The sequence below is a fragment of the Antedon bifida genome, chromosome 3 (assembly GCF_963402885.1).
Source record: "Antedon bifida chromosome 3, ecAntBifi1.1, whole genome shotgun sequence".
NCBI classification, from domain to species: Eukaryota; Metazoa; Echinodermata; class Crinoidea; order Comatulida; family Antedonidae; genus Antedon; species Antedon bifida.
Window position 1 is genome coordinate 12,514,504 of NC_136228.1, and position 1,008,822 is coordinate 13,523,325.

At 33.3% G+C, this 1,008,822-nt stretch overlaps 61 protein-coding genes, 4 long non-coding RNA genes and 3 pseudogenes across 100 annotated transcripts; 31 read left to right on the top strand and 37 right to left on the bottom strand.

Moving 5' to 3' along the window:
• The first annotated feature begins 20,525 nt into the window (after positions 1-20,525).
• On the top strand, positions 20,526-27,874 carry LOC144837664 (uncharacterized). Of its 3 annotated transcripts, XM_078692871.1 has the most exons (5): positions 20,526-20,723; positions 23,415-23,832; positions 24,111-24,773; positions 24,849-24,871; positions 24,908-27,874. In XM_078692871.1, the coding sequence occupies exons 1-5, from the start codon at positions 20,661-20,663 to the stop codon at positions 25,766-25,768; spliced, it is 2,028 nt and encodes a 675-aa protein (XP_078548997.1). In that variant the 5' UTR covers positions 20,526-20,660; the 3' UTR covers positions 25,769-27,874. The 3 variants fall into 3 exon arrangements, with proteins under 3 accessions (XP_078548997.1, XP_078548996.1, XP_078548995.1); XM_078692870.1 differs by having other exon boundaries at positions 24,111-24,871; XM_078692869.1 differs by having other exon boundaries at positions 24,111-27,874.
• A 321-nt stretch (positions 27,875-28,195) lies between these two features.
• LOC144837668 (coiled-coil domain-containing protein 172-like) lies at positions 28,196-33,327 on the bottom strand. Of its 3 annotated transcripts, none has more exons than XM_078692875.1 (9): positions 33,182-33,327; positions 32,678-32,763; positions 32,426-32,542; positions 32,078-32,243; positions 31,426-31,527; positions 30,984-31,086; positions 30,497-30,671; positions 30,125-30,271; positions 28,196-28,511 (listed from the first exon to the last, which is right to left on the bottom strand). In XM_078692875.1, the coding sequence occupies exons 1-9, from the start codon at positions 33,264-33,266 to the stop codon at positions 28,410-28,412; spliced, it is 1,083 nt and encodes a 360-aa protein (XP_078549001.1). In that variant the 5' UTR covers positions 33,267-33,327; the 3' UTR covers positions 28,196-28,409. The 3 variants fall into 3 exon arrangements, with proteins under 3 accessions (XP_078549001.1, XP_078549002.1, XP_078549004.1); XM_078692876.1 differs by having other exon boundaries at positions 28,197-28,511; positions 33,188-33,327; XM_078692878.1 differs by having other exon boundaries at positions 28,197-28,457.
• A 944-nt stretch (positions 33,328-34,271) lies between these two features.
• LOC144837663 (putative pre-mRNA-splicing factor ATP-dependent RNA helicase PRP1) lies at positions 34,272-41,400 on the top strand. Its single transcript, XM_078692868.1, has 12 exons — positions 34,272-34,414; positions 34,927-35,182; positions 35,412-35,611; positions 36,231-36,432; positions 36,596-36,772; positions 37,197-37,451; positions 37,577-37,835; positions 38,367-38,558; positions 38,952-39,074; positions 39,698-39,888; positions 40,123-40,292; positions 40,633-41,400. The coding sequence occupies exons 1-12, from the start codon at positions 34,344-34,346 to the stop codon at positions 40,757-40,759; spliced, it is 2,223 nt and encodes a 740-aa protein (XP_078548994.1). The 5' UTR covers positions 34,272-34,343; the 3' UTR covers positions 40,760-41,400.
• LOC144837669 (protein BCCIP homolog) lies at positions 41,401-45,938 on the bottom strand. Its single transcript, XM_078692879.1, has 7 exons — positions 45,770-45,938; positions 44,410-44,484; positions 43,626-43,706; positions 43,282-43,380; positions 42,861-43,048; positions 42,520-42,700; positions 41,401-41,615 (listed from the first exon to the last, which is right to left on the bottom strand). Exons 1-7 carry the CDS (start codon positions 45,905-45,907, stop codon positions 41,445-41,447), a joined length of 933 nt encoding a protein of 310 aa, XP_078549005.1. The 5' UTR covers positions 45,908-45,938; the 3' UTR covers positions 41,401-41,444.
• Positions 45,939-46,178: 240 nt separating this feature from the next.
• Positions 46,179-70,815, top strand: LOC144837671 (uroporphyrinogen-III synthase-like). The gene is made up of 8 exons (XM_078692882.1): positions 46,179-46,262; positions 47,423-47,499; positions 49,918-50,098; positions 50,595-50,744; positions 51,938-52,021; positions 53,457-53,542; positions 60,520-60,615; positions 69,331-70,815. The coding sequence occupies exons 2-8, from the start codon at positions 47,437-47,439 to the stop codon at positions 69,463-69,465; spliced, it is 795 nt and encodes a 264-aa protein (XP_078549008.1). The 5' UTR covers positions 46,179-46,262; positions 47,423-47,436; the 3' UTR covers positions 69,466-70,815.
• Positions 70,816-92,759: 21,944 nt separating this feature from the next.
• On the top strand, positions 92,760-99,284 carry LOC144837665 (matrix metalloproteinase-21-like). Its single transcript, XM_078692872.1, has 6 exons — positions 92,760-92,983; positions 93,194-94,031; positions 94,547-94,837; positions 95,284-95,526; positions 96,008-96,165; positions 96,828-99,284. The coding sequence occupies exons 1-6, from the start codon at positions 92,762-92,764 to the stop codon at positions 97,107-97,109; spliced, it is 2,034 nt and encodes a 677-aa protein (XP_078548998.1). The 5' UTR covers positions 92,760-92,761; the 3' UTR covers positions 97,110-99,284.
• Positions 99,285-100,966: 1,682 nt separating this feature from the next.
• On the bottom strand, positions 100,967-107,199 carry LOC144837670 (uncharacterized). 2 transcript variants are annotated; one of them, XM_078692881.1, is made up of 10 exons: positions 107,097-107,199; positions 106,489-106,567; positions 106,167-106,253; positions 104,739-104,861; positions 104,531-104,626; positions 104,128-104,214; positions 103,110-103,238; positions 102,473-102,640; positions 101,893-102,012; positions 100,967-101,291 (listed from the first exon to the last, which is right to left on the bottom strand). In XM_078692881.1, the coding sequence occupies exons 2-10, from the start codon at positions 106,528-106,530 to the stop codon at positions 101,256-101,258; spliced, it is 888 nt and encodes a 295-aa protein (XP_078549007.1). In that variant the 5' UTR covers positions 106,531-106,567; positions 107,097-107,199; the 3' UTR covers positions 100,967-101,255. The 2 variants fall into 2 exon arrangements, with proteins under 2 accessions (XP_078549007.1, XP_078549006.1); XM_078692880.1 differs by lacking the exon at positions 107,097-107,199 and adding an exon at positions 106,780-106,868.
• A 329-nt stretch (positions 107,200-107,528) lies between these two features.
• On the bottom strand, positions 107,529-120,000 carry LOC144837426 (phosphoacetylglucosamine mutase-like). Its single transcript, XM_078692522.1, has 18 exons — positions 119,909-120,000; positions 118,780-118,878; positions 118,449-118,519; positions 117,767-117,896; positions 117,395-117,490; positions 116,499-116,572; positions 116,006-116,133; positions 114,996-115,148; positions 114,778-114,820; positions 114,027-114,107; positions 113,593-113,636; positions 113,142-113,255; positions 112,552-112,653; positions 111,809-111,864; positions 111,439-111,502; positions 110,837-110,959; positions 110,112-110,285; positions 107,529-109,477 (listed from the first exon to the last, which is right to left on the bottom strand). The coding sequence occupies exons 2-18, from the start codon at positions 118,875-118,877 to the stop codon at positions 109,391-109,393; spliced, it is 1,638 nt and encodes a 545-aa protein (XP_078548648.1). The 5' UTR covers position 118,878; positions 119,909-120,000; the 3' UTR covers positions 107,529-109,390.
• A 213-nt stretch (positions 120,001-120,213) lies between these two features.
• LOC144837132 (uncharacterized protein C2orf42 homolog) lies at positions 120,214-127,183 on the bottom strand. The gene is made up of 7 exons (XM_078692141.1): positions 127,023-127,183; positions 124,781-125,635; positions 124,386-124,493; positions 123,662-123,874; positions 123,270-123,478; positions 122,554-122,716; positions 120,214-121,702 (listed from the first exon to the last, which is right to left on the bottom strand). Exons 2-7 carry the CDS (start codon positions 125,613-125,615, stop codon positions 121,533-121,535), a joined length of 1,698 nt encoding a protein of 565 aa, XP_078548267.1. The 5' UTR covers positions 125,616-125,635; positions 127,023-127,183; the 3' UTR covers positions 120,214-121,532.
• A 194-nt stretch (positions 127,184-127,377) lies between these two features.
• On the bottom strand, positions 127,378-136,872 carry LOC144837667 (ubiquitin thioesterase zranb1-B-like). Of its 2 annotated transcripts, none has more exons than XM_078692873.1 (7): positions 136,566-136,872; positions 135,190-136,230; positions 134,653-134,724; positions 133,858-134,056; positions 132,978-133,222; positions 131,517-131,746; positions 127,378-130,833 (listed from the first exon to the last, which is right to left on the bottom strand). In XM_078692873.1, exons 2-7 carry the CDS (start codon positions 136,208-136,210, stop codon positions 130,666-130,668), a joined length of 1,935 nt encoding a protein of 644 aa, XP_078548999.1. In that variant the 5' UTR covers positions 136,211-136,230; positions 136,566-136,872; the 3' UTR covers positions 127,378-130,665. The 2 variants fall into 2 exon arrangements, with proteins under 2 accessions (XP_078548999.1, XP_078549000.1); XM_078692874.1 differs by having other exon boundaries at positions 136,817-136,828.
• Positions 136,873-137,975: 1,103 nt separating this feature from the next.
• LOC144838587 (uncharacterized) lies at positions 137,976-152,672 on the bottom strand. Of its 2 annotated transcripts, none has more exons than XM_078694007.1 (18): positions 152,591-152,672; positions 151,422-151,661; positions 150,532-150,793; positions 150,043-150,236; positions 149,557-149,683; positions 148,692-148,910; positions 148,057-148,240; positions 147,766-147,918; positions 147,013-147,175; positions 146,476-146,676; positions 145,803-145,942; positions 144,877-145,045; positions 144,224-144,529; positions 143,645-143,873; positions 140,653-143,516; positions 140,178-140,370; positions 139,464-139,618; positions 137,976-138,630 (listed from the first exon to the last, which is right to left on the bottom strand). In XM_078694007.1, the coding sequence occupies exons 2-18, from the start codon at positions 151,659-151,661 to the stop codon at positions 138,541-138,543; spliced, it is 5,889 nt and encodes a 1,962-aa protein (XP_078550133.1). In that variant the 5' UTR covers positions 152,591-152,672; the 3' UTR covers positions 137,976-138,540. The 2 variants fall into 2 exon arrangements, with proteins under 2 accessions (XP_078550133.1, XP_078550132.1); XM_078694006.1 differs by having other exon boundaries at positions 139,464-139,651.
• Positions 152,673-155,439: 2,767 nt separating this feature from the next.
• On the bottom strand, positions 155,440-172,640 carry LOC144838602 (beta-TrCP-like). The gene is made up of 12 exons (XM_078694027.1): positions 172,381-172,640; positions 170,755-170,968; positions 169,106-169,292; positions 167,944-168,037; positions 165,735-165,872; positions 164,794-164,912; positions 161,185-161,290; positions 160,469-160,612; positions 158,540-158,658; positions 157,757-157,867; positions 157,592-157,670; positions 155,440-157,157 (listed from the first exon to the last, which is right to left on the bottom strand). The coding sequence occupies exons 1-12, from the start codon at positions 172,435-172,437 to the stop codon at positions 156,999-157,001; spliced, it is 1,527 nt and encodes a 508-aa protein (XP_078550153.1). The 5' UTR covers positions 172,438-172,640; the 3' UTR covers positions 155,440-156,998.
• Positions 172,641-173,331: 691 nt separating this feature from the next.
• On the top strand, positions 173,332-177,669 carry LOC144838609 (E3 ubiquitin-protein ligase MARCHF5-like). 3 transcript variants are annotated; one of them, XR_013611665.1, is made up of 6 exons: positions 173,332-173,411; positions 173,833-173,948; positions 174,396-174,601; positions 175,268-175,755; positions 175,896-176,301; positions 176,348-177,669. XR_013611665.1 is itself a non-coding variant. In XM_078694038.1 (5 exons), the coding sequence occupies exons 2-5, from the start codon at positions 173,869-173,871 to the stop codon at positions 176,049-176,051; spliced, it is 930 nt and encodes a 309-aa protein (XP_078550164.1). In that variant the 5' UTR covers positions 173,332-173,411; positions 173,833-173,868; the 3' UTR covers positions 176,052-177,669. The 3 variants fall into 3 exon arrangements, 2 of the variants coding, with proteins under 2 accessions (XP_078550164.1, XP_078550165.1); XM_078694038.1 differs by having other exon boundaries at positions 175,896-177,669; XM_078694039.1 differs by having other exon boundaries at positions 173,360-173,396; positions 173,816-173,948; positions 175,896-177,669.
• On the bottom strand, positions 177,192-193,047 carry LOC144838591 (insulin-degrading enzyme-like). Its single transcript, XM_078694011.1, has 24 exons — positions 192,836-193,047; positions 191,361-191,545; positions 190,849-190,925; positions 190,728-190,754; positions 190,104-190,207; positions 189,248-189,417; positions 188,791-188,913; positions 188,192-188,304; positions 187,580-187,669; positions 187,266-187,431; positions 186,240-186,412; positions 185,469-185,572; positions 185,233-185,335; positions 184,582-184,787; positions 184,240-184,384; positions 183,600-183,710; positions 182,942-183,062; positions 182,740-182,831; positions 181,719-181,830; positions 180,585-180,752; positions 179,993-180,117; positions 179,276-179,423; positions 178,863-179,056; positions 177,192-178,069 (listed from the first exon to the last, which is right to left on the bottom strand). Exons 1-24 carry the CDS (start codon positions 192,937-192,939, stop codon positions 177,965-177,967), a joined length of 3,066 nt encoding a protein of 1,021 aa, XP_078550137.1. The 5' UTR covers positions 192,940-193,047; the 3' UTR covers positions 177,192-177,964.
• Positions 193,048-193,118: 71 nt separating this feature from the next.
• Positions 193,119-220,554, top strand: LOC144838607 (LIM domain-binding protein 2-like). Of its 2 annotated transcripts, XM_078694034.1 has the most exons (11): positions 193,119-193,197; positions 193,914-194,171; positions 198,890-198,965; positions 201,042-201,144; positions 201,546-201,718; positions 213,732-213,854; positions 214,445-214,522; positions 215,043-215,166; positions 216,262-216,300; positions 217,020-217,171; positions 217,821-220,554. In XM_078694034.1, the coding sequence occupies exons 2-11, from the start codon at positions 194,110-194,112 to the stop codon at positions 218,067-218,069; spliced, it is 1,179 nt and encodes a 392-aa protein (XP_078550160.1). In that variant the 5' UTR covers positions 193,119-193,197; positions 193,914-194,109; the 3' UTR covers positions 218,070-220,554. The 2 variants fall into 2 exon arrangements, with proteins under 2 accessions (XP_078550160.1, XP_078550159.1); XM_078694033.1 differs by lacking the exons at positions 193,119-193,197; positions 193,914-194,171 and having other exon boundaries at positions 198,632-198,965.
• Positions 220,555-226,480: 5,926 nt separating this feature from the next.
• LOC144838590 (uncharacterized) lies at positions 226,481-250,618 on the top strand. Its single transcript, XM_078694010.1, has 31 exons — positions 226,481-226,514; positions 230,646-230,761; positions 231,244-231,375; positions 232,061-232,147; positions 232,920-233,138; positions 233,408-233,515; positions 234,029-234,136; positions 236,237-236,359; positions 236,903-237,013; positions 237,595-237,684; positions 238,245-238,655; positions 238,853-239,059; positions 239,327-239,420; positions 239,849-240,000; positions 240,666-240,719; positions 241,889-241,999; positions 242,420-242,530; positions 243,067-243,183; positions 243,602-243,715; positions 243,869-244,015; positions 244,159-244,275; positions 244,556-244,672; positions 244,819-244,930; positions 246,451-246,561; positions 246,938-247,009; positions 247,099-247,170; positions 247,335-247,406; positions 247,666-247,737; positions 247,876-248,903; positions 249,311-249,591; positions 250,146-250,618. The coding sequence occupies exons 2-31, from the start codon at positions 230,701-230,703 to the stop codon at positions 250,275-250,277; spliced, it is 4,743 nt and encodes a 1,580-aa protein (XP_078550136.1). The 5' UTR covers positions 226,481-226,514; positions 230,646-230,700; the 3' UTR covers positions 250,278-250,618.
• Positions 250,619-250,810: 192 nt separating this feature from the next.
• LOC144838151 (spondin-2-like) lies at positions 250,811-254,531 on the bottom strand. Its single transcript, XM_078693511.1, has 5 exons — positions 254,354-254,531; positions 252,104-252,315; positions 251,468-251,924; positions 251,090-251,354; positions 250,811-250,988 (listed from the first exon to the last, which is right to left on the bottom strand). The coding sequence occupies exons 1-5, from the start codon at positions 254,529-254,531 to the stop codon at positions 250,811-250,813; spliced, it is 1,290 nt and encodes a 429-aa protein (XP_078549637.1).
• A 919-nt stretch (positions 254,532-255,450) lies between these two features.
• Positions 255,451-277,967, top strand: LOC144838605 (dopamine receptor 1-like). Its single transcript, XM_078694031.1, has 6 exons — positions 255,451-255,522; positions 256,741-256,833; positions 262,792-262,997; positions 263,126-263,194; positions 270,428-270,479; positions 275,825-277,967. Exon 6 carries the CDS (start codon positions 276,262-276,264, stop codon positions 277,528-277,530), a length of 1,269 nt encoding a protein of 422 aa, XP_078550157.1. The 5' UTR covers positions 255,451-255,522; positions 256,741-256,833; positions 262,792-262,997; positions 263,126-263,194; positions 270,428-270,479; positions 275,825-276,261; the 3' UTR covers positions 277,531-277,967.
• A 5,139-nt stretch (positions 277,968-283,106) lies between these two features.
• Positions 283,107-594,320, top strand: LOC144838616 (uncharacterized). The gene is made up of 2 exons (XR_013611669.1): positions 283,107-283,256; positions 593,287-594,320. It is a non-coding gene; the product is annotated as an uncharacterized LOC144838616 (long non-coding RNA).
• LOC144838598 (solute carrier family 28 member 3-like) lies at positions 291,562-310,508 on the bottom strand. The gene is made up of 11 exons (XM_078694022.1): positions 310,343-310,508; positions 306,856-306,972; positions 305,978-306,261; positions 304,602-304,758; positions 301,991-302,182; positions 299,845-300,006; positions 299,471-299,727; positions 299,150-299,318; positions 298,489-298,647; positions 298,083-298,263; positions 291,562-292,749 (listed from the first exon to the last, which is right to left on the bottom strand). Exons 1-11 carry the CDS (start codon positions 310,439-310,441, stop codon positions 292,661-292,663), a joined length of 1,866 nt encoding a protein of 621 aa, XP_078550148.1. The 5' UTR covers positions 310,442-310,508; the 3' UTR covers positions 291,562-292,660.
• On the bottom strand, positions 308,442-308,559 carry LOC144838896 (5S ribosomal RNA; annotated as a pseudogene).
• Positions 325,241-336,311, bottom strand: LOC144838615 (uncharacterized). Its single transcript, XR_013611668.1, has 4 exons — positions 336,216-336,311; positions 333,678-333,817; positions 326,712-326,900; positions 325,241-326,457 (listed from the first exon to the last, which is right to left on the bottom strand). It is a non-coding gene; the product is annotated as an uncharacterized LOC144838615 (long non-coding RNA).
• On the top strand, positions 335,497-339,448 carry LOC144838603 (uncharacterized). The gene is made up of 2 exons (XM_078694029.1): positions 335,497-335,901; positions 336,846-339,448. Exons 1-2 carry the CDS (start codon positions 335,670-335,672, stop codon positions 338,024-338,026), a joined length of 1,413 nt encoding a protein of 470 aa, XP_078550155.1. The 5' UTR covers positions 335,497-335,669; the 3' UTR covers positions 338,027-339,448.
• Positions 362,720-363,865, bottom strand: LOC144837050 (2-aminoethanethiol dioxygenase-like). The gene has a single exon (XM_078692033.1). The coding sequence runs from the start codon at positions 363,863-363,865 to the stop codon at positions 363,137-363,139; it is 729 nt and encodes a 242-aa protein (XP_078548159.1). The 3' UTR covers positions 362,720-363,136.
• On the bottom strand, positions 365,642-385,420 carry LOC144838608 (arsenite methyltransferase-like). Of its 2 annotated transcripts, none has more exons than XM_078694036.1 (9): positions 385,225-385,420; positions 369,620-369,801; positions 369,313-369,463; positions 368,391-368,527; positions 367,819-367,970; positions 367,134-367,265; positions 366,872-367,011; positions 366,138-366,266; positions 365,642-365,952 (listed from the first exon to the last, which is right to left on the bottom strand). In XM_078694036.1, exons 2-9 carry the CDS (start codon positions 369,790-369,792, stop codon positions 365,866-365,868), a joined length of 1,101 nt encoding a protein of 366 aa, XP_078550162.1. In that variant the 5' UTR covers positions 369,793-369,801; positions 385,225-385,420; the 3' UTR covers positions 365,642-365,865. The 2 variants fall into 2 exon arrangements, with proteins under 2 accessions (XP_078550162.1, XP_078550161.1); XM_078694035.1 differs by lacking the exon at positions 385,225-385,420 and adding an exon at positions 370,663-370,793.
• LOC144838606 (creatine kinase U-type, mitochondrial-like) lies at positions 372,027-377,965 on the top strand. Its single transcript, XM_078694032.1, has 8 exons — positions 372,027-372,060; positions 372,782-373,172; positions 375,205-375,420; positions 376,079-376,263; positions 376,341-376,464; positions 376,700-376,834; positions 377,122-377,247; positions 377,700-377,965. The coding sequence occupies exons 2-8, from the start codon at positions 372,825-372,827 to the stop codon at positions 377,802-377,804; spliced, it is 1,239 nt and encodes a 412-aa protein (XP_078550158.1). The 5' UTR covers positions 372,027-372,060; positions 372,782-372,824; the 3' UTR covers positions 377,805-377,965.
• Positions 378,298-384,595, top strand: LOC144838610 (tetraspanin-33-like). Of its 2 annotated transcripts, none has more exons than XM_078694041.1 (7): positions 378,298-378,431; positions 379,003-379,197; positions 379,610-379,684; positions 381,415-381,516; positions 382,035-382,214; positions 382,726-382,842; positions 383,446-384,595. In XM_078694041.1, the coding sequence occupies exons 1-7, from the start codon at positions 378,366-378,368 to the stop codon at positions 383,536-383,538; spliced, it is 828 nt and encodes a 275-aa protein (XP_078550167.1). In that variant the 5' UTR covers positions 378,298-378,365; the 3' UTR covers positions 383,539-384,595. The 2 variants fall into 2 exon arrangements, with proteins under 2 accessions (XP_078550167.1, XP_078550166.1); XM_078694040.1 differs by lacking the exon at positions 379,610-379,684 and adding an exon at positions 380,667-380,741.
• On the bottom strand, positions 388,376-397,898 carry LOC144838595 (SUMO-interacting motif-containing protein 1-like). 2 transcript variants are annotated; one of them, XM_078694020.1, is made up of 4 exons: positions 397,486-397,898; positions 391,211-392,320; positions 390,630-390,864; positions 388,376-390,357 (listed from the first exon to the last, which is right to left on the bottom strand). In XM_078694020.1, exons 1-4 carry the CDS (start codon positions 397,819-397,821, stop codon positions 390,155-390,157), a joined length of 1,884 nt encoding a protein of 627 aa, XP_078550146.1. In that variant the 5' UTR covers positions 397,822-397,898; the 3' UTR covers positions 388,376-390,154. The 2 variants fall into 2 exon arrangements, with proteins under 2 accessions (XP_078550146.1, XP_078550147.1); XM_078694021.1 differs by lacking the exon at positions 397,486-397,898 and adding an exon at positions 395,155-395,452.
• LOC144838586 (uncharacterized) lies at positions 403,072-427,746 on the bottom strand. Of its 3 annotated transcripts, XM_078694002.1 has the most exons (26): positions 427,710-427,746; positions 427,422-427,568; positions 426,686-426,895; positions 426,216-426,251; positions 425,296-425,403; positions 424,940-425,065; positions 418,790-423,283; positions 418,404-418,556; positions 418,085-418,165; positions 413,378-413,474; positions 412,075-413,123; positions 411,763-411,858; positions 411,551-411,655; positions 411,322-411,393; positions 411,071-411,187; positions 409,969-410,106; positions 409,689-409,844; positions 409,047-409,169; positions 408,045-408,101; positions 406,761-407,387; positions 406,051-406,669; positions 405,659-405,843; positions 404,967-405,182; positions 404,565-404,699; positions 404,332-404,406; positions 403,072-404,003 (listed from the first exon to the last, which is right to left on the bottom strand). In XM_078694002.1, exons 1-26 carry the CDS (start codon positions 427,728-427,730, stop codon positions 403,854-403,856), a joined length of 9,393 nt encoding a protein of 3,130 aa, XP_078550128.1. In that variant the 5' UTR covers positions 427,731-427,746; the 3' UTR covers positions 403,072-403,853. The 3 variants fall into 3 exon arrangements, with proteins under 3 accessions (XP_078550128.1, XP_078550130.1, XP_078550131.1); XM_078694004.1 differs by lacking the exon at positions 426,216-426,251; XM_078694005.1 differs by lacking the exons at positions 424,940-425,065; positions 425,296-425,403; positions 426,216-426,251; ... (1 more) ...; positions 427,422-427,568; positions 427,710-427,746 and adding an exon at positions 424,392-424,447.
• Positions 427,976-438,618, bottom strand: LOC144837051 (janus kinase and microtubule-interacting protein 1-like). The gene is made up of 10 exons (XM_078692034.1): positions 437,992-438,618; positions 434,001-434,204; positions 432,091-432,330; positions 431,832-431,999; positions 431,629-431,736; positions 431,228-431,353; positions 430,694-430,840; positions 428,653-428,790; positions 428,186-428,251; positions 427,976-428,056 (listed from the first exon to the last, which is right to left on the bottom strand). Exons 1-10 carry the CDS (start codon positions 438,616-438,618, stop codon positions 427,976-427,978), a joined length of 1,905 nt encoding a protein of 634 aa, XP_078548160.1.
• LOC144838601 (coiled-coil domain-containing protein 125-like) lies at positions 442,143-453,708 on the top strand. Of its 2 annotated transcripts, XM_078694025.1 has the most exons (13): positions 442,143-442,275; positions 443,702-444,087; positions 445,291-445,373; positions 445,695-445,781; positions 446,769-446,840; positions 447,278-447,363; positions 448,344-448,426; positions 449,118-449,239; positions 449,643-449,753; positions 449,898-450,087; positions 450,672-450,695; positions 451,325-451,467; positions 452,099-453,708. In XM_078694025.1, the coding sequence occupies exons 2-13, from the start codon at positions 443,715-443,717 to the stop codon at positions 452,255-452,257; spliced, it is 1,533 nt and encodes a 510-aa protein (XP_078550151.1). In that variant the 5' UTR covers positions 442,143-442,275; positions 443,702-443,714; the 3' UTR covers positions 452,258-453,708. The 2 variants fall into 2 exon arrangements, with proteins under 2 accessions (XP_078550151.1, XP_078550152.1); XM_078694026.1 differs by lacking the exon at positions 450,672-450,695.
• LOC144838589 (regulator of G-protein signaling 12-like) lies at positions 459,194-490,806 on the bottom strand. The gene is made up of 16 exons (XM_078694009.1): positions 490,772-490,806; positions 488,623-490,573; positions 480,401-480,496; positions 470,234-470,255; positions 469,790-469,953; positions 469,271-469,357; positions 468,769-468,915; positions 466,780-467,041; positions 466,130-466,206; positions 465,578-465,793; positions 464,057-464,130; positions 462,204-462,327; positions 462,004-462,094; positions 461,437-461,585; positions 461,166-461,301; positions 459,194-460,483 (listed from the first exon to the last, which is right to left on the bottom strand). Exons 2-16 carry the CDS (start codon positions 490,570-490,572, stop codon positions 459,258-459,260), a joined length of 4,821 nt encoding a protein of 1,606 aa, XP_078550135.1. The 5' UTR covers position 490,573; positions 490,772-490,806; the 3' UTR covers positions 459,194-459,257.
• LOC144837052 (adhesion G-protein coupled receptor G6-like) lies at positions 512,608-516,242 on the top strand. The gene is made up of 6 exons (XM_078692035.1): positions 512,608-513,135; positions 513,506-513,661; positions 513,994-514,118; positions 514,404-514,666; positions 515,112-515,181; positions 515,729-516,242. The coding sequence occupies exons 1-6, from the start codon at positions 512,608-512,610 to the stop codon at positions 516,240-516,242; spliced, it is 1,656 nt and encodes a 551-aa protein (XP_078548161.1).
• On the bottom strand, positions 526,486-536,519 carry LOC144837628 (uncharacterized). 2 transcript variants are annotated; one of them, XM_078692824.1, is made up of 11 exons: positions 536,402-536,519; positions 534,353-534,570; positions 533,901-534,009; positions 533,457-533,506; positions 531,374-532,946; positions 530,915-531,343; positions 530,739-530,811; positions 530,464-530,585; positions 530,029-530,087; positions 529,275-529,361; positions 526,486-528,692 (listed from the first exon to the last, which is right to left on the bottom strand). In XM_078692824.1, the coding sequence occupies exons 2-11, from the start codon at positions 534,564-534,566 to the stop codon at positions 528,556-528,558; spliced, it is 2,853 nt and encodes a 950-aa protein (XP_078548950.1). In that variant the 5' UTR covers positions 534,567-534,570; positions 536,402-536,519; the 3' UTR covers positions 526,486-528,555. The 2 variants fall into 2 exon arrangements, with proteins under 2 accessions (XP_078548950.1, XP_078548949.1); XM_078692823.1 differs by having other exon boundaries at positions 530,915-532,946.
• LOC144838614 (ethanolamine kinase 1-like) lies at positions 538,218-549,531 on the bottom strand (annotated as a pseudogene). Its single transcript, XR_013611667.1, has 8 exons — positions 549,355-549,531; positions 540,578-540,837; positions 540,145-540,285; positions 539,794-539,904; positions 539,601-539,710; positions 538,756-538,916; positions 538,492-538,565; positions 538,218-538,284 (listed from the first exon to the last, which is right to left on the bottom strand). The product of XR_013611667.1 is annotated as an ethanolamine kinase 1-like (transcript).
• Positions 556,820-569,672, bottom strand: LOC144838611 (angiopoietin-1 receptor-like). Of its 2 annotated transcripts, XM_078694042.1 has the most exons (6): positions 558,534-558,616; positions 558,153-558,397; positions 557,597-557,731; positions 557,367-557,507; positions 557,095-557,217; positions 556,820-556,991 (listed from the first exon to the last, which is right to left on the bottom strand). In XM_078694042.1, the coding sequence occupies exons 2-6, from the start codon at positions 558,385-558,387 to the stop codon at positions 556,837-556,839; spliced, it is 789 nt and encodes a 262-aa protein (XP_078550168.1). In that variant the 5' UTR covers positions 558,388-558,397; positions 558,534-558,616; the 3' UTR covers positions 556,820-556,836. The 2 variants fall into 2 exon arrangements, with proteins under 2 accessions (XP_078550168.1, XP_078550169.1); XM_078694043.1 differs by lacking the exons at positions 558,153-558,397; positions 558,534-558,616 and adding an exon at positions 569,601-569,672.
• On the bottom strand, positions 563,146-563,845 carry LOC144837054 (uncharacterized). Its single transcript, XM_078692039.1, has 2 exons — positions 563,602-563,845; positions 563,146-563,453 (listed from the first exon to the last, which is right to left on the bottom strand). Exons 1-2 carry the CDS (start codon positions 563,654-563,656, stop codon positions 563,146-563,148), a joined length of 363 nt encoding a protein of 120 aa, XP_078548165.1. The 5' UTR covers positions 563,657-563,845.
• LOC144837055 (uncharacterized) lies at positions 564,425-565,392 on the bottom strand. Its single transcript, XR_013611431.1, has 3 exons — positions 565,339-565,392; positions 564,672-564,983; positions 564,425-564,510 (listed from the first exon to the last, which is right to left on the bottom strand). It is a non-coding gene; the product is annotated as an uncharacterized LOC144837055 (long non-coding RNA).
• On the bottom strand, positions 572,547-634,167 carry LOC144838594 (uncharacterized). The gene is made up of 13 exons (XM_078694019.1): positions 633,868-634,167; positions 632,268-632,645; positions 631,884-632,132; positions 631,443-631,577; positions 600,776-600,916; positions 577,132-577,263; positions 576,552-576,692; positions 575,752-576,060; positions 575,579-575,646; positions 574,809-575,049; positions 574,331-574,618; positions 574,157-574,235; positions 572,547-573,877 (listed from the first exon to the last, which is right to left on the bottom strand). The coding sequence occupies exons 1-13, from the start codon at positions 633,941-633,943 to the stop codon at positions 573,664-573,666; spliced, it is 2,451 nt and encodes an 816-aa protein (XP_078550145.1). The 5' UTR covers positions 633,944-634,167; the 3' UTR covers positions 572,547-573,663.
• On the bottom strand, positions 581,531-586,132 carry LOC144838612 (uncharacterized). Its single transcript, XM_078694044.1, has 5 exons — positions 586,069-586,132; positions 585,519-585,759; positions 585,046-585,333; positions 584,872-584,950; positions 581,531-581,741 (listed from the first exon to the last, which is right to left on the bottom strand). The coding sequence occupies exons 1-5, from the start codon at positions 586,114-586,116 to the stop codon at positions 581,684-581,686; spliced, it is 714 nt and encodes a 237-aa protein (XP_078550170.1). The 5' UTR covers positions 586,117-586,132; the 3' UTR covers positions 581,531-581,683.
• Positions 598,874-600,199, bottom strand: LOC144838613 (uncharacterized). The gene is made up of 4 exons (XR_013611666.1): positions 600,195-600,199; positions 599,883-600,014; positions 599,185-599,325; positions 598,874-599,008 (listed from the first exon to the last, which is right to left on the bottom strand). It is a non-coding gene; the product is annotated as an uncharacterized LOC144838613 (long non-coding RNA).
• Positions 622,784-629,027, bottom strand: LOC144837077 (uncharacterized). Its single transcript, XM_078692066.1, has 6 exons — positions 628,974-629,027; positions 624,836-625,147; positions 624,444-624,511; positions 623,513-623,753; positions 623,119-623,409; positions 622,784-622,922 (listed from the first exon to the last, which is right to left on the bottom strand). Exons 2-6 carry the CDS (start codon positions 625,089-625,091, stop codon positions 622,807-622,809), a joined length of 972 nt encoding a protein of 323 aa, XP_078548192.1. The 5' UTR covers positions 625,092-625,147; positions 628,974-629,027; the 3' UTR covers positions 622,784-622,806.
• A 1,225-nt stretch (positions 634,168-635,392) lies between the features above and the next one.
• Positions 635,393-644,984, bottom strand: LOC144838152 (uncharacterized). Its single transcript, XM_078693512.1, has 19 exons — positions 644,972-644,984; positions 644,293-644,676; positions 643,926-644,174; positions 643,362-643,496; positions 642,815-642,955; positions 642,431-642,562; positions 641,888-642,028; positions 641,342-641,653; positions 641,120-641,187; positions 640,516-640,756; positions 640,120-640,407; positions 639,634-639,712; positions 638,925-639,393; positions 638,276-638,375; positions 637,818-637,891; positions 637,200-637,451; positions 636,695-636,852; positions 636,049-636,184; positions 635,393-635,880 (listed from the first exon to the last, which is right to left on the bottom strand). Exons 1-19 carry the CDS (start codon positions 644,982-644,984, stop codon positions 635,797-635,799), a joined length of 3,456 nt encoding a protein of 1,151 aa, XP_078549638.1. The 3' UTR covers positions 635,393-635,796.
• An 8,437-nt stretch (positions 644,985-653,421) lies between these two features.
• LOC144838153 (uncharacterized) lies at positions 653,422-670,889 on the top strand. The gene is made up of 25 exons (XM_078693514.1): positions 653,422-653,503; positions 653,814-654,197; positions 654,475-654,723; positions 654,983-655,117; positions 655,212-655,355; positions 656,045-656,176; positions 656,558-656,698; positions 657,160-657,471; positions 657,805-657,872; positions 658,061-658,307; positions 658,926-659,240; positions 659,489-659,564; positions 659,658-659,937; positions 660,202-660,298; positions 660,541-660,605; positions 660,846-660,882; positions 667,597-667,718; positions 667,998-668,120; positions 668,365-668,531; positions 668,798-668,918; positions 669,250-669,387; positions 669,708-669,801; positions 669,924-669,991; positions 670,276-670,527; positions 670,740-670,889. The coding sequence occupies exons 1-25, from the start codon at positions 653,422-653,424 to the stop codon at positions 670,887-670,889; spliced, it is 3,999 nt and encodes a 1,332-aa protein (XP_078549640.1).
• Positions 670,890-671,895: 1,006 nt separating this feature from the next.
• Positions 671,896-679,762, top strand: LOC144837836 (tyrosine-protein kinase receptor Tie-1-like). 2 transcript variants are annotated; one of them, XM_078693114.1, is made up of 5 exons: positions 671,896-671,929; positions 677,027-677,115; positions 678,627-679,004; positions 679,138-679,386; positions 679,554-679,762. In XM_078693114.1, exons 2-5 carry the CDS (start codon positions 677,079-677,081, stop codon positions 679,715-679,717), a joined length of 828 nt encoding a protein of 275 aa, XP_078549240.1. In that variant the 5' UTR covers positions 671,896-671,929; positions 677,027-677,078; the 3' UTR covers positions 679,718-679,762. The 2 variants fall into 2 exon arrangements, with proteins under 2 accessions (XP_078549240.1, XP_078549239.1); XM_078693113.1 differs by lacking the exons at positions 671,896-671,929; positions 677,027-677,115 and adding an exon at positions 678,285-678,374.
• A 111-nt stretch (positions 679,763-679,873) lies between these two features.
• On the top strand, positions 679,874-690,995 carry LOC144838154 (receptor-type tyrosine-protein phosphatase epsilon-like). Its single transcript, XM_078693515.1, has 22 exons — positions 679,874-680,010; positions 680,446-680,571; positions 681,638-681,778; positions 682,051-682,362; positions 682,602-682,669; positions 682,880-683,120; positions 683,517-683,816; positions 684,019-684,097; positions 684,193-684,520; positions 684,746-684,848; positions 685,039-685,115; positions 685,459-685,495; positions 685,596-685,729; positions 686,195-686,361; positions 686,633-686,768; positions 687,094-687,231; positions 687,378-687,468; positions 687,675-687,742; positions 688,291-688,545; positions 688,974-689,122; positions 689,742-689,877; positions 690,014-690,995. Exons 2-22 carry the CDS (start codon positions 680,562-680,564, stop codon positions 690,071-690,073), a joined length of 3,030 nt encoding a protein of 1,009 aa, XP_078549641.1. The 5' UTR covers positions 679,874-680,010; positions 680,446-680,561; the 3' UTR covers positions 690,074-690,995.
• Positions 690,996-699,458: 8,463 nt separating this feature from the next.
• On the bottom strand, positions 699,459-701,382 carry LOC144838155 (calpain-5-like). Its single transcript, XM_078693516.1, has 4 exons — positions 701,318-701,382; positions 701,066-701,184; positions 700,444-700,580; positions 699,459-699,899 (listed from the first exon to the last, which is right to left on the bottom strand). The coding sequence occupies exons 1-4, from the start codon at positions 701,380-701,382 to the stop codon at positions 699,717-699,719; spliced, it is 504 nt and encodes a 167-aa protein (XP_078549642.1). The 3' UTR covers positions 699,459-699,716.
• Positions 701,383-705,358: 3,976 nt separating this feature from the next.
• Positions 705,359-708,886, top strand: LOC144837171 (gamma-butyrobetaine dioxygenase-like). 2 transcript variants are annotated; one of them, XM_078692186.1, is made up of 7 exons: positions 705,359-705,467; positions 705,909-706,596; positions 706,880-706,985; positions 707,171-707,376; positions 707,532-707,698; positions 708,297-708,487; positions 708,868-708,886. In XM_078692186.1, the coding sequence occupies exons 2-6, from the start codon at positions 705,911-705,913 to the stop codon at positions 708,455-708,457; spliced, it is 1,326 nt and encodes a 441-aa protein (XP_078548312.1). In that variant the 5' UTR covers positions 705,359-705,467; positions 705,909-705,910; the 3' UTR covers positions 708,458-708,487; positions 708,868-708,886. The 2 variants fall into 2 exon arrangements, with proteins under 2 accessions (XP_078548312.1, XP_078548311.1); XM_078692185.1 differs by lacking the exon at positions 708,868-708,886 and having other exon boundaries at positions 708,297-708,573.
• Positions 708,887-710,659: 1,773 nt separating this feature from the next.
• Positions 710,660-719,035, top strand: LOC144837247 (CDK2-associated and cullin domain-containing protein 1-like). Its single transcript, XM_078692282.1, has 9 exons — positions 710,660-710,822; positions 712,141-712,264; positions 712,925-713,036; positions 715,250-715,345; positions 715,636-715,738; positions 715,934-716,023; positions 716,646-716,787; positions 717,258-717,301; positions 717,760-719,035. Exons 1-9 carry the CDS (start codon positions 710,732-710,734, stop codon positions 717,786-717,788), a joined length of 831 nt encoding a protein of 276 aa, XP_078548408.1. The 5' UTR covers positions 710,660-710,731; the 3' UTR covers positions 717,789-719,035.
• A 35-nt stretch (positions 719,036-719,070) lies between these two features.
• LOC144837246 (cytoplasmic dynein 2 intermediate chain 2-like) lies at positions 719,071-724,799 on the bottom strand. Of its 3 annotated transcripts, XM_078692280.1 has the most exons (13): positions 724,786-724,799; positions 724,321-724,369; positions 723,710-723,851; positions 723,170-723,251; positions 722,713-722,885; positions 722,178-722,252; positions 721,977-722,043; positions 721,699-721,835; positions 721,430-721,574; positions 721,106-721,207; positions 720,649-720,797; positions 719,832-720,040; positions 719,071-719,471 (listed from the first exon to the last, which is right to left on the bottom strand). In XM_078692280.1, exons 3-13 carry the CDS (start codon positions 723,815-723,817, stop codon positions 719,342-719,344), a joined length of 1,377 nt encoding a protein of 458 aa, XP_078548406.1. In that variant the 5' UTR covers positions 723,818-723,851; positions 724,321-724,369; positions 724,786-724,799; the 3' UTR covers positions 719,071-719,341. The 3 variants fall into 3 exon arrangements, with proteins under 3 accessions (XP_078548406.1, XP_078548407.1, XP_078548405.1); XM_078692281.1 differs by lacking the exon at positions 724,786-724,799 and having other exon boundaries at positions 720,649-720,680; positions 724,321-724,775; XM_078692279.1 differs by lacking the exon at positions 724,786-724,799 and having other exon boundaries at positions 724,321-724,773.
• A 102-nt stretch (positions 724,800-724,901) lies between these two features.
• LOC144838588 (uncharacterized) lies at positions 724,902-738,662 on the top strand. The gene is made up of 12 exons (XM_078694008.1): positions 724,902-725,043; positions 727,561-730,612; positions 730,765-731,239; positions 731,478-731,675; positions 732,192-732,298; positions 732,860-733,010; positions 733,469-733,552; positions 734,085-734,197; positions 735,077-735,140; positions 736,223-736,406; positions 736,999-737,563; positions 738,440-738,662. The coding sequence occupies exons 2-12, from the start codon at positions 727,605-727,607 to the stop codon at positions 738,474-738,476; spliced, it is 4,986 nt and encodes a 1,661-aa protein (XP_078550134.1). The 5' UTR covers positions 724,902-725,043; positions 727,561-727,604; the 3' UTR covers positions 738,477-738,662.
• Positions 726,410-726,527, top strand: LOC144838892 (5S ribosomal RNA; annotated as a pseudogene).
• Positions 738,663-740,315: 1,653 nt separating the features above from the next.
• On the bottom strand, positions 740,316-816,345 carry LOC144838593 (uncharacterized). 6 transcript variants are annotated; one of them, XM_078694012.1, is made up of 5 exons: positions 815,970-816,345; positions 744,186-744,446; positions 743,711-744,053; positions 741,934-743,131; positions 740,316-741,690 (listed from the first exon to the last, which is right to left on the bottom strand). In XM_078694012.1, the coding sequence occupies exons 1-5, from the start codon at positions 816,312-816,314 to the stop codon at positions 741,138-741,140; spliced, it is 2,700 nt and encodes an 899-aa protein (XP_078550138.1). In that variant the 5' UTR covers positions 816,315-816,345; the 3' UTR covers positions 740,316-741,137. The 6 variants fall into 6 exon arrangements, with proteins under 6 accessions (XP_078550138.1, XP_078550139.1, XP_078550144.1 ...); XM_078694013.1 differs by lacking the exon at positions 815,970-816,345 and adding an exon at positions 745,212-745,326; XM_078694018.1 differs by lacking the exon at positions 815,970-816,345 and adding an exon at positions 745,216-745,303.
• LOC144837209 (uncharacterized) lies at positions 745,624-765,969 on the top strand. Its single transcript, XM_078692223.1, has 21 exons — positions 745,624-745,754; positions 746,992-747,205; positions 748,276-748,364; positions 749,073-749,182; positions 750,448-750,668; positions 751,992-752,229; positions 754,092-754,217; positions 754,702-754,834; positions 755,424-755,486; positions 756,344-756,397; positions 758,147-758,274; positions 758,456-758,584; positions 758,707-758,818; positions 759,024-759,169; positions 759,669-759,770; positions 760,250-760,366; positions 761,022-761,116; positions 761,478-761,637; positions 762,241-762,382; positions 762,817-762,938; positions 763,451-765,969. The coding sequence occupies exons 1-21, from the start codon at positions 745,733-745,735 to the stop codon at positions 763,664-763,666; spliced, it is 2,739 nt and encodes a 912-aa protein (XP_078548349.1). The 5' UTR covers positions 745,624-745,732; the 3' UTR covers positions 763,667-765,969.
• LOC144838599 (protein AATF-like) lies at positions 766,174-777,277 on the top strand. 2 transcript variants are annotated; one of them, XM_078694024.1, is made up of 14 exons: positions 766,174-766,283; positions 766,731-766,919; positions 767,270-767,452; positions 767,839-767,982; positions 768,472-768,609; positions 768,865-768,982; positions 769,387-769,424; positions 769,551-769,780; positions 770,468-770,629; positions 771,411-771,488; positions 772,074-772,135; positions 773,448-773,528; positions 774,100-774,171; positions 774,709-777,277. In XM_078694024.1, the coding sequence occupies exons 1-14, from the start codon at positions 766,187-766,189 to the stop codon at positions 774,770-774,772; spliced, it is 1,656 nt and encodes a 551-aa protein (XP_078550150.1). In that variant the 5' UTR covers positions 766,174-766,186; the 3' UTR covers positions 774,773-777,277. The 2 variants fall into 2 exon arrangements, with proteins under 2 accessions (XP_078550150.1, XP_078550149.1); XM_078694023.1 differs by having other exon boundaries at positions 769,387-769,780.
• A 4,041-nt stretch (positions 816,346-820,386) lies between the features above and the next one.
• LOC144838604 (D(1) dopamine receptor-like) lies at positions 820,387-844,713 on the top strand. The gene is made up of 3 exons (XM_078694030.1): positions 820,387-820,463; positions 841,704-841,754; positions 842,304-844,713. Exon 3 carries the CDS (start codon positions 842,852-842,854, stop codon positions 844,130-844,132), a length of 1,281 nt encoding a protein of 426 aa, XP_078550156.1. The 5' UTR covers positions 820,387-820,463; positions 841,704-841,754; positions 842,304-842,851; the 3' UTR covers positions 844,133-844,713.
• A 7,667-nt stretch (positions 844,714-852,380) lies between these two features.
• Positions 852,381-853,821, top strand: LOC144838701 (hemagglutinin/amebocyte aggregation factor-like). Its single transcript, XM_078694150.1, has 4 exons — positions 852,381-852,560; positions 852,657-852,797; positions 853,305-853,457; positions 853,701-853,821. Exons 1-4 carry the CDS (start codon positions 852,382-852,384, stop codon positions 853,744-853,746), a joined length of 519 nt encoding a protein of 172 aa, XP_078550276.1. The 5' UTR covers position 852,381; the 3' UTR covers positions 853,747-853,821.
• Positions 853,822-856,175: 2,354 nt separating this feature from the next.
• Positions 856,176-870,001, bottom strand: LOC144838156 (venom phosphodiesterase-like). The gene is made up of 26 exons (XM_078693517.1): positions 869,984-870,001; positions 869,099-869,125; positions 868,201-868,227; positions 867,646-867,760; positions 866,701-866,782; positions 865,526-865,623; positions 864,865-864,944; positions 864,582-864,698; positions 864,125-864,200; positions 863,915-863,948; positions 863,711-863,776; positions 863,505-863,577; positions 863,107-863,259; positions 862,243-862,315; positions 861,994-862,034; positions 861,231-861,352; positions 861,031-861,094; positions 860,837-860,924; positions 860,343-860,530; positions 859,940-859,994; positions 859,288-859,436; positions 858,755-858,881; positions 858,467-858,547; positions 857,638-857,776; positions 856,903-857,047; positions 856,176-856,554 (listed from the first exon to the last, which is right to left on the bottom strand). Exons 1-26 carry the CDS (start codon positions 869,999-870,001, stop codon positions 856,369-856,371), a joined length of 2,424 nt encoding a protein of 807 aa, XP_078549643.1. The 3' UTR covers positions 856,176-856,368.
• A 3,014-nt stretch (positions 870,002-873,015) lies between these two features.
• LOC144838514 (aqualysin-1-like) lies at positions 873,016-881,107 on the top strand. The gene is made up of 7 exons (XM_078693912.1): positions 873,016-873,129; positions 874,418-874,679; positions 874,988-875,100; positions 875,237-875,378; positions 876,212-876,396; positions 876,802-876,982; positions 880,843-881,107. The coding sequence occupies exons 1-7, from the start codon at positions 873,016-873,018 to the stop codon at positions 880,980-880,982; spliced, it is 1,137 nt and encodes a 378-aa protein (XP_078550038.1). The 3' UTR covers positions 880,983-881,107.
• Positions 881,108-881,935: 828 nt separating this feature from the next.
• On the bottom strand, positions 881,936-892,697 carry LOC144837576 (BCL2/adenovirus E1B 19 kDa protein-interacting protein 3-like). The gene is made up of 6 exons (XM_078692761.1): positions 892,522-892,697; positions 892,049-892,202; positions 889,626-889,728; positions 888,850-888,935; positions 885,551-885,697; positions 881,936-884,470 (listed from the first exon to the last, which is right to left on the bottom strand). Exons 1-6 carry the CDS (start codon positions 892,562-892,564, stop codon positions 884,428-884,430), a joined length of 576 nt encoding a protein of 191 aa, XP_078548887.1. The 5' UTR covers positions 892,565-892,697; the 3' UTR covers positions 881,936-884,427.
• Positions 892,698-893,056: 359 nt separating this feature from the next.
• Positions 893,057-894,204, top strand: LOC144837313 (large ribosomal subunit protein mL43-like). The gene is made up of 3 exons (XM_078692363.1): positions 893,057-893,248; positions 893,529-893,638; positions 893,805-894,204. Exons 1-3 carry the CDS (start codon positions 893,124-893,126, stop codon positions 894,131-894,133), a joined length of 564 nt encoding a protein of 187 aa, XP_078548489.1. The 5' UTR covers positions 893,057-893,123; the 3' UTR covers positions 894,134-894,204.
• Positions 894,205-895,064: 860 nt separating this feature from the next.
• Positions 895,065-905,489, bottom strand: LOC144837312 (nucleolar complex protein 3 homolog). Its single transcript, XM_078692362.1, has 17 exons — positions 905,399-905,489; positions 904,365-904,732; positions 903,782-903,996; positions 903,384-903,520; positions 902,289-902,450; positions 901,636-901,729; positions 900,991-901,190; positions 900,274-900,402; positions 899,593-899,718; positions 899,248-899,328; positions 898,752-898,925; positions 897,651-897,786; positions 897,218-897,399; positions 896,756-896,884; positions 895,990-896,087; positions 895,691-895,790; positions 895,065-895,220 (listed from the first exon to the last, which is right to left on the bottom strand). The coding sequence occupies exons 1-17, from the start codon at positions 905,402-905,404 to the stop codon at positions 895,131-895,133; spliced, it is 2,427 nt and encodes an 808-aa protein (XP_078548488.1). The 5' UTR covers positions 905,405-905,489; the 3' UTR covers positions 895,065-895,130.
• A 239-nt stretch (positions 905,490-905,728) lies between these two features.
• Positions 905,729-937,370, top strand: LOC144838711 (attractin-like). Of its 3 annotated transcripts, none has more exons than XM_078694165.1 (23): positions 905,729-906,000; positions 910,074-910,160; positions 911,466-911,579; positions 912,548-912,670; positions 915,262-915,434; positions 915,843-915,999; positions 916,743-916,833; positions 918,251-918,470; positions 919,222-919,399; positions 920,668-920,822; positions 921,713-921,865; positions 922,534-922,787; positions 923,228-923,348; positions 924,026-924,205; positions 924,735-924,935; positions 925,230-925,301; positions 925,938-926,097; positions 928,939-928,994; positions 929,406-929,570; positions 930,397-930,551; positions 931,793-931,936; positions 934,679-934,783; positions 935,156-937,370. In XM_078694165.1, exons 1-23 carry the CDS (start codon positions 905,822-905,824, stop codon positions 935,408-935,410), a joined length of 3,498 nt encoding a protein of 1,165 aa, XP_078550291.1. In that variant the 5' UTR covers positions 905,729-905,821; the 3' UTR covers positions 935,411-937,370. The 3 variants fall into 3 exon arrangements, with proteins under 3 accessions (XP_078550291.1, XP_078550293.1, XP_078550292.1); XM_078694167.1 differs by lacking the exon at positions 931,793-931,936 and adding an exon at positions 932,017-932,154; XM_078694166.1 differs by lacking the exon at positions 931,793-931,936 and adding an exon at positions 932,690-932,827.
• A 1,242-nt stretch (positions 937,371-938,612) lies between these two features.
• LOC144837011 (phospholipid phosphatase 5-like) lies at positions 938,613-943,059 on the bottom strand. 3 transcript variants are annotated; one of them, XM_078691981.1, is made up of 8 exons: positions 942,920-942,937; positions 942,481-942,661; positions 941,850-941,955; positions 941,311-941,398; positions 940,937-941,000; positions 940,098-940,222; positions 939,608-939,778; positions 938,613-938,918 (listed from the first exon to the last, which is right to left on the bottom strand). In XM_078691981.1, exons 2-8 carry the CDS (start codon positions 942,564-942,566, stop codon positions 938,719-938,721), a joined length of 840 nt encoding a protein of 279 aa, XP_078548107.1. In that variant the 5' UTR covers positions 942,567-942,661; positions 942,920-942,937; the 3' UTR covers positions 938,613-938,718. The 3 variants fall into 3 exon arrangements, with proteins under 3 accessions (XP_078548107.1, XP_078548105.1, XP_078548108.1); XM_078691979.1 differs by lacking the exon at positions 942,920-942,937 and adding an exon at positions 943,004-943,059 and having other exon boundaries at positions 938,614-938,918; XM_078691982.1 differs by lacking the exons at positions 942,481-942,661; positions 942,920-942,937 and adding an exon at positions 942,753-942,830 and having other exon boundaries at positions 938,616-938,918.
• A 31-nt stretch (positions 943,060-943,090) lies between these two features.
• On the top strand, positions 943,091-945,017 carry LOC144837010 (ADP-ribosylhydrolase ARH1-like). Its single transcript, XM_078691978.1, has 2 exons — positions 943,091-944,062; positions 944,172-945,017. Exons 1-2 carry the CDS (start codon positions 943,236-943,238, stop codon positions 944,386-944,388), a joined length of 1,044 nt encoding a protein of 347 aa, XP_078548104.1. The 5' UTR covers positions 943,091-943,235; the 3' UTR covers positions 944,389-945,017.
• Positions 944,979-954,883, bottom strand: LOC144837009 (cysteine-rich venom protein DIS2-like). Of its 3 annotated transcripts, XM_078691975.1 has the most exons (12): positions 954,594-954,883; positions 950,670-950,803; positions 950,140-950,233; positions 949,470-949,558; positions 949,220-949,308; positions 949,041-949,082; positions 948,704-948,796; positions 948,339-948,446; positions 947,889-948,014; positions 947,396-947,506; positions 946,589-946,822; positions 944,985-945,833 (listed from the first exon to the last, which is right to left on the bottom strand). In XM_078691975.1, exons 1-12 carry the CDS (start codon positions 954,831-954,833, stop codon positions 945,739-945,741), a joined length of 1,455 nt encoding a protein of 484 aa, XP_078548101.1. In that variant the 5' UTR covers positions 954,834-954,883; the 3' UTR covers positions 944,985-945,738. The 3 variants fall into 3 exon arrangements, with proteins under 3 accessions (XP_078548103.1, XP_078548102.1, XP_078548101.1); XM_078691976.1 differs by lacking the exon at positions 946,589-946,822 and having other exon boundaries at positions 944,980-945,833; XM_078691977.1 differs by lacking the exons at positions 946,589-946,822; positions 947,396-947,506 and having other exon boundaries at positions 944,979-945,833.
• A 3,756-nt stretch (positions 954,884-958,639) lies between these two features.
• Positions 958,640-964,670, top strand: LOC144837802 (uncharacterized). The gene is made up of 10 exons (XM_078693058.1): positions 958,640-958,753; positions 960,385-960,460; positions 960,877-960,908; positions 961,388-961,487; positions 961,722-961,801; positions 962,040-962,086; positions 962,278-962,338; positions 962,828-962,874; positions 963,500-963,569; positions 963,870-964,670. The coding sequence occupies exons 1-10, from the start codon at positions 958,722-958,724 to the stop codon at positions 964,585-964,587; spliced, it is 1,263 nt and encodes a 420-aa protein (XP_078549184.1). The 5' UTR covers positions 958,640-958,721; the 3' UTR covers positions 964,588-964,670.
• An 8,941-nt stretch (positions 964,671-973,611) lies between these two features.
• Positions 973,612-996,766, top strand: LOC144837743 (bone morphogenetic protein 2-like). The gene is made up of 3 exons (XM_078692978.1): positions 973,612-974,245; positions 986,984-987,661; positions 994,680-996,766. The coding sequence occupies exons 1-3, from the start codon at positions 973,879-973,881 to the stop codon at positions 994,928-994,930; spliced, it is 1,296 nt and encodes a 431-aa protein (XP_078549104.1). The 5' UTR covers positions 973,612-973,878; the 3' UTR covers positions 994,931-996,766.
• The last annotated feature ends 12,056 nt before the right edge of the window (positions 996,767-1,008,822 follow it).

The window sequence follows — 1,008,822 nt, forward strand, 5'->3', positions numbered from 1 at the left end:
ATAGTAAAAGTGCAGCTGTATTAATGTAAAAATGTGATGTGCCCATATACAGTATGGACACGATGATGTCAAGTATCACTACCATATTTGGGTATATCACTACCATATTTGGGTATATCACTACCATATTTGGGCACATCACACTTTGAAGGTGTAGACAGAGCTAAAGACTACTCATTATTGAGTACAATGTGAGTTTGTATCAAACTCACATTATTAACTACTTTGCATGTCTAGTCCCTTGACGATGCACTCTGTCATACATTCAAAATGTCAGGGAGCTCAATGATAATGGTGTATGGACAAATAAAGACAAAACATTGATGTGTGAGGAATTCTTTGTGAAATGGTGCATACAGTAGATTAATTTTTTGAATTGTGCATTCACAAATTCAATCAACAGGTTGTTAGTACAAAAAAGCCTAATAAAAGTTAGCTATTTTGTTTTCATACTCTAATTTTTAAAATGTCAAATTTATATTTAAAAAATTAACATAGCATACCGTGTATAGAAAACAGAAATAGAAAGGGGAATAAATTGAAACATCAGACTGTAATTATTAATATTCTGTTTCCATGGCAACTTAAATTCAAATTATCATACATCAATATCAATTTCAAACACACAATTGCCGTCCATTGCAATTCTGAATCATAGTGGGTTATGATAATACAGTACATTAGCAGAATTATATGTGCATCATTACTGTACATTTCCTAGTAATACGTAAATTTTGTAAAATATATAATTGTTACTGTTGATTATAAAGTATCTGTCTGGATATAAAATAATCATTGACAAAAAAAATTGACATAGTATTACAGTATGTGGTGTGTACAGTTAGTGATTGTCGTTTTTATAAAAGATATCATTTTATGAGCATTTAAAAGAGAAGAAAGGAGGGGAGAAACAGGTAGCACCTGTACCTTCACCGTAATGACGAAAATGTTGGATAAGTTTATACATCAGTACTCTCCACCCAGGTGTATAAAATGGGTACCCGGTTAGATCAAGACACAGTGCTGATTACTAGCTGCATTATGGGAGTATGTTTCCAATAGCTGTTTGATCCAAAAAATGACTGGGGTAATAATGTGCATAAAAATTGAGAATGAGCATAAAAATTGAGGGCGTGTAGCGCAGTGTGTTGGACACTGGATTACTGATCTCGCCGCATTGCTTGTATCCTTAGGCAAGATACTTACATTTGCCTCTTTCCATCCAGGTGTATAAAATGGGTACCCAGTTAGATCAAGACACAGCGCTGATTACTAGCTGCATTATGGGAGTATGTCTCCATACGTTTTGATCCAAAAAATGACCTGAGTAATAATGTGCTATGTAAAGCGCATTTGACCATGATTCATGAAAAGCACGCTATAGAAAGATGCTATTTATTATATACTGTTCATTGTACAGTATATTTAATTGATTGTTTTTCAGTGAAAAAGGCTTCTACACTTTTATAGTCAAGTCTGCAATTGCAACTTTAATCTGCATTATAAAAAAAAAGAAATCTTGTAGAGTAATACTATAAGATTCTATTGAGGACAATTTAAATCTGTGTAACTTAGTGCGATAAAAATCAAGTAATGCTAACAATATATTCTGTATTCGCCTACAGTTCTCCAGTGACACGCTTCACTTTGACTCGGTCATATGATGAATCATTCGTTATATGAAGAGAATTACATATTCATTTAAATGATACATATCATTTTAACTTTATGATATTAAGGTAATTGCATTTTATATTTGCTAATAATAGCATTAGCAGTATATAAAGATATGATTCAATATCATTGGAACATGATGAATTTTAAAAAGTATAGATAATGATGAGACCATACAGTAATTTGTAATTTTAAATTGATTGATATGATAATGATATTATGATTTCTGATTTATCAGCAATGGACATGACAGAGAAAATATTTAAGAAAACAGATCAAACAATTTTAAACTACAGTAACCATACCTTGGACTCTGGAAATGGATTTTTAAAGAAAATAATTTTTTTTTAAAAATAATTAATTTTATTACATTTATAGAATATTCACATTTGACATTTATTTTTTTCCTCTAGAAAATGTAATACTGTAGGAAAGGTACCGCCCCTCTCAATGGATATAAAATAATAAATTCAAAGAAGTATATTTGTCCCTAATTGATGTAACATATTATATTTAATTAATCTTTTATGACAATTAGAATTGAACTTAAGACTTAAAATATCATATTATTTGAAGGTAAATCAATACTCTAGAATTATTAAAACACAAAAATACAGCAATAACGTACTGTATGTATGTACACAGTACTTAATACTACAGTAATGAACAATTTAAATATTCTTAAGCTCTGTCCACACTATCAAACTTTATGTGACAAAAAATGTGATGTGCCCATATGGACATGATGATGTCATATCACTACCATATTTGGTTATATCACTAACATATTTGAGCACATCACACAAGTTTGATAGTGTAGACAGAGATTTAGCTTTGCATAATAAAACATCTTTTGAATATTTATCATTAATTTATGAAAATTAACTAGAGAAAAGTGATTGGTTAAGATTGACCATGTAGATTAAGAACAAGATGGCTGTAACAAATAGCTGTACAAACGCCTTTATCTCTGAAACATTAAAATAGCGAGCTGTAGTTGTGAGAAACTATCATCACTGTCGCTATCGTCAATGAGAACTCGTAACAAATAATTTGTTTTAGATGCTTTCAATGCAAATTTATGTAGACATATTGTTATTTGAATTATAATGCATTGTACCATGTAGGAATTGAAGAAGGAGATTGCGGTAGGCAGCAACCTAAGAAATTTAAATTGCGTTACAATGATTTTGTCTCAGACCTTGTCTCGGAATGATGGTAATAACTGCAAATAATGAAAAATAATAATAATTACAAATGTGAAAAAGACCATTCCAAATCGGACAGTTAGCTTAGAAAAGGTTTGTTTACAAGAATATTGACTGCATCTCTAGGAATATGATTTAGGGATTAAAATTACTTTGAATATTAAAGTTAACAAAGCATAAAATTAATAAACTAAATTAAATTAACCTATTAATTCCATGATTGATAAAGACTTGTTGTGACACATCAGTAATTCTGTACAGATATCACAGAATTTGACTATGATACTTATATTTGTATCCAAGAATCAGGTACAACATTCACACATCAATAGTGAGGATAAACTATTAAATATCTGACTCTATTCATGTATAATATACTGTACAAACGATCCAGAACACAATTGATACAAATGACCTTTAAAAAATGGTGTCATCCTCATACGATGCACATTATATGCTAAACTGCAAAAAAACTTATTATATGCATTATTAGCTGTGGTATAATATACCATGGTAGCACTTTGACATACTGTAGATGATACGCTTTTTGAAATATATATAATCATCTACAATATCGCTATGATCTGTTGTTGTAAAGATGATTGCTGATACTGTATACTAGTACAGGTACTGTATACTGTAAATATTTTCATCTATATGTGACCATGTTTAGAGATGAGTGTCAAAAAGCTATGGGTGGATAGAGAAACATACAATAACAGTTGTGTTGGGTGGGTGGTAAGCTGTAAAGCAAAGAGACTTTGATGGTGGATTTTTTTTTCTGGCCACTTCTGCCATGTACATTTACATCTCCTTTTTGTTCATGATTAAGATAATAGAATAAGTAGAAAAAAATAAAATTGTCAGTATGGGTATAAACTTCCAGGAAATTGCCAACTGCTGAATGTGAAGATTGTATTTTTACTTTAACCTAAAGTGGTGGAAATGGAACTAAATACCTTGAACCTCTTGGAAATAAATATATAGCATTAGCAATATGAGTGATGAAAAAAAACCCAGTGCATTATAGGAGTCCTACACTACAGTAATGTAACTATCAACCCACTTGAGCCACCCCTAACAGCAAATAGCTTGAAAAAAAAACTGCATTAAAGACACAAGTTTTAAGTAGCCAATGTGTAATTAATCCAAGTACGACGTTCTATTAGTTTGGTGAATTACAGTATCAACTGATGTACCAATGTATTATAATCAAAGTTAAAGTTTAAGATCCGGTAAAGTTAAAATTACAAATCTTTCTAAATAATGGATGGAAAAAAATTGGTTTAAAAAAATAAAAATTCAAACTATCAGCAACAAGATTAATAAAACACAACTCCCAAGGAAGGTTTTTGAGCAGTTTCCATGGTGATGACAGTGCTATCTACTAACAGAAATCATTATTTTATTATAATATCAAGCAATAAAAAAAAAACTCTCTATTCAGAAGATGTAAACAGGGAAGAGACGTAAAAGAATTGGCGATACCTCTTAATCCCATCAAGCGTCTGCAATATGAGTTGCTGCAACGCTATCTGCATTACGGATTATATACATCATGATAATGTGCTTAATTACCCAGACAGTAAGACTAGAATCTCATTTGGAGTTTACTCATAATTAGAATTTTAAATGATAAACTGAATTATGCTAATAACATTTGATTAACTACTTTCTCTGTCTCTGTATATCATAAAACAGAAAAAAGATTATTGATTATTACTACAATAGTTATTAAATTTTAGTCAAACATATTGAAAATGCCACTACTTGACTTCTTCAATGTTGCAATACATTACCATATTCTAGGCCCCCTCCCCACCATCACCGGATACACACTAGTTATCTCTCAATACACATACAGTATAAACAACGTACCTGGAATACTATATCAGCTGTTTAAAATAAGTTAACACAGTACTGTAGGCCTAAATGACAAGCAGTAAACCATGTCCAGAATTGTTGTACCACTTACTTGCAGTACTACTGGCATTCTGAAAACTAGGTTCTTTGGGAAAGCAGCCCAAGGTACATGTGTCTGGTATTTTGGGAGAGTTGGTAAATATGATTCAAGTATTGCTAAACCATGCAAAAATGAAAATTTCTACTTTTCGCGTATATCTCGCTCTTCGAGGAGAAATGGCTATTGTCAGGTTTATCCCGGTAAGCCAGGCACGAAATAGACCAAAAAGTGAGTCACACTACATTATTCAATAACTTTTATGTTGGTTCAATGGGGTCTGCTTTGGGTTTTTTTAGGTTTGCATGGAAATACTGGAACCTGCATAAACCTATAACAGTAGTTGTCATTTTGTTTTTTCAAAATAAAATAAAACAAAGTGACAAATTTTCATAAATCAAGTATGTGTTACATAAATATTTTATATTAATAATAACCATAACTGGATTGTAAGCCACCGCCGGGAGACATTGGACTCCATGGCAACGTACGGTGACTGACCGCACCGTGCGGCTTTAAATTTGATTACATCGCACTTCCATAATGTTCATTAAACCCACCTAGGCATGACACGACAACAATGCCAATATTCTTACTTTAATCGGCTGAACTATATATTGACAACAGTTACATTAATGTGATCTTGTTTTTAATGTTCAATAAGGTAAACATTGGTGGGATTATGGTTAATTGGTTTCTTATAATTAAAAGTAATTGAATGTAAATTTCAATTAACTATTGGATCTGTTTGACAAGTGTACAGTACAACAATCTCTCATAGTAATAATTTATTAATAGAAATAATAACCAGGTTTTGCTATAACAGTGAATAACTTAGTAAGTGGCAGAGCGGTTAAGACAGTGGAACCGTAATCCCTAGCCATAACATTGGCAATGGTTCGAGGCTCACTCTCTCCTTGGTTCTGGAACGAGTCTTCTCGGATAAGGACTATAAACCGTAGTTCCACTGTACACATGAGCACTTTAAAGAACCTAGTGCATATCATATATTGTAGTTACAAAAAATATTGAAGATGTTTTTAAAAAGGCTTTCCTAACTGAACTTGCAGTTCTTGATGTATTCTTGCAGATTCTGATTCTATTTTCTTAAGCTCTGTTCACACTATCAAATTGACAAAAAAGGTGTGATGTGTCCAAATATGGTAGTGATATGCCCAAATATGGTAGTGATATGACATCATCATGTCCATATATGGGCACATCACATTTTTTTGTCACATAAAGCTGGATAGTGTAGAGTCGGACAAAGCTTTATAATGGTTGTTTGAACAGTATTCTGATTTACTTTTTTGGTTTTTCATAATTTCTCTTTGATTAAACACAGTAGATACTATTTATACTGATTTTTATATGATTGATACATATATTTGTATTTATTGTAATCTAAAATGCATGAATGTTTAGACTTGATCTTTCAACATAATAAAATCCGCTGTTTAAAGCCGATACTTTAATCATAGGTGAAAGGTTCATCAGGCAATGATTATAGTAGCTTACTTTGCTTCTTGTTAGTTGCTCCTCCTCTAACTCATCATCATTGTATAGTTTGTAATGATTATAATATCCATCTGAAATAAAAAATGAAATAAGTTCGGTAAGTGAAAACAAATACAATCTCCTTTATTCGGCAATAAAACGGATTCAACAGTTTAAAGTTCAAGTGTAGAATCCTGTAAGAAATTTGTACTCTGCCTCATTACTATTTAATGTTTATTTAAAACTATAAGTTACAGTAAGCATAATCAAATTCAAAGATTAATTAAAATGAAAGACCTAAAATGAGATGTTTTGTGATGACCAACGACCAAACTACATCATGTTAAGCTCTATCTACACTATCACACTTTATGTGACAAAAAAATTGTGATGTGCCCAATATGGACATGATGATGTCATATCACTACCATAGTTGGGCACATCACTACCATATTTAGCCACATCACACTTTTTTTGTCAAACTAGTTTGATAGTGTAGACAGAGCATTACAGTAGGTTGGTCTTTGGTCCTTGATCGTTGCATCAAAGCTTCGTAACATGGATGATAAAGAGATTAAACTAATATTACGATTCATTATCCATGTTTTCAATATAAAATAAAACCATGATGTAATCAATTATAAACTGGTTTCAGGGTGTATAATCATTTATTTTTATAGGTGATTCATTTTACTACAAAGTTCAGCTAGACAGGATAATTAATATTGCATTTTGTGTAGACTTTTTTATTGACTGTCTACAAAACTGATATAAGAGTTGTTTTAAAAGTCTGGACACACATTACTATAGTACTAAACACTGACTCGCACTCGCAGGCAGTTTGATTTGAGACATGAATGTATTATGAAATATGAATAAAATCAGACTATACAGTTACTTCTTATTCACACACCATCTGCAGACTTGGTTGGTGAACATGAATTTTATACTGTACACTCTTTTGGGACATGTTTATATAAACAGTGGTGTTGGCTTACCTGGATAAACGCCCTCCCATCATCCCCTCAGACAAGAGGTCTTGCGAAATGATGATGGTGGTTTGTGGGGAGGCTTCCACCTGAGGGCATAGTTCATGGACTATATTATTTGTGGAGAGGGGTGTTCAATGAAAATTTCTACTTTTCGCTCTTCGAGGAGAACGGGCTACTGTTGGTTTATCCAGGTAAGCTACTGCTACACGAAATAGACGAGAGACGAAAAGAGTTACATTATAATCAATCTATTGATTGTATATAAGTGCTATATAAATCGAACAACATTACATTACATTATTGTTTCTCCTCCAAAGAGAAATTGAAAAAAAAAGAAGTTATCTGTTCTATTTGAGTAAACAAATAATGTGCCACAGTTCAAATAATTAAAACTCACTTATAATTCACAAATAATTATATTAAAAAAGAGATTTTTTAATTTAAATGTGTTGGAATATGGCTTAAATAGAAATGAAAAATAACATTAAACATGGCTTATGCGGATACAAACAGATGATGTAGAAAGAATCTCATAGAGACACGGCTGATAGTGATACAGACATTTTACAAAAACAAACCAATAAAATGAAACATAATTTGATGGGAAGATACCTCTAAAGACATACGGTAGATTTATTCATAAATTATGCTTTGCACATGTAGGTATTTAAACTAGAAAGAGAACACAAACATAAGTATCCTTAATGGATAGATTAGAGCATTGTGTTGTGTACGTCAATCCGCCGTTGATATTTAAATACGTGAGGATAGAATACAGCATGCCACGCATTACATTGCCCTATTCATTATGTATGGGTTAAATTGTTTCTATTGCGGTATTAATCATTTAATTATTGTTATCCAAGATTTAAGCCTTTAACCGCATTCTGAACTCATACTGGATTGCTCAGACTATTATAGTGGATTGAATTGGATCACAATATTATAAGGAAAAAACTGAATTATTTATGATCTATTTTAATAAAAAAATATACAGTTGTTGCGGCAACTATATTTTTTTATTAAAATAGATCATAAATAATTCAGTTTTCCAGTCACTGTCATACAGCATGATACTGTATGACAGTGTCTGTTAGACGTGCAGACACATTAACATTTGTTACAAACACCCCTCTTCATAATAGTATAGACTGTGAACTACACCCTTAAGTGCGAGTTTTCCCACAAACATCATCATTTCTTTTTCAGACATAAAAAAGCGACAGTGACATTGAGTGTTGCAAAATTGAGGTATAGGGTTGAGTGGTACACAATACAATGGAGGGGGTGGGGATGATTGTTGCAAAATGGAAAAGGCCCATTGTTGTGAAATGATAATTGTTCATACTATAGTATACAACACAAAGTTAGAGTAATACTGTATGGCAATATACTGCCCAACAACAACTAGGTGTAGATGATGCTAAGTAGATGTTGAATAAATATGCAAAGAAATCAATATGTGGTTGCGTGCTGAGTATAGTAGTAGTATTAGTAATGATTCAACTACAGTAGATGATACACTAAGCAGCAAGACATGAATGCTTGCTACATAGATGGCTAAGCAGCATAATATTGGTAACAATACAGAGTGTAGAATTTATGACAATAATTCTAAAAATTCTTTTACAATAATTAATAGAACCACCTGTTAATTTAATAAAAAGAATTCGAAAAATCATCTGCTTTTCATATTAACTCATAATTCTTTACGTTAAACCATTATTCATGAATTCGTACATGTGCGACAAGTCAAAACATTGCACACGTATGTATTCATGAATGGTTTAACATAAAGACCACCTGTTAATTTAAAAAAACTCAATTTTTACAAATCTTTGAAAAATGTTTTCATCTGGTTTTTATCAACTCATAATTCTTTACGTTAAACCATTCATGAATTCGTACATGTGCGACGTTTCGACTTGTTTAACGTGAAGAATTATATACAGAGTATTTAATACAGTTCACAATTTATCTTTAAAAATATTCTATTTGAAGCGTGTACATAATAAGATTACAGATCCCTTTTATTATCCAATATATAATGAAAATTACAATGCTAATATCCTGGTTTGCCTTAAATAAATATAAATGAAAAGAACTATCTTACAAATCTCTTGTTATAATTTCGTATTCCAGCTGGGTACAGTAGAACGAGTACTTGTAATGGTCGATCTGAGCATTCACCATCCTCATCCTACTTAATAAGCTGCTCACAGAGATAGTAATACTAAGGTAAACACCTTAAATTGCTGGATAACGTTTGACCATTAAACTTTCTTACATTAAATCAAGAATTATTATTATTAGAGGAATACTTTTAAATATCAACAATGTCTGAAACAAACTAATTGGTTTCCAAATTGTATATGCAAGATCAAACCAATCTCATCGCAAAGCAATTGAAGAAAAAACAGTTTATCTGTCAGTGAAATATAAACACTTACAGTAATCTATCATACTTGTACTGGGGATGAAAAAAGACTGGTTAAAGTCTTTACATTGCTATCAATGCAGCATTCTATTGCAACACTACCTGTACTGTTGGCCAGACATTGGTCATGTACTATGTAGATGACGTTGATTTTAAAAATTAAACCCATGTTGAGATTGACTTGGTTATGATTTGTCACAGAATTGGATTTTCATTTTAAAGATGTATTGTCCTCCAAAAACATGAAAAATGGAGATTAATAAAATCATACTTTAAATAGGTTATTTTGTAGTGTTAATGAAGTTAATCACTTCCGTAGAAAAAAAAAACAAATAATGTTTTCACTGACAAAATAAGTGGTTAAATTCAACCAAACTCCATTGTTTGCTTTAAATTACATTTTTTCAGGTAAATAACTGTTTTTCTTGATCCAATATTTGGTCAAAGTGGATAACTATCATGTGACATTAAAATGGCATATTCAACAAAATTATTTTTTTCAGGGGGACAATACATCTTTAAAGATTGGATAGTATTGGAAGTATGATTTTTAACTAATATTATAGTAGCCCAGGTAAATACAAAAAATTCAAAAAACAGAATTAACACAAGAACTATATTTAGAAAAGATTAACTCTCTAAATCTTAAATTATTACAGGTACACTACAATAAACAATGTTTTTTTTCTCCAAATTCTAAATTTAGTGGATCTATAATATTGAAAATGTCAGCATTTAATATTATGAACTAAGCTGAATATAAACTAATGAACTATGGATGAACCCAATCTGAATAACTGTGAGTGAATTACTTTATTTCAATATTCACCATTTCAAAGGAATTAACATGAAATAGAATTTAATTTTAATAATTATGAATATTCCAGTTTAACAGTTTATTTTCTTAAATAGTACCTAAATTTGTCATCTAAATGTAATGTTATTGTTAGTTTGTTTTGTACTCTATGTAAATTTGTTATTTTTAGATTAAATGTACATATTTTATATTTGAATGAACTTTTTTTTAAATGGAATTTTATATTTTGTTCTACTTTTTATATTATAATGCAAATTTGGTGCAGATTTTTCTGCAATGCCACTTAATTTTTAATAAACCAGAATAAATTAAATTAACAATGAATGTATGAAATAAAAGGCTATTCTCACTAGCATCATGAATGTGTCACAAATGAGAAATCTGCGTAAAATTCAAATGTAACCTTTTATATACCAAGGTTTTTTTTCTGATAAAAAAAATGTTTTGAATAAAATAAGGACAACCTCAAATGTCAAAAACAAAATGTCAAAAAATATTTAATTAATTTAAATTACATTAAATAACAGTATCTGTGTCAAAGATAAGAATAATATTCTGTAAGAGAAGAATGTTTAAATTCAACATCTAATATGAAGAAATTGGTTTCTTTGTTTAAACTGTATTGTAATTAACTTAATTACACATAAGTAATTACAGTAAAATTAGAATTGCAGTATTCCGATAATATATAAACATAGCATAACTTTACAAAATTCAATTTGAATAGAAAATATTGCACCATCACGCCATTATGGAGGAACTCGTAAACTATTCCTGCGATAGTTAAACCTATAAGATGCTCTTGGCATACAATAATTCTTACTTTATGCTCAGAGCAGTGAAAAAATAAAATAGCCTTTGAAATTTTCATTATGAGCTATGATTCATAACATAAAGCATACTGTAGAATTTTGACATAGTCTTGGCATTGTTGTGACATTCCGTCGCTTTTAAATGTATGTAATGTGGAAATAGGGAGATTGTCATTAACTGTCATTATGCATACTATTTGAATTATTAATACAAATTTGATGGAAACTAATGATAATTATGGTAAAACTATGAAACTGCTATTATTAGTATTACTAGAAAACAGTTGAAAATGAGGAACTGAATTTTTTTATTGAATGTCGGTTTTGGGACCTTCTCAAGATGCAGATATTGAGTCTAACAGTCATTCTGCACATGTACAGTAGCCTAAATGAAACTGAGCATATTATATACTATTGTACTCCAGTAATTATTTTGTATACGAACCAATATTTTTTTTTTTAATTGGCACCGACGGAAGCACGTGACCAACCAAAGAAAATTAGCATTTCTATCAGTATTGTTCTTTTCATAAAATGTTGTAATATAAAAAATGATACCTTATTCCTTATTATCTAATAAATTATTTACATTATGATGAAAACCCACAAAGCTTCCAGCTGCATAGAGCAATAAACACAGCGCCATGAGCCTCTCATTTATAATTAGGCGTGTCTAACATCTTGCATACAGCGCAACAGATAATGAAGTTCGATGACATGAAATACGGAAACTAGAGTACTTTTCCCTAATAGCTTTAAATAAAATTCTGAACAATATGGCGAGTACTATTATTGTGATTATAACTGTATACTTTATCACTGTTTATAATAACTTGCATCCATGACGACGAATTGCTGATGTTGAATTGAAGGAAATAAAAAGATCAACACAATTATATATTTCAATTGATTATTATTGAATCTAAAATTTGCAATATTTACTGTATTTGCATACTTTGTAGAAAAATAGTATTCATATATTAATTTCACTGTAGCAAGCAGTGAGGATTTTCAATGTTCAATAAAATACAATAAAATGGATTAAAGTAGAAATAAATTATCATAGATACAGTACCAATTGCTAAATGTTGATCATTATTAGCTTTATGTGATATGAACTCTATTTTAAAAACGTATCACGTTTGTATCATACGTCGTAACGCTTCCAAGTTACGAAAGAAAATGATGACGGTGGTACATTGGAACGTTCTCACATGAGGGCGTGGTTGCAGAATAGTCCATTATAGTACAGGGGTGTACAGGGGAAACTTTTTACTTTCGTATCTAAGCCCTTCCTCTGGAGAGCACATGCTATTGTCGGTTTATCCAGGTAAGCTAGCACTCATAGACTATTAACACCACTATTGGTTTGTGCAATTCATACATTTATAAACAATAAACAACAAAATATACAAACATAATTAATTACAGTATCATAGGTAGAAGTGGCTACTTGTCTCACTCTAGGACCCAGAAAACATTGATTTTAAATAAATTTAATAGTGTAGTAAATCATTATCATCAAATTCAGTTTAAAATTACCTTGATTTTACTCCCTTTTTTCGACTGGCTTGGTTACCTTAATAAAAGACTTCTTTCATGACAGATGCTGCAAACAATGAAAGATTCTACCAGTATTTATGACTTCAAAATGCAAACCATCAAAATAAGGTCTGTAAATTAAGGGCAACAAGTGCAGCCAAGCACACTACCTGTTAATTACAAAAACCCTTTCCAAAAAATAACAAGCAACTCAGATCAGTAAAATTCATAAGCCTCTACAAGAATTCAGAATGGACAAATAATTTGTCTACAAAAATATCTAATTTGCATATAATTAAAATAATTCTGCACTACTTCTTCAGAAGGTTCACATTTGGAAAAATCTGTCAATACACAGTATTTACAGAGTAAAGCTCTGTCTACACTATCAAACTAGTTTTGCAAAAAAGGTGTGATGTGCCCAAATATGGTAGTGATATGCCCAAATATGGTAGTGATATGACATCATCATGTCTATATGGGCACATCACATTTTTTGTCACATAAAGTTTGAGTGTAGACAAAGCTTTAGTTTTATTCAATGAAAAGGAACCTCTACTCCACCCATTCACACCTCAGTGTATGGGCCTGCACTGTTATTAACTGATTTGAATAGTTTGAATAGAAAATATTACTCAAACCAACAGTGGTCTCTATGTCATTTCTTTTTTTTTCTTTTTTAGTTATATCTCGCTCTTCGAGGAGAAAAGCTATATTGTTAGTTTATCCAGGTAAAGCTAGGCAAGAAATAGACTGTGTCGATTTATATACACATGAGACAACAAGCCTGTATTTAACCAGAATAAATAGTAGTACTAACTTCTGCTGGTTTTAAGTTTGAAAATGCAATTCTTCAAAAATGCTACAATTTTTAAACGTTCACAATTGTTTGCATGGTTTTTTAAGTATTGAGGTTCTATCAAATAAAATACAAATTGTTCCATAGATTTCATTATAAGAAACATGCACAATTGGCCTACAAAATAAGATTATACTTCTTTACATGAATATAGGCTATTAAAACACTGATTGCTTTTAGAAAATCGCATTGAGTATCTCCAACAAAAGTACTTGAAAGCATGAAGCTATGCAAAACGTACCTCAATATCAACACATCTAATACCATAGGATATAAACTGACGAGAAATAAAACTAGATGAGTCATCACAACGAATTGATGGTCTTTAATATTGAGAGGCGTAGGAATTATAATTATACAGTACTTACAAAATGTGATTGCAATTTGTCAAACATTGAAGAATCCATTGTGAACAAACAAAAACATACTATCTTGATAATAACCTAAGTCTATCAAGCTTTAATTATAAGAGTATTCTCTATAAAATAATCCCAGAGTGTGCGATAAAGTGAGTAACGCGAGAAAACATGATATTTCACTGACGCTTATAATAGAAATTTCACAATGAAAACATTGCATCTAGTATTAACTAAAACTACGGTTGGTTTACAGTACTGTATGTTGATGAAATGAAAAAGCACACAGATTTCGTAATGTTATGTCTAACAGAGATATTGATTACTGTCAATAGTCGGAAATAACACAATACACCCGATATCGATAGGCTTCAATGCACAGTTATGAGTAAGTGTCATAAATCTGGATTAATTAAAGGTTTTGAGTTAATTAACAACATGTAATATTGGGTAATTAGATGATGCTAAATGGATGATTCATTTGGAAAAACCTAAATAAAGATGACAATTTAAGATGATGGTGGTTTGATTAGAGGCAGTATGGCATTCAATGAACTGTGATCAATACTTGAACTACAATCATATTATTATCTGTTATTAGCATTATGCTAACATGAGTAGGGGTTGTTGTAAGGTAGTAAAAAGTAACTAGTTGTATTCAGTATTGTGATTCAGTATCTGTGATGCAGACGTATGTATTTGAGACCATCGCAATCATCTTGCCGTAATGAATGTGAGGTCACCAACTACTGCAAGATCAGTCTACTGTACAACCGAACCGGATACTACAGTATCAGCACGACAATACTGTACCTGTACAATAGTTACAATGCAGTAAGCTACCTGAACTACATTACATAATATTACCAACCAGTACAGGGGTTATTTTATACTGGGTAGGCCTACTGTATCTGTAGCACTCATTATTATGCAGGTTAGGATAAAGCGGGTGTTTACATATCTTTTCAATGAACCAAACTACTACAGTATTTGCATAATAATATATAATCAATACTGAACAATCATTGCTATTAATTAGCATTGACGATACAGTAAGTATTGGGATTGGTTGGCTGTTATGAACTTGAAATAAATTGGTATCAGTTACTGTGTCATTTTTTAAAGATTAATACTGTACTGTACACCTACAGTACAGTATTACTATATTAGTAATTAATATGATTGTAATTATTTGATGCTGAATAACCAATAATTTTGTTAAATGATAAAGCAGACACAGTTTTCATGAATTGATACATTACTATTGTAGTTCAAAAATTACTTTTTTTTGTGAAAAAAGGAACATTATCCTCAACAAAAACCTTTTTAAGTTTCAACATAAAAGATTTTGTAAAATAATGTTATAACATTACTAATAACCATCCTTTGGTAATGTAATATAAATAATTCATTTTTATATAATTTATATAAATAGCAGCAAATATCGATTAGCAAGGCAGTAGAACTCCAGTACTGTAGGCTTGTTTAAAATATTCAATTTAATGAATCATCAGCTTTTGAGTGCCATTCATAATTAATCATTGTTAATATATAACTTATTCACATAAATAATTATATCATTTGAAACCAAGATTAATATAAATTCTTGTAATTTAATTCTGAAAAATATTTTTTTTTAATAACCGGGTATTGTATGTATACTGTCACCTAAAAATTTATGGCTAGAAAAATTTAAACTCAGAGAGTATGCCTGAGTCTTTTAAAGACACAAATTACAATTTAAACCTTTAGATAAATCATTAAAAAATCCTTAAAGCTGTATTATGCCAACATGAGGGCACTGCTGCCACATTTGTAAAAGAAACTAAACTGAGGAGTATGTACAGCTTGAATGTTAAAGTTTAAAGTATCATTTTAAAGAATACTTCAAGGATGGTTCCCTATTTATTTTGTACAGAAAATTAAATACTGTAACAACATCCTTTGAATTGATTAGAGAGTGATTTCAAATTGGAGAAATACTAAAATGGTGATGCAATGAAGTGTGAGCAAAAACGACAAGATCAAAGGACGCTTGAAGGTTGGACCAAATCAGGCAAAAACTACCAACCTCAGCTGTTCAACACTCATGATGGAAATGGACAATTCAATTTTCTAAAATTCAATTCAAATTCAAACAGCCTGCTGTACTATATAATAACTGCTTTAGTCCAATTCAACTTTGTGACTACAGTACTGTACGTGGTACAAAGAAATACAAGTAGTTATTTAATCAAGAAATATTTCTTACAAAAAATACCACTCGACTTTTTGACATAACAGTTTCTTCTTTAATAGTCAGAAATAATTATTATTAAATATCATTTATTCTTGTTTAACAATATGTAAACATTTTGTGTAAATATAGTCTGGCCTACTGTACACAACAAAAATATACAGTAATCATAAACTATAGTAATGTACATATTCCAGGGTAGGGGCATTACTCTCTAAGGTACAGTGACCCGGCCCACATACTATTGTACTATACTAGGGATAATGATGCAAAATTAAAAGTTAATATTTTTCAAACAAATTATACATTGCCTGTTGATATTTAAAAACAATTACAGTATGAAAATCTGACTTGTAGTTTTCGAAATATAGGGTCTAAAACATCGGCGAAAATATTTTTAGCCACGAACGAAGCAACGCGTGTGATACTGTATACAGTTTTCTAATGATTCCGTTCTCTTGAATATACTAAGTTGTAACTGCCTAAAGACGCGGATAAGGACGGATAAATTGCAAAAAACAAACAAACAAAACAGAAGTTATGACTGATATCAGACATAACACTAACTGTATCTGTCTACCATGAATAGAATTAAATCAATTTAATATAAAATTATCGACTAAATGAAGCACAAGTTTCTTATTAGCATCTGCCCTAGGGAATACTATCATCATCATCATGCTATATAATTACAAATTTGCAATATAAAGTGCATATTCCAGCATGATGGATAGCTTAAACTATCTATTCTACAGTACAGTGCTAATAAACACAAATAATCAATTACTGAATAATGAATGGGAACTGAAACAAGACCATCAACAAGAGACGATAAGGATTGTAAAGATGTCTGACCATACGGTTGTAGCAATAAAAAGGCGAAGTTCAATTCACCGAACCCTGAATTTCTGGTCAATACAAAAGACTGGCAGATGATGAGATTTTAACAAAATGTGTTTAGTATCTGAATATGAAACTGAAAACTAAAAATTAAAAACCAACATCATGGTTCTTCAAGATCTTTAACTTTTTAATTAATAATACAGTCCAGTGTTACAGTACATACAAATTATTACAAAATAAATAAAATCTTCTAAATTATTGAAATCTGAGCTCCATAAAAAATAAATAATGTATTTTAGTTGAAAAATAAATTATGAATTAAGTGTTAAGAGATAATAATGACAAAGATGAACTCAAAAAGAAAGCAAATATGCATGATTAAAACAAATGTTAATAGACGAAATATACATGTTAATGTATTAATGTATATATATATACAGTATGTATTTATGGAATTAAAAGTGGGATGAACCCACGTAAGACAAAAAAAAACTTATTATTGTTATTATTATCATATATGAAATATGTGCCAATTTCTAAATTTTCTAATTTTTTTATTTATGACAAATAAAATTACTTACCAGTAATTGTTTGTTTATCTTATTCTAATCTTTTATGTTGTATCAATACAAAATTAAATTGTATAATAATTATTTAGATGAAATGTAATACAATGCAATTGACATTGACATAAAAGATTATGATTAAATATGGAAATAATGGAGAGAATCTCACAAAAGAAAAAAAAATAAATAAATTATAATTTAAATAAACATTGTGAAAACTAATATGTAAAATCATCCTTTATTTCAAATTAAAAAAACACAAGAATATACAGTACTGTAACAAACATCAGGTAACACCAACAGCTTGGAGGACCAAGCATAATATGCAGGGCAAACAAATACAGTACAAAACACTGGTAAAAATAGTATAAACACATCCAAAAGGCATAAAATTCAGATTGCTACAAAAAAATAACAGTTAAACATTACATAATTTGGGAACAATTTTCCCACGTCGGTTTTGTTGAAAAATGTATAGTAAGATTTCCAAATACAATCAGAAGGCGTTAACACTTTTCTGTATACACAAGTACTCTAATTTATTACTGAAATTACAGTACACAGTCTCTTAATCTGAACACACATTAGTAATTCTTAATAGTTTTTGTGTTGTACAATACATCCATGAATAACCTGTCCACTGTGTCTAAGATGTCAGTAATAGTGTGTGCATTATTATAATTATGGGAGTCACTGTACAGTAATGCAGATGTGCCATTATATATTCATTAATAAATTCTATAGACTAAAAAATGTAGGTTATATTAATGAATTATTAATATATTCAGGGCTTGAAGGTCTAACTGTATTTTATAAGTGTTGAATAGATAATAATGTATCTAGACCCATCATTAGTATTAATTATTACAAATTGTAACTAATTAAACCAGGTAAAATCACAAACTAATACTATGTTACTTTTTGATGTCTCTGTATTATCATGTTTTTTAAAATTTAATCTTACGAGCTTTGTCCGTGTACAAACAACAAGTTTTAAATAATTTTATTTGACAATAAATGCTGTGCAATCAGCTCATTTATTTACAATATTAAATTGAAAATGAATTATCGATTTTTACAGTATTATAAATTCATAGCACACTGTAGGTCTACTGGGGTAATTGCATAAAAAATGACTAAACTGCCTAGCAAATACAGGTATATCAAATTTATTTTACTAATACTATTATTAAATTAGAAAATATTTATACAGTATGACATGAAATCAGGTGAAGATACTGTACACTAGTTAGTCATGTTAGTATTAAACTCAACTTGTTTTATTGTCAGTTACCCTGTATGTTCAAATTGTTAAAAAAAAAATTTGTATTTATTTTTTTATTTCAACAATGTTTATAGAGGGTGACCCTTCCAGGTATATTGTGTAGATTACTACAGTACTGGGGTCAATGAAGCATGAAAGACTGTTAAGCCTCTGTATACACTATCATACTTTATGTGACAAAAAAATGTGATACAGTATGTATGCCCATATATTGACATGATGACATCATCATACCATATTTGGGCACATCACACTTGAAAGTGTAGACAGGGCTCTTGTTGCCATTTAGTTATATGATGGACATGAAGCTAGATAGTGGTATTGTTCATCTAGCTTGTGTTGTGATACAAAACGTTTTGAGAGTGAATTACGGTAAGGATTCCTCCTTTAGGCATATGATACACTTCATTTAAAAAAAATATAATTTGCAAATAATAACGGATAACGCTATGTATTGTAGACCTGTACAATACCACATCACTGATGTATATTAGTTCAAAATTACATATTCCAACTCATAAAACCAACCACTTTTAACACAACATTAAGTATTCCGAACGATCTGCCACTCCCCATCTTAAACTCTGTTTCTAGTAAATCATTTTTATCTAAACTTAAAAGTCACCTTATTTCCAAATATTAACTATTCCTCGGTCAACTTTTTATTTATTTATTTTTAATTGTCTGTGTCATCAGTGACAGGTACGCCCTCCACAAGATGTGTTTTTCATCTTTCTGGGCTTACCTTCTTCTTTCTAAATTTTGTTTTATATATATTGTACATTGAAATCAATTTTGTAATATGAAAGGAGTAAATAAATGTTGCTTTGAATTGAATTGATGATGATAATTAATGATGATATGTACTCTCTTGACTTGAGTCTTAATTAAATAAAAATAACATCAATTAGGCCTAGGCCCTATTTAAATTAAAAAATCATCATACGCTAAATTATTAAAACTAACGTACTACAGTACTTACTAATCTAGTCTTTTGCAACCAATAGTCAATGCAAAATAATTTAATAAATTGAAAACAAAATGCATTTGAAGGCTAGGCCTTAGTATAGGCCTGCTTGACATTCCCACCATCGACCCCACCACGTTAGTACCCCGCTTAAATCTGAAAAAAACATAGCCTATGAACGACGGACATGGGCCTGACTTTAAAACTACCTTGCAAATACCTCCGACAACTTAGCCTGTAAAACAAGTTAAGTATGTCACAGCTATATTTTCAAATGTCACTTACCACACTCTGATTGACTATTCACTTAAATTGCAATGAATAAATCGAGCAAAACCATGCTAACTTCGTAAACCACAAAGCTTTCTTCTCGCTCAACAACAAAAACACAAAATTCAATTTCGAAAATTGTGTCGGAAAATGAAGTCAATAGAGGGCGCACACGGAAACAGTTCATAACACGGAAGTAACTAAAGATACGCACGTCCTGTAAGTTTGTAATTGAGTTTTAAGTAAGTAACTACTTCTAACAACTTGTAACAAACGAACAAAATGTGATTTATTTTGAAAGTATAAGTGTCAGATCTAGCAGACATTTGCTTCAGAACAATGTGCGATTCATTGATTAAGGAAGGAGTCCTTCATTACAAGAAACATGGAGGTCGTGTTCAGGTAAGACTACAGTAATTTCCCGGTGTGTAAGAGCCTATGATCTAACTTCTTAAGTTGGTGTATATGCCTGTGTTGTTAAAGGGTGCAATGTGTTTAAACTTTACCTTCTTATAAAGTAGTTAAATAGACATTTTCATCAATTAAATTTAGTGTTTGGAAACACTTACTAATGAAGACTGCATTCTAAAACTACTTTATTAATATTATTGATTTACTTAATAATTGATATTGTATTATTAATACTATTATGAACAAACATGCCTATACAATTTATGCATACTTAATAACTTGGTGTACTTAGAATAGATAAAAAAAACCACAAGTTATTGTCACCATAACCTTGAAATGTTGAATGGTTTAGTATTATTAAGTATCCTGGTTCATACTGTCCAATGGCACTCACATTACCTGTACTTAAGTATCTGGCTTCCACTAAACAATGCAATAAATAGACATTTGACCAATAACAATGAGCTCTTACTTGACATTGGTCAAATGTCTTGCAATTTGCATTACATGTCAGGAAAACTGACCCTTAAGCTAATCAACTTCCCCAACTCAAAAAAAAAGTGAAATAAAATTTTGAACATTTTTAGCCCAGTTTAATTTAAAGCATGAATCAAGGGCCCTTATGTGAAAACTTGTTGAAACTAATTTGTTTATGAAACCAGGGAGTCGTTAATTAATTAATTACCACTCCCTGATGAAACTACCATATATGGTCAATTTTGGGGTTTGTAAGTGGACCAAAATTGTGTAGAAATTTAAACTCGATAGAATAGAAGAGGGTGTATACACACATGGGTCACTTCAAGTTTGCGATATTTAATTTGTTGTTTAACAACAACATGGATCATATTTTGTATGAAAATTACTGCCATCAAATGATTAATCTACTTAAATTTTTGGTGGAATTATATCCCACGGTTAGCCACGTTAAAAATTAGTAATTTGGACAATTTTATTCGTTTATTAAACTAAAATAATGTGGATCTGATTTTAATATCCTTTTTTTATTCCTTGTTAGTTCCTGTTCACTGTAACAACTGGAAGTCGCCATGCTATTGTAGATAACTGTTTGATTAAAATCTTGAAAAGTTCAAACAAAGTTTAATCTTGTTATGTACACTCTCTAGTATAATTACAGTTTTCTCCCTCAGCATAATATTGATTTCTATGTTCTGAAGCATTATGCAATGTTACGATATATATGATTTGTTTTTTTGAGTAAAATATTGTAAAAGTTTAAAAATCACCAGGCGGATGTAATTCAAAATCCTGGATCCGCCACAGAAAATAACATTTTTAGTTTAGAGATCCTCACTGAAATGAAATTTGCACAATCACTAAGATAATAATTACTATAATAACAACAGCAACTATAAACATAAAACTAATAAAACCATATGAGACTGCAAATTGAACTTTTACAGGAAAACAATAGAGATAAAATGACATTAGCATGAAGCATGTTTCCTTATTGTATGCTCTGAGGTGAAAACATAATTTACTACATAGAAACTGTTCATGAAAAGTGATTCATACTTTAAAACATTATTGTTTTAATGTAATTTTCAGAATGGAAACTATACAACAAAGTCATTGGTTGTTTCAGAATTAAGTAAAATGTGTGCATATTCTTGGTTTTCTTTGTAAATATTCGTATGGTTTCTACATAATTTACTGTACTACTTCAAAGTTGTTCACTGTACTATCTGAAAATAAATGCAATTATGTTTGTATAAGTTTGTTTTTTTATTGACACAATGCTAGAGGTTATCAATTATTTTAGTTACAATTTCATATGTACCAATTAACAATAGTAGTACAGAATTATAAGTAAACAAAACTAACATTTGCATATTCCTCTTCAAAAGGAGTTATGGTAGCCTATATAAACATAATTACATTGATAACAGAAGATAAAATATTTTAGTGATACTATAACGCCAACATGTCTTTACATTTTAGTGCGTCACCTGGTCACTCGTCGCACGTCTCGCCCTCTTCCATCGTCCACCTTCATTGTTTTCATTTGGATTGTTATTGTTCCTTGTTAATAATTAATGAATAGTAATATAATAATAGTTATGTCTTTACGGTGGCTCTTTTTAAGAGGCTTCTTAAGACTTACTTGTTTAATAAGGCATATTAATCCTCTTTTTTCTCCTTTACCATGCCACCTAGATTGTTTTAGATCTAATTTAGTAGGGCAGGTGGCACCGGAGTCCGGGATGACCGAGACATAACTGGTGCTGACCGGGGTTCAATTAGACCGATCCCTAGTTAGCAAGGAAGGCATATCCCCTTACTTCGGTTTGGGTTTTTTTTGGCATGGTTGGAATTTCTTTTTTTCGTATTAGTTTATGTACAGCGCTTAGAGGTTTCACAACATTATGCGCTATATAAATCCAGGATATTATTATTATTATTTACACTGTGGGGTGGGAGGATTATCAAAGGGTGTAATCATTAAACTATTTGTAAAGTGGACATCCATGGAAAAGCCATCCCAAAAGCCTGGTTTTCTGACAATTATGATTTTAAGAAAATATTTTTAATATCACAGTAGAACCCCTATTAAGGGGACAAAAAGAATAGGGGTTGTTAATTTTAGTGTTAATGCACAAATTGTTATATTCTTCTTATTAACAAATATTCTTTCACAATAATTGTTTTCTTAACATTTAGAAATGGATTAAACGGTATGCCCAATTATACGAACAAAGTGCAGAAGGACAGTCTCGTTTGGAACTGTACGAAGTTAAGGAAGGACAAAGGAAGGGCGGTCAGAAACCACAACATACAATCTCCTTAAAAGCATGTATAAAGATCAGCCAAGCTGTTGCCCAGAAATCACAAAAGTTTGTCATTGAACTGGTGTTTGATGAAAAGATTCATCTTCTTGCCGTAGACACACAGGTTGATCTTGAGTTATGGATTGGGGATTTGAGACGCATTGCATTCAATGAGGTCGGGGAGAGTTTTGGTTGTACAAAACAACAACAGAGCCCTCAAACTAGTCATAAAAAATCTCCAAGCTCAAGTATAAGTCGCAACAGTGCTGATGCTGGAATGCTAGATAATTCATTATACAGCTCGTGTGGAGGTATTTTAATTAATAAGTTATTTTGTCCCTAGCTTATAAACCAACAATACTAACTGTTGTTTATTCTTCTTAAAAAGTAAACAATTCACACCTCTCCATAAATGGTACAGTCCACAAACCACGCCTTCATAGACTACGATAAACAGAAATTATTACAAAATTAATGAAATGATTTTATTGAATAAATATGTATTTAAGAAACAACTTCTCATCTCATGAACCTTGCATAATGTAAACATCATTAGGTTAATATGTGTACTTTCTATTGTGTATTTCAGTTGATGAAGTTTTTCACGTTACAATACGGCCAGATGAGTTCTCAGAACGACTAAAGCTAAAAGGGGATTACAATCTAGTTCTTGGCATCCAACGACTAGCCATTCACGATAAACTAACAAACGCCCCGCTCCATGTGTGGCCATACAAATTTCTTCGGCGCTATGGAAGAGATCGAGGATCGTTTTCGATGGAAGGTGGAAGACGGTGTGAACCTGGTCCAGGAAAGATAATATTTGATACTCTTCAGGGTAATGAAATCTTTCAGAAAGTTCAATATTACGTTAAAGATATGTCCACATCAACTTTGAACAGAGGAAGCATGAACAACATACCAGGTTTAGAAGAAAGTCAACCACCATTACCAGCAAGAGGCTATCTTGAACCTGCTAACCAAGAACCTCCAGATATTTACATCAATGAAAATAGAGATATGCTGCCTATAGAAAGACGGCGTGTTACATCCTTAGAAACACCTACTGATAAAAAAACATACCAGGACTGGAAAAAAAATCCGACGACTTCTACAACTCAATCGTTTATAAAACACCTGGACAGAACACTTCAACATACTACCGCTACACGTGATGGCCAAACACATGTTGGTCAAGCTCATGCTGGACAAGCTCATGTTGGTCAAGCCCATGTTGGTCAAGCCCATGTTGGTCAAGCACATGTAGGTCAAGCCCATGTTGGTAAAGTACATATAGGTCAAGCACATGTTGGTCAAGCACATGTAGGTCAAGCCCATGTTGGTCAAGCTCATGTTGGTCAAGCTCATGTTGGTCAAGCTCATTTACATGTACAAAGATCTAACTCTGTAGACCCTGTGTACACTGTTGTTCCAGAATCCAATAATGGATGGAAAGGAAATGCATCACAAATACCCAAAGATTATAGTATCAGAAATGAAGCAACAGAGGCATATTCAGAATTAGACATTCAAAGTACAGGGCCAGAACCAGCAGAAGTTCTTAATAAAAAAGAAGCTGCTAGAAGGAAGAAGGAGTTGAAAAAGGCAGAATTAGACAGGAAAAAGTTAGAAAAAGAGAGAGAAAAAGAAAGGGAAAAGGAAGAGAAGGAGAGGGAAAAGGCAAAGAAAGAAAGAGAAAAAGAAGAGAAAAACAGACGCAGATTGGATAATAAAAGATTGAAAAATAAACCATCTATAGATATACCAAATGAATTACAGTATGAGAATCCAAACACAGGAATGCCAATAACTCAGCCAGAGGAAAGTTTATATGAAGATGCTAATTCCATGTCCAAGCCTGAAACACCAGATGCTAATGTCTACGATCGGCTTCAGAGACAAACTGCAATAACATCTAACATTGGTGCAAACAGAGCACAGCCACCAGCAAGTGATCAAACATACGACAATCTTCAGCGCAATATGTCAAGAAGAACAGTTCCTGTGCAAGCAAAACATCAGTTTGATGACTCAACTTATGACAGGCTGGAACCGTGCCCTACAGAGATAACCAGTATAGGCGAATCAGAATACAATACACTTACATTACCTAACCATTCAGAAGCAGCAATTCCAGTCTGTTTGGACGAATCAGGTTACATAGAAGCAGAACACAACTACAGGTTTAAAAGAGATGATGACAACGTGGGGCAAGATCAAGTAGGGTTATATGCAGATCCAGAATAAATATTTAAATACTATATTGTTAATTTCTATATAGAAAATGTATACTATCGTACCATTATCATGTTTTATCAATGTTTGATGTATTATTTGACATCATAAAGTGATCACAAATGACAGAAAGAATTGGATTGTGATCTTACACTATGCAACACTCAACCAACTCTCAACCAACTCAACCTAAAGGCAATGCTGGACTGTGTAAAAAGAGAACCTGAGATTCTGATGAAAAGAGCTAATGGAATTACACTTGAGTTGACTTTTGCTGCATACTTATCCATCCATTTGATTGGTTGGTCTCGTACCATGCATTATTTTCTCCCATTTCAATGATTGAAGGTACTATTGCACGATTATCTTTTTATATGTTCTTCATTGCAGTAAGCACGGATAATAATACGTGATTAGAAATCCACAAAACATTCTCCCCATTCATCTCATAATTCATTCATTATTTATAATATGTCACTGATAATGTTATATTATTGTACAACACCAAATATTAAAAGCTACCAGAGCGTAACAAACTCTAGCGCATGCTTATTCACTCATAAATTGTACTAGGACACGATCACTATAACACATGATTGTTTCTCTCCATACTTTTTTAATGGATTTTTTTATTCAAAAGTTCAAAATCAGTATTAAGCAATTTTAGATCATTTTTTAGACCAAGATTAAATTTATGGATTTCTACTTACACAGTCATGAACACTGCATTATAGAAGTATTTTTAATAATTTTCGTTATTATATTTATACATTTTTTCAAATATATTTAATAAAAGTTTAAGTAAAATATAGGCATCAAAATAATTATTATATTAATATTAGAATTTATATTATTTAAAGATACTAATGCAAACAACTACACTGTACTATAAATATAGTTTTCATTACATTTTACAACCATAAATCTAAACTATATGAGAGATAATTTGTATGGTTTGTTACAAGTTTTGCTCGTTGGGGCAGGTAACTGCCATGGATGGGTATTTGCCTAGTTTTCCATGAATTTATATAAAGATAAATTTTAAACACTATTTTCTTAGTATTTATATATATATATATATATTTGTATATCACTGATGAGCCGGTTTGTACAAGGTAGTTGTAAAATCAAGGTAGTTGTAAAATCCAGCTTGTAGAGCACTCCCAAGATTTGTACTAAGTTCCTACTTCTTTTTAAATAAGTAGTTATATATTGTTAATTTTGTGTCCTCACAAGCTGTATAAATAGGAAGGGGTATATTTTTATACAATTCATACTTATAAATTCTTTAATAATCATACAGTAGTCTATTTCGTGCCTAGCTTACCTGAATAAACCGACAAATGCCATATTCTCCTCGAAGATTGAGATATACTCAAAAAGTAGAAAATTCATTGAACACCCCTCTCCATAAATGGTACAGTCCACAAATCAAAGAAATGATGATTGTGGGTTGTGTGGATCTTCCCACTTGAGGGAATGGTTTGTGGACTGTACCATTTTATGAAGAGGAGTGTTCAATGAATTTTCTACTTTTCGATGAGAATATGGCATTTACCGGTTTATCCAGGTAAGCTAGCACTTAACTACCAACACCATTTCTGGTTTATGTATTTCTTATCCAACTGTTTATATAATATCGACGTTTAAAAAAATATTCTGTAAAGAAGGAAGTAACTGTTTATTACACCCTTTAGTTGCCATATTTACATTTATTCTTGAAATATAATTTTACAAATAAAACATATAGTAGAACCCCTCCTTCTGAACACCTCTATTCAGAGGACATTAATATTAATGGGGCACTTTTACACAAAATGAAAAAGGGGAAATGTATGTTTTAACTACAGCGAACCCCTATTTTATAGTGGACACTTTATTGATTCCTTAAGGTGTCTCCTTAATAGAGGTTCTATTGTAATAAAATGTAGACTAACTATCTATATCTATTCTACAATAAAACTATAATTTTACAAATAAAACATAATAGTAGATTACAATGAAACTGAAGCATACTATGTTATACACTAGTTTTTAGTTAAGTATTTTTTAAAAACAATAATCTACAGGGATTGTAGTATTTCATTTTTACTAATAAAATGATACCATCATTCATGGATATAATTATTGTTTTTGTTTTTTAATTGTATGCTTATTGCCCTACTATGATAGTCAAATTGCCGTTTTCTTATATTATTTTATAAGAAATCAGCAATTATGTTTTTATTGTGCCCATGGAATATGCTCAGTTGATTCCTTGACACCTTTGCCTAATTCTAGGTCCAGACTGATGACCAATGCCAAGGTCATAGGTCATCGCAAATCAAAAGCTTCTGATTAAAACAATTGGTGAAATCATTTCAAGATAATTTTATGATTACAGAAGTTTAATTATTATTACTGGTTATTAAAAAAAAACAGCAATTAAATATTTAAAAAAACTTGAACACATGTGCATTATGAATCAAAAAACAAGTCAATGACAATATGTGCTTTTAATCAAACTGTGTCAAACAAAATGTGCTATATATTGAAAATTTTACTGCAAAAGAAAGTCTTAAAACTTGAACGCTGATTCCAGTTTAAACACAACCCCTTCTACTCTGCCTTCTCAGATGGAATGGAACCATCATGGTCTTGTGGCACCTCATCTTCAAAAGTCTTCAAAGAGACTATCCAGTTGTAGGTCAAATGTAGGAGACTTGAAACCAAAAGAAAACAATGCATTTTGAGTGTTTTGTTTTGTTGTAAGATCCTGTTGATAATTGTGCATGCAGGAAAAATGAAAGCAATGCATTACGAGATCATCCGGACTTGCAAAAACAATCATGCAAGGCGCACTGTACCAGGTGAGAGGAAAAGAGGTAAGACCTAAGGAACACTGGAAAGACAACAAGAACTTAGGGCCAAACTGACTCACAATAAGACACTGAGGATGGCGGAGGACAAGTCCACATGGAGGAGAGTTGTTAAATCATCTACGGTGCCCCAAGAGCCCCATAATAGCTAAGGGTAAAGTAGAGTAAAGGGAAAAAAATTAAAGACCCCTTCCCTGCAATTTCGGACGTTTTTTGGAAAATAATACATATATATCACTTTAAAAACATTAAACCATGTCATTCCTTGTCTTAAATGTACGTTTTATGGTAAATTATGATAAAAAGTGAGAAACAATGCACTACCTAAGTAGCTCGCGGCGACCGACCGCTCGTGGACGGTCTTAGGCCTAGCCTAGCTAGGCTTAGTTTTGTAGGCCTAGCTGGTAAACATCGGTAACGTACGAACATCGTACGCTAGCTATATACCTAGCCTGACGTTGTATAGTTGCTGCATTAATTGTCTTTCTATTTTTGCCAGACTCCGTTGATACAAATCGGGGAAAACCCGGTATTTTCGCTGAAAAGTTAGGAGTCTTCCATTTGTTTTGGCCTCACGATCGATCGAAAAGCGGGCGAATTACAGGTGAAAAACAAAAATATCAATCCGCGCGCAATGCATTTTGGGATTTATAGCGGGCCGCTATAATTATTAGAATCGACTTATTTTTCACATTTTTAACCGTTTAAAGACGAAAAAAGTTATCGAAATAGGACCATATAGTATTATTTTTACATTAAATATAGTTTTTGATCTTAAATTAGATCTAAAAAACGTAGGGAAGGGGGCTTTAAGTTTATCTTGTCTTAATTAACATAGTGGATTGTAGAAGCCAAGATCACTTGTAGTAGAAGTGATCCCTTGCAAAAGGTGGCAACAATAAGGCGAATGTTTATAGTAATTCATTCAGTTATATGTATTTATTTGATCTCTGCGTACAATTAAGGGACTAGTGCTGCTCCATACCAGGCCAAAAGTGTTAAAGAGTCGCTATCCAATCGGGTTTGAACAATAAACATGACAGCCCCAGTGGTCTAATGGTTAGGATAGGACATCTGCATATCAAGAAGAAGGTTCCGGGTTCGAATCTTGGTTGGGGCGACTTTTTCTCATTTTCATAGATTTTCTCATCTTATCGTTTCAAATTAATTAATCAATTTTCAGTATATCACAGTTTAGAATTTGTTCTATGCCTATGGTGTTTATTATATATATGTTTTTATTCCTTAACTTGTATGAAACTTTACTTTTTTTGTGATATTTTATATATATATATAATATATAAATAAATCCAAAGGCAAATTACTGAAAAAATGACAATGCTGTGGGTATCAGTGGCTGGATCTCAATGGAGCTATATCAAAACGATAAAGTAAAACGTAAAAATAAACTTATATTGAGGCAGTTTTAACTTATTTGATCTTAACAATGTAAATATATATTGCTGAATAAATGTAAATGAATTGTTAATATGATAAAGTGAATAGCTACCTGCATTTTATTTTTCTCCTTCATATTTTGATGAAGCTTTTTCAGATTTGGTTTAGGTGGGTCAACAGATGTCGCTGCAACTTTTATAGGGGGCGCCCATTTGAAGCAAGGCTGCTTGGGAACGCTTCTGTTATTTCCAGATTTTCCCTGAAGAAAATAATTAATTAAATTAATTTAAGACAAATATGATGCAGATGCACTGGGTTGTTTAAGTGCACACAAAACCATATGTACATCGGATCTCCAGTTAAGTCCTTATCCAAAAACCAGAACTATACTGCCTTGAACCTGTGCTGATAATGGCGGATAATTTGCCACTCGACTCAGACTTATATAATGATGAAAATATTACACAAAATAAACATCAAATACCGAAGGTTGACCTCTCGTCTGTTGACCTGTGAGACTATTTGTCTGCTGCCTAGTTGTTCTGTTTTGTAATTGTTTTTGCCAGAGATTTCTCTGTAACTGATCTAATTCAAGTTGTAAGGCTGCACACACACTTTCTAGATTATCATCCTGGCATGTCTCAAGTTCATTTTGTAACCTAGATTTCAAGTAGAGATAGAAATATACGTAAAATTTTAATGAATTTTGATAGTAATACCAAAACCAAGTGGATAGGACCCTGGAGAGCCTTCAACCTCTTGCATTGTATGGCTATGATTTGCGGCACCCTGTCTTAACCATGGCCTAAAATGGTGAAATAAGTACCAAGTTTAATTTGATGTCCTACTTTTGAAAAAACTTTTCTGTCTGGCTGTCCACGCCCTCATGCCCTACCCTGGAACCCACCAGGAAATAATGTTTACATACAGTATTAGCATATGTGTATTATGTAAGCATTCAACAAATATACCTTTTAAACTCTGAGCATGTGTGAGATTTGCTTGCCAACTCTTTTTTCTCTTTCTCCAACTTATTTATTTTTTCCTCCTCTTTTTGCACCTCTTCATCCAAGTCTAAAAATACCATTATAAGGTACATTGTCATTTGAAATATTGTATTAAAATACATTTTAGGTGAATGATGATGATGATTAACACTTTCAACTTTTAAAAGTTCAATCAAAAAGTTTTTTACCTTGAATTCATTCCATTTTTTATATATACTGTATGTTTTGTAGATAGATATTTTTGTGCGTGTGTACTAATGTAAATTACTTTGTTAGTTGTCTTTGAATTATTTTTATTATATTGTTAATGTTTCTCTACTGAACCACTTTGGAGATCAATGCACTGAAAGTTTCATTCAGTATAAAGACAGAATAAATAAAATAAACTAGTTAACTTACAGCTTACCTTTCCATTTAATTTCTAACTCATTTATTTCCTTAATCATTGATTCCTTTTCATCAGTTAGTTTATTCAACGTTCTTGTATGTTCTCTGTACTCACTCATTTCTAGTTTGAAAAATGTTAAAATTGAATGGTACTGATTGTGTTGGTCTTCTCAACTAACCATCCATTCATTTGGAATGGCCATAATGTTAAAACCAGGGGCGGATCCATGGGGGGCCCAGTCAGCCCAGGCCTCACCTAAATTTTGCTAATTGAAATGCAAAAGATAGGCCATCAAATTTTCACAAATGTTAGGCCCTGGGCTCCCTTATTTCAAAATCCTGGATCCGCCACTGAAAACATATATTTCTTCTTGTCCGTTCCTCAGGAAAGTATCACCTAAAGTTAGGTTGGTGGTTAGGATGGTAAGAATGGTTAGGATGCAGGGTCGTAGCCACCAGTATGGTTGGTAAGGTTTTAACCAGAGGCACTGAGAGGCCTTTGACAACCATGTGGCCAGCACACAGATTGCTCCCCTTTCTTGCGACCACCTCACCACTTTATTTCTCGTGGCTACAGCTTTGGTTTTCCAAGGATGTTGTTCTACTGTATAACTCTATCATCAGGAGTATAACCATTCACTATTAAATCTCTAAGGTATAACTCTCCACACCTTTATTCAAGAGACTTTCTTGTTCCTTTAGCTCGTTTACTTCTACCTGAGCTTGTCTTTGGCGTTCCATAACCCCATTCCCTTGCATATCATATTCTTTGCTGAATTTTTCCAATTCCTCATGAAAAATTTTTTTTTCATACACCTGTTGTTCTGTAACAATGGACTGATTTAAAAATGGAAAATGTTATTAGTTATTTCAATTTTTTTTAAATTAAATTTTTTTTCAGGTAAATTATTATTTTTTTTCCAATTTTTGGTCAAAGTGAATAACAAAATATGGGAGATTAAAATGGCATATTCGACAAAAAATTGTAAAAAAATGTTAAATAAATTAATTGAACCTACCAAATCTTTTAGTCTTTCTTTGTTGATCACTTGAAGTTCACAGAGTTGTTCCTTTAACACATTCTCTCTAATTGTATACAACTTTAAATTTAACTCTTCTTCAGATAACTTTTTGGTCTAAGTAATACAAACAAGAGAATTTTAGTTGAAAAGTAGACTGGATCTTGTCATACTTATTTACTCAGGTCAAGAATAAAGTTAAAGTTTTCTATTTTTTATGATCATTTCTAAATAAAAAATGTTATAATAAACCTTAATAAGTTGTTGACCTTGCAAGGATAATTTTTGTTCTTGAACTTTTCCAAGTTTTTCTCTTGTAATTCCAATTTCATTCTTAACTGTATGATAAATTGATAAAGTATGACACATTAACATTCATAAATTCTGGGCTAGTACTACTAGTACTAGTAAGTAGGCTAGTACTAGTAGTAGTAGTAGTAGTAGTAGTAGTAGTAGTAGTAGTAGACGTAGTCACGTCTTCAAGCAGTATCTGCTGTGATACTGATGATATTTAACATGCAGCTGTACTTCATGGATATAAGCCTACTACTGTGAGCCAGCCCTAGCCAGCTAGGGCTCAAAGCCAGACAGAGGAGGAGGAGAGAAAGCAACAAGTTACAAGAGAGCATTATTCCCAATAACTAATACTAAAGGCCTACCTAGGCCTAGTTTCTAGTAGTAGGCCTAGGCCTAGGCCTAGTAGTAGCTAGGCTAGGCCTAATGAAAATAAAATAGTTTTATGCTGACATCATTGACCCTTACTTTCATTTAAAACATGTTTTCGTTCTTCTGCCTTCTGTTCAGACTCGAGAATCTGAACAAATAACTCACTGAGACTCATCGTATTAATTGCCGAAAGTTATGCTAGGCTCTGATCCGACCTCTAGGCCTAGATAGGTGGTTTGTGCGTGTGCAGTATGTGGCCGTCTCGTGTGGACGTGGCGTGTGGGGACGACGGTTGATGATGATGCAGCGCGCACACACGTGGGGAATTAAAAGTGGGAGGAGAAAGGGAAACTTTTGACCAATCAACGACAACAAATTTAATATCCAAAGTTGATTGGTTTGATTTTATTCTATTATCTAATACGCTTCAAACTCAATTTTTATAGTCTTGCATTGTTATACTTGTTGCACTACTACGTCTATTTATTAAAATTATTAATCACAGACCCTTATTTGAGATGCTCCTCTTGTTTACTAGGCTTATAGCATCTTAGATATAATCAATGTTCTACTGTAGTTTTACGGAATCTATTATCATCTCATTGGTTTTGGCATAGAAATATTATTTATAGTGAATATCTCTTTGGTTTTGGTATAGAGATATTATAGTGAATATCTCTATGGTTTTGTTGATAATTGAGTTTACAAATTTACAAATTGTTCAACTTCATTAAAATACTCTTACATCTTGCTTTCCGCAAAGAGAAAACAAAAACATCTGTGGGCTGTCAATCAAGAAACTATATAACTTTGTTGGCAAATGAGAGAAGATTTACCCATCAATTAAAATTAAAGGGGATAAAATGGTATAAACTGCTTCGTCTAAAGCCATAGATAGCAGTAACAGTAAGATTTACGATTTGTAATATTCATAATTCGGTACAAATAATAAATATGCAAAAAAATAAATGCATTTGTAGCTAGTGCAGCACATGCAGCACATTCACATTTACGCATGCGTTCTTTTGAAAACATACTGGCGTAGAAATATCACTACTACACTGTACTGTGGTGGATCATCCTACTGGAATTGATTGCAATGGAAACGCATATCATCGGGATCATCGGCCGGCCGCGGCCGATCCGACGATTCGGCGTTTGCAAAACGAAATTCGGTGTGATTGCGCGAACACATGTCTTTTGTTCGGTCAGTTTTAATATTAATTTTTTATCAAAATATTAAACAAAAGCAATGTCAAAACGACATCGTTTAGATATTGGAGATTCCGCATCCTCAAAAAAGCATTCGAGTGATAATGATCGGTAAGTCAAAAGAAATAGTTAGAGCTTTCTATCAAGTGCTTTTCTAGGCTGGCTAGCATGTCCTACCACGGTCCACTTCCAGCCAGCCCCTACTACACTGGGCTAGCTTGCCAAGTTCAGTGTACGCATCACGATCCCAACATGGCTAGGCCTAGGCTTAAACGTTGAAAATGGGTGGATTACATAATAATGGGAAAAATCGATAGGCTATATTTTATATTTTATTCGTATTTTAAATGTTTGGATTGGGTTATTTATGTTATTTAGTAACCACACCTCTACTAGTACTAGTCTAAGTACTAGGCCTAGCTAGCCTAGGCTTATATATTATACTAGAAATATCTGAATTTTTTTAGGCCTACCCTTGCCAGGCAGTTTAATCTCACTAATTTGTTTAATAATCTGATTACATATGTATGCGGCTAATTTGTACTTTTTCTCTAGCTGTTAATTTAGTACTAACATTTATATTTAAATAATAAATGTTTATTTTTTGAATTTTTTTTTTACAGAAAAGACAGAAGAGATGGTGATCGGAACAGTTCTCGCAGTTCTTCTTTCACCTCCGCTGTTGCCAAGATTCCAGCCATCAAGCAGATGGCCATTAACCCATTCACTGGCCTACCATTTACACCAAGATACCACACAATTCTAGCCAAAAGAGTATTATTACCAGTTTTTGAATACAAAGACAAGTTTATGGAAATGTTAGATAAATACCAAGTTACCGTGTTGGTTGGTGAAACAGGGTCTGGAAAAACAACACAGGTAATGATTTGGGAAGTTAATGTAAAAACATTGAAATTCTCAAACAAACCCAACCACATACTACACTTTAAAAACAACAGAATAATGTAAATAAACAGAACATTGAAATAACAAAAGATTCTCTATCAGAGTACAAGATTAAAGAAACAGAAAAGATGGTGTATTACAACAGTATTATATTGTATAATTACTCAATGGTGGTTAAATGTATAACATTGACATTTTTCAGATTCCTCAATGGTGTTTAGAATATGTACGTGTGAAGTATGCACTAGCAAACAAAAAAGGAGTGGCATGTACGCAGCCCCGTCGAGTCGCAGCTATGAGTGTTGCGCAACGTGTTGCTGATGAGATGGACATTATGATTGGTAACGAAGTTGGCTACAGTATTCGTTTTGAAGACTGTACAAGCAACAAGACAATCCTTAAGTAAGTATTGTGAGACGAGTCTTAAGCCTTGTCTACACTATCAAACTTTATGTGACAAAAAAGTGATGTGCGCATATATGGACATGATGATGTCATATCACTACCATATTTGGGCACATCACACTATTTCCGTCAAACTAGTTTAGTGTAGACAGAGATTAAGTCACGGTCCTGGATCTGACAAATTTCTAGCATGAGTGAGTGGTCGAGTGGTGAAGACAGTGGAACCTTAATGCATAGCCTTATGCCAAGAGGCTCACTCGCTCCATGGTTCTGGTGGTAGAACGAGTCTTCTCGGATAAGGACTATAAACCGTATGTCAAGTGTACACATCATTTTCATGTGCACTTTAAAGAACTTTGTACATCTTTCGAGGCGAGTAGGGTCTTACCCCGGTGTACTAGCTCACAAGTCAACGAATGGACAGAGGAAATGGCGCTGTGGTTGGCAGCACCAACATGACTTGACCCTTAGGGGAGAATGTACTTGAAAAGAGTAAGTCCACAGCGCATTGAGACGACATTTTTTTTTAATGCACTATATAAATACTGTACATTAACATTTTGTGTAATCTTTCTGACATCAATTTCAAATGAACATTTTGCCATTTTGTATGTAGATACATGACAGATGGTATGTTGTTACGCGAGGCAATGACCGACCCATTGTTAGAACGTTACGGTGTCATCCTATTGGATGAGGCTCATGAACGTACATTAGCTACAGATATACTCATGGGATTACTGAAGGAAGTTGAAAAACAACGTCCAGATCTTAAGATTGTTGTCATGAGTGCTACGCTTGATGCTGGAAAATTTCAGGTAAAAGTTTTGCACATCATATATCTAATTAAATTTATATGTAAAAGGTCACCTACTAATGAAAACACATCAAATGAAAATGAAGTTTTATTCTCTTTGATGCACTAAACATAAATACAACATAATTTTATTTAAAACTAATTTTTTTGTTGTTGAATTGTAGAGTTACTTTTCAAATGCCCCCCTAATGACTGTGCCTGGTCGTACACATCCGGTAGAAATCTTCTACACACCCACACCAGAGAGGGACTATTTGGAAGCTGCTGTGCGTACTGTTGTCCAGATTCATGTATGCGAAGAGATAGAGGGCGATATTCTTTTATTTTTGACTGGTCAGGAGGTAATGTCTTAATAAATATGTATTAATGCTAGTAAAGCATTAATAATTTTTTTAAATTTTATATAATCTTGTAAAAACCTTTAAGATATATTGTCCTAAAAAACAAACATTTTTTTGGGAATATCATATATGCCATTTTAATGTCACATAATAGTTATTCACTTTGACCAAAGACTGGATCGGAAAAAAATTATTTTCTGAAAAAAATGTAATTTAAAGCCAAAAATACTTACAAATTGTATGTCAGACAATGATTTTTGGTTAAAATTAAACACTTCTTTTGTCTTTTTATAAGTGAAATAATTTTTTTTTTTTAAATAAGTGAATAACTTTATTAAAACTGCAAAATGGCCTATTTAAAGTCTGATTTTATTAATCTTCATTAATGCAATGCATCTTTAAAAGTTAAGTTTATATTATGTAGGAAATTGAAGAATGTTGTAAACGGCTTAAGCGCGAGGTTGATAATCTAGGACCGGAGGCAGGGGAGTTAAAATCAATTCCCCTGTATTCAACACTGCCTCCTCAGCAGCAACAAAGGATCTTTGAATCAGCTCCACCAAAGAAGTCGAATGGAGCCATTGGTAGAAAGGTTGTGGTGTCCACCAATATTGCAGAAACATCACTCACAATTGATGGTGTAGTGTTTGTCATTGATCCTGGTTTTGCCAAGCAAAAGGTAGATGTCTGTTTTACTCAAAAGAAATTATATACCGTAATTAACTAAAGAGTCAACACTTCTGCAAAAAGCAAGTCACCCCTACACCTGTATTGCAATATTGGTTTTACCTTTATCCTTTATAGGTGTACAACCCACGTATTCGTGTTGAGTCTCTACTCGTCTCGCCAATAAGCAAAGCAAGTGCTCAGCAGAGAGCAGGTCGTGCGGGTCGTACGCGACCTGGAAAGTGTTTCCGACTTTACACAGAAAAGGCATACAATAGCGAAATGCAAAGTAACACATACCCTGAGATTTTAAGGTCTAATTTGGGAACGGTAGTACTTCAGTTGAAGAAGCTTGGTATTGATGATCTTGTACATTTTGACTTCATGGATCCACCAGGTAATATACTGTAATACTGCAGTACTATACTGTAATAGTGCAGTACTATACTGTAATAGTGCAGTACTATACTTTAATAGTGCAGTACTATACTGTAATACTGCAGTTTACTGCAGTACAATACTGCAGTTTACTGCAGTAGTATACTGCAGTACTATAATACTGTAATACTGCAGTACTATAATATTGTTATACTGCAGTACTGTAATACTGCAGTACTGTAATACTGCAGTACTGTAATACTGCAGTACTGTAATACTGCAGTACTGTAATACTGCAGTACTATACTGTAATACTGCAGTACTATAATACTGTAATACTGCAGTACTATACTGTAATACTGCAGTACTATAATACTGTAATACTGCAGTACTATACTGTAATACTGAAGTACTATACTGTAATACTGAAGTACTATAATACTGTAATACTGCAGTACTATAATACTGTAATACTGCAGTACTATATTGTAATACTGCAGTACTATATACTAGCATAAATTTACAACTTTCTTTATAATGTTTTGATTAGCCCCAGAAACATTGATGAGAGCTCTAGAACTGTTGAACTACCTGAGTGCATTAGATGACAATGGTGACTTGACCGAGCTAGGGTCTATGATGGCCGAGTTCCCACTGGACCCTCAGCTGGCCAAAATGGTGATTGCTAGTGCACAATACAACTGCTCTAACGAGATTTTATCAGTAACTGCCATGTTATCAGGTAATAATATGAATATATTAAATGGTACCTAGGAAATATATATATATTCCTATTCCTTTGGCTTACCGAGACAATTTATAAATAGAGAGATAAGTGCCCTGAAATACTGTAATATGAACTACTTTGTTGCACACCAAATAACATTTATTTTGAATAAAAATGTTAATTGTGATATTATAGGTATCATATAATAAGCTTATTAGATATCATTGATACTTTCAATATGTTAATTTTAACACTTAAAAACACTCATTTATTTAATAAATTAATATAAATATGATTTAGTTGGAGCATTGTAGAGACCCTCCCAATAGTTAGAAATGTTTAAATGTTGCCAGTGAATTAACATTTGGCGGGACGGTCTGTCGTGGCCCCAAAACCGACACTATCTAGTTCCACAGTGTTTTGTACGACCAAACGAGGCAAAGAAAGCTGCAGATGATGCGAAGATGAGGTTTGCGCACATCGATGGGGATCATCTGACGCTACTCAATGTCTATCATGCATTTAAACAGAGTAAGTATGTTTACTATCAATACACTTCATCGTTGTTAGACATAGCACATTCTACCTACTATTGTGTGCCATTATCCTGTTGTGTCCTGGGTGTGTCTCAAGTGGGCCAGTGTAATTACCTCCGCCAAGGCGGTTATTTAGTGCTGTTATCAAGTCATTCTGTATTATTGTTGTCCATATTTTCTTCAATCTTCTACTTTCTTGTTGTCTTCATCTAGTATGTTTACTGTTGACATAAATTATTACATATTAGATTAGATATTATGTAGGTTCTATCTGTGTTAAACTTTATTCTTTCACCAAGAAGACAATGTGCATACTTTTCTTTCATTTATTCTCATGTACTTGGATATTATGTACCTTCTGTATGCATTAAACCTAATAATGTGCATATATCCAGTGGCGTAACCCACAGGGCAAAGGCCCCTGGTTTAGAGGCCCTTGGGGCTGCTCATGCTCTGGGGCCCCTAGCCAGTGAGCACTCATAGCCGTTTCTGCATACATTTCTTTCATTTGTTCATATGCACTTATAGACTGTTACACAACTCAATTTCTGATGATCACAATGAAACTGAATAACAAATAAATGGCAAAACATATGAATTTCTTATATTTGAATCAAGGTAATGAAGATCCTCAGTGGTGTTACGATAACTTCATCCAATATCGTTCAATGAAATCATCGGACAATGTACGGCAACAACTTGCCCGAATCATGGATCGGTTCGCCCTTAAACGAACCAGCACAGACTTCAATAGCAAAGATTATTATATGAATATTAGAAAGGCTCTTGTGTCTGGTTTCTTTATGCAGGTTTGTATTTTTACATTTTTGAATTGAATGCGGATGGACGAATGATAAAGCAAGAGCATTACGGCCATCTACACATCAAAGTCGTGCAATTCTTACAGTGATGTGTCCATGTATGGACACGATGACGTCATATCACTACCATATTTGGGCACATTTTTGTCAAACTAGTTTGATAGTGTAGACAAAGCTTCAGCTTGTCCTTTTAAAATGTGAAACTCATTACGTTAATTTCAGGTCGCGCATCTTGAGAGAACTGGACATTACTTAACGGTCAAGGATAACCAAGTTGTTCAGCTTCATCCGTCAACATGTCTTGACCATAAACCAGAATGGGTATTGTACAATGAGTTTGTACTGACCACTAAAAATTATATCAGGACAGTTACAGACATAAAAGCTGACTGGTAAGTTGTTCTATATTTAGCACCAATTTAATTTGATGCTGGGAGACCTCTTCAGAGGGCCCAATTCAGGACAATGATCTGCATGTTGGGAAATGATCTTCTACTCTTTTGATATAGTGTATTAAGTATGGACATGTGCAATGGATGTACATAGCACCAGTGGCTTTTTGTCCCATTTAAAGGATGAGGAAATGAGATCTTTGCCAAAGATAAAAACACAGAAATTTCTCGAACCCATGCCTCTCACATTCTAGTCCGATATCCCTTACTATTACGCCAGATGCAGTATGACTGATAATAGTTATTTACAAGCTTACTAATCGAACAATTATTTTTATAGGCTAATTCGTAATGCTCCACAATACTACAACATGGATAACTTTCCACAGTGCGAGGCAAAACGTGTCCTCGAGAGGCTAATAGCCAAATTACAAGCCAGGGAATATGCAAGTTCAACACAAGCTTAACAAAAGAAAAGGGAACAATAAATGAAAATAATTCAAGGCTGATTTGTAATAGCTAATTTACTGCATCCAGATATTGGATATTATCTATATGTTAATTTGTTGTTATTTATACATCTTTAAACTGGAAATACAACAAGCTTCACGTTTTTATGAGAGTTCTTAAAATTCTATTTCATCACAGGTGTATATAGGCGTTAACACTCATAGTAGGCAAAGTATGCTGCAAATCAAACTCGTACATTGTGGCTGGTGTTGTCAATATGCATACTGATATGTGATTTACACCGATGTTGAAGGTTTGACGTTTTACAAATATAGTTTTATGTGACCGGTGTTGTATTTGTTTATCCATTTTCCACCCACAAAATATTATATGGCACTGAAATGCAGACTTAGCACTATGTTAACCCAAGCTTAAATATGATATGATCAAGATGATACTGTTTTAAAAAATTTAGTAGGATCATAGTCCATAAATAAGAACTTTATAAAAGATGAGTATACAGGTATACACAGAATCAACAATCAGTTTGTTCGCTTAAAATAGGCTACACAAAATAATAAATGTCGTATTATTCCTAAATAAAACAAAGTGACCAATAAAAACCATTGTCTGTACATAAAAAAAGTTAGACACACAATTTATTATTGATGTTTTATTATTGACATTGTTTATGTAGTTTTCTTATAATGCTAAGGTCTTTTCCATCTTTGCTATGATGGGTTTAATTGCTGTTGTTGGTATTAACATAACTGTTCTGTAGATCTTGAGTTCAGTATCGTCTCCCGACCACTTTCCACCAACGGCTAAGTTACCTTCTTCTGAGACAGGGAAACTGAACGACAACATCGATTCCTATGAGTATAATAAAAAATATTGTATAACAATAATTGAGTTGAATGCAACGTTAATCAATAGTTAGCTGTTTGCCTCATTTAATGTGTACGTGTCTAGAGTAGCCTACACTTTAAAAGTTTGGGTGAACTTATTTTTCACTTCAGTTTGTTTTACTTTCCAAGAAATGTTTTGTGAGATTATTATCCAGACCTCCCAAGTTTCTAGAATTTCCCCAGGGTCTCCCAAGATTTCTGGTTAAACTCTCACACTCCAAAAAAACTAATTTTATTTTCAAGTTCAAATGGCGTACCAAATATCCAGTAATTTAATTTCAACAACTTATCAAAAGTATTTTACCACCAAGGTCTAGTCTAGTAATTCTATGAACTGCAAAAAATAAATATCGCACAAACACTACAGGTGTTAAACTTTAATGATATTGTTTTTGCATACAGGTACCAATACAGTTTAAAAACCACTGTAGTTCAAAATCTTAATAGCAATAATAGTATGTAGTTCATTCTTATATAGTGCATATAAGCTCTCAATGCCCTGCATATTATTGACCCGGTCATTTTTTGGATCAAATACGTATGTAAACATACTCTCATAATAATGCAACTAGTAATCAGCGCAAAGTTGTGTCTTGATCTAACTGGTACCCATTTTATACACCTGGGTGGAGAGAGGCAAATGTAATTGAAGTGTCTTGCCTAAAGGCCAATTTACACAGACGAGCGGAAAGCTGTGTATCTTGTCCCACGTAGAGTCTGTATCTATCCTGAGTGGAAACCGCCTGACCTCTCCGCGTTGTGTGTAAATGATTATAAGTGATAACATAGATTCTATATTTCTATACCGTTACCGCTCGTCTGTGTAAATTGGTCTTAAGGATACAAGGAATGTAGGTATGCATTCCTACCTCATGGAAGTACTCGTCTTCTGCATTCGCAAATAATGCAATTTCATCTTTGGACTCCTTCCCTTGTTTGCTGGTTTTTGAAGATGCAGAGCTTTCTGGATTTTTATATGTTTTACTGATCATCAAGTAATAATCAAAGTTAAACTTTGGACTCTTCTGACTTGCTAACCCCAAATCTTTCCTTGAAAAACAATTTTAGATTAATGAATATTGGGAACATAGTTTTGTCATTTATATATATATATATATATATAATTTGAAGGAAAATGTCATTTTTAATGAACATTTTACTTCTAATATCCGAAAGAACGTAGAATTAAAACAACGTGATGAAAACATACTGTAAACTTTTATGAAGTGGTAATGCTAGCTGTGGCGGAATGTTGATAAAGCGTTCTGTTATTAGAAACCCGACCGAGTGTTTACCGCCCTCTAGAACCGAATTCAGTTGGTCATTATCTGATTGTGTACCACACTTTTTACATTTATCAAAGATCCAGCTTTTTAATTGATTTGTGCTTGGCGATTCCTAGAAAATACAAATAAAATGAAAAATTTATATAATGATGTTTGTCCAGCTTTTTAATTGATTTATGCTTGGCGATTCCTAGAAAAAACAAATAAAATAAAAAATAATATAATAATGTTTGTCCAGCTTTTAAATTGATTTATGCTTGGCGATTCCTAGAAAAAACAAATAAAATGAAAAATATATAAAATATGTTTATTTTATATCAAAATATTATTTTTAAATATTCTCACCTTTTTGGTAATATTGATTACTGATATGAATCCAAAAATATCATCTTCATTGTCATCATCATCTTGGTCGCTGTCCTCTGCTAACTGATCAGCGCTTTGCTATATATAAATGAATAGTAATAGTGTGACATTTGAACCATGTATCATGGTAGTTATCAATCATACAGAGATTTGATATCCAGTTACAAATACAAAACTTTTTTGGGTTGTTTTAACATAATAATCTAAAACATGAGTCTCTCCATCCTCAACCAGTGACTTATAGGGTTACAATCATTAAAATAACATTAAATTTATACTAAATACGTAACATTTTTAACAAATTAATAAAAAGAAATCTTCACCTTTACAACACTTCCAACATGATCTTGTGACAGGATAGCCTTTGTTAAGTCCCCTAAGTCTATGTGAGCTTTTCCAAATAACTAAGTGCAAGATATAAATAAGTAACTGTTGTGAATAACAAAATATATAATATTCATCATACAGAATTATTGAAAGTGGAAAAGGAGGAGGAGGGAGAAGAAGAGTATAACAATTTTATCTTTATTTACTGTTTTATTTGTTTTGCAACTTTTACAGCACTGTACTGTTTAAGCAGTATTCTCTATGGTTGAATGAGTGGCCGAGCGGTTAAGACAGTGGAACTAAATTTCGTAGCCATAACATCGGCAAGGGTTCGAGACTCACTCGCTTCATAGTTCTGGTGGTAGAACAAGTCTTCTCGGATAAGGACTATAAATTGTAGATCTACACATCTAGCTCATGTGCACTTTAAAGAACTTAGTACATCTTTCGAGACGAGTAGGGGGTTACCTCGGTGTACTAGTACATCACAGCCACTGATCAAAACTGGGCCCTCTGGGAGAACAGTCTTTGACTGAAGAGGTCGCCCAGTATAAATAAATAATACTAATCAGCAATTTAAATGTTTTATGTTATTTTTTGTACCGTTGTTATACTGTACTTGGTTGCTTGATGGTAATGGATCGGTTAACAAGCCTAATAGCTTATTATATATGACCCTTTCTTTCTGTGCTGTATATACTATATTATAAATAGACATTTTGGGGTTTAAACGAACTAACTGGTCTGAGATATGATGATTTGAAAAGAGAAAATGCAAACCTGTTGTAAAAGTCGATTGATGCCATCAGCATCACCTGGTTGCGGCGGTAAGGCTTCGAATTCTATCTGGACTTCCTTAAAAAAGATTAATTCAAATGTATGTGTTATGCGCGATTTGAACGATTTGCGCAATTTAAAATTGCGCAAAGAATTCCTTGCGCAATTTAAATTGAAACATCTGTTTCAAATTGCGCAAGAAACGTAATAAATTGCGCAAGTAATCTCCAAATTGCGCAAGGTTTTTCGACAGATTGTGAAATCATGCACACCCATATTTTTATAGTAATTTCTAAGAATGATTAAAAATTAAAGATAATATCGCATTTCCTTATTGTAATAGTGAAAATGTTGTTATTGTTAGCATGCCAACGAAGACCCGACAAAGGAAAACGAAGCGGTGGTGTTCTCCGGCGGGCGGCTATTACTCTAGCCAGGCACTACTGGCTATGTTTTGATAGCAAGTCTAAACGTTGGTGGCGGTAGACTATGTTGTGTATTACTACATTATTTTTTGTTATTTTTACATTTATTTTGATTTATTTCAAGTTACAATGAGTGATAATATTATTTAATTGTGTATGCTATTTATGTTGTGTATTATACACATGTTATCTTCGCATTTATTATGTTTCATTTTTAGTTTCCAATAAATTATTATTGTTAACCAATCGTCGACGTTAGCACGCATTCTGGTAGAATTCTGTTGCGCAATTTGACAATTTTACAAATTGTGCAGCGCAATTTGAAATTGCGCAAGGATTTTCTTGCGCAATTTCAAATTGCGCAAGTTGATTGCGCAATTTAATATTGCGCAAGAAAATCCTTGCGCAATTTCAAATTGCGCAAGGAATTTTTTGCGCAATTTCAAATTGCGCAAATCGTTTAAATCGCGCATAACATATGTATAATTATTATTATTTCATTTGGCTATCGGTGTGCAATTACTAACTAGGGGCCTAGCCTAGGCCCTGTTTATACAGAAGTAGGCCTCTGATCAGCATGTATGATCAACTTTGCATGTAATTGACAGTGCACCTACCTTTGTGTATGCTAATAATTGAAAACAACAAGCACATAAATTCATGACATTTTAAAATTGTATTGACATTTGACTGATCCTATTTTATTTTAGATTATCAATACTTTTAAATATGGTCATTGCAATGTTTAGCCTGTTAGGTTATTATAAAAATTTGATTCATTTTAATATTGATATCGACCTAGGCCTAGCCCATTGCCGGGTAGGCCTACCAAGCAGAGCAAGAAGCAGCCAGGCGGAGCTTCATCGACATCATCCATATGCTAGCTACTACCTCGTGGTGGTTGGCCTAGCAATAGTAGGGATGATATTCAATGTTACCTCATTAATTTCAACATCAGAATCAGATTCTTCATCATCGATATTTTCTATTTCATCTTCCGAACTGTCTTCTTCTGGCTTATCAGCCTCTTCTAATTTATTTTCATTCACACGCCGTTTTTTACCGTAAGAAGACATGTTTGTTTTGTTTTTAATTTGTAAACACGTGTGGCGGCGGTATTTTCTGAAATGAGATTGATAAATAAATATTTTAATATGAACCGTTTATTAAGTTTTTATTGTTAAATTTTACAAAAAAAAAAGGATATAAAATGATAATAAGCTTTTAATAAATAATTTGTAAATTCTAAGCACAGTAAATTTACCGATATAGGCCTACTTCAAAAATATTTTTTGAATACATATATTTTTTTTTCTCGGAAAAAAAAAGCAGACGCTAATTTTCAAGAAAGGTGTGGAAAATTTGATTACGTACGTACGATAGTACGCGTCGAACGCAGTACATTTAACTCTTAAAATTGCAATAACAGCAGTAAGATATTATTAACACTGTTCTAGCCAATTAGTCTTGATATGTTGTGTAGTCAATAAGAGCTCATTTAGAGCTCAGTAAGCCTACTACTGTATATTAATTATACACTAACAGTGAAACTCTATACTACACTGCTGGTTTTTCCCCACACAGGCAGGCCTGTCTAGGCCGCGCCTACTAATAACTAGTAGTAGTAGGCTAGACTAGCTAGCCTGACCTAACCGGCCCAACTTGTGCTAGCTTTTGAGTACAGTACATGCTGATAGTCTAGGCCTAGGTAGGCCAGCAGGTACCACTGTAAGGGAATTGACTATCGGCACGCTCAATCCTTTCTATTGGCACGGTCGTAGTATATGATGTCTCGTTTTATTTTGGTTGTGATTAAAATCAACGTCTAGTAATTTGTATGGAGCCCTGCTATGTAGAAAATGTACTTGTACTAATGTACTTGTCAATTGTATGACCCACTATACGAACCCCGGGAGAGTTGCGTCATTTGTCCGATGTGCATGATACCTTATGAATACCATGACGCACCCCTGCATAAAAAAGTGACTTACCATGATGCACCCATTTTGAAGAACAATTACCATGTTGTTCATGATATGGTGGGTGGTAAATAACGTCTTTATTGATGTGACCATGACAAGTGCATAATTTGAACATGTTTGAATCAATCGCTTTTTTGGGAGTTCGGTTAAATCAACTTTTGGTATTTGTGTGGAGACGATGTTCGAGTATCCTTCCTAACTACATCCTTTGTACTCAAAGACGATTCTAGTAAAGTTAAGCAAAGGTGTATCTAGTAGTGGCACTCCGTACAAAATTATAAGTGTATTTTATCATGACCAAAATAACATGTGATTATTGGTACAGTCAACTATTGTGGTTAACTGATATATTTCAACTTTATTTCAATTTTATTATGTTTTCCCTATTTAATAATTACCTTACCCTTTCCTTTAGTGATGTCAAAGAGGCCGCAGTGAGTTAAACTCATAAAAGTTGCCTCTTCTCTTAGCGTTTGTTATGTGTCTGTCAAAGTTGTTTTTGAATGAGTTAATTGATGTGCTAAGAACAACATAGTTAGGTAGAGAGTTCCATAGATTCATATTTCGTGTAATTAGCTAACAGATAATATTCGTTCTTCTGTTTTTCAGCAAAGTCAGGGACAATGAAGAAAGTAATGTTATTGAAAGCCGCAAAAGGAAACATTGAAGATGATATATATGTTCAGGTACAGATTCAAAATTTTAAGTTGCCAGCTCAATTGAGACACAAAAAAGTGTTGATAAAGCGTAAAGATATAATGTAATTTGTAAATATAATAATATGAAACAATTTTTTATTTAAATCCAGATTTGTTGAGAATTTTTATATTTTCCACTTGGATTATATTGGATAGTTTAGAAACAAATGCAGTCATTGATGTAGCCATAACATTGGCAAGGGTTCGAGGCTCACTCGCTTCATGGTTCTGGTGGTAGAACGAGTCTTCTCGGATAAGGATTATAAACTGTAGGTTCAGTGTACACATCTAACTCATGTGCACTTGAAAGAACCTAGTACATCTTCCGAAACGAGTAGGGGGTTACCTCGGTGTACTAGTACATCACAGCCACTGATCATAACTGGACCATCTGGGAGACCAGTCTTTGACTGAAGAGGTCATCCAGTATAAATAAATACAAATATTTCAACTCAACATTTAACTGTGAATTCTACTTTCAAATTTTGTTTATAATGCAATTATAACTGCTTTATAAATGAATGTATATCGAAGGAACCATTTACAGTTTTCCCACAATTTTCAGCTATTTACGTGGAACCTAGAGCATCATTCAATTCAACTTTATCCACGGAGGCCCAGATCAACTCATGTGGTTATTTTTTCCCTTACCATGAATAGAACCTATCATTTGTTTAATTTAGTTTCTTTTTGTGAATTTATTTTGATATATTTTTAGCATTAATTTAAACTGATAATGACAGGGCCTCATATGATATCCATCAGTATGGTATAAATAAACACAAAACACCTAGATGATGTGTTTACGATCAACAAGTGAAGCCGCACACAGCTAGGCTTGTCATTTCTTTTGATATTAGTAAAACGCAACAAAGGCATGAGAAGCGGTCCTCTGGGGTGAACGCCAGTATCAACTTCTGATTATATTGACTAACACTTGTATCTATTACGATTTTGTTGCCCAAGCCGTGTCTTATGTGTCACGCCTCCAGGCAACAAGTTCTTACTTTTAGGCAAAATTAAAATTAAGCATTCTCTACTGATGACTTGTATGCTAAATTTAGAAAGTTCAAACAGAAATAACAAGTTGATTTAAACTGATATTTGATAAAGTTTTTTTAAAGTCCTGGATTTTGGACTGTTTTTTTATTCACTATTTCATTATGAATTTTTTTCAATTTTAATTTTAACTGAATTTTACTTTCCGTATGAAACTTGTCTAAAATGGAAACCATTAACATTTTTAATTAACTCAAATTTCGATTTTTTACCATAGTTTACTATACTCTCAGTTTTTCTGTAAAAGCTTGATGGCAGTTTCTTTCTGAGTGTTTTACTTTACCATTTTAATTTAGCTATTTTTTGTGTGTATCTATTAGTGAAATCCAGCTATTGTTTAGCCTTTGAATTTATTACTGAAGTTATAATTCAATTAACAAGTTAATAATTTTATTTATTTTTGTATGCCTTTTATGTTGTATATTTCACACAACATGTTACTGTTAATTTTTGCATTTATTTTGTTTCATTTTAAGTTATTACTTGGACGCACCTTTATCATCAAAGTGTGCCACTGTTGTAAAAGTGAAGTTTCCAATAAATTAACAACACTTGTCATTAATTATTAGGGAATTCCCCATAATAAATGTATATTATTATGCAATGTGTTGTCACTGTATATAAAGTAATGTTAAAGAATTAAGAACCTATCATTGGTAAATTGTTGTGTTTGAGTGTGCTGGAAGGTCATAGAATGAGTAAATACTTGCGGGATACGGTATAAATTGTCTTAAGTTGATATGAAAATTATCGCACTCTTGATCCCAAATAAGATCACAGCATTTTAGGTCATTACTGACCTGAGGGTGTATCCCAGGAGGTAGATCAGGTAAAGCCGTTTAGCTTTCTTGGACTGTCAAGAAATTAAGCTTCTATGAGAGTATTCAGCTTCCATTTCTTGAGGCATTGTACACTGGTTGGAACAAGCATCCCCAGCTAGCAGTAAAGTTTGATTTGTTTGTTAGGGTGAGAGAATTGTGTATAAACAGCTACAAGGAATAGCGGCACAATAAAGTGAAATGAATCTGCGTAAAATGAAATTAGGAAAACTGATTTCTTTAGGTAGTGTTAGTACAGGGTACATATTTTGCTGAGAAACTTAGTTTTTATTCCTCCAGAGACACTATACTTTGATTTAAATATATTTGTACAATACAAGCCAATTGTTTACATCTAAATAAAATAATGATGATTGAAGAGTGATTTTTATCACCTTCATGAAACAGTCTGCAGTGTCATCATTAAGTATTCTACATCTAAATATATAAATGTTGATTTAAAGTTTTATTTTTAATTTTAATTCCCGACTGTAAAAACTAAAGTCTTTTCATTTCGTTAATTTTTCAGACTTTAACATGTGAAGGCTTGTCACCTACACTTATTCAAGCTTTAAGCTTCAAATTCTTCAACTTAGATCAGCTTTACAAGCAGATTTCTAATCCTGACAATTATGGTGGTATTGTCTTCTCAAGTCCAAGATCTGTAGAAGCATTCACAAAAGCTATTGAGAATAACTCATCAATACAAGGTAGATTGAGCTCATATTAGCATTTGATGTATTGGCTCTTTGAGAGCAGGGTTGACTCGCACTCACAATTGAGTGCAAGGTTGACTAGCACTCACAATTGAGTGTATAGGGTTGACTCGGACTCACAAGTGAGTTTAGGGTTGACTCTCACTTAATCGAGTGTAGAGTTGACTCGCACTCAATTGAGTGCACGGTTGACTGACACTCAATTGAGTTTAGAGTTAACTCGCACTCAATTGAGCGATTGAGTGAGGATCGACTCACTCAATTGAGTGTAGGGTTGACTCGCACACTCAATTGAGTGAAGATCGACTCACACTTAATTGAGTATAGGGTTGACTCGCACTCAATTGAGTTTAGGGTTAACTCACACCCACAGTTGAGTGTATGGTTGACTTACACTCACAATTGAGTGTAGGGTTAACTCCCACTAAATTAAGGTTAACTTTAAATTTTGTTTATGCAAGCTCTTTTCATAATTTTTATTTTATTGCAGACTGGAAATCTGAGTTTCTTCCCAAATGGTTACCTCTCCCAGCATACGTAGTTGGCAATGCAACAGCTGAACATGTTAAACAACTTGGTTTGGTTCCAGTTGGTGCTGACTCTGGAAATTCACAGAATCTTGTTGAAGTTATTAAGAAAGGTAAACATGAGAATAATATGCTGTTTAGGATTACCCTCTTTAAATAAGGTAAACAAAAAAATAAAATAATAAATATACATTGTCCATCAATCTTTGAAGAGGCAGCTTGTGTTTGCAACATTGTCCAAAAGAATTTGTTAAAAACTTTAAGGTAGCTTGTTGAAGCCACTTGATTCTCTGAACCGTATCTCCACATAATGACACACTGTCATAAGCAAATTCTGTACAGTGTCACATATGTATCACATGTGATGTCTGTATTATGTTAGAATTAGGATTATGGCATATGATACAGGTGTTACACATGATACATATGTGACACTTTTTTTATAGAATTTGCCTATGATGCTAGACAAATTATAAATACAGTACCTAGAATTGGCTACTTTTTTTTTCTTCAGAATTATTTAATTATTGAAGCAGTACAAATGTTACTGTACATAACAAACAAATAATAATTGAACCTACAAACCAGCTTTTTATCATCACTGTAACTACAGGCACCAGCTGACATTTCTCTCCCCTCGTTGGTTATTTTTATCAAATTTCCAAATGTAGATGTCCAAATATAATTTTCAGAGGTTAAAATTTCACAGATTTTTAAATGGTTGTATATCGTTACAAAAACATATTTATGTGTATATAACTTGCAGTAGTAATTACCCCCCTTACACTGTTTGGATATTCTTATTTTCTTTTGAAACATTTAAATCCTCTTTTATTTTTTCATACTATTACTGTCGCTTGTACATATTTTGTCGTCTATGTTACAGCAATTTATTGTCATTCAAAACGGCAACAAGTCTCTATTGTATATATATAAACATCACAGGCACAGAATAAATTCTAAACCTCCCGGTGATATACTAAATACTGAAATTTAATTAATTAATTTGAAAAGATAAGATGAGGAAATCTGTGAGATTGAGAAAAAGTCGCCCCAACCGAGACTCAAACCCGGAACCTTCTGCTTGATATGCAGATGTCCTAACCATTAGACCACTAGGGCTTTCATGGTATTGTTCAAACTCGATTGAAGCGACACCTTCAGGACCCAACTAAATGGCCCTTTAAAAATGGGGGGGGGGGGGGGAATATCCAGAATGAAGATTTAATTAATTATATATATATTATATTTATTAATTAATTAATATTCGCATTCAATACCAATTTATCCATTTAATTTGTTCTAGGTTCAGTTCCTGGAGGTTTACCACTTGTGTTTCCATGCGGTAACCTTCGCCGAGAAACTATACCAAGTTCGTTGGACGAAGAAGGTATGTCATATTAAATTTAAACATTAGTCTTTTTGTCAGCTGACTTCTGATTTCTTTTGAAGAACTACACATTATAGCCTTAGGCTATCTTTAAATTTCACATGCGAAACCAGCCTGATTTGATAAAATATAAAAAAATAATAAAAGCTGAATGTCGCTGCATGATGTCCAAAATCTGACCTACTCCCACTGACCCCGAAAGACTACTCCGGATAGTTCCGGAAACCTACCCCATAGCATCACTAAGGTTGAAGGAATACTAATTCTACACTAAAACTAAAAGTTGAAGGACACGTAATTGCGCGTTATTTGCTAGAGTTATACAATTCCCCTTATTATTTAACTATCCCGTTAATTAATTACACTTGCTTGTTTAGTAAATACTATATATTACATGAGTTGATACCTCGTGGATCGAGGCCCTGCTATATGTGTCCGTTGAAGGTTACTCTATTGTCGCAGCTATGTTCGCATCATGTTAACTAGTTAGATAGACTTACATAATGTTGAAATGCCAAATTACATTAATATGATTGTAATAGATACTTTCATGTGCAATGTTTAGAAATAGCGTGAATAATGTGATGCAAAATGTTACATTTTGTACTGCTTTTAGTACGTGGCATTTGAAAGTAATGAGCGCATGCCCAAAAACATTATTTAGGTAAATGATTCCATGGCGAAGCAGAAGCTATCATACTGGACGCATAAAAATGAATAACATTTCTAGTACATTACTGCTTTGTTAAGTGCCACAGAGCTATTCTATAGTTTATGTAGAAGATTGTTTACCAATACCAACTCTCCACCAATAGCAACGCCCAACAATAACATAGAAATATTATAGTTTACTATAATATTTCTATACCAATATCCACTCCCCATGAGTACCAATTCCCCACCAAAACCAACACCAACTCCCACCAATACCATAGAAATATTATAATTCACTATAATATTTCTATACCAATTCAAACTCCCCACCAAAACCATTCCCGCCAATACCAGCTCGACCACCAAAACCAATACCAACTCACCACCCAAACCAATACCAACTCACCACCCAAACCAATACCAACTCACCACCAAAACCAATACAAACTCACCACCAAAACCAAAACCAACTCCCCATCAATACAAATACCAACTCCCCACCAAAACCATTCTCGCCAATACCAACTCCCCACCAATACCCATACCAACTCCACACCAATAATAATACCAATACCAACTCCCCACCCACCAATACCAACTCCCCATCAATACCAATACCAACTCCACACCAATACTAATACCAATACACCCACAAATACCAACTTCCTACCAATACCAACTCCTACCAATAAGAACTCCCCACCAATACCAAGTTACAAATTGATCAAAATCATTTATAATTGTTGTGCATCTAGCAATTGTAGCTTTTGTTATCTTTTAGGAATAAAGTTTGAATCTTTGACAGTGTACGAGTCAATGGCACATCCTATGATTAATGAATCTCTTAGTAATTTTATACAAAATCAAGTAAGTATTTATTCCATCCATCATTGTTTTCAGTTTAAATCATCACAATCCACTTTTATATTTTTATTTAGGCTTGCTGCATCCTTCATCCTCTAATTCCCTTATTTTTATTTAGGCTCACCCAATTAATACCCCAATTCACAATGGACATAGCATTTTAAATGTCTTTACCCAGGTGTTTTACTAAATTTGAATTTAGTGCCAAATGACTTCAAAAATAGAACAAAACCTGATAGCGCGACACCATTGATACAGCTGCTTTAATGGACCACTGCAATGAATATAAACACATTTTAATTTTAGACCCATTAATGCCATTCTCACAAGGCATTAATGTGACTTTTGTAGCACAGGTATAAGTTATCACTTACCCAGGTCAACTGACAGAAGATGCTGTAGGGCCTCAGGTGGCAAAATATTAAACTTATATCTACCATTGGTAGTTGTATAACATTAATGTGAAACTATCACTTTCCATCTAAGATGACAGAACACCTAGGAAACTGGAATCATTATCCTTAAGGGGCAAAACATACATTAATGTTACATCTACATTTCGGTAGGTCTACATCATTTCCAGGTGACATGAAAATGTAATTAACATAACACACAATGTACAATTGCAAGTAATTCCATGTTGCTTGTCACAAAAAATGAGGGAAAGTGGGTTAAGTGATTCTAACCATGTTTGATTTATTTATAAATAATGCACTTAATGTAATAATACCATAGTAATACCACATATAAGTAAATCACTCCCCTAATTTAGGCTAAGTTCAGAAACAAGACTAAAGCTCTCTCTACACTATCAAACTAGTTTGACTAAAAAAGTGTGATGTCCCCAATTGTGGTAGTGATATGCCCAAATATGGTAGTGATTTGACATCATCATGTCCATATATGGACACATCACATTTTTTGTCACATAAAACTTTAAATGCAATCCAAGTATAATCCCATGTTCAAGTATAATCTCACCCCTAATTTTCAGCAAATTTTGTACAGTCCCTTGGACTATGCTTGGTCAGTGATTCACACAATCCATCTTGAATAGAAAGATTTTATGAAATGAATGTGAAATTGATTAATATTCTAAACTAAGGAAAGTATACACAAATATTATAAACAATATTTTAGGATGCATCAAATAGTAACATAATTTTGTTGAAGGATCAAATTAAAATATGGATTCTTGCCTCATTACGATCCTTAACTAAAAAGAAAAAAACACATTAATAGTATAAAGAACAAATATTGATCGGGTGGAACCTCTCATTGCAAGAAAGTTCATTTTAAAGAATATATTATTATTCAATAATTAAACTGATTATCAATACTATATTAAGGATATAATTATTTTAATGAGATTACCATGTTTTATGATTATCTTTTTAATTAAATTATATATATGAATCCTAAAACAACCATAAAGTTGTGAATAGGTACTGGTTCCTTTAACTACCACAGCGACTGTAGCAGCTATGCAATTTGACATTGTAGTGTCTGGATTGGGAGACTAAGGGGTTAAGGGAGATCGATATAACCACATGGTTGGTAATCTGTATGTATACGTTGTACACAATGAAAGATGCAATAAATATACACATAAGATATAACATTGGCGACGAGTAAAGGAGAATATCGAACCACAAGTGATTAGAAGTTTCAATACTGTTATTTTTGGCGATATATTTGTTTTAATACTGTTGTAACGATGACCGCTGTAAACGTTGAAATCACGGGAATCGCTGCGTATGATCCACACGATGTGCACGCTTCGGCTGAACGGTGGAAGAAATGGCTTCGCAGTTTTGAATTATATGCTACTGGTAAAGGAGTAGTGGACAAAAACCAAAAGAAAGCTTTGTTATTGCATTGCGCCGGAATGGCTGTACAGGACATATATGACTGTTTAACGGAGGAGAACGGAACAGATGAGTATGATGTTGTTGTAAACACATTAAATAAACAATTTGCTATGAAAACCAACGTACCGTATGAGCGTTATTGTTTTAGAAAACTGACGCAAGGTGATGATGAAACTATTCACCAATTTATAAACAGATTGAGGCAGCAGGCTGCAAAATGTGAATTTGATGATGCGAATGTTGATGAGTTAATTAGAGACCATGTTATTGAAAAATGCAAATCAAATAGACTGAGACTAAAATTGCTAGAAAAAGGAAATACTTTGAAATTAACTAATTTAAAAGCAATAGCTAGCACATTTGAAATGAGTGAGAAGCAAGCAAAGGAGATGTCACAAGAAGTTAATGGAGTGGAAACAACAACGAACATGAATGCAGTGAGGAATGAGAGATGGTCAAGATCAAGCACGACGAGCAGAAACAGGTACCAAGCTGGAAATTCAAGTGGTAGGCCTAACACTAACAGAACAAGTAAGTCAAAGTTCAATGATAGACAAGATAACCGGAAATGCTTTCGCTGTGGAAGAGAAGGACATTTGGCTAAGGATAAATGTTGTCCTGCAAGAGACAAGAAATGTAATAAATGTAAAATGTTGGGACATTTTGCTGTTTGTTGCAAAACTAAATTAGGTAAAGACAAAAAGAGTAGTGATATTAGTAATGTTCAAAATGGAAGTGAAGACGATGACTATGCTTTTGGTATACAAAATAATAATTCTAAAACTACAAAGATAAATGTTTGTATGGATGTACATAAGGTAGAAATGATTGTTGATAGTGGTGCTACAGTTAATATCATAGATCAGTATTTATGGCAACAGTTAAAATCCAAGAAAATTAAATGCAAATCTGAGTTGACAAACAGAAAGTTATATGCATATGGGTCAGAAAAACCATTAGAGTTGTTAGGAAAATTTACTACGAACATGTCAATTTTTCAAGGTACAGGTAATAATACTGAGCCTAAAATAACAGCAGATGTATATGTGTTAAAAGGGAAAGGTCCTGCTTTGTTGGGAGGTGATACTGCAATGAAGCTTGGAGTGTTAAATATTGTAATACCACAAGTGATAAATAGTGTACAAGATAAGTATACACAGGTATTTGAAGGTATTGGTAAATTAAAAGATTATAAGTTACATTTATTTATTGATGAACAGGTAACACCAGTTGTTCAGAGCATGTATAGAATACCGTTTAGTCTCAAAGATAAAGTGAGTGACAAATTAGATGAGTTAGAATCTCTTGACATAATTGAAAGGGTAGATGAACCAAGTGATTGGGTAAGTCCAGTCATAGTAGTGCCAAAACCAAATGGGGATATACGCCTCTGCGTAGATATGAGGCAGGCCAACCGAGCAGTTAAAAGGGAGAGGCATCCAATCCCAACAGTTGACGAAGTGTTGTATGAAATGAATCAAAGTACAGTGTTCTCTAAATTAGACATGAATTACGGCTATCACCAAATTGAATTAGATGAGCAATCACGAAACATCACAACTTTCATAACTAACAAAGGTCTTTATCGCTACAAAAGGTTGATGTTCGGGATAAATGCTGCCCCTGAAAAGTACCAAAGAGTAATCAGTCAGACGCTGAGTGGATGCGAAGGTGTAGCTAACATATCAGATGACATTGTTGTACACGGGAGAACACAGACTGAACATGATGACAGACTTCGTGTAGTGCTTGAGAAATTTAAAGAGAAGAATTTGACTCTCAACAAGGATAAGTGTCAATTTTCTGTATCACAGATAACATTCATGGGTCACATATTGTCAGCAAATGGAATCAAACCTACAATTGGGCGAGTCAGAGCATTGGCAGAATCAAAGAGACCAAAAACAGCTGCAGAAGTAAAAAGTTTCTTAGGTCTAGTTAACTTCTCAGCACGATACATTCCAAATTTAGCTACAGTTGCGGAACCCTTAAGACGACTAGTGCGAAAAGATTGTAATTTCTATTGGGGGTCTGAACAAGAAAATAGTTATGTAAAACTTACGAAATGCTTAACTAATGAAACATGTTTAGGCTATTTCAGATTAGATGCAGAAAGTACTCAGTTGGTGACAGATGCAAGCAATGTAGGCATTGGTGGAGTTTTAATTCAGAAATACAATGGTGAAACCACAGTTATAAGTTATGCAAGTCGAACATTATCAGCTACTGAAAAAAAATATTCAACAACGGAGAAAGAGGCATTGGCAGTGGTATGGGCTATGGAAAGGTTTCATGTTTACTTATATGGACTACAGTTTGAATTGATAACTGACCATAAACCACTCGAAGGCCTGTATGGACCAAAGTCTAAACCAAATGCACGGATTGAAAGGTGGGTGATGAGACTTATGTCCTATTCTTATACAGTAAAGTATGTACCCGGTAAGAATAACATTGCTGATATATTATCAAGGTTACCAATAGAAACTGATGGCAAACAGAATAATGACAGTGATGACACAGAGATGTATATTCGATTGGTAGCATCAAATGCAACCCCATGTGCACTATCATCACGTGAAGTTGAAGAGGCATCAAAGGAAGATCCTGAATTGAGTAAAGTGAGAAATAGTATACGGACAGATAAATGGGACAGAGACTTGATTCAGTATAATGCAATACAACAAGAACTTGCATGTTTTGGATATTTAATTCTTAGAAACAGAAGGATTGTAATTCCAGAAAAATATAGATTACAGTGTATTGAATTAGCACACCAAGGACACTTGGGGATAGTCAAAACCAAGCAACGGCTTAGAACCAAGGTATGGTGGCCTGGAATGGAGAAGAATGTGGAAGACTATGTTAAAACATGTCATGAGTGTCAGATAACAAGTTCGATGCCAGCACCAGAACCATTGAAGCCAACACAACTACCAACAGGACCATGGCAAGATATTTCGATTGACTTGCTGGGACCGTTTCCAACGAAGGATAATGTACTAGTGGTGGTAGACTATTATAGTCGTTATTATGAAATTAGTTTAATGAAGACAATCACAAGTGAGAAAATTATAGACACACTTGAAAATATGTTTGTTCAACATGGCATACCAAAATCAATTACCTCAGATAATGGTGCCCAGTTTGTGTCCAATGAGTTTGAAACCTACCTGAAGGAAAATGGAATCAGACATAGACGTGTAACACCATTACATCCAGCTGCGAACGGAGAGGTTGAACGACAAAATAGATCACTAATGAAAAGAATTCGCATTGCGCAAGCTGAAGGAAAAGACTGGAAAAAAGAATTACGAGTGTACCTATTCGCATATCGTACAACCCCACATAGTGTTACCGGAGTGACACCAGCAGAAATGATGTGGAATAGAAAGTTGCGTACAAAATTGCCAGAATTAGATGATAATACAATAATGGACGAAGAGATTTCTGATCGTGATGCCGTGTCTAAATTAAAGAACAAACTGTACATTGATGAGAAGAGAGGTGCGAAGGAAAGTGATGTGTGTAAAGGAGATAAGGTTTTAGTGAAAGTGACACAGAGGGACAAGATGAGTACGCCATATCACACAGAACCATATGTAGTAATAGAGAAAAAAGGGAATAGTGTAGTGGTTGAATCACCACAGGGTGTAAGATACAAAAGGAATTCGACACATGTTCGATCCTATAATGAAAGAGTAAATGAAGCAAATGTTAAAACACCAAATGATAATTTAAAACAAATTGATACTAGTAAAGTTAATGGTAACAGTAAGATTGATGACGCTGAACAGAATAAGCCAGTTGATACTGAGCAAAGTGACAAAATAACAAAGAGTAATGAAAATATGATAGTTAAAAGCAGACCAGTAAGAGAGAAGAAAAAACCCAAGAGGTTTGATGATTTTTAAAGTGTAAAATTAAGAAGTCATATTTATGAGTTATGTAAATTTTTAAAGTTCACCAGAAGTTGAGATTTTGTTAAAATGTTGAAAGTTTTAAGTGTTATGATATGCTAAGTTGTTCATTGATATTATAGGAATCTTGGAAATAATAAGAAAATGATATGTGATCAAAGAAAACATTTATAATATGCATGTATGATGATATTTGATTTAAAGTTCAAAGTTAAATTGTTGTATTATTGTTAAAGTTAAAAAAAAAAAAACAAAATGAATATCATATTGTATGGAGTTAATTGGGTTGTGAGTTTTAGCTAAAGAAGGGGGAAGATGTAGTGTCTGGATTGGGAGACTAAGGGGTTAAGGGAGATCGATATAACCACATGGTTGGTAATCTGTATGTATACGTTGTACACAATGAAAGATGCAATAAATATACACATAAGATATAACAGACATGGAACCTAATTAATAAAGACACACGTTAGTAGTTTACACCAGCTGGTTGTCGTCTGTTCAAACTCGGTCATACCATTTTGAAACGTTTAAGATATTTTTAGGAGCAAAAGTTCCTAAAATAGACTTAACGTCTATTTGATTACAATTCTGATTTATTTTATACAAGAAACATAATTATTGAAATCTAATACAAGAAGTTTTTTTATATATATATAATCTTTATCCTTCATCGTTGTTTGTTAAGCACTGTCTACACTATCAAACTAGTTTGACAAAAATGTGTGATGTGCCCAAATATGGAAGTGATATGCTCAAATGTGGTAGTGATATGACATCAGTCCATATATGGCCGCATCACATTAAGTTTGATATTATTGTAGTGCCATTTATTCCTGTTATTACAGGTATATGTTATATATAACTAATACTAATGCTAATAAATGTTCTCTCAATAAATAAATAATAAATATTATATAATAAATTAAGCAATGTACTAAATCCAAAATGATATATAATATATATCATCTAAAAAGTTCAAAATACTGTACTTTTTCAAATTGTTTTTACCACAGCTAGACAGGTGTTTGTTTTGTGTTATATTTTCTGATTTTTAGAACATTTTATTTTTGCTGTTTTTTTAAAAATCTTTCTGTAGTTTTTTTTTGGTCTGTCTGTAGCAGAAGATGCCCAGACTTAAATATATTATAATTTTAATGAGTTCCGAATGTTTTTTCCTCTTTTTTAGGGTGTTCCAGATTATATTGTATTCTTCAGTCCATCAGGGGTCCGGTTCTCACATCAATCTGTTTTATCATGTATTACTGCAATAGACAGAGTTCAGGTAAGTTCAATCTCAACCAGATTTAAACTTTTACAACATCAGACATTATTATTATTGAAAAGGCCATTTACCTACCTGTGTAGGCCTTTATAGAGTATGTATAAAAAGAAAATAATTGTCTAAGTGGTTTTTAAAAAGTTCCCATCATCACCAAGCCATAGTGTCATTGACCGAACACAGTTTTTCCCATTAAATCTATTTAACTAAACTAAAACTATGTTACAAGAAAACTATTATTTTGAAATGTTATCCCAATTAGATTTTATGCGTAAAAGTCTTTATAAACGGTGCATTTAATTGAAAATACTACTAATATAACTCAAACTATTTTTTATTGTTGTGGGATTTGGAGAGCAACTAATTCGGCGTAAAACTTAAATTGTCGACTAATTGAGATCCCAGACACCATAATTGAATTGTTCCCCGTTGCCTCGTACATACTAAAATAAGTTCATTGATACAAAGAATCTGTACTACTTTGTTTATATGGTGAGTCTCTGGGGAACCAGGGTGTATGATTGTAGTCTGCTGCCCTCTATGGCATTTCTTCGTTATTGTTGGATTGTGAGAATTATTGTTATGATAATAATAAAATCTTTATCTTATAACGGAAGTTCATTCACAAGCACAGTTGTTTTTTCAAAAGGCTGCATAAAAAAATTACTTGCAACATTAAAGAGTTTTATCATTAATAATAGTTTTAGGAGTAGATGGTTGTAACATTACTAGTTGAAACATTTAATAGTTTCAACATTAACAAGTTACAGCATTTACAAGTTTCACCATTATTAACAATTTACAACATTACTAGTTACAACATTACAATGTAACATTAGATAGTTGCAACATTAACAAGTTACAGCATTTACAAGTTTCACCATTATTAACAATTTACAACATTACTAGTTGCAACATTACAATGTAACATTAGATAGTTGCAGCATTAACAAGTTACAGCATTTACAAGTTTCACCATTATTAACAATTTACAACATTACTAGTTGCGACATTACAATGTAACATTAGATAGTTGCAACATTAACAAGTTACAGCATTTACAAGTTTCACCATTATTAACAATTTACAACATTACTAGTTACAACATTACAATGTAACATTAGATAGTTGCAACATTAACAAGTTACAGCATTTACAAGTTTCATCATTATTAATAATTTACAACATTACTAGTTACAACATTACAATGTAACATTAGATAGTTGCAACATTAACAAGTTACAGCATTTACAAGTTTCACCATTATTAATAATTTACAACATTACTAGTTACAACATTACAATGTAACATTAGATAGTTGCAACATTAACAAGTTACAGCATTTACAAGTTTCACCATTATTAACAATTTACAACATTACTAGTTGCAACATTACAATGTAACATTAGATAGTTGCAACATTAACAAGTTACAGCATTTACAAGTTTCACCATTATTAACAATTTACAACATTACTAGTTGCGACATTACAATGTAACATTAGATAGTTGCAACATTAACAAGTTACAGCATTTACAAGTTTCACCATTATTAACAATTTACAACATTACTAGTTACAACATTACAATGTAACATTAGATAGTTGCAACATTAACAAGTTACAGCATTTACAAGTTTCATCATTATTAATAATTTACAACATTACTAGTTACAACATTACAATGTAACATTAGATAGTTGCAACATTAACAAGTTACAGCATTTACAAGTTTCACCATTATTAATAATTTACAACATTACTAGTTACAACATTACAATGTAACATTAGATAGTTGCAACATTAACAAGTTACAGCATTTACAAGTTTCACCATTATTAACAATTTACAACATTACTAGTTGCAACATTACAATGTAACATTAGATAGTTGCAACATTAACAAGTTACAGCATTTACAAGTTTCACCATTATTAACAATTTACAACATTACAATTCACAACATTACTAGTTACAAAATTAACATTAAAGCAGTATACCTGATACCTGACCAACATTTGTGGAAAAGGAATAACAAGGCAATAACCTACTATTACCCAATACAGCAGATCAAATTCAATATAAAATTATTCTAACCATTTAACCTTCAAACAAAATATTGCATTGCATGAAATATTTGATTAAATTTAATTTTCTCAATATTGAATTCTCTTGGCACTGCATTTGTAACATCACAATACTCATGTTGCAATTGTCCATGCTTGGTCGAAATAAAAGTTCCGTGTTTGTGAAAGCATACCAGATATCAGAATTCATATTAGATTTGATGAAATATGTAATTTTGTGATGTTTGAAATGCTTGGGAGTCAAATAAAGTTCAGCTCTCACTTTTGAAGTAACCACAAGTTGTTGTAGTGTGCATGCCAGGTGTAGTTGTAGTGTCAGCAACTGGTTACGCTCCCTTTAGGCTGGGTTAGAACGTGACTAGTACCATCCTCTTCTTTACTCAAAGGAGTTTATGGCCGATATTCATCTTGTGTTGTACAAAACATGTCTCAAATTTTATTAGATATGATATTTGTTTTCATTAGTTACTAAGAAAATCATCATTCTACCACTTTAAACTGTGAACCACCTCAAATGGTATTACTGGTATGTGTTTGTTTTAAAATACTATTAGCAAGACACATTCATGATCCGAATTCATACACTGTACAAAAATAACACTATCCAATGGACGGGCACCATCTGGAGTGACCTCTCTGCAACCTGATTTTGATGTAGTAAAAATGGCAAAAGAAATTGGTTCATACTAAGTACCATTTTTGTTTTTAAAAATGGCATTATAATATGATATACTTTACAGTAGACTTGTATTTACATACAGTAGAATTCTTTCACCCCAAAAGGGAAATGAAATGGGTGGTAATTTTACACACGGTCAACCCCTATTCAGCTGCAGTGGCGTAACTGCTATTAGCACTCACTGGCTAAACCCAGAGCCTATGAGCAGTGCCCAGAGGATAAAACTGGCATTAAAATATGTCGAAAAAGGCTAAAAACGCCCGATGCCTGCAGCGTTGGAGGGCCACTTAGGGTTCGTAATCGAGGGGCCTCAGGCCTCTGCATTAGGCCACTGTTCAGCTGACACTTGGTTGGATCCTGAAGGTGCCCCTTAATTATAATAGAGGTTTTACTCAAATATACAATATATTAAGGACAAACACTTTCTTTTACTTTTGCTACTTCCTTTTTGACGTTTTGAATGACAATTAATTGTTGTAACATATTTGACAACAAAATATGTACAAGCAACAGATCTAGTTACTATGAACAAATAACAGATAAGAAGATATAAATATTTCAAAAGAAAGTTAAGAATATCCAAACATAACGGGGTAGAAAAATATCTGATGGATGTACTGTAATTTATGAATATGTTGTAATTTTCTTGTCTCCCATATTCCTCCTCCTCCTTGTGGTACATGCTCAATCGAAAGGTACTTTTTATTCTACCAACTGTAGTTAAGTTAAAGTAATAACTTACTTAATAACATGTTTTTATATATTTTGTCAATTCGAAAAAAGTGTATTATTGATTAATAGAAAAGTGTTTGTAAACACAATTGGAAAGTAGAAGTTAACATAACATTGTAAAATATAAAAAAAAAAGTTTTCTGTATCTTGTATAATTTGCCCTTATAACCTGTGTGGGATTTGGTCTATTAACAACACTATGCTCTATTTAAGTCCCGGCGAATCTTTTATTGACACATATTGTCGTTGCCCCTGCGGTTCCCCCTGCTGGGTCAATTTAACCCTCTGATTCTTACTGGTCACTGATCCTAGTTGACTTGATTACAGCATTTTCATTTAATTTGGTCCTGTTCACCTTTTTTATAAATTTCATTAAAGGTGATTGTTTGATGCCCGGGAGAGGTGTCTGAAAGCGTAGAGTTCAAACAGTTCAGGAGATTTCTAGTCCACTAGCAATTTCTACAAATTTAGCAGGTTCTACATTACCGAACACTATCTAATATGTTGTTATCGCATCAAATCTAAACAGAATATTTTCGTTGATGGGGTGAAAATATTTGATGCTACTGTAAGTTTGGATAAATCTTTCAATTGTAATGTGTAATCCAAACTTTTTTAATTTCAATTCATGATGTTCATATTTTGTTTCTCCATGTTAACACTCCAAAGCTGAGTAGTTGCATTGGGCTGCTCGTATTCTGGGCCCCCTAAGCTCTGGGGTCCCTGGGTTTAGCTGTTACACCACTATCAATTATGAACTTCCTTCCTCTCCTCATTCTCATCTTCCCTTGAACTAAACAATCCCCTGTGGTATGTTTCCATTTGGTGGTCTTTCTGTGACTGTTCCCTGACCCTCACTAAATCAAGGCAAATTGTCACCGTCCCTAACCATTTATTATCAACCCCACAACTTGAACTCAAACACTTAAACCAGCATTCAATTATCATCTTGTGGTTTCGTTCCAATAGCCTTGAGACAAACAGTAAAAACTGTAGAGTCTGCTATATAATTTACTTTATGTATTACAACAAGTTTTGTTGTTATAACACAGTTATTTTCAGAATACAAAAGGTTTTAAACAGCCTCTGGTAAAACTTACACAGCAACTCGGTTAATAAAATGGCTAATTTTGTTTAATTTTTAAGCAGAGATTGAACAGTTTTTTCAGTATAACCAGGAAAGAATGATATTGTGAGATTTCAATCTTACTCCTCCCTTTTTTAACCGTTTGAAAGTCTAAAAATGTAAATGAATTTCAGTATAAAAAATAAATTAATTTATAGCAGGTTGTTTTAGCTAATTATAATCTGCTAATTTTAAAGGTGTAATTACATTGCATTTGTTGATCATAAAATCAAATTTCGTTCGTTAGTTATATTTCACAATGCATCAAACAAACAAATTTGGCAGAAAGCCATAGATGAACAAAATGGAAATTGTTTTTATTAGTGTATGGGAACAAAATTATGTATCTAGGGAACTATTGAAATCAAATATTTGGGTTAAGCAAGAATACATATTTAAATATCTGAATCAATCGGCGGCCCACACATTTTCCTTTTTCTTGCATCGTAAATTTTAAATTAGTAGGGCCTATTGATATGTTAAAAGTACATCTTCAAATATCCAATTCAACTTCCCCTTTTTTAAATCATTAAATTAAATATAAATTTTAATACAAACTTAAAATAACTCAAATTTACCCATTGATACTCCTGAGTATTGGAAGGTTGATAAAGTACTTACTCAAGGCCACAGACATTTGTTCCAACACATGAATGATGTTTACATTTGCATCAAGTTCGTCAGCCATTGCGCTATAATAGATTGGACCAATGACTGAAGAGTATTACAGATTCAAAGTACGTCAGTACTCGGTTATAAACTTAAGTTATTATACTATTTCATTCTCCCAGGATTTTATCCTCCTCCCCCTTACTATCAAAATCCAAAAACTTGGCAAACAAATTCTAGAAAACGGATGTTTTGTGCTTACACCTTAAACCGCAGTAAAGTCAGCCAAATACAGTTTGGCTCTAGGGTACAATTAAAATCATTCTGATTGGGGTAAAAAGTACATCTTTAATAATTGCTGACCCCCTTGTTTTTAAAATTGGGTTTCAAATACGAGTTCAAAATATCGTTTTTCTTCATATCTAGGTTTCTTGGCCAAAATCTATAAAAAAAAAAAAATAATTACAAGGTTATAAAAAATTCCAAACATTTTTCAAGAAACATGAATATTCCATCTAAATTCCATGGATCTACTACACCTTGATTTTTAAAACATATTTAAACAGTTACATAAAGGTATTATAATGACTTATATAACACATGGAGTCCACTCCTTTAGCCGGGCATTGCCCGACAAACAAAATGTGGATTTGATATTTTAGAGAGTACTACATTTGTATTTATAATTACAGTACTGTGGTTAATTTCTAATTTTGAATTGACAACATTTTTTTCAGTGCATAATGTAAGTTACAACTAACCTATATCCATGATAGACGAAATATTTTTTACAAGGTATTGAGTTGCAACAGAATTCTTGTCTTTATATCGTGTACGCTAATCGTTTCCATTACTCTCAGTGGTCTGTTGGTAACTTTTAACGATGTATTATATATGTGACTTTTTAGTTCTTTGGTTATGTTTCATGTAATTTAGGTGTGCCAACTGATCTTTTAACCTTCTTTTAAAATTCTGTCAAAGCTAATTTGGTATCCATCCACTGCATATGTCTATAAATGAGTATCACTTAAGTCAAGACAAATTTAATATCAATTAGATAATGTTTTTTTCAAAATGTTGAGTGTTAACGTGTTAATGTTGAATATGGCCACTGGAATCTAGGATTAATATAGTAATAAGAAAACCATAGGCTGTAGACTTGAGTTGTATACCTCAGCGTATGTAATATTCAACTATTTCAATCTGCTGTCGGGATCTGTAAAGTGAAGGGGAGGGGAGAGGAGAGGTTGTAATAGTTCATAAAGGGCCACAGATTGTAAACATTGTTCATTCACCCTTTTAGGTTGCTGATTGAGACATGCCATCAAAAGCTTACAAATCTGTAGTAATAATTACTTTAACAGTTGCTATACCTTGTACTTTATTATTTCTTAGAAACAAGGGTTTTCTATTTGAACCCACTGGCTACAAGTTTGTGTCCTTTTATTTATTCATTAATCTTGATTGCATTCTACTGTAGCATCAAATCCTGGATATATTTATACTCAGTACACACAGCCAGTATTCTTACAAGGGGTTTTGTGGGTGCGCAGCACAAAAGGAAACAAATCGAACCAGACTACAGTAGTTTAGGCCTAATAACCCTTACTTCCGCTACTGGTCTCTAGGTTGAAAAGGACATTTCAGAAAAAAGGGAATTTTTCAAATCTACAAACTGTCCCCTGGCTATAGGCTTGGTAATCCTATCATTTCAGGTAGAAAGTAACAAGAAATGTAAGTGCAATACCTATAGAATAACATAAGTTAGACCATTTAAAACATTACATTTTGACCAGCATTGAACTCTTCTCACAACTGCTCTACAGATTTAGCATTATGCCAAACATTGTAAGAAGTCGTGCCATGATGATGCGGATTATAGCAATAGTATGGGGAAAGAAAACAATTTCTTTAGGTATAAAAACTTGCCACGCAAAGTGTTTTTTTAAATACTTACTGTCTATTGTATCAGTTTCCTAATCGGTATTTGCTAATTATTTCTCAAGTGGCGTTTTAATATTATCCTGGTCACGCAATATTTAAATGCGTTCAACTTCGGAAAGAGAAAATTGAAAAATAAATTCATTTCTAATCCTCCAGTAGAAGATTATGTTGGCTCTTTATTCGTCGATGTTTTCTTTTGGTTGCCAAGTTTTATGTAATTTCCTCTGATCTTAAATCTTATGATATATTTATACGTACAAAACAAGATTTTAGAAATATGGCATATTAGTCTAGGTTTATAATACCTTTCCTTTTCTCTGAAAGATCCTTGGTTCAAATCATTTGTTAGAATACAAAACCAGCTCTGTGTGAACCTACTGTACCCTCAGTGTGAAACCACCCTCTGTGTGAACCTACTGTATCCTCAGTGTGAAACCACCCTCTGTGTGAAACCACCCTCTGTGGGAACCTACTGTACCTTCAGTGTGAAACCACCCTCTGTGTGAACCTACTGTACCATCAGTGTGAAACCACCTCTGTGTGAACATACTGTATCCTCAGTGTGAATCCACCCTCTGTGTGAACCTACTGTACCCTCAGTGTGAAACCACACTCCTGTGTGAACCTACTGTACCCTCAGTGTGAAACCACCCTCTGTGTGAACCAACTGTACTCTCAGTGTAAAACCACCCTCTGTGTGAACCTACAGTACCATCAGTGTGAAACCACCCTCTGTGTGAACCTACAGTACCCCCAGTGTGAAACACCAAGGACAGGGACTGAGATGGACCAATACACCGGAGTAACCCCTACCCTAAGCTTTTGGTTGGGTTTGCTTTAGTTGTTGTCATACCACGTGTGTAGTGTGATATGTCAATCATTATAATTATAATTCTATTCTATACAACCATTTCACCACAAGTGCAAATTATAGCATAGTTAATCTTAATCTCCTAAATCTATTTTAAGTGCAAATTCAGGTCTGGTATGTTCTGTTACCAATTTCTCATGTCATAATTTGTGACGTGTATTGCTGCCCAAAATGTCATCTACAATAGCTCACTTATATCAATTTAGGAACTAACTTACTCGTTTTCCTCCCAACACAGGTTTGAACTACAATACCTTTATTTAGGTTTTATTCCTATGTGAAAGGTTAATTCCTCCAATAAAGGAGGTGTACACTTATATAACAATCGCTTTTAAAATGTGAAACGTATAAAACAGAGTAGTTATTGTTTATTGATGGTTACAAGATTCTATGGAGACAGTTGTTCAATTGTACTTCGATTTGTGAACGTGAATGGAAAGAAACTTGGACGTATTGTATCACTGGGTTCTATTCATTGGCTAAAGGTATAAATAAACACTATCAATCATCTCTGGTCGCTTCAACTTAAGTCCTATGACATCCTATTTCTTTTTGTTAGCAAACTATCTATTTAATTTGTATTTTTATATTTAATGGATTTACTAATATAGCATGGTTTCCTTTCCTTCTTAAATAAATAATAGTCATTATTTGTATATATATTGTTGTACAGATGATTGCGATTGGTCCAACAACAAAGGTGGCAATGGAGAAGATTGGTTATGTCGTCACCGGTGTGGCAGAAAGTCCCGATTCTGAGTCTTTGCTAAAGATATTACATAGGTGTATAAATAAAATAAATGTATAAATTGTATATAGAGATTGTATAAAGAGATATGAAAAGACACAGTTCTATGGTGAAGGAAGAAGAAAGAAGGATAGCCTATATTGGATGTCACCTTTAATGGCACATGAGCAGAATTTATAGTCCATGCAGCGGCAGAAAAAACAGGTACTGTATGATAGATAGATAGAAATATTTTTCTCTATAATCATTTAAATGTGGAACATTTTTCAGACAAATGCTCAATATCTTCTAAAATATTCATAATATTGGGAGTTTCACAGTCAAATGTTAAAATACTGTATGTCTCTTCAACAAATGCTCCAAATCTTAAGGAGTTCTTGAACAAATGTTAAGTTCTTCTTCAACAAATGCTTTATATCGTCTGAAATCCTATCATTTCTCAAATGTTGAAAAGGAAGTCTTTGTAAACAAATTATTATTATCTCTCTCAGTTGTCTAGAAAACTCAGATCTAAAAAACTTAGATCTCAGATATATGTTTTCTTTTTTAGATCTAGAAATCTCAGATATATCTGAGGTCTGAGTTCTAGACACCCATCTCTCTCATATGAAAATCAGAAATCCTTTATAAATTGCCTCCATTTTCTCTTTTTTGTTGTTGAAAAAAAGCATACCTCCAATCATCGTCTGCATTGGTTGTGAACCAGCAGAAGATTTTGTCTCCAAAAGTTTATCAAATTGTGTTGCCACCTTATTATTATTTTATTTATACAAGATACATTTTACAAAATGTAAAACAACATAAATAAAACAAGAATATATTTTTAAAAATCATCCACTAACTGGCAGGAGAGTGCACAAGTAGCATATTAAGCGATTGTTACCAAATAGGTTTGCTCCAATTAATCACTACAAATGTGAAAAAACAACTGACCAAAATCAGTTGAAAGTAACCATGTTTGTAGGAACACTCTAAAACTAATATTTGTTATTCTCAAGCCCAACTAGCATATCAGATAGTTTAGTCTGCATAATAGTAGCTTTCAAAAACTTCTTAAGCTCTGTCTACACTATCAAACTAGTTTGAAAAAAAACTGTGATGTCCAAATATGGTAGTGATATGCCCCAATATGGTAGTGATATGACATCATCATGTCCATATATGGGCACATCACCTTTCTTTAATAGTGTAGACAGAGCTTTAGGGATATTACACCATGTTGCAACTATACATTCTGTAACCTTGATGCCTTTTGCATACGTTTGCTTGCATTCAATTGTGGTTGGAATTTAAATAGTATTTAAAGATGTATTGTCCCCCTGAAAAAATAATTCTTAAACATTTTTTTGTTGAATATGCCATTTTAATATTACATAATATTTATCCACTTTGACCAAAAATTGGACCGAAAAAAAAATTATTTACCTGAAAAAAGTGTAATTTAAAGCTTTGGTTGAATTTAACCGTTTATTTTGTCATTTTATAAGTGAAAACATTATTTTTCCACATTTTTTTTCTATGGAAATGATTAACTTTGTTAAAACTACAAAATAACCTATTCAAAGTCTGATTTAATTAATCTTTATTTTATATGTTTTTGGGGGACAATACATCTTTAAGTATTTAAGATGCAAATACTATCAAATAGTTATTTAAACATATAGAAATATACAAACACCACATCGTATTTTAACCTTTAACTTCCAAATTGTAACTGCTTTTTAAGTTTTTGTGCAATAATGTGTGTTCTATATTTTAATTGTTTGCTGTTTGTGTATATTTTATATATATCTGTTTTTAATCGTAGGCCTACTAATATATATTTGCTAATCTTTAAGAAGAATTTCTATTAATATTTTATATTATAATGGACAAATAAAGCTTTTCAGTCAGTATTCAGTAATACAAGACCACAATTCACATTTGTGGCGTTACCTTTAGCCAATTCTTTTTTCACAATACTAGTCTTACTATTTTTGCTTCGCTAAACCACACCATATTGACCATGACCTCATCATTCTGGAAATATAACATTATGTTATCATTCAAACATAATCAGTGACTTAAATAAAAGCCTTTAACATCAAAAACAAAGATCTACATATATAATCTGAAACGTCGATTTATCACTACATGTTATTTCATCTGAAATGATACATTTCCAACTTGAACTTTTGCCAATTATTTCCCCGCCACCGCAGGCCACCCCCTCTTCAGACAAAGTAATGAGAACAGATGTGTCTTTTTCTAATAATTTTTTGATGTTTGACCTTTGCCCTTTTTATACCTAAACTTATTTATTTAATTTAAACCATGTTTATTCCATTTATTAAAAAAAAAAATAAATGTCTTTTTTTTTTATGAAAGATGAAGCTCAACAAATTGTTTTATTCAATTTCAATAGGCCTATATTCATTCAATACACATTGTTGAAATTGTATATAAAAATATTAAAATTAGATATATTTGTATTCCATCAAGTTTTAAGATGTTGTATGTCGTAGAGAGCATGCATGTGCCCAGTGGCAAGTTTAAGATTCAGATATTAACAACCACAGAAGGGCTTGAAATTAAAAGGTCAAATAAGTAACTTTTTTTCTTAGGCCAATCAATTTGTAAATTATTTTAAAAACAGAAGCAATTTTACTGAAAGATTCATAAAACTAAAATATGTGATGTTAGAATACTGGGTCAACGAACAGGAGGTCACCGAACCTCATCTGAAATCGTGGCTTCTTCATCATCAATCCATAACAATTGTTATGTACCTTCTTTATAAACATTGATTGTTAGGTTTTGTGTTTAAGAACCACACACAGGCACAGATACATTAGATGATGGGATAAGATTTCTCAATATTAATTCCGCCAATGTTTGTTTGTTTTAAGGACCACATCATTTTAGATTATTGATTTATTGGGCCAAACCATTCCTTTGGTTTCCAATGTCGTGTGTGTAGTCCCACTATTGACAATAGTAATTAAAACATTAATTAGTGAAAATGACAAAGAAAAGTAAGTTGTCGATAATACCGTATGTAAAGTGGAGATACAGATAGTCCGGTGTCCATTGGATGAAACGTAAAGCCGGCCGTCTTATTTACTTCCAATTTTTACTAATTAAAACAAAAGATTAATATACCTTAAATTACGCATACGTAATCAAACTACGCGTAGTAAAGCTTGGTTCCCACTAGGACGCAACGCAAGGACGTAAACGCAACGCAGTTCGAATAATCCAACGCTTGTGATTGGTCGACTTACTAATGTTGCGTTACGTAAGGTGAAGCTACGCACATTTATAAATATGGATGTCGTGGGGAGTGGCATTAAGTAGGTATCTGCTTAAATGATACTTATTATTATAGACCTCGTGCTGTTAATTAAGAGATTAGATTCTTAATTCCACCAAACATCAAATCATGTTCTCCTTCGATTACCTGCATCCGGGTTATATTTTTTCAAACTTGTTCAAAATTGATGTCATGTTGGTATATAGTAGTTAGGAGCGGTTAACCGCGCCACACAGCGAGTAACGTATTCCTGTGTCAGACATGTCACAACATATATTCCATCGGGGTTAATTATTGTCACAACAAGGCTCGTTGAGGTGTTAGTAATGTTGATTGACGGTGTGTTGGGTTAAGACAGTTCACATGGACCGTCATGGTAAAACATTATTTTGAACATTACTATACAGTATTAGTAAATACCCAGTCTGCAAAGAGAATTGGCCTACTTTATATTCCCTTGCTATACAAACTTTAAAAAGGCGCGTAACTTTAATTTGTGGCGGTGTTTTTTCCCCGGCGAAACATGGTGAAATGCAACGTTAAACATTCAACGTAACAATAAACATTCAATGTTCAAATAGATTTACAGCAATCGATTTTTTTTTAATATTTAAAAAAATTGTGTTTAGTTGGCAAAGATATCACAACTCATAAGTTGGAGCTAAATTGATAATATGTATTAGATCAAAGGTGTTTAACCTCAATTAATGCTTATCACATACCTAATATACACACCTTTAGCACACCTGGCAAGCAAGGCCACTTTAAAAGAAGAGCGCACAGGTAAACACTGTTTGCATTTTCAATGGGTGTCAAATCACGCATAGAAAACAAATTAGTTTTATCTGTGTCACTTTTAGGACGCGCGTGCGTGCGTAAAGGTGTGGAGAAATTAAATAAATATATTTTTAACTTTAATACTGTATCAATCGAAATATTATTTTCATTGAAATTTTGAAAACACCGAAATGATTATGGTATAAAAAATTACCGATGTAAAATTGGCATCCGATCCGACACGGTACAACAAGCCGTGTTTGTAACACTGACAACACGGTGGGCCCCGATACCCGTATTGAATCAGGCCAATAGCCAGGTTTTTATGGTTATTACGCCCCCCCCCCCCCCCCTTTACAGCGAACCCCCCTTAACCGATTGCGAACCCCCTCACCTCATCTCTCTGAACCAAATACGTGCTCCACAGTACAGTACAAAAGGTTATTCGTAAATTGAACAATATTGGCAGTGACCACGAAAACGCCTCGTACCCATAATGTCATGTAATGTAAGACAACGCCCATTCACAAGACCCCATTCCATACAAAACTAGATTAAATGACATTTTTGATTGAGTAGTATTCATTAACCTTTCATTTTAGGTCATGCAAAATATTCATTTTGGTCAATTATCACATGTTCACTCAAATTGATGACGTATGACTGACGTGAAGGGTGTGTTGAAAAATTATGATGTCTTCCAAACGATATCGAATATTAGTAAGGCCTAGGCCTAATTAGCGGTGGTAGGCCTAGTTATCACTCCTCGTGAACTTTGTCTGGATATCCTACTAAAATGGATCCTACTCCAAATGAAAGTACCTAATCTGTTCGCCCGTAAAGCGTGGTTCCCACTAGGACGCAACGTAACGCAACGCAGCGACGTTTTTACGCAAAGTGCCGTATTGCGAACCGACTTTTTCTTACGTTGCGTAGGCTGCGTTACGTCTCGTCACTAGTGAGAACCACGCTTAACCGATTTCAGTAATATAAATCATAGATACAAATATTAATTTCCATATTTATTTTAGTTGTTTTATTCGGATCGAAATATTTAAGGAATTAATTAGTCCATCTTTAAGGCAACTTGGAGGTAACTTTTGCTCAAATTCTGTTTCATAATGAAAAATATTTCGTTATGTTATGTTATGACTGTCAGTTTAAATGGTAAGAACGCATAAGAAGGCATAAAGCTTAGTTCCCACTAGCAACGCAACACAACCTACGCAACGTAAGAAAATACCCTTCCAATAATTGTGTTTGCCCCCGCCTGCGTGGAATCAAACCTGCGATTTTTGCAGCATTGCAGCGTCGTCGGTTCCCACTTGTACGCAATACATCACTTTGCGTCAATACGTCGCTGCATTGCGTTCTAGTGGGAACCACGCTTTAGTAAGGAGCTTATTGCGTCGTCTGTACCTAGAATCCGTCTTCGCATGCGCACAATATATTAATATTATATGACGTACATTCGGTGTACATTGTTCCGCAATTTATACTCCGAATCAATTCTTAAATATTGAGTAAGAAATATTTCAATTTTCGGTACCGTTATTAAAATATTAGGCCTATTATCGGATGACGTAACTCAATGTACGTCATACGCGCCCACATACGCGCATCAAAAGATCACCGAGTCCATATTTTCCGATTACATGTCGGTCCCGATAGAATTGAAGTTCAATGGCATACTTTCTATTTTTTGTCATTCACCTAAATAAGTTTTCCTCTTTTGTTGTATTGTATTCAGATTGTAATGAAATTTGATCTATTAAAATAGTCACTATACTGAATTGGAAATCTTGAAGAAACCGGAAAGAATCTATTGTATTCCTTATACACATCGGTACACATTGAATAAGAGAATGTTAGACCTATATTCCCTATGGAAACGGCGTTTATTTCTGAGAAACGATGAAATTTAAAAGTTCGCAAGACTTTCTAAAGTTAAAGAGATTGATTATATACAATTATCTGTCTATATATCCGATTTTATTTCAAAATAAAATTAGCAATATACTTTTAGATCTAGTCCTCGAAAATCATGGAAAGCTTTGTTCTCACATGGGCGCAACGAAATTGAATTGACCAATCAAAAGCGACAGTTATCCATCGCGTCGTGGTTGGTTAATTTCGTTGGGCCTACGTCCTTGCGTTGCGTCCAAATGAGAACCAAACTTTACTCCGCATAAGAAATTCAAATACTCGAACGTTATAAGAAGTCCTTTATTCCGACAGCCATAAGACTTTTTAATGATATTGATAAAAGAGTGCAAATTTGTTGCACTTTGTTTTTAATCTTCCACGACCAAAAGAATTTCCTGTTTAGTTTTTCAATTTGAAGTACTTCGAGAGTATGCCTAAATCTCGTGAAAATGTGTAATTCCACCCACACCCTATTCAGACAATACAATCAAATATATACAATAACACAATACTGTGTACAATAAAAATCAGTGAAAAGACGCGCACGTTACGTCATCATCATTATTATTCCGACGCGCGCATTACACCATCGTCATTATTCCGACGCGCGCGTTACATCATCATCATTATTTCGACGCGTGCGTCACCAAAGGTTGGTATCACTACTGATGGATTGTATTTATCCAGGAATATGTATGGTTATAAAGAAAGCAAACAACATACTTCGACAAAAACAGTGTGTCCAAAGTTTAGCTGTTTCTTTTTTTAAATTCACAAATTGAACTTTTCCCACCACTTTGCTGCTGCCAATAAGCGTGTTCAATATGGAGTGACTGAGTGTGTATGTAAACATCATAGTAAACGTCGGTCTGATAATAATAACAAAGTTAGGTAGGTCGATTTTATAGTGCAAGCCAAGAAATAGTCTGGCGTAGTTTTATGTTTGAAGTGATTTACAACCAAAACGTGTCTATAGACGAAGCCTTTGGGGACGACGGTAGGAAGTATCATGTAGCTATAGACCCCCATTCATGAAAACGTGTATTTGTTTTACTACAGGAACGTAGACATATTAACATATGATCATGAACTTAGGAAAACGACTGCTTTGCGTTAGATCGTTAAATTTTAGGGTCTGTTGTATGATTGTGAACTCCTTTTGGCTTCGCTTGCTGACTAGACCTTGTTTTTTTTTTATATATCCAGGTACTTTAAATTGTATTGTTTCGGTTTTTACGTTGCCGTCCGTGAATTTAAAGTTTATGAATGAATCTACTATTCAAAATATAGGCTTATAGACTTCAATGTTTTTATCCATCATTTACACGGTAATTTAACAACAACACGAACGAAGGCCCGAATCTTTTAATAACTTAACTTTTTTTAATTATCCTAAGTGAATGAATTTACAAGCTATGGTATGCGTTTCTTCAATACCGGTGTTATCGATGTAACCAACACTACCTACCTAGCAAGCACTAAGTTTAAAAAGAGTGACCACACTGTATTATTTGGAGGGGAAAAGTTCAGTTTATCAGGCGATGCTGCTTAAATGAGAAACTATTTAATATTTCTTATCTTAATATACTCGGTTTAAATTTGTCGAAATTGCAGACGAACACCTGTAAGGACAAATGTCTGTAGTAAAATTGCCTATGTTTTGTATCTTATGACTTCTACCAAAAAAAATACATATACAAAAAAGTCACATAGCTGAAAAGTGATGTTTACAATGTTTAAAAACTATACCTGAATAAAAGTTGGGTTTCCACATCTAAAGCTCTGTCTACACTATCAAACTAGTTTGACAAAAAAACATGTGATGTGCCCAAATATGGTAGTGATATGACATCATGTCCATTTTGTCAAACTAGTTTGACAAAAAAAGTGTGATGTGCCCAAAAAGACCTAAAAGTAGTGAAATGAAATCTTTTGCATTACAATTTGTGAAATTTAGAAGGGACCGGGTCGGCTGGGCCCCCTTGAAACTGCCCCTGCTACCGCCCATCATGTTGATCCGTCTGATCTACTACCAGGTAACATATTTTATATTTATGTTATTTGAATTATTAAATTTGCAACATTTATCAAAGTTGCATCAGCATTTTTATTGTTATGCTGGTTGCGCCTACCGTAACAGAATTGACCAGGGGCGTAAATTCTGCAATGGTACCATCAAGACGCTAAGCATTCCGCGTATAAAGGGTGTGTGTAGGTCTGCTGTCCTTCGTAATCATTTTGACTTTGCATACGATAGACCTTTATATTATAGTAAAAAACAATTAAAACGGAAAGCCTAGAAAAAAACCAGTATAATTATACGAGGCTGAATTGACCACAGTTTTTTTTTATGGGATGGAATGCAGTTCTTATTTAATACCTTTTTACGTTTTTTTTATGTAATTAAAACTGTTGTGTGATGTATTTCTATCTGGAGAGCCTCTCGACGGTTATTTTTATTTATAACTTTTAGGCAATCCTGCCTCATTGATTTACTTTAGTACTGTTTTTATGTCTTTGTACTGTATTTGAAATTTGGCGCAATAAATGATATGATATGTCATCATTTTTATTATCATCTTCATTTTATTATTAATTATTTAATCGTCAAATCTTACCGTATCAAATATTTTAGTTTTTCTAAGTGAAGCATCATTCAAATCAAAATTAAAACTGACAGCTTATCCCCTGGTGTAATTGGTTAAGCTGCCTACCCTTTAATCATTATCGCACGTCTGCTTTTCAAATTAAATCAAATCTTTTATTATCATTAAATACTGATCGACCGCCTTTTTTTAGTTTATTCACCCAGACCTGTGTTATTTGTTAACTTTATTTTAATGTATTCAAGTTAAATATATTCTGCTATGGAATTTCACCTTCAAGATATTTGTTGCAACAAAAATTAAATACTTTTATGGTAGAAATTTGCAACTCGACCCGACATGATTTTTCTCTTTTTTGTTTGTTGCAAAACTTATAGGCCTACTATCAAACTTTATGTGACGAAAAATGTGATGTGCCAATATATAGACATGATGATGTCATATCAATACCATATTTGGGCATATCACTACCATATTCGGGCACATTCTCCGATGAACTAAAATGACGAAGTTAACCGGGAGTGATTTTCATTTTTATTTATTCTTTATGTGGGCTAATCAGCGTGTATTTAAACACTAATTACCGTACTCGAATGCTGGTGCATGTTTTGAGAACCGGCGCATTACATTACCGGGGTTGTTTCTTGTTGTTTCTTGTAGTTTCTTAATAATCTTGTAAATATTATGTAGGCATATACATATTAATACAGAGCATGCTGATATTTCCTCGAAAGCAAACATGTATGTTCTAAAAACGAAAATATTATGAACGACTTTCGCGTGAACCTCTTTCCAAAAATAATAAATACAGTACCATATTTGTTGATACTAACTTTGTTTTTTAAACGTTCTCAGTATTTATTTTGTTCATCGGTAGTGGAATATCGTGGTATAATAGGTGTCAGGTATGAACACAGATTCAAACGAGGTTATTGTTTGGCTTTTTGCCACTCGTTCGTCGGTAACATTGAGTTGTATATGTCATCGTAGCTCGGTTAGTGTTGACACCCCCTTGTCGTCGGCTTTCAGCCTGCGAACATGTTGCCATCGTTGCAGCTTAGCGTCCATATGTTGTACTGAAAAGGTCGTGTGTGAGTGTTCAATAAATGCTTAATACTATTTTTCAGGAATGTTCAGTAAGGCGATGATGTGTAAACATATAGTATAATATTTAATTTGATTTGTGTTAAAATAATTAGTCCCATCCAAAAGCACGCGCGCAATAAATGTAAATGACACGGCGTCTATTAGTAATTACATGTTGTTGCATTCATAGGCCTAGATGGAAAGTACACCTTTCTATACGTGTGTGAGGGTGGGATTTCTGGCAATGCCAATAGGCACATTTTACACCGTAGTTAGGTATAGAAGAGCGTCTGGAATAAACCTGCCTAGGCCTAACCATTTCTAAATAATTGGTAAATACCATGCGTTATTATAGGGCTAACAACCCTAGACCATTTGTCTTCCCCCTCTGTGAATTGGTTCATGTTCCGATTAAATAATTGCATTACATTATTTGAACATGTGAAATAACATAGTTTTATGTCAAGGAAACATTCATGTGATTTGGATTCATCGCGTTTGTCTGTTTATTGAGTTTATCACTGCCGTCGTTGTCCCTATGTGGTGCTGATGAAAATAGAATATGTTCCATATCCAATGTTTTCTGAAGACACAAAGTTTCCTTATTAGCATGGTGACCTGTTTTTATTTAGAACTGAAAAGAAAATATTTATGATATTGATAAAAGGATAAAACAAATCAAGTAGAGCTGTAGCTTGGTGGTCAACGTGCTTTCCTTCCAATCCCAAGGTCCAGGGTTCAATCCTGACCTAGTGCCAGGGTTATAACTCATAACTCCACTCCCTAAGCCTCAAATGAGACTTGGTTTATAAGCACGATAAATTATAAAATAGTTTATCCATCCTGTAATTTTTGAGTTTGTGCTCGGTGTTGGATGCGTATGAAATAAAAGAAAAAAAACTAAAACATCCTTCAAATCGTGAGTAGTTTCTTACTTTTGGGATAGCTAACGTTCTCTCTTTTAGTGCGGTACCTGACCCAGAGGGGCGCACCCCTTTGATTTCAATTGATACAGCCTACCATGACCATTAACATTGAACTTCAGGACCTTATGCCTGTAGGCCTGTGGATAAAGAAGACCCTACCGCCGTCAAGGTCTTTACCACTATAATTCTTCGAAATGTTCGAGTTTAGTTGTATCCATATTGATGATATGAAGGAAAGCCCATAACCAATTCACATGTTATCTATTGAAAATAATTAGATCACACATGGGATGCATAAGAACTTTTCAGAGTGCATGTAGAAGAAGACGATTTCATGATGATGTTTGTGGCATTGTCGGACTAATAAGGATGATTATTGAAAATACATTTAGGCTGTTCAAATTTAAAACTTAGGAGAACGGGTTATGAATCTTCTGATAAATAAATTCATCGTTTAAACGTTGAATTCGTTATTGATCATCGACGCCACCCGCGTTATACGCTGTCAGTGACGTCACGGCGAGCGCGTACAAAAATCGTACTGGATTATCAGCTTTTGTACGCGCGTGCCAGGTTCGTGGTGTCACTGTTAAAATGAAAGGCAAAGCTCGTGTTTCTAAGATGACATTGCATGAACTTAAGTATGAATTAGCAGATTAACAATTTGTTAGAGCTTAATGTGTAGTGTAGTTTACTATTCCCTGGTTAGAGAGTATAAGCTGTGATAGAGCCTAATAGGCCTACCACACGTTTCTACCGTCCTTGGCAACATTCCTTTTACAATAATAATAGCCTATTGTTTAGTTGCCGATGACAAGAAGATGACATCATTTATTTAAATCTAACAAACAGTTTATTGTAATAAATCGCGTTGCCATAGAGTGTTCATTGCGCGGTCAAGTTTACTATATACTTCCGGCTCTATTTTCGAGATGTAAAAGCTGGTACTTTTGTTAAAGCGAGCTCTTGTAATGAATGAAGTACTTTGCGGTTAAGAAGCTGTTGTTACGAATTGTTAATACTCTTCTGTATAGTTAATTACCAAATGATCAGATTCATATTCGTACTGAACTTATATCTGTTGTGTTCTACATCGAAAGATAATATTTACTTATTTATATTCGGTGTTTAGGACTATGACGGGTCAAGGACTTGAGGTCTTCACAAATGTTGTCTTTTTTACATTACTGAATATTTCACAGATTTGTAGAAAACACTAGTAGTAGGTTAAAGAATGACTGGTGGTACGTGAGCGAGAATGTATTCTACAACCTACAAATATTGTATAGCGATGCTCTGATTGGTTAATGGTCGAAGGTGATGAAAAACAGGCATTCAATACTTATTTATATTTTAGATTGTGATCATAGTATCCACAAGTACTTATTTTACTCTGCCAAAAATACTTCAATTTAATAGATGATCTAACGATGTTTCTTCAACTGCTTAGCGTGGATTTTTATATTTTGGTTGAACATTAGCAGCAATACGGTAAGTGATGAGAATCAATATATAAATCATACCTATGTCTTATAATGTAAATGTGTCCTTTGATTGAGTTACCTGGATACAAACATTTAAATAATAAATGGCCAGTATCATCAACAAAGGTGTACTGTAATTGTTTAAACAGAACAAACTCTTGTTTCACTGTTTACGCCTGTTTCTGGCTGGTTTGTTCGATTATATTCAAACAGGCTGCACACCACTCATGTGTTTGTAAATCCTCCAGTTGTCGTGGTTCATATTAGTAATATGCCTATTGTAATTTGAAGTGTATTGCAGCTAGGCCTATTTATTATTTGTATAATACTGTAAGTGTCGCCAATACAAAATGGGTCATGTTTATATAACTGTGATGTATATATTTTGTAGGATTTCAGCTCCTATCCGCACCCACCTCGATGATAAGCGTACCGTAGATTATCATTTAGGCCTACCCCCTTTTAATTTCAATTATGCCACATTTGTCACTAGCTATTCTCTTCTTCCCAGAGTCCCGAAATATTGTCCCACTTTATTCATTATCATAGCTCACGCCTTTTCTGAATATACGGTAACTTATAGTTGAGCACGTGGTTCTGTAACTACACTTTGTGTAACCAACGTAAATATTCATTTATTTTGAGACTCAATCATGCTTTTCTTAGGCCTCCTTGGTACTACTACTGTATTGCCTTTATAAAGTACAACACATTAGACATATTATATCATTATAGATGAGTTGATAGATATTATAAAACTCTCTGGAACACACAATTGTTGTTTTTCGAAAGCAATTTGTAGGTAGAGCTACTATACTATTTAAATCAAATCGTGATACTATTACTGGTACAGTAGGCCTGCATACGATACAGGACTCGCATGCTGCACTGAAAAAAGTGACATCGGCTAGCTATTCATGATCGTGATACCCCTCGGGCTAAGTTCTCTGTAAGCTGACTACTGGTATAAAGCCCCCCGAGCGTGAATAAGTCCAGTATACTCAACAAGCATGAAGGAGTGAGCGCATCAGTAGACGATAAGACCTGGAAGAAACAAGACGAAGCCCAAACGGGCCAGATAAAAAAGCAATGACAAATAAATTGACGAATCTACGGATTAAGAAATAGAAACAGACGATTCCGGATTACGGAAAAATATATCGACGACTTGGCTAATTTTACTAGCTAAGAATTTTACTATTAATCGCTTGGTTTTGTGCGTTTCGTTTACAGACAGGAATATCTTCTAAAGTTTTATAAGATCGTAAGTTTTTTACAACTTTTTCTTTTGCATTTTTAAGTTTAAAATAAATTAAAATAATTATAATAATTAATATTTTAAAATTATGCCAATTTCAACTAAACATTTTAGAATAATTAGATTACTTGTTTTTCGTGTTTTTCGCGAGTCGTTTCTCACTCTAGTCTAGTATCGATTAGCGTGCTTTTCTTCACGCGTAGAAAAAAATGCGTGTAAACGCGCATAATATGTTACGAACGCATCCACTAGACCTAACTATGTGAATAAAGAATACTCATTTCGATCAGACTTCGTTTGTATTTGAAGTTATTTTGAATGTTATTACTGCTGCGAAGACCTTTTAACAACCTGTTCGCCTATTCAAATATCTCATCGTTTGAACAAATTAAAAAGCCTATAAACCGCGTAGAAATGTACGTCACACAATGAATGGTTTATAAAGCACCATTGGAAATACAGCACAGATATAGTATCCATTGCGCTGCCGGTACTTATTTATTAAGCACGAAAGTTGAAGGACCAGTTTTAGGGGGTGGGGAGCATTCGACCCGACCTTTCACAATTAGAAAAACAGTTTTATATACTCCACACTGACAGTACATTTATGTATCGTATTTGGTATTTATTGTCAGACGACCTGGATATTTTGGGAGTTTGTCGTTATCTTTCATGTGAAATGTGTTTCTTGATTATTTTCGTTTTAAGTTACCTGTTTTCCGTTAATGAAACAAGTTGTATGTTGTACTCTGGAGCCCTACTTTAGGCGTGTGATGTCATTGGGGTCGATATACAGGTGTGGAAATGGTCTGTCATGTCTGGCTTTTACGATATGCTGTCATATGCCATTTGGGTGTGTACATACAAAGTAGTAAAATAGTAACATGTTATGGCATATAGGTTATTGAAGCTTGAAGATGTTTACATCCCGGTGTTGTTGATGTTGTTATGAGTGGGCGGGTGTGTGTAATGTCTTACTTATCCTTTACACTAACCATTATATGCCTGTTACATCTTATTCGCAACAGGTTGGGACGCTGATTGAAACAATGTAATGTCGTTTATTGAAAGTTTATTAATTCATTTATTCATTTATAAGTGGAAAATGACTTCCATTTATTGCCATTTGCATATACAATGTACATAGAAATTATGTTTGCTCTGAGATATACAAAAATAAATAAATGAATTGTACCATATTTCAACACCCCCAGTCCAGTTTATGTTTAAAAAAAACCCATTGGTTCTCGCTCTGTTATGCGCAAAGACATGGGAACGTAGTTTGATCAATCAATGAGCGATGGATCATCCCAACTATCGCTTGCGTTGCGCGTACGCACTTGCGCTGCGTTCAAATGGTGACCACCACTCTTTACATTATTGACACTAATGTGCAGCACACGCAGACTGACCCCACCCTTTTATCACATGTGACCTGCAGGGTGGGTAACAACAAAGGGCGTAAACACGAGTTACTCAGTCCAGACCTAGAAAATGACATCATTCAATTAGTATTCCTATTCTAATCATTCTTGTAGTACAGATTACAAGTGAAACCAGTCAAGTGTAAAAGCAATAAAAGATTTAGTTTAATATTAATTCCCTAAATAAACTTCCCGCTGGCAAATATTAAAATCGTCTAGTAATGTTTTATTTCCGTAGCTAAATACAATATTGACTTGACTTAGTATTCTTCGATTACTTAAATCAACTTCTATATGCGGTTCATTGTTTTTTGCCTGGTTCCAATTGAGGAGTTGTATGAGTAATATAGGCATACGAAAAAGGATTTAGAATTTAAGCACAGTACTCAATACATGTTCATTTATATTAAACAAAAAATTAATTTTATAATTATGATTCCTTTTTTAAAACAAAGAATATTATTTCTAGTCTAAATTATTTTACTTCAAAATACTTTTTTAGTTTAATTAATTTTTATTTTAACAATATTTACAGAGGGATCCCGTTTCCAGTTGACATCCAGGGGCCTTCTTTATCAAATTAAAATTACAATATATAAAACTTTAAATGGTAATAATAGATTGTTCTTTGATGAGAACGATTACAGTTTGGTTATTATTACCAAATCGGTTTACAGTTATATCCATACAAATGTATAAATAAATCCTACATTTTAAACTAATAGAAATGGAATTTAGAATGTAATTTAACTCGTAAATATTTGAACTTCCTTAATAACTTTTCAAATAATTAAATCGATGTTTATTTAGACCTATGATTAGGATCTTGATGATCCTGAAATACTAAATAAATTCTAATTTATATAACCGTTAGTAATCCTGGTATTTAATCCACTATTGCTGATGTTGTTTGACAATTCTTTCTTTATGTAAGTGTTTTAAAAAATCGTAAAAGTAAATTATGTATGAAAAATGATATAAAAAAATCGTTTTAATAAAATAAACCAAAGCTTCCATATCTATTTCTGTAGATGGAAAGTAGGCCTAATTTACAGAAGTTAATATTAATATGAATTATATTTAGGAATAACCACAACTAATAATAGTGTGCGTGTTGGTATTTTCGGAGTTAACCACCTTTACATTCAAGTTGGTCCCTTTACCTGCTTATAACCATGACTATACAGTATTATATTATCTTTATAATTTTTCCCTGTTCATATTGCTAATACACGCTGAGTTTGGCTTATAGTGATCCAGGCAACAAGTAAACCTACCTCCTGGTGCTAGGCTACTTCTCTGTAATACCCATGTCATCTAAGAAACATGGGTCTACAGGTACCTGAATTTTTTAGACTCTTTAGATTGTCTACCAGATAGAATTGTTAGTGTATAGGCCTACTTATTTTTAGAAACAAGACCACCACAATTATTCGAGGAGTTGGTGGTCAGTGCAGTGGGAATTTCATTCAATATCTTACGTACTTTAAAGTACAAACAAGAGAAAATTTCTAAGAAACTGAACCAATTTTGAAAGAGTTGTTTTTTATTCGAAATTTTTACATAAAACATCTTACCATATTGTTAATCTTATAATATAAGGTCCGGGTCTTTATTTCTGATTTGTTTTATTAGAGGCTGATTAAAAATGTTCATATTCATTACTTTTAACAGTATTTTTTATTTATAGGCTATATTTGACAGTGTAACTTGCACTGAAGAAGTGTTGCCCGAACGATCTGCAAATGTTTCTGGCTGTTTTACTTTATCGTTTTGATTTAGCTTTTTGCTTATTTTATTTTGTATCTCCATTGAGATCCAGCCACTGATACCCACAGCATTGTTATTAATTTCAGTAATTTGCATTTGGATTTTGATAATAATTTTTACTATCTAATTGTTAACTTCTGCAAACCAATCGCCATTTCATGTTACCATGGTCCTTTCCTCTCTCCACGATGAAATCACAGTCTGTCCCCATCATCAGCTTGTACAATACAAGCTGTTGTTATACTGTATGGATATTGCTAAGCTGTTTGGGACATTCTGTTACTAAGAAGCATTGCGATTCTATCAAGCCTGTATAATTTGTTCTATCGGACTCCCAACCTGTTAACTATGCATTGTGCGTAACACCCAGAAGCATTTATACTCGATATTACCAGCCGGTTTCTGAATTATTTCCGCACTGGTGAACATTTTTTAATTAGAAAGAACTAAAAATACAGCTCTTTAAAAAAAATAGGCCTATAGATAGTTCTATGTTTAAAATAGCGATGTCTAAAGTTGACCGTTACTTCTTACTAATATTTTGGCTGTGTTTTAAATTGGGTGATTAATTATTATATTTTTTCAGATATGTATTTAAACAAAACTAAACTCCGCCCCTAGATTGACCGATGCTGTTTCACTGACAGCTGAGTTGGTTGTCTTTCAATATGTCTCATCCACGAGATGGTAAAACCTTCGAAAATGTTGCCTTCAAAATGTAATAGTAAAAACAATGATTGTTCTCACCCGTCAAAATGTCAATCATGGTAATCTTACATCTTAGGCTAGGCTTCACGCGGAGGGCATTCAGACGTGCAGCTCGCGCCTGGCTAATGCCTCGCGACACGTCTGGCAACACTATCTTCTTGTATATATCGTTTAACCACTCGTGTTTTGGCGAATTCTAATTGCTATTCAAACGGTCTTTTATAATTCCTTGACATGAACATGATGACAGTTGTGTTTTCGTTGATTAACCTTCGTAAATCTAGGCTTACAACCTCAAATGTAAACAAACGTTCATTGATATCATTTTAACTGTTTATATATTTAGCTTGTTCTCAATGTGTGTACAACCGTGGTACAACTTAAGTTCTTTTATACCATTGCACCATTATACCATTTATTAGATGATAATTGATAAGGACTAGTTATAAATACGTATTTTGTGACGACTATCGATGTCGGAATTCATACAGATACCTTAAATCATGGTTCCCACTGGGAGGAAACGCAAGGAGGCAGCGAAACGCACGTAATTTGACCAATCACGACGCTTGTGATTGGTCAACTCGCTTACGTTGCGCGTACGCCCCTGCGTTGCGTCCAAATTAAAGCCAAACTTGGTCCCACCACAAGGCGCCACACAATGCTGACTATACGCAAGACAAATGATTTCACCAAGTACAAAGCGACGGATTGTGATTGGTCAAACTGCTTGCGTTGCGCGTTACATCTTCGTGTGAACCAAGCTTTAGGCCTAATGACCAATAATTAGGGCTAGTGGATATAACAGCAAAACTACTAACGACTCAAACAAGTGCTTATACAAATAATAAATATAATACTAACAACAGGCAGACGATGTTATCTGCTGATGCAACATGCTGTATCCAAACATCTCAGTCCCAATTTGCGCCATTTTTAACACTTTAGGCTGGCCTGGGATCTTGGTTGCTTCGGGGTAAATAGATAAAAAGGTCCATACCGTAATCATTAAATAGTATGGTAGTTCTTATACCTAACATGGTATCGCCCACGTAAATGCATTTCACGCTTTTGAATAGTATCCATATTTATGTGTCTCATAATTTAGGTCAACGAATTTAAATTTGTTCACGAGTAACCACTGATGTACATATTTTAGCAAGGTGTTCTAAGTGTTTAATTTATCATTGCTTGAAGACATTGCAAAGATAATTGGTTGATTGGCAAAGTGTGGGTGGTGGCTGATTGACATCTTCTGTGTGTCAATCATTACCCAATTATCATTAGAGTTCTTCAAGATTGATGGATCCAAGTATCCACAGAGTAGGATAAATTCCATTACATTTAACTCTTAATACTTTAGTAATTATACCGCTATCACTATCTTATAAATAAACTGTATTTTTTTATCTGTGGAGTGTTGGGTCAACCTGTACCATATTTAACTGGATTCATTCAGTTGAGAGTAAAAGATGATTTACTGTGATAAAGCTGTTACGGCGGACTAATGACTGGACAACTAACACGGTATCAATTTTAAAAGTGCAATTACTCATCGCAACTATTTGGTAAAAGCTGGTGCTTCATTCATTTGTCTATTCTTTGATTGTAGACCTAATAGGCTATTGTTTTAAAATTTGATTTGTCATAGTCAATTGTTTTAAAACAATATATTACGGTATATTCTCAACGAAGAGAGTTAACAATCTGTATGTTGCGTGGGTACATGTGAATAGGACAGGTATGTTGTTATTTAATAATATATATTATTAGGTCTATATTGGGATTTTATAAGTGTGTTTTTTCAAAATTTTTAGTAGCGTTTGATATTAATATTGTTAATAGTATTATTATATTTGATTCGTGGTCTAAATCCCCCACCCTCCTACCGATATTAATAATTTTATAACTGTTGCTTCATTGTCTATGGTTATACATTTTTGTTTCCATCTCCATCTTAAAACTTTGGTACCCGTAATTTTGGGTTGCTTAATTTTTGTACGCACGGTTGTTATTTGACCATGGAAAATCTAGGCCTACCTTTGCTAGACTGTTTGTTGTTTCATTATGTTTATTTTACTTGGAATTAATGTGCTGCCATTCAATCTTATGAACAAAATGTTAAGCAAAACAAAATCAAATCAATGGCGTTAACAAATGTTAATTTGAGACATATAGGTATGTCTGTACACACAGTGTATAAACATGGTGTATAGTTTCCCTGGTCATTTACGATGAGCCCGTGAATTGTTACGCGTGCGTGTGTTCCCCCTTCATTCATTCATTCTTTATTTAGCCTTCAAAATCGAAATACATTTTAAAATAGGTAACAAAAACAAGACAGGCGGAAATCTAATGAGGCAAGGATAAGCAAAAGCAATTCAAATCGCTGTAGCTCGCAGGCTTGCTTATCCATCCCTGGGAGTATCCTTACGCACCCTTGTTCTTTGGGTTTGATTGCGTCCTGCCCTGGGAGTTCCCAGACATATATTTGGCCCAAGAAGACGCAAGCTATACTTTAGTAGTCGTGCTATTCTTAACCAAGCTAAGTTACATAGTTTTTTTCATGGAACATAATTGGAACTAGTGAAAGGTGTGTCCTACCAAAGCATGCAGGTGTTAATCTCTGTAATACCTGACCGCAGGTGAGATAATCGCTGTCATTATCCATTTATTAATGAACACCAAATGCAACCATTAAGTCAAAAATGCGTTCTTAATCTATTTGTATCTATAACGTATGTATGAACTTTAGTATACAGTATTCTAGGATATATTTATTAATGTGTATTACTATTAATAAGATCGTAGATAAAACTACCTTGTAAATGAAACAACAAGCAGTATGAATTTGATTTCCCGCCAATAACATCAACGTCAAACGTAACATCATTTTCCGATTGACATGTTATTATTAGCCTGCTATCTTGTCCAGATAAAGGTTGTCTTGTACATGATTGGTATACATGTCACTCGCAGTCTACATGCGTTGATTGGCGGGCTTACTTACTTATTTATGTGCATTTACTTGCTTATTTTTATCGTAAAAAGATGTATTGTCCCACAAGTTTCATTTCCGTAGAAAATACTCGAAATAAAATAATGTCAATTGACTGGTTTTTTTTTTACATTTTTAATTACAATTTTTCATGTAAATATATTTTTTTTTGCCGATCCAATTTTTGGTAAAAGTTTGAATTACTACTACAATAATTATGTGACAAAAATGGCATATTCAAAAAGAAAAATATTTTTTCAGATGGAAACAATACCTTTCTATCCGAACTTTGTACAAACTTTATTTAAAAACCTTATCCCCGGTTCTAATTTATAAACATTAGAACCAGTAGAATTGCATAATTATTTCTACAATCTAGTTTCTTAGTGTAAAGCTTTGTTTGATCATGAGCAGATTGTTTATGAGCAACTTTGCTCATGAGCAACTTTGCTCCAAATCGAGTTTTTATTTTAAGAGATTAGACAGACAGACGTGGTAATCACGAAATGTTTACTATATTGACTCTTGGTAAACCGCCTATTTTACTTTTATTTAGTTGTTAATATTTTCGGGAGTGTTTACACGTCTTGTTGTCACTCTCCGAATCACACAGAATTTCAAAGAATTTATTAAAGAAGAAGAATTATTATTTATAGCTTTGGGCGCCGCAATTTCCAATGCTATAAACTAAAACCACTAGAGAATGGCTTTCTTACGAAGCCTCATATTTTCAAAATTAGGCCCACTGATTTTGTTATTGTGGAAAATTATAAATTTCAGGATAAGATAACAGGAATGATAGTACTTGATAAATGTGCTCAAACGTCTTCTAGTTCTCAAAATATTTGCCTCTAATATTTCACCTGATTTAGATTGTTTTAATAAATATTGTTACTGTTTGGCGCTGGGTGAACGATGGAGTTTTTCTACCATGAGTTGAATAAAAATATAGATTTACGAAGAAAAATGGATACTTTAATAGCAATGGGGGTGTTTCGATGGCCTTGTTCTCATAAACTACTCAATAGGCTATTATTTACATCACAGTGTGTTCTGCACACGTTACTACTCTCCTTTTTCTATTTAACCAGAGGTGACATGGTTATGCGCTATACATAACTTCTCGGACCTGTAGTGTACTGGCCGTCCAGTAATGGTCATATCACTTCAGACCTGTCCTGCTTTCCTGTGGTGCATGGCCAGTTAATCTATAAATGAGTTGTTTAATGAATAATGTAATTAATGGTATAATGTCATAAATTGTACAATAATTGTGTTGTGCCTATATTATGATATGTACGATAAATGTATGAGATGTTTACCGTGACGTAAATATTGAATTACATTATGGTATGATAGCGACTTAAGTAATCTAACGAAACGGTTACTGATTGGACAACAGTTGCCTCCCAAACGCTATAGAGGGCGCTACTTATGATAGTTAATTTAAAATGTTAAATTTGCAAATTATTCACTACATATTACAGAAAATAAAACTTTGAACACATGCCTAATTACACAGAAAACATTTGTTATTCTGATAAGAAAAAAAATGTAGTCCTAAGAAAGTCTTATTTTGGCTTAAATTTGCCCAATATTTCTCTAGTAAATATTAGGTAAATTACCTTTCGAACGAACGAGCAAGGCGGCAACATCAGTTGTCTGCTGGCGGTCACTGATGCAGGTTCATTTGTTTGGAGTATTTTGGAAAGAGGTCCTAACTTAAATGATTAATGGATGTTGATATATAAATAGGCCAAACTTTGATCAATGCTATTTTTAAGATTTCCCAATGCTCTGATAATCCTCTACTTTGAGTATTACCACCCAATTCTTTATACGAGTGATTTATTCCAATAGGCCTATGTCTAGACACATAGATATTCATTCCACGCCATTTTATTTACTTTTGGGTAAATTTATTCGCGTGGGAAATTTAAACTGGAATAAATTTATTGAAATATCGTGCTATGACGCTAATTATCAAAGAAAGAATTTAAATTAGAAATGGAATTCATAAAAAAAAAAATTAATTTAATGTAAAAATGTAATGCGCTACACACCTGTTTGATATAGACATTTTATTCTTAGAAACGAATGAATTCTAAAATGGGACTTAGTTGGTGCTTACTTTCAAAGTAGTGGAACGCGCTGTTAAAATCATGTTGCTGCTTATTGTTAGTGACTTCTTCGTGTATAAGTACAGTAACTCGATCTCAGCCTCCCCTTATAATCATGACATCTTTTATAATGATAATAATCGATTATATCCAAGCTAAAAGTTGAAACAAGAATTAATATTTTTGCATATAAATATTTTATATACATTTTTACACCCGAAAAGACCGTGTGAGAGCACGTACAAACATTGATTGAATATCATGATAATCACATAATATTATCTGTCGTGCATATCGCACGTGTTTATATCAATTGTGCCGTAAGGTATCTCTAGTTTCTTCTTGAGCTCTGTCTACAATAGCAAACTTTATGCGACACAAAAATGTGATGTGATATATGAACATGGTGATGTCATACCATATTTGGGCATATCACTGCCATATTTGGGCATATCACTGCCATATTTTGGCACATCATACTTTTTTGGTCAAAGTTTGATAGTGTAGACAGAGCTTTGGGTTTAAGTGATAGGATAGGCTTACTATAAACTGGTATGCCTTGCCTAATTTCTGTAAGAAAGAAAGAAAACGTGTTTTTTGAAATGTGATCGTAGCACGTTATTTAACGTCTTTAATTAATTACCTTCAACTTTTTTCATAAATCAATCGTAACCTAAAAGTTACAATTTATACAATTAACTAAATATAGAATATACTAAATACTTGTTGATTTTCCGTTTCACAATCACAATTTTAAAACTTGTTTTTCACTTCCAAACATGTTCACTTTTTACCTACAAGAAGAACCTTTGTGCTATAATGTTTAAATTTAACTATTTATCTTTTAATCAGGAAAAGTGTCCATCAAAATACCAAAACAACCAAGTTCAGCAAAGACCAACCAATCAGAAACTAAGAGAGCTCATTGAATTTGATCGAATTCAACCAGATCTTTACTGACAATCCAGTTGAGTGGTACACATGTCGTCCAGCAGCAGCAGGCACACGGCCGTCTTATTATCAACTATGACTTGTCAGCTAACTTCAATCCGTAACCTACTATTTGGTTGTCACCTGTGTTTACTCGTTGTGTTAACAACATCGAACGAGCGCGTACATCGTGGTCGCTTTTTCCAAGATTCGCGTTCGCATTATGAGTGGAACCCACAAGAAAATGTGGTCATATCTGACGCAAAGGCTAAGGTAATTTCATGTTTAAATGAAGTATTTCGAAAATTAAGAACAAATGGCAAGTACAATTGAGTGCGAATGGTACGTACACAGCTGAGTACAGTCACATCAAATTCAACGACTGATAAACTGTGGTTTTGAAATATGCCCATATGTTTCTAAAACTTCAAATTTTTAAAATAATTCCAAGTAAAATAGAACTGTTGTTTTTTTTCTTTTCAGAAATTTCTTCAAGAATTTGGTTACATGCAAAAATTCAACAGAAATTTACGAAAATGGGAGTTTACAGACTGGAAATATGACGGGCCAAAACCGTCAAACAAAGATTCATATGATTATTTTTATAGTGAAAGTTATATTTATGAAGACTTGGGATCAGAAACTGAGTTAGAAAACACGATAGATCCAGAAAGCAGTAACAACCCAGAAGAACAGGTACTCTTTAAAGAGGCAGTCAAACGTTTTCAACAACAGAACAAGCTGCCAGTTTCTGGGCAAGTTGATGAACAGACAATGCAAATGTTTCTACGACCAAGGTGTGGTGTGCCAGATAATATGGGTAAATTTCTGATTAAAAAATCGGCAATAGAGAAAACAAAATCAGACAAACCAGTAATTCCAAGTTTACGCCAAGTTCAAAGGTCGTCTGCGTCGCCTAGGACTATAGATTCAACTACGTCATCGTCTGCCGAATCACTAACTACTGTTTTTACCACGTATACAGACACTGCTACCGAAATGCCATCAACGACAAACACACCACCAGTGCGAAGAAAACGTTCGTCATCATTTTATGAGATTATTAAACGTAAAAAACGTTCACTGGGAAGTGATCATGATTTAACAATAGAGGCGAACACAATATTTCCCTCCAACGTTGTAAGCTGGAGAGTTTATTCCTCGTCTGAGAGTACCGGCATTATTGCAACCGATCCGGATGGCGTCCGTGATACTATGAAAGATGCTTTTCGAATGTGGGCTGAGATAACGCCGTTGATTTTTGTAGAAAACCTGTATGGGGATGTTTTGAATGTTGACATTGGGATAACTTTTACAAGTGGTATGCAAATAATTCTTTATTTAAATCTAAAAACTGTTTATAAAATTGTAACATGACGACAGGTCAAGATAACATAATTTTCATCTGGTTTCAGTTTAACTAAAATATCGAAATACATTCACTGGATGTTTATATGTTGCAGCATCCTTTCCCGTCTTCAACAGTCCCGTAGTCAGGGAGCGGGGTTTATGGTTCGGGCGAACCCCCTTTTAAGCGAACACCCCTTAACCGACTGCGAACCCTACCCCCGACATGCTCAATACCCTCACCTCATCTCTGAAAATCCTCCAAATGCGTACCCCAAATACAAGTGCCTGAAAGCCACCTCCCCCACCACCTTGACAGATCCTGGCTACGGCCCTGTTCAGAGGGAGTCGTATAAAAACGACCACAACATGGCGCGCATGTATAACAATTGGCACCTCACAGTGCCTATACTCATGTAATTGTCCAAACTCAGTCTATATCACACGGCACAGATTTTATTAATTGAAATACGTTATTGTATCTTTCAGGTCCACATAGCGACGGCCATCCGTTTGCTCAGGATCATGATAGCTTAAATCCAACCGTATATTCGCACGTCATCGATACTGGTATACACTTTAACAACGACGTACATTTTACGATTGCTTCAAATCAAGGCATAAGTCTTCTGAAAACTGCAGTGCACGAGATAGGCCATGTATTGGGGTTGAATCATTCCGCAAACACACAGGCTATAATGTACCCTTATTATACATCATTCGATCAGAACAATTTTGAATTGCACAGTTCAGATAGACAGGACATTCATGGAATATATTGTAAGATATTGTTATATATTTTAAGATTGCTATGTATTGTAAGATAGTTGTCGTATTCGAATGGGAACTTTTTTGTCAAAGATTCGTTGAGTAATTTTTGTATTCGAATGGTAAATTTTAAACAGATTCTGCTCAACAGAAAGTCATTTGAATAGAAAACGTTGGCAAGGCAAGCTTTAAGAACAATCTCAACTCTCAAAATACTCCGTTAATTCAACGGAAAAACTGTACTCAATGGTAAAAGTCCCAATCGAATACGACAATTGTTATATTTTTTATTGTTGTTGATGAAATATAAGGACGATGATGATGGGCTGAGGTGTGATGATGGGCTGACGTGAATGAGTTATAGACAAATTGATACTTTTTATTTGAATTAATTGTAAAACTTAATTTAAGTTACTAATATAAATGATTTATAAATAATACGTGATGATTTATTATAGCAAAATGCTCCGGTAGATTTGACAGCATTGTCGACTGGGTCCGGCCAAAGGCTGGTGGCACGTCACGTGTGTACACTACCTATTTCTTCAACGACAGCCTTTCTTGGATTTACGAGAACAAGTCAAATAAAACAAGAGATGGAGAACCGAGACCTACAAGTTCTCGCTGGCAAGGTGTCCCGAACAAAATTGATGCTGTTCTTCAAATACGCAAGGTGGACAGTACACTTTACTTTTTCTCGGGTATGTAGCGTTTTTGCCCTTTTTAATCATCAATAGTCTCATGACGCTTGACATGTATAGGCATGGCATTAAACATGGCAGTCAGCCGCGTCTTACATTTTGCGTACGCACAGAAACGTATCAGCATGTGCAAAAAGTATATTAGCCTTAAACTCTAGTTGTACCGCCTTAAAGGCAAATTTACACAGACAAGCGGTAACGGTAATACAAATATAGATTCTATATTATTCCTTATGACCATTTACACAAAGCGCGGAACGAACTGGCCGTTTCCGCTCAGGATAGATACATATTCTAAGTGGGACAAGCTACGCAGTTTTCCGCTTACCGTTACCGCTCGCCTCTGTGTAAATTGGGATTTAATAACAAAAAGTCTTCAATATTTTCCCGCCATCCTCCCTGACTTATTCAACAGATATAACATGGATGTAATAATCGAATTATGAGATAATTTAAATGTTTATTGTATTTTCTACTTTAGGAGCAAATGTCACTATATATTTCTATAACAATGTAAGCGCGTTAGTGAATCGAACTGTGGATTTTATCAACACAAGATTTCCTGGCATCCCAGACAACATAGACACTGCACACGTTGATAAAAAAGACAAAAATATATATTTCTTTAAAGGATCTCAAGTAAGTTTGTAGAATGCATTTATTTTATATTTTATTAATTAATCTTTCTACATAAAAATTACAAATACAGTTCAGCAGGGGTGTAAAGGAAACGCAAAAATAACTGTCACCTTGTAATGTACTTATACAGGCCCGTAGCCAGGGGGGTTTTATGGTTCGGGAAAACCCCCATTTACTGCGAACCCCCCTTAACCGACTGCGAACCCCCATCCCCGACATGCCCAATACCCTTAACTCACCTCACCCCCACAGTACAAAAGGTTATTCGTAAATTGAAAAATTCGTAAACTCGTTCGTGAATAACTCTAACTCTAACTTCTTCCCTATATGAGGGTACGTCGAGCGATACGTGTCTGTAAATTTCAAAGAGTAGCAAATGAATTGCCAATTTTCACCAGAAAAATAAAATACTTAGTGTCCGATCCTGGCTATGACGGCCCTGTTATAAGCCTAGCTTCAGTTTGCAAACTCGAAGTTTGAAATAAATAAAAGTTTTCCAATGTTTACTATAGTTGACAAACTTCGGCAGTAAGTTAGACCGTGTTTAATTCCTAAAACAATACCAACAAAAAACGTTGAACTCTCTCTTTTTTTCCAATCCTTCTAGAGTCATGTCTGTTGTCATTTTCTTATTCAATAAAGGTCTTTTTTTTAAATTGCAGGTATATGTATTTGATGTAAACTCACACAGTGTTGTGTCCGGATATCCAAAGCCAATAAATGACGTATATGCACCACGATTTCCAACGGTTAACGACGATCCACTCCCAAGTAATTTCGACGCAACGTATTATTCTCAAAAACATCGAACGTTATTTTTCTTCAAAGGAGATCAATATTGGCGTATATCGTACCATCGTAAAAGCGTTAACGTGTTTGAACGAAAATTCACCCGTCCGCAAAATTGGAATACCTATTGGAATGATATCTGTGAAGTGGAATAACCCACTGTTATTTTCAAAGAGTTATTTATACTTTAAACGAGCATTGTATGGAACGCCGTTCACGCAACAATTCAATCATAATCAATCATCGACGTACCATAAACGTTTATAAATATATCATTCATATTGTGATAAATGTTTACTATAGTTAGTGTAAATGACTCTTTGAAAATGGATTATTTAACTTAATAATCTGTGAATACATTCGTGTCCGTACGACGATTTTGTTTTATTTACAAATCTCTACGCTATACGTTTTTTTTGTGCAATTATATATATGTTTAATGAAACTAGCCCAACCCGTAAATGCAATATTGGTATCAGAAATTATTATTATTATTATTATTTTTCATTAGTTTACTGAATGTTTTACCGATGAAAAATGTATCCCAATTAGACGCGCGCGCGTGCGTACGTGATTATAATTATACAACTCAACTGCATTTTTGTTGGTTCAGTAATTAAGATCATCTCTGTTTCCAGCAGTTAACATGTATTCAATATCTATACAATATGGCTTATAGGTTTATATTATTGGATTTAGACCATATACCAGGACCCTATATAAAATATCTTTAGTATTATAACATAGGCCTAATAATTGTTTATGTTTGTAAATAATTGAACTCAGGAAAATTGATAATACTGTAATTTATATATTTATTATAGAATTGGGTGCTACATATTGCGGTTTATTTTAACCGTGTTTTCTAGCACAATCACCGAATGTGCTATACAAAATATTGTATCATTAGAATACAACACATTGTGAAGAATGTGCGTATATTATTGACTTGTTTATTCCAATGAAAATGTAAAGCTGCATTCACACGGTGGCGCCTTGTTAAATACTGGAAAATCATATATAGAATTGAATGGCGCCATTGTTACGTTTCTCCACCTAAAGCTTGGTTCCCACTATCACGCAACGCAAACTGGTTGACCAGTCACAAGCGACAGAATAATCTATCGCTTTTATTGGTCAATTCGCTTACGTTATGGCGTACGTGCTTGCGTTGCGTCCTAGTGGGAACAAAGCCTAAGTGTGAATGTAACTTTACGCATAGCTTTACGTATAAAATTATGTGCGCGTTTTATGACGTCAGCATACCAACGTGAAATCATAACGTTTATGATGTCACCGGGTGAATTATTGCTTTGTATTTTAAAAGAAAATCTATAAATATATGTTCAACAAATTCCTAAACAATTGGAATACTATTAAACTATATAATGTAGAATACTTTAACCTGACTTCGGTTCTCTTGCTTACAATTCCGAAATATTATACGAATAGTGCGTACTATTGCACGCCATGTGACCCATAACTATCCAATTAAATGACAGGAATTTATTTAGATGTTATATTATAATAAAAATTAACGAATACGGTACTAAGCAAGTAGAATACGGAAATGAAATAGATATGTAAACGAACGCGATTTATATATCGCTTATCCATTTATCAGAGTTAATATTATTATTATTATTGTTGTTGTTAAATATTGTTTTTGAAAGATTACTATTAGCCTACGTTAAGGCCAATTTACACAGACGAGCGGTAACGGTAAGCGGAAAACTGCGTAGCTTGTCCCACATAGAATCTGTATCTATCCTGAGCGGAAACCGCCCGTCCGCTTCGCGCCTTGTGTAAATGGTTATAAGGAATAACATAGATTCTAGGCCTATATTATTATTACCGTTACCATTCGTCTGTGTAAATTGGTCTTTAGGATGTTATACAAGACAAAAACGAATTTATCGTTGCATTCGTTTGCCGACTTATAGTTTACACATAAAATGCAATTATTATATTATTATTATTATTAGTCGATTGTTATCATAAAGAGTATTATTATAACGATCTTTTCCTATTTTAGGTAGCAAATTAATTAAAAACTCCCCATAGTTCATTATAGCATTAAGTACGATAAACATTATGTGTTTTACACAATAACAAATAAATAAACTAATCATGATGAAACGCGTTTTATGTATAGTTTTAAATGTCTTTTTCATTTATAAATGTGATTATTGGTTTATTTATTTTCTTATTCAATGATCAGTATTATTATTATTAAAGAAATGTTTTTGTTGTAAATATTATAAATATTGTATGTATATTTGGATGGCACTATATATGCTAATAAATTGTATTTAAATAAATGTCACTGATGTGGTCTTGTGTGAAATGTAAAAATCGTCTGGAAATATGTTTCCTTTTACGCATAATTAAATTTTAAAGTTTCTGTACTACAGTATATAGTACTGTACATGTATATCATCGAAAATTCAAAATTTTTGAAAAAAAATTGGAAAAAATCACTGTACTATAGTACAGGGATTTTTTTCCAAAAAATGGCAAAAATTCGCACTTTTTAAAATACTATTATTATGCAATAATATTGCTATATGCGCATATATTGCGTTATCATCATCTTATAGATGATATACGTATAGTAACCATTTATGTAAAAAAATAAAATGGTCGAAATTTTACCATTTTTCGAGAAAAAAAATCCCTGTACTATAGTACAGGGATTTTTTTTGAATGGCCAAAATACGCACTTTTTAAAATACTGTTATTATGCAATGATATTGCTATATATGCGCATATATTGCGTTATCATCCTCTTATAGACGTATAGTAACCATTTGTCAAAAAATTATAGTTTAAAAAGCAATTTTTCGAAAAAAATCCATGTACTATAGTACTGGCCATCTTTGTGTCCAACTATGCCTATGTAGAGTATGGAGTCGAGTCATTTGCTTAAAAATGTATAACATTCACAAGGTTTCTAATTAAAATATCAATTTGTTTAAAGGTTTTTGTTAAGATAATAACGCAATCATAAAGTTACTGCGAAGATGATTTTAAACAACAAAATGCAAAAACAATGCATTACTATAGAGAATCGCTGTACAAAATAAACGTAGAGCGTGCATGGAGCGCACAGCCAGAGCCGTTAAATTAAATGGATTAAAGCTATTTTTGTTAAAATCATCAAAATAATGTTATTATTATTTTTTTTTAAACCTTTAAACAAATTGATTGTTTTGATATTAAATTTGATAGTTAAAGCCTTTTGAATGTCATACATTTTTAAAACAAAGGACTCAACTCCATACTTTACATAGTAATAGTTTTACACAAAAATGGCTTCAATCCATTCAAAGTCGCAAATCTTTATGGCTCTGGGTTTGTTGATGTACTACGCATGCGCATGTGCGTGTGAACGGATTGTATAATTAGGGCGTTTTAACGCCGTATTAGAGCGTTATAACGCCGTATTATTATAAAATATTTTTTTTCTTTGGCGGAAACCAGCCACCGTAGTTTACTATATCATAATGTGACATGCGCAGAATCATTTAATGTGGTCTGAGAATTGACAAAACTGATTACTATATCATAATGTGACATGCGCACCTTAAAACATATTTTTTTAAATAAAAAAGAGAAAAAACAATCCCTGTAACTATTGTACAGCATGTAGTATAGTACAGGGATTAACAAAAAATGACGAAATATCTACCCTTTTATGTTGACTTGTTAAGCCTAGTTCTCATTAGGACGCAACGCAAAGACGTAAGCCGAAACCGCAACGTAAAGCTTGGTTCTCACTAGCAACGCAACGTAACGCAACCTACGCAACGTAAGAAAATTCCCTTCCAATAATTGTTTTTGCCGCCTGCGTGAAATCAAACCTGTTGCATCGTCGGTTCTCACTTGTGATACAGCACTTTGCGTCGATACGTCGCTGCGTTACGTTGCGTTGTGTTCTAGTGGGAACCACGTTTTAGCGAATTGACCAATCACAAGCGGACAGTTCAAATATTTGTTTTAATGTGTGGCGACTCAAATGACCCAACAAGATGCGTACACATACTCAACAGACCTACCAGATCATAATAATTGAATTCTGAACAGTTCAACGGAAACAGTACTGTAGGTATACAAAGTTTATCTCCAGAAAAAGTAGTAAGGTTGCTCCCTAATATTTTGCGAACCTCAAGACAGTCACAATTTCCAGGTATATTTGCGGTCTAGAATTAAACTGTATTTGATTCAATCCTTGTTTAGCTCTACTTTTATGACGTTCCCACACATTTGAACTTGTTGTCTCGTGTAATATCTGGTCAAAGCTATGACAGAATACAACAGCAACTTTGTCCGTGAGCCTGGTAAACAGAAAAAAACAAAGAATTAGTACAGTTCAATCTCTCAATCAAGTGAATTTTTAAGCTTGGTTCCCATTAAGACGCAACATAGGGACGTAAGCGCAACGTAAAGCTTGGTTCCCACTAGCACAAAACACAAGGACGTCTGTCGCAAAAACGCAAGCGATGTATTATTCGAACCGTTCCTTGTGATGTGATGTGACGTGTACGTCCTTGCGTAGTCTGAGTTCCAGACGGAGTTTTGTTTTAATATTAGTAAAAAGATAAATATTTTGGCACATATGGCGTTTCATACGTATACTACTTGCGTTTGGATTTTCAGACAAAAAGTGAAATAAAAACAAATAAATAAAAAAAAGACAATGAATACAGACTTGGAGCAAGTCTAGTCCTTGCGTTTCGTGCTAGTGGGAACCAAGCTTAAGTAACTTGACCTTACCATAATCATTACCAACAATGTCCAAGACATGCGACCATTAAAAACATTAATTTTAACGTTGTTTCTAATTGGAAACATTATTTATATTTATGCTCTATGAGTGTAACATTCTTAATTTGTTTAATAGATTTAAATAAATTAAATAAAGGTTACACAACTTACCACTTTATTTTCATATTTGTTGATATTATTATCTAAATGATCTTGTTCTACGGTTGGTATTGCAGCTGGTGGTTCACGTGCTTCTTGTGAATTAGTTAAACGATTTGTATCGACGTCAGACTATTAATAACAAAAAAAAAACCAATATTTTGTCAATCTATGGGGACTGTAACCAACAAGGCGCATATTCTACCACTAATGTAATTATTTGCTGTACTGAAAGAATAGGATCTACACTACCACTGCAGCAGTTTAGACAGTTAGGCAAAAACGTTATAAATTACTCCTAGGCCTATTGACGTAGGTGCAACGCAAGTAAGTCGACCAATCACAAGCGACAAGCGATCTATGGCGCCGTGATTGGTCAAATTACGTGTGACGTGCGCTTTGGGACAATTTTTTGATTGTATAAGCGCTTTATAAAGAACAACATTACATTACGTACGTATGTCCTTGCGTTGCGTCTAAAAGTGGGAACCTATTAAATAGCACCAATTATTTGAAGGCGCCATGGTAATGAGCGCCAAAACGTTTATTTTCTTAATATTTTAAAAATAATAATAAGTTGTTTTTTGCATACCTGTTTGGCATCATCAATTTTATTCGTCTCTTTTACTACTGTGCGTTTGAGTTGTTGACCTTTGATCCTTTTGACTACGTCATACATCCCTCTTTGCGTAGCTAGTTCAAGTGCCGTGTATGACACCACCAAGACATCATCCGATTCTGGGTTCAACCTCTCCCATTCCTTTTTTTGAAAATAAGTCATATACAATTATTATACAATGTTTAGGCTGTGCTTTTATGCAAGATCTCAAGCTCTGTCTACTGTGTTTATGTACAACAGCATACACACACATTATGCATGATGTATTAACTTATTCTACTCCAGTAGAACCTCTATTAAGGGGACAACTTCGGGACTCAACAAGTGTCTTGTGTGTCAATGAATATGGGTTTGCCATAGTGTTAAAATATATATTGCTCACGTTCATTTTTATTTTGTTTTCGTTCTGTGCTTTTGTTATTTGTTTTCTATGACAATACTGTAACGTACGATGAGAGTCAATAAAGAATTCAACATTGAACATTTCATTTTTAATAGGCGTGTCATCTGAGCTGAATAGGGGTCACAAAGGAGGGGTTATGTTGTATTGTATGAGGAGGTAAGTATGGAGGAAACAAAATCCTGTAAATGTAGGCCTACAATAAATTACCTGATGTTGAAATGCAACATCTATATTTTCTTGAACGAGTAACTCGGCTACATCTGAATGGTTGAGTTTGATAGCGATCATTAAAAGTGTGAATGCTAAACATCCTGGTGTCTTCTCGCCATATAAATTCTACATTTTGAATAATTTACAATAGTCAGTAAGGGTCTGTAAATCCGTTTCTCACACGGCATTGTGTCTAGAGACAACAAAACGAGGCTAAAGCGTGGTTCCCACTAGCGACGCAACGCAAGGACGTAACGCAACGCAAGTGAATTGACCAATCACAAGCGATGGCTTATTCGCTTGTGATTGCTAACTGTCTATAACTTCGCTTGTCATTGGTTAAAACGCTTGCGTTGCGTTTACGTCCTTGCGTTACGTTCTAGTGGGAACCAAGCTTTATTGGGAAGCCAGAGCACAGACCATTGACCCAAACAGTACTGGTGGCTTACCACAAAACGTTGGCATAACGTATTTGGCAATAGTGTATAAGTGGGAGAAAGATTGTAGTCAGGAGACACTAAGAAACTACTTCGCAGTTTATTGTCTCGAGATATAGCACCGTATGAGAAGCAACTTGAGTAAGAACTTCCAAGATATGCGCATGTTATTAAATAGTCAATTAGAGTAGAACACCATAAAGCTTGGTTTCCACTAGCGACGCAACGTAACGACGTATTGATGCAAAGTGCTGTATTGCGTAATCACAATAAGTGTGGTTCCCACTAGGACGCAACGTAACGCAACGCAAAAACGTATTGACGCAAAGTGATGTTTTGCGTAATCACAAGTGGGAACCGACGACACAACAGTGCTGCAAAAATCGCAGGTTTGATTTCACGCAGGCGGGGGCAAACACAATTATTGGAAGGGCATTTTCTTACGTTGCATAGGTTGCGTTACGTTGCGTCGCTAGTGGGAAGCAAGCTTTATGGGAACCAAGCTTTATGGGAACCAAGCTTTAGGGGACCAAAGGGTGTCACAAAGAAAGGTTCAATACTGTATCAATTTTGCTTACCACTTTCATGTTAATATCAGCGTCAATATGAGAAATGAGTTGTTTTGTTCTGGTTACACTTCCATCGGAAACAGCTGCGAACAATTGCTGTAAATAAAAAAGTAAAAATATGTTCTGAGCAGCAAATTGGGATTGGCTTTCGATCAAATCAGTTTGGGAAATTAGGTTTTTATCAAAACCAGTGGCTATGGGCGCTCACTGGCCAAACCTAGGGGCTCCAGAGCTTATGGGGGGCCTCTGGGCAGTGCCCAGGGGCAAAAATATGTCGACAAAGGCGAAAAACACCCGAGGCCTCCAGCGTTTGAGTGCTACTTAGGGTTCCTAATCCAGGGGCCTCAGGTCTCTGCGTTACGCCACTCAAACCGTAATAAATAAACTGGCTTGCAAATAAAAATGAACTTACCATTGAAATTGGAAGTCTACGGTCTATCATGTCTACGACATCGTTTAACCCATTCTCAATAGCTAAATCTCGAGCGGACTGCTTTCCATTAACACACTGTTACCAAATATCACAAAAATAAACGTAATAACAAAAGACATGGGTAAATGAATTAAAGACATGAGTAAATGAATTAAATAGATCATGCTAAATAAATAATACAACAAACCCAGCATTTATGGTTGATGTCAATCCCTCTATCGATGAGTAGGGCTGATATATCCGTCTCCAATGCATCAATGGCCAACATCAGAAAGTTTCGGTAAAGAGATTTGGCTACCATGTTTCCGCCCTATTTGGTAAAAATGTTACGTCATCATTACCATCTGTCGTAGGCTTACTTTTCTATCATTATCATCACAACTATAGTATTTTCATCATTGTTTACATTACCACCAATGACGCACTTAAAATCATAGTTTTTACATACTGAGCCTGGGTTCGGTACTGTAATACTTGTGTTACGTTACGTTTTTCGTCCACACACGTACGTTTTGCACGAAATCCGGAATGGCGCGTTAAGCGTGGTTCCCACTAGAACGCAACGCAGCGACGTATCAACGCAAAGTGACGTATTGTGTAATCACAAGTGGGAACCGACGACGTAATAGTGCTGCAAACATCGCTGGTTTGATTTCACGCAGGCGGGAGCAAACACAATGTTTGGAAGGGCATTTTCTTACGTTGCGTAGGTTGCGTTACGTTGCGTCGCTAGTGGGAACCAAGCTAAAAGCGTGGTTCCTACTAGCGACCCAACACAACGACGTATTGACGCAAAATGATGTATTGCGTAATCACAAGTGGGAACCGACGACGCTGTAGTGAAACATCGAGGTTTGATTTCACGCAGGAGGCGAGGGAAAGCATAAATATTTTCATTTTCTTACGTTGCGTAAGCGTGATTCCCACTAGAACGCAACGCAGCGCAGCGACGTATCGACGCAAAGTGTTGTAGTGCGTATTCACAAGTGGGAACCGACGACGCAACATTGCTGTAAAAATCGCAGGTTTGATTTCACGCAGGCGGGGGCAAACACAATTATCGGAAGGGCATTTTCTTACGTTGCGTCGCTAGTGGGAACCAAGCTTCACGTTGCGTAGGTTGCGTTACGTTGCGTCGCTAGTGGGAACTAAGCTTAAGTGTGAACGCTTGCATTCTTAAAGCTTGGTTCTCACTTGCGACGCAACGTAACGCAATCTACGCAACGTAAGAAAATGCCCTTCCAATCATTGTGTTTGCCCCCGCCTGCGTGAAATCAAACCTGCGATTTTTACAGCAATGTTGCGTCGTCGGTTCCCACTTGCGATTACGCAATACATCACTTTGCGTCGATACGTCATTACGTTGCGTCCTAGTGGGAACCACGCTTTAATACTACACATTTTTTATCCGATCACTGGATCGGTATCCCGATTAAGTGTGAAGGTATCCGTAAAATGGATGCGGCTTGTCATGGCGTGGTACCGTAGTAAGCTGTATGGATATACCAATGTTCTATATTAATATTACGAATTTTCTCAATTAGAAACTCCGTTATAAACTTCGTTTTGGAGAAAGGGGTCCATCCAGAAATATCATGCATATACCTAGGCCTACCTCATCTGCATTGATGAACTCTTCATTATCATCAAGAATCGTCTCTACGTCATGTCTCCTACCGTGTTGAATTGCATTGCACATTTCCTAAGACAAACATCGTAAAATCGTAGGCTATTTTAGAAATATATATATATTTAATTAAATTGTATAGTGGTCGATTCATATTATATTCGGGTTTACACAAATCAAGCACAGTGCAGCAGAAATCAAGCGTAAACGAATTGATTGATGGAGTGATCTCCGGGTTTTGTAACCCGTTGTAAAACAGAAAAGAGAAAATAACGTTATTGCAAGACTAAGGCATGTAAAGCACACTTACCCGAATAATCTCCCTCTGTCCGGCTGGGCTTATATTTGTCATTCCTACGGCATTGTTGACGTTAGACTACAGAATTCATCTACAAAAAAAGAATAGAGAACTGCTTGACCAGTTTAAGGGTAGGCCTACATCGGACTGTTTTGAGATGTAGATTAATGTATACCGAATTTAAAGTTCCAGCTGGTGTTTTACCGTCCGAATTCTATACATGTACACATACAAACATTCAAACCTTGTATATGCACTCGATTAAAACGGAACTTTAAATGAACAATAACAACTTTTACTTACAGTACACAAAGATTAAATTAATGTCTAACCCAAATCCGATCTATGAAAAGAATAGGCAGTTTAAACCATACATCTAATGCGTGTAAGGTTGATGGGTTTGTCAATAACAAAAGAACAGGTATATAAACAAATTCGGTAACGGGGATACAGCCTATGTCCATAAAAGAATGCAAAACACGGATCGATAGGCCTACTTTGCTTTGACAATGTGTGGGAGACGCCTTAGGATCCACCTGTCTATGAACATAGTATTAAATTAAGCACATATTGCGCTCTGTATTAAATAGTAACAGTATTAAACTATTATGTAGACTTACACATTTGATTTGACTTCAGTGTTAGTTGTATCAAATAGCTGTATTTCTAGGTAGGGGACACGGGCGCTATTTCGATGTACATTCTTCAACATGACTCAATACCCTCTTATATTTTATCCTAGGACAAAATCTGATAGGAGAGGAGGGTCTGGTTTATCCAATCATAAGCCACAGATCATCCGAACGTTGCGAGTAGGGCCTAAGTCCTGGCGATGCGCAAGCGTTAGATAAATGCGGTCACAGAGACATTATATAAAGCTCTGTCTAAACTATAAAACTGTATATGTGACAAAACAATGTGATGTGGCCATATATGGACATGATGTCATATCATTACCATATTTGGGCATATCACTACCATATTTGGGCATTTGGTATAAAACAAGAATTAGTAGGAATTACATGATAAATACATGTGGTATAGAACAAGAATTAGTAGAATAACAAATGCCATATTTATTGAGCTGTAAAGCACATAAGCATTACACTATTACACAGTACAATACTAAAATAAATTGTTTTAAAATAAATAAGCTTTTCTAAAGTAAATGACGATTATAAAATTAAAAAGTATTGAAGATAAACATGGCGTGAAAATAGGTACTGTAATTTTCATTCCCTTGTAAATTCTGATATACTCTACAGTTGAATAGTAAGTAGTACAACTCAAATGTAATTTGTAAATGATCAACATTAATGTTGTATAACAATTAACTATAAAAAATGTGTATATTTAAAAAATGTCAAAATATAACATCAATTATTATTATACAATACTTTATTTTATTTTATATAACACCTAAATAAATTCCTGTCATTTGATTGGACGAATGTGGGTCACATGGGGTGCAATAGTACGCACTATTAAACGATCGTTTAATAGTGCTTTTTTTCGTGTACGAAAAAAAAAATGTTTTTGCGTTTGGAAAATATTTGTTTTATACTATTGCTTTTGAAATACAACAGCGCAACCTATTTTGTACTTTTGCGGCGATTTGAATGTTATCAAGACTGGTTTTTCTCGATGGGGGTACATTTCTGGAGAGATGTACTAATTTAGATCAAAAAGGCATTTAAATTAGCTTTAGATCGTGTGTAGGATTTTTATTAATGAATGGGAACATCTCTATAAGACATGGAATCGTTGGAAAAACCATAATTAGCCTATACTAGATAAGTTCCAATTGTTTAGTCTTAAGCCTTTTAGCCAAGCTAGTACTAGGTCTAGCCTATGCGTTTTAGCCTTGCTAGGTCTAGGATTGTTTGGTCATTTGCTGACATAATTAACACTAAAGTAGGTGTGTTTATAAAATCCATATAAATAATAACATTTAAAATAATATTAAAAACCAAATGTTACTGTTTTAATCAATGTGAATGAAATGTAGGCCTTGGCTAGGGCTACCTTTTATTTGATTCAAATGACAGGAATCTATTTAGATGTTATAATTATAAAACAAATAATGACTGTTTTATATTCGTGTAATGGTACAAATAATGGCATAATGGCATTCACCTCATGCCATTATTTGTACCATTACACTCATAAACATTCATTATTTGTATAATAATGTGTTGTCCATCATTGAGGCACATATAAAATGACTAAATAAAATACTGAATAAAATGTTAAGTACTTAAAATCGTCTACTAAAAAAGCTAATAATAACCATTCTCTCTTCTCGGGTTTTATCAGTAAATATGGAGAATGTAATGACTACTAACAGTTAAGGCATTTAGATTTAAAATTAGGCCTAAAAACATGCGCATCAGCGTATTTTAAATCCAGTGGCATACTGGCTATGAGTGCTCACTGGCTTAACCCAGAGCTTACAGGGGCCCCTGAGCAGAGCCCAGAGGAAACAACAGGCTTTAAAATACGTCTAAAAAGGCTGAAAACATCTAAGGCTTCCAGCGTTGCAAGGCCACTAAGGGTGTCTGAACCATGGGGCTCAGTGTTACACCACTGTTTGCAATGATATAACACTAACCAGGGATTCCCATTTCTTGCCATTCAAAATTTGTTTCACCTTCCCAAATTAGTCCCGACTGGCTCTCTGAATAAATGTTAAAACTTGAAAGTAAACTAATCTGTTTAGGCCTTTATTCCATTTTGTTGTTTTTAAATTCATTACAATTTCGTAATTTATACATATGCCCATCATGCCTTGCTTTGGTATATTGCCTCTATGCTTCAGTCGTAAACTACATAATAATAGAAAGCGCTTATCGCATAAAATATATATCTTGGAATGCTTTTTTTTGGCTAAGATTTGATTTATGCTCCTCATAAACTAACTGCTCGTTGGTGGGTCCCCAACTCCACCTGCGAGATTATGAACCAAGCCAGCCACATCATACGCAAGCTGATCAGCCGATGTCTAGAAACAAGAAAGTAACAAACTTTGTTTACAATAATAAATAAGAAAAAACAACTGTTTATTCTATCTGTTAAAGATGTATTGTCCCCCAAAAACATGAAAAATAAAGAATTATAGAATCAGATTTTGAATAGGCCAATTTGCAGTTTTAATAAAGTTTTTCACTTCCGTAGAAATAATTTCACTTATAAGACGACAAAAGAAACGGTTAATTTTAATCAAAATCCATTGTCTGACAGACAATTTAAGTAATATTTTGCTTTAAATTACATTTTTCAGGGATTTTTTTTTTTTTTTTGATCCAGTTTTTGGTCAAAGTGAATGATTATTAAGAGGCATTAAAATGGCATATTGAACAAAAAACATTTTTTTAGGGGGACAATATATCTTTAATAAAAAATGTTTATGTGCATTGTTGACTTGTTATACTACAGGACTAGTGGTAATTCAGATGCTCTCTCGGCTGTCCAGGGGTAACCCCTCTACTCGTCTCTAGGATCTTAAAAGTGCACAAGTACTTTGTGTACACAGTCCTTGCGTTTTTGTCTTAACCACTTGGCCACACTATTATAAAATATAGAGACCATGTAAGTAAATTAACTATAAAAGTAATATTGTAAATATATAATATTACCTGATTGTCTGCTTCTGCGTAAACTCTGACAACATCTTCTGTACCGGATGGTCTAACAAACGACCTTGATTGACTGTATTTTGCAACTGTAGTGTCAATAGCCGTCTGTAATCCCAAAGGTGATGTTGCTTTACGCTCTGAATCTGTTGTTTGGATTGCATTTCTATCTTTAACCTAAAAATAAACATGCATGATTACTTCATTTAGGTTTTCTCAGAAAGAACTGGAAATAATGTTTATATTCATTCTAGGAGAACTGAAAAGGTTAAGGATTACTATTTATTCTGTGATAGTAGGAAGCCTTCCATTTATATTGACCTTAGCAGCATAACAGCTATGATTGCTCACTGGCTAAACCCAGGGACCCCAGAGCTTATGGGGCTCCTGAGCAGTGCCCAGAGGTAAAAAAACAGGCATTAAAATATGCTAAAAAGGCAAAAAAATGCCCGAGGCCTCCAGTGTTGGGACTTAGAGGGCCACTTAGTTTTCCTAAACCATGGGCCTCAGGCCTCATTGTGAGCAAATGGGAACACTGGGGCGTGATTGCCTTTGCTTTGCTGTTTTGGCGGATTCTAGTCCAATAGTCTAATAGTGATGACCAACGAAACAATGTGGCCAAGGTAAAATCAAATGCGCCATAATATGTAGACTCTTGAGTCAAAGGTCTCCTGCTCTGTGTTTTAGTGAAATGTTTATTAAATTATTACAAAATGTGTTTTAATTACCATAACTTTGAGTAGTCTGTTTGGCAGGTCAGTATAAGCACTGTTCCAGTCTTCTAAACTCCATAGCCTAGCCTCTAAGATAGACTCTACAAGTAACATGTCTGAAATTGCATCTCCCACCGTCTAAACAGAAATATTGTTAATACTTTAAATCATAAGACGTTGAAATTGATTACAAACTTAAAATAGGGGGCGTTTCATTCGTTTATTCGGGAAGGCATTATTTGTTTGGGTGTAATATGGTAACATGTATAATCAAATAAATACCCCCTAGATATGAAAAAATTCAACATAATTAATATCGAGAAGTGATAAAATACAGTAAAAATTGTATTAAAATGCTTTGTAAATTGTAGACCATGAAAATTAATTAATTTTACTACTACAAATAGAAATGTATTGTAATACAATATTGTGTATCGTTTATTCAAGGAAATATATAAAGGTTCGGGGGCGTTTATTCGAGGCGGGGGTGTTTATTCAAAATGATGTTCTACGGGGGCATATATTCGAGGGAGTAATTTATTCAAAGCGGGGTGTTTATTCGAATAAATACAGTATATCATATTTCTTTCAAATTTGTAATCATTAATTTGTTTTACCTGATTACACACGTCCATTAAGTTGAGCAAACGAACAGCTGCTTGTTTCTTGTCTTCTGTCAAACTAAAAATATAGTATCAAATCAAAATTAAATCGATATTACATCAAGAGGAGTGTAGGATTAAAAAAAATATTTTATTTCAATTTGCAATCAACAGCGGGGAGCCCGCCATTTCCCTACTGGAATACATAAAAAACACAAGACAAAAGCACATCAACAAGGTCCACAAGAACCAATTTCAAACAATTCTTAATTTTGGATTTTAATATTAATAAACAAAAAAGAAATAGTGGTGTCAATGGCTATATATGAATTAAGTAATAAGTAATCTACAATGTTTAAGACAAAGTAAAGCACTGTATTTATACCTGGAGTCTTCACTAGCACTCGTAATAGACTTAGTCGCCTTCTCACTAAAGATAACCTACAATGTAATTAAAAATGTTTGGTAAGAAATCAACAAATTATTTATGGATTAATGTGTAATAATCGGTTACTAGAAAGCACAATTGCCATTTTTATTCTGCTGGCAATACAATAGTGGGTAGCAAGCAATGCTGAAAAGCTCTTGACAATACTGTCGATTTACCACCCACATATTAGCGAACTTTGGTTTCAAGATGGTAGTTGAATGGAGACAATTTATACAAAAGCTTAATATGTACATGAGTATTTAATATCAAGACTGTATTTAGTTGATTTAACGTTCGTCCTTCATGAGTCGAGTGGCCGAGTGGTAAAGGCAGGGGCACCGAAAAACCATAGGCTGCAAGTCCCATGTTACATTTACATCCCACAAGCTCTATGTTTAAAGATATATTGTCCCCTTAAAAAAATATTGAAACAAATTTGTTTTTAAATTTTCAATTTTAATGTCACATAATAGTAATTCACTTTGATCAAAAACTGTCCCTAAAAAAAAGGTTTCTTTTGTCTTTTTGTAAGTGAAATAATTATTTTTGTTGATTTTTTGTATACAGAAGTGAATAACTTTATTCAAACTGCAAAATGGCCTATTCAAATGCTGATCTTATTAATATTTATTTTTCAGGTTTTTGGGGGGAAACATCTTTAAACCATTGTGAATGTTTCTTATTCTTGTTTCACTTACTGTACCATGTCCATTTGCCTCAAAGTACACACCAATATCAAAGTCTAGTGCTTTCAAGTGAAGATGCTTAACTCCTGTTTTAGCACAAGCTACTGGAACTTTCTACATTAAGATCAAATTGTGTGCAGTTTGTTAACATACATCATTGGGTTTAACCTAGGCTATAACTATAAAGCTCTGTCTACACTATTAAACTAGTTTGACAAAAGAAGTGTGATGTGCCCAAATATGGTAGTGATATGCTTAAATATGGTAGTGATATGACATCATCATGTACATATATGGGCACATCACATTAAAAAAAAAAAGTTTGATAGAGTATACAGAGCTTTAGAGAGCGTTCAATTTGCGACGCCCGACTACCTAACTAGGTCAGGTCAATTGATGTGTCGTTGGTATGCAAGGTACAAGGACACACATCCTAATATCCTTGCATGTGCGCAATGAACTAACATGACATAGTTTGGTCGTCACAAAGCAAAATCTCCACAATATCCATTTGCAGTTGGTTGGTTCTATCTTTTTTTCACAGATAAAACAAAGAAAGACAATGGGAACATTATTGTGGGAAAAACTAGAATGAGATTTACCATTACAGTTGAGGCATAGTAAGTGGAACTGCCATTAGCATAGGCAGTTTGTACAAGGCCTAGCTGGAGATTCAAACCAACAGATGCTATAAGCTCTTTCAAATATCCAGCAATCTAACAAACAAAAGCAAAACAATTGTAAAAAAAAACAATCAAACTTAACATAACTGCACACACATTAACTATGTAGAGTGCCTGAAGCTACTTCCGTAACTATCATTTTTAAGTGAAAGTCAATGTCCTCCTTAGAGCTGGCAAATCACTTTCACAGGACAAACACAAGATCTACATAATAAGGTTTTTAAATACAGTTTTGAGAGTGGAGTTGAACATGTAGTGAGAATTTGAACCCATGACTTCTAAGGTATCAGTGGCCAAGCATCCAAATTAGGTTCTAAATTTATTTAATAGCTAATTTTTAAATATACAAAAGAATAAAAATGTTGCTTACTAATGTTGCTATCTTGTCTCCATCCATCAATTGAAAACTTCCATCTAAAAAAGAAATTATAAAATTAAAATTTTTATGGTTTTGGAGGAATTGAAAATATTTAAAGATGTATTGTCCCCCTGAAAACATAATTCTTACAATTTTTTTTTGAATATGCCATTTTAATGTCACATAATAGTTATCCACTTTAACCAAAAATTGGATCAAAAAAAAAAATGTTTACCTGAAAAGCAAAAAATAGTTGCATTTAACCATTTATTTTGTCATTTTAAAAGTGAAAACACCTTTTTTTTTCTATAGAAGATTCTATTAAAACTATAAAATAACGTATTCAAAGTCTGATTTAATTAATCTTCATTTTTCATGTTTTTGGGGGACAATACATCTTTAATGAAAACTTAACACAATAAAAAAAACTGTCATGTTTTGTTTACCTTTTGACTTGAAAAAATAAACAATTCTGTCTGCATCGCCATCAAAACTACAATACTTCTTACCCACCTCAAACGTCACCCCTGTTAGAAACATTAAAAAAACACACACAATAACAACATTTATATTTTAAAATAATTAAAATAAACATGCATAAATAATTCCTGCCCATTCACATTATGCGAGCATGTAGAGTTGTGTCAGTTACTTTCACACATGTGTGCGTCTAGTCCTGCTACCATACAAAACAGATTTGTAGTGTAATAAAGTATTTATATTTTATTTATATATTTATCTAACTCTACAAATGGTATTGAGCACTGTAACGAGACAATCTAGTAATCTCTTATACTCATACTTACTAACATTATCAGTACAGCATTGAAAATAGATCAATAAAGAAACAAGAAATCCCATTTATAGAGTTCTGCGGTGCTGACGTAATGACGGTAGGTGGCGCCGTTTCGTAGCTAGAAAACGTTCAACCTGCCTGAGTGACTCCAAGGTCACCAATGGTTTGGAATAGGCTTATTGAAGTAGTCATTTATTTGTTTTTAATAATCTATTTATTCTTCAACTAGGCCTACAGTTTAAGTTAAAAAAAATAAAGCTAAGATACATAGTTTTTGATAGAAATACAGATCTATAGTTTATCAACATAGTAGCGTTGAACGCATTTTTGGTTGCGCTAGCACAACCACGCAGCGCCATCTATCATTGTGACGTCACTCCATAGAACTTTATAGAAATTACCTGCTGGTGGTTTCTGTCCAACTTTGACATAGTCTGCTCCACACTGAAAAAAACCATTAATTAATATAGATATCAAATATTGTACAGACTAGCATTCTCATTGCAGTTTCAATACTTGGAAAATCTTGCAAAAAATTTGGCAATTATATTCTCAATTTGGAGAAAAATTGTTTGTGTTCTTGGATTTTAATTTTTCATTAATTTGAAAAGATTTTTACCTGTTCATTGAGCTTTCCTGTCGATCCATCATTGAACACCTTCATATCAAGGTATCCTTTAAGCTCTTTCTGAAGCTGTAACACCTTGAGGGCGCCGACACCATTAGCTCCATCTACAGATATTTCTGGCAAATAGGAATTGTCACCAGGTGTCTGCAGAAAAATGTTGGTAATATCCGATTAGTTTATTAAATGTAAATTTTCAACATCATGGTATCGTATAGAGATTTGTTTTTATCTCATTTTAAAATGAGATGGCTGCAAATATGCAAATTAATATTTAAGGGGACACTGAACGTGAGGCATTATATGTTTTAACACTACAGCAAACCCCTATTCAGGGGACACTGAACGTGAGGCAGTATATGTTTTAACACTACAGCAAATCCCTATTTAGGGGACACTGAACGTGAGGCAGTATATGTTTTAACACTACAGCAAATCCCTATTTAGGGGACACTGAACGTGAGGCAGTATATGTTTTAACACTACAGCCAATCCCTATTTAGGGGACACTGAACGTGAGGCATTATATGTTTTAACACTACAGCAAATCCCTATTCAGGGGACACTCCTGTTCAAGGGACACTGAACGTGATGAAGTATATGTTATGACACTACAGCCAATCCCTATTCAGGGGACACTCCTGTTCAGGGGACACTGAACGTGATGAAGTATATGTTTTAACACTACAGCAAATCCCTATTTAGGGGACACCCCTATTTAGGCGACACTGAACGTGAGGCAGTATATGTTTTAACACTACAGCAAATCCCTATTTAGGGGACACTGAACGTGAGGCAGTATATGTTTAAACACTACAGCAAATCCCTATTCAGGGGACACTGAACGTGAGGCAGTATATGTTTAAACACTACAGCCAATCCCTATTCAGGGGACACTGAACGTGAGGCAGTATATGTTTTAACACTACAGCAAATCCCTATTCAGGGGATACCCCTATTTTGGGTCTCAATGGTGTCCCTTCAATAGAGGTTCTACTGTATACCTGTAACTTAAGTTGTGTAAAAGCTTGGCTTAGTTTCTTGTAGTATCCTTCTTCAGTAGCCTCTCCATACTGTCCATTAGTATTCACACATCTAACGAGGTAATGTAACTGAGGAGTCGTCAACATTCCTATGAAAACAGAATCACATTTTGTTAATGATTTAAATCTGTCCTGGTTTGTTTCTTTGTGTGTATGTGTATACTGTATCTCCAGTTTAAAGACATATTCTACCACAATAACAATGGCCAAGAAGTGCCAATATTATGAATATGGTTTGTAGTGCTCTGCCTAAGCTGCTCAACCACTTTACTTATTTAGTATTTATTATATAACGCCTAAATAAATTCCTGTCATTTGATTGGATGACTGTTGGTCACAATAGTATACAAATAATTGATGTTTATGAGTGTAATAGTACAATTAATGTCATGAGGTGAATGATGAAAAGTTATATTTCACCTCATTATTTGTACACTATTAAGTAGTTACCTACCATAATCAGTGTAGACTGCATTAAAAGCTTTAATAGCGTCAATAACTGATGCGGATAAACTTGGACTGCTGGGTCTAATCGAATGAAAAACAAAAATAAATTTTATCCAGACTAAGTTAACTAAATGAAAGGTTAATACACATTGGGCATTGCTTATTTAGAGGAATGAACAAGCTTTGGCTTCGAGACGGCAGAACAGATGGTACTTTACCAGTGGTGTAACGGCTATGAGTGCTCACTGGTTAAACCCAGGGGCCCCTGAGCTTGTGGGGGCCTCTGAGCAGTGCCCAGAGGAAATAACAGGCATTAAAATATGTCGAAAAAGGCTAAAACGTCTGAGGCCTCCGGCGTTGGAGGGTCACTTAGGGTTCCCAAACCAGGGGCATCAGATCTCTATGTTATGCCACTGTACTTCAACTGACCGTGATGAGTGGAACATGTATTCAGTTCATGTTACTGTTTGTTTGATTTTTGTTTGTTTCATTTATTTATTTTCCACACATTGAACAAAAGGAACAGATATATATACTATATAAAAAGACAAAGACAATGTGTGAAAGGAGATCAAAATAAGTAAAAATTACTTTAAGCATCTACCGTCTCCGAACAAAGCTTACTATGACATTTTAAATAAAGTTAGTTATTAAGAGATTAGAGTTATAAAGGATTAAATCACATTTGGTAAAAATTACCAATTGGGTGGCTGTAGTTGAGGGAACTATAAATACAGCATGTAGTTTGAGGAGAGGGTATACTTTGATCAGCTGTCAAAAATCAATGACATGTGGTAAGAAAGATCTTTTGTTTTTTGGTAACAACAACAGCTGTAGTGACATCACAAAACTACATGTAAAATGAATATTGCAATTTAATCATTATTTTTAATAAAATCATACCTTGTGTCTCGTGCTATGATGACATTCGCTGAAACTGCCATGTCAATGTTGTTATCTTTTATAATACCCTCAATTACACCTTCTAACTCCTCATTGCTGTTTATATAAAGTAAAAGTGATTATGATCTCAGTTACTGTTATAACTTAGGCCTCACATTTTGCATGAGAGTGCGATCACTCGCCTAACATAAAAAATGCCTTTGTGGTGTGCTATTAACATCATGCTTAAATATGATAAACTTCTACACACCAAGATACAAACGGCACACCAGAATGTGGAGGAGTGCAATTTGTAGCACAACTGCAAAGGCTGATAAGTATGTTCATTTGCAATAAACTAAATTAGCTATTAAAATTGGCCAGAAGATTCACCTTGCATTAGCCAGTTGTGTTGCATAAACCTCCCATTCAGCAATCAGCATCTCCCCCATTGGTTCAACAATTTTAACACCATTGTCACACTCAGGATTGTGTGAAGCCGTAATCATTACTCCAATGCTAGCTAATAAGGAAAGCAAAGATATTTTAAAGTACATGATAAATGGGATGTAATAGATAAATGGGATAGATGAATGGAATAGATAGATAAATGGGATATGGATGGGGTGGATGGATGGATGAGATGGATAAATGGGATAGATGGGGATGGGTGGATGGGATGGATAAATGGAATAGATGAGGGTGGGTGGATGGGATATATGGGGGTGGGTGAATGGGATAGATGGGGGTGGGTGGATGGTATAGATGGGATGGGTAGATGGGATGGATGAATGGGATAGATAAATGGGATAGATGGGGTGGATTGGTTGGTGAATGGGATAGATGGGGTGGGTGGGTTTGACAGATAAGATAGATGGGGTGGGGGTTGATCTGACAGATGGGGTGGATTAATGGGGTGGGATAACAACACAATAAAATAATGACAATAACAGAAATATTAATAGATACTGGGTTCTTATTAAATTTTAAAATACTAGTAATTTATATTTTATATTATACAGTCCTCAATGTTGTGTTTAAACTAACAATTTTAAATATTAGTGTTATTTCTTACATTTTGTTTTCTTTGATCGTAGAACAGCAATTAAACCACAACGAAACATCACTGAATCAAGCAAGTTCGCCCTAAATAAAGAAGCAAAACAGGGAATGAATGTGTGTAAATAAAACATATATTCAGACAGCCATTCAGTTTTTAATAGAAGATGTAATATTCAGTGGCGTAACAGCTATGAATGAGCGCTCACTGGCTAAACCCAGGGGCCCCTGAGCAGTGCCCAGAGGAAACAACAGACATTCAAATATGTCGAAAAGGCTAAAAACACCTTCAGCGACCAGGGACCTCGGGTCTCTACGTTACGTCACTGATTATAGTTGCTACTTACTTGGTACGAAAGCCTGCCGTGCCATAGTTGTATGTTTGACCAACTAGTTTCTGGTGCCGTGCTGCTGCCGGGAGAACTGACTTTTTCCATAAGGACATCCTAAAAGAGACAATATATTTCAATAAACTTAAATTAAAAAATGAAATTGTTGGCAAAACATGTTATATATGATCTAGTACTATAGTAGTAATTGCAGTAGTATTGATAATCGTTGTGTCTAAAGATACGGTACCGTATCCATACTTCTAAACACTAAAGGTACGGTAATAATAGAGGGCGCTATGTAAGCATAGATGTTAATCAAATAGGTTATAGAAATGGTTTTCTGCAAGCCAGCTGTGTGGCGTGGCAGGCTTGTGATGAGGCTAAGGCTTAGGGGTTCCGGGATCGATTCTCTGCTTGATTTTGTTTTTTTTTAAATTTACTTTAGAGGGTTAGGTTTTTAATATTTAGAACGAGTTTTAATATTTAGGACAAGTTTATATATTTAGGACGAGTTTTAATATTTAGTAACAAGTTTTATATTTAGAAATGCAATTTTACTGTACCTTTAGGTTAGTACACGGAAGTTAGGATATGGTACAGTACCGTATCTTTAGCCACGGCGATTAATAATAATTATTACTAATTTAATAATAACATTACTACCTGTGCTCTACTGTACTACCTAGCCTGGGCCTAGAGTTAGGGGCCTACTTACACTATTTTATCTAAAAATAAGTAGGCCTAGGCCCGTGATCTATGTAGTAGGCTAGGACTGGTAGTATGGATGGTAGGCCTAGTAGGCTTATAAATTAAATTATTTTAAACTACTTTGTTGTATTTTGGTTTTATTCAACATAATCGAAACCTACAATTTAAAATGACAATGTTAATATTAAACTACCACTTATTAGTCAAGCTAGGAGGGGCTTATTATGCTAGGCCTATAGTAGGCTTGTTTGCAGACCACCTGAAGGGTTTGGCATGCCTATTCCCCGGCCATGCTTGATTCTGCTGCTGCTAGAAAAAAAAAGTATTGCCTAGCCTAGAACTAAACAAAAGTATGAGCTCTATTTATGAATTTCCGGTATGAATACGACATATATACATCATTAAATGTTTGGGAATAAAACTTGGCACAATTTACCCTGAATAATGAACTAATGTATGCTATAATACAGTAAAATATTTAGTAGAATGTCGAGTCTTCACGGTTCCAATATCCACACACGTTGCAGCATGTATGATACTGTATGTATCATCGAACAACTCGAGCGTGTGAAAAGTCGATCAAGCGTATCAAACAGCTCGATTACGTAATCGATATCCATCTCTCATCTTGTTGGTGAGAAGTACTTACTATTGAGTTAATATACAGTATAATATTTTTGTCAATATCAACGATCTAAGTAATATGTTATTGAACAAAAGAAAGATTGATGAATTGTAAGATTCTTTTAATTCAAAATCTACTAGCTACAGTTAAGATATGCTGACACTGTATTCTATCTCATTACATGGAGAAAACATATTTATGCCTAATTCCAGTAATGCCCCATTTATAACATGAACATCTTACAAGTATATACATAAAGGATTATGTACAATAAATATTTACTATATAAAATTGAAATATACAAACTAAATATACACTTACTTTAAATGATATTAAAAGGGCAGCATTGACGTTTTTATTTTTAAAAGAAAAAAAAGAGAATCTCTTGTTTATAATTTGATAGAAATTGATAGTAAATTAGTTTATTTAAATACCTCTTAGATACTGTAGATATTGTTCAGTGTCAACACATTTGACCAACGCAAACATCAATTTACAAATAAATATTTTTATGCATTTTATATTCTATGGCCACATGCAAATTAACCAAATTAGAGAGGGCTTATTACCTCCATATAATGTACAAAATAACTCGACAAGAGAAGAGAAATCTTCATACACTTTCAATAATTTTTTTATCACAAAAAGTTGTAGGATCAACCGTGTAAATTAGTAGGGATTTGGTTTGGTTACCATTGCCATTTCAGGCCCCCTTTCTGTATAGTGCACTATGTAGTCCTAATTAAGGTCTTTTAAAAAAAGTATTACTTTAATAGCACACTCAACCAAACTATACATTTTATATTTATGTAATGCATCTCATTAAGTACAAAAATCAAATTACTTAAATTTTATTTATTTCATACACATCCAACAGCGAGCACAAACTCGCCAATTACACGATGGATAAACTATTTTATAATTTATTTTGCTTATAAACTAAGTCTCATTTGAGGCTTAGGGAGTGGAGTTGAAAGAGTCGTGAGTTAGAACCCTGGCATTAGGACTGGATTGAACTCCGAACTTTTGGATTGGAAGGCAAGCACGTTAACCACCAAGCTACAGCTCCACTACAAATGAAGTAAGTTATTTATATATCAAAATGAATTATCATCAACCTCTTTATTTCATAGATACAAATTCATTTCAGTTACTGAACTGTGTTGGAACTTCTCTACAGAATTGTAATGCAATTCTCAAAAAGAAGTTTGGCCACACCAAACGAAACATAACATGGACTTTACTTGTGGTAATGACATAAATCTATTCTATTTAAAATTCATTATAAAATGACTGTCTGCTATTGCAGACATTGTCAACGACTGTAATTAAGTCATTTGTTATCTAAATCAATATTAAAAAAAACAACCTGAGATACATTTATAAGAGTCTCAAAATACATATACAATCTACCACACAGGATTGCTGGACATTTTTAGACAGCTTGCTCGACTGGGAGAGGCAACCTATGTTCGACATGACCGTTACGAAGGTGTCCGTATTCAAATTTTATCCGTAACTCTCCTATCTTAGACTTTGGTAGAATATCTGGAATCCATTCAATGATAAATGGTGTTGGTTCCTTTTGGTCAGGTGATGTGTTACCTGAAATATAAACAAATTATACATTAATAATTTAAGATATAGCGGAAAAACTTATACACAAAGATCGGTTCCCATCAGATGTGTGAATGATTGCCAAAGAAGTACAAACTGTTTATGTTCATCTTGGCCTTGCTCCTAGTATAGCCAATCAGGTGACAAGTACAAACTGTTCATGTTCACCTTGGCCTTGTCAGACCGGAAATAATCATTTGTTGTGCACAATTATTTAACTCTTTGATTGGGTGTCTATTAACATGTGATGCTTCACTCATCCATGTCTGGTGGAACCAGCCTAATGGGAATTTTAAGAAACCTGTATAGAGTTCTGCGGTGCTGACGTCATGACGGTAGGTGGCGCTGAGTGGTTGCTAGCCAACCAAAAAATGCGTTCAACCTGCCTGAGTGACTCTCAGGTCACCAATGGTTTGGAATAGGCTTATTGAAGTAGTCATTTTAAAACTTAATAATTTTCAATAAAAACAAACTAAAATTTCAAAGGATCACTAAATATTTGTTTTTAATGATCTATTTATTCTTCAACTACAGTTTAAGTTAAAAAAAATCAAGCTAAGATACATAATGTGATAGAAATACAGATCTATACAGTATATCAACATAGTAGCGTTGAACGCTTTTATTGGTTGGCTAGCAACAATGCAGCGCCCTCTATCTGTGTGACGTCACACTGCAGAACTCTATTGTGTCTGGATTGTTCAGTGTGTGATGTGCCCAAATATGGTAGTAATATGCCCAAATATGGTAGTGATATGACATCATCATGTCTATATATGGGCACATCACATTTTTTTGTCACATAAAATGTGAAAGTGTAGACAGAGCATTAAACTTACCAACTTTAAGGTAGGTTTTCAATTCACAAGGCTTAATTGCTACTTGTCCATCTGCCTTACGGAATGACTCTGCTATAGTTTCCACATCCATTTTAGGTGTTACATGCAGGAGATATTTCCCATCACGGTCCTGAACAAAACTTCTTGTAATATCCAGAGGCATCTGGAAAAACAAATTTAATAAATTTAATCCTTTGAGGAGAAAGAGAGTTGTCTACTAGATGTTGGACCGAATGTAAATTTCTTTTAAATTGGAAACTCAGCTTTAAAGCCTTTTTTTGGCTTACTTGAGATTCCACACATAAACAAAGACTGTAATAAAGCTTTTTCTTATGATCTTTTCTTTTTTCTTACTTTATGTGGAACAATAAAAAAATGAAAAAAAAAATTAATTGACAATCACACTAACATGGAAACAAGACCATCTTAAAAATGGAGTATTTCAGGAAAAGTAACCCTTGGATCTTTTTTGTGAGTCTAAATGTACCAGAGTTAAAAAGTTAATAGAATGGTGTATATAGGTTGTTGTTTGCAAATAGCATGGGAAATCTGTAAATAAATTCTTTACTTTAAACCATTTATGAATACGTACAATGTTTCCAACAACAATTTATATACAGATAGTTAATACAGATAGTTAATATAAAAACCAGATGAAAACATTTTTCAAAGAATGTGAAATGTATTGTATTATATAAAAGCTTTGTATTGTTTACCTCAGCAGTTTCAAAGATGGACTTTACATGAAGAATACTAGTTATATGCCAAGTGTACTTAGAGAATGTGCCGAGTGGAAGTGCGTCCTTGCGTATGAAAGCGGTTGTTGAGTTTGGTAGGCGGCGCTTTTTACTGCCTGCGGATATTCGTTGTTGAAGGCAGTCAAAAAATACCTGAGGTACATGAAATACAAGAGGTTCTGGATTTCCTTTAAAATACAAAATTTCAAATTTAATACGTGGACAAATTATTGAAAGAAATATAAGATACGAAATAACAACATGTTGCATCTTCATAATAATACTATATTATTCAGGTATATCAAATTACACTATCACCTAAATAGATTCCCGTCATTTGATCAATTGTGAGTCACATGATAAACACTTACCATCAAATTGAAAATGCATTGTTTGATTAATTCTTTCTGTAACGCTTCCAAGCCAATCTAAGAACGTTATAACAGGAATAGCGCCCTCTAGATTCACAACAGTAGCCATTGAGGGACTGGTTTGCGGCGGAGGTTTTTTATTGGGTGTCCGCTTCACATTTGAATTTGTGTTAGCTCCATCATGAAGGGTTAATAATGCACTGCTTGCTTGAACTGTAATTGAAATAGATAAAAGATTACGGAGTTAAGCAAAGTGAACCAAAATGCGGAGAGGGGTGGGAATGTAGGAGAAAGAACCGCAAATTTTTTCTGAAATGTTCACATAAGCAAGCTCCTACCACATCTCTGGTAGCGACATTGGGGACCCCTCATGAAACGTCACAAAATAAACACGAATATCACTACAATTCGCTAATTCAAACGCTTTCTATTGAGATGTCTGTGTAGTCGAGTGGATTACAGTAGACTATGGACTTTACATGATGTCGATGTATGGCCCCGGGGGTTCGAATCCCATGACCAACTTCGTCTTACTTTATAGTAAGAGATTATTTAGAGGGTTAGGTTTAGATATATTTAGGTAGTTTCACATAAGGGGTCCCCAACTTATGTACGAAAAAAAAAATTGCTCCCTGGTAACATGCTAATGATTACATCTTTTGTTGGTTTCTGTCTGTGCTTTTTCTTTTTGTATGGTATAAAAAAACAATAAAATGATTGTTACCCAGTGTGTCATCCTTCCTCTTTCTTTTTGCACCCGTTGTAGTCGTCATTGTATCCTCTTCTATTACTATTGTAGTTTGGATCACTTGTTCCTCAGATGTTACTGGCCCTAAAGAAGTACAAAACAAATTTTACACATAAAAAAAAAATCTAAGCAGAGTTATATAATGAGTAAAGATTTGCTTTATATATAGTTTATATCATTTTTATCAATAGAGAGGTCCCACTTTTGCGTTGGACAGTGTGCACAGTTTTCAATAAATAAATTAATAAATAAGCACAAAACAAGTGTATATTTCAGCTGAGTGATTTACATCCTGTTTTGATGAAATATTTTTTAATACTGTACAGTATATAATAAATACAGTAATAAAATAATATTGTAGCATTGCTTACCTGTAGTGTCTAAATGAATATAATATTCAAATTCTTTGGCTAACGTATCATCACTCGCAAATGCACAAATACACGCGTAAAAATGTACACATCTCCTACGCTGGTCCTCACCTCCAACCAAATTCTTAAAGAAGTTCTTAAATGGTTTGCACATGCACTGAAATCGATGCTCAGTGACTCCGCTCTTTTTATGAGTACATGAGGTGAACGAAAAATGTAAGAAGCCAAGTGGCTGCTTAGGATTTGGTTTACATTTAACTACCATTACGTTTTTAGTAACACGCTGAACAAGTGGGCCAGTGGTCTCTGTCGCCAGCAGCCATATAGCCTGCTTTATTTCGTTAGATACTGGTAATGCATTCAAAACCGAGTTCTTAAGAGTCAGCGGTGAAGCCTCGGCTTCACAGTCCAATGCTAAGCGTATATGAGGACATGGAGGAGGCAGTGTATGCAACTGGTTTATCATGATAGGAGGCTTAGGACACGTCTCGACAAAACAACGAGCACTCTGTGCAACTAGGTTATTCCAGGCTTCTAGATTATGAGCCTGCCCTGCTAATTCCTGTTTTAACGGCAACTGCACAAACCCTCTGTAGTCTGGACCACGATCACGTAGACGAACAGAAAATACTTGAACTGTTGAGCCAGTAATGACTTTAACCGCATCAGCACTGTGTCCACTCTTGCGTCCACTCCCCTTTAATGTCATATTACAGGCTTTATTCTTGCAGCTCAATCCTCTTATTCCATTGTATGTACCACAGTTTGGACATTTCTTTACCCCTCTTAAGGTAGGTCGTCCTAAATCCTTGAACAAGTCAGATTTTTTATCCATGACTCTTCTTTTTACTGCACCTGATTAAGACAAAAAAATCCCCCACAAACATGGTAATCGTATCATCAGCATGTCATTTGTCAACAATTTGAATGTATCATATTATTTATTTGTTTATTGTTGGCTTAGACTAGAGTATAGGTTTAGAATATACTGCTATATTATTATGTGGGCCTAAAATTATTGCTATCTGCAACTACTCAGAGCCATATATATAAAGAGTTACGACATTGAAAATTAGAAGCCATTTTTGTGTCAAAAAATTCGCACGCTGAGGGCGCGCGCGTCTCTTTTGTATAGCGTTTTCCTATAGTTCATGCATTATTTTTAGATTTTTTTGTCTATGAAATAACGCTTATATTCCGTTTTTATTTTAGTAATTAATTTTATTAATGGTATTAATTTGGTAGCATACATATATTGTGTCTATAATAACAAAAGAATAAATGCTAGGGCCTACATGCAAGTCAGGATACATCAAAGCATGAACCAATACAAAAAACACACAAATTCACCCCTCTTTTTATACAGTATATGGCTCTCTGTGTGTTTTTGACACAAACTTTCAGAGACTCGTTCATCATTTCATTTGTAATAATTTGCCTTTATTATTTTAATATTGTTCATACCCTATTCAATATATTAACAAATATATCCACGACACTTTATTATTTTATTTAGTCATCAAAGCATGCATTATAAATTGAAAATATTACATAATTGTTATTAATAGGACGTAGTTATGGGATGTTTCGTTCCAAAATCAATCAATCGAACTTTATAATGTACTAGCGCACGCGCGCGCAATATTCTTTGCCGCAAGTACTTCTGTACGCTGTGCACATTGATATTTCACCGTAAAATGTGCAATTACATTTTTTTAAATATAAGAAAAAGTTTAAAGTATTTTCTTGCTCCTATACTTTACATGCATTAACGGAGACAAGTTTGACACAAATTGATCTGCATATCACGTGACTATAATCCAATGTCGTAACTCTTTATATATATGGCTCTGCAACTACTAAAGCTAGGGCGCCCCCTAGGCCTAATAAGAAATAATGTATTAATAAAAATAAAATTTTTATTTTAAATTGAGCGATTCATAAATGTATTGATAATAATAATAATATCATAAGCCTATATATATCAGGTATAACATTAGCCTAGTAATAATGTAATCATTTAAATCACAAAATCTACCTACTATAGGCCTAGACTTCGCTAACTATCCACGTTAACATCTATACCGGCGAGGATGAATATTCCTGGGAACAACTTGCTTTTAAGCACTGTACTGCTGCTTGCCTAGGCCTAGCCTCGCATCACACAAAAAAGCGGATAGACCCACACGTTTGTATTGGGTTTTATTATAATGTAATTACACATATTTTCATGAATTCTTACCTGAAATATTAATCAATAAATTATGTATTGAACTGTTACAATTGTGTCTCCACAGGATAAAAAGGATACGCTAATTACATCGACAAATGTTAATGTTTTGACAGTATTTTCTTAAAAATTGGCTCGCGCCATATTGACTTGCAAGACAACAACTCGAAGAAGAAACAGCGTAATTGGCTGAAAATTATCATGTGGCAACAATTTAACTGACGTAAACTGTGATTGGCTAAAAAAATGATTGGCAAAATAGCAGCAGACGACATTAAAAAATTGTCTTTAGTTGGTGTTGTTTTTTTATCATAAAATAGATAATAACATACAAATTGTAATAAAACTTACAAATAGTCATACAAAGCATAATTTAATCTTCCTTTATTGAGCATCTGTTAAAAGTGAACCCACTCACTGAATGTTTTAATTTATGCAAAAAATTAAAAAACCTAAATTCAATGTTTATATAGTGTTTATAAATTAATAAAATAACATACAATTGCAGACTGAAGCGTGGGTATTGTGTTATATAGTGTTCTGAGCAATACATATTTATGTAAAAGTTGCTTGCAATCAACAGAGTAAAATGTGGGCCACTAGTCTGAACAGTTTTAAAGTCAATCCGAAAACATTACTGTTGATTCATTTGTAAAAACAAAAAACTTGGGTGGAGGAAAATTTCATTTATTGTTATGATACAGTATAAACACATTCCATGATGATGCACACTATTATTTAAACCTAACAAACCATATTTAACCACAGAATTTTAATTCCAACAGAATGATATGTGCTTCACAAAAAGATTTTCTAGTCTGATTTTAATTCTAACAATTTAATGATACTGTACTGTATACATTGTGTGCGTGGTACAGTAGTTACTCTCTGTATATAAAACTGTATTCGTGTTCCATTAGAATATAGTAATAAGTGTAGTTCAGTTGTAAATAAAAAACCAATCTGATTTTAACAATCCCCTTTAGCAAGTTCCTACACGTGTCCATTTACTCAAACTAAATCAGCTTTTTAAAAAACAATACAGTAAATCTGCAAGACAATATTATTGTTTTAATATTATGTAACTATGTTATGTGTCATTTATAATTCAAAATGTTATACAATAGTTATTTCAGTGACTCAGTTTTCTACTTAAAAAATCAATTAATTTAGCACTGCAGACATACTAAAAAAGGAGGGGAGTAAAGGGAGAAAAAGGAAATATCAATCAATTCATTCAGATTTTTATCAAATTTAACACTTTTAATCTGCCATAAACCTCATGTTAACTTTTACTAGGGGGAGAGAGAAAACATAGTACATGCATAATAATTTAGTAAATGAAAATAAAATGAATTTTTGAATACAGTCTTCTAAGGTGTTAAATATTCCATCACAAAAAACAGTTATATTTTATTGCGCATATTGGAAACTACCATTTTCATCATTATTAGAATTACAATATAATTGCTGTTTCATGAGTTGTGAGACAAATATCAACCTTTCAGTGTTTTAATAATCAAACTAATAATAAAATTAAAATTATACCATCTTTCATTTATCAAGATAACTATGGTAATTATTACAAAAACAATATGGGTTAGGTTACTTATTCCTTTCTGTATCAAAAATCATATAAATAAATATGAATATGGGATAGGAGAAATAATAGTTCCTCTCTCATTTAAAGAGTGTCAAGGGGTATAAAGCAATGGGAATTTTTTCGCACCCTGTTTTCCCACAATCCTGCCAGGCTCATTTTTACACAAAAGTGGCTAATAACGTAATAAGTCTTATTTACAATCACTTTCGTTGTAGATCTTTCGTTTTAAAAGGGTATTTCTTGAAAAATGGGGTTTGCTCGAACCCCTCTTCCTTCAACTGTGAAAAAGCAGGTAATAAGCTACTCATTACAAGTAAGCAATCAATCAAATAGAGACTGCTTAAATATAGCTAAAGCACCATTCTAGATTTGTTCTTTAAATTACACACACTTGTAAAATCAATTTAACAACCCTTAGATACAAACTGAATAAAATATTAATATATATAATATATAACAGAAATTAAAACATACTTAAAGTGTCAACAGAATTGCTTTAAATGAAATCATTATCAACTTTCCTGTGCTAACAAGGGTTCTGGTTCAAATCCAGAAACAAACATGGAACTATGATGAGTTCAATTTTGTTCCGTCTCTCTAAAATGGGTACTGTTTGAATAAATTTGCTGTGTTATTTAATTAACACCTTTGATACATGAAAATACTGAACATACTAGGTCAAATTATAACATTTCCCAACCACGGACTAAATGTATTAGAAAACGACATTAAATAAAACGGCCAATTATCTCATTTTATATATTTCGATGTTGGTAAAATGCAATGGTAACTCAAAGTACCAACAAAAATACTGAAATAAGTTTTGAAAAATCCCACAAAATGATGTACAAGGACTTATATAGGCAAGCAACAAGCGTAACAACCACGGTCGTCCAACCCATGGCTTTATTTACCCCATACAACCGTAAAAATCACAAAATAACGTACCTAATATAACTAAAACCTCAGATATTAATGCACAATATCTGAGAGAGATTATTTAGGTTATGTCTTAGTTATCTAGATATTTTCTTTCCATTTTGCAGTACAGTCATATGAAGCAAGTATAACCATGATAAGAGACAACCAGCCAGAAACATCAACACATCTTACTTCAAATATTTGTGAAATGTGAAACAAGGAAATTAATAAATAAATACAATGATTTCATTACACCCAGGGACATGAAAATCAATTTTTTTTTACAATTTACCCAGGGGTAAAATCATGTGCACAATAGCAACAATAGTTTTAGTGTATGAAATTGAATTTGTTTTCGGTAATTATTTTTCGTTGATACTATCTTGAAATCAACAATGATGAAACACATACATTCCAAAACTCCTTTAAGAATAATTAAATCTTCACAATTCAAATTCAATATTTTGTGAAATTACCTTTTTGTTGGATGTGTTAAAAACAAATCTATTTATAGATCAATCATGATTTCGTATTTACAACATGATTGACCCAAATATAATAATACTATACACAACTTTTTAGAAGATATGGAAAAATTGAGTTATTTAACATTTAGATGATTAAATGAGAACATACCATATTGTTTTCAGTACTGCTTGGAAATTAACAGCGGTTGCATATACAACAGTATTGAATTTAATGTAAAAACAAAATTAGAAATTATTGTAAGAATTTCCAGACTAAATGCATCTGCAATTCTACTTTTTTAATACAGAAAACAAAAAATCGCATATTTTGTTGTTGTTTTGTGCTTTTTAGGGAATGGTATAAAAATGTTTAAAAACAAAATATAAATGTTTCACATAATGCATTTTGTAATATTAAAATCCTCACACAATTCACACGTTTAGGGTGGTTGTGCAATACAGAAATTGGTGGAAAAAAAAAAATTAATATTCTACTGAATTCTTTTGTCTATTTTGAGTACTAATACACAAAAATCATGATCTTTAAATAACTTTATGATCTTTTCTTTAGTTATTAATTAGATTTGATCAATCACTATTCGCATGGTACCACCATCATCACGACCAGCATGGCATTTTCAAGAAAGTGCCCTCTTAAGTTTCATCAAGTACAATGTGGGTTGGCATGGCGATATTTCTGTAACCATTCTTCAATCATCTGCCCAACAATTACAGGTAGACGACGAGGTTGAGTCTGTTGTGCGACGAGACTACCGCCACAGGTCATGCGACAGTCCAACCAATCACGAAGAAGCTTTTCTTCTGTTCCGACCTAAAATTAAATTCGATTAGCATTTATTTTATCAATAGAAAATTCTTATTCTAGATGTAAGCAGAAGGTAAATGGTAAGAATTTGTGGAATGAAAGGATTGATATGATTTGACACTGCCATTCAAAAAGTTTACATTACAGTACATGACCGAGTATAATCCCATCCCTTAATTTAGGCTAAATTTAGACGCAAAAGTTATGGTAAATCCATTAATTCAATCCTAGTATAATCCCATGTTTGAGTATTACTCCACCCTCTAATTTAGGCTAAACTAGCTCTGTCTACACTATCAAAAATAGTTTGGCAAAAAAGTGTGTTGTGCCCAAATAATGGTAGTGATATGATATAATTGTGTACATATATGGGCACGTCACATTTTTTTGTCACATAAAGTTTGACAGTGTAGAGAGCTTTAGACACAAGTCTTTGGTAAATCCATTTTTAATATAATCCCACCCTCTAATTCCCTCATATTTGTACACAGACGGCTATGAGCGCTCACTGGCTAAACCCAGGGCCCCAGAGCTTTAGGAGCCCCAGAGCTTGAGAAGCTTACATGCAACTACCCAGTCTACCCGTAGGAGTGCTAAACCATGGGCCTTGCCACCTGTGTACACCACTGTACACAGACAATACTGTCAAACAGAATTTCTATTAAAATAATTTAATTTGAAGCACATACTTGTAAGGATGATATAAAATGAACAGGTAGTATCTTTCCATCACTGTCAGACAATGGTAGACAGACGGTCCAAGCATCATCCTCAGTGTCTAAATTAGCACCGGCTCCAATATTATCATCTGTTTCTGTCTCCATGGCAACAAGAGCTGAGAAGTGCCCTCTAGTATAGGCAAGTGCTATTGGATTTTTCGAGCAAAAACTAGGCTCCCACAGAAGAGGGAGGTAGACACCTAGTAAACATAATGAAACACAAATGGAAAATTAGGATATAGCTACTAATAATAATAATAATAATATTTATTCGGTCATCAATGTAAAAATAACCAGGACTAGTACTAGGTATGAATCTCACAATAAAATATCAATGTTATAGGAATTTTGGTTTTGGTCGTTGTGACTACAGCTAGCACGCAATTCAATTCCATTTATTTATATTATCTTTATTATTTGCATAAAATACATAGAAAATTGTGACTCTCAGAATACAACAGAATACAAAAACAGTAAAGTACAAAAGCCATGACACATTCTCTAACATTCAGTGCTCTAATGGATAACTTGTCATTTTCAGGATTGGAAATTAATGCTTTATCCTATGTTAGTGGTACTGTATGGCCCACTACAGTACTGTATATGGTATGTACCCCACAACAAGCTTATAAACACGCATATATGAAAAGACAAAAAGTGTATTTTAATACACTTTTAATATTGTTAAATTCTCACTCTGTTATTAGTCATGAAATTAGCTTATTATTTATTGCATAATACTCACAGAATAAAATTAATCATACTATGTTATATGAGTCAAACCCATGTCAGAGGTCAAGTACATTGACAAATTGTATGTACAGTATACAGTACCAAAACAGTACTGCATATTGGATGCAATGTACTGAAACACATTGACTACTTTACTACAATGGAATACAAAACATTTGTGTAAATACTTATTTAAATAATGTTTTACATGTCTGAGAACATTCCACAATAATTACCAAGTACTAGTACATATGATAATTCAATTTAAAGCATTCATTGCTTGTGCCTAAATTGCATAAAATAGGCTTATTAGTTAATACTATAGGCCAAGGATGATGAGTTACTTTCCCCATCAACAGCAATAATAGCCATAGAAATGCAAGTATCTAATGAATGTTTAGATTGTTAACATACATGCCAACATATTATGTTAAAAAAACGGGAGGCTGTGTTTTTTAGGTCAACAGAGGAGTGCAGTGTGTGACATCACAAGCGGTGTCGCATGGTGGCTATGTGAGGGGAATCCCCTTTCCTTTGAGAAAAAAATCTGAAAATTATGACTGCAGATGGTCGTACAATGGCTTAAATGTTGTAAATTTGCTTGTGTAAAGCCTTTTTGTTATATTTTAGTGCAGAAAACAACACAAAAACATTTAGAAAATGTGGAAAAAACGGGAGCACAATATTAGTATTTCTCACCTTGAAATCTCGCAAATCCTAGATTTTCACCACGAAAACTCTTGATAAATTTCACCCCATAAACGATGATGGGCCTACGCAGTATGTGTGCAAGAACAAAGATATGTGTCTGCTCTAAAGCTGCCCCTGGTTGTCCAGCACGACTTAGCATTAGTGCCCAATCCTGCAGCCACTGGTCCTCATCCAGAGAAAAGTGCATACTTTCTACTTGCATAGATTCATACTCCTTCCATCTAGCATAAAACCTATTATGGTATTTTTAAGGAGAGTGGATGATAACATTTCTTTTTTTAATAAGCCAAGGACTGGTATAACAGTACTTTATTCAGAATGTTTCTTTATCAACTGACTGATTGGGGTCAAGCCGCCTGGTACTGGAGGAGGCGTACAACATCAACAACAACAGATGGCATCATGATAAACATTCAGTTCTGCTTCATTGGTTATAAAATGTACAGTACAGTATATATTTTGAGTAACCTTTATATAGATATTATACTGTCCCCTTAAAAAATATTTTTTTTCCAATTTTTTGTTGAATATGCCATTTTAATGTCACATAATAGTTATTCACTTTGACCAAAAAATGGATTAAAAAAATGTTTTTTTAATGTAATTTAAATATTTAAAAAATATTGAAATTGTCAGACCATGGAGGAAATATATACAGATATGTATATTTCCTCCATGGTCAGACAATGGTTTTTGGTTAAAATTAACTATTTCATTTTATAAGTGAAATAATTTGTTTTGTTTTTACAGAAGTAACTGTAAATAACTTTATTAAAACTGCAAAATGGCCTATTGAAAGTCTGATTTTATAAATCTGCATTTTTCATGTTTTTGGGGGACAAAACATCTTTAAGGAATGTTGACTTACTTCATAGAACAGTCTCGTAGGCTCTCACCAAGCGCTCGTCGCAAAACACAGTCAGCATCAAACACACCCCATGTAGCTTGAAGTGCGGAGTCTAGCAGACAGTCACCAGCTGTCCGATTCCAGAGGGCATAAAGACGACTGCCTAACCTGCCTGTTATTTCTAAACTCCAATTAATGATGGTAGACTCTTGTTCCAATTCTGAATATTTAAATGAAAAATGGTTGCAAGATCATGAATGCTTTAGTTATTTTTTTATTTTATTATTAGTAGTTGTTAACAACGCACTTACAAATAAACTTAAAGTTATTATGTCAGATGTTAGCCACCCCCTTAACCAGTACATTACGTTAAGCCGGTCTGGGCGCATTACATATCCTCGCTGGAACACTGAACGCCTACGTAGATCTTTTCTCCCATCTGCTATGAGGCATTTTAATTTAAGGTGGAAACGTTAACTGCAATAAGTATTTTAAATCTGTATTTTTTAAATCTGTATTTTTTAAATCTGTATTTTTAACTCAATTTGTACTTTTTGTGTCCTCTTTTAACTTTTTTTATATAACATCTTGTTTGTGCGACAATGTTTTTAGACAATTTTAATGTGTGTACTTTCAGCCAAAGTTTCAAGCCATTTATGAGTTTGACAATAAAGTTTATTGAATTGAATTATGGCAGATGTCCGATAATGTCAAATAGATATTAATCATGGAGGCCTTTTCCTCAACATCCTAATGTTTGTTTGTTGATGGTCATGTTTTATCGCATTCTTTAAAAATCACAAAAAAATCGATTACCTTTTTGTACATCGCCATCAAGAAGTTCGTCCATTAACTGATTTCTAGTAGAAAGTGGTAGTTCTTCAATTTCTGGGAAAAAAATGTGTAAAATGTTGGTGAAAATATGATGCAAAAAATGAATGATTTATGATGGTGGTTAAACAATACTTTGATGGCCCAATATCGGACTCTCCAAAAACTGTACCAAAGCAGACTTAGTTTCCAAATTCTACCAATTTTACCAATAAAAACACATTCAGTTAGAGGAATTTATGAAAAACCAGGCATATTAGCCCAGCCCAAGGTGTCCGGTATTGGGAGAGGTGACTGTATTGTGTATTCGCAATCAATTTATTGTGTGTGAGAAAATGCATAATGTTTTGAGAAATATATAAAAAGGTGTTTTTAATCGAATAAATTTATAAAGATGCCACAGCTTCACACAATTGTTTCCCACAGTGAGGGATGAATAAAGTTTTACTTTGACTTGATACAATTATTATATTTGTTAATTAATGTGGAAAGATGTTGAGTAAACAAAATAAGCGTGCTTACCACCAGGAAGTGTAAATGTTACGATATCTGTTGCAAAATAACATGGGAAATCTCCTTTACGCTGACGTAAATTAGATGAGATTTCCTTACGTATACATGCAGCTAGATCAGGACATACTTGCGATGGAGGTCGCTTGACAACATGGCTTGAAACGTCTGTTGTAAGGAGTACGGCTAAAAGATCTTCCCTTTGAAAACGTATGGCAAGGTGAACTAATGTAAGACCTGCATCAAATGCACTAGGTCTGTTCAAGAAAAGGGTTTCATCATGTGTGAGTTGTCGGGTGGGATCCCCACCTGAGCTGAGGTAGGCTTCTACGGGCTGTGTGTCACCGTCTACGACACCGACGCAGGCGTTCAGGAATAACCAGTCTGACTTGCGCAAACGTCTACGTATTTGTTTGACACGTTTTTCATGTTCAATGTTACTCATAGGTGGTGGCGCTGCAGCTGCTGCTCCTACTTGCTGGAACTCTATATTGCCATCCGGACTTCTCGGAGGAGACTCAGGCGGGGAACCACGGGAAACAGACAAAGAACTCACTTTTGACTCTACTGGTAATCGTGGTCGAGGGTGGTGGCATAGGATGCACATTTTAGCTTTAGGCCAGTTTTCATAAGTGCATGCATGGCAAGACCATTTCTTGATGGCCAAATTACCGGCTCTATTTCGTTCATTGTTCGATGGTTGGCATATTTCGGGGACACGGTTCATAGAGGTAGTTCGTGTGATGGCGCGGTTGTTTTTATCCACAGCTGGGGCTAATGAACCACGGGGTGTATAACAAGTTGTACACTTTGTAAGATGTGCTCGATTGAGAAATGTACATGCCCTACAGGGCCACTGGGAGAGTGACCGTGGTAGACTTATAGTCTCTTGTTGGGAAACAAGTGATGCTTGAGATGTTGGTGTTATCCACTGAACTGGTCGAAGTGCGTGGCACAATGTACAATGAACTGAACTGTGCCAGTTCATATATGTACAATATTCACATGTCCATTTATTACCATTTCCTGACATTGTCCTTTGCTGGTGGAACTCTAAAAAAAATGGGGGAAAATGGTTTTCTTTTAAATACTTTTAAAGTACACAATTTTGAATTATTAATCTGAAATTTTGAATTATTAATTCAAAATTTTGATTTCATTCAATATTTTTTAATTTAAAAATGATAGTTCTCTTTATTTTCGGTGAATAGGTTAGGAACCTACACTTAATTATCTTTCTCACTAGCCTAACAGTATCTACTACTTAGCAGTAACACTTCGTTCTTGTATTGTTTGTAAGTAAACTAATAATATATTAATAATCATATCTCAGTCAGTCAGCTAGAGACACCTATCTACTTACTAATAGAAAGCATTGAAAAACTTACCTTTCGTCCATCAACTCGACAATTAAAGTAGAGTCAACCTGTCCTTGCCTACTACTATCGAACACTACGTGACCGCACAGTACTACTGATCCGCGTTGGCCTGCAGGCTAGGCCTAGCCTACCTAGCAAATTATCAAACAAAAATACGAGTCACGTACTGGTTTATAAATACCAGAACGATTACCAAAATACTCTTTAGCTAGTATAAGATAATCATTTTTGAACTAAAATGAACTAGACCAGATAATTACAGAAAATAACCAACAAACAGCAGTTTATTTCATCAGAAGATGCCTCATTCCTCTTGTTCAGCCATTTTTGTTATGATATCGCTGGCTAAAAAAAACGTCATCATTGTCATGCGCACTAACCCACTCACGACGAGCCCTTTAAAAAATGTTGACAGACGTGACGGGATTTACGTCAACCGAAGGATCGAAAGCGTCAATTAACGTTATCGTAACAGAAAAAAAAATTAAATTCATCTATTTTATTTCAAATCTACATCGATATCCTGATTATATTCCATTAATTTTATTCTATCTAATTATTTAAAGTTATACTTTACATTTTTTCTTTTTCTGTTATTATCGTACCTTATACGCTTTTTTTCCTATTAACTAATTTAATTGCATGTAATATTGTGCAAATAATAAATATTAGATTTAGGAACTTATTAAAACGGTACTGGTAGTACAGTAGGGATCATTACCAGTTGGAGGGACCATGTGTTGCAGTGCTTAGTGAACTGTAGTTATTAGAAAAGTGAGGCACTAACTGGAACTGTATAGTACTTTGTTGAGGCATGAAATATGTGCAAAAAGTACAGTAGCCAAGTCAAAAGTATTTGGCGACTTTAAAGTCAGCCAGCTAATACAAATACAAGAAATACAATTAAATGATGATTTTATTATTTTGCGACATCATTCTATAAGTTTAGTAGTTGCACCGAAAAGATTATGCTAGTTGCTCTTCATTTTGTTGGTAGGGTAATAATAATCTATGCCCGTTACATCCAGTAGGGTTTTTAAAGTGCTATCAAAACATGTTATAATAGTTTATTAATATGGTCATCTCCAACTACAGTACTTTTTTTCAAGTTATGTTATATCATAAAACCCTACCAGACACAACCGGGCATAGATTAGTAAGACCAGTGACCGTAATCACCAATCACTATCTAAGTGAATATAATTTAAGGGAAATACTTAATTATTTATTGAGTTAAGTGAAATACCTAATTTTTAGGAGAAATTGGTGGATAAGGCCACTGTACTGGAGCGTAATAAGGTATGTCTGAGCATGGAGATGGTCTCAGCGTTTCGATTTATAAGCATTTTGGTACGGTATGGTTAACCCTATTACATGTATTGATTTTAATGAAAATAAATATGACTTGAAAACAACAACTGGTAATTTGGTATTTTAATGATACAGTATATAAAAATCATTATAATAACAAATATTATATGTAAACATTTACAGGCATATATGTATACGTTTATGCTTTATAGTCACAGTATTTCTAAACAATACACACTCTTATAACACCTATTTATATACTGTATATATATCAGTGTGCATTATATAAATTTGTTTGGTAGATACCAATAGTTAAAATTACTGTATTTTTGTAAATATATATATATATATATATGTGATTTTGTATTAATGTAATCAGATTACATACAATAGAACCTCCAACAAGGGGACACCTTCCAGGATGCAACAAAGTGTCCCCTTAATAGGGGTTGGCCGCAGTGTTAACACACAAAGTGTCCCTTTAATAGGGGTTGGCCGCAGTGTTAACACACATACTGCTCTTATAGGGATCTCCCTTGTATAAGAGTGTCCCAATGAATCGGTTCCAACGTATAAGTCAAATACGGTTGTATACTACTGTACAAAGTTTTACACAAGGTGGTCTGAAGTGATTATTTACATTTACATAATTGATTAAGATCCTTGTTCGTTCTTAAATCTTTGTCTGTCTTGATCGCAGCTTCCTGGTGACAATTCCGTGTGAATTGTCGGTCTCTTTATCTGCTGCTGTGTGACATATCACCTAAAAACAACAAAATTTATTTATATAACTATTTATATTTCAATGATTAGGGGCGTGAACTTGATTAGTTTTAACAATTTTTTAGCCCTTCCCTTGATATAATTATTATTATTTTTTGTATGTTACAATGTTTACAATTTATATTTATGGGCAAATAAAAAGAAAGAAAGAAGAAATTGCTTATAATTATTTTTTATTTCTAATTACAATGAATGATGGTTATCTTGACGTCGTCTTGGCTTATATTGAAAGTATGGTTTACATACAATATTATTTAGTAATAATTGTATGAATAAATAATCCCTATCCGACTGGTCTGTTTTTAGAAAATATAGCTCCGCAGACTCCTCGCTGTTTACGAGCAGATCTTTTGCGAGTCATTCGAACTTGTAAGTGACCAGTCGGACACAACATATATATCCAAAATTCTTGGTTGATTTGATATGCAATACCAAATACAGTAATAGATTCTAAATATGGAGTTGTAAATGGTTGCTTTATGGATGTATGCGGCAGTGTACATTGTATGGCTCTCAGTGGCGTAACGCAGAGGCCCGAGACTCCTGGTTTAGAAAACCTAAGTGGCCCTCCAAGTTCCAATGCTGGAGGCCTTGAGTGTTTTTAGCCTTTTCGGCATAGGCCTATTTTAATCCTCTGGGCACTTCACATGGGCCCCCGGGTTTAGCCAGTGAGCGCTCATAGCCGTTACGCCACTGATGGATCATGCTTTAACACCTGCAGTCGACTCAATATTAAATAGTGCCTGGTATTTTCAACTGTAAATTCATGAATTTTAATTGAAAGTGAGATTAATAATAATACAAGCGTTTTACCTCATGTGGATTACACTCAAATGGACTGGATATATCTGTCTTGTAAAGTTTGCGTTTTTTCTTCTTCTCTGTACCTGTTTGGCGCATTTCTACAACGCGTGGTGGTGACTTCTGAGGTGTTGTGATGCTTGACGCCACATCAACGATTTTCTTAGCTAAAGAATTTGGAGCAGATTCAGATTTAGAGTGTAAGAATTGAGAAGGAATGCACAGAAAAAAGATTTGAAAGAAAATGTGAGAATACATTGAATGAAGCAATGTGATGTAAAGCTCTGTATACACTATCAAATTAGTTTGACAAAAAAAGTGTGTTATGTCCCCAAATATGGTAGTGATGTGCCCAAATATGGTAGTGATATGCCATCACATAAAGTTTGATAGTGTAGACAAGGCTTTAAGCAGGTTTGACAGTAAATGCAGTAGAAATACAGAATTACACACACATAGCAATGAATAAGTGTATTTCTCTTTTGACAGCTAAAAATTGAAATTATCAACTATGTTTTTGACAAAATATTAATACTTTTTAGCTGCTCTCCCCCTGCTCTACATGATTTTAACATGCACACAAATGTAGAAATATGTACTGGTAATGTATTGATTAAAAACAAAATGCAGCCAGTTAAAATCTGAAATTCCTTTGATAAAGCTTTTTTGTTTGTAAGAAGTTTTTAGGTAGACAAAAAGGACAAATCAATGATTAATTCAATTCACCTTTGTTGTGAAACATATCCCCAAGTTTTGTAAGGGCAGCACGCCTTCCTGATTTGGAGATGGATTCTGCTCCTGGCGAGGCAACTTTACCATCAGCAACTTTATTTTCTGCCTCTTCTTTCCTGGCAGTTCTTCTTGTCCTACGTGGCTGTTCCTTTTTAGCGGCTTTTGGTTGAAAATCATCATCATCATCCTGAAAAAACAACATCAATAAAAATGTTGCAAAAATGTATAACCAGCTTTCTATGAATAATAGTGCAAGAAAGAAGTGCGAGTTTTTCGAAATAGCATTTGAATTATCTTGTTTTTTTGTGAATTATTTATTTAACAGCATAATTAGTCTATCTTAAAAATGCAAGTATGTACTGTAATAATGTACACACATTACTATCTTACATCACATGGGTAGATATAGTGTTCTTTTGTCATGAACAAGTTTTTAGAAGTGAAAATGGCATGTTAAATTTAAACTTACACTATCCAAGCTCTTTCTTTTCTTGGCACGGCGATTTGTTCTTTGTTTTCTTCTCTTCTGTAGAGGTGTCACATCCATTTCTATTCTGCTTGTATCTTCGTTGTCGGTATTTTCTTTTAATGCGAAAAGATCCTCGCTATCATTTGATGATTTACTTTCGGTTTGTGATTCTGTTTTGTTCTCTTCACTACTTCTGTCTTCAAAGGACATTATTCTGTCACTTATTTTATCCATCTGCGCAGTATATGATTTTAATTTATCTTCGGCAACTCTTTTTTCTTTTGTCAAAAGTTTCATTTTCTTTTGGTCATTCTTCCTTTCCTCCAACAAAGCTTGAATCTTTTCTTGTAGATTTTCATTGCCTGAAGACAATTCTTTAATCTCTTTCAAAGAAGATTCAACTTTACTGTTGCCCTCTTTATCTGCATTCTTTAGTTTATTGTTTAAATTTTCATTATCTTTCTCAATGTTACGTATTTTCTCGTTCAATTTCTCTGTTTCTTCTTCTTTATCTTTAAGTATCTCTTGAAGTTCCTGTAAATCTTCACTCCATTTTTTAACATTCTTGTCTATTTCCAACAGCTCAACTTCCAACTTCTGGTTGCCTTCCTTCAGTTCACAAATCTCATTTTCTTTCTGAATAACCATTTTTTCTGCTCCTTCATCACAGTTTTCACGTTCTTTAATTTCTTCTTGTAACTGGTCTACTTCAATATGCTTCTCCGCAAGAAGTTCTTCAAATCTCTGGTTTTCTTTACTCAAATTGTCCAACTTTTCACTTGTTTCATACTCTTTCTTCTTCTTTTCCAGAAGCACCTTTTCTAGACCATGCTTCTCTTCAGTCAACGTTTTCATTTCAGTTTCAATTTTCTTCAACTGTTCCTTAAACTTTTGATTGTCACTGTGCAAGTGCTGAATCCTCTTGTTTAACTGGTCGACTTCTGTTCCCTGACAGCTTACCAAGTTTTCATTCTCCGCTTTCAAAGTCTTTGCTTTATTGCTAGACTGTTCTGCTTCTATCTCTTTATCAGCAAACAATTTGTTGATAATATCATTTTCTTCACTTAATGTCCTCTCTTTTTTAAGCAATTCACTAACTTTCTCCTTATATCCTTCCTTTTCTTTTAGTAGCAGTTTTATTTTATCATTTAGTTCTTTTGTTTTCCTTTCTTCTTCTTGTAAGTCCTTCTGATGTTCATCATACTTCTTTTCTGCTTCCCTTAGACTCTCCTCACACATTGATTTCATCTCTTTATTCTGATTTTCAATGTCGCCTTTTTCCTTTTCTAGTTTTTCCATTTTCTCTTTAAGCTCTTGTATTTCTTCACTTAATTTCCTCTCTTTCTTAAGCAATTCATTTACCTCCTTCTGATATTCTTCCTCTTCTTCTAGTAGCAGTTTTATTTTCTCATTTAGTTCTTTTGTTTTCCTTTCTTCTTCTTGTAAGTCCTTCTGACGTTCTTCATACTTCTTTTCTGCTTCCCTTAGACTCTCCTCACACATTGATTTCATCTCTTTATTCTGATTTTCAATGTCGCCTTTTTCCTTTTGTAATATTTCCCCTTTCTCTTTAAACTCTTGTATTTCTTCACTTAACTTCCTCTCTCTCTGAAGCACTTCATTTACTTCCTTTTTATATTCTTCCTTTTCTTCTAGTAGCAGTTTTATTTTATCATTTAGTTCTTTTGTTTTCTTTTCTGCTTCTTGTAATTCTTTTGCACGTTCCAGATACTTCTTTTCTGCTTCCCTTAGACTCTCCTCACACATTGATTTCATCTCTTTATTCTGGTTTTCAATGTCACCTTTTTCCTTTTCTAATTTTTCCATTTTCTCTTTAAGCTCTTGTATTTCTTCACTTAATTTCCTCTCTTTCTTAAGCAATTCATTTACTTCCTTCTGATATTCTTCCTTTTCTTCTAGTAGCAGTTTTATTTTATCATTTAGTTCTTTTGTTTTCCTTTCTTCTTCTTGCAAGTCCTTCTCGCGTTCTTCATACTTCTTTTCTGCTTCCCTTAGACTCTCCTCACACATTGATTTCATCTCTTTATTCTGGTTTTCAATGTCACCTTTTTCCTTTTCTAATTTTTCCATTTTCTCTTTAAGCTCTTGTATTTCTTCACTTAATTTCCTCTCTTTCTTAAGCAATTCATTTACTTCCTTCTGATATTCTTCCTTTTCTTCTAGTAGCAGTTTTATTTTATCATTTAGTTCTTTTGTTTTCCTTTCTTCTTCTTGTAAGTCCTGCTCGCGTTCTTCATACTTCTTTTCTGCTTCCCTTAGACTCTCCTCACACATTGATTTAATCTCTTTATTCTGATTTTCAATGTCACCTTTTTTCTTTTGTAATTTTTCAATTTTCTCTTTAAGCTCTTGTATTTGGCTTTCCTTCTTATCAGCCAACTGTTCTTTCAAATTGCTCTCCGTTTCAGAATCACTTAGATTCTTTTCTAATACCTTCTTATAATGCTCACATTGATCTTTTAACTTTTCAATACTTGAATTCATTGTTTCCATTATCTGTTGCTTCTCTTCCCACTTCTCCATTTTTTGTTCAAAAACAGCTACTTGCTGTTCCGCCTTTTTTAGGTTATCTTCAGTTTCATTTGTCAACTTTTTCTGGTCATCATACAAGACTTGAATGTGATCCTTTTCCTTTAATAATTGATCAATCTTCACATTTAGACTGTTGATATTCTGATCATTCTCTTGTTTTTCATTACATTCAGTAGTTTTCCTTACAAGAGCTGCTTCTGTTGTTTTCAACTTCTCCTCCAGGCACTCATTCTTCATCATTATTTCATTAACCTCAAAAGCACATGTCTCATCTCCTTTGTCTGGGGATGGTTGTTCCACCTTATTGGACACTACAAAATGAAAAAAATAGTTATGTTTATAATACATGTTAATCCTTACATTAACTATAAATGTTACTCCCAAGCCAATCATAGTTGGCTCAATTCATCCTGTATACAATATTACTGTCTATTTTTACCTGTGCTTATAGATTCCTTGAGCTTTTGAATATCGGTTTTTAAATTTTCAATTTCTGAATCTCGTTCTTGAAGACTTCCATTAGCAGTTTTCAAAGTTTGCTTTAACTCCTGCATCTCTTGTTGCATGCCTTCAATTGTACCATCACGCTCTTGCAGCTTTTCATTTGTTGTTTCCAACATTGTTTTACAATCCTTAAGAACTTGCTCGAGATCCTTTATGGCTTGGTTCTATAAAGACCACAAGAATGACATTAATATACAGGCTTTTATGGGGTTGGGGTTTGAGGAAGTTGCATTATCAACTTTAACTGGGTGTGCATGATAATCAGACACCAAACGATGATCACAAAATGTATTTGAAATGATCATAGCTAATTCAATCAAGTAAAACAAAAAGTTGCATGCTGTTAAGATTAGGCAATATTGACTATTTTAAAAAGTCACATAACATTTTAAAAAATGTATATGTATTTAGTTTAATTATCTGTAATGCTCCTTGAATTTTTTTGATATGGCGCAATATTAAATGGTTTATGTATACAATGTTATAAACCCAAAAAATAATAAAATAGACATACCTGACCATCCATTGTATTAAAATCTTCTGCAATCTTGGCCTTCAATTTCTCAATCTCCTGGGTCTTTGCATGGAACTCTTCTGCTGCATCATTTAGTGTCTCTTGCAACTCTGTTACCTCCGACTGTTGATTTAGTATTGTCTGACGCATTTCACTTATCTGTTTATTCAGAAGAGATTCATCTGTTGTTTTGGAGGATATGCTGTCGCTCTCTGCAGACTTTTTCATTTCATCTTTCTCTTGCTTTAACTGTTCTTGCAAGGATGCAATTAAGTTGTTTAAACTTTGAATCGTTTCATCCCGCTCCTAAAACAAATAATGTTAATTAATGTATTTATGGATGTTTTATGAAGATTGTTAAGCTCTGGTTACACTATATAGTTTGACAAAAAAGTGTGATGTACCTAAATATGGTAGTGATATGCCCAAATATGGTAGTGATATGACATCATCATGTCCATATATGGGCACATCACATTTTTTTGTTACATAAAGTTTTATAGTGTAGACCGAGCTTAAAAGGGAGCAGAGTCTCATATTTTATATTTATTATCTAACAATCTATGTTAGTTCTTTTATTCAAACCTTGAAACTTTAGTTGTGTTTGATTTATACAATTTTTTCTACATCATTGTTATTAGAATCTTATATACCTTTACTTTGCATTCTTCAGCATGTAAGAGTAGACTAGACACCAATTCATCATCATCTTCCGTTTCCACTCGTGCTCGTTTGCGATTCTTTTTCACAGACTGCATGTACATTTCAATTCTCTTATCACATTTCTCTTCTTGCATTACCTGCATCTGCTTGTTCATCATACTATAACATGCATAATTTGGAAGAAATAAAATGAGTTAAAAACAAGGCTCCAAAGTAGATGGTTCAGTATATTCTAGTGCAATGTAAATCTCTGTCTACACTATCAAACTAGTTTGACAAAAAAAGTGTGATATGGTAGTGATATGACATCATCATGTCCATATTTAACGCGATGCGAAAGAAGCTTAAAGCTCTGTCTGCACTATCAAACTTTATGTGACAAAAAATGTGTATCATGACTACCATATTTGGGCACATCACATTTTTTTGATAGTGTAGACAGAGCTTTAAAATACATTTTGAATTTGGAAGATAAAGTATCTGGATGAAATACAGTTGGTTGACATCAACAATTACTTTTTGATTTATTACTAACACCAAAGTAAAATGTCTAGGAAAAATATTCTTGACTAGCTAAACTATTCTTGTATAGTCAGTGTCAAAAACAAAACCTACACCTAGTTTAAAAGTTATAAATATGGGTAGATAGGCACCACTGGGAGATATGGCTTATGCCTGTGTATCGTATCATAATGAGTACTACTACTGTATCTCATCTGCTACGCCCCTACGATCTTCTAGGTCATGTGACAACTAGAACTAGAAAACATGAGGGAGAGAACGAAACGGTTAAAATCCAAAATTTATATAGGTAAATCGCCATTAATTGGGGCTAAAACGTTGACCTATATTCTATGTAATATTACAATATTCAGTATATTGACCTATATTCTATGTAATATTACAGTATATTGACCTATATTCTGCTTCAATGTTGACAAGTTGCTGAGCCATTTCATTACAGACTTCTTCTCTTATCTTCGATTCCATTACAATTTGTTTCTGTCTCTCTTCAACAAGACGTTGCTTCAAGGTGTCAATCACAGATAACAGTCCCTAGAAACAAAAATGAAATGCAAATGTATAATGTACTTTTACAGTATATCAACATACAAAGAAACAATGTTAACATTCTAACCATAGCTATACAGTGACTCAGAGACAGGGATATTTTCTATTTTCAACCATTTTCTTTTTCTATTTGCAGAGTCTGAACCCTGTTGTTTATTGTAAAAAACCTAAAAAACATCAGGTATACTACTAGTATTTATCTATCAAACGCCTAATAAATCAAACAAAAAGATTTTGCACACAAGCTTCGAAATAAAGCTAATAATATTTAAGCACAATAAGTATCAAAATTGTATTTTTGCAGTCAAAAGTCAATACAAATTTTTCGGGTGGCCACTTACGGGAGGTAATTTATCCTACAATCTAATTTCTAGTGAAAAAGGTGTCCGCTCACGGGAGGAAACATGCACTAATTTTACTAACATGATTTTGAAAGTGCGCCATTAAGGGAGGTGGCCGCTTCCTGGAGGTAGTGGGTGCTCACGAAAGGTGCAACTGTAGTAGATAAAAAACTTTACCTTTACTTTGTTGTTATTTTCATCATCACTTCCTTCATCTTCGTCCTCTTCAATGATTGTATCATCGGATCCGCTTCTGCCTCGCTCTTCTGGATTGGCCCAACCGATTGTTTGTCTTGGGGGTATAGGTGTCCTGACCGTGGCCTTCTTTTCATTGATCAGTTTCAGTTTGTTTTCTAGTTTTGAAGTCACAGTTGTTACCTTAAAATTGAACAAAAAGAAAATGGAGAACAATAATGGAAAACAGCCTACATAAAAAGCAACATATTAATGTCTGAAAAAGCAGTTTCTAAATGAACGATTGACCAGCAAACTGTAGCCGTTTCTTTCTTTTTATAGATGCAAATAATAACTGTAAACATTGTTCTAAAGCTCTGTCTACACTATCAAACATTATGTGACAAAAAAATGTGATGTGCCCATATGGACATGATGATGTCAAATCACTACCATATTTGGGAATATCACTACTATATTTGGGCACATCACACTTTTTTTTTGTCAAACTAGTTTGATAGTTTCGATGGAGCTTAATACCTGTTTTGCTATAGCTGAGAACTTGAGTACATGCATGGTTTCATCAAACATGGATGCACACTGGTTCACATTCACAATCATTGATGCTTTACCATGTCCCATAAAGAAACTCTGGAACAGTCTTGTAAGCTTACTTTCTCGGAATGGGATTACCTTCTGACCTCTGATAAGACATTCAACAATTTTTATTTTTTATTTTCAAAAACTTGTTGTATGGTAAATCTTAGTTTACTAATAAGAATTGTGATAATGCATATATTAAGATAAGAAAAAATAAGTCAGATCTACAACGTGTTGTTAAGTATGCATCACATATCATTGGAATTGAGCAGAGTTCTATTGAATCCGTTTTTGAAAACTGATTAATTAAGAAAACACATTCTATATTGCAAGATTCTACTCATCCCATGCATAATGTATTTGAGGTGTTACGTAGCGGTAGACGTTACCGGTCCATCATCCATCGTACTGTACAAATAGGTTTCGTAACAGCTTTTATCCAGCTGCCATTCGGGCACTGAATGCTTTTCAGTATACTGTACTGAGAGTGATGTGACACTTTGTAATTGTTTTTGTTAGTTTTTCATTTATCTATTTTTGTATATCTCAGAGCAAACATAATTTCTATGTATATTTTATATGCAAATGACAATAAATAGAAGTAATAATTACTTGATATGATTGTACAGTTTAGCAAAGGATTAAAGTTTTTTCTTATGCATAGATGAAAATTTAATTAACGTAAGTACTAACTTATCTGGATGGTTCTGGTTGTATCTTAAAACTTTGATGCACTTTCCAAGTGTCAGTAAAGATGTGTTGATGTTTGCAGCCTCCTTCATTCTATCACCAACAGCCTGAGTTTTGGTCGATCTTTCTGATCCTGCCAAGTCACAAAATGACAATCTAAACAAAAAAACATTTCCAACATTTATTTTGTTTGTAATGTGTCCTTATTTATAACATTCACAATTCCTCAATGATTTTTAATTTTCTTGAAACTATCATTTTATCTGGTATGCAAATATTTATCATCACACTTACGTGCTGACTCTCGCCACGTGCGGTTTAGCCACATCAACAACTCTGAGTACCTTTACGCTAAACACGCAATGACTGCGACTGGAGCAGTGGTTAAGTTTGGTCGAGGCGATACTTAAGTTCTTTTGTCCGATTTTCAATATTTTGTATGCTTCGTCGGAGGAATTTACCATGACTTCTTTCATACCTGTAAGTTTTAAATTGATTCTATTATATAACTGATTTATTTCTAACCAAGCATGCATTTTTTTCATAAAAAGAATAACTTGATAATAGATGAACCACAATAACTTTAAGAAGTTAAACAAAAAAGAAGATGGTGAGGTCAAGAGATATCTGAGAACTTTGAACTGGTTGATAGCTTAAAGCTACTAACAAACTCGTTTGACAAGAAAAGTGTGATGTGCCCAAATATGGTAGTGATATGGCCAAATATGGTTGTGATATGACATCATAATGTCCATATATGGGCATGTCACATTTTTTTGTCACATAAAGTTTGATAGTGTAGACAGAGCTTAAGAGAAAAGCAAATGGAAAATGCTCGAAGCTGTTGGCATAACCACCTATGATGATGCTGAAACATGTTTTTGTATGCAATATTTTTAAACTTGAAAAATGATATAAAAATATCCTACCTCTGATGTATACATTGCCATTCTTATCCTCAGCTAGCTTCATTGTCTGCCGACGAGCCTTTTTTCCTTTTGGCATTGGCTCAAGCAAATCATAAATATACTCATTGTAAATTTCAATGAAGGACACCCAAATTGAAAACTTGACTGGCCCCTGTGATTCAACATCAACAGAAGTATCATCTGGGATCCGAAGGTTTATATCATTCAAAATGCTGACAACTAAAAAAAAAAAAAAATGTGAAGTCATCTTATTACATTGTATTTCAGAGGAGAGCAGAAGATGACATGAAATATCTCAAGATTCCTGCAATTATAGCCCTTTCACACCAAAACTCCAGAGTGATCTCCGGAGACACCCCTGGGTTTATGACCATTCAAAACCTCAAGAAACTCTGCAGATACCCCTTTCACATCAACCTAGCAACACCAGGGTTTATAAAATTGTAAATGTCACCCTCTATTTTGTTTGTTTACATAGCGACGACCATTAGAATCGTTTTAATTGATAATATTGTTAATTTAATAATTGTTTTCAGAAGTCTCAGAAGTCATATAATGTTTTATTGATACGACTTATTATTTTTAGACCCGCTATATATTTTGTACAAATATAAGTATTTTGAAATAAAACTAAAGCAATGAGTGATCGTGTGAGGATGACCTTTTGACCTAAAAACTTTGATGTTGTTACCTTTCACACCAAAGTGTCCCCGCAGTTCGCCCTTTCAGCTGTTCAACGCCGCTGATTTGAACTCCGGGGCGTCAACTCCGGAGTTTTGCTTTTGGTGTGAAAGAGGTATTATTGGGATTCCTGCAAGTAGTATGAAGAGACAATACATCGGCATAAGACAAATGCTGCACTTACCATCTTTTGTCTCATCCATTGCCGTTGAACAATCACCTGATAGCGAGTTTTGGGATAACCTGGAATTCTCATTTATTGAGCTTTGTGACAATTTTGATGAATCCGACTCAGAAACGTTACTGTCATCCTGAAAATAAAATATAAATTCTACTAAAACATTTCTCCCAACAGGAATCTACAACGTGTTGTTAAGTATGCATCACATATTATTTGAATTGAGCAGTGCTTTATATTGAATCAATTTTTGAAAATCGATGAAGAAAATATATATATCTATATTGCAAGATTCTACTCATCCCATGCATAATGTATTTGAGGTAGCGGTACAAATGTCTCTCGTACAAATAGATTTTGTAACAGCTGTTAGCTTGTCACTATACCGTACAGGAGTGATGTGACACTTATGAATGAATAATTATTAATAATAATTATCTCTTATGTTGGAGGGACTGTATATAGTTAGACACACTCATAGAAAGTACTTACTCCTTTATCAAGAGATGCTGAACGCAAGAGCCCTGCTTTTTTAAGTTCCTCTTGTTGTATCTGGGTGTCGTTTAACATAACAACATCAGCAAATAGCTTTGGCTTTATACGCATAGTAGGAAACAGTTTACCTTCTGTGCTATTGAAAAGGACATCTAATGAGCGAGGTAATATACCACCATCTTGGGCAGTACCTGTAATAAAGAATATAATCAAAATAGTTAGTTTCATCTGTGACTTCATATTACTGTACCAATGGTTAACTTCTGAAAGGAAAGTGATAGCTTTCCAGTTTCTAAATTAGACCCAGTCATGGATACAAATTGAATGCAGCATATTATTTTATATATATATTATATCTATATAGATATTTACTATACTTTCATGTCAGACGCATGAATTTCTTTATTAAAAAATTAAAATATATGATCTAAAATAATGTAGATAACCAAAACTGTATTGCAAGTACATTTAGAAAGAAATTCAAACCTTGTATTGTATGAGTTTTTCCTGCATTTGTGACTCCATAAGTAAAAACTAAGCAGTTTTGACCGTCAACAAAATCTTTTACAGTCCCAAGCATTGTGTCATCAAAAAACCGCTTCTGACTCGTGTCTTCATGGAAGATATTTGAGAACGTGTACTTGTGCGTTAATGTTCCACCAACACGTGCAATATTTTTAAAATTGAAGCTTTCTCGTGGGGCATGCATGAGTAGACATGAGGAGTTGTTTGCAACCTCCATACAATCCTGTCAAATTAAGTAGCATTATTCACATTGTCATTGATAAATAATGTTAAATGCATTTTTACAGTCACTTAAAACATTAAATTATAAGTTCTGGATTTTAACTCATTATGTGAAAGACAAACACTGAGTTCTATAGAAAATCATTTAATCAGACAGCTGTGAGACTTTTATAGAAGATGATGTACAAATTTTACATTCTATTAAATGTATTTAATTAACATATTTATAATAATAAATAATACCATATTTTAATAACTAAATACCTTTGCGATTTCACCAAAAAAATTACCCCGATTGTGGATTAGGTTTACTGTATTGTATGACTTACAAATTAATTAATTAAAAACAAAATTGGACCTTAAGCTCTGTCTACACTATCAAACTGGTTTGACAAAAAAGGTGTGATGTGCCCAAATATGATAGGTTGGTATGCCCAGATATGGTAGTGATATGACATCATCATGTCCATAAATGGGCACATCACATTTCTTTGTCACATAAAGTTTGAGAGCGTAGACAGAGCTTTAGAATTTTGTTTGTACATCAATTTTATGTATGTGAATGTTTTTTTTAAATCAGTTTATGTTCATCATATCCTTTAATATATAAAAATACATGTATAAAGTACCTGTGACTCTCCGTCTTGTATTTCTGTTCCTGTAAAAGGTCGTATTCGTAGGTAAACTTTTATTGGCTCTTTATTGTGATCAACAGATTCTCGTGTGAGTTTCATTGGTGTATCAAAGAGGTCCTTGCGAACAATACTTTCTTGTGATGGTATGTGATCTTCATCTATTGCAGAATCTTCCTCATCGAACATTAATGATGGTGACATATCATTATCTAAATTACTTTTGGATTTGGCCATCTGTAAAAATAAAGTAAGGTAGGGACATGCCAAACAATTATAGACCAGACAACTCAACTGAATTAAATGAACAGTAGTTGATGTAGAAAAAAATATACAAATAGTTTTTAGTATAATACCGTATTAATTCAAATAAATGCCCCATTTCAAAATAATAATGTCCCATTGGAACATAATTTAGAATAAACTCATCACTTAATAAGGTTTATCGTAAATAGAGTGCACGACGCATGGTGGAAAGGATTTGGGAGCAAACATCACAACGCGTACGTACGTGATTTGTTTGTACGTATGCGTCATGACGCTTGCTCCCAAATCCTTCCCATTATGAATTGTGCAATGCCGTTCCTCACAAAATCACGCTATTCAGGTGTTTTCCCCAACGAAAATAAATGCGGGCCACATTCATAAAGACAAAAAAAAGCCTAGCTAGGGTCTACTGTAATTGTACGACTTGTAGTTGTAGGTTAAAATTTGACTGCAGACGATCTGAAATTTGCATGCATTTTTTATTGATTTGACCCGAAAATAAAAATATCGGCCCTCCCTCCCTCCTCTCCTGCTGGGCCTTTTTATTTTAATGAACAGGGCCTACATCTGTGTGGATTGCATTTACTGTACTCCTAGGCCTAGCTGGGCGTAGATGCAACCACTGCGTAGGCTAGGTTTATAATAAAAACTGTTACAATTCACAATATTGCTAGTGGGCCTAGCCTAGCTAGCTAAACTTAGGCGAGAAGTGCAGAACGCGGGAATCCGTGCACGTCATGAGTCACACACACAGACCGTCGATCCCACAAAACACCACTCAGACAGGCCTAGCGGTTCACTATAAGTCCTCATCAAGCCCAAATTATATTGCGCTAATTGTGTTATTTATACATTGATTAAAAATAGGTCTGAACTAGTATAAAATTACTCAACAACACCTTTGATTCAACTTTGGTTTTCCACTTTGCAACGATCACACCACACCACCATCAATACAAATGGCAGGACTTTCAAAATGAGCTGTTGAACATTGTGTTTTAAAAATTAGCCAATCATCTTGCATCGTGTTGTGATTGGTTGATTTTTACTAATGACGTAACTTAAAGGTGGTGTTTTCATATTCAACTTCAGATTTTTTTTAAATGCTTTATAAAAAATTATCCACACCCACCAACTGGTTTGCACTTTTTTTTTCATTTTCTGAGAATTCAGCATATAATTGAACTGTACTGAAAACATGTGACTGTAAAGCTCTGTCTACAAACTAGTTTGACCAAGTTGGTGTGTGACAAACAAGTGTGATGTGGCCAAATATGGCAGTGATATGACATCATCCTGTCCATATATCAGCACATCATACTTTTGTCACATAACTGAGAAATTCATGTTTTTTTAATTATTTTTCTTAATTTGTCACACGGCGACTTTATCTTAGTATATCTAGAGAGTCCTGTGATGTTATTGTATCTCATGGTATGTTCTATTGTAGTTCTCTGTGATGACAGCAGATGTATATAATCTTCAATTCACCACCGATTTTATTATTATATCCGAGGTGGATATAAATAAATATATTCCATTCAATAAAAATATTCAAATTTTAGTGACAAAAGACTTGTATTGTGTACAATTTTATTGATAAAAACTTGTAAGCTTATGAGTAAATATACAGTACAGTACAGACAAAAAAAAGTTACATTAAATGAATTCCATGGATACCCAACAAGAATATGTTGAATAACTGAAGAATGTACATGCATGGTCTCTGTTTATGCTATAGTACATTTGTAACTATGCTTAAATGTACATAATAAATGTGGTATTAACATCAGTGGTATATCCACGGGTTGCCAAAACATGGAGAATGTCATTTACAGAGTATCAACATGCCCACAACCAAGAGACCAGCAGTAGAAACTAACCCATCTTGTGGTGATCTTTGCCTCTTTTGTGGGAAAACGGAACCCCCTACAAACCTGTGGCTGTATTCACCAATTTTTTTCATTTTTAGGGTGTTTTCCAGTGTAAATATGGCCACTATCAAGATTCCCCATGGGGTTACATATGAACAAGGATGTTTGCTGGAAATGGCACGATCAACATAGCGATAAATCATGAGTTTATTATTCCAATAAAAATTGGAATACTGTTCAACAAACAAAAACAAATTTAAATCCCATTTCGTGGAAACTCCAATAAGTGCAATACAATTTAATCTGTAACTAAAAAACCTTTTACCAAATCCAAGTTCTTATGCTCAAAACTAATTGTACTCTACTCCTTTTTCTTAAATATGTTGATTTCGGTGAAAATGTAGCAAAATGCGGATTTATTTACACGGAATAGGAAAACAACGAAATACAACATTCAAGATTTTTATAGAAAAGGAAAATCAGATTTTCCTACATTCAAATATTTAATAATTTACAAAATGTATAAGCCTTGTTGAGAGTAAGTACCTTAACAAACCAAGTATCATCTTGATACTATCTTGATAGAATCTTGATACTATCTTGATAGAATCTTGATACTATCTTGATAGAATCTTGATACTATCTTGATAGAATCTTGATGACTATGGTTACATGAGATTTTGATTAACAATCATGTAAAACCAAACATTTTAAATGAACATAAATTTTATGTTGTACAGTAAAAACTGCCACAACCTTAAAGGTAAAGCTCTGTCCACACTATCAAACATTATGTGAACAAAAAAATGATGATGTCATATCAGTACCATATATGGGCATGTCACTACCATATTTGGGCACATCACACTTTTTTTGTCAAACTAGTTTGATAGTGTAGACAGAGCTTATCTCAAAGGTGAACTTAAACAAAACCCCAAAACATAGAAGTATTATACATAACTAGAGAGCCAACTAGAACTAGCTGAAATGATGCCAATAGGGAAGATAAGAGACACCTTGAAATAACCAGCGTATCTGTTCAAACATATTATAATAGTATATAAAAAACAGTAGTTTTAATAAAATTAATTTAACAGGATGGATATTTGGTACAAAATGGATGGTTCATAACATATACTTGTATTGATAGCTCAACGTAGTGTGGTGACTGAGGAGTGGGTACAGCTTGACCGGTGTATTGAATATGCTGGAGTTGACTCTTTCTGTATAAACTTTATAGCGTTCGGAAAGGATGTCCGTTTACGGGGAGAGTTAACTGTACTACTAAACATAAGACAAACATTAACCACTGCTGTATGTATTCATGTTTCTTGCAGTTTAAACTTTTCTTTCTACAAGAGCTTTGCAAATGTGTGAGTGAAAATCAGACACACGTTGAAACTTAAAAAAAAAAAGAAGTTTCAGTACAGTTTACGAAATCGACATATCTAGGAAACTATAATATGTCTAACGATACTTTTATAATAAATGCTTAAAATCATAGATATATTAATATATCTATGTTCAAACATATTTTATGTTCACTTTTTGAAAGAACACATTGGCTATTCATAGAATTGAATGTTCATTAGTAAAATATGCATAAATATTACAATCTGTGTATACCCATAATCAAACCAACAAATTTAAGGAAACATTTCAAAATTATTCTACTGCCGTTACTGCATACTTTAACATAATGTATGATTTTAGTAGATGTCTCAGTAGAAGTTTGAAATCAACAGTGTTTATGACACCCAAACAAAGGCTACATTTATTTAGCCTTTGTTTAGGCTAAAAAATAAATTACATCTTTAACCTGTTTATAAACAGGTTAAAGATGTAATTTATTTTTGTGTTATTGTTAATGTTAGAACGTTAATGTTTTTATGAACGTGTGCTGCTGAACAAAATGCAGTTGCCGCAGTAGAATAATTCTGACATGGTCCCTAACCCAATACTTGTTCAGAAAACATCTTATAATGTGGTTTACATATAATAACTGAAAATAACAGTCAGTGGCGTACCGGCTATGAACGCTCACTGGCTAAACCCAGGGGACCCAGTGCTTATGGGAGCCCCTGAGCAGTGTCCAGAGGAAAAACAGGCATTAAAATATGCCAAAAAAACGCCAGAGGCCTCCAGCGTTGCAGGGCCACTTGGGGTTCCTAAACAAGGGGCCTTAGGCCTCTTCGTTAGGCCACTGATAACAGTGTGTTCATTTCAGTATCTGTAAACTGTCATTAGTGTTATTCACTATACAATATCCTACTTTCTTCACTTCTATTTACTCTACAAAATTTATAAACATTCTTTTCATGAACTGTTCATTTCACTTATGAAAAACAGGGAAATAATGGGTGCAACCCGAGTTCATCTCGCAGTTTTTTTGGTAAGTTTAAATGGAAATAGCCTCCGAGTAAAACTTGGGTTACTCTCCCTAAAAAGGGTATAGTATACAGGTTTTATATAGGTTATGAGTAAATTTAATTTGTTCAAATAAAAGTCCACACTGATGAGGATCCACAGTATAGGGCCAGTTCAGACTTATTATGGTACGTTGGTTCTTACCAACCAAAGTTGGCGATAACTGTGCCCATGAAACCAATTTATTTAGGTAAATGACTAAACCTGAAGGGGACAAATTTTGAATTTTAGAAGTCTATGAAAGGTAAATATCGAACCAAAGTAAAGATTTTGTTAAACATTATAAAAATGTAGCATGTTCATGACACGAATCTGTGTCAGGCCTAAACTTCTTTTTCAACTACTGACAACTGGTCAAATTCATGAATTAATAATACACACAAAAATATAGACTACTTTTTCAATAGGCATATTATTTGTTTGACATAGAAAAGGTAGATTATGGGGCTTGAATCCATACTGTGTAGGCCTAGCAAAGCAGAAAACATCAATAAGCATTTTGTTGACACAGTACAGCTAGAACAGGTGGCCTAGGTTAGAGTTTACCCTAGACTATAGGCCTAAAATTGCCAACTATGTCTTGTCTAGAGATAGGGAAAATACATACTAGTTGAATCAACTTGTTGAATATATGGGCAGAGACAAAGAGTATACAGACTTTATAATTTTATGAATTGCAATGCTAGTTAAACTTAATTAATTGGTCATGATTTAAGATGCAAAATAGCACTATTTTTAATAAAATTTACAGAATGGTTTTATTGTAAGAAGATGATGAGAAGATGTTTTCATTGCTGCATACTAAACGTTCTTCTATTTGCATATTAAGATAAGACATGCAAATTGGTTTTAACAATGCTTCAAGTCTATCATATTTCACATTGTTTTAACTTTGTAAAATATGTATACTGTACGCTTGAAATTATGAACAATTCTTTTCAAAATAGCTTATGTGCATTTCAATCAATTGAAAATTAGTCCAAATGTTCAAAATGATTCCAAATTCTTATCTACCAACGTAAGTGTATGTCCCAGCAACGGGTAGTGCTGGGTTCTCTTGCAGGGGTGCATCAAGAAAATCCCAAATTAAAATGGTATCGTCATGTGAACTGCTTACTATCTGAAACTCATCGAACTGAAGACGAAATACTCGGCCAGTATGCTCCTGTGAAATCATATTAAAACATTTTTTGTTAATAATAATACTAATGGCATTGGCACTCTTAAGTAATTAGTCCTGATTATGATTAAACCACTGTACCAAAACCGTTAAATTTAATACCAAAGTAGTTGAATACCAAAATGGTTGAATACCAAAATGGTTGAATACCAAAACTGATGAATACTAAAATGGTTGAATACCAAAATGGTTTAATACAAAATGGTTGAATATTAAAATATTCGAATACCGAAATCATTAAATAGCAAATGGTTGAATATCAATATTTCTTAATACCAAAATGGTTTAATACAAAATTGTTGAATACCAGAATGGTTTAATACAAAATTGTTGAATACCAAAATACCAGAATGGTTGAATACCAGAATAGTTGAATACCAGAATGGTTGAATACCAAAATGGTTGAAAACAAAACTTACCACTAATGTTCTAAGACACAAGGTACCTGTTGGTGCTCTTGGGTCCAGTGCAGCCTGTAGATCCCATACTTTTATTTTTCTGTAAAAAAAAGATGTATGTTAATAATACTACAGTTCTATTGTGTTCCAGTACAATTTAGAAAAAAAAAAGCATTTGTTTCTTACCCGTCATATGCACCACTGACAATTCTTTTGTTATCAAATCGAATACATCGAACAAGTTCCTCATGTCCCTCAAGTACTCTAAGACAGGCACCACACTCAATATCCCATAGCCTGAAAGAAAGAAATAGAGCATAAAGCATACAAACATGCAATCGAGTACTGGTATACAGTTACACCGACATCATGAAAATGTTACTATTACATGAAATGATACTACATTAATAAAGTTGATAGGAGTAGATTTTATGTAGTGATAACAACATGATTATTGACAGGATATGATGCAACTTTCTCTTTTAAAGCCCTATTCCATAATTCCATTGACGTTTTGTAAAAATAATATATTACTTTAAAAACCGTACGAGCAGTAACATATGAACATCGCACGCTAGCTAGCATACGTTGTCTAGTTGCTGCATTAAGTGTCTTTCTGTTTTTGCCAGAATCCTTTAATACAATTCTTCCATTTGTTTTGGTCCTCACAATTGATCGAAAGTGAGTGAAACACAGAAGAAAAACGAAAATATCAATCCGCGCGCAATGTATGTTGGGATTTGTAGCAGGCTGCTTAAATTATTAGAATCAACTTAATTTTTACATTTAACTGTTTAAAGACGAAAACCTTTTTACATTAAATGTAATTTGTAACCTTATATTAGATTTTAAAATGTAGGGAATGGGGCATTTAACGGTTTTCATTTGCCACATTTAAAGATCAACTTTTAACCTTTTAATTTGTTTCAAGTTAAATTTGTAAATTTTGTTATGCAACATATACTTTACCTTATCGTATTATCTGATGAACCACTGACAACCAGTCGATCACGATACTGTAAACAAGCAATGCCACGTCGATGACCATTTAATGTGCGGACAAACTCGCATGTCGATGTGCTCCATACCTGAAAAAATATGCTTATTTTAAATTATGCCTTATTTTTAAATAGTTCATGGGCTATTTCATGTAAAATCACAGACACAGATTTTTGTAATATTACGCAACAACTCAAACAAACAAATTCTAATTTTAGCTTGTTTGGTTGAATATTTTGTGTTTTTGAATGGTTTTGCAATGAATCTGAGACAAAATGCACTGAGCTCTTATGATTTCAGTGATTTGACATGGAATGAACATAATTTTAACTTTTTAAGACAACTATATTTTTGTTAAAGATACAATTGTCCCCTTGCCATTTTAATGTCACAAAATATTTTTACCAAAAACTGGATCGAAAACAAACATTTATCTAAAAAGCAAAAAATATTTAAATTGTCTGTTAGACAATGGTTTTTGGTTAAAATTATTTTTGTGTTTTGAGGGAACAATACTGTACATCTATAATAATCATACCAGTAAAATGAATATTCTTTCAATTCTTAAAACATCTTCTATAAAATGAATTGTACTGTATATCTAGTCTAGATACATCTATTTATGCATCTCGTTAACCACTCTCCCACCAGATATTACACACAGAAATGCTTTTGACATTTTAATATTGATTTTCATGTCTAATGAGAAGATTCAAGCCAAGTGAATCATGGATAACACTAACATCAACTTTATCAATAAAATATTATTGTGTTTCTGGTGTAACCATAGAAAATTGTGTATGGCTTATAGCCATTTTTCTATTAAGTACAATAACTGTATCTCTATATGCTATAACTATTAACATACATTTATAATCTTTTGCTTAATTCATTTTAACATACATTAATAATCTTTTGCTTAATTCATTTACATCATTGACTACTATCCATTTTCGGATCAATTTGTATTGCCAGTGATTGTTGGTAAAACTATATATAGTGTTTTTACCGTTCTGTAGTTCGGCATACAATTATAAAATTTCGTCAACAAATAATGACATAATAAACATACTAAAGGTATGACTTAGGTATCCTAATCACCTAGTCACTTGAAATATGAATACATTATTTAGTACAAAAGGTCAGTGTATACTGCAATAACTAGCCAGCACACTTTTCTTGCACTTAACAGGCAAGTAACACAAGATTGCGTTGACATTAATCAATTGTAGCTGTGCAAAATGATTCTTTTATGGCATTTGAACTAAGTACATGTTTATGAACTAACAAGGTAATCCTTAAGTTGGTGAGAAATCTCAACCATGTATTTTTCTTTGCCATACAGTATAAACAGAATGACTGGACACTCCTTAAGTTTCTGAGAAATCTCAACCATGTATTTTTCTTTGCCATACAGTACAAACGGAATGACTAAACACTCCTTAAGTTTCTGAGAAAGCTAAACCCAATTTTTCTTTTCCATATTATTTAGCATCTATTAAATGAATGACTGGACACTAATCTGGTTTCTGAGAAATGTTTGATTTCGATAATTAAGTCTCATCTTTATGCATGTATTCATTATTTAAAGGAAATTGTGGTAATAATTGATATTTTGCCAAACTGTACTGAATACTAATGAGACAGTTTCGAGTTACACCATTAGGCCTATCCGACTGCTATGTTGTGAGGAGACCTAGCTCCTTGCTGTTTACAGTATATACGAGCAGTGTGAGTAGCTTGAGGAGTTCATAAATGACCAGTCGATTACTGGTTAGGGAAGTTTTCAGTACTATTTTGGTACACGATGGGCAAAATTCTTTTGATATTTATGTAATTTGTAGAAGTATAATAACTCCACTTCAATAGTATCAGTAGAATTCCCTAATAGCTGTTTACCTTGATGGTTCTGTCTCCTGATGCTGAAACTATATATTTATCATCAAAGTCAACCACATTGACAGCAGCACGGTGACCAACTAACACTCGTCGCAGGCTGATATCTGTAGGCGATGTCATGTCCCATACTGCAATGGATCGATCCTGGGTAGATACAAGAAACAATTCAAATTCTAAGGATTTATATTTTGTTAAAAACTACAAATAATTATTTAAGCATTAAATTTTTTTTTTCATACACATCCAACAGCGAGTAGCTCGCCAATTACAGGATGCATTTTTATAATTTATTGTGCTCATTTGAGGCTTAGGGAGTTACAACTCTGGCACAAGGTCTGGATTGAACCTTAGACCATGGAATTGGAAGGAAATCATGTTAACCACCAAGCTACAGCTCCACTGTTTAATCCTATTAGTATTAGGTATATTAAAGTTGTTGTATCACAGGTTAGTCAACTCTAGGATACTAATCCAAGGTGTAGACATATGTACTGTACTGAATAAAGGTTTTTCTTTCTCTTTTTATTGGTGTTCACATCAGGATCAGAAACTTCTCAAACACGCCCACCAAGTCGTGTACATAGAGTACTGTATGCGGAGGGGGCTGACCGGCATTAATCGTCACGTTCTGTATTGCCTTTCGTTTACCGCCCAGATGAGAAAGCTCCCTATTGTATTGTAGAAGATGAAATTTAACAAAGAAAATGTAAACTAACCTTCGAACAGGTGACCATCATTCCATTACTAAATCTAAGATGAAGAACTGCTTCACAATGGTGTATCAAGGTGTTCATCATCTCTCCTGTCTCAACATCCCACACCCTACAAAAAAAACACACACAACAATTATATATACATAGTACTACAGTACCTGTCATTATAATCATACAATTCCTACATCAATGAATTCAGTTTCTTAAAAATACAGGTAACCAAATTTTCTTCATCATTCTTCATTTATAAACATTTATTTCTATTAATGGTGCATAGAAAATAACAATAACAAATTAAAGATCAAATATACCATTAATAGAGGATTTTACAAGAAGAAGAAGTAGCTGACCTGATATCATTTTGTTAATGTTATGATTTGTTAATTTTTAAATTATATTATATACAGAATTATATATTATTTAAAATGTTCGGGTGGCTTCCATGCATGCGGCTTTTGGCTTTAATGGAAGTCTCCCTGGTCCTTTTGTATTTTTTTTGCTTTGTATATTTTTTCTTTTGGATCAAATAAACTGATTTGTGACTTGTGTGTGTGTGTGTGTGACTTGTCACATAAAACCCTTGGACAAAACAAGTATATATATATATATAGATACAGGATGACTTGAAAACAGTACTTGAGAAACACCTGGCCCATGACAGGGATAAATGGCACAAAATAGTAGATTGCGCTATGTCAAACACAGATGAAGCATTTTTTAGAAGGGAGTTGAAAAATAAAAAAGAATTTCTTCCTTGTTTCTCTCCTTGTATACATTTAAACCATGGGTTAGTAGTACAGTACTTAAAATAAGTAGCTAAAATATTTTCCCTAACATAACAATACTGTGCATTGAGATTGAATACAGTGAGCAGTAGTAGTGTTCATTTCTTTCTTCCCTGTTCCTCTCCCTATATACATTTGAACCATGGGTTAGTAGTACAGTACTTAGAATAAGTAGCTAAAATATTTTTCCTAACAGATTGAATACAGTGAGCAGTTGTAGTGTTAATTTTTTATGAAAAACACTTTAAAGTTCAATAATGCATGGATACTGTAGCGAAAACACATACATTGCTTTGACTATTATCTCCCTTGGTGTGCTTATTTATACTTTCTATGAAATTCAGCAATCAATAAAATTCCGCTTCTTTCAAAACTAGGACACATGAAATATATTGTTGCATGCATTTAACAACTAGCTTGAGGTTTTATGTACTTTACTACTAATAACATCGTAGAACTTATTAATACCATACAATTGTATACATTATAATTTGTTTATATCTATGATCAAAATGTTAATTACAGTAAGAACAGGTTCCTGATGTTTACATCTACATTACTAAACCTTGATTAATGATTAGACTTAATTGTTAACTTGGATATAGTTAATTACTGGAAAGTAATTTTTTTAGGCATTATACTTTAATATAATTAAGTATAAATGATTAGATTTTATATCTCTGCGATTATTAGAGTACTGTATTAGTGCTATTATTAGAGTACTGTATTTACAAATTAATATTAATTTCATAATATACTAATAGCATGAATGTGATTAAAGGTTATAAGTAATGTAATTATTGTCTTCTCACATACAATAATAATTGTGTTGTATATAATGTTTAATCCAATAATAATCAACATACTATGATGACCTTTAACCTATTTCTTTAAGTAAGAGCTACATATTAAATAATGTGAGTAATGGTTGGATGTGAGCATACTTCTGACATCACTTCCTTTTCATGATGTCTGATGGTGACTATGTTATAAACATAATTGGCCAATTCTTAATGTTGTAATATTCTTCACTATACTTTGGGAAATCAAGACAAATTTACAACAAACAAATTATAACATAACATGCAATGTATAAACACCATTTATAATTAAGTTAATTCTAATCAAGTAACTAATTTCACATCAGTAATCTATTAATTAAATTGAATCAATACATCCTATAAGAGAAAATTTATAGGAGGGAGGAGAGGCAAATGATTCATGCTCCTAATTAATGTTTTTCCTTTTGGCTCTTCCACTTTCTTATCATACACCCGACATCTATTTTATACATACACAAAATAATTTTCATAAAAAGATTTTTTACAATTACAATAGCTGATCCGCTTTGTGCCCTAATAATCAACGAATAACTAAATCTCACTGATAATTATTAAAATCCACTTGAAAAAGGCTAAATTTAAATAATCTCATGAATACAATGTACATTTATTATTGTACGCCAAAGAACCGAATGACAAACCTCATTATAAAAGGAGACAGAGAGTTTCTTACATAGTAAAATATTAGGACACTTATATAACAGCTTGCAAAAGAGTCATGTAGTGTGTACAGTATATTAACAACTTGTCAACATCGTACGTTAGGGTGATAAAAGATTTATACAGTAACAGTAACTTGCAAAAACAAAGACTATTTTAGGAATGAGTATATAATACTCTATTTGTGAAACTTTTGTAATTAATTCTCTTAAAAAAGTGTGGTGTGCCCAAATATGGTAGAGATATGCCCACATATGGTAGTGATATGCCCACATATGGTAGTGATATGACATAATCATGTTCATATATGGGCACATCACATTTTTTTTTGTCACATACAGTTTGATCTAGTGTAGACAGAGCTTAACATTTTTAATGTGACATATTCTTTCCTATTCTACTACAACAAAGATTATCATTATCAGTTCTAAAAAATAGCCTTAGAAATCCACCAGGCACTAAATCTAATAAGGCTTACATATTACTTTTTATATAGTAGCCCGTTAGTTTTACGTAGCAGAGATTTACTACAGTTTCGCTGTTGGTCTTTTTGTATAAAAAATTAAGTACCTACAGCAGTATACCTTCATGATAAATTTGGTTTTCTTATTTTGTCCTAGAAACAAATTATCTTCAATACTATTGACATTTTCTGAATACATTATACTGAATGAGTTCCAGGTCTTTTGTTAATATGCAGGAGAAATACGTAAAAAAAGTCCACGTCTTCAATTATGCATACAGATTTCAAATGGATTTAAAATTGTCTCTTTTGAAATTGGAATAATTTTGTGTGGCTTATGTATGTGAATATAATGTGTTTGAAATTGATTTGTAATACGCGTTATTGAAGAAGTAGAACATGTAGCAGTCTTTAATAAAATTCATTTTTACCAAAAATATAATTGTTTATAATAATAAATTATTGGTAACAGAAGGTTATTAAAGAAAAAGATTTATCTTGATAAGTTTAACCACCCTTAAAAAAAACATTGAAGGGACTAAAAATAATAATATTTATTGGTTACTCTCCTTTAAAACAGAGGAACACTCTTGTAACAAAAGGTTCAACCTATACAAAATGTTTACAAAAATATAGTCATACAGTAGTTACATTACTGTACCAACATAAATGAAATAGCAATAATAACATTTAAAATCCAGCCACAATAAAAGTTCAAACAATCTAATTCATTCAATTATAATTTGTAAAGAATAATTTTAAAAAAAGCTACAGTATTTACAAACAAATGAGATTTAAAAGCTTGAATAATATTCCACAAATATTGAAATTGTTATTGTGGCTCATTAGTGTATTCTCTTACCTTACGGTTGAGTCACTTGAACCTGTAATGATGACCTTATCATCATATTGTAGACACAGCACTGAACCGGTATGCCCTGTTAGTACTTGAGTACATTGTAATGTATTTCTATCCCAAATCTATTGATAAAATAAATTAATTAAAAGAAATTCATAATTAAATATTTTATCGTCTGAGAAGACATATTGTAGCAATAACAATATGCAAAGATTTGAGTTCATTTATGTTGTTTTACTGTAGCAAATCTTTATTTGGAATTTGATTTCATATTCTAAAACTTATGTTTCTTGTTAATTCAAATGATCTATACCTAATCCAGTCGTAATCATCTCAACATTCATAAATGTAAATATTGAATTTCTATGTCATTACATTAAGTATTTTCCCTGTGGGCTAGTAGTACAGAGAATTACTCGCACCGACACATGCGTTTACCTTTGGGCCTAGCTTCATTATACATTGACATTAGTACATTGTATTGTAGACACTAAACATGGTCCAACCATGGATAGATATTGCAAATACAATTATTACTTGCGCCAGTGTTCATTACTCCATCAAGGAGGTTACTGTATATTTTTATCAGTTTTTTTTAATATTCAGATGCGGAATATTAAAGCTCTGTCTACACAATCAAACTAATTTGACAAAAAAAAGTGTGATGTGCCCAAATATGGTAGTGATATGCCCAAACATGGTGACATCATCATGTCTATATATGGGCACATCACAAAGCTTAAGTGAGTGGCATGGAGGGCAAACATGGAACAGCACTTATGATAGGTTCATGACGACAAGAGGATGAACACTTAAAACATGAAGGGCTTTAATAACTTCCTTCACAGAATCACATGAAATGATACATTAAATATTTATATTAGATTTATAGAACATAGTATAGAACATTGATAATTAACATCACTCAATCTTGATGTGCTTACCTTGATTGTGTTGTCTCTTAAGCCACTAACAATGCGTGTTTCATCATACTGTAGACAATATACACCTTTACTATTCTCACTCTGACATTGAATCCTATGTAGACCATGGTATCCACATCTCCAATTGTTTTCAATTAACTGTAAAAAAAAAAATATATTATTATAGACACAATATACCAGAAACTCACTTGAGGTTTAATTGTTTTTAATTCATTTGTTATACCAAGGCCATAGTGAGAGGTTAAAAACAGATGAGACAAAGATGGTTTAAACATTACAAACATGTAAAAATTGTATTTACAACGAAATTTGTGAATTTTAGTGTTTTTACAGTAGACTGTGGCCTTAAATATATTTATTAATATAAAATATGACGATCTCTGCTGGGAAATTGGGGTGGGTGGTGAAAATTGAAAATTTCAGATGAGGAAATCTGCCTCATGCTGGCTACATCCCTGTTACATCAGTATTGTTTTAAACTCTGTGAAATGTGTTTTTGTCTTTGTGAACAGAGAATTAAAAACCAAGATTATCAAGGATGAAGTTAATAATACTTGAAGATTTAAGAGTTGTGGCAGCGACTTCCTTGATATAATCCAGAGTGATGAAGAGTAGTGTCTTGATTCTATAGCAACCTAATGCTAAATTGCACACTTTTATCCTCAATAATCAACATTATTTATTTATTTTCAGATACATTCTTTATTAGTTTTTGCGGTGGTTCTTTGAAATGATTTTAAAGGACTGTTGGTAGACGTCAACTTACTGTAATTTACTATCTATCATTAAAAAAGATCTGAGCAGTAGAAATTTTAAGCTTAAAACACTGAGCGACATAGAGTTAAGAGATGTACAGCTAAAGACCGTAAGCGATGGTATAACTTCTATTAAGGATCCTTTTAACCTTAGTGTCAGATAGCCGATGTCTTTCATACATGAACTAACATACTCTGTACCCATACTGTATAATACAGTATACAGTATTGTAATAATATGGATTTACAGTGTTTGGGAAGTTTATATACTGTACTGTATAGTCACATTTGATTATTATTAGAATTAGGATTAAAAATATTTAAAACTAAACTAGTATACAGTACCAGCAACTTTATTTTGTAATAGGATTTGTACTCATGGCGTGAAGATAAACTGTACCATGCTAATTAAAGACCTCCTGATTACTTTACTCTACCCTTCCCCATTCCCTCACTATCGCCTATACTGTAAGGACAATATTAACCTATTTTCTGCCCTCCCAGGTAACATTACAACAACTGCACTGTGTGTATTTAATATTGTATTGTCTATCTATGATTGTTTTCATCGGTGTAGCTAATAAAATTGAATTGAAAATTAAGATAAGTAAATAAGTAAGTAAATTTATTGTCATTTGTAAATATATACATTGAAATGAATTGGTTTCGGCTAACAACAAATAGAACTTAAACTACAGTATATGGCGAAACTATCCCCCGCCGGACACCATCCCAGTATTTTTAGAACTGGTTTCGGGGTTGGTAGATAGAGTGGGATAGATATTTTATACAAAAGCCTCCTCACTGATATACTGTACTGTACTATTTTAGGAATGTCATAGTTCAGCATTTTACTCTAAATTAAAAAATGATATACAAGAGTTTAGTAGAGTATTTAAATTAATGACTTGATTGGGACAGGTAATCGTATTTATTAACATTGGGGACAAAAAGGAAATTGTATAACATGAATAATCATTTTGTAATTTACTAAATGAACAAGAATCATGAATAAATATTCTGTTATTTAATCAATTTTGAGCAAGGAGTGGCATCCTGACAAGCCATTTCTAATTATCCCCAATTTATAAATCAATTTATAAAACGTGAAATGCATTGACAGAGAAATTATAAAGATTATTCACTATAATAGCCACATTTCGGTTCAGGAAAGAGAGTGTAAAGCTACATTACAGTATCAAACTAGTTTGAAACAAAAAGTGTGATGTGCCCAAATATGGTAGTGATATTCCTAAATTTGGTAGTGATATGACATCATCATGTCCATATATGGGCACATCACATTTTTTGGTTGACATAAAGTTTGACACTATAGACAAGGCTTTACAGTAGATGAATGTGCATTGATCACACAAGCAAAAAGCTATATAATACAGTATAAGCCTAGACCACATTACATTCTAAAATGATAGTGGGAAAAGGTGGTTCCTTACCTCAATATTGCCTATAATTTTGGGATACAGTGTACGAAAGAATGAATTTGGTTTTGGAGTTTCTCCATGCTTTCCTTTGAACAAATATGCACACCTGAAAAAAAAAATTAATGATCACTTACACTTACAGTACAATGAAATGTAATGAATTTTATATTTACAATACAGTATATATTTATTTTAATGTTGCATGAATTGCCTAAAGTGTGCATGTTTCCATCTAAATGAAACACATTTTTCCATTTTTGTTATGACAAATACTGTACAAATCCTGGTTACACTACGCACTGTAAATGGAATCAACATGTCATGCACACAACATGATCCTGATTCATATCCTAAATCTAAATGTGAAAGTCAACTCTCCTAAAACCGGACATTTATCTTAAGAAACAAAACGTCCCAAAATCTTACATTAGGAATACCCAATGTGGGAGAGTTGTCTGTACTATGACTATACCTTTTTGTTCCTATGGTACCATAGGAGCAAAAAAAAATCTTGTGGGGGTTATATTACAGAAATCCAGCCATTTGTAAATTAACAGTGTTAGCTTCCACCAGGGATTTCCGGTCTTGGGATACAGTAGGTCAGGGAAAAATTTCACTCTTCCCTGGGATACTGTAGGTACTGTATCTAATTATACATAACTTAAGATGGCCGTCAGTTTTTATTTGGAGGTACTGTACTACAATTAGAAGCCAACTCATGATGCTGAATAAAGGTAAACTAACTACCAAATCACAACACAATTTAACGAGATGGATCAGCTGGCCAGTAACATTTTAATTACATTTGCAAAAACCAGCATTGAAAATCTAAAAGTAAACATATAGCTGTACAGTATACAGTAGCAACTGTTGCTAAGAAAAAAGAAACTTAATAGACCATGGAAATCGCATCAAATTCTCACATTTTACTGTACAATCTATATCCTCATTCAGGTTTCATGTAAATGTTGAATGAATGAAGACATTGTTGGAAAGTTCATAGGGTTCACAATTTCATTTTATCCATAAATTGATTGGTAGACTTAAAAGCAACAAATCATGGCTAATGTTAACACTTGAAATGAATGTAAGCTTGCTGTGGGTTCAGATGTTGATAGCGAAATCGATTGTGTCAGAACAGGATATAATATCAATTTGTATATTTTAATCTTACCATCCTTTTCTTTCCGACAAACCCCTCCACAGGGTATCCGTCCGCACCATTCGTTCTATTAATTTTTTCCATAGCATCCCATCTGAGATTACACGGTACCATTCTTTGCAAACTAATTCTGCGGCGCATAATGACTTGGCGTCAAGGTACGATAAGATGCTTTCTGCTATATGATCTAAGCCTTTCTCTGTAATACAATGCAAAAGTTTAGCATACAGTACATTAAGCTCTGTTTGCTAGATAGTCTTACTGTGTAATATACAATAACCTATTGTTTGTATTATCAATAGTCATACAAAATGCAATGTGACAGGATACATTCATCTTGCATAATATAAAAAAACATTTAAAGATACATTGTCCCCCTAAAAATATAATGAATGAATATGCCATTTGAATGTCACATAATAGTTATTCACTTTGACCAAAAAGTGGATCGAAAAAAAAAAAATATTTCCCTGAAAAAAATGTAATTAAATTGTCTGCCAGACAATAGTTTTTGGTTAAAATGAAACATTTCTTTTGTCTTTTAATAAGTTAAATAATTATTTTTATTGATTTTTTTTCTAAAGAAGTGAATTAACTTATTAAAACTGAAAAATTGCCTATTCAAAATCTGATTTTATTAATCTTTATTTTTCATGTCTTTGGGGGACAATACATCTTTAATAAAATCCCATTTAAAAAATATACAATTCTTGCCTTTAGTTAAATTTGGTGTAAATTTATAAAAATGTAAAAAAAAATTGTCATGAATACAATATAAAGTAATAAAAAATCATATTGAACTTTATTCATAACGACTCTCTCTACCGCAAAACCTGAATTCGCCGCCCCAATATTCCCATCAAAATGTGTCCCATTGTGTAAGTACACCAAAAAAATATGAATTCGATAATGAAATTGCTAAATTCTTTTCATCACTCAAAAAGCTAAATTAAACATAAGTCATAAAATTTAATGACAAAAATTCTTTAATTAAAAACATCATTAATACAGTAACCTTGAATCATTCAAGTTATCATTATGTGTACAATATTGCATACAATTACCATTTTAGAAAGCATTAAATTATAATAATTTTCTAGGAAATCTCTCAGTTAAGACACATTACACATATTTACCTACCACCTTGTGCACTTTTGATAAGTTCAAAAAATATATGGCCATGACCAATTATTAAACTCTTTTCTCAGAACTTATTGATGGTATTGGTAATTAATAATTAACTATCTGTAGATTTTGATTCGTCAAAATGACAAATTATAGATCTGATCTGATTTAAAATAAAAAAGATAATCAGCACAGAAAAATCTTACTGTATATTGTTATCCGCACAAACACTACATGTACGCACTATGTATGTTAAAATATGAGCACGGAAAGTTTATATGTATGCCACTCTATTACCTGAAGCATTTATACCAATAATTAAACAATGTAAATGTACTGTAAATGTAAATGGGGAATAACCGGCAACTTGCAGCCTACTAGGATGAATTGCGCACAGGTGTGGACAACACATACCACACCTTTCTACCCTCCTAAGGGTCCCTTTGTGTCGAGTGCTGCCACCAAACGGCACCCGTTCGTCTGTCCACAATAAAATGTCAACACACAATTTGGTCGAGGAAATAAGAAATACTTACTTGGTAATGCAGTGATGAAATCTCTTTGTAACATAGGCTTTAAATAGGAATTAATTTGTCCGTGTTGATGGTGACACATGCGTGTGATTAGATGTTCTACAAATTCTAATTGTTCTGTTTCGTTCCATTGTTCAAAATATCTTAGGCACTTGTCTTTTTCTTCATTAAATTCCGGTGTGTTCTCCTTTAGTTTTGAAACGGGCCTTATACTTGTCTAAAATAACAAATAGTTCATTTGATTATGTCAATTTCTATAATATAATTTGAAACCTACAGATACTGGGAGGGCTACCTGTTAATACAGATTAATAATCAAGAGGAAAACAAGTTGGTGTCGATAACTATATTACTGTATTATATTATACTGTTGAAAACAGCTGTTACGAGATATCTGAATATATTTGGCATTTTACGTAGTCGAAATCACAGTAAAAATTGCATTTTATTTCAACAGGTAAACCTCATCAGATTTCCTACACAATCCTACAGTTGGTCATTGACCTGACAGAGTACATACAGTATATGGCTTTTTAAAGGTCATGTTTGATGAATGTAGTTTATTTCCAGCCTCTAGAGTACTGTGTATGAATGTACTACCTACCTCTAGAGTATTTATGTTCATATTTTGTTTGTTTTTTAAGCGATGGTGCAACATAAAAAACATATTTTTGTATGTCATCAATAATAGCATACTGTAGGCCTACTTGTTTAAATGTAAATATATCTGTAAACAAGAAAGATTATGGTATGTCAACCATGAGTAGCTAATTGAAGCAATGTGCCGAGAGTTTGCATTATGGGATTATGTAAAATATTTTAAGTTTATCTAAAATCCCGGCCCGCACCAAAACTTGGAGAGGTGATGAATGAGAACAAATCCGTAACTCCTCCACACTAGCCTAAGATTATTTAAAGAAGGGAATTTCTCATCAGGTCACAAATCCTTCAACAAAAAACTTCCATACTGTAGGCCTAAAGTCTGCTACACACTAGGACAATAACGATCAACAGTAAAAAGAAAAACATACATTTTAGATTAAAAAACAAAAGAAATTAGAAAAGTTTTCATTCTAGAATAATAACCGTTTTTTCCTCCTTTTTGATAAAAATAATATATTTTTTAATTTAATCAAATAATGTCATGATCAATAAGAACAATAAAATAATTTGTATTTAATGTATTGTCACCATATATTGGTCGTCACAAAATCATGTCATTTGATTAGATGTGTGAAAATATTATTTATTTTCATCAAAGGCAGCATAAATGGTTATCATTATAGTCCTATAGTAGAGTAGGCCTACTAGCACTATGTACTGTGTAGGCATTACATTCATTGGCATCCATTCCTTCCTTCTTCTTCATTCATGATGTTTTGCTTGGCTACTCTTTTGTTGGTTTGGTTGTAAATATCAAGATAATGAATATGAATCAAAACCTAAAAGTTATTTATGTAAGCCTGTCTATTTTGTAAAGAACACTATGCCTAGGATTTATACAATAAATGATAAAATTGGGCTAGGCCTATGTTTTGTCAACAACATCCATCTTATAACACTTAAAAAACAACAACCGATCCTGTCCTAGCAAATACAATGGACAACTCGTACCATGTCAATACTCACCATTCCATCAGGAAGTTCTTGCATACTCTCATCTTCAATGTCCGCTAAACTAATCATTTTAATATAAAATATTGTATAATAGTCTATAAATTCAAATTGTTACACTCCTAGATAAGTATACGTTTTGGATGACACTTTTATCGAGAATAATAAACTGGTATTTCCTCTAGATCTACGGCTTCTATTTTTAGGGGTAAACACTTCTTCGTCGAGACATTCACACAGAAATGTCGGCAAAAAGATGACAAAGTAAATTGATTGCTGCTGTTGGTTTTTTGCCGTGACTAAATGAAGTGCGCCACCAATTAAGTTATGACTCTTTCAATTCTTTCGACCGGATTTCTCCCACCCAATTTGCTATTAACAATACAAATCTAGTATTACAATAAACGGTACCACCGGAAAATCGAAAAGAATGCGTTGTAGGATGTGCTTCAAGTAAATAATAAAATGGATATCATATACAGTATAAATTGAAATTTGAATATTTTCCTTCTCGAATCATCATGCAATTCATCAAACAATTTTTTTACTAGGCGAAGTTCAAGTTATTCGGAATTGTCGAAAACCAAAAGAAAAATAATAATAATAAAAAAATACACAAATGATATTTAATAATAATAATAAATAAATAAAATCATTTAGACCATCAACATACGAACAAACAAAATACCTACAGTAATATTTTTATCTTGGAAAAACAATTTGCTTTTCGATTAATTGACTGTATACTTAAAATTTATATTTTTAATCATTTTCTTCTTTTAAAAAAAATATTTGTGACTTATTTTTTATGTGTGTCGTGCTGGTTTAAAGTTTTGTTTGAAGGGTTAATAATAATTTAATGAAATTTGTCTATACCATAATGAATGTTAGTTAATTAGAAAAAAAAATCGTATTTATAAAATATTATGACGTAAGCAGCATGTGATCAGAAGATGTAAAAAAGTAGGGTCAAGGGTCAACTGAAGTTGTAGTCTAGTATAGTAGTATTGAGCTGCGGTTTACTAAATCTCCTTTAATTTTAAGTAGTAAGCAGACTTTCATTTGTAATTTTACTAGTATATTAATAATATTAGTTAATAGTTGCTTAGGTCCGTTGTATTTAAGCTTCTAAAAGTGTAGCCTATAGGCCTCTTCTCTCTTCATACGGCTGCTAGACCTACAGCCTCTCTCTAGACTCTGATGAGACTGAGCCAGCCAGGCATCAAAAAGAGGCCGTGGCTACGTAAGCTAGAAGGCCTAGGCCTAGATACAGTAGTGCTAGCTAGTCATACTTTTCTACTACAGTATACATTAAATATGGCTTAATTAGATCAACAGTACCTTCATTATTTATAAAAATATAAAAGTAACCATGGCTTGCATTAATTATTAATATTTTTAAATACACTTTCTATAAAATTATTTTAAAAATGCATTCCTTTATTTGGACTTCCTTGTTGTTTGTAGTGACCAGTTGGAAACAAGGGATCAGAGGATTTTGAAATGGAAAATGCACCTATTGCAACAAGTACGGGAGAAGTAAGTCATTCACCTGTTGCTAAGAGATTGAGCAGGGATGATAGGTAAGATCTACCGTACACACATTTAAATACCACATAGTTTACTTAAACGTGAAAACCACAGCAGTTGCCTTTTTGATGATATATTACTATTAAAGATGTATTGTCACCCAAAAACATGAAAAATGAAGATTAATTAAATCAGACTTTGAATAGGACTTCCGTAGGAAAAAAAACGTAATAATGTTTTCACTTATAAAATAACATAATAAATGGTTAAAATCCATTTTGTTTAGATCCAATTTTTGGTCAAAGTTGATAACTATTATGTGACATTAAAATGGCATACCCAACAAAAAAAATGTTCAGGGGGACAATTCATCTTTAAAATACTCAAACCTGGTGTTTCGGTCGATAATTAATTAAAATTGCATTTAAATGTTGGTCTATAAAATATTCTTTAATTTGATACTGTATGTAATTATTTGATTATTTTAATTATGTTTATAGGAGAAGTTGTTGGGTGTGTTTTGCCACTGATGAAGATGATATGACAGCAAAATGGACAAGGCCTTGTAGATGTAAAGGAACAACAAAATGGGTTCATCAAGTTTGTTTACAGCGATGGATTGATGAGAAACAGAAAGGAAACAGCACAGCAAAGGTTTCTTGCCCACAATGTAGTACAGAATACATCATTGTATATCCAGGAATAGGTAAAAATATAACAAATGTCTAACAGGAATAACTGAACTTGAAAAACCTAACCACATATTATTGGTATAACATTACAGCCTACAGGTCATTCTTTATTTTTGTACCCTGACCGATACCAATAATCATTGACTGCCCTAAACAGTCAGGGGAAAATGGAAAACGGCTTTTTACTTTCTAGGAGTTTTATGTGGTTAAGTTATGTTGTTTAACAACTCTTAACTACAATTTGTAACATGACCACATTCATTTTTTTCCTAACTGTAAACACCTTACTGCCAAAACGATTCAAAGGCCTTATTTTTTAGGCGAGCGAGTGTGACCTAACACACACATAAACTGCCCTTGAGGAGTGCAACCTACAACACATTAAAAAACTTTATAACATGGGTTCAAGGATGTAGTTAATCGGACATGCTGAAATGAGTCACGTGTGCACTCTTTATTTTTTCACTATCATGCACTGAAGTGCAAAAAGTGTGCAGCAAAAAAGCATAACAGCATTCTGCTTGTGAAATACAGACTGCATCTCCATTTTTTGTATATTAACACACCAAAATACAAAGGGCACACCTACAGCACCCCTGAATGCTTTGAGGCACACTTACAATTTCCAAAAGAAAATGCCTGGATTTGATGTCATAATTTGTATTTTATTTATTTCACAGGTTCCTTTGTTAGCTTTTTAGATCTTGTTGATAAACTAATTTACAAGGTATGTCCATTTGCTGCTGCGGGTGTGGTAGTTGGCTCAGTGTACTGGTCTGCTGTAACATATGGTGCGGTGACAATAATGCAGGTTTTGGGGCACAAGGAAGGTCTTGATGTCATGGAACGTGCTGACCCCTTATTCCTACTTATTGGACTCCCAACAATCCCTGTTATGCTGATACTCAGTAAAATGCTCAGATGGGAAGATTATGTCTTGAAACTTTGGCGCAAATATTCACCTAAACTCCCAATCTGGAAATATGTTTGCGGATGGAATCAAATGTCCGACATGTTGCCTAGGATACCAGCAGATACACAACCAATGTCTGATCCACTGTCAGCAACGAGAGTTCTTTGTGGCGCCCTCATTTTCCCGACTGTTTCAACAGTCACCGGAAAACTTCTCTTTGGCTCATTAAATTCAAATTTACAAAGAACGATTTTGGTAAGTTGGTTTTCTTTTATACAGTATGTTGAGTGTAAATTTACAGAAAGGTCCTGACCTACCACAATTTACTTATGTATCTGGTGATATATAGTACTATATTGCATTAGCAAATTTACTAAAACTTATTTTATTTTTAGGGTGGTATTGCATTTGTGACTATTAAAGGAGCTTTGAAACTATTCTATAAACAACAACAATATTTGAGACAGGCACATCGCGAGATAAAGGATTTTGATGGTGATACTAGTGTACCTGTAGAAAAACCATTGGAAACACCCAATGCAGAAGAATAGTGAGAAAGAAGACATGAAATGATACTGTTTAGTACGTGCTTTGCTTATGTTGGAAACACATGTAGAAGCATAGTGAGGAAGAACACATGAAATTATAATGTTTAGTATGTGCTTATGTTGTAGGGAAATAAAAGAATAATTCGTTTTTAGCTGGGATATAGATAAATGTTTGGATGACGAAGAGAATGATACAGTACATAGTAATAGGTCCGGTATATACAATCAAAGAAATATGTAAATACATATAATAGTAGTAAGTCCTTGTTTGAATACAATTTGGGAGTGGAAAATTTGAGAGTGGAAAATTTGGGAGTGGTTGGCAATGAAATTTGGGAAAAGGAATACATTGTTCTGACCATGCATCATGGTCACATCTTGCTAGGCTAACCTACCCGACTTCTAAACCAAAATAAAAATGTTACTTTGGTATAATGAACCAACAAAAGTACTTCTGTGAAGATGTATTTGAATGACCCTTAAAATGATCCTTTTCAGCACAGAGTGGTATTTTAAACTAGTAGGGAAGTCCAATACTGTATATAACAAAGAATCCAGGACGATTCGGCCCACTTTTGGTGGGACGATTCATCCCACTTTAGACCAAATTCATATTCATTTTTGTTGGTATTTATCACGTTTTTGAAGGTGTTTAACAATCCATATTTTATTTGATATTGACAATGTTGATATAATATATAAAATAAATTACTAAAAAACGTAATTTTATATTCAATTTATTACTTCGAAAAATGATCATTTTCGACAATGTTTTCAAAATGTTTGCTTTATTGCATCTTTATCCCTAGTAGTACTACCCCATAGTCTCTCTGAAAATAAAGTTTGGGTAAAAACGCTTATTTTATGCTTATAAAATTCATCAAAGCCGATAAATTTAAGTGTGCCGAATCGTCCTGCTACCATAACAAATGTATACATTGCAAAATCTTTCTGTTAACAACATCTATCTATTTAGAATTTGGTGGATTTTGGGGTAATTTTTTTTTCTATCAATGACTTACTAGTTTGGGAATACATGTTATGGTTATAGAATTGTGTAGTTTTTAAAAGATAGGTTGCCTATACTATATTTATACTGTTCGGTTGTTAGAAGTAAAAATTGAATATACACATTTCATATAATTTATATACCACTTTATTAACATTCACATTTAATTAATATAAACTTAATAATGAAATCCTAGGTTTAAAAGTGTTTTAAAATTGTAATCTACCACTGACTATCCAACTATATTTAATTTATTTATTTCAACTTTAAAATATCGCACCCCGTAAGCTGAACCTGCAGGTCATTATTCAGATGTCAATGTATTACTTTATAATATTTATATAATAATGTACTACCCTTCTTGATTTAAAAAACTCCCTGTTGATTAATGTTGTTTTGTGATTACCATTTTATAATAACTGTGGCTTTCTTTAACATCCAATAATTGCTATAGCATTCTTTCTATTAGTGTTGTATTAAAGATTGTATTTAAAGTAATTTAAAAGGTAAGTATAGACCCTGTTGTTTATATCTCTAAAGGGAAATATTTTTTATGTTTAAGAAGCTTGTAATTGTCATGTTTGAGAAATTAAAAAGATAATAAATCTGTAACCGACTTTTAGTTTTTTCTTTGATTTTTTTAAAATTGTTTTCTTTTCTTAAAAACAATACACTAGAAAATTATGCAGTCAATGCGCTTCCAAAGTTTTCCACGTCAACAGAATAAGGATTTTTATAATGCAAACTGCTTGTTTCAGATCAATCGTAAAATATATTTTATGCGAGAGATCATTCGCAAAATATATTTTATGCGAGGTGTACAAGACTCTCATTTGTAATTTACCAACAATATTTGTTCTTGCTAGCCCTGTATGACAGATCGATTTAATCTGTTCATCTCAATGGTCTAAAGTTTTGACTTGGCTGGTGCTAAACTATCAATATAAGAGGCGGGTCGTGGAAACAGTGATAAACCACTTTTAAAGTATGTGACATCTGTTACTACAACAGGCTGTGAAAGATAAAAACATGATTCAATTGAGTACAGTACTAATCATAAGGAAATATTATATTGCGTTGCTTTACATCAAACATGATATTCCATCTACAGGTTTGTCTGTCCTATTGACATTGGGGGTACTTACTTCAGTCAATACAATTCCATCTACAGGTTTGTTTGTCCTACTGACATTGGGGGTACTTACTTCAGTCAATACAATTCCATCTACAGGTTTGTCTATCCTAGTGACATTGGGGGTACTTACTTCAGTCAATACAATTCCATCTACAGGTTTGTCTGTCCTATTGACATTGGGGGTACTTACTTCAGTCAATACAATTCCATCTACAGGTTTGTCTGTCCTACTGACATTGGGGGTACTTACTTCAGTCAATACAATTCCATCTACAGGTTTGTCTGTCCTATTGACATTGGGGGTACTTACTTCAGTCAATACAATTCCATCTACAGGTTTGTCTGTCCTAGTGGCATTGGGGGTACTTACTTCAGTCAATACAATTCCATCTACAGGTTTGTCTGTCCTAGTGGCATTGGGGGTACTTACTTCAGTCAATACAATTCCATCTACAGGTTTGTCTGTCCTAGTGACATTGGGGGTACTTACTTCAGTCAATACAATTCCATCTACAGGTTTGTCTGTCCTAGTGACATTGGGGGTACTTACTTCAGTCAATACAATTCCATCTACAGGTTTGTCTGTCATAGTGACATTGGGGGTACTTACTTCAGTCAATACAATTCCATCTACAGGTTTGTCTGTCATAGTGACATTGGGGGTACTTACTTCAGTCAATACAATTCCATCTACAGGTTTGTCTGTCATATTCTCAGACGAATCCGGTTCATCAGCTGTGACAGTTGGTTTGACGTGAACTGATATTTTATGTCGTTGTGAAGCGTTTGCGTCAATATACTTGTTAAAGAAGTCTATCAGATTATCCTTGGTTATGGTTTTCAGACAAGCAATCTCAACAGAATCTGAAAATAAACATCAACAGTTCTTATTTTTATTTTATAGTTATCCAACAGCGACCAACAGCGAGAAACTCAACAATTACAGGATGGATAACTATTATTAAGTCTCGTTTGAAGCATAGGGAGTGGAGTAGACAGAGTTGCGAGTTACAACCTTGACACAAGGTCAGGATTGAACCATAGACCTTAAGATTGGAAAGCAAGCATAACACTTTTACCAACCTCTATCAAAGTGGTACTGTCCTGAAATGATTTCACTCCAGTATTTGCGACATTGAGTTGTTAGCTTCTTTGGTTTGACAGATCGTTTCACAACTAATGCAGACACTTGTCGTTCAAACTCCTCATCTTTCATATTTATAATAAGTTCCTTTAAAAAATATATAATTAAATAAAAGACATGTACAGTATACATTGTATCATAACATCATCTGTTTTCAGAACACACTTAGCATATGGTGAGAAATACCCCCTTTTTCAATGATGTCTTTTTTTATTTGTTGTGTTGTTTATTGAATAAAAGTTTCTTTAATGCATTATATTTATATAATTTGCTTAAAGATGTATTGTCCCCCTGAAAAATAATTTGTTAACATTTTTTTTGTTGAATATGCCATGTTAATGTCACATAATAGTTATTAACTTCGACCAAAAATTGGATCGAAAAAAATTCTATGGATGTGATTATCTTTATTAAAACTACAAAATAACCTATTCAAAGTCTGATTTAATTAATCTTCATTTTTCATGTTTTTGGGGGACAATACAACTTTTTTTCTAAGAGTGCATATTAGTCTAAGATCTGTCCTCTACCTAGAACAGACCTTAACATTTGCTTCCTTCACTGTATGTTTTGTCCATGGGTTGTTTAAATTACATCTACATAAATAAATCATTTGTGTTCTTATAAGTACATTTTGGATATGTCACTATACTTACCTTCATTTGAGCTAAAAATGCCTCAACTCTGCAATCAAGATAGCTGGGTGGCTTATTAGACTGTATGATAACACGAAAACCTTGAACACCATTTGACCTTCTAACTCCACTAAACACTATATAACCTGTCAGTAATTACACAGTTATAATTTGTTAATTCATTTTGGAACTCTTCTTGATCACATAGGCAAACACCCTTAAGCTTTATTCTCACTAGGATGCAACACAAGGACATAACCACATTGTAGGTAATTTGACCAATCATGACACAATGATATTTTTTGTGGTTTTGCATTATAATGTTTTGTCTTTATATAATAATATTACTAAATTTTATATATCAATGTTTTTCTCCTTAAAATTTTATATTAATGTTTATATATTTGTAATACTCGCAATTACAATTTTTTTTGTCCAAAGAGTATGAAAATAAAAGCCATAATAATATGGAACAGGAACAATGTATTCGGAAACTTATAAATATTGTGTGAACAAAATCTATTGAGGTATTCACAGATTTTAGAATCATTGCTACCATAAATTGTTAAAATAAACGGTTTTAATTGTGAGATATCAAATTAAGACTACTTACCAAGTTGTTCTTGAGTTCTAAGTGTATCAAAGCAAGGCTCGCTGATTATTTGACAGAGTAGTTCCAACAGCATGTTGTTCTCGGTCTCTTGCAGCCCAACTTGGTAGTACATCTCAATACCACTGCTGTCATGTACATCATTACACTTACGATATTGAAAATAACAGCCTTAAAAAATACATCATAATTATGTTTGTTAGTGCATCCATACCAAGCATGCAGCCAGGATTTTTACCAGCTCAGCTAGCTAGGTCTTAAAGTCATCACTTTCTAGTTTGAAAAGGACCATTCAAACCTCTGGCATGAGCATCTAAAACATTTTTAGAGTGACGGATTATCGATTATTCAAAGCTGCCATTTGAGAGAGTTCATTATTTAAGTTTCATAACAAAAGTCTTACTAGATATAGCTCTATATCTATTAGCCTTGTAAACTATCGCCTTAATAGATATAGCTCTATTGCCTATTTATTAAGCACTTACTAATAAGTATATTTCAGGTAGATTTTAGATAGTGCCATAGGTTTTACCTCATCAGCATAATTCAAAACCCCATTAATAGTATTAAATAGATTTTTCACTATTTAAAAAATAAAGTAACACAGTTGTATACATCTATCTATTGTCTACTTACAATAGCTATACCATGGACCTATATTTATAGGTACATGGCTATACAATGGGCTAGACATAAACAAACTGATAATAGCCAGCAACTGTTAATAAACTTTATTTTATACAATAGACAGATATGAACTACCAGATAGCTATTAAAATCTATAGAATAACACAGTTGTATTATCTATTAACTGTCTACTTATAATAGCTTTACTAGGGCTACAAATAACATATTAATAGACTATTAACAAACTGATAATAGCCAGTAACTTTTAATAAACTGTTTTCTGTTTTATACATATAGCTGGGAAGTGATCATAGTATTTGAGTTAAAATCCTTAGTAGGTGAGCTGAAAAGGCCTACTAAAAAGCTACTAAGTCTACTCAAAATAGAGCTATATCTACTTCAATCTATCTAAATCTACTAATTTTGTTTGCTATGGGAATTAAAATCTTATTGACATGGATACCATGCATTTAAGAGGTGCGTGCCTATTGTTATTTGATCAAAACCCACCATCTGGTAGCTGTATCTCTCTGCGTTTCACAAGTTGACTTGCCAGTAGAGGTTTGGTAGAACAAGTATTCTTGAGTTCATTCTCAATCATGTCCACCACTTCCAATGCTCTCTAAAGATAGCATACAGACACATTTCAAATATATCTCACTGTTTTGCCTATTTTGTGGCCACGCTTCAATGCACCCTTGAATTGATATATTTTATTAATTCTGGGCAACCAGTCTTCAGTCAAAGACTGGTCTCCCAGGGGGCCCAGTTATGATCAGTGGCTGTGATGTACTAGTACATCAAGGAAACCCCCTACTCGTCTCGAAAGATGTACTAGGTTCTTTAAAGTGCATATGAGCTAGATGTGTACATTTACGGTTTATAGTCCTTATTCGAGAAGACTCGTCATACCACCAGAACCATGGAGCGAGTGAGCCATGAACCCTTGCTGATGTTATGGATACGTAATTACGGTCCCACTGTCTTTACCGCTTGGCCACTCACTCGCTCATAATAGGGACATATACAGTCGACATATCTGTTTTATTAGTTACACACCCTTGCGCGAAGACGCCGACCGGTAGTATCTTTCTCCCTCCCCTGTCTCGTAGCGCAGGGCCCTCTGAATCGCTTGGCTCTGCTGATACAGCATAGGCCTTCCTAGCTAGGGCCTCCCATTCAAACGCAGCACAAAATATATTGCTTTAACACAGCCATTTTAACTCAATAAAAATGTTATTCCATTAAACAATTAAATTAGAAGTTCAAATATTATTTAGAGTTTTGAAAATTCCACTTTTAAGTGTAATTTGAACTGTATTAAGGTTATATACATTATTTCTAGTCGTTAATGGAAAAATGGCAACTTAATCATCCCCAAAAAGACGACGGAATTTCAACCTAAGCTCCGCCCACTTTGTTAAAGCTCATTCTATTTTCATGAGCACCGTCCTGTGGCTTCTCGTCCTGTGGCTTCCCGTCCTGTTTCGTAAAGTCCCTACTAACCCAAGGTGTGCAAAATGATATTTACCTGTTTTGACAAGTTGCCATAGAACAGAGCTTCTACATGGAGTCTTGACAGCAACTGAGGTATAAATGCTTTTAACCTTTCAACTGTGACCTCTATACAGATTAAATTAAAATAAGACGTGATGACAGATATATTTTTTTCTATGCTATCGAAAATAAGTATTATGTAATCATATGTGACCATAAATCAAACATTTACTTACCCTCCATACTGTTTGAGAGTTCATCCTTCGTCCAGGCCAATTCTGACATCAAAACAGTAGTGTAGTACACAGCATGTTGATGTGGCTGCTCAGCACTGAAGTTCTTTAGCATTCTACTGTACTGAAATATCATTATGTTAAACAAATTATTGTATTACACTAATGAAGTTAATATTAGCAACAAAGTAAGAAGGGTAGTACTGTGTTCAAATCCTATCTGATCAAACGGTGTTTAGGTTTCCAGAATCTTTTTTAATAACACTTTATTTTGTATGCTTGTCCTGTGCACAAACATTTTAAACCCAGAATCCAGACAGTTAGACCACTTCGACTTTCATAGAATAGTTCAAATTTGATTGGATAACGACGCTTTAACACCATTGACATGGTACAGTTTCATTCATTCAAGACATTTATTTTCGTCCAAAAGACAATATAAGTAAAGAAAAACAGTAATGACAGGATTGAGATTATTGAATGGACGAAGGCAGAATGCCAAAAAGATGAAAATCTTGTAGAGACAAATAATATAAAAAATATAAAAAAAGAAAAATAAAAATGAATAAAACAATTAGGATATACCAGTAGATAAAAGTTGAAAAATAAAGAGAACAACACTTATAGTCCTCAACTACAGTATAAATAATGATTTTCTTACCATTTCTTTTAATACTTCAAATCTTTTTACGTCAATTTGAAGGTTTGTTAGTTTTTCTAGAACTTTTTTCAGAAGTATGTCTTGCTTATCATTATAACCTGAAATATTTAACTACCAAAAAACAAGTAATTAAAAAAAAAACACCAATATATTCATATAAGAAGAATACAGTATGTTCTGGTCAGGAGGGGCACAGAAGCATTAATTCTTTAAGTCTTAAAATCCAGGTAGATCCAGGTAGGTAGATACTATAAATGCTCCACGTAATAGATCCTTTTACAGAGTTAATCATGGCATTGATTTGATTGTACAATACAAAATGACTGGGCTTCTTGTTCCTTTTTATTCCCAGTGTTGTATCTCCACATACGATCTATTTACGAAGTATCAAAGGAATATTTGGTAACAGCATCTCATTTATATCTCATGTGGTGCCTGTATCATGGAAGGTTAGGTTAAGGGTTAGTTTACTACTAGATACATGTGAAACACGTGTGATGTTGTATTACCAAATATTCCAATGATACTTCTGAAGTAGATACAGTATCGAGAATCGGCTGAATAAATCAAATCAAATTGGTCTCACTCAAAAAATAGTCAAATTTGATCAATATATAAATAACAAATTTACAATACTTACATATAATCCATAATAAGTACTATCCAGTGAGTAACCTATACCAGCGATCTCGGCAGCATAGGCATACTCGTTGAGGGCGTCCTTCACTAGTACAGTGAACAATCTTGTGAGGTTGGTATGTAGAGGGTCAAGGTAACTCAGTGGACTGCAACATTATTCATAAACAATGAATGAATATTAAAACAAAGTATGCAAAACTTTGTCATGACCCAGAAGTGAGGTCAATGATAGGTCACAAGAAAATATAAATCATGTGAGAACATTTAGAGGCAAAATTCAACATTCACTAAACATACATTCTGTGTTTTTTTTAATCATTATTTGAAGACGAAATCACTATACCTTGTAATATCAATGAAATAACAAGCCTTTGGCAGTAAGAACGTATCATCTTGTTTGTGCCAAACCTTAGACATGGGCGTGTCCTTGATCAGCGTGGGAAAGGCAGGTGACCCTTCCTCATTTGGAACTATACTGAAATCCGTAGGGATGAAGTCATTCCGTGCAGGAAGAGAAAACTTTGGGTTCAAACCAGCATTCTGCCATTTCTGTTAAAAATTCATTCATTAAAATTTTAAAAAATGAATTAATTAACATTTATACATGGGAAAATGTGTTTTATTATTGTGTTAATAAATTTACATTGAGGCAGTTTTAACTTGTTTGATTTTTTCTATCTACCCTGCCTATGCAACCCTTTGATATTATTGATATTGTTATATATATCAAATACAATGTAATTTTCTAATACAATATACAGTGTAGAAATCGTATTAAAGGGGCCCTTTTAGTACTGAAGCAAAGTATTCCTTTAGGGGTGTAGTGTCGTAGTGTAGTAATATATATTGCCTAACCCTCATTAATTTCACAGGGAAATTCCTTAATGGGAGTGACGTTTTTGCTCTTGGTTTTTGATTTTATTTTTGTATAGTATTGGTGTATATATATAAAGTTTGCAATTACTTTCTTTCAATTGTTTTTCTTTTTATTTACCTGAATAACATCAGCTGGTACCTTTTTAACATTATACTCTGTGCCATACCATTTCTCTACGTTTTCTGTTTTTCCTTCAAAACTTTTTGAAACCACCGAAATCCTGAATGAAGAAAAAAAACTCATTAGTAAGAGAGTCTCTCATTCCCTACATAGCCTTGGGAAAGCCTCCAGTCTGTATGACAAACGGTATGACTATGAGATGTACCATGTTTAGACTAATAGAAGAATATTACCTTGCCTTATCCGGGGTAAGTAGTCCTAGAATCATTGTTATAAGATCAGGTCTGTATTCTGACATGGTGTAGTCAGCTGAAAGTACTTCGGTGAAGGGATATTCCTGTGAAGAAGTAAACATCAAAGTACAGACACACCATACAATGTCATATTATACCATAGCATGTCATACAATGCCATGTTAATATAATATGTCATACCATGTCATGTTATACCATGTCATGCCATGTCTGTCATGATATACCATGTCATGATATACCATGATGTCATGTCATACCATGTCATGTTATACCATGTCATGTCATACCATGTCATGTCATACCATGTCATGTTATACCATGTCATGTTATACCATGTCATGTCATACCATGTCATGTCATACCATGTCATGTCATACCATGTCTGTCATGTTATACCATGTCATAATTGATCAAAGTATGATAATAACTATGGATAGTCAAAAGTACTAGTGCAATAAATATTTTATTTCTAAAAAGGTTTAAACAAAATAAATTTGACTAATAATTTTACAAAAACATTAAATTAAACAACTTGCTAGGTGATTATCTTCCGCGATAATCTAATAAAGTTAAAATACTTTCATATGGCACAACATAATGCTCTGTCTACAAAAAAAGTGTGATGTGCCCAAACGTGGTAGTGATATGCCTAAATATTGTAGTGATATGCCATCATCATGTCCATATATGGGCACATAACATTTTTTTGTCACATAAAGTTTGATAGTGTAGACAGAGCTTAAGACTCACATGAAGGTTGGCAACTGTCATCATGACATATGATGAGGGTCTTTCTTTATCCTTAAACTGAAATCTCATGTTATCCAAATCCTGGCATTCCTTATGGATCCATTCCTGAGGACATTCCTTATGGAGCATGTTTAAATACTGGAAAATGTGCGTGATAATGTCTTCAACATGGTCTGAAAGCGATTAAAATAGTAATGGTGATATACTAATAAGCAAAAAAGAGCAGCTCGCCGGTTAAAGGACGGATAAACTATTTTATAATTTACTGTATGGTGCTTATAAACTAAGTCTTATTTAAGGTTTAGTGAGTGGAGTTGAAAGAGTCGTGAGTTACAACCCTGGCACTAGGTCAGGATTGAACCTGGACCTTTGGATTGGAAGGCAAGCATGTTAACCACCAAGCTACAGCTCTACTACACTACTGTTGTTCTGCGTACTTATAGAAACATATAGTGTATTTATTTATAGTGTATTTATTTAATTCAATTCAATTCATTTATTTTCCAGAAGACATATAAAACATATAATACAATAAAAAATACAAACACAAGAAAACAAACACCAGTCTGGCGGATTGTAGAAAAGTGACAAGTCACTATGTGAGTACTTTCCTTCTGGTGCAGACAAAAACAATTTAACAGCAAAATACATTAAATAAGGCAGGGAAAAAGGAATCAAAAAGGCACAAATCAGTCACTTCAATAGGGAGGGTATCCCACAACCTCGGAAAGGAAATAAAAACAGAGTGGTAAAATGCATTGGTACGAGAACACATATGCCTAAAAACTAATTTATAATTTCTACGAGAAACTGGTGTGGGCAACAATGCACCATCAACCAGAAAATCTACGTAGAGACACTTAATAACAAATTTAACTTGAAGAAATTCAAGTCTTTATACTGGGTAACCTCTTCAATCAAAGACTGGTCTCCCAGAGGGCCCAGTTATGACCAGTGGCTGTGATGTACTAGTACACTGTTAGACTCGAAAGCTTAGTAATTATGTGGCTCATCATGAAAACCTACCTAAGCCTTCTTCACTCAAGTCTACAGTTACAGTAAAAAATGAAAAGCCTTTTGCGCCAGCCTTTTCACCACCATATAGCATGTTCACCCATCCCTGAGACTTGAGCTCTGACAGCAAGCTACCAACACCTTCATGTCCAACAAGGTGGCCTAAATAATGAGAAGGCTGTGGAAAGAAAAAGGCTTTAAATTCTTCACAAAATTCAATTTAGCAAGTGTAATTTTTCCATAAAGACAATATTTTAAACTTGTGTCATCGTGTTTACAAATTTAGACAGTTTAGATTTGATTCTAGAGACTTACTACCTACTTACTTTTGATTTGTAGTGCTCGCTCATATCTGGTATAGCAAATGAAATATTTAACTGTCTTAAATCCTTGACTGGAACAACATTGTATTCGACCTGTAATGCATACATAAATTGTGTAATATAAAATTAACTTATTGATTATAGACTGAGAGAAGACTTTTAAAACGCTACTTCAATCAAAATCCGTAAATTTTTGATTTTATTAGCCTTAAAACCTGGCGTACACTGTAGTTATTGGCTGAGCCAACTGGCACGAATAACACTTTGTTCACTAACAAATTTGCTGCAAACTGTGATCACATTCACAGTACGCAAGTGCTTCCAAACAATCTGATTGGATAATTACTTACTACACTAACGGCGCACGCTGACTTATTATATTAATTAGAATGTACATGCGCAATGGATTTTTTTTAGTGAGCTATGTTGTTAGCTCACGTTTGGCGCACACTGTGAGGAATGACATGTGTGACAAAAAAAACCACTTATTTTTCTCACCGGCCCGCGTGGCCGATTCCTCATGTATTGTCGGGCGCATACTGTTAGTTGCCTCAGCCAATAGCTATAGTGTGCATCAGGCTTTATAATAAAGTTGATTAAAATGATTGTACATACCTGAACTTGTTCCTCTCCATATGGATGCTCTAACCATACTGGAATCTCAACCGATTTATTTTCTACACTTCCAAAAAGATCAACAATCATTGATTCCATTGTATCTAAAGAATCTATAAGAAGCAAAAAAGAATATCTAATAATAATAAATAAGAAAAGAAAACAAAACAGAAAAAAAAAACATTTACTGCTCAAATTTGTTGACACAAAATGAAATATTGTATGATAAATTTAACTTTCGATAAACCAATTATCAAGTAGTCACTTTCCAAGTTTCGGCTATTTTCAGTAGTTTTGATGTTCAGGCGAGTGATGGCGCGAATCACAGAGCCATGACGAATGACAGAAGGTCATCACAGAGTCATTTGCGTGACCATGAAGGCTACTGAAAATAGCCAAAACGTAGCAAGTGAGTACTTGATAATTGGTTTAGCAAACGTTAAATTTTTCATACAATATCTTTTTGAAACCAGATGAAATTTTTCGAGAACAAAATAAAATGTTCAATTAAGATTGTAAAAATTACTGGAAGTTAAATATGAATGATTGGTGTTAAGTGACTGGCTGTAGATATGAATGTGTTTAATAACTATTCTTACCTTTGCCAAGTATTGCTAAAGCCATTATGTTAGACGAGTAGTATTTAGAATGAAAATTCAATAGCTCTTCACGTACATTTACTCCTTCTTGTAATGGAATAGTCTGCAGTGTATTCTTATTACCTAGAAAAGAGTAATAAAATCAATCTATGCATGTCTTATATTTTTTATTCTGTTGATAATTTGCAGAATTTGTATTATATTTCCAGTTTTTATAAAATGTATGTATTATTATAGAAGTTTCGTTCACATATTTTATGCAAGTTGTTTGTGTTCTCTCCTGTAGTTGGTCAACCTTCAGATTACACACGCTACTACTTGCACAGATCTTGGAAACACAGCGCTTTGAAACCTTTGTCTCTTGCGCTTTATAAATGTTATTTATTATTATTATTATTATTATTACTGTTGACTGGAGAAACGAAATATATAGACAAAAAATAAATGCTGTGTCTACCTGCGTTGAATTTTGTATATACATGATTCTTTTTTGAGGTAGATTTTTGAAGTTGGAATAATCTCCAGTTGTCCTGCTTCACATTCCGCGTGTTCTCCTGATCAACAGCATTAACTTCCCGCTCCGATACTTCCTCATTCAGTAATGGGCAGAGAAAGAACTGGGCAAACCTGAACACATTTATTTAAAACCAGATTAAAATTAGAATTTTTATATTCAAATTCAGTGAAAAAATGTGATAGGTTTTGACAGAAGATATTTATATGGTGGTGGATGGGATGCTCCTACAGTTGTGGACTGCCCCATTTTCAGGAAAGGTGATTCAACTAAAAACTGTATTGTTCTCTCACATCAAGGAGAATGCAATTCAGGTAAGCTAGGCACAAAATAGACTGCAGGATTCTGGTTGCCAATTTTTACATTAAAACAAGTTATATTCTTAATTTTATTTATTTATTCAACGTCTCACTAAGATGTATGTACATCTAGTGAAGGATGGGGACTGGTAAACACCTCTAAAACGGTCCAGTCCCAATTGCACAGTGGCTGTGCGTGACAGTGGCTGTGTCTGTGTAGACTACTGTAGTACAGCGGGGTAACCCCTTACTCGCCTCGAAAGATGTACTAGGTTTATTTAAAGTGCACATGAGGCTAGCTATGTGTACACTGGACCTACGGTTTATATTCCTTATCCTAGAAGACTCGTTCTACCACCAGAACCATGGAGCGAGTGAGCCTCGAACCCTTGCCGATGTTATGGCTACGTAATTACGGTTCCACTATCTTAACCGCTCGGCCACTCACTCGCTCATTTAGAATCATATCCAAACCAAAGTTAATGAACAGTTGGCCATACCTATCAAGAGCTCCTTCAAAGTGTTCACAGCCAACATCAAAGTAATAGTTAGTGTGCTGGCCAGACGTGAAAGCATTTGATGATCCTCCATGTTCTGATAAATACTAATAATAACAAAACATTGGTGAAAACAATAAAAACAGCACTGCTATTGTTTTCTGATGATTTTAATGTTGAATTGTAGAATTGGCTAAAGAAAATTACACAAACCAACAGTGTTGGTAGTCTACGAGTGCCGCTTACCTGGCGTTACGGAAAAAAATTATGACAATATTTTATTTTGAGGCAGAAACAAGAACTTTGTCTTTTTTATTTTTATACATGATCCTGCCTATGCAGCACCCATTTCTTTCCTGATGACGATGTTAAGTGTGTGTGTATAACTGGTACGGACTATACCATTATCCGATGGGGTGTGATATTTTAATGTATATTAATGTTCTTCTTTTCGTAATGTATTCTTCTCTTCAGCGAGAGAGGCTAATGTTGGTTTATCCAGGTAAGCTAGCCACGAAATAGACTAAAATGTATAAAACCACCCACACAGCACTATCAATTTTAGCATCAATTGAAAGATCCAACATTATCTCTCGTATGTGATTAAACAAACAAAAATGGACCCACCTGCATATAAGCATTTTCAGAGGGATACTGTAAAAAGAGAAAAAAATTATATAAAACTCATGTTTTTACATAACTCAATAAACCTTGATACATTTTGTATTTGAAAAAATATTATTCTTACTTTCTTTGTTCCTAAAAACAGCATATGTTCAAGGAAATGAGCAAGGCCAGGAAGATTCCATGGATCTGACAGAGAACCTGGAAAAAAGGAAAAAATGTGTCCACATTAAAGATGTATTGTCCCCTTGAAAAAAAATAATAATAGTTAGAAAATAATAGATAAAAATAGATTAAAAACAAAATTATTTACCTGAAAAAACTAAAGCAAAAGTAGTAAAATTGGCTGCCAGTCAATGGGTTTTTAGTTGAATTTAATCCTTTATTTTGTAATTTTATAAGTGAAAACATTTTTTTTTCATTTTTTTTCTATGGAAGTGATTAACTTTATTAAAAATACAAAACAATCTATTTAAAATCTGATTTAGTAAATCTTCATTTTTCATGTTTTTGGCAGACAATACATTTTTAAACATTTTTTCTGTTAAAACATTGAACAATTGTATAACACTACAGTAAAACAGAAACGTTCTTGCAAACTGACATGATTCCAATAAATGTAAAGAAGAAACCTACCTATGTGTACATCCATTGCTGCAGCCGCTTTCTCTGTAGTTGAGTCACTTATTATCAGTATTTTCATACCATTTTTAAGCAACAAACCTCGGTAAAGACGATTATCTTCTGCCGACTTGATGATGTTGTCATACCTACACTCGACTTTTGATTCCATGGCCTCAGAGCTTGCCTTTTCAAGTTTTCTAAAAAAAAAAAACATCTATGCTTTATATCGCTTTTAAATCTACCTTGAAAACTCATCTTTTTCTTTCAAATTGAGCTCTCTCATACTGCTGGAATTGGCGCATTACAAATTCGTATTATTATTATATATCTGTGAATTAATTGCAATCATATATTATATCTATGTTTAGGAGTAGACACTACCGTTAGTTTTTTTTTACAGTATTAATAATAATAATTTAGGTATTTGTTATAGCGCCAGTATCAACTAAACCAAAGTAAAAATTAAAGAAGATTTTATTAGATTAAAATAGCAATAGATTTTGAGATGTAATATGTTGAGGGAGAGCATTCCAAAGAGAAGCAAGCAGAGAACATAAAAGACCTTTGTCCATAGGATTTGGTGTTATTGATAACTTATGTATTCTGGTTGGACGACAATTATAGTTGGACGAGGATGGAATCATGTTATTATAATGATTATATACTATAATATATGCGTAAATTAAACCCCAAATATTTGGTACTATATTTATAATTTCGGTTTGGCTACTAATACTAAGTATTAGGGCCTAGTGTGGGATAGGCTTGATTTCCTATTGTCAGTTTTGTAGTTTATGATGATGTTGTTATTATACTCTCCATATGCGTTCCTTGTAATTTTGTGTTAAGTGATATCAAATGTGCAACAACAGGTGAAATTGCACTCTTTCTTTTTCATCATACAGTATTATAATATTCGCCGTGGTTAGGATTCCGGCACCGGAACTCAACTGCCCATTGTAACAGATTCCGACAGAAACTTTTCACTGAGAACTAAAACCTAAAACTAAAAAAAAACATCCCTCTAGGCAATGGTGGGTAAAGACGATGATGAATAAAGACGATGGTCAATAAAATACAATTTTTTGAATAAAAAAAAAATTTTAAAAATTGATCGAGAATTGAACCTACAATGACCAGTAAAACCTCTAGACCCCTAGCTGCAGTACCACACCACTAAGCTAGCCAACCAGTCGGAAAAATTGGTGTTTAAATGTGTACATGAGGTTATAAAAATGTGCATGCATGAGCAATTGACTAATAAATTGCGTTCATTCTGCCGGAATCCTAACCACTTCGTACAATATTTATTATTAAAATTATTCATATTATATTTATTATATTAAAAATTATTATGCAAAAAAAAATCCTTTCAAGGTGATTCTATTTTCGCTTAAATCGGACCTAATTCTAGGCCTGGCTTAGTTAGGCCTAATCTACTACTTTCGCCTATACAACTTCGCGGGCGCCCCTGCTGCTGCACTCACATTTGTTTTAGGCCTCCACCTAACTGCTGATTTATTCTAAGGAAACCTGGTTTAACAACCAAGTTCGATGACAAATGGCGATAAAGAACAGTGAGTCTATGCATCAAATAAACTAAATATATCCCTAAATACAAACAATTATACGTCCATTACGAAAATAACAGAAAGTTAACTCAGATTTGTTTTTAAAATCCAAAAACACACAATGCGGCACTGGAATCGATCAAGCGAATCATAAATCAACTTTGACCTTTTTAATTAATTAATGTTGTCTCATGGGGGCGCACTTTCCGATGCTTTTAATTTTCACGAAGAGGATTCGCTTTTGTTCCAATTTTGCATTGAAAACACAATTAAAATAGGTATAAAACTAAATATTTTGATAATCTATACATTATATCTTATGAAGTATGTTTTTAGCGTACGCATATGATTATATCTTGAGGGTTTAGGCTTTGTAAAGATAAGTATCTGGTGGTCTAGTTACTGCACGGATCCTGGTACTGCACTGAAAATAGGAGGAGGTGGATGGAATGGATGGTGTTATGTCACTGGCATTGTCAGTGTGTACAGTATTGTGAACCTGTACATTAAAATAATCTTCTATTGTTTGCCGTGTTGTGTGTACATATAATCTTGTAATGGGTATTTCTTGTACCAGTATGAATAGGACAATATAAATGTTTATAATGTAAAGTATAATATTTTAGTACAACATGTTTTGTTTGCAAAGTCACTAACGAACTTAGGTAGCCAACATAGCATCAACATCAGTAGTATGGTTTGCATTAATTAATGTCTCAAACTAGATAATAATAACAAAGACAAACAAAAAATAAAGAAAAAGTGTACATTTATTAAATCGGTTCATATGTTTGTACAGTAGCTTCCACAAAAGCTATGCAGCTGCTTTAGGGCACTGAATGTACAAGAATTTATTGTATTTTCGATTTTGTTGAGAGAATTTTTTTTGCATTATATATTGTTTTTATATTGATGTTACAGTGCCATCCTATTGTCCTAATAATGAATATAAATGGAAATATAATATTTTCACTGAAAGTAACTTTCTTTTCAGACATTTCAGACTTTGCATTTTAACACTCCAACTTTATTACATTCTAAGTTGTTGACGAGTACTGTATTCCGATCAAGAAAACAAAGAAACAGACTTGAGAACTTTATCGGCAAATCATTCGAATAAGTACCAATTTGAAACCCTGGACGAATCATTACTTCCCACCCTGAATAGGCAGAGGTTCCCGTTTGTTGGTATGCCTGCTCCAGGTATACCAGGGCCCATAGATGCCCGCGACCACCATCCTGGCTTTCCACCGTAAGTACAATATAATCATCTTGCAGTTATTACAGACTTACTTATTGTCATGAAATTAGAGTATCAAGATACAGTGTAATATACTGTAGTATTCTAGATTCGATTGAATGATTTGTTTTTAAAATTATGAAATAGCAAAAACAATGTAATGGCAACAAATATTATTTGTACTCTCTCTTTCTCTTTGTAGTATTTTAATAAGTTACAGGATTACTTTTAAACCAAGAAATTATTACAGTTAATTTTAATTTATAATACTCTGTTTATGTTGAATTGAAATCAGTAAATGTTACATTCATTGTACATTTCTTATGATAAAGACTACTTTCAGATACTTTAAAGAGGTTAGTAAAATATTACCTCCGCCAAGGAGGTTACAGTATGTAGTCGATCGCGTGTGTGTTTGTGTTTGTCTGTTTGTTAGCAGGATTACTTATAACTCAAAAAGTTATTGCCAGATATTTACCAAATTGAAACCAAATATAGTTATGTGGACAAGGACAATCTGACAATCAATTTTCAGACCTGCTAGGGTTAAAAGATAGGAGACAATTTTCAAAAGCAGGCGATCTAGTACTGAGCAGTCTTAACATATAAACGTTATGTTCATAGTAAAAAAAAATTTAAATATAAAATATTAATAATAAAAAATAATAAAATATAAAAAAAAAATAAGGATGATGAAAAAAAAATATCCGCAGAAGGAATTGAACCAGGGACCTCAACTGTGTAAGGCTAGATATATACAGTAAACCATTACACCAAACTCACATTCAAAGGTTGTAGTGAAATTAGCCTAATCACACACAGCATTAGACACAAAAATAAAAAAATATATGTTTTTGGGAGAAATCTTATGTAGCGGAATTTTACAGTAGATGGAGGTATGCACTCTCGGAGTGCCCTTCTTTCTAGTATTGGTTGACCGGTTTAATTTTTATTTATCTAAAATGTATTTTAGCCCACCTCCCCAAATATGACCTTACCACTTGGTAAATGAAGTAATTACTAGTAACAAAAAGGAGCTAACTAATAAGCAAACTTGCATTGTCTTTATTTGTTAGAACTGGTTACTTTTCTTTAGGTTAAACTCACAGGAGACTTACAATAGCCGGCCTATTGTTAATAAAGATAAGAATTACTATAACAAAATTAGGAAGTTTGATAAAAATAAAGAAAGGAAGAATTATTAAAAATTAAAATTTCCTGCAATGTGTGTTAACATGATTAGAACGTCACACTATTTGGTATCAATTAATTGTATTAGGATGCCGTATTAATTAACAAAAGCATGAATAATTAAATTGATATTTAAAATAATTTGTCCATATTCATGTATTCTGTATTTTAACATTTATTTTTACAACTTTGTTTATAATACAAGTCATTAGGATGCAGTATTAATTAACAAAAGCATGAATAATTAAATTGATATTTAAAATAATTTTTATAATATTTTTAAATTATAATATTAATTTTAGTGTAATTTTGTAAGGGCATATAGTTTATTAAACGTTTCCCTATTCATTATGTATTCTGTATTTTTACATTTATTTTTACAACTTTGTTACAAGTCATTGAGAGCTTAGTTAAGTAATGTACTGTAAAACTGTAACCGAAAGTTAAGGTATTAACATGTTAGACATCCCTTAAAATACTTATAAACTTATTAATTAGTTATTATTTACTTTGTAAATTCTCACTTGGCTGCCATCCAGAGTCTTTGCGTGCAGTTTAAATTTGTTTTAATTCATCAGTTAATTAAAGGGGGAAAAAAATTGCTTTGATGTTTTTAAGTGAAAGCAGGTTACAGTCAGTTATGAGAAAAACTGTACTGCTATTATATAATAACATTAGAATACAGTTACACAATTACTACAGTAAATGTTTTAAATACTGAATATTTCAATATATTATTTAGTTTTGTGATTTACTATTATTTTATAAATTTTATAAATTTAGATCTTTTATATTTTTATATTATAATTATTATAATTTAATAACTTTTTAAACTGTACTGTGCTTTCTAATGTTTTAACCATTTTAATATATTTTTTACTGTCGTATCTGATGCAGTGTAAAAACAAAGAATGTCTGATATAATTTGAATTAGATGAATAATAGATGAATTGAATTGAATTGAATTGAATCAGTATGCAATCACCCTCCCCTGAATTTGTACACTGTACAGTTAGACATAACTCACCATATGTACTAACCAATTAAACATTATCAAATAAATTTCTGAACAAAATTATGACAAAATAAGTATGTACAATCATGTTCAAGTGGACATGCTTAAGATTTATTTCAGGTCATGACAAATGACGACGAGGGCGCTACATCAATCATACCCTCAAAATCAACTTATTATTATAATCGGAATATTTCAACTATTTCATTGATGAAAGCGCATGAATGTACATTATATTATGTATAGTAAGAAATTGTGATTTGTGTTATGTCGTTGTGGTTTTAGCTGATTACGGTTTAAAGAACTTCCTGCTAATCAATATAATCCCTCGATATTCCTGTAGACACTTAACGACTAATTAACCCGTTCTAAATTTGTGGCAGGTCTGCGATGAAACTTTAGGCGTACGCCCGACGAGGAGTGGAGTCGAATGATAGTATTTATCACTGTTCGTCACCTTATTTGTGTAATAACCGTAGTTGCGTTTATTTGACATGCTCATAGTTGACTCGAAATTAGTATGTTTTACTTCCAAGTTGATCTAGAAGGAAGGAACAAACAGAGACTCTGACGCTAACCAATGAAAACTTGATGATGCGGAGGAAGTATGGGCCTGCTGATTTCTAGGTTTAACAACTCCGCGACGCTTTCGTCTTAATTTGTTTTCTTCAGAATGTCCCTATGTTAACCATTACTTTACCAATTGCCTTGAGATTATTTTTTGGACTGTTCCATTTTCTCAGCTTTTTTTTTCTCTAGTATCGGTTGTACGCAATTTTTGTGATGATAAACTGCGTTGAGTACGAGTGAATCATTTTGTAGTTATATTACTATAGATTCTGCTATGTTCTGTTATAACCTGTTATTCATTGACTACTTTATGACTAATATATTGAATACAGTATATGACTGTATTTTCTATTTTTACAGTTGGCAGGGCCTCTCAAGAAAACTTTAATCACACAATATTACACATGTGTTATTGTTGTTGTCTTGTAGGAAGATGTTATAAGAAAAACTAGTTCAATGTATTATTCTTGTTCTTAATATTCTTTTATTACCAATTACATCAACATTTTGAAAACATTAAATAAACAAAATACGCAAAACTTTGATGATATTAAAGTATACAATCCCAGAATTCGACACTCTTCGACTGGACCAAAATGAGATGTACGTCAGAATATTTTTTGATGGTATAAATGGGGACAAGTTTGGAAGCTTTCTTTTTTGAGTGTTACTGTTTTAATTTTTCTGAGGTTATATTTTTTAAACAGACTGGAAATTTAGTATTCATGGTAAATATAGAACCATCCTATACCTGTTAAGCTCTGTCTATACTATCAAACTTTATATTACAAAAAAATGTGATGTGCCCATACAGTATATGGACATGATGATGTCATATCAATACCATATTTGGGCATATCACTATCATATTTGGACATATCACATCTTTTTGTCAAACTAGTTTGATAGTGTAGACAGAGCTTTTGAATTGGTAACGGTACAAAGTGCTTTGAAGGTTCTTATGTTCTGATAGCATCATACATACATATGTTGCCTTATTATCATAATGACATTCATCATACAGTTACCTTTAGGCAAAATTATCCAAAGCATCCGTCCAAGACATCCAATTTATCAAAGAAAGAATTGTGTATTTATATTCAGATTGCAGTGATTAAGTCAATCATTATGATTAAGTCAGCCAGCCCAAGAAAATATATTTTTATGTATTAAAAAAAAAAAATATTGTATTAAGTTGAAAACACTATAATACTGCTTCAGATAGAAATAGCCGGTTTGATGAATCTTTTTTTCTTAAACACTGCATCATTTTTAGATTTGAGGAAAACAATGTTATTGATGTAAAATACCAGTTAGTCTGATATTTTTATGTGATTTTACTATGCCTATTATCACTAAAAATAAAATGGTAGAATTGAATGTTCTTAACTAGGTTTATAAGTTAGTAGAATAAATAAATTAAATACTGTAGAATTTACATTATTGCATTAACAGTGTTATATTTTAAAATTTGGTAATGGTAAATAAAAACCAAGGTATTTCATACAGTTCAGTGATAGAATATTATGATTATCTATTAATTTTGGTATAATACAAAATATCTCCCTTTTTTAGTTGTTGGTATGTGCCGGGTTAATAATAATTTGACCCTGTGCAGAGCTTCTTGGGTCATTATTGTCTCTCTGCCCATAGAGAATAAATATATCTGTGTACTTGGCCATATTCTTTGCTAGCACACACCATCCAATCAATACCCAGCTGACTGTAGTAATCAACCAATCAGAGATGAGCTTACTTAGCCATAAGCTACATAAATTATGCTTCATTAGTCGTGATTGATTACATGTACTGTATTATCCTCACATGCAAGCCTGGTCAATGACAGAGAATAGAAACGTAGTAAAAGTTGAGTATTGAAAAGCACTATGGCTACTATACCTGAAATGTATACTAATAACCAACAATGTCCCCCTCCTCCTCCTCCGTTTTACAGACGACACATGCCGTTTATGAGCCAGCCTGACTTCAGAATGTTTGAACTCAATAAACGTCTACAGCATAGGAATGAGGTATGTTTTAACATTTTGTTGTTTTAATATTCTACTAGTATTATTATTATTATTCTATTGTTTGTGATGTGCTATATATTTATATTGTAACACCTTTTGTATCATCTTACTGGATAATGTATGAAATATTTAAGTACAATAAGGTCTGAATTTAAAATTGTGTGCATACTAAAAATTATAATATTTGTAGTAATGTAATTTTCAATGTTTGTTACTGTAAATGTTATAATACTACAATGTCTTTGGAAATTTATGGTTTTGAGCATTTAATTTTTGTTGAATGGGAGAGATTCTTTAGGGGTTAAGTTTAGTTTATTTAGAGGTTTATGTTGATTATTTAGGGGTACAGTATGTTGATATTTGGCGACCGATTCCGTTGTCGGCTGTATAATATGATATACTGTACATATTTTATTTTTAAACAATTATTTGGATTTACCTGCATTGAGAATAAAGCCATCTAATTCATGTTCTAAAGAATTGACTTGAGATCCAGGATTTTAAAATTGGGGGACCCAGAACCTAAAAATGGCAAAATAAAGGGCTGAGCTTAACTTTATGTCCCATTTTTTTCATTAAAATTTGCAAAATTTAGCAGGGGCCCTGGCTGGCTGGCCTCCCCTCCTTGGATCCACCCCTTAGACTAATTAGAGTACAAGTCTCTGAAACATGTTGGCCCACAATATGCACTTTTCGGGACATTCCTTCAACATGCCTTTAAAAATGTTAGTTTTTCATTTATTTTATTGACATTTATTACATATTTGATAATATTAATATTGATAAAAATGATTATGCAATTTTTAAACTATACAGTAACTCTGATAAACATAAATCAACCCCCTATTTTTTCCCAAATTTTGTACACTCCCCTGGGATTTTATTCTGTCAAATATAAAATATACCTGTAGATCATACCATCTCAAGCATTTAAATTCTTTATTTTGTTCATGTATAATATTACAGTAAATCATATTAAATGAGTTTGTTACTTTTATCATCAAGTTATTTTTACATTTCGTATAAGTTTTTAGTTGAAGACTATTTACATTTGTTTATTTTGTACCCTTATGTTCACTTCTTTAGCTGGCATGTTATAATACCAGTGATAGGAAGTATTAATAGCCTGAATGCTCATCTCTTTTGACTATCTATACCAAACACATATCCCTTTTCTTTAAGTGATCATTAGCAAGGTTACCTAGAATGCCACAAATATTCACAACACTTCCCGTCGTTATACGCCTCTTAATTGCAGCCCGGTAGTTTATCGGATACTTTGCACCCTGTTTTTAAAACCAGTTGATATTTTTGAATGATGAACGTTTATTTTGGCCCCATTAAGTACCTATTTTTTTTTTTGATAAGTGGGATATTATATTTTGATGGAAAAATGTTTATATACCTGTGATATATTAATTGCAGCCCGGTAGTTTATCGGATACTTTTCACCCTGTTTTTAATACCAATTGCCAGTTGGTATTTTTGAATGAAGATAACATTTTATTTTGGCCCCATTAAGTACCTATTTATTTTTGTTAAGTGAGAAATTATATTTTGATGGAAAAATATTTATATACCTGTGTCCTTTAAATAATGCAAATTATTTAATGACACAAATTCTATTGACAGAATGTCCGATAACTTTTACTTGAATCAACCAAAAATCGCTAAGAAAAAGCCTCCAAGAATATATTTTAGATTTATTCGTAAAAAAGTAAGGTCTATAGGTATTTATACCCTAAATATATTTGGCACTCTGTACAGTACCTATCAAATTCTTACCTGACCTTTTCAACTTATTTTTAACTTACAATTTAATTAAAAATGAAGTTTCGCTAATATTATCTGCATTATCCGTTGTCATACCTGGAGGCGTATCTCCTTGCAAATTCATTTTAATATCGTGAAGGCCTTGTATTAATTGGATGTTTTTTTAAACGTTTTATTAGATAAAAATTAATTATTTTTAAAGTGTTATCTAACTTTATAATTTACTTTAATAATAAATCTATAAAAAATCTTTTTCAATTTGGAAAATTACATAAAATAATTTGTGGTCTTTATCAATTTCAGGATAGTGACAACTTATGGTGGGATGCTTTTGCAACTGAGTTTTTTGAAGATGATGCGACGTTGACGTTATCGTTCTGTCTAGAAGACGGACCAAAGCGATACAGTAAGACTAATCAATGCAATTTTCAACCTTTATAATTTTATTTGTTTATTCAAATTTCTACCAAGTACAATACAGATGTAAAAGGGAAGGGAAGACCAAACAGGTGGCAATGCCAGATGGTCAACAGTAAACAAATTAATTTCCGATCTACAATCTACTAAAAATTATATAACTGTGAATTGATACAGTTATGTAATTTTTATTGCTATCCATATATAAAGACAGTCGTGTACACCAATAAAACTAGGGGAAAAAATAACAATATATGGCATAGCATAGGATGATCATTTAAGCTTAGGGTTCCTCAACATAAAAACAAGATACAATACAAATGTATGATGGTAATTCAGTGGTTACTTTTAATTTTCATGTTATAATTAAAATCTTAATGACTTTTTCAGCAATTGGAAGAACCCTGATTCCTCGGTATTTTCGTAGTATTTTTGAGGGCGGTGTAACTGACGCATACTATGTTTTAAAACACTCTAAAGAATCTTTTCACAACACAAGTATCACATTAGATTGCGAGCAGACTACAATGGTGACGTACCATGCAAAACCAATGAGCACTAAGGTAAGCAATGCATGCTGGGATACTGTGCATGCATCAGGATAAGTATTGATTAAATCATGAATATTGATATTATGCTAATCATCCTCATTAGTATGCATTTTCACAGACATGTTTATGAGTATGTAGCTCAGTACGTCATCTATCAGCTGTGTTTTGTAATATCTCCCCATAGATATGGTCTATAGACCTCTTTCATCTTTTACCGAAAGCTCATTCTATTGAGCCAAAACTGTTGTTAAACCTATTCCTGATAGACTAGGTGGTTGGTAGACATAGATGCCATTATCACATTTACAGGAGTAGTAGACAAGCATTCTTGTAGGAACAGTGTGGTTCATTGCTTTTCTTTCAGGGTTGAGTCTAAATGAAATAAACCCCGTTCTAATTCCGCTGAAATAGTGCTAAATGTTTAATTAATTATTCATAAATTAATTTCTGTTGTCTTCTACTCTAACAACCTATGCAATAAACCCATTTATAAAGTGAACACTACACTCACTGTATATGCATTTGGAATATGACAATTATTTAAAAAATATTTGACAAAATAAGATGCCATAATTCATTAATTTGATTTTTATAAATTATGGCTAATGATGAATTTAATTATAGTAAGCATGTTAAACGCACGAACACATAAAATATTTTACGCTAGTAACTTTTGATATGCGGCGACTGCATTAAAGGAGAAAGAAAAAATTCTGAACTGATAGCGATAAATCCTCATGACAAAACCAATTAAAATATCTAGTCATAATTGGGGTTAAAATACAAAATGAGCAACAATTTGGAGTCCTCATATAATTGGGTCATCCTATCTAGGTCTGTCCGTAAACCATGTACATGTGATTTCAACATACACATGGTGTTTATATATCTTTATTTACGGTAATCCAACTGCTTTGCTAACCAGACATCTTACACGATTAATATCCTTGAGATTAATTGGCGAGGAAGTTGGATTGAGCATGCCCAGTAGGGCTTGTTGTAAATGCTTGTTAAATGTATAATTTCGTTCCCTTCCCTCCCTCACCATCATTTTCTAAATCCTCTAGTCTGCATTTTTGTCCACTTGTCCTAATCAGATTTTAAAACCTTCTCTACCTATGTGCATACCACTCATATCTATATTCTGTTTTACAGATCAAATTAATAAAATATAATAATAACTTCATTGTAAAGAATGTTCATAATACAATAGTAGTATTAAGAGAAATATGTTTATTGAATTTGCAAATGATTTGTAATGCATTATAAAAAATAATGTATTTAAAACTTTGCATGAAACAACTTGTTTACATAGTGTCTTGCACTTCATTGGATGCAGCGCCTATCGCGCCTGTTGGGCGTGTACACACCTAAAGTGTCGTCGTTAATTTTCAAACATTTAATAAATATTAAACATGTTTGTTTTTTCCATGCCTAAGGGAATTAGGAGGATCAGTTACTTTCCAGTCTGAAATGTACTTGAGAGCTGTTCCCACATGACAATCCTCTAGGATGATAGGAGGGTGGGCTTGCTTTATCTTTGCCGTGTCTCCTCATCCGGCTCACTTAACCAAATTTGTTGTCGTTTTAACATTTAAATTACTTCATTATGAGATGGAAGGGTGTTTTTTGACGTATAAACTTGTTTACGCTAAATGTAATGGGGGGTTTGATGTGGGAAATCAAAAGTGAAAGTATTGAGATGTGGCACGTTTTGTTTTTTAACTTTTTAACTTAATGTTGCTCTAAAGTTTGTAAACTTCCTAGCAGAACGTAGTATCCTGCTACGCCCAGATTTTAATGAACTTTTTCAAAACTAATCAACAAATATTTATTGAATATTATCAGGCGCGGATCCAGCATTATAGATTAGGGGGCTAAATATTTCATAAATGATAAAAACGATCCGTCGGGTTGCAAAAAAATAAAAATAGTCATTATTTTATTTTAAAAAGACATGGCTGGTAAATTTTAGGGGGGCTAAAGCCTGTTTTAAATCTGCGCCTGATTATCATTTATCAAAAATAAGTAGTTCTTAAGAAGTAATGTACTGTACCTTAAATTATTATATCACTTTGACATTGAAATGTAAAGGGTTATTCCGACTCCTTGCTGTTTCTATACAAGCAGTGCGATTTTGAAGCTCTGAAATGGTTAACTTTAGTCAACAATCCTAAAACCATGTCCTGAAAGAAAGTCCAACTTGCCCTAGTAATCCGTCATGAGTGACAAAGCAAAACAACAACAACACAAACTAGCCAATGCTCCAAAGCATAGAATTATTACATACTGAAAACATGAATGCTGAAAATATAAAAAAAATCACAAATATCTAACTTGCATACAGAATTTATTTATAAAATAATTACATAATATGCATCATATATATTCTACTGTACATAGCTGTACAGAACATACAATACTGATATTATTAATAGAAATGTGTGCATACAAATGTCCAGAGGTTTTTCTACCAGATTGATAGTAAATTCTGTATACATTTTGTGTTGTTTCACAAGCCAACGATACAAAGTAAAAAATATAAAAAAAACACCTATATTTAAAAAAACATTTTATATTGTAGCCACAAGGTCACAATCATTTATAGATAAATAATTACCGTAATACGTTTATATTTTTGTCGTTAAAACAGAAACTTAACAAGGTCAATAAGAAATTAAATAAATGAAAAAAAAAGATTAATTAAATGTAAATTAATATACAACTTATTGAAGGTCAAGAAGTATTTTCCATAAATTAATTATATTAATTTATTCATCATTTTTTGTGCAAAATTCAGTATGTACGATAAAACAAAATTCATTAATCATATTGTAAGAACTTGATGTTGAATTAGTAAAAGTGTTGCTAACAGAGCAGTGACTCCTAAAAAATGACTGCAAAACAGCTGTAATATTTATTGCAAAAATAATCTAAAATTGAAGAACCATTGGTTAATCACTTCTTAAGACATTGCTTTGTTAGAGTTTGACGTTATTATATGGTAGTATATCTACGTTCAATTTGAATTGGCCGCCTAACATCAAAATGCGATTTGTAATACTAAAAACTAAATCATGTGATTTAATCATGTGACTATTTTGTTTGCCACAGCAGCAACTTATTAGTTATTGCTGTTGAACTGCATGTAATACCCCAAGTATGCAAATTGATTCGACAAATTTAAAATTAAAACTCAATCTCTTACGGAAGTTTTTAGGGAAGGTTTTACAGTTAGGTTATCACAGGCTATAGTTTGCGTCCTCTTGCGCATTGCCCTCTACATGTGACACTGTCGGATGTGGAAACGTTCCATTAAGAAACAAGTCCCAGATTGGCTGCTGTCGAAATCCGGCTAAACACCACGTGTGACTAGGCAGAAAATACTTGTTTTATTTTCAGCGCCTGTCGTCGTCGCTAACGTTGTCTGATTGATTTGACAGGCTTAGTGCATTCCAGATTAGTGAGTAGTAATGTGTAGGCTGCTTATATGTTGCTATTCATCATAATATAATAATTCTAATATTAAATTATTATTCACTGTGTAATACTGAGTGATGTAAAGCTATGATACATAGTTGACTAAGCGATAGTTATTTACTACTGATAAAATAAACAGCTGTATTGTGTAATATTACCATGCCAACTATTACGATGGATACTAAAATGAACAAGACATTTTTTTTAAATCGATAGATAAAATATATTTTAATTATTAATTTACATGCAATATAGAAAATATTACTAAACTACTAAAACATAATCTTTATGTACGAAAATTTGCTTTTATCTGGACATTTGAAAATTAATTATAGATTTTTTTAGTAATACTTCTACTAAATTTAAAGTGATTAAGGTTATAACTAATGTTATTCAATCTTGTGAAATTTATTAAACAAATAATAAACTAGTTTAAAATGTAATACCCAACCACTGTTTACTATCACAGTGTAATTTCTTAATTAAGTTTAAAAACAAAATTTGCAATTAAGCAGTGTCGCTTAACCTACAGTAAACGGTAGCTGACACAGACATCCCATATCTTGATAATTTCGACATTATGTTGACAGCTATTCCAATGTGGGGTAGATGCCTCTAACGAGGGCGCCTAGTAGGAGGAAAACCAACACACATTATCTCTGTTGAATGGTAAGAACAGGCATGGGTAGGGCAGTTCTTTCGTTTCCTCTTATTAACGTCTTTTCCACTCTCAAAATGAACAAGCAATATTTACCTTGTATCCTAGGCACAATTATGTTTTAATCTTTAATCAAATAGTTTTTGTGAAGAAGGAAGGACCAAAGGAAAATGATTCTACTGCAGTTACTGCAGTATAAACTACATTTTATTTGCTCTATAAATTATTAACTGTTTATCCATTTTTTTTAAAAACTTTTTCTTGGTAATCATACTGTACACACTATTTTTTACATCATATGCGTTGCAGTAAAAAATGTAGTAACTGCAGTAAAATAATTTGTTTATATGATCCTAATATACTAGGTGGCGTAGATCACATTTATTAGTTACATTTAAAAAAACAGATTCTATTTAAAATTATAAAGTTTTGGTAACTAAATTGAAATGCCATCTTGTTAAATCAGTTTAAAAAGGTAAATTTTAAAAAAGTTAATAAAGATTGACAAGGTTCTAATTATGAACTATGTCCTTTTAGGTAATCTAGGGCCATTAAACAGCAAAGGTGTGTTCATATACATTAACCTTAGCTCGGTAGGTGTCTCACAGGGCGGGAACTGTGTTGACTAAGTTAGCTTGTTCACACTTAGATAAGACCTTAGTTAATCTTGTAAAGGAGAATCTAAATAGAAACAGGTTGTAGGTATTCCCCAATGGCTACCGACTACGGATGTATAACACGAAAACAGGTAAATTTTTTAATTGAATTGTTCAGGTTTCATTTCATGAAGCAGGTAGACTGTTTGTTTTAAAAGTTAATTACAATTTGTCCGAATAATGACATTATTTTAATATTTTTCTTGCAAAGCTTGTCACCATAGCTATCATTGGTACAAGGTACACAGGCGTTCAATAATTGTTGCACATGGTGCGTTTAATAAAGTAAGACTGTGTCTTCCAGCGATTTTTATCGAAAGTAAATTGAGGGATTTCCATTTTGAATTTATATTAATTGCATAATGTGCAACAACGTAACAGATAAACATTGACAATTTTGCAAACAATTTGCTCAAATTTGAAGGAAGTAAAAGGATTACAAAGATATTGTGTTAGTTGTGTGTGAATTGAAGATAATAGAGAAAGATGGAGGAAAAATACGTACATTAAAGAAAGATAGAGAAGGAAAGAAAAGAAGGAGATGTGAGAAAAAGATGAAGAAAGAAAGGGAAGAAAAGTAGAAAGGTGTGCAAAAAAGATAAAGAAAGAAAATGAGGCAGATGTGAGAAAAAGATGGCAGAAGAAAGGAAAAAAAGGAGGAAGATGTGAGAAAAAGATAGAGAAAGAAAAGGAGGAAGGTGTGAGAAAAAGATGGAGAAAGTAAGGAAAGAAAAGGAGGAAGATGTGTAAAAAGAAATAGAAAGAAAATGAGGAAAATGGGAGAAAAAGATGAAGAAAGAAATGGAAGAAAAGGAGGAAGATGTGAGAAAAAGGTAGAGACAGAAAAAGAGGCAGATGTGAGAAAAAGATATAAAATTTACCTGATGAGGAAAAATAAACATTACAAAATAAATGAAGGTAAAAATGTTAGTATGTCCCCATAGATTTGGAATACTATCACCTGCGTGCGGATGGTTAGTGAGCATTGCCTTTGCAATTTGAACAGGTAAAACTTAATGAAAAGGGGACTGAGTGTAACAATAGGGGTACACACAGTCTAGACAGCCTGTTTTTGTAATATCGGCTTGTTTTTCTAACTATACTTTGATAGATTTTCCCATGGCGACTGCAGAATTTAGTTACGACATCTCTCAACCCCTTTTGTTGTAGAAATTAATGTTAAGGTTTTGGAAAAACAAAACTATTAATAATATTAGATATTTAACCGATTTTCAAATTCATGAAAATACTTTTATACTGTACAACCAAAATCTGCCATTTATAGTGTGAAGGTCTCTCAGAGTTGACTGGGAAATTTCATTGTGCCATCTCACTTTAGGCTTCCTTGGTATCTCACTGTTTCTTAGTATCCATTCACCTTTTGAACAATCATCATAAGAAAACAAATTATTGATTTTTAATTGAATTGCAAAAAAAAAATGCTATAAGAATTACCAACATATAATTTGCATGACTCGAATATAAATAGGCCTAAAGTGGCACTCTCATCTAAAATACCACTTGTTGACTTAATATGCATGGTAGTTAATTGAAGTACTTCAATGTATTTTGGCCATTCAAATTAACTGTCATCCTCCCTTTAGCTTTTCCATTAAATGTTTCTTCTCCCTTAAATGCCATTTCTCCATCATCGTACAACTTCTTTGAAATTGTTAAACAGCTAATTTTCACAAGTTGAATAACCTACTGGGAGTTTGTAAACAGTTGAAATGCAGCGTACCATTTAAACTGTTTGAGAAAATAATGTTTAAACACTACTGTACTGTGAGGACACATAATAGGAATTGCAAATTGTTGCAAATATTTAAAAAATATAAAACCATGAATTTTGGCTTACGAGCAGAAATGGAGAATATCAGGCTTTGCACTAGCGTCAGAAAAGATTGAATCTAAAGCCCCAGAATAATTGCAAAATGCATGAGGTACTTTATAGGGTCTCTACAGCACATGATCATCAAAGCATGTTACGAATGAATATTAATATAGCCTTGAAGTTATTGGGGAGACCATACTACATAACAGGAAAACCACAAATTATAGGCACTGCAACCCAGCAAGATGAGGTCTAATTTAGACCACTTAAGATACTAATTGTTCTTCTTGTGGCTTTTCCTACATAGCTAATGTTTAGAGTTGATAAGTTATAGGCAACAATAATATAACTGTTTCGCTTCCTAGTTTAATTAAGAAGGAAAAGCCACTCCCAAAATTCATGGTTTTATAGTTTTTTAAGGGCAAGCTGATTTATTTTTGCCAAGAAAGAATTCTTGTACATTATTGATAAATTGGTGATGAAAGAGTGTTCAGTTTACTAGTTTCTTTTACTGTATAATGTTTGCATACATAATGTTATATTTATATCGTTCAGTTGATATGAAATCTTACTGATATTTTGTTCATTTATTTTGGAGGTAAATTTTTAATAACGATAATGTTATTCTTTTACAGGACAATTAAGACATTATTATTTGAAATCATAACTTGTTATAAGCTCTGGCAAAATTCCAGATTAAACTACTAAGTTTATCAAACGTTTTTTAGTAAACAACACTTCAATTGCAATCAAAATCTAGTTCTGTTATTTTCCTTTATCAATTTTACAATATTTAAATCGTAAAATGGATGAAATTAAATTCTTATTCTAGTCTTATGTCAGTGTTCACTGTACATTCAAATGTTTTTACCCATTAGGATGTTAAAATTGTTGTATTTTACGGAATAGATACAAATAATGATAATAATATTTAAATAAATGATAATAATAATTTAGGATTTATTTAAATAATGATAATAATAATTTAGGTTTACTGTATAGTGAACTGATAGAAATTAATAATTATTAAATATTTAATTAAGCCTAATAATAAACTTAACAATATGCAAGGAAATTTAAGAAAAAGGTTAAAGGGTTAGTCCTACTCCCTAAAATGACGTTGGTGATAGGGCATCGTAGGTTAAACTATCCAGTGTATTTTGATTCTTACAATGTGTTGAGGTATGATTGCTATTTGTGTATTTCAATCTCTTGACTCAGTTAGCCATCAACGCCGAGCATCACAAATTGCCCTTCTTGTGTGAAAAAAACCGGCTTAATTATTTTTGAGTAACTCGGTAGTCTGACTTCCCCTGAGAGTTATCTACTAGCTGGCAAGTTTGTCGTGAGGTTCTCATAATATCCTTTCGGAAGTATTTCAAGTGCTAGCTATCAGCATGAATTTACTCGGGCATTGTGAAGAAATCATGCCGAAATAAAATCCCCGAATATCTTCTTTTCAACTGTCGTTGCATCCCGTTTGCAATTGTCGTATTTAGTTTTTCACACATGCACTTTTGAAATATTATGTTATTTTTTGGATATTAAATAAATTGGATTAAACATATTAAATTCTGTTGAACTGTTTAGTGCAGACAGACAAAATAACCGCAGAAATAATTTAAATTCATTAGCCATGCACTTTTAAATACTGTACATAAAAACATATTTATCCTTTCAAATTAAATTAAAATTGATAGTAAATTTAGGTTAACCTAATAATTAGAACTGGTTGTCATAGTTAGGTAAACAAATATAAATGTTTTTTTCAACACATAGTTTATTCGAAAATATTGAGTACCTGTAGACCTGTTAAAATAAATGATAGTTTAAAAAAAAAAAACAAAAACAAAGCAAGTTTAAATTCTATATATAATGCAATTTAATACAGAAATATATTATTTTTTGTGCAATATCATTCTATTTAGAATGGAAAGTTGTTAATATTTTATCCAGACATACTTTATTTGTACACTTTTCTGTTTATTTACAGCTTTTAATTAATGTTTCAGAATTTTGAAACGTTTCAAGTATCGTTCATTAGAAGCTTCCAGCAAAAATGAAACTATTTGATTTTTTAAGAAAATCCTTTGAATTTAGCACTAATTATCCAACAAGAAAGATATCTACCCATAAAAATTGTTTTATATTATTAAAGCTCTGTCTATACTATCAAACTTTATGTGACAAAAAAATGTGAAGTGATGTACCCATATAATGGACCTGATGATGTCATATCACTAATAATTGGGCATATCACTACCATATTTGAGCATATCACCACCATATTTGGGCACATCACACTTTCTTTGTCAAACTAGTTTTATAGTGTAGACAGAGCTTAGAGGAGTGTGTACTGATTTTTCAAAATCGAGATGAGGAATACTAAAAGTTGGTCTAATCAAACTTACGAAATTTTTTTATTAAAATGGCAACCAATCAAACTTATTTGAATAATATAAATTCAATCTCATTTCTTGCAATTGATTTTTTTTTTCGTATGAGTTAAAGAAAAACTAAATTAATCCATGCTCTGTTAAAAAATTTGCCAGCATTTTCAGTTAAAAAATTACTATGGTTTAGAGAAGAATAATTTAGTAGTTGTATTAAACATGGAGGAAATATACATACATATATACACATACATATACTGTATATTTCCTCCATGTATTAAACAACCATAAGACCAAGTACATTTTAACGTTGCTATTTGTTTTGTTTGAATGTTTCTTAATTAAAAATGAAATAACTTAATAAAGAGATGTTTTGTATGAAATGACATTGCATAAAAAGAGGGTGGAAGCAAGTTCATTACAGCGGCAGTATCCTTATTATCAATTACAAGAATGTAATGACTCAAATTAAATGTAATAAGTTGCACCTCTTAGCAATTTTCGTAATCTTTTGTTTTGGTCCGATATTCTTAACCCCATGATACTTACTGATATTTGGTTCTCCCATCATCCACCCACCCATGCATTTCATTCCAAATTTGTATCTACGATTCTCTAAGCTTTACTAATTTGATCACTATTTGACCGAAAACAGGAACCATTGATTTTGTTGTTAAATTGTCTTGTGGGCTGTTTGTTATGCGTGTCAAAAGATGTGTTGAACTATGCAGACACGTACACTGCAACAGTATTTATCGTTTTTGACTTTAATCAGAAATATGTTTAAGAGAAATTCCAACATGCAATTATTTCCGCCGTTGGGTATTATGTAGTTAATTGTTAACAGTGGTTTAGGATTGTGTTTTCTATCAAATAGTCATGTTATATTGAGTTGTCTTACTAAGTGTTAGTATCACGCTATTAGCATACAGCTCGTACTTCTTGCCCCTTGGAAGAATTGTTAAAAGTTGATTCTGTTGAGTTAACTTAATTGTTCAGTAACTGTATATGAAACACATTAAGAATTATTACAGTAAAAGTATCCAACAATCTTAAGCACAATGACAATTGTTGTATAGTAGTTTCATATCTTTAAATGTGTAAAGAAAGGAAGAAAAACTGTTTAAATTTTAATTTTAGTTTACTGCATGGCATAGATTTTTCGAAAATTGTTTATTTGAAAAAATACTTTAAAACTGCACACATTATAGAAAAGTTTTGTTTATTTTTAATCATTTTCTTAGAATTAAAAACAAACTTTAAAAAGTTTATCCAAGTTATTAAAAACCTTTAGAGAATTCCATTCATAAAAGGTTTTTACAATAACAGGAACTAAACAGAGGGGGAAAATACATAAAATGGAACAGCATATAGGCGGCAATCGGCTCAATAAAGATTGATAGATTCAAGTGAGAAATATTAATTTAATTATTTTGTTAGCTGTCTTGTAAACGCTATTTTTGCTGTATAAAATTGGCTCAGCAATGAAATTGACACACTTCCTGTCACCTTAATATAAGTTTTACAAAGTTTATCAATATTTATTCAGATTCTCTTTTTTACTTAATTTTTACCAGGTTCAATTTAATATACTAGCCCATTGGGTACAGTAGCTACTCAGGGCTTGTATATCTACTTCTATCTTTCTTTTCAACAATGAATTGACCATGCAAGACCAATTATAAAGATTCTGTATTTTTGTTTAATAGTTGTTGTGGTAGTACTACTGTAGTGCAGTAGATTAACACTGCCCCATTCTTACAACAAATCTGCTTAGACAATGTTGTATATTACAGTATTTGTTAATGTTTGTATTCAATCTATAGTCCACTTTGCTCAAATTATTTGTAATTTTTATTTTACAATATTATATTACTAATATTTAAGCTAATTTGAAGGATGGCTTGTTTATTACAATTTGCTAAAATAAAATTATATTATATTTTTTAGTGTGTAATTTTGTTATAGAACATATAATTTATATTTTACCTTAATTAGGCAAAAAAAAAGAAACTAGAGTTTTATGACCTATTAATAATATTACACAATTATCTGTGTAAAATTGAAAGTAATTACAGTAGCTTTGATCCATAAAAGAATTGGTCTGCAAAGGTAGATTATACTTAATAGATTTTAATTGTTTTAGTACTTACCACAAGTCAATTAAGTTTTAGTCAAATAAAAAAAAAGAGGTTAATTCATTGATTGAGAGCTAAATTAAAAATATAATTAATATTTATTGAATTTTGAACGGTAGCTGACAAGTACATGGGCCACATCCGCTGATCAACATTAAATGACAATATAGTGTTGACAGGGTGCCACCAGACAAATTAAGAAGTCTATCAAGTTGTTATTTGAGCGCAACAACAAGGAACTTTTTTGCACCTTAGACCTATTAATATTTCACACTTTACCCCCATAAAATAGAAAGTTCATTAGCTTAAATTTATCTTAGGAACAAGTCTGGTACGGGATATGCAACGTTAGATTGCAAACTAACTTCCAGAATTAATTAGCTAAATTAACGTCTTGCTTGTCTTAATAGACATCAGTTTCGCCATCAGTGCAGTCACTTTTTTGTATTTTCAGTGTCAACAAATATTAATAGACTTAATGAATTTTAATTGTTTTTTTTCTTTTGAGTGCAATGACTTAAACATAATACTAGGAATAGGATTTTTCTTTTAGAGAAATAACGGGTTTTACTGTGATTCAATTGTTCAGTTTTTTGTACTACTGTTATTCTCTTTTTTTAAGGTGCTAGATTTTCTTTTTCAACCCCCTTCCCCCCTCCCCCTTTCTCATCCAACAGCAAGTAACACACCAATCTCAGGATAAATTATATTACTACCATGCTTAAACTTACTCTAATTTGGGACTCTTTGAACCCAGGTCCTGGTGAGCAGATAAAAAACATGGAAAAAGTGGGTTTAATGTTTAAGGATAGAACTGTTCAAACACATCTTTCTTGAAATTGAATTTAAATTTATTTGTCTTACAGATATGTACTGAAGGCAGGTTAATATTAGAGTTTACCTTTGATGATTTGATGCGAATTCGGTCATGGCATTTCCAAATAAGGAATCATTCAGAGATGATTGCACGGAACGTCATATCTGTACAGGTAGGCTACATTAAGTAGTAGGGCTAAGGGGATGGGTGTAAAGGTCTCTTGGGTAGCCTTAAGGGGCCGAGATAGGTGCAAGGGTCTGAGGTAGCCATAAGGGGCTGAAATTGGTGTAAGGGTCTGAGGTAGCCTTAAGGCGCTGAGATGGGTGTAAGGGTCCGAGGTAGACCTAAAAAGGCTGAGATTGGTGTAAGGGTCTGGGGTAGACCTAAAAGGGCTGAGATTGGTGTAAGGGTCTGGGGTAGACCTAAAAGGGCTGAGATTGGTGTAAGGGTCTGGGGTAGACCTAAAAGGCTAAGATTGGTGTAAGGGTCTGGGGTAGCCTTAAGGGGCTGAGATTGGTGTAAGGGTCCAAGGTAGACCTAAAAGGCTGAGATTGGTGTAAGGGTCTGGGGTAGCCTTAAGGGGCTGAGATTGGTGTAATGGTCTGAGGTAGCCATAAGAGGGTTTCAGAACCTCTATTTGTAGTATGTTTGGGTCAGATTTTTACAGAATCTAGGACCTAATTTTGTCATTCGTCCATGGAAAGTAAAATCATGTTTATCTGCTAGGTGATGTTATCATTGATTTCTTTCTTTATTTTACAGGACCCAGCCATGTTGGAGCAACTCTCAAAAAATGTAACAAGACAAGGACTTACTCACTTCACTCTTAACTATCTCAGAGTAAGAAGATATACTTAATTTAGTTTTACATAGTTGAATCTACCAGTACCTCTCCTTAATGTGGTAACTGTGTGCTGTTCAATGATAATACAGTCAAACACCTTGAGACACTCATCCAAGATTCAAAAAATGTTATTGGTCGACTTAAAACTACTACCAATCAAACGGTCCTGGGTTCAAGTCCTGTCATATGTCAGGATTTGTTTCTAATGAAAAATTCCAACTCCACTCCCAAAGACTTTGTTTATGTAGAGTATCTTGTGTATATTGTCTTGTAAACAGGATTGCCACCTTTAAGGATTGAATGAATTCGCTTATGGTTATATCCTTGGCAATTTGCCAAAATATATAAAACAAAAACACAAAAAAACAAAAAATGAAAAAAACTAGCCAATAGCCAACCCCTATTCTTGAGAAACCCTGATCAGTATGAAGGTATCACCTTATTAGGAGTTCTACTGTACTGTTATTATCAATATAAATTTGTTAATGTGTGAATATGTATGATTTATTCTTGCAGTTATGTGTAATTCTTGAACCAATGCAGGAGCTGATGTCACGACACAAAGCATATAACCTTAGTCCAAGAGATTGTCTCAAAGCAACACTTTTCCAGAAATGGCAACGAATGGTAGCGCCGCCAGGTAAGTTCATACACATCAAATAAATACTGATGATGAACGGGCATCCAAATCTATGCTGTTCTATAACTATTTCATAGCTCTCCATTCAGCTTAATTTCAACCCAGCACTCACTCTAAACGCATCTAACTTTTCCACTATATTTGATATTTCGTAGTATCGTTAGATTGTTCCTGTACGGGCCTGATACCATTCACTGTTTAATCTATCTAGGCTATTGTGTCTAGACTGGGTGAAGATTCTGTATTGTAGTATATGCTAACACATGCCTGGTCTAAGTTACAAGAATTCCCTAAAACCCCAGTGCCTAAACACCACTGATGGATACTTTTGCATATTTTTGTTCACAAATAATTGTCATTTTCTTCCTATAGAAACATTTTCAATTTACATAACTTAACTTAAGGAAAATGTTATAAAATAATTAGAAAGCCTACTAAAAATTACTTTTAATATTATAAATCAAATTGTTAGATTATTTCTATCCGGTAACTCATTTGATGAGAGAAAATATATCGGAACTAGAACTTTTGAAATTATAAATTTAGTTCAAGGCCATTAATTAAACTTTAATCAGTTATTTAAACTAGTTTAATTGATAGTTAAATGCAGTAAACATATTTTGGTTTCTAAATCATTTAAAACATGTTTGATTTAAATGAAATTTAAAATCTTTACTACTATATATAATTAATATCACTTCTGGTTGGCTATATCAATTACAATCATACACGTTGCCACTTTTCCCTGCGGTTTTACTAACCTAACCTTGTAAATATTACCACTTGGTATAATCTGCTTTCACATTCAAATTAATTTTGCTTTTATCTGTCAGTATATATTTAAGCTACATTCATACAGAGTGTGGGTTCCGGTCCATTGTGAAAAGTGGTTGTTAAACTGTTCAAATTAATTAATTCCTGATTTCATACAGAGCCTATGTGAAAACATGATATAGCCTGGAGTTTTCTCCGACCACCTGATCATGTCAGGGCTCAATGTGAACACAGATTTGCGCTTTTAGACCAAGCCATCCCCATATCATGATTGCTTTATTATATCACGTCAGTAGCTTGCACTTTGCCTTTCATTTACAGATATCAAACCGCCTGTCAAGGAGAATTCATTCAAAAAAGGTAAACACATTTCCACCATTCATTGTCAAAATTATCATACTGCAGCTACATACATTACCACAGTACACTAATTACTGTAGTAATGTCTTGATATATATTAAACTATGGCATTATATAAAATGATAATTTCAGATTCAGATCATATTATTGTAGTAAATGATAATTCTGACTGAACCCCTCAGATATACTTGCTTCTTAAGCTCTGTTTACACTATCAAACTTTATGTGACAAAAAATGTTATGTCCCCATATATGGACATAGTGATGTCATATCACTACCATATTTGGGCATCTATTATTTATTTATTTCCTTTATTGCATCAAGTAAACAGTGATGAAGTTGACATAAATATTTTTAAAAATTTATCAAAGAGAAAAAAAAAAAACAAAAAAAAAAAACATAGTATAACACAAACCAAACAAGTTACTAAAATATATCATAGTCCACAAATCAGTCTTTCAATGACCATCATAGTACATCCAGTAACACAAACCAAAAGGGGTTCACAATTTGCTTATCATAACTCAGTTCCTGATCATTCACCAATCATCACACTTTTTTGATCAAATTAGTTTGATAGTGTAGACAGAGCTTTACACTGATCCAGCTTCTTCCACCTTTTGCCTAAAATATATATATTTTTAAAAACACAATGTAGAATAAAACTCTGATAGACCATGAGAACAAAAATTGTCATATTGAAATGTAATTTTTTCAGAACCAACAAGAAGTACAAAGAAAAGGAGAAGAAAGATGTCAACAACAACTACAACGTCAAACGCAACAGGTTTCACTGGATCTGTGACCGGATCAAGTAAAAAGAAGTCCCCAGCTGGATACACTATGACTGCATCAGAACCAATTCCAACGGTAAAGACTACTTTTAAATTAATATTAAATACTATTGCAATTAAATGAAGAAGGCTTTATTTGCAGACTGCTTTTCATAAGGACCATATAGTAGGAGTTTTGAGAATTGTTAAAAATAATAATATATAGATGGCCATACAGCATTGAAACACTGGTTCTCGTCAGATCACCGAAGTTAAGCAATGTTGGGCCCGGTCGCAATCTGGATGGCAGACCTTCTAGAATCACGGCTGGTGGGTGCTGTATATACCTGAGAGTGATGGTGTAATGATAATATCGGACTAGCATGTTCGAGCCTATCTGTACAATACTAACTGTATCCTAGCTCTCATTGCCTTGTCCTTCAGATGGAACGTAAAACCGTTGGTCCCGTGTACCTATAGTGCACGTTAAAGAACTTGGTACACTATTCGCAAAGAGTAGGTGATCATCTCCCGGTGTAATGATCTGGTAGGCACTCCACTGCTGGCTGCCAAGGGTCTGTGGAGGGCCTAATCTGAATTTCCTCAGGTTCCAGTTAAGCTTGAGAACACAATATAAAATACCTTTATACCTTTACCTTTATAACAAGAAAAGACACACAAAAAATAATAAAACAGTATATTTAAAAAAAGTTATAAAATGATCTTTATTTGTTTTTGTCCTGTAGGACGTTATGGTAGTCGGAGAACCTTCATTAATGGGCGGTGATTTTGGAGATGAAGACGAGCGATTAATTTCTCGTCTTGAGAATACACAGTTTGATGTAAGCAATGGGATGGACACCGAAGAAGATTTTGAAAATGGAGCCAATACTAATTCATCCAATCAAAGTCCTTGGAATCCAGGTGAAAGGTCAACGCCAGCACCTCCGTCTAATCAAACACAAGAAGAAAAGGTTTCTACAAATGCTACTTGAATGAATAGTGTAATGTTTTTGGTCATTTCTGCTTGAACTCGCAAATTGCCAAGACTATCAGATTTTGACTTGCGATCAATGTTTTTAAGAAGTATTTTTTAAGTTGACGATGCTTCTGAATTTATGTTAAAGAATTTTATGTATGAAATGACTGGAGTCATATTTCACCATTGAATTCCTTGCCATATTAGCTAAATTATTTGTATAAAAAATGTTGACGAAAGCCTCTTATATCAGTAAGTATGTTATGGCTAGTTCTTTGATTTACCATGTGTAGGAAAGACATTTTAATAATTGCTAAAATAGAAATACAAAGTATTAATATTTTTATTTGAAATAAAACAATATTTTTTTTCCAATCCAAAAACAACAAGTAGTATAAAATGAAATAATAATTATGTATGTCAATACATTTGTTATGTTCACTCAAAATAATAATAATAATCGAAAAATTGATGTATATAATTAAAAATAAATTACAGTTTATAGCCTATTATCAAGAAACTGAAGATTGTTCAATCTATTTTTCAAAATTGAAAATGATGGTTTAATATATAGTTGAAAAGCATTTATAGCCTTATCTGGCCATCAAAACGTTGGTGGGTAAAACTGGTTTGATCTGAGTCAGGTGGATATTATGCGGTTTTTAGATAAACAATATTGAGAAATTATATCAATTTTCACAATATATTTCTACAATGTAAATGTTTGTAATGATGTGTGATATTTTGTAATGATGATTTGTGGGTAATATTATGTTACCCAGAATTCCTGTTTGCTAATAATTTACTGACAGAAATAAAAAAAAAAGTGGATGGATTATAGATTCCTAGATTTTTTAAGGGTAATCTTTTCTGCAGTAACTGCAGTAAATGTTATTACAATCACAGTAGCTCCTTAAATGAATCGGGTTCATCTTAAACCTTAACTTCCACTACAAATTAACTTACCTTTAAGTAAAAGTTTTCTTTTTAGAGATATTGATATATTGTAGTTATCCCATTGATGGGAAGATAAGCACTGTGTTGGATAGGGGAGAAACCTGACTTATAATTAAATATTATACTCCAATTAAATAAATAAAAAATAATGTACTGCAGTAATTGCAGTAGAATATGATTCAGAAAAGTGTGTAATATTTGTTTAAACTGAATTTAATTGTTGTATGTTTTGTACATAATAATATGCTAATAAAAATAATGCTAATTATATGCTAATTATATGCATGGTTGGTTATGCATTCCCATTTTTATTAGTTTTTTGGATTTAGTATAATTTAAGTTTTACGAAATTTTATATGAATCAATATTATGTTTACTTATTTTATATAATATATTGTCATTGTTATTGTAAACTTATTTCTATTTAATGTTAAATGACATTTTTTGTTTATCAAGCATCAGCTGTTAAGTTTGTCCCTCACTTATCTGATTACTTTTGTAAAAAAATACAAATTGGTATTGGAACAGTATATATTGTAAATAGTTTTTTACCTGCTGTACCTGAGAGTAAGCAAAAACCTGTTATCATAAATAACAACATTATTTTGTTGAGTATAAAGAACACCACCTTGATACTAGGGGTTATATTTACAAATCACACTTAAGTGCGATATTTCTCTTATTAATTACTAAAGCTGTAAGTGCAAAGCAAGTAATTTGACCAATCGCAAGCGATGAATCATCCAAACTGTTGCTTGTGATTGGTCAAGTTACGTACATTGTGCTTACGTCCTTTAGTAAATAAATCAACTATTTAAGGTGTTTACTTAGATTTTATAATTTTAAGGGTGAATATGGCCACTGTACAATAGGGTTTTTTTTATAGCTACAAAGTAAAATAGTTCTATATTTTTATTTATTTTTATTTGTAGCAAACTTTCTATTTAATGGTCGACTACCGTACGTAGCTGGCGAGTCAAAAAGTAATTCTGCATATGTTCAGAATGACTGTTAGACTCAATAGCTGTATAGTTGCTCAATATTAACTCTATTACTACGTGTTCACAGCAGTGGCGTAACGCAGAGGTGCGAAGCCCCTGGTTTAGAAACCCTAAGTGGCCCTCAAATACTAGAGGCCTCGGGCGTTTTAGCCTTTTCGATATATTTTAATGCCTGTTTTCCTCTCGGCACTGCTCAGGAGCCCCAAAAGCTCCGGGGCCCCTGGGTTTAACCAGTGAGTGCTCATAGCCGTTACGCCACTGGTTCACAGGCAACATGCGTGTTGTTATTATCGACCTGTGTTATACTCGTATTAAGCATGCGTATCTATTTAAAAGGGCACAATCTCAAAATGCCACAAAACAGTCTATAGAACAAATCATGTCGATCAATAGTAACTCAAAGAGAATTTATTGTATGTATTTTTTGTTTTCATATTCTCTGTCTTTGTGTATTTGCAGACGTAGTGTTCTTTAGTACTTTATGTTAGTGTGTACTCGTAACAACTGGAACATTAAATGATTTCAAAGTGAAACAAAGCAAAAGTGTTTAATATTTTCTGAGCTGCATGTAGCCTGGTATTATTCCACATATATCTTTAATTATTTATTTTGTTTATATTTTATTTTTGTTTTATTTCATACGCATCCAACAGCGAGTAACTCGCCAATTACAGGATGGATAAACTAGTTAATAATTTATCGTGCTTATAAACTAAGTCTCAATTGAGGCTTAGGGAGTGGAGTTGAAGGAGTCGTGAGTTACAATGCTGGCACTAGATCAGGATTGAACCTTGGGGTTGGAAGGCAAGCGCGTTAAAATCTACAGCTCCATTTCAAAACCACCATAACCAATATAACAACATAATTTCCCTGACAGCCAATTAGTTGAATTGTGACACCCGTTTACATAGGTGGAATACATTTACAAGCATTCGGTGTACAGGTGTCGGCTACAACTCCCTAAGTTAGTCTAAAAAAAATCAAGGTTGAAAACGCGGGATTTTTGTGATAAATTCGCATAATGAATTTACTGTAAAAAGAATGCATTGTTTTTAATGGATTCTAATTGAATTTGAATTGGACTTCAACAACTTATTGGCTGCCAAAATTGCCATTCAAATTATTTAGTTTCTCCTGCCGTCAACCAAAAGAATTGAGACATCCGTTTACATAGGTGGAATACATTTACAAGCACAAGCGGAGTGCAGGTGTCGGCATACCTGTTACAACTCCCTAAGTTAGTTTAAAAAAAAAATCAAGGTTGAAAACGCGGGATTTTTGTGATGTATTCGCATAATAAATTTACTGTACAATTAATAATGCATTGTTTTAAATGGATTCTAATTGAATTTGAATTGGACCCAACAACTTATTGACTGCCAAAATTGCCGTCAATCGAAATTACTGATACCATAGACCTACCGGATAGGGATAGAATATCATGATTTCCGGACATTTTTTATTGTTGATCGTTAAAGTTACAGAGATCAACAGAGTTGTAATAGATTTATTTTCTATTTAAATTTCAATTCAAATGTAAATATATTATGAGTGAAGTAGTTTCGAATTATAATGTATTCTAAACAATCATTCAGTTGTTCTGTTCATGATGGTAATTCATTTGATTAGTTCGTGCTTAGTTAAGCCTACTTAGTAACTGATACAGTATCTAATAGGATGACTAATTACCTTGTCACAGGTGCCAGTATTTGCAATTGATGGAATTCGGACAAAATCTATATGTGGTAGTTCGATAAAAGTCAAGACGATAAATTTCAGTTAATTGTACATTGTGATTGAGTATCAAAATGTCAGAAATAATCTGTGGACTCAACACGCAAAGATAAATAGTCTATAGTTTTGGTAGCTAAACACTTGTCCGCGAAGCTGATTTTGTGTTTAATATATTTTATTATGTATTATTAAATGTCTTAATACACGTCATATTTAACTAGCATCACTATTTTGTCGTATCGTCCAACCACCACAAAACATAATAGGCCCACAAAACGCAGTTAAATTTGAATTTTAATAGAAATGACGTTTAAACACTACGGTATGACGTTGTGTATCAATTTAATTTTATTCGCATTCGTTTCACTATTCATACCAGACTTAATTAATGATGTTATTTATGATAATTGTTAATTAACAGTGTGCTGATTGACTGATTCATATCTGAGATTTGTAATAACTGATTACGTAATAATTCTAGAGTACCGTGCCTACCACTTGTTACGCCCTCTAGTGAGATCTGTAGAAGATAAACTAAACTAATGTGCCTGAATCGACATCACTAAGTTGTATGCGTATCTCATGGTGGTAGGCAGATACGAGGACCTATAGGATGTATGTTCTTCGAGTTTGTGCCATTTTTGTTGTCTTTATTGCTGCAAAAGGTAAGCTCCTTAAGATGTTTTTAATTTCAAACTCAATTCAATGTAAGTGACTTAACCTAAGGTCTGTAAAAAGGTAAAACTATTCATTGTTTAGTTTTGTGTATAAGTCAGGTAAAATAATCAATTGGCCTTCTTATGGACGATTGTTCTTTTCTTTCCCCCCTTTTTTTGGTCTCAAACAATAGGCCTACGAACAACTACCGTAATACAATAATGCTAATAGACCTAAGTTTAACTTGCATCACAACCTGCACGTTAGCTTTAATCGACCAATCTCCTCTGCAGTTATGCCCGGCCATCCGTTTCTTTAAAAAAATGAAAAATAAAATATGTTATCCCTGTGTTGTTGTATGAATATTTATTCGTTAACAATACCGATACTGCCAGGGTGTTATTCAAAATAACAGTTGTGTTATTAATTTAAACATGTTCAATTAATAAACAGGTACCCTACAATAAGGTGTAAATATATAGACCTCCTGAAATGAGTGATAACACGAACTGGCAATAGATTTCCCATGTTGTTCACTATAGCATCTCTACCACTACTAAATTATGTACCATTCAGTATAGTACCTACCAACTACCGTCAACTGGTTGTTATGAATTAATTATCTTGTGATAAAAAGGTATTCTATATTCTGACAGTGCACCTCTGTAAAGTAGCCTACTCGTGTGTCCATCAAGAATGAAATACAGCTTCAAAATTATTAATAATAGGAACAAAAAAAAATGAAAACTTAAAATGAATAAATTCCATAACCTTTTAGATAATTATTTACAAACAAGGCCATATACTTGGCTGCAGTCGCGTGCTCAAATGTGAGTTAGTGTTTACCAACCGACCGACCGACATAGTGAGCTGTAAAAATGTGTCTATTTTCAACAGGTTAAACAAAATGACTATATTATAATTGTTGACAACAGTGGCGTAACGCAGAGGCATGAGGCCCCTGGCTTAAGAACCCCAGTGGTCCTCCAACGTTGGGTAGGAGGCATATTTTAATTCCTGTTTTCCTCATGTCTGCATGGCTCAGGGGCCCCAATAAGATCCGGGGCCCCTGGGTTTAGCCAGTGAGCGCTCATAGCCGTTACGCAACTGGTCGACAATATTTATAATAAGGCATATGTGGCGTTTTCCTTTATTACATGCTCAACGTACTGATGGTGATCATTTTATTTCTATAAAATATAAGTACGCCATTAAGTATCGGTGATTTCAATATATACTTTTATAGACCTATACAAACGTATTGATTTGCGAGGAATGGAACATTCCAATCTCCCAGTATAGATATTTGGTATAACACAAGTAGTAAAATTTATGGGCCATTGGGGCATAAACTTATAAAACATTTTTGGTCGCCGTTTGAATCACAAATTTCTTACTGTGAGTGTGAGTTAAATATATAAACACACATATACAAATAAACTTAATTATTACTGACCATTGCTTCTATACGTTTGTATTACTTAAAGATGTATTGTCCCCCTGAAAAATAATTTTTTTAAATTTTTTTTGTTGAATAGGCCTATGCCATGTTAATGTCACATAATAGTTATTGACTTCGACCAAAAATTGGATCGAAAAAAAAATTATTTACCTGAAAAAACTGGAATTTAAAGCAAAAAATGGTCAAATTGGCTGCCAGCCAATGGATTTTTGGTTGAATTTAACCATTTACCATGTTATTTTATAAGTGAAAACATTTTTTTTTCTATGGAAGTGATTAACTTTATTAAAACTACAAAATAACCTATTCAAAGTCTGATTTAATTAATCTTAATTTTTCATGTTTTTGGGGGACAATACATCTTTAATAATTACAAAAATAAAAACGTCGTAGTGGTATATTGTTACATGTACTTTACTATTTCCATCAAGTTCAACGTAAACATTTATTTTCATTTCTTTCCTAATTTGTATTAATTAACCTGTTTTGTTTGTATGTAGTAATGGTCGTGTCTGCCGCTGTAAATACTTCTCCGTCTCTTCCAACGATATCTACTTATGGTAAGAAAACTTGAATTAAACTCACCAATCTCGATGGTTATAATTTTTATAATTTTAAATTAGATTTCCATTCCTCCCATTGACCTGACTTACCTTATTATGTAGTCTGGGTTCTGAATCTGAGTTTGACTTCATATTAGTAAAAAAAAATGATGTAACGTTTGTTCATGGAGGAAATATATACTGTATATTTCCTCCATGGTTTGTTGGTGTCTTACGCATTAAACGTAGTAGATTCGTCAGTACATGTCCTCATGTTGAAAAATATTCATTATTAAAGTACTAAACTACACTATCAAATATGTGACAATAAAATGTGATGTGGACATGATGATGTCATATCACTACCATATTTGGGTATACGTTTGTTGTTGTCTTTTATATTACACAAGTAGATTCGTCAGTACCGAAAGCACGGCGTGTGATGCGCAATGTAATAATTGGTTACGTTGTGTGTACGTCCTGTCTGTTGCGTCTAAATATAGATAGTGGGGACCAGGCTTAAGCTTGGTTCCCACTAGGACGCAACGCAAGGACGTAAGCGTGTTAACCAATGACAAGCGACAGTTCGAATAATCCATCGCTTGCGATTGGTCAACTCACTTACGTTGCGTTACGTCCCCGTGTTGCGTCTCTAGTGGGAACCAAGCATTACTGAAGAGGAAGTCTCGTCATCATTATTAATGATCTCCGTATAATTCAAACACTGCTAATAGTAATACATTAATTTAACAAAAAAAGTTTCATTTTTATCAAATACTGATGTCATTAAAGGTACCAATTGCGGCGACACACATACAGGAACGTATGGGGAAATATCGTCGCCTCTATATCCAGAAAACTATCCTGGAAATACTACATGCATTTGGAAAATAACGGTAAAGTGTTTTTAAAGTTAAAATTCAGTTACAATAATGCTCAATGTTTGTACGCTTACGTCAAATAGTGCGACATGTCCTCATGTTGAAAAATATTTATTATTAAGAAACGACAACTACTGAATATTTATTTTATTTTTAGGTTCCAGAAGAAAGTCGTGTTTCGGTTAAATTTCGTTCCTTTGATTTGTATTGTCCGCATGATTATCTTGAGATTTATTTAGATGGAACAGATGACGAAGTGCATGATGACCGGTAAGTAAGCCTGCTTATTCTAGAAAGGTTTCTAATCAGTCAATTAAATCATCGAATATAATACTCAAAAGCTACAAACTCAAGTTAAACTCTAAAGTGACCAGTAACTATTCCATACAAGGAAAAGAAGAAGGGAAAGAGAATAATTATAATGGTGGTGATAATGATGATGAATGATGATGAAGACGTTGATGAGGTTGACGATGATGAAGACATTGATGACGTTGACGATGTTGAAGACGTTGATGACGTTGAAGACGCCGAAGACGTTGATGACGTTGAAGACGTTGATGACGTTGAAGACGCCGAAGACGTTGATGACGTTGACGATGTTTAAGACGTTGAAAGCGTTGACGACGTTGAAGATATTGATGACGTAGATGACGTTGACGATGTTGGAGACGTTGATGAGGTTGACGATGTTGAAGACGATGATGACGTTGAAGACGTTGAAGATGCCGAAGACGTTGATGACGTTGACGATGTTGATGACGTTGACAGCGTGGAAGACGTTGATGATGTTGAAGGTGTTGATGATGTTGACGTTAAATTATATTTTTCAAACCAATCAATAAATTGCACAGAATGCGTGACAGTAGGTCTAAACACAGAAGAAATACATTTCCATGATTGATCAATATTTCTGAATTATCCTGTATAAATATGTTTTAAATTTAAAAAAATAGATATCAATTATTATAACAAATTAAAAATATCACACACATTTATTTCATTGAATGAATCGCAATTTAAGTAAACTATATAATAAATAGTATGAAAACGCGTTTCGAACAATAGTGTTTTGACGACTGGATCAAATCCATGCGGAATTCCTGCGATGGAACACATTTGTTTAATTTTGAATAATCTACTCGACCGCGACAAAAAGAACGGCAGTAGTTGTTTTGCTTAAAAGTTAATGGATCGTTTTAGGAGAAAGAATTACACGTTTAATTAGTAAGTAAAAACAATGGTTTTAGTCGAACTGTAATAAAATACTGTAGCATAATAAAGTTCCTTATTAAATGAAAGTAATTACAGTAAGAAGCTACCGTAAGCTTATAGGAGATTGGGCATTTGGAAAAGAACCATGTTCTTCTATACGGGTAACACGGCGGTCCTATAATAATAACAACTAGAATTTAATTCGTCACTTTGACGAATTATAGGTGATCATTTTTATCATTTTAATGAAATTAAAACTTTTTAAACATGCACGTACGTTAACATACGATCGTAAAAAGTTGATGTATGCCATCCTATGATATGATGCATACGCTTATAGTGCTGAGTTGTGCATGCCATATACAATATGTACAGTATATACTGTATATCTATATACAGTGTAGCATAGGTGAAATTACGGGACACACATCATGTTCTAATTTTTTGGTATGATGGAATTATCAAAATAAACTCAAAGATGACAATTTCGAAAGATAATGAATTGAGCAAATAAATATAAGAATTGCAAGAGAATTTGGCATGTAGAAGCGCTGTGCGCGCTGTTTGAAATTTGTATAACTTTGACCAAAAAGATGAAAAAACTACTTTTTAACTTCATCTGGCCATATGTTAACGTCACAACATCCGATAGGCTTGGTTTTTATATGAATTCATATCTAAATTTCATCAGCTTTCATAATAAATTATAATCATCAAGGTAACCTTCAATTCTGAAGAGCTGTAAGATATTCAAATTTACGGCAAAGGTGAAATTACACGACCTATGTTATTCAAGTTTTTACGCGTGATGACGTCATCAAAATGAAAACACTGACAACTTATGATATTAAAGATAAATAATTAAGCAAGCACACACTGAAATTTGTGCGAAATCGAGCTATTGAATGTGATAACCTACACAAAACGGAAAAAATCCTAATTTTTAAATTCAAGTGGCCATTTGATGACGTAATACCATTTTGTACGTCTAATGTGTATATACATTTATATCTACAACTCAATGGCTTCCCGAATAAGTTAAAAAACTTAGGGGTCATCGTGCATTCTGAAGAGTTATTTTCATTTTAAAAATGCCTTATTTTTCATCATTTTCAGCACAATTAATGTGCGCATTTTGTCATTTTTAACATGCTCGTATAGCGTTATTTTACGTCGGAACGGACTCAAATTTAGTGAATGTACTAAGGATGGTGAGTAGAATGCGATTTCTACAAAAAATTCGTATTTTTACGCTTTTTAAGAATTGCGCGCGCAAAAACGCATTTTTGCGCAGTAATTTTTTGAAACACGCAAATAGCCTAATTCATGCTCTAAATTGATCAAAACTTAATTTTGAGCTTTTAAAATTTTTTACGCGCGATTTCACGCGTATGACCCTACGTGCGCGTGCCTTTTATTGGTTAATATATTTACCTTTTACCTGAAGTTTACGTATTGTGAATTTTATTGATATGTGATATCTATTGAGTTATGGCGATATGATTGATAATGTGATTTAACAAAATGGCGTATAAATGACGTCACGGTTGAGTGATCACGCTGAAAAGCTTATTAGGATTAAGTTACAGTATTTGAAATATATTGTGAACATTTTGTCATCTTCAACATTCAACTTTTTGAGATAATTGTTACACAAAATCTGTACAGAGAGAAATAAAGAATAAAGATTTCATACAATAACAATAGGTGATCATTTTATTCTAAATGATCACCTAACTAGAAAGCCACTGTAAGAAGCTACCGTAAGCTTATAGGAGATTGGGCATTCGGAAAAGAACCATGTTCTTCTATACGGGTAACACGGCGGTCCTATAATAATAACAACTAGAAAGCCACTGTGTGTGTCTTCAATACAAACAGACATGTGTATGTGAATTTGGTGTAATGGTTACGTTACGTAATCAGCCTTTCAACTAACAATAGTTTCAGTTGACTAACAATAGAACAGCAACGCTAAAAACAAACGGGTGAATTTGAAAAGAAATAAGTTTTTTAAAACTACTCGTATAAAAACACCTGTAAATCAAATAAAATTATGTTTTACAATTACAAATCACAAATTGTAACTCTTGCCTCTTGTACAAAAATGAAGTTTTTTGGACAAGTAGTTCTCGAGGAAATGCAATATCAGTTTATCGGCTTTTGAAAATTCTGTCCTATCTTTTAACACTAGCAGGTCTGAAAATTATACTAAAAAGTGGTCCAGAATTGGGACCGTGGTCCGGATTGCCTCCAAAATTGACCACATATCTATCTGTATTTTCATTTTGGTAAAGATCTTCTAATTACTTTTTGAGTATTCCTGCCAACAAACAAACAGACAAACAAACACACGCGATCGACTACATATACCTCCTTGGCGGAGGTAAACAAACAAACAAACAAACACACGCGATCGACTACATACCTCCTTGGCGAAGTAAACAAATAAACAAACACACGCGATCGACTACATATACCTCCTTGGCGAAGTAAACAAATAAACAAACACACGCGATCGACTACATATACCTCCTTGGCGGAGGTAAACAAACGGTTCACCAAACAAACAACCTAGAATGGATCTTATACGTCCATGCCTAGACTTCTATTTCTGAAAGCAGTTAGGCCTGTTATTTAGACAAATCCAAATAAAAATTCGTCATTTTAATCATTATAATTACGTAACATGTCGATGTTGATAAATAAGAAGTGATTCTTGCAGTTTATTATTGTAGAACATGTCGGCGTAGAAAGGAGTCGATTGACCTTTTTGATCAAGTTCAAATGTGTAATTTGAGTACTCATTTATGATTAGTGAAGATTTATTATACCTTGAACTCAACATATTGAATCAATGTCATTATTGGCTGGTATGATTAATTACAGTAAAGACGATGGTATCATAAAATGAATCCTTAATCGCAGCACGTGGCAATAGACGGCCTAGTTGAAGTTATAGGTCCATGGTTGAAGATACTTACATCTCCTGGTCTATTTATAATTTAGTAATTTATAATCATGTAAACTAATAAATAATAATGTTAATTGATGAAGGTTAGCCTTGAATTAATCTGTTGATTGTAATATTAATTGTATTGTATTTATTTTATTTCCATAACAATTCTTGTAATTGATGCTGCTGACTTGATTTGAAATAGACTGGTGCAAATTATTCGCACCAATAAATCAAACATTTGGAAACAAATAGGAGAGGTGGGGTTGCTGAATAAGATCGCATATGAATTACTTGACCCCATTGTTTATTAACAAATAAAACTTACTAAGTTACGTTTCAAGTTTTGATGACTGATGTCAATCAATCAATAATACAAGTACTATAACTATTATATACGGTTTACCGTAAATCTTCTAATTGTAACCCTGGGTTATTATTCTTTGATTGTTTTTTAAGGTGGGTTACTATTAGAAGGGGGTTACTATTAGAGTAGTGGGTTACTATTACTAATCTTAAATTAGGCACCTGAAAATACTAGTAACCCACCCACAACTTTTCCGGTCAGCAACTCATAGCAAAATAATAAAACAGTACAAATAAACACATTTGATTGAACTCTAACTTTATTTTATAAACTCAAAAACACTCACTCCTCCTCCACTCCCGAGATCAACATGCAATATCTCCTTATATATATTATTTTCAAAATACGGCTGCATTAGAGTAGATTATTATTGACTTATAAGGTGGGTTACTATTAGAAGGGGGGTTACTATTAGAGTTTGGGTTACTATTAGAAGATTTACGGTATCGCAAATAGCGAATGATTTGGGAGAAAACGTCACGACGCGTACGTACGTGATTTGTTGTTTGTACGTACGCGTAGTGACGTTTGCTCCCCTTATTATGTGTGTGTACAATTTCTTATGTTATAAAAGGGCCTTGAAAAAACAGAAGATCCTTGCCATTTTAATACTATATTATAAATATATGACTAAATAAACGTGAATGTAATAAAACATAAAAGAACAGAAACAAAAAAACAGAACTAAATAAATGATAAAACAAAACATGCCGAGATGTATATACTGTAATTACTCATCACGTGGCACAAATATATCTAATACTGTACATCTAATTTAAAATAGTTTGATTCTAAATTAATTTCGTTTTTAAATCTACAGACTATGCGGCAGTAATTATTATACATTGCTATCGGAAGCCAATTCTATTTTTTTAATGTTCGTGTCGGATTCAAATTTATCCGGAAAAGGATTCCATCTCATATGGAGAGCAGTGGGTAAGTTATTTTTGTATAATTATACCATTAATTATTACTCCATGATTATACTTACCTCTTTTTTCAATTTTTTAATCTACGCCTTGGGTTTAATAAGCGCACGTTACATTAATTAAATGTACTGCATTATGTATTTTAATGCATATCATATAACCAATTAATCGCATCTTCAGAGAGCCATAATTCCTTTCAATTCAAATTTGTATTTTATTGGGAATTAATTATACGCGTACGCACATTTTGCATTGTGATGTGCGCATTATTACAATGTTTATTCTTTTTTTTTCATTTATTTATTATTTCTGTCTATGTCTATATGTTGTTTCCCTCTCAAATGTAAGTAAATTAACTTCGTACATCCAACCTGTTATAGTATAGTAATAATGTAAAGGTTATAGTATTTCACAATATTTTGCATTTTTTATTTTCTTTGATTTCATATATTACCTATTCGCGTTTCTTATTTTCAATTTACCAATAAGAGTTGGTATCTCGTGGTAAGCCTACGAAACAAAGCAGTGTACTTGTAGTGGCAGGGGATCCTAGAGGCTCAGACCTGGCTGTAGACGGCGACCCAAATCCATTCTTCAACTCTGGTTCGTGTACGCACACATGTACGTAATTGCTATCTTGTTTTAAGCTTAGTTCACACTAGGGTACAACGAAAGGACGTAAGTGGAACAAACCACGATCGTCCGAACTTTCGATTTGGAATGGTCTAATGACACTTGCGTTGCGCCTGCGTGGCGCCTACGTGCAAGAGGGAACCAAACTGGATAGCTAGTTTGTATTAGAATAAACGCCTACCCAGAATTAAACACCCCAAGAACATCATCGACTAAACGCCCTGGGGCCCTAACCCTAACCCGCCACATGCATTACAACACATTTCTATTTGTAGTAGAATTCATTGATTGACATTATCTACATTTTGACACCATTTTTACTGTATTTTATAACTTCTTGATATTAATTGTGTTGTATTTTTCATATCTTAGGGGTATTTATTGATTATACATTAGGCCTATACAAAATTAAACGCCTCCCCAAATACCCACCTCCATCGAATAAATGCCACCCCACCCACCTCCCTCCCTAAAAAACCTATAAATACGGTATATTTTTATCAAGATGTTCTTACTTCTGTGTTTCCCACCTCTTGTTTTCCAATTTGTTAATAAATGATAGTGAAATAAATGAAATGAAATGAAATGAAAAAAAAAAAAAATAAAAAAGTAGGCCTAAATGAACTACCAAAGAATGTCTTTTAAGATTTGCTTTTCTTTGATAATTAAACAGATGACGATTTTGAGCCTTGGTGGACTGTTGATTTGGAAAAGGCATATGCAGTGCAATTTGTCGATATTGTTAATCGAGAAAGTGCAGGTATTATTTATTACTAATTATTATCATAAAGCTATCTAGATCGTTAGAAGTAAATATTTTACAACAAGCATTATTGAAATTGGGATCCAGCCCGCATTGTAATTTGAGATTAACAATCCTAATTGTAATAACAAATCATTTGTATTGATGTTTTCTCTGATTAAGACATTCTGATCATCAGATGCCGTGTTTCCGCAGCCAAAAAAAAAAATTATCGGTTAATTTTTTAACCAATAAAGTGCGTATGATCGGTCATTATCAAACAACCAGAGATCCAATCACATCGCAATAATTTGTTTTTCAGGTCAAAGGTTAAAAGTTATCGCATTTTATCCGATAATTATCTGATATGAATGAGATAATTATAGGTTAATTTTTGCTCGAGTGGGAATCGGTTAAGCCCTGTTTCTACAGGCAGTTTTTCGGTTAATTTTTATCGGTTAATTATCGGTTAATTTTTGTCTGCGGAAACATAACTTCACGCGAGTTTTTACTTTCTAAATGAATATTACGATGTTCGAGTGATTTCACTTGGTGGGTTAAATCTATTTTTCTTTAAATCGTCACAAAATAGCCTTTTTGTTAGTATTTCTTCCATATAACTACTAACTGCACCGTATCGGCAGAAGTGCTGCTTCCGTATTTTTCGTCATCCTTTAGTTAGGTGATTTGCCAACCACCAATACTGAGGTCCAGGGTCACCCATCTCAAACTTACCACAACTACTTCTATCAATGTATTAGTGTTTATTTTATTTTTCGTTCTATTTTAGCCGAGCGCCTGGCTAATGCTGTCGTTCATATTGGCATGAACCCAACTCCTCATTCGGTGAATCCAAGATGTGGTTCAACTGTGTCGGCTGAGAGTATTTTACTTAGTACAAACATCCGGGTAGATTGCAACGAACTCATGTATGGACGTTATGTGTCTGTGTATGTTGTTGGTAGAAACGAATATCTTACGTTATGTGAAGTGGAAGTTTTTGGAATTAGTAAGTGTTATATTGATATATTTTTAGAGTAACACCTTCTAATAGCGCAACGCAACAACGATAGGCGCAACTCAAGTGGGTTGACTAATCAAAGGCGACAGTTCTGATGATCCATCGCGTCGTAAATGGTCAATTACTTGCGTAGCGCTTACGTCCCTGTGTTGCGTACTCTGTCAAAGATAATACATTTACCATTTATACATAAATAAAAACATGTATGTTTCTGTACGCGTATCATCTATTTAAGTATGTTTTTTCATTGTTCTTAGATTTAATATCAAGTCATGAAACGACTGTCGACTGTAGTTACTCCCCTGGACCATGTGATATCCCTGCTACCGACTGTTCTATTCCAAGTTTCGAATGGCCGTCATGTAGTAAGTATTAGTTGTTGGTTTCTTGGTTATAACTAAATCAAAGTTATTCTGTTATCATGGATGCAGTGAAGCTGTAGCTTGATGGTTAACACGCTTGCCTTCCAATCCCGGGTCCGGGGTTCTATCCTGACCTAGTGCCGGGGTTGTAACTCATGACTCTCCCTAAGTCTCAAATGAGACTTAGTTTATAAGCACGATAAATTATAAAAAGTTTATCCATCCTGTAATTGGCGAGTTGATGCGTATGAAATAAAAAAAAAAAAGATTCGATCAACCAAGATAGCACGCGCGCATCGACTGTGACGACGTCTCTTTGCAGTATCTCTGAAGGAAAAAGAAAATTTAAAATTCATTTCGCCAGGTAATACAATTGGCAAAATTAGCTTGCCATTTCCAATATTTCAGTTTTAAATTACCACCCGCCTAAAATCATGATTGAACCTATAAATTCTTTTATTACGTTTGAATGGAAATTAAACAGCATCGATCGATTTTTGTATTTGATTTCGATAGTGTGCGACGACTCGATGTTCCAATGCAATAATGGTCGATGTATTCCAATGACGTACCGATGCAATTTGTATGATAATTGTGGTGACGCAAGTGATGAATATTCATGTGGTAATTATGATTTTTTTTTGCTATAATTTAATATATTTTTTTTATACATTTTAACGTATCCTTGGATGATGATGGGTCTTAAAGCCAACATTAAAATATCACTGTACCATCTTAGACCAAGTTGGTGACGTGTATGGAGTTCTACCCGCAGTAAAAATATAGGTTTGATTTCGTTTTACAAAATCATAGCGGTAGGATTACCACTAAATCTGCCCCATGAGGACGCATAGTGTAGAGTGTGAATTTTGCAAAACCCTGGCGACTTGAATTTTACTGAATATCTAAATCATTGTAAACAAAATTGAAAGTTGTCATTACTTTTATTTTGTTATTATACCGCAATTAGTTGATGAATTCCTTTTAATTATTTGAAATAAACTACGGTATTAATTACTCCATGGTATTATTAACGCCTGTAAAATCTGTTTTCCTTTAGGCGAATTTCTATATTTGCACGAATTGAGCATTTTCCTGAGCTCTGATTGGTTGTGCATTGTTTTCCGCATTACCAAACGTAGATGAGAATATGTATACATAAACAATTGTTTTTATTCAAACAATTACAGATTCATTCAAAGGAACAGTACAGCTTGGTTCCCACTAGGACATAACGCAACGCAAAGTGATTTGGCCAATCTCAAGCGATGGATTATTCGAACAATCGCGTGTGATTGGTCAATTCGCTCCCTTGTCTACGTACCTACGTTACGTCCTAGTGAGAACAAAGCTTTAGTGATGTTATTGTTACTTTGTTTAAGTGTGAAACCCAGCTTACTCTTCAAGTTCAATGTCAATGTATATTAGTTCATTTAATCAGGGAAGGTTGTAATTTCATTCTAATTTCCTGTATAAACAACGTCTTTATATTGGGTACAATAAGTGTGCATTTTAAATGAACGCAAAATCATGTATTCAACATTTATTTAGAAACAGTTCAAGAAATAAAAGAAGCATACATTTACAATAATTTAAATGGTAACATTAAATAAGATGGGAAAAAGAAGTAAAAAAACTTGTCAAATACCAACCCATAAACAAAAAGCAACTGCATTACAAATCATTGGCTAATGGTAGATCTATAAATTATAATCCTAAAAAAAATTATAAATGTTTTAAATATTTCATTTAACACATAAAAAACCTAACTACTGCACATATAAGAATAATCTTCAATAATAGTTATACGTCAATATATACTAAATTGTATCGTGCCTTTAATTACAGTACGTGAATATGATTTATATAAAAAGGGATTAACTGTTCATAATATTATGTATCATTCCACATGTAATGAATAGCAACATATTATATTGATTGGAACATAAACATTATATAAAACTAAACAATAATACTGCCGTTAAACTTATTTTTATTTATTTTATTTACGAGGGTGGTCCATCCAGTCAAATCTGGTCATTAGGAACTCTCACAAAATACAATAACATAGGCCTATACATAAATTACAAATTAAATTAAAATAAATTTTAAAAAATTTACTACATAAAATAATGAAACTAATGGTTAAATGTGCTTTTAGTACGAATAATCATGTATATGCGAATCCAAGTGGCGAGCGGTCCTCTTATCTCCCCTAAATTTCGAAAATAGGACTTTAGGTTCACTTTGAAGTTTTTAGGTCCTGGACTATTTCAAAATCATGGATCCGCCACTGTTATGGTAATTTCTTCAGCATGATATGCGAGTGTAATAATAGTAATATGTTATGAATATTTAAAACGTTAATACAGGGTAGGTAACTGTAGTAGAGCCTTCTACTCCAATAAATAACACAATAACAATTTAAAAACAAAACCGGCACCAACCGGCTTACGAAAAATCCGAATGGCAAAAGATAAAATCTAAAAAAAAAGGTTATATGATAACGCGTACTTAATTTCACTCGATTATTTAATTTAATTATCAAAACGATAGTGCTTATTAGACTTGCCCCAAATCTGTAGAATATTTCGAGGCTTTTCGATGTTTATTCGCTTCAAGTAGTATACATATGAAACGCTATATATGCCAAAATATTTATCTTTTTACTAATATTAAGTCAAAATTCCGTCTGGAACTAATTCTTAATGTATCACATCGTAGAATGTTCCAGTGTTAACGATACTTTGTGTGTCGATTCTGGTGGAAGTTACTGTGTTGCAGCACGGTTTGTGTGTGACGGCTTCGATAACTGTCCAGACTATTCTGATGAAATCGCAGGTTGTCGTAAGTCAGTTATGTTCTATTTCTAGCAGTGGCGTAAACGAGATATGAGGCGCCTAGTTTAGGAACCCTAAGTGGCCCTACAACGCTGGAGGCCTTGGGCGTTTTTAGCCTTTTTCGACATATTTTTTTTATTTTTCCTATGGGCACTGTTCAGGGCCCCAATAAGTTCCAGGTTAGCCAGTGAGCGATCATAGCCTTTACACTGATTTCAAGTTAGGTAGGTAGATGAGGGAGTAAGTGAGAGGGTATGTTTATGTTTCCAATCCAGGTAGTTTTTTGTCTGCCAACTTGTCTTTAACTTTCCATAAGAATTCTTCCAGAGCGAATTGTCCATCGGCAGCCTTTGTACAGTATGTCCTGTTCATTTGTGTTTTATACCGTATTGACCATTGTTACGTTATGCTTATAGATAATAATAATTTTACATGTATACATTAACCGGAAGCCGTAACTTGTAGTTTCCTTATTTTCGTTATTACGTTGTGCTATTAAAGTTAATCATTTTAAATGTATACAGTATAAAAAATATATGGTTCATTATAGCTTGTGGAGAGAACGAATATCAGTGCTCGGATGATGGCCGATGTCTGCCTTCAACACAAGTATGTGATCATATTTTGGACTGTAAAGACGGGCAAGATGAGGCCAACTGTGGTAACATTATTTGTATTTTATCAAGACAAGTCTATCCTAAAGCTATGTCTTTATGTAGACAGACTTAAGTCTATTTTTATGATACAGCCGATCCTCGTACGATATCATGTCTAGTGCAAATATACACCCTGCAGTATCCTGTCTGCTGACGGCAACAGGTCCATACGAGAGCACATAACTCCTAAATATCAACTTAACTAACCCTCTAAATAATATTTTACTATACTAAACTATCACATAGGATGAAAATGACTGTCAGAAGACGCAATACTGCAGGATGTTTTGGTCGCTAGACATGATACCGGTCATTTTATCGAGCACTTGGTAAAGCTGAATTTGCTGCTTATTAATTATTACCACTTTTACGATTCATATACAAAATATATTGCCATATTATTACATTGCCATTTTATTATTTGCATTACAAAAAAACCCCTTATTTAAGAATATTTTATGGTATTTTAAGTAGAATTGCGTTTAATACCATTGATTAAGACACATAATCAAGTTCGCAGTGAACAACATTATAGTTATAGTATAGTAACTTTAATTGTATTTAATTTATTCTTGTGATGATTTAGTAACATGTGGTGATGCTACTGTTGTGCAAATATCCCGTCATTGTGATGGTAATTACGATTGTTCAGATGAACGAGACGAAAGAAACTGCGGTAAGCACAGATCTTTTATGAACGGTTCACTCTAAAGAAACGCGTTTACGATTGGTTCTCACTAAAGCAAACGCAATTTTCCTAATCTTTCTTTCCTAGGAGCATTGCCTAGGCCATGTGTTATACATAGGACAATCACTCCTAAACTCTTTACTGTACTTATAATACTGTTTTTTCTTATATTTTTTTATATTATTACTACTACTTGTCTGATCTTATTTACTTAAATGTATGTATTGTTTATTTTTATTTGATACAATTATTATTAGTAGATATTTTGTTGCGGTGAAACCAGGCTTAAGGCTCTTTTGAGTCTTTGCATCTTTTAGTTAATACTTTGAATTAATCTGTAATCAAGTTGATGCATTGTGAAATAAAAACGAAAAGATTTCGTTTTAAGGTCTGTTATTTTAACAACTACACAGAAGCTGAAACATGTTGCACAATTCCAATTTGGAATTTTCTAGAAAGTTTTCTGATAAATTATTTATAAAATCAATCATTTATAAAATTGGAGTTCATAATAGTATAAGGCATTGCTTCAAATCTATATTTTACAGAAACACCCGGTTGTCATGTTATAATTTACGGATCAGACGTCGAATGCAATCTTGCTGATGCCACCTTTTCTACGTTCAATTATCCATTTGACTATTCACCCGGCAGTCGTTGCACGTGGTACATTGAAAGTCCATCGAGCTCTAGTTTTATTCGACTCACCTTTCTGGACTTTGATATACCAAGTGATGCGTTGTGTCAATCTGACACAATAATCGTCTACGATGGAGAAGTAGAGAGTGATGACATAATCGGAGAATTCTGTAATTACAATAGACCACCCGAGTATGTGGTCAGTAGTCGAACCAAAATGACTTTGGTCTTTTACTCGGATAGCACTGTGAGTGGCCGTGGATTCCAGGCAAGCTATACGTCGGAATCGGTCGTGAGCGATGGAGCCGATTTCAATTCAAGTAACTATGCATTTCTTCCCAACTATTTAAACTGTTTTACAATACGGCATGTATTTCATTCAAATTCATATAAACATTAAAAAAATCCTAACTTTTTCATAACAAACTAATTCTTAATTTCGAAAAACATGAATTATTCCAACTTAATGTACTTTATGTAGTTTGTTCTTTTGTTTCTTTATCATTATTATCATTAGATAAATGTAGTCCCGAGTGGATATTCTATGAAAACGCTTGCTATAGAAACTTCTCGAATCTGCAGGACATTACCTGGACAGATGCAAAGTGGGAATGTGAGCAAATGAACGCGCATCTTGTGTTCGTATCAACAGAACTGGAAATGGAATTCATTCACTACATGTTGACTCACTTCTGGAATTCAGAGCACACAGAGGTTTATATAGGTAAGCTGTATATTTATATAAATATGTAGGCCAGTACGTGCGTCGTGTGAAATGCGTTTAGACTAGTTGCAGACAAATCGGTAAAGTTGAACTATGATTTGTTTGCGACACATTGGAGAGTGATCCCGTTTTGTGTCGGCAAAAGCTCAACGTGTATATGAAAACACATTCTATGTGGAAACCAGGCTAAAGAGGATGTGTGTGAATGTGTGTTGGCAAGTTCTAAATTTAGAAATCAGCTTTTATACTGGTGCGATTATTTTTCAGGATTGTCTGACAGGTTAAGTTCCAATGGTTTGTTATCGTGGAGCAATGGAAGTCCAATGAGCTACACAGCCTGGTATAGGCCTATGCAAGACGGGTAATAACATTATTTATTATTACTAGTAAAGTTTGCGGTACACAATTTCTTTAAAGATGTAAAAAAAACATGAAAAATGAAGATTAATTAAATACGTTATCCAAAAATCCATTGGCTGGCAGCCAATTTGACTATTTTTTTGCTTTAAATTACAGCTTTTCAGATAAATAACTTTTTTTTCGATCTAATTTTTGGTCAAAGTGGATAATTATTTTGTGACAATAAAATGGCATATTCTACAAAAAAATGTTTGAAAATTATTTTTTCAGGGGGACAATACATCTTTTAAAAAGGATCACCCTTTCCATACTCTAATCTTGTATAACAAGAGGAATAGAATAGGCCTATATAAACTCTAGACGGGTTGTGGAATTTTTCTTTGATGTCATTTAGAGAGTTTAAACTACATTTTTTTAAACATAATTTAGAAAAGAAAATGTAGCCAAGAACCAACCAAAAGCTGGTGATTTGGAGCAGTGTACTCTAATAAGATTGGACAACTTCCATTCTCTTCAACAATGGAACGAGGTAGCTTGCGAGTTTCCTACAACATCCCAGTACATCTGCAAATATCAACTAGGTAATCATTTTTATTTTATCTCAAAGTAATCAAGCAAGTATCTAAGCTCTGTCTACACACAAATTAGTTTGACAAAAAGGTGTGATATGCCCAAATGGTAGTGATATGACCAAATATGGTAGTGATATGACCAAATATGGTAGTGATATGACATCATCATGCCCATATATGGGCACATAACATTTCATTTGTCACATAAAGTTTGCTAGTGTAGACAGAGCTTAATAGGAATAGATGTCATTGATGATGTATATAGAGGCTTAATCACAGTAAAAAAATAATGGAAATTTATTATTAAACTGATGAATATGCAGTTTGTGAAATTTGAAATTTATGTTAAAAAACTCAATATAGAAAATCTGAATCATGCATCAAACTGTACCAGACTCTTCATTTTCAAAGATACCGTAATTCAGTTTATGCATTTATATAATTATGTATGCCATGTGATTTCTGCAGTTTCAGATGTTTTTAATCTGTCAATATTTTAACCATGCACTGGTGCATATTATGTCTATGTTTGTGGTCATGACAATAACGAAGTATCTTAGGTAATTATCTCTTACAACTAAGACAATGGTTATAATTGTAAGTTTGAATAGAAATGAATTAGCAACAAATATAGACATGAATGAAAAGAATGAAATCTACTACCTTCTTGACAGATATGTATCTCAATGTAACGACAACAGTGGAGCAAGTTGAGAAGTCGTTCAAAGGTAAGAATTTCTAAATTTGATGTAAAACGTTTTTTTTCTAGATTTTATGACTAAACCATTTGTTTCTCGAAAGATGTAAGTACATGTTAAAAGAAGTATTTATTTATTTTGATTTAATGCAACGATTTCCAATATCCAATATAGAAATTGGCATGAAATATTATTCATATAAGATATTTGCGGGGGACTATATTTGAACTTATTGTTATTTGAACAATTGCTGTTGACTCAAGTAAAAGATTAATTGTCGATCTCTAACTTCTGGAGGTCATTTGCAGCAATTAAACTAGAATACATTTTAAAAGAAATATTTGTTTATTTTGATTTAAAGGCAACGATTTCCAATATCCAATATAGAAATGGGCATGAAATATTATTCATATAAGATATTTGCCGGGGGACTATATTTGAACTTACATCAATTGCTGTTGACTCAAGTAAAAGAATAATTATCGATCTATAACTTCTGGAGGTCATTTGCAGCAATTAAACTATAATACATTTTAAAAGAAATATTTGTTTATTTTGATTTAAAGGCAACGATTTCCAATATCCAATATAGAAGTTTGCATGAAATATTATTCATATAAGATATTTGCCGTGTATTATATTTGAACTTACATCAATTGCTGTTGACTCAAGTAAAAGATTAATTATCGATCTCTAACTTCTGGAGGTCATTTGCAATTAAACTAATGTAACTATTCGCTGATAACACAAATTAAACTAAGATTTATTAAGACGTTTCAAGAATATATTTTTGATTTACAAAATCAAATTGATCATTTCAAACAAAGATTTGGAATGCATTAGGAGATTAATGAAAACAAACGTCTGTCAACTGTTTTATAATTTATTTATTTGTTTGTTCTTAATCTGTAGCTCTTTACTTTATATTCTACATTACAACGCTGATTTAAGCCTGTTTTTCACTAGGCGAATTTATTTATGCATCAAATTGTTTTATGCATCGAATTTTCCGAGGTCTTGGTTGTGCGTTATTTAGCGTCACAAAGGGGAAACTTCGCGCGAAGACCAACCAAAAATTAATGATTAAAACTAAACACTAATGTTTTTGGCTTTTTAAATGGCAAAGAGAATGGGAGACCAAATAAAAGGAGAACTGTTTCCAAAAACTAAATTTCAGTTTTATTTTCGTTTTTGTAAAGGGTGTTACAGGGAAGACTATCAATGTGATAACCAAGAATGCATTCATCAACTATTCGTTTGCGATGGAAAAACAGACTGTCGAGATGGAAGCGACGAATTCAATTGTGAAAGTAATATAATATCAATAGTAGAAATATTTATGCAATTATTACATTATATTTTTCATTGCTTTTATGGAATGGGTTGCTAACTTAATTAACAAAAACTCAAATGACTGTATGTTTATCTAGGCCAATAGTAAGAAATAGACGAATGCAAATGTATGCTAATTGGGAGAAATCACCTGGTATTTATAAATACAATGTTGCAGGGAAATATAACATTGTAGTTTCAAATGCTGATCGAACTTTTTGTTTTACTCTTAAAGCCAATTTGTTCCTATAGGACGTAACACAATAACGTACTACACGCCAATTAGAAACAAAGGACTATCTGAATTTTGCTTGCGATTGGTTAAATTGAGCGTACGTCGTCGCATTGCGTCCTAGTGGGAACCACACTATCACTTTGTATTGTGACTTCTTTTCCAGACGAATGTGAATATGGGGACTTCCAGTGTAAAGACAAACAATGCATACCTGTATCATTTGTTTGCGACTTCATCACACAATGTACTGATATGTCTGATGAAATCGAATGTCGTACGTATACTGCATTATAACAAATTAAATAATGGTTTACTAAAATAAAAAAAAAAAAAAATTGAGTCTACTCTACCTTCAAAAGATTTAAATTTGTGTATGATCTTTTCCTACTTGGACGTACGTAAGCACGCCATAATCATCTCAACTGTTGCTTTTGATTAGTCTTGTGTCGCGCCTACGTCACGTCAAATTGAGAACCAATATTAACTAATAAATTATTTGATCATAAGTTTAATTATCGTATATCAACCTTAGTGTTTAGTACTGTACGGTACACTAAAAGTAACAATATACAATTTGCCAATTCAAGATCCGATCAATACTAAACAAAGCATTTTCATAACGCATGAGAACAATTATAATTAACTTCATAAAATAGTAGTAATTCATAGAAAACCTTCATTAGTAAATAGAGTAAGTATTGATCTAACCATGTGTTGCTAATGTAATATTTTAAATTGTCTTAATATGTAGACTTAATGAGACTCCCATTAATAATTTACTTACACCATTTTAACGTTTTGTTTTTCAAGATTATCCAAACTGCACATCAGAGGAGTTCACATGTGATAATGGTCAATGTGTAGATTCTAATCAACGATGTGATTTATTAATACAGTGTACAGACGGATCCGATGAAAAGGATTGTGGTGAGAATGGCCCTACATCAAATGACAATTAAAACCGAAATTAACATTGAATTGTATTAGTTGATCAATTTTATTTATTTGTAAATGTTTGTTTGTATATACGCATTTTGTTTTTTGGGAGCAAACGTCACAACGCGTACGTACGTACATGATTGTTGTTTGTACGTACGCGTCGTGACGCTTGCCAAACCCTTCCCATCATGCATTGTGCAATAAAGTTCCTCGCGAAATCAAGCTAAGGAGGAACCGCCACTGAGCTCAGTAAATCTGGATTGAATTGATCACGCAGTCACACACATAGGTGACGAACCGGATTGCATATGGGGTAGAATGTTTATTTAAAACAATATACGTTATGTAATATAATGACGTGTTTTGTTCGTGCTTACGTCACAATAGGTGCACACTTCTCTTTTAGATTTCTGTTCCTCTGGATTTCAGTGCTATGATGGATCCTGTTTACCATTACGAGCCGTATGTGACGCCACCAACGACTGTCCTGGTGACACAGTGGAGGACGAAATGATTTGCGGTATGTATTCAACATTCAATTATTTCCTTCTCTACTTATATTATCGTAACAATTTATATTATTTATAGTAAAATAAAATTAGAATATCGTTTTAAATTGAAATGTATATATATTCTTTCAAAATGTCTACAAACCAACATTTTCTTTCCATAGATTATTGGATAAACGCCACATGTCCAGCTGATACAATGGCCTGCAAGAACAAGGAATGTTCACCAAAACGGTTCAGATGCCTTTATGACTTGGATGAATACCATATTCAGAAAGGATGCCGGGATATGTCACACCTTGAACGATGTGGTAAGTTTTAAACGTCTCAATGCCAAAGGCCCGGCCTACAACGATCATCTAGGCCTGACCAAGTTTACTAAAGCTAAATGGACGTAAATTGGACAATTCTAATTAATAATTGTTTAGTATATCTTATCAATATTTTATTTCAGATGATTATAATTGCCTGGAAGACACCTTTAAATGTCCATCGTCGTACTGTATTGCAGAGAGATTACGTTGCAATGCAATATGGGATTGCCCAAATGGAGAAGATGAAAGAGAGTGTGGTAATTGTTTTCTTATAAATTTCTCTATTTAGTCCATGTTTCGTCATCGTTAGTTAGTCATCATTTCTGATAACTAGTAATGTCGAAATACTTAATCCTGACGTGAATATGTTCGTGATGTTTGTGTTTTATGTTTGGTAATGTTTGTGTTTTATGTTTGGTGTGTTTTGTGAGAGTCCCTTGATTGTCAGCGCATGCGGTTTTGGGTTACCCTCATTAAAAATGTTGAAAAGACCTGTATTACATAAAAAAATTCCTCTTCTCGAATCTTTTTTTACAGATTCATACGTCTGTCCAAATTCGTATAAATGTAGAAACAGTATAATTTGCATAGCACATAACGACAGGTGTAATGGAGTTAAGAATTGTCCAGAAGGGGATGACGAAATAGTTTGTGGTAAGTAATTAGCAATTTTTGTGTTTGATGTTGAGTCATGAAGATGTACTGTATTGTTTTCAAAATCGGTTTATAAGGAATAAAAAGGGAATGAAAATAAATATAATTGTTGATGATAATGGTGACAAATTGGCGCTCTTTTTCAGACGACGTTTGCCCCGCACCTGAATGTTCTTGCAGAGGGCTTGAGGTCACATGTCATGGGATTGCGTGGAATCAAACCTTAGCATCAATTATTCTACCATCAGCAAGATATTTGTAAGTTTAGTTTTCTTTTAAAGTTTTCCGTGTTATTTGAATTCAAGTTCAAGTTCAAATTTCAAGTTCAAATTTATTCACATAATGCAAACATATACAAAAATATAATAGATACAAATGGTTGGAAATTAAGTAAATAATAGTTGCATTATGCCTGGAGAATACCATTTAAACCCCAAGGGGCTTTAAGCCTGGATCCACCAGAAAGAATAAAAAAGTTAAAAATAATAATAATAAGCATAAGGTGAGGGTTAGCTACTGACAGACAGGGACGGACATGTACGACGATACAAACACGACAAGGACGACAGGAAGGACAAACTGAATTTATATGATTTGCCTAATTAAATTTAATAATAAGTTATTAATATGATCAAAATAATTAATTTACTTTATATTTTGATATTAGATAAGATTTGTAGTTTATTTTTAGAGTATTATTTGTTTTGCTATTTATAGTTATTGACGGATTAAGAGAGTTCCAGAGTAGGGGTCCGGTATGTAGTATAGAGTTTAGTATTTTGCTTACTGTTATAGTTTTTGGAAATGTAGTTGTTTGCGTTCCTAGTGTTATATGTGTGTAGTTCGTTATTTTTAGTGAAGAAACCGTTGAAAGTGGTTGGAAGTTTGTTATTTGAGTACCTATACATGAAGAGGGCAGTTTGCAATTTATTAATGTCAAAGATGTTTAGGGTATTTAGGGTGTGAAAAAGAGGTTTAGAGTGAGAGAGGTAGTTTGAGAGAGTGCAAATGCGAAGGGCCTTTTTTTGGAGTTTGAATAGTTTGTCTATTTTGGTTGTTTCCGTGCTGGTCCATGGACAGAGAGTTCGATGTTTTGAGTCAGTGGCTGCCCATGCAATGTTGCAGTAAGAGAGATGTGGAAGTATTAGAGTATTATATAAAGAAAAAAGGATGTTAGACGGAAGAGTAAATTTAAGTTTTTTTAGTATGCCAATAGTTCTTGAAATTTTGTTTGAAATGTTATTAATATGGAGATTCCAGTTCAGTTTATTATCAATAATCACACCAAGAAAATGGGTGTGGTCGACTGGTTTGATGGGTATATTATAGATATTTGTATTTGTAGCCTTATTATTGTTTTTATTTCCGGAAAAAGTGAATGTAATTTGTTTTGCTGATGTTTAGTGAAAGCTTGTTGATTTTAAACCAGTTTGAAACGTTTCGGATTTCTCGGTTGAAAGTTTGGATTAAAGTGTTAGGATCTGGGCCGGAGAGAAAGATATTCGTGTCATCTTATTAACTTCTATAAAAAGAGTTCTTATAAATGACAACACGTTTATAATCAGGGCAGTATATTGCCGTTGAAATGGGTAATCTCAAAGATGATGGGGCACTGAAGTCTCAGTAAAACAGAACTTAGGCGGGAAATGGAATCTATTGGCTGTTGATGTCAATTTGGCAAGCAATATACAACAGAATAGACAGCGCTCTTATGGTCATTAAAACGTTACATTACATACACAGGTCCAAAGGTTAAATAAATGTGTTTTTTTCTACAGAAACCTAACAAATCTTAGAAGGAACTCTGTAAACAGAAGGTCAACTAGAGGTGTAACTCTCAAAGATTCTTTACTTCTTGACATTGATCAATTTTCTTTACTTATAGCAGCGTAAGTTCATAATGTACATCATTTCATTTTGATAAATTGATATGTATTCATTATGAGTAAATCAAAGAGGTTCCGATCAATGAAATTGCGAATGATGTGAGTGTTTTGTGTATTTTTCTTATATACATCGATAAAAACTGAGATGAGATTTACACACTATTATTAGATATTACCTCTACGAAAAAGTGGAATTTACTTTACAAACAATGTATACCGGTAATCCATATTTGGTAACATAAGAATCCATTTCGTAGATTTCTTTCATATTTTCATTCAATCTTTATTTGGACAATTCATCCTTAAACAAATTCTGTTCTGTTCTAATGAAAACTATTCTAGTTATTTTATTCTGTATTCAAACTTTGTTTTGTTGTAGTGATTTTTCAAGTAATGGAATAGAAGAGATTTTACCAAACACATTTGGTCAGCAAGTAAATTTGCAGATATTGTGAGTAATAATAACCACTTTCTAAATAACTTAGGCCTAACTTTTAATAAAATGCATATTTACATGTGAAACAATTTTATTATTTATAGGGTACTGTCAAATAACGAGATAAAACATTTGGAAAAAGGGGCATTTAATGGTTTGAGAAATCTTCAATTTCTGTAAGTGAATTTTATCTCGAATCTTTACATAGTAATACAATTTTGAGTTAATCAATGCGATGGTTGTTTACAAAATAGTTATTTTCCGCACATACACCATATATCATCACAACATGAGCCGGTTTATTTACTTTGTTTTAAATTACTCATTTCTATAATTTTAGGTACATAGACTATAACGGTTTAATATCAGTAGATTCTGGAGTGTTTTCAGTTCTAAGTGCACTGCAAAACCTGTAAGTAATGTGAATTAAAATCGTATAAACATCTTTATTTACCAATTATTCGTCAAAAATATAAATTAAGCTAAGACTAATTTGAGGCGTAGAGTGAATGTGGAGTAGTTTAAAAGATGAGATCATTCCATGATGCATAATAGCTTTCATTTCATTAAACTTTATGTTTGAGTACATTTGTAAAAGATTTTCATCTAAAAATTAGGCCTAACGTTTACAAAAATATAAATATGGTTTTGAATTATTTACGGTTTTACAGATATTTACAAGAAAACATGTTAACTGAATTCCAAGAAGATGTATTTGATGGTTTACATGAACTAAAATCATTGTAAGTTTTGATCCATTTTTATTATAACCTTTTTAAAACCGATATTTTTTTGCACAACCAATGCTCAAACCACACCTACATCTGCAGAAATTCCTTTTTTTTAGATAACGCATTTCACAAATGTATTGTTTCTTTTAGGTCAACAGATGATTTCCTTTTCTGTTGTATGATAAATGACATTGTTGGTGACATTGAACATTGTCACCCTCCTGCGGATCAATTCTCCTCTTGTGAGGATCTTATGAAAAATGTATTCTTACGAGTACTGATGTGGATTCTTGGAGTGAGCGCGCTATTAGGCAATGTCATCGTCATTGTATGGCGCTTGTATTCGAAGGACTATCGCAATGTTCAGTCAATACTTATTACAAATCTTGCCGCTTCGGATTTCTTAATGGGTCTTTACATGATAATTATCGCTGGGGCTGATTTATATTATAGAGGGCGTTACGCTCGAGTTGCAGAAGATTGGAAATCGAGTTTTCTGTGCAATTTTGCCGGAGCTATATCGACTTTATCTAGTGAATTTTCAGTGTTTATATTAGTTGTTATGAGTCTGGATCGTGCGGTATCTGTCGGATTTCCATTTAGCACCGCTCGACTAAATCGTAAAAAGTGTCTTATTATGCTCGCAATAGCTTGGTTGACTATGATTGTTATCAGTTTTCTACCAATGTTTAACATCCCGTATTTTGGAGAAAGTTATTATGGACGACCTAGCGTATGTCTTGCCTTGCCACTTACAGGAGATCGTCTCGATGGTTGGGAATATTCAGTCGCTATTTTTCTGGGATTCAATCTCTTAGGATTTGTTATTATCGCTATCAGTTATACATACATCTATGTTGTTGTTAAACAAGCTGGAGCCTCCGTAAATAAAAGTCAGTCGAAAACTAAAGAGTTAAAAATGGCAACGAAAATGGCAATAATCGTTTTTACTGATTTCTGCTGCTGGTTCCCAATTATTTTGATGGGAATAGTTTCTCAGGCTGGAGCTTGGCAGATTCCTGTAGACATTTATGTGTGGTCGGCGACATTGATCATGCCAATAAACTCATCCCTGAACCCGTATCTTTACACAATTCCCTATATCAAGGATGCAAGGAAGAGGAAGAAGTTATCAAAAAAAGGAACATGTGCGTCCATTATGATGAGTGAAACACAAAGTGAGTAACATCTCAGTTGATGTGTTTGCTTTTTAAACCGTGGTTCCTACTTGTGATTATTCAATATACGCTGCGTTGCGAACGCAACGCAAGGACGTATGCGCAACGTAAGTAACTTGACCAAACACAATCACAAGCGCTATTACCATTGGTAAATTCGGTTGCGTTGCGCTTACGTCCTTGCGTCGCGTCGCTAGTGAGAACCACGCTTTAGGTAACACATTGATATTGTAGAATTGGGATAGTAGGACACTGCAGTTTGTTTATTGCTTTTTTTTATTTCTAAATTTTCTGAGTGAATTTAGCCATGTACTGCAGTAACTTATAGTATATAGTTGTCCTTCAACGTTGTAAAGTTTTAACATATTCATTTTTTACTAATGTAACAAAAATATGTCTTATTTTAGAAGCCGAAGTAACATTACTTGACAAAGTTAAGCAAGATCTTGAAAGAAACCGTGTTCTACCTTTGCTCAGCATAGCAACCTCTCGCCCGTACCTCCTATCTTCAATATTAGCTACTCACACAAAGAAAGTTACCGAAAACCTTACGTCAGGACCACTGTTTACAAATGAAGAAATTACTCAGATTGAAACTGATTTAACGAAGGCTTTGCAGTTCCTTCATCGTAGCAAGCTCACTCATGGTACAATCTCAGAAGAACACGTGATCATTCAAACAGACAAGGTATAAACGTTTATTGCCATACTCTAATAAAAACAACTATAGGCCCTAGAAATGTGTCTCCTTAAGGTCCATTTACACTAGGACGATAACGATCGACGATAAATAGATAAACACAAATTTTTCTTACATAAAACAAAATAAATTGGAAAAGTTTTCGTTTTAGAAATATAGGAAAATCACTTATGCTGTCATTGATAAAAATAATTTTTTTATTCAAATGACGTCATGATCAATAAAAACAATAACGTCGTTGTATTACCACGCTATTATTGCTCTTACTGATTATGACGTCATTTGATTAGACATGTGAAAATGTAATTGCCATCAAAGGCAGCATAGATGGTTCTCCTATATTTCTAGGATGAAAATTGTTTAGATTTCCTTTGTTTTATGTATGAAAAATGCATATTTATCTATTCATCGTCGATCGTTATCGTCCAAGTGTAAATGGGCCTTTAGACTATGTAATCGTAGCTACTAGTACTTAAACTTGCTGCTCTTTTAAGATAAAACATTGTATTCATCATTAATATACCCTTTTTTTTATGTAATAGGCACACAAACGGGCTTTTCTCATTGTTGCCTCAACAGCAACTACCAATACTACAGAGGGCGTCTCACCTGAACAAGATTTTGAACAACTTAACAATCTTTTAGACAAATTAAGACGCTCTAAAATAAACTAATTATTGTACTTGATTTTTACCTGTGTTTTTGCACCTTTTGTTGTGTAATATAACGTTTTACACTTTTGTATGTATCGTTTTAACATAATGTGCAATTAAAAACAGTAGCCTATGATTGGTTGTTGACATTAAATGTTTACCTATATTTTTTAGACAAGATATATTTATTCGTCCAATTTGTTACAATCTGCTAGTAATAAGGACCACTTATAATTACATTGAAGTGGCTCAACAACGACTAAAAATGTAATTCGATTCGATTCGTATTCATTGCTTAAGTATGTTATACTTTTGATAGTATGTAAAATAAATTAATATCTTGATAATTCCATCATGTTTAACTGAGTTTGTGTTTGATTACAGAAAAATGACTATAATAAACCAAAAATGGTATTCCTCGCTTGACATGGTGTGGACACCTTCTTCGTCTATACTATGATATCCCAGCGCAAAGACCTCTATCCAAATCAATGAGAAAACTCAAGAGACTCAAAACCACATGGATAAAAATTATAGAAAATGATACAAAAAGTCTATGCACACTTTGCACTTTCTCTGATTGGAGAAGTCTTGTCAAGTTGCAAGACGTTCAGCGTTTGTGATGATTTAAAAAGATCAAAATCTGATCGAGTCCTACAAATCGTTTCATAATATGGTACACATTCAAATGAATCCTTCTTCACAGTTAGCTGCTTTGTGTTTATAGTTACTCTGAATGTACAATAATAAGTCAAAAGCTAAACCTGCCTTCTATCAAGTCCTATAACTCCACTAACCCACTAACAAAAACCACTCAAATATTCTTCACTGACTTGAATTTGTAGCCTACTCGTTTACGTTGCTGTTTCGTAAATTTTCGAGTTTCTTTTTCAAGTTTTAATTTTATGCAATTACGGCGTTTGCTGTTGAGTCCATGCAGACTATATGGTTTCATTTCAACTAGTACTGGGCAAACTTTCCCGCCATATTTTGGAGCTACGCGTATATATCTATACCGCTTAAGAATTCCGACACCACATCGTTGTCTTTCACATTTCCAGTCGCCCCACGACGATACTCTACAATCCGTTGGAAGATCTGAAAATATCGTGTAAATTGTTAAAAGCACACACAAAAAGACAAGAAAATGCAGTCACAATAAGGTCACTTGCCGATTTAGTTAGATCTATATGTACGGAAACTGCACTTACCTTGCGGTTGGTCAGCGAGTACTGTCAGCCTTTTCTCCCCTAGAATACCAGCAAGTTTGCTTAAATCTATTTTTGAGTTTCCTTTCGATAAATCGTTCCACTTGTCTGTTTTGACAATTGAATTTAGTATGTATTTCTGACCCGTCGTTAGTCTTTGAAATTCGTTGGTTGAAATTTGGGTAAACGTTAGCCGACCTAGCGATGGCAGTCCTCCGCCAGGGTACTGGAATGACGCCGCCGGATGTGAAGGCCGATTCCAGTATATCCGAGAGATAGACTTAGCAGGAGATTCGGCAAAATTTGGAGATGTGAAAGTCAGGCCCTTGTCAGTGCCTGCGTCTATTGGATATAGTTCGAAAGACGCGGCTTTTAACCATTTTAGACCGTCGTGGAGGCTGATGGCATCTACGCCTACAAACCAATCTGGACTAGGAATTATCTTGATTACAATTGATATCTGAAAGAAATCATTTTTGAAAAACATTTTTAGATTCAAACATCGGCCCCGTAGGTCAATTGGTGTTAAAGCAATGTGGCTGTTGAACCAAGTACTTTCACACACTTGCAATTATTAATATGTAACGCATTGAAGACAATTTGTCGTTTTATTGTGTGTATCAAACGATCCCTTCTCACCTTTGTGAATGTAGAATGCATAGCCAACACTGATGACGCTGTACCTGTTCCCTCGGACAACGCGTTAGCTCCGAATATTGACGAGATTGCCGAGTTTTGAGAAAGTTCGTCGGTAAGATGTGAAGTTAACCCGTCCTCTGCAAAACTCTTCAAACCTTTGGTAGCATATTGACCTAAATGCCACATATGGAAGTTATCCGTGTGTGTTGCACCTGCCAAGATATAAATGGATTACTATTGATATAAATTGATAAATAATTTTCGTATAAAATTACGGTATGATTTCATTATTGCCATTTACTTTCACAATTTGCCTATCTCTTTGCTCAAATATAATTTGATTCCGAAATTTAAATCGCAAAATACCATTTCTCACACGATTTTAATATTCTTCACTTCACGTATAGCCGGTAGCAAACATGCCATCTTCAATTACATAATTTATATTATCTATTTGAGGAATGGTTCAATCGCTGTATCATCATATCATAGGTCACCAACAGGGAAAAGTTGTTTTATTGCATCTATGTAAAAGTATCACCTTACTAGGATTCCCACAGTGAAATACCTAAGTGCGTCCTACGGGCCTAAGCCCATCTCCGTCAATTTGACAACAAATTATAAGCCGGTTATTTTTTGTACCCCAGAACATAATAATGAGACGCCGCTCTGATAGATTAAGCCCACCTATGAGGCAACATTGTTACAGATACGAAACAATTTTTCAATCAATAATAATTGGTTAAAATCACAGTGGATGTTTTATGAGGTTCGAAGATTTAGGCCATCAACCCTATCATCACATTATTTATAATGAATACGGTACCAAAGGCGAACGTAGCCAGAAGTCACGATTATAATGAATTCATTGATAGAATCCCAGTTTTTATTATCAGTTTTATTATTTTTCGCATTCAAACTTCCCTTTAACCATCAGTTCGTTTCATTTTAATTAAGGTCTGTTTAATCTTTTGGGAATGCATTTGCAGATGCCTCGAGATATTGGTGTAGATCTGTTTTCAAGATCTTTTAGAGTGGCGAGATATTTTAATTCTTTTTATTGCATGTGTTAATTCACAAATTAGTGCATTTTGTAAATAATGTGTTACAACGCGTAACAAAATACGTATGCCTATTTTCATCAACTTTAATACGCGCGTCAACTTTAATACTCGCGTCAACTTTAATACGCGCATCAACTTTAAAACGCGCGTCAACTTTAATACGCGCATCAACTTTAATACGCGCATCAAGTTGTTCAGTATCAAAAAAGATATTGATTTTAAATGAATACAATATTTAATATTTAATAATTGAGATTCCAGACATTTAAATTGATTCAAAGCCCATATAAGGAAACACGTCAAAATGATACGCCCAGGATTCCATACATTTTGATAAAACAATAGATTTAGTTTATTACTAATTGAGTAACAGAGAGAAAATAACTCGTGTGTAAAAATACTACAGGTAATTTTAAGGTCACATTATTTTATTATAGAAAATACACCAGTCCCATTGAGAAAACGACAACAGTAACTTGACTGAATTATTCTCGTTGCGTTACACGCTGTGTGCAGCTACTCAATGAATGAACCCAATGAAACTCGTTTCAACGATGCATTTCCAATAACATGGGCGTCAGTTTATAAATTGTTATAAATACATTTTTACCTTATATTATTTACACAGTAATATTCTTTTGTACACAAATGTAAGAGGCATTTTTAAACAAGGAAAAATTAACGGTATGGTAAAAATAATATCAGATCACTAAATATAGGTAATATAACTTGAATTTTACGTTTCTGGTATTTTTATTCAACTTCAGATTTTTTTTTAAAACACATTTTCACTTTCTAGGGAGTCACCGGATATGGTATTACATTGGTTAAACTACCTAAAAAATAGTCTGTCTGATTTTTTGTAGCAGAATTTTGACAAATTTTGTATTTTATCATGATTTCTGTGACATATGTTTTATGTGCATTTAACCAAATATTACATTTAAAAGTCATGCTTGTATCTGAGCTTTAAAAATAATAATAGTAATAACAATTACATAAGTCTTAAATTAATTATTGAAGCAATTCACTATAAATTTTTAAAAAAGCAATTTTTACGCAAACAATTTTGAAAGTTTGATATTACAGATAGCCATTTTGCTACCCCTTAAATAGGGTGCTTATCCTCCCAACAACTGTGACAACTGATGAAAAAAAGACGTAATAACAAATTAACATTACTTACCGATCATTGGTGACCACTGGGCGTGTTTCCTGTAAAGGGGGTAATGTTTTGGAAAGCGTCCCTGGGACCAGTTTGCGATAAAAGTTACCCGATAGTAGACAGAACTGTCTAATGATTCACTTAAAGAGAGTACTGATGCAAAAAGGAATAACAGCAATGATTTACGTATAAAATGCATCTCAGCAAATAAAACGTAAACAGAATATCTGAAGACTGGTGGTAAAAATGTACTTCTAGCTAGTCTACGCAAATTCCTTTCTGCCCGAGCAATATTAATGATTCTAAACCATATTGCAGGTATTTATACAGACAACCGAGGCCTAGATATTGAATAGCAATTATACCGGTAAGTGGGACCACACTGGGATAGTAATTCGGCACCATTATACCTTTCTTGCCGCTACCTATAAGGGTCGGCTGGTGGATAAAGGCCTTTTATTATACATGGTACGTGATATTTTAAGATGCATTATTGGATCGCTATATGTACACGGCATCCCAGACGATTTTTGATGAGACGAGTACAATAACGTGGGATTTCACAGACGGTTGGTTATTATTCCTGAAATTGCAGACGATTTTACCTGAATGACAGGAAGTAGCCCCACCGTTAAGAGTTTGTTTTTACTTATAAAATATGGCTTTTATAATATTGAATCCACAGACAAAACAAATTAGGCTATAATGTAAAACCGCACTTGAATTACAGAATTTATTTTATAAAAACAAACATTTTTTACCGTGGACATTGCATTAGATATGAATCTAATTTATAGTTCCATGATTTTACAGTAATTCGATATAGTTTTTGACAATATGTTTTATTATATAAATGATGTTGTGACGTGTTAATATGGTTCGAAATGGAGGAGTGGTGTGGTCTCTATTGTTCCTTCCAATATGCCCTGTCAATGATTTTTCTAATACATTTATAGGCCAATAATAAAATCATGAATTAACTTTTTTTTCAGGTCATCAATTTTGACTGGTCTGATAATAAGGCGCTTGCTCTCAAGTGGCCTGTGTTCTTCATGCCTTTCAAACGAAGCAATTAACACCGATATATATTTGACTGCTGCGACGAAAACAAGAAATACTGGAAAATGAACTGAGCATGACCAGTACACACAGCAGTAGGCAGAGACGCTTATTTCTGTAATATTTAAGGTGTGTGTGTTGTCAATTGGTTTTACTTATGTTTGTTAAAGATGCATTGTCCCCCTGAAAAATTAATTCTTAAATTCTTATGCCATTTTAATGTCATCAAAATAATAGTTATCCACTTTGACCAAAAATTGGATGGAAAAAAAAAAGTATTTACCTAAAATGATGTAATTTAAAGCAAAAAAATAGTCAAATTGGCTGCCAGCAAATGGGTTTTTGGTTGAATTTAACCATTTATTTGTTATTTTATAAGTGAAAACAAGAATTTTTTACAGTTTTTTCTACAGAAATGATTAACTTTATAAAAGCTACAAAATAATCTATCCAAAGTCTGATTTTATTAATCTTTAGTTTTCATGTTTTTGGGGGACAATACATCTTTAAAGATGTTTGTTCCCCAAAAACATTGAATCAGACTTTGAATTCCGTAGAAAAAAAACCCCGAAAAAAGAATGTTTTTACTTATAAAATGACAAAACATACGGTTAAATTCCAATTTGCTGGCAACCAATTTGACTATTTTTTGCATTAAATTACAATTTTTTCAAGTAAATAATTTTGTTTCCAATCCACTTTTTGGTCAGAGTGAATAACTATTATGTGGCATATTGAACAGCGGGACAATACATCTTTTTTTAAAATTAATATTTTTATCACCTGGCATCACGCTACTGCATAAGTTGTTTCAATATTACTAGTGTGTACCCGGTTGCATACTAAAACATCTTTTAGGCGATCCCCATAATACTCTTTTCAGATGCAGTATCTATTTTAGTCTACCAAATATTTTCACACATTTTTGGTATCCATTTAGTAAGTCTTGAGATTAAAAGAGAGGGCGACATACACATTCAATATTATAATAAATAACAACCTGAAAGCTGAATATTATCTGAAAAAAAATTCCTATTGAGATACAGGAGTTTAATATTGGAAAATGTGTTACTACGCCCTCTATAATCGGTCTCCTTCGGCAGTTACCTGGAAAACAATAATGTATGAAAACGATGAATGTAATTCAACTAAAAGTTGAACATTAATCTTTGTCAAGTCAAAATGCGTTTAGAAGATACATTTTCTATGAGTTTTCATTCTATTAAGACTTATTTTGACTACTTTTTATGTGAAAAAAGTATAACCACCGTGTGGTGGCAGTATTCAGATCTACGTTTTTCTTGCAATACGTGAACTGTTAATAGACTACGTTATATCTCTCAAAACAGGACCACGCGTACTACAGTAGCAGAAATCCTACAGAGGCTGTTCAGTGATATACGTTAAAGTTTGTGTATTAACTGGTAATGTTAACGCTATCGGTATGTACTATGTCTGTATTTATTTTATTTTATTTATTTATTTAAGTTCAAAAATATTATCGACTGAATTGATTTTTATGGCTTCGTGATAATAATGCTTTGTACTAGGTCTACAGAAGTATCGACATAATATTCCCAATAACAATATTTGAACTCTTGATGGAAATCTCAAACATTTTTTTTTTATTTATACGAAAAAAACCACGATATTTATTTAACAGTACCGTGTAAACATTGTCTATATAAACTTAGTACTAACTTTGATGATAATGTGATAATGTCACAATGTCACATTATGGGGACTTTGATCAATAAGCGTATTCATATGTGTATATCGGCTGTTAAAAACACTATAAATAGATTTGTTTGATATTAAAAGAAAAAAATAAAAACGAACTAGAATTTAATTCGTCACTTTGACGAATTATAGGTGATCATTTTTATCATTTTAATGAAATTAACACTTTTTAAACATGCATGTACGTTAACATACGATCGTAATGTACGCCATCCTATGACATGATGCATACGCTTATAGTGCTGAGTTGTGCCTATTATATGCCATATACAATATGTACAGTATATACTGTATATCTATATAAGGGTGTAGCATAGGTGAAATTACGGGACACACATCATGTTCTAATTTTTGGTATGATGGAATTATCAAAATAAACTCAAATATGACAATTTCGAAAGATAATGAATTGAGCAAATAAATATAAGAATTGGAAGAGAATCTGGCACGTAGAAGCGCTGTGCGCGCTCTTTGAAATTTGTATAACTTTGACGAAAAAGATGAAAAAACTACTTTTTAACTTCATCTGGCCATATGTTAACGTCACAACATCCGAGGCTTGGTTTTTATATGAATTCATATCTACATTTCATCAGCTTTCATAATAAATTATAATCATCAAGGTAACCTTCAATTCTGAAGAGCTGTAAGATATTCAAATTTACTGCGAAGGTGAAATTACACGGCCTACGTTATTCAAGTTTTTACGCGTGATGACGTCATCAAAATGAAAACATTGACAACTTATGATAAAGATAAATAATTAAGCAAGCACACAATGAAATTTGTGAGAAAATCGAGCTCAAATAGCGGAGATGCGCTCTATTGAATGTGATAACCTACACAAAACGGAAAAAAATCCTAATTTTTAAATTCAAGTGGCCATTTGATGACGTAATACCATTTTGTACGTCTAATGTGTATATACATTTATATCTACAACTCAATGGCTTCCCGAATAAGTTAAAAAACTTAGGGGTCATCGTGCATTCTGACGAATTATTTTCATTTTAAAAATGCCTTATTTATCATCACATTCAGCACTTTTATGCAATTAATGTGCGCATTTTGTCATTTTTAACATGCTCGTATAGCGTTATTTTAAGTCGGAACGGACTCAAATTTGGTGAATGTACTAAGGATGGTGAGTAGAATGCGAAAATCGTATTTTTACGCTTTTTAAGAATTGCGCGCGCAAAAACGCATTTTTGCGCAGTAATTTTTTGAAACACGCAAATAGCCTAATTCATGCTCTAAATTGATCAAAACTTAATTTTGAGCTTTTTAAATTTTTAACGCGCGATTTCACGCGTATGACCCTACGTGCGCGTGCCTTTTATTGGTTAATATATTTACCTTTTACCTGAAGTTTACGTATTGTGAATTTTATTGATATGTGATAAAGAGTTATGGCAATATGATTGATAATGTGATTTAACAAAATGGCGTATAAATGACGTCACGGTTGAGTGTTCACGCTGAAAAGCTTATTAGGATTAAGTTACAGTATTTGAAAGATATTGTGAAAATGTTGTCATCTTCAACATTCAACTTTTTGAGATAATTGTTACACACAATCTGTACAGAGAGAAATAAAGAATAAAGATTTCATACAATAACAATAGGTGATCATTTTATTCTAAATGATCACCTAATTATCAAGCTTTGAAAAATAAGAAAGATGTGACCGGCTTAAACTGAGCAAAACGTTTACCCCTTGACGTCACACGTTTTAAGACAAAATAATTAACTAATTTAATGTAAATGATATCGTTTAAAAATCTGTGGACCGATTATGGCACATTGTCAAATTATACCGTAGGCCTACTGTATATATTTGCATAATTTATGGACAGTAGACTCCATCTGCTACTCATAACGATTAATTAATAAATATTATGTAATCAAGTTAAAAAATACATACAATTAATTCAAAAAATGATATAATATAATGTACTTTTATTTTTGAGTAGGGGAATGAAGAAAATGAGAGCACACTCTTTCAATTGAGTGAAGTATAAAAATATGCCTGAACCGGACATGACAACATTGATACCGATTTCTCCAAAGTTGTTAAATATAGATCTGAGTCTCCGATTAACTTTAAAAAACTGTTTATGGTTACTGTTATAATAACAATAAAACCCATTTCCTTTCGGCAATGTTCCATATAGTCGGTAATTGTTATTGATGTACGTCATGATGCCACAATTATCATGGAAGAATCGTTTTTTCCATGATATTGTCTTCATTATACTCTACTACGGATCATTAGTTAACTATGGCGATACATTATATCGATACATTGTGCTACATTGAAAGTACATTAAACTAAAACATATATAATACCGGTGTATACGGCACATTAACTGTGTTAGGTTTGGTCGATTTCAACCAAATGCCATCTGTATAATAATAGATGACTTAAGTATACATCTATTATTATATTTAAGTCATCTAGATGACTTAAGTATACATGATGCAATGCGTTTGGTGCCTCACAAGGAAAGTAAAGCCTTGTTAGGTTTAGGGAAGGATAATCTTTGGCTCTTAGAAGAAGGTCTGATACATTAATGGATCTGCTACGAGTGACCGTCTTCCCAGCAGTCTGCAAGCATTGTTTAATTACCAAGTAGTTAAACAATATAAATTGAAAGTTGCCACTTGTTGTCGTTCCAGCATAACTTGTGTCAATTTCAATTAGAAGTTAGCCGCGAAAAACGTATATAAGCCAAATCATTTAATGCGATTCCCACATCGTCTGCCACGCAGCGTAATGTGAGAATTGATGCAACAATTACCGTAAAAACATAATCAAAATGTCAAACATAATGTTCCTCATAATGGCCAAGCTTAGTGTTCCGCATTTAGACGCTTTTTTGTTATCATATAAGTAATTCTCGAAAACGTACACGATTATCCTAATAACCCCTGACCGCGTCACTCCATGGCCATAATAAACACGACTTAATATTACATCTACAATTTGAAATACTATATTCTGGCCAATAAAAACCCTTGTCGATTCACGGTCAGAGGCTAATCAGATTTGTTGTATAGGCTTGCAATACGTTTGAAGTATCCTTGCCTGACCAGCTGGGCGCTTGAACCTCTGGACCTGTAGGGCCTAGTCGAATATTTAACTTAAAGTAGCCTTCACATAACAATATATAAAAATGAATCATAAAACGCGATTAACATCATAGCGTCAAGGCAAATTTACACAAACGAGCGGTAACGGTAGTAAAAATATAGAATCTAAGTTATTCCTTATGATCATTTACACACAACGCGGAGCGGACGGGCGGTTCCGCTCAGGGAGAGGTACTGATTCTACGTGTGACAAGCTACGCGGTTTTCTGCTTACGGTTACCGCTCGTCTGTGTAGATTGGCCTTTACTACAAATATCCTACAACGACGAAGGATAGGTTCTATGTAATAAATGTTTCTGTATAGTTTTCATATTATTTACAATTTGAAAATATGTAAAAACACGCGGCGGTATTAAAGGTAAAGGACTTATGTTATTCACTAGATTATGTTCCGACGTACGAGTGAGATTATTTACGCTTTCATTGTTGCGGCAATTTCGTCGTGAAATCATTTATTCATTGCACCATGGTGAAACTATGGGAGTTTTCGAAGTCATTATGCATACAGATGTTTAGTGGTTTACATATTTTGTAAACATTGTGGATTGGTTAACAGTGTGATATAATGTTATACGATTAAAGTTCACATTCTTCAGCATTAAGCGTTTCTCATCATGCGTTTTATGTAATGTTTCAAATATAGTTTACCGTGCATCCTAATGACTAAAGCAACATAAAATGTGTAACATTTACTAATCTGTAACAAATGTTTTACTTTTAATTATAAAATAATAATCTATTCTGAAACGAGGCGAGATATGATAATTTACCGATCTTATAAAATATCTAAAAAAATATATAAGTGCGCCTTATATAAAGCCCCATTTAACGTGACGTTTTTTAACGTGAAAAAGTTTTTATCATATAAAAATATTTACAAAAAAAAATCCTGGTGGTCATTCTATACAACGTCCATCTGTTCACCATTGGTGACGTCAAAGTCGATTATTTAATCCTGGTGTAGAGACGTAGTGTCCTGCTTTTAACACGACATGTATGCCAAGATGGACCCCAATCAATCGCACTCATTTCAACGATTCTTTGTTTAAGTACAACTGTAAATATTGAGTTAGTAACGTATAAACTACTGAAATACACACTAGTATTGTGCTACACTTTCTACACGCTTTATCAACTAATTAATACACATATCTATTAGTACTTTACTAATTAAAAACTGTATGTAGTTTGTATACAATTTCGAACCAATAACTTGGCATATTATTCAAACTATTGTTCTCTTTTTAGAAATCAAGGTTTGAAATGTACATATTATATATATTGTACATGATTAATATTAGTAGTATTACTTTGTGACGACAATGGAGGCCAGTTCGTATACTAGATGGACCTATATACACGGGTACAGTATAAATAGGCCTAGCCCTACAATGTAAAACAAAGTCATACCAAGTATATACCTGGTTAAGTAAGATAAAATTTTAAAATAGCAACCGGAAAATATATTGATAAAAGAAAAACAACATAGAAAAGAGTGATGAACCACCCTAGATTACGCTGGACCCGGTTCGAATCTCCTAGTACCTCAAAGTTCACTATTCTTGTCCGACAGAATATGCATAATGTGTTATCTTTAAGATTCCTATGCCTTGCCATTTCACTTAAGCTAGTCTAGTTCTTGTTTTTGCCCCAAGACTATTTTTAAAATTTCTTACAATTTACCTTTTGTGTTTTTGAATAAAAATGTTTGAAATAATTATTTGAAGATCTGAGGTTCGGATTCTACAAAGAACAATGATATGTTTTTTCATATTTTAACCTTTTATCTTATAGGCCTAATGATACAGGATTTAATAAATAAATTTACTGTATCGTAATATTATTACTAATAATATCAGGGTATTACCTCACATCTAAATGATGTAATTATGTTAAATATTACACAACAAGTAGAAGCATAATAGGAGCTTAAATAATAAGTCTTATTTATATGACCTTAGCACAATTCTCAGTTCTGTCATGTACGTAATATCATAAAGCTAAATCAATTCAATGTCGTAGGTATAAACAGTTCAACCTTTTTCATTTGGATGAAAAGATCGAGGAATGCTGATGGCTATAAAAACAAGTTATCAAACACTCAATTTGTAATGAAAGCCAGAGAGATAATAAAAATATTTAATCGTAAAAGCGTTTATTGTATGGTAGTCCTCGTTGTGTTTGCTTTGGCGCTAACGTAACATTTACAACATATCGACCGTCTGAACGTGTTCATTAAATCCACTTCATTGTGAAAATAAATATCACTGTAGGCCTACTAAAATCCATTTCCTAGTACTATTTAACACTGACAATGCATTATTTTCACTACGTGTTATACCAATATTTTCGGCGCTAAATTGTAATAGTTGATAGAAAGATTTTTTTGTTGTAGTATCTTGGTTAGAGGCTATTATTCAACTCGCCTTTGGACACAGGGCGCCCCTAACGTCCGAAGATAAAAGCAACAATTACTGATCTTATCCGAATCTGTTTTTATTTTCCAGCTGAAGTTTTCAAGTGGAAGACGATTGGCTGAGAGAGATCCAATTTAAACCAATCATACTTAAGGAACCAACCACGCGATTAACCATCAAACAAGATTACCTGAAAATGTCAATATTCCTGGGAGCTTATTTGTAACTGTTTTATTTCTCAGATGTATTTCAGTTCGTTACGTCGAGTAAAGGTTGCTATGATCACAAACGATAGGGTAAGGACTGTGGTTTGATATCAATGCATGATAACTGATACAGTAAACATGTTACATTAATATAAGGAGTTACAAATGCAAACCTTCAAACAATAGTTACAGTATTGTTATTAATTCTAATTTGACAGTTTTAGCATGAAGACAATTTGGATTGTCGTAATTATACGTTAAAGATCACAGTGGATTATCAACTTATGGTAAGTGATCCTTATTTTATTATTCATTTTTATTACAAACTCAGTCACTTACATCTAAATCTCCTTGCCTATTAATACACTTATAACTTTGATGTTGTTCGTATACACTTATAAATTTGATGTCATTCGTGTATTTTGCGTAAGATCGAAAACACTGGTAGCGGCAGGAGGATCTATACTTTAGAAAGAAAATAGGCACAAGATTACATTTTGTTACTTATTCTTTATTTCGTAACAAATGTATATATAATAAAACAAATAAAGCTCGTTACAGTACTATGCAAAACTAAAATATAAAAGCAAACTTATAATTCTGTTTTGTAAATAGGGAAGTTTCTCTGAATTCCATTCAACCGTCAACACCAAAATACCACTACCACCAAAATACCACCGCAAATCATCAATAATAAATAAATTTAGAATGTTTTCTAAATGATTTTCTGAAATTTTACGGTTGAACCACTTACTTTACTTTGTGTAGAGACTAGACGCAAAAGCTTATAAATCCATCGATTACTTGCCCAATATCTTTTAGGTAGGGCACATATTCGAGACTGAGAATTCGTTCTGAACCACGGGGACACGTACGGCATTGAGCCAGTAGGGTTACGCGGAGGCCTGAGGCCCCTGGTTTAGGAAACATAAGTGGCCCTCCAAGTTCCACCGCTGGAGGCCTCGGGCGCATTTTCGGTATATTTTATTGCCTGTTTTTCCTCTGGCCACTGCTCATGGGCCCTCATAAGCTCCGGGGCCCCAGGTTTAAACTAAAGTGGCCCTCCAAGTTCCAACGCTGGAGTCCTCGGGCGCTTTTAGCGTTTTCAGCATATTTTAATGCCTGCTCATGGGCCCTTATAAGCTCCGGGGCCCCTGGTTTAGCCAGTGAGCGCTCATAACCACTACGCCACTGCATTGAGCTAAACGAAAGAGGATGGATATAAACTCACAGATAACCAGGTCACGGTTTTCACCACCAAAGTTATTTTAGGCCTAAAAATGAAATCACAAAGGATTCGAACTGCCTTCATAAGGCAGCATTATCTAATTTTATTAGGTTTCAAAGGGCAAAGTCTGACCATGTAATTTATCTATTCAACTGTCAAATTTAATTTCATACTTTATAACGAATTGATTGAGTTTTTATACAATTTCATCTGATATAAATGGTCTGCCAAGCATTCATGCAATATCATACACAGTGGCTGTGCTGTGTTTATTCATTCAACTACATCGCAAGCTATATCAAATTTAATTATAAATAATATTAATTCAAATACATTTTTGATGATTGTCCAACAACGTGAAACTGTTTGAATTTAAATACGTGTGATATTTCTTTGATATTATTTATCCTACCAAAGTTACATGTCCACACGATTCGTCAAAATAAAACTATCAGTTTTGATCGTGCCCCTGCAGTCCAGTAGGCCCCACAGCATAACAGTTGTGTAATAAAGAACTATAACCAAAAAACAAACAAACATATATTTCTTTATATATAGATGACCAACGACTACATAGCCAACTATAGCCAACGTCAGAATGATAAAAATGAACTAAATAAAGGAATAATTAGTTAATTTTATCCCAATTTATGAGGCAATTATACACCTTACGTTGTTCAAAACAAGGGAAGTTGAAATTTAAAGTAAATGGTACTGTACTTAATATGCATACAGTGTTGCAGCCATGGTTGTATACATGAGCATTACCCACTCCCTACCGTATCATCACACACTATATTGTGACTCGACCTTGAAAGCACATAATGTTCATAGACGCTTGATAACCAGTATATGACAAGATCTGACATTGACAAACAAAATTTCCATTCCTATTTAGTGTACTAATTTGCCATGTCAATAATGTATTGCCTTACTGGTCCTGTGTAGATGCATCGCGCTGATTAATATTTCATCAAAATGAAATTAAATTGCCAATCAGAATGAATCCGCCATCGTATTACTTTATCCGATGCGATAATCCGATTTTAGGGTCAGCGACTAGTCTGATTATTTTTTAAATAAACGTTATATCTTGCTCATGATATCGAACCACCCAATTAATCCCATCCTTAAGTACAGCTGTTGTAAGGGCGCGTAACGTTTTTTGTACGCGCGCGTGTTCATCTGACGTCACTCCAATTCTACAAGGATTTGAATGAATTCTTGCTCGCTGGATCGAAATGTCAATCATTATGCGTTCTGGGTATTAATTGAGCGGAATGAATGGATGTATCTTGTTGTCTGGCAAGTCTACCCATAATGTTGAAAATGTGACACAACGCTGTCCCCACTTCTTGAATTAATAATGTATGAACTGTATGCTGTTAATAAACAAGACATCACCGTAGTGTTGCCTGTACAATTCTGACAACAAGCTTTCAGCAAAATAATGACTAGAAAAACGAAGATATATCATGCAATTATATTAATGTCAACCCTTTGGGTTCTAAAGCTAAAATATTTATCAATTCTTCTTATAGTTGGCATATATTCAATGGGAAGTCCCTTAAAGTTGTCAGATAAATGTACAATGTTCAATAGTTGTAAAATTGTAAAATTGTTAAACGATGTTGTTATTGATAACTGATTAATACTGTTTTTAACTAGTATTTTTACAATATAAGTACTGATTAATGATCTTCGTTGATCGATATTCCTTAATTAACACATTGATTGCTGTAGTGAGCTTAATTGGTTGTGTCCATTTTACACATACATTACACGAGTTATAATTAGTGTATGTATAATACCAACTTTTTCTATTGATTGCCTTTGGTTTAGTACATTTCACACTAAGTGCAATAAGCTAAGGTTGAGCAACTGTATATTCTGACGACACACTCACACACTGCCACATAATATGCATGTGTATTAGTTAATTTAAATAGAACTAATAGTAATTAATGACAATAAATTAGTCTGAATCAGTTGTATGTATAAAAACAGTCCTTCGTGGACAGAATAGAAGGACCTTCAAATTTGTAGTACCCTAATTAATGCAAATAATAACGACTTGTCCTATTGTGTTGTTGGATTGTTATATATCAGAAGCATTATACAGTATAGTTAAAGAGCTTCAAAAGGCAATCAAATCATTTTTTTTATTATCTTTTATTTTCCTAAACGATAACATAGACAATTTAAGCCTGTTTTATTACTGTTCAACTTCATAGAATAATGACTGTTTGCTATCGTAATAGCTTTTATAATGAATACGGTAGGCCTCTGATTGTTTTTAAATAGATATCTGCTGATTTCGCTCGTAATTTTATTATGTTTTATGCTTTATTTTTTGATGAATTTTATATTTGATGTTTTTGTCCAATTTTGCTTGATTCTATATATGTATACGCTTTTTTTCCTAGTTTCATGGTTGTATGTGTTTTTCTATTGATCATATTGAACGCAATTCAGTTTTGTACTGCAATGTCTTTTTTAAACAAACAAGGCCAACAGCCATAAGTCGCGTGCTCTCAGAAAAAAATGAACTTTCAAAAAGTAATGTACTTTAAAACTTGTCTGTACATCAAAACAGTTCAAAAAGTACAGAAAAGCGATAAAACGCATAGTGATACCGGACCGACAGACAGACCGACAGACCGACCGACCGACATAGTAAACTATTGAGTCTAAAAAGAATAAATACATAAATAGAAAGAGATACATGTGGTTTATACGCAATGAGCACATACATGCTTCTTTTGAAGTTGTTCCTATTCGTGGTTACTACTTAATTGTAGCTTTCTTTTCATAATGCAATCAGCCAATGTCATCCTTACAAAAAATGGGTTTCTAATCGGCAAAAAGCCCATGGACTTTTTTGAAGGTTATAATTTACTTATACTCACCCTCTTATAGATTGCTTTTAAAGTGAAATTGTTCATTGTTCTCAAATGGTATGTAGTAGTAGTGTTAAAAGAACATTCTTTCAAATGTACCTCCGTTGCCATGCACATAATCCGTGCGTTTAAATAGAATTAACATCGAAACGTACCTCGACTGCGCCAAAAGGCAACTGAAAATTGTTAAAAGTGAGTGATCATTCTAGTATGAATATAAACATAATCATCATACGTCATTATTATTAACATCCATCATCCTGTTAGTAGTATAATCCGTTTGTTATTAGTATGGGAAGTTAATAATAAAGTCTCTTCAATCAACTTTCATTATGATGATGTACACATGGGCCTTAACACAAATAAAGCAAACACCGTTTTATTTTTACACACATACATTACTATTTTCTTGTGATACAGTATATCGCCATTTTCATTATTGCATGTCATAAAAACATGATGTAAAAAGTTAATGTAATAAAGGATTCTCCAAACCCTAACCCCCAAAATTGTAGGGATGATGTCAACTCTAACCCTGTTCTTAATCAAATGGTTAAACATTTGTCAAACATCTCCAGCAGTGGTTTTATACCACGTGACAATTCTTCCAACAGAGTACACTAATTAAATAAATCGTAATAAAAATAGAGCTATTAAAGTGAATTAACCAATGACATTCTTTGTTGTCGGGGTTGTTCACTATAAGTCGTTGTCATGGCGACAGTATGGTGGATGTAATTCAGCTATTTGTTGTCTGTTGACCCCTTTAACATCATCCAATATACAAAATTACTGAAAGATTATTAAAAATTATAAAACGTAAAACTTTGGTTCCCCCTTGGAAGCAACATAACGACGTAGATTCAACTGTGGATTTCTATTCCTTAATCCATGATTCAACCCCGGATTCAAACGCACGTGAGTTGACTATTCACAAGGACTTCGTGATTGGTCAACTCGCTTGCGTTGCGTTTACGTCGTTGCGCTGCGTTCAAGTGGGAACCAGTAACATTACTGCATTAAGAGCAATATTTGGTCGAGTATAGGTACTACCACAGGGCATGTTTACTTCTGAGCATTCCCGAACATTTGCTACGGTAATGCTTGTTCCGATGGATAAGAAGGTTGTGCAGACGATTTGTCTGGGTATAAAATGCAACATATAAATTTTGAAATAGTGATAATTATTTATAAACCTAGTTTTACCATAAACAAAGTACAGTACTCCTTTTTCATTATTGAATATTTTTCGGCTTATTTAGCAAGTACAGTATACAAAATGTGTTAATAACTAAATTTACACAGATAAGAATGGCTTCCATTAATAGCCTGAAAGCCCCGAAGCAAGTTTTGTTTCAAAAAGAATCTAAAAATAGCCTACGAAGGAATGGTATTATTTGTGTTAAAAATTTAACTAGGCCTAATATTATGTTATCTATTAGACAAAATTATCAATAACAAACTACTTAATACTCTTTTAATCACAGTGACACCCGTACTAATTGGATATTAACTGGAATATATGAATTATGGTTTAAAAAAATCACATTACTGGTGACTACGTGTTTGTAAATAATATATAAACCGTGACAATCGATAGCTTTTAAAGAGAAACACTGTTGATTCCATTGAAGCAAGAAGCTATATTAGATCGTGTTTAATTAACAAGTTAATGTATGTACACCTCTTAAAGAATAATTAAAGAATTTTACCTGATATATTAACATATCGAGCTTGTAGTTAAATTGAGACTCAAATAGTCTAGTTCTAGACCGTGTTTCGACTTAGTATTAGTAATTGGCAAATATGGCGTTTCATACGTATGAGCTCACAAACACAGACAAAAATGTGAACGCCCGATCGGTGGACTTAACATATGTACTGTAGGCCCACTATTACCAAATGTACGACATTCTTGGAAGATTAGACCTAATTCCTTCATACTGAAACCGGACTAAGTGGTATTCAGTAGCAATTGGCCTTCATTAGTTTTAACTGTGGTTTTGGCGATGCCTGCATCCTCACATTCAATTGGCAGGTTTTCAGAAATATAGTACTGTTGGCCTATTTGTTTAAATGAAGCACGAACATTAAAGGTTACTAAATTGGCGACAAGGGCTTACAATGATCCATTGTTCCCATTAGAGAACATTTGTATGTTGAACACACTCTTCTCGTTAAGTAATGTATACAACTATGTAGTAATAGCAATTAGACATTACCGATAATTGAGGGTTACATAATGCTAAGTGAGTAATACCAACTTTGATTGAAGAATGAATAATTAGGAAAGAATTTACGATGAATTGTTGGACCATTAATCAAATTATTTGCCTCATGGGACATTAATTGACTAGTATTTAATTGTGTAAGACATAAAGGTTGGCCTGTTACGCCTTGTATTGAGTTTCAATTCAATCAGAAAATGTTCGTGGACTAATATAATATGCTGCCAGTCTGTAACATCAGGGAAGAGTGCAATTGTACTCTGGTAATATCTTACAAGTTAGAACAATGGTTATAAATTGAAATCTTATCATCATCATCACAGTTGATCATTACTTTCATTAATGTCGTCATTATCATGTCCTAAATCAATAATAATAATTTCATTAATTGCAAAGATCTTTATTATCTTTTTATATTATCTAATTTACCGAATCATTGACATCATCCTTATCAGAATCGCAACATCATTATAGTTATCATTTTAATTTATTAATATTCATAATCACACACAGTCGCCATAATTACTATACAATTCTCCTTGACTACTGTATACTAACAGCATACGGTACCACATATTAGAATGTGAGAAAAAAAATAATAATATGCTGCAGTGACGGCAAATATAATAGAAGATGACCATACATTGAACTTGCAGGCACGTTTGAATTCAATTGAATCTCAATTAAATGTCATTCAATTCCATAATTTATATAAATAAATATAATATGACATCGTTTACCAGCTCTGCGAGTGTGTAGTTACGTATTGAATGCATTTTTTTAAATATTCTGCCGTTTGTATTTCTAAGTGAAGTACGGTAGAATGGTTGGTATATTACACCACTTGAGGTTGGTCAAATACTTCTTCCACATGACGCGCGCGTACAAATATCTTATTTATTTGCATCCATTATTTTGTTGCGCAATGTTGCGTCTCGTTTTTAGTATATTTGATAACCTGTATATAAAGAAGCATACAGTACTAGATTAAATCTAAATAAATTAAGTACTTCTTTAAACAACACAAAATAATATACGTTTAACAAAAAACGAATACCTCATACGATAGAAATACAACTGCAGGACATATTCAGTACAACAAGTAAAACACACAGACATAAGTTATCTTTGACTTAATGTTGATTTTTTTCTTTTATTTTACAGAAACCTGATATGTTCTGCGTACATCACCAACAAAAAAACAAGTAAACTCCACGTAAGTGACGTCACTTCTTTTTACTATAGACTGTATTAATTACATTGTAGTTGTGCTACTGTGAACATAACATAATCATTATATCTAGGTTAACACGAATGTGATGTTTACCACCAATAACTATCCCAATGGCCATAGTTCACTCAGGGGAATCATAATAATCCCCTTGCCATCATCATAGGATTAGCACAACTCATTAAATCACCAATTAAGATCAATGCACGATAACCATTTCGCTTCATCTTCTGATACATCTAACATCAACTTCCATCTTCTCTTCTCATCGCCATGAGGTCAGGGGTCACGCGTGTTTCTCATATTCATTCGCAGGCATTTATAAAGTGTAAAGAACAATCACGTGATTTTACTGATTAAACGACTTATCTTAATGACAATCAAATGGAAACATTATATAATTTCTAGCGGCATTCCAAATTGTGTTGTATGATGATGTAATTAAAAAAAAACACATGAAGAAATACAATATATTGAGCCTTCAAAACTACCGCGAATAATTTATTTTTTTTTCTTATCAATAATATACCACAAGTAGGCTATATTCATATATATATATTTAGATAGATTTATTATTGAAATGAGATAATGTGAAATGGAAAGCAAAATCCGGTTCTATAGATGTAAAAAAAAAATAACTTCAACAACTTCAGATATTTGTTTTTCTGTAGCGTTATTATGACCAATCCAATATATTTATTACTTTCCGTTACATTTAAATTAGTTAAGACTCACGTGCTATATTGCGCGCACTGCACTCGAAATCGAAGGGAACTTATACATGCCCGCAGTGATATTTGTGAGAGACAGCTGGTATACCGTACATAACGATTAACTCTCTTTCTAGAGAATCAGAAACATTATTTCGACTTACGACGGTAAAGGGTAAATACCGACCCTAACCTACTTAATGTACCGGTAAATTACTATTGTACATCTTATCTGAACATCAATACGACTATACCCGTTTTCTACGCCATCTTTGCACGTGGGCAGGTGCAACGTAATGTGAAGACATACAATGGCGTCAACAATCAGATTCAAACCCGCAACGATTATCTTGGGATCTTTGGATAATCTTATTATAGGCCTGTCATTTCTTACGATAATTAAACCCAAGAATACGATATTTTCATTACATTAAATGCGTATTGTATAACGCATTCAGTTACACAAAAGCATTATGTATGTATAGTTTTTTTAAGATGTCATTTGAAATATAAGAACCCGTTTAAAATACATTTGACATTCTGACAAAGTGTACAAAGCGACGAACAGCGGAGAAGAATAGCTTGGCGTACTTTGTTTATGTACAGCTATCAATTTTTTACTTTCATGTATTTACTTTCATGTGTTTACTTAGCGATTAGAAAGATTTAAAAAGTATAAAAGTATGAAACAACCACATACTGTATTTACTTTACGTGATGTTTGCAAATATCCAGAAGTTTAAAACAACTCAATAACCTTGTGACAACTTTGAAGACATGGCAGACTTTAGACCGGCATGCATGTTGCCTAGTTGGATACTTATGGTGGAATCGAATGTGAGCAGTATAAGGTACTGTTAGGTATAATATTTGCGGTAGGTGCAGCAGATAGTTTTGATGTGCTGTTCAGAATTCGAAACTTGTTCCATTCAGTTTGTTTTTAAAAGGTAGCTCTGTGTTTAACATTGCAAAATGTAATTTCTATAGAATCTGAGGAAGGGATTCTTGTACCGAAATGAAATCTCCTTTTTTCTGGCTGTTTTACTTTATCGTTTTGATTTAGCTTTTTGCATATTTTATTTTGTATCTCCATTGAGATCCAGCCACTGATACTCACAGCATCGTCATTTTTTCTGTGCTTATTTTATTCGTATCTCCATTGATATTCAGCCACTGATACCCACAGCATCGACATTATTTCCGTGCTTATTTTATTTATATCGCCATTGAGATTCAGCCAATAAACCCACAGCATCGTTATTTTTGTCACTGCTTATTTTATTTGTATCTCCATTGAGATCCAGCCACTGATACCCACAGCATCGTCATTATTTCCGTGCTTATTTGATTTATATCGCCATTGAGATTCAGCCAATAGACCCACAGCATCGTTATTTTTGTCACTGCTTATTTTATTTGTATCTCCATTGCGATCCAACCACTGATACTCAGCATTGTTAACTATTTTTTCAGTAATTTGCCTTTGATTTGTAGTATTGATTCTATGTTGTTAAAGCGAAAAATACAGAATAACCAACTGAAATTAAATATTCATCAACATTTACCCTTAAAGCTAGTTATCGATCTCACTTCTTTTCACAAAAATAAAACTTTTTCAATCTGTCGTGTCCAAGACAGGACCAAAAGGTTTTCTTTTACATTATTGTAAAATCATGGATAACTATGTTGTGAATAAATAAAATAAATAAAGGTATTTTATTATTTATGCCAATTTAAAGATAGTTTTAAAAACCGAAAGGACCAATCTGTATTTTCAAATGAATACGTTCCTACTGGTTGTATTGTATGTATTGTTATTCGATGTAATAGAGGTCAAATGAAATAATTATATTTTAATTGGCTTACATTTCTGATCAGGGGAAATTTTCAATCGTGTGCACATCAATTAATCATCAAACGACATGTTTTATAGTATCGGTAATAAAAATTGTTATCAAATTGCAAAAATAATGAGGTTTTTGAAACTTCTTTCCAGAACTAAACGGGCATATTATATGTTTAGGCCTATCTAAGTGGTTAAATTAACGAATCAAATGTATGCATAACAGACATGGGCAGAGTCAGATTTGTCATAATCATATAATGTTCTTTATAGAATGCGAATCCAAGCAAAACGTAGGCCCATTGACATTTAATTACCGGCGGAATGTTGCACGAGGTATATTGTTTTGTATGAGTGTGTATTTTGTTTATTCAGCAGCTACAGTAGGACTACAATTTTTGAAGTTGAATATTAGAACTTAGGTTAAAAGTATTCGCCATTGTTGCTTGTTTAAAAAAAACACACACATAGCGAAAATACTAATAATAAACGACAGAACCAGAAAGAAAATAGAGATACATTAATCACCATCATTCTTAGAATAATAAAGAACACATCAGTCGGTTTGTTTTAAAACGTCTCGTCGGATAGCATGACAAATAAATCATAAAGACAACAATTACAGTTAGAGTGCTAATAATTAAATATAAATAGTAGTTTGGCCCACTTTAAGTTATGTTTTTGCGTTGCGTCCAAGTGGAAACCAATATTGATGTGCAGTTGTATAGCAACTAGGTTCGCGTATTGCGTGAAATGTACGCACGTTTTGTAATTTCGCTCAATCGTAATTGAACAAAAATGGAGAATATAATATAAGATAAAACAATTAAATTCTGGTTAACATGCAATTAAAATACGATCCAAATTAATTGAATAAGGTCGCATTTAATTACCGTAAACATTCATAAGGTCTGCTTTCTCTGGTAAATGTTCTTTTGTTTCAGCAATATACATGCTCTGAATTGTTGTTGGAACTAGTTTGGATTTATATTAGTTTAATTTACTTTAACTCTTTGGATAAGAAAATAATGTTCTTTATCTAGGCAATGTTCTTTTTTACGATGTTGAAGAATCAGCCACAAATTGTATAAAGATCTCGTCTCGCGTCTCTTTTCCATTTATTTCGGCAAGGATTTCACAATAATGGTAAAATTGAGAATTGAACTTTAGACCTACATATTGCATAGAGCACATTCCATTACTCCGGGTACCATAAAGAATGGAAAGTAGAAAGATTAACAAACTAAATTATTAGAAGAGTAATTTGGACCCATTCCAGATTGATATCGATCCTTTTAAATCCCAAATGCAATTACATACGTTGAGTTTTTTTATCATTTTAAACGAAGTTCATCAAAGAAAACCAATTTCAACAGAACAATCATTTCGGCACGGTTTTAGCCATTTTTAGTAAAATTTAGAATTTGAGACTCGTGCACAAGTTATGTTTTGCATTTATGTGCAAATTTCATGATATTTGGTATTTGGATTAATGTACAGTGGATCATGTTACCATAATAAGAGTCTTTTGCATTTATATGACCACAAAATAATATACTGCAAATAACATGAATTATTCATTAAAAGAAAGAATCCTACTTTGGTGGATAACGAAAACGAGGTTGATAGATGTAACTGTTTAGGCTATCAATTTGAATTCCAATCGTTTCTTTGGTTTCAATTTTAAGTAATGTGTAAAGCTTTCCCTGACATGACGTCATATTAAAACTATATAGTAATATAGTAATTTGTCTATTCGGAAACAAACTTTACTAATTAGGCCATATATAATAGATGTTTTCTTGGATCATTCCAAGAAGGAAAGGAAGAAAAATTACATTTGTTATTCAAGTCAAACACACATTTTAACACATGAGTATAAGTATCAAATGAATATTTGGTAATACAGCATCTCATTTATATCACATGTGGTGCCTGTATCATGTATACGGTTAGGTTAAGGGTTAGTTTACTACTAGATACATTTGAAACACAATGTGTATTACCAAATATTCCTATGATACTTCTGAAATAGATACAGTACCGAGAACCGATTGCATTTTATATTGGGCGTTTGTTCAAGTTTTTCACTCATGTTGTGGTCCAAGATGTATGGAAAAGGCTGATTATTGAAAAACATAAAACATATTTATTTGCTTGGCATCTTTATGTAATCTTCTACAGACACCTGTCTCGTATTAAAATATTAACTATTTTCAAAAGAGAAACTGAGTTTTATTTCATTAAATTTGAGCAATTTTATCGACCAAATCTGATATATACTGCCAGATGAAACATACCGTATTTGGCGACAATATCACCTGCTTCAAACCTCCTCAATTCCTGCGAGAATTAATACGTTTTCTCTGTAAATAAGGGGTCGTAGGTTCGAATCACAAGTCGGTTCATGACGCAAACTTGCCGCTATAGTTAGCATTACCTCGGGCATGTTTCATCATAGACTGGATGTCTATAGCTGTAAGACTGGTTGCATATCAATGGCGAGGCGTTTGTTACACATACCCAATGGGACCTTTTTTTTATATTTTTCTCATACATAATTATAAATATCTGACATAATACGTATCTGGTCAATTTCCGAACAAAATTAACTATGAAATTAAACGCACCGAAGAAGAACTGAGGAGGAAATGACATTGTAATTATTTTGATGATGAACATAGTACGTTGCATTTCATGATTGAATATTATGTGAATTTTTATACAATTTTGATATGCTTTTATGTACATTTAAATGGATATATTCTATCTTGCAGGAGGTAACAGTATCCGGCTTTAAATTGATGACGCGTTAGTGTCTATCAACACGAGAATGTCATACGAAGGAACTCGCCGATCACCTAATTAGAAACTCGTTGATAGCATGATCGACAATTGACTTAAATACTTCTTAACGAACGCAAAATAACCGTGGGTATACACATTCAATCAACGTATAAGCTATTGATTAATACTCATTTATCAGGAAGATACTAATAGGATAATCTGTCCGCTACAACCATCTGAGGATAAACTCGTGCCATTGAGGAATCATCGACGCAGAATGTGTACTTTAAAAAAAAACAAACATGTTTAAAGTAATGTATAACTAATGTACCGATCCGATCGAGAAAGTATCCGTATACAAGGAAGTGTCGTATAGGGATCATCAGCTAGTATAGACCATTTGGAACGACCAACAGGCACATGTATAATGTTTACGACTACTTGGTCGTACGACAACACGACGATTCCGGAGAATGGAACCGACGACGAAGACGACTCGGATGACGGGAGTTTTACGCCAGCGACGAGGATAGCAATGTTGCTTATTTTAGGCACAATCATTGTAGCTTCAATTGTCGGAAATATTTTAGTTTGCCTGGCGGTTGCCACCTACCCGAAGCTACGAAAAACGGCAAACAGTTTTATTGTGTCGCTAGCTATGGCAGACCTCCTCGTGTCTATTTTAGTCATGACTTTCGCCGCTTCAAATGACATTCGAGGGTATTGGTCGTTTGGTAAACCATTCTGTACTATATGGATATCGTTTGATGTCATGTTTTCAACAGCGTCTATTTTGAATTTATGTGCAATTAGCGTAGATAGATATATGCATATTAAGAAACCATTACATTACTATCAATGGATGACGACAACAAGAGCTCTTGTTACCATTTGTTTTGTTTGGATAATGTCTGCTTTGGTATCGTTTATGCCGATCCAACTCGGTTGGCACGAAGGGAATAACTCCACCGACGTTGTACAAGCGGACGATAACGTATGTACATTGGAAGATATTAATCTAATTTACGCAACTCTGTCATCTTTTGTTAGTTTTGTTTTACCTTGCTTTGTAATGACGTCAATTTATTCAAGAATTTTTGTTGCGGTACGTGAACACGTGCGTAACGCAAAACAAGGACGTATCGGAAATCACGACTCTCGGGAATCCGGTTACCATTCGCCAAATGCAGTACGCGACCACAAAGCCGCAGTGACGCTCGGTATCATTATGGGTGTGTTTCTATTTTGTTGGGTTCCATTTTTTACTGTAAACGTGGTTTCATCGTTCTGTCCGGAATGTTCGTCGCCCGTCTTATTTAGTATTTTAACTTGGCTTGGCTATTGCAACTCAACGCTAAATCCAATTATTTATGGTATATTCAACAAGGATTTTAGATTCGCATTTAAAAGTATACTGCGTTTGGAATGCATGAATGCAAGGCACAAACGCTCAAAAACGTTTGTAACGATGGCGGGTCCAATAGCCATCAAAAAGCATTGTTCGGGAAGCATCACCCTTCCTCCTATCAAGAAAAGTTACAACAGGTTTGCTTCTCTACCAGTTGCTAAGCAACCCCTTCTAGCAAAAAGAGGAAATACGGTGATGAATGGAAGTGGAGATAGATTAAAAGAAGATGATTTATTTAATCATAACGAATCACCAACGGTGGTTCTTGAGCGAATAACAACATTATGATGATGATTGTAAGACCAGTGTTGATGACGTCAACTTACCGAACGCAGGACGAGACTACAACGCGGAAAAATTGTGCAGTTGCCGCAATTACAAGGAAATTGGATGGATGCATTTACGTATCACTTAAAAGATTCTTACGGTTGATTTATATTCAACTTTGTATAACGATACTGAACTGATTTCTCAACAGGATTATTTGATTGTAAGACTCTAATTTGTAAATTGCATTCCACTGTAATCAAACCTGTATACCACCAAACATAATTTGATTTCTGAGATGAATAGTTTGTCCATAAAATAGTTATTATACTAGTAGATTAGGCCTAAATATAATGCACAAAGTGATATTCGCAAAGTATAATTGTCATCCATTGTTTATACATAGATGTTGTATATCACAGTATATCAGACGCAAGTATCGAACTCATGACATTTTCTAAATTGCCTAAGTTTCGTTTTCGGATTAAAACCGTATCCAGGCTTTATGGAGTAGCTATATCGTCATTGACTGACAGACTTGCTGTCCGTAAGGTGACTGACTGATTATAATTAAACTGAACAGGCGACCAACTGACCAGGCGACCAACTGACCAGGCGACCAACTGAAATTGTGTTTACTGTTATATTCTGTAAAAAAACGTAACCACCGTCGACTTGTAATTAGGGACTTTACGAAACAGGACGGGAAGCCACAGGACGGTGCTCATGAAATTCTGTCGTCTTAACTTTTTGAGTACGATAAAGTTGCCATTTTCCCGTTTACGGAGAACGACTAGAAATAATGTACATATAACCTTAAATATACAGTTCAAATTACACTTACACGTGGAATTTTCAAAACTCTAAATATTATTTGAACTTATTTTAATTGTTTAACGAAATAACATTTTTATTGGGTTAAAATGGCTGTGTTAAAAGCAATACATTTTGAATGCGAGGCCCCTAGCTAGGAAAGCTATGCCAATGCTGTATCACCAGAGCCAAACGATACAGAAGGGCCCCGCGCCGCGAGACAGGGGAGGGAGAGAGATACTGCCGGTCGTCGTCGTCGTCGTAATAAAACGGCTATGTCGACTTTATATGATTTTACGCTCTAGCGAACACGGGATGTCCGTCGTCCTCCCCTAACCGTCCTGTTTCGTAAAGTCCCTACTGCTTGATAATGATGACCGAACATCGACTGACTACCACCAAACCCAACAACCGACAACAACTGGCTGACAACAAATTTCTTAAACTAACTTAGACCAACTGACCACTGACTTACAGTACAGTACTTTCATTTAAATTGACTGACTGCAACTACGTGCTCTACTATACGGCCTGACCGACTGACTGATTGACCAAAAGATTAATTCAAACATTTATGATTTTCACTATCAATATTGATCGAATTGTAAAAAATAAATATGTATAATATATAAATGTTAGACACTATCAAATGGATAATTAATTTGTATTATGATTTTATTTAAGAAGCAGTGTGTGTGTGATATTTAAAATTTAGACGTAATGTTAAATTGTTTTACAGTACATGCATACTGTATAATAAACGCTTAGTTTTGGGCTTCCTAATGAAATCAGATAATTTAAGTTGGAAATACGTTTTACAGTAATTTATTATGTTGATTGTAAATAATAATAATAATATATTATTTCAATTGTTTATTTAATATTGCTAAATATATTCAATGTTTAATATTTCTTAATTTATTTAAGTATGTCAAAGGTCACTTATTTAAGTTTAGTTTCCTTAAATCTAGAGCCGTTTTCTCAACTTGGTTGCTACTTGCACACACCATTGTCACAGAAGCGGTATTTAGTAAAATTTGTTTTGTAGATTTTCTGATGATTCTGTGTAGGCCTGTATTATGTCAACTTTGGCTTACATTTTCGTCACAAATTTGTTTAACGCGTTACAGGTTAACGCGTTACAGGTTTTGTAGTTTTTTGTAAGCATTCACTGCGTTTATATTATTCCTAAAAAGAAACCAAACAAACAATAAAATATGTCATGTTCGCATCATTACAAGAAACAAATATGTCTACAGATATTTAGGTTCCTTTTAAATTGCTATTTTGTGTATTTTTATTTGGCAAGATGAGTAAGAATTGTATTGATGGATTTATTTGATTGTGAACATTAAAATAGTTGAAACGCGTTCATTGTCAACGCATTGTACAACCAGCCCGACAGTCAAACAGACAAATCTGTCCATAGTAACAATATCGCGTTAAAAGCCTTGTGCATTCAGTCAATGTGATGAGTTTAATCTGTCATCAATGTGAAAGAATAATATATACACAGCCTTACCTAAATGAAGGCAGATGTAGACGTAGAGGATGAAAATAAACAAACCTGAATGCGTCGTTTCTTGAAAGACAGTAGACAATCACAAGTATGGAACGCTGTTTTATACTGTAATCATAATGTAACATGCGCAGAATCACATAGTGTGTGGTCTGCGCATTGACACAACTGGTTACTATCATGTAACATGCGAAGAATCACATAATGTTGTCTGCGCATGTTACCTAAATACATATTTTAAATAGTGAAGTGAATACTTTGTCCAATTTTCGAAAAATGGGCAAATTTCGACCCTTTTATTTTTTGACATAACTAGTTACTATGGCTCTATAAGATGATGATATAACACAATATATGCGCATATATTGCAATATTGTCGCATAATTATTGAATTTAAAAAAGTTGATATTTTGGCCATTTTTCGAAAAATCCCTATACTATAGCACAGGGAAATGTTCGAAAAATGGGCAAATTTCGACCCTTTTATTTTTAGACATAACTAGTTACTATGGCTCTATAAGATGATAATAACACATTATATGCGTATATTTGGCAATATTATCGCATAATTATTGAATTTAAAAAAGTGAATATTTTGGCCATTTTTCGAAAAAAATCCCTGTACTATAGCACAGCGAGATTTTCGAAAAATGAGCAAATTTCGTCCCTTTTATTTTTTGATATAACTAGTTACTATGGCTCTATAATATGATAACACAATATATGCGCACATATGGCAATATTATCGCATAATTATTGAATTTAAAAAAAGTGAATATTTTGGACATTTTACGAAAAAATCTCTGTAATTAATAGTACAAGGACATTTTCGAAAAATGAGCAAATTTCGACTCTTTTATTTTTTGATATAACTAGTTACTCTGGCTCTATAATATGATAACACAATATAATGCGTTTATATTGCAATATTATCGCATAATTATTGAATTTAAAAAAGTGAATATTTTGACCATTTTTCGAAAAAATCTCTGTACTATAGTACAGGGAAATTTTCGAAAAATGGGCAATTTTCGACCCTTTTATTTTTAGACATAACTAGTTTCTATGACTCTACAGGATGATAATAACACATTATATGCGTATATTTGGCAATATTATCGCATAATTATTGAATTTAAAAAAGTTGATATTTTGGCCATTTTTCGAACAAAAATCCCTGCTCTATAGTACAGCGAATTTTTCGAAAAATTTGCCAATTTTGACACTTTTTATTTTTTGACATAACTAGTTACTATGGCTCTATAAGATGATGATAGCAAAATATATGCACACATATGGCAATATTATCGCATAATTATTGAATTTAAAAAAGTGAATATTTTGGCAATTTTTCCAAAAAAATACAATTTTTTTTAAAGTGAATATTTTGACAATTTTTCGAAAAAAAATGGACAAATTTTATTGTTTGACATAACTAGTTACTATTGCTCATAAGATAATGATAACAAAATATATGCGCATGTATGGCAATATTATCGCATAATTATTAAATTTAAAAAAATGGATATTTCGACCCATATTTTTATTTGTTTAAGTGTAATAAATATGCGATAATATTGTTATATATACGCATATATTGTGTTATCATCATCTTATACTGCCATAGTAACTAGTATGTCAAAATATATAGATATTTTGGTCATTTTTTCGAGAAAAAATACATAGTACATGGAAATTTACGGAAAATGGCCAAATAACTGTTACTAATGAGACATGCGCAGATTAACATAAAATCGCGATGATGAATTGCAGAGACGATGAAGAAGATGATATGGTGATATATAATACGGCATTATCATCTTTGAAAGTATTACAGCATGCATACGGCTTCCATAACAATATTCTTGAGTGTTGTTGAACCACGAACCAGCCACTCAATTGTTTCTCAGTAGCATACACTTCAACGCATCCAGTTTAGAACTGTTTGGTGCGGTATTAAAAAACAACAAACTCACAACAAAAACGAATATTTCATATGAAAGAATTGATTTTCAATCATACATAGTAACTCAGTTTGCGTTGAAACAATATAAAGCGCAATTTAAAATCAAATCTATGTGAAGCAATATTAATAATATATTAATAACATTACGCATAAATCTAACTTAAAATGTATAGGTCCTATTATATGACATAACCGTATAAATTTTAAGTTTAAATTAGTATTACTAGATTACTAATTACTACTAGATTACTAATTATAATTATATTATTAATTAGTATTACTAGATGGTACTCTCGTTTCGATCACGTAGGCGTACCATCTAGGTCGTGCCCACAGCTGGACGTTCTCGAATACACAGTAATTTCAGCGTAAAAAAACTGGTGATTTCAATGTACGTACCGCGGGACTATGATACATTGTCGTTTACAGAAACGAATACATAGACACGATGATTTATGTAGTCAACTAAAATTAGCACCCTGTTAATTACTTCCGAGAGAGAAAGTTGTCATAAAATGAGTCCACATTTTTGATTTGGACTCATTTAAACAAACCCAATTTGTGTTTTGTATGTAACATTAAGGTTGACAGAAGCTACAAAGAGGAACAATTTTTAAATATATTCTTTATCCACTCAGCAACGAAATATTTGTTTCATGTTTTATAGGCCTATAAACAATATACCACTAAATACAGTAAAACATTTGCGATTTAATACTTTGTTAAAACTGTCACTGTCATAGTCGATTGAAATAGACGATACACCACTACGACGTTTATATTTTTTGTAATTATTAATTAATACAAACGTTGAGAAGCAACTGTCAGTAATATAGTTTATTTGTATATCATGTGTTTATAATCTAACAATAGGGCCTCCCACACTCACAGTAATACAGTTTATTTGTATATATGTTTATATTAACACTCACAGTAAGAAATTTGCGATTCAAATGGCGACCAAAAGTGGTTAATATGTATTTACAGTATTGTATATTATTGCAATACTATATCTTAAGGTTTTTAGTTTATTCTCTAAGGGCACATAAATTTACCTACTTGTGTTAAACCATGGAGGTATACCTCCATGGTTTAACACAAGTAGGTAACAATTATTAAATTAAAAACAATTATAGTAGGAGGAGATAGGAAAATGAGAAGCATCCTCGTATTATTGTGTGCGGGTATTTTTCAAGAGACATCCATTAGACAGTGTATACCACGATCGGAAAACACCTCTAGTTGGGGCAAATCGTTGAACCTACATTCGTTTTAATTGTCAATAACTAATTATCGAACTCTATTTAATTAGTAAACAGGGTTACATCAGGTGGTTAAAATCAGTACCGAAAGTACGAACCAACTTTATATACCATCAAGTAAACATTCTAGAAATAACGCACGATTTACCGAATTTTTCCCTTACGTAAATTTATATATAGATTAGTTGTCCCCGTACCTTGTCTCAGCAGGCCCGATTCAAGATCCAGTCCGACTCCCTTAAGCAAAGATGCATGACGTAAGAGAAAAGCTTTCCAGATTATGCGATAGATTAATTTAAGAACATGAACTAATATTACTATATTGAAAGAATCTCGACCCTTTGCCAGCTGCCAGTGTGGGGTGCCTGCCTTATAATTACATTACGGAATCATTCTTCTATCATATTTATCTCTAAGTGCAGAGGTGTTGTTCGCTGGCCCACTCGGTCCCTTGATTTATGTCAGGCATCCAAGAGATGGGTTAAATGCGGTGTTAATAGCCTGGAAGATAGAATAACAATCGTCAAAACAGTACAATCATCGTCACGCAGCTGTCTACGACAACTGCTAGTATAATTGTTTATGTTACCACTGTTTAGTTTAGTTAACTTATTAAATATGTTGGAAGTGTTATATTGTATTTTGATGTGGGTTGGAATAATCCATACGCCTAATCCGTAAGCGCAACGCAAGTAATTTGACAAATCACAAGTGATGGATTATTCGAACTGTCGCTTGTCATTGGTCACCTCGATTTTGCGCTTACGTAGGCCTACTTGCGTTGCGCCCTAGTGCGAACAAAACACCGCGATCAATCGACCAATCACAACGCGACGGATCACCCGAATCACCATAGCTTGTGATTGGTCAACACGATTTTTCGCGTACGTACTTGCGTTGCGTCAAACAAAGTTTAAAAAGTGACGTGTGCTTACAAAAGCCATCAATGATTTTTAACGCACACGAACGATATATCGCCTCTGTTGATGAATTGGTACATATTGAACTAATACTAATTTTGCATTTAAATGAAAGGCTAGATTAGAAAACATTAATTAATTAAACTGTACGGTATATATAAATAATTACAAAAATGATATTGTGAATTTTGTCAAGGTGGAATACAGTTTTATGCGTTGTGATTAATACTGTTATTTCACACAGTCTACCCAAGTACGTTTAATTATAAAAATCACATTGATTACCGTACACGTTGATTACCGTTGGTGTAGCATCGGCAATTCCATAATGTATTAAAATCACAGAATGAATTTGTTGAATATTATATTGACTATCATGTTATTTTATTCTCAAAATACCCAAGTAAATTAATTGATAATATTGACACTGTAACATGAGGATGTAAATCCAGTTCTTGGGATTTAGAAAATAATCTCAATTGGTATTGACATGTTGTTGCGTATTTGTACGTTTCCCGCCAAATCAAATTAAATAATTTCGATGTTAATTGTTTTGCTGTAACATCAACGTATATACGTTTCCATTTGAGATCATGAGATCAAGAATATTAGAAAAACAAGAAAACATAACAATACATTCTCGGCAGTATTAGTTAAATCTTATACATATCAGTGGTTTATAAAGGGCGCGTATGACGTAACTTATACGCGCTCACCTAGTCATATGACGTCATTGCGCATGGTAGAGCGGTCACTGCGATAGTCAAAAGAAGAATATCGGCATCCTGCAAAGAGGAATGTAGTTTTGTCGGTAGCTTGACGGCGGTTGAGATCAATGACTTCTTCTAGTGCCGTTGCTAGCCATAGAATCAAGGTTAGCATCTAATCTAGCATTTTTAGTCTTAATTATTATTTTGATACGATTTTCGTACTAAAGCACTCATAATGTGTATATTAATGTATAATGATTGGCTGATACTACAATTTGCATAAAACGTTCTTATTTTTGGTGATTTTGAATTTTTTTTAATTGAGCTTTTGTCGAAAAATGGCAAAGTTCGATTCTTCAATAAATTGATACATCGTGGTTCTATAACGCAAGCACGCCTATACAGTATATAGAAATATTTTGGAGTAAAATAATTAAAAAAAAATCGATTTTATGTTGTTTAGTTTAGGTGTACGGTTCTTGATGTAGAAATGCACACTCTTTATTGACAGATAGTAGACACTACTCGACACAAGATTTACCAGTTTAATATTGTGTTTTATTAGTATTAAATCATTGCATGTATTTAGTAAACTTTATTTTTCTATTCATATATTTCCCTGGGGATCATTCGAACAAACATGTTGATATCCGTTTTAATTCAGTAGAAATATACCCCCATCATAACACATCGTGCTTGTCTCTCAGACAACGATAAGTTGGCGTTAGACATTAATTTTGATTTGCAAATGTTTTTCTAGTAGACAGTAAAGTGGGTAGAATTAACTATCCTTAAAGGCAAGTCGCATCGTGATACAAAGGTGACTGCACGAATATTATGCCAACTCTTTCTTATCAATCAATTTTAATTCGTTACCTATGACAAATGGAAATTCTATAACATACAAAAGGCTTAGAAGTAAGTCCATATGCGCTAAGGAACGCTTTGAACTATACTATACACCCAAGACAGAGTGTATAACCAAATTGAATAACAATCACTATTATCATTTTGTTTTCTCAATGATATTAAACTATGTTGATGTTGAAAACAACACGAGAGGGTAATGTACGACGAGACGTTTTATAGAATTAGAATCATGTGATGACATTAATTGATAAATGTAAATTGGCAGTTCGGTATAAAAGTTCGGTATAAATGATTACTATATCATTATACATGTAAAATATAAAGACTTTTCTAAAGCTCTGTCTACACTATCAAATTGTATGTGACAAAAAAATGTGATATGCTCATATATGGACACGATGACATCATATCACTACCATATTTGAGCATATCAATATCATATTTTGCCACATCAAATTTTGTTGTAAAACTAGTTTGATAGTACAGTGTAGACAGAGCTTTACGCGGGTCACGCAGCGCGCGTAAAGCTTGGTTACCACTAGGACGCAATGCAAGGACGTAAACGCAACGCAAGCGTGTTGACCAATGACAAGCGACAGTTCGAATAATCCATCGCTTGTTATTGGTCAACTCACTTACGTTGCGTTACGTCCTGGTGTTGCGTCTCTAGTGGGAACCAAGCTATACAAACGATTGTACGTACATTATACCGCGTTAAACCGTCGTCGCAAACGAATCGAGGAGCGCTCCGGCCGATTGCGTCGGTGACAGATCGATTAGAGAGGGGAAAGGCATGCTAACAATACTCATCTCACATAGTACGTGACGTCTTTCTAAAATTCACTCAATCAGAACCAATCAAGATGAATACTTTAATCAATAGTCATGTCTCTAATGCATACACTCACTTGTCCTTGAATGAAAGTTAAAAATATTATGTTTTTCCTTTAAAATCATGTTGATATTGAATATGCGATTCATTGCCATATCATATCACCTTTTACTTTATAAACACTTTTGTTTGGAATAGAAAATGGAAAAAGCACGGAATATTTGAAAACTAATAACATCGTTTGGTGTGTTTTTACGCATTGAAACAAAGAAGAAATAAATGGTTATCGTAATCCGAACATTAATTAAACCAGGAAAGTATTTTTAAAGATCAACAAAAATTAATAAATATTTACAAATTGACATTTCTTATGATTAAAAGCAAGGCCATATACATGGCTGCAGTCGCGTGCTCAAATTTGAATTAGTGTTTACCGACCGACCGACCGACCAACATAGTGAGCTGTAGATTCGCAAATAGTGAGAAAGGAATGCTGTAGGACCTGTGACGAATTTGACAAGTGAACGTCCTGAGGTCACGTGTTGGAAGCCTATTATTGCCCCATCCCGGTAATGTCTAGCCTAATGCTCCCCACCCTCTGAGTTTCTAAATTCGCAATTTGGAGCAATATCACAATAATAACAATTTTGTGATTAAACAAGTCAAACTTAACATTTAAAATAGCTATAAAACATGCCAAATGAACATAAATTTCGTCACAAACTCACCCACATGACCACCTGTATTTATTGTTACGCAAAACAGCATGACCACAGAACGCAGCGCCCTCCATCTCGAAAATCTCTACGTTAAGCTTGGTTCCCACTAGGACGCGACGCAAGGACGTAACGTAACGTAAAGTGATTTGGCCAATCTCAAGCGATGGATTATTCGAACAGTCGCGTGTGATTGGTCAACTCGCTTGCATTGCGTCCACGTCCTTGCGTTACGTCCTAGTGGGAACCAATCTTTATATAGGTTGTCATCAAAACGTAACGTCCAGTTTAAGATTCTTTTATATTCTCGTAGGTCTACTGGTTTTGTGGCAATTACAACAATTACGAAATAAAAATATCGCCAAAAAAAAAAGGCAATTTCAATCTTGGTCGAAAAGAGATGTATAAAGCGTTATCGAATCGATATGATTAATGTGCCATCATAATGAACCCTCAATAGATAATACACTTTTACCCAAGGGCATCATAGGTACACTTTACTCGGTCACCCGAAGTGCCATTAACAATAATCGAATATAGCAAATATTCCAAAATAACTACACATCGTCAGAGATAATTTACTTGTTTATTATTTCTTGTATTGACAAAATATTTTACATGATTTATGATGTAACAAATTCAGAATTCTACCCGAATCTACTGTATACACTAAAAGTTTAACCATGTTTATTTAATTATTTCTTTACGATTATTTTGCACCGATTTATGAAGCCGAAATGACCACATACAACTTAATTACATATCTCTATATATTTGTACAAAATGCGAGGTAAATAAACTAATATACGATATTATGAATCCCGAGTATAAAATCTTGTAAAAACATTTGATCTACTGTAATACTGTACAATATTTGGATACTTACTATACAAAGGGTTTACAGTTTTATAAGGGCATACTGTACGTACGTACAATACAATATTTAAAAAAATAACTAATTTTATTGGTATTCTTACTATTGAAGTACTGTAACAAAAAGATATGTTGGTTCTTACTAGGCTTGGTTTCCACTATGGCGACGCAACTAAGTGATTTGACCAATAACAAGAGACGGATTATTCGAATTGCCGCTTTTCATTGGTCAACTCGCTTGCGTTACGTCTCTATTGTAAACCACACAACATAAAATATGAGCACATCACATTTTTTGTGACATAAAGTTTGATAGTGTAGACAGAGCTTTAACAAAGTCGTTGCGTTCAATTAATCAGCTATTAGAGAGTTGTTCATTAGACAACTCCCTGGTCCAATTGCGAGAAAGTAGCTCCACACACTGAGCCCTGATTCGAAGAAAACTCCGGGCTGTATTGTTCAATCACACGAGTACGAAATTAATCAGTAATGAGTTCGTGTGAACTTTTTTCAAAATTGTTTATCCGGCTACCGGATCGGAATCAGTGTGAATGCAGCCTTCACAAACGGCTAATTGGCAAAATAATTACGTAACACAGACGGTGTTACTATGCAACATTGCATTATGTTTCAACATTTTTATGATACATATTAATTATAATTCGAATTTATTTATCAATATAAAATATCATATTAGTTTAATTTTACATATAAATACAGTATAATGCTGTCTACAGTAAATTAACCCTGTCTTGTTATTAAGATGGATAAACATCTTTTCACATTATCATACAATAGTATCAAGTAATACTGTAAATACAAGAACTATACACTATTATTGTAACTCACTTAGCGGATAATAGGTTAGCATACTACAGTAATGCTGTACATATCAGGGCAGAGAGAAATAAGGAAGAAACGATAAAAGCATTCCACATGTATAAATGCAAATTAAAATAACATACGCTATATATTTGACCAATCAGTACAAAGCGATGGATCATCCAAACTGTCACTTGTGATTGGTCAACTCGCTTGCGCTGCGTCCAAGTGGGATCGAAACCTTATTCCGGGCAACATCTAAAACTATTCCATAAATGTGTTCTCAAACCATTATGTTAAAAATAAATTTACAATCAACATGCATTTTCACAATTAGCCTAATATTTTATATCATCTATATATAAATTATGGTTAATTCTGACATAGGCGAGCACAATGAAAAAACTTCGGTACAAATCTCCACCTTATCTATCTTAGATGTACCGCGAAACGTAGATTTTATAACATTAGTGTTCAGTTCGACGCTATTATTCCATATTTCTATCTTAGGAAGATATTATAAAGAGTTTTTTAACAAAATTTATGATTTCAACAGTAGATTTTCAACTCAATTTCAATTCTTCGCGGTCAAACTAATTTCCGGGTTCACCTTGCACCATTAGTCATAGCCATTTCAGTTTTTTGTTTATTTTAGGAACGGACCGCGCGTGTGTGAAGGTACAGTAGTTAAAAAATAAAAATTATACTGCAAATTAATAAAGATCAAATTAAATATATGCCATAAAAATCGGAATATATTATGGGAAATAGTATCATAAAATTACATAGGGATATTTGATGATAAGACATTTTGTTTAAAATCGAGTGAAATCCCGATAGCTGAGTTTTATTGAGTAAGCTGGCAGGAATAACTGTATGCTATCTGTGTCCCGTTAGGACCAAGATGTCTGCCCATGTTGCAAGCCGTAATGTCTTCTTTCTTGGGCCCACTCTGTCACGGCAGTTAGTTTCAAAAGATGTTTAAATTAAATAATGTATTAATAATTATTAGGATGGTATTTATTTGAATAAACGCCTCTCCAATAAAACATCCAATTGAATAATAACCCCCCCCCCCCCCCAACCCAACTATCTAATAAACGTCCATCCACATTTATAATAACACAATTATACTATTTGTAGTAGAATTCATCGCACTGTTATCTACAATTTACCAAGCATTTGTTATTCTTTTTTACCACTTTTCATATCTATTAGATAGAGGATTTAATTTGATTATAAATGTTACCATATTATTAAACTAAAAAATTAACATATATCCCTCGAATAAGCACCTCCCTCAAATGAACTCCGCCTCCCCAAAGGGCCCTACCAAACAATAAACACTATACTTGAAAATGTTATTAATCATCTAAAACACTGTGAAACAGAGTATAGTTTAGTTTTACGAATGTCAATCAGTTTCAATAATGGTAACCGACAGAAAACGTACAACAAGGAGAACATTTTTATCATTCCGAGAACCATCGTCTACACTTCCTAGAGGGGAAGCGAGCTCACCCTCTAGTTATTATAATAATCATCATTTATAATTTTACAATTAGTTCAAATTATTATATATTATTATGTATATAAAAGAACATATTTATAAAATATGACATACAGTTTAACTGCTTTTTATCAGTATTAAAATGTATGTAGTAAGTGTATATACTGTACAATGTTAAAATATGTCAACAATTGACTTAACAGGATTCATTTCATTTATACATAGAAAGGTAAAATTAATTTTAAAACAGTTTAAATTAAATAAACATAGAAATACATAAACGGGAAAAAAGGCTGGTATAATTTCTTTTGATTACCACACTGTTCACAACGCCACCCCCCACAAAAAAAATGAAAAATGAAGATTAATTAAATCAGACTTTGAATAGGTTATTTTGTAGTTTTAATCATGACAAAATAAATAGTCCAATTTAACGAAAAATCCATTGCTGGCAGCCAATTTGACTATTTTTGGCTTTAAATTAGAGTTTTTTCAGGTAAATACATTTTTTTTGCATTCAATGTTTGTTCAAAGTGGATAACTTATTATGTGGCATATTCAACAAAATTAAAAAAATAATTTTTTCAGGGGGACAAAACATCTTTAAATTAACACATCCCACATGTGTCAAATAGAAAACAAAGTTAGTGTATTATCATCAGATACTAGTGTTTGCGTCATTTAATATAAAACATTAACAACTGTCATTACCAAGAATTTAAGAAACATTAATCTCTGGTAAAGTATTAAGTTTCGCCATTTACACATGCCAGTGCTTCGATATTAATCAATAATTGATAAATTAATATAAAATAACAAAATTACATTAAAAATTGAAATTAAGCAACAATTTCATTGATAATAAGATTCAATTCTGGTTATAGTAGATAAAAACAAAATTAATATAAAAAATCAAAATTGTTTAAAATTTACCTGACAAAAAACATTTTTTGATATGAAGTTTGCGGTACACCACGTATATTAGTTCTGTATTGAGTTTCTCAGAACTAATATATGTGGTAAACCGCAAACGTCATATCAACACTTGATTTCGCCATGCAAACCTTCAAACAATAAAAACATTTTATAAAATTCTCATCAAATGATTATTTTCAGAATCTTAAAAAAAAAAAATAAAACAAAAATATACACATAAATGATAATTGTACTATAGAAAGAATATGATTTTAATCATAACATTAATTGTAATTTGAAATTCAATTGCCTTATAAGGTAATTTACAAAAATATAATATAATAATGTTGTGGGTAAAAATACAAAATAACCAGAATATTGGCAAGATTTTGGAACATTCATTATTAGTACTATTGAGAGTGTTGCAATATCTATGATAAGACTGCATTCACATTACATCTAGGTTATCCACTGTCCCGTATTTAATCTGAACATAATGCACTTATCAATTGTATGACCCACTATACGACCCCCGGGAGAGGTGCATCATTTGTACAATGTGCGTCATATCTTATGCATACCATGACGCACCCATGCGTCACAAAATTTACTTACCATCATGTGAAAATGATGCACCCATTTTAGAATTAGTGAAGAACCTTTTAGAGAAAAAGGACGCGCTATGACTGTCCTTTTGTGGTAAAGTGACGGACATTGACGGACCATTGTTCATTGAGGTGATCTACCGTTCAGGTTTCTTGGCGCACTCCTGTGTCATTAAGTATTCGTAAATAACGCACCATTGGCGCACCTTTCCCGGGGGTTGTATAGTGTGTAATACAATTGACAAGTGCATAATAGGGGAATTAGTTATGAGCTCAGCGTTATGCGATAGGATTATCAGTTCCTTTCCACGCAGCCTTATCCTCCCTAGTATTTTCAACCATGTACTCATTTACAGCTGAGCAGACTGGGAGTTGTCTGGAATTTAGCCTGGGTCTTTCTGTATAATAGTCTTACTTGGCTAACTCAACTCCACATAAATACTAACACCAAGTTTTTGTGCGTATTAATGAGGTATAATTCCTTGCTAAATCTTTATTGCATTCAGTTTAGATTACTTATTTTGGATATTAAAATTCATTTCATATATCAAGAAAAAGCTAACAAAATATACATAAAAATTAAGAAAAAGCTAACAAAATATACATTAAAATTAAGAAAAAGCTAACAAAATATACATAAAAATCAAGAAAAATCTAACAAAATATACATAAAAATCAACATTATAAAAGTTGTATAAACAATTGGATTGTTGCTACAACCAAAGAACCTGCACCCTTCTACTACACATTTTGAAAAAGATCACCAGTAAAACAAATATGTTGATTAAAATGAATTAGTAAATACTTAAGTGTACACTTCATATGAGTGTTGTACTGATAACTTCTTCTGTTGCGTTCAATGCATTCTGTATTTCATCCTCTATGGCAATCCCATCATACAACAATCCTGTTAACGACACAAAACAACAAATGTTCAATTGTGTATACAAACTATTAGTCAGTACAGTAGGTTCAGCGCAGTACACTTAAGTCAGCAGTGTACACTTAAGTCAAGACTGTATACTTAAGTCAGCACAGTACACTTAAGTCAGCACAGTACACTTAAGTCATCACAGTACACTTAAGTCAGCACAGTACACTTAAGTCAGCACAGTACACTTAAGTCAGAACAGTACACTTAAGTCAGAACAGTACCCTTAAGTCAACACTGTACACTTAAGTCAGCACAGTACACTTAAGTCAGCACAGTACACATAAGTCATCACAGTACCCTTAAGTCAACACTGTACACTTAAGTCAGTATGGTATATGCAATGTATTGGCTTAAGTCAGTATGGCATGTTTAAGTCAATAAACTACATCGCTTAAAAGGCAAATACTGTAATGGTTTATTTAAGTTCATTGGTGTGTTTACATTTACTAATCGTAAATGTAATAATTCCTAAACTGTTTGTCTTCCTCTTCTCTTCACTTTTGAATAAACTACTCAATATAGAATAGTATTTTGATTTTTTAATAGACATGATGATTTTACAAGCCAGGTGATATTTCAAAAGTGTTCCTTTTCTAACAAGTTAATAGTTTCCTGCTCATACTAAACAATATTGTTTTTTTTCCTCAAGCAAAAGATATTTATTCATCATCATGTATATATATATATACTCTCATAAATCTGTCATTTTTTCCTGTGTATTGTATAATAATAATGCTAATTAAATCTAAATTAAATCTTGCAGATTGAATGTTACTACAGCACAATTTTAAAGGTTGTTTATAAAACTACGAATAAAGATAGTTGATTGGTTAAACACACCTGTTGCAAAATCCACATCCCTATCAACCCACAACTCTCTACATACAGTCTTATGTCCTCTACCCCCCACACACCCACAACTCTCTGCATACAGTCTTATCTCCCTACCCCCAAAAACCCACAACTCTATGCATACAGTCTTATGTCCCCTACCCCCACAAACCCACAACTCTCTGCATACAGTCTTATGTCCCCTACACCACCCCCAACCCACAACTATCTGCATACAGTCTTATGTCCCTACCCCCAAACCCACAACTCTCTGCATAGTCTTATGTCCCTACCCCCAAACCCACAACTCTCTGCATACAGTCTTATGTCCCCTACCCCTCACAAACCCACAACTCTCTGCATATAGTCTTATGTCCTCTATCCCCCACAAACCCACAACTCTCTGCATACAGTGTTATGTCCTCTATTCCCCACAACTCTCTGCATACAGTCTTATGTTCCCTACCCCCATCAACCCACAACTCTCTGCATACAGTCTTATCTCCCCTACCCCCCCCCCCCCCCATCAACCCACAACTCTCTGCATACAGTCTTATGTCCCCTACTTCTTATCAACCCAACTCTCTGCATACAGTCTTATGTCCCCTACCCCTTACAAACCCACAAATCTCCGCATACAGTCTTATGTTCCTTACCCCCACAACTCTCTGCATACAGCCTTATGTCCCCTCAAACCCACAACCCAAAAAGGGGCATATTAGGAATTATTAAAACAGAGGGGGGGGGGGGGGGGGGTTTGTGATGGTGTCTGTCAAAATAGATATTAAAAAAAACAGATATTAAAAAGTAGTTCATAATAATATCATTTTAGTTGTCAAATGTGGGGAGCGCACACCCGGTCGCTGTAAAACAGTCTTACATTATGAACAAGTCGGTCATAGTGAACCTCTTCCACAGCAATAACACCGACGATGACGTTGATAATCTGATGAGCGGAGAACTTAAGCAGGTTTTGTAGTAAATTAATAGGATTAAATTAATCTAATGACTAAATGCTGAAAGTAGATCATTTGAAATGAATGTTGTTTACTGTTTGATATCCATAATTGTCCACTAACATATTAAGCATTGAAATGAAATTTTTAAATACATACAGGTAACTGTCTACACTGTATTACAAATAGTTATAACTCAAAGATTTGTTACTATATCTCCTCCTAAACCACATGAACAACAGGGGCGGATTCAAGGGGGCAGCGCCCAGCCAGCGCGCCCCCCCCCCACCTACTATTCTATATTTTAAAAATTGTAATGCAAATGATAGGACATCAAATTAAGTGAGCACTTCATTTCACTACTTTTAGTCCCCGCGCAATCCTGAATCCGCCACTGACTAAAACTGATTAATAAATAAATTATAATTGTTTGTTGTTTGTTTTAAAAAGAAGAGCCAATAAGAAAAATGAACCCAATATGTGGACTGAATATAGGAAATTAAAGTTAATTATGAACTTAGAAAATGAAAAAAAGATTATTTTACAAAACAACTCAACACAAAAGACCCAAAAAAGATTTTGGATAATATTAGATTTCTAGTACCAGGTAAGCCTAAAAATACAAACATAGCAAGTGTAAAAACTAATAATGGTGATACAACTAGTCCAGAAGATATTTCAAACACATTAAACCAGTACATTGCAAATATTGGTCCAACACTTTCTGAAAGTATTCCTCATGTTGACCCACCTGGTAATAATACTACTAATATTGATACTAATAATAGTACTAAAAATACTGACAAATTTACTTTTGAAAATGTTGATGTAGAATATGTCCATACACTTTTAAATTCACTTTCATCAAAAAAAGCTATTGGAACTGATTTATTGGACCAGCTAATCTGATTAAAATTGTCATGGATGTAATTGTCTCCTAATAACCTATATCATAAATTTGTCTCTCTCAAATTCAACTTTTCCAAAACAATGGAAAAAATCTTGAATTTGCCCAGTGCATAAAGGGGGTACTAGAAATGACTGCAATAATTATAGGCCAATTTCAATTCTTCCAGTTTTATCAAAGATCCTGGAAAGAACTGTTTTTGAACAATTGTATTGTTTCTTAAACCAAAATAACATTCTATGTGAAAATCAATCAGGATTTAGGCCAGGTTACTCAACATCCACTACATTTTTAAATATCACAGAGAACTGGTTTAGAAGCAATTGATAAAGGAAAGTATATAGGACTAGTAGTAATGATTGACCTGAAAAAGGCATTCGATAGAGTAAACCACCAGAATCTAATCAATAAACTCAATTCTTTTGATCGTCACCAAAGTGATATTGAATGGTTCAAAAACTATCTTCAAGACCGTACTCATATAACCAACATAAATGGAGCAAATTCTGATGAATGTCACAGTATATGTGAGATCCCACAGGGGTCTATATTGGGATCCTTGCTTTTTCTCCTGTATGTGAATGATTTACCTAGAGCTGTTGATAAATCCACTGTTTCTATGTAGGCTGATGACACTGTATGAGGTGCTTGTGAGCCTAATTGTTAGTCTAACCATTAGATATTAATGTGAGAACGTTTTAGTGGGATCAGGATTGTCTAATGGAAGCAAAACAAATTTCACGTTCTTCAAAAAACAACCAATCAACTTCTAATATTTAAATCAGCATTTTAGAGGCTACAGTAGATATTATATATTATATTATTATGAACTTTGGTGTTGTTTATATATTATTGTCCCCCTGAAAAAAATTTTTTTTTTTGCATTTTTTGTTGTTGAATATGCCATTTTAATGTCACATAATAGTTATTCACTTTGAAATTTGGATAAAACAAAATTATTTACCTGAAAAAACTAATTAAAGCCAAAAATTTATTTTGTAACTTCATAAGTGAAAAGGTTATTTTTCAGGTTTTTTCTGTATGGAAATGGCCTATTCAAAGTTTGATTTTGTTAATCTTTTTCATGTTTTTGGGGGAGACAATACAAACTTTAAATTATCAAGATCATTAACGAACTGTGTGAACACAGACCATGTCGTTGGATTTTACAATCTGGACAATTGTATGTGAACATAGATAAAAACAAGCTAAAAAGACAAGTTGATAGGATTATCTGAACTAGATTTACAGGTGTGTGCAAGCATCTCAAGCAGGGACGCAAGACCAAAGGTGATTTACATTATGTTAACCTATATTACACGCACTGGATGCAACCAGTGGACACTCCATGGGGGAGAAAATTTGGCAACTATTTCATTTGATGGGATCAAGAAGCTCACTCCTGTTGAAATTTAACACAACACTGAGATAAGGTAATTTTAAACAAGTATAATTGGCGATGGTATCTAAATAAAAATGTATATATTACAGTATTCAAACTTAAAGCTGGTCATTGTGTTCTAAACCTGACCTTTGCTTCTGGTCATTTTGATTCCATGAACAAAATAAATTTGGCCTTTGCTTTTGGCCATTTTGGAACACAAAAAATATTTAACTGTCCATTGTGGATTCTATACAAACAACAAAAGTGGTTAAGTGCTGGAGTGTTATTTTAAAATTTACATAATTACACGGAAAAAATAAATACATGCAAAAATGTTCCTTTCTGCAATGTTATGTAATAACCCATCAGAATGTTTTAAAATAACTACTGTTTTAACAAAATACAATAGAACCACACTTTTATTTAGTGGAAACTTTCCCATGAAAAGAATAAGGAATAATATGTTTTTAACACTACAGTAAAAGCAAGCCTTATTTAGGGATATTTCTTTTAAAGGGAACATGTGTTCTGAATGGATTCGGAATAGAGGTGAGAATACCAAAGAAGTGGAGTTGCTGAACATGGCAATAGACAGAGAATTGTGGCACAACATGATCTCATGATATGGCACTTCGAGAGAGAGAGAGATGTGTTCTGAATGTGTCCCCTTAATATGTTATTACTTGGGACAACTCTATTGAAGGGCCAATTTGGGGACATCTCTATTGAAGGGCCACTTTGGGGACATCTCTATTAAAGGGACAGTTAGGGAACATCTCTATTGAAGGGCCACTTTGGGGACATCTCTATTAAAGGGACACTTAGGGGACATCTCTATTAAAGGGACACTTTGGGGACATCTCTATTAAAGGGACACTTAGGGGACATCTCTATTGAAGGGACACTTAGGGGACATCTCTATTAAAGGGACACTTAGGGGACATCTCTATTAAAGGGACACTTAGGGGACATCTCTATTAAAGGGACACTTAGGGGACATCTCTATTGAAGGGACACTTAGGAGACATCTCTATTGAAGGACCACTTTGGGGACATCTCTATTAAAGGGACACTTAGGGGACATCTCTATTAAAGGGACACTTAGGGGACATCTCTATTAAAGGGACACTTAGGGGACATCTTTATTAAAGGGACAGTTAGGGGACATCTCTATTAAAGGGACACTTTGGTTTGAAAGGTTGTACTATTTCAGGTAAAAGTATCTCACCTGCGATTGCTGCCGTTAACAGGCATGCTATAGTGGCTGCAAATAAACCTCGGAGACATGAAGTCGCGATCTCAGATTTGCGTTCTGGAACCAACGGAACAAGACCACCCAACATCACACCCAGACTACCAAGATTTGAGAATCCACAGAGGGCGTAAGTTGCTATGACTTGCGAACGGATCTATTAAAAAGAAATATTGGAATTATATAATGTTTTGTGTTTTCAGAGGTACTGTATATCTGAAAAAAATTTAACCACACTTTATAACTCAATGATGGTTTGAATTGAAATTTAACAGATTGAATTGACTGATTGAAGCATTGATTGATTAATTGTATAAAAGTATAATTGTAAATTGATTTAAGCATTGTATTTAAGAAAATGAGAAATTGGTATTAAACTCACTGAAAGAGCACCTTTATCGAGATAAGCGCCAAGATTTTCATAGGCTACAAACTCATTTAAGAATGTCTTGGTACCAATCAACTCAGCAACTATCCTGCAGTCTTTGCGCTCTGTTCCAAGTAGCCAGGCAATTGGGTAAAGCAGGTAGCTACAAATTAACTACAAAAAACACATTGTTATCATTGAATATAATACATGTAACAACAAAATTAATCACAGCACAATAATGAGGCAGATGAAAAGTTAGACGAACGTACCCCAATCGCCTACCAATCCAAAGAGGGCGACAAACTATTTTGTAAATTTATTGTAGAAAAATAAATGAAAGAATATCACATTAAAGAGGGCAGCAAACATGATATTTGTAAAATCATAGCATTGAGAATTTAGCACTAAAGAACCATTTTAAAGAAGTTTAAAATAAATAAATTTATATTCATGTGTTCTTCATTTAAATCATTGCAATTGTGCCTTCACAAATAAAAGATATCAAAATTATTCTACTCCAGTTACTGCAGTAACTAAATTTTGCTTACTCCTGCACATTAACTGTCTCATAAACTTTTGTGGTGAAACACACTAAAATTATTTTACTGCACTAAAACATATAGTTGCTGCAGTCACTGCAGTAGTATAATTTTGACATGACCTCAAAGTTTACCTCAAATGATAAGTTTTCTACACCAGCCATATAGCCAAGTTCATGTAACACAGCATTAACAAAGGCCAATACAGATATAATAGCGACAAGATTGGCCAGGACATAGCCACAAATCTTCAAACCGTCCTTAGCTCCACCATACAATGCTTCTAATACATTCTGTTCTTCTCTAAATAAACATAAGGAAAGACAAAATTTATCATTATTTATCGTTTTTCATACACTAGGCTGTTTACCCAGAGGTTTCCTACACACTTACTGTATTATGAATGTATTGTGGATGAAAAAGTGTCAATATGATTCTATTAATGAAAAACAAACCTTTTCTCTCCAATTAATTGTATTTGTGCAATTGACTTTGGTCTTTCAACCTCAGGATAAAAGATCTTAGCACAGGCTAGAGCTGCAGGGGCAGACATGATAGAAGCTGACAGCAGGTGGGAGGCACTAGCACCGAATCCAATATATACGCCAAGTACGCTCCCCGCTATAGTTGCCATTCCGCTTACAATGATCGTATGAAGTTCCGACCTGGTCATGAGATGTAAATATGGTTTGATAGCAAGAGGTGCCGTGGTCTAAGCAATGAAATGAAAGCAAGGAAAAGAAGCAATGAATATGGAATAAGTCAACAGCTATTCATACAAATATAAATATACTGTATGTTTAAATAATAATGATCATATAATACATACCATTCCAACAAAAACATTAGCCGCTGTAGCAAAAGATTCTGCACCAGACGTACCCATTGTGCGCTGCATTACCCAGGCAAAAGCTGATATAACAGCCTGCATTACGCCATAATAGTATAACACTGAGATAACAGCACTTGTGAAAATAATCATAGGTAGTACCTATTGATGTAAGAAACAAATTATTATTATTAATACTCACTTTGCATTAAAAGCATATCACAAATTGGCTTCTAAGAATCACTTTTATTCATAAAAACAATACAAGCCAAAGCAAAAGGGGCATGGCATGGCACAGATAAAAAAAATATAAAATTAAAAAAATTTATTTCATTTCAGGTCAGGTCTGTGTGTCTGTACTTACAAACTTTGAATAGGCCATAGGCCAACAAAACAAGAACAGCAATATGATTGTGCTTATCACAAATTAGCTTTAATAACAATAATAATTGTCACCTTTAGTATAATCAATCAATCAATCAAAGTAACATTTATTTCTATTATAATTACATAATAAATAAAAATTGACAGTAAATTGATTAAAATAAGAGGGGCAAAATTCCAAAAGCGAAGCTTGTAAAAGGCAGCCCATAAAAACTAAAAAAGAAAACAGGACAACACAGGAACCGGAAACAGGAAAAAAGGCATTGTCTGATTAAACATGTATTGTCCCCCAAAATCATGAAAAATAAAGATTTTGAATAGGTCATTTTGCAGTAGTAAGGAAGTTATTCACTTTTCATAAGAAAAAACTTTAAAAAAAAATATGATTTCACTTATAAAAAGACAACATAAACAGTTAAACTTAACCAAAAATTCATTGTCTGACAGACAATTTGACTATTTTTTGCTTTAAATTACAGTTTTCTCAGGTAAATAATTTGTTTTGACCAAATTTTTTGTCAAAGTAAATAACTATATGTGACATTAAAATAGCATATTCAACAAAAAAAATGTTAAAAAATTATTTTTTCAGGTGGAGAATGTATCTTTAAATATGTTTGTTTAGTGTGGAGTAAATAAGATGCATATAAATACTAGGTCAACTATGATGACTTACATTATATAATATTGTGATTACGATTACGTATAAAAGTGAATTTTCATAATCTTTGCCAATATGCAGCACTAGTTCAAGGTCTAGCTTTAATAACTATTTGTTAATGGTTATAACACATATATTGAGTTGTTGACTTTCTAAGGACCTGGGGACAACATAAAAACATATTTAAAGTCTCTGACTTTTACACTGGTACATGTTGGCCATATTGTGAAAAAAAATGTATTTACCTAAAAAACTGTTAATTTAAAGCAAAAAATAGTCAATTTGGCTGCCATCCAATGGGTTTTTGGTTGAATTTAAGTGAAAACATTAATTGTTTCCGTTTTTTTTCTACAGAAGTGAATAACTTTATTAAAACTACAAAATAATCTATTCAAAGTTGTATTACCTCCGCCAAGAGGTTATGTTTTCACCCCTGTATGTTTGTGTGTGCGTGTGTGTGTGTGTGTGTGTGCGTTTGTGTGTGTGTCTGTGAACAGCCTGGAGGCCACAGTTTTTATCGGATTCTCACCAAATTTGGACACAATGATCTATGCCTCAAAAGCTCGGACGAGTTCGAATTTGAGGGAAAAAGGTCATATGTCAAGGTCACAACTAACAAAAAACTATTTTACTGCCTAGAGACCAGAGTTTTTATCCGATTCTCACCAAACTTAGCCACAAAGATCAATGACTCATCATATAATTGTGGTTAAATTTTGAAGGATCAGGGTCAAAGATCAAGGTCCACAAAAAAAAAAATAATAATAATAATAATAAAAAAAAAAATCTCAGCGGGACTTGAACCTGCGATCTCAACTGTGAGAGGCTGGATACATAACCATTACACCAAACTCTCATCCACAACTTTGTAGTGTGCAGTTAGTCTATTTGCATTTAGATCTAATTTAAAAAAATGTAAAAAAATATATATATTTTTTCCGGGGACATTTTATGTAGGGGAATTTTACAGTAGGCGGAGGTTTGTACTCTCGGAGTACCCTCTAGTTAATCTTTATTTTTCATGTTTTTGGGGGACAGTACATCTTTAAAAAATATTTTGAAAAATAGAAATAAGTATTTAAAATTGATTTGAAATCTTACCACAAATACAAAGTACCTCTCTTCTAAATTCTTATCAAAGACAAATTCAGCTCCAGCATATGTATAATCTAAGAAGGTCTGTACTTGGTCACCTAACCATTGAAACATGATGTACCCTGGCATTGTGCGTAAAATTACAAGTCCAATTAATGCCTGTAGATAGATTCCCCATATCACAGTTCGCCATTGAATCTAAAGATATAAAATAATATGTCATTGGTATGTAGTCTTACTATACATGCTTTCCCATTCTTTAAGTATGACGTTTTTAGCCATTTTTTGCCACAAAGTAAAATACACAGTACAGTAAAAATATACAGATTAAAAAGCATATACAGGATTTACAAAATACAAAAATTAAGAGGATAAATGCGATTAGGTGTTCCCAGATGTTCGAAAATACAATTATTTGTGTTTGTTTGTTAGTCGACTTGTACTTGCTAATCAGAGAAGTGTGAAAGGAGGTCAAATACAGTATTAAGTAAAAACCTGTTAGCTTTACCCCCTGTAAAACTTCAGGATATGGTACATACAGTGTATAAAAATAATAAATACATTTGTGAATGTTATTTTTTTATGTTACTCCTTGATCAATGATTACTTATGCAAAATAGTATCAAAATATAACAATGAATACAAAATATTCATTGTAATATTGAAATAAAAGAACAATCTATATCCTTTATAATAATCTTGAATAATCAATAAAGATACTATACACTGATGTGTGAATGTTGTAATGCTAATAAACAGTACAGTAGCTATATAATGTCCCTGTATAGAGTCAGTGGCGTAACGGTTTTGAGAGCTCACTGGCTAAATCCAGGGGCCCCGGAGCTTATGGGAGGCCCTGAGCAGTGCTCAGAGGAAAAACCAGGCATTACAATATGTAGAAAAAGGCTAAAAACGCTTACAGCGTTGGAGGGCCACTTAGGGTTCCTAAACCAGGGGCCTCAGGCATCTGCGTTACGCCCCTGTATAGAGTCATTTATTCCAACTGAATATGTCACCACTATACTACTTTTAGTACTGGTTGGGAACAACAAACAACTGCTTCTATATACCGTATATCCTCTGGTATAATCCCACCCCCTTAGAACATGAAATTGGGCCGACTTTGGGAGATGGATATAATACCGGGGAAACCCTGGTTCAGGAAAAAGATGATTGGTAAGCATTTCTTGTAAAAACTTGTCTATTAACTAGCTAGAAAAAGGCTTAAATCCAGATCAAAAGTCAATACTGGGACTATACTAGGGGATATGTATGTTTGTGAAAACATACATAAAGTAGGGGGTGGGATTAGATCCAAAGTGGGATTATACCCGAGGATATACGGTATATATATATTATACATATTTACCGGTATTTATAAGGCAAAAAAATGAAAACATCCTAGTACTAGTAGTGACAGAGTTGAGATTTGAACATTAGACACTGGGATTGATAAGCAGACACAAGCCACTATGATACAGTGCCACTCCTCTTTTTACATAAGAAGCAAACTTAAGCCTTCAGAATTTATCATTCTCATGGTGCTTCTGGTTTGTTTTACCAGTGTCAAAAAGTGAAACAATTTATTTTATTTAAATGTTTTTTCAAAAAGGCAATTTTTTGGTAAATTTTACTCATCATGCATTTTGGCTACAGCTTGAAATATTTAGTTAGAAACTGTTAACTATTAGCTGTTAACTATTAGCTGTTAACTATTACAGTAGATGGCTAACAAAGTTACAATGTGTAATAACAATGACCTGTTTTTAAATGGTTACACTTGCACACTTTCAGCTAAATTTCAATTCTAGTCACATGCATGCTTTAGGGTTATGATAGTCAGTATGCACACTATATATCTTACGGTAAGCCTAGTATATCAAGAATAAAGCTTGGTTCCCACTAGAGACGCAACGCAACGACGTAACGCAACGTAATTGATTAAACCAATCACAAGCGATGGATTATTTGAACAGTCGCTTGTCATTGGTCAACTCCTTGTGTTGCGTCTACGTCTTTGTGTTGCATCATAGTGGGAACCAAGCTTAAGGGACAACTTAAAACGTAAGCAAAGTAATCTTGTAACTTGATTGCTTCATAGGCCATGTTTTCGCAGCCAAAACAAAATTATCGGTTAATTTCTTAACAAATAAAGTGCACACGATCAGTCATTACCAAAACAACCAGATGCCCAATCACAACGCAACAATTTGTCCTCCAGGTCAAAGGTTAAAAATTATCGCATTTATCCGATAATTATCTGATTTGAATGAGATAATTATTGGTTAATTTGTCTCAATTGGAATCAGTTAAACCCTGTTTCCACAGGCAGTTTATCAGTTTGGCTGTGGAAACATGGCCTAATTTTGTTTGTCTAAAAATGTCATAAACGTCTTCATTTTTTCGAAAAGAAATGATGACGGTGGTATGTTGGAATGTCCCCACATGAGGGCATGGTTGCGGACTAGTCCATTATGGTCCAGGAGTATCATAGGAACTTTAACTCCTTCTGGAGAGCATGGGCTATTGTCGGTTTATCTAGGTAAGCTAGGCACGAAATACACTTTGTTAGTATAAAAATGTTGTGGCAACACAAAACAACATGCACTGAGTTTACCTTGCTTGGGTATTTTGAACAGAATACACTAAACGTGAGCATGACGAAGATTCCAAAAGCAGAAATCAACCTCTCTGGCTCTGCATACACATCGTGAAATACACGAGTAACACCAGCAAATATTATTAATATAAGCAACAGAGAAGCGTATACAAGCCTATGTAAATGAAAAGCAAGAAAACATAACATAAATGTAAGTGGTAATTCTCATACAACTTCTTAAAACTAACACTGAATTGATTGAGGTAGTTTTGCATCAGAAGCCTCTCTCTCTCTCCGTCATTAAGGCCAATTTACACAGACGAGCGGTAATGATAAGCAGAAAACCATGTAGCATGTCCCATGTAGAATCTGTATCTATCCTGAGCGGGAACCGCCCATCCGTTCCACATTGTGTGTAAAGAGCCATAAGGAATAACACAGATTCTATATTTTTATTACCGTTACCGCTCGTCTGTGTAAACTGGCCTTTAAAGGGCACTTCAGGAAAGGTGGTTTCTCATTTAAACTCTACAAACCCTCTGGCTAGAGGTGCACAGTAAGGACTTCATGGCCTGCAGTTAGTTATTTCTTTCAAGAGAAATTTAGATTGTAATAAAACTCATATTATATGTAATTCAATTTATGGTCTCATTCTTCTGTTTGTTAGACAATACCTTGATAAAGTTGCCATTGATTTTCAAATTATGTTTTTTATTGTAACATAGTTCTTTAAATAATTTGGCATTGTACCAAGAAAAGATACATTGCCTTGAAAGTCAGTCAGTTACCACGGAAGCGCCAGGAAGTAATATCAGCATCATACCATGAATATGCAAATCTAGACTATGTCTTAAATATATAAATTATAATTGGATATATATAGTTCACACGTTTTTCCAATTAAGTTTGTTTTTATTATTTTTAAGTAATTATGTTTAGCGAAGCATAGTACTTCCCTGGTATTTTATTCAACAAAATCAATTTCTCTGGTATAATAGTTTTTAATTTTATATTATTTAATTCATGGTGATCCAAACAAAAATAAGAAAAATACTGTAAGTACAAATATGGACTTACTTAATAATATTCGTTCTGATATATAACGCTTATTGCACAATTCTTCACGCTATTACCTCAGTGAGTTTTTGGATCAAACATGAAAACATACTCCCATAATGCAGCTAGTAATCAGAGCAATTGTGTTTTGACCTAACCAGGTACCAATTTATACACCTGGATGGATAGAGGCAAACAGAAGTAAAGTGCCTTGCCTAAGGATACAAACGTTGGATTTGAATTTACGATCAGTAATCCAATGTCCAACACACAGCGTCACACGCTCTCACTTGGATCAATAAAAAAAAAACCAAAAACAAAACAAAACTGTGACTTACCATCTGTACCACTGCCAATTCACTGTACAAAAATCAATAGGTTTCTTTGCAAAAGCATCATAAATAAACGAACCATATCTTCTTTTTATATAACGTAAAAACCAGACTACATTCACGATTAATGTAAGAATTAAGAGGTAGTACGAACGTTCAAAGTACTTTGCCAACACGAATATTAAATACACATAAAACAGCACTGCAAGTAATATATAGAAGAGCCGAATGATACATTTTCTGTTTTGATTATAAAATGAGTTGAAAGCAGTTTCTATCTGTTCTATTGCCTGTAGGAGAGATTGAAAAAAAAGTGGTTACCGTACCAGGTTGGCAAGGTGAAGAATTAGCAGTAGAGAAATAGTGCTTACGGTAGAACACGTAGTTAATTACTATTAAGAACTTTTCAAGAGAGTATCCCAGGCTATATGTACGCTGCTGTACCATAAGCATTTACTGTATCTATTATTTATTTAAAAGATGAGATATAAAATGAAGGATTTAAATTTGTTGGATTGATTTTAAAGAACTCTGTAATTTTGTATTGTACGTTTGTATTGATGTTTATTTTTTATATTGCTATTATATATCTTTATTTTTGTAAATCCCAAGAAATTCAGTTTTTCTCTGTGATTTTTGGATATTTGAATAAATAAATAATAAAATTCTTTTAAAAAAATGTTAAATTAAAACAGATAATCAATTTAATTAATAGCCAATTAGTAAACAGATACAAAGTGGGTTTAATGTGAGTTGTATTCTATCATATCATAACAATAAAAATAAATCATTAAAATACTACTATACGGTTGCATAGCATTGTATTATACTGTATTGGATCACCTATTTAATTAAGTTGCTTATAAATGTTATTTCAAATTTACCTCTGTAAATACGTTGCCCTCTGTCTGAGTATACACCTCGCCAGCTTCATTATCGCCCTCTACAGGTAGACTTTTTATTACCACGTCATCTACGTCATCTTCCTGAGCTTCAGACCCCTTTATGGTAAATAAAATAATTAATTTATATTTTTTTAAATGTGAAAATTCCTTCAGTATCTTGTTGTTTTTAAATCTTAGCCTACTGTAATTCTGCTATAAATTATCTTAAAAACCCCACATTTTTATTAATTTCTTTGGTATGAGTTGTGGATTTAGATTTAAACACTGTTTTGTAGACTATAAATTAACTTGACATCAAGTTCTTTACGCTCACACGGTAAAGAAATCAAATTCTTGCGTTATCTTCCTTTCTGATTTCCTTTCATTTCCCTTGACTAAAGTTTTTGATTCTGCAAGCAAGTAATTCAAGTAACGAAAACAATGTATTTTTATATGTGCTCTAGTTTAGTACTTAACACAAGTATTCTGCTGCTATAGAATACAGGAACAGTAAAATCAACAAGACATTCTAATTTATTTTAAACTGTTAAAATGAATATTATCACCAATAATAACCATTTACACCAATAAATACATACATCATACAGTTGTAATGTAACTGTCCCATTAGGCACCTTTAAGGAACAGCATATGAATGAAGAATGATCAATCATTGGTGAATTGTAGTCAGAATCAAATATGTAACTAGTGGGTACAGTATTCCGGATATTGTAGCATTAAAATGACTTGAGGCCTACATTATGCTAATAGCTTAAATAATTTCCATTTTTAGATTATTTTTGTAGTTTCTTTGTTGGCCTATATTACAAAATTGAATTAGCGTTTGATGTACAGTATATAACTCATAATGAAATATTGATTGTAATGGTGATAAGACCAAAGCAGGCACAGATATTATCTGGTGCATTAGATAGTTTATCTTTACTTTGTATGATTAAATGAGACAGGTTGTAGCATCTTAATGTGAAAGATATGTAATACTCTGGAGCATTAACTCGCATCATAATGCTTCTTTACAAATCTGAAATTGCTAAGATTAATAGTTCTACATTTGGCACATAGAAATGTAGAACAGATAATCCATTCCTGGATATAGACTGCAATATTATTACTATTATTATTTTCATCTCAAAATGTGGAATAAGCAATTTGGGAGAGCAAAGCAGGGAAAACGAAAGGCACAGAGAATTTTTCAGTTGTTACCAAAATTTTAAATAAGATAATATTTGTGTAGGAACACAGATTCAAAATGCAGAAATATTTTCTTTTCTTAGACGATTGAAAAAACAAATATTATAAAGTCAACAAGAAACATACTTTTATTTTTTATTTTTATTTTATTTTATTCAATCGAAACCAACAGCGATAATTACCGCCAGTAACAGGTTTGATACAAACAAAGCCATGAATGTTTAAAGCACCTTGATCAAGGGCTTCTCTCGTCCAGTTCCCACCTTGACCAGAGGAAAAGCATAAGCCAATACATCTGAGGCAGATACTAGATGTAGGGGCTGCCATAAGAGTCAGCAGTACTGATTTCAAATGCCTAACGTGACCCCCAGCTCCATATACAGCACCCGATATTCCCAGATGGTCTCCCATCCAAGCTCTAACTAGGCCCAACGTTGCTTAACTTCGGTCATCTGACGAGAACCGGTGTTTCAACATGGTAAAGCCGTATTGTACAGGCATTAAAATAGTAATTCATCATAATAATGCAAGAAGGCCTGAGGGGTCATGGATCAGTGGCAGATCCAAGGGGGAGTGTGTACATATGTATAGTACAGACATACACGCTCCCATCCCGTTTAAACAGCTAAAATACAGAATAAGATTAAATGATTGTTAGCACTCTTTCACTTTAACAATCCTTGATCCGCCCTTTTACGATTGCTAACAGTTTTGTATTTCTACAGAATTCTAGTACAACTTTTCATTCAACACTGAACAAGGGCATTGAATGTGCAGATCCTATACACAAAAGCTGGTTTATGCTTTAGGTTTATATTCTTAACAATACAAAAACACCCTATAGCTAGCTTTAGGCTTGCTAATTGTTGGAAGCTTTAGTTTCCATATGGTTTTCTTGATTTACCTTGATCTTGGACATCTAAAGCAATGCTTGTGTGTCCCTGAAAAATATCCGTAGAGGTTCGAATCCAATCTACTAGAGTTGAGAGCAACCAAACCTAAGCATTACCCGTTCGGCCACAAAGTACAGTAGTACATAAAAATATCCGTAGAGGTTCGAACCCAATACTGAGAGCACTCAAACCTGAGCATTACCCGTTACGCCACAAATCAGTACATGTTACGCCACAAATCAGTACATTACGCCACAAATCACACGACACATCAGTTTTCGTCTCTTTTCTCCATCAATTTGTCGTTATTCACCTTTTATTTCAAAGCCAGATATAGAATGGTTTTTGTTGTATTACAAGAAAAAAGGGAAAATGGTTTAAAGATATGTTTCAACATGTCATAATGAAAAAAAAGATAGAAATTCATATACTATACTCCATGCCTGTGCAATACACTATGATGAGTCATAGAAGACCTGGGCAATTTAACAAATAAATGTAATATTTATATACCCACACGTAATAAAAATTATGTAGCAATTCTTTAATTGAAAATGGTTTGAAAATACTTTATTGTAAAAAATACCCACCCCCCCCCCCCCCCTAAAAAAAACCCCAAGTATTCCTAAAAATAAACAAAACATAAAAATGAATTATACTTTTGAAAACATTTTGCATTGTTCATTAATACTAATGTAGAGTGTAATAAAGAAAACTATTAATATTTATATATATAGGTAACTTTATTCCAAAAAAATGTAACAAATCCATGCACTGTGGATTTACAAAATCTGATAAGTTCTTACATGCATGCATCCTACAACAACAAAAAATATAAAATAACGTAAAAATAAAGATTCAAAATAACAAAAGCCACTTCTGTTGCTGGCAATCTCACGCAAATTAATTAGGTCGTTTATATTTAGTTTTTTAGTTATTTATAGTTACACAATAAAAAGAGATATGAAATTATAATTAATTAATTAAATTACTTGACACTTGTGCTTGCCCGTATAACCTTAGCAAGATTACTACTACTACTGGCCTATTATTAGAAATAGACCCATTCTACAACAAAAATTAGCTTTCAAAACCAGAAAACAAAAATGCTGCTAAAAAAAATGCACAAGCGTAAGAATAATAATATCACAGCATACACTCACTTAGCCTTAACAAACTAGGCTAAGCTTAATAAAGAATTCAGTGCGCACACACAGCAAGGACTGCATTGAAGCAATCCTTTTATTCAAGGCCAGCCAGGGGTACCGTATTCTATTCCAAGGTACACAACAAAACAATTTCATGACCGTCAAGTCTGTGTTGTTGTTCCCCTCTCTCTGCTTGTTGCTTCTTAGCCTACAACACTACCCGGTTAATCTTACCTGTTCATTGTCCGTAAAAGATGTCTCCTTATTGTCCTTAACATCAATTGCATGATACTCAGAGGACTTGCCAGTTTCATTAGCCTCTTTTGATGTCATTGTATAGCAATTAACCTGATGAGGTTTAAATTCTGTGCGGAAAATAAACACACGTGAAACAGCTAACTAGCGGACTGCCAACTAAGCTCTCTCAAAACAAAACGCACTAGTAGTTTACCATTTATTCGGACGCACTTAGCGATGGTTGTTTGCGTACAAGGATAAAGACCCTTTCGCATTATGGATGCTTTTGGGTGTACAAACAGTACGATTTATAATAGGTGACATTATACGCGTTAACATGTACGCGCTTCCTACACGCGCTCACAATCGGAAACGCGTATTTTTACGCATAGATAACGCGGCCAAGGCAACAGACGCACTTCCGTTTTAGGAGTTTCTTAATTTTTATTTTGAATTTGTAATCATTTTTACAGTATTTTAACATTGGCCTATATCGTTTTTTAAATTGTCTTATAAATTTTCATTTTAAGTTTTCATAATTAACATTTTTTGAATCTTGAATATGCTATTTTATTAATTTGTTAATTAATGATATTATATAAATAATATTATAAATTGATAGATGGCGATTGTGAAAATAATATGAATATATTGATAGCGGTTAATCAATATGCAAAATAAGATTTCATTTTAGTAATGATATCTGTGAAATTTAATAATTGTTTGATATAAAGAGGGCGTATTATGTTGGATCTTCTGAACACAGTTCTGACGTTTACTGTTTTAGATACAGCGCCATCTATAGGCTTCATTACCGTGATTTATCTTTGCGCGCACCACGATTGTTTTAAAATATATTATTACTTCATATAATATGTAGTTAAAATTAACTTAATACAGATTATTATAAAAATGAATCAAGAAATACTCTACTCTATGATATATTCAGCAAAAGACAAAAAGACTGATTACAACAAATGAATTGTGTATGTTTTCCTATCTTAGTTTTAAACTAAGATATCTTCTTAAAACTAAGACTAGATATCTTTATTTCCGAATAAATGACAGTTTGGCGCGCCCTCCATTCGTTTTAACACCAAAGGTCGTTAAATAGACTCCAATTTTCCAAGTTAAATTTGTAATTAAGTGTCTCTACGTTGATTTTCTGGTTGATGGTGCATTGTTGCCCACCTCAGTTTCTCGTAGAATTATAAATTAGTTTTAGGCATATGGGTTCTCGTACCAATGCATTTTTCCACTCTACTTTTATTTCTTTTCCAAGGTTGTGGGATACCCTCCCGATTGAAGTGACTGATTTATGCCTTTTTGGTTCCTCTAAGTTTTTCCCTGCCTTATTTAATGTCATTTGCTGTTAACTTGTTGTTTTTGTCTGCACCAGAAGGAGAGTACTCACATAGTGACTTTGTCACTTTTCCACAATCCGCCAGACTGGTGTCAGTTCTTTAGTGTTTGTATTTTTGATTGTATACTATTATATGTCTTCTGGAAAATAAATGAATTGAATTGAATTGAAATAAATGCATTACTAGGAAGAATATAGGTGGAAGATTTGTCTCCTCCAACGGTCATAATCGCGTACAGGTCATCGAGGTATTACGTATGATCTACAAAGTGAAAATACCCCCTCTATTTTATAAATTTTTAATTTTTAAAAGTTTAATTTACGTAACAAGCAGATAATTCGGATGATTCATTTTGTAGGTGGGTAATCTTTTTTATTAAAAGAAAAATATAAAATCTCATATAACGAAGATATCTAGTCTCGTGGCCTCACGGTCAAATTACATATGATTAACAACGAGAAAAGACAAACCACAAAAACACAGGAGGGTGGAACACTGCCGTGATTGGTCAAATTATTTGTTGTGTGTACGTTTTTCCATTTATTATAACATTTGGAATGAAGCAATTAAGGAGCTATAAAAATAGTTTTCGCGGTCATTTGACATTGGCCTGCTGTCTGATGGTTTGTCATCATCTTTTACGGTATCAATTTGATGAAAATGTTTATCTGTTTACTTTTGTTCACGTCGCAAATGAGTATTATTAAAGGAGAAGAGAATGGTAAAATATATTATTTTGCTGCTTAAATGTTGATAGAAAGACTGTTAGTTTCTTTAAAAAAAAATGATAATTCGTTTCCTCTAATATTTCTTCTGGATTCATTTTTAGGCCTACAGAATGTTCATATTTCCAGTACAAATCATCAATGTACAAAGTAAATCGTTTCACCGATTCGTCGTCTACAGAGACATGGCAGGATCTCAAAGACATCTGCAAGGCATCTGGTGGTTATCTCATGTGCATCACCACGTCTGATGAGATGCAGTTTGTTGTGGATCGTCTTAATAAATCGAGTTGTAGCGGAACAAAGTTCGGGATTGGACTATCACGTCAAGCTGGTTTGAGAAGGGACGTTGATGTGAACTGGAAATTTGAGGGAGATGGTACTGCACTGGACACCAAGCTGACACCATGGGCAAAAGATAATCCTTCCTGATGATAATGATGTTGGAATACGAATATGTCGGACACGGCAACTTTGAGGGATGCAAGGTCCTAGACTCCACAATTTGCTACATGAAACGATGGAGACATCTGTGAATATGGTATGTTTATTTTTTTTTTCTACGTTTCAGAATTTGTGCAGATAATAAAGTTCGATAAAGTTTAATTAGTCTCAACCAGGCTTATATCCAACATTTCTTGTTGTAGTAGAGATAACTTATCCCATCTAGATGGATAACAGGACGATTCCTTACGATTCCCTTGTTTTTTCGTTATTTAAAAAATAAACATTCGTTTTAACATCAAAGGTCGTTAGGCTGTGTGTAAACTAGTACACCGGGGTAACCCCTTCCGAGAAGACTCGTTCTACCACCAGAACCGGGGAGCGAGTGATGCTTGAACCCTTGCCAATGTTAATATGGCAAGGTATTACGTTCCACTGTCTTAACCGCTTGGTCACTCACTTCTGCTTTTATTAATTTTGGTATTGTATTTTAATTATAATTATTTTGTTATTGTTTAATGCACTACCGATTGGTTTGTACTGCTGTTGCAAAAGCATTAGGCCTACTCCATCCAAGTTATCATCGTCGCGGCCGCCGCAGCACCACTATTTGGTTCCATTGGTTCCATTTTATTTTGTACAATACATACACACGTTAAAATCTCAACATGTCTCCTTCCTTCACGGTATTTGAATCATTTCTAGGAGTAAACAAACAACAAATGATTTAATTGTTAGTTAAACGTACTTTCTTTTAAATTGATAAGTATTAGTGATACGCCTCCAAACTGCTGTGCTGATCGACATTAATTGTGGATGCGCGCCCTCTATACAAAACACGCAAAAGTAGTAAAGAATTATTATATCAAAGTATACTGTACATGTAAATAGAATAAAAATAAGGCGCATATGTAAATGATGACATTGATGTCAGAGAACTGTTTCACTATCGTCATGAATTAGAGGGAAACTGACTCGGTAGCCTAGAGACAATCTCGCGGGAAAAGAACAATGAATTTCGATGACGTAATCAGACGTATAATGCCTTAAAGACGCTAAACGCATGTCATAATACTTGCTGATTTTTATAGAATTAATAATCGGGAATTGTTTACAAAAAGCATAATAGAAAACAATGTCCTGAAGGAACGTTTAGTTTAGTAATGTATTCAAATGCAAAGAACTCAAGATTTGAGAGAAGTGCAACTGTTTGTAAAGTAGAGTTGAAGTGTGATTAATAATTATTTTAAGTTCTAACTAATCGTGAGTAAGTCACAAAGATATCTCAGTCATTTCAGTAGACCAATACCTATTATATGCTTAGAAATTAATATCTATAAAACTGTAACAAACAATGCTACAAATTATATATAAATACCAAGAGAAACTTCTCTACTACATTTGTCAAAGTTTTTAATAAATGTAAATGTTGTGATATTAAAATTCTATCGTCAGTAAACAATAATTGGCTTCTTTTGGAAGCCTATCTAACCTCTGTCTACGCTTTAAAACTCGTTTGACAAAAAAAACTGTGGTGAGCCCAAATATGGTATTGATATTCCCAAATATGGCAGTGATGTGACATCATCATGTCCATATATGGGCACATCACATAAAGTTTGATAGTGTAGACAGAGCTTTAGTTGTTTACTGTGCGTTTGATCCACTTTTGAAAGGAAATTTAATCAATGAGTTCACAGCCTTGTTATACAGTATGCAAAATTAGGCACACTGGCAAAAGTCCTAGTATGACACACTGACTGACCTAGACCTGTAGACAGGTAATGACGTAACAACAAAGCTAAATGTATTGGGATATCCCAAGTCGTATAGGGGGTTGGAAATGACAAGACGGAGGTTGCGGTTGTATTGGTCAATGGTAGTTTTTGGCATCCATCCATCCATCCCCATAAAACATGTTAAATAATAACGAAAGTGCATGAGAAGACTACAGGCTGGCTATGACGAGTCATTTTAACTGTCGGGCAGGTAATGACGTAGTGGGGGCATGACAGGGTCAATTATCAGTGTTTCGGAAGTACATGAGTGCATTCAAGGTGAAACGTTAGTAACACAAAAAGCAACAATTGAACTTACTAGCAAATGGTGGGGGGCTTACTAAGGGACTGGAAATGACGAAAGGATGGTTGCGAAGGATGTGCGCTGACCGGCAAAAATCAAATCAAACAGATTTCCTGGGGGTTTCCCAAATGAGATTGAAATGTTATGGGGTAGTTAGCCTATATATACAATAATGCGAAGGATATAGAAGGCTTTAAGCCGGTAGAAAAAGCCCACCTTTATCTATATTAATTATAACCCATGCAAATTAGAGGCCTCAAATCCAGGGAGCGTAAACAGATAGACGATGGAGTAATAATGTAGGAGAGAGTTAGAATTAAAGTAATATTAATCTCATGGATGGACCAAAACGACTTTAGGAGGGTTCCGCAGGTAGGCAATTCGGTAAGTCATTGTTAAATAAATCGCCATTTTTTCTTCCCCGAATCTTCTTTTTAAATTCCCAACTGTGCGACTGAATATACCGGACGCGGGATTCGTTACCATGAACTATTCCAGGTCTACCAATAACACTACCACGTGACACAAATCAGTCAGCATTCAACAAGTAGGATGTTGTAATGTTGCCAGGAAAACACACTGAGTACTGAGTAGTACATCCGGGTTTTCCTCATCTCACCCAGATTTTAGAAGGATGTCTGTATTATTGATGCTGACATTGACAGCGTTAGTTTTTGCTAATAACATGTGGGTTAGGCTTACAAACTTCAAAGAATTCCGATACCGATTTCATTTATATTTATTGTGTTGTTTAATACATACTTTTTGGGGAGGAAAAGTGGATGGGGGAAGAGAAAGGAGACCCTAATTATCGGCGGTCCATCTTATTAGTATTTCCTTGTTATAGATTTGTAAATCAATAACTGTATTGGTTTATAATTGATCGTATTGGTTTGATAAATATTGATGAATGGAGACTCAGTACTGACTGACTGCGTTCAGAATTGGAGTGTTAGCTATCTATTCATTATGCATCTAGCCTACATGATTTCATTGATCAATCAATAAATCAATCAATAAATCAATCAATCAATCAATCAATCAATCAATCAATAAATCAATCAATCCATTTCTGTATCTTCACTCTCATATTATCTGCTTTATACTTCATGTTATATTACACTTTCCCCTATATTTCACATAGGCCTACTTCCATATTAGGCCTGCCTATCTCACCCCTATATTTCACATAGGCCTACTTCCATATTAGGCCTGCCTATCTCACCCCTATATTTCATATTACGGCCTAGTCCCATATATTTAGGCCATTAACACAGCTAACGGTACCTTATTTCATATAAGGCCTATTACACTCTTCATAATGCTAGTGCACCCTCCTTTTATGTTTACACCATATTTGCATACTAACGTAGGCCTACACTAAATAAAAATTCAATATTGCAGTGTTTATTTTCCTGTTTTCAGTACTAACTATAAACATTATTGATTTTGTTCTTGTCTTTTGTAGGTTTCCCACTTTTATTTCAACATTAACATTTTTTCATTCATTATGATTTTTACATTTATCTAATCGAATTCATCATAATTACATTACAGTATTTGTTTTGCTACATGCTGTAAAGCATAATCAAACTATTTGCAGTATAGGAATATAGAAAACATTTATGTAAAATTAATGATTATTAATTAATATAGATAAAGTAATCACAAGAACGTATCATTAGTCAATCGAAGCCTGGGATCAGTGATTCTAGGTGAAGCCCCCGTAGTGGGTAAAAGTTGAAGAACGTGGCTGTCATTAAATAATGGATCCCCCGTTGGGTTAGAGTTGAGCGCTGTTATTTCCATTTTTCCTGGAATTATAGAGAACATTAGTGTAGGCCCGAATTGTTTTTGGATTTAACAAATCGGTAATACGGGGTACGTTTGAACCAGATTGTTGTAAAGTAAACAAACGCCTTCACCATCGATTATATTATTAAATTCAATATATTTTATACATATTAATATAAAGCCTACGAACTTTATATATACATTTTATGATTATTGATCATTCAAGTAGGCCTCAGTGTCAGTATGCATGTGTAATATACTAAGAAATCATTTATTTTGAAGTTGAAAAAATAACCATTTGATAAGAAAGAAACAATAGTATGATACGCATTATAACGTGTATATTTCAATTTCAACTTATTTCCACAATATTATAACATACATAATGATATACACGATGACGACATATTGTTAAACGTAATGTTTGTTTGTTAATAAATAAATTTGCATATAAATACAATGAAAAGTAGTTCAGACACGTGGGGGTGGGGGTGTCATATAAGTCAGAAAAACTTAAGTTCGACCCACCCCAAGATATAACATTAAATATTTACATTACGCAAGAATGACCGAAATTCGACGATAACTCGAAAAACATGTTGCTATTGTCTAGTCATCCATGCCCCTGACACTCAAGGTTGAGTAAGTGGGGCTTCTTTAATTAAGTTTCAAACAGCAAATCGTTGTGGCATTTCACATTCACCCTCCATTCTTGGTTCGGAAAGTTCCACCCCATCGGGCCATCCTATTGTAATCCACCCCCACTAACATTCGAGTGAAAATGTAGTGGTACGTAGGTGGGTAAAATACATGGAATTCCATGGTTAATTACCACTATTTTTTTTTAAAAATTTGTTATTTATGTGTATACTCTTCAAGACCAGTTATGATCAATGGCTGTGTGACCCCCTACTCGTCTCGAAAGATGTACTAGGTTCTTTAAAGCGCTCATGGGCTAGATGTGTACACTGGATCTATGGTTTATAGGCCTAGTCCTTATCCGAGAAGACTTGTTCTTCCACCAGAACCATGGAGCAAGTGAGCCTCGAACCTTGCCGATATTATGGCTGCGTAATTACGGTTCCACTGTCTTATATCAGCGTTGCGCGACGCAAGGACGTACGCACAACGAACGTATAATTTGACCAATCACAATTCAATGGCTGATCAATTATTATAAGCCTCGTTTTGGTTCTCATTGGGTAGGGGTTGACCAGACTACAGACATCTCGGTGTCACTCATACAAATCATTGTTCTTTAATTTTCAAATCGTTGTGGCATTTCACATTTACCCTCCATTCGTTGTTCGGAAATTTCCACCCCATCCTATTGTAAATCCACTAACATTCGAGCCAAAGTGTAGAAGTACGTAGGTGGGTACGGTAAAACACATGGAATTCCATTGTTAGGTAATTACCACTATCTCTTGATATCAGCGGTGCGCGACGCAAGGACGTACGCACAACGAACGTTGACCAATCACAATTCAATGGCTGATCAATTATTATAAGCCTCGTTTTGGTTCTCATCGGATAGGGGTTGACCAGACTAAACATGCCGATGTCACTCATACAAATCAGCTGATGACCTGTTGTACATTGTTCTTTGAGTACAATCTTAAAATACCAGAACAACATTTACACTAGCAATAAATAGCATAGAGTTATGAAATTAGTAACACAAATATACAAGATAAAAAGTTTGACGTCTATGATGACGTAAACACATATCAAAAACACAATAAAATGTAATGTTATCGACTGTTTTATCATGAACCACTTGTTGTAATCTTAAGTACATGTACTCACTCGTTAAGGACTGGTTAAAGTCCAGTTACTATTATATAAATGCATTATTTGGTCTGGTCGGTCCCGGTCGGCTCATCAAAGGTATCTCAAGTTTGATAAGTATTTGAGGTCGTTTGACATCCATCAACAACGCACGGTAGGGTATAAACCAGATACTTTGGTTCGAATCCTGTTCCAAATCGAGAAATAATAATTGACTATGGTATTTATGATTTAAGCAGACGTATAGACTTCGTAATATCATAAGTAGATATATAGTTTATTATACGACAAACATTATAAGAGAGGTCCCCCTCTAAACGTTTGATAAAAAACATAAAATGTAGGCCTATACGATGTTGTGTTATATTAGAAGAACAATAGGCTATAACCCTTCTTATCAGCCAGGAAATACTAGAATTTAGATCCCAGCCCATCATGACTTTGGATCATCATCGGTGCATGCCTAGGGAACCGACACACGCCAGCCCCGAAAACAATATATTATTTAATAATTAGTTTGTGTAACATATCGTAGGCCTACATTAAGCCATGGTTCCCATATAATACGCGATGAAAATACATCAACACGTTGCGTTTAAGAAGTCCAAACAGTGGGAAAGCCAGTCGACAAATCGTGTCAAATTTCGACTCGGAGAGGGCGCCCTACTTTTCTAATTTAGTTCAAAATTGCTAAATTTTAGGGTGTTGGAAAAACACAATATTTGTAAATTTAGCTGATTATCGGAAAAATATTGTTAGTGAAATAAATTTATAAATGGTTTTAATATATTGTCATGTAAAATTAAATGTATTTGAACAAAACGATAATCTGTAATTTAACGGCAAAATCAACCAATGTCTATTTTCCGAAATTGTACCCTAGAAAATCGTTAAAATAAAATATTTAGAAAAATTGAACAGTCCTGAATTTAAAATCCCTGTTAGAAAAATTAATAATCTACAGAATACGATATTAAGATACAAAATTCGGTGGTTGGGATGCAGCTCCGACTATTCAAACTAAAGGTACCTCTATTTGTTCCATCGAAAACTAGCGAAACCGCCATTTTGTAAACACATCGTCATCGTATTTATGAATTTATTTATAGCGAACGATATACGCGATGTTTATAATTGTCCGCGTATAAGAATTCATATAAATAAATACATTCCAATACAACGTATATTATTACTTGTTTATTTATCACAATATACATTTTATTTGAGGAATATTTATCATAACTATTATAATAGCTTTTATACGAGTCCGAGGCCTAGCCCTATTTAGCGAGCGATTGTTCCAGGGGCGGAAAGTCACTTAGTGACGTTGTGATCGGGCGCGTCGAGCCTAGCTAATATTAATAATATGACCTGAAATAAGCGGCTAACAAGAACTGTTATATACTTGCTTACAATTGTTTTGTTATTGATGAACAAACAAGCAATTAGATTGAATAACAAATTATTTATTCATTTTTTTTTGTAAAAACATGTACAAACTAGTACTGTATAATACAAACTAATAGTAATACAGTATTAATAAAATATAATATAGGCCTAACATACAATAAATATTTAATTTTTAAGGTCTACCACATGACAATAATAACATAATTTACAGAGTATAGTGTAGTAGGTTTGCATTCAACATAAAACATTTGTATTGTAATTCATCTAAATCCTCTGCAACATACATATATTTGTATTTGTAATTCAACATTTTGTTTTAAATTATTAAATTATAGTTTGGGTAACTATGACAATGTCGGTAGGTACCGGTGTCATCTTTTTATCCACTTCACTCTCAATTTGAAGTCACAAAGACGAAGAACTCTGCATCATCAACGATTCCTGAAAGTGTCAGAAAAAATATTATTAAATAAAAATGTTAATGTCTGGTTGTATATATAATTATTATATGATGGCCTAAAAAGTAAAATGGGGGCTGTATTTTATTATATTATTTAAATTACAGTATTTACTATTATTATTTATATAAATCTAGGCCTACTAGTAGCCTAGCTAGGCATCTATTGAGCCTAATAAATCAAATAATAAATGAAAAATAAAATAATAATATTAATACTGATTGAAAAAAAAGTATTTTTGGTGGGGATCAGATCACCAGGCTAGGCCGGCCAGGACCAATGATACTCGTAATCAGTACAACTTAACGACTATAAAATCAGCATCAACACAGTACAACACACGTCTCGCTATCGCCTATCCCTGACACACGTGTCTCGCGTTGCCGGAACCACGCTCACAGCTAGAAAATGTACCTACCTTTCGAGGCCTGAGATTACACCAACAAATTTTGAACAGGATAGAAATATATCATACTCGATTAAACTAATATTATTCTTGATAAAACAATCGATTATAATTTTTTTAATTTGTTGGGACGCACCTCCGACTTTTCAGAAAATGGACAACAAAACAGTAGTCAAATCGTACCACATTTATAAATTTCACGAGTCCCGACTTCAGTCGCCGAATGTATTGTATTAGCTTCGGTTTCTTTAAAGGAAACCGATTGGTTATCCAATTATACTTATTAGGAAATGCTTTTACCATAATAGGTAATGTTGGGCGGTTCTTAAATATTCATGAGAGCTTAAAATAAAACAGCACTTATTTGCTAGGCGACGAAAAATCGTGGTTTCAGTTTTCAACGATAGGTGGCGCTTCAAAATCGTCAATGCGGAAGTAAGTCGATTTTACACGATTTAACGGTCAAAACGCGAAGTGGCTTTCCCACTGCAAAGGTTTGCGTGTAAAACCATTTCAAGATCAGGTTAATAACACGTTTATCAAGCATGTTTTTGACGCTCAGGAAATTATTGAACCCAGTTGTATCATTTTGTTGGTAATATTCCATGACCTTCCAACCAAATAAATATGAATAGGGAACGATAAAATCAGCAACTCTATAAATCAGGTATGTCCTTGACTTCAGAGGTGATCAGTATAACAGTTCAACTGTAATAATATGGTCCATTGGCATTGCGCTTATTGTCATCACACTCAAGACTACGTCACACCCCTTATGGTAAAGCCATAAAGTTCGCGTCCTCAGGTCAACGATTTTCATTGGTATACGATGGAATTTGGGGTATAAAGAGACATATTGTGATTTGTGCTTCAATAATGGCCCTCTAATTACGCAATACATTAGAACCCCAAGTTGAAACCTTCGGGATGACACAGCAAAGTTTCCCATTAATAATGAGTCTCTTGAATAGAGGTTGGTCTTCGCAATAAAATAGTCTAGGCCTACACGTACCGAATATTGAATGGGCAGCAACACACAGCTTATGAGGTGTAGCTACAATTGGTAACTTTACAATACGAGGAGAAAAAGACTGCATCTCCTGTAATTGACCCTGTCTTTGTCTATTCGTCTATACGAGTTATTTATTTATTCACTTATTTACTGATTATCTTAATGTAACTATTTTGTGTAGGCCTCCTATCACATGCATTGGGGTTTCCTGGAGGTCACTTTACATCTATTTGTTTCACTCCTTTTTTGTTTGTGTATTTGGATGAACAAAAGAGATTGATTGATTACAAAAATACGATTACGATTTTATATGACAACAAAACAGACAAAAATAACAAATCAGGATGAATCTAACACTTATTGTTGGTAATTACCTTATTAGAATTCTTGGTAAAGTTTTGCACTGTTGCCTGCAATGAGCTATCATTATTCAAAAGATTATCACACAAACACGAGGCGTTTCTAAATAAAGTCCATAAGATTGTTGGATTCAAGTGAAGGAGGATCAACTTATATTGTACCACGTATTCCGTAATCTTCCCCGGAGCAATTCATTCTTTGAATCCAAACATATTAATAGATTCACCGTTTAACACCCTCCCAACGCATTACTCGTATACAAGGGTTTGTGCAGCAAAACTCATTTACCTTCATCAATATATTCAGTATAACTAGGGAGGAGTAAAGACCAATTTACACAGACAAGCGGTAACGGTAAGCGAAAACTCACGTACTTTGTCCCCCACGTACAACCTTTACAGTATTTATCCTGAGCGGAAACCGCCCGTCCGCTCCGCGTCGTGTGTAAATGGTCATAAGGAATAACATAGATTCTATATTTGTTATTACCGTTACCGCTCTTCTGTGTAAATTGCCCTTAAGCTTAGTTCCCACTAGGACGTAACGCAAGGACGTAGGCGAAACGCAAACGAGTTGACCAATCACAAGCGACAGTCCAATAAATCCATCGCTTGTTATTGGTCAAATCACTTACGTTGCGTTACGTCGCTGTGTTGCGTCTCTAATGAGAACCAAGCATTAATGTAATTTTACTATTCCCTGGTATAACTTGTAGGCCTACTTGATCTGTGCAGACAAGACAAATAGAAGTAGGCCCCTTATATTATACCGCGTATTATTATACCTACAAAAACATAATTTACCAACTCGAGAATTAATCGTACGAAGTGGCGTATTTACGTAGGTCCGACCGAATGTTAAATTTGTTGTTTTTGTATAATGGTGCGAGTAGTATCCGGATGCAATAATACTGGTAATCTCGTAACAATGTTTTCCGCCTGTTAACCTTTCAATTGGCATTCAATTATTAATTAGAGATTAATTTTTAGTTTGATAAATAGATATCTTGAATCACTGCCTATTGACGGGCGTGTATATTGCGTCTAGTTAGAAAAACATGGATTAAGGTGCATTCACACTTGTTCGGTTTAACGAAAAGAGAAGAAGGCTCCGACATTCATTTTTTTTGGGTGGGGGGGGGGGGGGGGAGATTTTCCATTATAATTAACAAAACATCTTCCGTTTCGTAATACGGAAGTCTTTTATTCAACGACAACACTATTTGTCCGAAATGACAATTTGGCACACTTTTGGCAAGATTGAGAATTTTGTATTTTAATTGTTGCTCCTTTGTACGTTAAGACGATTACGAATGCCGAAAGTTCCTACTCACGACGCGATTGGTCGTCTGAATTGTGACTTGTGATGATCAACTCACTTGCGCGTCGCACCTACGTCATGCGTTGCCTCCATATGAGACCCAAGATTAAACTAAGTTTAGAGTGTCTCAAACAGTGGCGTAACGGCTATGAGCGCTCACTTGCTAAACCTAGGGGGCCTCGAGCAGTTCCCAGTATTGAAATATGGCAAAAAGGGCTAAAAACGCCCGAAGCCTTCAGCATTGGCCAGGCAACTTAGGGTTCCTAAGACATGGGCTTCAGGCCTCTGCGTTACGTCACTGGTGTCGAAGGGCTAGTAATGGTAGGCCTAGTATAACTCTCAATATATAGGTTTAAGAAACAGAAAGACGTCCGGTACAAAAGTACATATGCCACCCATTCCAATTCCAATGACAATATAGGACGTTGACCCATAACAGTGTGTATGGAAAGAGACCTTCTCTGGTCCTTACCGACGACATATTCGCGTGTAAAACTTAACACTAGTTAGCTTTATCATTTTTTTGTTTGTTTGTTGAAGAATAAACTCATAAATCAGAACGATGAATTTGCTTAATGATGTAGAACGTTCTAGATTTAAATTGACGTCAACCGATAGAATTGAATAAAAAAAAATTACAATAACCGATATTCAACCGACTACGTCTATTGTGTTGTGCTGTTTACTTTTGCTGATAAAGCGCATGAAGACAATAAACGGCTCAAAAATTAGCCCGAGGAATTTTAAATATTGTAAAATCAACATATCGCGTGTCGAGTCAAGGCATTGTTCTGGTTATATAAACTTAAAGTAAAGAGGACTAGATAAAGTTTCCTTGATATCGGTGACTAGAGCTCCATTCACATTGTTCCGTTTTACGGAACGGAAGACGCGCCGTTATGTTTCTGGCGTGTAAAGCCTAGAATGTAATATTGAATTTATCACAAAGTTGGCTTTTTTGAAAGGAATAATTAATGCATCCATGTTAAGATGAGAAACTTCTAATAACAAGAGTCAATACCAATTTACAGTTACACGACAAGGATAACACTTGTGTCGACGTGGAATGTACACGCACTATTTATACGTGTACGATATGCTTAAATATGGTAGATATGACATCATCATGTCCATATATGGACACATCACATTTTGTAAATAAAGTTTGATAGTGTTGTCTATACTATCAAACTTAGTGATAGACTTTTTTGTCAAGCTATTTTGATCGTGTAGACAGAGCTTCACATATACGCGTACACTACGCGTTAAGATATTTAACGGTAAAGTTAAAGCTTATCCAGACATGAAATGATTCCATACAAATCTTTTAATATTAGATCAAGCAAATGTTTGATGGGTAAAGAAAGGCAACGACGGGGTCCTCCGCTAGGCTAATAAAATGTTTTAAGCATTCATTTATGTAAACAATCAGTACATGAAATGTTTAGGGGAAACCTTTTCATTTAACCGTGCCAAGAAATCATCATAGATTCAATGTAAGGACTAGAGTTCATAAAGTGTTTGTTAACGACTCTCTCGTTACGGAAATATATCGTTAGGCCCTCGATAAAAAGTTCAACCATCAACTTTGTATGTGTCTATTGACGTTGATAATCCAATAACTCTGTTAATCCAAACACTAACTTGTTCTAGGCCACTAACAAAACCACACAAACGTGAGAATATACCAACTGCCCTGGTCGTTCACAAAGTTGTGTCGTCATCACTTTGATTTGATTTGAATTTATTTGGAAAATCATCATAAAAAATACATACAAAGTGATAACATAAATTACGGACATTACAAATAATACATTTATAAAAGATTTTCCAGGATAGCCCAAAAAGCTTATCAGCTTATTTCCATTGGGATCCTTTACAATCTAAAATAAAAAATATAAACATTACAAAGTATAGCATTAAACACGTAAATATAACAAAACCAATAATATAAAAAACAAGTTAAATTAAAGACTATGATTGACTTATTATTATTTGGTAGAACAGAAATGTGATTTAACTTTCGATATTCAATTGTGGTTTGATAACCAACTAGTAGCCCTAACTGTAAAACGAATAATAAACAGCTTGGAAGTACACATATCGTAAATCAAACTTCATTGTGAGTGTTAAGTGTATTATTAAATTTTGTAAAACGGTGTCGTCCGATCAAGGTTACTTTATTACATTAGTTCTTGTGACGTACGTAAAACGGAATAGATTCAAGAACTTGATTGTAGATAGTGGCAAATTCCCTATTTGATAGGGGTTTCTCCGACCTCGTTTCCTATTATGTATAAAACAATAAATATAAAACACAGTGGTTGTGGTTTACAACACCACAAAATAGTATTATTCTACTTATGTTTTATTAATTTAGCAGGATGTTTCAAAAAATTCTTTTATATATCAAGCGTTATTTACTATACAAAATGCTATTCCCTAATCATTGTTCGGAGTTCTCTCTTACATCAGTCTACTTAATGCTTTAAAGTGTAGGCAACCGTACCAACTCGTACTAGTCTATAATCAGCTGTAATTGTGCAAGCAAGTCTGAATAAAAAACACATGAAGACTGACGTTATCCGCGGCCCCTGGTAGTAAGGTACTGCGCGGGGAGCGTATTAAAAGAAACCCATGGGACGGGATACATCACCTGACTTGAATTATAAGTATATACTTGATTTGTAAGAACGCCAAAAGTTAGTACGCGTCAGTGGATCGAATATGGAACGCCGAACATGTCTTATAATACGATATTTGACACCATCTCTCAACTCAATTCCACGATAACCTTTATGATGATTTATTCTTTCTTGACTTCTTAAAAAACATCGTTGAAAAGTATAGAACCATTCACACGCCTTCTTCTTCGATTAGGTACGTCTACATGTACAGTATATCTCTGCATGCTATACCAAAATAACGTGAATTCCATTCCTGATGCTGGAAGAAAGAAAAATATATAATGTCACAATCACCAAAACCTTCTTAGTTGTAAGTGTGATACTCCCTATTGCAGCTAAACGACGCACTGGGTTTGCGTGCAGGTCAATCTGATACACATCGCCCAACCCACACCCACACCCACCCTCCTATTACTGCTGTAACATCAACGGAACCAGAACTGGGTCTTGCACACGAGCCTGTTTTATAAGCATTGTTATGTTATTTTACTGAATTATACAGTTATAGCCTACCTGTTGCCTACTCGTCATTGACCAAAAGTTATGTTAGCGTTTGCTGGAGTAGGCTGGCAAAACGGTTAGGTATTTCATTGCACTGTTTCACGTGTCATCTTCAAACTCCATGTTTAGGTAAGCCAGGTGTAATTTCACTCTTCCCTGGGTAGGCCTATGTTAGCAATACACAAACTTCTTGTCGTTCACCTGAAAGAACAAAAATTGCCTGCATTAGAGTCGTTGTTTTGTATAATATGTACGGTGTACAAACATTATTTGGTCAAAAGTTACCGATGTATAGGCTATAAATTCCCTCTACTCTATGTGTGAACGTCGTTTCTTACGGTAATATTTATTTGATAAAAAGTAGGCCTACATACTTGATCAGGACCACGATAGGTGATGAGCTCATCATCCCACCAGTATCAACCATACAGTTAGTACAAACTATTTAAAAATGATTGAATCAAACGCGGCTGTGTATATATGGTGCTAGGTTTTCACAAAACGATTTTATTGTCAAATTAACATATTTGTATTGCTTTAATATGCATACTAACGGGTAGGCCAAGTATCATAACAATATCATCGAAATATCCCGCACGTGCATTTATTTCATACGCATCCAACAGCGAGTATAAACTCGCTAATTACCGGGATGGATAAACTATTTTTATACTCCCTAAGTGTCATTTGAGGGTTAGGGAATGGAGTTGAAAGAGTCGTGAGCTAAAACCCTGGCAGTAGGTCAGGATTGAACCCCGGACCTTGGGGTTGGAAGGCAAGCACGTTAACCACCAAGCTCCAGCCCCACTACATTATTAGTAAGTAAGTATTATCTTGAAATACAGTAGCAATGATCGCATTTTGTTATGAATTAAAAACAGACTATACTATGACGTAATTACTATGTGAACAGAACCATCTGTGAAACAACTAGAATTGATCATTCATGTCATGTTGAGTAAATAAGCAATGTATTCTCGGATACGTGCAATGACTTGCTTTTATTTACCAGACCAACGTATAGTTAGATCTATGATATGGCTTACTCGATAATTGATCCTTGAATCGATGTCAAACGTAGAAGTAGCTATTGTCAACGCGCTGTGTGACGCTCGCTCTTTGAGAATTAATTAATCGGGAATGACGTCACATATTTTAATAACGCACTAACGGTGATGTTGTTTTCTCGGTCTCCAATTGTAAATTATTAACAATTCGAATTATCGTATTTATATTATAATATCGTTGTTATACTGCTGTTTCACCTAACTACTGTTTTACTTGATGTTGCGTTGATTAAATTGTTTAAGATTGTGCCAAGGGTGTCTATTGTATAATTGTGATCATGTGACAACAGACTTATATATATCAGTACTACTTTTCTTAAAAACATTGTATATTTTTTTAATTTATATGTTTGTGCGTATTATTCAGATTAAAATGTTCATGAGCTGAGAGTTCGTCATTTTGTCAGTAATCGTGATTTCGGTGTGCTCAAACCAAATAACTCCTTTGCTTGAATTATCAATTGACATCATCATAACATACCTATTTGCCAAGGCCTAAGTAATAATAAACTGTATAGAATTCATATCCACTGTACTTACAGCATTGAGTGATAAAGTGTAAACGTAGCTGAAGTCAGAGGGGCAGAGGTGCACAGTTTGAATGTAAACAAAACAAGATGATTCTAGATTCTTCAGGTTACCTCGTTTCGTCACATTACCGGGTCACGTTGTGACGAAACGAGCTGGAAAGCATGTGACAAGTGTTTCCGGGAATTCGAGGCTTTGGCAGAGTTATAGTAACCTTGACTACTGAGAGGAAAACCACTAGTAGACCTACATTTTAATTTGAACAAGGTCACTGGGTCAAAACTCTCCTCATCACACACAAACGGAATTGATACAATAAAGCCATTTTCCAACAGGACAATAGAAATGTCCGATTGTTTCTAACATTGTAATTAAACAAATAAACACATTAAATCGTATTTAGTAATAATACTGTAATTTATGATTTTGATCATGTTCAGTATTTTATACATTGATGACGTCATGAGATAAATTAACGCCACTTGACAGAGCTCCAACAGGAAACCGAGATCAAACCGAAAGAAAATATTATGAACCAGGTACCTTATGGTCAATCAGGACCTGGGGGTATACCTTATGGTCAATTAGGACCTGGGGGTATACCTTACGGTCAACCAGGACCTGGAGGTATACCCTTACGGTCAACCAGGATCTGGAGGTATACCTTACGGTCAACCAAGACCTGGAGGTATGTCTTACGGTCAACAGGAACTGGAGCAACAGGTACCTTACAGTCAACGAGGACCTGGAGCAACCAGGTGCCTTACGGTCAACAGGATATTTTGGTGGTAAAAGGTAGACGTCATAAAAATGGACAGGATGGAAGGGCGATTTAACAAAGAAAAAGATATGTGAACATGAAGATGTATCAGGAGGAATGAAGGAAAACAATAATATTGTTCCTCCAGCATGGACCAGGCGTTGTACTTAAGGACCATTTGTATAGGCTATAGCTGCAGCATCAATATTGATTATGTATCAGTGCAAGAAACTCCATATCATGATAGTAACCAGACCAAAGAAAAGATCATGCGCTATAGATTGACGTGACCGTAGGCTATCAACTATTCGTTCGTTCACCTTTTTATTTCGGAATATCATAATAATTCTCATAACATCCCACAGCAAATATAATAAACACAAAAATCACACAAGAAAAGAACAAAATTAAGAAAGCGTCGTACAGAAAAAATATATACATTAACGCGGAAATAGTTGTACACTCACAAATAGTGACTTTTAATTAAGAATTACACTATATTATAACATTATATATTCTTTTCTTCTTCTTTTTCATCTTACGATGGTAGTTAAAAATGGATTTATATCAACTGCAGAAACAGAACAAGGGCATTCAAATAGAAACACGACGCGAGAATATGACATCAATTTATACGTTCAATCGCAATACTCTCGTGTCATGATCAATATTAATTATTCATAAGCAGATCTACGTCATCACCGTCAATGCATTGTTCTATTTTTAGCAATACTGGTTAGATTTATTACGTATCACAGTGGGAATAACGTTAGCAATAGATTACAAGCCATTACCGCCAGAATAACACACGATATTATTGAGCACAATATCGTAATGTAACATTTTGTGTAATGGACCAATAATTTGTATTTTTATAATGTAGTAAAATAACACGAATGGTTGGGAATAGCTTTCTAAGTTTATCAGCAAATATCTGGTTCGATTCAATAATCTAATGGAATGAAAATATATTTTCTATAAAAATAAACTAAAAATAATATTATGATTGTGAATACGAAAATTGGTGGTATAAGTATGCTAATAGGCCTCAAGTATTACTTAAATATTTTAAGAGACAAATGTATGCACACGGTATGGAACTACCACTTTTTCATCAGTGTAGGCCTAAATCTAAATGAATGGAAATAAGCTAAAAAGATATACTGCATCTATACGCAAATGTTGTAGTAGTTTATGTCTTTAGGCACATGTGGCCAAGTATTATATTATTATTATTATTGGAAAACCACCACCATCATCATCATCAAATGATGTAAACGGATGATAATAAACATTGACGTACACAAAACTGAAACCACAAAATACTGAAGTATCTCACTGAATATGGTAGAACCGGAACATCCTGTTTCACAGGTCAGTCAAATCTCGAACGCAAAATCCATTGGTAAAATTACTGTATTATTATTATACATACAACCATGGAGATCGGGTGGGTCAAAAGGTAAGACTGTTCACGTTATAGTTTGTCGGCAAATAAACATAATAATAAACAATGTACTATTTTAAAAACCCTGTTTTCCATAACTACCACAAACTAACAGTCCATTCTCCTCCTCATACAATGTATTATAAATAAATACGGGAACATTCAGTTGAAAATCCATAAAGGCAATATTGTGTTGACTGTTAAATGTTATTGAGAACACAAATGGGTGCTATATACAGACCTATTCCTGTGCTCAGATTCAACGCTGTGAACTTAATATTAGGCCTATACAAAGTGATTTTGTTTTCATAATTTACGAAGAATAGGCATACTCGCGTATCGAGAAATATCGTATAGACGGGCATGTTTAGAAAAACAAAAATAAATAAATTACAACACTAGTATAAGTACTAGTAGGCCTCCTATGATAATGAACATTATTACTAAAATAATTGAATAACTGTTTTCTACATTTTTATGATATTTTTTACTACTGCCACGTTTTAACCTGTAATATGTAATATTTGTATTTGTTGCTTTTGTATTTTACTCCTTGGTGTCGTACTGTTTGTATTTTACCCATTTTATCATATTTGTAATGTTTTATATACGTGTGACAAGCAAGGCCATTTTCAAGCAAGACATTTTCGAGCCAGAGTGCTTGACGGAATCAAATTATTGAATTGAATTGAATAAAACTTTTTTAATTTTAACGAGGATTGTTTTTTAAAGTATAAATTATAAAAACAGTAGGAGTATGGATGGGGTACCCGAGCACGAGACATGCTATGATGTAGTATCGACGTATTTTAGCTGGTTATAATAAGAAATATATTTAATGTTTTTAATTTGTTGGCGTTTTTATGTTCGTCAAATCTTTGAAACGAATGTTTCAATCATCTCTTTTCAGGACATCCTAATGCACGGTTTGAAACTTCTGATTAGTATTAGGCTTGTAATGGAGCAACAATATATAATAAATATTACTGAATAAACATAACAATAAATGTAAAATGTAACCACATTTTTGCAATTTTATTTTCAACTAAATACTGTATAGTTTTAGTATAGGCCTACAAGAGTTATATCGATACAAGACTTATTTCGATATAATACAGGTCATACATGATTGGAGGGTTTATACGCGTAAAGGAAATGCATCGTGCGTCTAACAAGCCAAAGCTCTACTTGAGGAAGCTCTGGTAATTTCCTACGAATGACTCCACAGTATAAAAAAACACAAGCCACTATAAACAGCATTCGGATTGCAACAACGGCGAAATATTACAAATAATGTTTTCAATGCAAATGATTAAATCGTTTTCTATTCGTATACATAGCTTGGTTTGCTTTCAGCTATTTAGCTGGAATGACATCAAGCGAGTACGTCTGACGATGCTCCTTACACAGGCTACATAAAATGATGACGTGAACACTGCGTTTGCTAATCAATTCACTGCTCTCAGCTTGGATATGCTGTTTTAAAATTAGAATATCAACGACTATCTTATTATGTTAAATACAACGCAGCTGATTACAGAGCCATCGTTGCTATTATTAGCATCTACAACTACTGGTCGGAATTAATGTATATTGCCGTCATTTTCGTCATCAGTTACCTGGTGTAGATGAGCGCAAGCCTGTAGCGGCTTAACGTTATTCTATAGAACACTAACTGCACTATATTGATATCGTTATTAATCAAAGTATGATGGGCGCGAAAGGCTATATGACGAAAGCTATCAATGAATATTAATTGAGTTAATGCTAAAAATAGATTCAACTCTCAATCTTTATAGTATTTCTTCGAATACGCGGACGAACAAATACATTCTCTCGATGACGACATTGGTGAATACATTTAATTTCAATCATGTAAATTTACAACATTATTACGTATCTAGTACTTGAAGGGCCAATCTCGTTAAATAATGTACAAGTCGATTTAAAAAAGGCATCAATGACATGTATCGAGAAATGATTTGGCGCCATCACTGAATAATACAGGGTTACTTGCACACTTAGAACGGGGTATAGGCCTAACCTAAGTTTATGACTAGATGATTCCTTTACACACAATGTTCATGGCGTCAATTATATGAGTTTTACAGGACATTACCAGTACAATAAGCAACAAATCATCGCTGGTGATGTAAACAAACCTGGAAATGTGTCCCCCTAATAAAATATATATTTTTTATCCCCAGGCTCTTTTAGCAGTTGGGCCACGGGAGAGGGTACGGGGCGCCACGGACACGAATACAATATATTATTATGGATATATTCTACCATGGGGAATTGCTCTATAGTAGATTTAGGGGTATAATAATGTTAGTCATACTACTTACCGTACAACGTACAATGAATGATAATAATACAAATACACAATGTATTCGATACAGTTTATGTAACGATTGTTATTTTTGTAAAATGTTACTACCTGTTTATTCATAGCAGCTTTGTATATTGGTTATTATTTCCGCTATAGGCCTATGTCGCTGATGGAGAACTCTCATATTTAGGGAAAGGGCCATTTTGTTTCGAAACGGGTATACTAGGAACTTCCTAACCGGGGTGAACCTTTTGGCGTATCTCCTTCTATTGTACGTTCTACTACTGTGCCATGACCGTCCAACATTCATAATACCCTAGCCCCTCCTGGATGGTGAACTTTATATACTTGGCGTACCTCCTGTATACAAGTTATATTACCGCGCGACCGACGTACCGTACAAAACAAGCGCACTTTACTTTATCTTATTTCAGGCCCGATTTCAGGTTCCGACAAACATCGAAATAACTATACAGACTTGGGTCAAGTCTACTCCCTCCTCCTGTTAGTTATATACCGCGACTGTCGTACAAAACAAGTGCTTTATACTTGGCGTGCCTACCTCCTATATATAAGTTATATTACCGCGACCGACGTACAATACTTGGCGTACCTCCTCCTGTATAAAAGTTATAATACCGCGACCGTCGTACAAAACAAGTGCACTTTATAGGTAGACCATGTCTGTGGGATCCGTGGTCGTCTGATAATCACTATATTATAGTATCGTATTATGTCGGATTGCTCAAAGGCAAATAAATACTACACAAAAAGAACATGGTAATACTAATAATGTAGTTAGTACATGTATATAATACTTTAAGTTAAAAAAAAGTTCTCTTGCCTGTGGGTATCTTTTGTGTTGCTCAACAACTGAAAGGCCTGGAATGCTGTTTGTCGTGTGTACTTAGCACCAAAGCAAACATTTTGTTGATAGTGGTTTATCTCCTATTTTGATTTCCAAATAAAAAGGTCGCACGGGAGCTAAAAATAAAAAAGTTTAATGTTTACATACGCCCTTTTGTTTATTCATAAATACGCCATAGAGATTATACGCTACAATTATGAATTTTGACTGAACCTGTACCCACTCAGGTTAATTATACACATCTTTGAGTTAGGATCTATATATACTTAAAGCGTACAGTATATTTGGTAAATTTCTCCATGGTATAAGTAAAGCATTCCACCATTTTAAGGAGCGCCTGTACGATCCTTAACTACCTCTAAGGATAGGAGAGCAACTATTTAAATTAGTCCGCCGGCAAGTTACCAAAAAGGGGATTTCCCTGCCTGCTTTCAATCGCGTCCATTACCTCAGTGTACCAATGCGGTGTCAGAAAAATGCCTCCTCTAAAGGACTGGTTACGGTACATTATAAGACATTGGTATAACGCACCTGACTGACTATCGTACGTTTCAAATAAGAATTTAAATAAAAATCGGTACAGTACTAAGGAAGGAACCAGAACACCTTCAATGTAGGCCTATTTTTTTTATTATTGTTACATTTTAAGGGCGTACGCGCAACGTTTTACCAGCTAATCCATCCTTTTTTCATCATATTTTTTGCGCTTATAAAGTGTGCTCTTATCAATTTTCTATATCTTGTATTAAAATATAATAACAATATATTACTTTAATCGAACAATTTCATTTTCATACTTAAGTTATACTGATATCATATGCATAGGCTTACATTAGGATCTATAATAAAATTGATACTTAGATTTTGTAATTGTTTCCCTTGTTTATAACTTATATAATTCGTAATGTTGTATATATTTTCATCAATTTGTATTTTAATTTTTGTTTTATAAATTGCAATAAAGTTTTTATCTATCTATTACAATTGATAAAGTCCTGGTACGATTTCAAAACAAACATCCTATTTTATAGTAAATTGTAAAGGTCTTGAAAGAAGTTTGTAGGGTAATTTTAAACACAAACCCGTCGGAAGTATTTAACTAATTTATTCTTAAATGTAAATTACAACCGGTAGCTTTACACCTCCCATTTATGCTAATTTAATTGCCCTTCAATTGGTTTATGCTAACTTGAGGATGTTGGATTTTACAACCGAGTACAGCCGAGTGGACTTCGGGCAAATCTCATGCCCAAATATGGTTATTTCCGTAAACGTAAGCACGTTCGTACTCTCGGATTACCGACAGCCTTGTTTACACACTAGGCGTGCCAGACAATGACGTAGTTTAATGTATGTGATGTTTGTCGGAAGTTATTATCATTCAGCCTTCTGATTGGACAAAATTCCGGACATGCCTGCTACTACTACTAATTTGGAAGATTACATTACCTGAAGTATAGCTAGTCTAAACGTGTACGGCACACTAAAAACTATTAATATTTCATTTTGAGACATTTTTTAACATTTCAAAGGCTAAAAAACTATAAAATAAACAAACATTCATAAATACTTTTCATTTAAATATTACGTTTTAAATATTTAAATAAGTGTGCTGTAGCAACAACAATTTCTATTCACCTATAGTCAAAATGGTCTCGTCGTAGTATTTCCTTTGTGATTCGTCTAAAGCCATTGACGTCAATAAATTTGCATTGACGTCACGATTTGCCAAATAAGGACATGCTCTTTCTCAATGAAAGAACGAAACGTAAAATACTTTTAATAAAAATATCGACGAGAGCCGAAAAAGAACAGTCGGTATTCGGTAGAGCTCGGGTTAGTAAGATCGGAAACAATCGTAGCAAACAGAAAAACTACTTACAAATCTAGACTTATGTGTTTATTTTCTACGAAATAATTTATTTTGGAGGACGAAAGCCTGCCCACCTTCTTCTAAACTACCCACGTATGACTTGGAGAGATACAACCACAATAGAAGCAATGAGGAAAGATAGTGAAGCTTTCGGACAGTTATCATCAGTTGACTATTACCTGTCGGTGCAACAGAACCAAGGAGAATATCTACCGGTTCCAAAGTTTTTAACAATAACAGCCGAGGACATTAATACACTAGCTACCTCTATGGCTCAAGCGTCGGACTTATTTCCACAAGACTCGGTCGACTTGCATTCATTGACTTGTAAGTACATTTTTACATTAATATTTTTTTTATAGATTTATTTTGGGATAAACTAGGAACATAATATAATACTGTATGATGACCTATATTGGTATACCCAACGATCAAGCACCGGATTCTAGCTGATGGGACTTGTGCGTAAGCTAAGCCAGTCGATACTAAGTTACGGGCAGTAGCGATTAAGCCTAGCTGAGCTAGACTAGTAGTAGCTGTATGAGTCTTTCAGTAGCAAGATTATTCAAGTAATAATGGGAAATTATTTCCTTGCTTACTTTAAATGTATTGCTTGCATACTATTTATCTCTATAACATACCTGAAATATCAATTCCAACTCGATATAATCCATGAATTTAATAGGTTTTAAGCACCGATTCGCTTTTCAACCACTAGCTAAGCGAGTTAGTTTCTACTCAACGTCTGTACATCCGTATTGACCTGAATGCGTTTCATAAAATTGCTACCAATAGAGGGCGATATTTATAATTTCACAAATTCGTTACTAATTTTGCCACGTCGTTTCGACGTGAATGGGGACCCCAAAAAACCACGGTTTAAATAATTCAATTCAAAGTGACTTACAATCAATCCATTCAGTTGACTTGATTAATTGTTACTTCTAAAATTCTGTTCCAATTGTACATAATAATAATTCAGATGCCGATAGGCGGGGATGCTTCACTGCCCACGCAAGCTTAATACTACTGTATTCTTAACAGCGCTGTCCAAGTTCAATTGTCATTATAGTGTTCAGACTTTATCGGATGCGTTACATTGATTCGCCCACATGTTAACTATATAGAGAACAAAATGGAATACATGAGACAACAGGGTTCCCCGTCTGCTAAGAGTATGTACATTTATAATACTTTGATCACGTGGTAATATGTTGTGCTTTTTATTATTGAATTTTATATTTATTGTTTGTTTTTATTATATCTTACAGCGCTCGACACCGATTTTGATTTCAAACCACAAGTGTCGATAGCCGAATGTTATGTACCTGATCATAACATGAATAGTCAACCACCGTCCATATCGGATGCAACATCACCTATTCAATACACAGGAATAATAGCGACAGCACCCATTACATCATCATCAGAAGATACACTGTCAAACTGGATCCCAGGAACAAATACGCTTACACCAACAGCGATCGGCAGCATCATTACAAGTTCGAATAGCTTGATCAATGAACAAGACGGAGCTAGCATTCATGTCAGTATGCCAGATACTCATACAGTAAACGTCAGTCCATCGCATTCATCATCATACGGCGTCCAATCACCGCAAGGCCTGCAAGACATACCATTTACATCACCTTACCAACAAGTGTCAGAAAACACAGCAAATTTTGATAGCTTTGAGCACATCACGTTCCCAACGAGTGTAGCGCAGGTCGCCACAAGTTGTGAGAATATCTACCCAACTACTGTACACAGTGATATGAAATACAGCTGGACCCAACAACCCACAGTAGAGAACATTCAGTTTTTAAATCAGTCCATGCCACAACAATCCAACCAACTGTGTAAACAACAAATTGACGTACATCAATCGAGTACCCACCATCATAGCAACGTATCACCAAGAACAATCAACGAAATGACCCTACAACAACACCCTATGCATTCGAGCTCTGTACCATCTTCAGACCTCATCGCCGCCACACGCAATGTCTATAAAAATTGCCCGGCACCTGGAAAAATGACCATGCCGAAGCCCCGCAAGTATCCTAACAGACCATGTAAGACACCACCACATGAACGCCCATATCCATGCCCTATGGAAGGCTGTGACCGTCGATTTTCACGAAGCGACGAATTGACGAGACATATTCGAATTCACACCGGTCAAAAACCATTCCAGTGTCGAATCTGCATGCGCAACTTCAGTAGAAGCGATCACTTGACAACCCACATTCGCACACATACTGGGGAAAAGCCATTTTCATGCGAAACTTGCGGAAGAAAATTCGCCCGTAGTGACGAACGAAAAAGACACAGCAAAATTCACCTTCGCCAGAAAGTGAAGAAGGAAAGTGAAATGATGAAGTCAGCAGCCTCAACATCTTCATGCAGTTACCAACAACATATCTCATCCGCTGTAACAACATCATCTTAAATACTGGGATATTATATAGCCTACAAGAAATCGAAACAGCTGTTATTATTGTGTGTAATTTTTGGAAATATACTGCTTTACAGTGTTATCGTGTCAATTATTATCGAAATGAAATTATGTCTTTTTGCTATTTGTTTCCAAGTGAATACATTTGTAATGGAATTCCACTTGTGTTGGACTATGCTTAGCCTTCTTAATTGAATGGTCTAAACAATATTCGGTATATTGATATATACCAGCGGACTATAAAGCCTTTCAATTAGGCTTGTATTTTTGACTATATACCTAGAATTATCTAGGCATCCTACTATACGTAGGAAGCTACATGAGCGCCATGCCGGTGACTCGGTAGAAAGGACTTAGACAATGGCAATCGCCTTGTCAAATAAGCATACTAATACATTTTTTAAAAGCTGCAATAATTGCAACTGAAGCTTATTTTTGGTAGAAAATTATTATATTAGAGGTATCTTTGCTAACTTTCTTCTTCTCCTATCACACGCTGCATCCTTTAATAACTGATTTCTGTTCATTTTCTAACCCTTTCTTAGCCCCAAGAGCATCGACCGAATCATGGCGATATACGGGGGTTTGTTTTCTAAAGCTAAAATCCTATCCATACGTCTGTGTGGGCAGGTCCTACTTAACATAACAGTATTCAACTGCTTCTACTTGTTTTGATGTTTTTGGCCATAATTCTAAATATTTTTAATACAAGAAATGTTTTTACAATAATAAGATATATATTATATATATACAAACAGAACATTCATCATTTGATATGTTGAATATAATTATATGAACTTTTTCTAACTGAAATAAACTGTAATAAAACAAATAACTATAATTTATTGATATAATTTTAGTAATTTATACATTTCATTGTTTTTCATATGCTATGACTTTGTTAAGGACCCATATTTAATTTGGATGTTAAAAATACAAAATACCATTTCTGTATTTCAAATAAATTATTATAATGATTCGTGAATTTGATATAATATAGAAATTTAAAGAAGTTATGATGGGTAAATAGATAAACTATTATATAAAACAATATAACAAGATCATAATATGTGAAGATGCAATGGTTTAAAACTGAAATCATTGGAATGTATTGGCCAAGATCCTCGTGTGGATTTACCTAAGTTATTTATACACTTTTATTCTTAAAAAACAGTTTAATGGACTGTTTAAGTTTATTGTAATCAGAGTGGTGGTAGGGAAAAGCCCGAATGGGCTAGCCCGTAACTATCTCTATCTAGTCGTTTAGTGTCGCACTTGTGTAGGCCTAAACCATCTCCTTGTCGCTACCTTTTGCATAAGGAAGCCATGTATCAAGGAGGCTAGAAAATTGCTGCTTTTATCTATAAATCATGTCGGTGCATTCGGCTTGAGAATAAAAAATATTTTAAAATATAATTTATGATGTTTCAATTGTATTATTTAATATTTCGTTGTGTTTGAAAATGGTGTGGTGATGAGATGAAAGACCAGTATACAAACAGAGAAAAGAGTATATACCTCTAGCAGCTTAGCGGACTATACACATTACGAATAACTTATTTAGGCCTACTGTCCTACTGTAACTGTTCTATCAGCCGCACATTACACATCAACAGGCCTTTAGATTTTATATAGGCTTGAATATATCTTCTTTACAACAAATCCATTGAGGGTTGGAATTGAATAAACCGTGAAATAATTTGTTGTGGGCCTACCACTTTAAATGTAGGCCTAAATTCACTGTGCTTGCAGTCATGATGGAAATAGCCATGGAGAATCCAGGAACAAAAACATAACATGTTATATAAGTTATGACCGTAAACACCTTTTTATATAATGCTCTGCTGTATACATCAATTATTATAAGACACAATTAACCAGGCACGGCCGTTGTTCGTCAAAAACAGAAAGAAATCGTCACGTGTTACCGTATTTAAACAAGTCAACCATGCTATGTAAGTGATAATTATCATTATACAATATTATTTATACGTTATAGTTGAAAATTCAGTCCAAAATAAATAAATTTAATATAATTCGCGTTGATATTTGTTTGTTAATTCGTTTACTGGCCCTTTGCCTACGTATTTTGCGTGGGACAATGTTACAAATATGACACAACGGTGTTAAAAAGTGTCTGTGAAACCGTGTGTAACTTATTTTATCGGTCCAATAGGATGTATTCTACACTGTATATGTTATGCTAATTAAACCAAGTTTTAAAATCAGATGTAGGCATCTCAATGAAATACCTTCATTAATCAACCCACTTAAGTCTTGTAAATACACGCGGTATTAGGCCTATACTTTAGTTTAAAGGCTATTTTGGGAATGAAATTATATTATTATTATATTGTTATAAGTGACGGCACTCTTGGTGCCGCAATAAAATTATGATTTTTTATTCGAATAAATATGATACTCAATAACACAACATTTCATTACGGTTCTTTCGGGATAAGGGTTGGAAATAGGCTACGCCGACAGAGCATTTGAATATTATAGGCCTACTGTACACAAAATAGATGCAGTATTACTTAAAATGATTATTTCTTAATTCTCGCAGAACGAAGAATACATTTTGAAATATTTTCTATTCAAGTCTTATTTCAGAAAGATATTGGATTAGGCCTAATTAACTTATTTTCTGATTGGAAATTATGAAACTGGTCGTAGGCCTATATCATTATAAAACAATTGATAGAAAGTGTTATTCAATTTCATTGTGGTTATACTTTACAAAATCTAGTTTCTAATTTGATAAAGAATGCAATATTGTAATTTTTTTAAATAAATAAAAGTGCTAAACAGGATATCACGTTTTATGTATAACTTGCCAAGAACCAAAGTCGCGGCAATAAGCCTATGTATAAATCAACATCTGTGCAGTATCTATAAATATAGTAGGCCTTAGAAAGAAAGTTTGAAGTTAAAACAAAACAAGGTATCATTCCAAAAAACTTATACATTACGTTTAATGTCTGACGTAAACGCAACACGAAACGCGAATTTTGCGTTTACCGTCAATGAGGAATTTGATGTTGGGTTCGTGTCATGGGGAAATTAAACGCAATTTTGAATTTTGCGTTCACGATTAAAATACAAACGCATAAACATTAACATAAGTCTGATCGAAACAATTATTAGTGATAATTACAAACAATTCATTTACAACGTATTTAGATCATTATGTTCGGTTCAAACATAACAAATACACTGTGAACACCCACGTCAGCTCTGTTATTAAAACCATGAGTATACTTATTTCATCTGCTACAGTAAATTGTATACATAAATATTATATAGGCCTAGTATTCTTGCATGTGTGGAAGCGCGACACCCACACAGGCCCGGTGGTTACGGCCAATGGTGCTGTCCCAATGGACTAAAAACAAACGTTGGAAGTAGTGGACAAAAATTAGGCCTTCAAATGCAGCAGCCCCACGCATTATAATTTCCATTCATTTACCTCCACACAGATTACTTAGAAAAGCAGATAAACCTACACAGTTTGTCCTTTTAATATTACACACCTTTTCATTATCAGTAACGTCTTGCCTTCGTTACCATCTGGAATATTTTACTAAGGTAAGTCTTGGCATTATATTTCTACAATATTTTCAAGTGCAAAACCCGATGTACTGTAGTAGGCCTACTAAAGATAAAGATAACGTTTCAAATTGTACTTTATAGGTTAAATAAATTTAAATAAGTGTGCTTCATTATTTTAGGGACACCTTCGCGATAAGTATTTTCGACAAAGTACACCATGTGTCCTGATTCCTATGTGAAATGGATATCTATAATGATTCCAGTAATAATTATAATCAAAAGAACTACTTCTTTTTGGACAACCCTATTTTAGTTGACATCCCTATTAAGGGGATATTTTCTTGTCAACAAAATGAAGGACCATTTAATACGACCCCTTTTATGAAACACCCACATTTTAAGGGGACGTCACTCGCCCATTTTTTGGAGACACTCGCCCATTTTAAGGAGACACTCGCCCATTTTTTGGGGACACTTCGGGTGTCCGCTTGATAGAGATTCTATTGTATTGTTATCTTGATATAAAAGTCAGAGTTGGGTAATCATTGATAAAAATTCTTATCTTTATTTAATTGTTTAGAATAAAATAAATAGTAAATTGTGAATGAAATAAGTTTTCTTATTAGGCCAATTGATATACAAATACGCGGTTGGCATATTACACTTAAAGAAATATTGTCCCCCGAAAATTGTTTTTGTTGAGTATGCCATTTTAATGAAAAAAAAAATATGTGAAAGAATTTAATTTAAAGCAAAAAATAGTCAAATTGTCAGAGAATGATTTTTTGGTATATATATATAACTGTTTATTTTATTTTTTATAAGTAAAATCATTCTTTTTTGTTGGTTTCTTTCCCTATGGAAGTGAATAACATCATTCAAAATACAAAATGGCCTATTCAAAATTTGATTTTTTACAATATTTATTTTCATGATTTTGGGAGACAATACATCTTTAAATTGAGCATGTTAAAGCTTAAAGATGTATTATCCCCCAAAAACATGAAAATGAAGATTTATAAAATCAGACTAAATAGACCATTTTGCAGTTTTAATAAAGTTATTCACTTCACAAAAAAACAAAACAAAAATTATTTCACGTATAAAAAGACAAACGAAATGGTTAATTTTAACCAACAATCATTGTCTGACAGACAATTTATTTTTAGATCCAATTTTTGGTCCACGTGAATAACTATTACGTGACATTAAAATGGCATATTCAATAAACAATTTGAAAAAAAAATATTTTAGGGGACAATTTATCTTTTAACCAAAAAAAAGAAAGAAAAAGATTATGGCGGATTTAAAAACATAATTGTGCAATTATTCCAGACGAAATCTCAGGCCAGGACTATACATAATAATTCAGCATTAATGCTTTCTTGGTAACGCAAATACGTAGTTGACGTAGCGCAAATACGTAGTGGACATAACGCAAATAGGTTGTAGACGCAACGCAAGAGAATTGACCAATTACAGTGACAGTCCTAATCCATCGTTTGTGATTGGTCAAATTACCTGCGTTGCGCTTACGTCCTTGTGTCCTATAGCGGAAGACAAGCTTTAATATGTCACGTACCGTATAAAAAGTGATGTTATCATCAACGTATCATCGATATTAATCGTTATCTATAAGAATCATTGTACCAATAATCGCCATCATCAACTGTCGTCGTTGAGATCTTATCATCAACATTAGGCCTATTACATTTTTAAGGCGAAACAATGCCTTTAACATTATCTGCCTTTTAAAGTTATATTACGATTGTGATCTGTATTCATTAATCTCTTTAAATGTTAAATTGGCGTAGATACAATCAAACGTAAGCCTTATAGGTTAATCCCTATTAACTTTAAATTATGGTTTTAACTAAACGTTTCATTTACATTTTTTTTTTGTATATTAGTTTAACCGTCTTACGTTTAGTGAGTTTTACGAAAGGCAACCAGACTGATCAATAACCACATCATTTTATATTGATTATAACATTGTTAAGTAAACTTCATAATGTTATTATTAAACTAAACGTTTCATTTACATTTTTTTGTATATTAGTTTAACCGTCTTACGTTTAGTGAGTTTTACGAAAGGCAACCAGACTGATCAATAACCACATCATTTTATATTAATTATAACATTGTTAAGTAAACTTCATAATGTTATTATTATTAATATATATTATCGTATAGAAGTTGCTTTAGTTTGTATACGTGAAATCTCATCGGTTCTCGAAAACCTGATTGAAACTCATTCGAGAAAAAATTGAGTAAATCTTACAGTATCATAGGAACATTCTGTGATACAATGTCACATGTGCCACCTGTGTCAAACCGTAATATATTAGTATAGCCTAACACATAGATGCAGCGCATATGTGATGCTGTATTACAGAATTTGCCTGATACTGGAAATGGTGTCATATGTGGACTGTATACAGAAAATTGGAAAATGTTGACAATCATAAAAAGACCCAAAATGTATGTTGAGGAATGCATACATTCTTCCTGAAATAAATACCGGTATCACATTAAGATTACTATTATTATTAAGTGAATTAATGTTCAATAATTATGTTTCATAAAACATGGCGATAGTAAAAACAGGATAGTAGGCCAATGGTTACCATTGTGTTTCTAAAACCGGATTGGAGAAGGTATGAGCTAAATAATAATAAAAAGATTCCACTTAATTTGGCAAGTCACGTAATGGACATACTTTAAATAGAATACTCATAGGATAAACCTCTTTCACAATCGTTTTATTATAAGATATTTCAAAACCAATACAATACAGTCGGTGCATGCGTACGACCAATTTTAATTAATACTGACAAGAACATCACTTCATGCTTCAAATTTCAATGTTTTAATTGATGTTAACATTTTTATAAATGTTTTGCTATTTGATATTTTACTGTTAAGGACTAAAATACTACAATAGATCCCATAACACCGAGGCTCACTCGGTTCTTGTGGAAGAACGAGTCTTCTCGGATAAACCGAGGTCCGGTGTACTCAGATCATGTCTATCTCACGTGCACTTTAAGAACCTACTAGTACATCTTTCGAGACGAGTATGGCGTTACCCGGTGTACTAGTACACTGATCAGTACCACTGATCGTAACTGGGCACTATGGGAGACCAGTCTTTGACTAAAGAGGTCACCCAGTATAAATAAACAACGACAACGACGAAACCCATCTTTTGGTACATTCATGTATTCAGGGGGCATTTATCAATGGCATGCATCGACGGCAAAACTACTACTACACTACAAACTCCGTCGGAGGACGCCCCATTATTAGGGGACATTTTAATGGGTCCAGAATGTGTTCCCTTGGTTTCTAATGTATTAAATTTGCAGACAGCGGTCCCTGCCGTGAATTTTCTAAATTCTGTCTTATATCATACACCAAAATAAAAGCAAATTGTAATTTGATATTCAAATCTGTTCTTGGCTAAATCTCAAAAGTTGTCTCATGTAAATCATAATGTTATTTTTTGATTAGGTAAATTATTTTGTTTGCACTTCTTGTTGATTTTGTTTTTCTGGGTGCAATGCCAGGGAAAGAATAAGCTTATTCGTCATAGTAATCTTGATACCTTAATAATGTTTGCATTCTTAATTTGGACTGGAAAATACTTATTTACAATAATATTGTAAATTAATTTACACTAACAATTATATTTATGTACTGTTTTTTTTTTGTTTAAGTTTATAAAGCACCAATTACCAAATAAAAATAATGCGATTGCGCGTGCCTTGTGTGTACCTTGAGTGTACCTTGTGTGTACCTTGCGTGTACCGTGTGTGTACCTTGAGTGTACCTTGCGTGTACCTTGCATGTACCGTGTGTTTACCTTGCGTGTACCTTGCGTGTACCGTGTGTGTACCTTGCGTGTACCGTGTGTGTACCATGCGTGTACCGTGTGTGTACCTTGCGTGTACATTGCGTGTACCTTGCGTGCACAAAATCAAGAATTCTGTCAATTATGATATTGACTTGGTTGTCTTCAACGATTATCTTATAACAACAATGATTAATGTGACTGCATCCCAGGAGACAAAATCATATTGTATTAAGTGATTGTTAAGTTGTGGTTATTCAACTAATTCACTCTATATCATGAGTGAAACCACGAAAAGACTACGTCCGCGTACTAAAGCCGTTTCAGTGTTTGAACGCGGGCGCGGTTAATTGATGAGATTGGTGATACTGGCGGAAAACTATGACATTTTAAGACATCTAATATAAAGCTTTTACTTAAGTATAAAGATTAAGTTATAAATATCACATTGTCATTTAAATGTTAACTATTTGAATTTTCGTTTCTATCAGTTAGTGTGCGAGTATGACCTTTGACACAAGCGTATATATATAGCTTGTTTTATTACATTTTTCCAATCAATCACCTGTTTGTGGTTTTACCGTACTAGAGTGCAAGAACTAAATGCAAACGTGTTATTAGTTATTTATTTCATAATTTAAATTTTAATTTTTGTGTTTGTAATAAATAATGAAGACTGATCAAATTTTAAAAACAAGTGCTTACTGATAAACATGCTTATCTATGGTCATTAACATTGTGAATTACGTAGGTAGTAGCTGAATCCTTCTGCCCCCGTCGCCGTTCAACAAAATCTCGTACAATTATCCAATATGTCTAATATATTACCTTGATTCGTGAATACCTTCTGAATTCCAGCCGTCTTGTATAAATAGAATAAACTTTAAATAAAAATGAAGTATCTAATTAATATCAACCCTTGTGACGGTAAACATACACTATATTTAAAACAACTGACGTAGTTTGCGTAAATGTAATAATTTATAATTATTTTTATTTTCTATAACCACAATTAGGAATTGTTAGTGTTAGATAGGTACACTCACTAAGAGAAATACAATTTTATTTTAGAAAGGATTATTATATTGTTGTATTGGATGTAATATGCATACATGTCCATAAATATTTTATATTTAATTTATATGGTTTACTACCTATATGATACTGTAATGCGAATATAACCAAAATTAGGAATTGTTAGTGTTAGATAGGTATACTCACTAAGAGAAATACAATTTTATTTTAGAAATGATTATTATATTATTGTATTGGATGTAATATACATATTTTGTTTTTAATTGATATGATTTACTACCTATGTGATACTGTAATGTGAATATTACATTCCCGTCAACTCATTGTTGGATAAAGTTGAAATGAAAATAGGTCTTCATTATTCCATTTTAGTCATTTTAATAATGTGACAGTTGACGAACATGGACGATATAACTAATAATAATTGGAATTATTGAGACGAGAAAGAAGCATAGTCAACGACTACCGAACGATACAAAAGCGAACGATAAAGCAAACGATAGCGATACATATATAATCCTATAACGATTTGTTTTAAATGGAATGTGCAAACAATCAGGGAAATAGGCCTAATAGGCCTACATGCCTTTACGAAGCCTTTAATAAAACAAAAAAAAGCACTCTAATGTTGGGTAGATTTGTGTATAGGCCTACACATTCTGCATTCGATAGGCCTACAACAATTAATTTATATACAATTAATTAAAGTTCTTTTTGTAATAATCTTTCAACAGCATATAAATGTGACCGTTATTTCAACCCTTTGTTTCGTTAGATTTTTTGCATGCTCTACCTCGTACTGAGTTAATGTTTCTCTCTCCAATTTCATCTTTTGACACAAAGGTAAAATGGTGGCCCACCCACACATGATCAAACCACGCACGACACACGCTCTTTTAGTCAGCTACAATCTGTGTATATTTCTCCATGAAATATTCTTCAATAAAATGTTTTTACTTGTATTGTTAATATGATTGTGAGCTTTGATTAGATCACATTTTGTCACCAACATTGTTGATTTTCAAAAAGAAATACGACTAACATAAAGAATTTTTAGATTTAAATTTCTAGGTCTCAGTTCTAAAATACATCAACGAAACAAATATTTCACTAATATACTACAATACAATTTTTACCTTATTTTAAGTGCATGGTATTTGAATTTAAGTAAGCTTGGCTTAAACAAAATAAGAACAAAATTATGCATTTTGCAGTGTTTGTTTGATGGTTTAACCAAACCAAATTTACGAATGAAACCGAAAAATTGTGCGCCGGATAGATTGATGAACCTGTACAGAAGTTAACAGTTTTAATTATTAGATTATTAAGTTACAATAAAATTAGGATTAGGATAAGATAAGATTAAGATAGGATAGATTAGGATTAATTGAATGTTCTAATGATCAATGCCTGGAGCATGATGTATAAAGTTTATGCGTAAATGGAGTCATCTTAGGAAACCAGGTAATAGTAATTGCACATAAGTACACATAGGCCTACATGACTTATACTACACCCACTTATTTATGACATGATAAGAACCTATTGGTGGAAAGCTTATTTTTAAAATGAATTGATTGATTGATACTCTCACATTGTAAAAAAATAATTTTGTTGTCGTTGTTGTTGTTGTTGTTTTGTAGAGATATATGTAGATCTTTCTTTTTAGTTATCTTATTTCTTAGGTTTGTTTTTCTAACTCGTCAACATGTTTTTTTTCTTTCTAACTGCTGTTAAGCTCTGTCTACACTATCAAACTAGTTTGGCAAAAAAGTGCATTGATGTGCCTAAATATGGTAGTGATATGCCCAAATATGGTAGTGGTATGCTTAGATATGGCAGTGATATATATGACATCATCATGTTCATATATGGCACATCACCTTTTTTTGTCACATAAAGTTTGATGGTGCATGGTGTAAACAGAACTTTAGATAACCTTAATTTTGTTGTCTTTTCATATATTACATACCTTTCTTGCTTTCGTGTCAAATATTTCTTATTAAGAATGCCAGCAAACTCACCATTTGGTTTTAAATGTTTTGGTACTGAAACCGATACATATTTAATAACCAACTAAATAAATTTTAAAAACACTTTAACAATTAACAATACGATCGTGTAATGGCACTGATTTGAATTTGGTTAGGTAATTCGACATTCTTCGATAAAGCAAGCAGAATAAAGGTCTGTATTATTACAAGATAATTATATATTCTAACAAAACTATAAATGTTTTGCTCCATTTAGGCTAGGCCTAAAGGAAGGATAATAAAACAGGAAGAATAATAAAACCGCTTAAACGAACATTTAGCTAAATATAATTATATACAGTTTTATATTCGCACAAATAAATCGATATTAAGTATTTGCAATAATCACCCACATATATTCAAAATAAGCAGGATTATAATATACAGAGGAGCACCTTCCGTATGGTCCCGTTTTTAATTGTACATTTTTAAAGATTCAACTTTGCGTTACCGACCGAATATTCTTTGTGATTCCAATTTTATCAATTTTTTTGTATTTATCTTTTCTTACAAGGCCTCCATCATTAAATCGTATTATTTAGCACTACCTACGGTACAAAACAACATGCAGTCTATACCGCTAACATAACAGTTTCTGCTACGGTTGGTACCCCGTACAGTGTACACTTTGGTACACCATACGAACACTGGGCTGGGATACTGGGCCAACACATTAAGAACAATTTTGAGTTGCGAGAATTTGGAAAATTAAAAAAAAATTATTTATATATGCATAAAAAAACAAATAGTAAAATCATAAATCTTTTTTGAAAACTGTAAATTAGGATTAATTTTTTTAAACTGTAAGATAAATTGTAATTTTTAAACTTTTATATTCTATACCAATTTTATCAGTTCCTTGTTTTTTGGGCCCAAGTGGAAATAAGTTTTTAACTTTTCTTGGCATTCCTTGTAATCAAGGCCTGTGTTTCTGTGCAATTGTTTTTTCTATGTATTATATTTTATTGTTTTTTAACCTTGATTACCAAATGAAGAAAAATCCAAAAAATAATAATAATAATTTCAATAAACATAGTGTTTACAGAAGGCCATGTTTCATAACAAATGCATCAACCCATTAAACTTAATGCTTGCTCAATTTCGTTCCTCACTTGCTCAGAAAAATATTATTTGTCAAGGCCCAAAACTATATGGAATAATTTACCATATGATTTAAGAATGATCTCAATAAAAAATGTTTAGGCATACACTTAAAAGTTAATAAATATTTACTAGGCAAATATTGTTCTATGCTTTTCAGCGACATCTTTCATTTTATGTGTTTTAATTATTGTTATTTTCTGTATGTATTTATATGCTATAATCATTTAATAACTACCTATAGCCTCTGTTAAATAATTAAGTATATTTTAAGGCCAAAACTATAGACAAGCGAAAGCTTTTTATTTGATCTTTTTGTCAAATCATCAGTTGAATAATGTAAATTATTATTTTTCATTTTTTGACAATAAAGAGATATGAGAAGTAAGAACAGAGGACATTTTGTGCCTGAAAGGCAAAACACATGAAACTGGCATGGCTATCTAAAGATCGATATAATGTGTTACTTATTGGGTTTGGTCGGTGTCTAGCCTGGGTTGCAACATTCATTCAATAGATTTAGGCCTAGGTTTTTACTAGAAATTGTGAACTCAATTAGGTTTATTACTAACCCAAGCCCTGTTAACATTCGTTTAGTTTATATACTACAGATTGATTCCTTTATATTCAAATTTAAATTTTGGATTGAAAATGTAGTCCTGATTTGCATCAATAAAACATGTCTAGCCTGGGTTGCAACATTTTATTTTCATTCAATATATTTAGGCCTAGGTTTTTACTAGAAATTGTGCTAACTCAATTAGGTTTAGTACTAACCCAAGCCCTGTAAAAATTCGTTTAGTTTATCTACTACAAATTGATTCCTTTATATTCAAATTTAAATTTTTGATTGAAAATGTAGTCCTTCATTCATTATCTGTTATTTATAAATAACAATGGAGGCAAAAACCACAACAAATCGCGGAAACTGATGAAGCGACGTAAATATAGCAAACAATCTATTTCAAGGTTACTTGATTTTGTGGTTTTTAACAAAAGTTTGAAATATTGAATAGTAAAAAATAGTTTAGGATCGGGCAATGCGATATAGATCGACAGAGCTATGATAAAAAAAAGTGGCACGGGCCTATTAGTTGGTCATTTTAATGGGTCTGGTTTAATATGTGGCGGCTCATACCTATATATAACGAAAATTATTCAATAATAAACTGTGGAATAAAACTGTAATTATGTGTGCGTGTTTTACAGTCCATTCCAATTATTATAGGATACAATTAAAAAGATGTTATATAAGAAAACATGGTACCCATTTAACATGAGTGAGTTACATACCGCCCTCCAGAAATAAAAATAAGTCCAACTAATGTTAAGACCTCTAATCCAGTAATGTATTAAGTACATGCTTATAAATGATTTATTGACATACAAAAATGTATGATACGCGCGTCGATAAACTGATAAGTGGGTTCTGTACACGCGCGCGCGTCAACTTTGTGGTCATCAGATTAGTGTTCGGCACTCTAAACGGCTTAGCATAATCTAAACAAATTCTGAACACAACATTGAGTCTACGATTCGAACCCATGCTTCTTATTAGAGGTCACCAGCTCTGTTAAATCTATATCGTATAAAAGGTGAATAACTAATATCAATATTGTGGCCTTCAGGTACTAAAGTTGAGTGATTTTGGCGTGGGTAAGAATTACTCACGAGAGTGACTAACAGCTTAGATAAAACCACATAGGAAAGCTGATTTTCTCTTTCAAAAAACACAATTTAGTGGGTAAAATATCATACGCTTAAAATATATATCTTTACACAATATCATTATAATTTCTCTGACCGCAAGGACATTCAGGTTACAGTATTTTAACTAATTTATACTGTAAAATTAAAAGGTAAAACGTATTAAAGAAACGGGTAGTATTGAGTTTATAGGCCTAATCAGTAAAATATAATTACAGTTTTACTCCATAGTTTTTTGTATTGAATAATGACAAAATAGTGCAACTTTTTCTTCAATATCTTACTAGTCTGCTAAATTCTTAATTGGTTCGTCACCCATCTTTTGATTCATTTGGATTTTCACTTTTCACCTCCGACGCTCGTTGCGAACTTTTTCAATTTTGCTGCTTCAATTGTTTTGTAGATTTTTGTATGAAATTATTTGTTTTGATGTTTTTAATTAAAAGCCTTTTGTAAAAAAAATCCTCGATCCAGCTTTTTTGGCTGCTACGGATTTTTATTTGCCTCAATGAATTGTTTTTGATGTTTTTTTAAAAGTGAAATATAGATTCCGAGATATATTCAAATATGGCGACGAAAACCCAAATACATCATGAAGTGTTGGTATTTTTGTTTTTATATATTTTAAAGTGCCACAAAAGCCTTGGTTAAATATCCACAAGAGTATATTTATAAAAACAAAATGAAATCCGGACGTGAAACTAATTTTTTTTTATTTGGCCTTGTGTCAAAATCTTCCACACATTTCTGGGCTTGGTGTTACCACATGAATCAGTCTGTGTTTTTCACATATAAAATTAAAAAATAAACAGTCAACTGAGTGGTGACATTAGTGCCACTCCCAAGTCGTATTGTGTCAAACTAGGTGAATATTTTGTAGCTTTAAGTCATTGACCGAATCATATGAACAGCAGAAGAATGGCCATGCATAAAAGTTGTTATTTCATGATTGGAACTTTTGAAGTTAAGCGTTGTTCCCACCACTTGGGCGCAGCGCAATGGCGTATACAAAACGCAAGTGAGTTGACCAATCACAGACGACAGTTCAGACAATCCACATCGCGTCGTGATTGGTACGGTCAAATTACATGCATGCAGCGAGCTTACGACTTTGTTGCGTTGCGTCCAATAAATCGAGCTATACGTGATTTTTGATGTACTAAGATAAGAAGCTATAATATACATACAAAAACAATCAACCCATCACTTGATTTAAAATCAATATATGTTTTAAAATGTATTTATTTCATTCCATCCGACAGTGTGAACACCAATTACAGGATAAATAAATAATTATGGGTTAGAATTTCTTCTGCTTATACATTATTGTCAAAGAAAATGTGTTATGCATATTCATTTTAGAAAGGTAGCCCTTATTTATTTATTTTTTTGTATACATAGCTATTTATTTTTCAATTTTGAGGGCTGAACTTGATTTATAGTTTTAACTATTTTTAGCCCTTCCCTTGATATATTATGTTTACTTTATGTTAAAATGTCTATATTTTATATTTTTGGGTAAATGAAAGAAAAATGAAAGAAAAGACATAGGCCTATCATAAAATTGTTCTTTTTCAGAACGTTTTGCGACTGATGTCAATTGGAACGGACAGTGAACATTTAATGTTAAGTAATAATAAATCTTTAGCTATTATGTTTAATATAAATATAGATAACATTTTAAAACTATTGTCTGAGAGTTATCAGGATTTACCCGCCCACATAATGGAAAGCCAAGCGTAAAATGCCTATAATAACAGCATGATTTATAGCATGTGTTACACATGCGACATTCTAACCAATTTCGACTCTCGAATTAAAAACGCGGTTTTTTTTTTAGCCAATTTTTAGTATTGTATCTATAATTCTGTACAGTATCATAGGCAACTTCTGTGATACAGTGTCATATATGTATCACATGAGAAGAATGTATCATAAGACCGTAAATTTGACATTACTTTAACATACATGCGGTACATGCATAGCCTACATTTAATGTGACACGTGACTTGTGTATAGGGCAATACAATATTCTGGCGCTTTTGGAGGAAAAGTGTACCCCTTTCGTAGTGTGACCGTCGGACTTTAGTCATGCCGAATGTGTAATCTTATAAGATTACTTCAAAGGGAATATTATAGTTTTCCACCGTGTGGGGTACTGACAACCTTAAAAACTTAAACACAATTTGAAGGAAAATGAGAGTTTACTCCAATGATGAGGAAACAAATTACACGAAAATATGGTGTAAAATCCGAATTACTTTTTACAGTGTATTACAGAATTTTGCATACTCGAAATAAATTTTGAGATAAATTTGGAGATATAGTATAGTATGAGAATCGGATGAATTAATGTGGCCTAAATAACAGAATGCAAAATGGACATCTAGTATTATAAAAGAGACAAGGTATGGATTTAAAGAAGAGGGTTTTAAGGTTGGAAACTGCACTGACTCTCTAATAATGACTCCTACTCTAAAATTGACCAGAAATTCAGGAGGAGGTTTAAAGATGTTTATAATCTTACATTAGCTAAAATCTTCCGCTTTGCTAATGAACACGTCTGAACAGGAAAATGATCACCGTGTCTAACCAGCACTACCGGGTCACTAGTCATTAGGCGATGACAGGGCTGGTCATCTCTTATAAAGTTAATTTTTTTTCAAATAAACCATTTTAACTTATGTAAAAACATTTGTGTAATTCATTGAAGTTATATTTTAAGTTAAGGGATGCAACGGGTCAAATGCTTGTTTGTGGTAATCCTGTTTTTCACACTTTTATTGTACTTTAATTTATTTTTATATGGTTATGAATTTTGTGTGAAAAATAAAGAATACGCAGGATACACTCTGAGGAGCTATAGCAGATTGAAAAAAAGTCCTCCAGTATTTGTACGACGTAACAACAGAGAGCGCGTATTACGATCGCTTGCGCATGTCAATAAACCGATCGACGTTAGGCACGTGAAAGCTACCAATATGCGCAAAAAAACTCAGAACAGGGTCGCAGTGTAGCAATCTTTTTGTCGTGCAATCAACATAATTATTATTATTATGTTAACAGTGTTTAGAGTACCGTAACAATTAGTTGTGGCGTAGGAGGTGTGTTATGCACTCCGTTGACCAACGACGAATATCGGCGTGGGGTTAAAACTTAGTAATTACAAGATAACGACATGGCTTAGTACTCGTTAAGAGATTTACACCCCCAAAAACTAACATTTAAAAGCTTCTTTAAATTTAATAACTGTGTATCAACCACGTTGTAATTGCTTTGTTAACCAATCTGTGTGTCTCGTTTGCCCCATGTCAAATGTAGCGCGTTTAGTAAATTAACACATTCGTAACAATAATTCGTATTTCACAACAAACGAAATTATTTTGTTGTATTAACTGTATCCTTAGGCAAGATGCTTTACTCTCATTGCCTCGTCCTTCGGATGGGACGTAAAGCCGTTAGTCCCATGTACATAGTGCACGTTAAAGAACTTGGTACACTAAATTATTCGCAAAGAATGTGTAAAGATCTAGTAGGCACTGTACTGCTGGCTGCCGTGGGTCAGTAGAGTGCCTAATCCGAATGTCCTCAGTTTGAGTAAAAATATAAATACCTTTATACCTTTATTGTATAACGAACAAAAAATGATAAAAGCGACACAATTATATTTTTTTGTCTCATATTTTAAAGCTCCAGACAGTTTAGCTTAATTTTGATAATCAGTACAGGTAAAATTAGGGAGCTTTCGCACGAGCACGTAAACGTTAACTTTAACGGATGACGTCAACATTCTACTCATTTGCATAACAGCATAGTTCAGTTGTGCGCTAACGTACTTGTTGGAAATTAAATTGCATTAAAGTTAACGTCTACGTGCTCCTGCTCTTTACCTTCTAAATTTCCTGTCCGTAAAAAGACATATTAATTTTAATGTTTTAAAAGTTTTTGTATGAATTTGATTAAATAGAATTATGTGAAATACAAAATGATTAGAGTAATACAGTAGAAATCCCTCTTTTGAGACATCCCTAATATTCAGCAGGAGACCCTTATATTAGTGGCATCTATATTCAGGACACCCCTATTAGTGGCTTCTTTATATCCAGGACACTCCTATTAGTGGCATCTTTATATTCAGGACACACTTATTAGTGACATCTTTATATTCAGACCACCCCTGTTAGTGACATCTTTATATTCAGGACACCCTATTAGTGGCATCTTTATATTCAGGACACACTTATTAGTGACATCTTTATATTCACGACACTCCTATTAGTGGCATCTTTATATTCAGGACACCCCTATTAGTGACATCTTTATATTCAGGACACGCCTTCAGTGACATTTTTCTCAAAACAAACAAACGACAGGAAGTATATTTTAAAAAAATATGAAATTAAAAATATTGAGTAGGCTAAGAAAAATCACGTGTAATATTTGAGGTATTTTTCGATAAAGGATGTGGCCTACAGTATATAACATTAAAATAAATATAAACATTCAAACCCTAATTTTAATCTATAAATTGTAATTAATGAGATTCTATATCCTCCTTTTGCAAAAGCAGGTCAAGGCTAGGGTTTATAATATAAACAAATACTATTGTACACACGTGTAAAACACAAATAAAAGAAAAACAACAAAGAAAGAGTAAAACTACATTCAATAATAAGTCACGCCCCGGTTTTACTTCCGTCCGGTAGTAAAGACGCGCACGACGGAGTTTCAACCCCAGTGGGCATGCGTACAAAGTTCTAGGATGTAGATAAGGCAACAAACTTAAATACATGATTTTCATCTACAGTGTTGAACCTCCCGTAAGCGGCCACCCTTGGGACCGGGAAAAGTGGCCGCTTACGGGAGGTGAACGCTTACGGGAGGTTCTGCAGATAGTAGGGCCAAAATCACGTATTATGGCTGCACGATATTTTCGTGCAACGCAACGCAACGGGCCTCTACATTCTCCAGCTAATTGTATGTTATGCTTTAGTATTATTTATGATTTTCAAACAAATTTTAAAAGCTTTTATCATATGAAAATGGTTGGTCAAAATCTGTGTATTTTTCTCATCTAAAAACACAGGAATGTTCTTTACAGAAATGTTTAAAACGGCTTTCAAATAAAGCTAATATATAAAACACAATAAGTATCGAAATTGTATTTTTGTTCAATACGATAGATCGATCAGGTGGCCGCTTACGGGAGGTAATTTACCAGTCTAAAAGTCTAATTTTTAGTTTAAAAAAAAGTGGCCGCGGCCGCTTACGGGAGATACCGAATGCACTAATTAGATAGGATTCGAACAAACGGGCTTTTGAAAGTGCGTTAGAAGGTGGCCGCTTACGGGAGGTGGCCGCTCACGGAGGTTATTGAGGTGATGAATAAATAAATTGGTTTAATATCTCAACATTCAACGCCACCAAACGATTTTACCCCAAAGTTTCTAAGATCATTGATTTTACAGACAGTACTTACTTTACTTTTCAAAGTAAAACGGCACACAAGTATATTATATTACGCTCCGCCGCCCGTGTGAACCAGAATTGTTAATGAGCGCTCCCACGCGCTATGTGCGCGCACTGTATAAAGGTCATCAAGAGGGACAGCTTTTTGGATTCATAAATCAGCTGTTATTATGTGTCCTGACATGAACTATTCAAGAGCTTGTGTTTCGTGGGCAGAAAGTCACCAACCGATTCAAGTTACTTTAGCGTTACCAAATCCTATCCCAGCAGAGTCCATCCTAATATCTCGATTCAACATTTGACAAGCTTATTATTTTGGTGAGGGGAAATTTGACGCACGTCGTCACGCCTGAAAAATAAGTAACCCGGTTACGTTTCTTCCCACTAGACGAATTTATTCGCGCGAATCTAAAGCGTTCACTAATGCGCATGCGTATTAATATTTTCATCTACTTATTTATTAGTATTCAAACCGTGTTTTGACTTAAATATTAGTAAAAAGATAAATATTTTTGGCACATATGGCGTTTCATACGTATACTACTTGACAAAAATCGAAACGCCGACTGGTGGACAAACATAAAAAAGACAATAATAACAATAATAACAATAATACAGACTTGGGCAAGTGTACGCGTTTTCTAAAGTTCACTACCCGGATATATGGTTGGTTCCTATCCACCAACAAGCGATCGATAACTGTGCTAACGACACTTACCCGAACTTAAAACAAACCGGATAGAGGGTGTTGAATAAATTTTATCTACCGTCACCGATACTCTTTTTCTAGTTTCGCTTCCAGGTAATTTCCGTTTTGTTTGGTCTTTATTTTGCAATTTAACAAACAATTGTTCGGCTTGATCAATCGAATAAATAAATCATCAAACATAAGTGAATACTTTTGGCAAAAATCATATAGTTGTAAAAATCTAATGATGTTATTTTGAACATTATATTCACCAAGAGTTATGTGATCAATACATGAAAAAACGCTAATTTTTACTCTATCGTTGTAATACAATAGCAAACATCCGATAATTTTATACTTTAAGCCTATTTTTATTTCCGTATAGGTCAAGAATAATAATAATATATTGTAGTTTTAGGCCTAAATTAAAAAATAAAGTACAAAATCTGTCATTTGAATGAGCTAGTCGCTTGCAGTAATAAATATTAACCACAACGCTATAAATACTACACGATTGTTGTCATCGGTCGCAATCTTAAGTAGTTAATGAGTTGTAGACAACGTAGATAGCTCGCATTTGCATCAGATTTCGTATAAATATACCTGCTGTATTGTAATCACTCATATTGATCACTGATGATTTACTCTCTACGACGCGTAATATTACGTCACACTCGGCTCAAGGATCGTATGCGCTATTGTTCGGCCGAGTTGACGTCGACTAATTTCGTAGTCAATGCTTTATTTTTATTTACCCGATATTAATTCCAGTAGAACTGGAGTGTGACGTGAGCGATGATGTACTCCACCTTATCCACTGTAATCTCGACTCAAAGCTATACATAAATTCACACTTGTTCCGTTTCACGTAATTCAACGGCGACGTTCAATTCTTATGATGACGCGTCGTAAATTGGAATGAAACGCAAAAGCCAGAACCTGAACGAGTTTGTTTGATACTACAAGCTATTATTTTAATGCAATAGGCCTACACTATAATATATGATAAGTTTAATTTAGCCACAATAGGACATTTGGTACGACACGTGACAATGTTGACGATCTGTCGTATTCCGATCCCGGATAGACATGCTCATGAATGTACGACACAATAGAAATTTGGTACGACACGTGACAATGTTGACGATCTGTCGTATTCCGATCCCGGATAGACATGCTCATGAATGTACGACACAATAGAAATTTGGTACGGCACGTGACAATGTTGACGATCTGTCGTATTCCGATCCCGGATAGACATGCTCATGAATGTACGACACAATAGAAATTTGGTACGGCACGTGACAATGTTGACGATCTGTCGTATTCCGATCCCGGATAGACATGCTCATGAATGTACGACACAATAGAAATTTGGTACGGCACGTGACAATGTTGACGATCTGTCGTATTCCGATCCCGGATAGACATGCTCATGAATGTACGACACAATAGAAATTTGGTACGGCACGTGACAATGTTGACGATCTGTCGTATTCCGATCCCGGATAGACATGCTCATGAATGTACGACACAATAGAAATTTGGTACGGCACGTGACAATGTTGACGATCTGTCGTATTCCGATCCCGGATAGACATGCTCATGTAGTACATGTACGACAGGTGCGTTGAACCCTGTTGATTCCAAATGCCCACAAGTGTATACAACTAAACGCTGCCAATGAACTTTTAAAATGTCAATCAAGTTTACGGCCATGTTGTAATATTACGTCTAATGATGATGAGAATGAGAATGGTAGCCTAATTTCAACCCTCATAATTCCTCCTCCGTCAGGACTAACAGTCATCCCACGCTTTTATCATAAACATCTCCCTTACAATACGAACTTTGTGCTTAGCATGGAGGTCATCAACTTACAGGCCTATTACATGTGTATTATCATTATACATGGGAATAATTAATGTTACAAATGACGTCATCGGTGGCGTTAGACAGGGGATTTCCCTAAAAACAAGATATGACGTAGCTTCATTTTAACATAACTGATAAGAATCAGTTATTGGAGAACAATACTCTTTAGGCCATACTCAAGGGTCCCTCTAAAGGTCGCTTTCAAGATACACTGACGGGACCTATAGATGAATATTATGTAATAAAAAAATAAAAACAGTAAGGAATTCCCCTTTTGAATGGGAGTATCCAGGATATGACGCAAAATGACAACGATAACTGAATGACGTAGAAAATAAGATAATCTCCTTTTTAGAGAAAAAAAAACACTTCAATCACTACCAGCATAATTAAAGACACTTACATTGTAGCACTAGCCTCATAACTCGATTTTAAAGACCTTAGGAGACCTGCCGCCGTTCACATGGTAGCCATGTAACTGGATAAACATTCACGGGCGTTGATCGGAGAATATAAGGATACGGTATCTGTTTCAAACAGGTTTTAACGTTAAAATTATTAGATTCACATGGGAGTTATAATAATGAAGAGTTGGTGTACAAACACGCAGCTAGATGAGACTACTAGATACAGACCAGTGGCGTAACGCAGGGTTTAGGCTAGAACCCATATTTTAATGCCTGTTTTTTCCTCTGGCTCCGGGCCCCTGGGTTTAGCAAGTGAGTGCTCATAGCCGTCACGCCACTGATAAGACGAATATTCAAGGTTCAATAAGTCTTTTTCAAAATTCTTATCCATTCTCAAGTGGTGGATGTTAAGTTTTGTCACTTCTACATGAACAATTTATTTTTAAACAAATAAACACAATTAATACGTTAGATTTATTATTGAACAATAATTTACTCGACTTATTTCTACAGAAAATTTAATTAATATGTGGAGTTCGCGGTGGAAGACACAAACAATACATTACACAAACAGGTTAAAGACATCATTATTTTTGACGTAACAACGTGACGTGTTCATTAGGCACATTACACATAGAGAACAATGCCAGGACAATGTGTCAATATACAGAACGTCACAAGAAGCCAATCAATGACATTTTAACGTCAATTGAATTTTATTATTTTTATTTAATACATAATTTACACGAATTTGAAAGAGAGTAGGGCGCTAAATAGGACTTTATTTAATCATGTATCTAAAAGGGGCAAAAGAAGGGCCGGTAATGTGGTATTTCCAACTCTTTTTAAAGAAAATAATATACGATCCGTCAGATCACCAAAGTAAAGCAACGTTGGGCCCGGTTGGGTTCTGGATGAAAATCCGTCTAGAAATATCGGCGGGTGCTGTAAAGTATACACCAGAGAGTGATGGTGTAATGATAATATCGGACTAGCATGTGATAGGCATGGGTTCGAGGTTATCTGTACCATACTAATTGCATCCTTAGGCAAGATGCTTTACTCTCATTGACTCATCCTTCGGATGGGATGTAAAGCCGTTGGTCCCGTGTACTTAACAGTGCACGTTGAAGAACTTTGTACACTATTCCAAAAAGAGTAGGGGATCGTCTCCCGGTGTGCTGATCTGGTAGGCGCTGCACTGCTGGCTGCCGTGGGTCCGTGGAGGGCATAATCCGAATTTCCTCAGTTTCCAGTTAAGCTTGAGGACCAGAATAATACATTTAACATTTTATATTTTAAAAAGCGACGATAAACAAACAAGGCATATCTGTTGCGGTTTCAAGTCACGCCTATAACAACAAAATAATTATCTTTTCAGACTGTGTTTTAAATTGTTTGTATTATATAATGTTAATTCAACCATCACTTTCCAAATCGCTTGTCATACCATAATATTATAAGTAGACCATTAAGTCCGTGTCGCCAATCAAACATGAGTAGTTGGACGCGAGCGCAACGCTTGACTAATGACAAGTGAAAGTTGGGATAATCCATTGCTTGTGATTGGTCAAGTTACCTACTTTTTATTTACTTCCCAACAACAGTAGGCATACTGTTGCGGTTTCATGTCATGTATTTCATATTTAACAAACAAAATAATTATCTTTTTAGAATTATATATAATGTTAATTCAACCATCCCATCACTTTCCAAATCGCTTGTCATACCCATGGAGAAATAAGTTAGAAATAGTTCTCCATGTCATACCATAATATAATCGCTTGTCATACCATAATATAAGTAGACCATTAAGTCCGTGTCGCGTATCAAACATAAGTTAGTTGACAATGGTGTTGTTGATATTTAGGCTATTTTTTACAACTCAAATTGACGCCCCCACCGATCGACCCTATTCTACACCTGCCGCCCAAAATAAATACAGTAGCAATCATTGTTGCAGTTATTATTTTAAGGCACATTTTATTTCTTTTTCCGACTGTTGTGTAGGTGTTAAGGTCTATCTTTTCAATACCTATTTATTTATAAGCGAGTCATTTTGCAATTATATTACAGTATATACTATGTTTTAAAAGAAAGGATGGTTTGTACTTACATTACATCATACGTTACATCATACGTAAGTAATGTTATAGATGTTTTCCATTCACTCTCCAACACTGTTTATCTTGCGTCACTTTTGGTACAACATTTTTTCTGCATTTGCTTAAAAGGAAAAACGTCATACATAATATAATTTCATACATAACGTTTTCATTGTGCACTGGACCGTTTAAAGCCCTGTCTACACTATCAAGCTTTATGTAACAAAAACATGTGATGTGCCCATATATGGACATGATGACCTCATATCACTACCGTATTTGGGCACATCATACTTTTTTGGTCAAACTAGTTTGATAGTGTAGACAGAGCTTTAATGTTTACCACCTGTTGGTCCTATGCTTCACTAATATGTGTCTATTAATGTATATGCATTTTAGTGAAAAGCTGAATAAATAAATAAATTTGAATTTAATAATTAATTGTAAAATACCGTATTACATCTGATCCATAGATTATGTGTAGATACATATAAAACTAGAAAGCCACTCCGAGAGTGCATACCTCCGCCTACTGTAAAATTATTCTACATAAGATTTCTCCGGGGAAAAATATATATATATTTGTGTCTTAATGCGGTTTTTGATTTAGGCTAATTTCACTATAAGCATGGAGTGTATGCGAGTTTTGGTGTAATGGTTATGTAACAAGCCTTTCAATTAACAATAGCTTCAGTTGACTTAACAATAGAACAGCAACGCGAAAATCAACATTGTTACGAGATATGGTGTAAATATATCAAATATTTGACACTGGTTAAATTCGCATCTCTAGTACACTGCGCACATAGAGACACTCACACACATACGATTCACAGTATATACACATTATCTTTTATTAATTAAAACTCTTTCATTCAACAAAATATTTACGGTATGCTAGAGGCTACTGGTTAAATTCTCATCTTAGTACACAGCGCACATAGACACTCTCAAATATACGGTTCAGTATTGTTATTTAGTTTTTGTTCTTACAGTATATACACATAATATTTGTATTAATTAAAACTCTTTCATTCAACATATTCATTTATCTGCAATAATTAGCCTAGGAGCCAATTCAATTACAAACAATATAGTCCCACTTCCGGGAAGTGTTCAAGATATATTATCTTTTTTGGATTGTAATTTTTAAATTTATAAGTTCTTAACTTAACTTATATAAATTATTATTAATAATATATACTTCTTAATCTTAGAAACCCATATACTGACAAGGAACATACATTTCTCTTTCTAAGAGAACAATAATATTTTATGTTTATTTTATTTCAGGGCCAGTATATGGTATTTCATCAGTCCAAAATTCAGCCGGTGGCGGAATCTCCAACAACCATTTAATGTCTCCTCCTTTTTTTGCCGTCAACAACTTATAATACATACAGTCTCTGCCTTCATCGGGGGCGTAAGGAGGGGCCAAAATATCCACAAACGCAGCCGGTCCATCAACAGCTTTTAATTCATGACAGTTGCCAACGTCCGGGAGCAGCAAACATACATCCGAATCTGAGGTAACGTTATCGGTCAAGTAGTGCTTCGTAGGTGTCAAAAGTTCTCGTGGTGTTGTTGGCCTATCTTGTTGTTGGAATTCATAGAATTCTGGAATATCTAAATTATTATCTTTTACTATAGGTGAAAAACTTTGAACATTAATGGTACCATACAAAACTTTGCACAATCCGTACATGTTAGGATGATTGTGCAAAGGAATGCGACTACCTCCTCTCAGAAAAAAAACACCCATCGAAAGCCCCTCATCCTCGTACAGATGCATGTACGAAACCGGCGGGAGCTTACAATCAGCAGGCATAGACGATGAAAACAGTTCCTGCGTAACCCCAGCGGTTATATTCAAATCCGATGCTTTAATCTCATTACAACAGATTTTAAGTTTCTGTAAATGTTCCATTAACACAGTTTTATCCGACAAAATGGTCTTAAACGTTTCCCGAGCAGCGCTTACAACTTTGTTTATCGTCGACGCTGCCATTTTAAAAAGTGAATGATGGGAAGGATTGCTATTATCTGTGTAATATAGAGGGCGGCATGCAATACAAAATACACAAAAAAGTTACAATTACTGTACTTGTTTAATCAATTTACTGTACAATAACTTTATTGCTAAACTCCAATGGATGAAAGGAGACAATAATTAAATTAAAAGTTAAACTTGTGTTAATTACTCATCCACCTGATTATCCATTTGTAAATTTAATCATTATTAATAAAGGAAAATAATATATTTCCATTAAAATTATTACTGTATTATTGGGTTTTTTTGTCCGATTTCGAACAAAATGTTGGTTAAAATCAAGGATATTTTGTGCAACAATTTTCAATCATTATTACTGTACATTACATGTAATAAAAACAAAACAAAACTTATCATGGTTGTCACAAGTGACATAAAGTTGTGTATATATTTTGCAAGTCATTCTTACTTTTCCTTTTGTTTTCACTATTTGAACCTTTCTTTTGTTTTAGGAAGCTATTGTGTGAAGCCAGTGGAGCAGAGTTTTTGTGTTGCAGAGAAGGATTGTGTGGTGTTTGCTGATTGGAGGAGAGGTATAAGAGTTAAGTTAGTGTGTGAGTTGCTGATTGGTGGAGAAGGATAAGGTGGTGATATGTGGATAATTGAGGGAATTTTGAGGTAGATGGAAATTGAGAGGAGACAGAGAAGGAGGGCTATGTTATGTTAAGCCAGAAAGGGATAGGTGAATATTGATATGAGAAACTAAGACGTACAGGAGAAGAAGTAATTGAATTATGGTGATATAGAGCTGAAGCAGAAAGGAAATAAAGAGATATACATGAAGTAATAAATTGTGAGTTGGAGATAATTATGGTGATATAGAGCTGAAGCAGAAAGGAAATAAAGTGATATACATGAAGTTAATAAATTGTGAGTTGGAAGTAATACTATAAGGCTGTACTTAAATGTAGAACTGTTAATTGTTGAGATTACTGAGGATTAATTAAAATTGTGAATGTAAATTGACGGAAGAAATAACTGTTGGAAACAGCAGAAGTTGTTGCATGTAAAGAATTGTTTGGAAATATTGAAGAGTAACTGGATTGATACTGATATTATTTTACGTGGAAAGGAGAAAGGAATAATTGGTCGGGGAGCGGATTGCAGTGCAGAACGACATCAAGAAACATTTTAACTTTATATTTGATTTATTTATATGTCAGAAAATAGGAAGAATTATAATTGATAATACAAGCAGAACGGGAGCAGAGGCGTGGGAGTTGTTTAGTTGCAGAATCGGTTTAACTTTTATCTTTCTAATTTGGTTTTGTGTCAGCGTAGGAGAGAAGGCAAGAAGGAACGATATTGTGGACCTTTATTATTGTTTAATTATTCATCTTGTGATATTATTGTATTTGAAAGGGGGGTTTCGGGGATTTATTTAAAAATAAGAAGATTGTTGATATTTTGTTTGGAAGGATTGGGAAATTTGGGGAATTGCATAAAGGTTGTGGGGAATAGGAATACGGTATCATTGGTTGAGAATTGGTTGGGTTTTTTTGTGGGTTTTTTTTGGGGGGTTTGAATTATAAAAGAAAGAATTGGTTGTCAAAGATTATTATTAAATTTTACTTTTTACATTTATATGTGTACAGTTGTGGCTATTTACCGTTGTTCATCGTTGGTTACCGGCAATTACATGTCCGAAAGAGCCGTAATTGCGGCTGTGTGACAATGGTTGGCATTTAAATGGGCAAGTTAGAAAGTAATCAAAAAGTTGAGGACTAAAATAAATATGATTATCATGTCTCATTTATTTGTTTTGTTTAATAAATAATTATATCTTCAAGAAAGAAGCAAATCTGATATACAAATAATCATGTCACAAATTTTTCACCACGCAGCTCCACATGATTAGCCATTGGAACTAAATAATGTTTTATTCATGTCTCCCAATTTCGGTTATGACTCTGCATGCAGCATGCTTTTAATATCTACTATAACTAGCAGGTTCCAATTTAACAGCATTTGCCACTTGTTTTTGGACCACACCCAGACGCCACAGGCTTCGTCTCAAGGTATACAAATGGATCCATTGTACAGTCCTGTCAAAATAATATTCAACATTCCTATTAAGTTTTTCTGTGTTATTGAGTATCTTCAATACTTTTAATCTACAATAAATAATTGTTGTCTCTAACTTTTAAAGGAAATAGATACAAACATTTTCCGTATCAAATGCTGTAGTGTTTATTCACTAATTAAACACTTAAACAATACTAATACTCACAAGTTTTTTAGGTTGACAGGATTTCTTAGCCTCTGAAGGACCAGAGGTATTGAAGGTAAAATCGTCTGCATAGCGACTGGATTTAAGAATTGTTGCCATGGTACTGTCAACAGATGTAGGACAGCTTGCCTGTTTTCGCAAAAGAGAAAAGTAAAGAATTAGTAATGATCCCTATTATGAGTTTTGTATTTCATCTTGTTTTCCCGTCTTTATTTCCTTGAATAGATTTCTTTCAAGTAATCTGCATTACACTACCGACTTACTGAATTATATCAGATTTTGGGACGATTGATACTATAGTGAGAGGCCTTATACCATATTCTGTGCAATGTTTTGCATTATATAACATCTAAATATATTCCTTTTATTTGATTGGACGACTGTGGTCACATGGAGTGCAATAGTATGCACTATTTTCAACAATGTTTTCGTGTTTGGAAAATATTTTTTTATACTATTTGAAATACAACAGCACCACCTATTTTGTACTTCCACTGCAAATATTGAATGTTGTGACTGGTTTCGCGATGGAAGTACATTTTTGAAGAGATATATGTTTATATAAAATGAAAGTTTTATATATATGTAATGGTACAAATAATGGCATTTGGTGAATGATGAAAGGTTATATTTCATCATTCACCTCATGCCATTATTTGTACCATTACACTCATAAAAATTCATTATTTTTATACTATTGTGTTTGAATATGATTAGTCAACTTGCATACATACTTCAAATGTTGAAGAGATGTCAATATTCAAGCTGTCGGGATGATCAGTGACAGTGCCCTCATATATAACGTCACCAGCTTCTTCCATCGTAGCTGGTAGTTTGAACACTCTACATGTCACAGAGATAAACTTCATATCACCTAAAAGTACAGTAACCATGGAGTAAGTAAATTGTGTTACTCCAGTAAAATGTCAATGTACTGCAGTAGACTAGGGATCTCATTCGAAATGGGTGGTTGTGAAAAGTAAAGAGGTAACATACCTACAAGCTTGACGATCTCTGGATTTGTGATGTCAATAGGTGCGACTGATACGAGGCGTGGAGGAGAAAAGCCAACCTCTTTTGAAAAGTTGACCAAATCCTCCCACGTAAGAGCACCAGACAAACATTCTCCTGTAGAAAAATATTCAAAAAATATCTGATATTATAAATATTTGCTTTCAAACTGGTTCATAATAACTACTAAATGATTCCATACAATTTATTAAGCTCTTTCTACACTATCAAACTAGTATTCACACACACAGTATACTACAATATAATACATTGCATACTTTATGTTGCCGTTGTACCTGGACAGACCAGCAAGTTCCGGGATTTTGAACACCAATCTTAGTTAAAGGATGTACTTATTGAAATAACAAAGAATTGGTACAGGAGTCTGTACATATACATTGTACTGATCAATCAATCTACCGATCTTCACACACTTATTAGCAATACATAACCTATATTCAATTAACATAATTATTTAAACCTATACATTCATTTAAATACACTGTTCAGTGTTGTAGCCACAAGAAATAAAGTGGTCCGGAAAAGGGAACAATCTCTGTTCAAGCCACTGGGTTGTCAAAGGCCTCTGTGAAAAAAAGTAGTCAGGTTAAAATCTTACCAACCGTACTGGTGGCTACAGCCGGGCCCTGTTATATTTAGAGTTACTTACCCCACAATACCTTGTTTTGTCTCAGATCTTCTGGCACAGGTCTGCTAGCATACACATCACTGAAGTACAGTTCTCCTCCTTCTTTCAGAGCTCTGAAAGCCTCTTCTAAGACTGTTTTTTTGTCAGGAGACAGGTTGACTACACAGTTTGATCTAGCAAAAAAAAAACAAGTTAAAGATGTATTGTGCCCCTGAAAAAATAATTCTGAAACATTTTTTTATTGAATATGCCATTTTAATGTCACCTAATAGTTAATCCACTTTGACCAAAAATTAGATAGAAAAAAAATGTAGTACCTAAAAACTGTAATTTAAAGCAAAAAATAGGTTGGCTGCCAATGGGTTTTTAGTTGAATTTAACCATTTATTTTGTCATTTTATAAGTGAAAACATTAATTTTTTCCCGTTTTTCCAACGCAAGTGATTAATTATTAAAAGTACAAAATAATATATTCAGTCTGATTTTATTAATCTTTATTTTTCATGTTTTTGGGGGACAATACATCTTTAATTATTTCATTTACAAATAGTCAAAACTATTATTTAGTTGAATGCTTAAACTCAGTCACTTACACAATCACATCAAAAAAGTTTTCCTTAATTCCTGCCTCTGTTAACTTTTCGATGTAACCAAACAAAAAGTCAACATTGCTAGCTTTGTGTCCAAACAGCTCACTGTGATAATCTTTGTATTTTCTGGCAACTTCCAACTGAAATAAATAACATTACATATTTACCAAACATATATCTTGGTATCTTTATTATCTAAATTCATTCATCAATACATTGGTAGCCAGGGGGTTGAATTGTTGCAATTTTTAGAGAAAAATTATGTACCAAATACACAGAGACAGAAATGCATACAAATATACTTAAGTATATGACCAAGTATATATATATATGTATCGAAAGCTCTGCTAACTTTTCTGGCTGTTTTACTTCTCGTTTTGATTTAGCTTTTCGCTTTTATCCAGCCACTGATACCCACAGCATTGTCATTTTTTCAGTAATTTGCCTTTGGATTTATATATGTATGTTCATATATAATCCCACCCACTAAATTCAAATACAAGACTTCAGTAATTCTATTGTTATGGACCTGTTATTTTTTGCCAAATTTCGTACCCAGGCCTCTGGGACTATCAGTAATTGTATAAGGAAAACTAAGGTTTATAAAGTATATATGCATAGGATAAGAGGATCTTTACCCAAATTGCAACCAACAATATCGTGTACATTACAATCATTAAGTTTGTTTGTTTTAGATAGGCAGGTACAGAATATCATTTTAGATAAAACTACAATGTTTTATCAAATAGGTAACCTGCTATACACATGATTATCTGTGGCAATCACATGATCATTTCAACCAATCACCCCAGATTTTTCAGTAAAAAATGTAAGTGTAGGGGTTTCATTGTAAATAATAAAGTTGTATACAACACAGTAGGCCTATAAAGCAATACACCTGAACATAATGAATGTTATTGGATACCTGTTCTTCTGTCATGTCAAGTCCAGTAACATGACCATTTTCACCAACTAGTTTACTCAGCAAGTAGCAGTCGCGTCCTGCCCCACTTCCAAGATCTAGAACTTTAGCTCCTTCTAGACAAGTCGGTATACAAAGACCACAACCATAGTACCTACAAAAATCAAGTTATCAATTCATAAGTTAATATTTTACCATGCATAATTGTTGCAATGTCATCGTCGAATTTGAAATATTTACTCTTCTATCTCTTGATTCTTGCTGACTCATGAAACTTTTAAACATTGTTACATAATTAATCTTAGCGTACCTGTTTTGAACTTCTTCATGTATTTGCGATAGTGCATCTTTGATATTCTTTGACATGTTCAGAGGTCTTGTACAACATACTGGAGTTTTTAGATCATCTGAACTTTTAAGAACTTTTCCATAATAATCTTTTACATCAGAAATAATCTGGTTAGAATCTGCTGTAGTAGACATTTTCAATTTCTATAAGTAAAAAGCATTTTTAGTTATTATTAATAAGTAGGAATCTAAATTAATAACTTTCTTATCTAGTGCATATGAAGTTTACAATTATATAAATATTTAAAATAATAATGCATAAATATGACAACTATTTATTAAAAAGGAAGATTAAAAAAATCAGACTTTAAATAGGCCATCTTGCAGTTTTAATAAAGTTATTCAATTCTGTCTGTAAAAAAACCAAAAAAATAATAATTTCACTTAGTGTATTTATAAAAAGACAAAAGAAAGGTTTAATTTTAACCAAAAACAAAAACCATTGTAATTGTATGGTCTGACAGACAATTTAAGTATTTTTTTCAGGCAAATATTTTTTTTCGATTCAGTTTTTGGTCAAAGTGAATAACTTACTATAATGTGACATTTGGCACATTAAAAAAATAATTTAGCAATCAATACTTCTTTTTTCTATTTCAAGATCCAAAAAATGTGAAAATGTTTAGGGGGGAGGGGGGGGGGGACAATATATATCTAAATCAAGCAGTTAATATTATCATTAACTTATTATCTTTTTTTTTGTCTTTGATAAACAACTGCTCGTCAATTAATGACATTGATTGTAGCATCCAGACATGTTATTTAGCCTCTGGACATAGTTATTCTATTATCTAGCCTACTACTCTAAAGAAAAGGGGAGGCTTCGCGCCATGCGTCAGTCTGGATGCATATATATCAGCTAGAAAGAGGGCTAGACAACACATACAAGAAGGTAGGCCTTCTAGGCCAGGCTAGGACTAAACAACTGTGGCCTAGGCCTAGGCCTAGGCTTGGCCTTAACAACATACGCCTAGCATATTTTTGTTATGGGTTATGCATACTTACATTTTGTTGTCCTTGACTTGAAGTAAAATTAATCTATATGTTGCAACAATGCTTTTATATATTTTCATAAGGATTTTCTAGAACTTTTCAAATGCTCTTTTGTATATACCGCCCTCATGTGTGAAGTAATGTTTTGTTGAATTGTAAAAACTTAATAATAATTAATATTTGTTAATATTTTATAAACAGAAAGTCAATTCAAGTCAAGAATAAACTAAAAACCAACAATAAAAATAGAGTCTTCGTTTTCATCGTATAAGTAGGTACGAAAAAGACAGGACACCATTAGTTTATTAACCAGCCTCTGTCATGTCTACACTATCAAACTGATAAAAAAGTGTGACGTGCCTATAAAATATGGTAATGATATGCCAAAATATGGTAGTGATATGACATCATCATGTCTATATATGGGCACATCATATTTTTTGTCACATAAAGTTTGATAGTGTAGACAGAGCTTTAGGACTTAAGTATGTAGGCCTAAAATGTAAAAGAATTTGATTTATGATCACTAACTTTGTAATTTATTAACAATAAACATCACTAGCATTTGTTATAATATTAAAATGTGTTGCTGATTTTAAGCACTTCACATGAATTTATCAGAATTATGTGTATTTAATATAAAGTTTTATTTTTTTAATATAAAAAAAATGTAATTATCTATTAAATAAGACCATTTTCAAATTTATTATGGCTAAAACTTAATTAGATACAGGCAAAAAAGTGTTTTTACTTGTATGAACAGCGCCCTCAGTTAGTGATCATAAATGGAATTCTTTTACATTTCTATAAAATGTTGTTATTATACAACATATAAATGTAAATTTTTCGAACAATTTCACAAAAATAACCCTTCGGCCAATAGTTTTTGAGATTATAAGAATGTGTACTACCAGTACAGGTCGAAGGTCAATAAGAAGATTTTGCGTAATTTTCTTGAAAAAGTTCTTATTAGACTGAATAAAAACATATACCTTCATATTAATTTGAGCCCTATATTTAAAGTTTGTCCAACTGTTAGTTACGGAGTTATATGATATGTAGGTCAAAGGTCAAAAATGCCAAAAATCATACTTCTGGCCATTTTTTGACAAACTTTTCCATGGACGAACCACTAACCAAAATCCCGAAGAAAAATTTACGAAAAATAATCTTGCTGATGTTCGTCCGCGCACGCCAATAAAGTGTTGTAACGTGTAGTCATGACGACGCGCTTAGGCCATGGCAACGCATGGCGCATCATATGCGGAATCTGACCAATGGCGTAATGGTATCTCCCAATACGCTTATTGTTTATCGAACAATCGAATTGAGACGCAAAACCCATCATCATCATTTTGTTATTATTTCATTCTACTGGGGAGTGTAACCAAGGAGGCGAGGTGCGGACCTGTGATAACGGTAGGTAAGTTTTTTTCTTTATTTGGAAGTATTTAGTTTATATTTTATTTACAAATTAATTTTAAATTATGAAAGAAATATAGGAATATGGTGCAAATAAACAAATTTATCCTTTCATAAATAGGCCTAAAGAAACCTAACAAACTTATGTTGAACAAGGCTGCTCCAACGTGTTCAAAATAAGTTTGTAAACGTTTTGATGTTGTTAATTGTCTTGAACCTCTTAAGTTTAGAAGATTTAATGTTTCTTTACAAGAGTGTCAATTGTTTGTTTACTAGGCTAGGTCTAGGTAGGCCTAGTTGTGACTGCTGTTCTCTTTTCAGTTTACATGCTCCTTCTCGTAAAACTAGAGTTAAGTCCACTTTTTATGTTCCGAGTAAATGTCTCGAAAATGGGTTTCAGACACGCTTGCCTTCTTTGTATAACCATTTAAGTGAGTCAAATATAAATGTTGATATTTTTTCCAATAGCCATTCTTCATTCAAGACTCATTGTATTCTTTTTAAAAAATAATTGTGCTGAATAGGCCTAGGCCCTAGGCTAATTTTTACTAGGCCTATTTAACATATATTTATTTAAGTTTGCTTCATAGATAGAGTATTTATTGTAGGCCTATCTGTTTTCTGTTTCATACCTTTAAGTGGCAACTTTCGTTGCTGTTGATTTTGATGAAATAAAATAAAAAATAAATAAATAAAATAATAAAAATAGTTTTCTTTAAATAGACGTGTCATCAATATCACAACGGTAAAAAATGTCCCCAATATTTTCACGATTGAGTTGGACAGCAAGGAAGCGGATGTTAGCGGCACTGACCGTCGGTGGCGGTTTCGTAGGGGCGGCAGCTCTCAAGAACGCCGCATATGCCAAATCCGAAAACAATCGTAAATGCTATCCTGCGTCTGCGGATTTCCCTGACGTTAAAAACCACAATAATTTAATGGCGCGCTACATGACGCCACGTATCTACGCGGAGTTGAAGGACCGCAAAACGCCGAGTGGTTTCACGATCGATGACTGTATTCAGACGGGAGTTGACAATCCTGGTCACCCTTTCATTGAAACAGTTGGAATGGTTGCTGGTGACGAAGAGTCATACGAGGTATTTGTTGAAACCAATTTTCAGTCTGCAGTTTCAAAGGAATAAGGTTTATCGCGTGCGCGACGCATGGTGGGAAGGATTTATGAGCAAACGTCACGACGCGTACGTAGGCCTACGTGATTTGTTGTTTGTACTTGTACGTACGCGTCGTGACGTTTGCTCCCAAACCCTTCACATTTATGCATTGTACAATGACGTTCCTCTCGCAAAATCAAGCTATTTGCGATAAACCTTAGGCCTATGTCTGTGAAGTTAATTAGGCCACCTAGGCCTGGATTCTAGAAAACAAACTACTGTGTACAATAAAATGATATGGAAAAAATCCCAATATCTCTGAGCAGGGAAGAGTTGTTGAACTATGGCCTAGAGCCAGCTTTGTCTACTCCACTAAAGAAAGAAGAAGATTTTTTAAATGCTAACCTTAATTAGGTGATCATTTAGAATAAAATGATCACCTATTGTTATTGTATAAAATCTTTATTGTTTCTGTACACTATTTTGTGTAACAATTATCTCAAAAAGTTTAATGTCAATGATTACAAAAATTTCAGAATATCTTTCAAATAATATAACTTAATCCTAATAAGCTTTCCAGCGTGATCACTCATCCGTGACGACATTTATACGCCATTTTGCGAAATCACATTATCAATCATATCTCCATAATTCATTATCACATATTAATGAAATTCACTACACGTAAACTTCAGATCAAGGGTAAAAATATTAGCAAATAAAAACGCACGCGCACGTAGGTTCATGCGCGTGATATCGCGCGTTAAAAATTTAAAACGCTCAAAATTAAGTTTTGATCAATTTAGAGCATGAATTAGGCCATTTGCGTGTTTAAAAAAATTACTGCGCAAAAATGCGTTTTTGCGCGCGCGATACTTAAAAAGCGTAAAAAATATGAATTTTTTTTACAAATCGCATTCTACTCACCATTCTTAGTACATTCACCAAATTTGAGTCAGTTCCGACTTAAAACAACACTATACGAGCAGGTTAAAAATGACAAAATGCGCAAATTAATTGCATCAAAGTGCTGAAAATGGTGAAAAATAAGGCCTTTTTAAAATGAATATATATAAATCTTCAGAATGGCAGGTGACCCCTAATTTTTTTAACTTATTCGGGAAGCCATTGGGTTGTAGATACATATTCATGTACACATTAGACGTACAAAATGGTATGACGTCATCAAATGGCCACTTGAATTTAAAAATTAGTAATTTTTATCTTTTTGTGTGGGTTATCACATTCAGTAGAGCGCATCTCCGTTATTTGAGCCCGATTTTCGCAAAAATTTTAGAATGTGCTTGCTCAATTGATTATCTTTCTCATGGGTTGTAAACATTTTTATTTTGATGACGTCATCACGCGTAAAAACTTGAATAACCTAGGTCGTGTAATTTTAGCTACACCATACATTTGAATATCTAATAGCTCTTCAGAATTAAAGGTGACCTTGAAGATTATAACATATTATGAAAGCTGTTGAAATGTAGATATGAATTCATATAAAAATTAAGCCTATCGGATGTTGCGATGTTATAATATGGCCAGTTGAAGTTAAAACGTAGTTTTTAGATTTCTTTAGTCGAAGTTATACAAATTTCAATGAGCGCGCATTGCGCTTCTACGTATCAAATTCTCTTCCAATCTTTATATTTATTTGCTCAATTCATTATCTTTCGAAATTGTCATCTTCGAGTTTATTTTGATAATTCCATCATACCAACAAATTTGAACATGATGTGGGTCCCATAATTTTACCTATGCTACACTGTATATAGATATACAGTATATACTGTATATATTGTATATGACACATAATAGGTACAACTCAGCACTATAAGTGTATATGCATCATGTCATAGGATGGCGTACATCAGCTTTTTACGATCGTATGTTAACGTACGTGCATGTTTAAAAAATGTTAATTTCATTAAAATGATAAAAATGATCACCTATAATTCGTCAAAGTGACGAATTAAATTCTAGTTTATCTTAATATTTTCATTCTTTATAGGTATTTAAGGAGCTATTTGATCCAATTATATTTACACGTCATAATGGTTATGGACCAGAAGACATCCACCCAACAGATCTCGATTCGTCCAAGATCCGAGGTGGAATCTTTGACTCGAAATATGTCTTGTCCTCTCGTGTTCGTACAGGACGTAGCATTCGCGGTTTGGATTTACCGCCTTCCTGTACACGGGGCGAACGACGAGAAGTGGAACGTGTAAGTTTGATTTCTGCATGCAATATTATCTAATTATAATGCGTGTTGATTATTTTTAAAGTATCATCCGGGTTGAGAGCACAAAGTGGAGAAGAATCCGTTATAATAATAAGCTTTATTTATTCACGGACACTTAAAGGGTCTTTCACACCTGTTCCGGCACGGTTCCGGTCCGGCGAATCAACATCAAAATGTTTCGTTTTCACGACGCTCCACGCGGCTATGAGCCAATGGATATGGTGCGTAGCCGCGTGAAAACGAAACATTGACGTTCGTTGGATTTTCCGGCGCCGGACTGGAACCATGCCGGAACAGGTGTGAAAGACCCTTAACTCAACTGAAAGTTGTTTTTCAGTAAGGCCATGAAACGCTCAATAGAAAACACAAAAAAACAAATGTAAACAGACCTTATTTACTATCAAAGCAGATAACAAACTACAATGAAATCAAATGAAATAATGATGATTATCGTCGTTGTTTCCAAAATAGACAATATAGACTTACAGAAATATCAACCGTAGTCTAATAAAATGACGGCTTGGTTCTTTGTTTTGTAAACTGTTGCACACATCCATATACAGTATCTATTGTATGGATAGTTACATGGGGAGGGCGGTGAGCTTATATAGATTTAATACAATTTATATTCCTTCTATAGGTTGTGAAGGCAGCCCTTGATGGATTAAAGGGGGATCTGCGAGGAACTTACTATCCGCTTAACAACATGACAGAAGGCGAACAGGAGCAGCTTATAAACGATCACTTCTTATTCGACAAACCAGTGTCTCCACTTCTAACATGTGCTGGTATGGCAAGAGATTGGCCTGATGCCAGAGGAATTTGGTTAGTAACGCCTATCGCTTTGTTTCAAATGGGTAAAATAAGATGCAGGCCATTGAAATATCAGTTCTCTTTTCCAGGCACAACGACCAAAAGAACTTCCTCGTGTGGGTGAACGAAGAGGACCACACGCGTGTCATCTCCATGGAGAAAGGGGGAAACATGAAACGTGTATTTAAGAGATTCTGTGATGGACTAAAAGAGGTAACTTAAAATATCTCAAACTTATAATTTCAATTTAAAAAATGTATGTTGAATTTAGGAAACTATAAAGCTGTCTACACTATCAAACTTATGTGACCAAAAAAATGTGATGTTCCCATGGACATGATGATGTCATAATCATTGCCATATTTGAGTATATCACTACCATATTTGGGCACATTTGATAGTGTAGACAGGCCTTAAACTAACATCGCTTCTTTATTTTTTTTTTCAGGTTGAGAAGCAGATTAAATCAAACGGCTGGGAGTTTATGTGGAGTGAACATTTAGGATATATTTTGACATGTCCTTCCAACCTGGGAACTGGTCTGCGTGCGGGTGTTCACGTAAAGCTTACCAAACTCCATAAGGTATGGTATTGGTAATAAATCATCGGTGGTTTTGCATACTTTATTGCTACTATTGTACTGCACACCAAGTGTTACGCGCGCACTCAAATGGATATGGTACGCGCTTTGGGTTTTGCGCAGGTGTTTAATTTAGTAGTAAGTACGGTAAGGTATGCTTAATGGTATAGTGAGGAGGGGAGGAGACAGTGAGAGGTTCTGGGGTTACTATCATAGGAGGCGAGAATGCTTAAAGTATTTGACGGTCTGGAAATCACTAAACATTATACGAAACGTTATTTTCTTTATAGGATCCGAGATTCGAAGATATTTTGGCCTCTCTTCGTCTACAGAAACGTGGAACCGGAGGAGTAGACAGTTCCACAGAAGGAGATACGTTTGACATCTCCAACCTTGATCGTTTGGGACAATCAGAAGTAAGTACACGTTAATGTATACCTTTTGAAATTATTGTTTTCCTGGTTTAATAATTACAGTAATATAAAATATATTCTTTATTGTGACGTGGAACTACTACAAATTGTGTGGAAATACCGTTGTTATTTTCAACTTCTTTTTACTTTCTACTAGTGAGAGAGATTATTTAGAGGGCTAGTACTATAGGAAGTAGTTCGGCTATTTTTCACATAAGGATCCCCAACTTATATACGAAAACAAAAGATAGAACATCAAATTAAACTCAGCCCTTCATTTCACCATTTTTAGCCCCACCCCCACCCCCTCCATTTCAAAATCCTGGATCCGCCACTGGTGGTACGCACGTGAATTAAAGGTTAATTGTGCCCGCGAAAGCATGGGTCGATGAGAAATACATCGATTCAGTCTAGTTACGTTTGATAACCTCTCTTTTCGTTTTCTTTCGCTGCAGGTTCAACTAGTCCAACGCGTCATCGACGGTGTTGAACTCCTTGTAAACATGGAGAAAAGACTCGAACGAGGCCGGTCTATCAATGACCTAATTCCACGCCATTAAAGACGTAACATGGAATTAGTTAATTTATTTATAGTAATATTTGTAAAGATGTACAATAAATACTTTTATAATGTAATATATAAAATAAAACTAGAAATGTACATGATATTTGTGTATAACTATTTTGAAAACGATACTCGGGAGTGTGTGCAATATATAGAATAAATTTCATTGGAAGTAATAAACGTTTTGCTATAATTATATACTTTGTGCTGAGTTTGCTCGATGATTCCTTCCTACACGTGATCCTTATCCTACAATCTTTCTTTAGAAAACATTCATTTGATTTGTTATATAAGTTTTTAAACAAAACGTTATTATATATTTTCATTATTTGTATATTATTAAACAATATTCGGGATAATATTATATACTTTCTTCACACCAATGAGAGTTATCTTAATCTGAATTGAATGCACACAAGACGCGCCATATCTAGGTGGGTGGAGTCGAGCTTTGTTTTGTTTTAGTCATCAAAAATCGCGTCCACAAACTAAACTGTCACTCTGTAGCTGGCTTGATTTTGATGGTTCGAAGTTTGACTCTTATCTAAACGTCAATATGTCCCATCAAGATACGAGGCCGGTAGTCAAATACCTTTTATTTGTTTTTAACTTCTTATTTTGGGTAAGTAAATAGTGTTTCCGATTTTATCACTACTGTACTGTATCGGATGTTAATGTTACTTTCGAGTTTCACAATGAGTCATCGATTGGGCTAGGCCTAATGTCCCTACAGCCACTTGTAGACTGGCTATCAAAAGACTTTTTTAAAGGTATTGTCTAAACCGACACTGTGGTCGAATCGACCTAGGCCTAGACTATTATAGGTGGCGGCTAATATATCAGAATTATATTATAGTATCTAGGCCAGTACACAGTAATCTCTCTCTTATTTATACTTATATTAAGTCGGATTATTGGCAAGTGTTTGATTTGATGTAATAGAATTACTAAAAAATACTGTATAAAATTTAATTTTAAAACTAAAAGAAATAAATAATGTATAGGCCTAGGCCTAATTATTAATTAAGGCCTAATAAAAAAATATTTAAAAAAAATTATGAGACCTGGGAGTTGTAATGAACATATTAATGATACCAAAAGGCATTGTGATCTTCAATATGAAGTATTTCCTTTGTATGCTTATACTATATAATAAGACTACTAAGTTTTACCAAATTATTTTGTATTTATAGTTATTTGGCATTGTGTTGATGGGAATTGGCATATGGGCACTCGTAGAGCGAGAAAGTGAGACAAGCATCAACTCTTACGTGGACTTCTTCACGGACCCTTCAATTGTTCTTATTGTTGTTGGTGCTTTGGCCTTTATTCTCGGTTTCTCAGGATGTGTTGGTGCACTCCGTGAAAATTGTGTGCTTCTGACGATTGTAAGTATTACAGTACAGAAAGAAAGTACTGCAACTTTACCTACGAAGTAGCTTCGTAGATAAAACGTACAGTAAATCTTAAAAATGATGACCAACTGACATTTACAAATATGATTATATACAGTATTCCAAGTGCGAATAATGTATCAGCAAAACGTAATGTAAATATGCAGATTGAATGCCTTTTTAGCTAAATATTACAATTTAAATTGTCATTTCTTTACCAATCTGCGTACATCTTTAATATTTCAGTATAAAGTCTAATAATTTGTCATTTAAAAAAAAATTTGTACGACTAACGATATAAATATTAAGAATTGCTATCATAAACAAAACCTCTAAAATTCATTTTAAAATTGTGTAAATGTTCTATTAATGTACAGTATTAACCAATATTTTTATTTGTGCGTAGTTCTACGCATCCTTAGCAATCCTTTTCTTAATAGAGGTGATTTGTGGGATAATGGCCTTTGCCCTTAAAGGGAAGGTAGGACTTGCTAGTTTGCATGAAATGCATTTGACCTTTGACATGTATTTGACTTTGACATGACATGCTGCATTTGACAGACCAATGAAGCTTGTTGCCATATGCATTTGCACCATTACATTGGCAGTTTGAAGAAATATTAACAACATTTCATGCATGTATACCCTTTTTCCTAAAAAGTTTGTCTGTGTGTGACATTCACAGTGATACAGTACTGTATACTGTATTTCTGTATACAATAAATGGTGAATGTAAAAGCATGCTACATATATTTTGTTGATATACTAAATAAACTATCAAAATTAGAAACCATTCTGGATAGACAGAAAGACGAGAATTCAAACGGGCATTTAGCCAAAAATACTTTACTTTAAATACATTAAACTTTTTGTTTCTTTGTTCGTCATGTGATGTCTTCAGGAAGTATCTAATTAGTAGGAAACTTTGTTACATCATCATAATTAAAGTTAGCGAGTCACCCGCCGATGGGAAGTATGTAACTACTGTAAAATGAAATTTCACTTTTTAGTTTGACAAAGTTTCAAGTGAACAGAAATCAAACTTTGAAAATGTTGATAATATTAAATTATCTTTCCAAACATTTAGTTAATTAATAAATACATTTAATGATTGATATTTAAAACAAAATATTTATAGTATTCTGTATATTAGTATTAATAAAGTTAAATAGAGTTGAAAATTATTCAAATTGATAAATAACCAATATAAATGTATCATACAGTACATATAAAGTATTTTGCTTTGTGTTTTGGTTGAGTCTCATATTATTAGCGTAGATATTTGTAATCTTCATAGCACAGAACTTAAAAAATTTACATTGTAAGTTGAAATATAAAACCAAATTGAATTGAAATCTAAAACAAAAAGTTAATGAATATTTTTGTATACTTTTTTAGTGTCTATTATTTAACTAACAGCATGTGTTTTTAACCTGCATTTTTCCTGCTGATCTTGATTTCAGTTTTACTTGCTTTTGCTCCTAATTTTTGTCTTGGAAGTTATGGCAGGTGTTCTAGTGTTTATATATTCAGATGAGGTAAGATGATTTACTAACCACCTGTAAATAGCATAATGGGGTCATTATATTATAGGGATGCAAGACAAAGAGATTAAACAATATCTTGTCAATATTACAATCTTTCTATGTGCGACAACCTATGATTTGATTTCAATACCAAACGAAAACAGATAAAAACGAACAAAAAACGCAATCATTTTGTATGGTACTGGGGATCATAGCGGCCAAATGTAGCATAATGTTGACCCATCTACAATTTATGCTAGGTATAATTTTAGAAAATCTAGCATAATCTGGCATTATGAAAAATCAATTCTGAAGCATATTTCCCATGATCTAGCAATTTTTCTAGAATTTTTTCGAAAAAATGTAGTATAATTGTAACCAAATCTAGCATAATTTGGCCAAAAACCAGATAACTTTTCACTTTTGTGGTACATACACAATATTCATATACCGCCCTCTGATACAATGTTTGGTGACATTTGGCCATAATTGTGCCTAGCATGACATGGCATAATTTTGTGCTGCCACCTAACATAGCGTTGGCCACCCTGCTGGGGATAGCAGCCCTATGACTTATGTTTATTGTGTTCATGGTTGGACCTCCAATGGAAAAACAATCAATAAGCAATAAAAAAAAAATAACTATAGTTTTGTGAAAGATAACATATTTTGTTTTGTTTGATAGTTTGAACAGGAAGCAAATGATATAGTTGAAACATCAATAATGAGATACAGACAACCTGGCTATGAAGATCTCACAAACTTCATTGACTTTTCACAAAGAACGGTAAGTAACATTTACCCCTTTCACACCGAACCTTAGCAGTGGTCTCCGGAGACACTCCGGGTTGGTGATCATTCAAAATGTTGAGAAACTCAGGAAATTCCCCATTCACACCAACCTAGCAACACCTGGGTTTTTTAAATAAAATCATAAGTACCGCCCTCTATTTTGTTTGTTTACTTAGCGACGATCATAATCATTTTAATTGATAATATTTTAAGTCATATAATGTTTTATATATGCTAATTATTATTTTTTAGATCCGCTATATATTTTGTACACATATGATTGACCTAAAAACTCACGAGTTTGATGTTGGTACCTTTCACACCAAAACCCCGGTGTTTTGAACTCCGAAGTTGTTTGATTTTACTTTTTACACCAAAACACCGGGGCGTCAACTCCGGAGTTCAATTTCAAATGTGGCCTTTTTTGTGATTCAAGTTAATAATTACAATGTTCACAGCAGATGAATTATGGCAAAGACATACTGTAAATACATTAGGTTATTCTTTCAACAGTTTGAATGTTGTGGAGCTGCTTCAACATATAACGACTGGACCAAGAACAAGTACTTTAACTGTACACCAAGCAACCCAAGTCTTGAGAGATGTGGCGTGCCATACTCATGTTGTCTCAATAGTAATACTGAAGAAGAAATTATCAATACACAGTGTGGTTACAACACACAGCGTTTATCAGTGAGTGATCATTTAGTAATGTTAGACTGATTTGCATTTCACTAAATATTTTCTTTACAATTTTTTTATTTGATACGCATCCAACAGCGAGTGACTCTCCAATTACATGATGGATAAACTATTTAATACTTTATCGTGCTTATAAACTAAGTCTCATTTAAGGCTTAGGGAGTGGAGTTGAAAGGGTCGTGAGTTGCAACCCTGGTAATAGGTCAGGATTGTGAGTTACAACCCTGGCACTAGGTCAGGATTGAGCCCCAGATGGACTTGGGATTGGAAGGCAAGCATGTTAACCACCAAGCTACAGCTCCACTACTAAATATTAAATAGCCAATGTTATGACAGATGTGGCGTGCCATACAAGTTATGATGTACTGTACTACTAGACAGAAGATATCAAAATTTTAAAAAGTGGACATTTTAATACAGTAGTTTAATTGTTCAATTCAATCCTACGCCTTAAAAAAATATTAAGTGGCTGCTTGTGACATGTTTTTTTAAATTTTTCTAGGTCGTGGAAGCAAACGATAAGATCTATACAGTGGGTTGTGTTGAAGCTCTCTTAGATGAAATTAAGACAAAGAGTTACATTGTGGGAGTTACTGTTATAATGGTTGCAGCCTTTCAGGTTTGTTATTCTAACCTAACTAGTATTGACTGTGCTTTTCTTGGGACAAATTCTAGCTTAAGAACTTCTAACCAAGATGTGGAGGTTATACCATCAGCTAATTTTCTATTTTTGTTTTATATGAATATGTTCTAGAACATTCTATGGTTACAAGGTAACAGATCAAAAAATATTATTTCTGGCAGCGACCAATCTGTATTGATCTTCAAATACATTTTTATCTGTTGACTCTTTTATTAATGGCCTTTTTAAGGCGTTAGCGTAATGATAAAGTTTAAATGAGCATGTTAAACAAATTTGTGGTTTGTGTTTATTCTGCATTCTGATATTGTGCTTTTTACCGCTCAACAAACACATTCACTGATAACTGATTGGGAAATCCAAGACTTCACAAAGGTTAGAGATATGCAAAGATTTGGATGTTAAATAGTATGTTGGTATAGTAACAAAACAAACAGTAATACAATATATCCAAACCTCAATACAGATGTAAATGTGTTTTATTAATAGGGTTAAATGCTAAACAATTACTACATATTTGTATAATTACAATAATAAATATAATAATGCAATAATTACTAAATTAATTTTCTTTTTAAACAGATCACTGGAATCGTTTTAGCGTACGTTCTTTGCCGAGAGATCGAAAATGAGAAAGAACGTTACGAACACTCATCCCGAGCACGTCTCAACTAATGCCATCGTTTTTATTAGACAAAGTTGCATGCTTCGAAATACTATGCAAGAAATTATAAGCAGGGGATAGGGGTGTAGAGGTTAGGAAGGGCCTCAAGTATTGGACAATATATATTACTGTAAAAATGATAATTATGGGCCGTTTGTAGTAGCTATCAGTCATATACCACTTTTACATCGTGTAGCAAAACTCTGTTGTTTACGCACACTGTGGTGTCAGCCCATGATGTGGGACCAGGTGTGTATAAAATTTAGAGTCTTGCTAGGCGATGTGAAAAGAGTAATAGTAAATTATCAGTCGGGTACTGGTATGTATTTTAAGAGTCAATCACTGGAAAGAGATTCATCACAAAATAATGGTTATTGTTCTTAATAAATTGTCAATAATCACAAATTATTTTATATAACACAAAAAGTATGTATGCTAATTGAAAAAGAATAAACAGAATATATTTTGTGGCTATTACTTAAAATTATTATTATGTATATTTGATATTATGTATCACCAAGAGTCTTATTCTGATGGTTCAGCATTTATTATAACTTTTGTCATTAATTGGAGACATTTTTCTCGGGACATTTCTATTAAAAAGATACATGTTTCTATTTTGTATGCAACTAAAAGTTAAAAGTAAACAAATATTTTTATTTTACTATATTATTTATATATGTGGTGGTGTGTCTATACTCTTTAATGTTATAATTTAACTGCACAATTTTATTATGCTATTTATTACAAGAATTCTTTCTTAGCCTTTATAGGTAAAACACTATTTTTTACTTTAATAATTGTGATTGAACCAAAGACGTTTTGAGCCAACATGTGCACTTATCCAGTTAAACCTTGATTATTACAGTATTCAATGTAATCAATTGTTTAGGTAAAATGTCACATAGTGTCTATATTTATATAAATATCAGTCAGGGTAACTATTTTCTACTTTGGTGTGTGTGATCCTTCTAGAGAACTAGTCAGTTTGGGGTTTGAGTAACCCATTTAATTTTTTTTTCTTGATATATAAATTAAATGGAATTTAGTGAGTATGTATTATTCTAATCAACTTTTACTTTGTTTTTTTTGTCTTTCAAGTTTTTTATGGCTATTATGATATCTTTTTTTTGATGAAGATACTGTACATGCGAGAATGATCGCGAAGGGTATGCTCTAAATAGATAATATTTCAAAACAGAATAAATTAAAAGCGCCCCCTGGTTTGGTTCATTCGCGAGAACCCGACACAAAAGTTCAATTACGATAATATGTGAATTAAAATACGGTAAATTTTATGAGGTCGTAAAAGACGAGGAAAACTGAAAACGCATAGTTCGTGAGACGTACCAATAATATTAATGAATACACTAGGCCTTTAGACAATCATATTTATCTCACTATATACTTATTACTAGGTGGTTTAGACTTGTCCCTTTTAATTTGAACATAAAATGTACAGTTAAACATTAATAATAGTTCAAAAGGGCAGACACAGGTGTGGGCAATTGCGCATTTTGCGGGGCAGGTCTATCGGTACACATCTTATGGATGGAACTAAAGCGACCATCAAGCATAATTGTTTACTGGACGATACAATGTAGAGGAGCAGAAGTGCGCACCATAGTCTACGCTTCAGTGGAATCAACGAATCCACAACAAAGTTTGAGCATGAAGGAATAAAAGTAATAACTTACCTGTCATTCTTGTCCACACTAATGTTTTCCTATTGGTTAAATCATAAATTCTTTGGATGCTGTTTGGTTTTTACAATTTAACACTTTGCGTCTCATAACTATCAGCTCTTGATGTCATAGTATCCTTATTTGTACGAAAATTGACTCCTTTAGATACTCAACTACACGCGTGTTTCGAGGCTTGAATCTCTGTCAATCAAATAATTTACTGCTTGTAAAATACATTACAATTTTCATGTAGGCCTACTTTGTCAGCATTCCAAACACGGTCAGACAAATCGTCAAACTTCGTCTTGTTTTCTTACTTTCGCCCCCTGTACAATAATACAGTAAGCCACCGGTATTGACTATTCGACTCTCCATCCATCAAAATGTATTCCTACAAAGTAGGCCTACCACTTGTTGTGGCGGGATATTCAATTATGTTAGTAGCCACGAGGCATGCAGCTCAACCAGGTGTTAATGGCGGATGAACTAAATTGCAGTAAATTTGTTAATGTTTAGACCTATCAATGTCTACAAAATATGACCTACTTTTCGAACTAATTCGCTCATGTATGTTACCGGTACAATACCGGTTCTTGAGAACCGGCACTGAGTTGATACATGCATTTCTAAACTCGGCTTTCTTAGATTGTGGCGAGAATCGGGATATTCATTTGTGTTAGTAGCTACAGCAGGCTAACTGTCTGATTAGTATGAAATGAAGCCAGCACTAAATGCAGTAATATTTCTTCTTAAATGCTCCAAAGTTTATGATAGGGCGCCTAGCTTGAATTTATAGACTAGTGACCAAAGTTTTCGGATACATCGATGAGATTAAGTACATTTTTCTGGGCCACCATTTAACATGTTCTCACCTGGTGGTGCACACTAAATTCGTTTGTTAGTTCGAATGACAAGTTTTTGCTTAGATGGTGCACGTTTTTGCAACAACGCAATAGAGAATTCCCTTTGTTCTTTTTTGCGTAGAGCCTTCTAAGGGAGAATATGCTAATTTATCATCTGTATTGTTGTTTAGCATCAATAAAACGAATTTTAATTTGTATTTTAAAAACTGACAACAATTTATATTTTGTATCTTGTAAGTTTACCAATTTTTAATAAATGCGCGATCCTTTCTTATTCAGTTGAGCGTTACCACCGAGTACAAATAACACAAAAGCTTCTATTCATAATAAACATGTTGTAATATGCGCCGTCACTACCTCGAACACAGATGACTTGAATATTAATATTAGCATGGTAATGAATATAATAGTAAAGACAATGTATAGTAACATCTGAAGACATTGAAAATTCAACGTTTTCGATTTAGTTCACCTTCTGTTTATTTAAAATGATTTAGTGGTTCCGGCGGAGGTATTATGAGTGTGGTAATTGTTCCGATGGGGTAGTTTTTTAGAAAGCCTACATCCATTTTTAATAATAGGCCTACTATATACTATATCCCCAACAGCAAATTATGAGAATAATAACTGCTGTTTTGTGTAACAGTTGGATGCAGATTGAGATACAAAATAAACACCTACATCGATATACGTGTCATTAAAAATAGAGAAACGTGGAAGCTATAATACTGTTCATCTAATAGTTCTGCAAATCTATCGCGTCACGTCGTGATTGGTCAAATTACTTACTTACTGCACAACGTATAACACTTTACGTCGAAACATGTTACGGTAAAAAAAAAAAAAATTACCTCCGCCAAGTCGATTGCGCGCGCGTGTGTTTGTAGGCTTACTCAACAAGTTATTGCCAGATCTTTACCAAAATATTGAAACCACAGATAGATATGGTCAAGTACCACTCCATTAAATTTTGGAGTCAATCCGGACCAGGATCCCAATTCCGGACCACTTTTTATTATTATTTTCAGACCTGCTAGTGTTAAAGATAGATTAGCCTAATTACACTTTACTTTTACAAGATATATACACTATAAGACACAAGAATTTTTAAAATGCCGGGGAAATGATATGTAGGGGAATTATACTTTAGACGGGTGCCCCTAGCTTGTATTTTCCTTTCACAAGCCAACTTGTTCAATCAGTATATATTTGACTTGTTGAATAATTAATACTGTTTGCTTGGTTTCGTAGATAAACAAATAATGATGCATCATTTCACTTATGTTCAGAGCGATTATTGTATCGATTTAAATTGATATTTTTTCAAAGCATACTATAATATTTAATTAGTCCTCTCGTTGTTGTTTGTGTACATACATTATGTATTCGGTATATTTTGTGTGTTAACAGCTATGATAATAATATTATGACATGTTTATTTACCGTTTATGTTACCGTAATTTACCGTGTAGTTAATTTACTCGTATTCTTGGTATATATTCCAGGGGTACAGTAGACTCCATTCTTTACGAGATATTGCCTGCTTTTGACGATCAGCTCCGAGATTGTTCATAAAGGGTCTTTCACACCTGTTCCGGCACGGAAAATCCAATCGAACGCCAATTAAAGTTTCGTTTTCACGCGGCTACGCGCATATCGATTGGCGCATAGCCGCGGGGAGCGTCGTGAAAACGAAACATTAATGTTCGATTCGCCGGAATATGTACATATACAGTAATTAAAGTTTTGTTACCACTTGGACGCAACGAAGGACGAAAGCAATTTTGTTATATCACGACGCATGCGATGGATCATCCGAACGCTTGTGATTGGTCAACTCAATTTCGTTGCGCCAACGTCGTTTCGTTACGTCCAACAGGAACCAAGCTTTATGCTTGGATCCCACTAGAGACGCAACACAACGACGTAACGCAACGTAAGGGATTTGACCAATCACAAGCGATGGATTATTCTAACTGTCGCTTGTCATTGGTCAACTCGCTTGCGTTGCGTCTACGTAATTCTTACGTTGCGTCCAAGTGGGAACCAAGCTTTAGGGAAAATCTGATTCAACGCCGAATGCGTGTACAATATTGAATATAATAACAATATCTTCAATTTGCACATGGGGATTGTTTTTATACAGGGAAGTAATACACTCTTGCATTTATCGAGGACGTGGGTTCGAATGATAAAACTAGAATATACTTTTATTGTTCTATCTATATACAGTACTGTATATAGAATGAAGAAATATATTTAAAAAAATACAAACATGAAGCCACTGGAGAATCAGTGTGTTGTATCAAAAGATTAAAAATGTATTATACAGTATCATCCAGGCATTTACATACAACAAACAAGCAATTTACCTATCAATTTGATAATGAAACACTTTCTTGTTTTCGAAACAAAACAAATTTAAACTACAACTAACAGCATAACTTCAACTTAGAACTCAACTTACTATAAAATAATATTTAGATTAACTTTTATGAGATTTTGAAGTAATTTAAGAATACATACTGAATAATTATACTCAACATGTGTCTATTTTTACAGTATTATCATTTCCCAATAAAAGTACAAACGCTTTCACACAGTTACCACAATGTAAAACATTTCAATATTAAAATATATAAATAAAAAGTAGTATAAATCAATAGTATATCAATAAAAAACATTTCAATTTAAATATAAAAGTATAAAATAACTGACCAATAAGAGCACAGTAGTAGTTGTTGTAGCAGAAATATCGTTCAAATTATACACTTTCAATTACAAAAATTAATGTTCTATTTTAACAAACGTTCGGACAGATGTACACAATGTGACTGTATTGCATATATGAATTAAAACTGTACATACATGTACAATGTGGTTGTAAAAAACAAGATAATGTGTTCAACATTGACAATATGCCTTGAAACTAATCATTAGTCTGTGTGAACACACCTTTAACAAGCTTATATTACTATATTTTACACTTGCACAGTATAGAATGCACTCAATATTCTGTGCATCTCAATATACTGACTAGAGCTACGTTCTAGTACTTTCTATATTAAAACCTATTCTATATTATATAAAAAAATTATATATTGAACTATAATTATTATAATAACATTCCTGACAAACAATATGCAACAGTATAGATTATGCACTCACTTTCTGTCTAAAAAATGTATACAAACTTTAATACGTGAACAAAAAGGAATTTGTTAATAATAATTTTTGGTCATATACACTACAAAATGGTCAAGGCAGAAACAGATAACATCACCAACATAGAGATTAGAAAAAAACAATTTTGGAAATATTTGGTGGGCCAACCCTAGTTGTGTATACTATATCAACAACTTCTTGCTATATCTATTTAAACTAAACAATTGTTTGAAAGATTTACATGGCGCAGGTCAGTATGTGATTTAAAGTAGAACATGGACAGTATGGTTTCTAAAATAAAGACTTTTAAAATATTCGGTTTTATGAATCTAACGATATTACTCTTGGCTCTACATTATCAAACTGAGAACTGTAAGTTGTTTTCTACTGATGTGTGTCCACAAGATAAAATGCTAATTTAAATAATAACTCTTTTACGTACATTTAATTGAGTACAGAAAGACATTTTAGGTATTTTCAAGTTCTTCCATTATGAAATCTATTAGTTTTCACAAGACGTATATATGATATTACTCACTTGCATGAAAACGTATTCCCTGGATACTGACATCTACAGTACCGTACTTCTTCTAAGTACAGTTCACCACAAACTTCAACCTCAGTCATCAACTTTTAAAAAAAGTAGACTCAGGGAAGGCTGAGATTTAGCACTCTTCATCATTCCATGGTAGACCACACTCCCATGGTACAGTAGACCTCTCTCATCAACTTTTTTTCAAAGTAGACCTCTCTCATCAACTTTTTTTTTTTCAAAGTAGACCTCTCTCATCAACTTTTTGTCAAAGTAGACCTCTCTCATTACCCTTTTTTCAAAGTAGACCTCAGTCATCACTTCTTTTTCTAGTAGGCCTCAATCATCACATTTTTCACCTTGAAATTGGCTACTTGCCTAATCAAATATCCACCATATCTTGTAGAGATTCTATATAACTGAGGTAGGCAAGCGTCTTAGTGGTGAGTTCTCCATATGAACTGAGATGATTACGTAGCTTGGTCACGACATCTCCCATTGTTAGAAACAATGTCGATTCTTCTGTTGATAACTTTAAACCACAATAACAAGATGCATTGTCTGTTGCATTTGGATGGATTTTCTCTGTAATAAAGTCAACAAAGTATTATACATGTTGTTTCTATAGAAAGATGTTATACCAACTGTGCAATACCAAACGAAAATTACAGTAATATTCTGTACCTAGCCTAAATACGGACTCTATGGGCAGGTGCCTATAACTTTTTTTTTGAATAAATAAAATGAACTTGGAAATATACATTTTGGATTATTGAAATCTTTATTTTTGAAATAATACACTACACATAATTTATATTAATGTTTTGATACAATTTTAAAAGTTTGATACAACTAACCTGCATTGTATGCAAGGTATGACTTGAGCAGCAAATACAGCATCATAGCCAACTCTTCACAGGCAACGCTAGCATCCTCAACAGTGGAAGAGGGCGTGCACCTGAAATGGCGATTCAGGATCTTATTGATGGATATTGGGTCACCAGATGTAGGTACACAGACATCTCTAACCACACAGCAGTTTTCTAGCCATAACTCTATTAGTTTTATTCTTAGAAGATTACTCTGCATTGTCTGAAAGGTATAAATAATTTGTTGTATAACTAACAATAACAGAAAAAAATAATACATTACAGTTTCTATCTTGTGTAACATAGCGAGACCAATTCTTAACAGGTGATTCTCCCCAATGTCTACTTAACTACCTCTAGGAACATATTCCTTAGGTTGGTCTTCCATGAAAAGTCAACCAGGATGTGGTACAATACCATTTTAATTAGTTATCCTACCTGTCCCCTAACATCAGTAAGAATCAGAACATTTTACATTATTTTAATCATATTGCTTTTGGACTATAAATAAATATATTTTACATATTTTTTTGTTACAATATTTAAAAAAAAAGTTAATAAAAGCGTACCTCAAGTAGTTGACTCCTATGTTCCACTTTTGATAGATTACGAAATGGATAGAGCAAGTGTTCAGCTATTTTCATGGCACCCTCAGGACGTGATTTGGAGACCTCTACACTAAGTGTTAGTATCTTCTGTAGCAACAACAAAGAACGTTGAATACCTTCTTCCAAAAACATATCTGAAGAATTATCAAACGTTCTTTGCAAAACACTGAGTAAACACAGACTGAAACTGGCTACATTTGCCATTTTATGGTCTGGGCTTAACATTTTACATAAAAACGATTGTGGCGTTGTATTCCTAAGTTTATGTTTGTTCAGATCTTCTTCTAGGACAGATGTTAATAAATCTAAGTAAAGAAGTCTGTTACTAAAGGATAAAATATCACATTCAGTTTCTAGTGGTTTTAAAATGTCCATTATTTGGTTCCAATCTTCTGAAAAGTCTTTTCTAGTTAGCTTATGGTGGTTCTGGATGTGTTTTAGAGTGTTGTAAGTCTGACAAGTAAGATTTCTATTACCATCTACCGCAACAAGGGTGTCTAATAAATATTTTAAACACTGTTTTTCAGGATAGATATCAGTTGTTGTAAAATCGTGAATATATGTGATTCCTTCAGAATGTACCTCTTCCTCTAGGTGAGCCTCAATTATATTGGTTTGAATGTTACTCATTTCTACAGTTTGGTTTTGAACATCATTCATTTGTGGTCGTTGGACATCTCGATAGAAATCGTTATTCAGATGAGTCGGCAAACCTGAAGACAATAGCTGGCTATGTTGATTATGACCCCGTCTTATTATCACATCATTTGAGATCTTTGACAATTGATCTTTTGTTTTTTTGCTTAAGTGATGCCAAACTTGTTTTATATTTAAGTTCCGAAACGGTTTAATGCACTTGATTGTCCTAGAGTTATTGTTTATTGAACCTTTTAATGTTTCTGATCTTTTTATAGGACTAAATTTATTGGTTGTTTTAAGGAAGTTTTGTGGCGACAGGGTGTGCCTTTCCATGAAGGGTGTGATAGGCGATGTTTCCATATTTTGAAGTTTTGTTTCATCATTTATATCATCAAATGTTATATCAAGTAGGTCATCAACAAACTGGTTTTCCTGCAATACAAGATAAAAAAAAAGCTTTTATACTGCAAATGAAATTATGATGAAAACAAAATTATACTGTAAGTAAATCAAAACAAAAATTAAATACTGTATTTACTTTTTGATGAAACTGAATATTCAACTACAGGTAACCCAACAAATGACGGGCAGAAATGAACCTAAACACTGGAGTGGTGGAACACTAGTACAATAACCGCCTACTCTTTAACTGTGTTATTTAAAAGCACACCCCGGGGGTGGGGTCACTTGTAAACAAACCAAATGGGAAGGTGCAGCAGCAACTTCGAGACATGAGGCACTTGTGCTACCTGTTTTACTGAAAAATAATATGAACTACCAAGACGACAGGAAAAAGGCCACTGTTCGTGACAGGGTTTGCGATAACATAGGCGGCTAGTATTCATTGATTCAAATGTAGGATCAATTTAGCGATGGGCTTAGCATCCAGTATAGTTAAAATCCCTGCTAAAATTGTGACATTTTGACAATGGACGGGTAAGAGAATTTCACCCCTTCATTTCCCATGCTTGTGCTACCAAACTCACGAAAATATACCACGTAAATGAGGCACCTCCTCATATTTTCCCACACTTGTGCTACCAGGCTCACGAAAATATACCACATAAATGCGGAACCTTCCCGTATGAAAATATTTGAGTGTTAAGAGTATTAAATAATTAAGTCTAACTTGTTCTCTACCACCCTTAGTTTTTAGGAGTTCCTAAAATCTGTGCCAATATTGTGGCTGTGGTTCGCAGTGTCCCTTTCTTGACGAATTAAACCAAATTAAATACAGTATAAAACTAAAAATGAAATAATGAAGAAATAAAGATACTGTACCTAATAAATAGTATATTACAGTATAATGAATAGATTTAACATATTTTAAATTGCTTTCACTATTGTACGTGCCTTAGAAGAAAATCACACAAGATAGTAGCAAAAATACTTGGTTAATGATGCAAGACAGGTTACTTTTACTGCTGTGGGTCACTACACCATAACAATTCTCTCAATTTTCTTTACAAAATATTATCAAAGGATGAAAAATGGTGTGTTATCAAATCGTAACGAAGCTTTATCATAGTAGGATAATAAAATTGGAATAATCGCTATTTATTTAAAATATTATCAAAGGATGAAATAAACCTAACGTTTTTGCTTAACTATACCTGTCTACACTTTGTAGTCATGTCTCTGAAAAACGACGTTTTATCAAATCATATGTATGAAGCTTTCCAGACTATACCTCAAGAATACAGTACAGTACTATTCCTCAACAGTACATAGAATGACTAATTTATCTACAATCCTTAAATATACACAGTTGAACTGATAATACCAAACCACCTACAGTACTGTACACTATTCAACCCCACAATTGCATTCCATCTACTACCAGCATACCAGAGTAATAAGTAATGTTTTCTCCCAATGGACAGATTAGATGGCTTTTACACCTGAACAACAGTGTGCTCAAGTGAATCGAATTGTTAAAATAAAAAGAGAATATTTTGATTTGTAAATAGTAGGTCAATGAACTAATTGTAAACCTGGACCACATCTACAGTGTAAAGTAAAACTAAGAACCAAGCCTAAATTTAAATTTAGAACATGCACATTTTCCATATTCATAATCTCAAAACTATTAAAAATAATAATTATCATCTATGCCTGCTGGTACCAAATATTCATGACGTTTTTAATTTTATTTATAATATAATTTATTATTAATAAATAGCTAATTGTTTGTACACGGTTAACTGTGTACACTTGAAAATAAATAACAATAACATGCCGAGAGAAAAAGAAGATATTGCCTTGTACAGTATGAGAGGTTTAATTTTAAAACAAAAAGAAAATTATTTTTATCACATTCAAGCTCCAGAAAAAAATATATAAGGAAATAAGGAATTAAATGCATAAACAAAGGCAATAAAAACAATACCACCTACGCTATTATTACAGTAGGTACTTATAAGGAAAAAAGGTTTGTTTTTTAGATTTACTCAAAAAAAATGTATATTTTAAGATATTTATTTGAGTTTGTTCTATAGGCTCCGGAAGAAGTAATAAAACATTCATAATATTACTTTAGCTTGGAAAGAAGTAATAAAACATTCATATTACATTAGCTTGAAAGCGTGTAGAATGCTGCTTTTTAAATCAAATTCGTAATTAAATATTAAATTCTGAAATTATACATGAACTAAAGAATAGACAAGGAAGTAAGATGGTAAAATTATAATAAAGATCAGAAGGTTTCAATTTGAATAGAAACAGGAATGATATATTTGGACCATGGACCTAAATAGCTCTGTGTTTACACTATGTAGTATTTAAGTAGCAAATGCATTCATAAAAATTCAAGTTTATTTATAGTAATGTGAGAACAATTGCATCTGGTTTATAAATATGTAATTTTTTATGGAAGTACTCCTTGCTATATCTCTCTGTAGTAATTAAAGAATATCTACTAATTATATAGACAGATTCAATGAGATGAGGAGAGGTGAAGAAGCGCACACCACCCCTATCCCAGTTTTCTGTATTTTAATTTATTACAAAAATACATTTTTATACTGTTATATGTTGATGTCTCAAATATCCTAAATCATTTGATTACTGTGTATGATAAACAAACAAACTGGTGGTTTGGTATTATTCAATAGGAGTATGAATGCTTATTAATAATAAGTCGATTTCAAATTTATTATTCTGCTGGTAGTAGAGAAATAAACAATTTTTTTCTATAGATTTAACTAGAACAAGCTTAACAATACCACAACAACTAAGCAGTTTAAATGAACAAATGCCTAACTTACCACCAAGTACCTGGAATATTGACCAACTGAACAACACGCTTTGCCTTCTACCTGGTGACCATTTGAACAGGTAACAGACAACACAGAGTGATGCATGGGAAACAATCTATGGGAGTTATTACTGTTCTTTTAAAGCCACGTAACCTTGTTGTATCGATCAATACAATCATTGGTGAATCTATTGTTACTCTCAACCAATGAGAACGTTTATAGGAAGGCTTTGGATGATTGCATCATGACAGTGCAAATAATAGGCGTTGTGAATTTCCAATGGACTTAAATAAGGCATTATTTGTTTATTTTAAGCTGGGAACTAGATAGTAATAGTAGTACAGTAGGTCATGAGAATTATTTCTAAATGACTGCACAAGTGTGGCAGCAGAGTGATATTCAAATAATAAACATGTGCATTGTAATTTTGTACTGAGAGTGAATGCAGATTTTGTGTCGTACTGTCTGTAACTATTTTACCCATATCATATTTTAAACTATATGTTCATTCCCCGGTGGGGTCACTCTTAAATATTTCCATATGGGGAGGTGCCGCATTTACGGGTATATTTTCGAGGGCCTGGTAGCACAAGTGTGGGAAAATATTGAGAGTTGGTAGCACAAGTGTGGGAAATGACAGGGTGAAATTAGTAGTTTAAGTCCCTGGCCCGCCCACCCGTGTCAAAATGTCACGATTTATCACCAAATTTTGCAGGGATTTTAGAATACTGGATGCGGGGCCCATCGCTTAATACCTTTGAATAGACTTTTCGCATCAGCAGAACACAAAACATAGCCGGCCTAGGACAAAATCATTCAACTGTGAGTGTGACCACTCTTGATCATTGTCATGCACCGCAGACGCGCAATAAACTTGTCAAAACACGTTCGTAATTTTGCCATGAACGGTCTCTTTGGTAAATGGTAGTTCAAGTCCGTTGTATTTTTCAGTAAAACAGGTAGCGCAAGTGCCTCATGTCTTGAAGTGGCTGGTTTATATACAAGTGACCCCCCCCCCCCCTTTTTTTTGATTTTATTATTTTCTCTATAATCCCTTACATTTTGGATTCTCCAGGGTTCATTCATTCATACAAATTTATTCAGTTATTTGACAATAACTGGGGTCTGCACTAGGAGCAATAGCTTGTCATAGGGCCCCTATGTTATACATATAAGTGACAAGAAAGACAATTTTCGAGCCAGAGTGCTTTAAATAAAATAATTGAATTGGTATTGGAGATTCCACCTGTCCCCAGCCAGGAATGAGAACACTTTGAGAATATGGACCTCTAGTCTCTGAAAATGTACCCTCATTCATTATCAGAAGGTTCAAACTACAGAGGTTCATACAGAAAATACATTCAAAGTGGGATGTGATCACACTGTGTGTACACACACTGTGTCTGAAAAGATTGTGTGAAGGGGAAAAGGGTGCTTTAATTCTCTAGAGTTGTAATAACAGATTTTAGTAAAGCTTTTGACTGCGTAGATCACAACATTGCAATCCCCATGCTGATAAATATAGGTGTGCTAGACCATCTATATTATCCCTTGGACATACACCAACAAAAAACTCAACCCTACAAAGAGATTTGGATTGCCTTGATGAATGGGTAAATAACAACAAAACGAAGCTAAATCCTGATAAATGCATGTATGGACGTACAGTATCTTTAAGATTATGGAATAATCAGTTACACGCCACTAAATAATGAGGTGAATATTTTGGGCATAAAAATAACCAAGGATCTAAAGTGGTAATCCCAAATTGACCAAATAATTAAGCGAACCAGTGGTCGCCATATTATGCCAACTATTCTTTGCAGACGAATTTGTTCAGGAATCAGGAAACGACATGGGAACAGTCGACGCAGCAGTGCTGCAAACATGGCTACAGGCAGTTTGATTTCACGCAACAACGCAAGAAAACATAGTTACATAGTATGCATGAACCCGGTCAAAGTCTATGGCAACTAACGTTGTCAAGCAAACCTTTTGTTCAAGTGTAATAGATAGTGTTACCAATACAATAACATTGTCATATTTGTGCGTGCGTAAACTGATTTAAATGATCTAGATGTTACATTTTAAAGTTTTTACATCTGTAAAATTGTACTCATTTCAGCCTTTGTTGGCTGCCTGTATGATTTCTTTGATTCAATAATACCTTGTGGAATAATAACAATAATAAACTTCTGGATTGTCGATAGTGTCATCAATAAAAAATATAATTAAAATACAAAAATAAAATAGGCCTAGGCTAGTAGAGTTATAATTTACGCCTATCTATTCTAGGCCCCTATATTATTATTTAATATTAGCCTAGGCCTACTTGCTTACTTTTGTCGACTCCGAGTCTGAGGATACAACACACTCATCTCGAGTTGTCCGGTCACTATCGTCGTCGTCACTTATGACAATTATAGGTCCTGAGATATCTGTAGGCCTAGGCCTATTTTTAAACAACTTTGGACATAGCCTAGGCCTAGGCCCAGCCTTATGCCTGTCTGGTAATCCTAGGCTTATATCACAAGACTCCTTCCTGGCTTTGGTAGGCGATGTCCAGGAGTTAATGACCACCAAGTCCAGATCATCATCATCATCTTCAGAATCATCAGAATCTGAACTAATTAAAATGGGCCCGTTATTCATCCTTCTTAAGGTATTGAGGATCATAAATGATTGGCATTTGGTAAGAAATTAATTGGTGTTTTTAAGAACATTTTTTCCCTCGCCATCTTCTCACGACATCATTGTTGTGGCCAACTCGTACCCAACTTGGCTAACCCGTACCCAACTGCGCGCATGCGCGCTAATGTATACAGTATCGATTCAAAAATTGTAAAATATTGATTCATTTTCAATAAACAATTTTAAAGATGTATTGTTCCCAAAAACTAAATTAATAAAAAGAGACTTTGAATTTTGTTCATAAATAATTTATTTTTTTCGATCCAATTTTTGGTCAAAGTGATAACTTTTAATAATTCATTATAGTAGAGTAGAACTAATTAAAAAAAGGGGCCAACCTCAAAAAAATTGCAACAAAAGGTTTTTCAACGGATTTTGGTAGTATTGGGTGTACTAAATAACAGAAAAAAAGTCTCAAGAATTTCGACCACCGGAAAGTGTTTTTTTTTCAAGATGGCCGCCAAACTAGATAAAACGTTAAAATGTCCATACCTCCTAAACTACTTGGTCTATTGATATGATTTTGGTACCAAAATACACAGAACATACATATTTATATTTGCCCTAATAGAAAATTTTGGCCAAAAATGACCGGAAATGCTATTTCTTGCATGTTTGACCTTTGACCTTGATATGTTGTATCTTGGTAACAACTGACCGTAGGGAAACAAATTGTGGCTCAAATTGTTCAGAATGTACATATTTACATTTATTGTAATGAGACATTTTGTCAAAAAATGGTTGAAAGTAAAGGTTATTGACCTTTAACCTTTATCTAGGTAGAATTTCCATATCTCGGCAACTATGTGTGGTAGAGATTTAAAATTGGGCTCTAAATACTGAGAATATACTTATTTATATTTACTCTAATGAAACAGTTTGACAAAAAATTACCAGAAACGACATTTTTGACCATTGACCTTGATATGCTATATTTCGATAATGACTGACTGAGATACACCATTTATGGCTCAATTTGTTCAGAATATAATTATGTTTATTTCGTATAATGGTCTAATCTACCCATGGAATTAAGAGCTTTCCTGGGAATCAAGTAACTGTAATATTTATAAAGACTTTTAGAATATGAGTTCAAGTTCAAATTGTTCAGAACATACTGTATACATTCTTAATAATAATAGTGAATAAAAAACCGAAAAGTAAACAAAAACAAATATAATAATAACTTTTAAATTTCTAATTACGGTGTAGCAGCAATTGATTAGATATTGTGCATGTATTTAGTACGGCATCCTAAACAACTGTTCCAACTTCGTCTTAATCATCATCATCAATCTCTCTATCTACGTTGTCCCATTCTTCTAGTTGACACACTCCACAAACTGAAGTACATGCCAATCCATAGCGTCTACAACTGCAACATACATCCAGTAGTACAGTTACAATGGATGATTTTCAAAGTTCTTCTGGAGCAGCAGTTTCCATCGTCATTATTGGCACAAATGTTTTATTACAAACTTTCCATTCCCACTTGGTAGCATCCATGGTATTATCTTTCTAGCTATCCATTGCATGATTTGACTGTGACATTTTGTAGCAGATGAGGTTGGTGGTAGTTGTTGAGGCTAGGTTTGATAAATGATTTACCCTCAACAACTTTCTTATTAAACAGCTTGCATCTGTAGCTATTCAGGGAATCCAGTGACTTGGCTCCAAAAAGAATGGACATGGCCTTCAGTTCAAACTCCTCGATAGTTTAAAGTTTCTGATGCGGTTGAGTGAAAATATCGGCACACATGTCATATTCTGGGTTACTTTCAATCAATTTATTAAATGCCGCTTTCTTGCCGATTCCGAAAATCCTAGATGTCGAATCACAACCAGTGAATGCATGCACTATGGGTAATGCATTTCACATTTTATATCCTAAAACAGATTTCAATCTGGTTACATTATTCACTCTAGTAGGCCCATCTTTTCTTTTGTCTGATCTGAAGTACACTTCTCGGTTTGTTGTATTTACATGATACAGTAAAAGTACCAGTAAGTCAGTGTCTTCTCCAATCAAAGTTACTGTATTATGTTCAGAGACTTCAACTGTTTTTTTTTTAAACCATATTTAATGAGGGTGATCCATCCAGCTATTGCTGATCATTAGGGACCCTCAGAGGTTCACAAGCCAAACATATACACAAGATGCTCTACATAAACAAAGTCTTATTACAAGTCTTTGGGAGTGTAGTAATTTGGTCCTGACATGTGACGGGACTTGAACTCGACAGGAACCTTGGAGTGGTAGCCAAGCATCATAACCACCAAGCCACAACTCCACTCGTTGGCTGCATGTCGTACAGGACATTTTTTATTCTGTAGCTCATATGAAAGCATGTTGATAAATTTGTGTTTGTTCTCATGCCTTGACAGGAACTCTTCTTTCTTTCCATCAAATTCAGTTAGGACAAATCTCTCTAGACGATGATAATGAAATATGAACTAAGTCCGTTTCCACCCTCACTCTTCGAAGCCAAAGACATCTTTAGGAAGGCAAATAAACCAATAAATTGATAGAAAGTAACCCAGAATATGACACTGCGTGTGCCGATATTTTTACTCAACCGCATCAGAAACTTCAAACTATCGAGGAGTTTGGATTAAAGGCCATGTCTATTCTTTTTGGAGCCAAGTCACTGGATTCCCTAAATAGCTACAGATGCAAGCTGTTTAATAAACCTCAACAACTACTACCACCAACCTCATCTGCTACAAAATGTCACAGTCTTAGAGTATACTATCAAATCATGCAATGGATAAAGAAAGATAATACCATGGATGCTACCAAGTGGGAATGAAAAGTTTGTAATAAAACATTTGTGCCAATAATGACGATTGAAACTGCTGCTTCAGAAGAACCTTTGAAAATCATTCATTGTAACTGTACTACTGGATGTAAAACTGTACGTTGCAGTTGTAGACTATGAATTGGCATGTACTTCAGTTTGTGGAGTGTGTCAACTAGAAGAATGGAACAACGTAGATAGAGAGATTGATGACGATGATGAAGACGAAGTTGAAACAGTTGTTTAGGATGCTGTACTAAATACATGCACAATATCCAATCAACTGCTGCTATACCGTAATTTTAAATTATTATTATATTTGTTTTTGTTTATTTTTCGGGTTTTTTATTCACTATTATTATGTATTAAGAATGTATACAGTATGTTCTGAACAATTTGAACCTGAACTCATATTCTAAAAGTCTTTATAAATATTACAGTTACTTGATTCCCAGGAAAGCTCTTAATTCCATGGGTAGATTAGACCATTATACGAAATAAAAATAATTATATTCTGAACAAATTGAGCCATAAATGGTGTATCTCAGTCAGTCATTATCGAAATATAGCATATCAAGGTCAATGGTCAAAAATGTTGTTTCTGGTCATTTTTTTGTCAAACTGTTTCATTAGAGTAAATATAAATAAGTATATTCTCAGTATTTAGAGCCCAATTTTAAATCTCTACCACACATAGTTGCCGAGATATGGAAATTCTACCTAGATAAAGGTTAAAGGTCAATAACCTTTACTTCCAACCATTTTTTGACAAAATGTCTCATTACAATAAATGTAAATATGTACATTCTGAACAATTTGAGCCACAATTTGTTTCCCTACGGTCAGTTGTTACCAATATACAACATATCAAGGTCAAAGGTCAAACATGCAAGAAATAGCATTTCCGGTCATTTTTGGCTAAAATGTTCTATTAGGGCAAATATAAATATGTATGTTCTGAGTATTTTGGTACCAAAATCATATCAATAGACCAAGTAGTTTAGGAGGTATGGACATTTTAACTTTTTATCTATTTTGGCGGCCATCTTGAAAAAAACCACTTTCCGGTGGTCGAAATTCTTGAGACTTTTTTTCTGTTATTTAGTACACCCAATACTACCAAAATCCGCTGAAAAACCTTTTGTTGCAATTTTTTTGAGGTGAAACCTTATTTCTACTCTACTATTAAAAAAGAGGACATACGTACATCTTTAATTCCGATCATCTAAATCAATCAATACAAAAAAACACTACATTTTTTTGTATATAGTATAGGCCTAGTATTCCACAAATCATAAATTAATTCAATGAAAGGTTTCTCGATAAAATCACCGTTTTTATTTAGTGAACATTTATGAATCATGTGGATCCATCTAAAAGAGTTCTAAAAACATCACACCTCATAGAATAATGTACAGCAGCAATTAGTATGGGTTACGCCCCAATTCACTAGTGCTTATGGCCTCTTCAATGTATTATTATAAGATCACTTTACACCACATTGTTTGGTATGTGATATGCATTAAAAGAATAATTTATTGTATTAAGAATTAATGTGATGGATGATGATCACGGTGTGAAAATATAATTGAATTAGCTTTGGATTCAATGAAGAAGAATTGATCACTTTGTGACGGGTGTCTAGAAAACTCAGATCTCAGATATATCTGAGTTTTCTAGATCTAGAAAACTCAGATAATCAATATCTGACTTTTCTAGTTATAGAATGGAACTAGAAAACTCAGATCATCAAATGGATCGTTCCATATTAATCAGAGGGTAGCTTGTTTGAAATACTACAGTATTTTGTGACACCGAAATAAGACAAAAACATCCATGACATTATAGGAAAGATCAAAGAAATGAAATGAAGAAAAGATAGGCAGGACACATAAGAGAATAATGGATAGACCAAGAATGGCATAGGACAGAAGAAAACATAAAATGCTGGAGGAGGCCTTCACCCAACAATGGATGAACATGCAGTGGTGGTAACATCTCATTTAATTCAGATTAAACGGATTATGTAATATTATGCAAACGTAAATATTTTATATGCTACATTTAATGTTACACTGATAATACTTACTTATGTAATTACTACTCGTTGAGTCATGGTTGGATAACTTGGACTGAACACCACTATTATAGTTTAGTTTTCATCCATTTTCCCCCAATAACATTAAATGTTTTGCTGGTAAAGTTTGTTTGCAGGTGATTCTAAAAAGGAAATATTTTTTCCTCTTTTTAGTAATTGATACTTCTTGAAACAATACTGTAGTAATTGTTTTGCCATCTTTCCAGGAAATTTAGTTATTTTTAAATGATGTGGCTAAAGTTCATGGAACAATCAACGCAAAACAAATTGTTGTTAAAATTAATTTATGTGAATAGCAGACAGTAAATAAGGAAGAATCAGAATTCATATTTATATAAATGTAACATTTATTCACCTCTTAATAGTTTATTAAATTTATAATCAAAACCAATTCAAATTCAATTTAAAATCAATAATATATACTATATATTCTTTTATAGTTTTAAGAAAAAATATGTAAAAAAATTAAAAATGTGTAACATAAATAAATAACATTATAATAACAACAAATTTAATTTAAGCTTATAGATTTTGAATAACTCTCCCAATGTTTGCGCAAAATGTCTCTTTTCTCAGAAAGTTTGATTTCAGAATTTGTAAAGGAGTTTTAAATAATTTTTAGAAAAGTTTCTTGTTTCTAAAGGCGTCTGGTATTGGGAGAGTTGATTCCATACATTTCTCTATAAGAACAGCACAAATGCAGCTTAAAAAATATCACATACTGTATGCTTCAAAACTGATGTAGAAAATGGACGGTTCCTGGACGGAATTATTAATAATTAAGTTGATAAATATAGTACATCCACATCCATACTACAGTATACATTATGGTAGACGGCTAGTGTAGCCTCCATCTTGATTGCTACCTCCATGGCAACAATAACATTAATTAAATGCATGACAGCTTCTTATTAATAAAATATGAAATTTAAAAAATAAATTATGAAACCACTGTAAAGAAATGGTGTTGATTAAATTTAACACAATTAAGCCATAAAAAGGCTTATTTGAAAAAGACATACATGACTTTTATGATGTTGGTTGAGTTTTTTGATGAATTGCTTTCCAAGTAAAAGAAAAAACATTATTGCTAATTACGAGATTTCTAGAGATGGTCTTTGCTAGCGTTGCTTGTAACTTGATCTGTTATTATCCTGATATTTTTTTGGTTTAGAAACCGCAGCTTCTTTCTGATGAGGCACTGGAAGAGTTTTCCTGGAATGTCTAGAAGGACGCGTACGTTCACTGATTTTGTTTCGGCTACGTTTACTCTGTAAAAATAAATGAGTTGTATTAACAGAGGCTATTTATACAAAATATTAAAAAGCTTAACATTATAAAATCAAGACATGGAATATACTGAGATTTAACGAAAATGACACTGCTGTGGGTATTACTGTAGTGGCTGGATCTCAACTCAATAGAAATATAATTAGCAAAGAGCTTAATCCAAGTTATGACATGAAACAGAAACTGGAGCAGATGTTTGCTTAACACTAATATAATAAGAAGTTATGAAAAATGTACAATATCAAATATACACACATACAGCTAAATGATGATGATGAATACAAATATATGTGCAATAATGGTAATTACCTTTGAATGATGCTTTGTAGACATTGAAATCTCCTCAATAAAGTTTGACGGAACCAGACCACGTTTTCCTCTTACCTTAAAAAAAAAAACACCAAACAAGTTAGTAAAGAATTTCAATGAATTCATTTTGTTCGCTTTAAAAGAAAGAATATCAGTAAATTGGATGGATTTATTATTTATATTAACACAAAACATTTGTGTGATTTTTTGACTTGTAAAATTCTTGATATTACCTTTCCTTGAAAAAACCCATCTTGTCGCTTCTGGCCATATATGGTTAAAATATCGCCCTCTTCAAACGCTAACTCATAAGCAGGATAATCATTAGGAGAGTGTTTCTCAGGTATGTATTCATACACAGCAATAAACTGAAATAAATACAAATAGGAGTGAAAATCAAATAAAACATTAAATAGTTTACACATCTATAAAGTTGCAACACAACAGTTTATTTACTTTGTGGTAGACAAAAGGTGTAACAGACATACAGGAAATTGTTGCTGTACTATTTAGCAGTTAAATGTTTCTTTGAATTTACAATCAATCGACTCAGATTACAAAGATTGTGATCTTTATATTTAATTGATATTGTGTTATTCGATTCCTGTTGTTCGTTTTTTTTCTTGGAAACTCACCAATCTCTGTTCCTGATCATCACTGAAGACAGAAGAATCAGTTGTGACGTCTTGAAACGATTCCGTCGCTGCCGATTGTGATTGGGGCGCTGTGTAGGGGACTGCCAAGATGTGGTTATATTTGGTGTGTACGATTCTTGAGTGAAGACCGACCTCTGACATTGTCTGAATACCAAAGGTCACAGAAGCCGTGAGGTCAACACCATCAACCAGAGCCTAAGTAATTTAAAACATATACATTAGCTTGGTAGATAAATAAACAATTTCGGAATGGAACTAAAACGCATATATTAATGTTCTATGCCTGTGATTTTATATATATATATAAATCCAAAGGCAAATTACTGAAAAAATGACAATGCTGTGGGTATCAGTGTCTGGATCTCAATGGAGATACAAAAAATATGCGAAAAGCTAAATCAAAACGATAAAGTAAAACAGCCAGAAAAGTTAGCAATATATATATATATATATAAATTTGAGGCAGGAACTAGCGAGTTACAATAATTAGAAATTACTGCAGTAGTCATAGTTACCAATCTATTCCTAATACAATTTAATATAGGAAACTGAAACACGCTGAAATATTTATCTGGAGAACATAAGTGCTGCAATCTATCTACCAATCCATTCCTAACAAATGAATGTAAAATAAAGAACTTTAATAAGTTAATTTTAAATAAATATCTTACCTTCTTTAAAGTAGCATTAGCAACAAATTGACGCTGTTGCCCGTTAACAAACAACTTGTATCCATTCACTTGTGAACCATTACTGCAGTAATTACTATCCATTACTGGTGGCACCCATGTTAGAAGAACTCCATGTTTACCAAGTTGCTTAGCAACAGTAAAGTGCGTAGGAGCATCAGGCGGTTCTATGAAATCATAACAATACAATAAAATAATATTAATAATAATAAATTATATTGATAATAAATAAATAATAATAATACAAAATTAAACATTAATAGTGCTGCTTGTTGACTGCAGTCTCATTAATAAAGTGTCATCATATTTTTAATATCTATCACAGAATACTATCTATCTACTTCTCGTACATCAAATAAACAAATAGTATTTACCTCCATGTTTTGTCTCAGGCCTAATATGTCCATTACTTGCTCTTTTGATGCCAGGAAAGTCTGGCGCATCAACACCATTCACTGCAGGGGTTTTGGTAACATTTGTGTGGTTAAGTTGCAAGTGCCTTGGCTGAGTGTGGGGGAATGGTTTTATATGTGGTTCTGACAACACTCTTTGGGGTAAACCGTTTGACAGGTCACTCATGTTTAACTGACCAGTGCTTAGAAGTCCAACACTGTGTGGTGGTACGATACCATTGTGTGTTATAAGAGGTGTGCTGCTTTCACCTGGTAGTCTATGTAAATGAGACGGTGAATTATGATGAATGGATTGATATAACGTATTGTTCAGAGATGGCTCTACGATTAATAAACCATTACTATGCCCATTCATTTGTGTACTTGTTGTAGGTCTAGAGAGGTGGTTAGTACTAATTGCTGACATCACTCCATTCTGTTGGAGCTTTCTGTGGTCAGGGATGTTAGTGGTCACACCAGATGGGAAGACTGGATCAATAGAGCTTTGATAAGGAACTTTATATTGATTCACATGAGCGTCTTGAAGTTCTTGATGCATCTGTACAATGCGTTCTGGACTGGAATCTAAGTAAACCGACGGCTGCAAAGGAAACAGAACAAATGTAGTTCCACATTCAATAAGCAAAAAAATAAGGTAAATTAGATACATTTACAAATAAAACACCTCTCACCTTGGATCGTCTATGCTTTGTTCTACTTAAAATATCAGCTCCCGAAGGTGATGACGGACTTAACCAATCAAGACTCCTTTCTAATGATGGCGCCCTTTTTGTATCTCGCGAATGACTATTAGATCTTCCCCGAATGTTTTCACTTAGTGTCTGCAGAGAGTCAAACAAGTCTTCCATGCTATCACTTCTTGCTGTAAACTTTGTTTGAGGTTTAGATGTTTTTTGCAGCAAATCTGCTACAGAGATTCCTTGAGTTATATCCAGTTCATCTAAACCATTATGCAAACTCTGTGATTGCAGACCACTAAGAACGGGTGATCTTGATCTCAGCACTTTGGATGTTTTATCAAGACCGTCTGATGAAAAGCTTCTCTGCGAAAGTGGGCTAAAAGTTGCAGCAGAGTTACCCTTGGGTAGATAGTCCTTTTTGGGAGATTTCTTCAATTGTGATGGTAGTGGTAATGGCTGGTTATATTCCTCTGATGGTATCAGAGTCTGTACTTCTGTGATCTCTGACAACAGCTTTCCACTTACATTGGAATCAACATGTGCCTGAAGAACTCTGCTCATTTTCTTAATCAACAAGTCTCTTTCTTTGCATTTTTCACGAAGATAGGACACCTTAGCCTAAAAAATGTATAAAAATTCTATGAATTACAAGGAGGGATTAGAAAGATTACACTGCACAAAGATTTAAGATAACATAAAAATGTGTAATTACCGTAAAAATAATGAAATAAAAATTAAATAAAGTGGACAAATATAACATCGAAGGGTAAATGACATACCTTAAGGGGAAAAATATAACAACAAAGGGTAAAATGACATACCTTACGGGGAAAAATATAACAACAAAGGGTAAATGACATAAATTAAAGGACAAATATAACAACAAAGAGTATATGATAAATATACTTTAAGGGGACAAATATACCAACAAAGGGTAAATGACATACCTTAAGGGGACAAATATGACTACAAAGGGTAAATGACATACATTAAAGGGACAAATATGACTACAAAGGGTAAATGACATACTATAAGGGGACAAATATAGCAACAAAGGGTAAATGACATACCTTTAAAGGGACAAATATGACTACAAAGGGTAAATGACATACTATAAGGGGACAAATATAGCAACAAAGGGTAAATGACATATATTGAGGGGACAAATATAACAAAAAGGATAAATGACATACCTTAAAGGGACAAATATAACAACACAGGGTAAATGACATACATTAAAGGGACAAATATAACAACAAAAGGTAAATGACATACCTTGAGGGGACAAATAGATAATTCAGCTTCATGTTTCTGTTCTTCCATTCTATCAAACTATAACATTCAAAAACATTTAAAAACATTAAACTTGAAATACAATTCATATATAATAAACGTTACCAAATCTCAGTACAATCTATACAGTTAAAGGAGACAATAATGATTACAACACCATACATATTAAATTCACAAAATATATAAAAATATAGGATTTCTTACTGTATGACAGGTAGGGTTTATGCAACTTTGTACATTTCAATGAACAGTGACATGTGCAATCTCATATAATATAAACATATATATAAATAATACAATAATGGTTTGTCTTGTTTCATTATTTAAGCAAAAAAAAAAACTTAAATATGTATTGTCCCCCCAAAAGATTAAAAATAAAATTTAATAAAATCAGACTTTGAATATATCATTTTGTAGTTTTAGTAAAGTTCACTTTACCGTAGAAAACGGAAAAAATAAATGGTTAAATTCAACCAAAAAACCATTGGCTGACTGCCAATTTTACTATCTTTTGCTTTAAATTACAGTTTCTTAGCTAAATACATTTATTTTTCTCGATCCAATTTTTGATAAAAGTGGATAACTAATAGGTGACATTAAAATAGCATATTCAACAAAAAATGTTTTAGGAATTATTTTTCCAGAGGGACAATACATCTTTAAATGTAGTATTGAAATATGATAAGCCTAAAAAATGTAGGATGACGATTCTACAACAGATTATGTTTTCTACATTTAACAACATAGCTAGTTGAAATACAAATGGGTATTTATTCATTCCTGCTACAATTACATGCCATAATATTAAAATCAATTTATGTTGATTTTGTATGTATAAAAGCAAGCAAAACACTTAAATCAATAACATGTAGCCAATGTTGCTAGCGTTAAGTATCGTGCCTAAGGATCAAATGCGGTATTCATTTTATTTGATATTTATCATTTGATTTTATTTGAACATTATAATGTTGTATTCAGTGTTACCTTGTCTTTGATATCCTGATAATGTTCTTCTATGTTGTCTTTATATTTACTAAGTTTTTCTAAGTGATTCACTTTCTCTTGTAGTGAAGCGTTCTCATCTTCTAAATACATCTTCTGACTTGTCTGAAAACATAAAATGTTTTTTTTTATCAAGGAAACCAGTACCATTTGATTAATAATTATAATTAAACAATATTAAGTAATCTTTTAGCACTCAGTATCATACAAATAATGAATGGGAAGAGAACATTCATTATCAACAATCAACACACCTTCTTTTATATTCAATTAATCAGCTGTTAAATTAAATGTTGAGTTTGTACATATGTCTCTCCACAAATGTACTTCCATCGCGAAACCAGTCATAACATTCAATGTTCGCGGTGGAAGTACAAAATAGGTGGTGCTGTTGTATTTCAAAAGCAATAGTATAAAAAAATATTTTCCAAACGCAAAAAGTTTTTTTTTTCGTACACGAAAAAAAGTACCATTGAACAACCATTTAATAGTTGTACTATTGCACCATGTGACCCACAATCGTCCAATCAAATGACAGGAATTTATTTAGGGGTTATATAATTGTGTATATCACATGCTATGCATTATTTTCAATCAACCATTCAAATGGCAAGGATATCATACCTTATCTTTAAGCATGTTCTCAGCCAACTGTAGTTTTCTATCAACTGCATCTTTCTCTCTCAGTGCTAGATCCATGTTACGTTGCTCTTCTTTAAGTGCCTCAATAGTCTCCACCATTTCCGGTAATTTGGCAACTTCATTTTCCATTTGAATTTTCTGCAAACAAATTTAAGCACACATGTAAATTCTATATTTCTATTATACATGAATTACAACAGCACCATCATACAGTATCTACCATTTTTATTACCCATCATTCTTTATCTTGTGTGTATCTTACCTCTCTTTGTAAATTATCAATCATTTGTTGGAAGTGTGTAGCATCATTGCCTCGTGTAGCACTCACTTCCTCCTCCAACCTGTCAAGTTTATCCTTCAAATTCTGCAATTCCTCTGTTTTCTTTTTCAGCTCTTCTTCCTAATAAATTAACAAATTATTAAATTAAATATACTATTTTGGGTTCATGTGAAGACAATAGCATCAACAATCCACTGGGTGGATCCACCGGTATCATGCCTTTTATATAGCAATTTGTTTCAAGTAGCTTTTTTATCTATTTTCTATTAATAGTGAAGTTGGTTTTAAAATATTCTTGGATAATTCTGCATATAACTACGGTAACAACAATATCATCTTGTTTACTTGTTTATATATTATTCATTACTATCATTACATGCTGTACATTATTTTATTAATATTAATGACAACTACAGTAGCTGATTCAAAGAAATTTTAAAATACACTAAAAAGATATATATATCATCCTTCTCATTGCAGTTTATTTTCAGCATACCTGCTACTACTATTGATTCATTTATTATTTTTAATTAATAATTGATATTAACAACATGTGCAGTTTGTAGATAATCTTCTTAGTAATAAAGCTTGTTAAATTATTGAATACAGTTAAATGGAATTAGCATGCGAGTTGTAATGCAGTTTTAATCAGTCAATTTATTATAGTACACTACACTAAGCAGGTATAACTAATTTATATGCACCGTTATTGGAACAATTATTATTTTGAGTAATTTTAAGAAAAAAGATTTATATCATATGGCCTAATGTATAATGTATACATTCAACTGGTATGGAGAATTAATCTCTAAACTGCTCTGTGATATATCTGGAAAATAATTTATTTTTTAAATGGTTAGGAGGAAATATGTGAGGTTGACTCAAAAAACCCACCCACCTAGATTAAAAACATAGAAAATGTTGATTTGATATTCTAAGGACGCTGTGGCTTCTACATAATATCAAGAGTCCTTTTTTACACACAACATTGAGAAATCTATCTTTAATCAGGTTTTATACCAAACAATTAGGTTATAGAAAGAAGATGCATTTCTCTATCACACTGTAATTTGGTCAATCATACCTTTTCTTTCATTTGTTTATTGGTCCTTTGTAAGTTGTCTTTGAAATTGCTGTCATCGAATTCAAAATTCTGAAGTTGATTTTCTTTTACCCGAAGATGATTCTTTGTTAGATCCAACTAAACATAACAAAATTAATATTAATTTTGCGAGTTGCTTCATCGTGTTTCATGCTACTAATTAATGAATCACAGCACAGTTACTGTATGTTAGTAGTAATTCAATATTTAATAATAACAGATATTTATTATACCTCATCACGCAACTTCTTCAGTATTCCGTCCTCATTACTGTAATTACCATTTAAACGTTTAAGTTCCTCAATCTGAAATATTAAAGTAAACAAAACGATTAAAATTCAAAAAAAAATTTGAAAAATACAATGTTCGCCTTACCAGTGGTTGGCTGAACAGTTTTTCTAATTTTCTCCACCATTACTAGTAAAATGTCTATTATGCATTATCTATTTTAAAGTTACTCACTTTTGACTGTAGCGTTGCAATTTCTCTCTCTTTTTGCCAATTTTCTGACTTCAATCTCGCAATTTCAAAGTTTTTATCTTCTAGCTCCAATTCTTTAGCTTGAATCTATTAAAATATTTAAAGATTATTTCAACGCAAAATGTTAACTTAAAAAAATTCAAGCATTAACTACTAGTATATATAACACATTTTTTATAGATTCTGTATTATACCTTTTGTCGACTAATGCTAATATGTTCCATATCTCGCAATTTTCTTTTTAGTTCTTCCTCTCTCTTGCGTATTTCTTGAATCAAGTTGTCCTTTTCCTGCAGATAATTAGAAAATTATTTAATCTCATTTCAATTGATTTTCCCCTTTTATAATCAAAATTTGGATACAATCTGGCACTACTAGGTACTCAATTTAGAGCTTTTATAATTTTACTTCTATTGTACTTGGATTTTTAAGATGTGGTAACTCTTTTGAATAGTAACATTTTCCTTTGTGAAATTACATTAAGTTAACAAGAGGCAATATCTTACATCAATCTTTGATTGCAGAATAGTGTTTTGGGTCTTCATTCTCTGCGCTTCATTAATATCCTTCTCCTTCTCTTGACTCTGCCATTCCATCATCTTCTTCAACCAAAGAGGAGTTGGTGGCTTTGGTGCTAGCTCTGGTGTCTCTCGTTTACCTCTTGGCAAACCTTGAGGCAGTGAAAAAGCTCTGCCAACTGGATTATGATCACTGTCCTGTTCAACAGTTGTAGTGGAGAGGGTTTCCGTCCCACTGTCAAAAGACAATGGTCGCATGAACAATGATCTTGGTCTTTGAATGCCGTCACTTTCATCACGTCCATTTGTTGGTCTGGTAGACCCATTTGATGGTGGCGCTTCATTTCCAATTAACAGATTCCTACTAAGTGGCGGAGGTGACTGGGGAAGAGGAGGTGGGTTATCTGAGAATTCAGAACTTGTGGAATTAACTCGTTTATGACTCGGCGGAGCGCTGCCAGGTAGTGGTGGAGGTTCTGAAGGCATTGGTGGCGCTTCCAGTTTGTCATCAATTCTAATCTCACTTATCGGATCTTCCATTATCATTGACCCACCATCGACACTTTGTTCATTAATGGATTCTTCCACTGTAATCAAAGGAAGCGCATTCACAAGATCTTCTATGAGTTTCCGTCGGGTATTTGGACTAGCTTGTTGTAACGGAGTGTTCTCTTCAAATGAAGAATATGAATCCTGATTTACTATCTCGCGTTGAATCATATTCGTAGGATGCGTTTCTCTGGCAACTGTTGCTAACCACTGTTCTGCGGCTCGTTTCTTTTGCTCCATTTTCTTGCGTGCACACAAAGCACAGTGGATTTCCACTGGCTGGTCATTTTCATCAAAGATGATGTGTGAGTGTCCAGGTGTGTTATGCAATCTGGTAGCATTCAACGGTTCTTCCATATCATCAAACATGTCTTCCAATGCTTGTAGTCGATATAAAACATAAAAATGTCCTATTGAGGCATCGTTAAGTTGAATTGGATAATTATCTTGGGAAACAGACTCCAGTGCATCCTTTAGTGACTTGTGACCTAAAACAATATTTTAAACAATGTAAACAAATCGTTTTTTCACAATTAATGATTTGATGACCATTACTACAGTACAGTACTAATCACTACTATATTCATTACAATTACTTGTTGGATGATGGTCTTTAGAATGTTTTATTTAGAATGTGACCTGTTTTGATTGATATGAATGTAAATTGGTAAAAACTATTTAAATGATCTTTGGTCTTTACCAAAATGTTGGGTGGTATTAAGAGGGCTTGCAATTACTGTACCTGTAGTTGGTGTGTTCTGAAGAACAAAGTCATTGATGAACTTGCATGAATAACGATGTGATAACTGGTGAAGTAGATCTGGTAATTTTTTAACACTCTGCAAGAATATAAATTAAAAACTCTCTGAAAACAAAACACTCTTGGAATGGTTTTATGAAAATCCTGTTATCAGATTCAAATTATTGTCTTCCAAAATACGGTCATACAAACTAATATTGATTTCATATAGGAAATATTAACAGAGAGTGAAATATACATAATACACACAGTCTATTCCGATTCTTACATATTTTCATTATTCAATAAGTATTCCTCTATTGATTATTATTGATTTACCACACGTCTTTCTGTAGTAAAGTATATGACAAGCCTTGACATTTATATTGAATACAAAAACAAGGACAATAATATCATTGTAATATGCAAGAAGATGTATAATATGAAAAGAATAAATCAATCAAATTACTTTTATAAAGAATTTTTCAAGAAGCGTGTTATTAATTTTTATAGAAATAAAAAATAATTTCATATTAAATTTATTACCAAGAAATTAATAGATATAGTATGTACAATAATAGGACTTTCTATAGAATACCTATCATGTATATTGTTGTCTTGGTAACACCAGCTTTAACAAAACAATGATTTGATAAAGAAAACAAATTACCTGTTACAATTAATCACCCTATAATCACAATGGATGATTCCAACAGATTTCTGTGGTCTTATATTCCTAATCAACAAGTCACAATTGCTTCTTATCAATACTCACATATATAATTCCATATTTCTAACATATTTTCCCATAGAATCAAATCCATTAACTCATAAAAATGTTATTCCTGGCTGGAAATTCCTTGTCGGATATTGGAATGAGCTTTCTTTTCATATAGTGTGGAACATGTGTCATAAAGTGATCAATATTTAGTAATAAAATGTATTTGCATGACAATAGATGATAGCTAACAGATGGATATTAGTAATTGAGAATCTACCATTGTATGAAGAGGTGGATTCCATAAATAGTGTGTCATTAAACAGTCATTGTAGGAGGACAATACCTGAACTGCCTTGTATATACAATAGTTGTACAAATTAGCATAATGTAGTATTAATAAAGATAAAGACATTGGTGAGGTCTAAACTAACAAGATAAACTAGAAATAAAATTTATATTACATATTCATAGTAAAGCAAGTATTACTGTAGAATAATGACAATATTGTCGATGCTGGAATTGTCATAGTCCAGTTCTGAATTGACTTTTTCCTTTAATAATACAGTACTAGATTTGATGTATATATATATATAACTGAGTATAGTCACAGGGGGTGGGATTATACAGTACTATTATGGAAATAGTCATGATGAAATTGGTGGTGTCCTGTTCTTTAATATACCTTATTAGTTATCCGCTTGGTATACCAAGCGGATAACTCCTTGTAATTGTATGAGATCAATATTTTTTGGTTATCCGCAACTTAGAAGTTGCGGATAACCCTTGTGATTGTAAAAATCATTTTCATCTTTATTCTTCTTTCTTTCCCGGATTTTTGTGAGCAGCATATCCCCTATTTCTTGTAAATATATCTTTTGTATAACTTTGTCATTATATGGACATTTACCTGAAGTTGTGCACCTCCATATTTTGAATGACGTCAGAGTTGCGTAACGTGACTTACGCGCGATTTTATGAATTTTAATGATTGATCATAGGATAAAAAATAAAAGTCATTTTGTATTGACACTTGGTGAAAATTTAAGTCATATCAAGCGCAAACTTTCTATGGATTAAAAATTACGTGTTTTACAAGAAATTACGCGCGCACGCGCATTTAAAGTTTCAAAATGCGCAAAATTAATTTCTAATCAACTTTCTGCGCTGATCATGACATTTTGAGCATGTCAAAAATTCCCGCGCGTGCGAAAAATTGTACGCGTAAGGTGCGCACGGAGCATGAAAAACATGTTTTTTTCTCTTGAATTGTGATTTTCCAGCCTTTCCTAGTCATTTAAAAAGAGATTGACATCATTTCAAATTAAAATGACGTCATACGAACACGTTGATTTATAACATTTGCGCGCGTTTTAGTTGAAAAAGTTACAAAATATTGTCAAATATATGCCTATTTTAAATCTATTATAGCTCTTCAGGATCGAAGGTGACCCCCAATTTTTTTAACTTATTATGCAAGAAGATAAATTGTAGATATGAATTCATGCAGAATTTTTACCTCTCGGATGTTATGACGTCATCGTATGGCCACACGAATGTAAAATATAGGATTTTTTACTGTTTCGTTATTGCTCATCACATTAAATAGAGCGCATCTCGCTTATACGTATTCCATTTCACCCGATATTTTAATACTGTCTAGGTCAATTAACTATCTTTCGCATGAGTTAAAAATATTTTAATTTTTATGACGTCATCATGTCTAAAAATGTAAATAACGTGGGTCACCTATTTTCATCTTTACAGTAAATTTCAATCTGTTATAGCTCGTCAGAATAAAAAGTGATAATCATAATTAAAAGGTTTTCTGGAAGCTATTGGATTGTAGATACGAATTCATGTGAACATTTTTCAAATCAGATGTTGTGACGTCATCATATAGCCAGTTGAATAAAAAAAGTTGTATTTTCATCTCTTCCGTAAAAGTTCATTGCGTTTAAACGAGAGCGCATCTCACTTTCACGTGCCCAAAATTCTTCAAATTTGTATTAATGTAATTATTTAGATAATTATCTTCTAAAATAGTTATCTTTATAAGTCAATTTGATGACGTCATCGTGTTAATAATTGGCTTTAAAAGATGGGTCTCGTAATTTCGTCTATGCTACCACTGTATATAACATATACAGTGTATTCTGTAAATACTGTAATATGCTGTATGCTACAAAATAGGTACAATTCAGCACTGTAAACATATTTAATTCATGTCATAGGATGGCATAATAATTTTCGGCGTTCATATATTTTAAACGTATGTGCATGTTGCGTTTGCGCGGATAACCCGAACTCGTCAAAGTGACGAGTTCAAATCTAGTTTTCTGTATTATTCTTCTTTCCTTCCTTCCTTTTTGTGATTCGTGTTCCTCTAAAATGTGTAAACATAACATTTCATAACTTTGACAACATATGGGCATTTACGTGAAGTTGTGCACCTCCTATTTTTGAATGACGTCATAGTTGCGCAACGTGACTTATGCGCAATTTTATGAATTTCAATGATTGATCATAGATTAAAAACCAAAAGTCATTTAGTATTGACACTTTGACAAAATTTAAGTCATATCAGGGGCAAACTTTCTACGGATTAAAAATGGCATGTTTGACAAGAAGTTACGCGCGCACGCGCATTTAAAATTTCAAAATGCGCAAAATTAATTTCTAATCAACTTTTTACGCGTTTCTTGTCATTTTGAGCATGTCAAAAATTCCCACGGGCGCGCAATTTTTTATGCGCGCGGTGCGCACATAGCGTTAAAAACATATTTTTTTCTCTTGAATTATATTTTTCAAGCCTTTCCCAGTGATTTTGAAAACAATTTAGACCTTTTCCAGTTTAAATAACGCCATACGAACACGTTGAATTAGACAATTCGTGCGCGTTTTTTATGAAAAAGCTTAAAAAATCGTCAAAATTATGTCTTTTTTAAAACAGTCATAGTTTCTAAAGTAAACCGTTAACCGTTTATTTTTATTACAAAATCTAGAAGTTGATGAGTTGTAGATATCGGATCATGCATCAATAAGGCTAAAAAAACATTGTGACGTCATCGTATGGCCACACGAATGTAAAATATAGGATTTTTGTCTCTTTCGTTATTGCTCATCACATTCAATGGAGCGCATCGCGCTTATCTGTATTCCTTTTTCTCCTACATTTATATATTGTGTAGGTCAATCAACTTTCTTTAGCATGAGATAAAAATATTTTAATTTTTATGACGTCATCATGCCTGAAAATTTTAATTACGTGGGTCATTAATTTCATCTTTACAGTAAATTTTAATCTGTAATAGCTCGTAAGAATAAAATGTGATAATCACGATTAAAACGTTTTCTGGAAGCTATTGGATTGTAGATACGAATTCATGTAAACATTTTGCCAATCGGATGTTGTGACGTCATCATATGGCCAGTTGAATAAAAAAAGTCGTATTTTCATATTTTGCGTAATAGTTCATCACATTTAAAAGGGTGCGCATCTATATTTTACGTATTCAAATTTCTTCTACACGTTAATATGTTGTTCCTGAGATAATTTCCTTCTGAAATTGCTATCTAAGTGTTTCATTTTGATACCGTCGCCATGTTAAAAATTGGAATAAATGGCGGGTCCCGTAATTTCACCTATTCTACACTGTATGTAATATGTATACAGCTTATACTGTTTGCATGTATATACTATATGACACAAAATTCAGCACTAACAGCATGTCATATTCTTCAGTTCTTGTCATAATGCCATAATCTTTATCTGTGTGCAATATTCCAACGTATAACGTGCACGTGGCATTTGTCGTGGTGCGGATAACTAACTCGTCAAAGTGACGAGTTTCATGTCTAGTTTTAAATAGATTTTATTGATTTTTTAAAATGGAATTTAGGGATGGGGTTGTAGGGAGAGGGGATTCTCGGATCCGTCTATGATATTGGAACAGAAAATGAAAATAATTAATTGGAAAATAGACAATTACCTGTGGCTTTTCTTGGTCATCAAATGATAGTAACATCACTTGTGCTTTCAATTGTTGATATTCATTCTCTGGTATGCTTACCTAGTGAAATCAACAGAAATGTCATAACTTTTATATTACAATTAGTACCCTTTTGTTTTCACACTGTAAATTGTCATAAAAGAAAAAAATATAAAACAAAAACATTTAATAAACAGATTATCATAATTAAATTATGCAATTTAACTCAAAATCAACTATTGAGGGCAGCAAACAAACTTTAAGGCATGTGTTTTTTGAAACGTAGTTAATTTTATACTGTATAAACAAAGTCACTTACAGTGTTTCCAGTTTCCAAGCTGTTGTGCAATGTGTTGTATTTTCCTTGGATTTCATCTTTTGATGTTTGAAGATCATCTTGTTTCTTGTTGACCTCTTGTAGTTCATTCTGTAAATGAAGTAACTCTTGCTCCAACTCAATAGCTTGATTACTCTGTCAAATAAATATGTATTTAATTATTACAGGAGATAGAAAACAACCTACTTTTCATATACAGTACCAGGACCTACATTTCATATACACTACAGTACCATAGTTGGCAGAAAAGCAATAAAAAGTGCATTACTACAATATTAGCAGAGACATAATTCTTTTTTTTTTCAATGCTTTTTTACAACTTGAGCATCACCTAGACAGTGCTAGTGTTTTTATTTTGCAAAACATACCTTTCTTTCCATTGATGAGTTCTTTTCCTCCAATTCTTGAATCCTGTCCTTGTGTTTTGCTTCCCCTCTTTCTAATTTCCAAACTTGAGTTCTCAACTGGGACTCCACACTCTCTACTTCACTTAGTCTTTCTCTTAAATTCTTCTCTGCCTTCTTTGCAGCAATCATTTGTTCGCTGAGAAGGTCATTTTCATGTTTCATCTGATTGAAATCAATCCTCATAAGTTTTTCTGCCTCTTCTGATGACAATGCTTTGGAATTCAATTTCTCGTTTGAGTTCTCTAATTGCTCAATCTGTTGCACAGCATTTACCGTCACAAGCTCTAGCTTTAATACTTTTTTCTTCAGATCCTCTTCGGAATCTGCCATCACAGTAACATGATTATGTAATTCTTTATCCAGGTCCTCTTTTTCACGCATTTGTTTCTTCAATAGTTCTTCCGATTCTTTTAATGATATTTCACTCCTCTTTAAACGTTCTTCAGCAGATATTAATTCCTTTTTTAAGATATTTTCTGATTCATTTTTCTCATTTAACTTCTCTGTTAAAAATAAATCTGTTGCTTCAAGATCACTTATTTTTTCTTCAAGCTCAGTGTAATTTAATTTAAGCGTATCACCTGATTTCTCCTTTTCATTAAGCAAGTCTTTCAATTTCTTTTCAGAATCTTCTAAATCTTTTAAATGCGAACTATAGTTATCAATATCTTCTTGCAGTTGTGAATTGGATTTTTTAAGTTCTTTTATTTGATTTTCTTTACCTTTTAAGTCTTCTCTGAGTTTCTCAACTGTTTCTTCCAAATCTTGTAATTGCAAGATTACACTTTCAAGTTCTTCTTGCAACTTTTCAATGTCATGACTGGAAGTTTCAACAGGTGGGTTATAACGCGCATTATTTTCTGAAAGACTTTCTAGATCATCCACTGCTGTCTTGAGAACTGCAACTTCATCTAAAAGTTCTTCATTTGCTTCCGTTAATGCTTGCTGTGTAGTTTTAGCTTGTTCTAAATCTTCCAAAAGGTTAATCTCAATTCCTTCCAGTTCTGAAATTCTGTCATCTTGCAATTTTATTGTTTCATCGTTTTTATAATTATTCATGTTTGAGGTGCCTTGATCCATATTCTTTAGTTCTAATTTCAGTTGTAATTCAGTTTCTTCAAGTTCTACAATCCTTTGTTGAAGATGTCGGATTTCTTCATCTTTGCTAAGTTCTTTAGTTTCTTCAAGTACCTCCCTATCATCTAAAGCATCATGCCAATCATCACTTGCTCTATCTTCTGAGTTAGTACGTGCTACTTCCAAACGTTCTTTCAAATCACTTTGAGATGTTTCAAGTTCATTTATATGTTCACGTAGACTAGATTCACGTTCATTCATTATAGCATCTGCTTGTGATAGTGTTTCTTTGAAGGCATTTTCTTTTTCTTCATGTTCAAATAATCTTTGCTGCATTTCTTGCTTCTCTTCTTCAAGCTCTCTAATTTTTTCCTCAAGGGAAGAAACCATATTCTTATGTTCTTCTGGAGGTTCGCTTGCAGTTTCTTGATATGTTGCTTGTAGAACGATTTCTTCTTCTATTTCCGCATTCTCAGAAACTAAATCGGTCTTTACCTCTTTTAAAAGTTCTTTAATCTGAGCTTTTAAATTATTACATTCTGACAGAAGTGCTTCATTCTTTTCCATAAATTCATTCTCATGTTTTTCATGCTCGGCCACACGGTTCTCCAGTTGTTGACAGTAGTTCTCACTATCTTTAATTTGGTCTTGTGATTTTGACATTTCTTCTTGAATTTCATGCAACTTCTTGGTTAGTATCTGAATATTGTCTTGGTCATTTTTCGTTTCGAGCTGCACACTTTCTAGGGTTTGTATCTTTTTTAATAGTTCAAATTCTTTATTTTTAAGCTCCTTAATTTTATTGACTAATATTTCTCTTTCTTCTGTTGTTTCCTTTTCTAAAATTTGCAACTTGTGTTTACATTCCTCATACATTTTAGTGGTCTCTTCCAATTCTTGTATTTGTGATGAATGGGTCGTAGTTAAATCTCTCAAGTGTTGTTTTAACTCTTTAATTTCATTGGTCAATGTATCTACCAGTTTAGAATTAGTTTCAGCTTCCTTTATTTTTTCATTTAATTGCTCTTCCATCTTTTTCATGTCTGCAACACGCTGAAACACAGTAGCGTTTTCCTCTTCTAAATTTGTCAATGCAATTTTTAAGTCTTTTTCTACAGATTCTAAAGAGGTAACTTTATCTTTGAACAAGACATTTTGATCTCGTAAGTCACTGGATTGGTTTTCTAATTCTTTAATCCTTGACATTAACACTTCTTCATTTTCTTCCATTTCTATTATGCTAAGTTTAAAATCTTCTAATTCAAGGTTTGATTTTTGTAATTCCGCTTCAAGATCTCGATTTTGAATATCACTCACACTACATCTTCTTCCAGATTGTGCAACTGCTTTTTCCAGATCTTCAATATCATTAGTTTTCTCTAATAGCATTTCTTCAGTCTCTGCTAATTTCTCTTCTCTCATCTGTAAATCAGTCTGAAACTTTTTTATTTCAACTTCCTGGTTTGCTATTTTTTCCAGCAAATCTTTGCATTCTTCTTCTTTCAATTTTAATTTGTCTCCAACTGCATGAATTTGATTTGCACTGTTGGTAAAATAAATACTTTGATTGCCAGGAAATTCCACTTTTTCAAGTTCTTGCCAAATAACAGCTTCTTCCTTTGATGCTTGAAGCAAAGTTTGAGAAGCTGGAAAGACTGGTGTAGCTGAGGTTGGAAGTGGTGGTGGTGTTTTTGGTAAAGGGGGAGGAGGTGGAGTGCTGAAGTCAATTAAAGATTCTTCACCTATTACTTCTTCTTTAACAATCATCTTATTTGTTAATTCGTGTTGAAGCCTCTCATTTTCCTCCTTTAACTCATTCATTTGTAGCTCCAGTTCTTCAATTATATCATTTTTAGTACCATCATCAAAACTACGACATAGGTCACCTTGTAAAGATTTGGAGGTACCCTCAAGATTGTCATTGCAAACAGACATAGAGGTCATTTTCAATTCTTCAATTTGCTCTTCAGATTCCTGTAACTTCTCTTTTAGATTTCCTCTGATTTCCTCTAAACTTGCAATCTGCTCTCGTAATTCATCTAACTCATCTGTCAATCTGTTATTATTTTCATTTTCATTTGATATTTTTTCAAGTAAAGATTGCTCTGATTCATGTAATTCATCAAGTTTTAAACGCAATGTATTTTCATTTTCTTTTAAATCTTTGACTTCTGTCTGTAACATGTTGTGTTGTTCTTGTAATTCCTGTAACTTATCGCTTAATATTTTATTGGAATTTTCCAACTCTTCTGTGTTTGCAATTCCTGCATCTCTGACAAGCGTTTCAAAATCCTGTAATTTCCCTTCAAGTTCATCTTTATCTTCTTCTAAAAGTTTTACTTTACTTTCTAATTGTAATTTAATATCTTCTAATACTTGAATATCTTTCAACATAATTTCATTTTCATCAATATGATTGTTTACAGATTTGTTAGACTCTCGTAATTCCATAACTGTCGTTTGTAAACCTGAAATCTCGTCATGTAGACGACTTTCAACAGAAAGAAATTCTTTCAACTGTCTGCTCATATCTGACCTTTCAGAGCTAAGCTTATCATTTTTCTGCATAAGGTCATTAACTTGTTCTTTCAACATACAGTCAGACGCTTTCATGTCAGTAAGTTCTTTTATCAATGTATCTTTGGCAACATCAATATTTGAACTATCGACTGCGCTATCTTGATTATTTATTAGCTTTCCATTTTCTGTCATTTGATCTTTTATAACCTTCTTTAACATTACCTCCTCTTCTTTTAACTCCTCTACTTCACTTCGGGCTTGACTTTTCTCATGCTGAAGAATGGAATTTTCAGATATCAATTGAGACAGGGTCATCTTCAATGTTTCATCAGAGGATTTTAATTTTTTAATCTCATTCTTTAATTCCCTTTCAGATGTTTCAAATTCGTCCAACTTTTCTTTGAGTTCTTTTTCTGATTTTTCGTTATCTCCTTTTTCATGGTTAAGATGACTGTTATCAATTGGTAGCGACAGACTGCACGACGTATCCTCATCTGTCGATTCCACTTCCTTGTTTTCTAACTGGTTTAATTTTTCCTCAAGTTTTTTCATTTGTAATTGTTGATCCGTTTCATTATTTCTTAACCTCTCAACTTCCTCCAGCAACTTATTATATTTATCAACAGTGATGTCATTATCTTCAAAGTACTTAGTTTTACAGACTAAGTCCTTGTTTTCTTCAACAAGCTTCTTGATCGTTTCTTCCATGTTGGAAATTTTGGATTGCAGTTCATCAAATCTCCTCAAATTTTCTTGTTTATCAACAATAATCGTTGCTTCAAGAGAGTTTTTTTCAACTTTCAATTTTTCAAGTTGTTCTTGAAGTTTTGAGTTTTCTGTGATGCTTTGTGCTGTTTTCTGAAAGAAGCAACCAATTTTACATTCAGTATTTTCTAAATTTTAATTTAAAGTATGAGAAAGAATGCAGCCAAATATAATAAAAAAATGTATTTAAATTTAATATTAATTCGAAAGTATACTACCCAACTGAAAAAAATTACTAAATTTCATAATGCTTGACCTAAAAGTACATAGTGTATAGAGGGTACACAAAAAAAACAGAATATCCACTGAATAATTTCATATAAAGCAAAACAAAGTTAACTCAAAATATTATACTGGCTGTGGTTTAAACAAATCAGATACATTACAGTATTTCCATGCAAGATCGATTAAACATTTTTTACAGCAAGGTCATCCTATCCCAATCCTAAAAATAACATCCAAAGTATTCTGATCCAAACTAAAGTTAAGTACAGGTACTGTACACGTAGTAAAGCATTACTACTACTGTACACAATATAAAAACCGTTAAACTCCTCGGGGAGGTTCTATATTGTTGCTTTACATTCTTTGAGTTGAATAACAAATCAATAGACGTTCCTATTCAATGCCATTAGCATCACAATTGGTGGTATTTACTCCCCCTTTCTTAACCCTCTGTGTGAAGGTTAAAGTCCATGCTACTGTAAGTGTTTACTTTAAAGACGGTTAGTACTTCAAAATGTTGTAAGTTCGTCAATTCAAAATCAATTAATCCTGATTATGACCTCAAGTCAACACAGCTTGTCAATATAGGTTATCAGAATAACAGGTGATTTTTAGATAATGAAATTTCAATACAAAATTTAATGACAAAAAGAAAGATCAATGTTTCAGAACAATCATAACCATTTTATTAAGCAAATCAAAAATAATACATGCACTCTAGTCATGGAGAACATTTAATTTAGAGGAAATGTATTATTAATTGAATTGTTTACACTATTTTTAAGAACCAGCTAATGAACATACTTCTATGAATATGAGAGCCTAATGATGCAATAAAGGAGGGGAATCACCTATGACTCATAGTTAATTAGACCAGAGAACAAAGTACAAACATTGGTATGTTGTAACACAAAATCTAAAGAACATAGCTAATGACATGGTAGTATGTGAATGAAATAAAAACTAAAAAACAAACCCTTCTATTAACTTTTATTTCCTTGTGTACAATCACAGTTTAAAGCTCGCTCACACAGCTTGAATCATCCTAGAATAGCCAAACAGGCCAATTATCATGAGTATTATCACCATGGAGATCAATAAATATATTCAACAAAATCAGTGAAGCGTAAAGACAACTTTCCTACTAACAATGCTGTCACAGCGAATGGAAACAAAACCTAGGTGAGGAAATCCTATCACCTATTCATTAACAGTCATACTAGTGCAGGTATTTTATGGCATATGGGAATATATCCGACAGCTAGTTCCCTTTGTTTAATATGTATTTATTGATTTGTTTTTGTGATTAGTTGAGTAATATAATTGGCTACAGATCAAATTTGAATAATAAAAGCAATGATTTGCAGGACATTATTCTGTAGTGTAATTAATTTAAAAAGAATTAAAATTTAATTAAAAATGAATTAAAATCTAATTAAGAAAAGTGTTATATATTCAATCAAATGCAATTATTCTGGCCTTCAAAAAACATATATTGACAAGAAAACCATAAAGCAAACATACCATTTTAAGATGCGATATTTCTTGTACTAATTCCTTGTTTTCGTCTTCCAGTAAAGTTTTCTCTTCTTGAATCTCAGCACTTTTTGTTTCATGTTCCATTAGAAAGTCCTGTAGGTTTTTTATAGTCTGCAGTATAAAAAAGACACAAAGAAAATAATATAGACTAAACTGATACAAGATGATACAAAATTATATCAATCACATGATAACTAACTGCGAACAAAATGGCATTGCATCTGAGTTAAATGGTCAGGTGTTTTGCACTGCTTTGACATATAATAATAATTATAAACAGTACAACTATTTAAATTACAGGTAGCACATTCACTACAATAATATGATTACAAGATTTTCACCTTCTTATGTTGTGTTGTTTCCTTTTCCATAGTAATTAATCGTTGACGTTCTGTTTTATTTAAATGCCGTTCTCTAACCGCTAGTTCTCGTTCTAACTCTGTCACTCTCTAAAAATTTCAAGTATATTTTCATTAATAAAAGTAGTAAATCTATGTACAGATAACAATACACCTCATAAGGGTGAATTTTCTATTTGTTGATCCAATCAATCAAAAAGTACTACAACATTTCGTAAACGTTCCATTTGCTTTTTCAAATTATTGGATCACCAAAAAAAATTCACTCTTTTATCCAAAATAAAAATAATTTAAAGATACATTATACTATTCAATAGGAACCCAAAACAATCATTATTTTGTAAGTAAAGCATTTATTAATTGGGAAATGTTACTTTATTCAGACACATGCAACTAGTAATTAAAATATGTATATAAATTGTTTTTATCAAAAATCATACTGCAAAAACATGCTGTTAAAATGAGTAGGTTAAATAATAATTGGTTTCAATCAATTCATCAATCCAACAGGAACACAATTTAATCAAAATATCTATAAAACATGATAAAAATAAGTGATGAAAAAATTTGAAAAACAACTGACATTTTTTAAATGTTGTACAATAATTTGTTTGTATCCACTGTCGATTACATGAAGCAGCATTAAACTATGAAGCTATTAAGTATATCAAACATTTGATGCATCTCTAAGTTTTTGAGCGTGTACAGAATGTCTCTTAGACTCAATAGCCATATAGTTTAGTGCTAGGTTGAATTTAATTTAAATTGGAAAGTCAGTAATAAGTAATAAAACAAAAAGTTAAGTAAAGAAAAAGCATGCACCAATGGATGTATTAGGAATATGTTACTTGGATGGGAAAAGAAAAATAGGTCTTTAAAAGTGTTTTAAAATGAAATTTCACCTGTTTCAATAGGCACCTTGAAGAATGAGGGGTTCTCTTCAATAGAAGAAAAATTAAGTACACTAATGTAAAATACTGTACTAGTAAAAATAATTGAATATTATTTAAGCTTCTTCATGTGTTTATATAATAAATAAATACTACATTTATTAAAGATGTAATTGTCCCCCTGAAAAATAATGTTTACAATTTGGTTTGTTGAATATGCATTTTAATGTCACATAATAGTTATCTACTGCTGCCAGCCAATTGATTTTAGGTTGAATTTAACCATTTATTATTATTATTATTTTATAAGGAAAAACTTTATTTTTGTTGGTTTTTTTTTCTACGGAAGTGAGTAACTTTAACTACAAAATAACCTAATCAAAGTCTGATTTAATTAATCTTCATTTTTCATGTTACATCTTTAAACAGTATTGATCTTTAATAATGAAATATCTATTCATTCACTAGCAAAAAATACTTACATTAGCCAATTGTGTATTTTCATTCACTTTCTGTTGCAACATTTCATTTTCACTGAACCTTCCTTCATTGGCATCACTCAACTGCTTTTTCAATTTCTTATTTTCTTTTTCTAAGCGCTCTTCCGTTCGCTTGAAAGCGCCCTCAACCAACTCTATCTTTGTCTCGCTGTTTTTAAATTGTTCCAATGCTTGTTCTAACTCAGTAACTTTCTGTAAATTGATGTAAATATAATTTTTACAGAAATTTAGTTTCTTCAATTGTGCATGTAATATACTGTAGCTTCTTGGTTAAAAAGCATATAGTCTATAGTCATACTCAAATATACACAAAAATCAATTGCAATTTTAAATGTAAAGCTGTTAAAAGGTCATTAGATGCCAAAGGACTGCGACTAATCATTACATATCAGTCAATCTCTTTAAATGCTGAAACATAAAGTGTAGTCTTAGATAAAGCCTTAAGTTTACTCTGTATTGTCAGTGTTACTGAATTATCCTATTATTAACAAGTCAACTAACTAAACTGAAATGATTGTATTTATTAATAAACTTGCATAAAACAGGTGCACATCAAATTTGCCTACAGGCACTTTTACACCTGTATTGAGCAGATAAATGCCAAGTTGGTTCTGTATAGATTTCTGCCAGGAGAATTTGAAATGATGATGTAAATGTTGCACATTTTAATCAAATGGCCAACAAAAGCAATGTGGGAATCTAGATTTTGACAGCTCACCTCTTGTGTATTTTGACCTTCTAGCGTTTGATTGACAAGCTCTTTGGACATGTTCATATTATCCGTTGCCAGGTTATTTCTCTCATTTTCTAACTCTGTAATATTATTTCTTAACGATGCCATTTCTTCTTCCATTGATATCAGACGCTGCAAAATGAACATGAAAACAGTTAAACCAGTAAGTCCTATAAAACTTGGCCTTTGAAAAACAATGTTTTGAAGTAAGGAAATATTAATGATTATAAAAATACCAACATCAATTGTTGTATTCTACAATTTAAACTGTACCGTATCAGCGATATCCAACATCTTGAGTGTTTGATTAAGTAATTCTGAATCTGCCTTGGATACTACAAAATCCTAAAACAAGAAAACAGAATTAAGAACACATTCTTATAATCGTACTAGAATATAGGCTACAATTATTGCCAAGTTGGGAAAAACTGCAAAGTGCACTCAATCAAGGAGTATACAAGTGAATGCATAGAAAGATTTAAATACATTTGTTTATCTTTGTTTCTTGGAATATATCCAAAGAGATGGTCACATTCAGTTTATTTGATAAATAAAACACAACATACCTTGTTTGAGTTTAATGCCTGCAAGCGCTGCCTTAATTCACTGTACATAATTACCTGGATACAAAGATATATAATTTAAAACATGGTATAGTAAATCAGCACCCTATACAAACAATAATATACTGTATAGCAATATTAATGCAACTACTGTACTTGTTTAAAAGGACAAACAAGAATACATACATTAAATTGATCAAGTGTACAAGCATAATGAAGTCCAGCTTCTTCTGTTCTTGGGTGCTGCGTAATCTAAAAAAAAAAAAAATACATTTAATTTATTTATTCAACAACAAGCAGTCCACGGGTTGCATCATAACACATTATAGTGGTTGCAATCCTGTACCATTCAACCTTTAATAGTTAGCACACAACAGTGTACATTTATTTATTTATTCCTTTCAGTGATATATAAAAAAGGGAGCAATGGGGAGAGAAAAGGAGCTGCCAAAGACAACTACTGTATCGTCAATGAGCGATAGTTGTCCAACTAGATTAATAATAATTCATTAAAAATGTTTATGACGGCATGTAAAAATTTAGATTACTTCTTTCCTTATTCTCTCATTATCTCCTCTCCTTCACTCCTTCTCTCATTATCTCCTCTACTTTATTACTTCTTTTCTTTTCTAATTAACCTCATTTCTACTTACCAAAATTCTTGGTGTACTTGCTCTTGGCGAGTCTGTTGAACATATTGAACAATCTTGCTCTGAAGTCTCCAGTAATTGGAATTCTAAAAGTTCCTTTTCATCTTTCACTTCTTTTAAGGAATACTCAAGCTCATTAAGCTGTAGAAAACAATTAGGAAAATGTATTCATTTATTTATGTATATATAAACAATAATTGTTTGTTTGTAAATACAAACTTTATAACTTGTCTTGAGCAATTTATTGTTAGTAGTTGTAGTGCAATGAAATGATTTATGTATTGTTTATGTATTTATTTGTATAGACAAACATATCAATCAATACCCTAGCAATGTAATGCTTCTTAATTAGGAAGCTTTAAATTTGCACCGACTTGGAAAAATGAGATATCGGGAGGTTTTATGACACTATAGAGGGCACTATAATAATACATCAAACCACAGTGGGTGCTATAAAAACTCTAAAGATATTGGCATCTATAATTGTAAACATGGGTATGTCAGGTATACCAACTAATTATTTCAAAATGCATGAATTGATTATAAACATCTAACGGACCGATATTGCATTTTTATCGGGAGATACTGTGTCATTGGGTGTCTCCTGGACCTAGAATCCGCCAAAACTGTGTCTAGGAATCAAGTGAGGATGTACATCCCAATGTCCCAGCATGCATACAATGAATTAACATGACATGTTAGTTCTTATGTCATTGCTCGTTGTCTGGACCTAGAATCTGCCAAAACTGTGTCAAGGAATCAAGTGAGGGTCTACGTACCAATGTCCCAGCATGCATACAATGAATTAACATGACATAATTAGTAGTTCCCATGTCTTTGGTTGTCGCAAATTGAATGCTCCGTATCAGCATTAGTAACAGTATATGAATACTTTATATATTATTTATCATTTTTGACAAATTTATAATGGGAGTTGGGATACAGTATGTCAACAGCTAATGCAATGATTGATATTCTGAATATTGCTACATGAAACACCTGCTTAACAATAAAATGCATTGTTTATACAGTATCTAATCTGTATACCACCTATCTAAACTGCAAATAAAAAAGTATATAATATAAACAAAAAGGGAATATAAACTTTACATTAACTATTAACATTCATACATAACAACATTAATGAGCATTATTAGACATGAAATTAAATTTGAAATGGAGTTTAAAAAATAAATTTGCAAAAACTACCCAAGTACATAATCAAAAAAGGAATGTTTTTCACTATGCAGTATGTTAATGGTAAACAGATGGAAGAGGGTGGGGTGGGAGAATGGGAGAGGGTGGGGTGGGGGAATTAAAGAGGGTGGAGAGGGGGATGCAAGAGGGCGGGGTATGATTGACTGCTCAACTAAAAAGGATGTTTCAGTAAAAATTAAGAACAACATACCTTTGGCTATAAATAAATGGCAGAAATAAATATAATATTTATTAAAAGAAATGTTAACTACTTTACTATTGCTTACGAAATGACAATGATTGATGATTTTAAATACATGATACATGCAAATGTTTAGTTACAATTTCTTTTCTACAAGATTTGGTAAATTAAGACCGATTTTCGTGTACAGGCTTTTAGAAAAACTAAAAATTCCATGCTAAACATGCTCGTCGAAGATTTTATTAAAAAAAGAATGTTTATTCTTCAAAATGCTGCATTTGTATCGACAATAAAAGTATGTATTTGCAGTTTTTTGTGTTTACTGGATGAACATGCCTTTTACCTATTGAAAGATGTACGGAAGGCATCTAGTGCGGCAGACTGTATATAAATAAATCTACAACATTAATAACATACAAAATACAAAGGTTTACATACGATACATGAATAATGTCAATGCATACTTGATTCACCTGATACCAAGTCAGTATTCACTATCAAACCAATCTCTGCTGTCTAAATGATCCTTAGTGGATAATTTAGAGGAAGTCATGCTTTCCAGTAAAATTCAGGTGAGGTTGGGCAGAATTTACAGATCTATTTGTACAACTTCTAACAATAGACCACCAACGAATATAAACTCACTTTTTCATTTGATTTTGTAATCTGTTTCTGCATCTTTTGTTTTTCTTTCAGCCAATCCACACTCTTTCCACTATCTATTAGGAGTTTCTGTAAGCTTTCTATTGTAGCCTGGCTCTCAATGAGATCAGATTCCAGTTCTCTTCTCATCTTCAAGAACATAAGAGAAGGAGCAAAATGTTTATAGACATTTAGATATAAATTTATCATTCAAAGCAGTGATTATAAGAACCAGTGGTTGTCTTCAACAATCACAGGCTAAGGAAAACATCTTTAAAGTTCACAAATTCTATGGGCAGCATCATACAGCCAATAAACAGTGGCTAACGGCTATGAGCGCTCACTGGCTAAACCCAGGGGCCTTGGAGCTTATGGGGGCCCCTGAGCAGTGCCCACAAGAAAAAACAGGCATTAAAATATGTCGAAAAAGGCTAAACGCCTGAGGCCTCCAGTATTGGGCCACTGCCAATAAACTGTCAGTTAACTGAGACAGTAGCTTGCTTGACTATAGGGTGACTGAGAGGAACTGTCACTTACCTTAGCCTCCCTTTGTGTGTCCAGTGTGCCACCTACAACAGTCTGTAACTGGGTGTACGCTTTCTGTAGTTGTAGGTATTCTTTACTAAGTTGTTGGTAATTTGCTTCTAATTCTGCTTTATCAAACTAAATAGAAAGATGGCACATACTAATTATAATAATACTATTAATTATAGAAAGATATCAATCTAATCCACTGGACTTACTGTAAGTAACTGTAGTACTGTAGTAAAATTAATACTACCTGGATGAATGAGAATATTCATATCCGTATTAATATTATTAATTTATATATTATCCCTTCAGGCAATGAAGATGATCAATGGGAGTTGTTTTGTTTTTCATGAGAAAAAATTTGAAAAGATTTAAACCCATGACCCTGGACTCGGTGGGCATTTTACCTCATTCCAATCATCCTCATCAATTGTACCAGAATCAGACACTAAACTAACTTCATCACTAATTGACTTAACAGCTTTTCTTTCAATACTCAATAAATCCGTATTGTTCTGAAAAAAAAAAAATATTGAAATATTTTAATTTCACAGTCTAAAAAATACTAAGATTTAAATTCTGAATGACTACAATGTTACTAATAACTCACGTTATTCTTCAATCTGTCAATAACTCGTGCTTGCTGTTCTAGCTTTGCTCTCAACAGTTCTACTTCACTCACTTCTTCCTTCATACTGGCATGTTCTTCATTCAGAGCCTTCTTTAAATTTTTGTTTTCACGCTCCAACCTACTACGCATTTGGTCCTTTAGTGTACGCTGTATAGAAATATATTTATAATCATTAATACAATTAACAACAAAAATGATTTCCTCAAATAAATAAATCTATATTTGATTAAATCTTTACCAATCGTTTATTTTCCATTTCCAAAAGCCTGCTATTTTCCTCCAGTCTTTTATTAGATTGTTCCACATCTTTTAACCGTTTGCTTAACAGTTTATTCTTCTCTGGATTTTGTTCAAGTTGGCTTTCCATACTCTTTCCCTCCATTAACTGTTTATTTCTATCTTCTAGCCTCCGTACTGTATTGTTTAACTCTGTGAGTCTCAGCTGCAAGCGTCTTTCTTTATCTGAGTCTTCATTAGTCTATGAAAATTAACACATATATGTGTACTTATATAAATTATATGTTATGTTTTCAGCAATTTAGGTGCAATGTGAATGCTCTAATAATGAGAAGTATCACATTCACATCATATTCTAGGCTGCAAATAGCAGGTGTAGATTTAAAGCTCAGGTATAGGCATGAATTTTAAATATAATATCTGGTTAATTGTACATAAATCAAATATTTGTAACAGAAATCTACACGAAAAACATGAATTTCCCCTAATATGGTCAAATACAAAATTTGGCAATATTCTGCCATAAAAACCAGGAAGACTTTTTTTCAGTAGTTAGGTAGTTAACTTAATGTAATAACATGTCTGGTGACTCCCTAGAAGGTGAAAAAAGACGGTGGATATACGGTGGATAATTTTTGCTATAGCATGAAAATAAAAATCTGAAGTTGAATAAAAATACCAGAAATGTAAAATTCAAGTTATATTACCTATATTTAGTCATCTGATAACATTTTTTACCACACCGTTTATTTTTCATAGCTTTTTTACAAAATTTGTGTACAAAAGAATAGAGATTTTACTTTGAATTTGAAATATCCCCCCACTGATAAGAAAGTGCTTATTTTCAACAAGCTCGTGTAACACAAATAAAATCCCAAAAATTATGAAACATAGGGGAAACTATAGATCTATAATTATTGGAATGTATGATCAATAGAAATTTTTTGCCTGCACCTGGCCTTTAAGAATAATACAAAGGATACAACTATAGACTGGGAATTCAGAACAAAAAGTTATAGAATTCACAAAAAAATAAATGGGGTTATAAATTTGTAGCTACCTATGATAGACTGTTAATTTGAATACTGTATACAAACTCATACAGCAATGCTGTGACTATAACCCCGGGGGGATCACTTGTATACAAACCTAAATTTGTACTGGTTCCCGGCAAAAGTGGAACCGTTCATGACAGGTTTTGGGATAACATAGGTGGCTAGTTTTCATTGATTAGGATCCCTTTAGCGATGGCTTAGCATCCAGTATAGCTAAAATCCCTGCTAAAATTGTGCGATAAATTGTGCCAATTTGACGGACTACTAAATTTCACCCCGTCATTTCCCACGCTTGTGCTACCAAATCCTCGGAAATATACCCCGTAAATGCCGCACCTCCCTGTATCGAAATACTTAAGACTAGAGTGATACATTCCTATTTAATTCTATAGAGTAGGTATCCTTGCCAAGTTACAGAGTTACAGTAGAATTCCAATGGCATTACAAAACAATATTAGGCCTGCAGGGCAAACATCGAGTTTTAAATAAATATCTGTAAGTAAACAATTACATTCTTTTCCAGATAATCAATCTACAAATTGTGTAAAGGGCATTTCTAATGATATTGACACTGTTATAGCTTTGTGGTTAACAATTTCAATGGTCCGAGAAATGATATCCTCTTCGTAAAACCAAGGATTTGTCATACCTCATTGGCATATTCTTGTACAAGTATTGCTAAACATTTGCTTAATTAAGCTTAACCTTAATTTGCCTAATTTCTATTTAAAGTAAAATATTTGAATTTCAGTTAGCCTTCTTTGTGCAGAGATTCAAGCCTTGTGATTGGTGATATTATTCTCCTTAGTTAATATAAATAATAATAATCTTTGATTAATTAAAAGTTTTAACTTACTAGATTATCTAGATCAAGACTACGGCTTTTCTTCATTGATGCTCTGGGTGACCGCTTTTCCCACGATTCTGCCATCTTTGTTAGATTGAGCAAGCTTCCGAGAGAATCCTTTTCTAGTTGGAGTCGTTGGGAATAACTGGATTGATAGCCTAATTCTTTCTCCAAGTCACCGATCACTCGATCTTTGGATTTTAACTCATCGATCTGAAAAAATAAGTGAGTGAAATAAACAAGACATATACTCAGTGTATCAGGTCACGAAAATAAATCAAATGCTAGTGAATCTTGAAACCGATGATATGGTACAAACTGTAGAGTAATTTCTACCACTGCTAGTGGTAAAGTTACAACACAGAATAAATTTTTCATTAAAATTGCAACTTAAAACCAACTTTAATTAAACATCCCTTATAGTATTGTAATTATTTGTAACTACTGTGGAGTAGCTTTGCATCAGTGTGTTGAGTAATTGGTCAGATGTTTTGCCCTACTCTGTTGTAATTTGTACTTTATACTAAGTACATTGAGAATACTTGCGGAAAAAAAAAAAAATATGCAAGTAATTCTTGTGTGGGCTTGAACCCACGACCTCCAGATCACTATTCTGGTGTTCATACCTCCAGACCACCGAGCTTGCGCTGATGGCTAGGGGTTAGATTCGAGCCCAAGTAAGCAGCGGGTACTGCACCAACAGGATTGTAATTGTTTATAGTGCCGTTCTAGATGGTGTAATGAAAAAATTGGACTAGCATGTAATAGGCATGGGTTCGAGCCTATCCTGTACAATACTAACTGTATCCTTAGGAAAGATGGTTTACTCTCATTGCGTCGTCCTTCGGATGGGACGTAAAGCCATTGGTCTTGTGTACATAGTGCAAGTTAAAGAACTTGGTACACTATTTGCAATTAACAGGTAGGGGATCATCTCCTGGTATGCTGATCTTGTAGGCACTGCATTGCTGGCTGCTGTGGGTCTGTGGAGGGCCTAATCCGAATTCCCTCAGTTTACCATAAATACTATTTTTACCCTTTACCTGTAGGATTTAGAATTTTGTACCCATTTACTGTAGGCCTACATACCTAATATACAGTATTAGTCATTGAGCAAGATGCATTTATAGATACCGATATGTAAAGGTATTATAGTGAACTTTACAGTCATTCAGGTCAGGTGTCCTCACTGTAGCTTTGAGTGTTTGTGTAAATAAATTAAAATGATAACAAAAGGTTTATGCTAATATGCCGCTATCATGGCGAGAAAGACACTTGATAAACTGGTCACTACATGATAAATTTTTATGAATAATTGATTAAATTTACTGCAATATTACTATCATCGCCTATAGTCACATGCTATAGTACGTCCGGACAGAAAACAAATTTCACTGCAACACAATTGAACTAATTGTACATGTCAATTCTAAGAAATCAGCCTATGATAGATGTACAAGTACAGTACCACAAACCAAAAACAGTAACAAACATCACAACTGTAAAATTGATCATTTTATTCTACATAATATTCTAGATCTACATTATCCTTCATAACTACACAATTTTACAATTAACAAACGTTGTTACATTCCAACGCCTTTGTGACAGGTTTTCCTGTTGCAGATGGCCAACGTAGTGATCGAGAAAATAATATGTTGCTGAGCAAAAAATCCTCACATAATTAAAATTATCTAGCATGGTATAAAAAACCCAATAAAAGAAATTACCGTACGCAAGTCATCAATTTCCAGCAGAATAGATTAAGTTCTCTGCATGTTTCTTGAAAGAATGCGAGTATTATTTACAGTATAGCCACCCTAAATTATCTCCTACTGTACATCTTGCTTAAGTCACTTCTAAGTAGACATTGATAGGTATGAGTAGTAAGAATGAACTGAGACCTATTGTATGCTACTTATGCAAGTGTGTTATCCAATGAACTTGCTCTGTGTGCAGTGAAGATAGGGTCAACACTACAGTACTAAAACCCAGGTTAATCCCTCTTGTCAATCCTTTGCCTGGAAACAATGCAAAATCAATACAACAACTTTTCTCGTTTTTAAAGGCGAATAAATTGAACAGATGCATTGTTGAGGGAGGCTTATTGTTTAATCATAATAAGGTGTCATTTTAACTAATTGGTTTAAAAATGTTAAGCTATTGTTTTACTTCTTACTAATTGATGGCATTAAATTACCCTAACCATTAATCAGTATTGGATATAATTAGGTCTAGCTAAAGTGAATAATTTATTAATATTTGTGTACTTTAATTCGCAAATAAAAATTAAAAATATTGATGTTGACCATATCACAATTGTTCAGTAATAAGCTATCACATAGTTTTACTTTGACATGCCTGAGTGAGCTGCTAAGTTAATCCTTTTAGCAGAAAAGGTGGGTAGTTCTTAAACTGTTTACGCATTGCTATGACAACCATAAACTAAGATTCCAATGGGAGGCCACTTGTATACTGAGGAAGGTAAAACTGAAATGTAAACACATAAAATGTTGGCCATAAGGTCAAAGGGTTAACTGGCATTTGCAACAAAAAATGATTTATGACTTTGGTAATTGTACAGCAGGATTCTAGTGTAATGAAATTGTTAAAAACAAGATGATGTGGTCTAAAAAATATATATGTTATTCTCTTTTGAATATGAACTGAGTTTATACTATTATTATATTAAACTTTAGTGGAACCTTTGATGAACAAATCAAGTATTAAAATGTTCATCTAACTGCAAGTCAGTGACAGGTCCTGTTTCTGTGCTGCAAAAAAATAACTGGTTAATAATAACCGTGTGAATAAATTAACCCCAATTTCTTGGGAGCAGAAACAGGACACATTTTCAATAACCGGTTAAATGGCAGCCTGAAAATAACTGTTGAAAACACGCAATCGATTCGGTGTTTGAACGCCATTTTACCAGTTATTGCTGTGCAACTTTTAGCTACAATGCAAAATAACGGTTATTTGATTGACAGCCAGTGCCCATTGCATTTTGAGTACTGCTAACAAATTCCATCGACGACACCAACTAATTTATGAGCAAAAATTTAGCGGAAATGCAGTCAATATAATAATTGTATTTTAAATCTATTTTGAAATAAATGGTTTATTCGGCTCTATATGCAGCAGAAACAGACCCTTAATTCCCACATAGAGCGCTGGACTTGATTATTGGAATTTCTTTGCAACTGGTTGAATTGGAAATCATTTCAACCCATAATGCTTAGAACTTAATACGGCATTAGATCAATACATGATCAATTGTTATGAATTAAAAATCAATGTTCACAATGATTTCAATCCACTCTGGTGATTTTCATACCATAAAATCAATACATTCTGAATACCTACCTCCAAAAAGCAAAGCTTTGATGACAGTGATTTCAAACACATGTTATGTGAATTTTAAATGATTCTTTTTGAACAGCAATGTTATGTTAAAAGCTACGTTTTTATGAAACATACCATATTTTTTAGCCTTTAGACAAAAACTAAAACTTAATGGTGGGCATACAAAATGATACCATACTCTCCCAATGGTTAATTATTTTTATGCTTTTAAAAAAGAGGACTTGGGCAAGCAACCTATATTTTAAGTTGTTATATTTGTTTTTAAGAGGGTCTTTATAGCCTCTACTCTAGAATTTGTAAGTAAATCTAGAATTTTTAAAAGGCTCTAAATGTACTATCAAAAAGACTTTTCTCAAGGTTCAAATTGTCCCAAATTCATTTTTGAATTTTTTTTTCTGGTGGAACTAGCCTTAAAGCCCTGGGCTTAAGTTTCTCCAGCATAAGTGCATTCTATTTTTAAAAAAAAACTCTCATATGTTATTACATAATGATGTATCTTATGTTTACCATTAAAAACACATTTCGAATACCAGACTTTGTTGGTCAGCCCAAAAGTTTCTGGTATTGGGAGAGTTGACTATATTGTTAATTTTTAGGAAAATCAAACTAAATGATAACAAGATGATGTACATACCAATCTTCTAATGTCTGTCTTGGCTTCTTTTCTGATCTGATCAAGTTCTCGCAAATGTTCTTCATAAGAGCGTCTAATATCTGTTGCTTTCTGTCTGTCTGAAATTACCAACAGATTCAACTCTTCATCCAAATGCTTTTTACTTTTCTTCAGATCATCAATCTCTTGAAGCAGCTTTGCTTTCTCAGCTTCAAATGATCTTGTTATATTCAACTTGAAGTCTGCTAAAAATTCATGTTTCTTCCTAGAAAACTCCTCCTCTTTGTCCTTTTGGGCTTTTAATTGATATTTTTTTAATGCTTCATTGTTTACGCGAGACATCCGATTAATTTCCGTGTTGTGCTGCCTGTTTAACTGTTCCCTTTGGTTTGCTAACTCTTTCTCCTTGTCATTGAGCAGTTTGGCTTTTAAATCATTAATAGTTACTTTGTATGCTTGTTCCTCATGTTCTTTTACTTGTTTAATTTCTAAAGCCTTTTCTCGTCGTAACTGCTTAACTGCATTCTGTTCATGTTCAAGCTGTTGATTTAGTTGTCCAATATGAGTTCGCATTTCTTCTAAATTTCTTTTTAATGATGAATTTTGGGCCTCAATCGAAGACACCTTTTCATTTATTTTCCCAGCCATCATTAAACTGAAAAAAAAAAAGTTTATTCTGAATACACAGAAAGGGTCATATGATGTTATGACGTATGTTTTACTGGCTAGCCAAATACTTTATCTAAATTTCTAGTATCATCATAGGCAAATTTCATGGTACAGCATATTATGTGTTTCCCATGTGACACCTGCATGATGTATCATACATAGACCTTAACCTAACCTTTCATGATACAGACAACACATGTGATACAATAAGACATGGAGGTATAAAATAGAAGGAGAGAGCTCGAATGTATTGTAGCGCGTTAACAGGATGTCGCCATGGTATTTTCAAAGCCAAAGCCTTGTGCATACAGCGCGCTGCGCGGACTTTGTTACCAACGTCAGCCGCCGCGTCTAGTCAGCCCTCTATCGTAGAGGAGGGGAGACCCTCAAATATACACAAACAAACATATATACTTTTGGCATGCGCAGTGCTATTGTTTGTGTTATAATTGTTGCGCAATCAAATGTTTGCTTCCCGTCTCTATCTCTAAATATTGATACCAAACACGTTTACATATGACATTTTAAGCGAATTTTATCAGGCTCCCATTATAGTTGTTATTGTAATTTACTTGCTGTTTATGCAATTATATGTATTTCGATAAAATATTAATAAACGTCGTCATACAGCTGTAGTTTTGTGTGAAGAACACATGGTTATTACTTTGCATTCTTACGTTAGTCGTTGGGCTGCCGATGATTGCCGGCCAAAGATATTGACGAAATACATTAGGCATATTTCACAGGTTTGTTGACAATGGATGGGGGAGGTATTCGATTACGAAACCGTGACTAGGTCTATAGTTTTAGGCTAGGGCCGGAGTAGTCCTTGCACAATTATTATAATCTAGGCTAAAAAATAATCATTTTTTTTTTATTTATCTCCTCTGCATGCAGAGTAAACAAGCATGTGACATCACATCGCCGATATCATATACTCGGAATGCGACTAGGAAGCGACCACGCGGATGCACACTGCGCGTAAGTCGCGGTTAACATTTGTGTAACATGCTGCGCTATATGGGGAGGCGGCGGACTACGTAATTACAAAGGCTTGTCTTCCGAGCTCTCTCCTTCTATTTTTATACCTCCATGCAATAAGATGCCGTATTACAGAATTTGCCTATGATACAGGATAAATATTCATATGGATATACAGCACTGAGAATCGGGTGCAATTTAGTTAACTGTGTACGTTCTCATATCCCTCAACAGCAGACACATTACACATCGGTCGTTCTAATTATGTAAACTTCAATTTTCTAAAGTAATGCTACTAAAATATTATGTATACATAATAAAAAAACTAATACATCACAATCTGTTGTCATTGATTAGGTCCACTGACTAACCTCACAAACGAACACAGGACTTGTTTCAGATTCTCAGCACACCAATCAGCAATGAAAACAAACATGTAGTAGGCCTAATGGCATCTGGACTAAAGCCTATCACACTTAAAAAAAACAATTTTACAATAGAGGGCAGAATAACAAAAAGTGTTTAGGTTAAGTAGTCGCTTGCTACCCAAACCCGATGCATGCACAATCAGAACATTAGTTAATGCTTGTTTTTAGAATAAACTTTTACTTTTACTACCATAGCCAATAGATAGATACTCTCGCAGTAGTTTGTTGTCATTTGCCTTATCAAATAAGAATAATCACAACCAATAAACTCTGACTCATATAGATCCTGAAGTGGTTGATACAAACATTTTCATCCATGTAACATATTACCCTTCCGATTGCAATCAGCACCGAAAAAAATCAAAATCAGTTTTATTTCTGTAAGAAAAGAAGAATAAAATTTAGTTTACAATTAAGCTGATGTTGAAAAGGTAACAGGTTTCAAATAGCGTTAGAAAATAAATATGAAAAAAAAACCCCATTTTCACCTTTTAGATTTACCAGCATATGTATATTCTATATCTATATTCTTTCAATCATTATCCATGTACCAAAGAATACTGAATTTAAGGTCCATGACTCCAAAACAACACTGAACCAAAAGAAAAAAGAATTGATTATTATTTGAATAAAGTATAATATAAAATAATGGTCAGATGTTACAAACAAATATGTATGGGTATAACCTTTGACTTGCAGCCTACTGGGCTGAATTGCACACAGGTGTGGATGACATACCACAACTTTCTACTCCCCTAAGGGTCAATTTGTGTCGAGTGCTGGCACCAAACGGCGCCTGTTTGTCTGTCCACAATGACAGGGGCTGAATGGACCAGTACACCGGGGTTACATGCCCCTACTCTTCCGAAAGATGTACAGGGTTCTTTAAAGTGCACATGAGCCAGATTTGTACATTGGACCTCTAGTAACTCCTTATCCGAAGGCTTTTTCTACCACCAGAACAATGGTCGAGGAGTGACATGAACCTGTCAGTGTAGATTGTATAAGCTACGGTTTGCGGCGCATTCCCTGCCATAACCGCTCGGCCACTTGACTCAACTGTCGAGTTTGCTATATATAGCAAATAAAGACTCACCAACTTTGGACTCATTGTCATTCACTTTCAGTTAGTAGACAGATCCATGGTAACCTCCATCTCCGAAACAACTTTGAACAAAAAAAGAAAAAAAAAGTAAAGTAAGTTATTAATTTATTGAATAAAGCATTGGTCAGTCATGTTACAAACAAATATATACTGTATATCGAAAATAAAAACTCACCAACTTTGTCATTCTTTGTTGGGGGGACGAAAGCGAAGATGGTAGAAGTATCTATCTATTTTCTGTTTTATTATTTATTTATTTATTCTTTATTGACAACTGGGGATAACTGTGTCCAATATGGCACACAAGTAGGCAATACAAGCATGAAAATAGCAATAACAAACTTAGATAATATTTTCACTAACTTCGAAAACAAATTTTGACAGTCAAAAAGGTCAATAGAAAATAAAAACACAATGTATATTTTAAGTTTGGCGTATGTGTGCAGTAAATGGGCATTCACATAGTGCATGAAGCTCGGTCTGCACTTCGCCGCATTTACAAAGATGTTCAGCGGGTGGCGTGCGAGACCACCACCCATTTTCTATTCTAAGGTTATGCGATATAAGTCGTAAACGTGAGAAGGCTAACCTTTCATGCTCAGGTACATTAAGATCAAAATACAGATTAGTAAGCGAAGCAAACAATGTTATCACTACTGAAGTTTACAGCGGGGGACGACTACGGACAACACAGGTAAAGACTGTACTGTAACACCACGTCAAGTCTACCTTATAATATTCACATGCTTAAAAGCCTAGGCCTGGCCTAGTAGTAGTACCGGTACAAAAGTATATTTCATAACATCTTACCATTACCAAGGTAATATTGTGCCTCATACGCATAAAAATCTTCCTTATTTCACTACTCAGCATAGCCTAAACACACAAAAAAAGGCCAACACTGTTAGCACACCTGGCTGAACATATGCAAATGAACCCAATAAATTAAAAAGTATAACAATTGGTGGCAGCAGACTAATTAATTACAATAACACCACCTACGAGTAGACAAAACATGATCGACAAAAAATGACAAAAATCGATACATAGGCTAGGTAGGCCAACTTCAAAACAGCGTAGGCTAAGCCTAGAGTGTCTCATACCACCACTCATTATTTCGTAGTAAGTATGTAGGCCTACAGCCTTTTCTATTTACGCATAGCTAAGCCTAATTACACTAGGCCTACTACTAGCCTACTAGGTTAGGCCCGCTCCCCTACTAGCCTAGGCCCTAGACTCTCTGTGGGACGGCTGCTAGTCAAGTCGCACCATCGCAAAGTCGACCCTTCACCAAGTCGCCCCTTCACCAAGTCGCCCCATCGCAAAGTCAAGTGTTATGCGTATGCGGGATTTAATTACTTAATTACTCCGTTGTCGCAACATGGGGCAACATTGCGATTGGTCAACTGTTCCGGCGTGACTTTGTTTGTATGGGGAGACTTTGTTGTATGACTCTGAGACGACATTGAATGGGGCGACATTGTATGGGGCAACTTTACAATGGAGAAACTATTCCGGGACGACTTTGCGATGAGGAGACTTTGTAAAGAGCAACTTTGTATGGGCGACTTTGCGATGAGGCGACTTAACTGGATCCCTGTGGGACATCCCCCTAGACTAACCTAACTTGGGCAGCCTACTCGGCCTATAGGAGGTTAGGCGAGGGATGGATGAAAATCAATATGGCTTGGCTAGTTTTAAAGACACCTTCCCTACGTTTTTTAGATCTAATTTAAGATCACAAACTATATTTAATGTAAAAATAATACTATATTGGTCCTATTGCGATAACTTTTTTCGTCTTTAAATGGTTAAAAATGTGAAAAATAAGTCGATTCTAATAATTATAGCGGCCCACTATAAATCCCAAAATGCATTGCGCGCGGATTGATATTTCTGTTATTCTTCTGTAAATTCACCCACTTTTCGATAAATCGTGAGGCCAAAACAAATGGAAGACTCCTAACTTTTCAGCGAAAATACCGGGTTTTCCCCAATTTGTATCAACGAAGTGGCAAAAATAGAAAGACAATTAATGCAGCAACTATACAATGTCAGGCTAAGTATATAGCTAGCGTACGAATGTTCGTACGTTACCGATGTTTACCAGCTAGGCCTACAAAACTAAGCCTAGCTAGGCTCAGAGCCATATATATAAAGAGTTATGACTTTGAATGGATTAGAAGCCATGTTTGTGTCCAACTATGCCTATGTAGAGTATGGAGTCGAGTCCTTTGCTTTTAAAATGTATAACTTTCATAAGGTTTTAAATATCGAATTTAATATCAAACAATCAATTTGTTTAAAGGTTTTTTCGAACATGATTTTAAACAACAAAAATAGCTTTAATCCATTCAATTTCCGACTCTTTCCAATAAATGGCTCTGTGTGTGTGTCTTTAACTCTAGGAGTATTCGTTCATTTTACCATTTTCAAAAAAACTTTTAAGTTTTTATAAACAGGGTTTCAATTTAATATTAAAAATGTACAATTATCAAATAAGATTGTTTATTTTTTACAACTCAATAAACCAAATGCTATTTTTCAGCAGAAAATTTGAAATGTCTTCGAAAAGCTGTGATGTATGTACCGGCATGACCACATCTTCTGACGATACTTACAATCTATCTCGAGGTGATCTAGGCTTAGGATATGGCTTAAAACCAGGTAGTTTGCTTTGCATCAACCACAACAGTTCATGTCATAAATGCTGTTCAGATCCAGGGCTCAAAGTTAATGTTTGCAACAATAAAAGAATTAATAATGTTTGGACAAAGTCTTTAAGTGAGGATCGGTCGTCAGAGGCATTTCCAACGATGGATGGCGTTCAGATTGGAACATCCATTCGACAACAGAAACAACTTTACGAACATAATATGAGAGAAGTCAACTTTAAGAGAGAACAAGAGAAAATTTCTGAACAGAAACATGGAGGTAAAAAATAATCACATAATGTTTTAAGTTCCATCCTCTATTGACGTTTTTTCCCCCAATAAGTTAGGTAGTATAACTGAATGAATATACAGAACCTCTATTAAGGGAAAACCTTCGAGACTCAACAAAATGTCTCCTTAATATAGGTGCCCCCTGAATAGAGGTTGGCCACACGACTCTCATTTGTTTCATAGTGGTGTCCCCTGTCTTAAAGATGTATTGTCCCCCAAAAACAGGAAAAATAAAGACTTTGAATAGATTATTATGTAGATTTAATAAAGCTAATCACTTTGGTAGAAAAAAAAGGAACAATTCAAGTTTTCACCTATAAAATGACAGAATAAATTGTTAAATTCAACCAAAAACTCATTTGCTGGCAGCCAATTTGACTATTTTTTAATTTAAATTACAGGTTTTTAGGTAGATACATTTTTTTTTCGATCCCATTTTTGGTCAAAGTGGATAAATATTATGTGACATTAGAATGGCATATTAAAAAAAAATGTGTTAAGAATTATTTTTTCAGGGGGACAATACATCTTTAATATACTGTATAGACAAAGTGCATTATTAGAAATTATATATTACAAAGTAGCAAAATATATTCACAAATTTAGTAAGTTTTTTTCATTAGACAGTTAATTAAGACAAGTACATCATCCAATATTCTACTGTATATTATTTTAAATTAACTGGATGGATGTCTGTTATTCTCAAGTATTGATTTTCTGATTGTCCTGTTTGGATTGCATCAACACGTCAGTACCAACTATTGTTACTCAACATCTGTGTTCATTGACGATACATGGCCACAGATAATGCTTCCCACAAAAATATTTTTTTTAATATTCATTTTACATTACATTTTTTCAACTTCAAATTAATAACTGTAATAACATTATTTGGGTTTAAAAATCGTCAATAATTTTCTTTAAAATATTAATTTTACATTACATGTTTTTCAACTTTAAAATTAATAACTATAATAATGATTTGGGTTTCAAAATTGTCAATATGCTCTGTATTTTAATTAAGTTAGAATAATATTTAAAATAAAATAAGTATATTGTTTCATTTAAAATACCTCTCGATTGTAATTATACAGTAACCTATCCAACGAGAGAGCCTGTATAAATCTACTACATTAATCTAATTGTGTAGTTGGATAGCTGCATCATGTAAACAACAATTTCTATTTTTCAGATACTGAAGCTACAGAAATGAGTCAGGAACTAACTCTTGCCAGTAAAAAGTTTATTCAACAAAAGTTGGCATTAGCTTCTCAGGTTGTTAACCATTTGTTTTCTTACAATTTTATACTGGTGGTTTGGCTAGAATCAAAACAACGGCACAGTCGAGTCTCAATACCATACTCTCTGAAAACTGGAAACTCTCACAGAATTGATGTCTCAAATTCCTTTTTTATTAAAAGCCATTCAGAATACCAGAGCATGTTGTATGCCAGCCCATGGGTGTCTTGTATTGGGAGAGTTTTTTGTTGTACAGTCTGTCTTAGATAAAATGTTCCTTGTAAACATACTCTTTAACTTATAAGCATATTAAAAAGTTTCCAAAATAATAACAAATATATTTTGTATTTATTTCAGGAAGTTGAGGTGCTTCAAAATGAATTAGATGCTTGTAGAAGGCAACTTGACAGTAAATACAAAGCCATCATGATTCTACAGAGCCAGGTGAGTACCTAACTCACTCATTATCGTCTCGTCTCACCGATTCACATGCACCACCCATGATAATATTTTCTCCATATTAAATTAATTATCTGAATTACGTAGATAATAACTTATATCTTCCTTTAATAATAATATTATTTCATCTGATTGCATCTTTTCTTTCTTTTCAATATTCCTAGTATACTCATGTAAGTTGTTTTTTCTTTTATATTTCTTGTCATTTTATGTGTTAAAATTGATGTCATTGCAGTGGTACACAAATCATGTTCTGGTACACTGGTACCGTACTCAAATGTGGATGTAAGGTGTTGGGTCTTGTGTCATTTTTATCATTCACCCCACCACTATATTGCATTTTTATCCCTTTTTTACTTCTGTATTTAAAATGTTTAAATTGCTTGTAGTACTGTATCGTTATTCTAAAAAACAGCAATATATTTAATGAACTTTACGATTTAAAAAAATGCAAAATTTGAAAATATGTGACAGAATATAAAAAGGTACCCTTAGGGTAGATGAAAGTTTTTGTTCTGTATGTGTAATTAAATCTAGTCCACTGTGCTGTGAGTCTATTGTACAAATTGAAATATAAGTATGATAGAAAGTGCTTAGAAACAAATGTATATAAAACAGTTTCAACAGTCTGTGTTAATAATTGTATAATGTATATTTTAAATTGTAATTGTATGTTGTATGTGATTAATTAATGGAGATGTTAATATTAATGTTACATTTTAATTATTATGTTTATCCAATTTTTGCTATTTTTATAAATTGTAACGATTGTTCCAGGTTTGAATCTTGATTGAGCTGGCTTGTTTTCATTCTCAGAGATTTCCTCATCTATATTGATGCAAATTAATTGATACATTTTCATATATCACTGGGCAGTGTAGAATTTATTCTGTGCCTGTTAATCTATATATGTTTTTTATATTTCAATATTAATTTTTGACATCCATATTGGTTTTTTTATTAAATGTACAGGCAATGTTAGCTTCAAGCCAACATAAGCGGTCAGCTGAATCTAGTTTTGATCAAAAGAAAGATTTAGTAAAGGTAGGAAAAAACACACAAATTAAAGATCAACCAAGATTTGATTGGCCCAAAAAAGACTTGAGTGGCCCAAAAAAGACTTGATTGGCCCAACCAAGACATGATTGGGCCAACCAAGACATTGTTATCCATTGGCGAGCGATTAAGACAGTGGGACGTAGCCATAACATCGGCAAGGGTTCAAGGCTCACTCGCTCCTGGTGGTAGAACAAGACCTCTTGGATAAGGACTATAAACCGTCCATCTAGCTCATGTGCACTTTAAAGAACCTAGTACATCTTTTGAGACAAGTAGGAGATTACCCTGGTGTACTAGTATGCACACAGCCACTGATCATAACTGGGCCCTCTGGGAGACCAGTCTTTGATTTCGCCCAGTATAAATCAAATATTTCAATTCAATTATGATTTTTACCTTTATGCTTGACTCAAACTTTGTAGGAAGTAAATGCACTTCAATTTGAACTGGACATCAAAGCAGATGCTCAGCTCAAAAGTGAACACACCTGGGCAGAGAGGTTTGACAGGTAAATTTGAGTGAGTCTATACAGCATTTAAAAGAATCCTAGGGCCTGTGTAGACCTATGGAATTATGCTTTCCTATCATAAGCGGAGAAAAACTCCATAGGTCTGAACCAGGAAAAGATTAGTGGAAGCCACCTCTTATGACACTGATCTTAGTTCATTCTCAATCTCAAGGTGCAAGATTAGTGAACGACGCTTATGATACGAAAGTCATGCATCAATGATTTTGCCTCTAACCAATAAAACTTACTCTTGCATACCCAAATCGGTGACACTTCAGTTTTAAAAAAAAGCATTAGTTAAGAAAATCCCTTTGCTGTTACGACGTTAATTATAATATGACATTGCTTGCGATACGAAAGGATACCTCTCATTCACATGGATCTCTTCATTGGCCTATTATCCTGTTCATCAATGACTCTAGAGAATTATATGTACAATGTATTGTATAATAACAATATGCTGTTTATAACTAAAAGACTCTAGAGAATGATAATGTATTGTACAAATAACAATATATGCTGCTTATAATTTAAAGACTCTAGAGAATGATAATGTATTGTATGATAACAATATGCTTGCATATTAAGGATGCTTCCATCAAATGCTTGTATTGTCCCCTAAAAACATGAAAAATGAAGATTAATTAAATCAGACTTTGGATAGGTTATCACTTTCGTAGAAAAAACTATTTTTTCACTTGACAAAATAAATGGTTAAATTCAACCACTGGCTGGCAGCTAATTTGACTATTTTTTTGCTTTAAATTTCTTCAGATAAATACATTTTGTTTCTATCCTATTATGTGACATTAAAATGGCATATTCAAAACAATTATTTGAAGAATTATTTTCAGGGGGATAATACATCTTTAATTATTATTCATTATTAGAATATTAACTGTTGGTTTAATTAGTAAATTTTTTCTTTTAATGTATTTAACTACATTGTTTTACTTTTTTTTGACAATTATCTAATATAGAATGTGTCTTGAAAATGCGGCACTGATGGCAACACTAGAAGCAAGGTCAGATGAGCTGAGACGAATACAAGCAGAAAATATAGGTACTAAGCTTATACAGTCAGCTCTACCAAAACCGGACTCTCTTAAAACAAGGGACATTCCCAAAACCAGACTGTTCTTCAGTTTAAAGGGTCCAAAATTTTTTGTTTACAATTAAAATACATTTAGAATACTGGAATATTTGGAAAACTAGGCATTTTAGTCCAGCCCATTGACTGTACTCTGTTGACACTGGTAGCAAAAAATTTCGAGATTTTTTACACTAGATCATAACAAGACAAAAAAATTCTGCGCTGTAGTGAAGAATGGCATAAAAATGTTGCTAAATGCAATATGTGTGAAAGGGAAATTTATGCAGAAAGAGATTGAATATTAACATTAAACCTTAGTTTGAAAATGTTTCATCTTTTTGAATTTAAATATTTTATTTATACTGGGCAACCTCTTCAGTCAAAGAGGGCCAAGCTATGATCAGTGGCTGTGATGTACTATTACACCGGGGTAACCCCCTACTCGTCTCGAAAGATGTACTAGGTTCTTTAAAATGCACATGAGCTAGATGTGTACACCGGACCTACGGTTTATAGTTCTTATCCAAGAAGACTCGTTCTACCATTAAAACCATGGGGCTCGAACCCTTGCCTATGTTATGGGTACGTAATTATGATTCCACTGCCTTAACCACTCGGCCACTCACTCATTAACTATTTTTAATGTATTTATTTCTTGAAGTTCTATGTAGGCAGAAAGAAGAAATGTTAGCACTGATGGATGTGAAAGATAAATTAGTGTATGATAAGCACAAGGCTATGGATGATTCTGCAATGAAAGGCTTTTCCTTATCACTAACTGATGTAAGTTTGATTTCAGTTTTTATGTAGAATATCAGTGCTGCTGTTGTGGCTTGTATTATGTATATTAAGGCTAAACATTAGTGTCACTTCGTGGAAACGCAAAATATCTTTGCGTCATTAGCCACATTAGTGTACTTTGTGGCATCGCCGACGCTGTGTAATTCTGGACTGTACTCAAAACAAGTATAATACTGCACAGTATAGAAAGATGATGATAAAGTTGCTGTTGTAATCTTTTTAAATTTGTATGTGTTCTTTATGAGCTATTATTTACACTTCTTTACTGTCTTTACATAAGCTTTTTATTGGTTGAAAATTACTGATTACACTTATTTCTTTTTATTTTCATTATTGTTGTCATTATTAATTTAATTATTTGTATTCATATTGTTTTTCCAATTAGCAACTTGCTGTTTTAGGTGCTTGCAAGTGTCAGTCAACTGCTCCTGACCCCTGCAAATGTGCAAAAATGGCTGCTCACTTCAAGAAAGAAATTTCGTTTTTGAAGGAACAGGTAAAAATTTGTAAAAATCTCATGACTTTTACTTTTATTCTACTTTCATTTAATTTGGAAACGTACTGGATTTCATTCTTAGCAGATATCCATTCTAACTATGAAAAACTTTATAAACATAAATATTTAATTGTTTATTTTTAGAATGAAGTTTTAAAAGTAAACTGTTCAGAAGCCTATTCAGTAACTGATGCATATCGTATAGCATTTGAAGAACAGTTAAACAGAAATACAGTGCTGAGTCAAGAAGTAGCCAATCAACATAAAGACAAGGATAACACTGACGAAAGCAGATTAAGAAAACTATGGAAGAGTAGGCATCCACAAATGAACGGTATGTATTTTGAGATCCAAATTGAATTACTAATAAATGTTTGTAATCAAACTATTTTGCCAAAAAAATAGTGTGGTGTGCCCAATGGTAGTGATACAGTATGATGTCATCATTATCACATTTTTTTTGTCACATAAAGTTTGATAGTGTAGACAGAGCTTTAGAAATTGAAACATTGGTGGGGCAGTAGAAAGGTTTCAGGTAAGTGATATAGTATGACATCATCATATCCATAAATGGGCATGTCACATATTTTTGTCACATAAAGTTTGATAGTGTAGACATAGCTTTAGAAATTGAAACCTTGGTGGGACAGTAGAAAGGCTTCAGGTAAGATGTGTAAATGGAATGGAAATTGTTTTACATACTGTAACAAATGGCAGGTAATTGTGGCACACCAAAGATCGCCTGATATAGGAGAGATTTTTTTTTCTGATTGGTCATAATTCATGAAATGTATTTTCTTCAATAAATAAACTGCTTTGGTTATATTTATTCAGAACCCATGATCAAGGTTTTTCCTGATTTATCAATAAATTGTGAATATACCAATCCAACAAGGCTTCTTTTATTTGTTTTTTTAGCTATTGTTAGCAATTGTTTTTCAGGTAATAAAATTTCTCATTTTGTGAAATTTTGTGAAATTATGAGATATTCAGCATGTATGGTTTCATATTGAAGGGTGGTATTCTACTTTGGTTAATTTTAAAAACATTTTGATTGTAGAATTTCGTATATAGGATACGGGAATGTTATTCTTTTAAAATCGCGAAAATTTAGGACTAGGAAAATGTTGGGCTTTATAGTATTTAGCTTGAATGGTTTCAGACTAACGGATGGTATTCTTTTTTGGTTGATTTAAAGAAGAATTTTTTATTGTAGCATTTCGTAGGATATGGGAATGCTATTCTTTTAAAATCGCGAAAATTTAGGGCTGTGATAATGTTGGGCTTTACAGTATTTAGCATGTATGGTTTCAGACTAAAGGGTGGTATTCTTTTTTGGTTGATTTTTGAAGAAAACAATTTTATTGTAGCATTTCGTATAGGATATAGGAATGTTTTATTCTTTTACATTTTTTACATTAAATTATACTACAGTACTTTAGCTTCATCTCCTCAGCGAATAGTAACCTTACAATTTCAGTCACCATGGCCATAGTTTGACCATAAACTCTGGAAGCAAAAAATATTTGTATATTATTACATTGCTAATACTAATCTGTATTGTGATTTAGTTCCTGACGAGGAGGATGAGATTCAAGACATGGAACCATTATGTTCGGATGAAGAGATTCACTCTGATGGAAAATCAAGAAGTCTTGGTGTACAGGCTTCTGACCCAAAGACACCAGAGTTCATCAGTCTTCTCACAGAACTGGTAATGTCTTGTTTAGTTCCTTTTCTTCTCATAGATATAGGGACATGTGGTTTCAATACCATAGTTATTAAACTAATAGGATTGTTAGCCCAATGCAATGATAATGTTAAATGAACCAGAACATTCTAATTCAGAAAGATGCTCTTGGTTCTTTTTAACGAGCCAGATGTGTACATTGAACCAAAGGTTTTAAGTCCTTTAGCGAAATGTACTTGTTCTACCACCTTGTTAGCTGATGAGATTCTATTTCTTTTTTCATGAACAATTAGTCTTAAGGCCAATTTACAGAGACGAGCGGTAAAGGTAAGCAAAACCGCAAAAATAGAATCTGTTATTTCTTATGACCAATTACACAACGTGGAGCGGACGGGCGGTTGAGCAGAAATCCGCTGAAACAGATTCGATTTTGTAAAAATACAGCCCGGTAATTGTTGATTCTGGCCAATCAATGACATGATTAAAATGACGTCATCTATCAACAACTTTTTTGTGTACAGACGACAATAAATACGAGTGCCGTAGTAGGCCTAGCCTAGTTTGGAAGTTGATCTACAATATTTTATGTATTTGTACTAATATTTTATTATTCTGCCAGTTTATTATTACACTTGTAATATCTTATATGTTACAGTTGAACGATAGAAGTGAGGCACTGGCTCATCAAAGGCTAGCAGCGCGACTTTTAGCCAATCGGATGCGAGACCTTGAAGAGATTCTTGAGAAGTTAACAATGACTGAAAGTCAAAGGATGTCAGAAAAGCAGGTTCCAGTTGGACTTGGACACATATGAAATGATGTTTAATGCAGATTGAAAAGGGTTGCATCACATGGGCTCCACATGCATATGTGCAATTTATGCAGATTGAAAATGGTAGCATCACATGGGCTCCACATGCATATGTGCAATTTATGCAGATTGAAAAAGGATAGTATCACATGGGCTCCACATGCATATGTGCAATTTATGCAGATTGAAAAGGGTAGCATCACATCACATGGACTCAACATGCATATGTGCAATTTATGCAGATTGAAATGGGTAGCATCACATGGACTCCACATGCATATGTGCAATTTAAGCAGATTGAAATGGGTAACATCACATGGACTCCACATGCATATGTGCAATTTATGCAGATTGAAATGGGTAGCATCACATGGACTCCACATGCATATGTGCAATTTATGCAGATTGAAAAAGGGTAGCATCACATCACATGGACTCCACATGCATATGTGCAATTTATGCAGATTGAAATGGGTAGCATCACATGGACTCCACATGCATATGTGCAATTTAAGCAGATTGAAATGGGTAACATCACATGGACTCCACATGCATATGTGCAATTTATGCAGATTGAAAAAGGTAGCATCACACAGGCTCCACATGCATATGTGCAATTTATGCAGATTGAAAAATGGTAGCATCACATGGACTCCACATGCATATTAAAACCCTTAAACCCTTCCACATACATGTGCTCGATAATTTATGGAATTTTAAAATGCCTTTAGAATACAGTTGTTTTACTGCTGTCCTAAATAATTCAGGTAATTTTATCAGTGTCTTACCTAAATATATTTTTGAAAAATAATTTTAAAAAGTAATTGTAATCTTAAAATATTACTGTATAAAATGTAGACTATAAGTGTTGGGTCAATGTAGAGTATATACACATCTAATACTCAAGTGTTGGGTCAATTTAAATTAAACAAACATTTTTAATGGTAGTAAAAATGTTTTACAATCTTGCCTTTATATTATATATTCAACCTTCTAATTTATTTTAAACAATGTATTTTAAACAAATAGTATCTTGATGTATGTATCTGGAAATGTTGTTTGTAAAATCAGTTGTTATAGGTCAAATTGTGTGTCAGCAGACAATCCATAAACGAGTGCTAAAATCTAAAAATCTGCTCACTTTTTATTTATTTATTATGAATTGACTTGAATTATTAAAAAATGTATGTAGTCTGATTCAGAATAAAGTGCAATAGAATTTGATGAAATTTGAATTAAATTTTAAATATTAATTATTTATTAATTAAATTAGTGAAACAAAATATTGTAAAAATGTTTATGTTAATTTTATGTTAATTATCACATGCATGCAGTTGCAGTAAAACTGAATATGTACTCATGTCATATACTGTAGTGTAATGGTAGCTCTCGAGCGCACAAGTACTGTATTGTATCCATACACATATACAGTGCGATAGCAATAAATTTCAGTCAAAAAATTATTGGAAAAAAAAGTGCCTCTTCATTTAAGTATATTACTTGGATCTCATTCTTTAGGGCTAACGATACATCAAGTTTTATTAGAAAGTGATATGATCGTTATGCAAGTCTTTCAATAATAGGAGTCTACCAATAATAGCAGAGTCTCCCAATAATAGCACGAGTCTCCCAATAATAGCAGGAGTCTCCCAATAATAGCAGGAGTCTCCCAATAATAGCAGGAGTCTCCCAATAATAGCAGGAGTCTCCCAATAATAGCAGGAGTCTCCCAATAATAGCAGGAGTCTCCCAATAATAACAGGAGTCTCCCAATAATAGCAAGAGTCTCCCAATAATAGCAGGAGTCTCCCAATAATGGCAGAAGTCTCCCAATAATAGCAGGAGTCTCCCAATAATAGCAGGAGTCTCCCAATAATAACAGGAGTCTCCCAATAATAGCAGGAGTCTCCTAATAATAGCAGGAGTCTCCCAGTAATAGCAGGAGTCTTCCAATAATAGCAGGAGTCTCCCAGTAATAGCAGGAGTCTCCCAATAATAGCAGGAGTCTCCCAATAATAGCAGGAGTCTCCTAATAATAACAGGAGGCTCCCAATAATAGCAGGAGTCTTCCAATAATAACAGGAGTCTCCCAATAATAGCAGGAGTCTCCCAATAATAGCAGGAGTCTCCCAATAATAGCAGGAGTCTCCCAATAATAACAGGAGTCTCCCAATAATAGCAGGAGTCTCCCAATAATAGCAGGAGCCTCCCAATAATGGCAGGAGTCTCCCAATAATAGCAGGAGTCTCCCAATAATAGCAGGAGTCTCCCAATAATAGCAGGAGTCTTCCAATAATAGCAGGAGTCTCCCAATAATAGCAGGAGTCTCCCAATAATAGCAGGAGTCTCCCAATAATAGCAGGAGTCTCCTAATAATAACAGGAGTCTCCCAATAATAGCAGGATTCTCCCAATAATAACAATAGTCTCCCAATAATAACAGGAGTCTCCCAATAATAGCAGGAGTCTTCCAATAATGGCAGGAGTCACCCAATAATAGCAGGAGTCTCCCAATAATAGCAGGAGTCTCTCAATAATAGCAGGAGTCTCCCAATAATAGCAGGAGTCTTCCAATAATAACAGGAGTCTCCCAATAATAGCTGGAGTCTTCCAATAATAACAGGAGTCTCCCAATAATAGCAGGAGTCTCCCAATAATAGCAGGAGTCTACCAATAATAGCAGGAGTCTTCCAATAATAGCAGGAGTCTCCCAATAATAGCAGGAGTCTCCCAATAATAGCAGGAGTCTCCCAATAATAGCAGGAGTCTCCCAATGATAGCAGGAGTCTTCCAATAATAGCAGGAGTCTTCCAATAATAGCAGGAGTCTCCCAATAATAGCAGGAGTCTCCCAATAATAGCAGGAGTCTCCCAATAATAGCAGGAGTCTCCTAATAATAACAGGAGTCTCCCAATAATAGCAGGATTCTCCCAATAATAACAATAGTCTCCCAATAATAACAGGAGTCTCCCAATAATAGCAGGAGTCTTCCAATAATGGCAGGAGTCACCCAATAATAGCAGGAGTCTCCCAATAATAGCAGGAGTCTCTCAATAATAGCAGGAGTCTCCCAATAATAGCAGGAGTCTTCCAATAATAACAGGAGTCTCCCAATAATAGCTGGAGTCTTCCAATAATAACAGGAGTCTCCCAATAATAGCAGGAGTCTCCCAATAATAGCAGGAGTCTACCAATAATAGCAGGAGTCTTCCAATAATAGCAGGAGTCTCCCAATAATAGCAGGAGTCTCCCAATAATAGCAGGAGTCTCCCAATAATAGCAGGAGTCTCCCAATGATAGCAGGAGTCTTCCAATAATAGCAGGAGTCTCCCAATAATAGCAGGAGTCTCCCAATAATAGCAGGAGTCTCCCAATAATAGCAGGAGTCTCCCGTTAATAGCAGGAGCCTCCCAATAATGGCAGGAGTCTCCCAATAATAGCAGGAGTCTCCCAATAATAACTGGAGTCTCCCAATAATAGCAGGAGTCTTCCAATAATAGCAGGAGTCTTCCAATAATAGCAGGAGTCTCCCAATAATAGCAGGAGTCTCCCAATAATAGCAGGAGTCTCCCAATAATAGCAGGAGTCTCCCAATAATAGCAGGAGTCTCCTAATAATAACAGGAGTCTCCCAATAATAGCAGGATTCTCCCAATAATAACAGGAGTCTCCCAATAATAGCAGGATTCTCCCAATAATAGCAGGAGTCTTCCAATAATGGCAGGAGTCACCCAATAATAGCAGGAGTCTCCCAATAATAGCAGGAGTCTCTCAATAATAGCAGGAGTCTCCCAATAATAGCAGGAGTCTTCCAATAATAACAGGAGTCTCCCAATAATAGCTGGAGTCTTCCAATAATAACAGGAGTCTCCCAATAATAGCAGGAGTCTCCCAATAATAGCAGGAGTCTTCCAATAATAGCAGGAGTCTCCCAGTAATAGCAGGAGTCTCCCAATAACAGCAGGAGTCTACCAATAATAGCAGGAGTCTTCCAATAATAGCAGGAGTCTCCCAATAATAGCAGGAGTCTCCCAATAATAGCAGGAGTCTCCCAATAATAGCAGGAGTCTCCCAATGATAGCAGGAGTCTTCCAATAATAGCAGGAGTCTCCCAATAATAGCAGGAGTCTCCCAATAATAGCAGGAGTCTCCCAATAATAGCAGGAGTCTCCCAATAATAGCAGGAGTCTCCCAATAATAGCAGGAGTCTCCCAATAATAACAGGAGTCTCCCAATAATAGCAGGAGTCTCCCAATAATAGCAGGAGTCTCCCAATAATGGCAGGAGTCTCCCAATAATAGCAGGAGTCTTCCAATAATAGCAGGAGTCTCCCAATAATAGCAGGAGTCTTCCAATAATCGCAGGAGTCTCCCAATAATAGCAGGCGTCTTCCAATAATAGCAGGAGTCTCCCAATAATAGCAGGAGTCTCTCAATAATAGCAGGAGTCTCCCAATAATAGCAGGAGTCTTCCAATAATAGCAGGAGTCTCCCAATAATAGCTGGAGTCTTCCAATAATAACAGGAGTCTCCCAATAATAGCTGGAGTCTTCCAATAATAACAGGAGTCTCCCAATAATAGCAGGAGTCTCCCAATAATAGCAGGAGTCTCCCAATAATAGCAGGAGTCTTCCAATAATAGCAGGAGTCTCCCAGTAATAGCAGGAGTCTCCCAATAATAGCAGGAGTCTCCCAATAATAGCAGGAGTCTCCCAATGATAGCAGGAGTCTTCCAATAATAGCAGGAGTCTCCCAATAATAGCAGGAGTCTCCCAATAATAGCAGGAGTCTCCCAATAATAGCAGGAGTCTCCCAATAATAGCAGGAGTCTCCCAATAATAGCAGGAGTCTCCCAATAATAGCAGGAGTCTCCCAATAATGGCAGAAGTCTCCCAATAATAGCAGGAGTCTCCCAATAATAGCAGGAGTCTCCCAATAATAACAGGAGTCTCCCAATAATAGCAGGAGTCTCCCAATAATAGCAGGAGTCTCCCAATAATGGCAGGAGTCTCTCAATAATAGCAGGAGTCTCCCAATAATAGCAGGAGTCTCCCAATAATAGCAGGAGTCTCCCAATAATAACAGGAGTCTCCCAATAATAGCAGGAGTCTCCCAATAATAGCAGGAGTCTTCCAATAATAGCAGGAGTCTCCCAATAATAGCAGGAGTCTCCCAATAATAGCAGGAGTCTCCCAATAATAACAGGAGTCTCCCAAGTTTCCCAAGTCATTTTTTCAAGTTGAGATCTCTGTTTGTTATTATTTTGTGATAAGTGAATTATAAAATCTAAAGTAAATAGACAACTAATAATAATACAAATTTACAACCAACATATTTTCATCAAGAATGCACAAGGCACTATTTAAAACAAATATGAGAAATTGGTCCAATATAGTAAATATATAATAGATATTAAACTCATTTGGTTAGAATCTATACAATCCATCAGTTATGGAAGAAATTAACATTATACTGTTTTAGTGAGTGGAAGAAATAAAAAGAAAAACCATCATAAATAATATCAATTAAACCAAAAGATAGACAGTCAAATTTAGTAAAATGTTTGACAATGAATAATATACATAAACTTGTTCTTTCTAAATGATTTGTGATACAAAAATTACCAATTATATTAATTTAAAAATTCGATACAATAAAGTGATACTTCTGATGTCTTAATAATATGAGAATAATCAAAGCATATATAATAATAATAATACTGTTTATTATGTTCACACATTAAATGTATATACATTGTATGCAGCCTTCACTGTAGGATCAATGCTGATTTTATATACACTTTTATACAACATGTTTCAATTTATGGAATTCATTTAAATCTTGTCTATACATTTTACTAATTCATAAAAAAAACTTATATTTCATGGTTACAAACATTTTCCTGTTATTAACATTATTATTTCAATTGGTACGCGTATTCAATTTGGACTTTACCGTTGAGTTTTTTAGTTAAGTTTAGTTATTTTGAAGAAGTTAAAGATGTACTGTCCCCAAAAAGCATGAAAAATGAAGATTTAATTAAATCAGACTTTGAATAGGTTATTTGCAGTTTTAATAAAGGTAATCACTTTCGTAGAAAAAAAAAAATGTGTTAACTTATAAAATATAATAAATGGTTAAATTCAACCAAAAATCCAATGGCTGGCAGTCAATTTGGGCCTTATTTCTTTAATTTACAGGTTTTTTTTCAGGTAAATAAATTTTGTTCAGATCCAATTTTTGGTCAAAGTGGATAACTATTATGTGACATTAAAATGGCATATTAAAAAAAAAATGTGAAAAATTATTTTTGAGAGGGACAATACATCTTTAATACTCAACAAACGTTTGTTACTTAAGTTTACCCCATGACTGCCAACATGATCTGTATAGTACAAGAAAGGTGTTATTAAATTGAAGGCAACATTTATAATAGTTAAAACTTAATATTTAAACTATCTTTTGCATATTCATAAACAGGGTTTAATTATCAAGATGATTACATAAATTCAATATATTTACAAGCAAGGTGTTAAAGAAGGCTATCGGAAGTTCATTAATATTTAAATCTATTTTTGCATATTCATAAGCAATGTTTAATTATCAAGATGATTACATAAATTCAATATATCTACAAGCAAGGTGTTAAAGAAGGCTATCGGAAGTTCATTAATATTTGAATCTATTTTTGCATATTCATAAGCAATGTTTAATTATCAAGATGATTACATAAATTCAATATATCTTCAAGCAAGGACTTTATTATTATTTAAATCTACCTTTTGTATAATTCATAAGCAATATTTAATTATCAAGATGATATAAATTCAATAAGGCAATTTAAATTTAGCTTTTGCATATTCATAAGCATGGTTTTATTGATAAAATTATGATAATTAAATTGATTATAAATAACTACAAAGCATATCAAATTTGATATAAAATGAAACTTTTAAAATACAGTCCTATAAACATAAATTTCATTTTACATAATTTTAAATTAATACTAAACAAATGTTGCTCTTAATCTTCGGCCATCTTTATTGATCACAAAGCGTTTGTCCGCAGGATTCTGGTTTATTGAAGAAGGTGTTTCTTGTTTTTTCGGTGATTGTAGTACAGTGCCAGCTGGAAAGGAGATGCCCATTCTAGATCGTTTATCCTGTTTTTCCAGGACATTGATAGCCGATAATGTCACATCAGGTTTTGAGACATTTTTCTGGTTTATAGCTATGTTACTTGGTGACAGTTTTTCACTGGTTTTTGGTACAGAATCTTTCACAAGATTCATCTCTTCTTGTTCCATGCTTAAAATAAGATCATGAGTAGATGGTGAAGGGGGTAAGGTTCCCAAGTCTTCTTCGGTCTCGTCTTCCAGCCGCTGAGGAACTGGAATACCGCGTCCTGCATATTGGGGAGGTGTACTTTCAGATCGCACCTTTCGGTATGAAGGTGGACCATGGTAGGTGATTGGTGTTGGAGGTGAATAGTCCGGCATATCCAGGTTCGAAGTTGATTCATTCGCCTCTAGTGGTGGAGGTGGAATGCTGTTATTTGTGGAATTTATGTTACCATAATTTTCATCCTCCTCCTCCTCACTATCTGTTGACTCTTCTTCTTCCTGATAATGTAAACTATTTATACGTTTTAAATTGCTGCCGTTATTTGGGTTCAAATCATCACTCTGTAAAGAATTCTGAGAGTAACTTCTCAAATCAAACTTCCTTTGATGCAAAGCTTGCTCTGATTGGCTGTTTGCATATCCAAGACCTCGTCTACCGGGTAATTTATGTACACGAGAGTTCAATGTCCAATTAGTTTCACGGAAACTATTCTCAACTATAGAATCGCTAAATTTCGGCGCTGTCATATTCGTGTTACGTTGACCAAATATTTCCTCAGCCTGGTAGTGTGTTGGTATGATACCGTCTGGAAGGTTGGATGGTGTTTGGTAGTGAGTTGGTGCAATTGGTGGAGTTGATTTTGACCGGGAAACTAATGTCTTGCTAATGTGCACTCCGTTTTGGTCTTCCTCATCGTTCTGCAGGAATTCTGGAAGTTGGTAGGCATTGGTGATACCCATTGCTGTACGTGGGCGGTCTTCTGGAGGGTTCACACCAGCAGAATTTGGTGATTTCTTTAAGAAGTCGGGTAATTCAAGATTCAGGATGGTCAAGCCACGCTGATCGTTCAAACGGCTTCCTTGTGCCTTTGATACTGCAGCAATCAAATCTTTATAGAGAGAACAGAAATTATAAAACATTCATTATTCGTTGTCTACTATTTTACACACAATGCATTGCAACTTAAAGATGTATTGTCTCCCTGAAAAAAAAATTCTTACATTTTTTTTAATATGCCATTTTAATGTCACATAATAATTGGATCGAAAAAAAAATATTTACCTGGAAAAACTGTAATTTAGATAAAAAAGCCAATGGGTTTTTGGTTGTTTTTAACCATTTATTTTGTCGTTTTATAAGTGAAAACATTATTGTTTTCTTTATTAAAACTACAAAATAATTAATCTTTATTTTCATGTTTTTGCGGGACAATACATCTTTAAGCTTAATGCATACTGTGAAAAACAAAACACACCATTTGTATTGTATAGCCAAAGAAAAAAAATGATGCTCAAGATAAGAACTGGTGGGGAGATGGTACAGTAGAATTTATTTATTTCTTTTTTATTCTGTTGAATTAATTTTCAGTAACAGGAGTGCATTTTAAAATGCTCCAGTTACTTTAAGTATTGAAAAGTAATGAAAGTAAAACAAACTTTATAAGTAATTATAAATCAAAGGAAAAAGTAGAACATACAAAAGTATACATTACATAGTATGGTGTGAAAGATCGTAACACCTTGTAAGAGAGAGAAAGTATACTTGATGAATTTATCATAAAGACTACCTACCATCAGCATCCTTGCGGTTCATATTGTCTTTACTTTTATTTGAGACTTTTTTCAGTGGGCTTTTCAATCGTCTACCAAATGTTGAGTTGACATCCTTTGCCTGCTTCTCATTGGACTTTTGAATCTTGTCAGATGTCTACAAAAAAATAATTTAAAAGCCTTTGTATAGAGTATCGAGGGTAGTAAGAAACAATTCATGCTTTGTAATCAAATTCTAATAATTGTCCAATGTTTCTACAAAGTTACACAGTAACATATTTCACCAACATACCTTTTGGACACTACCATTCTGTTTATGGGTGTGTACATGCCGTGCAGGTCCATGTGTTAGTACACTTTCAGCTGATATTGATTTGTGTAGTTTAGTTTGGCTTTTTGGTGGCATAGCGGTTGCAGCCCTATTCATTTTGTAAGTGCCAGCTATAAAATAAATAAAATATTTTTTGATGAAAATAACATTTTTAACAAATATGTGTTTTGATCAGACAATAGAGTAGAACCCCTATTAAGGGGACACATTCAGAACCCGAAGAGTTCCATAATAGGGGTGTCCCTTAATCAACCGATTAACAGTGCTGTATCTCCATATACTACATATCTATTTCCGAAGTATCATAGGAATATTTGGTAATACAGCATCACATGTGGTGCCTGTATCATGTAAGATGTTAAGGGTTAGGGTACTCTAGATACATGTGAAACACATGTGATGTTGTATTACCAATATTCCTATGATACTTTGGATATAGATACAGTACCGAGAATCGGCTGCCTTAATAGAGGTCACCCTTTTGGAGAAATGAAATTAATAAATAATAGCAAAAATATTAAAACATACCGCTATACTGCTCAACTGTCTCAATGAGAATCCGTCGATTGTCCAATGATTCAACAATAATATCCATGTCAAGGGGCACAGGAGAACCCATCTGAAATTACAATTTCAAGACTGTTAATCTATTTTCAAAAACAAATGGTAAAAACTAGATCTGTGTAAAAGCTTTGCCACTGAAAGTTTAAATATTTCAGAATACTTACTAGATGTACTACCATGGCATCTAGTATCAACTGATACTTGTGTGTGATTGGTTTAAGAACTTCATACAATTTCTTGGTTGGCTTAGACTTCACACCTATCACTCTCTTGTTAGGTAATTCAATTCTGTAATGAAACGACAGTAAAGAGACTAGTCAACTTCCAGGTGGATTAGTACATTCTTAAAGGTAGGCTGCCACCAGTTTTGTGCTGCTATGCAGTAAATTTATGTAGATTTAATAAATATTATTTGTTTTTGTTGTTCACAGTTCTCATGCCGTACAGAGTAACTGAAATGTATTAAAATGGAAAACTGTAACACTGCAGAATGTCACAATAAAACCTTGTAACAGTTTTTAAAGGTTGAAATACCCTCTAATGAAATGGTATGTTCCTTTGTAATTACTATGATCTTTCTTCCTATAGTCAGGTCTTAATAACTTCCTGCTGCCAATCGAATACCATTCCAGAAGTCAACATTTTACAAAAAAATAATTTTAAATTTAAACTGAAATTGAAACTATAATTTATTGAAAAACAACTTTAGTATAATTAATTTTTCTGTGAAATGTAACTATTATTTTGTTATTGTTAATAACATGTTTCACTTCTTAAATTTTAGTTTTCAGTATTAATTTCACTTAACTATGTCTGTCCAGACACTATGATACTACTATCTACATCTTAACTATAAAGGTTGTTTTGTAAAGTCAGCGGTGGAGACTAGCAAAGGAAAGGGTAGGTCTAATATCTAAATTATAATACAAATAACATTATAGTTGAGTTGATGAGTTAATTAATTTTATAATTCTTTTGCATTTTCAGACATTTATTTAACTTGCTATATACAGAAGACAAACACTCAAGACAATCATAATAAAAGAAGATTTTCAATTATTAAATTTATTAAAAAGGAACTCAACAATGACAGTATACCATGTATAAATAATAAAATTAAAAAAACTGTATTTTTCATTGTTCATTCAGCAATTGTTGAAAATAAATAACTATTGTGCAAATCGATAATTTAAAGTTTATACCACTGGCCCGTCTTGCAAAGAAAATTGGTAATTATAATTAAAGACTTCCTTTGAAAATTGTACATTTTAATGCTGTATGTACACACAATTTGGATAAATAAACTGCATAGAAAAACTTAAACCAATAATCAATTTGTCAATACTTTTAAAGTACATACAGTAATAAGCTAAACCTGAATGTATACTATATATAAATATTTTCACTGAGGAAGGTTTAGTGTTATCTAAAAGCTATACCATTTATATGTTTTAATTTATAGTTTTTATTTAGCTTTTTGCTTATTTTATTTGTACCTCCATTGAGATCCATCATACCCACAGCATTGAAAATAATCTATTTTATAATCATATTTTAGATAATAAAAATATTTTAATATACCCATATATTTTAAGTAGTTTATATCAGCTGCTGCTGAACTAAACTACTTTCAAAATTTCAAAACATTCAGCATGTTTCCGAAATGCTTAATATCCATATATATTTTTTAGAAATAGTATATACATCCTATCTACTTTAGAAAATGTTCAAGTGACATTAATTATAGGGCCAATTACTATTGCTGAATAATGTACTATATTTTTTAGTATTTATTATTGTAGGAACATAATTACGCCAAAAACACAAGATGACAGAAAATCATACACAATAACAGAGACAAGTTGTAAAGAGACACGAAACATGTGTACAACATATAGCATGTGCTATAAGAGTGTATGAGTTCAACTTGTTTAAAACATATAACATATGTGATATAAGAGAATAGCATATCAGTTCAGAGAAAAATAGTTTCTACATCCCTGTACTTGACACTCACTTAAATAAAACTCGTTTCTCAATGACGACGTGGCGAGGTCCGACCGATGCCATATCTTGTTCTAGATCTACCACCTGATAAAGAAAAAAGTAATCACATCAAATATTAAATTGGAATGTATGGAAGGAAACAGAAATAACATCAATAAAAATATAAGTTATAGGTTACATTAAGCAATCAGTGCCAGTTGTAGCCAATCATCAAATCAAATTTCATCATTTTTGTTTCATCATAAGTTGATATACCGATGTACGAGAACAAGAATTCTATTTAATTTCATATATATAGTATCATGCAATTATCACGCAACACTTTTGTTACAAAATGGTTTCCACTACTGTACTGTGTATATTGATATATGAAACAAGATAAGATATTTAGATTATTTAGATTCAGGTTATTTAGAAGATTCAGATTATTTAGAAGATTTAGATATACACATGAACAAACCAAATTGGATTGGTGATTAAACATCAGAAATTAAAAAACAAAGAAAAAAATATTGGAAGATATGAATCAGGCATATACAATGAAGAATCTATTTGGACAAATATGGCAAAGAAAAAAAATATTGAAATATATGAATCTGGCATATAAAATGAGGAATCTATTTGGACAAATACGACAAAGAAAAAAAAAATTGAAAGATATGAATCAGGCATATACAATGAGGAATCTATTTGGACAAATATGGCAAAGAAAAAAAATATTGAAAGATATGAATCAGGCATATACAATGAGGAATATATTTGAACAAATATGGCAAAGAAAAAAAATAGAATTTAATATGGCTAGAACAGGATGTGGTAGACACAATGAAAGTATGGGTACGACTCAAATCAAAACTCTGAGGAAACATAAATCATTTCAAGCACACTGTCCATTGCATACACACGGACATGGACATATGGACACAATGCTTCAAAGTATACGTATGCTAAGTCAACAATAGAATAGAGAGAGAAATGTACGTGCATAACTAATAAAAACTATTAATAACTTCCTACAGACAAGTAAACAAAGGAAATGTAAAAAGAAACATTTTGACGGACAATGATTACAAGTACATTGATCTTTTGGGAATTTATCAATATTATAATACCTTTTTTCTTCCTATTGGGTATAGCTGCTCAAATACATAGACAACACAGTTTATTTATGTTTAACAGTTACATACATTTACATTGGTTTCATAAATTCGGCTATCCCAGGGGGACTGGGTACAAAATTTGTCAAACATTACAGTGTGAGGTTATGCTAGGATTGTAACAACAATGTCTTGCTTCCAAATTTAATCTAAATTGGAGATCGGGATTAGATATAAAAATGCGGTTTTGCTTTTTCCATAGACAACCCAGTTATTTATGTTCAACAGTTGCATACATTTACATTGGATTCATAAATTCAGCTGTTTTGCTTTTTCATTTTTTAAATTTATACTGAAATTCATTAAGGTTAATCCCTTTTGGTTAAGATATGTTTTGTACTAATCAATTTCCAAGTTTATAAAGTACAATTTACCTCCTTAGAGTCAGCAAAAAACACCTCCATCGCAGCCATTGGAATATGGCGCTGTTCACAAATGCTTGCTATCGCTGATCGCATGGTATAGCCACGTCGTATTAGTACCCGCGTACACGAATCATCTGGTATTGTAACGCATATGTAATGTTTTGACGGCGACCGCTGCTTTATAATTGGTTTTATTACGTCTAGCTTTTTATCACTGCAAAATACCTAAAGAGAATTTAGAAAGAAAATATTTTATTTCCTTATAAAACAAAATAAATACATTTATGTTAATTTACGTTATCAATGATAGAAGTATAACTAGTACTGCATTATTATACTGTAGGTTAAATAAAAATAATCATTTTAAAATTCAAAATTAAAGTTGTTTGCACTGGTATAATTGAAGTGTATACTGTTTACTTATTATTATTATTAATGTGCTGACATTTAATTTCAATGTTGTGTTTTATAAAGTTATTGGTGATGTGGTGAATTCTGTAATGTCTTCTGAAAGCGAACTTTCCAGAACACCAAATAAGGCAATGGGTCAGTTATAATTACCTGTCCAAAATCACCACTGTTTCTTGCTTCTCCACTTGATACAGAATTATTGTCCTTTGACGAACTTGTCTTCCTTTCTGCAAAAATAAAAAATAAATAACAAGTTATTATTTCAGTCAGATGTGAAGAGAGAGCTTTGTGATGACCTACGACCTAAGAACATTTTGTTGTTGGTCATCAGGAACTAGAATCAGCCAAAACTATGTTGAGGAATCGATTGAGGAAGCATGTTCCAATGTCACAAATGACGTAACTAGTTATTTTGTCATTGTAAATGAAAAGAATTATATTACCTAATATAATAATATATTTAATTTATATATAGGAAACAATAATATACTCTCAGTGGCGCAAAGGCCCCTGGTTCTAAAGCTCTGTCTACACTATCAAACTAGTTTGACTAAAAAAGTGTGATGTGCACAAATGGTAATGATATGCTTAAATACGGTAGTGCTACGACATCATCATGTCCAAATGATCACATCACATTTTTTTGTCACGTAAAGTTTGATAGTGTAGACAGAGCATAAGAAGCCCTCCGCCGCTGGGAGTTGCATTGGGACTGCTCTGGGGTCCTTAAGCTCTGGGTTTATCCAGTAAGTGATCATAGTCGTTACATCACTGTGTATGTTGATTCTATATTAACTTACTCCTATTCCAGGGCAATATAGACCTCTTTGTCCACTTCTTGTTGTCCGTCTGAGACTGAATGGTGCTTTCATCCGATAATGACACATTGCTTGATACACTGTTATGCACATGGTCTCTTTTGCCTGTAACTTGTTCATTGCCATTGTTGTCAGGAACTTGGATTGGTAGGGGGCGTCCTTCCAGCTCCGCTACGATGCATTGTTTGTACAGATCACTTTTTAAGAACCTTGCATAGCTATCATATTTCATTAGATGAAAGATCTGAAAATTGATGAGTAAAGTATTTAAAAAAAACTCTAGGCACTCTGTATAGTTCTGCGGTGCTGATGTCACGACGGTAGGTGGTGCTGCGTGGTTGCTAGCCAACCAAAAAATGCGTTCAACCTGCCTGAATGACTCTCAGGTAACCAATGGTTTGGAATAGGCTTATTAAAGCAGTCATTTTAAAACTGAATAATTTTCAATAAAAACAAACTAAAATTTCAAAAGATCATGCATTTCAAAATTATACCAGGGCTGAGTAATTCTGACACAATACACAATAATACTTATTTATAATTCCAAATCATGATTTCTGTCTAATATGTAATACAATAAGAAACTTTTTGTGCGTTAATAGCAAGTTTTCGGAATAAATTTTATCAAACTGTTTTGTATACAATAAAGTTGATCATGTGATTGTAATGATGTGAACATGGGTATTTAATGGTTAATTTATAACAATGAGAATATATACAAAAATGAGAAAAATAATATAAACATTGGGATAAAAAGTACTGTATATTGGAAAGAGTATGAATTGAATGCAATAATAATAGGTTGTTGATGACATTGATGTTCTTTAACTGTATGTATCTAAGCCTTTCCTTCTATCTACCTACAGTATGTGTGGCACACTAGAGACAATCCCCATTGACAGGACCATGACAATGACAGGACAAAGGAAGTGATCCTTCCATAATTTAAAATTATGAGTGGAAGTATCTATCCTTAAATTAATTCTGTTCCGATTCTCCATGATTGGCTGTACAATAATTTAAATAAATATCTAGTTTCTTTTATTATAAAGAATATTAATCTTGAAATCCAATTGATGAATAAAAAACTGACTTTGTATGATATGTGCTATGAAGAAGGATGAATACTTTTGATCATATAGTGTGTACTTGTGTTTTAAGCAAATGAATATAGTTTACAAGAGTGGATATGTACGGTATGTACACTCCCGCACTTGAAAAGAAGCAAGCCTCTTTTAAGGAGGTGACTCAGTACTAGTCTCTTTTAAACTCTTATTGTAGATGGAGTAAAAACAAAAGAAAACAATTTCTACTTACTCTCATAATCTAAGTAAAAACACAAAAACTAAGCATAAGTGTAATCAAGGCTACTTTTAAAAAATTGAAAAAAAAAAACCCAAACTAGCGCCATGAGAGTGAAATCTACAAGTCATACTGAAAAATATATTGGCTTTCAAAGTTGTTTCAAAGCTCACGTCAATCAGACTGATAATTCATTATGAAAAAATAAAAATATGTGAAGTTGTTTAAAATTGAACAAATTAAAATAGGCCAGAGGATTGTCTCCTGTGCATTATGACACCCACCCACTATTTAATTCCCTGGATGAACTATAGTAGTCAAAGCCAATACAGGCAGGTCTACTGTAAGTGGTAACAATACAATTTTAAGCAATCACAATGAGTAACTCAGCCCAGATACTTTCACCTTGAACATTATTCATTAAAAGCATATTGTTACCTCAAATTAATATTTAGATATCATTGCAATTCCCTTATTGCAGTAACAAGTAACGTTTTATACTAATGCTTGGTTCCCACTAGAGTCGCAACACAAGAATGAATGCAACCAAAGTGACTTGACCAATCAAAAGAGATGGATTATTAGGACCGTCACTTGCCATTGGTCAACTCGCTTGTCCTTGCGTTGCGTCTCTAGTGGGAACCAATCTTTAGAGAAAGGGTAACAAACCTGCTGTTGTGGATATTGGTATGTGTTCGATGTTGGTGAACTCAAATTATTTTCAACCATTTGTTTTACCGTTCCATCTAAATTAACAGGATGGATTGCACTGTCTGTTAAGAATGTGTTGTAGATTTCTTGTGCTTTCTTCTTAATCTAAACAATAAAACAAAACAAACAATATATTTACTGTATTATAAACTAAAGGTATTTAATTGTTTTGTTGACTGCAATCCAGGAAGAAGGCTAGGCTATTACAAGGTTAATAAACTACAGCTTCTGATCTGTGTATAGCGCTTTGATTTGATTATTTGGAAAGGCATTTAATAATATAATAATAAATTAATAATTTATATGTAATGACAATACACCAAAATATGTAAATTGTTCATACAACATATATCATTATTATTGTAATTTGACAGCAAACTATACTACCGAAGGAAATAAATAAAAGTAATAAAGTATCAAATTAAACCACTGTACATACACAACAACACAGTAGACAAACCTTTGATTTGTTGGTTAGCTTGCTAAAATGTTCACATGCAATCCAAAATAGAATGTTTTCTTCGCTAAATTCCTTCTTCAGGAATTCCTGAGGGGAAAAAACAAATGTTTTGTATATTACTGAATTAATGAATGAATCATTTCTGTCTCACCTGAGATATGCCAATTGATTTGAGTATTAAACGCAGTGTTTTGTATTTTAGAGATTTAACATTACATTATAATTGAAGATAATTTTATGTTTATGTGGAGTAAACTTATAATGTATATAGTATGGCATCCTGGTTTGTCTTGTGATTGACTTTTTTCTTTGGCACTCCTTACTAATACTGAATTACTAAATAATAATTGAATCTTAATAAGTAAAACTTCTTTTAATTTAAGATAATTTATGTTTATGTGGAGTAAACTTATCATGATATAGTAGGGAATCCTGGTTCATCTTGTGACTGAACTTTTTGTTTGGGACTCCTTACTAATACTCTATTAGTACTACTAAATAATAATTCAATAGGCTTACGGTAAAACAGCTAACTCCAAGTTCATCTGCTAGTAGCCGATCAAAACCGACAGCCCAGCCAGAGACACGTCTCGCCCCTTCCTTAGCTCGTCCATGTATACTTAAGCTACTTGCAGCACTCGATAGACTGTTACAGCGTATCCTACTCTCCCCATTTGGAACCTCTGTTAAACGATACAAATTGTTAATAAACAAAATAAATATTCATATTTTACAATTAAATGTTTGATATCACTGAAATAAACATACATGGAATAAACATATATATATAACTTATAGTTTATACTTGAACAAAACGTTGATACTTTCAACTTTAATTAAAGTCTTTTGGAAAAACCTGATTTTAGTGTTTAATCACCATGCAAACATTATACAAAAGAATGCTAAATAAATAAAATTTATAAAAAAATAAATAATATACAGTATGTTGTATACAGAACTCACCAGAATCTGAGGCAGCCAAAGACTGTAAAAAAAAGAGAAAACAAAAGAATTAAAGAAAATTCATTTCATAATAAAAATATAACTTGAAAGTGAGTAATGATTTGAAAAAGGATAGAAATTTGGGTGATCCATCACGTCGTGATTGGTCATTAACTTTCATTGCGTTTACGTGTTTGTGTTGCATGACAAATAACATCACAAATAAAATTAAAATAAAATCTAAGTTTGAACCAACCATACCATCTCAAGATGTTGATTTGAGCAATACTCAAAATTAATGATACTACACATACTTAACCATCTATTATATGGTGGTACAAACTAAAGTTGTTAACACTCAAGAACCATTACATTTTTCAATATACCCTTACCGGTACTTCTTTTTTTCTGTAAGTTTTTTTTCTAATTGACGGGGATGCGGACAAGACAGGAAAACAACCCTGTACCATTACATCATCACTATCAGACATGGCTACATACACAAACCGAGTGTTGCTACTGCAAAAATGTTTTAACGCCAATCAATGTTCTATATCCTCCCCCCTAAAACACCAACAGAATATCAATTCCTTGCTTTGTTGTCAGCTATGAAAATCCAAGTAGTGCATGAAGTAAGATTCTGAAGGCGACTGAAGGGATATGACCTCTAATACTTACAAGCTCCTTTATTCAAAAAGGAAATGGTATAAGGCTATTTCCTATCAAAACCACTTCACAGGTTCAGTAAACTAGTACAATATTAACATATAACAGGATACAATCTGTTCAATCTGCATTGTTAATCAACCTTAAATTATAGGAGTAAATATGGGCAAGGGGATACACTCACAGGTCTACAACCCACCTCTCTCACTTTGGATATGAAAGAAAAAACTTTAAACATAGTACTAGTAGCTTTCTTTGTAGTGTATGGTGGAAGACCGATCCTAATACACTAAAAAACAGTTCTTGTTTTGTTTTGTCAATGAAAACCGAATACATTCACTATCCTTACAGTAAAGATTGCAATCTAAAATCATCTGCCCTTCTATCTACTTATATATAATACAATATGAAATGCCTTAATTATTATTAACTGCCGTTACATACCCCATACATGGCAACAGGTCTCCTAATTTTCTGTGGTGCTGGTTGGAACTTAATTGTGCCATAGTCCACCTTAGGCTGAGGAGACAAGTCAGTAAAAGACATAGGGACAATCGGCTTGGCGACTGTCACTGTTGGTTTAGGCCACTGCATAGGTGAAGTGCTAGTACGGCAGAGTGGTTGATGATTCTGGTTAAAATACATAGTAGGAGAATTATCAAACGAGTTGTCAATAAGCGGTTGAATATCGGAGTGTAGCGAGTCTAAACTTGTCCAACGAGATGTTCTATTCTTTTGTTTCTTATTGGTGAAAAGCCGCGACATACTGGAGATCGACGGAAACCTTCGAATACTTTCCTCTTCTCCCCAGAATCCAGATTCATCATCGGTTTCCTCGTTTATACTTCTCAAAGATTCAGTTCGTCGTGAATATGCCCATTTTAGTAGATGTTTTCTCGTATTTTTTATGACACCTTGGAGGCGCTCTTTTTCTTCCTCGTGCTTCTCAAAGTTGTGTAGCGCCATCGCACATTGAGAGCATATATTTTGTGATAACCCGTCAAATTGAGTTACTAGGTAACCAGACAGCAGCCAAAAACAATTACGAAGATGATCCGAGTAAGGCTCATTTCCAAATAGCGGACACTGACCTAAAAGTCCTTGTGAGAAATCATATCCACATAAACGACAGAACGAATCTACTTCATCAAACACATCTTCCACAGTGAATTGAATCTCCATAGTGTAATTGAATAAAGCTTGTACGATAAAAGGAAATAAAATAGAAACTAAACCAAATTAAGTTTAATTGTTGAAAATACATTATGAAACTGTACAATCTAACTCCATGGTTTCATAGGTTAAACTTCACTAATCAATATACCAATATTTACTGTATATAAAATGGTACCAAAACTGAAACTATGATGATAGTTATCACAAATAAGCAAGAAATTTTGTCCAATGTCGATAATGCGTGTCTAAGTGGAAATGTGAGCGTACAGTACAACGCTACAAATGGCAAAAGATAGAGAGAACAAGAATATCCGGAATAAGCTGATTATTCCTCAGTTGTAGGCCTAAACGTTCTAGTTCCAATATCAATGTTACAACGCTACAAATGGCAAAAGATACAGAAAACATCCAGAATAAGCTGATTATTCCTCAGTTGTAGGCCTAAACGTTCTAGTTCCAATATCAATGTTACAACGCTACAAATGGCAAAAGATACAGAGAACATCCAGAATAAGCTGATTATTCCTCAGTTGTAGGCCTAAACACTCTAGTTCCAATATCAATGTTAAAACGGTACAAATGGCAAAAGATACAGAGAACATCCAGAATAAGCTGATTATTCTTCAGTTGTTGGCCGAATCGTTCCAATTCCAAGTTCAATATCAATGTCCCGGTGGGAATATGAGCGTACAATGTTACAAATAGCAAAAGATCTAGAGAACATCCACAATAATAAATTATTCACCAGTTGCACACGTTCTACAGTAGTGCCAAGTTCAATACCAATGTCCCAGTGTGAAAATGAGAGTACAACAAAACAGTTACAAATGGCAAATCCGAGAGGGCATATCCACAATAAGCCGATTAGTCCCACTCCCAGTTGTCAATATATATGAAATGCTTTTATCACATTGTTTGCCAATTATGTTTAATTGAGTAAGCTAAATCATTGTTCAAACTAACATTCCATAGTTTAGATTTTTACCGACATTGAATGGAGCGTTAATGGAGCTTAGCAAAGTCTTTCTCAAACTCTAATAGTCCAAGTTTTCCGCACGGTATATTTTCTTTGTGTTTTCCAAGATAAGTTCAATTAGATCTGACATGCTCATTCTTCTTTCTGAAAATTGTTTTCTTTTAATCCAGCAAATTTGTAAACATGTGCAGAAATATTTGTTATCTTTCTGTCTATTTCAACCCTATGGATATGACTCAAATCAGGAATTATCATCTTCAGTCCAAACTGAAATTATAAACTGACCCTAAGGCAGGTCAATATCCAGCTGATATGTTTGCCTTCTATATTCAAAGTATTGCATGTACTAAAACAGGCATCATGTGGAGAATTGTTTTCATCTTCATCTCAGTAAACTTGCAAACTCGTTGATGACGCAAGGATGACAGATGAACATGTGAATCTTGTCTTCAAAATAGTTCTCATATTTAAACTTTTTTAAATCACTTTCAAAAACATTATCTTAACATTGAAAAGATTGTTAAATTTTCAAATTAACATGTACCAAGCAACTGAATGAAACTTGATATTATTCATACTGGCGAGTGGCCTACATATTGTTGAAAAATGTTAGGAAATCCAGCATAGTTCCTGCATTTTCACCCATGAATTTTCTCCAATGAACTGCAACCAAAAGCGGATGATTACGCCAGGTTAGCTTTGAAGAACGTGGTCACTTTGTCGGCCCCAAGTTTTCCAATTTATCTTCCAGACTTTGATTGTTGATCACTTTAAATATTAACTAACATGCAAAATCTTAACAGTTTGAGCGCAGACTTTAATTCTCAAATATTATAAAATTTATAAGACTTAAGAGTATAACATTATTTAATGGTATTCCTTTTACTTTCGTTTATTTATACATCAAAAGATGTCTGTTCTGTTTCCAACTGTGGGAAAAACTAGGATTTATGCTTAGCTATGAAACCGTCATTGTTCCCCTCATGAATATGCATTTTTATTTGAATCGGTTCAAGAATTTTGTAAGATATTCTATTCTCTGATGATTATTACGCACTCTTAAATTTTAACTATTCACTAACTAATCCCATTTAACTCCTAACAGCTATTCACAAACTTGTAACGAATTGTGAATTACTTTGGATAAAAAATATCTTTAAACATGTTGTGGGTAGGTGGATTATGAATGATACTAAGGTCCTGTTTCTGCTGCATATCCTCAAAATATGGTATAAAATACGGTATATTTTATACCGTATTTTTGAGTACCCCGTTTCTGCTAGAAGTACTATCTTGGGTGGTCGTGTTAAATTCATTTATTTTACCCAACCTGCCTTTCGATCCCCCAAAATGGGGACAAGTTATTTCTTCCTTGCCCGAATTAGAATTTGTTTTCTTTGGCGATGTAATTGTAGCCTCTGCTTTCACAGTTTGTTTTGTTATTGACAACAAGTTCGCACAACCCATACTCTTTAATTTTTGCTAATTTTCTAATCTGGCTGTCCTGTTTGTTCCTTTTTAATTTTCCCGAAATATTTGTTTCCCCAACAGATTATTTGCAAATGTGCGATGTTGTTTCTTATACCTCTTTTGACTAATGTGTAAAAAGCTTATAGAAAATCAAAATATACTGTATTTTTTATTGGCAGCAGAAAAGGGTACCCAAAATACGGTATAAATTTATAAACACCGTATTTTATCCACAAATTTGGTGGGGGAAATATGGTATATTTTTTATGAGCGCTGTTTCCGCTGCCAAAAATATACCGTATATATATACAGTATTCAAAAATATCGTATTAAATACGGTATTTACTTGGCAGCAAAAACAGCTAGGCCCTAAGATTGCCATTTTGATTCTATTTTAATGATGGCAATTCTTCTATGAAAAGATAGCTAAATTTATGTATTTAATTTTAATTAATTTTTTTTTATTTAATAACTTTGCTGACTATTAATAGCCATACACTAGATAAGATTTAAAAAGTATTTGGGATGTGATTTGGAAAATATCTTATTTATTGACTTTCTTAGGTCATACAGTATGACCTACTGTAAATAAAAAAAATAAAAAAATAAATAAATGAATGAATGAAACTAAGAGTAATTAAAGTGTTTGTGAAATATCTTATTTGTTTCAAATACACCTATTTCATTTTCTATCAGAATAATTCTTGAGATTCATAATTTAATCATTGTTTAAGTTCCATAATGCGATACAAATACGTACCCTACTGTAATATCTACAGGACATGTGCGAAAGGATCAAACTGTATAAATATTGCTTTTTTAATAGATAAATAAAATATTAAAAATCACTAAATTTCATATTATTTAAGGCAAACAAATTTGTTCATTTTTTAAACTGAGAATTCACCATATACCACATGTCAACTCTAAGTATGTTACATGCTTCAATTATTTTATATAATACCAGCTGTGGATTTAACAAATCAACTTGAAAATACTTTTACACTATGAGGCAATTAGCATTGAATTTATGAATAAGCCATCGTAGGAGAGGCAACAACAATTTAATGAATAAACTGACTAATAGAGGGCGATATTAAAAAGTTTTATGTTATTTCAGTTTACCCTTTGAAGTGGTCAACAGAGGGCGACATTACCATAGAAGTAATTAGTAAATTAGTAAATTGTAGATCCTGGTTTTAAAACTAGTGTATATAAAATTACAAGAAAAAACTAATCGATTCGATTAAATGACTAGTGACTTTTTAGGTTATATTTTCTCTAGTCTATGTTATATATTAATTTTTTTTGTTTTATTATGTGTGATCCCAATTGTGACACCAGCAGTGCTATGACACATTCACCTCTATTGCAACAGCAAGACACTGTGCAAGCTCTTTGCTCTTTCATGTCCCGAAAACAATGATGGTGGTTTGTGGGCAGGTTCCCACTTGACGGCATAGTTCATGGACTATACCATAGAGAGGGGGATTCAATGAAAACTTCTACTTTTGAGTTATATCTTGCTCTTCGAGGAGAAAAGGCTATTGTTGGTTTATCCATGTAAGCTAGGCATGAAATACACTAAAGAAATAAATACTACAAATACCGTAAATTAAATGATAGACAGCTTAAACAACTTGTTATGATAAAATACCTAATCATCTCAATAGGTAGGGATTAAGAGGATTAATTGAAGATGTAATGACTTATCCCAGTTGATCTGGTGATCAAAACGGTACTAAAGCAGCCTTTTGATTTGGGATACACTATTCACAGTCTTTGTTGATGTACTTTAAGTACTGTATTCTTACTTTAAATCATGTAGGCAAACATGAGACAAAAATATAATGGAGTTTCCACAAGGTTAAAGCGAGTTAATTACCTTCTTATTCAATACAGATTATGTTGTAAATGTGTTATCACACTCACACTCTAACACAGTAAATAACCCACAAATAGAATAACCTTAAAGTTTGAATAAACGGCCTTTATAAGATGATCAAATACAATACTGCCAATCAAACGTTTCTAATTGGAAACTGGAAAATGAAAGGACCCCCTCTATCTAAATTTGAAAATATACATTTGATTGTTTTTACTAAATTATTTGCTGCTAAAATACTATCTATTAGATAGAATCATCCTAATTAATAAATACTAAACTTTGCTAATACAATGTAAATGGTGTTGATAGCACGATGCAAAACCACAACAACAAAATGTCTTCTTCACTTCTAACTAGTGTGCCTTAAAGGGGGGTTCCGGGTTTAAAATGAATAGTAAAAAATGTAAAATATATTTGTTTGTCTCTTGAACGGTAAAAGTTTCAATTTATATAAGCGCCCAGTGAAGCAGAACGAAGGCTGTGAAATGAGGCCAGATTACAAGTGCAGCTACGGCAAAATCACACTGTGGTTACAGAATAGGAAATTCGTGAAATGGTCAATCTTCCGACGACTCGTTATCATTAACCATATCAATTACTTTTGTAAAATTATACTTATCTGATGTAATTTTAGTCGGTCTTCCCATTTATAAAGTCAATTTTTTATGAAAATCCATCAAAACAGTGAAAAATTAGATATGTTTGCACTTTACGTTTGCCGATTTTCGCACTGACTTAAGGGAAAGCCTTCAAAATCAATGAAGCGTAACGTATACATTCCTGCTGAGCGAGGAGAGCGAGACGACGATACACGTGCTCTCTCTGCCCATGCCTGGCATCGTCACGTAATAAGCAGATACAATATACAATACCAAACTGGTCGGGTCGAGTATACCCCGTCTATAATCACAACATGAACGATGTACAGTATTTGATTGAAGGTCGACTCGACCTACCGGAATGGTATAGATAATATAGCTCGAATGAGAGAGTTGGAATATTTTTAAACATATGATAAGTATTGCTAATTTTAAAAAGTGTAGCCTATAGTAAAAGGCCTGGTGGTATCAATTCGCATAGGGTCTACTAGTTACTACACTAGCTAGCTCAATTTTTAACTGGGCCGGATCGGCTAGGTCTCCTTCCTACTACCTGGTCTACTTGCTTGATGCAGTATCCGCTTTTTTGGAGAGTAAACTTATTAGATGATCGGGACACCATATACGTGCGGACGGCGATCGGACCTTGTTTTGCCTCAATATTTACAGCCGATTTTGTAGAACGTTTTAGGTTTAGATTGTTTAGGAGTTTGGTTGATAGGATGGGTTTGGAATCCACTGAGTTTTGTTATTTATGGGCCAATCGTTTAGTAGTAGGCTAGCTAGGCCCATGATGGCCCCAATGTTTTAGCGTAGCCATCGTGGCATGGAATCCCTAGTCAGAAATGGCTCTCACCCATGAATAAAATGATTTAGGCTAGGCCTAGCCTAGTACGTGAAGCCGATATACGATCTGTACTATTCGAGGTATAAAAATAGTATAGTTTATGACTCCGTAATCTGTACTAAATTTTGTATTTCATTAAATGTCAAATAAATATATGCTACTACTGTTATTATTACACTTTAGGCCTAGCTTAGAAAATCTACAAAAAAATGTATTTCACAATGATCGGGTGGTCGTCGTTTGACAGGGGAGAGAGATGCAAGTTGACAAACACAACGTACAAGCTTGACGTCGCGAGTTTGGAATCCACTGATGACGTGATTTTGTGAATATCTCATGAATATTAATGAGCTTCCCTAAGCTGCTGAAAAACAGACTTTCCATAAATTTACCCTAAAATGTATATGAAATTTAATTTTTTTAATTTCTCGTTATTACTTCTTCATTCTGACATGTCTATATTGTTATAATATTTTTTATTTAATAAATAAACGATATTTAAAAGCAATTTCAAACCCAGAATCCCCCTTTAATTACTACTAATTAGGGAAGAAGGAATAGAACAAAAGGTGATATGTTAACCCTCTTAGTGCCACGGGCGGCGTTAGACACCATATGGGACATGCGTTGAAAACCCCTAGTCGGCGATACACACCAAACGTACCTTCTGTGTTTGAGGGCGATAATCACTAACTTCTGCTTGTCTGAGGATTCTGGGATAGCTTTTATTCGATCAAGCGTAAAATTTTCTTTCGAAAAATGTCAACGAAAAAATTTTCGCTATAATAGGAAAATCTTTTGGAAATATCAATTAAAAACTAATTAATTAATCAAAATCATGTTGTTTGTTGATTACACGTTCTCCGTATCTAGTCACACAACCGGAAATACTGACTCCTTTGTTGAAAAATGTGCAACGCGAGACGAATTGTTTGTAGGCCCATGCAGCACGTTGTCAGAATTTACTCGCCTGAGTAACTTGCTTATAGTGGGCATGCTCAGACTAACGATGGTGATAGGATGGTTTGATTGGGCCTAGGCTAAGATTATACGATGGCGGTTTATTTGAATAAAATAACTCGTATCTAATTCTCCTATTATTACTTTTGTTCAAGTAAATATACATTTATAGGTATGTATTATAAATATTTGTTTGTTGGGGTTTTCTAAATATCATTTTATTATCGTTTTTATACGATTTTTTAAAGCAATTTCTTGGAAATTTTAATTAAAAATTAGAATTTTTTTTTAATTCATACATTTCATAAATAAAAATAAATCATACAAATATACATTATACATCATTTTACAGGAAATTTAATAAGGAATATTTGTTTTTAGAAACATTTTTTCATACATTTATGATAAAATGATGAAATTACTGTTTGAAAAATTTCAACTCCCTGGAGTATTACAAAAATGCTGTTCTGAAAAGAATACGGTTGAGGGGAAATGGCTCTCTCTCGGGAATTTGGAACTAAGAGGGTTAATTAACTAATTATTTTTATTCCATAATTAGCATACAGTACAATAATATTTTCAATTTGAAAGATCTACTTATTATTCAGTACTGAAAGAAATGAATCAGTTGAGTTGGTTAACAGCCCATCATAGAAGGAAGAAGGCATGACCTTTGTAGCAACACAAGTAAACAATGTCAAAGTAGCTTTTGTGTCACAACATTGTCATCTTAAATCTATGAGTATGTGTGGAATGATTGGGTTAACACAACAAAGAGAGTGGATCTCTGTGTCAATGGGGTGTTGTTTGATTAAAATTCTCTCTTAAAAATACTAGAATGAATGGTGTTCACCACACACCGATTAACAAATAGTGAAACACGAACTACAAGTTGCTTTTACACAAATTTGTCACTCACAGACAAAGTTGTCATAGACAAAGTTGCACGCAATTATATTACAGGCATGAAAACTAAATTTTGTCCCTGGCCTTTTTTTACTTTTTACTCACATTATAAATAATATCTTGTCGCTCATCCATTACTATATTATAATCCAGATATTCACACTGACAGTACAGTTAGCTATACTGTATGCTCTAATTATTCTCAACAAAGGAGAGATCATATTATATGGGGCTAAGATGACCAAAACAAAGTTTTGGTACCTTTCTCTCTTTCTACTGTAGAAACCAAATTAATAAAGGGACACCTTGAGAACAACAGTGTACCCTTGATAGGGCTGTCCCCTGAATATAGGTTAGCTCAGGGAGCAGTTGTTAAAAACAGCCCTCTGGTTATCTGGTTTATATTACCCCCTTTTCATTTTATGGAAATTGTTCAATGTATAGACATGTCCCAAACACAGTGGTGTAACGCAGAGGCTTGAGGCCCCTGGTTTAGGAAGTCTAAGTGGCCCTCCAACGCTGGAGGCCTTGGATGTTTTTAGCCTTTTTCAACATAATTTAATGCCTGTTTTTTCCTCTGGGCACTGCCCCATAATCTCTGGGGTCCCTGGGTTTAGCCAGTGAGCGCTCATAGCAGTTACACCACTGCCCAAATGAGGGCTTTTAATTGGTATGGTGATTATGAAAGATTTTTACACACCTCTCTACATCCAGGTTGGTTGTTCCTAATCAGCCTAGGTCTGGAGGATCTTCTGACAGACCATGTCTCGGATCCATCACTATACCTCAGAGGGTCCTGCAAATGAAAAAGTAAAGGTTTAAATGTAATAGTTCATCAACGAACGCACAGCTACCATCGACCAGGTAGCGAAGGGAGATGAAGGAGATAAAGGTACGTAGAAAATTCATCTACAGTATGTGGTTTAAAAGAAGCGTTGTGTTATAATAAACAATGTTGATTAATTAAACATTGCATTTATTTGTCTGAATACACTATTCTAGGAATATTCTGTATTGTAACCAGATGTTTTTGATGTAGTATTGCTGGGATGAGAGGAGGTATGTACTGGTATTACTCAACATATTTTTTTGCTGTAGCACCTAGCCAAATAACCTCCCATAATATATTCCCCCCCCCCCCCACTTTTTTTTGTAAGAACCCCAAGCTGATTGCATTCTCCAAACTTCATGAATGAAGTATAACCTCTATTGTGTTATTTCAAATTGACTTGTTTAATAATATAGATGTTTTTAAAGTCTGTTAACCCCCTGGGGTAAAATAGACATTCTCTACATTTTCTATAAGTTACAAATTGGCAATAAAATGGAATATTAGTTGAAAGGTTATCTTATGATATTGAAAAAAAAAAATTTAAAATGGTGACTGAAACAGGAAAGGTACACATTCCATTGTGAAGACAATTAGTGCAATGATACCAGACATATTTATTTATTCTTTCTGGTTTATTTAAGAAGGCATTGCAGATAAAACTGAATTGCATTAAATAACATCAACAGAAAAATACATACAGTACAACCATGAAAAACACATAGAATCATGGTTTCGAGATCACAGCTTAATTCAGAAGTGAGGGATTAATATATTATGTTACATTGAGAATGATTTACATATTGTATAGAACATGCTTAAACTACTGTAGTGTTGAGAATTATCCATGCTTTATGTACGGTGCTGTTGTTTTGGTATAATTCATTATTTGTTCATTATTGTATCCGGTACTACTGTGATACCAACATAATGTATGGTACTTGTAATGTAAACTTCTGTTCATTTTTAGATTTTTACTCAATTTTCTTGATTACTTTAACTGGCATTCAGAAAGACAAGGCATGGGGCTAGACACTACTGGACACTAAACTAGACTCTACAGTACTTGTACTACTGGACACCACTCAAAAACTAAACTGACACAGCATGAATTCCAGCAAACAAATTTATTTTAGCAGTATAATTTTAATTATTATCAAACATATTAATGTGTCAATATCTAAGCAGGAGTTTTTATAGTAAAAAGTACAATGTTTCACCTGTGTATGAACTTGGCAAAATCTAGGCCAAAGATCCAAAAAAATGCCATTGATGGTAACTTACACTGAAAGGGGCTTTATACTATGATGAGCAATGGAGTCAATTCTGTTTTATTAGTTTTGTCTGCTGTGCTGTGCTATACATGACCTCAACACAAAAGAAACATATTTTTACAACAATTAACATAAAAATATATAACTTTTACTTGGGCATTACACTTGTGTAAAATGTTCATGTATGGAGGAATTATTTAGTTAGAGATAATTCAAATAATTCCTCCATGGTCAGCACTGTTTGAAAATTACATAGCAAAGCGGCATGTATGATATCTTTATGATTTAAATTTATTATCAACATTGGTGTGATAATTTATTTAATTCAGAGTTCATAAACACTTGAAAAAGATCATTTTATTTATCAGATACTCTAAAACCAATCAACACATGAGTGTACTATCTTGGTTTAGCAAATATCATCAATTACCTGATAACAATATTCTATGATAAATATGTTTTCTGAAGGAACCATCCAATGTAAAATACTCCCAACACAAATTCAGTCAGGGATAGAAAGTTAAAATAAAATTCAATTTCCTCATGTTTAAAAGGTTAGAGTTTCTGTATGCCTACCTGTATGCCTGTATATTAATATACTTTTTCAAAAGTGGCCTACAATTGAAGCTATATATACCCTCTTTTTGACTCCCTGCCTTCTTTGATTTTGGAATTTTTTCTTTCACAAAGGAATATTTAATTGTTTAGAATGATGAAGGTACTAAAATTAACTTGAACATGAGCAAAATATTTTTATATATTGAAGACTTTACAAAACATCCCTAGCTACCTTTTATAGAAGAATGCAGAGCCTAGATAATCTACTAATAATTTTTTTAACTCTCTTATGCTCTGTTTACACTATCAAATTTTGTATGACAAAAATATTTGATGTGCCCATATATGGACATGCTGATGTCGTATCACTACCATGCTTGGGCATATCACTACCAGTACCATATATGGGCACATCACACTGTTTCGTCACATAAAGTTTGATAGTGTAGACAGAGCTTTTTTGTGCCTTATAAACTGGTTGGTTGCCACCCTGCGTATCTTTCTAACGGTTGCTTCGGTTGCGTGTACATCCTTGTGTTACGCACTTTGTGAAGTTTAAAGTTTATCATGTTACTCCACAGTAAATGAAATGTTAAAAATGTCGCAACCATAGATTGAAGTCCATCATTGTTTAACCATACCAATTATAAGGTAGTTACAATATCAAGGTAAAGTAGACGTACTTGAACTTTAGATATAGATAGTGTAACCATGATTAACTTAAAGAATTATCTTTTTAAAATGGGTTTTACAAACACAAAAATGTTTGCTACATGTTTCAGCAATGCTTAATTATAACAACAGTAACATTTCATTTTACTAAACAGTAATTCAATGTATCATATTTATCTATATTCCTTGAATACAGACACAACATGAAACAAATCAAAATCATTATTAAATATTGAATATGAAGAAAAACATATACAGGTATTCTAAAAGAGTTTTTTTATGCATTTAAAGTCCCATTCCCTACATTTTTTAGATCTAATTTAAGGTCACAAACTACATTTAATGTAAAAATAAATACTATATGGTCCTATTGAAATAACTTTTCTCATCTTTAAATGGTTAAAAATGTGAAAAATAAGGCGAATCTAATCATTTTAGCGGCCCGCTATAAATCCCAACATGAATTGCGAGCGGATTGATATTTTTGTTTATCTTCTGTAATTCACCCACTTTTCGAACGATCGTGAGGCCAAAACAAATGGGAGACTCCTAACTTTTCAGTGAAAATACTAGGTTTCTCCCAATTTGTATCAACGGAGTCTGGTAAAAACAGAAAGATAATTAAATAATTAAAGACGGCCAACGAGAGGACATTCACTGCGAGCTACTTACTCATTATTTCTCTCTTTTTATCATAATTTACCATAAAACGTACATTTAAGACAAGGAATTACCCGGTTTAATGTTTTTAAAGTAATATATGCATTATTTTTACAAAACGTCACAAATTGTAGGGAACGGGTCTTTAATTACAGTAGCAAATTGTCATAGTTTTTAATTAAATGTTACATTACAAACAGTGATTTTAAAATTTAAATTAACATAAAAGAATTTAAATTCACTGTAGTACAAACAAAATCACTCCAAAGTTTACACAATGAGTTCAAGCAAGAATGGATAAATAAAAGGAGTAATTATAATTCACAAATTCCAAGTTTAAAATTTTAAACCAATAATTGCAAGATCTTCAACTTGACTGAGCAGATTAATAAAATAATAGATGGCGGTAAATTTAAATACTAAAGTTGTCGCTAAAACAACAACAGTGGCTTTATGCATTTTAGAAACTTTTAAGATCTTATTATTGCAGGAATTTATGGTGAAATGTATTTCTTACTTTCTTCTAAATTTCATTTAATTATTACAATCAAGAATAATTTTTAACCAGAAGTTTGTACTGTAGTTAATATGTACTATTATTATACTGTAGTAGGCCTATTATATTATTATACTTTAATTATTTCATTTCATTTATTTTTAACAAAAAATATTAACAAAAACCTGTGACATTGATTTTCAGTACTGAATACAAATTATATTTATAAAGAGGTTAAACTCTGAAAATCCTACAGCCTTGTACATGAAATTGGATAAGTTTGGTAGAGGTCATTACCAGGATCAACTACATGTTTTATAGATGAAAAAATAAAAGAGTGAGGCATACAGTAACCTGATCAGTTGATTGAATGAGTATTTAAATAGGCACTAAACACTGTCATTACACAATTAGCAATGATTACATTTACAATGTTTATTTTAATTTATTGTGTATTAATTACGTTGTGTTTAGGACACCACAGTAGAGGCTGTTCGCCAATTTTGTTTACTATTATCAATCATCTGGCATGGAAACTCAGCAAATTTGAGAATTATATTCATGTCAAGGATATACTGTACCATAGCATATTTCTTGTTGGGGTAGAAACAAAATATCAATTCTTAACATTTTCCTATTGTTGAGATCACCAAGGTGTCACATAAACACTGTATAGTATACATTTGTTTGCCTATTTTGTTTGCTATATTGCCACTTAAATTGCAACCCTTTCTAAAGTTTAAAATACAGTTTGATAGACACCTCAACCTTTCCAAGGTACCATAGCTGCTGAGTAATATGATACAGTACAAATTGTAGAAAACCAATGTATGCTGTAACATTTGAAAAGAACACGACAAGGAAGAGTAACGGCTCTTTGTTACTAGCTCAATTGTAACTAACAACAATTGAAATTAATATTTAGTAGCAAATTCATATCATATAACTGTATTAAATCATTAAAATTACTGCAGCATCAATATACGTACAGTATTATCATTCTAATACAATACATTGCAAAGAGTTATGAAATGAAATACCTAGTAATAGACAAAATTTATTTATTAATATTTATGCTAATTCTACAGCATATAGAAGTGTTTGAATAAACATTTAATCAGTTTATTAAGTTAGTTAAAACATTTGATTAAGTTCTTTTAAATGTACTGTAGATTATAGTAGTAGTAAATGATAATTGACTTGTATTACAAATAAATAAAAAGAATGTTCTAATTCCGGCATGGAGATTTTTTACCTCCATGATTCCGGTTACCTTATTTATATAATTTAAAAAATTGTATTATATAATATATATATTTCAATATGTATTATATAATATATTTTCTTGGACTCAAAACTATTTTTCTTATATTGTTTTTATTAGGATGTGTATGTTTTTTAAATGTGTAAACTGTATGTGTAATGTATTATATGTAGTGTACAGAAAGCAGATTTCTGATATATATTAGACAAATAAATGCCGTGGAAAGAAGCACATTCATTCATTAATAAAAACAATTTCCCATTAATAATCATTTTGTTGTATACTTTTTAAATCTAAATTGCTGTTGTTAATCAAAATGACTTGATCTTGTTATAGATAAAGTTGGTTCCAACTCATCTACAGTACAACAATTATATTATTAACAATTTGATCTTTTTGCATCAGAAGTTCATTATCATATTCGTAGGCAGTTCTTATGTTTCAGTTGGCAAGCAACAAATAGACTTGTCAAATCATTTCAACAGATGTCAAGAATGAAATTAAAATCAATAATAAGTTAATGAAATTATAATTGGAAATTTACATTCACTGATTGTTATGAATGAGTAGATGATTATCTTGAGTCAATGAAATTAGAAAGAAAATTTAACTGAAGTCTATTAATAGTATGAAAACTGCCCAATTGATGTTTCAAACAAACAGATGTACTTCATAAAATAATAAATAATTTTGTAAACATCTCCCTGTTGAAATATCTACTCAAATTTTTAATTTATTTAAATAAAATTTTCTAATGATCTTGTTTATAGGCCAGTTTTATCATTGAAATATTAAGTTTATATTTATTCTATACAATAACAACTCTTTTTTTGGGGTGGGGGGGGGGGGGGGGTGGCATGTTTGTGTTGTACTGTACCTCACTGTATTATGGTCAAATGGTTCATGGACAATAATGTACTCTGTTGTATGATTTATTCTAATCCTTTGGTATACTCTATTGGGGCTTTTAGGCATACTTTTAAAGTGTTATAAACTGTACTAATGATCTCTTTGCTCAATTTTGTATGAAAGCTAGGGCTTCAAAGCAATGCATTCCCAAGCACAAATCAATATTACATCATTGTGTCCGCTGACCTCCTTTATAACTGTTGTATGTCTATTGTTTGCTACTTCAATTGAATGTCTATTATGTCAGGCTAAGGATGCATTTAGGTTGTCCTAATTTCTAGGCTTATTACAAAAAAATACAAACATACAAAATACAAACATACAAAATACAAACATTATACAATGGTTTATTTATAAAGTTTTAAAAATCAAATTTCTTTGAAATCCTTTATGTACATAAAAAAGTACAGTTTTATTTTTGCAATTATCATTTTAAATTAAAATACCAAGCTTGGGAAGAAATCAGTGTGATCAGGGAACCCGAAGGTATACCTCCCTGGTATGGTATGTATATTATTAAACAGGAAAAGTAAAGAATTAAAATCAAACTACCGCCGTCTCATACTAATAACCTAAAAAAGTTATGAAAAATAGATCTAATGATAGGTAGATTCAAATCATTTTTTTATTGCCATTGATTTGATTTTTGTTCAAAATCATAACACAGAATATTTAACTTTGACAGCAATGGTTTTGAAACTGCATAAATTCTAACCTTGAAAATATGATAACTAAAATGTATTAGGGTTATGTATAATTACAGGTTTTAGGTTTATATAGACTAGGCTTAACCCATTGTTACGGCTTAAGTGCAATGAGGTGTGTAGGGTAATGCCCCCATCCATCATAAAAATGCTACTGTAAGGTAACTGTACAGTACTGTAGAATTTGATAATAACTACTAAAATATTTAAAATTTCTTTCTCATGAAGTTATGTATATCCCTCCTTTCAATTTTTTTTGTTATGATTTTAATATTGTTTTGCATTGTATCCAAGGGTAGATTTATGACAATGTATGATAACATATAGCATGGAGCTAATACCTCCATGCTATATTATTATTACTCATTCTTTCTTTCTTTATTTCCATTCATCATACACATTCATAAACATAAATAAACATAGTACTTGTCGAAAAGAGAAATTTGTTTGTTTGATGTTTGCTGTTCAGTTTAAAAGAAAAATATTCCTCAGGGTATAATTGATTATTAATTGATCAATTTATGGAAATTATTTACTCACTAGAATTTGGGTAAACAAGTAATATCGTAATAGAATAAATAATACAAACAAAGAAGCTGAATGTACTGTATGTACGTATTAATTGAAAGTAAATTCAACCAAAGTGTATCTGAGTACTGCTTACTGTAAGTATTGAATACATTACAACAAAAATAATTTATTTACAGTACCACTACCACTGTGACAATTTATACAATTAGTCAAAGATCAAAACTATACAATGCTAAACAGTGTTTCTGTTTAACCATTCATATTGCCATAAAACAAAGTGCATAAATCGATGTTTTAATAAACGGCCATACGGCGCTATCAAATAAAAACATGGTTTACGGTTGATTAAAGTAGAAAGAAACGCAGGTGAGGGAACGAACACGGGAGGACAATACACAGAGTGATCAGTTTGTACAATTCTATTGTTTGTTGAATTTTAATCTGAAAGACGTTATAGATTAGGCATAGTTGAAAATGCTCTGATCACCCATTGTTGCTACCATAACTGGTAATTTGTAACATGCTTAAGATCAAACTTAAATACTGTGTAATAATACACTACTCTAGGATTGGAAATTTAAGTTGAAATAAAAAAGAAGCTTTTCCATGTTGATTCACCAACATACACATTTTTATTTATAAATATTAGTTATTTAAATGGTATAATACTGTACTAGCAAACAATATAACATGACACGATGTGTCTTTTTATCAATAAATTAAATCAAACGTAAATGGCATCAAAATTTTGATTCAGGATTGCAAGTTTTTAGTTAAAATTGTAAAATTCTAAAAATGTAAGTAGCTAACACTTGATCCCATAATTTAAATATTGACAGGATCTGCAACTTGATAGTGAAAAAACTTGACCAAAAAAAAGAGAAGATAATTCTTACTGAACCTTTTACAGTTTAAAAGTATTTTAAGCAAAATGATCTTGGGCAAATCAATCAATTAATTGTAAATTGGTCTTATAAGAACAAATAAGAAAAAAAAAAATGATATAAAGAAAAATATTAGCCTACCTGTCTACTAAGAGGATATCCATCACTTCCTCGTCTGGTTCTAGATCCATTATTTTCCAATTTTGCGTACATGCTGTTTCTTCCATGTGGAAGAGGTGGCCGTCCCTCAAGATGCCGATTGACAGGATGGACATCATCGTCGTCGGACTCATCATCCACATCACCCTCATGTTCATTCTCTTGACCTAAATGAGGTTGATTCCGCTGCTGAATAATCCGATGCAATTGTTGAACGCTTCCGGCACTGAGAGGTCTCCCTCCGACTCCATTTTGTTGTCCTTGTACCCCTGTGTTATTTCTAAATCCAACCGGATTGGGCCTGGCTCGTGGAGTTAGTCTATCAGTTAAATTAGTTTGTGGTGAAGTTTCAACGGAAGCTGGGGAAGCGGAAGACACGGAGTAAGGAAAATCTGAGGAAGAGTTTATTTCAGCGCGTACTAAATGTACATGGGATTGACCGTTTACTTCAGCGTTACGTTTAGCTCGTATGTGACTTGCGACATCTAAAATTGGAACAGTGTTATTATTAGCTTTCCCGTTTTGATCTGTTGAATCCTTTGTGTAACCAATGCCGCTATCGCTTGTACTACTATTACTGTTGCTATGATGTCCACGATAGAATGGCGAATTTTCCGATTGGTAGAGTGTGTTATTTTGTTCACTATACAGCATACTGATAGCCCTAAGTATGGACTTGGAAGAATGAGGGAACTCTATACATCCATTGTAATGAGGGTCGAGGGTGCAATTTATACCAAATTCAAGTGCAAGCTTAGCATGTACAGTATGAGGACTTATTTCAGGATTGGCAACAAACACATGACATGAGCTACCAACAGGGTCATCATCTTCATCATCGGTGTTACCATCAAATGCATCATAAACAGTCTGAGCAGTAACTATACCAAAGAACCGTTTATCATCCGGACAAACTCCACTGAACGCGACACAATCGGCTGGATAAACAACCATAGTCCTTCGCGCTTTATTGACAAGCCGCACACCGCTTTCGCTAATTTCCATTAACACAGCCGAATGAATACGTTGTTCAACACGTAATCTCCGCACACAACCACGAATGGCCTGTAAACTAGCCGTCGGAAGGTTGGCAGATGCTGGAATGTCAATAGAGCCTAGATAACCAACCACTACACGCATAGATGCATGCCCAGTTGGTGGTGTGGCTCCGTGAATAGCTGTCTGCTGAGGCTGTAAAGATGGATATAACATATTGGATAACTGGACTGGTGTTATAGATCTCTGTGCCAAAGTAGTGTATGATTCACCGTTATCATTATTTTCAACATGAGAGTTTGTTCGTGTTCTATTTTCTGTATTCTTCCTCGCTCTACGTACCTTTGGTGGTACGTTATTCCTTCCTGAGGATTTCCCGCTCCAATTTTGAGCCTCCTGATGTGGTATAGATTTCCGTAAAAGTATCTCTGCTCTTCCAGATTTATTAAATGGACTTAAATGACCTGGGGCGAGTCTGGCTTCTTCTGGTGATATGACATTGGATGGGGTAGATGCTCCATAATATTCAGCATAATTACTACTCATAAAACTGTCTATTGCTGAATCTGTCCTATTTCCAGGGGGCGTACTCTTGGGCCGGATATTTGAGTATCTCGGCGGTCTGGTATTAAATTCCTCATCGGATGATTCGCACGGTTCCTGCTCAGCTACAGTTAGTCGAAGCACGTCGACAGCATTACCAATAAGTTTAACAACCTGCTCGTGGCTCATGCGCGATACATTCTTTCCATTTATGGCAAGTATGCGGTCACCAGGCTTAAGGTCAGCCTGTTCAGATGGACTGCCACTTAAGATACAACTTAAAACACATGGAGCTTGACCCGCTATTGTAAATCCATAGCCATTTGGTGCTCTACCAACCTCTACAGTTTTTTTCATCAAGGGAATTTTCCCCTTTTTTCGACTTGAATTCATTCTACAATGATAATTAAAGAAAGTTTTTTTAAATATTGTACAAAACGAAGATGAAAGATGCAAACTTTTTATGTGGGGCCAAATTGTGGCAGACAGTTGACAAGAACCATCAAAATCTATTTCTCATTGTTTTATATGCGTTTTACTTTTTAAATCATTAAAAAAATGTTGTATCAAATTAAAATGTATACTTACTTACATTAATTTAAAATTTCACGAAAAGTTCGAATAGTACATTTTATATGCAGTACGTTACCAACTCTTCACCTCTTCAGAATTAGAACACTGTGCGAATAATTAATTGAAAAAATTCTTCATTTGGTTTGTAAATAGTTTATGTTGTTTTGCATCGCTTTTGTGAGTAAAATGGCGTCTTTTCTAACTAAACAACACATAAAATGAGGTAGGTAAGGTGAACAGGAATAAGAACATAAATCTCCGTGTCAATAAGTCTCACATTTCATCAGGTTCAAATTCCGTACTAAAGGCCACAGCCAAGAAGCGAGAGGTAACAAGACTGTGATGCTCGCTCTCCTCACTCAGCACAGGTGCAGTTATGCGATCGTTTGTTTACGTAGGCCTAGGCCTACATAGAATTTAAATCTTATAAAAATCCCTCGCTTTTCCACAAGTAATGATGAAACTAATACAGGAAATTATCATATAAATAATATCCCGAGAATTCTTAATAATCACTAAACCGTTGATTACATTTCCCGACAGTCGACAGGAGGTGAAAAGTTAACTGTTGCGCTGCATGCTACGACCGTTTTCTTTTCAGGTATGTAAAGCATACCATATTGGATGTTAGAAATGTTCGTCCAATAATTTCTATGAGCCTAGGGGTTACACTGCGATTATGACGTTTCTGATTGGTTGTAGCCATGGATTCAATTGATTAAACAGTTTTTGATTGGTTGTAGCGTTGCATAATTAATTTTCTACTAAACAATAGCATGTAATATAACATTAGCACTGTGTCTTACTATAAACATTTTGATATAATAGTTAAAGGTGTATTGTCCCTCTTTGTCAAATTCCCAAAAAATAAAAAATAAAAGATTTCGAAAAAAAGTGTGTCATTTTGAAGTATCATAATACTTTCACCAAAAATTAGTCGAAAAAAAAATCATTTAACTGAAATACAGACGTTTTTTGGTTCAAAAATTAACTTTGACTTCCAGTCAAAGTTTTCAATCAAAACATACCTCATAATGCAACGCGCTTATTTGGCTACTCTGTATGCATACTCATAAAACTTCCTCGCGATCTGTGTGAAAACACCTTCTCAACCGTGAAGAGTTGTAAACAATCCTAATTAGCATCATGCATAATGTATACTCGTGGTTTGAAATCTTTGTTTACTTTCGCTCGCGACGATTTTCCAGACGAAATGTAATTAATTAATTTAGCTTTTAATTACGTAAAATTGTTGTTTTTGACTCGAATTTTCGACTTAAAGTGAATAACTTTAATATTACTTTGATATGGCCAATTTAAATTTAGAATATTTTGACCTTCATTTTTTTGTGTTTCAAGGGACAATACATCTTTAAACACAATGATAAAGGATAGAATAAATTAAAGATAATGACAACAACATAGCAATTTAGTACTGTGGTTTGCTATAACCAATGTGGTATAGTTTAACACAATGATAAAGAATAGAATAAATTGAAAATAATGAGAGATACTATTAAGCCGCTTCTAAGATCGTTGGTTTTACTATAACCAATTTGGTATAGTAAAACACAATGATAAAGAATAGGATTTAAAATAATACGACAACAGGTATAGTAGGCCTACACAAAGTAAAATTAATTTATCATTATTATAATAAATGTATCTTATTCTTTATCATTGTGTTTTACTATAACCAATTTATTTTATAGTTATACACAATAGGATGTGACTTACCCTATCCCTAGAATGAGCCACATCAAATTGCACCAAGAAACAATACTTCTCGTAATAAAAAAAACAATTGAAAGTTGGTAGATATGTTCAATATCTATAGATTTCTAAATCCATAATGCAAAATAAAATTAATTGGTTTTTGTTTGGCACTGATTTATCACGCTACATGAGGGAATGAAACTCTTGAAGAAAGATTGGAATGTTCCATTCATCGCCAAGCAATACATTTGGATAAACGTATATTTATCTATCAAAATAGTTTTTTTTTTTAAATCGGTTAGTCTACAACAGTATGAGGCTGTGCTCGCCCTGTTTAACCGGTTTTCAGCTATTAAAAACTTTGTAGAAGGAGATAGGTAAATATGAAGCATCCTCGTATTATTGTGTGCGATATATTTCAGCATCGACATCCATTAGATGATTAGACAGTGTATACCACGATCTGAAAACACCCCCATTTGGGGGCAAATCATTGAACCTAAATTCGTTTTAATCATTAATAACTAATTATCTAACTTAATTAGTGAACAAGGTTACATTAAAAATCATTACCGTATGTATGAACCAACTTTATATACCAGCGAGTAAAAATTCTAGAAGTAATTCGCTTGATTAATGCTCGATTCACCGAACTTTGCCCTTATTTAAAATTATATATAGAATTCATGATCATTGTGTTACTATACCAAAATGGATTATACTAAACCAGTGCTAAATTGCAATGTTAATATCATTTCTAATTTATCCTATCCTTTACCATTGTGTTAAACCAGGGAAGAGTTAACTCTTCCCTGGTTTAATTATTATAAATACCAAAATACCAAATTGGTTATAGTAAAACACAGTGCTAAATTGCCATGTTAATTAATGTTATATTATGTTAAATTTGTCCTATTCTTTATCATTGTGTTTAACTATACCAAATTGGTTACAGTAAAACCCAGTGCTAAATTGCTATAGCTGTTAATGACATTATTTAAATTATTTTATTTTATTTTTATTTTATCCTATCCTTTATCATTGTGTTTAACTAACTAACAAAATGTTATAGTCACACAGTGCTAAATTGCTATGTTAATGTCATTGCTTTTAATTATATCCTATTGTTTATTATTGTGTTTAACTACAGTATATATCAAAATGGTTATACACAGTGCTAAATTGCTTTTTAAATGTAATTTATTATTGCATCAAGTAAAAGCTTTTATAATCCTTGTCAACGTTAAGTTTGTACATTTATCTGATTGGCTGCCTAAAAGCATGGTCTCATGAATAATTGTATTGTTGACTCCCTAGCTTACTTACAAAATAACGTTACTAAAGATCAACGAGGTATATTCAGAGCGTAATTCTGACGACTGGAGCATTCTCTTCTTCTATACGGAGCGCCATTTATGCCTTTATTAACTTCTGAAACTATCAATGCACACCATACAATACATTTAATGTATGTAGTTAAAGATGTATTGTCCCTTGAAACACAAAGAAATGAAAGTCAAAATATTCTAAATTTAGATTGGCCATATCAAAGTAATATTAAAGTTATTCACTTTAAGTCGAAAATTCGTGCCAAAAACAACAATTTTACGTAATTAACAGGTAAATTAGTTTGATTACATTTTGTCTGGAAAATCGTCACGAGCGAAAGTAAAACAAAGATTTCAAACCAAGAGTATGCATTATGCATGATCCTAATTAGGATGGTTTACAACTCGTCACGGTTGAGAAGGTGTTTTCACACAGATCGCGAGGAAGTTTTATGATTATGCATACAGCGTAGCCAAACAAGCGCGTTGCATTATGAGATATGTTTTGATCTAAAACTTTGACTGGAAGTTTTTTTTAAACTAAGAAACGTCTGTATTTCAGTTAAATAATTTTTTTTTTCAACTAATTTTTGGGGAAAGTTAATAACTATTATGATACTTCAAAATGACCCACTTTTTTTCGAAATCTTCTAATTTTTATTTTTCTTGGAATTTGACAAAGGGACAATACATTTAAGTATATAAGCTCCGTTAAATGAGTAAATAAGTTTGCAATTTTTTATTAATATACTATAATTGGTTTTGTAAATGTAGATGATTTAACCAAAAAAAGAATGTTAAGAAGTAAACACTTTGTATTAATGTTTAGTAATTCAGACAATAAAAATGAAATATAAATGAGTGTGATTTTAACAAAAATATGACGCTAAATGATACATGATGCATGATACTAAAGGTTAAAATTATGATATTAGTGTGGGGAAAAACAGAAAATTATGAAAAAATAACCACAAAGGATAAAAAAAACTTCTGAAATAAAAATAGTACTAGGGTAAGTGATCCGGTGGACCAGATGTGGCACCGGTGGAGCACAGATATCAGATATAGAAAAAAAACTAATTTAATATCTTTTTGTATTTTAATCATCTGTGCTCTAGAGTGGCACCAGTGAAGCAGTGATATAAAATAGAAATAAGTCTGAATGTTAATATCTTTTCGTATGTTTATCATCTGTGCTCCAGTGGACTTAATTTGGCACCAGTGGAGCACAGTGATATAAAATAGAAATAAAGTCACTAAATTTTAATATCTTTTCGTATGTTAATACACTATGCTCCAGTGAATCCAATTTGGCGCCAGTGGAGCACAGCGAAATAGTCCCATACAAAAACATCGATGAATAAGTTACGATTAAATCAGTAAGCGCAACGCCGGCGCTGTGTCTCTGTGGAAACCAAGTATTGAGGAACTACAGCTTATAGTACTTGCTAAATTTAGTTAAACTTGTTTTATTAGGAAGTTATTAGATCTCCACCTACAACCACTTCATAAGGAAATAACTGAAGTTTAAAAATTCAATAACAAAAAATGCTGTAACCACTCCTACTTATACACGTGAATTATAAATTAACCATACAAATAAGTTTGCAAAATAAAGACACTGCGAATTTTAAAAAATTAAAAGAGATCATAAACGAATTTTCTTTCTTTTCACATTTATTTAGCCAACATTAGGATATTGGACCATACAAAAGAAAATTGCATTTTTCTGTAGTTGTAAGTCCTTTTACAAATTGTAAAAGTAAAACGTACAGAAATCTTTGGCAGGTTTATTTTTATATTTGTAACGTCAAAAGCGTCAACAAAAAATTATTTTATATAGAAACATTTATTTGTTTAACCATGGAGCTATACTGCCTTATAACGCAATTTAACCGGTTATTTTAAAATAGATTAAAAATAGATAACAACTAGAGGGTACTCCGAGAGTACAAACCTCCGCCTACTGTAAAATTCCCCTACATAAAATGTCCCCTGAATATTTTTTTTTTACATTTTTTTTTATTAGTTCTAAGTGTAAATATGTTAACTGCACACTACAAAGTTGTGGATGACAGTGTGGTGTAATGGTTATGTATCCAGCCTCTCACAGTTGAGATCGCTGGTTCAAGTCCCACTGAGGTTTTTTTTTTTTTATAATTTTTTTATTTCTTTTTTTTTTAGTTTTTTGTGGACCTTGATCTTTGACCCTGACCCTTCAAAATTTAACCACAATTATATGATGTGTCATTGATCATTGTGGCTAAGTTTGGTGAGAATCGGATAAAAACTGTGGTCTCTAGGCAGTAAAATAGTTTTTTGTTAGTTGTGACCTTGACCTATGACCTTTTCACCTCAAATTCGAACTCGTCCGAGCTTTTGGGGAATAGATCATTGTTGCCAAATTTGGTGAGAATCGGATAAAAACTGTGGCCTCCAGGCTGTTCACAGACACACACACAAACACACTACAGGGGTGAAAACATAACCTCCTTGGCGGAGGTAATAACAAGACCGCGTTTCTGCTCAATTTGTGCTCCGAAATAACCGGTTAAATCTATGGGTGGTCGTCGAGCAAAACGTCATCATTACCCAAAATGCAATACACTCAGACGGAAGTAGTAAGTTGGCTGTTTGTTTACATCGACGTCAGTACACACGTGCGTGATATCGCCGAACATCTCAAACATGTTAACATAATAAAATGTTGTCTCCAGGTCTACAAGTTTTGTTTTTTGTAAAGCCTACTTAACATCGCTAATAAAATTAATTCTCATGGCGCCTTCAATAACATGGGGAGGGTCGTGCAGCGCCCGATCGCCTAGGATAATTATTATCTAGTCTAATTCCTCAAAAAGGCGATGTTACACGGCCCTTTCCCACGTGAACGACTGTTGTCTTTCGCGAGCGCGGTCCTACTAAACACCAAACGGAAACAAAAACGAGACTCAGAATGTTGCAATACCTACCAAACGAGAGTAGATAATTGTTAATTAATTATGAAAACCCAACTTATATAGCAAAAATCGTCCGAATTTATGTTAAAAACGATGAGTTTAGCCACAAAAACTTAATCAAACGAGAGTATCCAAGTCATAGAATATCGCACGCACATAGTGCCTTTAATAGAATAATGAGTATTGAACATTATTTCGTATATTTATGTACTAACATAAATAATAACACATTTCTATGCTTAATAAAATCATATTTAATATATTATCAAAGGCTCTGATAACCTTTGTTTTCGGTCGATGTGATGTTTTTCTAAAAAATTATATTATGTAAAACGATCAAAGTAAGATTGCTCATTGTTCCCCTATTAAAGGGGAGAATAATAATAAAGGGATAGAATATCATGATTTCCGGACATTTTTTATTGTTGATCGTTAAAGTTACGGAGATCAACAGAGTTGTAACGCCAAATGGAGATCGTGAAGAAAAAAGGGGGGTCAAATAACCGTTATTTCGTGTTGCAGCTAAGAATTGCTCAGCGATAACCGGTTAAACGGCGTTCTAACACCGATTTAAATGGGTGTTTTTAACCGGTGATTTTGCGCTGCCTTTTAACCGGTTACCACAAATTTGTCCTGTTTCTGCTGCCAAGAAAATGGAGTTAATTTATTCACACCGATTTTAATTTATTCACACCGATTTTAACCGGTTATTTTGTATGCAGCAGAAACAGGCCCTCAGTGCTTATTAGAATATCATCATTATAACTGCGTAAGTTACACAAACTTTTTTATGCCGCCTAATTGCCGGTGTTTTCTGAAATACCGTAGACATTAAAGAAAAGCAGGTGGAAGAGTGCATTATTATGCTAATCATACGTCGTCTCAACGAGACATGATCGTGCTTGCGGGTGATGTCGAAACCAACCCCGGTCCTGGTGGATCTACAGTAAATCTATCTTATTATAATGCTAGAAGCATTGTAAATAAAATTTCAGATCTCCAGCGTATTATCACCACTGAATCACCCAATGTAATCTGCATTACAGAAACTTTCCTACACCCAACGATATCTAACTCTGAAATGTTTCCTACATCCTTATACACAGTATTTAGATGTGACAGAAACCGACATGGTGGAGGAACGCTTATTGCTGTCGTTAATGACTTACAACCCCATGACACAGCTAATTAGTATAACGTTGATGGTCTTGGACTGTTATACGGTATATACTATGAAAGGTAAAGTTCTTATTGGTTGTGTATATCGTCCTCCGAATGCTAATATTACTTTCTTTGATAAACTGCAAAATAGTATTGACTCAGTTTTTGACGATGTTCATTTATACAATTGTATAATTCTAACAGGCGATTTCAACATTAATTTGAACTCTCATGATAATTATTTAAAGGAGAAACTTTCCTCTGTTCTAGATGTATTGAACTTTACACAAGTTGTTAATTTTGTTACTAGCTGACGCAGAAATGAACTTTCTAGTGAAGGAAATCTGATCGACCATGTCTATGTCAGCAAACCTGAAACGCTTTCATCCATCTCAAAATGTGCACCTATCTTAGGTAGCGATCACGATGGAATCCAGTTGTGCTTAGATCTCGCTTTCAAAGGGACTCGCCTGCCTCCTGGCTATTTTTTAGACTACGCTAAGATTGATATTAATAGATTTAATAACACTTTCGAAAATACTGATTGGCCTGATTTTACATGCGCTATTGATATGAACTCTGCTTGGGACTTTTTTAGAACACATTTCCTTGATGTCATTCACAATGTAGTTCCGAAACGCAAGGCTAAGAGGCGTTCTAAACCTCCGTGGATAACGCCCGATATAATAAAACAATCAAGAATCAAGAAGCATTTATTCAAGAAAGCTAAAAATTCAGATGACGTAGTTAAATGGGATAAGTTCAGGAAATGTCGAAACGCTCTCAAATATCGTGTAAACAAATCATACTTTGAGTATGTTAATAATCTCGCGGCAAAAAGTAATACTGACAATGGAAAAGCGTTTTGGTCATTTATGAGGAAATCGCGAGCGAAAAACGCACCGAAGATGTTTAATATTAATGGGACACTAGTAGAGAATCCCCAGATTATTGCCGACGCTTTTAACTCTTTTTTTCAATCAAATTTCACTAATGACTCTGTGCAGGTTGAAACTCACACTGATTGTACTGGGAACCATATTGGCCTCTCTCCCCTCAATAACATCAATACAACCCCGTCGGAGGTCTTGTTCATAATTAACGGTCTGAAAATGGGGAAAGCTCCGGGGCCCGATGGCATAACGTCATCGATGCTTAAACTATCTGCTACATATTATATGTAAGCCCCTTTCTGAGATTTTCAATCTTTCGCTTCGTTCTGGCGTTCTTCCGACGGAATGGAAAGTGGCCAATGTGGTTCCCATTCACAAATCGGATGATGTTAAAGTTATAAACAACTATCGTCCGATTTCGCTATGTAGTGTTGTGGGTAAAATACTTGAGAGAATCGTGTGTAAAAATCTAACCGACCACCTTAACTTGCATGGTATGATGTCCTCACAACAGCACGGGTTTGTCTCCGGGAGGTCCTGTCAAACTCTCCTTGCCACTGCATACACCCATTGGTCTGATATTTTGGATGAACGCAAGCCCCCTCCCATTGATGCCCTGTTCTTAGATTTTAGCAAGTCTTTTAATCGGGTCTGTCACTCGCTGCTCCTTGAGAAGCTTCACCGTCTTGGGATCTGTGGCGAAATTTTGCGGTGGTTCACATCTTTTTTATTGGGTAGGTCTCAAAGAGTTGCGTTTAGGGGTGCCCTGTCATACAGTTGTCCTGTCTCCTCGGGAGTCCCGCAAGGTAGTGTACTCGGCCCGGTTTTGTTTAATGTATTTACTTTAAACTTGTCCTCCTCCATTGAATCGAATATTTTACTTTATGCCGACGATGTAGCTGTCTACAGGGCAATAAGATCTACCGAAGATAGTGCTGCATTGCAGAACGACATAAACGAAATTTATAATTGGAGTGTTCTTAATAAATTACCGCTTAATCCTATTAAATGTAAGCACATACGGTTTACTAGATCAGCCAAACTTAAGAACAGTGCAATCAATTATCTTATTGGGGAGAACGTTATTGAGAGGGTGGAGTGTTATTGAGAGGGTGGAGTGTTTTAAATATATTGGGATTACCTTTACACACAAGCTTGAATGGGGTACCCATGTCGCAAATGTTAGGTCTAAGGCGTCCAGGCTTCTGGGGTTTATCATGAGGGTCGTGCGTTTTAGAAACCACATCGTTATCCCGAAGCTTTTTAATGCTCTTGTTAGACCTATTATGGAGTATGGGATGCCGGCGTGGTTTCCGTATCGAAAGGGAGAGATTGAATCTTTAGAGAGGGTTCAACGCCGCATGACCAGGGTTTGTATACCTAAATCCAGGGGCACCCTGTCTTATGAGCAGAGACTTAGAGTTCTTGGTCTTCCGTCATTTGATCGTCGTATAAATTACCTATTGATTTCCTTTGTTTCCAAATGTCTCTATAACAAATATAATTTTAAAATTTTTGATTTTGTTCAGTTTAACCTCAGGCGTGACAATGATCTAAGAATTGTTCACAAGTTTGGTAGGACTGACAATTCTAAATTTTCTACATTTAAGCAGTTTCAACGCTCATGGGATAGGTTGCCTCAGGATCTTAGAAATACGCTCCCGATTAACTTAGGCTTATTTTTTTTTTTTTTTTTAATCTTTTGTGGTTAACTACCACCTTTATTCAACAATTACAGAATCTCATATATATATTTACATTATTTCATGCATATTTAGGCTTATTTATTAATAAATTAAAATGTTATTTTAAGCAAAATATTTCCTTTTATTCTTTTACAACTATCGGCCATTAATCCACGAAAAATTGAAACTTCATTTGATATCTGTGATAATAATAACAGTAATAACAATAATAATAATAATAATAATAATAATAATGTCTAGGGTAACTTTTGTATAGATATTTGTACTTTTTAATCTTCACGTTGTTTTTAATGTTGTAATTTTGTATTTTATTGTTGGATGATTATGTTTTGCTTTGGAGACCCACTTGATAGTTTGATTTAGTTCGCTTTTGGGAATCCTGTCTCTCTCTATTGTTTGTTATTTTTTGTTATAATTATGTGAGACGAAATAAATGAAATGAAATGTCTTACTGAATTTAAGCGATTACACGGGTTTTAAAACGAAACTGTCTTGCTCCGTCAGATTGTGACTCGTCGCAATTTGTAGTTTGTCCTAATCTATGGCACGCCAGGACGGACATAACTATTTCGAATTGACACTCGTCGCAATTTGTAGTTTGTCATAATCGGCCAATAACAGCAGCTGGCGTTTAAAAATGCTATGCAAATGATACAGCTAGCGCATGTAGGGTTAGAGGAGGAGAGAATGACGCGTCCGCCGCGGTAAATTCAAACATGCATGGAACATTGAAGCGTGTCATGTATTAAAGCATTATATATTGTGCGATCACGATACACGTCGTCATAATCTCAACTACAGTACTGTATTATAGACAATGCTATAAACTCTTAGTTTTCTTTAGAATTATAATCTGGTAATGGCGGTTGATGCAAAATCAACGAGGTAAAGTGTAAACGTAAACGTTTATGTAATTTTTACGGTACGTTTTGTAAGGCGTTTGATTTAATTCAACAAAACCAGAAGTAAACTACAGAGGTAACAAATAAATGTAAATCGGAAAAACAAACAAATGAATAAAATTATTATTAATTATTAAAATAAAGTACAGAATATAGTATAAATAGTTACATTTATTTAAATATTATTTATTTATTTATTGTATGTTTCAATATTTTTTTAATATATATCTTGGCATCTTTATTTAGAAAAATATTGCAGCCAAAGGCTGAATTGCTGAATTGTTTACAATAAAATTACAATATTCAATTATTAAAATGACATAACAAAGTTAACATTTATGTATAAAGAAACCATCGATTTTACAATAAAATTACAATAGTATATAATATAAAATGGCATAAAACATTTTAATTTTAAATATTAAACAAATCCTTCGTTGAGAGATATAAAATATAGGCCTATAGGCCTAACATGACATAAAAAGAAAAATGATAAAAATATCAAAAAAACATCATTGATCATCAGGTCGGTTATTTTAATATTATCTTTTACCTAAATGTATAACAAACAATTTGATCAAGAACTCTATTAAATACCATCGAGCTAAATTATGGAATTCAATCCATGTAGATATTAAAACTGCATCTATAACCTCTAAATTTAAATTAGTATACAAGACCTACTTACTTTCAAGATATGATAAACGTTAAATATATATATTTCCTAAGACCATTTTAAATAACAAGGCCATATACATGGCTGCAGTGCGACCAACCGACCGACCATCCGACCGACATGTGAGCTGACTAAAAATTGTAGTTTTGTTTTCTTTATTATTAGTTTATGTAGTAATTTACGCAAGTAACTTCAAACCCATAACATTATTATTTTATGTTTTGTTGGATTTTTACTCCTAGGAGTTTATTAACATGATAATCATAATAATTTTGTATATATTTTTGTTTTAAATAGGCCCTACGCAGTGATTTAAAAAAATGTTCTCCAGTCAGGAAAGTCTATTTTGCCGAATATAAATATAAAGGTTATAAGTGACATTTTTAGTCGCGTGCAACGCGACTCTACAGCTCACTATGTCGGTCGGTTTGTTGGATGGTCGTATGGTTGGTCGGTAAACACTAACTCAAATTTGAGCACGCGACTGCAGACATGTATATGGCCTTGTTCCTGTGAATACTTACTTTGCTATTATTTTTGTTTTGTTTTGGTAATTATAATTTAATATAGGCCTAAGATACAAAATCAATAGACCTTAGTAATGATCAATATAAAATGATACATTATTTTAATTACTGTAGGTTTGTATTTATTTATTTATCGTTATCTTTCTGAAATGTGTTAATATAATAATTATTTGATGTCCATCGACTCTGTTTGACTGAAAAAATACTAAAAATGAAACAATATCTATATAGAGTTTAGTAGCTAGTTTTGTCTCTTACATGCTATATTCAGCGAGGAAGTCTTTTAGTCTTTTTAATTTAGGCCTATAAGGAAACGACTAAAGTTTGGAAAATTCAAACAATTGCTGTAACCACTAAAACACGTGAATAACATTCTGGAATTAGACTCTTTAATAATTTCACAGAAAACCCACAAAAGCACAGTCAATTTAGCATATGGTTAATTTCCGCATTTATAGCAGAAAATAGTCTTACTGTAGTTCATTGTTGGACAGGGCATGTACAACTCCTTCGCGTGTATAGGAATACATTATGGAAAAAGCAAAACAACTGGTATTTCTATTTTTATGCATTGCACATTGCACAGGTAAGACGATTTCTTCTATTCGATTATTTGTTGCATGTGCGCTACTTAATTAGTGTCTCCTGTCTGAAGAGGAGGCCTACTAATATTGCTCAGAGTGCACAAGACTAGAAACTGAACATATTTTGTTTAGAGAAGCTGTGATTAAGATTGAGAAAACTAGATATAAACGTCTATAGAGATCGGAAATGTCTTTTCCAAGCCTCTTTCAGCTAACATTTTAGTTTCTTCAGATTTTGTTGCAATAATATCTAAACCAACAAAGTATATATTCTACAAATTTTGGGTAAAACTTTACATATCTACAAGGCTTGTATGCAGCTACTACTGTAATACCGTATTGATTCGAATAAAGAATTGTGGCATTTAATAAAATATATACTGCATACAGTTAATTATGTGTTTTCTTTATTTTTGTATAGTTGTTACTGTGTTTTCATTTTCACTTACAGTAGTATTTTCCCTTACTTTACTTACATTTACAGTAGAATAATTACTGTATATTTTTTCTGTAAACCAAGTGCAGTATTGCTGATACTATACTGTATATTTTACAGTATTGTTTTCCTTTACTGTATTTACAATTACAGTATAATGTTTCACTACTATACTGTAATAAATCTTACAGTATATTATTTTTTATCTGTTTATAGTAATACAGATGGTACTGTGAAATTTACAGTAAATTACTAGCAAATTACTCAGCTGCCAGTAAACATACTGTACCTTTTACAGTACAATTGTGTTAATAGAAAAAGTTTTTGTTTTACAGGTGAAGTTATGTTTGTGATCAACCGTAATCCTGCAGGAATTTTCATGTCGAATATGAGTTCCAGTGACAACACACATTTCAGTTTTGTTTCAACAATTCATAATGTTGAATTATCCCATCCCTTCGCTATTGGTTACGATGTTAACTCATCAACACTATACTGGTCTGACTTCTTCGGCAATAGCGGAATTAAACGTTATCTATTAGTCACTAACCAACATGAAGTTTTCGTGTCAACTAGCTTTTGTAAGATAAAATATTGTTTGTTCATTTTTACTTTTTTTTTATTAGAAAGAGGTTTTATAAAGAAAATTCTGGTCTAGAAAGTTGGGTGGCAAAAAAAAGGTGGTAGTAGGCCTAAAGAATTCTACTGTAATTGAAACAGTATAGGCCTACTAAGAACGAAGAACCATATAAGTAGGCCTATAAAGATAGTAGTAGGCCTAGGCTGTGATCTATCCTTGGCCTAAATCAGGAAAAGTTTATGTTTATTTATGATGTTGGCATAGAATTAGTAGAAAACCTCTCTCAAATAGTTTTTTAACAAGTTTCAATGGATATCAACAACAACAACATTTATTTAGAAAACAGTTCATGAAATAAAAACAGCATACATTAATTACAATAACTTAAAATGGTGACATTAAATAAGAACTGTTTCAGGGATCAGAAAAAGAAGTAAAAGAACTTGTCAAAAACCAACCCCTAAACAAAAACAACAAAAGAGCAACTGCAAGACAAATCATTAGCTAATAATAATAGATCTATAAATTATAATCCTACACAATTTATAAGTGGTTTATTTTTTTCATTTAACAAAAATAAAAAATCTAATTACGGCACATGATTATTTGTATTTGGAAACAAATGATTTTTTAATGGTTTTTTAAAAAATATTTTAAGGTTTTTACAACATGTCGTTTTTGTAGACAGTTCATTCCATAACTTAGAACCATATACTGTAACAAAAAATTGAGTCTTTTTTAGCCTCGTAAATGGTACTTCCAATCTTTTGGTATTTCTAAGATGATAAATGTTACGTACTTTATGTTTGAGGTAGAGATTGGCAATATATTATTTACATATTTATACATAATAGATAAAACTTGTAAGTTATGTAGATCATAAATATTTAGAATATTCTTCTTAGATCCGATAAAAGAAGTCATTTTGTCTGTTTCATTGTTTCGCGTTACGACGACGACAAGGAAAGTGACGGGAGTTTCAACTCTAACGTTCAACGCTAGAATTCAAATGTTCGCGCTATCGTTATTAAAAAATGATGATCTAAGCTGTCGTCCACTCAAAATCAGCTAATTTTTCTGTTGACATGTCCTGTGCATCTTGTCATGGATTACATTTTTTTGTGTATTGAATTGTATGTGCCCACCAAGCACGCAAACGAGTTCGCGATGACTGATTCGAATAATAAACATTCAATGGCCTCTCCAAACCCAACATTAGAGACTTAGGCCAAAACTGTGAATTTGCACAAAATGATATTATAAATCAACTATATAGTGATATGAACAAGTTAATAATGTCAAATTTGGTAACGCGTGCACATCTCGCTATATCCTGGATTCGCCTCGGCCAAATATAATGTATAGGCCTATGTGGTGTTGTTATTCTATACTGCTACTAAAGTATTTTCCATACTTTCAAACAATACAATACATGTTGTGTATCTATTATTAGATCTTCTGGACGTTTTTATGTGTATACATTATACATTATGTTTAAATGACAGTTGTAGTATTTATAAAATCTTATAGCCTATAAGTTGAGTAAGATTTCTCATTACAATTGTGATTTACAACAATTTATTACAACATTATGGTTGTTTAATATTGTTCATCGTTAATAAAGATGTGTATGGCTTAGCCGTTGATGGATCTGAAAAGAAGCTTTATTGGACAAGTAGTGCTGACCGCATTGAAGTAATAAATCTGGATGGAACGAACAGAAAAGTTCTGATTAAATCAGCATGCTATCCATATGCAATTGAGATAGACACAACTAACCGGTACGTCATTCTTTACAGTACAGTAGACAGTAGCCTCCGCTTTACTAATTTCGTAAGTTCTTATTAGTTGGTCTATTTTTAAAGGTCTGTGAACCACTTGTAACATAATTTTGACAGTAAAAGACAATATTTAGACTAGATGGTTTACGGATACACAGTAATTTCAGCGTAAAAACTGACGATTTTCAAATGTAAGCAATGCTTAGTTGGGTCCACAAGGGTTGGGTCCACAAGGGTTGGGTCCACAAGGGTTGGGGAGGGGGATTTTAAACAGGGTTAGATTAGGTGGTTAAAATTAGTACCGAAAGTATGAACTAACTTTATATACCATCGAGTAAACATTCTAGAAGTAACGCGTTATTTACCGAATTTTTCCGTAAATATAGATACCTGTACTGGACTGATACGGGAATCAAAATGATAGAGCGAGTGAAGTTAAATGACTTGAGTACAAGAACTGCCTTAGTAACGACTGAACTTGAATTACCATACGGACTTGTTTTGGCAGTTCCAGGTAGGTTTATACAAGACATAATGTATATGAATTGTATAATTGTATACAATAGTGTACGTACTAGTAAATAATACTGTAGGCTGTTTATGTTGTTAATTGGGTCGCGATCCCGTAGACTCATTCCTTTTATAAACAACATACATTTTTCATTAAAACTGACCAATATGTTGTACGTGACCAGTCACTGTTTATGTACATAGTCAGGCCTGAAAACAACAATAACACTTTTTACAATTGTATTGATCTTCAATCACAAAGATCACATATAATTCGTCAAAGTGGCGAGTTAAATTCTAGTATTACTTATAATTATCTCATTGTTTTCACTATAAGATGGGAAGATGTATTGGTGTGATGACGGAACTAATGTAATTGAGGAGGCTAATCTTAACGGAACTAACAGAAGAACGATTTTATCTGGGCTGACTAATCCGTATAAACTTGACATTTGTGGAAATTATCTGTACTGGACAAGTTGGAAGGATGACAATAGCCTATATCGAGTTGATAGAACAACTGGAGTATCATCAAAGCAAAAGAGCGATAGTAAACTTACTTCTCCAAGAGACTTATATATTTTAAAAGGTAAAAATGTGGGTGCAAATGACACACTAAATAACATTCCATACAATTAGTTCTGTTTATATTTGTATTAAAGTTTGGCTACACATAGCTTGAATAGTAAACACGTTTTAGACCAAAAACAAAATTGTAAGACGAACTCGAACGCGATTTTCAATTCCCTCAGTAAATCGGTTCCAGAAATCGGTTTGATGTGGAATCGGTTTTTTTTTTGAATTTGAATGCTTTTAATAATGTTTTACCGAGTACTTATTGCGCGATGTATTGTTTTATTACTTTTGAAATTCCTTCTTTAATTTGTTGTATCCTGCTTGACAATTACGGTCCACATGATGCATTATATGACTTAATTTTCTTATAGATTTAAATGAATGTTCTTCTAATCAATGTTCCACAAATGGAGTGTGTTATGATCCAATTTCTACTCGCTCATGTGAATGTTATACGTTCATACGTGAAGTTAGTGAAATTAGAAGTCGTACTGGTAAGCTTTACAATTTTCGCACCCTCCCAGACAACAACCAGCCTACGCCTCTGATACATATTTTAGCGTTGATTTTAAATTATATACCTAACATACTTTATTATTCCATAATACACCTTTAATATTAATCATTCTTCCTGATGTTATTGATTGTTAATTCTCTGATCTTATGTAATATTTTCTTATAGAAGGTTGCCCTTACGATGTGGTAATAGTGGAAAATGTAAACTATACATTTGAATATACCTCGCTGGAAATGTTGGCAAATTCTATAGAATTATGTGGTATAGATAACAGTGAGTTCAATAACATTATTATGTAGGCCTTTTCAAACCTATTAAACCTGCCCAATACTGCCTTTGGATACTAAAAGTTGTGGTAGTTATCGTACGTAGTTATTAAAAATACAGTATTTCACAGTTCCAAGCACCACATTATAAAAAAGATTACTTTTAGGCCTACTTTTGGAACACCATTCTGTCACATTATGACATTAATTAACATAAAATATCACGCACATTTCTTGTTAGGTTCATTAGCAGAGCGGATGTGTAATCGTAACCTACATGGAGGAGGAGGCATCTGGGGAAAAATTACTGTAAAAATATGCGCAAACTATACAATTGATGAACTAGCAGAGGTAGGATAATAATCCGGCATATGCGTATTGCTAAATAAAGTGATTGCTTTGCTACACTTGTTTGAAAAGTCTAAATGATAATATATAATTAATAATAAGAGAATTATGATTAATGCAGTATTTGGATAATTTTAGTATCAAACAGTTCAGATAGGCCTTGAAGTAGGCCTACATCACCTATACTTATCTCGCATGTCATAATAGTATTGGAAGTGAATTGTCGTATCGTAAAAAAATTGAACATTTCTAAAAAGAATTCTAAAATATTTAGTTGCAACTGTATTGTTAATAACCTCATGAAGAAGAGTGATGAAGAAGAGATATATTGTGCCAATTATTTTTTTTTGTAAATCGAGTACAATATATATTTTTTAATTGTCATTTATAATACTGCATTACCAATATAATAAAACGACATTTTGTTGAAAATAAATTGTTAAACGATTTTGCAAATAAATTATAATTGAGAAAACTAACACTAAGTAAACATTTGAAAAGAGATAATGGATGTGAAAATAGTTCATCGTTCGTTTGTGAGTACCTTTATACTATCACATGATTTGTAGCTTTTCGTCCATTCCTCCTAATTAGGACTTACAGTAAAATGTTTTAAACATTTTTGTAGATAATTGTGACAGAAGAAAACGCTGAAGCAATTGCTTCGCAGTTATCAACTATTACTGGTGAAGACTATAAAATTGACAATGGAGCTATTGATGCCATTGCATCGATTCTAGAAGATGTAACTAATGTAAGCAAAGGAAATGAAAAGGTAAGCACTGTGATATGTAACTGTATTTCATTATTTTCATAAATGTTTGTTTAACTCTATATCGCCGACAAACGGAAGCAAATCGTTCATTAAAGCATCATCAATTTCAACCAATAAAACCCCACAAAGACCAAATTTATCGAGAATGGAGAAACTACCTCGACACAGTACGCCGACTGCAAAAGGACACAGCGCCATAGGTACTCATTTTTCTAAATTAAAATTAGAGCAAGTATCTGCAAATGTTGAGATGAGCATTCAATCCAGAAAAAAGCATAGGTAGAGTAAAAGCACTATCACATCTTAATTTTGGCGTTCTAAATGCACGTTCACTGCGTAATAAGTGTGATGAATTTGTGGATCTAGTTGGTAGCTATAATCTAGATGTAGTGGCGGTGTCTGAAACCTGGTTAAGGCCAGATGATGATCTTGTGATTGGAGATATAACTCCACTAGGATATCGTTTTGTGCATGTCCCTAGGGTGGAAAAAACAGGGGGTGGTGTTGGAATTCTGTCTAAGTCCAGCTTAGTTGTAAACATGAAAACTGATGTACATACATATGCATCATTTGAGGCTATACATGTGCAGATTACGTCTAACTCGAAATCTCTTCGTTTAGTTAACATATATCGACCACCAATCTTGTCTGTTACAGAATTCCTCAATGATTTTGAAAAAATGTTGTTTGACTATATTCTCTTTTCGGCTGAAATTGTCTTTTGTGGAGATTTTAATATCCATATGGATAATACTAAAAATGTGGCAGCAAATAGATTTAAAACAATGCTTAGATCGTTTGGTCTCCAGCAGCATATAAATGAACCCACACACTCTAGTGGGCACTGCCTTGACCTTATAATCACTAGAGATGATCTACTGCTCCCGGATGTTAAGATACATCCTGGCCTGTCAGATCATTTTGCCATATTTTGCAAGTTGGATCTTAAACGGCCCACAACCCGTAAAACTGTAAGGAAAAGTCGCAACCTAAAACAAATTGATATTGAGAAATTCCAAAATGACATTCAAGCGTGTGTGTCTAATATAACCGATGTAAGTGTGATTCTTGAAGATAGTGTAGAAAACTATTCTCATCTCAGAGCTGTACTTGATTTACATGCGCCAGTTCAGAAAAAAACAATTAGGCAAAAGGAAGCTAAACCGTGGTATACAGATGAAATTCGATCTGAAAGGAAATTACGTCGTCAACTTGAACGTAAGTGGATGAAATCAAAGCTTCTTAAGGATAGACAGGAATACTGTGACCAAAGATGTATTGTAAATGGACTGATTGAAAAGGCCAAAACGCGGTATTACTCTAGTCTGGTTAGTGACTGCACAGGTGATCAAAAGAAACTTTTTGATTTAGTAAATAAACGTTTACATCGTTCCAAGTCATCAGTCCTTCCTTCGTCTGTCTCAGATGAAGCTCTTGCTGAAAGATTTTCTGTATTTTTTATAAATAAAATTAAATCAATTCGTGATTCACTAGAAAATGAAAATACTGCAGAAGTTACAACTGCTTCTGGTAAATGTAAAAATATAAATAAATCTTATGATTTAACTAGGTCCATACAGCTTTCTCAGTTCGAACCTGCAAGTGAGGAGGAAATTCTAAATATTGTCAAAAATTCTCCCTCAAAATCGTGTGCACTTGACCCGGTACCAACTTCACTGATAAAGAAATGTACTTCTGCATTTATTCCATTAATCACACATATTGTAAATAAGTCTCTTGAAAGTGGTTCTTTCCCAGAGTCTCTTAAAGTCACTCATGTTCGACCCACATTGAAAAAAATAGGTCTAGATCCAGAGATTCTGAAAAACTACAGACCTATCTCGAATCTTAGTTTTTTAGGAAAAATAATTGAGAAGGTTGTTTCTAAACGGATATTGTCGCATGTACAAAACCATAGTCTACTTGATCCGTATCAATCTGCCTATAAAGTGCATCATAGTACTGAAACTGCATTACTTCGTGTAAATAACGATATCCTACGTGCAATGGATGATGGAAAGCTAACTGCTCTAGTATTATTAGACTTAAGTGCAGCATTTGATACGGTTGACCATTCCGTGTTGTTAAATAGACTCAGTACGTATATTGGTATTGAAGGAAAAGCACTTGATTGGTGTCGGTCATATTTGGAAAAAAAGGCCTCAACACGTACGTATTGGTGATGCTATCTCAAAAGCTTCTTTTTTAAACTTTTCGGTACCACAAGGATCTGTTCTTGGGCCGCAATGGTTCACAATTTATTTACAACCAATACGGGATATCATTAGTAAATATGATCTGTACTATCATGTTTACGCTGATGATACTCAGATTTATATTTCTTTTAAACCTACAATGACACACATTGACATTTCTTTGGAACTGCTCCAACATTGTATCCATGAATTGCGTGTCTGGATGAAAAACAACTTTCTTAAATTAAATGATGAAAAAACAGAATATATTCTCTTTGGATCAAAGCTGCAGTTGGAAAAATTGCCACCAAGTTTTATTTACATTGGTGAAACCCAAATAGACCCGGCTAGGCAGGTTAGAAATCTAGGGGTTGAAATGGATGCGGGTATGACTATGATTTCTCATATCTCAAAAACTATTTCTACGTCGTCTTTTCACTTACGAAACATCCGAAGGATTCGAAAGTTTATTAATGAGGCAGCAGCTAAACAACTTGTTCATTCTTTTGTCACTTCACGACTGGATATGGGAAACTCATTGCTATATGGGCTACCACAAAAACAACTCCACAGGCTTCAGCTGATTCAAAATACAGCGGCACGAGTTGTTAAAAAACTACCAAGATATGCACACATATCAAATACCTTGGAAACTTTGCATTGACTTCCTGTTAGGTACCGCATTGTTTTTAAAATATTACTCTTTGTTTTTAAGTCTATTAATGGCATGGCTCCTGAATATATTTCTGACAAGCTTAGGCTGTATGTTCCCAGACGGAATCTGCGAAGTCTCACCACTCATGGGGAGACAGAGCTTTCACCGTTACTGCTCCTCGTCTATGGAATGCTCTACCGAGCTCTATCAGATTTTGCAAAACTGTTGATACTTTTAAAAAATTATTAAAAACACATTTATTCATTAAGGCATATGGAAATCATGAGGTTTCTTAAAGTTCTAGAATTGTATAGTATACTTTTTCCTGACCAGCATTATCTTTGGGGTGCCTCTGTCTTGGTTGTTGTCTCTGAGCACCCGGTCGTCTGTGGCAAGGCAAATGTGTATCCTGTTCCTTTGTTTGGTCACCTAGATAGGGGTCCGGGACCGCGACAGAACGAGAACGGATGGGGACCAAAGAAATTGCATTTTATTTGTCGGGCATTTGTATGATTTGTTTTATTTTTTTGAATGCGCCTTGAGCACTCTTGAGTGGTATGTGCGCTATAAAAATCCTGTTATTATATTATTATTATTATTATACAAAGCGTCAGTTCAACATAGCTTCCATGAATAACAAACACATATTATTTATATTTACCAGAATTTATTATTATTATACAAACGTAACTGATTGTTTCAAGTTCAAGTTATTGGAAATATTATTCTTATAGGCCTATCAATTATTTTTCAGGTTACCAACTTAATGGTAAAAGTTGTGAGTAACTTACAAAATGCTGACGATGAACTTTTTTTAACAAACAATCGAAGCATAGATGGCACTTCTAGGATCAGACGGTCTCTTGAAGTTCATGTAGCGTCACTGTCAGACTATGAAGCGGTTGAAAAGAATTTAGCTGTTCAAACTAAACAGTATCTTTCTGATGAACTAAACAAAGGTATTGGGTATTTTATAAATGTATCCACCTCTGAAACCGGTTTTCAAGGCGAGAACATTCACACATTTCACATAGTGGATGACATAAAAACTGAGAAGATAGATACATCAATATTTCTGCCTTCTGAAATTGTTGAATTAAATCTGGATCAAACCGGCTCAAACAAGACTCAAGTGACCATCATTATATATCGGACATCTAAGTTGTTTACGTCTAATCGTTTGCTGTCCAATAATAGTACGGAAGTTGGAAGTCGTGTAATTTCTGCTACTGTTGAAAAAGTCGCAATTGAAGGTCTGAATGAGCCCATCAAAATAACTTATTCCCCGGTTGTGGTAAGTTAACTCCGACTCAGCCTTTTCGTTAAACCCCCCCCCCCCCCCCCCCCAAAATTGAAGTGTCTTAAAGTACAATGTTTGCACATTGGGAACGGAATAAAAGAATGACAATATTATTGAGTAAAATTATGACGATTACGTTTGAGTTTAGGTGCGTGTGAGTCAACTTCATAACGGCATTGACGGACGATGATAAAACCCCACCATTAAATTAGTAATTTGGATAAAAAATAATATAGTTGTTTTAAAGCTAATAATTGTATTTATGGGATTACTTGTATTGTCCACAATTATTTCTGTGACATAGTGTCAGTAAGTAGGCATACAGTCTATCTACTGAAAGTAAATACTATTTGATTTATTATAGGAAGGTGTACTTTGTAACTTTGAATGTGTTTTCTGGGACTTTACATTGCAAAACGGACATGGTGATTGGTCTAACGAAGGCTGTTATCACAACACAACATCAGACGATCGTATCGTCTGCTTCTGTGACCATTTAACTAACTTTGCTATCTTAATGGTTAGTCAGTATTTTCTTTTAGTTGTAGAATATACTTGTATAATGTAAACTATAATGTTATATTAGGTATATAGTCTTTTCCTGACAATTAGTTGTCTTTGTATATGGTTTTTGAGTGAGCTTACCATGTGACAGTACCGGGCACGCAGCAGGAACTTTTTTTCTCACCAAATGAAGTTCCTCAATTCAGTAAATACATTTTAAAAAATCATGTCAGTAATCATTCAATCAGTGACCTGGTTTGTTTGATTGGCCTGCTCAGTGACATCTATATGAATAAATGGACGTAATGCATGTTGTTTACCATAGTATAAATACATGTTCTTTGACAGGATTACACTGGACAAGCCGGCCCATCTACTACATTCGAGGATGTACTTACATACATTAGCATCATTGGTTGCGTCATATCCATCATTTGTTTGGCATTTACGATTGTTACATTTACATATTTCAAGTAAGATTAATCAAGAAACTAAATCATTATATACATTTAAGCACTTAACACTATAGCTAGTATTATGATTTCATTATTCTCTCTTTCACCATTATTCTCGTCATTAAGTGTCTGTGAAGAGAAATGTACAGTGGGCCAATATACAGTATCATTATGATGTGAATTTTCATTCAGTTGTACAATAGGTTGTCAGGAATGTGCCTAATTCAGTTCCACAATTATTGCCAATCTATTACAACTACATTTAAAACAACGTGGTTTTATTATTTTAAAAATTCATTCTAGAAAATTACGTGGAAAACGTCCCCAGTGTATACTAGTCAACCTGTGTTTTTCTCTGCTGTTCCTATACACTACATTTGTGATCGGTATTGAGTTAACATCGTGTCCCAATTGCTGCATTGTGGTAGCCATTCTTCTACATTACTTTGTTCTCACAACACATTTCTGGATGCTTGTTGAAGCCGTTAATATGTATCTGCAATTCGTTTTAATATTTCACGATGGAGTACGTTTTTTCGTGTTGAAGTCTGCCTTAGTTGGATGGAGTAAGTAGATATGTTTAAGCTACTAAGCACTAGACAAACACGAATTCTTATGAAACACCCAAACAGCACGTCCTTCCACACAACATCACCATTATAACTTCAATTAGATTGCCGCAGAACATTTTAAAAAGTGTTTAACAGGCAACAAAATTATAGAATGTACTGCAGTCATACATAAATAATCATCAAAGTATTCAATACGCTAATTTACTTGTTGACATTCCATTCTTTCTAATTATGATAATTTATGGCAAAACTTTTTTTAAAGAACATGTGATTTAAGAAAAGGGAAAGAATTTACGTAGACCTATGGTACTATCCTTGGCTGTTTGCCTAAATTATATTTAAAAAACAACACAGCACAGACGCCAACAATGAATGAAATGTATATCGTAAAAAGTATCAGGCCAAATATCAAAGTGCTGCTTATTTGTTGTTTTAACAGTTCTTCCTATCATACCAGTTACGATCATTGCTGTTATGAAGTGTGATGAAACATATTCCAATGACGAGTAGTAAGTTGTATTTATTGAGATAGTGTCAGAGGTTGCAAAAACTAATAACGCTTATATCGTTATATATAACGTAGTAGTTTTCAGTAGTTGTAGGCCCCTAAATAACTTCCGGAACAGTAGGATAATCCTAACCAGGAAAGATTGAGATTTCCCTTCACCCTGGCCTAACTAGAGTTAATGTTTGCTTGGGAAAGACTGTAGTGACCTAATTATTAAGTGGTCTGTCTATCCACTTCTTTGATAATAGCCAACTCTTCCTTTTTTTGATTAAGCTAGTCATCTATTCAGTGAAAGACCTAAAATATTTGATTTACAGGCCTATCTGGAATAGCCGCTCCATAAGCATTTAATACTAATGCGCATTGATACTATTACGATATTTAAATGCATGCATTATTGACTTATAGAATAATATTCTGCAATAAGATAAATTATAAATTGAATTCACACATTCTAAAGTTATACTGGGACGCTGGATTTTACTAAAAAGTTTCTACTTGATATATGCAATCATTAACGGAAAAATTACCTTCTTTTTCCCACTCAGTTGTTTTATGAAACCTGGAAACCCGTTATACTTCGGTTTGTTACTCATCTCATCTATCATCCTCTTCATCAACATGGTCATGTTCGTATTAATCATCCGAGGACTGACTTGTCAACGAACAGTAACAGCGTCAAAACTGAAGGATAGAAGTAAAATGGACGAGTTGACTACACACCTACGACAAGCCATATCGATAACTATGCTTCTTGGTTTAACGTGGATCTTCGGATATTTCTCTATTCATTCTTCTGATGCAGTTCGTTATTCGTTCCAATTGTTGTTCTGCGTATTCAATTCCCTCCAGGGATTTGTTATCTTCGTATTTCTCTGTATTCGTCATAAGGATGTCAGAGATGCGTGGGCGAGTTGTTTCTGCTGTCTAGAAACCAAAGCCACTGGAAGCAGCACTGCCAACTCAAATCCGCGACGTGCGATTGCAAATACCAACTTTAATTCAAAGCACTCTTTATACCAAAGTAGGCAAAATCAGCAGCACAAAGGCTTTAGCAGATAAGCCTTAGTTATTTCAGATTAGGTCATGTTTAACTGCAAAAACAAAACAATATATTCCGTTGGAAGGGGTGGGGGGTGGTGGGGGGGGGGGGGGGGGTTCAATCACCACCAAAAAAGGGGACAAATTGCCATCCAATTTTTCTAGACCAGAATTTTCCATAGATTACGAATTTGGAAAGGTAATCGTCAAATGTCAATAATGACGAATGTCAATATTGACCAATCACAGATAGTTTTCCTGTGCATAGTATAGTACAAATTTTGTTTTCTGAAGAGAAAGAAAACCTGTTTATAATAAGGTCCATCTTTCCCAAGGTTACATATATACTGTTCAAAGTTAGCAGTACAGTATGATGTCAGTATAATAAACTCTGATAAATCTGATTCTCTTCTTTATGCGTCTATCTAACGAACGTAAACACCTAAATATTTTCATTTCCATTTAAGCTTATTCATAATAAAACATTTTATATAGTATTGGAAAACAATAGACTATTAGGATAAAATGAATGGGACATAAAAAATCATTATTGGCAGTGGCAAGGGTCGGAGACTAATAGAACCAAGTCACTGTCAACTAATATTTTTAAAAAGCAATGCTTGGATTGATTGTGTTCACTGTAAATGATTATGTCACAGTCTCTTCAGACACTTATCCCCCAAAGTGCTTAAGGCGCCTGTGAAAAACCAATGGAAACTAATCCGTAAACTTTACAAAGCTACAAATCTGGACAAAAACCATTAATTGTATTTTGTTTACCAGTTAATGAACACAGACTGGTTAGTACAAAATGTTCTCATGACTGCAGTCGCGTGCTCAAATTAGTGTTTACCGACCGACCGACCGACCGACATAGTGAGCTGAGCAAAATTATAGATTGCCAACATAAAGAAGCAACCTCAACATTAGAGGGATTAGATCAAAAGATAAATTGAAAAAAGTATTTCAATGGTGTAAAGACCAAAAACAGATATACTTCTTTTACAGGAAACACATTTAACAAATGAATTAACCAATAAGTCTTTTTTTAATTGGGAAGGAGAGGCCATGCACAGTGTTAGTAGTTCACATAGTAGAGGCGTTTCTGTTCTAATTAGGAAAGGGTTAGATTGTAGTGTTAGTAAATCTTTAATTGATAAAGACGGAAGATATATTTTTATAAAATTGCTTGTTCATAGAAAGCCACTTATTATTATTAACGTCTATGCGCCAAATTAGTGTAAAAATAGAAGTACATTATTCAGAAATATTCATAAAATTTATAAAGATTTTAATGACGAGAGTTGTAAAACGGTTATCATGGGAGGAGACATGAACTGTATTTTAGATATAGATTTAGACCAAAAAGGAAGTGTAAATAAAATAGATAAATCTGTAATTACTCTTAAAAATCTAAGTTGATAGATGGTTGTAGAACAATAAATCCAAACAAAAAGCGGCAAAAACTAAAAAATATTTATCGCAGGTTAGATTACTGGTTTACGGTATATCAGAAGATTTAGTAATAAATGGGGATGTTTTGTTTTGTGATATATGCCCGACGTTCTTTTCTGACCACCAAGCGATTTCTATTAGTTAGACATGCAGGAACCAAGACTCTGGAAATGTAATAATAGTTATCTGCAAGATAAAACATATACACATTCAATAAATAACATAAACAAAATATTAGCGAACACGTCAAATAACTGGAGTTCAGTCATGCAATTGGAAATTATAAAAACGAAAGTTAAAGAATTTTCAATTCAATACGGTAAAGCAAAAAGTAAAAAAAAATATATAAAAAAAGAAAAATTACAAAAAGAAATAAAAATTTTAGATCAAAACATTATTAATAAGTCTAATTATAATGTAGAGTTTGAAACTAGTATGGAAAACAAATGATGTTGAAGCCAGAGGTGCTCAGATAAGATCGAGGGCTAAATGGATTGAAAAAGGTGAACGTAGTACATCTTTTTTTTTTGGTCTTGAAAAATCAAACGGTAAAAATAAACAAATTAAGACCCTGTTAAACAAGAATGTAAAGATTGTAACAAAACCAGAAGATATACTTGATGTTCAAGTAAAACATTTTAAAAGTTTGTATGAAAGTGTTAAAATATGCCCCAAAACAATTAATGAATTATACCTGAAAAAGACAAAAGTGAAGACTCTCACTGATATAGAGAAAGAGTTATGTGAAGGTAAAGTCACTATTGAGGAATGTAAAATGGCTCTTTTAAGCATGAAGAAAAATAAATCGCCTGGCTCAGATGGACTAGGTGTAGAATTTTACATTTTCTTTTTGGGACAGTGTTGGACAACTGATATGTGATGAATCCTTTGATTCAAAGGAACTTTCAAATTCACAAAGAAGAGGTGTTATTACCCTTTTATTTAAAAGTGGTGAAAAACAAAATTTAAATAACTGGCGTCCAATTACACTCCTAAATACTGCTTATAAAATTCTTGCGCATGTGTTAAGTTATAGACTACGCAGGGTCATTAATTTAAATGTCGAAGCTAGAATAAGTCAGTTAGCTGATGACACAATACTTTATGTTGGTAATGAAAAGAGTCTTCATACAGCGGTAGCGGTTATGAAATGTCAGGCTTGAAATTAAACAAACATAAATCAAAAGCTATGTGGATGGGTAAATGGAAAAATAGAAGTGATAAACCACTTGATTTAAGTTGGGAAAAAAGCCGATAAAGATATTAGGAATATATGTGGGTTATGATTACAAGACTTGTGAAATTAAAAATTGGAGTGATAAACTGGTTGATTTTTAAAAGATTTTGAAATTATGGAGTTCTAGAAATTTAACACTTTATGGGAAAGTAATTAAATTGAAGTAACTTGCACTAGCAAAACTTACATACAATGCAAATATTATTACTGTACCAAAGTATGTTTATGACATAGTTAACAAACAAAGTTATAAATTTTTATGGAGTAAAAAATCTGAAAGAATAAAAAGGAAAACCTTAATTGGAAACCTAAATGAAGGTGGAATTAAAATGACAGATTTTAAATTACATACAAAAGCGCTTAATGTCACTTGGCTAAAGAGGTTGTTACATGAAGATGAAGCAAAATGGAAATTTATTCCAAAATTTTATATTAATAATTTATGTTCAGAAAATATTCTTTTTTAACATGACAGATGAAAACCACTTTATACATAAAATGCCTATGTTTTATGAGAGTATGTTGAAAGCATGCATAAAGTATAATAATTGCTGTAAATGAAGTGTAGACACGTATGATGATAATAATCTATAATGAATGAACAGTTGTGGGGTAATAAGTTAATACAACTTGAAACCCAATCTCTATTTTATAAACACTGGATTGAATGTGGCATTATTTTAGGGAAGGATATTATAAAAAAATAGATTCATAACTTCAAAAGAATTATTTGTAAAATTAAAATGCAAAGCAAATTGGTTAAATGAATACATGTGCTTATTAAAAGCGATACCAATACAATGGAAAACTATAATTAAATACGAGAATAATTGTTATTATAATATAACAGAAAATATCGTTAAGAATAGATATAAGGACATTACAACAAACAAGACATTTTTGTCCCTCCGGTTTGTCAGAGAAAATGGGAAAAATATTTTGATAATTTGAATATTGATTGGAAGTCATGTTGGTTATCTAAAGTTTGTAAAATGAAAGATAAAAAATTAATACAATTTAATTACAAACTTTTAAATATAATTTTAGCAACAAACAAAAGGTTGTTTATCTGGAAACTAAAAGATACTAATATATGTGGTAGATGTGGAGAGGTATAAGATGAGGAGCATATTCAAGGTTTTTGGACAAAAATAGAGATTGTTTTAAAAGATACCAATCATATAAACATGTCCTTTTAAAATCTAATAGTTGGTACAAGAATTATTCTTACCGATTTTATATATACCTTTGCTGCTTTCACGGTTTATAAACAAAAGATACTGGCTGATGTTACAAATAAAAGTTATTTTAATTTATGGAAATCTTTTAAACAAGGAATTCTATTCAGAATAGAATGTGATATAGTTTATAAAAGACAGAAAAGCTTAAAAAAAATGGGAAAAAGTAAAAAATATTATTTTAGCAATGTACACAATTGTTAAATATTAACAGGCTAAAAACACGAGAAAATATGATTACGACACAATACTAAGTGTTCTAGTATTGTTTTTACCTTGTAAATTATTAGTTACAGTATATTTTATTTTGTGATGTTCTAATGGCAATAGTGAATCTATATTAAGTGATGTATATTTCATTTTAACTTCAGTCTATTTTCTAAATACTTTAACTTTTTTATTTATGTAAAATACTCAAAATAAGAAAAACATAAACAAAACTTTAGGCTTCAGAGATAGTTGTTGACAATGAAAGTTGAAAGTAAAAATTGTAAGGAATGAAATAAAAGTGAGTGAATCTCACAAAAGACAAAAACATAAAGAAGATCAAATCAGATAGTTTATTGCCTCAAAATGAATATTGCAGGCCTGCAACCATGTTCTGACCAATCTTTGCAAAATGAATTTTGAAAGGTTTTATAAGAGCCATTGTCTGTAAGAATAAAAGAAATATAAAAAATAGTGGCAGACTAAAAAAAATGGATTTCTTTTAAATTTTGCACATAGTTATATATGTGTTGAGAGAAATCAAATATGAAGTATTTTTTATTTCACACATATATTTCCATGGCAACGGCCAAATTTGTATTTTTGACAAATTTTGTCCTTTTTTAAGGTTTTTTAAAATGGATATTGGTAGTACTTTGATGAACGATATTTTTGTTTTGTTCATTTAATTATAAAAAATAATTAGTGTATGCATAATAACAATACATTGTGTACCTGTTTCATATTATTTTTATATTTTTGATTTCATACATTGGGATATACCATTTATTTAAAAAGGGGTGTTTTTCAGTTTTTTTAAATTGTTAAAAACAACTAAATTTTTTAAGCTGATTTCTTACAAATAGGTAGTTCTAATGTTTAATAAGTGATTTCTAAAATAAAATACTGGGGTAATTTAAAAATCTACAAGCAATGTTACCAGAAACATAGGCATTTTTATAAAAAAAAAACATGGTATATTAGTAAAAACATTTTTTTTTTTTGATTATCTGATTTTAATGTTTTATATAATTTACCTCGGCCAAGGAGGTATATGTAACCGATCGCGTGGGTTTGTTACTTGGCCAAATTGAAAATTGGCCAAGTATGTTGATCTGTTTGGTTTGTGTGTTTGTTTGTTTGTTACTTGGCCAAATTGAAAATTGGCCAAGTATGTTGATTGGTGCGGTTTGTGTGTGTGTGTGTGTGTGTTTGTTTGTTTGTCATCACTCTAGCGCTCACAGTTTTGATTCGAATGACTCCAAATTACTACCATACATGTCACCTGGTGCAAGGATGACACCGCTCAATTTTGGTTAAAATCCGGACCACGGTTCCAATTCTGGACCACTTTTAAAAATTATTTTCAGACCTCCTAGTGTTAAAAGATAGGACAGAATTATCAAAAGCCGGTGAGCAGTCTTAAATTAACAAGTAAACTTAAATTGCATTTTCTCGAGAACTACTTGTCCAAAAAACTTCATTTTTGTACAAGAGGCAAGAGTTATAATTTGTGATTTGTAATTTTAAAACTTAATTAGATTTAATATAGAGGTTTTTTGATGCGAGTAGTTTACAAAACCTATTTCTTTTCAAATTCACCCGTGTGTTTTTCGCGTTGCTGTTCTATTGTTAGCCGACTGAAGCTATTGTTCGTTGAAAGGCTGGTTACATAACCTGTACACTAAACTCGTATACACAGGATTGTAGTGAAATTAGCCTAAATCACACAGCATTAAGACACACACTTTTGGTGAAAATCGGGTCAAGTGTGTTTAGGAGGCCAATTTTGATTTGGCCAAGTATCGCGCTATGCGCGAGGGCTAGTTTGTTTTGTTTGTCTGTCTGTTTGTTTGTTTGTTTGTTAGCAGGATTACTCAAAAAGTAATTACAAGATCTTTACCAAAATGAATATACGGATAGATATGTGGTCAAGGACCATTCCATTAATCCATTTTGGGACCATTTGGGACCATGGTCCCAATTCTGGACCACTTTTTTAGTATACTATTCAGACCTGCTAGTGTTAAAAGATAGGACAGAATTTTCCAAAAACCGGCGAGCAGTCTTAAAGTAACAAATAAACTAAAATTGCATTTTCTCGAGAACTACTTGTTCAAAAAACTTCAATTTTGTACAAGAGGCAAGAGTTATAACCTGTGATTTGTAAATTTAAAACATAATTCGATTTAATGTACACGTTTTTTGATGCGAGTAGTTTAAAAACCCTATTTCTTTTCAAATTCACTCGTTTGATTTTCGCGTTGCTGTTCTATTGTTAGTCAACTGAAGCTATTGTTAATTGAAAGGCTTGTTACATAACCATTACACCAAACTCGCATACACATGCTTGTAGTGAAATTAGCCTAAATCACAAACAGCATTAAGACATACACAAATATATATATATATTTCTTTTTTACCGGAGAAATCTTATGTAGGAGAATTTTACAGTAGGCGGAGGTATGCACTCTCGGAGTGTCTTTCTAGTTCTAGTTGTGTTGTGAGAAAAAAAGCCAATATTTTTAATTATAGATTCTGTAATTCACTGTTTTAATGTCATTATTATAGGTTATATCCTCTGGAAATTGGAATAAATTATCAGATCATTTGCAACAGATTTTTCCTCTCTTTTGAAGCTCCTCTTTCATTTTTTTACTTCTTCTATTTGATAAACCTGCAGATCTCACATGCCCATCCACAACCATTTCCGACTCCCACACGACGTCCCCCCACCCCACAATAACCAGAAAAAGATAAACTATAAAACTTGTGTCGATAATAAAAGGGAATCCACTATAGAGTGTCAAATTCATGCAGTCAAGCATCACCCACTCTGCCGCTACCATCGCCCCAACCAATAGACGGATTCAAACTCCTGCATCCAACCCCCTCCCCTTCCTCCAAGCCCCCACCCCCGCCAAGTTAAAAATTGCAATGCAAAAGATAGGACATAAAGTTAAGTTTTTAGACCCTCGCCTCCACCCCCTAACTATTTCAAAATCCTGGATCCACCACTTTCCCCTCCCCAACATTGAACCAATCAATGATTTACTCAGGTATGTTAATGCTACATAACAAATATTGAAGCCCTGATGTGAAATTTTATTTAATTAAAGGTCAGCATGTAAAATATCACATTTTATATTAAATATTGGTTTTAAATTCTATATTTTTTTTACTGTGATGGTTGGATTCAGCAGTAATTATTAATTAATAATTATCTGATAATTATTTAATTTCCCTTAGTAATGCATAGCAACAGTTACTATGGTAACTACAATTGAGATATTCTTTAGATTTATCATACTTATCTTATACAAATTTAAATTTGTAGATTATTAGTAGGCATGCCTTATTTGCATTTTCAAATTACCATTTCACAAGGTCATATTCGTATTAAGGACTTTCTTCTGTGATTATTTTTATTCATGAAAACCCCATATTTTATTTACAGCGGCCACCTCCCTTAACCGACGCACTTTGAAAAGCCTGTTTGTTCTTCCTATCTAATTAGTGCATTTGGTACCTACCGTAAGCGGTCACCTCCCTTAAGCGGCTACGGCCACCTTTTTTACTAAAAATTAGATTTTTTGTATCGTAAATTACCTCCCGTAAGCCCCGAAAAATGTGATACTTATTGCATGGACCTATGAATTAGAGGTCCATGTTTATTGTATTTCTTTATATATTAGCTTTATTTCGAAGCGGTTTAAAAAACATTTCTGTGAAGAACTACACAGATTTTGACTTACCATTTTTCATATGATAAATGCTTTTAAAATGTGTCTGAAAATGATAAATAATATTAAACCACCTGATTATAAACAATAATACAATTAGCTGGAAAATTGAGAGGCTCGTTGCGTTAAGAACACTGAATATCGTGCATAGCCATAACACGTGATTTTGGCCCTTTATCGGCAAAACCTCCTGTAAGAGGTAACCTCCCGTAAGCGGCCACTTTTCCAAGTCCCGAGGGTGGCCGCTTACGGGAGGTTCAGCTGTATTAAAAAAAACCCAATTATCCTTAGTTATGCATTGAAACAGGTTCTAAGATAACATAAATAATACATTTTGACATAATTTGACCCACAAATGACCCTTTCACAAGATCAGACTTTTTCTGTGATTTTTGGGATTCAGTAGATAATTAAATTTGGGAAAAAGTAGTAAAGCTATGTAATCAATATTTTGTAGTCATGAAACCCCGTATTAAAAAGATTGTACTTAGTTACGCATATAAACAGTTGCTACAACACACTATAGGTAAATTGTTGATGTCATTTGACCTCAATGAAAATGTAATCATTTTTTTTCCATCAAAACCCCATATTTTATTTTTAAATTATCCTTAGTTATGTATAGAAACAGGATAACACTAAAGGTCAATTTTTTAACTTTATTCAGATTTGTCAAGACTTTTTTCTGAGATTATTAGGATTCAGCATTTAAAGTAACTTTGGGAAAAAGTAGAAATATAAAACTATGTAGAAAAAGTGTTTTGTATTTATGAAAAAACCCTTATTTTTAAAAAATATTTTCGCATAGAAACAGTTACTATGGTAAAATGTTGACCTCATTTTACCTCATGAATAAATTTACAAGGTCAAGTTTGTCATCACTTTAATTAAGATTATTAGAATGCAGTAGAAGTAAAAATATTGAGAAAAATTACAAATGCATCAACCAAATATTTCAATGCAAAATACTGTTTTTCTGGCAATTAATTGAAATAAACCTGGCAAAACATTCTCGTATTTTATCTAAACTATTCGTATGACTCTAGTAGCATTATGACAAGTCAAATATACATTTTATTATTGGATTAGCCATATTTAAAATTTGTTTGTTGATATTTTTTTTGTATTTTATTGTATTTTCCGTATTTTCCTGGCAACACAAAACCTATGTACGTAATTTACCCCAGTATTTTTTTCGTGATTATTGTTGAAAAACCTATTGACTATCAAATTACAAAACCTCATTGATAAACACCACTCTGGAAGTTATAGGTACGTTTATGAGGTATACTTTTATAAAAAAAATATTGTTTAAAAACACCCCTTTTTAAAATAATGGTATCAACCAAACTCCATTTTGTAAATTTTTTTTTCTACAATAAATGGAACTCAATACTTGGTTGTTTACACTGCTATAAACAAAAACTGTATACTGTAAGTATTTTTGGTTAAAATAAGTATACAAGTTTGTACTTTTTCACTATAGAAAATTTGTAAAAAATGGCAAAAACATCAACATTTGGATAATTGACCGTTGTCATGGCAACGAAGGCCAAAAATTAAAATGAATGATGTAGATATGCTTTTTATTGAAGTGTCTATTCATGGTAAAAATTTGAGAGAAATCCATTTTTTTACATCTGCCACCAAATCTTTGATTTTTACAGACAATGTGCTTTAACCATTTATTTTATTCAAGGTCAGCGCAACATTTTAAGTCTGATTTGATTAATTACATTATTATAATTATATTGATTAAAATTATACTGAAATAACATAACTTTTACTGATCAAATAATTTGATTACTTGTAAAACCATCGATATCATAGTTTGGACAAATTTGAATTTATTTGGTAATTATTATGCATAATAAATGTTGACCTTTGACCTTATGTCAACTGATGAAATTGACCCTATGTAAACTGATGAAATGATGTATTCGCTCTTTTACAGTTTTTGTTAAATACAAGTTTTTATTGGTTTTAAAGGTTTATTTTATGTTTTTTATTTGGTTTTCATAAAAATGTAACAAAAGACCAAATTGTGCTTCAATAAATTTGTTATAATACATATTACATTGTTGTAATTGGTCAATTTTGAACTTTGACTCCTTATATCTCGAAACGCTTCTTATCTATTACCTTCTAGATTCGTAATCTACGGTAAATTCTGGTCTAGAAAAGTTGGATGGAAATTCTTCTTGCTTATTTTAATCACATCCTATTCATTATCACTGTGATTTTGGATACAAATGATAAATCCAACACAATCTGGAGAAAAGGATCATTCAAAATATCAAGAGATTTCCAAAATTATCGGAAGTACTACACGAATGGGGAGATTGATACAAAAAACACTTGAATTAGAAAATATAAAAATAAGCTGCTTGGTACAGAAATTTTATTTTAAAAGTTAGCTTCACGATTAAAATATCATATATATAACATTATAATAATAAAAAAATTCTTATAGATTCTAGTGAATTTTAAAAAGAGGCTAACTAAAATAAATGTTTATTAGATTCAGTTTTTAATTACTGTACTACAAATAAAAATTATGCAACACTTGATTTCTTGTTTTGGAATGTAGCTGTCTAAGAGCTTAAATTTATAAACATAAAACACAATTTTATTTCTACTTTCATTATAAAAAAAATTATTAATACATTTGATATTAATTAAATTAAGGAATTCATTCTATAAGTGCGTACAGTAGTTGGATGTTTTGCCTCTAAAACCCGGAAACACTGAATCAGACTTTTAATATGCCATTTTGCAGTTTTAATAAAGTTATTCATTTCCATAAAAAAAACAAAAATAGCATTGTTTTACTTTAAATTATAGTTTTTTTAGTTAAATGACAATTTTCTTGATCAAATTTTTTGGCCAAAAAAATTTGTTCAGGGGACAATATATTTTCAATAAAACAATTATTCCAAAAATAAACTTTTTTTTAGAATTATTAGTAATACTTTTTCTAATACCTAATGCTGAGTTGTACTATATTCCATTTCATATAATATCACATTTTCTTATAATTCCTTTGTAAGGAAAGAAATTCAATAACTAAACTGGGTTTACTTTAGATTTAAATTATATGACTTTTGAAAACAAATTGGTAAAATTAATCTATTATTTTTTCATTTTAATTAAAACTATTATTTAAATTATATGACTTCTGAAATCATATTGGTAACATTTATCTATTATTTCTCCCTTTTCACTATTTTTTAAAAACAAATATTAATTTTAAATACACCATATTTTTACCAGTTATTATTAATTGTACATTTTTCTGAATATTTTAAACAGTTTTTCAGCTGCAAAGTTGTAAGTGGAAAAACAAAATGATTGGTGACTACTGCAACTTCTTTAGATTATTAAAGTAATTCAAAATAATATTGGTTTAAATTCCTAATTCAAGTACCATTTATAACAAAAACTACATCAACAAAACTGTCAATGAAACATTTCTTGATATGAAATTGGTAAAGCTCGAGATATATACATTCAACTCTCGCAATACCAGACTCTCTAAAAACTGGAAACTCCCCCAATACCAGACTTTTCTTGAAGTTCAAACAGTCTCAAATTCATTTCATTTCATTAACAAGGCCATATACATGGCTGCAGTCGCATGCTCAAGTTAGTGTTTACCGACATAGTGAGCTGTAGAGTCGCGTCGCACGCAACTAAAAACACATTCTGGAAACCAGACTTTGCAGAAAACCAGACATATTTGGCCAGCCCGAAGGTATTGGGAGAGTTGACTGTACTGTATTGCTCACCAATATCCTTTTCACACTGCATATTAAGTTGTTACAACTTTTTAACAATTTGTAATATAATATATCCCGACGTCATACAACTTAACCTTGAGAAATTATAATTTATAAAATGATACCTGATGATGTCCTGTGACTGGTCAGTTAAATACCACAGTAATTGCACAGAAAATCTTTAAACTGGCAAGTTTATCTCCCAAGGATTTTCCACAAAATTACCCTTAAGGCCAATTTACACAGACGAGTGGTAATGGTAAACGGAAAACCGTGTAGCTTGTCCCTCTGCATCTGTATTTATCCTGAGGAGGAACTGCCTGTCCGCTCCACATTTTGTGTAAATGGTCATAGGAATAACATAGATTATATATTTTTATTACCTTTGCTTACCGCTCGTCTGTGTAAATTGGCCTTTATACACTGGATACAATTTGTTACTATTTGAAAAAGGTATATAATGATATTGAACTCTTACGAGTTCATACGAATGAACTATATACGAATGAACTATTATTACAATGGCAGTGGCTATTCATATTGCGTGAACAATCGCACCTTAATAAGTCAAATTTTTTAATCAAAATTATTTGGTAAAGAAATCATATAACCATTTAAAAAAAATATACAAAGCTCATTAAGTAGATTCCATTGTGTAACCACTCTTTTTTACAGTCACCTTTTAACTTTTTTCAAGGCCTGTTTTAGTAACAAATCAAAGTCTGTTTCTTTGGCAGATGAGGTTTTAATATTTGATGGAGCTTGTCCATCATAACCATATTTTAATTCATCTTCTTCTTTATGCATGTTATCTAAAATAGAGAAACAAATGTTAAATTTAATCAAGACAGAATGGTATGTCCACAATGACTCAAGGACTTTGTCACATCGATGTAACTGTTCTGTGCAAAGCATACCCACCCTCAAAGTCAATAAAAGCAGTTTGTGATATTATTAGTTACACCCTGCTTGTTCACGGAATACGGGAAACATCTACGTTCTGGTTCCATATTCCATGAGGCCGAATGGAATATGGAACCAGAACGCAGATATTTCCCGTGGAATATGGAACCAGAACGTAGATATTTCCCGTATTTCGTAAGAACAAGCAGGGTGCAACGATTTTATCTCTTAGTGTACACATATAAGCAATTGGACTTGTGTCATAAATTTAATTAAACTTGGTCTAAGCTTCCATATACAAACAACTGTTCCAAACAATACATAAACAACGCGCGCATAGAAACATCAAACAGGTAATACGGGATATATTACCCTTCTGATCCGCTTGACTGAGTAAATGGGCGTAATATGGAATTATATCTCATACATATTGACCAATCGGATTACAGAATTCACATACACTAAGAGATAATGCACCATATCTAACTTACCCAAGTCTGCATAAGATGTTCTACAAAAACTACGTCTACCACCAAAACAGATGTCATATTTCGGATAAGTTGGGTCCTCATTACCAACTGTAAATCCAAAAAAATAATTGTTCATGTTTTTAATGATGAAAACTAAATGTGAACATAAATAAAGCTAGGACCCGTTCATGTTTGGTTATTTACCCAGGTAAGTTAGTTTCATGAGCCAATTATTACTAAGTTTGGTGCATATGATTGGAAGTACCATTAACGAGGCTAAAAAAGACTCAATTTTTCGTTACAGTATATGGTCCTAAGTTATGGAATGAACTGTCTACAAAAACTACATTTTGTAAAAACCTTAAAATATTTTTAAAATCTGTAAAAAAAAACATATATTTCCAAATACAATCATAATGTGCCATAGTTAGATTTTTTACTTGTTAAATGAAATATCTAAAACATTTATGAATTTTTTTAGGATTATAATTTATAGATCTACCATTAGCTAATGATTTGTCATGCAGTTGTTTTTTTGTTGTTTTTGTTTAGGGGTTGGTATTTGACAAGTTCTTTTACTTCTTCTTCCGATTCATGAAACAGTTACCATTTAAGTTATTGTAAATGTATGCTTTTTTTTATTTCTTCAACTGTTTCTAATAAATGTTGAATGAATTCTTCAATAGCCAGGTAAATACCCAAGTCTGAATGGGCTCATAGACATTTGCATCTCAATCCAGATGCATCCACATAAAAACGAGTGCAAGGTACTTACACTCAACTGCTGCATACGCATCACATGTGTAGGCAAATGTCACAAAGCAATAGTTGTCGCTGAAATGACAATAAACACTGATTTTAGTACTTTTATTTCTTAATGTTTTGATTACTTAAAGCTGCTCTATTAGAGTGAGTGGCTGAGCGGGTAAGACAGTGGAACCGTAATCCATCCATAACATCGGCAAGGGTTCAAGGCTCACTCTCTCCATGGTTCTGGTGGTAGAACATGTCTCCTCGGACTATAAACCGTAGGTCCAGTGTACAGTGTTTGTGTGCACTTTAAAGAACCTAGTACATCTTTCGAGACAAGTAGGGGTTACCCTGGTGTACTAGATGGACAGATGAGAGAGCGCCATATAGTGGCTGCCCTGACATGACCCTTAGGGGATTCAGGAGACTTTCTTTACTATTAGATGACAAGTTTACTAACCCTTCATCTCTGAAATGCAGCGTTATGCGTGTGATGTTGCCAAATTTACTAAAGCGACTGTTGATTTCACTTTTAGTTGTTCCCTCTTTAATGTTACCAATATATAGCACACGACGATCCTCCTACAACAACATTTATAAATTAGTTTATACAGTATAATAATAAAAAATAAAATGACATTTTTAAAAATGTATGAATTTTTGAATGAATATAATTTATTGTCAATAAACTTCAATGTTGCATATATCACAGAGCCGATCTCATCTCTAACTTACCCACTCCTTTTCCTGTCTTTTTTGTCTTTCAAGTCTTCGCTCTCGGCTCACTGAACGATCTCGTAAATACCGCCTTTGGAAGGAAAAATATTTTAAGATTAATTGAATATGAAATACTTAGCATGTTATTATCAATTAACAAGCATGTAATTCTAAACACATAAATATTTCTTTACCTTCTTCTCTCTGATGACCTATGTCTGCGTGAGCTTCTTGACCGTGACCTTGAATGGGATCTTAAACGACTTCTACTTCGCCAACTTCTTTTACGGGAGTGAGATCGAGAAAATGACCTGGATCTGGAACGAGAGCATGACCTTGACGGACATGTTGAACACGATCTTGACCTTCTACGACGAGAACAATGTGAACTGGCTCCAGATGATACCGAGCATGAAGAATGTGAACTACGTCGGTATCGCAGTCGACTTCTGCGACCTTCTAATCTCCTGGTTGAACTTGAACGAGAATGACTACGTGAAATACTCCTTGAGTGACTCCTACTAATGCGGCCTTGCAACGACTTACTATTTCTTGATCGACTATGAAATGATCGGCTTCTATGCGTGCGACTACGATTTCTTCTACTTCTTTGTGATCGACTTCTTTCATATGAATGTGAACGACTCCGTGACCGTCCATAAGACTTTGAACGGCTTCTGCACCTGGTAAAACTTTGGGATCGGCTTCGTGACCTTCTGTATGGAGAATGTGACCCCACATTCGGTTTGTCTTTATGCACATCATTTTCATCACTACTACTAATCTCACCACTTTCACCTTCATGTACTGCAAGGTTTAATTGATTGTTTATTTCATTCGTTTTTTGCTCATTTCTGAATTCGCTAGTTTCCATTTCAAACTCATTTACTTTGAATACGGCAACAGCTTCTGTATCACTAAGGTCCATATCAATTGTATCAACTTTTACAATTATCTCTACTGGTTTATTCTCGGTTTGACAATCAGCTACACTTTCTGTTATATTAGTTTGTGCTTGATTGCTCTGTGGAATGTGAGCGCGTTTATTTGTCCTCTCTGTTTCTGGTACAGGGCTTGGCAGTTTTTCATCTTCAGATAACTGTTTAAACTGATTTGTTTCTGTGGGTGCCTGATCATTAGTAGTGATGGCAACATTTGTTTCAGTTAGTTCTTCATTTACTTTGGTCTCTGTAGCATGATCTACATCTTTTATCGCTGTAAAATTGTTAATCTCCGTTTTTTGTTCTAATAAATTGTTCTCTTTCATATCCGGTAGCACTTTATCACTTGCCTCAGAGTCTGTTTCTGTTGTTTCTGCTGCATTCATGAGGTTTACTTCTGTTGGATGGGCATCTAATGGTACTATACTTCTTGTCTTTTTCAATTCATCAATAAGAGCATTGATTCTGTTTGCATCATTCTGGTCGATTTCCATCTTTCTATCAGCAACGCTTAAATCTTCTTGTTCATCTTTTTTAACATCATCTTCATTAGGTACAGCATTTTCAACACTATCTTTACTTGTTCGCAAAGAAGTTGGTAGTTCATTTAAACTTTGAATTTTTAGAGTTTTCTTTTCTGGGATTGATGGAACTTCCAGCTTGCCAAACTTCCTCTGAAACTCTTCTCTGGCTTTCTGATACATTTGATCTAGCTTCTGTTGTACATTAGCAGTTACTGGTGAATTTGGGTTTGAGATCATTCTAACATCTGGCACATTCTGGTGACTATGACGACATTTCTCGTGGTGGTGGTGGTGGTGATGATGGCGGTGACGGTGATTTCTTTTCTTAATCTTATATTTACCCATGTAAAGTTCCTTTTTAATCTCATCTTTTTTACCAACAGATGGCATATCATGGACATCACCATTCTCTTTGTTACCACTTACAGGTGAAAGATTATTATTCATTTTAGTTTTTATAGGTGAAAAACAATAATCATGATCAAGCAGTGTAGCATTCCATAGAATAGGACTGCAACTTCTGCTACTGTTACAACTGCTAGGCTGACTAGCTGGGAGGCTGTTTGGTGCACTATTCGGTAGACTATTAGAATGGCTAGATGGTAGGCTAGACGGTAGACTAGATGGTAAACTATTGCTTGCCAAGCCAAGTAAATGAGGTTTGCGGTTACGCTTTAGTGGTAGAGTTACATTCTCTAAAAGGATGGTTGATTTTCTCTTGACAGGAGCAATCTTCTTGGTAATTTCTTCTATTGAAAAACCTGTAAGGTTTAACAATACAATATTTCATTTTATTTCACTTTCATAGCTTAAAAAAAGTGGAGGAGCCGAAATGAAAGCCTAGCTTGTGAATTTCAAACAGAATAAGTCTTACACGCTCAAAAGATGTATTTTACAAGTGTGAAAACTGAATACTCATGATTTCACGATTAAATGAATAGAGGGTAAAATAAACTTCTTCAATGGCTTTTAAAACCAATAAATTATTTTGACATCATTATTCTATCATTATTGGTACTCCCTCCAGCCAAAAAAAAAAGATGATCATAGATATCAAGACCATTGTAATTACAATCATGTACAAAATCCAGCTCCAAAACAATTGGGTGGTTCATCCAAAATATCACTACATATGACTGAGTATAATCCCATGTTCTAGTAGAATCCATTTAGGCTAAATTATGGTATTATCCATTGTTAATGTAATCCAATTATAATCCCACCCCTAATGGTCAACACATTTGGTACCCATTAAAAATATTTATACATACTTGTCAATTGTTCCTTGCCAGTTTTTCTTTCTGTTTCAGCTGACTTCTTACTGAAAGTATAAGCAAATTATATATTTAACTTGATTGCAATAAGTATCAAACTGGGATTTATAGAGTCTAAAGATCCGTCAACACTATCAAACGTTATGAGACAAAACAATGTGATGTGCTCATATATGGACACGATGATGTAATATTATAATATTATATTTGGGCACATCACACTTTTTTTTGTCAAACTAGTTTGATAGTGTAGACAGAGCTATCTCCAAATATGGTAGTGATATGATGTCATGTCAACTTTATGTGACAAAAAAATGTGCCATATTACAACCATATTTGGGCTCATCACACTTTTTTGTCCCTCTAGTTTGATAGTGTAGACAAAGCTTTAGATTGATTCAAAGCACCTTTCCTAGCATGTGGATATTGTTAGCTACATACCAGAGATTATTGTTAGTTGGTGATGTGACAGACATTGGTGGTGTACTGCTTGCTGCCTCTGACTCCTCAAACTGCTCAAGTAAACTATTCACATCACCTGCTTCAATACCTATAAAACAAATCATAAAACAAACAAGTGTTAATGTTAGTTAGTATGGGAGTATTCGATGAATGGGGAGAATATATTCATTCATTAAAAGCCTGAATGTTCGACTAACTGTTCTAAAAGGATTTAGGTGCAGGGTTGAGCAGTTGAAGCATACAGTAAGCATGCACGAAGGAACCAATCACGATATATAAAATATTTTAACTTGGTCCTCCACCAGTCAAAATGAACACAATCATTTTCACACCTTGTTACTTCACTAAGAACATCATAGGGTTGTTTATTAAGGTTACGAAGCCAAACAATGTAACCTACAAAGCCAACAACTTAGCCTACGTTCACTCACCTATATCAAATTTATCTTCAGCTTGGAAAAAAAAGTTTTTATCAAGTATGAAGTCTTCTGAGGATGCTTTGCTGGTATCAACATGTTCAATCGTAATGTTTCCCATGTCATCATGCATTCTACTCTGACCAATTCCATCACCATTGTTCAATATTTGTAAATAAGGATTGAGAGAAGTATCACCTAACGAGTTGTCTTCTAGTAAGGACACCATTTTTCTGTGAAAAAAAAAATTATAAGTTAGAAAAAAACAATGCTCAGACTGGGTATGCACTGGCCGAGTTGCCTAGGCTTATACTAGGTACAGGGAAAAGTGTATAATTTACATGAATAGATTGCCTAAAATGTTTTTTACCATTTTTAATTTTGGCTAAAGACCGATTCATTTGGCTAAATAAAACAAATTGGACATTAGTCATTTTGTCTACATTTTAAAGCTACTCCAGTCAGGTAAATATTTATAGGCCATTTGGGGGTTTTCCACAACTAAATACAAGGCTAGCATTATTACATTTTGCTAATTACAATGCAAAAGATAGGACATGAGATTAAAGTTCAGCATTTTATACAACTTTTAGGCTCTGGGTACCCCATTTAAAAATCTCAAATCCTTGAATACTTTGGTGTATACAAACACATGTTACCAGAAAGAACAACACTTCTGTTTCATTCAATACACAGTACAGTACCAGCTTTTCTTCTAAGTACATTACTTTGTTTTTATTGAAACAATGAACATTATATTGTTCATTGTTAATGTTCTTTTGTTTATATCCCCTTCCATATCCTGCAATCTCAATTGTTATTTCATGATTCCAACAAAACACAAATGTATTGTTTGTTACTGTGAATGTAGATCAGACCATTAAATTGTGATTTCTTTAAATTAATTTAACCAAATGTTCTAAATATTTTTATATACTATACTATGAAATTCTTATTGAGGATGAAATAAAGTGATTTTACTTGATTTCATATAATGTAAACAATAAGATTTATAATAATAAATTGAATATTGGTGGCAGCTTGGAGAGACGCTTAGGGGAATAGAAAGTTGTTGTTGTCTACACCTGTGTGCAATTCAACCAGGTAGTCTGCAAGCTGCAGGTCAGATTCCCTCATGTACATTTAGGTATTCGACCATTTGGCATTTAAAGGCCAAGCAGCATAGTATAATACAATATTAATACTGCCCTAGGCCTACCTACTGTATACATTAACTAATTTTCAGTCATACTAATCTATGCCAGGTATCATCTGGTAGGGTTTTATGATATAAAATTATATCAAGTACATGTTATTAACATGCTCTAATGGTAAATTTCACATATATATTTTTATATTTCCAGAAGCAAGTGAAAATTAGTTAAAATATTGTTAAACTTTTCATTCTAAATGCGTCAATCCACACAAAATATCACTTGTCAAACAAAAACATAAACTTTTAATCATTAATGATTTTAATCAGTATTTTGACTTTAATTATTAACTAATTTTGATTAAAAAATATAAAACGTACAATAAAATTATTAATATAACATTAAATGTAATGTTAGGATACTACTTTACTTAATAACATTTTATATCATAAAATTAAAACCCTACCAGGCCTTATTAGTATGACCCCAAATTTTTAGGCCTAGTTTGTTAGTAGTTTAGGCCAGCCTAACTAGTATTAAATATTATTTATTTATTAAATTAAACAAATTATCAAATATCAACACAAGATCAAGAAAGAAGAACAAGAAATTGATTAAATATTTATGATGTTCTGTGTATTGTTAATAGCCTATATGCTTATTTGTGTTTACCTGTTCTATATAATAAGCTTTCAATCTGCAAAAGTTTCATACATAATCATATAGGCATAGTGAGCTAGGCTCAGAGTGTGTAACCCAACCCAGTAGGCTAGTAGTCTACAAGCACTCATCATGCCATGCTTGAACCGTGTGCGTGGTTGATCCGCGTGGTTAGCCTAGGCTAAATCGGCAGATTTGTGAAATGTTAACAAAAAATAACTTCAAATACAATAACTATATAAATACCTACCTCTTTCACCATTCACTTCAGGCTTTATATGGTCAAAAATATGTATTATAACGTCAGTATTTATTAAAGTAAGTTTAAACAAATTTCATGCACGTGTCGCCATATTGCATGCTTATCATCGTCCAACAAATCTCCTCGAGCGAGTCGTCGAGTAGACACGCGTGGCGATGACGTCATTTTTAAAGTCCACCAGCTAAGCAATGTTTGTGTTTTTTTCATTTTTTATTAAAATAAAAAAAAAAAATCAGAGAAAAATACCACCGGAATAAAACGACATCAGAATTATCGAATATTGTGTCATTTGCCTTTACACACACTCAATCCAGCCAATCAAAAGACATGATAGGTAGAAAAATGCACGTAGCAACAAGAACATTCCAGGCATTAAGAATATTTGTGAATAATGAACTCGAAGAGTTGAGTAACAGTTTGAATTTGGTATCAAAGTTTCTGAAACCTGGAGGCAGGCTTGCCGTATTGACATTTCACTCGGACAGAATCGTGAAAAGAATTCTGCAGGGAAGACATGCAATGGAACCTGGTAAAAGTATACATCAAAAGAAGAGAGACAATGTTTCAAATAATACAGAAAGTGGTCATGAAAATCCAATTAAAATCTGGTCTTTTGACGATAAATTCATGGAACCATCGGAAAAGGAGGTTGAGAAAAACCCAAGGTCACGATCAGCGAAATTGAGGAAAGCTATCAAGTTATAAAACAGATATTGTAAGTGAATCATGTTTATATAAAGCTAGTAAAAAGTCTGTCAAAGTAGTTTGACAAAAAAAGTGATGTGCCTAAATATGGTAGTGATATGACATCATCACGTCTATATATGTTCACATCCCATTTTTTGATAGTTTAATAGTGTGACAGGGCTTTAGACAGTGTTTGTGTATCATTTGTTGTATATCTAGTATTTCACCTCTACATCTATGCAGCAGCAATGAGTGAATGTGAAAGTCTACTTTGTGTACTGGAACATTATAGGGACATTGGTACAGTAGATCAGGGCACTTCATTTTAGGCCCTGGTCCCATTTATTTCAAAATCCAGGATCCGCATGAGAGGGTAATACATTATCATGTTGCACCTCTTGTATCATAATTTAAAGTTAAAGAATGCGATTTTTGTAAATAAATTTTTCTAAATATCCATAAATAGCAAATTTATCCAGGGGAAAATTTCATTTTAAATTTTGTTTAGCAATATTGCTAATCAAACTGATTTTTGAGTCGAGAAACATAGTTTTGTATTGTATTTTTTGCTACACAAGTTTAGAAATCTGTAGCAAAACGGTTGTTTTGTTTTGTATAGCCTTTTGCTATGCTACACTGGCGAAATTATTCCCTGTTATCATAGAAAAGTTTCTACAATTGATGCATTGGAATTATAGTAGGCCTAGTTAATATTCTGACTAATCATGCATTTTAACGCCTGCAGGTACCAATTTACACTCTTGGTTAAAGAATCACTGTGTTGGCTTGGGAGACGAGCACTTAGTTTGAGAAGGATCAAGATGCAACAGAGAGAGAGAGAGAGCGGAACAGGGTGTTTAAAGTTAGCTTTTTATTTCTAGTAAACTGTACAAGTTCAATAATATTTATTGAAATCAGCAAAATAAAGGATAAATAATAGAACGGAACAATTAAAATTTAGTCTAATAATGTTCTGGTATTAATAATATATATTTCATTACTGAAAAAAAATTTCAGCCAATTAATAAGTAGACAAAGACAATAAGTGAAATTGAGGTATTGATCGTCAAATTGTGGTATTGATCATCAAATTGAGGTAATGATAGGTGGACCCTGATGTGCGTTACAAAGCCAGAAATTCTTCCTTCTTCTTGTAGTATTCATCTAAACGTATAATGCCATATCTAAAAAAAAAATAATAGATTTATTGTACTACTTAATTTGGTAGTTTATAAAAGTATACACCACCAAATTTTTGATTTAATTGGTTTGTAAAATGCTATTAAAATGCTCTTGTAAATGAATTTGAAGCATATAAATACATGCAGTTTAATAGATAAACTTTAAAACTTCAAAGAAGGTCGACTTTAATTCAATAAGGTCAGACTTACTGTAGAAAGTCAAAATCGATGACAGAGTTGTAAGCTTGAATTATGCCCCATAGTCCCCAAAACATATGAGAAGCCTTTATAGGAGAAAATGAAATGTTAGTCAGTTTAGATTTTAGAATCCTCCAGTCTAAAAATATACCATCCCCTAGCACCCCCGCCGCCTCTAAAAAGCGGCTTCATTATTTTGTAACCTAGGATTACAAACATTTTGTTCACAACATCCCTGTTAAGTAACATGAAAATTGTGTTTAAATATTAACCTACCAATGCAAACTTATTAACAGTTGCATAAAATCTTTCTAGTTGTCCATCTGTGATTGGTCCATCTATATTTTTCGCTTTGTTCCAATTGGTCAAATATTCTCTCAACCATTTCAACTGATACTCTTTTCCAGGATAGAGATTGTAGTCAACTTCATCAATACCTGTAGTTAAAATCTTTCTTTATATTAATTTGAATACATTTACATACAATATAACAGTTTTACTTTACAGTAGTACTTAAGTGTACCCATAAGAGGTACCCCATCTCTCCCGGTCAATCCTCCACTTACCGGCATATTCATTGAAATGGTTAGCAATATCAAAAGCTTGGTAGCTGTAGGATGCATATTCTTATTATATAAGTTAAAGAATGCGATTTTTGTAAATAGATTTTTCAAAATAGTTTTACTTTACAGTAGTATTTAAGTGTACCCATAAGAGGTACCCCATCTCTCCCGGTCAATCCTCCACTTACCGGCATATTCATTGAAATGGTTAGCAATATCAAAAGCTTGGTAGCTGTAGGATGCATATTCTTATTATATAAGTTAAAGAATGCGATTTTTGTAAATAGATTTTTCAAAATAGTTTTACTTTACAGTAGTATTTAAGTGTACCCATAAGAGGTACCCCATCTCTCCCGGTCAATCCTCCACTTACCGGCATATTCATTGAAATGGTTAGCAATATCAAAAGCTTGGTAGCTGTAGGATGCATATTCTTATTATATAAGTTAAAGAATGCGATTTTTGTAAATAGATTTTTCAAAATAGTTTTACTTTACAGTAGTATTTAAGTGTACCCATAAGAGGTACCCCATCTCTCCTGGTCAATCCTCCACTTACCGGCATATTCATTGAAATGGTTAGCAATATCAAAAGCTTGGTAGCTGTAGGATGCATATTCATAGTCAATGAATGAAACTTTGTCTGAAAAATAAAGATTTTAAACCAGATAGAGTTTGCGTATTTTACTCTGTGTACCTAATAATTTTATATACATTTTTCATAGTCAATTTACCTTTGACCTTATCGAAGAAGATCATGATGTGTAAAAACAATGTTGTTATTGTCTTGTTTTGTCAACACTTCTTCTAACAAATCGATTTCTTTTGACAGAATATCAGCACTAGGATATTCTTTCAAATATCTGTAGAATGAAAGTAATTTTTATAAGAATGTAATTAAATGGCAATCAAAAGTTTTTACTTATTAATTATTGAATGAGCATTGTTTGATTTTTCAAAAATATTTGGAGCATTCAGCTCAGAAGTTTTTAAGTGTGTACTTTGTCTTTTCAGTTATAAATTAGCATCACCAAGATTTACATTAATGGTCTGACTGAATAATTTTATAAAAGTATTTTGCAGAAGGAAATGATGAAAACTACTTTTCATTTTTAAGAGGGTCATCAAATTTGGCTGGAAGTGACTTTTGCCATTTTCTGAGTGTTTTGAAGAGTGTTGGTTCTGGAACAGCGCCCTCTGGTGGCTGAATACAATGCATTCGCACCAATTCTTTTGCAATGAGCCTGTATAAAAATTGAAAACAAAAAAACGTAATGAGATAAATTATTCTTATTTAAAGCTATGACAAGGCGAGAAAAAAAAAACAGACAAGGCAAAGATGGTTTAAATATAATTATTAATATAAAAACGATCTGTGCTGGGGAATTGTGGTGGGTGGTGAAAATTTCAAACGTCTGCCTCATGCACCTGTATGATAATTGTTCACAAAATATTAATTATCTGGTTTGCCTCTGCAAGTCAAATTATTTTCACAGACAAGACTTCTTTTATGTACTGATTACAAGAACTACTAACTTTGCTATCTGTTCATCACGAACACTTTGCATTGTCAGCGTCACACCAGTGATGTAATCATAACAAAGTCCATTGTTGAAGATAGCATACAGTTCTGGACCACAATCGGCAGCAAAAAGAATTTGAAATGTTTTAATCTCGCTTTCACGGTCAATAATCACTTCGGTCTTCAAACCATAAATGCGGAAAAGTACCATATTGGACTTGTTTTCACCCAAGTAGCATCCTATCAACTTGTTTGTAATACCCGATGTAAATTTCTGTGACAGTGAAAACTGGTTTTTAATATTTATTTAATAAATCTGAATGCACTGGGTTATAATGTGCACAAAAATGCAAAATTTCTTATTAATGATTTATTGCCTCAAAAACATGAAAAATAAATCATTTTGTAATTATTCACTTCAAGAAAAATAATATAAAAAAAAACTGTTTACAAATTATTTTGTCAGTTGGAAAATATATCTTTAATAATTTATAGGCCTACATTATTCTTATCAAGATTTCGATCCAAGTCGGCCGTAAACCGTCTCGGCCAAAGTCAAGTCGGCCCCAAGTCAAGTCGGCCCCAAGTCAAGTCGGCCCCAAGTCAACTCGGCCTCAAGTCAACCCGGCCTCAAGTCAACTTGGCCAAAAAATAATCGGTCAACTTGGCCCTGTTAAAGTATGGAACGCAAAAAGTGCAAATGAAGGGGATTGATAAAATAATATTTCTTCACATTTTTTTACCTATGAATAATTCCTTTTTTCCTTTTAATGAATATTAATAGTTAGACAATAATTAACACATTTAGCAAAAAAAATAAGAATGATTTTACCAACTTTCCTTTATTTGCGTTTAATGAAATTTCAAATTGCACAAATTGTTTAAATTGCGCATAACAAACAATTGATTAATAAGCATTCATACTATTATTTATGATTACAATGAACATTTGATAATAAATAGGAACACATTGTAGGCCCAATAATGATGATGCACGTACGTGGGCGCGTATGTTCGTTCGTGCGTCAAAATTCAATAAACATATCCGACATTTATTAAGTCTAATAAGATTGTTTGGTTGAATCATTGAGGTATAAAATAATGTTAACTCCATTGTTGAATCACGCGTAGATTTCTTCAGTGTATGCATTTGATTAGACGACAGCATCTGAAATTCGTAGCTGCGCCTCCCTGCACCTTTGGCAGCTATTTCGATATCTACAACTGCTACATGTTTTCGCTGACCGGGGGATTCCCCTTTTTTAAAAACGCAAATCATGGCCAAAAACTATATGTACAATAATTTTTTCTATGGACAAATGGTGGAACGTAAACGTCTTCGATTTACTAAAATGCGGTACCTGCACGTGTTTTTGTAACACACGGGTACTTCTATTCATATCAGCAACGAGATCATTTTTTTATATATTATTATTATATTATATTTTTTATTTTTTCATTTTTTTTAAAGCGTGGATAGTAATAATCATAATAATATTAAGCACTTTTTGCGTTCCATACTTTATTGTGGCCGAGTTGACCGATTAGTTTTTGGCCGAGTTGACTTGAGGCCGAGTTGACTTGGGGCCGACTTGACGTTGGGCCGACTTGACGTGGGGCCGACTTGACTTTGGCCGAGACGGTTTGGGGCGACTTGACCTGCACCCCTTATCAACATGCAATTTTCTTTAAAGATGTATTGTCCCTTGAAACACAAAAAAATGAAGGTCAAAATATTCTAAATTTAAATTGGCCATATCAAAGTACAGTAATATTGAAGTTATTCACTTTAAGTCGAAAATTCAAGCCAAAAGCAACAAGTTTACGTAATTAACAGGTAAATTAGTTTGATTACATTTCGGGCGCTAGTTCCGTTTCGCACCTGTCATTTATTTCGACTCAAAATTTGTTAAGAACCTTTATCGTGAGTACCACACCTTAGAATTAGGCCTCAAAAATACTTTTACGAAGGAGATCACATAAAAAGTGACAAATAAATGCTTTAAATTGATGAATTTACAGACGTGTTTCTCGCACATCGGTTCGTCAATTTCGCATACGCCATGTTCAATGTTGTTGTTTCTATGGAGCGCCAAAAGAGCAATCATAATAGAGGGCTAAAAACTCAATATAATGCGTATATTTAATGCATTTGTTGGTGAAAATTACGTTCAATTTTAATATATTTTGTCAATGCAACAAAACCCTAGGCCTAAATCAGCATCACTACCTAGCCTAGGCCTAAGACTAAGAGGAATATTATTTAGATCATTGAGGTATAAAAACTACAGTGCATGTAATATGATGATGAACTTGTCGATTTTCATTCTTAAAAGTTAACGAAAACTGCGAAAACCATGTACAGTATCAACAGTAACATTTTTGTTGCATTGACATTGACAAAATATATTAAAATTGAACGTAATTTTCACCAATAAATGCATTAAATATACGCATTATATTGAGTTTTTAGCCCTATTATGATTGCTCTTTTGGCGCTCCATAGAAACAACAACATTGAACATGGCGTATGGAACCGATGTGCGAGAAACACGTCTGTATATTCATCAATTTAAAGCATTTATTTGTTACTTTTTGTGTGATCTCCTTCATAAAAGTATTTTTGAGGCCTAATTCTAAGGTGTGGTACTCACGATAAATTTATTTAACAAATTTTGAGTCGAAATAAATGACAGGTGCGAAACGGAACTAGCGCCACATTTCGTCTAGAAAATCGTCGCGAGCGAAAGTAAACAAAGATTTCAAACCATGAGTATGCATTATGCATAATAGTAGAGCAGTTAGTGCCATAAAAATAGCCAAGTTGTGCACTTTATTACCAAAGCATGAAACTTGCCACAAAGTTTCTTTGATGTATATAGATTAAAAATATCGGGGGGTGCCAAGTGTCCAACATCCGGTATGGCGGCCATCTTGATTTCAAAATGGCCACCATAAAAACAAAAAGTGTTCATATCTTGGCAACTATAAACAGTAGAGACTTGATTCTGGTGTTAAATTGTTCACAAACCACATATTTCTATTTGCTCTAATGAAAAGTTTCGTCAAAAAATGACCGGAAATGACGTTTCTCCCAGTTTGACCTTTGACCTCTTATCTGTATATCTCAGTAACTACTTATCATTTTCAATCGATTTTGGTGTCATTTTGTTCAGAATAGAGACATTTATATTTGTAGTAATGAAACATTTTCACATAAAATGACTGGAAATACAATTTATAACCTTTGACATAATATATAATATGTGAACATACTGTATGTGGTTTACATTGGTATAAATGCACCTAATTTTTTTTAACGAAATAAATGACACTGCAAAAATGACCAGGAATTATTATTCTGAATTTTTGACATTTGATGTGATAGGATAGGCGTAAAGTATGACAGATCACTGAGAAACAGCAATCACTGAGCTCATCTATGCCAACTTGTTTGCTAAACTGTGATGTGTCAATCGTTAGATAAAAGTTTTGGTCCTCTCTCCATCATCTTTTTTTTTTTGCAATGTATTATACCATATGGACAATTGTCTGAAATAAAAGTTGAATTGAATTGTTAGATGCCATTTGGAAATATTTTTGATGTAAAGTAGCATTCTTTCGTTGGGCTCTTTGATGTTGCATATAAGACAAGTTCGGAAAGTTTTCATTTTCATGAGTTAAGAGAATACCGTCTTTCAAAGTACTTACTACAAACGTATCCTGCATTTGTGCAGTAGACCTACTTTCATTAGTCAGAAACTCAGATAATTCTTGTTCATTTTCGTTGCATCTAAAAAAATGTACTCCATTTTTATGGTAATGGGCCTTTGCTGTAAACCATCTGAATCCTTTTCCTCGATTTTCTCTACTCATTGATTTTTTAGCAAAATCCGAACCAAATCAATTCGTAAAAGACATCTCAATATAATTATTCAAGTAATTCTCAAATTAGTGACATGGACCTACAATATACTGTTCTGTACAAGACCTTTTTAGGCATCCACTTGTGGACTTTCACTTTGAAGGTCTTGGTCTAATCATACAAGAAACAATGTCTGATTTAATCAATCAAAGTAGTGGGTCCAGACAAAGAAGGGGATGTAAGACCATCCACAGACAAAGAAGGAGGTATAAGACCATCCACAGACAAAGAAGGGGGTATAAGACCATCCACAGACAAAGAAGGGGGTATAAGACCATCCACAGACAAAGAAGGGGTATAAGACCATCCACAGACAAAGAAGGGGGTATAAGACTATCCACAAACAAAGAAGGGGTGTAAGACCATCCACAGACAAAGAAGGGGGTATAAGACCATCCACATACAAAGAAAGGGGTGTAAGGCCATCTACAGACAAAGAAGGGGGTGTAGGACCATCCACAGACAAAGAAGGGGGTGTAAGACCATCCACAGACAAAGAAAGGGGTGTAGGACCGTCTACAGACAAAGAAAGGGGTGTAAGGCCATCCACAGAGAAAGAAGGGGGTGTAAGACCATCCACAGACAAAGAAGGGGTGTAAGACCATCCACACACAAAGAAAGGAGTGTAAGACCATCCACACACAAAAAAAGGGGTGTAATACCATCAACAGACATAGAAAGGGGTGTAATACCATCAACAGACATAGAAAGGGGTGTAATACCATCAACAGACATAGAAAGGGGTGTAATACCATCAACAGACAAGGAAGGGGATATAAGACCGTTCACGGGCACAGAAGGGGTGTAATACCATCAACAGACAAAGAAAGGGGTTTAATACCATCAACAGACAAAAAAGGGGGTATAAGACCATCCACAGACAAAGAAAGGGGTTCAAGACCATCCACAGACAAAGAAGGGGGTATAAGACCATCCACAGACAAAGAAGGGGGTGTAGGACTATCCACAGACAAAGAAGGGGGTGTAGGACCATCCACATACAAAGAAGGGAGTGTAGGACCATCCACAGACAAAGAAGGGGTGTAAGACCATCTACATACAAAGAAAGGGGTGTAAGACCATCCACAGACAAAGAAGCGGGTATAAGACCATCCACAGACAAAGAAGGGGGGTATAAGACCATCCACAGACAAAGAAGGGGGGTATAAGACCATCCACAGACAAAGAAGCGGGTATAAGACCATCCACAGACAAAGAAGCGGGTATAAGACTATCCACAGACAAGGAAGGGGGGTATAAGACCATCCACAAACAAAGAATGGGGTATAAGACCATCTACAGACAAAGAAGGAGGGGTAGGACCATATTACCGAGGAAGCATAGGCCTACAAAAAGAAGATGCAATCAAAATAGGCCTACCACTTGGAAAACAATAAATTGTAGAATAACTGAGGCTTGATTGTTGAAATATAAAGGGTTCTTTGTAAGGTCATTAATAATATATTGATATAAACACGATCATCATACTATTCATTTGACATTCAAATACAGTCTATCTCGAAAAGAAGCTCATACTATCACCTTTTCGAGGTTTTACGGTATTCCATAACATGTATGTTATTTCCTCTGTCAAACTATTAAAACTTTTAGCGAATCAGAAGGTGCCAACATCATTGAACTAATGGTACCACCAAGCACAATGTTTACCAATTTTATGTACTATATACAATTTAAGTCCATTAATCATTTAATATAATTACGCCTATCAGGTCAAAGTTCAAAATTAGGTGCCTTTAAGACCACCAAAAACCACATACAGTATATTCACATAATTAAAAATAAATAATTAAATGTCAAAGGTCATAAATTGTATTTCCGGTCATTTTATGTGAAAATGTTTCATTACTACAAATATAAATGTATTTATTCTGAACAAAATGACACCAAAATCGATTGAAAATGACCAGTAGTTACAGAGATATACAAATACGAGGTCAAAGGTCAAACTGAAAGAAACGTCATTTCCGGTCATTTTTGGACGAAAATTTTCATTAGAGCAAATAGAAATATATAGTTTGTGAACAATTTGAGACCAGAATTAAGTCTCTAATGTGTATAGTTGCCAAGATATGAACATTTTTTGTTTTTATGGTGGCCATTTTGAAATCAAGATGGCCGCCATACCGGACGTTGGACACTTGGCACCCTCCGATATTTTGAATCTATATACATTATAGAAACTTTGTGCCAAGTTTCATGCTTTGGTAATAAAATGCACAGCTCATGTCATTAACTGCTCTACTATAATGCTAATTAGGATTGTTTACAACTCGTCACGGTTGAGAAGGTATTTTCACACAGATCGTGAGGAATTTTTTTGATTATGCATACAGAGTAGCCAAACAAGCGCGTTTCATTATGGGATATGTTTTGATCGAAAACTTTGACTGGAAGTCAAAGTTATTTTTTAAACAAAAAAACGTCTGTATTTCAGTTAAATGATTCTTTTTTCGACAAATTTTTGGTGATAGTTAATAACTATTATGATAACTTCAAAATGACCCACCTTTTTTCGAAATCTGTTATTTTTTATTTTTTTTGGAATTAGTCAAAGGGACAATACATCTTTAATGATAGCTATAGAAGAGATGTTGCTAATCTAGGCTAGCTATTAATTATACTCTACTATACTTCTAGGCAGCTTGAATAGCAGTTAATATGGGTAGTAACAAGGTGCGAGGCAGCGAGGCACGCGAGGCAGGGAAGGCATGCGAGGCAAGTCAGAAATTTATGCGAGGCATCGTTTTACCATCATCAAAAAATGCGAGGCATCATTTTATCATTTCTCAAAATTGCGAGGCAGGAAATCACCGAAATTGAAGTAGCCTAGGCCCGCTAGGCTAGTTCCCTTTTGCACCTGCCTGTATTTTAACCAACTTTATCCTGAATACAACAGCTTAGAATTAGTAGGCCTACTTTAATGAAGAAAAATCACATAAAAGTAACAATAAATCCATTAAATTAATGATTTTACAGGCGTGTTTCTCGCACACTGTTCGCGAATTTCACTTATTCAATGTTCAATATTTTGGTTTCTATGGAACGCCAAAAGAGCAAAATTAATTAGAGGGCTAAAAACTCTGTGGAATCCATATTATCTCACCTCCATTATTTGGTGAAAATCACGTACAATTTCAATATATTTTGTCACTGTCAGTAAGGAAAAATGTTACTGTTGATACTGTACACGGTTTCGTTAACCTTTTAAAGAATAAAATAGAAAAATTCATCATAATATCCTTAGTAGGATGTCCTAGGTCTAGACTAGGTAGTGATGTTGATTTAGGATCGATTATTATTCTTTGAAAACAGAACAGTATCAGCAGTAACATATTACAGCATTTTTATTGACAAATTTACAAATATATTGAAATAAAACGTGTTTTTCACCAATAAATGCATGAGAAATTGACGCATTCCACTGAGTTTTAGTCCTCTATTATCGTTTCTCTTTTGGCGCTCCATAGAAACAAAAATATTGAACATTGAATAAGTGAAATTCGCGAACAGTGTGCGAGAAACACGCCTGTAAAATCATTATTTAAGGATTTATTTGTTACTTTTTATGTGATTCTTTCATTAAAGTACTCATGAGGTAATACTTCTAAGGTGTGGTATTCACACGATAAAGTTAGTTATCAAATTTGGAGTAAAAATACAAGCGAAGGAAACTAGCGCCAGGTTTATTAGTACGTACATGGACAACAATAAATAAAAATCGTTCGTAATATACCTAGCTTACTAAAACAGGAATAGTGTATTACACCAATTATTATTATATCAAAATTGATTAAATTATTTTCTACATAGGCCTCTTATCTAGGTTAGGGCTAAGCATATTAGCTAAAGTTTAATTTTAGGCCTAGTATTACAATTAGTGTCGGACGTAAATCTTTTTTCACACGCGCTCCAGAATTCTCTCGCAATTTTTTTCTTTGCGGCATGTTATTTGATCGGCATATCAGTTACCTTTTATTCACCGCCAGTTATTGAACAAGTCCTGGCAATCGCTGTTCACCTTATTTGCGAGAGAGGTACACGTGTTGTTCCTAGAGAATGGAATGTCAAAAATGTCTTTGGCACGCCGCTCAGAGAGAAGTCTGTGCGTTGCTGCTGAAACCACGTGCTATAGGAGGAGAATGCACCACAATCCTCTGAGATGAGGGCTGAACATTCCGCTACCTGCTAAATAGTAAAGAGGGATTTTCCATCTCTTGGGTCTACTGGATCGAGGCGCAGGGGTGTGACAAAATATTATTTTCACTCTGCTATGTTCGAGAGACATGTTAAATTAATTGTAAAGTGAACACGCTCGAAATGCCAACAAACATGGCAGTCATTTGATGAGTGTGTCGCTATAACAATTATTGTTTATCGAAATTTGAAGACTGTCGTTCAGATTTTTGAACCGTAGTTTGGGCACTTTTGTAAAAGTAAAATTTGACACGATATGACTTGAATGAAAAAACAATCGTTACATAAAAATAAACAACATGATGAGTGTATACACGAATCTATTTAGATACGCTTGTATCGATTGATTATTAGGCCTATAATATAGCATAATAGCACGTTAAGATATGCCTCGCACCTTTTTGAAATTGTAAACTATATGCCTCGCATGCCTCGCACTTTTGGAAATGATAAAATGATGCCTCGCACAAATACTTGGCGTGCCTCGCACTTTGTCAACACTCAGTTAATATACTGTAGGATTAGGACCAAGGTCAACTGGCCCCACTAGCTGGCTGGGATGGAGGGATGGGAGGAGGCCTACTCTAGCCTAGTTAGTATTAACTATTATTGTAGACTAGGTTTAGGCCTAGGAAGTACACGTGTTTCTACCTTAAATTGAATATCGCCTTGAGTCCAGTTGGGTCGCACAACACTCATTAATTTTAGGCAGTCTTCTTTTTCAAATCCATCTCTAACAGTAACATCAATTCGTGGTATATTAACTGTTGTGGAATCGGTGAGAATAATGAGGTGAACACGTTGTTGCAACATGTTGTCTTTATTAACTTTATTATTCAACAACTGTGTTGGGTTGTCTATAAGAATAAACAAAATACACTAAGTAGATAGTTCTGTAGTCAACAAATACTTCGAAACATATGCTAAGTTTGGTTTATTTTAGGCCTTTCATATTATTAATTATTTTATCACTGTAAACAACACTTAACTGTTACATGGAGGTTTCTTCTTAAAAATTTATATTCATTTCAACTCTCAAAACATAAATCATGATTTTTCTAAGATAAAAATGTTAATAAAATACTAATAAAAATAAGACTAAAGTATAAAAATAATTAGGAAAACATAAATAATAATAAAAATAGTACCACTGTAAATAAATTACAATTAACGTTCATAATAATACAGTATTAACAAGAACATAAATAATAATAATAATAAATAAATATACTTATATACAGTAGGCCTACTCCATCAAAAGTTTAAGTGTTGTACTTTTTCACTATTGTATAATTCATTTCCTTTTCTTTTTTTCTTTGAACTTATGAACGTGTGCCGCTGTTCTAAAAGCGTCTGTTCAATAAAGTTATTATTATTATTATATGATAATAAAGAATAGTACGACTACCCCCTCTATAGTAATAGAAAGACGTAGACGTACACTCGCACGCCAACTCGACTTAAACGAAGTGATAACGTCAAGCGAGGCCTAGATATATGAACTTTAACAACAATAAAATATATAATTTTTAAAGGTGTAAACAACTCAAAGACTGCCCCCGCAGACTCCTGGCTAAGCATATTAATACACGATTATAATTAAACTCACCCAAAGGGTTCCAAATAACAAATAAAGATGATTACACTGCATGAATATCTCACACGATACCAAATTGTATATAAATTCGTTCAACCTGCGTATTGTACGCGCACTGGCACGCAACTCACAAATTGAAAACAAATGACGTCATGACATCCCAGCCCCCTAAAAAAGTGACGGATGGTCACAACTAGTAACAATAATGTAACAATGAAAAGTTCATAAATGTCAATTACACTTTAAATCATCAATCACAGTGGTCAAGGAACTTCATCTGATCCACATATCACTACATGTCTGAACGTTCGGTGCTCTTCATTAGCATGATCAACTTAGTAACCGGTTTCTTAGCATTGATACCATCAGCAAATCTTATGTCAACAATCCTAACAAGGTCACCTTTCCCTGGATAAACTTTACTGACTTCTGCCATTTTCCAACTACCACGTTTCTTGTTCTCACCAATGACAAGCACTATGTCGCCTTCCATTACATTCTCCATTGATTTTTGCCATTTAAGTCTTGGTGAGAGCTTGATACACTCCATCCATCGGTGCCAGAAACCATTCACCATAGAGTTACAAATTTCTCTCCGTTTTCTCAAATTTCCATGGAATTCTTCACACGGTACTTCCGGACACTGTAAATCACCTCTTCCAATCAGGAAATGATTAGGAGTCAATGGCAGATGATCCAGGGGCGATGATGACTTGGCCGTCAAAGGTCGACTATTGATAAGACCAGATATCTGACAGAACACCGTCTCCCATTCAACAAATGTTAGTCTATCAGCTTTCACCAACTGTCTCATGCCGTTCTTCTTGAACCATGCGCTCAACAGCTCCTTGGTGATGAGGTCCACCTGGTGGTCCAAATTTCCACTGCACATTATAACGTTGGCATTGTTCTCGTATCTTCGTCTGGTCTAGTCTCAAATTCAACTCATTTATTGTATTGTCAGCCCCTCTAAAACATGTGCCATTGTCACTCACCAACAAAGATGGTGCTCCTCTGATGCTTACAAATCGTTCCATTGCTTGTAGGAACGCTTGGGTAGTAAGATCTTGGACACAGGTTAAGTGTACAGCTCTAGTTACGGCACATGTAAAAACTGCACAATATCCTTTTGTGGTTGTATTTTTGTTCAGTTTTACGTTAACTGGGCCCAGATAGTCTACGAGTGTGGAACTAAATGGCGGTGAGCATGGTTTCACTCGGAAGTCTGGTAGGTCAGCCATCTTTTGCTCTAATGGCTTCCCTTTGTGTCTCCTACAAATAGTACATTGTCGTACAACTGTTTTTGAGATGTTGGTATCCCCAATAATCCAACTTCTTTCTGACCTCTGATGCGGTTCTCAGGTGACCCCCCATGCAAAGAGTGTCTGTGTCGATCCCGAACAATCAGTAAACTGATATGGCTTCCCTTCGGTAGTAGGTAAGGGTGTCTTATGTCATACGACAGTGGTGCATTCTTAATCCGTCCACCAACACAGTACACTCCTTCTTTCTCATTGAAATTTATCTCAGCTTGTCCCTGTCGGATCCAAAGCAACTCAGCTTCCTTCAATGCATGTGGTGAAGGCCACTCAGAAATTTGTGAAGTTAACTTCTTTAACCATTGGTTCTTTGGTAACTGCTTTAAGGACACAACTCTTGCTGTGACCATCTTAAGTTTTGGCCAACTAGAAAACTTGGTGGGACCAAGTATTCTTTCAAATTCAGGGATAGCCTTTATTTTGAGTGTTAGTGTCTTAGCATTACGGACATGGAATTTCTTTTGTTCTCCATCTTCAGGAGCTACTTGAACATTTGTAGGAGTTTTAGGCCAAGAGATTGGTGGTGATCGTAGGAACCCTGGTCCATCGATGACTTGCTTCATATCGTCAATGTTTCCTCCTCTTGAAACAATATCTATAGTGTTCTGGTCTGATGGTACAAAGGCAATATCTTTGATCGGGTCAAATTCAGAAGTGATCTCACCTACACGGTATGCAACGTACGATCGGAAAGATTTAGATTGACCTCTCAGCCAACTGATGGCAGTCATACTGTCTGTCCAAATCTTTGAATAAACTATGTCAAACCTCAAAGCATTCTTTACAGTGAGCATCAGCCTTGAAAGCAGCAGAATTGCTTGAAGTTCTTTCCTGGGGATGCTTGATTGTTTAAGTGGTGTGAGTCTGGCTCGGGCGCACACAAACGACAAATAAGCTTCAGTTGACTCTTCATGTGACCACCTTAGCCAAACTCCGATACCCATAGCATCTTCTGAAGCATCACTTGCACCATGCAGAGATACTTTTGGTAATGGTCCTTTTCCTCTAAATGGCTGTGGAATAAGACATCTTGGAATTTCTATGTCACTTGCTTTTTCAAGGTCTTTATTGATTTCACTGAGAATAGCACAAAGTTCGCCTCTCTGGTTAAGTGGTGTATCCCAATCAATGTTTAGTTGCCACAGTTTTTGTAACAGTGTTTTCGGTCGGACAAGGATACCGGAAAGCATACCGAATACGTCATAGTAAGAAGCGGTTTGTTTCAGAATGCTACGTTTAGTTGGGATTAGACCTTGAATTAGTTTTACCTCTTTGACCTTTAGAGTGTCGTTCACAAGGTCCCACTTTGTTCCCAAAGCTGTTGCAGCAGTGGCGTCTTCTGATTCATCACACATATTCCTAACGTTGGATTGCCATTTCCTGATATTGAAGTTTCCTTACCAGAAGCGGATGTCAAGACAATTGCTGAATTTGTGACTACTCCATTTTTCTTAGCTTCAAATGAAAACACACCAACTCGTTCAGCCTGTATTGGTATAGTAATGCCTAGATACGTGTGAGCATTGTGTACTCGGTATCTAATTGAGTAACTTGTTGGAAATATTTTATTATCCGGCATACTTTTAGATAGTTCAGTACCAGTACTGGCACCCGTAAACGGCCCAGTATCATTCCAAGTCACGTTGTCTTTCCCATCAATATTTTTGTATAATATTCCAACTGATAAGTCTCTAATGTCTTTGTCGCCGTCAATTGTAAATCCTCGAAAATAACTATTAACATTATTTCGAACCAGTGGTGTCCCAGAAAATGTTGTTATATCTAATGGACCTTTAAAGAAATGTTATAATTAATTTAATATTAACATTATTGCAGTTATGTGAAGTAAGTGAAAGAGTGACTGTAAGTGTAAGTTGATTACCGCGAGGATTAACTATAGTAGTTGAATTAACTAGATACAGACTGGAAATACCAGGCAGGCAAGCTAAATAAAAAAACAATACAGTAAACGACCCGTTATTTTGAACTGATACAGAAACAATTTTCGTTGTTATTTCATGAGAACAAAAAATTGGGGAATACTTCTAATGAGTTACTAAACTAGAAACGTTGTACGTCGTTAAAACTGTGTAATACTTTTACTGAACATACAGATACAGAAACGTAATGTATAGGCTACTTTTAGGTGGTGGAGTATTTGCGGACCCTTTCAAGAACATTAAGGACGTGAAAACTATAAATACTTCTTTCACTGAACGTACATATACCAATAACGTGATGTATTTGAAACATTATAACAAGAAGACATATGTAGTAAACACTGTTGAAATACCTTTAAACTCACGATCATCTGATTATCTCCAACTGTTTTTAATTGTACCTCAGGTTCTTCCAAAGGTTCTATATTATCATATGTAATACAATTTGATTAGAACGGAAAAATAATAACATACTTGTTTTACACAGTACTCTCGGGTATGTTGTTCATTGGTAGGTTCATTTTCATAGTATTTATTTATGACAGTTTATGAATTGCTATTATTACATCTTTAGTATGCAGATGCTTTGTTATTTTACTGATTACTGTAATATAACTGGTGGAAATTTGTAATGATTTTGCTGAATATTAGAGCTTACCTGAACAAATTGTGTTGGTTGATCCAAGTTCACTTCTTGGTCCATCTACCTCAATACCACCAACCATCCTCGAAAATTGAGAGTAAAATTGGTATTGTGTATTTGGGATGAGATTATGAATAACAAGAAATAAATCATTATGTCGTTCAGTTATTGATATAAATGAATCCATCTGTGATGATTTATACGAAAGTTTCCGTTTTGTAATTGTGCCTGTTCCATAGTCTTCACCGATAATCCAAGTGACATCAAATGTTATATTTCTTACTGCCTGGTTTACAACACTTGGAGGCCCGGACTTGGTAATGCTATGATTAATAACAAAAATAAATGTAATTCACTTGAATAAAGTAGCATAGGTTTGATTCTGTGTCATCTTATACCAAGGAGGGTTTGATATCAGGATCTTACGAACTATCTTGTGTCACATTACTGGCAGGCATTTGATGATATATGTCTATAATTCTCACATTAAGTATTACTGTAGACCCTACATCACTGAATGAACTGAATTATAAAGGTCGACTATGTTATTATACAGATATTGCCTGCTTAGAGGTGAAATATAAGATTTGACATCCCCGAGGGAATGATATTATGTTCGAGGGAATAGGCCCTATATATATCCCGAAGCGGCAGCTGAGGGATATATAATTCCCCGAGAACATAATATCATCCCGAGGGGATGTTAAATCTTATATTTTACCGATATCAAAGGCGATATCTGTTATATTATATAGCCAAGATTAGAACAAGTCTGCTGGGTTGGGTGAAGCTAGGCTAGGCCTCCTACCTATTCTATAGTAGGCCTAGAGTATTTGTATTGTATGTAAACAAGCCTCCTGCCTAGACACCTTACCTTGCGAAGAATAATATACAGATAATTACTAATTAATGATTCCTTGGCAATAAAATATTCACTTAGGCCTAGGTCGTTTAAATTAACAGAAGAATTTCCATCAATAAGCCTATTAATAATAATATTATAATCAGGTAGGCCGAATAAACAATTCATCGTCTTCTCTTCGTCGAGGAGCGAGCCGAGAATCACCGGATGTTCAGCGCGTACTAGTTACTAGGTTACTACTGACCAATCACAAACGGTGTTTCATCACATTTAGGGAGGACTAATAACAAATGAGGGCGCTATGTATGCATAGTTTAAATAGTTTAGATGAATAATTTCTTCAAGCAAGCTGCGTGGCGCAGCGATGGAAGCGTTGTCTTGCGATGGAGCCACCTGAGTTCAAATCCAGTAGATGACTTTTGTTTATTTATCGGCGAACGCGAGTGTTGCCACACGAAAATTACACAGTCAATATCATCGAACTCGAGAATGTATATGTTTAATAACAGGGGACGCGAAAATTAATCGGTCAATATCATCGTTCTCGAGGATATATACGATTTACGATCCTCGAAGCGGTAGTCATGTGACGCAGTTTCAACCAATCACGTTCACGTATTTACATAGGCTATGTAATATAACTATATTACATAGCCTATGTAAATACGTGAACGTGATTGGTTGAAACTGCGTCACATGACTACCACTGCGAGGATCGTAAATCGTGTATATCCTCGAGAACGATGATATTGACTGAGTAATTTTCGCGTAATTATCGTGTCCCTGTCATTAATCATATAAATTCTCGAGTTCGATGATATTGACTGTGTAATTTTCGTGTGGCAACACTCGCGTTAAACAAAAGTCATCTACTGGATCTTGAACCTGCGATGGAATGCGGTGGAATTGTCACTCCATTACAAGACAACGCTTCACGCGCTGCGCCACGGAACTTGCTTGAAGAAATTAATCAACTAAACTATTTAAACTATGCATACATAGCGCCCTCATTTGTTATTAGTCCTCCCTAGATGTGATGAAAGACCATTTGTGATTGGTTAATACTCACAGTAGTAACCGGTACGCGCGCGACGCACGATCTCGCAACTGAACATCCGGTGATTCGGCTCGAAGAAAGAAGACGAATTGTTATTTATTCGGCCTATGATAATATTATTATTATTAATGTAGGCTTATTGATGGAAATTCTTCTGTTATTATTTAAACGACCTAGGCTAGTGAATATTTTATTGCCAAGGAATCATTAATTAGTAATTATCTGTATATTATTCTTCGCAAGGTAAGGTGTCTAGGCCTAGGCCTAGGCAGCTTGTTTACATACAATACAACAAGGAGGCTTAGATATATGCCTAGCCTAGCCTAGCTTCACCCGACCCAGCAGACTTGTTCTTGGCTATGTAATATAACAGATATCGCCTTTTATATCGGTAAAATATAAGATTTAACATCCCCTCGGGATGATATTATGTTCTCGGGGAATTATATATATCCCTCAGCTGCCGCTTCGGGATATATATATTCCCTCGAACATAATATCATTCCCTCGGGGATGTCAAATCTTATATTTCACCTCTAAGCAGGCAATATCTGTATAATAAACTATTCATTGTAGGTCTATGCCAACCCATACCAACAATATATTTTATATTAAACCACTCTGTAATAAACTGGAAATTAATTAAATTTAATGATAGCCTATCCGTTGAATTATTTAAAAATCCGGTGTTGTCTTAAATAGAACATTATGTGTGTTAATCGTTACATATGCTGCAATCAGTTCCAGCCCAAGCATCGTCACATCCATTAGTACAACTTCCATCTCCATTACAATCTGCAGAGTCTTTGCAGTGACATGGGTAGTTACACCAAACACCAAATAATCCCGACGGGCAGTCTAAGATGGCCTCTAAACAGAGCAGAAACATATCACATGGTACAGTTACTGTTATTTAAAAAAAGATGAAGATAATACGACAACAATATTAAACTACTATTTGCATATACAGTACCTTGACATGTATCACCAGTATATCCAGACCAACAGGTTAACCCAGAACATCCCGTGTGCTGATTACAATTGTCACAGTGGCATTCTTGGCGACAATCAGCTCCATAATATCCAGTCTCACATTCTATAAAAGAGATCTTGTTTTGGTATTATTTCTGATCTTACCATACTTAATTTACTACATTACAACAATAATATAAATATTAACGTTACTTTTTACCACATATAATACTACTAATTCTACTACTACTAATGTATTACTATAACAATAACCTGTATTACAATCCTTTCCTCCAAAACCATTTATACATGCACAACCAACTGGATCAGGTGGACATAAAAGAGCTCCTTGGCAATTTCCACCAGAAGAACACACAACGTTGCAGTCACGACCCCAGTTGTTATTTCCGCAACCTTTCGCAAATAAAAACGTTCAGTAGAATCCATGTAATGTTCATTTGTTTGCACCTCAGCGTATTTTATCAGTTTATAATTAGGCCTACCGTTTTCACAAAAATCGCCGTTGAATCCTGCTGGGCAAATACAGACGCCCGTCTCATCGTCACAAACACCGCCATTATAACATACGGGACAGTTCATTTTACAGTCTGGAGGATTCCATTTTGGCGAAGGACAAGCTAATAGATTTTTATTAAAATATAAAATTCATTCAGTTGTATTACTCGACAAGTTTATAAATTATAGAACAGAAAGTAACTTTATATTCAGGAAATTTGGGTAATGGTTTAAATTACAGAAATAACTAATAACTAATAACTATAAATAATTAAATGTTTTTCCATATCAGAACAAAAATAACAACTTTATTATCTGTACTTATTTATTTTCTCTCAGGTCTATTTTTATCAACAGAAGAGGAATTCATTATTTGGATCCAGATGAAATTAATTCTAAATATAAACTTTTTGAAACAAACAAGTTACAGTATTCGCCATGAAAACCTTTAAACAATATTGTATAGTAATTATAATATTTGTGGTGGTTTGACGTGTAACACTTTTTACAGAATATTTTGTATTATTCATTTTTAACACTTACCTCTAACAATAAGTCTCATGATACCATGATTACCATCAGGACTATCACCTGTATAACATTCATATACGCCATCATTTTTTCGTATGTTTTCAATCACAGCAGACGTATTACCCCTCAGATTGTGTATTTCCTCACCGTAATTATGTCTCCAACGTAATGTGCTAATACCACTATCTTTACTAAGATTGATAGTGACAGACTCTCCAATACCGACTGTTATGGTTCTATACTCCATTTCAATATTGCTGTAAATTATACAAGTGTAAACTAATAGTAGTACTAATATTATATGCAGGGGTGTTATTCTGTACTTAAAAACTATCATACAATTTTGATCTCCAAAAAGATAACATGAGAATAATACATCATGCCATTACTCACCAGAAGAGGATGTCAGTACAATTGCTGAGTTCGTGACTATTTCATTTTTCTTTGCTTCAAATGAAAAGACACCAACACTATCTGCATCCTGTAATCCATTAACACCTAGAAATGTCCAATATGGGTGTATTCTGCATCTAATTATGCTACCATAGGGAAATATTTTACCGTCTGGCATATCTTTGGTTTGCTCTCTAGTGCTGGGACCATTAAAATTACCAGTATCAGCCCAAGTCACGTTATCTTTCCCGTCGATATTCTTGTACAATATTCCAAGTAATAAATCTCTAATGTCTTTGTCATCTTGAAGCGTGAATCCTCGAAAATAACTATACTGGTTAACCAGTGGTGTTCCAGAAAATATTGTTATATCTAATGGATCTTGAACAAAAAAAGATTGTATAATCCTCACGATGCAGATGCAGAATGCACAGTACATATACGACAGTCAATTTACTGCAGTTACATTAGTAATTATGTAGATCTAAAAGTAGACCATTTTGCCTCGAAAAGTGTCGCCAAAATAATAGAGTAGGACGGAATGCAATACATACATTAATTTAAGTGATAACGTATTATTTTATCACAGTTCTACTTAACCGATGTTACGACAAAATTCGGTATAGGGCTATTTGCAGTTGATAGTTTATTTATCGCATTGACAATGTGATACCCACCCTGTCTTGTATAGAGCGTATTTCAATTAGGGTGTGTTATAAAATTAATAACAGCTTTAACGTTTCAGTATTTATAAGACAGAGCATAGTGCGAACCGTCCCACGAAATTATTGCTTCCGTACACAAACACTTCAACAAGAATAGCATTTGTAATACAAAGATTATTTTAATGAATACATATTAGAACCATGACTAAATAGTAAACAAGATATATACAATTATAATAATATGCCTGTATAATTATAAAACACTACCTGCGAATCCAAAATGGAACGTCAAAGATAGAGCTATAACCAGCCGGAACAAGATCGGTAAACGTTCGGTCAGCATCTCCACTAAAGTCCAATTTGTAGGTGGCTAATAAGTTTAAGTGGTACGCTAATTTACGTGTCTAAACTCAATATTCGGTTAGTGAGCTGTATTATATTTAACAATGTAAAGCAATAAAAATAACAGAAATTATTAGATTACTCAATCTTAACAACATACCTATACGATACTCGCTCAATAATAGTACAAAGTACTGTATTTCCTTGTTTATTAATGTGTCGTTATTAACCAATGGCTCCTTTATCTAGAAATCGTATTATTTCCCCGTACGCTAAACCCGTCCTAAAAGTTCAATAGATATGTATACAGCATAGCAAATGAAAAAGAAATATATGTGAAAAATGGGAAGAATTGAAGATGGTATGCTAAATGGACAAGGTGAGAATATGTATGATCCTATGAAGAAAATGAAGGGCCTAAAGAGAAGGGATGGGGTAGATGATGATTACAATAATATATAGTCCTACTGTTTTGCTTCTTTATTCATCAAAATGATTTCCAACTTTACATGACAATTTTTTATATACTGTACATGTTTTTGAATACCATAACCTTTTATCACTACGTAAAATACTATTATTCATACATATATATATATAGGTCTTGGGGTGAGGAAGTGGTTTTCCGTCAAAAGAAAACGTATAAGGAAATAAATAACAATTTTAAAATAAGTGGCGTGGATCGAACATTGGTGTTTATAAAGAGATTCGTTTTGTATTTTTGACAATTGTGACGATATGCCTCAATACATTTTTGTAATAACAATAGACTATCAAGCTTAGCTATTTACTTAAGGACTTATTTAATATTAACAATAATTATACAACGTAAACATGTTATACTTGGGTGGTATGGGTTTATGTTCACTAATATTTCTAAATCCATTGATAATTATTATAAATATTATATTTGTGCAGCTGATCTAATAATACTGTCAAAACGTATTGGATTACACATATTTATTACATTTTCTCATTTTCATTCGTCTGAACTTTTATGCAAAATAAGTAAATATGCTAAAATTAATTATCTTTATAAGGTTGAAGTTATGTTAATTTTTATTGATAATCACTAATTTCCTCATAATGTTTCATTGGTAATGTATATTTTGTTATACAGAATTATTCGTGGTACAAAAAAAAAATATCTGTTTAAGGACGTTCAATTATCATACAAAACATACACAAATGCCGATTTTCATATTTTAGTCAAAAAGCGCTAACGATCGGTTTCGAAAGAAAGGTAGATTCCATCTGTATAAATAACAACTGATATATGTCGATGTATAATACTGTAATACCTGCCGATAGAGGACGGTAAATCGGGCCGGTAAATGAATGGGACAGTATAAACTAGAGGGTACTCCGAGAGTACAAACCTCCGCCTACTGTAAAATTCCCCTACAAAAAATGCCCCCTGAATATTTTTTTTTACATTTTTTTAAATTAGTTCTAAGTGTAAATATGTTAACTGCACACTACAAAGTTGTGGATGACAGTGTGGTGTAATGGTTATGTATCCAGCCTCTCACAGTTGAGATCGCTGGTTCAAGTCCCACTGAGGTTTTTTTTTTTTTATTATTTTTTTATTTCTTTTTTGTTTGTTTTTTGTGGACCTTGATCTTTGACCCTGACCCTTCAAAATTTAACCACAATTATATGATGTGTCATTGATCATTGTGGCTAAGTTTGGTGAGAATCGGATAAAAACTGTGGTCTCTAGGCAGTAAAATAGTTTTTTGTTAGTTGTGACCTTGACCTATGACCTTTTCCCCTCCAGGCTGTTTACAGACAGACACACACACACACACACAAACATACAGGAGTGAAAACATAACCTCCTTGGCGGAGGTAATTAAGCGAGCGTGACGGTTATTTGGAGACAAACACGATGGCGGTCAGTATGTTCTTTTCTCTCCCTTCCTTCCTCTCCTCCTAGACATAGTCCGCAGAAAAAAAAACAACATGAAAGTATGTGATAATATAGGCCTACATCAAATGAAAATGGATACAAAAAAACAGATATATATGTTTAAAATTGTTTTTAATAGGCATAGACCTAAATTTAAATGCAATTAAAAGAGGATTCAATCAGCGTATGAAATAGCAACATTCTTTATCATTCCAGACAATTAAAAGTTTATTATAATACTACACCCCTGAAAAAATAATGTTTCAAAAGTTTTTGAGTTGAGTTGAGCCATTTTATTACTGCATAATAATAGGCCTATAGTTATTATTTATCTATTGGACAGAAAATTTGATTAAACAAATATAATTATTTGCGGATTTGAAAAAAATAGTCAATGATCTGGAAGTCAATGCATTTTTTGTTAATTTAACTGTTTATTTAATTTTTTTATAAGTGAAATCATTATTATTATTATTTTTTTAGCAAAAGCGGAAAACTATTAAATTAACAATGGCCTATTAAATATTTTATTTTAGTCATCTTTTATTTCAATCGGGGCGCACAATACACCTTTAATTAGTGACATTTTATTAAATTCTAGTCGCGGAAGAGTCGGAATCTATATTTTAAGTTTTCTTAATTTTAAAAATGTTTTTCTTTAGCCTAGCCTACTACTTTTAGTTCCAGCAGTTTTCTTATATTGAGAAGAGACGTTAAAGTCTTTTAATTGTTGTATCTAGATCATTCTATCATGTTATTTTGATTCCGCTCCACTTGAATCTTACTGTATGCTATTTTACACGTGTCTGCTCTAATGATTATTATTTATATATTATGTTAACTTAAAAATTGCAATTCTATAATATACAATTGTTGATTTTTTGTTGGCATATTGGTTAAATATTTTTTTTTATAGAAGAGAACGTGAGAATTAGCGGGGTTGTTTTTCAAACTACCATGCTACCATATTATCTAAAAAAAATTGTATTTATATTATTTACATCAGTTGATTTTTATCTAGTATATTTAGCGACAGCATCGATTTGATTGTTTTCTCTTCAGTATTTCTTCTCCACTAAGAGGAACTTAGTAGTAGTATTTTTCATTTTTCAATTATTACTATAAACATGATCCTGTACAGAATCAGACTCGGAGTTTGCGTAAATGAATTCAGGCGGACACGTAGTAACAGTAAGCTCAATATCTTCATATACACTTTGTTCATATTTTTCCGACAAACTGTGATAATCAGTATCTATTGTGCATACATTTTTTTGAACAGCAGAGGATTCACCCGCGTCTTTTTCTGAATCTATACGTCTACATCTAAAATAAACAAAGTGTATGTATATTTATTTCATCAACGGATCTCTTTTTTTTCAGAAATAATTTGATCGTAACATTCATAAGTCATAGTCATTATCTAATGTCGTTTAATTTTCAACCACAGTAACAGTCTAGCAGTGATACTTTACCGTTTCGATATCATCAAGGTGATAGCAACTGTGAGAACTGTCCAAAGTATTGATGATCCAATTACAACTCCTATTAGTATTACGTAATCTGAAAAACATGAAACATGTCACATTGTTATAGTTGTCATTTTTAATAATTATTTTTCCATGTAGAATTCTAGGTCTAAATCTCTTCCACTGTTTCCATTAACAATACCAATACTTTATCTCAAGCAATCTCAATACATACCTAATTGCTCCTTCTGGCTTGGATCACTTTTGGTTCCAAACCTAAATTTCTTTGTGTCAGATGTACCATTAACGTTTACATATGATGCAAATACTGTGAATGTATATTCTATACTTGGCTCAATTTCTTCACCAAATAATACAAATTCAGTTTCTGTTGTACTTCCTTGCTGAAATAGTCCACCTGACAATTCATAATAGTAGATCAGCTGATAGTCGGTGATTCCACACGTAGGAGATTTCCACTTTATCACAACATGTGTTCCATTTGTGAATGACCCACTTTCAATCGCTGGCTCTAGCATTACAATATAGAATATAAAATAAATTATTATAAGTCTAATCGTTACTTACAAGGATGGTAATATGTCTAGAATAGGGAAGAGTAAACATTTCACTCTTCCCTGATTAGAACTATTATATATTTTAGTGAATGGTCAACCAACCTGACGGAGCTGTTTGTATCTTTGTATTTTGTCCCCAATTACCGGCAATATCCATATTATTAATAACTCGAGCGTTTACGACATATTCAGTACAACTTGATAATCCTGATAGTTCAACTTCTAATTGAGAACTGTTTGTTGTGTTGACAACATCTTGTGTATTTCCATCAATGTCCGAGTATTGCACTTGATATCGAAGAATATAGTTACATTGGATGCTATCATAATTACTAGATACAGGCTGAAAATACAACAACAAAAATTCAGGTAAGGTAAATGTGTATGACAGCTATGACATGGAAACCTGGGGCTGGGGGAGAGTCGGGCGGCCCAAAACAACATGGCGGAGAACAATGGAAAAGGGGGGAGAAACACTTAGATGTAGGACATGTAACGAATCAAAACTATAACCAACTAGAAAATTGCCATTGCAGCCTTATAACCCACGAGGTCTGAAGAGGTTAGGTAAGGTAAAATATAACCAAAATACAGTAAATGACAAATACCGTTGTTTGGATATGATACTGGTAACCGTTAACAATTTTCGATTTAATATTTAAAATTAGAAAAATAGAGAATACTTCGACACCTAGCTACTACTGAACTATAGGCAATGAACTATCTGCGGAACATTTTAGAAACTATTTACGTCATTACAACCTAAAACAGCAACATAATGTATACTTTTAGGCGACAGAACATTTGCGGAACCTTTGAGAAAACATTTACATCGTGAAAACTATGTAATACTTTCACTGAACATATATAAATACCAATAACATAATGTATAATGTATGAAACATTCTAACAAACAAGAATAAATCTATGTTAAACAATGTACCTTTACACACACGATCATCTGATTATCTTCAACAGTTTCTAATTCTATCTCAGGTTCTTCTAAAGGTTCTATTTCATAATACAAAAACATAAATTGCAAACAGTAGGTAAGTTGATTTACGGGCTTTTATTATAGACCTAAAACAATGCTTTGGGTTAAATTGCTGATTAGCAGTAACATAACTAATAGACTTTGCATCCTTTTAATGACTTTTCTGTAATATTCTTACCTAAACAGATTGTGTTTGTTAATCCAAGTGTACTTCTTGGTCCATCTATCTCAATACCACCAACCATCCTCGAAAATTGAGAGTAGAATTGAACTTGAGTATTTGGGATGAGATTATCAATAACAATAAATACATCGTTTTCTGGTTTAACTATAGATGTAAATGAATCCATCTGCGATGATTTATACGAAAGCTTCCGTCTTGTAATTGTTCCTGTTCCATAGTCTTCACCAGGAATCCAAGTGACGTCAAAGGTTATATTTGTTGCTGTCTGGTTTACAACACTTGGCGGTTCAGAACGATATGGCAATGCTAATTGTTATAAATACAAAATGTTTTGTAAAAACTGTAAGTTTTAACTAACTAAGTAACTCATTTGAATAGGGTATAGCAAAAAATGCTGATCATGTGTCATCATGGAGGATCTTGAATATGTCACATATTAACAGATTGTATTTTTTATAATTTAATAGAATTACCACTGGAGTCACATTTGATTACGGTAAAGCATCAAGTGCTCGACTACAATAGTTGATGTCAATGCTAGTTATACAGTAGTAGGCCTACCAATACCATGTTTGCATCAAGCTACTGCAGTATTATGTTGTATTATGCCTATCTATACAAACTGAAAAATACACTTTTTATATTTGTTTATTATCGTTACCTATGCTGCATTCATTTCCAGTCCAAGCCTCATGAATCCATTAGGGCAAATTCCATCTCGATTGCAATTTACAGAATGTTTGCAGTGACATGGATAGTTACAGAAAACACCGAAGAATCCGGATGGACAGAACGGAGGTACTATTATAAACAAAACAGGTACATATAATTTTAAAAACAAATCTCAATCTTTGGTCCGTAAATACGTTTTTTTAAATAGATTTTCTTTAAAAGATATGACTATAAAACGATATTTTTTGGATTTAAAGTAAAAAAAAACTATTATAGAGCCATGGTTTTGAATATTGAATAATATTTATATAGTAAGTTAACTTTAGTTTGCAAAGTGAAGATAAACCAAACAACCTAAATAAATCAGAAATTGAGCGAAATACTTGGCAATATAGAGATAGCAACAGAGGGCGTGCTGTTTATTATTTTGGCCCATATATTGAATATATATATATTGAATATATATATATATATATACAAATACCTCGAGATTTTAATCAGAATTTGTCACCAATACATCAATTGTTCTGACAAACAACAGACATGTCTGGAAGTATATACCTATTAACGCCTAACAGTTCAGGAAGAAGATTTTGGGGGGAACCGTGCAAACAAACAATCAAAAACAAACAAACAAAAGAAACAAAGCAAGTACTATACTTAGCAAATTTATACTTTGCTAAGTAACAATTGTGGTTAATTGTGGTACAGTAGTATCACAAAAGTGTATACTTTTAGAGTATACAGTACTTTGACAAGTATCACCAGTGTATCCATCCAAACGGGTCCTCCTAAATACCAAGACCTACCAAGACCTACCAAGACCTACCAAGAACTACCAAGACCTACCAAGACCTGTCAATTTAAAGTGTTAATTTAACGAAATATGATATATATAGACTTCTAATAGCATTTCCAACAATAAAACCTAAATTTTAGCGCTATATAGACACCAAAAATGTTAAATAATCGACAAGCTTCGCGTTCGCGAAACGAACTGAGTTAATGCATACATTGCGTCACAAATGTCCGTATTGCGTCAACTAGTATGACCTACCAAGAACTACCAAGACCTGTCAATTTAAAGTGTTATTTTAACGAAATATAATATATATAGACTTCTAATAGCTTTTCAAACAATAAAACCTCAATTGTAGCGCGATATAGACACCAAAAATGTTAAATGTAGGCCTATGACCCAGTAGGCCTATGACAGGAGAACTGCGTCGAGTGTCAGTGAGCCATACTAGTTGACGCAATACGGACATTTGTGACGCAATGTATGCATCAACAACTCAGTTCATTTCACGAAGCTTGTCGATTATTTAACATTTTCGTAACATTTTTGGTGTCTATATCGCGCTGAAATTGAGGTTTAATTGTTGGAAATGCTATTAGAAGTCTATATATATCGTATTTCGTTAAAATAACACTTTAAATTGACAGGTCTTGGTAGTTCTTGGTAGGTCATACTAGTTGACGCAATACGGACATTTGTGACGCAATGTATGCATCAACTCAGTTTGTTTCGCGAACGCGAAGCTTGTCGATTATTTAACATTTTTGGTGTCTATATCGCGCTAAAATTAAGGTTTTATTGTTGGAAATGCTATTAGAAGTCTATATATATCATATTTTGTTAAATTAACACTTTAAATTGACAGGTCTTGGTAGTTCTTGGTAGGTCTTGGTAGTTCTTGGTAGGTCTTGGTAGGTCTTGGTATTTAGGAGGACCCATCCAAACAGTTTGACCCGGATGAACATCCTGTGTGTTTATCACAAACACTATCGTCACAGTGACATTTTTGGCGACAATCAGCTCCATAGTATCCAACTGTACACACTATAAAACGTAGTTCAGTATTATTCCATCACAAATAATAATATGTTTACAGTTTTCACATCTTATTTTATCATTATTTCTTATCTTACTTGATTGCACATGTAATAATAACCAATCATATTATAGCAATAATTCTAATACAGTATTAATTAAAAACTTTTTAAATCTATATATAAATTTACATAAGGGCAAATTTCAGTAACAATTACCTGTACTACAATCGTTTCCTCCAAAACCATTGATGCATGTACAACCAACTGGATCAGGTGGACAAAAAAGTATTCCAGTACAATTCGCACCCTCACTGCTACATACAGAGTCACATTTACGACCCCAGTTGTTATTTCCACAACCTATCACAAATAAAATACATACAATTACGTTCAATAGGATGTATGCTATGTTTATTTGTTAATTACACGTCCACGTATTTAGCAGTTTATATTTAGGCCTACCTTTTTCACAAGAATCGCCGTTGAATCATGCTTGGCAAATACAAACACCCGTCTTATCGTCACACACTCCGCCATTATAACATACGGGACAGTTCATTTCACAGTCTGGAGGGTTCCACTTTGGCGAAGGACAAGCTAATAAAGACAAAATTTAAAACTAGAATTTAATTCGTCACTTTGACGAATTATAGGTGATCATTTTTATCATTTTACTGAAATTAATTTTTTTTTTACATGCACGTATACGTTAACATACGATCAGAAAATGTTGATGTATGTCATCCTATTATACGCTTATAGTGCTGAGTTGTGCCTATTATATGCCATATACAATATGTACAGTATATAATGTATATCTATATACAGTGTAGCATAGGTGAAATTACAGGACACACATCATGTTCTAATTTTTTTGGTATGATGGAATTATCAAAATAAACTCGAATATGACAATTTCGAAAGATAATGAATTGAGCAAATAAATATAACAATTGGAAGAGAATTTGGCACGTAGAAGCGCTGTGCGCGCTCTTTGAAATTTGTATAACTTTGACGAAAAAGATGAAAAAAATACTTTTTAACTTCAACTGGCCATATGTTAACGTCACAACATCCGATAGGCTTGATTTTTATATGAATTCATATCTACATTTCATCAGATTTCATAATAAATTATAATCATCAAGGTAACCCTCAATTCTGAAGAGCTGTAAGATATTCAAATTTACGGCGAAGGTAAAATTCCACGACCTACGTTATTCAAGTTTTTACGCGTGATGACGTCATCAAAATAAAAATAGAAAGTCAATTAATTGAGCAACACATACTAAAATTTGAGCGAAAATCGGGCACAAAATAACAGATATGCGTTCTATTGAATGTGATAAAATATGACGAAAAAGAAAAAAAACTTAATTTTAAATTCAAGTGGCCATTTGATGACGTCACAACATTTTGTACGTGAAATGTGTACATGAATTCATATCTACAACTCAATGGCTTCCAGAATTCGTGCATTCTGAAGAAATATTTTCATTTTAAAATTGCCTTATTTTTTTTAATTTTCGACACTTTTGTGCATTTAATTTGCGCATTTTGTCATTTTTAACGTGCTCGTATAGCGTTATTTTAAGTCGGAACTGACTCAAATTTGGTCGTATCGTATTTTTTACGCTTTTTAAGTATCGCGCACGCCAATTTTTTTTTTCGCAGTAATTTTTTAAAACACGCAAATGGCCTAATTCATGCTCTAAATTGATCAAAACTTAATTTTGAGTTTTTTAAATTTTTAACGCGCAATTTCACGCGCATGACCTTGAAACGTGCAAGTTTTTATTTGCTAATATTTTTACCTTTGACCTGAAGTTTATGTGTAGTGAATTTTATTTACATGTGATAATGAATTATGAAGATATGATTGATAATGTGATTTCACAAAATGGCGTATAAATTACGTCACGGATGAGTGATCACGCTGAAAAACTAACTACGACTAAACTAAATTATTTTAAATATATTTTGAAATTTTTGTGATTTTTGACACTTAACTTTTTGAGATAATTGACAAACAAAATCTGTACAGAAAGAAATAAATAATATTAAAGATTTTATACAATAACAATAGGTGATCATTTTATTCTAAATGATCACCTAATTAACACACTATACGATTATATTGGTTGGTATATTTTTGCTTAGTACAAACAGAACACTGTGACTAATGTTTAAGTTTTAACTTTATAGGCCTACATCATGTACTAGCATTTCAAATCTCAAAAATTACATATAAAATAATTTAAAAATACAATAAACGTAATTCATTTCAAAATGTACTTTTGTTTTGTACCATTTTTCAATAATATCCCTATAAATCAATGCTGTTTATTTTTTTTAAAGTAGAATTATTATTATATCAACCGGCCACATCAAACAGTTTTAAATGTTATAACTTACTTCTAACAATAAGTCTCATGATACCATGGTTACCATCAGGATTATCACCTGTATAACATTCATATACGCCATCATCTTGCATCCGTATGTTCTCAATCACAGCAGACGTTTTACCCCTCAGATTGTGTATTTCATCACCATAATTATGTCTCCAACGTAAATCGTTAAGATCCCCACCTTTACTGAGATTGATAGTGGCAGACTCTCCAATACTGACCGTTATCGTTCTGTGCTCTATTGAAATATTGGCTGTAAAAATTGAATCAATACGTCAAAGAAACTAATCGTAATAATGTAATGGGCTGATGGGTTTTTCTAGTTAACAATCACCTATATAAAAAAATTAATTTATAATTTTGAACACCATAAAGATTGCATGGCATACTCACCAGAAGCAGATTTCAATATTATTGCTGTATGTGTGACTACTCCATTTTTCTTTGCTTCAAATGAAAAGACACCAGTCTGAGTTTGCAAGTTATTAACACCTAGAAGGGTGAAATATTGGTGTGTTCGGTATTTAATTATACTTTCGGCGGAAAATATTTTACCGTCTGGCATATCTTTTGTTTGTTGCCTCGAGCTCGGGCCTTTAAAATTACCAGTATCAGCCCAAGTCACGTTATCGTTTCCATTAATATTCTTGTACAATATTCCAACTGATAAATCTCTGATGTCTTTGTCTTTTTGAAGTGCGAATCCTTGAAACCAACCATTACTATTCGCGTCAACTAGAGGTGTTCCAGAAAGTGCTGTTATATCTAATGGCTCTTTGAAGAATAAAAAAAATAGTAATTCTTAATGAAGTTAAAGTTAATTCAATCTGGTGAATAATGGCTAGTACTGTAGACCATTTGCGGGAATATGGTATACATGTCGAATAAATATAGATTATAATGTAATAATGTGACACATTATTTAGCAGTGGCTGTTTGCAGATTGGAGGTAACCTTATGATTTGGTCTTTCTATTGTAACGGCAATTTTCAGATAGTTATTGCTTCCACACACAAAATATATATAAGTATATTTCAATACAAACTAATGAATAAAATGAGGAACACCGATTTCAAAAAAATGTAAGCAAGTCAGTATAAAACATACCTGAGAATCCGGAATTAAACGTAAAATATAGAGTCGCAATCAGGTGGAACAAGTGTGAAAAACGTTTAGCCAACATCTTCACTAAGCTCACAGGTACCAGAATTAGTAGCTAAGTACCAGAATTAGTAGCTGGCTAGTCCTAGTAGTACTCTCATTCAAAACTTAATATTCGATTAGCAAATATACCATAGGCCTAATATTTAAGAATGTGTAACAATGACATTAACAGTTGAATTAGTGAATGTTCGGATTTCCGAAATTGACGTTTGGGGGCGTAAAGATTGGTTTTGGTTGTTGAAGAAGTTATTATAGCAGATAACAATTATATTCTTATTCCTGAAGGTCGATGCCGAATTATGATTTGAATACATGCGGCAAATAAAGCCAGAATAAATAGTTCAGTAGGCATGTTTGTATCATATTAATATATAAAAGTATAAGCTTTAACGTCATACCGTAGGCCTATTTTATTTCTCAAATTGTATTCAGTATAGTATTTAAAAGTAAGTAATTTACTTTAGCTATTTTTATATTTTCCTTGTGCATTTATATATTCTATTTGTTACTTTTAAGTGTATTTTAAGGGGGATGTGGATATAGAGATGCTTGTCACATGTTCATCCCTTTCTTTTTTCTGCCTACATGTTATGTTATGTGTAGTGATAAAGTTTAATAAATAAAAAAAAATAAACGATACAAAGTTCGATCTTATGTTTACGAAATAAAACTGAAACAAGGGAACACCGAGTGCAACCTCATATGTCATATTACTAAGTCAATTATTGGATTCTCTATGATGAGAATCTTTCGTTAATTGTGTGGAGACGATTTGTCTGCTCTCGGGGGATCCACCGTTTTAGTGATTGTGGCCGTAAAATATGTATGCGCACAGCAGTAGCTGAGAGATTGGATCAAATAGTGGACGTCGTATATATAGCCGATTACCATCATTTTAGTGCCCTTGAATTGCAGACTATTTTTGTGACATATACACAGTCAACTCACAACCATTGTTCGCGGATGGACCTGATCCCTGAATCATCGCCAATTGCTTTCTTTTACCACACGGACAACCTGTAATTTTGCAACCCAACTTGGACGTGCTAACGAATCAGAAAGGTATTTTCGACATGGCACAACGACCTATCCTTGCATTCTGGGATTGTTCAAATAGTACAACGTTCAAAGATTGGATATTTGGTTCTAGTACTTGAACCTGGGTTAAAGGGGGTACAGTACCTTTTGAGGATTAACGGTGTATAATTGTTGTGGATGTAAAGCCTGGGAAGGACAATCTTGTTCTTAAGGCCATGTAATGGTAATGGTAATGTAGAAAGATGAATTATAAGTAAACTGGAACGGCCTGTACATAAACTGTGTTTGATTGCAACTGTGAAAGAAAAAAAATTTTTCTTCTAAATAAGATAATATATTACGTAAAAGTCCTTCAGACGTCTGAACATTTAATTACTGTAATATTATTAAATATAGATTGTTTTGTTTCGAATTTCCGAACATTGGCGTTGGGGGTGTGAATATTTTGGTTGTAGAAGAATTGACAGCGAGAAAGTCAGGGTTATCTAATAGTATATATGTGGACGTAAGTTATTATATTATAGTTTGTGCATTCAGACTTTTCCAAAGGATAAAGTACGGCTAAAGTAACTATAACGAGTTCGTTGTATCATCATCCGGATGGATGATACGTAGGCCTATACAAAGGGTTTCCTTGTGTGGTTTTATCAACTCGTGACTATATCTTTTACAAATAATTGTCTTATATTTAACACTTAAATGGAACAGTTATGGTTTTGACATTCATTTGCAAAAATAATCTACAATCATTTAAACGTAAACTTAATTTAAATGTTTCCCTTTTTTGACAGTTTATACTGTACCATAATAATAATTATAATTATTTAAAATGTGTTGTGCATGTGCGCGGACGCAGACGAGAAGTAAGACAGTGAGTTGATCTGGGTCTCCGTATTAAAGTTAATTTAATTAATTAGTTAAATTAAACAGTAGCATTTTCAGTACTAACTAATTAATCAAATCACTAGTTAAAATTAGTTAGCTTTTCTACTATATTAATAACTGTTTAGCAAGCATTTCTTCACGACTCTTTAATGATTGAATTAAATGTCACTAAATAATAAATAATAAAAAATAACCTTAAATATTAATCGGTAGCATTTTACAAACAATGAAATGTAAAACAGTTAAATATGACTAGGAAGACATCATATTTCTGTTATATATGAAGATTATAAGAGATAGCATACAGTGAAATAAGCATTTTTTATCGTTTTGTTTATACTAATTTAATTTTGTATTTATGCCTATTTTGCATTCATAGAAATGTTCGTAAACAGTTATTAAAACACGCTGTATATAATACTTCTAGTTAAAGTTATATACAGCTTTCAAAAGAAATGGTTGCTATATCTATATAATAATTGTATTTTCGTTTCAATCTTACTGTAGAAAGACTACTTCAAAGTGTCTGTTCTAATGATTAATATGGATCTTTCGATTTGCCATGAACAAACTAGGTCATGTCAGTTTATTGTACGGACAAGTTAGGACGCCCTTCCTCGCTCTCCATCTCGACACTTGGTGGCTTGTAAGTTCAGATGATAATCGACCGTCGATTAACATGACCTAGCTTGGTTCAGATCGTCATCGCAAATCTGCAGCTCCTCTTATTTTCTATTTTACATATTTTTATTTAATGCAGTTTATTGGTTAAATCGTTTTGGATAGGAGCACTTGAGAATGGTCGTTTCCTTTGCCAACTACCAGTCTTGTTAATAAAATTGTATTATATTTACATTTTGTTGATTATTTTTAGACTATGCTTAATTATAGCTATAGATTTTCTTCTGTACCTTATGTACTGCAACTACATTTTTTATTTCTTCAGTACTACGGATAACTAAAGGTTTATTCTTCATTTCTCAACCAACTGTATTAACATAAACATGTTCCAGTGCAGGCTTGGTGTTTGCATAAACATGTTCACCAGATGAGGATTCAACAGCAGGTTTAATTCCTTCATACTCACTTTCTTCATAATTCTTAGATAGACTTTGATAATGTGTATCTATTGTGCATACATTTTGTTGAACATCAAATTTAGCAGCGTCTTTTCTTGAATCTATACGTCTAAATCTAAAAGGGACAAAATGTATATATATCAATCAATTAATAAAAAAAAAACAAATTAAAAATAAATATTTTATCCATACCAAAAAACTTAAAACTTAACAGAAAAATAACGAGATTAGTCGAGGCGAAGGTAAACCCTCAAGGCAAGTGTCTTCCGGATTTTTTTAGATTGAGCCTTTACTTTCGCCTCGAGTAATCTCAATCTTTTTCTGTTAAGTTTTAAGTTTTGTGATATGGATGAAATATCAAGCATAGTAACAGTTTCAGTGTGTGATACTATACCGTTTATATATCATCACGATGATAGCAACTGTGATAACTGCCGCGATTAGTGAGCCAATTACAACACCTATGATGCAACCTGGAAAATATAAAAGGACAAATTTTCTTGTTTTATTTACATTACTGGTACTGAATCCAATAAGAATTCCAAACAATGAACTATGTGATACACACCTAGCTTCTTTTGGTCACAATTTGATCCAAAAATGAATTTCTTTGTGTCAGATGTCCCACTAACGTTTAAAAATGATGCCAATACTGTGAATTTATATTCCGTACATGACTCAATTCCTTCACCAAACAAAACTTGAGTTTCTGTAGTATTTCCTTGCTGAAATATTCCACCACCTGACAGTTCATAATGGTAGGTCACATTATAATCTGGGATGTCACATGTAGAAGCTTTCCATTTCATCAGCAAATGTGTTCCATTTGTGAATGGATTGCTTTTTATCGATGGCTCTATTATTATACAGTAACATAGAATATTAAACAGATTTATAATAAATGAATTATACTATATTATGAATTGTTTCAATTGGCCGATATAATTTGTTTCCCCATTTTTTATATATAAACTTGACACTAAATGGCAAACTAGGCCTAGATGTTATATATATATATACTCAGAAATTTAATGACTTAAGCATACCTGATGGTGCTGTTTGTATCAATATGTCCTCTCCCCAATTTCCAGCAATATCCATGTTATTAACAACTCGAGCGTTTACGATATAATCAGTACAACTTGATAATCCTAATATTTCGACTTCTAATTGAGAACTGTTTGTTGTGTTGACTACATCTAGTATATTTCCATTAATGTCCGAGTATTGCACTTGATATCGAAGAATATAGTTACATTGGATTCTATCATAATCACTAGATACAGGCTGAAAATACCAAAACAAATCTAGGTAAGGTTATAAACGACAAATACCGATATTTGGATCTGGATTTGGATACTTGAAACAAATTACTGACCCTTGATAAATCATTTACGTCGTAATTATTAATGTAGTAGTTTCACTGAATTTACAGCACATAATATACATAATGAAAATTTATTGTGCGATGGTAGGCCTACAAATATTTTAATAAATGATTAAAGGTTATTGGATTTGGATTGAATTTTATAAGACACCTACTGAAACTGATATAGGTTATTTGTGTGTTTTTTTTTCTATCAATTTGTTCTCATTAATTAATAAAAATCAAATGATCTTAAAGTGCTTTTTTGGTCTAAATTAGTCAATTTCGCTCTCCCGAAATAATAGTTCCGACAAACGACAGGAATTTATTCAGGTGTTATATAATACCGTTTATAAACGCCATGTGACTCATAATTGTCTAATCAAATGATAGGAATTTATTAAGGTGTTATAATGAATACCAATAACGTATTAAACAAGAATAAAATACCTTTAACTTCACGATAATCTGATTTTCGTCAACGGTTTTTAATCCTATCTCAGGTTCTTCCAAAGGTTCTATATCATATGTAATACAACTGATTAGAACATACGCTACATTGGTAAATCGATTTTATAGTATAGTATAAATTATTTAATGATTTGTTGAAAATTAGAGCTTACTTGTACATATGGTGTTTGTTAATCCGATTGTACTTATTGATCCATCTACCTCAGTACCACCAACCATCCTAGAAAACTGAGAGTAGAATTGAACTTGAGTGTTTGGGATGAGATTATCAATAACTATAGATAAATCATTACCTGATTCAATTATTGATATAAATGAATTAATTTGCGATGATTTATACGAAAGCTTCCGTTTTGTAATTGTTCCTGTTCCATAGTCTTCGCCGGGAATCCAAGTGACGTCAAACGTTAGAGTAGTTGTTGTCTGCTTTACCGTTGGTGGTTCAGAACGGTACGGTAATGCTAATTATGAAAAAAACCGAAATCGGACTGTTTAAACATAAAATATGTTTTTTTTTTAATCTACCGTATCATCTGCATAATTATTTAATTAGATGTTTTTACTCAATTGGTAGTCGGGTGTATAAAGATAGGGACTGATGATTTTTAAAATATATTGATTAGATATTTGCATGGCAAGAAAATTAGAATAATTGATAACAACATACGGGAAATGTTTATGTGGAACAATTTGTCGATAAGCAAGTGTAACTATACGCAATTAAAAACATTGAAAACATTTTTGTTATTCTTGCATAGTTGCCTTTGTGTGAATTTTCGAAATAAGAATCAAATTAACTGCATGCTGTACTTGATCCTCTGTAGGCAAACTGTAAAGGACTATGTGGTACAACGGAAGAGGTAAGACGTTTAATAGTTTTTGTAAACACACCCCACTGAAAATGCATCAGGTAAATCCGCATAGTTTAATATATCTTATTGTGTGTTGTTACCTATGCTGCAGTTTGGTCCGGCCCAAGCCTCATGACATCCATTAGTACAACTTCCATCTCGATTACAATCTGCAGAGTCTTTGCAGTGACATGGGAAATTACACAACACACCAAAGAATCCAGAGGAACACGACACAGGTTCTTTAAATACCAAGCATATATTTTTATTCTATGATAATTAAGTGAAATTATACTTTCTAATCCCTGGTACTCTTTATCAACATAGATAATGATTGCTACTGATGTAAAGTACAAGCTGATAACCAGATTTACGTTCGGTTGTAGCAAATATTGGATTTGGGCATGGCTGGAGGGTGGCTGAGTGAATCTTCGTTCTAAATACGAAGGGTTCTGGTTTAATGCTATTATATAGTGTAGGTGTGTATACTTTGACGGACATAATAAATAAATTCTAAATCATATATGATATTCTACAAACAAATTATTAAATTTTAAATGAACGGGGAAACCTGTAAAATTGTTTTTAAAAAAGCCGCCACAACCGAGACTCGAACTTAGAATATTGTATCTCACTTTCATGGTCAGAAGAAAGAAAAAAAATTATCGAAATCTATATTACCTAAACATTTGTCGCCTGTGTAACCAGACGAACATGTTGACCCGGAAGCACATCCTGTTACTTGATTACAAACGCTATCGTCACAGTGACATTTTTGCCGACATTCTGCTCCATAGTATCCAGCCACACACGCTGTAATAAATGAAACAGTAGTTCAGGTTTTGTCAGTGGAGTAAAAATTAAAAATTAAGCAAAATAATAAAACTACACTTAGCCTAATCTAGTAACTAGACAAATTAGAATACACTAATTCGCTCTTCATGGTTGCTCTGTCAAGTAGACGTTGGCATGAGAAATTGACGTCTGGTTTTGTTTTCGAGTATAAATTTAAATCTGTATCAAAAATATTTAATTTTTATTTTGATAGTAATTAAAATCGATGAATTATTTTCAATTATTAACCTGTAGTGCAATCGTTTCCTGCAAAACCATTGATGCACGAACAACCAACTGGATCAGGTGGACATAAAAGAGATCCTTGGCAATCTCCACCATTAGTAGAACACACAGTTAGGCAGTCACGACCCCATTTGTTATTTCCACAACCTGTTACAAAAAATTCTAGTGCTAAGATCATATTTTTCATAAAATTAAATGGCAACATAGCGCCAAAAAACATACAGTATGCCTATCAGTAGGCTAAGAACAAATTTAGGCTAAAATAGTTATTTTAAAGTTTTTACGTTTTGTAAAAATAATTTATATATAATTTAAAAACATAAAACCAGGTCATTCCTTGTCTTAAATAGTAAATTATAAAAAAATTGAGAAACAATGCAATGCATCTAAATAGCTGGCGTACCTCTCTCGTGGACGGTCTTTAGGCCTAGCCTAACGGTTTACGATGAAATCGGTCGCGTCTGAAATCGGTCGCGTTTGAAATCGGTCGCGATAAAATCAACTTCCGGTATTTTATATGGCGCGCCGCTAGAGCTATACTTTTGATGATATCGGTCGCGTTTGAAATCGGTCGCGTTTGAAATCGGTCGCGCTATTTTGTATGGATCGAGCGGGATGCATGCTAGAGCGGGATATACATTTTTCGTTTATATAGATTTAATTGATATTTTTTAGGAACTAGATTATTTATGTGGATATTTTTTACTTGGTTAATAAATATTTATTATCAATCATTAAATAATTTTTTTTTTTTGTATTTCACAGGTCTCGGAGAAGGATTGTGTCTTTTCAAAATGGCCATTTCTAAACACGTTTAAATATTATATATTAATTAGGCATAATGTTATATTAGGCATATAATAATTTACCTCTATTTATATGTACTGTAATTAATATATTATATAGTGAATATACGTCTGTCGTGTCTTTTATTATGCAAACAATTACGTAAAAGAGAACAATTTATTTAAAAACAATAATGTTTACAATATAGCCCGTAAAGCCAGCGTATCTATTTTTATACTTATGCATACTGTGGCAGATTATATATCCATGTCGTTAACAACATACTATTCGATCACCTTATTTTTATTTCTATTTTATTAATTTCCGTTAAGTAGGATATTATTAGGTGTATAATGATTATTGTTGAGGCAAATCACGTGTATATTTTTATTTCTAATGTTTAAAATAGTTTTTAGTAAAATGATCATTATATGCGGATGGTTAAAAGGCGAGAATACTGAAATAAACCCCCGAATAAGCCATATCGGTGATGCGCCTTCTATGATCGTGCAGCTGTTTCCTCTAACAATACGTTATTTTGCTGACGGGGTTTCCCCTTTTTAAAAAACACGCACTTGTTAGTGTGTCAAACCATGGACAAAATACGTACGATCGTTGTCCATGGCGAGTAAAGATGACGTCTATTACTAATAACCATACGTTTGAAACGTCTATAGGCCTCCTGCACGTGTTTTTGTGAAACGATCCAATGAGCTATAGATGCTCGACGCGATTATGAGATCATGTTCATTCATTCATTCATTCTCTATTTAGCCTTTAAAATCGAAATACATTTAAAACATAGGTAACCAAATCAAGACACGTGGAAATATAAGAAGGCAAGGATAAGCAAAAGAAATTAAAGTCGCTGTAGCTCACAGGCTTGCTTATCCATATTAATTCCGAATAAAGCACTTTTTCTATAATTTACGTATATACGTCGGCGATACTATAGATTTTAATTTGAATATCTTTTATTTCTTCATTTATAATAATCATTTAATGTAAATAAGTAAGTGCAACTCAGTCTCACATTCGTACGCCGTTCGTAAATCTAAATGTTTAAATATCAGTGCAGATTACCTCTTTGAGAATCGTGTCCACCTTTATTATCCATACATTATTATTCTCATATCTATCATTGTACATCATAGTCCTACTGTAGGCCGGTAGATTGATTTATAACGGCATATTCTCTATATAATATATTAATTACAGTACATATAAATAGAGGTAAATTATTATATGCCTAATATAATATTTAAACGTGTTTAGAAATGGCCATTTTGAAAAGACACAGTTCTTCTCCGAGACCTGTGAAATACAAAAAAAAAATTAATTTAATGATTGATAATAAATATGTATTAACCAAGTAAAAAATATCCACATAAATAATCTAGTTCCTAAAAAATATCAATTAAATCTATATAAACGAAAAATGTATATCCCGCTCTAGCATGCATCCCGCTCGATCCATACAAAATAGCGCGACCGATTTCAAACGCGACCGATTTCAAACGCGACCGATATAATCAAAAGTATAGCTCTAGTGGCGCGCCATACAAAATACCGGAAGTTGATTTTATCGCGACCGATTTCAAACGCGACCGATTTCAAGCGCGACCGATTTCATCTGACACCAGCCTAACTAGGCTTAGTTTTGTAGGCCGAGCTGATAATCAGCAGTAAAGTACGAAGATCGTACGCTAGATATATGCCTAGCCTGACGTCTAGTTGCTGCATTAATTGTCTTTCTGTTTTTGCCAGAATCCGTTAATACAGGTGGAGGAAAACTCGATATTTTCGTTGAAAATGTACGATTCTTCCATTTGTTTTGGCCGTGACAATCACAGAAGAAACACGAAGATATCAATCCGCGCGAAATGCATATTAGGATTTAAAGCGGGCTGCTTAAATTATTCAATATTAAAATCGACTTATTTTTCACATTTTTAACCGTTTAAAGACGAGAAAAGTTATCGCAATAGGACCAAATACGTAGGGAATGGGACTGTCACTGAGTCCAAAGAATGTTTTTATGTTTTAATATTCTGTCAATTGTAATAGATAGGCCTAGTTAGTAGGCCTACATTTTTGTATCTATCAACAATAGCTATTGCCTGCATACTTAAATACCAATACAATCTATGTTTTAAAATGATTTAAATTACCATCTTTACAACTGATGCCTTCAAATCCTGCTGGGCAAATACATAAACCCGTCTTATCATCACACACTCCGCCATTATAACACACGGGACAGTCCATTTCACAATCTGGAGGATTCCATTTTGGTGAAGGACAAGCTATTAATTAATAATTTATAATTTATTTGTGGAATCATGGAAAAATAATATTTCTCCATGGTGGAATATAATAACACTTTTTATGATAATGTGTCTTTTCTGTAAACCAAATTTTAGAGTCAATGTTTTCTTAGAACCAATTATTGTAAAGTAAACTTTAAAATGTATGCAACAATCGTACACAAATTGATTTCAAAATGATCACTTGTGCAAATGGATATCAATCAAGTTTACAATCAGCTAGGCTTGATCCTTTTCTTGATTTGTCATTGTATTCAGTAATACATGCAGTTCCAGGTACATTGCCGATGATTATATTTTATAGAAAGGCTGGAAACCAGACATACCTCTAACAATCAGTCTCATGATACCATGGTTATTATCCGGGCTATCACCTGTATAACATTCAAATACGCCATCATCTTGCATCCGTATGTTCTCAATCACAGCAGACGTTTTACCCCTCAGATTGTGTATTTCATCACCATAATTATGTCTCCAACGTAAATCGTTAAGATCCCCACCTTTACTGAGATTGATAGTGGCAGACTCTCCAATACCGACTGTTATGGTTCTATACTCCATTTTAATATTGGCTGTAAATAATACCAGTGTAAACTAATAGTAGTACTAATATTATATGCTGGTGTGTTATTTTGTAGTTAAAAACTATCATACAATTTTGATCTCCATAAAAATACAAGATAAGATGAGATACATCAAGCCATTACTCACCAGAAGCGGATGTCAGCACAATTGCTGAGTTGGCGATAACACCATTTTTGTTGGCCTCAAATGAAAAGACACCAACTCCTTCTGCAGCCTGTAATCCACTAACACCTAGATACGTAAAATCTGCGTGTAATCGGTATTCAATTTTACTTTCAGTGGAAAATATTTTACCGTTTGGCATAGCTGTCGTTTTCACCCTAAGGCTGGGACCTGTAAAATTACCAGTATCAGTCCAGGTCACATTGTCTTTCCCATCGATGTTCTTGTATAATATTCCAACTGATAAATCTGTAATATCTCTGTCGTCTTCAAGTGCGTATCCACGAAACTCACTGTTGAGATTTCCAACCAGTGGTGTTGTTGAAAATGTTGTTATATCTAATGGATCTTTAAAAAATAAAATATATATTAATTTAATTTTTAATGAAGTTAAAGTCAATCTAATTGGATAGGCCTAAATAATATTAATGTTGAATTGCCTCGGAAAGTGTCGTCTGACAAATTGTGTACACGAATACAGTTATACATGTGGATCAGGCCTATTATAAAAAATTGTGACACCCTGTTTTCAGATTGGTATGCTTATGATTTGGTCTTACTATTCATGGCTGAACCGTTTCCTCTGGAAATGATTACGTCCGCACACAAAATAATAGCCACGTACATTTCAATAACAATTTGCAGTCAGACAATTGTCAACTAACGAATGAATAATAAAAGCCACATTTCCAAAAAATGTAAGCAAACCTGTATACAAAACATACCAGAGAATCCGGAATGAAACATCAAATAGAGAGTAACAAGCAGGCGAAATAAGTGTGGAAAACGTTTACCAAACATCTCCACTAAAGCTCTCACAACAATTTCGCGTGTGTATGGCCTACCAGAATTATTAGTAGCTGGCTAGTCCTATTGGTACGCACAACATCTAACACTCACTAGTTGGTTAGCATAAATTGCCATAATACTTAAGAATGTGATAGAATTGCAATTAGCACTGAATTAGTGAATGTTCGTCACATATAATAATACAAAGTGTTTCCCTATTCGGTTATCAACCCGTGGCCTTATCTAATAATTTTCATTTATTTACTCATACGCAAAACAGAATATATGTAAACAATTCAAGTAGTTTGTAATTTTAATTAATTATTATACAAATGGTTTTGTAAATAGATGATTTAACAAAAAACAATGTCTTTAATAATGTTTGTTTATATTAATGTTCAGTAACTATAGTAAGAAAGTAATGCAAACAGATGTTATAACAAAAATGCAAAATAAAATTTAAATGAATGTGGTTTAACAAAAATAATGTCCAGTAATGGTATCATACTAACGGTTACAATTATAAGGATATAAAAGAGGAAACAAATAAAATAATTAAAAAATGGTAGAACATGTTTAGACATTATGTAATCATTATTATTCATGAAACATTGAATGAATAAAGGTGGTAGAGAATCACAAAAGACAAAAACACAATTCAAGTAGCCTCGCATTTAAGGTATATATACATCACTTAAATGGAACAATCATGGTGCTGACATTCATTCGTGAAGAATGCCTACGGCAATCTACAATCAATTAAATGTATACCTAATTCATTTTTTTGTTGACATTTTATACTGTAGATAATATTATTATTGTTTAACATGTGTATTTTTGTATGTGTACAGCCAGTTTAATTTATTTGATTTGACGGTATAGCTTCCGTGAATGTTTATATTATGTTTAGGTTCCGCTATATAAAGAAATCCAACATAATAATTATATTATCGAAAATTATTGACTATGGTTTTTATTTGTATGTTTTTGGTTGACCAACTCTAGAAAATGTGTTCAGCACCAATTTGGTTTTTGTTGACTTTCAAATTTGTTTGTTTTGTTATTAGTAGAAAATTGAAGAAATACAATATTAATAAATACATATTGATAAAAAAGATAAAGATCTTGTAGTAAATGCCATTTGATTTCAGTTTCAGTTCCTGATTCATAGCGGTACATTAAAAAACAAGTTAACCAATGTTTGAAAAAACAGTATTAATTCTAAAGGTTTTTTTTTATTTTAAACATTTATTAATTAGTGACATTTAATTTAGTCGTTGAAAATAACCAGTCGTTTGCCTAGGTAGGTAAATTATAATATAAAACATATTAACATCTCAATTTTATGTTTAAATTGTCCGCTTTCAGATTGGATTGTTTTTTATAATAGAAACAAAGACATGCAAGCATAAGATAAACATACACAGTATTATACCAGGTAAGTAAAACACAAATACATTAAAGCCATATTTTGTTTAATGCATTCTAAGTTATATGTTTGTAAAATGCTACCGATTAATAATTAAGGCTAGTTTTTAATTTAAACATTTATTAATTCAATCATTGAGAGACGTGAACAAAGTGCTAGCTAGACAGAACTTATTAATTATTATTAATATAGTAGAAAAGCTAGAATTGTAACTAGTAATTTGACCAATCCTACTGTTGTAAAAAAATAGTACAAGGACGATATAATGTTCATAATAGTTTTGTTTATATGTGGAGATTAATATCAGAGATACCTACATTGAAATTTTACCCCGAACAAAGTTAATTTCAGGAACACAAAATAAGGATTACTAGGTGGGATTAAGCATGTTTGATCTTTTTATGATTTGGTTATAGTAATTTTTATAGTAATTTCATTTTGTACTTCTTTGTTCATAGAAATGTCCATTAAAATCGCTTATATATTTCTTCTAGTTAAAGTTAGGCCTATATACAGCTTTTAAAAGAAATGGTTGTATCCTAAAGCGAATTGTTATATCTATATAATAATTGTAGTTTTGTTTAAATCTTATTGTAGAACGACTACTTCAAAGTGTCTGTTCTAATGATTAATTATGGATCTTTCGATTTGCGATGACCCAACTAGGTCATGTCAGTTCATTGTACGGACAAGTCGGGACGCCCTTCCTCGCTCTCCACCTTAACACTTGGTGGCTTGTAAGTTCAGATGACAACCGACCGTCGATTGACATGACCTAGCTTGTTTCAGCTCCTCATCGCAAATCAGGAGCGCCTTATTCTTATTTTCTATTTTACAGATTTTTTTTTTTACTGCAGTTTTTTTTATTTATTGGTTAAATCGTTTTGGATAGGAGCACTTGAGAATGATCGTTATGTATTATATTTACATTTTGTTGATTATTTTTAGACTATGCTTAATTAGCTATAGATTTTCTTCTACCTATCTATACGTCTAAATCTAAACGGGACAAAATGTATAGCTTATCATCAATCAATCAATTTATTTTATTTCGGAAATATTTCATCCATATCAAAAAACATAACATAAAAAGAACGAGATTACTCGTGGCGAAATTAAAGGATCAAGGCAAGTGTCTTACGGGTTTTTCAGATTGATCCTTTACCTTCGCCTCTAGTAATCTTTTTCTGTTAAGTTTTAAGTTTTGTGATATGGATGAAATATCAAGCATAGTAACAGTTTCAGTGTGTGATACTATACCGTTGAAATATCATCACGATGATAGCAACTGTGATAGCTGCCGCTATTAGTGAGCCAATTACAACACCTATGAAGTCACCTGGAAAATATAAAAGGACAAATGTTCTTGTTTTATTTACATTTCTGGTACTAAATCCAATAATAATTCCAAACAATGAACTATGTAATACACACCTTGTTTCTTTTGGTCACAATTTGGTCCAAAAATGAATTTCTTTGTGTCAGATGTCCCACTAACGTTTAAAAATGATGCCAATACTGTGAATGTATATTCTGTACATGACTCAATTCCTTCACCAAACAAAACTTGAGTTTCTGTAGTATTTCCTTGCTGAAATATTCCACCACCTGACAGTTCATAATGGTAGGTCACCTGATAGTCAGGAATGTCACATGTAGAAGCGTTCCATTTCATCAGTATATGTGTTCCATTTGTGAATGGATTGCTTTTTATCGATTGCTCTATTATTGTAACATAGAATATTAAACAGATTTATAATAAATGAATTATACTATACATTAAGAATTGTTTCAATTGGCCGATATTATTTTTTACCCATTTTTTTATATATAAACTTTACACTAAATGACTAACTAAGCCTAAATGTTAGTAAAATACACTCACACATTTAATGATTTAAGCATACCTGATGGTGCTGTTTTTATCAATATGTCCTCTCTCCAATTTCCAGCAATATCCATGTTATTAACAACTCGAGCATTTACGACATAAGCAGTACAACTTGATAATCCTGATAGTTGAACTTTTAATTGAGAACTGTTTGTTGTGCTGACTACATTTAGTATAGTTCCATCTATGTCCGAGTATTGCACTTGATATCGAAGAATATAGTTACACTGGATTGTATCATAATCACTAGATACAGGCTGAAATACAGAAAAAAGACAAATACCGTTATTTGAATCTGATACTGGTAACCAATTTCTGTTTGATAATATGTTATATTGTAAGTACAAACAATTAGAGAATACTTTACAACTTTTCTTGCTTGAAACTTACTTAGTTCATTTACAAATACCAATAACGTAACGTATACGGTACTTCATAAAACACACATTCACTACTTAAATTAGACTTTCTAGTAGGCCTCCTAGTTCCGTAATAATGAATTTGTTGATTGTGGAACTTACGATAATGAAGAACAAACAAGAACAATAAAAACATCTCTAGTGTACCTTTAAACTCACTATCATCTGATTATCTCCAATGGTTTTTAATTCCATCTCCGGTTCTTCTAAAGGCTCTATATCATAATATGTAACACAACGGATTAGAACTGACATACAAAATACAACGTGGGGTGCTATGGTAGATATCATAATACTTTTTCTAACAACAAAGAATAAATAAAGAAATATCTCATATAATCCAACAAAAAGCTAGCATACTGTAAAACAAGTAAAAATTAATAATCTATGAATGATAAAATCCTTAAAACAAATTTTGGCAATCTTTTATTTCTAGAATTAATAAATAGATCTATAGATACTAGATTTATAAAATCAGTTGACGCGTTCCTGATTACATGGCTTGGCAGTTTGTTAACTGATTATCTGTAATGTTAGATCTTGCCTGAGCATATTGTGTTGGTTGATCCAAGTGTACTTCTTGGTCCCTCTACCTCAATACCACCAACCATCTTCGAAAACTGAGAGTAGAATTGAACTTGCGTATTTGGGACGAGTTTGTCAATGACAATAAATAAATCATTATATGATTCAGTTATTGATATAAATGAATCCATCTCCGATGATTTATAAGAAAGCTTTCGTTTTGTAATTGTTCCTGTTCCATAATCTTCACCAAGAATCCAAGTGACGTCAAATGTTATACTTGTTACTGCCTGGTTTACAACAGTTGGTGGTTTAAAGTTGTATGGTAATGCTATTTATGAAAATAGAAAACACACTGGACTATTAAAACAGAATACATGTATGCCTAGGTGTTGTTCTGCCGTATAACCTTTACTAAATCATCTGCATATCTAATTAGATGGTTTTACTCGCTTTATAGTCAGATGTATAGAGACTATAATGACGGATGACTTCAGAGATATAGATAACATATGGGCAAGGCAATTGAGAATAATTGATAGAGAAACATACGAGAAATGTTCATGTGGAGCAATTTGTCGATAAGCAAGTGTAACTATGATTATTACTATGAATTTGTTTGTGTGTGCATTATAATTCAATTAATTTGTTATTCTCTTTATGTGTATATAATCATGTTTTAAATGTTTTTTATATTTACATAATTGTATTTTGTAGTTTTTGTAGGGCTGTGGACACTCGCATGTTTTGTGCGCATTGTTGCTTTCGCATAACGAATAACGAATAATGAATAAATAAAACTGTACGACATTAAAAACATGGAAACATTTGATGATCCTAGTTGCCTATTGTGAATGTTTTTTAATGGAAATCAAATTAACTGCATCTTCAGTTATACCATGTGATACTACAGAGAAAAGGCAAGATGTTTAATATATTTATTTAATTAACTTTCGTGACAAAATATTTAACATTACTAATCTCTCTCTCCCCGATAATTCATCAGGCTACTTTGAATAGCTGAACGTATATGACATATATAGTTTAATGTCGTGTAGTTACCTATGCTGCAGTTTGGTCCAGCCCAAGCTTCGTGGCATCCATTAGAACAACCACCATCTCGATTACAACCTGCCGAAGCTTTGCAGTGGCATGGGAAATTACACAAATCACCAAAGGATCCGGATGAACATGACGGAGGCTCTTTAGAAACCAAGAATAATATCATTAGCAATTTCAATGTACTGTACAGTATAAATGATTGTGTAAAAGTAAAAGAAAACTTAATTGAGTAGAAACTCAGTTACCGAAAAATATGCATAGAATTGAAAACAAGTTTAATTTTCTCCCTTTGTCCCATTATATTGTTCGGACTGATTTAGAAACAATTGTTGTGGGTGTATCGCCGTTCAAATGATTCAGTGGTAAATTTTGAATCGCCCAAAAGAATCTTATTTTATTAATATACTACCTAAACACGTGTCTCCTGTGTAACCAGACAAACATTTTGAACCGGAAATGCATCCTGTTGTTTGATTACAAACGCCATTGTCACAGTTACATTTTTGACGACAATCTGATAAATAGTATCCAGCATCGCACACTGGAAAACATGAAACAATTGTAGTTTTAAATACTTACATCTTATCTAATATTAAAAACTGTAAAAATCAATCTTATACAGAAAATAATAAAACAAAACAACTATACGATTAGTAATAATAATAATACTGAGATATGATACAAATAGTACGAACGGTAATCACGATGATAGATGCAGTGAAGCGATATCAATAGTATCAGCCGATTCTGCTACTGTCAAGAGGTATCTATCTGTTAAACTATATGTACAGCATTTCTGCAGACAGCAACGTATATAACTTGCTATAGTTTTATAGATAGATACCTCTTACAGTAGCAGAATCGGGTCCTAGTATATATGAATTAGCCTAAAGGCAAAATTCGATATATCCCTCCTAACACCTATCGAAAACCAGTATACTAATCAAGTTTAGTTAGATAAGTATTTAGGTTATAGTCTAGGATATTTTGGAAGGTTGCATTTTTTTTTGCTATATTTGATAAAATTTGGATATGTTGTAGAATAGACATCACTGAATCCAAAAAGTATTTGCTCCATTTTTTTTTTCATACGCAAGGGGGGTTGGCAGCCATTTCAAAATGGCCGCCATTTTGAAAAAAATTGTTTAAAATATTGTAAGTTTATGACATTAAAAGATGTTATCGAGATAGAAATCCAATCAAAAAAGTAACAATAAATGTTCAAATAATATTTCACATCATTTTTGTAACTGAACAAGCCAAAATGGCTGCCATTATGCCCAAAATGGCTGCCATTTTATCCAACACGGCCACCATTTTATCTAAAATGGCCACATATATCAATCAAATAATTTTTTAAACTTTTATACACATATATTTGGTAAAAATTAGATATGTTGTAGAATAGACATCACTGAATCCAAAAAGTATTTGCTCCATTTTTTTTTCATACGCAAGGGGGATTGGCAGCCATTTCAAAATGGCCGCCATTTTGGACAAAATTGTTTCAAATATTGTAAAGATGTTATCGAGATAGAAATTCAATCATAAAAGTAACAATAAATGTTCAAATAATATTTCACATCATATTTGTAACTGAACAAGTCAAAATGGCCACCATTATGCCCAAAATGGCTGTCATTTTAACCAATATAGCTACCATTTTATCTAAAATTGCCACATATATCAATCAAATATTTTTTTATTCACCTATATTTACAATTGGATATGTTGTACTGTAGAATAGACATCACTGAATCCAAAAAGTATTTGCTCCATTTTGTGTTTATAGGAAAGGGGGGTTGGCAGCAATTTCAAAATGGTCGCCATTTTTGACAAATTTTTTTTCAATATTGTAAGTTTATGGCATTAAAAGAAGTTTTATCGAGATGGAAATTTAGTCATATAAGTAACAATAAATGTTCAAATAATATTTCACATCATTTGTGTAACAGAACAATGGCTGACATTTCAACCAAAATGGCCGCCATTTTATCTGAAATGGCCACATAATAAAATTGTTTTTTCTTTAACTTTGATTAAATACATGGGCTATAAAGGAACCAACATAACAACATAATAATATTTGTGTTTAATTACTTTACTTATTTGTCGTCACTTTTGTCATCACTATCACTGTCCGAATCGGATGTAGACAACAATGATCATATATTGTGACAGTTATTCTCGTCTGTTTCGCATTTACACATCTCGGTTATTGTAGATTGTTTTTCTTGCACGTGCATGTATTATGGGAACATGTACTTAAACATGAACACCGTATTAGCTCCACAACTGCTTCTGGAGCAGTTTGCTTCTCGTATAATACTGGTCTTAGTTTGCCGTATAAATCAGCCAAGTTTTGGCATGGATCGGGAATTATTAGGTCAATAGTTACTTGGCTCCATATATTGGCCTGGAGATGTGCACGTAGTATGTGCCGTTGCAACGCTCTAGATGTTGGTGGCAATTTTTCCACACCTTGATTATTTGGCAGTGTTTTGAACCGTTTCCATCTCGGGGTTGATGAATCTGTGGCTGACACCCTTTTAGTTTTAATAAGACCGCGCAGAAACTCCTCACATCCTGCCTTCACATTGAAAGATGGCACATTGTCTTCTCCGAGTTTGACTAACGCTTCTATGATGTGAGGAGATGACTTCATATACATCTTAAAAGCTGTTTTTTCCTGTGTACATCCAGTGATAGCATGGAAACCTGGTAGTCTGGCTGCATTTTCTGGTCCAAGGGGATCGTATATTGATTAAAGAGCAATTCTTCTTGTTTCAGCTGTGCCTGTTAAAATACCAGAATTTTCTCCTAACTGTTGTAGGCGCCTTAAAATTAAAACAAATAAGTCGACTTCATTTCCTGGTGCAGATGCTACTTCATTACCATGAGGGATCATTAGTATATCTACCTCTTCTTGGGTGCTCACAGGTGTTGTTGGGGAATGTTCAGGTGTGTTTGTGTTCATCTTGTCGCATGACTGTTACAATAGGATGTTTACAATTTCGTACTGATTTGTCGGCAAGATAAATTGTGAGTTGATCTTTTGTCGTGTTGCTTGACAAGAATATTGCTTTGTTTTTAATCAGTGTGGAATCTTCCACAATAATTTCCACAATGTTATGGAGGAGATGATTGATATCGGATATCGTCTTTAAGCGAAAGTGTCTTCTCATAGTTGTCAAAGACGACACGTCCACCAACATAAATGTATTTGTTAAGTAGATAAACTATGCAGGCTACAAATGCCTCCACAAAATCTTTGCAGGTGGTAAAAGTCTGAACATTTATAAGAGTTTGAACAACTGCCATTCCATCGATGATGAGGTAGCGATTCACAGGCTGAGGTGATATCAATCATCCTATTGTAACAGTCACGTGAACACCCAAGAAGAGGTAGATACACTAATGATCCCTCGTGGCATTGAAATAGCATCTACACCAGGAAATGAAGTCGACTTCTTCACGCAAGATACCGACTGTTTTGTTTTAATTCTAAGGCACCTACAACAGTTGGGGGAAAATACTGGAATTTTAACACTCGGGCACAGCTGAAACAGGAAGAAGAATTACTCTTCAACCAATATACGATCACCTTGGACCAGAAAAGGTAGCCGGACTACCAGGTTTCCATGCTATCACTGGATGTGATGTTACGAGTCACAGTAAAAAAACAGCTTTTAAGATTGTATATGAAATCACCTCCTCACATCATAGAAGCTCTAGTCAAACTCGGAGAAGACAATATACCATCTTTCAATGGGAAGGCAGGATGCGAGGAGTTTCTGTGCAGTCCTCTTGGAACTAAAAGTGTGTCAGCGGTTCAAAACACTGCCAAATAATCAAGGTGTGGAAAAATTGCCACCAACTTCTGGAGCGTTGCACCAGCACATACTACGTGCATATCTCCAGGCCAATATATGGAGCCAAGATGTCACTATTGACCCAATAATTCCCGATCCATGTCAAAACTAGGCTGGTTTATAGAGAACGGCCAACTAAGACCAGTATTATCCGAGAAGCAGTTGTGGAGATACATAGTTCATGTTTAATAAGTACATGTTCCTATAATACATGCACGTGCAAGAAAAACAATCTATAATGTACCGAGATGTGTAAATGCGAAGCAGACGTGAATAACATATGACCATTGTTGTCTACATCCGATTCGGACAGTGATAGTGATGGCGAAAATGACGACGAATAATTAAAGTAATTAAACACAAATATCATTATGTTATATAACAATGGCGGCCATGTTGGATAAAATGGCGGCCATTTTGGTTTAAATGTCTGCCATTTTGGCTTGTTCTGTTACACAAATATGAAATATTATTTGAACATTTATTGTTACTTTTATGATTGAATTTCTATCTCGATAACATCTTTTAATGCCATATACTTACAATATTTTGTGGAAAATGGCGGCCAACCCCCTTTGCGTATGAAAAAAAAAATGGAGCAAATACTTTTTTGATTCAGTGATGTCTATTCTACAACATATCCAATTTTTATCAAATATAGCAAAAAAAAATGCAACTTATCATATCGCTACATTTCATACTGGACTATTAAACGTAAATATTGTAAACAATGAATATTCATAGTTATGTTACGCCATCATTGGATAACGGTCAATAATATTAAACTTTATAGTAGTGACCTGGAATAGGGCTTAAGTTTGAGTTTTCTTCTGACATCAATAGTTGAAAAAATAGTTTGGCATAATGGCAAAGATAATTATGAAATGCTTTTTTGCACAATTTATCATAATTTTGGAAATTTATTGAATTTATTAAACACATTACACCAACATCATATCTTTTGAAGTAATAATAGCACTAACTGTTTTGAGTCTGGTAACACAACTACCGCGGACAATAAAAATAAAATAATTTCTACTTATCAGCTTAGAAATGCCGTAGGTCACAGTTGTGAAATGATTTAATGTTACTGTGTGTATGTGCATCAAACAATATTTAAAAAAAAACAAATTTTATCACAAAAGATTTTGAAAATAACTCTTTCTCAACGTTTGTAATAAAACTTACATTTTTTCATTGAATATATTTATTTACAGCACGGTAAATTTTGCGGTATCAATTTTGATTTGATTTTGTGTCAAATGGTAGTTATTTTCTTATAATATATTTCAGTCGATGAAAGAGTTAGACTTACTGTGTAACAAGAAACATTTAAAGAAAGACTCTTATAAAACATCCAACAATGACAAGTGTAGTACGGTATAATGGTAACGCTCACATTACTAATTTAAAGTAAAATAATTACTATAAACAACTCTTTATCCTCGTGTAACAGTAGCCAACAGAAAATTTAATTTATGACTTTTCACAGTTGACTAAGTCAATTTAGTTGTTTTAGGAATAAGAAATGCGATATAATGTTACGACTTTATAAGAAAATTAATAATAAGAAAAGTAATTATAAAGGTACCATAATGTTGATGTAAAAGTCCTTTTAACTACAATATATTGTAATCTCCTAATTTTCATCATAGGTACAAAACATATAAGATTTTCTAACCTGTAGTACAGTCTCTTCCTCCAAAACCTTTCATACATGTACATCCAACTGGATCAGGTGGACAGAAAAAAACCCCAATGCAATTTCCACCAGTAGAACAGTTACTGTTGCAGTCATGACCAAAGTTGTTATTTCTACATCCTTAAAAAAACATCTTTATTACATCATAAAAGTAATTTAACAAATTATTAAAACTAGATGGTACCATCTAGGTCGTGCCCACAGATGGTTCTCGAATACACAGTAATTTCAGCGTAACAAAACTGGCGATTTCAAATGTACGTACCGCAGGACTATAATACATTGTCGTTTACAGAAACGAATAAATAGACACGATGATTTATGTAGTAAACTAAAATTAGCACCCTGGGAATTACTTCCGAAGGAGAAACTTATCACAAAATGAGTCCAAATTTTGGATTTGGACTCATTTAAAGAAACCCAATTTGTGTTTTGTATGTAACATTAGGGTTGAGGGATGGGAAAGCGGATAGGTACAAAGAGGAATAATTTTTAAATATATTCTTTATCCACTCAGTAACGAAATATTTTTTTCATTTTTTATAGGCCTATAAAGAATATACCTCTAAATACAGTAAAACATTTGCGATTTAATACTTTGTTAAAACTGTCACTGTCATAATCGATTGAAATATTAAAGTACATGTCACGATACACCACTACGACGTTTATATTTTTGGTAATTATTAATTAATACAAACGTTGAGAAGGAACTGTCAGTATAAAGTTTATTTGTATATAATAATGTGTTTATATATCTAACAGTAGAGCCTATCCACAATCTCAGTAATAAAGTTTATTTGTATATATTTTTATATTACATCTAACAGTACGAACATTCACAGTAAGAAATGTTCGATTCAAATGAGGACCAAAAATAGTTAATAGGTATTTACAGTATTGTTCAAGTTTATTCTCAAAGGGCCCATATATTTTCCTACCGTATGTGTTAAACCAAGGGCTCATAAAATTACCTACTTGTGTTAAACCAAACTCTGGCAGACTGAGAGATTGGGATGTTCCATTCATCGCAAATCAATACATTTGTATAATCGTATATTAAATCTATCAAAATAGTATTTTTTAAAGAAAATCGGCCTGTCTTCAACATTATGATGCTGTACTCTAGCTGTTCAACCGGTTTTCAGCTATTAAAAACAATTATCGTAGGAGGAGATAGGTAAATGCGAAGCCTCCTCGCATTTTTGTGGCGGGTATTTTTCAAGATGGACATCCATTAGACAGTGTATACCACGATCGGAAAACACCCCTATTTGGGGCAAATCGTTGAACCTAAATTCGTTTTAATCGTCAATAACTAATTATCTAACTTAATTTAATTAGTATACAGGGTTACATCAGGTGGTTAAAATCAGTACCGGAAGTACGAACCAACTTTATATACCATCGAGTAAAAATTCTAGAAGTAACGCGCGATTTACCGAATTTTGCCCTTACGTAAATTTATATATAGATAAAAACAAATTGTATCAAGAATAAAATTCGGAATTATTTACGGCCATGATTTTGTTATACGGAGTATTTCTTACTTTGTAAGTGAAATGAATATTGGATATGAGGACTTTGTGCTGATTTAGGGTGCGCATCAGAAAGTGACAATGTGCATGAGAGAGTCAATCAGTCGGCAGTGTTGGAATAATAATAAAACTACAGCTGCTTACGGACTGTTATGAAAAAAAGTGTCGAAAATAGACACACATTTAAATTCCGGGTGTATTTTTCATTGATATTTGATATTTTGTGGAAACACGACATCCATTTGGATTCGTTTTATTTGCGTGTGTGTGTTTTTGTTTTGTTTTTTTGTTGTTCATTTTACATTTCCAAGTCTTTTTTTGCTACATTTGTATACATTGTGGTCTAGTTTTGATTTTTGGTTTAAGCGGTGATACTTACTATTTACACATATCGCGGATTAAAACTGGAACGTACTAAGTTGATATCAATGGCCACCGCCGTACCACGCCGAGAATGTTAAAGAGTCGCTATCCAATCGGGTTTGAACTATATCCATGGTCTAATGGTTCGGACATCTGCATATCAAGCAGGAGGTCCGGGTTCGAATCTCGGTTGGGGCGACTTCATCTCATTCTCACATATTTCCTCATCTTATCGTTTCAAATACTTTTTCAATACCAGATAATAATTAATCTTCGTAGTTTAATGTTTATTTTTATTTTATATTGAAAGGCTGGTTACATAACCATTACACCAAATCACACACAGCTAGCATTAAGACACATAAAACATTTTTTTTTTTCGGTGAAATATTATGTAGGAGAATTTTATAGTAGGAGGTATGCACTCTCGGAGTGTCGTTTTAATTTTAAGATTAATTATGTGATTTCCAGTTAAACAATAATTGCCTTTAAATCCTGCTGATTATATTATAATACAATATAAATTAAGCTATTACCAATTTCACAAGCATCGCCTTTATAATATAAAATATTTACATGAATAATATTATTTTGCAAGTGTGTATCCTAATCTGATATGTAATCCTTCTTTTAGTATCAAACTACCTTGTTAGTAAATATTACTACTGATTGACGATGAAAATGCTTTTATAAAGATTTACCTCTAACAATGAGTCTCATGATACCATGGTTACCATCAGGATTATCACCTGTATAACATTCATATACGCCATCATCTTTCATCCGTATGTTCTCAATCACAGCAGACGTTTTACCCCTCAGATTGTGTATTTCATCACCATAATTATGTCTCCAACGTAAATCGTTAAGATCCCCACCTTTACTGAGATTGATAGTGACAGACTCTCCTATGCCGACTGTTATCGTTCTATACTCCATTTCAATAGTGGCTGTCAAATAATTATATTGTTAAACAGATAATAGTATTAGCTATTAAACAAAATATACATGTTTTAAAGAGTATGAATAAAATTAGATATTATTTATTCATTATCATTATTCTCAAATTGAGAATAACATCATGACCTTACTCAACAGAAGCGGATGTCAAGTCAATTGCTGAATTTGTAACTACTCCATTTTTCTTTGCTTCAAATGAAAATACACCAACTCTTTCACTCGGAGGTAAGTCAGCAACACCTAGAAACGTGTGATCATCGTGCACTCGGTATCTAATTGTGCACATTGTGGGAAATATTTTATTGCTTGGAATATTTGTTGTTCTTTCATAACCAGTATTGCCACCCGTATACGGCCCAGTATCATTCCAAGTCACGTTGTCTTTCCCATCAATATTCTTGTATAATATTCCAACTGATCAATCTCTAATGTCTCTGTCGTTGTCAAGAGTGTATCCTCGAAACCAACTACCATTATTGTCAACCAGTGGTGTTTCAGAATATGTTGTTATATCTAATCTTTAGATCTTTAATCTTAAAAGATCTTTAAAAAATGAAACATCATATTCATGATTGATTTTATCTATATTTAAATTTAGATAACGGAAAAATTCGGTAAATCGCTCGTAACTTTTACAATTAGTATTCAATGGCCGGTAACTAAATACATACCTGAGGAGAATCCGGAATAAAACGTCAAAGATAGAGATATAATCAAGTAGAACAAGTCTTGAAAACGTTTAACCAACATATCCACTGAAGTTCACAAACTTTTTACTTGTGTGTATACACATAAGTCGTGAGAGACAAAATGTTCGGTTAGTATGCCGTTAGCCTATATTATACTTAACAATTTAAGGAATAAAAACAGATATATCACCCAATAACAATGAAATACAGTAATAAAAAACTGTTTCCTTGTTTATTTAACTGTCAACAATATTTAAGTTGAATAGGCCTATATGTAAAATGTTTTTATTAAAAATGTTTATTTCAGCATAGAGAAAGAAAAAGAATTATATGTGGAGAAAGCAATGAAACAGATATCTCACCCAATAACAATGAAAAAAAGTAATACAAAACTGTTTCCTTGTTTATTTAACTGTCAAAAGTATTTAAGTTGAATAGGCCTATATGTAAAATGTTTTTATTTAAAATGTTTATTTCAGCATAGAGAAAGTAAAAGAATTATATGTGGAGAAAGAGTGTAAACGACGAAGATAGATTTGATTTGTTATGCAAATATACTTTGTTTGAAAGCACTGAATATTTCTCATACTTTCTACACTATCAAACCTTATGTGACAAAAAATGTTATGTGCCTATATATGGACACGATGATGTCATATCGCTACCATATTTAAGCATATCACTACCATATTTGGGCACATCAGACATTTTTTGTCAAAATATTTTGATAGTAGGCCTAGAAATGATTGTTTCTAAATGTTTTTCATTCATTTATTGTATCCAGGTGATTTTTATAATCCCCCAAAACATGTATTTTTTATGGCAAAGAATTCACACAATACGATATACAATCATTTAATGATATTTTACTTTTAACACTAAAGCATATAAGGAAATAAATAATAATTTTAAAAATAAGTCACCGTGGATCGAAATCTTGGTGTTTATATAATGATGTATTGTTGTCATTTGTGACGATTTTCTTCAATAAATATTGAAAATAAAAATAAACTATCTGTTCAAACTATCACGTAGGCTATCATTTAATCCTGATTGGATGTGTTAATGAACCTTTAACTAAATAATTAAATAATAAAACTAAAATGAACTACTGTACATCTACATATCTAATTACATAATATGGAATGCAGTTTGCAAAAATGAGAAAACAAGAACAAGTAATGAATTGCCTGAACCAATAAATTTTAGAAGTATATTTTTATCTTTGACCTAAAAATGAAGTTTTTAGCATACACAATGCTCATTTTTAAAAATCAATCTAAACCTTTTGGTATGTTACTTTTTAGTCGCGTGCAAACGCGACTCTACTGCTCACTATGTCGGTTGGTTGGTTGGTTGGTTGGTCGGTTAGTTAGTTGGTCGGTCGGTCGTTCGGTTGGTCGGTCGTAAACACTAACTAAAATTTGAGCACGCTACTGCAGCCATGTATATGGCCTTGTTTATTTGTATTATTCTAAAATAATTACAATTGTTAGTAAAATCCCGAATGTCAATTATGTCAATACTTGCAAAACATGACAATCAAAGGGGTAATAAATTTATTAGTAGGCCTACGGATTTTAAAAATATATATATTCAAATCTTAATATGAACAAAGCGCAGTGGACTGAATTAGATTAAAATTAATAAAATGCTCCTCTTTTACTGTATTTTTAAAATGCTGTTATAAAACCATGAGAATTCTGAGTAAAACAAATATTAAAATAAAATCAAATCGTAACAGTTTTTCTCCTTGAAAACGTCCAACAGATCTGTTCAAGTTCCAAGTTCAACAATAACAAAGTCCATAACAATAACCATCCCAAATAGCCTGAAATATAAAAGTATTGAAGAAACGTTTACATAACATTATACATTAATTAAGTATGAGTCATAGGCATACAATACAAACCTTTCAGTTGCGACACTTGGTGCTCAACAATGATAAATTAGTTATGGTGAAGTACAAGAGCATCTTCCAATTATAGTAGGCCCAAAAGCTGAAAAAGAAAACATATTACTGAGTAAGATAATACATAATTGGAAGTTTACGGATTTAATTGTCTTATAAGCTACCTGTGCTTGTTGATCCAAGTGCACTACTTGGTCCATCTACCTCAATACCACCAACCATCCTCGAAAATTGAGAGTAGAATTGATATTGTGTATTTGGGATAAGATTATTAACAATAAATACATCATCCTCTGGTTCAGTTACTGATATAAATGAATCCATCTCCAATGATTTATACGATAGCTTCCGCTTTGTAATTGTTCCTGTTCCATAGTCTTCACCAGGAATCCAAGTGACGTCAAATGTTAGGGTGGATGCTGTCTGGTACACAATAGTTGGCGGTTCAGAACTGTACGGTAATGCTATAATTTTGAAAAGAAAAATGTACAGAAGACTATTCCAAAAGAAAAGATAGGTCTATATGTTTTAGTTTTTCCATTATTGTATCATTTTTAAGATCAAAAGCGGTTATTTTTTATTTTAACACCCATAATCAACAAATTAGTAATTCCAATGTACGGATATGTATGTTACCTACCTATACTACATTTTGATCCAGCCCAAGCCTCATTACATTCATTAGGGCAACTTCCGTCTCGATTACAATCTGCAGATCCTCTGCAGTGACATGGGTAATTACACAAAACACCGAAGAATCCAGACGGACATGCCTCGGGAACTACACAAAAAATCAGTTTTTAAACCATTTAAATTAAAGGAAATGATGTACAGTTGACTAATGTTATTTACCAAGAAGTTATCGTTTTTCTGTACACTAGTTTCTTGATTCTTGAATGAGAAGTATTTCAATTTCTACTGTCTTTGATTAAACTGTATTTTTTATGCACGGTTATAATCTAAAATGCATGACACTGAGAAAATGTTTTCTAAATCTTGTATATATGATCAAAAGGAGAAATGAGTCGAATTAAATATTATTGAATAAAGTCTCTGAAAGGGGGAAAAGGAAAAAAGGCAAAGACAAGAACTGATATACTATTACTGTACCTAGACAGTTATTGCCTGTGTAACCAGAAACACGTGTTGACCCGAAGTACACCCTGCTACCAGGGAGTTGCTCCCTGCTGCTACTTAATTACACTGGCTGTCGTCACAGTTACATTTTTTTCGACAATCCGCTCCATAGCTAATAACTATACTTAACAAAATTCTATTTTGCTAAGTAACAAATTGTGGTACTTTCACAGAAGTATATACTTTTAGAGTATACAGTACCTTGACAAGTATCACCAGTGTATCCAGACGAACAGTCTGATCCGGATGAACATCCAGTGTATGTATTACAATCACTGGCGTCACAGTGACATTCTTGGCGACAATCAGCTCCATAGTATCCAGCTGCACACACTATAAAACGTCGTTCAGTATTATTCCATCAAAAATAATAATATGTTTACAGTTTTCACATCTTATTTTATCATTATTTCTCCATAGTATCCAAACATGCACTCTTAAATAGATTTAAGATAAAGATTTTAATATCAATAAGATAACCTTTCCGTTCGTATAATGTGTTGAGATAGATACCTTGTACGCAGAGAAGGAACGTTTGATGGCGAGAGTTTCAAATAACGTGCCAAAGAAATTGAGGCAAGGGCACGTTCTTGTTTGTGATAGGAAATGGTTCAGCGCCGTACACGTGACTTTTATCTATATGTGATAATGCAGTTTAGGTAGGTATCCAATCCTAAAGAGAATCATCAGGCCGTAAGACCACAGAGGAAATATATGTTTAGTTACTAAATCAAAAGCCTTGGTGATGTCAAGTAAAATATTAAAATGTCATAATAGTATCAGAAACAGCTGAGATGTGAAGGTATCTTTCAACGTGATTGTGACAAATATAGTGGATACATGATTTTTACATTCTTCCAAATTGTCCATTCGGAAATCATTATGTATGTAGGTAACAACGTTGTATTCTATAAAAAAACAGCTTTCAGGACATTTTTATTATTAAATATCTATTTCTAAATTATTAAACCAAATCGAATTGTTGCAATACGGTAGTGTTAAGCTAAAAAATATAGAAAACACACAGTTTTAATTGGTCTACTGTCTTTTGATTTTTGTCATAGCCAAAATAACAACAATTATTACATAACAACCTGTATTACAATTGTTTCCTCCAAAACCATTGATGCATGCACAACCAACTGGGTCAGGTGGACATAAAAGAGCTCCTCTGCAATTCCCACTAGTAGAACAAACAACGTTGCAGTCACGCCCCCAGTTGTTATTTCCACAACCTACAAAATTAAAAATAAGACATAGGATTTTGTATATAAGATTACATCGGAGATTGCCAGACCTTTTGCACGATGGCAGTGACTTGCAAAATCTAGTTCTACGCTGGGATACTGTGGATGTATTGCAGGAATTATTTAGGGAGCATTATTATGAATATGCATCATGTTTCATCTGCTCTGCGCTCGCCCTCTGAATGAACTTTTTAATACGCTTGTAGTCGAATGGATTAGACTATGAACTTTGCATGTCAATGTATAAGGTTTGAATCCCATGACCAACTTATTTTTACTTCATAGTGTGAGAGATTATTTAGAGGGTTAAGTTTTAGTTATATTTAGGAAGTAGTTCGGCTATCTTTCACGTGTCTTTCAGAGAAAGTCTTTGGGAAAAAACTAGCCGCCCGGGTCACTGAAACACCCGGGTAAGTGATGCGGATTGAATGTATTCAGAGTCAAATCAACTCGGGAAGAACCCGTGTTCGCGGTGTAAACAGTCCCGCGTATGTTTTCCCGGTTGGTTTTTATCCTCGCTCACTAATAGCATTTAATTTACATACAATTAAGATAAGACTGGTTTTGTTTATTCAATTATTTAATATTATGAAACGTATGTTTATTTTTTATTCATTTTTATTTAAAGATGTATATATTCTTCACGAGCAGACTCATTTTTTTGTATCGCCATAAAACAAAATCGTAGGAGGTACAAAAAGCAGACCGTTACTAGAGTGTTTCTTCATGCGTGAGAGGGCATTTAACCGAACACGACACGGGTTTGTTCTAAGCTCGGTGGTGTAAAAGGTATAATACAGAGCTTTTTCTATTATAAAGAATATTCACCGTTGTGTTTAACGATGTTGCATTCATTCAGATCATTGTCAAAGTAAACATAATAGTTTAATCACAAAATCACTTTCAGACAGTGATAATATGGTGTAATGGTAAGGGATCGGAATAGTGTGTTTACTTTAACTAATTCGAAAAGACTATTGGTATTGTCTTCCACTGTGCTGATCTGGATAGGCACTACACTGCTGGCTACACAGAAGGCCAAATCCAATGTTCTGCTGTTTGTAGTTAAGCTTGAGGACGATTATGTAATTACTTTTATATTTACATTTAAACATAAAGTCGTATTATGTATTTGGTCAAAATAAATTTCAATAACAATATTGTACATAAGAAAAAATACAATATACTAATAAAAGGGAGTAAACGTGAGTAGTAGTAGTCGTAACAAGTCAAAAAACAATATAACATAGCACTTTAAACTTTTCCATTTCTTTATGTGTGTATGTATGTAGCGTAGAAAGTTTCTTCATCAGAAAATATAAAGAAAAAAATAGCATTGTAAGTACGCCTAATTGCATTAAATTAACTTAAACATGATAAATTACATGCTATATGAATATAAATTAGGCTATTACCATTTTCGCAAGCATCGCCTATAAATCCTGCTGGGCAAATACAGACACCCGTATTATCGTCACACACTCCACCATTATAACATCCGGGACAGTCCATTTCACAGTTTGGAGGATTCCATTTTGGTGAAGGACAAGATAATAAACAAATTTTTAAATGTGTGCTCAACTATTGTATGTAAGCTATTATATTTGTGAATAAAGTTGAAGTTAAATATAAACTTATTATAAATATGTTACTTACATTTAAAACCGTTAAACTAGTTTGCAAATAAACGTCAAACAAATCGTACAAACACAATAGTTTCAAATTTTTTTGTATATCATTGTGCAAAGTGATTGGAAGATTTAGATAATCGCAATTACAGCGTAATCAATCAAAAAGTCATGATTTGTAATTAAAAACCTACCTCTTACAATCAGCCTCACGATACCATGGTTACCATCCGGGATATCACCTGTATAACATTCATATACGCCATCATCTTTTCTTCGTATGTTTTCAATCAAAGCAGACGTATTACCCCTCAGATTGTGTATTTCTTCACCGTAATTATGTCTCCAACGTAAATCGTTGATATCACTACTGAGATTGATAGTGACAGACTCTCCAATACCGACTGTTATGGATCTATACTGCATTTCAATACTGGCTGTAAAATTACACCAGTGTCAACTAATAGTAGTACTAATGTATGCTGGTGTGTTATTTTATATTTTTAAAACATCATAAAATGTTGATCTCCATAAAAATACAAGATAAGATGAGATACATCATGGCATTACTCACCAGAAGCGGATGTCAAGACAATTGCTGAATTTGTGACTACTCCATTTTTCTTTGCTTCAAATGAGAAGACACCAACTCTCTCAGTCTGAATTTGTAAGCTATCAACGCCTAGATACGTGAATGAGTTATGTACACGGGATATAATTGTGCTGCTTGTGTGAAATATTTTACCGTCTGACATATCAATCCTTTGCTCTCTCACAGTTCCATCACTCGTATATCCAGCATCATCCCAAGTCACGTTATCTTTTCCATCGATGTTCTTGTACAATATTCCAACTGATAAATCTCTGATGTCACTGTCTTCTTGAAGTGCATATCCTCGAAACCAACTAATTGACTACACCAGTGGTGTGCCAGAAAAAAACGACTATATCTAATGGATCTTAAAAATATAAACACATTTTCTTAACAGACTGAATTTCTATCGCAGTCATCTGAAGACTGGAATTATCAACACTTAATAGCAACAAAATAAGAATAAATGTGAATTGGATAGCAGCGTTTTATTTTTCGAAATAGTTAATAAGTACAAGTAATATATGTTGATTACTCAGACCATAGTGTCATGTAAAAAACGTAACGCCAAAAATACCTTATATTTTTAGTATCTCTTTTTCAATATACAATGAAATAATGATTGTAATATTATTTCAAGCTTAACTTTTCTTTCTCTTGTCCATTAATGAAAAAAAATTAGCTTTTCAAAGGTAAAATAGAATCCCGATACCAGGTGACTGGTAAAAACATGCATATGCCTACAAACCTGATGATTCCGACACGTCAAAAAGAGACCTACAACCAGGCGAAACAAGTTTGGAAAACGTTTAGCCGACATCTCCATTAAATTTCAGGATAGGTTGTATAATACATAACAATGTATAGCATTAGCAGTGACTGTAATAAGTGAACGACTGACTGCACAACAGTTACAATTATTGTCCCTATCGTTACTTAATACCACTGCCCAATACTATAAAGTATTTCTTTGTAAATTGAGTTGTTGTTCACTTCTGACTGATTCTCTTGTCCTTTTGTTTCCTCATACAATTGTATCAGTACTGAAACTTGAATAGATTCCCCCATGATTCTATAGACCATAGTTTATTTTAACATAGTGGAGATAAGTAATAGACATTTAGGGTAAATCAGGAAAGAAAGAGCTGAATAATGAAAATGAATAATATGTTTTTCTATTGTAACAGTATTGTACAATGGGTAGTAGGCTTGTAAAATTAATGACAGTGTTTATCGAGAATTAATAGTTATATTAATAATGTATCTGACATTGATTCTATCTTAAGCTCTGTCTACACTATCAAACTTTATGTGACAAAAACAATTTGATGTGCCCATTATATGGACACGATGATGTCATATCACTACCGTATTTGGGCACATCACACTTTTTTTGTCAAACTAATTTGATAGTGTAGACAGAGCTTTACATTAACATTTGTTATTTGTTTGATTGCTGCTACCACAAGAAACAATTTTGTTAATGCACGGTATACTGTTTCTTTATTTGTTTTATTTTAGAACAAACAATACTAACACGGTAACATGTATAATTGCTACACTCGCATTGTTTATTCAACATACTTATACTTTTAAAACAAAAATGTAATATTACGGTATTCGCGTACATCGTATAAGGAAATGAAATAATAATTTTAAAAGTAACTGTAGGCCTACTGCGGATTAGATTCCTATCATTGTTTACATTTGTGACGATAATGCTTCAATGCATTTTGATAATGAAAGTATACTTATCAAGCCATCATGTAGGCTCTAGTCTGGTTCTCCACTAGCGTCAGCTTAGATGATCCGCCGCTTGTGATGTCAACACATTTGCGTCATTGTATTATTAAACTTATTAGTGGAAACACTAATTTAATTGGGTAAATGCCCATCCTATGAATTGTATTTATAATGTAGGCTGGTATGTCGTTTATATGAATGTCGTGTATATTTTTTGTTAAAAGCAAACTTTGACTTTATTTCATATCTTGATAATATAAGGAATGAAAAAAAATATGTTGCCATTTTTTCTAGAGAAATTTAAAGGACCAAATTCAAGATGGCCGCCAATACTCAAATAACCCTATTTAAAACCAGAATATCACCAATAACACAAATTATGAATGTGGAACAAGTCCGTTTTGATGGTATTACACATTATACAATCTTAACTATGTATAGCGATAATCTGTCGGCCATCTTGGATTTCAAAATGGCCGCCACTAAAAAATAAATTTAAATAATTTTTGTTGTTTCAACACAATGTTCTAAAATAGTCACTTCTCATAGGATTGTCTAAATATAAGGCTGTCTAAAGTGGTCAATGTTCTGTATATAATAGATATATAATACCCCTACTATGACCCTTGAATTACCTAATCGTTCAAAGTTGGAGTTGCAAAAGTATGGAACAACTTACATTGATATCAAATATTCAGCAACAATTAATTCTAAATCTAAATTATAGATCTCATTTCTTTTCATAAAAGTGAAACTTGTATTTCAATGTTTGTATCTCAGACAGGACCACAATATAAAACGAGTGTATTTATACCTTACTGGCAATTACATCCGCCACAGGGCGGCTTTCTAAATTAGTTTAAAGCCTTCTCAGACCCCAGTGTCCCTATACCCGCCAACCTCCACCCCTCTTCAATAACATCCCACACTCTTTTTTAAAAACAAATTCTTCCCAGGACAAATGTCAATTCAACTTTAGGGTTAGGGGTATACATAGCTATGATAGGCCTATGTTTTAAGTACGTTGTAAACTGTGTAAATGAATAGGTGTCATATTGGCTGATATATATAATTTAGATACTGCGGCCCCCAGCCTTCTTTCTCCTATCACCATCCCAGCCACAAAAACAAACTCCTCCCATGGACAGTTCAAATGTAGTAACTTTTCCTAGTACAATTCCAATCACGTTATACTTCATTACGCCAGTATTTCCGCCCCTCTTCCTCCCTCCCAACACATCCCAGATACTGGGTGATTGTGTTTAAGACGTTTCCAGTACAAATTATGTTAGCCATCACTACCAACTCATAATCCCTCAGTGCCTGTTTTCAGATGTAGTTTAAAACATTCCCAGTACAGTTTCGGTCTTGGTGACAGGCCTACATCCCCACCCCCTTTCTAGGGCTAATTAAAATACTTTATAACAATTTCCTACCACACAATTCTGGTCAATTTGATAGCTTACTACCCCTAGCCTAAGCAAAATTAAATTCCCGGTACAATTGCGGTCATTTTGATACCCCATATGCATGGTTACGTGCTGAAACAGAACTAACATCGAAAGTGAGGAAAAGTGGGCCATTTTGACCACATTTTGGCCCCTAATGCTTGGTTCCAAAAACGACGTAACGCAACATAAGGGATTTGACTAATCACAAGCGATGGATTTATTTGACGGTCGCTTGTCATTGGTCAACTGGTTTGCGTTGCGTCTACGTCCTTGCATTGCGTCCTAGTGGGAACCAAGCTTAACTTAGATCCTAGATGGCGGATGATGTTCAAATTAGAACTTTCCCGGTACAATTCTGGTCATTTTGATACCCAATATGTAAGGTTATGTGCAGTAACAAAAAGTTGTATAACGAACAAACAAACAAACGTACAAACTCTCTAACTTATAATATAGGTTGTGAAATCCTGTATAAATATGGTGTTCAATAATACATGCGTTATTGCCATGTAATTCAATGTCTGAAACTTCAAGGCCATAGTCACCAGTATGGTTGGTAAGTTTTCAACCTGTCAACTTTTGGCAGAAGCTTGAAGAAAGATACAGCTCATTCGCAAGCTTCATGGGCAGCATTAACTCCCACTTCCCATCTTCTACAATCTCAACCGATTTCATTAGATGATGTACCTTAAAGTTGACCATCATTATACACTGGTTTGATGAGTGCACATGGTTGTGGTATAAATACTCATGTACTAGGGAAATACAAGATAATGCCTGGTGATGACTCTTGCCCGAGATGAGTGGAGGTGGACAGAGATGACATCAAGAAGCAATTATTTCGACCTGGTGAATTATATGGCTTTTAAACATGTAGCATTGTGAAAATAGTGTTGCGGCCAGTGCTTTTGTTGTATTGTATTACCTATACAACAGTGACACAAATATCTTAAAAACTCTGCTTTCTCTCTACAACTTCTGACACTTTTCTCGAAAAAATTCAGACAGAGAAAATGATTCTAAGTGACGTATCATTTTGTTTGAAAAACGCTGATCATAAAGATATTAACTTGAATACAGAGAGATGTGGTTAAACTATCCCTATATATGTCAGAGACACAAGACAACGATATCTGCACACATGGAAAGTACACATGCTTTTATAAAATATTTCTTTGCTCATGACCACCTGAACTATGGCCGGTTACTTCCGCTGTATCACTTTCAACAGATTACTGATATTGGAGTTTATGAGACGACATGTATGTGTGACAAAGGGAATTGCTGGATTTACATCAATTGATCAAGGTCATTGAGCATGGTATCATTGGAATAACACAAATTAATAATTTCATCAGAGCTGGCAAATCTAGTTGATGAGTTTGAAAGCCAACATTTAAAGAGAGATGATATCTTGATTAATGAAGAATGCTGCAAATCTCACAGAGGTGTTTGTTGGCCATATGGCATGATGACATTGGACAGAAAATGTTTGAGGCATTGGTAAAAGTTTTGTAGAAGGCAAACTATATGGGATCCTAAGAAAAGGATGAATATTGGCAAAAAATATATATGACGGTGAATAAAGGTGACAAGCTTATCAAAGTAAAAGAGGACTCCAATAGAGATTCTTTGTCGTATCACATAGTCAGCTGGTACAGTACTGTATATAAGAACGTATGAGCATTTGGGGGTGAAATGAGGTATTGATTGCAGTACTTTTGCCAATTTGTTTCTGAACAAGCTTGTTGGGATCACAGATCAGTCTGTTGAAGTTTGATGGATACAATAGTAGAGAACGAAGGAAGCTCAACTTACTATATTGCATGCATAATATATGCATTCAAGACAGCGCACTGATTAGAAATATTTCATTTGGCAGAGTTAGTTAATCACCATGTTGTTGTAGGCATATCATTTTGTGTCATTTCAATCTAATTTAATTTAACTTACACACGTTTTAATAAGAAATTTAACCCTTTTTAAAAAAATGGCGGCCATTTTGAAATTCAAAATGGCCACCATTTTGTGTTAATAACCGTGTTGTTGTCATAGGACTATCATTTTATGTGATTTCAATCAACGTCATAACTTGCACATGTTTTAATAAGAAATTTAATCCATTTTTTTAAAATGGCGGCCATTTTGAAATTCAAAATACTAATGAATATAGGTTTATAATAATTTTTATATAGCAGAGAACCCATATAGCATTAATTTTAACTTAAAATATTATTCATAATGGGTGTTACTTTGTCCAATATGGTACATTTATTGGATATTTTACGTATTGGCGGCCATCTTGGATTTGACACCCTTAAGCTTTTTTAAAAAAATGGCAACATATTTTTTTTATTACTTTACATCCTAAAGACACTAAATCAGCTGGAATTTTGCTTTTAACAAAAAAATGACACGAAATTACATAGTGGCCTACACTATTATCTGTTAACCCAAAACGTAAAAATATTTAAATCAACAACAAAAACTCTTTCTAAATATTTTAACATGTTTTTCAAACGAAATCCTCAGGGATATGGCCGATGAAGAGGTATTTAGGTGACTTTATTGTTAATTAGCTTTGTTTTAATCGCTTGTTTTTACAGTTTAATCAATCTAGCGGAGAAAAGCTTATTACTATATTTGTAATATTTAAGGTATGTTAAAGGTTTGTGTTTAAAGTAAGGATATGCAACCAAAAGCTAGATGTCAAAAAATGATACAAAATATGATTACTTTTATAGAGGGCGTATAGGATCCCAACACTCTCCTGTCTGTCTTCAAACACTGCATCACCCATTTACATTCGCCTTGAACACTTCAAGGCGAATCAATATTTCAGTAATGTCCTTCAGAAGATAAACATTGCTGCAGTATCGTATTTTTGTACTAAAGTATCGACATCTTTCTCATCATCCGATCAAATCATCTGCCGAAAATATAGTCGGTCGTTCACCAGACTTTTGCTAATGTTCCAGTTAAGGTTTGATTTCTCTACGATAAACTGTCAAATCACCAGTTCCATCTGCCAGTTTAATAATGTAAGCCCTGTTACCTCTTGGCCTCGATACGATCTGATTGGTTGGTTATTTTTTAGTTAATAACCGACACCAAGATGTACTTACCTTTCATCATGCAAGAGCCCTTACTGATGCTGGTTTTATATATTCAGTTTCCTAAAGTATTTTCGGAATATCTTCAGATTCAGATTCAGATTTGATTTATTAAGTCATTCATACATAGTATAATGATAATTGTTTTCTTGGCAGAAAAAACACAAGCAAAACAATACATACATAATATTTACATTCGTGTTCAACTTGAAACTAACAACAACAAATGATCAGCAATAAAAAATACAATAGACCTAATGACCTATCTTTGAAACTAACTGCTGTATAGTCTAATAGCGCTAGGTAAGAATGAAAATTTATGTCTATTTGTTTTTACTGAAATTGTTGTTAATCTTCCAGATCTGGTAACTACTAACTTATTGTTGAGAATATGAGATTCATCAGCTAAAATACTATTTAATTTAGATATCATTCCATCATTACACATTTGTGTGATACCTTTAATTTCGACACCAGTAATTTTGCTTGCATTCCTAACTATCCTGTTTAACTTACTCAAATTTTTGCAAAAGCTTAAAACAGATTGAATAACACTTTGATAAAAAAGAAATAAAGAATCACGGCCTATATTATATTGTTTCAACTTCCTCAAGGAATACAGTCACTTTAGCATACACTTTGCACGTATGTGTATCCCAACTTAGATTCGTATCTATCCAAACCCCTAAATATTTATGAGACTCAGGATTTTCAACATAATTTCCGTCAATAGCAAGTGGAATGTGATTAACATTTTTTCTAAAGTCAAATATAAGCTCTTTGGTTTTTTTAGAATTAATACACAAATAATTAGTATTACACCAATCTAAAACCCTTGTTACTTCTTCTCTATATACAAATTCATCCCCTCCTGTAATAAGACCAGTCAAACACATGTCATCCGCAAACGTGATAATGTTACATGAATTAACATTACATCTTAAATCACTAACATATATTGAAAATAAACGTGGGGATAACACACATCCTTGCGGTGTTCCAGTATTAGAGTCAATAAAATTTGAATAAAAATTGTTAACCGTAACTCGTTGACTTCTACCAGTAACAAAATTGCTTATCCATGAACATAAATAAGGATTTACATTCATTGTCATCAGCTTCCTCAATACTGCCCTGATTTACGAAAGGGCATTATCTCAATTTTTTTCAAAATTGAGATTTTTGTCTTACATGACTTTTGAGGGTATAATCTATCATTTAAACTTAACAGCTACTAAAAAATTTTTCTATAAATATTAAAAATATTAAAAAAATTAAAATCAGTTTGGGCATTATCTTTATTCATACCTACAAAAAATTCAGTAAAAAGCATTATCTCAAAAAAACAATACACAACAGGAAATGATCGCTTGACTGCACACTGCAGCAGTAACAATTATCCAATCAGAGGTCGACTTGATGCATGCTAATTAGCACACTCAAATTATGTTTGTAGATGTTAACTAAAATAAATTGAATACTTTTAATCAAATTATTGTATTTGACAACACTAAAATAAATTTATGTGGATACCAAACTAAAATGGAAGAACATGGCTGCAAAGGATATTTTCAAGAGCCTATTTAATGAGTAGGCCTAAGTTTAATACTTTTTATTACTTATGTCTTCGTTATTATCCTTGAAAATGTAAAAAAAGTCCAATGGTCATTTGTAGTGTTTTCCAATTGATATTTAAATCAATGTCAAGCAACTTTTGTTATAAAACAATGGCATTGGGAAATTCGTATTTTAGTCTTTTGAATTACATTTTTTTTTGGGTGTGGCTGTAAGTAAGCGTAGTCATTACATTGAATTCCATTACATTGATTATTCCTTTACATTGACTATTCTATTAAATATTAATATATTTGCATAATATTAATAAATTTGTACTTTTTATAGACAACAAAATGTCTCATACCGACTTCTACGCATACCAAAACTTCATGATGTTAAAGAAGTACTCTTTAAAAAGGTTGAAACAAAATTATACTGGAAATGTGAATATATGGATACCAGGTCTAGAGAGTTTTTAAATATAAACAGGAACTCCACAAATTAAAAAAGACAACATAATAAAAAATTTGATTCCACAAACAGAAAACTTTTGGAAAAATCCACCAACTTCAAACGTACGCAATCTGTAAAAACGCATAAATATATCAAATACAAAACTTGTAAATATAATGCATAAATCAATAATCTGTATCAAGACAGAAAATGCGATAAATTACTGTAAATCGAGTTTTTATAAATGGTTGTTTTATGTTTTTGTCATCAAATTTCATGAAATCCTTCCAAAGCGAGCACCACAATCCCCCCCCCCCCTAAACCAATCCCCCCCCCCCTAAACCAATCCCCACCCCCACAAACACCCTCCCCACACCTCGCCCAACAGCCACATGTTACTCCCTCTCATTAACTTTACCTATCCCTACTGCAACATATTTGTCTTGTGCTATTAGATTAGTTTTGTAGTGTACATTCTTAAATATAGAGATAATGCCTTTTGTTAAATTATCTATTGTTATTAGTTAGTATGAATAATTTACAAGAAGGAATTATCTCAATTTTGACCCCCTAAAAAATAAATTATTAAAATAAAATTCATGTTACATATTTTCTATATATGTACTAATACCTATTATAACTGAAAAACCATTAATTTGTCTCTAGATTTTTAAAGATAAACTCAAACACGTTTTGCTTATTTACTCAAAACTACATTTTTTGAGATAATGCCCTTTCGTAAATCAGGGCAGAATAGTACACTTGGCCGAATAGTATGAAAGCGGAACTGTAGTCAATAAACAATGATCTTACATAACACTTTGCCTTATCTAAGTGCTCATAGATTGGTTGTAAGAGACACAAAGTAGCATCCTCTACGCTTCTGTTTAAACAATAAGCAAATTGGTATGGGTCCGCTTGATTCTTTGTTTCTTTAATTAACTTGTTTTTTAAGTTCAAGCACAATTTATTGTAAAACATAATTTTTAATCGTGTTTAATGTATAGAACATTTATTACATAAATCCATTTTACGATTGTACATTCAATTTTTAACGTTCATATAATTTCGTTTCAAGAAATTGTATTTTTATTTTTGTTTTCATTTTTCATAAATACTGTAGTATATTTTGTATGTGTTTTTCTATTTATATTTGTATAAATATGGTATTATTTGTATCGCCTTGGTTGACAGTGGCTGGTTAAGCACATCACAAGATGACGGTTTCACTAGTTTTGCTTTTCTTCTACACCCTATAACACTCGTTTTTGTGTTATGACTATGACTATGAAGTGACATTTATATACAAAAATGTTCAATAGCGAAACAAATTACATAATTTGTTACGAAGTGATATATACAATTATTATAATAGAAAAAATAGTGTATATAAAGTAGTCTAATAATACGGCAATTGACGAAAAAATATTGGAAGGATCCCAACTAGAAAAAACTTTGTCTCACTAGTATCCTGACTTAACTAGGCCTAAATATAAGGTAAAAACAGGACAAATAAATAAAAGGCAAATAAATACGACAAATGATAAAAAAAAACAAAAGCAAATAAAAAAAATGTTGTAAAGAATAGAAAAGGAACTTTTTTTGAATTTTGAGCAATTATATGTCATGATGTAGGCCTAAACTTAGACATGTTGTTTAAAGATGTATTGTCCCTTGAAACACAAAAAATGAAGATCAAAATATTCTAAATTTAAATTGGCCATATCAAAGTAATATTAAAGTTATTCACTTTAAGTAGAAATTTCGAGCCAAATACAACAAGTTTACGTAATTAATAGTTAAATTAATTTGATTACATTTCGTCTGGAAAATCGTCGCCAGCGAAAGTAAACAAAGAATATTTCAAACCACGAGCATGCATTATGCATGGTGCTAATTAGAATTGTTTACAACTCGTCACGGTTACGGTTGAGAAGGTGTTTTCACACAGATCGCGAAGAAGTGTTATGATTATGCATACAGAGTAGCCAAACAAGCGCGTTGCATTATGAGATATGTTTTGATCGAAAACTTTGACTGGAAGTCAAAGTTATTTTTTGAACAAAAAAATGTCTGTATTTCAGTTAAATGATTTATTTTCGACAAATTTTTGGTAAAAGTTTTTATTATTATATTTTTATTATGATACTTCAAAATGACCCACTTTTTTTCGAAATCTTTTTTTTAAATTTTTTTGGAATTACTCAAAGGGACAATACATCTTTAACATTTCTCTTAAATGTTAAGGGTAATTTCACTCTACTTTTTTGTGACGATAGTCAGACATAATTCAGGTAGACACGACGCCGTTTAATAGCATTTAGTTTAAATATTTCAAACGGGTAATGAAAATGTCGATCAAAAGGCTAACACAATTAGTTTAAAGTTGATATTCTGTCTTTAAATCTCAATGTAATACCTTCAGTTGCGAAAAAAGAATGTTTTATAGTATTTGACATAAGTATTGCATTTGTTTTATTTATCATGCTAAGACTGTTGTTGTTCTCGCTCGCGTGTTTGTTCAAATGATTGATATTTGTCTATTACCTTTTAAGGTAATATTATTACTATTTTCTACTACTCATCTTGTTGCTGTTTAATAATAATAAGTTTTATTTCATTATTGGTTAAATATTTTTGGAAAAGGAGCAATTGAGATTTTACGCTTCTTTTGGTAACATGTTAGTATTTTTAGTTTATACCTATCCACGTAAATCATTTCTACGAGATTGTAGCTACGATTTTGTAATTGTTTTCTCTACTACGGATAATCAAATGCTTTGTATTCTTCATTTTTCAACTGTGTTACCATAAATATGTTCCGATACAGGCTGTTGAGGGTTAGTGTAAACGTGTTCAGGTGGAGAAGAAGTAGCAGCAATAGGATTAATGTCTTCATATTCACTTCCTTCATATTTTTTAGACAAACTCTGATAATCTCTATCTATTGTACAAACATTTTGTTGTATAGTAGAAGATGTATTTCCATAATTTTCTGAATGTATACCGGTACGTCTGTAATTAACAAAGTGTAGCATTGTTGGTAATATTCACTCGTCGATTCAAAGATGGTTTAAGGATAGTAATAGTCTAAAAATGATACTATACCGTTTAAATATCATCACAATGATAGCAACTGTGATAACTGCAACACTTAGTGAGGCAATTACAACTCCTATGACGCAACCTAGAAAAAAATGACACATTTTTAATAACTTGAGTAGGATTTGGTTTAGGCCTTAAGCTCGATATTTCTCTATATTTCATTGTTAGTTACTAGTACAAATCCCAAAAACAAATCTATTAAAAAAGAATGCGGTTTCAAGTGAACTGCGTTTAAAAAGAATCCGACATGATAAGGGGTTTAAGGACATAATGCTACACACCTTGACATGAGTCTGGAACTGGAGGATCACAATCTGTTTCAAACATGAATTTCTTTATGGCAGATGTCCCATTAACATTTGAATATGACGCTAATACTTTGAATGTATATTCTTTATTTGACTCAATTCCTTCATCAAGCAAAATTTCAGTTTTTGTTGTACTTCCTTGCTGAAATATTCCACCTAAAAGTTCATAATGGTAGGTCACCTGATAGTCGGTGATTCCACACGTAGAGGCTTTCCACTTCATCATAAAATGTGTTCCATTTGTAAATGGGTTACTTTCTATCAATGGCTCTAGAAAATAGAATATAAAATAAATACAGTAATTTTGTTTACCACAAGAATGGTAATATGTTTTTTAGGACCATATATTTTAGTGAATGATAAACCACCTGATGGCACTGTTTGTATCGTTATTTCCTCTCCCCAACTTCCAGCAATATCCATATTATTAACAACTCGAGCGTTTACTATATAATCAGCACAGCTTAATAATCCTGATAGTTCAACTTCTAATTGAGTACTGCTTGTTGTGTTGACAACATTTTGTGTATTTCCATCTATGTCCGAGTATTGCACTTGATATCGAAGAATATAGTTACACTGAATTCGATCATACTCACTAGATACAGTCTGAAATCCAAAAGAAAATCATCCCGTATAGAATGAAGAAATATAGTATCGAACTGTTATTTGGATCTGACACTGGTACCCAATTTTCTGTTTGATATGTTATTTTATGATACAACAATTATAGAATACTTCTATATGAGTTACTACGTTGGAATTTCTACTAAACTATAGGCGATGACGTGTTTACGAACCCCTTAGAGAAACTGTTCACTGAATGTACAAATTCAACAACGTATTTAATGTGAATAAGCTACTTTTAATTGGTAGGATATTTGCGGACTCTTCAGAAAATATTACATAAATATATAAGACTTTCACTGAACGTACAAGTACCAATAACTTAATGAAGACATCAATTATATCAATTAAAATACCTTTAAACTCACGATCATCTGATTATCTCCAACGTTATTTAATTCTATCTCAGGTTCTTCTAAAGGTTCTATATCATATGTAACACAACGAATTAGAACTGACCAAAATTAAATACACGTATGATGTGCTTTGGTATACTACAATACATTTGTTATACGTGCCTTTACATAACAAAGAGTAAATACAGAAAACATTTTACTTAACCAAACAAAAATGTATTGCCATAATGTAAACAAAAATGTATACAAAATATCACAATTATATGATGACTACAAATTAGGGTTTATGCCTGTAAAATCAATCGACATGCATTTCCTGATTTGCCGGCAGTGTACTCAGTGATTATGCTATAATGATGATGATAATGATCTTACTTGTACATATTGTGTTTGTTGATCTAACTGTACTTGCTGGTCCATCTACCTCAATACCTCCAACCATCCTCGAAAACTGAGAGTAAAATTGAACTTTAGTATTTGGGATTAGATTATTGATAACAATAAATGAATCATTATCTGATTTATATATTGATATAAATGAATCCATCTTCGGTAATTTATACGAAAGCTTCCGTTTTGTAATTGTTCCTGTTCCGTAGTCTTCACCAGGAATCCAAGTGACGTCAAAAGTCAATGTAGTTGCTGTCTGGTTTACAATTGGTGGTCCAGAACCATATGGTAGTGCTAATTAGCGAATATAGATACAGTATAATCAATCATTGTATTTATACACTAGAAGTACCAATCACTTGCATACAGTAACGTAGGCCTATTCATGTTACTAGAGTGTACCCAACCCAGCGGGTTTCTGTAGTTTAAAACTGCATTTATAAGATTTATACTAGCCCTATATTCTCGGGATTACTTTACCAAAGTTTCAGCTCGATCAGAGCAATTTTGAAATGATACCTTGACATTTGACATCGGATGATCTTGGGTCGCGCCTTTCTCAATATCAGATTAATAATAAAAATGTGTTTATTATCTTTATTATTAAATTATGAAAATGTTATATTGTTTGTTCGTAAATAATTTAAAAAAAATTAGCTTAATGTTACCTGTGCTGCAATCTGTCCCAGTCCAAGCTTCGTGACATCCATTAGTACAACTTCCATTTCGATTACAATCTTCAGAGTCTTTGCAGTGACATGGGTAGTTACACAAATCACCAAAGAATCCGGGTGAACATGACACAGGCTCTTTAGAAACAAATCAAATTAAAAGTAAAGAAAATTAGTAAACGTGAACAAAATGATGTTGTTAATGTATGTTCGTTCAACTGCGGCACAAATAAGGAACACATTTTTAAGATTTCTCCCATAACGTTTAAATATTATTAAATAATGTATTTTCATATGATAAGATAGTGTGTTGATGATAATAAAAACTACAATCTGCTGAGATTACAGTACCTTGACAGGTTTCACCAGTGTATCCATCTAAACAGTCTGACCCGGGATAACATCCTCTGTGTATATCACAATCACTGTCGTCACAGTGACATTCTTGGCGACAATCCGCTCCATAGTACCCAGACCTGCACACTATAGTATATACACGTATAGTGTTTAGCATTATTTATTACAATTACTTAAGCGTTCAATTTTATATAATTATATTCTTATCCTATCCAATCATATACCCAAAAATAGCAATTATACAAAACATAATTCTAACTATATCAATTAACATACTAGCAAGGGCGGGTTTAGAGAGGGCCTCGGCCGGCGTAATGTATTAGTAATCTTACCTTGGTTATCCCAATCATGGTATGATTTCGATAGTATACAATTAAAAATAAAAAATATATTTTTTTCGAAAGATTTCAAATTAATTGATTTTGTATGTTATTTAATATTAGGCCTATACCTTATTGGTAAAGCTTAAATCGTCTTCTATCAACATTGTTTTTGGCCGGCCATGAACTAACTACATCGATTTCGATAAAAACACACGTTGACCAATCTTTGATTGATATTTCTAGTGAGTAGGGGCATAACTTGCTTGATATCTTTATCTAGTTCTAGTATAACACTTTTAATAGATGGTGTTAGCCTATAGGAACTAATTGATTTGATAATATGTATGGTTTATAACACACTATTCAGACAATATATGGCAAGAATCGATTGGTCACAACCTGTCAGCTATTTCCGGGCGTCTAAAAAATAACTCCCTCAGATGAATAGTGTTTATCGGGTCCCATCTTCACAATCTGAAACTTTATTAGTATGATACAAATAATGACAACAATAACCTGTACTACAATCGTTTCCTCTAAAACCATTGATGCATGTACAACCAACTGGATCAGGTGGACAGAAAAGAGATCCAGTACAAGTCCCCCGGCCACCTGTACTGCACACGGTGTCGCATTCACGACCCCAGTTGTTATTCCCACAACCTTTTGCAAACAAAGTACATACAAAGTTTAATAACATTTCTGTTGTATTTGTTTACACAGTGGAATGAATTTCCTTCATGTTTAAGGCATATATTTTAGAGAGATATTGCTTACCGTGTTCACAAGAATCACCGTCGAATCCTGCTGGACAAATACAGACACCCGTCTTATCGTCACACACTCCACCATTGTAACATACTGGACAGTTCATTTCACAGTCTGGAGGATTCCATTTTGGTGAGGGACAAGCTAATACAGAAAACACATGCGACCTGTATTATAGTTGGTTTAATAATTAAGACCAAGAATACCGAAAAGCACATGAACGGCCCATATAAATGAATTAGAACACATCCCATAATTATCCTACCATAAGGATTGACGGTAAACAATACAAGTTAGAATCCAGTTAAAATTTTTCTTGCGCTGAATACCATTATACAATAACAACAGAACATGAAAGGTCTTTCAACGCCTTTTCAAAGTTATTCATTTTAATGACTATATTTTATATTTATATGTTATATTTGATGTTGCTTTTACTGTATTATTGTAGGCCTACGCTGATGTAGTCAATCTCCGTCTTTTTGAATTGCGCCATGAGGGATGAATGAAGATATACTGACACTGACTGATATATAGATTTATGCACCAACCCAGTCACGACATTATTCAAATTCCTATTATATAGTCAAAACAATAAAACTAATGGTTTCCGTCAAACCTACCTCTAACAATAAGTCTTATGATACCATGGTTACCATCCGGGCTATCACCTGTATAACATTCATATACGCCATCATCTTTCATTCGTATGTTTTCAATCACATAAGACGTATTACCCCTCAGATTGTGTATTTCCTCTCCGTAAGTATGTCTCCAACGTAAATCGTTAATATTACCACCTTTACTGAGGTTGATAGTGACAGACTCTCCAATACCGACTGTTATCGTTCTGTATTCCATTTCAATACTGGCTGTAACAAATTAGTCAACTATGTATTGAATAAAATGTAATTAGAAAAATGAATTATTATGCTTTAGATATAAACGTGTCATAAGTACATAAAGATATACATCATGCCATTACTCACCAGAAGCGGATGTCAATACAATTGCTGATTTTGTAACTACTTCATTATTCTTTGCTTCAAATGAAAATACACCAACTCTTTCACTCGGAGGTAAGTCAGCAACACCTAGAAACGTGTGATCATCGTGAACTCGGTATCTAATTGTGCAATTTGTGGGAAATATTTTATTACTTGGCATAATTTTAGTTAGTTCAGTACCAGTATTGGCACCCGTATACGGCCCGGTATCATCCCAAGTAACGTTATCTTTCCCAGCACTATTCTTGTATAATATTCCAACTGATAAATCTCTAATGTCTTTGTCGTCTTGAAGTGCGTATCCTCTAAACCAACTACCACTAGATGTCGTCACTGGTGTGCCAGAAAAAACGGCTATATCTAATGGATCTTAAAATATAAAAACATTTATGATTAATCCTTATATTCAGTCAATTTAATGCAGATAAGTTAATCCAGTAATGAGTGAAAAGACATTTACAGTAGAAAAAAAACACACAAATAAGGATAACATATGTTTTTTTCTAACCGACTGCTGAATTTCTAACGCGGTCATCTGATATAAGATTGAAATTATCGACACATTTAGAACAAAATAAGAATAAATTTGGATTGGATAGCAGCTTTATATTATTAGATGTGTTGTAGAAAATAAACTAAAAAACAAGTAACATAAACTTTATTGGTACTTATTAAGATAAATTGTCAACCTATTTGTCTATGGCGCTAGTTACTCCTTGTTAGGTATTATTAATTTCAAAATGATTACGTAGGCCTAATAGTAATACGGTGTCGATGTGTTCCAGACGTTTATAGCTGGTAACTTGTGGATAGACGAATGTTATTTTAGCTTTAGTTTATTTTTTCCTTGCAAATAAACCAGGATATAATTAGGATACGTGTTTAATGAAAATTGCCAAGGCTCAGAGATGTTTCACTTGCGCAGTTAAACATCAGTGATCGAAATAATAATGAAGTACAAATAAAAATCACTTTGATGTCGTAATTCAGGTACTTGATTGAAGATTGAACACAAGAAAGATATCAACGAAAAGTTGTTATTAACTAGGCCTATCCCGTCGGGTACGGCTATAAATTTGTGTAAATAGTAGCCATAAAATAAATGTTAAAACGGGGCTAATAATCAAACCATAATGGCATGTAAAACGCCAACAATGTTTTCTGCCTTATTTTTCTTGATTAATCTCTTTTTCAATAATTATACAATGATTGTAATATTTCTAGCTTAGGATTGTTTCTCTTGTTATGTAGAGTAGTTTAGTCAAAGTAGTTTTTTAAATGTACAGTAGAATCAGGATACCAAGATACTATTAAAAACATAAACCATACCTGATGCTCCAGATTGACACGCCAAAAAGAGCCCTATAACCAGGCGGAATAATTTTGGATAACGTTTTGCCGACATCTCCATTACGTTTCAGGATAAATGCACAACAATGTATAAAATTATCAATTAAGTGAATGTTAACTGCACAACAATTACTGTCACTATCGTTAACAAACAATGCTATAAAGTATTTCTTTGTGTATTTAGGTATTATTTCCTCATACAATTATACCGGATTTGAAACTTAACATAGTGTAGATAAAGGATGGGGGCGGGGGGGGGGGGGGGGGTAATTGAGTTTACCAATAGGGTAAATCAGGAACGAAAGAGATGTATGTTGGAGAGGAGTGAAGTGAAGAAGGCAGTGCTTGGGTAGTGATATAAAATAAATATCAATATATAAGAAAACAATATATACCTTTAAAATATTTTTGTTACAAATGATTTACAACAAATTCAGTTTTTAGAATTATATTTACCTAAATCATTTAAGAAAAGAAATTTCTGCATGTCCGAAAATGAATATGTTTTTCTATTGTAAAATAGGCGGATGGGCCTTACTGAATAAAAAAATGAAATGAATATGAATGACAGTGTTAAGCGAGAATTAATAAAAGTTTGCTTTAAAGTACTATACATTCATATAATTCTATCTTACATTATTGTTTGTTTGTTTTTTTATTTATTTGATTTTTGCTACCACCATAAACGGCATTCTGTTATCTTTGTTTTGGTTTTTAGGTCAAAGAATATAATAACATGTATTGCTACGTTCGTATTGTTTATTCAATATTATACTTTTAAACAAGAACATTATAATAATATCACGTGCATCGTATAGGGAAATAAGATAATAATTTTAAAAGTAACTGTACTGTGGATTAGATTGCATTTGTGACGATAACGCTTCAATGAATTTTGATGATAACAGAATATTTATCAAGACAGGGTAAAAAAAAATCTTTATACAATTATTTTAACTTAATTTGTTTTTCAAACGAAATCTCCCAGGCAATAACTGAGGAAGAGGTATTTGTGACTTTACCTCGTTGTTAATTAGCTTTGTTTTAGCCGCTAAATCAATAATGTTGTAAAGAGTAGAAGGAACTTTTTAAATGGTGAGCAATTATATTTCAAGATATAAGCTTAGACAATATTGTTTTTAATTTCTCTTAAATAAGTATAGGCTAAAGCAATTACTGTATGTACATTTTTAGGGAGTTAATTCCACAGTCCACAATTGAAGTAAAACCAAATTTAGTAATGGTTAAAGAGTTACAAGAGTAAAGAATAATCTCACTCTTCTTTTTTGTGACGCTAGTTAGACATAGTTCAGGTAGAAACGACGCCGTTTAATAACATTTCATTTAGTTTAAATATTTCAAACGGTTAATAAAAATGTCCGTCAAAATGCTAACATAATTAGTTTGGTTTGACATAATTGTATTTGTCTTATTTATCATGCGAAGGCTTGTTGTTCTACTTTCGCGTGTTTGTTCAAATGAATTATATTTGTCTATTACCTTTTAAGGTAATATTATTACTACTTTCTACTACTCATCTTGTTGCTGTTTAATTATAATAAGTTTTATTTGCTTATTGGTTAAAAATTTTTGAAAAAGTAGCACTTCAGATGTTACGCTTCTTTTGGAAACATGTTAGTATTTTTAGTTTATACCTATCCAGGTAAATCTTTCTACGGGACTGTAAATACGATTTTTTAAATTGTTTTCTCTACTACGGATAATCAAATGGTTTGTATTCTTTATTCTTCATTCTTCAACTGTGTTACCATAAATATGTTCCGATACAGGCTGTTGATGGTTAGCGTAAACGTGCTCAGGTTGTGGAGAAGTAGTAGCAGCAGTAGAATTAATGTCTTCATATTCACTTCGTTCATATTTTTTAGACAAACTCTGATAATCTGTATCTATTGTACAAACATTTTGTTGCACAGTAGAAGATGTATTTCCATAATTTTCTGAATGTATACCGGTACGTCTGTATCTAAAATTAACAAAGTGTAGTATTGTTGGTAACATTCACTCGTCGATTTAAAGATGGTAAAGCAGTCAGTATGTTCTTTATAAGTAATATCTAATTTATAAAGATAGTAATAGTCTAACAATGATACTATACCGTTTTAATATCATCACGATGATAGCAACTGTGATAACTGCAACACTTAGTGAGGCAATTACAACTCCTATGGCGCAACCTGGAAAAATAAAATGACACATTTTTGATAACTTGAGTAAGATTTGGTTTATAAGCTCGATATTTCTCTATATTTCAGGTTAGTTACTAGTACAAATCTCACAGAGACAAATCTAAAAACGTGAAAAAAAGTATCACTATAAAAAACAATGCGGTTTCCGATATGATAAGAGTTTTAAGGAAATACTACTACACACCTTGACCAGAGTCTGCAGGATCACAATCTGTTTCAAACATGAATTTCTTTATGGCAGATGTCCCATTAGCATTTGAATATGACGCTAATACTTTGAAGGTATATTCTTTATTTGACTCAATTCCTTCACCAAACAAAATGTCATTGTTTGTTGTAGTCCCTTGCTGAAATATTCCACCTGACAGTTCATAATGGTAGGTCACCTGATAGTCTGGTATGTCACACGTAGAGGTTTTCCATTTCATCAGCCAGTGTGTTCCATTTGTGAATGGATTACTTTCTATCGATGGCTCTAATAATTGTAATAATTCAATGATTAAAAATACATAATAATAATAATAGTTATTATTCTTCACATGATAATTGCCAATAAGTAATATGAGTAATAAACCAACCTAATGGCGGTGTTTGTACCGTTATCTCCTTCCCCCAATTTCCAGAAATCTCCCAGTTATTTACAACCCGAGCGTTTATGACATAAGCGGTACAACTTGATAATCTTGATAGTTCAACTTCTAATTGAGAACTACTCGTTGTATTGACTACATTTTGTATATGTCCATCTATGTCCGAATATTGCACTTGATATCGAAGAATGTAGTCACACTGTATTTTATTATAATTACTAGAAACAGGCTGAAATACAAGATTACATAATAATGTCATTTACATCTGAAATGGTATAGTACTCTTCAACAATGTTTGCTTTCATCAAGTTGTTTTGTGAAGAAAAACAATTATGATGACCTAGCGAGCTCTTATAGATTAAAATAATATAATATTTATTTATGAACAATTCTAACAAGGCCATATACATGGCTGCCATCGCGTGCGCAAATTTGAGTTAGTGTTTACTGACCGACCGACCAACCGACCGACATAGTGAGCTATAGAGTCGCGTTTGCACGCGACTAAAAATGTTTAGAAACATTTATATTTGCCTCCAAGTATTAATATCCAGTTTCAAAATAACGGAAAAAATGTATGAATATGAGTTAGTGTTTACCGACCGACCGACCAACCAACCGAAATTGCAGCTGGAAATGTTAACAAATGTTGAAAAATATTTAAAAACATTTATATTTGCCTCCAAGTATTATTATTCACGGATCAAAATAAAAAATATATGAATATGAGTTAGTGTTTACCGACCGACCGACCAACCGAAATTGCTAAAAATGTTTAAAAATGTTGAAACATTTTTTAAAACATTTATCTTTGCCTCCAAGTATTAATATCCACTGTCAAAATAACGAAAAAATATGAATATAAGTTAGTGTTTACCGACCGACATAGTGAGCTATATCAAACACATTGTTAAAATACCTTTAATCTCACGATCATCATCTTATCTTCAATGGTGTTTACTTCTACCTCAGGTTCGTTCAAAGGTTCTATGTAATAAAATGGATTAGTGCTGAGCAAATCATATATTAAACAAATAACACGCTGTCTAGTATGGTGAGCTTTAGTAAATATTATAATATACTTTATGTACTTTCCTTGCAAAAGAAAGAAGAAAATGTTAAAAAACATTTTGTGTTATAGATGAGAATATAAAGTATGTTTATTTGCACACAAAAATATTGTGTCCAAACAAATATTAAATAACATTTATTTTAAATCATCATACCGAAATGATTATAATAATGCCAAATGTAGGAACGGTACAAAATAAATAAACATACTGTAGTAATTTGCTTAATGACCATGCTTACCAGTACATATTGTGTTGGTTGATCCTAGTATACTTCTTGGTCCATCTACCTCAATACCACCAACCATCCTCGAAAATTGAGAGTAGAGTTGATATTGCGTGTTTGGGGTGAGCTTATCGATAACAATAAATAAAGCATTATGCGGTTTATCTATTGACATAAATGAATTCATTTGAGATGATTTATACGATAGCTTCAGTTTTGAAATTGTTCCAGTTCCATAGTCTTCATAACAAATCCAAGTGACGTCAAGCATTAATGTTGTTGCAGTCTGGTTTACAACAGTTGGCGGTTTGAGGTGGTATGGTAATGCTGTGTATAAAAAAACGCACAAGGTTTACATTATCTTAAAAAGTAGTAGTTAGTTAGAAGTTATAATCAATAGTGAGTTTTTAATAAATAAAGAAAAGGCAAATAAAATGTGGTCAGATATGGACCGTAACAATTTAGCAAGGTATAAAATTAACGTTTATAAAATTGATAGGGTATTTAGGTAAAGTAAAATATAACTATTTTTCTGATTGCCTGAAAGAGATAAATAGAATTCTGTGCTAAATTATACGTACGTTGTTAAGGATTGAACACTGGGCATAGTGCATCAGGTTTACTCACTTGATGCACTAACTGTTATGTAAAATTGTATAAAATAGAGGAAAATAATTTTTTCCTTACTATTATAGGCCTATATGGTAGGAGTGAGATATAAGAGGTATTTATTGAAAGTTATTTAATGTCAGTTGTATTGTATTATAATATTACATTAATCAAGTGCAATGCATTGTAAACCAACATTTTATTGATGAAGAAATAAAAGTGGGTCGAACCTACATAAGACAAACAAAATCTTAAAAAGTAGTACCACTAACAAAAGAAGAAAGCATCATGAAGTACTAGTAGTAGAGCAGTTAAGGCCATAAAAATAGCCAAGTTGTGCACTTTATTACCAAAGCATGAAACTTGCCACAAAGTTTCTTTGATGTATATAGATTCAAAATATCGGGGGGTGCCAAGTGTCCAACGTCCGGTATGGCGGCCATCTTGATTTAAAAATGGCCACCATAAAAACAAAAAGTGTTCATATCTTGGCAACTATAAACAGTAGAGACTTGATTCTGGTGTTAAATTGTTCACAAACCACATATTTCTATTTGCTCTAATGAAAAGTTTCGTCAAAAAATGACCGGAAATGACGTTTCTTCCAGTTTGACCTTTGACCTCTTATCTGTATATCTCAGTAACTACTGATCATTTTCAATCGATTTTGGTGTCATTTTGTTCAGAATAGAGACATTTATATTTGTAGTAATGAAACATTTTTACATAAAATGACTGGAAATACAATTTATAACCTTTGACATATATTATTATGTGAACATACTGTACAGTATGTGGTTTACATTGATATAAATGCACCTAATTTTTTTTACCGAAATAAATGACACTTAATGCAAAAATGACCAGGAATTATTATTCTGAATTTTTGACTTTTGATGTGATAGGATAGGCGTAAAGTATGACAGATCACTGAGAAACAGCAATCACTGAGCTCATCTATGCCGACTTGTTTGCTAAACTGTGATGTGTCAATCGTTAGATAAAAGTTTTGGTCCTCTCTCCTTCATCTTTTTTTTTTGTTTGTAATGTATTATATTATATGGAAAATTGTCTGAAATAAAAGTTGAATTGAATTGTTAGATGCCATTTGGAAATATTTTTTATGTAAAGTAGCATTCTTTCGTTGGCCTCTTTGATGTTACATATGAGACAAGTTCGGAAAGTTCTCATTTTCATGAGTTAAGAGAACACCGTCTTTCAAAGTACTTACTACAGTAGACCTACTTTCATTAGTCAGAAACTCAGATAATTCTTGTTCATTTTCGTTGCATCTAAACAAATGTACTCAATTTTTATGGTAATGGGCCTTTGCTGTAAACCATCTGAATCCTTCCTCGATTTTCTCTAGTCATTGATTTTTTAGCAAAATCCGAACCAAATCAATTCGTAAAAGACATCTCAATATAATTATTCAAGTAATCCTCAAATTAGTGACATGGACCTACAATATACTGATGTAAGACCATCCACAGACAAAGAAGGGGGTATAAGACCATCCACAGACCAAGAAGGGGATATATTAAAGACCATCCACAGAGAAAGAAGGGGGTGTAAGACCATCCACAGACAAAGATGGGGTGTAAGACCATCCACACACAAAGAAAAAGGTGTAAGACGATCCACACACAAAAAAGGGGTGTAATACAATCCACAGACAAAGAAAAGGGTGTAATACCATCAACAGACAAAGAAAAGGGTGTAATACCATCAACAGGCACAGAAGGGGTATAATACAGTCCACAGACAAAGAAAGGGGTGTAAGACCATCCACTGACAAAGAAAGGGTATAGGACTACTTACAGACAAAGAAGGGGGTATAAGACCATCCACGGACAAAGAAGGGGGTGTAGGACCGTCTAAGACAAGTAAGGGGGTGTAAGACCATCCACTGACAAAGAAAGGGTATAGGACTACTTACAGACAAAGAAGGGGGTATAAGACCATCCACGGACAAAGAAGGGGGTGTAGGACCATCCACAGACAAAGAAGGGGGTGTAGGACCGTCCAAGACAAAGAAGGGGGTGTAAGACCATCCACTGACAAAGAAAGGGTATAGGACTACTTACAGACAAAGAAGGGGGTATAATACCATCCACGGACAAAGAAGGGGGTGTAGGACCATCCACAGACAAAGAAGGGGGTTTCGGACCATCCACAGACAAAGAAGGGGGTGTAAGACTATGCACACACAAAGAAGGGATTATAAGACCATCTACAGACAAAGAAGTGGGTGTAGGACCATCCACAGACAAAGAAGGGGGTGTAGGACCATCCACAGACAAAGAAGGGATGTAAGACCATCTACAGACAAAGAAAGGGGTGTAAGACCATCCACACACAAAGAAAGGGGTGTAATACCATCAACAGACAAAGAAAGGGGTGTAATACCATCAACAGACAAAGAAGGGAGTATAAGACCATCCACAGACACAGAAGGGTTAAAGACCGTCCACAGACAAAGAAAGGGGTTCAAGACCATCCACAGACAAAGAAGGAGGTATAAGACCATCTACAGACAAAGAAGGAGGGGTAGGACCATATTAACCGAGGAAGCATACAAAAAGAAGATACAATCAAAATATAGGCCTACCACTTGGAAAACAATAAATTGTAGAATAACTGAGGCTTGATTGTTGAAATATAAAGGGTTCTTTGTAAGGTCATTATTAATATATTGATATAAACACGATCATCATACTATTCATTTGAAATTCAAATACAGTCTATCTCGAAAAGAAGCTCATACTATCACCTTTTCGAGGTTTTACGGTATTCCATAACATGTATGTTATTTCCTCTCTGTCAAACTATTAAAACTTTTAGCGAATCAGAAGGTGCCAACATCATTGAACTAATGGTATCACCAAGCACAATGTTTACCAATTTTATGTACTATATACCATTTAAGTCCATTAATCATTTAATATAATTACGCCTATCAGGTCAAAGTTCAAAGACCAACAAAAACCACATACAGTATATTCACGTAATTAAAAATCAATAAATAAATGTCAAAGGTCATAAATTGTATTTCCGGTCATTTTATGTGAAAATGTTTCATTACTACAAATATAAATGTATTTATTCTGAACAAAATGACACCAAAATTGATTGAAAATGACCAGTAGTTACAGAGATATACAATTACGAGGTCAAAGGTCAAACTGAATGAAACGTCATTTCCGGTAATTTTTGGACAAAAATTGTCATTAGAGCAAATAGAAATATATAGTTTGTGAACAATTTGAGATCATAATTAAGTCTCTAATGTGTATAGTTGCCAAGATATGAACATTTTTTGTTTTTATGGTGGCCATTTTGAAATCAAGATGGCCGCCATACCGGACGTTGGACACTTGGCACCCCCCGATATTTTGAATATATATACATTAAAGAAATTTTGTGCCAAGTTTCATGCTTTGGTAATAAAATGCACAGCTCATGTCATTAACTGCTCTACTATAGCTACTACGGTGCGACTTGCAAGGAGTATACTATATTATATTATGACGTATGATATCACCTATACTGCAGTTTGGTCCAGCCCAAGCTTCATGACATCCATTAGAACAACTTCCATCTCGATTACAATCTTTAGAGTTTTTGCAGTGACACGGAAAATGACACAAAACACCAAAAAATCCCGATGAACATGACGTAGGCTCTTTTACAAGAAAAAATTATATGTTTATTATATTAGCAATTCAAAGTAAATTATATGATATGAAATGAATAATAGAAAATAATGTTGATATCAAGTTTGCGGTACACCACGTTAGTTTTAGAACTAACATACGTGGTGTACCTCAAACTTTACAATAGAAATAGTAACGAATTTAATTCAATACTACCTAGACACATGTCTCCAATGAAACCAGGCGAACATGTTGAACCGGGGGTACACCCTGTTGCTTCATTGCAATCATAATTGTCACAGTTACATTTTTGCCGACAATCTGCTCCATAGTATCCAACCTCACACACTTAAAAACATAAATCCCGTATGACAGTTCTAGAAACGTTTATTTTTAGATCGTCCAATATACATCTATATATAAATTATGGGCGAGCACAATGCAAAAACTTCGGTACAAATCTCCGCCTTGGATACCTACCTTATCTATCTCAGATGTACCGCGAAACGTAGATTTGATAACATTAATGTGCAGTTCGACGCTATTTTTCCATATTTCTATCTTAGCAAGATATTATAAAGAGTTTTTTAACAACATTTATGATTTCAACAGTAGATTTTCTACTCAATTTCAATTCTGGCGGTCAAGTTATTTCCGGGTTTATGATAAGTTCACCTCGCAGCAACTTGGTTTCAACTATTTTCTCTCTTTTATACACAAGGGAGCAGTTAAAATAATAGATTTGACCCTAAAGGTGACTGGAAACAGGCACTTTCCATCAATCAATACAGTGTCCCTTTGGAAGACGGAAGAAAAAAACAGATACTATAGTAGGACTGGAGCTTAAGTTGGCCATTAGTCATAGCCATTTTAGTTTTTTGTTTATTTTAGGAACGGACCGCGCGTGTGAAAGGTACAGTAGTTAAAAAATAAAAATTATACTGCAAATTAATAAAGATCAAATTAAATATACGCCATAAAGAATCGGAATATATTGTGGGGAATAGTATTATAAAATTACATAGGGAGATTTGATGATAAGACATTAATCGAGTGAAATCCCGATAGCTGAGTTTTATTAAGTAAGCTGGCAGGAATAACTGTAGGCTATCTGTGTCCTGTTAGGACCGAGATGTCTGCCCATGTTGCAAGCCGTAATGTCTTCTTTCTTGGGCCGAAATGGCCCACTCTGTCACGGCAGTTAGTTTCAAAAGATGTTTAAATTAAATAATGTATTAATACTTATTAGGATGATATTTATTTCAATAAACGCCTCTCCAATAAAACATCACTTTGAATAATAATCACCCCCCCCCCCCCCCCCGCCAACCCAACTATCTAATAAACGTCCATCCCATCCACATTTTTAATAACACAATTATACTATTTGTAGTAGAATTCATCGCACTGTTATCTACAATTTACCAAGCATTTGTTATTCTTTTCAATCAATTTCATTTGATTATAAATGTTACCATATTATTGGGCCAACATATATCCCTCGAATAAGCCCCTCCCTCGAGTCAAATGAACTCCGCCTCCCCACCTCCGCCCTATAAGGGCCCTACCAAATAATAAAGACTATATTTTAAAATGTTATTAATCATCTAAGACACTGTGAAACAGAATAGTTTAGTTTTACGAATGTCAAGCATTTTCAATAATGGTAACCGACAGAAAACGTAAAAGAAGAACATTATCATTCCGAGAACCATCGTCTACACTTCCTAGAGGGGGAGCGAGCGAAGCGAGCTCACCCTCTAGTTAGGTAAATAATAGTATGGTTTAGGGTACTAGGAAAACCAAGTACGTTTACCGAAAGTAAAATAACATGAACATGAATCAAACGATAATGAACTTCGTATCATTTGAGGGACACCTGTCTACATTATCACTATAAGGCCTAGTTTGACAAAAAGAAGTCACGTAAAATTGTGTAGTATAGGCAGAGCTTTAGAAAACGTGTCATTTTACCGACTTTATACTAAAATCATTAGAAAGATACTCATTTTGGCTGTAAACTGTAGCAATCATAAAACTGTTTCTTCTTGTCAATAGACAAGATACAACAGTTTTTTATTTATTTCATTTGTTTTGACAGTGAAAAACACATACAAATAATACTAGTTAAACTAACCTGTACGACAATCATTTCCCCCAAAACCATTGTTACACGTACAACCAACTGGGTCAGGTGGACATAAAAGAGATCCACTACAATTTCCACCAGTAGCACACACATTAAGGCAGTCACGGCCCCAGTTGTTGTTTCCACAACCTATTGAAAAAAATGGTTCTAGATTCAATTTGTTATTAATTTATTATTTATTTGAACTTTATTATTCTTTTGCTATTACCTGCTTTGCAAAAAATGCCTTTAAATCCTGCTGGACAAATACAGACACCCGTCTTATCGTCACACACTCCACCATTATAACATACTGGACAGTCTATTTCACAGTCTGGAGGATTCCATTTTGGAGAAGGACAAGCTAATAGAAAATATTGAACTAAATTTAAATACATTTGCAATTCTTGGAGCCATTTCGTTGGTCTGTTTCATATTACAATAAAATTGACATTTTAATGAATTTCTAGTATAAATATTTTTCAATTTTCCTTTTAAGCTTAAATCATTTTAAAATTGTAAAGGAACCGAGATGCCGAAACAATTCGTCATTTATCAGACACATCACTATCCAAATGTTTAGTCTTGATTTGGTGTATGATACATTTGATTAGTATTCGTATCTATTTGAAAAGGTAGAAATGATTATTATAAAAACCTCAAAACCTACATCTAACAATCAGTCTCATGATACCATGGTTACCATCAGGACTATCACCTGTATAACATTCATATATGCCATCATCCTTTCTTCGTATGTTCTCTATCACAGCAGACGTATTACCTCTCAGATTGTGTATGTCTTCACCGTAATTATGTCTCCAACGTAAATCGTTAAAATCACCACCTTTACTGAGATGGATAGTGACAGACTCTCCTATACCGACTGTTATCGTTCTATACTCCATTACAATAATAGCTGTAAAGTCAACAATAATTGTTATAAATTATAATGTATATGTTTTAGTTAATTAGTGTTACCTTACTAGGCACGTACATTAATATTATATGTTTTCATAATGATGATATAATGAGGGGCATCATTAGCACTCACCAGCGGCAGATGTCAAGACAATTGCTGAATTTGTGACTTGTTCGCCTTTCCTTACTTCAAATGAAAATACTCCAACTCTCCCATCGGGTTGTAAGTCAGCAACACCTAGTAACGTGTGGTGGGTGTGCACCCGATATTGAATCATGCTTCCTGTGCTAAATATTTTACCATCTGGCATATCTTTTTGGTTTAATCCTCTATCGGTAACATCATCAGTATCATCCCAAGTCACGTTATCTTTCCCATTGATATTCTTGTATAATATTCCAACTGATAAATCTCTGATGTTTTTATCGTCTTGAAGTGCGTATCCTTGAAACTCACTACTACTAGATGACGTCAGTGGTGTGTAAGAATATAATGTTATATCCAATGGATCTGCAAATAGATAGATAAAGATAATTCATTTTCAATTTTAAACTTGCAAATTGCGTATCCTCGAAAATCACTATTACTACATCCATGCTGACTTAGAGAACAGTGTTGTATCTAATGGATATGTAACAACTAAAAAATGTTATGATCAGCGGTGCAGATTTTAAAGAAGATGTCCCTCACATTTCAAACTTTAAAATGATTTATATTTATTTTCTGTAACGTTGAATGATGTAACTTTCGGTAATCATATGAAGTGTAAATTTCTCAAATGATAAAATAAGGCTACAGTTATTAAAATGAGAAATTCAACCAGGAAATTGTGTAAGCAAGCAATTTGAGAATTAGGTGTAACCACTGTGGTATAGTAATACACAAAAGAAAGATGCACCGCCCTTGTAGTGGATTTCCACTGGTGTAAAAGTGTTACTTTCTAAATTAATTCTTATAGGCCCTACTTAAACTCAAAAGCAAGGATGGGGATTGGTGACATTTTATATTGTGTCTAAACATGGAAAAATGAAACACAATCTTCTAAGCTGTGCAAATATATTTTAATACTATTTAGTACAGTATAACCAAATTAAGGGACACCTCCGGAACCTAAAAAAGTCTCTTAATATGCGTTCTACTGTATTAAGCTATGTAGATTTATATGCCAAACAAATATGCCAAAATGAACAATGATTAAAACAGGATACATGGAATTGAAAAGAATTGAATTTGCTAAATTAAACACATTTTACAATCTGGATCCACTACTAATTGGTCAGATTTCACTTCAAAGTATTTGAAATCGGACAGACAACGGAAATGTGGTAAAATCAGGGTGTAGGTTATAAAGTTAGTTAAAGTCCCTTGAATATAAAGTACAAATTAATGAGGGGAAATGAATGATAACATTGGTGTATACGAATGAAGTAAAACACACATGAAAATCGCCATGCATTGGACAAAGCCAGAGAAACATAAACATATCGTTATTATGAAGATCCATTTTTGTACTAATAACCATCTATATGAATATAATAATTGTTTGTCTTTTTTTATTAAATCAACCATTTTTTCAGCACACTCAAAAGTGTCCCTTCTCCTTAATAGAAGTGTCCCCTGAATATGGGTTGAACGTAGTGTTTAAACATATATTGCCCTGATTTTTACGATAATACAAGTTTATTCGCAATTCTAATACAAGATGCTGAACCAGGTTTACCTGGACGCTTACCTGAAGATCCGAATTGGAACACCAAACAGAGAGCTATAATCAGGCGGAACAAGTTTGGGAAAAATGCTACAGTCATCTCCACTATCGTCACTTACTAGTCCGACACTTATCTCAGACAAATGCCGTTTGATATAAAGCAATACACTTACAGTTGAAGCAATAAAGTAAACAATATATTACACGTTATCAATTCGTCTGCAATATATAGTATTTCCTTGTGTGTATAATGTGTCATTTATTTACATATGATTAAATGTAAAAGGAACTTTTATTCTGATTATTGAATCCTTTTTCACATGCTCAATTGTAATAAGAGAAATTTAAGATTAATTATTATCTAATACAAACCAGAGATGACAAAACTAGGCCTACATTTTAAATTGACACTGTATTCTATTTTTACTCTAACGCCTTAAATTGAGCATTAATGACATTATTCTTCATTTATTTATAAATACCATGTAAAGCTGAATGAGTCTATTTTTAATCTAATCTTATTTATTATGATACGCCTTCATCTTCAGATATTCTAATCTGTGTTGGTCTAGACTATTTGGTTTGTATTCATAATTGTTCAATGTTGATACAATAAAATGTTCCAGTACAGGGGTTACGTATGTAAAATGTATGCAAAAGAAGTTGCAACAGCAGATTCATATAAGTTATATTTTTCAAACAAACTATGATAAATTTACTAATTATTATTTAATTTCTCTTTCTTATGTTTATTTAATTCTTTAATTTCGCACAAACATTAACTTTTGTTTATATTATTAATAGGAGCTGACTTTTTTTGTTTCTGCTGTAAGTCGGCAACTTAGTTAATAAGAATTTTGTTTATTTCAATTTACAATTCTCTCTGTTTTTGAGGTCTTCAGATTATTATTCTTTACCACAAAACTTCTGGTTCTCACTTCCACCCCTTGGTGGTTCCACTGTTTGTGTTTAATATTCGACCAGTAAGTCAAGAATATTTGTGACGTGTAGGCCTCGGCTTGGACGTTAAGATGGTTTATTAAAGATGTAAATAAAACAATAAGAGTAAGACCTAACTAATTCACACACAATAAATGGACGAAAACCCCGACTTTCAATTCAATTTATTTTATTTATTTATTTATTTAGTTCTAATATTATATTATTATCAAAGTTCCTACATCAAATTTAAGAAATTTAAGAAACAAATTATAAAAATTAGATCAAATAATACATCTTCACATTCAGTATGGATTTGCAAGGTGAGATCTATTGGATATTACTATATACATGTAGGTTTGTTCAGTTGTTGTCAAATTATGAGTTTGATACTGAATTACTGGATATGGGCATTGCAGTCTGTGTTCAATCTTTGTATTTGTGTAGGCTACATAAACTTTATTTATATTTTCAGTTGTCCATATAATAGTGTAAATATCTGTCAAAAAGTTATTAAAGCACAATTACTTACCTCAGTCATAATCTTTACTGAAGTCTGGAATTGTTTTTATTGATTATTCAATATTATTTTAATCACATCAGTCAGTAATGGAAGTCTTTTCGATTTTAATCATCATTAATTCTAAATCTTATTTATTTTGTTTCCGCTTGAATCGTGTTTGTGTACTCATTGTGTGTTCTACATAAGTGATTATTTGTCTATTGTGTTTTCTTGTAGACCCACTTGATAACTTTCGTTGCTAATAAATAATAGGAGCTTTCTGCTTGATTACACATATGTCGAGTTAAAAAATCACTATGTGCATGTTCCCGAGGATTTGCAGTTTAGTGGAGCGTGTACACAAAAGTTCTCTATGACAAAGAAATGTACTCTTATCTGCTTAGGGTAATTATTTCAAAGAAACTGTTGATTATAAATACGCTTTCCTAACCACTACAAATTACAGTCTTCGTTGTTTTTAGACTATGCCTAGTTATAATTATTGACTTCATTTATTTTTCTTCCGATACTCTGTTTCCATCATCACACCTTCTCAGATAACACAATGCAGCGTCATAGCAAAAGTTGTATTGGATCTAAATTAGTAAAATAATAATAAAAATACTGTTAAATACAAAGTAATACGTTCACGTAATGTTCTTGTTAGATTAGTTAGTCCAGGGTTCACTCTTCCCCGTATATAATTTTCTTATAAACTAAATTTCCTCACTATTAAAACTAAATAAAAAAACTTGTCTTCTCACCTCATAGTCCACCATAGTGGGGCATGCTGACCGCAGTGCTTTAAGTGTTTGGAATACATCTACTACTTTTTCATCTCGAATTTTCTCGATCATAGAATAAACTAGACAGAACAAGCCTGATCTGGAAACACCGTCTCTAGAGATTGATATAGATTGTGTTTTTATAGTTTCCATAAAACTTAATTTAAAACTGACCAACTTACAGGCCCGTCGTGTTTCCGCAGCTACAAATTAACTAATAATTAGCCGATAACCGAGGTTTAACTGATTCTACTCGAGAAAAATTAACCGATAATTATCTCATTCAAATCGGATAACTATCGGAAAAATGCGATAAAGTTTTGCCTTTGACCTGAAGAAAAATGGTTGTGGTTGTTTTATAATGAATGATCATGCGCACTTTATTTTTTAATTGATTACCTGATTGATTCACACATTTCCGAACAATTTTTTTTTTGGATGCGAAAACACATGTCATGTGTCTACGTTGAAAATACAAAAAATGTTAACATAATTATAAAATTTCAATATTTTTAGTATTACATAATACGATGACAAACTGCTGTAGAAAGAATATACTACATTTTCCGTTACTAATATATTAATATTCTAATAACAAATAGAGAATATTTCAATTTATACCCACGTGCAATGGACAGTGATCGGTGTATTGATAGAAGACGTAGCATCACGTCCTTCCATTATCGTCATAATGAATTTAACAAATGCATCCACTTCAGGAACAGGTTTATTTTCTGGCCATTGGTTAACTTCATACAGAATAATTTGCTGTACATTGTTATCCTACAAACACAAAACAGAGAGTTATTAGTTTGAATTGTACTTACAAACATCTATTTTATTGTTCTTTGTTCAGATTGCTGTTTTCGCGATATTTTTCCTTTTTTCTGTTTTTTTTTCATCATGTTCTACTGCAGTTACTCCAGTAACTACATCGCCTACTGCAATAAGGATAATCTTAGTTGGTTTCAATGCAGAGGTGCTAGGCACTGTATCTATTATATTGTAATCTTCAAAAGAATATTGCTTATATTTGTTAAAAATTGTAAAAAAATAGATACTGCTGTAACTCATGCATTACAATAATTTTGACATAGTACAAAATACAATAAGAAAACAAAATTAGTAACCTTTCCTAGATTTAATTTTCTCTCAGTCATATATTCGTTCTGAAAGTTTGACTTAGCAGTCACAGTTAATTCACCAAATGTTTGTTTCTGGTTGATCTTCTTCGGGAGGTACTCTGCACTCGTTAGGTTTTCCATCTCATTTAGTTGTACAATGACGTCAGATTTACAATAAAACACCAAACGCCAAAAATCGATCGTGGTATCCGATAAGGGTGTCCGAGTAACAACAAACGCACGGCGACCCTTGTGACGCTAGGAAATAAATAAAAGAGAACACCGGAAAATATTTGTTTTTAAATAAGTATTAAAAAAAGAGTATTCCTTCTATAATTGTTTTGCATGTGAATATTACTATCTTTTTTTCATTTTATTACGTTCTCATATTAATTGAGAAACAACATGTTTTTAGGTTCAGTTTCATTTCGCATAGCGCTTTAAAGTTGTAGGCGCAAAAATATGGAACAGAAATCGGCACCAACAATTACGTCCTTTAAGGCTAGATACAAATCTCATTTCTTTCATAAACACTGTATTATATTGAATTAATTTATTATTATTATTATAGTGCTAGCTTACGCCCCTCGCTTTCCTTTGAATGAAACTTTCATGTCCTCATACCTCAATGAGCGCAGCATTTACGTAATCTGCACCACTGCCAACATCCGGATTTAGTTGAAAACATCTTTTAGTCACTGTGATAAATTAAATAATATTAAGAAGCTTAATTGATTGCTACTAATAATCGGACTTATGATAGTCGAGGTTCTAATCCTCATCAAAATCGTGATCATATTTAATAATCTTTGATGAACACATGCAATTCAAAATTGCCATAAAAAACCGGCTGAAAATTACTACATTACACAATTGAACCGTTTTCAATTGTGACGTTATGTTCTTGCTGTTTAATAATAACCACATTATCTTTAAAATCTTTCTTTATCAATAATATTCAGCGTCGTAATATTGTTATTGGTAAGTTGTTTGCCCTACTTTAATTTGTAATTTGTACATACCGAAGAATTCTCGAGTATCATCATTGTTAGTTATACTGATGCATTAAGTATAGAACTTACGGAACAAAACATTATGAAATGTGTCCTGGCAACTGATATCTGATCGTCTAGTTTGTGTCGCAAGATCTTCACCAGGATGTCGAAACAAATTACGCAACGTCTGCGAACAAATTCATTGTTTAATACAAAATGTTTAGGATATCCGAATCGTATATTCGTCATCGATGTCACAACCAACATTGCTACTATTAGTCATAGACATTTTCTTTTTTTTTTGCTTTTTATGCGTGTGCTTAAAATGCAGGAGAAAGAAATCCAATTTACTATTTTGTTGTTAAATGTTTTCTTCTTTTTTAAAATTTATATTTTCATAACATAACGTGTTATGCAATGTATTGTTCCCCCTTTTGCATGTAATTCATTAAATAAGACTCATTAGGTAATTTAAGAATTGAAAGTTTTTATGTGTGTTTAAAACTGAAGAGAAAGAAATATATCATTTCATTAATAAATATTTTTATTGTATTTTATCATTTTTTAATAACTTAATGAATTCAATGTTCCTGTGTTGTTTATAATTCATTAAATAAGACTAATTAGTTAAACAAGACAGTCAGACAGTAACTCTTTGTAATATAGAGATTCGTTCTGGTGTTGATTCTGAGAGGATAATGGGAAATTAATTTAAAAATTAGAACAAATGCTTTACCTCAAATTCTTTCTTTAATTGATGCTTCGTTACATAGCCATGCAGTTCGGATAACTCAATAGGTTTATAGTCTTCATTTTCAGATTCTTCATAAACAAGGTCCGGCTCAGGCTCAGGGTCAGCGTATACGGGTTCAGTAGAAGAAGCAGCAACTTTTGATTTAATATTAGTATATTCATTTTTATTTTCAAATTTTGTGACGTCATAAACATGTTCAGGTTCCGGCTCCAAATCAGAATCTGGCTGTGTGTATACGGGCTCAGCACTGTTACCATAGGTAGGCTCTTTCTCGGGTTTTGTGTATACATATATGGCAGAAGATTTAGTGGCAGCAGTAGACTGAATATTTTCATATCCTCTTTCTTTTTCAGACATATTTTGATATTCCGCATCTACCGTGCTTAGGCCTAAATTTTGTTGACTAGTTGAAGATTTACCAACGTTGCCTTCGGGACGCAAACGTCTAAATCTGAAATGAACAAATCATAATGTTTAAAAGAATGTATGTGTACGTCATCATCATTTTTATATTCTCTGTAATGGTTTTTTTAAAATTTTGTTAATGCAGATAGCTGTAATATTTACCATTTAGTATGAAATTTTTTTGTAATATTGTACTTTTTATCTGCAATATTTTTGTAATAATATTCCTGATAATATTTCTGTAAAAATATTATAATTTACTTATGTATATAACTGTGATATTTACCGTTTAAATATTAGCAAAATGATTGCTACTGCGGCAACTACGGAAAATAGCGAACCAATTACAACTCCTATTACGGTACCTAGACAAATTATTTAATGCTTATTATTTTCATAAAGTAGTCTTTTTTTTTTGGTGTTTAGCAGAACAGTACAAAGAAAAATATAAGAAATTAACGGGGAAAAAATGGAAATAATATGAAATATATATATAGGGCCTATGAAGACAAATATTATTGATTATTTGCAATGTATATAATTATGATATGAAAGAATAAAAGAGGTGGTTCCGGCCACAAAAGAGAAAAAAAGTCATTAGGCATAAGTTATAAAAAAAAACAATGACTTTAATAAAAAAAATAATTATTTTTTATATCAAAATGTTATATACCTAGCCACCCGATATAATCAATTCAAAGTTCAATATTTTTCTTGGTAAGATTTTCGATTTTTATAGTTATTCACAAAGAGCAAAAAGTAAGGAACTAACCTTGCTTCTTTTGGTCACAATCTGTACCCAAGATAATGGTCATTACGTCAGATGTCCCTTTTACGTTTAAATAAGACGCTAAAACTGTGAATGTATTTTCTATACACAAACCAATGCCCTCGTCAAAAACAACTTCAGTTTCTTTTGTAGTTCCTTGCTGAAATATTTCACCACCTGATAGTTCATAATGGTAGGTCACCTGATAGTCTGGGATGTCACATGTAGAAGCTATCCACTTCACCAGTAAATGTGTGTCATTTGTGAATGAATTGCTTTGTATCGATGGCTCTATTATTTGAAAAATGAATAAATATACTATATTGAAAATAATTACTGTGATTATCAAGACTAGTAAATAATACAATATAGTCAATAATAGTGAATGAATATGCATACCTGAGGGCGCTGTTTGTACCGTTATGTCCCCTCCCCAATTACCAGCAATCTCTAAGTTATTAACAACTCGAGCGTTTACGACATAAGCAGTACAACTTGATAATCCTGATAGTTCTACTTCTAATTGAGAACTACTTGTTGTGTTGACTACATCTTGTATATTTCCATCTATGTCAGAGTACTTCACTTGATATCGAAGAATATAGTTACACTTGATTCGATCATAATCACTAGAAACAGGCTGAATTAAATTCGTAAGAAAGAATGAAATTGTTTACATTGAGAATAAATACTTTTTCAGACATAGGCCTATAGAAATCCTGTGAGAGGGTAAAACAAGTTTCCGAAAATTCAATTTACGTAAGTGAATAATTTATGGAATTATCATTTCCTACAGTAGCATTAAATGCATAAAAAAATGTATACAACACGTAAGTCAATTATGATTATATACAATTTTCAAACCTACTACTGTAGGTCAGGGGAATGGGTTTATTTCTCTTGACTGGAATCTGAGTAAGAAACCACCTCAGGAACATATTAGAATGGATATACTATAATCTACACCAAGCAAAATGTGTGAGCAATAAAAATACTTTAAAACCTTTAAACTCAAGTTGACCTGGTTATCTTCAACAGATTTTACTTCTATCTCAGGTTTTTCCAAAGGTTCTATAACATAAAGAATGCAATCGATGAGCAAATAGAAACCATGACGACATACTTTATTAAATCGCTTCTGTATAAAATAGTTAAAAATGTATTCTCAAAATGCACATTTTAAAAATGTATAAGTAGTCCAAATATGTTCAATTTTATAACTGACCTTCACATATTGTGTTAGTTGTTTCAAGTTCACTTCTTGGTCCATCTACCTCAATACCACCAACCATCCTCGAAAATTGAGAGTAGAATTGGACTTGTGTATTTGGGATGAGATTATCAATAACAAATAATACATCACTATCTGATTTAACTATAGATGTAAATGAATCCATCTGTGATGATTTATACGAAAGTTTCCGTTTTGTGATTGTGCCTGTTCCATAGTCTTCACCAGGAATCCAAGTGACGACAAAAGTTAAGGTAGTTGCTGTCTGATTTATATCACGTTGTGATTCAGTGCGGTATGGTAATGCTATTTAATGAAAAACATAACAGTATTTGCTTATTTTTAAATAAATACGGTGTTTTTGAATTTGACTTATAATAATAAAACAATATAAACATGTAAGCAGGGAAGGTGATATTTTTTTCGTTCACCTTTCTTCACCCTCTCCATTACTCCCTTCTCCCAACTTTAAATTCAGAAAAATATCTCAAAGCTTAGGGTATATTATTCCTCATGATATATATAAATGTGTCTTGTCACCTATGCTGCAGTTTGGTCCAGCCCAAGCCTCGTGACATCCATTAGTACAACTTCCATCTCGATTACACTCTTCAGAGTCTTTGCAGTGACATGGGAAGTTACACAAGACACCGAAGTATCCGGATTGACATGACACAGGCTCTTTACAAAAAAAAATATGATTATTATGTTAGTCATTAAAATACTATTTAACTCCAAAACTAATACAAGCTTCTGCAATTGACTAAATCCAAAGAACATATGTTATAGGTTCTTTGCTCAATCTTATCACATTCGGTACAGCTCATTAGGAAGTATACTCTACAGTTAGAGGGAAAATGGCACTGTGGTCATGTTAACAATATAGATTATCTGATCAAATTCCTAGAAAGTAGGAAACCTTTTGCCATTTTTCCTGACTGTTCATGGTTCTCACACAAAAATAAGACTGTACAGTATTCTCAATGTTGTTTTTCTTTCTACATGGTAAGTTAACAATATTTACAAAGGAAACATAAAAATGATAATAGAAGAAAATAGTGTTGAATTGTTAAATATCATTACCTAGACATCTGTCACCAGTGTAACCAAACAAACATGTTGACCCGGAAGTACATCCTGTATCTTGGGTACAACTGATGATATCACAGTTGCATTTTTCCCGACAACCAGCTCCATAGTACCCATCCTCACAAACTTAAAAACATAAAATGAAGAACTTGTGTGTGATAACTCATGTCATGTCTCATGTTTCACATAGAAAATATAGGCCTATTAGTATCAATATACACGGCCAATTATAAAATAAATATTAATTAGGCCTACATTATACAACATACTATTCAACAAACCATTACCACAACTAACGAAAATTGTTAAAGGATTTTAGTATAATTGCTTTTCTGATCTTTGCTGATACATATAATATAGACCTAATTAAAATCTAACCTGTATCACAGTCACTTCCTCCAAAACCATTGATGCATGCACAACCAACTGGATCAGGTGGACATAAGAGGAATCCTCTGCAATTTCCAGCAGAAGAACATACAACTTTGCATTCACGACCCCAGTTGTTATTTCCACAGCCTATTAGTAAATATCATATTATATTAGGATGTTTTTTCCAATGTGTTTTTACAAATTTAAAAGGCAACATATTGTTTTACCATTATTTTAATAATGGTAAAACAATATTATGTTTTAAAAAACATGAAAAAATCAATTAAAAAAAATAATAATAAAACATACCGCCGGTTTTAATCACAAATTTAAGCAAGCGTTTTCCAAACTCCCCTTGATATTAACTCGTTTTGCTTTCTTTTATGAAATAATCGGTACTTTTCTTCAATCATTGTCGTATCAGTATATTCTACTTAGGCCTACACATTCTTATTTTGTTAATAATCAAAATTATTCCGCTTGCGTTCGCAACTTCTCCATTCGACTAATTAACATAAATAACATGCTATGTTTGATATTTATTTGTCTTTACCAGTTTGACAAGAATTGCCTTGAAATCCTGCTGGACAAATACAGATACCCGCCTTATCGTCACATACTCCGGAATTAAAACATACGGGACAGTCCATTTCACAATCTGGAGGATTCCATTTTGCCGAAGGACAAGCTAAGATACAATATTGAAAACAATTTAAACAACTTGTAATAAATTGAGCGAGTTTCCTAAGCCTACCAGAAATACCACGTGTTGGCCTATAAGGATAAACAGAGGCGCCTCATAAGGTAGAACCACCTAAGCTTCAAGACGTCTCATCGTTGTACATAATAAAACAATAAAGAAAGTCACATAATATTCTATAATCATCGTACGCAATGAATTCTTTTTATTTATGTGAAGTTATTTATGAGACCCAATCAAATATAAGTGCAACATTTATAGTCCTGCATTGTTATCAGAATTCATTGTACACAGCTATTATTTCAACTAAATGCTATAATAGTTCTTATAGTTGACCAGATAAACAATGGTTAAAAAAGTACCTCTAAAGATCTAGATTGCCTTTAAATAAGTAGGCCTATAACTGTTAAAACCTACCTCTAACAATAAGTCTCATGATACCATGGTTACCATCAGGGCTATGACCTGTATAACATTCATATACGCCATCATCTTTTCTTCGTATGTTTTCAATCACAGCAGACGTATTACCTCTCAGATTGTGTATTTCTTCACCGTAATTATGTCTCCAACGTAAATCGTCAATATCACCACCTTTACTGAGATTGATAGTGACAGACTCTCCAATACCGACCGTTATCGTTTTGTGCTCCATTACAATATTTGCTGTAAAATAATAATTGGATAATGAAAAAATCTATACTTTTATGAACAATCCTACAACAGAATACCAAAGATAATTTTACAATTAAAGATATTGTGAGGAAATCTTGCCCATACTCACCAGAAGTGAATGTCAATACAACTGCTGAATTTGTGACTACTCCAGTCTTATTTGCTTCAAATGAAAATACACCAACTCTATCAGCGTGAGTTTGAACGTTCGTAACACCTAGAAATGTGTGGTCTGAATATATCCGATATGTAATACTGCTACTTGTGTGAAATATTTTACCGTCTGGCATATCTATCGTCTGAGCTCTAGTGATAGCCCCACTGGCACCAGTATCATCCCAAGTCACGTTAGTTTCCCCATCGATATTCTTGTATAATATTCCAACTGATAAATGTCTAATATCTTTGTCGTCTTGAAGTGCGTATCCTCGAAACCAACTTTCACTAGATGTTGGTCGTGGTGGTTTGGACAAAAGTGTAATGTCTAATGGATCTTAAAATAATAATAGCAATCAGTCAATTTGCTGCAATTAACTTAGCTTTATAACATACCTTTGTATCTAAATTTGACTCAAGCTAGTCACTACAGTGGAAATTCGATGGAGAGATGTAAATATGGCAAATTTCTAGGCTGGCAGGGATTTAGACAAGTGGTATTGTAGTATGCGAGACGGTCTCCAGATACAGTGTAATTTCAATCTGTATACAGGATGGAGGCGTAAATTTTAAAGCCATTAAGCCTACTGTATGTAGTTATTTGTGCCTAAATAGGCCTAAAACTAAATTACCTTTTACAAACATCTTGATCAGTAATAGGTTTGGTGAAATACTTTAAATAAGTACAGTAGAGTACAAATAATGTAATCAATCTAGCTTTCAGTTGGTAAATGTAAATTTGTCCTGAGTACAAACATATCACATTCGGTGCATGAATAATTATATTGATCAATAATAATAAAGATTCGGCAAGATTTGACTTCAGATATACATACGGACTGACAAGCAAAACTAGAATTTTAAACCTAGGTCTAATATACTATTTATTTCCACTATACTTAATTCTAACATTCTCATGTAAATGGTAGGTTATTTAGGTCACTATTTGGAAAGTTAGAAACATCATGGAGAAAACTAATAATCCTCTATTAGGTAAACTCTCGCACATTACATTTGGTATTAAAAGGGAGTTAAGTCAGAAATTCGTTTGTAAGAGTACAATTTTAAACATTATATTAGAGCCACTTATTGCAAATAATTTAAAAAGTAAGCAGATTAATCTTAAAGCAGCATTACCTGATAAAACAAATCCACACGTCAAACTGAGAGTAATAACCAGACGAAACAAAATTGGAAAGCGTTTGGCCAACATCTTCACTAAGGTTGAAACATATTCACTTGTATAGACCTAACCAATACTAAAATAACTATATACAGTATGGTATTGTATTATTTGCGTAACAATTGGATAACCCAGTCACGTACAATGTATAAGGAAATAAAACATATTAAAAAATACGTGTTTCAACAGCAAGTGTCCCGGGATGTAAATAAAATAGATCTATTGTCAACGTTGTTACAGGGTTCGTATATATGCTTCAATTGATTTCGACAATAATAACTAGAAAAATCAACGCCCACACCAAACTAATATATGCAGCCCAAACACATTCTCTCGGCTGCGGATAATTATTCCATTGTAACTAATTGATGTATGTCGCTTCATAAATCTTTTACATCATAAAGGAATCGATCTGATAACAAACCAGCAACTTTTAACATAAATATTTTACACTACACAAAATCAGTTTGTCTTTTATGAGTGTTTGTTTGTGCCGTGTGCTTGTAAAAACAGATTGCAGTAGAATAAAAATAATAATTAATAGATAAATGACAATTTTGTTTTTAAGTACAGCATTTTGAATTACTTATTTTACTCTTGACATCCGGAGGTTGCTGGGACACCATTTGTCTGGGTGGTTGAGGGAATTGCCCTGGTTCTTGCTCTGCCTTCAATGTATGGTGGCTCAAGTAACTTTTGAAATCCTTTTGCTCTGTTTTTTCTTGTTTTTATTCCTTGAAATATTTTTCACGCTGCTGCTCTAGCCCGCTACGTCACAAGAGATGACTCATGTATAAGCTGAAAGCAAGCAGCATTTATAGTACTAGAGACTGACGTTTTTGGCTAAAATACATACTCGACTATAATTTATAGGTCCCAGCTGCTGGACCCAAAAAACCTCTGGGAAAAGAGTCTATGAGGGCTCACGGTTGAACGATTTTGGATTCTTGCCCTTTGATTGGTTGACGCGAATCAACAGATTGTAGAAGAATTTCCACTTGTACCAACTTGAAGTCACGTCGTCTCTAGAGGGTATTCAGTTGCATGCCTACAGTTCAGGTTGAGGTCACAGACAAACAGGCTACAGCACATTAAATTTAAAAATTTACCATTTTTAAATGTCATTTTTGAATTAGTATATTAATATTTGTTGGCAAATAATACATTTTTGGAAAGGTACACATGTCTTCTTTCAAATGCTGTGTATACAATTAACTAGTGAAAAAATGGGCATGTGATTCATAATTAAAGAACTATCTGTGATTTGTATGCGATTAAAGGACATCTTTTTAATAATTAATCATAAATTAATCAAAAGAACAATGATTAATTTTAAAATGTCGAGTGGCGTTTTTTGTAAGAAATATTTCTTGTTTATGTACGCTTTTTATATATTTTTTATAATATAAAAAATTTTAAATAAGTGCCCTACTTCATTTTTTTTCATTCAATTTTTTTTATATTTTTTATATTGTACTTATGATGTTTTTTATTGAAATAAAGATACCGATATATATATTTAATTATTTTCTATGAATTGGGTTTCAACTTAACCTTGTATGTACAAATCAATACCTCGACGTATGTAGTAGTATAATGTCGGTCCATAAACTTCTGACAAGTAAGCGTACACAATAACGACAATCAGCTAAATTTATTCGTACTTTATTTACAACACATATCCCTACCAATTTTTCTCCGTCTTTATGCTATTTGTACATTACTTCATTCTAGTAATCAATAGCAATAACTAGCGACATAAATAATAGTGTAACTAGCGCCGCCACATACCATTCAAAACGTCGTATGAGCATGTAAGATAATACGATACAATGTTCTGATTTCTGATTAGCTTAGCAACAATTATTTGCACGATACCACTGACAATAATATATAAACAATTTCAGCAAAAAAATAAAGGAAAACAAATAAAAAAGTTATAATTATTCGGACATCTGCGCTATTCCACCATCTTTGTATACGTTGCTTGCGTGTCCATCCAGTTTTATTTGCAATACATTTTCTGTATGTATACATGTTTACAATGCTACTATATTTGTTAAGTGCCAGATCACAATGTCTTATAGTCCTACAATGTAACCATTGTCTGACACAGCGACACAAGGTAAATAACGGTTATTTATAGTGATAGTCATCATAAAGAACTTATATGGTAGTGCTTCATTATTCTACATTTAAGAAAGACACTAACTACTCATTCAAAATCATGTTTTTCGTAAACTATTTATCAAATATTCTTTATCTGGTTTTAGCAGTTCTCAGTTTGGGTTGTCGAACAGAGTCTTCAGGTATGTTAAACGATTAAAATACGATACAGAGTAGGAGTAATATATTTATAGCTTGCAAATTTGTTTAGCCAGTTTTATCAGACACAAAGAGTGACAATGGAAATAAAGTGAACTAACAATGTAGCCTACTTTCAGAATGGCAATTTTAATCAAATGCATTTCTTGTTCCTCTCTTTTCAGTTTTAAGTCTCTTTTAGGTTTAACTAAAGTTTGTTGAAAGTTCATAATTGAAAATGAATCACTTACTATCCATTTGCAGATCCATTAGATATAACATTATTTTCTACGACACCACTAACGACGCCTATAGTGGTAGTTGGCTTGCTGGATACATACTTCGAGGCGACAAAGACATTCGAGATTTATCAGTTGGAATAATGTACAAGAAAATCGAAGAGCAAGATAACGTGACTTGGAATGACACTGGGCATACGGGTGGTAATACTATTTATACAGATTTTCAAAATAAGCCTATGCCAAACGTTAAAATATTTACTCCCACAAGTGAAATAATATACAGAGTACATTATAGTCTAACAGCACTCTGAGTTACAGAATTACAACCTCGAATTTAAAGAGTTGGCGTTTTTTCATTTGAAGCAAAGAAAAATGGAGTAGTCAAAAATTCAGCAAATGTCAAAAATAATAGAATTAATAGTTTTTCACTTTGATAAAAAAAAAATTATTTACCTGATAGAAAAACGTAATTTAAAGCAAGAAATACTTAAATGTCTGTCAGACAATGGTTTTTGGTTAAAACTAACCGTTTCTTTTGTCTTTTTATAAGTGAAATAATTTTGTTTTCGTTTATTTTTTTTACAGAAGTGAACAGCTTTATTAAAACTGCAAAATGGCCTATTAGTCCAGTCAATCTAGTGATATTTAGAGGTAAACCCACCACAAATTGCAATAGTAACGAAACATTAATTTTTTCATTCCAAATGTAGTTTATAATGACATATTAAAAGTCACCGAAAATTGAAGCATTGGAACACATTATTTTTTACGTAATCTCAACAACTATATAGTGATTTTATTCCATAAATATTTTGGGGTAGGGGGTAACATTTATGCCCATAACTTGTGGTTTTATAATCCAATCTCAATAATCTTGATATCAATGTGTAGAATATATATTTCTTTCTAATATGCAATTTAAAAAAACAAAATACAACATTTATTTATATAACTAGAGGTCAAAAGGTTATTGACTTAATTTTTTTTTTTCCTTAAAAAAATGATTAACTGTAATATTGTGCCATAATTGTATATGCATTTAATCAAAATTGTGTTTTATCTGTACCTATCGATATATAAAATAGGAAACATGATGTTAACTAGAAGAATTTTAAAAGTAATGATGTACTATTCTTAATTGTAATTGATTCTTGATCAAATGTAATGTAAACAATTTTTGGGTAGGGGGTAGCGTTTATGCCTATAATCCATTGTTTTATAATCATATCTAAATAGCTTTAGTACCAATGTGTAGAGTATATATATCCTACTAATAATATACATTAAAAAAACAATTAATACAACAGTTATACGTAACTAGAGGTCAAAAGGTCATTGACCTTTTACAAAAACTCAAATTTTCTTAAAATAGCGTAAAACTAAATTATGTTTATATATATTATATTATATTTTGGAAGTATTTGGTGCAAATAATGTTTTTCCTGTACCTATTGTATCGTCATGAAATAGGAAAAATGATGCTAGCTAGAAGAAAATTGAAATTCATTAGCGGTATGTACTATTGTTGATTAATTAATGAGTCTTGATAATTTGGAATCAACTCATGATTTACTATAGATAGATTTTTAATAATTTTAGTATCAACGAATGTACGTAATGACAAGTATTTGATCTTCGCAGGGTTGCGTCTTCTCTCCTCTCCTGTATATTATATACACGGATGACTGTCGGAGCAAACAGGACAATAGTCATCTTTTCAAATTTGCTGACGACACTGTCTTGCTGTCTCTCCTTCAAAATTCACAGGACGGTCATGGTTCCGCATTAGATGGTTTTATCCAATTTTGTGGAAACTCCTACTTGGAACTCAATGTGACCAAAACCAAGGAGATAATTGTAGATTTTAGGAAGGAGAAAGGACGCAGCCCTCTGGTATCCCCCACAAATGACGAACCAGCGATATTGTCCATTCCTTTAAATACCTAGGTACTATATTTGAGGACAATCTCAGCTGGGAATTAAATACAGAGGCAATAGTAAAGAAAGGACACCAGAGACTTTATCTGTTAAGGAAGCTGAACCATTTTAATGTCGATAAAGTAATTCTCATGGTTTTTTATAATTCCTTTATTGAGAACGTTTTAACTTTTTTCCTTTATATGCTGGTTTTTTAGTCTTAGGGTCAAAGAGAGAAACTCACTACAAAGAATTGTTAACTTAAGTTCTAAATTAATAGGTTGTCAACTTCGTAGCTTATCTTCCTTCTGTGACATGCAAACTCTAGAAAAAAGTAGAGCTATTCTAAAAAATGTCTTGTTCGAGCTCATGCCTCATGGGCGTCGCTTTCAATGCCCGGCATGTAGAACAAACTGGAAAAGAAATTCGTTTTTGCCAGTTACCATCCGACTCTTAAATTCTTGAACTTTGACTCTTGTTATATTGTACTGTATATTGTGATATTTTTGTATATTTTGTAAGATCATTTTAATCCAGACCTTTTTATTTGAATTGCTCCGTGTGGGATGATATTGTTTAATCCTTCAAATAGAAAAGGACTCACAACTTATATGTCATCAGTATCACTTTCTTGTTCGGGTATTAGTACAGTGCAATGCCATTGCATTCACCACATGTAGTTCTAGTTACCCCTGAATGCTTCAAGGAGATACTCAGGTTCTGGCTTTAAGTCTGTGTGTAGAGGAACCATGTTTCCATCATCTGATCTTCCATCCCCAATCCTCGGTACACATATCAACCCCACTCCATTGCTAAAAGATAACTTGAACTTGAACATGATGTTAAGTACCTTGGTTGTGGTACGATTATGAAGTTGGCGATATGCGAGGTTGTACTTGTAGATGGGATGGAGTCAAAGGCATTCCACGTTGTCCAGGTAGTCCATTGTACAGACACACTAAACCATTTTCTCTAGCAACCACAATGTCATCCTTTGTAGCTTGTTTGCATCTGAAGACTAACAGCATAATGTCAGAAATAAGTGCAATGACAAGCTTTTTTTAGAGCCACTTGTTTTCCAATTCCGAAAACTCTGGATGTTTTGTCACCAGTATCGCATGAGCAAACAGAAGGTTATCACAGATGTCTCTCAAATGTACTGTTTGAACCAGTTTGATAGTCCAGCATCTCAGCTCCAGTCTAAAGAATATCACAAGATGTTTTAAATTCTTGACTGCAGATGAGCACTAGTAGATCCGTGTCATCGGATAATGACAGATGTTTTCCTGTTTGCTGATTCAATGGTTTTTTTACTATCCGAAAGAACATCTGCATCAGCAGCTGCATTCACTCATTGCCATGTTGTTCAAATACTAGTTACGAAGATTTATAAATTGTTGTTTGTTACAGAAAGTGATCCTATTTTGTGGAACATGTCACTGGTAAAATATACAGGGACACTACCACCTTACCCGCCTTACCATGTGCACCGTCTTTGGTGGATGAGCCGCTTTCATAATTATCAAAGACTATGCAGAGCAATATTTTTTACAGATCTCTACACTATTCCATGGAATGCTGTGCAGTAGAGCACTACCATCTAAAATGTAGGCCTACTGGACATCATTCAGTGAGTTGGATGTATTAGATTATTCAGAAGAAGTTGTTTCCACGTGGCATCATGTTGGTTTATTAGCTGAAAGTATTGTAAGTTGGTAGTTTCCTCGAGTCTCCTCTGGAACTGTAGGATTGATGCACACATATGACTTTATTGCCAGGATCTTGAATACATTGCAAGACTTCCTGCCCAAAATATTCAATGCTAATACCACATTGCTAATATTCCGAGTCACCTGCAGTAACTCCCGTGTCAATGGTATGAAGTCTCTGAGTCGTAACCAAATGGATTTTTCAATTGCCATTGTGTTCCTGACGTGTGGCCATAAGGTCTTATGTTGGCCGCTGCTGGAGTAACGCCCTGATACTATTACAAGGCATTACATACATTTCAGCGCAGATTTGGTCTGGATGTACGCATTCCTATATTCTCTTGTCAAACCTCTGGTTTTCTTTGAGGCTTCTCATAGAAACTTTTTCAATCACCAGGTCTGTTGACAATCCAGCCCAGATGGTCCGAACGTCATACAACATTGAGGTCATTGTCAAACTGCTGTTGAACATCTTTGTATTTCTACTGGTTAAAAAATCGTTAAAATACTTATACATCCCAATATAAATACTGTAACCATGGCAACACAAATGCCATCTGGAAAAAATGGTATGTAGATCATCCAGAAGCAACAGGAACGGAGATGTCACTCATCTGCATCTTGAACTGGTCATGTGTATCGCGTTGGACTGAAATGTTCACCCCAGGGTATCCCTGTGTGTATACCATTGTTGTTTACAGCGAAAACAACATTTTTAGCCAAAATTGACACATTATGTTGTGTTTTTCCGCAAAAATGACATTCTAAATAAAATGTTATGACTATAAGTTTGATATCACTGAATAGGAAATTTAATAAGCTTTCGGATGACATAAATCCCACTTGTATATAATGTATTTTAAATGATTAAATATATGTAATTAATGGGGCATATTAATTTTGACTTAAAATGACCTTTATTGACCTCTGACCCCTTGACCCAATGCTTGGATTTTCGGTGACTTTTAGTATGTCGTTCTACACATTATATAGAATTCAAAAATACTAGCTTTGTTACTATTGCAATTTGTGGTGGGTATATCATTAGATTGACTGGACTATATTTAAAGTCTGATTTTATTAATCTTTATTTTTCATATTTTTGGGACAATAGGCTACATCTTTAAAACTATACTTTAAAACACGGATCGACACTTTGGTTTTTATATTATTCTCAACACGCAAACTAGACTATTTATTTATTTGCTGATCCCGCTTGTAAACAATAATATGTATTAAGAATTGTTTAATTTAGTCAAGCCGCTATGCCATTACCGCTTTCAAATAAAAATTACGACTTACGCTACCGGGTATTGCTAACAATTAAAATTAGTTTAAATAGAGGTAAAGGTATTGAAACAATGCTTTGTTTGGCCGCGTACTCTACGGTTTCCTTTACTTACTAGTCATTTAAGTTTACAAGTACGTTATTATAGTCCAATTATGTATAAATAATTGTCACCACTAAACAGATGTTTATAAATAAACATGTACATGCGATACCATGTTTTAGTTTCATTGACTAAATAAGACAAAACGTTTATTGTCGAAACGTGTTCTTTTAACCATTAATGTTTCTTTCAGTTTCATTTGGGTAATAATTCTTGTAAAATAATACAATGTAAAAGTTAGATTGAGTATACAAGGAATCAGTTATATAAAGTCTAGGACTGCTACACTATACTGGTCTTTTTAGGCATAAGTGAACATAGAAGGTGAACATTGAAATGTTTTTCGTTAAACATCTGCCAAATGTGTGCCATCTGGTTATAGCAATTATCTCTTTTGGTTGTCCATTAGAATCTACAGGTAAGCTAAACGGTTAAAATAATATCACAAGGCTTAGATAACCTATTATAGTGTTTCATTATTTATTTTATCATTGATTTATACAAAGATATATGCCAGTAGTGTTTACAGAATAAGGACTGTTAATATTCTATAATGTCACAAATTAACTTAAAAGCCTAAAAGAGCTCTTAATAATATAGCAGAAGGAAGTAGACTTTTAAACCAAATTATAGATTACGCTCTTTCAGTACAGTGGACGGTTATCATAAGCCGACTCAGAAATTATTAATCATATATAATCTCATATAAATATTTCCTAAAATTTAAGATCCATTGGATGTAACATTATTTTCGGGTAGCCCATTGTCGCAAAGAAGAGCCTGGTTTCGAGGATACGCACTTCAAAACGACAGTGACATCAGAGATCTATCAGTTGGAATATTATACAAGACTATTCATAGTAGAAATAACCTGACTTGGAAGGATACCGAGTATTCGGGTAATCATACTGGTATTATGAAAGTTAAAGATATGCCAGACGGAAATGTGTTCTACACAAGCAGCAAAATTATATACCGATTACACCCCAATTTGACTTTTCTTGGTGTTTATAATAACGTCGTACGACCTCAGATGATTGGTGTATTTTCATTTCAAGCAAAGAAGGATGCAATAGTCGCCAACTCGGCAATTGTCTTGACATCCGCTTCTGGTGAGTAACTAATTATCAGCTATTTATAATAATAATATATCTATTTACTCCAAAATAAATCTATACAAATGATTCAAATTTATTTATTTGTCATCGCATACGTACACAGTGATATTTCGAAACAGTTTCAAGCGTTTTATTAGTTTAACGATTAGTTTACACTTCGTAGTCCATTTGCTTTAATGAGAATAGGCTACATGATATTTTGAAACATTTTCACAGATATCAGCACTCAATTGCAATTTTTAGTATTTAGGCTATTATTGGTATTTCACAGCCAATATTATAATAGAGTACAGAACGACAACGGTCGGTATTGGAGAGTCTGTCACTATCAATCTCAGTAAAGGTGGTGATCTTAACAATTTACGTTGGCGACATAATTACGGTGAGGAAATACACAATCTGAGGGGTAATACGTCTGCTGTGATTGAAAACATACGAAGAAAAGATGATGGCGTATATGAATGTTATACAGGCAATATTCCTGATGGTAATCATGGTATCATGAGACTTATTGTAAGAGGTAAGATTTAAAATTATTGCTCATGAATTGTTTTTGATTTTAATTTATCATTATGATCGTATACATAAATAGAATGAATATTTTTTAATAGAGCCGTCGTTCATTATCACCATTATTATATCACTTTTTTATTAAGAATAATTCCAAATGACACGTGATAATCAAATTGAAATAAATGCAATGAGTTGTTTTATATCTATGATCAGAGCAAATATATCGTCACGATTTCTGTTAATTGCTCTTTACTTTAATATTCAAGCTTGTCCTTCGCCAAAATGGAATCCTCCAGATTGCGAGGAAGACTGTCCTGTATGTTATAATGGTGGAATTTGTGATGATAAGACGGGTTTCTGTATTTGCCCAGCAGGATTCGACGGTGATGCTTGTGAACACGGTAATATACACTATTGCTAAATTACATGGTATAAACAAATAAACATAACATACATTATTATTGAATATAGTTGTATGTATTTTATTTGCAATAGGTTGTGGAAATAACAAATGGGGTCGTAAATGTGACTCTGTGTGTTCCTCTTCTGGGGGAAATTGCAAAGGGGCACTTTTATGTCCACCTGATCCAGTTGGTTGTACATGCATCAATGGTTTTGGAGGAAACAAATGTAAAACAGGCACGAATCATATTAGTTATCATAATTAGGAGGCCTATGTTACACTATGCTAATGTTAATTATATATAGTTATTAATTAGTTAGTTATTATATTATTAACTTTCTCTATATCACTTAAAATAGTGAAATTACTTAATATTGTTGCAGTATCATATAATAAGATGCCAAACAAATTTGCAAAAACCGGTTTATAGTTAAGGTAATGTAGAATATTAAGAATAAGAAGGTAGTAAATACTGTAGGTTATTGGTGAAAGTTTAAATTTGAGAGTTGTTCGATAGACCATATAATGTATTTTGTATTTATTTTATTTCATTCCAATCCAATAGCGAATCATCGCCACTAGCAGGCTGGTTAAAATCTATAAAAAAAAACTACTTAAGATAAAAAAAATAAGGCAAATGAAGTGACAAAAATCGTGAAAACCTCATGGCCTGTAGGCTACTTGTTAGAACCACACGTTTGGAACACATGAAGTAGGCCTACTCTTGGATAAGTCCACATTATTCAATAATTATTAATTTTAAATATTTATGAACAATCGTTTTGGTCTATTTCAAATAGAAATATTTTCATGGAATAAAACCCAAAGGTACTTCGTACTGGACTGTATTCCAAAAACTTGACATTTAATTTTTTATTTGTAGGATTAGATAAAAACTAATCATATTAAACTATGTTTTTTGAAGAATGCGAAGCTGGTTTCTATGGAGCGGATTGTCGTCAAACATGTCATTGTGACATTGTTGATTGTAATCCACACACAGGATGTACTTCCGGGTCAACATGCTCGTCAGGTTATATTGGTAGTATGTGTTTAGGTAAAGGATTTGTCGTTTTATGCATTTGTACCTTTAATAAATGTATGTGTGCCTACAAACACACTGATATGATTTGTCTTTTTCATTTTGGGACGCTATCACATGTTAATGTAAACCATCCATTAAGCCGTCCTCAACTATATTTATAAATTATAATACACTTTACATGACGAATACTGCCAATAGTTTACCATAACAATAATCACTAACACAAACAAAATAGTAACGTAATTATATCCTAGGTTTATCAAATAGGAATAAAATCGATCCCATCATTCTACTGTTTTCTACAGTTAATCACTGTTAGTTTTTTAACTGTATGGCCAATATTCTGAAAGATAGAACAACTGTCAAATCAGAACCTTTAAATTGTTTTTATAGAACCTATATTCTGTCCGCCGGGATTCTTTGGTGATTTGTGTAATTTCCAATGTCACTGCAAAGACTCTGAAGATTGTAATCCAAATGGAAGTTGTCCTAATGGATGCCGTGAAGCTTGGACTGGATCAAAGTGTAACATAGGTAACTGTACTTACTTACTTAGGCTTACATTCATTTATTTAGTAGATTCAAAGACACCCTGATTACAGGCCAAATTATAAAAAAAAATGTGTCCTAATAACTTACTGAAAAGCAACAAAAAAAACATACTAACAAATTGATGAGTATAAAAGATTAAGAATAATGTTGTCTAAAATATAAATAAAGAAGAAAGAAAGGACCTTATAGAAGTGAAGTTCATACAATGTTATTCAATCAGTCATAATCTGTGTTTTTAATTACAACTGTACAGTTAAACTGTACAACAATCATCAATCAGGCGGTAATCAATGTGTTCAATGCAGTAACATAGTATTCTAAAATCATTTGTTTTAAGTTGAGCTGTGATGCTTATGATTTACTTTCTGTTAAAATTTACATTATTCAGAATAATTCCAAGTTGTACCTATTATCAATCTATGCCTTATTGTTTCAATAATTAGCATTACCATACCGTTCTGAACCGCCAACTATTGTCAACCAGACAGTATGTACACTGACTTTTGACGTCACTTGGATTCCTGGTGAAGACTATGGAACAGGAACAATTATAAATCGAAAGCTGTGGTACAAATCATCGGAGATGGATTCATTTGTATCAAAAACTGAACCATATAACGATGTATTTATTGTTATTGATAATCTCATCCAAAATACTCAATATCAATTCTACTCTCAATTTTCGAGGATGGTTGGTGGTATTGAGGTATATGGACCAAGAAGTACAATAGGATCAACAGACACAGCAGCAGCAGGTACGTTATTAAATTGTTACACAAATATATTTAAAAATTATATTATAATGGATGTGATAAGTAGGGTCTTAAATTATCATAAAAGATTTAATATATAATATTTAAATGGTTGATAGTATTCTTTCCAATTCATAGGTTTTTTTTGTTTAACTTTCATTTTACGATTTATACTGTCGTATATTGCAATAAAAAATGCTTTGAAACGATGCACTCATCACAGGCTAGATTCCTTAATATATTATGTTATTGATTAGTAAAATAACCCTGTCATTTGTCTTCTTTAAAAATATTTAATTGAGTCATCCTCAGCTTACTAATTTACTATGATAATAGAACCGCTGGAAGAACCGGAGATAGAATTGAAAGCTAATGAGGGAAATCATGTCATCTTAAGTATAAAGGTAAGCCTATATAGATTTAAATTATTGTTTTTTTATGTATTTATATGTATACGTAATTGACTTATGTTTATATGTATTTGTTTGCTATGACTCAAAACATTTAAACATTGCTATCCGAAAAACTGCAAAGATTAGCCAAGCTTGCTGCCATCCCTTCAAAATTAATAATATGCCTTCTTTATTTTCAGCCTGTTTATAGTGATTATGAGCGAATCCGGTGTAACTCTATTCTTCGCTACCAAGTGCAATACTCAGACATAGATGGCACTATACAAGATGTAATAAATACAACAACTAGTTCTCAAATAGACTTAGAACTATCAGGATTGCCAAGTTGTACTGGTTATATCATAAGCGCTCGTGTTGTTAATGTCCTGGAGATTGCTAGTAGGCCTAAATGGGTAGAAGACATAATTATACAAACAGCACCATCAAGTATGTTCAGTTATTCACTGTGTTTTTATTTCCTTGACTTGATAACAAATTTAAGAGATTGCTGGTTAAATTACGGACAGAACTTAACGATACAAACACCTACCTCAGTTTTGACTGTAGGTTAAAGTATCTCTAAAGTACATAAACCAATAGTGGTTACCTGGATGAATTGACATAGGCCTTTTCCCCTTCAAAGGGGAGAACATAACCGAAAAGTAAGAATTTCTGAACTCCCCTCCAAGACAGAGGTATCGCCCATGATCCACGCCCTCAGGTGGGCGGCAACGCCCATGCATACCTCAAATAAATACATTTTTACTTTTCGGTAAGCTAGTCACGTATTAGACTCCATTGCATATAGTGTTACATTTTTATGTTCTACGAATAAGAAACAAATAATTTCTATAGTTTTTAAAAAAAATATACAGTACTAGATAATATAATGAGTACTCAGAAATATAGACTTATAGTTTCAATTTCAGCTCAAGTGTAAGTTTAGACGCGCTATGACTATCAACGGTGAAACCTTGCATAACACACTGGTTTTTATTACAAAGTGACAAGTTGACTATTTGATTTAATTGTTATTACTTAATTGATTTTTTATTTTGTTTATAGTACCATCAATAAAAAGTAATTCATTTGCAAATGATACGTATTTGCTTATTAAGTGGAACGCTTCTACATGTGACATCCCAGATTTTCAGGTGACCAACCATTATGAACTGTCAGGTGTAAAATTTCAGCAACGAAGTAGACCTACAAACAAAACTGAAGTTGTATTTGGTGAAGGAATTGAATCGTGTATAGAATATACATTCACAGTCTTGTCATATTCAAATATCAATGGGACATCTGAGACAAAGAAATTTATATTTGAAACTGATTGTGATCTATCAGATAACATCTCAGACAAAAACAAATTTGGATTCAGTAAGAATCATATTTTTCAAAATAATCAGAAATATTAATGTCATGTTATATTTTAACGATTATAAACTCTGCTATTTAGCAGATGACTGGATAGTGATTAAAAAAGGAAAGGTATTGCTTAAAAACCAATGTCTTGTAAGGAAGCTTCGATTCCAGAAAATGCTACTATAGGCATATACACACCAAGATATATTAAATTACCATGGATGTTATTTATAATGTTGTTGTTGCAATGTTATATTTTTCAGGTTACGTAATAGTAGCAGGTGGTTCATTGCTTGTTGCAATTATCACAGTTGCAATAATGTTGGTGATATTTAAACGGTAAAGCACTCTATCAACTAAAATTGAAAGTAGGCCTACATATTTTAAAACTTTTACCATTAAAAGTCAGCGTGTACTTTTTTTCCCTATTAGACCGATCTTGAAACAAGAACAAGATACAGATTATCAAAGCCTGTCTAAGAAATATCAACGGAATGAATATGAAGTTATTAGGGATAATGTCGATGATAATTCTGCTGCTGAATCCATCTACCCAGATTCTGAGCTTGTATCGCAACGGGAACCTGGCCCCCTGTCTTACAACTTAACAATCGATAATGAAGAATACAAACCAATTGAGTTATTAAAGCTACATGACTATGTGAGGAAGCGCCAATTAAGCGTTGACAATGGTTTTGAGAAAGAATTTGAGGTAAGCTAAAGTTGTTTTAACTGTATAATAGTATATTATAACACATTTCATTTTCAGTCTCACTAACTATTTACAATTCCTTTAATTTTACCGAAGATTTTTAATAACGACATTTCCAAGCCAGAATCTCTTTGATCTGTTAGATATCCATAATTCCATCCATATACGGTTCTGTGCCAATGCTATTTTTGTCAGTCAGTTCACATAACTACAGAGTTCCATCACATGATTCATTGTGCATTTAGTGTTGAAATATCATTTTAGGTATCGCAACTTGATGCCAACAAGCCTTTCCATTCTTGGGACGTTGCCGAATTACCGGGAAACAGAAAGAAAAATCAAAATTCTAATGTCATTTCATGTGAGTTTATTATTTATGTGTTTAATGTATCTAATGTTTGTTGCACTTGTCAGCATATGTCAATCTAAAAAAATAATCCTAAGGTGGTATTTACGAAAGAAAGAATGAATAAAGAGAAAAGAAAAAAGTTTGAACCGTGAAACAGATATTTCGCTTTATTAAAAAATATGTATTCAAGATTTTAAAAATGAAAAAATGGTAATAAATAATGAATAATTTAAGACTAAATCGCTTTATTTCAGATGACAACTCTCGAGTGCTTGATACTGTTCCCGGATCTGACAATATAAATGCTTCGTATGTAGATGTAAGTTGCTTTATGAAAGTCTAGTTGAGAAGATACTATTTATTGCGCAATCAATCGATTACCTAATGTTATATCTTACCATTACAGTGGCAGGGTCTTCAATTTGTAAAATTAAGTGCTGTTGTTACCCTAATTTCTATTTATAAAACTATAGTGATGGAGGGCTGGGTCAACACGTCACAAAATGTTTTAGGAGAAACGTGTATTGTTATACAATAAAAATCTGTGTTTTATTTTCAGGGACGTTATGAACCACGAGAATTTATTGCAAGCCAAGGTAAACTTTATTTTTACCAAGATCATCATAATAATAAATACAATACAAATTACATACACAAGAAGGAACTTCAAATTACACAAACCAACAGTGGTGTTGGTAGTCTATGAGTGCTAGCTTACCTGGATAAACCGACAATAGCCCTTTCTCCTCGAAGAGCGAGATATACCTCGAAAAGTAGAAATTTTCATTGAACACCCCTCTCCACAAGTGGTATAGTCCATGAACTATGCCCTCAGGTGGGAGCCTCCCCACAAACCACCATCATCATTTCGCAAGACCTCTTGTCTGAGGGGACGGTGGGAGGGCGTTTATCCAGGTAAGCTAGCACTCATAGACTACCAACACCACTGTTGGTTTGTGTAGTCTATTTCGTGCCTAGCTTACCTGGATAAACCGACAATAGCCAGTATAGCACCGGACTAGATACTAGTCGGCGGTGGGAGACAAGTTACAAAGAGTTTGTGTATCCCTTACCTTCAGCTCTGCTGTGGCTACTGGTGTGATGTTTGTGGAGATAACGATGGGGTGAGGTGAATGTTGACTGTGTTCGCCACCTAGCTGGCACTACCTGCATACAACACCTATGCAACCACATGCAACTGATGCATGTGAATTGATGGTGGAGGTGACTGATAAAGTGCATAACTCAATTTCAGTTGTTGACTTTGCACATGGTCGACTCATAGGAATTCGAGTACCGTTGGAACCATCCGGTTAACCAATGCCTGCAGGCCCTCTTCCTCCGGTCCCTCACGCTCTTGCGCATGCTCCTTGTCGGAGAGCGTGACCATCGTCGTGTTACTTCCGTAACCTCTGACAATGGACGGACCCTCAGACACTGACGCCTGAGGCGGGGGCCGTAGTTCTGTATATGGAACTGGGGAAGGGCCGATGAGAGGAGAGGCTACAGAGGGCATCTCCCTCTGCAATGCTCTCACTGCTGCTGCGATGGCCTACAGAACTGCCGGGGACAGAGCATCCGGGTACCGGTCTCTAGAAGCCGCAGCGGGTGCAGGCATAGCGAGAGGAGCATCATCATGTACGAGTGTAGGATGATGAACACAGTCAGCAAATCGCGAGCAGTCAAGCATCTTGCTAGGAAATGGTTCCTATTACTAGCCACATAAAATGACACTCAAACCTAAACCAGATGTTAGGAAGGAGAGTGCAACTCGCGCCAGCATTCATGCGGTTTCATTGTGATGAATGCTCAAAAGCGAGAAAAGTATGGGCCTAGCCTGAAGGCCCACCTGGAGTATTAGAGCGACTAGATCGATACTGACGTCCCAACAGGAAAAAGGGCCTTTACTGGAGGCCAGTCTCATCTCATGCACTCAATAGACTGTTGAGATGCAGATATGCTCAACCGGCCATCATTGAATATCGGTATGATTGCCCCTAAGGCATACCGGAAGCCCGACACGGTTCAGGCCTGCAGACCTGAATCAACCAGGTAGAGCAGGAAGGCGCTTACCTGACCCACACTTAACAGGGTCTATCGGTTGGCGCTAGCACCAGTGAGTAATGTTTTGGTCGGCTAATATATTATAGACGGTGAGGGAGATTCCTGTTGGGATTCTATCGCGAGGGCGGCCCGCCATCTAGATACTCCTAGAAGGCAATAGATGTGCATCATGTCATGACCCACCTAAGAGGACGAAGTTGATGTCCCAGCTGGGAACCAGTGGCCGTATTCACCAATCTCACTTAGGCTAAGGGAAATACTTACCCTTAAAATTTAAGAATTCCCTTAACAAAGGGAAACACTTAAGGGGTATTCACAAATGAGTTAAGGGATTCACTTACCTAAGGAAAACACTTAATTTAAGGGTAAAACTTAAGGGTAAAAATAATCATAAATATTCATGAGTTGTCCCATTGTCCAATCACAGAGGATTTAATTCCCCAATGGTCCAATCACTTTCCTCTCTAAAACTAATTTGCATATTTAAAAAAAGAGTAAGGGGTTGGGGGGACGGGGAGGATGAAGAGAAAAGTGTATGGACGATGATCAATAAAAAGAAAATGGCAGTCAAAACAAAAACAAGTAAATGAATATTAAACCTAGACTAAATTGTATGAGGATCAAGAAAAATAGGTGTAGCCTAGATGTTACTAACAAAACAACATTCTGTGTAGGCCTATGTATCCTAGGCTGGTTACTGGGCAGACCAACAGGGGGCCTAGCATCTCTACCTAGCCTACTAGAATGGGGCTAATTTCTATTACAACGAAATGGGAAGCCATCTTCCACGAAAATAATGGAAGTCAAACAAAACAAATAAATGAATATATAGGCATAGACTAATTTGTATGTTGGGGATCAGCAAAAAAAGGTCTAGGCCTAGGCCTAGATGCTACTCAAACCAAACATGAATCCTAGGCCGGTTAGTGGGCAGACCAACAGGGGGCCTAGCATCTCTACCTAGCCTAGAATGGGGCCATCTACAAGTAGGCATAGTACTGGCACATACAGAATCGTCAGCACAACCAAGGTACTGAATAGTTAAGGGAACTTTTAAGGGACCTCTGAGGTCCCTTAAAAGTTAAGGGGAAAATAGACCAAGTTAAGGGTTTCCCTTAACCTTAAACCCTTTGTGAATACCACTTAAGTGAAACCCTTAATATTTTCTTGATTTAAGGGAAATTCTTAGGATTTAAGGGAAATATCTCACTTAAGTGTGATTGGTGAATACGGCCACAGGGCCTTCAATGGAGGCCGTTCTCTAAACATGCCACGCAGCAAACTTGATATTGTGGTGGATGTTGAGACGCTCGAACCGTCTGAAAATGTCGGTGTAATTGCACCTATGGCAGACCGATAGCCGGATACGGTGCAGACCTGCAAACCTGACTCAAACAGGTAATGTAGGAAAGCGCATACCTGACCCAATGTCACAGTCTTGGGGTTTATCAGTTGGCGCTGGCACCAATTAATATAATGCTTCAAACGGCTATTATAGACGGTGAGAATTCCCGGCGGGATAAGAGGGCCGCCCAAAGTGGTTGAGTGCTTAGGTGACCGTATGCGCTTGATGCACTTTCATAACCACTTCCAGGCGCGAGTCTGAACAAAGCCAGCAGATGTAGCGTCAGAGACACATCCTGAGCCGGCAAGGAACAAGGGCGACGAAGCTGGCCAGTGACACTCATGTGCGTAGCCAGTCGAAGCCGATGGAGCAAGGTCTGTTTGATTAAGTATTGCACTACCTTTGTGCATTAGTTACTGTACCCTCTCGTGAGAGGGCACCTTAGGCTCATCACGAGGAGAAGTGCTCCAGGAACAAGGGCGACGAGCTGGCCAGTGACTCTCATGTGCGTAGCCAGTCGTAAGCCGTCGGAGCAAGGTTTTGATGAAGCATTTGTTACTGTACCCTCTCGTGAGAGGGGCACCTTAGGCCCATCACGAGACTAAGTGCTCCGAGGTAAACCAAGACATTGTTGGTTTCCCGCCTGTTCATAAAGGAGGTGTCAAGGGCCATGGTCCACCAATTGTCTAAAGATATGTATGCTGTGTGTGTAGAGTGCCGTGTACTGTTAACACGAAAAGGCCATTGATAGGCCGAACAGCTGCGACAAATTGGTATAGAAGACCATAAATAAGGAAGCGCAATCGCGCTGATCCTGCTCTGCAATAGTCATGTGAAAGTACACATCTTTCAGGTCTATTGTGGCTGCCCAGTCACCTCGACTTAGCCCCAACAGGTAAGATGAGACTGTCTCCATCCTAACCTATGGGGATGTAACCATTTGTTCAGACTAAAGGTTCATTATAGGTCGCCAATCGCCTCTGCGGTTAACCAATGCCTGTAGGCCCTCTACCTCCGGTCCCTCACGCTCTCTCGCGCGCTCCTCGTCAGAGAGCGTGACCATCGTCATGTCACTTTTGTAAGCTCTGACAATGGACGGACCCTCAGACACATACGCCTGAGGCGGGGGCCGAAGTTCTATATATGGAACTGGGGGAGGGCCGGTGAGGGGAGAGGTTGTGGAGGGCATCTCCCTCGGCAACGCTCTCACTGCTGCCATGATGACTTACAGAACTGCCGGGGAAAGTGCATCCGGGTCTGAGAAGCCGCAGCCTCTTTCTCTCTCTTTTGAGAGCAGGCATAGCGAGAGGAGCTTCAGTGCGTACGAGTGGTAAGGCGAAAACCCGAGACTGTACATCATTCATCGACTTGTACAACTGCTTCCTCTTGAAGCAGGACATTGAGGCCGTTCAGGAGCACAACACTTTAGTGGCTGTAACGGTAACCTTGTCGGAAAACTCCTTCTTACCAGGAGGTTTGTGAGTATGATGCAGTAGGTGTGTCATTGAGGCCAGAACCTACCTGTCCACTTACAGGGCCTTCCACACTCGGGCATTTGGGCGACCTCCCACATGCCTAGCCTTAGAAAAAGGCACCGGCCCCGCCAGCATGTCACATGTACCTGTGATCACAATATTGCTGACCATGGCTGTAAGACATGCAACCCTACCGATCTGCCTCATGCAGACTGGATCTATGGGTAAAGTGTTGAGCTCTTGAACTCAAGATGGCGGCGGGTGTGGGCACGGAACGCGATGGTACTACTGAATACGTTGAACTAGAAGGTACACCTAACAGGGACCTGGGTGGCAGGCCTGCTGCTTTTGTTTGAACTATGAGCATATCAGCTCACACATGTACACCGCAGCACATAATTGGCTTATTAGTTGGCCTACGCACCACTTCAAGAATTCTCTAGTCGGCTGTAGACGACATTAAGCATCAGGGCCGGTAGTACCAATAAGACGCTCAACCTGTCCCTGTGGTGGAAGACAATTTGGTCCAGCACCACACGAACACCGCAAGTAACCTGCAAGTCATCTCCCCATGCACTTCTTCTGATCTTTGTACGGAAAGATCATGTCATTGTCGTATACCAGCGACAACATTTATATTATTGATATAATATGGGAAGGCAGTACCAACTGGTACGATATGAGGGGAGGAAGACTGAGAACCTTCTTCCTCGAAAGAGCTCTCAGCACTGCAAGATGTCTCCAGCTCTGCAGGGGACACCGTTATCCTAATTTGTCAATAGAGTGTTTGATGTAGGCACGTGCGAAATGAGCGGCACCTCCATAGGCTGCGATTAATAAGTGCCTGTTAGGTCCTCTACCCCAGGCCCTTCACGCTTGATCAACAAATGCCTCACAGCGTGACCATCCGTCTAGACGCTAACTCCTGACGATGGGCGGACCTTCAGAACCCGATGTCTGAGGCGGGGCATTTAATAGAAACTTTGGAGGAGGACGAGCGCCTGCAGGCCTTTCTCCCCAGTCACGTCTCGCTCTCTCATAGACTCATCTCCGGAGAGCGAGACCATTGTCTTATCACTGCTGCCGGACAGACAGACCATCGTAAACGAGGTTTGTTGTGGACCTACATATATATATCATATAGATATATGAAAACGGGGAGGAGGCCTCCTGCGAGAGGGTGCGTTGGGCTCATCCCTCGGCAAGCTCACATCCCTGCTGTAAAGGCTTGCGGGTCACCAAAGAAACTTTTTCACCTCTGGGCCCACAGAGGCCGCAGCGGGAGCAGGCATGATTGGAGGTGCATAATAGCGGTCACCGCGGCTGATCTGACTGAATAGATGACCGCGTCAAAATGAAGTGTCAATTATGACTCAGCTGGAAACCAGACCATTTATAGCTCAACCAAATGTAGGCCTAGGCCCCTTCAAACATGTAGGCCTAGGCCCCTAAGAGAGTTCAAGCCAGGCCCTAGAAATATGTCTAACCACAATGTTATTGTTAGGCAAATGCATTGGCAAACCTTTTGGCCCTGCAAAATCTAGGCCTAGGCCCCCTATGAGAGCACATATCAAATGTAAGAATCTCATGAGGCTAGACCCCAGGCCCAACCACTATGTAAGGCAGTATAGGCAAGCTATCCTGCTAGACTTAGGCCTGGCTCCTATATAGCCTACAGCAAACAACCAGCCAGTTGGCCTAGTGAAAACATTTTCACTAAAAATGCTTGCTAAAGTCATGTTATTGACATCTTAAAGTTCAATGAATTTCTAATAACCAAGAAAAACTACTTAGCTTCATATAGCAGCAATTCCAGGTATTATATCTATTGCAACAGCATACCACTGTACAAGCTCTCTTGAAGACATGTTTACTCTCTCATGTCTCGAAAAGAAATGATGATGGTGGTTTGTTGGGAGGCTCCCACCTGAGGGCATAGTTCATGGACTATACCACTTGTGGAGAGGGGTGTTCAATGAAAATTTCTACTTTTCGAGGTATATCTCGCTCTTCGAGGAGAAAGGGCTATTGTCGGTTTATCCAGGTAAGCTAGGCACGAAATAGACTGTCTCCTCTAAAGTCCAAATTCTATATATCCAATTAGTGTCAATAATTATTATATATATTTCAATTAGTTATGTGAGCTAAAAGAAAATAAGAAAATATATTATTATGAGTGATACGATTTTTAATTAATGTCACGTCAAAGCTTGTTTCAAACGGATTCAAACATCAAATCATTATAATTTATTTATTACTACTACTGTTACTAGGCCTACTAGTACTAAATCCTAATAATTTCGTTTTGTATAGAAGCGAATTACTTTGTACTAAAGTAAACCTAACAGATAATTGGATTGTTTTCAGTTAAAATGGGTTTAAAATGTTTGTTTCACATTCATTTTTAATAATCACGTTTATTGTAGGGCCTACATTTGATTCTATCAACGATATGTGGAAAATTATCTGGAATGAGAAGTCTGTGATTGTTGTCATGGTTAGAAACATTATAAAAGGAAAAAAGGCAGGTTATTTGGTTACCAAAACAGTATCCCAACACTAACCCTAAACAAATTACAGTACAACAAACATATTCTCACAGATATGGCTACACCTTTCACATCAACGTTTGTGTGGATTTGGCTTATTAACACAACAACACGATTGACAATACAGGTTTAATATTACAGATTATCAATAGAGTTTAGCTGACTCAAATGTTAAGGAGAGATTGCGCCAACACTCTAGTGTGGAAGTTATTAATGTTATGTTTTTATTTTAATAAAATGTATTATAACAAATTTAAAATTATCTGTTTGTATTACAGCAACAGTGTGAAAAGTATTGGCCAGACTTAGGCTATTCTAAAGACTTTGGAAGTCTTCTTGTAACCAACGCAGCAGAAACCGATTACGGGTACTATGTTGTTCGCAACTTTAAAGTTCAACAGGTACTGTAAAGTAATATTGAAGTATTCCCCAATACAAAACTAACACAGTAACTTGTTAATAAGTAAGCCCATGTTTAGCATGAATAAACTATTGGAAAGTTTTAGATATCTAGTAGAATCTACCCTAAATTAACATATGGATTCGTTCATTAAAACTAATAATTTAACGGAAATTATTCCGCTGAAGTGTGTGGGCCCTGTAACTAGTATATAATTATGGTTGAAATCAAATTGTACTCTAAAGGTTGGAGAAAATGATACGATCCACAATGTGTATCAGTATCATTTTACTGAATGGCCTGACAAGAGTGTTCCCAGTACAGTCCCGAACTTGATTGATTTCATCAAGAAGTTTAGAAAAACTCAACTGAGTTATGGTACAGAAAGTGGGCCAGTCATCGTACATTGCAAGTAAGCAGATAGAATATAATAACAATATAAAACATCCACGATTCAAACGTACAAGCAGAATGTAAATATTTCTTTAAAAAGTTTTACAATCTTTTCAGTGTCCAATTTAGTGTATTTTCAAAATGCTAAATTTTAACATGCAAAGAAAACTAGACGTTCTGTTTAATTTTACAATATCAGAAGTGAATCAATGCTACAAACTTTTTTAATTAAATCTATAGCATAATGTAAAATCAAAAAACCTTAAAGCAATTAATGTCTAATAGTTCAGGAGCCGGTAGAAGTGGAACTTGTATAGCTATAGCAGCCATGTTGGATATGTCATATAAAGAAGGGAAAGTGGATGTCTTCAATTTTGTACGGAGTATCCAAATGGTTCAAAATAAGGTTACAATGCTTATATTATCTTATGTTTTCCTTTTCAACGTTTTCGTATTGTATTTTTCTGGTTCATTAAAAATCATTCTTTAATTTTTTTTTTTTTGTCATATTATTCAAACTTTTACACTCATTTTGTTTTCTTAAGTGTATTCAGTTAAACTGCTGTAATGCTTAAAAAGTGAACGATTTTAATTACTTGCAGTTTTCCAAATTAGGTCCTACTTGTACAAATAAACATTATTATTTACTATTGGTTTCTTTATTCTTTATTACTGACCCTTTTAAAAACCTTTTTTAACCTATCTATAAGTTAAGTTGTTTGTTGTTTATTATATAGGAGCAATATACATTTATCTATGCAGTTTTACTTGAAGAGTGGTTCTGTGGACAGACTGTCATTCCCGTGGGTGACATACAAAAAATAATACAAAAACAAAAATTGAAAACTTCCTCAGATTTTGAATACCAACTGAAGGTAATGGTAGTTTATTCAAATCATAGTTAAATTGTAAAATGAATGATGTTAAAAAGAGGTGATTGAAGTTCATATACAAAAACTACGCAATGTAACGAGTAATTGTATTGTATTACAATATGCGATTCAGTTAATGTGATGGTAATGGTAATTTGAATGTAATGATGACGACGCTGATTATACATATGATGTCATCATCATTCGAACTTAATCAGGATGATGACAAAACTTGATAACAGTTACGATGCTGATGAAAATGATATACGGTAACTATGACAAATATATTGTTTATTGGATATAACATTGTTTTTAACTTGCAGACTTTGAATAGTTTGTTTCCACGTCCTTCGGATGGTCTTACATCACATGCCAGACGACAAATCAATGTAGACATATCTCAAGATGTTTTGATCTGTAAGTTGGATCGATCTATGTTTTAGAGTGTAGATTACATTGTCAAAGACCCTAAATGAAAAGTAAAACTAATCAAGAAAGATCTTAGATCGTGGTTACTAATAAGTTTGTTATTTGTTTAGTAACTAAAGGATGCTTCAGTTTAGAAGTTGACAGTGATGGTGATTACGTTAACGCTTCGTTTATTGAGGTAAGTACAATTAGGAAAGATACAACGTGTGTACTTTTTACTGTCTTTCTTGCTGATTTACACTGTAAACGCGTCGATACTAGAAAGTGATGAAAATGATACGGCTTTTGTTTTTACTGCAATTTCTTTATTGCTTATTTACACTGTAAAAGTGACGAAAAGGGTACAACGTTTTCTTACAGCATAGCCTACACATCAGTAGGACTATTCATTGAGTGCGTGATTATGCCCTGACGCTCAAAATTGTGTTTTAGTCATGTATTTGTACACATTCTATTTCTTAGAATTGGAAGGATGGACATGCATATATCGTTACACGGACCCCATTTACCGACGACGGCAGTGTCGATTTCTGGCGTTTGATGGTTGACTATAAATCTGACGTCATAGTGCAACTAAATGATATGGAAGATCTATCGTGCGTGTACCTCTCAAATAAGATCAGTCAAAAACAGACATTTGGTGAATTTACTGTCACTATCAAGTCAACGCATCAGTACGATTTTTTTACCAAGAAAAAAATCATTTTAGAAAAGGTTGTTATTTTTTTTATGTCAGAAGTTGTCCTGTAGTATATGTTGAGATTTTTCGGAAAGCACACACGAGAATCAAGAGTATTAGATAAATATAACAAAATTTCTCAAACAGATTCTGCCCTTGTTGGTTCCTGGATATGGTATGATTCTAGATGTGATGGTGGTTCATTATGTACATTTAATTATATAATAATATTTATGTTTTCTTTAAGGATAATAGAAAACAACGAATTTTTCAGTATGAGGTTAACCAATGGCCAACAAACGAACTTGTTCCCGACGTTGATGCATTTGTTAAATTCATTAGAACAGTAATGCAGCGAGGTGGTTCTTCATCGCCAATCACTGTTCAATGCAAGTAAGAAGAACATTAAGTATAGTATCTGAAATTATGGTGGTTGGTTAATTAGTTGGTTAGGTAGTTCCAGATATGATCCGTGACAGTAGTTCTAAAATCACCCCGATAAGAATGTCTTTCCTTAGGAAACATTCACTTCTATTTCCACAAACTATAGGAAGCAATGACAGTTTAAACTTTGACTAAACCAAGTGACTGAAAGAAATACTAGAGAAATTTCATTTCTATTTAACCACGACAAGTCGGGAGAAATAACGGACTGTAATTAGATCATGTTTTAACTGCACGATTGTCTAAAAGAAAAACTTGTAGAATGTACATTTTTAGTAGACTCAATAGTTCACTATGTCGGTCGGTCGGTCTGTCGGTCTGTCTGTCGGTCCGGTATCACTATGCGTTTTATCGCTTTTCTGTACTTTTTGAACTGTTTTGATGTACAGAAAAGTTTTAAAGTACATTACTTTTTGGAAGTTCATTTTTTTCTGAGAGCACGCGACTTATGGCTGTTGGCCTTGTTCTTTAGAGACGGTGTTGGTAGATCAGGATTATTCTGCCTAGTTTATTCAGTGATCCAGAAAATGCGAGAAGACAAGATGGTGGATGTATTCCAAACACTTAAAGCATTGCGGTCAGCATCCCCATCTATGGTGGACACCGAGGTAAGTTTCTATTTTTTCTTTGTTTGAGGTAGGTTTTTTAATTATTTTTTTATTTCATGCCAAATTCCGTACGATAATACTTTCGGTCATTTTGTTGAAAACTGTTTTTGTATAAAGTACACTTTAAATTATTTTGTTTTGTATATTCTAGGTCCAGTACAACTTTTGCTACGATACAGCCCTGCGTTATCTGCAAATATACTCGGAATGAGTGAAGTGGTCAGAACTACAATAAATGTATAATTGCTGTTCAAAGCGTTGGAGCGTTGTAAATTGTACATTTTGCAGTAAACCTATAGATTTAATCCTAACAAAGATTCAATGTACATACATTGCAATGGTGAATAGATCCAGCGATGGACAACATGTAGCATTGCTGTTATAAGTAAAAAATCGTTTATATAGCAATGTGTGTAATAAAGGCTTTTGGTTTGTTTTGGTTTAAAAGCCTTAATAACGCAACGTATATTGTAACGTAATCTAACTTGCAAATCCTGTTTTTAGTCGCGTGGACGCGACTCTATAGTTCACTATGTCGGTCGGTCGGTCGGTCTGTCTGTCGGTCTGTCTGTCTGTCGGTCCGGTATCACTATGCGTTTTATCGCTTTCTGACCTTATCTTGATATCAGTTTAATCTAGCTAAGTCAATTTTTCACAGTATATTCCTTATGGCCAGGAATCGATGTGGTTATGTTTTCACGGTGCGCAATAAAAAATTACGCGGTCTACGCACGATTTAACGAAATCACGTTTGTAATCATATCTTGACAACCATGAATCACAATTAAATAAAATTTGGTACTCATAAATTTCAGGGCATAAACCATCATATGGCAATACAATTACGTGCGTAGCGCATGTAACGCATGCGTACGCGCGCTTAAAATTTTCAAAATTTATTTTCGATGAAATAAGAGTACGTTTCAGGCAATTTTAAGCGTTTACAAAATTGCCATGAGTGCGCAGATTTTTGCGCGCGCACTGCGCGTTAAATGTTATTACGCACTCTTTTTGCCCGATTCTGTTTTCTTGACTTACTTTTCAACTCGAAATTACGTTATACGAGCACGTCAAAAGTGACAGGCTACGCACGTGTAAATTAAAAAAATATAAATGTTTTTAAACATTTCAACATTTTTAAACATGTTCAGTAATTTCGGTCAGTTGGTAGGTTGGTCGGTCTGTCTGTCGGTCTGTCGGTCTGTCTGTCGGTCCGGTATCACTATGCATTGTAGCACGCGACTTAATGGCTGTTGGTCTTGTTATTGAAAAAGCACACACAGCCAAATTCACTGCTCAGTAGATAGAGTACATAATCATCACATAGAGAGCCTCGAATATAGAATAAAATGTATTTACTTTGACACTGACCTCTATGTGTATTTATAAATATTCCTTGATCTTGTAACACCAAAAACGACATAATATTCCACAAAGCAAACTGCTAAGATAGATAAGATAAAATAAGACTACTGTATGGTGCGTCAACAGTAGTTACAATCTATTCCATTAGTCAAAACATTCCCGTAATATTATTTCAATCTCCATTATTGTGTACAAATAAGACATAAGAAACAACTACGTCTTTAATGACGAAAATTCAAAACCATGTCCACGTACTATTGAGATACAACACACTGACGTAACGTGTATTTAAATGTTGATTTCCTATATCTTGCAACAAAACATACTTCCACAAAGCAGTCTGCTAAAAACCATGAACAACAGCTAAAAAAATTGCAGTAAAATATAAATTATAACGAGCCAAGAATGACAAGCAATCATTGTCTTATTCCTCTGTTTCATCATTATAATCTAGTATTGAAGTTGCACTGCCAGCACAAATGAGTTTGCTTCTGGGTCATTTATTCATTTATTCAATAGTATGTAAGCCACTGACCCAAGTACAATAATAGAAAATAGTACATATTATAAAATTTAAGAAGTAGTAACAGCAAATACTAAAACAAGTGATATTCATTTTCAACCTCATTACATTTGCAAACTTCACAGATTCGTTTTTCCGTTTCAATTCCTGTCCATCTTCCATTTTCGTTTTCAAGATCTAACATTCCTAATAATTATTCTTCTAGTATAGATCCTCAATATGATATTGAAATAAAGATAACCGTTGACGGATTTGTTTATTTAAATTTAAAGTTTTGAATATCAATATGAAAATCTTCTAATTTAAAAATCCGTCTTAATTTCTTTGTAATATTTGCCTTTCAATATCCTGTAGACTTGATTTAATTTCTCTAATGAAATATTTATGATCTTCTACATGCTGTATCATCCAAACATATCCAGAAAAAAATAAATTCTTAACTTGCATCGCCCAACATTCTTCGTTCCCTCAACCTTTTTAATTTGAAACTCATGGCATTTTGATATGAATCTTACTTTACTGGTGTTTAAGATATTTAACCATGAACGAATAGTATTTAATATGCAAGTTACATTCATCGGAAAACGCCCCATTTCTGAAAGAACTTAAAGATTTGTGGCATTATTTTCAAGGGCATATCTACAAAATTGTGTGTGTACCTTTTCAACTCTCTTTACACTATGAAAACCCCATATTTCTGAGCCATAGGTAAGTATTGGTGTTATTTTCAAATCAAATGTATGGTTCCATTCATTAGCAGGTAAGTATCTAAAGTTTCATTTGATACTGGATTTCATTGAAAATAAGGCAACAGTTATATTGTATTATTCCACTTTCCATTTGCACTAAATACAACCCCAAGAAACTTAAACGAATCAACAATTTCAATGGAGTTTCCTTTATAAAACCATTTTTCAATACTTCTTAGTTTGCCCCTATTTTTAAATACCATAATTTTTGAATACGAATAGTATTTAATATGCAAGTTACATTCATCGGAAAACGGCCCATTTCTGAAAGAACTTAAGATTTGTGGCATTATTTTCAAGGGCATATCTACAAAATTGTGTGTGTACCTTTTCAACTCTCTTTACACTATGAAATCCCCATATTTCTGAGCCATAGGTAAGTATTGGTGTTATTTTCAAATCAAATGTATGGTTCCATTCATTAGCAGGTAAGTATCTAAAGTTTCATTTGATACTGGATTTCATTGAAAATAAGGCAACAGTTATATTGTATTATTCCACTTTCCATTTGCACTACATACAACCCCAAGAAACTTAAACGAATCAACAATTTCAATGGAGTTTTCTTTATAAAACCATTTTTCAATACTTCTTAGTTTGCCCCTATTTTTAAATACCATAATTTTTGTTTTTATCTACATTTACAGTTAATCCCCAGTCATCACAATATTTACCCAAGATGTTAATCAGTCTCTGTAAACCTTTATCTATTAGTACAAAATCGTATGCATTATAAAAAGTGATTCATTTCACAATCTCTAATCTGTATTTTATCAGATTGTTTTGTATAATTTAAATTATTTAATTATAGTTGTATACCAATTTCATTTTTTAGGGAATTCGATTAATTTTAACAAAAGACGTTAGCTTTGAATAGAGTGAATTAATTACATTTAAAATGTCACCTTGCAGACCTAGTTTCTTTAATTTGTAAGTAAGGTAATTGTGGTTTATTGAATCAAAGGCAAATTTTAAGTGGACAAAAGTAACAAAAATTCTGCCCCTTTTCTTACTAAAATATTTGGATACAATTGTGTTCAAAATAAATATATTGTCGAGGGTTCGATATCCTTTCCTAAAACCGGGTTGCTCCTGATTCAAAATGTTACATTCATCTGTCCAGTCTATGAGTATATTATTGATGATATAAAGGAAAGCCTTAGCTAAAGTTGGTATCAGAGATATCCCTCTATAGTTTTTTCTTTTTAGGTGATCATTTAGAATAAAATGATCACCTATTGTTATTGTATAAAATCTTTATTATTTTTTTTCTTTTTATTGTTTCTGTACACTATTTTGTGTAACAATTATCTCAAAAAGTTTAATGTCAATGATTACAAAAATTTCAGAATATCTTTCAAATAATATAACTTAATCCTAATAAGCTTTCCAGCGTGATCACTCATCCGTGACGACATTTATAAGCCATTTTGCGAAATCACATTATCAATCATATCTCCATAATTCATTATCACATATTAATGAAATTAACGTAACGTAGGCCGTGTAATTTCACCTTCGCAGTAAATTTGAATATCTTACAGCTCTTCAGAATTGAAGGTTACCTTGATGATTATAATTTATTATGAAAGCTGATGAAATGTAGATATTAATTCATATAAAAATTAGGCCTATCGGATGTTGTGACGTTAACATATGGCCAGTTGAAGTGAAAAAGTAGTTTTTTCATATTTTTCGTCAAAGTTATACACAATTCAAAGAGCGCGCACAGCGCTTCTACGTGCCAAATTTTTTTCCAAATCTTATATTTTTTTGCTCAATTAATTATCTTTCGAAATTGTCATCTTAAAGTTTAGTTTGATAACGTCATCATGCCAAAAAATTAGAACATGTGTGTCCCGTAATTTCACCTATGCTACACTGTATATAGATATACAGTATATACTGTACATATTGTATATGGCATATAGGCACAACTCAGCACTATAAGCATATAATAGGATGGCATACATCAACATTTTCCGATCGTATGTTAACGTACGTGCATGTTTAAAAAAAATTAATTTCAGTAAAATGATAAAAATGATCACCTATAATTCGTCAAAGTGACGAATTAAATTCTAGTTTATGTATTGGTACTGTATAATTACATTGGTGGCCCAACGTTGATGGAAATTCCCACTGACAAATATTAAATTGAAGAGAAGCTTAACTTCCTCATATACAAAATTTGGGACATTTAATAATATTACGCTCGTGATACCATCAATATCCGGGCTTTACCCTTTTTTGTGCTTTAAATGCACTTATGACTTCATCTAATTTAATTTCTGTGTTCAATATTTGATTGACATAGGGCAAGTTGTCCACTACGTTTACAATTTTTGGAAGTGTTTGCTACCGATTGCTATCTTTGATGCAATATACATTACTAAAGTGTCGATGCCATTCCATTAATGAGATTTCATTTGATGGATTGTTTTTTTCTTTTTGGAGGTTTCGCCAGAATCTTTTATTATCGTTACCTTTGACGAGTCTTATCACCTTTTCTGATTTAAAAAACCTATTTCTTGATTTTCGCGTTGCTGTTTTATTGTTAGTCAACTGAAGCTATTGTTAATTGAAAGGCTTGTTACATAACCATTACACCAAACACATGCTTGAAGTGAAATTAGCCTAAATCACAAACAGCATTAAGACACACACAAAATAATATATATATTTTTTCCCAGAGAATTTTACAGTAGGCGGAGGTATGCACTCTCGGAGTGGCTTTCTAGTTTGTAATTGTTTTCAGTATTTTATTTTTTTTTAATTCCTCTGTTCGAAAATGTCTAAAGTGTGATAATTTTCTTTTGACTTGTATTTTGGATTTGATTTTTAGAAGTAGGGAGTCAATCAGTCGTCAGCCAGCCAACACCCGCTGAGGACGGAGAATGGTTTCTCTGAAAATATTACGGAAATTTGCTTTTAGTGAGTGTCGTAGAACAGTATTAATCTTTATTTTAATTGTATTTTCATGGTTATACATTCTTTATCATACCAGGTATTATTATTAATTGCTTTTCTTGATTATTGGTTTAATAATGTCTTTACATGCATAGTTGACGGAATTTTCAAATGAAGTAATAGCTCTGTCAATTTTATTTTCGCTGATTGCCAACATGAAATTGTTATCGATTTCGGCCATGTACTCATGGCACCATCTATTTCTAAATGTTTGAGCATAGTCATCTGCCCATGTGTATTTGTATCTAATATCCATTTTTGCTTCAATTTGGTTTTGCGTTGTTTTATTTTAACGGTCAAACTGGTAATGCCAAAGACTACATATCAAATGATGATTTCCCTTTAGGCAATGACGAGTAGGAAACACTTGCAAACTAATAGACAAAATGTTAAAATGTACGTTCACTTGTGTATACCAAAAGGAAATAGGTTCGGTAATCCGAAAATAACTAAGTGTATATAGTACATTGTTTTTTTTTATGTTGTATTGTTTGTTAAACAACCCACATATAATGTACTGTATAAGGAACTAAACTTTAAGGAACTACTTTGCAAACAAGTTTCTCAACAACAATGTTTATATAAAAGGTCTTTATTGTTACGAAGTTCATCAAGTATGCTTCAATTGATTTTGGCAAAAGAGTAACAAAATAAACATAACCCAAGCTAATATGTTAGTCACAATACTATCCCCTTGACCGGCTGCAGATCATTTTTACACTGAATTATTACTCTTGGTGAATTAAAACTTTAACATCATCATGAAGAATAATCAACAAAACTCAACATAAAGATACATGAAAGATCAAACTAATAAATATGCCACTTACATATTCACTTTTATTAAGGACAAACAACAGTAGTAATGTTGATGTCTATAGGCTTATGCTATTTTATGTTAAAAGTCAAGTTTCTGCCCTAAACATTGTATTTTTGTGCATGATTGTGCATCCAGTTTTATACTCCATTTTCCCATGTTTAGGTCTTTGTTGTTTATGAAAGATCATAATAAATGGGTTCACAATGTAATTGACACAGAGTGACACAAGATAAATATTTCTTTCTTATAATGGTAATCTTTTCCGGGTTATTATTTATTTATCGTTATTCTACCTTATACTCATACTACTCATTGCAAATCATGTCTTTCGTAAACTATTTGTCAAATGTTCTTCATCTGGTTTTAATGATTCTCAGTTTGAGCTGTCGAATAGAATCTTCAGGTACGTTAAACAATATTACTATGGTAGTAGTAATGTATTTCAAGCTTGTGACTTTGTTTAATTTTATTATTTGTTTTCCTACACTGGATTCAGTCACAATTAAATATAAGGGTGAACTAACACAAGGAAGTAGACTTTCAAATAAAATAACAATCACATGCATTTCTTTCCTCTTGCTCCTATCTTTTCTGTACCTACTTGTTGAGAATAATTGTAAATCATTCATTATTTGTATTCATCTATTTGTTAAAGATCCATTGGATGTAACTGCATTTTCTGGCACACCACTGACGACGGGATCTATTGAAAATTGGTTTCGAGGATACGCACTTCAAGACGACAAAGATATTAGAGATTTATCAGTTGGTATAGTGTACAAGAATGGGAAAGAGAACGTGACTTGGAATGATACTGATGATTATTCTGGTCGTAACAAAAAAAGTATAAATATGCCAGACAATAAACTATTTCCTACAAACAGCAAAATTACATGCCGTATACACCCTTCACACACGTATCTAGGAGTTAAAGACCTACAAACTCAGACTGAGAGAGTTGGTGTCTTCTCATTTGAAGCAAAGAAAAATGAAATAGTTACAAATTCAGCAATTGTCTTATCATCCGCTTCTGGTGAGTAAAGCAATATCCATCATGATCTATATACATGTTTCATTCATTTGTGTTCCTTATAAGATGTTGACACATATGTAAGGCTCATGAACCGAATTGCTAATAATATTTATTTCAAATATAATTTGTATAGCCAACATTGCAATGGAGTACAGAACAATAACGGTCGGTATTGGAGAGTCTGTCACTATCAATCTCAGTAAAGGTGGTGATCTTACCGATTTACGTTGGAGACATAATTACGGAGAGGAAATACACAATCTGAGAGGTAATACGTCTGCTGTGGTTGAAAACATACGAAGAAAAGATGATGGCGTATATGAATGTTATATAGGTGATAGCCCGGATGGTAACCATGGTATCATGAGACTTATTGTTACAGGTAGGCCAACGTAAAGTAGTTTATGTAAATCAGATTATAAATGTTGCACTGTTTGATTGATGTTATAATGTAATGTAAAGATAATAATAATAAAGAGTATATTTATTCGTATAAATAAAATAGCTCCTTTTATTGCAAATTATGTTTAACAAATTTGTTTCTTTTAGCTTGTCCGTCTCCAAAATGGAATCCTCCAGACTGTGAAATGGACTGTCCCGTATGTTATAATGGCGGAGTCTGTGACGATAGGACGGGTGTCTGTATTTGCCCAGCAGGATTTAAAGGCGATGCTTGTCAAAATGGTAATACAGTTACTATAATTTGTACATAGAATGTGATTTACGTTGGTAAAGTCGCAGAATATTTTGATAATTGAAATAGAATATTACTGATCGATGAATTATGTAAAATATATATTAAAAATTATATTAAATTTGTATTTCAGAAAAACATAAAATAAACTATTATTTTTTTTAATAGGTTGTGGAAATAACAACTGGGGTCGTGACAGCCTTACTGTGTGTTCCTCTTCTGGGGGAAATTGCAGAGGAGCTCTTTTCTGTCCACCTGATCCAGTAGGTTGTGCATGCCAAAATGGTTTTGGAGGAAGCGATTGTAAAACAGGTTAGATTTTAATTAGGCCTTATCATTATATTTGTATGGCAAAGATTAAAAGAACAATAGTAAGATTGTTACATACATTTTGTATTTTCGTAATATTTTGGTAATATTTTGCTGTGTTTAGTCGTAAAATTATTTTTACTTCAATCAAAAATAGCGATCAAAATCAAGGTGTGGAGTCAGTTTTGTAATGTTCCTTTAATTGCATATCATTTTAAAATATATTCATATCATTATGTTGCGCATGGTTCGATTTTGTATAGGAACATTTGTGTTTCGTACGTCATTTAATGGTATCAAAGAAACCTCTACAGATGTTTCGACTACCAAACAAGACATAATTTCTCATAAAAGTGTCATCATTTAAGAGCAGGACGAAATAATTCTGAATCTAGCTCATTTATTATTACTATTACAAATATCTACCATGTCTTTAAGTGTGCGAGGATGGATACTATGGTGGTGATTGTCGGCAAAAATGTAACTGTGAGAATTGTACTCAAAATACAGGATGTACTTCCGGGTCAACGTGTTTTTCTGGTTACACTGGTGACATGTGTCTAGGTAATGACTCATCAACATGAAAATAAAGCTCAGTGAGCTAACATGAATAAACATGTTATACGTACCACCTCTCTCAGCTATTATGTACGACTCAATGGCAAACTAGAAAATTGTCTGGTAAGGTTATCAAACATTCTACACAACTTTCCCAAATGGTATTTGAAGTTTCAATAACCAGAATTGCTTACTTCGCTGAATAATTTGCTGCTAAATTATATTCTATTAACCTATAGGCCTACGTTAAATTAGTTTGGAGTTGTTTTTAGTCGCGTGGATGCGACTCTATAGTTCACTATGTCGGTCGGTTGGTCGGTCTGTCTGTCTGTCGGTCTGTCTGTCGGTCCGGTATCACTATGCGTTTTATCGCTTTCTGAACTTATCTTGATATCAGTTTAATCTAGCTATGTCAATTTTTCACAGAATATTCCTTATGGCCAGGAATCGATGTGGTTATGTTTTCACGGTGCGCAATAAAAAATTACGCGGTCTACGCACGATTTAACAAAATCACGTTTGTAATCATATCTTCACAACCATGAATCACAATTAAATAAAATTTGGTACTCATAAATTTCAGGGCATAAATCATGATATGGCAATACAATTACGTGCGTAGCGCATGTAACGCATGCGTACGCGCGCTTAAAATTTTCAAAATTTATTTTCGATGAAATAAGAGTACGTTTCAGGCAATTTTAAGCGTTTACAAAATTGCCATGACTGCGCAGATTTTTGCGCTGATTTCTGTTTTCTTGACTTACTTAACTCGAAATTACGTTATACGAGCACGTCAAAAGTGACAGGCTACGCACGTGTAAATTAAAAAAATATAAATGTTTTTAAACATTTCAACATTTTTAAACATGTTCAGTAATTTCGGTCAGTATAGTTCACTATGTCGGTCGGTCGGTCTGTCGGTCTGTCTGTCGGTCTGTCTGTCGGTCCGGTATCACTATGCATTGTAGCACGCGACTTAATGGCTGTTGGCCTTGTTTCTTTTACATTAAACAATTATTTCCCTTACTTTAAATTGCTAACATAATAATTGTTTTCTTTTTTTGGAAAGAACCCGAGTCATGCGTATCCGGATTTGTTGGTGTTTTGTGTAACTACCAATGTCACTGCAAAGACTCTGAAGATTGTAATCGAGATGGAAGTTGCGATAATGGGTGTCATGATGCCTGGGCTGGACCAAACTGCAGCATAGGTAAGAACGCATGTTATACAGAACAATTATACTTTACATTTCATGGTGTTTACTGAATGAATGAATAATGGAAAATAAAGTAAAGAAAGTAAAGAGAAAGATGAGTAGGCAAACCAGAAAAGAAGACGGACGTGTATGAAGCTAATGGAAAGAGATGATGACGAGAACGAGATAAAGTCACATGACCATTGTGAATATACGGTAAAATATCTATGTAAATATGTTTTAGTTTTAAAATATAAGAAAGTTATGTTATGTGTTTCAATATTTAGCATTACCATACCGCACTGAAACGCCAACTGTTATAAACCAGACAGCAACAACTTTAACGTTTGACGTCACTTGGATTCAAGGTGAAGACTATGGAACAGGAACAATTACAAAACGGAAGCTTTCGTATAAATCATCGAAAACGGAATCATCTATATCAGTAGATGGACCAGATAATGATTTATTTATTGTCATTGATGATCTCATCCCAAATACGCAATATCAAATCTATTCTCTATTTTCGATTATGGTTGGTGGTATTGAGGTAGATGGACCAAGAAGTGCACTTGGAACAACAAACACCATCTGTTCAGGTAAGTTATAAAATTGCAACAAAATTATATTTTTAGACAATTTTTTTCGATTGGATGTGATAACCTTCCTATTATAAATAATATTAATATTAATATTCTTATTAATATCAGTTAGCAGTTAGCAGTTAGCAGGTAGCAGTTTTATTTTTTGCTTTTTATTTTTAAAAAATGTTTGAAAGACTTGAATATTGTTGCTTAATACTGTTCATTTTAATACTAATATATTTAATCAAATATAGAACCGTTGGAAGAACCCGAGCTAGAATTAAAAGTTAATGAAGAAAACCACGTTATCTTAAAATTAAAGGTAAGTATATATTCATATTAGATTGATTGTCATATGTCAATCAATTTATGTTTACTTATATTTCCTGTAAACGTAATATGTACGTGAAAAGTTTTTCACTATGGGCCAAAATAGTTTACATCGTCAGTTCTGACGGTTGGCTACGAACCCTTCTTATCTTCTTATTATTCTTCCAAGCACGCTTAATTTAAATCTTCGTTACATTTTCAGCCAGTTTCTAGTGATTATGATCGAATCCAGTGTAACTATATTGTTCGATATCAAGTGCAGTACTCGGAGATTGATGGAAATTTAACAGATGTAGTTAATACAACAAGTAGTTCTCAATTAGAAGTAGAACTATCAGCATTATCAAGTTGTACTGATTATGTCGTAAACGCTCGAGTAGTTAATAACATGGAGATTGTTGGTAATTGGGGAGACGATATGGTGGTTCAGACAGCGCCCTCAGGTATGTGAAATTAGTAAATTGTTCTTATAACACTTAGGATGGGCTAAATGTAACCGTAAAGTACGTTACACATATGTGACGTTTCAATGGCCTTCGGGTGAGAAAATATGTCAATATTATAGCTAGAAAATACCTTAGCTAATGATACAAAAATTAACCAAGATCAGCAGCAGACACACTTGTTATTGTTTGTACAGCACCACCAGCGGGAGTTTTAAACTTAACTGTAGATATGATACGCCATTGTTGCCAAAATAGTGTTTAGGAATATTAAGACTAGAAGAAACTAAAATCTTAAATTTTTTTATCTAAAACCGGATATCAGGAGTAGTAGTTTTGTTCTACATTATATAAAATTATTATTTTCAATACTTACTTACTGATTTAATATTATAGTGGCATCAGTAGAAAGTAATTCATTTGTAAATGGAACATATTTGCTTATTAAGTGGAACGCTTCTACATGTGACATCCCAGACTATCAGGTGACCTACTATTATGAACTGTCAGGTGGAATATTTCAGCAAGGAATTACTACAGAAACTGAAATTGTTTTTGACGAAGGAATTGAATCCTGTATAGAATATACATTCACAGTCTTAGCGTCATATTCAAACGTTAATGGGACATCTAACACAAAGAAATTTATGTCAGGGACAAATTGTGATACATCAGATGACTCCAACTCAAACTTGGGTTCGTGATAAGAAAAAAAATATTTTGTGTTTTTTAAAAATCTTTTTTCTTCATTTTTTTTTATTATTTCAATAATAACATTTTGGTTATTAATTTGGTTTAACTGTTAATCTATCAACACTTACTTGACACTTTGCAAGAAAAGCTAGACATCGAGACAACATGCAAAGTAATTTTTTATAAGCATTTTTTTTCTTTTCAGGTTACATAATAGTTTTAGTATGTGCTTCGTTGATTGCAATAGTTATCGCATTTGCTATCATCTTGATGATATTTAAACGGTAAAGTAACACTCTTATGTAGTCATACTAAATAATTCTAAATAAAGATAAATCAGTAACATACAGCTATCGTGCTTTTTTCCATTATGATTTAGACGAAAAAGACAAACTACTTCGAAAAAAGAAAGCAGTTCTTCTACTAGTCAACAAGACTTAGTCCTAGAAACAAACTATCAAAGCCTTTCTAAAAAATATGAAAAAAATGAGTATGAAGGTGTTCAGGAAAATTTTGAAAACTCTGCTGATGAACCCATCTACACAGATCCTGACCTTGTAGGCCTATCACAACGGGAATCTGGAACAGTGTATAACAACACAGAATTAGATAATGAAGAATACAAACCAGTTGAGTTATCCAAGCTGCATGACTATGTGAGGAAGCGTCAATTAAGCGTTGAAAATGGGTTTGAGAAAGAATTTAAGGTACGCTAAACCACAATAAAAACTCATTATATTTCAGTGTCCACCAACGTGGTTACTAGTAACTACGATAGATTTTTACGGAAGTTATTGGTAGAATTCAAGCAAGAATCTCTTGCTTACAGAATTATGTTAGACAAAATGGAACCATACAGTATAGAGTAGTAATAGTCAGTTTGATTCAAATGATTCATTGTGAATTTAGTGTTGAAAATAATATCCTTTTAGGTATCCCAACAGGAACTTGATGACAACAAGTCTTTTTATTCTTGCAAAGTTGCCGAATCCTTGGGCAATAGAAAGAAAAATCAAAATCCTAATGTCATTCCATGTAAGTTCTTAATTAGTGTTGTTTTACTTAGCAATAGAAGCTTATCAAAACAAGAAATACTGTTTATGTATTGTTTTTGTTTGTTCTCTATAAATTTCGAAAAATGATATGAAAGGTGTTTATTTAAGATATTGGGATTTAAACAAATAAATAAATCATTAATCATTAAAACTAAACCACTTTATTTCAGATGACAATTCTCGAGTAGTTCTTGATCTGCTTGATGATGTTCCCGGATCTGATTATATAAATGCTTCGTACGTAGATGTAAGTTGCTTATGTGTGAGAAGACATTATTGGCAATAAATAACCTAACTTTATTGTACAATGGCCTAAAAACTCGGGAGTTGGATAAACTATAATATCTTTGTGTTGAGGTATTCGAACTCGTATCCACTGTTCATTTTATGTATTAAGCAATGTCTTCGTACAAAATCTCATCTCAATATTTAGGCAATATTTACATATGTATGTATTTCTATAATATGGGACCGAATCTTATGCTAGGTATGAAAATGATCATACCGATTTATCGGATCATATTTGAAAGAAATACACTATAGTAGTATAATAATAATGAATACAATAATCATCTTTTGCTTTCTTGTAGGGATGCTATGCACCACGTGAATTCATTGCATGTCAAGGTAAAACATACATATTTCAGTTACGTGGTCTCCGCCGCAAAGGCCCGAACTACATACATATTACATATCTAATTAATGTTATCCATTACGTTTATTGTAGGGCCTACATTTGACTCCATCAACGATATGTGGAGAATGATCTGGAAGGAGAAGTCTATGCTTATTGTCATAGTTACAAACCTTACTGAAGCAAAAAAGGCAGGTTATATATTTGTCCCCATAACGGTTTTTGGAGTAATACAGTATGAGTATGCTGGAGTTATATGTACGGTGCCCAACCTGTTTTCAAAATAAGATTGAAATAATTTAAAAAGTGTGTAATTTAACTCGATTGTAAAATTTCCTTTTAAATTGTTAAATGTATTAATATATTTCAAAATTATTTGTTTGTATTATAGCAACTGTGCGAAAAGTATTGGCCAGACTTAAGCTATTCTTAAAGCAAATGTGTGCTGAATTTTCTAATGAAACTTAAACTAAAACTTCAGATACCTAGTTCTTGTTTCTCTTTACGTATTTTCACCAATGGATTTTTATTCCAGTATAGTTATGGCAAGCCATTTGTACCATAACGTTTTTTCTTGTTACGTTTGTTAAGCCGAAAAACTACAATAATTGAATGGAACTTTTCACCAACTAATACTGTGTGTATGCCCTAGAACTAATATATTATTATTAATATTAACTTTTGCTCAAAAGGTCGGTGAAAACGATAGGATCCACAATGTGTATCAGTATCATTTTACTGAATGGCCAGAAAAGAGTGTTCCCAGCAAAGTTCCACACTTGATTGATTTCATCAAGAAGTTTAGAAAAACTCAACTGAGTTATGGTACAGAAAGTGGGCCAGTCATCGTACATTGCAGGTAGGCAAATTAAATTAAGTTTATAATATATATATATAAAGAATAATACGGTTCAAACGTACCAGAGAATGAAAATTTTACAGTTTCTTCAGATTCAACAAATTTTTTCCAAATTTAAATTTGATATATTCGACAAATGCAACAAATGTTAGTTATGGTTGATTACATCTTAGCATGCAAAGAAAACTTTATTTTTATAATTGTATTAATGCTATATATCGAAAACTTACTGGGAAATACAATAACGTAAGTAATAACTTATGTATAATAGTTCAGGAGCCGGTAGAAGTGGAACCACGATAGCTATAGCAGCCATGTTGGATATGTCAGATAAAGAAGGGAAAGTAGATGTGTTCAACTTTGTACGAAGCATGAGACACAAACGTATCCAAACGGTTCAAACAAAGGTTGTACAGTTTAATTAAACACAAATTGAAATATTTTATTTCATTCATTATTTTCTTTGTTCTTTTTGTATATCTTTTTTGTTTTGTTTTTCAAATGTTGTATTGTGTATCTCTCGGGGTTTTCCCAATGTTACTGTTTGTTTTTTATCTTTGCCATATTGGATCTTCTTTTACAGTCTAAATAGTCCACGTATACTCCTATTTACTTACACTAAAATGACCACTCTTAAATCGAGTTAGAAAACTTAGACAGATTACACAGATTACAAAACATTTGAAATGTTTATATTCATACGTCTTTACTAAGTTTACTTTCGTATTATAGGAGCAGTATACATTTATCTATGCCGTTCTACTAGAAGAGTGGTTCTGTGGACAGACTATGATTCCTGTTGATGACATACAAAAAATAATACAAAAACAAAAATTGAAAACTTCTTCAGATTTTGAATACCAACTAAAGGTGATATTAATTTAATTTCAGTTATCTATATTGTAAACTATAAAAAAATGTCAATCCAGCATTTTAATTATGAGGATAAAGATGATATGTGAATAAGTTATACAAACAAAATGACTTATTTATTAGATAACATTGTTTTTAACTAGACTTTGAACAGCTTGTTTCCTCGTCATGTGGATGGTCTTACGTCACATGCAAGTCGACCAGATGAACAAAAATACCAAGATGTTTTGTTTTGTAAGTTGAATAGATCTATGTTTTTGGAAAGATGCTAAGAATAACGATGGAATATAAAACAGTAAATAGAATGTAATTAAGAAAAAACGTCGTTGTAGACTATTAGCTAAGAATAACGATGGAATAATTTATAAATAATAAAAAGTAAAACTAAAGTGAATCGTCGTTATAGGTGATAAAATACCTAAAGTATGTTCATTTTTTAGTAACTAAGGGATGCTTCAGTTCAGAAGTTGAAAGTGATGGTGATTACGTTAACGCTTCGTTTATAGAGGTAAGTGCATGACCAAACGACAGAGATGGCAGATAGTGTGGATAGTTAGATGCGAGTTGATGATACCTAGTTATCATTTGAACGATCTTGCTTATTAAATAGGAAATACAGAATTTTGATTATTTGAATAGGATCAAATGTTTCTATATAATGTTTTATTGTAGTTTGTTTCTTGCGGACTTGCACTGTAAACGCGTCTACAGTTGTACTAGGAAAATACTTTTTATTACGCTAAGGAAGGGATTTTACTTTACTAGAATTGACAAACTTATTATGCTTCTTCTAAGGAAAAGGATACGATTTTTTTAACTTTTACTGCTACTACTGTGTTTCGTCTGCCTAACGCGTCAATGCACTACAAAGTGACGTAAATGATTACGCTTATGCTAAGGAAAATGATACGATTTGTCTGCGTACCTCCAAAATGCGTTTCTCTTACAGTAGTCATAGGTTGTGTGCCAGTATGCCAAAATATCACAAAAATATACTTTATTTAATTTAAATTTAAGTTTTTAATAGTCATGCTTCGTACACATTCTATTTCTTAGCATTCCAAAGAGGATCATGCTTATATCGTTACGCGGACCCCATTGGCTGATGAAACTAGTGTCGATTTCTGGCGTATGGTGTTTGACTATAAATCTGACGTCATTGTACAACTAAATGAGATGGAAGATCTGACGAGTACAGTGTACCTCCCAAATAAGATCAACCAAAAACAGACAGTTGGTGAATTTACAGTCACAATCAAGTCAACGCATCAATACGATTTTTTGACCAAGAAAAAAATCAATCTAGAAAAGGTTGTTATTAAATGTTATTTTGTCAGCGGGCTAACTTTTATTTTACTGCATTTATTTTGCAGTAGATTTTGAGAAAGCATTTATCAAACAAACTAAAATAATAGATAAACCATGCGAAGTTCTTTCAACAATTTAAAATGAAGGATTCTTTCCTAGTTGGTGTCTGGATATTGTATGACCCATGCCGATTTACAAGAGGCAACGGTAAGCGGAAAACCACGTAGCTTGTCCCACGTAGAATCTGTATCTACTGTATGCTGAGTGGCGGAAATCACCAGTCCGCTCCTCCGCGTTGTGTGTAAATGGTCATAAGGAATAACATAGATTCTACATTTGTATTACCGTTACCGCTCGTCTCTGTAAACTGGCCTTTAGTAGGTATGAGGTCCAATCTATATACCGAATGTAATCGTTATATTTTCTTCAAGGATAATACGAAACGACGAATTGTCCTGTATGAGGTTAACCAATGGCCAAAAAACGAAACTGTTCCCGAAGTTGACGCCTTTGTTAAATTCGTTATGACAATAATGCAGCGATCAGATATCACATCATCACCAATCACTGTTCATTGCAGGTAGGTATAAACAAAATAAAGAGAAATATCAATTTATATTAGTATCTGAAACGAGGCTGGTTGTTGGTTAATATGTTGGTTAGATAGTTTGGAAACTTTAATTTCTAGTTCCAGTTTTTTTTAATTCAGACTAAGCTAATTTACTGTATTGGAGCTGTGTTTTTTAAGAAAGTTTGTATAGATCCAAAGGCAAATTACTGAAAAAATGAGAATAGAAATGTCAATAGAGAAACAAAAAAATAATCAAAAAGCTAAATCAACACGATAAAATAACCAGAAAAAATAGCAAAGTTTTGCTATTATAATGTATTATACATGTGAGTATAAACAAACTAACGTGGAATAGTAATGATGTTGGTTATGTTGATTGGTCAGTTAATGTAGGCATGGGCCTGCGCCGTGATATAGTAATGATAGATTTTGGTTGGTTAGGTAGTTTAGACGTAGGCATGCAAAGATAAGCAAAACGCCTTTCTTCGGGTTTCTCAGACTATTACTACTATTACTACTACTATTAATACAGTAACTTGGTTTAGTAAGTTACTGTATATTGAAGTTTGTTTTAACTGCAAGATTTTTAAGAAAGGAAAATTTATAAAATATATATATCTTTATTCAGAGACTGTGTTGGTAGATCTGGATTATTCTGCCTAGTTTATTCAGTGATCCAGAAAATGCGAGAAGACAAGGTGGTGGATGTATTCCAAACACTTAAAACACTGAGGTCAGCATGTCCTACTGCGGTGGACTCGGAGGTAAGTTTCTTTTTATTTTTTCTGGGATAGGGTTGTGTGCTTTTAACTTACCATATTATTATATAATGTTATTATTTAAAAATTTTTTTTATAAATTAACGTCAAAATTATTGTGTTTTTGTTTTGTATGTTGTAGGTCCAGTACAACTTTTGCTACAATATAGCCCTGTGTTATCTGAAAACATACGAGGAATAAGTGAAGTACAGAACTAGAACTAATGTAAATAAAATTGCTGTTCAAAGCAATGGAGCGTTTTCAATTTTAAATTTTGCTGTAGTCCTACTACAAACCTAATTAAGATTAATGTACATTATTATGTAGAGAGGGATAGACCCAAAATGAAAAAAATTATCCTACGGCGATTTAAAAATCGCAGTTGGGATAAACGCTAGAGAAAAAACATACCTAATACTCGAATCTGGAATCTAGTTACGAAATTAAAAGAGCTGGTAGACCTAAATAAATCGACAACGTAAAAATAAACTCTAGCTTTAGGAAGGTTTCAGGCACTAGGCTCTAGAAGTGACTTATGAGCTCAGAATTCAGTTCAGTTTCAAAATAGTATATCAAAAATACTGAATTGCCTAGAACAAAATGTTTTCATGAGTTACTGGAGATAGATTGAATGAATCATTGGGTTAGTAAAGGACCGTATACAAAGGTTTACTCTAGCTTAAGGAAGGTTTAAGTCACTAGGCTCTAGAAGTTATTTGGAGCTCAGATATTTCAAAATAGTATATCAGAAATACTGAGAAGAATTGCGTAGAACAAAGTGTTTTCAGTTACTGGGAATAGATTGAAGAAATCATTGGGTTAGTAAAGTCTAAAAAATAATTTAGCTTAAGGGAGGTTTAAGTCACTAGGCTCTAGAAGTGATTTGCAGAGCTTAGATGTTTCAAAATAGTATATCAGAAATAATAGAATTGTGTAGAACAAAATGTTTTGATGAAATAATTGGGTTAGTAAAGTATAAAAAGATTAGATTTAAAAAGATGATGGTCTTCAAATAATGTGTATAGAGACGCGCCTGAAAGGACTGATAAACTATGGCACCAAGATACTGCATCTACAGTAGGCTAGATTATTGATGTTTGTTTTATTAAAAAAAAATGTGGTATTGAAATTAATAAAAGTAAATTTCGTTGATATATAGCCATGTGTATAATAGGCGTTAATAAACAAATTTGAAAATTTATAGCTCCAACAGACAGTTTTTTTTTACTATCTTGATTTTTTATTTTGCGCATGCGTGATTAAGGTAATAGACTCATCAAACGATTTTGAACCACAAACATATTACTAAACCTACTATACACTACATACATTCACAATGGAAGAATTCAAGAAGTAAAAATCTAAAAGAAACCGACATGTCTGAGCTATCAAAAACTAAGCACTATGCCTAAATGGTACCTTAAGACAGTGTGTGTAAACCAAGAAGGTGTACAAATGTGTTCGTAATTTCGCCATGTTCTAACTTTAACAACTACAGATGTGGTTAAAACTTGAAGTAATATATAAACGTGACCAAACATGTTGCTTCAAGTTGAACATGAAACAAAATCACAAGCGAATAAGCCATCGCTTGTGATTGGTCAATTCACTTGCGTTGCGTTACGTCCTTGCGTTGCGTCGCTAGTGGGAACCACGCTTAATATGGCGCAACGTTACTAGTAAAAGGGACAAGATCTTACATAAGCCTTAAATCTAAAATCAAATAGAAATACTTATGACACTAACCTCATTCCTTGATCTTGTATCACCTATATTCCACATAGTAATCCATGGTGCGTAAATAATCCAAGAAATTTTATATCAATCTCCATTGTGTATAATAAATAAGACATATAAAAAAGAACAACTTCTTTAACGGCGAAATATCAACGCCATGACACATTCCATTGAGATACACATTTACGTAACGTATTTAAATGTTGATAATTCCTACATCTCGCAAGCAAGACGAACGACATGATTTCCACAACTATGCGACGACAGTTTAAAACATTTCTTACGTCAATAAATTCCCATAATAATAATAATGATCAAAAACATGTTATATCAATTATTGTGTATAAGACAGAGAAACAACTACTTCTTTAACGGAGAAAATTCAACGCCTGTTCACATTGAACAACACACAGCGACTGATAACAACAACGGCATTTCCACAAAACAATAGGGTAAAATCATGCGACAGCCGTTATAAAATATTTCGTTCGTCAATAGACGTATTCAACGCACCGACGCGTCGCGACGTAACGTATTTAAATACAAATCGCTCATCACTAATCGCTTAGTATCGTAAGGCCTAACATTACAGTACTATGAGAAAAAAAATTATTAATCATTATGTTCATTTTCTTTACACATATTTTTACATACGGTAAAAAAACACCTAAAGCATCTATTACAAGGCTACTTATTTTGGGAAGTTTTTTGATTAGTTTGTCTCTTTTGTTTACGAAACGAAGAGAAACAGAGTAAGCATTAATTTTCGGGTTTATTGCATTAGTTATTGTCATGTCTGATTGAATGATGACGGAGGTTGTCTAAATGATGACGGAGGTTGTCTAAATGATGACGGAGGTTGTCCAAATGATGACGGAGGTTGTCTAAATGATGACGGAGGTTGTCTAAATGATGACGGAGGTTGTCTAAATGATGACGGAGGTTGTCCAAATGATGACGGAGGTGGTCTAAATGATGACGGAGGTTGTCCAAATGATGACGGAGGTGATCTAAATGATGACGGAGGTTGTCTAAACTAGAATAAAACAACAAACAGCAATACTAAAGATAAAACAAGTTTATTTCAATATAACCAGGTCACTATAGTCACTGTAACCATCACCGTAACTACATAACGAATGGGAGACCTTCACTAACTGTGATATTACACAAACCATCAGTGGTGTAGTGGACTATACCATTTGTGGATAGGGATGCTCAATGCATTTTCTACTTTTTGAAGAGAATAGGCTATTTTTTGTTTATCCAGGTAGGGTAGGCACGAAATGGACTAACAAACAAAATGATTAACAGTTATAGTAAATCTTGACGGATAGGTACAAAGTACTGTAATTGAAATGGTATTTCTTGCATAACTAAATGCTGTACAATCATTATGATCATTGCCTGAACGTTGACCAGCAAGGCACTTTCAATTAATGAATGAATGAATATTGCTTAACTAGAGCTTTTACCAATTTATTTTTAACGCCACAATAACAGGCTATTATCAAATCCGACAGCTAAATTAGAACAGGTATACTTTTTTCAAAATAGTATAAAACATTGACATACAAGAAGCCAAAAATCCATCATTGCTGACTGCTGTGCAACCATGCTATTTAATAACAGGTAAACCAAACCATGAATATTTATTTTATCAATCAATTAAAAGCCATGATAGGCTATATCCGACAGCTAAATTAGAATATTCAGCGATACGTCATCAAATATCGATGACATGATTGGTCCTTATTTCTAATGTACAAAATGTCCACTTAACTACAAATATGTTCAACACACTGTTTATAAATACCAAATAGATTCATTGAAAATAATAGCATGGATTTACTTTAATTGAATAAAATAATTTGAATTTTATTAATTATTGAATTTATTAAATTCATTAAACATAATCGGTGGTTAGTACGACTATTATATCACAACTAAATTATACTAATTAGTATCGTGTATAAATATTCATACCTAAAAAGTAATAAAAATACAGTAACCAAAATGATAAAAATGTCCTATTACAACTACTATAAATGCGTCTTAAATATGATAAAAATAAATAAACACCATATTTGGGACCCACAGTCACAAGAAAGAGCTTTAGAAATGAGGGATAAAGTGACCAATCACTACGCGTTGGGTCATCCAAATTGTGATTGGTTAACTCACTTGCGTTGCGCATATGTCGTGTTGTGGCAACCAAGCTTGGTTTTAACTATAAAGGCCGTAGACGCAACGCAAGCGAGCTGACCAATCACACGCGACTGTTCAAATAATCTATCGCTTGTGATTGGTCAAATCCCTTTGAGTTGTGTTACGTCCTTGCGTTCTAGTGGGAAGCTTTAAACACAACATATACACTTCATTTGGTCGCCAAAGGTGCACTGAACTACGGTAAGCACACACCATACACAATACAAATAGTATTTCCACAATTTAAAATTCTTGAAAATAAATACACATTAACTGTGTATGTATCAACATTATTTTAAAATTATTTTAATATTGATAAATATTTAATGCATATGATAATTAAACAAATGATAATTAATAATTGATACAATAATTATTACATGATTAACTTGATTAAAAACTATACATATTGTAACTAAATTATAGATAAGGAATTATAAGATACCACATGAAATTGAACTATTACTAACTTTTAATAATATGCATTAGCAGTTTTGGTTATTAAAAAAAATGTAGTTTCGTATTCAACATTCACACTAAATCTTGGTTCCCATTTGGACGTAACGTAACGACGTAAGCCCAACGTAAGCTAATTGACCAATGACAAGCCACAGTTCAAATAATCCATCGCGTCATGATTGGTCAACACTTGCATTGCACTTACGTTGCGTCCTAGTGGGAACCAAACTAACATTTAAAAATTCTCCTATTTAAGTGAATACCAATTGAGTGATCCTTAAATATTTATTGACTTAAGTAAAATAGTGTATTATCTCACTTAAGTGTGATTGGTAAATACGACCACAGTGGCCGTCGTACATATTTTACTAAATTTTATATATATTATCAATAATTTAAATTCACAGGTTAAAATATTTAATTACAAGTAGATTATTTCAGATATTTTTCACAATCATGGATGGTGTTTATAGAAAAATAGATTTATATATATTTTAGCTTGATTCAATGAAAATGTTTAAAATCAGAAAAAAAAGTGATTTATACATTTTTTAGCCCCAACACATTTTTACTACAAATAAATAGAAAACACTTAAAATCAGATTTTATCTGATTTTAAAAGAAATAATAGAAAGGAATGTAGACATTTTAAGTAAGAAAAGATGAAAAAACATTTATTAGTTTCAAATGATTCATTTTTTAGCTATTTAGCAAACAAAAAGGTATCACGTGAATGATGTCATGTGACATGATATGGTTGAGTAACTCATAAGTGTTTATGTGGAATGATAAACTTGAAAGACATTAAATGAGGTTACCGTCCAAATATGGAGAAAAAAGTACCCCAAAAATATTGTTTTAAAGAAAAATACTACAATAACATACACATACAAGGCATAAATCATTAAGTTCATAAAATTGAAAAGTCGTAGTAAAATTGGGGTTAGTCTTTTATGGGTTCTATTGTGCATTGATTAAAACAGAGTAGATTTTTAATTAAATATTAATAACACAAATAAATAATTAGTAAATTGCTTATTATTCAAAAGTAGTTAGATTTAAATTTGATACAAAATGTTAATTTATATATTTAATAAATACTGTATTATTATTATTTAGGATTAGAAAATAAATAGATAAAAAGATAGTAGTAGGTCGCTCGGCCTATCTGCAAGAAGTCGCGTGTTCGAGTCATAGATAGTGTTTATTTTTAAGATCATTCATACACTTTTCACATCGTCTAACAAAAACTATTTACACACACCAGGGCGACAACACCGGTGTTTTGCATGACGTGTGTCCGCACGGTGTGTTTGGAGTTTCGCTAGGCAGTATGAAAGGGGTACTATTACTGAGCTACAATCAATAACATTAAATATGTTTTTTTAACACTATAATTTGCTAGCTTGTTAATGTTCATAATATGAAAATACAATAACATAAATTAATAATAATAATAACACTTAAAGACTGGTGGTGTAAATGTTGAGCACGGAACAAGCATGATTCAGGTCTACAAAATGAAAAACATGTTATGATTTTACTGCAGTTACTACAGTAAGTAAATTTTGTTTACTCTTTAACTTGTTTTGTAATTATTTAGCAACTATGGGTAATCATACACAATGTTTATAGCCTTAACAAATTCTACATTAAAACATAATATGTAGTTACTGCAGTAACTGCAGTAGAATCATTTTTAAATGATCTCTAACTCAATTTCCTCTCCGAAGTGTCAGTAAAACATTTTTATAATGTAACATTTGGAAACTTATCGTTATATACAAGTAAAAAGATAAAAATTAAAAAGACTTCTCTTTTGATCCGAACCTAAACATTCCTTTATATACACATATGAATAAATTTGTGAAAAACTAACGCCATTGTCTTACAAATAAAATTTAAAATTACTTATACTTATACTATAGCAATCTGAGAAAACAGAGAACTTATAGTAACTCCTCATTTTCCATCTAATGGGAAAGAAATCCAAAATAAATTCACCATGGTAAAATATAAACTGGCACCAGGTACCTCTCATAGTACACAATATTTACTATAAATTTTTAGAAAAAGAATATGACATACTTTATTTTTCTGAATACTATTGTGTTACATCAGAGAAACACAAAGTAAAAAATCAATTTTTACGACTTTTTTTGGTCATTTGCTAAATACATAATTCAGAATCAAAATGCTCATGTAAGGATTACATTCCCATTTTACAAATCTTCTAAAGACTCTTTCGTTGTGATGACCACACTGACGTTGCCCTGTTTCGGATCTTGGCCTTTTCTACCGCGGTCTTTAAGTGGTGCAACATGGTGCTTGGCTTCTCCGCCGGACTGTGCCATAAAGATGGCCTGACCCATGAATGTGTCCTTCACAAGGTTATGATTCCAAATCTAAAAAAAAATTATTTTCTTTTGGTATTTTTCGCAGACTCTTAAAATTAAAACCTTTATCTAACCAACGTGTCTGCCATTGTTGCAACCAGAAGAAAAAACAAATGATAAAAGCATCCCTGGTTCCACAAACAGGCTGGCATTTATCAATCTTTGTGAAGTGAATAAATAAGGCTTTATTTGTCACACCAGTATTGTTTTTCTTATGGATTAAGACTTCATGGAAGATAAGAACATTTACACATATTTGCTTAGGTTATTTTGAAAACTGACTTAAGTAAAATCATTGACTTGAAATAAAGTTAAGATGCTTTGTTTGCTATATTTCATTCCAGTGGCTGTATTCACCAATCACACTTTAGTTAAATATTTTTCTTAAATATTAAGTTCACTTAACTCAATCAATATTTAAGTATTTCCCTTAAATTGTATTCACTTAGATAGGAGATCAATCAAGCTGACCAATCACACGCGACTGTTCAAATAATCTATCGCTTGTGATTGGTCAAATCCCTTTGAGTTGTGTTACGTCCTTGCGTTCTAGTGGGAAGCTTTAAACACAACATATACACTTCATTTGGTCGCCAAAGGTGCACTGAACTACGGTAAGCACACACCATACACTGTCTAAAACAAATAGTATTTCCACATTATTTTAAAATTATTTTAATATTGATAAATATTTAATGCATATGATAATTAAACAAATGATAATTAATAATTGATACAATAATTATTACATGATTAACTTGATTAAAAACTATAAATATTGTAACTAAATTATAGATAAGGAATTATAAGATACCACATGAAATTGAACTATTACTAACTTTTGATAATATGCATTAGCAGTTTTGGTTATTAAAAAAATGTAGTTTCGTATTCAACATTCACACTAAATCTTGGTTCCCATTTGGACGTAACGTAACGACGTAAGCCCAACGTAAGCTAATTGACCAATGACAAGCCACAGTTCAAATAATCCATCGCGTCATGATTGGTCAACACTTGCATTGCACTTACGTTGCGTCCTAGTGGGAACCAAACTAACATTTAAAAATTCTCCTATTTAAGTGAATACCAATTGAGTGATCCTTAAATATTTATTGACTTAAGTAAAATAGTGTATTATCTCACTTAAGTGTGATTGGTAAATACGACCACAGTGGCCGTCGTACATATTTTACTAAATTTTATATATATTATCAATAATTTAAATTCACAGGTTAAAATATTTAATTACAAGTAAATCATTTCAGATATTTTTCACAATCATGGATGGTGTTTATAGAAAAATAGATTTATATATATTTTAGCTTGATTCAATGAAAATGTTTAAAATCAGAAAAAAAAGTGATTTATACATTTTTTAGCCCCAACACATTTTTACTACAAATAAATAGAAAACACTTAAAATCAGATTTTATCTGATTTTAAAAGAAATAATAGAAAGGAATGTAGACATTTTAAGTAAGAAAAGATGAAAAAAACATTTATTAGTTTCAAATGATTCATTTTTTAGCTATTTAGCAAACAAAAAGGTATCACGTGAATGATGTCATGTGACATGATATGGTTGAGTAACTCATAAGTGTTTATGTGGAATGATAAACTTGAAAGACATTAAATGAGGTTACCGTCCAAATATGGAGAAAAAAGTACCCCAAAAATATTGTTTTAAAGAAAAATACTACAATAACATACACATACAAGGCATAAATCATTAAGTTCATAAAATTGAAAAGTCGTAGTAAAATTGGGGTTAGTCTTTTATGGGTTCTATTGTGCATTGATTAAAACAGAGTAGATTTTTAATTAAATATTAATAACACAAATAAATAATTAGTAAATTGCTTATTATTCAAAAGTAGTTAGATTTAAATTTGATACAAAATGTTAATTTATATATTTAATAAATACTGTATTATTATTATTTAGGATTAGAAAATAAATAGATAAAAAGATAGTATTAGATCGCTCGGCCTATCTGCAAGAAGTCGCGTGTTCGAGTCATAGATAGTGTTTATTTTTAAGATCATTCATACACTTTTCACATCGTCTAACAAAAACTATTTACACACACCAGGGCGACAACACCGGTGTTTTGCATGACGTGTGTCCGCATGGTGTGTTTGGAGTTTCGCTAGGCAGTATGAAAGGGGTACTATTACTGAGCTACAATCAATAACATTAAATATGTTTTTTTAACACTATAATTTGCTAGCTTGTTAATGTTCATAATATGAAAATACAATAACATAAATTAATAATAATAATAACACTTAAAGACTGGTGGTGTAAATGTTGAGCACGGAACAAGCATGACTCAGGTCTACAAAATGAAAAACATGTTATGATTTTACTGCAGTTACTACAGTAAGTAAATTTTGTTTACTCTTTAACTTGTTTTGTAATTATTTAGCAACTATGGGTAATCATACACAATGTTTATAGCCTTAACAAATTCTACATTAAAACATAATATGTAGTTACTGCAGTAACTGCAGTAGAATCATTTTTAAATGATCTCTAACTCAATTTCCTCTCCGAAGTGTCAGTAAAACATTTTTATAATGTAACATTTGGAAACTTATCGTTATATACAAGTAAAAAGATAAAAATTAAAAAGACTTCTCTTTTGATCCGAACCTAAACATTCCTTTATATACACATATGAATAAATTTGTGAAAAACTAACGCCATTGTCTTACAAATAAAATTTAAAATTACTTATACTTAAGCAATCTGAGAAAACAGAGAACTTATAGTAACTCCTCATTTTCCATCTAATGGGAAAGAAATCCAAAATAAATTCACCATGGTAAAATATAAACTGGCACCAGGTACCTCTCATAGTACACAATATTTACTATAAATTTTTAGAAAAAGAATATGACATACTTTATTTTTCTGAATACTATTGTGTTACATCAGAGAAACACAAAGTAAAAAATCAATTTTTACGACTTTTTTTGGTCATTTGCTAAATACATAATTCAGAATCAAAATGCTCATGTAAGGATTACATTCCCATTTTACAAATCTTCTAAAGACTCTTTCGTTGTGATGACCACACTGACGTTGCCCTGTTTCGGATCTTGGCCTTTTCTACCGCGGTCTTTAAGTGGTGCAACATGGTGCTTGGCTTCTCCGCCGGACTGTGCCATAAAGATGGCCTGACCCATGAATGTGTCCTTCACAAGGTTATGATTCCAAATCTAAAAAAATTATTTTCTTTTGATATTTTTCGCAGACTCTTAAAATTAAAACCTTTATCTAACCAACGTGTCTGCCATTGTTGCAACCAGAAGAAAAAACAAATGATAAAAGCATCCCTGGTTCCACAAACAGGCTGGCATTTATCAATCTTTGTGAAGTGAATAAATAAGGCTTTATTTGTCACACCAGTATTGTTTTTCTTATGGATTAAGACTTCATGGAAGATAAGAACATTTACACATATTTGCTTAGGTTATTTTGAAAACTGACTTAAGTAAAATCATTGACTTGAAATAAAGTTAAGATGCTTTGTTTGCTATATTTCATTCCAGTGGCTGTATTCACCAATCACACTTAAGTTAAATATTTTTCTTAAATATTAAGTTCACTTAACTCAATCAATATTTAAGTATTTCCCTTAAATTGTATTCACTTAGATAGGAGATTTTTTTAATTTTAAAGGCAATTGTTTCCCTTAGCCTAAGTGTGACTGTGATTATGAGGAGTGTGTTAAAAAATAGTGAATAGAAATTATATCCTTACCTCAACAATGATTGGCTTGTTAACGTTTACACGGTAGAAAATGGCACTGAAGTCCCATTCAGGGTTCAGGCTATCCTTCTTCTCCTCTGATCTGACCTTATGACCTTCACAGTTAATGTACACATATGGGTCAGCACCTATACAAAACAGAAGCAGGGTAAAGAGTTTAACCAGGTTATCATATCCAGATAATAAAGAGAATTTCTAAGTTTATAAGATAAAAATAGGATACTGCAGTAATTAAGTGTAAAGCTCTGTCTACACTACCAAACTTTATGTGACAAAAAAATGTGATGTGCCCATATATGGTCATGATGACATCATATCACTGCCATATTTGGGTACATCACACTTTTTCTTGTCAAACTAGACAGAGCAACAAACCCCATCCTATATACAACTAGAGAAATCTTTGGGTACAACAATAAACAACCATGTATACGTATATTTATTCCACATATGAAGTATACATATCGTGGAACTAACACCGCATTCTAACCACGAAATAATAAAAATAATTGAAACCCGAGAAAGCTAGGGTGAGTAAGCAGAGATGTTTATGTACACAACCATTTTGCATTGTTTCCTCTATCTCAAAATTAAGCATATTTATTGTATTTACCTCCTTTTAGATCTTGTTTCTCTAGATTACTGGCAGACAGGACTTGCACAGATGTCACTGCGCATGGGTACTTCTTAAGAGGGTTTGAACTCTTGGATGGAACAGACTTCTCAATTTGCCTATAAACAAATAAATAATCAATTAAATATTATCTAATTCAATATAAGTATACACATTTAGAACTTTATTGAAGACTTGCCATAGTGGGATCTTTTAAGTGCACACAAGCCAGATGTGTACACTGGACCTTACTGAATAATTCGTGTTTGATTCAATGACCGAGAAAATATTGCGAAGCGCTTAGAAGCTGTGAGCATTAGGCGCTATATTAGTCCGGTGGCAGGAGGGGGGAATCACCACCCGAAAGGGGACAAATTGCCATCCAACTTTTCTAGACCAGAATTTTCCGTAGATTACGAATATGGAAGGTAATCGATCAGGATAGGAAGCGTTTTCGAGATATAAGGGGTCAAAGTTCAAAATTGAACAATTACAACAATGTATTATGTATATGTATTATAACAAATTTATTGAAGCACAATTTGGTCTTTTATTACATGTTTATGATTATAAGTGTCTATTCAATCACCTTATGAAAAAAAATCCTTTGTAATTAAGGGTCAAATGTCAATATTGACCAATCATAGAACGTACCTATAAAACCAAATAAAAACTTATATTTAATAAAAATTGGATGTTTTCTCATCCTGTTAATCAATCATACGCAATGTAAAAGAGCGAATACATCATTTCATCAGTTGACATAAGGTCAATTTCATCAGTTGACATAAGGTCAAAGGTTAACATTTTAATACACGTATTAGTTAACAAAGAAATGCAAAGTTGTCCAAACTATGATATTGATGGTTTTACAAGTAATCAAATTATTTGATTAGTAAAGTTATGTTATTTCATTATAATTTTGATTAATATAATTATAATACTGTATTTAATCAAATCAGACTAGGAAGCGAATAGGAAGAGATAAGGGGTCAAAGTTCAAAATTGACCTATTATAACAATGTATTATATACATATGTATTATAACCAATTTATTGAAGTTCAATTTGGTCTTTTAATACATTTGTATGGTTATAGGTATCTATTCAGTCGCCTTATAAAACAAATACTTTTCAATTAAAGGTCAAATGTCAATATTGACCAATCACACAATTTGCATATAAACCCAAATAAAAACTAACATTTAAGACAAAATGTTATGTTTTATCATTCTGTTAAGACATCTATCAATCATACACAATCAAAAGAGCACATTTATCATTACACAAGTTGACATAGGTCAAAGGTCAACATTTGAACAAGTGATATACTAAATAATGCAAAGTTATTCAAACTATGAGATCGATGTTCATAAATGTAATCACGTTATTTGATCAGTGAAGTTATGGTATTTTTATATTTTTTCTAGTGCGCATTATTTTAAATGTATTAATATAATACTGTAAAATAAATAATACAATTATTAATATTATTAATATTATGACGGTTAAAATGTTATGATGTTAAAATGTTACGCTGACCTTCAATGATTTGCCACTATACAGTTGCATTTATTAGGGCTACAATATTCGGTTTTGGAAAATAAACTACTATTCATCAGAACCAGAGAATACCAATTCGTACAGGATAGGGCATAGGCAGATCCAGGTGGCCAAACTCAATCCACAACTCACTACACAGACAGACCACAATTTTTATATAGTACACAAAAGATTCTAAAATAGCCCATATGGATTTGCTCGAATGAACCCTCTAAGGACCCTTTTGGGATCTCTATGTGGTGTGCTACATAAGGCCCTGTATTAGAAATTAATATGGGGTAAATAGTTCATAGATGAACTATGGAATAAAACTAAAATGTTCACCCTCAATCTTTAAATAACATTTATGGATTTGCCAAAATTACCCCCCAAAGGCTGGTCCTCCATGGATTGACATTAAGCCCCATAATGGAAATATAAGGGGTGACAATGTGGGTTTATATAGACAGGCACATGGAATAAAGCTGCCTGTGCACTCTCGATCCTTAAGGAACCGATTTGGATTTTGCCTAAAATGAAACAACAGCAGGTCATCTATTTAGACCATTCTAAATGGATTTGCCAAAATGAACCAAGGGTAACTTCTGAATTCTGTATGAACCGTACATTCCGTTTATTGGAGATACATGGATACCTGATTGAAATTGCTCAAATGTTTCTGAAAGACATTGTACTGTATAGTAGTAGTATTCCCCTTCCACACCTCTTTGCATTAAATCTGCACGATAGGTTCTTTATGTACAGGATTTCAAAGCAATAATCACACTTGTATTTTTCAAGCAGTATAGTCTATTAGATTGAATAAAAATATCTATTATAAACAATTTGCCGTTAGAAATCTCTATGCCATGTCGTTATTTAGATGAGAAAAACAGGTCAAAGGTTAAAATTACAGAAAAATAGTGTTTCAGTCACTTTTTGAAAAAAATGTTGCATTATGGCAAGTATAAACATATATATATATACAATTTGATACCAAAATTGGCTCCTTACGACAAATATTTATTAAATTATGTTTTTATAACCTTATTCAATTATGTCAAAGGTTAATAACCACACTTCCGGTCATTTTCAAGCAATATCATCTGTTACACTGAATATAAATGTATATTTTGGGAACAATTTGCTCCTATTTTTTTTATTTCGCGGAACTAGGGTGGCAAATGGTAAGGTAGGTCAAGGGTGATCGATCCATACCAAAATATTTTGAAAAAATTAAGTAGGTCAAGTGTTATAACGTTCGTAAAGCCAGTTACTTATTCGCCGTAGAGGGAGTAAATGCAAAAAAGTTCGCGGAACTGGGGTGGCAAATGGTAAAGTAGGTCAAGGGTGATCGATCCGTTTGTAAAGCCAGTTACTTATTCGCCGTAGAGGCCGTAGATGCAAAAAAGTTCGCGGAACTAGGGTGGCAAATGGTAAAGTAGGTCAAGGGTGATCGATTCATACCAAAATATTTTGAAAAAATTAAGTAGGTGAAGTGTTATAACGTTCGTAAAACCAGTTACTTATTCGCCGTAGAGGGCGTGGGTGCAAAAAAGTTCGCGGAACTAGGGTGGCAAATGGTAAAGTAGGTCAAGGGTGATCGATCCATACCAAAATATTTTGAAAAAATTAAGTAGGTGAAGTGTTATAACGTTCGTAAAGCCAGTTACTTATTCGCCGTAGAGGGCGTGGGTGCAAAAAAGTTCGCGGAACTGGGGTAGCAAATAGTAAAGTAGGTCAGGGGTGATCGATTCATACCAAAATATTTTGAAAAAATTAAGTTGGTGAAGTGTTATAACGTTCGTAAAGCCAGTTACTTATTCGCCGTAGAGGGCGTGGGTGCAAAAAAGTTCGCGGAACTAGGGTGGCAAATGGTAAAGTAGGTCAAGGGTGATCGATTCATGCCAAAATATTTTGAAAAAATTAAGTAGGTGAAGTGTTATAACGTTCGTAAAGCCAGTTACTTATTCGCCGTAGAGGGCGTGGGTGCAAAAAAGTTCGCGGAACTAGGGTGGCAAATGGTAAAGTAGGTCAAGGGTGATCGATTCATACCAAAATATTTTGAAAAAATTAAGTAGTTCAAGTGTTATAACGTTCGTAAAGCCAGTTACTTATTCGCCGTAGAGGGCGTAGATGCAAAAAAGTTCGCGGAACTAGGGTGGCAAATGGAAAGTAGGTCAAGGGTGATCGATTCATACCAAAATATTTTGAAAAAATTAAGTAGGTCAAGTGTTATAACGATCGTAAAGCCAGTTACTTATTCGCCGTAGAGGGCGTAGATGCAAAAAAGTTCGCGGAACTGGGGTGGCAAATGGTAAAGTAGGTCAAATGTGATCGATTTATACCAAAATATTTTGAAAAAATTAAGTAGGTCAAGTGTTATAACGTTCGTAAATCCAGTTACTTATTCGTCGTAGAGGGCGTAGATGCAAACAAGTTCGCGGAACTGGGGTGGCAAATGGTGAAGTAGTTCAAGTGTGATCGATCCATGCCAAAATATTTTGATAAAATTAAGTAGGTCAAGTGTTATAACGTTCGTAAAGACAGTTACTTATTCGCCGTAGAGGTCGTAGATGCACAAAAGTTCGCGGAACTAGGGTGGAAAATGGTAGAGTAGGTCAAGGGTCATCGATCTATACCAAAATATTTTGAAAATATTAAGTATGTCAAGTGTTATAACGTTCTTAAAAGCTAGTTACTTATTCGCCGTAGAGGGCGTAAATGCATAAAATGTTATTGAACTTTGACCGGAAGAAGTAAAGGAGGTCAAGCCTAACATGTTGATGCAATGTTTATGCTTGTTCTTGTTAGTTTTTACTGAGACAACAATTTGATTGTTGTCTCAGCTACAATTATAGGTAAGTTTCTTATTACACTTATCTCTAATTAATCAAGCACAAATTACTCAATGTTAAATAATACAATAACATTATACCTGCAATATCTTGTATTTGTAGGGCTAACTTCTCTAGTAAATCTAGGACTATTCAGTTCACTAGGCCTAGGCCTAGTATATGTTTAAGTTTAGTCGATAGTGGTAGCGGCTAATTAAAGTTCAGTTATGCAACCGCAAGATGGAGAGTGACAGGTCAAATGTGGAGTGACTGCCTATATGGTTTTCCTATCCACTGTTATTTCAGCATTGTTTTGTCGATGTGAACAAAAAACACCACGAAGTAATAAATAGTTATACTGTACCCTGGACTGGTTGCCTTTTTACAAATTTATTTGTGATTACTGTATTTCTCCTTTTCCCATAATGGTAGTTACTGAAAAAGAGTTTTTTTCCCTAATCTTAGGAATGATGTTTCGGTCCAGTTTATTAAGAGTATTGAGGTATTCAAATACATGTTCAGTATTTCAACAGAACTATAGGGAAAGTTTGCAGAACAAATTCCGTCCACTTGACAATGTCCTGAATCGATACACATCAGTAAGAGATAATGCATCTGCGATCAACCAGAATGTTGCTGGATTCAAGGTTGATAAAAGCACGGACATTATTAGTGTGCAATTTTCAGACAATACAGAGACTCGTTATCCATTTGTCTGGTTAAGAGATAATTGTCGTTGCTCAAAATGCCACGACAAGTCATCTGTGCACAGAATCCAGCTGCTGGAGAACCTTGACATTGATGTCCATCCAATAAAGACTGAGATGCACATTGATGGTCATTCGATTATTGTGAAGTGGTCAGATGATCACAAGAGTGAATACCCAGTAAACTGGTTAAAAGATGTCAAATTCCCTGCGGCACAAGATTTGATTGATAACATTGATGTGAAATACTGGGGTTCAGAGATGACCAAAGAAAAGATGCCAAGATTCTCTTTTCATGATGTTATGTCAGACGAATCTTGTTTATATTCTTGGCTTGCCAGTCTCCATATGTACGGTTTCAGTATATTAGATAATTTGGGGGATAACGACAAGAACCTGTTCAGATTGGCAGAAAAAGTTTCATATCCACGACAGACATGTTATGGGTGAGAAAATATACTTTGAATTTTGCTTATTGTAATCATTTTCGTTGTGTAGTATCATTTGTCAGGAAATCGAATTAGCATAGGTCACAATGGGTGGAGATAAGGTCACAAGGGGTGGAGATAAGGGAACGTCTGTGATGGCCCCTGGATGGCCAGGGTACTGTACATGCTGTTGACATAATTTTGCTGTAGATAACAAATATTTGCACATGTTGAAGCTTTGTTTGTCTCTAACAGAAAATAACTGCTGTAATTTAAGCCTTGTTTTTTCTTTTCATTCCAGTGAAGATTTTGTGGTAAAATCAAACCCAGACCCCACCAACTTAGCATACACGTCATATAGACTTTGTCTTCACACAGATCTTCCATTTTATAAGTATGAACCTGGTGTAAGTATTGGAAGTAGAGTGAAATATTCTCTCCATTCAACAAATACAAAACATTCCTTTATTTGTTTCATAACACACCTACTTTTATTCAATTCATACATTGTAAATCCTTGACGAATGCAAGGCCGGGAAACTAGGCCATTATCTATTTTCTATCATTAATTGAGTGTTTTTTTTCCTTCTAGATTCAAATATTACATTGTATTCAAAGCAGTGAACATGGTGGATCAAACGAGTTTGCAGATGGCTTCAAAGTGGCTGACGACATACAACAAAAAGATCCAGACATTTATGACATTCTAAGCAGCGTCCACATTAATTTCGTTGATGAAGGAAAAGATGAGGTATCAAACACACCCTATGTTTTATCTGATTGGAAACCCATTATTAGGTTTGTATACATTGTATTGTTTTAATTGGAGGCCAAAATATTTTTAAGCTAAAAATGTTGGTAAATTCATTGTTAATGTACTGTTTTCCCATAAATTTTCTCCAAGTTTTGTAATCAGCTGTATCTATTATATAATTAATTGATTTTAATTGCAGTTTAGATGGAAGAGGTCGAATTAAACAGGTCAATTTTAATAATCATGTGCGTGGTGTCCAAATGAGTGTAGGCCCTGAAGATGTGAAGAAGGTGTACCATGCATTGGCAACCTTCAATTCAGCTTTATACCAGAAAGATAACTTTACATCATTTAAATTAAAAGAAGGTTAGTTCCTGTATCATTACGAAAAATGTATGTTACATTAATTTAATATTTTTTGTCGTAAATTTTTTTGCTATTTTTCAAGAGTCCCACTCCTGATCTCCTGTCAGTTAGTAGGAAGCTTTTGATTTTCGACGACTGACGACCAAGCTGACGGATCCAGCATTATAGATTAAGGGGCGGGGGGGCTAAATTTTTCATAAATGATAAAAAACGATCAGGTTGCAGAAAAATAAAAATATTCATTATTTTATTTTTAAAAAAAAGTTAAAATAAAGCCTGTTTAGCCCCCGCCTAAATCCGCGCCTGATGTGTTTCTTCGCTCGGCACAGGTTTGATGATTTATTGGTCCAGACAATGACCGACTACACATCGATTGACCTGACCTAGGTTGGTTGTCGCAAATTGAAAGCTAGTATTATGGACCTAACTGTTCCTTTCCAGTTAATTCTATCCGACATGATAGGAGACAATATATTTCTTTGTGTTAATGGAGAATTATAATGAATTTGGGGTTCAAATACACTTTTTTACTATAATGTGAAAAGCAAAAAAATGACTTTCTTACGTTTATTTGGTACGTTTATTTGGTATTTTGCAGGTGAAGCTGCTTGTTTTAACAACACCCGGGTTCTCCACGGTCGGTCTGCTTTTACAGTTCCACCAGGAAGCCAAAATCCACGACACCTTCAAGGAATATACATTGACTGGGATGTAATTTATGCACGAATGAGAGCTATTGCTGCAGAGAAAAAGAAATGAATTTTCATAAATATTATATAATACATATATTTTATTATATTAATTTTTAATAATTCGTTATTATAATATATATTATAGTATTAAAGTATATCATCAATAAACATTTATTTCGACTGAGAAAAGTATTTCATTTTGTTTACATAATATGAGAAGAAGTACATTAGTACTTGTCACGAGATGACCCTACAAACAAACGTTTTTTTATAAATAAATAAATAATAAATAACACAGAAAAGACAAGTACAGTAAAATTACACAGAAAATGTGCAAAAAATATCAGAGCCTAAGTATCAGTTTGAATACAAATAAATATAATGTTTCTTAATGTTCTTGCAAGAGAAATACTATTTTTTATGTAATGTGGACATCAATGTCTTCTTCTATAAGTGAAAAAAAAACTCAAGAAAGCATTCATGTGTACAGTACAGGCAATCCAAAATTAGTGAGATAACAAAAGAAGGCAGTATTATACATTTATCAAATATACATGTAAAATTATTCTACTGCAGTTGAAGAAACTACATCATTAACAATATTATGCAATTATTTCTCAACAGTGAGAACCACAAATAATATTACTAATAATTTCTGGGATTACTAGACTTTTGAGTACAAGAGCATGATGTATTGGATGTTTTTATGGTAACTTTACTGAAAATGATAAGAAAAATATTGAGAGACCACGTAAAATTGCACAACGTATTATTAAAGCTGATCGCCTTGTTCATTTATCTATGAAAAGAGTATTTTAAAAAAAGTAAACAATATTATGAAAGACCCCACTCATCCGTTACATTACTGTTATAACTTAAATAGATCAGGTATTAGGCTACGACCTCCAAGAGCAAATCTTTGTAGAACTAGAAAATCCTTCGTTGTAAATAGCATTCATATTTTTAATTCTAATGTAAGACGATAATGCAATTTTTAAATAGTTTTACATTTTTAACAGTATTTTTAACTTTTTATCTTGTATTTTTAATCTGTTATAATACTGCACATTTTAAATTGTTGCAATATTGTTGTTTTTAATCTACCAAGCAAAGTGAATTTCCATTTTTATGGACAAATAAAATTTCTTGAATCTTGAATCTTGAATGTCACACAGAGAGGACCAGTGTTCCACAGACCAAGATCCTTTTTTTTTTAATATTTTAAAAATATGATACTTGTTGACTTTTGATATTCTTTTTTCTCATAAATTTCAGAGTATACAGTACAAGCTCATTTCGAGTTTTTATGTGTTTCCTTTTTATCTACATATTTTAAAATAAAAGCTGGCTTATATAATAGCCGATTCACAAATAGAAAAATCTTTCAAAATGTAATTTTGAACAAATTGTTACTTTGGTATGAACTTTTTTTTTAACCATATTTAATGAGGGCGAATCCATCCAGCAATTGCTGATCATTAGGGACCCTCAGAGGTTCACAAGACAAACATATACACAAAATGCTCTACATAAGCAAAGTCTTATTACAAGTCTTTGGGAGTGGAGTTGTAATTTTGTCCTTAGAAAAAATCCTGACATGTGACAGGGCTTGAACCCTGGACTCATAGCCAAGCATCATAACCACCAAGTGTGAAAGCATTCACAAACATCGATGTAAAGTATTGGAACAAGACTGTAGCCTATCTAATCAACTGTACAAATATATTAATTTAAGAATTTTGAAAACAAAATTTAGCATGATTAAATTAAATTAAATGTTAACAGGATTTATAGCATGCTATGATAAAACTGTAGTCAAATTGACATAAATAGTAAATAACTGAAAATTAACTTTGGCATGATTAAAACAGAATTAAAATTGAATTAAATTAAATTACAGTGATGAATTTTGATTAATTGTTTGAGTTTATACTTTTCAGTATTTTTATGTGAACTATTAGAAAGTTTAAAGAACATCCATAATTTTGTTTTATAAAATCATTTGTTTATATTATTTTGATCAATTTTTATTTTAAATAAAATAAATAAATGTGCATGTTGTGGCCTGAGTTATTCAACCTAAACTTTGGATACAATAATGTTGTAGCGCGAGTCTCGTCGATTGGTCAAAAGTTTGCTCATCCGCGCGCCTAGTTAGTGCGCGTATTAAGCTGTTTCGGATTTTGTCCAATCAAGCACTTTGGATTTATTTCTATTACAAGATTAATAGCGCCCCCAATGTTCAGTTAAATATAGGGGGATCGTCGACGGATCTCATCATACAGATTCTGTTGTTTTGTTTTTTCTTTGTTTTAAAAAGGAATTTTCCGTATTTCTCCAAATGGAAGGATCAGAAAAAGTGTCTGCTACATCAAGTACAATGTGTATTCAAGCACCGACACAAATAACGTCGCCGCTTCTGAGACCTGCTGGTAAGTAGTAAACAAACAGTCAGTGCCATGTCTTTTTTGTTGGCCTCTCTCTAGGCCTAGCTATCTAGGAGGCCAAGCAAGGTCCTAGGCTAGGTCGTCCCCGGCGCGCTAGGCCTAGTAGGGTAGAGTAGGTTAGTAGGCGGCTAGGCCAGGCTACTCAAACTGCGGTCGGAATGATAGAGCACCCGGTATGCTAGTACTAGAAGTATGCTAATTCCTTATCGGTGAGCTCAACCATATGGCATGCGCCTTTTAAATATTTGTTTGGACTAGGCCTATTATAATTAATGAGGCCATACCATCAATCAATATCATATTATTATTAATTAATATTTTTATTAGGCCTACTACTCTAGCTTGGCTATTGTATTGGCACAACACTACTACTAGGCACAGTCAACCACTTCGATAGAAAAACTTTACAATGTCGTCAACACATTGCCAATCGAAAATAAATAAAAAATACATGTAGGGCCTATGGTGGTTTAACTTGCTTTTTGGCATTGTGAATAGGCACTTCCTATGGAAAGGTTATTTGCCTATGATTATTGGATTGTTGGAAAACCTGATGCAGTAATAATGCTAACCTAAAATTATACTAATAAATTAATAAATAATTTTTATATTATAAACCACTTTAATTGAAATAATGTTTCAGCAAACTCAAGAATTGTTCATTTACTACGGATTGTTTGTAGAATAGAATGGTTTTTAAAAGCCTCTTCTTCCTGTGCAGCGCATTTGATCAATTAATAATTTACCTTTGTTACCTTGGGTAGCACTTTACCATCTGTTTCATGAAATGTGGATCTTGATTGCTGGCATAGTAATAGTTATATAAAAGGATTCGGAATGAAGATTAACTTATTGTTACTTCAATGAATGCTTTTAATAATGAATAAAATAATAACAACAACTAAATGAAATTCTAATAATATTAACATTTAATCTTTTTAACAGACACACACAGGTGTATATTAAACTAATAAAAAATCACACACAATGGACATTTTTACAGTTAGTACAAATTATAAAAAAGGTTCATGAATTTGAAGGAGAAAAAGAAAAAAAGAATAATAAAAAACAGTATTTTACAATTTGCCAATTCATAGTTAAAATGTGTTAAAAATTAAATGAGCTCATAAAAACATAGTTTGCTACCAAAGTGGCCCTACTCAAAAGTATTTGGGTTTTATTGACATTATACAGTAAATTATTATATACAGTAAAACTTTGCAAATACAAGGTGACCCATCTCCAATTATTTGTTTTTTATTTTATTGTTTTGTTAATCCTGTTTTATTATTATTTTGTACAGCTTTGGGTGCCATAACATTAGAAGACTACCAACAACAGTACTGGCCGGTTCTTGATAGTGCAGTCCGTCAATTACTCGCTCACTCGGGAAATTACGTACCAATATCTTATGAACAAATGTACAGGTAAAATTTGTATTTAAGATAAGAAGACAGTAGCTACCAGTTACTACTGTAGTAGTAGTAGTGCCAGCTGGGTAGTAAACAGGGCAATGACATTGTCGGGGAATTACAGTAGATTAAATTAATATTGATTATTATACTGTAGCTATGTTATAATATATATATAAATCCAAAGGCAAATTACTGAAAAAATTACAATGCTGTGGGTATCAGTGGCTGGATCTCAATGGAGATACAAAAAAAAAGTGAAAAGCTAAATCAAAACGATAACGTAAAACAGCCAGAAAAGTTAGCAGAGCTTTCGGGCAACACTAGCCCTTCATCAGTGCAAGTGAAGGAATTATATAATATATATAATCTTTATTGTTTCAAATTAATTAATTAAATTTCAGTATATCACCGGGTGGTTTAGAATTAATGTTCTTTGCCTGATGTGTTTATTTATAAATATATAAATATATATATATTTTAGTTATCACAGAGGCACAGAAAAGATTCCCTATATGACAAAAAATGTCTTGTAAATCACATTTTTGTCATGGAAAAATAGTTTGACATCCAATATGAATTGGACCCAGAACCCTGGGTTTTGTAGACAAGCAACACAAGATACGAATAACTTTCAACTACTGTAGTTATTAAATATGTGTTTTTATATTTCAGTTGTGTTTACAAATGTGTTTGTCAACAACATTCGGAAAAAATGTATGATGATTTACTTGGCTTGATCAAGGAACATTTGACCTCGATTGTCTGTGAACTAAATGTACTTCATGTAAGTATTATTAACATAGGCTGTGTTTATACAACACCCTTCCTAGTTTACTTGCTTACTATGTATATGCGATGTACTTCACAGACGAAGGTCAATTCCCTAAACTGAGTCATTTAGGGGATGTTAACTGCCGTGTTATGAGCAGGAAGGTCAGTCACAGCCAAATGTATGCTGCTATGTTCTCATCTTTATTACATACAGAGGGCAACTTGTAGGCTACAGTATTTAAAAAAAGCTCTCCGCCTTTTCAAGTAGTTTATACAACGCGCCAACGTACAGTAGAACCATGCTGATTTAGCGTATAAACAGGCCGATAGAAATAACATTAAAATGGGTTTTTCGTTTCGTGGATTCATAATTGACAGACCGAGTGAATGACCTAGCACTTAAAACAACATGAATGCTATAACCTATAGCTACATTAAGCCGATTTTGTTTGCGCGAATCGAAAGCGTCGGCAACAAATTCTACTGTACAGGTAGTTCCTTGTGTTTTAATAGTTTGCATTGTTTACTTTTTACAAGGTGAAAAATTGCGCAACCAATCAAAGCTCAGGAAATGAACTATGACACTTTCATGAGCACTCATGCCAATCGAAAAGCTCAGCAGACACGTTATGAACATGAAAATCGCAGCTATTCGCTAATAGTAGTGGAAAGGGTAGCGCGACTTTTTTGATTTGCATGAACAAATTCACCTAGTGGAAAACTCTCTTTCTGTGACTCTGGTAGTAGAACAAGTCTGCTCAGATAAGGGCTATAAATCATACATCCAGTGTACATTGTTAGCTCTTGTGAATAAAACCTAGTACATCCTCTGAAATGAGCAGTATAGGTGATTACACTTGTGTACTAGTTCACACCAAAGTAACACTATATGTCTCATCAATATTTATTTACAGTGGCGTATCCAGGATTTTGAAGTTGGGGGGCCGGGAATTGCTAATTTGCCGACAAAATTAGTGTCATTATCTGTACATACACCTGATCAATATATGTTCTAGGATTGCATAGTCACATTGTCTTATATGGGATAACGATGCAAAATTAAAACCAAACCAACATTATCTGTTAGTATGTTGTATTCATATTAAAATAAAGAAAAAAATTAGGAAATCTGACTTGTAGTTTTCGAAATATACGGTCTAAAACATCGCCGAAAATTATCGTTTTTAGCCACGAAAGAAGTAAAACAATTTGCGGCCGCGCCTCAGTCGACAATTCTATTAACTACGCCATTTTTTGTTAAAATATTTACATATAATTACGTTTTTTAGTAATTTATTTTATATATCACCATTGGAAATATCAATAAAACATGTTATTAAATGCTTATAAAATATATAAAGTTGTTTACTTAACGGAATTTGGACAAATTCATTGCTCTAACTTTGTGTAGTAACGATCAGAGAGACCGTATGATCGACTTCATGGTACACGCGCGAGAGAAAACATTCCGCTGCGGGTGATTCGCATCCACCAATCAAATCAGCCAGAATCCAAAATCATTCAACCGTGAGCAATGCCAATCACGAGAAAGCTCAGCTTTGATTGGCTTACGATGACATCATATCACAATCACGGAATATTCTGTTCCAAAAATGAAATACATGGATATTTTTTATGGTATGTGTGCTTTTTTAAAAAAAAATTTGAATAATAAAGGCCTCATATCGAGAAAAAAAACCCGGTTTTTGGCACTTATAATAAATATATCTTAGAGAAAAAAGCACATGGCATGTGGAACTATATAATCTTAGCGTAGGAAGACATACAAATCCCTGGTCATGAGAGGCTCAACTGCAAAAACAAGGTTGAATATGGTAAGGTCACCGGACCGTTCAAAGACTTTTGAGTAAACAATCTAGCGCGTACGGCCGTACATACGTGCTAGATGATAAGATATTTTAACCACATTTTTTACGTGTTTGGTTAGATGTAATGAAAATAAAAAATAGTTGATTTGAAGGGAATGATATGTGTAAATAAACAAACACTCAAAAGAATTATGTTTACAGTTCAACTATTGTCAGAATAATAGTTTATCCTTATTTGCCTAACTTTATTTTTTTCCCTGCACCTTTGTTTGCCGACGGACGCGATGATGTGCCGACGGACACGAAATCAGGGGGGGCCCGGGCCCCCCGGCCCCCCCACTGGATACGCCACTGTTTATTTATTATAATTCCTTGCCATTTCACTTTGTTTTTCTAGCAATCCAATCCAGATTTTTTTCTTGAACATTTCTACCAAGCTATGCAAAATTACAATCATTCCTTAAAAGGCATAGTTCCAATTTTCAATTATATGGTAAGTCTAACTATTTTCTTTATAGTGACATTTGTATTTTAGCGCCTGCTATAGTTTCATAAAAACTCCTGATTTTTCATTTTTCCAAGGTCTGGGACAACGTTTTAATTTTGTGATTGAGAAAGTTCAGAGATTTTATAATGGAAATCATTGTAGTCACAGCAACCCATACATTACATTTAATTTGGACATGTACATGCTTTCTGCATTCTAATAATAGCTTAAATATGTAAAAATAGTTTTGAATAAAAGTGTTGTTCACCATATGGTGTTTTTGTTATGTCTCACAGAATAGGTTTTATGTTACTCACAAGTTGAATACAGATTTGCATTCAGAACTTACTAAGCTCTTTACAGTATATATAGCAGAAACACAGGCTTGTCATATTTTACGTAAGTTTTATTTTATTACAATACTACATCGACATCTTTGTCTTGTGAACAGGATTGCCTTTGTTGAAAAGGATAGTGAATTAATTGTTTATCCTTGTGAATTTGCATAAATACAGTATATAAAACCAAAGCAAACACTAATTAACATAAAGAAATATTTGTTTGAATATTAGTAATGTTTATGTTGTTGTTTAGGTTTACTAGACGAAGCTCAAGGGAGACCATTTGCAGTAAAGCCAGCCACTGCAGCTGGTATCATCAAAGGACTGTACTCATTAAATCCAGGTTTGTGGTTACAAAAATGTATACTTAAGCTCTGTCTACACTATCAAACTAGTTTGACAAAATAAATGTGATGTGCACAAATATGGACATCATCGTGTCCATATATGGGCATGTCAAATTTGTTTGTCACATTAAAGTTTGATAGTGTAGACAGAGCTTTAGTGTAACATAGTTGCACAAGGCACTTTTAGCATGAAAGTCTGTATGTTTAGTTAGTGGTAGGCTGTAGTGTTGAATCCAGGATTTTGGAAATGGTGAAATTAAGTACTGAACTTAACCTAATGTGCATCTTTTTCATTGTAGCATATGGGCTGTAGCAATGGATAATAAAATCATCATTATTAAGCTAGATCCATTTTAGGGTTACCAATTCAAGGGAAAAAATACTTGCATGTTTTTAAATGTTCATTTGTAAAGCTCTGTCTACACTACCAAACTTTATGTGACAAAAAATGTGATGTGTTCCCATATATGGAAACGATATCACTACCATATTTGGGCACATCACACTATTTGTCAAACTAGTTTGAACAGCTTAATACTAAATGACTATAGACAATTTCTTTTTATCAAATAAGAAGGTAACTACCATCTATATTAAATACTCGCATGTGTTTTATAGAATTTGCAACACTAAATCCAAGGTTGTTTGCGAAATACATTCCAAATGTGTTACCACCGACACGTATGGAAGACCTACCAATGTATGCTGAGGAGGCGCAGGTTATGCAACACAATTTACAAGAACAACAAGGTTTTTCAAGGTATTTGCAGCGTGCTGTTTTTACAATAGAAGTGATACTATTAAATATTTATATTTCTCGTTTCAAGCTGAGGTAGAGACCCCACCCTTATACCCTTTTCACATCTGCAAAGTGTAACAAGTTGTAACCAGGTTTGCATAGTGTGGATACTATTTTGTGGAAAATCCAAAAGAAAAACACACTGATAAGAGGCCTGTGTTTGTTCCGAGTTCTTACTGCGCGCGCATGTATTTCCTTGGTATTATACTGACCAATCATAGTAATTAAATAGCGCGCAACTCTGTTCTCCTTCCGAGATTTCTCAGGGTTCGCATATGCGTGTATGAAAACGTGTAATAAATCGGGAGATCAATCTTGGTTACAAGTTGTACAAATTTATGCAGAAAAGGGTATTAGATGCTACAGTAGAGTCATAAATTTTAATATGAATTGTTTTTATTATGAGTTTAAATTCTTAATTGTGTTTACAGATTACAACAGGATAGGAAAAGATCAAGTGAACAAGCTCTTTTAAGTAAGTTCCATCTTACAGTTTTAATAATCTTGATATTGTTAATAATCGACAAATTATCTAAAGCTGAATTTCCACTAGGCGAATTTGTTCGTCAGCTTATACGCATTTCAAATCCCTCTCTGCGACGAATTCTAGTTCCATTGTTTCTACTTTTTGCGAACCTGAATCAGATCTACAGTATGACGCTGTGGAAAGTGTAATGCAATATTTTTCTATGCGAAACATTGTTTTCGTGTGAACAAATTCGTTTAGTGGAAATTTGGATTAATTTTCCCAAATTCTTCCAAAATATGTTGCATTGTTTTTCTTATTTTTTGATTGGCTCTGGTGGTGAAGTGGCGGACCAAGAGGATAACTTTAATTTAATTAAATCCTGAAAGTGTCAAAACATTTTGTAAATACACTGTATTGCTTAAAAAATGAATTTCTAATTAACAGGTAAATTTTAATGTTTTTAGATTCTGCAATTACGCAGGACAATACTTGAAAGAAATGCGGATGAGGTCACCTAGATTCGCAGGCCGATGATCACCTCAAACCATGTTATATTACTAACCAAAGAGAAATGATTCATGTTGAGTTGGTCTTTCATTTTAATTTAAGACGCAAAGACCACAGGAATCAACAATGATTAACAAGTAACAATCAGTGGTTATATTTTGAAGGGGTGTACAAGATGTGGGAGTAAGATAATATATTTTGCAGTTTAAAATTTAAAACTTAAAAGTCTATATATAATTTATTATATAGATTCGGGACATTTTCTCCATGTATGAATTTATATAAAGGTTTATAATAGTGAAATTTGTCAGATGTTTTGCCCTACACAGACGTAAATTATATATAAATTAATTATACACAATATTTCTTAGCAGAATTGTAGTGAAAATGATTACAATACAACCATGAAATGATTATATTGTCACTTTTTAATTGGTGTAGTATTAACGTTTGCCCATATTTTTAGATAAATTAATGGTTAATTAATTAATATTTTGATAACTGAATTAAAAATGTAAAAAAATACTCATTTCTCACTGAATTTCGTATTAGTGTAAGAATGCCAGGAATAAATTATTATTAATATCCTTTTGAATTCAACTATAAATTTTAACCAGAGAGTTTAGGGTTCAGTAAGCCCCTGCTATTAAGAAAAATGTATTGTGTGTAATTACTTTTTATGTACAATTGTAGTACATATTATCCTTTTAAAACTGCCATTTATAAAAAATCTTGTGGTCGAAAAATGTATACACACAATTACCAAATGTAATCGGTGTTTAAAACTTCGGCTGAAAAAAAAAAACATTGCTGTCTTCCTATATGGTTTGTGCTATTGAGACTTATTTGAAAAACAAAAACAAAAACCAATTGGCTGGTCCAGAATCACAATGTGCTTTCCTTGCCTATAATCTACTTTTAAATTCCTTTTGTTATGTTATTTATTATTATATTGATACAAGATTTCGTCTCAGGCTGAATGCACGAACATTATTGTGTGTTGAAGGCAACTTTTTAATCCTGGGTTCTTTGCAGATAGAGTAATGATAATAATTAGTTTAGCCATGGAGGTGGTTTATCTAACCACTGTGTGAATCCACGAAGCAATACAAGATGTATATATTTTTACCAGGAATACAATGATCTGTTTAAGACTAAAATCAAATAGGAAACCATTAGTGTGCAAATTAGCTGATAAAAGAAAGAAAATAAAAATGATTACTAAAAACACTCCGTTATCTATAGGACTTTTATTATATTACCAATACTGTATACTTCGCTCAATGAATACATCAACAGAATACATATTTTCTAATAAACTAAAAAACAATTTCATTAATTAATGGTCCTCTATTCAGTCAACTCTGTGGTCCAAAACGTCTCAAGCATTACAATCAGAATACCAGATTTTCTGTAAAACCAGGGAAGAGTGAAATTTACTCTTCCTTCGAAAAACCCAACAAATTCTGCCAACCCAATGGGGTTTCTTTTGTTGAGACCGTTAACTTTAAAATTGATGGCTGAATATTTTAATGAGGTCTAATCAAGATTTAGGGCTGTCATATCTCGTAAAAGGTCAACCTCTCGTGACCCTTGATGACAAAGGTCATCACTTAATCTCCATACACGAACAGTGCCTTCACCATCACCACATGCCAACAGTGACTGCCTGCAACAAAAGGTATACAAGTTTATGAAAGTGTTGCACAGCGTACTATCTACTTATCACCTTAGTTTATGTTACAAAAAAATGATTTACCTGAAAAAACTGTAATTTAATGCAAAAATTGTCAAATTGACTGGAAGTCAATGGGGCTTTGGTTAAATGTAACTTTTTATTTTGTCTTTTTATAAGTGAATTTTTTTCCGTTTTTTTTCTATGGAAGTGAAAAACTTAATCAAAACTGCAAACTGTGCTATTAAAATCTAATTTTATAAATTTACATTTTTTATTATTTTGGGGGACAAAACATCTTTAAAGAAAATGTAATTTTTGGGTATGGATGGAGGTAATGAAACAAAATATCACCTGATATGATTGAATTCCAGAGTGTACACTGGTACCCCTTTTTTATTTATCTCTAAACTCAATACAGGTGAAACCTTGCTCTTCTTAAGATCAAACACTAAAAGCCTGCCCTCTCCAGTTCCAACAGCAAACACAAGTGGACGAACAGGAGACCAACGTGCAGAGAATAAATAACTGTCACCTGGTTCACACACCATTACAGGATGGGACTGTAAAAAACATATAAACATACAGTGTTATCTTTTACTCTGGTAAGGAAAATAAAACAAAGTTAAGTCTGACTTCAACAATTACAGATTTTTCTCACACGGTGCTAGAAAATCTTGATTTGAATTAAATACTATGTTAAATGTAATTTATTCTAGTCCTGAAGTTTAACTGGAAACTGAGGAAATTCAAATTAGGCCCTCTACGGACTCACGGCAGCCAGCAGTGCAGTGCCTACCAAATCAGCACACCGGGAGATGATCCCCTACTTGTTTCGCATGGTATACCAAGTTCTTTAACTTGCACTATATGTAAACGGGACCAACAGCTTTACATCCCATCCGAAGGACGAGGTAATGTGAGTAAAGCTTCTTGCCTAAGGGTACAATTACAGTAGTATGGCACAGATAAGCTTGAACCCATGCTAGTTTGATATCATTACACCATCACTCTTCGGTATATACAGCACCCACCGCGATTCCCTGACTCTCATCCAGAAAGCAACCCGGTTCCAACGTTGCTTAAATTTGGTGATCTAATGAGAACCGGTGTTTCAATGCAGTATGGCCGTACAATATCAGTAGCAGCATAACATATCATAACTTTTTACCTCAAGTACTGAATGTATCCTAGCACAGGAATCTGAGCTACAGGATAAGAACAAGTTATGATGAAATGGAGAACAATGTGAGCTGTAAACAGGACCCCGATGTGCTTGGAATTTAAACGCAACTGGTAGTGATGTTACTAGATCATTACCTAAGAAACAAGATAATTGACAAATATTAAGAAGATACAATGGTGAATTCCGGATTTTAAAATAGGTGGGGAGGGGGGAGTGTGTTGTAAATTTGCTTAACTTGATTTCCTATCTTTTGCATTGTAATTTCTTAAATTTAATACTTGAATCCACCTGCGATAGAGAAGTATACTGTATTTGTAAATAACTATATCAAAGTATACAATATCATGCTCTCAGTACTGACCAATGCAGTAGAGTGGGACTCTAGGCAACAGTACTGTATATTCGTACCAAAGAGACTGATTTCACCACTATATAACTATACCTTCTGTGAAATCTTCAACCATATTGCACTTGTAAAGACCACCAGATTCACTGCCTACAATCATGCTGGATTGATCATCAGGCCAGAATGATAAACATGTCACTAAAATTAATTGAAATGCAAAAATGAAAACAAAAACTGATCTTGAAAACTGTGTGAATACATTGTTTAAATACTGTACTTTATTTGTCACTATCATATACATTAATTGTTAACACAATTAATTGTAAAGTTAGTTTAATTAATAAATATATTTATATATATATACTTAATACAAAACCTTCAACCGCGAAACCTATTTGTAGAGAAAGCTGAATTAGTTACCTCCTAGACTAGCTTGCTTTGTGTCAGACCCCAGACCTCTGGTTGGTCCAGATGAGAGAAACCATCCAGCAGACAATTTCAGCTGATCTTTACCCACGACAAAGTCCCAAATTAACACCTTTCCTTCACTACATACGCTCATTACCTACCAAAATCATGGAGAGACATATTATATCTATTGACACAAACTATTTATCTAACACAGTATTTGAAAAAAATAACAGTCTGATAATAAGACTGAAAGGAAAATGGAAAAATAAACAGTCTACCTTAGCTTTGTTTCTGCTACGAGTAGACTGCTCAATCCAGACTACACTACAAACTCCTTCACGGTGGCTGTCCTCATCCAGGCTAGACGAAGACATAAGTGGTTCACTTTCGCCTAAATCCCAAATCATTACATCACCTTGATAAAATAAATAAAATAAATCTAGTTTTTAATATTTAGCAATATACAAAGATACTCAGAAAACCTCTTGTAAATGATAACCTTTTATTTTTTATCATCTTTGTAGTTTTCATCAAAGGAAATTGATTACATAATTACCACTAAATGTTCCGCCAGCGATCCATGCTGGAAACTTGGGATGAAATGCTAAAGAGTTCACACAACTCTGGAAAAAAAATTTAATGCACCAAATGCAATTTCTGTCATGTTATTAATCCGTCTTCTATTCTCACATCACAAGAATAGCAAATTTATTAAAAATACTTAACTTGTAAAAAAATAGATAACAATGATACTTACCGACACCTCGATGGATGTGTCTGGCTTATCTTGTTTGACTTTTTGACGGTCTAGATTCCAAGTCAACACAAGGCCCTGAGTAAGTAAAAAAATATCTCTAAATTAATAAATTAAACCAATTATTCAGTTTTCCAGCAAACTAACAAATCATTGCCATAAAACCGGTACATGTTCAGGATCAACCAACTATCAGAATTAGTTAGTGGTTAGTGAGTAGAGCGGTTAAGATGGTGGAACCGTAATTATGTAGCCATAACATCGGTAAGGGTTCGATGCTCACTCACTCCATGGTTCTGGTGGTAGAAAGAGTCTTCTCGGATAAGGACTATAAATCGTACATCCAGTGTTACTACACATCTAGCTCATGTGCACTTTAAAGAACCTAGTACATCTTTCGAGACGAGTAAAGGGTTACCCGGTGTACTAGTACACACACACAGCCACTGACCATAACTGGGCCCTGTAGGAGACCAGTCTTTGCATGAAGAGGTCACCCAGTATAAATAAATAATAAACACATAAACATGTACAGTACCTTATGAGTACACCAATCCTGATGGTCTGTCGTGCCATACCCAATTGCTAGGGTTGAACCAATAGCATTCCAGGACAGGGATGTACATTTAAGTTCCTTTACAAGTTCCGTAGCAGTCAACGTGTGAATACAACTCATAGGCAAATCCTCATCCACAGTCGACACATCATACCCTACAAAGCAAAATAAATTGATATTTTTACACTTTTAAAACCTGTTTAAGTTTGTGCAAGTATTAGCTCAGTGTTTTATCTATCATTAAGCAATCTTTTATACTGTCTGTATCTGTCTACATCTGGTGAATATGGGAAAGGAATACAATTCAATCATAAATTGCTCTCATGAATTAAAAAAAAAATCATACTACTTTACAGTCAACCTTTCATAAACATAATACAGTATTGTCTTTCATAAAGATATATTGTCCCCCTGAAAAATTATTTAAAAAAAAGATTACCATCAAATGCATGGCTACGATGAGCTTTATCAAGATATTCCATCACACCAGGCTCTACACGTTTCAGAAATGCCAACAGCGTCTGTAAAAATAATCAAATTAAATTATGTTTTCACCATCATTTCATTTCATAAAAAATATCGCTAAAAATACTGTTTTGGCTTTTAACTAATTATTTTTTACAATTTTATTTTATGTATTTAGGCACATGTGGCCAATGACTACCAATAGTAAATTAATCACTGTCCTATCAGATAGGTGGTAACCCCTGAAAACAGGGGCTATTTTGTGAACCAGTTCACCAGGATAACCCCGTAATCATCTCGAATATGAACTTGGTTCTTTAAAGACAACTGTGTACACTGGACCAACGGTTTATAGTTCTTTATAATCCGAGAAGACTTGTTCCACAATCAGAACTAGGAGTGAGACAGCCTCAAACATATGTTGATATTGTTGGCTCTTTAGTCACGGTAAACGGCACCCCTGCCAACCATTCAACTGAATTCATCGGATCTGTTGATCTACAAGCGTACTTACATCAGGGTTATATTCTGGCATTTTGGCAGCTTCTGAGCTTGTATCTTCTGTTTGAATTCCTACATGAGACTTTGAGACTGACTGAGATGATGCATCATCAGTTTCCATTTCCAATGTCTGTGTAGTTGAATTATGCAAGTTTCTAAAAAAAAAAGAAATATTAAAGTAACAAAAAAAATACAAACAAAAGAAATCAATGTATTAAATTAAATATTAACATAACATCTTAATTAAGAATCATTTGGTGATGTGTTTATTTTCTTCACTTAAAACTCAATGTCCAAATTACTGTAAATATTAAATATTATTATTATAGCACTATATCTATAATCGATTGACATTTGATTAGGTTTCTTTTGTTAAAATTTGTACACTGTAAGTTTTTAATTAAAACTTTCATCGGAATTAAAAGGCATCCATGGATTTACAAATTATATTATTTATACAGTATCCTTGATAGGGTGCTGCTACTGTATTGTCACATCGCCTCTTAGTAAGGTTCAGGTTTCAACCACTGATTAGTATTGCTGTGATATGAACTTAGCGATAAAACAAATCTCAATAGGTGCGAAAATACAGTAGCGCCTCTCTTTAACAGTAGGCTTCTTTACCTTTCCTTTTTCCAGCACGACTTGAATTCAACTCCATCAAGATCTTCATCTACAAATTTTGCCATATTTATAGACGAAAATTTAAATGTAAATATTTTGAAAAAGTAAAGTACTAGGCCCCTACCTAGTTAGGTAGGCGATACCATTGAACATAATTGAAAAAAAAATTAGGCTAAGGTCAATAATAGTCAATTGGTAGCAAAGTATAAATCGTCCAGTGGATGAGCCACTCTCACTCGCCTGTCTAAACTATAAATGTAGGCCTACTACTCCACCATCATGATGGACGGTTGGGCCTAGATAATGGTACAAAGGACTCAAGAGATAAGTCACATTCTAAAGTAGATTGTAAATTTATAATTCAATTATTGTCCCTTCCTTCTTAAAAAAAATCAGAAAAAACAATATTATATTCGACTTCTGAACACTTTGTTTACTTGATGTACTCTTTATTTTGTAACTAACGTAAACATCAAACCAAGGAGGTGTGCGCCACCATTTCCCCAAAACGTGTGGTGGCAGTATTTCATTTCACCACATGTGTTTTTTTATTTGTGTACGCAGCGCTACATGTGTTCCGCGAGTTTTAATTTAGCTAACGAAGGAATGCGAAGAGAAAAACTAGATAGGTAGGCCTAACTACTCTGTTTAAGGTAGCGTACATGAATGGAGATTGAAACTAAACAGTAGTACGTGAAGTTTGCCTGTATTTGAGCCTCACTGGTATATCATATGTATAATTATACTGGTTATTAGAGGCCTAAACTCGGGGAAGGATCTAAATCTCCCTACTCCAATCCAGGAGTTCTTCGACGGACCTAAACTATATTGATTGGGTCGGATTAGAAGAGAAAAGTCAACACGTCGAATACACAACACACGGTTACCACAGAAAAGGTCTAAATTAACGATCCTGCTTACCTTATGCCCTAGGCCTAACCTATTTTTAATTTATCATAAAGTGGATGAGAAGCTATTGAATGTTGGTGGCTTAAGCCAATTGAAGTTCAGCCAGTCGCCCCGGGGAGGAGTGGGGGTAATTCTTAAATATTTCTATATGTATGGGTAGGTTCCGCATTTACGGGGTAAATTTTCGTGGGCCTGGACTGGTAGCACAAGTGTGGGAAAATATGGGAGGTTCAGCATTTATGAGGAATGTTTCCAAGGATTTGGTAGCAACAAGTGTGAGAAAAGACGGGGTGAAATTAGTAGTCCCTGGTGGTTCGTCCTGTGTCAAGATGTAACGATTTATCGCACAATTTTAGAAGGGATTTTAACTAACTGGATGCTATAAAAGGGTCCTACCTTTGAATCAATGAAAACTAGCCACCAGTGTTATCGCAAACTCTGTCGCGAACGGTTCCCCTCGCCTGGAGCTAGTACAAATATTGCACCTTTTCTGGCGTGGCCTTTCTGTCGTCTTGGCAGTTCAAGTCCGTAGTATTTTTACAATACAGGTAACGCAAGTGCCTCATGTCTCAAAGTGACTGCTGCACCCCTACCGCCTGTTTGATTTGTATGCAAATGACCCCCGGGCCAGTCTCCTGTCAATAATGGCACACCAACCATATGTGTAAATTTATTTTTAAATGATAGCATGCGACGTTGCGTGTAATATTTAGGCACTCGACTTATTTTTAAATAACCATACTGATATTTGGTGTTGTGGTTATCGGCACACCATGCATGCAATTCTTGTTTTCTATCGCTAAGAAAGGAGTTGGGTACCGACTTAGTCGCCAGTGTGTGACTGTGTGTGTGAACTAGTACACCGAAGTAACCCCCTGCTCGTCTCGAAAGATGTAATAGGTTCTTTAAAGTGCACATGAGGTGTATACGGTTTATGGTCCTTATCCGATAAGACTTGTTCTACCACCAGAACCATGTACTGTAGTAGGTGAGCCTAGAACCCTTGCCGATGTTATGGCTACATAATTACGGTTTGTCTAATAATGCCTTAAAGAATGGCCTCTGTAATGCCTTGTTTTCCAGTGTCAAAATCGACCATACTTCATGTTACTTCAAACAAATAGAAATAATTGTACTGTAATATTCATTTATTCTTTTGTTCATTCATTTATTCATTCAACTATACAGGCATACCACGTTGAAACACCGGTTCTCGTCAGATCACCAAAGTTAAGCAACGTTGGGCCCGGTTAAAGCTTGGATAGGAGACCATCTAGGAATACCGGGTGCTGTATATGGAGCTGGGGTCCCATTAGGCATTTGAAATCAGCACTGCTGACTGTTATGACAGCCCCTGCATCTAGTATCTGCCTCAGACATATTTAACTATACAATTTATGATCATATTTAACACATACCACAATAAAGTCTTCCATACTACATTACAACCTTGCAAAGGAAGGCTTTGTTCTATCGAAAAGGTTTAACGGAATTAATAATTTAATTCATTTTTATACCTCCCTTATCTACTGTAAAACTCTTCGTTTTCTATTAACAAATGAGGGTCGATCATGCTCTGTCAATATAATAGAAACATTGTAATTTTGATGTCAACATTAACTTTATTCATTCATTCTACAACTACAGTACTGTATTACAAATTCATGTCCACAGAATGATTTTAGCACACAATATCAACACTAAAGCGAACTCTTAGAAATATTTCTTGTATATTGTCAAAAAAGATGAACAATTCCACAAATAGCTGGAAGGCTGAAACTGTAACATTTTTCAATACAAACAGTAGAATTAAATCTTTATTAATTATTAAAGCTAAAACTATCCTTATGCTAATATAAATAATCAAAGTACAGTATTTCTAGCATAAAATAAATAAATGTACAGTAGGCCTATTTCCTTTAATCAGGAATTAAATCTTTTTATTTATTTATTATCCAAAATTATTCATTTGAATTTAACATTACATTCATATGGCCAATGCTATCTCCATTTGGAATATCATACTATTACTTACATTTTTAATTTAAACAATTAAACAATTGAAACATTTAATTGTATTTAATCAAACAAAACAACCAGCCATTGTCATCATTTTCTACAGTAATTGCAATTATAAATCCACACAATACACTTAAATAGGTACACATAAACTGCAGATACAAATTCATACCAAAAAAACTCTCATTCTGATATCAGTCAGTGCATCGAAACGCCTTTTCTTCAAATGATGTTCTACTTCTGAATAAGGTTACATTTTTATTTCATTTTTTTTCTCTCTTTTTTTTTCTCTTTTGTAATATTTTTCCTCAGCTAAATTTATGATGGAATGAGGTCAGTCACAGTAGTAATTCATAATGAAAATTAACACAAAAAAGGTGATTGAAAATAGGCCTAACAGTAAACCTAGCAAAGTAATCCTGAGACGAAGTAGTAGTAGAATTGTAGTGAAAAAAGCAGAGAAGACAACAGATGCATCAACTAGTAAGAAGAAAAACTCTGTTGATACAAAACCTGATGGTGTAACGATAAAAAATAGTGTTGGTAGACCTGGAGCAAAAGGAAGGAAAACAGCAGATGTATCATCTAGTGAGAAGAAAAAAATTGTTGATAAAGATGGCACAAAACCTGATGGCGTAATGTTAAAAAAAAGTATTGGTAGACCTCCAGCAAAAAGAACGAAAACAACAGATTTTTCAAGTAGTAAGAAGAAATACTCTGTTGAGAAAAATGTTACACAACGAGATGGTGTAATGATAACAAATAGTATTGGTAGACCTCAAACAAAAAGAATGAAAACAACAGATTTTTCAAGTAGTAAGAAGAAAAACTCTGTTGATAAAAATGTTACAAAACGAGATGGCCTAATGTTAAAAAAAAGTATTGGTAGACCTCCAGCAAAAAGAACGAAAACAACAGATTTATCAACTAGTAAGAAGAAAAACTCTATTGATAAAAATGTTACAAACCGAGATGGCATAATAAGAAGACATAAAAATGGTCGTTTTAAAGCGAAAGGAAAGAAGACAACAGTTGCATCAACAACTTTTGACAAAAAGGATACAAAGCATGCAATCCAGCAGAGACGAAAAAACAATTCTAGTAAAATAAAACAACCAGCAACATCTCTGAAAAAAAGTTCAACAGTCTCTACCATATTAGGCAATGTTAGTTCCCAAAAAATGATTGGTGACTGTTGGATGGTTGCCAGCAAAGAGACCCAAAACTCTGATTTAAAGCTTTGCCTGCAAAAAAAAGGAAGTAATGGGAAGTTAACACCACACCCACCTTCAGTAAAAAGTAGGAAAAGGCACAATTCTGAAGAAGGATCTGATCAGCCTCTTGAATCTCAACAAGTCTCTGAAGTTGGATGTCATCAGCCGCTTGAATCTCAACAAATGTCTGAAAGAGGATCTGATCATCAGCCACTTGAATCTCAACAAGTCTCTGAAGTTGGTTATAATCAGCCGTTTGAATCTCAACAAATGTCTGGAGGAGGATCTGATCATCAACCCTTTGAATCTCGAGTGACTGAAGATTGGAACATGCAGAATCCAGTTAATCTTGTTAATGCCACTCAGAGGAAAGTTTCCAAAAGAAGGAAACCAAGACTCACCTACACCAAAGAATCAAGGCAAAGATGTGCTAACAATTTAGCAGACCAACACATCAGCCAAGATCAGCTTACAGAAGATAAGTCAACACTTCCTAAGAAGAGAAAAATTTCACAAAGAAAAAGAAATGTTAAAACAGCAAATGTCAAGACTGAAGAGGAATCTGCTGTAGAAAACTTGATGCTAGATATGCATGTCAAGACAGATGATATTTCAAACTGTAGTGTGCGAATTTCAGATTTTATGGTGCAAAACAAGCAGGAATATCTACCACAAGATGATAGTTCTGATAATGTGGTTATAGAAACCAACAGTTCATGTGGAGATGTGGAAATGTTACTTCCAGAATGTATCACTTTTTTACAGAACCAAGAACCTCCAAACAGTATTATGGAAACTGGTGAACCATCTCAGAATGAGGAAATTTTAGAAGACAGCACTTTTGACATTGGATCATTAAATAATGATGATTTTAATAGGTTGTTGAACACGGAAACATTCAAAGAATGTGTTGAGACTGGATTTTGTGATCGTGAATATTCCTGTCAAATATATCCAGAAGAAGGTGAGGTGGACAAACTAGAACATTTGAATGAGACAACTGAAGATTGTGATAATATTCATGAGAGAGATTCTACTTCGGTTCCAGACCAACAGATGTATGACGGATTAGGAAATGTTCTTGTTACCAACATCATCATCTGCCCTTCTGATATGTACATTCTTGATGATGTTGATGGTAAAACTGAACCACACAGTGAAGAAGTTCAGTTTCTAACATTAGATAAAGAAGAAACCTGTGGAACAGTAGAAAGCATTGATAGCAGGCGAAATGGAAAGAATATTGACTGTGAAATTGATGAAACGAAGAAGCAAAACTTCTACCAAGACGCTTTATTTGAATATACAACACATAATTCTATCAAAAAGAATGATGTTCCAAAGAATACAGATTGTCAAAAACTGGATTTAGAAGAATGTTCTTTTGATGAAACCAAAAACCCTGTCCTCGATGAGTGCCAACATGAAACAACAATTGCTTTAGACGAAAACCAAGTTAACCAAGATGGTTATGTTTACAGTGAAATTAATCAAGAAATCATGAAAGAACATGATAGTGTTTGCATGAACGTCAACATTGAATCTTGTGATTTGGAAAATAATGTTCACGAAAAATACAGTAGAAAGGAAGTTATAGATAATTCCATATTTGAAGAAGAAACTGCACAAGAAGATAGAAATGTGGTAGAAGAAATTGGTCCAAGAGACTGCAATCCAGTAGATAATCTGTGTACATTAGAAGACTCTGGAGATATTCAGAAATGTGTACAGACAGATGAAACATCCCAAACTGTTGACAAGAATAATGACAATGAAAGTGATTCCGTGACAGAAAATAAAGACTCTTTCACATCCAAATTTTTGACATCTCCATGTAAACTTTACAGTCTTTTTCTATTGCAAGGTTATAGTTCAGAGGAAAGTGATAATGAACCATCTGAAAAAACAGTAGTCTTAAATAAAGATAATGACAATGATGATGATAATGATGATAGTGTCAGTAGTGATTCTGATGATACTGAGAATGGGAAGGATACAGACAAAACAGAATCAGATGGTGAAAGTTTATGTCAAAGTCCTGCATGTAAGAAACGAAATGACAGGGATAGTGAAGACTGTGATAGGCTGTCACTGTACTGTGACACCAGTGATTTCTTTTCATCGGATGATGATGAAAAATCAGCTAAACGGTGAGGGTATTTTTATGTTGTACATTGAACAATATTACTTAAGAATATTAGTAAAGAATAATGGTTATATGTATATCTTTTAATATTTTAAAAATATGTTCACTAAATTCTAAGCATCTAAAATATTTAACTAAACTTTATTATTTTTTTAGGGAGAATATTGCGAAAAAGAAGTCTAGCCTTGATACAAACAGTGATAGGAATGTCAAAAACCTGAATGAGCCAACCCAAAAACAAACCACTCGCACAGATTCTGCTTCAGCAGCTGCAACTTCGCTGACACGACAGGAAAACTCACAAACAAAACAAGCTGTGAAACTTCAAAACCAGACATCACATGCAAGAAGAGTCATTGACATTCGATCAAAGCATGTTGGCTCACAACCATTTAAAACTGTTGGTTATGCTTTGTCATGTAATGATGTCAAATATCCACTATTGAATTACACTCCACGGCATGCATTCCCAGATTACTATTCGTATACATATCCAGGAAAGTATGTGCCAGAGAAATCCTGTAAGGCATCAGAATTGGGTGTTCAGCTGAGGAATCCGAAACTTCCTCTGTCATATCCTCGGAGAGAATGTATGAGAAATGTTGTGTCTCCAAGAGAAGAATATATTAAAGTAAGGTTTTCATTTTTATAGTATATTTGTTTCAATCAACGGGACACCCTTGGCTGGAAAAGTCTCATTACAGAGTCGGTTGGACTATGCCAAAATAATATTTGTTTAATCAATGCTAATCCATGAGGTATAGTCTGCATTTACAATTTTCGCACCCCAGACAGCAACCAGCCTTCGACTGTAATGAGCAGTATAATCATTGACTATCTTGTATTTTGCATTCTATTTGTTTATTTAGCATGTTCTCCATTCAAACCGTCGAGTTATTGTGAGTAGTGGGGCACGTCGTTTAATTCTAAACCTAGTTAACAAGGGTATGTTGGTAGAAGCATGGAGGGAGATTGTTCGTCATGGTTTGTATCAAGAAATAAACATCAAATGTCTTGAAGATATGGCAAGAAATGGATGTTTAATGAAATCAGATGATGCTTGGCAGGTGAGCAGGCGGCTATATTTCTTTTCATACATGGGTTGAAGACCCCTCATGAAACGTCAAAATAAACATGAATATTCATTAGTCATATACATAAGGTGTGAAATAAGAATTGAGCTAATTACCATTCTCTACTGCAAACGCTTTCTGTCGAGCCGTCTGTGTAGTCGAGTGGATTAGACTACGGACTCTACATGTTGATGGATGGGGTTCGAATCCCATGAGCAACTTCTTTTTACTTTATAGTAAGATAGAGATTACTTAGAGAGTTACGTTTAGTTATATTTAGGAAGTAGTTTGGCTATCTTTCACATAAAGGGTCCCCAACTTATATACGAAAAAAATCTAGAGCAGGGGTAGGTCCCTAAATTAATAAATAAATTTATAAATCCACTAAATTTCCCAAATTGTAATGCAAAAGATAGGACATCAAATTAAGCTCTTCATTTCACCATATGTAGATTTTTAAAAGAGTACTACTATGTTTTAACACGTTTTTTTTTATATATGATTTTGAAGATGGTGATGGAAATTCTATCAAAACTAAGGTTTATTATAACTTATAATCTTCAAGCTCTTTGTTTACAACTTATCAAGCTTTTATGCGACATAAACGACACTAAAAGGTAAGTTTATTTTAAATCATTCTGGGGAGATCACATGATTTTTAAATGAAGTCATTGTTGTCCCAATATAGAAATTCTGGCAAAGTACCGAATTATTGAATACTATGTAAAGCTCTGTCTACACTATCAAACTAGTTTGACAAAAAAAGGGTGATGTGCCCAAATATGGTAGTGATATGACATCATCATGTCCATATATGGGCACATCATATTTTGTTGTCACATAAAGTTTGATAGTGTATACAGAACCTGAGATGAAAACTAATCTACAATAATATACAAAAAAGTCAAATAATTTTTTACTTTTTCTATCCACTTGACAAATAGCCTTCATTGCTCCTGATAAAGTGTTTATTTATGTATAATTTTCTTTCACCATTTTTAATACCGGTTGGAGCCAATTTAGTTCAACAAATCTTGCTGGCAAAACCTGCTTTGCGAGAAAAATGTCTGAGATTTAGAACCCTAAAAAAATGTTTGTCCTTGTGTTGTTGAGTGTCTGGATAAAGGCTTACGATACAAACAAGTTATTATTTGGAATATGTTTTTTATTTGTTTCAGAGCAATTGTAATTTTTGATCAAATGCAGTTTCAATTAAATGGTTTTGTTTCCATGGATATACTCGATCAATTACTGTCTGGGCTATTGGCCACATCTGAGTGGGAAACAGCAAAACGGGTTGTTTGTAGGCTTCTGCAAAATGGACTGAGGGTAATTATTATTATACAAATAATGAATGAATGAGTGCGATGGTACAAATAATTTCATGAGGTGAAATTATTTGTTCCATCGCATGAATATAAAATCATTCATTATTTGTTTTATATAACATCTAAGTAGATTTTTTGTCATTGCCATTGATCTCATCTTGTTGTGAAGGATAGATCGCGTCGTGCACGTTGCTGCTGGTGGTGATGGTACTGCTATAGGATCTCATGCAGATTTTTTTTCCGTATGCGAGAAGATTTTTTTTTACACAAAAAATGGAAAAGTAGTACTATTACATGCCATGTTAGCCACAATCGTCCAATCAAATGACAGGAATTTATTTAAGTGTTATATAGAATGATATATGTACTTCACACTAGGACCCTATTTTCACTTTGATGCTAATTTATTTTATTAATTTTTGTCCATATTGTAATTGTTTGTTTTCTTTTTTTATGCAGCCTAAAGAATATGTAGTAGGTAAAATATTGCACAAGTTGTATTACGATTTTGACAGTCAAAGCATTTTTGAACTCCTTAAACAGGTAAAAAACTGTATATTGTGATTCCCAGTCATTCTTCATTTTAAGAAAACAGATATAAACATAACAGACACCATTATTATTGGTAACTGAACAAGATTTCACTCCAACAAACATCTTTAAGCTCTGTCTGAATTATCAAAATAGTTTTACAAAAAAAAGTGCCCAACCATTTTTTTTTCACATAAAGTTTGATAGTGTGAGACTGCCAGATATAAGACCTTAAATAATAGTAAAGTCTGGTTCTCTGAAGAATGAAAATAAAAATAAGCACACTTTTTACCTACCGAAAATAAAACGTTTTCATTTCATTTCATATGATACAACAATTTTACAGTCTAAAGCTCTGTCTTTTTTTTAATGGCCTAGCTTCCCTGCCATCATTCGTCAATGATTTACGATGGATAAATAATTAATGTTTTGTATTCGTTGAATGGAGAAAATATTTCATTTGTTGAAAAATTGACTGTTCTATTTAACTCAGCTCCGAAAAGTCAATTCAACTGATGAATATTACTTATTTCGTAAATTTCAGCTTGAAAAATTTGGTATGAAGAGAAAACATCTTGTATTCCAGGATGCACTGCATCTATTGAGAAAATTGGTGCTGGATAAAAATTACAGTCATCGTAGTACCTCATTGAAAAGGTAACATCAACCTAATTTGTTTGTTTGTAATATTTATTACTATCCATAAATACACAATACAATACAATTTGAAATTTCCAACATTATACAAAAACTAAATAATTATACATTATGGTATAGCAGAGGATAACCCTTTAAGCTGGGGAAGCTTGTTTCAGAAGAGGTCCTCAACAATTATTAAATGAACATCTAAACACTTGATTAACAACATAAAAAAAACATAGAAAGATATGACTTAGTTATACAGTATACTACAATTTAAATTACTTTAATTAATAGATAAAATAACAATATAGTATTTTTGATGAAACAAATAGTTATCATTGAAAAACAATCACATAAAAACATTAACACACAATACAGGGAAAAACGAGATGGGTATCTACCATGTGACAAGAATCTCTGTTTCTTCTAGTACAACATACCGACGTTTTTAAAAATGTTTAATCAAATATATTGGCATCATTAAAGATGTATTGTACCCCCCAAAACATGAAAAATTAAGATTAATAAAAAAAAAGACTTTAAATAGTTTTAATAAAGTTAATCACTTCCGTAAAAACAAATAATTTAACCGGTTAAATTCATCCAAAAACTCATTGGCTTCCAGTCAGTTTTTCAGGTATATACATTTTTTTTTTTTTCGATCCAATTTTTGGTCAAAGTGGATAACTATTATATGACATTAAAATGGCATGTTCAACGAAAACATTTAAAATTATTTTTAATTATGTATCTTTAAATGTTCTTGGGTTGGGTAAGGTTTCCATGATTTGACAATTTCAAAGCTGTACTCTAGATATAAAGAGTGTGACATGACAAACAATATAACAATACAATATTTACATAGTAATACTTTTCTATGCTTTTTTAAACTAGAAATCCAGAAATGATGAAACTTGTGGAGCCACAGAATTTAAAAGAGCTTGTGGATGCTATATGGGTAACGTTCATTTTTAAAATTATAGAAATAAAATCACAATTTTAATTATGCACTAATGGCCAATTTACACAGACGAGCACAGACGGTTTGTATCTAACCTAAGCGGAAAACACCGGCCTGCTCCGCGTTTTGTGTAAAGGTCATAAGAAATTACATATATTCCATATTCTTTTATCATTGCTATCTGTTTTAATTATAGAACACTAAATGCCAAGCTATTAAAAAAAAACTGCTATAATTACTTGATTTTATTTTGTGGTATTGTGGGGTTTAAGCCATAATAATATTTTTTCACTTTTTACATCAAAACATAATCTTGAAGAATATAACATCCAAGACCAGCCTTTATGTGAAAATAAAATTTTGATGATAAAAATGAATGACAATGCATCACCTAATGTTTATTTGTCGTCGTCGTCATCCTGTGAGTCATGACTGACCCTTTGTGCTCCTGCTTATGATGACATTCCACCCATCTCTATCCTGAGCATAGCGAGAAGCTGTGCACACATCCAATCCTGTGATCTCTCTAATACCATCAGTCCATCTTATCTTCTGTCTACCACGTTTTCGCTTGCCTTCTACATGACCTTGTGCAATTATCTTTTCCAGGTTGTCACCTTCTCTCCTGGCAATGTGACCAAAGTACTGAAGTTTGATCTTATCAACCTTCTGGCATAGGTTGACTCTGCTTCCAATCTGGTTGTTAACAAATTCATTTGACTTATGCTCCTTCCACGATATCCTCAACAATCTCCTCCAACACCACATTTCAAAAGCTTTGATCTTCTTTCTATCCGCAGCTCCAAGAGCCCATGTCTCAGATCCATAAGTGGCAATCGGAAATACCAATGCATTCATGATATGAATCTTTGTGTTTCTTGAGACCCCTCTATCCTTCCAAATGTTGGTAAGACCTATTGTGGATGTTCTAGCCATAGCGAGACGACGTTTTATTTCCTCTGAGCTTCCTCCAGTGTCAACAATCAGGGAGCCAAGAAAGTTGAAGGTGTTGACTACTTCTATGTCCTCTCCATCTGCTTGAATGCGATGTTCATTCTCATTCTTCCGTTTATTTGTAGGATTGTCCAAATGGTATGCATGTTGGTCGAATGTGCGTTGAATTCTTTGTGGCCTGGTCACCCGAGGCATGTTGTTCCCCTGTGTTACAGCAAGAAATATGTGGTTATGTGACGAAAAATTCTGATTTTCAAATTAAAGTATTTGCTGATTTTATTAGCGAATTGGATAAAGCATCCAAAGTTAGTAAGTATCGCTAAAGCTGACTGGTAATTTTTTGTTTGTTTTTTTTCTGTCTTTATTTGTTGTTTTTCACTAAAGTAACAATACAAATCAATAGCTCAAAATTAACGCAAGTTCTGTTTGATAATAAAAAGATTATCGTGTTATATCGTAAATAGCTTTTATTTAAAAAGTATACTTTGGATTAATACAGTATATTGTTTGATGGTTTGCATGGCGAAATAAATTTGTTGATATAAAGTTTGCAGTATATAGCTTTGAAAAGAATTGTTGAGTTTCTCAATGTTTCGATCAAATATATTTTGATCGTCCTCATGAGTGAGAATAATACTTTGGAGTTCAATCATAGTTTATGTCAAACACAAATTATTTTTATTTTTGGCACTGAACAATATATATATAAATTATGTAGTAGAGCTGTAGCTTGGTGGTTAACATGCTTGCCTTCCAATCCCAAGTGCCAGGGTTGTAACTCACAACTATTTTAACTCCACTCCCCAAGCCTCAAATGAGGTTTATAATCATGATAAATTATAAAATAGTTGCCGTCCTGTAATGGGTGAAAAAAATGAATATACATTATATTGTCTTGCAGGCACAGTGGTCCGTAAGGCAAGTATTGAACTTTTAAATGGTCTTTTATTAGAAGCACTAGCTTTGGGTAATAAAGGTCTTGCGATTCAAATAATCTTCCCATCTATGGAATCCCGCTGCATACTGATTCATGACAGAGGCTTGTCTTGTCTGATAGATGTCCTATGGAATGCTGGGACGAGAAAATGGCCTGTTGCTCGACGTCTTTTTGATTCAAGATCCGGTATTTATTTTAGCAAGCACAAAGTCGGGCCTTTTGAAGTGCTAATTCACGAAACGTCAACCAGTGCCGAGATATACTTCACGATTGAGAAGTTGCTATTTTCGCATCAATGTTTGTTCCATAAGAAAACATGTTTTTACAACGTGCGGGTGATCATTCGACGTGCAACACAACAACCGAAAGGGTTGAATCAAATCAAATTGAAGTATGATTGTATAAACAGAGTTACCGACATCATTGAAAATAGTTTTCAGCCGCCGTTGAAGATTAACCGGATTTATCCGTCTACAGATTCCTCGTCGCAAGACGTCATCATTGTATCGTACAATTCCATACATACATGGTTAGTGTCCAAAGGTTTTAAAATAAACCGGTCATACACAGATAGACATAGCTAGGAGGTGAATTTACATACATGGTTAGTGTCCAAAGGTTTTAAAATAAACCGGTCATACACAGACAGACATAGCTAGGAGGTGAATTTCACAAAATTGTTGTGAAAAATAGGTTATACTGTAGTGTATTCCACTAATTTACTTGGATATACAACATTTTAAAGATTTTTTTTAATAAAAAACATTTTTATTAGTTAATTAGACCGGTTTATCTAGTTTTTGTTTTAGAAGAAGACGTCATCATTGTATCGTACAATTCCATACATACATGGTTAGTGTCCAAAGGTTTTAAAATAAACCGGTCATACACAGATAGACATAGCTAGGAGGTGAATTTACATACATGGTTAGTGTCCAAAGGTTTTAAAATAAACCGGTCATACACAGACAGACATAGCTAGGAGGTGAATTTCACAAAATTGTTGTGAAAAATAGGTTATACTGTAGTGTATTCCACTAATTTACTTGGATATACAACATTTTAAAGATTTTTTTAATAAAAAACATTTTTATTAGTTAATTAGACCGGTTTATCTAGTTTTTGTTTTAGAAGATATGTTTTAAATTATGTTATTTCACTAAAAAAAATTGACCAAAGTGTAAAATTTTAACTATATAGTAAATGTATATCTATACCATAAAACATTCCATAAAAGCAATAAACACTGCAGTTTCACAACGTGTATGATATTTTATAATGATGTTTTAGAATAGTTATATATTTTACATTATCTGACAAAGATATATATATATAAATATAAATATAAAGTTTATTTCTTTTATGAAACTAGGATATAGGTGGTAATGTGTTTATATTTGTTTAGTTTATGTTTTCAGAAGATATTTTTCAACCATACTTGAACGCAGTATTTTTTTGGGTAAATATGTTTTGAAAGAAAGTTTGTTTTCGTTTATTTTAAATTAAGTTAACATTTGGTATTGAGTTTTGTTGATTTATATTTTAGAGGTTATAATGTTAAAATTTACTAACACAAATGTTTGAACCAAATAAACTGTTTTAATTGGTAGCAGCCTTTATTTATTATTACTAATTATATACAGTATTTATTATTTTATGTTAAAATAATGTTTGTTTTTGAATAAAGAAAACATTTTTCAAATTGAATTTGTCTGTATGAAACAACCATAGGGTAAAGTTGGCTTCAAATTATTGCTTTTGCTTTAGTGGGTAGGTCAACACGTGAGTTCGAATCCAACTGTCGCCGCATTGCTTGTATCCTTAGGCAAGACAGTTACATTTACCTGTCTCCACCCAGGTGAATAAAATGGGTACTCGGTTAGATTAACTGCATGTTTCCATACGTGATTGATCCAAAAAATGACCGGAGTAATAATGTGCTATGTAAAGCGCCTTTGCGCATGATTATTCATCAAAAATGGCACTATAGAAATGTGGTAATTATTATGTTAAAAAGACAGCCATAGTGAAATGCACTTTTACTAAATACAGGTCAATGATATGAAAAAGTAAACAAGTAAACTGGATAGCAGTTTATTTACAAATTACACTATTAATTAAAGAAGCTTTGGTTACAAAAGAGAATAAACTACAGAACTATTTTAAGGCTAATGCTCTTATGAGAACACTCCAGCAATTAGAAAGTCGCTAATACTGTAACATAAATTTCAAAATTTATGACCACTAGGAATATGTTTGTTAAACATTGTCTGTTCACCAATCATTTCATACATTAAATCTGTTTAGACTCACTGCGTTAGGTTTGTTATCTAACGCAAGGCGTACGGTAATCCATGGTTGGCCTGCTAACCGTGGTCGTGTCTTTTCATTGGTTAAGGTTAATCACTGATGCGTCACTGGATAAGCGTTATTAAATCTACCCTCTTTTGCTAAGGTTATTAACGCCAACGTAACATCTCCCAAACGTGACCTAGTTTAGACACAAAAATATGTACGCCGATTACATAACGCCACCTTAACGCACGCCATGAGTCTCAACATACCCTAAGAGCTTGGTGAAATTGAATATACACCCCATATCTACTTGGTGTAACAAATACCAATTAAAAACCCTTTGCCTGGTACGACTATTGAACATTACATATATATTTACATGAGTTGTTTAAACATTCCAAAACATCATTTGTGAACCCTTGCACCAGGAATTTCAGTAATGATTCTCATGACTGAGGTACTATATTTATGATATTAACTAAAAAAATAATATTTTAAATTTTTTATATTTTAAAAAAGCCATTAACCTTATAAATATTGTACTGTATTCAATATTCTTGAACATGCGCAACACTTTTATACTCTACCTTGGTTGTTAACATTAAACTTGTTTAACCAGAAACTCCTACAGCTTAATTCATAATTATGTCAACGCGTTTACTTATCCACTGTTGGTTTTAGCCCAAATTCACAATAAAAAAAACTACACACTTTATGGTGTAATAATAAATTATGACCCTGCTAATTTTTCTCAAGCTCACTGTGCACAAATAAGTGATAGTTGCATGTATGCTGGCAAGTACTAAAGCTATGTTTACATCAAGCATGGGTCCAGTCCAGTGGATGGACACAGTCCAGTGGATGGACACAGTCCAGTGGATGGACACAGTCCAGTGGATGCATCCAGTCCAGTGGATGCATCCAGTCCAGTGGATGGTCACCGTCTAGTGGATGCATCCAGTCCAGTGGATGGACACAAATCTATGTTTATATGTACGCCTGTGTAAAGAATTTGTACATTTTGAAGACTGTACTTTAACACTATACCCATTGATTTCCCATGTTTCATTTCATGGTTGACTGATCTATCTCTTGACACACATAAATAAAATAAAGCTCTGTCTACTTCAAAAAAGTATGATGTGCCCAAATATGGTAGTAATATGACAAGATTATGTCCATATATGGGCACATCACATTTTTTTTACACATAAAGTTTGATAGTGTAGACAGAGCTTTAACCATGTAACCATACCACACACATACTTAAATGGCATTTTAACTGCTTTAAACAGTTATAAATCATTTCTTCTGGTCATGATTCATTTAGATATTCTAGTATTAAATTCATTTAAATTCTAGAAATCAACAAATCCATGATTTGACACAAATACATATAAATAAGATAAATATGAAAATTTAGTATTAAATTAAACATTAAACTATACAAGTTGGTATTAAATAAAATAATACTTAGTTCATTAAAATTACTATATACAATTACTATTTACAGAGCTGTTTTGTTTTCTCTGTTCATAGAATAAATTAAAATTTAATGCACTTTACACATTGAAAAAGAGTCCTCAGAACATGGTGTTCATCTTTAGCACCAGTTACAACCAAATCGATGCAATGTTTTATGCAATAAATCCTCAAATAATAGTTCATTAAACATGTAAAAACAAGGCTTGGAAAATACTGAATTAGTTAGTAGCTTTTTAATAGTGGTTATCAACTCTCTAAACTATTTTTTGCTGCCAAATATATTTTGCCTATTTAATGTGATGCTTAAAAACCGCTTTGGTTATTTAAGGCATAATGTAAGATGTTGTTATAGGAACATGGTGGTTGTCCATGGTAACATCTTGATTTTGATGTTGTAAATGCTGAGGAATCATGACCTGTGTCTGTGGTATAACAGTCATGGCAGCATGACTCAACATATGGGGTGTTGAGCTTAAAGTATGTAGCGTCTGCTGGCCATGAACAGACTGTCCTAAACCTGGAGATGGTGCTTGATTCAATGACTGTGGAGGTGGTGTTGGTGTCATCGATGCCGGACCAGCTACTGATGCATTAATTGACATTGACATCAAGGGTTGCAGAGATACAGTTGCGGATGAAGTTAAGGAGTGTGGAGATGCAGTGACTGTAACTGGACTTGGCATGTCGACCTGTGGAGCAGCTGGTGGTAAAAAGCCTCCGTGTAGCTGCTGAGTTGTAGCTAATTGTTGAGTTGGATGAGTTTGAAACTGAGTCAAGCCCTGCATGGTGAGAAGGTGGGTGATGTGCTGTAGTGACGACGTATTAATCTGATCTTGGTTCAAAGTAATTGCTTCCGACACAACAGTTGGTGGGGGACTGAAACAAAAAACAAACATAAAATATTATTTTAAAAATAGATTGTTGATTAATATATCATATCAAAAGCTTTAGGGGTTGGTATTTGTTCTTTTACTTCTTTTTCTGATCCCTGAAACAGTTCTTATTTAATGTTACCATTTAAGTTATTGTAAATAATGTATGCTGTTTTTATTTAATGAACTGTATCTAAATAAATTATGTTGTTGATGTTGATATTGAAAATACATTTTCAGAAAGTACCTTCGACTTTCTTCGTGGTTTTTCTCGTGCATCTTCAAACTGCCCATGTGACGGAATACTGCATTACAAACTTTACACTTGTAAGGCTGCTCACCGCTGTGGATGCGTTGATGACTGCGTAAATTCTCTCGTCTGTTAAATTGTGCGCCACATGTTTCGCACTGGAAAGGTTTCTGGCTGCTGTGAATTTGCATGTGACGATTCAAATGACCAGTCCTTTTAAAACTTGCACCGCATTTTTCGCATTTATGTGGTTTATCATCATTATGTATCAACTGATGGGTCTTTAAGTCGCTTTGCGTCTTGAAATGAGATTGACAAATTTCACATTTATGTGGTTTATCCTCCACGTGAACTCGATTATGACTACGTAGATCGCTCTTACGTTTAAACATTGCACCACAGGTCTCACACTGGTATGGCCGTTCACTGCTATGTACGACCTCATGACTTTTTAAATATACGTATACACTGAACTTTTTCCCACAAGTTTTGCATTCATAAGGCGTTTCTTTTTCATGATTTGTAAGAATGTGTCTTCTTAAATTGATAGATTGAATGAAACGCTGATCGCAAAATTGGCAAACAAAAGGCTTTTCACCAGTGTGTGTGCGTATATGTATTTTCAGTGCAGATGAATATCCACAGTTGCGACCACAATATGTGCACACGTAACGTTTAGGACCTTGGCTAAAATCCCGTCGCTGATGGGATTTCATATGCCGTTCCATATCAGCTGCAAATCGAAAAACTCTAGTGCATTTAGTACAGCGTGAATGTGCCTCGCCATAGTGCAATCGTAATTCACGTAACTTACTGTATGCGCTATTGCAAAACTTACAACTATAGACTCGTTTCTCATTGTTCAGTTTCACAGCATCTTTTTTCACTTTCAAAGCTCTCTGAACTTTAGTCACATTGATTGTACGATGCAGGGCTTTCCTTCCACGCTTTTTACGTATATTTTGCTTGGGTGGTTCATCCACGACTTCATTTTCCTCCTGCGGTAATTCAACAATTGGTAATTCGGCTTCCTCATTATAAGTTTCAGCTATGTCTGGATCTGAACTTAATGGCGATGGAACGGCAGCTTCCATATCTATTATCTCTGTTGGTGGTTGGTCAAGAAAATCTGGTAGATTTTTGCGGACATTTACTGTTAATGGAAGCGGATACTTTCTAGCTAATTGTGTACTAACTGTAAGAACAATAATAAACAATAGTTTAAATAAAATTTTATAATGAAACAATCACCTGATACACAACAATCAGGAAAATAATATGGTACACCAGATATTTTTCCTAACGATTACAAAATATGTACGGATTATTTTTGCACATTCAGTACATTACAGAGAATCTCTGATTTATCAATTGAAGAATTTAAATGCAATTGACAATAGCGTAAAATCTTAAAATTTCATTTTCGACATTTGTTTTTTACAGTAAGGTGGTAAGCAAATCAATAGTGATACAAAATCTAATTTTCTATATTTGGTACTGATGATAACATTACAGTCTTCCAATTCTCGAACTCTCTAAAAACCGGAAACTCTCTTAATACCAGACTTATCTTATAGTCCAAACAGTCCCAAATTCATTTTTACCATTAAAAATACATTTCAAATAGCAGACATTCCAGAAAAAGCAGACCTATTTGGCCAGCCTAAAGGTGTCCTGTATTGGGAGAGTTGACTTTAAAATATGAATTTCTGTAGAAGAAAATTATTATATTAGAAATATTTGTTGAAAAATGATTATAACAATGTTATCTTACCATCAGCCAGTTCATCATCAATAGGTTCTTCATAAACCTGTGGGTTCTGTTTATACGTTTGTGACAGCTCTATCAGTCTTTCACACATCATGCGGTTAGCCTGCCGCTTGATCTCAGCAAGCCCATAGGTTTCGGCAATCGTGATAACGTCAACGCAATTGTCTGCCGTCAGCTGGGATTTTAGAAACTCACAGCATGCTTCCATTACGGAAGACGCTTTGAGGACGACTGCTGCGGATAATACATCCTGTACTACTTCCATGGACAATGAGAGGCGAGATGTATATGCAAAATCCAAGAACAATTGGAAACCTGTGAGGTTTATGTTGCTAAGCTCCAATACCTATAAAAATGCATGACAAAATAATCATCACAAATCAACATATGAATAATAATATAATTCAAATCAATTTCCTAAGAAGTATACATCTTGTATAACAATATTAATGAGATGAGTACAAAAAATTTAATAGACCTGTTGTGGATTTTCCGGTTTCTGAACAGCGAAAAAATTTCTGAAATAATCACTACATGCAATCAACACCGGTTTGTGAGCCCTAAACACTTCATTGGAGACAGCTATTGTGATGTCTGTCAAGTCTGGACTGTTTCGGCAGCTATTGAGGGTGTTTAAAACCTGTTGGCCATGAGCGCTGAACTCGTACATGAAGCTGCCATCACCTTGTCTTGTGATCTGAAGAGAGCTGGCTGCTGGATTCGCAGTCATATTGAAGCTCTGTTGAGGATGAAGAATAAAAAAAGATAAATATTATTAATAGGCTTGATTAATTTACAGGTAAGATGTATGTTGAATGTGGAAGTGAAAATGAATGAATTTATATCAATACCAATTGAAAATATCCATATTTTAATTTTAATATTTTAACAAATAAAAATAGTTTAACCTTAGGCCTACTTCTATTAATACTAATAATAGATTAATAGTAGAGGGGATAGTTAGGCTAGATAGTAATTCATTGAGCAAGATTCACAGAATCAGATTCATTCAGAAAAAAGTAATAATATTTGTACCTCCCCCGGCGGCCTGGCCGAGCTTGCTAAGCTACTACTGCCACACACTACTACACCTCACCTGAGTGAGCTTATAATGCCTAGCCTAGTAGAAGGCTGAAGGCCTACTATTTATTATTTAGTTAGGCCTAGCCTAGCTCCACAACCTTATCCCAAATTTTGCAGGAATACCTTACGGGAATACGGTTTCCTAAAATCACTCCATCAACCTTAGAGAATGTAACGCGGTTTACACAGTATTATATGTTTGATCTATTTAGTGCACACGTTTTAAATTGTGTTTTCTTTTATTTTGGTTTACTTTTTTACAAGGGATACACCCTCATTTTTCACCCCCTGCAAAGAATTGTTCACTAAGATACTATCCCATTTCTGTCAAAATTATACAATAACCAGAGAAAAATAAGAACTAAATTCATAAAATACAAAATAAAGAGGTTAGGCTTTAATTAAGAAAACCTAAACATACCCACTTTAATAGTGATTTAATCCAAAATATATAATTTTATTTAGCCCAAAACATTCCATTTCATCAAACAAGAAATAAGAGATCCCTGGATGAACAAGTGCATGATGGGAACGTATATTGGCTTTTTTTAATTTGCTTTCTATGTAAATATCATATTTACATAACTTAATTAATATTTATATTAAACAAACAAAGTTATATAGTTTGTATATAAAATATTATTTAAAATATTTATATTGACATCTATTTTATATTCTTCAGAATTATTCAATTTTTTAAAAACAAATAAATTGTAAGATATCAGCAGACGACACGCGGAGGAAAAAATATAGCAATGTTTGATAGAGGGCGTGTATTGTGTTTTGATCGTCGTCGGCACATGATGAATCAAAGAGCGGCCGTGGTGGTAAAAAGGGGATGTACATGATTTTTTGGGATTATATTGTTGACATCTTTATATGCCGTTTTCCCGGAACGTGTAATGTGGAATCTTTGTTGTCATTTCCCGTCGAACTTTTAAGATGGCAGAAGCGCTTCCACCTGGTAAGTTTCAGCTTTTGAACACACAAAAATATAATATATAATTTCTGGATAGGCCTACAGTATTAGGCTACAGTTACACTACGATAGGACGTGTGGATGATGTTCAATCATGTATAAATGTGTAGGCTATGTATGTAGACCTGTCGATGTCATGTCTAGGCCTAGCTAGGCTATCATCTGTAATAAGTAGTAGGCTACGCTAGGTAACTACCTAGGTTAGGCCTAGCTGAAATATTAATCTGGGTTTGATGACGTTTCAAACTTCAATTCAACGCAACAGAGGAGAGCGGGTGGAAAAGAGAAAGTTTCTATTCTATATTAATTAGGCATATGATTTGTCGTATTCGATTTAGACGTTCACCGTTGAGTAGTTTTTCCGTTGAGTACTTCTTTAACGGAGTATTTTGAGCGTTGAGATTGTTCTTAACGAAAAAGCTTTCGTTGTCAACATTTTCTATTCGAATGATTTTCTGTTGAGCACAAATTTACAATTCGAATACAAAAAGTACTCAACGAAGCTTTACGTTGACAACAAAAGTTCCCAATCGAATACGACAATTGACTGTCATTTTTATGCGGTCATACTAATATGTATGCCTGGTAGGGGTACAGTATGTTTTCATGATATAAAGTGATGTTATTAACATGCTTTTAGTGCTAAATTTAACATATCAATATTTTTCTTTCCAGAAACAAGTTAAAATCAGTTAAAATATTATTAAACTTCAAATTTCCATTCATTACAACGTGTCAAAAACAACAACAAAACATCACTTGTCCCAGATGGCAGTCTTCAGTTTCGGAATAACCTAATCAGTATTTTATAAAACGTAAAATTAAATATCACAATAACATCAAATATAATGTTAGCATGTACATTTTATATCATAAAAACCTACCTGGCAACCCTTTTCATGACTTTGATTTGAACCTTAATTTAAGACCTCTTAGCTTTTACCTTTTTACTTCAAATTTTAATTGTAGTTTGAATAAAAAGTATCATCATATCATAAATATCATCGAAATCTCAGAAAACATTAATATAATAGCAATCAATTCAAAGTACAATACGAAAAAAAACATATATATTATTAATATATTAAATATTAAGTTCTAAAGCCCAAAATACTGTAAAGTTAAAAGTCGATCTTAAGCAAATAAAAAAAAAGTCCTAGGATCAAGGAACAGTAATATAATGTGCATTATTACTACACTGTAGTCCATCTTTATTCCACAGAAGAAAGTAATGGTACTCTAGCCAGTGGGGATGATATACTTGTTGGCATATGCGTCACAAGTGAAACGATCGCCCAGCAGACTAGCAACGATGCAGAGACAATGTTAGGATTTATTTTAGCGAACATATCTACTACGGCGCAGTCAATGAGAGGGCTCATGCACGTGCAATTGGATACACTTCCACAATCTTTCAAGTTCCTTACAAAACAAGGGTAAGACATGACATGACCACTTCCTTATAATTTAACCACGGTAACTTTACCCAATTGACCACACTTTGACCTCTAGAGTTTGGCAACCCTCACTCACAAAGCATGCTGTTTATTTGCGCGATCGACGATGATCAGCAAAAACAACGATGTGGACAACATTTGATTGTTATTATTTTGTGGGGGAGAATTAGATCGAGAGACTCCAGGATTCTGTCATTTGAAAATTTGACCATGATTTTTCCGAAATTTACTGTGATGTTAAAAAAAACTGATTGACTCACATGGTGAATGTCATTTGTTAATCCCAGTCGCACGTTCGGATTGTATTTTTTAGCCAGCATGGTTAGTTTTACAGAGAGTATGGTAACCGTATGTTATACTGGGCAGGCAGTGGTCGGTAGAACTAACCATGGGTTAATTTAACCATGTGGGAATTGTAGCCAGTGTTCAGATTGGACTTTTCTTGGTCACTTTAGCCAACAACTCGGTTAATTTGACCAAATTAAGTCCAATGCGATCAAGGCTTTAGTTACGATGATTAACTTGTGACAGCTGATGTGCCAAACTGCACATACTCAGAATGCGGGCCACTGTATCTGTTCAAAATTAGTGTACTGTACTTATAAAAAAAGACCTAAAATACAGTACAACCACATCAGAAGATATTTAAATGTACAGGAGGATATTTTTATGGCAATTAATTAAATAATTTCCTGATTAAACTACATTTTCGCATATGAGGATTGTCAGCATGCTGAAACACAGGCGTATTTAATCTAATTGGCCAACGTGATACAGCCGTATTCTGTGCTCTACCATGATTCAAACTCCAGTGAATAAAACTCTTTAAAGCTCTGTCTACACTATCAAACTAGTTTGACAAAAAAAGTGTGATGTGCCCAAATATGGTAGTGATATGCCCAAGTATGGTAGTGATATAATATCATCATGTCCATATATGGGAACATCACATTTTTTTGTCACATAAAGTTTGATAGTGTAGACAAGGCTTTACTTTTGGAGCAAATAATTTGTTGTCATCAGCCTTTATCTCATTTGTATTCAATCAGATGGCCTGTAGCATCAATACAAGAAGCTCTAATTAAAATTCAACATCTTATCAATGAAAACGGCGTCATCAAAATTCAGCCTGGGTTTGGTAAGTGTATACAATTATTGTTGCAGATTCTTTATGTTTTTGAGGTCCTGCAAGTAATTAGTATTATTTTCATCAAACTTTAAATCAACCATTATCAGCAATACTTTGTTTGCTAACATAGTTTTTTCAATTCATTGATACAGTGAAACCATTGGACATATTATTTATTGAAATTGCTTGCATTGGTTTGTTTTATATTAACTTAAACTATTTAGTGGTTCTTTGCTAATTTAGTTCCCAGTTTACATTACATGATAATGTACCAAAAAATACTAAGATATACTGTAACTACAACCCCTACTTTCTTATACAAATACAGTGAGTGACTGATTGCCTTTTCATATTTTCCACTGAAAAAAAATAATTTTTTTTTTTTTAAATTAGAAAAAATGAAATTGAAAAAAAAAGTATATATGAAAAAACTGTCATAATTTAAAGGGGAATCCCATTGCCTGTCAGACAATGTGTTGTTTAATTTAACCAATTTTATGTCTTTTTATAAACTGAAATTATTTTTGTTTGCTTTTTTTCTATGGAAGTGAATAAACTGCAAAATGACCTACATTATTCAAAGTCTGATTTTATTAATCTTCATTTTTCATGTTTTTGGGGGACAATACATCTTTAATATCTTATGGAACTGGTAGGCCAACCGCATTAAAGATGGTAATTAAATATTTATCTAATTATTACCATCTCTGTCAGTAGATCGGCCTAGAGTTGGAATTATTACGAAGGATGGAACTGCCTTAGGCTTTGTATTTGTCTCCAGCTTAACATTAATGGTTTCTGATCTGCGACGAGCTGTAGCTTCTCAGGTAATTAATTTATTCTTTCATTATATAATGAGCTTAAATTATCATAGGTTGGCTAACAAGATTGTAGATAATTACTTAAATATTGTTATTTTCTCATCAACGTATCACTTTACATTATTACTTTTTTTTAATATCACAAAAATGAGATATTTAATCAACATTAGTATTTTGAATTCTTTATATTGATTCGCACAAAATCCAACTTAGGACGCGTTTATACAACACGCTATTACAAGCATATTCAACACACCTACGAGAAGTGTGGTGTATAACATTGTAGAGATGTGTTAATGAAATTATAATTGTGAAAAAGACTACTTAGCTGAATGTGCTTGTTTTGCATATTAAAAATTAAAGACGTGTTCAAATGTAGGGTGTTGTATAAACACAGCCTAAAGATAGCTGTAATGTACATTACAATTCCTCCTATAAATCACAATCCATTTTGGTGCTGCATAAAGATATCAGCTTGATTTTTTTCTAATACAACTAAGTACTGTATAAGGTCAAGAGTTCACAGCATGTGATCATCGCTCACTTCCTCTTTCTATTCAGATAGTAATATGTATAATTTTAAGGTTCTACTGTTATAATGTTTTCTGTTTATTTTCCGTACTGTAATATTTTAAATATATTCAAAATCATATTGAAATTAACTAATATCAATATTTTTTGCTAGTTGTAAATATCTAACTAGCAAATTTGTTGTAGCAAGTTTTGAAATTTTCAACTAGCAATTATAAAAATCTGTTACTAGTTTACTAGGTCTCTGTTTCTGCTGCTTAGCACGGAATAAACCATTTATTTCAAAATTATGATTTTTATTTTACTCCTAAATAACCATTTAAATCAGTTGGTAATCGTAGACGTAAATCGTTAACAGTACCCAAAATGCAATGGCCACTGGCGGTCAGTTCAAACGTTACTGCAGTGTAGTTGACTCGAAGTCAGCGGTTGTCAATCAAATATCTGTCATTTTGCTTTACAGCTAAAAGTTGCAGAGCAATAACCAGTTCAATGACATTCGAACACAGAATCGATTGGGTGTTTATAACCATTATTTTCCCACTGCTATTTAACCGGTTATTGAAAATTTGTCCTGTTTCTGAGAAATTGGGGTTAATTTATTCACATGGTTATTAACCACCGTTTATTTTTTTGCAGCACAGAAACAGGACCTGGGATAAATTTCAAGCGCTGTAATGGCTCAAACATGACTTTACATGTAAAATATTTAAATGCATTGTTTATATTGAAACTTTCAGCTCGGTGGCAGGTCATGGTCGTGTACTACAGATATAATCTTCCTAGATCGTAACCAATGGCCAATCTGCCCATCACAAGAATCTTCATTATCAGTTCTTGATATCATATCTGGTGCTAGTGTTTATGTATTTGGTGCTGGTGCCGATAGACGAGAGGAGGTTGTTGAGCCAATTGAAGAAATAGACTCTTCAGGCTCGCCTCCACAGAAGGTGCTTAAACCGTAAGTATTGAATTTAATTTTTTTTTTAATCTAAGAGGAGAGGAGCAATTACAATAATTAAAAGTAGAGATCACAATAGCAAGGTATGTTCTCTACCTTTCTCGAACAGAAATGATGAGATATGCGTCTATGTGAACTGTACACCTCTCGCAAGGCAATATCATAATCATTTAGACTATAGGGAGTTTCTTGATTATACCATATTTGTACTAGTTATACTATTAATGTAAATCCTGAATGAAAATGAAATGACAAATTCAAATGTCAAGACGGAATTACAATTAATTTTTAAAGATATATTGTCATCCTAAACATTTTTTTTTTCCATTTTTTTTTAATATGCCATTTTAATGTCACATAATAGTTATTAACTTTGACCAAAAAGTGGATAGAAAAAAAATATATCTACCTGAAAAAAAGCAAAATACCGTATTGTTCCTAATAAACGCCCCGCCCCTAATAAACGCCCCCCCCCCCCCTTCATTTTTTGTTAACACACCTTAGTGCCCAATCTATATAAACAGAGGATTCTCACGTTTAGAATTGGTTTTCATTCAGCCCGGAAAGTCACATTTTTCAGCGACTGTGATAACGATGTACGTTAACAGCGTGACAAACATGTAGGCCTACACCGGGCGCGTAGGGTAATTCGTGCATGTAGGACACTGGACTTTTAATTCGCAACAACATACATCGCTGGTCTTTAAAAACCAGGAAAACAACGGGATCAGACAATCGCATGTTTATTCACACAACACGGAATTGATACAAGGCATCTGGTTCATGAAGACCTTTCGAGTTGTTAGAACTTTTCATCAAGTTGAGGGCGGATGTCAATAAACTACGATGAACACGCTGTGTCTGTTGTGAAGGACGACAACGAAGAACGCTGCATCGTCGGCCATAAACGCAGGCACAATAGCATAGCCGGGGGTTTGGAGGTACCCTGTGAACTTATTTGTTGCACACCCAAAAAAACATTAGTTGACCGTCTGAAGCAACTAACTTGTTTAGGGTAGGCCTAGCCTCGCTAGGCCTAGGCTAGGTAGGCCTCATATAGGGCCTAGGCTCTATTTATGATTTTTACATTTCACCCCTAACAAACGCCCCCCCTTTTTAAAAAATGCAACGCCCCGGGGCGTTTATTAGGAACAATACGGTATAGTCAAATTGGGTTTTTGGTTGAATTTAACCATTTATTTTGTCTTTTTATAACTGAAAACATTATTTTTTCGGTAATTAACTTTGTTAAAACTACAAAATGGCCTATTTAAAGTCTGATTTTATTAATCTTCATGTTTTTCTTTAACATTTGTTCTTCAGAACACCGACACGTGTACATAGTCATAGTCATCAACCATCAACTTCTTCTCTAACTGTTGTCAATCATTCTGCTTCAAAATCCCCTTCTTTGCCACGCACACAACCAAACTCACCAGTGCCATTTGAAAATGAGCAACTAGCCAAGGAAGTTGTGATAAGTTACGTTAGAGCTGAGGCAACACAATATGCTTTGGATTTGAAAGAAGGTTTAGAAGAAGAGGGTTTTAGTGTTTATTTAGTAAGTGTCTGAATTACATAGCATAAAACTAACTCCAAATAACGAGAGGCAAGCCATGATTCAACGTTTCGATCTTTATTTGGTCATCATCAGGAATGAATCTTTGAATCATGGCTTGCCTCTTGTTATTTGGAGTAAGTTTTATGCTATGTTATTTAAACATAATCAGTGCATCTATTGGTGTCTGAATTAGTAATTTACAGTTACATTGTGCTCCTGGTTTTACACATTTTCTCCCAGATTACAAAGATATTAAAGTGTCTGAATTATTAATTTGGTAATGAATCTATTCAGGTGGTATATCAACCAATCACATGATACACATACAAATACATGACAAGACTCCAGTTTTCACTGGGTGACACCCGTATGTTAGATTTGTCTCCTGCCCGGCCTAACATTGTGCTCCCGGTTTTTCACATTGTCTCCCAGATTACAAAGATAACTGAATTTTGATGTATATGTGTTTTTATTAATTTAAGCCATTGTACAAACATCTGCGATCATAATTTTGTTTTTTTGTTTTCAACCGGAAGGGGATATCCACCACGCGATACCACTTGTCACGTCAAACACGGCACTCCTTATCTCTCCTGGTGTCGATAATAAATAGAGGGTGCTGTTGACCTAAAAAAAACACCACCTCCCATTTTAAAAATTTCACAACATGTTGGCATGTTTGTAATATATCATTCACATGACATGGTATATCAGTCAATCAAATGATATATCAATCACATGATATATCAATCACATGATATATCAATCATATGATATATCAATCACATGATATATCAATCACATGATATATCACATGAAGTATCAGTCAAGCACAGTATATATCAATTACTTGATTCTTTTTTATTTCTTTTTTGTAAAAGGATGTTATATGTTATGTTTCTGCATTGAGTGTGTACATTCGCAAAACTGACGGATGATGGAAGAAGGTGTCTTAATTAAAATGTTTAGATTAATAGTCAATTATGAAGTTAATTAGTTATGCAACTTGATGATATTTAAAAGCAAAATTGATTCTAAATTCCCTCAACCAATAAAATAAATTTTTATATAAAAATAAGTTATAGTATCAGTGACTCATCTGTATCTCTTCAGGCATTGAATGTGTACATGATTTATTATATGTGCTTTAAATTGACATCAATAACTCACAATGACTCTCTCACATGTACATGCTATAAACAAGGAAATCTAACAACAGGACACATAGGACCTTTTAAAGTACCAAAATACAATTAAATAGCAATAAAAACAATTCAACGTATGGTGTACATATAGTAGCCTAGAATTCGAACGGCTTTGTATGAATTCGTTGAAGCCTAACAGCAGATTGAAGTCTGTTATGATAGCCTATCTTGACAAGTCCAGCTCAGCATCCTGTTGTTAGATTGTCTTTCTATAAATTATGACAAGCTCTATCTACACTATCAAACTTTATGTGACAGAAAAATGTGATGTGCCCATATATAATATATTAATAATATAATAATATGGTTTATTTAAACACGGAAACTTGGCTCAACTAGCAGTTGTTTTTCTGCAAGGCTGTGTATAAAAACAAAAAGTTCACAAACAAAAACCTTAACTACAACACATTATACTAAAATATAAATACTAATAAACAATCTTAACTACTGTTTTTTTATGTTCATTTGAACATGATGGTGTCATATCATTACCACATTTGGACATATCACTACCATATATGGGCACATCACATTTTTTTGTCACATAAAGTTTGATAGTGTAGACAGAGCTTTATGTACAGTATGCTATGATTTTACGGTTCTCTGCTTATGCTGCTAGTCCTTGTTCAGTGCATTTCTATATCCTTTTTACATTAGGATGTACATGAGATACGATGTGGTACAGACTGGCAAGACAGTTTAAATTTTGCTGTTAGTAATTGTGCAGTATTTGTTCCACTCCTAACTCCAGCTTATGGCCAAACACAATGGACAAATAGAGAGGTAAACGGAAAGTGTTCATTTTGTATCGTTCAATAAATACATTTGGAAATTACACCTGACACAATACAATTAACATAATAATGTGATGCATATAGGGTTATAAAACTAATTTACAATATTAATATTGATATTACTTAGTAATAAAGTAACATAATAATGTGATGCATCTAGGGTTATGAAACTACAACTAATTTACAATATATTAATATTGATATTAATAGTAATAAACAACTTATGGTAACATAATAATGTGATTGATAGGGCTATAAAACTACAACTAATTTACAATATTAAAGATGTATTATCCCCTAAAAAAATGAAAAATGAAACGTCAAACAAACTCTAAAAAGTCAGGGAAGCCATTATCGGATTCTATATTTCAAGCTTTGTGTTCATCATCAGGAAAGAAATTGATCCTTTTATTGATTTATATCTTTAAATTTCTGTATTGTTATTAAAATGGTTTTCATTTTGTGCTTTGAAGATCAAATTAGCAGATGTACTGGGGAAGTTTATAGTTCCAGTCAACTTTCTAGACACCTGGCCTCCTGGGTGTCTTGCTATTCAGTTTGCAACCACACAGTTCATTGCATGGAAAAGGCCTGATCTTTCAAACGGTAGGCTGTCAATTGTTATATTGCATGTTACTATCTATCATAATAATGTAGAGTTGAATGTGATTTGTTATTATTTTTTAGCTATGTTTTGCTTTGTTGTTGTGTGTTAGCTTTGTAATTCATGTTATGCTGTACAATTTTATGCTATAAATCTGTTTGCTTGCTAAATTTCTATGATTTGGGATAGAATCTCTCTAATTACAGTAAAGTTATCATAGAGAAAAGCCAATAAAAAGTTGTTGCCATGGGATTTACCATTTTACCATGAAACATTATTCTGTAGTATAGAATGTGTGTATCATCTGTCCAAAAGATAGTTCTAAGCTTCTATGTAAAAATACAGCTTAAAATATTCCTTTATTTTTGCAAGATAAAGCTCTGTCTACACCATCAAATTTATGTGTCATAAATATGTGATATGCCCATATATGGACATGATGATGTCATATCACTACCATATTTGGGCACATCACACAAACTAGTTTGATAGTGTAGAAAGAGCGTAAGACTGTTCAGAGTTACCTGTCCACTTTATTCTGCTTGTAGTTATTAGTAATTTTCTGCTAACTGTGTGAAATCTTGTCAACAGTAAAGTCTAAGAAACCACTATCAGACAACAGTGCATTTGGGAAAATGGCAAAATACTCCTCAGGTATAGTATAATGGTTCCACACAGAAATATACACTAAAATCAATTAACATTTATCAATTTTGTTGTCACGTAAAATGGCAAAATACTCCTCACCAGGTATTTGTATAATGGTGCTACATACAAATACACACTAAAATCAACATTTATGAATATTTTTTTTGCCTACATAACATGGCAAAATGATCCTCAGGTATTACAGTAGTATAATGGTGCCACACAGAAATATACACTAAAATCAACATTATTAATTCATTGCCATGTGAAAGCAATACTGTTTTTTCCCCCACATTTTTCACACACGTTACAAAGCAGAAGTGATGCCAATTTTTGTCCGTATGAAAAATGAACCCCCTTTAAAAATCCTGGCTATATGATGATGCCTATAACCGCGTGTAGAATATCTGGTAAAATAAATAACAAAGGAACAAATGTAGAGTGAGCACTCATTGCCTTTCATTGAATTGGGTTTTCAGGCCTTAGCACTTCATAGTTATGGTATAGTGAACACTGCCTCGTCTATTTGGAATAAAACTCCCGTACTCTGATTGTTTGTGTTTAAGATTAATGTCATATTTCCAAACGTTGTTTTAAATGTTGTAATTTTGTATTTTATTGTTGGATGATAATGTTTTGCTTTGGAGACCCACTTGATAGTTTGATTTAGTTCGCTTTTGGAGATCCTGTCTCTCTCTATTGTTTGTTTTTTTTTTTATATCTGAGAAAAAATAAATGAAATGAAATGTAATATGTCCTAATCATTTTATAAAATTGCACAATATTTATTTATTATCATATATCGGATATTTAAAAAAAATCTTTTTTATTGTTTTGAAAATGTTGGAGAAATTTTATTTCAGAGACAAGGACTACAAAAATTCTGATGTCTTCCTTTCATGGGAAAGTTATATCAGGTAAATAACGGGGATTTATGAACAATTAATCAAAACAAAATTTGCGACAATTACCCATAAAGCTGTTAACATCTTTGCCTAATACTTACGATTAAATTTGATTTGTATAAAAAAATTAAACGAGAAGAAAGACAAAATACAATTATGTCAAATATCTGATAGCATTGGTTATTTGTAGTCCCTTGTGTCTTGTTGATTTTAAACAAAATGACGAACATGCTTTATTGTATACAATATAATCATTTTTGTTTTTTTTGTTTTATTATTTATCATTTAACCTAAATAAAATTATACATTACACAATATTAATAATAACATTAACTACATTTTATTTCAAAACTGAACCAACTAACAAAAATCTTTCAGGAGAGATAACTGTCATTGTGAAAACCATTCTTCTAAACATTCAAGATGTATTGTCTCCCAAAAACCTGAAAAATAAAGATTAATAAAATCAGACCATAGGCCATTTTTCAGTTTTAATAAAGTTATTCACTTCCGTAGAAAAAAAAATCAACAAAAATAATTATTTCATTTATAAAAAGACAAAAAAAACGGTTAACTTTAGCCAGACAGACAATTTAGGTATTTTTTGCTTTAAATTACATTTTTTTCAGGAAAATAATTTTTTTTTCGATCCAGTACGATTTGGTCAAAGTGAATAACTATTATTAAAGTGACATTAAAATGGCATATTCAAAAAAAAAAAATGTAAAAACATTTTGTATGGGGACAATATATCTTTTTATCATTTTTCATGGGTCATCTCTTTGGTTTCTTAAACTTTTGAATAAATGTGTATTGTTAGATAATTTTTTTTTTTTTTATGGCCGACTTCTGTCGTAAACGACAATGCCAATTAGTCTTACATTCATCTGAATTATGACTAAGCCAGGACTGTTTAAAGCACCTTTGGCTGGTCCCAACATTGATCATGGGCTTTCGTCCAGTGCTACCTTAAACCAGAAGAGAGGCATAAGCCAATACGTCTGAGGCAGATACTAGATGCAGGGGGCTGCCATAAGAGTCAGCAGTGCTTATTTCAAATGCCTAATGGGACCCCAGCTCCATATACAGCACACAATATTCCCAGATGGTCTAATCGAAGCTCTAAACGGGGCCCAACGTTGCTTAACTTCGGTGATCTGATGAGAACCGGTGTTTCAACGTGGTAAGGCCATAATAATATCATTGTCATAATACCCCATGGCAAGGTGTACTTTATCCCCAAGAAATAATATAGCCATTATATTCACATGTTCCTAGTAATACCACAGTACTAATATCAATGTAGCCTGCATTCGCCTGTTTTTCTTTTTTTGTAGTAATAGCTACTAATATCAAATAATATGTGGAATTTAAGGTATAGTAGTATTTTCATCTATGGTAATATTTCTATGACTGCATGCTTATAGTGTTAAGCTCTGTCTACACTATCAACCTAGTTTGACAAAAAAAAGTGTGATGCTCCCAAACAGGTAGTGACATGACATCATCATGTCCATATATGCGTACATCATATTTTTTGTCACATAAAGTTTGATAGTGTAGACAGAGCTTTAGTAATCTTTTGCCTGAATTTTCTTCGGTAATCTTAATTATATCTAACCTCTTTATAGTGACCGTGAGTGCATGGGACACTTGGAGATTAGAGGTCATGAACATACCAATCAGATCAAACTATTTCATGTTGTTACAGTAATTAGTTAACCTTTAACCTGATTGTTTTTGCTTTACTAATCATTGCAGGCCAGTCAGGCGATGGAGAGAAAACGTATTCATGGGACATGACTGATATACAATATGTATCTGGAGAAGTTGCTGAAAGGTTTAAAGATTTGAGGGATAAACAGACAGAGAATGGACTGACAAGGAGGGTATGTTATTAAGTGATCACTTATATTTAACATTTTTGTAACTGTTTAATTAATTGTTTCAGCATTAAATATTATAGAACCATTATTTTCCACTATAATTGACTTGAAATCATAAATATTTTAAAATAAATTTGATGAAAAATGATAATTAACATTGGTATAATGTTTTTGTTTTTTTCAGGCCACAATGTTAAAGAGTTATGGTTCAGTCCTCCCGACCAGTGCTAGTAGGAGCTCATTTGTTACCATGGAAAGCAGAGAAGGAAAACCATTGGTTGTCATTGGTGTACATCCAAAGCAAGCATATTTTGTAAGTTTAATAATAATAATATTATATTAATATAGCATAGCCCATATAAGGGCAGCCAATAAAGTGACCCCTTAATCTTCTGAATAAGAGGTTCTACTCACTAAACTAAATTTATTTTTTAGGCTGATGAAATTAAAAAATTGTTTGAAGGTGAGGGATATGAGGTATGGTGTACAACAGAACTAATGGAGTTCAGTGACTTCAGTGCTACACAAGAGTCTTCACAGTCATCAGGTAAAGATACAATATAGTAAAGAATTAAGACAAAGAAAAAACGACAACACAGATGATTCATTTACTTACTGACCAACAGACTACTCACGGACCAACCGACTATTTACTGACCAACAGACTACTTACGGACCAACAGACTATTTACTGAGTTTAATACTGAGACTGAAAAACATAAATAAAAAGTAAATACATTTTGTTTAATTAGATTCAACTTTACCTGTAATCTGCACACAAGACATGTCAGCTGAGAGTCGGTCAAAGGTCATGTTTCAGCAGAGAGTGGATGAATCTGGTATAGTGTTATTTGTTCTTTCAAAGGCTTTTGCTGAATCAAAGACTTGCAAACAACAGGTAAAGTATGAAAATAAACAAATTATATACTTAAAAAAGAAGGCTTTATATCAGTCTATTAGTTGCTCTCCAACGCTGGAGGCCTCGGACGTTTTTAGCCTTTTTCGAAATATATTAATGCCTGTTTTTTTCTCTGGGCACTGCTCATAAGCTCTGGGTTTAGCCCGTGAGTGCTCATAGCCATTACGCCACTGTCTTTAATCCTGTCTTGATAATGGAGTGGAGTTCCTGGGTTCAAGTCCCATCACATGTCAGGATTTTTTCTAAGGACAAAATTACAACTCCACTCCCAAAGACTTGTAATAAGACTTTGTTTATGTAGAGCATCTTGTGTATATGTTTGTCTTGTGAACCTCTTGAGGGTCCCTAATGATCAGCAATTGCTGGATGGATCACCCTCATTAAATATGGTAAAAAAAAATAAAAAAATCAGTGATTGACCTTTTTTTTCTTTATTGCGTTTTACTGCATAATCTAATTAATTTTTTTTTGTATGTAGGTGTTTTATTGTGAACATCGTAAACGTGTTGTACCTTTGAATTATGAACACTTTGAAATGCCTGGATGGATGTCCATGTTAATAGGAACAAGTACATTTGAGGTAAGTTTATATAATTATAATGCACATGATCATGATGGCACTTGGTACCCACCATTCATAAGTGTAGGGGATCGTCTTCCAGTGTGCTGATCTCGGTAGGCACTGGCTACCATGGGTACATAGAAGGCCTAATCCGAATTTCCAGTTAAGCTTGAGAATGATGATAAATACACTTACCTTTCACTTTAGACATCATTTACATTTGATTACAAATTTATAAATATAATCCTATGAATCTTCATAAAGCTCTGTCTACACTATCAAAAAAGTGTGATTTCCCCAAATATACTAGTGATATGCTAAAATGTGGTAGTGATATGACATCATTATGTCCATATATGGGCACATCACATTTTGTTGTTTCATCACATTTTGTGTTTTGTTTTGTCACATAAAGTTTGATAGTGTATTATTATATTAAGTGCTGAAATTAATAAATATAACAAAATTATTTACAGTTTATTCTATTTGGTTATTAGGATGTGCAGCGTACAGGGTATAAAGACTCCCTCTTGAGTCGAGCTAAGAAAGCATTTGATCCACTCTCCGAGGAGTACAATGCGGAGGCTAATAAAGAAGCAGAATTCGATAACCATGTGAGTAACCTTATTTTAGTTCAGTTACAGTTTTTTTTTTATTTTATTCTTTATACTGGTTATACTGGGGACATCTTCATTCAAATGCTGTTCTCCCAGAAGGCCCAGACAAACAAACAGTTACAATGTTAAAAGACAAAGACAAAACACAAGATAACCCTCAGCAAGCCCTAAATACTAACAGCATTCCAGAGGTCCAATAAATTCAAATCATCTTCTACCAGATTCAGTTATAGTTACTTACAGTTTGTAAGTAAAACTTTTTAAACGATGACACTATTAAAATAGTGTCATCGTTATTATACATTTAGAGATAGATCAATGGTTGATAATTTGAGAAGGACCATCAATCATTAAAGTCCCATTCCCTACATTTTTTAGATCTAATTTAAGGTCACAAACTACATTTAATGTCCTATTGTGATACATTTTTTTTTTTCTTTGAATGGTTAAAAATAATTGATAATTATAGTTGATTCAAATAATTTTAACGGCCCGCTATAAATCCCAACATGCATTGCGCACGAATTGATATTTTAGTTTTTTTTCTGTGATTCACCTATTTTGATCGATCTGTCGCTGAAAGCCTAACCATGACTTGAATCTAACCATTTATTGTATAAATAGCTTCATTATTATTAACTAAATGTTTCAGGTGCACGACTTGAAATGCTCACTTCCCTTGAAAAAATGTGTTTACATCTCTGGAGGAACACGCTTTTTTTATGATAAAAGTGAACAAATCTGCCGGTAAGTTTGTAAAGTTGTGCTACATATTTCAATGCAAAATAATAAATAATATATCAATTGTGGTCCTTGAGTTATAGGCTACTATAAAGCCATACTGCTTTAAAACACCGGTTCTTGTCAGATCACCAAAGTTAAGCAACGTTAGGCCCTGTTGTGTTATGAATGTGAGACTGTCTAGGAATAGCGGCGGGTGATGTATATAACAGAGAGTGATGGTGTAATGATAATATCATGGGGGCCTAATCCAAATTTTCTTAATTTCCAGTTAAGCTTGAGGATGAATAAATACATTTAACTTTTAAGACCGTGTTGACATTATAATTACTTCAACTGACCTCTTTATTGTTTTTACCTTATGAAGAGCTGTAGGTAAATCATTAGCAAAAATAGATTACATTGGTTTGGCAACAGGCGGTTTCTTTGGCGTTGGTAAAATAGTCTCTAAGAGTTTCTATGACACCAGAATACAGCTCAAGAAACCAGCAAATACATGGCATATATTACCAATCAAAGATTATGAAGTAAGTTGCATAAAGCCTGTTTCCCACTAGGTTATATTGTTCATGCGAATCCAATATTTTTGCAGAGAAAAAAAATCATGCTACCCTTTCCACTACAGAGCGAATTGCTGCAATTTTCATTTCCATTGGTTGTCTTCTAAAAATGTGAAAAACTCCAAGAATTAAATTTTGTCGCAGAAAGACATTTTGAAGATAAAAACATAATTCTGCAAGCGAATAAGCTGACAGTATGTGCAAACAAATTTTCCTAGTTAAAAACAGGTATACACTTGTATGATAAAGATTCAAGATTGAAGATTAAAGACATTTTATTGGTCCACTTTAAAATGGAAATTAATTTTGCTTGGAATAATTAAGACAATAAAACAACAAAGAAAAATAAATTTAAAAAAATGAATGTTAGTACAATCCTAGTGTACATTTTGTACTAAAAACTTTTTAATATCTTATGTGCCCAATAGGCTTATAAGAAGTTAGCTCATTATCTGCACAGAGCTGAGATGATAAAAAAAAATTTTTGGTTTTTATTGTTAGTTTTGTACCATTTATATACAATTTTTATTTATTTAAATTATATGAGCTTTGTTTTGTAATTATAAACAGGACCGCAGTAAACAGGGTAGTCAAAATGAAGACAAGACATTTCGCAGTGTGAATTTTGGTGAAACATTGTTTCACGGCGAGAGTGTCCGAGACCGCGAGAACATCGTGTCACAAGTATTTGACATCTGTATCCTTATTGAGGGTAAGTTCAGCATTTTAAAGGTTGTGTTTTGTAAAAATAAATATTTTAGAATTATATACAAATAATCGCTTATTTTTATTTATACTGGGTGACCTCTTCAAACAAAGACTGGTCTCCCAGAGGGCCCAGTTATGATCAGTGGCTGTGAGTGACTATGACTGTGTGTGTACTAGTAGTGTACACCAGGGGTAACCCGCTACTCGAAACTAGTCCTAGGTTCTTTAAAGTGCACATGAACTAGATGTGTACACTGGACCTACAGTTTATAGTCCTTATCCGAGAAGACTTGTTCTACCACCAGAACCATGGAGCGAGTGAGCCTCGAACCTTCGCCGATGTTATGGCTACGTAATTATGATTCCACTGTCTTAACTGCTCGACCACTCACTCACAATTCATGTATTCATAATTACAATATAAATGTATGTTTTTAGGAGGCCCAGGTGCAGCACACGAAGCCGAGCAGTTTGCATGGAGTGAGCATGTTGTCATTCCAGTCAAGTGCACTGGTGGAGCAGCTGGCGGAAAGTTTAATGTTCCTGAAAAAATATTCAAGGTAAGAAAAAAAAAATCTTCATAAATAAAATCACTAAAACTAAAGTTCTTATGAAACCTGAAGTTTCTTAAGGGTCACAATTTACATATTATGGTTTCCTATAATTCCAACATATTTCTTTGTATTTTTAAAACTTTATGACTGAAATATTATGAAGTTGTGGCTTGGTGGTTATGATGCTTGACTACCAATCTAAGGATCCTGGGTTCAAGTCCTGTCATATGTCAGGATTTTTTCTCATGACAATTTGCAATTCCACTCCCAAAGACTTGTAATAAGTCTTTGTTTATGTAGAGCATCTTGTGTTTATGTTTGTCGTGTGAACAGGAGAGCCACCTTTGAGAGAAGGACAGTGATTGAGTTCACTTGTGGTTATCCTTGGCAATTTGCCTAAAATTGAATAAAAAAAAAAAGTATCATATTGCACATTATAATGGAGACCAATCACCATTGTTATATGTTACTATTATTTTTAAGAAAACTAAAAAAAGTTTTGTATGATTTATTTACAGGTACCAGACGGTGTAAGTTCAGATGACTGGGAGTTGCTAGGAGATAAAAATGCTGGAATTGATGAAATAGGAGACGCTGTTGCTAGGATAGTTGTAGCATTACAGAAGAAGAAAGAGTCAACAAACACATCCGTGTTACAAGCCAGCCGAAAAGCTAGCTTTTGTAAAATGAAAGCGATTAGTGTTGATGATGAAATTAGGCCAAGTCTTGATTAATATGTTCCCTATAACATCCCAGTCCTCCCAATGCCCTAGCCTTAATCTGTTTCATGGGGTTTCATTCCTCTCAATGCCCTGAGAAACCAGTGTTGCTAGCCTTAATCTGTCTGCTGGGGCTTCAGTCCTCTCAATACCCTAAGGAAACAGTGTTGTTACCTTTCATCTGTTTCCTAAGGTTTCAGTCCTCTCAATGCCCTAAGAAAACAGTGTTGCTAGCCTTGATCTGTCTCCTATGGTTTCAGTCCTCTCAATGCCCTATGAAAACCGTGTTGCTAGCCTTGATCAGTTTCCTAGGGTTTCAGTCCTCTCAATGCCCTAAAAATATAACAGTGTTGCTAGCCTTGATCTGTTTCCTATGGTTTCAGTCCTCTCAATGCCCTAAAAATATAACAGTGTTGCTAGCCTTGATCTGTTTCCTATGGTTTCAGTCCTCTCAATGCCCTAAAAATATAACAGTGTTGCTAGCCTTGATCTGTTTCCTATGGTTTCAGTCCTCTCAATGCCCTAAAAATATAACAGTGTTGTTAGCCTTGATCTGTTTCCTATATTTACATTACTTTACTTACATTCCATCTACTTAATATGTTTCAGGTAAAAATAACACCTTTCTTGACATTAGAGAACATTAAAACAACATTTTTTTCTTACAAATTTTTTAAATAATTCTTTGTTGTTACATTAAATCTAAATTTCTAATACCATAGGACTGAATGGACTCAATGTGACAAACAAGAAAAATGGCTTCTAAAAATAATTGCTTTGTGGGAGAATCTCATATCCCCTGTTCAGTCCCCACTTGCCAAACTTCTTGGATCTTCCCCTAAATGTTCATGTTTTTTGTCCATAATAAACTGATAAACCCACAATTATTTTACCCTTTGAGAATCATTGTTGACAAATTAAAAATATATGCGGAGACCTTGTGTCATAAAAATGTGCTTGTTTACTATTTGAATCATGTTTTGTGAAATTGTGAAGTGTAACTGTTATTGTTACTTATAAAATATAATATAAATAAAGAAGAAAAGTTTATGTGCAAATATTAGTGATATACATAAAAGTGTACTGTAGCTCTCATGTCAAGTGTCATTATAAAACAATATATAAATGATGAACAAGTTTTGTACTCGATGAATTGTGTGGAGATACAGGGCAAAAAAAATGTATAGCTTTTTATACAGTTTATCGTACAAAATCTTTAGCTTATAACCAAGTCAGTATGGTAATTATTTCAGGCATGGTCAGGCATTTTGTGGTAGCTGCCGTCAACTAAAGCTTAAAAGTTGATATGTTTTTTTTGGACCATATTTAATGAGGGTGATCCATCCAGCATTTGCTGATCATTAGGGACCCTCAGAGGTTCACAAGACAAACATATACACAAGATGCTCTATACATAAACAAAGTCTTATTAAAAGTCTTTGGGAGTGGAGTTGTAATGTTGTCCTTAGAAAAAATCCTGACATGTGACAGGACTTGAACCCAGAATTCTTGGAGTGGTAGCCAAGCATCATAACCACCAAGCCACAACTCCATGCTTGAATATGTTTCTTTTGTTAATACAGTATTATTTATATAATTTGTATTGTTATACTGTTAGATGTATTACTAAACAATTTCTATGTAAGTGTCAAATTATGATTTAGAATTTAAGATTATACTTTTCTATACAAATAAGTTAATTTTTTTAAATTTTAAATGTTTTATGTGAGGTAATATACTGTAATATTCGATTGTATGTATGAACTACGATTTATAATGCTGCTTGGATTTTTGTTTATTTTAAAAGCTCTGTATCGTCTTCCATTAAATTTAATTTCTCATAATTTATTTTATGTTTGCCAATTTTAAAGCTTTAAAAAATAATTTGTTCTTTGTATATAGTTACGTTGTAGTCACATTTAAATGTATAAATTGATTTATAAAGTATTACTTTTATCATAGATTACAAAATCAAATGTTTATAGCTAGTTACCTTTCTTTTATCATACAAAGATTTTAAATATAAATTAGGTTTTTATAAGTTTATTACTGAGCATGGATCTTTAGAACATTTTTTAACTTTTAACCTAAAGTATATGTTTCACTTGAATACGTTTTAACATGCTTCATATTTGCGCACACATTACCTTTTTCTAATTAAAAAACTGTTTAACATTGCCCAGCAAATTCATACAATATATCTACCTTTTTCTGTTTAAGTCTCAAAATTAAAATAGAAAGCCAACGATTTATAACAAAAAGTATTTGATTGAGTTTATCATTTTATTTGAAAATAAATATACATTTTACTTAATGAATTTGAAAACTACTTCATTCATTTGCAGTTCCTTCATTCTATAATGAGAATAAAAATCCGCCGTCCTCTGTGTGTGAAAAAAATAAAAAAACATTTAACCAATCATAAACCGCGACTAAAATACACTAATCTGATTGGCCATCATCGTTCCGGGTCATTGATTCCTATGGGTCGCGAAGAAAAACACATGGATCATCGATCGTCGAGGGGAAGACAAAATGTCGACAAGTAAAAAGTCTAATATTGCAGAACAGTTCGCTATTTTAAGCAACCCGACACCACAATTTGAAGATCCTGAAGATGAAGATTTTTCTTGTAAGTTGCTGGGTGTATGTGTAAGCCATGCTCAGTACTAGTAGCCTAAAATGATAGCTAAGCCTAGGAGCTAGTCGCTGGTATGAATCTCGCTGCGCGGCGGCGGTGATGGTGAGTAACCGCATGCCGAGTAACCGCCGTGAAGTATTATGTCTAGTTAGGTGCGAAACTACAGTAGCGCCAGTTGGCCTCCATTCTAATCCTCTCTAACTAGCCAGGCCATACTACGCCCGGTAGAGTTTTAGGATGATCCGAGTTTTATATACATTACATGTATGATAAACAATTATATATTTAGTTTAATAGGCCTATACATATACTTTTCTTCCCAGAAACAAGTTAAAATATATTGTTAAAACTTTTTAAAACAAAGTTATCAATGAATCGCTGTATCTATGCCTTCTTTTAAATGTTGTACGGGTGCTAGAAATTTCATTTTTTTTTTAGATTCAAGAGCACAGTTAGATGATCAGTATGATGAAGATGATGACAAAGATCTTGCACAATCAAGCTCTTTACGACGGAGGAATGCAAGTCTGTTAGAATCAACCGACAAGAAATACTCTGGAAAAACAGTTTCACGGAAAGAATTGCAGATTGATTCTGATGACTCCTTAGATGGTGACTCACTAGATGGTAACAAAAAAGTTATATTGTTGGTGTTTTTTTTTTAAAGAGGTGGTGGGCTGTATATTTGGCCAATTTCAATTAAGGAAGTGAGTGGGGAATACTGTAAAACAAAAGTTGGTAACATGTCATCTTGATCATTGTAATTATGTCTTTTTAAAGTTTTATGAATACTGTATCTGTACATAACGTAGACCAGAAAAAAGTAATTGAACGCTTGGGCCATTGTCAAGTAACAAGGGATGTCAAATAGTATTTTGACGTCGCCACTGTGATTCTATAATGAAGGACAGAGCAAAAATAAGCCTATTTTGCTAATTTTGAATGATTAAATTTGGAAGATATATTTTTACCCACAGATACTGAATTGTTACTTGACCCAATTGATATTGAGTTTACGGAAGATAACACAATATCATCTATCAATTCTAAACAAGAATTGATAGCAGAAGGCAGTGAGGATGAAAGTGAAGTTGATAATTATGAGGAAGAGGAGACGGATGACGAAGAAGACCGCGAAAAAAGTGATGATGAATCTCAAGGTATAGCATAGCAAAAATATATAATATTCCTGGTAGAATGGACTAAATAAATTATATTACAAAGATTCAAATATTAATTAGGTGAGGGCGCGTGGCACAGTGTGTTGGACATTGGATTACTGATCGTGAGATAGTGGTCCGAATCCAACCGCCGCATTGCTTGTACCCTAATAGGCAAGACACTTTACTTACAGTTGCCTCTCTCCACCCAGATGTATAAAATGGGTACCGGTTAGATCAAGAAACAACTTTGCGCTGATTACTAGCTGCATTATGGGAGTATATTTCCATACGGGTAATAATGTGCAGCACATTGATAGCTTGCTTATATGCGCTATATAAGAATGAACTTTTATTATTATTATTACTTGTTTTTCATGTAATAGATTCAGATGAAGAAGGGGATGAAAGTTCAGAAGAGGATAACAGTTTAGGGGTGGAAGAAGAGGAGGATGAAATATTGAAGCCATTTTCTAATCAAGATTTAAATGAAGAAATTCAGAAAGGCAATGCAGCTAAAGCACAGCTGGGTTAGTATAATTTATTTTAGTGCTGGCTTGATTTCATTTCAGCATTTCATAGTAAACATTTTTATTTCTTTATACTGGGTGACCTCTTCAGTCAAAGACTGGTCTGCTAGATGGCCCAGTTATGGTGAGTGTGACAGTGGCTGTGTGTACTAATACACTGGTGCAACCCCCTATTTGTCTCGAAAGATGTACTAGTTTCTTTAAATTGCACACGAGCTAAATGTGTACACTAGACCTACGGTTTATAGTCCTTATCCGAGAAGTCTTGTTCTACCACCAGAACTATGGAGCGAGTGAGATTTATGGCTAGGGATTAACCACTCTACCACTTACTAACTTAAAGGCTTGACTCCTATTTTTCTACATTGCCAATTGGTTAGCAGAAACATATGGTATATAATACTAGATTATTCACTTGCGCTAAGTAGAACAGAAAAGATCATTGTAATAGCTTGAAATATAACTTTATTTTATGTTTGTGAAAAACAGGCTTATGGGATAACTTTATGGAAATACGTATCAAGGTACAGAAAGCGCTTTCAATGTCCAATCAGATGCCTCAGAATGATAGCTTCCCGCAAATCAAAGCAGTTGCAGGCAAAGAATTAAATCAAATACAAAACAAAGGTATCTTGTGTTTACAAAATATTTTTTCAGTTCATTTGGCATGATAGTATTTATGATGATAGTATATTTTTTATGTTGCCCTTCGAATAGGACATTATGCTGTTGGTCTTGTGTAAGGCATATGAACTATTTTAAGAGTAGCGGGGTCATTTTACAGTGTAGAATGTAGAGTACTTATTATATTATCTTGTATAGGGCCTATTCCTGAGTGTGCTTTGGGAGTCCACTCTAATTGTGTTTGTCTTTTCTTACAAGCTAAACAAGAACTATCAAGTTTGTTAGACATGCTTATCAACCTTCAGGAGGCACTTTTGCTACAAAATCCAGAAACAAAACATGTGATTCAAGGTGGAAAACCTAAAGCCATAGAAAAGTAAGAATTTGCTATTAAAGTATTGTCTACACTATCAAACTAGTTTGACAAAAACAATTGTTATGTGCCCAAATATGATAGTGATATTCCTAAATATGGTAGGGATATGACATCATCATGTCCATAATATTATATGGGCACATGTTTTTTGTGTCACATAAAGGTGATGCACAGTTTACTTACATAACCTACCCTTGCCTCTAGTAGATGGATCTACAAAGTGAATCTTTAGCTAACGAAAGTAGACAACTAACAGTTGGGGTTCTGTTATAACTGCAAGTAAATGGAGCACATTGTTACTGCCTATGTAGAAAACTCACAAACAATTCCTCAAAGCATTTTCAATGTGATTTATATTTTTGAAGAAGAAAAATAAATATTGTAAATATTATTATTTTCTTAAGTGATGAAGATGAAGAAATTACAAGTGATGAGGAGATTCCAAGTGATGAGGAGATTCCAAGTGATGAGGAGATTCCAAGTGATGAGGAGATTCCAAGTGATGAGGAGATTCCAAGTGATGAGGAGATTCCAAGTGATGAGGAGATTCCAAGTAATGATGAAATTGCAAGTGATGATGAAAAAAAGTTGCCTTCTAAAATGGATATCCATAATAATGACGAAGCAGAGTCAGAGACAACAAAAACGGCACCATCTTCAAGTAACAAGAAACGTAGACTTCAAGACTATGAAGACATTTTAGCCAAAAGACATAAAAACTTTACTGAATACAGAAATCAAACATTACAGAAATGGCACGATAAAACAAAAGTTTCATCTGGGAAATTAAACAGTAAAGTATGTGATAAAAATACAATTTCATTCATGTTTATACCATGTTTTATTGCTATAAATACCCTAAATCAATATCAATTTTTTTAGATGTTTCCAATTCTCTGTATTCCAGGTTTGGCTGTCCCATCCCATATACTGTCTATAGTATGGAAGCCCATGAGTTCTTTTCGAAATAATTTTTTTTACAAACTAAAGCTTTTCAAAATTACTGTTGTAAATTTTGTGAATTGGAAATACAATAATAGGATTTTTTTACAATTAAAAAATAGACATTATTGAACAATTTTACATAATGTGATCAAAATACCATTAACTAAAATAAATAAAATACATTATATCTGTATCACAAGTCATCTGGTAGTAAATCTACTTGATCTTTTGATATTCAAATATTCTATCCAGAAAAGAAGCCCATACTATCTTGAAAAGAAGCCCAGTGGGCTTCTCTTCGAGGTTTTACGGTATATTACTAAACACTATCAAATGCTACTTTAAGATAAACTTTATTTATATAAACTTTATGAACCTTGGTACTATTTATTTTATTTTATTCCTTATACATAAATCTTGGCATGTCATACTATCATTAATAAATATCAAAATCTCCTGCTTATGACAGATAGTTTATCAGTGTACATGAAATGCAAATATGTTTTATACAATTGGAATAACATGTTTGTTTTTTTATAGTCATTTAGTTCATTTGATCGGTCAGTGTTGAAGCAAATTGATGAGATTTTAGTGGATCAAGATCGATTGGTGAAAAGAACACAATTGAAAAGAACAATGTATAATGTGATTGCAAAGAAAGAAGAGGAAGAAAATGAAATGGAGGAAGAGAAAAACAATGAAGTATGTATACCACCACCATAGATATAAAATATATGTTTATGCATCCATCTGTGGAGAGCTACTTTCAAAGATGACTGCCGCAAATCAACTCCCCTAAAGAAAATTTGTACTGCGCCCGAGAGAGCGTAATTAACATGCGCATATATTCTAAAATGATCCTCGTATACAAATTATAAAGTATTTGTTTCTATAAATCATTATTTCCATTGTCCGGGCGGTTTAGAATTTATTCTGGGCCTTTGATGTTTATATATGTAAAAGTATCTCTTTTGAGATTCGTGACATATCAATTTAATTTCTGGTGTGCATGCATACAATTGAGGGACTAGTAGTACTGTTCCGGTGTACCTCGCCAAGAGTTTAAAGGGTCGCTTTCCAATCAAATTTGAACAATACCATGAAAGCCCCCAGTGGTCTAATGGTTAGACAGAAAGCAGAAGGTTCCGGGTTTGAATCTTGGTTGGGCCGATTTCCTTACTTTTATAGTTTCAAATTAAATTTCAGTATATCACTGGGCGGTTTAGAATTTATTCTGTGCCTGTGATGTTAATATATATACATAAACCTTTGTCTTGTTTTTTTTATATGGTTCTTCACAAAATAGTATCAATTATTATTAATCTTTTTAAAATTGTTGTCAAACAAGTCTGTTGGCCATAAGATCCACCTTCACGGACACCTACAGTAGTCTGCCCTCTAGCCTCTGGCTTATATTATCTCTATGACCACCACCAATAATAATAATATTATTATTACATTGTATAATATTACATTATTTTAGGATATTCCAGTTCAGCAAAACCAGCACTTGAAAGATTATGATGTTGAGATATTTGATGATGATGATTTCTATCATCAGGTAAGTCAGTCATTCAACTCTTACAAAAATGAAATTATGTAACATGAATGGTTTAAACAAACATATTTCACATTTAAGTATGGCTATTAGCAAACAGTGGCGTAACGGCTATGAGTGCTCACTGAGCCCCGGAGCTTATGGGGAAAAAAAGACATTAAAATATGTCGAAAAGGGCTAAAAACGCCCCGGGCCTCCAGCATTGGAAGGCCACTTAGGGTTCCTAAACCAGGGGCCTCTGCGGTACACCACTGTTAGCAAAGGTTTTCATTCAATCATATCCTTAGGTCTTAACTCATTATTTTAATATTTAATCAATAATAATAACAAATTGCCAATGGTTATAGTACTAGTCTTTGTGATTTTTAAAGTTTATATATGCAAATCATCTTTAGTATATTGAAAATTTCTTTTGCCTTGAAGCCTTAAAGATTGTATCGTATTAAAATGTCTTGGGATTACGAATATATGACTAGTTGAACGATTATGCACAAACGAAATACAAGACCAGATTTTTCAATCAATGTATGTAAAGCTGTTTGAAATCAAGGAATAAATGTATATGCTAAATGTTTATTTATTTTCTAGCTTCTTCGTGAGTTGATTGAAAAACGTACAGCCGGCTCTACAGACCCTACACAACTAACAAGGTATTCCAATTGTTTAAAGCTCTTTCTGCACTATCAAACTATATTGACAACAAAAGTGTGATGTGCCCAAATATGGTAGTGATATGACGTCATCGTGTTCATCACATTTTTTTGTCACATACAGTTCAAAAGTGTAGACAGAGCTTAATATAAAACACCATACATTGCAGGCAAGTCTGCTTAAACAATGTTTAATCTTTATTAAATCATCGAGAAGATTATTTTTTTAATTAATATAGATCAAAATATTGAAGCATAAATTTCTTATTGTTTGAGGTTTTATCTAATATTATTAATTTATCTAGTGAGGCCCCTAGTCGCTTCTAGTGAGGGTCGCAGTAATTACACATAGCTGAATAATGAATGATTATTCAATAAGGTGTATTGTTTTTTAATGAAAATTAAGATAAAGATACAAAATCTTTGTGTGGTCATGTGTAACAATATTATTAGGTTTTTTTTAACACATTGACTGCCAGACCATTTTTTAAGGTTTTGTCACGTATGCCAGAACAAGTTATTAAAAACCGAGTGCACCACCACAAAATATGATTTTAATAATATCTACAATATAACACAAAACAGACAGATTCACATTATTGTGTAGGTGCACCTCCTCAGCACTACCCGTGAAATTGTGATATTCGTATTCATGTGGGTTATCAAACATTTTAAGTGAAAACTGTTTTTTACAAGTATTATCGCTCCTGGCGACCTGGACAAAACCCGACTGCAAACCTCTGTTTTTTATTACACTTTTCTTAATTTCAATCCAATTTAGTTTTTCTCCGTCTTTGACGCACACAATTCCTGCTATGCTATAATTATTATAAAGCAATCACTCAAACTGGATGAAAGGCTTTACATTGAATGTACTTGGAATTAGTTTTAAAGTCAAGTCTATGTTTAGTGACGCTTGTTTGTTGTTCTTTTTTCTATGAATGTTTCATAGCTTAACATTGTCACACAAATGGGACGATTATGTGTCTTAACTGTTCTCATTTGTTACAACAAAAGCTCTGTCTACACTAGTTTGACAAAAAAAGTGTGATGTGCCCAAATATGGTAGTGATATGCTTCAAATAATATGGTAGTGATATAACATGTTCATATATGGGTCCCTTTTTTTGTCACATAAGTTTGATGGTGTAGACAGAGCTTAAGTCCTAATTTTATTGAGTTGTAAATTAAAGACTATTCAAAAAGATAATTCCACTATACAATTAATATTGCTTCAACTTGTTTTTTTAAGGCAGTTTAAATATTTTTAAAAATCTGAAATTTTATACATGTTTTAAATTGTTTTCTTCAGACAATGGTTAGAAGTACAAAAACTACGTAGCAAAGTTCGCAAGAAAGTTGACACAAAGGCCAGCAAAGGTAGAAAGATACGGTAAGTCAACCATCGTAATGTTGAAATGTGAAAAAAAAGAACAAAGAAGTTGTTTATTTATATAGGTATACGCTCTAAAGCTCTATCTATACTATCAAACTTTATGTGATGTGCCCATATTTGGACACGATGATGTCATATCACTACCATATTTGGGCACATCACACTTTTTTTTTTAGTGTAGACAGAGCTTTATTCATACTGTTGATTTCCACAACATTGTGTTTACCATACTAAATACTTCAACATTTTATACTTAGATAAGAAATAAATAAATTCGCATTTAATTAGACTTAATTCTGATATTGTTCCCTTGATCTTTCTTGCAAATTCGGTCTTGCTCTCAAGAGACCAGAAGACTGTAATTCTTAGAATGATTTACAATTATATGTATACATTGATATTAAAGTTAATTGACATAAGTTCAAGCAACCTTTACAGTGTCATTGATTTCTGTGAAGCAAAACTGAAAAAGAATATATTAGTGAACGTTGTCATTTGTCCTTCTTATACGATGTGACAAATCTAGTGTAGTCTAGACTTTAACATCTAATCCATTGATATCTTTCAGATATGATGTTCATCAGAAATTAGTGAGTTTCATGGCCGCAGATGAAACTTGTTCTGTGTCTCACGAATCAAGGTGAATATTATCATTTCATAATACTGAAATGTGGTTAAACAAATAGTGAATGTTTAGGAGTTCATTAGTGAAGTGAAACGTTAACTGCTCTTTCAACAAAACATCTCCTCATTCAACAATTACAAAACAATTATTTGGTTTATAGCACTGTTATTTTATTATTATTGTTATTGTAATTTTTTTTTTTTTTAATTTGTATGTAGTTTAAGTTGACTGCACCACTATTAAGTTTGTTGCTACTGATCCAAAAGTGTTTGTCAATAAAGTTATTATTATTATAACATACCTACTGTTACACCTATATTAAATTGAATTCAATCAGTCACAACAAACTGATCATGCAATAGTACCTTCAATAGTTAAAATGGGAGAAAATAATGCATGAAATGTGACAGTGTACTACTGTAGCATGTTCAGCACACCAAGAGACAATCACTGATTTTGTATGTAGAAAACTGGTAATTATGTTTTTTATGACATTCTTTGCATAATGTGATTTGCAGCACATTAATTATTTGTAATTATATATATTTTCAGAACAGAACTCTATAAATCACTCTTTGGACAAAAACTTGGCAAGGCTGACAATGTAACTAGGTGATGTACTCTTACTTAAAGAAATAGTGTGCTCTCTAGGTTTTATCATGTACAGCCAACTTTCCACACAAAACAATCTTTGATTGTTGTACTGTATTTTTGCACTCTATGGTATTTGAAGAGAACATTTATATAATAATATTTATATAGTAACTATAAAAGCTAAATGACTTACAGTATTGTAATTAAGAATTCTTAATCTTAGCATCCCTTAACAGGCAAAAGGTTTTCTACTTTCTAGGATTTTAATCAGATAATCTATATTATTTTGACAACTCTTGTAACCATAGTGCTGATTTTGCAATTTTTCCTCTAACTGTAAAGAAAAAGTAAGAATAATACATGGAGATTAAGTTTTCATTTTATTTCTCATATTATGATAAATAATAACAAACAACAAAAATATGTACATAACATGAAAGGATGACCAAAAGAGTTATATACTAGTCGAAAGTAAATTGGTGGAGTAGCCAAAGGCTGTGTTTCTGCAGCCAAAAATTAACCAATAATTAAACGTAAAAATTAAGCCTATAATTCCTGTTGAAACAAGTTTTAACTGATACTGCTCAAGAGAAAAATTAACCGATAATTATCTTATTAAAATCAGATAAGTATCGAATAATGTTTGACCTGAAGAACAGGTTATTGCATTGGCTACTTGGTTGTTGTCTGATCATGCACCCTATATTTTTGTATTAATTATCTGATTGAGTAAAAATTGGCTGCGGAAACACGACTTAAGACTAGCATAAATAAATTTTGGCTCAAACCTCACCCACCTATTGTAGACCTCACCCACATATAGTACCTAACCCACATGTAGCCGACCTTTGAACTAGTTACACAGTATGGATCAACTTAGTATCCTTAAACAAATACAAAACATTTTAGTAAATTATAAGATTAATCATTTTATATTTTGCATGCTCCATGGTTCCAATTGAGGACTGGATGTGGCCAAGGATTACCAATAGTAAATTAATCACTGTCCCTATCAGATAGGTGGTAATTTTGTGAACCAGTTCACCGGGGTGCCCCCTACTCATCTCAAATAATGAAGTGGGTTCTTTACTGTTTAGGTATGGCACTACTCTCTACCTTTTTATCTTATGAAATAATAAAGAACTATATATATATATATAAATCATACTGTCAAATTATAATTATATATATAGTATATTTAGTATGCTCACTTGCACTGATGAAGTGCTAGTGTTGCCTGAAAGCTCTGCTAACTTTTCTGGCTGTTTTACTTTATTGTTTTGATTTAGCTTTTTTTGTATCTCCATTGAGATCCAGCCACTGATACCCATAGCATTGTCATTGTTCAGTTATTTACCTTTGGATTTATATATATATATATATATTGTTACTTATCATCTTTGTAATGAGGTTAAATTGCATTAGTATGCAGACTTCTTAACAATAACCAATATTACCATATTCCCTCAGGGATAGTAGCAATTCGTTAGAAGATCAATTTTACATTAGGTATTTAAAGAGGCATATATGTACACAATAGAAGGATACTAAAAGGCATTCAATTGTGAACTAGTTAACATTATGTTTAATAACGACTAATTTTTATGTTAGAATCATTAGTCAATTGCAACCAATTTTCAAAATTGCAATTAACATCAAATTATTAAAGCAATAAACAGAGAACTCATCATCTCTGTGTATATAGCCTTCTATGTCAGTTGGTTGTATACTAATTATGTAGTATACTTATCAACATCAGCTGCATTTGCGTTTAGTACAGCATGCAAAGTTATTGGTTGTTCACAGTATAATAACTGTGCGCACAAGCTAAGGAAGCTGCACTAAATGCAAAAACGCATCTGATGTCGATTAGTGCATCATTCACTGTATATTGTCTGGTTCTTTGATACATCATATTTACTTTAAGACATCATATTGGTTCTTTTTTTAATGCCAATTTACACAGACGAGCGATAACGGTAGTAAAAATATAGAACCTATGTTATTCCTTATGACCATTTACACTCAACACAAAGCGTACGGGCGGTTTCCGCTCAGGATTGATACAGATTCTACGTGGGAATAAGTTAACACGGTTTTCCGGCTTACCGTTACCGCTTGTCTGTGTAAATTGGCCTTTACTCGAGCTCCTGTAAATACTGTTCCAACGAGCTCTCATATGGGAGCTTCAAGGTGCTGAAGAACGGACCGGTGTAAATGGTTTCTCTGCTTTTCTTCATTTTATGGATCATTTTTGTGTGCACTTAGAAACATTGTATAGGCGCTATATAAAAGCTCTGTCTACACTATCAAACTAGTTTGACAAAAAAAGTGTGATGTACCCAAACATGGTAGTGATATGACGTTATCGTGTCCATATATGGGTACATCACATTTTTTTGTTACAAAGTTTGATAGTGTAGACAGAGCATTGTTATTATTGTTTAAACAACATTGCCTCTGAACCAAATAATAATGTAATTCTTATTAATGAATAAATTTCCTTTGAGAATAAAGAAGGATAAACATTGAACATCATTCACTGCTTATTAGATGAAACATCAATGCATTATGTAGATTACAACACGATGAATACATGTAGGATTATATATCGTACGTTACGAACTCTTGAATAGGATCTACCGATAAGAAATTGTGCAGAATTGAGTTTCTGAATGGCCCACATTGCAATTGATTGCATATTACTATTTTTACTGTATCAATATATATAATAACGCAATTATGTGCGTTCATATACAGTAACACCTAAATACATTCCTGTCATTTGATTGGACAATTGTGGGTCATATGGCGTGCAATAGTACGCACTATTTAACGATTGTTAAATGTTACTTTTTTTTGTGTACGAAAAAAAAATCTTTTCGCGTACGGAAAGTATTTTTTTAAGACCATTACTTTTGAAATCCAACAGCGCCGCCTATTTTGTACTTCCACCGCGATGATACGAGTGTGATACTCGTATCGCGACGGAAGTACATTTCTGGAGAGAGATATACTACTAATGAAGACAAAAAAAGCATTTAAGTTAGCTTTAGATTGTTTGTATGACTTTATTATGGGAACATCTCTACAAGATGTGGAATCGTTGAAAAAAACCAGAATTAGATCAGTTTTAGTTTCCTGTCGAATTTCGAATGGTATCGCTGCCTTTCTAGCATATCCAGGCCTAGGCGCTTTAGCCTAGCTAGGCCTAGGGTTGTTTGTTGACATAATTAACACACGGTACGGTGTGTCTATAAAATCCTAATAAATATATTTAATATATTATAAAAAACAATATATTTACAAAAATTCGGTGAATGATGGAAGTTTATATATCAACGCGGCTTCGCCTCGTTGAAATATAACCTTTCATCATCTGACAATCGATCTACCCACTAGAATATCTCTACCCCATAGAACTATCACCCTTGACAACTACCTCCGGTAAACTATCCACATGGATATCTACTGTACACCCGGGACAACTTCCCCATCTCCCAGAAAAATTCTACCACCCGGACGTCTACATTCTGGGACAGCTACCATCCAGGCATCTTTTCCCCACCAGAACAATCACACCCCGAGGTAGTAGGCCTACGACAGTACCGCATCTTATGTTAATGATTTACTAATCCATTGCAAAACAAAAGACACTGCACTAATTACATTTAGGTCTTGTGATATTGAAATAGCACATCGCAATGATTGTATAATATCGGTATCCATTGCCATGGAATAATTACAATAATTGAATGGAATAATTATAATCATTGAATGTAATCGAGGCCGTAGGAAACACTTTGTTAACATTTATTGAATAGATATTCCAAGAAATCAAATTACAAGTTTAAGTAACTATTGATTTATTTCATACATAAACTTCTCGCATACGGGTATTTCGAAAACCACAGAAGGAATATCTTCGTTTATTATATCAAGTTTAGTAACAAACGAAAAGCATTATAGCCTGTCGTGTCCTTATAAAGGAACAATTTTAAATGTTGCCAATTTGTATTCTGATGTATTTATCTTAAAGGCCAATTAACACAGACGAGCGGCAACGGTAATATAGAATCTATGTTATTTATTCGTTTCCGCTCAGGATAGATACAGATTCTACTGTACGTGGGACAAGCTACATGGTTTTCCTCTTACCGTTAGCGCTCGTATGTGTAAATTTGCCTTTATACATGCTAATCTCGTAATCTTTAGGGAATGAATAGGACAGATAACAGCAGCTCATTAAGTAAAACATTTTATTTACAAAATAACTGCATATTGTTTTGTTGATAATTAACCTACAAATCACCGAATTTAGATAAAATTGATAATAAAGAAATAAAAGTATACCTTAGTTTATGGCTGTGCATGATTTATATACAATAAATTATACGCACACGGATCCCATAATTGCTAATTATAAAACAAACGATGTGTTTTCGATTTCAATTAAATACCAACCCGTTCAATTTATTTGGCGTGTTCTAGAAGAATAGATGAACGACGAGTCATTGTACGAAAGTCTAGACATTTAAGCTGGTGCTTGTTGTTCTCTATCGCTAGTCATTAGTTATTTTCCTTTTCCGACAAGAATGTTATTTCAGAGACGTACTGGTATAATATTCTGTAATAGTAGCGCAATGAATTAAACGAAGAATGTGGCAATTACCAAACTGTTTAGTCACCACCCTTAAAACGTGCTAAAAGAGATATGAAAACCGTGTTTATTTATAATACTAAAAGTTCTCTTCATGATGTTTTAAATGAGGTTTTTTTTTCATGCTTATCATCGTCATCATGTATGTTACCATATCTGTCTTCCTTCTCGTCGTCTTCTTCGTCGACGTAATCGTCATACTCATCGCATCATGATTATCTTTGCCCTGATTATCATCGCCATCATACTAGCTTTGTCTTCCCTCTCGTCGTCTTTGTCGACGTCATCGTCATAATCATCATCACATGATTATCTTTGCCCTGATTATCATCGCCATCATACTATCGTCGTCTTCGTCAACGTCATCATCATAATCATCGCATCGTGATTATTATTGCCCTGATTATCATCGCAATCATACTATCTTTGTCCTCCTCGTCGTCGTCTTCGTCGACGACGTAATCGTCATAATCATCATCACGTGATTATATTTGCCCTGATCATCATCGCCATCATACTATCTTTGTCCTCCTTCTCGTCGTCTTCGTCAACGTCATCATCATACTCATCATCGCATCGTGATTATCTTTGCCATGCTTATCATCACCATCATACTATATTTGTCTTCCTTCTCTTCGTCTTCGTCGACGTCATCGTCATAATCATCATCAAATGATTATCTATGCCCTGATTATCATCACCATCATAATATCTTTGTCCTCATTCTCATCGTATGATCCTTCATCACAACCTACACCCTACGTACATGACCACCAGCTCATCCCTCCCCCACTACTTTGAATATTTACTTTCTAATTTGATAGATAGCTCGTTCTACCTTGAACTCATCAACCAATTAATGTTTTATTATCCTCTGGCTGTAATTTTGTTGTAATGAATAATTCGTTTAAACTCGCAGGGAACTGTAAAATACACACGAAAGATATTGAATTTCGTTAAATGAAATTCTCTAACAGGCCTTAGGTATAATACAATCAAGATCATGTTATATTAGCTATCACTACTCTATGTTTCAGCAAATTGAAGGTATTGTAATTAGTAAGTTGTAGGCCTACTCTCTTAACGGAACAAACTCGATACAGTGCCTTCAAAAGAGAGATCGTGGTGCCATACTAATAAGATGATAGCGTAATATATGTTCGTGGACATTGCATATCCAGCTGTGTGTAAAGGTACTACAACTTTCTTATGCCAGTAGTATCTATCAATTGAAGACATTGATCTAATCGCAAAGTCAGAGTATCATTTGTAGGCCAAAATGTTGACAAAAATTAATATATATAATTGATATGTTGATATAAAGTTTGCGGTCCACCACGTATATTAGTTCTGAAAAGAACTGTTCAGTTTTGTCGACGTTTCGATCAATATGCTTTTATCGTCCTCAGGAGTGAAGACAAATTAATATGATAACGCAATATACGGTCACATGCTAGCGCATAATAATTCTAAAATGTGCTTTCCGAGCTATATGTTTTTTTAAAAATAAAAATGGATATATTTCGAATTTATATTTCTATAATACGTCAATTGATCGTGTTGTATAGCCTACCTCAATAACGTGAACTTGCTCGAGGGTTGCCATGTTTGTTGGTTACATAAATCCACCTGCTAATTTAACAAATACATTAAGTGAATGTGCAACCAACTGCTGAATGACACTTCCACACTGTACACTACTTAATAGATTAGGTGAAATATCAATCATAGTCACCATATTGGTTTGTAATCTGGTGATCAATGATGTAATGATGGTTTAATTAAAAGTTGATATAGAGATGCAACGTAACCAACCGCAACGACGTAGAACGCAAGTGAGACAGTAGCGTAACGCAGATACCTGAGGCCACTGGTTTAGGAACCCTAAAGCGTGGTTCCCACTAGGACGCAACGCAGCGACGTATCGACGCAAGGTGTTGTATTGCGTAATCACGAGTGGGAACCGACGACGCAATAGTGCTGCAAACATTATAGGTCTGATTTAACACAGTGAAATGATTGAAGGGGCATTTTCTTACGTTGCGTAGATTGCGTCGTTAAGCGTGGTTCCCACTAGCGACGCAACGCAAGGACGTAACGCAACGCAAGTGAATTGACCAATCACAAGCGATTGCTTATTCGCTTGTGATTGCTAACTGTCTATAACTTCGCTTGTCATTGGTTAAAACGCTTGCGTTGCGTTTACGTCCTTGCGTTACGTTCTAGTGGGAACCACGCTTTAGTGCGAACCAAGCAAGCATTAGTTGCCCTCTCCAACGCTGGAGCTGGTCTCGGGCGTTTTTAGCCCTTTCGGCATAATTTTAATGCCTCTTGGCACTGTTCAAATGTAATGTTTCATTAGAACCTGTATTGTAGTAAAAGTATCATTTTCTTGTGATTTGGATTGATTTTTTTCCTCAATGTGTCCTGTCCTCTCATCGATTTCTCATTTGTATTCAACAAACGCTTGTTGCTTACGGCGCCCCATACTACGCAGCTTATTGGTTTCACCTTATTATTGTTAGACATGCGCACAAAGAGAAATATTCAAAAAACATCTGATTGAAAGACATTCATTATAAACAACGGTGGGTGTTTTCACAAGCAAATAATAAAAGCGATTGTACAATATTCACATAGTGATAACCATTCAGTATAAAAATTATAAGTGTTTTAACTATTTTAAAATTATAGCAATAGGCATATACAACATTGTATCAAAGTATCAAATTTTCATTTGGCTTTTAAGATTCCACTAAGCTCTGTCTACGCTATCAAACTAGTTTGACAAAAAAAGTGTGATGAGCGCGCCCAAATATGGTAGTGATATGCTTAAATATGGTAGTAATATGACATCATCATGTCCAAATATGGGTACATCACATTTTGTTGTCACAAAGTTTGATAGTGTAGGCAGAGCTTAAGACGCAACGCCATCGTGATTGTTGCGTTGCGCAATTAATTTCTTGTTGGCATTGCTTACTAGTGTGAATTAAGCTTTACACAAAAACATCTTCCCAGATTTTTAACAAACACTTCTGAATGTTTTCTTCGATTTAACTTCTACAATACACCACATAACTCATATTATCATAAATTTACAAAAAATACTTATATAACAACATCTTCAATAAATAGAAATTATATAATATTGTATAATATAACTTATAGGCTATATTAAATTTATCATTTTTAAAGTTTCAGTATTAAATGAAAGGTTTCCGTTAGTAATAAATAAATCCCATTAAATAATGATAAAAAATATATATAAGCATTTTCATGAACAAACATGGGGAAGTGCAAATAATACCCCTCTTCACACCTAGCACCATTCACATAGGATTCTCCTCATTTCATTTGTTTTTTCTATCGAAACCTAAGTTTAGATACACACCTAGTAGTTTGTGCTCAAAAGGCCCAATAAACCATCTCTAGGACGTTGACAAATAACAGTCGACGGATCATCTTAACTGTTGTGATTGGTTATGCGTTATGCGTGGAGTCCAATCAACCAATCAAAGAGACACTAAACGATATAATTCATAAAATCCTGAAGGTATGCCAATAGTTCACTGGATTAAAATTCATCTATTTTTACACATTTTACATATACTATTATAATTGTGTTCAAAATTCAAAATTGAAACATCAATCTTTTAACAAAAGCCATTGATTGGATGCGTAACCCGCAGCTGACTGCAGACGATACGCGCTGCAAACAATCACAAATCACGATTCGGTTTATTATTCCATCATTGAATTTTTAAAACGCTACAATTATAAAACGTATTGATCACTCCTTAATTGTCATTAAATGAACAATTTCTATGCAACACAACCATATTTTGCAGTTATTACGGAAACGATAAAAGCACTTCATTGATCGATAGTATAATATACGGTTAAGTTTCGTCTTTACACATATATAATATTATAACACACAGTTAACACAACCACTAATGGCGCAAAAATGTGCGTCATCATTCTTGCTAAAGTACACGCGTTTTCAATTGCTTACAACGACAGTACGACGAGTGCGGCGTGCCAACGCAAACTAAACATGCGTTTGAATTTTTCTACAGTACCTGTTTTTTTTTTCTATCCTGGGTGACCCTAACATATATGTGGGCGTTCCAAAATAATAGTAAACCAGTACTCCATTTCTAATCGTAAATTCGTGACTGGTGTTTACAGACCAAAATGCTTATAGACTTATTATATTATATGTATACAGAAGACATTATTAATAATGGAAGAAAATTAATATTTTAAGTGATATTAAATACTACGAAATGCCAGTTAACGAAGCCTAGTTCACACATAGCCAACTTTGTTGGCAAACTTCAGCACTCTGAATTTGCAAAGAAAACAATGGAAAAGTTTGCTAGTCTAGGCTTAGGCTCAGTCAGTTGGTCGGTCGGGCAGTATGTCATTACCCAAGTGCACTGGTAAATCCGTCAGTCCGCCGTTGGTCGTCGGGGTTGTCTAAATGTATATCGTTGACCGCCATGTTCAAGCGTCTTGAGTCCACATGTCTTGTTCAATTGGTCTGTCAATATATTAGGCTTAAGTCCATGTCATTTATATAATTTTCGATTTTCTGTCATTAAAGGAAAGTCGTATGTCTGTAAATCAGTGCCAATATCATTGACAGTTGGTCGTGGATGTCGGCGGTCTGTAATGGTCTTAATCGTGTATGCCGGCGGTCTATTGGGTTACATAAAACATCATTGCTTTTTTGCTATCTATGAACGTATGCATTTATACAGTATTATATCAGACATTATTTTTATATACGTCTACTACTAAAGCGTGGTTCCCACTAGAGACGCAATACAACGACGTAACGCAATGTAAGAGATTTGGCCAATCACAAACGATGAATTATTTTAACTGTCGATTGTCATTGGTTAACTCGCTTGCGTTGCGTCTACGTCCGATTTCATAATCTTTAAATACAAATTAACGACGTAAACCAAAAGTTATAATTATGCAAAATAATTGTCTAAACAAAGGGGATTCATAGTAGGCTATAACAATGATTTTGTTTTACATTGTACGGTTTTGATCCTGATGCACGTATTTTTTTCATGCAGTATACTATATCCATTGATTGCCAACAAACTCATTTAAGTACACTAAAACAATCCATTAAATGTACTGAATGTAATGCTTATGTATACATCTGACGTCATCGTAGTACGCAGTTTACTCAGTAATAAGGATAAAACGTCTTCTATTGTTGAATTGAATGATGGTAATGACAATTGTCAATAAGATGTTCCCAATGGTGATTTCGCGTTGTCTATGTTGTATCTAGTTCCATAATCCATAATCATTTTTGTCTAGGCAAAAACACGCACTTATCACAATACAGTATTTCACACATAGGCCTACGTTTCACACACACTCGCGCGTACGTGCCGTATCAGCACGTGTGCACAACAGATACAAATGCAAACGTTATATTAAGCGTCGTTCCCCACTAGAGACGCAACACAAGCGAGTAAACCAATGACAATCGACAGCTTGAATAATCCATCGCTTTTGATTGGTTAAGTGACCGCGTTGCGCGTACGCCCTTGCGTATTATATTATCCACTGTCTCGGAAACGGAAACTTGCCTTTAATGTGTACATAACGCTAGTTGAAGTCTCGGTCGGTCGTGGATAATGTGGACTGCGCTTGGAGCACAATATGCGCAGGAACGCGTGTCTAAAATCCATATTTAACATGGTGTATATGCAAGGATTAATGGCCGACGATACGTAACCTAACCACGTAAAGATAATGAAGAGTTCCTCTGGTGGGTTACAAGACGTACCACATATCGCTGTCGTTAGATGCATCACAAAAAACGGCAACCAAAGCACCACAAAAAATACGAATACCAAGACTAATGTTTTCGCTGCTCTGCGTTCACGTTTACTCGTTAAAACTTTCATATTGCGTTTTTCAGACTCGCCACCTATAGCAGAATTCCGTCCTGAACTTAACTTACTTGCGCTTATACTTGCACGTGTGGCTCGGCGCATCGTGTAATTGTAACCGTTTGAATTCGAAGAACCCGCTTCTCCTTTACCGTCAAGCATCGGTTGAGCGCTAGTGGATCGAGCCGCTAATTTTAAAGACAGACGTAAATTACGTCCACGTAGTTTACGTACGGCACGAACGTCAACGACCACCATGATGGCTAACGGTAGATAGAAAGAACACATTGAAGAATATATAACAAATGCCCGATCAAAGTAACCGCACACATTTTCGCGAAGAACGTTCTGTGGATTGAGAGCACCCTGAACAAACAGAGGTAATGAAATTCCCAGTGATACAATCCATACTGGGATTATAGTTCCTAGTATACGGGAACGAGAGTTCACTCTGTCTCTTGAGTAGAGTAATGGAAAGGTAACGGCTAGATAGCGGTTAACAGCAATGGCGCATAAATGTAGAATTGAAGCTGTACACAGTAACACATCTAGTGTCAGATAGGTTAAGCATATACTTATTCCAAGATTCCATGTTCCAACAACCTGTCAAAGGAAAAGAAACACAAATTGGGATAAAATCACTTACATTTCTATAGGCTATATTGTGACGGGGTTTCATACAATATTGGAGGGTTCGAGATTCTTCTGAACATAAACATAAATAAGATATTATTAGAATAATATAAATCTTTCCATGTCCTACCATTTAAAAAAAATTAGTGACTATAATATTTACTAAGGGTGGCATATCCAGTTTCTATGTAGAAACTGTTATAGTTCGATAGTTCGATAAAACAAAAAATATATGTAATATTCAGTAACAGTAACAGTTTTCTGAACACATAAAAATGTGACCACATCAAAGTAAACGTATACACACGTATAATCGCGTACAGTTTAAATAAATATAGCATCAATTTTATTCGTTATAACCTATTTACACAAAACGCTGAGCGGACGGGCGGTTTCCGATCAGGTTAGATACCGTACAGTTTCTACGCGGTTTTCCACTAACCGTTACCGCTCGTATATGTAAATTAGCCTTTAGACATTAAATTGTGTCTCGTTCGAGCTAAAAACTAGGACAACTGTCAGGGGTAAGGAATCAATATCATGCAAAAACAAACGTACCTATGGAGCAAAAATCATATTATTGACTAGTAGGGCTAATATAACTTTCTAAAAGCACTTTGTTAATGTTGCAATCAATGTATTGATTCTCAGTATCATTGCTATGTATTTAAGAAGCTGGTTCGCGCAACATAATGTATTGTAACAAATAAATGCTTAATAACCGAAATCGATCATGCTTTTTATGTTTAATCATGTTTTAGGCAAACAATAGATAGCGTATCTCAGGTTACGGACAATGAATTACCCTTCATTCTCACCCTCACAAATATTATCATTAATATATTATATGGATATTTTATTGTTGATGTATGGCCTCCGATTTATTGCTTTTATTATCTTTTAAGTAGAAAGATCTTTTAGTACTTTCAGATAATCTTTTGTAAACATTATACAATTTCATTCTGACAATAATTTAGCTTTATCGACTATATCTCTTAATTTCTGGTTCGGTAAATGGAACGGTCTTGAAATCAATTCCTCAACCTTTTCAATTTGTAATATTCAAGTTGAAAATCTCGAAACGTATGACGAGAGGAAAGACGAAACTGTGCAATAAATGACTAGAATAACAAAACAATCTTCCGTTTCAAGGGTATTTTAAAAACCTTCTTGACATAAGACCTAAAGGTTGATTATTATAATCGAAATTGTATATTACATGTTGCCACACGTGTTTGCAAAACATCTGCTAAGACAAGTGTAATGGGCACACCGTTCATCATAACAGTCGACGTGGCTCAGCAATGTCAATTATTGATATTTATATCTTAAAAGGAATTCATCCATTACATCACCATGATGTAATTGCAAGCTCTAAAATCAAACTTAATTGCACTTGATTAGACACGAATAGTGAATTTGTATAAAAAGTGAATTACACATTTTGAAAAAAAAGAACGCATTAACCAACCTAGCCCAATATAATGTATACTAAACGTGTACATTTCTTGGGGAAATTACATGAAGATGAAAACGCACGTGAACTTTATGGCTTTACAGAGGCATGCGTCTGATGATAGGCTTAAATCAGAGATCCTGTTTGTAACATCTTCACAGGCAGGGGTGGATCCATGATTAACACATATAATAATTACTGGTACTGGTTCAATTAACTGTCCACATAGACATCTTGTAGCTATTGACATTAAGTTGGCATTATATAATATAATGCGACATTTATGAGCGCAATTTCATGAAGATCAGAGTGCTGTGGACTTAGATGTTACACCTTTTCAACAACATTCTTCTCCCCTAAGGGTCCCCATCATGTACAATAATAGTGTGTAAGAATGATTTAACTGTCAAAGAGGGAGTGCGCGCCCTAGCTTTAGCCCTGGTTTCGCTTCTACTTTTGTTAAATTGGTTAAATTAAACACAGATAAAACCCCTGCTCTCGGCATAAAAGTACCTACTTTTTTATTATTGAAAAAACGCCTCCACGCCATTGAACAAAGCTAACACCGGGTACGTCTAAATTTAACCATCTCAAGCCAAATATAAAGTGTAATTGAGTGTAAAATGACGTCACGATTAAAATGAAATTGTATCATAGTTAATGTCACATATTCACAGAATATGTACAGAATGATATATATAGACTATTGCCTCTCACAATGCAATCAGCGAATCCGAAAGCAATTTATTACTGTAGAAATAGCGTCATCACATCAATAAATTTAGTTTATAAAGATTAGGAAATAGAAAAATCTCGAGCGAAGATAAATTTAGTGTTGTTAATATGTTTAATGACAGTGTTAAGTGATTATTTAGTCTTATACATTTACATGTACTTTGTAAATACAGGATTTCCGGATGGGATAAGGAATGCGTTTTTTTACAAATAGCGTCATTACATTTAATACATTAATACATTTAGTTGATTGAATAATGCATAGAAAATAATTGAATTGCAAAAAAAAACACCCTCAAACTCGAGTGGCGGAGATGAACGTTTTGTTAATAAGTTATAGGGTGACAGTGGTATGATTTCAGTCGTTGTATTTAAATAGCCATGCACTTTATGTCCACCGGATGGGCAAATCATGTGAATTGCATGTAAATCTTAGTGACGACATTTTAATTGTTTATTGATGAATTTCACCCATCCTGAAAGTGCTCAACTTGTGATTTAACTACCCAAATTCTTAGAAACAAACTTGATGAGAAATAATCAACCAATTTAAGAGATAAATTATAATTGCTCTTTACAAATGATTGTCACAAATACCGGTTACGTTAATTACAAATTTAAAGGCATTTTAGACGATTCGTCAACTTATGATACAATACAATGATAGTAAAAAACGCGCGATGTTATTGTCGAATGTATGACTATAATTTACGACAGACGTAAGTCCTTCTGAAATAGTATTATGCATACAAATAATCCAATATATAGTTCAAATGAACGTTGTTTTTTTCTATGTAGGCCTAAATCTGTACCGATGATTGAAAGTACAAATTTCCGCAATCTTTATCGATGTTTATACAATATCGAAAATAAGAAAATATATATTTGAATACTTATCTGCACTATCAAACTAGTTTGACAAAAAATAGTGATGTGTGGGGTGCCCAAATATGGTAGTGATGTGCCCAAATATGGCAGTGATAGGACATCATCGTGTCCATATATGGTACTGTAACATTATCATTTTTTTGTCACATAAAGTTTGATAGTGTGGACAGAGCTTAAGCTAACCAAATGAAATAATGTTGTTAATACAAAATATGTTTACTTCAGCCAAATTAAATATAAAATGGCAAATCTGTCATTTGAACTCAGCTGACAGTGCTGATTATGCACATATATGAACATAATTTGAGGATAATGATGTGGTATATGAGATAGTGAGAAAGAAGGAAACAAACTTAGGTTCGTTGCTAGCTTTTGCAGAAATGAGGAGTAAAATGAAGTTGAGTTTTTTGTTAAAAATTGGCAAATGACAAAAACACATCTCAGCCGAATTCTTCTCATATTGAACCTTGAAAAAAGGAAAGAAGGGAGAGAGAAACAAAGAGAATTAAATTACCATAATAATTACGTTACGCAGATTATTACATCCTAATCAGATCCACTTTGTACATGCGCAGTAAAACTTGTTTTTAATTTATTTTGTATACGTTTCTATATCATGTAGGCCTAAATACAATGCTTTCAGATTCTGCTGATTTTTGTTTCTTGTTTTACGGCAATAAATAATTAAGTAAATAAAAATATAAATTCATCTAAAGTCGTTCAAATCTTCGGTTTAATTGTATCTCTGCTAAACAAATTGTGCTAACTAAATAGTATAGTGTATAAAGTCTTTTTAATCTGTGAGTGAGTAGGAGGATTTTTCTATTAATGCGTTCATAGTACTAATTACAACACTTGTAATATTGCTACCAGCAATCATCCATCACTACTACTTAACATCATCTCAATTACTCAACTTATATTTAATAGAAGCACTTAACCAGTTTATCCACGGCTTATCAAACACTTACCCATAGAAATTGAACGATCTTAGGCTAAATAGAATATTAACATCGTGCTTGATGTTTAGTTATTTAGAATTTATACTTAAGGACAAAGGTTTTTTTTTTACATTTTCTTTGACATTTTACCCTTTATCATCTATTAACTGTTGAAAAAAAACACGATTAAGAGTTTGTGTTGTCTGAGAATTTAGGTACGTTTAGGTATGTAGAATAAATGACACAGTCAGAGGAAAATGGCAAAAGGTTTTCTACTTTCTAGGATTTTTATCAGATAATCAGACAACTCTTGTAACATGACCACAGTGCTGATTTTGCCGTTTTCCCTCTAACTGGACAAGGTGTATATGATATTTTATTTAATTTAACTTCTCTGACCATTAACTATTCTATCGAATAATGTTGAGGGAAAAAAGAAACCCAAAAATCTCATCTGAGAATGTTAAAGGGTAAAGATTTAATAGCCTGATTTACAATAGCCGATCTAAACTGCTTATTCTTATTCAACTCATTCCTCCTCTATGCATTGGTGGATCATACGAAAGCATGTCTATAATAATTTGAAAAATAAACATCTCTGAGATTTACAACGAATGTACAATTACTATTAATAAAAAGCTATTTCAAAATTCTCGGTAGTAATTTATTAAACCACTTTATGAAAGTTGTTTTCACCCTCCTTGCAAAAAGTCAAATCGGTTAAGTATGCCTTGGAAACCGATTCATAACATCTATTAATGCCAGACAAATCTCCAGAGTATAAATTTATAAAATGATATTTTTTGGTTCAAAATGCAAGTTAATGAAAATTTAATCTTAGATCAATTCGCAAATAGCTTTCTATCATCAGATAGTCTGGATAATATTAAGCTAGTTCTTAGATTTAAGATGAATAAAGTGATTAATTATTATTTAAGATTGTAATATAATGTATCCGTAATTACTTAAAATTGTCTAATCAAAATCTCATGTATTTTATACATAGTATTTTTATATATTGTTCAGACCATTAATTGCATTTCTCACTTCCAGTCATACATTATATAATAATTACATTTTCTAATTCCATCTTCCATCATTAAAATTTCATTCATTAAAATAAAAATTTCGCATAGAGGAAAATTTCATGGGAAGAACTAGTCTGGATTCCAGACGGAGTCTTGACTTAATATTAGATAACTATTTTGGCACATATGGCGTTTCATACGTGTACTACTTTAGCTTGTATTTCAGTTCAGACAAACCAGGGAGTTGTTATAACAACTCCCTGGACAAACATAGAAAAGCCTCGAAATAACTATAGACTTCGGGCAAATCTAGGGAAGAACGTTCTAATGGCGCACATAGGCCTAACATAACTACAGGTATCCGAGAAGACTCGTTTTACCACCAGAACCATGGAGCGAGTGAGCCTCGAACCCTTGCCTTGTTATGGCCACTGTCTTACATCTCGGCCACTCGCATAAAGAATGAGTCTACGAAGACCAGACAAAACCTTCGCTAAAGACCACTTTCAAGTACTATAAGTTGTGATTCCTATCACCAGTCCTATATTCAACCTAAGTTATTTTATTGAAACAGCGGTTTAAAATAAGCGTAGGCTTATAACGATGGGCATAGCTAGCTTTTAATGCATTTGATGTTTTGATTCGTTATAAAAAGGAACAAATCTATCGTCAAATAATGATTTTGTTTTTGTATAAGTAATAAATAGAAAACCTTCGATGTCCATTTTGTCATCATCTTAATTTAGAATATAAGAATGGAATAATATTTAGACGCAAGCATTTCGAGAAAAGTGAAAATTACGGTAACAAATGACGCAATTGATGCCGAAATTACACGTCAACTAAATTACCTGCCATACATATTATCTCGGATTTGATTGAAGTGTGTTATTAATAGGTGTGCAGACAGATTTATAAACTGTATGTAATAATTTATAAGAAGGTTTCAGTAGAAATTATGCTATAATATGAAAAAACCCTAAAAAGTATGCCCAAAAATCCATTATTGTCCCCCAAAACCATGAAAAATGAAGATTAATTAAATCAGACTTTGAATATGTTATTTTGTGGTTTTAATAAAGTTAATCACTTCCATAGAAAAAATTAGAAAATAAATATAATGTTTTCACTTATAAAATAACAAAACAAAATCCATTGGCTGGAAACCAATTTGACCATTTTCGCTTAAAATTACAGTATTTTTAGGTAAATAAATTTAGTTTCAATCCAATTTTTGGTCAAAGTTGATAATTATTATGTGACATTAACATGGCATATTAAAAAAAAATTGTAAAAAATATTTTTTAGGGGGACAATGCATCTTTAAGAGTCTATATATTGCTTGATATTATAATCACTTTATAACCAAAGTAAAATTGAAAATAGGAAGGGCAGTGGCAGGTAGCACAGACGTAGTTTTATTATGGAGGTCATGGTTTTATCACTCCAACGCCTATTCATATGCCTGTCATGTCTAAAACCTGTAAAAAGCTACCCACGAGCTTCACAGTGGGTGTATGGGATAAACAATATCAACAGTTTATGTATAATCGTTAAATTGACAAAAGTAGTTTCCTTCACTATAAACATTACAGTCAGGAAGTTAGTATAACTGTAGTACATTCTACACTAGTACACAAATGGTTAAATCGAAATCCAATATACAACCTTACTTTTTGTCGATTCGATATTGACTATAAACGAAAATGTGGCTGAAATCAAAATCAGCACAAGAACAAGACCTGACATTCTAGTGGGACTTCCGAGCGAATCGTGTTAAAACACATCTGATCCACAAAATAATATATATTATAGTGAGGTATTTTCTTGGGTATATTTGCATGGTGGTGGGTGGGAGGTAATGGGGAGCTAGGGGGGTTTGTCTTGGGTATTGTGTGGTCATGTAACCCTGGTGAGACCGAACATTATATCCTTAACAATCAATTTTAATTCAAATTTAAATGACTTTTAAAAAGCAACAATGCTGTAAAGGTGTCTTGTACCGGGCCAAAGTGGAATGAGGATAAAATGACAATGGGAGATTAAAAAAGCGAGGTTGAATCGAAATAGAAAAACTGGTAATAGTTCTTATCAACAACGATTAATAGATAAGTCATTAAATCTACCTTTATAACAAAATTTCACTTCACAGAAAACATCTGCGAAGTATATATAAAAAACACAATGTAGGAATATTGACTCATGCTAATACTCTATATCCCTATTCATCAGGAAGAACGACTTCTACAGTGTGTTGTATCATAAAGCACATAAGCAAAGATAGTCTACACTATCTTTGATAAAAGCAGCATTGTCTTATTGAATTCAAAATGAACACTGACCACTGAGATAATAATCACCTCAGCAAGAAATAATGTTATACAATACATTGTAATAATATCCAAAGGTCAGTATGATTGATCGTATATGATTAATCACGTGGCTGAGATAAAGATGTACTTCAGCATATTCAATAATAACATACTAGGCTTTATACAGCAATTATATAAACGGTCGAGTAGGCTATGCGAAGGCAAAATTATAATAATGCACAATATTATTATATTGAAAATCGGAGGAAGTGTAGTAGGAAAAATTCACCAATAAGGAACGGTTCATAATTCGTAACACTTGGACGACGCACGCCCAACGGAAGTTGACCAATTACGATGCTGCGCGCTTACGCCCTTGCGTGGGAACTAAGCTAAACAACGTGTACGGTTGCTGCATTTGATAAACGGATTCAGAATATGCCGTGTGATGTGATAAACTAAAATGCGTTGGAAACAAAATATGGAAAACCCGTCAATCATACATAAAGTACTTTATTGCACATTTGTAACGCAATATTTCCGCAGCCTATTGATCGGTAACGCAATTTGAACACGTTTGTAGCCGTATCGATAAAGGCAATCGTGTAATAAACGCAACTCATCGATCATCAACGCATTTATACATCACACAACGTCGACAAAGTTTCGATCGGTAACGCATGATAACAGAACAAGATTTCCTTACCCATAAAAACCAAAGTGCATTGGATAATAATGGATTTACAATGTACATTAAATTATGCATTTCGGGTGATAGATTGTAACTTATCGAAATAGAACCTATTTAACAAACTATAAAAAAGAATGCCCACGCGTTGACGAGACACTGTGGTTACTGCGGTTGACGCTTTAGCAGATGTTTTAAACAGCTCACAAATACTTAAACGTATAAAGAAGGCAGTTTAATTGTCACGAATCAACTCAAATCCGTACATTCATTAATAGAACAGCCTACGTATACCTGTCGTCTCTTTGAAACACAGGATGATGAAAAATGTTTATTTGTAATTGTTAAAGATCGTTCACTCTCAATTCACTTTATCTAAATTACAAAATGAGAAAATTAATCTATGCTATGACAATTGCAACTAATTAAGTAATGAAAGTACGCATAAGACTATTGTGAATTCGCTTTACGTCGTTTGCATTGAAGCGGGAAACTGACGAGTGTTCTTCAGTCAATTGTTTCGATTGTGACCCCGGGCAGATCAGATTGTAATCATCCAATTATTTTAAAATTCGATTAGGATTCGAATCGATGAAGTTTAATTATTGATTTACCTAAATCTTTCTTACAGTGTAAATCCATACGAGCGATCCATTCTCACTAGTTAAGCCGATTTTCCAGTCAGCTTATACGCATGCGAATTCATGTTTCCATCTTCCAAATCCCTCTCTACGCATGCGTATGAGCTGACCCTTTCCTTTCGCGCGTACAAATTCGTCTGGTGGAAAATCGGCTTAAACAAGCTGAAGGGCCTACGTTTGCAGATATTAATTATAGTATCGTCGATTGTACCAGTGCCTACAGTATAATTTTGCTCCGCCAGTCATTTCCCAATTAAGTTTTTAATTTGTTATTCTCTTTTGAAATTTAAAATTCAAGCGACTTAGCAATAGGACAATTACCAAGGCCTTATAAGGAATGGTGTTGACAATTTGCATTCGGAATTACTAATACTGGTATACCATCAACGACATTGAATGTAGTTACATTAACATTATGAAGTACCCTTCATATTTATTGTTATCATAGACAAACATTATTTGTTTAATAATGGTTAAAATTTCTAAATCTATTATTATTATTAGGTTTAATGGTTGATTTACGACGGTATAACGATAATAATAAATATATGATCAATTGTCACACTCCTGAGTAGGCCTAATTTATTTAATTCCACATTGCTAACTTAGACAGTTACAAATCTTTGTTATTGGCTGTTTGGCGTACTGTTATTCAGTCGAGTGCGATTTGGATTCTTTAAATTAATTTAACACGCGATTACACGTGTAAAATTGACGGTATATTTATACGTCGAGGCGTTAAGCCTTTTCACACGCGTGTTATGGTCTTATTTATTTACAGTTAGGCCTACTGATTTGTTGGTAAATTGAAAACTATAAGTGTATTTCAATGTTTCATCTTTTCCAATAATAATAAAGTTATATTTGTTATACATGTATTTAGGCCTAGTGGTTTTACTTTGGAAGGGATGTCTAATAAAGCAGACCTTGTATCTTAGACACATGCCTAATTATGCATTTTAGTGTTCGCATTTTGAACTATCGATAATTAGATAAAATGACAACAACAGATAACATGCTAAAAATAATTTAAAATCTACGAAAGTGCTACAATAAATAATTATTTTATTTTTCGTTAATCGTGTCAGTGTCTGATCTGAATTCCCCTGGTGAGGCATACAATGTTTTGTACAAAGTTGACCATTAGTCGGCCACAGTTTCTCATCGCATCATCGCCCTTTGATGTGACCAGCGGCAATTGTCCGACAAGGTGTCCAGCCGTATGAAATCAAACACTGTTTGAGTGACGTTAATTTGACAAAGATGTCAAAATAAACTTAATACAAGCGGTGTCGATGATGCGTATTTTAAATGCACTGTTGCGGCACATGTCATGCTCTTCATATTATTTAAAGTTACAGTTTTTATACCCTCAGTATGTGCAAACTTATCTAATTCATCAATACTAAACAAAAACTGGGCAACAATCATTGTAAACAGAAGGTAAACAATATCATTTTAATGACCAAATTGTCGTATCATTTTAATGATCAAATTGTCGTATCATATTTGTCCGTAGTACATTGTGGCGTTTCTCTATAAAGCGTAAGTGTACATTTCCATCACTATGCGCGGCCGGAGATGTTCCAAACTGACATCTCGATTCTGTCAGATGATTGCAAGTGTATAGAATTGGCCCGGCTTACATACCATAGTAAACAGACCTATTTCTTTTTTCCTAAAGTCATACTTCCGGAGGCAAAATGCCATTTGATAAGTTTGCAGAATACAACGGTGTCGAAAAGAATACGTTAATTATATTGAAATATAAAACTCGCAAACATAACATGTAGAGCTATTTTTTTGAGTTGTCAATTTTCAATTAACGTAATTTTACAAAAAAAAAATAATAAAGCTGTGTAAAGGTTGTATATACCATGACAAATATTTGTTGACAGGATAGACAATCATGAAATAATTTAAGATTAATCTGAATTAGTCACGAACATGCTTTTCTTGATTAATAAGTTAAGTTTAAGCCCCTAACACCAAAGCAATATCTTGTTCTAGATTACCCAGTTCTAGTCAGTATCCTCATTATATTTAGTGGTTTGAATAATGTTTTACCCAATACTCAGTTTAAAATATTCCATTAGCTGTCACACATCATAAATGCGCCCTGAAAACAATTTATTACGCGCGTGTTATGGTTTTAAAGGAACAGACAATCGATTGATTGATTTCGTAATCTCCCATCGTCTTGAAATTACAGAAAACCAATCACAATTAGACAAGTAAACCAAAATTGATTCGTTCATTCTCCATGGGTAACAGTACTTCAAATAATTACATTATCACTACGCATCTTCATTAATGTGACATGGCATTAACATACTTTATTACATTATAATGTTAGTGTAATAATAGGCCTATGTTAATTTACAAACTGCGCGTGTCAACACGAATTGGACGCGCGAAGCAGCATGCAAGCAACAAACGATCTACCTACATTAATCCCTTGACGTTAATTACCTTAAAGGAATTGGAACCAGCGGGCACAACATGACTACTGTACATTATGTCATATTTGACATATTGTATAGACTAATATGCATTGTATTGTCATTATGTGAAATGCATAGACTGTTATGTGACTAGGCTAATTCGACATCATCTGTAGCTAGCTTGTCAATTGAATGCCAGAACAAGTTTTTTTTTCTTATCATAATGCATTAATACTGTAATACCCGTCCTCTTGGTTTTAACACCTGGAACGCAACGAAAGGACGACACGCAACGCAAAGACGACAGACGCGACGGGAAAGGTAGACGCAACGCAAAGACGATGCACACGCAACAAAGTTATATTCAATTTCATGTTAAGAATGCGAACTACGTGAAGTCTGTATTCGCTTGAGAGCTTGATTGAAGAACGAGTCGAGTCCAATATTCTACTTAAAAAATCAGATAAAAATAGTCATGATTGTTAATGAAGCTTGGTTCCCACTAGGACGTAACGCAAGGACGTAAACGCAACGCAAGCGTGTTGACCAATGACAAGCGACAGTTCGAATGATTCATCGCTTGTGATTGGTTAAATACCTTACGTTGCGTTACGTCTTTGTGTTGCGTCTCTAGTGGGAACCAAGCAATAGACAAATGAGTTTCCTGACTGCGGTCACAAGAGCATCGAAGGATCTGGGGTGGGTTTGATCCAGAGTTGGGTTAACACATGGGGTAAACATGATGAATTACATTACAGAGGTAATAACGTTATGATTCCAAATGGTTGGAACTGAAATATTGTAATTAGACTTGCTGAGGACAGTATAGAATAACCAGTGTATTATAGTACTAGCGTGGTGCTGGTCCAATTAATCTGATCGTTAAAATAAACAGTTCGAACGGTGTTATTTGAAAACGGGGATTCAATTAATGTGTTAGGGGTTCATTGGAAAAGGGTGATTCCAGAATCCTTAGACACTCCGACCTGCAAGAGTAATTGCTTATAAAAAAACAATATGCTCATCATGTACCGTACATGAAAATACATTATTCAAAAAGGTAGACAATTGATTAGCACATGCATTGTGTGGAATAACTAACACGTAGGCGCGCGTCCACGCATAACTCACATAAAATATATCACCCGATTCTGTGGCTGTCAGTAGACTCTCTGTGGAAGACTGTTGCCAGTCTACCAGATACCTATCTAACTGTATTAGGTACTTTTAATACACGATATCTCTTTTATTAGGTTACTATCTAGAGACAACGTATAACGTTATAATAATATCAAATGCACCGGCAACCAGAATAGCAGGTTTATCGTTTTTTTAGTCGCGACATTACTGCTATTGAATGATGATCCAACCCCCGACTCCTCCCCACCCCCCAGCGAGGGGTGGGAAGTTTCCTTTTAGGCATCCTAGGCAATAGTGTTCATTTCATTTATTTCGTCTAACATAATTATAACAAAAAATAACAAACAATAGAGAGAGACAGGATTCCCAAAAGCGAACTAAATCAAACTATCAAGTGGGTCTCCAAAGCAAAACATAGTCATCCAACAATAAAATACAAAATTACAACATTAAAAACAACGTGAAGAATAAAAAGTACAAAATATCTATACAATAGTTACCCTAGACATTATTATTATTATTATTATTGTTATGGATTATACGAATTACTTTTACATAAATTTGTTCGGTATAAAGTCTACACTATCAAACTTTATGTGACAAGACATTTATTTGAAAACGGGGATTTGATTAATTTGTGGGGTTCATTAGAAAAAGGTGATTCCAGAATCCTTAGACACTCCGACCTACAAGAATAATTGCTTATTAAAAAACAATATGCTCATGATGTACAAGTCACAAAGGTAGACAGTTAATTTTGTGTGGAAATAACAACACGTAGGCGATCACGAATAGAATCACAAAATATTATGCTTACTTTTACATAAATTTGTTCGGTATAAAGCTCTGTCTACACTATCAAACTTTATATGACAAAAACATGTGATGTGCCCATATATGGAAATGATGTCATATTACTACCATATTTGGGCACATCACACTTTTTTTGTCAAACTAGTTTGATAGTGTAGACAGAGCTTAAGATTTGTAACGACAATATAAGTACATCGATTTAATTATTAAATTATAAACAGACACTATTAAATGTCATTCTTTAAGAATATCTGTTTGTTTGATACAAATCGAGACTAAGTTCAACATTAATTTAACCTCTACAGTTGTCTATAAATCTAAAATGAGTCGTCCTCTTCCAAGAATACGGGCTTATCTTATTAATGGTCTTCTCTTCTCTTCATATTATTATAGACCCCATAATTGTCTCTCTCTCTCTAGGTGCCATATCTACTGACGTAGGCGATCATGGTCTGCCACAATTTTCTGCTTCTTGCTTTCTTTAAAAGGTCCACTCCTTGATTCGTTAATTCCATTAACTTGCAACCACTCGATTAGGCATGTCATCCACATTACACGTTTTCTACCCCTGCTCCTCTTTCCTTCAATCTTTCCGGTTATTGACAGGTTCTCCAAGCCGTCTTTTCTGATTACATGACCGAGAAATTTTAGCTGCCTTATCCTTATTTCCTAAATCCTTAGCATTCACAACTTTCAAGGTACTTTCTACATTCCGATGTTAATGACCAAGTCTCGCTTCCATACTTCAAGACAGGATACACATAGCAGATCAGCACTCTCAGTCTGGTTGTCATATTCAAGTTTATATTCTTCAAGATGTTCTCCAACTTTTCAAAAGCAAATTTGTCCAAAACGATCCTTCTTTTGATCTCTCTTGTACACCTCGCATCATTGGTTATCAGACTGCCAAGATAGTTGAAGGAAGCAACTTGCTTGATTTCCTTATTCTTGGCCTTCAACTTGCATGTTTTGTAGCCTTCCTTGGACACGATCATACATTCTGTCTTTTTGCAGTTTAAAGATAAACCCATCTTTTCACTTTCTGTGACAACCCCATCCAGTAGTCTCTGAAGGTCTTCTGCTGACTCAGCTAGCAATACTGTATCATCTGCATACCTGATGTTTGTAAGGTTACGTCCGCCAACTCTGAACCCCTGTTCTTTATTCAATTCTCTGAGAATGAGCTCACTGTAAAAATTAAACAGGTCTGGTGACATGACACACCCCTGACTCACTCCTCTCTTAATATGTGTATATTCACTGCATTCTCCATCTACTCTGATACAGGCGGATTGGTTCCAATAAAGGTTTTGCATCAATGTAGTTACCTCAATTCTTACGCCTTATGGATATGACTACGTCACGCCTTATGGACATGACTAATGAATATTCATGTTTATTTTGTGACGTTTTATGAAGGGGACCCAACTTATGTACGAAAAGAAATATCGCCCACCGCTTGCATGTGATATATCGTTTCTGTTCAATGAATGATTGACTTTGAAATCAAGTACAAACTGACAGCAAACGTCGCATAATAATGGACGGACGGTTAACAATTAGTAATTTAATTAGTAATTCAAACATCACTTGATAACGTGACAAAACCAAACGCATAGATCATAATATATATTGTCACAATTTGAAACGCTTCTTTAATAGTAGTAGTGTCTGAGTTATAAAACATATTTAAACGAATCTTTGAGCGGTTATAAACTAAGCGAAAAGCATCAAAATACATTGTTACGCACGCGAAATGCTAGTCGGGGTTCCAGACAGAGTTTTGACTTAATATTAGTAAAAAGATAAATATTTTGGCACTTGAGCTTGTAAACATCGAAAATCCTCGAAATAACTACAGACTTGGGGCAAGTCTAGCGAAATGATTTATACATATTTTCATTATATTGTAGGCTACACCGTAATGAGATATTTCTTTTAGCCTAGTTTACTTAATTAAAATTACTTAAAAAAATATTTCTTAGAACTAGATTAATGAATGATGTAGACGCGTAAAAATACGTGGGAATTTAATGCAGGTTAAATATTAAGACTAAGAAATAAGATAATTATATTTAATGTATATGACTAAAAGGTTATTAATGTTCATTACAAACATACAAAGCATTCAATGTAATTATTATGGCTTAATTCATGTATTGTTATGTTAAAACTATAACTTAAACATGCACACGTACGCCACGGAAAGTGCATACTCTTAAAGCTCGGTTCCCACCAGGACGCAGCGCGAGGATGTGACGCAACGTAAGCGAGTTGACCAATGGCAAGCGACAGTTCAAATAATCCACCGCTTGTGATTTATCAAATCACTTGCGTTGCGCTTACGTCCTTCGTTGCGTCCTAGTGGGAACAACAAGGCTGTTTTCCGCGGAGCTATACCGTACCCTTTAATGTTATACCGTCACTTAAAATATCAAACTGTAAATTGAGTAAATAATAAATTTAATTTACATTTAGGCCTACTTCATCAAAAGAACCATGTTTTTATTTCATCTTTATGCTAAAACATGGAAAATTAGGTTATTTCTCCATGGTAATTAATAATTATATTAATTCATGCACACGCGTACATCAAAATACAATCGATTCACATGTAAATGATATTCCGTTTTTAGTAAACGTAAAAGAAAACTCCGCCATGCAAACGGTCTAATCAAGCCGAACGAACTCAAGAGAACAAACCATTTTCTGAGGAAGCGGAAAAATGTCTAGGCCTATATGTAGCCTCTAATTTACCAATTTTCGTTCGTTTTATTTCACATTGCATCACACTTGATAAGTTGTTACAGAATAATTCAAAGTATTAAATAAAAGATGCAAAGCCTGAAAAGACCAAATAAGCTCAAGAGAGCTTTAAGCCTGGCTTTAACATAACAAAATAACTACTAATAATAATTGTATCAAATAAAAATAAACAATGCTTAAATCTTCATCTTAACTTAAGATCAGACAAGTAGTAGTAATAATATAAAAATATATATTAAAAATACATAATTACGCTGCAGGAAAACACAAACACAACACGAGGACAAACGTAAGGTAAGGTATAATGTACTATCATATTTATTTGCAGGAAGTGAACAAAATTTAATTAATGCGATCTGTATTGTGCTAAAAGGAATTGTTTATAACTGGACTTGAATGTATTTAAGTTATTAGAATTTAGTAAGGATTGACTTAAATCATTCCATATTAGAGGAACATGGTATCTTATAGGATTCCGGACTGTGTTATTGGTTTATTTTATAGACATTAATTAAGGCCTGAAGAAATGATGCTTTGTATGTCAATAATACTGGTAATAAAATTATTAAAATCAGACTTTGAATGGGTTATTTTATAGTTTTAATCAAGTTAATCACTTCCGTAGAAAAAAGCTCCAAAAAATAATGTTTTTACTTATAAAATGACAAAATAAATGGTTAAATTCAACCAAAAATCCATTGGCTGGCAGCCAATTTGACTATTTTTTTGCTTTAAATTACTGTTTTTTCAGGTAAATACAATTTTTGTTCGATCTAATTTATAACTGAAAAAGAAGTGGATAACTATTATGTGACATTAAAATGGCATATTCAACAAAAAAATTGTTGTTATTTTTTGAGGAGGACAATACATTTTTAACGTTGTATAATCTTCGTACTGTTGAACATTATGAAAACAAATATGTATTACTTTAAGTCGACATTGTATCGTTTACTTAGTACATAAGAACCAAGGACTTTAGATATTCAAGATTAAAGTGATTACAAAATAGTAATCATTTTTTATTTACTATGAACAAATTTAATCGGACGGTGCATTGTTCATAAATGTACCTCTGTGAATAGACCACTGTCGTAGAGGGCACAATTACCATAAAGCGTTCCGTTGTCATGGAAACTGTGATTAACCCTTGAATGTGAAGAAAGGTTGTTATTGTTGGGAAAATATCATTTTGATGAGTGTCTTTATTAATTTGGGTAAAAGAAGTTGGCAATTGTGAGCAGAGTTCGATTCTTGAAATCACGTTCTCGGGTGATTGATTACTGGTTTTAAGAAAGATATAAAGTATGGACCTTGGTTTGGTTTTAGCTTTGATAAATGATAGTATTTTCAGTGGGGTGTATACGCTAATATCCATTACTCAGTGCTAAGGCGGAGTAAAGATTGTCAAAACAATCAGTATGATTTCAAAACACCTGCTGCCTTGTACATTAATGGTCTTTATTTTTGGTGAAATGAAAATGATAAAAATGATTGATGGATATACATGGTTATTGGAGGTCTAAAGCATTATAGTTCACACTTGGACGAAACGCTGAGAGCGTGCGCGCAAAGAAAATTGACCAATGACAGGTTCGTATGATTCATGTAACGTGATTGATCAAATTTCCAGCGTCGCGCTTACGTCTTTGCCTATTTTCCATCAGGCGAATTTGTTCGCGCGAATCGAAAGCGCCAGTTTGTACGCATGCGTCTTCATGTTTACATCTTCCAAATCCTTCTTTACGCATGCGTATTAGCTGACGCCTTCGATTCGCACGAACAAATTCGCCTAGTGGAAAATCGCCTTTTTTTTGTACACAATGTAACGACGTAGGCACTAGGCCTACGCAAGTGAGTTGACTAACCACAAGCGACAGTTCGGATGATCTATTGCTTGTGGTTGGCGCTGCGCTTACGCCCCTGCGTTGCGTCTTAGTGGGAACCAAGCTTAATTGGGAACCAAGCATAAATAATGGATAGGGAGAGGAGAAGCGTACCACCACCTACTAATAATACTATGTTTACACATTCTACTTTCATTAAAAAAAATAATATGATATATTTAAATCAAACTTCAAAAAAGCAATACTACACAATTGCAATATTCATGTTAGTACAACCCCATACAACTACAAATTCTAAAAACAGATTACTGAATCAACTTTCAACTTGTAGCTATAAAAGAAACTTCCAAAGCATTTGAATTGTAAAACAATGGCAGTAACTCTCCTCTGGGCTCAACAAGATGTAAATAGTGTACCTGAAGGTAGGTAAACTTCTGATGCTATTTGCTTTGAGCTTGAATTAGGTTTAAGTCTTCATTTATCTTAGTTCCAAATACGTCAGAGCAGGGTAACAGATGAGTGTTATTTATGTTGTTAGAGGATTTATACAATGCATTTGAATTGTAGATATCCTCTAATCATTGATATATTTACAAGCCCCTTTTCACAAAAGAAAACGTGGAAATAAATAAAATGTGACATGTATGTAAAGTGTACAATAATGTATAAATTCACGGTAATTATTTTGGTTTCGTTAGTTAACGGTATACACGTATAATAATTAGACAAAAACAGAATGTGACTAAAACATGCCAAAAATTGTGAATAACTGAACAAGCGCATTGATCAAAGATAATGCTCAAAACCAACCTTCATTTGCGGAATGTGCACACATACAGAGAAGCCAATTTATACACTGTAAAAATAGTGTAGATCTTGTATTTTGTACCCACTTTTTTCACACTTTTATAGCTACATATTGTTTTCCTCTACTCGTTTAGAAGTCAACATGTCACTATTATGTTTAGCAGTCAACATGTTTAGGTACGTGTTTAGCGTCGCGTGCATACGCTTTTATTGTGGCGGTAAAAAGCTCCACACATGGCAAATTAAACACGTGTAAAACCTAAACGTGTCTTTATTATTGCTCCGCATGTTTAACAATCAACACGTCACTGATATGTTGAGTTGGATACATACTACATGGTTAGAATGTGTTTAGAACCTAAACATGTTTCATATCTAAACATGTTTCATTATTATCTAAACATGTTTAAAGCTAAATGTGTGGAAAAAGTGGGTACAAAATACATGTTTAAGATCTAAACTTTACAGTGTAGTTTAAAGTCAGACCATGAAGAAATAATTTCAGACATAAAAACGACACATTATGTTATGTTATGAAGACATACATCTTAACGTAGATGGGATGATTTATCTAATCCAGGGTTCGGTACCTGTCGGCTGCCCCTCTGGTACCGCCCATTATACAATGCCTAAATGGTCTCTCAGATGTTCAACCAAGGTCTAAAGGCTTCTGGAATCAGGCTACAAAGGTTAAAATGCTAAATGAGCTATATTATAACAATAACATTACTCAAGGGACCCCTGCTTTCTATGTCTAATTTCTCAAGTTTAATGTTTGTATTTATATTCTATGTATTTATTTCCATTCATAATTTATGCTGTTTTATAATTTGTACTGTTCTTGGAAAGCAATAAATATTACTACTTAATTGGTGGTGATTTTTGACGTAGGTTTGGTTTAAATCCCGAGAAGCAAACGTTTCAACATGATTATTGTTTTGAGAAGATTTCAGAAATTATCTCCCCGACTAATAATTATTATAGTTTATAAACAAGCCTTGGGATACCACTGACCTATTTAAACAGATTAATCATGATATTTTAGTCAATAAACGAAATTACGATTGCCATCAAACTAGAGGGTGAATTAGATTCGGGACTTAAGGTCCATGATCTTGATACATGACGCTATACGTTGTACATTAATAATGATAAATCTATTTTATAATAACGATAAATTATTATTATATCAGAATAAATCACAAGGGAGGCGATAAATTACCTTGAAATAATCTTTCATTTTCAAGATATTGAAGTTACATACATTCTAAAGCTCTGTCTAGGCCTACACTATCAAACTATAGTGTGATGTGCCCATATATGGTAGTAATATGTTCAAATATGGAAGTAATATGATATTTTTTTGTCACATAAAGTTTGATAGTGTAGACAAGGCTTAATAATATTAATAAGATACATTGAATGTCTTGCAAGTCACTCCTTAGGATTGTGGAATAATGTGCTAAAAATGCGTGATGACGTTAACTATTATTTTATTCATTTCAAATTTTTTATTTTGTATTTATTTTTTATTTAACAGCATCTTTATACAGTCAGGTAAAAGAAAACCTGTTTTGCATTGTGGTCCTGTCTTGAATACAAAACAAATCAGGAAGAAAAAAATGTTTAGTTTTGTGAAGAAAAAAAATGAGATCGATATCTAGCTTTGAATGAAGCAATTGTTGGGGAATACTTAATTTCAGTTGGTAGGTTATTCCATATATATATATAAAAGCTCTGAACCTATTTTTACATTACATTATAATTTGGCTATTTTCCTTAAATCCGCCTGAAATTGTACACAGTTCTAACGAAACTGTACTCCAAATGTTTTCAAATGTCACAATGCATATTATGTGAATGAATATCTTACTCAAATAGTGGTCAACAACAATAACAGATTGTTTCAGTAGTACCATTTTCTATCACAAAATAAACCTTTAATTGCAATCGTTCAATTCGTGTTTATAAGAAAGAAGAAAGATTAATTGCGATGAAGTTCAATAACTCTCAGTAAAATGCATCCAACTGTAATTATGACTGGACCATAATGTACAGATCCCATAATGCAACGAGGTAGAATATTAGAAAGGTTAACAGTAATGGTCTACAAGGCAATTATGAGAGCATTTCCATCATTGTCATGAAAGGTAGAATTGCCGTAAAAAATCATAAACAATATAATTGTACGCCTTCTTTATCCATTTCACTATCAATATTAGCATAGTAAGATATATTGACGTTAGAAAGCTTTATTTTAATATTATTTACTGTTTTACTACATAAATAATTTGTTGCTTGTCATACACCCTATTCTTTTTACTGTATCTCAACATTTGGCATTATATATTACGCCCAGTATCATAGGAAAATTCTGGAATACAGTGTCGCATGTGGCGCCTGGATCATGTTGACGATAGGTATTTAGGCCTATGGCCTATTATGAGACGTTACAAGTGACACATGTGATACTGTAACATATAATTTGCCTAAGATAATGTACAAACTATACTATTTAAGCTTGGTTTCCACTATGAATGAGGGCGTAAGCGCAACACGGATGGTCTACCGCGTCCTGATTGGTCAAATTACTTGCGTTGCCCCTTTGCGTCATAGTGCGATTAAATTTTAACTTAACATTAAATACAACATTTGATATTTTAATAAACAAATCTTGTTGTAGCAGCGTTTAAGGGAGCTGAGGTCAGATTCCACGTCTCACAATTACATCTAATGTAATTTTATACCACAGAATGTTGATCACTACTAAATGAAAGATGTGCTGTTAGACCAGTCGAAAATCTTTAAAAACATGTTCTAAATTTAACATATAAACTTAAATGGGACCCGAAAAATGCGATTTTGCAACTATTTAGGCCTATCAGTGTTGTAAATGGCCTATGCAATGTATCGATTGCATGACCTCGAATTAAAAAGCTAATTTCCTTTTAGTAGGCTCTATCCACACACAATAATATTGCATGAGCAATGAAGTGGTTAAAAAAAAGTAAAATCATTATAAATGGCTATATTTTGATACAATAATCGGACAGAAGTGTGCCAGGTACACGTATTAACGCAAAACAATTATAGACATACATTGAATGACACGTCATCACCATCAGTTCATTTTCACACCAACTACTTATAAAAATCTTCAATTATTTATGTAAAGTTAGATTGCACGGTATATATATTTTATGTTGAATCTAGTGTGTCAAAAATTCAATTGATATTGCTAGGTACACGCGCGAATCGTTGATGCATTTTCTTCACTTTTCAAACTGCAACTCACATTCAATAAATTATCAATTATTTAGTAAAAATGATATCCTCTATGCTGCTAACAGTTACTTATCATACCGGTATACATTTGGACAGACACAATATAAGCATAACAAATCGAACTATTGTTTTCATTTATAAAAATGTCTAAGTGGGAGTAAGAACCCCGGGAGAAGTCTCATTGTCAGGATATCAGACATCGTAGAAGAACGTCTCTCATGGTACAATTAGGTTGAGTACCTGATGTACAGATTCATATTTTCAACTTTAAAGCTCACGTACAGGCATGAATTTTAAATATGATATTTGGTTAATTGTACATAAATCAAATATGTGCAACATATATATCATGACAAAAAAATGCAAAATTTGGAAAAATTCTGCTATAAAAACCAGATAGACCTTTTTTGTCAGTAGTAAGGTAGTTTAACCTAATGTACCACATGTCTGGTGACTCCCTAGCAAGTGAGATGGTGGGTATATGGTGGATAATGTTTGCTATTAGCACAAAAATAAAAATCTGAAGTTGAATAAAAACACCAGAAACGTAAAATTAAAAAAATTAACCTTTAACAATATTTAAAAAAAACGCACAGTTTTAATAAATCAAGAAGATACGTTGTCTTAACCAGCAGAGCATGCGGGGATGCTCGCACTGTTTTTCCAGATTATTGATTTACAGAGATGAGTGACCAATTTGGCTTTATCCCACAATCTAGTTATCCAGTCTACTGTAATGCTAATAATCTGTATCGTCGCGACTGCAACAATTTAAGTTTATTTACTAATTCTAGACATATAGTGAACGCCAACGGGAGTTTCTAAATCCACCACTTTCTGAAATTAACCTACAGGAAATTGCATTAGCAGCTTAATGTATTAATATAGCACCAACTAAGACGTAGGCCGTGACCATCAAACAACATTTGGTTTAATTAACGCGGCTAAATTTGCTTATTTTCGGTAGCTGTGCCAACATTCTTGGATTTACCGAGGTTGTACTATATTGTATACTAACAACACATATGTGGGGATGAATTTTAATCGTATTGTCTTTTTTTGTTGTTAAAAACTGAAAGTTATATGTTAATATTAGAAAAAAAATTCATTTTTTATTAAAATTCAATGACCTTCTGACCTCTAATGGCGTCAATATTTGTTGGATTTACCTATATTTAATATATTACACTTGAACAATCTCACAACATATACTGATACCAAGAAAATGCAAATCTGTTCACTAAATCCCAAGTTATTAGTAAAAATGTTACCCCTACCCCAACATTTTGTGTTGCCGCATATTTTCCGTAAGGCGGTGTTCTATAATCCTTAAAAATTACTATTAAGCTGTACAATTGGCATTGCTATCATAGATTTCTGAAGAGTAGACATACTAAGCTTTCCAAAAACGTATGATAGCATTTGCCAATAATTTGATACCGAACAAAATGGCCCATGGACTTGGCTACGTTTTATTTCAGTGAAAATAGAATTATTACAAAACATTTAGACCTTTATACCTATATGTCTGTATAGGCCTACTACAAACACATTTCTATGTTAATATTAACTCAATAACTTAAACGAATGTTTGAAATTAATATCGTTATCTGTTGATACCAGTAATAATTGCCTATAAATAGATGAAAATTATACAGTAACCTATTGTAATATCAGTCTAATGAAGTCAGTTGACTTGGTAACCAGAGTTATATAATTATAGATCAGTTAATTGATGTCGTAAACAAAATGAAATTTATTTTATATTACAAAATTCGGAATAAAAAGTACCATGGTACTAATATTAATAACATTGCAGAACATTGATTGTGTGTATATATTATTTCAGCATGTGAATTAATATATACGCTAGGCCTATACAAACATACTTCACTGCGTTTGCAGAATGAGTCAAGAATTTGAACATGAGCTTGAAACTTACCACAACTTAATGTAAGACGAGAGATCTTGTTGCTTAAGTTTGCTAAAGGCATTATTATTGCCTAATGTATTAACTAAAAGTAGAGAAGAAACATGTGGGAGGGTCCTTAGTGAGTTGTTCTGATACAGATACAGACATGTTTTTCACAATTCTATTTTTTGTTGCAAAAAGATACGGAATAAAAGCCATAATGATAACAATCATTTTTTTTAAATAGTGTCAGAGGAAGAGAATACATTGTCAAATTAATAACTCAACACACCTCTGTCCAAATGTTGATGATCGACCTATGACCTATATTGCCAATACCAACAGGAACATAAACAACAAGTTACCAGGGTGTAAGTTGATAAAAACCAATGCTGTATTGTTGATTCATTATAAATAGTATTAATGATATTAAATAATGGCCTACAAGTTCCCACATCATAACATAGCTATTATACTGTTGATTACAGTCACGATTCGTATTGTATTGCAATATCGTCAAATACAATCAAAGACATCGACCCTCGGCAGCAATAATATTAAGACATGTCAATATTAGTTGATCTAAAGAGCTGTAGTATTATTAACCCTACTAAACGCCTCAATTGAACTATTAGGCCTGCAACATGATCGCTTATCTAGCTGCTATTAGTTCTCTTTCATTTTAATTAACGGTAGATTATATAGGGCAAAGTATGACGAGTTGGTTATTAATATAAATACAGTACCACTGATTGAAAGAAAGGTAAGCCAAAGACATGTTAAATATTCAATGTTTCGGTCTATTTTGACAATTCTTGAAAAAATTCAAGTAGCAAGTGAGTACTTGATAATTGGTTGATCGAAAGTTAAATTTGTCATACAATATTTTGACAATGTATATAAAAATGCTACAAAGCAAATGTTACAAAAGATTGGATTAAATGTTAAGATTATGATATTAATGAGGGAAAAACAGAAAATAATAAAAAGCGGTAGACAATGTTTAGCAATTCTGTAATACAACATTGAATGAATAAAGGTGGTAGTGAAAGATTAAAAAAAAAGATTGGATCAATCAGGAGTCGTATCAGATTACTAAGAATGGGATAATCAAAATGTTGAGTTGGGTTTGCTTTGATTCAGGGGAAGTTTTAGAGAAAAGGGTTAACAGAGTATAAAAAACACAAAAGGATATAAAGTTCAGGAATAAGTTTACTTGTTTATAAGTTTACTTTTTTATTATTGGAAAAACCTCCAAATTATAGATAAGTAATAAATATAAGCGAAACGAAGTATATAGTGTAAATAAATTATCTCTAGATCGTTCGTTAGATGTTCAACAAAAACTAACCAAATAAAATGCATTTAACTATTGTTATTCTCTCTCTCTTTCCAACAGTATATACATTGTGTACAGTTTGAACGTATAGATGCATGATGGGATACTGTACAATGAATACGTTGATTTTTATATAAATGGATGCTGCAATTAAAAGCAATCTATTTCGATCTACCTCGGTAACAAAACCACCAATCACTTGGCATATTTGTACAGCAATGTCTAGCTTTTGTAATATATCTTCATTGTACAAATATCATTCAGCTACCTATTAATATTGGTTTGTAGAGTTTGCATTGAGTAAGAGGCGGGTATAGGTAAGGACATCTAGACGACGGGTAGCAAGCCGTAACACATTCACTATTGTATACACTACTCATAATGAGGCTATAGATTTCAGATACAGTTATCATATTATAACTTGAACTGACCTCAATATTAGTTAACAATAATTAGCACTATTTAAAGGACCATACTGTTGTGGAAAAATTACTGAGCAAAACTAAAGTATATACAAACGTTGCTTTGCCGCTTACATCCAATACATTAGCTACAAGGAGGAGAATACAGATTAAATGATTAGGCCTCATAATCATGTTTTATTCAGGACAATGAAACAAGAAACAACTTAAGACATGAGTAGGCTATTTCATTTTGGCTGGTGATACAAAATGTGTTTAAAGGTTACAACAGTAGTTGTCAAATGTTCACATTAGTTACATTAATAGACGTCAGGTGGTAACGTCTGAGTGTAGAAGGCTATTTTCAGGCTCATAATACACTGGAAAGTTGTTTCTTAATAAGGTCATGATGAATATTATCACCAAGCTTGCCGAGGTATGTTTAATATGGTTGGAAATAACACAATAAAGTCACATAATCGGTATTGGTATTGCAGAATGACTATAGACCTAACAGGAAAACTTGTCATCTTCGGTCTTCCAGATAAAACTATATTTACTAAAATATTGTCATTAAGGTTTAATCAATTCCAATGTCCAGGTTCAATCCTAACCTAGTGCGAGGGTTCAATCCTAACCTAGTGCAAGGGTTCAATCCTAACCTAGTGCAAGGGTTCAATCCTAACCTAGTGCAAGGGTTCAATCCTAACCTAGTGCAAGGGTTCAATCCTAGCCTAGTGCAAGGGTTCAATCCTAACCTAGTGCAAGGGTTCAATCCTAACCTAGTGCGAGGGTTTAATCCTAACCTAGTGAAAGGGTTGTAACTCATGACTCTTTCAACTTTATTTTCCTAAGCCTCAAATAAGACAGTCCAGTCTGTAATTGGCGAGTTACTCGTTGTTGTATGCGTATGAAATCTTACAACAACAATATCATCAAGCAAACGTTCAGACTAGTTATTTACTCGGGTTAGTTGGTTCCTTACCCAATAGATAACTGAAACCAATTACCGGGTAAATAACATGAACGGGCTCCGCAATGTCCTGAATATCCAACAACAAATAATATCAAATTAAAGCCCCCTTCCCTACGTTTTTTAGATCTAATTTAAGATCACAAACTATATTTAATGTAAAAATAATACTGTATGGTCCTATTGCGATAACTTTTTTCGTCTTTAAACGGTTAAAAATGTGAAAAATAAGTCGATTCTAATAATTATAGCGGCCCGCTATAAATCCCAAAATGCATTGCGCGCGGATTGATATTTTTGTTTTTCACCTGTAATTCGCCCACTTTTCGATCGATCGTGAGACCAAAACAAATGGAAGACTCCTAACTTTTCAGCGAAAATACCGGGTTTTCCCCAATTTGTATCAACGGAGTCTGGCAAAAATAGAAAGACAATTAATGCAGCAACTATACAACGTCAGGCTAGGTATATAGCTGGCGTACGATGTTTGTACGTTACCGATGTTTACCAGCTAGGCCTACAAAACTAAGCCTAGCTAGGCTAGGCCTAAGACCGTCCACGAGAGGTCGATCGCCGCGAGCTACTTAGGTAGTGCATTGTTTCTCACTTTTTATCATAATTTACCATAAAACGTACATTTAAGACAAGGAATGACATGGTTTAATGTTTTTAAAGTGATATATATGTATTATTTTCCAAAAAACGTCCAAAATTGCAGGGAAGGGGTCTTTAAGTTATTGGCGTCCTTTGATTCTTAGATAATTGTTATTAGAGATTAGTTGGAAGACCAGGTGTAATTAAATGTCACCATGTCAACATTACAATCGATCGATCAAGACAGAATAAGGATGCAACAACAGGTTTATTGAGATCCGAAAACATGACGTAATTAAACGGCTTCAACCGTAATATCGGGTTTTTTTCAAATTATCTTGCATGTGCTCATTTCTATACATTCATTACAATGTTTACTATAACTATGGCCGTTGGGGTCGTTTTTAAAATCTCAGTGGTCCTCATTAGGGGACGCGCCGACTGTTGTATAATGAATAGAAATGGGCACATGCAATAAGGACGTTACATACGACGAACATTAACATTAAAGGGGAATTCCGGGTTTAAAATTATTATTAAAAAATATAACATATATTTGTTTCTTGAACGGTAAAAGTATCACTTTATTAATATCATATCATTGCTTGACATATTCAAGTGTTTGGTATAATAGTTAATACACAGCCTTTCAGATTATAGGGAAATTGCTCGTTTACCTTTTTCAAAGGAAAAAATAAATCCCATTATATTAGTTTTTATTATAATTGAAATTGTATTGTCAGTTAACATTTAATATTAGTTTTTATTATATTTTAACCTGTATTGTTATTTTCAACCTATTTTATAAGCTATGCCATGTAATCATATTATTTCGATTTTGCATTACGCATTACCTTTGTTTTTCGTTTGTCATAGGATCCTGACGAGACAAGGCCCTGCCTTCTTAGTTTGCGACCCTATCAAAAGTTTATATATTTTCTTTATTGATTAATCAACTTATGATTAAACTATTTAGAACTGTTGATAAATAAATGTATATGAATTGAAAAACAAATTGAATTGAATAATCATTGTACTGATTAAATTCTTTATAATATTATCAATTTAAGGATTTGCACTCCATATGATGATGACGGCATTTTAAAGCCGTCTACAATTTCCCCAAAGAAATGTTTAATTTATAGCTAATACGACTAATCAGTATATAAGATGGTGGAATAACTGTCGATTCCAAGACATCATCTACCAATCAGGACAAATGCGAGAATCCTAATGATTTCTATCACTTATTGTCAGCTGGCTCGTCATATCAATCAAACATTAGTCGTAATCGAGAGATCGTGTCTATAAGCACCACTGGTGTTTAAATGATATTACATTACATTTAATACGCTGTATGCGGCCACTTTGGTTACAGATGAAGGAACAAAATATTTTGTCAGACTGAATAAATACGATAACTATTCTAATCATCATATTAAGTTGTGTTTGCATGATTTAATACAATTATTACGAGCATGCCTGTCGATTATGATAATACTATTCAATGTTATATCATAGCTAAAAAAAATATTATGCATATTTAAAGTCACGTTATATAATCATCAATTGTTCAGTTACAATTATAAAATTCGGTACGGTAATGCTATAAATAGTATAGATAATGTGTTAAAAAACTTAATGAACGTTCTGTCGCTTGCGATTGGTCAAATCACTTGCGTTCGCGTATGTAGTTCATGCGTTGCGTCCTGGGAATCAATCAGAACCAACTTTTATTTGACAGTGAATGTGCCTGCTGAGAGGGTTTGAAGTTCAACCCTAGTCGGCGTGATTCTGCTGTCAGTGAGCTTGGGTCCTGTGTTGCCGGAGTCGGGGCGTGGTGTCGGTCTGGCGGCCTGGTTGTGGGTGATGCTGGGACAGAGCTTGTTCATTTTTCTTCTCGTTTTGAGCCTGCGTGTTGGGCTGCCTCTGTTGGGATTGGTGATTCTTTCATTCGGCCTTCGTCATCCTGTGGAGGCCTTGGGGTTGTCATGGATTCAACGCTTTGTGTGTCCAATCAGGTACATAACATCTGCAAAGCTGGGCTTCACGCTATTCGTAAAATTGGAAGCATTCGGAAGTACCTGGATTCAAGATCAACTGAGATTCTTGTTCACGCTTTTGTTGCATCGGGGCTGGACTGTTGTGGCTCATTGCTTTATGGCTTGCCAGCGAGGGATGTCTCTAAAATTCAGCGAGTCCAGAACACAGCTGCCCGATTGGTCGTTCAGGGCCCCATGGGGCGACATGTCACACCTGTGCTGGGGCAGCTTCGCTGGCTTCCGGTAACACAAAGAATTACTTTCAAGATCCTGCTCTTTGTTTTCAAAGCTCTTCATAATTCTTCATCTAAGTTCATTTCTGAACTTATTCAACCTTATGTTCCTAGGCGGTCTCTGAGATCTAGATCTGAGTCTCTTCTTGCCCATATATTTCATCCCTCCACTGGGTTTTATGGAAGTCGTTCATTTTCTTCGGCGTCCGTTTCTCTGCGGAATCCGTCAGGCTACTTCCACCAGTGTCTTCAAATCTCTCCTCAAAACCCACCTTTTTAATTTGTAATTTTTCAAAATTTTCTGTCTTTGTAAAGCGCATTGAGGCTTTCAGCATAATGCGCTATATCAAGTACCAGTTATTATTATTATTTTATAGTGCAATTTTAGGAATAAGGGGAAGAAACATGTTAATAAATTTTTAAGCCATTTTAGACATTTGCATTGTTTTAGATTGTTTATAACATTTTTTCCTTGAGTCTCAAGTTTTAACTTTCTGTATTGTAACATTGCTATGTAATCATGTATTGTATGTTGATTTTGAATAAATAAATGAATGAAAAACTTGAGAATTAAATGAATATAAGAAGTATTGTCGCAACCACTTTAACAATAAAGGCAAAGAGTATAACAGAAAGGAAAAGAATACTACCATATCCATCGGATACAGGAGCATACAGTAGAGGAATCATTAGTATCAAGTTGTAACTTACCAGATTAAGTAAACCAATTGGCATGACTAGAACGGACAGCAACAAATCTGCTAACGCTAAAGATGCTATCACGTAATTTGACATTGACTTTAACCCCCTCTCCCTACTCACTGCCATCAAGACCAAAGCATTGCCAAAAAACGTCCATAAAATCAACACAGATAAGGCAATATATGCAAAACTGGCATAATATTCCTGGGGCTCGTCCTCTGCTGTCAGATTCGTGGGTTCATATCCAAGTAATAAGTACGTATTATTATCCACGACATCTGTTTTGATATCATTCCACTGAGATATATTGGTGAGGATTTCATAGTACAGCACAGTTGCAGTGGTAAACTCCATAGTTCCAGATAATCTTGGAAGCAAACCGATAACAAATTTATCCGACTTTCTGTTGGTAACCCATCCTTCGTTGTTGTACCCACAAAGCTACACACACGTTACAGTCTGGGATCTCAAAATAATTTCATTTCAACTACATAGCATTCCAATTAACTTAGACACCAGGAATAATAATATCAGATACCACATTGAAAGTCGTCACCAATCTTGTTTGGCATTTCGGCGGTTTGTTTTCAGATGGTGATCTATCGTAAACAGACAAAGTGGCCGTGTTCCATGGATTAATTGTTTTGCCAGATCATTGCACATCACTGGTTCAATAATGTCTTATTGTGAATGAACAGGGGGATCTGCGAGCTAAATCTTCTCAAAGAATACCTCTCAATGCCATGGTATTATTGTCTACCAGAAAATCGAAGCGCTGTGTTGATAGAGGTCGCTCTTACACGCATTCTCTTGTGTTAGCTAGCTGAATGACTAAAGTCCGCTTCAGGCGTGCCGCTGTAATGTATTTAATATCACAGAGCGTTAAGCATGTTCTCTAATTGTCTAAGAATGATATTTTTAGCTCAATTTAGACAGGTCCTTATTCAAATAACAGTAATAAAGTTCACCTGCTCAGCACCAACTTATGTATCCATCATACTATTTCAATTAACAATGGCAAATGATTCACTAACTAAAGCATTGCCAAACGAAAAAGCATAACGACAAGGTGATAATTATAGAACGTAATGCATGGTACAAGACGAGAGCAGACAGTACAGTAATATTACTGTAAATACATTTTGCCTCATGATTCTTAATCATAATTTCTTTAGGCCTATTCAGACACAATTATGATACTAAACTATACACAGCGGTCCGCATAGTGTTCAATGTCTTCTATTTATTCAATACTAGTTTAAACACACTGTATTCGATGCTAATTTAATAATGCACCCATTAGCCTAACAGCATTTTGTGTGAATGCTCAATTAAATAGGGTTGTCTGTAAATTATGTCGTTTCCTATGTTAACCCAATTGTCTGAATCCGTTACTATGGTAATTTATTCGAAAATTATCAAAGAAGATCTCTAATATTCTTAATGATTACATAAATTGAACAAGGAATCGTTCATCTGAACAAAAATGTTGAGTAGTCTGTTTTTGTAAACACATTTTTACCTTTGGTCCATGGTGTATTTACCAAATACATTAACGCTTAAGTTAAACATTCGGGTGCAATAAAAGCGGTTTTCACAAAGATACTGATGTATTATGTCATAAGCACTTCCATGAGAAAAGAAAGGTGTTCATAAATGCCTTTATCGGAACTGTGCGTCATGTTTCAAGGACCGCAGTGGGAATATACCTTTCCAGTAATTTTCTTTATGTCTATGTTTTGTTTATGTCTTCTTTTATCATGTTTGGGTTTGTTTACCAATTACCAAAGTTATTGTCTGCACGGGACGTAAGAAATATTAACAATGTATCCATCATTTATCATGCATATCATTTCAGAAATGCTTTTGTTTAAAGGACGACATTAATTGTATGTGACACTGTAACAATGTACAAGTTTGTCAAAAACCGCGGACTAGACATAAAATGAATGAATGAAGAATACATGAATAGCTCTATCTTTATACGATTTATCAATTTCAATAATTTTAGTTCTATTGTACCGTATAGCACTATAAAAGATGTATTGATTTTATTTATTCTGTGCAATGTATTTCAATATTATAAAAGATGAAGAAATAAAAGTGGGAGAATTCCATATAAGACAAAAAAAAAAAGAATAATAAATGAATAGGCCTATATTTGTTATCTTTATACGATTTATCAATTTCATCGATATTTTGAATTGATTGTATTGGTAATTTTCATGTTGTAATTTTTACCGTGTTATGATTCATCAAGATCATTTGATGTAAACATCAAATTAACAAGGCCAACAGCCATAAGTCGCGTGCTCTCAGAAAAAATGAACTTTCAAAAAGTAATGTACTTTAAAACAGTTCAAAGAGTACAGAAAAGCGATAAAACGCATAGTGATACCGGACCGACCGACAGACCGACAGAACGACCGACCGACATAGTGAACTATAGAGTCGCGTCCACGCGACTAAAAACAACAACTTGGCTTAAATTCTAGATTAAAATCCGCTAAACAAAACTAAATTCAATAATGTGAATAAATGAATAATAATACCATGAATAAATTGTTTCAATCATTTTTGTTCAGTTATAAAAATTGACAATAAGGTTAGACGTTCATTTCTTTTTAGTACAGTTGAGGCGATATGTTCGTTTTCATATGACAATACGACGGATGATTTTTAGTCAAGTCAATATTTATTTCATTTACATTTTACATACATTTCACGTGACTTAACTCGTGACCTCGTGCTCATTATTTACAAACTGACAGGTTACCAGAGTTTGCGAACATCGAGAGAAACGTTTTATAAATGATATGGAACTTAAAAATCGTTTACCTGTTAGTGTTTCCATCTTTTTTTCATTCTTGTATACATTTTCCGGTTGTTCATTTATTTTCCGGTCGTTCATTTATTTTCCGGTAGGCTAGTTCTTTCATTTTCCAGTCGTTCATTCATTTTCAGTTTGTCCATCCATTTTATCAATGTTGTGTCGAGAGTAACTGTTTTCTTGAGTCTATAAGAGTAATATATATGGTATATATTGGACCTGTTACGGGTTAGGTTTGAGCATAATGTTTTAATGTTATTTCTCAACTAAATACATAGACATAATCGTACAAATAGAGAAGGTTGCACGAAAAATGTTGGAGTTGTTTTGTAACATTAGTGAATTATTGAATAAAATTATTGAGATCTAGCACTCTGTTACAAGAATCCAGGAGTGATTTAAAAGGTCTGCTTGTTTTAACCAACACAGACCACCGTTTATGTGCTGTTTGGATATAGCTATACATTTCGAATGGAATTGAAATACATCACGTTAGTTACACATTAGCCTCTTCCATGAATAAATAACTCAAGTTTAACTCGTTGCACCATAGAAATATGTGACTCAAATACGCACGACATTGTGTTTGTAAACGAATATAAAATTACGAATAATGCATCGTAGAACACGCAGCACTTACGTAAGCCGCACGTTTTGATTCATGAATACGTAGGTGTTTTCAATGACGTGATGGTTGGCGTCTAATGACATTTATGTACATTTAAAGCATTGTTTGGATTACAATTATTGTTAAGACATGTTAGTTTCGCGTTTTATATAATTAATAGTAATAACGAATGTGAGAAATGAGATATTGTAAACATTAAAAGAGAAGCTTGGTTTTAACTCGGACGCAACGCAACGACGTATGCGCAACGCAAGTAAGTTGACCAATCAGAAGCGAAAGTTTGGATGATCCATCGCGTTCGTATTTGGTCAAATCACTTGCGCTTTTAACGTCCTACGATATCAAAATAATTAATATAGGCCTATTATCAAAATACTGAAGTGCTTGGACGAGGAATAATAGAAACTCGTGGTACAATGTAGTTTAATTTGTATATTAATTAGCACTTGGTTCCCACTAGGACGTACGTAAGCGCAACGCAATTAATCTGACCAATCACAAGCGATAGATCATAACTAACTAACTATCGCTTGTGATTGGTCAACTTATTTGCATTGTGCCTACGTCATTACGTTGTGTCCAAATGGGAACCAAGCTTAAACATCGATTTTGTTCACATTGCGATTGATTATATTGTCAAATGCAACGACTAATTGTATAATAAATATCATGATTTGGTTCATGAAAATAATGTCGTCCATGATGATTTGACGATGATACACATATTCTAACTAGAGAGGGCGCTACTCCTAACAAATGCGCTCACAAAAAGACAATCTTTTTCAATGTCTTGATTAGTAAACATATCTATTTAACAAATACACTGGTGTTCGTTGTTGCCTTCAATAAAAAAGATCATCAATTTCTTTTTTTCAAAATGAATAATGACGCCCTCTTTTTTTGTAAAAAGTTATTGACCGTTAGAGGGCAGCCTTTGGATTTTCAAGATGCAGATGCATTCAGCCGGAGATCTGTCGGGACGCGTTATTTTTGTCCCAATGTAGCCTCTGTGTGTGATTTGGATTAACACCGTTTGAATCGTAAGGTAAGTAAGACTATCTATATATTAATGAGTAATAACTGCAAAAGTGTAAACGTATTTAAAATAACAAACTATTTAAACAACGGGCTTTTATCCCGAGGAAAATATTATCAAAATTAGAAAGTGTGGACATAGGCTTACATCTCCTCATATAGTAGTTAAGGGTCTGTTCACACAATATTTCACATGATATGCATAGTTCAGAGCCGTTACACATCGAATCCACTAAATGCGAACGTTTCAATCGGTTACTGTATCACGTAGAAGTCTAATATAGATATTACGTGTGAATAATATAGGCACTTAATCATGAATATGTTGTTTTTTTTTCTTAATTTTTGATTCACAAAGAAAAGATTATCCAATTCAACCAGGCAGCAAGCCCGCGTCTGATTGATTTTCTAAACGGTTATAAGGAATAGCAATAATAGTATTTATTAGAATACACCAAAACACATAAAATAAACTGTACACGGTATATTATATGACCAAGATTATCTACCTTTTAAAACTAACAAATAGCAGACAGATTTTGTAATCTAAATTTAAAGGTTCGTAACATTGTATTCTCTGGTGGAATATATTTCATTTTAATACCGATTGTATCACGTTCTGTTGTGTACGAGAACACAATAAACTTTCAACTTGATACGTTAAGTCAGCAGAGTAAGTAACATATATAACAGGTATTGGACATGTTTACACATGAAAACATTCCAATACAGAAAGATATTAAACTCACATCATAACGTAACGACGTCAAATAAGTGTCACACAAAATGAAGATCTCTCGGTTAAATAGTTTTTACAAATTTCTTTTTAATACGGAGTTGATTCATTTATCTCTCATCATTGATATTTATTGGTTATATCTGCAGTTAGATGTTGGCATTACAATTTGTCATAATCTAAGTTATGACAGTACAGCATTTAACAACTTTTAATGTTTACATATTTAGTGATGGCTTATATATACGCACAACGATCTGTCCAATGACGTCATCAATTCATGAGATATGAAAGACTCAAACTTAAGAAGTTTGTTTGGGTTGGTGAGTAAACTTGTTAACGATTTTTAAAATGATTGAAAAGCTTTAGAGTGTGATCTAGATTCGTAATAACTTCGAAATGAAGACAGTCGTAAGCCCATGGGAGGTCCTTAACCGAACCCTAATTCCAACATTAACATAGGCCTAAAGTATACCTCAACAACTATAAACAGAATGTAGGCCTACCACGGCGTCATTAGCGGTGTTATGTCAAACGAGAGACTATTTCGAAAGCCGATTAAATTATTATTTAGAAATCAGGAGCTATATGAATGTTGCCCCTCAGCAGACATGATACTGCAAGATGTTTATTGTCGCTAGACTTGATACCGTACAAGAATCAAGATAAATGAAATATATCCGAGAGCGTCACTAAAATTGTACTATTCCAATTATGTAAGAAGATATCCGGAAGGTAAACAACATGCGTACATAATGCAATTAACTTTGGGGCACTAATTCAACAATTTACTCGTGTTTAACGTTAATCAATGTTCATTAATAGAAATAGCCGTGGCATTCTTGATTACCAACTTACGAATAGTACTTGCATTTTGATAATTGAATTGAATGAGTGACATAACACCAGTGTCACATGTTGATACGAGTGTATACTTTGGCCTCACTGTATTGGTTATTGTAAATTGTGGGCCAGTTACAAATAGATAGATTGTAGTACTACGAATAAAACAAGAATAATAAAATTGTGATCCTAAAGGCCAATTTACACAGACGAGCGGTAACGTTAAGCGGGAAACCGCGTAAGCTTGTCCCACGTAGAATCTGGCGTATCTATCCTGAGCTGCAACCACCGGCCCGCTCCGCGTTGTGGGAATAACATAGATTCTATATTTGTATTACAGTTACAAACTTCTATATAAATTGGCCTAATGCTGCAAAAATTAGATAAATAATAAATTATATAAATACAAAAAAACCTCCGAGCCTCATAGTTTCAGACAATGATGCATTCATGCCTGTCACGTGTGGTTTAATGTGAAAAAATGATTTATTTGTTTATAGCAATCCAGAGTGTAACACTGATTTGTACCGACAACTACCGTATTATTCGCATTTTATTGATAATGTTACTCTCTATCATTCTGCCTCTGATCGCGACAGAGCGGAGACGGATGGCTGACCCTATGAATGTATTTGGCTTATGCCTAATGTACGCATTGTTCATGCATGTGTACTTTAAAAAACGATCATTCATAATTTTCAGTGCAATAAATAAAGTACAATAGAAGCCGTCCATTGGGACAGTCCTAATGGGAAAGGGTACTCTTTTAATAGAGGTTTATTTGTTAGGATAACCACATCGTTATCCAGAACATTCTCTTAGTGTTTTAGTTGTAGACTTTCCGACCTTTGCAGATATTTTCTCCGAATAAATTGGCAGTACTCCATATTGACGAAAACTAGTCCCGTGTGGTTTAGACCCGGGCTTAGACTGCCAGTTGATATACTAGCAGTAGCATACTCTAAATGCCTAAACCACTACTTTATCTATTTCCGAAGTATCATAGGAATATTTGGTAAAACAACATCACATGTGTTCCACATGTATCAGAGTAACCAACCCTTAACCTAACCTGATACAGGCACCACATGTGATGCTGTATTACCAAATATTCCTATGATATTTCGGATATAGATAGTATGTGGAGATACAGCACTGGTTTAGACCCGTGCTTAGACTGCCAATTGATATACTAGCAGTAGCATACATACTCTAAGTGGCTAAACCCGGTCGTAGAATACCTGATCACACAATTTCAACAACATTCCTTTGATTTGATTATCGTTCTAATTAAATTAATGGTTAATTTTTTCGACCCTCTTGATTACAAATTATTGTGTGGCTTTTGAATAATTAAATGAGTGCAATTTAATGAACTCCGCATTGTAATTACATACAAGCCAGACGGTCACTCCTAAAATAAAAATAACTGGACAATCGTTATATAATAGACACGTTTTAATCTTAAATAGGAATTTTACATTAGTTGACGCAAAAATGATTAATTGCAGATTCAAATTAGTGTGTGGATTTCATATAATGAAATGAGTGCAATAATATTTATTATATAACACCTAAATAAATTCCTGTTATTTGATTGGACGATTGTGGGTCACATGGCGTGCAATAGTACGCACTATTAAACGATCGTTTATTTATTCATTATTTGTATACTGAACTCAGCATTGCAATTACGTACAAACCAAACGGTTCCTAAAATAACTGGACAATTGTTATATAACACATTTTAATCTGTGTCTAAAGAAATAAAAATAAGAATTTTACATTACATTCTACTTTATTTAGGCCTACCAATAGCAAATTGAAGCAAACAAAATAGCTTTCGCTAGTCGAAGGTTTGCCCCATATTTTTACATTAGTTGACGCAATAAAGCAAATGTTGATAACGTTTGCACCGTTGAGGTTGGAGGAAAGTGAATACGGTACATCAAATATTAAGATAGAACGATATCGGTTTAAAACGACGGTTAATTAAATATTCCATGTCACACGCAACTACAACTCTTCACTTTGATATAATAACGGATTCACTGATGTTCAAAGTTACTAATTTATGAATATTATTGTTTCGCAAAACAGAAAATAATTAATTACATTATATAAACAACATATTGTTAATTATATAACATATTGAAGATGCTTGAATTCAGGTTAATTAAATCTTAAAGAATGAGGTGTTTTACCTTAAACTTGAATTCTACGAAAAGGCAACATAACATATAAACAACATAATATATAGCCATTATCTTATTGTTAATTACAGTGATAGAACACAGGATAACGTTTGCTACATAATGGAGATGCTTGAATTAATGTTAATTAAATCTTAGGTAAGCTCAACTGGATTTATTGACTGTATGCCTATACTTGAATTCTACTAAAAGAATGTATTAGTAAATCAAAATTAAAACAACCTAAGATATAAACAACAAGCCATGATCATAAATTGTTAATTACAGTGATAGAACAATGGTAACGTTCGCTACATAATGGAGAGGCTTGAACTAATGTTAATTAAATCTTAGGTAAGCTCAACTGGATTTATTGACCTTATACTTGAATTCTACTAAAAGAATGTATTAGTAAATTAAAATTAAAACAACTTAATATATAAACAACATATATTATAGCCATGATCATAAATTGTTAATTACAGTGATAGAACACAGGATAACGTTCGCTATATAATAGAGATGCTTGAATTAATGTTAATTAAATCTTAGGATTTAAACAGGATTTATTGACCTTAGGCCTATACTTGAATTCTACGAAAAGAATCTACTATATTAGTAAATTATAACATAAGATATAAACAACATATATTATAGCCATTATCATATTGTTAATTACAGTGATAAAACACATGATAGCGTTCGCTACATAATGGAGATGCTTGAACTAATGTTAATTAAATCTTAGGTAAGCTTAACAGGATTTATTGATCTTATACTTCAATTCTACTAAAATAATGTATTAGTAAATCGAACAACAACAACAACATGACAATATGAAAGTAATACTTTAAAATAAAGATAGTAATTCAACTAAACGAGCACAGATACGAATGTAAAACACCGAATATCTGAACATCATGATTCCAGACCAATCTGCGTTGTGACAACTTTTCAATTGCGTTGCCACAAAACACAACGCGTTCGGGTTCGGATTTGAATGTTTTTTCAACAACACCATCAACGTCATTGTTAATGATATGATAATAACAATGTACTGATCATGACGTTCGTATAGAATCTGTGATAATTCCATTGGCATGCTGTCAATCGCTATAACATCTAGGAGCAATATACGTCGCTAAACCAGCGGCGGGACAATTCATTAACGTCCGTAGATAGATAAACGGCTACAGTAATTGGAATCATATATTCTCGTTTGTAATTTATTTCTTAAATTGACAAGACAAGGAGAATCAAAGACTATGTTGTACATATCTGATTGGCTAACAAAAACACGAAAAGGATAAGATATTTACGTATAAAGCATGGAAAAGTGGTATAAAACGATTTAAATTGTGAGGAACTATAAAATATATCGTTTGGCTGTTGTACAGTAAGTCGTTAGATTTATAGTTTGCGTAAGAATAAAAGTGAATGGGAAAAATCAAGATTTTCTGTGGATTTTAAATTGATTTATATCATTAGAATGGTATGATAAAGTGTATACTTTAAGGAAAGCCTTTGCAATAAATGTTTTATTCTACGAACTGTGTAATTGTACGCAAGTAACGTTTCACACCATCAATAAACATCTTATAACATAAAAAAAACGTCGCTCGACTTTTTGACGTAACAGTTTCAATTATTCTTTCTTCATTAAATGATGTTTTTTTTTTAATTTTATGTATTAAGACATTATACGTCAATAATTGAGTTAGCGTTTACAAGTAGAACATCTATTTTTGTTGCAATTATGTAACGTAAATATAGTCTGATATGAACAAAGTCCTAAACTAAACTATGTTACTCTCTAAAGTACCCCAACATAAACAAAAATACTAATTTTTCACCATCGACAACCGTACTCACTAATCAAACAATTCTTCTATACACACCATTCACCAAATATATTTACCATAGAGGAAAGATTGTTTTGACAATGATAAATTGACAGCCTGACACAGACTACTGTCTGCATACATCCCATAGACTCGCTTCTCCCAGCGTGCTTTGGACTTCAAATACCCATTTTTTCAGCCGTAGTAAACATAAGCTTCCGCGTGATACAGTTTCCTATTCCTAATGCTTCGTCCTCTTGAATATAACTGCCTAAAGGCGCGGCGCGAAAATATTACTGTAATACTAATTACGGTTAGTTGTTCTCTGTGATACGGGCCACACTGTTTTAAACTAAATAAAACTTTTATAAACCAGACTACACGAAGACTACAAAGAAACCAGGCGTGACAATCGTCTTCACGTGAATTTTTATCACGATCGTTTCCATTCATTCATTTACGTTACGATTATTGTATCAATTTAATTAATAACTAGAAGACAACTTACTTACAACATGAATTAATGAATAGATGCTATTCATGAATCCATAATTAAGTCGGTTAGTTGTAAGCATGGTCGGTGGTCCATGCTTACAACTAACCGACTTAATTTGTTGTATGTTTTTTGCGATTTTTTTTCCGTACGCGAGTTCCCCCATCGGTTCGTTACGGTAACTCTCTGGGAAGCCTGCTGCTCACCACCGATGCATGACAACATACACAAACCGAAAAAAAAATCGCATACCTGCCCAAGAGAAGTTTTTAGATACTGTTGATAATGGCATTTATATTTCAGAGAAGAATCATCGGAACAAGACGAAATTAAATTGTTTTAATAGAATCGCATTGATCCATTGATGTAAATATCAAACGAAAGTAGTTTTATCACATATAATGCTAATCGTATAACATTTAATGCAACGCATATATTTCCTCGTCATTTTCTGAGAAGTAGCATCTTAAAGGTAAATGCATGTTGAAACATTCATATAAACTTTTTTCAAAAACACGTTAAAGGCACTTTCTTTTCTCTTTTTACTTTGTGTTACCACTATAACATAACAAGATAATTTAAAATAAACGTGTTCTTTCCACAAAGCATCCATCATGTACTAAACCTATTTGATTTACACTAAAATAGCAGTGTTATTATCACTTCAGTATTTGTATTACCGTTTGGTAATTATGAATTTCGTATTGATTATCATACATTTTTAGTATTAAAAAAAAACCCAAACTCTTGAGTGTTAGGATTATGCTGAAGTTGGATATGATTACTATTTCCATAATCAGAACTTAATGAGTTTTGATAGACGACGGGTAATACGTGATATATATCAAACGCCCATCCGGCATTGTGTTATAGACAAGTTATTAACTTTAAAATGAAAAGCAAATGTAAAAAAAAAACTTTGACAATATTAAGAATTCTGGCAAAAATAGCATTGATTGATATGCATTGCTATCAGCGTCAACGTACGAATGGATTTCTTTTTTCTATATTCATTTTTTATTTTGCGTTAATAACTCGTGCAGTTTTTTTTTACCTTTATCAATATTTTTTTCCTACTTTAAGGAGATAAAACGGATAAAACACTGAAGCAGAAATATTCAGGATTCATTTTGATCACGTAATGCTATGCATTTAAATTCTCCGCGTTTAAATTCTCCAAATAATTTAGGGCAGGTCTGAACGTAATGAATGAAAACAGAACATTTTCGGACGAAAACCGATCAAGAATGCATCGTAGCCGGCAAAACACAGTTCCTTTAAGACTATCACGTACGATACAGCAGCAATCATAAACCCACACGGGAATACTAACAATAAATGATACAAACTTAAAGGCTACAATGGCCATCGGCTAGAAAACTAATAATAGACAATTTATGATAGCTCATTACAGTGCGCCCGATATGACATCAATAATATCACAAGAGTTTTTTTTTTGAAAACCAAAGATCTCCTAAACAAACAATAACATAAGCTGATGTCGTTTTTTAGATTAGTTTATTTTTATTTTTGTAAGTCTTTAGGTAAATTAAGCACTGTCCTATCAGATAGGTGGTAATCCCCCGATAAACGGGCTTTTTTGTGAACCAGTTCATCGGGGTAACCCACTACTCGTCTTGAACGATGAACTGAGTTTTGCATACACTTAAACTTAACAAAATCAGCGAAATGTTAAGTATTTAGGTAAGTTAATCACTGTGTCCTATCAGATAGGTTGTAATCCTCCGATAAACGGGCTTTTTTTGTGAACCAGTTCATCGGGGTAACCCACTACTCGTCTTGAAATGATGAACTGAGTTTTGCATACACTTAAACTTAACAAAATCAGCGAAATGTTAAGTATTTAGGTAAGTTAATCACTGTGTCCTATCAGATAGGTTATCTAAACAAAATCAAAATCACTGTGTCCTATCAGATAGGTGTCAATCCCCCGATAAAGGGGAGTTTTTGTGAACCAGTTCATCAGGGTAACCCACTACTCGTCTTGAACGATGAACTGAGTTTTGCATACACTTAAACTTAACAAAATCAGCGAAATGTTAAGTATTTAGGTAAGTTAATCACTGTGTCCTATCAGATAGGTTGGAATCCTCCGATAAACGGGCTTTTTTTGTGAACCAGTTCATCGGGCTAACCCCCTACTCATCTCAGCGACATTCCAAATTTTATGTTATAGAAATCACCCGGTGCTAAATCCGCTTACGCGCATTTGAAATCATTCATCCCATGTATTACCAGAGTGTCTGAGAATCCGTGCAAGTCAATACAGTGGTTCATTAAAGTAGCACATTTTATTTTACATTCTCTGCGCAAACCGCGAGTTCACAGAAGTTCATTTATTTTCAATTTCGATTAGTATACGATTTGAAAGTACGCACTGCGGCGTAATTTAGTAATTACAATATACATTTATGTTACAGGACTTACAATTAGTACACTACACCGGTAACTTATTCATCCTAATCCGTCGTGAGTAAAATCTATAATTCCAACTTCGTTGTTTCGTTGATCAGGACAAAGTACATAATGTCCGTCTTCAAACATACCATCCAACACAAACATTTGACGCCCGGGCGCAGTGGCGTAACGCAAAGGCCCCTGGTTTATGAACCCTAAGTGGCCCTCCAACGTTGAAAGCCTCGGTGCTTTTAGCCTTTCTCGACATTATGTCTGTTTTTTTTCTCTTGGCATTGATTATGGCCCCTTGAGCTCCGGGGCCCCTGGGGTTAACCAGTGGGCGCTCATAGCCGTTGCGCCACTGCCCGACATTTACAATGTGTGTAAATACCGTGGAGTTTCCTTGTGACGTTAAAAAAAGGTATACGAGTGAACCCATGTAAGCCCCTATTCCCCTCCCTTCATTTGAATCTCAGGTATTTCAAAATATATGATCTCTCCTTTATTAGTGTATTTATATTTAAATGTGTATTCAATTCCGCTTCATATTATTATTATATTATTATTATGAAATATACTAGATGGGTTGTATCAATCGATCATACCTTGAGGCGCAAATCTTATTATCTTCGAATCGTCGAAAAGGGAGAGTAATGCACGTTTCGTCATTCAATGACAAGGATACCATAAAAGGTTAATTAATGTTTTAAAATTGATATTAATACATAAATCCTCTTAAAATGTTAATTAAAATGCCATTATACAAAGAAATAAAATAAAAAAGAAATTTATATTATTTTTTTTAAAATTTTTTAAATATTAATTCATGGTTATCATCGATTTATTCTGTTCATTATACACTTAAACAGATTGATTGCATAAATATATTTTAAAATAACGTTAAATGACGTTATAAATATGAATAGATTAATAAATAAAAAATGTTAAAAATCAATAGCGGGTTTAGCAAGGTAAACAAATGAATTGTTCGATGAAAGTTTTTCGTGTATCCTTCACTATTCATTTCCGTTATTGCAAATAATGTCTGTGACCTTTGACATACTCAATGGAGGACCTTTATATAGATACTATATACAAACTATTAGAAGAACCTGATTAGTGCTGTAATTGGGGTTAAATATAAAGCTCTGTCTACACTATCAAACTAGTTTGACCATGGAACTATATGGTTTGACAAAAACAGTGTGATGTGCTCAAATAATGGCAGTGATGTGCCCAAATTATGGTAGTGATATGACATCATAATGTCCATATATGGGCACATCACATGTTTTTGTCACATAAAGTTTGATAGTGTAGATAGAGCTTTTGATGCTTGTTGCTTCGAATTGAAATTATATAAATAGGTCCATTGCTAAATGTTATTGGGATGGGTGCTACCGATGCTATGATGTGGGTTTGATATTGTGGAAAGACGTCTTGAAAACGATGCAACTGAGAATATTTCACTTATAATATCCACTTGAATAATGTATCGATGGATAGTCTGAATAACGATAACACGAATGGATCTAGTTATTATCTCCTAATCCTCGTTCGATGAATTCGCATGACCAATATGTCGGTCTACTTGACGCCTGGTAATGTTTATAAATTGCGTTATGACTATCGTCGGGTTGCTAAATCATCATCATGTTATCTATATAATTATTATTACATTGTTAGCCTTATGCCTGTAAAATCAAATTACGATATAACCAACGCAATCAGTGGCTTAAGCGTACATGACGACGCAACACCAGGATGCAAGTAACTTGACCAATCACGACGCGATAGATCATACAGTCTGTCGCTTGTGATTGGTCAACTCATTGCGTTGCGTCCAAGTGGAACCAAGCTTATGGATTCAGTCCGTTACAATAGACGTATTCGCATGGCTGCTTGCTCCAAGTCTTTTTTTTATGTTAGTCCGTTTTGTCTGAATACTACACGAGCTCATGTATTATACGTATGAAACTCCATATGTGCCAACATATACCTAGACTAGGTTGCTTTACGAGCTCCACAAACTACTCACGAACGATTTACTCGCAGTTCTCGATAGAATCAGCGAGGAGTCCGAGGAGCTAAATCTCCCCAAAATGTAAATGCTATACATTCGAAAAAGAGAAACACACCACGTTAACTTATCTCAGAATTAAGGGCAACACGCGACCCCTACGTGACCCAACATTTACACGTGACCAGGTAACTTCCTCTTGCTTTAATTACATTCGAAAAACGATCTATCAATCTTGTCTTAATTTTTTCAAAGAGGCTATATTACCTCTTTCACGGGAAATGAAATTCTCAAATTTCATGTCCTTTTAAGTGGAGAAAAATGCGATTATCGTTCTTTCTTTCAGTTTTAATTATAAAAAATAATATGGTTATTGGCGAAATTGATATACTAGTACTTAATTTACTGTCACCGATACTGATGATCTACGAAGATGATCAAATTCATCATTGTTGTAAATGGCGCATTCAGCACTCGCCTTCTAAATTTCTATTGCAAAAGGGGCCCACATGATATTAGAAGTTAAGCACTTCGTTCTATTGAAATAGTGATTCGCCATCAATTTTGAGAAAAAATTATTTATAGAGCATAACATAATTCAGAAATATGGTGTTATAATATACATCTTTACTGAAATATCCCATCAATTAATTTCAAAAATACATTCAAAATATAAAAAAAAACTATTTCTATTAAACCATATGGCCTAAATTAGTTACTGTGAAAATAAGCCTACAGTATGTTCAATTTACTAATTGCAAAACATAATAAATTTGAGATTGAAAATTGGTCAATTTACATTAACAAATAAATGCAATGATTTATCTCCACAGCCTACAAACTCAAAGAAAAAACTAGAATTTAATTCGTCACTTTGACGAATTATAGGTGATCATTTTTATCATTTTACTGAAATTAATTTTTTTTTAAACATGCACGTACGTTAACATACGATCGGAAAATGTTGATGTATGCCATCCTATTATATGCTTATAGTGCTGAGTTGTGCCTATATGCCATATACAATATGTACAGTATATACTGTATATCTATATACAGTGTAGCATAGGTGAAATTACGGGACACACATGTTCTAATTTTTTGGCATGATGACGTTATCAAACTAAACTTTAAGATGACAATTTCGAAAGATAATTAATTGAGCAAAAAAATATAAGATTTGGAAAAAAATTTGGCACGTAGAAGCGCTGTGCGCGCTCTTTGAATTGTGTATAACTTTGACGAAAAATATGAAAAAACTACTTTTTCACTTCAACTGGCCATATGTTAACGTCACAACATCCGATAGGCTTAATTTTTATATGAATTAATATCTACATTTCATCAGCTTTCATAATAAATTATAATCATCAAGGTAACCTTCAATTCTGAAGAGCTGTAAGATATTCAAATTTACTGCGAAGGTGAAATTACACGGCCTACGTTATTCAAGTTTTTACGCGTGATGACGTCATTAAAATGAAGATAGTGTCAACTCATGATAAAGATAATTAATTAAGCAAGCACATACTGAAAGTTGTGCGAAATTCGAGCACACATAACCAAGATGCGCTCTGTTGAATGTGATAATCTACACAAAAAGATAACAAATCCTAATTTTTAAATTCAAGTGGCCATTTGATGACGTCAAAACATTTTGTACGTAAAGTGTGTACATGAATTCATATCTACAACTCAATGGCTTCCAGAATAAGTTAAAAAAATCGGGGGTCATCTTGCATTCTGAAGAATTATTTTCATTTTAAAAAAGACCTATTTTTCACCATTTTCAGAACTTTTGTAAAATAAATGTGCGCATTTTGTCATTTTTAACGTGCTCATATAGCGTTATTTTAAGTCGGAACTGACTCAAATTTGGTGAATGTACTAAGGATGGTGAGTAGAATGAGATTTGTAAAAAAAATTCATATTTTTTACGCTTTTTAAGTATCGCGCGCGCAAAAACGCATTTTTGCGCAGTAATTTTTTGAAACACGCAAATGGCCTAATTCATGCTCTAAATTGATCAAAACTTAATTTTGAGCGTTTTAAATTTTTAACGCGCGATATCACGCGCATGAACCTACGTGCGCGTGCGTTTTTATTTGCTAATATTTTTACCCTTGATCTGAAGTTTACGTGTAGTGAATTTCATTAATATGTGATAATGAATTATGGAGATATGATTGATAATGTGATTTCGCAAAATGGCGTATAAATGTCGTCACGGATGAGTGATCACGCTGGAAAGCTTATTAGGATTAAGTTGTATTATTTGAAAGATATTCTGAAATTTTTGTAATCATTGACATTAAACTTTTTTAGATAATTGTTACACAAAATAGTGTACAGAAACAATAAAAAGAAAAAAAAAAATAAAAAAAAAAATAATAACTAGAATTTAATTCGTCACTTTGACGAATTATAGGTGATCATTTTTATCATTTTACTGAAATTAATTTTTTTTAAACATGCACGTACGTTAACATACGATCGGAAAATGTTGATGTATGCCATCCTATTATATGCTTATAGTGCTGAGTTGTGCCTATATGCCATATACAATATGTACAGTATATACTGTATATCTATATACAGTGTAGCATAGGTGAAATTACGGGACACACATGTTCTAATTTTTTGGCATGATGACGTTATCAAACTAAACTTTAAGATGACAATTTCGAAAGATAATTAATTGAGCAAAAAAATATAAGATTTGGAAAAAAATTTGGCACGTAGAAGCGCTGTGCGCGCTCTTTGAATTGTGTATAACTTTGACGAAAAATATGAAAAAACTACTTTTTCACTTCAACTGGCCATATGTTAACGTTACAACATCCGATAGGCTTAATTTTTATATGAATTAATATCTAAATTTCATCAGCTTTCATAATAAATTATAATCATCAAGGTAACCTTCAATTCTGAAGAGCTGTAAGATATTCAAATTTACTGCGAAGGTGAAATTACACGGCCTACGTTATTCAAGTTTTTACGCGTGATGACGTCATTAAAATGAAGATAGTGTCAACTCATGATAAAGATAATTAATTAAGCAAGCACATACTGAAAGTTGTGCGAAATTCGAGCACACATAACCAAGATGCGCTCTGTTGAATGTGATAATCTACACAAAAAGATAACAAATCCTAATTTTTAAATTCAAGTGGCCATTTGATGACGTCAAAACATTTTGTACGTAAAATGTGTACATGAATTCATATCTACAACTTAATGACTTCCAGAATAAGTTAAAAAAATCGGGGGTCATCTTGCATTCTGAAGAATTATTTTCATTTTAAAAAAGACTTATTTTTCACCATTTTCAGAACTTTTGTAAAATAAATGTGCGCATTTTGTCATTTTTAACGTGCTCATATAGCGTTATTTTAAGTCGGAACTGACTCAAATTTGGTGAATGTACTAAGGATGGTGAGTAGAATGAGATTTGTAAAAAAAATTCATATTTTTTACGCTTTTTAAGTATCGCGCGCGCAAAAACGCATTTTTGCGCAGTAATTTTTTGAAACACGCAAATGGCCTAATTCATGCTCTAAATTGATCAAAACTTAATTTTGAGCGTTTTAAATTTTTAACGCGCGATATCACGCGCATGAACCTACGTGCGCGTGCGTTTTTATTTGCTAATATTTTTACCCTTGATCTGAAGTTTACGTGTAGTGAATTTCATTAATATGTGATAATGAATTATGGAGATATGATTGATAATGTGATTTCGCAAAATGGCGTATAAATGTCGTCACGGATGAGTGATCACGCTGGAAAGCTTATTAGGATTAAGTTGTATTATTTGAAAGATATTCTGAAATTTTTGTAATCATTGACATTAAACTTTTTTAGATAATTGTTACACAAAATAGTGTACAGAAACAATAAAAAGAAAAAAAATAACTAGACATGTAACTCGTCACTTTGACGAGTTTGGTTTTCCGCCGCGCAAGTGGTGCAACATTAACATTAAGGGGATAGGTTGAGGACAAAAGGAAGTGTTCACGTTGGCATTATGACCTGAACTGAAGAATATGATATGTTGTTATTGCTGAATTTTATTATTTAAATTCATATATAGTATACACAGTGTAATCTGTATCCATATCACATACAGTGTAGAATAGGTGAAATTACGGGACCCGATATTTATTGCAATTTTTAACATGTTGACGGTTTTAAAATGAAACGCGAAGGTAGCATTTCCGAAAGGAAATTATCTCAGCAACAACGTATTAGCGTGTAGAAGAAATTTGAATACGTGAAATATTGATGCGCGCTCTTTTAAATGTAAATTAAATTACGCAAAAGATGAAAATACGACCTTTTTTATTTAACTGGCCATATGATGACGTCACAACATCCGATTGGCAACATTTTTACATAGTTTCGTATCTACAATCCAATAGCTTCCAGAAAAAGTTTTAATCGTGATTATCACATTTTATTCTTACGACCTATAACAGATTAAAATTTACTGTAAAGATGAAATTAATGCCACACGTGATTTAAATTTTTAGGCATGATGACGTCAAAAAAATTAAAATATTTTTAACTCCTGCGAAAGATAGTTGATTGACCTAGACAATATCAAAATCGGGGTGAAAATGGAAAACGGATAAGTGGAGATGCGCTCTATTCAATGTGGTAAGCTATGACGAAAGATACAAAAATCCTAAATTTTATATTCGCGTGGCCATACGATGACGTCACAATGTCCGGTTAGCCATATTAATACCTGATACGATATCTACAACTCATCTACTTCCAGAATATGCCATCCACAAAAAGTTGACCGTTTAGTTTAGAAATTACGACTGTTTAAAAAAAGGCATATTTTAAACGAATTTTTTAACCTTTTCATAAAAAACGCGCGCATATTGTCCAATTCGACGTGCTCGTATGACGTATCTTTAAGTCGAAATTGTTTAAAATTTGGTAAAATTACTAGAAAAGGCTGGAAAAACATAAATCACGCGAAAAAAATACGTTTTCAATGCTACGTGCGCACCGCACACGTAAAATGTGCGCACGCGTGGGAATTTTTGACATGCTTAAAACGACATGAAACGCGTAGAAAGTTGATTATAAATTAATTTTGCGCATTTTGAAATTTTAAATGCGCGTGCGCGCGTAACTTTGTGTAAAACACGCAATTTTTTTTCCACAGAAAGTTAGCGCATAATATAAATTAAACTTTTGCAAAGTTTCAAGTTGAAATGTAATTTGGTTGTCGAGCTATGTTAAATACGAGAAAATCGTTAAATCGCGCGTACGTCACGTTGCGCAATTGTAAGCATCATGAAAAGCTTCGCTTGACGACGTTACATAAATGTCAAAATGTCAACATAGTTAAAAAAATGTTATGTTTGCAAGTTTTAGAGAAAAGCGTTACACAAAAATCATACAGAAAGAAAGAAGATGAAAAACTAGACATGTAACTCGTCACTTTGACGAGTTTGGTTTTCCGCCGCGCAAGTGGTGCAACATTAACATTAAGGGGATAGGTTGAGGACAAAAGGAAGTGTTCACGTTGGCATTATGACCTGAACTGAAGAATATGATATGTTGTTATTGCTGAATTTTATTATTTAAATTCATATATAGTATACACAGTATAATCTGTATCCATATCACATACAGTGTAGAATAGGTGAAATTACGGGACCCGATATTTATTGCAATTTTTAACATGTTGACGGTTTTAAAATGAAACGCGAAGGTAGCATTTCCGAAAGGAAATTATCTCAGCAACAACGTATTAGCGTGTAGAAGAAATTTGAATACGTGAAATATTGATGCGCGCTCTTTTAAATGTAATGAATTATGACGCAAAAGATGAAAATACGACCTTTTTTATTTAACTGGCCATATGATGACGTCACAACATCCGATTGGCAACATTTTTACATAGTTTCGTATCTACAATCCAATAGCTTCCAGAAAAAGTTTTAATCGTGATTATCACATTTTATTCTTACGAGCTATAACAGATTAAAATTTACTGTAAAGATGAAATTAATGCCACACGTGATTTAAATTTTTATGCATGATGACGTCAAAAAAATTAAAATATTTTTAACTCCTGCGAAAGATAGTTGATTGACCTAGACAATATCAAAATCGGGGTGAAAATGGAAAACGGATAAGTGGAGATGCGCTCTATTCAATGTGGTAAGCTATGACGAAAGATACAAAAATCCTAAATTTTATATTCGCGTGGCCATACGATGTCGTCACAATGTCCGGTTAGCCATATTAATACCTGATACGATATCTACAACTCATCTACTTCCAGAATATGCCATCCACAAAAAGTTGACCGTCTAGTTTAGAAATTACGACTGTTTAAAAAAAGGCATATTTTAAACGAATTTTTTAACCTTTTCATAAAAAACGCGCGCAAATTGTCCAATTCGACGTGCTCGTATGACGTATCTTTAAGTCGAAATTGTTTAAAATTTGGTAAAATTACTAGAAAAGGCTGGAAAAACATAAATCACGCGAAAAAAATACGTTTTCAATGCTACGTGCGCACCGCACACGTAAAAATGTGCGCACGCGTGGGAATTTTTGACATGCTTAAAACGACATGAAACGCGTAGAAAGTTGATTATAAATTAATTTTGCGCATTTTGAAATTTTAAATGCGCGTGCGCGCGTAACTTTGTGTAAAACACGCAATTTTTTTCCCACAGAAAGTTAGCGCATAATATAAATTAAACTTTTGCAAAGTTTCAAGTTGAAATGTTATTTGGTTGTCGAGCTATGTTAAATACGAGAAAATCGTTAAATCGCGCGTACGTCACGTTGCGCAATTGTAAGCATCATGAAAAGCTTCGCTTGACGACGTTACATAAATGTCAAAATGTCAACATAGTTAAAAAAATGTTATGTTTGCAAGTTTTAGAGAAAAGCGTTACACAAAAATCATACAGAAAGAAAGAAGATGAAAAAAAAAAAGATGATGATGATGATGATGATGATTTCGTACAATCACAAGAGGTTTTCCTGCAACTTCGTTGCGGAAAACCAAAAAGATGATGATGATGATTTCGTACAATCACAAGAGGTTTTCCTGCAACTTCGTTGCGGAAAACCAATAAAAAAAAAAATAATAATAAAGATTTTATACAATAACAATAGGTGATCATTTTATTCTAAATGATCACCTAACTAGAATTTAATTCGTCACTTTGACGAATTATAGGTGATCATTTTTATCATTTTACTGAAATTAATTTTTTTTAAACATGCACGTACGTTAACATACGATCGGAAAATGTTGATGTATGCCATCCTATTATATGCTTATAGTGCTGAGTTGTGCCTATATGCCATATACAATAATGTACAGTATATACTGTATATCTATATACAGTGTAGCATAGGTGAAATTACGGGACACACATGTTCTAATTTTTTGGCATGATGACGTTATCAAACTAAACTTTAAGATGACAATTTCGAAAGATAATTAATTGAGCAAAAAAATATAAGATTTGGAAAAAAATTTGGCACGTAGAAGCGCTGTGCGCGCTCTTTGAATTGTGTATAACTTTGACGAAAAATATGAAAAAACTACTTTTTCACTTCAACTGGCCATATGTTAACGTCACAACATCCGATAGGCTTAATTTTTATATGAATTAATATCTACATTTCATCAGCTTTCATAATAAATTATAATCATCAAGGTAACCTTCAATTCTGAAGAGCTGTAAGATATTCAAATTTACTGCGAAGGTGAAATTACACGGCCTACGTTATTCAAGTTTTTACGCGTGATGACGTCATTAAAATGAAGATAGTGTCAACTCATGATAAAGATAATTAATTAAGCAAGCACATACTGAAAGTTGTGCGAAATTCGAGCACACATAACCAAGATGCGCTCTGTTGAATGTGATAATCTACACAAAAAGATAACAAATCCTAATTTTTAAATTCAAGTGGCCATTTGATGACGTCAAAACATTTTGTACGTAAAATGTGTACATGAATTCATATCTACAACTCAATGGCTTCCAGAATAAGTTAAAAAAATCGGGGGTCATCTTGCATTCTGAAGAATTATTTTCATTTAAAAAAAGACCTATTTTTCACCATTTTCAGAACTTTTGTAAAATTAATGTGCGCATTTTGTCATTTTTAACGTGCTCGTATAGCGTTATTTTAAGTCGGAACTGACTCAAATTTGGTGAATGTACTAAGGATGGTGAGTAGAATGAGATTTGTAAAAAAAATTCATGTTTTTTACGCTTTTTAAGTATCGCGCGCGCAAAAACGCATTTTTGCGCAGTAATTTTTTGAAACACGCAAATGGCCTAATTCATGCTCTAAATTGATCAAAACTTAATTTTGAGCGTTTTAAATTTTTAACGCGCGATATCACGCGCATGAACCTACGTGCGCGTGCGTTTTTATTTGCTAATATTTTTACCCTTGATCTGAAGTTTACGTGTAGTGAATTTCATTAATATGTGATAATGAATTATGGAGATATGATTGATAATGTGATTTCGCAAAATGGCGTATAAATGTCGTCACGGATGAGTGATCACGCTGGAAAGCTTATTAGGATTAAGTTATATTATTTGAAAGATATTCTGAAATTTTTGTAATCATTGACATTAAACTTTTTTAGATAATTGTTACACAAAATAGTGTACAGAAACAATAAAAAGAAAAAAAAAAATAATAATAAAGATTTTATACAATAACAATAGGTGATCATTTTATTCTAAATGATCACCTAATAAAGATTTTATACAATAACAATAGGTGATCATTTTATTCTAAATGATCACCTAATAATGTTTTAATTATTGCCAAAGTAGGCCCTGTATAAACTGGCAATGATACATTGATAGATAGTTATGTAGGGCCTACGCGTACGGAAATTACCATGTAATATAAGGCAGTTTGAGCAACCTCCATATTCGTAGTACGGGTAAAATCCGTGTACTACGTCACACAATATGTGTAGCTTGACATACCGTACGTGATACCGATTTCCTATGCGTTTCCACGTGCGGATTGCATTTCACGCGTTGAAGATTTATTCGTTAAAAGTCAAATTGTTAAACGTAGATCAAATTTTACCAGCAAAACTTAAAAATAAATAATTATTCAAGAAAATTCAGACAGAGTTTTGGTATAAACATGTAAAATCTAACTGTACGTAAAATGAAAAAAAGCTATACATTCAAACGTATCCGTACGTATCTTGTTGTGAAACGATTACGTAAGCCTATGCGTAATACGCATTAATGTGTATTGATAGCCTAGTTTACTATCCACGGTAATAACTATTCTTTGGTGCACGACAAACATGATGGCCTAATAATAATATGCCCTGCATACTAAGGTTATGTAGGAATGGAAAAACATCATATAAACACACTTGTTTCCCTTGAGTGTATTAAACTAAAGCATTACATTTGGTCGGATGAATAGAACTCGCGTAGGCTTACACTTTAAAAAATACCGCCTTTCAGTAGGCCTACAACCGATATCGTGGTGTGTATATAGACTCGACTTGATCTACCACCTGTGCCGTCGCCTTCCAACAACCAACAGTTGTAGCCTACACGGCTTAGGCCAGGACAAAACTAATACAAGTTATATTTTTATCCTCATTATTCCCGTTTCATGGCCTATCCCTCATAATACACTGGTGTTTAGTCAGGTTCACTACAGTACATTTACATAAATAAAATCTTACCCAGTTTTTGACGAGACAACACAACAGATTTAGTATAAATATATAGGCCCACGCCCTCTACATTTAAAAACGCGTTGGTGGAAGTTCGTTTAACAACAGAATATTATTTAAATCAATTCCTTCGTCAATATCAATAAAAGCCAACTAATAACACCAACATTTATGTATTGTTTTGAATTTTTAATTTACTCAAAAAGGTTTCTTATTTTATGCATTACGTATTTTTCAGAGCGGTTTATGTTTTTGTAATGATGTCACGTTTAATTTCCTTAAACCATTTGGACATTTCAAAGATACAAACCAATTTTGGAATTGTTGCAATCATATTAAAAAGCAAATGTTATACTGTTCCATTTGCGTAATGCCGCCGGGAGTATAATAATTAGCCATCATTGAAGTATCATAATTATCATTATGACTTTAGATTTTATTTTAAATTAGTAGTTCAATCAGGGAAGAGATGCTTCCTGGTTCAACGTACGTGGCCTTAATTTGAAAGTATAGTTCATATTTTCAACTACTAATCCAAGACCAATAACTTGCCTGTAAATTATTTTGCGTAATCAACTTTATAGTACAGAATCAAATCAAAATATAAGTTAGTTACAAAAATAACTAAAAGACAGAGCTAGGTCACCTGTATGTGACGTAAATTAGTTAAATGTATATTAAGTTAGTTGCGAACTATAAATAACTCTCCGGAGAGCGCCATCATAGGCCTGAAGACTTCCTCAAATTGGGATGGAGAGAGTGAGTGGGTAGAGTGGTGATTCTGATTTTTTAAAAAGCTATTTCTCATTACTTGTCTCATTTATTTTTAAAGTATTAGGCCTAAATAATGCATTTGTTTGTTTTTCAAAAACAGATTAGCAGGGAAGAATGATACAATCGTAAGCTTTCTGTGATGTTGTACAGCGTCTTTGTTAATGATAATAAGAAAAAAACAATGTCTTTTGTTATTGTATTAGGCTACTTTCTATTGGGATAAGAAGGTACACTGAACCAACTGGCAAGAAGATGTAAGTGCTTTGTAAATTCAATACATTTATTTATTTTATAGTTAGAAAAGTTTATAATTATAACACTTTTTTGATTTAAGATCATTCAACAGAATTAGTATTCCTAATTTAAATCAAACCTTCGCTATAAGTTATTTAAAGAAACATATAGTTGTTGAAAACCTTGATTTAACATTTATAATTTACACACATGAATTATTGTTAAAAGGACTCAAAGGCATTATTCAAATGGTGTTAATTAGAGTGTGTGGTTGTTCCCTGTGAAGAAAATGGTACAATCTGTGACGTAGATTTCAAATTGTTCATAAGTTTCGAAAAATTAATTGGTTGTTATTTTTCTTGTTGTGTTTCTGATTCGGTTGTTGATCTCGTCGATTGAAACCTAATTTACTGATGAGCCAAGGCTTCGTAAATCACTAGAAGCTATTTACCAACAAAACTGTACTGGCCAGATAATTGGTCACTTGTTCCTAATCCGCCTATTATTCCGAAGAAGTATAGAAATAGAATTTGCTTACGGACTAATCTTGTTTGTTCTTACTCACATAGGTGTTTGAATGTAAGCAGCAGCACATCAAACTTCCTACGTCGTACGTCGCTCTGCTATTAAGTTCACTGTATCGGATCAGTTATCATTCAAGAGAGGACTGAAGATATTATGGAGAATCAATAACTGTATAATAACAGGCAACCATACCTTATTATAACCATACGGATTTTTAAGAATTCTAAATGACACATCGCTTTATGAATAATTCTGTAAGTACCAAAACATCTATATGTTAATCGATTTTAGTGTGGAAACAGGTGTTTATTTCAAAACTCGGGAATTACACGATTTCCGTCGTTTTTTTTATTCGAGATATTTAACTTAAACAAAAGAGCTTCGCTTCCCGTTTTTAATGTCAAAACCCCGCCTATTAGACTGTATAATATTTCGAAAGAAGGTAGTGGGTTGAGTGACATGAATAAAGCAACTACATATTGGATTCGTATATAAAATAGACTGAGTCAGAAATACACATTTTTTGTTGGATATCAAGAGGAAGATACGATAATTGTGCCTTAAACACTTCTATTCAAGATCGACGCACGCAATGGATGTAAATGGAACAGAAAATAAGTATTCGACGGCTGAAATGGCGACTATTGGACTTGTTTTATACGCCTTGGTGTTTATCTCAATCGCAGGTAACATACTGGTTATTGTTAGCGTATTAGTGGTTGAGCGTCTCCATAGAGTTGCTAACGTTTTCATTGTCTCTCTCGCCGTTGCGGACCTAATGGTGTCAGTATTTGTCATGCCGTTTAACGCCAACTTTATTATTACCGGTACCTGGCATTTTGGTCTGTCTTTCTGTGGTGTGTATCAGAGTTTCGATATCCTAGCCTGTACATCCAGTATATTAAACCTTTGTGTCATTGCTTGTGATCGATACCTTGCCATAACGTCACCTTTCACTTACACTCAGAGAATAACTCAAAACTCCGCTGCCATACTTGTAGCATTAGTGTGGCTAGTGTCATTTCTTATATCTGTGCTTCCAGTAATTCTAGACTTCCACATTGACGCTGATGCAGAGGCTGCCGGCTTCTATGACGACAAGTACTTCTGTGTTTTAATCCTGAGTGGTAGATTTGCCGTCATCAGTTCCCTCATATCGTTCTACCTGCCAATGATCGTTATGGTTTTCATCTATTCCAGGATCTTCGCAGTTGCCAGGAAGCAAGCGCGCCAAATAGCAGTTTATGACAAACCGTTTGAAACGAGCAGGACCAATATGGCGCGTGAAAGGAAAGCTGCCAAAACATTGGGTATAATTATGGGTGTTTTTATTGCATGTTGGCTTCCATTCTTTGTAGTTAATATCATCGATCCGTTCTGTAACCGCTGTATCAGCCCAAAGTTGTTTGACGTATTTGTATGGTTAGGCTACGTAAATAGTACATTGAATCCACTAATTTATGCACAGAACTCAGAATTTCGAAGGGCTTACAAGTACATTCTAAGCTGTTATACATGCCGAGGTTTACATATCAGCAATATTGACAAAGAAAACTCTGATCTTGCAGCAAACGGCCATGAAAACATTCAAACTGTAGCAAATACAATTACAAGAAATAAGACAATGACTACAAACACGATGGAAACACAATACAATGGTAATAACAACAATAACTCGTGTAGCAATATTTCAGAAAACACTAACGACGATATAGAGTATATGACAACGCCTGGAGATACGGGAGACATGGAACTGATTAGTAAAAGTACAACTTCGTTCGTTCATCGAAGATATTCTGAGAGAGGACATGACAATAACGCATTAGATCTAAATTCTGAAAATATATTAGAAAATGCAAATGACGAAGTGTGAAATGCATTGATAAAGCTGGGTTTACACTAAAGCGTGGTTCCCACTAGAACGCAACGTAACGCAGCGACGTATCGACGCAAAGTGTTGTATTGCGTAATCGCAAGTGGGAACCGACGACTCAACAGTGCTGTAAAAATCGAAGATTTGATTTCACGCAGGCGGGGGCAAACACAATGATTGGAAGGGCATTTGCTTACGTTGCGTCGATTGCGTTACGTTGCGTCGCTAGTGGGAACCAAGCTTTTAGACACAACGCAAGGACATGTGCACCGCGATGGTCCAAGTGGGAACCAAGATTAATAATAACATTATAGATAGAGCCACTAATGCCTCCTTCACGGTAGCAAATGTTATATATTAACTAACGCCAAAAAAAGTTATTTAATGCTTATTTATTTTGTACTATTCTTTTACGTTGATATTTATGTATACTATTATGTATTTTACTACGTTTTAACACAAGAGGCTAAATTACAACACTGCACAAAGCATTGATTTATAGTAACAGTGAGTATATATATTTAACACTTAAGCCACTGTGACATGGTGTAGCAAATAAATTTGTATTGTGGCAATGTTCAGACCTTGGTTATGCTCATATCTTTCTAATGTTTAAAAAAAAGTTTTACTTCAATAATAACGTACAAATAAAAAACTAAGTCATATAAAGTCATGAGATTAATTTGGAACGTCGAACTAGTTTCTACACACAATTAATGCGTTTCATTGTTTTTTTAGTCATTTATCTAGGGCAGTTTATTAATAAAATAGTCTGTCCTTTCGTTAAAAAAACACCTAGAGTTAATGGTAGACTACACCAACGTGATGTTCTCACTATCATTATTTCTAAATATAGAAACAATCTATGTAATCTAACACAAAAGTATGAACAGAAAATATTAATAATTCACATGGCACGCAATATGACGTCATTCCGACGTGGATTCAGAACGCGGTCGGATTTAGAAAAATTGGAACAAATATCGAAAATAACATATATTAATAGTGAACAGTATTAATTGCGATTATACACTAAAGCCGACTGTGGTGATTTAAATACAGTATGACCCTATTAAGGGGACAACTTTGGGACCAAAACCATTTTCCCCTTAATATAGGGGACCCCTACCCCTCGACACTAACCAAAATGTCCCTTTATAAGGGGTTTAGGCTTGGTTCTCACTAGTACTCAGCACAAAGTGATTTGACCAATCTCAAGCGATGGATTATTCAAACAGCCGCGTTTGATTGGTCAACTCGCTTGCGTTGCGTCTACATCCTTGCGTTATGTCCTAGTGGGAACCAAGCCTTAGCGAGAAAAACAAATATACCAAAATAAACAAAAATATTGATCTGAAATCAATAAATTGAGAATAATTGAAAAATTACCAGCCAAAGTTTCACCAATGAAAACTGTCAAACCAAGGGAGGAGTTCTAATGTATTATGAATTGCAGCAGAAATAAAAACAATCTGACGTGTTGCCGAAGTTTCGTTTGTGATTAGTCAATTCATTTGTTGTGGCTACATTGCGTCCAAGCTATTCACAAAGAAATAGACAAAGAGATCCACGTAAAGACATGATTTGTATTTTATTTTGCATTTTCAATGCAAAGCAGGTTTTTCTTTTACCTGATTGTGTAATCCTGGATAAAGATGTTGTTGGAACCAAATCTCACCAAAAAAAAAACTCTGTCTACACTATCAAACTATATGTGACAAATAAATGTGACGTGCCCATTATATGGACATGATGTCATATCACTACTATAATATTTGATCATATCACTACCATATTTGGGTACTCCACATTTTTTGTCAAACTAGTTTGATACTGTAGACAGATCTTCAGACATATAGAAATCTGGCCTACTATGGGTTATAATATTTAATGAATTGGAAAAAGAATCAAAATCGCCCGAATTATAAGCTATTCTACTATAGAATTATATACTATTACTATAACTAGCGAAGCACTGACACCTTAAGCATCTCGCTTTAACTGATCTTGTCGTGATTTGGTGACAAAGAGGGATAAGATGACAAATTCTAATTGTTAAATTACTCCAGATTCGTCGTCTAATTTAAACTCAAAGTCTTAAGAATCCTGAGCGGTTAATCGATCAACCGTATAATGTTGCAAAGTAGAACGTGTGTTTTACAAATTTAGAATAACATTTAAATGTAGACCTAAATTATTCAACAGTGTTAATGTTACATGTAGACTCGATCCGTTAAGATGGAAGATGGAATATGGATCAAACGTCTGAACTTTTAAAACCGTGGTTTAGTAGAATAAAATCTACATACTTATCTTTATACCGTACGGTAGATTAATAGACTACTGTCGATTCTCAAAAGAGTTAATTCCAATGTTTAGTTGGTAGTGTTACATCATATTTATGTCAATCTTGAAAACAACAAGTCAAAGAGGCTGATAGTTATCCATGTTCATTGTATGTAGGAGAGTACGCTTATGCTATTATTTTATTCATAATATTGCCATTATTAGAGACATTTAGATTGAGTGAACGTGCACACGACGGTCACGTCCACATGGGCCGTAGTCGAGAGTTTAGTAAGTAGACATTTACGTTGACGTGCTAGTGAACGTATGACTTTTGGATCTGACCTTGTAGTCTCCATACAGTAGTAGTAGTAGTAGTAGTAGTAGTAGTAGTAGTAGTAGTAGTAGTAGTAGTAGTAGTAGTAGTAGTAGTAGTAGTAGTAGTAGTAGTAGTAGTAGTATAGGGCAGGTGGAAGTACACGAGCTTAGATTAGGTTAAGTGTGTAGCGTAGGCCTAGCCTAGATCCTTAATTTTTCTTGACGAAGGCTGGCGTCCTAGTGATAAGACCCAGGCCATTACCTGTATTATTAAAAGCTTTATTTAAAATTACCAATGCAAATCAATAATTCACAGTTTGCAAATATAATTTTACTGAAAATCACTTTACGAATGCAACTGAACAAACCAGTCGACTTTCCAATCATAAAAATGATGTAATAGGGTAGCAGTCGACGTGAAAAATCCCGAGCGGAGACCACGTGCCGTCTGGTGAATGTTAATACAATGTATATAACTGACTTGCGATAGTCAGTTAGATAGTACCTAATATCTCAGCTCGGTGGTCACGTTACAAGTTAAGTTAAAAAAAAATAGTATGAGATAACAATCGCTAAAGCGTGGTTCCCACTAGCGACGCAACGCAAGTGAATTGACCAATCACAAGCGATGGCTTATTCGCTTGTGATTGCTAACTGTCTATAACTTCACTTGTCATTGGTTAAAACGCTTGCGTTGCGTTTACGTCCTTGCGTTACGTTCTAGTGGGAACCAAGCTTAAGTAAACTATACTAATGTGCCCGTTTATTATCAAGGATGACGCGGAATCCAACTAGTCTGCTATAATATAGGCCTAGGGAAAACCATTCGTATGTGTCAGGCTAAATGAGGACAACGCGAGTAAGTGTAACGAATTTGTTTTCTTCTTTTAATTTCTTTAGTTACTCATATTATATAGTTGGGCACTGGACGAGAGAAGCCCTTGATGTTAGGACCAATTAAAAATTACTTTTTAAAAAAGTCAATTATGTTGGTAAAACTAAATTCAATAACAAAAAAAAAGATTAACAAGCTACTTTACACCATTTTACAGTGATTTTCCAGGAACCCTTGCAAGCTGTTATGAGACTGATTTTGATAACGATTGGGATGACAAAATTGTAACATCTTGCTATGAAAACGGGGTGTTTATTGGCGCATACAGTTATCATGAAAACTATTACGAGGATCGAAGGCATGTCCTCAAGTGCCAGCGATTTAAAATGCAATGTTTGTAGTGCATGTATGTATGTATGGCCAGGTGGGTGTGACGTGGTAAAAACAGTTACAATACAAGAACTGAGACGGTAGTAATAAAATGTTTAGTAGTAAAATGTGATAAAAATAACAGACAACAAAACCATTCAATCATGACAGATGAAAACAGCATCATAAAAATATAGAGGGACGCGTCATGTCGCAAGACAAGAGGCGTGACGACGACAACGACGACGACGACGACGACGACGACGATGATGATGATGATGACGATGACGACGACGAGGATGACGATGACGATGATGATAATGATGATCATGATGATGATGATGACGACGATGTCGACGATGATGACGATGATGACTTTTGTTTTTGAGATAAAATTTTCACCCAATTTATACTGTTGTTTTAGATGGAAGTTTCACTGTTGTTTGGGTGATATGATTATTACCTGTACGACTGTCATTATGATAACTCAGTGCATGATTATCACGAACGGCACGATTATTCTGTACCCTCTGGATACCGAATTCACGGCGTAAAATCTAAGCATACTGACGACTATGAATAAGAATGGTAACCTATAGTTAATCAAAATCAATTACCGTTATAATTACTTTTATTTCATTTACGTAGGTCTACTGTAAAAATAGTGTTTAGATCTTAAACATGTATTTTGTACCCACTTTTTCCACACATTTAGCCTTAAACATGTTTAGAAATGAACATGTTTAGGTTCTAAATACATTCTAAACTTGTAGTCAAACTCAGTGACGTGTTAATTATTAAACATGTGGGGCAATATAAAGACACGTTTAGATTCATTACAATTTGTTTTGTTTTTTTGGCCTATTTAATTTTAGTGCGTTGGGTTCTTATCAGTTGATCTCAATCTGCTCCCTAATACAGTGGTGGTTAATGAACCATGTTGGGTCGTCCCACTTTGCTAGGAGGTAACTTTCAGACAGTTAACACAAGTTTTTAATACAAGAAAACAAAGCAATACAATAGGTACAAAAGAACAATGTTAGAGTGTTAAGAACTATTTATTAGGAGACTATTCCCCTTAAAATAACTATGGTACATTAACAATAAGTATTGTATAGAAAAAAATCCCAAAAGGGCGGAGGCGCGCTGATACAGAAGGTAATAATAGAACATCAGATGTGTCATACTGAACTACGCCCAATAGGTAATCTGTTCCATAGGCATAGTGCGTACACTTAATCTGTTAAATATATTATATTTAAATTATTTCTATTTTTATAGCAATCTTCAAATATTGCACAAACAAATAAAAGTAATAATAATTTTAGTAGAACTAAGGGTATACCAACTCCCTGTGTTGAAAAATCATCAAAACAAAGTGCAGTATAACAGTATGTAGATGCTAACTAGTACAATATGAATATTTAATATATTACATAGAGATACTAATAATATAATATTAATTTTACATTAGAAAACAGAAATGGAAACCACATAGGTCAAATTCAAAGTTTTATATGTGCTACAATCCTTGTCCTATTAGTAGAATGGACGAGTCCGCCAATACGGCAAAACCACGCTGGTGGTTTTCAAATAAACCAAGTGTTTTAAAACTATTTATGTAAAAAATCCTGTACCCTAATCTTAAATATATTTACATATTACAAATAAGGGATAATAACTCTTAACTTTCGTGGAAAAATTAAGCGTTTTGGATAAGTAGTTTTTCAGCAACTGTAATTTTAGTTTTAACGTTACGTTCTGACTGTTAAGGAAAGCTTTGTCGACTTCGAAAATGTTTGCCTATCCTTTAACACTAGCCGGTCACTGACAAACTAAAACACTGCTTCAAAAAAGGGGCTGTGCCGACGAAGTATCTGAACCAATCAAATTTTAATTTAGGTCATTAGAAAGCTTGATTGATTAGCTTTTGCATGGTGGAACAGCCAATATCATTGGATAACTAGGTCAAACGTTATGAACGTTTTTGTAAAGATCTCAACAAATTTGCAAAACAAGCCTATTCTTTAACACAGGGCAATTTTCAAATCGTCTAACTTTAAAAATCAATGCCGACGACGTTTTAAGTTTTTTTAAATTAAAAAAAACATGACATTGTAGGTACTTAATTAGGCATTACAATGTCGAAACAGCCATAAAAATCGGTCAATTAATAACAAAGTTACATTGAAAAAACTTTCAAAAAATAGCTGTTTTTCGGTGATTTCGTGCCGTTTAGCGGAAATCGCCCGGATTTTTGGGTACATAAAACAAATTGTAATGTTAAACGTGTTTAATTTCTGTGTGGAGCTCATGCGTGGAGCTTTTTTCCGCCACAGTAAACTTGTATGCACGCAACGCTAAACACGTACATAAACATGTTGACTGAACATAATAGTGACATGTTGACTGCTAAACGAGTTGAGAAAAACAACATGTAGTTATAAACACGTTTAGAGTTTAAACACGCTAAACATATAACTACGTGTTTAAAAGCTAAATGTGTGGAAAAAGTGGGTAAAAAATACATGTTTAAGATCTAAGCACTATTTTTACAGAGTGTATTAAGTATACTGTAGTTGATGAATAAAACAATGCTTTTTATTTTTTACAGGGATAGGTTGTGGCAGTACAATATTTGCAAAATTGGATTGTATTAGATAAAAGAATTGCAATCAAGGTATCAATAAAATTGCTTTGCGAAAATGATGATTGTGTTGTCTAATCTTAACTCTCTATCAATAAATAATATAAACCTATGCCCTAATTATTCATTGCTAAGACTTGGTTCCCACTTGGACACAACATAACGGCGGCCGTTAGGCGAGTGAGTTGACCAATCACAAGTGAAAGTTCGGGTGATCAATCGTCTCGTGATTGGTGAAATTGCGCCTAAGTCGTTGTGTTTCATCATCAAATTTAAATCTACCGTTCACGTTTTAGATTAACAGAAAATATAGGCGCAGATGAGTAAATTCCCACCTTTATCATTTGGACCTATTATGAAAACAAACAATGAACAGACTGCCGATGCAAGTTGTTGTATGCATGCGAGTTATTAATCTGTATTATTTTTTAAAATAATTCTACACATTTATTCACAATTCACAATATAGGGTGTGTGGGGCAGTGTGTTGGACGTTCGACTACTGTTCGTGAGATCGAGGTTCGAATCCAACTCTCGCCGCATTGCTTGTATCCTTAGGCAAGGCACTTACCCAGGTGTATAAATGAGAACCCGGTTAGATCAAGACACAACTTTGCGCTTATTATTAGATGAATTATGGGGGTATGTTTCCATACGTGTTTGATCCCAAAAAATATGACTGGAGTAATAATGTTCAGCGCTGAGGTTTCACAACATTAGGCGCTATATAAATCCAGGATGTTATTATTATTAATATTACATTTAGGCCTACAATATTTATCAGTTTACCAAAAGAAGCGAGTACTTGTCAGTTTGGTAACCATTTAAATGCATTTAAATGTACGGTACATACATGTCACACAACATTCAACAACAAACATTATATACAAAAACAACTAACAACATAGGTCGCCCACGAACGGTCAGCACCTCCGGTGGGGCATTCCACTCTGTGGGGAAAAGGTGGGAATTATACACTAATACTGTAAAGTGACCACTGCGTTGCTCTCTCGACGGCCATGCATGTTGTCACGTGGACAGGACCGAGAAAGTTAATTAAAACAAGATAAAAATCACTAAATAAACTATACTGATAAATATGAGAGTTTATCATCAAAAGATGACGTCATCAAACACAGTGACAAAAACAACTTATTGCAAACATCGAGCACTAACAATACACGCTGAACACGGGTAAGTTAGAACATTCTTCTCATTATAATACTTACTTATAATATGCCTATAGTTCTAAAATAGGCAAAGATTCTTGTTTGGCACGGAGGGCTAGTGGCTAGTTCTATAATGAATATCACAATCACTGTTTTAAAAACTTACCCCTTGCACCTGAATGTGAATTTCCTAAGTTTACACACAATGTTTAGTGTGATACTAGTTATCAAGCGGCAAGGTGTGTTTTACTTTGCGTAAGAATTCTGGGTTCCCTTTACGTAGTCTATTCTTTCTCTCCTAAGAGCATTTCCTTATAGGCCATTTCTATACATCAATATAAATATTAACAATAAAATAAACGTATGTGTGCGTTAAATAATGCTTAATGCTCTTTTTATAAGCAAAGTAAATGAACTTAGCAAGGTTAGAATATATTTTTTCTTTTTTGCTTGACATTAATAAAATAAAGTTTCAACAGAAGGGAATTTGAAGTAAAACGATGGAAGTGATTGTTTTCAACTAAATTATTGTTACAAACTTTACATATTTCCTCTTTTGGTGTTCTTGTCCACCTTCCTTTAAATACAAAATAAATACAATACATTAATTTTATTTTTAGATAAAATGCAAAACTTACTGTCTATTTGCTTGTTGTTGGTATTAACGTCGTCTTCGTCGACTGCGTGGCAGAATGACTGGGACGCGCCGCTAAACTGGGCCTGTCCAGGTGGTCAAGCAGTCAACAGGGTTGTGTCCCAGTACGATAATGGAAAACATGATCGTCAGTTTGAGATGAAATGCAGGTACAAAATAAACATTATTTTTCTTTAATAACATTTCTTTTTATTATAAATAAATATTAATGAACCGGCGTAATACTAATGCAACAACAATTACAGTGATTTTCCAGGAACTTTCGGGAGCTGTTATGAGACTCCGTTTGTTAACTGGTGGGATGCGATAATGGTTGCCTCTTGTTATGAAAGCGGGGTGATTATTGGGGCATCCAGTGTGCATGATGACACCAAAGAGGACCGAAGGTATGTCAGTCAGTGATAGAATTTAATATTAAAATCGTCCGGATAGAAGGAACTTCTGTAAATGATCATCTTCGTTCGTATTATTATGCGCGCAACGTAAGGGCGTGTACGCGCAACATCATATGACAAATCACAAAGATGATCCGTCGACTGTGATCAAACTTGCATTGCGTTAAGTCCTGGGTTTAAGTCCTAGTATGAACCAATTCTTTCGTATATTGGTATCTGTATAGTTAAGAATCATTTTAATTTGTTAAATAAAACCCTTTATCATGGTAGCCATTCTGTAACTTCTGACGCAAATGGGTATACTGTACTAATGCTTGTTTCCCACTAGAGACGCAACGCAAGGACGTAAGGCATGGGGATTGACCATCACAAGCGTTAGTTCGGACAAACCATCGCTTGCGACTTGTCAAATTACCAATGGGAACCAAGCTTAGGAAAAATATGAAGATGGACTTTTCACCGCCGATTTTCGTACTCATATTTCATATTCTTTTTTAGGTGGACGTATCACTGTTGTTTGGGTGATGATTATTACCTGTACGACTGTCATTATGATAACTCAGTGCATGATTACCACGGATGGCACGATTATTCCGCACCTGCTGGATACTGGATTCACGGAGTAACATCTAACCACGATGACAATCAAGAGTACGTATACAAATATCAATACTCGCACTCGTTTGATTTTTTAAAAACAAATAAAATGTTTCTTATTAATAACAACTCAAAAGCTGTTATCATAAATTAATGCTTTTGATATCATTATCAACTACGGTAACAGATTTTACTATATTACAGTAGCCTGATATGAAATATTATTATAATGAAATTATTAATTAGGCCTAACATAATTATAATAAATAAGTGATTTTTTTTTTTATTTGTTTACAGGGATAGGTTGTGGCAGTACAAGATTTGCAAAATTGGATTTTATTAAATGAAAGTTCAAGAATAATATGCCACACATATATGGTCTATATGTCTATCAATAAAATGTTTATCAAAATATTAATAGCAGTGTTGTTTTGATATGTTTTGTCTCACAAAGGAAAACAATATTAAGATTAGAAATTGAGACTATGTTTGTATTGATTAATCATGTTCATGATGTAGTGGAGCTGTAGCCTGGTGGTTAACGTATAGGCCTACCTACCTTCCAATCTCAATGTCCAGGGTTCAATCCTGACCTAGTGCAAGGGTTGTAACTCATGACTCTCTCAACCGTCTACTTTATAGTATCCCCATTTTCCACTTTCTCTTAAAAAATTAGAAACAAGTGTTTATCAACTGTGTCATATGGGGTCTATATCCACCAAAAAAAGTTCCAGCTCATCTCTGGCCTGGGAAAAGCCGCCATTTTTTATTTTCAAAATGGCCGCCATAAAATAGTTTTTGCTCATATCTCCGCGCTTTTATATCATGTATGGAACTCCCTAAGCCTCAAATGAGAGTTTATAAGCACGATAACTTTTTTAAAAATTATACAATAGTTTATCCATCTTATAATTGGCAAGTTACTCGCTGTTGAATGCGTATGAAATAACAAATTAAAAACACACACGCGACTAAATTTTTAAAATAGATTCTTTTGTCTAACTAACAAGGAACCTTTAAATTAAATACATTAGTTAACAGCATTTTTCATAAATGGACATTATAAGGTTATCATATTCCATTAAATAAAGGCCAGATGACAATCGCACAGACTTTCTCACAAATGTTTTTATCAAGATACAATTATTACTGCTTATTATCAATTAGGTGAATATGCGTGAAAACACCTGGATACTAAACAAACGGGACCATATTGATTGAGTAAATAAGAAAAATACTCACCTTTTAATGTACGAGGTATTGTACTATTATTCACATTTATACTTAGTCTGGGTACCAGACGGAATCTTGACTTAATATAGTAAAAAGATATATATTTTGGCACATATGGCGTTTTTTTCATACGTACATTAATAGGCGCTTGTAAACTTGTATTTCAGACAAACATCGAAAAGCCTCGAAATAACTACAGACTCGGGGCAAGTCTAAATTATTCTGGTTCATTATGCAATTTGTAACCATGTGGTTAAAATGCCAATGAAGATACAAAACTGACATAAAAACTGTGTAAAACTGAAATCACACTAACTACTAAAAAACGTGGGTGTTGAACGTGTGGACATACCGTGCGAGTAGGCGCAATGCGTCACACATTTGTGCTGTAACTTTTTAATGTTTTAACCCTTTATAATCACTACGTAAACTAAAGAGGGATTAAATCTTTGTCTGTATACACTATCAAACTTTATGTGACATCAAATGTGATGCGTCCATATATGGACATAATGATGTCATATCAGTACCATATTTGGGCACATCACTACCATTTGTGTACATCACACTTTTTTTGTCAAACTAGTTTGATAGTGTAACATATATACCTGAATAATTGTGTTATTACATGTTATGAAACACGGTTGACTATTACATCCTGAAAGAATCCTCAGCGTCACACAAAACAATAGCTTTTATATTGTGTTTGCACTGCTCAATGTAAATTGACCTTAACAAACGAATTTTATTGTGAAAAATCCGACATGAATTGTTCGCAAAAGTTTTCGCAAGTAAGTAAACTATAAGTTGACGTCACGAACGACCTTGTCTTTCACTAGGTTCATTTCAACTATTATTGTATTATTCATTAAACGCTAATTAAAAAGTATGTTTAATATTCGCGTTAGTGGCCACAGGACTATGTATAGGCAACTCGCGTTTTTTTCTCGAGGGCTAAAGTCCTCGAGTTCACTGTGCCTAATGTTTAGATCATAGTTCAAAACAAAATATTTTGTTTATATTTGTTTGATCCGTGTTTAGTGTTTAATTAATTAATTAATTTATATGCCTACACCACTGTAGACATAGAAAGAGCGATACAAAACCGTAATACCGAGCCATAAAATCGACAAGGGTTCGAGGCTCACTCGCCCCCACCCCCTATGGTGGTAGAACGAGTCTTCTCGGATTAGGACTATAAACCGTAGGTCCAGTGTTACACATCTGGCTCATGTGCACTATAAAGAACCTAGTACATGTTTCGAGAGTAGGGGGGTTACCCCGGTGTACTAGTATACATACAGCCACTGTCACACACATACGCTGCTTAGGGTCACCCTCTATAAATAAGGTTGAATACGACATAAAAATAAAAAAAAATACAAAGGTCGTTTTGATAATACTAATAAAAACATTATAATTGCATAACATGTTTTATTATTTTGCAGCATTATTAATTCAACATAATTATTCTTATATAACTTATATAGTTATATAAAATATTCAACTATATTTACATAAAATCATACTTATTAAGTAATTGTGTAAACCCAAATACAAATCGAGGGAAGTCTCTTATACTACAATTATTTTTCAAATTAACATAAATATACATCAACAATTGTATATTACCTATATATCAATTAAAATACAATTATGCAATTAAAATGGAAGCGAAACATATCACTCATATAAAAACAGTAACTGCTACAATAAACAGTTTCAAAGATGATTAATTATTTACAGTATTTGGCATTTCCCACAACTTCCAAAATTCACCACGCATTGGCATAAATGTCATCAAACGGATCGAGTCGTACACATCTGATGATCCATGGGCTGGATGGAATATCAATCCAGTAAGTAGCATAACATCTCGTACTCGAGCGATGTGGGTTTCTAAAAATTGGGAAGGGGGCTGTACAAAATAAAACAAACAAGCAATGTTAACATGATAAAAGATAAAATTTAACAACCTAAATCTAGTCAGTAATGCTTGGTTCCCACTAGAGACGCAACGCAAGGGCGCGCGTAAGCGCAACGTAAGTGATTTTAACCACAAGCGATGAATATTATTCGAACTGTCAGTTCGCTTGCGTTGCGTCCTAGTTAGAACCATTATTTTACCAATCACAAACGATGGATTTTTCAACTCGCTTGCGTTGCGTCTACATCCTTGCGTTGCACAAGCTTTATTAATCCTATTTAATGATAATAATAATGATCTGTTAATAATTTATACTGAGAGATTAATATATCCACTTACTTTGCACGTTTGAATGCCGTCCATGTGGCGTAGGATAAAAGCGATCATCTCAAGTTTGGGACAGTCTAGGTTGAACTCTCCATCAATACATCGAGTTACTACAGCGTAATAATGAGTTGGTACGAGTTGTCCATCTATTGTCGAACTATTGAAAGTAATAAGATGTAACTCAATGAGTAAAGCTCATTTTCCTAATTCTTAATAATGTTACAATGACAACGACGGCAAGAGCGATTGGCGACAAACATTGGTGACGAGGGCGGTGGGCGACGAAAGCGATGGACGACGAGCGGGGTGGACGATAAGAGCGATGGACAAATAAATCGATGGACGACGACGAAGATAGCAAGGCGATGGCAACACTCATTGATTGTTTTCTTCCTTTTCTTTCCATCTTGAGACATTTAAAAAGGCCGTGTTTTCGCAGTCATAAATTAACCGATAAAATTAACCGATAAACTGCCTGTAAAAACGGAGTTTAACCGATTCTACTCCAGAAAAATTAACCGATAATTGTCTCATTCAAATAGGATAATTATCGGATAAATGCGATAATTTTTAACCTTTGACCTGGAGGACAAATTGTTACGTTGTGATTGGGCATCTGGTTGGTTGGTATTAATCATGCGCACTTTCTTGGTTAAAAAATTAACCGATAGTTTTGTTTTGGCTGTGGAAAAACGGCCTTAGCTAAGCAGATTAAAATGATAATAATAAAGATAAGATTGATCTTACTTTTTGATACTAAGAGCCATTGCATCATCAGCCAGACCGTCTGCATTATAATCAAAAGCTGGACCGGCAATGACGTTAATGCGACCGTAAACATTTGACCAATGACGAAGGGTTTCTTTCAAGTAACCTTCCCATAGATCTGGAAAAATAAGAATAAATAAATATTCAGACTAGGATTTGAAAAAGAAAGTTGAGTTGAAATTGTTATATAGAAAGCTAATATAATTACTATTGAAACCTATATTGATGTATATGTCATACCTTCCTTTTAGTTTGGAACGAATTGAGGGCAATAGCGCCACCACCAGTACTGTTTATATAAATATTTTATTGAACGGTGGCGTATCTATATAATATTACTACTGAAACCTATATTGATAAGTGTGCTTTCAAACCTTCCGGTTTAGTTTCAAGGGATTGATAAAAAAAGAATTAAATGAGCTGTTTAGATAATGTTTATCGCAAATAGCGTGAGCGATGCATGATTGGAACGAATTGAGATAGCGCCACCACCAGTATATAAAGTTTTTATTGAACGGTGGCGTATCTTATATAAAAAGCTAATAATATTACTATTGAAACCTATATTGATAAGTGTGCTTTCATACCTTCCGGTTTAGTTTTGATTGGTAAAAATAAGAATTAAATGAGCTGTTAGATAGATAATAATGTTTATCGCAAATAGCGTGAGCGATGCAAGATTGGAACGAATTGAGAGCAATAGCGCCACCACCAGTTTTTATTATACGGTGGCGCTATTGCTCCTAAACCGTTCCCATCATGCATTGTGCAATGACGTTCGTTTGCCATAAAACTTATGAAAACCTACCTAAAGTGAAATTGGTGTAGTGTGGAGCGACATTGCTGGAGATTAATGCATCCATTTGCCTGTCTTCTGAGCTTGCAAATTCTATATTTTGATAAATTAATAGATTCATATTCAAATAGGCCTATTGTTAAATCATTTTTTTTCTCTAACTTTTATTTGACTTACCCTGGACGCACCTTCATTCAAGAAGTGTACCACGGTTTCAAAAGTGTAGCTTCCAAATAAATTGTTATTACAACATTTAACAAATTTAATAATATTAAATCGAATCTGTTACACCCACATTACCTGGTTGGAATAGGAAGCCTGTTGAAATGGTACTGTTATACGCATCGTCTACTTCAACACAATGTCTAGTGAACTCGTCGGCAACCCGCACGTCTGCTCGAACACAGTTTTCCTTTAGTGCCAATTCCTGTTTTCATGTATACGTTAGAAATAAAATTTTAATAAAAGTACTTTCGTGAAATAACTTAAAAATAACTTAATAGGCTTATAAATTCGGGAACATATACTGTGAGTGAATAACGGGGGCAGTGCATTAAAGATAAAGCCGATTCTTGATACTGGATATATGCCTATTACTAATATAAACTAGTATATTTTACCTAGCTAGCTAGAAATGCACAAAAAAATAAAAAATAAACAAAAGAAATGCACAAGAAACTAGAGAAAACAAGAGACATCCGGGCCGTATAACTATGATCATGATGTTTGTTTACAGGTCGAAGACATTTTTTTATACACAGAACATTGTTACTTTTGAATTCCCGAACCTAAGACGAAATTTATATGGATTCTTGTATTATCACATGCATTACCTGTTGATTGGAGAGTGTATATGACACATACAAAGCCATGCTATGAGTGTGACTATATCCAATAAGGTAATCCTTTTGAGTTAGCTCACAAAATTCCCAATCTTCGTTTGTAAATGGACGTGAAAATGGAGCATGCTTATCTTCATTTTCTATAAAAAGAATAGAATATTAAATGTTTAGAAATGTACTTCTAGCTCTAGGCCTATAACACAGCTGTGTCGGACAAGTTTACTAATATCAATGTGGTTTTGTGTAAATGTTCAGTGGGGAAACAAATTCCTCTTATTTAACATTAATATCAAATGTGTAACTACTACCTATTCAAAAGCTTAGGCCTAATAGTTCCTACTAGGATGCAACACAACAAGGTAAGCGCAATGCAAGCGAGTTGACTAATCACAAGCAACAGTTCGAACAAGCTTGGTTCGCAATTATAGCATGCAACGAAAGGACGTATGTGGCAAAGTAAGCGAATTGACCAATCAAAGGCGATGGATTAGTTTAGTTGTCGCGTTTGACTGGTCATTTCGCTTGCGTTCGCGGCCTACGTCCTTCCGTTGCCTCTAAGTCCGAACAAAGTTTACATTTTCGCTTCTTCGATGACTGTCATTCCTTTATTAATCTAATAATTAATTAATCTAAGTATTTTTACCTTCAACGTCAGAAAGTTTAAGATATTCGTCGAATTCTTTTATTTTAGCAGATGACTAAAAAGAAATAAAGTGCTAATTTTATCAATAATCTCAGTACTATAAATCAGATCCTTCAAAGTGTCACCGGTGTCTCTCTATTATCGTTATATCACCCATTTCATTGACCTTTGTCACTACTTTATATTATTTCTCATCCTCATCAAAGACTATATATCGTTTATCAACGTCATGTCGTCGTCATTATGTTATACATTTTCCAATATAGGTTTAATAATTATCGACATCGTAATCCTTAGATTATTTCTATTATCATTTCATTGTTTTCATCATCTTCGTCTCCATATCATCAATATTGTCATAAAATTGTCATTGTCACAATGTACCATTTTAAGCAAAACTTACCATACTTGGGCACATACATTGAGACGTGTCTTCTGCCAATCGTTCCTCGTAATCAGTAGGATAAGAGCATTCAATTGGTATCGTTATTTTACTGTAGTCTGGAGCTATGACAACTTTTGACTTCTTCAAAATGGAATGTAAACTTCCGAATGTTCCGTTGTTTGTAGCTGGCATTACACCTATTACTTCTACATTTTTAATAATTCAAATAAATAAAACAAAAATATATAATACACTTTTTATCCCAAACTGGGAAATTCATTTGGTTATGGTATACAAAGATTCAAACAAATTTAAAAAGCTCACAAAACTACAATAAACACAACAATCATTATAAAAATCTAAAAATTGTTAAAAGACACTAGTGAGAAACAAATAGCAGACCAATAAAATATGATATTTGATAAAAGTCGATTGAAAACGAACGATTCAAATGACAGTACAAATAAAAAATGTTGAATTGGCCTAAGACATTATTTGCTCAATATACTTACCGCACATTAAGTTGTACAACTCTATATTTTCAAACGGCTCCACCTCGAATTCCTTCTTGAAAGCAGGACCAATGGCGAAGAAAAGTGCCTATAGATTATATTATAAGTATATGTAGTTAATGACACTGTCACTGAGAAACTTTTCTACCTTAAATTTTTACCTGATATCCATACGAAAATAAAGCTATACTTACTTCCATCGAAACATCCAGGTTATCATAGCCATGTGTACCACCATCGCAAAATGTCGTTGGACCACTATCATAAAAAACATACAATTCTACATTTTGATTTTCAGCTAAAACAGTATTACATTTAAAGCAATTTCCCCTAGAAAATACAGTTAGTCTTATATATACTATCTATCTACTATATCAAGATAACTATTACTAACCCAGTAGCCGTCCATCCTGCCTCGACTGGAATTAACGAATTTTCAATTCGTATGTTATTTATATAATGCCATCGTTTCGGTATATCTTGTTTAACATATGCTGTTGCAATAGGACTAGTACACTACAAAAAAAAATAAAATGTTACAAGAAGGAAAAAAAAAACTAAAATGTTTTTAAGGTGTGTGTGTGTTATTGTGAAAAAGGCAGTATTATCTCCGACATGAGGAAGAAGATATCTTTCAATTCAATTCAACGTAAACATTTATTTTCTTTCTTTCAATCAATAATAAAACAAATGAATAAGGTATTAAAAAAGTAAGTACGAGTTTCAAATAATACATTTCTTGAATATAATATATAAACACGACAGGCAAAGAACATTAGTTCTAAACCGCCAGGTGATATACAGAATTTTAATTAATTAATTTGAAACGATAAAGATGAGGAAATATAATATAAAAATGTTTTGTTCTTTACTACTTTCTGAAATAATCCATTTTTGGTTTGGATCCTCTTAAAGATGTATTCCCCCCCCCCCCCCCCAAAAAAAATGAACAATGAAGATTAATGAAATCAGACTTTGAATATAGGGCTTACCATATTGTAGTTTTAACAAAGTCTATCACTTCCAACAAAAACATGTAACAATTATTTTTTCAGGGGGACAATATAGGCCTACATTTAATACCAATTATTATCAAATGGGACAGTTTTGATATTTAGAATATAGTCTACTTTTTTTTGTGAAAAATAGCAAATTACCTGTAAGGCGTCCACTATATCACGAGGATCCTGCAACTGGGCTACAATAACAATAAGGAAAACTTTTCAATGAGGTTACTACATAAAACAAATAAATCATCGTTTTCTTTTAACTGCGGGAGGATTACAATTCGAAAATAATTATTTAAAAATAAGTTGAATATATACAGATTGGTTTGGATCTGCTGTGCTTAATCGATAATAATCTTTAAAACAAAACAATTACAATAATAAATAATGGATCGATACCGTTTGGTTTAGGAGTCAATCTAAGCATAGTCCCTGCTGTGCTTCTTCGGTAATATTCACTTGCTGGAAGGAACTATAAAATAAACAAGAAATATTTCTTACAAAAAACGCTGCTCGACATTTTAAAATTAATCATTGTTCTTTCTTCAGATATATTTATGATTAATTATTAAAAAGATGTCCTTTAATCGCAAAAATACATACAAATCAAAGATAATTCTTTAATTATGAATCACATGCCCATTTAAAAATTGTCAATTTTGAACTTTAATGTGCTGTGTGTGACCTCAACCTGTAGGCATGCAATTGAATACCCTCTAGAGACAAAGTGACTTCACGGCGGTACAATTGAGAAAATTCTTCCCAGTCTGTTGATTCGCGTCAACCAATCAAAGGGCGAGAATCCAAAATCGTTCAACCGTGAGCCCTCATAGACTCTCTTTTCCTAGGCGTTTTTGGGTCCAGCAGCTGGGATCTATAAATTATAGTCGCAAAACTGTCGGCCTTAGATACTATAACTGCTGCTTGCTTTAGCTTCTGAATGAGTAGTCCTCATGGGACGTAGCTGCCTAGAGAAGCAGCGTTAAAAAACTTCTTACAAAAAAAAACCTAAAATCGCATTGAAACAAATAACGAAGGCCAACTACTTCAACCTAAGTATGTATTATTCAAATAGTGCAAAGACAAAAAAAAAATCACATCAAGAGTAGTTCCATTATGCTAATGATGCTCATGAATATGCTAATGAGGAAGTTTATGATAATTTATATGCTAATGTATATTCTAGGCCTAAACACAAATATTCATCAATTTTTATCACAAGTGGGTCATAACACGTTAAAGATTAGTGGGGAAACTTCTTACCTTATCGTGCATGTAGATTTGGTCACATGACCTGTTGGCCATTCCGTGATCTGCTACAACGACCATGTTAATACAATTATGCAAATTATAATCAGCAAGACCGTCCATCAATCGTCCAATCACATCATCAACTTTTTTTAAAGCATCATTTATCTAATGTAAACAAATAAAAAAAGTTTCCAAAATCAATACTGTATGTAGCAACATTTCCAGACAGATATAGGCCTACTATATCTCTGAAGTTGGAAAGAATAAATGCATTGTCAGAGATTTACTATTCTTACATTTGAATAGGGATAGTGAGTGGATAGAGGAACAACTGAAGTGGGACTGCAAACAAATATTAATTTCTCTTTTTTAAACTTGATCCCACTGCCCACGTTCTAATAAGTTCTTACCCCGTCACTAAATGGTCCAGGATCGTGGCCAGCGTGGTCTGGTTCATCAAAGTACAGCGTGATAAAATGTGGTCTAATCAGTAGAAAATACAGTATCATTACATTTTTATGATTTTATTTATAATAAGTGAGTCTCGATGGACATAATCAACAACTTCTTTTAACGGTTAGCAAGTTGCTATATTTTTTTTAAAGTGCTAGTTTACCTTCTGTCGATGGGTAATAAAAGCCAACCAAGAACAATATCGATTCGTTGTTCATATCCATGGCTCCTGTAAAAAAAATGTATATGTACAAATTACTACTATGATTCCGGAATATGTACTAATAAAAAAAATAAAAAAGTAAAAATCACTATAGTTTAAACAGGGTAATTTTTTTTAGGTTGTTTTTGACGAATTAGCACTTACCCGTCATATTTAAAGTAATAGTTTGGTCGCATATCTAAAAATAACAAATGTAAATTAAGTATGTACCTTTAGCAGAATGAATGTCGACATTTAGTACTAGAGTCAACATCAGCCATAAATATCATATCATCGTATAAATGGCCAGTAATTGACTATGTTTAATAATGTTTTTTACTTACATTAACCGCATTAAAACTGACTTTGGCATACCTTGAATATCGGCGTCAGACCCAGGCCAGAAGTATGTAGCTGCCCGCTTTCCTTGTTTCATAACGGTGTTCCAAATCTGAAAGTGTATGAACATCATTACACCAACCAATTAATAAAAGAACAAGGCCAACAGCCATAAGTCGCGTGCTAAAACGCATAGTGATACCAGACCGACCGACCGACCGACATAGTGAACTATAGAGTCGCGTCCACGCGACTAAAAAGATACGCGCAACACAATTACACGCGTTGGACATTTCAGTACGCGACTTTTATACCTCTTTTCATTCATTCATTCAATCTTTTATTTCTGGTCCATAGAAAGTAAAAATTACATATAAATAAAATAAAATAAACAAGATTAATTACTACTACTCATCTCAGGATGGCATTCCACCTAGAGAGCATATTCGACTTAACTAAGACGTTGTTTTCATGTTGTTCAGTAGTTACTTACTGGTTCTCCTCCCCACCATCTTTTATCAAGAGCTGCACCATTATAAAGTGAAAATTCACCAAGATCAGGATCGTACATGTTGTTTCCAATAATTCCATGTGATTCTGGGTAGAGACCCTACGGGAAAAAAAACATCACGGAATATAAAAAGACAAACGGCAAGCTGGAAAGAAAGAGTAATGTTTACTAATCGTCTGATTGATCCTGTAAATGAGGCTCTGTTCGATCTATTCTAAATAAATCCAAGTTAAAATAATTTAATACATATAGGACATATACTCACGGTGACAATAGTATAATGATTAGGGAACGTCACAGAAGGAAACGCAGGCTTCATGTAAGGAGCATATGAACCACATTTTCCTGAAATAGTTATAAAAAATATAGGCTTACTCAATATCCTTTTAACAACTATATTAAAAATTGAAAATATATTCATTCATTCAACATTTATTTAGAAACAGTTCAAGAAATAAAAGAAGCCTTCATTTACAATAACTTAAATGGTAACATTAAATAAGAACTGTTTCTGGGATCGGAAAAATAAGTAAAAGAACTTGTCAAAACTGCATGACAAATCATTAGCTAATGGTAGATCTATAAATTATAATTCTAAAAAAAATTAGACATAAGTATATTAATAGTGATAACTTTTGATGAGTTTACGTACGTGTTACTTTCGGTATCTTTCTATTTTATTTTTATTTGTAAAAGTTGATACCGTAGCCTAATAATAGTAGACCAAGTAATGGTGGAATATTTATCTAGGCCTACACCAGATTGTAGGCCGACAAGTTTTGTAATAGCAAAATGTTGATATCTAATATCAATACAGAACTAAATATTTGCAGCTGATTTTATCTTTATTTTTTTTTACAAGTGTGTACGTACCTGTCAAGTGTTTTTAGTTTAATTACAGTTAATCTGTGTGTTTTGACACTTACTCAGTTTATTTATGTTCGGAACCATATCTTTGTTTCGTGTCAGGTAATCAGGTCGGAATCCATCCAGCGAAATTAATAACAAAGGTGGATCTTCATATCTGTCAAATTAAACAAAACAATTTATTAATTCAGGTTTTGGTCAATTATTAATCTACACGTACGATCATAATAAGTGAAACAGTGTGTGCATAACAAAAACAATTGTATCGTTTGATCTTATAATCTCAGCTGTACTTGATTTTTCTTTGAAAAAAACATTGGTTGAAATATTGGATTTTTTTTTTCTATTTTTACCTACTTTTATTTCTTTCTTCCCTTTTAGAGTCTTTATTTTAAAGTAAGTTTTTATAGTAAGTATTTAAAAATATTTAAACATTTTATTTTTCTTTTCACTTTAATTTTACACAATCATCTTATTATAAATATAAGATCTTCCAAATCCCAACTTCCAATTATGCCTTGTTTTTTTATAAATATTCGTTTCAATTGGCATAAATATTTGTTGGACCAACATAAAATATACCCAGAAACAAGGTTTAGCAGCAAGCAATAGATTTAATGCCATAGACTTTAGATCGTTATAGTTTGGAGATGGTATGAAATGTGTTATTAGCTAGTTTATTAGGGTTATCAGGGTAATGAGAACGTTAAACTGATAATAAATAAGGTGTGTTGTTAGGAATACACTTCACATTTTGCAATTAAACTCGTTCTACAACACCAATATACGTATGGTATTCAGATACCGTAAATGTGTGTCTGAAGTTTACCTAAGCGGTCCTCAAATACTGATTAGAATAGGTATCGCTGCATTTCAGAGCGAATACAGACTTTCTGAAAAGGGGTACGCAAATATTAGACTTGCAGGAGTGGCGGGTTTAAAGGCTTTCGAAGCGTTTTACATTCATTTTAGTTGTGTTTATAGACATACTAATCATTTTGATCTTTAAAAAGACGTATGACTGTATGAATAAGGAAAGCCACTTGCTCTGGATCCTTAACTGTACCCCCGTTACTGCATTTGTACGCGTATGTAAATGTCCCGTATACGTGATATCACAACTTAGGCGCACTACCATTACGTGTGCGCATTGTATTCCTACTAGCTCGCAACCAAACAATATGTAATAGGCCCATATTAGATATTTAGATATTATTTTAATGACATTACATACCCATGTGGACAAGTAGATTTACTTTCGTCTGCACAAGGCAGGGTAAACCATGACGTATTTCGTCCACTCGGGAGACAGTTATCTGAAAAATTCAAAACACATTGCTATATTGTTTTTGTATAAGCATAAACCACAGAAATTGTATCCATAACTTGATTTCACGTGAAGTATATCCACCACGTAACAAGAACATTATAGAAATTAATGTAAACGAACATTATAGAATGTGAACGAACTTTATAGAATGTAAACGAGCATTATAGAATGTAAACGAACATTATAGAATGTAAACGAACATTATAGAATGTAAACGAACATTATAGAATGTAAACTAACATTATAGAATGTAAACGAACATTATAGAATGTAAACGAACATTATAGAATGTAAACGAACATTATAGAATGTAAACGAACCTTATAGAATGTAAACGAACATTATAGAATGTAAACGAACCTTATAGAATGTAAACGAACATTATAGAATGTAAACGAACATTATAGAATGTAAACGAACCTTATAGAATGTAAACGAACATTATAGAATGTAAACGAACCTTATAGAATGTAAACGAACATTATAGAATGTAAACGAACATTATAGAATGTAAACGAACATTATAGAATGTAAACGAACTTTATATAGAATGTAAACGAACTTTATATAGAATGTAAACGAACATATACAAATTTATATAAACGAATATTATGCAAATTCATTTAAACGAACATTATGCAAATTCATGCTAACGAACATTATGCGAATTCATGTTAACGAACAATATGAAAATTTATGTAAACGAACAATATGCACAATCATTTAAACGAATATTATAGAAATATAATGTATGTAATTTTAATTTGCATGTCCAAGTGATTGATGTAATACGTGAAATGAACATTCGAAACATCTAATCTAATGTACATTTTGAATATGCAAATTAACCTTGTTTTTGTTCATCATTGTCGCCTGGAGAAATTGCTTCAGTTTTGTTGTAGCCAATCCCGTACCCAATACCTATCCCTGCGCCAATTCCAAGTGCCAACACTATCAATCCACTCTGAGAAGGAAGACGTATTATACATAACATGGAATAACATTTGGTTGGTTCCGATTAATTGAAAGACAAAAACGTACATCATTTTTATGTCATTAAATTCTAACAAGATGGAAGGGATTCTGCTGTAATTTTCTTTTCAAAGGTTTTTATTTCTTTTTTCGTATTTATATGTTTTATATGTTGGATTATTTTGTAAAAAAACAATCAATGTTGATTGAACGAGTTGTACTGTGCATCAGTCTCGTGAATAAATACAGTTTATATATATAACATATCAAACTCGCCAGATTCACAAACAAACCCAGTAGGCTTAGTCCTTGTACAATGACGCCTAGCAGGAGTTGAACCTAACCCTTGGATTGGTACTGTAAGCAATCATTTATAACACTCGAGCTACAGCATGTATTTTAGATTTTTAAAAAGCAGAAATAATAACTTACTAGTACAAGATTCCTGGTACTTGGTGTCTGTAAAAAATTAGACTACATTTTAATAAAAAATAATAATACTTGATAATAATATTTGACAGGACCACAATGCAAAACATTTCGTTTACCTGATTGTGTAATCCTGGATAAATATGTTCAAGTTAAATTCACATTTACGGCATCATAGTCCCAATTATTATAAATTATATATCACAATAAAATATAAAGTGTCTAGATTCAATTTGGAAAAATAGGGTTTTTTGATGGTTTCAACTTTTGAATTTTCCCATTCCGAATTGCATACAACTACATGAATAACAAAATAATTAGACACAACTCAATATATAATAATAATAATAGTCAGTTGTGTTTTAATTATGGTATTAATGTAATTGAATGCATTTCTTTCTGTAAAATAAAATAAACATAGTTTCACCTAATTTCACTCAAATCGCATTTGTTGATTTATCTCTTGGTACTAGTCTGTACTTCAATTATCAACAAGATAATAAGATTACGTCATCGATAATTACGTCTGAATATTCGACACACATGGACACCACATGGTTTGAAAAATATGGTGACATCTATTTTACGTTTATTCCATATTCCATACATTTGTTTGTATCTGTAATCTTTTGTTCATATATAGGCTATGCCTTCTTATATTGGTCAATTGGCATACATTCCACACATATGTACGGTAATATGTTAATATCTTTGAGAAAGACTTCATGGTGGAAAACGTTCGTGATCAAATTTTCAAATGAATTGCAGCAATTAGTTAAAAATAAATAAGTGGTTTATTAATATTTCAGCTAAGTAAAATATGTGAGTAAAATTAAAAACCGTTCAAAAATGAAAAGCATTAGAAACACGTTAATTGGAAACTTACTGAATGAACACTTACCTGTTTATAAATTGTATCTTCAAGCATCTTTAAAACATAAAACACATTATTATTATTAACAACTGATCAAGTTACTTCAAGACAAACACACCGTTGTTGTTAAAGTTAATTAAATTTAAACGGTATAACCCTCTGTTAAAAGTAGTTTTCATGTGAGGGCGTGTGGCTCAGTGTGTTGGACGTTGGACTACTGATCGTGAGACCGAGGTTCGAATCCAACTCTCGCCGCATTGCTTGTATCCGTAGGCAAGATACTTTACTTACGTTTGTCTCTCTCCACTCAGGTGTATAAATGGGTACCCAAGACACAACTTTGCGCTTGTACTTTGTGTACTAGCTGCATTATGGAAGTACGTGTTTGATCCAAAAAAATGACTGGGGTAATAATGTTCAGCGCATTGAGAGCTTGCTTATATGCGCTATATAAGAATGAACTATTATTATTATTATATTTATGAAAAACTTAGTTTTATAAATATACCATAACACATAAAAAACCTCAATTTTGTGGTACAAACGTTTGTACAACACAACCAGTGAGAGATGTTTAAAAAACACTTCTGACCATCAGGAGGCAAAATGATATAGGCCTAGGCCTAGTATAGGTAGGCCTAGGCTAGGCCTACTTGAATACAGTAGAACCCCTTTTGGGAACACCCGTATTAGAGGGAAATTTTCCTGTAAACGGGAAACTCTTTGTTGGGTTCTTCTTTAGAGATTTTACTGTAGGCTACAGGCAAGGCCCTTGTAGGCCTAGAACTATATGGAAAATTAGAACACTAGGCCTAGGCTAGGCCTAGGTCTAAGGCCCCTAGGAATTGGATGAATGGAAACATAGACAAAACATAGGCCTTAATATATTTTAGGCAAAATAAAATAACTTACCAAATCTGATTTGGACATGGTTATTGAATAGGTGTGGTTTATTTCAGTTAATCAATCAATCTACAATTTCAATTAGAATTAATAAATAGTCAACCTTTCATTTCGACACGACGTGCCACTACTACTATAGACTACGCGAAAATCGAGTACGTAATTTGCGCACGAGTCGACACGTGCAAAAAAAATATATTAAGTAAAAACCAGTACCGGTAGGCCTATAGTTGTTAATTGTCACTCAGTATACACTTTACAACTAAAACCCACGTTGATCTTCATTTACTAAACCTGAATAGCTATTTGCAAGATGCGAAGATGCCACTCTGAAAAAGCACAACTGAATCGGGCCTACTCAGGGAGAGAAGAAATCAGCAAACACTATTGTGTTATTGCTATGTAAAATCGTTTAAATCATGTATATCAAACATCAAAATGAAAACAAAATCTTACCAAAGTTCATTTCTGTGTGATTTTAGAGATAGAGCATGTGTACACCATGTGTACAAATTGAAACAGTATAGTTGCCTTTTAGGTCAATCAGTGAATATTCCCTGATGCTTAATGCTTAAGTAAATTTACATATAACGGTTAAGTTTAATGATCTTTGATGCTTAGTTTGCTGTAACAACTGTCCAATCTTAACTACACATCATTGGTCCAATCATTCGGCTCTATTGCCATTTAATCAATATTTACCAGCATGAATATTCTTAAATTGAATATCATATATGATCTTTCATCGGTATTGAAGGGCCATATTTAGGTTACAACGAAAATTATGTCAACTAAATACACTTAGGCACTGTTGTAAATACTGTATCGACCTCCAGATCACTAGCCTGGCATTCATACCTCTAGACCACCGATATTGTGCTGATGGCTAGAGGTTAGATTCGAGCCCAAGTAAGCAGCGGCCAGTACTGCCCCAATAGGATTGTAATTGTTTGTAACTACTGTTCGAGTCCCACCCGAGAATTACTTGCGTATTTTTTCGCAAGTATTCTCAATGTACTTTGTATAAAGTACAAATTACGTCAGAGTAGGGCAAAACATCTGACCAATTACTCAACACGCTGACGCAAAGCTACTCCATAGTAGTTAAAACAATTACACTATAATATCTCTGTGATCAAGGTTAGAAGAAGGGTATATAGGATACAGATTCATTATATAAAAAAAATTATCATAAAATATAAGATGGTGGTAAAACTCAATCAAAATACAAAGCAATTCAAGACTGAGCTGATCCCAAAGGCTAAAGATTACTTCAGTTGTTCACAGATGTCAGTCAAACAGACTTTAGATACTTCAATAAAACTTTACCAGCATTTAGCTTATCTCAGTTTTCGCATTAGGACTGATAGGCCTATAGTCTAAATAGGTCAATGTACCATTTGCAGGATATGGGGTGATTATTAAGATCTTTTCAGTTAACTTTGAGATGATTAAATTAGTTTTAAGATAAAATTCAAATGACATTCTGATCTTTAAGATGAAGTTGTATTAATAATTTCTTTCTAATTGAATATCACACAAGTGTCGCTGACACCTCCATATTAATTATGAGCACTCTCATAGGAACATAGGTGCAACCTGGTTAATGAACTTTACTCTCATACAACGAATATCATAATCTTCTTCTTCAGCCCATATCGTCCTACTGCTGGTGCCAGTTGATCCTGCCTTTCGTAAATCTTGGCCATGCTGTGGTACCGGTCTCGAATGAAGTCTACCCCTCTTTGTTTTTTATAATGGTTGCCACTTCGTTGTCAATTGGTCCATCTACCATCATGTATCCTTCCTAGATGACCTGCCCACCTCCAGTTTATACATTTTGCTGTCTTCACTGCATCATTCACATTTGTTTGTTCTCTGACCCATTAGTTGGTTTTCCAAGTATGATATTGATTATGATGATAAAATAATAGGCCTATAAGTGTATCTCCTAACAGTTAATAAGTACCATTTTTTTATGATGTACAAATAATAATGAGTTCCATCGATTAAAATAACTTAATTTAAATTATCTAAGATTAAATTAACGGTCTTTCCAACATGTTTTAAGCTCATTGGATTTACGTTCATAAACACGATAATGTTTTAAATTATCATTTTTTCATACAATTAAAAAATACGGAACTTTCGCCAATGAGTTTTGCCCGACGCGATTATGAGATCATGTTCCGAATATGAGCACTGTTTCTATAATTTGACAGTATGATTTTATATAATTATATTTATGGGAGTACCTTTGTTTGAATCGATAGTTACCAAATATTGACATCTGTACTTGATAAAATGTTTATACAATGATAAGCCAGGTAGTTTGATAACAGCAAACAATTAACAAGACTCTTACGACCAGGTTTGCCGCTTTATTGAAATTAACTGACGTAGGCGCATTGTAAATAAAACTGTTGATTGTACTAATCACTTAAAAAACCTAAGGTGTAAATGTTGAGGATGTGAACATAATCATTGTAAAGTATTATTTCATTTATTTATTCGACCATTAAACATTAAAATAATACAGAACAGAAACAAAGCACAATGGTCAGGGGCAACTAAAGCAAACAAAATTACTATAACTCAAAGAGTCAGTTGCCCCTTAAAAAACATCGAAATACAAAAAATATTGCACGAAGTAAAACATTTGTACCAGCTAATTAAAAGTCTCTTTATACTCAAAATTAGTATAAGGGATCGGTATTATTATGGACCTATAGATATAACATGGTATTATACTCTACGTGAGTTGTCAGTATTATATTATACATCAAATTAGGCCTACGACGTGTTTATTTTCTTTAAAACCATCATGTGGTTGTGAGAATTTTTGCCGGATACAGGTGTTAATTGCACGCAATCTAATTGTGTGCGTAATAAGCTTATCAAATTGCGTCTTTTGATAGATATGAAACTACAACTACATATGGAACATGTCTATATAACAGGAATGTTTTAATGATCTATTTTACATTTGTTTTGTCATTTAAACATTAGCTGCATAGGTTTTGCTCAACCCTGGTAACAAAATGAAGTGTATCGCACTAGTACTAGTCTTTGTCAGTGTCGCTGCTGCCTGGCTCGCGCCTTTGCATGTGACATCAGGAGAAAAGGAAAAAGACCGCTATATTGTCCAATTCAAGGTAATGTTGACATTAATTCAATATTGTATCGAATAATACAATGATTCAGTAATAGAATAAAGTTTGATTTGTGTATATTTTTATTTCGTTTAAAGTTTCAAAATCAACGGTGCGCAAGTAAACTTTAACAGCATTTAGCTTTTCTGAGTATTCGTATTTGGACTGATATAAATATGTCAATGTACCACTATTTTAAGGATAATTATGTAATTGTATTGCCAGTGTTATCTTTCCAAAATCAATGGTCATGATAGTAAACTTCTCAGCGATGTCACGTAACTGTTACCTCATGGGTTTTCCTTTTTTCCCCCTAAAAACCGAATCGAATCTAACAACAATCACAAAGGTATACCCGTGAAATTCCCCTCAGGTACATTTCGGTCACGGCACTACATTTTGTCCACAAGATAATTTGCGTACTAAAAATGATATTTGGAAGTCTTCTACACTCCGCCAAAATCAAATCTTTCTGGATTCCAATCAAATTCTACAAACATGGTTGGGTTTTGGACTGCTGCACACAGCCTTTACAGCTTACAATAAAATTAACCCTGTATTTTAAACGGTAACAGATAAACTCTGAAGAGGCCAGTGATATACTGAAATAAGTAATGATTTAGAAAATACAACTATAGGCCTACTAACCTTCATTGGGAATCAATCAAAACCAACAAAATATAGATAACACCAACTAAGCGTAAAACCGCTTCGGAAGTTATGTTATGGTCACATGCATATCGTACAGTCACTTATCAATTATGTACCGTAATGATTAGAATTACAAATGTCGTGCCAGGCCGGTATAACAATCTTGTTCACATCCGTTGAAACCTAATTTTATATGAAGAGGATGTAATTATTCATCAATGAAACGATCGGAATCACGAGAACATTGCCTTCAAAAGCAGAGTCTACTGCGTGTATTATAAATCTACATCATGTAAGCAATGTGTCCCTAGAAAGAGAAAGATAGGAAGATTATTAAGATAAAGTAGTTTCATTTCATTTTTTAAAAGCATATAACTTGTATGTAGGCCTATATGTTGTAACTAATTTAGCATAAGGCTTAAAAGTATTAATTAAAAGTGTATGGGCGAGATGGGGAGAGGTAGCTGTATCGTACGTGATCTGTTTGTAATTATCCTCAATAAAATAAACTATTGTATGTGAGTTATGAATTTAACGACATATATTTCACGCCCATCGTCCACTAACTTTAGAACAATATATGGATAATAATGTCCTTGTGTATGATACGTCGTATTGATATGATATAATATAATTGTAGAGTGGAATAGCCGGTGAATATGCATTCGAAAACATCGTCACACAATTGGGAGGTCGTATTCTAAGACGTTACACACACGTCTTAAATGGAGTGTCATTAGAACTGACGGCAGAAGCAGTAGACAAGATTCGTCTACTTGATATTGTTGAGCTGGTTGAGGAAGACGCCATTGCTAGAATAAATTCTGATGACGTATCGTCATGGGGTTTGGACAGAATCAATCAAAGACAATTACCCCTTGATGGTGATTCTCAACATCAGGGTACGTTCTTCACTCTTCCCCAGTCACACTAACTGTACAATGCGATCGAGCGTATAACAAACCAATATCATCTATAAACACATTCTCAAATAAAATTAATACCATCAACCAATAATAATATGATAACTGTACAAACAATTTTTATTTATTAAGATTAGGCCTACTTTTTCCATTTTAATGATCTGCAAGGCAGTACGGTAACATTTGTGGAATAGACTAGTCTATTAAGCAGGTATTCGTCTCTCGCAACTATAAAGCAAACAGCGGGACAACTATGTATTGTGTTTCTTTTAATTATCCTCCTTCAGGTACTGGCAAAGGTGTACATGTATACATATTAGATACAGGAATAAACGCAGCACATAAGGATTTTGAAGGTCGTGCCCACATAAGTAAAGAAATGGACATGTATGGGGGTACTGTAAGTTATTTTCGATTTTTTAAATTGCTATGAATTAACATGAATCAATTAAAACGTTGATGAAAGAAGAAGATACAGTAAAATAAATAATGTTAGATGAGGTGTCTAATGAGAATAAATTCAATTTGATGTTAAGGGTGATGATTGCAAAGGGCATGGCACACACTGTGCTGGTATTGTGGGAAGCAAGACGTACGGCGTCGCACCTGGTGTGGAACTGTACAGTGTCAGAGTTCTAAAATGTAACGGTGCAGGCGCATATTCGGATATCATAGCAGGTAAGCCTACAGTTTACAGTATAAATCAACACCAGCGATGCCATACTAAAACATATTTTCAACAACTGTTGCAGATAGCCCAAGCATTTGATTCAAAAGGGGTTTTTTTAACCAAGGCACAAAATACGTTTGTTCTCAGAGAACCTACGGCCACGTGGAATGGAATGTTCCATAGACACGCAGAGATCAACAAATCAGACAACTTTTACGTCGCACTTTGTAATAATCATTGCACTTTGTAATAATCGTCGCACTTTGTAATAATCGTCGCACTTTGTAATAATCGTTGCACTTTGTAATAATCGTCGCACTTTGTAATAATCATTGCACTTTGTAATAATCATTGCACTTTGTAATATAGGCCTACATATCGCACTTTGTAAGAAAGTTGTCGCACTTGATAAGTTGTAACACACAGAAAAAAAAATATTACAAAGTGTGACATGTAGTGTTACAAAGTGCGACAGCTCAGTTTACTACAAAGTGCGACAAATTTGTTACAAAGTGCGACGATTATTACAAAGTGCGACGTAACAGTTGTCTGATTTGTTGATTTCAGTCTATACAACCAAACATGTCTATGGAATATTCAATTTCAATCACAAGGTTCAAATTGAACGCAATTCTCTTTCATGTGGTAGCCCGTTTTTTAAAAGTTTGATAGAGCTTAAAAGCTCTATCAAACTTTATGAGGAAAAAATGTGATGTGCCCATATATGGACATCACTACCATATTTGGGCACATCACAAATTGTTTCACACTAGTTTGATAGTGTAGACAGAGCGTTAGCTATAGTAGGCCTATGTCACAAATATAATAATTATCATTAAAGGAATGGATTGGGTTGCAGCTAACCACACAAAACCAGCAGTTGCATCCGTTTCAATCGGCGGAGTCAGGGCACCAGCAATGAACACTGCAGCCAGTAGACTCGTAAAGTCAGGAGTCACGACTGTTGTAGCAGCAGGGAATGAAAACGCAAATGCTTGTTTCCATTCACCAGCAAGTGTAAAAGAGGTGCCGTTTATTTTGTAAAGATTATCGTCTACATAATATTAGCAAAATTAGTTTTGGTTTCAATCAGAAGAAATAATAAGTGAGATTAAAAAAAAAGCAAATAGGCCTACAATGAGTAAAATATTTAGATCCTGTCCTGTTAGATAATAATAGTAAAATTGTTATCAAGACAAAACAATAATTATTAATATAACATCAGACGAATATTCACGGCATAATATAAAACGAATGGCAGTTACTGCAGTTACCGACTTATTAACACACATTGATGTTAAGTTTAGGTCCTCACGATAGAAACCAACCGATAATAGTTTTAATTTTAACCTAGGTTTATATATAATTATTATTTTACGGATAGATTACTGGTGATGCCATATCAATAATCATCTATCTATTTTTGTGTAGGTTATAACTGTGGGGGCGTCAAATCAAGGAGACACCAAACCAACCTTTTCTAACTTTGGATCTTGTGTTGACATATTTGCACCGGGTAAAGCAATAGTGTCTACCTTTATCGATAGCGGCACTGAAACTGACACTGTCAAGAGCCTAAGCGGTACATCAATGGCGGCACCGCACGTTGCAGGTAAGAATGTTGACATCTTTTATTTGACAAATTAGCTCATGATATTTTTCTTTAAAATATACTGCAAAATGTTCTCTAGCAGCTTATAGTCTTTGTACAAGATATTGAGACTCTAAATGCTTAGTTCTCACTAGGACGCAACGTAAGGACATAGACGCAACGTATAGTATCCCTATTTTAAGTCTAAAAAGGGCCAATCTGGGAAAAAATTAGAAACAAGTGTTTCTCAACTGATTTGAGTTATATAGGTTCTATATATCCACCAAAAAAAAGTTCCAGCTCATTTGGCCTGGGGAAAGCCGCCATTTTGGATTTTTAAAATGGCCGCCATAAAATACATATTTTTGCTCATATATCAGCTTCCACATCATGTATGGATATGATTTTGGTGGCAAAGTATATGTTTTGAGGGTCAATGAATCCAAATACAGCACTTTGAAGTTTACTGAATGTCCGCCATCTTGTTTTTCAAAATGGCCGCCATAAAATACAGATTTGTACTCATCTCAACTTCTACATCGTGTATGAACGTGATTTTAGTGGCAAAGTGTAGTTGTGAGTGTCAAGAAATCGAAAAACAGCATTTTCGTAATTCACTCAATGGCCGCCATTTTGTTTTTCAAAATGGCCACCATAAAAATACAGATTTTTGCTCTTATCTCAGCTTCCACATAATGTATGGAAGTGATTTTGGTGGTAATGTATATATTTTGAGGGTCAAGGATTTCAATTACAGCATTTTTTTTAAGTTTACTTAATGGCCACCATTTTGTTTTTCAAAATGGCCGCCATAAAATACAGGTTTTGCTAATTTCGTAGCTCATATACATAATGAAGACATGATTTTGATAACTAAGTCTATGTTTTGATTCTTACAGAATCAAAAATCAGCATTCTAAAATACAGAGTCGGAAAGTGATCAGATCTTCTTATTCCAGTTAGGACCAAACTTCATAGTTGAAGGCTACTGCTCCACTGGCTTTAGATGTTGCTTTTTTTGCATACAGTTTGTTAAATACAGTAATAGTTTTAAAATTCCCAATCAAACTGGCACAACATATAATAATAACAACATTTATGTACAATCCCCTTTGCCTATAGTCTTCAAGATCTATCGCTATCACAATCCTCATTATTACTATGTCAACGTCGTGAGTTAATCACAAGATCGAGTTCCATACAGATTAAGACCAAAGAGGTACACAAGAAGATACCAGAGAGTGTACTGTAACTATCATTCGCGAGAAGAAACTAATAAACAAGATATTCTAAAGAAGTTACATCGACATGTAAAGATATTTTCCAAATATAAAGAGAAGCATGGCCAACTTGCAGTTAAAAGTACAACTTATGGATAAAGCAAGTAACATATCTGGTATATGGTAATACACTGGGAGATCAACACTTAGTCACCCTAAATGGTCTGCATTTATGTTTAAATCTAGCTGCTTATCTGCCATCCTAATAACCTTCGATCAACCAATGTGACGTAAAGTAATGCAAATAGTTAGAGAAAGAAAACTGCCATTTGTCGTCAAACTCGAAGGATTCTTAAGAGCTTTCTGGGAAAGTCAAAAAGATATCAAGAACATTTAAGCTGTGGCTGTATCATTAGATGGTATACCTTTTTAGGCATGATTGTGCAATTGGGAGCTCCAGGTTCAGATATAGCATCTACAGTATGCTTTCATATTTGCAGCAGCTGGTCATGGCCAAAATGCCAAAAGTGGAAGGCTATATCTGGAAATGCTGAAAGACAAATTTCAAGATACATAAGGTTTTCTCTATTGTGCTCATGTCTGAAAACTGATTCTTCACCATTATAGCACGTTGCATGATATCCATTCTTTTGGAACATCTTGTATTGTATGTATATGGAAATTTGTCATTCAGGCATATTGGCCATCATGGTCAATTGTCCTATACTGTGTCTATATCTGGAGACAAAATGGTACATCCTCATCTCGTGTCATCATTATATGATAGATAGAGCCTGCATCCTCTAAGAGCTTTAGAATATACAGCTCTCTTTAAAGTAGGTTATGCACAACTTCAAAACCTCAACCCACCAGTATGTCCAATATAACCAAGAAAGCTCCTGAAAAGATAAACTCCTCCGTGTCTGATTATTATGACTGGTAGATGAGCAGCTAGATATACGTTTTCAGAGTGTCTGTACCATTGTATAAACTGTTGACATGTTAATTGGATAAAAAAGAATGATCGGCATAAACTATCGTCGATTTGTCCAGTTATCGCATTATACCTACATGCATAAATCCAGACCAGTTATGGTGAAGTAGTGTTAGTCCCCAGTGTATTAGGTAACCATCCATTCAGTCACATAAGATATGTTGCTTTAAATTGCTTTACTTGCTTTATATATAATGTATCTGATTGGAATATGCTTAACTAAAGTTGGCCATGCTTCTCTTTAGGATTTGGAAAATATCTTAAAATGTCGTCTAACAAACTTTTTTAGAATATTATATTTTTAGGTTCTTCACGCGAATGATATAGTTACAGTACATCGCTGATATCTTCTTGTGTACAGTATCTCCTGGGGTCATAATCATTGTGGTTCCCATATATTATCAACAACATACTGACTTATTCTCGTCATCACTTTCCAACTGTATTTCAAAAGCTGAATTTTGTTTTTATTCTGTAACCTTCAAAACATAGGCTTAGCAAAATCATAATCATAGTAGCTCATAAATGAGCAAAAACCTGTAGCTTATGGTGGCCATTTTGACAATCAAAATGGTGGCCATTGAGTGAACTTCAACAAGCTGTATTTAGATTTCTTGACCCTCAAAACATAAACATTGCCACCAAAATCACTTCCATGCACGATGTAGAAGCTGAGGTACGAGGACAAATCTGTAAATTTTATGGCAGCCATTTTGAAAAACAAAATAGCGGGCATTAGGTGAACTTTAAAATACTATATTTGAATTCCTTGACCTTCAAAACATATACTTTTATACCAAAATTACGTTCATATGATGTAGAAGCTGAGATATGAGGAAAAATCTGTAAATTTTATAGCAGCCATTTTGATTTTCAAAATGGCGGCCATTGGGTGAAATTCAAATTAATGCTGTATTTGGATTCCTTGACCGTCAAAACCTACATTTTGCCACCAAAATCATGTCTATACATGATGTAGAAGCTGAGATAAGCACAAATCTGTATTTTAAGGCGGCCATTTTGAAAAACAAGATGGCGGTCATTGAGTGAACTTCAAAATGCTGTATTTAGATTCCTTGACCCTCAAAACATACACTTTGCCACCAAAATCATTTCCATGCATGATGTAGAAGAGGAGATATGAGCAAAAACCTGTATTTTATGGCGGCCATTTTGAAAATCCAAAATGGCGGCTTTCCCCAGGCCAGATGAGCTGGAACTTTTTTTTGGTGGATATATAGACCCAATATGACACAAATCAGTTGAGAAACACTTGTTTCTAATTTTTTCCCAGAGAAAGTGTAAAATGGGGATACTAGTAAGGGATTTGGCCAATCACAAGCGATGGATTACTCAAACTGTCGCTTGACATTGGTCAACTCGCTTGCGTTGTGTCTACGTCATTACGTTGCGTCCTAGAGGAAACCAAGCTTAAATATTGACACAAACATATAATACGTCTTATCTTGGTTCCGATTTTTGGATGCAGCACAGTGACGTAAGTGTGAGTTGACGGATCCATCGTTGTCGTGATTGGTCAAATTACTTTCGGTGCACTTACGTCATTGTACGTTATTTCACGCATCATTACTGAAGGTGAAGATCTTCAAGATGCAGTAATATCTAAACCGGCGTAGTGTCAAATATTTTCTTTTATTCCATCCTAGGTGCTGCTGCTTTAATACTTGCCGATAGCAGCCCTACTAAAACACCAGCAGAAGTTCAAGATCTGATCATTTCTAATGGTTCTCCAGGTAACGGGACTCTTCCAACAGGCTCACCCAATCTCCTGCTTTACATAAAATAACAATAAGCACCGCAGAGTGCACTAACAATTTACTTATTAGTGAAACTAATTAAGTACAGTAACATTATTATTGTGGTTAATATTATTATTGATATTATACTTATTACTTATACTGTTACAAATACTCTATAATGGAATTCAGTTTGACGTAAGTAAATAAAAGTTGAAGACTAACAACGCTTTGCCTCATGACTCATATATTCATTCAGTCTTCTCTAGTTAATCTGACAATTACCAGAAAAAATAAAGAAATTATGCGAAAATAAATTGCCGGAACAACAAGAAGGAAATAGTTTACATTCTTTATTGAAATAAACTCAGTTTAGTTATTCTGATTTGGTTTAACTCTAAGACTAAAAAACAATTCTTAAATATATTGAAGCTTTGTTTTCCTTGAATATTATTCTTTTATTTTTCTATATATATTTAAAAAACCAGTAGCAACAGGATGCTGAGCTCGCCTTACCAAGATATGAACTCGTACAGTCCTTTGATCTTATGATTGGTTGCGACACATTCATACTAGTTTCTGTTACAGCCGGTAATTTGCATCGAATTACTATGTGACTATACGTTACATATATTATTTATGTTTGTACTTTTAAAAGTTTGTTTTTTATTATCGAACATGAGGTACATCTAGTTATACCGATTTTTTTTGTTGGCCATATTTTTTGTTGACGATATTTTGCATTAATTTGCACACACCAATTATATTGTGTAACTGTAATGTTTTGGCCAATCGAAATTCAGTCAAGCGTTTAGGGGGAGTGAAACTGATCGTGTCGCAACCACAGATAAAACATTTGATCTAGCGGAGCTCAGCATCTTGTTAGATTCCCTAATTGGATTGGATTACTATTCCTACTGGAATCATTCTAATCGTGCAGATATTCCTAATACAGCAATGACAGTTTTACTAAGTTCTACAAAAAAGGACAGACACGGTGAACTACTACCTAAAAATTACATTTATTTTCTTAGTTTAATAACTGTAATAATGAAGTTCAATTTATTTACAATCAGTGCAAAGTATTTAATAATGCATGCTTACTAAACAGCATGGAACAATATATTTTAAAGTCTTGAAAATTCTTTTCATCACCAGAGACTGGTTTGACAAAAGCTAAAAAATACAAATTATCTTAAGGTGCTATGCAGTAAAATTCACAATTTGAATGTGCAGTACTGATTACCTGAAAACCTTATGAAGCAATGTTGATATGTGACGTGTAGAGTTGGTGCGTATGAGAACGCTTACGAGAAAGTTGAAGGGTTAAATTCAACGATTCGCGTTCATTCGCATAGAATCCCACCTAGACTTAGTGATCATGTCAACATTATTCTACTCTAGAAACTGCAGTAACTATATTGTTTTCTGGTATAACTTACGGTTTCAGTTTGTTTCAATGTAGAGGTTTATGAGGCAGACACTACAATAAATATAGTCTAGGTTCTAGACCGTATCGCATTAATATTAGCAAACAGATAAATATTTTGGCACATACGGCGTTTCATACGTATAATACTTGAACTCAGAAATTAGTTTGCAGACAAAAATCGAAACGCCGATGGGTGGAGGAACATAAAAAAGGCAATAAATACAGACTTAGGGCAAGTCTACAATATAGTGTGTATGATTCTTGCTACACATCGTATAAAACAGATAATAGCTACTGCAGTACCTAGAAGTAGAAGAAGTTTGGCATTTTCTCTAAACCTCAGTCTCCCGCTCAGTCTACAATATCTTTATGCGATCAAGAAATGTGATGTGTCGACGATGACGTCATATTACTATGATTTTTTTGGAACATCACACTTTTTGTCAAAATAATTTGATAGTGTAGACTGAGCTTTACGCTTTCTTCAATTTGCCAACTTAATTTTCACCATACACATCCTGCTAATTTAATCAAGTTGATTATCATTATGTTTTAATAGGCCTTCATTACAAATAAGGCCAGCATTTTACTAAAATGATATCTGACTTTAAACCATTTCTAAGACTAAAGGAAATAGTTTACATTCTTTGTTGAAATAAATTCATCAGTTTCACCTTATTCTGATTTGGTTTAACTCTAAAGAACAATTCTAAAAAATATTGAAGCTTTAATTGTTCTCCTTAATATTATCATTCTTTTATTTTTTTTATTATTTAGTTGGCCTTCACTACAAACAAGGCTAGTGTTTTGCTAAAATGATACTTTACGACTATTTCTATGACTAACATCTGTACATTCTTACAAGCATATTGCTCAGAAAATTCAAGTGCAAGCAGTAACAATTTGCTACAATCTCCTGTAACACTAATACTACCTTTAAACAATTAATACATGGTTAAATATTATTAATCCCAATAAATATTTGTAATTGTATAATACAAGTCATTGACAAACTAGTTTAAATATAAAAGCCTAAAAATAAAAATTATTCATTAGATATACATATTTTCCCCTTAAAAAAACATTTTTTACAATTTTTTTTGTTGAATATGGCATTTTAGTGTCACCTAATAATTTATTCACTATGACCAAAAGATTTACCTGAAAAAACTGTAAATTAAGGCAAAAATAGTCAAATTGACTGGAAGTCAATGGGTTTTTGGTTGAATTTAACCATTTATTTTGTCTTTTTATAAGTAAAACATTATTTGTTTTCTTTAGTAGTGATTAAATTCATTAAAATTATTATAGCTACTTGAGGCTGTAGAAAAGGAAATTCAAATTATACAAAAACAAAACTATTATAATAAAGGATCATGACACAGCCTTTAATATTTAAACAAATTTCAACAAAAATATAATAAATTTATGAGTTTTAAATGATACATTTTTGTGATTTTCTTACAACAAAAATAGTTTAGAAAATACTAGTTTTTGAATAAATTTGTTATATATAAATATACACCAACATTCTTTTAGTTATAAACAACCATTACGAAATAAAGACACAAAAAAAGACAAGACATTATAATTTATAATACAATCAAAATGAAGTCAATCACCTTCAGTCAATTAACACCCGATTCACACATGCAAAAATCTGACAAATTGTTACCTTGGTACGAACGCGTGAAAGTGTTACATCGATGTAAAATCTTGAAACAAGTTCGTAAAAATTACATTGATGCAACACTGGCCAGGAATCTGCGTATCTCTTTCTTATGAGTTTTTTACACAGCATTTACATTTTTTTACACCGTGACAAATTAGCATGTGAAAGCAAGTCGGTAAAGATTACATCGATGTAACACGTTGTTATGTCTCTCTAATGAGTTCTTACACAGTGTTTAATACGATGCAGTACACCGTGTGAAAGCATTGTAACTAAGTAAGATTAACTATGGAACAATTTGTGTTGTATGTGTGGATCAGGTATCTTAGTGACTTCATATCAATGATAAAGTTTAGCAATAATAGCAACAAGTAGATACTGTAGATGTCACTCAGCTGGATTTGGATGAGGCAATGCGAAGACCAACATAAATTCTGGAAAAGAAAAACAGTGAATATTATTTATTGTGATTATTAACATACATCCAACAACAAACACATGACCTACAAATTGTAAAGCTCTGTCTACACTATCAAACTAGTTTGACAAAATAAGTGTGATGTACAGTACCCAAATATGGTAGTGATATGCCCAAATATGGTAGTGATATAACATCATCGTGTCCATATATGGGCACATCACATTTTTTTGTCACATAAAGTTTGATATTGTAGACAAAGCTTTAAATGAAGTACTGAACCTCGACTGACCTGTCTGGGTACTGTTGCTTCTGTGATATTACTAACTATCTAAAGGGCGTCCATCATCAGCTGATAAAAGTTGATGTAGAGGGAGCTTTCGCAACCTTACGAATACGATAATGAAGATGGATATGTCATACGTTTGGTAAACTTTTGAAATGATCCCCATTTCATATTTTCGTAAAGTGTATTTGTGTTGACGAATATCAGCAGTCATATTCGTAAGTAATAATGAATATACAGTAGCTTTTGGTCTATTTTATAACCTTTTTGTATTGAATCAAGAAAAACTATTATTATAACATAACATAGATTATATCTATATATAAATTATGGTAATTCTGACATAGGCGAGCACAATGGAAAAACTTCGGTATAATCAAATTTATGCGCGATTCAATGTTACTATAGGATGCTAATTGAACTAATTATTTATGCTATTTATTAATCATTTAATCAAATTTAGGTGCGATTCAATGTTACTATAGGAGGTCTGATAGGCCTACCAGGGAAACATCTTTACTGTTTATATTATCGATTATTTCTGTTGCTTGCTCTATTTATAATTATAAATGGTGTCTACTACGACTGATATATAAGTAGGCTACGAAAGTTGTTATTTGATCTTTTTGTTCCAAAATTAACAAGATGCATCACAAAAAAAACATGCATTACTCATCAGTCATATGCATAGGTGTCACCCGGGCTTCAATTTCCAGAGGCGTTGGTAATGTTTTCGAGAACCATTCGGGTACACCCAAAACCTTCCTAATAGCTGGTTAATTCATATTTTGCAATTGCTACAGTACTTACCCAATACCTACGGACAGTATGTTTGTTAGTAACATGGACGGGATAAACACACGAAGGAAGTCTGCCGAGAGAAGTTCACTTTTCATAGCCTTTGATTTACGGATGCTGAGACCAGACTTCTCAGGATGTTTCAGGCGGCTATAATCCCTGCAAGAAAAACAATGATACATTAGTTTAAATTTGTAATTTTAAAAAGTCGGTTGAAATTATTTATGTAACAATTTTTTTAAACGTTATGAAAATAATCTTGGCATTCTGTTCTCTTTCTTATGATTTTTAATTAATTTTAAATTTGAATAGAGATGCGATATTATTATTGAGATTCCCATAAAATCAGTAGCATATTGACCGAAACGTCGAGAAACTCAACAGTTCTTTTCAGAACTGATACATATGGTGTACCGTAAACTTTATATCAACATTTGATTTCGCCATGTAAACCTTCAAACGATATGATTTTTTTTCCTTTAAATAAAAGTGAGATTAGTCTTATTAGTCCATGGGCCAGACATTTTTTCGGTATCAAATTGGTGGCAAATGCTACCATACATTTTTGGAAAGCTTAATATGTCTACTTTTTAGAAATCCATGATAGCAATGCCAATTGTACAGCTTAATAGTCATTTTTGAGGATTATATAACACCGCCTACGGAAAATATGCAACACAAAATTTTGGGGTAGGGGGTAACACTTTTGCTAATAATGCAGGATTTAATGAACAGATTTGCATTTTCTTGGTATCAATATGTAGTGTATAGACTGCTTAAGTGTAATATATTTTTCTAAGTAAATCCAACAAATATTGACGCCATTAGAGGTCAGAAGGTCATTGAACTTTAATAAAAAATGATTTTTTGTCTAATATTAACTTATAACTTTCAGTTTTTAACAAAAAAAATACAATAGATGTTATGCAAACTGATGTTTTCATGAACATATAGACCCAATAAACAAGAAAATTGAAGTTAAAGATTAACAAAATATGAATATGCTGTGTATTATGAAGAAATTTGTTGTTTTTAGTAGTTTGTAATCAGTTACAATTATGGGGTAGGGGGTAACATTTTTGCGAATAACTTACAATTTAGTTAACAGATTTGCATTTTCTTGCTATCAGTATGTAGTGTATAGATTGCCTAATTGTAATATACTTTATAAAAATGAATCCCGCATTTGTTGACATCTTTAGAGGTCAAAAGGTCACTGACCTTTAATAAAAAATGCAATTTCTTCTAAATTAGCTTATAAATTTCAATTTTAAACACAAAAATACAGGAAATCTTATGCAAACTAATGTTTTCTTAAACCTATAGACACAATAAATAAGAAAATTGAATTTAACATTTTTTTCAAAATTGAATATGCTGTGCATTATAAAGAAACTTGTTCGTCATTAGTAATTTGTGACAATTATGGGGTAGGGGGTAACGTTTTTGCAAATAACTTAAGATTTAGTGAACAGATTTACATTTTCATGTTATCATTATGTAGTGTATGGATTTCATTATTGTAATATACTTTTATATATATACAAGGTAACTGATGACATGTTTTTTAAAGAGGCAGAGAATAAGGTAATCAAAGTATGGCATTATTAATACAGGTTATTTTTTGTAACAGATTTATATGTAATTTTGTAATGTAATGTATTTTAGTCTGTATATAATAATAATAATAATTTTTATATATCAATGTTTTTCTGCTGGAAAGTTTACATTTTATATTATTATTTTTTAATATACTTGCAATCTACCCACAATTCAATTGTTTATTTCCAAGAAAGTACGCAATAAAAGCCATAATAATGATAATACTTGGCAACATATTGCCACAGAGGGTACATTTTTTTAATTGGTGAAGTAATTATTGAACTGTTTTCCTTGAATTTCAATAGGCCTGTTCTGTAAGTATATACCTAAACACCTAAATACTCAGAATGATAACTTTAAAATTGTAGGTGCTATCATTCTAATAAATAAATTAACAAACAAAGCAAGTACTATAGTTTTACTTATACTACTATATTCTATTTTGCCAAGTAATAATAATAATATATATATTATATATTATATAATAATAATTCATTTTACAAAAGATAACAGGAAAGCTAATACAAACCCAGATAGATACCTTAACACAGACAGATAACAGTATGCAAATAGTTGGATCAATGCATTATGCAAAGCGTGCTGTTATAATTAAATTTTATTTGCTGCATTCAGTTTAGCTATTTCATTATTGTATTGCTATAATGAGAGTTGACAGCAAAGACCAGTACGAAGTCTAACATTCTCAGATAACCATTCGGTTAATGGCAAAAGTAAACATAATTTACAAAAATGCCTCTTTTGCTAAAAGGTATTAAAAATGAAATTAAACCAAACTTTAATAGCCAATTTTGTAGTTAATTAAAAAAAATAGAATAATCAAAAAAAATAAAATGTGATTTTAAACTGAACTGAACTAGACGGTTGCCAAAGTTGTAAATTATTTTTTTCAGGGGCACAATAATAATAATATTAATTCTTTGAATTATTTCTTAATTTCTTTTTAAGATTATAGAATCTATATCATCTATGCCATTAAAAATAAAATATGTCATTGACCAAATCAAAAGTGGAATAATAATGATACAGGTTAGTTAATAAAACAAATATTATCTATTTTGATGCTTAGCAATAAATCAAAAATATTCGAGTCTAAAGAGTTTAAGATCATTCAAATTCACTCATCCATTGCTATTGATACTGTATTGATGATGAATTAATGGTATCTAGAAACTAGAATTATATTCAATCGGCTCTCTCAGTTTAAAAGCTTTTTCAGAGTTCTCTTTTCATGTAAATGATGATTTTATATATTATTTCATTTTTGGAATAATTATTTGGATTTATTTCATTGAAAGTTCAAAGAATGTTGTATGTATGTATCAATATCTGAATATCGGTTATATATGCATTGTATTTTACAGTTTTGGGAGAGTTTATTGTACTGTATTGGTTGTAATGATACTGTATACAATATACAGTATCAAGAAAAACAGTAGTATCACTTTCACAGACCTCCCAACTCTCATGATAATGATCGGAGTCTCTCGATATTTTGTGTCATTTCCCCCTCTCCCACTAAAACACAATATTCTCGACATGTTCCGCCTTTGGTACACCATAAAATACCATATTTACTATTATAGATGCCAATATATTTCTATATTAGCACCTTAATTACTAGTTTGAGGTAATTTTCGAAATACTATAGCACCACAGTTTGGACATGCTTTAAAAATTAAAATACTTACTTAGATGGACGCAGCTCTGGACGACTTGACCATTCCCAGATCCAATCAGAGCCTCTTGCAGCTATTTGTCCAGGCAGCAAATTGCCCTGTAGAAATTAATACAATCACATTTATTATTATTATTTACACACATTTTAATCTTTGCAGCTCAAAAGCGTTGGACGGCATCTACAGTAGCGGGTAGTATGGGTAGTGTTTGAATATTACTAAGTTTCCAAATTAGGAACTAAAAGGAAACAGGCAGATGTAGGTCATGTAATGAACTCTGTAAGAGGTAAAAAATACTAGAAAGTCTGTCAGGAAAACCAGAGAGACAGGGTTGAACACTGTTGTAATGAATGTTGTATGTAGGCCTTGCATAATATACTATTCTTGTCTGCACATTAATGTTACAAGATTTATCATTTAGCAACTGGATGTTGTCTGCTGGATTTAATAATTTAAGTAATGTTAAATGTTGGTTTTACATTAATCATGCTGTAGGTCTATTCATGTTGTTGTGATTAATAAGAGAGGTTACAGCCTTTCACAGTTAACTATGTATACAGTCAAGCTGAACTTATCAACGGATATTTGCTAAGTTATAAAAAAGTTACACACATAAGACAATATATAAGACAGACATATGCAATATTGATATTAGTGAAACAGGTTTTAATTTGTGTTGAGAATTTATAGTTTCTGATGAGGTGTATAGTGCTGTTATAGCCCTATATTGTACCCCTGCGATTGATTGTTTATTACCTGTGGAAGGTCACATGACCAGTACTACTTACAGGAGCTTTTTCATTGGACGAACCAGTTGATAATCCGCTCCCAAGTGAACCAGGTGCAATTGAGCCAGGAGCACTTGCAACTGGACTATGTGAACCTTTAGGACTGCAAAAAAAACCAGAAACACTTTACAATTAAATGTAAAATAGCTAGCAATTTATATTTGAATTATTATTTAAATGTTAATTTTGACAAACAAAAATAGATATTGGCTTCTTAATCCTATCATGAAGGACCTCTATTATAATGCAACACAATATTAACTAAATGCACATTAAGACAAAGAGACATTTGAAGGTTATTATCTCGTACACTGTAGTACAGTGATATAACGCAGAGACCGGAGACCCCTGGTTTAGGAACTCCAAGTGGCGTTCTAACGCTGGAGGCCTCAGCTTTTTTCGACATATTTGAATGCCTGTTTTTTCCTCTGGCTGGGCACTTCTCAGGGGTCGCCATAATCTCCGGGGCCACTGGGTTTAGCCAGTGAGCGCTCATAGCCGTTAATTATACCACGTTTACTGTATAAGAAACAGTCCTGACAATTTTAAGGGAACACAATATTTATAATTGATCCATAAACGGTTATCGTCAGTATTGGCTATTTAGTTTTATTATTTAGTTACATCACATGACAATAATGCAAAATTCAATTTGCACTCCTTTGTAAAAACACTGCTTTTTCATTATGTATGTATGAATTGAAAACTCATTAAAGAAACCACAGTTAAGTACAGTAGAAAAGGTAGATTATGAAAACAATACTGTAGCATTATTACACTGTACAACTGCAGCATATTGTAAACATTAAATTCATAGAGTGTGTTTCATTTTAATGACAACAATGCCCTTTATATGAACTGTCAACCATTTTAACAACGTTCAGTAAACCATGAAGACAGTACCAGATTCTCTGTTTTTATGTACAAATTCTTTTGTAGTTTTGCACATATTTTTGTTTATTATCGATATAATTGTTTCCGAAATGAATAATTGAATTAAATAAATTGAACTATTTATATAATTTTATCTCATTTCCTTTAATTATTGCATCTAAGAATTAAAATATGTCAACTGCAAGTTCAAGGGGGAAAAAACTTGGCTCGCGTTCAGACTGTGAACATGTCATGCAGATCTGCACGTCATCCAGCCAATTTGCTTTGTACCATGATGTACTTGTTATCAGATGCTTCTGGTTGCTTTTTTATTGCATTATTTCAAAAGCAATGAGGTGAGACTACAGTATTCAGATTAGGAAAGCCAGAATACTCTGTGAAACCCTAGATAAAGTCAGGAAAGGAATCAAATACTGAACTTGTGACAAAGGAACTGTGTATAAATAAATATTCTATAGCTACAGTAGTTTCAATCTCTGCCATTGTTTAACCTTGCATTGTTTCAGCTTTCAGCCAGTCCCACCCAATTCCACTTAATATTCCAGTTTCCTGGACTGCATTCTCACTCCTGAGGACAATCGAACTATATTGTTCAAAACTTCGAGAAACTCATATCTTACTCATATATACATTCCACAATTTTATTAATGTCATTTATAATAATAATTAATAACATTTTGTTTATGATGATTGGATCATCAAAAAATAAAATTGTATTAATGATGTATTGTCCCTCAAAAACATGAAAATGAAGATTAATAAAATCAGACTTTAATAGACCATTTTGCAGATTTAATAAAGTTAATCACTTCTGTAAATAATTATTTCACTTATAAAAAGACAAAAGAAACCATTAATTTTATTAATCAAAAACCATTGTCTGACAGACATAACTATTTATTGCTTTATATTATATTTTTTTCAGGTAAATACTTTTTTTTCTTATCCAGTTTTTGGTCAAAGTGAATAACTATTATGTGATAATAAAATGGCATATCTAACACAAAAAAAATTATATCTTTAATAATTTTATACAGTCAATAGGCCTAAATGACTTGTTTAATTCAATTTATGACATACAGTTCCTTTTTATTATCTAATACAATTATTTGTTACAAGGGGATTTGTTTACATAATACTGTATTTACATTGAATTCTATGAAATGTTATAGTTCCTGTTGTATGTAATCATCAATGAATACATTATTATTCAGAGTGTAATAGTTAAAGTACTCCACAATCTACAATCATTTTGATACACTTTTACTGATATTTATCACTTCTCGATATTAATTGTGTTGTATTTTTTCATATCTAATTGGTATATTTATTTGATTATACATGTTACCATATTACACACAAAAAAATAAATGCCCCTCTAAAAACCCTAATAATAATAAACGCTCCGGAGCTGTTTATTCGATGAAATATGGAATATGTTTTTGCTTTTGGAAATATATGCCATTGCAAAGAAATTATTACAGTAATTTACAACGAAAACATCTATTTAAATAGAAAATATCCTGTACCTTCCTCCCTGGGAACTTCCTCTTGATGTGTTCCTCGATTCCCTCTGGGCTTCCATGAGGAGTTTTTCCATTGTAGCCCGGTTCACATTTATCACGGGTCGCCCTTGGCTTCCATTCAAGGCATCTTGACCATAGTTCAACTCCACCCACGATTCTGGAGAAAAAACATAAAATAAAAAGAATCTACAAAAATATGTCCCTAATATCATGAAGATTGCCTAGTCCCTTTACATAATAATTATTACAATGAATGTACACAAACTATCATCAATGATTTCTGATCTAAATCGTCATTATTAATATGCCTGCAAAAAGAGCAAAATGCTAGGAAAGAAGCACCATATTAAAAACAATCCCATAACAGCTGGTGCATAAACTCAAGGATTCTACAAAATGCATTTGGTGCATAGATAGAGCTAGCTAGGATTAATATGTCGTTTTATGTATTATTTGACTGTAAACACTTGACTTACCACTTAGATTGTCTTCATTTTCAGTCCTAGGGGTCGAAGACATAGCTGTTTTTCTAAATAAGACTTTTCTATGTTTTTACAAAATGTTATTGAAGCTCACTCCCTTTCTTGTACGATCGTTTGTTTACAAATACGCCAAAACGCAATAAGCTGACTTCCACCTTTGCTTCCACGTAAAAAAAACAACACAACTCTGCACCAGTCCAATGTTTTGCTTCCGTTTGTACCCGGGTGACACAATTCAGAAAATTACAGTACGAAATTTTCTGAATTTTACTTTAAAGCAGCAATATTACAATGTGGCATATAAAGCCTTTAAAAAACAATATGCCTCATTTTCAATTGTAACTCTATTTAAACTTTGCTTTATATTTTAAGTATGTAATTATATATATTGTTAGATAGGAGTGTTATTGTGTACACCCCGGAATTAAATTTACATAAGTAAAAAGGGCTGAACCAATCATCACGTGCCATAAAAACAATGACGTAATTAGTCACATGCTCCATTACGCATGTGCGTGAAACCATAATAAGGTCGTGTGTGAGGTCACACTCTCTCGCGCACACATGTACTTTGCGAGTTTTTTTTAAAAATAAAAATGGCAAATAAATCCAGTGGATTTCTGAAAAGTGTTTTACAAAACGGAGTTGGAAGATACGTATGCCAACTACAACGAATCACACTTCAATTTAGCAAAAAATCCAGAAACAGCAAAGGAGTAAGGTTAGTTTATTCATGGTTTTATTGTAGGCCTAGCCTAGCCAGGCAGCAGGGATTTACTCTCTCTCTCTGTTCTCTTGAAACCGCGCTGCTCTGAAGCGTACTTGGTGCCGCCTGACGGAAAAATCAGAAACCTTGGATACTGTACTAGTGGGCCTGGATTTTGACAAATTGCTTCTTTACTTTAAAATTTTTAGCAAACTAACAATGAATTTAACATTATTTTGGAACAATCCATCCTCGACATAATATTTTAATAACTTCAATTAATTTAAATTTTCAGAGATTACGTTGAACAGGAAGTTATAGATTTTGCCAACAATCATCCTGAAATTGTTATGTACGTCACCCCTCACCAAAAGTATGCCCAACCAAGACTAGTTGCAGAATACTGTAAGTTTTCCTACAATACAGATGACGTATTAATAATCACTACATTTTAAAGTGTGGAAGACAGAATATATCCATACCATACATAATAGATGGGCTTAGCTAAATTAAAAGGGGTGTACAGTACAACCACCATATTAACATTTAATCATTTATGTTCTATTTTCAGTAAATGGACAGCAGAAAATAATATCAATTGCAGCCTTTGATGTTGAGCAAGTAAAAGAGGTGGTAGAATTGGTACGATGTCAATCTGGTCAGGAGATTACAAGAACTCGAAAACAATGGCAGACAAACACTCCAAGTGTACAAGGTGTTTGGAATCCATTCTTAAATAAACCAACAGACTTGAACTTAAAAACAGTTCCCAGTGATACACCAACTGATGTTTTCCCACAGACACAAATATTGAAGCAAATGCCAATGGAAAGGCTTCAGGAGTTGAAGTTAAAAGCAGGCTTAGAAACGGATTCGGAAACAATGGATATGAAACAATAACATAATATATTTACTGCAGTGGAAGAGGCAATGTTTTGTATTGTTGAATAAACAGACAACATTGACAGTTATATTGTAGATAAATTTATTTGAAACCTTAAACACTATTATTGGCAAAGTACCCTTAGGCTCTGTTTACACTATCAAAATTTATATGATGTGCCCATAGACATGATGATGTTATCACTACCATATTTAAGCACATCACACTTTTTGTCAAACTAGTTTGTAGACACAGAGCTTTATGTTTACTAGCATACAATTGAATTGACATTAAACCATGCTGTTTCCTTGATTATCCACTCGTGTGAATAAAAAATGGAATGTAATGTCCAAACAGCCTTCCCTTCCAATGTGAAGGTCACTTTATATCTAATCTTCAATGGTCAGCCAGAATCCCATTGTCGGGAATTAATTCTGTTTTTTTGTATTAAGCGAAATCATTACTTTTTCCCCCTTGAAATAGTAATTGCATCTACATGGCAACTTACTAAGGTCCTGTTTCTGCTGCATAAAAATAACCAATTAAAAACGGTGTGAATAAATTAACCTTTAATTTCTTGGGAGCAGAAACACAGGACAATTTTTTAGTAACCGGTTAAATGGCAGCGCAAAAATAACGGTTAAAAACACCCATTCAATTCGTGTGTGAACGCCATTTAACCGGTTATTGCTGTGCAACTTTTAGCTCTAACCGTTATTTGAATGACAGCTGCTGACCTTGAGTCAACTACATTGCAGTAACGTTTGAATTGACTGCAAGGACCAATTGCATTTTTGGTAATGACTTTTGTCAACGAACAACCACTGATTTAAACGGTTATTTTTAAATAAATGGTTTATTCAGCACTATGCAGCAGAAACACACCCTATGAGCACGCGTCCTGCCACAATATAAGTCAGCTGAATACTATTGTAAATATGGTATGAATTTTGGTATAAAATGCTTTAAAGACAAAATATCCTTGTTTTTTTGTACTATTTTTCCCCCACCATTTCATAAAACATCTTGGCTGTCATCATAAGATTCATATTTAGCAGCAAAATCCTGGAACTCTGCTTGTAAAAAGTTTTCAGAAATACTTGCCTGCAATTACAAAATTTGAAATCAATTTCGGATAATTAAACAAGGCACTGAATCATAAGTGATATACTGTGCAAGATGTATCTAAATACAGTATGTATGTTTAATATATTGTACTTTTATCAATTTAGAAAATTTAGCCTAAATAGCTTTAAATAATATATTTTCTTCCAACATTTTAGAAACTGGTTGGAAGCAACAGTAAATCTTGTGTGCAATTTAAACTGCGCTCATTCTTGATTCTCAAGCTCAATCTACACTATCAAAGTTTATGTGACAAAAAAAAGTGATGTACCCATATATGGATATGATGATGTCACACCACATATTTGCACGGCATATCACTACCAAAATTAGTACATCAGTTTTTTTTGTCAAAATTAGTTTGATATTGTAGACAGAGCTTTAGAGTTATAATACTATACATTCTGTGCCAGCATTAATAGGTTTGTGAAACCATGAATAAAACTTACCTGACTCTTCTGGCTTGGCGCTTTGCCAATCAAATTTTCAATCGTTGGGTTAAAGTTCATTTGGGATGAATCAAACACCTCACAGACCTTTACTGGAGTTCTGTAATAATAATTTTTTTTTTCATATAAAAATTGTTTTCTTTTTCTTTGTAGCAGAACATTACCATTATTATAAATACAGTTAAACAAATCTAAATAAGATTCAAATTATAGTAACATAAATATTTGTTTGAGCTATTGTAATAAATGTATTTAAAAAAAAGATTTTCCAGGGTAGCTTAGATAGCTTAGTGACATACCGTCTTGCTAATTCAGGACCTAGACTACCTGCTCCTGTTACCGGGCAACCCTTCAACAGATGCTGAGCATACAGATGGACATGTGGATGATAATGCTTCTGTAAGTATACAAAATAAAGAGTGTTATGGTTATACAACATAAAGATTAAGAATAATAAATGTTTTACCAGTTGAATGGGGAGAATATTTTTATGAGTTAAATAGGACAGCTAGGCTTTTCAACAAATGAAAATATTCTCCCCATTAAACAAAACATTATATTAAAACACACCTATTGAGAAACAAACCAATTATTATTGCATCCATGAACTAGATATTGTGTTTCAGCCACAGCTGCACACAATATGATATTCAGTTGCAGTAGTGTTAGGGTTAGTTCGCTACAAGTAGTGTACTGCAGTAGCTTATCCAAGGCTGCGTGTATATAGGAATACGGATGATCCTAACTTGACCCACGACAGTGACTAATACATCAGGTAACACCCTACTCCTCCTGAAAGATGTACTAGGTTCTTTAAAGTGCACACTAGCAATGTGGGTACACTGGACCTACGGTTTATAGTCCTTATCTGAGAAGACTTTCATCAAAACCATAGAGTGAGCCTCAAACCCTCGTCAATGTTATGGCCATGGATTATAGTTCCACTATCTTAATAACCAATCGCGCTATTATTATTACAATTAATATGCCACTTTACATCTTCAATTGATTGCTGAAGGCTATACTTGTAAAAGGGAGCTGTGATAATCACACAAAAATACCCACTTTCATAAGGTGTAGTTCCCACAATGCAGTGTTCTGTGCACAGCAATGCTCTGGTTCTGGTAACTCTGGTTGATAAACTCCACTACCTGTACTCTCATTGTCTAGCAGTAAATCACTTCTTGGATATGCCTGATAGAAAGAACAGCCATTTTAGGTAAATGTATGTAGAGATAGGAGAAGTGAACTTAACCTAATGTTCTATCATTAAATATAGGGTGTGTACGTGAGGGGTTGGGGGTTCACAAAGCTTATCTACATAAAAATGCACATAAAGGATCTTTGTACAATATTTTGGAGATTGGTGTTGCATCTTCTGATGTGTAGAGTAGGCATTAATTCCCAGTGGATTCAATCTTAAGAATTTGAATGTTTATCATTATATAATTTTAGCTGCCACTAAGATACTATTATTATCATAGCAGTATCTAGAATGAATTCATAGTGTATATAGTGTATCTCTACCTTCATTGCTTGTGTAGCACTTGCTAGGAATGCCATTGCTGCATTCGGTAGTGACTGCATCGACGCGACAGACAGTCGTTTGATGAAAGCCAACACACGTTGAATGTTAACCAGTCTACGTTTCTTGTTGATCATTACATCAAGACAATCTAACACAATCACAGCATCCTTGCTACTTTGACCTTTAGACAAAAAAATAATTAATGATGGCTAAGGCTCTGTTTACACTATCAAACTGAATGTGACAAAAAAATGTGATATGCTCATATATGTACATGATGTCATATCAGTATCAAAGTTGGGCACATCACACTTTTTTGTCAATCCCAAAAAAAAGTCTAGATAGATAGTCTAGACAGGACTTACGAATCATTATGTGAAAATTAGCATTATTAAAATGAAAACAAAAACCATAAGTAAACATTTCAAATACCTGCGTGTACGGACAACATAGTATTGTATAGATGATTGTAGAACTTGGATGGATCAATATTAAGAACCTCACCCTGACCTGATAATATATGCATTGCAGTTAGAACACAGTGGAGTGATTCCCTATATTGTAGATCCTAAATATGAATACAAGAAATTCCTTATATGGTCGAATTGAAATCATTTAAAATTTATTCAACAATATTATTTGAAACCAAATTTTCGTTTATAGTGAAGGAAAAAATTACGTTGAACGTTTTTCTAGGCAAAATTGTTAAAGAAAGAGGGTAACATCAACATAACAAGAGAGGATGGCAAGAAGCAATTATAATTAGAAAAACTGAAAACAACATGAACAGAGACCAAGGAGGAAAGTGGCTGTCACACATATATGATGATTTGTTAGAAGTGAGACGGCCGACCGGGGCTGACCCTCTGGGACTCACCCCTCTGGGACTCACCCAGAGGTTTTCAAGTAACAACTTATACAGGGCGCATGTCACAATAACATCACATGACTACGCCATGATCAGTGTCGGCAAACCAAGCTGACATCACTACCTTGAAAAAGTGCGATAACACATGAAACGTTGGGTAAGTTCAACGTAATTTTGTCCTTCACTAGAAATGAAAATTTGGTTTCAAATAATTAGTTTTTATCAATTTCTGAACATGTGAGATTCATGTAATGAGATAACATTAACTGTCATAATTGTAAAGTAAGCATGGCTTTTTTTATAATACAGTCAACTCTCCCAATACCAGATTCTCTGAAAACCAGAAACTCTCCCAAATCCAGACTTTTCTTGAGGTCTATGAAAAACACATTCCGATACCAGGCTTTCCGGGAAAGCAGGCATATTTGGCCAGCCCAAAGGTGTCCGGTATTGGGAGAGTTAAACTGTATTTGCCTTATTTGTATGTTAAAGCACTGCTTTATGAAACTAAAAGAACAGTTTTCACTGTAAGTAATAGTAATGTAAAAGAAAAGAGTGTTCAGGGGGATTACCACCTATTTGATAGGACAGCAATTAATTTACTATTGATAATCTTTGGCCACAGGTGCCTTAAAGACATAAATTTCCAAAAATTAAAAAATTACCCCAGACTGTATCAGTGAGTTGAGTACATCTATAAGATCGTCAAAGAATTCCAAATTGATTAGATGAGCGAACTTAGCCAGGCCTTCAAGGACAGACGGCATTAAAGCGGACTTGCTACTCTTCTTTAGGATTCTAAAGTATGTTGTAAATACAACTTGGATCGTATCTGTGTGCTGATAAGAAAACATATTGTAATCATTAAATTCTGTAGTCTTCTTATCTCACTCGATTAGTACACATGTGAGCTATAGGGCTAATTGCTGGAATATAGCATAAAAACACAAATGCAATAATTAAGCTCTGTCTACATTATCAAACTAGTTTGACAAAAAAAGTGTGATGTTCTCAAATATGGTAGTGCTATGATGTCATCGTGTCCATATATGGGCACATCACATTTTTTTGTCACATAAAGTTTGGTAGTGTGGACAGAGCTTTACTCCTAATATAAATATAAAAAGATCAAGAAAAATATATTGCATATTTTTAACATACCAATTTAAGCTTTTCTTTCTTATTTTCAGCTGCATTTGCTGCTTGCATCTCAACTTCTAATTTCGCTAGTTGTTTCTTATGCTGGTGAGATATAACAAATTACATTACAAAATAGCAAAGAAACATAACATCACGAATGGTACAAGCACTGTGGACAGACGAATGGGCACCGTTTGGTGGCAGCACTCGACATGAAGGGACCCTTAGGGGAATACAATGTTGTGGTATGTGTCGTCCACACCTGTGCGCCAGTAGGCTGCAAGTCGTTGGTTATTCCCCATTTACATTTACTGATTCAATCTGGTATACTATGCAAGAACAAATGAAGTTTTTCAATCAAATTACCCTTCTTTGTGATCGTGATAATGCCATCTTTTTCTTCTTATGGTCCAATACTTTCTTTTTCCGTTCTTCATCATGATCTTTAATATTCACTTCCTTTATTCTTAATGACAAGAATGTATCTAGTACCTTGAAAAATGAAAAAGTTGAGAAAATGAGAATATATTTAATTACCGTGTTAATAAATTGCAGTATGGACAGGACATAGAAGTGCTAATATATTGCAGTACGGACAAGGCATAGCAGTGTTAATATATTGCAGTGTGGACCTTAAAGTGTTAATATATTGCAGTATGGATGAGGCATTGCACTGTTAATACATTACAGTATGGATAGGACCTAGAAGTTTTAATATTTTGCAGTATGGACGAGGCATAGCAGTGTTAATATATTGGCGTATGAACAGGACCTAGAAGTGTTAATATATTGCAGTATGGACAGGACCTAGCAGTGTTAATATATTGCAGTATGGACAGGACCTAGCAGTGTTAATATATTGGCGTATGAACAGGACCTAGAAGTGTTAATATATTGCAGTATGAACAGGACCTAGCAATGCCAATATATTGCAGTATGGACAGGACCTAGCAGTGTTAATATATTGCAGTATGGACAGGACCTAGCAGTGTTAATATATTGCAGTATGGACAGGACCTAGCAGTGTTAACATATTGGTCAACAAACCTTTGAATCAACTAGATAGCTCTTGCTTTTGACAAGTTGACTAATGAACTTGACAGCAGCGAGTGTTGAGTTTCCTGCTATATCTTGCCTGAATATTGTCCTCATTGTTTCACAGCATTCATCTGACATCTAGGATAACAATGTATAATGTAATAATTCGATTCTAATAATTTAAGCGGCCCGCTATAAATCCCAACACGCATTGCGCATGGATTGATATTTTCGTTTTTCTTCTGATTCACCCACTTTGATCAATTGTGAAGACCAACAAAACAAATGAAAGAATCTTTTTCAGCCAAAATACCAGGTTATTGGCAAAAACAGAAAGACAATTGATGCAGCAATTAGACAATGTCAGGCTAGGCTGTTTACCAGCTAGGCCTACAAAACTAAGCCTAGCTAGGCTAGGCCTAAAGACCGTCCACGAGAGAACATTTGATGCGAGCTACTTAGGTAGTGCAATGTTTCTCTCTTTTTGATCATAATTTACCATAAAATGTACATTTAAGACAAGGAATGACCTGGTTTAATGTTTTAAAATTAATATTATATGCATTATTTTTACAAAATGTAGGGAATGGGTCTTTAAATGCTCAATGTATTGTGAATCAAGGTCTACCAAATAAAAATATTTTTAAAAAAAAAGCACAGAACAGCTGCTAACATTTTCCCACCTGTGCACAATCTATTTATAGACTTAAAAAAATAAGAACATACCTCTTGATGTTCGGAGGCCATTAGTGGCACAATGACGGAAAGTATGTTGTTATGGTAGTTGAAATGTGGCAAATGTATCGCCATATTACACAGACACTTGTTTGCAATCACAGCTAGTTTTTCACGTGTAACTCCCGACTTCTCGTGAATTTCAACCTCTTCTTCGGTCATCTTGCTTAATCTCTTCGGTTTAATATAATCTGCAAGAAAGACATGAAGCTCTGTCTACACTATCAAACTTGATGTGACAAAATGGGATATGCCTATATATGGACAACATCACTACCATATTTGGGCACATCACACTTTTTTTTGGTTAAAATAGTTTGATAGTGTAGACAGAGCTTAGGAATTAAATTATGTGTAATAAATCAAATATTTAACTAACCTGACTTCTCTCGCTTAATAATTTAATTATCATTTGAATAAAACGAGGAATATTGGAATTAATGTGATGGTTTTATTTATTTTTTAGTTTTTAAAAAGAAACAATTAACTAATTATGTTACTTAAAACCTACAAATGAATGCTTAGGTTATATATTAATTAAATAAACATTTTATAATGTTCAAGTCCAATCATTTCATTAATCAATACAGTATTATCATATGAAATACAATGACAAAAAAACAACTAAAAACTTACTTTTTATTGTTTGTTCCAGAAATTCAAGATATTTTTTGAAAAATTTTAGGAGTCCTTCTTCAAAATCTCTTAGGATCTTTACACCCTTACTTAGCTGAAAAATAATAACGCTATTAAAATACTAAATACTTTCTATAGCTTCTTTCTTTGCAAACACTCCCACTATCAGATAATAAGATTATAAGAAGTCATGAACTTGGTTTTAGATGCACTGTTTAATAAAATTGATTTATATAACACCAAAAGAAATTCCTGTTATTTAATTGGACGATTGTGAGTCACATGGCATGCAATAGTACATACTATTTAATGATCGTGTAATAGTAATTTTCAAAATATTTCTTGAGTACGAAAAAAAGAATCCTCTCGCATACAGAAAAAAATCTGCATGAAATCTAATAGCAGCACCGTCTGTTCTGCGAACAGAAGCAAAGACACGCATGACGTGTTCAAGATCATAACAATGGGCAATGGCAAGAAACTACTTAGATTTTTTATCAAACAAATAATGAAAGTTTTATATTCGTGCTATGGTACAAATAATTTTATTCGGTGAAATGAAAATCTCAGGCTTCGCATTGTGAAAGAATTTGTACCATCACATCACATAAACATTCATTATTTGTATATTATAACAAAACTATGCCACTAACCTTAACTTGATTTGCCTTGTCTCCCCATTCTCTAATACGATAACCTGGAGCAATATCTTTAAATACCTCTAACAACGAAACCATTGCTAGCTTCCTTATGGTGACCATTATCTCAACATCTTCTTCTTGTAAAATCATGCAAAGAGCTTTCAAACGGTGAGTCTAGAGACAGAAAATAACCGAATACATCAGTTAATTATGTTTTATATTAAATAGCATAAAGATAATAATAGTGTAGTGGAGCTGTAGCTTGGTGGTTAACATGCTTGCCTTCCAATCCCAAGGTCCAGGGTTCAATCCTGATCTAGTGCCAGGGTTGTAACTCATGACTCTTTCAATTCCACTCTCTAAGCCTCAAATGAGACTTAGTTTATAAGCACGATAAACTATAAAATAATAATGTTTGTGCTCGCTGTTGGATGAGTATGAAATAAAAAAATTAAATAAGTAGAATAGCAGATGAATAAAAGATGTATTATCCCCAAAAAACATGAAAAATGAAGATTAATAAAATCAGATTTAAAATAGGCAATTTTATAGTTACAAATTTCATTTCCACAAAATAAAATGTTTTTCAATTAAAAAAATACGAAATTATCGGTTAAATTCAACCAAAAACCCACAGACTTCCAGCCAATTTGACTATTTTTTGCTTTAAATTAGTTTTTTTTCAGTGAATAACTATTATGTGACATTAAAATGGCACTTGGAACCTTGTTTCAGAAGTCCTCAACATGAAAACAAGACAAAATTTATGAAGACTGTCCCCCTGAAAAAATAATGTTTTTAAATGTTTTTGTTGAATATGCCTCATAATAGTTATTCACTTTGACCAAAAAATGGATCGAAAACAAAATATTTACCTGAAAAACTGTAATTTAAAGCAAAAAATTGTCAAATTGGCTGGAAGTCCATGGGTTTTTGGTTGAATTTAACCGATTATTTTGTATTTTTGTAATTGAAAAACATAAATTTTTTTTCTTTCTTTTTTTAGAGAAATGATTAACTATTATAAACTATTCACAGTCTTTTATAATAATAATAAAATTTGTTATGTTTTGAGACTTTTAAATGTTAAAAAAAATATATATTTACAGAAAATTCAGGATCCTGTATTGTCGCACTAGCGAGTGCAGCTATTTCTTTTTTCTTTGAACTCAGTTTCTGTTGTCTTCTAGCAAAAAGTTCTATTGTACTCAATGCTGGTAATTGCTTCACTTCAATTTCATCAACTGTGAATAAAAATAAATGCAATACATGTATGTATATTAAGCTCTGTCTACACTATAAAAAACAAAAAAATGTGATGTGCCCATATATGGACATGATGATGTCATATCACTACCATATTTGAGCATATCACAACCATATTTGGGCACATCACACTTTTTTGTCAAACTAGTTTGATAGTGTAGACAGTTCAAGCTAGAGGTGTTGTGTTCATTGCGTTTATTCAGGGGAGGCATTTATTCAAATAAAGTTATAATCCTTACTATGTTTTTCAGTTGGATCATCCTGCTCCGAGATATCTTCTACAACATCATTTTTTTGTTCCCATCGATATTCAAGACCACTTTTGTGTTTGAGTGGGAGTAAAGCTTTCAATTTTTTTCTTGGATCTGTTTCTTCAAGCTCTCTAGGTACCTGTTCATATGCCTCCAATTGGTTTTCTTTTTCTCTTTTCCGTTTACGCTGCTGGCTAAAATTACTTGAAAAGAATATATGTAATTGTGAGTTTATTTGAATTGCTGCGAAAACAAAAACAAACAAAAACAATTACCGTATATCCTTGGGTATAATCGGGTTTAATCCCATGCCCTACTTTTTGTCTGATTTCACAAACAGGCATATCCCCAGGTATAGTCCCAGTATTTACCTTTGGTCTGGATGTAGTTTTTACAAGAAATGCTTTAACAATCATTAATTTTCCTGAACCAATTTCATGTTCTGGGGGGGGGGGGGGGGGGGGGTGATTATGGGTACCAGAGGACATTATGGTAATATTTTAATATTATAACATAGATATTTTCCAAATTTGATTCTTGTGTATTGCCATTTTATCAAGAATGTGGGTACCTGTCCTGAACTTCTAACATAAATTGAGCGTTTCTGCCTTCAGATTCAAAATATGACAAATCTTCTTCATCTAATTCTTCTTCACTTCTTCCATCATCACTCTCTACCTCTGCATTGGACCTTATGGGCTCTTTGATGTTCTTTTCTTTAACTGTATCTGTTCTTCTGGTTGTTTTAACAGTTTGTTTTGCTTTGTGGTTTTGTTTATGTCTGTCTGACTTGCTTGATGAGTTTATTTCGATTTTGTTCATTGGTTTTCCAGATTTTTTGGCCACACGTCTATTGAAATGTCTTGGTGGTTTGTTCTTTCCAATGTTGGTTTTCTTAACTAAACTCAACTTAGGTTTTGTTGATTTCTTTGCTAATTTCTGAAGAAAAGAAAAGAGTACATATTTATTAGGCATCCTAGCTGAATGAGCATGGTTGATAGTGCAGTCGACTATTCAATATTTGGTGTTGAGAATATTGGCATGGACGAACGTGCATCATGGCGATCATGATATTAATTTTTATATTACACAAGGTCGACTGTGATAATAGTTAATAGAAACATTTATGTGTACAACTGAACTCATATCATCATCTTCCTATACCGTGCAGAACCTTATTATCATAATCATGTGACATATTCTCGTAGGCTAGTTCTATTATTATAGATTAACTCTTAGAGTTAACTTAGCCGAAAAAGTCTAGTTAAGTTAGCATTTATCAGGCTTATCATGGCTTATATACATTGATTAAGCTTATTAAAACTTAAGCAAACCATCCCAGTATCACATCAATACGGGCAGAGCGATATAGCTAGGCCCTCTTCGTGACGTTCCCGTACGCTCTGTCCTGTGAACGTCGGTGGTTTGATTCACTACACTGTAGCTGGCTGACTGACGACAACAACACAGCAGACTAGCCTAGCTTATTTAAACTAAAGTAGGCCTAGGGCTTACGTAACTAACAAAACGTAGCTTTAAAATAATCTAGAATTTAAAAATGTATAAATTACTACAAAGTAATCAGTAATTAAATTATATTTTTACTTTCATCTTGCCCTTCTTTTCGTCAAATAATCAAAGATTCTCTCTGAGAAAAAATTAACTCAGCACACCAACACACAGAACAACATGTGTTTGACCTTTACCATTGGCATTATGATTAATAACATTAAATGTTTATCTAATGTTTTTATATACTATATTGTCCTACTAAATATTTGTTTAAATTTAATTTAAAAATGTAATATTAATGTTTTGTATATTGCAATTTTTAATTAATAAACTTTTAAGATTTAGATTATTTATTTATTGTATTTGTTTGTATTTTATTGATCAAGGACAAAAGTTCCCGGATGATGTAAGAATCATCGAAGAGTAAATAATATAACAAGATTTGGCGATGATACAATAATTGTGGATTGATTTTAATTTGTAAAATTCAAGTTTAGGCAACGTTTCTCGATTGTTATGTATTTAAAACATATATGTATAAGTTTATTGTATATTTCTTTAGTATTTAATGTCATTGTCAAAAGCTGCAATCACACTGAAGGCGATTGTCTAAACGGTGTTTGTTCAGAGGGAAATTGCATATGTAATCCAGGCTGGATAGGTGATAAATGTGATCATTGCGGTGGCAGGATAAGGTAGGTTTCTTCCGTGCGTCGTTAAGTAAACTTGACGAACTAGCCTAGGCTTCCGCAGCCTAGGCCCAGCTTGAAATGTCAGTCTACTTTATCAACATTTATATTATAATACAAGTTATGACTCGAACATTAATTTCTGAAAAAAGAGCCGAGTATTTACTATTAATATTATTTTTTATTTATTTGATTATTTAATAATTTTAAAAATTATAATACTAATAGGTAGGGAAATGCGCCATAGGTAGGAGGGACCTAGCAGTCATACTAGTTAAAGGCTTGGCCAAGCATATTTACAGTGTTTGCAAGTTGACAAGGCCTACAGTACTTGACTATGAAATTAATACACTAATCGTCAACACTGACAATCAGGAAGTTGATGATTTTATTGTTAATATTAGATTGAATGAAGTGACTTAACGGATCCTGACATAACATTAACAACGCACAAATTAACCAAATTTAATTACTCGGCAGTTTTAGTTGTTAAAAAAAGAAAATAAGTCTGTAAAAAATTTCTTGAATGAATGATTTTACTCGCATACTACTAACTATTACTATAGTATACTAACTAGTACAGTAGTACTATTAGCTGAAGAACTTGATTGATAATATGTTGGTGTTTTTTGCTTGTCATAATTTCATCATTTTTTTGTCACTTCATTTTATACAGTATGTCAATTAAAAATTTAAACAAATGAAAAATGATTAAAGTTATGTACAATGTCATTATGTAAAAATAATGTTACAGGTAAATAATGCTAGCCTTGTCCTTAGTACCTGGTGGTGATCTCTATTATAACATTCTTTTTTTACATTTTCTCTTTGTTTTTAAAATACTTTTCAATCATTTTAAGTCTTAAGAAACAAAACGTTTTGTGCATAAATAAATTTGTCATTTATATCTGATTACAAATGCATTACATAAAACCTAGTGTATTGATTGTACATTACTGCAAAGGTATGAGTTGATCTTTTTTATAATTCAGCAAACAAACTGTGAACTTTGCAACGTCATTTGTGACCAGTTTCCGTTGAGTGCATTGCCATAATTTAACAATAACTAAAAATGAATGACTAGAAATTATGATTATTATGCTATTGATTGTTGATGACATCAAATAAAGGAAGATACTACATGTTGACCATTTAATAAGTAAAAGCACCATCGTCACTAGGTTCATCAAATGACTAACGTTTAGCTTATAATGGATTTGGCTCACTTAATATCGAAATTATTCATACTTCTTTGGTAAAACAGAAGTAAACGCTCTTCTTATTGAACTCAGCAACTGCCCTTAAATAACCTTAACCACTTAATTATTGAAAGTACTATTGTACCTGTAGTTTTGAAACATAATTTATTTTTTGATTCTGTTTAGGAATGTGAAAAAGGGATATGTTTGCTGTCCAATTTTACTTACTTAATGATATTCATTCATACGATATAACCACTCTTGCTTGATAAAATAAAACTCATTATTATCTCATTTACAAATTAATTTGATGCCACAATTGGTTCCCCGAAGACAAGCCTGTAAGCAAACCTCTCTCCAAAATAATTAAAGATTGTTGATTGAGTAAAGGCATTTTCAAACCATTTAATATAGCCTTCCATCATTTGAGTTATAGTTGTAGTGAAGCCACAAGAAATAAAGTGGTGCGGTTGTTGTCGCAAGAAAAGGGAACAATCTTGTGCTGGCCACATGGTTGTCAAAGGCCTCTCTGTGAAAAAGTGGTCAGGTTGTTGATTGCCAACCATACTGTTGGCCCTGCTAGCTATAAAGATGTTTTCACAATTTGATGTGTGTTTGATTGTTCTCTACAGTATACAGATTAATTTCCACCTTCTGTTATAATTATTGCTTTTACTTAAAAATAATTTTTTTTGTTAAATTTGTTATATAATTTATAATTATGAATTGCACAATAAATAAATGATTGAGTGTGCATGGTTGTTGACACAATTTTATAACATGGTACAGTACAAAGTCCATTTATATAAGTTGTTGATTTATCAACAGATAACCTGTGCTTCTTCTCTCGGTTTAATTAATAATAATTTTTAACACTTTTCAACAACACCAGTCAGTTCCTTTGAATTGTACTGTAATTTGTAAAATGTCAAAAATTATATTATTTACTGAAAAGTACTTTTTTAGAGATTAAAATCTCTCTACCCTGAACATCTATAGTTCAATGTATTGTGATTGATCATTTTATTTCAGAAAATATTTCCATCCAAATAATAATATTACAATTACATAAAACGGGGGAAGAGGGTATGGGGAAGAGAACCAGAAAAAGGTCCTTAAGAAAAAGAGCCTTAACATATGCTGGACAATATTAATGACAATGTTGTATTGAAAGTTGTTTTTGAAGTACCATGCCTGTATCCATGAAAACACCCACACAGCAAATCGTAAACTATCATAGTATTGTCTTTTGATTTATTGTACTGTGCCTTCAACAATGGCAGAAACATTTTAATTGATTGAATGACATTCAAACGTCAAGTAAAATTATTTCTCAGTAAGAGTACTGTATGCATTATAAACTATAATGCTTATGGTAGCTAAGCTACAGTGTTGAAGCTAAAAAAGAATATTCTAGATGTAGTATATTACACATAAATACTATTTACTGGATTAATATGTGGAGTAGAACTTTCTGTTAGGAGATCTACCAATGTACATTTTGGTAGTAACTGTTATGTTTCTATTTTTAAATTATAAACCTAATTATAGAGATCGTGGGTTTGAACCACATGCAAGAATAAATGAATTACTATTTCTAGAGAAAGTCAATTGGTAATACATTACTATTAACCATATTTATTATTAATTGTTTATTTATGAAATCACTAGGCCGTACAGCAGATATTTGAATATTGTTCATTACCGTAAAAAAAATTGCATTTGTAATTCAGTTTTTATTATTATTATTATGGGACTGTACTGTATGGCAACAGTACCCATAGAAACCTCAAAACAAATATTACATTTTTTCATTTAATTTTTATTCAGCAAAAAGGACAAAATAATAAATAAAAAGTATTGTATTGACAAGCAGAGATGAATAGAATTTACTGTTGAAATTCATGTTAAATTATGTTTCACAAAATAAATATTTTAGACAGTAAAATATTGTTTGTGTATAAATAACAGTTTAATATTCTTCAATACTGAATTACTGTAGAACTCTACATGTTACTGTAGGTCCATTAACAGCAAATATGCCATACTTTCGCAGTATGTATAGTACAGTAGGGTCTACAGTACTGTTAGTGCTACTGACTTGTACTATTACGGTAATTAAAAAACATGAAACTACTTTAGTATATAGGTCAAAGACTCAACACAAAATCAATTATATCCACATAATATTGAAAGCTAAACTGCTTTGCATTTATTTCTGAACATTTATCAATGTTTATCTAGGTCAAAACATTTTTTTTACCGATATGCACATTAACATGTAGCATTAATTAAGGAAAGCATAACGTTGTTGTTTATTGACATTAATTCCTTGCCATCATTTGGCTTTTTTAGATAAACATGCTTAGTGCTTTACATCTTAAGTAAACAAAAACACTATGTGATACAGTTTGTTTGTGGATTGCTATTGATTGTTCTTTGTTTCAATTGCTATACTGTACATTCTATGAATTTTAAACCTTGTACAGTATATATTCTCTGGGGAAAAGTCAGTCTGAAAAAATGTATTAATTATAGTAGAACATGTCATTGTCATAGTGTATCTCAAGGGATTTACTTTTATAACATCCTGATTAGATATGCTTAATTACAATTTTTTCAATAGCAAAATGTCTTTATATAATTTATATAGATCCCTATTTTATTTATTTTCCAGTATACAGTATCAGTGCTGGGCAGTTTAGAATTTCTTTCACTCATTTCATTTTTTATTATTTTACTCTATGAAATGATTGCAGATTCGTTTTGCTATTTTAGCATAATATGATTATTATGCATTGGGAAACAAATGAATATTAATATTACCATAACTATTGTTCAATTTACAAATTAAAATGCTATTCTTTTTATTTTTTACAGATTAAATTCTACATCTGGTTACATTCATGAGTCTCTGGATGTTTACTCTACAAATAGTAAATGCACCTGGTTGTTAGATAGTGGAAAGTACGTACAGATCAGTATAAAAAATAATACGAATAATTAAAATAAACCCTGAAAAGTACTGTTCAGAATAATTTGTCATCATGTAAAAACATTTTTGTAAAGCAAAAATACAAAAATTGTAAGATTTTAAAGTGGAGAAGCCTGTATAAGACTCTTGTAGTACATGCACTACAGTACAGTGTAGTTTTTACTATAATACTAGCGACTATGCAACTTTTGAGTATGACTACAGTACATAGAGTCATTTATACCACCTCCATGGGCTAACACTCACTACTGTATGCATGCGCATGTGTTTGTGAGCGTGCACAGAATGACTTTTTGACATGATAGCCGCAAAGCATTGAGTGGTGCATCATGAAAATGAAGACACTATTGGTACTACTGTAGAACTATTATGTACTGTTTGTCCAAACAAATTTGTTCATAGTTGGACATACTAGTGTTTAATGTAATGTGAACATTTAAACCTGTTTTTTTGTATAATACAGTATTTTAACAGTATATTTTTAGTCCATATGATTGCATGCAATACTGTGTAACATTTAAACCTGTTTTTTTGTATTTAATACATTATTTTAACAGTATATTTTTAGTCCATATGATTGCATGCAGTACTGTGTAACATTTAAACCTGTTTTTTTGTATAATACATTATTTTAACAGTATATTTTTAGTCCATATGATTGCATGCAGTACTGTATTTACTGTATACCTTCCTGTATAATGCCACCCCCTAGAACATGAGATTGGGCTGACTTTGTAGGGTGGGACTATACCTGGGAAAACCCTAATTCAGGAGAAAAATGATTCTTGATTTCTTGTAAAAACTCATCTGAACTGGCTATTAAAAGAGAGGCTTACAACATCTAGACCAAAAGTCAATGCTGGAACTATACCTGGGGATATGCCTGTTTGTGAAATCAGGGATACTGTAATATAAAGTAGTGGATGGGATTAGACCCAAAGTGGGAATATACCCAAGGATATAATGGTATTTATTTAGAATTTCTGCATCTAGGTTTATTTTATATCTGCTATGCTATTTTTGTGGATTATATTCCAAGGATTAAAAAAAGTAGAAGTTTTAAATGCAGTACAGACTTACCCTTCTAATTTATAATTTTTGCTTATTATATAAATATTCTGTTTTTATTGATTATTTTCCAATTATTCGGTCAACAATAGATTGAAGGTAGACAATTTAAATACAGTACTGTCAATGAAAAAACAAAATTACACTAGTAAAAAAAAGAGTGCATTTATAATTGTTGCTTATTATAAATCTCCTGATTATTTTCCAAGGATTGGGTCAACAATAGATCTAAAAGTAGAAGATTTCTCAACAGAATGTAGCTGGGATTACCTCTATGTGTATGATGGTGACTCAGTGTTCTCTCCCCAATTAGCAGCCTTTAGGTGAGTAATACGTTCTTCAACTCCCATGGTTTATTTTAAATCGTTGACTAATGCAGTTTGTAATGTCTGTTGAATTGACTCTTGTTTTGTCTTGCTTGTTTTAATGCGACACCTGGTTTTACTTACTAAACTTTATATACTTAAAGATAAAGATATTGCCCCTCTGAAAAAATAATTTGAAAACATTTTTTGTTTGTTTAATTTTTTAAACAAATTTACAGCACAAATTCAACATTTATTGTTTGTTGAATATGCTACAATAAATAAATATCCCATAATATAGACCATAAATTGAATTGTAAACAAAAATATTTACGGCTAAAATCGTAATTCAAAGAAAAGGTTAACAAAAGTCAATGGATTGTTTTGTATTCCAGTGAAATCATTCTTTGACTGTATAAATTTAACATAAGAAAGTGAAATATATAATTATAGAAATGAATTGACTTAAAAAAAATAGTTTATTGTTTTCTGCAATCATAATGGTTCATAATAAATACCTCATTATCATAAATGTGGTTTCCATGGACATCAATCATATTTGTATTCATTTTCTTGGTCATTTAAATGCTTGCAGTATGTACAGTATCAGCTATAGGTAATCTAGTTCTGTCTCAATCAAGAATTTTAAATTTTTGTGAAAAAACCCTTTACCCTATTTAAAGCAAATTTGTTGTGACATTTCATATTTTAAATTTGTCTCATATGACATATGTTATTGAATTTCTTTTTAAAAATTGATTGAAAGAGTCTAAAATAAGTGTTACAGTTGAAGGGATATATGGCTTTAGTATACTAAAATCACTCAGGAGAGGCCTAATAGTAGTACAATCCACTAATAATTGATAATTTTAAGAATTTTGTTGAATAATTTAAATTTATAATAAAATCTATAGGGGTGGCTAATTTAAAGTTTTATTAAGGAAATGTTTTATTAATGTGTTCATCAATATTAATTATGTTCACAGCGGTCTTATAAAACATCAAGATGTAGACGTAGAACATGAGCTGAGAGCTACATCTGGATATGCTTATTTACATTTTTATAGCGATGCTGCATATACTTTAGAGGGATTTAATTTATCATACAGGTATGAAAACGTCATTTATAAACTTCTAGTTATGATAAAAATAGATCAAAATTATTAATTTTCTTCAATCAAATTCTGTGTCAACAGGATTTTTGATAATAAAGTTGCTCTATGATATATGATACTGACACAGGTATTATGAAAACGTTTTCTTTTTGCTAAAATAGATCAAAATTGTTACTTTTCCTAAATCAAATACAGTGTAAACTTTAAGAATTTTTAATATAGAGTTGTTCTATGATATATCATATTGACACGGTATTATGAAAAGGACATTCATAAACTTAATTTTTGCTAAAAATAGATCAAAATTGTTACTTTTCTTGATTCAATTTTTTTATATTTGCTCTATGATATATCATATGTCCACAGGTATTATGAAAACATCATTCACAAACTTCATTTTGCTAAAAATAGATCAACATTTTTACTTTTCCTAATTCAAATACTGTGTCAACTTTAGAAACATGTTTTATACAGTAGAGTTGCTCTATAATATAAATTATATCATACTGTCGACACAGGTATTATGAAAACGTTATTAAATTCATTTTTTTGCTAAAAATAGATCAAAATTGTTACTTTTCTTGAATCAAATGATGTGTCTACAGTAAAGAGATTTGATAAAATGTGAGGAAGAGTGAGACTGTATTCTAAAGCTCTGTCTACACTATCAAACTAGTTTGACAAAAAATGTGAAGTGCCCATATTGAATTGATGATGTCATACTGCATCACTAACATACAGTATTTGGGCACATCACAAACTAACGCTCTGTCTACACTATCAAACTATATGTGACAAAAAAAATGTGATACTGTATGGGCGTGATGATGTCATATCTGTACCATATTTGGGCACATCACACTTCTCTCAGATAATATTAATATACAGTACTTCCTTTTGAATTGAACTAAATTATTGAAGCTCTGTATATTGCATATATAGAATGGCAAGACAACTTCCATTTTGATAAAAAAAATTAGATCAAATTAAATTAATTTTAGTCTTGTTACATAAATATACTCCAGAAAGAAAATTTAATTTATCATGCAAACGTACGTACGATCAGTGAATTCATAAACTTAATTTTGAAATGAAGTCTTAAATTAAATAGATTATTTTGTGATTTATTTGTGTAATGTGATGTACTTTATTATGCTATAATAATAGTAATAATTTTGTTAAGTGTGATTTAATTATTCTAATGTAATAGACTGATCTAATTTATACTGTAAATAGTTTAGAATGTATTAATGTGGTCATTATAACTTAATATACTTCTTTGAATGAATGAAATGAAATTATAATGCTCCTATATTGACCTGAATCAGTTTTGAAACACCCTAAACTTTTTGCAGCACAAACAACAGTTTTTATTTTTCTTTTTTGGGCTAGCATTGACCAAAAGATCTGCTCATTTTTCTGGCTGTTTTACTTTATCATTTTGCTTTATTTTTTTTCTTATTTTATTTTTTTATCTCTATTGAGATGCAGCCACTGATACTAGCCACACCATTGTCATTTTTTCAGTAATTTGCCTTTGGATATATATTTATTTTGAAGAAATAAGAAAAAGAGAAAGTTTTTTACAAAGTTTATGTAGTGTTTAAAAACTGATTACTGATGCTGTTCTTAATAATAAATATGGATGAGAATGCAAAATACACCCACATTTAGTTGAAGTGTAAACATCCTACTACTGTATGTAAAACTTTCTAGAAATATATATTAAATATTTAGAAACTTCCTTCTTGTAAAAATGTTAATTATAAAATAACTTAAAATATTAAATTTGTGTTAAAGATATATTGTCCTGAAAAAACGTTTTTGTAAATTTTTTTTTGTTGAATTTTCCATTTTAATGTCACATAATAGTTATTCACTTTGACCAAAAATTTGAGTGAAAACAAAATTATTTAACTGAAATAAACTGTAATTTAATGCAAAAAATACTGGACTGGAAGTCAATGGGTTTTTTGTTAAATTTAACTGTTTAGTTAATATGTTTTTATAAAGGGAAATCATTATTTATTTTTTCGTTTTTTTTATGGAGGTGAATAACTTTATTAAAACTGGCCTATTAAAAGTCTGATTTTATAAATCTTTAATTTTCATGATTTTCATGGACAACACATCCTTAATGATGGGAAGAATGTTCAAAATAAAGTTTAAACTGAATAACTCTTGATTTTAATGCTAAAGACCAATTTACACAGACGAGCAGTAACAGTAATAAAAATATAGAATCTATGTTATTTCTTATGACTATTGCACAAAACGCGAAGCGGACGGGCGGTTTCCATTCAGGATAGATACAGATTATATGTGGGACAAGTTACACGGTTTTCTGCTTACTCTTAACGCGCGTCTATGTAAATTGCCCTTTAAAATTCAAAAGTTTCATTTCATACCATATTACTGGAGAATTTCTTGCATAAAGCCAATCTGATCTTAAGAGACTTTTTGACGTGAGAGCCTATACAGTAGCTTTGGGAAAATTTTATTTAATGAAAACAGCGAGTCTGATTTTGAGAGAGTTGTGGTTTTGAATTGGCTTAATAAAAACATTCACTATTCTTCACTTTCAGTGTCAACACCTGTCTGTCTGATTGTTCTAATCACGGTGACTGTAGTACGGACTTAAAATGTAACTGCCACTCTGGCTGGTATAGCGACAGCTGTAGCATTGAACTATGTCCATTAAATTGCAGTAGTAATGGCATTTGTAACACCAGTTGCGAATGTTCTCCCGGATATAAAGGTACACATTGTTATATTAATACTTCACACATTCTTCCTGGTATGATCTTTTTAGTTTATTTTGTGGCTAGGTTACCAGGATAAACTAATGTTGGCCTATTTCTCTCTGAGAGGAGTGCTACAATTCGAATGCATACCACACCCCTTCTCCCAAGTAGAAGAAACCCAACATACCACAATAATTTCTTTTTGAGGCATGCTAGAGGTATCCTGTCTGAAGAATGAATAGCTACACATTGTTTAAAAGGCATATTTACCTACAGTACACTACTACCATGGGTCTTTCATGTTTTGAACCAAATAAATAAAATCAAAGTAAATGTTCTTGTTTATTAAGGAATTCATTAATAATTTTAGGCTATCAATTATTGTAAGTGGGCTTAATAATATTTTAAAATGTGTGTACTAGGTATTGATTGCAACACAGAGCTATCAGAAGGTATGTGGACCATCAAAGAGTCATCACTTCCTGGTAGATCATCACATGCTGTTGTCATTGACAATGGGTATCTATGGAGCATAAGTGGATTCATGTTTGATAATGAACAATATACAACAGTAGTACAGTAAGTCATTAATGTTATATTTACATTTTTATTATTATATGAAACAATATACACTTGACCAAAAACCAGACTTTTAAAATTTCCAAAATTGTTTTTTCCCATTAAAATACATTCAGAATACCAGAATTTCTTAAAAACCAGACAATATTAGCCCAGCCCAGGAAGAGGTACTGTAGTATAGTGATATTGATTGTTGAATTTGTTTAGATATTCTTGTGCCTAGCTTTACCTGGATCATCCAACAATAGCCTGTTTCAAATGTCATAATATAACTTTTTGTGATAAAAACTGATAATATTATAAAGTGATTTATAAGATTAGAATATGGTTTGCATGAATGAGTTTGAATAACAGCTAAACTGTAAAGTTAATCGTTTAGTTGAGTGTTTTTTATGTCGGGTGTCGGTGAAAGTTTTAATAGTAAACTCTAAAAAACCAAACACTACCACTGTTAAATAAAAAAAAATGATAATAAATTTTCTAAAATATACTACATTCTCCAAAAAGGCCTCTGTCCTTGCCAAAAATGTTTAATGTTTGATTTTCAAAATGCGTTTTTCAGAAACCATTTTTAGTATTTAGGCCAATTTACACAGAATTACACATTACACATAGAATCTGTATCTATCTTGAGTGGAAACTGCCCATTCGGTAGGTGTTGTGTGTAAATGGTCATCAGGAATAACATCTGTGTAAATTGGCCTTTAATGTTCTGCCTCACTAAGTAATTGATCTTATTCTAGGTATGATCTAGACACGTCAAGTGAATCTGTTATACCCATTGATTCTACAACACCTCTCCAACGCTATGGACACTCTGCAGTTCTCTACCAGGTATACTTACAATTTTAAATCTGTCAAAGTATTACTAATACACAATAACATTTTATAATGCAATGCATTTATGTAACATATTTGTGGGTTATGGACAAAGAAAAAATATGTGGGATTTTCATCTATATTATATAATTATTACAAAAGATTGTATAAAAATGGGAGGGTACAGCTGTACATGCAGGATCTTCTGAAGAGAGTTGAGTTTGGAGAGACACCCAATGGTTGTATTTAAGTCACTATATTCCTACAGCTTTGAAAATTACAGTATCTAAATATAGATTTGAAAACTTGAAATACAAACATGAGATAGTCTTGAGTAAATTTGTTTTTGTATGTATTTTATGGAAATTGTAGAAGCCATGTAGCTTGGCACATGCTATTTACCTGCTATTGTTAATATGAACAATAGAACAACAATGGCATATTGTAACTTGTCATTTATCTTTTCTACTATTGAGATAGAACTGAAATATGAACTGTTACTTTCAGTTGCTATACAGTTGCTATAGCTGCCACAGTAGATGACTGTTTTAATAATAGCATTGTAATATACTGTACATAAAGTGTTAGTCTACATTATACACTGCGATTCGACTTGTATTGGCAAATGTTTTGGCACATTTGGCATTACATACCATACGTATAATACTTGAGCTTAGATGAAAATAAAAACGCCCGACTGCTGGACAAAAAAAGATAATAATAATAAAATAATGAGGAAAGTCTTTGTAAAGAGTATACTATATAAAATAAAATAAACGGAATAAGAGTATTTTGAGGTTTAAAACGGTCTAGCAAAAACTTGTAAAAATTAGTGTACTGTGTATTGGCTATATTATTACACAACCTTTGGCATTTATAACACCTTATTAATCTATGAGAGACAAGCTAAACGACCTGACCTAGATGACCTTAAAGCGTGTTGTTATTGATTAGTAATCATTCCTGTTTTAATTAATTTAATTGATTTTGAATAATTTATGAAGCTTATTATCAACTTAAAAGGTAAAAAGACAGAGCTTTACTTAGTTATGCTTGATTTAAACACAAGATGTTTCATTTAGAATTATTCAGTTTATTTTTTTGGAATATTAATATACATGTATATTAAAATACAGTAGAATATTAAATTGTATTGTCATATGTACAGCAGATGGCAACATAACACACAACAATTTTTTACCTGAAAAACTGTAAAGAGAAAAATATTCATCCAAAAGCTATTGTCAGACAGCAAGTTAAATAATTTTTGTTCATTCTTTTACTATTTTGAAGGCTTTATGTTTAAAGAAAAAACTATAAAAGAAAAAAATATTTATCCAGAAGGCCATTGTCTGTCAGCAGGTTATTGGTTAAATTTAGTACAATAAATATTTAAATTTAGTTAATTTTTGTTCATTCTTACTATTTTTAGGGCTTTATATACATGTTTGGAGGTGATGTTAATGGTGAAACAATGAATGAGCTATGGGCATTTGACACGTTCAATGGCAGGTGGGAGGCAAACCTAACCACACCTGAGGCTTTAGCTGTAGAAGGACACACAGCTCATGTCGTGGATGACAAAATGCTTGTATTTTTTGGTTTTAATCCATCATACGGATATACAAACATAGTTCAAGAATATGATTTTTGTAAGTGTTTTATTATTTATAGTTTATGCGTTCATGCACATTAAATACTAATATCAAACCTATAACAAAAATAAGTAAATGTAAAATTATTAGATATAAAACAGTAGTTAAATACGACTTTACCATGTTGAAACACCGGTTCTCAGCACAATACCGAAGTTAAGCAATCTTGGGCCTGGTTAAATCTTGGATGGGAGACCATCTGTGAATATTCGGTGCTGTATATGGAGCTGGGGTCCCATTATGCATTTGAAATCAGCACTGCTGACTCTTATAACGATAAAATGATAAACGATAAAATACTTTTATTGCAACTTTTGGGTTGAATTATACAAAAATATATAATTATACTTAAATGAAAATATATTATATCCATCAACAACAAAAATCAAATTACACAAAACATCGAAGAACAGACAAAACAGAAGTCAGGGGAAGATACGACTCTGCAGGAATACTTATGCCTACCACTTGTGAAAGAGACCAAAGTTAACAATGATGACAGCCGCCTGCCTTAGATGTACTGTATTGGCCCATGCCTTTCCTCTGGTCAAGGTGGGCACTTTATTAGAGAAGCCCTTGATCAATGATAGGACCAATAAAGGTGCTTTAAACAGTCCTGGCTTAGTTTCATCAAACTATTGACATTTCGGTTTGTGAGAGACACCGGCCATAAACATATTCATTTAAACAAAATATGCATTATTGTTTTACTATACCTTAAATAATTTTTTTTTTCTTTTTTAAATAGCAAATAATACTTGGAGTCGTCATAAAACAGATGGTGCTTTCATATATGGCTCATACGGTCATTCATCAGTGTATGATCCAAAAAGGCGAAAAGTGTACTTACATGGAGGATATAAAAGTTCTACTGACCAACACATCTCAACTGAGCTATATGCTTATGATGTTGACGCTAGGGGATGGTAATAATAATAATATATTTATTTCATCCAAAAATATAACTAAATGCATATATAAATTAATTAAAAAAATACAGGAGGATGGCAGACAAACTGAGGAAGACGTTCCTATAACCTTAAAGATTTTACTGCCCTTAGAAAAGACAATAAATAATAATATAAATTATAATTTGAATTTAGAAGTTAAACTTGAGTGTATAAGATACATATATTGAGAAATTATTATTTTACTATAATAAACGTAAATAATTATTATTAGGGAGGTTTCGCAACCTTACAAATACGATAACGAAAACGGATACGTCACACATTTGTGAAACTTTTGAGCTGATCCCCACTTCATATTCGTAAAGCGTATTTGTGTTGACGAATATCACCAGTCATATTCGTAACTACAAAACGAGTATAGTTTTTGATCTATTTTGCACAGTTTGCATTTGAATCAGGAATGATTCATGATTATAATATAATTATAGATTTATTGAAAGTAATTTACTAAAGTAATTTACTAAAATGCCAGGTCAATTTTGATAAATAGCAGTTTTTAAAGTCCTCACTCACTTTGATGTTACGCTAAGCCTAGGTAGCCAAGCACCAAGCAACACGTACCTGCGCTTCGCTCAAATTTACCGCAGTCATATTTTGGACGGCGCCCTCAATATTTCGTTGCCATGCGAAACAGATTTTTACTGGCTTACGAAAACAAATACGTGTGCGTGACGTATCTGTTTTCGTTATCGTATTCGTAAGATTGTGAAACCTCTCTAATGTGTTATATTCAATATCTGTTTATGTATTTTGAAGCTACATCAGTAGTAGAGTAATAATAATGGTCTTGTATTATCCCACCTAACCACCTAATTGGCTAAATTTGTACATGACACTTTTAAGTTCCATTGTTATGTGAAATGATTATTACTGTAATGTACTTAAAATATTAGCAATAGGATATTAGTAATTAACTGAAATTATTTTTGATATTCATTATTTTTCACCTAATAAGTTTTTTTTTACTCGTTGCCCTCTGGGATTGTTGTGCTGTTGTTTTATACCAAATAAAAAATGTAAAAAATGATTAATGTAATCTATGTCTAATCCCACTCTGACGTTTCTCTAAATTTTCTACCCTGGCCCCATGGGATTATACATGTTTATATAAGGTAATTCTAGTCAGGTGACAATAACACAATTTTCCTTATTTGAAGCAATCATATTAAAAGCCTGAAGATATTGCAATATACTTTATGCACTATAACATGTTTTCATTACAGGATGACATTGAAAGAAAGTACATTACCCCGATATTTACATTCAGCCGTCCTAATAGATGATATAATGTATGTATTTGGAGGTAATATGCATAATGATACAAGGAAAAGTAACGGTGCTAAGTGTTACTCATCTCAATTCATGGCCTATGATATAGGTAATGCTTTTATTTATAATATTATATATTAAATAAAAAGTTCTTTAGAGACATTTTCCTTACAATATTTGACGTTTTGTAAAAATAATGCATATATATTAATTTAAATACATTAAACCAAATCATTCCTTGTCTGTACGTTTTATGGTTAATTATGATAAAAAGTGAGAAACAATGCACTACCTAAGTAGCTCGCGGTGAATGTCCTCTAGCTAGACTTAGTTTTGTAGGCCTAGCTGGTAAACAGCGTTAATGTACGAACATCATGCGCTAGCTATAGCTATTAGGCCTAGTCTGGCATTGTCTAGTTTCTGCATTAATTGTCTTTCTGTTTTCGGAGAATCCGTTAATACAAATTGGTATTTTTGCTGAAAAGTTACGGCTCTTCCATTTGTGTTGACCTTTACGATCGAAAGTGGGTGCATCTCCGAAGAAAAACAAAATATCAATCCATGTATATAGCGGGCCGCTTAAACTATTAAAATTTAACATTTTTACTGTATAAAGACAAAACAAATTATTGCATAAAATGTAGTTTGTGACATTGAATTACATCATCAAAACGTACAAATGTGTCTTATAATTATTTAAGAGTTAAGTTTTTGAGTTTTCTTCCTTCTTTTCTTAAATTGCTTTGTATTGCAAAATAATAAATGTATTTATTATAAAATTATTTAAATTCGTTAAGGAATATTCTAAAGGTGTGTCTGTACAAGTATCACACTTTATGTGATGTGCCCATATAGGGGCATGATGTCATATCACTGCCATATTTGGGCCTATCACTACCATATTTGGGCACATCACACTTTTTGACAAACTAGGTTGATAGTGTAGACAGAAAAATGTGAAATCTGAAACAAATATTAAATTTGTCATTTTTTTTCCAGAATGTGGAGTTTGGAGTAGTATTGAAGCTACTAGTGTGTTGCCCAAGGATATTGCACGCTATGGACATGCTGCAGGCGTGTACAACGGCAGTATGCTTGTGTATGGAGGCTTTAATGGACAGATGTTTAATGATATTCTTCTATATGAGCTTGGTAAATTTATTATTAACTGCAGTACAGTAGAACTTTTATTAAGGGTACACCTTTGGGATCAAACATAGCATGCCCTGTTTTGGGGTGTCCCCTGAATAGGGGTTTGTGATAATGTTAAAACATATACTGCCTTTGGTTTGTTTCACAGGAAAGTGTCCCCTTAATTATTAAGGACACATTCCATAATGGGATATCCCCTGAATTGGGGTTGGCCATAGTGTTAATTATATACTGCCTTTAGTGTTTTTCACAGGAAAGTGTCCCCTTAATATGGGATGTCCTCTAAATAGGGGTTGGCCATAGTGTTAAACATATAGTGCCTTTAGTGTTTTTCACAGGAAAGTGTCCCCTTAATATGGGATGTCCTGTAAATAGGGGTTGGCCATAGTGTTAAACATATACTGCCTTTAGTGTTTTTCACAGGAAAGTGTCCCCTTAATATGGGATGTCCTCTAAATAGGGGTTGGCCATAATGTTAAAACATATACTGCCTTTGGTTTGTTTTACAGAAAAGTGTCCGCTATTTCCCCTTAGTTCTACTCTATTACAGATTCTCTTTCTTTCCATGCAGTAAATGTACATTGTGTTGCAACATATTATTAATAATTACCAGCTTTCTAATATTTTTTGAAAAACTTAAAAGACCAAATTAATTATTTCAATCCTAGGTGAGTGTTCTGCATTAGCTGACGTAGAATGCACTAAAGGGAAGCCAGGCCTAAAGTGTGCATATGACAGACATCAACAGCTATGCATCCCATTGAGTCAGGCTACCAACACACTTGGTAACTACAGCCTACCTGTATGTAACAATAAACATTACAATGTTGAATGTAGCTCATTGAAATCTTGTACGGAATGCCTACAGCGATTTGGTTGCGGTTGGTGTAATGGAAAATGTGAAAAAGATTGTCAAGTTAACGTAAGTTTAAATTTTATTTTATTACAGATACAAACCAACTTGTCATGATTGTATTATTGTCTTCTGGTTGATTTCCTGGTTTCATTCTCCTAAACAATGGAAACCTTTGATTTACGATGGCCTTGTCCTGGAACTAGAATTCACAAAAATTGTTTTTGTGGAATCAAGTGAGAAAGCATATCAAATGGTCCTGAATGAACTAACATGACATAACTAGCTACTTAATTATCATGAACATTATTTATTAATTTGTAATTTTTGTATGTTGTCTTGTCAAATTGTATTTTTGTGGGGGTCCCTAATGATCAGCTTCGGTTGGATGGACACCCTCGTAAAATATTGTTGAAATAAATAAACATGAAACTTCAGAATGTATAGTTTTAGCCATAAGGAACTAGACTTCTAATACCAACAGCCTGTATTTATTTTTGTATTCTAAGGTAACTTGTTCTGAAGACGTACCCTGTAATTCTTACAAATCATGTTCCTCGTGTGAAGATCAACTTAATAGATGTGTGTGGAGTAGATCACAATGTGCCAATAAAAAACTTGGTTCCATCAGTAAGTTACCATTATTCTCCACCAAAGAATGTACTGCTCCATCTCTGTATGTTGTATAGTATCTATAGACAAGTTACCATTATTCTCCACCAAAGAATGTACTGCTTCATCTCTGTATGTTGTATAGTATCTATAGACAAGTTACCATTATTCTCCACCAAAGAATGTACTGCTCCATCTCTGTATGTTGTATAGTATCTATAGACAAGTTACCATTATTCTCCACCAAAGCATGTACTGCTCCATCTCTGTATGTTGCAATGATCTTATAAATAAAAAAGTTAAATCTATTATTGCTGATGATACGCATCCCTTGCATGGAGAGTTTATAGTTAATAAGTTATAGTTGATGCGTATTAAAGCAACTCGATTTAGGAATTCCTTTCTACCTTCAGCAGTCAGTGTTTTTAATAAAAATAAACTTAGATAAGATAATTAGTATATAAACTGTAGATAATGTTGTTGTTTTTTGCATGTGTTGTATTCTTTTTTGCAACAAGAAGACAAATTTCATACTGTACTACTTTGGTTTGTATGACAATAAAAGATCTGTATCTGTAGTATAGACAATGAACTCCGGTGAAGCATGCAGGACTCCATATTTGTATGTATTGTATATAAATAATACAAGGGAGAGTTATTGAAATGTAATACCTATACTTTGTGTGTTATTTCAGCACCTCCAACCCAGTGCCCAGCGACATGTCAGGATTACCAGTCCTGTGAGGGCTGTTCTGAGGATGAGGATTGCATGTGGTGTAATAATCAAATGCAATGTGTGGAATCCAACACCTATGTTACGTCATTCCCATATGGTTTATGTATGGAATGGCATAACATCAAAGGAACATGTCCACGTAAGTACTTGCATAGTATTTTGACTGTTAGTTGTATCTATTCTTCCATCCCCTCTCTTCCATCCCATCTCTTCCATCCCATCTCTTCCATCCCATCTCTTCCATCCCATCTCTTCCATCCCCTCTCTTCCATCCCATCTCTTACATCCAATCTCTTACATCCAATCTCTTCCATCCAATCTCTTCCATCCCCTCTCTTCTTCCATCCCCTCTCTTCCATCCCATCTCTTCCATCCCATCTCTTCCATCCCATCTCTTCCATCCCATCTCTTCCGTCCCATCTCTTCCATCCCCTCTCTTCCATCCCCTCTCTTCCATCCCCTCTCTTACATCCAATCTCTTACATCCAATCTCTTCCATCCCATCTCTTCCATCCCCTCTCTTCCATTCTACCTCTTCAATCCCATCTCTTCCATCCCATCTCTTCCATCCAATCTCTTCCATCCCATCTCTTCCATCTCTAGTATTGCTCTTTTATAGGCGTGTTGCCAAAAAGAAAAAAAATGACCATAGAAAAATCTTATTACAGCACCAACTTGTTCAGGATACCAATCATGTACCGATTGTCAGATGAGTCCATCATGCGGTTGGTGTGATGATGGTTCTGGTACCGGTACCGGTATGTGCATGGAGGGAGGCTTTACAGGACCACTTGATTTCTCTGGTACAAGTATGCTTCTCAACACCTCAATGTGTACTTCAAATTCATGGAACTTTGTTGGCTGTCCTGGTAAGTTATCATAAATGTATTATTTGTTCCTATTGAATCACATGATAACAAGTCTCTGTCATAATTGGTCAGATGGTTGTGGACTCTGATGTATTATATCCTCCCTGGCGCAAAGCTTAACTTCAAATTAGAAGTCTCTAAATTTATTATTTGTTCTTTGTAGTAATGAATACTTATTGAATCACTTGATAACAAGTCTCTGTCATAATTGGTCAGCTGTTTGCCCCACTCTGGTGCAATTATATAATAGCTCACTGACGCAAAGCTTCAAACAAATGTTTTATTTTCTTGTAGCTTGTCAGTGTAATGGACACAGTGAGTGTGTAAACAAGAGTGTATGTCTTAACTGTACAGATAATACAACAGGTATAGTATGCAATTCTTGTCCAATCCACCAACTTTCAACATTGATTTCTCTTGCCTCAATAATAGTAATTAAAAAAGTTTTATGTACAGCAAATTACGAGGGGCAAAATCTCAGAGAGCAAAAGCTTGAGAAGGGCTGCCCTGCAGAAACAGACATGTACTTTATTTATAAATAAGGTAGAAAATGAGAGGGGTGGGGAGAGAGCAAGAATAGAAACAAAAACACAGTTTTTTTAGAATACTAAAAATAGATAATGATCTTAAGAATTATTAGATAACTGGATTATATCTTTGGTATTACTGGGAATATACCTATTCTTATACTTGGTAGTTTACCCTACATTCCTTAAGCTCTGTCTACACTATCAAACTTTATGTGACAAAAAATGTGATGTGCCTATATATGCACATGTTGATGTCATATTACTGCCATATTTGGGCACTAGTTTGATGTGTAGACAGAGCTTTAGAGTGGAATCATCATCTTCTCTTTAAATGTGTTCACACTAGGTACAGGTAGTAATTATCCAAAACACAATTACAAAGAACTGTTTTCCAATATTTGCTCTGATCATGTTCTTATATACAGTTTTGTATTTCTTTTTTTTTTTACAAAACGTTTTCAAAATGTTGCAGGTGAACATTGTGAAATGTGCACTAGTGGGTTCTTTGGCAATCCAGAGAATGGTGGCCGATGTGAACCATGTGTATGTAATGAGAATGCTGAAGTCTGTGACATTTACTCTGGTGCTTGTTATTGTACAACAAAAGGGATCATTGGAGATATGTGTGACATGTAAGGACATTTTAAATAGCCTTGTACATTTGAATAGAAAATAAATAAATGTCTGTAGTTTTATACAATTTTATTTGTAAATATGTTGACCTTTACCTGTAAATATACAATACTGTATTGTGTTTTAAAGCATCAGTAAACCAAATTTCATGTTTGCCTATATTGTGTTTATGACAAAGAATTATAATATTATCTTAGAATGCCTGTTAAGGGTATCCTGTTAATAAAATTTGGCCGTAGAGTTAAAACATTTGTTTCCTATCGTTTGTTTCACAAATAGGCATACAGGCATCCCCTTAGTACAGGTGTCTCCTTAGTACGAGTGTCCCCTTAGTACAGGTGTCCCCTTAGTACGAGTGTCCCCTTAGTAAAGGTGTCCCCTTAGTATGGGTGTCCCTTTAGTACAGGTGTCCCCTTAGTACGGGTGTCCCCTTTGTACAGGTGTCCCTTTAGTACAGGTGTCCCCTTAGTACAGGTGTCCCCTTAATATGGGTGTCCCCTTAGTACAGGTGTCCCCTTAGTACAGGTGTCCCCTTAGTACAGGTGTCCCCTTAGTACAGGTGTCCCCTTAGTACAGGTGTCCCTTTAGTACAGGTGTCCCTTTAGTACAGGTGTCCCCTTAGTACGGGTGTCCCCTTAGTACCGGTGTCCCCTTAGTACGGGTGTCCCCTTAGTACGGGTGTTCTCTTAGTACAGGTGTCCCTTTAGTACAGGTGTCCCCTTAGTACAGGTGTCCCCTTAGTACAGGTGTCCCCTTAGTACAGGTGTCTCCTTAGTACAGGTGTCCCTTTAGTACAGGTGTTCTCTTAGTACGGGTGTCCCCTTAGTACAGGTGTCCCTTTAGTACAGGTGTCCCCTTAGTACAGGTGTCTCCTTAGTACAGGTGTCCCCTTAGTACAGGTGTCTCCTTAGTACAGGTGTCCCCTTAGTACAGGTGTCCCTTTAGTACAGGTGTCCCCTTAGTACGGGTGTCCCCTTAGTACAGGTGTCCCTTTAGTACGGGTGTCCCCTTAGTACAGGTGTCTCCTTAGTACAGGTGTCCCCTTAGTACAGGTGTCTCCTTAGTACAGGTGTCCCCTTAGTACAGGTGTCCCCTTAGTACAGGTGTCCCCTTAATACGGGTGTCCCCTTAGTACAGGTGTCCCCTTAGTACAGGTGTCCCCTTAGTACAGGTGTCCCCTTAGTACAGGTGTCCCCTTAGTACAGGTGTCCCTTTAGTACAGGTGTCCCTTTAGTACAGGTGTCCCCTTAGTACGGGTGTCCCCTTAGTACCGGTGTCCCCTTAGTACGGGTGTCCCCTTAGTACGGGTGTCCCTTTAGTACAGGTGTCCCTTTAGTACAGGTGTCCCCTTAGTACAGGTGTCTCCTTAGTACAGGTGTCCCCTTAGTACAGGTGTCCCCTTAGTACAGGTGTCTCCTTAGTACAGGTGTCCCCTTAGTACAGGTGTCCCCTTAGTACAGGTGTCCCCTTAGTACGGGTGTACCCTTAGTACGGGTGTCCCCTTAGTACAGGTGTCCCTTTAGTACAGGTGTCCCCTTAGTACGGGTGTCCCCTTAGTACAGGTGTCCCCTTAGTACGGGTGTCCCCTTAGTACAGGTGTCCCTTTAGTACAGGTGTACCCTTAGTACGGGTGTCCCCTTAGTACGGGTGTCCCCTTAGTACGGGTATCCCCTTAGTACAGGTGTCCCTTTAGTACAGGTGTACCCTTAGTACGGGTGTCCCCTTAGTACAGGTGTCCCCTTAGTACAGGTGTCCCTTTAGTACAGGTGTACCCTTAGTACGGGTGTCCCTTAGTACAGGTGTCCCTTTAGTACAGGTGTACCCTTAGTACGGGTGTCCCCTTAGTACAGGTGTCCCTTTAGTACAGGTGTACCCTTAGTACGGGTGTCCCCTTAGTACGGGTGTCCCCTTAGTACAGGTGTCCCCTTAGTACAGGTGTCCCCTTAGTACAGGTGTCCCTTTAGTACGGGTGTCCCCTTAGTACGGGTGTCCCCTTAGTACAGGTGTCCCCTTAGTACAGGTGTCCCTTTAGTACAGGTGTACCCTTAGTACGGGTGTCCCCTTAGTACAGGTGTCCCCTTAGTACGGGTGTCCCTTTAGTACGGGTGTCCCTTTAGTACAGGTGTCCCCTTAGTACGGGTGTCCCCTTAGTACGGGTGTCCCCTTAGTACAGGTGTCCCCTTAGTACAGGTGTCCCCTTAGTACAGGTGTCCCTTTAGTACGGGTGTCCCCTTAGTCCGGGTGTCCCCTTAGTACAGGTGTCCCCTTAGTACAGGTGTCCCTTTAGTACAGGTGTACCCTTAGTACGGGTGTCCCCTTAGTACAGGTGTCCCCTTAGTACGGGTGTCCCTTTAGTACGGGTGTCCCTTTAGTACAGGTGTCCCTTTAGTACAGGTGTCCCCTTAGTACGGGTGTCCCTTTAGTACGGGTGTCCCTTTAGTACAGGTGTCCCTTTAGTACAGGTGTCCCCTTAGTACAGGTGTCCCCTTAGTACAGGTGTCCCCTTAGTACGGGTGTCCCTTTAGTACGGGTGTCCCTTTAGTACAGGTGTCCCTTTAGTAAAGGTGTCCCCTTAGTACGGGTGTCCCTTTAGTACGGGTGTCCCTTTAGTACAGGTGTCCCTTTAGTACAGGTGTCCCCTTAGTACAGGTGTCCCCTTAGTACAGGTGTCCCCTTAGTACGGGTGTCCCTTTAGTACGGGTGTCCCTTTAGTACAGGTGTCCCTTTAGTACAGGTGTCCCCTTAGTACAGGTGTCCCAAAGAAAGGGTTCTATTGTACTATTATGTTTGACAACAAAAACAATTGTGATTTATTGTTGTATTATTTTATTTACACTCAGATGTGATACTAAGGCAAAATATAGAGGCGACCCATCTGACGGTGGCACCTGTTACTGTGAGTAAACTTCGTTTTTTTCCCCAACAAACTGGCTTCTCTAGTCTATTTCATGCCTAGCTTACCTAGATAAACCGACATTGGCCTATTCTCTCCATGAAGAGAGCTACAACTTGAATATCTAAAAAATGTATGATACACCCCTGTCAAATAATGGTACATTCCATGAACCCTACCTAACAACACTACTTTTGGTTTGTGTAATTTAATATTGCTTTATGAATGAAGCTTAAAATGTTTATACAAATATTTTTGTAATGACTTCAAAGTAGCCTTGCGTCATGGAGCTAAGTTAATTGGTCAGATGTTTCCTCTGGCTGTACCTGAATAGCACTGTATAAAGTACACTTATGTCAGAGTAGTATGTCACCAATATTATATATAACGTTAAATGTAATTTTTTTTAACTAGATGAACTCGAGATGAATTTTCGGTATAATTTCAATCTATCAAAAGCAGAGGATAGCTACTATACAAAAATTAACATGTTAGTGGAACCAAGTAGAAATAATAGAGATATTGACTTTATCCTGGAAGTGCCCACTTCAGTTTATATGAACATCACTTATTCAACAAGTAAGCTATTCTGTGTATTCATTGCTAGAGGGTAGAGTACAGTTTTATACTGTCTGCCTCTAATTAGAGAGCTTTCGCACGTAGACGTTAACTTTAACAAATGACGTCAACATTCTACTCAGCGTAGTTCAGCAAACAGTTGCCTTAACGTATTTGTTTTGATTTCGATTCGATGGAAAGTGTAGAACACAATGCATGCAACATACGCTGCTCGCATAAAAACAAATTACTGTATGGAATGCAAGTGGGCCTATAGACTAGGCCTACACTAACGTGTTGGGTGATAAATAGCATATTGCGATGAACAATTCTTGTTGTTTGGCTTAAAGATATATTGTCCCCCTAAAAAAATATTTTTTTTTGTTTTTTTGTTGAATATGTTATTTTAATGTCACATAATAGTTATTCACTCTCACAAAAAATTGGGTCTGAAAAAAATTTATTTACCTGAGAAAAATGTAATTTAAAGCAAAAAATGGTCAAATTGTCAGACATTGAAGACAATGAGTTTTTGGGTAATTTAACTGTTTATTTTGTCTTTTTATAGGTGAAATAATTTTTTTTCCCCGTTTTTTTTCTTATGGAAGTGAACAACTTCATTAAAACTGCAAAATGGCCTATTTAAAGTACGATTTTAAAAATCTTTATTTTTCATGATTTTGGGGGACAATACATCTTTAATTAAAAACATAACTTTTTTGTAATTCTTGCACACAAAGTTTACAAAGTTAGCAGAGCTTGGGAAACGTTTACATTTAGTTGCCACAACAAAGCATTTTAAAATAATTTTCATGTAAATTTACAAGTCTTCATCTTTTTCTTTAAGATTTTTTAATGTCAGAGACAGCGCTAGTAACCGACATGCATGTCCAGTCAAAGTACAGTACTAAGTTCTCCCACAATGAATTTGACTTTACTGAAGATGCTAATACTACATTTTATATATATCTATATAACTTCACGACGCCTTACTCATTTGAGGTATGTATTGTATATTTTTTTTATGTATGTTTTTCTATGTATTGTTCATGTTGGCACTAAAGCGTGGTTCCCACTAGGACACAACCCAACGACGTATCAAACGCAAAGTGCTATATTGCAATGACAAGTGGGAACCGACGACGCAACAATGCTCCAAACATAGCAGGTTTGATTTCACGCAGGCGGGGGCAAACATAATTATGGGAAGGGCATTTTCTTACGTTGATCTTACATTATGTTACGTCGCTAGTGGGAACCAAGCATTAAATGAAAACAAAGTACTATCTAGGACAGAAATAGTTCAAATTATTTTTATGTTTTAATGTCAAGATATGTTGTTCAATTATGCAATTATAGGGACTTTTTGTCTATGTTTCAATAAGAAATAATATAGTATAAAATGCGGTTATCCTCACACGTTGTGATATTTCATGCAACCATGCCAATTTCTGAATTTGGGACAGTTAGGGACACCATTGATTCTGGGGAACACAGTGCAAACAAAATGTCCTGAATGTCTACAATAAAACCAACTACAAAAATACTTTTTTAACTCTGTTAAGCCAAAAGTGCTACATTATGTTTTTTTCTTGTGAAATTGAAATGTTATCCCCTATACAGTGTAGTTAAACTGAGCTGACTAAAGCTCTGTCTACACTATCAAACTTATGTGACAAAAAAAAATGTGATGTGCCAATAAATGGAAATGATGATGTCATATCACTACCATATTTGGACACACTACAAACACTAGACTGGACACACTAGTTTGATAGTGTAGACAGAGCTTAAGATTGTGCTATAATGTTAAACATTCATTTACAGAGTGACACATTCACTATCCATTAATCATTACTTTTTACACAGCTTTAAATGATGAACAGATATGGACTACTGCAGGTTAAGTTTAAGCAAAAAGTCTCATAAAGAGAGACTCATTTATTTAGTTTTCATGATTTCAGATGCAATTTACAGATGAGTACATTCTCAGTTCTTCACTTCCAGCCTATATTATGTACTTTATGAGTGCAGTGATCGTTCTTATACTTTTCTTAATTGGTTTGCTTGGATTATGTACCCTATTGAAATTACATATAGATTTACAGGTAAAAAAAATGTAGATCAATGGATAGAGAATTGCACTGAACTACTCTCACATAGTATCCGTTGGCTGTGACAAAGTTCTCGGTGTTTCTGCTTCTGTTAATTCCTGTTGTCACATGCTTGTTTTCTGCATGCAGGTTACACTGAAACACCACAACGATTTTTTGCGTATTGTTCTCGAAATTGTGCTTATATTTGTGAGCAGTCTGATTCTAATGCTGTTCATGATGACTGTCGGTTGGCGAGTACGTCAGTTTGTCTATAGGTATAGACTTCGACAGGTAAGGTCGGCTGATACCTGCTTACCTAAGCACACACTAATGCAAGGCACGATTATGTTGTATTTTTTTCTCAAAATCAGGTCACTACAATCCAGGGCACTGACCTTAATATCATGGTGTTCTTAAGCGCTTCGTTTTGTTGTTTTGTGATATCGCTACTCTTTTTCCTCTCTGTCCTTAAAATCAGGGACTTATGGGAGGCGCGGCAGCTTAGACAGGTAAGGTCAGAGGTCACGGAAGACCTTGGAATGTTGACCGAGTGACTTGGTTTGTCTTTTCACAATGCTATAATAACCTTACAAGAATTTGTTAACAGTTTCTTCTCTATTTCAGATGCATTTTAAGCTTTTCTTAGGTTCTCAGCACTTAACCCTATTCTTCACTACCCTCACTAACTTTAACATGGGGTGGAAAGTGGTCGGTTCTCCCCCCCCCCCCCCCCAAAAAAAAACAAACAATGCCCGTCGACTGAACACTGTCTTCTCACAGGTTGTGTTACGACCATACGGGATGTGGAACATCATTTTGCAGTTCCTCATCACCTTTCTTATTACCTTCATCATGTTTTTGGGCGGTTGGAAAATCAAATGTCTAATCTATAGCCGAATTTGGGTGCAGGTAAGTAAACAAGACTAGCCCAGTCTAACGCAAGCTGGCCCTTTCCACTCCTAGAATGCGTGCCTGACCTAGCATGGTTTATTTTTGCATGAACTAACATATTTATAGCACTCTTTTCTGCTTCGCTTTTTTTAGGTGACTGTCTATCAGTTTGTCCACCTGAACATTTTAGAGTTCTTCGTCGCGTTCATCTCTTGCTTTTTCCTCTTTCTACTCATCTTTGTGGTCACCTTCAAAATCAAAGAGAAGATTGACTCAATTAAACAGAGACGGGTAAGTAAAGAGGAATAACCAAGAAATCTGACCAAAATCTTGATTGAATCTATTTGGAAAATGACTTAAATACATACAAAGTTAACTATTCAATATAAATTTATTTCAGACAAACTGTCCATATGAAATATATACAGTACGTACAATAAAAAAGAAAAAAGAAAAGAAATACACAGCATTATATGACAACTGCCATGGAGAGAGGACCCCGGAGAGGACCAATAATTATCTGATGACATATAGTGCCTCTCCCCACTTAAAATACATTTTGGAATCAAACAATAAATATTCAAATATACAATTTATTGATACAGTATTAGACATTAAACCAAATCATATCTTGAATTCTATTAAATCGATAAAATACACAAACCCTAATTATTAATTAAATTAATTAATTAAAAAGTAATTTGAACAGTCAATCTTAACTATTCCTGTCCATTAAATAACCATCAGGGCAACATGAATTTTATTATTTAAGGCTTTGGTCAGTTGAACAAACCAAATTAAATACCTATGTCTGTATCACGTTTGTGAGCATGCAAATATGTTTTTGAGAACGGCCTGCATTTTGGTTCCAAATGAAATTGAAAATTATGTGTGGATAGTATTTATGTTTGCACATGTTAGTGTTAATGTTGTCAAATTTATATAGCGTTTTTAACTATCAGCAGATTGTCCCAAAGTGCAGCTTGAAATAAAAATTGAGATGGGAAAGAAAACAGATTGAAAAGATGGGATTTTAAAAGGGTTTTGAAACCTTTGATAGAATTGAATTAGGAAGATTGTTCCACAGTTGAAACTTAAAAAATAACCCCCAAAAAATATATATAAACTTAAACATCGGCTATAATGGTCATATTAGTTTTGATGAACCGTTTATTTGTTATCTTATTCTTTTTAAAAATTACACTAGAGGTGATGGACATTTTCTTCTTGTTATCTTTTTCTTGCTTTTAATTTACGCTATCTTTTTCTTGTTTTTAAATGACAATAGAGGTGATGGGGCTTCTTCTTCATAGACGTCACACAGATTTGTTTGATCTCATTTGTTAATCTTCACTGCACCACAACTAATATAATATTGTTGTTTTACTGTACATATTAATCTTAATAATTACACAATACACTATTTTAATTACTACTATAACAGTTTACATGCATGAGTATGGCTTGATAATATTTATACTAAATATCCTATTGTTTACAAAAATAGTTAAAAAAATACAGAGACAGACCCTATCAAGTACTGGGAGCTGCCCTGGTATGTAGTGACCTGTAATGACCCTGGTGGCACACTAGCTTGGTTCCCTTGCCTTGCGATATTATTGTCCTGGTTCAAGCCCTGGTTATCGGTTGATACCAAGATTTTTCAAAACAAAAATTGCTACTACAGTTATTCTAATAAGAAGTTTAGCAACCTAAATTTATTCTCTTATCCTGTAAATGATGAGTCACTTGCTATTTGACATGACTTGTTAGAACAAAAATTGAAGAAGCAAATATATAAATATAAATGCTGTATGCATGAAGCAAGTATGTATTATGAAACTTTCCTACTTTTTATTTGCAATTTATATTGCAGTGTTTTATGAATGAATGATCAAATTTTAAGTTTAAATTCCAATGAACCATAATATGTGTATGAAAATTATATTAATATTAATTAATAAACATATAGTATATTATAAATATTTATGAAAAAATGATGATAAACCTTAACAATAAATAAGTTATTGGCAAATAATATGTTTTTCAGCAGTTCCCAAAACCAAATTATTATGTTTACATAATTATATATTGAATGTATTAATGAAATCATTACTGAAGTTCTGTATTGTTTCTTATCAGCGTCGTGTAGTGGAACTCCGCATGATGGCCAGCAGGCCGGTTGCGTCAATAAATGTTGAACTTGAACGTAATAGGCCACCAGATCTTCTTCCGTCCGGCAAAAAGGTAATTTTATTTATCTTTTAGGACAATGTATGTACAAAATGTATCTAGCTCTAAGTGACTTTAGTTTCAGACCAATCTGGAACCACTAAATCCTGTGGCCATATTGACTATTCAAACTTAAAATTTATCTTAAATGAATAAATATTTATTCAAATTAAAACCTTGCTTTGAATAAACAAAACCCTCCCCCTGCCCCCCATAGAACATCATTTGGAATAAATGCCTCCACTGTATAAATGCATGCCTTGAATAAACGCCCTCCTAAAAATAATATACAGTAAAAGTTTATTTACTTTATTAGTGAATACAGTCCCCGGCCATGTAGTATATTAAGAAATGTTCCTATAATGTCTATTTTGTTTTTGTCAACAGTCATACCCAAATGTAATAGCCTACGAACCATGTTCGGAACAGAAGGCTGCAGTGGCCTCGTTATTTATGCAAATTCCTCTTCCGGATAATTGCGAAGTACCGTACGGTCAGACGCGTTTAGTCCTTGCAAGTGCATTAGTACAAATGAAACATAAAAAAATTGACACGCGTGACATGGGAGGCGCAAGACAACGAAAACAGACGCATCGAGTAGCGGTGGGAGAAGCGTCTAATTGCGCTCAAGATGTTGTATAGCCCTGTGAGAAATTTTATAGAATTATTTTTAAAATTTAGTAACAAATACAGTAATCTAAAAAAATAGTAAATTTTATAATAAATTGTGTTTAAATAGACTTTATCTAATTGTTTATTTATTAATTTTTTTGCCATTTAATGGTTTATTTCATAATTATATTTCTGATAATTGTTTTTCAATGTTTGTAGAATCATGGGTAAAATACTATTTTAATTTCCTTTGCCTATAGATTGAAAAATAGCTTTAGAAATGAGACATTTTAGACCAAAATTATTGACAGCAACATTTAACATTATTTCTAGTTTAATAACTTTGTTGACAGTTTATATTGCTACAAATGATTACATTTTACTTCACAATAACAATGTGACTGACTTAGCATGTTTCTGCTTATGTACAATCATTGATTAATAATCTGTGATTTAAAAATCTATTTTTATTTTTAAATGTTTTTTTCCCTTCTTCTATTTTAATTTCTTGTATCTAATCAGTACTATAATGATACGTGTAAGATAATTCTGTAATGTAACATATAAAATAATCTGTTTATCTCGATCTTTTATATTGGAATTATATGTATATATGGTTTAAGTATTCTGTCAGCCTAGTGTTATAATTTTCAGAATAAATATATATGTTTATTTTTTAGTACTTTATTATTAATTTTTTATCCATTTCTGATTCTTATGTTAATGTATGGATATTGAAACCACAAACTGTGGACAAATTTGTTCATAAACCACCATAAATATAATGAAATTATCATCAAAAATAGATTACTTATGCACCTTGATTGTACGTATCGATGATATAAGCATGATATATGTATATAGCAAATATTATACAATTTAATAAATTGTTTATATATGTTAGACTCTTAAAAGATTATATATAGCTACTTAATGCCTTAATTATTTTTGTGTTATGTTGCCAGAAATAAAAATATATAATGATTTTGTTATAAAATACGATATTGCATCATGTAGTTAGTCAGACTCTTATAGTTTTAATAAAAAAATTTAAACAGATATTTTTTTCTTTTTGAAACTTCTTATTTTAAAATTTATTTAAGTGATGAATTAGTTCATGTTAGGACTAGGTTGGTTCCTGACGTTTATGTAAGACACTGTATAGTGTGTGATGACATGGTAAGAAATGGATTGAAGTACTGTGTACATATACAACATGCTGTGATATTGTAATAATATGTGACACACCCAACTCAATCCCAATACCACAATTCGATTAAAGACATATTGTCCCCCTAAAAAAAAAAATTGTTGTTGAATATGCCCTTTTAGTGTCACATAGTTAGTTATTCACTTGACCAAAAAACTGGATCGAAAAAAAAAAAATTTTCCTGAAAAAATTGTAATTTAAAGCAAAAAATACCCAAATTGTCTGTCAGACAATGGTTTTTGGTTAAAATTTCTTTTGTCCTTTTATAAGTGAAATAATTATTTTTGTTGATTTTTTTTCTACAGAATTGAATAAGTTTATTAAAACTGCAAAATGGCCTATTCAAAATCTGATTTCATTAATCCTTATTTTTCATGTTTTTGAGGGACAATACATCTTTAAGAAACCTTTTGGGCCACAAATCATATATGGTAGGAGAGTTGACCTCTGTTGATTGACAGGAAATATATTTAGTCTAAGTTAAGTAAGATTAGGACATCAATACTAATGGTGTATTGATCTGATGAAGTAGTGATATACATATGTAATAATTTCATATTATATGTATTCCTGACATAGGAACATGTGTTACATCATACAAAAATATCCAGTGATGTAACACAGAGACATGTGGCCCCTGGTTGAGGGGCTCCAAGTGCTTGTTTCTTACTCTTGAAAGCTCAGGGGCCCTGTAAGCTCAGGGGCCCTGTAAGCTCAGGGGCCCTGTAAGCTCTGGGGCCCTGTAAGCTCAGGGGCCCTGTAAGCTCAGGGGCCCTGTAAGCTCAGGGGCCCTGTAAGCTCAGGGGCCCTGTAAGCTCAGGGGCCCTGTAAGCTCCGGGGCCCTGAGTTTGACCAGCGAGCACTCATAGCCGTTACACTACTGTATATATGCAGCCTATATGGTGTATTACATCATACCACACACACATACAACTTATAGCATAGAGGACGAAAACAATCAATATTAAACAGTATATATATATAGGTATAGAGTTTAGTTGATTCATAAGGTGCAATGATGCAAACAGAATATTTTAGTACTTGTGATTTTTTGGGATTGTAAATTACATTAACAGTAGTGTACTATAAAGATTATTAATGATTGTAAATAAATCAAAACCTTTCATATATAGCTACTGTGTCGCTGTTTTCTTCTTTTGTGTGTAGTGTACTTAGTACTGTTCACATAAAAATATTGTATAGGTTCTAGATGGTAACAAAATATTTGTCAAAATAAAAACATTTTTGCACACATGTCATACCTATACTTGAGCTGGAATCAATCATGTTAAAAAAACACCATAAATAAAGCTCTGTCTACACTATCAAACTTTGTGTGACAAAAAATGTGATGTGCCCATATATGGACATGATGATGTCATATCACTACCATATTTGAGCAAATCACACTTTTTTGACAAACAGTTTGATAATGCAGACAGAGCTTAAGATTGGTAATATAAATACTTTTGCATACTGTCCAAGCATCTATATTTTTGATCAACTCAGTATCAGTATATTTATATTTTTATTGATCCCTCATGGGCCAATTAAAAAGAGGAGATGGATTACATCAGCTTAAAATAAAAAGTCAACATCAAATATAAATACAGAATTCCTAATGATAAAAGATAAATTTTACACCTAAAACAGCGGCCATGAGGCAACACTTCAAATTACTTATAAAGAGCGTGGTTTAAGATGTTAAAATTGCCTTACTTTTTTCTAAGATTAGGTTACAACATGTTAAGCTCTGTCTACACTATCAAACTAGTTTGACAAAAAAGGTGTGATATACTCAAATATGGTAGTGATATGACATCATCATGTCCATATGTGGGCTGGGAAATGTGTAAACAGAGCTTTAGCGTTTGTAATTCTCTCTTCGGCGTCTTTTTAATCAGGCCTATGTGTTTCTACAGTAGTATGTAGATGTGTACAGGAGTCATATTAAAGACATTTCACTAAAATTCTTTGTAAAAACTTGTTTATTTTTTAAAACATATGCTTAAAAAGAAACAAATTATGTGTGTAAAGTGTATTAATACACTTAATAGCATAAATAGATGTTACAAACATTGCTTACTCAACCCACATTTACAAATCTTTAATTAAAAAAAAATGAATTCTATATCATGTGAATAGCAGCTTCAATATCTTTTCTTTCACTATAGTTCAAACTAACTCTAGAATCAGTGCGTGGTAATTCTGAATATGGCGTAAGCATCGCATACGGCTTGTCACATGACACATGGGTGAGGAACGGGTAATATTGGCGATAGCACATGAACGCAATACTTAAACCCAACAACGACCCAATAAGAACATCTGAAAGTAAACAAACAAAATAAGTTATATATATGAATATTAGTTTTTTGATATACAAATGTTTACTGGGCTGAGGGGCATGGTTAAAAATATAGTTTTGTGTTGGTACAATAGAAACTAAGCTTTAAAACATATATGGCATTCCCACTCTTTTCACAGAAAAGTGGAGTGGTCTGAAATGAGGGGTTCTATTTTATGCATTACAAGTAAGGCAATTAATAATATTAATAAGGGTTGTCTTTTATAGCACCTAACACAAATGTGTTTAAGTGCTTTATAAGAAAAAAGCACACAAAGAATTCTAAAGGCCAATTCAGACAGCGCCGTACGACGAGGCTAGACGAGTCATCTCGTCGGGAGACAGTTAAACATGTTTAATGTTTTCATGACAACATAAAAACTACGCCAGACGCTATCTCAAGACGACCTGTCTCTCGAGATTCAACTCAGACAGCACCGACAAGTCAAGACGTTTCGTCGGGCCTCGTCGAGTTGGCCTTTAGATAACCACAAAAAAAAAGTTGATGCTGAGGAACCATTTTCACCGCTCCATTCTCCAGCACTTTGTAGCTCCCATATAAGAGCTTGGCAGCACAGAGTTCACAGGAGCTGATTGTAAAAGGCTACTATCCATCATATCCGATTCAAAACAGATTCAAGAGAATCAAAATTAAAAAAGTAATTATCACCTTGCCAATGATGATGGTAGTCTGCCGTCCTGGAGAGTGCTATCATCAAAGAGGCAAATAACGGACTTCCACTGATGCATAATTTAAGGGCTGATCCACGACCTTGACTCTCAAATATGTGAAATTTACCCATCATGTATAAAGCACAAAATGTAAGACCGCAAAACGAAACTGAAGAACAAAATAGAAAGTAATTCAAATAATATTCAAATTTAACTTTCAATTTCAGTGTTAGTACACCTTTATAAAAAATACACATGAATTTTTTTACTTTTATGGGAATAAATTAAATGTATACTCCAACAAACGAATATGCTAATTATTACTAATTGGTGAGATAAATTATGTATGATACCACCAAACTTTCGAGTTAAAATAAAAAATCGTAAGGCATTTATTGAATAGGCAAACTGCCTTAAAATACCGTGACATGTTTCAAGAAAACTATTTTCATCATCAGAATTAATTTGTGATACAGTATAAAACTTACAAGATGAATGTCCACTAGGAAAACTTTTTCTTCCTTCCATTACAGTATCTAAATCTCCTGTACAATGCAGGTCAGAGGTCATTTTGCCGTCAGGAAAACATCGCCAAAAATAGTCTGGTCTTGGTCTAATAAAAACATGACAATACTATCATATTGAATCTAATTTCTACTTTTAATCATCAATAAATAAAATTAACAATTGCTTCTTAAATATTCATTACTAATTATATATGTTTCAATTCGCATTGGATAATTACATATGTAATAATAATTTCAACAATGTCCCGCTACTAACCACTTATATTCTAACTTTTGTTTGCACAATATACTTTATCAATACACATATTCATTACTAATTATATATGTTTCAATTCGCATTGGATAATTACATATGTAATAATAATTTCAACAATGTCCCGCTACTAACCACTTATATCCTAAATTTTGCACAATGTACTTGTTTTGTTTATATATTTAGGCAAATTGTCAAGGATAGCCATAAGCGAATTCATTAACTATGCTTCTTATAGGTGGCAATCCTGTTCACAAGATAAACATATACACAAGATGCTTTACATAAACAAAATAAAAGTGTTATTGCAAGTCTTTACTGTCTTTGGGAGTGGAGTTAAAATTTGTCATTTGAAAAAATCCTGACAGGACAGGGCTTGAACCCAGAACCCTTGGTAGCCAAGCATCATAACCACCAAGCCACAACTCCACTTTATCAATACACAGACAATATCAATACACAGACAAATTATAAGCTAATCCTATTGTTTACTATAGGGTAACTGAACTCAGTCAATATTTGTATAATAGTGTATGAATAAACTTACCTTCCATATATATTCTTGATACTATTTGTTATAATGCCACAAAGAGGGAGAGCCAAGCCAACAGCTGTAATGAATAATATTATATTTATTCATTCAAAAACCTACATACTGTTTGGTGCAAAATTCAGGGGCGGATCCAGCCGGTAATGCAAATTATAGGACATCAAATTAAGCTAAGCCCTTCATTTCACCATGTTTAGGCCATGGGTCCTCCCCCTCACCCTGGATCTGCCAAAAGTTGTAATTCTACAGTAATGGTGATATACAAATTCTTTGAATGTATTGAGTAAACTTTACCCAATCTAACATGAAAGACATACTGTTATGGTTAGAATGTAATGCAATTCACAACACAAATTTAGAATTCAGCATACCTAACAAGGCTTGAATTAAATCTGTTCTTTCACCTCTCAATGAAAAGAAAATAAATATTACTACTATAGGTGTAAACACAGCAATACACTGAAAAAAAAGAAGAGAAATATTTATATTTATTTTCCATTAATTGTAATATGATTATTTCATTATGGGAGTATGTTTCCAGACATGTTTAATCCAAACATAACCGGGTTAAAACAACTCTCCCAATACCAGACACCCTTGGCTTGCCTAATATGTCAGGCCTATGGATATGCCCAGAAAGTCTGGTATTTGAAAAGTATTTTTAATTGTAAAAATGAATTTGGGACCTTTTGAACCTCAAGAAAAGTCTGATATTGGTAGAGTTGGTAAGGTCCTTACCAGCTGGTGGCTATGGTCCTGCCTCGAAAAAAAACCCCGGAATTTTAACTGAATATATTCCCTGGCATATTAATTGTAACTGTAATAAAAAGGTAATTCCCAGGCCCATAGCTACTTCGCTACATTATAAATGATTTTAATTGTTTTAAATAATGAAAGAAGAAGAACATACAAACATGACAGGCGTTGTTACATAACTTTGAGTTACAGGATTCTTATACAACCACATTTCCTCAGGTTGGATAATTCGAATGAAAGGCTTCAATTCCTCTGTTATTCTATTTATTTAAAAAACAAATATAGGGAATTAGATACATAAGCTCTGTCTGCACTATCAAAAAAAATTTGATGTGCCCATATATAGACATGATGATGTCAAATCACTACCATATTAGGGTATATCACTACCATATTTGGGCACATCATACTTTTTGTCAAACTAGTTTGATAGTGTAGACAGAGCTTTAGATACAAAGTGAGTTGTCCAACATTGTTGTTTTGCAATAGAGAACATTTTTACTCTCTTTTCACCTGCTTCAAAAAAGTGACTTGACTTTACGTGACAATGACACACCCATTTTTAAATAGTGACAAACTTTTTAGAGAACAATGACGCACCATGACTGTCGTTTTATGGTAAAGTGACGGACATTGACGCACCGTTGTTCATTTAGGTTTTTTGATGCACCCCTGTGTCCTTAATTATTTGTAAATGATGCACCCATGACGCACCTCTACCGGGAGTTGGTATAGTCGGTCACATAATTGACAAGTGCATTATTTATTACCACATAGTTACTTACAAAAATATGGCAACTAAAGCAATCCTGATGAATACCTCAACTACCACAGAGACAGCACCATGATTTACCTTGTACCGACAAGGCATGGTTGGTGGTAACTTGGTAAGTGATGATCAAAATTAATTTACAACCACACTTTTAGTTATCATTTTTTCTGAATTTTCATTTTTTTCAGTTTGAACTGCAAATAATAAACACAACAAATATTATTAATACAATTAAGGATTGGAAAAATCAATATTTATTATTCCATACATTTCGATTAACACTACCCCTAGGCCTAGTAGGCCCAAACTCCCTCACGTATTCTACCACAATCTAGGCCACCAACCGGGTTGTGTAAGTTGTAAATCGGTGAGTTTCAGCTGGCCTAGCTTCTATTGTCAAATATTAATATAAGAGAAGGCGTTATCGATAATACAAATGCATGCTATAATACCTGTAATTATTGCGAGTTATTTATTATTACAATAAACAATAATAATTGTGAAATTTATAAATTTAAAGTAGTTTTTCTTCTTACCATCTTCGCCATGGACTCTAGAAATGTGACGTGGAAAAACGTAACATGTTTCTAATCAGATTTAGTGAAGCATGACGATTAACTTCTGACCTTTGTTTCCATAACAGCAAAGCATACGACGTCTAAGATTGTGCTTAAGATGATCAATTTCTGCTATATTAACAATATAATTTAATATGTACGAATTGTATATTAAGACCAGATCATTTTTTGAATGAGGTGAGTAATAATAATGTCACTCGAAGCTTTCCAAGCTTCTTTTCTTCTTGCTAGCTCTGCTGATACTCTTGGATTTCACTACCTTAAGGAGAACTCCTCAGCTAAAATACTAGGTGATGTTGAGTCTCTGGGTGGCATAAATACTATTACTGTTGAGCCTCCAAAATGGAAGGCAAGTGAGGGCACGGTTCTTCACATTGCATCTGCTTTAGCTCTAAGTACTACAAAAACTGGGGATACTCTCTTAAATGAGTTCGCTGTGCAATATTTAGCTGGGATGGATGCCATGGACGACAGAATTCCAGGAACAATGCTCCTGGATTGGACGGGAAAGATAAGACCACGTGAAATTTACAGCTATAGGATACCATATGATAATCTCGCAAAGGACAACTCTGCAGCCATTCGTGCTATGTGTATTGGGCTAGTATACTGTAAACCGAATTATCTATCGAAGTTGATAGGTGTGGCGATTGAAAGTGGCCGAATTACTCATCATCACCCATCTGCGTATCTTGGCGCCCTAACTGCAGCGTTATTTACGTCATATGCAATCCGTGGCATTGAGCCCCGTGAGTGGGGAGCAAGATTAGTAGCGGTACTTCCAAAAGCACTGGAATACGTAGTGGGAACTGGACATTCTGTTGACGAGAACCTAGAGGGGTGGTCAGAGTTTGAAGGAAAATGGAAAGAGTACCTTAAAGTAAGGCAGATAGCAGATGGAGAAAGTAAACCAAAATTCCCCACAAAATATGGAGTTCGAGAAAGAAGTAACTTGTTTCAGAAGTTTTCGGGATCAAAGGTTATTGGTGCCCATGGTTACGACGCAACAATCATAGCGTAAGTATTGGTATTGTTCCAGGTATCATTTTTTCATAAAATATTTCAATAATAATTCAATATGCTATTATTAAATAAAATATTATTTAAAAATTTCATCATTTTTTAGGTATGATGCAATTCTGTCATCTGGAAGTAGCTGGGATGAGATGTGCAAGAATGCTGTGTTTCACGGTGGTGCGGGAAATGCTACCGGTAGCCTTGCTGGGGCCTGGTGGGGTGCCATATATGGCCTTAGTCAAGTGCCAAAAAACAACTATGAAAAGTTAGAATATCATGACTGTCTTGTTGGCTTAGGGAGTAAGTTATATGAGTTAAGTTGGTAATTAAGTTGTTTCTTAATACCAGATGATTACATTATTAACATATCTTCAGTAATTTTAGCTGATGTGCAATATTGGTTATTTCTTTTATGAATTATAAAGCATTATAAACTGTATTATAGACAAAATAAAGTATAATTACATCTAAATGAACCCAAAAAAAATATTTATACACCGTATTTATTTGAATAAGCGCTCCCGTTTTGAATAAACGCCTCCCTCAAATATGGCGTTTATTCAAAATGGGGTGGAAATATAAATGGTATACAGTGCAATAGGCCTATACTTATAAACTCCAGTTTGTCTATGTTCGTATGCTAAGTTTGTATGCTCTTTTAAACGTCACATATGACCAAACAAGAGGAATAGGAAAATGAATCAGTCCCAGGATTGATAAATTTGTGTTGTATAATCCGCTGTAGAACAGTGTGATGTTTTGGAATTTGCGATTCTTTAAATGTTACTTCTTGTACTTGTTTCGAACCACATTACATCCGTGAATTATTATTATTATAATATATCATTATTATATACTACAGTACCACAAAAAATGACGTTAAAATAACATAACATTTAACGTAGTATATTTTATTATAAAAATAATAAATAAATAATGTAGACAAAATATTGTATTTTAATTATATAGAACTATACCTTTTTAATTATTTATGAATAACCAATTTCATATTGATCGGCATTGACGTTCCTTGTATAGTAAGAACACATCGGTATTTATCGATTACCTTATAACACAATTTGTCAATTCTACTGTAAAATAAAAACTTTATTATGAATCTTATTATTATCATTAAGCTGTGTATGTTCTTCTTGTTTATAGTATCTCTACATAATATTGAAAGACAATGGCCACAAATAAAGGCGAAAGACTGCGAGTTCATAATTATAGAACATCATGATAAAGAAACTCTCACGATAATTTCTGAATGTGAACCTAGCTATTAGAAAAGATGAAATAGTTTTTAAGGAAAAAGTTTAAAGCATAATACACCCTGTTAATAAAGTCATTAAACATAATATAAACAAATTCAGTACATCCTCCGCGATATAAAGAAACCTATTTTTACAAAAATGCTTTTAATACAGTAATGATAAAATATATAACATTTATGGCAAACAATATTTTAATATTCCATTGATTTTAGTACGTTTATTGCATTAGTCTCTCTTTGGTTCTCGCTGGTTCAAATACATTTCCAAATGGCACATGCGCTGTAAACCACGATTCCGTTGAAATAATAGTATTATCAATTCCAACAAGTGTACCCAAGATGTTATGTTATTGGTGTTGTTATCGTTATACCTGGTAAGTGACTTGGTTACCTGGTAAGTGACTTAGTTACCTGGTAAGTGACTTAGTATACAGGTAAGAATAAGTGGTAGGACGATGCACATTAAAGAACTCGTTGGTATGTTAGCAGATCCAACTCCTAAAAATGAAAGATTTTGTATTAATTCTCTTACATAATAAAAACTTCACTGCTTAAAAAAAAAGAAAGGAAAAAAAGTATTATGACTGTGCATTTAACAACAATGAATGTGCTTTATACCAATGAAAATGTAAGCCAATTTAATTGATGGAAATGGTATTGCGGTCTTCAAATTATTACGGATATCCCGGAATGATGACTTTTAAATCACTGTTTCGTATTAGTGGAAACCAAAGGTATTAGGTTAAAAGTTATATCAATATTAGGCAGTAGAAATTTTTGAACCACAACCAACTAATCTATTTTTACAGTGCTTTGTATTAAACACAAGCACACCCCGTATAGTATACGCCCTGTAATGTTAAGGACAATTTTAATCCCACCACCGTCGTGCTACATTATGTGCACATTTTAAGACCGTTTACTATTTCCCCGCCGCTTGCTGTTTCCCGTGTTAGTAGGCCTATTTCCCATGTTCGGGTTACTCAAGTCTGGCCTGCCCGCATCAGGCTTAGTAGTAGTAGCGATAGTAGTAGTTATCGGATCGATATTGGCCGATTGTCGACCATGATGATGACGTTCACGAGTGTTTCCATCTTCCTTACGATGATGTCGACGTTCAGATGTCGTCTGCTCATTACGAAGTTGCGACATCATCGTCTCGTCGATTCCGATGCGTAATTCAAGGAATTTTGCAATCATTTTGCAATACTTATGGTGTCGCGACTCTTTTTTGAAATTCTCATCACACTTACCATAGATATTTTCAATACAGTCACAGACATTGGTATCCAGAACATATCCGAAAGGGCAGTTTAGCTCGCAAATCGGTGGTGGTGGAGGAGGAGATGTCGTGCGAGTTTTTTCCGTTATGTCGTTAACTTGTGTTGTCGTTTCTGTAATTGTCTTTGTGGTTTTTATTGGAGTTGTTGTCGTTGTTTTACTTTCTTCCGTGACGTCATGAGTAGTGGTTGTTAAGATGACATTTTCTATTGTATTATGTAAGCAAAGCAACAAGCAAAATAACATAAGCAAAATACTTTAGCAATCACAATGTATTTTAAAATAAACATAATAAATGTTTGTATTACAAAATATTGCAGTCGACTCTCCCAACCAGACCTCCTAAAAACCGGAAACTCGCCCAAAGCAAGACTTTGCTTGAGGTCTAAAACTAAAAGGTCCCAATTCCCCTTTAACATTAAAAACACATTCCTAATACTGTACAAGACTTTATTGGGGAAAAAACAGACATAGGTTAGCCCAAGAGTGTTTGGTACCGGACCGTATTGGGAGATTTGACTGAACCATTATAATACAATGCGCATTACTTAAAAACGTGCTTTTAATGTAGGCCTGCAGTAATTGCTTTGATGCATCAGTTTTTAAAAATGAAAACAATTTAGATTAATGAAAAGGAAAATGTAAAAATGAAATTATAAATCAAAAGCTAATGCTGAATTTTAAAAGCATTACCCGAGTCACCAATGGCAATGTTCTCATAACAATCATTCTCATCGTGTACACTCTAGTATTTTGACTCCAAATTTGACTGAACTTACCGCATGTAGCCCCCTCAAACCCATCAGGGCACTGGCAGATACAGGTCGAGTTAACTAACACTCCGTTGTTCTCGCATACAACACCATCACAAAGGCGTGGCAGCGGTGATTCTATGATTGATAAAAGCGTGCAATGCAAAGCGGTGATGCCATTTGAAAATGTAAAATAATATGCATATTTTGTATATAAATTTGTTAACGTTCAAAATTGGTATTGCAAGCTTGGTTTCCACTGGGACGCAACGCAAGAACGTAACCGCAACGCAAGTAATTTGATCAATCACGACACAATGAATCCCAATTGTTACTTGTGATTGGTCAACTCACTTCTTGCGTTGCGCGTACGTCCTTGCGTTACTTCCAAGCATGGATAAAATAAATATTTATTTTACCCGATGAGATTGTAAAGAGCAAAGGATTAATAGGCCTAATTCATTAGGCTAATTTTTCGCAGATAAATAATGGTTATTAAAAAAATAAAAATTGAACTCACCACAAACATCTCCGGTATATCCTTCAGTACAGGTGCAAATACAAGAATCCGTATTTAATTGCCCTCCATTTCTGCACGTTTTACCATTACATGGGCAGTCAAAAGCGTTTTCGGCTGTCGGTATTTCTACAGTAAAGAAATAAATACCAAAGTAATTTTAGCCCATGAATATCTGAACTGTGTGTCTGTATCTCAGGCAATTCCTTGATATAGAATCTCATGTCTGTATCAAAGACCTAGCCCAGTCCTTACCCCATCATGATACCAGATAAGGGTCTCTTAATTCCCTGATGATAGCGGCACCACTGATGAGATGCTGTATCGCCGAATTTGCTTCTGATCAAATATTGTCATATGAGGAGATACAGCACTGATAATCGGGTGGTAAATGAATATCAAATAAAATACATTACTTTTTAACTTAAAAATACCAAATATGACTGATCTTACCACAGATACTGCACATAGCAGGGCAGCCACTTCTGACGTACGAGTAACCTTCACACTGAGCCCTATACCAGCCGTTATTACAATGTTTACTGGTGTCTGCACATACATCTAGAAAATAACAAAACAGATGTCAGTAATCAAGTCTATCAAAGAACATGGTGTGGAACATACAGTAGTTGCAGCTTACGGTCACCTAGGCCTTCCCCCTGCCCTCACACACCCCCTGCCCTCCCCCCCCCCCCCCTCCTCCCACACATACACATAACGCCAATCATCCAGGATTCAACACAAATAGCCCCCTATTCTAATTAATGCTGACAATTACCTATACTTGTTCACTAGTTTGAAGAATTACAGTATTTTACCTCCACACTGGGCTCCATTCCAACCAGCCTGACAAGAGCAGGTACATTCTTCTTCATTTAACACTCCGCAGTTCTGACATGCATATGAACATTCTGCGAATATTAATTGATAAACAATTTAAAACATACGGGTTAACTTGTTCAGTTATACCCAGAGAGTTGTTATAAGCCTTCAGATATAAAAGTTTTGTTTATATCTGACACAACGAGTCTTATGACGCAACGCACGTATGTATTACGTGTAAATCATAAATCCGTCACTTTCTTGCGGCGTCACGTCGTCCATTTTCCTAGTGGGAACCAAGCTTTATCTAAGAAAATAAATCAATGAACTTACTACATGTCCCGGACACAACACTTTGGTCATGACACGTTGTAGCTGAAATATAGATTAAATAAATAGTTACGCATCGAACATAAACACGTTTAATGTCGCTCATTCGAAAACGGCGCGCTTTTTACGTCCATATACTCATGCTGCTTTAATCTTTAGCTAAGAATATAATTGTGACTTACAGCAAAGTTTGTCATCGTAGCAGTAACCAGGTTTATCACATGCTGAACAGCTAGGCCCTTCAATGTACGGTTTTCGATTATAATTGCCACTACCAATAAAAATGTATCGTGTGGGTATTAAAAGGACAGTACAGTAGCATTTTGATCGGTAGTTGGTCACATCGTGACTATACGTGTCAATAGCAATATTCGACACCACGAAAAGGCTACGTGTTACTATCAATGTAAAAAAACAACTCCATAAACTTACGCTGGTCCATAGTTACAAGCAACAATAGTATTTCCGTCCGGACAAGAAAAATATCCACAGCCAACTTCTTTAGTGTCGCCCCAAACAACCTATTTAAAGAGGTAATCCCGTTACTATTGCAGTGCCTTAGCTCCTAAACAACCTGTGGGAGAGGTCTCTCAAGCGTACATGCGTCACTAAAGCTTGGTTCCCACTAGAGACGTAACGCAAGTACGTAACGCAACGTAAGTGATTTGACCAATCACATGCGATAGATTATTCGCGTGTGATACGTCCGCTTGCTTGCGCTGAACCAAGCTTTAGACGCAACGCAAGACGGTAAGCGTAATGTAAGTAAGTTTGTTGACCAATGGTAAACCCACAGCTTGTGATTGGTTAAACCACATGTTGCGTCTACTACGTCCTTGCGTTGCTTCTCTAGTGGGAACCAAGCATGAAGCTCTGTCTATACTATCAAACTAGTTTGACAAAAAAAAGTGTGATGTGCCAAAATATGGTAGTGATATGCCCAAATATGGTAGTGATATGACATCATCGTGTCCATGGGCACATAACATAAAGTGTGATAGTGTAGACAAGGGCCGAGGCTTAATAACATATTTCCCCTATTATATCACAGAACATTATTAATGGTTATTAGTAAGTGATACGATAGTTGATAAACACTTACCTGAGTGTAGTGGCCGCACACGTGATTACAAGTATCATTGTTATAATGATAATATTTATACTCATTGTGCCAGGCATTCACTGCGCTAACAGAACTGAATGATAAAATCAACATTGATCATGACGTCATCATCAAACACTTATTAACTGATAAGATAGTTCAACAAAGAAATATTGTGTGAGCGCTACATAACACATAGTCTGAGTTCCAGACGGAGTTTTGACTTAATATTAGTAAAAAGATAAATTTGCACATATTTCGTTTCATAGGTATACTATTTGAGCTTTCAGACAAACATCGAAAGCCTAGAAATAACTACAGACTGACTTGTATTGGGACAAGTTTACATAACACATACAGATCTCAACAATCATCTGAGTGTCGTGATTGAAACTATTTGCGCATGCGTACACTAAACGTGCGCGTAAAATTATTGATACATGAGCTGCACTGTAGTCGCGCATTTAAATGTTTAAAAGTTGATATTTTTCATGTCACTAATGAATTTGCTTCCTCTATTTATGGCTTACACTTTTCTGCCGCCCCTCCATAAATTTTGACCCATAGGGCTGTACTGCTGGTTTTCAAATTCCACTTGTCCGTGATCCCATATGCACTGCTCTGCCCACGTCTGAGCCGAATCAGCCAACTGGTCGTTCCATGTCTAAAATGAAATTAATAATGAACATATTTTACACTTTCTTCTATGTGATGTCACACTTTTAGCCACACAACATAAACCTGAAGCTCTGCTGTCTACACTATCAAACTAGTTTGACAAAAAAAAAAGTGTGATGTGGCCAAGTATGGTAGTGATATGACTAAATATGGTAGTGATATGACATCATCATGTCCATGTATGTGCGCATCACATTTTGTTTCTGTCACATAAAGTTTGATAGTGTAGACAGAGCTAAATATAACGTTTTACCAGGGAAGAGTTAAATTAGTAATTTAACTCTTCCCTGGTTTTACCAAGTTACAACAACAAACAAGATACCTGCGGGGTTCAAACTTGAATCATGGCCCAGCAACCTGCACGATTATGTGTAATTATTCAAGTAGCCTACACAATATTACCAATTTAATTCCTAATTGTTTAACAATCAGTTATATGGTAAACACATATTTGTTTATTTAATCATTTGAAACGAAAGCAAATGAAAGAAAATAATCAGACCATATATTACAGTATTTGATCTATTATTTGTTCTTGAATCGGAATTACCTTGTACTACGGTCTACATTATTTACCTTGAGTAAATTAACATTATTGTTAGATCCTATTTTATTTTTACGAAGTACCAATAAATAGTTAATCTTTGTTTTTAAGTACCTGTACTAAAAAAAGTATTGTGTTTTATAATAAGAAAAAAAGTACCGTATCTATTCGAATAAACGCCCCTGTGCATGTATTGTTCAGAAGTGTTTTTAGCGTTTATGTTTTGGTGTAATATGAAAACATGTATAATCAAAATTAAATTCTCTCTAAATATGAAAAAATACAACACAATATCAAGAAGTAATAAAATATATCAAAATACTTGGTCAATTGTAGATCATGGAAGTCAATAATTCTACTACAAATATAAATTTGATTTGTGATACGCATGTGGCGGGGCGTTTATTTGAGGAAAAGATAGGGCCCTGGGGCGTTTATTTGAGGGGCGTTTATTCCAAACGATGTTCTCTTCTTGGAGGGACCCGTTTATTGTAAGCGAATAAGTATTCGAATAAATACAGTAAGCCTTAATTCGAATAAATACGGTACGCCTTAATTTAAAAAATAGCCATAAAATAGCTCATTGTCACAATGGTACAGTACAAATACCGTTAGAAAATACCTTACTAATATCTTAAATCAAATATAAAGGACAGTTTTATTTAAAGCTTACTAATCTGTGTTTTGTATCTGTAATTAGAATGGGATAACATTGACAACTTCCAAACTTGGAACAATACTTAACAAGGTAACCTTCTTCCAGATACTTAATTATTAATCCAATGTATTGTTATTTATGACCTCTACAGACTAGCTAGCTGCGTTATCCAGGGACCTCACAGTTTTGAAAATAACTAAGGGCTTTCTACATACGAAATTTTCGTGTCTTGTCAACCACAAATAACAACATAAAGTTGACGCGCGCGTACAAATGACGTTGCAATTGATTCAGCACGCGCGCGTCCATGTCTTCAACACGCGCGTCCAATACGCGGCGTTACTGCTAAATATGTTAAAATATATAATATTGTATATAGCATTAAAGATATATTGTCCCCCAAAAACATGAAAAATGAAGATTAATAAAATCATACTTTCAATGGCCCATTTTGTAGTTTTAACAAAGTTAATCACTTCCGTAGAAAAAAAACCCGAACAAATAATGTTTTCACTTATGAAATGACAAAATAAACGGTTAAAAAACCCATTGGTTGGCAGACAATTAGATTATTTTTTGCTTAAAAAAATTATACAGTTTTTTCAGGTAAACAATTTTTTTCCGATCCAATTTTTGGTAAAAGTGAATAACTTTTAATGTGATATTAAAATGGCATATAATATCTTTAATATAATCCTGTTCAACCAAAAATGGAAAAGCACAGCATTAGGCTATCATGAATCATGGTTTACTCCAAAATAAATAACCTTAATGCACCGGTATTGTTAGTGGATAGGCGCGCCTACACCTTAAAACGAGTATAAATTTTCGTAATGAATATTAATAATAAATCAAATATTGATGTTTCAAATAATAGCACGGTATCAATTACAGCATTACTAGGCTACTATAATATTGTTTTAATAACACCGTACTACGTAGACACAAAAGATGGAATTTAAGAAAAAGAAAGGATAACAGGTAATCAATACTTTACAACGTTGCCCAAGAAAGCAATAATCTGAGTAATATACTGTATACTATAATATTAGTATTACTATCATAATATCAGTAGAATGATGATGATGCTGAAATACACTTGTTCCATATAATGCCTGAATAAAAATGTTTACATATAATATTTTATGATATATAAAGATATAATACCATATTTATTCGTATTTGTTCAGGAGGGTTTTTTGGATGGGGAGTTTAGTTGAGGGAGGGGTTTATTTGGGGAGACGTTTATTTTTTTGGATGTAATATAGTTTTGAAATAAATACCACCTAGATATAAAAAATACACAACATATAATATCAAGAAGTGATAAAATACAGTAAAAATTGTATAACAATATTTGGTAAACTGTAGATCGTGTCAATTAATGAATTTTAATAGAAATGTGTTGTAATACAATATTGTGTATAATGCATGTGGCGCGGTGTTTATTGGAGGAAATAACTAAACACCCGGTGCGTTTATTGAGGGTTGGGGGTTAGGGGCGTCTATTCCAAATAATGTTCTCTTGGGGAGTGGGGGAAGTTTATTCGAGGGAGGTGTTTATTCAAAGCGGGGCGTTTATTCGAATAAATACGGTAATAATGCTAGAAACATCAATTATATTATTGTTGGTTGGTTTACACGTTTGTTGTGGCGGGGTGTTTATTGGAGGAAATAACTAAACACCCGGTGCGTTTATTGGGGGTTGGGGGTTAGGGGCGTCTATTCCAAATAATGTTCTCTTGGGGAGTGGGGGGAGTTTATTCGAGGGAGGTGTTTATTCAAAGCGGGGCGTTTATTCGAATAAATACGGTAATAATGCTAGAAACATCAATTATTGTTGTATACACGTTTGTTGTAGTGTTCCGTGTATTACCGTATCGATTTTGCAGTTATTTAATATTAGCATAAGTTTAAACTCTGTACCCACACAGTTGTCATGTGGATTATACATTCCTAATATCTACCATGATGTAAGCATATAGTGTATTACTATCAAATAATAAAAAGTATGTCGGTATGTTCTTCCTTGTAAAAGAACTGTATTTGCATTAGACTGCTTCTTACCTATTGTTGTTGTTTCCGTTTCGTTACCGTTTCATAACACAGGCCCTAATTAATATCAACATTAGAAATTGAGTATTGTCAACTTTTCCTACGAACTCTCTAAAAACCATAGACTCTCCCAAAACCAGACTTTCTTGAGGTTCAAAAGTTACCAAATTCATTTTTACCATTAAAAACACATTCCAAATACCAGACTTTCTGGAAAACCAGACATATTAGGCCAGCCCAACAGTGCCCAGTATTGGTAGAGTTGACTGTACTATGTACCGGTACTTATAATAGAGCCTAGGTCAACATACCCCTTTTCAACACTTACCGTACTAATTCGTAATGAGGTTACGGAACTTTGTTTACTTAAACATCTTTAAAAGTGTCTTATTTAATAATTAATCATTAATTTTTGTTAATATAGTTATTATATATAGTATATATATATAGTACATTATAATAATCATTAATATAATGTTCCTTGTCCCAAAATGCTCGAATAAAATAAATGTTACTTACTAGTAAATTCATATCAGCAGCAAGTGGTTGTACATTTCTTCTGAATTCATTATGAGAATCCAAAATTTCCTTCTTATCCTCTTCAGTATAAGCCGACGGCGAAAGCGTAACAACATTTCGTTTTAAACGGCGATAATTCGGGAAAACGCGCGCAAATGACACTTGCAACGAAGGATCCAAACTGCAACGTACAGTCTCAATAAGAGAAAACGATATGAAGAATAGTATTGTAAATTTCATGTTTGCTTTAGTTTTTACCCAACACTACGTCTATCTACCAGCAGTCCAAATGGGTCCGTTCTTGAGTGTTGATATAAATATATATCATCAGGTTCCAATGTTATCAGGTGACTAAAATGTCAATACGCCTATCTATAACCAGTCAACTTTCCTTAACTATAATACAGTCCTGCTACCTGTACAAAATACAATACAGTGTAATTGAATGGTTGGTTGTGACCTTTATTCCAAATAAGGAGAGGTAACATTACGTAAACAATAGTCATTATTTTAAGATTGTATAACTTCCGTGTTCGATCAATGATCATATTGGTGGATAGCGATCGTCGTTGTAAGATGACGTGAACAAAATAATGTATGTGTATAGTTTGTGTAAACATAGCGTAAACATAATTTTTTTCTTCTTTTTTCCCCATTTTACTTGTATAAACAAATGAATATGCGGTATGACAGTAACACATTTCTAAAAGTAAATCAGGATACGGTACATGTGAATTAATACTTCCATTCTTTCTTTCTATTATGTAACTATATATAGTTAGTTCCAGTTCCGTTTCAACAATGACCAATAAGTTAGTGACCTATCTACACGGAAGAATTATCCTCAGAAGTAGGGAGTCCAAATCATATAATAATAATAATTGCTTATATATATATATTGTTTTTCCCCGTTGATCAAAGCGCTTAACATATTTTGATTTACAATTTTAGATATAAAAAATAGAGATATCAATGAATTAAAATACACATAGGAAATAGATATGATATAAAAATAGAAATCTCAGATATTTAAAACTACTTAGGAAATAAATACGTTTTAAGAAGGCGTTTAAACAGAAATACCGATTTAGCCAGTTTAATTTCTGATGGAAGAGCATTCAAGCAGAACTATACGGTGGCCTATAAGTGTCACGGCAACTTTCAAAAAATATCACGGCAACTTTAAAAAAAAGCCACGGCAATTTGAAAAAAGCCACGGCAATTTGAAAAAAGCCACGGCAATTTGAAAAAAGCCACGGCAAATTAAAAATAAAACATCACGGCAAATTAAAAATAAAACATCGCGGCAATTTAACAAAAATACCACGGCAACTTAAAAATGAAACACCACGGCAAATTAGTATTGAAACACCACGGCAAATTAGTAATGAAACACCACGGCAAATTACAGAATGTCACGGCGGAAGTGAGTTACCACGGCGGAAGTGAAACCTTTGGAATCTTCGATTTTTTTCTGAGGTAAGTAATTATTTGTGCATTGAAGTAAATAATGTAAATATTATATTAATTTATTTAACTGCAGCATTTACGTGTTTATTGCACTAGGCCTAGCTATGCCTACTGCTAGCCCAAGGCCCAGGCCTTAGGCCTACAGTAGTAGCTAGGTCTACTGTAAAAAAAACTTGTTATATAAAAAACAGATTACTGTAAATATATTAAAACATTGTAGAATGTTATGGGACCAAGGCCTACCTTGTAATAAGGCCTATAGGCTATAATGGTCTAGCCCGGTCTACAAAGTTCAAGAAGAGTGCAATAAACACGTAAACTACTGCAGTTAAATAAATTAATATAATATTTACATCAATGCACAAATAATTACTTACCTCAGAAAAAATCGAAGATTCCAAAGGTTTCACTTCCGCCGTGGCATTCTGTAATTTGCCGTGGTGTTTCATTATTAATTTGCCGTGGTGTAAAATACTAATTTGCCGTGGTGTTTCATTTTTAAGTTGCCGTGGTATTTTTGTTAAATTGCCGCGATGTTTTATTTTTAATTTGCCGTGATGTTTTATTTTTAATTTGCCGTGGCTTTTTTCAAATTGCCGTGGCTTTTTTCAAATTGCCGTGGCTTTTTTCAAATTGCCGTGGCTTTTTTCAAATTGCCGTCGCTTTTTTTCAAATTGCCGTCGCTTTTTTCAAATTGCCGTGGCTTTTTTTGAAAAAATTGCCGTGATATTTTTTAAAAGTTGCCGTGACACTTATAGGCCACCGTAGAACTATCTATATTTTGAATAATAGGCCTATACGTGTTGTTTTGATTTATTGTATCTCCTACTTATGCCTTCTGATACTTAATTTTTATAAAATACATTAAGGAAAACGATACCGCAGTTGTTAATTTGTTTTTGGCAAAAGTAAACAAATATTACAAAATGATCTGCAGTTTGATTTGTCGTCTTTATTGTTCGTGTTTTGGGAAAAATGTCTACATTAAAAATCGACCAAAAAGGGGGTTAGATGACCATCATCAGAGAGTATCATTAGTATAATTATTTAGTCCTGTCATTCTTGGGTTTGCTTAAAATATTAAGCTGTTGTATTGTTTACTCACCTTCATAGCGAGAGCGTGAGAAAAACCATGTTTACTTTATTTTCTATTGAGGAAACACAATAATGGTGGTGTGACTAAGAACTTGTTCACGACTACTGGATACCTGTCTTAAGTTGAAAGGGTGTTTTACTTGAGTCAGTGACAATCATTGTGAAATCGACCATATTAAATTTCAGTAGGCCTATCAAGTGGTATATTCCCATAAAACCCTCACCCGATATTATCCCTAGGCTGTTCCCAGAGAGAAGTGTTTAAGCTATAAATATCCATGGTTTGGAGTGAAAATGCTCTAGACAGTTCATACGAGCAGCAACGTTTTCTTGTATGTAGGCCTAGTCCATTGAAATTAAAACAAATAATTAGTTATTGATGTGTAACAAAATGTCAGTACTAATTTCGCGTAACTTCTAGAGTCTTAGAGGTGGTAGGACTTTGGTGCGTTGATCCCTTTGTATACAACTCATAAACGAAGCCATACTGGGTGCAGGTGAAAAAATGTGCAAAAAGAATCACGTATATACAATTCAAAGGAGAACTGAAGAAAAACAAGGGTAAAACTAATCTTATTTAAAGATTGTACTTGAGTCTTTACTCATTGGGGTTTAGATTATTTTAATGAGACATGGGTCTACTGATTTTTGCGCCGCGCCTTTAGACAGTTATTCGATCCAGAGGACAGAAGCATTGGGAAACTGTATTACGCGGAAGCTTATTTTGAACGAAAATTTTTCATTATAGTATATATAGAAATGTGCATATTCTGAACAATTTAAGACCAAAATCAGACCTCTATGATCACTCTTTGTCAAGTACCGTCTATATTTAGGATTTTGATAAATCCAAGATGGCCACCAAAATGGCCCCCCAAAAACCCCATGGGACAATATTTCGTCTTGGGAACATAAAAAAATGTTAATTATATATATTCAGGATTACAAAAATGTATATTAAAAATATACATTTTACTATTATAGACTACGGCTGAAAAATGGGTATTTGGAAACTCAGACTGGGCATGCGCAAACCCTAAAGCACGTCTGTCTGGAAGAAGAGAGTCTATGTGATATATGCAGACAGTAGTCTGTAAGACCTGTTAAATAAATAATGTTTTCGTTTTGGCTCTCAACTAATATCATTGCCAAGACATTCCTTCCTCTATGGTAAATATTTGTTTGCGAATGGTGTGTATAGATGAAGTGAGTACATTTGTTGGCGGCTAGGAAATTATAATTTGTGTTTACTGGAATGTTAGGGTATGTGAGTCACTCGTACTATAGTTTAGTTTAGACTTTGTTTATTTGCGTTACACAAAACTTATTTCTTAAATTTGTAATGAAGACAGAACAATAATTAAGGGTGTTACGTCAAAAATTCGAGCGGCGTTTTGTAAGAAATATTTCTTGTTACCATCAAAATAATATTAAGTTGAGTTAGATAATTATTTATTGAGGGCGCACTGTACGATTACGTCAGATGCGTGAGAGACGACGAAGTTTGGTGCAGATTTTTGTACACGTTTTTGTAAATAGTAATCTTTTTTTCCTTAACACAATATGGCAAGAGGAAAAAACTCAGTTCCAGATAGGTAAGTTAACCTTATATCATGTTAAACAGTTAGATGACTGATATTGTTTATGGTAGACTCTAGGCCCTAGCTAGCTAGGCCTATCATCTACCTTAAATTAAAGTGTGCGGAGCAAGCAAACTGGCGTTATGTCGGCTCATAGTTGCGAACATGTGACTGTCCAGTTTTGAAGGAAGTGATCAACAGGCCTAAAGTAATCTAAATGTCGATTATTTCATTATACTATTGAAATATATCTAGATTTATATATCTCTAATGCTATCAGTATTATATCTCCAAACAAGAGATCTATTTTTATGTATGTAATTTTGTAATTTGTCTTTTTTTAGGCTATTATTTATCATTTTTTTTCCCAATTTGAAATTGCGCAACTTCAATCAAGCAAGTATTTCCTTGCACTACTATGAGTGAATACTAAGCTTTCCCTATTATGCCTAGGCCTACTACATTTCATGTTATTATAAATATTATTTTGTGTTCAACAAATTGCGCAGCGCAATTTCATTCAATTTGCCCAAGCATTTTTTTGCGCAATTTCAAATTGTTACCTGATACATTTACATTTAATGTAAATAAATGAAACGAATGAAGATACAAAAAAAAAATGGTAACAGATTCATTAACGTAATTATATGTTTATTTGTTTTACTGATTACCTGATACATTTAATGTTAAATGTAAATAAATGAAACGAATGAAGATACAGAAAAAAAAAATGGTAACAGATTCATTAACGTAATTATATGTATGTTTGCTTTACCTGATACATTTACATTTAATAAATGAAACGATTGTAGATACAGAAACAACTACGACTCGGCTATAGTTGGACTTATAACAACTATTATTCTCTGTACCTTTCTGAGATTATTTGATTTACCGATTATGGCAACAATTTCCTTGAACTAAACATAAATAAAACGAAAGAAATAAGAATTGATTTTCGAAAACAAAATTGGTCTTACAGTATACATTAATTAAAGGAAAGGAAGTAGAGATTGTTAACAATTATAAGTATCTGGGAGTAGTGTTTGAATAAAGCTTAAATGGGTGGACATGTTGATCATATAGTTAAGAAGTTAAATACAAGGCTGTACTGCTTGAGGAAACATTTAAAAATGTATGTGATCAGTATGTGATAGATCTTATTAAATGTACTACTGTCATCTTTGTTAAATATGTACTACTGTGTTATCGTTAGATAAATTATATTTTTTTATTTGTAACTGAAAAAAAACCTAATTTCTTTATACTTTCTGTATCTATAAATCCGTAAAAATATTCAATATCCACCTTAGGGAATCCACCTAATATCCATATTAGGGAAGGATACATAAATATTATATAGAAATAAAGAGCCATAATATACTGTATTAACTTGAAAACTGAAATTAGGTGCAGGGCGTAGGTGTTTTTCCTTTGTTGCCGAAACATAATGCACTAAACAAAAGAACAAAAGCAGCAGTATTTTAACACATTAACACACTCAATTAATAAATGGGACACCCCTATTTTCCCATCTTTTTATAATGGTATAGTCCATACAAGTCGAGGTGGCCGAAAACGGCACCTGATCCCGACGAGGAATTATTTTATTTTTAATATTAATTTTTTGTAACATTTTGTTGCAGGTGGCTCAACTACAAACCAATGAATGCTTGTATTTTGGGAACAAGGTTTTTGCCTTTAAAAGTTCCTTTAAGAGAGGTAATTCCCCTTTGACATTTGTTTTGCTGATTTCTAGCGTGCTATGGGAGTGTCATTTCCGGCCAACTAGAGGTGCCATTTATCATGAATTTTACGTGCGAGAGCACCATTTCCAGCCATCTAGGGGTGCCACTGAACTAAAATGAATTTGCTTCACCACAGGCCCCATCATGGGCTGTGGTGGCTGAAATACTTTGTTTTTTCCAAACTCACTCCCCTCCCCCACACAAAAATGGTGTAGTCTTGTCACGCATTTCATGCAGTATATTGTTAGTACTGAATAATGAAGAAATAACTTTAAATAATAATTAAATAAAGCTTGTTTATATTATGTGATCATCCCCCATGATGCTGTGAGTATGTTTTATAGAATACTTGTACACTAATATATATATTAATGCTTTTTTTTTAATCAGGGAATTTCATGCAATGTAAATAAGGATGAGAGGTAACTGCTTGTATCTTCTATTATTTTATAGATTATATGTCAGAAATTATTATTTTTTTAATAAATAAATAATTAATGCCTTAAACGCAAACACAGTTCTGAACACATGTCACATAAATGTGTTCATAAAATTAGTTAGTAAAAGTACAGTATCAATTCAATAATAACAATGTCACTAATGCAAGGCTATAATAATAATGTATATAAGTAAGTAAGTAAATTTATTGTCATTTGTAAATATATAAAAAACATTTACTTTGAAATGAATTGAACGGTTTTGGCTAACAACAAATAAATAGAACTTAAACTACATGAACTGGTTTCGAGGTTTGGTAAAAAAATAAACCCGCCGGACACCATCACGGTATTTCTAAGTTTGGGGAAGTACATACTTATATAAAGTACTATTTGTAAAATAGGACAGTGTCGACAAATGCTGTTGAAAGAATGGATTTATAATGAAATTAATTTTATTTCAGATTTACACCAGATGATTTTTTATATAATTTAGAGGACAAGAAATTGACCCTTGGTTTGATTATTGACCTCACTAATACAACTAGGTATTACGATTCAAAAGTAAGTATATTGTCGGAAAAACTAACTTCAATCACAAAGTTCAAATACAATTTGTCAAAGTCACAATATATGTAAATATTATGTATCTTTTCTGGTGGGTAAGCTTTAATGTGAAGGTGAACTTATTTGCTCACCATCCACACATCTCTCTATATATATGATGTTTATTATAACTTAATTATCTTAATAATTATGTGTGGAAATCAATAAAAACAAACATGTTTTTTATTATAGGTATTTGAAGATCAAGGAATAAAATATAAGAAGATTTTTACCAAAGGTCATCAAGTTCCCAGTAATGACGTTATTGAAGAGTGAGTAATGTAAATAAATTGATGAAATCATAAACGGTTGTCATTTCCCTTTTGTTATCTCAAGCATAGAGATACATTTTTATATACAACCATATTTATTTGACTGAATGCCGCTGGGAGTTTTATTGTACAGGAGGATTTTAAGTGATAGTTTATTCGAGGGAGGCTTTTTTTTGGGTGGAGGAGTTTATTTTTTTGGGTGTAATACGTCAAATATATCAAACATTGTTACCTCTAGATTTTCAAATGTTGTCAAGAATTTTGAAGGGAGTAACACAGACAATGGTAAGTATAACTAAAAAGTTAGCTCGCATCGGTAAATTGATGCATTTGATCCTCAATATCAACAGTTATAAAAATTAAAAGTTGTAATCTGAACATTTTATATGTGCTACAGATTGACTACCGTATCAAAAGTACAGAATTGAAAATATTATTATTCTGTGTATTGTCATGAGGTGTTTTTATTTCAACAGATAATGTAATAGGTGTTCATTGTACACATGGAGTCAACCGTACAGGCTATCTCATATGCAGGTAAGTGTTGTTCTCTTTAGTGAGTAGTCGAGCGGTTATACTCATTAGCTTGTGTTTGTGGCCGAGTTTCTTCTTGTGGTAGCATAATTAAGCCTTCTCAGATAAAGACTATAAATTGTTGGTCCAATCAAATTTGCTCATGTTTGAAATGAGTGTACTGGTTCACACAGAACATCAAACAATATGAAATATGGGTGATTGAATGGTGGTGAAAAAACACAGAATTTGATGCAGGGGTGTGAATCTGGATCCATATGGGTGAAGATACGACACGATATTATAAATTTTGGGTAGTATATGACCCAGTGTCACTAATGAATACAATTCAAATACAGTGTGATTAAAACAGTTGTTAGTAATAGTATTTAGTATTAACATTACTTAAATATAATAATATATATAATTTTCAAGAGGAAGTTTTTAAAACCCATTCATGATTCAGATCATTTTTCAAACGTTTCTAATTATTGATTTTGTTTCAATTTACAGGTATATGATGGAAAATCATTCAAGTACTGCCAAAAAAGCTATTGAAGGTAAAGTATTGAGCAGATACATTGTTGTGTTGTTGTGTATTAATATGAGAATTTCTTATAATGTTACTCTACAATAGGCTTAGAAATTTTGTTTTTTTTTGTTACCCAAACGATCCAATTGCTGGATACCACCCCTGTTAGATTACTAAAATACATCCCCCACCTTGTTGATTACTAAGTTCTAGAAAAAATGTCATGATGACCCCATTGGAAGTAATTTACACATCACATGGGCTTTCCTGCATCTCTTTTTGTTGTCTTTTAAATTGTAATTGTATATAGGTATCATAAAATGTGTATGTTTTTAATGAGATACAAATAAATCAAATAAAATGTTGCCCAAGTCTGACTGAACCAAAATTTGATCAAATTGCACGTGGGTATTTTTTTTTTCTATTTTGCTAATTGAGTATTAAGTAAAATGTAAACTGATTTTCTATAGCGCCCTCTATTTAAACAAGATTTTTGCCCAGTATGTAGTGTTTTTTTTTATAGCAAAACAACATCATTATTTATGTCTGTCGGTCTGTCAATCCTGTTTTTCCGTTGTGCTTGGGCAATTTTATAATGTGTAATATAAAATCCTGGTACAGGTTATACAGTTTATTGTGTATTGTTTTTGCAGGATTTGAGAAGGCCAGGGGCCATGGGATTGAAAGGGAAGCTTATATCGAGGACCTTCAACAATTCAATTGGTAAGTCTTCAAACAGTTTTTTTATACTGTAATTTGAAATGTGATTATTTTGATACCAGGCAGACATTGGCTAATTTAATAAAACAGGCCCGTAGCCAGCATAAGGCAGACGAGGTGAAAATGTTTTTTCTCTTCAATTTTCACCACCCACCTCAATTCTCCAGCACAGATCGTCATATTTTATATTAATAAATATTTAAAGCATATTTGCCTCATCTGTTTTTAACCTCTCGCTATGGCCTTGTAAAAATCTTGTTTTAAATATTTTATATGTACTTTTAAAATGTGTTTAATTAATAGTAAACAAACAACTGAAGCGTCGTCAGATTTGATTCCTTCCAATGTAACAAAGAAACGTAGGATGTCGTCGCCAATTGAAGATAGAACTAACCCTTGTGAAGATCGTTTTTATCCCAGCTCTGGGTCAATGCATTTTAGAGAACACAATTGTCATTCAAACAATTATTATTACTCGCAAAATGATGGTTATCAGAATGATCAAAGTCAGGATAGTTTTTCAAGAAATCATTATAACCATCGTCAAGATAAATATCACTGTCGAGATGACCATCGTCATGATGACCATCGTCATGATGACTATCATCATCGGGAAGACCATCATCATCGAGATTACCATCATCATCGAGATGACCTCCATCATCGAGATGACCACCATCTTCGAGATGACCATCGTCTTCGAGATGACCATCGTCGTCCAGATGACTATCATCATGATAATGGTCGTCAAGTTGACTATCAATATCGTCAAGCTCACTATCATCCAGCTCATTATCATCCATATGACTATCATCAAAAACATGCTAGGTATTATAGAGACGGTAACAGTCGCTATTCACTAAATTATGATCACAACAGCCATTCATATACACAAAACCGGAAATATCAGGATCAGAGGGAGTATGAAGATTTCGCTCCATTGTTCAGATATCATAATTTACGCAAAGAAGATGACAAAATGGGACGTGATAGTTGGAAAAGAGAAATTGATTTCAAATAGGATTAGCATGTACAATCAAGTGAACTTTATGAATGATGTAGCATTACATGAATTGCATACTGAACCAGGCGATATAAAACGACGAGTACATTTATAAGATAAAACTGTATTTTTAATTTTTGCACAAAAATAAAATTATTTGAAAAAGAGGCCAGTATAGGCTTTTGACGTTTCATTTTAAAGCTCTGTTTACACTATCAAATTGTATGTGACAAAAAATGTGATGTGCCCATATACGGACACAATGATGTCATATTACTACCATATTTTTGGCATATCGCACTTATTTTGTCAAACTAGTTTAATAGTGTAGATAGAGCTTTGAAACTAGTAAAAGGATGCTTGAATTATGGGGAAAAAATTTTAGTTGTGAGCTCAAAGCTAAGGGATTGATATCTGGTGCTATGTGAACTTACGTATTTTAACGGTTTTTAAAGTTTAATACTGATTTTACTGATTTATTTTCGATATTTAACAAAGCGTTTTGCGAGAACATTTTGATTTCTAGTACATTTAATATAGCGCCCTCAACAACAGACGCGTGTGACTTTTGCAGAGCAAGCCAATTCTTTTTTTAAAACATTAATTTGATAAACTAAAGAACGACGTTTGATTGTAGTTCGTTTTAACGACGATTAAGTGTGCCTAGCTGATCTTACTTGCTGATTTATTTTCGATATTTAACAAACATTTTACGAGAACATTTTGATTTCTAGTACATTTAATATAGCGCCCTCAACAACAGACGCGAGTGACTTTTTGCAGCACAATTTAAAACATTGATTTGATAAAATGAAGAATGACGTTTGATTGTATTTGTTTAAATCTGTTTACTTTGCATTCGCCTACTGAAAATTAACATCATTTACGATACACACGATTCCTGCGTCATCGAACGTCAATAAAATAAACGAAACGTTAACAATACATCTGTATTATATACGAACATGGAATGACCTGTATTCCGAGAGTATTATAACGCGTTTATGACGTGTTAAACGAACTTTGCAGAATGCACATCCAATGTGATATGCAGTATGGTGTTTATGTAGTACCGTACAAGAAACGTAAGAAAAGCCCATATTTTGGGTAAGAGTTGGTTCACATGACGCGCAAGAGAACACTTCCACACGCTAGTTGCACTTGCTTCAGTAATGATTCTCGTTTAAACATGAAAGTGTAAACGCAAAAGACTAAAATTGACAACGCAGGACTAGAAAGAGTGTTATCAATTATAGTATTTTTGAATAAATTATTTTAGAAGAGAATATCTCAGAATTAATTCGAATATTCCATTAGTATTTTAATTTTGCTTTGTATATGAACTTCAATAAAATATTTATATTGTTATAAAATCTGTAAGTATCTTATTTAAAAATAATAGCAATAGTATGTATTACCTACGTGACAGTCGCAGTATGGTATTATGTTTCGTTATCGTGTTTATTGCATTTTGTTGCGGTTTATGTCTGTTAATCAATCGTGTCGGGCCGTCGTGGCTATAACCAAAGCTAAGATATACTGCTCCGCAGTTGGCTGAACAAACTCATTTGTCATCTGTAAGTAAACGTTGCCAGCGCAAAGTGGTTTCCTAGCCGTTGAATTATCGTCGGTTTAAAAGCGCTGTCGCAGCATTCGTTTTGAGTATTCACGCATTCTGAATGATCGGACATATAATATTTCCCTCAAAAGTTACCCACGGTCGCGCAAGAAAAAGTAGAACGGTTCCTATTTACGAGGTACATGTCCTCACAATTAACCCGTCGTACTTTTAATTACATTTTTGACCGTAACCGTTTTTTTTATCACGTTAATCAAATTCCAATGGTAGATATTGGAACCGGGTTTTTCAACAATTGAATCAAGCACCTTTAATTTAATTAATTTCATTCGTTTAGTCATGTTTTATATTATATGTTGATGTGGTTCTTCTTGATACTTACCGATTCGTATAGTAGGCCCAGTTTAGCATTGTTTTACACAGGAAGTAATGTAATACCTCCGTGCGTTTTGTAATTAGTGAATTAAGTTGTGATAGTAATTATATCGACAGTTTTAGCCTACAAATACCCGCTGCCGGTAGTCGTTATTTCCGAGTTATAGATAGATTCTAACACACTCATTAAAAGAAATACAATGATTAATCTTAGTGCATAATAGGGACAGTTGTTACACCTTTTGTAGTATACTGTATACCTACTTGTGATTTCTATAACATTTATATAATTAATATTATTGTATGACAGGTCTTCATTATAGATATTCATTCCAAACCTATGACTCAATGGCAAGTAATGTTGTTAAATTGGGTCTGTAGTGTTAGGACATTTCTACACGCAACAATATAAGCGACAGACCATTAACTTATAATATGATTTAATTAATATTGTCTAACGCCAGACATTTCTGGATAAAGTAAAATCGTTTAGTACCCAAAATAGAAGTTTTTATAGCTACAAATAAAACAAATAATTTCCTTTATTTGTGCCGTCTTTATCTATATTATTATGTCGCATTGTTTCGACAAAGCTGTGTATTTGTTTGATAATTACGTCTATACCCCAAGTGCTAGCCAGTGATCCCGTTCAAAAGACATCAATAGCCGTCTATCCTTCCACGGGTCTAACAGGCGTCCAAGAAACAAAAGCTTGTCTACACCGTCTGCTGAACATTTTGGCACAAATGCCTACACAGTCTTCTCTATTTATGTCTTTATTGTAATTTCTTTGCAATCATCTGTGTCGTTTACTGAACACCTGTCCTTTGGAGATTTCAGAAAAGTGGAATCTTTATACCCCATTAAAATACAACAAGTTTAACTCAAAATAATGAGACGGACATCCATATATATTTTTGTGGAGTTACCCGTGTAATGATGTAGTGCTATACGGGCTTATAGAGGCTGGGGATAACATTTCAACTCGTAAAATACACGTCAGTAACCCATAGCCTAGTCTGGGTTCAGACCGAGTTTTATCTTAATATTAAACAAATAAATATTTGCACATATGGCGTTTCATACGTATACTACTTGAGCTTGAGAAATAAATTTAAAAAAAGACAATGAATTCAGACGTTTATAATGTTGTTCCAAGATTAATGTCAATTGTATTGTGGCCTCTTATACTTACAAAATAATGATTCGATATTCATTTTTAAAAACTTCTTCTTTATATAGGAACTTAGAAAATGGTGTAAATACCACTGGATTACATCCATTTACACAGCCTATTAGGGTGCCATTTGACAAGACCCGAAAATCAATTAGCCATTCAGATATATCGACACCGTGTAGCACTGTGCCAAATGTCAAATATTCTGTGCGATAAGAGAAGAATCCTAGACAAGACAAAATACCAAATCAAATAAATACAATGCAACATATTTGGAACGGAGTATATCTTTCGCAACCCTGTCACATTGATAGATGTATGCTTAAAGCCTAAGAGGTAATAACTAGATCAAATCGGTCACAAATCGCAATAAAATAACTACAAAATAAACATGAAACGTTACAAGAGAATGACAAGTCTTCGATTGGTGATATTTAGAAAGAAGGTTAGCGTGATCTCATAAGCAATTGTCTCCGTAGTTATCACGCGACCGTTTTTATGATATACGGTACTGATGTTAACTTTTATTGGGTATCTTCATGCCAGGTTCATTGCCTAGTCTTTGACGTTGATGATGAAGATGAAAATGGGTGGGAGGTTGAAGTTATAATTTTGACATTGATGGAAGGGGAAGTTTGGTGGGTGGTGATGGTAACATGTGGAGTTGTGACGAAATACATCAAAACGATACCTATTTTGTGTTGTACAATTAATCTGTTATGAATCTTCAACTATAGTTTAACTTTATAAAGAAATCATCGCCGTCAACAAAATATTACAATTTGAATGTTCAAGTGATGAAAAACGGAATACTGAAAAGCTTTATTTGTCCATTATCATATTATAAACAACCATAGACATTCTTCTTAAAGACTGGCAAATATTAGTACGATAAAAAACAGATATATATAAAATATTAAAAAAATTAAAATATAGAATACATTTTACAATTTGAATGTTTAAGTGATAAAATACTAAATACTGAAAAGCTTTATTTGTCCATTATCACAATAAAATAACAATAGAAAGATCTTAAAGACTGGCAAATATTAGTACGATAAAAAACATATATATAAAATATAAACAAAAAATTAAAATATAGAATACACACAATGCACAAAAACTTAAGTTTAAAAATCGGTTACAATTTGGAAGTTAAAAGTTAAAATACAATAAAATGCATAAAACGCTTAAAAAGTTTGAAAAGTTTCATTTACATATTCTCAATTACAATACAGTATTTTATCGATGTTGATGTGAATTAATATGGATGGCATTTGCAACAAAGGTAAGCTATATCTTATAAATACACATTTATTTATAGTAAAAAAAAATATTTAAATCTGGTTGATAATTTAGTCCTATTGTGGAAATTGTGTAGGCATCAAAGGCGGAAAGTAATTCGCGATATGCGGTGTATTTTACGCGGTCCGATGACGCGGTAGTTTACTGAGAAGTTCTTAATTTGTACAGTAGTTTTCTTCGCAGTAATAATAATAATCATCACCACCACAATAATAACTATTTTATTTCTTTCTATTTTTGGAACAAATAAAATAATTATTCCTAAGTAGAGCTTATTAACTTTTGTTCTAACCACGCAGTATTTAATTTGTATCAAGTGTGGTTTTAGCAAAGTGAGGCGTGTCTCGGAGCGAGATGTTTCTTCCGTCATTTCATTTCAAAATCTATCGAACATATCCGGTAGGGCGTGAGATACTTGCTCCCAATTCCACTCAAATAGCGTCAAATTTCCCTCTTTTCTTCCCTTCATTTTACCGTTTAAAGGATGTTCCATGTATCGGAAAGTTGTTGAGATGAAAAAATATGTTTGATAATGTACGGTTATTACAATTTTCTTTTATAGAAAACCCGGTTTTTCCCGAGAATAATGATGTAGGCCTAAGCCTAATGATTCTTCATCTTAATGATTAATAAATTGTTACAACTTAAATAATTCCTATATACAACAATTCAACTTATAGTCACCACTTTTTGCTAGACAATTTATTCACTGAAAATGAAACATTAGGAGAGATTTTTGACTTGTTTTTCTTTTTTTTGACAAATATTTAATGAAAGCATAGGTTACTACTTAGATCTACAATATTATTATCACCAGTACCTCTCTCAACACACAGCTAATCGATTATTAGAAAACAAGATACAGACGTCTCTATTGTGAGGATGTAGGCCTATTTGTAATCTGTAAGTTATTGTTCTTTTTTTTTATTTCTTCATTTTTTATTTGGTCTTAACTTTAACTTTGGGTTTTGTTTTTGTGGTTATACATAGTGCAGTGTAAGTATTATGTATTTATATACAGATTTAATTTATTAGTTTACATTTTGTTTTGATGTTATGTATTAGTATTTAAAACTTTGTGACTTTTGTTATTTGTAATTTCTTTAAAATTGATGCACCATTAACTGATAAATGTGTGCCACCGACATAAAGGTGATTCCTATAAATAAATAAGATTGCCTCCTATTCTACACGTAGTCACTAGTTGATAAGGTGTGAAAACAAAAGCAACTATGATGTAATGTACATCTCTAGTCTGATTGGCTGTTATCAAAAGTATTGTTAACTAATTGTTAATTAATACAGCAATTGGTAAATTAAAACATGCTGAAGCAATTACAATATACGTGTATATATTTTCTTGGAGCCCCCAAAGATACTTCAATCAATTCTAATTATTAAACATAATATTCACTTCTTCATTGTTTGTGATAGTCAACAAAAATGGTTTTAATTTGACATTGGGTGAGATCATTGATGAGAAATTAATAAAGAAGAATAAATAGATTAAATGGTTTTGGTAAGTTACTGTTTGCCTAATCAATTGATAGCCTAGCGATTATATTGATCCTAAGCTACATATCAGCGAATGCGTGTAATCTGCTAGTCGGTGAATAATCCTGGTGTTTGTCTGAGCCTATTCAGTAAGGTGCCAGTACTCCCCTATAGTCTCGTATTCCTTTCACAAATCTGACGCCACTCTAAATTCCACTGACACTGCCTTTTCATCAGAAAGGACTTGCTGCATTGTTTCTTCTAAATAAAGTTAAAATTGACTCATCCCTTGGTAGATTTTGGCACTTTGATGAAAGCTGGTAAACATGACTTTAATTGGCTAGATCAATTGGATCGTTTTCACTGGTGATTAGGATAAATAATTAAGGTCACATCATCTTATGATTGCACCAATTATTGAAGGATTGTCCCATATACTGGTGTAAATGACCAAAACTACGGAGACGTCATGTGTTAATAACTGTTAGAACTTAAGGATGTGATGTCCCCCTGAATATATTTTTTGAATATGCCATTTTAATGTTACATAATAGTTATCCACTTTGACCAAAAATAGGATCGAGAAAAAAGTATTTACCTAAAAAACTGTAATTCAAAGCAAAAAATGGTCAAATTGGCTGGGTTTTGGTTGTATTTAACCATTTATTTTGTCATTTTATTGGGGAAAACTTTAATTGTTTCCGGATATTTTTTCTACGGAAGTGATTAACTTTAATAAAACTACAATATAATCTATTCAAAGTCTGATTTAATTAATCTTTATTTTAAAAGTTTTTGAAGACAATACATCTTTAATTATTATTAAGTATAAGAGTATGCTGTACCTACTAGAAATTAGTATCTTGCCAATTTCGAAACTTTCGTTTGGAAAGCTATATTGACGTATCCCGTCATGCTTATATAATCGATATACAGATATTTTTGCTTTTATGTTTAAAAAATGCACCTCAGACGATGGTTTTATGAAATCGGATAGGGGCCTATCCCTAAAGTAACATTAAATGTAAACCTATTTAAATATAATGCTTGTAATGGTTACAAAAATAATAGTATTTAGGCCTACACATTTCGAACGATTAAAATTCAGCTAAGGGTAGAAAACGGTTATTAAATAATTCGATATTAACTTGTCGATTTTTTTTTTCGTCGAGTGAACTAAAAAAAATGTGGAGGATGTAAGTACTTCACAGTTACTAAAAAATCGACAACCATTTTATACGGATGGAGTCTGTCCAACGAGAGTGACAGACTACCGGAGAAAAACTACGGTAGACGTAAAGTCCAACGGATGTCGAGTCATCTCGATTTAAAGTTACACACAATTAACAAAGACTGAGACCTATCACAGTAACGTTGAGATTTAATTGAGAAATATTATTATTTTTAAAAAGTACACTAATTGTTTGATCTAACACGTATGGAAAAATTGAAACATGGTTTTGTCTTGATCTAACCGGTACCCATTTTATACACTTGGATGAAGAGAGACAAATGTAAGTAAATGGTCTTGCCTAAGGATACAAGCAATGCGGCGAGAGTTCGATTCGAACCACGATCTCACGAACATTAGGGACATTCAACGTCCAAACACTGCGCCACACGCCCTAATGATGAACCGTTTTTAGTAAGTCCGTTTTAGGCCTACATCATGGATACAAGTTGTCATTACTTCTATTAAAAATGATAGTGACCGATGATGCGAATGGTATCGTTATGTTGTTTTGTTCCGACTCAGTATAGTACTGTACTATGCAAGATGCACGGTACAATAGTTTTGTAATAACGTTGAGTCACATTTTATGCAATGTAGACAAATGTTTTAGTGTTAGTTTTCTTTTCCATTGTTTTTTTTTTATAGTTTTTAAGTAATGTTGTTGTACACATTTTGTAATTTATATGGACGCACCATCTACGCATGTGTCCACTGTTATAAAAGTGTCGATCCAAATAAATATTATTATTTACCAGCATGAAGGTCGTTCCCGTCCCGTGTCACTGTATAAAAAAGTGTTTTCAAGAGAGGATCCCGAAGATCCAGTATACGAATTGTACTTGCACTTCGCTACAACAATACACGATCGATTTGTCTGTGTGTATCTCATTTTTGGGCGTAGATAACAGACGTGCCTAAAAATATCTGGCGCTATATTTTCAATCATCCGTGGAATGTGCTACTCGATTTTGACACATTCGTCTAAATTCACAGTCTTCATCGAATTATCTATCAATGATACTGAATTAATACAAATGTATTAGGCCGATTTATAAAAGCAAACACACGGCTCGGTAACTTCTCGTCTCAACGAATCTTTCGCAATACATGGTTGTTGGTCAATTAACCACATATTTTTATGTTTATCAAATTCTGATTGTGTTCACCGCTTTTGGTTTGTGAACGAATAAAATAAATAAACAAATATGAATATATTTATTTATTCAGTTAATTTGTTTGCTTTTATTTCAAACTAAATTCAACCCAGTGCAGAGAATAGCAATGCGATAGGCGTATTTGATAAACTCGAAAGAACGTTGTAATAATGTACTGTAATAAGGATAAAATAATAGGTTTCTAATCGGCTAGGAATGGTATGATAGACGGATTTGTTATAATTGCTTTATTTAAGTATTAATTCTTTTCTATTATCGTGTTAAAAGTGAACCAAATTCACCCGCCTTACCGATTAAATCCTTTTGAGTTTTGACTGCTGGCAGACATACACTCGCCCATCACAGTATCCAACGTAGACTGAAAACTAACATACCAGTTACCTAAAGTCTACTTAAAAGACTACCGCAAATTAACACAAAAAGAACCCCCAAATTGGCCGTATTAGCTTAAACTGATGAAAGCGTTGACGGCGATAATTAGATGAGTCGTTTAAAGATCATTAGAATCTTTTGTTGTCTATTTTCAAAACAATGCTTAAATCTATTGTGATAATGCGAGGAAGTTGTGAGACAAATACCGGTCGCGCTCCGCAATCGACTAACGTCGTCGCCACCATTCAAGAACTCTGCCGATCGTCTCATGGTCTGACAATATTTTTTGTATTGACTTTAAATTCTCTCACTTCTTATGAATACGTGTATAAAAGACAGCGGTGAATTAAAGAGCGCCACCAGTATCTCAACTGGTATATAAGACTTCTCGACCATTCCAATACAATCATTAAGCACCATCGCTATGGGAGAAAAAACAAAATGTTTTAATTTTGTGTATAAAGTTTAGTTTCTTGAAAATGTCTTCTAAAATAATGTGTTTAACCCCGGTAGTTTTTCGGTAATACGCTCTATTTAACGCTCGTTGTTAGCTCAACACTTGACAATTAAACAGATTTGTACAGTCAAAAACAGGAACATGCAGGTTAAAAACAAATTACAGGGCAGGATTGTATGCACTTTATTATGTTTCTGTTTATTTTCAACGTCTCTAAGCATACCCTTTGAGACCACAAGGGTTCCAAAAGATCCGGAATCTACGAGAAAGTTGCAAAGGCATCTGCGAAATCGTCAAAAGGATAAGATACTAGATGAATCGGCTGAAGCAGAAACAAGGCGATTGCTGGATGTGTTTGGCTTAAGGACAATACCCAAACCTCCTAAAAAACGAATGAAGACTCCTCCTTTTATGGAGAAACTTTACCAACAACTTGAAGGGGTGTCAAATGGATATGCCCCAAATTTTAAAGATGGAGCTAATACAGTTCGAAGTTTCCTGGAAGACGGTAAGTCAATGCATGCAAACATTTTTTGTTTTTCTTTAAAATAATAATCTAAGTTACTACTAACTCAGGCTGTATTTAAGATAAACTTTTTAGTGAATATAACAATTTCACCGTCATTGATATTTTTAAGAAAAGAAATCTAAAAATGGTGTTTTTCTGAATTTCTAAACCACCTTTTAGTATGTTGGAATATTCATATTATATATATATATATATATATATAAACTCATCAGGCAAAGAACATTAATTCTAAACCGCCCGGTGATATACTGAAATTTAATTAATTAATTTGAAACGATAAAGATGAGGAAATCTGTGAGAATGAGAATATATATATATTATGTACTGTATTTTCTCATTGCTATTATATAGACTGAGCTAACAAGTAGTATCAACTGTCATTTAAACAGGATAAAACATCGGTACATTGAACTATTTTGATGACTCTACAGTCATGTTTCAATGACTTAATATGAACAGCTTAAATATAATCCCATTTCTAAAAGTCATAGTACATTTGCAAAGAATGTATCGCTACACCAAGACTTTCCTTAAGCCAGTTTCACATGATTTACGTAAGCCTAGGCTTATCCGTCTTTTAAATATGGCATCGTAGTAGACATTAGTGAGAAAACTCTACTGACTGACAGACTCGTCTGCAATTATCAAAGTTTAAACGCGCGCGTCCGTTTACATAAATGTTCAAACGCGCGCGTCTGTGTATAATTATCAATGTTTAAACGCGCGCGTGTTTTTTAAGTCTTGTATCAAAACCTCTCTATGAGATTTCGTACCTCACTCTTTTAGTAAGTTTATAGTAACAAGTCAAAACATATCGGTTCTTTGTAATCAATTGGTAAAAGCTTTTGCCAGATCTTGAGAAGATTATTTATTGATGTGTACATGTCTTAAGACAGAACAATCAATCATTATTCATCTTCCTTATACTAGATATTGACCGGTGGTACAGTATATAGTAACTCCCGGACGGTGTGATCATTTTATTGTGCTTTAAATACATTGACCCGGTTGGTAGGAACTCCTTACAATGAACCATACCAAGTTTTAATGTGTGAAATGTTTATCTAACTGAATGTGAACTATAATGATTACCTTTTAAAAGTACTTCAACCAGATTTAACTAAATCTCTGAAGTTGATTCGTTGACTTTTTTTGTATTGAAGTAACTCAATCTGCAGTTTAACACGTTATTGTCACAGTAAGTCAAGTATCTTCGGTATTGTCCGTGAGGTATTTCATTTTCAAGTGGTTCTTCGCATCCCACAAGTCATTTTATTTTTTACGAATACAAGGCCTTATTTTAGGTAAAACAACTTTCTTAAAAACTCCCAACAAAAAAGGGAATCGCGTATGTCGAATTAAGAAAATAATAAGTGTTTAATGTATGGCCATGTTGTGAAATGAATGTGTTAAGTGAACAGTTTACCTTACCACTGGTGCATTAAGTAGGCCTTGATAGATACACTTATCCAAATTGTTATTTGCGGTCGTAAGATATGAAAAATACCTATGTACATTATATTATGATATATGACATTTTTATAGCATTAGTCAATATTAAATACCAACAGTAATCCGTTAATAAAGCATTGTGGGAAAGACGCTTAACCAAGGCATTCTCTCTGGAATTATTGTGAATCGCGTATGACGTAATCAATCTTAGGCTTTCCGATAAAACGTTTGTTCCTTTGATCGCCGATTTTGTTGCCTTTCAACGAAAATTCCTGTCCTATTAATAGTAATATTTCAGTGGACTCGTTTTTGCGTAAATAGGTCTAGGCCGATACAATGTCCATCGGTATGTAAGTATAGGCCTAGGCCTAAGAATAACGATGCATAGTACTACTTGTACTATTGTAGTAAACCCGATATAAATGTAAGCCTAAACTTGCCAACGTACTATAACAAGTACGGTAACTCTGGCATGTTAATTCAGTGGTGAGGTGTAGCTGTAACAACATTATTATAACATTCAGATGTGACCTAATACAATTACATTAATTGAAATATTTCATAAGAATTAGGAATCAGATATATGTTTGAATTGACGTCGTTTTTGTTTTGTGTTAATCGAGTTATCCCTACGGCAATAAAGTAGGTGTATCCGTATAGCCGCCACAACGAACTGTTGAGTAGCGGCCTAGAGGTAGAGTAGTAGGATACAATGGTCTGAATAATCAAACCCCAACTGTTACTGTAGGTTTATTCCAAGCACCTAAACAAACGAACTGGCGAAAGAAAGTGTCACTTTGCGAAGTAATGGACCTGACAATTAGGTAGCACTTCACGCATCCCTTAGCTAATCATGTGCTGATAAACGCCGAGATATTAAATGCAAAATCTCCTCTGTTTGTGTGTGTTGTTGGATATCATAAACTTACAAAGTTCTGATCGTTTTATGAACGCCGTTATTTTTCAACTCCAGCATGGAGACACATAAACATAAACATTCCATTGAGATCGCTTTAGGCCAAAACTAAATATGAGACTCAATTTTGTGCCCTCGAGACCACTTTTCTAATCGGTCTCATCCGCAAACAAAGCAGCTTTTAAGTTTCAAAGACCTCCTACACTGGGACATACATAATCGTTACCAACTTGTGTTTTAGCAGGCCCATAATACATTATTATAGGTGTAGTTTAGTACAAAAAAAACTCGAGTGAGTACTTTTCTGACATAAAAAAGATAAGGTAAAAATTTCATGATGATAAATTTGATTAGATATTAAAATTCGTCATAAAGAAAATAACAAATTGCGATTCATCATTTTATTTCAACATAAGGTCCCAAAAAGAAACAAATGGACTTTTAAAATATGTAGTATAACTAACGTTGCGTAAATCATGCAAGAAAGAAAAATTAAAAATTAAAACTCAAATTAACTTGTTAGAATGGGTACTACGCTACTGCGGTTCATTTAAATCAATGGATTATTAAAGGATATAGGCCTACATTATCTATTTAGACAAATAAATGACGAATTGGATTTAAGGTATATAGGCTCGTAATCAGGGTATTTGTAGGATGTAGGATAGCCCCGAAAGTGACCCACTTATAATACAAATACAATCCTTAAGAGGTGATATTTGAATTCAGTCGTGTCTGTCTGTGTGAAGTTATACTATAAGTACTTTTTACAGGAGATGAAGTGGGATATGGTTAATATTTATTAGGATAGTGTTGATTTAGTTTAAAACCATTAAACCATAAAACTATTGAATCCAACCGATCAGCAACAAAATTCAAGAAAGTATATGTATCTTTTACGTAGTTTGGTTTAGTGTTTCCAGGATTGCACGTTGAGTTAATCCTATAAGTAATTTATTTTGCGGGGGTTTTCCGAGTTATATTATAATTGTTCTAGATCTTTTATTATTTTTACATTTGAAGTTACTCGTGTCTTGTAATATATTATGAATTGATTATGACTTGCTATTTTAAAATTTAAATATTTGAGTCATTTTACAAACTTTGTTAACAATAATAATTACATTATGGAAGAGACTTTTATTTATATCCTATATTTAAAATGTTGTTAGGCCTAATGTACTTTACATTGTGTGTTCTCTTGTTTGTTAAATTATTTCCGATTCAGTTTATTTGTTTAAAATTGTAAATGTTTTTATAATATAATTTTTGTTATGTTTACAAATGATGTCTACGTAGGCATCATAATATGAGTTAGTTAACATCTTCTAAAAATAGTACGGTAATTTTGGAATTGGATTCATATATGTTTCACCTTCTTTGTGTACACTACAAACTAAAAACAAGTAAAATCAAGTGACTAAAATTTACCGCAATCACAAATTACCATACCTACCGCGTGTTCGACTCGATTCAAATTACGTTAATGTCAATTAAAAGTCAGCGTCGTCGTCGCCCACCATGTTAACAATAATGTAATGATTAGACCTACAAATGAGAGAATACCAACACTTTAACAACCATCAAAATATGAAACGTTACTCGAGAAACAATGGCAAAATGAATATCATATTTCAAAAATTAAATTGAATCATAATGCGACTATTTGCTTTACAATCATCGACTTGTTTCCTTGAAATCAATGCTTTATGTCTACAGCAGACTCTGACACACTACTGGTATATTGGATTTAAAGTAGGCCATCTTCTTACCTTAACATCATATAGGCCCTATTTCTATATCGTGTTTGTTAATGTAACTATCTTGAAATATTTAATGTTCATTGCTTTCATTGGACGCGCAACATAATCTGTATACGCGCACGCATTATAGTAATACCCGTATGTAGTTTTATTCGTTTTAACCGTTTTGTAAAATGTCGCTTTAATATAACGTCGTTAGCGTGAATTAAATAATGTAATGTAATTTAATAATACTTGATGTTCGTCGTAACCTTGGTGTTCTGGGGCCAATTATGATTGGTAATTAATAATGATTGCGTTATTGTCCGTTAGATAATGGAAACATTAGACAAAAATGGCAATGTGACCGCTCCGGAGGAAAATAAAATCTATAATTAGCGGTTAAATCGCACTGAATAGTAGGTGACCAACCACAACATAATTTCCTAGGCCACAGACGTGGTGTAGTTATCAGCAAAAGTACATGAACCCCTGATAGAGGAAATATACAGGTAATTCGTTTATAAAAGTCCAAATTACCTGATTGATTGATTGAGTGACGTGAAAGTGTGATAGGTTCTTCATTAATATATTGGTTTGTTGACAAAAACATTGATTGATTTTGAATTCTAACGAATCCCACGAGTGAGTCTGGAAGTCACTGAGGCATAATCAAACCCTTAAACTACTATATCAAGTTATACATTTGATTGACAAACGGTGTTTTTGTCGGGCTATTTCCAACTAAAAAACGATTGTCTTAATTTAATTCAATCAACAAATTCGTTTCGATTCTCTGGAGTATTAAAAGCCAACAAATCGTTAAATTACTTCACAGCCCTCCGTCATTCAACCGTTAAGCCAATCAACCACTCAATTTTACTTTCATATGTCGTATACACACACACGTGTACTGTAGTTTCATAATATCTAACTAATTTTAAAATTGATTATAATTTTGATTGTGTGTGATTGATGAGTAGAAAAAGTTTCTCGAACTCTTGTTTTTGTAATCATGTAAAGTAGGACAACTATAATTGATACCAAGAAAATAATACCGAAGACACAACGCCACTTTTTCGTCGAAACATGCTTATCAAAATTATATTTTCCAAGTTTTCAGCAAGGGGTAGGCCTATACCTAAATATAATAAAGAAAGCAAAACATTATTTCTAATTAAATTTAAAGACCTAAGACGTCATAAATAAGAAGTAGGGCGGGTGCTCGTATGTGGGTTTTCGTCAATCTGTTCGTTTAACTTCGAACTAAATTGTATACTTTACCCAGTAATTTCAAATAATTATCTTTGTAAATTCTTAATCAAACACACATACAACTCTATCTTGTTGTTTACTTAAAAGTAAAAAAAAAATAGAAAATTTACGATCGGATTGGTGTATTCGCAGACGAGAAAGCGAACATCGTTGCTTAAAGTAAATAAAGACACTTTGAATAGTGATGGCGATAAAGAATACGATGACTGCTACATTAACTATATTTATCTACACTCCATTACTCTTTCCATGATTTATAGACTCACTACCATGTGCAGGTTAACAGAACATTCTTCTAACTCGTTTGTTTACATCTAATAAGGCATTAATGTTCTTTAATGTCACGTGAGTCATTTAAGGTTATGTTGTTTTTCTATTTTTATTTAACTAACACATTTTGATGGCTGGTACCAAATGTATACACCACAAATTCCTTACTGTTACTATTAGTACGAATAAGAATTATAGTATTTCATTTTATATCATATAAAAACCCTATCCTTAATTCAAACATAGAGATGTAATAAAATAATTAATACATACCGGTAATCATTTGACTTTTCGTTAGTCATAAACACAAAAATCTTTATACATTTTTATCAATATAAATAACTTATAGCTTTTATACTGTATTCTCAAAATATATTTTGCATACATAGGTAAACAGAAGACATGACGGTTTTGTTTGTTAATACCCAATTCAACAAATAACCAATTTTATAATGAACTAACAACTATCTTTGACAAATATCGTAAATTATTTTTAAAAATTGCATGGAAAGAAGGAAATGAAACCTTATAGTATTATTACATGATACAACTTTGTATTATTATTTCTCCTTACTTACAATTTCATAACTAGTTATGCGAGCTATTAATACTAAATGTGTATGCTCGTTATATAAATATATTTTGTTTTAGTGAACGTTGAAGTAAACTAATATTATTCTCTAAAATCGTATTAAAATCAGCAAACGTTAAAAGACATAAACTGGCATATATTTGACTTTGTCGAGAGCGATTGTTTTGAAGACTTTGGATTGATCGCGTGACCAATCAGCTGTCAAGTTTAGGTTGTTAAAAGATGAAGAATATAGTCCAAGTAAAGAGCTGTAATTATATGCAATATAGACGGGAAATTAACCCATCATTCACAATACCTAACTCCGATGAGTAAACTTGTAAGGTGTTTAGAATAATAATATTGCACCAAAAACCCTCAACTCGAATACAAACAACGGCGAATACAAAATTTAAAAAAAAGTTTAATAAAATATCGTAGTTTAAAATAGACCAAACTAGAAATTTGACGTACATTTTTAGTTTTCGTCGAGTTTCGCTTATAAATTATGTTTTGTATGCAACATACTTATTTAAGTTTAATATATGTTTATTGGTGATTTATTTAATCATCGAAAAGTTTCAATTCATAATAAAATATCGTAGTTTAAAATAGACCAAACTAGAAATTTGACGCACCTCGTCGAGTTTCGCTTATAAATTATGTTTTTTTTAATGCAACATACTTAGCTTAATATACGCTTATTGGTGGTTTATTTAATCATCGAACAACGTTTCAACTCATAAATTCCTCAAGTAATCATTAAATTATTACATTATTAAAGTCAATGGTTGGAATTGAAATAAAGCGACAATAAATAACCTTATAAACGGCTAAATTTGTAAGTGTAAATAAGATTTAAATATCGTGAACACGACGTGTCCCCAAATACCCCTTCGGATATCGGGGCATTTAGTGAATGTATAGTGACTGTAAGTGAAAACATCTGGTTTTTATTTACCGTATTCGCATGAACGTAATGCAAAGTTTATGGAAACTTCACTGCTGCTGACTATTTCGATATTATCCATAACCTTGTTGATTAGGCCCCTGTTTTAGTTCATAACTATGATTTCCGGCACATCGATTAGCTTTATATGAGCTAGGAATGAGAGGCGAGTATCGCTGCTGCCTGCATTCATTCGACATCGTGTGAAATTGTGATTCAACATTTGGAATATTCCCAGAAAGGATAGCGTAGTTGTTCTTACTACGTCAACCTAAACTTACTAACCAACGTTTTTTCTTCATTTTAAGGCGTTCATGCTTTACTTGATTAATTTTTTAAAGAAACTGAAACATTTTTTATGAGAAAAAATGTAAAATGAAAGACATTTATGACATTTTGAATTCATGTAATTGTTTTTTTATATAAGTAATTAAAGTAGGCCTATAATTAATGTTTATTTCAGAGCCAAGTAAATGTTATAATTATTATTATTGTTTGGTATATACCAACGAGTGTTTCCTCCACTATGTTATGCTTAACTCATTCACTCAGTTTGGCTTGGATGGATTTTACCAAAATAAATGCCTTAACCTACCGGGATGTACATATATACTGTATTATACAAATATAACGTTGGTCATTGCTATTGGTCAGGGGTCATAGAAGTTCAGTAGTTAGAAATAACTTCTTTAAATGCGGTTTCTCACGATTATTTATAGGCCTATGAAACCTCCTTCGTATTTCTTTCGTGTCCACTTAACTCGAAACCTCTTAACCTAATTTTACTTAAGCTATTGTCACAGATGTAAATCCAGTAGATTATATACAAATAAATGACAAAATGCTTTCATTTGTTTCTTTTTTTTATCTTAAAGTCACGGATGTATTTTCTGCAACCTGTTAGCAAAAAGTTAGAAACATAATTTCCTTTTTCTTCTCATTGACATTAAACACACTACTACACAACAAACTTCAATATAATAGATTAGGTATAATATTACTCAACTAATTCGTGACGTTTTACCATCAATTATTTCCGGCAATACGTATTTACCGTTAAATTTTCTTATTTACCAATCACAATAAACATCTAAAAGGATTACCCAATACGTATTCTATATATTTGTAATAAGGTAATAGTTTATGTATTTCCTAATTATTTGTCATTCTAAAATAAAGTGCTCTTAAATTGATCATTTAGTTTGTATCCCGGATGTCGATATACGATTGGTATACAAAGTAGGATGCCAAAATAGAGGTCATAATTATACAGAAATGGCCTAATCAGGTCATATTACCAAATTTGGTAGATTTAATAAACACATAAAAATGATGAAATGAAACGTTAATAAGAATAGGCAGCGGTATGTACAAACAAATATCATTGTAGATTTAGACGGTTAATAGTTTTATAAGCATTAAATTAAGGGGCATTAATTGATCGGAACCATTAATTAAATGACGAGCTAAACGGGTCTTGAATGCCTCCACAATGTCGGCATTTGCCAATTTAAGGTCGCTTGTTAGCTGTTGTAGGAGTGCACTAAACCGGCTTGTTGTCAGCTGCGGTGTTCGATCAATTTTAGTGACGAATGCTCCAAATAGAGGAATTGATCCTTCGTATACAATAGTTAAAATGCAAGGGTGAGTATGTACTATTTGAACAAACGCAAATGGACCTTGCCACTTTGTTCTTTTGACAGCTAAACTCATATATAATTAATTGCTTTGTTCACTAAGGTTAGCAATATATCCTTCTGTCCGACTAAGAGTAACAAGTCAACTGTTTAGTATGCGTTTTTAAACTTGAGTAAAAGCAAATTTGTTAGATTTGTTGGATACGCGTATATATCTCCTAATCAAAATCAATTTATTATTTTATTGATAACTTTTGGTATTACATTACCGCCATTTCAAGTATTACTGCAGTATTTTCAAATATTATAATCTTTACATGAAATAGCTTTTCAATAAGTCACGTGATCTCTTGAGATTTGAACACGTATTATACTTTTTGTTGGTTCTGACTCAATTTCCATATCCGTATATGGAATAGTTTTTACCTTAAATTACAGAATATAGTCTAGTATTCAAAGCATTTTAGTCGTAGCCCAGTTACCCAATTCATACTCATTCTCTGTTGATTTGAGCTCTTTGAACAAAAAGAAGTAGTTTTTGTCCGGGTAATTAAATAAACCAAATGGACCACGCCAATACGTGAATCATGGATATAGGCCTACTCATTATTCACCTAATCCGCAGAGAAGAACAATTCTCGAAATGTAGGTGTTTTTACAATGGTGTGGTTAATAAGAATTGCTTTTAAAATCTGTCATTAACGTTTGATTATAGTTTTAGATAAATAATGGACCTTCAATTGATACCAACTTAAACATACAGTTGTACGGTTACATTTGGAACAGTTTTTCTTGATGTAACCTATAATCGGTTAGATAAATAAAGGAAATGGAAATGTCACAAAAAGCACGCGCCCCAATTTGTTCGAGCATGTCGTACGTAATCCAGATAAAGATTTCCATTACGATATGTTTATGCGTTTGTTACTTTTTTTCAAAAGGAGTTTTTTTAATAACACAAACTAGACGCGCGCGTACGGAACGCCGAAATACTTACCCATCATCATTTGTACGCGCGCGCGTAATAGTCGTCACTTTTTTCAATCAACGGAATCCCCTGTTCTATTAAACCAGTGAACGCGAGGTGACCTATTGCTATACCTACCGTAATCTAATACATTGATATCAGTGGCCGGCAGGAACTTTTGTCATTTCTTTTCGCATTATATTTTTAATGGAACATGATTGCTTAGTTTATCGCCAATTTAATTTGAATGCACGTTTTAATTGATAGCGGTCCTGTTTGTTAGGCAAAGTTGGTCTCCTTTTAGATATGTACAAAATAATATGGTATGGCCAATTCGTTTTTTGGTATTACTATTATTGAATAAGCAGTGGAAAATATAAATTATTTTGTTGATTTATAAGCCTATCATTATTTTCTCCCACAATTGATTGATTAATCAAGTCATTTATTATTTACAAATAATGTGATTGTTTAATATCTTGTATCTGTGAAAGTACACACATTTTTGGTTTAAATCTGAGCTGTATCGGTTTTGGTATTCCATCGATGCCAGGTTGAGGTGTAACAGCTGCCGAGGTGGATGACGAGACCGTTTGTAACTTTTCCACTTTTCTGGCCTTTTTGTATGGAACGCCAAATGGAAAAATCCTACAAAACATACTTTAATAGATTGGTGGCTGTATTTTGGAAAGACCTGCCTTTTAACAGTATAATTTTCCCACGCTTATTACTACAGTACATATGGTACATACTATTTTTCAGTTAAAATCGTAACCATTTCCCGACAAATTTCACTATCTATATATTAAACAATGAAGAAAATCATATGACTATTATTTTATATGACCGTTCAGATCCAACCATAGTTTTGAGTATTCTTATTTTTTGCTTAAGTTTTGTACGTGAAAAATGTTTTGGATCTAGCAAACATGACATAAAATCTCACGTATATAGAATATAAGGGTGATGCCAAAAGATTTCACAAGCGATAACATTTATTAAATAACATCATCATCATAAAATAATTTTAGTTGGAATGTTTAGATAAATTTCGCCGTTAACTATAATCTAACAAGAACACAGCAGGAGCGCTTCGCAATACCGCACACCGTATTGTCAACCCAAAGGCTAGTGCCGTGTGTTTACTTAAAAAGTTCTCGATATGTTTACATAGTGTTATTCGTGTAATTTTAATCATAACACTCAATTAGAATACAAGATCAAGATAAATGCCAACACGTCATAATGTGTCAAATTTGTTAAATAATGTCAATTGAAGAAATAACGCTTTTGCCCGCCACAAAGCACACGGAGAAAGGCCAAAGTGACGGCGGTGACTACTGGTGACACTTTACTATTTCCAAGATGCGGTCGGGCGGGGATGCTCACTCTAAATTTATGTCGGATGACTGGCCAGCTGCCCGGCTCGAACACAACTTCCTAAAATAATTTGTAGGCAATAAAGAAGTCCACAAGGTTAAGGACGTACGCGATAAGAATTTCTCTCTGACACGACACGAGAAATATTGATAAACCTAGGGATGATGGCCGCTGAAGAAGGTCCCAGGTGTTTGAACATCCTGGACACACGATGACGTGTATTATTTTGTATCGTATTTTTCGAACTTTAATATCAGTTTTTCCTATTTAACCATTGAAATTCGTGCACTTAAATTCTCAATTCTTATCTTGCCTCTGAAACGTGGGACGAACCCACGTAAGATCCACGAGAAGACGCAATGTTATCACGCGCGCGCAAAAGGCGATGTGTCCTGGTGAACGACGAAGGCTTAAGCTCTGTCTTTATGTGACAAAAAAATGTGATGTGCCCATATATGGATATGTCATATCACTACCATATTTGGGCAAATAACCACCATATATGGGTACTTTTTTTGTCAAACTAGGTTGATAGTGTAAACAGAGTTTATGCTGCAAATGATAATATTGGAATATGTAGGCCTACTTATTGATTTTGTTTTTTCATGTGACATTTCTGTTGAGAAAATTACACACTAGAAATCATGTAATGTTGATGAGATGGGCTAGCCGTCGAGGAAATTCGCTTCCTATTTCTATATCTGTGTTGATCCTGTTACTAGACGTACTGTCACGTTCATTCATATCTGACTTTCCTTGACAGCATTTATACACACATCAATATTAAATTGAAATAAACTAGAGTTTACAGAACAATTAAACGTATTAAGCTCACATTAGTTTATATAATTCACAAAAACAATTTTTGATAATTAATCTTTGAATAATTGTTTATGAAAAATGGTACATTCTTGTGAATTTAATGTTTCTGTTTTGTTTTCTTTAGATTTATTTTTTTTGTTTTTTTTTTTAATATTTCAAGAAATAAACACAGATTCTGGATGGCACAATGAATCCCTACACAGAAGGCTTAGGCCTATAGTTTTATATCTGTGTATCAAATTCGTAACACTCTGTTATATTTATGTAGATGTTAGTAGATTTAAAATATAGTCAAATTGTATTTACTTTTAGTTATTTATCGGCGAAATACAAATACAATACAAAAATATATATAATATAGGCCAGACCCATGATAGGCGTTGCCTACATTTATATTTAATAAGCCTTCGAACATTTTTTTTAATTTATAAATAATATTTCTAAATATAATATGAATATCTAAATATACCGTGTGATTATTAATAATATAAGCGTACCGTTGATTTAGAGGATCAGAAACCAACCAATTTGATTCCCCAGAGGTTCGTCTCGCCGACTCAACCGATCCTTAATCCTACCAAAAATTATATAGATTAACATTTTCATCTACAGTCAACTAACAGTCAACTAAAGATCCCATCCTCATATTTAGATAGCTTTTATATTTTTCTGATTGACTAGTTTGATGGACTTGTTGGTTGTGTTGTGTTAACCTTTCGTTTTTTACTCTTAACAGGAAAATCGTCATCTGGAAGAAATGAGTTCTCATTCAATGTAAATGGTATTTTACAAAGGGAGTCGGTAGTTTTTGCCGAGTTACATCTTTACAAGCAAAGACCTAGGCAAAATAAACTGACCGATGCAACGGCCGATTTTCGCAACACTAATGGTGATGTTTCAATCAAAGTTTATCTCGTGCACGATGAGAGAACGTCATCGTCCGATAAAAGAAAAATATTGATAACAGAAAGAACTGTGAACATCAGCTACATTGGTTGGTTGGATTTTGACGTAACATCAGCTTTCAGCCAATCACATTCATCGTTTCAAGATGGAGACGAATTAAATTGTGTATTTGAAATCCGTGTAAAAACCGATAACAAAACTATTAAGAAATTAATATCGTTTACAAAACTTCCAAATGAAAATCATAGCGAACGGACACCTTTACTGGCGTTGTTTTTAAATGATATATCTATAAAAATAAGAGACATCAAACCACCAGGGATCACGAACAGTAATGTGGAAGACACACATTTAGATAAAGATGAAAACCTTGTGCTGATGCGGAGGAAACGAGCGTCTTCTTCAAAACCAAAGAGAACCAACCCGAGAAAATCTAAATGCCAACTCTTAGACTTTTATGTAGATTTTCAGAAAGTGGGATGGAGTGATTGGATAATCGCCCCAAATGGTGAGGAATACTTTTCAATTACTTTTTAACATTACATACCATTCACACACCACTAAACACTGTATCGTTTGTGTAAGAGGACCGTAGGGGGTAAATGAACGCCCCTGTCTTAGTCATTAGACGGAAATTGGGACTGACGGGTTACTCAAATTATAAGCAAATCACACTAGGCCAACGACTGGTGAGCAGGGAGACCTGGGAACGTCTGGCCTATGCCTGCTGGTGCGGCAGACAGTGATAATTAACTTCTCTTTTTAGGCTCAACCGAAAAAAAAACGAGCATAGGGGACCAGCTGCGTCATACTTTTAACCTTGAAGCTAGACAAACTTTACAATCAACGACCTCACAACAACAAACCCGGTGGGCCTACTACTACCTAATTCAAGCCTAATATGCCCAGAATCTTTTTAAATAATTCCGATCTCCATTTCAAACTTATTATAGATACAGCTAGCACAGCTATTTTCATTCTATACTCAAATATTTTAATCTATGCCAATGAACTTATCAAGATACATACCAGCCTTCTGTTTAGTAGCGCTTGGTGCAGACCACTAAACATCCCACAATTATATAATATCCGGATGACCTGGGTCTTACTTTAGTAGTGAAGTAATTTCCACTTTCATCTAGCTGTTTTTACTTTCTTTAAATTTAGGCAGATTTTGTTTTGTGTTGATGGCTTCTTTGTATTTCCTGTTTAAAATTCAATACTTACCTGTTGTCATGTTACAAAGGGAGTTTTAACTCTTAAAAAAGTTGTCAAAACAAAATAGAACTTTACCCATATAAAACTTCTAGAAAGTAGGAAGTCTTTTGCAATTTCCCCCCTGACTGTCAATGGAGTTATACGATGTACGATAGGTTGTAAAACAGGCCTACAACGCGACTCCGATAAAGACCTAATTTTTAAATAAATAGTTGTTTTAAGTAAATAGGCCAAAATAACCAAATAAAGTTATCTGCGTACCTAAACTTGTTATCAATCGGAAAAGGGTTATTATGAATTGTTATTTGGAGCGAGGACATACTTTGTCAAGAACCTATCCTTTTTATAGAAAAAAAAACTTTCCACTTTGTGGATATTGTCAATATCAATTTCAATGGTTTAGAGAATTCAGCAGGGTTATTTTCCTGAGATGATGTCATTAGAATAGTCCCCAGTGGCCGTGTGAAGGTGACGAGAAACGGAGGCTCGTTTTCGTCTGCACGACCCAGGCCTGGCCCAATTGCTGTTTGATTTGGCTACCTGACAATGTCAGACTGCAGTTCACCAATGTTTTTATTATCGCTTTATTACACAGTACCGTACTGTACTGTATTTTAACAGACGACCGGTTTATGGAATATTAATTTAACTTCCATGTGAACACACCTTTGGTTTCCGTTTTAGTCTGAATATTTTACAGTTATTATAATGGAATCTGTTGAAATAAGTATAACCACACATCACGTTATGTACGGCATGTTCATAGTGTCCTAGTAGATAGGCTAATTGGCAATATACTGATATTGAGGTAGCGGACTCTTTCAAAGTCCCAAATGGGCCTACAAGCAACAGTAATAGAACCTGTTGTTTAATGTCCTGGGACCTAGGTGTTAGTCACGTTAAAGACAATAGCGACCGATTATAATACGCCTGTATGCTTATTATAAACAGGTCAGAAAGAAATCGAAAGTAGTTATAGCATTAAACGAAGGTGTCACTTTCTGACATTTTGGTAACGCATCTAAAAAGAGCCGTCACTTTAAAAAAAACCTTGTCTTTATTAGTTCATGTGTTAGAAAGTACTTCGAACCACTTCTCCCCATGGGCCCCACGTATACCCTTCATGTAAATGAACTTCGTTCCCCCGGCCTACATTTATTGTTGTATTTTATGGTAATATCAAAGCATCAAACATGTTTGGAAACATGGTCACTTGTAGGTCAATATTGTTTACAGCTACAACATGAGAGACAACTGCTAAAAGTAACAACAAAACTAGGTAGCCACCAAACAAATTACTTTCATCCATTGCAATTCTGGTATTCGGTTTGGTTGTTGTACAGCAAATCTGAATTTACGCATTTTTACGATAAAATATTTTCATTAATGAGAGACAAGCATTGCTAGCAGGTGTAACTAAATTAGAGAACTATCAGGACATTTATAATTTGTTTAGTATCGACGCACGATAAACAAATTCAAGTTGGGCATATTTTGTCCTATTATTAGTCTACTACTGTACTATTACAGTATTAGCACAGTTATTTTCTGCTACAGGTATTATAATATTGTCGTTTAGCTAAAGAGTTGTCCTGAAGAGGATACCCTCATCTCTCAATGTTTACACCCAGTCTGCTTGTTTACATAAGAACCCCTCGATCTCTCATCGTTGACATTTTGCTGTCTTCACCTCGTTTAGGTGTCATGTGATTTGACCGTACTTTGACAGTGATGTCAATGGGTCCAGAATTGTCGTCATTTGAGACAATGCCGGTGAAATCGTCTTCGTATAATTTACACACATGCGCCTTGTCTCTTATGTAAAAACGGTAAATCAAACAAGGGTTTTGTGAGTTAGATTTATAGGTACATGTATTTATTGACAGTAGGCAATCTATTTGCCGTTAAGCTTGGCAAGTTATTGACTGTTTTTGTGAGACTTATTTCTGTCGGACACGCTATCGAAAAGGGTAAACCAGGGTATAGACCTAACGATACGCTAAAAGTACCGTATACAATGTAAAGCTCTGTCTTAACTATCAAACTAGTTTGACATAGAAACTGTGATGTGCCCAAATATGGTAGTGATACACCCAAATATGGTAGTGATATGACGTCATCGTGTCCATATATGGGCACATCACATTTGTTGTCGCATAACGTTTGATAGTGTAGACAGAGCTTAATACGCACAATTCATTGCATTACTCATGGTTGTTGCTACAGACAAATCTATATAATCATAGGTATTCAAGATGTCTACATTAAAAGGCATATATATTGCCAAAATGTTTTTTCAATTTTGAATTCTGGCACCAAATGATTAAACGCTAATCCATGTATCTTCCTTCCACATTCGATGATTTTATTAAATTCATTAGCTCCACAATCAGATCTAAATCAATTTCCTGCTTTCTGAACCAATTACTAATATCTCTAAGAAAGTGTTTTTATGTTCCGGCACTTCTTCGCATACGCAATTAAATACTGTTAACATTCTGTCACATAAAATCATTGGATATTGTAAAAAGAGGCTTCGGAACTTTTTGACATGATTATAATTGAGGGCGGGCTCTACACACTTATCTTTAAGTTTAAATAGTATTTTCCCATGGAAAACACCATTTTAATTAGATTTCTTGGAAATTAGTCGAATTTTAAGTAGTTCGTTCTTTCTATTTGATAATATCAGTATCCAAACTTTGTGTATCGGTTGGTAAAGATGTATTGTCCCCCAAAACATGAACAAATTATGTAGTCTGCAGTTATCACTTCAACGCGGGGAAATAGTATTTCACTTATAAAAAGACAAACGGTTATTGGGCTTCCGATTTTTTTCAGGTAATTTTTTTTTTCGATCCATTAAAAAGACAAACTATTCTGGTGACATTAAAATTACATATTTAAAATGTATTCACATTTAAATAGTTTTATTCATATCTTTTAATGTTTATATGAAACAGTAACTATAATAGTTAATGAAATTGGTTGAAGTGTTTTACGTCCGTGAACTTCATACATTCATTCTTCATTATTTAGAATTTTACTCGTAATTGATTCCTAATGAATTGAACTGGAACGTGTTCAACCCCGGAAAAAGAGTTAATATTTGACGTAAATTGCCACCATTTATACTTATATTCTTCAGGCTTCTCACATGTTTAAATTGATTCATTTAATACTTATCGACATTAAAAGTTGATCCGCAAAATATAATTTAGTAAATACAATTATTGTTCATATAATAGTAAATAAAATTAGACAAGATGCCGCAGCTGGCAAGTCAATCGGACGCCCCGTTTAAAAGCCTAGGGATTCTAAGATATTGCTTCAATGCCACGCCCATCAATTGCGATATAGAACCAACCTGATGATAACATAAATAAAATACATAAAATAAATACACCCTAAAATATTATAAGGGGACGCCGAACCGGACGTACCGTATAAGAAATTGCATTGAACATACTGTACTTCATTGTAAGTACAGTATCACAAAATGAAAATATATACCATCTATGGAGTTCAAAGCACACCTGCTTATAGGTATCACATAAGCTATATTATATTCTATAAGTAGTCACCTAATCTGAGATGATAATAAAGAAATCTCTGTGATTGTTCTTCATATTTCCACTGATGACAGAGCAGGTTTATTTGCTAAATCCCATGGGATTGTATGATTTATGTTCATATGAACGGTAGTATTATGCCAATCTGCTAAGCTGATCTCAAACAAATTCAAATCAAATGGTATGTAGTGGGATGTTATGGAAATAAGGCTATAAATTTAAGCCAATCTGACTCACAACTAAGTTAATTTTAATACCATACGAATCCCAAAAGGTTCGAATTGTCACCCGATTTAGTAAGTCACGTCAGGCCCTTTCAGTTTATAAAACTGAATAATTTTCCTTCTGTACGAAATAATAATAGAAGACGTTCGTCAAAATTGGAAAGAAGCACGTTTAACTGATTTCTCATCGCATTCCGTACATTAGGTTTTTCAAATTACAAATTATTAAAAATTACCAAAAATAATTATAAGAAATAATTGACCTGAAGGGAAAGACTTTGCATGAACTTCCAATAAAGTTTGATTTGCTACCGGGCCTTTTTTATTTTTTTACCCAAAAGCGTTCTCAGTGCTGTGACTATATTAAAAGCATATTTCCCACTTGGACGCAACTCAACAACGTAGGCGCAAAGTAAGTTAACCAATCAACAAGCGACAGTTCTGATGATCAAATTGCTTACGTGGGCTGATGCGTTGCGTCCAAATGGGAACCAAGCTTAAGTGCTATGCATTAGGCCTGAACATGCCTTCTAAAATGTGCTTGAAGCCACTATCCTTAGAGGCCATACTACCTCTTAAGCCCTGGACAAGAAAGATCAAGAAAAGTTAAACAAGTTGACAGGTGTTTGATTGGGAAGGTTTCACCATTCATAGTCGATGCAATAAGTTAGTTGTAAGCACGTAGAAACAGACCACCGCTGATTTTAATGTCGACTATGTTTTGCCGATCATCTTCTCATATAATCATTTTTCATTATATGAAAAGCGCTACAAAATATACAAGATAATATGAACTGTATATTTTTATTACTTAATCATTAATAAATATCGAGTTGCAATTTTTGGAAATTATAAGTTTAGGCCTACCGATTATTAACTTTGGTTGTTTTCGATATCCCATTTGTCTTAGGCCTATATTTGATTTATGATTTACCTTTAACAGAGCCTATATTTCGATTTACTCGTAATTTATGTTTACCTAACTGAATTAATTGAACTCGATGTGTTACCTTATTTGTTTTTTTGTTCTATAGGGTAAAAGGTAACATTTATTTACATTGCACAGCTAAACGATCAACTCATCGTTCGTTTTGTGTATTTGTTCTTCAAGTTTAGAATCTAATAAAAATCCAGCCCTGCTAATCAGCGTTATAATGATATGTATTTAAATGTTTATGAGGTTTTTATTCTGTCCCGAGCGTACCACGTGGTAAAGATGTCAGTGATACTAGAGATTGAAGTTTCTTCAACGCTGTGAAGAGAGATACTTTTATATAAGAGATTTTGAGAAACGAAACACTAATGTCAGAGTATTTGATATTGATAGGTATAATAGAAAAAGAGGGAGCGGATTAAAATAGTTCGTTTGAAACGGCAGTAATACCACGCGCGCATTCAAAAGTTGCCAAGCTTTGTACGCGCGCTTCAACTTTGTGTTTGTGTGTTTTCACTTACAAAATATGCATCAACATTTGTTTACAGTGGCGGTAGAAGATGCCAATGTCAGTGAGAAATTATCTTTCATCTGCACCTGTAGTTATATATCGAAGCGTATACTGAAGGAAGTGCTTTTAACCTGTGTTTGTAGCATGCGGTTATTTCCGGCCTTCATGACAGCGCCGCACTTGCTTCTCAGTACCTTGATTTCTTAGGCCCTGATGATTCTCAGCTAGACTCTACATCACCAGACACTATAATTACTCATTAATTCCACAGTTAAGAAATTAAAATAAGCTTTTGATGGAAACAATTGCACAATCTGAAATATGATATGGCAATCAAAATTCATAAGTTAACTTTTCTTCAAACTATTTTTACATGAATTAAATAACTTGCAGTAAATAGTTAATTGCCGTTGATTTGAGGAAAAGTGATTGTTTTTTTCTCAGTGTGACTCCACTCAAAATGGCTGTCTAAGTTTTGACGATTTAATAATCTCGCTGTTTGACGTGTGTACTGTACCGGTTTGGCTGATTAACAACTTTGACATTATAACAGATGATGCTGTTCCTACGCAAACTAAATGTCCACATTGAAACTAATATATAACGACTGTTTTGGTATTCGCTTAACATTTCCAAACCCTCTTTTCGACGTCAAAAGTAATATCCAATTAAACTGGACTTAATGGATATTCTATTTCTAAATAATATTCTATTTTCTATCATTCATTGCACTCATATCTAACAAAAAAAACTTGACTAACGCACATACATTACCTCATTTTTAACAAAAGTCAAAATGATCCCTTTTCTCATGCAATTAAACGTTCTAAAGTATCAGCGCACACATTATTAGAACATCAAATTCACTTTACTTTTGTCAAAGATCACGATTTAAACAGATTGTTTAAAGCATTAGTTTCACCCTTTTGATTTTCCATGCGTAAAATGTAGGACAGTCAGAAATGGCCGACCTAAATATATCACATTTTAGTATTTTAATTTCGTATCATGATAATAAATTGGTCTACTGTACATAATTATTAACTCAAGTTTTTATTTTATTGCAGGGTACAAGGCCAATTACTGTGAAGGCAACTGCCCGTTTCCATTGGACCCCGTATTTAACGCAACGAACCACGCCACGGTGCAGGCTATCCTTCACACGCGTGGCTTTACGCGAAAGGGTTCAACGCTACCCAATCCATGTTGTGTGCCAGATAAATTTGAAAGTATTCATGTTTTATACCTGGACGATAATACTAATGTTGTGCTCAAGGAATTCGACGCAATGGTAGCGACGAGTTGTGGCTGTCACTAACACGACAGCAGTACTACACATTTTATGTGTAACTTGGGTATAAAAATCTGACTCTGGCAAAGTGTGATCACGACAGCGGTTACAGAGTGCCTATCAAAGAGGAGTGCCTATCAAAGAGGTTCCTTGTAATTTTAAACTCAATCGGGAACTTTGGCGACAATAAACATCAAGATCAGCAATATTGAAAAACACCAATTGTAACGTGTTGTGCACTCGCAGTACTGCAGCGTATGTACACGCGCAGAACCGTAACGTGTTATGCACGCGCAGTACTGTCACGTGTTTTTGCACGCGCAGTACTACAGCCTATGTGCACGCGCAGTACTGTAATGTGTTGTGCACGGCCAGTACGGACCGTGACGTCAGAACGGATTGTGAAGCTGAAAATTATTTAAATTATTTAATTACCTCTTGAAAGTTTGATTACAGAATAATTGTTCACTATTGGTTCTATTGATATTGTTCATTATTGTTCTAATGTATTACTGAAAGAACACAATTAATTATTGACATAGTCAAATTGAATTTTATCGTTTTTCCAGTTACTGATTGTAGCTCTTTATCCGTCTCTTGAATGCGATACAGAGTATATTATTTATTTTATCTATATGATAGAAATGCTTGGTGTAACCATTGTATGCTTAATATTTTAATTTATAATTAATAAAATCCTTGAGCGGATATACAGCTGTTTGAACTTACGAAAATAACTCTAGACTTCTACTTGGCCCAAAGATTAGATTTAACCATATACAGTAATGATTATAATAACAGTAATGTCTCTTTTTAATACTTCGGATACTCGTCACGAAGAGACGAATAATATTCATTTAATGTAGTATGCATTGTTGTTGTACGCATGCGTTAATGTTGTGACTGTGGTGGTGTCACTAATGAGACTAAAGACTTTCTAGATATCAATATGAATAGTTACAATATAATATTAAGACCTAAACTCTGTCTACACTATCAAACTAGTGTGATGTGCCCAAATATGGCAGTGATATGCCCAAATATGGTAGTCACATGACATCATCATGTCCATATATGGGCACATCACATAAAGTTTGATAGTGTAGACAGAGCTTAATGTTATAGTCAATATTTACTAGCAATGGGAACCAACAACTTCATTTTTACAATATAATATCTTTAATGGCATTATTAATATATGTTATGGCATTAGGCCTACTAGGTTTAAGAATCTTTAAATTAACCAAACGTTTCAATTTCCTTACTGTAATCATGCATTTATCATTAGGCCCATTACTGTATTAATGTTAACTCCATCACCACATGTAATATCTTCATAATATCATTCATCATGTTGTTAAGTTTGAATACTTTCCTGTAATCTAAGACACAAAGTTTACGCATGCGTACAAAAGGCATACCACCATTTACCATAGTCCCATTTAATAATTTATATCGTATACGACTAAAAATGATGAAAAATGCATTTTTAATCTGAAATATACAATTTAGTTTTACTTATATTTAAGTAAAGAAAATGAAATTAGATATGTATTATATGTATAGAAAATTAATCTTTTATATAAAAAACGTTTATTCTGCTGCTAAATGTTTGTAATAAGCAGTAGATATTTCAGGGTAATAATGTAATTACCAAATTTAAATATGTGTGTACGTAGTTAATTTATTCATATGTATATATTGCTTTTTAAATAAGAAGCCATGGGAAAAATAGTGTTTGTAGAAAGAGAAAAAACTGACCCGGCGACCGGTCGGTTCCAACACAGTATTACTACTATAATTATTCTTGTAGGCCTATATTCAGGATGCTAGCCTAATGAAATAAAATATCAAAAAGAGTCAGTACTTGTGAAGTTTTTATATGTTTCTGTTTGATTGTGTTCTTTACTTTGACAGTCCGTTTCCTGTGCACGTGATTGCGCCATGATTCCCGCACGTGATTGCGCCATAATTCGGATCCATTTTGACGACATTGCGTTGGAGGTTAGCTGTTGACGACAGACTATCTGGACACACTGAGACGTTAGTTGTTATTACGGAGCCAGCGAGCTAGATATATAAATCTCCATATCCTACATTGTACATGATAGACATGTTCTTAGAAATACATATTTCAATCAATTATATCATAGAGATGTTATAGTTATGGATAGTAATATCTCATGATTATGTCATAAAGTCATAACGAAACACTTTTCAGTATACAGTGTTCATTTATTCATGGTCAAACACAGTAAAATAGGCCAATGCACATGGTTTGAAATTATTTTCGTTTGTTCAAAGTTAAAAATTCACATAAAAATGAGTTAAAAAGGTTAAAATTTGATAAATTACAGATAAAACACGTCGTTAAAATACAGATAAAATACATCGTTTAAAATACAAAATACAAGCAAGATTGGTGTACGTGTGTGTAGCATAAAATGATCAACGTTTCCAAGTTTCATTTTGCCTCATTTTACTGTGGAAAGTGAAAAATTTCGCCCTCTATGATTTGAAAAGGTCTAAAAACAATATAATGAAACGAAAACATAATTTAATAAAAAACAAATTTGTTTTATAAAATTAAGAAGCACGTGTAATTAAATAGCAAATGTTTCGACAAATTATCACTTTAAGCTTTATTTATAAGAAATTGACAATTTGTCACTAGTGCCTCATTGTCAATGTCAATTTAATGATGTTTTACTTTAATTAGGCTATGTATACAAAATACGATTATTAGTAAGACTTTTCTGGAGTGTGCACCTGCATAGGCACACCTGAAATTGAAATACAGTACAGTACTATTTCAGACCCACTATGGGGTTGTTGTGCAGCAGAATGAGGCAGTACAGTGGTCAGAGTTATTAATCGTTGCAAGGATCTCAGTAGTATAATGGTACTGTCATTGTGAGTATATAACAAACATATATAATATAGGTCTACCAAATATTTTAATGTACTGGTAGTAGTAACAAAATTGAATAAAAAAAGCATACTATCACATGTACACTAAACAGTTACGCATATTGTCGCCGTGACGTGGATGTAGGCGTAAATCGATACAGTTAACGTTTTAATCAGAAAACAAACTGTTATTGTAATACGTAATACAGTCGTTTTGAGTATATGATAACAGCTAGTAACAAACTTGATAAGAAAGCTATATTATCACATGTATAGTTACGCATATTGTCGCTGTGACGTGAATGTAGGCGTAAATAGATACGTTACGTTTAAATCAGAAAACAAACTGTTATTGCAATACAGTCGTTTTGAGTATAATAATAGGTGTAACAAAATTGATAAAAAGGTATAGTGTACAGTTACGCATATTGTCGACGCCGTGACGTGAATGTAGGCGTAAATTATACGTTAACGTCAGGAAATACACTAGGGCCGTGCTATATAATTTGCAATTAACTATAAAATACAAATGAATGCGAAAATAGAGGGGTTTTCCTAGTATTTCCATAGTATTTTTGTGACGAAAATGACATGCAAGGAAATGTATGATGACAACGAGATACGTGAGTGCAACAAGCTACGAAACACCAACGCAAAATTTGACAAAATAAGCCAAATAGCGGAAGTAATCATCCTCCCAAAAGTTCTAAAGACTACAAAGTTAAACAAGGATTCATTTGAACTTTAATGAAGTGCTTTTAGGAAATAAATTAAGATTTGTGACGACGAAATATGACATTATCCAGTCCAACTGATAAATATCTCGAATTTTTAAGTTTGAAAGACGCCATTGATGTCCATCATATTATTCATAATTGGTAATATCCATCGATAACCAGTCTATAATTATGTAGCGGTATTCTGATTGCAATTCTCTTATATTAAAGTACGGTAATTTTTATGTGGTTTTTAAGGTTTCTCAGTTTTAATTTTTATATTCTTGAAAGTGCCAGCCATTGATCAAATATCCTTTAGTCACTGCATGGTTAATTCCTCCATGGTCATTGATGATACAACCTTCACTGGCCATCACCTTCACTGATCATCACCTTCACTGACCATCAACTTCACTGACCATCACCTTCGCTGACCACCTTCTTGCTAAATGGACTTCCGTCAGTGCCTTTCATCTCTCTATTTCAGTATTTTATTGGTACTCACTTTAGAATCAGGGGCACACATCTTTCGGTGGTGCGTCCGTACAAATATAAATATAAATAAAAGGTAAATGATGATTAAACTTACATAATTTCAGGTAAACATGACAAATCATCATGAACAAAATGAAAAAAAACAAAAATAAAAAAAAACAAAAACAAAAATAAATAAATAAAAACCTAATATTATGTAGTAATTTAATAAAAATACTTAAATAAATACTTTAAAACAATTGGATAACGAGCAAATCAATATACAGATACAATAGGTCAGTAGTAAATACACACTAATGATTAAAGATGTATTGTCCCCTGAAAAAATAATTCTTAACAAAATTTGTTGTTGAATATGCCATTTTAATGTAACATAATAGTTATCCACTTTGACCAAAAAATGGATCGAAAAAATGTATTTACCTGAAAAACTGTAATTTATAGCAAAAATGGTCAAATTGGCTTTTTTCATTTTTTTTCTACTGAAGTGATTACCTTTATTAAAACTACAAAATAACATATTAAAAGTCTGATTTAATTAATCTTCATTTTTCATGTTTTTGGGGGACAATACATCTTTAACTTACTTACAAAATGTTTGACAGATCATCATACTTAAAATGAAAAAAAAAGTAAATAAAAAATACTTATACATAGTAGTAATAATACTTAAAAACAATTGGATAACATTATAAAGATACAATAGGTCAACAGAATACATAATTTGTTGAAATGTGTTTCCCTAATGACATCTGCTGAATTTATCTTACCTATTGTGACGTCGCCATTAGATCGTGGTGGTATCAAGAGGTATGTTGGAAATCATCATTTAAAGATGTATTGTCTCCCTGAAAAAAATAATTCTTTAACATACTTTGACTAATAGATTTGATCCAAAAAATGTATTTACCTGAAAAAACTGTAATTGAAAGAAAAAAATAGTCAAATTGGCTGGCAGCCAATGGGTTTTTGGTTAAATTTAACCATTTATTTTGTCATTTTAAAAGTGGAAACATCATTTTTTTTTCTACGGAAGTGATTAACTTTATTAAAACTACAAAAGAACCTATTTTTGACAATACATCTTTAAATAATTTGAATTATAATTATGGATCCCGTTGGTTCCGTGGTGCAGAGAGGGATTTAGAAGATGGAAACATGAATACGCATGCGTATAAGCTGACGCTTTCTATTCGCGCGAACAAATTCGCCTAGTGGAAAATCGGCTAAACGTCAACTTTCTGCAGTGCCCTCATATTTTAACATTACGTGCGTGCTGCTTTTGTGTGGGTAAGATTTGTGTGTTTACCGCTTGTCTCTATCACCTGTAAGTCTAATTCGTCAAAATGACGAATTAAAACCTACTTTGTATTTTATTAGTGTATCTTGGGAACATACGGTAATGTGCGGTTTTATCACATGTTCTGGATCAATTTCTTTTTTTTTTACCCTTAGGCCTATAACAACATGTATGTGTTTAATATATTTCTAAATTGATAAACACAGTTGTTTAAACTTCTCGTACATTATTTAATAAAACGTGTGTGGATTGTTATTTTTCGTTATGTTTGTTAATCGAAGAAAAACCAACTTTCATTTTCTACAGGTTAATCATCATAACTTTAATTATTCGTTTAAATCTCATTGGAATTTATTGGTCTGCATCGTGCCCTATTTATTTTCTCCAGCGTTTGACATTACATTTGTATATATACCGAGGCAAATAAATTAACTAAATCTTGTTTTATATTGATTTGGAAAATAAACACTATTTTCTGTTGGTGAAGTATTTGAATGAAAAGGACCAAACACGTTGTACGCGTTAAGGCCAATTTACACAGACGAGCGGTAACGGTAAGCGGAAAACCGCGTAGCTTGTCCCACGTGAAATCTGTATCTCTCCTGAGCGGAAATAGCCCGTCCACTCCGCGTTGTGTGTAAATAATGAATAAATATAGATTCTATATTTGTAGGCCTATTACCGTTACCTCTGCTCTGTGTAAATTTGCCTTTACTTCTTATGTTTTTTTGAAGCGTTGGCTTGGAAAATGTGCACTACGTTACCTACCATAGGCCAACGAATCTCTTTGAAGTTGAATTACAATAAGACCATACAATTGAATATACGTATAAAATAAATACCAAACATTTTGCAAGTGTAAGTTAGACCATACAAGACAAAGTTAGAGGCAATCTTTTAGGGCGTGCATCAACCACAGTAGTTGTTCTGTACAATTGTAAAACGTGACGAAGCATATAAATTGTCATTGTCTATGATTTTGTATATTATTACCAATTAATATCATTACCACGTGTTTGTTGATAAATTACAAGTTCCCCTCTTTGCTTAATTACAAATGATTTTGGGCGGTCACGCGCCGCTCATCAATGGCGCGCTTCTCGCCTACAGTTATCAAACGGATACAATTTCGGTGAACAATTCGCATGTTTGATAACCACAAACAGTAATACAATTTATAATTTTCTAAAATTTGTTTTCCTTCTAGACATAGCCGCAACTGGAACTTTTTTTCGAAGAAATGTTTATTATTAAGAAGAGTTACCCGGCAACCTTCGGAAAAGGGCATAATTGACGTTGTTAATAAATGTACTTTTTAATTAATAATGGAATTCTTGCAAAAAATGAAATTGGTAAGATAAGATAAGATCATATAACAGTGACAAAGCACTGTTGATCAATTAAGAAAACAAATTTGTATTGTTTTGCATTTTTCCCCCACAAGGAATTGCAAGAATTACTATATTTAAAATTAGGCCTAACTTATAATTATTTTTTTCTTTCTGTCTACCTCCTCCTATCACTATTATAATATGAGTAATTAAACGATAAAGTTCTTTTTGAGTCCTCTGCACTTTTACTAAACGTTTGATCTCCAACCGGGACTTAATCATTTTTATGCCAAAAGATACTGAGCTTAATTCATATTGTCCTTGCGAAAACCTATGCATACGTCAACAAAATTTTACTTTTAACATTACCAATGGATATCGATGAATAATTAAAAAGCCACCCACTGTCTTCTGAGAATATGCATCCTCTTTTTAATGAGAAATAAGCTTTTAACAGAAATTTCGTTATAAGTTAAAATTACCACGTTTGACATAAAGGGCGCGATTAAAAAACCACATGTAAAATGTGAACTTTTTTTTTAACATTATGTAGGTCGACGATATATTTCCTTTAAAAGGTGAATTTTATCGGGGACATTCTGTAACATAATTCTGATCCGAATAGATGAGAAATAATTTCATATATAACCATTGTTAACCATCAAGGTTTGCTGAATACCAAAACTGTTATAAAATTCATAAAATAACTAAAATAATGGATATATAGGTCGTATTTGTTCTCTTTGATAAATGCTACAGTGTTTGTTAGTAAGTTACTACAGATTTTGCAGAATGTAGCCTACAAAAGTTGTTGATGCGTACTTGGTAGAGAAGCATGCAATTCCCATTCTTCTTGGTTCTTCACTGCCTATACTTTCAAATGTACGAGTTTCGGAATCGGAGTGTCCATTGTGGACTGTTTGTGTTTAACTTCTTGATTCAATGCCGATGACCAACGTATAAAATGATCTGTTTCAAATTGTAGGCCTATTATTCTTACGCATTATTAGTGATATTGCTTAGGTTAAAACACGTATTTAACATTGTAAACCAAATTCAAACAAGTCAGTCCATACTAACGCGTTTCTGCTGATCTCCCAAAGCGACAAAAAGTGTTATATAGTTCCTAGGCCAAATGCTACCTCTGACGCATACTGCTACTAGCGGTTTACAGAAGGTGTACAGGTAGGGCTAATTTTTTACATTCCTAGACTTGAACCCAGCGACTGTCAGCTATCATTGAGTTGTCAAATCCAACATTATGTCAGCCCTTCAAATTATCATCATTTCCTTAAATTCACACTACTCAGGATAGCTGTCAAGTTTAACTTCCGATCTAATGAGTGGTTTCAGTCCCCTTGGACGCTGGCCTTCCGCCCTCTCTATCCCCAGGGACCTATCCCTTCACAGAAAAAATACGAGCACAAAGCCTGGGAATTTTGATTGCATTTCGACACAATTAAAACACCGTTGTTGTATTAAATTCAAAATGAAGGGGAGTAAATTCACCAGGGAGTCTAAAAACAAACCATTTAAGGTAAAGTTTCCCTTATGTGAGGTTATGTTGTGGTTTTATTTAATAACATTGAACATTAAAATTAATCTGTATTAAGTTGGTCATTTTTGTGGAGTGGATACAGAAACTAAGTACTTTCTTATCGTTGAGGTCGCTCTACAGCATTTAAACGCTCGTCCCCCTCAGAATTAATTCTTGACACATGCGCAAAAAGGTGTTGAAAGGCTTGATCAGGTTGCTATCGAAAAGATAAGCCCTGAACAAGACATTCTCATACTTGATAGACATCAATCACTAATAAAAATGGTGTCTTTTGTGTTTTATGTCAGAACACCTGAACGTCAATCATGCGTTCGAATGTATACATCTTTCAATAGTTTATAACCACTTTTTCTTGCCAATCAGATCGCCGGATGAGGAAACGATTTTTAACAAAACACTTGATCTTTATTTAATGCAAAAGTTATTGTGTTCATTTTAAAGATAAGATATTTGGTAAATTGTTTAATGAAAACAGATTGTAGGCCTACCTTTGAAAATAAAATCGAAATCATAAAACGGACATAGGCCAAAACAACGGGTGCTATAGTTTCTCATTTTTTGTATTACTTCAAGCCTCAATTATATTTCAAGACAATTTCCATTTTAGGCCCTACACATTGTTGGACAGATTGATTGTATTGGTTCTAATAATCGTAATTTTCCTCTCTAAGTTCTTTTTGTTAGCCTAAACGCATAAGTTATAAAACGCGATTATCAATGAACTCGTCAACATCGATGGTAACTCGTCAACATGGATGGTAACTCGTCAACATGGATGGTAACTCGTCAAAATTGGACGGTAACTCGTCAAACATGAATGGTAACTCGTCAAACATGAATGGTAACTCGTCTAACATGAATGGTAACTCGTCAATAGTCCTTTGTCAAATCTTCCAGTATTATTTCAAATGATTAATTTTTTTTATTAAATAATCAGAATTGGTTGAATGACATAGAAATAGAACGAAATATTCCCCGTTCTATTAAAGCACACGTGGTGTGTTGACAAACGGAGGACTAGTCTTGAATTGTGTGTGATGAGCTTCACGTGTCGGTATGCCATTATTGACTGTGTTTGTGAAACACACAACAAGTGCGTCACCTCTTTGCCAAATCATTAACGCAATCAAAATGCATTTTCAATTTTCTTGTGCATTCACAATGGATTGTTGTTTCCTTCCATGCCATGCGGTAATTGTTAATTTCTAAGGTGTGCGTTGACAGGTGAGCCGACGCTACTTTGTTTGACGTATTACTTGATTTATGATCGATAGTTTAGTATATCGGATATTATTGACAATTTTCTTTTTTTGGATTCAACATCGATGATAGAGCCTATAGTTCTTATTTCTCTAAGGTTGTGTTAACAACTATCTAAATTATTGATCTTATATTAATTATTATTATTACATTATTTAATTATGTTATAATGTAGGTATGTTCAGATCAATTATTACTTTGTAAAAAGTGTTTAGATGTATTTTGTACCCACTTTTTCCACACATTTAGCCTTAAACATGTTTAGATATGAACATGTTTTCTAAATACATTCTAAACATGTAGTCTGTATATATATGTGTATATATAATATAAAGACGCGTTAGGTTTTAAACGTGTTTAATTTGCCATGTGTGGAGCTCAAGTGTGGAGTTTTTTCCGCCACAGTAAACTTGTATGCACGCAACGCTAAACACGTACCTAAACATGTTGACTGAACATAATAGTGACATGTTGACTGCTAAACAAGTGGAGGAAAACAACATGTAGCTATAAACACGTTTATGTTTTAAACACGCTAAACATGTAACTACGTGTTTATAAACTAAATACAGTATTGGATTCTGAATATAATATCAGACTCGGATCAAGACGTATTCGTTAAATTGCGTTTAATACAGAAACGCACAGCAATATTTTGTGCAGTTTAAATATGTAAATCTGAGAAAAGTCCAATATTGTGAAACTATGGAAAGGGGTTAACAAATAGTAAGCCAAAGAAAAAGAGATAGCAAGAACGTTATAACAAACAATAAATATTTCTTACAAAAAACGCCGATCCTCTCACGATCGATAACTACCGTCTACATGCGCCTCAATATTTTTATCAGCAAATGTTTTCATAGCCTTTTTTCCTGACGTGCTTTGGGGTATGCGCATGCCCAGTCGGAGTTTGCAAATACCCATTTTTGTAGCCGTAACTATAAGGTACCGCATTGTAACTGTTTCCGATAATGCTTCCGTTATCTTGAATATAACTGCCTAAAGGAGCGGCGCGAAAATAGTCAAGCTTGTATGAGACGCTTTTATCGTTATATTTCAATACACTGTATCATCACTCGATCCTAAAATGAAGTATTTCTGTAATTCTTACTTAAGGCTCACATTTCAAAAGTGGTAAAATCAGCGAAAAGTTATGGGTCTTATCGTGCTTTTTATCTAAATTAAAGTTCGTCTGTTAATCTCTTTTTGCGAATAAGTCTTTAATTTAAGCAATGCAATTCGGTATTAAAATGTTTACCGAATCCATATTCTATAAAATAAATTAACTTACAAAAAAAACCTGTTGCAATTTTGTAGTCAACTCTTGACCTAATTTCTTGGTCTGTAAAGGGTTAATCACCCCTCAAAATATATTCTCTTTAACTAAAACTGCAACACTTATTAATTGAAGTAAGGTATTGCAATAAATTACTTATGTAATTTGGCGCGTAAATCACAGGCAATTCTAAGCACATGGGACATATGTTTTCTTTTTTGTAATTGTACTAATTCAGTGCTATTGTAAATAGTTTACAGATTTTGACTTTAATGCGTCTGGGGCGACCAATGCGTGATCGATTAGAGTATACATGCGTATATACGAGGTAGATTGTTTACTTTGTGGTATAATATCTGTCTAAAAACTATTTAGATTAACGATTAATTACATTGTCTAAATGAGCAGTAAACCGCCACCATTTAAGTAGTTTAATGCCCTCGTTGAATTCGACACAATTACCAAACTTTGTTTCTCAAGTTTAAGTACAGTAGTATTACGTTAGTACGTGGATTAAGGCCCATTTACACTAGGGCGATAACGACCGACGATAAAAAGATAAATATGCATTTTTCATACATATACAAAAGATTTTAAAAGTTTTCATCCTAGAATTATAAGATTCTATGCTGCCTTTGATGAAAATAATATTTACACACGTCCAATCAAATGACGTCATGCAAGTAAGAGCAATAATATCGTTACAATACAATTTTATTGTTTTTATTGATCATGACGTCATTTGATTGGATTTTTAAAAATATTATTTTTATCAAATACAGCATACGATTATCCTATAGTTCTAGAACGAAAACTGTTCTAATTTCTTTTGTTTTATCCAAGAAAAATGTATGTTTATCTATTTGTCGTCAATCGTTATCGCCCTAGTGTAAATGGGCCTTAATCATTTGTCTGTGGTCAGGACATCACGAGACACAGAATGGCGTATACATAAACTGATAACATATTTATGTACGCGCGCGTAAATATCTTGTTGTGTTGTTGAGAAAAGTCGTGCCTACGTTATTGACTAACAAACCAATCACATTAGCTATAAGCAAATTTGAACTACCATTACTAACTACTACTAGGCCTATAGCTTGAATAAAGATAGCCCTGAACAGAAATTGAATTATTTGGCAAATGTCTATAACTTTACACAATTTGATTATAATTATTTAACCACATCTTAGGAAAAACGTCTATAAATTAGAAGAAAAAAAACAGTCCATATTTAATTTCCCATAACTTTTGTCCATCTATGTTCCTGTTTAGCGTTAATTTATGTGTGAAATTCATTTTCTAGGCTCCGCCGACCAATTGACCAAAGTGCCAAATTCGTCGACCACACCCAGTTGATGTCATCATGATTATGTGTTCCTTCCTTTATCTCATGACTGTAGCGGGGAAAGATGAAACATCATGATTATGAAATATGTTTAATATCACATGGGATTCGAAATTGATATAAAATAGTATCATCATCAGTATTTCTTGCAAGATTGTAAACCATTGGCATTGCATTGAATGTGGGCGAATGATGGAATCGATAAGTTATTTATAAGTTGCTTTTTTCGTGCCAACTTTGTTACTGAAACTAATAACGTAATCATAATATAGTACACGTTTTAGTTGCAAAATGGGTTCAAACCTGGGGTTTTTGTACCACCTCTATTTATTTATTGTGTATTTATTTCATTTACCATTTCACAGAACAAATAATTATAAAAGTTAAAATAAAGAAAGTTATGTAAAATTAAATCTTTAAAAAAAAAGAAGATATAAATAGTTTTTAAAAAAGGAAGCAAAAAAAAGTTCTTGGTGACGTGCGCGTCCATTATGTCATGTTATATAATATCATAATAATTTATTTCGCCAAATTCCAAATACAGTACAAAGTAAGAACTATAAACAGTACAAAGGTAAATCAATGAGGCAGGATCACCTAAAAGTTATAAATAAAAATATCAGTCGAGGCTCTCCACATAGAAATACTTACATAAAATGAATTACACACATAAAAATCACGATTTCCTATAAAGATAAAACGTTAACATTTTGCAACTGATATTATTAGTTTACATAAGAGCTAAACAATACCTTAAAATATTATATATATATTATATTATTTGAAGGTTTGCATGGCGAAATCAAATGTTGATATAAAGTTTGCGGTACACCACGTGTATTAGTTCTGAAAAGAACTGTTGAGTTTCTCGACGTTTCGATCAATATACTTTGATCGCCCTCACTTTATATCAATATATATATGTTATTATTTAAAACAACTCCGGTAAGATATTTCCGATAAGTTACTACTGTATGCTTGATCCACACTCCACAGGCAGACCTCTGAAATGTCTAACAACAAAGTTAAAGACAGAGTTATGAAAGGAATCAGTCCGAGCTATAAATGTATTACGCTTATCAGCATATCTGCAATAAATAGATATATTAAACACGTCAAAATCATATGGCTTGTATTGTACATACATTTGTTAACAAAACTAATACATAATGCTTAATACGATTGCTAATCGGCATTGATTAAGGTGTTTGTTGATTGTTCTGGTTTTTAGTAAAGACCCTATTGATGAAACTCTCATGTTTATTGAATCAATTTGTGGTTTCTATCAGACGAATCGGAAAGAAGCAGAACTCGGACAGTAAAACTCGGACATTGGACAGAATTGGATGATGACAAGTGCAACTTATCACTGCACTGAAAAGTGTGCTTTGGAAATTGTCAAAAAATAAGCTGGGATAAGAATCATGATAAACGCTAAGAGATATTACTTGTCATCAATATTAGACATGGTGTTGACACATATCGAATTTAAATGATGTTGGCGTGGCCCAATTGCGTCAATTGCGCAGATATTGGTCTATTAATCTATCTTAATATGGTGTTTGTTTGGTAAAATGTTTTTTTAAAGAGTTATTGATTAGAAATGTGGATTCCGGTTAATTGATGAACGGAACTATTTTCAAACAATCTACAGATAGTTGGCTACGTTGCTTTGAAATCAGTGGCGTACTAACATATGAGCGTTCACTGATAACCCAGGGGGCC

Coding starts and splice junctions, on each gene's coding strand:
- LOC144837664 (XM_078692869.1), top strand. CDS start 20,661: ATGTGCGATTCATTGATTAAGGAAGGAGTCCTTCATTACAAGAAACAT. Junction 20,724..23,414: donor AACATGGAGGTCGTGTTCAG/GTAAGACTACAG, acceptor CTTAACATTTAG/AAATGGATTAAACGGTATGC. Junction 23,833..24,110: donor ATTATACAGCTCGTGTGGAG/GTATTTTAATTA, acceptor TGTGTATTTCAG/TTGATGAAGTTTTTCACGTT.
- LOC144837668 (XM_078692875.1), bottom strand. CDS start 33,266: ATGAGTCTCAGTGAGTTATTTGTTCAGATTCTCGAGTCTGAACAGAAG. Junction 32,244..32,425: donor AAGAAAGACTAAAAGATTTG/GTAGGTTCAATT, acceptor TTTTTAAATCAG/TCCATTGTTACAGAACAACA. Junction 28,512..30,124: donor AGGAGAAAAATAAAATGCAG/GTAGCTATTCAC, acceptor AATTATCAACAG/GATCTTACAACAAAACAAAA.
- LOC144837663 (XM_078692868.1), top strand. CDS start 34,344: ATGTCAAAACGACATCGTTTAGATATTGGAGATTCCGCATCCTCAAAA. Junction 36,433..36,595: donor TTGATGCTGGAAAATTTCAG/GTAAAAGTTTTG, acceptor GTTGAATTGTAG/AGTTACTTTTCAAATGCCCC. Junction 36,773..37,196: donor TATTTTTGACTGGTCAGGAG/GTAATGTCTTAA, acceptor TATATTATGTAG/GAAATTGAAGAATGTTGTAA.
- LOC144837669 (XM_078692879.1), bottom strand. CDS start 45,907: ATGTCTTCTTACGGTAAAAAACGGCGTGTGAATGAAAATAAATTAGAA. Junction 44,485..45,769: donor CTGATGTTGAAATTAATGAG/GTAACATTGAAT, acceptor ATCTTTTTTAAG/GAAGTCCAGATAGAATTCGA. Junction 41,616..42,519: donor AAGACGAGTACTTCCATGAG/GTAGGAATGCAT, acceptor TTATACTCATAG/GAATCGATGTTGTCGTTCAG.
- LOC144837671 (XM_078692882.1), top strand. CDS start 47,437: ATGAAGAAAGTAATGTTATTGAAAGCCGCAAAAGGAAACATTGAAGAT. Junction 50,745..51,937: donor TGTTGAAGTTATTAAGAAAG/GTAAACATGAGA, acceptor AATTTGTTCTAG/GTTCAGTTCCTGGAGGTTTA. Junction 60,616..69,330: donor CTGCAATAGACAGAGTTCAG/GTAAGTTCAATC, acceptor ATTGTTGTACAG/ATGATTGCGATTGGTCCAAC.
- LOC144837665 (XM_078692872.1), top strand. CDS start 92,762: ATGTCGTCCAGCAGCAGCAGGCACACGGCCGTCTTATTATCAACTATG. Junction 94,838..95,283: donor GGACATTCATGGAATATATT/GTAAGATATTGT, acceptor GATTTATTATAG/CAAAATGCTCCGGTAGATTT. Junction 95,527..96,007: donor TACACTTTACTTTTTCTCGG/GTATGTAGCGTT, acceptor TTTCTACTTTAG/GAGCAAATGTCACTATATAT.
- LOC144837670 (XM_078692881.1), bottom strand. CDS start 106,530: ATGACAAATATAAGCCCAGCCGGACAGAGGGAGATTATTCGG. Junction 102,641..103,109: donor ATGTTGCATTTCAACATCAG/GTAATTTATTGT, acceptor TTTCAAAAAAAG/GAATGGGAGAGGTTGAACCC. Junction 102,013..102,472: donor AAATTGATGATGCCAAACAG/GTATGCAAAAAA, acceptor TGTTATTAATAG/TCTGACGTCGATACAAATCG.
- LOC144837426 (XM_078692522.1), bottom strand. CDS start 118,877: ATGTCCTTATGGAAAAAGTCAGTTCTCCCGGCAGCAGCACGGCACCAG. Junction 111,865..112,551: donor AGGCAAATGGACATGGTACA/GTAAGTGAAACA, acceptor ATTACATTGTAG/GTTATCTTTAGTGAGAAGGC. Junction 109,478..110,111: donor ACGCAGAAGCAGACAATCAG/GTAATATTATAT, acceptor TCTTGTTTCTAG/ACATCGGCTGATCAGCTTGC.
- LOC144837132 (XM_078692141.1), bottom strand. CDS start 125,615: ATGGATAAAAAATCTGACTTGTTCAAGGATTTAGGACGACCTACCTTA. Junction 124,494..124,780: donor TATTCATTTAGACACTACAG/GTAAGCAATGCT, acceptor GTACTTCTTTAG/GGCCAGTAACATCTGAGGAA. Junction 123,479..123,661: donor AATGCATTTTCAATTTGATG/GTAAGTGTTTAT, acceptor TGTATTTTAAAG/GAAATCCAGAACCTCTTGTA.
- LOC144837667 (XM_078692873.1), bottom strand. CDS start 136,210: ATGTCAGGAAATGGTAATAAATGGACATGTGAATATTGTACATATATG. Junction 134,057..134,652: donor TGATGGCGATGTACAAAAAG/GTAATCGATTTT, acceptor TTAAATATTCAG/AATTGGAACAAGAGTCTACC. Junction 133,223..133,857: donor CTACGAGACTGTTCTATGAA/GTAAGTCAACAT, acceptor ATACCATAATAG/GTTTTATGCTAGATGGAAGG.
- LOC144838587 (XM_078694006.1), bottom strand. CDS start 151,661: ATGGCCAAATCCAAAAGTAATTTAGATAATGATATGTCACCATCATTA. Junction 150,237..150,531: donor AAAAACTCATACAATACAAG/GTTTGAATTTCT, acceptor TCTTTATTACAG/GTACTGCCCAAGATGGTGGT. Junction 148,911..149,556: donor AATGGATGAGACAAAAGATG/GTAAGTGCAGCA, acceptor TTTTTTTTTTAG/TTGTCAGCATTTTGAATGAT.
- LOC144838602 (XM_078694027.1), bottom strand. CDS start 172,437: ATGATTAGTTTAGCGGACATTGAAGATGAGAGTATGCAAGAACTTCCT. Junction 170,969..172,380: donor AAGAACTTCCTGATGGAATG/GTGAGTATTGAC, acceptor TTGTTATTTTAG/ACAAGTATAAGGCCCGTTTC. Junction 169,293..170,754: donor TTTCATCACTGCATTACCAA/GTAAGTATTTCT, acceptor ATTGTATTACAG/AGAAAGGCTTAGATCATATA.
- LOC144838609 (XM_078694038.1), top strand. CDS start 173,869: ATGGAAAATGCACCTATTGCAACAAGTACGGGAGAAGTAAGTCATTCA. Junction 173,949..174,395: donor AGATTGAGCAGGGATGATAG/GTAAGATCTACC, acceptor TTATGTTTATAG/GAGAAGTTGTTGGGTGTGTT. Junction 175,756..175,895: donor ATTTACAAAGAACGATTTTG/GTAAGTTGGTTT, acceptor TTTTATTTTTAG/GGTGGTATTGCATTTGTGAC.
- LOC144838591 (XM_078694011.1), bottom strand. CDS start 192,939: ATGCATAGACTCACTGTTCTTTATCGCCATTTGTCATCGAACTTGGTT. Junction 189,418..190,103: donor TTTGAAGGAGCTCTTGATAG/GTATGGCCAACT, acceptor AAATGTGTTCAG/GTTTGCCCAGTTCTTTCTCT. Junction 188,914..189,247: donor ATATACAAAATTCAACGCAG/GTAGACACAGCA, acceptor ACTCTTTTCTAG/GTAATAAGAATACACTGCAG.
- LOC144838607 (XM_078694033.1), top strand. CDS start 198,822: ATGGCTACTATACCTGAAATGTATACTAATAACCAACAATGTCCCCCT. Junction 198,966..201,041: donor GTCTACAGCATAGGAATGAG/GTATGTTTTAAC, acceptor TATCAATTTCAG/GATAGTGACAACTTATGGTG. Junction 215,167..216,261: donor ACGAATGGTAGCGCCGCCAG/GTAAGTTCATAC, acceptor TTTCATTTACAG/ATATCAAACCGCCTGTCAAG.
- LOC144838590 (XM_078694010.1), top strand. CDS start 230,701: ATGTTCGTGTCGGATTCAAATTTATCCGGAAAAGGATTCCATCTCATA. Junction 238,656..238,852: donor TGGAGCCGATTTCAATTCAA/GTAACTATGCAT, acceptor TATTATCATTAG/ATAAATGTAGTCCCGAGTGG. Junction 244,673..244,818: donor GGATGACGAAATAGTTTGTG/GTAAGTAATTAG, acceptor GCTCTTTTTCAG/ACGACGTTTGCCCCGCACCT.
- LOC144838151 (XM_078693511.1), bottom strand. CDS start 254,531: ATGCATTTTATACGTAAATCATTGCTGTTATTCCTTTTTGCATCAGTA. Junction 252,316..254,353: donor CCAGTGGTCACCAATGATCG/GTAAGTAATGTT, acceptor ATATCTTGGCAG/GTGCAACACACACGGATAAC. Junction 251,925..252,103: donor TGCATTCTACATTCACAAAG/GTGAGAAGGGAT, acceptor GATTTCTTTCAG/ATATCAATTGTAATCAAGAT.
- LOC144838605 (XM_078694031.1), top strand. CDS start 276,262: ATGTTTACGACTACTTGGTCGTACGACAACACGACGATTCCGGAGAAT.
- LOC144838598 (XM_078694022.1), bottom strand. CDS start 310,441: ATGACATCAAAAGAGGCTAATGAAACTGGCAAGTCCTCTGAGTATCAT. Junction 306,973..310,342: donor CTTTTACGGACAATGAACAG/GTAAGATTAACC, acceptor TTTACCATAAAG/GGGTCTGAAGCTCAGGAAGA. Junction 304,759..305,977: donor AATTGGCAGTGGTACAGATG/GTAAGTCACAGT, acceptor TCATTTACATAG/GCTTGTATACGCTTCTCTGT.
- LOC144838603 (XM_078694029.1), top strand. CDS start 335,670: ATGACTTGGAGAGATACAACCACAATAGAAGCAATGAGGAAAGATAGT. Junction 335,902..336,845: donor CGACTTGCATTCATTGACTT/GTAAGTACATTT, acceptor TATATCTTACAG/CGCTCGACACCGATTTTGAT.
- LOC144837050 (XM_078692033.1), bottom strand. CDS start 363,865: ATGGCAGCGTCGACGATAAACAAAGTTGTAAGCGCTGCTCGGGAAACG.
- LOC144838608 (XM_078694036.1), bottom strand. CDS start 369,792: ATGTCTACTACAGCAGATTCTAACCAGATTATTTCTGATGTAAAAGAT. Junction 367,266..367,818: donor ACAAAACAAGGTATTGTGGG/GTAAGTAACTCT, acceptor ATTTTTCTACAG/GAGAATGTTTGTCTGGTGCT. Junction 366,267..366,871: donor ACATCTCTTCAACATTTGAA/GTATGTATGCAA, acceptor TTGCGAAAACAG/GCAAGCTGTCCTACATCTGT.
- LOC144838606 (XM_078694032.1), top strand. CDS start 372,825: ATGTCCCCAATATTTTCACGATTGAGTTGGACAGCAAGGAAGCGGATG. Junction 373,173..375,204: donor GTGACGAAGAGTCATACGAG/GTATTTGTTGAA, acceptor CATTCTTTATAG/GTATTTAAGGAGCTATTTGA. Junction 376,264..376,340: donor CCTGATGCCAGAGGAATTTG/GTTAGTAACGCC, acceptor TCTCTTTTCCAG/GCACAACGACCAAAAGAACT.
- LOC144838610 (XM_078694041.1), top strand. CDS start 378,366: ATGTCCCATCAAGATACGAGGCCGGTAGTCAAATACCTTTTATTTGTT. Junction 379,685..381,414: donor CCTTTGCCCTTAAAGGGAAG/GTAGGACTTGCT, acceptor TTTGTTTGATAG/TTTGAACAGGAAGCAAATGA. Junction 382,843..383,445: donor TAATGGTTGCAGCCTTTCAG/GTTTGTTATTCT, acceptor CTTTTTAAACAG/ATCACTGGAATCGTTTTAGC.
- LOC144838595 (XM_078694020.1), bottom strand. CDS start 397,821: ATGATCCTCAATACCTTAAGAAGGATGAATAACGGGCCCATTTTAATT. Junction 390,865..391,210: donor ATAGGAGTCAACTACTTGAG/GTACGCTTTTAT, acceptor TATACCTTTCAG/ACAATGCAGAGTAATCTTCT. Junction 390,358..390,629: donor ATACCTTGCATACAATGCAG/GTTAGTTGTATC, acceptor ACTTTATTACAG/AGAAAATCCATCCAAATGCA.
- LOC144838586 (XM_078694002.1), bottom strand. CDS start 427,730: ATGTTGGATATCGCTGATACG. Junction 423,284..424,939: donor AAATATCGCATCTTAAAATG/GTATGTTTGCTT, acceptor TGCTTCTTTCAG/AAAACAGCACAAAGCATCAC. Junction 411,188..411,321: donor TGAAGAAGTTGCGTGATGAG/GTATAATAAATA, acceptor TGTTATGTTTAG/TTGGATCTAACAAAGAATCA.
- LOC144837051 (XM_078692034.1), bottom strand. CDS start 438,618: ATGGCTGGGAAAATAAATGAAAAGGTGTCTTCGATTGAGGCCCAAAAT. Junction 432,331..434,000: donor GTCTTGATCTAGATAATCTA/GTAAGTTAAAAC, acceptor TAATTTTCATAG/ACTAATGAAGACTCAGATAA. Junction 432,000..432,090: donor AAATGGAAAATAAACGATTG/GTAAAGATTTAA, acceptor ATTTCTATACAG/CGTACACTAAAGGACCAAAT.
- LOC144838601 (XM_078694025.1), top strand. CDS start 443,715: ATGTCTTCGAAAAGCTGTGATGTATGTACCGGCATGACCACATCTTCT. Junction 444,088..445,290: donor TTCTGAACAGAAACATGGAG/GTAAAAAATAAT, acceptor TCTATTTTTCAG/ATACTGAAGCTACAGAAATG. Junction 448,427..449,117: donor AATACAAGCAGAAAATATAG/GTACTAAGCTTA, acceptor TATTTCTTGAAG/TTCTATGTAGGCAGAAAGAA.
- LOC144838589 (XM_078694009.1), bottom strand. CDS start 490,572: ATGAATTCAAGTCGAAAAAAGGGGAAAATTCCCTTGATGAAAAAAACT. Junction 470,256..480,400: donor ACCAACCTGGATGTAGAGAG/GTGTGTAAAAAT, acceptor TTTTTTTTACAG/TCTTTGGCTGCCTCAGATTC. Junction 467,042..468,768: donor ACCAATATCCACAACAGCAG/GTTTGTTACCCT, acceptor ATCAATTTTCAG/ATCTTTCATCTAATGAAATA.
- LOC144837052 (XM_078692035.1), top strand. CDS start 512,608: ATGGTAAAAGTTGTGAGTAACTTACAAAATGCTGACGATGAACTTTTT. Junction 514,119..514,403: donor GTTACATTTACATATTTCAA/GTAAGATTAATC, acceptor AATTCATTCTAG/AAAATTACGTGGAAAACGTC. Junction 515,182..515,728: donor ACATATTCCAATGACGAGTA/GTAAGTTGTATT, acceptor TTTCCCACTCAG/TTGTTTTATGAAACCTGGAA.
- LOC144837628 (XM_078692823.1), bottom strand. CDS start 534,566: ATGGTGTCCTTACTAGAAGACAACTCGTTAGGTGATACTTCTCTCAAT. Junction 534,010..534,352: donor TGAAGATAAATTTGATATAG/GTGAGTGAACGT, acceptor TTTGTTTTATAG/GTATTGAAGCAGGTGATGTG. Junction 532,947..533,456: donor TGGCAAGGAACAATTGACAA/GTATGTATAAAT, acceptor TAAACCTTACAG/GTTTTTCAATAGAAGAAATT.
- LOC144838611 (XM_078694042.1), bottom strand. CDS start 558,387: ATGGAGTATAGAACCATAACAGTCGGTATTGGAGAGTCTGTCACTATC. Junction 557,732..558,152: donor CATGAGACTTATTGTTAGAG/GTAAGTGTTAAA, acceptor AAAATCTATTAG/CTTGTCCTTCGCCAAAATGG. Junction 557,218..557,366: donor AGGAAAGGATTGTAATACAG/GTTATTGTTATA, acceptor TCTCTTTTATAG/AATGTGAGACTGGATATTAT.
- LOC144837054 (XM_078692039.1), bottom strand. CDS start 563,656: ATGGATATTGCCGGTAATTGGGGACAAAATACAAAGATACAAACAGCT. Junction 563,454..563,601: donor GATACAAACAGCTCCGTCAG/GTTGGTTGACCA, acceptor TTGTAATGCTAG/AGCCAGCGATTGAAAGTGGG.
- LOC144838612 (XM_078694044.1), bottom strand. CDS start 586,116: ATGGAATTAAAAACCATTGGAGATAATCAGATGATAGTGAGTTTAAAG. Junction 585,760..586,068: donor AGATGATAGTGAGTTTAAAG/GTACACTAGAGA, acceptor TCTGTATTTCAG/CCTGTATCTAGTGATTATGA. Junction 581,742..584,871: donor ATCGTGATGATATTTCAACG/GTATAGTATCAC, acceptor TATTTTTTAAAG/ATCCATTAGATATAACAACA.
- LOC144837077 (XM_078692066.1), bottom strand. CDS start 625,091: ATGCTTGACGTCACTTGGATTTGTTATGAAGACTATGGAACTGGAACA. Junction 623,754..624,443: donor TGATGATCGTGAGATTAAAG/GTATTTTAACAA, acceptor CTTGTATTTCAG/CCTGTTTCTAGTAATTATAA. Junction 623,410..623,512: donor GGTACAAACACCGCCATTAG/GTTGGTTTATTA, acceptor TACAATTATTAG/AGCCATCGATAGAAAGTAAT.
- LOC144838594 (XM_078694019.1), bottom strand. CDS start 633,943: ATGACTGTAGCATTTTTCCCAAACTTGTTCCGCCTGATTATAGCTCTC. Junction 600,917..631,442: donor AGGCATTTTTTGCAAAGCAG/GTAATAGCAAAA, acceptor TTAATTTTGTAG/GTTGTGGAAATAACAACTGG. Junction 575,647..575,751: donor AACAAACACCATATGTACAA/GTAAGCTCTAAT, acceptor CATATGATATAG/AACCTTTGGAAGAACCTGAG.
- LOC144838152 (XM_078693512.1), bottom strand. Junction 643,497..643,925: donor CATGAGACTTATTGTTAGAG/GTAGGTTTTAAC, acceptor ATTGTATCTTAG/CTTGTCCTTCGGCAAAATGG. Junction 641,654..641,887: donor TGGACCAAACTGCAGCATAG/GTGACAAGACAC, acceptor TTCATTAAATAG/CATTACCATACCGCACTGAA.
- LOC144838153 (XM_078693514.1), top strand. CDS start 653,422: ATGTTTTTCGTTAAACATCTGCCAAATGTGTGCCATCTGGTTATAGCA. Junction 653,504..653,813: donor TTGTCCATTAGAATCTACAG/GTAAGCTAAACG, acceptor CTAAAATTTAAG/ATCCATTGGATGTAACATTA. Junction 656,699..657,159: donor TGGATCAAAGTGTAACATAG/GTAACTGTACTT, acceptor TTCAATAATTAG/CATTACCATACCGTTCTGAA.
- LOC144837836 (XM_078693113.1), top strand. CDS start 678,293: ATGTCTTTCGTAAACTATTTGTCAAATGTTCTTCATCTGGTTTTAATG. Junction 678,375..678,626: donor CTGTCGAATAGAATCTTCAG/GTACGTTAAACA, acceptor TATTTGTTAAAG/ATCCATTGGATGTAACTGCA. Junction 679,005..679,137: donor TGTCTTATCATCCGCTTCTG/GTGAGTAAAGCA, acceptor TAATTTGTATAG/CCAACATTGCAATGGAGTAC.
- LOC144838154 (XM_078693515.1), top strand. Junction 685,116..685,458: donor TAAATGCTTCGTACGTAGAT/GTAAGTTGCTTA, acceptor GCTTTCTTGTAG/GGATGCTATGCACCACGTGA. Junction 688,546..688,973: donor AAAAAATCAATCTAGAAAAG/GTTGTTATTAAA, acceptor ATTTTCTTCAAG/GATAATACGAAACGACGAAT.
- LOC144838155 (XM_078693516.1), bottom strand. CDS start 701,382: ATGCTCACAGCTTCTAAGCGCTTCGCAATATTTTCTCGGTCATTGAAT. Junction 701,185..701,317: donor AATCAAACACGAATTATTCA/GTAAGGTCCAGT, acceptor ATTTGTTTATAG/GCAAATTGAGAAGTCTGTTC. Junction 699,900..700,443: donor ACAAGCCAATCATTGTTGAG/GTAAGGATATAA, acceptor TAATTTTTTTAG/ATTTGGAATCATAACCTTGT.
- LOC144837171 (XM_078692186.1), top strand. CDS start 705,911: ATGATGTTTCGGTCCAGTTTATTAAGAGTATTGAGGTATTCAAATACA. Junction 706,986..707,170: donor TTTATAAGTATGAACCTGGT/GTAAGTATTGGA, acceptor TTTTCCTTCTAG/ATTCAAATATTACATTGTAT. Junction 707,377..707,531: donor GATTGGAAACCCATTATTAG/GTTTGTATACAT, acceptor TTTTAATTGCAG/TTTAGATGGAAGAGGTCGAA.
- LOC144837247 (XM_078692282.1), top strand. CDS start 710,732: ATGGAAGGATCAGAAAAAGTGTCTGCTACATCAAGTACAATGTGTATT. Junction 716,024..716,645: donor ACTGTACTCATTAAATCCAG/GTTTGTGGTTAC, acceptor TGTGTTTTATAG/AATTTGCAACACTAAATCCA. Junction 716,788..717,257: donor GAACAACAAGGTTTTTCAAG/GTATTTGCAGCG, acceptor TTGTGTTTACAG/ATTACAACAGGATAGGAAAA.
- LOC144837246 (XM_078692279.1), bottom strand. CDS start 724,385: ATGGCAAAATTTGTAGATGAAGATCTTGATGGAGTTGAATTCAAGTCG. Junction 722,253..722,712: donor AGGATTGGTGTACTCATAAG/GTACTGTACATG, acceptor TTACTTACTCAG/GGCCTTGTGTTGACTTGGAA. Junction 720,041..720,648: donor GGATACATTCAGTACTTGAG/GTAAAAAGTTAT, acceptor TGTTTTTTACAG/TCCCATCCTGTAATGGTGTG.
- LOC144838588 (XM_078694008.1), top strand. CDS start 727,605: ATGAAAATTAACACAAAAAAGGTGATTGAAAATAGGCCTAACAGTAAA. Junction 731,676..732,191: donor AATCAGATGATGCTTGGCAG/GTGAGCAGGCGG, acceptor ATGATTTTGAAG/ATGGTGATGGAAATTCTATC. Junction 733,553..734,084: donor TTTTTGAACTCCTTAAACAG/GTAAAAAACTGT, acceptor CGTAAATTTCAG/CTTGAAAAATTTGGTATGAA.
- LOC144837209 (XM_078692223.1), top strand. CDS start 745,733: ATGGCAGAAGCGCTTCCACCTG. Junction 758,275..758,455: donor AGAATGGACTGACAAGGAGG/GTATGTTATTAA, acceptor TGTTTTTTTCAG/GCCACAATGTTAAAGAGTTA. Junction 760,367..761,021: donor AAGCAGAATTCGATAACCAT/GTGAGTAACCTT, acceptor TAAATGTTTCAG/GTGCACGACTTGAAATGCTC.
- LOC144838599 (XM_078694023.1), top strand. CDS start 766,187: ATGTCGACAAGTAAAAAGTCTAATATTGCAGAACAGTTCGCTATTTTA. Junction 767,453..767,838: donor AAGTGATGATGAATCTCAAG/GTATAGCATAGC, acceptor TTCATGTAATAG/ATTCAGATGAAGAAGGGGAT. Junction 773,529..774,099: donor AGCAAAGGTAGAAAGATACG/GTAAGTCAACCA, acceptor GATATCTTTCAG/ATATGATGTTCATCAGAAAT.
- LOC144838593 (XM_078694012.1), bottom strand. CDS start 816,314: ATGGAGTTTACCACTGCAACTGTGCTGTACTATGAAATCCTCACCAAT. Junction 744,447..815,969: donor CAATTGGTTTACTTAATCTG/GTAAGTTACAAC, acceptor CATCCTCAACAG/AGCTTCAATATGACTGCGAA. Junction 741,691..741,933: donor AACCACGAAGAAAGTCGAAG/GTACTTTCTGAA, acceptor TTTTTGTTTCAG/TCCCCCACCAACTGTTGTGT.
- LOC144838604 (XM_078694030.1), top strand. CDS start 842,852: ATGGATGTAAATGGAACAGAAAATAAGTATTCGACGGCTGAAATGGCG.
- LOC144838701 (XM_078694150.1), top strand. CDS start 852,382: ATGCAAAACTTACTGTCTATTTGCTTGTTGTTGGTATTAACGTCGTCT. Junction 852,561..852,656: donor CAGTTTGAGATGAAATGCAG/GTACAAAATAAA, acceptor CAACAATTACAG/TGATTTTCCAGGAACTTTCG. Junction 853,458..853,700: donor AACCACGATGACAATCAAGA/GTACGTATACAA, acceptor ATTTGTTTACAG/GGATAGGTTGTGGCAGTACA.
- LOC144838156 (XM_078693517.1), bottom strand. Junction 857,777..858,466: donor CTACACCAATTTCACTTTAG/GTAGGTTTTCAT, acceptor TTATTTTTCCAG/ATCTATGGGAAGGTTACTTG. Junction 856,555..856,902: donor ACGGCATTCAAACGTGCAAA/GTAAGTGGATAT, acceptor TATTTTGTACAG/CCCCCTTCCCAATTTTTAGA.
- LOC144838514 (XM_078693912.1), top strand. CDS start 873,016: ATGAAGTGTATCGCACTAGTACTAGTCTTTGTCAGTGTCGCTGCTGCC. Junction 873,130..874,417: donor GCTATATTGTCCAATTCAAG/GTAATGTTGACA, acceptor ATATAATTGTAG/AGTGGAATAGCCGGTGAATA. Junction 876,983..880,842: donor GGCGGCACCGCACGTTGCAG/GTAAGAATGTTG, acceptor ATTCCATCCTAG/GTGCTGCTGCTTTAATACTT.
- LOC144837576 (XM_078692761.1), bottom strand. CDS start 892,564: ATGTCTTCGACCCCTAGGACTGAAAATGAAGACAATCTAAGTG. Junction 889,729..892,048: donor GGAAGTTCCCAGGGAGGAAG/GTACAGGATATT, acceptor TTTTTTTTGCAG/TCCTAAAGGTTCACATAGTC. Junction 884,471..885,550: donor ATACTGTCCGTAGGTATTGG/GTAAGTACTGTA, acceptor TTTCTTTTCCAG/AATTTATGTTGGTCTTCGCA.
- LOC144837313 (XM_078692363.1), top strand. CDS start 893,124: ATGGCAAATAAATCCAGTGGATTTCTGAAAAGTGTTTTACAAAACGGA. Junction 893,249..893,528: donor AGAAACAGCAAAGGAGTAAG/GTTAGTTTATTC, acceptor TTAAATTTTCAG/AGATTACGTTGAACAGGAAG. Junction 893,639..893,804: donor AAGACTAGTTGCAGAATACT/GTAAGTTTTCCT, acceptor TTCTATTTTCAG/TAAATGGACAGCAGAAAATA.
- LOC144837312 (XM_078692362.1), bottom strand. Junction 901,191..901,635: donor TCTGGAACAAACAATAAAAA/GTAAGTTTTTAG, acceptor TCTTTCTTGCAG/ATTATATTAAACCGAAGAGA. Junction 896,088..896,755: donor GGGAACTACACCTTATGAAA/GTGGGTATTTTT, acceptor GTATACTTACAG/AAGCATTATCATCCACATGT.
- LOC144838711 (XM_078694165.1), top strand. CDS start 905,822: ATGTATTTAAAACATATATGTATAAGTTTATTGTATATTTCTTTAGTA. Junction 910,161..911,465: donor TGGTTGTTAGATAGTGGAAA/GTACGTACAGAT, acceptor TTATTTTCCAAG/GATTGGGTCAACAATAGATC. Junction 929,571..930,396: donor GAACATCACTTATTCAACAA/GTAAGCTATTCT, acceptor TTTTTCTTTAAG/ATTTTTTAATGTCAGAGACA.
- LOC144837011 (XM_078691981.1), bottom strand. CDS start 942,566: ATGCCTTGTCGGTACAAGGTAAATCATGGTGCTGTCTCTGTGGTAGTT. Junction 941,399..941,849: donor TAACAACGCCTGTCATGTTT/GTATGTTCTTCT, acceptor CTTTTTTTTCAG/TGTATTGCTGTGTTTACACC. Junction 941,001..941,310: donor TTTAATTCAAGCCTTGTTAG/GTATGCTGAATT, acceptor TATTCATTACAG/CTGTTGGCTTGGCTCTCCCT.
- LOC144837010 (XM_078691978.1), top strand. CDS start 943,236: ATGTCACTCGAAGCTTTCCAAGCTTCTTTTCTTCTTGCTAGCTCTGCT. Junction 944,063..944,171: donor TACGACGCAACAATCATAGC/GTAAGTATTGGT, acceptor ATCATTTTTTAG/GTATGATGCAATTCTGTCAT.
- LOC144837009 (XM_078691975.1), bottom strand. CDS start 954,833: ATGAAATTTACAATACTATTCTTCATATCGTTTTCTCTTATTGAGACT. Junction 950,234..950,669: donor TGGAGGGGCGGCAGAAAAGT/GTAAGCCATAAA, acceptor TTTATCATTCAG/TTCTGTTAGCGCAGTGAATG. Junction 946,823..947,395: donor GTTTGAGGGGGCTACATGCG/GTAAGTTCAGTC, acceptor ATAATACAATAG/AAAATGTCATCTTAACAACC.
- LOC144837802 (XM_078693058.1), top strand. CDS start 958,722: ATGGCAAGAGGAAAAAACTCAGTTCCAGATAG. Junction 960,909..961,387: donor AATGTAAATAAGGATGAGAG/GTAACTGCTTGT, acceptor ATTTTATTTCAG/ATTTACACCAGATGATTTTT. Junction 961,802..962,039: donor AGTAATGACGTTATTGAAGA/GTGAGTAATGTA, acceptor TGTTACCTCTAG/ATTTTCAAATGTTGTCAAGA.
- LOC144837743 (XM_078692978.1), top strand. CDS start 973,879: ATGCAGGTTAAAAACAAATTACAGGGCAGGATTGTATGCACTTTATTA. Junction 974,246..986,983: donor TCGAAGTTTCCTGGAAGACG/GTAAGTCAATGC, acceptor TACTCTTAACAG/GAAAATCGTCATCTGGAAGA. Junction 987,662..994,679: donor TTGGATAATCGCCCCAAATG/GTGAGGAATACT, acceptor ATTTTATTGCAG/GGTACAAGGCCAATTACTGT.